Here is a 1,138,501-nt window from a genome sequence, read left to right as displayed (position 1 = left end):
CATGGGATTTGCAGGTGGTGGGAAGGGCAGTGATGGGTAAACTGCACACAGCTTTATATAATGGCACAAAGATGGGATTGCATGGACAAGTGAAGGGCTCTGGTGGCTCCAGGGAAGGTTTGTCTCTTGGCCCCTTTGGGTGCTACGTAAGGTGTTGCTAGCCTGAATGCAGCCAGGGGCACGTAGCAGTCACAGGGCAGTGCAGGCTGAAGTCAAACCTTGCTGAAGGAGCAGGCAAAGGAATGAGCACCTAAAGAAGGGGAAAGAAGGCACCAACTGGTGTGCTACATATAGCACATGGCTGACTTAGCACTTGTGTCCTTCTGCTCAAGGTTTTCTAATTCTGTCCCAGACGATGTCAGCGTCCCCCAGCAACTGGCAGCAGCACATACAAGGCGTTCCCTGGAGAGCTGGGAGTGTCTGTCACCCCCACCCTGCCCCGGGAGGGTGCCTGCAGGGGGAGGGAGCAGCTTCCTTAAGGTGTGGCTGCTTCTCACCCTTGCCCAGGTGATTTGGGGGCTGTCTTCAGCCTCACCTTTGGGCAGCTCACCTTCCTAATGCCATCTTTCCCTGTGGAAGAAAGTGCCACCCAAGTGCTCTTTGCTTTCCACTGTCCTGTAAAGCTTCCAGTCATTTTTTGGCACCTCGGGTTCCTCGGCATGAGCACCAGCTTATAGATCACTGAGCAACCAGGCTCTGAAATGCCAGTGCCTGGCTAAATGTAACAACAGCGTGCATGGAGGCAGAATGTGAGCATCCAGTCCCACCAGGCAGGACTCTCCACCAAGGAGAGCACTAGCTAGCAGGCCTGGAGGGGTGCTGTGTGGTTTATAAGATGTTAAATTCTGCATGCTGTCTCACACTGCACAGGATAAAATTCCCTTGGTGCTGCTTTGGGCAACTGGGATTCCTGTGTCTTCAGAGCTCCACATGTGAGCTGCAGAGATTCCCTTGCCTTTTCCTTCCACTCTTTTCCCTGGAGCACACAGCAGAGGATTTAAATTACTGCCATTTAGAATGATCTGTCTTTCCTGCATCCCATGCTACTCTACTAAGAGATGGAGTGACTTTAGGCTTGGAAAGGGCACAGAAAGATAGCTCAGTGTCCACATACCTGCACTGCCTGGAAGGTTTCATTGTGACTTATGGGGCACCAGCCTCTTTTTCCACTTTTTTATTTCTCCCTCTATCTTTTGACATGAAGTGCTCCAGGTCTTGAGTCAGACCAGGAACTAAAGGACTGACTGGCTTAATGTGATGTGGTTTAAATTTTGCTGATTTCTGTTAGGGACCAACTGGGCTTGAAATCTAACAAAACTCAAAGATTATATCTGTTTTTAGGAAATCTGGTGCTTTCACAATCTAGACCTCATTTTTGCTTCAGTTATTAGTAAGACTTCTCAATGAGGTATGGATAGGTTTCAAAACAAGGAGCTTGGAGACATGAGCATAATTCTCTGAGATCATGTGTTCTCTGTCCTTCTCACTGGAATCCTGTCTTTGCCAAGCACACAGTCTGCATTTGCTTAACACTAAAAGCTCAGACACTCCAAAATGTGTTTAATACTCTGGAACACCCTGTTTTTTAATTACGTGCATGATTCTTGCTGTTGTGTTAGAATTTAAGGCGTATATAGCTCAGTCTTATACAAATCTTGAGATGGCCCAGTGAGAACAAAGCTGTAGGAACCAAAATTTTTCAACTATTTCCATGTTTAGCAGTAAGTACTTTGGATTTATGAAACCTGTGTAGATTTCAGATAATATTTGTGCATTTTGAATTATACCCATGAAGATGCTTATTTTTGGGGAAAGATGGCCATAACTACATTATCATATAATCATTCACATTATACATATCTACATTATCATATAACTACATCATCATATAATCATTCACATTATACATATCTCAAAAAGCTGTTTTAAGAATGGAAGTAGCATTGTCAAGACTTATGAAGTCCTGATAGAGGTCCCCACCAATATCTAGAATGTATCTGTATCACTGTTGTCTGAGAGGACACAAATGAACATAAAGCATTTGATGAGCTCCCCTTTTCTCATGAATCACTATGATAATGTTTCTAAGCATCCTGTGTAAAAAGTGTCTGTATTTAGAGAATTGACATGGAAAGATGGAGCTGACAGTTTGGGCTGGTGGTTTGGGAGTTTGAGGTTGTTGTGTCTGGTGGCAGTGTTCCCTGTGGCACTCCCAGCTGTGGCATCCCTCTATAGTTAATGCTGTTCCTTTGGTCCAGCCTCCCAGCCATCCCAACTCAATGCTCTCTCTGAACTGACATTGTTCTGTACCATTAGCAGGTGGTTTTTGGTGGCACTGTACCCTCTTGTCCCAGCAGGATGATCATTCCCAGTGCTAAGCCCATGGCTGGAGAGGTGCCTTCCACCCAGAAGGCAAAGGAGGCTGCAGGCAGGGCCAGCCAGGCTTTTCTTACACTTCTCCAACCAGTCAGTGGCAAAGAGCCTCCTCCCAAAAATGTGACAAGATGACAATGTGGGCCCCTTAATGCTTTTAGTGGGAGAGGGGAGACTCAGAAGCCAGTCATGCTGCAGTCCAAGCTGAGAGCGCACAGGAAGGTCTCACTGCTGCCAGCCATACAATGGATGAACCTGGCCAAGCTGTTTAAAACCAGCTGTGATGGAGCTAGGCCACTTGTGCTGTGCTCTTAATGTTTGTGTGTTCACTCTGTGTGTGAAAACAGCCTTGGTGAAGCACTGCAAAACCTTCCCAATGAAGCTGCTCCTCAGTGCAAGCCTGTTTTTTGGGGAGCAGTGATGTAGAAGTAAGAAATGTCTCTCCTTCAGGGTCTGTCAGAAGCTGTGCTGGCTCTAAATAGACTGCTGCCACTGCTCTCCTAATTTAGCTGGAGGCAGGCAAGTGACATGCTAAAGCTCAAGAATGTCACTTTGCTTCTTGTGTGACCTATGAGATCAGAGGTTTTTAGGAGATACACAGTGACTGTTGCAGAAAGTGCTGCAGGATACAGGAGGTGGAAATCCTGTGGGACTGGGCAAGATGTTAGAATATAAGGGATAAAGGATCTCCTGAGAGGGTTTCTGGCTGTAGGGAGTGACAGCACCTTGAAAACCCTACAAAGGTTTGTTTGTGCTGCTTGGAGTTTGGCAGCCAGTGCAGGTTGCCTATGTCTCTGCCTGCAGCCCTTGCAGTTATTATCTCTAAAGTTGCAGTTTCATATAAGCCACATGTGATCAGGTGTTTGGTGGTCTCCTAGAGTGCAATATAAATCAGGCTTATATATCAGCCACTTCTGTTTGAATTGCTAGCCCTGAGAGCTTTTCTCCTGCTCGTTAAACTTCTGTCAGAGTCAGATATTTGCAATATGAGACGCTTCAGAGCTGCCACCACGAGGCTGATGACATATTTTAGAGGACTGTTACTCCCAAAACTAATTCAAAAATGCCTGGTATTGTTATTGAATACTTTTCCCCAAACTCATCATCCCAAGCAACTCCATCAGGCTGATAGAACTGCAGCAGTTGGCTGTGGGCTGCTCTGTGTGCATGTGCAGGTTTTCAACACTTTGTTTAGGAGGTTACTTCTATTTTTCTGTTTGAGAAATATAAATCCTAAAGTGGGAAGAGTAAGTGCAGCTGAACCCTAAGTGCCAAAGCTGATTTGGGTGATTTTTTATAGCAAAGACAATTTTAGTCACAGTGGTAAGTACAGTGGAAGGCAGCTTCACTTCTGTAGTTTTGGAGGCTGTAGAATAGGTGGGAGATTGGGTCCTGAAAGGTTATGCTGCCATGCAAGAGTTGTCTAGCACAAAACACAATGTCATGGCTTCCTTAAATTAGTTGTGCTGCAGTGAATGCAAGCCAGTGCACCTCCTTCAGAATAATCTGTGAAATTGTTTCATGTGTGTTCATTTTTGATTTGTCCTTCTGAATGTTACATACAGCTAATGACTGATTAAATTCTTCTATTAATTCTATAAGTGAGTTGGCAGGAACAAAGATGATTGGTCAGATTTAAATTGCAAGATTTTAGGGACTTAGTATTTGTACAGCAGTTTTCAAAATATACCATCTTCTAGTTTCAATGCTGTTCTCTGCAATGAGTGTGCAGGTTTCTTATTACAGTAAAATCATATTGAGATAATTGGGGGATGTGAGAATCAATCTGGAATGTGGCTGTGGATATCCAACCTTTCCCTTGTTGGATGTGTCTTCCAAGTGATGGGAAGTATTGTAATGTTAGCAGCCTCCTGCCAGTGCCTCTCTTCTTCCTCTTCCTGGGCTGAGTGTCAGTTTAGCTCAGCCTTTATAGGGTGCCTTGAAGTGGGGGGCTGTTCTACATTTAATAATGGCATAATAACCAGCCTGAGAGGTGTGAGGCTGGGATATCACATTTGTGCCTGCTGTTGTTGGGGGTATCTGTCTTCCAGTTGTGGTTTTTATGATCTGAAAGGAATTGAGACCCTCAGTCTCTTGTAAAATTAGATGGACCTTATGTTTCTTCAGAGCATCACTGTAGTCTCTTCCATTTTCTCTTTGCATCACCTTTTCCTTTTCTGTTTTTTAACCTTCTTGCAGTTGCAGTTCCTTTTGTTGCCATTGTAGAGGCAGAATTTTTATCTATCACTTAGAAAGGATATTTGCAATTTTACAAAGATTTTTTTTCTAGTGTTTTGATAATTTTAGCAGTAATTAAAGAACCATAATCAACTCTGTCTGCTGCGGGTTTTAGCGCTTAATTCAAGTATGCTGGTAATCCTGGCTAGCATGTTTGCTTCTCTGTCTGAGGGTGGTGAATGCTGAAAAGCACTTTGTCCCCACTCCCAGTGCACGAAGTTTAGCAGACCTGCTTGCTTCACAGCAGAGTTCAAAACTAACATTGCTCAGTCCCTAATTAACTTGACAAGTCTTTCTCACCCCACCCTGTCCTTTCAAGAGGAAGGAGAAAGCTGAAGACACATCACAGTTGTGAAGCCTTGTGCTCTGTCTGCTGCTGGGAGGGGAGGAGCAATGTCTTTGCTGCAGAGGGATTGAACAGCTGAAGAAAACAGCCCAGCAGAAAGTGGCAGGGGCAGCTCCTGGGAGAAGATATCTGCCAGGAGGAATGTGTTTTTGGCAGCTTCAGCCACTGAAGGTTTGTTTTCCCTCTGATGCAGACCTGCTTTCCCCATCAGCCTTTGCTCAGTAATGAGGATGGGAATTGTTATTTATTGGACAAGGATTTCAGCAGTCACAAGTGACTTTGAGAGACTTTGTCTTGGGTTTTCAAAAAGTGATGCACACTCTCCTCTTAAAACCAAACCAAACCACCCTGTGGCCTCCTTTCATGGATTTTTAAGGAGAACATCCTCCAAATCAAAGTGTCTCAACTCATGTCATTTTGAAAATCAGTTACTACAAGATGGAGTTCTAAGGAGCAAGTGATGACTAAGTCTGTTTCTAATAATGTGTCTGGAGCCAAGAACATGAATTACACTGTACTTTGTGTGTTGCATGATTAGGATTTAAACTAAGGAGGAAAGGATCCTAATGGGAAACAGTGGTGTCTTGGTTTAGGGCAGGTTACAAGCAGACACAAATATAGGCAGGCAGTCTGGTAAGTGGGTTCAAGGTAGATGGGTAAACACAGAGTTTTGGTACCCAGTACCTTGAAATGGTGTCATCTGCAAATACTGGATGCTGAATTGATGGGAACAGTTAAAAAAGGGTCTGGCACAGCTTTTTCTATTCTGAGTTTTGGGGGCAATTCAAGTCTGCACAGTGGCCAGATCATGGGGCCTGAATCCCCAGCCCCAATCTCCTGCAAGCTTCCAGAGCTGGGCAGTGCTGCCTGGGAGCCCTGAGATTTTCTGCCCAGCTTTCTCCCTCTAGCTGCACTGGCAGGCCTGGCCAGAGGCAAGGAGAGAAGGGCTCTAAAGGGCTGGCTGAAGTTCTAAAGGCTGGCCAGCTAAAGGGCTGGCAGCTGTCTGAGATTCACAGAATTCACAGAATGACTGGGTTGGAAGAGACCTCCAAGATCATCCAGTCCAACCCAGCCCCAACCCCTCAGCTAAACCCTGGCACCCAGTGCCACATCCAGGCTTTGTTAAACACATCCAGGGATGGTGACTCCACCACCTCCCCAGGCAGTCATTCCAGGACTTTATCACTCTTTCTGTAAAAACTTTTTCCTGATATCCAACCTATATTTCTCTTGGCACAGCTTGAGACTGTGTCCTCTGGTTCTGTCAGTGCTGCCTGGAGGAAGAGCCCAACCCCACCTGAGCACAGGCACCTTTCAGGAGCTGCAGAGAGTAATAAGGTCACCCCTGAGTCTCCTTTTCTCCAGACTAAATAACCCGAGCTTGTGGGGTTTCCCCCAGAGCTATGGGATTTCTACCTTCTTCCTGAGCACTGTGAATCCAGCCAGAGCTCATCTTCTTGCCATGGTGGTACTTTCCTGACTTTATTGCAGGGGATAGTCAATGGCAGAGCATGATGATAATGGGTTAATCAGATGAGAAATGATTCACACATTTCTTCATTTGGGAAATGAAGCACTTCTGTGAAGACTTTTAGTTTCCCAGACTCTCTTTCACATGACTCAGAAAGGCATAATATTGGAATCATAGTATTAACTTTGCATTGCTTTGTTCTCTATTTCTGTATTTGGAGTTTTAGGCACTGATTTCTTCCTCAGCAGCTTTTAAGCATTTTCTAAGTGTAGTAAAAATGTTACTCTTTGCAGTATGACAAACGCAAAAGAAGCATCTTCAGATTTCAAGCTCTGTTTTGGGTTTCTCTGTGGTGTGCCACGTCCAGAAATAATGAGAAACGCTGCATCAGAGATGCTGGAAAATGAGCAAAAAGAAATGAGAGAAAACCAGAGCAGAGAGCAGCCAAATGACTCATTGGAACAGCCCCAGCTTGGCTCTTCTGCTCATTTGCAGGCAGAGGAAGGAGACTTGTCTGCTGAGTCCAAGGCAAGGCTGCCTCACCTGGGCACCTTTCAAACCACCCCCAGACCTCTAAGTCTAAGAACTTCTCTAGGTTTTTTTCCTTTTGATGAAATGACAATGTTTAGGGAATTGTCAGAGTGTTATGTAGAGATGTCATAAGCTTGAGTCTAACCTCTAGTGGGTTAGACCTCCATCAGCCCTAAGTGGATGGAGGCTTTCTCCTAGATCCTAGTGGAGTTCTCAAAGCTGCCTTTAAAAGTGGTGTGAGGGCACTGTCTTGAGCTGACTGGACAGAGGAGACACATCTGTAAATGATGTGTCTGGATGGGGCTTTTGAGCCACCTTGTCTAGTGGAAGGTGTCCCTGCCCATGACAGGGGGTTGGAAAAAGATGAGCTTTAAGGTCCCTTCCAACCCAAACCATGCTGGCATTCTGTGACCTTCCTCTCAGACCAGAAGTGGTGGCAGGATGGCACGTGAAACTTCCATCAGCTGAAATTCTTAAAGGACTCAGCTCTGCATGGGCACAGCATGAACCATTTACAGTTGAAAATGTGTTGAGGTTAGTAATGTTAGGAGGGTTTTCTTTTTTTCAAATGGTGCAATTCATTGGGGAATTTGTCCATCATCTATCTAAGGAAGATTCAAGCTGCATGTGGATTGTTAAAGAGTTTTGTTCTGGTATATCTAATCTATTTTCTAACTGAATACTTTGCAAAATAGTCTGAGTAATGTGATTCACTCTTCTTGGCCTGGTTTCCTAAGAAGGTGAGGCTCTGGTATTTGCCTTCCTTGTCCATATTTCTGTATTCTCTCAGTGATATATTTTACTTATTCTTTTTTGTTTGTTTGTTTTGGTTTGGTTTGGTTTTGGGGTTTTTTTTTGTTTTGTTTTTCTCTTATTGCAGTAAAAAATAAAAGAAGGAGGGAAATTTGTAGGAAGGTGATTGCTTTCCTCATAGGTTTTGTGACAGTTGCAGCTGCAATTCCCAATTGCAGCTGGGAAGAGTCCCATATCAGGCCCTCTTGCAGTAAAATACCTTTCATATTTAAACCACTAAAAGCATGTCAGATCATATTTCTTTCATTACAGAGAAAGTCCATTTCCTCCTTGCTGACACCACCTGTCCCAAATCTGGGCTATAGGGAGTAGGTGCTAATATCATTCTCCTGGGGTTTCCAAGGTAGCAGTAATTCCACACTTGAATGCACAGACTGTTCAGTGGAAGGCAAATGATTATTGGAATGAGTCAAGGAGATTACTGCTGCTGAAAACCAGGGAACTGGCATTGTGAATATAATAAAAGAGGATGATGAATGATGATTTGTTTTAAGAAGGATCTGTGTGCTCCCAAACCCCAGATTCATTAATGTGTACTCATTTGGGATCCCTACATTAGACTGTCTTCTCCATATGCTTGTAAAGCCTGGGGTCAGCCCTGCTGGAACAGGATATTTCCCAGCCTTTGGGGGGGTATAAACACCTCGGATTTATCCCCTGTGATGATGAACCACCAGGGGTTCCCAAAAGCTTCCATTGGCAACTTCCCCCTTCTGGTCTGGAGCCCAGCTTCTTGCAGATGAATTTGTCAGGCTTGCAGGTATTAACACTGCAATCTAATGGGGTGGTGAGCCCAATTCTGGGAACTGCTCTGCTGTTTCTGGGTGTGGCTGTCACCTAATTGCCACCTGCTGTAGCTGTCACCCAGGTGGGGTTTGTCCTCTTTCCCATTGTGATAAATGAGCTATGAACTCCCAACAAGGGCATCCCTGGATGTAGGATATAATTCTATTCAAAGTTTGTATTTTATGATGATTTTCTTGGAGTGTCCTAAAGTTTGTTTCTGGAGGTGTGTCCCTCTTTATTTTTGCAGCCACTCATAAAAATCTGATCAATCCCTTGCTGTCCACTACTAGGAGTGTCAGGATGGAGTCAGAACACCTTATTTACAGAGAAAAGTGTTCCAAATCTCTTCTGGGAATAGGGGAAACCCCTGCAATTAAGGGCTGCTTTGCCTGTCCCCTGTGAGGAAGCTGTTTGGCACCACTGTGGTCACCCCCTCACCACTTAGGGGTATCCTTCAAGAGGGGGATCTATAATAAAACTTGACAAAATGGTGGAAATATGATCCACTCCTCAGTGTGATTAAGGCCAGCAGTCATTATGTGGAACATTTGCTCTTGCCTTGTATGCAGCTCTACACTACAGTGGAACTATTTATGGGCCTGGCTCCAATGGGATTTATGGAAAGCAAAATCCTCCCAGTGGATTCGATTACAGGCTGCCAACGCTGCAAATGCTGCAGCAAATTGCAACTGCTGCAAAATGAGCTTTCCACAAGGGCTGCCTGACACGTGTCCTGCTAGCAAGAAATTCCCCAGCCATGAGGAGATGGAGTTAAATGGCTCCTCACAGTCCTGTTCTTTTTTCCCTTCTTAAGGCTTACGAGTTGGTTTTGGTGCTGCCTCTGTGCCTTCTCCATTTCTGTCTGTCTTCCTTGACACAGAGCAAGCAGAGCAGGGTACTGTCATACCCATGGCCAGTCATTAGAGGGTCTATTGTACTTTTTTGGCCAAATTTGTTGTCATTCACCCTCTGGGGAAAATGAAGGCATTGCAGGGCATCTGAGGGTGAAGGATGGCTGCAAGTTGTCCTGTCCAGAAAAGAGGGTGGCAAAAACAAGTGGGTTGTGTCACTCTGAAGTTGAGGGATACATGAAAAAGAACTGTATTCTCTACTTTCCTTGCTGCTGGTACTCTTAGCATCCAGAATGTCCAAATACTGGGAATGGGGTTGTTCTTGGGAAGTCCTGGACTTCCTCCCTGTGAGCTGAAGGAGGGTTCAGGTTTCCTTGTGTTAAGGAAGGAAGGGTTCAGTTTCCTTGTGTTTCCTTGGTTTTGCCTTCCCCCTCACACTGCATTTTGCCTTCCCCTTGCTGTGCTGCTGTAAACTGGATTTGTGAAATGATCCACAGTAAATGCTGCCACCCTTGTTCCCCAAAAGTGGCAGCGTGGACACAAAACCAAGTGGGTGAATGAGGTAGGGAGAGAGGTAAAGCAGAAGTGTCTGCAGCAGAAGGGAGAGGCAGGGACCACCATGCTAAGGGTGACAGCTGGCTTGGGGAGCGCTTGAGAATACAAAGCTTTGTGGGTGAGGCAAAGCAGACTGTCTTGAATCAGCAGCTCTATTGAGAATTGTTTTGTTCTGCTTTTCCCCAACAGCATTTGAGGGAGTGGGTTTGATACTGACCCAGGAAAAATCCTGCAGAATTCAAAGATACACCAGATCTCTCTGGGTGTCAGAGCTGCCATGCATTGTACCTACCCAGGAGACAGAGATCTTTGTGCTCATCCCCTGTTTGAAAGGTTAATTGTGCCAGTGGGGTGGCACGAGGCTGAAGGGCAATGCTCATCCCCAGACCCCAGATGCCATGTTTGCAGTGGTGCCAGCAGCCTTTATGGGCTTGCAGGGCATTACCCAAGCAAGCAGCATCACTGATTCTTCCTCCAGAGCTGGGAAGGAGCTCTCTGAAGCCCAGCTGGTATGTTGTGATATATTGTAATCTTTGGCAAAGACAGGGAGTGCAGGAGGAATGTAAATACATTTGTCCTAAAGGGACAGTGCTGGTGTATCTGTTTCCAGTTAATGGTAAGGGGATGTTTGATGAGTGGCATCCTCACTCTTGGAAGAATTTGCTTGTTCTTTCAAAAAAACCCAAGCAAACCAACTCTCCCCCCGCCTCCCAACACAAACAAATACAAAAAGAAAAATGAAGCAACAAAAATTTACCTGTTAGATATTGCTGGAATCCAACCAAGACTTGCTTTTAAGGTCAGGCACAAGCTTATTAGCTATGTCTGAAATTTGACCAAACATTCAAAGTTAAATAATTCCCCTGACTCCTGTGTTCAGCTGTTGCAGAGGGGCTGGATCCTACACTGCCCTCAATCAGTTGCAGCTCCAGAACTGGCCCACATGAAGGTAAAAAATACCTTTTGCCAAGGTTATTGAACTGTGCTGGGTAAGTTGAGAGGCACAGCTATGGAGGTGCTGCACTATCCAGCTGTGACACTGAATTTGGGGTTTAAGTCTGTTGGCCTGGGCTTATCTGCTGCTTGCTGCATTAAGAGTGAGTTTGCATGGTAGCACTGCACGCCAGCTGTGCAGAGAGATCCCCCTGAAAACCTGAAACAAAGCACAGCCTGAGACCCTCCCACACTCCTTAAGGCCCAATTCCTTGCCTTGTGCTTCTCTGTCCTCATGCACTGCTGAAGCAGGGGATTGCCTGGAAATTCCAAGGCAAGCAGCAGCTGAGGGAGACCAAGGTTGCTCTGATCAATCCCTTGCTGTCCACTACTGGGAGTGTCACATAGAGGTGGAACACCTCATTTACAGAGAAAACTGTTCCAAATCTCTTCTGGGAACAGGGGAAACCCCTGCAATTAAGGGCTGCTTTGCCTGTCTTCTGTGAGGTACCTGTTTGGCACCACTATGCCAAACTCTGTACCAAAACTCTGCCCTGTTGGGCAGAGAGATAGCACTGCAAGCCCATCTACAGGAGCCATTTCAGCTCTACGTAAGCTGGGCTTTTCCCTTGACAAATACCCCAGTGGTGAGCCTTGGTGCCCTTACACATATGTCCAGTTGGATTTTTTTGATGCTCTTGCCCTTCTGGGATGTCCCCAGTCCCTATGGCATTTAAGGGAAGGTATGTTTGGTGCAGCAGAGTTCAAAGAGTGAAGGGCTGTGGAAAAGGGAGTGCTTGGCTCTCTATTCCCTGCAGGCTGGGAGTGCTTGGTGGCAGGGCTTGTGTAATGCCTGTAAAACTGATGTGGGGAGATAAAGTGGTGTCACCCAGTATGTGGAGTGTTTCCTTGATAACCTGAGCATGAGCTGTCCTGCACTATGGAGAGCTTGTGTGGCTTCAGGCAGGACTGGGGAAGATTTCCTAATTGTTTTTTTCTTTTTCCCAGGGCTGTATATGACTCAGAGGCCGTGCATTTCGGAAGGGCTTCCCTGATTGTCACACGTCTCATCCCACACAGTACACAAACACAGCCTCTCCCGTGTGGGCTTTTCTGTGAGTGCCTTTCCCAGGAGCCGAACCCGAGCTGTCCCGAGGTAGGAGCGAGCAGCTGAGGAGCGCGGTGTGTGCCTCGAGTGACAGGGTGGCCGTGCTGTCAGGCTGCATTGCCACCTGCTGGGGACACCAACGCCGTTTGCGAGGGGTCCCCTGCGGTATTCACATCCTCTGAACAGAGGGACACATAATCCTCTCTCCTAAGATTTTGCTTGGGGAAGGCAGTGAGAACCTCAGAGATAAGGGAAAACAATTATCTCTATTCACTACTCTTGTTTTGCACATGTAGAATGTGCAAAGCTGTGTCTGACTGCCTGGAGACAGTCATGGGTTTTTCTTTAGTATAGTGTAGTATCTTTTTAGTATATTATTAGTGTAATATAGCTTAATGAAACGTTTGTTCAGCCTTTCTGAATCATGGAGCACATTATTCCCTACACTGGGGTCACCCTGCATTGATAGTCCCCAGGCTAGCACCCTGCTGGGATGAGCCTGGCTGGGCTCCAACCTTTTTCCTCAGGTGCTTATTTTGAGCTGATCTGCTGCCTCTTGGTTTGTTGGAGTTTGTCTTCAGGCACTAATAATGTGAAAGTTGTAACTCAAGGGGGTTAAACTTCCTGGTTTGGGTACTGGCCTTCAGGTTTCTTTCATGGGTGCAGCCAAAGGAATGCAGGGGACACTTTGACCAAAAGACTTGGACATTCTGGGCAGGAACAGGTGAGGAACCTGTGTTGTTCTTCTCAATGTGAAAAAAAAAAGTAATACGTATTAAAAAAAACCCCAAAACTTGCTAGAAATTATCTGTATGTGCTGGGAACCCACCTGGAGCAGGACCCAAGGGAACATGGAACCCAGCCATGTTCCCTTGGGTGTTGCCATCAAAGAACCCCACTCAGATTTGGCCAAGCTATTACAGTGAGGTGCAAAAACATGGATTAAAAAAATTAGGGGAAGTAAGAAAGATGAGACAGTGGTGCAGTGAGGTATGGCTGGATAACTCAGGTAAGCCAGCAGCTTTGGGCCCACTGGCTGCTTCTCCCAGAGCTGCTTTTGTGTACTGGATGTGGGATGTGCCACCCTTACTCTCCACCTGGCTCAGCTCCAAGCCTGTCAGGTAGAAAGTCTGTTCTGGGGCAGGGGGATGAGCTGGGGTTTGTGGAGGCTGAGATCTCCTCTGCAGTGCTTTTCCCTGTTCTGCTGTGCTTTTCCCCTATTAACTCTGGGAGAGCATCTGCCAAGACAAGCCAGCAGCCTGCTCCAAAGTGGTTTCAAAGGGTGCATGAAATCCCTGCAGTGGTAGTTCATAAATGGATTTATCAGCTCAGTGAGTCTGACTGCTAAGGCTACAGGGGCTGAGGACACCTCATGGCACGATTTTTTGGCAAAAACTTTAAATTATGTTAGCCACTGATTTAGCGTCTGTGCTGGTAGCTGTTAGTGGGCATTTAAAAAGTTAGTATGTAGGAATGAGAAATGAAGTAATTCAGGCAGACACAGCACTCTCTGTTGCTCTCTTGCACTGCCTCTATGTCACATCTTTGATAACTGAGGCTGCTGTCAGCTCCTGAGAGCTGAAACCATACTGGGCCCCCAGGGGACATGCACACATACAGATGGCATTTGGTTAACAGTCCTTGGGATGTTTTTTATCTTGCTGATCACACTTGCATACACAGGAGGTGAACACAAACAGATGATAAAGCATTCAAAATATGTTTTTACTTGTTTCTTGGGAATATAGGTTATTTTATATGTTTTTTATTTTTGTTTTTTTTTTTTTTAAACAGACCACCACCATGGACAAACACAACCAGCAACAAGTGTCAACTACCTACACTTCTGATAAAGTCGCTCTCAGGTGGCTTGAAACAGGACCAGTTGAATTTTCAAACTTGGTCCTGCTCCCTTTCCTTGGCACAAAGGTGGGTGGAAGTGGGCAGCACCACACCCAACCCCTGTATGAGAAAGGAAGGGTGACCAGAGAAACTGCACTATGCTGTTTTCTCATCCTCACTGCTTGACTCTCTTCCTCAAGACCTTTACCACCAACTTTAATAGAAACTATAGAAAACCAGGTTGTGTAGGACCTCAAGCTTGTGCTGGAGGGCAGGATCACCTCTATCCATACAGCTTGGTCTTAAAGCCTCTGCTGCTGGACAGTCACAGCCTCCCTGAGGTGCCCTGCTCCTCCTTTCACTGAGCAGGAGGTGCTTTTTTAGGATCCACCTCTTCCTTTTGGTGGCCAGCCCTGCAAACAGGTGTATTTTGGTGCAACCAACAGTAACCTGCAGGACTCTGGTCTCCAATGGAAGCCACAGAGGGAGGATGCAGCCTTGGATGGAGATATCAGTGCAAAAGGACGCCCTGGGATGAAAGCACAGCCTGCAAGAGAAAGCCCAGGACTGACTTTGATGGATTGGAGATGAGGGGAAAATGTGAAATATACTTAACACTCGAGGTGGGTGGAAGGCCACTGAGCCTCCAGGAGCTGCCAGCACAGCACAGCTGTTGTGGGATATGTTCATCTCTTCAGACATGAATCCTGGTCACAAAGCAGGAGGCAGAAATAACCAAGAGTTTGGTTGTTTCAGCATTTTTATTAGACAGTGCTCCACTCAACAGTTGTACACATGGCCCTGATGCTCCCCTGATCAGTGCACAAACCTTGGGACATCGTGCTCTCATGCCACCATGACCCAGGCTGCACAAACCATCTCCGTTTACAGAACTGGTGCCCAGGAGAAACACAGGCTCAGAGCAGTGTCCCTGCACTGCCAGCACACCAGCCAAGTTGGGAGGTAACTTCAAGTGCTGTTTGATTAGGCAACTCCTCCCTGTTTCCCAGTCACCCCCCTGTGCTGCTCAGTCCTGTGAGTGACAGGGGATGCTTGCTGCTGTGTCCATATGAGCCTGAGGCTCCTGACAGGGGTGCCCACCCTCAAGGAGATGAGCTTTTCTGCAATCCAGGCCGTCTTTTGATGGATTTTTGGAAAGGCAGCAGGAAAATGGGCTTTGAGGAAACAAATCAGCCTTTGGGGGTTTCTGGTTTCTGCTCCTTGCCTACCCAGGAGGTTCTCATGGAGCTCCCTGTGCCACTGGGCTCAGCTGCCCTGCATTCAGGCACGTGTGAGTGTGACCCTGCCAGCTTTGGTGGTCCTGCTCTGTCACTGCTGGCCCAAGAGAGTGGCTGTGCTGCCCTGCTGTTTCTCCCCTGCCCTTCTGGGACTTGAGGCACTCAGCAGCTCAGCCCCTGATAGATCAAAACCTGTGGCCACATTGGGCAGGCTGAGGAGCTGCTCTCAAACAGCACAAAGCTGTGTGGCTGCATCTGTAAACTTCCCTGAGCTCAGTGTATATGCTCAGTGCTAAGAAAGTGATTTACAGAGCCAGGTCCCAAATTCCTGTGAACTGGTGCAGCATCAGCTAAGGATGGAAAAGCACATCTACTCCCTGAAAGTACCTGACCTACCTGACACATCAAAGCCAGTTAACCCAGTGCAGATTTTCCAGTTGGGTAGATGAGTGGTTGCAAATCAAACCACAACAAGCAGTAGCAAGGCAAACAAGAGACTCAAATGATCCAGGTTTGGGAAAGCTTATAAAAGAAAACATGTAAATAACATCTATACAGCTAATAGCTTAAACACTGTCAGAACTCAGTGGCATACATTTCCCTTGTTGCTGCTGGTGGGCACCTGGCACCACCTAATACACAAATTTAAATAAAGACTGCAAAATAAACTCTCAAAGCTAACAAGAAGAGACCACAAAAGCAAGCATGCTTAGCTCACTTTTGGACTGGAGTCTGCCATTGGATGACCAGTGGAATAGCAATGTTTAATGTAAGATGGCAGTGGATTACTTGTCTGTCACTGGAACAAATGCACAGAAGACCTATAAATAGCCTTTGCCTTTAGAGCAGATAGGTGCAAACTCAGGACAAGCCTTTGGCATGTCAGTCCCAGCTCTGCCAGCTGCAATATGACATTAAAAATATACATAAGACTCCACAGTCCATCACATTCACTTCACGTGGCACAGCCCAGATACTGAACCATCTGCTCTCTGGGTGCTCAGAAAGAAAACACTTGAAAACAACTTCCAGGGCAATAGTCTCAGTTTTCCATCTGTTGTTCTCCAAAGGCAGCTAAATTCCTGCAACTATTTGTTAGCACAAAAAGAAGTTAAATAGCCCAGGTTACATTCAATAGAAAACTTCTTCCCAGGAAATGGGATACAGGAAATAGCAAAACTCTGTAGCCAACAAAATACTGTACAGTTCTCCCTGCTCCCACCTGCAGCCCTGAGTTTTTAAGGGACACCAGCAAAATCTGCATTCTGTCTTTAAAACTAAACAATGCAATGAGACAACTAGAAATGTTAGAGAACTCAGCATGCCCCCAGGAGGATGGACTCATGTTCAGTTAGGCGAACAACGGTGAGTCTGGAAAAAGGAGAAAGCAGCCTTGAACTGCATTTCCAAGTGCAGAAGGATACAGGGCAGCAAACTGCCAAGCAGGATTCAGATTTAGAGTTCAAATGCAGGGAACTTGGCCTTGGTAGGCACCAGCAGGTCAGCAAGAAAGTAAATTGTTCCAGCCATTCCTGAGGATGAAAAAAAACAGACTGTGCTTCAGAGAAATTCCCTTTGGGCACCATTTTTCTAGTTATCCAGGGAGTGAATGAATTATGAAGACAGGAGAAAAGGTCCTAAATATTTTTCAAGGTCTGAGCCCAGCTTTCCCAAGCAACTTTGGTACCTCAGTGTGGAAAAGCATTTTGAGGTTAATCAAACATTGAAAAACACCTGGCAAAATGCCATGGGTCCTTTCCCCACTCCACCTCCCTCCCTTCTGCTTTACCCATCCACAAGTTAAACACTGGGCAGCTTTGTCAAACTCTGGTGCTTGAGACACTGCTGCCCAAGCTCCTGATTGATGGAACATCTGCTGTCCCTTGGCCTGCAGCAGCCTAGGGAGACCAGGGCTAGCTGGGGGCTGGCTCCTTCAGCAAGTACCTGCTGATGGCAGATCTGGGGGCAGCTGTTAGCAGGAGGCACAAAGTGCCACAGGAGCCACCAAGGCCCAAAACAGCAGCTCCATTTGTTCCTCACCTTCAGAATCAAACTGGAACACTCATGAAGGATTTCAATCCTTAAAAAGGTACAGAAAAGAGAGAAGCCAGGCTACAAATAACCAGAAGGAGCCATGAAAGAATTCTCCCTGAGATCTGTATGTAACTCTGGGAGGCCTAAGAGGACGAGATGCTCCAGCTAAGACATTATCCTGTGCTACAGGGAGACTGCTTCTGGGCAAGGGTAGAAAAACCCTTCTTGGGTTTTGGTGGGTACAATTTCCTTTCCATCCCCTACACTGAGTTTTGCAAAGATTCCAGTGGAGCTTTCATTCTGTTTTCCTTGGTGCTAGAACAACTTAGATCCAGGAGCAAAACACAAGGCTAGAGACTGAGATTACCTTCAAAGAGAGAAAGAACAGCTTAGATCCAGGAGCAAAACACAAGGCTAGAGACTGAAATTACCTTCAAAGAGAGAGAATGGTGTGTCTGGAGTCCGGCACCCATGCTGCCCATAGCTTAAACACCACTCTGCAAACTGACAGAAGAGGTACAAAAAGTGTTCAAATTTGGTTAAAGGCAAGTCTTGAGAAGAAAATACAACCCCTTGTCCCCACACTACCCCTTGCAGAGCAAGGCTTCTGAGGGAAATCCCTTCTGTACGGGCTGTCAGACAGTGAGTGCACTGCTGAAGGACTACTCTGGTGCAGCTGGTCAGATCTAGCTGCGTGTCTGCCCCACTAGAAATTGCATTTCAAAGGCAAAGGCAGTGATGTAGAAGGCAGAAGTGAATAAGGCCCTCTACTGCCTCCCACAGCCTTACCTTGCAGGCCCTGTAGAGGTATTTCATGCTCTGAGTGAGGTTGTACAGTGCCAGGAAGGCATAAGCATTGCCAGCTGTGCCATGGCACAGCCCGTAGCCTTTCTTCAGTAACCCATACTGCCAGATCACTTCTGCACACTGCAGGGCATCACTCAGGTACTGCTGCTCCCCAAAGACCTGTGGAGACAAGAAACAGTTGTCCTTGCTGAGGCAATGTCCTCTAAACAAAGAGCATCCCTGTGGGATGCAGAGGCCTGGGTGTCCTGCTGAAGTGACTGCGCTGTTTACTTTTTAAGGAGGATATTTTTGATATCATGAGTGGGGATGTAACACCATTACTTCACACACAACTAGTTGTCACCATCTATCACCTGCAACAGGGCAGCCCACACAACTGATGGATATTTTCAGAAATATTTGTTTAAAAGATTAATTTCTGTATCAGAGGTTAGTGTGGGGTGATTTCACTGTAACAAGCCATCCTACTTCTAAGCAAAGGGGATGTCCCAGCATCTTCTCCAGAGGAAGTTTCACATGTAGGGGTCTCTGAAGGGTCTTTGCAAGGTTTCTGGTACCTTGTATGCCTGGAGAAGCATGTAGATCACACCTGGTGCTCCATGGCACCAGTGCACGAGGAGGTCTCTGGTGTCACCGATGCAGGGGGGGTAATTCCCAGATGGGAACTTCAGCTGGCACACATAGTCCACACTGGGCTTGATTGTGTTGTGCAGCTTCACTTGGCTCACTCCAAAGCCAGGCTAAGAGACAGAAAACATTTAAATCAGGGAGAATTACCATTCTGTGTGTCCCTAAGAGACCCAAGGTCTGCCCAAAAGGTGGAAACGAAGTCAACCATGGCTACACTCTCTCTTGCTCCTTGTAAATTAAGTAATTTCTTTGCTTTGAGCTTTCACAGTTCACAATTACCCACTCAGTCACTGGTTGCTCTGCCTTTTAGCAGGAACTTATTTCCAGTCCTACCCTTACATCCCACAAAGAAAGACTGCTCCTAGCATGTCACCTGCCCCTCTAAGCAAGAGACCTTGCTGCTGCTTTTCCTAAAGATGAGCAGGAATAGCTTCAGGTACCCAGAGCTGAAGTAAAGCAATATCAGTCTAAGATCAGTATTAAGGATGATTCCTTGCACCTAGAGCATCTCAGCCCATAGCTGCTGGGCCAGCCCAGCTGACAGGCTGCAATTCTGAATTCTGAATCTTCACAGATGCTGCTGGGTGATTTCAAGAGGCTGACTTCACTGCTGACCTCAGTTGGAAGCAAGGCAGTGGCTTCAGTGTCCCAAAGACACTGCCCCACATGAAATCTGTGCAGTTCTAATTTCTCATGGCAGACTGCAATGAACACTCTCACCTAAGGATTACACTGTTCTCAGGCTGGTAACTGGAACATGAAAAATCAATACTTGTGCTGTAAAGCCATTAGAGATAAAAGATGTTTTCCTCTCTGTATTTCACATTCTTGCTTCTTCCAAGGCTTTTTGTGCATCATGCTTGGCTGATCCAGGCTCCTTTTACTTCATACAGCAGAGAAGCATAAAGCCCATGAGTATTTTATGGGAGACAAAATTATTTAAACAGCTACTTGGGAAGAAGCTCAGGGACTTGGTACAAATTTAGGCTCACAGCACATTGCTGTCTCCCCTGCTCCTAGCTTGCTATTCTGTGCTTCTGGGAAATAGCCACCTTGCATCCCCCTCCTGCCAAATCTTCTAAGTCTAATCTTCTTAAAAATCACCAACCACCTCTTCCTCTCTGAGCAACAGAAATGTTATATTCACAGGACTGCTACTGATCCTGTATATGGGCTTTAACTTTGACAGTCCTGAAGGAAAGCTCAAATGCTTGAAACCTGGTGCCTTCCTTTTCCACCTGCTCTCAGACTTATGTCTAATAAAAGATTACAGACTATTTCTAGACCAAAATAATTTGTGTTGCTGATGGGTGCTCTTAATGCTTTAAAAATTCAATGTTATTTTTTGCTGTTATTTTTCTGAATGCTTGAGCACTGTAAATAGATGCACATAGGGACCCTCATAGGGGAATTATCACCCTCATTTTTTTTTCAGAGCCAGAATAGGGAATATTGACAGAGCTCCAGTGAGTTGTGCAAAACAGTGAGAAAGCATCAAAGCAAAGGGGTACTGCATCTCCCAGCCTCTTGTCTTGCTCTGCCTACTTCAGGCACTGCAAAACTCAGTTGCTTTATCAAAGTCCCACATCTTTCACATTTAGAAGCAGGTTCTGCTTTGGATACAAAGGCATTTCCCACTTTCCTACTATGAGCACAATTTTTTTCAGCATGCTTTTCTTTCAGAGATTCTCACTCTGCTCCAAGTAACCACCTCAGAAAATGCAGGGAGGCAGCAGATACCAACAAATGTGAATAATGTAGAAGCAATTAAAATGAGGGGGAAACTCAGACCCAGCAGAGCTACAGGCCTCCACTGTGTGACACTGCTGGTTAATGCAGGTCACATTTCTCCACAGATCTCCAAGGTCAGAGATTCAATCTTAGATTTGAAGAAAACCTTTTAAATTGGAAATGCATGATAAACACATGGGTAAGTCCATCAGACAAGGTATCTTTCCCAGTTTGACATTACTAAGAGCCAATTCAAATGCTGTTCCTTGTTCAAAGAAATGTGAAACAGTGCTAAGGGCCCATCCCCTCATGTCTCTTACCTGCATGAGATAGTAGTAGATCCCAGCCAAACCATGGGCTGCTCCTACATAGTACTCCTGGTACCACTCAAACATCAGTGGGCTCTTTGCTGTGAAGTTCCTCTTTCTGGCTAAGTTCTCTCCTGAGGCTACAACTGCTTCACAAACCTGTGCAGGGATGGGACCAAATGTGGGTGAGGGAAATGTTGCTGCCCTGGACACAGCACAGTGAGTATTCTGGCACAGAACAAGATTTGTTTTTCTGCCCAAGCAGAGGGTGGAATGAAATGCATGCCAGTCCAGTACTGCCCATGGATTTACATGGACAGCAGTGCTTTGTTCCTTTGGAAGAAAAGCAGGTATACCATGATGTGGTTTCTCCCTTATTGCCAGAGTTCTTTACGTCTAGCATTGGTTTTTACCTGCCCCAAGATGAGTTATATGAGAAGAGACAGATAACAAAGCAGCAAAAGGCACAGTACCTGCTGGATGTGGCTCTGAGGGATCTTTTCCTCTCCGAAGTGCTTGTTCACAAATATCAGTGCAGAGAGATAGCCCATGCGCCCGTAGAGGAGCTCGTCTGGCACTCGGGGGTCAGCCTTGTGGAGGTGCAGCAAACTGCAATGGAACATTCCCATGGGGGACATGAGAGGGAAATGCACTCAAACATTGCACTCAAAGCCATGGAAACAAGCACTAAGGCTGGAGCTCAAAACCATGGTTTGTTCCTTATGCTGCTGTATCAGAAATCAAAGTGATCCCTGTGGCAGGGAGAAAGATGAGGAGGACTCCATAATATAAGAAGGCTAATTAATTACTTTATTATACTATATTATTCTATACTACATTACATTTCATCCAAACTGAATCTGCACAAGCACCCAACTCAACTCAACTGCCCAGAACCTAGTGACTGCCTGCTGACCGATGGTCTGGACACGCACTTGGCCCTGATAGGGCAAAGGAACAAAACCCCATCACTCGTGGGTCAGCTTTGTGTAGGTGCAGCAAACTGCAATGGAACATTCCCATGGGGGACATGAGAGGGAAATGCACTCAAAGCCATGGAAACAAGCACTAAGGCTGGAGCTCAAAACCATGGTTCGTTCCTTATGCTGCTGTATCAAAGTGATCCCTGTGGCAGGGAAAAATGATGAGGAGGACTCCATAGTATTAGAAGGCTAATTAATTACTTTATTATACTATATTATTCTATACTGTATTACACTACATCTAAACTGAATCTGCACAAGCACCCAGCTCAACTCAACTGCCCAGAATCTAGCAACTGCCTGCTGACTGACAGTCTGGACATGTGCTTGGTCCTGACAGGCCAAGGGAACAAAACACCATCACTCTGGGTAAGCAATCTCCATATTGCATTCTGCTTTGGCACAGCAAATGAGGTAAGAATTGTTTTGATAATTCTTTTCTCTGCTTTTCTCAGGTTCAGAGAATGTGAATCCCACACTGCTGTGCCCTAGGAGCTGTCAGGCCAGGCTCTGGCTCTCAGCCTTCTGCTGCATGAGGTGTGGAATCACTCCTTTCCTTCTGCCTTTTGTTTGGCTGATTGCTTCAGTCTGCTCTGCTCTTCACAATGCATTCATACTATGTGCTTGGGTTTTAGAGCACCAGCTTGGAAAGCTACAGGAGGGGGAAACCTGGGCTGAAAGAAATGGTCAGCCTAAGCTGCTGCTCAGGAAAGGCTGCCCACCATTATCTCCTTGTGATGTTATTGGCAAGGGGGACACTCTGCCAAAAATCACCACTTTCAAATTATAGGGCTATCCTTTTAATTTGACTGCCTAAGGAATATTTGAAAGTCAAACTAGTGCTAATGGTATGTGGAAAAAAATCTCATCCCTAATGTTCTAAAGTCCTGATAGAGAAGCCCCTTCCTCTCCATGCCTACAAATAGCCTGGGCTATACTGCCAGGTGAGAAAGAGGTGTCTCCATGAGCTAAAAATGTAAGGGGTGGAGCTACAGATGTTGTTTAGTATCAAGCTGCTGTGGCACATGGAAGAAATATCCTCTAGGAAGAACTGAGCAGCAGTGAGGACACCTTAGCAAAGTGGGAGTGCTGTGGCTGGCTGAGGACAGCTTGTCTGGCACCAGGCTTTAGCCCACTAGTGCAGAGGGAAGTCTGCTGCAGTCAAGTATTTTCTTGCCACTTTTCTATTATGATATTGCCAAGCTGGTGATATTCCTGTAGTGTTAACAGAGACTGACAGCACTTCACACTGGTGCTTTGTAGCCCCATTCACTCTTGATGCAATTTTTCCTTTGTTTTACCTCTCATCACACTTCCAGAAAGACTGGATGTCCTTCCCTGTCAGGGCAGCAGGTAGCAGTGTGATTGGATTTGGCTTTATCTTTCCGTTCACCTGTAAGACAGCAATCTGAACAGTGCCATCACTTTTAAAATACCAGCAAAAGTGGCTTTAAGGCTATTCCCTGACTGTTTCCAGCTGTGAAACCAGCCAGGAAGAGCTTTGTGTGTGCTGAGCTTCCCTGCCTGTCTGGAGCAACTGGACCACTTTTTTTGTTCTTTGTGCATTACTGCTTTACCTCTAACTGCTTTTCCAGCTGGATCATCAGGAGAGGAAGCCTGCCAGGAGTTTCTGCTGTTTTTGAAACATGGTCATGCATTCAGAAAGAGATGCCTGGGATGCTGCTGGACTGACTGCAGGCAGAATGCATTTCTCAGGTGTGTGGGGAAAGTTGTGGTCTCTGAAAGAATGAGCCACTCCTATTCACATTATCAGCCTATCACCTCAACTGTCAACAATCAGCAGTTTCTGGACAAAGGGAGATCAAGGCAGCTGTAGAGCAAAATGGGATTTTTGTACACCACTGGCTCTGAAAGCAAAGCTTTGACCTTCTGAATTGGTGGGAGGTGATAGGAAAAAGAGGGCTCCTAGAACATGGCTCACATTTTCACAGGCTCTTGGAAAATAGGCTGCCCTGAAACATTAGTGTCTCTAGAGCATAAAAGCACGTTTTTTGGTCATGAACTCGTTTAGGAAAAAGCAAGCTTCTGTCTGTTCCACTGCAGGTAAAACCTGGCTGATGGATTCTCTCCACTGGCTCTGTAAAGATGAGGTGCTTTAAAAGATAGAGGACAAAATGCAGAGAGGCCCTTCTTCTCCACAGCTTTGATAGAAGTGCTCTTTCTGTGCACTTGCACTGCACAGCTTAGCAACTGCTCTGTAACTAAAGAGCATACTCAAAAACCATTTAAGAGTTTTGATCTAGGGAGCCACTTCTCAAAGAAATACTCTATTTTAAAGGAGCACAGTCAGGCTAACTGCTCTGGAAATTGGTGGCAGAGTAAGAATAGTAGAACTGTTCATTTGAGAAAGCCACATTTTTCTGTTTTCCTCTTGCAGATGTATGAAGAAACCAATTTCCAGTGTTCTGACATTATTACACCATTAGATGGCAGTGCAAAATTCATCACGAGATTCCATTCTGCCACCAACCCACAGGCAGAACAAGAGGGATATGGGGAAGGAGACCTCAGCAAGAAAACATTAATTAGGGATTGTTTTTACAACCTGGGACTTATGCACTGACCACAACTGACCAGTATTGTTTGACAGATTAATTCTCTTTCTGTTAACAAATATGTTAATCTTAGTGAGATTTTGCCACTCTGTCAAAGCAAAATCTAACCCAGAGATTATTACCAGACCAAAGAAAGAGTTCTGTCCTCAGACTGATTGTATCTGCATAAACCAGAAGTTATTCTTAGTTAAGGGAGTGGAACTTGGTGTCCAAACCATACAGACACCTCTGATTCCCACCTGTGGCTTTTTTTAATTGCTATTATGCATCACTTTCTCAGGGCTGTTTAAGGGCAGTCAGTGCTCTGAAGCATCAGGGGTTTTGTCTTTCTTTGTGCTCATCAGGTAGGAGTGGAAGCTCTCTACAGGGCTGTTTCTCACCTTCCTAAAACCCATCTCCCTTAACTGAGAAATGCTTGCAAATACATCTCCTTAACTATTTTCCTTCCTCTGCCACATGCTGATCTATGCCTGCTTGTTTGTCCTTTTCTTGTCTTAAGTACCCAACAAAAATGCATCTGAAAACAGTCGAGGAAAGGCAGGAAATAGAAATAAATGAATCATAACCAGCTGCATTCTGCAGTTGAAAGGGATGCTGTCAATCTTAGGTTTAAGTCAAAGACAACTAATAAAGAGCAAGTGGAAGCAAGTACCAAAATTAAATCTAATAATCTTACCACATTTTTCCTTTTCATCAAAATGACTGCAAAGCTAAATTAAAATGTTCTCAAAAACCACCAAACCCCACCTTCTGGGTTTTTTTTCTTTTTAATTTTGGCACTTTTTTCTTCCTGTGTTTATTAGAATTATTTTTAAGATGGCAGTAGCAGCTGAACAATAGAGGCTTGCAGGCTGCCATGCAAACGTGTTTGTCCTTAAACCACCTCTTTCACCAGGGCCAGAAAAGTTTGTGCTGCCTTGCTAAGTTACTGAACTATCTCTCACACAAGACTGCAACAAAATGTCTTCACATTTGTCAGAGAGTGCCTCATCCAAGCCCAGAGCAGCTCTGTGAGCACGAGGAAGGTCAGGACAGAGACATGAGCAAGGCTTTTACCGGATGATGCAGTCTTCTGCCTGCTTCTGGTTCTGCAGCTTGTGGTAGACAACAGCAGCCACTGCCAGGGGCCCAGCATCACCACACAGGAACGTGATGGATCTCCTGGTCAGGCACCTCAGGCTCTTCTTCACGTACTCATGGGCCACCTGAAGGTAGGCTGGGTCTCCATACACTTCAAACAGGTGCAGATACAGCAAAGCAATGCCTGCAGGAGGAATAGAAAGGTTGCATCCATTAGAAATGTTTGCTGTGTTACTTCAGTGAAGCTGAAAGTCTGGCCTGGCCCTCATTTAGGGTATAAGCCTGACAGGCTTCTCAGGGACATAACCCACAGCCTCCTTTCCTTGTGCCTTGCTGCTGCTTGTGAGTGGATGGCAGGTCGAGAGAACAGCAGGGTCTGACCCAGGAAGGCCTGGAGAACAGAATTGCATAAAATTTTATATACAATTACATACAATTTTCATATGCAATTACATATATATATATATCTAATATTGTATGTTTTCATTTACAATATACATACAATTTCATATACAATTCTTTTATATACAATTACATACAATTTTCATATACAATTACACATATATATCTAATATTGTATGTTTTCATATACAATAGACATACAATTTCATCTACAATTATTTTATATCCAATTACATACAATTTTCATAGCAAGGAGCAAAAGGTGAGGCCTAGACAAACCCACCTAAATCCATACACTGTACCTGTGACTTTTGCTCAACAGTGAAAGGGGAAAAAAGTCATCTTTGGGCAGATGGTACTTGTGACATAGCAGAACTGAGTTGTCACCCTCTCTATTTTTTCCCCATGGTCAGGGGGTAAGGGGTGGGGTCACTTAGCTTGGATTGGATTTTTTAAAAAAGTGACACACCATCAGCACTGAGAAACAGCATCCTTAGGACATCCAGACATCATACTCAACTCTTTTTAAAACTTTCCTTTTATTATTCTTTTTTAATTCCTTTCCACTGGGAAGCACCAGCAAGGTTGTTGCAGTTCCCTGGACATAATCTCCTGCTGTTGAGCATGTCCCAAGCCCTAAAGCAAGAACTGGTGCATCCTAGGAAAAAGGGGACTGCCCAATTCTCCTCTGCAGCAATCACTCATGAGATCAGCCCCTGTCTGAAACACAAACAGCTGCCTGGAATACTGCAACAGGCTGCATGGTCCTCACTAGAGGTTTCCAATGGACTGGCCAGCTACAGAAACAGTTCTGCTACTGAGCAGTCACATCAATTGCTGTCCTTTGCCTCTGTGTGCCTTGTCTTCAGCCAGCTCTTGAAGCTTTCAGTAGGTGAATGAGGCGCTCAGTAAGTCTGTGCCTGACAGGTCTGTCACACTTGAACCCTCCTTCTGATCTGGGAGCCATCCTCAAACCTGCACTGAAGAAAGCTACTGGCCTACATCACTTTGAGAAGAGCTTATTTCTCCCCTTAACAATAACCATTTCTAAGAAGACTCAGGTTCTGCATTAAGCCTAAATTAACAGAGCCAATCTCTGCAGATTTTGATGTGTTAAGGTCAAGGGGGCAAGCGTGCTGCAGAATTACAGTCCGAGGTACTGAGGACAATTTCAAACTTGGATAATTTTCTCATTTTGCATGGGTAATCTCCAAAGCTTCATGTTACAGACAATTCAATTCCACATGTACATTATGTATAAAATTTCCATTTCCTGCTGAAGCTAATAACCTTGTTCTCTCTCTAAGCAATTTAGTGCTGGCAATTCTAGAGAGAGCTCAGCTGTACAGTGCCATCACTCAAGTCTGTAAGGATGTAGATATGAAGCCCTTCTTTAAAGGGGAACCCTCCTTTTCCAGCTAGAAAATGTCAAGTGACTCTTCTTGATTTATTTAGTACCTAGCACATCTTCTAGACTCTTATTAGCCTGATAGCTGTCTGAGCACAACTTGCACTCTTGACTTATCTGCTTTAATACAGAACTTTTAGCTTTGTAAGTAGTTTCTATTCCCACTGCCATCATACCACCCTAATTATGCACATAAGTATCCTGCCAAGACCACTACAGGGATTGAATTCTTAGAAAGTAAATCTCACCATTGTTTTCCTCTGATTTCTTTGCCTCTCCTCTTTTATAACATTTCTCACCCCTTATCCTCTCAGGCCCAAGCATCTTTTGAAAGACTCCAAAAAACCACTGACCTGTACTAAAGGATGAAGCTGCTTCCCCAAAACATTCACTTTTCCTTTTTATTTAAAACTGAAAGGTCTTATAAACTGCATCTAAAGCCAGTTTTCTCAATTCATTCCTGTTGTCATTTGATACTGGCAATACTCCAGGTACCCATGAAAGCTGTTTGTTGTTAACTCTCTTCTGTTACAGTTGGGCAGAGGAGAGGGGAAAAAAATTAACAAAGGACTCATGGGATGAGATAAGGATTGGGAGAAAAAAACACTCTAAGGGTGTTCAAATGTAAAGGTATAAAGTAAATTTATTATTAACAGTCAGAGGAGGATAATGAGAAGTAAAATAGGCCTTTAAAATACTTCTTTCACCCCCAGGCTCTCCCTCCTTCCCACTGACAGCAGAGGGAGACAGGACATGAGAATTTTGGTCTGTTCATCACTCAAGATCTTCTTCTGTTAATTCAGAGAAAGGAGCCCTTTCTCAGCTAGGCTGTGGGGTCCCTCCCATGGGAGACAGCCATTCCAAAACTGTTGTGGCATGGGTCACTTGTCCACAGGGTAGTCTTTAAGGACAGGCTGCTCTAGTCTGGAAGCAAGGGCCCTGTCTCTGTCTGTCTCTGGAAGCAGGAGCCCTCCCGCTCTACTTGGGTCTCCCACTGGATCACAGCTTGCTCTGGCATCCACCCACTCCAGCGTGAGCACTTCTCCCAAGGGCTATGAGTGGATCTCTGCATTCCCTGTGAACTTCATGCATTACAGGGGCACAGCTGCTTCACCACAGCCTGCAGAGGAACCTTGGCTCTGGTGCTTGGAGAACCTTCTCCCCCTCTTTCTTTCCACTGACCATGTTTTCGCCCACATGTTCTCACTTCCTCCTCCTTTCTGACTAGAAGACAAACTGCTACTTGTAGTACCACTGTCAACAACTCCCACCAATTCAAAGACTCCTGTAGGAACCTGTAGCACTGAGAAGCTGATCTCACCTAGGCTCCATGCCAGGGAATTGCCCATCCTGTTTCTGTGCTGGCCAGGCAGCCACAACACCATCTCACGGGCAGCGGCAGCCGCAGCGGTGCTGGTGCTGTTTAATGCCTCTCCTCATGTGGAGAGGTGTTAAAAAATAAAATCAAGGTGTGCAGGCCTCACAGGGACATAAGGTGTGATCTGCAGTCTCTCTGTTTGGCTCATGTCTCTGTACATGTGGGGTGCCAGGAAGGAGAAGCTGCCACCCCAGCCCTGCCCTTTCAGCCATAGTGCATTGCCACAGGCTGAGCCAGCATGGCAGCAGCCACAGTGCCTCCCCACCCTTGGGAAATAAACTGCCTGTGCTCTGTTTTCATTTTCTTCTTAACTATGTCATCACAGAGGAGTTACCAGCCTCTGTAACTGAGCCAGCAGCAGGTCCATCTTCAGAGCCATCAGAGATTGGCTCTGTAGAACATGGTAGAAGCTTCCAGCAGCTTCTCACAGAAGGTACCCCTGTGGCCCTCCCCTGCTACCATAAACCAGGCCATGCCAAATCAACACAATCCATCAAGGAACTCCTTCCTCCCAAACTGATCAGAAGGGCACAAGCAGGGCTGCCTTCAGCTTGCTGGTCCCTCTGCTGGCACCTGTGAGCCCCATAGGGGACAAGGCAGCAGAAGAGGGCAGGCACAAGCATGAAGAGGCAAAGTTGATGGATGTATTTAGAGGGATACAAAACAGTCACCTGGGTGGGGATATCTGGTATTAGCCTGTGTGCCAAGGTGCAGGCAGAGCATTTCAGAGGCAGTGCAGGTCAGAGGGAAGGGTATCCAGGCAGTGAACTTGGTTCAGTTAAGGCAGTGTTGCTCTGCCTTCCACAGCTCTGCTCGCTCCCTCTCCAATGCCCTCTTCACCCCAACTGACTGGGTAGGTTTGGGACTGACTGGTGTTTGTCTGGCATGCTTTAAGTGGTATACAAACACAGCATCACCAGACACATGAAGATAGGCAAGTTGTGGATCTGCTCCAATTCTCTGTGACCTGGAGGTCTGATGTTCAGTGTTCCACTTGGAAATGTGACCCAGTTTTGTGACCTCTGACTGTTTCCACTCAGAACTACCATCCAGTGGCCTGCTACTGCCAAAGATGTCTGGGCTTTGTCCTGTTGATTGTTTACTATTGGACCTTTTTCTCTGTAGTTTCTCAGATGTCCAATTTTTTTTGCTTCTAGCCCCGGAGCAGAGCTGAACGAGATGGGGAATGCACCAGGGAGTCCTTGATGGTACAGGGCTGCACAGAACATGTGCTGCTGAGAGACCAACAGGGCTCTGCTGACTGAAACAGCCACTCCAGCATGCAGAAAGCCAGTACACAGGAGCTGAGTGTCCATGCCTGAGATGCCTGCTCACTGCAGGGAATCAGGAGGCCAAAGTCAATCCTGTGTGCCTCACAAAGCCTGCTTAGTCAACACCTTCAGAAGGACAGTGAACAGCACCTCTCTCCTCTCACCCTCCTGCAGGGTAGGTGCAGAGGTAGGTACTACTTTGCATTAGAGATTTCTTTAGAGTGGGGCAGTGGAGTTACAGACAATTGTGCCAGTTGTGCCAGAGTTACAGCCAGCTTGTGCTGATGCCCTGACTTCAGCAACCATTGCCTTCAACAGAGCAGGCAAATACCAGGGAAGGTCCTGCTTGTGAGCTGAAGCTCTGCAGTAGGCAGAAATGTGAGCTAAAGCTCTGCAGTAGGCAGAAAGAGAATCTCATCCACATGATCATTCTGTTGATCAAAGAGAGGCTGTGCCTCAACTTCTCTGCAAGTTTAGACTTGCTCTTTTGTTGGCCTGCAAGCAGTTTGCTTTGCAAGCAAGTTATGCCCTTAGACTGTTCTGAACATGCCTCCTTGCCCAGCAGGAGCTGAGCTGTGCTTCTCCTACCAAGGAAAGGAGGTTACCATAAGAGGATATTTTGTTCCAAACCAACCACCTAGAGTTATAAAGATCTCAGAGATCTTGCATTGACCCAGGGCAGTAAATCAGCCAGCAGCCTCAAAGCAGGATGTCAAACACAGAGGAAGAAGCAGAATCCTATCTCTGCACAGTGATGAAGCCTGATGGTTTCTAGTGAGACAGCTGATGCCATTTTATTAGGCCAGGCATGGGGTAAAAGAGCATGGATGGCCCAGCTTTATTGCCCAGCTCAAAGGATAATTAGCATCTCTCCTGGTGCAGACACATGGGATGCTCCTTGCACTTCTACCTGCATGCCAAAGCCACACTGCATGCAACAGTGAGACACCTCTGGAAGTCCATGTTCAGAACTGGCTGGGGAGTCAGTTTGCAGCTTCTCTTCTGACTGCATGATTGATCATCCAGGATGCCAAAGCATTTATCCTGCCTTAAAACCTGGGTAACAGACCTTCTTCTGTTAAACTTTTTGCCCCATCACAAAATCCTACAACAGGTTAGGTTAGCAGGGATCAGAGGTGATCTGCTCCAACCCTCTGAAAGGAAGGTCAGCATCAAATTTGCATGCCATTGCTCTGGGCCTTGTCCAGTCAAACACTGACTATCTCCAAGAACAGAAAATTCACAAAAAACTACCTGCCAAGCATTTGGCAGCAATGTGGTTTATGTGAGTGACCCAAGGCACTCTATTATCTCTGAGCAAATGCATCCTCACTTTCTCTGGTTCTATAGGGATTATCTGAGGATTTACATTTTTCTGAACAGGACTAAAAAGGACGTAAGTTCTCTGGGTTCTGAGGTTAAAATGAACATATTGCACTAAAGTGAATGAAAAGTGTTTTTCCAGAAGTTTTCCTGAACTGGTTCAGTTGTAATTTCATTTTCACATGGCTTTCCTTTCAAAAGACAACTAAGCCCTGCTCCTTGTCCCTACTTGCCAATGGCCAGCCAAAAGCTATGGATGGGGCAGGCCAGCTGAACTCACTGGGCAGTTTCAGAGGCCCTCTGTGACTAAGACATTGCCAGAGAAGTGGATGCTTGCATGGAAAACAAATTCCAAGTGAACCACCACAGCGTGGAGGAAGGTGAATCTCTCCCTTACATACCTCATCACCCTGGAAGGATGCAACAGACCAGTAAGCACTGGACTCAGAAGCATCCTGGCTTCTGCAGTCACCTGTGACAGGAGTGAATTCCTTCCACTCCCTTTCCATCAGCTGTGCTCCCAGTCAAGACAGTTTTTGGAGCAAGGCCTTTTGCATTACCACAAATACCAAAAGGCATCCAGGTTTCCCTCAGCATCCTCAGGCTAACCTGGAAATGGATGAGGCTGCTGTGCTTCTACCAGATCTGCTTCTGCCTCAGAATTAGCTTAGAGCAGCTTAGCTTCCCTCAGTCAACACCATGATACCAGTGAAACAGATTAGGGAAAAACCTCTTCCAGCAGCCTCCCTAAACTGATGAAAAGCCAAAGCAGAACACAACAGCTGAGGCTGGTCTGTACCCAGGCACGTACCAGGAGCTGCCTATGGGGCCCTGATCTCTATGGGGAACTGAATGAGAATGTAACAAGCTGATTCAAATATGTTTTGAGGGCATTCAGCCATACACTGGATAATCTTGATCCAAAGTGTGTTTCACTGACTCTGAGCTGAAAACCTGAGTTCTTCCTTCCCTCTGCTCCAACTTCATGTGCCAAGAAGCCGTGGCTTCCCTGGCACAGCGCACGCTGGGGGAACAGGGCTCTGTCAAGTGTGGTGGGAAAGAAAGGAGCCCCAAAGTAAAATGCCAGCATATGCTGTGCATTACTGAGTGCAGTATAGTACACTCAAGCACGTTACATCTCACAGAGTTTGTGCCAAGAGAGCCATATTTCAAATCTCCCTTATTAGCGGCCACGAGAGTGAGGGCTGATTTCAGACTGCTGGGCAATGATTCACATGAGGAGATACCCAACAAGCCTTTCCTACACAAGCAATTACAGGAAAAAGCTGCTGTCTTGGCCCAATTAATTGTGTCTCTGGAAACCAGCTCTGAATAAATTAATATAGCTAGAATTGGAAAGGAAGGTAGGGTGACAAAGTTATAGTGTGACATCTGCAAACTTCACCACGCTGGTTGTGACTTCCAGGAAATCTGCCCATGGATTTTTTCCTATTAGCCAAGGCAAGAAGGCTGTGTGCCCATTGAGGAATGATCTCTGGGAAGAAAAGAGAAGAATCCCTCTTGAGAAACTGCCTTCCAAATGAAAACAATCTGAAATCCTGAACCAGATTTCTCAGCCACTGTTTCATAACTGCAGTCACTTTCCAACACAAAGTACCTTAGGACCACCTTCAGAAAAGGAACATGGCCTCTGGGGAAAAGTGTTTTCCTTCTCCCCAAGAGTACTCCTAACATCTACTATCCTCCTGCTTTGTCTCCTGAATTTTCTGCAATCATGACTGAAGACCACCTTTACCATAGCAGTGCTTCTCATCAGAGGGGACTCCAGGGGAGGGTCACACAGACTGGAAAACTGAACATGTCTGCCAAGGTGGAATCAGCCAGCACTCAGCAGAAATGTATAAATTCACTGGCAGCAGCAGCAGAGTGCTGCCAAGACAGCAGCTGATGAAATCAATGTTCTCCCACGCTGGAATTTAATACTGGCATCCTAGCATTTCTTATGAACTGCTCTTCAGTGCTCTCAGTGCCTGTCTGCCTTACTAAAATTTTGAAGCAGGCATTTCTAGCACTGCTGTCATCAAGCTGCAACGTTAGTTTAGCACCAACACACTGAACACCACTCTCAAAAGCAAACTGTTGGCATTAAGTTCCACAGCACCCACACACAAGCCAGCCACACCCAGATTGTACTGTAGAAAGTTGCCATTTATGATTGCAGTATACTGCAAAAAGAAAAGCAGCAGCATCAAAAAAATCTTGCAGCAAGCATCAGATTGATTTCAACTATCCTAGGGTCTCTGAATAGGGCCTGGCACAGCACAGAAAGCAGGGGAGACGTGAGAGCACACAGCAGCAGCTGAAGTTGGGGCACAGAGAAAGGTGTGTCCTCCTTGGCACCAGTGGGTAGAAACAGGGAGGCAAAGGCAGGGCACACTTCCAAGGAAGGAAAACCAGGTTGAAAATGCAGAATAGGAGAAAGGCAACCTCCTAGAAGCTTTGCAAACAAGTTGGTACAAGGAAGGCTTCCACACTTTGTTATACTCACATTAGTATTTCTGCTCCTTCTGGCAGGCACTGGAGTAAAGCCAGCACTCCCTAAGTGGAGTGGCACTACCTGGGGAATAGGAATGGAGCAATCTTCCAATCAGACAAGGTCATCAGATAAATTACAGCTCCAATAGAAAAGACAGACATTATCTCAGGCCATTAAGCTCACTGCTGCCAGATGCAAGGGCTCCTTGCAGGTAAATGACTTACCGTGTACACCTGCCTACTTCATGGGGCAGTGGATGGAGCACTGGTTTTGTTGTCATCATCCCCACCATGGCTAGATTTGGAACATGTCCCTTTGCAGGCTCCCATGCTTACACTCAAACAACTGCTGGCCTTCTCCGTGGTGTTAAGTCCAGCACTATTAATCCTGCCCTGTGACACTGTGGCCTTCACTCTGCAGCATGAAACCTGCCTCAAAAACGGGGAGTCTAGAAAGACTTGTTCTCTTGTTCTAATGGACTAAACCACGCAGAACAAGTGCCATTCTTGACATGGATCTACCGTGACCATTCCAATGGCCAAACCCCACGGTCTGCCAGGAGCTGATCTAGAGGTGAGCTCCAGAGAGCTGCTGCTCCATGGGACCGACCCTACCTGTCCAGCCAGTGTACGCCGTGCAGTCATGCGGGTCGGCGGACTTGAGGCCCTTCTCCATCTGCTGCAGCAGCTCCCTGATTTTGTTATTCAGCCGCTGCGTGAATTCGGGGGTCAGCTGTGGAGAGAAAACCCACCAAACGTGAAGGCAACGCGGGTGGGCATCGGTACACGGGGTATCCCTGGGGAACCGCGTTTGGAACCAGACAGGTGTCAGCTCTACACGGCCTGGGGGCAGATCCCGGGGCAGAGCCGCCTCACCCCAGCCCCGCTCACCCGCCCGGCCGCGTCGAAGTAGCTGGTGGCCAAGGACTTGTCATAGTCCGCGTAGGGGTTCGGCAGTGCCCGCTGCGCCATCATAGTGCCGCTCTGCTCGGCCCTGCTCGGCCAGGCCCGCCCCGGCTCCGCCCCGGAAGGCGCCGCTGCCGCCGCTCACCCCTTCCCGTGCCAGGGGCGGGCTCGGGGCCCGCGGCTGCTGCCGCCCGTGCTGAGGGGGCGCGGGGTGTTGTCTTCTCGATCCTGTGGGGGTGAAGGCCTGTTGCAGCAGGTTGTGTCTGCTGTAGAGAACCCTGTGGAGCTCAGGTCCCTTGCAGCTGACCGTGCAGCTGATCATCGAGGGGCCGGCTGCAGCTGGCTCTGTGGGGCTAAGGTCGCTCTGCTGCTAGGTCTGTGTGCTTTTGGAGTATAAGGTCGCTCGCAGCTGGCCTTTGTGGGGCTTAAGGACACTGTAGGGCTGAGGGTAATTGTCACTGTCTGGCTTAGGGAGCCCTGTGAGATTTTGGGCCCCTTACAGGTGGCCCTGTGGGGTTTAAGGCTGATGTGGGGCATCCTGTGAGGTTTGGTCCAGCTGGCTGCGTGGAGCTTGCAGACCCTGTGGGATTAGGGGCCCCTCACACCAGCCTGGAGTGCATGGGCACCACATGAGTTTGGTGTTGGTGCAGGTGCTGACAGAGGGTCGACCCAAAGAGAATGTGCTGAGTCCTGCAGCCCCCAGCAGGGTTTCCTCACTTGGGGTAGGACCCAGCCTGGATGGGGGACAGGGGCTCTTTGCTGTCCCTTGCTGAGCTGCTGCATCTCACCCATGCTGGCTGAGCTACATCTTCCTCATGAAGAGGTTAGGTCCCCCTGATTCATAGACCTGAGCAGTGCTTTTCCTACCAAGTGCAGCATAACTGTGCTGCCATGCTGCTGGAGGTCTCCTTGGTGTTGTGGGGCAGTGTGCCCCTGTGCTGCCGCCCATGTACAATGTTCTTTGTGCTGCCAGGTAGCATTCATTGGGCTCACGTGTCCTTGTGTGCTGTATTCCTCAATCCAGGCCTTGCTGCTTGGTGGAACACTGTGCCCAGCTGCCTTTCTTGTGACCCGTGGACCTGGGATGAATTGTGATGCCCCTGCTTGAGATGTGGGTGCTGAAATGTGTTACAGGTGTAGCTTTGGGGCTCCCCAGCACTTCTAGCACTGCAGGCTTGCGTGTGTGTCTGTTGGGGAAGCACAAAGAGATGTGGCCGAGCTTGCAGCTCTTGGTGGCTTGTCAAGGGCTAAGTGCAGTGACACTGCCCCTTGTAGGAGCTGAATCCATCTGGGTGGGTTTAGGGGAAAGTGCTGCTCTGGGAATTTACACATTGGTGACTGAACACCCTGAGAATCCATTAGGCTGCTGCATTCATGCCTGTGACAGTTGTATTATGCAAGGGATTCTGGCTTTCTGTCCATATGTCCATTCTTTATTACAATCAATAAAATTAGACCTTAAAGAAAAAAAAGTAAATTATTTCACAGTATGGCTAGAAACAAGCATAAAAGAGGGAATTGCAATTATGTTTGCTTTCAGTTCATTTTTCACTCAGCTGTTGCTTGTTTAGTGAATTTCAATCACGTAAACATTGCCTTGCATTCAAGGCAGGGAGATGGACTGCAGTTTTAGTATTCAGGCAGGCAGCTCTAGCATCAGCAAAAAATAATGTGGAGTCTTCTGCTTAAGGCCAAATCCACAGCCCCATATTATGGTTTTCCATCTGCAGGTCAAAGCAGCATTCACTGCCCTCCTTCCCTCAGGCACAGTTCAGTATTAACTTCCAGCATAAAGCACAGCTTTTCAGCCTCTGAGTCTTTCTTTGATTCCTCACATTATTGTTTTCTCCTGATCACTTAAAGACAAAGATGGTTCTCCCAAATTATCTTGCCAAGGAGTTATGTTTCAGTATATTTTTTCTAATTGGTCAGGGTCACTTTGGCTTTGATGCTGCCCAGGATGAACCCAGAAATGCAGGCTGCAGCTATCACTCAGAGCCCAAGGAAGAGAATCATGATTCATCCTGAGTAACCTGCCTGTGCAGAATGGGAAATGAAAGAAGGGAGTGATCTTGAGAGGAGAGCTGCTCCTGTGTTCTTGCAATCCCAGTCCCTGTGGGCTGTTTGGTGGGCCTGGATGTTTGCTTTGTCTGGAAAGGGTCATGCTGTGTTCTCTGAAAAAACCAAAAAAATTAAAAGCTGTTCAGCAGATCTGTTCAGAACACATCTAGAGAGGAGTTGTGTGTGGATGCAGATATGAAAGGACAAGGAAAATGGTGAGAAAGCAACCTCTAGTAGCCTTCCTGGCAGTCTCATCACAATTTCCCCACAAAATCTGTCTCTGAAGTGACTTGCAATCAGTGGTTGAATAGATGTCCCCACATCTTTCTACCTGTGACAAAACTAAAGGATGTAATACTTTCTGCTCCACAACATTGCCTAAAAGACAAATCCTTACTAAATTTTAGCAATGTTAGAATCCTGGCTGTTGGTGGTCCCAACTGGACTGGTAGCATATCTGTGAATGAAATGGATGTTTCACAGTCCTCCTTGCAGAAAACCCCAGCACGCCTGGGTGTCTGCTCCCTCCTCATTCCAGTGAGGATATGGAACCAAAATCTCTGACAGATGTTACAGCTGCTTGCATCCTACATGGCATCCTGCCCGAGGGCATACAGAAACATCTCCTTCCTGAGGGGAGCTGTCTCCTGCTGGAGACTGTCCTTCACTGCCTGCAGGCATCCATCACTTCTGTAATCTCACCTGCAGCCAATCTCCATGCAGCAGGTGCCCAGCGTGGGCAGGGTGGATGCACACTTGCAAGTGGCCTTTCCAAAATGGTGCTTTGCCATCTGCCCTGCCTCCACAGCCTCTTCTCATGGTCAGAGCAGCCTCACTCAGCAGGCTCCATGCTGTGAGCCAGATGGGCTTGGCATGGGAACCCCACAATAGCAAACGTGAGGGTTGCTTGCTCTCCTTTGCAGTTGCATGCTGTAAGTCAGGGAGTGCAGTGAGCAAGGGTACAGTGTCCTTTGTAGCCTTGTCAGCTAGAAAAAGGAATTTGAGAGGCTGTGTGGAAGTGCTCCATAGAGCATGGTCATCCTCAAGGAGTGTGAGAATGTCCTGGCAAAATGTACTTAGGCAGTGGGAGAGGTTTCATCTGCTGAAACATTGCCCAAGGGATGTCTCAGCAGAATACAACCTCACAGAACTACTGCAAGACAAGATTTTTGTGGACATTTAAGAGATGTTATCCAAGTTGTGGCATTTATCTCCCCATCTCTGCTTTGGTTTGTTTCTTTTTGATGTTGGTTTCTTTGTGTTTCTGTTTCAGACAGCACAGAGTAAAAGTGAGAAGCTTCCCAGCTGTATTCATTAGCCTCTCTTACACATTATTTATTCAGCAGCAGCATAGCTGAAGGAACTGTATACCTAAGATTGATGTCCAAAGTGTCCTAGGACATACAAAAGATCAAAAATCAAAGATGCCCTTTTCTTCATTTTAAATAACAATTTTGAATATCACATGTTGTTTCTGCCACGGTGCTTTGTGTAAACTAGAGATAACTCTGGAAACTTTGCCATTCCTTAATATTACAGCCACAGCTCCCCATATTCAATCTCAGTAAAAATGCAAACCTACATCAAGAAATTGAAGATCTTAATGCCATTCTGAAGCTAAGGAGCTTGGATTTGGAAGGTGAGGCAAGTGTTATATCTCAGCATTATGAGTGGGGTTTTTTTTCCTTTCAGAGGGATATCTAGGAGAAGGGAAAAGCATTTTATTTTACTGTAATTTTTTCCATTTTATGGATGGCACTGATTGTTTTTCTTTTAGCAGTTTGTATGAAGAGATCAAAGGCTAAGTATTGGTCACAGAATTTGACCTGTTCTAGTTGATTCTATTGATAGTATTTCTGGGGAGCAGAGCTTACCTGTATCCTGTATTACCTGTATTGTGGCCAAGTTATTAAGCCAACCATTCAGTACAGACAATTCTTACTCCATGCACAAACTCAGTGGGGAGCTTTGAGCTAGTGGTTCCCACTTAGATCTCAGAACTCTAGTAGGTACTGCTGGGAAAACACTGCTCACTAGGCAAAAGAAAAAAAAATAAAAGTGGGAAGGGAAGGGAAGGGAAGGGAAGGGAAGGGAAGGGAAGGGAAGGGAAGGGAAGGGAAGGGAAGGGAAGGGAAGGGAAGGGAAATGAGCACAAAACTGGGAATGCTGTTAAATGTGTCTGGGCTCACCTGCATCTCACATACATGTGTTATGTCCTGATCTCATCTCAAACAAGACACAAAACTAGAAGCAGGATGTACAAGTCATAGGCCTAGTAAGGCCAAAAGAGAGATCATCAGTTGTGTGGAATGACTTAGGTGCAAGGACTGAGTAGCAAGGCCAGGACTATTCAGGCTGGAAAAGAGGTACCTGCAAAGGGCTGTAGTGGGTGTCTGTAGAGCCTGGAACAGTGCCATGAGTATGAGCAGGGTTCAGTGACCTGCTGGCTCTCAAAGCTAGCAGACATCAGCCGCAGCAGCTCTCAGAGGTGAAGGTTATCCATGGAGCTACGCTGTTGGAGGCTGTCAAGCACAAAGACACAGGGAGGGGCTGAGCCTCACTCGCACTCCTGGAGAGTTTGGTGGCTGTGTCTGACACAGCCTGGCCTCTGGGAGGGCTTGCTCTGGGCTGCTCTGCCTGGTGACATGTGTTTATATTTTGCTTTATAGCATGTGAACCTGGGCAGAGCAGCTGGCAGCCGAACAGCTTTGTAGCAACCTGTCTGCGTGTCGGCAGCAGCGGCAGCATCCCACTGAAACCACAAACACATCCTTGATCGGAGAGTGGTGGCTTTCCCCGAGCTTCCAGCGCTCAGCCGCTAGGTGCCTCTGTCCCACAAGGAAGGAGCCGCAGCCGTGCCTGTGCCCTCAGCCTGGCACATCGGGAGGCATCCATGCCCTGCCCAGGGTGGGACAGGAGGGGTTGGTTGCTGTGTGAGGAGTAGAGAGCCGCGGTTCTGCAGGTAGCAATCCTCTGTGACATTATAGCATTTTCTCCTTCTTGTGGGCCATAATATATCAATATCCCTCAAAGCAGTGGGAATCCATCCTATTTTAGCAAATGACAGTAGTCAGAGAGCAGACCTGACTGAGAAGAGGTAATCAGTAAGGGCTACATATGGTCAGGAGCAAAGAAAACCACTCAGGAAACTGCTAAAAACTGGACAAAGTTTGTTTTGGTGATGAGGTAATTTGGAAGACAGTAGGGATTGTTGAGACTTTGATAGAATTTGATCCCTGGATAGGACTGATGTCAAGTCAGATTTCTTTTGCTTTGCTATAATGAGTAAAGCAGTTCTGTGCAGGGCACTTTGATACTGAAATCTCTCTTTGAAGTTCAGCAAGAGAGCTGGATGTGATTGCCAATGTGTGCATATGACTGATTGATCACCCTGTGTTTGACATCTGTCTGAGCCTCCATTCACCTTTGCATATGTACAGGATGAGCTGTGGTAAATATGACTGCTGACTTATTTGCTTAGCTGTGTGAACAGTTTGGGGTGGCAGTCACCAGGGTCTCTGTGACACTAAGCAATGCAGGTAGGCTTTACAGGTGCTTTTAGGACTCTGAGAGGACCTTATTTTTCATTTGGTACCTTTTACCCCCTCTTTAAAATGGAACCTGCTGTTGCTCAGAGTGTACAATTCTTTTTTGTGGAAAACTATTGAGTGTCATGTTTTTAAAAGACCTTCAATCCCAAGTGTCTATATTATCAACAATAGGGACACCAGGCAGCATTGCAAAGTCTGTCCTGAACCAGCAATGATTTGGCACCTGTGCCAGTATATTGATATTTATTATCCACATTTATGGTAATAGTTTTGTCTAGATTTGTCTTGGTCAGTAAATATGTGCCATTAAATCCTAGGTTCGCCACCCTGGTAGGTTTGAGGTGTCTGCTATTTCTCAGAGATCCTGTAAGGCAATTCTGAGAAGATCACTCCTGGATTTTTCATTGAGTTTGCTCATCTTGGTTTCTGTCCCTTGCTCCTGCTAGGCTTTGTCTGACTGTTTTGTTTCTGTGGCCCTTCCCATCACTGGAGAGGCAATTGGTTGATGGCTCTGAGAAGGAGCTTATTCAGAGCTTCTCAGCTCCTTCAGGGAAATTAGAGAATCATAGAATAAGCTGAGTTGGAAGAGACCCACAATGATCGTCAAGTCCCACTCCTCTAGGCCACACCATCTGCTCAAGGGTATTGTCCAAACACTTCTTCAGCTCTGTCAGGCTTGGTGCTCTGACCAGAATTTTCAGCCTTTAGGTCCCAAAGGGAAGGCAGCTGGTGAGGAAGCAGAGATTCTCATTCTGATGCAAAGCCAGTCACAGCAGGGAATCCACAGTCTCCTGCTTCTCAGAGATTGGCTGTGATAAAATCTGTGCCTCAATTTCAGCCCAAAGTGTTTTCTTGCCACTGGTGTCTTAGAAGTCTTCCTGTAGCTTACAGATCTCCTTCCAACCACTCTGAGTCACACACCTACAAGACACAGGTATGCACTCATTAGCATCATCTAGCACAGCCCCTGTGCTGCTGATAGCTGTAATTAACAGTGTCAGTGCTCAGATGCCCTGTGACACCTAAATAAATGATTTTAAATCCTGCCCCATAAATGTGAGATGCCATGTAATCAGTCCAATTTCTTACAGACTCCTGTCTCTTGTGGAATAGAGGCTGTCAAATTATGCTGAACTCTCTCATGGTTCAGTTGTTCAGAACAGCTCTTTGCAAAGACTTTGGGTGTCTGTAATGTCCCAGGGGCAGTTGTTGCTTCTTGGAGTGAAGCTGGGCTTGGAGTTACCTTGAATGCAGAGGATGGATCTGAATGTCCTTTCTGACACAGCTTTAATTGTGCTGACAGTTTTATGACTGAGCAGGGACTGGAGAGTTAATAGTTATTAACATAAGAAAGCTGAAGTGGTGGTAAAGAACCTTTGTGGGTATCTCAACAGGCAGGTGTGGTAAAGATCCTTTTCTTCAGCTGTGGTGCTGGGTTTGGTGCTGCTGTGTGCACTTTAGGCACAGCACAAAAAGAAAATGGATCAGCAGGGCTTTTCCCAGATGACCCTCAGAGAGCTCTGCTGAGACCAGACTTCACTGACCCTGTCAAAAGAACTGCCCTGACTAAACACTGCAGAAAAGCAGGCTTGGATATGCACCTGAGAATATTATTTCATACATCAGATGTGTCCCTAACCCACAGGATTAATTTTTCTCTTTAAAAAGCCAGCTGCTGTGCAGAGGCTTTTGAAAAGAGAGCTCATCCCACCTGGCACAGGGCCAGCACAGCTGCCTGTCACTCAGCCACAAGCCATGCTGGCCCTGCCAGGACACAGCACTGCTCTTTCTTCTCTGGGAAGTGACATCTCTTGATGGGTCACTGCCTGGAACACAGGAACAGAGCTTGCTGTGTGTCAGGGAGCTTCCTGCTCTTCTTGAGGCTGAGCTATTTTGCCCTGGTTTTGATTTCAGAAGGGATTTTTAAAGCTTAGCCATTAGGGATTGAAAATATTTTTCCAGCTCATGATGTTGCTCAAAGCAAAGGGGCAGTGTCTCCACTACATTCTCAGCCTCATGGTTTCCTACCTTCCCTGTGCATTATTATAGATATTTGGAGCGGGAATAAGTGAATGCAGAACACAATAGTATTTCCAGTGTGGTGAGCTTAAAAGCTGGCAACTGTCAAAACATATAGAGTTTATCATTCCTTACTGTGCTTGGATGACTTTTAGTTATTGCTTATTTGCCCTTTGGAGAAACCTAAAAGGAGTTCATTGTGACTTTTCCTGGGGGATGCAGGCAATGAAAATATGAAATTTAATCTCAATCCCCCACATGATTCTTTGCAAATTTGGAAAGATTATATGGTGGCTGACTGGCAGTATGGATAGAAATGTTATTAGGGACCTTTACTAGAGAGAACTGTGGCTGATGCTATCAAAGTGGGTCTTGTCCCATCAAAAGGGACATCATAGCTTGAAACAGATTTATTTATGTCTTTAGCTGCATCTCTTGGAACCCATTTCCCTGGAAAAAAGGCAGAACTGGCAAGAGAAGGCAGTCTGAATTGCCCCAGCTGAAGCTATGCTCATGGCTGATACTGGGCTAATGCTCAAACATAGGTCTCCATCTTTCTTCCACAACATTCTGCCTTTATTTTCCCCTCTAGGTTCTCAGCAGCCTTTCCTGCCTCTCCCACCCAGTTCCTGACTCTTCTTGTGCCTGTAAAATTACAGTCCATCTGTTGCAGGAAGCTGATAATGAGAGGATGGTGGTAAACAGAAAACTGGAAGCGTTCACAATGTGTCAACACTGCTGTTCTACCTGCTGGATTGCACAGGTAAATGTATTAGGGTCAGAGTCTGATGAAAAAACCTGCATTGGACAGGGTAAAGTGATGTGGTAATGGTCAGGAGAGGAGGAGGGCTAGGGCAAAGCCAGAAATTTGTATGGATAAAGGCTTTAAGCTTCACAAGAATCAACAGAATAAAAAGTTTGAGTCTTTTTCAAAGCCTTTTCCAAAGTCATGGCTTGAGACCAATTTTGTCTGCTGTTGATGCTGGAAATCAGACCCAAGCTGCCCAAAATGAGCATCTAAACTCTTCAAAGCACACTCCTGAGTGTGCCACAGCTGCAGGGGATTGTTAGGGGCAGAGGGGAAGGAGAGGGAGAACTGAGCTCTCTGGAAATGTTAATGTTAAATGTGATTGCAGGAGTGTGTGACTGGCTGACACTCTGGCTGGAAGAGGAAAGAGGAAATGCTTGGGTAAAGCATTCTTGGGGTCTGTGTCCCTGTAACATTTACACTCACCCTTTTTCAAGCCATATTTCCTCCCTCAGGTCAGAAGTGACAAACTGAAGCTCTTCTTGATCATTTATGGCCTATATAAATTAACTCCTCGTTTTTGCTGTGATCTCCAAAGCACATGTTGTTGCTGTGATCTCTGTGATCAGAGTAAGGAAAGGAAAACTTCCCAGCAGCACTTAGCTATTGTGGATTTTTGTCATGTTTTTTGTCACACCCGTTGGACTGGACTGGTAGTTTATGGTTGCTTTGGTTACTATGGATTGTAGTGTGATGGAATCCATAGGAAGTAGAAATAAATGAAATTTATTTTTGTTCATTTATGGCAGTGGATAAAGATGGAAAAGTGAGTATTTAAATTACTTTAATTAGCACAGGAAGGTGAACCAGCTACCTTTGGACTACTCTGCTTTACAATTTGATTTCTCATTTTACTAAAATCTGATATAATTACAACCACATCTGTTCATGAAGTAAACTATCTGAAAACTAAACCCTCTGTTTACAGCTCTTAGTCAAAGTAGGCTCAAAACCCCCCACATATATTTGATATATTCAGGCCCCAGCTTTGACTGTCGTGGTGTCGCAGACATTTCTCCACAGAAATCCTTCCTTTCATATTTCTGTGTCTTCGGGAGCCAGAGGCCCCCGAAGAGAAGGTAAACAATTATTATCAGCTGCTGTGGAATGCAATAGGATTCACCTTGATTGGCTCATTTTCTATGTTTATAATTAAGAGCCAATCACCAGTTCAAGCCAGGGGACTGAGTCCTTGGCCACAACTTTGTTGTGGGTTCTTTTCTATCTCTTCTCAGCTTAGCTAGCTGCTCTGCAAACCTCTCTCTATATTCTTTTTAGTATAATTATAATGTATTATATCATATATTAATAAATTCAGCCTTCTGATCAAGATACAAGATTCACCGTCTCTCTCTCACCAACTGCGACCCACACAGGTCGCGGTAATATCGTGGGACTGAATCATATCCACAGATGTGCATGTTTTGGGTTTTTTTCTGATACTCCTTTACCATGTTGACACTCCTGACTCTGGCAGTGCAAGGAACTTGATGCAGGAAGTTCAGAGTGCAGTGGTCAGAGCATTACCCAGTTCAGGCCTTTTTGGTGTCTCCAGCTCTGTGCTCTTTGAGGTGGAGGTCTGCATGCTTAGAGGAGGAAAGAAAAGCATCTTGTGTTCCTTCGGCCTTTTCAGTGGGAACTAGAGTTCCCTAGTTTTTCTCAGTGACCACCTGCTTTGTCTTTCCTGAAGCTTGAAAGAGACAAAACTGTTCAGTATTTGAGATCCTGTCTTCTTCAAATGGACAAAGAATTAGGACCTGCTGCACTGGATGTAGAGTGATTCCATGATCCCATAGCTTGGTTGATTTAAATCTTGCTGAACATTTTTAGGTGTCAGAGTGAAATGGCTGACAGGGACAAAACTGTGCAGAATATCTTCAGGGGAAGGACAGCCTGACTGCATCTAAAGCCTCAGCACTGCTCCCACTCACATGCCAGCCAGTGCTTTGTGCTCTCTTGTAAGGTGTGCAATGAGAGCCCTTGTTCAAAAGCACAGATTCTCTTTGAGCCAGCTAGTCATTGTGGGGAGGAGACTGTTCCTAGGGGTTTTGCTAAGGAAAATGCTGTGTTTGTTAAAGAACAGCAGTAGATGTTAACTCCATGCACCTCTACATGTAGGCACACAGTTTGGGGTGATTGGGAGCCCATCCTTAATGGGCTACAGCTGTGCAGGACAGGTGAATGCTGTTGAAGGGAACGAGCCATGGAGTGCCCAGGGGCACTGACCAACCCCCAAAGGGAACAGAGGGCACACAGGTGCAGGGCAGCAACAGCAGGGGATAAAAGGCTGGGCTGAAGAACAGAAGGGCAGATGCTTGCAGCCTGCTGAAGAGGTGAGGTCTTACTCTGTGTGGGTTTCTGAAATTGTGTGGTGATTCTCTGTGTATGGTGGCTGTCTCAACTGCTGTATGTGCTGTGACATTTACAGGCTAGAAAGCAGCTCTGTGGAGAAGGACCTGAGTGTCCTGGTGAACATCAAGATGTCCATGAGACAGCCCTGTGCCCCTGAGGCCAAGAAGGCCTCAGCAATCCTGGGATGTATTAAAAAGAGCATTGCCAGTGGGGTGAGAGAGATGATCCTACCCTTCTACTCAGCTCTGGTGAGGTACATCTGGAGTATCCAGTTCTCAGCTTCTTGGTAGAAGAAGAGACAGGTAACTCCTTGGGTGGGTCCAGTGGAGGCTGCATGAGGGCCTGGAGCATCTCCTGGGCAAGGCAAGGCTGAGGGAACTGGGGATATTCAACCTCTAGAGGGGCCCCCATCCTTTTCTGGACTAGGCTCTGCCCTGTGGGGCCCAACAATGGCACACAAGGAATGGGCAGGGACTGATACTCAGGAAGTTCCACCTGGACTGGAGGGGAAGAACTTTTCAGAGACCAGAGAGGTGTGGAGTCTCCCTCACCAGGGATATTCCAGACCCATCTGGACACAATCCTGTGCTATGTGCTCTGGCTTAACTCTGCTGGAGTAGGGAGATTGGACCAAATGAGCCACTGTGTACCTTGCAGCCTGACCCATCCTGGGATTCTGTGTCTTGCTGGGTACAAAACTTTATCTAATGTCTGCCATCCCCATGGAGCATGATGCAGTCTTATGGCTGACTAGCTCCTAAAGCTGCCTTGCTGTTACAGCAATGCTATCTGGATAGACCATGCTGGAGTTCTGAGATTGAAGTCCTGAACACTTACCTGACAGCATCAATTACTTCTTCAAACCTCATTGCTCTCCAGCCCTAAAAATGTTTTTAATCAGCTAAAATCATATCCCTTCTCAAATGACATTACAGATCCATATAGCAAGACTTTGCTGTGCTGTTTGAAGAGAGATCTGTATCCTCATGTGTGTATCTGCCTAATGCTTGTATCTATGTGTAAGTTAAAGAAAATGCTTCAGTGCATAGCCCTGTTTTTGCAGCAGTCAAAGCTTTTTATCTTTTCTCCCCAGGGTATCCACAGGAAGAAAAAAAAAGTAGGAGTGAGGAAAAGATTGAGACAAACAAATTTTGCAAATCCTTCCAACCTGGAGCACCAGGCATGAAGCAACAAGGAAAATGCTGATTGATCACTGATGGTGTATATAAGGTGAGAGGCCAAGGCCACATGAAGTAACTCCTATGAAATGCTAACTCTCTCTCCCAGAACTAGTACAGCTAGTACTGTATAGGTGCTTAAGGGTAAGAACTGGACTGGAGAGAGAGGTTGTGGATATCCTTTCCAAAGGGTAAATATTTTTATACTGGAGAGAAGATTGATTCACTTCTATTCTCAGGAAATTTGGGAAGAAGCTTTCTGTAGAAAATTTTCTGTTTCTTCTCATATGGCATATTTCAGTTGGAAAGAACCTACAAGGATCATTCAGTCCAACTGCCTGATCACTACAGGGCTGGACAAATATTATAGTCTGATATTCAGGGCCTTGTCCAAGTGCCTTTTAAGCACTGACAGGCTTGGGGGATCAACCACCTCTGGGAAACCTGTTCCAGTGTTGACCACCCTCTCAGTAAAGAAAGGCTTGCTTAATGTCAAGTCTGAATGTCCTCAGGTGCAGCTGTGAGCCTGTCCTGTCACTGGGTATCACATCTGTTGAGGTAAAAGATGTTAGGGCACATTATTAAGAGAGTATTTTTTGCTCAGATAAGGGTGAGAGAGGACACTTCACCCAGATATTTGCAGTACAAGCCCAAAAATTAATCATTGAGGCTGATCATGTGTTACACCATTTGAGTGGAGCTGCTTTTTTCCCTTAAATTGAGGGCAGCTTTAGGCCTGACCCACTGATGTGCTGGGAACAAGAAGCCTGTTTTATCTGGGTTTTGTTGTAGTCCAGGCAACAGGTAGCTGTCCTACCAGTGGCAGTTCTATGAATCACACTTCAGAATGCTGGGAGTACCTCTTGTTCTAGGAAATATTAATGTCTATAACACATATTTCTGTTGTGGTGCTTATCTCTTCTGATGGATGCTTTCTCCCTCTCTACTCATTTCCTTATTTCCCTTCTGGATTGCCCTGGTCATAGACCCAAGATCACAGGGTTGTGTGTCATGGACCTGGCCAGAATCCTCTGTACATGCCCACCAAGTGGTCTGTTCCAGGTCAAAATACCCATGAAAATGATTCAGTAATAGAATTTTTTATTTTATTTGGGGAAAGGATGATGATCAAGTCAAAGAAAAAAGACAAAACTGTTGTTTTGTGCACACTGTATGTGCCTGTGCAAATGCACATAAACAGTTCCATGCATAAATTAGCAGCTTGGGGACAGTGTATATTATAGCCTTCATTCTAGATAAAAGCCTGTCTATTTATAATATAACCAACAGCAAGTCAATTTTGTTTTTCTTTGATACACCAAACACACTGGGCTATGATTACCTATCACATATTCACCCCTGACAGGGCTGCTGCAGAAGGAAGCAAGTGTAACAGGAGTCTTGAGCAAATGTAGCTAATCTTGCATTGTAAGGTCATGTTATTTTTAGACTCTGTAAAGAATATGTAGCATGAGGGAGACTGGATTTGTGTAAGCTTTTCCTAAAGCCACTTTGGCCTTTTTAATGATCCACAGTAACAAGCCAGTGAAATGTCTGAGCCTCTAGAATCACAGGGGAAAAAGGATGACTGCCAATCCTGGCCCCTGTTTGGAAAATGTCTATTTACAAAATGTCAGGGAACGAGAAATATTGCTCCTTACATCTTGCAGTAAATGGAATTCAGCTCCAGCCTGCAGTCAAACACTGCAGACACCTTCTGGGTATCTCTGAGATTGCTGGCACCAGTGTCCCTTGATGGCATCACCATGGAAATAGGAGTTGTGTCCAAGGCATGGTGTTCCTTGTGGCTCTGGGAGCAAGCTGCACTTTGGGTTTTCCTTATCACCCTCCAGCAGGGCTCTCCTGCCAGCTCTGGGCTTTTGCTGCCTAAGGACTTTCTGAAATCGACCTGCTGGAGTCTTGTCAGTCATTTCCAGACACTGCAAGGCTTTTCTCTGTTTCTCCCAAGTCAGCTGATCTAAGGGGAGCTGCTAATCTCAGCAGCAATGAAATTTGACCCATTTTCAAGATGTTGATTCTTTTTCTCTTGCTAAAGATAAGGTTCTTATCTTTGTCAAGTTTGGGTGAAGCATGGGCTCTGTATCCCAGACAGACCTTAATAAAAAGTGTAACCTCCTTGAAAATAGATTTTCTCTAATGTGGGAATAGTTATTGTCAAGCATTTTATAAACTTCCTTTATTAATCAAAATGCTGTCTTCATTTTTGCTTAAAGACAAAATTTGGAAGAGAAGGGATGTGCCAAGTTAGGCAATTCAGAATTAGCAAGGAATTTGCTATTTTTTTTAGAAAGCTCTTTCACATGGCATTGATTTGAAATTTACAATGATGTTACGTTATTTTTCCTTACAAAATAAAAAAATCTTTATTAGCTTTTAAAACTATCATATAGGATGTTAATTGAAACTGTCACAGGGCCTGTTGACTGTGAACACTTTTTTTATCCTGAATTCCTGTGGGATTTGCTGCCACTTCTGGATATTTTGCTTGTTTTCAGGCATGTTTCTTTCATTTTATGAAACTGTGAATAGGGCATGAGGGTCTGTTTCCAGAGCAAACTGTTTACCTCACAGAACTGAATTGCTCTTAGCTGTCAGCTAGACTGAACTAATGTTTTTGAAGGAAAATGACACGGCATCTCAGTTTGATTCTGATGCTTTTTGACATTTCAATTAAAATATCTAAATGAAACTCTGTGCTAACTGAAACTTGTTTTTAGGTTTATTTTGGAAAGTTTGTTAAAAAAAAAAAACAAAGAGAAGGATTTTTTTTTAATTTAAAAGAGGAATAATAGTGTCTCTCTAAGAAAAAGTTTTCTGTAGTAATGAAAATAACTACTTTCAGTAGTTAATAAAATCAGATTTTGAGCAACTCAATTTAAAACATTTCTTTATAATTCTCTGTTTGGACTCCCAAACAAAAAGTGCCATTAATCAGAATTGGAAGATGTTTCAAGTTATAGGTATTGTGTTTTCCATGCTTAACTATGACTGTAATCATGTTTTCTTCAAACTGGCTTGTATATTTGTATATTTAAGATCATGAGGAGGACAGCCTGAATTTTGGAATTTTATTTCTCAGGGCCTCACCAACATGAAGTTTGCATGTCCCATTCAAAGCACCTTGTGTTTTTGATAAATTTATGTGGGCTTAGGGCTCAGCTTTGTGTGTTCTCCTTTACTCAGAAACATTTGTTTTCTACAAATTAGGGCTGCAAGGTTGGGACTTAGGAGTAAGGTTTAAATTGTGCTGTTAAAACACATTTCATACTGGTTTTCTTATGGATTATTGCCTCCTGCAGGAACTAGTTAAGGGTTTGTAGTATTCTTGCTATTTCTTGGCTTCTGTCCTGTGAAGTGTGCTCAAGGGACAGCAGCTCTCAGGAGGTGGGGTGGGGTGGAGAGTCACATCAAGGAGCTGGGAGACTTACTTATGCAGAGAAACTGTGGAAGGAAGGAAAGAGCAAAAAGCCAGGGGTAGAAAGGACTTGGGACTGAAGAGAACTGAGCACTTTGTATCTCAGGGAGGCACTGAGTTGGATGGAAAACAAGCTGCAAGCATGAGTATAGTGGGCAGCTAGGAGCAGTTGCTTTTTAGTTACTATTCTTGCCTTGTTACTTGGAATTGTTTCCATCTGGAAAAAAAAAAAGTCATCTGAGTTTATATTGAACCATTCCTGGCACAATCGTGTGATTTAGTAAGACTGAATAAAAAAGTGCCTGAATCTGAAGATCTGCTTAGAACTTCTCCTGTTAAAATTTAAAATACCCTTTTCTCCAGACCTTCTCTTGATTCCTTGTGAAAGCTGACCTAGAACAGAGGCCAGACAGAGTTAAAGAATAAAGCAGGGATTTATTAAAAGGCCTCAGTGGATGCACCTTGGGCAGCACAAGAGCCCAGCCAGGGCTGCACCCAAGATGAACCAAAATGGTCACAACATGGACAACTGGTCATGGGGTCTCTCACTTTTATAAGTTCTGGTCCATTTGCATCTTGGAGTTAATTGTGCAATTACAGCTTTAGGTTATGAAGCCCCATCCTTCTTGTTTTTCTCTCTTCAGTCCATGTTGTTTGTGCTCTTGGGCCTGAGATTTGGATCATTTGTCCTTGGTCCCCAGCTGGAGAAGGAATTGTTCTGTCTCCCTACTCTGTGAAGAGAGCTCACCATCCCCTAATATGGAGCTCAGAACTACACACTAAAGCAGCACAGAATCTGAAAAATATAAAAGCTAAAACCTGAGGCATCACTCTGAAATAGAATAAACTCCATGGAAAAAACCCCATGTTCTGGCTGCGGCTTTAAACTACAGAATTCAGAAGAGCTGAGGGATAAGGCTTGTATTTGGTTCTTATTCCTTTCAGTTTTTCTCTGCATACGCAGGTGAAGATCAGCCTTAGTTTTGAAATTCTCACCTTGTGTTGTTTTGCCATTTTCCATACATTGTAGGGTTTTCTTGAAATGCTTCATTTGTTCTGAGGCTGGATCAAAGCAGCTTTCTCTCCTGCAGCAATCCAGGAGGACTGGGACATGGGGGATGTCTGGATGTTGTTACTTCATTTGCATGTGAACAGGAGAACTTTTATTCCCCCACTACATACTGCTGAAAAAGTAAGTTATTGTCTCTGAGGTAATGATCAAAAATTGCTACCTAGGTCTGCAGTGATCTCTCTTGATAAACTAACACCTGATTAGGAAATAGATGGGAAATCTCAATATTTTTCAGGTGCTTTCAAAACTCTTCATTATAAGTTTCTTGGGAAGCAAGTGAGGCTTGCCTTGAAATGGAAGAGAGGGTTTCAAAATCACTTTTAGGGATTTTGTGTGAGCCGTGGAGGTGGAGGAGAATATTTGTTTTCTTCCCAGTGGTGGCAGAGAATTGCAATTTTGCTGGAACTTTCAACTATTCTGTTTTTCCAGTCAATATTTTTCAAATGTAATTTAGTGGAGACAAGATAGGGTGGTCAGATATTAGACATAATCTGAAATATGGCAGGAGAGATTTCCAAAGGTGTCTGAAGGACATATGGAGGGAAAAAGCTTTTCTCTGGTTTCACCCATAAGAAATAAGAGTCCAATCAATTTGTGTGGGCAGTCTGTTACATTTGTCCCAATCCAGGGGAGATTTATGCCACTTGAAGCTCCACTGAGCTGAAGGCAATTACTTGGGACTTGCACTGATGTGAATCTGGCCCAACATGCTCACAAATTGGCCCTGATCTCTTGTCTCTCAAGCAAGACTGGAACTATCTTGTGCTTTTTACAGAAAACTTGAAAATGAAAAACCCTGCTTAGCTTGGTTGCTTAAAGGAGAGCTTCCCAGCTGTAACAAAGGGCTTTAGGTGCTCCCATTTTGGGGCATCTAAGCAGGACCCCATCTCCTCTGAGCACTTCTCAAGATCAAGCACTTTGTTTTAAACCTCTCAAAATGTAGGCACTTGCCATTCTTTGAATCTCTTGTCCTTGGGGATTTGCAAAGCCACAGACCTCTGATTTTGTTCCATTTTTATGCTCCAGTGGGCCTGTGTGATGAATTTTGTTTCTGGGGTTTTCCAATTGTAAATAGTAACAAAGAGTTTCTAATTTTACTGAGCATTTTGCTCTCCTTTCTCCAGTCCCTCTCTCTGGACAGTAGTGTAACTGAATATGAAGCAAAAGGCACTCTGCCTTTCTCTAAGCCAGAATTGCAATTTCCCACCTTTTTCCCCCAGTACCTGAACTGTTCTTGTCTGAGTGAATCTTCTGCCATTGCTGATTTCTCTGACTGACATCCTTCCTCCAGAACCCCTGCCCAAACTTTCTGTAGGGGTGCTTGGAAGTCGTGTCCTGGCTGGTGAGTTCTAAGCTTAGGCAGTGTGGTTGCATTTTCATAAAACCATGGGTCTCTGCTCTTTTTCAACTTTTCTGTGGTTGTTTTATTATTTTTTTTTATTGATTCCCTCTCTTAGTGAGTCTGCCTTTTCTGGTCTTTATGTTAAGCAAAAAGCATACTTAAAATCTATCCAAACCACAGAAGGTTTGTTTGTGTATTAACTGGTTTTCCAGAGGTGAGGCTTCTTTAGAGAATGCATTTTAAATTTTCTGGCCTTAAGGTGTCTATAGTTTGTGACCTTTTTTTAGCATGTTGGCAGTGAGACAAATAGCTTGAATGTTTTCTTCTGGTTTTGGCGGAGGGAAATTCCTTTATTATGAGGGAGGATTTAAAACTCTTATAATGGAGTTATAACCTTCTTCAACTCAGAAGGTCTGAGGTGGGCTTAATCAATTTTGATAATAAAATAGGGAAGACAGCAGGGTAAAATATAGAGCAGTAATCAGTGGAATATCCTTACTCTGTAGGTGATAAAGGAAACTATTTTTTTGCATGTGGTTCACCCATATAGCATTTAATCCTTAACATACAGCTGCCACATGAGGTGTGTATGTGTACAGCAGATCCCTGGCACACTGAACACAGGGTGCATGTGCTTATGCAGCTGTTTGCAGCTGCACAGTGCCACTCTGCCAAAAGGCATGGTCCATTTTCTGCTCATTCCTGATGCCCTGTGCTCATGAATGGCCTTGTGGTGGAAGGAAGGGCTGAGTTTTTATGTGGATCCAGCAGCTTCATGGTGCAGCCACTGCAGCTCCCACGGTGGAAGAGAAGCTAGGAATTAGCAGTCAGGGTGCTGAAACTGTCAGCATGGTTTGATTCTGGTACAAGCATATATCCCAGGGCCCAAAGTCACTCCTTGATGTTGGCAGAGGATAAAATGGAGTGTGGAATTTCCTGTTCAGCACAGCCATAACGAATAACCTTCCAAGTGCTGTGTATTGCACTCCTGGCAGTTTAAAGCTGGCATAATGTGACTTTGGAAGAAAGCTGAACTGCATGTGTGAGCTCACATGAGTTTGGATATTAAAATGACCTTTCTTGTTCAAAGTATGGGTTTTTGCAGTCCAGTCACTTATAGGCATGGCTTTGGCTTCTGGATCACTACAGACTAGAGCCAAGCAAATGGAGGAAGAGCTAACAAAAACATTTCCAGTCCCCTATATTTATTTGGTTTTGTTGGTTTGCAAAAAGCAAAATCTGTGTCTTTCAAGCTCCTTCAACAAGTCAGAATGATTGCCAGACATCTTCCTGAAGGAAAAATTATGTCCTAAACCACAGTTATCAGGAATTATTGCGGGGTTGGTTCTCCTGGCTCTGCACACCTCGAAGCTAAAGCGATGAGCTTTTTCTACACCCAGGCTGTTTTCTGCCCTATTTCTGTCTGTCTTTTTCAGTCATCTGGATTTGGGACTTTTCTATGTGTTTCTCTTTCAAATACCCAAAAAGCTTTTAATGTGATGCAGGGCACCCAAACCCTTTCCCCTCTCTTCTATCTTTTATGATGTTCATGACTGTTCAACCTGGTGAATATATAATGAGCTGCACAGGAAATATTTTTATGTGGTACTGGTGTCAATTCAGACTAATCTCAAACCACTGCACAAAAGGAAGTCATGACTATTGCTGCCACTGATTAAGTCACCTAAATCCTTTACAGAATCCTTTACAGCAGAATGTGTTGAGTTGCACAAAAAAATCTGGGTGTATATTGCTTTGAGCCAATTAAAACTTTGATCACCTGGGCTTCAAAAGATGGCTCTTCTTTTTACTTCTTGAAGAATAATAAATGGGCATACTTCTCTCCCAGCTTTTGTCTTAATGAGGCATTTTCATGCCTGGTTAATGAGGAGTATTATTCTTTATGAAGAGTGTAGTGTTATAGGCAAAATATTATAGTCATGAAGATCTGTAGTTGGGGAATGATATGTGGAAAATTTCACCTTATTTCATGTGTTGACCATTGAAATGTTACCAAAAAGGTGTTCTTCTTTTGCAACCATTTATGTTTTGGTGTGAAAAATTTATTTTTCATTTATTTGAGGACAGACAGCACTTTGGAACCTGGAACAAACACAGAATAAAGATTTCATCTTTCCATGGGATGTGACCATGTTCACAGGGGTCCGAGGATGAGGGAAGAGGTGAGGATCCAACTGTGTTTCAGAAGGCTTGATTTATTATTTTATGATATATATTGTATTAACACTATACTAAAAGAATAAAAGAAAGGATTTCATCAGAAGGCTACTTCAGAATAGAAAAAGAAAGAATGAATAACAAAGGCTTCTGTCTTGGACAGAGAGTCCAAGCCAGCTGACTGTGGTTGGCCATTAATTAGAAACAACCACATGAGACCAATCACAGATGCACCTGTTGCATTCCACAGCAGCAGATAATCATTGTTTACATTTTGCTCCTGAGGCCTCTCAGTTTCTCAGGAGGAAAAATCCTAAGGAAAGGATTTTTCATAAAAGATGTCTGTGACAATGGGATTTGGTCTTCCTGCTTCACATCCCTGTAGCAGCCACAGGCTGTCCCACAGCCAGTGTGCAGACCTCATGTTAAGAGCTCTCAAAACCACACTGTGCACAGCCTGTGCTGTTCAGAATCATGGAGTGGTTTGAGTTGAAAGGGGATGGTTACAGATCATCCAGTGCCAACCCCTGCCACAGGCAGGGACACCTTCCACTATCTCAGGTTGCTCCAAGCCCTGTCCAATGTAGCCTTGAACACTCACAGGGATGGAGCAGCCACAGCTTCTCTGGGCAGCCTGTGCCAGGGCCTGCCCGCCCCACAAAGGAAAAAATTCCTTCATAATATTTAATCCAAACTTGCTCTCTCTGTTTGAACCCACTCCCCCTTGTCCTGCCACTACAAGCTCTTGTATTCTTGGGGTGATTTCTCTTTCAGGCTTTGCTGTTTCCAGGTGGTGTTAAAACCCCTGTGACAGTGCTCAGAGAGCAGCCCGAGGAGAAGTGTTGCAAGGGTGCCTGAGCAAGCACCCCTCTGAGGAGGGTGGGAGGAGGTGGGGCTGCACCTGGGGCTTTTAATGGCAGAACAAATGGGAGGTGGAGGGCAGTGCTGTACAGTCACTTCAGTGCTCCTGCTGTGCCTCTGTGCTCTTCCCCTGTGATCTACAGGAGTATATTGTCAGCACCAAATCTTGAAGAAATCCACACCAGCAGATTGTTGTTTTCTTTTCTGCGCTTTAAACTTTAGTTACCTGTCGGCAGCTTTCAAGATGACAAGAATTTTGACAGCTTGCAAAGTGGTGAAGACTTTGAAAGGCAGATTGAAGTTTTGCAATGTGTCTGCTGATCACTGGAGTTTCTCAAGGACAGGTACCAGACTGTTGAGCATCAAGGTAACAGTGAACTTCTGTTGTTTAATGGATGTGTTTGGCATGCAGAGATAACTTGCTGCAGATAACAGGGCTTACCTAGAGACATGAACCAGAGGAAATTTGTCTGAACCCTCAGCAAGGGGGTTGCTTGGCTAAATGGTCTTATTAGCTAAGCAAACACACTTTTTGTCTAGTCTGGAATGGAAGTTATGGGTAAAATACACCAAAAGGTTTAAGTTCAGGGTTTCAGTTAATTATTATATGGTGTTTTCTTTAGAAACACCTCACCTTTCTACAGGACTGATAGCTACCAGAACAGATGTTTCAGTCCATATGAGAATGAATTGGCTGAATATTAAAAATTGTGCATCACTTGAGGCATATAATTCTATTGAATCCATACAGAATCCTTTTTCAATGTATTAGAAACTACAGTGGCTCTGAGGTTAATTGGAGAGGTAGACAACTCTTCTGAATGCATCAGTGTATCAGCTCTGGATTTACAGGGGCTGCACCACTCAGTTGATTTCCCCAGCTTTCCAGCGCTCTTTGCTACAGGAGCTGGAGTAAATGGGTGAAATGGGACTTTGTGTGGGAGTTCTGTAGCACTGAAGTGCTGGGTGAGTTCTCCCAGCATGCGTTTTGCATGGAAAAGGCACTTTTTGCACAGGTTTTGTGTTGAATGAACAGTACAAAGAATTAGCAAGTGGAGGAGTGGTGTTTCAGAGAGCGGTAGGGAAGAGCACAGACAGACTTGGACTGAAGGCCCTGCCTTACCTGGGGGCTGATCAGTATCCCTTCTGTGCACTGAGAACTGGGATTTCTCTTCCCTGTCCCACAGCCACTCATTAATCAGGAGCTCTCTGAGCTCCTTGCAGCAGACCACTTATTTGACAGGACAAAGGGGGAATGGATTCAAACTGACAGAGAATGTTTAGATTAGATATTAGCAATAAATTCTTTACTGCAAAGGTGGTGAGGCGCTGGAAGCAGGATGCACAGAGAAGCTGTGGCTGTCACATCCTTGGAGATGTTCAAGGCCAGGTTGGACAGGGCTCTGAGCAACCTACCAGAGGAAGGTGTCTTTGCTCATGGCAAGGAATTGGAACACAGTGATCTTTAAGGTCCCTTCCAACCCAAACCATTCTATGATACTTTTAAGGCAAAAATTCCTCTGCAGAGGAATTCAGGATAAGGCAGGAAGTGTTTCTGCTAACACACCTTCCTTCAGCATGTGAGTTCACAGTTTCTTTGCATCAGAGTGTGGAAGTTAAGTCTAGTTGTGAGCAAAGTGAACAAGCAGTGACCTGTGGCTGGGCTTGGTGTTCCAATCAGCCCTAGAGATAATGGGTATTTTTGAGGAATTTGAGGAGAGAGTGAAATGCAATGTAAGCATGCTAGAGTTAAAGAAACATTTGGACAATGCTCTCAGGCACATGGTGGGATTCTTGGGGTTGCCCTATGGAGGGACAGGAGTTGGATGAACTTTATGAGCCTTGTGGATCCATTGCAACTTAGGATATTCTATGATCTATAATGCTGTGTGTGAACTAATGGCAGTATTAGGTAATGGTCTCATTCTTCCATTATTGCAGGCTTAAATGAGCATTTAGTTGCCTCTAATTACTTTTTCTCACGGGGCTATTTTAGGAAACATAACAAAATAAAATGAAAACATCTAACCTGTGTATAAGTTAAGTATTAGCATGATGGGGAGGGGGTAGTTTTAGAAAAATGCTTCTCCCAAGTCTGTGTTCTGTCCAGTTTCAACTCACCCTGTGTGGGGAAACACCATGGTAGGTGAGTTGTGTTAGATGTGGGGACTCACAGGTCCATATTTCCCTATTGCATCCCATACTTCCATTCTAAAGAAGAGATGGGCATCCATGAGTGAAAGAGGGGCAGGGAGCAGACCAGACACCCCTCAGGGCTCTCACTAGGGATGTTTAGCATCACTGGTTTCAGGTTAATCAAGGTTGTTTAAAATTCAGGAAGAGGCAGAGAGACTGCTGGCTGAAGTTCTTATTGTTAAATGCTCTTCTGAGGCCAATGTAGTTAAATGGGCATGTAAAGGTAGTGTGAGCAATAAATAGGTGGCTTGTAACAGTACAGCTGGCTCTGTAAGGAGAGGTTTGGGACAGCTATAAAAACCACCAGGAATGAGCTAAAATGTAGTCAGAAATGAGGAAAATTTTGTGGAGTGCAGGCTTTGGAAACTAATTCAGATTATTGTGAAAAGACTCTTCAAATGTATTTGAGGCAGGTGGAAAGAAATGGGACAGTGACTGCAAGGAGAGTAGAGAGGTGGGTGAGGAAGCTAAAGATGAGTCACAAGGACTCCAGTCCTGATTTTGCAGATGAAGAGGATGTAAAATGGGGCCCATTCCCATATAGATGGGGGGAATTTAGTGAACTGTTACTGTGGGGGAGAAAAGTGGTGCTCATTTCCATGGGTCCTCAGTGAGTTGTGCTAGGTACCTCATCTGGCTTGGTTCACCCTTCTCCTTTGAGTTTTGTGATGGACAAATACTTGTGGCATTGTTGTGAACAGCCTTAAGGAGAGTTCAAGTTGTAGGAACTGTGGCTTTTCTACCATGGTACCTGAGTAGCTTTTCTTTGTATTGGATGACAAAGAAATTAATGCAGTGCTTCTCCCCAAAAAACATCCTAAGTGTATCCCAAGACACTCATCTTGACTCATTCTTTTTTCTTTCCCTGTCTTCTCTCAATGTTAGCCAGAAACAAATGTGCCAGAGCCAAATCAGATAGATACAGACAATTATACACAGGGTTGGCAAAGAAAGTCTTGAGTGTTAGCCATGCCCAGATAGATTTCCAGCCTGTGATGGCACAGTACTCACAAGAACAGTAAGAATCAGTTTGATTTTTCTATCAAAGAGAAAATTACTCCTTTGTTGCTGGCTATTTGGTCTTGGGAGAGTGAAATGTAGCTCAGTCCTGGCACCAGCTTTTTGTTGTGGAAGGAATCTTGGAGCTCTTGGATTCTTCTCTGCTTCTGATGTGCCAGCTGTTCTGTAGCCAGCCAGATGTGAGCCAAGAAATGTGGCAGAGAAGCTGTGCTGTGTGGAATTGTACTGTAGATCTTCTGAGATTCTGCAGGTCTTTATCATCCACGTTTTAGATGGGAAAGGCTGCTACAGCAGGGAACTAACTGGAACTAATTTCATCTGCTTTCTTAAGGGGTTTTGGTTTTTCTTTTAAGTGCTTTCTTTACTTGATATGTGAAGTGGGACCTGAACTAGTTGACTCCTCAAGCTGCTTTGACAAAATACACAAAATCTGTCAATGTGACATCAGCATGACCCTTCCTGTTAGCCATCTTCATCCTCAAAGCTCTTGAAGAGTTCTGCAGCCTCTCTAGAGCACAGGGCCCTCTGCTGGAGGTGAAGCCACTGATGTGTAGGAAGAAGAAATCAGATTGCAAGTGAGATATCTGATATTGAGTGGGTGTGGTAGAAACAATTTAGTTGAGATTACAACAGAGATTTATCTGAGGCTATGTGGGGATGCTTTTGAGAAGGGTAAAGACAAAAGGACCTGATGGAAGCTCTGGGGGGTTGTTTATTTCTTGCTTGTTCTTTTTTTGGAAGGAAGTATTTCTCCCAACTGACCCCTGATTGAGCCAACAGGCTTTCTCTGTAGCCTGTAAATCACATTTCACCTTAAAAACAAAACTGAAAAAACAAGGTAGTCTGGCAGCTTAGGGATATGGTAACACCTCCACTGGAAATGTAAGCAAGAATAATTGCTTTGAGAATGCTCAATGAACCAACCACTTAATTAAGAATAATAAATCAAGGGAGGGAGGGAAAGACTTGAACATCTATCCCCTGCTATAGCTGAACTTGCAGGCAGGTTATGGTTGCTCAGGGACATTTTTCTCCATTACCTGAACACTGTGTAGGGGCTCTACTAGTATAATAAGGGCTTCTGTTCAACAGAAATGATTTCTGTGCTGTCTGGTTTAGAAGGGAGGTGGGCAGTGGTGGGAGGAAGGCTATGCAGATCCCTGCCAAGTACTTTAGTGAGTGTGAGGCTCTGCAGCTCACAGTGATTGCTCTGGGGTTTGGCCTTCAGCATTTAGAGGAATCTTAAATTTTCTGGTCATTCCACCATTGTGGGCTTTGTTTCCTGAAGGATTCTGCCGGGGTTTGTGGCCAGGACCACAGTTCAGGCAACTGCCCCAAGGTGTTCCCAGTGGTGGGAAGCCCACAACCTCATTTTAATTTGGTCTAAACCTAGGGGATTTAGCCACAAAAATTCTGTTTATAACTGGGGAGAGAGGAGATTTTGGTGTTGCTGACTAAACTGTCCAATGGTGTGGGAAGGTTCCAAAAGTTATGTCTAAGTCTTTGGAGAATGACTGGATGTTTGACATTAATGAGGAAAGAATGGCAAGGCTAAAAGCATCCCAAATGCACAGAATTCAATTACTTGGCATCTCAGTTTGATTTTTAGTGTATTTTGCAGTACATTAGTAATTGATCTGTGTGGTATTTGTAACTGCAGAGGGGCTCTAAATGAATGTTTGGTATGCTGGCTACAAAATGTTCAATACCAAGAATGAAATTTCTCCTTGCTGTGATTGTTCATCTGATTTACAGCTAATGGAAAGTAGCTCTCCAGCTCCTTTGTGCAGGAAATTGATCTTGATTTTTCTTTTCAAAATCCCAGTAAGAGGAATAGTTCTGTAAAAGAAACCAATATGAAGCTAAATCATGGTGAGAGCTGCTTCCTGTGGACATGCTTGGCACATTTCCTGTGGCACAACCCACTGGGATTTTTGCAGTGGTGATCACTCTGCCTGTGCCTAGGAGACAGCTGTGCTTACCTTCCAGAGGTGGAGGTTTATCAGGGTCCTGAAAGTCATAGTCCAAGTTCTTTTAGGCCAGGAATTCACTGCCAAATTTATTTACAGCTATGCTTACTCTTTCTCTTGCTCTGCATGTCACCAGTGATCCTGCTGAGGGAATCTCCTTACCCAGTCTGTCATTTCTGCTGTGCATGTAGTCATTATTTATTTGTCAGAAGTTAGAGTTTTCTGGTGGTTTCCCATCCAGTGCCTGGAAAGGGTAAGAGAGGTTTAGTTTCCAAGTGGGGCCAAAGAGGGTGGTACATTTAGTCTGATATGTGCAAAGTCCCAGATGTGACAATGAATCTCGTAAGGATTTCTGTAAAACTCACTCTGTCCTGCTTGCCTGGCTGTAAAATAGTGATGAAGCCTGTAAGGAATCCCTCAGTGTGGGACTCAGTTCTGCTGAACCCTCTCTGGAAGGGGAATGGTTTCCTCTAGGCTGCTTGTTTCATAGCTGCTGCTTCTTCTGGGACAATTTATGTCTATCCCTGAGGTAACTGAGACCATGTGTATCCATCTGATCCATGAGTTCCTCTGCTCCAGTGTCCTACAGCAGAATACACTGCTATTTTGAATTTTGCTGTCTGACACCAATTCAACTAAACACACACACCTATTTTTAGTGGCACCGCTGTATGGTTGCACCAGAAGTTAAGCACCTATCAAAGGTCAGAGCTGGATGAGCAGAATCAGCAGCAGGCCTTGAGCAAACATTGAGGAGGCAAGTGCTCCTTTCCCTGCAGGGTTATGATGTTGGTAAATTGCAAGATGTCATACGTGGAAAAAATGAACAAGGCATAGGGAAGGGTAATCCCACAGTAATAGCAGCATATGCTCTGCTTGCAGTGAGGTTTGCTAGCTCATTAGGATAACAATATTTCCTAAGAGAAAGTAAAAAGGCATCAGGCTGGTAAAAGAGGTAATGTCTTGGCAGCTGGGAGTGGGAGAAGGGCAGGAATACTTACAGTGCTAGGCATGAAAGGCAGGTATCCTAGGTGCTACCTGTACAAACATCAAACCTTTCCTCCTGTGTTTGAGTCTCTTCGTGTGCCTTTCTCTAGGTGCAGACAGCAAACTTGGTGCTGGAAGATGGGATGAAGATGAAGGGCTATTCCTTTGGCTATCCATGCTCCACAGCAGGGGAGGTCGTGTTCAACACAGGGCTCTCTGGGTAAGGCAACAGCAAATGGCATATGGGCATCAGTACTTCTCTGGAAGCTTGTTGAAGAGTGAAAGCTGCTTTTTCCAAGCTTGTAGGGTCCTGATTCAAGCAGGTATTTTTCTATATTTATTACCTTACCATATTATTCTATTTATTTTTCTATATATTCAGTATCTACTACATTGTGGTCCAGAGGTAGAGAGAGAGATAGAATGTCTCAGGCAGACCCCTTGTGCCAAAGCATTTGTGGTGATAAGCACCTTTAAAGGCTGACCCAATGATGATAATGAGATACAAAGGGTTCTGATCACTTCCTGCTGAATTGCTGGGTCAGAGCAGGGAAGCTGCTCTTCCTTCAGTGCCCAAGTCAGCTATAGAGGTTTGAAGCATCTGCAGCCTTCTTGGTAATGGAACTTGGGTTCTGAGTGCAAAATTCTTAAGCCCCAGGATGGTCATCTTTATGACCCATCTTTTATGTAATTTGTTGGCTCATACCACAGGTAAGGATGCTTTTGCATTCTGTGCCTTTCCAGCTAAAGGGCAGGATCAGATTCTTGCCTAACCTAGCGTGATTTTGTGTCCTCTTCAGTGGTAGAAAATTAGATTGGCAGCCAAATGCTGCCAGTGCTTTTCTTGGATTGCCTGAGCAGAGGAATGGGGCTTTTGGTAAGCACAGGGACATGTCCTTGGGGATTTAAGACCTCTCTGAAGTTGTTGATGCTTGAGCTTCTTTTGCAGTCATTCATAGCTGTCTTTGCTCATCTGCTCTGTGTTCCCCAAATTATGCTGTGCTTTGGAGATCTCAGTATTCACAGGTTGAGTTTTAAAATGATACCTTTGGTGAGAATGTTAAATTGCTGCAGAGGGGAATCAGTTTGCAGAGTTTTGTGTTAGGAGACAATTATTTAAGCATTTTGACAGCACTAATTACTGGCTGTGTTAATATACCTGCCAACAAGGCACTGTTTAATATAGATCAGAATGATGGAGGGCACCAGAGTTCTCTTCTCATTGATAGATTATGGGCCATAAATCCTGGCACATCACAAAAGTCAAGTAGGACCTGAAGGATTAATTTCCTCTCCACATGTTACTGTGGCAGTAGAAGTTGTGTTTGTTCATTGTCTAATCATTTGGAGAGGATGCTGTGACAGAGAGCTCTTCTGTGCTGGGCAGCATATGGGCATGGAGAAAACTGAAAATGTAAGGAAGCATCTTCAGAACCCCCTGTACAGAACATGACTTTGATTGATTCAGAGAGATGGAAAAGAAGAGTTTGCAGCATTGTTGCAGAACATAAAGGTGGCAAATTCCTCTACCAGTCCAGGGGTTGCTATCCATTGAAAGGAACCCTGTAGCTGTACCTCCTGCTCCTGATCACAGAGATCTGTGTATCCAGAGGATCCCAGCTGTCCCTTCTCCCTGACACAGGAAGTGGCTATGCCAGGGTGAAGGAGGTGCCCAGATTGCTGGGGCACGCAGCAGTTTCTCATGTTAGGGAGCAAGAGGTGAGTGCAGGGGTGCTGGTAAGCCTCAGACCTGCTTTCTGTGAAGTGGGGGTTTCTGGGTGCTGATTGGGGTCAGCATGGGCTGTCTGGGTGATTAATAAGCTGCTCTGCACTGTGTCTCCTCATCTGGACCCCCACATTCTGATTCATAGTATAGAAATGGGAGGCAAAGCACTTTATGTGCAGACAGCTCTCAGGCCTGAAGCAGCTGAAGCTTGCTGAAATGTTGACATGTTACTCTGGACTAGAAGGCCAAAAGCACTATTTTAGGGGTGAAATGTTAAATTTTTGATAGAAAAGCAAGAGGATGAACTTCTCAGAAGCATTTGCTGAAAAAAAAATAAACCTACTGGTGCAGCGATATGTTTGTCATAGAACAAAAAGAGGAGGTTTCAATTAAGAAAGAAGAGTTGCAACCCATAAAATGTCCCATGTTTGAAATGGCTTCATAAAGGTGTTTATCTCTAATATATGTGTGTTTCAAATGATGTTTTAGTGAGAGAATGGGTTGACAGGAGTTTACTGAAATCAGGCAGACTTCTGGGCAGGCACAGCAAGGGTTAGACCTTGCAGCACGTTTGGAGCTGGTGTTTCCATCTGCCCCTCTGTGCTCCACACAGCATTGTTGCTGCTTGAAGGGCATTGTCTGAGCTGTGCCTGCACACCCCACCCAGAGCCATGGCTCTCTGTCCTTGTTTGCTGATCACAAATGACATGCAAAGGTCAATGACATTACCTTTGTCAGTAACAAATAGTTTTTTGGAGGCATGACCACTTAGCTTGGAAGGAGAGAACAATGCCCAGCATGCCCATGCCATGTGCCTGGTACCTGCTGCAGTTTTGAGATCACACTGCACTTTGTGTGGTTGGTTACCTGCAGCTGCAAATATAGATTTGGACATCAGGAGAGGCTTACCTGAAAATATTTCCTGGCCGTTGTTTACTCAACCTGTCATTTCTCAGAGCTGGCTGGTGTGCTGTGTTGTCTATATCTGCCAGCAGCCAGTCCTGCTTTTGTGAAGATTTTCCCAATGTTTGACAATTAATCTTCTGGCAGTAAGTCTGGTGTTCCATAAAAATGTCTCTTGTGAATTGCTGATATCTGGTAGATGACTGGAGTTGCCAATTAGGTATTGTTTAAACAATAATGACAATAATTTATTATATTTTGTACAGGGCAGATTCATCCTGAAGTGTCTTTATGCATTTGGCTCAATATTTGTGGGGATAACTTTATCTGTTGCTAAATTGCAGGTGGTTTTGGGTTGAAAGACAATTATTTAAGGGAGATTTGCAAGAGTATACTACAGAATAAGGGAAAAAGTGAGGGACTGTTTGTTATTTTGGGGCTGAAGAACAGGAGCCTATAGATCACATTTACCCTGTTCCCCTATATGTGGTTGAAAGTGGGACCTACTAGGTGCAGAGATGATACTTTGTGGAATCCTAGATTTGCACCTCTGCTGCAGAAGAATGTTCCATTGTGCTTTTAGCTCTATCCTTGCTGAGAAGGGCATTCAGGTGCTTAACAAACTGCCAGGCTTCTGCTCTGGGACTAGTGATAGGACATATTTTGGGGCTGTGTGACCGGGGGGCAATGCTAAATCCCAAAGCTTTGTCTTCAACTTGCCTTCCGCAGGGATACACAACCCAGCTTCCAAGCACTTAGGAGTCTGGTCAGGTGAAATGGATGGTGCTTTGTGGCTGGGAACATGGAGATTGCCAGGGAGAAACTTCAGAAGTGGGACCATGGCAGGGTTGGTGGCAGAGAAGGACCCAGAGCAGTGATGACGAATCCCAAGGATTTGTCTATGTCCTCTCCCACAGAAAAGAGCAATTACAGCCTGAGCATCCCAAGACAAGCTCCAGAGTGTGGAGGGGACAAAGCCTGGGCAAGCAGCTCTGTTGTCTGCTGGCTTTTCAGCTGGAGCCTGCTGCTGCCACTGAGAGAGGAAAGCTCTTACAGCTCATGTAGTGCAAAGCACTGCCCAGGGAGATGCCAGGCCAAGCTGTTATCAGTGATACTCTGCAGGGCTTTTCTTAAATGAAACATGAGAAGCCAGTCTTTCCTTGTTCTCCATGTCAAATGTTTAACCACAAATGGCAAAGTCAGGGCATATTCACAGGTATGTTTGCTTTTATTCTGAGAATACCTTTACATGACCACCACTTCTGTCTTTTTGTCATGTGGGAATTCAGACCTGTCTTGTTTTCACTGGTTCTTTTGTGTTCCTTTTGACCAATGTACTTTTCTTCTTCTGCTGTTTCTTCCTAGATACACTGAAGCCTTGACAGATCCCAGCTACAAAGGACAGATTCTTACCCTGGCTAACCCCATAGCTGGGAATGGTGGAGTGCCTGACACAGCTGCTTTGGATGAAATGGGCCTCAGGAGATTTCTGGAATCTGATGGGATCAAGGTAATGGTGGGAGGAGCAGTGCTGATCAAAGGGTTGTGCCCAGCAGCCTGAGTTTACGGTCTCCCTTGTAGAAGAAATCAGTGATACTCAACCTTGTTTTTTTTCTTCTGGATATTGTCCTGTGGAGGAGTGGTGGCAAAAAATACTCTATCTTGATTTCTGTATTAAGCCAGGTGCCTTCTGGAAGTATCTGTTCTGAGGTCAAATAACTGTTTTATACACTAACTCCATTGAAAAATGGAGCTGACTTTTGAAATGAAAGCTTACCCAAAGGGGAAAAGTTTTCTTACTAAAAAAAAAAAAAATCAAAACAAAACATTTTGTCTTGTCTTAAATTTCCATTTTCTTTCTTTTGACAAGAAGTGTTTTGTTAGATCAGTGCAATTTGCAGCTTTGGTTACCAAGCCACAATCTTCTATGGATTTCCTGGTCAAAATGCCCAGGTACAGACATGAGCTAGCCTGAAGTCTGCCCATGATGTGGTTTATGGTGAACAAATAGTGCAAGTCGAAGGTACAGGATAAAGTACACTGATCCTACAGTGCAAAATTATGTTTCTTTTCTCTACAGGTTTCAGGTTTACTGGTGCAGGATTACAGCAATGAGTACAGCCACTGGCAGGCTACTAGGAGCCTGGGAGAGTGGTTGCAAGAAGAAAAGGTGAGCAGTCTAGATGTAACAACATGGTGAGAACTGACCTGGATGGAAAGATGAGCTCTTTTTGTGCTTTTTAGACTAAAAACTAGATTTTAACATCTCAGCTACTTATGAGTGGGTGTAAGGAGGAGAAGTGAAGAGCTGCAGTGAGGCAGCCTTGGCAAGGCTGCTGCTGAGAGCCTGAGCTCCTAACACAGGGGCAGGCTGGATGTGGCTGTGAGCAGCCTGCTCTAGTGGAAGGTGTCCCTGTCCATGGCAGGGCTTGGAATGACAGGAGTTTAAAATCTGCCAAACCAAACTGTTCTATGATTCTGTGACATGTTCTCCTAAAGGTGATCTGGCTGCTGTCTTCTTTCCATTTTTTTAGCTGCTTGTTCTCTAACTTGTCCTTGGGTTTTCTTCAGGTGCCTGCACTGTATGGGATTGATACCAGGATGTTGTCCAAGTTAATTCGTGACAAGGTATGATCTGCTTCCCTTGATCCAGTTGCATTAACCTTGCTGGGCCCTTTCCAATCCTGGAGTAGCAATGGTGCTGCTGGGCTGCCTTGCCTTCAGGTCAGATCCATGTGCTCTTCCAAAGGCTTCAGTGCTGCTGGGCAATGCTCTGATCCCAAGGAGCCCCCTCTCCCTGGCTCTGCTCTGGGTTTCCTGTCCTGCACAAGTGAGCCAGCATGAGATGATGTGAATGAAAGGCCCTCAGGGAGTGTCAAACACAACTCAGAAACAGTCAGAGCAACAAGTCTGTGAGATATTGTGGATATTCATTCACAGACAGTGGCACCTTTGGTCAGTGGAAATTCTCCTGCCCCTCTGAGACAGAGGAATGCCTGCAGTCATCCAAGATGTATTCTTAACCTGGTTTTCTTTGGCTGAAGCCTGCTATTATTTTCAATAGTCATTACTTTTCTCTGTTTTCCAAGAGCTGACAATTGAAGGTCATGGGTAGGATTGTGTTATGGAGTGAAGGTTAATGTGAAGGTACACTTCACACTGGCTGAAATGGTGATCAAAGCCAGTCTGAATGTAAATTTGCCTTGGAGGGCTTTCTTTTCTAATAGATTATTTGAAGCTGCTCTTTTCTTTAGATGATCAGTTTTCAGTCTGCAGCCCAACCCTATGCCCCCTTTCATTCCACAGCACAAGACAGGAATGGTCCAGCTTGAATAAAGGAATATTTGTAGAAATGAATTCTATTAGGAAGATGTGACATTGTCCTGCTCTTACAGATAGCATACAAGTGCAATTTAATACAATAGAAAATGGCAATGTATTTTCTGCTTTCTTAAGACATAATAGATCACCATTCCTTTTATCCAAAGTTAATACTTTCAGTGTTTGTCCTGTAACTTAGCAGTGTATGGTAGTGAGTCATTATACCGTGACTTTGGGTGGTATTGATGTATGGCTCTTAAAAAAGTGCATAATGTCACCTCTTCACCCAGTTCTCCCAGGCTGAAAAAAAAATTACTTAGTATTTCACTCTCTGTCTCTATAAAAACTGGGGGTGAGAACAGGGCCTCCTTATGGTACATGCAAAAATAAGCAGTGACTTGTTAAACTGGACTGGAAGTAAATGCAGGGCACCATTTGGCTGAGAACAAGGAGCTTTGTCACCAGCATTTGTGGAAACTCACTGCATGGTGGCACTCAGAACCATGGCTCTCAAGCGCCACTCAGGACCCTCATTTCCAAGAACAGGACTGGCTGAAGATGATGATGATTTTCTTTTGCTTCATGTAGAGCAGCTTTTGGTGTAAGAAAGAAGACATAGCCACTGTTAGGGGCAAAACTCTGTCCTCAAAACTTGCCCTTATTAGTGTGCATGGCAGTGCAAGATATTGGCTGTTGCTTGCCCTAGAGAAAGGCAAGGATACTTCAGGTATGGAAAGCCAGGGAAGTATCTCAAAGGAGAATCACTAAATCCAAGGAGCAATCCCAGTGTGAATACTGATGTCATATCCACAGAGCAAGCTGGGTTTAACATGTTTGATCATGAAATTGGGATGTGAGAAATTTACCACAAAACATTGATTCCTCTATTTTACTTCCCCCTTCCATCCTTGAAAAGTTCTGTAGTGCACACCCTGTTCCCATGCTGAGAAGAGGTTAACCCTAGATTAATCCCATTTACTAACCCTAGATTAATCCCACTTACCTCAGGAGTGGGGCAAAGCCAAAGTAGGGATTCTTTTTCCAGTGAGAAGAACAAGTGTCCTAGCTTCTGCCAGGACAGAGCAGGGCTTGCTAGAGGTGATTTTTATTTGTAACAGTTTATTCAGAAAACAGCTGGGCTGACCTGCCTCCTACGTAGCTTTGCCTTACACCAGTTCTGCTGCCTTGTAGCTGTCCACAGGAGGCAGCTGAAAACCTCACAGTGGGCTCCTAAAACCAAAAAATCTTCAAACTGCTTTGTGGGTTACCCCCAGATCTATGTGACAGTTATGTGGGGATCTGAATTCTGATCTTCTTGGAAGACAACTCAATTTCATGTCACAACACAGCTTGCCAGACTGCCTATTAACAAATATTACTGCTGATAATGTCTCTCCCCTCAAGGAAGGGGTTTAAACAGTTTTTTTATGCCAAGGAAGGCTCATAAACCTCTGAAAATGCTAAAAAAGGTTATAAACTGCCAAAACCCCATATTTAAACAGCTGTTCTGGTTGCTGGGCCTGTCAACACCTCATCCCAGTGTTCACAGCTTCTCCTTTGCTTATGCTTTGTTTTTTCTGGTGTATTTCCACAGGGCACAGTACTTGGGAAGATTGAGTTTGAAGGTCAACCCATGGAATTTGTAGACCCAAATAAGCAAAACTTAATTGCAGAAGTTTCAACAAAGGTAAGAAGTTTTTCCATAGTATTAGGGCTGTACACTCCAGGTAGTAACTGCTCCTCATTTGCTCTGGGGATCAACCAGCATTTCTAAACAAACAATTTGGAGATGTTTTTTAAACCATGCACCTTTCTAGATCTTTGATGGACTGTTTTCTCAATATCCCCATGACTCCTTAGGTGCAGTGTTGAGGTGTAATTTTGTTGGGGTGGAGATAAAAAATGGTTTGTATTGAGCTGAATGTGATCTGAATCTGATCAGAGGACTCTGTGTTATAAAGACAGAAATATTGGGGATACAGTTAGACCTGGTATATGGTGGATGTTTTGAAACATAAAAAGAATTGATAAAAAGAATGGTTGCTTTCCTTAAAAAAAAATTTAGGAAACGTCACAATATCATTTGATAATCTGTGTTGAGGTGTGATTTTGTTGGGGTGATTCCAGAAGAGATTTCTAGATGTCAAAACTGGACCCCATTAGGAATCTCCTCCTTCTAATAGTACTGGAATTAGCTGCTGTTCTTAGATCTGAACAGACTGCAGTGAAGTTTTTAATTTGGTAGCTGGGCATGCAAACAGTGTTCAACTACAAGCTGAGTAGAATGTTAGAAATCATGGGGATGTGTAGGCACACAGTTTGTGGTGATTGGGAGTGGGGCTGGCCCAGCCTCATCCCCAGTGGGCACAGCTGTGCAGGACAGGTGAATGCTGTTGAAGGGAACGAGCCATGGAGTGCCCAGGGGCACTGACCAACCACCAAAGGGAACAGAGGGCACACAGGTGCAGGGCAGCAACAGCAGGGGATAAAAGGCTGGGCTGAAGGACAAGAAGGGCAGATGCTTGCAGCCTGCTGAGGTGCCCTGGTGTTACTGTGTGTGGGTTGAAGCTTTCTGAAATTGTGTGGTGACACTCTGTGTGTAGAGGCTGTCTCAACTGTGACATGTGCTGTGACAGGGATGTAGGAAACCAAGCCCATACTGAAAAATAGTAACTGTTCTTGTACCAATGCAAGTCCCAATGTCTTAAATTGTGACCCTTTTGGGGGTTTAACTGGGGGATAAGGAGTGCCCTGGATGCTTAATCCCATTAAGAAGTGAGCACTGAGTGTATGAGTCCCTTTTGCAAATTCCATGCTTGTTATGGTGTTTGCACTTCCCTCAAGATTAGTGAGGCTCTGGAAGAGCTCTGCAAATAGTTGCTTGTGTACTGTTCTGGACACAAGCCAGTGTGTTCATGGTGTGGGTGAAAAGCAGTCCTGAACAGGATGGTCAGCAAGCAAGGGGGAGTTTGAAGCACTCTCCATCTCAAAATCTTGGATTTACAGTAGTAACTGGCATCCTGGGATGCCACTGCAATACAAAGGCTGCCTTGCAAATCTCACCCAACTCATGCCGGCACCTCCACTGTGTTTTGAGTCAGGGTGCTACACAAGAAGGATGGCAATTGCTTACTGAGGTTGTGATCTAGGATGGCAAGGTGCAGGTGGAGCCATTTTGTGTCAGTAAATCTCAGAAACAGGTAAGATTGCTGATGCTAAACTCTGCAATTACTAAGACAGAATTACTGTCAAGATGCTGAAAATAGCTTATTAAAGGGAGATACAATAAGATTAACAGCACTTTGGCATCTTGTTATGTTTATAACTTCATTTTATAGGCTTAAAAAACAACTTCACATATAAAGCTGTAAATGAGGTAAGCTGTTTAATGTTGGCAATTACTGGACATGATAATCCATCTGTTGCCAAATGGTGATTTTTATGTAAATCAGCATACAGTATGATCTGGAATCTGCTTATCTATTGTACACTAGGAGTGACTGATTTTCTTATTATATCCTACCCACCCTCTGCCACCTTGATTAAATGTTAGTGATACAGACTGTGCTTGCTAACATTGCCTACCCAGGGCAAGGAGTGTGGAAAACTGCCAGTGTTCTGCAAGCACTCTTGTTGGAGATTTTTTTTGGTGCATGTGATCTTCAGGGTTGCAGAGCAGATGAGAAATAGGCAACCAGTCCAAACTAAAATATCACATCATACATGCAGGTCCATGTCCTGCTTTTGTTCTCAGCACTAGTACTAGCAGGAGCTTTTATTCTCCCTAACCACTAGTTTGCAGCTCTCTCACATAATCCTTACAGACTGGGACAGTTTTTATGGGCTGTGCTGTGAACAGGTGAGGGAAATCCTCTGGCTTTAGAAGGAATGGGTTTTAACAGTGCTCTGATCCAGCTCCCAGTCTAGTTTCTGGGCCAGATGCAGGGGACAGGTCAGGTCTCTGCAGGACAGTGTGACAAGTGGGTTGTGGAGACATCAACATCTGAAATCAGTCTTGCTGCTGAAGGAAGTGTTGTAACAAATCATAGCTAATTAATTTGAGTAAAAAGAGTTTTGAAAGTAAGGTTAATTGAAGTACTTGAAGTAGTGTTGTCCCACAACTCCCTCTGGTCATGAGAACAACTAAGGAGAACCTTTGAAGGAGGTCTTTGCTTCATAATATTTTGTTATTTTTTTCAATTGAGGGATCTTCAAAAGCCCCTTTTGAAAAGGACAGTGAATTTTCTTAGGGGTCTCTGACACAGAACACTAAAATGGTTTCTGTGAGAACTGAACACCTTAATGTTCTTGGGATTTTTGAAACCCACCACCCAGCAGCTTGAAGGACAGCAGGTGGAGGACCCATAAAATCCCTGTGGAGTGATACAGTTCCACTATGGACTGCTGGAACCTGAATCTGCTTATGTGCAACTCCCTTTTCTTTATCCTTTTCAGGGTGTGAAGCAGTAAGGTGTCCTTGAGTTACAGGCCTAGAGAGGAATTATTTTGTGTGAATAAAACAGGAGAACAGCAGCTGACAGGCTATGGAGTTTTAGAGTTATACTCTAAAGCAGTACAGGATCTGAAAAATATAAAAGCTGAATCCTAAGGCATCACTAGAAACCTCTGCATTTCAATCTCTGCAAAGATAAAAGTTCAAACAAGAACTGAGTTAGTGTAACACATGGGGAGGAGTTGCAATATTCTGTTAACAAACTTCATCTTGAATTATCTGCTGAGGGGATGTCTTTCCTTCTGGCTGGCCATATTTCTCCTTTTAAAAATTCAGTTTGTCACCCTGCACCAGCCGTATTGGACATGGATTTTAGTATCTTTTTATAAGGAGGTCCAGATGTGAGATACAGATGCCAGGGAAGCAGATTAAAAGGGAAGTACTTGGTGTAAGAGAGGAAAAAAACCTTGTTTTTTCCATGATGCCCAAGAGAAAAGCCACTTTGGGCAAAATACATTTGTCAATATCAGCTTTCAGAAGCTGAGTGTAACTGAAGGTAAACACAGGGTTTGTTTTTAGGAGGAAGAAGGCAGCCTTATGTGCTTATTGATGAATAACATCAATAACTACTGCCTCTAGTCATGTAGCAAGTAAAATAATTCAGCAGGCTTCAGAAAGAAGCTGTCCATAAATAACTTTACATTAGTGCTAGAGCTGTCTGACAATGGCACAGTACCAAGGCCATATAAAATATATTGGTTTGACTTCACTTTCTCCCATTCTGGCTGTGACCAGTAGATAACTGGGTGTACAAAGCATGGTGGTCCAGATTTGGGACTGGTGACAGTTTGTTTTGTGGAATGGGTTAAGGAACAGCAGCTGGAAGAGAAGTTGTGAGATAAAACTGGCAGATCCATATGGAACATGTGCACAGAAAGTCACTCCCAGCTGTCCCCAGCTGTGCTGTGCTTTGCTCTGACTGGGACTGGAGGGCTGGTGTGGTGTTTCATGTGATGGAGCTGTGGCTTTGCTCCCCTGGCATCAGCACAGGCTGACTGCACTTCAGCTGAAAATCTCTCACTGGTATCTGGCCTGTTTCTCTTGGGTTGCCATAATCTGTGAGAGCTGGCTTTTTGCTTCACTGCTAATGAGGTGACACACAGGAAAAAAGCTTGTCATGAGCTATTGAAACAAGTGATTGCTTAGGAATTGCATGAGTGCTGTTGATGCCTTAAGGAGCTGGAGCAGAGGCTAGATAGAGTTCAGAGGAATAAAGTGGATATTTGTTGAAGTGCCTTCAGAGGCCACACCCTGGCACACCCTGCCCAGTTGGCTCCAAGATGGAAGCAAAAGAGGGCTTGGTCATGAGATCTTGCATTTTGATGAGTTTTAGTCCATTTGCATACAGGAGTTAACTTTACAATTAATGGCTTCAAATGATGAAGTTTCATCCTCCTTGCTTGCTTGCCCACCCTCCTTTTTTGCGTTGTTTATACTTTGGGCCTGAAGTTTGGAGAGATTTTCCTTGAGTCTCCAGCTAGAATAGGATTGTTTTGTCTTCACCACCCTGTGAAAAAATCCTAGAAACGCTTTATATAAAGCTAAAAGTGCACACCAAAACAACAACAAAAAAAAAACTTAAAAAACCTGAGGTATCACTGCAATCAACAATATATAAAACAGCATTCTAACTTCTGCTTTCACAGAAAGATAAAGAAAGCACTAATGTCTACAATATTCCTGGAGATTTCCACATAAATTAAGTACCAGTTGCTCACATGGGTGAAAAGTTTTTCTGCTGCTCATCTTCTCTGTGTTTTGGGGGACATTTGTCATTTACAACATGGTCTATCTTTTTATAGGAAGTCAAGATTTATGGCAGAGGGAATCCAATTAAAGTTGTGGCTGTTGACTGTGGGTTGAAGCACAACGTTATCCGTCTGCTGGTAAAGGTGGGTCAGTGCTTGATGTCCCTTGTCACTTGATTTGCTTTGGCAAGAGCCTCACTTGTACTCACAAGTCTTCCTTCCACCTGGACACATTCATTTTAAAACTAGTTGTCTTCCTGAAGTGAGACACAATTTTTAGGATGAATTTTATGCACTGAGAGGTGTTTTCTGCATTTGGTACAATGCATTGAGGGGATAAGGAAGAGGACCTGTGCAGCAACCTCTCACCATGGGAAGAACCCCAAAAGATGAGTTTTCAAAAAATGAGGCACAGTTTCTCCAAAGAACAACAAAGGAATATTACCGCGCCTGAGTGGGCGCAGCTGGTGAGAGAGAGACGGTGAATCTTGTTTCTTGAATCAGAAGGCTTGATTTATTAATATATGATATAATACATTATTACTATACTAATAGAATATAGAGAGAGGTTTTGCAGAGCAGCTGGGCTAGCTAGGAAGAGATAGAAAAGAATCCACAACAAAGCTGTGGCCAAGGACTCAGTCCCCTGGCTTGCACTGGTGATTGGCCCTTAATTATAAACATAAAACATGAACCAATCACCAATCAAAATAGGTGCCCCTGTTGCATTCCCCAGCAGCTGATAATAATTGTTTACCTTGTCTTCAGAGGCCTCTGGCCTCCCGAAGACACAGAAATCCGAAAGAAAGGATTTCTGTGGAGAAATGTCTGCGACAAAGGAAGATGAAGCCAACATTGCATTTTCCTCCCCATATATTTATTTTAAACAGTGATGGTGGTGGATGGTTGAAACAGGCCCAAAGTACATGTGGAATGTTCATAATTGAAGATATTAAAAACTCAGCTTCCCTAGGCCCTCAGCAACCTGCCTTAAAGTGGAAATTACCCCTGCTTTGTGCAGGGATTGGACCTGATGGCCTCATGAGACTCATGCATACCAAGTTATTCTTTATTCTAGAATTCTGTGAAAAGCTTTTTCTGTTTTTAGCACAGTGGTGTAGCAGTTCTTGCTTCTTTAGCCACACAGGAGGACAGAAGGCAATGTCCTCATATTTTCTAGATGCACAGGATTTCCCTGATTCAATTTTTTAAATTAATATGGATGTTTGTCAGTTTTGATGTTAGGACTGCTTCTGGCATGCCATAGAGCAAGACTATGAAGCCCTAATTCAGCAGTTAGGATGAAAGCACTGTGTAAAAGTGAACATATGTTACATGTGTGCATGCACACTTATTTTGCTTTCCATCAGTAAGTTTTGATCTCATCAGTGAATTTCAGAGTCATTTGACAAACACTGAGGTGGCTCCAAGGGGCCAAGTCTGTCAGTTTTGTGACAGTAATATGGTCAGGTTATGGAGAGAAGCTGATCATGGGAAAAGGAGATAACTGATGACTGAAATACAAGTTCAGGCTCTGGGACGCGAGAGCTTAAGAAAAGCCTCCTTACAAAAATTTGTTTCCCTCCTCCCTTCATTTCTGACTTCCTTACTTTTTTTTTTTTTTTCCTGGGTTGGTTTGTTTGTTTTTAGCGAGGTGCAGAAGTGCATTTGGTTCCATGGGACCATGATTTCACTGCCATGGATTATGATGGACTCATAATTTCTGGAGGTCCAGGGGATCCCATGAAGGCCCAGGAAGTGATTCAAAATGTCAGAAAGGTACAGTGCAATGCCTATAGGCTGATTGTACTTTTTAATTTGCTTTTTTTTCAAGTGCTTGAAGTAGCAGTTGGTTGTACTAACCTGTTATGGGACAAATGTTATTCAGACATTACAGCTGCCTGGAATATTCCTCATCTTGGTCTGGTGGGATTTGTCTCCAGCCCAATCGTTACTACAAGGCTTTACAGACCTTGGTGAGCAATACATGGCAAACATGGTGACCACAATTACCATACCAGTGCCTTGAAGTACCCTGTGCTCTTTCATGTCCTCTTAGGAAAGGACAACACTGGTTTCAGAGCTCCCACTTGGAATAATGTCATGCACTAAATGTCTGTAATGCAGTGTTATGCTTATTCCCTGTGAGTAGTTTGACACCAAGCTGTGCTCTGAGGCTTTTTCTCTGAACCAGAGGAAAGGAGGAAACTTTCCTTCATAGGCTGCTGCCACCCTGGCATTGAGCTTTTTCCCAAGTCTGTGAGGAAATTGGCATGGTTTATGCTGGAATTGCTGGACAGAGACACTCCACTATCTGTTGAAAACCTTTTCATTTTAGGTCCTGGAGAGCAATCGCCCAGAGCCCCTGTTTGGAATTAGCATGGGGCATCTAATCACTGGAATAGCAGCTGGAGCCACTTCCTACAAGATGCAGATGGCCAACAGGTGAGGCAGCTCAGCTCTGGAAAGGGCTATGGAACAGCAGTGCTCTGCTGCTGAGCTGCCTTAGGAGCAGCTGGCATCTCAGTAACATTGCCACTTCCTCCCAGCCATTCTCCTTGCCTTTCATTTAAACTGCTGACTTGGTTTGAACAGACAGGTTTCTGCTAAGGAAGGCAGGAACCTCCCCTGAAATGGAAAATGTAAACCCCCTCCCTCCAAATTACTATAGTTTTGAAAATAAGAGGCTCTCAGGCAAAGATATGGGAGTAGGAATAACAGCTCTTTACTAGGAAGAATAAAAATACAAATGTAATAGTACAAACAACAAAAAAACCCACAGCCAGAGTCAGAACAGGCCCTGACCCCCCGTGGGTCAGGGTGGTGGCACAGTCCCATCCCATGGTGGCCCAGCCCTCCTGCAGTGCCAGCTGTGGTTCTGCTGGAGCAGGGATCCTGCACAAGGGGGGAGTTTTCCTCTGAAGCTCCAGGACTGCTGGAGATGGGCCTGGGCTCCCTCTGGGAATGCAGGGGAGCAGAAAGCTGCTCCTCTGGGAATGCAGTGGGCAAAGGCTGCTGTGCTGTTCCAAACCTCAGATTGTATCCAGGTAGGAATGCTTGGCTCCTCCCCTGGGCAGAGCATCTCCCAATGGGATGATGGAATTTTATCAGCCATGCAGGGACACTCAGCCATGAACAGCAGAGATCTCCTGGAGGGAGGATGGGTGTGGAAGAGATAAAGAAAACTGCCCAATGAACAGAAGAGAACTGCCCCACCTCTGACAGATGGGTAATAGAATACACACATTGTCTTTCAATCCAGGACAACTGCCATGTGATGCTCTGCTTTTTTTGAGTGTTTTTGAAAGTATTTGCTGTAATCTATCCCTATGAAGTTGAAGAATATCAATGTTTCTCCTAGGATTTATAATTTTGAGATTGGCTGCCAGTATTTTAAGGCTACTATTGAACTGTTATGTATAGTCCCACAGTTACCAGCTTCTCCTAATTGTGGCACTTGAACACATTTGGCACTTGTGTCGTCTGATCCCTTTTTCTTGCAGAGGCCAGAACCAGCCTGTCCTGAATGCAGTGAGTGGCCAGGCTGTGATCACTGCTCAGAACCACGGCTATGCCATCAATGGCTCCTCCCTCCCTCCTGGCTGGAAGCCTCTCTTTGTGAATGCCAATGACCACACCAACGAGGTGAGCTCTGCACAGAGAAGCCCCTATTTCACCTGTGTGAGCCTGCTCTCACATTATCACGGCTAAATTTGTTGATTTGACTGTCTGCTTTACTTGGAGCCCTGCTTTACAGCTGGAGTAAGATGGGTACCCCACTGTACCAGCCCCATGGCACTGGATTGCAACACTGACTTTATCATTTCCCTCAAGAGAAGCCTTTTTAATTTCCATGATTTCCCTACTGCTGGTGTTGCTCACTTCACTACCCTTCATGGTATTTTAGGGGTCCCCTGTTGTGGTGGAGAAAGATGAATCTGACTCCATGTTCTTAGAAGGCTAATTTATTATTTTATGATATTATATTAAAGAATGCTATACTAAAACTATAGTAAAGACTAGAGAAAGAATCCTTACAGAAGGCTTAACAAGATACTAATGAAAAACCAGAGTCCTGACACAGCCTGACTGTGACTGGTCATAAAGTAAAAACAATTCACATGTTGGACGAATAATCTCCAAACCACATTCCAAAGCAGCAAAACACAGGAGAAGCAAATGAGATAATATTGTTTTCCTTTTCTCTGAGGCTTCTTAGCTTCCCAGGAGAAGAAATCCTGGCAAAGGGATTTTTCCAGAACATAAAATATGACAGTGACAACCATTCTCTTAGGGTTTGTGCCACAGCAGTGCAAACCTCTGTCACCAGTTAGTTGTGCTGTTTCTGTGCTTCCCAGCGCAGAAAAGGGATATCATTGCTATCTGATTTGGTCTATTATTGAAAATATAATTCCAATTACTAAAGTCATGAGGAAGAGGGGCTGCCCCCAGAGAATAGCTTACATGATCCAAGATAAAAGCCCAATGTCAAGTGACATCCCTCTGAGATCTCAGGCTTCTAATTGCCCACATCAAATCTTTTCCATGATGCCCAGTGTTGTGCAAGTTTGTAAAATCTTGTTAGTTATCATGAAATCAATGAGAAGAAGGTATTTTCAAAAGCAGTTTCCCTCATGGAAATATGCTTCTCTCCCTTGTTTTGTATGAATGCTCACTATCAAGTCTGGCAGATTGAACAGTGCTGTTCTGAGCTAGCCATCTGATGATTGTTGCGTAAGTTTGGTTTGTCATTTGCTGTTTTCTTTATCCTTACAGAAGGATATCTAAACACAGAAAGGTATCTAAACATAGACAAATCTTACCAAACAAAACATTGATGAAAAAAAATTTTACAACTGTTCAGCTCAACTTTTGAAATGAGTTTATTTTCACTGTGTTGGCAAACTAAACCATTCATTCCCAAGCCTTTCATGTTTGCTTTAGCTGGAATTTGGAGACAAAGGTGCTAAGGTTGGACAGGAATCTTATGGATCTAGTAGAATGATGTTCATTCATGTGAGCTAAAAAAAGACATTTCTGTGAGCCCCAAAGCAGCAACATTCTCCTAAACCTTCATAGGTGGGGAGGGACAAGGACTGTGTTGGTTTAGCATGCAAAAACAGGGTCAGGGCTGGGATACTCTGTCATGTGGAGTCTGTTTCATTTCTCAGCTTGAAAACAAAAGCATTTTTTGGGTCTGACCTGACCTATCACAGCTAGACAGGGCCAGCACAGGTTTCCAAATACTGACAAGGCACGGAGTGAAGATTCTAAAAAGTTCTTAAATACATTTTTTATGCTTTTACATTTAAAAAAATTTTACATACATTTGTATGTAACTGCAAGGAACACAAGCATTCAGGTAAAATGTGACAGACTGATGGGATTCTTTACTCTGAGAGCAGAAATTCATGGCATAATGTTGTGGTCAGTAGCTCATCTCTCATCCCTGTCCTATCCTGGCATCCCAGCCTGAAGCTCTGGATGGCACTGTGGCTCTATGTGAGACTGTTTGGGCTCCTTTGTCCATTCCTAAGGGAAACAGGTTGTATCAGGGCTGCTTTTCCCTGAATTTCCTCTTGAGGAACTTCCCTACCCCTGTCTGGAATTGGGAACCATGAGCAATGACACCTACAGGGTGCTCTCCCAGTGGATTTTGCTTCTTGGTGCTATCAGGCCACACAAATTAGAAATCATTTTTTCCTGGCTCCAACTGAAACTACAAACACAGTCTCTAAACGCAGTTTAGGTCCTTCATAGCTGTTGTTTGTCCACAACAGTGGTCCCCTTCATCACTCTGCCCAACCCCATGTCAGCATTTAATGTTAATTATGGTAATCAGGAGTGTGACCAAAATTTTTTCTATGACAGAACCAATCAGCTTGGGATGGTTAAACCACTCATTGTCCCAGGTGATCTTTTCTTGCCAGGTATGTTTTTCTTCTCTGCCTAGCTGCTCTGTGAGATGCTTACAGCTTATCAGAGTTTGGTGTTGCATTGAAAGCTCTGTCTCCACTTGTCCCCCCAGTCCATGGACAGCTGGGCCTTGCACAGGCCCTGCAGGGTAAACAGCAGAGCAGGAGGCTGGGAATGAAATGTCAATTTGACAGCCCCTAGAAACTCATCAGTCCTTTGGCCTTCAGTGCTTGCAGGGATAAGGTGTGGCTTTCTGTTCACTTGCTTGTCAGGAGGTGTCACTAAGAGAGTCCCTTTTATTCCTGCAGGGAATTATGCATGAGACCAGATCGATTTTCACAGTGCAGTTCTATCCAGATGCAAATCCTGGGCCCAGGGACACAGAGGTAATGTATGGGGATGATCTGGGCTTGCTTTCTGATGGCATTGTGAGTGCAGGTGTTTATCAGCTGCTGTACCAGTTGGTGATGGCCCTAAATCTTGGGTCTGGAATGTCAGGATCCCAGTCATGCACAGGCTTGTGTCTGCTTAGCTTGATCTGGAGCTAATTACAATCAGCAGCAAGAGCTCTATTGACTTCTTAGTGCTTTGGATCAGTGATTCCATTCATATCATGTGTATGTATTGAGTCCTGCTGGGATTATCTGTGTTGCAAGTTACTAAAGTGCTTAAGCCTTTGCAGGATCAGGCTGAAATCTCTTGCAAAAGAGACTGCAAAAGGAATAGGATTTTATCTTAAATGTAAAAAAATACTAGCCAGATGCTTTGTAATAAAATCATTAACTTTCTAATATACTTTAGTTCCACTTTCAAATTTTATAATTACTGTAGAGTTATGTAAATGGATTCATACTTCCTCACTCTGGTTCTCCTAAGTGAAATGAAATTTTAATCCCCCATCTGTGACTTCACACAAATTTTGTAACAACTGGTTGCATAGTCACAGAATATGACTAAGCAGCATCAGGGGATGTGGAAGACAGAGGAAGCATGTCTGAACATAAATAAACTATTTAGCATTTCCTGAGAGACAAAGATGGAAGAATACCTAGAAATGCTTATGTTAATCTTAATTTGATGATGTTGATTAAATCTGCAAGTAAATCTCTTGATATCAGGAACTTTTATAGCAATCTGATTGACTAGTGTATATCAGAGAACTCCAAAACTCAGCTGTGTTACTCCAAGTCTGTGCACTCCCACTGCTGGGATGGTTTGATGAGATAGAGCCTGTCCTAACAGGCTTGCAGGACCCATCCATACTCCTTCCACAGGTAATTCCTAGCAGTCAGCCAGCCTCAGGGCTGTGTGGCAGAAACCTGGCAGGTGTGGGGTGGATTGGAAGCCTGTCCCACTGCCTGTGGCTGCCTGATCCCACTGAGGGTCCTGCTGCCTGCCCTGCCTGATGGAGAGCCCTTTTCTGGGACCTCCTCTGGAAGGACAACACTGATTTTGCACAACTCATGTTTAGCTATCCCTTCTCAAGACTCTGCTGTCCAGTAGGCACCATTCCAGATGGTTCCCTGAGCTAGTTCAGTGTGTGCTCCTCTGTGTTTTAACTTTTGGTTCCCTGAGCCAGTTCAGTGTGTGCTCCTCTGTGTTTTAGCTTTTGGTGCACATTCACTCCTTGCACTGGCAGCTACAGAGAAGCAGAGCACACAGGCATGATTGATGTGTGTTTTCTTCCTGATTATGACCTCACTTTCTTGAATGCAGCTTTGTCAGATATGTCAAAGTTGTTATATAAATTTCAAATAATGATTTCCTCTCTGAGATGGTGTAAATATGCCTGCTGAAGGCAGCAGAGCAGAGCTGATTGCCTGAATTCACAAATGGCCTGGTTTTTCCTTCTTTGCTTGGTATATCTTGAGTTCAGCTTTGACAGTAAATACATGTGTTTGTTTTTCCTAGTTCCTATTTGATTCATTTATTTCCCTGGTTAAGAGAGGGAAAGGCACCACCATTCCCTCGGTCCTTCCCAAGGCTGGAGTGACAGCTTCTAGAGTGGAGGTCAGTGTACAGATATTTTCATGCCTGTCAGTGAGCCTGGGAGCAAGTTAATTCCTACTAAACCCACAGAATGAAATAGCACATGGAAGTTAAAGGAGGCTTCTCTTATAAAAGTCCTGACAGCTGCTTATCTCACAGTCATCTGGCCTCTCTTGTGTTATTAACTCTCTTTTCTTTGAAAGAGTTTTAAGTTCTGATGTTTCATGTATTTTCTTTGCAGTTCTCCTGAGAGAGGTGCTCTCATAGCAGTATAATGAGGTGCCCTGGGATAATCTGGCCATGACATTTCATGCCAGCAGTATAATGTTGGTGCTTGGTTGCTTAGCAAATAAGTCTGAAATTCCTAACGTGAGCTGAATTTCATACAGTTTTGCTGGCTTAGAGGCAGCAGGATTTTGTGGGTAGCCAAAATGAGGCATTGTTGTCTACAAGCACATGATACAATTAACATGTTTATTGTTTGCTCTATCCACGAGCCCCATGTTTCTCTAAATGGATATATATGGGAGAATTCCAGTAGAAATACTCCCAGAAGTAAAATTGGGGTGATTTTGAAAGCAACTTCTTCTCTTTTGAAAATGTATGTTCTGTAATTTAAGACTGTTCAGTGCTGCACAGTCTCTGTTGATTTCAGCATCCACCACACTGGGACTGATTGTTTTCATGCCATTTGCCACTTGCAGGTCTCCAAAGTTCTCATTCTAGGATCTGGGGGTCTGTCCATTGGCCAGGCAGGGGAGTTTGATTACTCTGGATCACAGGCTGTGAAAGCCTTGAAGGTGAGGAGATCCTGTGAAAATACAGAGTTCTGTATGTTTATAACCTCATCTTTCCCTTCTCACAGCCAAACTGATCCTCCAACTCTGTCCAGCTGGGGCAGGGAAGTTGGTGAGGATAAATGACCATAGGGAAAATGAGCAATTTTTGTTGGTGAACTTGCTAGTTGAGTGATGTGAGCTAGCCACTCAGAATTATCGTCCAAAGAGAGATGTTCTTGGGGTTTCCATCACAGTCTTCAAGCAGTTTATGGTGTGTGCCTGTTTGCTCCAGGCCTGTTAAACTGGAAATGGAGGAGGAGGAATATGGTCAGATGTACCTGAGGTGAGAATCTGGAACTTCTATGGTCTGTCAACACACTGCAGGGCAGACAACCAACAGCAGCTGAACAGTTGGCTACTGCCATACAAAAGAACCCCTCATCAAGGCAGGTTTTCTAAACAGTATTTCTTTTAAATGGGATGAATTTTTTAAAGGTCATTTATGTCAAGTTTTTTTTCCAGAACAGGTCCTAGAAAGGTCACTAGGGCAAAAGCTCATGCTAGGAGGTAGTGTAGAAGGACAGAATGTCCTGTGATGGGGTTATTACTGGTATTGTAAGAGTTACCTGGGTTCCAAGTCCATGTCTAACCTCATGTGAAGACAGAAGAGGGAATTTGCACATCCCTGATGTAGTCAGAGCAGAAGTAGCAGCTGCCTTCAGATGGTTGTGAGTGGTTCTGAGGCTGTCCTGATGCCACAAACATTCTATTCCTGTGCTGGCCCTGGAGTGAGGAACAAAAAATCAGTTTTAGTAATGTTAAAAATGTTAAATATAATCTGGGCTGCCCTGGTTCATCCCCATGTTGCAGCACATCTTGTATTGCATGTGTGTTGTTTGTGTACTGTATTGCTGTTGCTAGCTATGGGTTCAAACTGACCACATCATCAAGAGACAAGAACAGGCCAGGAGTGGAGGATCCCAGAGTTGGGGAGTGTCAATGTGACCCATCTAGAAAAGAGATATCTCCTTTATTTTAATGTTTGATGGTTTTTTTTGTAAATTTATTTTTTGGTGGTTTTTTTTTTTTTGTTTGGGATTTTTTTCCCTCATTGGCCTTTAAACTCAGTTGGGGTTGTGGAAGAAAGTGGAGTTTTTTTAGTGATAAACCTCCCCAGCTTGACTCCCCACAGAGCCCTTCCCCTTCCCATGGCCACCCAAGAGCTGCTGTGATCTGTGGGCTGATCCAGAGGCAGAGCTTGCCCTTCCTGACCTTGCCTCTGGCAGAGGCATTCAGGGCTGCATGGGAGAGAGGAGTGGCTGGTCAGCCCCTTTCCTGCCAGGGAAAGCTGCAGAACATGGCTAGGAGAGAATGCACAGTTAACAGGAGACAGGAGAAATTTCTTTTCCCTTAGACTTGTTAATTTAGTTTTAATTTTTGTTATGAATCAGCACTGATTCTTTCTCAGTTCTGATGTTCTGATTCATTCTGCTGTGTGCTGCTGCTCTGGCTTGGCTCTTGGATGCTCATTCATTATAAGAAGGTGCTGATACTGATAGTCAGTCCTGGACAGTTAAATGGGTGCTTCTTTTAAAGACTAAAAAGTCTTGAAGAGCTGGAACTTCCACAGTTAGTAAATTTGTATCTGAAAAAATATTCATCAAAGGCAAGAACTTCCCCTGAAGAGCAAGGCCTAGAAGCATCTGTGGAAAACAGACTGGCTTGTGGTCACCTGGAAAATCTTCTGTTTGTCACATGGAAGATCTTCTGGATAACTTTCTGTGGGGATTGTGCCAACTTAGCTGAATACAGGTAGATATTACACAAAAAGAGAGATGGAGCTCTTCTGGAGTATTAGTAATAAATACATTGCTTTAATTAAGTTGTAACAAGTGTCTCCATCAGGGTGGGTGGCTATGACGCAGAGTTCTGTATGTTTATAAAAAACTAAAAAAGGCAGAAGTTGAAGGAAGGAGCTGCAAGAGGAAAAAGCACATGGATTAAAATCCAGCATCCCAAGAAATTGGGCCCCAGTGATGTGATATCAATGAAATTTATCTCTCAGCACAGAGAGCATTAATTTTCTGATTAATTATCATCACTGCTGGTTGATCTCTAAGATACCTTGTCCCAGATAAGCAGGGAAGAAAGAGCTGAGATGTTCAGATAGTCCAGCTTGTTGAAAAGTGATGAACTTTTCTCTCCCCCATTTGTTTCAACAGAATTATAGCCATGAATTTCTAAATACATTTATTAGAGAAGAATGTTTTGATCTTTGCCCTCACCAGCACCATGAAAACTACCCAGTTAAGGAACATTAGTCTAAATCCAAAATATTTTCCATACAGATTTTATATGTTCTTTCCCTCCCCTGTTCCACACATTTCCAAGGAGAGTGTGCTTCAGTGAAAAAAAAATACAACTTGTCCCAGGGAAAAAAGGTCAGCAGAAATTTACAGCCAGTCTTTAAGGCAGTATTTTCAGTTATCAAAGAAAGGAGAGGAAATGTTATCCAACACCTTAACACTGAGAGCTCTGAGTGAGAATCCCACTGCTCCACGTGAGTTATATTTTTGTTCCCCCAAAGCAGTGAGACAAACAATCACAAATTTTAAACAAACACAGAAAAATTCTGTGCCATTTTCATGTCTATTGTGAAGTGAGGGAAAACAGCACTTTCTGCACTGATCCTAGCAACACTTCCATAGCCTTTTCTCCAGTCTGTTTCATTATGATATTTTAAAAATATTGTCACTGTTCGTCTTTCCTATGGGAATTGTTGTTTTTAATGTTTTAACAATTTCATATATATATTCAAAATTACACTTTGACTTGTAATTTGCATCTATAACTAGCATTTTTTGAAAATGATGTTTGTAGTTTTTCAGCCTTACATGAAGCTGATGGAGATTAGAATGAGCTCCTGTAAAAGTGAGGCCACAGCCTGTGCATTTTTCAGTCCACCTTTGCAACAAAGCAGTAGAACAATTTTCTTTATCCGCATGTCTACTGCGTGTGGTTGACAGTAGACATGTGGGGTTTTTTAAAGCTTGGCCACAATCATCATTTTTAGCAAAACTTGGTTTCCTCATTAGGTGCTGATATTTCAAGAGGGAGGAGGATTGATCTGCCCAGCTCTGAGTCAGAATTTTCTATTAATGAGCAAACTTAGTGCATTTCTGTCTGTAGCTAAAGAGCAGCAAGGCTGTTAGAGCAGGAAACAGAATCATAATAGATAATAAAGTTTATCTCAGTTTCTCAGCTGTGACAGATAGCAGTGTAAAATTTTGGCTAACCTTCATCTTGCATAGAAAGGCAGAGTTTGTCTTTTAATATGTGCAGTATCCAATAAAAAAAGTTAGAGGATGAGATTTTTAAACTGATAATACCAGGACAAGAAGGTATTTCTATGGGAAATAAAAAAAAAAAAAAAATTGTGGTTTTGTTACTATTACTAGTTGGTACAATGATCTGAGAACTTCAAACACCTACTGCTTGGCAAGAAAATATTAGCTTTTGATTAAATTTTTTGCTTTGTCACCTTTAATCTGATTTCCAAAGGCAGACAGACATGAGGATGCTGCAGTTTGTACCTGTCTCTCATATATAACTCCTAAATGTGTTAAACAGTTTCAATCAAGTTTCTGAGTCATGGGAATCTCCATTCCCTCAAGATTCACAGACACAAAAGTAAAGAATTGGCCTTGGCTCAGCCTTCAGATCAGAAGTCTCTTATAGGACACTACATAATTTTGAAATTCTTCTGCTGTTATGAATCCCATCTCTTCCTGCTGGTGCTTCTGTTTACTCTTTCCCCATGTATGCCTATTTTTAACACAGATTTTAATTTTTCAGGAAGAAAATGTGAAAATTGTCCTCATGAATCCCAATATTGCTTCAGTGCAGACCAATGAGACTGGCTTAAAGCAGGCTGATGCTGTCTACTTCCTTCCCATCACTCCTCAGTTTGTCATTGAGGTCATCAAGGCAGAGCATCCTGATGGAATAATCCTGGGCATGGGTGGCCAGACTGCTCTCAACTGTGGTGAGTGTGGTACAGGTGCCTTGGCACTCCATGGAGGCCAAATCATGGTTTTTTTACCAGATAACAAGTACAGTAATAAGGGACAGGACCAGAGGAAATGACCTCCAGTTGCACCAGGGGAGGTTTGGATAGGATATTAGGAGAAATTTCTTCACTGAGGGATGGTCAGGCATTGAAACAGTCTGGAAGTGTTCAAAAGGTTGTGGCATGTGGGGACATGATTTAATGGTGTACATAGTGCTTCTAGGTTGCTGATCTTAGAGGTCTTTTCTAGCCTGGGTGATTCTATGTTTCTACCACATGTCCTGCAGATTTTATTTCTGCAGGCATCCAAACCTCACACATTGGCCAGGCTACTGAGGGACAGAGGCAGAGATTCCAACCATGGAGGTGTAAGTCATTCCTAAGCTGTGAACTCAACATCTAATTGCTGGGTTTGGTACTTGAAAGTCATTCATGTCCTGCTTTTCATCTTAAATCTTAGTAATCATAGTTAGATTTAGGATATTCTGACCACCTTGAGGCAGAGATCAAAAGGAAAAGTTACCTTCATATAACTTCTTGCACCAATATTCATCTGTGCTGCTTTGCTCTGTGGTGCAGGTGGTGGCCAGCTGGTAACTGTAGTATTATCCCAGGTTTCCTAGATTTGAGGATGGAAAATTTCATCTTATGGTTATGAGTTCTGACAAAACGAATACAATTAGTTGTGGAGGAGGCCAGACAAGTTGTCAGCTAATCAGATATCTTTTGAATACTTTCTTTACTCTAAATTTTCTAAATTCTTCCCTGTGAGGGTGGTGAGGTCCTAACACAGGTTGCCCAGAGAAGCTGTGGCTGCTTTTGCATCCCAGGAATTGTCCAAAGCCAGGCTGGATGGAGTCTGGAGCAACATGGGCTAGTGGAAGCTGTCCCTGCCCATGGCAGGGGGGTGGAATGAGATGAGCTTTATGGTTTCTTCCAACTCAAACCATTCTGTCCTTCTTTAATTCTATGATTCTTCATTTGCTATCCATCCTCAGAGCTGTGTCTTGGTTTCCTCTGCAGGAGTGGAACTCTTCAAGCAAGGGGTACTGCAGCAGTATGGTGTGAAGGTCCTGGGGACCTCAGTAGAATCCATCATGGCTACAGAGGATAGAAAGCTTTTTTCTGACAAACTAACTGAGCTAAATGAAAAGATTGCTCCCAGCCTAGCAGTGGAATCGGTAAATCAGTTCAATTTGAAGATGTGATTGCTATTACTGCTGCCCATTTGACTTAGTAAAAATATTTATTGTTTTGTAGAGTGAAAACTCAGTGCAGCTGTGGGTGCTGGAGTGTGTAAGCACTCCTTGATGATTAATCCTGGGGTCACCATGATTTAAAATGAGTGAAAATGCAGTTAAGCACTGCAAAAACCTAACCTAATTTACCAACTGGCAAGAAAAGGAAATTATATTGGGGTGACTCCTGTGCTGCAGCACAAAAGTATGTGACATGCCAGGGATACTTTTCTTAAATCATATACAAGCCATTTAGAGTTAGGATTAGAGGTCCCCAAAATCAACATGATTGAAATCTTGAGGATGGAAGTATGAAAGCATAAAATTGGGTTTGATGGAAAGGTGTGTTCAAATTTGGAGGAAACCAAACAGGTCTTAAACTGGGATGTCTTTAGGAGGGGTTATTTCATGCTGGAGTCTCTGAAGACAGATCATGTAAGGACATTGTCCATGGAGGTCAGCAAGGAAGTCCACAAAACAGCTAAGGGCAGAAATCACCTCCTTGAGTGCATGTTCCACTTTTCTGCTATTTGGCAGAAAAGGGCAATATTATAAAGTGAACTTCTATTATTTTAATTTTATCTTCAGACAGTTGAGTGTCTTAGTGATGGGATTTCCAGTTAACCTTGTAACCAGAGTTGAAGACTTTATTTATCTGAATTGCTATCTATTTCTGAAATGTATTCCCCTCTCCTTTAAGGTTGAAGATGCTCTGAAGGCAGCTGAGAAAATTTGCTACCCTGTCATGATACGTTCTGCCTATGCCCTTGGTGGGCTGGGGTCTGGAATTTGTCCTGATAAGGAAAGTTTGCTGGACCTTGGTACAAAGGTATGTCTGGAACTGCCAAATTGGGGAATATCTGAACATCTGATTTTCTTAAATACTATTCTAATGTCATAGATACTGGGATTGTACATACTTTACATTTCATCTTATCTGTAAAATATTGTCCTGGTTAGTAACTGCCCTCTTTTAATCATTCCTGCTGACAGATAAGGAAAATGGCTCAATGACAGATCTTTTAAATTCATGACAAGACATAATTTGAGCAAGTTTTTCAGCAGTTTTGGTCTGGAAGGAAATACCTTGGTCTAGATTCACCTACTTCCAAGAGTAAATGATTATGAACAGTGTTAAGGAAGTGGAAACATTTGAAATGCTGAGTGATAACGTGGTCTTAGGGACAGAAGGCTGGGAGGCTTGGCGCTCTTCTGTGTTTTTGTCAAAAGATGGTAATTCTCCTAGGTCAAAAGCTCATTTAGCAGGATGACACTTCATAATTTGACAACTACCAGCTGTCTCTGGTTATGAAGACAGCTCTTTTTCTATAGAAAATCCAGGATTGTTTAAACATTGCTGGGAAAAGTAAACAGATAATTGGGGAAAACAAATCCAAAGATTTTTTTCCTTGTCAAAAATGCGGAATTTCAGGAAATAAAACTCTCTATCCCTATGGGTCTCTTGAATTCTTGGGTTTGTCTTTCCCTGGTTTGCTGAGCCTCTTAATCTTTCACTGATCTCTAGAAAGAAATACTGCAGATGTCACTGGGAGCTGTATGTACGAATGACTTCTTTGTGTTCCCCACCTCTGCTGTCATGCAAACAGACCCTGGGTCTGGTGTGCTCAGTGCTGAACAAACACTGCTTGGGTAGGGCCAGCTCTGGGGGACTCAGGGAGCAGGACTGGCACAATTTGGGGAGGCAGGAGGGGCAGGAATTCCATCTTACAGATCCATGGTGAGGTTGGAAACATGCCACTTACTCAGGCTCTCTTGTGGGCTGTGTTTAGAGGAAGCAGAAATTCACCCATAAACCCTGGGAGTTCAGCTGTCTGACAGGTTTATATCAAAACTTTTTTCAGCAGGAAAACCTGATTTTGATCACCACATTGTTGTTTATTTTATTTTTTTTTCTTTAAAGCCTGCTGCTTACCAGCACCCTCAGATTCCTGTCTGCAGGGCTTTTCCCAGTTGCTACTTCTGCCAGGTGGTGCTTCATTCTAAGTTTGAAGTCTGGCATTTCTACTTGTTAAATGTCATCCCATTAATCATGGCTTAATGCTAAAATTGATCTGGATCTCTCTGCAAGGCCTCCTGTCCCTCAGAGAGTTTACACCACCTCCCAGTTCAGTATTGATATTTCAAAATTTACAGTGAAAAGCAATTTGGGTCTTGTTGAATTAACTCAAATTTGGATGCTCATTTCCAGCCCAGCAGTTATGATTTGTAGTAATTCAGTGAAGTGGATTTTCAGGCACTGGACTGAACTGTTTATAACTCAGATAACTGAACACTGGGTGTTTGATAGCACAGCTAGTTCAGCTAACCTGGCCTTGAGGTTGTGTCTCCTGAGTCTGCTCATGGAGTGGGAGAAGGATACAGGAGCACCCAGGGCTGGTTTGCAGGAGTGGTTGGGTGTTCCTGCTGCATCCCCACCAGGTCAGTGCCTGCTTAAGCCAGTGTGAAGTGCCATTCCTATAACCTTTTTTCCTTTTTTATGTGTGATTTTGGCAACTGAGCTAAGGGCAGGGTTTAAGTAACAGCTTGAGTTAATGACAGATGGGAGCAGACTGAAGAGCCAATTCATGGGCAGCATGATAACAAGAAGCTTTGCTAAAGGACGGATTGATAATGTGCCCATCACTTTCTGGGGCTTTAAGCAAGTATTGATTAATGTTTTCTATCTGCTAATATTAAAGCCATGTATTCACTAGATTATACTCATTTACCAACAAACTGTATTTTTCTTTTTTGCCTTATGTGCTGAGGAATACTTTCAAGATTAGTTTAAGAATAAATCATGGCCCTTGCCTCTGGTTAGTATGCCAATGACAAGCAGCATTATTAATGCTATTAATTACATACTGTTTGCTGGCACCTACACTCCCATCACTCAGTCATTTTGCTTTTTGCAGTGCTCTCCTATTGAAGTCCTTGGGGCTACCCACATAAAAGTGTGTCTGTTGCATGATTGAAGCCTTAAATATTCTTATATTCCTATTTGTTATTTATATACTTGCCCAACCCTTTTCCCCCATCATATTGCATACATGTTTTCAAATGTGCCTTTCAAATAACAGTAAAGCAATTTTTAAGAGAGAGAAATAGAAAGTGCTTGTTATCAATGTTATGAACTTATTTTCATCTTTTATTTGGTCTGGGATGTCTGGAGATAAGTCTTAAATGTGCAATATGGTCTAATAAGGGGTTTGGTGCAGGTTTTTGGGGGGGTGTTGTGTGTTTTTTTGGGTGTTTATTTTGGTGTTTATTTTTCCTAACCTCTTCTGAGGCATTTGCAATGACTAACCAAATTCTGGTGGAAAAGTCAGTTGTTGGCTGGAAGGAGATAGAGTATGAAGTTGTGAGAGATGCTGCTGATAACTGCATTGCTGTCTGCAACATGGAAAACGTTGATGCTATGGGAGTCCACACAGGTAGGCTTGGGCAAGGGCTGGCTCAGAGACTTTTTATGTGCAGAGCTGTTCTGCCTGGTGTTATTGAGAGAGCTTTGGGACACATAAAGTGGGCTAGGAAAATACTGCTCAGGTCCTGAATACGGCCAGATAGGGTGTGAAACAGATTAAACCTACACCTGTGATTGTGTTTTACATAAGATTTCTCAGCTTGTCCCCAACCCTGGGCTTCTGACTATCAGTAGTTTTCATCAGCTGTGCATGCACAAGTTGTAATCTCTGGTAATGTCATTACTGGTAGTGGGTTAGCAGCGACAGTGACTTGTGTGGCCACAATTTCTTCTCATTTTCTTTCTCTGCTGCCTTGTACAAACAGGAGATTCTGTTGTGGTGGCTCCAAGCCAGACCCTCAGTAATGAGGAATTTCAGATGCTAAGGGATCGTGCCATCAAAGTTGTCCGACATTTGGGCATTGTGGGGGAGTGTAACATCCAGTTTGCTCTGCATCCAACTTCCCTGGAGTACTACATCATTGAAGTTAATGCCAGACTCTCCAGAAGTTCAGCTTTGGCCTCCAAGGCAACAGGGTAAGGTATTTTAAAAAAACCAGAATGTTCCAGAACAAACAAATGAATAAACAGAAAAATTGAGGGTAGCAGAACAGAAAGACAGAAGGAGGGATTTGGATCAATGTATTATTTAAATAAGTAGGTAACAGCTACAAGCAAAAAGAGCTGCAGCATCTGCCTTCCATGTAGTTAAAACATGGAGTTGTAGCTACATTTTCATCAAGGAAGACTGAAGTTGGCTGTTAGAGGGAACTCTGGAGCAGTCAGGTCAGTGAGGTACAGATTTCTGCATGGGAAGCTTCTAAGAACAGCTCTTGTCAGCATCTGTTAGGTCTGACCCTTGGAGAGCTGGTCCTGCTGGGAGATGGAGGGTGGGGTTAGTGAGCCCTCCAGGTCATTCCAGCCCTGCTGATGCTGTTACTACAAATGGAGAAGCTCCCAGGAGAAACGTGTGTGGGAGCCTAATCCTTGCAAAGCACATCCACTGCATCCATATGTTGGCTGCAAATCATCTCTGGGACCCAGAGGACAGAGTTATTAATGAGCTGTCTGTCAGATTGATGCAAATGGCATTGCTAGCTGCCTTTGTTTTGTTGGCTAATCATAAACTAATCAAGATAAGGATGGTCAAAGCAGGCTGTTTAAAAATTGGCTTCTTAATTGCACTTTGCAGATGCTGTTGAGAGGCACAAATTAATCTCTAATTTGCAGTTCTCAACAACTCTTATGGTTATTGAAGACCCATAGCAGGCTGGAGATAAGCCATGTTGTTGGACAGTGGGCGTTTGATTGTTTTCTTTCTCGATGACAGACTTGCAGCTAAACATCTGTTAGGGTGGGCTCACAGTGGATGTGACAGCTACTGAAAGGGGAGCCATGGGGGATAAAAAAGCAAGTCCCAGATCTGGTGAGGTAGCTCTGCAATGTGTTGAGGTAGGAGGCTGGGTGGGTACTGCAGTGCTTGAGCACAGGAGCCTTCCCTTGTGTTGAGGAGGGACGATCACCTCACATCTGGATCCACCCCTGGGATTTGCCAATGCAAAGTTCTTTCCGCTCTACTGTTCTCTGCTTCTCCTCTCTGACAGGTATCCATTAGCATTCATTGCTGCCAAAATTGCCTTGGGGATTCCCTTGCCAGAAATCAAGAATGTGGTGACAGGAAAAACCTCTGCTTGCTGTGAACCCAGCCTGGATTACGTTGTGACCAAGATACCCCGCTGGGACCTGGACCGTTTCCAGCACACCTCCAACCGCATCGGGAGCTCCATGAAGAGTGTGGGAGAGGCAAGTGCCACACTCACCTTCCATTCCACCACTTGGGGAAACCATTGCTCTTCCTTGGAAACCCTCAGAGCGTCTGTCTTCAAAGACCTCATGAATTGGAGGATATATATTAAGCTCAAATTACTTTTATCCAGTACTATAATTATGGAAATTAGTTAGGACTGTATAATGTTGGCTATCAAAATATGGTTTGACTCCTAAAGGAAGAGATCACTATGGATTACTTGGGGTTGACTTCATTCCTGACACTTACTCCAGGGTTCTCAGAGTTGTTTTTTTAGTTTGAGGTTCTGTAGTGATGGTTAATTACAGTACAATTTCAGGACTAGTAGTGTGTTAAGATTTTCAGTGGTGCCCATGAGCCACAGCTTTCAGTTCTTCCTGAATTATTTGTCCTCTGTGTTAAAACCAGATGCCAGATCTCAGCCTTGAAATCCAAATGCAAATTGTCATCTTGCTCTCAAGTTTTGAATTCTGATGTAAGAGACTTCATCTCTAAAAGATTTTAAGATGTCTGGACAGTAACAGTATTTTCAGACCATGTTTTAAGAAGGGGGAAATAAGACAAAATCATTAAATTACCCACTTAATTAGTTAATTACATATCAGCTACCAAAGCAAAACAATTATTTGTGTATTTTTTCAGTTGTCTTTTCAAATAGTTATTTTATTAAATTATTTTGACATGCAAGGTGCTCCTAATATCATTGTTGTTGTTGAACAAGAAGCCTTCATCAGAACTGGAAAGATTAATTAGAATTTGATCTTCCATTGGCAGGTTTGGCTTCTAATGGTAGTGAGGTGGGTTTTTTGTTTTCAGTGAGATGATGCTTCCTGATATTACCCCTCTCTGCTTAGAGATTTGGGGACTGTTTTGTAGAACTGGATTTCCTAAATGCAGTTGCACCATCAACTGTGCAACTTCCTGGCCATACACATTTGCAGAAGATGTTGAGTCCTTACAGTGTTCATTTGTCATAGAAATGCCTGTATCTGTGTCCTTTTCCAGGCAGGACAGACACACAGGGAGAGTGAATGCTCTAACAGGGCAGGTGAGCAGAAGCAGGGATGGAGAAGCCCAAGGGATGCAGTTTGCAGCTGGTGGGGGAACTGAGCAAGAATGTTAATCTGCAGGACCCGTGGGCAGGAGATGGAGTCTTTGAAGCACAGAGTTTCTTGCCACTGTGTCTCTATTAGTATGGAGCAGTCATCTCCCCAGGCCTGAACTTGAAGGCAGATTGCAGCACCTACTGCATTTTTATTAATTGAACAGTCTGGCCTGGCCTTTTCTGAGCTCTGTTGTGCTGGGCAGTGGGCCTGGAGCTGTGAGAAAAGAGAGAAAGCAATGTTATTTTTTCTTTTGACATTTTTCAGCATTGTGTTTGAGACGATTTTTATGCTGTTAAGGTCTCACTACACTGGGAAATAAAAATGTAAAAGTTTGAGAAAGAGCTCTGTTACCTCACAGATATCTAGACATAAAGGCTTGTTTTCTTATTAGATATGTTGTCAAGACTGAAGGAGGGAAAACCCTTCAGTGCTGCTGTACCAAGGAGGAGTAATCATTTAAGAGAACCCTCACCCTTACTGTTAAATGTAATTTAAAGGAAGCAGGAGAATGTTTCTCCTGAACCTTAAAATTCACACTGTGAATTTCTATCTCTAACAGGCTGTTAAACAGAAATATTCTTTTATATTACTATACCCATGCTGCTGCATAATGTTTCCCAGAGTGCTTCCCTTAAAGCAGTTTACAGGGGAGAGCAGCATTCTCCTGTGTGTTACAGACAGGGAAATGGAAACCAAAAGTGCAGTCCACCAAAAACAAAAAGCCAACCAGTCACTTGTCTGGAACTCCCCATTGATACCATGAGCAGAGTCAGATCTAGAAGTGGGGTCACCAGGGCTCAGACAGCAGGACTATCCTAGGGAGGAGTCCCAAGGCTGCCATCTGTGTGTGTGCTTGTATTTGTGGCTGGAATTGTCCCCACCCTGCTGCTCAGGGCACGGCCAGGCTTGGCTCACTGTGGTTCATGTGGATGTGCTCTCCCTTGCAGGTCATGGCCATCGGCCGCACGTTTGAGGAGAGCTTCCAAAAGGCCCTGAGGATGTGCCACCCCTCCGTGGATGGCTTTGTTTCACAGCTGCCTATGAATAAAGCCTGGCCAGCCTCTGTGGATCTCCAGAAGGAGCTCTCTGAGCCATCCAGCATTCGGATATATGCAATAGCCAAGGTAACAACAGATAGAAAGACCTTGACCTACTGTCTTGGTTTGAACAGACAGGTGTCTGCTAAGGAAGGCAGGAGCCTCCCTGGAAATGGAAAATGTAAACCTCCTCCCTCCGAATTGTTATAATTTTGAAATTAAGGGGCTCTCAGGCAAAGATATGGCAATAGGAATAACAGATATTTGCTAGGAAAATTAAAAATACAAATGCAATAGTACAAAAAAGAAAACAAACCACTGCCAGAGTCAGAGCAGGAGCTGACCCCCTGTGTGTCAGGGTGGTGGCACAGTCCCATTCCATGGTGGCCCAGCCCTCCTGCAGTGCCAGCTGTGGTTCTGTTGGAGCAGGGATCCTGCACAAGGGGGGAGTTTTCCTCTGAAGCTCCAGGGCTGCTGGAGATGGGCCTGGGCTCCCTCTGGGAATGCAGGGGAGAAGAAAGCTGCTCCTCTGGGAATGTAGTGGGCAAAGACTGCTGTGGTGTTCCCAATGTCAGATTGTATCCAGGTAGGAATGCTTGGCTCCTCCCCCTGGGCAGAGCATCTCCCCATGGAAGATGCTGGATGCTGGGGATGATGAAATTTTATCAGCCATGCAGGGACACTCAGTGGCCATGAACAGCAGAGATCTCCTGGAGGGAGGATTGATTGTGGAAGAGATAAAGAAAACTGCCCAATGAACAGAAGAGACCTGCCCTACCTCTGACAGATGGCAATAGAATACACACATTATCTTTCAATCCAGGACAACTGCCGTGTGATGCACTAATATCTTTCAGGCTAACACACCTATATGCCTTGAATTTGAGGTACAGGATTGGGTCAGCTGAGATGACAAAGGCTGAGTATTCTTCATTCCCTTGCTTCCCTCCGTCAAGCTCACTGGGAGCACTTTGAGTAGGATACTTGCTTGTGCTTTCTGCATCTTCCATGGTCAGACAATGTGTTTGCCTTTTGGTGGTACAATCTTAGCCTGTGCTCACTGCATTCAGCATCAGGTGCATTCTTGTGTCCTGTTACTTTAGTTTGTAGCTGGGTACTGCTGGACGCTGGGATTACTTTCCTTTCCTATGAGATAAAATTTGTCTGTTAAACATTGGCTAGTGTTCAGCCCTGATTTATACTAGTGTAAATGTCAGTCAAAATGGGTCAGTTCTGCAGATTACAAAGGAATAAATGAAGATCCTTTTGAGAACGGAAACTAAGGATGATAAAGAATGGCAAACTGCAGTGTGTGAGAGCACTGCCTGCTTGCAATGCTTGCATTGGTATGGGCTTGAAACTAAAAGAATTACACAACTGTATGTTAAATTTCACAGACAAGAAATCCCCTGTTCTTCAAAACCAGCTTAGCTTCCTGTAGCATTCTTTTGACCCCTCTCCTGTCACACTGGACAAATCACTTCAGCCTTGAAGGTGTCGGTATAACAGGGAGTGTTATTCTAAGGGAACTTGGCTGCAAATTTATTTCTTCCTTCATCTTCTTGGCGTTTGCCTGTGTATATCATGTGGTAAATGTGGGGTTAGTTACTTTAGAAGGTAGGTGCAATTTCACACTTTGGTTTTGCTGCAGGTAACGCGTCCATCTGTACATACCCTCTATGAAGAGGAGGGCACAGCTGTGTTTTAAAGCTCCTGCTTACCTGGATAGCTTGATTTATTATTTTTTTTTTAACATTGCAAACCTTCCTGGCAGGGAATGCCCAATTACTCTTTTCTTTGTGCCCCTGACTTTGTGTGGTGGAGTCTTTAAGCCCTTTGTGCTCATGTGTGGGTACATCTCATTCCACCTCCACATGAGTGAGGAGCTGAGCCTGTGCTGTGTTAGTTAAAAGGTTTTCACTAGCAGTTCCTCTTATAAATGGCCTGAAGAAAAATCAGAAATTGTTTTATAAATGTGTGGCTTGTCCAGCTGTTCCCTCTTATTTTTCAAGCTGGGAAGTGCATGTCTTCATCCTTCAGCAGCTGTGTTTGGTCTTTATTACAGCCTTTTTCTTGTGACTGAGAGAAAAATCTTACTTCTTGAGTCTGAGTGGTTCAGAGAGATTTTTATGAAAGATTAAAATTAGACCCATGTTAACACAGGGCATCTGGGGAGATGAAGGTGAGTTTGGGTCCCACTGAACACTGGGTGTTCCCAGCTGCTGGTATTTTCACTGGGATCTGTTGGAAAAGAAAGAAAAACCCTTTAGTCCTGCCTTATAAAGAGTTGCCTCTGCCAAACACAAATTCATCCCCATTAATAACTGAGGCAAGCAGTACAAGTAAGAGGTGCTTCTGGCACCTGGGGCTGTCTGCATGGAAATCCCTTCCCAGCTTGTTGACCTTTAAAAACCAACAGTAAGTCCCCATTAGCCATCAGCTCCATTTGAAACAGGATAGACCTTTGTTATATTTTAGTGTTTTCTCCTCTCCTGCCCACTAGCCAGCCCTCCAAGGCTTTGTACTTTTTTTTTACTTTTCCTCTCTCCTTTGCCTGTTGGATGATGACAACACCAAGTGTTCAGATGCAAGGAGAGGGAGTTCAGCTGCCATTCAGAGCTATTGCTGCTGTAATGGGGCTCCCTGTTGTCGTGTAAAAGAAGGCACAGGAGAGAGGCTGACATAGATGAGACTTGTTCCTTGGCTAGAGTGGGAGTGCTGCAAGGATGGAACAGCCTGATGAGCAGGGATGCTCAGGTTGTGTCAGGAGTTTTCTGCTGCTCTTAAGTTTATGTACAAGTGGCCTCAGAAGGCTTAGGCTGTGGAGTTGGTGCATGCTCTGTTTCACACCAGAGCCCTGGCCTCAAAACTGTCCGCACTACAGATGTGCAGTTTGCACTTGTGTTGCTGTCCACAGGCAGCTGAATACTTTCTGTGGTGGGGAGCCAGGATGGAGCTGAAGTAGCAAGAGAAGGCATAGGCAGCTGAGCTGCCCTTCATTGCTTGGCCTGGAGGTCAGGCTTGCTTCATGGCTCTTGTGTGAAGGCAGCCCTGTAAACCTCAGCCTCTACTGGATGGGATGCTCTGGAAGTTGAGCAGGGCTCCAAAGTCACACTGTCCTGCTGGGTGTCTCTCCTCCTGCTTCCATGGTGTGCTTGGGCTGTACTCCTTCATGCAGGTCTGAAGAGAGGAAAGCCATTGGAGTCCAGCCCTCCCTGAGCAAATTCTACATAGTTGCCTGGAAAACTGATTTGCCCCTGGAGTGTGGTGATAGGGAGCAAGAAATGTCTGCAAACTCACTCTTCTCTCCCAGTCTCCAGATTTATGCAACAGGGATAAGAAGATGGTTGATTTTCTCTGCCTCTCCTCTGATGAATGAGTGGAAGGGATACATTTTTTTCACTTTCCTTTGAAGATCTCTAGGCCTTTATTAAAAAATGTCCTTAACCAGCTTAAGAATATATGGTAATGCTACCTGTGTATGTGTGGCTCAGCAACCATTGACTGAAAATTGGAGATCCTGAAGATGTGCAAGTCTGCATGTGTTTTGTAAAAATAGATGGACCTGAAAGGAAAAAAGACCTGCTCATATCCCACTAATGTGGCAATGTGACCTCAAGCACTAAAGAATCAGGATGGAAAGGACTCCTTACTAGTTTCCTCATACCAATAGTGTTCTGAAGACTTGGTATGTGACTGGCTACTCTAAAGGAGCAAAACATGTTAGAGGTTTTCCCCACTGCTTGTGAGCACACAGGAAATCCCAGTGAGCAATTGTTACCTCTCAGAGCAAGAGGATAATTGCAAGAGCTGGCTGGGAATTCTTTAGGAAAGGCAGAAGGTGGTGTCAGTATTTTGCAGGGAGATGCCACCCATCCCTTGTCCACTTCACTCCCTGAAGTGACCCATTTCTCTGAGCTGGCAGAAAGTCTCCCCATTGCTGGAGCACATGGTGATGGTACCAACATTGTCTCCAAGTTTTGTAACTTGGGGAAATAATGCTGGGGTGCAGTGGACCAAGCTCATTCCTGGATTAATTCTGGGATTTTCTTCAATGGCACTGCTCTGGCTTTGTTCCAGGGATGCTGCCCTACAAGAAAACAATTAAGCATGGTAAGAAATTAATGAGCCAGATTACTTTAGCTCAGCAAAGATACCGTGCTGGCATTATCATTATGGTTGATTATAGTTGCGTTGTCAGGAGAGTTGTAACTGTACACCACTGATGAGACCCAAGAAATTGCATTGATAGAAAATACATCATATTGAGGGCTCTCTGAGGTGCTGGGGTTTTTTAATATTACAATGGTTTGTAACCTATTGTCTTATGAATAATATCTCTGTGGGGTTCTAGCTGTAAATAATTTATTTTTAAAAAGCCCATCAATAACCCCAGCAAGAAAGAAGAGAAATTTGAATGGTCTTGACATTATCTTGAGGCAGAGTGAGAGAAGCTAGAGCTGTGCTGTAGCTGAAACATCACCCAGGACCTGACTTTGCCTTGCTTCAGAGGTAATGCAAGGCCACATGCTTTGATTCAGCCCTGTATTTCAAGGCTATATCAAGATTTATGCTCCAAAGCAAAATGTTCCTTCACAACTGAGAACCCAGAGCTTCTTGTTTTACATTTGCAGTTAGGATGTTGGCAGTGGGCCTGAGATTTAGGCAACTTGAGTGGTAAGAGGTGTGCAGATGGAGGATTGGTCACTGCAGCCTGAATGTGACTCCCTGTGGTTAGCTAGGCATCTTCTCAGTGGCCACCCAGCCTAGGTCCCATCAGCTTGTCTGGCTGCTGGCTCTGTGGAAAGCAAATTACTTCTCACTGAAAGAGAAGCCAGCTTTTGGAACCAGAGCACAGAGAGAAGTGGCTGGGGCCTCCCTGCACTCCTCATGGGGCACAGTTTCTGTTGCTGCAGGAGACAGGGCCAAGAGGTAGATGAACATATGACTTGTACATCTTGATCTACATAACTTTTTTTCTTTCTGCTAGCTGTTTGCAGACTAGATATGTATTTGTGCAGTGTGTTAAAGGGGCTGTTTGGTGCTGTCCTGTTTCTGGCAGGCCTTGGAGGATGAGGTCCCCGTGGATGTCATTCACCAGCTCACAGCCATTGACAAGTGGTTTCTGTACAAGATGCGCAGCATTGCCAACATGGAGAAGATCCTCAAGGAACAGAACAGGTAAAAAAGCCTTGTCCTAGGGCACAACAATTCTCCTGGGAATCCTGCTCAGAAAACTATGGTAAACACACATGCAGTCCATGCTGAGAAGTTTATTGAAGTGCATGGAGTAAATGATGGTGTCTTAAAACCCAGTACACTGTCTCAGTCAGCAGAAATTTTGGAACACGCTCTTTTTGGTAAAATAGTTCCTTGGATTATGGAAGTTATGGTTTACTATGGAAAATGCTCAGTATTTGAGGATTTTAGTCTCTGAGACTAAAGACTGGGAATGTGGATGGCCTGCAACGAGTAACTCATATACCTAGTACAGAGTTACCTTTCAAACTCAGCACTGAACTTGTCCTGACTTACTGCACCTGAGGGTCACATACAATGCATTTTATTTCCAGCCTGGAGTATTGAATTTTAAGCTTTTCTTCTTTGTTGTGATCATGCAGTACGTGTGAGTATTGCTTTTGTACCACTCTTTCAAACACCTATGGCTCCAGACCTATTTAAATATAAATCTTCTTCCTTCAAGAAAAACGATCATATAAAATCCAACAGAAAAGATAGCAGTAAATTGAAGGAGTGGGCTATATTTCAGTTCAGACTCTTGCTGACTTGAGCTTTCCCTTCATGTTTTACGAGGCTGGGAGAGGCTCCTTGCTGAATTATTGGCAGAGTACTGTTGGCTTTTGTGTCCCGGGTACCCGTTGTGCTCGCTGGTGTCACCACACGATGGCACTGGGAGCGCAGCAGAGGCAGCGAGCTCGGAGCCGCTCTTCGCTTCACCTGCGACATCTCTGCTTTTAATTGAGCAGCTCTTGCCCTCCCTTGCACCCGGAACAAGCAGCATCTGGAGCCAAACAAAAATAAATGTGGAGAGAGAGGTGGAAGAAAAGGAGTAACTTGATTATTTGCAGAAATCTGTTGTTTGGCTGCAGAAGTTTTGTCCTGTAACATCTGTCACATGGCATTTCTATCTGGCCTTTTAAACATGCATGTGCAGCTCCTGAGGGGGAAAAACCAACATATCCACAATCAGTTTGTCACTGTGGGAGTGGCATGCTCTGGAATGAGGCCCCAGGTGTTGGCTGCATCCTCAGCTGCTATAAATCCACATTTATATATATTTATAGATATAGATAAATATATATATATTTATATATAAATCCTCTACAGAGGCCAGTCTTCCTGAACCCTCCTATATCCCTGGGCTTGCTTTTCCTTTTTCTGCAATGGGTGGCAGAGGAATGTGCTTTCCCTTTCTCTGCCATGGGTGGCAGGTGATTGTACAACCAGTGAGCAGTAGGTGGTACCACCCTACACAGTTTTTCATCCTTGTGGTGCCCAGAGAGCCCTTGCACAGTATCCAGCCTTGAATTTTTGTCAGACACAAGCAATGTTGTGTCCCTTGGAAGTGGATTCTTGCAATTCAAATCAGATTGTGGATGGTATCATGGAATCACAGAATGGTTTGAGTTGGAAGGGTCCTTCAAGATCATCTAGTTCTCACCCCCTTCCACTGATCATCTAGTTTTAACACCTTCCACTACACCAGGTTGCTCCAAACCTTGTGCAGCCTGGCCTTGGACACTTCCAGGGGTCCAGAGGCAGCCACAGCTTCTCTGGGCAGCAATGCCAGAGCCTCCCCACCCTCACAGAGAAGAATTTTTTTGTAATAGCTAACCTAAATCTTCTCTGGCAGTGTGAACCTGTTCCCCCTCATCCTGTTGATGACTTTTTTTTTTTCCCTAGAACCACAAGCCAGACACAGGGTGATAAAAGGGGATATCTTTATAAGGATCCTTAGGTGCACAATTCCCCAGGTGGAAAACACCAAAGATACACACATAGCATAATGCATATACAATTTTTAATAGGTTTTGCAAATTAGTATATTTGACAAGAATCCCCAATTAGAGACCTAAGTAGTGAGGTTATTCCCCACTGGTTCAATTTTATTTGAATTCTTCCTCTTTTAGATAGGAACTAAACTTTGTTGATGAAAATGTCTCAGATCGTTTCAACTGTGGCTTTACAGAGAATCCAACCTTGGACCCACAGCTTGGAGCTGCTGGGGACTTTATTTTGTCTTACTGTCTAATAGAGTAGGTAAAACTCTAGCTACAAATACTATGATAGGCTACAGAACTACAAATAAATGTGTGAAGAATATAAGTAATGTATAAAAGAAAAAGAGGCAAAAATCAATTTGGCATTACTGTCACTCCATGCTCTTTAAAATAGTCTCTCTCTATCTTTCTTGTTGGCTCCCTTCAGGTGTTGGAAGGCTGCAGTTAGGTCACCCTGAAGCCTTCTCTTTTCCAGGCTGAACATACAAATTATCTTACCCTCATTCACTTACCAGAGCAGATTTTCACTCCACTATCAGTGCATTATTTTTTCTCTCCACTAGAATTGCTCACACTTTTGCAAAAAAACCTGTCTTTCCTCCCAGCCAGCACAGGAGGGAGGGGATGTACTGTCCAGCTGCATTACATTGAAGGCACAAAGGCAAAAAGCCAGGGAAAAACACTTGGGACTTGAACTAAGAGGCCAGTACAGTGAGGCACATCAGGAACCAGATCTCTGCCATAGGCAGGGGAAAGCTAATTGAGTGATGCAGATGAGACTTGGCACACATGTGCCCTTCCTGCAGCCAGCTGTTTCCAGTCCCCAGCATGCCTGGCACGAGTTCTACCTGTGCTACAGAATACTTTCCAATTGAAAAGAGTGAGGGGTGATGCCATCACTGCTTTAAACCTTTCTGTTAGAGTACAGTTCCCAGAAGCAGGAGTAGTTGCCCTGTTCCTGGGCATTGCTGCTGGCTACAGGCTGTTGGGATGGATCCACCCCTTCCTTTCTGTCTCTGTGTTGGTTTGGGGGTTGTTTGCAGTGAGGTTTTGAATGCAGTTGGAGTAACAAAAGTCTTGATTTGGCCCCTGCAGAGCTGTAGTAGAGACTGGTAACAAGGAGCTGTCTCTGCCCAGAGGAAATGAAGAGCTAGAACAAGTGGGTGAGACACACAGATGGGGAAGGGGGGTCAGAGGCAGGTGGAGGCCTCTGAGAGCCGTTCAGGAAGCAGCTCTCACACACCACATGCTGCCTTGCATCCTCACCACATGCAGGGATGGAGAGGTGAGCAGAAAATCTTATTGATCCATGCAATGGATCTGCTTACACCTGTGAGATGCTCTGTGGGAAAATGCAGTGCTGAGTGAAAAACTTCTGCCCTACAAATGTTTGTAAACATAAATTGAGGCAAATGAATTGCCTTTGTGGTGTAGAGGCAAGGACAGCCATTTGCAGGCACAGTAGGGACAGGGAAGAGCACCCTCTGCCCCATTTACCTTTGTCCCATTGAACTTTTTTCTAAAGAAGATTGGGCCTTGTGCTGGGTGGGACTGTAAAGCTCTGTCATGCTGCAGCAGTGGTTCCATTTCTGCCTGTGGGCCCTCTAGGATGGAGAAGGAGTTGTTTCAGATATGTGATGTGGCTGCAGGAAAGCAAATGGCCTGAGTTGAACTGGGAAAAGAAAGCCATTTTGAGTGTACTTGTGAGAATTACAAGTAATATCACAGACATGTCAAACATGTGCCTCTGCTGGTTCTCCTGTGAACTTACATATTTTTTATTTTGGAAGCTTACATTTGAGGGGGTTGTTGTTGTTGTCTGACCAATTACTTTTATACCTGCAGTGTAATTTTAACTTCAACCGTCCCCACCATGCACATAAACAAATAAAACCACTTGTGCACACTCACATGGAAAGAGCAGGCACCATGCCATGCTGTCAGTGCATTACAGGTGATGCTGTATGAAGCAGTGGCAGTGCAGTAGGATGTGCTATTATCTGGGAATTATTTCCCTAGATTTGGCCTTGCAAGTCCTGTGAATGAAAAGGGGAAAAAGGGCCTGGAGAGACCCCACTGGCTTTTCATCACACCAACAGCTCATGGAGGAGGTGGGAGTTTGGACAGACCATGCTCAGCTGTGTGATGGTGTTCACAAGGGTCTTGTAATGAAGGTAGAGATGAGGATCTGACTCCATGTTTCAGAAGGCTGATTTATTATTTTATGATATATGTTATATTAAACTATACTAAAAGAATAGAAGAAAGGAGTTCATCAGAAGGCTGGCTAAGAATAGAAAAAGAAAGAATGATAACAAAGACTTCTGTCTCAGAGAGTCCAAGCCAGCTCACTGTGATTGGCCATTAATTAGAAACAACTCTATGAGACCAATCACAGATGCACCTGTTGCATTCCACAGCAGCAGATAATCATTGTTTATATTTTGCTCCTGAGGCCTCTCAGCTTCTCAGGAGGAAAAATCCTAAGGAAAGGATTTTTCGTAAAATATGTCTGTGACACAGCTGTCTGAGGCAGCAAGGAGTAAAATGTCTTTTTAGGCCATGGTTATGGACCTAGTCCTGTGCAAATCAGATTTGAAGGAGGGTCCAGTGATAGCAAGCATCCCCAGGAGGACAGCTGAAACCCAGGCTTAGAATAGCATCTAAAGTGTACTGGACTAGGCCTAGGTGCAAGGAAAAACCTCTTTTGGAATTTACATCTATTCTTTGACTGTTTTAAGTGAGGATTTGTTTTCATGTAGCCATGATTCTTTATATTTGTTCCTAATTTTGGGATCCTGGAAAACAGCGGCTGTGTGGAAGGAGAATTGTGACTGTGTTCACAGGGGTCCGAGGATAAGGGAAGAGATGAGGATCTGACTCTGTATTTCAGAAGGCTGATTTATTATTTTCTGATATATATTACATTAAAACTACACTAAAAGAATAGAAGAAAGGATTTCATCAGAAGGCTAGCTAAGAATAGAATAGGAAAGAATGATAACAAAACCTTGTGGCTCAGACTCTGTCTGAGCCAGCTCACTGTGATTGGCCATTAATTAGAAGCAACCAACATGGGCCAATCACAGATGCACCTGTTGCATTCCACAGCAGCAGATAATCATTGTTTACATTTTGTTCCTGAGGCCTCTCAGCTTCTTAGGAGGAAAAAATCTAAGGAAAGGATTTTTCATAAAACATGTCTGCGACAGAGAATGTGCAACAAACATGATTAAATAGAGGTAAAGAGGTAGGCAGCCATGGTGAAATCGTCACTTAGCCCCAGGTGACATGGGGACAAAAGCCTTGTTGAAAATTGATAGGACTTGTGTTCCTAAGTCACTTAGGTATCTCTATGGCAATGGAACCTGCAATTGTATTTGCCATCACTTGAGAGCTCCTAGGGATGGGGAAAAGTAGAGGTAGTGGAGTCATGTTCACTGCTGGAGAAAATCCAAGTAAAACCCAGGAAAGTCATCTTGCAGCAGACAGAAGTGTGAGTATATTGCCCAAAGAGGAACATTTCAATATTGATTAAAGGCTGTAAAGTAGAATTCAATTGAGGAAAGAGGAGCATTATAAGCCACCATTGTGAAGAGCAAAGCACAGAGATGGTGAGCTTGCCCAAAGTCTCAAAGACAGTCTGACTGTGCAGTGACTTGAACTCTGTCACTTGAAATCTCAACTCTTCAAATTAACCTTAATGGAAACAGCAAATCATCTTTTTGGCAGATACTGAACTAGCCAGCCTGCTAACAGGGGGAAATTATGGCACTAATCATATTTTGATAATTTTATGCTTTGAAGGAAAATATCTCCTTGTTCTCTGAGTGTTGTGAGAAAACACCTCCTGGCCTGTTGTGTGCTTAAAAGGAGTAAGTGCAGTCCTGACTGTCAATAACCCAAAAAGACTTGGGTTAATAAAGGAGAAAGACAGAAGTAGGAGGGTGCAGACCCACTTTGGCCCAGCATTTGTAGCTAGGTGCTCTGCTCAGTTACCCATGGGAGAATTGTTTATTGCAAAGGCTTTTGGGAGCCCGTGTCCCTTCTTTGAAAGCTGTTTGTTGGAAGCATGACTGTGGTGGAGTAGGCACAGAAATACAGGTGTTGGAATGAAAATCTGGCACCAGCAGGTGAGGGAAACTCAGGCCATCAATAGCCTGGGCTCTTTGACAGGGTGTTCTGCAGTCCCACTTTTCTCAGCAGCAATTTCTGCTGACCCATGTGCTTTGGGGACTGGTCAGAGTGTGGCACACACTCAGGACTTGTGTGGGCATCAAGCAGAGCAGGTGCAGTGGTAGGAAATGAGGCTGTGCTGGTTTATGCAGTTTGAGGAGCTGTCACTGACATGTTTGCAGTGCTCCTCTCCAGCTAACTGGAAAGATTACCTTTGTCTTCTTTGTCAACTCTAGGGCAGGAAAGGCTTGGGAATGAGTTCAGAATGCAGTACATGAGGAGAATAAAATACAAGCAGCTATTCAGCACTGCTGTTTGTGCTTTGTGTGGATCTAACATAAGATACTTTCTATTTGTCTTGTAGAGCCACTGGTAATAACTTCACAGCTGTATTTTCTTCCAAAGCATCTGAACATTTGTGAAAATGCAATATGTATGTATTCCTTGATGCAGGGGATACACGGGCATTGCCTTAAAAAGCCATTGGGGAGCCTCTGTAACCAGTCTGTGCAATGCTAGGAGCAGGGCACTCTGTACTGTGGCATCCCAGCAAAGACCTCAAAGCTCTCTTTTACCAGAGATGGAAAATAGGCTTTCAGAAAACATCTACAACCCATTTCTTGACTGTGTTTTGGTGTGAGCTGCTGCTTTAGCTCACTTAATCTTGTCAGTGAGTCATTCAGGTCTTAGGGCACAGTGTGAGGCTCATGTTACTTAAATCAAGATGTCCACAATGAGATTTATTAGCGCAGGGACCATAATGTTAAAGGTGCAGAGAGCTGGAATGACAATTGCTCTGTGAGTGAGATTTGATGGTTTACAGCTCCTGCTTCCTTAAACACTCCTTTGACATCTTTTTGTCAGTCATCTCATGAGTTTTGTAGGAGGGGAAAACTGGTAACAGTCTGTCTCCTTGAGAAGAGGAGCAGGGAGAGAATTTATACTGCGATCTCATTATTTTAATTGTAGCATGCTGAAAATCTTGTAAAACATCAGAAGTAATCAAGGAAACCACCACTAGGAGCCTTGAAGCAGAGCAGGACAGTGAGGAAATGAGAAAGAATATGCTTTTGTACATAACTCAGCCTGAAATTCAGCAGGTTTTGAAACCTGCAGGCCTTTGACTACTGAGAAAGGAAGAGCTCTCTCAGGACTGGGTATAATGAATTTGGCTTCCAGCACTTCTTACTTTTGGTCCACTCTGCTTGCTATAGTGAAACTGGGCTAAAAGTTTAGTCTGGGCTTAAATCACTTCAGATTTGGGAGTGCAAGATATGTGGGCTGAGCTGCTCACCTTTGCAGCTCCTCTGTGCATATCCAAGCCACACTTGTAGCTCCTGAGATAAGGCAGGGAGGAGTTGTGTCCCAAATGCTCCCAGCTCAGGCTGTGGCTCTGAGCTCACAAAATATTCCTGATCCTTTTGATCCATACCCATTCACATGGCCTAAGTAATGTGTGGATGGGCATAAACTTGACAACATACCTGAAAAGAATCAGAGGCTGATTTGGGAGATAAAAGAGTGTTTCTCCTGCTGGCATCTTTATTGGTAGGTCAGGTGAAAGCTGGTCAAGTGGAAGAGAGGGCTCTGCTGAAGTGAGCAGGGTCTCCTGATAATTTCAGTGCTGTCAGTGTTCCTACAGTCAGTTAATAGATTTCTCCAGGTTCTCTGTGCCAGGTGAAAATTTCCTCATTAAGCAGAATTTATTCCATTTTCTCTTATTGTTTATTGTCAAAGAAGTGAATGGATGGAGTTCCAAACATGACAGGGTGGAATTTTAAATTAAAAGCAACTACAAATCAACACTGGAAGCTGGAACAGTTACAAGCAAAGTTGGGGAAAAGTTTGTTTTGTTTATAAACTGCAAAATGAGCAGAGGCTACAGTTTTCTGAGGAGGTGAACAGCCATTTAATAATCATGGCAATGTGCAAAAGTCTAATTGTCTGGGTTTGAAGCTCTAAAACTCCAGACTTTCATTTTGCAAAGGCAAAAGTTAGGAAGAGGAGCATTATAGAAGTCTGAAATCATGGTCACTTAGTCTTCCCTCATTTCAGAATTGATTCTAAGCCAGTGAGGGGGTTTAATCTTTAGAAGACTTTTTGCTCTGTGTAGGAAATGGGAATGATGCTCCAGGGGAAAGTGGGAGGCAGTGATGTAAGGCTAGGTCATGTGATTTGGTGTATCGAGGACTGAGGATTTTTGTCTTGTCTTTTAGTGCTGGATTTCTGGTGAGCTTGAAGGGTTATTTGCTGTCAAATATTCAAAGAGATTGGCCTGATTCTGCTCTTGCTGGCTTTAGTGTCTCCAGCTTGTCTAAAGGGCTGTCTCTGAGCAAAGGGGGAATTGCCCCTTAAAAATTGTCACCCCTAAACCTCTGCATGTCTGTTTTGCTATCTGCAAGATAAGAATCACCTTATCATACTGTTTGCATGTTTCTGTATATTATTTCCATGAAAGTTGAGACAGAAATGCTAAAAGTTACCATGATTAGTAAATGGAAGCTATTCAGTTATGAAAATGTGTGTCCAGCACAGGTAGAGAGGCAGCCTGATTTCCATAGCAGTGCTGAGGATTTGCAATTCTCTGATTCAGTTCCCATTAAACATGATGGACCAATTCTGATGATTTCTTCTATCATGCTTTAGGAGTGGCAGAGGAATAAGTGCATGGAAAAAATGCATGGCTCCATTTTCCCCTCTAGGAACTTGTCTTTTCTCTTTTGCATGCTGGTTTTCCTGTAAAAAAACTAGTTACCTTTCTGCATGGATTAGTGAGTGGCCTAACCTAATTTAAGCTGCTAGCCCAAGGCAAATGAATCATGGTGCAAAATAATCACTGCTTTTGTTCTACCCTCCCAGCTGGGAGGGAGGGTGACAGTGAATGATATTGTTATAATGAGATACAAGAAATGGAATGAAAACAAGCTGCAAATGAAGGCAATTTGCTGTCTCTGACAGTAATCAAATGACAGCCAGCTCTGTGTGTTCCTGAGGCAGAAGGGAGGGAGGGCAAGGGAGTAAACTGCTCAGAAAGAGGCTCATTTTCTTGGGGTCATCAGGTCTACTCACTCATTCTAAGGAGGCTGGCTCCTTAATAGCCAGTGACTGCTACCATCAGTTTTGAAAGAGAATTGGTGGAGTTTGCTGTGTTTGCTTCTGTAAAACACACATCTGTGCCTCCAGTTCTGGTGTTCATGATTTGTGCAGGAAGTTCTGCCTCTGAGCTGGGATCAGCCACTGGAATGGAGTGAGGAGAAGAAAAGGAGTTTCTGAGATATTGGAGCATGGAAATCATGAGTTTTAATACAGTGGGGTGCCACAAAGTGGATGTTACTTTAGGAAATCCAAACCTGGGAAGCTCAGCCTGCTGGATTAGGCAATAAAATAATAGTATTTATTTTAAAATATCATTGAGCAAAGGACATAATTCAAAAACTCTGATTTAGGAAAATTGCTTGTTTGTTAATCATTCTGTTTTCCTTATTCAGAACTTGCTCATAAAATATTGGTTTATTGGGCAGGCAATAATGCTCTTGGCAATGAAGGTGTAAAGAAGTAGTCCTGATAAAAATACAGGTTTTTAAAAATGTTTTTGCAAAAGCTAAGCTTAGAGAAGGTAGCTTAGAAAGAGAGGAAGGCAGAAACTACAAGGGTGGAGTCAAAAGAAAGTGGGATGAAGAGTAGAAGAGAAAAGAGTAGAGTAAATGAAGAGGGAATGGAGAAGATGAAAAAAATGAAGAGCAAAATGGAAAGGTAAATGTTGATTTCAGAAATGGCAGAGGGGAAGCAATGTGTTTCAAATAAACAGCAAAACCAGGACTTCTGAAAAGCAAAACCAGGAGAACAAAAATGTATGGAAGTATTGAGAGACCCTGGTTGTAAATATGAAATCAGAAAGGTACCCTTGCTTTGTCTGGCCAGTGCCCCCTCTCCATTTGTCTAATGCAAGAAGCAACACTAAGATATGGAAAAGGGTCTATTGAGAGTGTCACAAGAAAAAACCTACCTTGTGTGTGAGCCTCTAAAGGACATTTCTGCTGCCCATCTCTGAAGTGAGATGCTTTTTGGCCATTTCAGAAGGTAAGCAGAACATCTTCAACAAGAAGAAAACTTGGTTGGGATAAATTGTGTTTCCCAGCTCAGCATGGTGATCACAGGGTCAAGGCAAAGTTATGCCTCTGAATGGCTCATCCCATTCCAGAGCCTCAGGAATTTCATCTTTTGAATGGAGTGGGCAGCTGCAATGAGAGGCAGGAGGTGGAAGCACATACATAATGATTGGTCCAGCCCAGTCTGGTCAGGCCTAGGTTTAAAATTTGACTAAGAGGATGTAAGGGAGATATTAAGTTAGGGTTTGGGCACTGATTCCTTTCTCAAAAAGTAAATGTTTTACTTCCTACTGCTTGCAGGCTTTACCACAGAGGTGTTTGTGTGGGACACACCAAGGACAAAAAAGATGTTTTATGTTGAGTCTTCTTCCTTTTCTTGCCTTCACATGCATGATCCTGTAGCAACTTTACGTAGTGTAGAGACAGAAGCACTCATGTATCATCTAGTTATTGCTGTAAGGTCTCATGCAGAGGTTGTTTTTTTTTTTTTTTAATTTAATCCCAGCAAAACGATTCCAGAGGAGACACTGAGGAGAGCCAAGCAGATGGGGTTCTCTGACAAGCAGATTGGGAAATGCCTGAGGCTGACTGAAGTCCAGTGCCGTGAGCTGAGGCTGAGGAAGGATGTAGTTCCCTGGGTGAAACAGGTATGTGGCAACATCACTGGGCCTGCTGGGGGCTACAAGAGTGCCAGGAGACCTCTGTGTCTTTAGAAACCCCTGGCTCTGTTAACATCCCTCAGGAGTTTAGGTGTTGATGTGAGGAGAGCACAGTTCACCCATGTAGCTGCTCCTTCTGCACTGCAGGCATGCCATGAACATTCCCAAGCAGCCACAGAATATTCTTCAAATTCTTTGGGGCTGAGGGGGAAACATGTGGCTTCAGGAAAAGGCTGAAAATGCTGGCCCACCATGGCAGGACCATGGAGAGAGAGCATATCTCTTCTCTCCTGGCAGTAAATTTTTACAGGCTAATACTTTATTGGAAGTGTGCTGTTGTAATGGGTTCATTTGCTATTCATTGTGATAGCATGAGCCTAATGAGCTCATCTGGCATTCATGGCAGTGTCACTAGGTGCTGGCTGCTTCGTTTAAGGTATGTTGGTATTAAACTGCCACCAGCTGGTTTTGTGTCCTTAAAGATGGTAAAAAAACTAAACCCAAACTACTAAACGTTTCTGAACGAGTTCATTTGTATCCTCGGGCCCAGTTTGAGGTGCCAAGCCTTTTTCTGTCCTCCAGCTGCTGTTTTTCTTCTGTGGCTCACCTGGCCACAGAAACTGCCTGGTCTTGCACTGTGTTCTCTCAGCTGCATATGGCACTGCAGTGCTGGATTGATTTTTGTGCCAAGGTTCACTTAATAAGGTCATTCCACTTGAGCCTGCCTGTGTGCCTTCAAAGCATATGGAGCCATGAAGTACAAGTCACAGTATTAGCAACAGTAATGAGCAGCAGACACATGGTGCTAATGATGTAAGGTCACGTTCTCCATGATTCACAAGGCTTTGGACAGGCAGTGGGGATTCCTGGAAGTGCTTGAAGTTTAGACAGATTTTTAAATGGTATAGCACATAAAAATTCATGTCAAGACTGCTTTCATATTTTTCCCTGTTCAGTAGTCTCTGTAGAAATGTTTCAGATGTTCGTTCAGGAAACTTCAGCAGCTGCTGGTGACCCAGATGGACTGGGTACCAAGTATAACATACCATGAGTAGTTGACACAAATAGTTTGTGAACAGCCTCATGGGCAAAATATTCTTCTGGGCTCTCTTGTGACTAATTACATAAGAAATTGTTGAAAAATATATATGAAAGGTGGTTTAAAATCACTCTTGCTTTGTGTACCATTTAATTAGTCTACATATACATTTAAACTCTACATATACATATAAAGGCTGGTTTAAAATCTTGCTTTGTGTACCATTTAACTATCAAAGCATGAGTTATATTGTAACATAAACACAAAGTAATTGTGCTGCCACTCCACAAGATTTCCAAGTGATATTGTGTGTGTGTTTGTATTCAGTGTGGGAGTCAGTGGGGTCAAGAGTAGTCTGAAGATTCCAGACAGCCTAGTTATAAAGGACAGAAAACCTGCAAGAATCTTTGTAATCTGCTGAATAAACTAGAGAATGAGGGCCTTGGCAAGCAGGGCAGAGTTCCTGGGCTGTGTAGGTGTTTCAGCCAAGAGGTGAAAAGCTAAAACTGCAGCTTAGAGATGGTAGAGGGTTGTGTTGACTGAACTGTAGGGTTGGGGCAAGGCCAGGCATATGCTGTGTTAACAGCACAGGACAGCTCAGGTCACCTCCTTTTGAGGAAAGATAGGATGGGAAAATAATAGGAGTGAAATGGCAGTAGAAAGGGAAAGAGGCAAAAGAAAACAACCCAAAAATCTGCATGTAAGAAAGGTCTTGCACTGCCCAAGTCACAATGCCCCTTTGTTTCCTGTACAGATTGACACCCTGGCAGCAGAGTACCCAGCAGTGACTAATTACCTCTATGTCACCTACAATGGGCAGGTAGGCACCCTCAGAAACAACAGCCTCATTGCTGTCTGCTCTGATCTCTTTTCCCTATTCCATGTTATTTCTGGAAATCTTGCAGATGCCTCGGTCTCCATAGCAATTCTTTTGGATGGTTTTACATAAAATCCCCTTCCAGCAGGCCTGGACCTTTCCCTGGCTCCAATCCTGATCCAGTGCATTTACTGTTAATGCCCCTGTGTTGTTAAGAGCTTGTCATTTATCACCTGTACATGCACAGGAAGGTGCTGGGAATGCAGAAGTCCTATTTCCCTTATCTCACCCTAACATTATTTTTATATGAAACTCCACAGGTCCTTAGGCAGCTTCAATAGCCATATTAGAGGTGCTGTTTGTCTTCTGGTCTGGATGCAGCAGTACTAATTCCAGAAGAGCTGCGCTTGATTTGCACTGCAGTGAGCAAGATCAGCCTGGAGCCCTGAAGTATCCAATTGTTGAATTTGGGCTGAACCCCAGAAACTGTTTATTCTGAAAATCAGAGTTGGGTGCTTTGGAGTAGAGATCCTAATGACTCTTTTGTCTCCCTCCCCAGGAACATGATGTAAAATTTGATGACTGTGGAGTGATGGTGTTGGGCTGTGGACCATACCACATAGGTAAATCTTCCTTACAACTCCTCTGTTCTCCTTGTCCCCTCAAGCCTTCTTCAGATATTCTTGTGCTTCCTTTGTTCCTCTTCTCATATGGTGAAAAAACCCTCCAGAGCAAAGTGCACAGGACATCAATTCCTAACAGAAGGTTTGTATTTTATACTTGGAGATTTCATTTCACACCCTGAAAAACAGCAGGAGAATTTTATTATTTTCCACTCGGTACTTAGTTGTGATTTCCACAAAATTTTACAGAATCTTTTCACATGTTGAGGTCTAGAGAACCTCATACCTTGTATAGAATCTTATTGCTCCCAAACCTATCTTATATGTTTACTGCCAGCTCATGATGATATTGCCACTCTGCATTTTACAGCTGTAAGTGTAGGTGACTGAAAATATTTTGATCTCTTCAGCTGCTTTTGTGTAAGCAATTTCTCGGTGTGTTGTTTTTTCTTTCAACCCACTCAGATCATTATACAGAGTAACAGTTTCCTTGTGCCTGTGAGTATTGGGTAGACAGACTGCTGAATTCTCTGTGTGATGACTTTCACTTTTTCTTTCCATGGAACTCTCCAAATATCTTGCAATTGTTGACAAGGAAAAAATTGCTTGTTATTCAGCAATATTTCTGTCCTGCATCTCCCAGAACTGGTGATGGGTTATGAAAGCTGGAATTGAAAGCTGCATCCATTTGCTTGGCTTGGATTGGAGAGGTCACATGCTGCACTCCTGTTGCTGTTTGTAGGACATGTCTTTTTGAACTCCAGCATAAATGCTGAGATGACTGAAATCAGGAGAAAACTCCATGATTAGGCTTGTTTTTTGTGAATGATTCTGCTATTCAACAGGCTGTGTGACATGGCTAAAAAATGAAAAGGATGGTGGTGTTTCACAAATTGATAGAATGTATGGGAATACATTTTGCACTGCTCACCTAAATCTCATTGCTTAGAATTGACATGCAGGTCTCTTCTTGGTCTCATCTGCTCTGCAGCTTTGATTAGATCCATCAAGACCATCTTTGGAAGAGGTTGTAGCTAAATAAAGGCTGCTAGAGGAAACCATTACTTGTAGCTGTAAAGTATTTTGTTCCTAGATGCAATAGCCAAGTTGTTTTCTTGGATTTTTTTTTTCACTTTTTTTATCCTTTGAAGACAAGTAAGTGTGGTGGTGTTCACAGGGATCCCAGAACGAGGGATGAGATGAGAATCTTGACTCCATGTTTCAGAAGGCTGATTTATTATTTTATGATATATATTAAAAGAAAATGATCTATTAAAACTATACTAAAAGAGTAGAAGAAAGGATTTCATCAGAAGGTTTGAAAGGAATGGAATAACAAAAGCTTGTGACTTTTGGAGAGTCTGAGCCAGCTGACTGAGATTGGCCATTAATTAGAAACAGCCAACATGGACCAATCAAAGATGTACCTGTTGCATTCCACAGCAGCAGATAATTATTGTTTTTCTTTTCCTCTGAGGCTTCTCAGATTCTCAGGAGAAAAATCCTGGCAAAAGGATTTTTCATAAAATATCATGGTGACAAGTAAACAGTGTGCTTTTCCTTAATGCTTTCAGTATTGTAATCAGAATTCAGTGGGATCAACTTAGTGTTCTCTTCCAGGTTAAAGAGGCTAAATGATTTGGATGGAAGTTAAGCATGTGGCATTATTTTTCTTATTTCCTTTTTGAAAGCTGAGTTTTAGGTTAAAAAGAAACAAAACAACCTTTATGAATTTTATTTGAAAATAGTTGAAAATATATTGCATATGAATAATATATTCACACTTCTGCAAAGAAATAAAAATATTTGAGGGAAGTGAGGCCATTTCAAAAGTCATGCTGTATTCTGCATTTAGAAAGAAAATTATTCAAATAAAAGAGGGTTTTTTTAACATTTCTTGTAAGGTAATATGCCAAATAGAAACATGATGTGAGTCAATGCAGTTACACAACTCTTGAACTTCAGTGCTTGCTTTGACACATCTCTCCTGCATATGTGAAGCCTCAGCAATCCTCACTCTTCACCTGCTTCCAGGAGGGGATCTCCTGTCCTTGAAGGGGGTTGGTTGATTGTCAGCCCTAAAAGCAGTATAAATATATTTCCACCAGTGGCATGGGCCAGCAGAGTGCTCTGTAAGTTTTAAGATGTGCACATAGACTCAATGTGGTTGAAATGTGGAAGTGAGTTCAAAAACATGCAGGTATTAATTGTCTCCTGAGGAGCAGTGTCTGGTTATGTTACAGCAGTCATTACCAGTATTACTATTTATTTTCTGTCTCCCTTCTTCCCATGTTTGGGTATGATCATTACTGGCTGTGCCTGGAATACACTTAACAGCTGTTGAGCTGTTTTCCCAGGTTGTCTCTGAAGCAGTCAGATGAGGGCTCCAGATGACCATTGTGTTCCTAAGCTGAGGTTTCTTATGCCTATAAAAATACCTGTGAAATGGAAGTGGAATACAAAAACTGAATGAGCATCTGGTGTCCTGTCTTGGAAACACCCAGGTTCAGATTTGATTTTCCTCTTTTTTTTTCTGTGGGGTTTTAACTGAAGCTTAGGCATGTTTTGAGGTTCTCGTTTGACTGAAGTGAGGAAACAACTTATGTGCCTGTCAGGGAGTGACCTGTGCCAGCCATCAGTTTGTGACTAGGTAGTGGAGACAGCAATTAAGCACAGACTGAATTTCTGACATATCTTGTCACACAATTAAATATAAAAGTAATATCAGTGGTTTACAATCGTGTAATGACTGAATGCAGCACGATGAGGCCAAGGTTTTCTTGTAGACTGTAAGCACAACCATTGAATGATGTTCTTTCTGCATCATTCTCTGTTTGTGGTACCTGTTTTAGATGTTTGAGCACAGAAATGTGTGGCATAGTAGCTGTTTGCACAAGTCTTGATTCAAGTGTTCCCTGGAGCCTGCAGCACTGCCCAGGTCCTGAGAGCTGCAGCTTGCCCAAGGCCAGGCACCAAGTCCTGGTGCTCACCCAAGCCCTCTCTGTGCCTCTTTCTTTCAAGATGGTCACTCAGGGCTTGGGACAGTAGGATGATCAGAGACCATCCTTTCCTTTCAAGATGGTCACTCAGGGTTTGGGGCAGTAGGATGTGCTTGTGCCACAGTGTTGCCATAGTCCTTGTAGCCTTTAAAGCAAGATCCCAGGATCACAGAGTGGCTGTAGAACTGTTGTTCTTCTCATCTGCCTTACCTGGAGTCGCTGTACAGAAATGTCAAACCCACTGAGATGTAATTTTTCTCTTGTTGGTTTAGCTCTTCTAAAAGGGTAAAAACCACCTCAGTCCTCTGTTCTTCACACCACATCTGTGCAAATGCTTTGTTTCACGGAGTAAGCAGCATTGTGTTATAATAACAGGAGCTCAGTTTATCCCAGTGGTCAGTTTATCATGGAGTGCACTGGTTGGGAGGCAGCAGTGATTGGATGGAAAGCAAGAGCACCCTGAAGTGTTTATGAGCACAGGATGACAGACATGTTGGAGAGGTCTGTCACTCCTGAGCAGCTGAGCCAACTTACCTGTTGTGCTTGGAGCTTCACGTTTTGTGGATGATTAATTTCCATGGGAGTACAATTACATTTCTGGCTCTGAGCTGACAGGAGGCAATGCTGCCTTATTTTTTTTTTTCTCTTCTTTAAGCTGGAGTGCTGAGAATATCTATTTATGTTTTCTTCTCTGCATCCTTCTTTCTTTGCCCCCTTTTCTGTCTCCTGGCAGGCAGCAGTGTGGAGTTTGATTGGTGTGCTGTCTCCAGTATCCGCACGCTGCGTCAGCTTGGCAACAAGACCGTGGTCGTGAATTGCAACCCAGAGACAGTGAGCACGGATTTTGATGAGTGTGACAGACTGTACTTTGAGGAGCTGTCACTGGAAAGGATCCTGGACATCTACCAAAATGAGGTAAAGAAAAGCAGAAGCACTATAAAAAGCCACGAAGCAACCCAAACTTTTCAAAATTCCTGTCACTAGCTTGCCAAGCAGCTGGGGGTGAGGGGAGAGAGCAAAAGCTGTTTGCTTTGGATCCCAGTGTTGCATTTTACACATCACTGATGCTCCTAGCAGGCTGCTCAATAAAGAATGCCAAATAAATATGCAATTATTTTGCGAGATGCCATATTGTGCAATATTTACAAGCAGGCTTAATTTGCTGCACAGACATTTATCGCACAAACTGTTCTGCCCTTGCACTGCTGGGCCTTAGCAGTTAACCACACTCTTGAATTGAAGCACAAGTCCTCCACCTGGAGCAGTTGAAGGAGTTCTGTGCATCACACCAATGTGTGCTCAAGAATTTGTAGGTTTGGCTTTGCAGTGCAGCTGGCAAGTGGATGTGGCCCAGCATACAGGCAGGCAGACCAGGGAGGGGCATTGGAATTGCCATCTAACCATAAAATGTTTCAGCTCCTGATCTGGACATTGCACTGGGGCTTTTAGCAACTTTCAAGTGTTCAGAAGTGCTGATCTAAGAGATGGAGTATTGTATTTGCAGGGAAGCCCCAACGAAGGCAGGAATGATGCATATGACTCCATCTTCTCAGAAGGCTCATTTATTACTTTATCATGCTATATTATATTAAAGCATACTATACTATACTAAAGAATACAGGAAGGATACTTACTGATTGCTAAAAAGGTAATAATGAAAACTTGTGCCTCTCTCCAGAGTCCCAACACAGCTTGGCCCTGATTGGCCAATGAGCCAAAACAACTCACAGCAGAATCCAATGGAACAATCACCTGTGGGTAAACAATCTCCAAACACATTCCACATGAGCACTACACAGGAGAAGCAAATGAGATAAGAATTGTTTTCCCTTTCCCTGAGGCTTCTCAGCTTCCCAGGAGAAAAATCCTGGGTGAAGGAATTTTTTCAGAGGATCTGAATGCCACAATGGAGGAGAGTCCCAGACATATTTGATGATGAGGGGTTATATAATGTTGGCCCCAATATTGAAAATGTTGATTTCTAGTAGATAACACCCCCATCTTGGATTTGTTGCTGAGGCTTTTAAAGGTGCTTTCAGGAACTTCATCTACTCTGAAATTCAGCATGAGTTGGCCATGTGACTTGCTGAAGCAATTTTGCAGAACTTGCTGAAGAACTTTCCAGAAATGTCTGGAATCTTCTCCAGATCATGTTAAACTTGTGATTTTTCTTGATTACTTTTCCTGATATATGAGGATCTGAGCTCATCTCCTTCGTGAATGGATGCAAATTTCTAAAATGGTTTCATAATCTGGCCATGTTTTGTTCATTGCCAGGTTTGGAACCAGGCCAAAGCACAGCAGAAATTAAGTCCCAGTCTGTAGGCTCTCTTCTTCAGCCATTTGCAAAATACTGTCTATGACTATTTTTAGATTGCATGTTCATACTTTCCTGTTTGTACAGGTTGTTTTAAATTTTTGTAAAAACAGAGACTACTGGAAAACATAGATTTTTTTTTCAAGAAGCCAAAGAGTCTGGTGGCTCTCTGGACTCTTAAAGGCTGATTTTTGGATGCTTTAGGGTTATCCATGAGGCTCAGCCCTAAAAGCACTGAACTCTTGTTTACTTAACAGAGCTGAACTTCTGAGCAGGGGCATGGAGGAAGCTGGTGTGACAGTTTGTCAGACAAATAAAATGAGGAAATACAACATCTAATTACTGCAGGATCAAAGAGAAGGTAGAGATAGGTGATGAGGGAGCTCATTTCCACATGGAGTGCTAGTAATTAGCAGGTTGGGTAAGAAAAATATGTGCAAAGAATACTGAATACATATTGAAACTTGCATTATCCTGGCTTGGCCAGTTTGTGGGGGGCAATGCAGATCTCCAGGTCTAAGAGCAGCATCCTGTCATAACCAGGGTTTGCAGAGGATTTTGCTTCTCTGGCATGGGTGTCAAAACAACCACCTGGACGTGTGCAAGCCATCAGAGTCTGAGCATAAACATCCAAAATCAGTGTTGTTCTGTCTAATATTTCCCAAGGTGGATAGGAAATACAAATAGTAAAACCACTTTTCTTCAGCAGCAACATAAGGTAATGGTATTATTATGCCTGATTTGCAAGTAGGGAGACTGAGGAGTAGATAGACCTGCACAGAGTAATGCAAAAGAACTTGGGCAGAACTGGGGACAGAGCCCAGACCTCCAGCAAGTCTAGTCTAAGATACATTATTTGTTATATGTCATTTCTTTAGAAAAATGAGTGAGCCAAATGCTCATGTTCTGCTAAGAGAATATTTCCTCAGGCAAATGCAGTTGGAATTCAGCCCCTGGGGAAAAGATCAAATTAAAAATGAATCTGATTCTGAGATCCTTCACCAATCCTGTAGATAGCCATATCTCCCATCTTCACATACAGAGCATGAACAGTATCATGATTTAAGGTTCTTTTAACCTCTCCTGGTCATTGCCTCCTCTGGTGTTCCAATGGACAATGAACTGTTGGAAATAACTGCAAAGTCATGGATCATTGGCAAACTGCATCTAAAACAATCAGCAAGCAGTGGACACAGCCCTGAACCCTTAGCAGAGATGATTTTCAGCTCCCTAAACATTGTTAGGATTAGCAGCAGAGCTTGGGCAGCTGTTAAGCCCAAGTGATTAGGTGCACTGATTTGTCCCTGCTTTTCTGATCAGGTAAATTAGGCTGCATCAAGGAGAGAGTTCACCAACAGCACTGAGACAGCTGCAAGCTGCCCACCAAGAAATGCCCACAGCTCCACACAGCCCTCTCCCAGGGATGTGCTCAGCTGTCCCCCCCTCTTTCTCTCCCTTGTGTCCTCTTTAACCTCCAGGTGACATTCCCAGCTGCAGTGACTCACCAGAGCCTGAGCTCTGCATAACAGAGCTGTTCATTGGAGGAAAGTTTAATTTACTGCAAGTGTGCAGAGTTAGGTGGTAGTCTATGAGGACAATAATTTAAAAAAATAAATAAAATTCCTTCCCTCAGATTTATTGGCTTTTTATTTCCAGAGAAGATGTTCCCTTTTTATTTTAATATCTATCTGCTTGAGGGTCTCTACTGATTCTTTTTTCTGTTTTGGAGATTATTCTGAAACAATTCATAAAAGTAAAGGAGGCTCCTAGGTACAATTTTAATGGTCTAATTTGTTTTCAAACTCAGGGCAAAAGAAACCCCAGCTCTATTACTAATGACATAACAGCAAGGTAGTAATAAAAAGAGTGATTTTTGTGATAAAGGAGAAAATAATTCTCTCTAGGCTTCTCTCACTAGATTATGTATTGCGTGTATTTTAACGATATCTAATGGCAAGGATGTTATTAATTTTCTTTATAATTAAAATATGGCTGATGACAAAGTGATATGCAGTGGAGTCCCTTTCTGCCTGCCCACATTTCTCAGTGGAGCAGTCGTGTTCCCTGTTAGGACAGTGGTTGCTCTTTGGGTGGGAACATGCTTTGGGAAACAAAGAATTTTGAACTAAAGAAGTTAGCAGCAGCTAGATTCAGTTTATGGTTCTCCTTGAGTAAAAATGAGTATATGATTCTTTGCTATCTGCTTGAAAAAGGAATCTCCTCTGCCTCCTTAGGGCCGAATCCCTAATTCTATCCCAGCTTTGATGTAGGCAGTGTTTGCATTCCAGATGTGCAGTAACTAGAATTATTTCAAAGGCAGAAATGAGCAGCAGCTGAGGAGAAACTGATAGCTGGGACATTTCACATATGTCAAGGATAGATTAAGATGTTGGTTGACCTTGGGAGCAAAGCTACTTTGACTTGTTACCCTCCTTCCAAGCTGCAAGGAGGGTTTGCTTATTCACACTCTGGTTCTTATCCTTGTGGGATGATAAAAGCAGGCACTAGAGTGAGTTACTCTGGTTTGGATGGGTCTGGAAGCACTAAGGCATGGATTCCTCTTCCAAGCTGGAGATGGTGAGCTCTGATGTCATGAGACACCTGCTTTTGGGCACAAAACAGCCCCTGTCCTTTTTCACTCCCTGTCATAAGCTCTTTCACATGGCTGCTGTTGGCCACCAGCATCATGGCATCCCAGAAGTGACTGCATAGGAAAAAGGAAAAAAATAATCATCTTATGCTGTGTATTAGCCTACTGAGCAAATAACCTTGGGCTAGTAAGTGCTGCTTAAATGCCAGCCTGTTGGATCTTTATTATGGTAGGAAATTCCCACATCAAAGCTTAGTGGGGACTGTACTAGCATTTATCATCTATTTTTGCCCAATCACTTATAGTCCATTCTGCTCTCAGTTTACAGCTTTGCCACTCCAAATCCCTTTAAATCCCTGATGAAGGAAGGCCAGTGAAGCTGACCTTCTTCAGGAAAAACACACTTGTTAATTAAAAGAACATTGTGCCTCTATCTTTAAGTGCCAAACCATGGATCACTTGCTTTATGCGTCTCATTTGTTAGAAGTAAAGGGTAAAACTTCTAAGTTTTTGTTAGGGTAAAACTGTAAAACAGATTTGGTTCAAAAGAGCCCTTCACTGGAGCTGTTCTGTGGGCCAGATTGTCCTTTGGGCAAAGTTTTACAATCTTTAATTTGAAAGTAAAAATTTGCTCTTTGTTGTAGGTACTCCAAGGCTTTTTCTTCTACTGAAAATTTTCACACCTGACTAGATTCTACTTGAAAGCATTAGGGATTCTATGTAAAAAGAAAAAAAAACCCCATATTTGCACCTGTGGAAAGGTGTGTGTTAGCAAGCAGGATCACCTGTCTCTTGTTATTTACTGTTTATTATTTTCTCACTTAAAATGCAAAGCTGCCCAGTGACAGACATGAAATGCTCCACTGTGGCTGGAGGATGCTGTGCCACCTGTTCTGCCCCAGCTACCTCTGGAATTGGAGTGCTTACAAATAACCTGTGTGGAAATGAACAGCCAGGGCAGTTTGCTGAAATCTCTGCTACCATCCAGAGCACTGCCAGAAATGAGAAGCTAGTCAGGAATAAGGAGCATTTATTAAAACAAAGGGCTAAGTGTATCCATAGCTTTGCAGACTGTATGGTGGGTTGAGCTCTGATTTATGCTCTGCTAAGCTTTGTTACACTCCTTAAAGGCTGGCTGCTGGGGCTAGCAAAGGTGCTTTGCTTATTGAGCAGCAGTGCTGGCAGGAAAAAAAAAACCCCATAAATTCCAGTTGTTTCCCATTGCCTCTCTGCTGGAGGTTACTACCTTGCATCTCTGGAGTAAAAAAGATTTTGCATGGATGTCTGCTCCCCTGGAAATCTCTGACCATGAGCATGGGAGAGCCTGTTCTCTCAAAGAGCTAGACTGATAAAGAAAGACCTCAGCATTTTATTTGTTTGTGCTGCTGGGTGCAAAGGCCACCACAAGCAGAGGGGTAGGCTCAGTTATAGTGAGAGTCCCCATGTGTAGGAGCACATGGGAAGGAAACCTGACCCCACAGAGCAGAGAGTTGGGGTTTGTTGGTGTGCAATGCATGTTCTAGTGCAGTGCCATTCCCCTGGAAAGCAAGGCAATGTGTGTCAGCTCAGTGCTTTGTCCCCACTGGAAAGCAGAAGCACCTAAACCTGACATGCAGACAGAGTAACAGCCTGTGGTTCAAGCAGGACTTAGGGAATCATGGGTTGATGTGAAAGCTGCAAACTTCCCTGGTTCCCTAGGGAATTTGACCTCCAGTTATTGCTGGGTTTTGAGTGATATTGCGGAGGGTATTTCTGGTTTAGGGAGGATAAACACTGCAAACCCCACTTGCAGCCTGGCTGCCTCTGGATTAGCACAATTATGATAAAATCACAGAATGGCTTGAATTGGAAGGGATTTTAAAGACCATCTTGTTCCACCCCCCTGCCATGAGCAGGGACACTTTGCACTATCCCAGGCTGCTCCAAGCCCTGTCCAGCCTGGCCTTGGATGCTTCCAGGGATGGAGCAGCCACAGCTTCTCTGGGCAACCTCTGCCAGGGCCTCAGCACCCTCAGAGTAAAGAATTTCTTGCTAACATTTTACCTAAATCTCTCCTCTTTCAGTTTAAAACCATTTATCCTTGTCCTATCACTATCTTCCCATGTAAGAAGTTGCTTTCCTCTTTTTAAATAAACTCTCTTTAGGCTCTGGAAGACTGCAATAAGGTCTTCCTTGAGCTTCTCTTCTCCAGCCTGAACAACCCCATGTCTCTCAGCCTCTTCACAGGACAGGTGCTTCAGCACTGATCATCTTTGTGGCCCTATGATCTGTCTTTATTCACAGCAACCTGAAAAGGGACATAATCTAAATATTGGATTTTTGTTGTGACAGCTCTTCCTATTAAGATAACTTGGACATGACAGTGCCCCTTTCTGCCTTCCAACAGGGATGCAGTGGCTGCATTATTTCTGTAGGTGGGCAGATTCCCAACAACCTGGCAGTGCCACTGCACCAGAGTGGAGTGAAGATTCTTGGAACAGATCCTCTAAAGATTGACCAGGCAGAAGATCGTTCTGTGTTCTCAGCTGTCCTGGATGAGCTGCACGTGGCCCAGGCTCCCTGGAAGGCAGTCAGCACACTGGTGAGTTGGGATGTGCACCTGGGAAATGCTGAAGCAGCTGGGGGGGTGGGATGTGCAGCTACTCATCTTGATGCATTTCAAGATTTTGAAGGCATTGGACAGTTTCTTTCTGCCCTTGCTGAAGAACTTTTTGATCCCTGTAAAGTGATGCTGCAGCAGCACTGGCACAAGGTAGAAACTGAAAGGGAAATGTCTTGAAAGCACCTCAACAACCTGTGGTAAATACCCAGCAGAAGTTAGTACCACTGACAGGCTGGTCTAGGTATCCTGCTGGGCTTGAGGAGCAGGATAGAGATAGCAAAGGAATAGAGATGTGTTGGCATTGCTCTTTGTGGACAGGGGAGCTCTGAAGGTGCCAGCTCTGAAACCAAGTTTAATTCAGTGCAATTTATGTTACACTCAATTGAAGTTGAATTGAAGTGTTGCTGTAGCCTCCAACTTCTTTCCCCTCATCTTAATTGCTACTAAACTGTAAATGCAGTTAGAATTGGAATTTTAGAATTGCTTTAAAATATGTTCTTGTTCACAGCATGTTTTTCCTCCCTTTCTTTAGAGAGATGCAGTTGAATTTGCAAGGTCTGTGAGTTATCCATGCTTGCTGAGGCCCTCCTATGTTCTGAGGTAAGGCTCAGCTCTCAGAGCTCAGCAATGTGGGGTGCAAACTCCAAAAACCTCTCTGAGACAAGGGAGAACAACCTCAGGGGATGTGTGGGAAACTCTGTGCTAGGTGTAAGTGGCATCAAGCTGCCCATGAGGTATCTGCTCCACCCAATTAATAAAGGCAATGGAGCCCTGAAGTCTATCAGGCACAGATCAGAGGTAGAACATAATAATAAAAATCTCTGTTCAGCTGTATTACCTCTTGCATATCTCAAGGCCAAACCCACAAACCATCTGGGATATTCTTTTAGGTTCCTGAGATTGTTACCTTTACAATTAAGTCAGAAGATTGTTTGCCACCAGGAAAAGGAGAAGGGAACCTGCTGAGGCTGTTTATTGAGATGGGCATCTGTTTTCAGAAAATGACAGTGCATCTTAGGCGTTCAGCTTCTCATTTGCCAAGCTTCTCTGCTTACAGGCATGTTTTATGTCCCTCCACTGTGGCAGCTGCTTCTCATTAAACAGACATTGTACAGAGTCCCTCATTTCCAGCAGCCAGCCAGACTTTTTGAGGCGGTTACACCAGCACATGCACACAGCAAACTCACAAGTTCTGAATGATTGCTCTTCTCTCTGAGAAGTTTCTTCATAGCTGGGTGACTCAGCACAGAGAGCAGTTTGCTGGGCATAGTTTATAAGTGAAAATAAATTGGAGACAGGATCCTTTTCATATGGAAGACACACATATCAAAATGAAGAAGCTCAATATCAGTGTTTGGGGCTGGGGACAAGCACAATTTTTATTTAAAAAGAAGAAAAGGAGAAGGGTTTCTTCAGCCCTGAAGGAAATATCCTTTAGAAGCAACTCCTGAATGTGACTTTTCTATCTGGTATCTCAGACTTGCAGTAGGGTTTCAATCAGTTAGAAAACAGCTCTCCTGTCAGGGGTAAAGTTGAGTATAGTTAAGTATCAGGTAAGAACTGCTCCTGGTGTAATTCTGCAGATATTAAGGAACACTTCTTTTAGCCTGTTGTTTCCATCTGTATTAAAACCATTATAGGCCCTTTCTGTGTGAAGTATTTGCTAATATGTGTTAGCGCAGGCTAGGGGGACTCCAGGGAGAATGATGAAACTGGAGGTGTAAAAGTTGAGGAATGAGAGTGTGAAAAGCCCTAGTACAGTCCTCTGCCTGGCCTCTGTCTGCAGAACAGCAGCAGTCCACAGCTGGATTTCTTCATTCTCTGAGCAGATATGACCTTTAATATTGGCCAGTTCCCTTGGAAAACTGAATGCCTTTCCCCAGCAGTTAGGTACTGTGTACACCAGCTCACATCCTAATGGTACTATTGACACAAGTTCATGGATTTATTGAACTCTATTGATTTACATCAGCCCAAGAGGTAAATAGAATCACCTAGGTACCTGTGTCTATTTACCTTAGGATAAAGTGACTGATTTGTACCATAGATCCTTCTTCCACTTTTCCCCACAGCCTCTGTGGACTTGCCCAACAAAGCAAAGGGAAAGCTGGGCATCAGAGGTAGAAATGGGAAATGTAACATCTTTTTTTTATAAGATTCTTGTCTTAAAAAAGGACTTGAATCACATACTCTGGACCCATGTTCTCCCCAGGACAAGGTGAGAGATGAGGAATCTGACTCCATGTTCTCAAAAGGCTGATTTATTATTTTATGTACTCATATTATAATAAAGAATGCTATATTAAAACTATACTAAAGAAAGAGAAAGGATCCTTACAGAAGGTTTAACAAGAATGAATACTAAAAACTTGTGACTGACTCCTCAGAGTCTGACACAGCTGACGGTGATTGGTCATGAAGTAAAAACAATTCACATGAAACCAGTCAAACACGCACCTGTTGGTAAACAATGTCCAGACCACGTTCCAAAGCAGCCAAACACAGGAGAAGCGAATCAGATAGTTATTATTTACGTTTTTCTCTGAGGCTTCTCAAGTTCCCAGGAGAAGAAATCCTGGCAAAGGGATTTTTCAGAAAATATGGCAGTGACACTCTTCTTTCCTGTTCTCACAGTGGGTCTGCAATGAATGTAGTATTCACTGAAGAGGAAATGAAGAAGTTCTTAGCAGAAGCCACCAGAGTCTCTCAGGTACCTCTTTATGCTGCCAGTTCCTTTTGTGTTCCCCTTATTTGTTTCATCTCCACTTTTGTTTCTTTCTTTTTGTTTCCTGATTGTGTCTTCCTCACTCTTTCCCTTCCTTGCCTGGGGAGGAGACAGTTTGACTCCTCAGTTTTTTCCCTAACAGATAATACCAGATATCCTTACTGACCCCACCAGGATGCCTGCATGGAGCAGGAAGAGCTGTTTTACCTGCATGTACATTTCTGACCAGTTAATTATGTAAATGGATGTAGTCCTGTGAGCTGGGACCCTTCCAGGCTTGCCAGTGGCAGGTTATGCCAACCAGCATAGAAATGGGAGCATCTTTCACTCAATTTTCTCAATTGTTTTGCCTGGCTTCTTTGAACAACTAAATACTTAATCTTGGCATCTCTTCTGCCTTACCTAGTTCTGCTTGATCCAGCAGAACTCCTCCAGGTAAAGGCCCTGATTAATTGTTGTTCCTTTGTGGAACATAGGCTCAGTTTTTCTGTCCAAAGCATTACCTAGTTCTGCTTCCCCCTGAAGAACTCCTCCAGGTGAAGGCCCTGACTTGTTCTTGTTCTGTTTTTTTAATGGCTTTGCTGTTTCAGTGTTGTGTCATTATAGCATTTATGTTGTCAATAATGTTCAAAACTTCTAAAGCAGGTTGAGATAGATTGAAGTAAACAAGGTTGTGTGCACATATAAAATCTTCAGGTGAAAAACTGCAGCAAGGCAGAAAGGAACAGGACATAAGCCACTAAATTTATGAAACAGTGTAGGCTTCAGCATTGTCCTTGCCTGTGAATTTACCCTTGCACTGATAAATGGAAGGAATTGTGTCTTGTAACTTCTGGAGTTGCTTGGTATTTTTTTCAAGAGGAGTCTTTAAAACATGCACAAACTGTCATTTATTTCATTTTATTCTCTAATAAATAATAGGCAGTTAATAGCGGCTGGGACAGGTAAAATGTTGAGACACAAAGCTGGCCAGGAAGAATGCAGATTAGAGTTTTTTTGGAGCGAGTATCTGGAAGGAGAAAGTATTAGAGGAGAGTGGAGGTGTGTGCTAGCATCCCAGAGACAGGCATGAAGAAGAGGAAGGAAAATAACTACCAGGGAAGGTAGTGAGAGTCAGGGCCAGGTTGTTCCTGGCCAGCTATAATTAGTGACAACCTCTCCCTGGGAGACTTAGGAAACCAGGCAGAGAAATTAGAAAGGAATGGATCAGTTGCATAAAATATGACTAAAAAATAGCAACCAACCACTCTAGAAAGTCATTGAGAATGGCAAGGACCAGTTCCTCTGTGAAGCACCATGTGCACTGAGGTGACTGGGAGGCTCAGACCAAGGAAGAATTGAAGACCTTGGAGCTAAGGGCTGTCTTTAGGAGGTGGGATTATAGGTCATCCATGAGTTTCTTGCTATCTTCTTTGTGCCATAACCTCTGTGGTTTTGCCCCAAATTTCCCTGTCCTGGTGTTGTTATGGAGAGCTCAATTTTTTTTGCATCAGTGGTTTTGGGGAAATTGTACCAAGTTTCCCTCACTATATCTTTACAAATTTCACTTATCTGTGGAAATGAGAATATTAATAGATTTTTCTTCTGTTTTTTTTTTTGCTTCCTAGGGTCCTAGGTGATCTACAAATACTCTGTTACAAAAACTTTCTAATTTTTTCTTGTCTTGATGGTAGGATTACCCTGTGGTTCTCACTAAATTTATCGAAGATGCCCGTGAGGTAGAAATGGATGCTGTAGCCAAGGCAGGAAGAGTAAGTACTTTGCTTGTCTTTAATATTAAACTTGTTTTTTCAGGATCTGAGATCTGCAGAAATGTGTAATTTGAATGATTTACTACAGAGCCATGGATTCATGCTGAGGAGAGTAAAGAAACAAGAAGAATTCATCTTAGGCTCAAAACTGTTGTGCTTGAAAAGCTCCACCTCTCTGATTGTATGCATCTAACCAGTTATTTTTTTAAGCATTGCTTATCCATGTAAATGAATCCTTTTGAATATAATTTTTACCAGATTTGCAAATCACTACCTTCAGAAATTACTTTCTTCAGAACTTTATCATGGGTTATGGAATTACTACAGTTATTCCATTTTTTTTTTCAGTTTTGTCTTGCCTTTCATTACTCAGCAGAGGCAAAACCCCCACAAAGTTCAGAATTAAGAGAAATAATATTTTTTCAGTTTTAATTTTTAACCAGCAGACACAATCACTTTTTTGCTATTGAGGTTTTATGCCTTGATGCAGTTAATTCAATTTAAATCCTTAGGCCTGGATTTCCTCTGTTTGCTTAAAACACCACAAAAGAGGGGGGATAAAATGATATACCAGTGATGTTAGTTCATGCTTGTTCTTTGTGTTCTGGCAAGCAGAACTTTAAAAAGCTGGTTTAAAGCCTCCTTAACTTTTACCTTCTGAGTCCACATGTGTTAGAGGAAGGAAGCCCCAGGATTTCCAGGCTGTTGTAGTTTTTAACATATTCATGATTTGCTTAACCATAATAGCAAAGACACTGATGTGGTCTCCTTGTTCATATGCCCAGTGTCTGCTTCAGGCATATTCTCCCCAAAATTTTAGGAAATTGACCTTTTCTTCCTCCTCCATCTGTATCCTTTTCCAGCTACAGTTCTGCTCAGGAGGCTGGGCTGTGCTGGAGAGGAAGGAGCAGTTTCTGAGAGGGTGAAGTGACCAATTATTGTATTTTCGAGGTGCCCCGTTGAAGGCAGGAATGATGAATCTGGCTCCATATTCTCCGAAGGTTAATTTATTATTTTATGATAGTATATTATATTAAAGAATACTGTACTAAACAATACAGAAAGGATGCTTACAGAATGCTAAAAGGATATTAATGAAAACTTGTGACTCTGGAAAGAGTCCTGACACTGATTGGCCAAAGAACACATTCCACATGAGCACAACACAGGAGAAGCAAATGAGATAAGAATTGTTTTCCTTTTCTCTGAGGCTTCTCAGCTTCCCAGGAGAAAAATCCTGGGTGGAGGGATTTTTCAGGTACTGTGAATGTGACAACCAGTGAGTGCTCTCTCCTTGCTGTGTGCAGGTCATTGCCCATGCTGTTTCAGAGCACGTGGAGGACGCAGGGGTTCACTCAGGAGATGCCACCCTTGTGTTCCCCACACAGAGCATCAGCCAGGAAGCCTTGGAGAAGGTGTGTGTTGCTCTACCACTGAAAAGAGAAAAGGAAATGAGGATTTTGTTTCCCTGCACCACCAGTGGAGAAATAAAATCAGCAATGATTTTTTCAAGGCGGGTTTAGTATGTGCAAGTGAAGGATGTCAGAGTGTCCCTGTGATTGGTTTGATTATCTGAACTGTATCTCAGTAATTTAAACAGTGCACACTTTTAGACCCATGGGATTTTTTGTTTCCTTGGTTTAGAACCAGCTTCTGTAGCAGTAGATTATTGTCTAATTCATACATAAGCCATGGTTCTCTCTCCACTTCCTTTTCTCCCACAATACTTAAATGATTATATCAGATGTATGACTTTCTAGCTGCCTACTTTTTCAAAAATAGTATCAGGATGAATGAACCTCACCTCATCTTGATTTTTTTTTTTTTCCAAGAATAAACCTTGTGATACAGAGTTAGTTGTTAAGATGCATTTTTAAAATGAAATGTGCCATGTTACTTTATGTCATCCTGTTAGGGGTTTGCTTGGAAGCCAGCAAAAGCTGTAATGCAATGATCTGTGCTCCAGCTCTGTTTCCAAGAATGTCCAAAGTATTGTTTCTGAAAATAGCCATCTCCTGGAGCAAAGCTATTCAAACCCTTGTATTGACACACCTGGGAAATAAGGCTTTCCTCCCAGTTTGTTCCAGAGTGTTCCTACCCAGCCTCCTCCCACTGATCTGTGATGGCACAGGCACGTTGGTGAAAGACTTCAGGACACTCACAAAGCTGATTAGTTATTTTCAAATAACAAACCATTATTCATTGTGTCACCAAGAAAGGTATAAAGACTCCAGTGTAGGAATTACTACAGGGCAAGGCTTTGATTCTTTGTTTTTCTCCTTCTCCCCTCTGCTTTCTCACACACAAAAAACCTGATTTTTACTTTTGCCCTCAAATGGCACTTCAGGCTCTAGGTTACTGGAGAAATTAAACATGTTTGCTTTTGAAATAGTGCTATTGCCGAAATGTGGGTATAGAGAAAAAAAACAAGGCAGAGAGAGATGGTGTTTAAAGAAATCCACAAGTGTAGTGATTTATTGCCATGATGATCTCTATTTTGTGGAACTTAATGTGTGTATATAGAATAAATAATTAACACTTTCTAAATTTGGTTTTTTAACAGGTGAAAGCTGCTACAAAAAAGATTGCAAAGGCTTTTGCCATCTCTGGTCCATTCAATATCCAGTTTTTGGTGCAAGGCAGCAAAGTGCTGGTAAGAGCTGCTGTGAGTGTATCAGGGCCTATGCTGTGCTGAGCCCTGTGGGTTCTAAATCTCTGCTGGGGCCATGGTGGCAGTGACACCAAACCTGCCTTGGCAGAGGGTGTGGGCTGGTGCCACCCTTGGTCACACAGCTCTCCCTGCCTGTGTGGCAGAGAGCATCCTCCCCTGCCTTCACACTGAGGCTGAAGAGAGTCTGCTTGCTTTGTCTGTCAGCTTTGTTTCACTCTGGGCTGCTGTCCTTCCCAAAATTGTCAGTTTGGAATAAGATGGGCAGCACTGTACCTCATCCCATGTACTGGGTAGCATGGCTTTTAGATCTCCAATATCTTCTCTCAGATTTAACTATTTTGATATTGAATTAAGCCTTCAAAGGGATTGAAAAGAAAGCAAGACAATTTTGAGTGTTTAAACCATTACTATAAGCTATTAGGAAGGTTATCTGAATATTCCTGGTAGCTATTAGCAGCAGAAGTCCAGCAGTGTCTGACCCTTTCTGGGTAACAGTTGGCTTTCTGTTGCTGATGGAAGGAGGTCAGAGGAATGTGAACAGAGCATGACTGAGGATACAGCGGATAGGAAGAAAAACTGACAGGAAACAGAAGAGATGCATTATTGGTGAAAAATTCCTTTTTGGGCTATGAGTTGAGTAAAATGTACTTATTGTTCTTCACCTTTTCCCTGTTTCACACATGGTCATTCAGAAACTCCCCAGAGGGAGAGAACAGAGTTTTTCCTTCCTTGCTTTCCCACATTGGTGCCTATCTTTGTACAGCCCCTGCTTTTCACTTGTACCATCACTATTCTTACCCCCTTTCACTCCATTTTATTCTCACTTCCAGCAATTCCTCTTCTGCTCTTGAATTCCTAGAGAAGAACTTCTGCAGAACTTCTTTGGTACTTCCTTGCCTGGCAGAATGGCTGCCACATGTGGGTGGGGGAAGTCAGCAAGGACAGTCCTGGCATTCAGGAAGTGCCATCACCATGGGAAAAGAGCAGGTTGGACCTCTGGAGGTTGTTCCTAATGGCTGTGCATGTGTTCCTCTTGCACATTAACTTAGAATATGGTAAAGCACATTCTGAGTGAAGTCTGGCTCCCCTCAGCTCTGATATTCAGACAAATAAAGATGGATCTCAGCTGCTTGTATCTCAGACTGGCCATTCCCCACCCCTCTTCCCTGTTTTAATAATAATCCCAATCTCTGTGTTTCCTATTTGACAGCCTGAAGAATATGTATGCCAAGAGGACTCAGGGCTGCTTTCCAAAAATACAAATCAATGTATTTTTCCCTGCACAGTGCTTAACCCTGCTGTTTCTCTTTTTTTAATCCCACCAGGTGATAGAGTGCAACCTGAGGGCCTCACGCTCCTTCCCCTTTGTGTCCAAGACTCTGGGGGTGGACTTCATTGATGTGGCCACTAAAGTGATGATTGGGAAACAGGTCAATGAGTCATCCCTCCCCACAATGGAACATCCCATTTTTCCATCCAGATATGTGGGGATTAAGGTATGGTTTCCAAAAGAACCACAGGAACCCCACCACAGAGCCAGCACGGAACACATTAATATACACTTAGTACTTTAATGCTCAGAGAGAACAATTTACTCATTGGCCAAAGGTCAAATTGACCTTTTGTAGTTTCTGTCGAGGTCATCTGTTTGGAAACTTTAGAGAAAAATCAGAGGAAAATTATCCAATGAAACCAAGTCTTCCTTTATTTTTAGCATCTAACCTACTCTGAGTCCTGTTTATGAACTGCATAATAAATTTACACTTGCAGAGTTGAAGTTCAGGCTATTTCATAATACTATATAATGCACATGTGGACATGCACAACTTTGTGTTGTGGGTGCCCCCCACATTTTATCTGCAGGACCTGGGACATGAGCTGTCAAATCCACATCATCCCCTTTCTATACACCACTGGTTAAAATAGGGGTGGAAGTCTTGCATCCTTTGGTTTCAGTAAGGCCAAGGTTTTACTTTCCATAATTGCATAGGACCCAACAGAATAAAATGGATGGTAGCTGTTTTGGAATGCTTAGTGGAAGAGAAAAAAAGTAATCATAAAAAAATCTAAAACAGTGGTGCAGAAAATCCAAAGGATAATGAGAATTGTTTTTACAGAAACTTTCAAGCTCTAATAGCTTCCATATAAAGTGAAAACTGAGGGAGCAGAAAACACCTAACATCTTTCTATTAATAAAATGTTCAGAACTATTAAAATGCAAGCCAAATTTATGTCCCAAGCCAGCCAGTATAGGTATATATTTACATTTTATTTTGATGCCACAGATATGCGTTATCCAAAATTCAAACTTGAGACTTTTTTTCTTTTCTTTTTTTTTTTCTTTTTTTTTTTTTTGGTGAGCCTAATTTATTTTTGTACATTTCTACTATTTAGACCTGGGGCTTCTGCACTGTTGTTAGCTGAACAGCCAAGAGTTTTGTCTCTCCTGGGAATGCTGGCTACAGAGCAGAAAACCCAGCTTTATTCTTGAAAACTTCCCTACAAAGCTTTTTATACTTCTTGCATCCTGAGTGGATTTGTCAAATATAAAAACCTGCTAACACCTTTGGAAATGCTAAACTTTGAAAAACATCCCAGTTTAACCTGTTTGTTGTTATTCATGCATCATATTTCCTATCCTCTTACAATTTATTGCTAGTAGTATTTGCATGGACACAGGATCTTTTTTATTCAGCAGATCTTGAGAGAAAAATGCAAAACTCTTTTCTTCTTTGTCAACATAGCTGCTCCTTTGTGGATTTGAGTACCACTGTTCAACCTTTAGTGACTGAAATACTGTCTTGCCATGTTTGCTTCCAGACTGGTGCAAGTATCAGGGTCTGACCAAGATAAAATCCTGGGCAGAGAATAAGTTTTAAATAGGGTTTAGTTGCAGTACCAGAGTCTGCTCCTGAGGATGCATTTTCATGTTCATGGAAGATTAAAATTAGAGAGGTGGTGGAAGGCTTTGCTGCTTGTTACCTTTCAAGACAATGTACTATAATAATCCATGTATTAAATGTATTAAAATAATCCATCTTGACTGTCATATCTCTGCTTGAGTTGGCCACTGTAAACATTTTCTCTAAAGTGGAAACAAAACTGATCTGAAAGTCTCAAAGACACACAACATTTTTTGAGAAGCCTTTTGAATTTCTCCTGTCTCATTTTAACTGGTTCTTGTTAGGTGTCATGAAGCAGCAGCTGTTTTATCTTCATTGTTACCCTTGGGGACCTCCAGGGACAGAATTATGGCTTCAAATTTTAAAATATATTTGTTTCTAAACAGAAACCTTTATGCAAATGCCATCAGTAGTTTAAGACATGGAGAAGCTCAACAGAAAATTATTTGGTAGTAAGAAATTTGTTCAGTGTTTGTTACATGTGGTCATTGGTTCTTTAACAGAAACTTTTTTTTCCTCCCTCCCCTCCATGTTTCTTATTTTAAGATCAAATGAGACAAGAGAACTCAGTACTGTGATCTAAGTCCTCAGATTATGATAATAATAAAACAACAGTGATCAGAGGACTTAATATTAGCATACAAAGAGAAAAAAAATTACAAATTGATATTTCTGGATGGAGGAGGGGGTAAATATGAAATAATTTGCAAATTTTTATCTTGTTTGCACCAAAAAAGGGCATTCTTATGGAATAGTTTTATTTCTGCAAATGAAACATTTGATGGAGAACAGCATTCTCTGGAAAACCAACTGGATTCAGATAATCTCTCTCCTTGTTCCATGAATTAAGTGCTTCACAGCCTTTTTGTTTAAAAATGTATCCTTAAAACCATACTGATAGTGGGCTACCACTGAATGAAAGTCTACCACTGGAATGTGAGCAGGATGCCAGAGTTGGATGATTGATTTATTGGTGGAATAAATGGGCATTTGTTCCAGTCCATCATCAAGATGCTGAGGGAATTATTTTACCAAATAGTTCTTTGCTTATCAGCCTTGACCACTGCTTTTTTTTGGATAAATTCATGTCTCTTTCTGTCACTCCCAAGTGTAGCTGGAACTTTTATATTTTTTAAAATGATCCAATTTTTATTCTTTCGTTCCCCAGGCCCCAATGTTTTCCTGGTCCAGGCTGAGAGATGCTGACCCTATTCTCCGGTGTGAAATGGCCTCTACTGGGGAGGTATCTTTTAGATTTGCTTTTTTTTTTTAAACCAAGTTGACTTTAAACATCATGAATCTTTGAAAGTGATCTTATTACTGCCTGAATCATGATGGCATCTGTTGCTTCTTCAGAAAATTGAAGACATCTTTCTTAGCTGCAAAACCCACAATGTCCTGGAAAAACCAGGGTTTTTTCAGCCACTGGATGTCCCTGTTTGCCTGCATGTCAGCTCCCTGAGTAGGACCTGGTTGGTGTGATAGCCTGAAATGAGTTTATCTGAGAATTTTTGGGTTCTGGGTGGTTGTTTTATGACTCATGAGCTTCTGAAAAACAAGTGGTGGCAGCTCCCAAGCCCCATGGACAGCAGTGATGTGGAGAATCCCAGGCATGAGTGGTTGGTCTTGGAATGTGCCATTTGCTTAGAGGCAGCAAAAATGTGTGGTGTTTTCTTGTTGCCTGATAACCAAGTGAAAGAAAGGGACAATAAAATGTGGTGGCTGCAGGGGCTGTGGGCAGGATGAGCCTGCGCAGCTTTCCCCACTCTCTCTTTGTGTAGCCAGGCTGTGGGGTGCTGCTGGAACATCTCCTGGTGTGGTTATGGCATGCTGTGAGGGCACAGGGCTGGGCCAGGCTCAGTATCCTCACCCTCACAGGCACAGGTTTCCATCCATATCACTTAATTCATGAAGAAACCTTTTGTACTGTGTGAGTTATTGCTGAGCTGTCAATGGTGTCCATAGATACACCCAAGTAATCTTTAGATTTTATGTGTTCTGTTATTTCTAGAATGAGTTGCAGTAGCAAAAACTTATTCTGGGCCAGAATATCCTCTTGGAAAGTGATTAAACACTCAGGCAATTTGATCAGACTTGCTGTACCATTACTGGGCAGGTGGCAGATCCTGGGCTGCACCTTTGAGTGTGAGCTTGGGTATGTCCAAAGGAAGCATTTACCATTTTAGTATGGAAAAGTACCCAGATACAAAGTAAGAACAGCCTCAGGCCTCCTACACCTCTCCAGAATGACTTTATTTTACTCTTCATAATATGCTGGAAATCAGTATTGCAGAAGATTTCTTCTGTATAGTTAATGGGCAGAAAAAAATCAAGTGACTTCTGTGACTTCCTGATTTTCAGAACAAAATAGAATATAGAGACAACCTCTTCACCAAAAAAAGGCATAAAAATGTAACTAGGGACAAGAATTATTTTTCTGGGCTTTATACAGAGTTAGAGATTACCATGGTCATAAAGGAGGGATTATTAACTTTTATGAGTTGGAAAGATCCATATGCACAAATGCCATAAAGTGTGACAGTTATGAAAGTCTTTCTTATAGTGAAGTAAGGATAATAACTTGCTTCGGGTAAAAAGCTCAGTTATTCCTCACAGACATTTTTCACACACATGGCTTGATCTGGGCTTGAATTTGTCACATCTGTCTGGCAGAGATTTATTTTGCTGGAAGCCATGGTTCCCACAATAGGGGAAGACAGTGCTGGGGTCCCTTTGAGTATTGTGGCTGTGGACAATGCCACAATGATAAACCTCTCCTGACAGGCTGGGAGCCTACAAGGGAGGGTCTGTCTGTCACCCTGAAAAGCCCAGGAATATAGAACACATAGAAACATATAGAAAACATAGAATATTTCATGTTGTCATGACTTTTTTTATCCCTTCCCTTGTGGGATTTTTATTTGTTTAGTTCTCTTTTTTTTTTTTTTTTTCTTTTTTACTTCAGTAGATGTGGCAAATCATAATTTATTTTTTATGAAATACTGTTTTCTGCTCACCATGGTGAGATCAGGAATGTGAGGGCTCACTCTGAGATGGGAAGGACCATAAGAGGAAAATGGGAGAGCAATTCTCAATCAGTTCAATCAGCTCCTTTATCCCATCTGTATTTGTTGGTAGATTTGTTATTTCACAGACAAAAATCAGTGACAGTTTCTACTTCTGATTGTTTTTCCACAAGTGTGGAGCTGACCAGAAAAAGTGAAGGTTGGTTGGTTTTTCTTTTTAAACTTTCACAAAAGCTCACTCATTTCTCTTTTTGTCACCAGAATTCCAAATTTTGGTTAGGAATGCAGTTTTTCAGAAGATTCTTATCGTATGATAGTCTGTCAGCAACTGAGCTCCACATCCAATTCTGAGTGCTGGAGAGCTGCTAAATTATTCTTCCTGGTTTCTTCCTCAACTGTTTCTTTAAAATTATACTTTATTTAAAATAAATTATTATGAATTTTCCTGATTCCTTTGTTCTTAAGTAAATGCTAAAATTTTACTCAAATTTTGTTCATCTATGGACTTTTAATGGAAAAGCATCTTTATATCCTGTGGTTTTCCTTCACAAGCAATGGCAGGAGTGCATGAGAGCACAAGCCCAGCCTTACCCTGCTTTGCAGGCACACAGAGGAGCATGCCTGTGTGCACAGCTCTCACTGGTGTCTAAGCCTTCCATTATGTTAAATAATTTGCAGTGCAATCCCAAACACTGGAGCAGAGGCTGTGTACAGCATCCCAATAACTTAGCAGAATCAATTGTTACTCCTCAGTGTGCTGTTTGAAACTAAAGCATTGCTTGTTCCTTCATTATTGCTTCATTCAAATGATGAGATTTGTCTGCAAAGATTTTCTGATTTATTCTGTTCCCCATGCCTGCAGGCTCCATGCAAAGCAGTCTGTCTTCTTCCCACAGAAACAACAGATCCTCTTTGAAAATGTCATTCCTGTTTCTTTTCAAAGCAGTGGTTTTGGGTTGCTTTTGGTTTTCCCCTCATGCATTCTTTGTGCCTTTCTGCAGGTTGCATGCTTTGGGGAGGATGTGTACTCTGCCTTCCAGAAGGCTCTGCTTGCCACAGGGTTTACATTTCCTAAGAAAGGAATTTTGATTGGAATCCAGGTGAGTCCTAAAAAATCAAAGCTTAGAAAGGACCAACACTGAGGAGCTCAGTAGCTTTTGCCTTGTTTCCATTCATGTGGCTTTATGGCTTAGATGTGTTTTCTCTGCATTTCATCCTGAAGTGCATTGGGACAGCGAGGAGCAAACAGGAGAGATCTTTACTGCATTCAGCAAGGCTGGTCTGGAGGGTTTTCCCTCTATCTATAACTATCAGGGTCACCTGGCAGCTACAGAAGTTTTTTCTGTCACACAGAGCAACTTTCAGTGATGACAGCAAGAGATGAAACCCTAAAATCCAAGCTCTAGTGTAGCAGGGAGTCAGAGCACCTGCAGAGTCTGCATCCAAGAGGCAATCCCTCTGAGGATGTATTAAAACCAGAAGTTTGTGAGCCAGGAAAGAAGAGCCAATGCTACATTTTAGTAGTGATGTTTCTGGTTTCCACGCTTTGTCAGAATCCCTCCTCATAGGGATTGCCTCTCTGATGCAGACCCTGACTCCATGCTGGACTAGAGCTTGAATTTTTGGGTTTCATCTCTTGGTGTCATCACTGAAGGTTGCTCAGTGACAGAAAGTTAAAATGAAGTCATTATGGGAATGCTCTCCAGTGCAATGGGTTCTGCAAAGAGCCTTTACACGAGGAAATTTCTGATGGATTTTCCTTAGGAACAGCCCTGCCCTTTTCACAGGCCTGGATCAGCAAGTAGTTTGTGTATTTCAGGATGAAAACACACAGAAAAGGAAAAAAGTCTTGGTTCTTTATCAAGGAATAGTTACTGACTGCATAAAGTGCCGAAATCAGAGACACTTGTAAACTTTAGGATGTTCCTCAAACATTCATGCCCTTCCTATTCATCTATATTGTTCTTGGGCCCCAAAAAACCATGTGGTTGCTTCTTGCCATTTTCACATTGTGCTTGCAATAAGCTGATGCTCTACATGATTGCATAAGGCTGATAAAACAAAAACCATAGAATAGATGAATTTTCCTGTCAGACAACTGGGGTGTGAAAAATGTCTTTGGCTGTTTGTGCCAGCAGAGGATGTGAAGGAAGTGTGTGAAAAGTGGCCAGAAAGGAACATGACTTCTGCTAACAAGGATTACTGCTGAGTCCTTAAATGTCAACATATATACACACATCTGGGGATGGAAACAGTTGCTCTAAGTTACCTCTAATTAGCAGAAAAATTGCTTGCTACCTAGGTGAAGTTTAAAAGTTCAGTATGAAACTCTGGGCAGTTGGTACTGTATGTCTACTGTATATACTGCATATTTTAAAAAAGCATTTAAAAAAGGAGAAAAGCAAAGCCAGGAGGAGAAAAAAGGAGAGAGACAAGTCTTTAAAGTTTAAGTGTGTTTTCCAGATAGCAGCTAAAGGGGAATGGGCAGAAAAAAAGTCATTTTAGCTATAGAAAACATTTATAAGTTCTGTGTCAGTAGCTGTTAAACTGAGCCAAATGTTCTTTGTACAAAGGTGTTAGGAAAAAAAAAAAGGGAAAAAGAAAAGATAAAACAAAGCCCAAAGCTCAACTCCACAAACTTTTTAAAAGCAATAAGTTTCTGTCTTTTTAATGAGTGGTTTACAGTTTATTTTCTTGCAAAAGAAACTTTAAAACAGCAGATCAATCGCTTAAAGATCTCTCTGTATCTCAGCATATTTCTTCTATAATTAAACTCCAAATCAAGAGGTGTAAAGTTGATTCTTAGAACCATGCATTGCCCCCTCCCCAGTCTGGAGATTGTCACCTATGTACTTTTCAATGGGCTGCTTTGAAACAGAGGGGAAATAAACCCTGTGGGAAGGGAAGGTTGACATGTTGACTTTCACCTGACATGTAGACTGTAAATGGTCTTTGAGTATTTGGCTGGAAAAAAGGGGAGCCCCCCTCTGCAGAAATAAGAGGCATCAGGCAGGCTGTGAACACCAGCATTCTTCTTGTTTCAATCACAAACAAGAACCCACCTGTAGCTCTCTTCATAGAGTGCAGGCAGGCACAACTTCCAAAGGATATTTCCTGGGAATTGCAGGGAGGAACCTTAGAGAAAGAGAAAATTCTTATCTCTATTCTCTGCTCCTGTTGTTTTTGCACACGTGGAATGTGTTAGGAAGATTGTTTACTTGAAGAGAGTTTTTAATTAGATTCTGGTGATGGTTGTTTATATTAATTGGCCAATTGGGTCAAAGCTGTGTTCTGGCTGTCTGGAGACAGTCAAGGGTTTTTCTCTAGTATGTATCTTTTGTATAGTATCTCTTTAATATAGTATAGTATAATGTAAAATTGTATAGTTTTAATAAAACAATTGTTCAGCCTTCTGAATCATGGAGTCAGATGCCAATCATTCCCTGCATTGGGGGCTCCCTGAATTTGATACCCACCTGCCTCATACAGGCAAAATTGTTGAGGTGTCCTCACAGGGAAACACAGCCTCAGAAGGACAGATAGCACACAGCCTCTCTCAACCATCACTGAGTGCTTTCAAATGCCAGGATGGTTTCTGCACCCTGTTCTGGTGCACAGAGCACACACACAAGCTCCCCTGGTTGTCTCTGAGGAAGGTGCTGTGATTCACCTGCAGTAGATGGTGAGCTCAAAGCACACCCTAATTTTGAAGGCTTCATTGCTTCATGACTAGCACCTCACCCTGATTTTTAGAATGAATTTTTATCTGTTGCAGAGGGAGAAGTAAGAAGCAAAATGGTCTTGAATTCTGCTTCTCTCCAAAGCAGCTAGGCTCATATTTCAGTGATTTGGTATGCTGCACATTTATACCTTTGCTATTAATCATGTTGAGGTTAGAGGACACTGCTTCTTGAAGGTAAAAGTCAAATGGATAAAGTTAAGAGGAGTAGAGAGGGAGATCCTGCTTTCCTTGCAAATGTTTCTGGGGCATTTTGCAAATCAAGATCAAATGGTGCTGCTGTGATCTGCAGCCCAAAGTGAGCCCAGGGTGCCCAGGCAAGGAACCCACCTTGCTGGGAGCTGCCAGGCTGGTGTGCAGTGCCAGAGGTCACCTCCTGTGCCATGCTGAGCTGGGGACAGCCCAGTTACCACCCAAGCTCAGGCAGGGGAGTGCTCCTTGCATCCAGGGCACAGCACAAGGCAGGTTGGGCAGCTGGTGGGGACTGTGAGCCTGCTGGGGTGTCCTTCAGCTGAGAGCTCTCAGTGACACTGCCCAGGACAGGCATCCCCAGGATCTGAGGGGTCTGATTCTCTGCCAGGAGAGATGGAGTATGACTTCCATGGTAGACAAATGAAATTTCAGCTGATAACCTATCTCTTCCCACAGTCTGGAGAAATCTGTGGTGCTGAAACCCTGACTCAGCCATGAAATAATTTATATTTTACGCAAAAAAGTTAAAAAGCTGTGTTTTTTTTCTTTCCTGATTGGGCTATTCAGGGATATCTCTGGGATGAAGTGCATCTGTCTTAAACACAAGATGCAGAAACCATTAATGGAGTATTTTATTTTTAAATCCTGGCACTCCAAGTCTGTTGTTTCAAGGTAACCTTCTGTCTTGGCTCCTTACACACCAGAATTTTTGCATCCTCCACTGTGGGTTTGGATACAGATGCAAGATTCTCACAGGAGATGGGTTGGCTTCATTTTGAGCTGGATCTCAGTGAGAACTGATGTATCTGTATTGAATGAGCTAAGGATGTAGTTCTTTACAAACAGCAAGGCTTGCTGGAAAACATGAGGGGTTATAAGAAATGGAACTTTTCAGATAAAGGAAAAAAAAGGCAATTCTCCTACAATAAATATCTTCCACTAAGTAAATCTGCTTGTACTTTTCACCTTTAGCAACTAATGCTTCCTTACACAGGTTATTTCAGCCAGCTTTTAAATCTGAGGCTGCTCCAATGCAAGCTGACAGCTGTAATTTCTTTTCATAGAGAGGCTGTTTTATGTGTCACAAGTGTTCAGTACATGTTTGATAGAAGTTTATAATACTGTTGTGAAAGCCAACACCCCTGACCAGAAGGCAGAACCACTCTCTCTGACTGGGAAGCTGCCAGCCCTGTCACACTCTATATTTATATTTTCCTTCTAATGTACAGAATGAGATGGCTTTCAGAAATAGTGCTCAGGAAAAAAAAAAAAAACCCTGTTTAGTCCTTTTCTTCTTAGGAAATTGTTGACCCTTCAGGATATTGCTCTCTCATCCATAAAGGTTAAGCTATCAGGATCTCCAGCAGGAACAAGGGAGCTTGTAATGATCTTACTTGCAAATGTGTGTGAGACTGGAGCAGGCTAAGGTTAAAAGCAAGGTTTGGCTTGCCTTGGGAGTGAGGAGGGCATGTGTTGTATGTGATATTTGCATTGCTGTACCTTCAACATCCCAGAGATACTTAGGCTGATACTTTCACCTGTTACTCTTAAACAGCTTGTTCAAGTGGAGATGTCTGCAGGAGGTGGTTGTACCTTTCTAAATGATGTTGAGTCTGGAAATGCATTATAAGCAATCTTTCAGAGGTGCTGTAAGTCAGGCATTCAGGTCCCCATGGGAATGTGGCATCCCAGTCTCCTGACTCCGTTTCCATATTCCCACTTAGAAATGCACTCACACATGCCCAAGCTCTTATTTGTGTGAGTGTGCAAACAGAGCAGCCCAAAACCATCCATATATCTTATCTGCCAGAAAAGAAAGCAAATGTTTGAGCAATGATTGAAAATATATTTAATTAGGAGCTGAGGAGACTCTAGTTGGTGTATTTGAGAAGGAAATTGCACAGATATTTCATATACAGTAGCAAATCTTTAGTGGTTGCAGTCTGACTTAGTATGGGAACTTTCTCTGGTGTAACACAATATATCTTAGTTCAGAGTCACTTGGGCTTCAGGATCCAGACAGTTCTCTTGGGAATTGTGCTGTACATGCACATGCAGACATTTCTGTCCATGCACACAGCACAGAAAAGTGAATTTGCCTCTTAGCACAGTGGGGAGGAGCTTCATGTTGCCCAAAAATGTACTGTTCCAAATCCTACCTTTGGTGCTATATCTAAAAAATGTCCTTTTTCAGGAGTCCTTCCGCCCCAGGTTCCTCAGTGTAGCAGAGCTGCTGCATGAGCAAGGCTTCAAGGTAGGTGGCTCCACTTAGTTAAAGCTGGAGAGCTTTCAAAATCTCAAATGTCCCCAGCCTGCTACAGGAACATTGGAGTTCCTTTGAGGATAGACAAGAAAGGGTGTTTTCAGTTTACAACAGGGATTTTTAGCTGAGTGATCCATAAAGTCAGCAGGTACCACCCAATTAAAAGCTTTCATGTTTAATTGAGCATATGGGTCTGTTGTGAGGGCAGGAACAACCCTGGCTCTGCAGCCAAGATGACATTGTACACTCCCCCAGCTTCTCCAAGAAATAAAAATGCCAATGGGATGCCATGTATGGCAGGAGACAAGGAAGGAAAACCCTTTTTTATGGAGTATATCTGTGTAGTGCTGCATTTTCAGTGACACTCAGGCTGCAGATAGATGAACTTTGTGGTGTTTACATCACTCTTGTAACTCCTCTGTATTTTGCACCCATATGTCTATGGAAAAGCAGCACAGCCACAGAAGACTGGTGAGAGTTCTGCTTTTCAAAACTTAGCACTAGGCATTAAAAAAGAAAATAAACATGGCAAAAAAAAAATACAAGTGATTGAACTTAAGCCCTTTTGAAAGTCACAGGGATTTAGGCTTTCCTAAGCCACTTCACTGCTTCTGGTAGTGCTACTAGCATTCACTGACTATCATCCATCAGGAAATCACAGATAACAGAAAGTTGGGAAGGTTGTTCTGTTCTCTGTGTGTCTCTCTATATGGAGAGACACCCCTTTTATGAAAAATGCCCTCCAAAACCAGCTCTGACAACAAGGCTGTGTGTTGGATCAGGCCCAGATGAGTTCAATGAAAAGTTTTGGTATTGTGAAGTACATAGTAAATATATATTTTTTTCCTGGGACAGCTTTATGCCACAGAAGCAACCTCAGCCTGGCTCAATGCTAATGGCATCCCAGCAAATCCTGTGGCATGGCCATCACAGGAGAGCCAGAGCCCTGGCCTCCCTTCAGTCAGGAGGTAAGAGACCCACCCACCTTGTCCAATGTGTGTTTACAGTCCAGGACAGAAAATGCAAGGGGTAAATTGATGGTCCTGTTGAGATCAATGGTAGGGGTTTAATGGGGCTTTGAATTCAATCCAAAAGTTTTGGTTTATCTGATTCTGTCTGGAGATGCCACAGCAGGGAGGTTTCAGCTTTATGAGGATCTCATTGCACAGTCCTGTTTAGTATGGCTTACATGTATTGCTCCATGCTATATTTTCATACAAGGATACATGAAATTTGAATATTTAGCCTTTTAATGACAGTCAGTCATGCCTTTACCTGAGTGAGAATCATGCCTGTAACTGAAGCATGACTGACTGTCATTAAAAGGCTAAATAAACATCTCAGTTGTGCTGAGCTGTATCAAGGCTGAATACTGCTTTGCATTGCTGACTAGAACTGAAATAAATCCAAAATCCTGAATAAAGCCTAGTGCCTTAACTCCCCCAACCCTCATTTCTTGAGCAAAGACTAAGCTCAAATGACATTTTTCAGGGTTGTTTAGCTGCTTGCCTGTGCTATTAATTTGGGGTTTTTATTAGGAAGGACAGACTGTCACACTGTCTTGTGCCTTGTCTCTTCAGGCTGCTGAGGGATAGGAAGGTAGATCTGGTGATTAACCTGCCCAACAGCAGCACCAGGTTTCTCCATGATAATTATGTGATCAGGAGGATGGCTATTGACACTGGGACTGCTCTGCTCACCAACTTCAAGGTATTTCTCATATTGTTCTTTCTCCTCTTAGACATAAGAGCCTTCAGAGCTTCCAAGCCCTTGTGACCATAAATTCCTGTCTGTTTGGACCCTCATTATCTTTGACAAATAATGTATCTGAAAATCATGGTACAGTTCAAATATATCTTCTTTTTGCTACCATATAAAATGACAGCAATGACAACCCAACCAAATCAAACCAAACAAAAAAATACAAATTCTGATGTCCTGAGTCCCGCACTATGCAGCTGAAATTGTTGCTGCATCATTTTCACTTCAAAACAAGCATCTCGCACAGGGTTGCATGTAACATCTTTAAATTAGGCATGGGAAGTGCTTTTTAGTGGAATATTATCCTGCTATATTATATTATCCTGGCTCCTTAAACCTTACAGCAGGATGTAACTGTGCTTTCTTGAGTGATCCTTGGGGCAGTCCAGTTCAGAAGTGCCATCCAGGTGGAATTGCTGCCTGTTCTGTTGCAGTCCCAGTTACCAGTCCCTGTGGGTTTTATGTAGCTCCTGACAAAGCCCTTCACACACTGATAGGGAATAAAAATTAGGGAATGGAAGGTGGGACTCCTGCTGCCAGCAGCACCTTGCCTTCCTTTGCAAGGGGCTTTGACTGTCACAGAAGAGCCTCATTTGGTTCTCATTAAGCACAGCAGCCAAACTCTCACTGATTTTGGTGGCCACTGACATGGAGCCCAGTGCCTTGAGCTGGTGTCCAGCTGTTCAAAAGCTTCTGCTGTGGTTGGAGTGAGAGGAGGCAGGGAGAATGACAAGCTGAAGGTTCACAGGATGATGGCCAGGCATGGTTAGCAGAAATGGGGAATTGAAGATGCATCATTGCCTACTAGCAAAACACCTTCTGACAACCACAACAAGGGTCCCCAGCCAGAATTTATTACCACACCTGCTTGATGCCTTTCACTGAACTGTTTGGATTGTAGAGTCTTAGTTTGAGAGAGGAAAACAAGCCTGGTTGTCTTTACATTTGGGCTGTAAACAACAGCTCTCACAGGACAGAGCTGTCTTGCAAAGGAAGCCTGGGCACATCTGCATCTCTGCAGCTGGACACACAGGCTCCAGAGGGCTGGAGCATATCCTGTGCCCAGCCACCTTGAAATTGGTATTGATTTGGATGAACTCGAGGACTGGAGCTGCACCAGGAAGTTTCAGGGTGGCAGAGCAGAAGTGTGGAGCCTGCTCTGTCATGCAGCCTTTGCAATGCTCAGTCCTCCTCTGCTTTGTATTGACAGGTGACAAAGCTTTTTGCTGAAGCTCTCAAATACTCTGGAAAATTGGACTCCAGGAGTCTCTTCCACTACAGACAGACTGACAATGGGAACACTGCATAGAACTCTCTCCAGCCTGCAATCTTACTGCTTCTGGTGCCTCAAAAGAGAGTAGATTTCAGATCATCCACCTAACCATCTTTCCATGTATTTTGCTTTTGTTTGGTCTTTTTCAGCCTGCAGATCTGATGGGAGAAAAAGGCTGCATGTGTGTGTCCTAGAATTGCTCCCAAGTTCTGCTCAGTCCTTCAGGCTATTATCATTACTGTTTTTTACATTCTCATTCAATATTGTGAATTCAGGTGGCTCTCCCTGTATCATAAAAACTGTTTCTCAGCCTTCTTTCTGCCTTCAAAAGGGGAGAACTCCCCAAAGACTTCCCACATGTTGCTGTCCAACATTTTGTGCCGTGATTGTGGGCATTAAAATCAAATCCTTTGAAAATGAAGTGAAAGTGTTGCAGTGCTTTACCCCCTCCCAGTTCAATGACCATTTCATTTCCATTCCACCTTTTCAGCTCTGGCAGCACCTTCAGCTGCTGTCTGTGGAGCAGATCCCTGCTGTAGCATGTGAGATATGTTTTCCTTGGCTGTCTGCAGGGCAGAAGACCTCAGCAGCTCTGTGTCCTGCAGCACATGCAGGGCCTTCTCTAAACCTGGAGCAGCTGAGGAGCATGTATCTGTCATGCTTGGCCTGCAGTGTGCACACAGCACACCCAGGAGCTGGGAGCATCCAAAGCTGGACAACTTCTCTGGTACTTGCTAGAGTAAGCTGAAGTGGAATGTTTTCTTCCAGTGGATGAGAGGATCAAACCTGGGCTGCTTCTTGTGTGTGCTCCCAAGAATCTTTGAGTGTAGAGGAGAATCAAGGTGAAGAAATTTTCTGGTTTTTTTTTTTTTTTTTTTTTTTTTTTTAAATTAATGCTGAAACATATCAGGAAAGATATAAAATCTGATGAGAGCTGTTCCTAATATGAGCAAAGGTATGAGCAGAGTCTGTGATTGCCTTCAGTTACCAAGGGACTCTCTCAACTCTAGGTACCAACTGCCAAGACCAATTTTTGAGCCAGACTTTATTTCTGGTTGCCATCCCAAGTGTTCTTTTCATGATATTTCTTCAGTACTATATTTTGTGATGAACACAACCCTGCCTGCTGTGCACAGGGAGAGCTTTGCACTTTTAGAGTAGAGATGTTATTAGAAAAACTCACAACAACAACATAAACCCCCAAACCAACCAAAACTCCAGAAGAGCCCAAAGGCATCAATTGTTCACCCATTCAGTTGTGAAATGAGTGACTAATGGTGGTTAATGGAGCAGCCCTTCAAAGGCAACCTGTGCATGTTTTTTCAGTGGCAAAAATCCCATTAGCAGCTGGTGTCATCTCACATCCACCCACCCTGCTTTCACCTCTAGTAGTGAAAAAAGCAATATCTTAAAACATCTGTATTCTCTTGTTCTTCTGCTTTTGTTTTGTCACTCACCTTATGAGTTGAAAATGAAATAAATGCCCGGATTGTGACAGCTACTCATTCTTAAATTCTGCATGGCCAGATTCTGCTCTTTTTTTGAGTCTTCTTTTTAAAGCATTGATGAACACTGGTATGTTAAGAAACCATCATTTTTACATGTGACAGTGACCTCATCATTTAGTGCAGAGCTGCTGAAATGCCTCAGAGGTGAGGAGGTGCTGGGAAAAGAGCAGGAAGACAAGGGCTCCAGCTGTGTGTGTTCCAGCGCAGGGAGAAGCCCTGATCCCCTCAAACAGACTTGTGAAATGCAGGTGAGGAGACAGAGCAGTGGGCTAACAAATATTGGAGAGATGGGAACTTTTATAAAGGGGCTGCCAGTTCTGGAAGAATAGGAAAACTTTGCTGTTAATTGAGCTTTGTGAGCGAGTGTTGCTGTGCCAGTTAGCTGACAGTGTGGCTGTATCCATTATCTATACTTGTGCACACATTCCTGTTGCTGCAGCAGCTGCAGGTACTTCATCCTCAGCTCCTTTGGTGTCCATACAATTGGAGTGGAATCTTGTAGAAAAACAAACCAGGGCTGAATACACTCTGAGTACTGTGTAATTATGCAGTAATGTTGATTTGCTGCTGGTGCTAAACTCTGGGCCCTTTCCCCCCTCTGTACACACGCTATCGCCTTTCCTGCCTTTGCTCCATCTCCTTTTGGTGTCTCCTCTCCTCCCTCCCCGTTGTTCTGACTGATGAAAGATGAAAGTCCAACTTCTGTCATGGTCAGAAGGAGTCAAGAAATCATCCTCCAGCTTACTTCAGGCCCACAGTGATGCTTGGCTGAACTTTTTTCTTGATGTGCCTTTCTTTTTTTGTGCGGACACTATAGGAAAAGATTTTTGAGTATCTACAGCTGTTGGGATCAATGCAGAGCTAAAAAAAAGTTACAATTAGTATCTTTTGTACCAAGCTCATCTCTGCTCTCAGTGGATTCTCTCTTACAAATGTCTTTTTCTTATTAATCTTGGGGAGGTTGACAATGACAGATGAAAGAGGAGGCAGTTCAGAGTTAAGAAATATCCTAATCTACGAGCACTCAAATAATTTTACTCTTTTTCACTGTCTTAAAAAAGAGCTGATAAAAGAGATTCATGAAGGTATAAGAGACAGTACAAAGCACAACTTTTGAGATAAGCACAAGAAATGGTGACAAGAGCCCTGATGAAATATAAAGGGAACTAATTTTTAGGAACAGTGGGGGTTTTTTTCTCAGTAGTCAGTCTGCTGAGCACACTTTGGAGAATAGCTCTCCAAATGTGCTGAATGATGGGAAGCTCTGGAGGCTTGATTTCCCAGGAGGCACTGTTGAATATTGAAGTCAGGCTCTTTCTCCAGTTGATCACCTTCCTGGCTTTACTCTTCTGAAGTTAGCACCCTTTAAACCACTTGGGAATTGCTCAGGCAGCCTCTGCACAGGTTAGTAGCAAGGCTGGGATAGTTCAGCTTAGTGAAAGCAAAAAGAAAAGAATGTAAGAGGTTGGACAATTCAGCACTACCTCTTTCTGCTTTCCTGATAGAGCTCTTAAAGCACAGCATGATGAAAGTGTATTCTTTATATAAATAAAAGAAAAAAACCTTCTGAAAAACTTTAGGAAAGCTCTTTGCTCTGAGGCCATTAAAACAGTCAAAGTCAAGTTTGTGACTAGGAAACAACCAAGTAGAAATGACTCCATGATCTGAAAGAGCTCTGGGCAGTGAGCAGAGAAATGAGTCTTGCTTGACTTGCAGGTTGCTGGATTTCCTGGACTGGATGTTGCCACAGTCTTTAGGGCATCTTCTTTTCCTTCCCCCACACACCATGTATGTTTTGCACTCCCAAGGTTTAAAAGTCCATTTGTGCTTGCATTAAACACATCTAGGAGTCTGCCTGGGAGCCCAGCACCTCTGTATCTTTGCAATAAAGGCCTCTATAAAGGTGGGGAAGGATTGGAGGTTATCACAGTACCGAGACCCACAGCTGCAGTGTGTGCTGTGCTGAGCCTCGATGCACACCTGCTGCCTGTGTGCCAGCCTGGTGCCAGCAAACACTGGCAGGAGGGTGGGCTCATGCCACAGCCCACATCAGCTGGTAAATGAGAGAGGACCTCTGGCTCCTTATGTTCACAGTGTTTTTAATCCCAAGCCATAGTCAGAGCAGCCTGGGCCTTGGGAAGCTTCCATGCCATGGTGCTGCTGCTGCCATCTCTGCATGGGCAGGAGGTGCTGCCATGCCATGTGGAGCACAGGAACACCAGTGCATTAGCCATCTGCAGGACATGGAAATCTGCTCTGCTACACCAGTCAGCTGCCAAACAGTTCCCAAACCCTCTGTTTTTCTTCCTTCTGCATCCCGATGTCTACCACTGCATCATGTAATTTATAGGGAATAATCTAGTGTCACCACATTTCTCTTCACAGAGAAAAGCAAGGCACAATTCTTCCTGAGAATATTTCTGGGTTTCACCTTCTCTGAACATCAGAGAAAGAAAAAACAATTCTTATCATTTGCTGTGCCTGTGTTGTGCCAAAGTAGAATGCAATATGGAATGCAATTTGGAATGCAAAACACCCAAAGTGATGGTGTTCTGTTTCCTTGGCCTATCAGGTCCAAGTGTGTTTTGGGACTGTCAGCTGACAGTCACGAGATTCTGGGCAGTGCGTGCAGAGTTGAGTGCATGGCAGATTCAGTATAGATGTAATGTAATCTAGTATAGAATAATATAGTATAATAAAGTAATTAATTAGCCTTCTGATAAGATGGAGTCAGATGCATCATTCTCTCCCCCTTGTCAGGGATTTCATATAGCATAACTAGATTTCAATAATCTAGTTATGCTATAACATATATTTCACCTTTATATTGAAGAGAATTTAAATATGAACATGAACCTTTTGATGTGGGCTGATTAAATGGAGAACATTTTGTCATTATCTAAGAAGGCTCAACTCTCACTCATCCACATAATTAAAATATATTGAATTCTGCAGGCTGATAGTACCACTTGAGATAAACTCTTTTAATTTAGGGAAGTTTGTAACGATGAAACTGCAAGACAAAAGTATTTGTTGCAAATCATGTTCAAGCTTTATGATAATGAACTTTTGGGAAACAATGAATAATTGCTAGGGAGTAATGCTAGTGCTTTGGGATTACCGTAATCTTGGATGAATGCTCTGGATTGTCTGAAACAATATCCAAGGGTGGCAAGTGCAGCTGTTTTGCAAGGGTTTGCAGTTCTGTCAGAATTCATCCTTCCAGGGAACATTTCCTGTTATTAAAAGCCAGTTTTTTTACTCATATACTATTGTATTAGCAGGGCATGTCCCGAGGAAGGCAGGAATGATGCATCTGACTCCATGTTCTCAGAAGGCTAATTTATTACTTTATTATACTATATTATATTAAAGAATACTATACTATACTAAAGAATACAGCAAGGATACTTACTGAATGCTAAAAAGATAATAATAAAAACTCATGACTCTGGAAAGAGTCCTGGCACAGCTTGGCCCTGATTGGCCAAAGAGTCAAAATACTCACAGCAGAATCCAATGAAACAATCACCTGTGGATAAACAATCTCCAAACACATTCCACATGAGCACAACACAGGAGAAGCAATTGAGATAAGAATTGTTTCCCTTTTCTCTGAGGTCTCTCAGCTTCCCAGGAGAAAAATCCTGGGTGAAGGAAGTTTTTCAGAGAATGTGAATGCCACAATATACCGCAAAGTTTCTTACGGATATGGGATTTTGGAAGTCTCTATGGAGTTGCTTTCACTAGTGCAAAGCCAGCGTAATGTTGCTGTGCTGATTTTACACTACTTTTAGCCTCTGGGCTAAATGATCACCCAAGATATTCACAGGGAGAATCAGGTGCCTTTTCAGGAAAAATATTTCCTCTTCCAGCTCTAGATAATCTTGTTCTTTTTTCTGACTTCCTGAGCGTTACTAAATGCTGCCAAGCTCTTCTCCTTCAAGATCTCTTCTACTAATGAGACCTTATTCTAGCTTAAAGCGTCCCTCTGCTATTCACTGTCTTTGAGAGGCATTACAATCCATCCCCTTCTGACAGAAGCACTGGGAACAACTCTTAGAAAAGTGGGTTATGTTCTGACTAAGCATCTCAGGGCATGGGCTGAAGTGTTTGCTGCCTGTCAAGGTTCATGGGAGACAAAATGGTGGAGGTGAAGTGGTCAAAATGTGACCTTTGCTGAGGGTCAAACCTGAGCCTATGGTTAAATTTTGAATTCATTGACGTAGCCAGCTGAAAGGACATAAATAGTGTGTTCTTACTGCCAGCAGGGCTGACTTCCTAGTATATCCTGAAGGATATAAGATTTTTTGAGTGCTGAGATTTTTTTAGTGCTCTTCCTAGAGCAATAAAGATGCCAGAATTTATCTGGTTTGCAGCTTAGCTCATTTGGATCCCCAAGCACCTGGTGCCTCAGGAGCAGTGCTGCGTGAGGAGCGTCCCCGTGCAGTTTTTGTACAGAACACAAAACGTGGCTGTGAGCTTAGCAGGGTAAGCAAAGAGATGCTGACATGGTGCTGAGGAGGAGGAGTATGCCTGTGTTATCCCGGACACTCAGGATAGTAATGCCATTCACCATCTGAAACAGAAAAAGCAGACCCTGAGGACACGATCCCCAAATGGCACAGAGTCTACAGGGCAAGATGGAATGACATTAAAGTCATTAGGGAAATTCTAAATTTTTTAGTTTATGTTTCTAGTAAAGGATTTTCAGTAACTTCTTGTACACAGGACTGCCTCACATCTTGTTAGATTTTGAGGGGTTTGGAAGCTATTTCAGGTGCAAGAGCAGTTGTGCTCTGCAGCTGGTTGGGAGAGAAACAGATGAGCAGGACATCAAAATGAGAAATACTAGGGATGGTGCTTCTCCACCCTCGTGCTGTCCTCAAGCAGCTCAGGCTAGCTGAGACAGCTAGACTGGAGGAGAGTAGGTAGTTTTCTATTTGAAATTGAAGCAGCACCTGGTGCAGGAAGAAAGTGGATGTGGGCCACAGCTACATTGACACGGAGCAGGAGTTACCTGCTTTTGCTGTGGCCTGGGCCACACCAGTGGTACTCCTCACCTAAACAGCACCTAAATGTTTGCATGGCAAAACAAACACTTGTAATTTTCATTTTTATACCAAGAATGTACCTGAATTGAAGCTGGAGACATCCTGCTGTTCTGAGCTGAAAGCACCCCTGGACAGATAACAAAGATCTGAGACCTCAGCAGAGAGGAGAATGCCAATTATATAAAAGCATATTGAGAAGTTCCTTGAAGATTGTTTTTCTGTCTCGTGGGATCTTAACTTAGCACAATAGCTCTGGTTTATATATTAATGTAAGCCTAGGCATCCTTAACTGATTTTTTAAAAAATTAACTGCAGGAAAACCAGCCTCAACAAATTCTGCTCCCTATCTGCCATCAAGAAAAGCCTATTAAGAATAATTGTTGGGTTTTTCGTTTTCAAAGAACCCATAATTAAATTTTATTGTCTGGTAAGTGATTAGAATTAATTGCTTTCACAATAGCTCTGGTGCTCATTATCTACTTTAAATTGGTAGTGGCTTTTCAGCAGAATTCCTTCGTTTACCACAATTCCTTTCTGTTACATTTCTCGCCACAGAAAATCCATCACAAAGGCAGTTCCCTTTGAGAAATTACTGAAAACTGACAGGTGTTGATTTAATGTATCATCTTCAGCAGAGCAGGATTAACTCAACAGAAGGGCTTCTCCCAGTGTTGAATCAGAAATGTGAGGCTAGAGAAAGCCACTTCCACACTGGTTAGATTTTCAAACCCATGTATTAATGGGCAGTACTGTGTATAATTTTTTTAAATAGTTTTCTGGCGCCAATCTGGGAACTCATCCTGTGTAGAGGGGAGAAGATATTACAGATTTGCCCAGTCAATAATGGTAGTTGTCTTTAGCTGCTGTTGTGCTGGTTGAAGACCCTTTTCTCACCCATTTGCCTGGCTTGAGTTTGACCATCCAGTCATTTTAGCTGTGACTTATATTAAGCTTGATTTGGGAGCACTGGGTGGGTGCTTGGAATTCCTACAGAGCCAAAGTACACCTTCCTGGAGACCAGCCATCCCTCATTCTCTGTCCACAGCCATCCCTTGCCAGTGACATCTCCCCAAGAAAGCTCCTGATCTCTAGACTTGCAGTATCACACCTCCCTTTAACAAATGTTTTCTCCAAGGGCCTTTCTGAAGCTTCCAGGAGCTGCAGAGCTGTGCTCAGCAGCAGTGCCCCTGGGGCTCAGCTGAAGAGTAAAGCTCATTGCCTCATGGTTTTTTGTGGGTCATTCTCTGAAACAAATCCTGCAGCCTTTCGGTGCCATGCAGACTGTTTGGCTTTTCATCTCTGATATTAACCCAGAGCAATGGGCAGCAGCATAAAATCCCCTTATGCAGAGAGCCTAATCCAAATCCTGCATTTGCACTCATGTGTGGCTGCCCACTGGTGAGAGGATGACTTAGAGGATGCCTGAGTCCTTCAAGGGCACTGCCTAAAGCATCTGCTGAATGGGGTTGCATAAGTACTGAATAAAATAGAAAACTGTGGGACTAAATACAGTGTGACTTCACTCTTAGGCTGTATTTTTAGATTGTTAGAGTGCTTCAGAGGATGTATTTATAATGAGATGCTTTCTCTCAATGCAGGATGCTGCTCTTACAGAAAAAAATCCTATACCATTTTCATACACTTGTCATTATATAAATTATATAGAGTATTAGGCCCTGTGGAAGTTCAGCTGACAAAGACTTCCTCATTTTGAATTGTGATAACTTCTGGAACTGAATGGATTTAATTCAATTATCAGTCCCACAGAAAGTTATCACTGTCTATTCAGTTCCTGGGCATGTCAGAAGGTAGGAGTGATTTGCCCTGTAGAAATGGAAGAATTAAAACATAAGGAGTGTAGTCACAGATGTCTTACGTGGACAGTTTCCAGTCCAGCTGAATTACTATATTAATATGGTGGGTTTCATTAAAATGTGCTAATAGCACAAGGAATGCCCTCAGTTGCTTAGTTCAGCCTGTAATTGGTGCTTGGGGAAGGAAGATCCTTGGGAAGACCAAGGATTTGCTCTCAAAAGCTTCCCTGTGTTAGAATCCATAGTTAGAGCATTCTGTGATAAGCACCACCACATATCACTGTGATCTGGGCTGGAGGGGGTGGCAGCCTGGAGCTCCTCCTCAAGGATGTGTTACACCCTGTGCAGAGCAAGCCTCAGGGGGAGCTGGGCAACCAGCCTGGCCCATCTGACCAAAACAGCTGCCCAGCACCTTCCTCACATGGCCCCCAAGCACAGGCACTGCTTTGTACCCTAAGGAAGAATTATTTCTTTTTGTCAGGGATGTAAATTGTGCTATCAGTGGTGATTCACCTTCCCTGCAAACCCTGCTCTGGGCTAAGGGCTGCTGCCAGTGTCTTGCAGACACAGAGTTTGTGGTGATTGGGAGTGGGGCTGGCCCAGCCTCATCCCCAGTGGGCACAGCTGTGCAGGACAGGTGAATGCTGTTGAAGGGAACGAGCCATGGAGTGCCCAGGGGCACTGACCAACCACCAAAGGGAACAGAGGGCACACAGGTGCAGGGCAGCAACAGCAGGGGATAAAAGGCTGGGCTGAAGAACAAGAAGGGTAAAATGCTTTCAGCCTTTGGGTAGTGTATGGTGCTGCTCTGTGTATCGTGGCTGTCTCAGCTGTGACATGTACTGTATGGTGACCCTGACATGATTTGGGGGTGAGATACAGCCAGAGATGGAGCTCAGTACAGGATTGAGAGCAACAAGGAGACACTGCCTGGTCTGAACCAGACTGATTTTGACACCTGGGGTACAGGTGAGCCACTGGGGACATAATGGGATAATGGGGAATAACTTATCAAGTGATGAACAGAGGGTAATTTTTTTATTGTGTGTATTGTTGTCATCTCAACTGTGACATGTGCTGTGACAGTGTCTGAAGGAATAATTTACTGTAATCATGCATTTACTGTAGTAAGTGTACCCTAGGCTTGGATGCTAATGAGGGATAATCCCTTGAATGATCTGGGTGCCTTAGCCAGGTCAATGGTCTAAATTAGTACCGGGAGTCAAAGAGATTTTTGTTAATCTAGATAAGAATCCCACACTGAAACTGCTGAGGATTTTTTCTGGCTGCTTCCCAGGTGCCCTGGGCCCATCTCTTTACCTCTACTACCTCCTCCAGGCTGCAGTGCTGGATTGCCACACTGAGAACTTGATAAGGAAAAGTATTTCTACAAAGAAACCTCTTTCCTTTTTTTTTGTTTAAGTACTTCTTTTTTTAAATGAAGCAAGTTAAGGGGGAAAATAACTATGGTCATCTTTTCAGGATCATTTTTGTTTATGCTTGTGTTAAAAAACATAAAGGAAAAGCTCCTAAAACCAGACTCTTCACAGTAAAATGAGTAGTGAATAGTGCCACTTCGGTAAATGTTACCATTAATTTTTCAATAAATTACCAATTTATCCTTCTGAATGTAGCAATAAAAAGAGATAAAAGGACAGAAGGAGGAGGAAAACTTAGGAGGTTTATGTTTATGGCCAAGCATTTGGTTTTATGTTTACCTCATGGAATGTAACTCCATATATCATAATAATTGACTTCACCAAGTGCCTTTGAAAACACAGACTTTGCTACAAAAAAGCATCTTGTTCTAGAGAAGCCTGTGCATGGTTTTCCACTGAGGAAAACATTCTCTTTTGAATCAATGGTTTAAGCTTTTTACAATGTTTCTACCTAGTAGTTCATTTGCTCAGTTGGTGGCTGAGAACAAGCAAGATCATGGCATAAATATAAACAAAATGTTTATAGTTTGCTTAAACCCTAAACAAATCATCATTTACCCACCATTACTCCAAACTGGTTCCTAAGGACTTCCTGTAGTGAAGGCTTCCCCCTACCCTACACACTTGCAGATATTTGCTTGTTGTTATTTTGACCCCAGTGATTCATGGGCAGCTCTTCCACAATCTTGAGCAGGGATTTTGATCTGCCAGACTTCTGAGAGGTCACTGGGTTTTTCCTTGGCATTCTGGCACAGGAAACAAGGACTCTCAAGCTGCTGAGCTGCTGAATTTTTCCATCATTTAACACAACAGAAGCAAGTTTTGTTGCTGATCTGTTTAGGAAACAATATTTGTGGCAGTTCCTCTCTGAGTCAGAGAGCAGAGGACTGGATTGGGGTGGGCAATAAAAAACCCTGATGCTCCTATAAGGACTTTAATTACTCAGCTTGTTACAAGTGAGACCAAGGGAGGCTAGTGGCAATGCCAGCTTCAGAACAGCTGCAAAGGATTTATTTTTCCTCAGTGATGAGTGGAAAAGGCTGTAAAAATACTGTACAAGGCTGGCTAATAAACTGTATTTTATTAGCCATTCTTATTATGAGTGTTTACAAGCTAGTGTGCTGATAGGCATTTTGATGAGATAGTATTCCTTAACTGTAATCATTCTGGAATTAAAAAATAAAGGACAGAAAGCCAGAAAGCTGGAAAACATGGCATATGCATATGTCAGACCCAGATTTATAGCCAGACAGTGAGAAGCTGCCTTGGCAGCAGGTTACTCTGGATGGTTACAGTGCTGGCCTAGCCAAGTCCTCAGTGGCTTGTTCAAAGTAGATAGATAGTGTGATTTGTGGATGTTTCCTTGGAACATTCCAGGCCCCTGAGGTGTGAAAACAGACCAGCAAGCTGATGGCATTCCTGTCTTCTGCCCCTTGTTCCCCTTGGTGTCTGGGGTGGGCACAGAGAATGAACAAAAAGGCCTGGACAGCCTCCCCAGCCCGTCTCACAGAACGAGCCCTTTGCAAAGTCAAGGCTTAATCCTGGGGATTTGAGTCCCATTCTACCACCACTGAGCTCCATCATGGTGTTCTTTGTGTGCAGTTATGATGCAATTTCCTGCTCCCAAAGTTGCCTCTTCCAGGCTGGAGCTGTTCTCTAGCTTCCAGTAGGAGCAGTGCCCTTCCCAGGAATGCTGCCTGGCCAGGGGCTGGGATGCACTTGTGTGTTGGCAGCGTTACACCTCAGGCTGTGATACACCAGCAGTAACAGTCCCATAATCACAGTAATGACAAGCTAGTGGGAAATTGAGTTTAACCTGAGAAGAGGCTGTGTGAAAATGTCCTTGTGGTTATTGTCCCTGGCTCTCTGTTTATTGCTGTTCAGTCGCACAACCAAAAACGTGCTCTGTTTACAAGAAGAAAGGTTTTACTGGCTATTTTTTGATTGTGCTTCCCTTCTGCTGGCAATCCTGCAAATCTACCCTGAGTTGCCAAGGTCCTGCTGGTTTCTTTACTTTTTATGCCTAATCTCCAATAATAATTGTTCTGGAGGAATGCCCAGCCTTGGTGGCAACTGTGAGTCTGCTGTGGGCAGCTGGTGTGCCCTGGGGCATCTGTGTGACCCTGGTGCCTCAGCTATGGTGATCTGCTGGTCCTGTCTCCTAAGCAGGAAAAGGAGCTGTGGAAAGGAGGTAGCATTCAGAGCAGCATCACCCAGGATCAGATTTTTTAGGAAATTAAATACATAAAATTGCAGATCTGGGCAGATTTTCATGGCTGTGTGTTTTTGTGAGTCGTACTTTATACCAGTGGTTATTCCAGGTCTTGATCAAATTCAAACCTTGCCTGTTATCTCAGTTCTTCCCTGAAACAAAGGAAATATGCCCTGCTCTGTTAGAGTACTGTAAGAATACACCTGTGAATATCCATGATGGGGATGGGGTTTCTAACTTGAGGCTCAATCCTCTTGAGAAGCCTTCCATTAATTTCTTTGGGGTTTTGGAGATCCCAGAGGATTATTTCCCCAGATATGAAAGGATCAAAGAGATTTGTAGCTTATCCTCATCTCTCCATGGGCTGATTCCCTTTTCACTGTTTGCATCTGGGAAAAGAAGCAAGAACACATATATCCTAATATTTTAGGAAGCAAGCAATGGCTGCCAGCTGTCATGGGAATGTGATGCATTCATGAATGGCACAGTAGGTGCTCTGTGTGTTTTGCTAAGAACCAAGCAGCCCTGGTAAAGCAGGCAACCAGTTAAAGATGTGGCCACACCACCAGACATCTCCTTGCTAATACCGGACACACAGCACCCCATTTCTTGAGGTTCAGGTGATGGGGAACTTTGTACAGAGTGCAATTATGCTAAGCAGATTTTTAGCAGAATGCTTCAGCATCCACATGGCTGGATAGAAGTGTTCTGAGATTGGGGTTTTTTTTGGTCTAGTTCTGGCAACATCTTAGAAATTGCACATGACTATTCTTCTATTTTGAAAAGAAACTGCTGATCTCGTTGAACTTCAAGAAGGTTCTTCAAAATGGTTTTGTTTTTTCAAATACAGCAGAGAAGCCCTCAAATATCTGAGTGCTGTGAGAGTGTTTGTTCAAAAAAAAAAAAAAGAGACCATTTTGAAAGCTGGTAAATTAAAGACAATTTTAAACAGCTTTATAAAGATAATTTCCTTTGTGCTCAGTGCTTTGGCATCAGATTGTCAAACAATACAAATAGGCAGAAGAGCTGGACCATGTCACTGTCACCTTTCCAAAACCAATCTCCAGCCAACTGCAGAACTGGATGTTGCTCACCATTAACCCTGAAAGGAAAGGACTTTATTCAAAACCTATCTTTTCCTTAAATATCACCTGTCTTAATATTGAGCAGCTACAACCTTATGTAATTGTGGGGCAGCTGGAAGATTTTTATTTTTTATAGAAAAATGCATAAAATAAAGTACTCAATTCCTAATGAACAATCCATGTGCTTCTCTCTTCAGGGAGCCCAATGTTCATTTGTCCAGCTGAACAGAGAAGAAAAACTATCAGGGAATCTAGCATCAGTTGTGTCAATCTGTGAGTACTCTAAAGCTGAAAGTTAGGAGCAAGTTGGTCTTGTGTGTTTGAAGAGCATGATGAATATAGTGGCCATATGTGTCAGCACCTGCAGTGGAAGATGTAGGAGTAATCATGCTGCAGGAACAAGGCTTGAACAAACACAACCATCTCCCTCCATATGCTCTGAGTAACACTGCAGGTGACCATTGTGATGTGGGAAGGGCCTGCAGGAAGAAATTTCCCAGACCTTAAATTTGAGGCTTGAGTTTAGGAGCAGGAAAAGATTGAAACTAAACCCCAGAAGGTGTATAGCTGTCCTGCAAGCAGAAGTGGGAGCTCCGCAGTCACTGAGCTGGTGTCAGTAAATAGCTTGGTTTGCAGAAGGTGCTGTACTACCTCTTGTGGGTGTTTGCAATCTTAACAATGAGGGAGAAGGGAAAGTCTGTGCAGGACTGAAGGACTGAAACTTATGCTTTTAAAATTCTCCTCCAATATAATTCTAAAACTAACTCTGCTCTGCCATTAATTGCAGACCCACTTTTCTAACTGGTTGTATAGAGGGGCTTGACATCACAGAAACTTTCTTATGCCTAAGACCTTTGTGAACTCAGGGATTAGAGCATTCATCCTGCTTAATTTTTGCTGTCTAGAAGTCACACATCTTGTAGAGAATAAGAAACTTTCACAGCTTGCTTATCTGAAATGTCTGTCTTGGGTAGGTACCAGTCTCCCTTTGGAGGGGCCTGTCTCTGTTCTGGTGGTACAGAGTTGTTCAAGGTAGGGGGATGAAACCTGTGAACATCTTCAGGAGAGGCAGTGTCTGAGTAGTGAAGTGTGAGGTACAACACAGTGTAACATAATGTCTTTAAGAAAAAGAGAAACCTAAGATCTTGTGGGAAACAGTGGGCTCTGACCTGTACATTACCAATGAAGAGATGAGGGCTGCAATGGAAAGTCTCATGAAAATTTGGGCCAATGCTTACCAAAAACCCCAAAATACTGGCAGGATTGGGAAAGCAGTAGGGGTCATCTCTCAGTGAAGCTGGACAAATCCATGGATGGGCCACACAGTGAAGCCTGTAGGCAGTTCTCATCTCTACATCAGATAAAGCATGTAGGAGAAAGGAAAAGGACACAAGGCTTATCAAGAGTTAGTTTTCATATACTGAATAAGCTAGAAAGCTCTGATTCTCTGTGGTGGAGTCTAAAAACCTATCTGGAGAAAGAGAGAAGGAATGGGAATCAGATGGTCATGAAGAGTTCATACATAACTCAAGGAGAATAGGAACATGCTCATGAAAAAGAAATCCACTGCATTATAAATTCCTTCCTTCAGGTGTGTATGATCTCCTTGGTGGCAAATGTGTGAGGGTAAGATTTGCCTGTCTTAAATGGTCAAATGCCAAAGGGCAGGGGGTGCATTACTGTAAACACTGTGGGTTTGCAGAAAGTCTAAATCAGGTCTGAACCTGGCCCTGGGCTGCAGCAGCCTTTTTCCTGTTTGTACTCCTAATTTCACACAGGCTTTGGGACTGCTGAGAAATGTAAAAACTGATGTTTTGGTTAGATTTGAAATACCCCTCCCCCCAGCACTACCCCTGCTTAAAATTCCTAGCTATCAAACAGCCACTTCCTCCCAGATTATTGGCTTTTCATGTTGCTCAAGTGCAGCCTTTTCATCAGACTGCATATGTTCTGATCACTTTCTGGCAATTTTTCTTATTGTAAATAAAGCCCATTCAGGCACAGTTTATATAACCACTATCTGGATAATACCCTCCTAATGACCAACTTTCCCTGGAGAAACACAATCATATCTTTTCCCCCATTTCTGCCAACTGCATTTGAGTTGGCCACAGAGCCAAGCGTGGCCCTGCTATTGTATTAGTGCAGATGGGTGGGAGTCACAAAAGCCTGAATTGGAAAATTCCCAGCCTGTGGGCAAGGGCTTTGGTTTACTTCTTTCTGTTGTAGGAGTTCCCACTGATTGAGTTGGATAGAAGTTTTCTGTACTCTCAGACTTTTTCACGAGCTTGAAGGGACACGCTTTCAAAAGGCTTGTGGAAAATGGGAAGGAAGGTTTGTGTTTGGGTAGGATTGCAAGCAGGAAATAGACCTCAAATCTTGTCTGATGGAGTGTTGTCTGCAAGTGATTCCATGTGCCCCCTCTTCCCATAGGTGTGCCCTTTTCTCTTGTAAGGTGATTGGGGTCCATTTAAGCTGCTCCAAGTTTCAGGCAGCCTGGGGATCCAGGGCAGGGCAGTGCTGGAGGACAAGGGAGATGTTCTCACAAGGTGCAGCCAAGAGCTTTGCCAGCAGCTGGCAGGCAGTAGCCAATTGTGTAGGCAAACACAGCAGCAGCTTGCATTGTAAGAATTGCCAAAATCCTGCTAAATTAGATGGTATTTGGGAGTGCTGTGTTCCCAAAACCTAGCTCTGACCCCAGTGCAGCTGGAGTGAGGAGGGGTGCTGAACATGGTGCAGCTCAGTTGCCTTCTGCAGGTATTGATCCCAAAGCTAACGTGTGCTGAGCAAAGGCTTCCTCTTTCTCCAGCTCTCTGTGTGAGTAATTTGGTCGGCTGTGTTTGCCTGACCTTTTAAGCTGAGCCTGGCAGGGAAAGGGGCAGGAATGTTCTTGTTACTGCTTTCCTTCAGGCTTGCCTGAGCTCTGTGACATGTGGAGGTCTCAGGGAAAGGGTTACAAGGGCACAGATGCCAAATGAGCTGTGTAGCTCCAAGCCAGGACCCCAGTACCAACCCTCTCCACTGTCTCATCCTGTGCCAGGTGAGGCCAGCAAGGAATAGGTCTGATGTGCCTAGAATTTAATTTGGGTTAGGGAAGCAAGGCAATTTTGTATTATAATTTTTTTTTCTTCGCAAATAACTTAAACATACCCCAGAAAGGAAACCAGCTAGTGAAATGCAAAGACATGCTTTCAGATCCAGCAGAACAGAAAGAAAAAGGGGAAACAAAATGCCTTTCACACGCTTTCATGTGAATCAGACAGAGAGAAAATTAATTATCCTTGTGTCTTTTCTGGTAAAACCAGCATCATTTGTTGTCCTTTACTGGGAAACTCCATCCCCCTTGCAGCCCCCTCGTTGTCCATGCTAGGAGAGCACAGTTTGCTGGTTTTGGTTGGAAGCACAGTGGCAAGGTGGAGCTCCTTGGCTCAGACTGGATGCATGGCCCAAGGCTCACAGTTCAGCTAGGGAACCGTGTGTGCAGCATGGACTGACAGCCTGGCTGGAAGTAATTCATGGCAGAGGTTTCCCTGAGGCCATGAAAGGGAGAAAGGGAATCAGTTCTTGGTGTCTCCCATAGCCCTTGTTCATCATGAGAGCCCACCCTTGCATTGCTCTTTCTCATGTTTTTTTCCCAGCATCCATTTTCTGTAATAAGCCCAATGCCTAAGAATCAGGGGTGGGTTGTGGGCCAGGAATCTGTTGAGCTACATGCCCTACATGGACCCCAAAAAAAAACCATTACTGCCCACAGCACCTGGCCAGTGACACAACTTGATAAATGTACCCCAAAACTGAGGAAAATTAATCACTCATCAACTGCATTATGCTACACCAGGACGTTTGCAAATTGTTAGCAGAGAATTTGAATGTAAAATATTTATAAATTCTTTTCTATTTTTAATATTCTGTGGAGATCTGGCTGATACAGCAATTCTTTAAATTGCACAGAAATGTGATATACAGCATACTGCAGAATATATCACCATGTCTCTCCAGATCCCTGCCAGCATTCTGGGGATGATTTCAAGGTATGTCTGCATGAGAAAATCCCTGCTCGCTCAGTGATTAAGCAGCAATGCCAAGTCCTGTGACTTTGGATCTCAGCTTTCATTGCTTTCAAAAGGTCTGATTCTGCTCTGTTATGGTGCCAGCGATGCCCCTGTGAAGAGAAATTGAGTCCAGAGTTCATACCTGGGCCAGATGGCCTCTCAAACCTGCAGGTCAGGCTGCAATCTCACTGACAGGAGGCTGGATCCACCTCAGAGTCACATCACCTTTCATCGTGCTGGAGTCACTCTGGTCTGATGTGGGTAAGGGGCAGAGAGCCCTGGGTTTGGCCAAATGATAAACAAGGCCTTTGTGGCTGGCTGCAAATTTTTAAATGCCTCTGTGGGTCTTGCAATGGATAAAACTGGCAGAAATTAGCTCCAAATGTGGCTGGCTCAGCCAAAGGAGTCAGCAGAACTCCAACTCAGGGAAGCCAGCAGCAGCTTTTTGGTTCAGAAGAGAAAGGGAAAGTGAACCCCGGGATTCAAAATAAGAGTTTGGCAGAGAAAATATAACCCAAAGAGCAACTGACTTAAGCAGGCGAGCTGATTTTGTTGCTTCTTGTGTTAGCGCCATCTACCTATTGCTATATTTTTTTATTTTTAAGGAAGGGATTTGCAAAATAATGGCTGAGCTGTAGAAACTCCCAAAGCCTGCTCACAGCAACAGGTCCCAGCAGCTGGATGAGACAGAGGAGCACTGGAGCAGCTGGAGCAGTTTTGGCTGCCTGCAGTGTCACTCATGGCTCAGGGATGCAGGGCAGACTCTCACTCCTTAATGCTCATTGCTTCATGAGTGCTTGTGAAACCTTCACACAGCATCCCTCACAGGATCTGTCCCAAGTTTTGGCTCTAAAAAGATGCAGTGAGAAATTCTGAGTCCTAATATTGGTGGGAAAACTCCCACTGGCCAGAGCTGTGCAGGTGATTTGAACAGAGCCATTGGTTAGCACAGTGACACTCTGGGGCCAGGCAGAAGATGCCATGGAGTGTTTTTGATCATCTCCAGAGCTGTGAGAGCCTCTTCTGCACACACACATCCCCAAGGCAAAGGAGGTGTGTCTGCACCTTCCCTTCAGGCAATCTCAAGCCAGCTCTAAGTTCCAAATTCAGGCATTGCTGCAGGTTAACACTGCAGCCCTGTAACTGCCTGAATGAGGTTTAACCTTGATTTACCCTTTATTTTACAAAGTTTAGCCCTTTTTCAGAGTACAGGTCCCTGAGTACAATAGCCCCAATCAATCCTGTTTAAGATAGGCACCTCTTCTGAGCCCAGCTCTGGCTGTAAGAGAAATGGGTAATGATGAAGCCTTGTGTTTGTTCAACTCTGTTTGGAATTTACAGCGCTTTGTAAATGATTTATTGCAGTCATAATAATTGATGCCTCTGCAAATGGATTCCCGTCAACAATACATTCAGACCCAGGCCTTCATTTCAGGCTCATGGGGACAATATACATTTAATGGGAAAACTGGTCTGGTTGCTTTTGGCTCTTATTTATGTACTACAATGAAGTGCTTATCTGCCTGGTGGTGGTTCTTGTTTCTGTAAAAGGAAAACTGAGGAGGGAGCAGACCCCTCAGGTGCAGGAGCTGTGATACATGTCCTACCTGTGGACAGGAAAGATAGATCAAAGACAGATCTTTACCTCTCACTCTTCCCTTCCCCTCAGCCCAAGATGGAGACTCCTTTCTGTTCTTGTCAAGACTTCTAGAGACCATGTAGCTTCTTACTTGAACTCCTTTATGGCCATATGTTTGATGCTAAAGAGATAGGAGAAACATCTTCCATCATGCAGGTCAGTTTGAGGTTTTCCATTGGATTTCCCCTTTCTTTTTTACTGTCTGGCTGTGAAAGCTTCTGGGTGAGAGTCCTTGTCTTGCAGGTCCTCTTGTTAGGTTTGTTCTCATCTGCTTCCACCAGTGTAAAGAGCTCTTCTAGTGATGGGCACTAAGTGCTCTCTGCCTCTGAACATAGGGCACTTTGGGATTGTGGAGAAACTGGCAGTTTCCTTGTAGCTGCAAATGCAGGGAAAATATCAGTGTGGAAAACCAGCACAGAAAATATGGGGAATAATTTTGCTCTTACTGCAGCACAAAAAATATGGGGAAAAATATTGCTCTTACTCAGTAGTGTCTGTGAACATACCACCTCCATTGAACTGACTTGGAAAGGAGGAATGCAAGGAAGGAATGGTTCCTTTAGCAAGACCTGCTGAGTGAGTTGTGCATGTTCACCAGTCCATTGACTCCACTCTTGGGGTGTTGATATCTCCAGCTTCAGCCACAGTGACCTGTGGTCTCAGCTGTGACAGGGAATGTCATTCTCCAAAGCACACTGCTTATGTATTTTTGAAGTAAGGATTAAAGGCTTGTATGGATTTGTGAATAAATGCAACAGAAATATAATTCAGCTTGTCGTTTAGACTCAGTAATCCCAAATAGCCAGAGATTTGTGTTTCACCTAGTGCCTGATTACTCCTTTCAGTCATCTCATTAAGTGCCTCATTTCAGGGTGACTGCAACACAGTATCTCCACGGGGTTCAGCACAGCAGAGTAATTGAGACCTTGAGATCCCACTGTCACAAGTATCAGCAGAAAGGAGGAAAAACTGGTATTTTTTTAAACAAGGTACTTCAAAGCAAGGAACTGCCTTCCAAAAATAGTAGCCAGTGCTTTCAGTTGTGGTTTTAAGGTGTTAGCTGCTCTTTGGTACATGATTTGCTACATCTTTAGGACTGCAGGATTTGGAGAAGTGATGTCTGCCTTCACTGTACTGAGTCAGGTACAGGGACTGAATAACAGTGCATGAGGAAAAGATTTCCAGCTCCTATTAGAAAGGCTGGGCTGGGAAGGGATGGAGTCTTTTCTAGGTATGACCCATGGGTGTGGTGAGCTGGCCTAATCTTTTAAGATAGCCCCATATCATGTCTGGAGTTCCCTGAAATAGGATGGGACAGACTTGATATTCCAGATGGCTTTTTTGCTCTTATATACTGCTCAAATTTTTTTTTCCTGGTCTTTTTGCTTGTGGCTCAGAGCAAAGACACCTTAGAACCCGTGGCATAAGTGATAGAATAGTTTGGATTGGAAGGGAGTTCATCTATTCCAACACCTTCCATTAGTCAATCAGCTGTGTCTGCTAGGAGCTCTTTTCCAACCATTAATTCTCTTTACCTTTGGGTAGTTTTCTGGTTGATCAAGATCCAATTTTCATTATTTTTCTGTCACAAATTGTGCTGATGGGTTTTGTTGTGATTGCAGGCAGTTTTTGCACCCACAAGGAAGAACAGCTGAGAGAACTGGGATTGTTCAGCCTGAAAAAGAGATGGCTCTGGGGTGCCCTAACTGTGGCCCTCCAGTATGTGGTGGAACTACAAGAAAGTTGGAGAGGGCCTATTTACAGGAGTGTGTAGTCACAGCACAAGTGGGAATGGAGTCAAACTAAGAGTAGGTTTAGATCAGGTATGAGGAAAAAATTCTTCCCTGAGAGGCTGGTGAGGCACTGGCACAGGTTGCCTGGAGAAGCCATGGATGCCTCACTCCTGGAAGTGTTTAAGGCCAGGTTGAACAAAGCTCTGAGCAACTTGGTCCAGTGGAAGGTATCCCTGCCCATGGTGGGGGTTAGGACAAGATGAGCTTTATTTTCCCAAACCATTCTCTGATTCTATGGATGAGAGATCAAGATATGCTGCTGAAGTCCTAGGATGCACTTGTATTTCAGAGACCACACAGTAATTTAATTAGACTGCATCTCATGTGGTTTGGTTCTGTCTCTGCAGGCAGGAAATGTTGGGGGCATTGGCAAGGCAGTGCAGCAGTAATTCCAACCTGACGTCAGCAGGGATCACCTTCCACACAGTGTATTAGCACCAGCTCTCCCTCTTAACTCCCTCCTTCCCAAGGAAATAAAAAGATAAAAAAAAAAATTGGCTCCTCTCTCCTCCAGCAAGCACCCTGACAATGGAGGAAGGTTTTCCCTTCCCTTCCTCTTCCCTATTCTTTTGCCTGGCATAAGAAGCACTGGCAAATCCAATTTCTTTATCCATTTTTCATTCCTGGTGGTGTGTTTGAAGCAATAACTGGTGCCATGGGAAATGAGCTGTGGTAGAAGCCCACAGGGAGGCAGGGTTGCGCAGACACTGATGGATTGCGCAAGTCAAGAGAGTAAAGGAGCTGCTCTGTTCATATTTAAGGCTACCACATAACAGACTGCCCAGGATGACTACACCCTCAGGGGTATCTTGTTAAAGACATGTTTGTCTATATTACCAATATTCACATCTCCTTGTTTTGAAAAAGCCTTGCAATTTATTTAAGAATGGGGTAAAAGATTTTCACTATTTGTTTAAACGCTTGTTTCATGCATATTCATTTAAACACATTAGTTTAAATGTTTGCTCTAAATCCACATTTTCCAAGTCAGGACTGCACTTGGCTTTACTCACTTCTAGGTCATGGTTGTATTGCTGTTTGGTTTTAGGTTTGTTTATTAATTTCCAGCCAATTAGCCTCTTCCTTTTCCTTCTAGCCTGGAGATACTGATCCTGTATGATAATATTTTTTATGTTGTTTGTTAAACACTACTGTCTTGGTGTAAAAGACAGGTGTCTGCCAAGGAAGGAATGGAAAGCATGACCCCCTTCCCTTCAAATTATTATCACTTTGAAATTATGGGGCTTTAATGCAAACATGTGGGGAAGGGAATAACACATCATTATTAGTACGCATTTGTATAACAAGATAAACAAAAAAAGCAACAACGAGCAGGAGCACAAACCCCAAACCAGCTCCTCACGCTCTCCAGGTGCAGTTCCCATCACGGCCACCAGGGGCGCTGCTGGCTGCCGGCCGGGCAGGGCAGTGCGGTGATTCCCGCCCAGCAGGGGGCGCCGTGCTGTGGGCGCTGAGGTTCCGCGGTGATGGCGGCTGGGCTGAGGGGGTCATGGGCGGCAGCTGGCGGCGATGGCTGGGCTCCTGCTGAGGTGGCCGCTATGGAGACACCCCACACGTCGACTCTGGGCTCCCCAAGGTCTGGGAAACAAAAAAAAAGAACCAGCAGAGTTGCAGTGCAGGAAAAGCGCAGTAGAGCAGGATCTCAGGAGGGGCCGTAGTGGCGCCTCACGGCCTGAGGGCCCCGCAGAGCCGATCCCGGCATTTGGGCGCCTCACAGGCTGAGGGCCCAGCAAAGCTGATCCTGACGCCTCACGGGCTGAGGGCCCAGCAAAGCTGATCCTGGTGTTTGGGCCCCTCACGGGCTGAGGGTCCGGCAGAGCTGATCCTGGCATTTGGACACCTCATGGGCCGAGGGCCTGGCAGAGCCAATCCTGGTGTTTGGGCGCCTCACAGGCACAGGGCCCAGCAGAGCTGATCTCGGCATTTTGGCGCCTCACGCGTGTCCTGAGCAGCAGGGAAGCAGGTAAATGGCTCCTTTGTTCCCTGATCCCAGACACGGGACTGAGCAAAACCCAGCCAAGCCTCCAGGGGAGCCCCCCCATCTTTTTCATGCCCCCAACCAGGGGGAGTTTTAATGGAAGGTTGTGGCACCCAGCTACATCTTCTGTTTCCCAATTCTCCCATTTGTCTCTCAGGCAATGCTGTCCCACCCCTGCATTGTCTTCTTTCAGGTAGCAGGTGGGAGAGAAATTCACTGAAAAAACCAAACTCAGAACAACTACTTTTGAAGCAAGGCAAACTAGTGACATGGGTTATTGAACCTCACACTTGAGGATATGAGATGATTGCTGGCAGACTCTGGATGGTTTTGTTCCCTCCCCACCTCCTCTCTCCCTGGCCATTGTGGTGCACAGGTGCCAAGGGCCAGTGTGAGGGTAGTGTCACCTCACTCTGGAGCAGTGCACCTTATGAGACAAGGGCTGTCAGTGACCAAGACACACCCCTGCCCTGTCCCTGTGTGTTAGACTTCTGGGATTCTCAGCATACCTGGATTTCCTGAAATCTCAGTCTCAGTTCTGGTGTTCAAGATGATAAGAAATTTAAATTTTTTTTTTTTTAATGTAACTTTAATCAGTTTTCACAGAATCACAGAATGAACGAGGTTGGTAAAGACCTTTGAGACCATGAAATCCAATCTATGTTTGCCTTTGCATAGGGGAAAGGGATCTGAAATTTCTTTCTAGGGCATTGTTCCACCAGGTGAAACCTGATGAGCTTGAGGTCTCAACAGACCGGAAGTAGCTCAGAAGATACACAAAAGATAAAGACCATCAACTCCAAACATCACCCCTGGCATGGTGGGAGACACCTGGTCTGGGAAAAGAGGTAAGAATGAGGACATAATTAGCACCTAATTAGCATCAGAGGTGAAGAAATCTGAATCCAACAGAAAACCAAATATTAAGAGCTTCTTAGCTTGGGACCAATGAATTCTGAACCAGTTAATTTCTGTGGGGTTTGACTGGGTAAATATCTGAAACATCTAGTAAAATCCATGTGTCATGGAATGATTTTCTCTGCACACCTGGGCTGTGAATGAATGAAATTATTTCTGTTGCACATCGTGTTCAGAGCAGCATCCTGGGCAGAACAAGTAATGCTGATAAGCCCTCTGCAGCATATAATGCAATGGCTTATTCTTGCCAAGTTCAGAGCACCACACCAATGTCCTGTATAAAGAGGACATTATCTGTAGCATCATTTAATTGTTCAAAGCAAAGAGAAAAGCATGGAAACAAAAAAACAAGGGGAAAGATACAGTGTAGATAAGCTTATGTTTTCTATTCTGAACAATAGATGAGAGATCTGATATAACAACAACATCAGCATTTATTGTATCTCTGGCCCAAAAGCTGCCTGATAAATTCTACCTAATTTCAGACTTGGTTTAGAACAAAGTAGCAATCTCTTCTGAACCTCCTTTATGTGCCCATTTTTATTGTAAAGCCATAGAGTGATTTTATTTTTTTTATGATTTGCCTTTTAATGTCCTCCAGCATCGCGCCTTTGCTCATCTATTAGCTCCGACGTGGGCTGACATGCTGCAGCCCTCTTAATACTGAAAGGCAGCTCCTGGGGGTGGTTGGAGAGGCTCAGGCTCTGGAGTGAACTTTCTCAGCAGGTCCTTAGCAGCACTGATCAACAGATTTTCCTTGGCAAAGCCCTTCAGGCCATACCCCTAAAGATACAGCCTGGAGTGGGAATTTATGTACCCTGTTTAGTGTGCATGTCCTGGACTGAGTCCTGCCCTAACTAAAGCTGCTAGGCACTGTCCTCATAAGGACTCAATAATATTGTCTAATAAAAAGAGCTGCAGTTTCATCTTGTCATTATTTCATTACAAGTACTTGCAGCAAATATTTTTAGGCCATTCCCATAGTTTGTCATAAATTTTTGCTTTTAACACTTGTAATTCCTAAATTATTTTGACTTTCACATTTATATGACCGATGAATTTGGATTAATATTGCAGTTTCAGCCAACAATTCATAACCAAACCCTGCGTTTTTATTGTGAGCCTTGTTTCAACTCCCAGATTTAGAAGTCAAGTGACTTGGAATGTTGCAGCATAAGTGATAAAGTTCCAGAAACTTCCAGTTTAGCATCCACCCTCTTTTTTTTTTTTTTCTGATTTTCTATGAGAAACCCCACCAGGAGCCCCCAGTCTGAGCAGAGACCAAAAGGGGAACTTCCCAGGGAGCAGAGGTACCAGCTCAGCATAGTGCTGACTTCCTTCAGGGAAAGGATAGTGATTTTGGCTGCCTAAGAGTGCCCTCAAGAGTGGGAAATGCAGGGACAAAAATTAGAGCCCACTGGAATGAACCAGTGAATTATCATCTTTCTAAACCCCAAGTCTGCAAGCTGGTTGTTGGCACTGTTGTGTCAGACATTTCCAAAAGGCTGCCATCTAAAATGTAAAATATGTTCTCCTCCCCCCTACTCCCACACAATCACCAAATACTTTCACAGGGGAAAGCAGAAAAAAATAGAATAAAACGATGAGCCCTTTCAAGGTCTCTGCAAGTGTTCCAGGGACTGAGCTATATCCCAGGAGAGGGAGCTGTCTGTCTTATACAAGAGCTGCTGGAAAAGCACATGTACCCAGGAACATGTTCATTATGATTCCATTAAGCTCTTCAGTGATATGCTTAAAGATATGGACAGAGCCAGGCTAATCATGATCTCTCTCCCTTTCTTCCCTCCATCCTATATTTCAACAGCCTTCTGGCCAGGTCTCTCAAGTAAAAATATATCTCTAGAAAACACTTTTCTTCCTCTCATTGTGCTGCTTTTTAATATTCATAGCAAATGGAGATGCAATTTGAAATCATTTAGGCTGTTATGCCGTCATCAGTGGTGGCTATTTTAGACTGGATATTAGGAAAAATTTCTTCACTGAGAGGATTATCAAGCCCTGACACAGTGTTGGTGTAACCACCTCTAGAGGGGTTTAAAAGCTGTTTTCCTGTGGTACATGTGGGAATTGGTTCATTGGTGGACTTGGCACTGCTGGGGGAACTGTTGGGCTTGATGGCCTTAGAGGTTTTTTGCAATCTAAATGGTTCTATGTTTCTGTGACAGTAAAATGGCACATGGTTGAGGAAATCTTCTCTTTTGTAGCATGGGGTTTGGTCCCTAAGTTCAGGAAGATAAGGCCAACTCACTAGGTACCTCTGTGTGCATTTGGAAGTGGAATCACTGGTGTGGTATTGCTGTGGAAGCCTTTACCTATGGATAGGCAAGGAAGGGACAGGATAAGGCCTCAGCTTTGGGGGATGCAGTTTTGCTTCAGGCAACACACAGACTTACGACCAAGTCTCACCCAACTGAAACCTCCTTGTGCCTCAGCAACCTCCTTCCCCTCCCAGGAATGATGGATGGAGTAATCTGTGTTGTGGTGCTGCTGGCTGGAAGGCTGTAAATCGTGTGCATGTGCTTCCAGAAATATGAGATCCCACAGTGTCTTTTACAGAGCTGCTGCTCCAGGGACGCTGATGGAAGGTGCCCCTCGCAGGGGGGGCGCGCTGAAGCGCAGCCCGTGCCCAGACAGCCCCATGCATCACTGGGGGATGAGCACTGCACCCAGCAGCAGCTGCTTCCCTTCGGGGGCTGCTGAGCCCAGGGAAATTGCTCTTCCCAATGTGTTTTGTGGGAGCTTGGCATGTAACTGTACGTGAGCTATTGCTGAAGCGATTGCAGGAAACCAGGAGCCATTTAGAAACAAAATGAGAATGAAAGAAATCATAGAAGAAAAACCTTTCTGATTCAAAAAGATGCCTCTGTCCCTCAGCCCTGGCAACCCTGTGGGTTGGGTCAGTAGCTGGTATTGTTCATCTTTGTAGCAGGTGATGCCAGCTTGTACCAGGTCAGATATTCACATCAGCAAACAACAGAAGTCTCAATGCAAGAGCAGCAGACATGCTATTATCATCTTCAACACCTGTGTGCCAAGGAATGGGCTGTGGCTCTGAGTCTGTGCCTCATGATGATGCTGGCTTTCTCTGGCAGTAAAAGTGATGTTTGCTGCCCCCTGCTCGTTGTTACCTGAGTAATTGTTGGGGCTACACTCTCCAGTCAGTGCCATGAGAAGGGTTTCAGTGACTTTCACAGGCTTGGTGGTTTTCTGATTTTCACAGAATTCACAGAATGACTGGGCTGGAAGAGACCTTCAAGATCATTGGATCCAACCCATGGCCCAACACCTCAAGTAAACCATGGCACTGAGTGCCACATCCAGTCTTGTTTTAAAACACATTTTGTGGGTTTTTACTGTCATAGAAACATAGAACCATTTAGGTTGCAAAAAACCTCTAGTTACTAGAGGTTTTTATCAATTACTACCATTTTGTTTTGTTTCAGTGTTCTGGCTAAATCAAAGCTTTGCAAACTTGTACTGGTACAGCTTGGGAGTACAGGGATGGGTATGCCATGTCCTCCAGTGGCCTGGTGCCAAGAAGAGAACAAACTATTGATTTGTGCCCAAAGGGTAAAGGCAAAATCTGTCTCTCCCTGGGTAAACCTGGGTCCTGGCTGTGAGTTGCCTTGTCTTAGCCCCTGTGAAAATGCTTGCATTTGAAAGGAGCTCCTCTTGTATAGTCTCCCATTTGAGTTGCTTGTTCATGGCTGTATCATATTATATCCTCCTGCTTGGTGTCCTGTGTGTAAACACCATGTATTTCCCACCTGCTCAGAGTCACAGGCTAGCTGGGGCCAGACTCATATTTCAGAGGGAAAGGCAGCAGAAACCCAAAAGTACATTTGCAAGGTGGGATGTGATTGTGCTCCTCTTGAGCTGATGGAACTGTGTCTGAGAGCTGCTCATCTCAAATAGAGCAAATTTTGGAGTAATGATTCAGATTTTGCTGGAGAAGGTGTTCAGGACTGACAGCTGTAGCGCTGTCAGCTGTGTGATGGCAAGGGGAAAAGTCCCTCCTGGCATTTATTTCTGAAGAAAGTGCTGCAGGGCTCTTCAAAACGAAAAATAAAGTAATAGCTTGAGCAGAGATTGGCTCCAGTCTAGCTCACAGTCACCCCAAAACTGTTTGTAACCAAGCTGCAGCTTAGGGAAGGCAGTAGGACCTAGACTAGTGGGAAGGGGAGGTAACTGCATACTCTGGGGGTTGGAACCATCGTTTCTATCTGCTCAGGACATGAGGCTGAACTTCACCTCTCCCCTCGGGAATGGCTCTGCTGGGAAACAAGGGGTTCAATCAACCTGGCAGAGGTTGATCGAGCTGTGCTGCAGGCTGGCTGTCGGCTCTCCCCTGCCCCCTCCTGCCCCACCAGTCCCGTGCAGGATAGCCAAGCAGCCTGGCAAATGCAAGTCTGGCAACACAGCCCAGAGGGGGCTGAGGGAGTCCAAGAGATTCCCTGTTTGCATCAGCAATGCAAGGGGAGCGTGGCACCAGCCCCACTGAGCAGCTCCTGCTGCCACCCTGTGCCTGGCTGCTCTGCACAGCCACTGCCTGCTCCATCCAGCCCAGAGAAGCTGCCTGAGCACTGCTACAGGGAGAAGTGACAAAACTGCAATATAAATGTGGCTCTTTGAAGCTCTGTGAGTGACAGAGAACACCTGACACACTGTGTTGGGGAACGCTGCCTTTTTCTTGGTGTACTCTTGACAGGGGCATTAAAATGTATTTATATAACAGCTGGGGATGGCTTGCCCTGAGGAGTGAACTTAATTCTTAGTCTGCCAGGCACTCCTTTGTGAGTGACAGTGATTTGTCCCCTGTGTGTTCATTCTCCTTTTTGCCCTCTTGCTTTCCCTGTGCATTTTATAGAGCTGTATTTGACAGTCTAATTTCATATAACTAATAACATTATGTAGTGAAATGAGCTCAAATGTCCGTTTATCTCTCCAATGCTGAACTATTTGGTAAACACTCCTTTTCCCATCTCTCGTCTTGAGCCTCTGCCATGGTTCAGTTTTCTGGTCTCCCCTTAAAACAAACATTTTGAGGAGAGAAGTGCTGCCACATCTATGTTCCATGTGACTAAGCCAAGGAAATGCTTCATACAGCCAAGAGAGGCTCTTTGGTGACAGGATGACACAAGTAACTAAACAAAAAGCTAACCTGAAATTGGCTGTTTTAATTCCTCCAGTAAAACTCTTGACAACACATTTCTACACTTCCCCTCATGATGACATTGAAACAAAATGAATGCAGAAATCCAAGCTCTGCCAAAATCAGGGAGAGTTTCTGTGCTGACTTGACAGCATCAGTCTTTGCTCCTGCAGCTTCTGTTTTCTGCCATTCCCCCTTGATCTTCAGCCACAGAGATCTGTGTTGTTGTGCCCAGCTGAGAGGAACCTTTCATGTACAGAGGACTTGGGCACACATTTTACAGCCCCCTCTGTGGGGGCTGGTGGGTGCAGTCCTGGAAATGCAGAGCTGCAAGTCAGCACAGGACATGTGACAAATGACACCTCTGGGTGCCTAATTACAGGGATTTCTTTAGTAAGACTCACCTGAGGGTTTGTAGCTGAAGGAAAATGTTGCTGTGAGTGCACAGGCTGCAATCACCCACAGAAGTGTCAATAGGTTTTGTCACATCTTCCTAAAACGTTTTTGCCATTGGCTCCAAAAAAATCTTTGGGCAATCCATTCCACTGGGAGAAACTTTGGAGCAGGCAGGTGTATCTCCTGGGTGTTGGTTGGAAAAGGGGCAAAGAAGAACCTATGTGCCATCATCAACTTCCTTATTCTACACTAGATCTTCAAAACCTTGTTGTCCCCTTATTGTCCCCTTTGTATATCCCATCTGCATCCTGTGTTCCTACAAGGAGGAATCAGATGCAGGTCACTTTGAAAAGTCAAAGTTCCCAGACCTGTTTCAAAGATAATGCTTTTAATTCCCATTTTTTCCTGAATATTTGCCTTTTCCATTATATTACACCTATGCATAATTTGGTTTAGTCAAATCTCCCATCAATTTCTTTTTTAGCCAGGTACGACACACCCCTCTGATTGAAAATGGCACATTTTACAGTGAGGCCCCTGGCCTCATCTTTTCCCATCCATGGGTCAGCCTTGGTTTCTGATGTTTGCATGGACTTTTATGGAATATAAATTCTCAGTTAAGGGAAGGGTGAGGGGCAGGCACAGATCAGAGCTGGCAGCTTCCCATACCTCATCTATTCAACAGAGCTGTGCAAATGAATTTGCTTCATTTGCTTACAGTTACCTGCTTTGTGGAATATCACAGTACTTCCTCCCCAAATGGCAGAAACTGATGTTTTTCCTACTGCAATCCCACATCCCATGTGGGAATGGAACAGGCCAGGCTGGTGGTGGAGCAGCAGAGCTTGCCCTCTGCATGTACATTCTGTATCCCTGGATAACATGTATGGACAAGGTGGTTCAGATCTAGGATTGCATCCAGCACATCATAAAACAAGTTAAGTGTGGAGGCAGCTCCCGCAGGCAGTGGGGCCACCCCAGCAGCAAACCTGCTTGCTCTCTGCCTTGGTCTTTGCTCTTTGTCCACATGGACACACCTGCTCCTGGTGAATTATAACTTTGGGATAAAAAGGAGAAGACATTCCCTCTGTTTATGGTGAGGAAGCAGAATGCTTGAGACAATAAATGAGTATGGACAAGGCAGTGGCTCAGTGACATATTTTGACTCAGTTTTTAGAGTGCTCCATGGTTCCATACTCCAGAATATTTAATTTGTCTTGGTACCCTGTGGCACTGGAAGGAGGGAAGCTGGTATCAGAGGCATGAAAGATGAGGTGATCCTCCACAGATCTTTCAGTTTGTGTTTTGCCTTTTCTGTTCCTTACTATGCCATGAAAACAGAACCCAAACCAGGAACTGTGATTCCTCTTCAGGATATAGGAGGAGGGAGAACATCACGTGGATATCAAGTGGGCATTCCTTGATCTCTCAGCTCATATGGAGTGCAAACTCAGTTCTGAAGAAGTCAGAAAAGTATTTAATATTTTATTTATAATAAGAAATATGGCCATGTGGAGCAATTAAAAAGATGGCAAGTGCTAGACTGTACAGGAGTTTCTTTCTGCTGTTTCCTCCATTGACATCTGTTCTTCTGGCTGGCCTCAAAACCACAGCTGATATGCCCTAAATTAGCAGAACTGAGCTTCAAAACTGAGCAAAGCTGCAGATCTTTATTTTTTTCCTCTGTTTTAACATTCTCTACAAAGTTGGCTCAATGGGTTTTTTCCTCTCATATTTATTAATATACATTTTAAATGCTTATTTTAGAAAGGACCACAGTCCTTGATCACCTTCCTGTTTACATTTTGATGTTGTACTCAGAGCAAAGGGACCCCTCTTGTACTTCTTCTCCCTCCTCCACTCTCCAAGCTTTGTCGCTCTCCTTTGGGATCTCTTTTCAAAAGATCAAGAGGAGAGAAAAGGCTTCAGATGCCATAAATATTGCAGGAACCAGTGTTCATCAGAGAATGGCCTCCTTTAAGATCAATATGTCTTCCTGAGGGGGCATTCAGTCCTTCAAAGTAAACAAGCTGGGAACATTAATTCAAATGCTTTTATACTAAATACATATACATGAATTAGACAGCGTGGCTGTGATAAATAGGCCTTATATAAGTAAGGTTTAAAGCAAACCACACATCCAAAAAAAGAAAAAAGAGCAAACTCTGCAAATTTGCAAGGAATGAACTGATGCCTGCTGCTGATCTTGTGATGACCGAGATAATTTTGTTAAAGGGCTAAAAGGAAGTTCTCTTCACCTTTGTGAATAGATTGATCTGGGCAATCAGAATCTTTTCCTGAGAGGAGGAGTGCCATTATGCTGATGTGTAAGTCAAGATATATTTGAAAATGTGCTGAATCTACATTTTGCAGTCTGTCATTGCCTGGGTTTGGAAATGTGGTGTTTTCTTGGAGGGGAGAGAGACAGAGACAGGGTTACCTCCATCACAAGTAGGGAAGGTGAAAGCAGTGTGTCTTCATTTCTTTCCTTGTCAGAGATTGAAAACTGGGTCAGGCTGCTGTCAGGTGTTTTGAGTGGGTTTGTAACCTGCCCTCCTCTTGGAAAGGGGCATGCGGCAAAGGTGTGGCTTGTACTGGAGATGGAGAACACCCATCTCATCTTTCATGCTTCTGATACCAGCTTCCCTCCTTCCATGACACAGGGTACCAGGACAAATAAAATATTCTGGAGTAGGGAACCATGGAAACTGAGGACAATTGGGATTTTTGTGAGTGAACTATTTTGGGCTGTTCATGTTCAGGATAGCCCCTCTGCCCCAGTGAAACCAGAATCTCCTGCAACCCTGGAGCAGGTAAGTGTTCATAAGAACATTTGAGTCTCTAGGTTATTAGATCTGGACAATAATTCCAGGGAAACCCTTCCCTTACAAAGCATAACAAGGCAAAGAAGATAGCAAAAAAAAAACAACTTGGTGGGAGCATAGGAGAGGTCAATCACAGAGAAAATGTTGCTAATTGTGACACATTTGAAAAACATCAGAATAATCAAGTGGAAGGAAGGGTAAGGAGAAAGAATCTAAATGAGTAAGTGGATTAGCACAAAAATATCCATGTGGTAATTTTTTCATGTCTGGCACAGCTGGACATTCAAAAATATCTCTTCATACATTGGCCAACAGGCTGGCTGGTGGCTAAATCTTGGAGCAAGTGGGTGGTTGTGTCTTTTTCTTTCACACTGCTGTGGTCTGGGCCTTTTTTGTACTTAGACAACTGCAGGATTTCCTCTTAACCCATAAGCTCTCTAACTCAGCACGATGGAAAAAATCAGAGACTTCAGCATGATTTTGCCAAACCTGGTGATTGTGCCAGTCATTGGGACAGCCAAAACATTTATTTGGGCCCTTGCAGGCATGATACAGTATCAGCACCTTGATGTCAGTGAGAGTAGGTACATTTTAATCCTTTAAAAGAGTTTAGGCTGTCTAAATAGTTGATCAATTAGCTTTTACACTACTTAATTCCTTGCCTGCCAGGTTCTTATGTCCAGAGTCTCTGATCTGGGGTGGTGGTGAGTGAGAGGATTTATATCATGGCATGGTGTGCCGAGCTGCTCAGGCACCAGGACTTTTTTCTGAGCAGTTTCCTTCTGAATCACAAAGTCTTCATGTCAGCCCTGGGTGCTGTGAGTGGGACTTGTGAGGAGAGCATCCCCTGGAATGTGTTCAGGGCAGGCAGTAGGAGAGAGCTTTGGAGGTGAGAGTCGGAGCAGGCAGCTGAAAGCTCACAGCTGAGAGGCAATCCTGCTATTCTCCCTGCTCTCGGCGTTGAAGGATGAACTCCATCCTTTTATTGCAGAAGGACAGGGTTGTAAATAATGCTGGCAAATGACACTGCCTGCTCACAGGTCCTGAGGCACCCTCAGTCAGCCACTGAAAGGGAGTTTCCATTCATCTTACTCCTTACCTTTAAACTAATGGGCTGAAATCTCCAAGCTGTTCCTTCTATCTTTCCAGCTTGAGGCCATAATGGTCTGAAAGGAAGACGAAGTGGGTGCAAAACTCCCAGCCAGGAGGGTCAGTTTTCATGTGGGCAGCCTGGTGCTGACATTCAGGAGATACAATTTAAAGGAATATTATATAGGATGGAGGGAGAATCACACAGTAAACCCAGCAAGTCTGGGAAGGCTCCTATGAGTTATTCTCTGACCTTAGGTAGCTTCACAATATTTATGTTCATCTTGTTCCTGGCCTTCCATCTCACAGATTCATCTTTGCTGCTGTAATGGGGATAATAAAGACTCCTGGACATTTCTCAGGATCTCTGATACAAAACATACAAAATCCTCTCCATTACCCTCATTTGACGCTGTTAGAATTTGTCTGTTTGTTTAGGACTCTGCTAACTCTGTTCCTCTCAAAGTGTTTGAGATTGTATTCCTCTGATGAGTGTGAAAACATATCTGCAAATTATGTGGGGCATCAATTAGACTAAAATCAGTATGAATGTATATATTTAATCAATATTTGTAGCATTGTAAGTAATTGGGAGGTGATATTTGACTGGAATTTGGGCTTACTGGATGGACACATTTTCCACATATGCAGATGTCCTGAATTTATGTTATTCTTCTTCAAATGAACTTTGACAGGAATCAAATTAATCAAAAATATCCAAACAACCTGGAAGGGAGGTGCCTCCTGCACAATACATTGTGCAGGGGAAATGTGAATGTGTGTATCTCCTTGAGCAGTGCAGCATAATTTGTCCTTTCATTATCTCTAGCTCTAGAGCCCAAGCCATTGTTTCACTTCAGAGAAAAAAAGTCTTGATAGGTGCAATTCTCCCCCTTCTTCCCAAATCAAAGTGGGATTCAAAGTTTCCTGTAGGAACTGCAAAGACTCTCATTGACTTCAAGGTTGTTTTTTTTTTTCAATCAGACTTTATTCTTTTTAAGCAGAGAGAAATGCAGTTACAACCTCTCCATCCCAATCTTCACCTGTTTTTTCTCAGGGCATCTGCAGGTTCTTTACTGGTGTGAATTTTTCATTCTAAATGTGGGATTCCCTGTGCTCCATACCATATGGACCATATGTCCATATGGTCAGTGTCAACACAGGAAGCCAACTCTCTGCCTGAGGAATGGACTAATGTGATAAACCCCACCTGTCTAGAAGTTGTGAAACAGGTTGGGGTGGGCTGTGCTCAAGTGATTTAATTTGCTGCTAAAAGTCTGTTCCTCAGGCTTAGCAGAGCAGTGGGGTACTGGTGCCAGTCAAGCAGAGAGCACATCAGCCAACTGGAGTTACGCAAAATGAGGCTTTGGTGTCCCTGGGAGCTTGAGGAGAACAGGTCAAACACCTACCTGGGGTAGCTCTGTGCAATGCTTCCCTCAAAACAGCTTTGTCTTCTACAATTTGGGATTTCCAAACTCTGGGGAGCTGGGCTCACCAAACCCTCTGAGGCCATGTGAGTCAGGCTGCTGCTCCACAAACCTGGGAAATAAATTACGACAAAGACTTTCTGGAACTTCTCATTCTGTTGTAGTTCTGGTTTATTTAATTTGTCTCCTGACACATCTAAAGGTGGGGGAGACATGAGGCAAGCAGTATGAAAGGGTAGCTCCAGAGGGGGCTGAGGGAGGTGAACAAACAGAAGCTGACACTAAAAAAGGTCAGCTGTTTAAATGGCCTGATTTAACCAAGGCACGTGTCAGGCTGCATGCCCCCAGAGGAGATTCCTTGTGTGCTTTTATGAACTCTGGGAAAGGGGCCAACTTAGCCCTAATTATATTTTATTTAATCAGCTATTTAAATACTGAACTGTTTTCTTGGCTCCCTTCCCCATCGAGATCACATCTTTATACTCTTGACCTTTTTATTTTATGCAAGAGGCTCTCTCTTTGGTTTGGACTGAAGTAAGTCAGCTGCACTTATCTTGTTCTTGCATCACCTCTCTTCTTGGAAGACAGAAAGCCCAAGGTTATCTATTTCCCAGGTTTTCAATATGAAGGAAATACAGAAGTTATTTTTGTTTTCATTTTCACTGTGCAAACTCAAGAAGACCCTCTGGAATAAGGGGAAGTATATTTAATGATGTAACATAAGTAGATTTCTAGACAAACCAGGAACATTTTGTAGTTTTGCTTTGAGAAATGTTTGGAGAAAAACACAGCTCAGCTATCTTGAACAGATCTCTTACTCTGCTCTTCTAAAGCTTCATTTTCTGTAAAGAAATGACAGAAGTGCAGGGGAATTAACTCTGTGAGACAAGTATGCAGTGTGTTTCAGAGCAGTGTTCACCACAAATAATGAGTTCCCTTGAAATTCCACAGGATTTGGACATATATTGGTTGAGGAATAGAAGACTGAAATGATGCTCATACACTTCTGTGTTGATTTTGCACAGCCTGGCTTTTGGTAGTGGGGGAGCCACAGAGGTGGCTTCTGTGAGAAGCTGCTGGAAGCTTCCACCATGTCTGACAGAGCCAATCAAAGATGGACCTGCTGCTGGCCAAAACTGGGCCAGTTAGAGAGGTTGGTAACACCTTTGTGAAAACATAGCTAAGAAGAAAATCAAAACAAAGTGGGGCACAGTTTTTCTTCTAGCCACAGAAGAGGAGGAGGTGAGAACGTGTGAGGGAAACAACCTGGAGACACCAAGGGGCAGGAGGAGCGCCAGGGGCCAGAGCTGAGATTCTTCTGCAGGCTGTGGTGAGACCAGGGCGAGACAGCTGTGCCCCTGCAGCCCCTGGGGATCCATGGGGGATGCAGAGATCCACCCCCAGCCCCTGGGGGGATCCATAGGGATGCAGAGATCCACCCCCAGCCCTGGGGAGGTACCCATGGCAGAGCAGGTGATGCCTGAAGGAGGCTGTGCTCCAGTGGCAGCCCCAGTGGAGAGGGGGCCCTGCTCCCAGGCTGGAGCAGCCTGTCCATCCCTGGAGCGCTGCACCCCGTGGCAGTGACCCACAGCACAGCAGTGTGGGCAGGACTGTGTGCCCGTGGGAGGGACTCACACTGCAGCAGTTTGGGCAGGACTGCTGCTCAGCAGAGTGGATCCAGGCTGGAGAAGTTCACAGGGAACTGTGTCCCATTGGAGGGACTCTACGGTCTCACAGGGGAAGGACTCCTCTCCCAGAGCAGCAGAAGAAAATCTCAGTGATGAACTGACCAAAACCCCCCTGCCCTGTCAGCTGGAAGGAGGGACAGGCTGGGGGAAGAGAAGGTGTTTTTTAGGGCTTATTTTACTCCTCCTTATCTTCCTCTGGTTTCGTTAGTAATAGTTTTTACCTTTAAGTTTAGCCTGTTTTGCCCTTGGAGTGTTTTCTCCCACTCCTTATTTCAACTCACAAATCCTTCATCAACTTTTTTCCCTCTCCTCTGCCCAGCTTTGGCAGGGAGGGTAAGTGAGTGACTTTTATGGGTACCTGGTGTTTGGCCAGTGTCAAACCATGACACTTTCCCATCTCTCAGTTTGCAATAGACTGAGATCTGAGCCATGTAGACTCTCCTTTCTGAAGACGTCATATCAGGAAGCCACTTGCTGGGGGATGAAAATCTGCATATTACCTTTGCAAGAGGGAGACAGCCATATCAATTATTGTTGTAATTTCCTTAGATCATTTCTAAGCATTTCAGTTACTTCTCAAGAACTTAGAAAACAATTTATTCACAGTAGTGGATTTAACATGAATAAGATGCTATGGGGGAGCAGCTTGTGGGTTTTGATGGGGAACATGCTGGCCTTACAGTTTATCTTGTAGCTAGACTCTGGCTTCCCAAGTGGACATGGAAGTTTTACCAGCAGCAGCCTCATTTGCCTAGGCTGGGACCAGTTCTTTTGGCTTTCTCCTTTTAATTTAAAAGGAGCATCCTCACATTTCAGCCCCTGAACTAGCCCTCTCCAAAAAAGGTCTCTGCTTTCTCACCTCCACTATTGTGTGTTTATGGCTAAAGAAGTTTTGAAACTAGATTTGTCACAGAAAGGGCCATTGGTGCTGTGGAACCCTGTCTGATTGGACCCTGCTCCCTCTCTCCCTGTTTCCCTCTCTGCACAGATCAGGTGTCAGGCTCCTCTCTGTGGTGGGCATAGTTCAGATTGCCATGCTCCAGCCTTGAGCTCCTCTCGGACACAGCATTTCCTGTGTGTTTGATGATCCCCTCTGGAGTGCTGGCAGAAGGTTGAGGGGTTGGTTTTGTCTTTGCTCTTGTAGCAGGATGGGATTCTGCTTGCTCAGGAGCAGGAGCATGGATCAGATGGGTCAGGTGTTCTCTGAGCTGATGCATGGGCTGAGAAACACCCAGGCTTTCAAAGATGCTTTCAAAGCATCCCCATTTCACTGTGGAAACACTGATGTGCTTCTGGTGCAAATTCTGCTTTCTCCCTACTCCTCCTCTTTTGCACCCAGGAGTGTCATTTCAAGGGAAGCTAATGTTTCTACAGTGCTGGTAAAGGCAGTTTTTCTAAAGGGGGGAGGCCTATATTTTTGGCACCAGGTGTGTCTATCCCCTCACCCTTACACAGCTCATTTACTCTCTGGTCCAGAGGAAACAGGCAGACTGAATTTTAAATGGCAAACAGGCACCCAGATTTCCTTGGCACATCTTGGCTTTAGGAGGAACATCTGATAAAAAAGGCAACTTTTGTCAAAGAGGTCCCTGTGCATGGCAGGGAAATATCAGTAAAAATCATGTGCTTTTGAAAACAACAGAATTCCCCATCTGCTGTGCATTTCCTTTCAATGCCTCTGTCTCCCAAAGGGAAATGGCTCCACACATCTGAGATTGCAAGAGCCTAAATGAGTCAGATGTCCCTTTCCCTCTCAATAAGGTAGGGCAAGCTCCAGGATTTGTTATGCATCTGATTTTGTATCTCTAATAAACTAAATGTAATTAAAAAATAGAGCAGGGCCATTGCATTTTAACAGCTTGAAGCTTTCCCTGTAGAAGGATCATCAAGCAGGGATAGAATATGAAGATTCAGCTCCCCAGCACCTGCTGGGCAGCCTCTGTCAAGATTAACAGCATCTCACCAGGTTATTAAAGTGAACATGAATACTTTGGGGGCTCTGTGGGTAGTTATGGTATCACGTTTTATTATCTTCCACTGAAATGAAATTACTTATTGTAATTGCTTGTCAGTCACAGACCAACACATCTGACAAAGGAAAGCTTTTTTGCTGCTAACGGGGAGCAGGAGCAGAAGGGAGTGGACAGACTGAGCAAAATTCTGCTCTGATGCTTTTAGGGGGAAGGCAGAGGAAATGAATCAGAGAGGGAGGGAGAGAAAGGGCTTCAGCTTTGCACAGTGCCCTGAGACAGCCAGTTCTGGCCAAATGACCTAAACTGAGGGAGCATCTTTCAGAGCTGCAAAGGGACTAAGCAGCTGATCCAGCGTGGTGTGTTAGGCTGGGTGCAAGTGACTGCTTTATGGGCAGTGTATCAGACACAGCAGCTCAGCACTTTCTTGATAACACCAACTATTACATCTCTTGGAGGCACTGCTGAGGTTTTATGTCTGGGGTCCACCAGTCAGCAGGAGGTGTGAGCTTTGCACAGTGCGAAGATCTGATTCAGACAAGAAAATTATCTATTTGGGTTGTTTGCTTTTGGGCATCTCAGCCTTTTCTGTTGGATATAAAGGAAGAAGAATAGCACCTGCGAATGAGGGTGCTGGGAGCAAAGGGCACAGCAAGGGATCCCTGCAGGTATTTAGAAGTGAAGATTGCTGTACCAGAGACAGATATGCTCCTCTGAGAGCACCTCAGGAAGTGCAGCTGGCAGGACTCAGCAATCAGAATTACATAACCTGTCTGGTGGAGAGATGAGCTGTGCTTGTTTTACCTGTGGGCAGGCAGCACTTCCAGCCCTGTGAGGAGAGCAGATCTAGCTGCAGCTGTCGAGGCAGGGGTTGCCTTTTCCATCTTAAGAGGATCTCTCAGCTTTGCAGCAGCAGAAGGCAAAGGGCTCAAGGTGTAATTAAAATGGAAGCACACTATAGACAAGGCAACCAGCCTTGGTTTTGCTATTTGACATGCAATTATATGTGTCCACCAAGTAACCATGCAGCTCAGTTTCAAAACCCTGTAGTAAGCCCCCTTAGCATTCACTGTAGAGGTCACTATAGGTTCCTAACAGAGGAAAAGAAAAAAAGCCAGGTGCAATCTCAGAATCTCCAATTAAAAGAACAGCCTCAAAAGGACTGTCTCATGTGCAGCCACAGCCAGCCTCAGGCAACAGGAATGGGAAAGACTGGATGAACAAGCAAATCATTCCCTATTTCCTCAGATTTTATGCTGTGTTCTGACATTTGCAGTTCCAATTTCCAACTCAGTAGAGTTTTATTTCCTTTTGCACCCACAATGTTGGTATGTCTTCACTTTTGGAATCGCTGTATTTTGTAGCATCTGCAACCTTTTGCAGTATTTGAAGTAGGTAACTTCCTTCATGTATTCTGAGCTTGTCACTTCCTGTCTTCATTTGATGCCACCTCACTGCAGCTTGAGAAGAGACTGTGAACAGCTGCTGTTTATGCTCTGGCTCATTCTGCTCACAAAATGCTGACTCAAGGACCAGTTAAACCAAACCAGTTATGAGAAAAGCTTGGGAAATAGCAGCCTCTAGCTTCACCAGGGGAGTAGAGGTAAACCATGACAGTGAACATCACAGGTCAGGCTGGAATGAAGTCCCACATCACAGAGCTCACCAGCCCCAATGGCTCATCCCTGTCACAGCTGAGGGATACAATCCTGTATTACACACCTGTAAATGTGCTAGAACTTGTTAGAGACCAACCATGTTCAGCTCTTTAATTATTGTTTTGTCTACTGTATCTAGTTTCCTAGTGCATGAATCCCTGTCTTGAAATAGTTTTTGTTATGTAATTGGTGTTAACGATTAGTGTTCAGCATTAATTAAACAGATTGGTTTTCATTCTCAGACGTTTCACTTAAGATGCCTTCAGGCTACTAGACTGGGAGTTCTTTTTTTTTTTAAATCATGTCTTCATTAGTGCTTATGTCTCTTTTATCTGCAGATGAGGATTCTCTGCTTCCTTTGTACTGCAACATCAACGAGGGTACTATCAGCTTTTCCTCCTCTCAGCAGCAGCCAAGCTCCAGTACTTTATTAGAGGCATAAAGGATGCCTAGTGATACAATTACAGCTCATACCTTTTGTTATTTTGGTTCCTGTTCTCCTGGCTGCTTTTTGAATCATGAATGATAGATAGTATGATATTTACATACCAATTTTACAACTTAATTTTAATTCTAGCTGCATGTCGTGTACTAGTGATTTCAGCTGAGCTCTAGGGTTTAACAATATTGTTTTCTTTTTTAAATTTTATTCTATGATAAAGTATCCAAATGTGGACAGGCAACAACTTCCAATTTTATTAAAAGTAAAGGCAGGAGGACTCATTGCCATTGTTTGGACATCATGAAAAACACAAAGTGGAAAATGTAATTTAAGAACTACTGCTTTTCTACTGTCTTATGTGTGAGATACAGTAAACCATTGGGAAAGTCAACCAGAGGAGGTGAATCTATCACCTTTCTGTGTTCCTGTGGTTAATTGTCTTCATCACCATAAATGTGAATCCTGTTTTGCATTAGGGCTTGTGCATTTTCAGGTTTTGGTCCCTGAATCCTGTAATTTTTCTGCCTCGTCTATGTCAAGTGCCCCAGGCTAATGGAAATCTTCACTTCCAGAAAGACAATCACAGGTGCCCAAGTGCTATGTCTATTTTGAATTTCAGAATGGAACTGGTTAAAACTCTGGTAATTATTAGTGAGGAGGATTAAACTGTTCTAGATTTTCATGGGTTTAGAAAGTAGGATGCTTTTGTAACAAGTTAATCAATATCCTTCCCTAAGAGGTAGCAGTTGGTTTGTGGGTCTCTGATCAGAAGATCTGCCCAAATGAGCAGGGTCAGGCAGATTTCTGTGCACCAATGCTGGTTAGAGTGAAAGAAGTGCCATACTTTTCCAGGAAGGGAGACTTCTGTTATTGCTGCTTGTTACCTTCATTTCCTACCTGGTTTTGGATTACAGATGATGAAGTTTGATGGGTCATTTTGCACTGGGTAAAGTATATAGCAATACAGAATTCTTGTGAATGACAGGCATTCTCCTTTCTGAGGTGATCTGATCTCCACAATACTGACCTCTCAGCTGTGCTGTATCTGCCATTTAGAGCCATGGGTTAAATTCTCTCTTAAGAGCTTGGGTGGGACTGAGAGTGTAGAAAAGGGTCCAGATTTTCTGCATTTAGCAGCAACAACTCTTCAGAGTTCCCCAGCTGACACCCATTACCCCAAAAAAGTGCCTTAGGTCTTGAGGCCCAGAAGTTAATGAGGAAGGAACAACATGAAAGCAGCCACAAAGTGTAGCCTTGCCTTGGTTTTCTCAATATCAGGTGACAAGAGGCCAGGAAGAATAAAATAATAGAGCTGGCAAAATACTCCTGAATGCCACTGTCCAGCCATTTTCAAAAAGGAAGAATTCTCCTCAACATGGCAGGCTTGTAAGTGTTTCATGTTCTCTTGGATTTCTGTAAATGCTATAACAAATTATTCCAGCTCTTTATTGTTCACTTATGCACAAATGACAATCTGTATTTTTTTAGTTTCAGCCCTGCTATGACACACACGCCTTGGTCAGAGAGTGGGATTCTGCTAAACACTGGTGTTTACTTGTAGCTGTTTGAACCTTCTTTTTAATATCTCCTTGTGCTTCTGGTTCTGACCTCTTTGAGGAGATCATACCAGTCATGAGTTAAATGGATTTGATTTTGTGTACATGGAACAAACTGCAAGGCGGGGTTACAATTTCACCTCTTTCATAAATACAAGTCCTCATACAAGTTCACACCTTCTATTAGCAAAAAAGGTGTGATACAATAAAATGGAGAAAGAGTTAGGCTGAGGTTCTGCTCCTTGCTCTGCCCAAACTCTGTATCCTGATCAACCTTCACCATCACATCCAGCACCAGGGACCTTTTCCAAGGCTCAGCTGAGAGCATTGATTTAAAATGATGAATAGACTTTTCATTGCACATATGGGTAAGGTGATTCATCTGCTTTGAAAAATAAAGTCCTCTGGATGGAGGAAATGGCCAGGAGACATAATCCCTTACTGATTGCCCAGTGTATCTTTCTTTATTTGAAACTATTTATGTGGTTTTTAAAAAAATATAATTTCTCTCCAAAATGAAATCATAACTAAATACATCGTGGTGCAGATTTCAAAGCTCATAATCTTAAATTTGTATTGGTCTAATGTTTTAACAGTTTCAGAGTCAGTAGATTACAATTTGGTGACAGCAGTTTTTGCTCAAATATTTTTCCCTCTGTAAGGTGTCCTCCTAACAAGGGGTCTGCAATATTATCATAATTGTGTGGTATTTTAAACTGACTGTTTAAATGTGCTTTACTTCATATTAAAGTCAGTTGATGTAAAGAGTGTTCTTTCAAATGCTGCTTAAAAGGACATATTTAAAGCTCCTAGAAGTACAGCTGGTTTATTTTTTCCTACCTAATCAGATTAAATACAATTTACAATGCCTTTCTGTAAAAGAAAGTAGAAGACACTTTGCCTTAATTTAAATATTGCCTGTAGCAGTATTTTAAAAAAATTAATTAGAAGTTGTTCACTTTAGAGGAGCCAGCCTGAAGCATAGATCCTCCTACATGGGTTTACATTTCTAAAGCCTGCCTGGCCGACAAATATGTACTTCTTCAAGATGCTCCCATCCAACTCCTTCACCCTGGCAGTTTATGGTGCTGGCTAAGCAGCCCAGAAGAGCAGTGAGGGACTGGGAGCACTCCAGAGTCACTGGTTTGGTGTTTATTATAATGCTCCACCCTATTTTCCATCTTGGATCAGGAAATTTCATCTGGAAAAGTGTGAGCATTTGTAGATAAGGCTCTTTAATGGCACATATTGTGTGGGGCTCCAGCTGTTTGTTGTGTCATCACAGCAAATGCACAGCAGATCAGGCAGAGTGGAGAGGAAAAGGCCACACCACAGAGCAAGGTGAGCTGCTGTATCTGAAAATCCAGAGGGAATCTGAGGGCCTGCGTTGCTCATCTCAGTGCTTTTGGACAAGGGCAGAGGATTTGCTCTCACTGCTTTGAGTGGTGCCTGCCTGTCTCCCTGAAGGTAATGAGGAAACACGGCTATCCTGTCAGCTGAGCTGGAAAAAAAGGGAAATAAAACAAGTCATTCCTAAAAGTGGAAAAGGAAATACTGCTCTTGCAGGAAGCAGGTGGTGATTAAGAAACAGAGTGTGTGTTTTTTATGGACTCTATATTCTTTACTTCCCTGAGGACTTTTTTTCCCTTTCTTTTTTAGTTTTTTTCCTTTTTCTTTTGGCAGTGTGAGATTGTGTGGTTAAGAATGCCTGACATCTCCCTGCTGAGCATGAGGGGCAAAAGCTGTGTCTGGGCCATGTTTTCAAGCAGACAATGCAAAGAATGGATGAAATGAGAGAAATCAAACAGCTGCTCCATCAAAACTCTCTCAGTCTAGTGGGGGATCCTGCATGGATGGAAGGGAGCAGAGTAAGGGCCAGAGAAGTTGAGCAGCCTTGGAATTGCTCCCTACTCCTCTTCCTGTTCCTGAGGCTGAGGACAATACATTTACACCAAATGGTGTTCTCTCTAAAGGAAAACTAAATGGGGTATGAAGAACAATTCAAGTCCCTGGGGAAATACAAGGAAACTAAATCAGATTGAGCATGTCAAAACCATCTCAGGTGATAGAATTATAGGAGAACAAGGAAGGATGTAGACAAATATGGGAAGGAAAAATAGGTGCTGAGTGCTTTGAAGCCTCCTGCATCAATCCAGCAGAGACCAAGGGCATCCTGACCTTCCCAGGAAGCTGCTTGGATTTGTCCTCAGGGTCTTCAGAAACCAAAACTAAAAAAGACCCAGACAGTAAAACTAAGGGCTGAGTTATTCTGACTGTATACTAAATGATGCTCCTAGCCCAGAATTTGGTGAAAAAGCAGATGTCACGTTCCACTGTGGGAAAGGTGATGAGTTCTTTTAAATGATCCAGAACTGAGATCACCATCATTTGTAGCCATGACTGGGAGCAAATGGAACCAAACAACTGTAAGAAATGAATTGTCAGTGAATTGTGTCCCTTTTTAGTGGAGTGTCTCAAGATCTACATATATTTAAAGTTCCACTTCTTTCATGGTCTTTGCACTGGTGCAAATTTTCTATCAGAGCCAGCTTTATTATAATTCAGAAAAAAAAAAATGTTTTCTGGGCAATGCCACAGAAGCCAAACACAGGGAGTAAGAATTAGAGAAAATAGATGAAAATAGTGGGGTAAGGTAATCTTAAAGTATCCCAAGGGACACTATTAATGCTATCTTTTGGAGACATGAATGGAAGGAAGAAAAAGAAGCTAGTCTCTCCTTGGGAAGCTACTTAGAGATGATATTTTGAAGAAGATTGCCTATAATTGAAAGAGACATGAAGAAAATGAGCATGAAAAAGGAGCACCCTGTAGGTGTAACCAAGCAGGTGTAAAATGAAAGTGGCAAATTTCCCAGTCTCTCCTCAGTTTCCTCCAGCTGCAGATCAGTTACAGGATAAATTGTGTAGAAGAGAATTATGGACATGAGGCATTAAAACAAAGTAACAAATACTAGAAACACAATGCATGGGACAGAAAATGAATCAAAAATACACCTGACTCCTGTTGTGTGAAGATCAAAATCTGTCATCTAATTACACACCCTGTGCTATGGATAAGGGATGGTACTGGAGGTGACTCCCCAAGTTTTCAGCCTGGTGTCTGTGTTCAGAGCTGGCTGCAACCTGGTAATCATCCCTTGCATCCAAGAGCATCTGTGAGTGTATGTGGGACAGATAATCTTTTCTTTTCCTTATGTATTTGAATAAATTGTATGAACTATTATTAGAATAGGAGGGGATTAACAGAAAAGAGAAATCATTTAGTCTGAACTGCAGTGAGAGTCCTCAGCTTTAATGGGTCACTTTCTCTTCTGTGGCTCTAGACATTGTGTGAGCAAACCTTCTCCAGATTCATCAAAAGGTTGCCAAAGGAAAGTGAAAAATAATTTTAAGCAGTTACATTTGGAAAACAAACAAACAAAACAATAAATTTAAATAAGGCAGGAGAAGCTCTTCAGTTCCTAAGCAGTCTTGGCTGTTGTTTCTATTCAAACTCAAGGCAAGAGAAGCTCAACATCCAGGGAAGAAAAGATTGGTTTTCTCTGTTCAGGACACAGCATGCAAAACCTACAAGAAAGGCAGAGAATACATATGATCCCTGCTGGATAAAGGTCTTGTCTCGGTCAACATTTACTCTCTGGATGAAGGAGATGAAATCATCCCAAATGTACACAATGCTGTTTCTCTTCTTTATCCTCATTACCTGAGCTGCAATTTGAGGTGTTCCAACCTGCAGTGCTGGAACAGGATTTCTCTGTGTGTCTTTCCCCAGCAGAGAATCCAGGCACAAGATTTCCCTGTGTTTCCTTCCCCAGCAGAGAACAGCAGAGAATCCAGGCACAAGATTTCCCTGTGTTTCCTTCCCCAGCAGAGAATCCAGGCACAAGATTTCCCTGTGTTTCCTTCCCCAGCAGAGAATCCAGGCACAAGATTTCCGTGTTTCCTTCCCCAACAGAGAACAGCAGGCCATCAAGTAGGTTGCTTCACACACACATGAGGTCCATAATATCCACACCTAATGCTGCTGAAAAAGGACTCAGAAGATTGTGAATCCCTTTGCTTATATTCTTTGTCCCAGATGGGTGATTGATTTATGAACATGGGAAATCAAAATTCCCCCAATGACAGCCCAACAGGTAGGTTGTTTGGTTAAAAATAGAAGAAGCTCAAAATTATCAGTCCTCATGTTTATAGGGATTTTTTTTTGGTAAATATTTATGTCAGATATGCTATCCTCTTCTAGAAAAAAAATCAGCTGTCAGTGTGATTGAGAATAGCAGGGGACTCTTGCTTTTAACTGTCAATTTGGTTAAGCAAATTCAGCAGTAATTTTTTTCTAAGATGTCAGCTTTTCATTAAAAATGGCAAGTAAGGGGTGATGAAATCCTGCAGAACTTGTCCCTGGCTTAGCTGCTGCATTGCTTTTTTCTGCAAATTGAAGCAAAAAACTCTTTAGGAGCCCTCCAGCCAGAGTGCCTCTGTGTCTATCTTCTTCTGGAGTGCCTGTGTGTCTATGTTCTTCTGGAGCACTTGGCTAGGAGAACTACTGGACTGAAAACCATGACAGCATGGTTAGAAGAAATTAAGTTTGATATGTTTGCCATAAATCAATGAAACAAACATCCTTTCAAGTACTGTCCAGGTGTTTTAATGCTCCTCCACTGCATTTGCATGTGCAGAGCAGAACCTTGCAGCTTCTCTATTGCTGTGCCTTGCCTGAAGGAAGGGTTAAATCCAGCACAATCCTTTGACAGTGTGTTGGGATGTTGCTCATGTCCAAAAATGTGGTGGTGTTTGCAAGGATCCCAGGATGAGGGAAGAGATGAGAATCTTGACTCCATGTTTCAGAAGGCTGATTTATTATTTTATGATATATATTATATTAAAAGAAAATGATATATTAAAACTATACTAAAGAATAGAAGAAAGGATTTCATCAGAAGGCTAGCAAAGAAAGGAAAGGAATGGAATGATAAAATCTTGTGACTGACCAGAGCCCCAGCACAGCTGGACTTGTGATTGTGTAGAAACAGCTCACATGGACCAATCAAAGATGCACCTGTTGCATTCCACAGCAGCAGATAATCATTCTTTACATTTAGTTTCTCAGGCCTCAGCTTCTCAGGAGAAAAAATCCTAGCAAAAGTATTTTTCAGAAAATATGTCTGTGACACAAGAGGAGAGAGCAAACATTGTTTCCAGAAGTGTTCCTGAGGCTGTGTTGATTACATATATTTCAAACCAGTTTCATGTATTGGCAGCCAGTTTCCCATCTAAAGGCCCAAGGTACATGATGTCTGTAAAGCAGCCTGAGTATTTTCCATTTTTATGGACTGTGACTCCAGCTGTGCCCAGTCTGCTGCCTTGGTGCTTAAATAAGGAGTAGTTTAAATCATTGTACTCTGGAGAGAAAACATGTTTCAGCAAAGGCTGTGGTTTTCTTAAGAGTCTTGGAATTATGTGTTTAGTCCTTCCAAATCTCAGTGAGACTTTGAATACTTGCACATACTTGTCAAAAACCCCCCTAAACCTCTGTTTGAATAATTCCCAGGTTTGCTGCTCCCCCCTGGTCTATCCACCTGTATCTGTACCTGCCTGCACATCACTGTGTTTATTCCAGGAGCTCTCCAGACTTTATCCAGAAGGAATATGTCCAGAACAAACTTAAACATTTTGGAGTATGTGCTGAGACATTCAAATTAGGATGAACCAGACCAGGCAATAGAAGTTACTTGCAAAAGATGGCTGCTGTCTATGCTGAGATCACTCAAACAGTGAATTTGGAAGTAATGAGGTAATAGTGAAACTTATTCAGAATTAATGTGTTCATATAAATATTCTACAGTAAGTTATTTGCCAAATAACATTCATTACTTTGCAGCAGAGGTCATATAATTGAGAAAATGTATTTGTGAATAAATTATTCAACAATTAATGTAAGATGTAGCTGCTAAATTATTCACAGAGACTAATTCACCCAGTTCTAATTCATTTCCACTCTGAAAGTGTTTTGGGTACATGTGCATTTGTCCCTGCCCGTGGCAGGGGGGCTGGACTAGATGACCTTTAATGGTTCCCTCCAACCCCAACCTTTTAGGGCTGCTGTGATGTGAGGGCATGGCTCCTGCAGCCAGCAGTAAACACCATTTACTGTCTCCCTCTGCAGCTGCAGTTACTGAATTTCATCCTGCGTGGAGCCTCACCTCCAGAAATCCATAAAATGCTTCTTTTAGTCTCAAATTAACCTATTGCTTGCCTGGATCATTTCTCTCATTGTTGACTACATTGGTATTAGAAAAAAAAAACCAACCAGACATGCAAATTATTTTTATATTGAATTTGATTTCAAGACCAGCATCACTGGAAGTCATTATGCCACATCCCACCAGCCCAAAGTTTTTTTTAAGAACCCAAACCCTCTAAGGTTACAGATCTGAACATTCTTTTTCTGTGAAAGAAGTGGTTTGACCTCCATCAGCCTCAACCTGCAGGGTGATGATGTGATCCCTCAAATCACAGAACTGGAACTCTGGTTTGTTCAGGGAGAGGGCAAGCAGAGCTCCTTGAGTTTTTTGATTGCTGGATTGACTAATAACAGGAGCCTGGTGTAACAGCACTGTTTCTGCTCATCAGCAAGTGCTTCTCTTTTCTCTGAGGTAGAGAGGATCAGCACCACTTTGTGATGGCACTGAAATCTGTCCCTTTGTGGAGGGCCCCCATCTCAGGGTGGGCTTGCTGGGCTCGCAGGGCAGCCCCAGTGTCAGAGCTCCAGGTGCTGCTTGCAGGACAGGGAAAAGGCTGGGGATTCTCTGTGGCTGCTGCAGTGCCAGACAAGTTAATCAGAGTGCAGGAGGGAGATAAGAATTACATGAGTATTAAGGAGGTTAAGACATGACAGAAAAGATGAGATTAAAAAATGTAATTTTTTTGTAGTTAATTGTAGTCTAGGGTAACAAAAAATAGTGTGCTTCCTGAAGTAAAATGTGACTGCAAGAGAAACACCAGAGACAAGCATAATAAATTTACATAATTCAAGCCCTCATGTTTCCTCTGAGTGAGAGAGCTGCTTTGCCAGCCATGCTCACCAACTGCTCCAGAAACATGGAGTGGGCTCCTTTAGGGAACAGCCAGGACTGCTTTAGGGGACAGGCAGCTGGGAGTGATTCCATCCTTGGCAGAGGCATCCCATGGCACACAGGGGTCCCTGATGTTCCCTAGTTATGTATCTTGGGTATGGCTTTTTCTTGAATTTCTGTGTGCATGTGCAGGGGTGTGAGGAGCAGCAGGTGCAGTCTTTGCCATTGGTGGTTTTGCCAAGGTGGTCTCAGGTGTGCTCCCCTCCTGCCCAGCCCTCAGCCCTTCCAGCAGCTCTTTCCCAGCCAGGATGTGTCCACTGGAGAAGGTGGAACTCTCTCACTTTTAAGTGGTTTCCTACCTGAAGCCACAAAGTGGATGTTGGGTCCAGCAAACTTTATTTTTCTTCCAAGATACGTTTGAATCAATCTTCTTGCAAGTGGAGGGGAAGTGTCCTCCCCCAGAAAAACCATTTTAACCCAGCCATTTTTCCTAAGAGCCAGATCTGCATGTTTGGGAATATTTGGGAATCAGACTCTTGGTAAATTTATGGTCCATGATGAGGTGTTAGGGGCAATTTAAGAGCAGCTTCAGTGCAAATGGGATATGACAAGGCACATCAAAAATACATGGACTTCCAGAAGCTGAACCTGTGGTGTTGATTTAAATCTACTTTTGGAAGTTTAACATAGTCTTTATTTGATAGAGTGGAAATCTAACCTAAAGTGAGAGAATTTTTTTGTTTTATTCTCTATTTCAAGGAGATATTATTTTAAGATAGCTGTTGTCTGTAATACTCCTTACTTTATTTTACATTTTCTCCCATATATCACAACCAGAAATTTGGAACAGATCACTTGTTCCATTGACACAATTTCTTATTCCCACTGAACCAGAATGCCCAAATTTGCAGTATGCATTTACAATTTCATTCTGTGCTGCTGAAGTGTAATGAATACATAGATGCCTCAGTAGGAGACCCTGATGCCTTGCAAAATAATCATGAAAATTAACCAGCCCAAGCAGAAAATGTACTCTTACCCTTACTATGATCATATTGGTATTAACCAGAAGGAAAAGAAGCTATTAACTGAGTCACAAAGACTATGAAAGAAATTACTCCTTTCCAGTGAGTGAGATGCTTGAGTTTTCACAACAAAACTCTTTTATGCTGTCCACAGTCACCATGGTTGCAGCTGCCCAACTTCTACCTGCCTGTGAAAGCTTTTTGGCAGGCAGGGCTGGGCATGGTGGCTTGGTCCTCACCAGCTCTGGGCCCCAGAACTGTCTCAGGATGTGCTGCTTTGCCCTGTGCTTTGTGTGAAATTTAGCAACAAGTTCTGTATGAAGGAAACATGTTTGGCTCTGGAACATGTCACACTGCATGTCTCTGTGGTCTCCCTGAATTAAATGTGCTTTGTTTTTATGCTTGGTGGCAGGAGCAGCTGCTGATGTGCCTGGTGCTACAGCAATGAAACACCCAAACCATGTGCCTGAGAGAAAGGAGATCTGGCTCAGCAGAGCTCAGGCTCAAAGGTGGGTTAGTGCAGCTTAATGAATTATCCTGTGTTAGCTGAACAGTGTGTGCCTATGCCCAAAAGGTGAGTCCAAGGCAGGTCAGAAGACCCCTCTGACATTCTGGTTCCACACAGCTGAGTGTGTGCCTGGCAGAAGATCAGGAGGTGGCAGTGTTCCTGTGTCACAGCACTCTTCCTGCTGCTGCCTCTTCATTCCCTGTGCTGTGCTGTCTGACAGGAGGGCGTTCTGACTACACAGAAATATACTTTTTATAATCACCTCTAAGAATATTATGACAGGCGATTAATAATCTGACAGCAAAGTGACTATTTTTAATGGCTTTAAATGAAGGCTTTAAAGCAATCCTCACTGTAATCCCATTACTGCAGGAGACGTTTGGGTAGCTCAATATGTGCTGCCTTTGCTCTGCCTTGGTGAGACCTGGGCTACCACCGGCAACACAAAAGCTTCAGGGCAGAATTGACCTGCTGGGGCACGGAAATGTGACAGCAACTTGGTTATAGAATGTAGGTGAAGAAGAAGGGATCACAAGTGAACTCACCCCTGATAAGCCACAGCTGTACTAATTACCAAAGAGCAGCCTTGCCTTCTTGGGTTGCAGCTGTGACTAATAAAGATAAGTGTGATAAAAGGGTGGGTTGGCCAGCCATGGAGAGCCTTGACAAAGAGGACCTAGGGGAAGAAGACCCTGAGGAGGTAGAGGAGCCCTGAAGAAGAAGGAATGATCCAGACAGACCCAAGGGAGAGAGTTGCTGCTGTAGAAGACCTGCTGTGAGGTCAGCCTGGGTCTGGTGGAGTTTGAGCTGCAGTCACAGCTGAGCCAGGTAAAAGCCTGTGGTCAGAGGCAGCAGGAAACACTTGCAGTCATATTCCAGCAGGAATGGGCAGCAGTCAGGGTCTGTCAGAGAAGCCAGCAGCAGGAGTTTGCTGTTGTCAGAGTCAGGATGGCTAAGCTGTAAAGGAAATTAAACTGAGACCCTTTTCATGTTGTTAGATGAGAGTCTGTGTCTTGGCTCATTTCTGCCCCAAACAAGAGGTCTAATGCAACAATGAAACATCTTAATTAGCCACAAAGGAGTGTCTGTTTGCAGAGAGAATATTATGGGTCTGAGGCTAGACACCTGTTTTTTAAGGGGAGACACTGAGGTGTGTGTGGCATACTACAATACTGATTTTCCTGTTACACAACATGAAACTTCATCCAGATTCTGCTGAAAACTGAGTTAAAATAGTCTGCAAGGTGAACTTGGAGCATTCCCAGCAATATTTAGGAGCTTTAGATTAAATTTTGCACAGGTGTCAAGTGCTTGTTTGTACAGAGGCATCCTTGGTAAGACCTAGCCTGATCATAGGTACAGGCTTCCTTACTACGGGATTTCACCTACTTCAGTTTTCATTTGAGAATCTAAAACCTGCTGTTACTAAAGCCCAGGGGGAAATGTGCCTTAGTCTTAGATGGAGCTTTTGAAAAATAATAAATAAAGTGCCTACTTGCCTTATAGAGAAAGCTGTTTAGCTTTCAGCTAAAATCATAGTGCTTTAGCAAGATACTGAACAGTACAATAAACTGTTTTTTCCTGTGGTGTGTGCCAACACACAATGTGTGTATTTAAAAGAGGTTTATTAAAATATTTTGAATGATCATTGGTAAATGTTACATTGTAAGTGGCTTAGGTCCAGGCTGTGACAAATGCTGCAGCTGGCTGTAATTCAGGTAAGGAACATGAATGATTCACAAGGTTGGTGGAAGTGGAGTAAGTAATTCTTTCATCTTGATAATTTCCTCCCTGAAGCAAAGTATCTCGCATGCAGTGACAGCTTTGTATAATAGTGTGATGGCCAATAAGGATGAGGGAGCTCAGAAAAGACCTGCTAAAGCAGATTTGATTTGCTATAAAGGATAGAGCCTATCTCTCTGTCTTTTTAAAGTTTGGGTTTTTTTGGTTTTTATTTTACTCTTTCTCTCTGTGTATGTAGAGAACTGTTAGGAATGAAAGGTAGCTGGCCTAGTACACTAATATATCTGCTTTGATAATTCTGAGAGCTGTTTTATTCAGGAAAAGGATGCAAAGATTTAGAAGAATGTAGTCACTCATGTAATTTGAAAACCTTGGAAAAAATCCTGAGGGGCAATAGCCTGAGGAACAAATGCAGTTTACTTGTCTGGGAAAATATAGCCAGATATAGCTTTTATGTAGCTTTCTGATGTGGCTTTATTATAAAATACCCATGTGGTTTGTTTTCAGTTGGCTGTTTTCCAGATGGAGGAGCCCTGAAATGCATTTAGCATGTTTTCAACTGCTGCTGTCTGGGACCTTCTCACTTGCTTTAACAATGTCTACAGAGAGTACCTTTGCCTGAGGTAGTCCCAGAATCTGGTAAGGGTGGGATGTCATTTGTGAAGGCATCCTTGCAGCTGGCTGGAGGAGGAGGAGGAATCACTTGTGCTGCTGAGCACAGGTACAATTCATTGGCAGAAGCTGGATCTTGCCAAAAATAAAAAAGGAGGACAGTCTCTCTGCCAGGCATCAGAAATGGTCAGAAGCTCCTGGTTTCTATGACCATGATAACCTCAAAATTGCTTGCAGATTTGGTACTCTTGACAGAGTGATTTAACATAGAATTGACTTCAGTATCTGTTTCTGCCTCCTTTTTCTCTGCTTCTCTTTGTCAGTTGGTTCTTGAGATATTGATCCTTCCTTGTTTTATTTTTCCTTTCTTCTCCTGTCCCCCTGCTCTCCTGAGGCCTAACTGCAGGGCATCAGCACCGTGCTGTAGGCTCACAGTTTTGCATTTATTCATCAAAATGCTGCTCATGTGTTTTATGAACATGGTCAGAAACTCGGGTTTTATTTTGTACAGGGAAAGAAATAGAAGAGAGACACTGGCCTTTAAGGTTATCTTAGTCTATCCTTCTTATTGTCTGTAATCACAGATCTTTGTGGATTGCAGTGAAAGCCAGCCTTACTGGAGGGAAAACAATGTTGCTCCGGCAAATCCACTTGCAAGAAAGCTCAAAAGCAATTACACTAGGTAAACAAGAAAGGATGTGGTAGATCTTGTCCCTTTTTCTAGCTGGGTACTAAATATAAAACTGATGGGATTATTTGATTGCCCATTCCCAAATCCTACTGTGTGTTATCTTTGCAAAATGACTTTCATGTAATCTTTAGTGTGCATAAGTACATGTTAACAAAAAAAAAGGGAATGAAAGCAAAAAACATAAAAATCAAAGTATTGTCACGTGAACATAGTGATATCAGGTTTGTCGTTTGTTGTGTTTTGTTGGGATGTTTTTTTCCTGTGAGATGTAAGCCTTTCAGCTTGGATACTACAGGAACTCATTATATTTTTTCTCCAGAGTGCAAATTCCTAAAATACCTAATATGGTATGGAAGCTGAACACATCTTATTTGTTAAAGGAATGAAGAAAGCTTTGTGTAGTAGTTTTCACCTGAGCTAGTTGCATTTGTTTTTGCATTGATTGGTTTCTATCAGATACCAATAAGTTGGAGCAAAATGGAGGGATTCCCTCTTTTAGAGATGCACCTGTTTTCTGATATCTTTTTGTCCTTCTGAGTTTTGTCAGCATAGATCATAAAGCTCCCTGTCCCTCCCCTGTTTTAGAGGGCATGGTGAACACTTTAGCTTGCCACCTTGTCTTCAGTGGGTTTCTGAGCAATCAGCAGTAGAGAAGAAATTGTACAGAGCTGTGTAACAACCATAATGATTCTTCATTTCACTGCAGCTGCCATCCAGGGGGGCTGTTGTCCCTAAATTCACAGCCCAGATGGTGCTGTGGCTTCTGTCCTGAAGTTTTGAGGCTCTTTAGCACTCCTCAAAGCTATTTCTGAAGGAAGTAAATTACATCCTTTGTAATCAAATGTACAAGAGGAAATCAACTAGATCATTTCTCCTTTCTGCGTTTCAGGGAAAGCAAAGTACTTCAAGAATTTTAAAAAGAGTTAGAAGCACTGATTTCATGCTGGCTGTCTGATGTGTTGTCTATAGAATATGTCATGCTGTGTGTCCAGCTTGTGCCTGTGACCTGCACTGTAACACAGTGGACATGAAATCACTTCAAAACTCTGTTGTTCACATACCAGCCTGGCCTCATCTTCCCTGTCTGAGGACCCAGGGAACAAGAACATCTACTTTCATGTGAAATTAGGGATTTTTAGATTGTCTTGCATTTCTGATTGTGAATTTACTTCTGTTTGTTAAATATGTTGAGGTTTAAAGGCTTGCAAAACTCCCTCTTGTCCGGATTTGATTGCACATTCATTGTTCATTACCTACTGGCATGCTGCTTGCTGTACAGTGGTACTATCAGTAATACCCAGTATAATAAGCACTCCAAGAGAGGAGTTCTGGAATCAGGCCACACAAGTCCAATCTTACACTTTGGAAATGATGAGAAGGAAAATGGCACATACATAAATCGATGTCACCTTAGGCTTGGACAGTTTTCTAAGGATTGCCATGATGGCCATTCTGCTGTAGGAATGGGTGGGAGCTGCAGGTTCATCTTCTACCCTTACAGCCAGGAAAAAACATGAGTATCTCAGAGCAGGAATGGCATCTCTATGTGGAGCCCTCTTACCATTCATAACTGTGCTGTGCAATTGCATTTCCATTAAGTCCTGCCTGACATTAAGGCTTTTAGCAATAGGAAATTCCATAAGATGCCCACGTGCTGCGTGAAGTGGCACCTTTCATTTATTTGACACTGGCATGCTGGTAATGTCATTGCTCAAACTCCTGTTCTCATATTATGAATCAGTAGAAAAAGGAGACATGGATTGTTTTCAGATTATGCCCTCCACAATCATAAATAGCTAAATAAAATTGCTTTGAACTGTACTGTAAAGTGAGAATGCAGATTTAATAGTTTTCTATGAAAGAACAAAAAGCTGTCTTTTTGTTTTAAATCCTTTAGGATGGTTACAGAAGAGGAGAAAGGATTGGAGATGCAGTACTTCTTAACTTAATTGTAGTTGGAATGAAGTTAGAGAGAACACTGTAGGTAAAATAGCTATTCAGTCAAAATGTTATTTTATCAAAGCTGGAGGGTTTTGTACAGGCATATTTATTTCTGGGATCTTCTTGCTGGGGACTCTTGGGTCTGCGGCAGAAAGCAGCGTTTTACACACTGACCTCTGCTGCAAAGGACTCATGTTAAAGTCCTTTTTTCAGATAAAAGAAAGCATGAAAAGGAAAAAAAATGCTTTAGAATTTGCAGTCCTTGTCACTTTGCACACTGAAGATCTTCATATATGTTCTTTTAGAAAAAAAATATGCAAATGTGTCTCTTCATTTGGCAGGAAGGCAAATTTTGGCATCTTGGCTTTTACCTTGAAATAAAAATTGTTGCTTTCTGCTTAGAGTATTTAATCTTCTCTGACCTTGCTGGGGAAGTCTAGGGAGCCCTGGGGAATAGCTGCAGCATATTCCTGGTACCTGGCTGGGAGGAGGGGGGGAAGAGGGGAGGGATGTTCAGCCAATTGTTAGGAAATATTTGTGTTGGTATTTGTTTTAAAGTATCACCTAGGGAACCAGTCACAGCTTGGATTGCCACATAGAGGGGTTCCCCTTTTCTGAGGAATCAGGCTTGTAAAGTAGGTGAGGTACAAAGTGCATGGGAGGAGGGAAATGCTCTCATGGGTTTATAGAGGGGAAAAGGGATGTGAACTGATCTCCTACATCTTGATGGGAGCCTGTAGTAGAATTAGAGCTGCATGTTAATGACTGGCCAAGGTTCAAAGGAGTCCTTCAAGCTCTCCTCAAGCCTGGGGAGCTCCTCTGCCTCCCACTGTCCCAGAGACAGCCAGGAGGTGCCTAGCAGTGAGCTAAGGCAGGTGATGGGTATAGGAAATACTCCTTGTGTTCAATAATGTGTTTGCTTATGCCAAGTGAGGGAAGAAATGCTGGCTCCCATAAAGCTCCTAATAAAATACATGGGTGGTAATTGTGGTCTTTGTGCTTCATAAACCCTCCCAAGCATCAAGGCCTTGTTTCACTGGGTGCTGTGCAAATGAAAAGCTCAATCTTACCACTGCCCCAGCTGAAGATGCTTTCTGAGCACCTTCTTCCTGAGGAGAGGACAAGGCAATGTGTGCAGTGATCCAAAACTATGAAATGAGAAAGTCTTAGCTTGCCACCTTTTTGCACCAGTTCCTGGTAGTATTTTGTAGGCACCTGCCAGACATTGGAAATGAATGCAGAAGGATGGTGTTAGTATGATAGTAAACTATGACTATTATGCAAATAATAGTTCATATAATAAACAAGTCTTGCAATAGAAGGTAAAGACTCATTCAGCCCTTTTTTACCCCCAAATAATGGCATACTTAGGCTCTTCCACCAAGAGACATCAAGCTATCATTCCTTTCCTCTCTCACACTCCTTGGTATGGAATTTTGCTCTGCTGCAGTTAGTGAGACTGTCACTGCTGATGCTGAGATTTCACCCCTGGTACTTTCAGGGTGACTGAGATCTGCAATGATTTCTGTACAGAGACCTGAAGGAACTGAGAGCTGGGAGGAAAGTCTGCAATCTGCTTCCTTCCCTCCTTTCAATGGGGTATGAGAGAAACTGCTCCTTCTCAAAATACCAACTCTTCAGACTCATTGGTGCTTTGCTTAACATGAAATAGTCTTGATTTAAGGGATATTGAAGCAGCTGGAGTCAGGTGGTTTTTAGACCTTACTGAATTGTTTCCTAAATGTAATGTAAGTTGCAGTGAGAAATTTACAGCAGTATGAGAAAAGGCATTTCAAAATGTCAGGTTGTGTCTGTAAATTGCCATGTCTGGTAATAAACCCGCCTGTCAAGTAACTGGCAATCTCAGCCTGCTGGTGAATCTGATTTTGCTGTGTGCTTTCTCCTGAGTGAATCACAGAGAGAGCAAAACTGGTGATTCTTTCTTATGCTCTTAGCATTATTTTTTTTGAAATTCAGGTGAAAGCTAACATGAGTTGTGAAGTTAAGTGAAACCAGTTAAACACAACTCAAGAAGATAAAATTTTTAAGCTGTATTGTTAAGTGTTTTAATCAGGAATTCTTTAAACTAGGATTTATTCTTCAAATCAGCTCCTTAACATAATTGTATGCATAAGAAACAGTAACCTAATGAAATCTTCCTTTAAATATTTGGTTCACCATATATTGGGTATTATCTCTAATGAACATTTTGAGCAGACATATGGTATGATGTCTGATGGGCTTTAATTCTTCTACCTCAGCCATCTGATCTGAAGAAGGAAGCAAAATTAGAGCCATAAAACTGTACCCTCTGATTCACCTTCCTGTTCTATTTATGATTTTTGCAGCCAGGATGCATAAACTCCACAGTCAGCATTCAGATGGGTGGGTATATAGTTAGCTCATTTCTCTACACATGTCCTCAGAACAGAATAGTAAATCTGGTTATTTCTGAGAACACTGTTGTGCAATGGTGTAATTATAATTCTTTCAGCATTTTTGTATTTAAATGTGGTATATGAGAGGAATGAGACCGTGTTCTTGGAGTGCTATCTCTAAGGTCATTACACATCAGTTGTATTAAAACACTGAAAAGATACCAGGTGTAAAGCCTCTGATTGGCACTTATCCAAAATTCTTTGCCCATTGTCTGTTATTGCTTATTCTTCCTCTTACCAGCACACACAGAAAGGTGTAGCAAGGACAATTTATAATGGGGCGTGTTTTTAATAAATACTTGTCTTCCGAAGTGCTTGACTTTAAGAAAGTGTATGTCTGCCTCTCTGCTTTAATGGTTGCTGAAGCATATCTAACTAAATTGCAAAAAAGATACACTTTGATGTTGTGGGCACACAGTTTTTAGTGATTGGGAGTGGGACTGGCCCAGCCTCATCCCCAGTGGGCACAGCTGTGCAGGACAGGTGAATGCTGTTGAAGGGAACGAGCCATGGAGTGCCCAGGGGCACTGACCAACCCCCAAAGGGAACAGAGGGCACACAGGTGCAGGGCAGCAACAACAGGGGATAAAAGGCTGGGCTGAAGAACAAGAAGGGCAGATGCTTGCAGCCTGCTGAGGTGCCCTGGTGTTACTGTGTGTGGGCAGTGCCTGAAGCCTTCTGAAGAGGTGAGGGTGTTACTGTGTATGGGTGGAAACTTTGTGAAATTGTGTGGTGATGCTCTGTGTATTGTGGTTGTCTCAGCTGTGACATGCCAACATGAGGAAAGATGATGCAGAGCACCATATGCCAGGCCTGAAGGAACATGATGTTCCTTTGGATGCACAACCAAAGGCAGCTAAAGAACCAGCAGCCAGAAAACAGAAGCTCCTGTGAGCCTTGCTGTCACTGGGGTTCAAGGGGTTGCAGAGGGCACGTTTCCCTGACCATAATGCTGGACATGCAGACCATGCAAGTTTGTGGGGAAGAGGGGGTGGCTTTGAACCAAAGGCATTGAGTGGGATGTCCCATTGTTTGTAGGCACACAGTTTGTGGTGATTGGGAGTGGGGCTGGGCTCAGCCTCATCCCCAGTGGGCACAGCCGTGCAGGACAGGTGAATGCTGTTGAAGGGAACGAGCCATGGAGTGCCCAGGGGCACTGACCAACCACCAAAGGGAACAGAGGGCACACAGGTGCAGGGCAGCAACAGCAGGGGATAAAAGGCTGGGCTGAAGAACAGGGAGGAGCAGAGACTTGAAGTCGTCTTTGGTGGTGGTTGTGGCTCCACTGTTGTCCTGATACTCTGAGCCTGAAATTGTGCCAGCATCCTAAAATATATTTGATGTACAACTTCCCCAGTAAGGTGAGCATTTGTTTGGCAGCTTAATTCTTGGTGGTTTTTAATTTTATTTATTTTTTACTGAATTTATTTTCATGCATGTTCAAGCTCAGGCTAGAACAGTTTTGGCATCTCTTTTCTGTAAGGAAAACCAGTGCAGAACCTGTCCCAATAGCTTTGCTTTGGGTAAGAGCAGCTAGAGAGGGTTAGCAACATGGTGTGGTGGCCTCCCTGTGCCTGGTGACTCTGATGGTGTGCGTAAATTACATGGTGGAGATGGTTCAGTCTCTGATATGCAAGGCTCTGTGTTCTCATAAGTATTTTGGTTTCAGTACCTTCAGTCCTGGACAGTTTTCAAAAAACTGTGTGACACTTAGGGAATAATTAATTTTAGCCTTCAACTACCCCTAGCTATGGGTGGTGATTGTTTCAAGGGGTGTTCAAATTTCAATCAGTATTTCCACAGTAAAATATTGCTCTGTGGTCATATCTCTGTATAAGTAAGGAGAAAAAATTTGGGGTCTTTTTTCCCCACTTTTGCAGCTAATTTGGTAAAGAATCTCAATGTGTAATTGTGCTTTAGTTAAATTTATCTTCTCCACCCAAGCTAAGGCAGATGTTACAGTGCTGTGAACATCTCTTGTGCAGTGGAGTGAGAGGGCTTGAGTACAGGCAGATCAGGGATGGTGCAGAGGCTTGATCCCAGGTCACCAAGCAACAAGATGGGTGTCAGCCCTGTTTGGGTGGCTACCAAAAAGGATGCTTATTTGGGCAGAAGAAACATCAAGAATGTGGCAAACGCAGAAAACAGGGGCCGGGGGATTTAAGCAGATAGTATCTTGTATAATCACTAATTACAGTACATCTATGGCCTAATAAACATCCAGATTGAACAGGACTGGGAGAGGTGCCAGCTTGGGCCAGTGCCAGAAATCAGCCTGGCATTTTAAACCCCTTTCTGGTCATTCTTTTCCACATGAAAAAGCACGTCTGCAAATGTTTTTGAAATGCTTTGCTGCTGTGGGGTGTTACCTGTCCTTGCCTTTGGTGCATCCCTATCTTCCCTCCTGTGGATAGTGCTTCACCTGGCTGGGTGTATAGCAGGATAGCTTTAGCACTGCTGTATTGCTGCCAAAAGGGTAAATCTGATTTCCTCAGGAGTGTTAGAGAAGCGCAGAGGACACAGAAGGCATTCCTGAAGCTCAGGAATTTGCACAAATGTATTTGGGATGTTTATCAAGTATTCTCTTATATCCTCTTGCTCCATCTCTTTTCAACTGTTACTTGTCCCAGGCCACCCTTGTTGGTAGAATTTACAAAAGAAAATCGATTTTTTTCCCTTTTCATGATAAAGCCTGATGATGCAAGTCACCTGAGGAATGCCTATAAAATCGCATAAGCTCCAGACATCTGAAGTTGCTTGGGTTTTCCTGAGAATGTAAATACTCTTGTGAAGCTGTTTTAGTTGCTCTAAGAAGAGATTGATTTGATTAGGTGAGAAATGCATGATGTATGTTTGTAATGGGCCATACTGCCATTTCCTATAGGAAACCTCATGGGCAAGGGATACAGGAGAGGGATTCTTTCAGGAAGTTCCTCCAGTAAAGCTGCTGGTCCATAAACTAATAATGTCCCTGGTTCATTAGCCTGACAGAGTACTCTGAGTTAGGAAGTCACAGGACTGCTGGGAAAATAAAGGCTGGGAAATTGTTACTGTACCATAAATGACCATGGAGAGTGTCCTAATTCTGAGAGGGTGCATTAGGCAGTGCCTCTCCTGAGAGCCACAGTGTCCCTGTCTGACACACCATAAGCTGGGGTGTGCAGGGTGATCCTGAGTGCATGTTGACAGAGTTGCTAGAGGTTCAGGCTGGTGTGGATGCGCGATAAAACAGATAATTTCCTTAAGCTGTTTTTATCAGTAAAGAATGAAATAGCTTTTCCTCTTTTGACCAACTCCACTTTAATCCAGCTAAGAAACAATGCCAGGCTTTATTGGTGTAAAGGGACTTGCTTTGCTCTCTGCATGAATTGTTCCTGTGCTACAAATCAATAAGAATACTGCAATATTTATGTGACATCCCAAAATCCTCTATACAAAAGCTCACTCTGGTAACAAGTATATGAAAATTCCCTCCACTTGGTCTATTAGAGCCTTCAGCTGGGAAATGTCAGCAAAAGACAGCTCAGCTGAAACATGACCTGCAGTTTTTCTTGAATGGATGAGACATTGGTGATGCAAACTATTGATGTCCTCAGAAAGCTGCAGTTAAAGAGCATTTTTATTTATTTTACAGCATCAACCTCTGTTCCCACAAATGAAGTCATCATTTACAGATAACTTTAACACAGAAACAACCAGCTCCTGCAGCAATTTTTACCTCTAAGAGCTGGAGAAGGTCTGTGTTACTCTCCACTGGAGTAGCTCCAGGAAAGAAAATGGGAGGTTTCGTTGTTTGGGCGTTATAGGTACAAAGCTGGATTTACTAAATCACTGCCATGTGCTCTTTTAAGATTGTTTTGTCATCTTCTATGTCTATTACCTTATTCTTTCTTTAATTGTGTAAATTAATATTAACTGGTGCCAAGTCTACTTTTTATTGAGACATACCCAGAAAAGGAGGGGGTGGCAGAAATCCCTTAATTCTCTGCTTGACTTAGCCCATTAGTTCTAATATTGTAAAGCAGTTTCACTCTTAGATCAGATTCAGCAAGCAGCATGTGAAACATGGCTATTGCAGAAGAGAGGCATAATATTCCTGATTGTGCTTTTTGCATATAGTGTGGCATCTCAATTAAACATGATGGTGTTTTTTTTCAAAAGCTGCTGAACAGACTATTTTTAGATTAAGAATCTGGCACAACCCACTAATGAGAAGTTTATTCTTTGCTGCTGCTAGCCACAGTCTTTTTTTTTCACCCTTAACTTTGTTTAAAAGCCAAATAAGTAAATATTGCTGGGCTCTTGCCTTTTAAATCTGAAGATCAAATAATTCCCATGAGGAGCTCCTGTCTCTTCTTGTACAGCTGTACTCCTTCATAATCAAGGGCCAACATTTTAAAGTGTCTGATAAATATTGAGTGCTTTAAATTCTGGGTGCTCAGTTTGACATGTTCAAAAGGGCTGATTTTCAGAGTCCCCTGACACCCACTATTAAAATCTCAGTATTTTCTAGCAGCCTACACAGAATTCCTGGCCAAGCACCACTATTTTGTAGCGGCATTTTAAGGTAAGATTCTTTATCAGGAAGAGTGGTGTCTTGTGGAAACAGTGCCATGGGTTTGAATTTGCCTTTAGGCTGTAAAGTAATATGGGAGCTGAAATGCATCTCCTGTGGCTCTGCCTCCTTGCTGCCAGGTGCAAGTGAGGGGAGGGTGACCCAGGGACAGGGCTGAAGGCAGTGGCTGCTGGTGGCAGCACAGATTCAGGCAAGGATCCTGAAGGACCCTGCAGAAATCAGAGTAGAGTTCTGTTAAACACAGCTTTGCTCCTCTTATTTAGGTCTGTTTGCTCTCTCCTCAAACATATGAATCACACAAACTTGCTTATGTGTTTTTTTACTTCTCTGCTGCTGTTCTTCTTCCATCCCAGAAGCTGGAGGAAGTAAATCACAAACTGCCACTCAGCAAGAGGTGGTCTCAAACAAAACTCCTTTCTGAAAGCAGACACGCAGGTCTGTGCCAGTCACTGCCTGCTTTGCCATCAGCTGTAGGGATTTCAGTGGAAGAAATTTGGTTTTAGCCAGCTGACCCTTTTCTTCCTGGACACCTCTCTTTGCAATGCTAAAGGCATCTCTTCCAACAAGATCTTCACCTGTACTTCCATGAAAGTTAGCTGAGCTGTGATTAATGCCAGCTGAGCATCTGACCTTTGTAGTCCAACTTGCTGAATTCCCTGGCAGCCCCTCAATCCTGAGGGGGCATTCTGCAGCTGCAGAAGATGAAGGATATTGCTTATGGTCTGTCATAAAGAGTTCAAACCTTTCCAGGGCAAAGTCCTTCATTTCAGACATCTCATAATGGAGGCAGCCTCTCACAGGTGTGGCTCTCTCCTAGTCTCTCGCCATGCCAGTCTAAGGAACATGGATGATTCTTCAACCTGGATGTGATATGATGAACAGCTTTTAATTTGTAATGGAAATTAGTAATTTAAAACAGATTATTTCATAGCTAAGTGGACTCACTCAGTGTGACTCACTACCTGAAAAGCTTTGTTTTGTGCACCATGTGAATCTGGAGCAACACTCATCAACATCAGTGAACTTAATTTAAATAGAATAAATCTAGTGTGAATGAATCTGGAATCAAGTCTCATGTCTTCAGGCATCTGCAGGAAGCTGTTGACCGACTGCCCCTGGATGATTTAATGCCCCCCAGGAGAGTGTCTCTATGATGGAGTGGCACTGCTCATTAGCTGCAGGCTCTGAAGGTGAAATAGATAAACCAAGAGCAAGAGAGAGAAAGCAGGTCTGCCAGCTGTTAGTAGGACACGTGTGCCTGTGCAGCTGAGGGTGAGAAAGCAGCCTTTGAATTTTCTGTGTGCAGACAGTGTCAGGGTGCTGTGTGTGCACAACCCCCCTGCAGGCATGGAAGGACAGCACCTTCAGATCCTACACAGCATGGCTTTTAAAGGCAGCTGAGTGATGCTGGATGACAAGCTGGCATTTCAAGTAGGTTAAGTGATCTATGAGCTGTGCATAATTTTTGTTTCCTCTGGACTTTTGGGTCAGTCCCCTCTGCCTCAGAGTCCAGCACTGTCAGCAGTGGGGTTTAAGTTTCCTGGTCAGTGCATTACAGCTGGAGAGTGCTCCTGTTATGTGGCCAGGATTGGTGGCCTCCAACATCTGTAGGGGCCTTTGATGCTTATTAAAGGTATAACTTTCAGATTTCCTACAATGTTTATGCCAAAGGAGATTTTCCAGTTATTCCACACTGAGTAGGGAAAAGGCACTGCTGTGGGCTCATCTCTTGGAGGATTTAGAAGGATGTCCTTGGGAATTCTACTGAAGTACAAGGGCCCAGTTTACTAAGGGCTGTGAAGGAACTGAGAAAAGTAGCTGAATATCCACACAAGAGCATCTTCAAAAATTTTGAAGCAAACTTCAAAAATTTGCACATGAGTTTGAAAACATCTTCTACCCCTTCATCTCTGCGTAGTTTCTTAGCTGCTGCTTGGCCAGATGGCAAGTTGATTAATAGCCCAAGTAGCTCTTATGCCAAGAGCTTGCTGGAGAATGGTGATATGGATCTGTGTTCCTTTTTTCCTGCCTCTGCCAGGTGCAGCAGTGAAAGGCTGACAGCAAAGCAAAGCATGTGCATATGTCCCATGCAGAGCCCTCAAACTCTGATGTTGAGATAAAAAAAAGTAAATGTTGGGTGTACATTTCTCTGCTCTGAATGCTGGTGATGACACTGTTAACCCTCAGCACTGCTGAGTTAATGACAGGTTTCTGCAGAGTAAAGTTTGCATGTTTTACTGTTCTTTGGTGACTCTCTTTCAGAACTAAAGTGGCAAAAATAGTTGTCTTCTCCTCAAACATGGCTGTTTCTCAGCATGAACAGTCAACCTTGGTATGCTTGGGTGATTTCAGCAAGCAATGAGAGTCAGCTTTTAACCCTGGGTCTTGAACTGGTTTTTCTCTATTTCCATGTTCAATTCCAGGGCTAAGGCAAGCAGCTCTAGGGAGAATCAACTTTTTTTGATTTTCATCCCCCTCTGTTAAAAAATTAAAAGCCTCTTGAAGCTTATGATCCTGTAAATGAGAGCACTGCTGGGAGTTTGAGTGCACTGTTGGCTTTATTAGAGCTAGCGCTGAAAGTAAATTTGCTTAGGTGTGGTAGTGTTTGTGTGAACCTCCATGCAGGAGGAGAGGCCTTCCCAAGTATTTTGATAGATAGGAAAGAGCCCATAAATGCACCTTTAAGCCAATTAGAAGCTTGTAATATTTCTTTAGTGTTAGCACACCTTCAGAAGAGTGAATTTCCTGTGCACCATGTCTGACAACACTTAATTCTGGATCCAGTTAAAGGCAGCTGGGAGGAGCTGGCTGAAAATTTCAGCTCACAAACTGCAAATGTTCCATTCTGTCTGGATATTGCTGACATAAATATGGATCATCAGAGTCTCTACAGCTGTCAGTGTGTTTACCCCAGTGCTAAAGCAGTTTGATAAGGCTGCATCTGGTGTCTGTCATGAGTCATATTGCTTCGCTTTTCATGTCAGTATTTTTTTTCCTCTTTTTTCAGTTTGGTATGACAAACATTTTAACATATGTAATTTATTTTTTAAAAAAAAACCTCTTGGATGATGAAGACCTAGGTGATTCTGAAGTCTGAGATACAGCAAAACCAGGGTTAACTGATGCCTAAGATACTTCTGATTTTTCTGGGTCATTGTGTTATTGGGAGTTACATGTGTGCTGAAATAACACAGGTGTTTAATTCATTTTTACAAAGAAATGGCAGCTTTAGTCTGTAAATACAGGACAATCTATAATCTAAACAAAGCTGTGAATGGGAGCGTTGGCCAAAAAAGCAGAGGGTTGCCTTCTGCAGCTCAGTTTGTGGATGTTATTTACCTAGACTTTTGTAAAGCCTTTGACACTGTGTCACATGGAATTCTCCTGGAGAAAGTGACTGCTCCTGGCTTTGACAGGTGCATTGTTTGCTGCTTGAAAAACTGGCTGGGTGTCTGGGACCAGAGTGGTGGGAATGGTGCCAAACCAGTTCATGGCCAGTCCCTGGTGCTCTTCTTCAGGGCTCAGCTCTGAGGATCAGTGAAGATCCTCTTAAATTTTGAAGAAAAGGGTTTGAGTTAAGCTGTGTTGGACAGCTTGGCAGTCAGTTGCCCACTGTGTTTAGGCAACAGGGAGAGGAGGTGCAAAGCTCAGCTGTAAGGAAGAAGCAACTGTTTGTGTTGGGTTCATGGGTCTGTTCTGAGGAGTCACCAGAAGTTTGCTGCACTTCATGTGACCCAACTGGTTCAGTCATTCTTGTAATAATGGTGTGGCTTCATGCAGGAGAAACCACTCTGAGCTGCTCACAGGTTTCCTCGTCTACTGCCTGGGAACTCAGTGCATGTAAAAATCAATCACTTAATGTAATAATTCACTTGTGGGGAATTTTGGAAGGAATTTGAGATGGGACCTCTGAATTCTTTTTGGTGATGTGATTTACTTTTCTTCTACATAGACAGAAAGGGTAAGTTTGGCTCACATTTTCACTGCATGGTTCAGAAGGTCACAGGACCTTTTGTTACAAGACCTTTTAAGGAGTTATTGACTAATAAAACACTGCCAACACAGATATTTCTGGTTTTGACCCAATCCTTAAATGTTCCATCTTATGGACTCAAGCTACAACGTAAGTTTCTTAGCCAATCATGTTACGACACACAAACCTACAGTACTGCATTTTAAACTCCTTGTTTACCTTTGTAACTATTATTTTTCCTATGTCTTAAAATGTAAACTTTCTTCCACGTAACATGTCTCTGCTTTAAACTGTAAATCCACATTCTTTCTTCTAGCACCCAAGTCTGGAAGCCTTTTCCAAGGTCTCAGATCAAATCCTGTGTTTAATTCTAAGCTTTGGCTTACAGCCCCAAAGTTCTGAAAGCCCCTTGCTTTTCAAATTCCAACAACTTAAGATAATTATTGAACTTCTGGGAAAGACAAGAGCTGAGAACTTTCTTGGATCCTGCAGTGACAATACATGGCATGAACTCAACAAGGCTCTCTGGTAAGGATGGGTGTTATGGGCAGCAAGAGTGCTTGTGACAGGTATTTCCAGCCCTCAATTCAAGAGGGGGAAAAAAAAAATCACTTTTTAGACCAAATGTTGTTCTTGGACTTTATCCAAGTTTGGGTTCTTTACATGACTTTGCACCTTGCTGTGGTTTTGCCTGTCATTTTTGCCATGGCTGAAGTTCAAGTCCAGCCACCAGCTGAAGGAGGCAGTGAGGAATGGAGGGACCTGCTCAGGGACCAGAGAGGACACAGCTCTCTAGCAGGGCACAGTGATCCAAAGAGGGATGTTTCAGATCCTGGCACCTGGTCCATCCCCTGAGCACTGTGGTCATTTTCTTCCTAGTACAGTAAACTAAGGGGATTTCAGGCACACTATTCTCTTGGCTGCAGAGGGGGCATTTTTATGCAGTGGGTATTGTCAGTCAATTCTCTCTCTCTTGTCTACAGTTTGTCTTCACGTCATGAATTTTCTTTTACTTTCACATAGTATCTTCAAAGTGTAAATACGATTTCTTCTTGGTCATGTGTTTCCCCCTCGTTTTCTCTTCCTTTGATAAAACTACCATGGCTTCTGGGTTGAATCCTTTGTTTGAGTCTGTGAGCTTAAAACTCAGGGTTGAATTAAGATTCTGGGTTGAATCTTTTGTTGGAGTCTGTGAGTTTGACTCTTGTTACTCCACAAATGCCAAAAGTGTTACTTTTGTGCAACTGGATACAGAATTAAGCTTTTTATCTACTGCTGGATTATGGGGCGCCTGTCAAAACAATCTGATTATCTTTTAATATATTGTCGTTCAGGGTCAAATTCTGGGAGTATTTTGGGTTTTTGTTGTTCCTTTCTGTCTTGACAACCCCAGGGACAGAGGGTACTGACTGTGCAGAGCATCTCAAAATGGTACTGTGGGGTGAGTGGCTCATGCCTACACTGGTGTTGTGCTTGTGGAGAACACTCCCAGCATCATTCACAGAACTGAGCAGGTGGATGTTCATGTGAGGCCATGCTTGCCTCCCTTTCAGCTCTTTGTTGCTGGGCATGACTCCAAGGATGTTTCCTGTCATTTTCCCTACACTCTGGCCAAGTGTTAAATGACGTTCCTTTGCCTTTTTTCTTTTAATAGCCACTTTTCCTTTCATCAGTGCTGCCTGAGGCTGGGCAAAACAGCTACCCTGAAAAATGTTAATATGAGGAGGTATTACAGCTCCAAAATTATTTTCCAACATTAGTTAATATATTTTAACCTCGTTCTAATTTAGTTCCATCTTCCTCCTCCTTGTCTTCCCTCCCATCAGCCCTCTTTTTACAGTCTCTGATATTCCCAATACACAGCAGAATGTGTGTGATCTCGTCATAGAACCTATATCTTTTTGCATAGTAGAGTATTAACTTTTCCCTCTATATCTGCAATAGTAACATAATTAAATAAAGTAATAATTCTGACTTTTACTGTGCTATTATGATGGTCATTGCTAGTGTAATCACCATGGAAAAGTCTCTTGTTAGTGGTAAATATTTGCAGTTAGCACAGAGCTCTTGTTTTTCCAGGGTTTTTTGTTTTGTTTTCCCATTCCATGTTGCTAGGATTCATAAAGTTAGAGGGTTTTGAGAAAATGGTTAAAAAGAGTAGGCTTTAGGCACAAGTTTTGTTAGCATTGCACATACAGCAAAAAAGTTTTTTAAGCAGTACAGCAGACGTGACAAACAGCACAATAGACCTTTGTAGAACTGGCTTATGGATTGCAACAAGGTTATTTAATGTATATCTTTAGAAGGTAGTATGAATGGATCTCTGTTCTTTGTTTTTATGAACTAGTCTTTGTTTTAACTACTATTACGTGTGTTTCATATGATTGGATAGAATTTTTGTCAATAGGTTTTACTCTATGTATGATTGGCTGAAATCTAGGCTGAGATGGTTTTATGCTATGCTGTAATGTAAAAAGAAGACTTCTTTTTTAATTTTATTTTTAAATTTTATTTTATAAGAAAGAACCTCCAGAAAACTTTAACTTCATTTTGCCCACTCTACTCACCCCATGAAAATTAAATTCCAGTCCTGTTCTTTCTGTCTGTCACGCTTGCTGACTGTTCGTGGACCTCTGTCATGGGAGTGTTTGGGAATTCACCACTGAAATTTGTAATGAACAGCTTTTACCTGTGGATGTCCTGGATGATTGTCTCTCACCAGAAGGCTGGAGCCATTTGTGGTTCATGTGCTCCTCAGGGGACAATTGTGTGTCTGCCTTGGTCTGATTTCTAAAGATTGTGACTGTAAAGGTTTCCAGCAGCGCTTTCTGTGGGTGCTTTAGTGGCTTAAAAGCCTTTCTGAAACCATCAACAGCCCATGATTCTTTCCCATTTTGCAGGAGAGATGGACTGCAGGATGGGAAGGGAGTGTTTTAGTGGGATGGTGGGAACGGGCAAAAGGAGCCCAAGCAGCTTCCTGCCACCCCCTTCCTCTGTGCCAGGGCTGTGGAAGCAGCAGTCTGGCCTGTAATTAAACCTCAGCTATGTACAGTGTTCAGGAGCACATCCTCCCAGCCCATCAAGAACCCATCACTCAAGGGAGATGCTGTTAATTGCCCGTGGAGATAAGCAAGAGGCAATTGCAGCACTGCGTGTCGAGCTTGCTGCTCCCAGCCCACCAAAATTTGCTTTCCAAGGGCTGTGTTTAGTCAAGCACTAGTGAGGGGCCAGCTGTAATTTGCACCTCCTTGCATGATTTGAAGGTAATGGGATGAGATGTTGTGGCAGGGTGTTGACCTCGCACTGCCACAGTTGCTCTGGCACGGGGAGCAAACAAATGTTATGGTGGGGGCGGTGATTCTCTCGGAAACAGAGCAGGGATGCTCAGATGCTGTTTCTGACAGTGAATAGCTCACACTGAAAACAACAGATGCTGATTTCAGGAAAATAATAGCATTTTCAGGCAATGGTTTTCTGCAAATTCAAAGAGCTTGGTAGGCTAGAATTAATAACTCGTGTTACTGTGGGATGTTGGTGCACAGCAATAGACCTGTTTCACTGTTGGTTTTTAGCTAAGCCCCTGTTCTTCAGTTAAGAATAAATTGTTTTTGCACAGAAGTATATTAAAAAATGTTGGACTGGCTTTTATGAATGGGCAGAACTTCAGATGATGAGAGGTTTGTGGTTCATTTATCTTACCAGTTACTCAGTAACCTGCCTGGTGGACAGCCCAGTGTGGTGCCAAGCATAATATACTTATCTGCAATTAATAGAGAGGTCTTTTTCAAACCCTTGCAGTTGGAGAACACTGACTGTTCCAGCCCTCTGGCTCAGTCTGTAAACTCAGCACTGCTTTCAGCTGGGTGAGTTTGTGTACTGAAATGTTTCCCTGCCCTGATTCGCTATTCCAAGATCTCTGAATCTCAGGCATTCCCTGAAGAGCAATGAAAAGCTGAAATGCAAAATTGAACAGGACAGTGGACAGTAGAATACAGAATGAATATATATATATATATTCCTGAAAACATGGCAGCAGATGTATTTTTCTATTAAGATGGAAAAGAAACAGAAGACCTGTTATTTTGGGGTTAGGCTCTAAATACACTGCAGACTGGAAAACTGTTTGATAATTAGGTTGGAACAAAAGCCTGGTGGAAGACAAATATTTTAAAGGTGTGTGTTAGTGCAGGAAAAAAAGCATATCAGTAAATATCTCCTGATCTGTGCTCATGGTGTGGAAGCCACCTAGCCAGTTGTTTTCCAATGCTAATACCGCCTAGTAAGTGAATCTCCCCTTCCCAGGGAAAGCCTTCTCCTCCTAAATCTGTTTTGTGATGCAAACATTGTATGTAAATAGATAGAGAACTCATGAAGATGTTTTGGGTCTCCAGACAGAGCTTTTTGTTCATACAAGCCCTGTGTTTTGCAGTCCCTCATCCTGGAGGTTTCTCATTTGACCCTCTCTGGGAGGCCATTCCAGATCCTTGTTGCTTCAACCCCAGACATGTTTCCACCTTTTAACATACAAGTGCCATGTCCTACCTTCCCTAAATGCTGATGATGTGACTTACCAGATGATCTGAGATGAAAATTAACTCATTCCTTTCACTTCAGTGCTTTGAAAGGTCTCTTTCTGCTTGGTGTAGGGACACCTCTCTTATCTTGTGCTGCTGAAAGAGCTTTTATCAGCTGTAGCAATTTCCTTCGGAAGATGTGACCTGCTTTATTTGTTGGGCAGTGCATAGGGGGAGTGTTCTTTTCCTGCTCCTCCACAGCAGCAACTGTTTTACTGCTTTTCAAATAAATGGGAGTCGTGAGTGCTTTCCGAGCCCTGCAGATGGCACTGCCTTCCTGGGCTTACCCGAGTGCCCGATGCATGCCCCTGTGGTGGGCTCCGTGCAATCCTCAGCTGGAACAGCTCTTCTTGCCGCTGAATAAATAGTTCAAAAGTTCTGGCTCTGGGATGGTTTTAGTTAACAATGAAAAATAATATGGAAATTGCTCGGAACCTTTCTCTTTACTCCTCTTTAGGTGGTTTTGTTTTCTGGACTTTTGTTCTTTTTGAGATTTATCTTCAAAGGGCTTTCAACAACTTCACTCTACAGCCATTTTTTCTTTCTCTGATATCTCCCCATGCCAATTAAGAATTGAACTGGCTGCAGAGACAATTGCCATTTCCTAGGAAGACACCTAGAGAGAGAGGGAGGGAGCCATCTTGTTTCCAGTGTTCTCTTGGGGCAGACATGCCCCGCTTGTAAGGAAATGGCAGCATCAATGACACAGCGGTAGAGATTGATCTCACACTGTTGTTGCCCCTTTCCCACTGCAGCAGGAGGGGTTTTTGCATGTATTGTTCAGTTCCCAAGGCTTTTCCTTAGGGTTTGCCAGGTGTTTGGGATGTACCTTCCTTGTTCTGCAAAGATGGAGCACTGCTGACCATGTGCTCACAGCTCCCCAGTGTGCAGGAGCACTGATGGCAGATGTTTGTTTTCTGGGGTGTCTGCACAGCCCTTGGGAACCTACTGCCTGGAGCCACCAGTGGCTGCTTGTCCAGTCCTTCTGGGACTCTTGTCTTGGGCCTTCCAGATCATTTTTATATCATCTTGTGTCCTACACCAGCTACAACACAGAGAAATGACTCATTCAGAGCCTGATGATTTTGCATATCGCTGACAATTAAATGGAGATCTATTTTTTATGGCTGCTCTCTCTGGCTTTTCATGGCAGGCCAAACAATTTGTTTGCTGTTGTAGCATTTAATGGAGGCAGCAGCTATCATATGTGAGGGATCTGCCATATTTTCCAAGAGTCAAAATAAAACTCAGCAGTGGCGAGGTGTTCTGGTTTGCTTCCTGTCCATAAATCCTCAGCTCCTTGCCTTCAAGGTCAGTTGGGTATTTCATGCCTCAGAAATGGTTCATATTGCCAAGTGACTGGGTAGCAATGCTGCCCAGACATATTAAATCTCTTGATTTCACTGCTTATATTTCATCTGTATGGAAACACTTGAATTGTGGTTTGCATCATTGCTTGTGTGACTAATCCCACGTGCACCAGGAGGTCTGGACAGGCTCTCAGAGGATGATGGCTCTGCCACCCTTGGTAGGGCTAAGATATTTTGTGTCCAGCTGCCCAGGGTGGAATGGATGATTGGAATGCACCATGTCCTGGGAATCTGTTAGCACTCACCTCTTGGAGTATTTAAAATCAAAGCGTTGTGTCTCTATTGCCAAAAAACTTGGCTAAACTGGCTTTTATGTTGAGACATTTAATCTGCAGCTGTATGGGAAAGCTGATGCTTCAATAGTTTTCTTTATGCATAAGTATATTTTTAGAGTGGTTTTGTACATTCATACGTGCAAAGTCTTGTTAGAGACATTTTTGTGCATCCCAGCTCCCAGAGACAAGTTATCAACATTCAAACTTCAGGCTGGGAACACAAGGAAACAAAATCTCTGGGCTACAAAGAAAAGCCAGACAGCCACTGAATAGTTAAAAGTCCAGAAGGAAGTCAGGTGTAAACTTAGAAATATATTTTACTCTGAGTGTAATTCTCCCGATGGCAGATTTTACATGCTTGTGACTGCATATTGCAGCACAGTGAGGACTGCTCGAGGAAACACACACACACTCTGAGCTCCTGTCTTTGGGCTTTAGCAAATTAAGCTCTCCATCAAATGTTTGAGATGAGATTAATTAGCACAGCCATCATTCATGTTACAGTATCAGTAGCATAAAATGATTTAAAGTATTGCTGTTGGACATGGGGCTCTTATGTAGCTAGTTAGGTTTTTTAATTAGAGTTGGTCAGAAATTAGAAGTTAGATTGCTCTGAAATCACTGTGCTTTATTTCCAAAACTTCACATATCTTTGACAAATTTAGGTGGGCTCTATGTCCCTGCCATAGTGGTGTTTTGCACGATATCGAATCCATATTCTTTGGTATGGTGATGACAGAATTTTCTGCAGGGAAGAGAACCATCTCCTCACTAATTGCTATTATTTTTTAACCCTTAAAACAGTTTTTCTTCTACCCCCCGCTCCACTTAATTTTCAAAATAATCACACCATTAAAACTGCAGCCCCCTTTCTTCCTCCAGACAAAAAGGCTGCTGTGTACAACAGCTCTCACAGAAGATGTCAGTCTGAGTGGGGGTAGTCTGACAGAACAAAAACCAAACCTGAGCATCATCGTAGGGAGGGAAAATTTTGAGTAATAGTAATGATCAGTGAATATTGCCTATACAATTTGTGGTAAAAACTGGAATACTTTTTAGTTGCTTTGCCCTCTCAAAAAGATCCCCTTCAAATACTTTTGTTGTCATATTTTTGAGTATTTTTGAGCATTAGAATCCAGAGATACAGAGGGAGAGTAATGAGTGAATGACATTCCAAGCATGTGCAAATATGCATGTAAGAATCCTTATGCCTTGATCTTTGCCAGTCTCCCCACATTAATCTCACTCATTCCATCTTTATTTGTACATGACCGAGGACCAGATCTTGTCTTATCAACGCTCAGTGTGGGCACAGGAATTTGTAGAAATTGTTGGGACAGCAACCAGGAGATGTTCAGCTTTCCACTGCATCTTCATTGTCCTTTCTGTTTTTTCTGGGGCACACAAACCCCCTCAGTACTCAGGAGTCTGGTACTGCAGCACCTTGTAGCCCTCCTGCCATGTTTGCAAAAATATCTTTTGAAGGGTAACTAGGGCCATGCTCTTATTTTATATCTGCTTCAAATCTTGACTTACAAATGAGTTCCTATTATATGCCTCTCTAAATATTAGATTTTTTTAAAAACCGCCATTTGAAGTTATTGACTTATCACTGCTGTCACTGAAACAGAATTGAACCAAGCACTTCCAGGTTGTTATCAGCTGTTCCTGGTTGGCTACAGTGCATGATTGGTATTGATCTTGTGGGAATAATGCTAACAATTTTTCTGGTTTTGCATCTGGAGACATATTTATCTCTTAATCTGTAACTATCATTTTCTATAAAGCAACATATCCAGGTTTGTATATTTACATTACAGTTATACATTTTATTTTTTTACCAGAGATTTTAATTGGAAATATTGAGCAATATGCTGATTTTCTGTTGTACAACTTTTCATTCTGCTCATCTGGTAATGTTTGTGAGGAGTAATGGATATCAATATGTAGGGTTCTGTTAGATGCATGGGGTGGAAGCTTTTGTCAGTCTAGGTCTTCATAAGCTCTCAGAACTATGTGATAATTTAGATTTTATTGCATATATATTTCACCTGATATTGCATTTGGCTCAGATGCACAGCTATTTAATGAGGATATTGATTATTAGCTTTACAAACCTATCAAAAAGGGAAGAGAGAGAAAAATGTAATAAACAGTCATTTGTATTAGTTCATTCTATGCCATGATGTTTATTCAGATGGGTTTTCTGCGTTGAATTTGACCCGAGAACAGGAAAGTTGCCAGAAAAAAGGTGGTTGGGAAAGTGTTCCTTTGCCCCTCTGATGCCAGGGCAGGAGGCTCCTGGGGAACAGAGCTGCAGAGGGGGATATCAGATCCCTCCATTTGATAGGTTTGTTCCTGTCATACTGGCAATCCCAAACAGAAGGATGTTTCAAGAATACCTTGGAGCTTTGGTGGACGAGAACCAAACAAGGCATTTCTGCTGCTTTGCTCTCAGCCTGGTGATTCACTGGCAGAGATGAGGTTGGTGCTTGCCCATGTAGGAAGCAGCATGCACCTCCCTCTTGTGCAGGGCTGGTGTCACAGCAGGTTTGCCTCCTCTCCTGCAGCCCTGCAGGCTCAGCCACAGCCCAGCATCCCTTCAGTGCAGTTGTTACTCCTCTAAAGTTCACTGCTGACCTGGGACTCCAAAATCCTCCTGGGAGCAGCGAGTGAGAACACAGCCTGCTGCCATCTTGCAGTGTCATGAAGGCTCTCCCAAAAAAAGTTGTTCCCTTTTAGTTTGGATGTGGAAATAACCCAAGATGTGCAGAATTTAATGCAGAGAAAGAAATTTGGTATTTGTACTCCTTTCACTCTTGAGGTTTCGTAGCAGTGGTTTGTTTCATTTAAAATTCTTCATGAGGAGCCCATCCTCAGGGCAAACAGAGCTCTGTGAAACCTGCAGTGATTTAATGGGATGGGTTTGGGTTTTCCGAGTTTTTCCCTTTCCGAGTTTTTCCCTTTCCGAGTTTTTCCCTTTCCGAGTTTTTCCCTTTCCGAGTTTTTCCCTTTCCGAGTTTTACTTTGTTTTCATTGTGACATGCACTGCTTGTCAAGTTTAGTGGTTATTTTTACATTAGTTAAGAATAGGCTATCTCTAAATTAATGTAATTTTAAGTTTGTACATCTGTAATAAAAACTTTTTACTCATTTTGTGCCATTTACAAGGAATAGGAATTTAAACACTGCCTCACAAGTTGTCAGAGGAATTTGACTTGTTGACCTGAAAGCTGTGTGTAGAGAGGAATTAAATGCTTTGTGTAAAAGGAATTGTAAGAAATGTTTTTCTGAAACTTCTTTCTTTAAAAAAAAATGGACTTTTGTAAAAAACTTATTTTCTTTAAAAAAGCACTGCATCATAAAATTACTATTGAAGTCTCAGTGGCTTGGAAAGATGGCTATGAAAAAATACTATGTAGTAATCTTAATACTGCACAAAACAAAAGTACCTTCAAAATGTGCTCTTTTGTGGTTCAGATGAACAACTGTGCAATTGTGAGCATGTCAAGAATTGGCTGGATGTGCCCTCTAATTTCTCACTGCTGAAGGCTCAGTAACAATGGAAAATAAAGACAATGCTCCCAGTTTTTTGTACACCTTTATGCTGCATAATATCGTTAGACACTTAATAGTGGGCAAATCTGGGAGGGAGGCTGATGTAAGAGTTTCAGAACAACTCTTGGAATTGCTAATTTCTTTGGTTTGTTTGCATGCACAGGAAGGGCTGGTAAAACAAGACAAAATCATCTGAGTAATTGCTGTGAACAGAAGAATACACAGTGAGGAGATATAATGAGAAATAGATGAGGTATTGAGAAATAGATATAATGAGAAATAGATGTGTAAGTCACTTAGGTTATCCAGAGGTTATCTTCAGCTGCTAGTGCAGGCAGATATGAAATGTGTGTGTGTGTGTGCAGGAGAAGAAAGTAAAAATAAATATTCAGAGTTCCTGATTTTTCTGAGCTTTGTGTGTGCATGTTGGGAATTCAGGGAACTTTCCCTGTCTGAGAGGTTTGACTGAGCAGGAGACAAGGCTGCCAAGAGAAATTTTGAGTGCTGGTGATGTGCTCTGCTGTGAATACTGTGAGGTGATTTGTGGTATCAAGCTGCTTTCATTGCCTTTTGGTGAACTTCTTGGGATAAAGATAATTCCATTTCTAGGTTTCCCTTTTTAATGAAAATGTAATTTCCTAATGCTGTGAGTCTATGAGCTCGAGTTTCACAACTTTTCGAGAGTTGTGGCAATCAGGCCCACTGATTATTAGCTGTGAGCACTGTGTGTGTGTTCAGCTCCTATAAAAAACAACATGCTTTGTAAGGGAGCAGCACAATACAGTCTGAAATACCTGACATATCTGATAGTGCAGTCTGAAAAACTAGATCTGTCTACACACTGGAACATGTTAATCTTAGGCAGTGAAAAATTGTCTGGCAATAAGGCAGTAGAAGAGGCCAGAAGAAAGTCCACACATTAACTGATGTTTGGCATAATGGCAAATCTTGAGGTGTTGGGTTTTATTATTTTTTCCTTCCATTGAGAAAGACCATCCTGTCCCAGTTGGGGCTCCAGCTGAGGACTGAGGTCAGCACTGACAGAGCTGTGAATAAAATGTTCTGGGAAATATGAGCTTCCCAGAGAGCTGTCAGTGGCTTGCCTGAATGTTGTAGTCTCCTGACAACACTTGCTTTTACAGGGTTGTGGCTGCATGTGCCTGTCTTCCTGTATTCCCTAGATATTGCATTTCACATGGATTTTTTTACTATGGATTTTCAGCAGGATTAAGTGTCTGCATAAAACAGGTTGACAACCATGGTCTGGGAAAATGTTAAGTGCAATTTCAACCCCCCCAAAGTTGAGTTTGATTTTCTTTGACAGAGACACACAAACTCCTACAGTGAATACCCTGCTGTGAGGTTTAGAAGTGTATTGACTCAGCTTAGCAAGTCTCAGGCTGGATTCTTGCTTGGCTTAAATGTTTTGTTTGTGGTCAATAGCAGAGTGATACCTCAGCTTTTATATTTTTCAGATTCTGTGCTGCTTTAGTGTGTAGTTTTGAGCTTCATATTAAGGGATGGTGAGCTCCCTTCACAGAGTTGGGAGACAAAACAATTCCTTCTCTAGCTGGGGACCAAGGACAAATGACCCAAATCTCAGGGCCCAAGAGGACAAACAACATGGGCTGAAGAGAGAAAAACAAGAAGGATGGGGCTTCATCATCTAAAGCTAAAATTGGAGAATTAACTCCAATATGCAAATGGACCAAAACTTATAAAAGCAAGAGATGCCGTGACTGGGTTGTCTATTTTGTGACCATTTTGGTTCATCTTGGGTGCAGCCCTGGCTGGACTCTTGTGCTGCCCAAGGTGGATCCATTGAGGCCTTTTTATAAATCCCTACTTTATTTTTTTAATTCTTTAGTCTCTGTTGTAGGTCAGCCTTCACAAGGCATCAAGAGGACCAAGGAGAATGGCCTGAAGCTGTGTCAGGGGAGGTTTTGGTTAGACATTGGGGAAAAGCTCTTTCCCAAGAGGGTGCTTGGGCATTGGAACAGGCTTCCCAGGGAACCCCAAGGCTGCCAGAGCTCCAGGAGCATTTGGACAACACTCTTAGGCACAGGGTGAGATTGTTGGGGTGTCTGTACAGGGACAGAGCTTGGCCTCAGTGATCTTTGTGGATTTATGTCAGCTTGTGCTGTGATTCTGTGGAGTTGATTTCGGGTGAGGTGTCCCCAGTCTGTCCCCCTGGCTCTGTTTCTCCAGCAGGTCAGTGGGCACTCACTTCTCTAGAAGTGTCCTATTTGCAGTGCAGGGTCTTTCTCACTCCCTCTCTCCTAGACTCTTCCCACTGCACAGAGGAATGTGATGGCTGTAGGTACTGAAGGCCCTCCCCAGCTCCCTCCTAAAGAGTGCTGTCACCCTCACAGAGGTCAGCACTCCTGGCTGAAAGGCAGGTTTCCCTGGTCTGCTCCTTTATTAGAGTCAGTATTTCCTTTCCTTTGCACACAGGCATGCGGAACAAAGCATTTCATTACAGACCAAATGGAATGTCAAGTGAAATGATTTGGTGGGGGGATTTTTTTTTCTGCAGAGAAAAAAATGTTTGATCCAGGACTCTTTGTCATTTTTATTTTCACTCTGTATTTTTGTACTTCAGCAACTGAACCAGAAAACCCATTGTGCCCACAGCCCCTGTGCAGAGAGAAAATACAGATACACCTAGAACCATGCAATCCAAAATTCTGAGTTAGAGGCGGTGCCGAACACTTGGGAGGTATGCAAATGTCTAAGTACTGCTTTAAAGAGACTGATAGAAATATGAGTGTTTGGAAAGTTGCAACTTGTTCATAGATTCATTGCATATAGAAACAAGGCAGAAGTTGTATTTTTAAAATGGCCATTATGACATTTGGTCCTGATAAGTGAAATTAGTTCCACACACAAAATTATCTACTTTGATTGTGATCCCATGGATGGCTTAAGCCACCCAGTAAAAAGTTGTTAGGCACTGAAATGAGGTGTTTCTGCAAAAGACTCTTTTATTTCTATTTCTGCAACAAATGGAGCCCAGAGACCAATCTGGGATCTGCTTGTGTAGGCTCAGGAGAGGACCCCTGGCTGGGTAGAGGGTGAGGCTGTTGAGGCAGGTAAGGGTAAAACTAAGGCTGGGAGCAGTGTGGGGTGCTGGAAAAGGGATAGAGTTGGAAATGTCTGCAGTTTCTCAGGTCAGGGTGGGGCTGCTAGGATGAGCTTCCCAAGCAGGATCAAGATTGGCCTTGTATAGATTTTGCTGTCAGTTTGAAATTGTTCTGCAATTATTACAATATCATTAATATTATTACATGATATTAATTCATAAAATCCTGGTAACTTGAAGAAGTAAATGATGCAGCCTTGCAGCAACCTTGGAGCAGTGGGAGTCAAGGCTTACTGATCCAGAGTTTCCAGAGGCACAGGTTCTCTATTAATCAATGACAAATTGATTTTAGAGCATCTGTGGCTCCATTACAAGTGCACAGATATTTGTTTTGCCACCTTTTACAGCCGCTTCATGAGTGGCTTAGAAGCTCTTCTCTTCACACTGTTAGTGTAAGCTGTCCAGAGAGGATCCTCCAGAAAGGAATTTGGGTCTGTGAGTCATTTTCAGAAAGAAGCTAATTTCTGCCACCTGGAAGGGAAAATAGCCTAAAGGAAAGCATCATCAGGCCAAGAGAGCTCTTCCCAGAACCACCTTCTCCTGCTTTTGGTTGAAATTCTTTTCAACTATCTTTCATCAGCACTTTTAGCATTGAAGAATAGAGACACACTTGGTGTCAGGTCAGGGTTCTCAGTTTTCGTACTTTTGTTAATTGTTTTGTGCCAGGGAGAAGTTCACATCTTTCCCAAAGGGCATTAGGTTTTACTTGTCCTGACCCTCCCTTCACATAGGTACCGGTGACCTCTGCTGATTCTAACCACTGATTTGGATTTCTGGAGCTGCTTGTAAGTGTTGATCCCAAAGCTGTGCAGAAACTGTGATTTATCCGTAGTTTAACCCCTTCTTTTGTTCATGAAACACAAGTGGTCAGTTGGCAGAGACCTCCAGAAAGTGTCACTGGGTGTGTGGTTGTGAGTTCAGCAAAACTTCCCCCTCTTCTTTTTCAGGAAAGGAAAACTTGAGCAAATAATTGAGCATAGTTCCCAGCTTAAGCTGAGCAGCTGAAAGGAGAGAAAGAGAGGTGGAAAGGAACTTTTTACAAGGGCATGTAGTGACAGGGAATTAGGGTAATGACATCAAAATGAGAGTGTGTAGGTCTAAATTAGATATGAGGAACGAATTGTTCCTTGTGAGGGTGGTGAGGCCCTGGTGCAGGGTGCCCAGAGCAGCTGTGGCTGCCCCTGGATCCCTGGAAGTGTTCAAAGCCAGGCTGGATGGGGCTTGGAGAAACCTGGGATAATGGAAGGTGTCCCTGCCATGGCAGGGGTGGAACTGGATGTGCTTTAAGCTCCCTTCCAGCCCAAACCATTCCATGATTCTAGAATTCCATGTCTGAGGACATGAAACTCTGCTAGTGTCATAGACAGGTGGCTTGTAGAGGTCTTGTAGAGGTTTATTACATTAAGTATGTCTGCTTGCAAGACATACTTAATGTAATAGACTATTTCTAAGTACAGCAAAACTCACTGTAGGAAAGTCTTAACTTACAAAAGGATTGTGTTCTTTTAAAACCTTTCATTTGTGTCTGTCTACCCTGGAAAAATATAAAATCCATCTCTTAAAAATTGCACTGTATTTTAGAAGAATGCCCTGTCATTTATAGTGCTTTGAAAGCCCTATTATTGACTCACAGGTATTCTCTATTAAAATATTAAGCTGTAGAACCTATCTTAAAAAATCACGGGGAGAGATCCCTTAGTTCTGAGTATTTAGATGGGTCAGTGTAACTTGGTTATGTGGTGGGTCACTGTAATCCTGGTACCATCACATGGCTCTTGGTGACAGCAATCCAGTTCCTACATGAAAGAAAGCAAAATTTCAGTGATACCAAAACTCTGGGCCCTTGGGAATGTTGCAAGGCTTAGTGAGTTCAAAAGTCAGCATCTGTTCTGCCTAATTATTCCATAATAATTAGTGATGCAAATTCCACTTGGGGAGGATCTTCCCTGTGCTTTTGGAAGCTAACAACGAGAAGACAGAGCCCTCAGAGCTGAGGTTCAGTCCTCAGTGAGGTGATTATGCAGTTATGTTAGTAAGGATTACAAGGAGAGAGCCAGCTGCCTCTGCCACTCCTGATAACACAGGGAAATTGTATTTTCTACTTGGTATGATTTTTCAAGACAAAATGCAAAGTATTATCTGATGCATCAGTGATTTACAGCTGAGCAAATCTATATAGACTAAATAAATTATAATTTTTGTTTTAAACCCAGATTCCTTCTAAAATGTTTATTGCTTTACTATTAAACAGCCAATTAGAATGAATTCAGATGGAATTAATTTCCAGCTGGTTGACAAAATTCCTCTGATAATTCCCTTTTCAATGATCTTATCTCACATGATGTCTGTCAAACCTGGCTGCATGGGAGGATTTGGGCCTTGTGATTTCAACTTTTTCTCTATATGTTTATCTCAGCTTCAACATTCTTCTTGTAAGATGGAAAATTAATTTTTTTTTTCAGTTACAGTAATTATACCTTCAGAGATTGTGAGTAATTCAGGAAAGGATTTATGCTGTCTGATAAAAGTTATCCTTAGGCAGTACAAAGTCAGAATAACAAGGGCAATGCTGAGAGACCGCATGTTCTGGATCATGAAATACAAAAACTTTGTGCTCCTGTTGTTCCTGTTCCCAAAAAGGCTTTGATTTTGTGCTAAAACTTCCAGAGGGGTAACTGCACTGTCCTGTCCCCAGCCTCAGGGCCAAATATTTCTGTTTTTCAGAGGCAGCTGTTGGGCTGAGTCATATCAGGCTACCTCTTAAGACCTTTTTACTGTGTCTCTCTTTAGAACTGTCTCTCAGTAATAGGTAAAATGTGATTAGCTTTAGAAGTGATAAACTGTCTAGATTGCATCAGGAAATTTCACATTCATTCAATAGTTTAAGCAAGTTTCTTACTTCATTGTTGAGCTTTGTGTGGATTCCTTCAGCCCACTCCCCAAGCTTTAAAAATTTGGTAGAAACAACAGGTCTGATCACTTTTGCATCAATCTCTGATGGGATGAGATTTTATATCTGTGCAGTATCATGTGATGCCATGTATTTATATCTCAATTGATTGAGGGGAGTCACAGCCATCAACGTGTGTGCAAAACCGTAGGATGCAAGGGTTGGTAAAATAGCAGGGCAATAATTTTCAATGCTTATTTTGAACTCATGATGGTTCATCCATATGCCAAAAAATGCTGCCTTTGTTATGAAAATCTGCTGGCTATTGCCCTTGGCTTGTTTGAAGGACATCTGAGCACCATGGCCAGTGAATTATGAGCCACAACAGTCAAACTACAGAAAAGCTGGTGGTTGTTGCTGGATGCCTTGACTTGCTAAAATTACTGGACAAGTAAATCTGCTGTTGCTTTTGGGTTTTGGTCCATTTCTGCATAAGAACTGCACCAAGGGACTGGTTTTCTCTTCTTTGCGACTTACTGGATTTAGGAAACCCTCTAATTCTGCATGCAGAGAGCAAGTGGGACACTGTGCCTTTTCACTGACCCTGAGCAAGATGCCACTGTGGTACTGTGACCATGCCTTTGTCTGCATGTTACACACTGAAATTCAACTTTCCTTCTTGCCTGGGTCAGCTTGGACTCAGCATCCTTGTCCCTTACACAGCAGGCAAGTGCTTTAGCTGTTGGTTCTACTCTGCACCACCCCTTTTTGACCAGAGGTTTCATTCAGGACCTGAGGAATCCAGACAAAAATAAACACCATTCAGGCTTTTAGTGGTAAATAACAGATGTGGTTTTGATGAGTCAGCACTTTCTGACAAAAGCAAAATATGATCAGGAAATCCCTGACCTGATCTAAACCTTACCAGTCTTAGTCAGTGTGTAAATTTTCTTCACTGAAGAGTTATAAATCATCATTTTATTACAGACATTGAAAAATTCTGCTCTCCTGATGCAGAAACAGTGCTTCCATCTCATCCAATTAATTTTCATCAGCGTTCTCCTAGAAAATGATGTTTTAAATCTCCTTCACCTGAATTCCTGTGAATATTAGCTTGCTTTCTGTCTCACTCTGCTACATCATCTACCTCTTACTACATTGATGTTTTATTTCCACATGTAAACACTGTGTTGTCTTCTCTCTTGTTGCTTGCTGCTGGCTGGTTTTGTTGCATAATTAATTGCAGAAGTATTTATTAAAGGGGGTTTTCTTTCAAAAGGGTCCAGCCTTTGCTGTCCCTGGTTCTGTTGCAGTGAAGTGCACTTCCAGAATTAACAGTTAAGTGGGGATGTAAATTAAGCTGTTGGACTAGCAGATAAATGAATTTGTCACATGTGTAATTGCTAGGCAAAGTGGCTACAACTTTAGCTATTTTCATTGGCCTGTTATGGTAGCTTTCCATTGCTAAATTATTAAATCTTTTTTTTTTTTTTCTGTAGAAAGAGGTATGTGCCTTTGAGAGAGAGGGGGAGATCCACTGCATATGCAGTAAGGTAGGATGTTGGGAGGGGTTTGAGCCATCCTGTATAGGAGGGCTTTGGCAAGTTGGACAATGATAGTTTAAAGGGGATGCAGTGCTGTGCTGGCTGCTTTGCCAGGGAGCATGGGCAGTGTGCTCCAGGGAGATGTTGAGAGCTAAGGATGGGTATAGGGAGCCCAGAGTGGGGCTCTACCAACGTACATTCCATGGTGGTGCCCCAGAATGGGCCAGGAACTCCACATGAAATCAGCCTCTGTCTTGTCTCTTCACCTGGGAGCCTTTTCCAGGGACTACATCTCATCACATGCAAATGCCAAAGCTCACTCAGTGTTTAGCATGGGGATGTAATGCAGCACCAGGGTAGAAAACACAGCCAATACCTTTAAAAACTATTGACAAGCTTTCATTTTTTCCCCCCAAAATAATTCTTTCTTAATGCTTGTTTCCCTTTAAAAGGCACTATGTGTGTATTTGATAATTTTCATTATTGTACAGCATCCAAGAGGCTTGCTCATGTGCTGGATGACTGGAACTCAGGAGGGAAATGGGAACAGTTTGGTACATGCTTTTGATGTGTTTTTCAGAAGGCTCTGTGTAACCTGAGCTGTCTGTTATTTCCTGGGTACTTGGAGCACTCAATGGTACTTGCTTTGGTACATCAGGTGGATGTTTTGATTAGCTAAAACTTTCATTTGGGGAAAATGCAAGATTAGAAATTCAAGTTTTATTAACTGTGCCCACGGCAGAAAGTCATTGGAGTTTCAAGTATGTCTCTAGAGCCTAAGAAGCTATAAATCATTCAAGCTCGTTAGAAAGTTGCCTAAGCTCCTTTGTTTACTATCTTAAAGTTCTCTACTATGCAGTATTTCATTCTATATATAAAATCCCTACAATGCCTTATTATTATGAAAAACAGGTGCACAACCCTGTAATTGCTTGCTCAGTTTTCATGGAAGAAACTTTTGAGATATTACATCAAGGATAAATATTGCACATTTAAAAAAACAACAGAAACACCAAACCAAAACCCTTGTGGCATCTTTTGACAAAGTTTCTGAAATTATTGAATCTCTCAGAGATATGGTGGATAAGTGATGGAAGCCCCATCTGTAGTAAATCAAACCACTCTAAGGTGTCTCTAATGGGTCACTCAGGCATAATTCCTGCTTCTGAAAATACTGACCACAGTATTAATCTTTACCCTAAAATTTATAAGTAGCACTGACAAAGGAACCCTATCCTGGGCTGAAATTTCTGCTTTTAATTTGGGAAAATCATATACTGTAGGCTTTGAACAGGTCATGCACAGTTGCAGGTTCAATTCAATTTAAGGAAGGAGTTTGGTTTTTCTGCAATTTTCCAATATTACAATTTTCCCAGAAATATTAGCAGATAAAGATAAAGAAATTTTAGCAATTCCTCTGTGGCAGGCTCTGTACTGATTCCAGGCTCTTATTGAAATGCTAATATATCATCCTCAGTGCTGTATTCTTGCAGCCTGTTCCCCGAAGGGGATTCGGATTGCCTTCTCAGTAGCAGATTATTTTCTGATCACATTTCTCATATTAGGAAAGCCTTGAGACAGCAGTGATCATTTTACAATTTAGCTTTATCTAGTCATCTATTAGCAAGTCATATGATATATCAAGTCATTTTTGCTTTGATGAGGGAAAGAGCTTACCAAGACATTAAGCACGCAGTAGTTTGTATACAGAGCAAATCGGTCCTTCAAAGCATCTAAATAAAAGCATCTAAAAAAATAAAAAAAATATAAATAAAATACTGCCTCTTTGCCTAAAAACCAGATATTCCTGCAATCAAGGGCATGGGATGATGTTTACAAATGCCTTCATGTGTCTACTTTGCTGGACCATTTAATGCTAATCTAGTGTTAGATTACCTTTCTGAAAGTGCTAATAAAATCTGTTACATTACCTTGCTCAGGCTGAGGCCCCAGGGCTTCAGAGATGAGATTTCTATCCACTGACAGATCATGCCTGGCTGAAAACTCAAAGCAGCTACTTTTCTGCATCAGGTGTGCAACACCCTCACATCCTAATCCTGCCAAAGGACACGGTAATGGAGAGATGTGTAGAATGCTTGTTTATTCCACAGAAGATATTTAAGCTGGGGATGAGGGCATATATAAGGGAAGTATATATTCTTAAGCTACAGGCAATTGCAATAAGGCCAAAGTGGCTGTAAATATCTTGTTGGGCACCCTGGGAATGTAGATTTTGGGGTCCAAACACAGTACAGAGTGTTAAAGGCTAAGATCATGATTTCTTCCCAGCTCTGCTGGTCTCACTGATGTAAACAGTCCAGAGAATTCAAGAACACCTGATGCCTCTCAGTGGTGAGGGGCTTGATAAGAGATGTTCAAGCTGGCATAAATCCTTTCATGTCCCAGTGTAATTATGGTTATTAAATTTTTAGGGAAGATACCTCAAGTGTTAGTGAGGAAAATAGGCCTGGAGAACATGTCTGGAAGACTGAGATTTTTCCAAGAATGTGATACATCAGAGTGTCATGCTCATGTCATTGCTGAAAGTTACTCTACTGCATTTATTGCCCAAATAGCTTCACTTTTTTAAAAAGACAAACTGGCTATAACTGTTGGTATTCTTGGATGATCCCTTTGGAAAACACTTCACATTCCTTTGTGCAGGGAGCCTTTAGGGGTCTTTAATGTTTTGGATGTATAGTACTGACTAGTGCCCAATAGGAATGCAGTTGGGAAGGAAGCTTGACTTTGATTTTTCACAGCATTGCATCTTGTGTAACCCTTGAAATCTGGGCACTGGTGTAGGAGATAAAACATCTCCCAGAGAAAAATTCAGAGACCATGCTGGCTTTACTGGCTTTGTTCTTTCTGTACTGCCACCAGAAACAGGAAACCAGCAGGAAATAAAGCCTTCTATTTCTGCTTTCAAAGTAATGAATCCACTTCCTTCCACTTCAGATGGCAGCAGATGAGCTACTCATCCAGGCTCTCCTTATAATCACTGCTAAGGAAGAGGCATGATTCATGTGAGCTGTTTCACATGCTGGCACGAGGAGGAGGTGGGATGCACAGCTTCCCTCTGCCACCTGCAAAGAGAGGCTTTCCATGTCTGCTTCAGAAGTTGGTATCTCATTTTCACTGACAGAGAATCCAGCCCATATGTTCAGCTGCTTCCCCTGATTGTCTTAGTTAGCTCTCCTAAAGAAAAAGACTTTTTCTGAGCCAAACTCTGTGGTTTTCAGCAGCTGAGCAGTGCAAAAATGCAAAACCTGGTGCAGAGATGTAATTTGTCCTCCAGATTAAAACAGGCAATTCCCAGATGAAAACCTCTGTGTTTCCAGGGCATGCTGCTGGAAGAAGTGCTTGTTGATGCTCTTCCACCAGAAGTAGTGGAGACTCTGCAAGGGGTGAATTACACTTTTCTAAGGCTGGACCCCAGGCTTGGTGAGATGTGGGCTCCTTTTGGCTGCTCATAAAACAGTAATTTCCTTTCAGAAGTGAGTACCAATAGAAAAGATGGGGCTTGACTCCTGCCTGTCTGCCCTGATTGCAGGAAGGATTGCCTCTGCAGCTGGTGTGTGTGCCTTCTGCCACACCTTTTCCTTCAGCTGCCTCACCCCTCTCCTGCAACATTTTGCCAGATTTTCAGACTTACACCTAGCTATGAGTCTAATGGGAGAAAAAATGAAGAATGACTTAAAGACCCCAGCTGAAGAGTGAAATAACTCTGCTTATACAGGAGAAAAATATTAAGAGTTGGCTTGAAAAAAAACTGGGAGATGAAATGAAGATAAACTAGAAAACAGCAAGCTGATGGTAGACTGGATGGTCATTTTTTGTGCTTGAAAACTCTTACAAATACCAGTGACCCTTGAAAGATCTCTGATTGATTGGATAACTCTGGCTAAGTGGGGAACACAGCAGTATATTTTTCATATGGACATGTCCTAGAGACAGTCCTGCTAGTACAGGCTCAGTAGCATCTTTGATAGCTTTTTCCTAACCCTTTTCCATTGCCATGGCAGATTCTGCAGGCTGCCAAGGGAGGAACAACAAAAATCAAGCCAAGGGAGGTCTAAAAACCTTGCTCTATCAAGTACAATGTCTGCTGTGTGAATTGTCAGGAAAGGTTTAGATATTGGCACAGACTTCTCTCCTGGAGGCAGGACAGTCAGGCAACTGAATTCTCCATAAATTTTCCTGTCATTCATCTGCCAGGAGTATTTTTCAGAAATGCTGCTGTTCCATCCAGGAACTCCCCTTTTGTAATCGAATGATGATTTATTATCCAAGCAATGAAGAAAAATATATTACCTTGGAATTTTTGAATGTGTAATGATATGTAAGCCATAATAATGAAGCAATCCTTTCCCTCCCCTCCCTTCCTCATGTATATTTTATATATAAATTTCCATATCTGTCCTCCGAAGTTCTCCTTCACAAAGAGGAATTCCAAGTTAAGGTGTTGGAGAGTTTGAGATACCTGAGTTAAGGAACAAACAAACAGAGCCATGTGCCTTTCAGCTCTCCACTCCCACATTGCCTTGCCCTCCCCATGTTGGGTCTCCTTGTGAGAGCCATCTCTGTCTGTGACTCTTGGATTAAGCCCTTTTCTGACCCAGAGATGGGGCAACTGAGAGGTGTTTCAGGAACAACTTTTGTTCTATTTTCAGTCTCATGTGAAGGGTGAGACAATACAGATGTTATAATTCACATCATCATAATTAGAAGCCAACTATTTCTTTATAAATGTTTCTTGGTCTATCAGCTTTTGCCACACCATGCTGTAAATGTCTTAAAGCTAATAATCTAAAATTACCCCTTGTGAGTCTTACTACAATGCATCTTTCATAGTTCCATTTCTCCAAAGTATCTAGTCTTATTTGTAAGGCTGCCATTTCAAACTTGTTTCTTGTTCCCTTTCTCTCTCAACAATGTCTCTTCTATTCCATGGCATTTCTAAGTCAGCATTCCTTATCTCAAAGTTTGCATACAGATGCACACTGTGTGAGCTTTCTGTCAGGCTTTGAGAATTCTTTACAAACCCATTTCCCACATTTCCCCCTCTCTTGAACAGAAAAAAACTTTTTTGATGGTCTTGTTTGTAGTTTTCTGTGTATAGTGAAGTATTGACATACAAATACATACTATGTAAACCTTCTATCAAGCTTTAAAAATTCTCTACAAATCCATTTCCCACTTGTGACTCCCCTGCAGTTGTGTTTCTGGTTTGGATATCAATGTACTGAAGGTCTGGATGAGGAGATTTGCCCAAGTCTGAGCACAGGCCAAGGTCCTTGACCCCTTTGCTTACAGTGCATGGTTCAAGGAGGACTAGTACAGGGTCAGAAGGGCTCCATTCCCTGCAGGTTGTCATAGTGAGAGCACTTTAGGGGTGACCCCCAGGACAGCAGTGTTGTGTGTCCTGAAGTCTTTCTCTACTCCATATTCCTAGGTTTTGTTTGTATTGAATTAACTCCTGTCTATGTGCTGCTCTCAGGTGTTGAAGCACTTAAGAGCTGGGTTTGATGATTCTTGTGGGTCCCTTCCGACTCAGAATAGCCTCTGATTCTGTCTGCACAAGGAAACTTGGCAGTCATGATGCCTGCCTTTGCCTGCAGGGTTATTTCTTTCACTCTAATGCATTGCTCCTTCTGGACCCATTTGGGAGACAAAGCAGTGACACACATGATGCAGAGCCATTACAAAGGAAGAAATTGGTCTCAAATAACTTGAGAAGTGCTCAGGCTTTATTCAGCAGTGTGGCCTTGGCCAGTGCTGTGCTCTATCAGATGGGGTGGGTCAGGAGCAATTTCATGACAGTCAGAAGTGACACCAGTAAAAGAACACCTGATTTCCCTGCCACATGCTCCCTAAAAAAAGCTCTCCTACTGCTTGCCAGGGAATCCTCTAGGCTGAGGATTGTGCTTATTTTCTAGGCTTTTTTTCAGGGATTTATTTACAAGCTTCCCCAGTTGGTTACTGTTATTTTTTCTTGAAATCTAGTGGGCAGAATGCATTCTTTCAGGCTGGAAATGTCAGAAGAGCTTTGTGACAGCTAGAAATCCAGATCTACTGAAATTCAGGAGGAAGTGGTTGTCTAGCACTTAGAAATTGAATTGAAAATCCACTGCTAGACCTTTTGCTATGCTTGGTATATTCAGATCATGTCACAGAAAAAAAAACAAGTTGCCTAGAAGAGCTGTAGGGAACAATCCCCCAGTTTTAGATAGTCTGTTAAATTCCCATAAGTCAGGATAGACACTGCAGCAGGCTTCATCCCTCTGGGGGGTACACCATTGGTTTTGAAGGGATTAATAAACACACTGTCCTTCAATGAGGGCTGAGACAAGGTGGTAATGCAGAAGTGGCTCAAATACTGAGTAAGATTTCAGCCACAGGCAGGATTTTCAGGGTCTGGACCTGAACACGCAGAGGCACTCCTCTTGCTTAAGACTAAGTTGATCTTTAGCAAAATGAAGATGTTGATGCAAAAACATAGAGCTTTGTCTACTCTTGCAGGCTGCATTTGCATTTGAATGCATTTTATTCTTTTCATGCTCATAAAAAGTGTTATATTAATATGGTATTTTCCTTGTGTTACTGTACACCTTCCAGACTCCTGGAATATAACTCCATTATAACCAAAAGAACCCCCAACAAAGGACAAAAAACCTGTTTATACTAGTGAAGGAATATGGAAGAGTTTTCATTTTTCCACCAGCCAGAAAAATTCCTTGACTGGCATCACTAAAAATATAGACATAATTCTCTCTATGTTTCTTTGTTGTTAAAATGAAGCTGAACAATAGGGGATGCAGTGGTTGGTAAAGAAGAAACTTATTAAAGACAGAGAAGAATAAAGACAGATAAAAGACTTGTCTTGGGGGGTTTCATTCTCCAGAGGTGAATCCATATGACAGTGACATTTTTGACTTGAGCTGCAAGGTGTCACCCCTGACTTTTCTGCAGGCTGGGATGTGTATTTGTTTGGGGGAAAATGAGATGGGAGATGACAACACAGAGTCCCCTGCAGTGGCTGGTGCCATGAAGACACAGCATAAATATCCTTACTGATGGTGCCATGAGCTCAAGGGCAGATGGTTGCCATTGGTTCTGGTGCAGCTCCTTTTGCCCTTACACTGTCTTGGGCAGAACTTGGTGCACTTGGGCCCCTGCAGCAATGCCTGTGCTCTGATTGCTTTCCATTCTGTGAGTTAGGTGCTGAGCAGAATGTGAATATGTGAACTTAAACTCGAATTTGAAGCACCACAGAAAAAGCAGAAGGGAATTTTCTGTAGGCGTAATAGACTTTAGACACATGATATCTAAAGCACAGTAATTACAGTTTCATGGTCACAATATGAAATCTACTGAGGTATCTCAGCTGCAGACCCTCATTAAGTTGCTATTTTATCAGGAGGTTTGTCATGGAAACTCCACGTCAACTTCAGCTCTAAGGATAAAGCCTCTCTTTTGAGGAACAGACTGACTTGTTTAGCCTTGCTATACTTAACTGCAAAGTTGCTAGTGATTAAATTTTTAAAAAAAGGAAAAGAGTCCCTCCTGGGGTTCTGGCAGACTCCATGTGTTACAGCCCAGGTGATTGGTGGTCTTATTGGACTGGCCTCTCAGAGAATGGAGGAGCTGAAAGAGTCAAGACCAGCCCTGCCTGATAAGACAAGGCCTGGTGACTCTGCTGAGCCAAATGTTTGAGTTGCACATGCTAAGCTAACAGACTATGGTATTTACAAGGCTTCACTAAACACTTAAATCTGTTTTGTGGACAAAAGGATTTTAAGTTAATTTATTTTGTTGAGAGAATAATTTAAGCAAGTTAGCATTTTGTTGACAGAATTATGATGAAATTCATTTTGTCTACATAACTGATTGGACAGTTAGCTGAATGCATTTTCTCCACTGAATCAAGTATGTGCCAGGACTGTCAAACAGAGCCTCCTCCATGATTTCAAGACAGTTTGTCAACAAAATGAATGCAAAATCTTTTTGTCTACAAAATGAACTTAGGTGTTAATTGTTTGTCCATAAAGAGCGCAAAGCCAAATGATTCTCTGTTGAACACTGATAAAAATGTAGGAGAGGATGGGTGTATATGTGTGTGTAAAAAACCACACAGAGCTGTGTACCTTGCTTTGTTGCCAGAGCCCAAGTGGCTGGCAGGGGACAGTGTCTGATCCAAGCTGGGTTGAGACATGGCTGGGATATCATGTTCATGTTGAGAGCATCACAAGGAATTAGCTCGTGCAGAAATGCAAAACACGGGGGCTGTGTGTGAAAGAAGAAGAAAGCTGTCAGTGTTGTTCCTAGCAGGGATTCAAGCCCTCCCACTGCGAGGGTTGATCACACTTCTGCTTGGTACAGGACAAGCACGTGTGGGACGCAGGGGTTTTCTGGCCCTGAAGAATTGTGTCACAAATAGTTATGGCAGAGGAGGAGCAGGGGAAGGATGTGCTGTGATGCAGGTGATGATAGCTGGAAGCTGAGGCTTAAAAAAACAAATGCATTTCTTTCAAGCCCAATGGGGAAACACCTCTTGCAGACCAGGAATTCATCTGGGTTTTCTTGACCATGTAAAGCCTACTCTCCTTCTGGACAGTTGCTTGTTAAATTGGTGCAACATGAGTTCTCTGCCTGTACAAAATGGATGTTTCACTTAATCCTTGATTTTAACCATCCAAAGCCCACTGATACCTTCATTTTCTATTGTAATTTTCTTTTTTTTCCCCCATATTTTTGTAAGTACACTGTGATTGTAAGTATTAAGGGCTTAGTCTAGAAGAGAGCATCTGGGGTGTCAAGTCTGATCATAATAGAAAAAAGGCTGTGAGTTTTATTCTGAAAATATTGCACTTTTGGAGCAGTCTCTGCTTAACATTAAATATCTGGAAAGGAAGAAGGAAAAAGAAATATTCTCATTTAATTTGTCATGAAGTTACACAAAATAGTTTTTCCCTTTTCTATCTCTTCTTTTGCAGTTCTAAGAGCATTAAAGTCAATTGGGGCAGGAAAAATATGAAATAAAGCTATGAAGAAATATGATAGTGTTGCATTGCAAAACAAAAGTTCAGCCCTCTAATGTGTTCCTGCATTCATTAAACAACCATCAAATCCCCAAGTTCATTTATACTGCTCAAAGTACCCTGGTTTTCAGTTTTGCTAATTGTCATCAAAGCCAAAAGAAGAGAAAAGCCACCCATTTAGGGACAGCTATGCTGTCTCTAAACCAGAGTGTTGGTGTCACAGCCAGAGAGTTGAAATTAAGGAGAGGTACATTGGGTATGGAGACATGAGGTTACAGGAACAGAAGCAATTTCTCTTAATGCTAATTGTCATTTACAAGGGCATAATCTTCTCTATTTTCTGAAAGGAATGTTTATCAGGGAGTGCAGTAGGACACCCCTGTTTTCAGGTTTTTTGCAGACTGTGACCCTTGGGATAATGCAGCCCCGCACCTGACATACAGTCAGACACAGCACACGTTGCAGTAGAGCCTGTTGGAATCTGAAATGCAGGGAATTCTCAGAACTTTGGGCCTGTAAGCCAAAGCTTAGAATTAAACACAGGATTTGATTTGAGACCTTGGAAAAGGCTCCCAAACTTAGGTGCTAGAAGTGAGAATGTGGATGTATACTTTAAAGCAGAGACCGGTTAAGTTAAGTGGAGGAAACTTTAGAGTTTTTGAGTTAAGGATATAGAAAAAATAAAAGTAATTACAAGGTAAACACGGAGTTTAGAATGCAGTACTGTAGGTTTGTGTGTCATAACATGATTGGCTAAGAAAGCTTACACTGTAGCATGAGTCCATAAGACAAAATATTTAAGGACTAGGTCAGAAACATAAATATCCTTGTTGGCAGTGTTTTATTAGTCAATAAATCCTTAGAAGGTGTTGTAATTAGGAATCTTGTGACCTTCTGAGCAATGCAGTAAAGATGTGAGATGAACTCACCCTTCCTATCTATGTAGAAGATAGATAAGAAAAATAAGTCCCATCATCTAAAAAACTCAGAGGTCCCACCTCTAACTCATTCAATCCTTCCAAAATCCCCATAAGGCTGAAAGAAGCTTGGCTGATAGCAGGGCCTTGCAGCTGACACTGGACACAGATTGCAGCTGGCCTCACCTCAGGATGTGCCAGCCCTGGCAGGGGTCACAGGTGCATTGCTCTTTATTTTGTGCATTCTTTTATAGTGCCTCCAAGATGTTTCCCTGCTGGCTCTTGCCTTTTGCTTTCTGCTCTGAGCAATGTATGGCTGACAAGGAGCAACAGTGGGGTTTTGCACTTTAATTATGCCATTTATTCCAGGTGTTTTGGTTGAGCATGTTGCTTGGTGTCTTTTGAAGAGCCACGACTGCTCTTGCTGCCAAAGGTAAAGCAAATCTGACATGTCAAACTCCCTTGTTGCTCAACAGTCACTAATGACTGCAGCATGTGTTGCTGCTTCCCAGGCCATGGGGTGTTCAGGACATCTGTTACTCCTCCAGGATGCAAATCCTGTCAATGCTGGGATCCTTGTGCCCTTAGTTCCAGAGGGACTGTGCTGAGAAACCTAGGGACAATTAGGCTACAACTACATGGTAATGTGTAACACATTAATGATGTAAGTATGTTGCAGAAATCCCAACCTGGAAATAAAAAAGTTGCAAATTGCAGGTGCTGTATTAACATGAGTTCATAAGGTACTCAGTAGAGGCTGTGTGCATAAATTGTCCAGGCAATAAAAACCTGCAGTGTCAGTGCTGAGGGACCTCTCAAAATCCAAGAGTGTCAGATGGAATTGGTGCCTGTAATGAGAGGTGTCTGTAAATCTGGCCAGTGTGCTCTGAATGTAAAGGCAGGAGATTGCATTTTTCAAACAACCTGGTGAAAACAAACTGAGCAGAAAAGGCTTTAGTCACGTCTGTGTTTCAGATACTTCTTCCCTGCTCACCAGCTCTCCTCTTTGCCTACTTCCCAGCAGATGACATTGCATTTCCATTTTACCCTGAGGTCACATCTGCAGTGTAGGCATTCAAAGTCACACCTATTCATAAAACTGATTTTGCAGCCTAATAACTATTCAAGGCCAGGGAGAGGAGAGAGAGTTTTTAATGCAGGCAAAGGCAGGACACTTGGAAATAATAAAAGGTCTGTATTATGTGCTAGAAGAAGGAGAGAAGGGAGTACTTGCCAATAAACTTAAAATGTCATATCTTATAATGAAACCAAAATTTGAGCCATTAGAAAAGCAAAATCCTGCTCTTCTATGTGTATTTTCTTTGCTAATGTAATTTCTGATGCTGGCTGTAGCATGATCATCTCCTAAATGACTTAGCCAACATAACATGCCTCTTCCTAGGGGAAAGTGTGTCATTTTAGTAGGTTGAGGTGAGGTAAGAGACAGTCTCAGTATGTAAATTATGATCAGCCTCATTTAAAGCCCTAATAACTGAGTGCACGAATGACTAGAGATTCTTAGTAAAGTAGGTCTGCAAAGGTCACATGGGATCATTTTTACTGTAAACTGCAAAATTGTTTTTTGGGAAGGCTATGTGATATTTTGGCTATAAGTGGCTGTAGTTTGCTCCACCTATATCAAAAGATGTATGTGGTTTACAGCTTTGTGTGAAGTAGACTGCAATAAAGGATCACCCTCACTGCATGCAGACCACTGGAGGTTTCTGCTGTTCAAAGCATTCTTTCCTCTTTCATCCAAAAAATCCCAGACTAATGGAGCTGTCTTTGTAATCTGACAGGTAGCTAGCATATAAAGGAGGGAAGATACATGGCTCAGAGAAGCACTTGTTTGGAGCTTTTTCATTAGTCACATGCAGGAAATCATTCAGAGGGCAGTGGGGCTCCTGTAATTCAAATGAAAATAAAATGTATGTTTTCTTCATAACCTGTGCAGGTGACTGAACAGGTGTATAGGATTTGTAGCTAAACTGCAACTTAGAGGGAGGGCAGCCAGCTTGAGAGGTCTTGTGGATGAACAACCCCAGGTCTTAGGGACAGACTGGGATTCAGAGTTGTCCTTCTCCCATGGCCCCAGAGCCAAATCCTCATCTACATGCTTGGCATCCTCCTGCACATCCAGGATTCTGGGCTGTGCTTGTTCCTTTTGCTGCCTCTCAGTCATCTCCTCGTCTCTGTGTACCTTAGTCTCCCCTTTGACTGGAGCTCCATGGCTGGTGTCAAACATTCATGGCCCCCATCAAGCAGATGAGTCCCTCTCTGGTCTACTCAGCACAAGTCCCACCATGAGCTTCTGCCTCGGAAAGGAGCAGGCAGAGGTACAGACCTGGCAACAGAGGTATCAAAGATGCATCACAGTAAATTCTTACTAAAACAAATTGCTTTACAAGCTCACCTTTAGCCTGATTGAGGCTCCAGAGTACATATTTGGGGAACAGATTTCACTCATAGTGACCAAAGACAAACCTCACCTTTTTTTGGAAAAGAAAGCTCGTGTCATCTAGAGAGGCAGCAGTGTTTTCTTTCTTCTCTTTTAATAGCCAGACAAAAAAGCATAAGAATGATGCTTACAAATAATAGGATTGACTCATAAGGACTGACTGTACATGACTCATAAAATGTGAGATTATTCTAAAGACTTGAAGTGCACATAGATGCACTGAGACTTGGCCTTGGGGGGTTGTTTTTCATACCTGGAAGAAGAATGCTTGCTCTTTGTGTTGAGATGTGCATTGCCATTGTATATGTTACTTATGAGATTCAGTGGCCTTCCTAAAACATTCCTGGTCTCTGAGGAAATCCAGCATTTACCATGCTTTCCACGTGATTTGTTTTAACCTGGAAGGCTGTGGCCACCAGCTGGTACAGTGGGGACTGTAACTTTCTAAGAAATTGAAATCACCTTTTCTAAGAGGGAACCTGGCCAAGTGGGGTGGCCTGTGGAGATCCCCAGTGTCATCCCAGGATCTTGCACTGATTGAAGCCATTTTGCTTTGAAATACTAGAAAAGCCTCATGCAAAAATACCTGTGCAAGGAACAGAAAAGGTAAGGATTAACGACCTGTCCCCTTAAAGCAGCACAATTAAACACCAAGTGTCCCTGAGATGTGTGCTTTCACTGCTACGGCCCACGTGATCCATTAGCTGTCCTGTTCAATTAGAGGAGATGTCACCTGCCTTCCCTCTGCCAAAAATGTCCTCACAGTCAGCTGGGCAGAGGAATAACCTCACCCTCCCCCTGGAGCAAGGTTTGGGGTCACTGCTGGGCAGTTCCTTGTTCCTGGTCAGGGAAGCTTCACTGGTTTCCCTGCCAGGGAAGTTTTTTGCAGCTCTGCTTTTCCATGTGCTAGCAAGGAAATGCAGGGTGGTGGGATCATGAATGAACCTGCTTGAATGGGGATAGAAGCTATCAAGGAGCTTCCCCTATATCTACTGTTCTTTTGGATTGCAACCAAAGTTACTTTTTCCTTAAAATGAAGAAAAGTCTTGGGATTGCACCCACCAGTATTATTTCCCACTACTGCGATATGTAGTAGCATTTTGTCACATTAGTTTGCAGCTTGGAGAATATAAAGAACAGCTCACCATAAAAGAAGGTAGCACCACAACTGGGTCACAGAAACCACTTATTTCAGAGGGAAAGCCCCTCTTAGCAACTTCTGGTCTCCTTTATTTAGTTGTAAATAGGAAAAACTGTCCTTTTCTTTATATGCATCCAGGTCCTTACTGTCCTTGAACTCTCTGCTGTGCTCCAGTTACTGAAGTACTCGAAAAAACTGAAGAACACCTTTGGCATACTTTTTATCTAAAACTGATTATTTTGTTGTGCATTTGGTGCTACATGTGATTATACATGTGGAGACACCTTCTGGGAAATCCCAGCAGCTTCACAGTTGCCAGAAAGAGAAGAGATTCTTCTCAGCCTTCTCACTTTGGTTGAGTGGGGTGGAAGGGAAAATGCCAGCCTAGCTAAGCTGCTCTGTAGGACTGCATTCCTAGTGATTGTGTTTTCCCAGATTATATGCTCATGTTGGGCTGTGCACATGCTTGGGTGTGAGAGAGGCATTCAGCCTTTTCCTGCACCACCAAAATCAGGAGTTGGAAAATTCTATTGGGAAACTTGCACCCTGAAGAGGCCCACGCTGCTGGAAATGGTTCTAAACACACTGTGGGTGTGTGTTTAGGCTCTGATCACCTCTCTGTGCCCTGCTTGCAATTGTTTATCAAAAGGAATGTGAAGAAGCTGTCCCAAAAATGTGCTGGGCTATAAATAATGACTTTTCTGTGCCAGCTAGAGGAGCCATTCAGTGACTGAGCACAGACAGCTGCTGACAGAAGGCTGAATTGTTCAACAGCAACACACACCAGGATTAAGTGTGAATTTTGGAAATAGCCTCATAACTTGTACAGGAACGTTAATGTGTGACATCAAAGACTATTGGTACTGTCAGGCATGCATTCTCACAGTGAGCTTGTTTTGGGCAGGGTTTGCCTCCTGGAGGAAATGAGAATACAGGTTTGTGTAAATCTTTCCAAATTCATAGCTTGCTGTGAAGATATGGTTTGTCACTCCCCTTTATCACAGGCAGCCTTTCTCCCAGTTTTAGTAGGGAATCACTCAACAGTGTTTTTGGTCAGGGGGGCACATAACAGCTACAGAGAGTACTGTAAATAACAAGATGTCTTCTAAAAACCTTTGTGAGGTAAATTAACCCTTTTGGCCATGTGCAAGTCCAGTACCAGGCTTGTCCAACAACTACATATCATATGCAGAAACCTGGGCTGAGGCTGGGAATTTGTCAGCACCACACAGCTCAGTATTCTCACCTATATTTGCCACCTTTAGCTGTAGGTGAATTGTCACTGTGATATTTTATGAAAAATCCTTTACCAGGATTCCTTCTCCTGGGAAGCTGGGAAGCTTCAGCTTCTCCCAGTTTTGCTGCTTTGGATGTGATTTGGAGAATTGTTAACCCAGCATGTGAATTGTTTTAATTTAATGACCAATCCCAGTCCAGCTGTGTCAGGACTCTGGTCAGTCAGGGGTTTTTATTATTCTTTCTTTTCTAGCCTTCTAATGTATCCTTTCTCTATAGTTTAGTATAGTTTTAGTGTATAATTTCTTTTAATATAATATAAAATAATAAATCAGCCTTCTGAGAACATGGAGTCAAATTCTCATCTCTCACCTTGTCCTGGGGACCTCACAACACCACGATGAATTACTTGTGCATGTGTTAGAAGGTGAAAAGCTTTTCATGATAACTGTGGTTTGGAACATGTGACTAATATTAGATCCCCATATTAAAAACTGCAGCATTTCAGCAGCTTGGTGGTTGGGGTGTGGGGTTACAGAATCATTCCTTCTTGTGCCAAGATCAATAAGCAAAGTCTGTATTAGCAGTGGAACAGAAGCTTGGCAGCAGATCCAGAATCTTGGCAGAAGTTAAAAAGAGACCAAATCAGAGTGAATCCATGATTTTTTTTCCCAGGAAAGTAGTAATTTTAATTGTGCTTGATCATGTAATTTGGCATCTAGAGTGGAGAAAAAGCAAACTGTTTTGTTCTGGTGACACTGGCTAACAGTGAGGGTGTTATCTCAGCATGGTTCCGGCCATTGCAGACAAATATGTTTTGCTATAGTGTTTAAGACAAAAAGCAGGGCTTTTCCTGCTCCATTTGAGAGGGACTGCAATAGATCTGGGAGATGGGAGTTGCACAATGGCTTTCCTGATGTTTTTCCTCTATTTTCCCTGACTCAATTCCAGTCCAATTTTCAGCATTAGAATTTGCTAAAGTGGAGAAAGTTGTTCTTTATTTTAGGGACTTTGTTGAAAATCCATACAAATCCATCCCTTTTTAAGAGACAGATGCATAGCTGGCAGCATCAGAGGTTTTAATGAAAAACATTGTTGGAAGGATTAAACAGATAATGGAACCTTCTTGCCCTCCTTCTTCCTTCTTGACTGGAGACCCTTATTCTGGCAGATGCTTGACTATGGGACTTTTTCTGTGTGTGAGTGTGGTTGAAGAGCTTAGAAGGCAGAAACATCAGTATCATCTTCACTGAGGACCACTCTATTGTCACTTTACAAGGCATAGACACAGAGAGAATAGCAAGGAATAAGCTACACAGGTTGAGAGTGGGCTGAAGTCTTCAAGGATTCAGAGAAAAAAGAATACTGCTTAGGAGTTTCAGAGATGAGTAATTAGTGTTTTGGGAATGAAATCTCATTTCAGTGTCCCAAATACCTGATCACTGCAGGAGGAGGGATTAGCTATTACCCCAAAATATCCTCCCAAATTACTAGTTTGAGCAGTTTTCTAACTGAAATGGTGATCCAATTTTCCCTGGTTTTATGGTAGGTTTGAAGTCAGCTGCCTCCTCCTTACTGGCCCAGTGAATGTAATTAAGTAGAAAATGATACTGCAATGTGTCACTCATCATGTGAAAAACAAGAACATCAGGACAGCGATGGTTGCAAATGGGTACTAAAAGCACAGCTCTTCTGAATGGCTTGCTTCAGCCTCAGTGACTGTGTACCTCTGTTCCTCTGGTTTTACTGGATCATCCTCTGCTGGACCATGGTTGTTGGGTCTCAGCCATTATTCCTCTCTCTAAATTCCCACTGAAAGCACATCATCCTTTGCTGCTTCTTTTGTTCGCAGTTTTCCATTATAATTCATAGTCCCTTGATGGTCCTCTCTGAAGGAAATAATCTGAATACTCTGAAATACTTGTTGAGGTTGTATGAAGCTGGAAAGCAGAGCCACACATATCCTGGAGGGTCTTACAGGCAGAGAAATGTTTCATGTCCCATGGCCTTGGTCATACTCCTGTAAGCAGGACTTCAAGGGCATTCCTTCCCTCTCATTGCTTACAAGAGCTGTCAGTGCTTTCACCCTGTGGCAAGCCATGAATCTACCATCTACACACAATTCATGTGTTGGGTGTACAAAGCCACAAATGAATTTATTTATGTAAGTAACAAAATATTTTTGAACCACGTTTTCCTTCCTATTAAGCAGCTATGCCTCTGTATAATGATGTATTTACTGTGTTAGCATAAATGAGCCCTAATAAGGCCAGATGGAAAGGGAGGTGAAATTTGAACAGACAAGCTTAGTGGGAAAAGTGCAAGTGGTAGAAGTGCAAGAGGAGGAGAGGTGGCTCTGAAGGCTTTGTTAGATGTGCCAGTTTCAGTCACAAGTGTGAGTTATCAGCACATCAGCTGGAAATATGAGGAGAAAAAACAGAAATCAGGGAAAAAGAAAATTTATTTTCTTTATTTTCTAAAATGGGATCAGATTGCACCCTGAGAGGAGGGTGCAGAGCCATCCCCCTGGAGAAAATCTCCCCAAATGAAGTGACCTCAGTCCCACAGCTGATTCCCAGGGCTCCTGCCTTCTGCTTGCAGAGACAAGTAAAACAGCTTTGATCCTGGGCAGGGCCTGACACTGCAAGAGAGGATCAGGGCTGCTGTAAACTCATTAGGGACTTGCTCCTGCTGTTTCTGAAGGGTACAGATAAAGGCAGTAAGAAAAAGCCTTGCAATGAGGGAGAGGAAAGATAAGGCTGTTGCTTAGGCAGCAGTGTAGCCTGGGAATCTGTGGGTGCCAGGGAATATGTTGGGAAGCAGCTGTGGAGCAAGGAGGAGCAGCACTGCCTGCTGCCCTGTGCAGAGAGGTACTGCCCTTTTCATAGCTCTTCTCCTTTCTTTGACTCCAAGATTTAAGGACTAAAATCTTGGTGATTTCCCATGGTAAAGCCGCACAACTGTCCTTGTGTCAGGAAAAATTGCATTTACAAGCTACGCAATTAAGCTCCAGGAGATCTGATGTGTAAGGGAGCTGTTTTCTTGTTTTCATTGCAAAATGAGACAGCCACAGCTAGGTAACAAAACCTGTGAGCAAAAATAGCTTTGGTATTTATCCAGGATATGAAGAACACTGTGAACAGCTGTGTGTGGATTACAATAGATGTGTCAGATAGTTTTTTCTTTACCTCAGTTTCCTGGAAATTGCGAGGCTGTATTTAATTGCTGATAATTTTTTCAGTCTTTAATTGCTTGGGTTCATCTTCTGTACAAACACAGCTGTAAGGCTGACATTGTGAAATTGCTACTATTTTAGCCAAGCCTGTTCACCTGTTTTTGAAAACAAGGAATGGAGAATGCTGCTTTGATCTGTAGGTACTAAAAACTCTGAAAAACTTTTCCTCAAGTGTTTGAGCAGTAGTGGCTGTTGCATTCAACATGTGGATTTCTGCTCTGCCAAATTAGACTAATGTTGATGAAGTGTTTGAGGAAAAAGGTTTATACATGATGAACTGTTGGTTTTATGGTGGAAAAGCCTCCAGTAAGTTGAAAGTCCTGGAGCACGTGCCATCCTCTAACAGTGACTGATGGGTGCAAGCTTTCTGTTCACACTTTTATCACCGTGTGAGTTTGCATTTATTTGTGCATCCTCCTGTTTGCACGGGGCCAGCAGGAGGCATGTCCTGTTCAAATGCAGACTGGATGGGAGGGTCATAAAAATGAAGGTGTACTGCTGGTGTTCTGTGAGTGTGATGTTACAGTACTATTAATGACATTTATCAGGATTTGGAGCTGATGCACAGAGTTATGCTGTTGTTGATGTTGTTCATCAGTGGTGCTGAGTTTCCTTTTTAAAGGCACCTGGTGCTGATGCTAGGCAAAGGACTGTCTACCACAGCTTCAGAAAAAATGTTTCACTTGCAGAAGGATTCCTTTGTATCAAACAGAAAACCAGTTTGAAATGCACAGTTTATTTTGAATTATAGATGTCCAAGTCCAATGAACCCATCTCTGTTACCTTTGTGTACCGTCAGATCAGAATGGCTTCTGAGTCCCCAGAAAAGGTCCTGAACACATATTGCTTGCTTTTAAAGACTTCAGAAAGGTGACCAGATTCTCTGTCTTCTTGCTTCCATTTGTTATTTATTTGCTTGTTAACACTGTCTGACCTTTCTGTCATGCCTGTGCTGCGTCCCAAGTGCCACATGCCTGCAATGAGATGAGTTTGGGACTCCCTGCTGCATGCACCCATTGATGTCTGGTTGTTCCACATCAGCTGGTTGAATTGAGCAGTGGCCTCACCATTTCTGAATCTGGAAACTCTCCTTAAAGCAGGAATATGCAAATCATAATCCAGGGCATATATTGAGAAGTTGCTGTGGAGAGAGGAGGAGGATCACTGCCTGCTGCCCTCTGAGGAGAGGTGCTTGCCCCTCTCATAGCTCCTCTCCTTTCTTTGATACCAAGATTTAAGATTGACACTTTGTTTCCCCCAGCTCTGTAGACCAAGAGGAAGACTTTGCCCCAGAGGATTTTTGATCCCACATTGTGGCTAGATGGGAGCCACCAAGGGTACCCATTTCTCCAGAGATGATGAGACAAAACACATCCCAGCTTTGTTTCATCTTGTGAGGAAAGAGAGAGTTAATTAGTTCCTGGAAAACATGCAGCATGGATGAGCTGAACTGAGCTGAGCAAGCTCATCAGAAGTTGTTGCTGACCTGCTTGTGCAGTACTTGCACTCAAGACCTCCTCAGGTCCCTTCCAGACTTAATTATCCCATGATTACTACATACACCAGCTGCTTCAGAAATTCCTGGCACAGTTCACTCACCTTTTCTGCCACGGGTTTTGCATACAGAGATGGAATCGTACTGAGGACAGCTGGAATTTCAGACAAGGCATAAGGAAGGGATTTTCACCAGGTCCTGGACATCCTGGCACAGGATTTTCCTGCAAACTGTGGTCATTCTTCAGCCTGGGCTTCCTTCTAGTGCAAATTTTGGGGAACCATGGGAAAGACATCACTGCTAATGTCCTAGGTGGAAGCGGGTTTGCTCTTCAGTACAATCCCTTATTTCTGCTCCTCTCAGGTCTGATATTTGTAATTCAGCTGGGCTAAAGCCTGCACACTGTGGTTGTTACCTGTGATTAAACCCTGAAGGAGCAGGACAGCTGGGAAATATGAAATTTTCTGATCTGAACAACAGGTAAATGGATTTATTCAGCAGCAAAATAGTCTGGATATTTCTTACAATTGTTTAGCAATAAATTCTGGCCCTGTGCCTGCAGTTTATTCTATCTTTCAGTCACTATTCATCTTCCTTCCTTCCCTTTTTTCTATTATTTCTCAGATGCCTAAATAAGAGGCTTTGCAAAATGCACAACATGTTTTCCATATATTCCTGCCCAGTCTAAGAGTAAATTATAGCTTAAACTTGGGAATGCTGCATCTGTCACTAGTTGTGAAGCGGCCTCGAAGAATTTTTGCCTTGGCAAGACTAATTGCTGATAACTGCTTCTTTTATGCAAATCTGGGTGCTCACAGGACTGCTAATTTAGTGGTGGGCTCAGGGAGGCAGAGCTGTGGTGAGCAGGGTGCCTTCCCAGGCACTGCTCTGCATTGCAATGGGATGCCCCAGGAAGTTGGTTTTTCAAGCATCATTAGCTTAGATACCTGCAAAAAACAACGTGGTATTAAACCCAATCCCAAGGAAAACAACTGTTTAAATTCCTGCTCACCCCTAAATTAGTCTTTGGTATTTATTCCTGAATAAAAAGGAATTGCCTCTGGTGGTACCCACAACACCAGTGTGATCATGCTGCCTGCCAGCCTGGCTCGTGGCACTCTCTCTGCATTGTTTCCCCATCTTTACCAGCTCCTTTCTTCTTGTAGAAGCATTTTCTGCTTGGCAAAAATTGAGTTTATGAAGCTGCTGGCCCCATGCTTGTCCTCCAGGTGTGGCTGTGGTGCTGAGCAGCCTCACACCCATGTGTGCCTTGAGGAAATAAGGTGACTCACTCCTTCTGCTCCTTCAGCAAAGGAAAAACAGCTTAAGGGGGTGGTAGCTGGGAAGGATGTTAATATAAGGCAGCATGCTTTGCTGAGCATCCTATGGAGCAGTCTCTTCTTGCTGTAAGGCTTTGCAGGAGCATATCCTTCTCTCTGGGAATCTGGCCACTCACTTAACAGTCCTAGAGACAGGTGCTGTCACAGCACCAAGTCTGAGCATAATGTGCAAACTGATAGCTAGCTGAGGTTTGCCCTCCTGCAAATGGAGTGATTATAGAGCACAGTGGGGCTCAGTGTCACGGGGGAAGTGTGTGCTGAAAGCTGCACAGCCACTTGTGCAAATTGCAGTGCCTGCTTTACCTGGAAAGGTCAGCAAGCAATGCAGCTTGTCCTGTGGCTGCCATGTCTGTCTCTCTGCAGCCTGTTCTCAAAGGCTGATTCCAGCACATCCCCTCCAGTGATCCCTCTATTTTCTTTTTTTTTTTTTTTTTTTTTTGTTTCAGGGTACAGGAGAGGTCCTGAGTCCCAGTGTGATACAGGATGCAGAGATACAGGGCCTGGCAGGAGAAGGAAACTGTAGTTTTTTGGGGTTTTGGTTTTGCCTTGTTAACAGGGAGAGACTGAGGGGTTATTTGTTGTTTGTGCAGAAGTGGCACTTCCTTAGGTCCTGGTCTGGGAGATGTAAAAGGATCAACAATGCCTCATTCCTGTGAGGAGGCTTGTGCTGTCATCTTGGGAGCATGTCCTGCAGTGTGGACCTGCTGAGCAAAGTTTTCATGCCATGTAACCTTTTCCATGCAAGTGTAACCTGGAGTGCAAGGAAAAGCTTAACACTGTGCTGCAAATCCACATGCAGCAGCTGCCACAGTGAGGGAGGTGAGGAGCTCACAGAGGAAGCCTGAAATTAAGTATCAGCTAGACACTTTGGATTAAATCTTGAGTCACATTGCAGTAAACCCTTTTAAAATACACCAGGAGAGAAGATTTCCTTTCTTTTTACAATAGTTGTGGTGATTTCCTTGAAAGGTATGCTGCCTTTCTGAGGGACAGGAGGTAACATTGGCAGGAGGTGAGCTATCAGCTCCCATGTCTGGGATTTCTTATCAGGTGATACCATTTGTGTTTCCAGCAGCTTTCAGAAGCAGAGGCAATATTTTGTTGTGGTGTGAATTTGGCAGGTGTAGTTATCACTGCCATAGACTGTGTGTCCTCTCATTTATCCTGCTGTTTTCAGGCTCCTCCTATCATGTCACTGGTTTTATTTGCTGAAATAGAAAGAGGGCTTTAATTGCATAATTCAGAATGTACAGGGATTATATTAACCTGGAGAATTCCTGCTGGAATTCTCTGTCTCTGTCTATCACCTTTGCCACAGAGAGCTCATGTTTGCTGTCACAAGCTTGTGTGACACCACACTGCAGACCAAGCTGGGGTGCAAAAGCACAAAGGCTGCAGTAAAATGCAAATAACACACCCTACTTTTCCTTGGCTCTTTGTTTCCTTTTGGAGGGATATTTCTTCCCTGCTTTTTTATGAGCACTTTGGGGCAGTCTTGCTACATGACATGCTAGAGGTGAGGATGGAGAGCACAGGCTCCTGCAGCCATCATGGTCAGCACTATCCATGGAAGGTGGAGCTACCACCTGAAGAAAATATTTGAAGGAGGATGGAGAGTGCTGTGACAGGGTTGTTTATTTATTCCCGTCTTGAGAGTCCGTGGCCTCTGCTGAAGAAAGAGGCCTGGGAGTAAATCTTTGGTCTGAGCATGTACTGGATCTACTTATGCTCTTAAAATCACTGATGTCAGCCTGTGAAGTCATCCCTCCATGCTTGTGGAGAGATGGGCTCAAATGTGTGATTTGCCAGTTCCAAGTGATTCGTGCTTCCTGAAGATACTTTCTTCTCAGGAAGGAAAAATCCCCTTAAAGCAGGGTTTTAACAGGGGTGGTGGAATATAAATTTTGCAGTAATTCTTCTGCAATTTATTTTTGATATATAAATATTATATGCCATCTCAGTGTTACCTGGCAGAACTCAGGGCCATCAGATACTTTGGCTACCAAGTGCATAGCAGGATAAGAAGAATAATCAGCTTTTTAAAAGTTTTTGTATGAGTAAGAAAATGCTTAGTAGAGAAAATGGGAGGACCTAGGGGGATATTAGAGGGATAGCATTCATAGTTTAGGCAACAGAACAATTTGGCAAAGGAAGAGAGTTCTTTATAAGGAAGAAAACTTCCTTGAGGAATCTTTCTCTGCAGCACTACTTTTGCTCTGCTTTGGAGAATCTGGTGTGTACCTGCCCCATCAGCTTTTGTTTGAAGTCTCAGTTGTGCTCCCTGTCAAAGCCTTGTGTGGTTGTCCTTACAGCCCAGGAGAGACTTGCCTGGAGGAGAGCAGTCTATGGCATACACTGAAATGTGACCCCCAAATTTAATATTGTCCAAGACTTCTGCAAAATAAAACCAGCAAAAGTAGTGCATCTCTGAAAAATGCAGAGTACTTGAGTAGCAGCTGGTTTGGACAACCAGGGTGCTGGAGCTAGATGGGTAGTTTAAAAGTCCCAGTGTAGCTGTTGATTATTCCCTTCAGACAGCTGTATTCAGACAAGAACAGCCATGGCATCCCAGGAAAGGGGCTGTTGCCTCTCAGCATGGAGGATCACCACAATCCTTACTCACAGCCCAGTCCTTTTTCCTTCACTGTCTTTAATGAAGAAACTCGTGCAAGCAAGACAGAGGAAAAGAGGCTCTTAGTGCTTCAGGTCCATAACTGTCCTAGCATGTAATTACCTGGAAATAAATATGATTATAGGCATCTCCCATAGTCACAGGCTAATGGAATAAATCACACAGACTCCATTTTCTTCATGGTGGAAAAGGTCCCCTCTTTATTCACAGAACTCTTTTTTTTATACAGGTTTACACACCTTGTGTGTGACTCCAATTGTTTAGAGTTATCTTACAAATTACTTTATTGGTAATAAGTTGTTACCCTGTATTGATTGGTCCCTCAAACCCCCAGTGTATACATAGAGGAAAGGTTTTTTGTGAGAGATAGTTTTCATTTTTCCATCTAAAGGTGCAAAACCAGTTTATACAGGTGTTAGTTGTTTTAACAATAGAGGGTTATGTTAATGAACTGCTCACACTAGGATTGCTTTCACATGGGAACTTGCAAAGGGCTAGCCTGACAAGGCCAGCCATTGATTTTAACAGAGCAGGCCTGATTTCATAAGGCCTTTCTTTATAATTTTTCTACCTTACTGCAGCAACAGGCAGTGTTGAACAAGTCATCTGCTTAACAGGGACTGTACATCTGAAACTGCTACAGCTCTGTGGATGACTGGCTCCTTTCTATGTGCATAAATCTGTGAGTGTGTAGTAGGCTGTAAAATTTATGAGCACTTAAGCCCTTATAAATTTTATCCAGTGTGGCCTTTAAAATCAAGGGTTGTTATTAGTATTAAATGCAGATTTTCATTATTGTTAACTCTCTTCTCACCCTTTGCCTTATGTGGGGGGAAAATAAAAGGGAAAGAGAAGATTTAGTTCTTTGGATGAAAGTAGTGAAATCACTTTCAGGACTGCAGATTGGCAGACTACAGCTTGGTAGTAAAGATTATATAATCCAGATGGGAAGAATTTGAAGGAGGATATTCCCATTAAATTTTAACTGCCTAAATGCAGCATTGCTAAAATAAAATATGTATGAAATAAATCACCATTGACTACAGCTAGATGGGAAATCAAATGGTTTTCTTAGCAGAATTTAACTCAGTAAAGAATGTGAGATATAGTGCTGTTGAAATATGCTGCACTAACATTTTGGGGATGGAATTGGTAACTGGACCCTTGAATGTACACTTCTGTGATCCTTTTTCCATTATTTGGCTGTTGTCCTGAGGAGCCATGTCCAAAGGAAGTGCATGGCTGGAACATGCCTGGGAACGGGGGGGGTGAGGCTACACTGAGCTGGGCTGCAGGGCAAAGCTGTTTTACAGATCTGCCAGGACCTGGGACTGTCACAGGGGAGCACAACACATATGGTCCTCACAGTCTTCTTGGTGGGCTAGAAAAACTTATCCTAGAGCAGTGTAAGGATATCCACACTTCATTGCAGGCTTTGCACCAGCCCTCACTACTATCAGAGCAGTGTATATTCTCACTCTTGTATTTTCTTCTTTCCTTCCATGCTTTCTTTTTTTATCATTTGGGGAGGATTGCTTTTGTCTCTTATTTTTTCAAAAAGAATAACTGCTGTAAGGATTATGTCCTATTACTTAAAGTGCTTGTTCTGCTAGGTATACACATAAATTTGATTACACTGGCCATATGAAAGATGCATGAAGGCTCACTTTTGGGAAATATGCCAAAGAGATCTTCTAAATGTGTAGCTGTTTGATGTAGGCATGTGCATAGTAATTGAATTACTGACCAAGTACTGTATCAATGAAATAATCTTTGTGAGTTCTGTATGCTTAAGTAACTACAGCCTTGATGTTGTGGTAAATGGAGTAACCTTTATATTGATTTTTTTTTGTTGTTGAATATGCATATTTTATACCTCTTAATAAGGCCATCCTTTTCTAGCTGTTTCTGTGTCCTTCAGAACTGAGGCTTTTCTTTCAATCACTTGTGAAGGATTTTCCTGTCACTGCTTGTACCAAGGAACTTCTCAGATGTCCTTTCCAAGGCCCCTTTGCTGCCTTCCTCCTCGGCAGTGAGGAATCCTGCAATGCCATTCCAGTGAATCACCCTCTGCTCCCCCTTCCCTCTCCTGTGGCCATTGCAAGTAGGACATTCTTTTCTATTCTCACAGCTTCCCAAAAACCCAAACTTGCTTGAATTTTGTTGGAGTTTTATGGGAAAGTCCATTTATATCTTCTGTGCTGCTTCTTCCTTATCTACCCCTCCCTCCTTACCCTTTGTATTTTCAGGAAGACTTGACAATAGCAAATATAATCCACCCCTGGGACATGGGACATTTTGTGTCTCAAGGACAACAAAAGTGGGTCTATCAAGATCCCATGGATTCAAAGTTAGTTGCTTGTCCTTCTCCTCTTACCTTGTGTGTTTTTTCTCCTCTGTAGTTGGCTGCTCCATAGCTAGTCTCTGGTCCAAGGGGTACCTAAATTGGTGCTCATGGTGTTGGGATCAAATTGCAGAAAAAACAGCTGAAGAAAGAGTGAGCATCATCCTGGGATCATTTTTTGCAACAGCTGTGGAGGATGCTTCAAGGCAGTGTAGGATGGCAAATATAATAACCCACAATGCAGTAACTCCATGAGCGTGTGACCCAGGGCATGGATGGCATGCAGTGTGGGAACTTGAGGAGAAATTATTTTGCAGATCTTTATTTTGGAGTCAGTCTGGGTCCCAAAGTGAGACCTGAGCATGTACTTTCCCTACAGCAAAGCTGTTTGGCTCCCCCTGGTCAAGATTAGACATCACTTATAGGTGGCAGCAATACAAATGACTGGTAACAGTAATGTAAACTCATTTTGGGATGTAGACATTACAGATAACCTTCTAAAAGATGGCATCAGCAAGGAGCACAGTTTTAAAAATTGACCCATTGCTCTGCCCAAAAGAGGATCTCACCCCTCACCCTGAATGTTGTCAGTGGGTTTGTTCTAGCAGCTGCAGCTGCCAAAACTGGAGGGCCACTTTTTGTTCTCCTCCAGGATCTTGTAATTTTATGTCCTTTACATTGGTTCTTTCCTCCTGCCCTTTTCTAGTTAAAGAAAAGAAAAATCAGAAATTTTTGGGCATTAATATGTTTCCACTTGTTTCTTGTGTTCACACAGAGAACTTCAATGGACATCTGCCAGCAAGGAGAATTCATTGTTTCCCAATGTTTGTTCTTACTAGGGCAGATGTGTGAACTAAGGGAGAAAGAAATGTTTGATTTTCTTAAACTCAAGTGACCACAGAAAAGAGAAGCAAGAAATGATGTGTCTTCACTGGTAAACAGAATCAAAATTATGTAAATGCCTCTGAACATGAGTTTGTAGATCTGCCAGAATGAATCCTGGAATACTGTAAGTATTCTTTGATATTTGAAGTGGGAAAAAGCCAACATTTTGCATCACATTCATAAAACCAATATCCTATTTATTGTCACTGATAGCAGGTGGGGCAGGAACTTAAGCATCACACTCTTCTTCTTCTGAAACCTCTCTCTGAGGCATTCTGTCTCAATGGGATCAAACTAGAGTTCCATTCACCTCCTTTTTTAAAGCTTTTGCTTTTTGCAAAATAAAGCAGTCAAAGGAAGTGGGAAAGGGGAAAAAGGAGCTGTTTGAAGCTTTAGAGTAGAGTTTATCACATTCTGCCTGTCCAAGGGAGGGGGACTGTGCTGTCACAGCCCCCAGCACTGCAGACCTGCTCACTTCCATGGGCTGGGGCAGCAGCAGTGTATATTGATATAAAGAAAGGTTTGAAGGCCAGGTTTGATCCTGTAGGGCTCTGTAAGGATGCCTGATGAGGGAATGACTTTTCTCTCTGCACTTTCTCTCCCTGCTGTATTAATTTGATTTGGAGTGGTAAGGATTGTGGTTTGGAGCCTTACCTGAACAAGTGGCAGAGAGCAACAGCAACAAGGATGCTTTTATAGCTAGTTTTATACAGGGCCTTGGCCAATGAAAACTCTGAATGCTCCTGGCCCCTTGTAATTAATGTACAGATTCTGTCAGACCTTTAAAATCAGGAATTAGAAATAAGTTTTCTTTTCCCTATATGGACTCAAAACTCAAAATTCATTAGGTAATAGGAGTTTCTGGGATTTTCTGCAGTAGCAGGACCCATAATGTTGGGAATAGACACAAATCTGAGGGCTCTGTGACAACTCATGGACATCCTAAATGGTGTTGAGCTTCCTCCATGCTCTGGGCCTGAAAGCTTTTGGCTCTCTTTTGTGATTTACCTCTGAGATGAGCTCATCAAAGAGCTGAATAGTTTTCTCTCAATTCCATGGATTTAAAATGCTCAGCTAAGCTGAGCTCCAGGAGCTGCTGGCTCAGATATTGCAAGCACAAAAATTGAGAGAATGTGATGTCAAGTGGGCTGGGGCACACCAAAGGTGTCTGTCAGGGCTGCAGTTCTCTGGGGCTGGAGCTGGGGGAATGCTGGAAAGGGAACTTTGTGCAAAGTCATCAGTGGGACTGCAGTGCAAATTTTGTGCTGCAGGCTGCAGGACCTGAGTGATGCTTCATCCATCTGAGGTGTGAGCAATTACTTGAAAAAAAAAATCTGTGTCTTTTAGAGAATGCTACAGGCAAGTGTAAAAATGGGTAAAAGTCTGTCAGTCAGTAATTGAGAATGGGAGAGTTTGGTGAGATATGAGCATGGTGGGGTGGACACACAGGGTGGGAGGTACTTGGGTTCTGTTCTCTAACCCCAAACAGCCCTTCCCTTGAGGAGAGCTGTCCAGCCCTGCAGCAACATCTCTCCACTCTCACTCACTTAGACCATCCTCTTGTACTCAAAATTACTTTTTGGTAAGAAAAAAATCAATTCTACAAGCAAAAAGCCAAAATGTCGAGCAGCTTCCAAACATTTGTACTGTGCTGCAGGGGAGGATTGATGTGTCTGGGTGTGCATCACAAACTGATGTTTGTTTTGTTTCTAAATTGGGTTTTCTGAGTATATGAGCAAGGTTTGACTCCTGGCAAAATTTGGTTTGAACCTTTGAGTGAGAGGGACCTCTGTGAGCAGCAGGTGCACTTTCTGTTCTGGTTGTAGTTTGTTTTAAAGATGAAGTTATCGCCAGTTATCCCCAGGTGAACCAAGAACTGGTGTGGCTGAATTTTCTTCAGAGAAACCTTTCCTTGCATGTGGTTGAAGCTGTGGGTGGATTTAGTCTTGTAACACCTTCATGTCTGCATGGAGAATCTCCTGTTTTAGGAGTTACATCCCCTAGCAGAGAGAAATGATAATAATACATCCCCTTCTGCAAGAGAGAAATGATAATAATATAGACACTGGCTTAAGTTGGTTTAAGATCTGGCTTATAAACTCAGATAGGAACTAAGAGCAAACTTGGAGTATTTTAGAGTGTTCAGGCCTATGGTTTTGCTAAGCTCTGTTGGTACCCTACTTTCTGAGTGGTGTAAAGAAGGGCTTAAATTGACAAAACTGTACTCCATCTGTCCTCTCAGTTCTACTGTTTTAAAGGCTTCTGCAGTGAGGGTCTCAGAACATCTGAAAAAGCAAGGTAGTCAAATTCTCAGTTATGTTTTGGTTGTTTTAAGCAACCCTAAATGTCAGTGGTGTTACTGGTGCCCTGGTTTGTCTCCGATTCTCCAGACTCAGAAACTGCTGATGAGTGCAGTTTGCAGCTCTTGTGGATTGTGATGCACAGTAACACCACTTCAGGACTGCACATATCAGTTCTCTCTCCTGTGGACTGAAAATTAATACAGCTTTCCACTCAATAAATGCTGTCACCACCATCTAGTTATCAGTTTCAAGTCTCTTACTAGGGTAGGATACACGCAGAAATGTTACTAAAAATCTGGCATCTCTAAAGAGGTAAACAACAAATATAATGACAGTTATAAATATTTGAGTTAAAAATAAAACATTCATAAATGCATCTCTTAAACACCATTTTGCTGGAAATCTGTAACCCATTGTGAAGTGAAAAGTTCCCATCTCTCTCCAAGTGATAAAAGGAAAAGAAAAATGCTGATTGGATCTAGTATATTATAGGTAAAATGTAGGTGGTGTTTAACCTGTTTAACAGATTAAATACCATTCATGAAAGCCCACAGGCTCCTTCTGCTTTTACTTTTTTTTTTCTTAAAGATCCCTATGTCATTTAGCCATAATGGTACTGCTTCAGCACAACATTTTTGAAAATATTCAATTAAGAAAGTCTTTAGGCAGTGTAAAATATTCAGTTATTAAGCAAATAAAGAATAGTTGAGGAATAATCTCTAAGGACCACACATTGTTCTGTGCCATGGCCCGGTGCCTTCTGCACTCCTCTGTGTAGGGAGAGCTGCACCTGCAGGAAATAAGAGTCTAAATTTGCTGTGTCTGTTGCAATATAGCAGATTGAGAAGTCTGGAGGAAAAAAAAATCACTGTCCATGGAAAGCATGCAGCTGAGGAAGAGGTCTTTACAGAGACTGGTAACCTTTCTTTCTGGTATCAAGCACAGAGTGTGCACTGCTCTGCCAAGAAGTAAGAGACGCTGACTGTTTCCAGTCCTATTTGCACTTCCATTGTCTGCATATACAGACATGTGGATTTTCTTGATTGCTTTATCTAGTGATAGTTAGTATTCTTCATTCCTCTGTCATCTGATCTGTTGGGTGATAGTAGCAGATGTCAGAAGCAAGGATTTTGTGTTAGAAGCCTTATCAAGGACACCACAGGCTTGATGTGGCAGAAGCAATAAGCTCTGCATCTTCTGGTGTGCAGTGAGATTTTTCTTATCAATTAGCCCACCACTCACCGGTCTGTGCCAGCTTTCTGGAGATAACTGTACCTTCTCTACTGGGTAAGCATGTTTTTCCCCTGTAAAAAATCCCCCTCCATACTTCCCTGCAGTTGTACAGCTCTGTGGACACAGGTCATTGCTGAATTGTGCAGATCACATGCTAACATCTGCATACAAAACACTCTGGAAGAGCCTAAACACGTGTGTGAATCCAGGTCACAATTTAGCAGTCCTGGCCCTTTCTTTTTCAGCAAGCAACCCTGGACTAGTGCTGATGCTTAATGCCACCCTTGGCATTCCTCCCAGGCACAGGAGCTGTGCTGCACTGGACTTGGTTCTGTTCCTGATGGAAATTGCAGGTCTGGACACAGACTGAACAGAGGGTGGGCTCTGCCAGGAGCTGGCAGGTGGGGCAGAGGCAGTGTGTGGCATCCTCAGAAATAACTTATTCCTACCTCTGGTGTAACTCCCTGGAAGTTTAAAACCATCATTTTTACTGTTACTACCTATGAGTACCCTTCCTGAACTGAAAACAAGGGGCTGCAGGCTTGGGACTACAAACTACTTACAATGTGTTTAACTTACACCATGTGCTCCCTTGAAATGCCAGATTTAATAGAGTTGGTTATAGTAGCAACAGGTGATTCCCCCAGCCAGGGAATAATGTGCTCTGACTCCATGATTCAGAAGGCTGAACAATTGCTTTATTAAGCTATATTATATTACACTAATACTATGCTAAATTACGTACTAAAGAATACTATACTAAAAAGATACTCAAGAAAAACTCATGACTGTCTGCAGACAGCCAGGACACAGCTTTGACCCAACTGGCCAAGGAATCAAAACAACCTTCACCAGTGTCTAATCAGCAAATCACTTCGGGTAAACAATCTCCATAACACATTCCACATGTGCCAAACAACAGGAGCAGTGAATAGGGATAAGAATTGTTTTCTCTTCTTCCCTGAGCTTCTCACTGCCTTCCCCAGGAAAAATCCTTGGGAAAATTGTGCCTGCTGCTCTCTGTGAAGAGAACTGCGGCCACAGCTGGTCAACTCTATAAAATTATCAATTAAAAAATTAGATGATCAATTATTAAATTATCAATTAAAAGAGCTCCAGCACAACAGGGTTAACTGCAACTTGGAGTTGAACACTATGGGCATCACTCAAGATGAGTGTACAAGCTGCCCCAAATCAATCTCATTCAATTCCCTGCTGGTTCATAATAGTTCCTACAAATCTGTGTTCAAATCCTTTTTCAGGATTTAAAAAAAAAGTTGAACTCAGCCTAGACAGAATTCTCACCAGAGGTTTAGGAAGGACATTGCTTTGGCTTACAGGCCTCTCTATGAGTGTAAAGTGCTCAGCCAAATGTTTGTACCCATGGGCAAATATAAACAATATAGCAAAATACCCCCATGGGCAGATATAAACAATATAGCAATATAAACATGCTTGGTTTAGGATTGTCATTGCCCTCTTGTTCCAAGTAGAGGGTCCAATCAGACCAGTGTTCTTGTTTTCTTCTTTACATCAGCAAGTGCTGTTAGCACAAATTGCCTTTTTGGTCGGGCCCCACAGTGTGATGGGCAGGCTCAGGCTGCCTGCCGAAAATCCTGGGGCTAAAGGCAGGAGATTCTGAGTCAGAACACCTCTGACATTCTTGCTCTGCATAGGGTGATGCAGGTTGCCCCGACATTGCAGCTTGGTTTGATGGGGAACTTCAGTCAAAATGTTTGATGCTGAAATAAAAATACTCTGACACAGGTGCTCATCCATCTGGAGCTACTGACAGACTGCACATGGCAGACAGTCAAGGGAAAGATCACTTTTATTCCCTGTGTGAATGCACATTAAAGATGTTCTGCTGGAAAAAGGTGTCTGGTGAGATGCTGGAAGTTCCCATGACAATTAGCAGGATTTATATAATCCTTTGTGGAATATCTGAATTTAGTTTCTATCTAAATATATACTTTTGAATAATATGTCTCTGTCTTTTTGTTTTCTTTGTTTATCTATTCCATGATGGTGAAACTATTTCAATTCTCAAAGCAAACCTCTTCATTAGGGAAGGTATTTGAGGAAAGCCCTTTTGCTCTCTCTGTCCTTACCACAAATAATTCAGCAGTTCAGCCCATACTCCTGGCCAAGTTGTGACAAAACCTCATCCACCTCCTGCATGAGCTCCTGCAAATGGGGGGCTGGAGTTCCCTCTTGTGCCATCTCCTACCAGAGCTCTTCTCTGCTGGAGCAGGTGTTGCCTCTTAATCCTGTGACCAGAGCTGCTGCAGAAACTCTCCATTGCTTTGGGAAATCCTCTTTCTGGGACTCTGTAAAGTGCTGCCTCAAAGGCAAGCTTAGATGGCCACGTTCTGCTCATTTTAAAGGGAGCTGGCAGTGGGAGAGGGATCCCTGCTGGCCACTTTGAATTTCTGTGCTGAAAACTGAGGAGTCCTGGTAATGAAATGTGTTGCACCAACTGGCAGGAAAAATAAGAACATTAGTTTTGAACTAATGTTATTTGACTCATGTAACATGTGCTTACAAGCTACTTTATTTCTAAATACCCAAATAATAGGCAATTTCCTGGGAACTAGGGCAATTTTCTCCCAAATTTTTCATATCCTTCATATTTTTCAACCTATTTCCTTTTCCCCTTCAGGCCTTTGTTCTTTGCCAAACTCAGCCTTGTGCAGAACTTCTCTGTCTGCTTCTCTGAGCTCTATCAGTACAGCTCTTTTACAAGCACAGGGTTTGTTGTGAGAAAAGCTGAAATGTTGAAATCTCTGCCACGAGGCGTTCAAAGACTAAGACTAGAAAGCCTGGGCTAAGAAGATAGCAGGCCATTAGTGATTTGGGTATTACAGCCTGACTTGGGTGAGCAGATAATATTCTTCCCACAAGCACAAACCTCCTCTTTGACCTGGGGCACATCATGTGGACCCAGACAGTCAGAGATATGCAGGCAGCAGTGATCTGGGCATTATGTAACTCCCACCTCTGTGGAGTGCTTAAAAAATAAATGTATTAAAGACATTAAGACCTCCAGATACCAGCAACAAGAAAGGGATAAAGTGCATTAGCAGGGATCAGGAAAAGGGAAGCTCCAGCACAAAGGATGATCATTTGTTGCAAACTAGAATTAAATTTGAAAGCACAAGAGGGGTGGTTATGCTGAGCTCTCTCATGAAATGAATTGGCATGTGCTGAACTCTGCTGGCGCAGCTTCCTCCTGAAGGCATTCCTACCACATCAGCAGGCTGGACAGCAGGAATATCCTGCACAAGAGTGGCAGGAGTATGAAGCAAAAAAAGTTAAGATGTGAAAATTGACAAAAAATGCTGAGATGGAAGATGCAATGTTGATCTGTGATTTTAACATGTGAAAGGGATTTGTGAGATGTTCAAATATACAGCCCACATTGTATACTCAGTACAAATCCTTTTTTGCAACTTTCTGCTGTTCTGTGTTTGCCACACTGAATTGTGGGTGGGTTCATTGCTGCATTTCCTGCCAGTCAGCCTGTAATTTCCCATATATCCCATGGAAAAAGACACAAACAATGGCATTGTCTTTTCTGACTAAGGATCGTGCCTCAGGTGTGAGTTTGCATAGCATGAAGATACCCATGTCTTTATCAGGAAACTTCAGTTCAGTGTGAACAGGGTAAAAATAAAAGCCAAATATCAGGGAGGGAATAAATTTGTGTTCTGTGATACAGTTTTTCCTGTAAAGCTCTTGTGGGGATTGATGGATAAAACTGGCCACAGAATTGAGAAGGAACTATTTAGACAAAATGAAATAACACCATAAATAGGACCAAAACGAATGCTCTCCCCTTGATATATAAAACAAGGATGACACTCTCAGGACCACTAGGACCAGTATGCAGAAAGTGGATCAGGATTTCAGTGTTCCTTTGAGCTTCCAAAGACAGCATAAATGGGGTGGGGAGACACGGACTGTGCTGAATTTGGCACTCTGAAATTTGTCACTGAAAATCAGTATTTCTAATGCACTATTCTTTCTTACCCTCTATTCAACAGATCTGAGAATAAGAGGGGATTAAGCAATCTTCTGGTCTAAAACATGGATTAAACATTTATTAAAACATCTGTTTAACATGTATTACTACATGCAAAACAATTTATTGAGGGACTGCCTGAGCATAGTGCAGCTATGTTGCATTTGCTATCCATACAGTCCAGGACATTTCTTTGGGATTTAAAGATGCACAGACAACAAAAATATCTTATTATATTATAGCCCCTAAAGTTTTCTTGGTTTTCCCACTGCAGATGACTCTGGCTGGAGTGGTTCAAGTAATACATGTCTGCAGCAAAGTGCCTCTCAGTTCATCTTCCATGAAAAGGGGCCTTCAGTTCTTGTTTCATTGTGCATAGCAGATGTGTGCAATGCATGAAATAATCCTGTGGGCTATGGTGTACTTTAAAGGGCTAAAAGGGGCTAGCAAATCAAATTAATTTTTTTTTATTGGTGGTGTATGCTGCATTTCTACCTTGTGTTAATGAATTATAGTATTTTTGCTGTGTTTTTAACTACAAGTCATTTCATCTCGTATGGGAATCTTTGGAATATCCACTGGCAAAAACCTGATGAGAAGCAGTGATGCCCTTGAAATGGAAATTGGAGAGCAAAAACTGTGGATGTTTGAATGAGAGACCCAGAAAGAGTCAGAAGCCAGAGTTCTCCACAAGGAGGAGCAAGTGGGTAATGATCCATGAACTCTGGATCCTGGTGGAACCAGGAACACCCTGCCTTCGTCCTGTGCTTCTGGGAGTTCTCTGCTTCTGTTGGCAGCAAAGAGCAGGTTGATATAAAGTGTTTGCCTTTCTTGGAGATCATTTGTGATGAACAACAAAATACTGAGTGACAGCTCCTCTGTGGTTTTAGTTAGGGTGGACATTAGCATAGAAATGGGCAAAATATCCCCCAAAACTTTTTTCTGCCCATCTGACAGCATGGTGCGGTTCAGGGATAAGAATTCCCAGTCCCTCCTAGACCTGGCATCTTCCAGCCTACTGGTCCCTTATCTCTGTCCCCTTCCTACCCTCTCCTCCTACTCAATGATGACTGCTTCTCCATGAAGAAAACCTCTCGCTGCACATCACCTGGATTTCCAGGGGCAACCCCAGCTGTCACTTTAAGTGCTCACAAACCCACTTCCCTATGAAGTGTCAGTGATTCCTCATATTCCTGCAGGACTCATGCCCAGAGACTGGCAGTGAATGTCAATATGAGGGCTAGGCTTGAGAATTTTCTTGAATTTATTTCTTGCATATTTCTTAGATAGTTTACATTATTTCTTGTCATAATGTCAGAATTGAGATCTTTTTATATCCAGCTCTCCTCAGAGAATTGAAATTTAGTGATTATTGAAATATTTAATCGTAGCTGTCCAATTTCTTTTTTAAAGATTTTTTATATGGTGTATAATTTTTTTCCACTGAAAGATGCCACTAATGGTCATGTATGTCAGTGTTTTCAGAGAACATCTCCAGGTGATCTCCCTGTCCATACAAGGCTGCTCCTTTTGCATGGGACCCGCTGGGCTGAGCTCTTTGCTGCCATACCACCCCAGGGACAGCTGCAGGGGGAGGTAAATTTAAGGATACAAGGCAAAATATATCACCTGCTCCCTTAGAACTTTGTCTTAATCTCTAATAGTGACTAAAATGAGCTCAGACCTTTTGTTTGAAATAATTGATATAATGCAGAATAGTCTCTTTACCCACCCAATCTGTGTTAGCGTTAAAACTGAGTCGGTCAAGCAAAGTTAAAAAAACCCAAAAAAACTGCAAAAAAAGGAAAAAAGAAGAACCAGTCCCTTCTGTGTGAAGAACTGTGAAGAAGTTTTCTTGAACATTTTCATCCAAAGGAAAGGGGTAAACAAGATATGAAGTGCAAGGGAAGAGGCATTTCTTTGCATTCCCTAGAGCATTCTGAAGAATTTCGTTCATGGCTCTGCTTGGAATGACTGTAGGTGGATGGGCAAAGCCTTGGGCTGTGCATCCTCCCCCTGCATGGACTGGGCTGTCAGGAGTCACCTTCACTCTGGGCAAGAGTAGGGGCTCAGTCAGTCTTAATTAGATCTTCATTAACCCTTGTCACTGTAAAGCTGGGTTTGTTGGACATAAAACTGTGTGAATTTACACAGGGGGTCATTCATGAACTGACTCATTGAGTTTATTCTTCTTTCTCTCTGAATTTCTTTGACAAAAGTACAGCTGAAAGCCAAAGGATTCTGCGTTTGAGTCAATAGCAATCTAAGTTGTTGGAGTGCAGCCTGTGCTTTGTGCTGAGGTTAGCAGTGACATCTTCACAGGTCTGAGGTATTATTACTTGAATCTTTAATCAGGTAGCTCACTGAGGGAAGCATTCATAATCTGCATGAATTTCCAATGCAACCAATATAAAAATGAGAAAAAAAAATGGAATCAGAAGTAATTAAACTCATAGTTAAATCCACACTGAAGGAACTGTGCGGTGCAGAAATCACATAGATTATTTTTTTCAGGAGTGTGCCTTTTGTTGCCTTCTTTCAAGTGATTTCAAAGACCTTTCAAAGGGAAGAATCATGCTGTTTCTGAGTTAGGCTCCAAATCAGAGCAGTCATGTGGGATTTGTTTCACCTGGAGTTCCTTGCTCAGCCTTCCTGAGTTCAGGTTCCCTGCCCCAAAATCTGCCACACACCAGGGCATCCCCTGTGGCACAAACCTGTGTCTCATTATCTCCCTATTTGTACCTGTGCAAAAGCCAAGTATGTGTGTGAATATAACATATTTTGGGCATTTGTCTGTCAAAGCAACCTGAAAACAAGTTTATCACCTTTTATATTTGGGAGTCATAGAGCCCAAAATTCTCCTCCAGCATCCTGGGAATTTTCTTTGGCTGTAGGACTCACTGTGCTCTCAAAGGAATAAAAAGCATCAGGAAAGCAGGAAGGAGAATTCACAGCATTTGTAAGGGTGATTTACTGAGTACAAATTAGCCATTGCAACAAATATCTCATCTGGTTGTGTTGTCATGCACTACCTTTCAGTGTTGCTGGTACCAAGCCGGAAATAAGTGAAAACAAAGATGCAAAAGGAACATTTAGGTATGAATTAATTCAATTGCCTCCAGAGCTAAGGTTGTTCTTATTTTTCAAATATGCAAGAAATACCTGAATTTCTTTGTTTGCCTTTCTTCTACATGGTCATTTAGCTCCACTTTTTTTTTTTTTTTTTTTCCCTTTCCTCTATGTATGAGTGAACAGCTAAGTGCTTGATCAGTACAGGGCAGTGTAATTCTTGCTGGAGTGAACTGGGGAGAAAATGGTGGGATATTTCTTCTCTTGCAATCAAGTATTTTCCAACAACAACAACAACTTTTTATAACTTTTTGGTGCCAAAGAAGTGGAGACATGGTTAGGGGAAGCCACAAAACCATTAGCAGTCCCTCCAGCTATGGACCTAAAAAGCTTCAGAGTTTAAATGCTCACAAACCTATTTCCCTATGAAGTGTCAGTGATTCCTCATATTCCTGCAGGACCCATGCCCAGGGATTGGCAGTGAATGTCAATATAAGGGAATTTTCTCGAATTTATTTCTTGCATGTTTCTTAGTTTACATTATTTCATGTCATAATGTCAGAATTGATATCTTTTTATATCCAGCTCTCCTCAGAGAATTGAAATTTAGTGATAATTGAAATATTTAATAGGAGCTGTCCAATTTATTTTTTAAAGATTATTTGTATAGCGTATAATTCTTTTTCCACTGAAATATGCCAGTAATGGTTGTGTAGGTTTTGTGGAATGCACATATCAATATGGAAGTTAGAGAGAAACATGGTACTCTGAAACTCCAAGTCTTTGAATGTATTTTGCCAGTGTGTATTGGAAAGAAGACAAATGTTGACATATTTCTGCAGAAATCTTGTCATCTAGCCAAGTGTACTCATTAAAAATGACAGCAAAAGAGAAAAAATTAGAAAGCAAAAGAGATTGAAAAAAAAAAAACAAAGTCTGGGGAAAGACAAGAAAGAGGTGACAGGATTTAAAAAAAAAAATATTTTCAGACTTAGGCAAGTCAATGAAAGAACAGCATGTTGTTCCCAGAATACCATGTCCCTGATATTAGATAACTGGAATCAGAAAAAAACCTGATCCCAGGAATCAGAAGAAGTTCAGTTCTGGTTATTGTATCTTTTCATATAATCATCAAACTAGATATTTACAATTCCTATTATTTTTTTATTAAATAATTATGTCTTCATCATGCCACTCTTCTCTCACCAAGTGAACAGCATTATGAAGTGGCTTCTTGCTGACTCTAAGGTCAACCCAGGAGAGCAAAGCTTTGCATAACTTTGCATAACTTGGATCCAGTTTTACCATCACCAATTTTTTTGGTAATAATATTTTGGCACCCAAAAAACATGGCTGAGGATGAACAGCCTTAGACATAGTTTGGGGCCAGGGTTCTATTGCCTGACAAAGAGTGTAAAACAGTATTAAGGACAGGAATTCAGTGTCCAGGATTGGAGTTTGGGGTCTGCATGGCTCTAGGTCTCAAATCTTCCTCAAGAGAAGATGTTCTGTGGGGCTTCACATGGGGCAGTGTCTGAAGACTCCTGTCAGCACATCATCCTTTCAAGTTCAGGTCAATATAAGGACTAACAGAATAATCAAATTAAAGTAAAAATAACTGCTCTTTTTTTAGTTTCAGAATTTCGAGCAAAAATTGAAGTAATTTACAAATTAACTCGACTTCTTGTATCCAGCTGTCCTCATTAAAGAGAAATGAATGGCTCCACCACAAGGAACTTTCCTCTGTTCAGTGGAATGTGTCTGTGTGAGACATTCCAAGTAGAGGAGCAGAACTTTGTGCTGATTTCTGCCTGTTTTTCCCCTCAGAGGGAAGCACTAAGGTGCCTTTTCCAGCTTGGAGGGGATTGTGCATCCAGTGGGATGCAGTTTCAGACTGTGATCTTTGATGTGCCAATGCTGGGTACAGATGCTGGGAAGGGGCATTGCTGGATGGTGTTTGCAGGCTCACAGCTTCTGCCTGAAAGTCTCAGGGTGATGTGTGGTCTGTTTTACTGCCTGGGAGGAGATGAGATCCAATGACATGTTGTCAGAGGAAGGGATGGAATTATTATGGATGCAAGGCAAGTGTTCTGTGCCCACTCAGTGCTCCCTTCCTTGCTCTCTGGACTGCCTTTCTTCTTCGTATTACAAATTAATCACAAGATGCACTTGTTTCAGCTGAATTTCACATCTTTCCATCTGATGGACAGCAAATAGTGGTCAAAACAGGAAAAAAAGGATTAATCTGAGCAGCAGTGGAGTTTCTTTTGTGTTCCTTGGGCTGGAATTTAATGAGAGATCTGACCCTTAAAACTGAGTGGGCTAAAATCAAACACTTCACTGGACCCTAAGTGTTGTCAGAGTTACATCCTTGGAAAAGAAATTCAAAGCCTGAGTATGAGGAAAATACAGAGGAGTGTGGTAGGGACTGGAGAGGTATTTAGCATTTGTGCTATCTGAGTCACGACTGTATCTTGTGATAAAGGCATGAGAAACAAAACAACAAACTTGTTTCCCCTTTTCTCTGAAGGTAGGCAAGTAGGCATCATTCATCCAGGGAAGGGATAGACCCTGAAGGCTACAGAAGGCTTCAAGCAATTTTTTTTCCTCTGCAGAAATGTGAATTTGTTGTGCCTTTACATCCTGTGTCACAGGGCTCTCAAAAAATACATTTCTGCCATCCCTTTCTCTGGACTTCGCTTTGCCCGCAGCTTCCTGCTCCTGAGAATGCATGGAGAAATGGTGCCTGCTTGGAGGCTGCTGCAGCTGAGGAGCCAGGTGGGGATCCAGGAGAAGTTCAGTCCCCCAGGACACCTGGTGATGCCTTAAGTTTTAGCTTTTATATTTTTCAGATCCTGTACTGGGTTAGTTTATAACTCTGATCTCTGTATAGAGTGTTAGTAAGCTCTCATCACAGTGTGCTAAGATGGCCTGAGAACCAAGATCATCATCACAGCCTCAGGCCCAAAAAGTATAAGCAAAGGGGAGAGCAAACTGGGGGAATGTGGCTTCATTACCTGAAGCTGTAATTGGACAATTAACCCCTGATATGAAAAAAGACCAAACTTATATCTGTATAAAAAACTCCTGACCATGGTCCATCTTGGGTGTAGCCTCTGCCAGGCTCCTACACTGCCTAAGGTGTACCTGTTAAAGGCCTTTAATAAATCCTCACTTTGTTTTTAACTCCGTCTAACCTCTGTTCTAGGTAGCCAGTCCCAGGCATCCCTGGCAGTCTGTTCTGGCTCCAGGAGGGCTGTGGTGCTCCTGCCTCCCCATCCTCTCATTCTCCACAGGCCCAAAGCCAGCACACTGAAGTGAGTGAGTTTTATCAGCTGCATCCAGCTGGAAGTCTGGCCTTGGACCCGCCAGCCATGGTATAACTCAGACCATTCCATTTTCCCCAGCTCTCCTTCCATGAATTAGTAGCTGTAAAGCACAGCTATGAGCAGCAGCAAATCTTCCTATAATTTCTGCCTTCCAGAGCCAGGTAACAGTCCAGGTTTCCATCACCACTCTCTCCCCCTCTTTCTTGCTGTCTTTTAGGGACAGGTAACAATAATAGTCCATATTACACATCCTCCTTACAGCTAGATAACTAATGATTTTCACTGTGTGCCTGCCAGAATTAGGTAAATGCAATACTCCTCATTTTATATCTGACTTAAAGGCAGTAACAGCAGTACTCTAAATTATGTACCTTTCTTCCTTTTTCTCTGTCAGGCAGATATTGTTATATTCATTTTATGTGTCTTTCCTGGAGCTGTAATAGTTTTCATTGTATTTCCTCAGAGCTTATTATGGTAATGTTCCTACTGGATAACCCAAAATCATAAGTGGATATTTTTGAGTCATCTCTGCCATATTTTACCTGAAATATTTATTGCAATTTGAGTAATTAAAATAGTGTCCTGAGGTTAACAGCTCTCAGAAAGGTTGCTCTTTTCCCTTCTGGAGCTCTCCATGGACTGTCTTGGAGATGGAAGTGTTCTGTGAAGAGACCTCTGCCCACTCTTGATCCTGGGAGTGGCTGCTACATTCTGGAATTGAGCAGTGCTTTACTGATGCCTTTAGAAGGCTGACCTAGAACAGAGGCCAGACAGAATTAAAGAATAAAGTAGGGCTTTATTAGGATGCCTCAATGGATGCACCCTGGGCAGCACAAGAGTCCAGCCAGGGCTACACCCAAGATGAACCAAAATGGTCACAAAATGCACAACCAGTGACAGAGTCTCTCACTTTTATAAGTTTTGGTCCATTTGCATATTGGAGTTAATTGTCCAATTATAGCTTTAGGTTATGAAGTCCCATCCTTGTTTTTCTCTCTTCAGTCCCCATTGTTTATGCTCTTGGACCTGAGATTTGGATCATCTGTACTTGGTCCCCAGCTAGAGAAGGAATTGTTTTATCTCCCTACTCTGTGAAGAGAGCTCACCATCCCCTAATATGAAGCTCAGAACTACACACTAAAGGAGTACAGAATCTGAAAAATATAAAATCTAAAACTTAAGGCATCATTACTGCCAAGTCACCAGGACTGTGGTGCTGAGAGGGGCTTGGCCTCTCCAGGTTTCAGAGAGCAGGTTGTCCCACATGCCTGCATGTTCATTTTGCCAGCTGAATTCCTCAGGGGAGGAGACTGCTCCTTCACAGTGCCTAATGCTCTCATTCTTGATTTTGATTTCAGCCCTCTTTCCTAGCTCACAATATGAAATTTGCTGAGCACAGGCAGCTGAGACAAGCTTCACAAACTCAGCTATGACTCCTTGATTATATTCTGGGATTTCATTGCTTGCTATACATTTTTCTTCAGACAGTACAAGTGTCTTCTCTGAAGCCCTGATGGAGCAGAAACAATACTGTGTGTTTAAGTGATCTTCCTCTTTGCTGCATGTATACTAAACATGGTAACAAACCAGTAGCTGTTCCTCAATTTATGTAAAATAACTCCAAGCAGCCAGACCAACCTGAAAATCTCTTAATAAACTATTCAGTAAATGGATCTGTGTAAATACTACACAGGAATAAATTTGAACTGGTTTGAAAGCAGAGAAGGAGGGCTACGTTTATGGCATGGTTCAGAGATTATAAATTAAATCACACCGATTTTTTCTCCTGTTCCATCTTTTATTAGAGAATCAAAATTCAGATCAGGCTCATCAGAAGAGTTCCTTGTACTGCTTGAATCTCATAAGTGAGTCTGACTCTACTTGCAAGAGAACACTCTAAAAAAAAATTAAACTGCTGCCTGGCCATGCTACCATCAAAAAAACCCTGAAAAGTAAAATACATTATAAGAAATACTTTGTTTGAATTTTGAGATGAAACAAAGTAGAAGCTGCTTAAAAAACCAATGTGATGTGGCTCCAGGTTAGGGGCATAACATATGGACAACTCTTAAACTTCATGGGAAATTAACAGATATAACTGAAGAGGGTAATTTCAGGAGTGTAGCCATAGAAGTTGATGTAGACCTGTGAATAACATTGCACCCAAAACTGTTATTAAAATTTCCACCTTATTGCCTGGCATGGACATGAACCACAGAGGAAATCAGTCAGAAGTATAAAGGTCTAATCAGGACAAGCCAGTGAAAATGGAGAGCATTCTGCAGCTTGGAAAGAAGCTGCAAAGTTCATTGCACTACATTTAGGAGAAGGGCTCCTAGCAAAGCTATTCTAAGTGAAGTTACCTTCAGCTTAGATGAGAAAAATATGCTGGCCATATTTTTTCATATAAAAGAAAATTGAATTCTCAGCCAGAATAAAGAGAGAAAAAAAAAATTGGAATCTAGTGTGATTGTGAAATTCCCTCTGTGGTAATCTGATCTACAGCCCATCAGCCAGGGCAGGCTTTATCTGTCATTGCCTGACAAGGAGAATTTCTAAAGGAGAATATGTGGCCACTCCAGCCTTTGCCAGGTGTGGAGGATGATGGGCACTGAAAGGCCACCAGATTGCATTCTGACTTTACATGTCAAATGTTCAATTTATCAAACTGAGGTAGGGTGTGATTATTAATGTGATTTCTGCCACAGAGTTTTGCATAGCCCATCACAGGCTGGTTTTAGGCTCCCTGGAAACTTGACAAACCATGAGTTCACCCACACTTGTGGCCCCAAGATCCATGGTACACGGGACCAAATAAGCAGGTTCCCTGTCCCAGATGAAGCCTTTTGAGATGACGCTCTGACAAAAGTCCCTGCCTGGTACTTGCCTTGTTGCATTGAATAAGTCAAAAGAAAGATTTGTACCTACTTGCTAATATAAGGAAAAATTTAAAATAGCTACTCTGGGTGTCTAACAAGGTCTGCCTGTCTCAGATAGCAACATTTCAGCACAGGCAGCTGTAATAAAAACCAAAGAATTTATTGAGGAGGAATTGAAGAAGTTAAATTCTGATAATGGAAAATAATTTATATTGAGGTAGTTTTTCCATTTGTTTTAATCAAGGCCCTATCACTCAATTATTTCTTTATAAACCTGATAGGTTTTTACAGATTTAATATGTTCAAGTAGCTTATGCTTTTCAAGAGATCTGCTTTCAGTGATCTGCAAATACTTATGTTATGATGGAGGTGGAACTCAATAAAGAAAAGTTACATAAATGCCATGGAGCAGAGGCTTCATGTGTTAGGAATATAAAAATAGCTCATCAGTGCTCACAGGGTCTGATTTCAGTAAAGCAGGCTATGTTTCCCATCCTTTTATGCATGACTTCAACTTGCAAACCATTACAGAATTGAGAAGTATCTGACTATCCAAAACACAATGCCCCATGGCAGAACTCACGAGAAAACAAGAGGGCTGAAGAGGGGAAACACATTTAATATTCATATATTAATTGACTGTAAAGTCAGAACCTTCTGTTGCCTTTTTTTGCTTGGTCTTTAGTTAAGTGTGACTGTTTTGTGTCTGATTTTCATCAAGCTCCAGTGAAGCAGCACACAAAAGAGAAAATTCCTAAACAAAAATGTCCCCAGTGAAAATTGGAGTGGGATGATGCATGGTTTGGGGCTTTCTGTGTTCTGATGGGGCCCAGCTTTGAACTGCTGGATGCAGATTCTGTAAGGATTCAGGGACGGTCTTGAAGTCAGATTCCTTAACTCTGCTTTCAAGTTTTATGTGAATCCACACCAAATCTCTTCCTGCTCTTTTAGCCTGGCTTTACATATAAAATTTGTCTCTGGAGGGGATAGTCTGTCATTCTTTCCGCAGTAACTTTGAAGCTGTTTATTCTAACCTTTCACAAGAGATCAGAAGACTCAAAATACAGTATTTCTATGGACATAATGAATATAAGCAACTGGATAAAGTAGAAAGAGTGTAGAACTCTTTACCTGCTACAAATCAAGATGTTACAGTGGACTCCTTCTCATACCCATCCAGAAGTTGGGAACCAGAAGAAAAACTCAGGAGAGGGCATTCTTCTTCTTACGTTTCAAAAATCTAATCACAAAACATGGAGCCATGGTATTTTAGGCTTTTAGTATAAGATTTTCTCTTACCTGGGACTAACAAACTGGATTTGCTGTGGTGGGGTACTATTGTAATCATACTGCTGTTATTATATTCCTTAAGTCCATACCTTCTGGGTGGCTTTCTCACATGCAGCTCTTCTCAGCAGTGCTGTTCCTTGTGGCTTCATCAGGGCTTCTCCAGGGCTCTCAACCCACCCCCTTTTATCCTAGTGACCTTCACAAGCCACAGCTGCTGCCCAACTAAGGACTTCACAGCTTTAGAATAACTAGAACTGGGGCAAGGCCACTTATACAGTACATAGATTTTACAGGGACTCCTACTATACTACTATATTTCCCCCTTTTCTTTTACTTAGAAGAACAGGTTTCATAGACATATTTACATACAATACATATCTTTTACTGTGACTCAAAGGCCACCTATATTTCCCCAACACAATACATATCTTTTACTGCAACTCAATGGCCACATTACAATGCATACATTCCCCCATGACTCAAAGGCCACGTACAACACACATAGCTTCTTGCTCAAAGGCCATATTTCTCACAGCTCCTGGATTCAATAGCTATGTTCTTCTGCAGCTCTTGGCTGCCTTTCCCACTGTCCTGGCTCAATGGCCATCCACAGCTCTTGGCTGTCTTATCTCTATCACATCAGTTATCACGTCGGGATCAGCACTTGCTGTAATTATACTGTTGTTATTATATTCCTAAAGTCCATACCTTCTGGGTGGCTTTCTCACATGCAGCTCTTCCCAACAGTGCTATTCCCTGTGGCTTCTCCAGGGCTCTCAACCCACCCCCTTTTATCCTAGTAACCTTCACGAGCCACAGCTGCTGCCCAACTAAGGACTTCACAGCTGTAGCTTATTTAGAATAACTAGAATTGGGGCAAGGCCACTTATACAGTACATAGGTTTTGCAGGGACTCCTACTATACTGCTATACTACTATTACCTCTGAAAATTAATTTACGTACTCAAACCAGTTCAAAAACATACAACTGACCCCTGATTCACAAAGCATGAAAGAGTGATTGCAACCAGATTGTACTCCTGGAAAAAGGTGAAATAATTGAGTGAAGAATTATGGGTTTAGTTTTTCTGAGGGTTTTTTTCTATTTTATTCTAATTAATCTGGGGGAAGAGAACAAAGAATGTGATCTCTCAGTGTTTCAGTCCTCTTCAGAGAAATGGAAAGAAACCCCAAGCAAATAAAAAAAATCTTGATTATTTCAAATAATTAATTCAATTTTTGGAGTTGTCAGGATGTTTGAATCCCATCAATTACTTACATGCAACAGGAATTCACCTGTGTTTATATTCACAAAGGCCTTGGAACTCATGCAGGAAAGTAATTTTTCTTAATCTCACTCACAGTATGGAAATCAAAGGAAGAGCTGTTTTAACAGGAAACCTCTGATAAGACTGGAGTGTCTGAGATTTCCCACGTGCCTTCCTGGGAGGGTTTCTGGCTGTCTCCTCCTGACAGCAAACCCTGGGTGTGAGTTTCCAGCCTTCTTCAGGTGTCTCTGAAACAAACTGCAGTGGGCAGGTGTCAGTAGATTGTTGGCTGACATTGAATGTACCAGCAGAACCAGCTGTAATTATATTAATTTTTTAAATTATATTAATTTTGAAGTGTTTGTAGTGATTTGGTCTTGATCACTCCCAGGAGGTGAGAAAGGATGAGGAATACTAGGGAAAGGATTAAAGGAATAGCTTTGGGGCCAGTTTTGGGGGAGGTGTAGCCCATGGCTGGCTTAGTTTACTCTCTATTCAAGCTGGATTTCAGGAAAAACTTCCCACTCTATTCCATAGGTCTACCAACATAAAATAAGGCTGAATTCCTGCAAGGGGAAATCTTTCAGATCAATGTTGCAATGGAAAATAGATTGTCAAGATACACCAGATTAGGCATGGCAAATTTAGGATTTCAGAAGATAAGGAGTGAAGAGAGTAGTTTGCCTCTGGATATTCCATGAGCAATAAGGTGAAACAAGCTTTTTCTAGGGCTCGAGCAGACACCATATTGTATCTCCCATATTGCTTATTGTTGAATGTCCATCATGGTAAAGCTAGGCTTAGAGAAAGAAGGTAATCGGAAAACAATTTTTCAACAATTTTTTGCTTATCTTAAAAGCTAAGCTGGGAAATGGCATTTACCTGGTGTCAAGGGATAGATAGGATTTCAAAAGGAACGAAGGCCTTTTTCTCCATAAATATATACATGTTTGTATGTATCTCCATGGGAAGGCTCATATATATATATAAACATGTATTTCAAACCTATAGAAATATGCATTTATAGGTATACATTAACCCTTTATAATTGCAATGAGAAGGACCATTCTGGCCATTAGGTCAGAGCCTGGTTATCGTGGTGTATTTGGAGGTGAGGATTAAGGGTAGACTTTACCCTCTAGAAAGACACAAGGAGGGTTTCCAGTGATGCTTGTATGTGGAGAGCCTGGTTCAAGCATGGCTTAAGGAAAGAGGCCATGAAGGTATACAACTGATGGGAAAGTAAAAGGCAGCTGTAAAGCAGCAGTTCCCAGACTTGATTTTGTAAATAACTAGGTTCTCAGACACCTTTTCTATAAACAGCAGGATTCTCAGTCTTCCCATAACAGGCAAAACATTCTGTCCTTGGGCTCTCTGGGAACAGATAGCTGCTCTGGGAACAGATATGAAGGTTTTGAGAACTTTTCATATCACAGTGAGAACGCTGGTCCTGTTTTCAATAAACAACCACAGGTATTGTAAACAAAAGGAGGGGTTAGAGTTTTCTCTGTAACCTATCGTGAGCTGGAATTTTGTAATATGCATGAAGTTAATTAACACTGTTATATAAAGTGGCTGATTTGATCAATAAATCGGAGTCGATGCTGATCAACAACAAGATGGGTCGTCTCCCTTCGCTTTCAACACTTGTACTAACAATAATGTGAGATATATGGAAGTGAATGACTTCTTGAATATTTATATGCCAAACCAGATGTAAGTTTTCCTGAGTTTGTAGTTAGAATGAATTCAGATCACACTATTTTCAACATATATTAGGCCAAATAAATATTCCACAGGTCTAGATAGAGGTGTTACCATTTTTTTTTTAAGGCAAGCAATGTGCAGAACAGTTTTCACCCATGCATGGTGCTGTTTAGAGAACAGAGTCCTGACAGAGGCAAATACCTTCCTAGAACTGTTTTGTGTAGGCAGTTCTTACCTGTGTGTGGGGTGTTGCCAGGGATTTAAAAAGAAAGCAATGAGGCATGCAGTTTCCTACTGGTTATTTTGAGGTTAAGAAGAAGAATGATGTTCGGTAGGAGCAAGTGGTCTCAGATTTGTTTCAATGCTTGGCTGGCTATGGGTTCCTGCCCAGCAGCTATCCCAGGGAGCACTGCAGCATGGTTTCCTGGCAGAAAGCACTCTGGAGAGTGATCCTCCACTCTTTCTGCTGTGCCCAGAGAGCTGTGTCAGAGGAGTGGGAGTTACACAAGCTCTCTTGATTTGGGTTGATTTGGTTTCCAAAAGGAGCAATCAGGAGAGCAGCTTTCTTCTGATTCTGTTGGATTTGGAGCAAAAGGTTTTCTAGGAACAAATGTTTTTGTGCAAGCCTCATGATTCTCCTGCTGTTTTCTGATCTGCCATCTAGCTGAGACAGAGGGCTTCTGAGAGAAAAAGCAGAAGTTAGAGAGGTAAAAGCTTTCAGGGGAATGATGTTGTGCTTCAGACTCTCTGGGGTCTCTGTGGGCTGGGCAGCTAAGGCACATGAAGAAGGAGAAACATTGGACCCCAAAATGCCAAGCTCTACTCTGGAAATGAGACACAGGGCTCAGATTGCAGGTGTCTGTCCTGGGTCTTTCTAAACAGGATGGAGGGGATTGCTGTGTCATTGAGGAGCCTTGAAGTGACACAAACAAGTTAGTTCAGACTGCCCTGTTGATGCCTTAAGATTTAGCTTTTATATTTTTTGGATTCTGTGCTGCTTTAGTGTGTAGTTCTGAGCTCTGTATTAGGGGATGGTGAGCTCTCTTCAGAGAGCAGGGAGACAAAACAATTCCTTCTCTGGCTGGGGACCAAGGACAACCACCCAAATTTCAGGCCCAAGAGCATAAACAATGGAGACTGAAGAGAGCAAACCAGTAGGATGGAACTTCATAATCTGAACCTGTAACTGGACAATTAACTCCAATATGCAAATGGACCAGAATTTATAAAAGTGAGAGACCCCGTGACCAGTGTCCATTTTGTGACCATTGTGGTTCATCTTGGGTGCAGCCCTGGCTGGGCTCTTGTGCTGCCCAAGGTGGATCCATTGAGGCCTTTTAATAAATCCCTATTTTATTCTTTAACTCTGTCCAGCCTCTGTTCTAGGTCAGTCTGCACAAGGCATCACTGTCAGCCTTGGCACTGTGATGAAAGTAAAAAGGGGCCCACAACACTCAAGAAATGTGTGGGTGGAGAAGGAGCCACTGCAAAGATGCTCTCGCTTGTGCCAGAGAACAAAAAATGCAAACATTTAGTGGCATGGCGTGGCTGGAATTAGGAGCTGTTTGTTATTACGACTCCAGATTGTCAATTGACTCCTGGATTATTGACATGGGCAGTGTGGCTCAGTGCCCCAGGGTGGGTAGCAGGGTCTCTGTGAGAGAACAGTGCTGCCATTACAAAGCTTAGGGCTAGTAACACTTCCCCACTGGCAGTAGATAACAAAAAGGATGTCAATAAACAAATCTCAAACCCCCTCCCCTGAGTTTACCCTGAGTTTCCTGTGATTACAGCACAGTAGCATCAATATGTGCTGGAGGGAAATGAGATCATTAAAAAATAGCAGAAACTTAGCAGCAACAGATATGTCAAGCTGGGGAGTTGCAGGAACTACGGAGGAGATAGACAAGGTGAACTGGGGACAGAGCCTGCCAAAAGCATCCTGTCAAAAGCACTTCATTATACTGGCTGGCAAGGGTCAAAAAGGGTATATCATGCCACTTGGCCTTGTTGAGTATCTGTTGCTCGTGTCCCATTCATCCAGCTTAAAATGAAATAAAATAAAAAACACCTCTAAGGGGAGACATCTGAGTGAGGAGTTGAGAAGCAAAATATGTCCCATAAAGTCCATGTCTGAAAGAGCCCTGGGGGGCAGGACCCTGCTGCCAAAACCTCTCACCCCTGCAGTGTTCCCTCCATTCTTATTACACCTGTGCAGCCATGACATTTTATGAAAAATCCTTTTGCTAGGATTTTTTCTCCTGAGAAGCCTCAGAGGAAAAGAAAAACAATAATTATCTGCTGCTGTGGGATGCAACAGGTGCATCTTTGATTAGTCCATGTTGGTTGTTTCTAATTAATGGCCAATCACAGCTTGCTTGAACTCTCTGAGAGTCCCGAGCTTTTGTTATCATTCCATTCTTTTTCTATTCCTTTCAAGCCTTCTGATGAAATCCTTTCTTCTATTCTTTTTGTATAGTTTTAATATAATATATATCATAAAATAATAAATCAGCCTTCTGAAACATGGAGTCATCTCTTCCCTTGTCCTGAGACCCCTGTGAACACCACCACACATCTGGAAAATCCTGGTAGTCCTCCAGTGTAGCTCATTTAAGGGTTACAAAAGTGCTGAATGCATATGCAGTCTTAATAAATGCTGTTCCTTTCTTGTGATTTTGTGTATTTTAATGGCAATTTGCAAGGGCTGTTCCAACAACACATAAGCAAAGCATCTAAACATTTGTGATGTTGTGTAGCTGCTGCAGTTGGTTTGCTATAGAAGGTGGATGTTATATTGGATAATATTATTTGTGTTCTTTTGCTTTTGAGACTGCCAGGATTTTGTAAAATCACACTTGTGTGAAATGAAGTCCCTCCTCTGAGGCTATGGAGCAACAAGGAAAGAAAAGATATTCATGCTTGTGCTTTTCTCCACAGAGCTGGAAATCACCTTGTGGCTTTTCTTGGTGCAAAGCCCTTAAAAGTAGCTTTTTAAGGCCAAAGAAAAGTCTGAAGGACAAGGACTCAGATGCCCAATCCATCAGTTGGTAACTCCAAGGAGAGCTTTCCCACAGCAAATCTCTGCATTGTCCCCAGTGTGGGGCACCTGGGGACACTTTGTCCTGAGTTGTTTTGCTTTGTGCCTTCTCCAGGTAAACACAGGTGTGCTCTGCTATGTCAAGATTCCACATCCATCAGCATATATGGTCTCAGCCAGTCTTTTTGGAGGGGTAAATATTTTTTTTATGTCTGGATGGATGACTCTTTTAGCTGTTTTTTGAAAACCTGGAAACTCACACATAATGCTAAATATATTAGTTACATATACAGCCAGTTTATTTCCAAGTAGTCTCATTTGGCTATGATCATTTGGGTAACTGCTCTGTAATGTGTACCTGAAGAGTCCTAGAAAATCTTTTATTGGCAAATAAGAAATAATTCTAACCTTCAGTAATTGTGAAAAATGGAGAAAAAAAAACCTTAATAAATATGTATCTTTCTGGGGTTTTACTTTGGTTCACTTTTTATTAGCTTGGTAAAGCGATTTTCAAAATTACATTTGAGGGCTTTTAAATGACTGCAGTCTCTGGAAATATTATCTTTGAACTATTCAATACGTTTGTACTGTATTTTTCTGCACAGTATACATTTAGCTCTCTTTTCTTCTTTGTGAGAGAAATATTGATTCATTGATTGAAAGTAAGTTAATTTAGGGTGGAAATCATCATCCTCATGGACACTGAAATACATCTGATCTTCCCCTGATGGCCATCCACATGGCAGGGCACAGTAACGAATGCACAACAGTGAAATGCATTTGGTGCCCAGTCCACTCAGCTGTGCTCTTCCACAAGGAGTTCCAGACAGGATTTTAGTAAATATTCCTTGGGCTGTTGAGGTTTGGTGTCACCATCATATTTTCTGAAAAATCCCCTTGCCCGGGATTTCTCTCCTGGGAAGCTGAGAAGCCTCAGAGAAAAGGAAAACAATAATATCTCATTTGCTTCTCCTGTGTTTTGCTGCTTTGGAATGTGGTTTGGAGATTGTTTATCCAACAGGTGAAGTGTTTTTACCTCTTGGCCAATCAGGGGCCAAACTGTGTCGGACTCTGAGGAGAGAGTCACAAATTTATCAGTAGTATCTTTTAGCCTTCTCTCTGTATCCTTTCTGTATTCTTTAGTATAGTTCAGAATAGTATTCTTTAATATAATATAATATAGATAATAAAATAATAAATTAGCCTTCTAAGAACACGGAGTCAAATTCATAATTTCCTCTCTTTGACAGAAAATACCTCAGTTTAGGATGGAAAGGATGCTGCCAGGAAGCTTGGGAGAGGCTGGAAGCTTGGTTTTGCCTATAAAAGCTGGATGTTGACATGTAAAAACATGGTAGGTGCAGGCAGATGGCTGAAGTGAAGAAAGCAACACAGTGTTATTAGTCTGAATAATTGTTAATTCATAATGCAGATAGAAATCTACACCTGTGCCTTTATGTATTTTATATTTAGTGTACGTATTTATTTATTTTGTATGTGTAATCTCAAATTTGTGTTCAGCTTGAAGCCCACAAAGAGCTAAAAGGTTTCTAATTCCTCACTCCCTGGACTTCAAGGCTCAGCTGTAAGCAAGTTTTGGGAAAGGATATTCTCATTTCATTTTGTGAAGCTTTTTCTTTATTTTATTTTATTTTGCTAAGTTTTAGTGTTTGTTCTGTTATTCCTCTTTGAGGGAGGAAATTTATTCTAGTGGTGAGTTGAGACTTGACATGTTGCAATTAACAACCTGTGGGTTAGATATATTTAGACAATTATGAAAATCTTTCATTCCACTTGTAATTTGGAACAGTGTGGGGTTAGCAGAGAGCTGAAAGGAGTGCTCACTGCACACCAGTGACCACATTCATCTTGCCACAGTGACACCAAAACATTTTCAAATGCAGTTTTTTGATGCTTCTATGAAGGTGACCTAAACCCAAGCCTCACATTCAGCTGCTTTAACCTGCACCCCCAGCGCCTTTCCCTGGGCAGCCACTCCTTCCCCAGCCACCCAGGGTTGTTGTGACCCTAGTCTAGGACCTGCCACTTGGTCTTGTTGAATATCTGTCGCTCTTGTCCCATTCATCCAGCTGAAAATGAAATAAAATAAAAAATCTCCCATCAAAAATAATATAGAAGCAGCCTAAGGGGGCTATCTCTGCAATAAATTTAATTTTATTCTCTGAATCCAAATGGGATTTTTTTTTTACTGTGACCGCTGGAGCACACTACAAAAATGGGGATAAATTTTATCTTCTAAAGGGCCACTATAAGGTCCTCATTTGTGTCCAAAACAGCTTTTCCTACAGCTGTCATAACCCTGTGGACACATTGTCACAGGTGACTCAAATATTCTGTTTTACTTGCATGCAGAGGGTTTTAATTCTTCTGACTCCAAACCAGCACCATGAGTGCCCCGTTCCTCTTTTGAAGTATGGCTTAGAAACGTAAGAAGAAAGAAAGAACCCTTTTTATTCCCTTAGAGAGATTTCTTTAAAGTGTCTTGCTCCAAATGGCTTCAACTAACCTTCCCAGAAACAATTAAAATAGAAAGAAAACTTGAACCACAAAGGCTAAGGAAAATTAAAAAAAACCCATCTGCCTATGCAAAGAAACCTTGACACAATGCCTAAAATGAGTTCATAAGATGTACAGACACTGTGCACTGGTAATGAATTCATATCATTAGTGTGATGAAAATAGCAAATTATGTTAATGAATATGGAAAGAAACAAATGTATTTAATGGGGACTTCTGGTGCCAGACATGGAAACTTTGTCTAAAAACGTTATAGTTTTGCATTTACAAACTCTTCTGCTTTCTGCTCTTCTGGCTTCTTTGGTGAATTCATGTAATTAAAAGATTGGAACAGCTTCTATCTGTCCCATAGGGCAAAGCTGAAAATTTGAGGTATTTGGCATTGCCAGCACCCCACAAACCTGGTTAGGGGTATTGTAGCATCTCTCCTACTGCCCTCACATCTGCTAATGCAAAAAACAGGATTTGAAGAATGGCTCCTGTCCGTGTACCACCTTTAGAGTTAGTCAAGTCTATTCCTGTTCAACTATTCTTAAATCCTGTGTTTTTCCTCTGGCTCTATTGAGATAAAGCTTGAGATTCTGTTTGTGGAGGCTGATTTTTCATATGGTTTCCAGCATGGCATTTTAAAAGTGCTTTTTTTCCTCCCTCCACTTCTGTGATTTTAAAATGGCCAGATAGATTAGAATTTGGGCACACAGAAATATATGGCTTTCAAAACTCACCTCTTAGGAAATATAGCTTAGTGCTGGACGTGGAGGGGTCAGACAAATTTGAAATCACATACAATTGCTCACCACATTCCCTGCACAGATACAGAGTCCAGGTGTGCAACAAAATTGCATAAAAGGCAGAGAGAGGAAGGGATACAAATGAAGCTTTGCTGCTGTCCCTTTTAATGCTGCATGTTGCCTCCTAAAAATACTTATTTATCAAAAGCTAAAAGGACAAAGGGGGTTATTTTCCTCCCTGGAGGACCTTACAAGGACCTTCTTTAACTTGCTGAAGAGCAGCAATGATTAATAGCACAATGTTCTTTTAGCTGTATGGCACACTGCATTTTTCCTGTCATGGGTATGAGGCAGGAGAATGCTGCTCTGCTCTCTGCACAGCAGGAATTCCCTCCAGTGACTGTCAGGAGTTACTAAAGCTTCTCCTCAATGAAAAACATGGATTAATACCTAATAATAATGCCTAATAGTATTAATACCTGGTAATACTTTGGAACAGAGAGAATTGTGGGGGCACCAGTCAGTCTCATTATCTGAAGGTCATGATCCTCACATGGGGCACCAGTTGTGGAGGTCCCAGTTGTGGGTTTGTCTGGGTCTGGATTGAAGGCACTTGAGACAGTAATTCATGTTCAGACTCAGGTGTTTATTATTTCTTATCAGTAAAACAGTCTCACTGCTGTGAGTTTGGCAGCTTTTCATCAGAAGGCACAAAATGGCCAATAATCCCTTCTTACAAGGTTTTTTAAGACTAAACTATCCAAATAAGAACTGACACCTGGATTATTTTCCCTTTTAACCCCATAACTGATCCCAAAGGGCCCCCAATGCAGACTTTTCTGCCCAATTACAAAATGTCAACCAAACCCTTAAAGAAGAAGGAAGAAGAAACATGAAGAAGAAACCCATGACAACACCCTGTGCCCTCCATCTTGCTTCCATCCACAACATACTAAAAATCCCACAACCTAAATTTCTCAGCAAGTGATACACCTACACTGCTCTCTATAATCTATTTTGCACATTTGTGGGTTCCTTGAAGTCTGGGAAACTTTCTCCATGAATGAGGGTCAAAGTCAGTGCTCCCCTGGGGGTCAGAGCACCCCAGAACAGACAGAGAAATATTCCCTGGGTTTCCACATAGAATGAAGGGCCTGATGCTTCTCATCTTCCCAACACAAAGGTGTTCCCCTGGGACGGAGTTTAATCTTCATTTCAAATCTCCTGCAGTGTTCAATTCTCCAGCAGTGTTTTCAGTGTGGGAAGCAGAGTTGGGACTCTCTTGTAGGAGAGGATGGGATTTGGGTGGGTATGATGACCCACATCCCCTTTCTCTGTGTGTTCAGGAGGCAGCAAACCTAGCATATCCAGAGTATCCTGGCTGCCTGCAATGCACAGTTCCCTCTCACTCTTAAAAAAATGCAGTACACTCCTAAAACTTCCCGTGCTAATTGCTGACACAACCAGAATTATGTAGTCATAAAGAGAGAATTTTACTGTTGCATGGGGAATTATTTAGAGTAGAGAAGTATGTGAATGCCGAATTCTCTGAATGATTTCTGTGTGAATTTCACATTTAACTTATGGTAAGTACCTTGATAAAAGCCCTGAGAGAATAATTCCATCTTGTAACTTTTCCATGATTGCTATTGTATGGGTTATCAATCTTACACTTTACATTTAGATATGCTAAATAGGGCTTTTCTTCCATTAATAATCAGAAATTTTCCCCTTTTTTGTGTACTTTTCAGAATTAAAATCAGTATTAACATTATTTGGCTATCTGTTTGGACAGGGAATTTCAATGATGAGAGAAAGAAAGTTAATTTAATTTTTAGATGAAGATTACTGGGTGGAGAAGAGCCACACAAAGGAGAATTTATAAGATGACTCCTCTCTAGCAGGTTCATGACCAGCCTGAAATGAGGAAAATTCTTTTATTTTTGCAGCAAATAATTTTACAAGGTCCTCCCTGCCTTAAAAGTAACATGCTTATTCTGTAAACTCTAAAATGTGGGCTGCCAGTGTAAGCATGTTTTGCAGGCTCTCAGAGCCCTGGGGTGAATGGTGCTAGCAGCAGTTTGCAGCCCCCAAATGGAAGCTGCAATTCTGCAATTCTCCCTTAATTTTGAGCCTTTTCTGGTCTCAAGGCTACTGCACAAGCCTTTTTCCTCTAACAGAAACCCTGCAGCAAGCACAAACGTGTTTACAGGTGAATTATTATTTACAGGTGAATTATTTCTAAGGGCCAACTTTAAGAGGCTGATCTCACTGGGAGAGTCCTGTATGGTCCAGAGAGGCTCTTTCCCAGGGGAGTGGATTGTTGGGATAATAGTTACTGTGTTAGTGCAGGGCTAGAGCCTCTCATGTGCTCCTGAACCCTCCTCTGACAGGTCTTATCCTGGCTAGCACAGAAGCAGAAACCAGAATTTTTACCATATCTGAAGGATGCCATTCTTTCCTGTCTCAATTTTCTTCTTTGAGGTTATTCAAATTCTTTTGGTGTTTTCCACAGAAGTTTTTTGGGGTTTTAAAAATTTTTTCTGCATTTCTGATTCTGTTCAGTGCTCCAATCTAAGCTCACAGCATCTGATTTTTTGGAAATGAAGAGCCTGAATGTTGTGCCTCACCAGTTCCTGACAGATGAGAGAAGGGTGGGACTGGGTTTGTGGTCTGTTTGGTGTTGTTTGTTTGCCTTGTTATACATACATACATACATACATACATACATACATACATACATATATATTTTTTTTAAAATTTATATATATATATATATAAGTAAAGAACTGTTATTCCTTTTCTCATCTCTTTGCCTCAAAGCCCCTTAACTTCAAAGTTACAATAATTTGGAGGGAAGGGGGTCATATTTTCCATTCCAAGGGAGGTACCAGCCTTCCTTGGCAGACACCTGTCTTTCAAACCAAGACATTGTTCCACTTTGGTTTTTTCTTTTCCCAGGGTTTAATTTTGTTTCTTTCTTATTTTTCCTTCCAGAGGAGTCAAACCCAAGGGTGTGCACACATAGACACTGCTACCACTCATCCCACATGTGACTGCTCTTTCAGGTAGGGCAGAGATACTTCTGGGTGTGGAGCAGAGGCAGAAGTTCTCTGCATTAGTCCAGGGTGATAAATGTTGGTGACCAAAGGCTCCTTGCAGAGGGTTTGCAGACAGCCTGTCCCAGTTCACACAATTCTCATTATTCTTCTGGGAGGTTTTTTTGCACTCACATTGTGAGTCTAGGACTTCTGCCTCTCAAGAGCTCAGAACAGACCCTGATTTTTAAGTGATTTAGTTTCAAGTGTAAACTTTATACAGGCAGTTAAAAAGTGAAAGCTCTCTGTTACAGAAAATGGTGTTTATTCTCTTTTCCTCAATTCCCTCTCCTGTAAATGAGGTCAGCAATGTTATGAATCCAACATCATTAGTGGTTGCAAAGTGTTTTGAGATCTCTGAATGGAAAGACTTATATAAGTGGGAAAGTCTTATTAGGATAATTATAATTGCCAACTGTACTGGCACAATATAGATCACTTAATGAGTTATTTGGCTTTTCCTTTCTCTCCTTTTCTCCTGCTCAGCTCCCCTAAGCCACATAAATAGACTGATTTTTAATTGGCAACTTTAATTTCTAGCAACTGGATTTCTCTCCGAAGTTCAGACTCAGCAGCAACGTTTAGAAAATGCAAGTTAGTTTCAGATCAATTGGAATTTGCAGGGACGCAGTAAAAAGGAAAGTCTCTGTGCTCCTTGAACTAGAGAAACACAACTGAACGTGCCTTTTGAATTCCCATCACTTTTCACTGCATTACCCTGGCGTGCTCACCATTCTCAGGTGCTTTTGACCAATCTGTTAAAGGGAAACTGGGGAGTTTAGACTGGTGAGTGACAGGACAGAGCTAAATGGTCTCTGGGGAAAAGAAATCCCTTTTGTACCTTGGTCTCCCATTTCCCTTGTGTTGGTTTGCAGAGGAAAAGAAATCCCCTTTGCACCTTGGTCTCCCATTTCACTTGTGTTGGTTTGCATGTGTGATCATCAGGAGCTGATGCAAAGATGGGATGATAAGACCAGCTTGTTATTAGGATGTAAAATACTATTGATAACCAGGCAACTTCGTCCCCATAGAACTTTTTCTCTCAGCTGCAGCAACCACTCATGTTCATCCCTGGGAAGCAGCTGCTTGAAGCTTTATAAAAGTAGATTAGGACAAATCTTAATAGTTAAGGAATTATGATCTCCTTGTAGGTATTATTACCTTCCAGGCAGTAATATCAATGCTTAAATCAGTAGGAATTTATTTTTTGTTGAGCCTTGAACATTTGATCTAAAATGAAATGTGGAACATTCTGGAAATGGCAAGGATGTTGACTGTATGCCCTTTCTTTCCTTCCTTACTTCTGGTCTGTTAGAAGTAGCCTTAGACTCCTCCACTTGTTCTTAGAAGTGATCCCAGAGGTTGTTTGCCCATGCATGGGAACACATTTTATATAATTGCCATAATAAGGGCCCAGTACTTTATTATCATGCCTGCTATACAACATTTAGCTGAAACTCACACCTACAGATCTGTCCATTTCTGTTAAATGTCTTTCAGATATGCAAATCCCAGTCTGTATTTGGTGCTGCATCAATATTTTTCTCTGTTAGTAAATCAAACCACTTAGAGAGCAGCAAGACAAAAGCACAGGTACTACTCTGTCTAACTTTCCTCAGTAGCTGATATTTTCTTGCTCTGTTCTTTAGGATGTAATGTTCACCTCAGCAGACTCAACCATACTTTTAAAATATGGGGAAGGCAGATCTATGAATACTGAATTGTGCCTCAGGCTCCTTCTGAAGCAGCAAAATGGGTTGAACTCTTCCTCTTGCCCTCCTCACACACCTTTCACTTGCTGGAGAGAACACCTTACATTGTAAGAGCTGCTGTCAGGTTTTTTCCTTGGACAAGGTAAGAATTTGCATCTTCCTGCCATCCTCACTAAAGATAATGCTGATGTTTACAACCCCTGGAAGCCCTTAGATAAATGTACTGTGTCCACACTGCCTGCCTTGAATCGAAAATGTTCAGGCAGCAATCACACCCTGTTCAACACTATCAGCTCCAGCAGAGACCTGTTGCATGTCTAATTAGCTCTGAATCTCTGTGTATAAATAAATATCTGCATGCCCAAGTCAAAAAGCACTCGACATGAAAGCCCCAGAACATCACCAGGGCTCTGAGGGAATTGTGCCTCATGTCTGCTCAGCCTCACAGTTCCTACCTTGTTCTTGGTGCTCAAGATAATGTTTCTGGTGCCCTGGGGTTGGAACATGCTCAGAGTTGAGCTGGTCAGGGTGCAGCTCTGGGGTCTGGCTACAGGATCCATTTTGGCTCTCTTGCTTTGTGTGTTCCTGCAGTGCTCATGATACCTTTTTTTTTTAATGTTATTTTTAAAGGGCTTTCCCTTCCCTTCAAACAGAAATTGCTAATATTGAAGGTATGTTACAGTTTCTAAAATCAAAGGGAATAAAGTGGAATGGCCAGCAGTGTGACCAGCGCCACCAGTGTGTGTGTTGAGCAAGTTTCCATTACATGCTTCACTTCTCACTGACAGCTCTGCTTCTGGGGACCCATGTGGCAGAGCAGATTGCTGTGCTTACAGGGTGAGGGCATTCCTGGGGCTCTGGGTGAGTGACTGAGAGCAAGGAGGCATTTATAGAATTCGGGAACATTTTGTCTTTCCTTGCCATGGAATATTCCTATGCTCTTAAAATACCCCACAGTTCTTTCAGTCAGTACTGAATGCTTTGATTTCTGCTCTTCTGTGGGGGTGATGTGTTCTGGAATCTCTCCTTGCCTCTTCCTCCCAGATTTTGTGAGGAGCTGGACCAGGACTGTGTGGTGGGTGACAGGTCCAGGCATTTCCATCCGCTGCTGGCCAGAGGAGCAGTGGGAAAAGCTGAGGACATATAGTAAATAAATCAGTAAAGAAGAAAGAAAAGATAGAATTTGCTGGCTCAGTGGGGACCTGGCAAACCCTAATAGTCCCTAAATGGAAAAGAAGATAAAAGGAAATTCTCAGCTAGTTCACCCTGAGGTTTGCAAAGAAAACTTGTTAGGCTTTTCTTTCAAAAAGGCATTCCTTTGTTTAAATATTGACCTATCATTTTAAAAGGAGAAAAGATTTAGAAAAAGGATCAATAATCTGAGATGAAGCATTGTATTTTGAAATGAATGGAGCATTTATCCAAAATTACATTTTGAGGGGTTTTGTCCTTCTTTTTATCAGCTGAAAGATATTTTTACTTGGTCTGGAGATAATTGTTTTGTTTCAGCATTACAAACTGCTGCATCATTTCAGGGTGACACAAACAGGGGAGACTCAAATTATTGTTTATTAGCTATGGACAGTGATGCTAAGGGAATTAATTCTTGGACTTGGGATTTTTAATGCTGTTTTCTTATGCTTTATGAATTTTGGTTAATCCTTGCTTGCTGCCTGCTTGCATTAATCTTTCTTTAAGCACCTCTTTAAATATGAGTCTGGCAGCATTTTTTTAGTTTGGGATTTTTTTTTCCCTCTGTTTATTTGTTCTTTTTTAATTGTTCCACCGATGGAATGTTGAAGCCCTTAAGGTATCACAAGGGGAGAGGGAAATGTGGATCAGGACTGGGCCAGGCTCAGCTGCAGCATTCCTGAAGGTGTAACTAACAGGAGACATGGACGTTTAAAGAGAAATTATGACCAGAGGTGTGTTGCTGGGTCATTTCAGTGCCAGAATTCAGTTCAGGACAATTTTATGCCAATCACTGGTGCCAGAAGCAATCCCTGCTGTGGGCACCTTGTAATCCAGTGTCTTGGTTTGACAAGACAGGTGTCTGCTAAGGAAGGCAGAAGCCTCCCCTGAAATGGAAAATGAAAATTCCCTCCCTCCAAATTATTATAATTTTGAAATTAAGGGGCTCTCAGGCAAAGATATGGAAGGAGGACTAACAGTTCTTCGTTAGGAAAAATTAAAATAAAAATGCAGTAATACAAAACAACACTGCCGGAGCAGGAGCTGACCCCCTGTGGGTCAGGGTGGTGGCACAGTCCCATCCCATTCCATGGTGGCTCAGCCCTCCTGCAGTGCCAGCTGTGGTTCTGCTGGAGCAGGGATCCTGCACAAGGGGGGAGTTTTCCTCTGAAGCTCCAGGGCTGCTGGAGATGGGCCTGGGCTCCCTCTGGGAATGCAGGGCAGCAGAAAGCTGCTCCTCTGGGAATGCAGAGGAGAAGAAAGCTGCTCCTCTGGGAATGCAGGGGAGAAGAAGGCTGCTCCTCTGGGAATACAGGGCAGCAGAAAGCTGCTCCTCTGGGAATACAGGGCAGCAGAAAGCTGCTCCTCTGGGAATGCAGTGGGCAAAGGCTGCTGTGCTGTTCCAAACCTCAGATTGTATCCAGGTAGGAATGCTTGGCTCCTCCCCTGGGCAGAGCATCTCCCAATGGGATGATGGAATTTTATCAGCCATGCAGGGACACTCACTGGCCATGAACAGAAGAGATCTCCTGAAGGGAGGATGGGTGTGGAAGAGGTAAAGAAAACTGCCCAATGAACAGAAGATGACTGCCCCACCTCTGACATCTGGGAATAGAATACACAGCCCCAGGCACATCTTGCATTTCCAACCTAAGACATCCAGGTAAACACACTGGGCTAAATTAAGGCAGAATACTGGACAGGTCTCAGGATGCAGTAGCGGGAGCTGGAGGAGGCTGCTGAGAGGCTGGGTCTGTCTGTCCTCAGTGTGGGTCTGGCTGCACAGCCCCCAGTATGTCCATGGGGAGGGATGGCACTGGAAGGAGGTAGCAGGAGATCCCTGCTGCTCTCACGTGTTGCAGGGAGGAAAGCCAGACGGCTGGATGCCATCTCCTACAGTCAGCCTGCTGTTATCCTGATCTAGCATGACAAATTGGTGTTCCCAGAGTGGCAGCAGAGTAATCAGACTGTGACAAATGGTTTACTTAGAGCAATTTGTTTTCATTTTACTGAAAATTTCCGCAGTCTCAACAAAAGGTTCTCTCCTGCCTCCTCACTCCCAACTGCCTCCCTCTAATGTCATTTGCATGGTGTTAAGAGAGGGACCTCTGCCCCAGAGGGCAGTGTGGCAGTTGGGAGACCACATTTCCAGGGATCCTGGGCTTTTTGCAGCTGGAAGCTGTTGCTGGAGGCAATGTGCTTGTTGAGTGTGGAGTTAACCCCCATTAGCTATAGACCATGCTGTGCTTTTGCCTCATTTCTCACACAAGAGCTGAGCTACCACACTTGGCTGGATGGAGTGTGTGAGGTCAGGGATCAGTTCCCTGTGTCTGCAAAGGGTGAGTGTCAGTCTGGCACCTTTCAGTTGTTAAACCTAACCCAGGTCACTAAACACAGCCCTGTGGCAGTGATGTGGCTGGAAAAGGGGAGCAGTGCCTACCTGAGGTAGTGCCACCCATAACTGCCCTGTGGATGACAGGATAACTGTACAGCCCCATCCTGGTCCTGGCACAGCTGGATCCCTCTGCTTCAGCACACTGGCAAAAGTAAAAACGTAGAGAGAATAGGGGAAAACTGCCAGTTTTTAACTGAAATTTAAAAAGATCAGAAATTAAACAGTGCCTACAACAGCTGGGGAATTTTAGAATATTCAGGTCCCTACCAGTGCCTGCAGCTGGCTCTGGGATCTAAACCTCATGGCCTTTTCCTGCTCAAGTGTCAGCCCAGGCTTGCCTGAGGCATTTCAGTGGTGTGGTGTCACTGCAAGGTTAAGCCTGGGATGGTTTGACCTGCTTGGCTTTCATAGAAAAGAGGTGAAAAATAGGTAAACTCTCCATTGCCTCTTCAGGAAATTTTCCCTGTCCTATGGCAGAGAAGGAATTGCCACAGGACTGACCCAGGAGCCTGCTCAGTGTGGGCTCCTCCTGTTCTGCTTGCTCCTGCTGCTCTCATTTATAACAATTACCTGTTTCTTTCAAGCACAATTCTTGCAGTTTCAGCAAGCAATGCTTTCCATGGGCTGCAGGAAAGGACACCAACACCTTGTGTAAAATAAAAATACAGCGGCATGAGGGGACTGGAGTTGGGAGCTGTGTGCCATGGGGAAGGGCACAGAAGGGCAGGGAAGGGTCAGGCTGGTGGCAGGGTACCCCAGTGCCATGGCCTTGTCACATGGGTTGTTGAGATGAACATTCTCCAAAATCATGCCCCAGGATGGGCTTGATGCCATCCAGCTCTTTCTTAATTTCTGCCTTCTTTCCTTCTCTGTCTTTTTCAAAAGTGCATCACTGCCCAGGGCAAAGCACCTGGGGCTCTGCAGGTGTGACATGTGCTACTGCAGTCCTTTCAGTCCTCCCCAAAGCCAGGAAAAATTATTTGAGGCCTTCTGGGGTGCAAGCCTTGTTTCTGGACATGTGGTGAGTCTGGAGCAGTAGAGAAGAAGTGATGGAGTCAAGGCTTTTGTCCATCATGCTGCCTTGTGCCTGTTCCCATTTGGTACTTGCAAGGAGCTCTGTAAGGGTGACCTCAGTACAGGCTAATGGGATGAAATGCTCAGGCCTCTCTCATATGGGAGTTAGATGTGTCAGTCCTGAGACTCCTTTGGCTCCCAGGTCTGCCTGCAGCCTCAAGGACTTGATTTGCCAAGCTCTGTTGCATCAGTGCTGCTGCTTCCTGTGTCCTTGTGCTACTACACATATACTTAATGGTGTGATGCAATTTACTGCTGTGTTCCCCCTCCAGGCACCAGGAACATCCATCATGGTCTGGGGGCAGCCAGGACAGCTCTCCTCCTGCACTTTGTCACACTGGCAGCTGGGGCTGAAAAGAGAGCAGTGCCACTTAGAGAGCCTGGCAGTGGAACAGCTTCCCCTAAATGAAATTCCCACTCTCTTGGCAACTTGGCTCTGCAGAAGCCCCTGGAAATAGCAGAGTGGTGTGTAACTAAGTGGTGCCCACTGGAACATGTCCCTGGCCTTGGCTGGAACGAGCTTTCTGCTGTGTGCTCCTACAGCAAAATGACTTAAGCAAGAGTATTATCACAACATGGTTTTCATAATGTATTAGCAAACATAATAAAGCAATGGAAAATTACTTGCACTAATCAGACATCCATAAATAGATTCAAGTCATAGGTTTGACTCTCCACTGAAGTGAATAATTTATCAGCTGATTAAATCTGATCATTTTGTACAACGTGCCAGTAGTTTTCCAGTGCATGTTTTTAGTGCCCATATATCTCCATTAGATTGACAGATTTGGCTGGTTCAGAATGGTAGTAGTCAGGGAAATGACATGTGTAAGCAAATAAAGCTGGATTTATAGCATCTGGGCCCCATTCTCAGCCCTCTAACACAAAAATGGGGTGCTGATACATATTTAAATAAAAGCTGCTTCGCATCTCACAGAGGCATTTAAGTTAGTCACTGCTCTCTTCTGCTGGTTGGATATGGGACATTTCCCCAGATAACAGAACAAAGTCTATATTTGGGTGCAGAATCCTACATGGCTGCAAAACTTCCAAAGAGATTAAATTAAAAAATTTAAATTGTGCATAAAATGAATATTAGACATCTGGGGATGTCTTAGATAAAGTCTCCAGGGAAGTACAGCATCACTGGAGGCCAAGAGCCCCTGGTCAGACTGCAGAGCCAGCAAAAGGAGGTGGCTTCCACCCAGCTCCAATAGGAGCAGCTCACATTTGTGCAGAGGAGACAAATCTAAAAGGGTGATGAGGAAGCTGAACTGCTCTTTCCTCTGAAAACAGTAGAGGTGTGCAGAAATCCAAATACAGATGCTCTCTGGGTTTTTTTGGCTGCTTATTTTGCTCTGAGGGAATGTGGCCTGTCAAGCCACACAGTACTCAGTGTGATACCCCATTTCTGCTCCCCTTTGAGACCTCACCAGTGAAAATTGTGCTGGCTTCTCTAGGAGGAAAGGGAGGAACTTGGCATTGGACAATTTGCACGGTTGCTTAGCTGTAATTTAAAAGAATTAAAATGAAAAGCAGCAACAGGTGGCATGGGAGCATTTTTAGTGCTAGCTCTATGGGAAACAGGGATATGAGCTGTTGCCTTTTCCCTTCAGATTTGTAGCTTAGACATCCCTGTGATACCTAGAGGTGATGAGTTCAGTTCCTGACTGAGGAAGAAGGAAAACTGAGAGCAAAAGCACAGATTTTCTGTAATGGATCAATACTTCAGGCAGATAGAGATGTGAGTATAGAGTAAGTACAAAAAAATAGTGCATCTATCAGCATATGAAGTTAAACATATGAAATATACACCTTTAACAAGAATAGTGCTGGTGTTGTTAGTTTGTACTGGAAGCATTTTCTGTGTCTGTCTCAGAGTGGTGACTGATTAGAACCCATCTTAACAGATTTAATTGATCCAGCTATTTAATAGAGACTAAAAGACATTTTTTTCTCTATTATATTGTTGCTTTATCCCTGCTGGGACTGACACAGAACACTGACATCTGGAGATGAAGAAGACAGTGTTTTTTTAAAGGAGAAGATATTTACATACACCAGGAACACAATTATATTTTTTACTTATTGACAGTGTTGCTTGTTATTTTAAAAAATTGAAGCAGTTCCTCCTTCTGTCACTCTTCAGACCAGCCTGGGCTAAGCATGGTGTGAGTGAGGGATGTGGCCAAATAGGAAGAACAGCCAAAGTTTTGGATTTGGCAGAGCTTTTTGCTCCTCACCTTTCTTGAGTAGAGCCGCTGCCTTCAGCAGGACTGGCTTTTGTCCAAGCTGCTGTATAATTAGCACCACTGGCAGCATTTGCCTGCTCAGCCAAAAGCAGTTTTGTGGCTCTAGGCTGGCAGGATTGCTGTTCAGAGGCTGGAGCTGTGTTTTGCCACTTGCCAGTCCTCTCACAAGAAGAATTAGCTCAGTTCTTGGATCAGGTCTTCTGGGAATGGACAGTATCGCTGCTCTACCACAGCTTCTCTTCTGGCTTCTTTGGCTTTCTGCATCATTAAATCAGCCTTGAGAATGCTCCCTGGGTTTTGTTAGTTATGCAGCATTGCAATTTGTCTTTCCTACTTGAAGGGTCAAATGTTTGGCAAAGCTGCTAAAAAAAAAAACCAAAAAACAACTGGTCATCAATCAGTGAAGAAATAGTTAGTGATAAGGAGATGATGTTCAGGTATGTGGCCCAGCATGGCCCAATATTTTTTGCTGTGTTCTTTTCTCTTTCAAGCCTGAACATGACCATGGATTTGCATGTGCCTCTTCTCTTACTGAATGAAACGGTGGGATCAGGATCTTTTTAATCAATGTTTCATTGTCATCATTTTGAAAACAAAATTTTGGTAGTGCCACAACATTTCCTGACACCATTTTACACAGCACCATTTGTAACTGGGAAGGAGGATGGTGATTTGAGGGAAAGTACAAGCTTTTACTTTTCTACATCATCCCACCCAAAGAAGATATTCCTTTTGGAACCAACTCAAGGAAAATAGTGCTACAGGTGTAGAGCAGAAATCCTGAGCCATTTAGCAAGGCCAAAATATCAGATTTCAGCACTGAGACAGAGGAAGAAGGTGCAACTCAATTTCCCTCTCCCAGGCTCTCTGAGGGCCCTAGAAAGGTAGACCAGGGAAGGAGGATATGGAAAAATGTGTCTCATCCCAGTTACACCCCAGTTACCAGGGACTGCAGCACTGCACTGATGTGTTTGAGCTAATGATAAAAAGCAAACCTCCATTCTCAGAGGGCAGCAATGCTTTTCCCCAGTGCTCACCCACAGCAGGGCTCTGGCACATCCCTGATGCAGGAAGGGCTGGGAGGGTAAACTGCTGTTTGTCTTCATTCATGGACTCAGGCTTAAAATGTCTTCCTCAGCCTTGAGTATTTGTCCAGCACATAATGTACAGCTTGGTGCCTCCAGTGCCCTGTTCATGCCCCACTGGCTTTAGCACAGCTCTGGTATCTTTGAACATTGCTCTGAGCTGCAGGAAGCAGCACTGGGGGATCCCAGCAGAGACTGATTTCCAGGAACTAAACAATATAGTATTGGAGTGCTCTGGAGGTAACCCTGGTCAAGCCTGTAAGTTTGCTGTTTGTGCCTTTCCCCACTGAGAGGTTTGAGTGTTTCCAGCAGGGAGAAGCAGTGGCTGGATGTGAAGTCAGGTACTAAAGATTCATGAACAAACTAACCAGCAAATCCAGTAGTGCTAGAAAATCCAGACAGATATTTACCTTCAATCCCCCAAAGTGGGGAGGACCTACTGTGTGAAATTCTGTCTGAAAGAAAACCTTTCATTTTTACTATTTATTGCAGCAAAACTGAAAGCAGACTGCAGTGTCTGAAATGGGAAGCATGGCACAGTCAGTATTGCATTTTCCTTCTGGATGCAGCAAGATGACCTTCATAGCTCACTTGAGACTCTGTCCCTTTAGAATTATGGGCCATTCCCTTGTTAGTGGTAATAAGCTGCATTATATTCCTCTTCACACTGATGGTTCTTTCCTACATAATGCCAGGGAACTTAAAATAAAGAAGGAAAGAATAAAGGTCAGTGAGTTTCAAAATGTGTTTTACTGAAAGGGATATAAAAGGGAAAGGGCTTGTATCACTTCTGTGGTGACATATGTTATATTAACAAGCCATTATGCTTTAAGTACTGTTTGTAAGTGCTGTGCACACACAGTTTGGGATTGTATTATGGTGTCCATGAGGGTCCCAGAAGTTCAGAATTTAGAATGGACTGGGACAAAAATCAGGGGGAGGCATAGAGAGGGTGTCTCCTGAAACTATTGAGCTTTACCTCAGCCATCTGGATCAGTGGCAGGTCCCATTATCTGGAGCCCTCCCAGATTTTTTGCTCTACTTTTGGATAACCCAGCCTGAATAGCAGAGACCAGCACAGTGCATCACGGCAAGCCCAAAGCCCTGCTGAAGTTGATGCTGTGCCTTTAAATAACCATCAGAAACCCCCTTATCTCCCCTCTGCACCTCTAACCTCCTGACAAACCTATAATTAGCACAGATCTCTCACATCCTGGCTAGATTGGAAATTTGGAAGCACTTAATGAAGAAGGTCAGTCACCTTGCCTGAGCTGAAGTTGCAGTTAAAGGACATTTGCCTGCATATCCATGAATATTAAATTAGAAATGCAAACACTGTGGGGATGGCTGCTAGGATAGGACCCTGCATTCCATGTAACATCAGCCCTGAGGGATTTATCGTCTTTGGGGGCATTTCCTTCTAAACCTCCTAAGGCAGGGTTTGCACATTAGGACATGACTCCAGGTCCAGATTAACTAGAAATCCAGATTATCAGCCTCCCATATGATTTGAGCCACAGACCAGGTCAAAGTCACATAATTCTTGCATGGTAGGTCCAGCATCTCATCCCCCACAGTTTTGGTGGTAGTGCCAAAGCCTGTGTTCCCAGTAGGCCTTGTCTTGGGAAGCTAGTTTTTATAGGAGATGAGGTGAGGTCTTGATTTGGGGTCAGGACCAGGGCATCAAGGATTTTGCTTTTATATACTTGAAAAAAGGAAGTACAGGAAATATCCTGTCTGCAATCTTGTTGGCATTGGGGTGATGTAAAAAATTAACATGAACACAAGAACACCCTCTGAATATAGAAAGGGAGAGCCTCTGAGTCTGGTTTTCCTGGATGCCTCCTATTTGATGTTTGTGGGCTGCAGGATGACAATTCCAACACCTTACATCCAGTCTGGGAAGTGATGAAAGGAGTCCTGTGGAAATTGGAAAAGACTTGTGAATCATTCTATGATTTCCTGTCTGTCCCTGCAGTTTGTGAGTGTAACGCAGTTTTCTATGACACTGGACAATAAGTGCATAACACATTTTTATTTATCTGTTTCAGATATTTCTCTTCTGTCTCTTCTTTCAGTTGTTTGTGTTCTGTTTTAGATTTTTGATATTTATCTGTTTTGCATATTCGTTTTATTAATTTCTCAGACCATCATTGGCTATGACAGAAGTAAACGAAGGAACACAGAGCAGATTCTCCAACCATTAAGTTAGGAAAGCTCAGATTCCTTCGTTTCTGGATCTCTTAGGTGCAGTTAATATATAATGGGAGAAAAAAAGTTCCTTGTAATAATTACACAGTTTGAACCGAAGCTTAGTGTAGCAGTAAGGATTCTTTCAATAATGTGCAAAGCATCGTGTCTTGTATTAAAAAAAAAAAAAGTGCCTTTAAACATTTATTTTTACTGTGTGTGTTTAATACTAAAAATTATTATAGCACACAGCTCTTCACCTTAATTGTGTGGCAAATGTCATGTTGTAAAAGCAAATCCCTCTCTTGCCATTAGAATGGCATTGTCATGCTGCCAAGAAGCCCTGCAAGATGCTTAGGAGAGCACTCCCTCTGTAGCACAGTTCGGGAGCATTTTGTAAACCTTTCATCCCTCAGAGATGAGTGGGGTTTTATTTATTCCTACCTCTTTGCACCTGGAGAACAGAAGTACAAAAAAGGCCCAGCTGCCCTGTGATGCTCAGGTGAATAATTCCCTCTAAGTTCATCCCACCAGACTTTCAGGCAGTGACTGACAGGAGGGTTGTGTTGGAAGTTTAGTTATCCTTAAAAATCAGTTCTCAACCAGACCACTTTTTTCCTTTCCCTTCCAGTTCCCTAGAGCCCTAAAGGTATCTTGCCCACCAAGTGCAGAGCTGGGTCTCCAGCAGTGCATGGCCAGATTTCCAAAAGGCTTCAGTGCAACTATTTGAATCTCTGCCACAATTTGATTGCAGTGTTCAGTTTTGTTTTTACTGGGCCAAACTGGTCCTTTCCATTGAGTCCTTTTGTTCCCTTCTAAAAAAACCTGACCAGGAGGAGAAGTCAAGGAGGGTAAATGTCTGTCTGTTCTTGGTAGCAGTGGCCAGCCAAGCCTTGTGCTGACAGCCTGGCAAATGATCCCCTGCCAGAATCCATGACCAAGGAGAGGGGTTTTGGCAGTGCTGTCAGATACAGCACTCACAGGGGAACTGGGAGCCTTGAGAAGGCCAGGAATGGGCTCTCTGCTTGGGGGAGAAGCAGGGCTTGTGTATGAATTCAGGAATTATCACAGACATATTTTATGAAAAATTCTTTACCAGGATTTTTTCTCCTGAGAAGCTGAGAGGCCTCAGAAATTAAATTTAAACAATAATTTTCTGCTGCTGTGGAATGCAACAGGTGCATCTTTGATTGGTCTCATGTGAGCTGTTTCTACTTAATGACCAATCACAAGTCCAGCTGTGTCAGGACTCTGGTCAGTCACAAGATTTTATTATTCATTCCATTCTTTTCCTTGCTAGCCTTCTGCTGAAATCCTTTCTCTTTCTTTAGTATAGTTTTAGTCTATTATTTACTTTTAATACAATATATATCATAAAATAATAAATCAGCCTTCTGAAACATGGAGTCAACATTCTCATCTCTTCCCTTGTCCTGGGACCCCTGTGAACACCACCACAGAGAGGGAATGACTAAAATTCAGTGAGATGACCAGTGCATCTGTTCACAGCCAATAGAAGTCCATGCATTGCATCTTTGTCAGCTGTTCTGAATTGGTCAGGCCTGCTCAAACTCAGAAATTGCACAGTTCCTTCTTCAGCATCCTCCTTCTCACCTGCTGCACCTCTTCCCTTTCCTCAGCCCCATTCTCCCCTGTTTGCATATTTCTGTCTCCAAAGAAATCACTAAGGGAGAGACACCTTTCTTTTCAGCATTGTGCTGACCCCTTTTCTCCTCCCCTCGAACTCTGAAATTAATTAAATGATGTCACGCTTGATTTTAACTGATTTGGAAGCAATTCATCACCCTTTTGCTTGTTCTATTAGTCCAGGCGATCAGCACATTAATTCATTTGTGAGACTAAGCTCAAGGGTAATTACAGTGAGGAAGCTTAATGCCTAAACTTGTTAATGTCTGTAATCAGAACTATTTCCTCAGTGTGGAAAAATTGTTAGACAATTACACTTGGATATGATTGCTCTGGTAGGCAGCAGAGGCTGTGTCAAGAGAGGAATAGCAGGAGCCAGAAGTGTGCTATCAGCAAATCCATCTCTTTGCAATCTCTCTTCAGGATTCTGCCCAGCTCACCCCTTCCTCAGGTTTTGCATTATTAATCAAGTTGAAAAGTCATCATCCTTCTCTCTTTTTCAGGTTTGGTTCTGTGGGGCACAGGAAAAGAGACACCTCTGCTTTTTTTCCTGATATAAATGTCACTAGCTTTTGCTTCTGGTGTCCTGGTTAATGAGCATGGGGAGCAATAACTGATGATATAGATGGTACTTCACTTCCCAGTAGACTCAATATTTTTTCCTGTACAACAATCAGTGCTTTCCAGTGAAGAGATATTTAAGTGATGGGCTTTAAGACTTAGACTTCCCCTGTTTTGCCCATCTGGTGGACTCTTCATTAACCTCATGGTGGGGAAGTGTCCTGACAGGCTGATTCTGGATTTTAAAGGAAAAGTAGCTGTTTGATCAAGGGATCCATGTGGGCACAGTGGGACCACACAAGCATAGCAAAGGGCACAAAGTTTTTCTGAACAAGGACATTTTCTCTCATCTCCTCTTCTGACTGAGCTGTCAGTGCCCTCATCTGACCAGAGAGTTTCTAGTGTTATGTCAGGTATCCTGAACGTGTCTGTTTCCTTCAGGTAAAGCTCCAGAAGGAAGTGAGAATGTTACAGCTACTTGGACAAAGTCCAGCTGTTAATGAAAAGGCAGCAGAGTGTCAGGAGATGCCCTGTCTGGGCAAGAACCCTGCACAGCCCCTGTGACACCCTGCAGTGACATCTGGGGATGACAGCCTGGTGTGGGACAGGCAGACATACTGCAGACTGCATGGATCTTCCTCTGCTGCTGCATGAATCTAAGCACTGGGGAGAGATTTCATTCCAGCTCAGCCTGGAGCTCCCTCAGTACACAAGGCACTGCACCTTGCAGAAATTGTCATTTGGGCTAAAGTCCCATGCACCGATGCTCTTGAAAAGTGATTTTCTTGGTATTTGAAGGAAACCCTCTGGTTGTGCTGCAATCTCAGAGGCCCCTGTGTTAGTTCTTCACAGCAGCCTCAGCCTCCTGTCACAAATGAGGCAGGGCACGAAATGAGTTTACAATGATGTGTTTTGCAGATGTGGTGAAACTGGTGCCAGTCACAGCCTCAAGAAGAGCTGTCTGCTCTGGTGCCACAAGAAGAGTCACAGCCACAAGAAGAGCTGTGTGCTCTGGTGGTGTCAGAGGCTGTCCCCACCCAAAGGAAGGTATGGTAGACCTAAAGTGTCTGTTGCCATTAGTGGTACACATGAAGAACAAATATTTCCTTTTCCTCAAGAGAGCAATGCTCTGGTCTCCAGCTGGACTTGCAAGGCAGCTGGGGCTGTGAGCACCTCCTGTCCCCACATCTGATGTGGCAGGGCTGTATTATCACCTCCCTGCTTTCTCCAAACCCAGCACACAACAAATCTAGTCTGGGGTTAAGGTCTAAGCCTTCTCTTTACAGGATCTGTGGCACATTGATGTCTGGATTTGCTGTCTGCCATCCCAATGCACTCTTCCAGCATCTCACTGCCAGCTTGCCAAGCACAGCAGGTGGATTTTGAAGGGTTGGTATGAAAACCCAAAAGATATAACCTCTTCAGTGAGTTAAAAACTAATGTAATTCAGGACAGACCCACATACCTCCTCAGCCAGCTGTCAGATCTGACAGCAGGGAGTGTGAGCACAGCAGAGTGTGTCACAATCTAACCCAAACTCAGCTGCACCCCATGGACAGGGCAGAGAATCAGAAAAGTTATAGTGAGGAAAACTCTGAGTTGAGACAAAGACAGTTTAACAGGTAAAGAAAAAGCTACCACAAACAGACAAAACAAAGCAAGGAATTAATTTCTCCTTCCCATGGGCAGGCAGGTGTTCAGCCATCTCTAGGAAAGCAGGGCCCCTCCACGTGTAGCAGTAACTTGGGAACACAAAGCACTCTGAATGTTCCTCCTTCTACCCCCCTGCTTTGTATACTGAATGCGATCTGGTCACATGGGCTGGGATATCTGTTGGGCTGGTTGGGGTCAGCTGTCCTAACTGTGTCCCCTTCCTGTGCAGCCCCAGGAGCCCATGCTGGGCTGCAGTACAATGTGGTCACCTGCTCAGCAGCTCCCTGGCCTGGGAATTAGGAGGTCAGGGTTTGTTTGTTGGCTCTAGCACTTAGGAAAAGCATCTCCTGCTATCCTTTCCTGCCTTGTGGTTTTAATTCAAAGTGTTCCTTCTTCTGATAAGTTCAAAGCATTTTAAATCTGTTATTCAGAAAGGCACTGAAGCCTGGGATGGCTGAGCCCATTGTGCTGTCCAAGGTTTCCTAATTTTCCTTGTGTTGCCCTTGTTGCAAGGAGCAGCAGGAGACAGAGCCCATCTCTTGTGTTATGGATGTCATTCCTCAAGATTATTCCCAAATTACTGTCGATACCATTAGAAACTATTGAATAATAGCTTCTAAAATATCCACCTACTCCTCCTCTTTTTGTCTTTATTAAAAGCTAAAGAATATTTCTAATGTGACAGGAAACATGCTCCATTGTTTCTCCATTCTGTTTGACTGAAGTGAAGCAGCTTCCCTGCACAAAGGTACCCACGGGATAATTCACTATTCTGAGCTCTGATAATTTTGGAGCCTAACTTATTTTAACTATTGCAGTTTCACAGAGCCACCTGGTAAAGTTCTTCCATGCCATTAGAGCTCAGTGGGGTTTTGCCCCACTTACCTAGAGAGACCCAAAACAGTAGGTGGATTCCAAAGAAATACACAATTAAATCAGCTGAATAATTTATGAGATTAATGTTTCCATCATCTCTCCCACATTTGGTGGCTGGATGCAGGGGATGGAGACAGACCCCTGCAGCACTGGGGTTTACAGCCTCAGGTGTTTCAGCTTCTGTGCTGGGACACAAATAGCTGCTCTTAAACACTTACATTACAAATGCCTGGCTTTGATCCACCTGCAGACTTCTTTGTAGATTTGTATGACATCAGACCCATCAGAAACTCCTTGCTCACAAATTTTGGGTGCCACAGCTCAAAGAACAAAAAGCCAGCAGGAACAGTAAAACCCCTGACACTGAGTTATTTTTCCATGTTCCCTGTGTGCTGGTCATTGTGGCATTGGTACAGAAACAGGGCTAAAGCCAGCTGGAGAGCACAGCACTCTAGGGAGGGGAGTGGCAGCACTCCTGAGGTCTCTCCAGACAGATGCTGCATCTCTGCAGCCTCACTGGTGTGCACAGCTGTGCTCTGTGCCTCCATGAGCTCTCCCACAGCCTGTTTGCTGTGCCTTATCCACGTGTGCCTGGTCTGTGCCCATCCCCTGGGGCCAATGAGCACCTGGGGGCTGTGGGTGCTGACAAGCCAGGGCCTGGCAGGGTCAGCTCGTGGTTCTGCTGCCTTTGAGGCCATGGTAACTTTCTCTGGACCAGCACTGGAAACATACTCAGTCATCAGTCCTACCTTCCATGCACAATCACTTTCTCCCTTGAGGCTAAGAGATACCTTCAATCAAAATGAGAATGTTTTACTGTGCTCTGGAAACAATGCAAATGCAGTACAAACATTTCACTGTCTGATGCTTGGGATTTCTGCATAAGCTGACAATTCTGCATAGAGCAGATAAAGCAGCAGAGAAAGAAAGTTCTTGCCTCATTTCTCTTCTGGCCAAGACAATACATCTAATGGCATGACATGCAATTTTTCTGCCCCACATACACAAACCTGTTAAACTCTGGCTGATATTATCTGTGCTGGGGTCCTCAGAGGCTTTGTGGTCCCCACTTCCTTCCACAACTCCTGGCTTCTGGTTGGAAGCCACCACAGCCTGACCAAACACTGGTTTTAGCAAAGCAGCAAATTCAGTCAACAAAAGTACTTCTCAAACAGGTCCTTTCCTGCTTCCCCGCTCTCTGTTCAGGTCTCAGCATGGCAGTGCTGGGGTAAATTGCTTTGTTCATGGGCTGATGCCCCTTCCTCTGGTTTTTTGTCACTTCAGTCAGGGCCTCCAGAAATGCCTGGTTCACAAAGGCAGCACTGACAGGGACAGGCTCCTGCTGGGTTTCTCCTCATGTGTAAATCACATCCTACAGACAGCAGTGCAGGCAGGGTGGCCTCAGTGTTCAGTCATATTGGCTATGTACCCCTAACTAAGGGTATTTTCCCTTGCAGGATTCAGGGGTGCCACAGCTCCTTTGAAACATAAAGCAATGATGTGGCACTCAGTACAAATGGAGAACTCAAAAGTGCCATTTGCCATCTTAAAAGGTACTAGAATGAGGAAACAATTCCTCAGTGGAAAACTACTACTCTCCCTGGCAAAGGAGGAGCCAAGGGCAGGTGTTTCCATGCCCAGGTGCTGCTGTGTGTCCCTCAGAGGCAATGGGGTGCAGGAGCACTCACTGCTGACTGACCTGGGTTTGAGTAGCTGGATCCTAGCTGGATGTCACTGGAGCTGTGTCCTGTGCCTCTCCAGGCTGCTTTCCCTGTGCCAGGCTGCAGTGTGTGATGGTTCAGCTGCTGAGCAGAGCAGGGGCAGTCCTGCAGTGCCCAGCTGGACCAGAGGCAGAGACACAGAGGGAGACACAGGTGCCAAAGCAGCAGGGCATGGAAAGGTTCAGATGCTTCTCATGGAGTTATTTGTTCATCCCTCCTCCCCTCCCCTGGGCACATCCCTTCCCTCATTTGGTCCCTGCTTTGCCAGGAACACATGCTGATAAAGAGCTCTGAAAAATCATGGTGATTTCTGTTCTGTGGGAACAAAATATTTCCTTTGTTGTTCCTCCTTTGTGCAGGGGGCACAGCAAGCAGTTCCCTGTGTGACAGGGACAAAGCAGGTTTCTGTGCTCATGGCTGTAAGGAAAATATGACTTCTTCCCTTGTTGCCACAATCTTGTTGACTTGCCAGTGTGTTGCATGAAGCAGCTTATACAGATTTTCTTTGCTTGGCAGGAAAGGCTTTTCTTGGTGTGAAAAAAAGCAGAGAGTAGTGGGGAGGATTTATCATAGGAAGAAGAATTTTGCAGTTGTGCTGGCTGTTTGTCAGCTGTTCCCTCTGGAGCAGTGAGCAGGCTTGACAGGTTGGAGTATGGAGTGGTAGCCCCTTTGGAATTGCTGGCTGTGCCCCTGAGCAAAGGCTTTGGATAGACTTGAGTGGTCAGGGTTAAAAACCCAGCAATGCCTTGTTCTGGTGGGGGAGATGGGCTGGAATGGAGAGCTGCAGACAGCATGGAAAGAGTTTTCTAAGTATAATAATTTAATTTTTTTTTTCTAAATAGTCACCTGTAAAGACTCGTGGCTGTAGCCATGCTGAGGACTTCACCCAGCTGTTCCCAGCAGTATCATCTCTTGGAGGATGTGGAGGCTCCCTGTGGTCTCAGGGGCAAATTATTGTCACAGGTATCCATGACTGCCCAGACAATTTGCTTTTATGTGTCATAACCACCATGTCCCATGTCAGTTTTCTCTGTGGGTGCTGAGACAGTCTGGGTGGTGTGTGGTGGCCACAGACTGGGACATCTCCTTGGTGGCTGCACTGGAGGCTGGAGAGGGCTTGGAAAACAGCAAAACCCCAGGTGAGTGAGGAGCAAGGATCTGAGCTGGTTTTAATGGTTTTGCCTCCTTTCTGGCCAGCTTTTAAAACCATTTTTGCCCCAGGAAGGACTGCAGAAGGGCAGATTACCTATTTGGGACAGACTGGAGGGAGCAGGGAATGCACTGGTGCTGCACCAGCACTCCAAAGCATCCCTAGGAACCTGCCTGGGGGAAATCTGTGTGCAGAGCTAAAGAAAAAACCCAAATGACAGCTCCCCCCGTAACACAAACCCCCAAAAGCACCACTGCCCTTATACCACCCTCCACCATATTTTAAAAAGGACCAAGCAAATGTTATGGTTGACTGGAGCCAAAATTCTCCCAGTTGTTCAGCTGGCAGACATTCAGTGACGTGGCCTTCAAATGCCTCAGGAGGACCCATTTCAGCCTCAGCCTTCCTGTGCCAGGAGAGGATTTGCCAAAACAAAGGGATCAGGGAAGAAATCCAGCATTTCAGGTAAGCTCCCCACTCACTGCCCTTGCAGCACCGCTCTTGGCTGTCTCTCAGAACCCTGTGCTCTGCCCACCAGGGGGAATGCCTGGTACAGCCTGTCCCACAACCAGCATAGGCTCCCTGCCAGCCTGGCACAGAAATTAGGCTGAGCAGTGTGCTACAGGCAGCTTAAAGGAGCCAAAGGGCAGTCTGGTTTTCCCTCTCCTGACTTTTCCTGGCTTCTGGCAGCAGCTTCCAAATTGTTTGCTGGCCCAGTTGTTGAGAGTTGCTGTAGGAAAGGCGACTGAACTTTGCAATAGCCTCATCAGTGCAGCTGAGCTGCTTTTTACCTGCTGATGGTTTTTACTTTCCTGTTTTACTTCACGTCAGTGCCTTGGAGAGCTTGTTTGAAATGAGAGGCTCATTTGGCCTCTTCAGCAGCTTTACAGTCCTTGTGTGGTTTGCAAACTGAGTGCAGGCTTTAAAGAGATTTGTCTGAATTCTGGGGCTGTTACTGAAATTGCTTAAGCAGCCTGTCCTGCTGGGAAGGTCCCAGGCTTTAACAGAGGTGTTACAGTGCTACCAATGGCTGCTTGTTTTGCATTTGGAGGGAGCAAAACCAATTTCCTCAGTGCACAGGGCACAGGCTTGTTGCAGGGGGACAAAATGTGCCAGGTGGCCAGTATTGCCTCTGCAAACCTCAGTAAGCTGAACACTGAGCAGCCGTGGGCCAGACTGCCAGACTGATGTGTAAGGGTACAAGAAAACAACTTCACCTCTAGTAATGCAGCATGAAACTGCTTGCAAAAGCTGGACTGTGCTTTGCAGTGCCACTTTAAACACCTGAACCCCATGGCTTTTACCAAGCTACTCTGACTGAGTAGCAGAGGGCTTTAAATTAATGTATTTCACTAGAAAATAGGTGATTGATTTACTCTTTCCTTCATATTTTGGCCAGTTGAGTAAAACCCATTTGGGGAAAAAGGGGTGTGTGTTAAAACTTGTATTTCTCATTTCTGAACCATTTCTGGAGTTCTGTTATGCCCTGTTTTATTGTGAAGATCTCAGTGATGCCAAATATTTGCACCAGGCACTTTCCAGCACCTGGGGCTCCACCAGTGTGTGTGTGTGTGTGTGTGTGTGTGTGTGTGTGTGTGTGTGTGTGTGTGTGTCCCTGGGTGTGCTCCAGCCTGGTGGTGTGTGGCTGGACATGGACTTGAAGCAGGGCTCTCTCACTTCCCGTTCCCCTCCTAGGGAAAACAGGCTTTATATTCCTGACAGCTCTGAAGAGGGAATGCTTAATTCCATCACCCTAACCAGCTCTGCGTGGTGGTGTTACAGCTTGTGCTCCTGCTCCTTGGAGGCAGCAGGGAATGCTCCAGGATTCCAGCTCTGAGCATTGTGTGGGGAATGCTCCAGGATTCCAGCCCTGAGAATTGTGTGGGGAATGCTCCAGGATTCCAGCCCTGAGAATTGTGTGTGTGTCTGCAATGACCTTTCCAGGCTGCTGGGGAGAAAATGTTGAGGCCATTTGTGAAACAAAGAGTTGCAATCCAGGGAGACTGGAGTGTTTTAAAATGTGCCTCAAAGAGCCACATGACCTTTATGGGTTTCTAGGTAAATTTAAAATGCCTTTCTGAGGCTTGGCAATGGGGACAATGCTCAGCAGCCAGGAAGGCAGACTGGGGGCACTGGGACCGGCTGTGTGCCAGACCCCATGGGAATTAACCGGTGGCACTGGCAGGGATTCAGTTAAATCACTGGCCTCAGTGAAATCTCACAGGTCTGTGTGTGAATTGTGGGTTTGAAATGAGCCACAGAGCAGGCATTGCACTGAGGGCACCTGGCACCTCCTGGGAAGGGAATATTTTAATTCACTCTGAGACCATGACAAGCATCTCCAAGGTGTTTTCCAACTTGATTTAAAGGTGCAGCTTGCCCTGGCCAAGCTGTGGTGCTGGGTGTGAGATGAAGGCAGGTAGGTGTGGTGTGATGCCCAGAGGGTGCCTGTTGGCATGATGGGTATGTGGCGCTTGGGGTTAGATTTTATGTATGCACTGAATTCTGTGTCTAAATACACACAGGCATCATTCCCCCCCCCCACCCTCTACCCCCTCCAGCAAAGAAGATGGGCAGATAAATCACCCCAGCTGAGCCAGGGCAGCTGTGGGTGAATGAGCTGTAACTGGACACTCAGTGGGTGAGCTGGGACACAGGACACAGGCACCAACACCTTCATGGGCTGTGGTTTGTTTTAAAAGCAATGAAAAGCTCAGAATTGCACAACCCTGGGATTTCTGGGGTAGGTTGTGTAGGGTCCAGTTCAGGGCCATGCCAGGGTTTTCCATGGACTCTGTGGCACTGGCAGCACCCAAGTCCCCTTCCAAGAGATTTAACTTGTGTACAGAGGCTTTGTTTCATATTTTATTGAATTTCATTTATATTAAATTAAAAATATATTTCTGACAGATTCATGTAACAAAAAGGCAGAACAGTTTTCAAATTGTTCAGCTGGGATGAGCGTGGGTTGATGCAAGGTGGGTCGCAGTCTACATTTGCCTTAACAAACAGATAAAGCTCTACCCCAAGGACCATGAGGAGAAACTCTGGGCTGCACACGGGAGTGGGGAATAGAACCACACAAAGAGAAGATCCACAGGTTTCTTCCCAGCTTCCAAACAAGACAAAAGGGAAGGGAAAGGAAAAATAAACAAAAAGAAAACCCCGAGAAACCATGAAAAGAAGGGAAATTATGCTAAAATATGTACCTAATATTAACCCAGGTCAGTAAGTATTTTAACAGTGTATAATTCCCAACAGCTAAAATATGAGAAAGGAAAGGTTAAAGGAACATTACGCCACACACGATTGGCATACCCTACTGTGTAAGCAAGTGCAGAAAGTCTGAACACACCACAACAGTGCTAAAACACAGAATCACATAGAATGCTGAAAATGGTACCTCTAACCAAAACCAGAGAGTGGGGAGGGAGGGAGAGAAAGGAAAGGGGAGGAGCGGTTTAAATCACAAGCAAATTACCTATATACAAATCAACCCTAAGGACAATTATGTTCCAAACAATGGAGTCCACAAGGAAAATAAAAGCAACATTATCCTTATTTACAAATGCAACTAGCTGTGTCTTTAACAAGCTATAAAAATACTATTCACATTTTCAAAGTAACATACAGTAGGTATTGAATTTCTTTTTATTTTTGTTTCAGAAAGGCAGCTAACTCTGAATGCATCACTTTGCAAGAAATGAGTGTCTTCCCCAACTTGCTGACACTTCTCTTCTTCTGAAGGTACTTCATAAGGCAGAAGTATTGTTGTTTGATGTTGTGGCTCTTTCAGAACATGGAGGATTGACAGGAACCCAGACCACCCCACCTGTGTGTGCTGCTGGTTCTTCTGGGCTGGGCCATGCTGGCACCAGGAGCCCAGTGCTACCCCAGTGTCCCCTGCCAGGTGGGAGCCTTTGATTCCAAGGGGACACCAATGTCATACCCCGGGCCTGAATTGGAGCCTCATCTGAAAAGTCAGTGGTTCAAGACCACCAGGTCAGGAAATAAAATTTGGCTATCTCTGTTCTTTGAAAGAGACTTCTTTTCCCCTCAGTTTCCCTTCCCTGATACCTATATAGCAATTCCAGCTTACAATATTGGGGAAGTAGCAAAAACTGAGTAAAAGAAGGGATTAAAACCATTGTGAATAATGTATCGAATGGGTATCGATTTCCATCTTTAAAATGCTATAAAAAATTCCCAGTTTTCTCCTTCACCTGCATTTCCCTCTTGCATTACCCCACCATAAGTACCCACACAAGCAGCCAGTACCTACCTCCCATCCCAAATCCAGTGATTTCATGCATTCAAAGTTAGCTACCCCCTACACAGCTGCTCAGTTAATAATCGACCCATTTAACAGCAGGACCAGTTTATGCTACATATGTCAGAGTACCTTACCTCGAAAGAACAGCATACATATCTACACTTAGAAAATACCAGTCACAGTTCCCTACTGTGGTTATCCCAAAAGGGTTTAGTCTTCAGAGTGCTATGGACAATGCAGTGTTTCCCCCTAGGAGAGCTCAAAGGTTGGGCTGGGGACCAAACTGCTGGCAAATGGTGCTCGGTGACAGCTTCTGTACCTGTGGCCCTGGTCACACCTGAGCCAGCAGCCTGAGGGTGCTGGCCAGGATGCACCTCCACAGCAGGTGAAGGGCTCATCCACAACACTGCTGGAGGGTGATTTCATGGCTTTTTTGTTGGTGAGGGGAGAATAACTGGGACAGAACTACTCGCACTGCCTAACACCTTACAAAACTCCCCTTGAAACCTCTCTCTGCCAAGGTACACAAAGCTCACTTCTAAAATTAAATTTAAAAAAAGGGGGAAAAATTACCCAGCTTTGACTCCTCTAGTTTCCTATTGGGATGTTCCCACTCACACCTTTTCCTGTATTGCTGCCACAGACCCCAGCTGGAGGACACCCTGGGCAGAAGGTGTCCCTCTGGCTCTGGTTAGATGACACTGGCTACAGTTCAAGCCCCACTGAGTCCCACCACCATCACTCAGACCTGAACAACCACAAAGCTCCCTAAAAGTGCTCTGCATTGTCCAAAACTACAGGTAGATCCCAGCCATCACTGCAGCACCACCAACCTCAGCCTCACCTGCCTGTGATCTCAAGAGCAAGGAGCCTACCATTAGAACAAACCACCATTCCACCCAAAATTGTGCTAAAATAATATTGAACTAACATGGAGACATGATTTTTGGACATTTTAGAGTGGTGCTTCTAACCACATAGCTTTATTTCTCTATTTGTTCCGTCTGAAAGCCCCATTTGTAACAGTGACCTTTTCTACCTTTATAAGTAATGGTTAGCAACAGGCAGAAAATAAAAAAGAGGGAATCCTGCACACACAGTGGTGCTTCACTGAGGCTACTCTGTGGGATAACTGCAGCTCCCTGCTTGATGGAACACAAGCACTAGAGCCAGCCACCCTACCTAGAAAAACAACCTGATCCAAATCCAAGATTTTTACATAACTACAGATGAGCTGTTTTGTCAGCAGCAGAGGTCCAAGATCCACAGGAGTGAGACTACAGCAAGTGACAGCTGGAAATGAGCAGGTGCAGAGACTTCATGTGCCACCACCTTTTGAAAAAGCCTTGCCAAAGGGACATTGAGGTGCCATCATCCCCTCTGAGATGTCCTCTAAGAGCCAACAAGGTGACTGAAAACTGCAGGCCTGGCTCCCATTATTCTAAAGTCACCCTCAAGCCAAGAATCCTTCCTAGCACGTAAATACCTATCTGAGCTCCATAGTTCTGAAATGCACTTGGGAAACCAGGGTGGGAGCAGCCAACCCTGACCCATGGGCACTGCCCAGGGCACCTCTGGGGCTCCATTCCTTCCTCCCCACAGGCTGGCAGGCTGCAGTGGGAGCGTCCCTGTGGGTGCTGTCCTTTCTGTAAGGACATGCCTGCCCAGGGCTCCTGGGCTGCCAAGGAAGCAGAGCTCATGGGGATGCCTCCAGTTATCCTGGGGAATTACATGACCAACAGCCTCATTCTGCCTTGTCTCTATCTCCTAGGTGGAATAAAGGAGCTCACACAATTCCATCATTCCATTAGCTGCCACCATGATGTGCAACACCTACACAGACACACCATTTTAGACAAAAATAGATTTTTTTCTTTAATATTTGATTTTCCATCCCCAAAACCAAGCTGTATTTCTAGGCTGACTCACCTCACCACTTCTCTCCTGTGCTGTCCAGCTTTACCTAAAGATATGGAAAGAGTGGATCCACAGAGTCAGGGCTGAGCTGCTCTTCCAGAGCTGCCACTTTCCTTCCTTCTGGGCTGGGATTGGTGCTGGCTGAGGGTGAGATCTTTAGTGGGAACAGGTGTCAGATCATTGCAGATGAGCCTTGCAGTCAAGAAGCACATTTCCTACTAAGTAAGTGGTACATCCAGAGGTAATACAGCATTTCTTTGTACACAGAAAAGGATTTCAGGCTACCTCAAACAGACCTGCATGATGGCTCCTTTTGCAGATTTATTTCCATCTCTTGCTACCTGAGAGAGACAACCTGTTTGAAATATAGTTGTAAATACTCTGTGACATCTGAGCCAATGGCCATGTAAAAAAAAATCCCTCCTGGCTGTTTTGCTGAAAAAGAAAAATCTGAAAAGATCTGAAGAAGTAAATGTAAAAGGAGTTGGTTTCAGCCAATTTTGTTAAAGTGAGTCAATTGGCCCCAGCATCTGCTTGCAATAACCCTCAGGTAGGTAATAACAGCTAGGACAAGTTACATTGAAAGAGATCAGGAGAAAATAATAAATGTTGTTCTCTTTCCTTTAGCAGGTTGCTTTGTGCCTTGGATAATGGCTGATCCACACTCAGGTAAAAAGGTGCTCTTGAAAAGTTGGTCACTGCTCTTCTGTGACACCGGCCATGGCAGGAGGAACCAGAACATTTATAAACAGGAGGCTGCATTCTAAATCCCACAAAACATAACCAGGTACTTCTGTAGCACTACAGAGTGAATCACACCCAAAGTATTTCTGTTGATATCCTCACCTGCTGCTTTGTGCTGACAAAATGCAGTTTGTGTGTGGATTTATGTGCTTTTCTCCCAAACCTGTCATTATGCATTAAAGACCTTGGCCCTCATCTTTCATCCCATATGAATCCCAGCTGAATGCTTGCCATGATTTTGCCATGTGCACTTGCCCAAGTTCTCTCCCCAAGCCAGCAGCAATACCCAGTAAGGCAAAGATGTGAGTTAGGGACAGCCAGGAGTTTCTGCTGGAATTAGAGCAGCCAAACAGTTCTGCTCTCAGTTTCCTTTTCTTTTTTCTTTAGCCATGATTAAACCATCTGTTGCAAAGAGGCAAAACCTGCCAGCCAAGCTCAGAACTTCTCCTGCAGAGGAAAGGGGCAGGGTTCAGATATCTGCTGCTCTCTGGGTTGGTTCACCAGCAGCCTCAGCACCACACAGGCCCATCTGTTGGGCAAGTGGTGACTGGCACAGCATGGAACTCAAGGGCCAGTTTTGGCAACTGCAACTCAAACCAGAAGCTCAGAAAATAATTAAAAAATAAAAATTGAGAAGCTGCAGTGTGTGGAGCTCTCCCTCCTCCCGAATCACTGTGCTCATTAAGCCTCTGCCTGTCCTCTGCTATCCCAGACCCCACTAGCATGGCTCTGCATGGCTCATCCTGGCTGCCAGGCAGAGCCCAAGTTCCTCTTCCAGCTTTCCTGCTGCCCCACCTGCAGGAACTTCTGCATTTCCATGCTACTTAATATATTATAGCACACCCACAGTCAACAAACAAAATTAATAAATAATTCAAGCCTTGTAAGAAATAAAACGTTTAACTGTTAAACCCCACCAGTATTTACATTTGGATTACTCCATGGGCTTGTTTCTAACACGAGCACTACTTCATTACCAGAGGAACAAAGAGGCCGCACCTTGTGTGAGCAGCTCCATCCCAGTGCCTGGCTCTGGAGGTGTGCCTGCCTCTGTCCCAGCAGCCTCTGAGTTCAGCTCTCAATTCAAACATGCGAGCTGAGCCAGCTTTTTATTTTATAGTTTTCTCCATCAGGAGTTACTCTGTTACAAGACCTGTTTGGGGACAAATCAACCTTTCTCCACCTACCTCCAGTCCTGCTGAAACGGGACACCCATATTCCTGTGCTGCTCTCTGTCCCAGCCTGGCAGAGACACCCTGTGGGCACTGCTGTGGGCAAACCTTGCCTGGAGCAGCCCCCCAGGGCCTCGTGCCACCCCCTGTGTCCCAGCCTCTGCCCAGTGTGTGCCCCTGTCCCCCGAGGAGCTACCAGAGGCACCAGAAGAGGTCCCTCAGTGCAGATTGTATCCATCTATCCATGACAGTGGTCATATCACCACAAACCACCTTGGCACCACTTGACCCAAGATCCCCTTTACCAGCTCAAAGATCTGTACCTGTTGTTGCTGCTTTCAGAACCTTCAGCTTTGTACTTGATGCACACCTGGACACACCTGGTGCACCAACAGCTGAACCAGCCTTGTGATCACAGTTTGTTTTCCATCTACAAGGGGAACAACCAAGCCAGGTTGAACATCTCTTCACACCTTTGTCAAGCTGACCTACTAAGCTTCAGGTAACCATTGCTTGTTTCTTACTCCCTTCCTCTGCTTCCCTAAGATTAAAGGTGGCAAGCTGTTGGAATGAGGGTGATGCCATTTCCAGATCCCTGGTTGTTGCTGGTTTTGTTGCCAGGTTAGGTCACCCCAAAGATCTCGGCCCTAACAGAGCTGAAGCACATAAACTGAAATACTGTTGCATCACCCACGGTTGCCAGCCACCAGGTATTGTTTCTTCCCTTTAAAAGCCTTGATGGATAGAGACAGGCAGATCTCCAAAGCTTCCTTAAGATGTTTGATGGGAAGTAGGCTCACAAATGCTCTTACACACACAGTGTTGGTGTGCCAGGAGCAAGCCTTGGTGCCTCCTTTCCCAGCTCCATCTGCCCCAGATCACTAAAAACATCCAGAACTCTGGTTTGAAAGACATTTCCAAAGAGGAGCAGGTCAGGGGGTGTCTACCTAAAAACTGAGGTTGATAAAAGCAGAACTAAGTGCAAGGAGACTGACTCATACTTATTTACATTTTTCACAGAAAGCTCTGCAAATCATGCACATTTTGACTTCTCAAACCTCATATGCACTGTCTTCTGTGCCAGAGTAATCCTCCTTTTAGAAAAATGGTATTCTGTACTGTGCTGCAAGGCAGAGCAGGACATTTGCCTCCCCTGATCCTTTCCAGGGCTTGCTCTGCTGTGCTTCATAGAGCAGCAGGAAGAGCTGGCTGCTCTCTCACTGAATTCTCTGAAGCAGTCACTGCATCGGCCTCTCAGGAGTGGCAGACATTGTTCCAAAGACTTGATTTGCTTCATTTTGGCATTTCCACAGTCATCCTTTACAAATAATTTGTATTTCTTTTTTAATTTAAAATTATTATTTTGTATTTTGCTGGTCACTTCCATATTGCTTCATTCAAAATCCAGAAAACAGTTCAAATAAAATCAGAGGTTAAGTGCAAACTAACTTTCCAGTGAACCGCTATGTGCGTTTTCTCCAGTCCAGTGTCTGTCTTCCAGTTTAAAGGACCCGTCCCACCCCACCCCACAGAAAATCAAACTTTTCAGTTCTCTGTCTTGTCCTCAGTGTTGCCTGACAGCATCCCCAGCTCCCTTCATGACCATGAAGAAAAAGAGGGAAGAATTAGTGACAATCTTTTGAAGTGTTTATAGTCGGCAGGTATAAAACAGGAAAGCAAAGCTTTTGGCATACAAATCTTCATTTCTTGGCCTGGTTTTTAGCTTCAAATGAACATATTGGAGGTGTGGTTTTGTTACTCTCTTCTGAAAGGTATTTTGTGTTTAGAGTGATTGTTGTGTTGGCACACATATAAAAATGGTCATGTCAGGTAGCAGTTCTGAGCAGGAGTCTCTGTGGCTGGGAATTGGCACAAAATCATGGTGTGGCTCAGAAGAGGGGCTTAGCTGTATGTGGGAGTCACATCATCATTTCTTGGAAAGCCACAATGAAGATCTGAATGTTTTTGAAAAGCTATGTTAGCCATTTTCAGTTGCTGGGATAGAAAGTGTTAGAGAAAGAAATTGGATTCTCAATCTCAATTACTACGCTATCACACAGGATATAAAAATTGTCCATTTTTCACCCTGATGGAAATTGCATGGAGATTTCCAGGAATGCTGTACAGACTCTCATCAGTTCCTGCTGAAAGAATCAGCCTTTCTGTGGCTTTCCCTACAGTTAAGTCACTGAGAACAAGCTCGACAGCAGCACTGCCACTGGCCTTTGCTGGTACCACCTGGCTTCTCTGGGCATCCAACCCCCGCGTCCGCCGACAGTCGGAAAGCCAGGTTGTACACTCCTTCTTTCAGTCTCTTTCCTTCCTTCCTTGGCTCTCAACCCAATCTGCAACCAACTCCAAGACATCCTTTCACTTAGAAATATCAAAAATGAGTGAACTGGCAAGAAGAGGAAGCTCATGGGAGAAAGAGAGGGAGGGAGGGAGGAAGGAGGGGCAAGGGCAGGGAGACAGGGGGAGCGAGAGTGAGGCAGCTAGAAGGGGTTGCCTTTCCACTTGAGTGAGAGCACAGCCACTACACCACGGTGTTCCGGTGTCTGTAGGGCGGCGGGGGCAGCACAGTGCCAGGCTTCAGGGAGAACTCAGAGAGGTATTCGGGATTCTCTGCCACTATGGGCCGGATCCGTCCGTTCTGTTTGTAAAAGTATTTTGTGCTGTACTCTTGCAGGTAGTCCGGGTGCTGGAGGGTGCTCCGTGGGGGCAGGCTGTGGTTCCAGTAGTCTGGGTTGTCAAAGGCCTTCTTGGCTTTCTCTGGCAAATTGTTCTTCAGGTACTCGGCGTTTTCCAAGGTGTTGGCGAAGGTGTTGAGGTACAAGGGCTCGTTCACGTACTCGTCCTCTGCTTTGGGCTGCCCGTTGGGAGCACTGTGGTACTCTGGGTTGTCCACAGCTTGGAGATCTCCGTTCTTCCGGCGGGAAACAAATGGGTTTTCTTCCACGGGGTTCAGGTAATCTGAGGAAAGATTAAAAATAAGTCAGCCTAGAGTGGTAGTAGTGTGTTGGTGATGGGGAGACTGACTTGGTGATCAGAATCCCATTTTATTGTGGGATACAAACACTTATATACTATTTCAGGGAGACTAGTAATGTGTACTACAATGATTAGGTTAAAAATCACATACACAAACTTACTATAGCACCCTCCTCCACCTCAGCCATTCCAACAACTCCAGATGGGATCAGGAGCCAACTACATTGAACACACACTTGTGAAAAATGAAGTTTTCCACACAATATGGGTTAAAACAGACACCTTGGAAGACTGACAGCAGCACTGCCACTGGCCTTTGCTGGTACAACCTGGCTTCTCTGGCATCCAACCCCCATGTCTGCCAAAAGTGGGAAAGGCCAGGTTGTACACTCCTTCTTTCAGTCTCTGTCCTTCCTTCCTTCCTTCCTTCCTTCCTTCCTTCCTTCCTTCCTGGCTCCCAACCCAATCTGCAACCAACTCCAAGATAGCCTTTCAATTAAAAATATCAAAAATATTTCAATATTTCAATATTTTTATCAAACACAGTGGCCAGCTAAGCCACAGCTCTTGCTGAGCCACAGCCCATGTGCTCCCCTGGGCTTCCTCTCACTGTATGATCTACAGACCCAAACACACTGACCAACATCTGCCTCCACAACCTTGGACCTATTAGCAAACCCTCTCCTCTTCAGTCCTTCCATCCAGAAAACTCTATAGCAATCTTAGTTAGGCTCTCTGCACAAAGCCTATCCCCAAGGGCTAACTTTTAAGACAGCTTCATTTCTAACAGAACAATTTGCCTGATTAAAAACCTTCCATCTCTGAAGGACAAAGGGCCTTGAAGCATTATGAAAAAAAGGTTGTACAAATGAGCCCTGGAAAGGGAACAAGAGAGCCTTAGATCAGCTGCAAAATGGGACTTGGAGCAGGCTGCAGTTGCTTCAAATCACTTGCTGTGGATTAACACCCCAATTCCAGCAGCATGGCGCTGCTCAAGGGCTCTGCACATGCTCCATAGAGTGTCCTGGTGCAAGGGCTCAGCTGGTGTCATCCAGAATGGGGCCAAAACTATTAAAGGCAAAAGTTCAAGACCCAGTGAACACCTTTGAACCCAAAACTGTCACTGAATATGAGCTGAATAGTGGGAACATTTGTTTATTAGTGATGACAGCCAAGCAGGGCTTTGATTTGAACCCTGAAGCTGGCATGGAACACACAGTGTGTGGCCACACCGTGACCATCCTGTGTCTGTGCCCAGGGGGTCAGGAAGGAGCTGCTACTGCCACATCCCTGAGGGCTCAGGTGGCTCCTGCAGAACTCTGAGGATCCCCAGGGTGCACCTGTATGGGTAGACAAATGTGGGCTCACACTGAGAGTAAATCACTGCAAGGGAGACTCCCACAACTGCCATGGGTCAAGCCCCAGGGTTCCTCTATTCCTGCCTCATGGAACACAGAGGACAAATGGCTTCCAAATTCTTAGCCAACACACTAGTGACTTGTCATTTACATTTGCATTTATTAATTTCTTTAAAGCTAATGCAAAGCTTTGAAAGCACATTAATAATGACACACCCCCTTACATCTAAATGACTGCTATCATTATTTAGAGAGGAAGAAATGAATGAGGGCAAACTGGGAAGTGCAGCATGCTGAGCAGGCCCAGATTTAGGCAATCTTCCCCTTGAAGTGATGCTCTCTTTAAAGCACATTTTGTTCTTTCAATCCTAGACTTCTCTTGGGTATAAAATGCCAGCTGTGTGTATGAGTTCTGTGATAGGTTCAACATGACATTTACCAAGCACAATGCCAAGAATAAGAAGATCAATAAACAAAGCAAAGTTGGGACTATGGCTGGGTGAAGATAGATCCTTTCCTTGGAAATAACTGAAGATTTGTGTTTGGCTAAGAAGGGGGCTTGGCTTTTTTTCATTCCTCTTGTTATTTCTTTAAAAAAAAAGTAAAAGGGGGACTTACCAGCTTTGACATACTGGCATATTTGAGCATTTCAAAGTAGAAAATTAAGGAGAGAAAACCAAATCCCCATGTAAAGGAATATTATCCTAGTCAGAATGCATCAACTTGATAGGTAACTAAATAAAGCCATTTTTGATGAAAAGCTGCTGATGTAAAAAGAGAAGAAATGCAGCCAGGCTAGACCAGGAGGCTCTCTGGAAAGGCAACACTTTACCTGTTTTAGGTTTGTCTCTCATCGGTGTCATGTACCCGTCCTCATCCAGCTCTCCCCGCACGACGCGCTCTGGAATGAAGACAGTGGGGTCGGCGCTGTACCTCTGGGTGCTGCTGTCCTCCTTTGCCAGGGCTGCCACCTGCTTCTGCATCGTGCCATTGCAGCAAGAGTCTTCAAAGATCTCTGCTGTGGCCCCTTGAGCAGCTGGGGCTTCTGGAATGATGCAGCCCGGAGCCCTGTACGGCATTGGCACGTCGGCAGTGTAGCCACCATCCCGGTACACAAACTGGTTCTGTTGGAACAAAGGACACACAGCATGGGAAAGGAGGATCCTGAGGGGAGAAACTTCAACAGCAAGTCATGGCTGAGCCTTCTGTGCCGGCCCTGCCCATCCTGAGCTTCCAGGCTTCCACAAAGCATCCATCTGCCCAGCGGTGCTCAGGGGATTGAAATGGGGCAGGAAAACTTGTCTCTTACTTGGCACATGGAGGCTGCACACACACAGCTGCAGCAGGTGAAGGTGGTGTTTCCTCTTCTATTACTCTGGCAACCTCCCCTGACTTCTGATCAAAGCCCTTTAAACCTTGAGAAATCTCCTCCTGACTTGGAAGAAACCACTATCCACTCTGTTTATTCTGGGATGATATTTTGAGTGTGTCCTGTGGTGGGAATCATGGGGTCACCCACACCATGTGTAATTCCATCAGGAAATGCATTTCAGGCTGGTGAACTGTGTTTGTATTGGCACCTCAACTCAATGGTTTAACTCAACTTATAATTTTGCTTATCAGCACAGACTTGCAAGGGACTTTCAACATCATGACCTACAGACAGGAAGGAAAGATGTACAGATCCATCCAAGCCTTTCACCTAAATGCTTTTTCAGAAAAGTTGGCAGAGTTTTGGAAGTGGCTCCCTAGAGTTTGCACACGAATCCACAGATCTTAACTATTTGATTCCTTCTATAAACACTTCATTACCTGGTTTTGAGTCATTTATGCAGGAAAAAGGAGTTTGAAAAAGAAAAAGAAACAGTGAAGAAAGAAGGAAAGCCTGAAGGATGAAGGCTGAATGTGAGATACTTACTCCTGACATAGGGGTGTAGGCGGGAGGAGGGCTGTGTCCAATTTCACTCTAATAGGAAAGAAAAATGGATGATGGATACATAACAAGAGGCCACATGAATGAAACAAGTCACATGAACTCTATGAGCTGATTGGGAGAAACATGCACATCAGTCAGGCTTCCTAACAGGACCCAAAATTCAAATTCAGTCAGGGCAAATGCCTCACCCAGTGTGTCTTAGAAAAGCAAGTCTTTTGCCAATAGGCTTGACTTCTGCACATGGGGCTCTTCCCCTCTGCCAGTAAAAGTTTAGAAAATTAGCAGCTTAAACAAATTCTGTTCCAGGATGGCATTGTGTGTCTGTGGGCTCTGCTCCACCCTCAGCACAATAGACTAAACCCATTTTCCTATCTTTATCTCTTCTTGGCTGTGACTCTAATATTTAAATACATCCTCTGCAACTATAACACCACAGTAACAGGCCCTCTGAGCACATCCCTGTCCCAAGATGGCAGCAGACAATGGACTGCCATTAATGTGTTTATTGCTATTTTTGCTGACAAGAGCCTTTCCAGTCAGTGGCCTGCCAACCAAGATCACTATAATTGTGTTTTTTCATGCCTCCCCTTTAGTGCTGTACTAAACATATCTGTCTTGCAACACCCCTTGCCACAGAACCTTACACATGGCTCTCCACCACTGCTGTCTGCACATTTTTTTACTTCTTTACTGTTTTTCCCCATTTTCCCTGTGGCCACTGCTCCATTAGAACAGGAGGCAAAGAAAACAACTGTGGTGCCACTGAGTTGGCTTGAAAATTTAATATAAAAAATTTAATACAAAAAATTAATATAAGTGTTTAAGTGTGCTTAAATTGACTGGTAATTGCAATGTGAGGTCATAATTTTGTAGGCTTCCAAGATTACCCTCAGACAACTCTTATTGGTCAGGACATGAATCACACTGTGAGAAGAAAATATGTTTGGATTTTACCAGGTAAAACATTTTGTTTGGTATGTGAAATGCAATTTACTTTGTTGATTTTTGCTGGGGTGGAGGAGTTTGCGGGTGCTGTTTTTGCATTTTAAATACTATCCTGAAAAAAGCAGGTGTTGCTTTACTGAAAAGCTCTAGAATTTTGGATTTCTGATTCTAAAAGTCTCACTGGAATTATCATCTCTGCCTTTTTGAGATAGACATTAGTGGCTGGTTGCTTGAGGACCTCACTACATAAGCCTACTTAAGAAGTCTCAGCTTGTATACTAAAAAAAAATCAATCCCAGCTCCCTTTTGATGCTGTAATGTGAGTTATACATTGACAGGGGAACTCATCACACTCCAGAAGGAGCCTCACTTCTTTAGCTGCCCACGAGCAGCCGTCCCCAAAATGCCCAAGATTTCATTCTGTACACCACATGATTGAATTTTAGGCAAAAACATGACCACACATAGAAGGAATAAAATCCAAGAAAATGTCTCCTAAAGCCTTTTTCCAAGGCCCTCTGGTACAAAATACCAATGACACATCAGCTGTTATAACAGCCAATATTTGTGTAAAATGAGCCCTGATCCAAGAGTGGTAAATAACATTTCTGTGAATATTGGCTTGTGTTATTGCTTTCTATTCATTAATTTCATTTTCCAATTCCTTGCTTCTAAAATCTCCTGAAGGTAAATATCTCCTCCTTTATAGCAGGGACATAAAATTTTCTGGCTGAATCTTAAACTGCAATGAAATCAAAGCTTTGTTGGGTCCAGCCTCCTTGCTGCTGCAAGCTGGTTTTCCTGGCCAGCCACAGAAATGTTGACAGGGTTGTGCAATCACTGCTGTTCCTTGCTCTCAAGCAGCTTGCTAAACTCACAGGACTGAAAGATTTCTCTCTGCTGAAGGCAAGGCTTTGCCAGCATGAATGAACACACACGTTTGAGCCTACTCTGATGCTGCTCAAAGTGCATAAACCCAGCTCCCTCCTCCTCTCCTTCACAAAAAAGCACCAAACAGGAGTAAAACACTCCAGCCTTGCCACTGGGATGCTGTTCAGGGGCATCCTGTGCTCCAGGCCTCAGGCAACTCAATAATTATCTGCTTTGAGCAAAAACTGGCAACACTTTGTACCACTCATCAGTCCTGGGCTGTGTGCCCCCAGAAACAACTCCCTCTCCTCCTTCCCCTAGAAACTCCTGCCCTAATTTCAAACCAAGGGAGTATCCAGGCTCCAGTCACCAAAGCAAAGCATCCTAAGATATGAGACCTTGCTGCAAGCACCACAATTTCTGATTTATGGGAGTGGATCTGAAGAATATTTGGGATGATCTGATGGGGCTGCAGGCAGAGCACACAATGCAGAGTGTCCCCCTAGCCCCCAAGCAAATTCCAAAGGAGCAACCTGGTATTTTACAAGAGATCCAAACTGAAATTCAATAGGAAAGATCATTCCAGGAGAACAGCCACCTCTGCTTGGCTGCAGTCCTGCTTCCACAGAATTTGCAGATTTCTCTGCCCTGCTCCAGACAGCAAATATTTCTGAGATGAAAACCAAAGGGAAAAGCACACACCATGAGATCACTGTGCAATGTTCAATAGAAATGGAATGCTGTTTGTGCAGTAATTGCTGGAAGGCTTTGCAGACCTCTGGGGGTTTCTGGTCCCAGCCCCAGCTCAGAGAAAGGCCATATATAAATAGAAATATAAATAGAAAGGATTTGACACTGGTCTGTTGAGGTTCAAGCATGTCCATCCCTACAGCTCACAGCACCTGACACAAGCCTGGCATTGCCTGGCCATAAAGTTGGGGATGGGGGAATCTTTATGGGAAATTATGACATCCCAGCCCCTTTTCCAGCAATACCTTTCCTCAGAATATGTCACATGTTTAACTTAAATGTTGACCACAAGTATAGAAGCATCAGTTTGCTCCAGTCTCCAACAACAGCTGCTTTCACCATTGAGACACAAAACATCCAGCTTAGATCAGTGAGGGAAAAATAAAGAGAAGAAACAAAGATTCAGTCTTTTTCTACATCTAACTTTTTTCTGGTTGCTGTTTGCCAGAGGACAGGTAGGATTTGCAGGCAGCCTGGGCTGTATCTCAGCTCCCATAGGCTGAGATATGCCAGCCCATGTCCTGGCAGAATGGGGGGTTTAAGACATCCCTGAACCTGTCCAGAGTCAGTCTGGGTGTTTCATTGACCCCTGGCTTCAGCTCAGTACTGACCAACTTCTTAGCTTCAGATAACTCATCACCACCGTCTCTTGCACCATTTTCTCTCATAACTGCCTGTTTTCATACTTAACTCTTTTAGAACAGTCCATATGGATTGGGACACCCAAATTGCCTTCTAGGATTAATTTAGTCTGGACTGCGAACAGTAAATGGCATACATCACAAACAAATCTTGGCATGGGAAACAACATACCCATACACAGCACAGAGAATTTCCTGTGCTGTTGCTGGAAAATCCCAGATAACAACCATATATTTTCAGTCTAACACTTCACCAAGTAGAGAAGTCAAAGATGACAACCCCACTAATGAAAATAATCTTTGAAGAGATGCCCAATTTGGGCACAAAACTCAGTATCCAGCTACACTGACAGGAAAAGGTAGGGGAAATGTTTTTCTGTAGCCTCCTCTCTTTGAGCCTGATGTCCAGGCTGGAAATAAAAGCATTCTGCTGCTGGAACCAAAGGCTTGGAAACCCAGCTGTTCTCTGGAGCTCAGAAACCTGCATCCATCCTCCACCCTACCTTCAGAGGGGCTGGCAAATGGATTTCAGCTGGCACAATCTGCACTTTGATCTAAGCACGACACAGGAATGGAGATGCAAGGATTCCCTTTGCCTTTCACTCTGTGTTAATGCATCTGAGTGTCAAACAGAGAGCAGAGCAGGAGCAGAGACAGTTGGCATTGCCTCTCTTTTCCTTCCAATCTCCTTGACTCCCCCATCCTTCCTTTCACCCATGACTAGCTTTCTGTCACTCTCTTCTTTAATACACTCTCCAAGACACTTTACAGTAATGGCACCTTTTAGCACTGAGCCAATTCCCCATGATTTGAGAGGGATGAGATGCCACTTCCCACCTGTTCCAACAATTCCCTGTGGGACAGAGGGGTCAGCACTGCTCTTGCTCTGTCCAAAACACAGGACCAGCAGAATCTTCTTTTCTGTACAAACCTCAAGCTTCAAATCCCAAAACAGGGAAAGGATGGAGAATAAGACCAAAACCACAACACACCCATGATTTTTTGATTGTGACATGGAAGACAAAAAATAAAAAAAGAAGAAAGGCACAAAAGAAAGTTGATGAGCGATGCTGGGAGCAGCAGCAGCCCCCTCCTAGTGCATGCTGCACTGCCATCTTCCCCAGCCTTTTTTATACAGTAATCAAAGGATATTCTGAGCCTCTCAAAATGCCATCAACCCTCATTGAGAATGAAATAGAGCACATCTCCATCGAAGCCTTTACAGCAGTAATCATTGCCACATGCTGGCCTGAACAGGGAGCTTTTACAGACAAAGATGAGTTTTAAAAATAAAATAAAAAAGCCTTCCTAAAATCTGAATAGAAACTTGATGATAATCTCCCAATTTTATTATGCAAGGGGGAAAAGAAACCCATAATTGTGCACTCTTGGTCTCTTAAAGCAAAGAATAGGCTTCTTGATGAAATGCTGAGTTGATATAGAGCAGGGCTGAGGTTCTGGTGGCAATAATAGTCTAAAAGAACTAACCATCCAGCTGATTTGGATAAAATAATCATTTTTCAACATTCTAAATCTACACTTCATCTGTGCCTCCTCCCACTTCTCCCAACTGCATCTTTTGGAGAGTCTTTTTATAGCTTTGAAAATTATTTTCCCCTCCCCTCCCGCAGCATTCAACAAGAAAGGCAGACTCTTTACTCTGGCTAACAAAGGGAGTTTTTAGGCTGTGCTGGCATTTAGCTCCATTGCATCTATGCTTAGAGAGTACAGTATTTAGTATTTATTTTACAGGATGCTCTCTAGTCCTCCTGCCACCTGGAGTCCTCCCAAAGCATTATCCCAGGAGTCCCACTGCCCTGGGACACTGAGCCCTCTCCACCTTGGGGACCAGACTGGTGTTTAAGTTGTTAAGCTGTAACTCCCTGCAGCTCAGCTTGGTGCACTTGCAAATCAGGCCCCCTGGTATTTTTCAGGTGCTTTTACTATTTTAAGAAAACCACAAATAGTGTTCCTCACAAATGGATATTTTCCACTAACAATTTCTGCTTCACATCTTGTCACAAAAGAAAAAATTTTCTCCCGGCTCTCATAATTATTTCCTGACTCTCAGTCCACTTTTCCATCTACTGAATTATGCAGAGTTGTTTAGCTTGCTGTTTTCTAAGAATGCCTCATCAGTGCAGTGTAAAAATATTTATTACTTACTCTTTTTGTATCTATTGACTTTTTCTTTTCAGGATAGAAAAGAAAATGGATCAGCTGTGAGCTCTCTTTACTGTTAACACAGCCAGCAGCTATTCATGGATTAAGCAGATGCTGCCTGATTTTAAACCAGTTTATATTAAAGCTCAATGAATTTACATGTCACACATCAAAGATGGAAGAATGTACAGCTCCAGCCTCTACCACCAGTTCCACTGAGCCTGCAGAAGGTACTGTGGGTGGTGGTTTTGTTTTTAATCCATTTTAAAATTTGTAGAAGCCAAAATACCATCCAGTTCTTTAGCAAAGTCTCTAACTCTTTATGCCTTTTAACTCTTTATCCCCTTCTCTGACTCTAAACTACATGCCTGAATACAGCAGCCTGACTGTGACAGAAAACAGCTAATGCATTAAAAAAAAAAGTCCTGTTTTAAGGCATTTCCCTGCAAAATCATGAGTTAATTTGACCAGTTGGTCCTGATAATCAGTTCAGGCTGAGAAGAGTTTACTCCTTGAGAGATCTCACTGATTTCAGCCAGCCTGGCTGCAAAGCAAGAAACTAATTGCAATAAAGCACTTTCAAAGTATTCTCTCTGAAGACCCAGGAATTATCTATTCCATTTGAGTCCTCCATAGGAATTTTTTCTGCCTTTCTCCTCTAGCAAGACTAGCACATTTTAAAAAGCACATATTTAAATAAAAGGCATTTAAATACCTGTTCTAGATACACCTAATTTTTATGAAGCTTTCCTTTTTTATGGAAAATATTAAGACCAAAATAATTTTTCATGTAATATATTTTAATAGTGTATTTCTGCATGCTTATTCTCAGTACCTCTTCACCCTGAGCAATGAAATTAGAATTAGTCTGGGTTCACCTCCTGCTTTTCATGGACAAGGTTGGCCTGGTGCTATCCACACTTTCAACAAAGACTACAAACAGAAGAATTTTCCAGAAGAAAAAAGGAAAAAGGAAAAATACTTGTGGTGGTGTGCCAGACACTAACTAAACACTAACAGTTCTTGGGAAGTGCTTAATGCAAAAGGCAGAGCAGAACAGAATGTCACTAAAACTTAGGAAAGCAGAAAATGGGAATTGGAGCTCTTGAAAGGGGGCTTGGTGGTCTTTCAGAATTACCCTAAATGTCTGAAGGCAGTAAATTGCTGAGACTCTCCTAGGGAAATACACAAAATGGAGTGTTTAGCAAAAGACATGCAGAAGGGCTTCATACAAACTTCTCCAAGTAATCATGCAGTTCTAAAGAAGCAAGAGAGCTGATCTAGAGTTACTCAGTGTAATCATCTGAAACACTGTGAAATGCTTTGAATCAATGTCTAGTTCATTTACAAGACCATCTGTTCTGGCATTGGAGATTTTATTCCCACACTTGCATAAGGAAGTGACAGAGGCAAAAAAAATGACTACTAAGATTTGCAGGAAGTGTTTGATTACCTTTTAAGGAGCAGCAATTAAAGAAAAGGGATAGAAATAACTCAAGAAGACCACAACCTGACAGACTGCCATAAGAGGTACCAAATTAGGGGATATTTTGGTCATATTATTTTTTGGGAAGATTCTGAAGAAGCAGAAAGGTGGCAAACACTACAAACAAACCAAGAAAAGGACATATGTGTTGTCATCATTGAACAGCAAACACATACAAATGGCAACATCCTGTTTATCCTATTAAGCAGAAGAATCAGAGAATCACAGAATATCCTGAATTGGAAGGGATCTCCAAGAATCATTGAGTGCAGCTCTTGGCCCTGCACAGGTAACCCCAAGAATCACACCATGAGAGCCAGAGATTTCTGATAGCTGGCAGCTCCTTAGATCTAGCACCAAAAATTGTGCATGGCAGGCAGGAACAGGATCCAAACCCTGCTAAAGAGTCAGCATTGATTGCCCAGTGAAACTGTGATGTATTTTCCACCCTACCTGACACAATCAAGACAACCTTTCTAAAAGACAAACTCCACCTCAAATAGAATTTCTGCATTTGATGCAGAAATTAAGAGACAAGAGACTCTTGTCTATGCTATGCCAGAAGGTTGGACAAGATGCTTTTAATTGCCCCCATGTGGTATTTGCCCAAGACAAAGAAGGAATTGAGAATCTGATTCCATGTTCTTAAAAGGCTAATTTATTATTTTATGTACTTATATTATAGAATGCTATACTAAAACTATACTAAAGAATAGAGAAAGGATATGGACAGAAGGTTTAAGAAGAACGATAATGAAAAACTCGTGACCTCTTCCAGAGTCCCAACATAGCTGGCCGTGATTGGTCATTAAATAAAAACAATTCACATGTTGGATAAACAATCTCCAACCACATTCCAAAGCAGCAAAACACAGGAGAAGCAATCAGATAATTGTTGTTTCCATCTTTCTCTGAGGCTTCTCAGCTTCCCAGGAGAAGAAATCCTGGAGAAGGAATTTTTCCAGAAAATATGACAGTGACATTCCCACACAGCCTCGAGGTCTCTTCACACACATTTTGGATTAACTTCAAGATGGAGCAGTTTTACTGCCATCAGTCCCATGTGGCCAGGACACACCTGGAGAAATTATTTGGGCAGGAACACCTAATTTCCTTCTCTTACAGGAAAAGCAATGGGGAGCAGGTGCTGCTAAACCCTGGACACAAGAGGAACCATGGTGAAGCCACAACTCCCTCCTGGCTTTGCCAAGGGGCAAGGATGCTGCACTACCACACCTAAGGCCACACCAGGTCCTGCTCAGAGAGCTGAAAATTGGCTCCCAGTGTCCCCCAGGCTGCTTTAGCCAAGCAGGACAATCTCCATGGACAGATGGATTAGACATCTCTGAAAAAAAAAAAAAATTGCTTGATATTTAATTGCAGGGTTGGCAATTGGTGCTTCCATGATGTACAGTGCTTGGAACAAAATTACAGGGACAGCATCAATAAACAGTATAGACAGTTTTCATCAGGAATTAGCCAAGGATTTAGAGCAAAAAGCATTGTGGGGCACACAGAGTGCTTGCTGTATTAGCATTATCTCTGCACACACAGGACAGCACTCGTTACAAATACCTGAATGAATCATCTAATGGATGGGAATGCAGGACACTTGAGCACTAGCTGGGGTCCTGTGCTCATGGAAGCACTGCTGAGGATTCAGCTTATCTCTCAGAAGCACTGGGCTTCTAAAACTCTATTTTTCTGGAGTATCTCTGGACAGTGGAAAATAAAAACTGGAAAAAGCCAGAGACAAAATTGCAGCGGAAGAGTTTCAGATCCAATGAAAGAATTCAATTTAGCTTAGGATGCTAATTTTTATTTAAAAGCTGGATTTCACAAGAGAGGCCAGGGTCAGAGCCTGTGCCAGCAGCACAGGTAAGTCCCAAGGACATGCCAGCAGGGAGCCAGCATGGATGTGATGGAAATGCTGGAGCTGTGTCTGAACCTTGCAGCTTCAAAAATCTCTGTAACCCTTGGCGGAGGAAGGATGTGAGACTTTCTTGGGAGATGGCAACTTCCCAGAAGCCTTCCCTCTCTCCAGTCTTCTATCCAGGGGCAGCAGCACTGCAGTGCCTCTCCCACCAAGAAGCTGCAAGGATTTAGACCTGAGACCAACATAGGGAAACTTCAGGGCTTTCCTGAGAAAGTGAACACTCCTGCTCTTCCTTTGTGGGAATCAAAAAAACAGAAACATCTACAGACACTGAGGAGTTTAATCTGCAGCCTTGGAAGGGGCATAGATTGATGTAAAAATAAGCTACACAGACATTAAGTAGAAAAATCAAACTTATGTTTCTATAGTTGTTAGTAAGAATATACCTTAAGTAAGAAACTGTATTAATAAGATAGTGAAGGGTTTATAATGTAGAGATGTGATTGTACAGAGTAGAAGAGAGTTCTAAGAACTCAGAATTTTCTTGTACTTATAGTTCTTAGAGAGTATTGTAAGTACAAGAAAGTTCTAACTTCTAAGAGTTTAGAAGTTATAACTGAAACATGTGTATAAGTGTAACAAAAGCCTATTAGACAAAAGTACCCACAGTACAGTAGGAATAAGTAAAGGTGATAGGTTAGAAAAGCAAAATACACCTTGTGGCAACTGTTCGTTAGATTAGAAAGTTCTATATTGTCTTGTAACAAAGAACTTGTGCCTACTTTGAGCTATGGCTGACTGCTTGCTCCTTTAAAATCTCACAGCCTCTGAGACTGATGTTTATCTGAGCAATAAATGGTTCTCAGCCCAAAAACAGTCCCATCCCTTCATTACCAGCAGCAATGATGATATTCCTTGACTTCAAAGCCTATGTTTGTGATCTCCTTGCTTTCCTCCTGCCCACCTCTGTCCCCAAGGAGCTGTACTGATGAACATTCAACCAGAGCTGCCAGCACAGAGAAGGAGCACGGTGCCCTGATGGACTCCTTGGTCACTAAACCTGCACTGGAGCAGCTAAGGTAGGAAATAGAGTATTTTCATGCTTCTTATTCCCTGAAAATGACATGGAGATCATGCAGCTCTTGTCTGTGTGCTTTTCTTCACCAAGCTGCTCACAATCTCCCCATAAATGCAATTTGCCAGACACAGTGAACACAAGCTTCCAAAGCTGTATCCTTTCATTTGGTGTCCATGGCTGCAGCAGCACCATAATGAGTTTGTGCAGTATCAATATGCACAAGCATAAATCAGAGACTATCCAAAGGAAACACCCAGACAGAATCAGACAAGTGCAGATACAGAGCTCTGACAGCATTTCACTTCCATGTGACTCCTGTAGCTGACATCCATCTGTACTGGGCCATGCATAGCAGATGCACTATTACCTTAAAGGGGGGATTGTCTTATGTTTAAATCAATCTTCACTAAAAGAATAGTGAATGTACTGAGAAACTGCTTCACAAAGGCAGCAGAAATGTATGTGGATTTCTGCACACAGGTATTGCCTCCAGAAAACACCTCTGCAGAGGAAACCAGGAGTGCAGGGCTTCCAGCTCAGCCCTCTCTGACCTCTCTGTCTGATCTGGGTCAGGCAGCTTGGCTCACAAACTGCAGACTTTTGGCAAAAGGTAATTCCAGCTTTGTTTAAATGTTAAATTGTTGTATAATGCCAGAGAAAAACTCCCAGCAAGTTACTGAAAAGAGGATACAGTCTTGCTACTGTCATTAAATTGAATTGCAAAGCAAAGCTCCCACTGTCTTTAGTGGTACAAGATCAGTTTCAAACCAAGATGAGAAATTGTGAGCTGAGGAAAGGAGATGTCATGTCAAGAATGTGATGGAGTCTCTCTGTATGGCAAAAATGAGGCCTGGGGTCTCTTTCTGCAGCTCTGCTGAGTTCAAGATCACGTGTGCAAGCAGCTGAAATGATGTGCTTTGAAGCTGGGAAAAGGCTTTGTGAAAGTTATTTAAATTTTCATGTGATAACACCACCACCACCACTAATGATAATATTTGAAATAAATGCCTGTGTTTTCATTCCAGGAATATCCCAGTGACCATGCTGGCTGCCTAAATAACATGCTGTAAATAAATCTTTCAGAATATGAACTCTAGGATTTTTACTGGAATTCCCTCAGCTCTAGTGGGCTCCTCAATTGGGCTGGTACCAAAACAGAGGGCAAAGGGAGCTGTTGAGAAAGCAAGTCCATTTTTCTTTCTCCTTTAAATGTGTCCCAGTGTTTCCAGGAAATATTGGAGTGGGATGACTATAACAAAGGCACTGTGTCAGACCCTGCCCTCTCAGCCTGTGTTGGTGTAAGAGGCAGCACTCCACGGGGGCAAATCAGGCTCCAGTGATTTACATCCCTGTGACACTGAGTGCCTTCCAAGGTAACTGCTGCCCTTCCATTCTTCCTCAGAAGTTGGCAGGAAAGGAAAAAACCTCTCCAGAGACAAACAGTAGTAAACCTGATGTATTTCAGATCACCATCAATTAACTCTTGTAGCCATAAATAGAAAGTTTCTCATTTATTGCTAAATAGTGCATCATCCCTACTTCACTGTCATTCAGGGAGGCAGGAGAAATGCTCCATGAATCCAGACATCTCTTTGCAACAATTTCCTCCCAAACTGGCTATTAAGGTCAGATTTTCTCTTCCTTACTCCCAGAAAGCCCAGATTCCCTCAGGAGAGGGTAAGGAGCTTCCTGCGGGTATGGCCAGAGCATGGACACTGGCTCAGGTTGTACACTTGGCTCTTACTCACCTCTTCCCTGTCTCACATGCTGTACTCAGCTCACATCTGGGTGTGAATTTGGAACCACGTCAGCTAAGGATAAGTGTCTAAAAGTGTCTAAACCATGAGAAAAAGCCAGCAGCATTTCAAAGGGACTATACTTAGTATTTAAACTGTGACTCTGGACCAAAAGGAGGCTGGAGAGAAAACAAGTGCCTGGTTAAAACACACCTGATGGCTGTGTGAATGCCCTCACATGATGAATGCATTTCACCAGCTCTTGGTTATGTGAGAAGGAATGGCAAGTGAAATGTTGAAAGGGTGGAGCCAAGCACAGGAACAGGCAGAGGAGGGAAAACAGATTCCAGATATCTTATTTAGCTCCTCACCAGCAGCAGGGCACAGACATGCAGGACAGGGATTCAACACCCCAGAGCTCCCACAGCAGGGCACAGACTGCTCTGCAGCTGTCAGGAGTTAGGGGGTAGAGAAAAACACCTCCAGAAAGGAATTTATCCCACTGGAAATGCCCAAGGTAGGCAGCAATGTTCAGTACCAGGAAATGAAGTGTGGAGTGAGAGCTCAGATTGTATCCCTACCCCTCAGCTGGTTGGAGTTCTGTGAGTTCTGTGAATTCCCCTGAACACTCTCTGAAGCCCCCATGTGCAGTGAAGAGCATTTCCTCCCCTGACAGGGAGGGTGCCCAGCTCAGCCTGCCAGCATCTGCCACATGCTCAGCACAAACACACATTTGGGAAGGGGGGCTATGAAAGCATCACATGCAAACAGGAAAAGGGTGCTGGCTTGGAAATCTGCCTCCATTCACAAAAGCTCCATTATCTGCATATTCCAGCTGCCCTCAGTTCCTCCAGTGGCAGCCCTGCCAAGAGAACAGGATGGCAGCACCAGGGCTGTGCACTTCCTGGCCACATCACAGTGCAGATGCAGCCCTGCTTGACTTCAGCAGCCTCAGCTGTGCTTTCAGGACAGGCAGCTCAAGCTGAGCCTTTGTTCACTCAAGGCTGGGCTATTAATTTAGAATTCACTGAGGCACAATTAACAGGGAGCCCAGTGACAACATTTTTATAGCTACTCTCCTTACAAAGGGAGCCTGTAATTCCCAAGGCAGTGCTGGCCTCTGTTTGACTGGTGTACTTAAATCTCCACCTGTGCTTTTATAATAACCAATATTTTCTGTCAGAGCTTGCTCTTACCCTGTTGGAATCAATTCTTGTCCTGGAGGTGTAGATGGGAGGAGGAATGTTGAAGGCTTGAGGAACAAGATACTCTTCAGCATCCATCATATCTTCCAGGTCTTCCTCATCAAGAAGATTTTGGAAGAACTTGCTGTCATTTGGGCTTGGGAGCTTCATACGATCATCTCCCTGAACAGATTGCATTGAGAGAGGAAAAACATCAAAAGATGGATTCACTTCCCAATGAGAGAATTTCAGCCTTCCTAATGCCCTGGCAGCCAGGCTGCAGGGATCACACATGCTGCTTTGTTTGTTCAAAAGCACTATATCCACATAATTTGTGGGTTTGTTTTGTTGTTTGGTTTTGGCATTCTTGTGATTGAGCTTTTATTCTTTCCTCTCTCTTTTTCCCATACAAGATCAGTTTCTGACCCAAGTTCTGACATATTTTGTGTAATATCTCAGCTATTTAGGCTCAAATAGGAGGGATGGGGAACAACACTTCAAAACATTCAAAGCCAATGCCCATAAGAGTTGGGTGCTGCAGAAAGAATTGTTTTTCCCTCCCCTGTGATGCTGCAGGGTTGCTCACCTGAATCACCAGGTATCTCTGAGGGTCTCGAGCCATTCTGGAGAATTCAGCAGCCAGCTCCTTGAATTTTGGCCGACTGTCAGCATCAATCATCCAGCCTGGATGAAAGATGAGAAAAAAACATTTAAATGTCAAGGGTGGAAATCATTCTGTTTTTTAAAATGCACAAGTTTGAAGTGCTTGATAGCTCTGGCCCAAAGAAAAGTTGCAATAAGGAACCCAGAAGAATGGAAAGTTGGAACTCTATGATTCATAAAAGGGGAATCACCTAGTTTTGGTCAGACTAGGTTGTTCCTTACTACATGGAATTTTCCTTTATTTGCTGGGCTCCTCTCTGTCCCACAGACAGCAACACCACCTTGCAATTTTCTCCACCTTGCACACTTGGATATCAGCCCTGACTGACTTTTATTAAGGATGTGTCTCACCACATGGGACATTTTTGCACTCAACAAAGCTCTTGCACAATTTAATTTCCACACCTCCATGCACAGTACAAGTGTTTTCAGAAGATACTTAATTTACTTCTAGTTGTCCTTTCCTTTTTTTTTTTTGCAGGGCTTTTGTGTACAAAGCAAAAGGGAAAGGAGTATATATGATGGATGAGATGTCTGCATGTTAATCTCACTTAAATTAAGCCAGAAATATCAGAGAGATATTTCTAATTCTTTTTAAATTAGAAGCATAACCTTGGAGGATACTGTCATTAGAGGGGGTATCTTGGAGATAAAAAACTTGGAAGAAACCATGTGCAGACTTTTTTTCCCTTTTTACTAGAGTAAAATATTCATAATTTTTTGTATTGGACTGCAAATGATAAAAAATAATCCTCTCTGTAGCATTTCTTCTATTAATTTTACTTTTTATTATTACTATTTCAATCATCATTCTTGCTACTAACAATAAAACCTTCGTGATTTCTTTCCTCAATATTTGGAAACGGGGTTTCTCCTCACAGCCTTCTCTGGCTGGGTATCCATGTGCCATAATTATTTTTAGTCCTATCTTTTTTACATCAGAATCAATTGTCATGGAAATGACAAGGGTTTACAATAACAATCAGACAATTTTGTCTTCAAGAATATGAGATAACATCTGACAGTAATAAGAGGCTGAGCTAACTGAGCCCTTCATAGCTAACAATTGCAAAACTGCAGAAGATGTGCAGACAGTATTTAAATGGAATTTACAGTATCTTGGGAAGCTTTTGTTTGGCAGCAGCAGCAGCTTGCTCTGTTTCCTAGCTCTGCCAGAGACTACCTATGCAAATGTTCTAAACCAGGGTCCCTCCTGCAGCCAGCACAGAGGTAGCAAAAGTGACAATACCTTACACTTCACCATATGAACATCCTAAACCAAACTGTACTAAAAAATACAAAAAAGGATATAGACAGAAAGCTAAAATATAATAATGAAAACTTGTGACTCCTTCCAGAGCCTTGACACAGCTTGGCCATGATTGGTCATTAAGTAAAAACAATTCACATGAAACCAATGAAACAACCACCTATTAGTAAACTATGTCCAAACACATTCTAAAACAGCAAAACACAGCAGAAACAAATCAGATAATTGTTGTTTTCATTTTTCTCTAAGGCTTCTCAGCTTCCCAGGAGAAAATCCTGGGCAAAGAGATTTTTCAGATAGAAATATGACGGTGACAATAAGAGGCTGAGCTAACTGGGCCCTTCATAGCTAACAATTGCAAAACTGCAAAAGATGTGCAGACACGGTTGAAATGGAATTTACAGCATCTTGGAAAGCTTTTGTTTGGCAGCAGCTTGCCCTGTTTCCCAGCTCTACCTATGCAAATGTTCTAAATCAGAGTCCCTCTTGCAGCCAGCCTAGGGGGATCAAAGGTGACAATTCCTTACACTTCACCATACAAACATTCTAAACTAAACTATACTAAAAAATACAAAACTACAGGGGTATCAGAAGTGACAATTCCTTACACTTCACCATCACCATATAGACATCAATAGTGCAGATTGGGGGCTGGGGCAGGCGCTCTCCCTTCTCCAGCAGGTCGGCGATCTCTCGAGTTGGAATTCCATCGTATGGCTTCCCACCAAAGGTCATCAGCTCCCAGATGGTCACTCCTAGGCAGAAGAAAGAGTGTCAGTGTTTGGGGTCACACTGCTCAGATTCCCTCAGAGCAGAGTAGCCTGGCCTAGTTCTGGACTGCAATCTCTTCTCCATCAGTGCCTGGAAAACTGAAGTTTGGACTGGGGAGACAGAACAAGTGGCTCCTTATGCCTAGTTGCCATCTGGGCTTAAACCATGACAGTCTGCCACTTAAAAACTCTGGAAAATGGTGAAACAGCACTTTGTGGTAATCTTCAAAAGAAATTTCCCCCATTTTTGTTCGTATAAGAAATGGCATGATAAACCTGAGGCACACAAGAAAGGTCTGAGACAAATGAAGGGTGGTAAAGTAAATGGGTGCAATAACAAAAGAATGCATCACACTCTTTTATCAAAAAGGGAAATGAGTGCCTGATGCACTCTATTATTTTAAGAGGAAAAAACACAGATGTTCCCTAAATCAGAGCATCAATTTCCTACAAAGGTACAGCACTGAGTAACATGAGGTCATTGGCTTTGCCTTGGAAGACATTCACAGCCACTGCTATCATTTTTTCCCTTAAATCACCTCATGGATGTGAGTTTATCATAGTGCTGTACTACAAACCCAAGGTTCTCTTTTTGAGAAGCCATAGGATTTGTTTTGGCTTCAGAGCTGGAACTAAAGATCATATATCATAAGTAAAATAATTTGTGCCTGAACAGAATCTTAAATACTCAATATGCTGCTCTCACACTGTTTTGTTTTAACTTTTATTTGAATTGCAAAGGTCATTTTAAGCATGTACCATATTTTGACAATTGTCATGCTAATGTGAAAAGTGATGGGCAAAATTACCACATGAGTAAACCACATTTATTTCACCCTCATTCATCTCCCTGCTGATATTAAATAACTATTGTTAATATTGTTAACTACTGTCAATTGTTTATAGTCTTTGTCTTTCTGATTACAGAATGGATTTCTGGATTCCCTGCAATTAAAATGAAGTTCATAAATGAAGGCATATTTTTTCCTGAGTGATCCAAGGTATGCAGAATTTGAAGAGAATGAGCAGCTTCACAAGATCAATTGAACTCTCCTAGGCTCTTTTCAGCTGACTAGAAGAGGGCAGCTACCCAGCCACAGCAAACAGTGTCTTTTGCTGCTACCCACAGGTAAAAGTGAGTAATGAATAGAGCTGCACACCCTTTTGCCTCAGAATAATATGGCAACAGGAAATGCAAGTAGGACTCCGTAGCCCCAGACATTGCTGCAAATTTTCATTTACAAAGGTATACATGATTTTATGAGTAATAGCTGTACCAGATAAACAGGCAGAGACTTCAGCAGATGTGGCAAACAGCTCATCTGAATAACCATTAGCAACCTGAAGGAACACCTCATTTCTCAAATATGACTTTTTCTCTGTGTGTGTAGCTCACCAATCCCCAAGTTAGCTGTGAAATTAAATAGATGCTTGTTCTAGTTAGTTTGGAGAGCTTGTCTCTTCCTTTTCTTTCTCTTGCCATATTTGCTCTGTATTATGACAAAATCCCTTTTATCTGACTCTAGGTAGAGAAAGTCCCATAAGCCTGAAAATGTTTTTTGACATTCATGGCTTTTAGAGTTGAGCTTTTCAAAGACTGCTGAAAATTGTGACCTGCAGCTGTATTTTTATGAATCCATGGCTAAGCTGAAAGAGGTCTTCTTCTGTCATAATAATCAGCCAAACTGCTACCAGACCAGAGCTGGAGGCACTCACCCCAGTAGGGAACATCATGATAATATATTTCAGTGAGCAAGGCAGTAACACAGGAGACAGTAACAATTGCTGCTGAGAGTTACACATTTAAAGGAAAAAAACCCCTCAAAACCTGAGGAGCAAATGCCTCTGGAATTAACTCCCTTGAGAAAAAAGATATCTTTAACATACTAACACAACTGGGTTTAATGCTTTTAAAAGACACAACTTTTGAAACTAATCATGTGCAGATTTACCATAGCTCCACACATCACTCTGATGGGTAAATTTCCTGTAGTGTATGCACTCCAGAGCCATCCACTTAATTGGCATCTAGGGAAGGACAAGAGAAATGTAACCTTAGAAATACATTATTAAAACAATACAAACACATCCTGTGTGAATACAACAACTTTTTCTCCCCATCTCCTTCAATGTGAGATTGAAAAAAAAAAGAGGAAATGGCTGTTCCTGCCCTCTAGAATGGGGTTGTGCCTCATAAAACGTGGAGTTGGGAAAGATGAACCAGTTACCTGCAGAACTTGTGATATTTACTATTCAGAAGTAATGGAACAACCTGTGGTTTCATCAAACCTTTGTAAAGAGGGACCAGTGAAGAAATTGTATGTAATTCCCTTAGACCTGAAGTGCAGCAGAGAAGGTAGAATGCAGGAGCTTTTGTTCCTTAACAGTTTGCAATCTCTGCAATCTGAGATAGCAACACTGCTATCACAACTGCTCTCTGATGAGGCCAGGTTACAATGCAGTGACCAAAACATTTCACTGTCCCCATCATCATCATCATTATCATGGTAAACAGGCAACTAGGAGAATTTGCAGTGCTTTATTGTTAACTCCCAATATTTGTTAGAAACCATCCCAGGAGCCATCCCAGCTCTCTGTATCAGCACAGCAGTGGGAGAAGCTGTTCCCCAAACTAAGTCAGCAGCCCCACGTTCATTCCAGTGTCAGTGAATCTTTTCTGACAGAGAAGGGTGTGCAGGCAAACCAAACCTCATTCCTGCATTCCAGCCCACCCTCTTGAGTTCCTGTTAAAATGGGATTCATGGTGTTTCCCATTCCTGAGCTGGGCCTAGCAGGCACAGTTGATGCCTCAGGTTTTGGCTTTTATATTTTTCAGATTCTGTGCTGGTTTAGTGTGTAGTTCTGAGTTTCGTGTTAGGGATGGTGAGCTCTCTGCACAGAGCAGGGAGACAAAACAATTCTTTCTCTAGCTGGGGACCAAGGACAAATGATCCAAATTTCAGCCCCAAGAGCATAAACAATGGTGAATTGAAGAGAGAAAAACAGGGATGGGACTTCATGGACAATTAACTCCAATATGCAAATGGACCAGAACTTATAAAAGTGTGAGACCCCGTGACCAGTTGTCCATTTTGTGACCATTTTGGTTCATCTCAGGTGAAGCCCTGGCTGGGCTCTTGTGCTGCCCAAGGTGGATCTATTGAGGCCTTTTAATAAATCCCTACTTTATTCTTTAGCCCAGTCTAGTCTTTGTTTTAAGTTAGCCTTTACAAGGCCTCACAGCCTTGCAGTCCATGAATTTCTGAAGGACAAACATTTAGGAGATTTTTACCTGGCAGGGACTCCTATGGGTTGCCTCCAGTGTGGAACTATGGAAGAGGTACTGGAATAAACCAAATGGATGAGTAACTGCAGGCAAAATCTGAACAGATGGTGGGTGTAAAAGCAGAGGATGTGTCTTCATTCAAACCCTTATAAAACTACCTTCCATGAAGCTCACTAATGAACATAACCTATAGAGTTAAGGCAAAAATAGCACCTTGTAATAAAGGCTGCCTTAACTCTTGCAAAGACAGTTCATCCTCCCCCACTGCACTCTGCAGAAGTGCATTGCTTTCACTCCCATTGGATCCCAGATGTGAACAGGTGCCTGAAGGAGCAAAGATGCCTTGCTCATGATGGGATAACTCAGGTTGGAAGTGATTCAGGAGGCCTCTAGTCCCACCTAAGGTTCTCAGCAGGTTCAGGCCTAGGAAATTCGGCCAAGTTACTCAGAGATTTGTCCAATCTGGACTTGAAAACCTTCAAGGATGGAAACTGCACCACCTCTGTTGACAACCACTTGATTGTCCAGTCTGAACTTCCCTTAGCATGCTCCCAGTACTGATTTCACAGGATGCTTTTCTGGACCTGGGAAGTGATACATCTCCCCTAATTCCTGCTCCAGAGCTCTCAGCAGGGTAACAAGCCCAAGACAGCTGCCAGGGAACAGCTGGTTTGCAAAGATCAACTCTTTTTGTGTCATTTACTGTCAGATGGAGGGAAGAGCCTGAGGGGCTACCAAGAACAGGATTACAGAAATGAGGGAGCCAGGGGAAGCTGCCAAAACCCCACCTTCCCTGCCAGGAGGTATCTTCCCATGGGGAAATGGGAAAGCACTGGTGGCTCCTCTCAAGCTCTTCACCTCCCTGACTGCCCTGGCCAGGTGATCCAAGGGCAGCAGGCACACAAAGAAGGCAGCAGCTCATCCCAGAGAACAGCACACACTGGCACAGCTGTTTGTCCCAGCCAAGGGCATGAGTGAGCACAAAAAACCACAGAGACCAAGGAGAAAGAAAGCAAACTGAACATCCAGGGAAAGGAATGACAGGTGAAGCAAATCCTTTGGGATTCTGTGACAGATTGAAATGGGGAATTTCAAGATGTTTAGGGAGCAGCCAGAAGCACCACCTACTTACTGCCTCCTGAATTTTATAATGCATTAATCTGAAATTGGCAGAAATGAGGTAAGGCACTACATGGCCATGGTGTGGTTTGCTGGAAAGTAATAGGGGAAAAGATCTGGTTGGAAAGTTATTATTATTTTAGTGGCCTGGAATTCAGCATGGTATTGGAGAGGTGGACACAAGACATAACTGCAAAGGTTCTTCCAATGTGATAGAAGAGCTAAATTCTCATGTTCTGTGGCCTTCCCTTTTGTTTTCACAAAAATTACTTGTCTGGGAAAGTGGGACTGCACATTATTGAGGTGTACACTGGCCAGAGAAACAGGCTGGGCAGGAATGCCCCAGAACATCCACCACTCATTGAACCAAAGTAGTCAAAACAAGACACAAACTGGAGCATGTGAAAAAAACCCCAATTCTGAGTGTGAAAACTGTTAGTGCAATTATATTTCAGTGCCTGGAGAAGCTCACTGTGCAAAAAACTAGCAGCTTTTATGTGTGCTTTCACAACAGAGTTCTTCTGCAAGGCAGGGCTTTGCTCAGGCGCTGACAGACTCTGTCACACAGTCCCACAGGGACACATTGACCTAAGGAGGACCTTCAGGAGCTTTGTCACAGCATGGCAGATTTACCTGCAGACATGTTCAGTGCTCACCTTGCCCCCATCAGCATTATACTCCTTTTCATCCCCTTCCAGGAGCCTGGCCAAGCCAAAGTCAGTGATTTTCACATGGTTTGGTGATTTCACCAGGACATTCCTGGCTGCCAGGTCCCTGTGGACAAGTCTCCTCTCTTCCAGGTACATCATTCCCTGAAGGAAGAAGAACAGTACAATAACGCTAATTAGTTTCACATGGTTTTGGAGAACTAACTTTCACTGGTGACATGCAAAATGGCTGGTTCAATTATGAATATTTACAATGAGAAAATGGCCTAGAGGGGAGAAGTTCAACATTGCTCTTGCTCTGAGCAGGAGGCAGAATAAGATGACCTTGAGTTAGTCCAGTATGAATGATTCTGTAAGATTCAATTACCAAAGAGAAAAAACCCAACAAAATAATAAATAGATAGCTCTTTTGCTTCAGCAAGCTTAAAATCTGGAAATGTGAGACAAAGAAAAGAAATATTATGGTCCTTGTTCTTCAGACAGGAAATGTGATGATCATAAAAAATAATCAATTTAGCCAGAGACCCCAGAAATTAGAGCACACTGGGAAACAATCCCAGCTCTGTCACATTCCAGACAAGCGTCTTTAATTCAAGACAAAGATCCTTGTCCATCTTCAAATGGTTTCTTAGTTGGTCACAAATTTTCACTATCCTTAGAGGATTAGAAGGAAAACAATTCTTTATTCCAAGTGCTGCAACTCTCTCACCTTTTCACTCCCTTAAAATATTGCCTGCAGGATTATAATAAGGCATTAGATCAATGGCCCTTTTTTATGAGCATATATATTCTGTTAGAAGTATATTCTGTTAACAAGCCCATCCAGCTGCCTTTAAAGATAAGGTAACATATACTCAAACTGCCTGGCCTTAACCTTATTCTTATTCTGATGGGACCACCATCCACCAGCATATGGAAATGTGCACCATGCTCTGTGACACTGAGATCAACACCAAAGCTTGGTCTGATTAATTATATAACACACAAAGGATAGTTGGGCAGGGTTACAAGCCTATAATTTCATTAAAAAGCATTTATGACATTAACCACCATTATTAGAACTTAGAGATGAAATCACACACTTGACAATTGCCTTTAAGGTATCTCTTAATATATTAGCTCTGTATAATATTTATGATAATTTTTAAAAAGTCATTGCTGAGTACCAAAGAGATCATATTATCCCATAATACAGATGATAATGCAGAGAGTCACATGTAGTGATTAAAATAACCAGATTACTCAGTGCCATGGGCCAGATTTGGTTATCCCTCCACAGCCTGAGGAGCTCACAGGTACCTGTCCCCACACAGGCTGCCTCCCATGCTCTGTGGACAGGGTGCCCAGGGAAGCTGTGGCTGCCCCATCTCTGGAAGTTTCCAAGGCCAGGCTGGATGAGGCTTGGAGTAGAAAACACCAAATCATGTTTGGAGCAGCCTGGGATAGGGGAAGGTGTCCCTGCCCATGGCAGGTGTGGAACTGGATGGGCCCTAAGGTCCATTCCACCTCCAGGACTCTATCAAAGTGCATGTCTCTGCAAAAAAAGCACCAAATGGAGCCCTAAACTGGTTTTAAGTGAAAGATTTCAATGCAAACACCAGTCAAAGCTTTGAAAATTGTGGGAGAATATTTGGCATAAACAGTATTTCATGCAGTCAACATGAAGGGCTGTTAAAGAGGACACAGGGGCTCTGGCATAAAGCAACTGAAGTTATTCTTTACAAGCACTGCTACTTGCAGCAAACACACCCTCCTGCCAAGTGCAAACCAACATTTTTGGCTTTTGACCATCAGAATTGTAAGTCTTTAAAAGAATAATGTTTTTTGAGATCAAATCAAAAGACAAATCTCATGGGCTAAACAATTGTGAGTCACACAAGAATCACACCCTGATACCAGTTGATGAGGGAATTCTGCTGGCATCAGAATATATCAGGCCCAAATAAAATTATAATCTTTAATAGATTAATTTGTACCTATCAGCACTGAAACATTATGAAAATGTTGCAGATTTCTTTCAGCCAAAATGAAAACACAGAATTTGTCTTGTGAAAATCAAAAGAGATGAGCTGTAGCAAGGCTTTAGCCTCCTGTTTCTAGTTAATGATGGCAGAGATGGATGGTGAGGTCTGCAAAAACATCCTTCATTGAAAGAGTTACACAACCTAGTTCCTAACCATTTCTCTTTGGTCTTATTTTACTGTCTCTAATTTCAAGCATTTTTTCAAACCTATAGGCTAAAGCTTTAGGACATTTCACTGTTTATTCTATTCATTCATTTCCATTATTCCAATTTTGTGCTATTATTTAGTATCACTTTTGCAAGATTCTATTTCATTCATCTTAACCTCACACTATCTTAAGAACTAGAAAAATGTGTAATCACCAACACCTTTCACTGCTGCTCAGCAATGCCACAGCTGGTTTTCTTTTCTTTTCTGCCCAGAAAGAGGGCAGAAATAACTGCCTGTGGATCATTGCAGTTTGCCTCACCTCTGTCAAACAACCTTCTTGGGGTGCCTCCCACCTGTGATGCCTAAAAGCCAAAACCAACGCCTGTAGGGTTGGTTGGCAACTACAATAACCTCTGCAGGGCCCATGGTCTGCAGAAATGTAAATCCTCTTGGGAATACCCAGTGGAAACATGTTTGATTTTCCTGATAGCCTATCAATAAGCTTTAAATGTGGGTGGCAGAAGTATAAAATAATATAGATATATATATTCACACACACACACACATATATATGTATATATATGTATATATATATATAAATATATACATATATTTATATATATATAAAAATATAAAAGTTATATATAAAATATAAAAATACATACATTATATATAATATGTCATATATAAATTATATTTATATATAAATAATATTTTATATATATACATACACACATATATATATATATGTATATATTTTCAATAAATGAGACTATCCAAATGGAAGGAAAGGAATCTAAAAAAAGGGGAATCCTCTAGTAGGAGTCCTTGTAAAATATATGTATTGTGTAAGTGGCTGTGCCCCAATCCTAGTTTTTCTAAATGAGCTACAGCTGTGAAGTCCTTAACTGGGCAGCAGCTGTGGCTCGTGAAGGCAACTGGGATAAAAGGGGGTGGGCTTTCTGGTCAGGGAGAGCCTTGATTGTGAAGCAATAACAACACTGCTGAGAAGAACTGCTTGTAAGGTATGGGACTCTAGAAATAATACAACAGCAATATGAATACAACAAGTGGTGACCCTGATGTGATGGAGAGATGCAGCCTACGAGCTGTGGAAGATAGGACAGCTGGGACTCTAGAAATATAGCAACAACAAGACGTGATAGAAGACAGGACAGCCAAGAGCTGTGGCAGCCTGAGAGCTGGGAAGAAGCATGGCCTTTGAGTTGAGGAGCTGTGACAGTCAGGAGCTGTGAGAACATGGCCTTTGAGCAAGGAGCTGTGGTGAAACACAGCCTTTGAGCCATGGGGAAATGTATGTGTTGTACTTGAATACCTGTAAGTAAAAGAAAAGGGGGAAATATAGTAGGAGTCCTAGTAAAATCTATGTATTGTGTAAGTGGCCTTGCCCCAATCCTAGTTGTTCTAAATGGGCTGCAGCTGTGGCTAATGAAGATAACTGGGATAAAAGGAGGTGGGGCAGTCAGGGAGAACCTTGGAGGAGCCCTGACAAAGAAGCAGGAGCAGCACTGCTGTGAAGAGCTGCTTGTGGGAAAACCACCCAGAAGGTATGGGACTCTAGAAATATTCTAGCAACAGTATGAATTAGAACAGAATCCTACAGTATTCACTGCAGCAATACTGTCTAAACATATTATGCAGAGAAGCACTATCTGAAGACATTTTTGAACACGGCAGGGGAAAAAAAAAAGCTCTATATGAATCTTTAATCTTTTAATATGATACAGAAGTTTGATAAAAAACATATAGTTGGTGGCATCCCCACCCAAGAAAAGACATGAGAGAATACCAGGAGGACATTTTATGAGTTGAACAGACTAAAAGTTATTCATTAAGGGCTATGAGAAAACATCTTTTGCAATTTTATTAAGAAGTGTTTATAAATTTTTTGGCACTGTGACAGCTTTGGAATGGTCATTTCTGGTACAGTTAGGTTTGGTATTTTACAAGAAAAATATCAGACCTGAAAATGAGAAAATGTGCTGGCAATAAACAGAAGTGGGACAGTGGAAAGGAGGGACAGCTTCCTGATCTTTCCAAGGATTGAACTTCAGTGGAGACAACATCAAATTAAGTTCATAAAGTCTTAGGATTCCCAGTGCTGTGGAAGTATCACCAAAGCTGGGCTTTGGAGGAAATAGGAGAAAAAAAGGATTTTTTAAAAAAGGAAAACAAAGCTTTCTGGCAAATCACGGCTTTGAGATCTGCCTTGAAGTTGTGGCCATAATTTGCTGTTCTCTTTATTATAGCCAGTGTTACCTCCTGCTACTGCTGTAATTTGCCTCCCAGTTTCTGGGGAAAGCTCTTGAGCAGAGCCTCCATCTGCACAGGTCAGAGTGTGAGAGGTGTGAGCACAGACCATTCCAGATGCTGTAAATTAATTTCTTTCACTTTCCTGGACTTTTTGGAGTCCCACCTCCCTGCTGAGGATACTTCTAGATTTATTTCAAAAATCTGTGCATGGAATGTCCAAATCTGACCTGCAAGTCCTGCCTGAAAGTTCTTTCCCTCAGGTGCCTGGATTTCATCTCCAGAAAAAAAATACATTCATTACTCAGGACAGAATTCAAACAGGTATGTAAGTCATTAAATGCAAAATCCTTTTGGGATAATTGCTAGAGATGAACTCAAGTGTGTTGAATCACTAACTAAAGTTTAACATATGTCTTCTGTCTTGAATGACACAAGACATCATTTTGCAAGAACAAATCAAATTTAAAAATTAAGTGTAAAGACCTTCACCTGCCCCAAGATCCTCAGCAATACCAGCTCACAGCAAACCCCCTGTAATTACTTTTTTTTCATTTGTTTTCTACACTAAATATAATTGCTTCTCTAAATTGAGGGCATGTTGATCTTATCTCACCCAGGAATTAAGAGCAGCCTGTTGTTTTTTTTTAAATAACTTCCACCCACCAAAGCCAACACACATGGCAGATTTGTCAAATTCTTTCTTCAGCTACATGAAGGAAGAAAATTTCAAGCACAGCTCAATTCTCATGGACATTAATCTGCAGCCTTGGAGACTGCTCTCTTACCATCCTAATACCTCAAGGCTTGCTTTACAATGTGAGTCACTGCAGAAAGCCTCAGATGATCATGATGATCATCTTTTCCCCTGCCCACCCCATGGAAAAGGTGTCATTTTGCTTTGGGCTAAGAATACATTTTAAAGGAAAGCACTGTGCCCTTTGTTGGCAGGAGCAAGCACACTAAGGCAGGTAGCTGCTCCTCCAGGGAGAGCTGTGGGACAGAAACACGGACACTGCTCAGAAACATGGACACTGCTCTGCAAGGCCCTGACTCAGCTGCAGAGCTGGGATGCCCTGAGCTGGCACTGGAGGTCATGGCATTTACATTCTTTGAAAAAATTCCTTCACCCAGGATCCTTGTCCTGGGAAGCTGAGAAGCCCCAGAGAAAAGGAAAACAATTCTTATCTCATTTGCTTCTCCTGTGTAGTGCTCATGTGGAATGTGTTTGGAGATTGTTCACCCACAGGTGATTGTTCCATTGGATTCTGGGATGAGTTGTTTTGGCTCTTTGGGCAATCAGGGCCAAGCTGTGTTGGGACTCTGGAAAGAGTCAGGAGTTTTCATTATTATATTTTGAGCATTCAGTAAGTATCCTTTCTGTATTCTTTAGTATAGTTTAGTATTCTTTAATATAATACAGTATCATAAAGTACTAAATTAGCCTTCTGAGAACATGGAGTCACATCCATCACTCCTCCCTGCCAAGAGGATCCCTACAAATACAATAGGAGGTCAACTCACAGCCAGGGGGAGGGAAGGGGATGATACCAGCCTGAGCTGGGGACTCACTTATACCTTCTAAATGAATCCTCACCCATTTGGGGCACCATTTGTGTTGGCTTGTGGGGTTTTGTTCCCTTTCACAGGACAGGACTGCTGGTGTTCATTCCTTGTGCTTTATTGCAGCCTCAGCCTCATTACATGGCTGAGGCAATTGGAAGATGGCAAAGCTCATGTCCAGCCAGCAGCAGCCAAAGATTTCTTGTTACAGAGCATTTTAAAAACCTTCTAGCCAACAGCACATTGCTAAAGCTCACAGACAGTTGTTTTAACTAATTACTAAAAGCACACATATACCTGCTTCACACAATGCTTGTCTGCTCTCTATTAACCACACACATTAAGCTTAAAACCTTCTATCTAACTAAACATATTTTCCTGCAGCCTTAAGGTCTATCTTAGCCAAGCCAAAAACTCAAAACTATTGTTTCCTGCTCTTGCTTGCTGTACTATTGTAAGTTCTCTATCTTCAGACTGTGCAGCTGCAGTGGATTCTAAGTTTCTCTGCTCTGTTTCTGAGGCCTGCTCTTCCAGCTTTGTGGAAATCATCTTACCTTTCCCATTTCCCACAGTGGGATGTCCTGGGTGGGCTGGGAGCTGGCTCTGGAGGTCACCTCACAGCCAAGGAAAGGGAAGGGGGAATGATACCAACCTGAGCTGGGCACTTATGCTAAGCACACCTCTACCAGCCCACCTGCCAAGGGCTCCTGAGAATATCTGCAGTTCTGCCAGCCCTGGTGGAGCTGGCAAGGGAGAACCAGTCCTGTAAGCCCAAATATTTAGGAGTTCAATTCAATTATAGGGGGTGAGTTTCTCTCTCTTTGGTAAAGGGCAGACACAGAAAGCTGATGTGATAGTCATGTATTCCTTCTCATCTCCTGCTCACTTGAAAAGCTCTCAAGGTTTAATTTCTCTTCAGTCTGAGTTTGAAGCAATGTGCTATTAATGTGTAGCAAACTGTATCTCAGGGTAAAAATGCTTTTATCTCAAGCTGGCTATCTTCAGATACACTAAGTTGATATAACTATCTGGGTTTGCCTACAGCTGCTTTGGTCCTGTCCACCAAGCAGGACAAGGTGACAGAAACTCAGCCAGAGCTGCAGGTGTGACATGAGCAGAGGGGACACTGCTGATACAGCATTTTCCTCACAGTCCTGCTGTGACTTGGCTAAATCTTGTCAGATTAAACAGTTCAGAGTACACAGAAGCAAGATCAAGATTATCTATACTTGGCTCAAGAGGTGGGATCCCAGTGCAGCTGGATGATTGTCCCTATGGAAAGGCAACCAGTGAAAATCCAACTCCTGCACAAGAAACCTGAGCAAGGAAAATAGCAGTGATGTTTGGAGCACAGGTCAGTCTTACATCTCTCCATATGGCTCCCCCAGAAATACAAATTCTGTCTGCCCACAGGTGTGCTGGTTCAGCTGAAGCACAACACTGGGATGAGTTGGCTCCATATCAACCGCAGGAGAACACAACTACCTCTGGCAATATAAAAGTGCCAGTTGCACATCAAAAGAACAAATCTGGATAAAAAGAACTCAGCACCAGATATTTGCTTTGCACCATGCAAGTTCAGCTGTCCCAGAAGTAGGAATGCAAAAGCCTGATTTACTGCACTGCTAAACTCCATCCCAGGACACAAAATAAAGCACAACACGTAGAAACAAACTCAAGAAGCCAAAGTGAAGAGAAAGAGGCTATAAAGCTGATTAGATGAGAATTACAGGGAAAATGCAGCTTATTCCAAAATGACAGGTGAGTCACAAAGGGAGAAAGAGTGGATAGAATTGAGAGGAGAAGCAATTTCATAAGCTCATGACATTTCAATGCTTAATTGACTGGACTGAGCAGACATTTTGATGGGCCCAGGCCCACTCCAATCCTAAATTAACATCTCAGGAATGTCATCTCACCCCCTCACAGCACAGATAAGTGGGTCACTGCTAAATTGACTGGCTCTCAATTCTGAGCTTGTGGGGCCCTTGAAATAAAGTTCTCAGTGCTGGGAAGGTGCTGGAGCTCCTCAGGCAACACCAGGAGGGGAGTTTGTTCCACTGCAGCATCAAACATGTCCTTTGTCTGAACTCCTGTGGAAAGATGAGTTGTCTCCCAGGCTCCCTGAAATTATGCAGCTTTCTGGATCAGGTGGTGCTGAATATGAAGAGTCTGTGAAGCACTTCACCTTCTTCTAATGGAAAATGTTACATAAATCTATTCAGTAGTGTAAGCAATGAGAAGCAGGCCAGGTATTTATTTCAATACTGGCCATACTGGACATAGCTCTGAGTTCTGTTCCCACCTCCTGGCACATCTGTGCTGCTGCAAAGTTCATCCCCAAGTATGGGATTCCTCAGGGAGGGAGCTGTGCAGCTGGGCCTGATCTCCATTCTGCAATGGTCTCAGGTGCTTTCTTCAGACAGCTGGGTGCAAGGTGCTCTCCTGTGCCAGCACCATTCTCCATGCTGGGGGCAAACGCTGGCTGTGCCAGCCCTCCAGCCAGCCCAGCCTAGGTTACTCTCCCTTATTCCCAAGGAGCTGAAAAGGACAGGGATGCTCTCCCATTAGCTCTGAAGAAAACCACAGCTCAGGGCACTGCAGCCCAAAGAGGAGAGAGAAATTACAGCTGGTACACAGAAGTGTATCAGCAGTGCAGTTCTGGCTGCAACTGCACCAACAACACCTTTTTTTCTGTGAAAGAGGCCTTTAAACAAGAACTAACTGCCTAAATAACAAACTTATCACTGCAAAACTCTCCTTGCTGGGCAATAACATTTACTGCAAAGCAACTACAGTTTAGAGACTGGCAGGATCACAGCCCTGATGACAAAGGCTGTTTCAAATTGCTCTTTCAAAAGCAGATCATGGAAATCTGTGCTCTTGTGCCAGCAGAAGGAATCTCTGCAGTAGAACTACAGAGATTTAATGGGGAGGTCTCAGGAGGAACTGGCCTGAAGAAGACAGCAGAAATCCCATCTGTGTGTTTGTACAAATAATTGGAATGCCATTTACAGAATAAGATCTTCAAATGGATCTAACTTTTTCTGCAGATTATTTGTAAATTAAATGCATTACATGGACAGTGAGCATCTGAAATACAGCTGTGTTTAAGTGGATTGAATCAGGGTTAGGAAACAGTGAAATAAAGGTTTTCAGGAATACCTGACATGCAGAAATTTATCTATTTCTCACCTGTCCTCTGATTTGGGAAGTGCTCAGAGACTTCAGGTCTGTATCATACACGCCTGGAAAGTGTTTGATGCTTTTCAAAGTGGCAACCAAAGAGAGCTATCAATTTTAAAAGGCTTTTTGAATGCCATTCTTCTCCCTCCCATTAATTGCTTCAGTCAGATCAGCTCCAGCTCCTCCCAAAAGCAGCCCATAAAGGAGTTCCCAGTGCAGCTGGAATGGGGGAGCTGTGAGCACTCTCCTGATCCTGCAGCTCCAAACTGCCCAGCAGGGAGATCACTTGGCTCTCCTGGAAGGAAGCCCACAGCAGCAGCCTTGAACAATGGGCTGCTGCTCCCCCAGCCAGCCCCTGACCTCTTGCCAATGCAATTACAGTCAGGAGAGAGCATTGTGCAGTGCATTCAGCCTCTCCAAGAAAGTGTATTTAAAATGGATTACTTCTGCTCCTTAGGCAGGCAATCAATAGAGATGTGGACTGCAATAAGTACAGAGATGTCTGTGGGCTGCAGCACTTATCCTCTGTGTCTCTTCAGAAATTAATTAAAAATCAATGAAGTGTGCAGCCTATTAATAAGGAACCTCCAGATTAACAGATACAAGCCCAGCCTTCCCTCAGGTTCTGAACAAGCAGAGCCTCAGTGCAAACACTGGAAACTCTCCAGCACTCCAACCATCTCCTGCCCTGACATTTGATGGCCATGCCCTGCACCTGGCTGAACTGCAATATCCCCAGCTTTATGCACCCTTCACAAATTATTACATGCTGTGTGTTTCCAGTGGGCTAAACAGGAGGAATTGGGGGAAGCATTCAGAATTTCAGAGAAATGAAGCTTAGGGCAAAGCAAAACCACCTGTGTGAAGGTGGGATCCAGCAAACATCTAACAGAGGGTCCAGTCCAATGCCTTCTCTTAATTACCAACTTTTTTTCAGACAGCTTTCTTGGGGAATGACTCCTGACCCTGAAGCAGATAATTTTCCACTGGAAGTATGCTGATAAACTGGCATATCCTGCACTGGATGCAAGGTTTTCTACATTCATCTGATGCAGCTGCATGCTATGATAATTAAATGTGACAAAACAGGTCTTCCTGCACCCTGTGCACTTGGCTGGCTTGGCTGAGTGTTTTTGGACAGCTGAAATTACACTGCCCTTCTCTTGAGCAGTGCACACAGAACACTGAGGTGGCACTATCTTGTGTGTTCTGACAAAAATCCCCCAGGAAGAGCCCACAACAGCTCCCTGCTTTGCCAAAGGCAAACAGGTACAGAATTCCACTGAAACAATGAGAGGTGAAATTTTTTACCTCAAGATGTGTTTTATAGGGCACTCTCAGTCCAATTAAAAGCTGTTAGCACTATCCTGGAGGATTTTATTGGAGGATTATATTTCCTTTTTGAGCAAACAGCATGATTGGGCCTGAGCTTCTGAGGCAGGCACCTTTATTTGAAAGATGCTCCCGCAGCTTTGGGGCTCTGTATTTTAAAATCACCATTTCAGGGTAAATTGGGAAACAACGGGACAATGGAAGCAGTACTTTCAGAAACCACCACTTTCACAAGCTATTCCAGTGCCAGGGCTAGCAGGCTCTGCAGGAGAAGAGTGGAACAAGGGCATATTTACCCTGTCCCTCTCCTATTTTCTTCTCACGTGAGCAGAGCAAGCACTCAGTCTGTACATAGGCTTCTACTTGGGACTGCAACACTGTTCCACAAAAGAAAATGTTCTGAATCTATTCTAAATGCTTCTGATACTCTGATTCAAGAGAGTTCTTGAATAAATTACAGCTTTGAACTCCCAAACTCTTGTTGCCACTAGGTTTCTGAGCACTTCTTAAAAACCGACATCACAGGTAACCATAGTTACCTATTACATACATTTTTTTTCCTTTTTCTAATTGAGTAGCTTATGACAGTGACAGAACAGGAGAGGCCAGCCACATAAACAGAGTGTGATCTCTGATAATGGCTGGAGAAGCCTGCTAAATAATCCATTAACCTTATTCAATAAATACAGATGAGTGCTGGAATGGGGTGTGTGGAAGACAGAGATGTGCTTTCAAGAGACACCTATTTCCCCCCAGCTCAACCATCCCATTATAATTAATGGCTCAGAGCATTGCTGTGCTGGCAGTGAGAGCTCACAGAGTGGAAGTCAAGCTGCCAGCATGCCCCATGAGCTCCCTGCCATGCCTGAACCCCCTTCCATGCATGTGTGGGGACCATCAAACACCTTTTCCCTGGTGTTTCAGCAACTGCCACCTTTCCCTGGCCACCTCAGGGTGCTGGGAATGCAAAGCACAGCCAGAGCAAGGCAAAGGACAGCAGAGCACTGGGGTGCATGGAGTGTCCCCTTCCCTGCTCCTCTGTCCCTCAGCTCACCCTACCCTGACACCAACCCCATGGAGACATGGGGGCAACACACCCAAAGCAATTTAAACAAGCCTGGCATGACTTTGTTACAGGATATTTACAGAAAATAAAATAGAATTTTAGACCCTTCAGGTCTGGACACTGACTGCAGTGATATTTTGTGCCATATATTGGTAAATATACGGCACAAAATTTACATATAAATATATAATATATATATTTATATATATCTATATAAATATATATTTATAGATTCATTTACATAGTTTTATTTATTCATTTATGTATATTAATATGTTTATATATTATTATCAATATATTAATATATAATTATATATTACATATTATATAATCTATAATATATCATTATATTATATTAATATATTATTGTGTTACATATAATATTAATATATTACTATTATATACATTAATATATATTTATTTTTATATATTTTAATATAGAAATATATATAAATTGGCACCCCTGTAAAGGGGTTCTGCAGATCTGCCAAGGGACCACAGTCCTACACAAGGATGAAACTACTTCTAAAGTAGTAAAGATCTAAATAAAATCTTTCATCATGGCTTCTAAACCAAACTTTTGTTTTCCTAGATCCTGGAAATATCTGAGGTTTGGCTCAAGCTTTTGAAATCCATTTATTTTGAGGTGAATCCCAGTACTGGAGGTTTTAGTTCCCAAATCTGAAAAACTTCTCAGTGAGCATGAACCGACTGTTTTAATTGATCTCTGTACAGTTCACAGCTACAGCAAATACTTAAATTACAGCTTTTTTTTGTTAGGTTGTCTCCAGAGCCAGGGATGCCATGACTTATTTGAAAAGAAAAGTACTCATGACTTTGACACCTCAACATCTGAGCATGTGGGTGGTGAATACATTGGAAATTTTGAGAGCTGCTGAGCTGAAACATGTGACCTGAGTGGTGCACAGAGCAATCAGGGCAGGTATATTTCCACTGATAGTAACCTTTTAAGTGTCTTAACACTCCATTCCTGATTTTCTGAATTTTTAAAAGGAGTTTTTCCATTAATTACAACTGAGACAGGTTCAAACCTTGGGTCAGTGCTGCTACCACTGCACAGCACCCAGATGGAACATACAAATCAAACTGAAATGGAATTTTCACTGGGGAAGAAGAGGAAACCCAGCAGCCCTGGGCTTCTCTAAAATCCCAAGTCTTCTCATACTTGAGCTTCCTCCCCAGCTATGACCCCACCACCCTTTGCCACTCACTCTAATCTATAGCCATGATTTTTTCTATGATTTACAATGTCAAACTGCTAGCCCTGGCTATGGAATTCACACAGGACCTGTCTTGGAGCAGCCAAAGGGCTTTTAAAAGGATGCAACCTCTTCCTCTAACCTGTGACCAAGATCTTCTATGGATCAGCCACCAACACCCTGGCTAAGAAGGTGTCCCTGCTTCTCCTGTGATTCTGCAGCAGCATTTCCATGCTTCAGACTATTGTTCCAGCAGTGCCAAATTGCCACACAGCCACAGGAACCATCTTAGTATTGAAATGAGAAGATTCCTAAAAGGGTCCACAAATAGCAAAATGATTGCAGTGAGGAGAAAAGTCTCACACTGTTTTTGGTTCATTTGGATCAGATCCAAACATGAGAAATCTCTGAGCACAGTTCCCACACTCTTGGCTGGCATTTTTTCAGCTGTTCCTCCATCTCTTGGCTGCTTCATTCACAGCTCTTCTCTCTCTCTTTAAAACTGCTGAGATCTTTCAAAGGATCAGCTGTAGAAATTCACCATTTCCCCAAGGACCCAATCATGCTGCACTTTTTCTCCTCTCCAATTAAAACTAACATGCACCAGCTTCTAAATATTTCTCTACCTTGACTGAACCACACTGATTAAAACACAGGCAGAGGCACAACATGACCTCCCAACAGAAATACCTTTAAGGAGATATTTACAGTCAGGGTTCTTTAGGGAGAATCAAGTTGTCTCTGAGGACAGGATAAAACAATCAGGTCAATAAAAGCTGCCCAGCACTCCTCAGGTGTTATAGAGTGTGATGGAATGAGCTTTTCTAGGGGCACTGAGGTGGGTGAGAATGCTTGGGATCTCACATGGACTCCTGTGAGATTGTTATGACTGGATTATAACCCACCCATGTGTAATTCTGGCTCTGCCTCTCCACTAAATTGGCACAACCTCTCCAAATCTCACTGTAATAAAAATTACTTCTGGCACATAAGGACACACTGAACTTCCAACCTCAGATTCCAGAAATATTCATAGATAAATTCCTAGCCAAGCACAGACAGAATGAATAGCAGTGAGAGCTTCTCAGAAGCTGCACCTCATCTGCTCACACATGACCATTACTGTTTTCACTGGAATTGACATTTATTTTCTTTTGCCACTCTATTGCCACGCTTGGCTCCCTAAGAAATCAGGCTGATGCAGCTGTGACATGCATATTTATTTCTCTGGCTGTCTCTGAGAGTTTATGAGTGTTTCCAACCTGATTTGGAAGTTTTGTGTTCCTGTAAGTTTCCTGAAAGCAGGTAGGCCAGGAGAGGCGTAAGGCTGTATTATTTTCCTGTTATTGTGATCAGTTTTTCTTTGGCACAAGAGAATCCATGTAAGGAGAGACATTATTGAGGATACTTTAACTAGCACTAGGAACATATTAAATTCCAGATAACCTAATAATGAGATATAAATCACAAGCAACCAGCTCTCAGCAGCCCTACTGCTTACAGAACTGCTTTTCCAAAGAGCTCCAGGGACCCCTGTTGATCACAAATGCTGAAGTTCTCCTGGAAGGAAGAATGCAGCCCTATTTACATCCACTTATCCTAAACAAAAATTAGGGCTTCCTACACCTACACTGGGGAGCTACACCACTGCCCATGAGATGATGGATCCTCCTTGCTTGAGCTGCTCAATGACACTAAAGAGGAGCTGCTGTGGTGCTGCTAAGGGGGTCAGAGAGACCCTGTCCTCAGGAAAACTACTGAGAGTGGAAATTCCTGTGACATTGCCTCAGACAGGCTGAAGATCTCCTGGCCACAAACTTGTGGTCCCCTAGGGACAGAAGGTGCTCAGGAATGGGAACATTTGGTGCTTGCTTCTTGTGATGTACCTGTTTGTTCAACACATACCCAGACTCTGCTCTTTGGGTGTTGCAAATGCAAACACAAACATTAATATTGGTCTGGGATCATGTTTTCCTTGGCAGATGAAGGCAGCCTGGCACTGTGGGGCCATGAGATATAAATTATCCATTGACACTGTGAATACTCTAGCAGATATTAGAATAGATTGAAAAGATGAAATAAACTTCTAGATCTTTCAGGAGCAAGTTTGAGAGTCAGATATTGCAATAGATTTAAAAGATATTAGAATAGATTGGAAAGATGAACTAAACTTTTACATCTTTCAGGAGCAAGTATGAGAGTCAGGTATCAGAATAGACTTAAAGTATAATAGATTTAAAAGACGAATTAAACTTCTAGATCTTTCAGGAGCAAGTATGAGAGTCAGATATTAGAAGACATTTAAAATATAATAGATTGAAAAGATGAACTAAACTTTTAGGTCTTCCAGGAGCAAGTTTGAGAGTCAGATATTAGAAGACATTTAAAAGATATTACAATAGATTTTAAAGATATTAAAATAGATTTAAAAGATGAACTAAACTTTTAGCTCTTTCAGGAGCAAGTTTTAGAGTCAGATATTAGAATAGATTTAAAAGTGAACGAAACTTTTAAAGCAAGTTTGAGAGTCAGATGTCTGGGGAATGTCTTTCTCTAAGTCTTCTTGCACCTCCATCCTCTTGCCCATGGTTGTGTTGTAAACCCCCAATCCTCAGGGGAATTCTGAAGTCTCCAGCTCCATGAGCTCTTCTGATTTTATTGACAGCAAACCCAAAGAAGTTTTCCCTCACCCTTCTGCCAGGGTGGGTCATGCACTTAGGAACACATAAATTGACTACAAAGGTTGGGTGCAGCATAGATGTTCCAGGCTCCTGTGTGCCCTGGGACCACCACAGCAGCAGAGCAGGAGCCTGGATGTGCAGCCAGCTCTGAGTGCTGTTTGGGGCACTGCAGGGTCCCAGGGACAGGTCACAGGCTCCCTGGACATCCCAGAGTCCCCCTCCATCTGCAGTGGTCACTGACCTGCAGGACTGACCTTGTAGCAATCATGTATCCACAGCTGTAGTAGGAAGGGGACCAGGACACCAGCTGGTTCATCACAGGTCCGGTTTATTGAAGAAAGTATCAAACACTTATACAGCAAATAATAAGCTTATGAATATTCTGTAAGCCAAGCAATCTATTGGTTAAACTATACCATGAACTCTTCCTCATTCCTTAGGGGTTACATCTCTCTTTTCTCATGTCTCTTTCACTGTTTGTTATCCTACTACAGCTAGGCCCAAGGACACACTATCTAGCAGGTGCAGAACTTGGAATTAGCCACGGCTTTGTACTTTTCCATTCTCTAGTCACCCAAATTTCCCAACACACAGCCACAAGAAAAGCTTAGCAGAGACCAACTTAGTCCTCTTCAAGGATCTCTACCAACCACAAGTCTCCTGTGAAGTGTGGAGGGCTGGGGAACAGCTGGATTTGAGGATTTAGATCCCTTTCCAGCACTGAGTGCTCTCTGGAGGCCCTGCTATGCCATGCTGATGCTGCAGGTGCTGCTGCCCTGCTCTAGACCCTGCTGCAGACACACCCAGGACAAAAGGCTCTTTTTACTCTGCTGCTCTCTGTGCTGGGCAATGTGTGTGGCAAAGGGAATGCAAACAGGAGCAGCCAGACTCCCTGAGACAGCCCAAAGGCAGGTTTCCCCTGGCAGTCTCCCTCATGGACTCTCAGCTGTTTAATAATGTCTTGAGCCTACAGTGCCTTTTCTGCCTTTAGTGGGAGCACTAATCACAGTCTCATCTATCTCGATGCCTATTTTTATGAAACTCATACAAAGATAATATCTTTGAGACCTTTTCTCCCCTGTCCAATCTGAATAAATTCAACCAACATCTTGAAAAGCTATTGCAAGGGAAACTGAAGAGACACACAGAGATTGCAATGAGGGTAATCTCCATAGAAAACCAGCCTAAGTCCAAAAAGTTCTAAGAAAACGCAAGCCCTTACACATATCTTTCTCTTACAGGAAATAGCTTCCTTTCCATTTTTTAAAGGAGATTTAAGTAACTATCCAGGCCTGTCCTGAGGGGGAAAAACCCTGCACACTACATAAATCCACTTTGGACCTTATTTTATGGATGGCAAAGCTGACATAGCTCTGACAGCTGCCACCTGCTTCTGCTCAGGGGTGAGCTGCTACTCAGGAGAAACAGACTATACTGGAGCATCTTCATACTGCAAACTGGACCACTCTGCACATCCAGGACAGCAAGCCTGGCATAAATATCTGATGTTTTCTGGAAGAGCAGCAATACTGTAACCCCCAGAAGGCAGACTGCCACAGAAGTCAGTCCCTCAGTACTCAGAAGGTTCACCTTTACACTTACAGCTCCATTTCACATCTTGGTATGAACTGGGATTACAGCCAACACAACAGACACAATAGTGCCAATGTTAAACACTGAAACAATCAAGGCCAAAGTCTCTTTCTTAAAAAAAAAAAAAAAAAGTTATAAATACTTACTGGGTTCTGTTCTAATTTGCCTTTTGGCCTTCCAGATATCAGGTGTCTTTTACTCTGTGTGCATGCTCACCCATTCTTTGATTTTGCTTTCAATTAAATCAGAAGAGCTCATGGAGCTGGAGACCTCAGAACACCCTGAGGAATGGGGTTTACAACACAACCATGGGCAACAGGATGGAGGTACAAGAAGACTTAGAGAAAGACATTCCCCAAATATCTGATTCTCAAACTTGCTCCTCTGTGGCATTCACATTCTCTGAAAAAATTCCTTTGCCCAAGGTTTTTCTCCTGGGAAGCTGAGAAGCACCAGAGAAAAGGAAAACAATTCTTATTTCATTTGCTTCTCCTGTATTGTGCTCATGTGGAACGTGTTTGGAGATTGTTCACCCACAGGTGATTGTTCCATTGGATTCTGCTGTGAGTTGTTTTAACTCTTTGCCCAGTCAGGGCCAAGCTGTCTCAGGACTCTGGAAAGAGTCACGAGTTTTCATTATTATCTTTTTAGCATTCAGTAAGTGTCCTTTCTGTATTCCTTAGTATAGTATAGCATTCTTTAATATAATATAGCATAATAAAGTACTAAATTAGCCTTCTGAGAATATGGAGTCAGATGCATCATTCTCTCCCCTCGTCAATAACCCTGCATTTACAATACTCCTGAAAGATCTAGACATTTATTTCATCTTTTCAATCTATTCTAATATCTGCTAGAGTATTCACAGTGTCAATGGATAATTTATATCTCATGGCCCCACAGTGCCAGGCTGCCTTCATCTGCCAAGGAAAACATGATCCCAGACCAATATTAATGTTTGTGTTTGCATTTGCAACACCCAAAGAGCAGAGTCTTGGTATGTGTTGAACAAACAGGTACATCACAAGAAGCAGCTGGCCCAGCAAGCACCAAATGTTTTGGAAACATCCCAGGGCACATATTTTAAGTAGAAATTTGGGTTGCATATTTCTTATGAAGAATTAACAGCAGCAAAGGAGAATGAAGAATATTATTCCAGAAGCTGTGTGAAACAAGGGACCAGATGGGAGTGAAAAGCAGCTTTCACTCAGCAGGAGAGTGAGAAGACATTCAGCCTGCTGAATGATTAGGTGGCTGAGGAAGGGAGGATTTCTCCAGGAAATGTCTCCTGAGGGCTCAAAACACAGCCATGGAAAAGGGGAAGGACATGAAGCCAGCTGGATGTCCATATGAGACTGCCAATGACATCCAGGAGGGACAAAGTTAGAATAGGACTTTGAGCATGACTCGTAGGAAAAACTGAGAATGATAGATGCTGCATTGAATCCAAGGCAGAGGCAAGTCAGGATCTGTCTCAAAATAAGAAAGACTTGTCCATTTATTCTTAAAATGACTACAAATCATTAAGGAAACATTTGTAGCACATTATCCATCTGCTAGGCTCGTTAAAACAGCACAAGAGATGTCAATTTTTGGCTGATCATGTCAGTCAGAAGTTACTGACTTCCCACTTTTCCATGTCCCTGTGCTTCCAAAGCAACGTGACACAATAAGAGACCCTGCTCCAGGGAGAGTGAGGAACAAAGATTTTCAGAAACAAAAGGGACAAAACATTAAATAAAAACAGCCTGAGCTGCCAACATTTATGGGGTTTTTCAAGCCCAAATGCAGACTCTGAGTGAGCTGCTTTTGCCTGCCCCTTTGCCCAGCTTCTCTCCTCTCCTAGCCCTGGGTCTGCATCACTGCTGGGCAGAGGGATGTGGTTCAGCAAAGCCAGCACAACTGACTAACTTTTGTTTAAATATTCTTAGGTGAAAAAAAAAGAAGTAATAAAACCAGAGAAAGATGAGTTTTGAAAGAAATTGTGATATTTTCTCATATAATTAGCTGAGCATTAAAATCAAAGCAATTCTACTTAGTTGCAGTGTGTTTACTGTTCTGGGTTGTGATTTTTTTACAAGCTAAGACAATTTTAATATTTCTATCTTTTACAACAGGACTTAGCTCAGACCAAATAATCACTGTATTAACTTTTTTTCTTAGCCACAGAAAGCAGTCCACTTAATTACTGCAGAAACACCAAGCCTCCCCAGTCCATCATTAATTCTCACTGTGTTAATTATGAGAAAGAAAAAAAAACCATCATTCTCTCTGGAAGAGTTTGTGCCTAATGACACTGTAAATACAAATCATAACACAAAGCTACAATGTACAAACCAGACAAGTCAGCTGCTAAAGGCAGGTTCTGGTAAAGATCAGATTTGGTAGGAAATTAATTTTTCCTTCTGTCAAGCTGGTCTTGTGCTGCTCTAAACCCCCTGAAAGTCACTGCATCACATCTGTCTGCATAAGAACGAAGCCCTTAAAGCTGTCCTAACAATGACTTCAAACCACATCCCCACATCCTAGTTTGAAAAAGTTCAGGGAAATGTCAGCTCTGAGTGTCTAGAAAAGAATTCTTTCTATAATGAGCATGAACTGGGATTCCAATCCCAAACAGCTCTTCAAGGTGGGGAAAGTTTTGATGAAGATGCAAAATTGGTCTCATTTCTAGTTTGGGCTGGTTTCTTCAGCTGCTTTCACAACAGAAGCTGAATCAATAAAGCCAGAGCTCATCTATAGGAACACAGATCTATGATGGATGGGATTTCCAAAGGCATGAACAGCTTTAATTAAGAACATTTCGACCCCATGGCTTTTGGATCTCAAACTGAAGCATGAGACAAGTGATATGACACAGAAATTGCATGTCCATGTTCCCAAAATGGAATATTTGGAGTCCAGCCTGTGCTTATGTGGCACTTCAGAGATAACAAGTTTGCATGTAAATTAGGAAATTTAGGAAGCTCAAGGTGATGTGGATGAATGCATTCCATATATATGTATATGACTAAAAGGCATTTTTTGTTTTAATTTTAATAACCAGTGATATAAACTGTGATAGTTCACATTTCCAACTGGTGAGAATTAGCCAAAAGGAGATAAAGTGAGGGAAAAAATCTAAATGTAAACCAAAACCTTACAGTGAAATCTAAATGTAAATTACAAACCTTACAGTGAAATATAAGAATTCCTCCAAGTTGAGATTTTGATAAATATTTTTGAAAAATAAATAAATTTTTGTTGCATTTGTGAGGGAACACAAATGACCACAGCCAGCACCCAAGTCCAAGAGATGCAAACTGAGAGGATTTTTGTGTCAATTCCTAATCCAGCCCCAAAACTTTCTGTCTGAGAGCTGTGCCTGACTCAAATTCATTTGTTTCCAAGCACTAAGTCTTCCAATACTGGGAAATAGATGTGATTAGACAAATAGATAAGAAACTCTAGAGATCTTGTTAATGGTCAAAGTTTCCTGCTTACTCAGGACTATTTTAAAAGAGTATTAACAGAAGCAAAGAGGACAACAAGAACACCTGGCATTCAAGCAAAATCAATACACAAGTTAAAGCAAATCCAGAACCAGAGAAATAGATTCTTCTCCTAAAATAAATACATTTTTCTTCTGTTATTCATTTTTACACCTAATGGCTACTTGTATCAGGACTTTTTATTTGTTCACATCTTGGTTACATTGCATTCAGTTCAACTTCTGAAAGATCTAGCAGGTATATTATGAGAAGTAATACAATCTTCTACAGAACACAGAAAGGGAAAAGCTTCTTGCATGTGTCTTTGCTGATTAACGGATTCTAACAATGACAACTGGAGCAACAGTGGCCAATCCAAAGAACTCAATGAATAATTATTTTCATACACACACCCAAAAACCCCAACAAATATGAAATGGTTATTCTGTACTCTGATACAGAAAATTTCTTGAGAACCTGACCTGTCAGCAATGAAACCTTTTCAACTTCTATGGCCTTTGGACTAAAGTGAGTAAAGTGAGAAACACAGAGAGCTTCTGAGAGGAAGCAAATGTACCTGCACATCCTGCACATCTTCAAATACTGCATGATTATCAGGTTCAGCTTTACCCTGATCAGACCCAACTCCTGAGACTCCAAGAGAAGACATGCAACTGCATTTCTAGCATGGATTGAAACATCGATCACCTACTGAAACACCTAACACCAACTGAAATAATGGAACAAACCCATGCCCTACTGGACAGAAAACACAATTCTGCAGCCCAGACAGATTGCTTTTCATGGAAGATAGATGATAGAGTTGGTATAGAGATTTACTCCATAAAGAGCAGGAGTTTCTACAATGAGGCCACCTCACAAGAGAGAAATAATTCCTTTAAAGAAATAACCTTGTTCTGGCCCTGAGCTGTCTGCCTGCTCTCCTTGATTTTGAGCAGCTGCTCACCTCCTTCCATGGGCACCCTGGTTCACAAAATCCAGTAAGGCTGCTCACAAATAAACAGCAAGTAAAGCTAGCAGGGAACAAAAAAGAGACTACTTCAGAAACCCTGAAGCCTGAGGTATCAAAAGGAAAGGCCTTATTTCAGAGACATAGCTACAAACAGCCCATTGTTTTGCAGTCACTGAGAAAATTAGTAGAAGGGCCTTCCACGACCTTATTTATGCTGTATTTAGTAAAGTGTATGATGTCAGAAAAAAGATAGACTTTCTTTTCACCTTTCTCCTGTAAAGTAGGTTTATCTTTCTGATTTTGTATTTAACAACTCAGGGCCCATGACCAATTTTTGCAACACAATGAATAGTGGTTGGTCCTTTTTCCTTTCCTTTCCCCTTTGCTTTCGAGCTGCCAATGAGCACAGATACGAAGAATTTAAAGGCCAAACAAAGGTAATGTACCAGGAATTACTTATTCCTCTCAAACAGCTTCCTCTTCTGTCCTTGCCCCTCTTCTGATCAGGACCATGGTAATTGTCATTATTTAGTGGGAAGGGATCCTCAGGAGCCCTGGGAACTTTGTCATGGTGACTGGCAGAAGTAATCACTTTAGCTGTTAGGCAAACAAAGCCAGCCAGCAGTTCTCACAGGGCTTCTAAGCCCCACATGAGCTGCTCTGTCCCCTTCCTTTGCTTAAGCTATTTGCTGACTGGCTGGCAGAAGAATGCCATCAATGTTTGCTCACTGCCTATAAAGCATTTTTCCAAAGGTGAAAAAGCATGGCTCCTTCAGCTCTCTCCTGCCAGCCCAGACTCTGAACAGGTCCCAACTCTCTTGCCTGCTCACTTCTCTCCCACCCCTCTGTCACCACATTTCACAGAGAAAAGCAAGGCACAACTTCCCAAGAATATTTCTGGGTTTCATATTCCCTGAACCTCAGAGAAAGAAAAAACAATTCTTATCTCATTTGCTATGCCTGTGTTTGTTCACAAGTAGAATGCATTGTAGAAAATTGTTTACCTGAAAAAAATTAGTAATTAAATTATAGTGGGAATTATAGTAATTAAATTATAGTGTTTTAACTCACTAACCAATTAAATCCATGTGTGTGTGTGTGTCAAAACTGTCTGCTGACAGTCATGAGATGCTGTGCAGTGGAGTGCTTGGCAGATTCAGTTTAGATGAAGTGTAACATAGAATATGTTATATAGAATAATATAGTATAATATATGGAATATATAGAATAATAGATAGTATAATATATAGAATATATATAGTATAATACACAGAATATATAGAATAATAAAGTAGAATAAAGTAATTATTAGCCTTCTGAGAAGATGGAGTCCTCCCCATCATTTCTCCCGGCCACAGGGGTCATCTTGATCCGATATTCTTGTCTTGGACTGTTTTAAAACCCCCTGTGGTGTGTTTCCTTTCAGCACTGGCACACATTTTAATGCCAGTTCTTAGCCTGTCATCAGTGAACTCTGCCAGCTGAACAGAGCTGAAGCAGCTCACAGTTGGCAGCGAGGATCTATTGAAGTGCAGGGTAACATTTTTTCAATAGCAGCCTTTCATGTAAAATACTCAACTCCATTGCAGTCTTTGTGCTACAGGGTGTGATTAAACTGTAATTCCCTGATAGACTTATAGCCATGATTTCCTACCAGCTGGCCTAGGAAATGATTGCAGTACTTCACTGGGCAGGGCTGTTCTTCAGAGCACACAGACACAAATGCATGTTTGGATTGCAGCCCCAGGGCTGGGAAGGCAGCAATGCTGCAGCTCCAGCCGGGCACAGGTTTCCACAGTAGATGGCAGCACCCAAAACTCTGAAACTTTCCAGCTGGCCAAGCTGTTCCAGAGGCTCCCAGCTTCTGTGGTCTTACTGCATTTCCACTCCTTACCCACACTGGGGACATCTCCTCCTTCCCTGTCCAATCCCTGGTTGAAATAACCTCGGTTTCCTTCCAAAAGTCTTTCCCTACACCCTGATGTCTTGTGAAGGCTGACCTAGAGCAGAGGCCAAAGAATTAAAGAGTTAAAGAATAAAGTAGGGATTTATTAAAAGGCCTCAATGGATCCACCTTGGGCAGCACAAGAGCTCAGCCAGGGCTGCACCCAAGATGAATCAAAATGGTCACAAAATGGACACCTGGTCACGGGGTCTCTCACTTTTATAAGTTCTGGTCCATTTGCATATTGGAGTTAAGGGTCCAATTACAGCTCCTGCCCATGAAGTCCCATCCTTCTTGTTTTTCTCTTTTTAGTCCCCACTGTTTATGCTCTTGGGCCTGAGATTTGGATCATTTGGTATCATGTCCTTGGTCCCCAGCTGGAGAAGGAATTGTTTTGTCTCCCTGCTCTGTGAAGAGAGCTCACCAACACTTAATATAAAGCTCAGAATGACACACTAAAGCAGTACAGAATCTGAAACATATAAAAGCTAAAACCTGAGGCATCAGAATGAGCTCCAAGCAACCACTCTTAGCTTTGAAAACTGAGAGCACAGCATATGTTGTCTCTATTATTCTCCCACTCTGGCACAGAGATGTCCCATTACTCATGGACAGCAGGGAACAGGGAATGTTTCCCTCTGTACCAACTCCCTGTCTCCTCACAGAACCATAGAATGGTTTGGGTTGGAAGATCATCTATCTACAAACCCCTGCCATGGGCAGGGACTCCTTCCACTATCCCAGGTTGCTCCAAGCCCCATCCAACCTGGCTTTGGACACTCCCAGGGATGGGGCAGCCACAGCTTCTCTGGGCAACCTGTGCCAGGGCCTCACCACCCTCACAGGGAAAAATTTTTTTCCTAATACCTTATCTAAACCTCCTCTCTGCTCTGTCTGAAAAGCCCCAATTCTCTCTGCCTTTCCAGCTGCTGACTGTGTCTCCACAGCCTGCCTTGACCTCTTACACCTGTATAACTCACACAGATGCTCCCAGATTTCTCTCAGGTCCCAAGAACAGCGACCATCACCTTCCTAAACTATTCAAACTGCCTTGGCTCATTCAGCCTAAAACCAGCACAAGCAGCAGTGACAGTCCCCAGGCAGGGAGCTCTTCAAAAAGCACAAGCACAGCCAAAGGGGACTGTGTGCCCCAACACCAAGGTCCTCAGAAACAGAAAGGGATGGAGGAAAAGGCTGCAGAAGACCTGAAGATGAACTCTTACTTGCAATGACACAGAAATCACAAAGTGCTGCTTCAAAGCAGTTGTCTGTCCAAACCACCAACCACCATGGCACGGTCAGCAGTGGCCACTTTGGGAGGCAAACCTAGTTTTAACCAAAGAATAAAAAGACCCAAATCTGCAATAAAGAAAAAAAGAAAAAAGCTCTTTATTCTGCACTTTTCCTATTAGTGCCTTTTCAAACCTCATTGCTTCAGTTCGTGCTGATTTGGCAACAAATGTGTTGCAGAGATTTGCAGTGGCCCTGATGTGGATGAAGCAACACAGGCTGGATTCTTCTTCCTCCAGATTTCTCTGGCAGTGTTTAAAGCACTTGAGAAAAGTGCAGTGAGACAAATATGGGTGGGGAGGGTTAGTACTACCTCTAGTACTACCCTGCAATCACATTTTAGTGTGTATAAGCTGATTTCTTAGTGCAAATGCAGAAGCCATTGCTCCTGAAAATAGAGACTTGGGATTGTTTTCCTGTTATGCACCTGATAATTTAATTTTAGGCCCTAATTTTTCATTTCTAAACCTTGTTTTAAGTGCCCAGCCCCCTCTGTTTTGCCTCCTACATTCAGAGGTTTCAGTGGCCAAGGACAGGGAAGAAAGGAAAGGCAGCACTGTTTGCTGTGGCTTTCATTCTGCTCCATTCTCTTTCCCAGATGAATGCAATAACTTTCACTGCCACTTTGTCAGCAAGACAGAAATATTCAGCATCAAACATGCCATGTTAAAGTGCTGTCTGGGATATGAGCTGAGGGAGCTTGAGCCTTTGCTTGTGTCAACAGCATCTTTCACATCTCACAGGCATGGGGAGATGAAGGTCACTGAGGAAGAGCACTTGAATCAACACAAACCCAACTGACAGTGGTAAGCTTAAAAGGAAAAATTGCTCCCTATTTCTAGTCCTCATTTTGGACCAAAAATAATAGGAGGAAGGTATGTATTTTAAAATATCACACTGCTAACAGGCACTCACTCCCAGACCACCTGCACCTCTCAGATAATTATAGCACTGTGCCCCCCAGCAGCAGCAATGTGAACCCTCCTAACACACTCCAAATTCCTGCCTTTGTGCAGGACTGGGACTGGAACCTGCTTTTCCTACTCTTTAAAGCCTCTGTATCAAATACCAAGTGGATCAGCAGAAAGTGACAGAAGGGGACAGAAATGCACATTCCAGTCTGACCTGGGCACTAATTCAACAGTGTGGGGCAATCTGAATGAAAGGACAGCAGTTAATTTATCCTGGCAGCAACACTCTATTCCTAGATTGTCTTCCACAAATGGACTCAGAGAATATGAAAAAAACCCGTAAATTAATCACTTTCATTATGCTTATATACTAATTAGGTTAGGACTTCCACTGGCACTACACAGCAGGGAGTATGAGCTGCAGCAGAAATAGGCCTGCAAAAGGTGGGACAGAAAGTCCCACAAATGTGGTTTATCACAAACATTATCCCCAATCTTGTGCTGTTATCATTATCTGAAGCCATCCCACACTTGCCTACTCTTAATACAGAGTGATTTTAACAACATCAAATCAACAGCAGGGATATTGGTCTCCCAAGGGACTGGGAGTTCAGTCCCCCTCTTCCACAATCAGCACAACAGCCACTCAAATGCAGCTGCAGGCCCACTCAAAGATGGCAAATCTACCACATTGTTTCAGGAGATGGAGAGAGCAAGGCTAACAAAGAAACAAGCCAGGACATGGATTTTTTTTCAGGTTTACAAGATGTTTCAGCCAGAGCTGGTTCTGTGGCATTTGGCATGTTGTCAGAGTTCAGCATGGGAATAGATAACCTGTGATCTCTGCCATATACTCCATTTAGTAGCCATGGTAATTTTTTTATGATTGGAGTGAAACATGGGAAAAGTAAGTTTGCATGTTTTTCCATGATGCAATTCTTCAAAAATAATAAGTTCTGTACAGTGTTTCCCACAGAGCTGGAGATTTCCTTGTTGTCCTACACTGCATTCTCCTGTAAGATCTGTGCTGACTGGGAGGACAGACAGAAAGGGATCACCAGCCAGAATCACAGGCATTCCTGCACCACTAGACAGAGGAATGCCATTAGAATGAATATTAAAGCTCCATGGCAATCCCAATCTCTCTGGATTCTCACTCTCTTGGCAATAGGAACATGTGTCAAAGCACAGTTAATCTCAATTTTCCCTTTTGTGCTCCTTAGCTAAGCAGCAGATGGAGACAGGAATGCAGAAAAGGAATGTGCTGCCAGTACAGTTTCACTGTCAGAGCTGTGTCCCAACATTATTTATGCTCCATCATCGTGGATGTTCTCTGCTCCAGATGAAAGGAGAGCAGATACAGCCTCCAGTCATGAATTCACAGTCCTTCTTACATTCTCACCTGAGGGAAAATTCCCTCTGCAAAGAAATGCCAAGCTGGAAAATAGTTGGGTTTTGGAAAAATGCTCAGTTCAGGTGGTAGGAATGTGCAGTGTCCATTTCAGGACAATACTGAACAGAAGTCAGCAGGCACTCTGGCTGTCCTGAAGCCTGGTTCCATGCTGAGCTGTACAGCAAGAAATAACCAGCAGCTGATCAGAGGAGATTATTCCCCTCTGTTTATTTGAAATTGCATATGTAGAAGTAAAAGATGTCAGCAGACCAAAGAGAGCCCAGCAGAGGATACATAAGATGATTAGTGAGGGCAAAGAACCAGACAAAATGCAAGGGAAGGGTGAGGAAATGGAGGTTTGTCCACCCCAGAGAGGAGGCAGCCCATGTGGGAATCTAACTGCACACTTCCACTGCCAGCAGGGAGCTCACAGAGCCAAGAGAGCTCTGAGCAAGTGGAGAGACTGGGAATGGTCACTGTGCAGAGGAGGTACCTTGTTTGCAATCCTATGCCATGTTCCCCTTACATTGCTTTACTGGTGAGATGAGGGGCTGAAATGTTTAATCCAGGCAATGCCATTTTCTCATCAACAGAATGTCCATCACAAAATGAGAGGAGGAGAACAGCCAGACAAACATCCAGAGCATGGCCCTCAGACGGAGCAAGGAAAGAACCTGTCCCTCATTTCTGGGCCAGGCTGTGAACATTTGTCCCCCACAGCCAGTGCATGGCATAGCACAGTGCTGCCAACTGGCAGCACAGCCCTGAGAGGGATTCTTCTACCTGCAGGGATACCTGTTTCTAACAAGTTTTTCAAGTGATTTAGAAGAAGGCATTCCTATGCCTCCCCAAACCTTTCTGTTTGCAATTTAAGCTACCATGGACACTGTCTCTGAAGCATCCCTGGCTGTTCTGGCTGTCAAACATGGAGGCTGAGAGCTGGCATGGGCAAGGGATCATGCAGGAATCTTTGTGGTCAAACCCAGCCCAGTATTCTGTGTTTACTCACCAGCTGCCATTAGAGCAGAATATCATCCTTAGGCTGAAACAAGAGGCTGACTTTTGTGCTATTCACATTCTCTGAACAGAGACATAGTTCTCTCTCCCAGGATTTTTCCTGGGGAAGGTAGTGAGAACTTCAGAGAAGAAGAGAAAACAATTCTTATCTCTATTCTGTGCTCCTGTTGTTTGGCACATGTGGAATGTGTTATGGAGATTGTTTACCTGAAGCAATTTGTTAATTGGACATGGGTGAAAGTCATTTTGATTCCTTGGCCAGTTGGGTCAAAGCTGTGTCCTGGCTGTCTGCAGACAGTCATGAGTTTGTCTTGAGTATCTTTCTAGTATTATACTCTTTAGTATATAAAGATATAAGTAAATATAAGTGTAACATAATGTAGCTTAATAAAGCATTTCTTCAGCCTTCTGAATCATGGAGTCAGAGCACATTATTCCCTGGCTGGGGAATTACCTGTTTCTACTATAGACTTTGGTATCACTTGAATTACAAAAAGATAAATACTGAAATGCCCAAGTCATTGCTTGTGAGGAAACTGCTGCTAAATGATGGTTTCTGACACAAGGCAGTGGTAGTCAACAGGAACCTCTACAAGCATCAGCTTATTATTCTTATTATCAACAAAACACCCACTTCCCTCTTTTAACTGAGGGTTAAAAGAGCTACTACTGAAAATGAACACAAAGATTACATTTAAATCAGTGAACAGTAATGAAATACTTCAGAGAGAAGCTGTTAGAAATCTGGACCTGTTAAAGAGTTACTGGAGTGGACAGATGGTGGCCTGTTCCAAGAAGATGTGAACTCTGTAGTACACTTCAGTTTTCTGCCTCTGAGGAAGATGATTTCTTTGATATGTGAATATTCTAAAGAGCAATGGGGATGTCCAAAAAGCAACATCAAATGAAGGTCCTGTCATGACAATTTCAGACTTGACTGTTTACAAATCCAGCTTCAGACAGTAAAGGATGATCCCATTTTCCTGGGAACTCTGCCCCACAGAAGTACTGACCTGTGCAAAAGTGCTTTTCATGACATTTGTCTGAAGACTGAGTGTCATGTACAAGAGGATGAGAAATTGTGAAACTATGTGTGGGTTACTTCCAATCTTTTCATGAACAAAAAAAAAAAGACCAACCCAGCATTACAGCAAGGCAGGTTTAGCAGCCCTTGGGAAAGATTTTATAAAACCTTTAAAAGAATTGTTTTCCCTTTGTAAGGTCAGCATCGTTGTTTAACACAATGGTCTCCACTTAGCAGGAGCTGAGGGTCAGCAGCCCTCCTGTGAGAGGTAAAAAAGGTGCCTCCCTCACTGAGAGGAGCTAAGTAGATAAAATATTTTAGCTGAAAGAGAAAATACCTGCCTGCAATGACACATGAGTGGTTTCATGTGCTGACCTTCATGTGCACCTGTAATGCCGCTCTGAACAAACCCACCCGGAGCCTGGGGAGGGAAATGCTGTGTCTGCAGCTCCCCGGGCTCAGGAGCTCATCTCAGCAGGGATCAGGATGCTGAGGGTGCTGAGGCAGAGAGCAGTGGCTGTGGTGCTGCCAGCTCTGCCTCCTGCCTGCCCCTGCCCTGGCTGGGTAGGAGCCATCACCTCCTTGTCAGTGATAGACATGTGACAAGGGCTTGATTGCACCTTCTCTTTCTACATTAAACATAATTTATAAAAAGCCCTCAGTTTTCACAATCAGGAAAGGGAGAGGCTGAGATCTTCAGGCCCTTATCAGATTTACACTTAGAGGGAGATGAGTGCATTTTTAGCTCATATCCCCTATATAAACTTTCAGTAAAAACCTGATATAGCATTATAACAACTATAATATTATAATAGCCTGTCCTTTTTCTAGGAAGAATTTGGCCCTCTGAATCTGGCCAGCTGACTAATCTTAAACAGTTTCTGAGTTTTGCTTCTAGACAGCTGAGTAATTTAAATAATTAGTTCTGCAAAGCTACAGTGTAGACAGCATCTACATTTCTGCCTTTCCCTCTCTTCTTAATTCTTGTACTTGGGTCCCATGCACCTGAACTTTTGCAAGCACTCACAGAATAACTTGCCTAGTAAAGAGTTTGCTTAAACTACATAAATTGCTGTAATTTAATTTTGCAGTTTAATAAGTTGTCTGTTAGCAACTCAGGTGATGCATAGCAGACAAGACTTCCCAAAGAGAGACAAAGAGCTATTAATTCTAGTTAGCTGCACATAGGAAATATGCAGCAAACAACAAATATCCACAGGAACATACACAGCAGACACTTTTTTTGTCCCAGAGGACAAAACTCAGAAGTAAAAAACCAGGAATGACAGAAAACAACCCTGCAGTATTGCTGAAAACTATTCAGCCTTAGAAGTAGAGATCAAATGTTTGCCTGTGAGAATAGACAAAAAAGATGACAACAGGATCAGAGAACACCCTGTTGTGAGTGGGATTCCTGCCATGATATAAGAAGATGTTCAAATAATAAGGTTATTTTGACAATAAGAAGTGTTGTGTTGGTAGGCACTTTGTATGAAAAGCAGAAAGTACTCCCCAAATAACAATAATAATAATAACAAAAACTTCAGGTGTCTGGCTGCCAGCATTAGCACTTCCTAGGCGTGAAGAAGCACAAGGATTTCTGCTTTTATGGTTATTTGTTGGACAGAAAGGGTATCTATGATACTCATGGATAAAAAAGTATCCTGTAAGAAGTTATCATTATACACCAATTGACTAGGAAGGTCAATGCCAGTGACTGACTGATTAAAAATGAGATTTATAAAGAAGAATCAGCTGAATAGCTTGCATACATGAAATATTGCAAACAACAGATAATGCACCAGGGGATTTATTACTAAAACCAATTTGATTTGTAAGCCTTAGGTAATTTACAATCTGTAGCTGAATAAGAAACAGGCTGTTCTCCTCTAGAAAACAATTCTCTTGGCAAAAAATAGAGAAAAAAACCAGCCAGAGGGGGAAAGAGGAAAACCCCACAACTCTTAAAGGTGGCAGAGCTCTGTGCTCCACAGCTTCATGTGCTGCATTGTCAACCAGCCTGGCAGAGAGGAGAGAGCTGACAGCTCTCCAGAGGGGCTGTGCAGGAGTCTGGAACAGCACAGACCTGATCCTGCATGTAATGAGAGAGAGAGAGCAGAGCTGGAGGCAAAATCCCTCCCTGGCTGCAGGGGAGGCACAGCCCTGCTGCTGCTGAGCCCTGGCACACACACACAGCCTCACTGTGCTGGGGGAGCAGGGAACCAGAACCTCTGGGCTCTGCCTGCCAGAAATGCACCACAAAAAGGCATTCAACTGTACTATAATAATAGAATATATTAAATTATAGGATTAAAATATTATATTAATATAATACATTATCTCATTGTTATATATTATATTATAATAATAGAATATAGTCAATATATTATCAATATAGTCAATATATAATATAGTCATATATTATATTATTCAATTATATTATTTAAAAAACCCCCAACCTGCACTCAAAGTGTCTTACTCAAAAATCCAGAGAATAGACAGCTAAATCAAGGAAATACTGACATATCTGTGCTCCTCTTATGCCTCAGGTTAAGCACGCTGGAAAATCCTCATTAGCTGACAGTTTTAGCTGAAGGTCTTGTGCACCAGGCTAGCTGAGAATATTAGGACTCATTAAATTAAAAAAAAATAAAGAAAAAGCAAAAAGGAACAAATATAGCTGTTGTAATACTCCATTGGGTTTGTCTAATTCTGCATTAATTGGTACCATGTAACAGACCTCTTGCATTCCTTGTGGAACTGCACCAAACACAGACACTCAACTGAACACAGCAAACACAATCAATCCTTAATTCTGCTCCTGCCAATGCTGTCCCAAAAAGGCTCTGAAGGAAGGCAGAGATTTTTCATGACCTCCCAGAGGTGAGACAAGCCAGAAAATGAGGCTGTGGTGGCAACTTTGACTGGAGCATCTCCCAGCTGAGGGAGCTGGGGCTGTTTATCCTGGAGAGGAGCCCCAGCAGAGAGGAACCTCAGCCCTGGGTGTCCCTGCGTGCAGGGAGGGCTCAGAGCAGGGCCCAGCAATGGCACACCAGGAATGGGCAGGGACTGATGCTCAGGAAGCTCCACCTGGACAGGAGGAAGAACTTTTCAAACAGAGACCAGAGAGGTGTGGAGTCTCCCTCACTGGGGATATTCCAGACACATCTGGACACAATCCTGTGCCCTGTGCTCTGGGATGACCCTGCTGAAACAGGAGGTGGGACCAGATGAGCCGCTGTGGTCCCTTCAAGGATTCCACAAAGCTGGAATCTTCCCTCTCCTTTCTGGCAGCAATGAGGAAGAGGGTGTTGTGCAGGATGTTTGTACCACCTCCACATAGGTTTACGATAGGCATTATATCACCTATATTATAATGCCTATAATATAGCCATTAATAAACACAGAGCTGTATATATATTAAACCACCCACATCTGCACAGACCTGGAGAGCATTGACATGAGAGAGAGAAAGAGAAGTGTCACAAACATATTTTATGAAAAATCATTTCATTAGGATCTTTTCTTCTGAGAAGCTTCAGCTTCTCCATGTTTTGCTGCTTTGGAATGGGATTTGGAGAATTGTTTACCGAGCATGTGAAATTGGTTTTACTTGATGACCAATGACAGCCACCTGCGTCGAGGTTGTGAGCAGTCACAAGATTTTATTATCATTCCATTCCTTTCTTTTCAAGCCTTCTGAAGAAATCCTTTCTCCTATTCTTTAGTATAGTTTTAATTATATCATTTTATTTTAATATAATATATATCATGCAATAATAAATCAGCCTTCTGAAACATGGAGTCAAGATTCTCATCTCTTCCCTTGTCCTGGGACCCCTACGAACACCACCATAGACAAGGAACACACAGTTTATTCTTTGCATAATATTCACAGATGTGATTTGGGGTTTTATCTGTTCTGACATGTGATCTCTCCCATGGCATTGCAAAGTAATGATACAAAAACACCACTGTAAGGCACATGAAATCCTTAGGAAAGGCAGTTGTGCCAGTCAGCATCGAGTGGAGATGCTGCTGGCATGCAGATTTTTAAAGGAAAGTATCCCAAAGGCATTCCTCTGTGTCCAGTGTGCCTCAATTAAAATCAGTCACTGTGCAACAATTTAAGAAAAGAGAAACACCAGCAGAAAAACAAAGAATGATTTTATAGCCTCGTGCTTGTGGTGAGTAGGATCTCTATGAGGATTATGATAATTGTGAAAAAATTAATGGGTATTTCATGCTGTAATTTGGGGAAAACAGTGTACTAGAACAGAAAGGGAGACTGTGGCCTCTGCTTCTCCTCAAAGCCTCCAGGTTGTGCTGCAGGACACTCACACTGACCCTGCTAACACAGGCTCCAAAGCCCTGGCACCTTCTCATGAAGTTCCTCTGTCCAAACTCTTTACAGGCAGCAGGATGAAGAGTCATCAAGAGTTTAGGCTAGAAAATGCTTGAGAAAAGGAAAGGATGCAGAGCTCCACTTTTTAAAGTGCTGAGTGAGATCCTTTTACTTCCATTAGCAACATTGCAAAATGACTTGAAATAGAGGAGGGAACAGGAATTTTCACTCTGTTCTCAGCCTGAAAGACTTAACTAAGTTAGGTGCCCTAGTCTGTGCTTTATAGTGCACACCATGAAAATAAACCCCTCAGTTTCCATTCTCATGTCCATTCTGGCTCTGCTCATTTTTGCTAATGTGCCATGTTCTCTCTTTCTGCCCTGTTCTACCACAGTGTTGCTTCTGTTCCCTGGATATATTTCATTAATTCATGGACGACAGCAAAACTAAGCAATCAAAATGCAACCCAAAAACTGCACTGGGAAGCTGAGATACCCCTTTGAAACATCAGTGTGCATGCCAATTTAACTTTTCCCTGTCCAGAACCAGTTTGGCCAGCAGACCTTGGTTCAAGAGGCCACTCCTACAGGACAGATGTTCCCTGGAATGCTCTGCATGGAAAAGGCTGCCAGTGGTGATGATGTTTTGACAAAAATATCACTTCCATGCTGTCACCGTCCCCTGTGGTCAAGGGGTCTCTGACACCCACCCTCAGCATGTCCCAGACAGATCACACAAGCTGTAAAATGCTTGTCCTCACATCCATGGCATCCAACCAGACCATCTCTTCCACTCAAGAGTGTTTGGGCTATTTTCAGTGCCATTCCCAGTCTGGGGATGTCATGGCTGATTCCTCAGCACCACATGGTTCTCTGCATTCTGTTGGCTTAGCAGGTCACTCACTGGCAATAAATATCTTACAGTGATTTCTGTCTCTTGGCTCTCCTCAAAGCCACAAGGGACAGGAAGGTGGCATTCCTGAGCTCTGCTCTGTTCTCTTCCTGCCCCTCTGGAATTATCATCTCTGTTGAGATAGTAAACAGGAGCAAGAGAGCTCCAGGCCCCAGCTTGAGTTCCCTTTCCTGACACCTCCTGGAACCTTTGGGAGCTTGCAGAGCTTTGAACACCTTGGTGCAGCTCTGCAGCTCCACTGGCCCATTCTCTGGCATGCACACACACACAGACTCACATCCAAGCAGTCCTAGGGCTTCATTCCTGCACTCCTGGCTGATGAACAGAGCAGCTTTATGGAAAACCCCTCTGAGACTGACTGTTCATTCTGCAAAAAGGCCTCTACAGCAAGTAAATAACAAATAATGTGATGCTTGGTTTTGATTTACAGGGTAGTGTCCTTTTTAGTAGCATTAGTAACACTTTGTAACTTCACTTTTTAGTATGCTTTCACAGCATCCTCACTGACTCAACAGCATTTAATAGGAGGCTTATATACTATTTGCAGGGGATTTCAATTATGAATTAAACTGTAAACTTATTTGTCTCTTTATTTTTTAGTTCCTCTAACACTTTACTATTCAAACTCCTTTTCAAATAGAGGTACTGCTCCAAATTTTTACATTATACTCTTCTTGCCTGACTATTGCTCTCCTCATGGCAACAGATTGAAACCAAACAGGATAAAATTGTGAGCTAAAAAAAGCCCAGGCACCAAATAAACACTGACCAAGATGAATCCTGAGCTCCAATTATTCAATGTTCCTTCATCTTGCTACATGCAGCATATTTAGTTGAAATAAATAGAAACACTTCTATTTCACAGTCACCTCTGTCCATTTAACTGGCAAAACACATTTGACTTTGTAATGAACTGCAGAGCTGTTTAAATAGCTCCATGTTTAGGAATTAAGCAATAGGCCCCATGAAATCACTCATTACCACCAAGTCTGCTGATGAGAGCCTCAGGCAAGTGTAAGGGCAGTTAACTCTCTCACACCACAGCTTCCAGGCCCAGAAATTACTTATTGCCAGCTCTTTCTTCTCTTAGATATGCCATCCCTTCCAGAACACAGCTTTAACAAAAATGCCTTTAAAATGTACATCTCTGACAGCTCATTCATTACTAAATGTGGACAGTAAACACACAGGTTCTGGGAGAAAGCTGTCTCCTAGAACAGCCAAAAACCAGAAAAATCTTCATTTACAATCACACTCTCTAGGGCACTAACAAGAAGCCTGGCAGGCCTGCAAAACTGTACCCAGGATCCACTGAATATACCAAATGTCACCTGCCTGCATATAGGAATGTGTTCTGTTGATGGAGTGAGAAAACTATTCTTTGTTTCTTTAAAAAGGAAAAAAGCTTAGAAGTTTTTTTTAATTAGGTAAAAAGACACTTCATAAGACCTAACTCAAAAAAACCATATATCACCTGTGTTTAATAGATCTGACAGACCCGTGAATGCAACACCTCAGTACATGAGAAAGGGGGACATGTCCTGGACTCCAAAGGGGACACGTGGGACACCATTCCCTTCTTCAAGAATGGCAGGACAGAGACTGATCACTTGATTGCAAAGCAAATTCTGCACCCCAGATTTACAAGATTACCTTCAGCAAAGGATCACAGGCTACTTAAACATGGTTCTAAGCAGGGAACACATTCAATAAACCATTTTGCTCATTTGATGTTCAGTTTATGAGTGTACATGTATATATAATTACACCCAGTTAGGTAAATATTTGAGTGCTTATAACCTATGGGTATTTTGTTTATAAATCTGTTACAATACCACCCCAACTTTAGTTTATTTAAACCAAGCAGACTGACTTGCCTTTTTTTACATATATTCAAGATTGTTTTTTCTATTACTATAATGTCTGATGGACTGTGATGGTGGACGTCACAGCTGCCAAGTTCTTCACACTTTGGTTTTGTGTCTGCAACTACCAAGCTGTTACAGGCTGTGGCTCAAAGCAAGTCTATTTTCAGTTTTTCTGGTGTACACCCAGAATCAACCATATTTCACACAGAGCTGATACTAGTGTTCAGACTTCTTATCAACTGGAAGTTTAATATCACACCATAGCATCACAGTGTGCTGTCAGTGGAATCAAAATGTGAATTCACTGCTAGAGAGGAGTAGGATTTATTTTCATGCTCTCTAACCACACACAGCCACAGAAATATGTATTTGTGAGACAGGGAGGGAGGGAAGTGAGGTTTTTCAAAAGGTACAAAGATTAACTTCTTGCTGATTAGACAATATATAATTATATAAGGTGAAAATAGAGCTATGTAATTCAATGCTTTAGAGATAAATATGCACATAACTGTGTATATTTAATAAAAAGCTATCTGTAACACTTGCACTGGCTACTCTATACAACCACACCCCGACCTTATAAATCCATCACTATTTTCTCAATACAGTTTCTTGCTTAAGGCATATTCTTCCTTACAACTACAGAAACATAAGTTCATGATTTTTCTACTTTCTTCATTTTTACATCAATCCAAGCTCCTTCCAAGGCTGCAGATCAAACCCTCCTGTACCTGTGGAAGTTTCTATCTTTCCATTTCCCACAAGCATGTTCAAACTTTTCTCCTTGGAAATGAAACTGAGGTAATAAATTGAAAAAATTCCCTGTTCTTGTTCTAGTCTGGACATAGATAAGAACATCCAAGAGCAGGATTAAACCCAAACATGTTATGTTCATTTTAAGGCAAATTCTTTGAGGATGTCCCTTTGGGACATGGCAGCTCTAAGGGGTCCCCAGCATTATTTGATGCTCACGTCCTTTCCCAGCTCAGAGCACAGCTTGCCTCCCACTCCAAGGCTGTTGGTCTGGCAGCCAAGCCTGACAGGAGGATGACAGCAGCTCTGGAGCATCCCTGCCCCTGCAAATTACCCTGCCAGCCGAGGGCTGCTGGGGAGAGGGGCTAAGCCCTGCTGCCCAGGCAGCAGGAGCTGCAGTAATTAGCTGGTGTAATGAAGAGTGAGGGAAGGAGAGGAGCAGTGCATGGTGCAGGGCTCTACTGTCAGCAATATCCTCCTCTGAGGCTCTGCTCAACAATGCCCCCAGTAATCTCTACACATGGCTACCCATGAAGAGAGTAATTAAGAAATGTCATTGCCTCCTTGGGAAAATACCACTGTGTCTCAAAAGAACGATGATAATCTCCAGAACAGCCCTGTTCTCGCTCTCTCTCTCCTCTTTGTTTTGGTGGGGAATAAAATGAGTTACAACGCCAGGCTTTTGTTCTTCCCTTTGTCACACACCAACCCAAACAAAGCTGTGCTGGCTGAGCTGAGACAAAGCTGCATTTAGAATTGAGTGCAGCCCCTTCCAAAATCTCTATTACTGGGGAAGACACATCTGCACTGGGCATCCCTGCAATAAAGAGCATTTGGAAGCCAAGCACAAGGCAAGTAAAACCTTATTAACTCATATAAAATCAAACTTCCTGTAAAAGCTTGCACAAAGAGCAAGGAATTCCGGATCCATCAAGCATCCAGTGATTTGGTGAGAGGCAAATCACACCAGGGAAGTTCATGCAGGTGTGAGCCCTGAAAAGCAGCATTCCTGCAGAGGTGTGCAGCTGTGTCACCTGGGAGAAAGGCCAACACCCCCAGACCAAGGTAAACCAGACAAGGGTTGATCTTCCAGCATTGGGCCAGGGTGGTGTCATCATTCACAGGTGACCTTTGAAATGGTCATTCTTCATAGGAGAAATACTCATTCTTTATCCATCAGCCAAGTCAGTGCCTGTTAATTGATGCCCTGCCTGAAAACATGGATCTAAAGCTGATCTCAGTGGCTGAGACCTGCAGTTTTACAACAGACAGAAACTAAAGGTTTTTCAGATAATTCCACACTGCCAGAGAGCAATGCCAGGAGTCCTTGCAAACATCTCTGCCATTCTTTCTGTCCCTGCCTCCACAATATCTACCACTGGAAATGCAGGAGAGCCAAACCCTATCTTGCCTGTCACAGCAGTACCTGTATAAATACCAGCAATCCCTTCTCACAAGGTGTGATTAATTACACAGCAAAGATTTCACAGGAAAAAAGATGATTGCAGCAGTCTGCTAATGAGGCTGATCAATTCAAATACTTTCTTCCTTCCCCAAAATTTCATTCCAGGTTGTTTACTCTGCTCTCTGAAATTAAGCAGTTGTGTCTACACAGCTAACACACCTTTGATTCTCCAATTCGCTGAACACTTGGATTGTACTGGAAGCAAATATTTGCAGCCTAGAGAGCAGACAGTGGAGAGTTTAAACATAACTATTGCTATTTCTATTTATTCCAGCCATTTTTTCTGCCACAACGGAAAGGATAAGACATGAAACTTTCATGTAAAAAGTGGTTTTTTGGGTTACACAGTGCTAAAGGCCCAGGTTCCCTACCGAGGGTTTGCAGCTGCCAGCACAACACCTGGTCAGTATCAGCTTTTGGCACAAACACAGAACACATTCATGTGTTCTAAGATTCTGAGCAATTTTTTCTGCAAGTAGGATTGCATACAGAATGTTGATGCCATGAAAAAGTAGTACATGAAATAATAATAATCATAATCAAAAATAACAGCAATAACAAGAATAATAATACATAATGATATAAAATATATGTTATATATAATATATACTATATAAAATATATAAATATGATTACTAGATAAATTATTATTATAGTGCATACATTATAATAACAATGATAAAACAAAAAAGCAAAAATAATACATAATGATATAAAATATGTTATAAATAATATACTATATAAAATATATAAGATGAATAAATTCTTATTATAATAATAAAACAGAAAACAACAATAAGAATAATACATGATTATATAAAATATGTTATACATAATATATACTATAAAAATATATAAATATGATGACTAGATAAATCATTATTATAATGCAAACATAATAACAATAACAAAAATAGCAACAATAATAATAAGAATAATAATATATAATGATATAAAATATGTGTTGTATATGATATCTATTATATAAATTATACAAATATGATTAATTTATTATTTTGGTTATTACTATTATTCCCATTTTCCAGCCTCCACTGGTTCTGGTGACTGTCATTCTCCAAAGCAGCCTGCTGGGTCCCTGTTAACTATGTCTACCTTCCCAATTTCCAGACATTATCTAGTGACACTGCTGGTTTTAGTCTGGCATTCCCCCTCAGGATAGAGCTGAAACCAATCAGGTAAGTAATTAGGCAAAAGATGATCACAGTGAGGTTATAAATATAATGGAAAAATGAATATTTAAAAAGAGCTGAATACACAGTTTGGAGAAAATGGAATGGATGGAAAATGACAACTCCTCATGAGCAGAAAGAAGGGTGGAAAAAGTAAGGTTTTTTTTTAATGGCTTTTGGAGGAAGGGCAAAGTATTTTTAAATTTTACACTGAATTACTGCAAAAATACTAGAAAAAGATTAAAGTCTGTTAAAATTCCAAATGGAGAATTACCTCTGCAGCAGACACATAACCTGATAGCCTGATAAAGTTGCAAACCTTGCAAAGGCTATATTAAGAGCTTTGGCTTCCTCTGAATTTCTTCTTTGCCTCTTTCTACAGCAAATGCATTTTTCTTCAGCTAGAGGTTGGTGGGTTTGTATAAATACAAAGGGAATTTTCTACATGAGTCCTAAACTTTCAGTAATTATGTCCCCAAATCTTTCATTCTCTGTAAAAGTTGGAGAAAAATAAAAGTATTACAAGGACATGTGTAACTGACACAGCCTGCAAAGGCTGCAAGCATCCTAAACCTCCTTTGGATTCCAGGTACAGAATCAATTCTGAAGCAGTGGGCTGTGCCCCTTCCTGCCCATTTATATTAATCTTGTGTACAAGGGGCCTGAACCCGGTGTTGGCAACAAGCTCAGGTAATTTGGACGACTGCTTCTCAAGTATGGCTGGCCAGGAATCCTTTTTGAAAGCTGTGTCCCTCATAAAATGATTTATCACAACTGCTACAGCTGACCTCCCATACTTTTATTTAGCTTGAACAAATCCCCACAGATGCTTTGACTCCAATGGATTTTTTGCAACTAGAGGGGATTTGTTCACCTATTTTCAAAGGGATTTAGAGTAAAACATGAAGCTTTGGGTCTATACTATTTTAGCTAAATACCTGACTGAATAGGGTGATACAGCTTCATCAAAAAGCCACTCCATATTCTAACAGGGCTCTCCAGAGGAGAAAGAACCACAGAGTTTTTCAAAGCACTGGAGAAACACTTGGCTGAGCACTCCAGGCCCCTGTAAAACATTTCTTTTGTGGGCTACTTTGCTGTGAAGCTGTAAAATGGGAAAAGAGAGAAGGGTAAAAAATGGATGTGGTGGAGAAGGGGGGGAAATTACATTTAATAGGGATATAAAATTTCACCTGACTCAGATCAAATGCTTCTGTCATTGCTGCCAGGCAAAATTATGGCATCAGTATTAACAGTGCATGCTTTTGAATCTGTAGTCCTACTTTTCATATTGATTTGTGGCAGAGGGTCAATACAGAATCTCTAAAGAAGTACATATATGTACAGGTTTGGTTATGAATGGCAGGCAGCAGCAACGCTAGGGCTGTGTGTGCAAGCATGTGCATATTCTGTTTCATTTTTCTCCCATTTGCCACATGAACATCTTTTCAAACACATTCATTATTGTGACAACAGGTTGAATCTGCAATTCACCATCTGCCTAAACAACATTAACCTTCATGCAACCTTCTATTATTATTGTTTGGCTTTATCTGAAATTCAAAATCCCCCTAAATAGAAGGTGGAGGGACAACCCTTGCACTTGGCATCATCTGTTCTATTATACACACACACATCCACCTGGAAACTTGCATTTCAGATGGGTTTCCAGCTCTAATTTCTTAATGTCATTTGGGCACGGTGTCTCAAACACAACCACAGAAGGTACAATAAAAGATGCCCATTAACCACTTCAAGGTTCATTTCATGGTTTCACTCATGAAATTGCCAACAGGAAACTGAAGCAGTTTTTCTCACACTTTTGCAGATGCTGAGATTAATATTTCTGTAATATTAAAGATATCTTTATATAAAACATAAACTTTTATATGTTAAATTGTTGCTTAGATAGTGGCAGTAACTTGAATTGTTTTACTCAGCACACTTTGACCCAGAAAGGAGAAATCTAGGAGGGCTTTCAAAAGCATTTTCAGAGACAATACTTGGCTTAAATTTCTTATAGTGAAAGGAACATGCTGGGCGCCTTGGCTTTCCACAAATGTACAGCCTTGAGCTTCTTCTGCTCCCCCTCCTTCCAGACCTCACTGCTCCATGCCATCAGTCCTGTGCTCAGCTCCAAACTGACCTTTCCCCTGTTGCTAACAATATCTATTAGCTAAATATTTCCATAAATACTGCACAATTCACTTCCATCATCCACTAACTCTGCACTTGACGTTCAGAAATTAGGTTGGCAGTGACTGGTCTCTGCCACAAACACCTTTGAAATCTCACCTTGTAGGAAGGAGGGGTTTTGTAGTCATCACTTGTAGTGATGAGTACAAAAATCAACCACCACTTTTGAAATAGTGATGAGTCCAAAAAACCCTATTCCTACAAGTGACAAGATACAAAAATCCTCCTTCCTGCAAGTGATGAGGTATGAATCCACTTGCTCATATTTCACCCTTTTTTCTCCTCCCTGTGTAATTGCATGGACACAGGTTGAACTGATATGGAATTAAAATACAAGGTGGCTACTAGAACCAAGCCCCCAAATATGGATCTCTGGGAAGGCTGGAATTATGAAATTTTTGCTCATCACTGGTAAGGATGTGAGCCTTTAGACCTCCCAGTAGGAAGTGCTGCTCTAGGAATGTTGGAGTCCCAGCCCCACAGAGGCTGAAGGAGAAATCTGAGGATTTAGACACCAGTGATGGCAAAGATGTGTCACTTTGAAAATAAACATCTTTGTTTTGTTTCTGCATGCTTGTTTGCTCTAAATGCCTTAGCTAAGCCTCAATAGCAATATTTTACTGGGAGAACATTATCTCCTGACAATTATGCAATTCTATTAACATCATTGCCTTTTTAATCTATGAAAGGTTACATTAAACAGAAAGAAGACACACAGGAGACTAGAGAAAGGAAAGTACCTAGCCTTTCAGGATAAAAAAAAAGGAGAAAGATTATTCAAATGATTATCCTGACATTTATTTTTATATGATGAAAAATAGAACAAGAAACATAACACTGTTTTGGTGACCTGAATGCCAGCAGAAAGTAAATTAAAACTCACAAAATAAATGCAAACGACAGGACAGATTCTCCCCTCTGTTCAGATATGTTTACAAGGATGGGGTGAATAAAATTTAATGGGAAATTGCTATTTTGTGGACTTGTCTGCAGCAGCCATTACTGAACTGCCTGAAAAAGCAGATGGAAGAGGATGATTTAAGGTTTGCTGCCTTACAGAGATCCCTCTCTGTCTAAAGAGTCAAGGAAAACCAAACTCAACCATCACTTTGGAAATATTAGCAGTGTAATAGCCTTCATTGCCATGGGGTGAAAAACCAACTGACATTTATGCACTGCCCAGCACAGGATGAATATTCCAGCAAATTTTCCAGCAGCCAAGCCCTTCCCACAGCACAGCCCCAGGAACATTCATTCCAAACCCCTGAGCCCAAGAGAGTTGCCTGCAGCAAAGAGGAGCTCCAGGCTTCTCTGCACCTGGAGGTGGAGCATCACAGCAATGAAAACCCAACAGCTGCACAGAATTTGCTTATTTTTTTTAATTCGCAAAGCTGGGGGGAAAAAAATTCCCTAATTAATCTAATAGGTTATACATTGAATTCTTTACTCACTTCTCCCCAGAAGGTTCCCAATCTTGGCTACAATTCAAACTCCTCTCAGTGCCCAAACATCCCCTAATGCCGGCCAGGGGCTGTGTACAAATCACCAACAGGACAGGACTGCTGTGGAATGTGCCTTGAGCTGCTTTATTTTCCAGCATCAGTCTCATTACATGGTTATTATAATGGGAAAATGTCAGCAGCTTACATCCCAGGCAGAAGACAACGAACTTAATGGTTAAACTTACTTTAAAAGCTTTTTGACCAATCACACAAAGCAAAAGCACATGGACAGTAGCTCCATCCAACCACTGTAAGCACACGTACCTGTTGTCATCTTATTGCAAAGCTCCCAAACCTTCTTGGTGATTTCTCATGGTCATCTCCTCACAGCACAGCCAACAATCTCCAACTCCCTTCTCAACCAGCTAATCCACTCTTCTATAGCACTCATCATTATTGGACACAGCTGTGGCTTGTTAAGGACAGGCCTGTTCCTAATTCTAACCCCCTCTTTTATAGCACTCAACCTCATTGGATACAGCTGTGGCCTGTAAGGGCAGGCCTGTTCCTAATCTCTGGTGATTAGTACACCTGCAACTCCACAGGTGTGAGATTACCTTCTGCACTATTTTTTTACATTCTATTCCCCCACATGCACCTTTGGTTAAAACAATGCTTGCTTATTTGGAATATAATACCGGCTTGTAAGCCTTAAAACACAATGCACAGAGCTCCATTATTAAGCTTAGAACTTCCTAATATCTCACCAGATATACTTTTCTGTAGCTTAGGGAGTTATTCTACACAAGCATTAATACACAGACCATTGTTCTGTTTGTCCTTACTTTTCTGCATTTCACATATTTTTTCTGCTGACCTATCTCATGGCTACTGTTTAGCTCTAATCAGAGTTCTGCTGTTTCTGAGGCCTGCCTTTTGCAGCTTTCCCACAATCCCACTGCTTTAATTAATTCCAAAGTGCCACCTTCCAGCTGGGGTTGCTGGAAAGCAGCTCATGAACCTCTGGGAGCTCACAAATGCTCCTCTGACTCCCAAAGCACTTGTGGCTTGTGCTCTTAAAATAACCCTGGGAGAAGGTAGGTAAATGCATGGAAAAAAGGAATTGTGCATTTTTTTTTCTAAAGCTGAAATAAATGTGCACATGTGGTTTTTATCAAGTATGGGCAGTTGAGACTGAGACAATTGAGACAGCAGAGAATTTACTGATGCTCCACTGCAATAGACTGGCTTTCCTGTCTCACAGATCCCACTGTTTATTCCCAGAAAAATCTGCTTATGGCCATTATCTGTTCAAGTACATCTAAAATGGCTTATGACCTGTACTTCAGTGGCTCTTTGCATGACTCAAGGACTCTTCATCCACCCTTCCCAATGCCATCCTACCTTTGTACACAGTGTAGGAGGGATCTGCAACAACAGCCCCACAAGTACAGATGGGGGAGGTTGCCTTCCCTGTGTTGTGTCTCTGCCTGAGAGGTTGGACAGTGAATGGAGGAGGCAGGAGAAGAAACTGGAGGACATCTTGCTTGGGAGCAGGCACTGTGCTCTGCAGAAGCTAAGCAATGGCAAAATTGCTAAAGAATTCTGGAAATTGCACCCTTTTTTCCACTGGGCAAAACCACCAACAGCCAGGTTAGACACACTGCACATGTATGAGCAGAGCTGTTATGAGCTGCTCCTTGGAATTCAAACTGCCACCAAGCAAAGCACATTTCCTTTGAAACTCTGTATATTCAGCCCTTTAAATGTTTTCAGTGTTCCTCACCTCACACTTGCTCCTTTCCAAATTTTCACTTTGAGATTTGTAGTCTGCACGTGGCTGCTGTCAGACAAAGGTAAAGCAATGCTAGCAGCTCAGGATGCAGGGCCAGCACAAGGCAGGAAAGTACAGGAGTACTTTTTAGACTTTATTTTGTAGTTCTGAAAATGTGCCTCACCATTTCCATGAACTGGAAATTTCTACTTTTTATTTCTAATGGTGCTTCTCACAGAAGTATTTGCTTGCCCTTTACTAAACTGTCAGAATTACTCAACCTGGAACTCCACTTTGTTACCTTTCTATTAACTAAAGAAAGTTAATACAGATATTGAGATAATACAGTTATTATCTCAAATAACTGTATTTATAATATTTTATAATAGAACTAGAGGGCAATGCCTCTTGAAAGTCACAATCAAAGACCCAACATTTATAAAACCCCTGTACAGAATGTTACTTTGGTTGTTACTGGACATTACCTGGCCTTGGAATACAGAAGTTAGACAACAGGGAAATTTATACCAGCCCACATGTTCTCTGGGAAGGGCTGTGAGCAGACACAGAAATGTCAGAAGGACCTCTCAAGGTCACTACTTCAACCTCTTTGTCAAAGCAAGACTATCACCAGTGCTGAGTCTACTATTTAAATATTTATTGTGTTTTTAAAACAAACCAGCAATTGGCAAACATTTTGTTTTCTAAATGACTCATTTTTTCATGGGCAATGAGTAAGGATCTATGAATGAAACCATCACACATCTCTCTCCAGCTCTAAGAACACCTTTCACTGGATCTCTGAGGTGACCAGTTGTAATTCAACTTACACTGAGCTCAAACCATAAAAAAATATCACTCCCACTTGCAGTCATGGTTTTCCTACTGAAGTCTGCTTGAAATAAAACCAAACACTGAAATAACTGGTAGCACCAAGGCAACAGAGCAACATTTGAGAACACCACATTTTCTCTTACTCCAGGCTGAGGTTTTCACAAAAGTCTGAGCTTATTTAGGCACTGAAACTTTGTTGATATTCCAACAACTATGTTACACAAGTGTCACACACTAGCATCACCCACACATACCAATGGCCAATAATGACACTTTTGGGCAATATTAACACAGCTTGTTTCTGCTGGAAACATAAATTAGTCCCTGTGGGTGTAGTATTATGGGCTGTAATGTCAGCCCCAGCTTCTATGACAATACAAGCCAAGAGACTGCAGTCTGAACCGTGCTGAACCTAATGAGACATGGCAGCTTTGGAAAGCCATCTATAGTTTTCTTTGTAAATGGCATGCTGTCCTAATAAATGAAATGGTTTTACATGCCTTTTACCAGTTTCCACTAAGGCTAGCTCAATTTCAGAACTCTTTCTTTAATTGTGATGTTATCTGAGAAGAAGCCTTTCCAAATGCCAAGGTAAATGAGCATCAACAAGGTGATGGATGAAAAAAGGAATGTACTCTGCAGGCAGCCATCAGAATGTAGAGACAGATTCAATTACATAACATTTACCTGGGCTTTTATGTTCCAGTCCTTCTATTAGATCACCATGCTTAAGCCCAGACACTTTCAAAAGATTGAAGCTGGCCAGGAAAATCTGTTGGAATGGGAAAAGCTTTGGGAAGGTAAACATTCAGAGGAACTTTTCCTCTGGCTGCTAATTAGGATGAAGAGAAGAACCATCCAGCTCCATATGGCACCCAAGCACATTGGCACCCTTGAGGCAGAATTACCTGACTCATTATTTGTGTTAGACTCTTCTGGAGATTGCTGATGTTCCACACAAAGGGCTGCCTTTCCTTTGGGTTCTCACTTGTTTGTTTGGGGTTTTTTTCCCTTTCTTCCTAAAGAATTACAGGAAGAACCCGGCAATAAGCCAGGCATTGAGTTTCAGAAATTGTACAGAAAACACCTACAGAGTTGTTTTTTGTTATTGAACCTGTACTATTAGGAACATTAGAAAAAGTAATGTTACAGATCTGCTGAGGTTAAAATACCTGCTGTTTTTAACAACATCCAACTGCTGCTGGGCTCAAAATACCATCAGCTGTCTCTCTTTAGGGCAGTGACAGCTCATGTTATCAATTATAAAAAGAAGACTACTTGTAAGTCTCTGCTATCCATTTCTGGTAAGTTTTGGCTTCATAAACCAACTACAGGCCATAAATGATGTGATGTCTCGTGTCAACTGCATCTGGAAAACCAAAGATTTAAATTACACAGTCCAGGTCCACAGACACATATCTGTGTTCCTAATCACTCTTACTCATGGTATTTGTGACTATTTTAACTGGCTCAAACACTTTTGACTTTGCCAAGTTATGTTCCTCATGGTATGAACAGAGAGATAATGACATTTTTTTAAATGGTTGATGTGGAAATAAAAGTATGCCCATGTAACTTGAGAAAGCCAGCTATGTGGCATATTCAACACAAAGATTTCACCCTGACTTTTATGCATATTCCACATGTGTTGAGACAGGCATTGCCACATCTCAGACCTGCCCCCTGCCAGCTCTGATTTGATAAAATCCCTATGAGTTCCCAGCAGAACTGGTAAAAACCACCAGTTTGGGTTTTTTTCACCACCTCCACCTAAAAAGTTTCCCTAAAAGGGAGCTCACACAAGAACCCTGTTGGTGCAAGCCAAGGAGGCTGTAACATACAGCTGCATTTATCAATTTGCACACTCTCAGGAAACCAAGGTGAATGGTGGGTCTGGAAATTGGAATCTGACTCCTGCACTTCAGGCTGGTGTAAATAAACAAACCTGTGGCAGGTCTGGAATACATGATCTTATGAAATTCAATTAGAAGCAGCTGAGCAGTAACACTTGGTATGGGTGTAGTGCCTTGCACTAGATCCTCCAAATGCTTTTTTTCATTAAGGGTGCAAGCTCATTTGCTGAAAAGAGTTCTACTCATATGCCTAAACCTCATTAAAATAAAAAAAAAAAATAAATAAAAAATTACACAGCCAGGAATCAAATCCAGCCCTTTCTAGCCTTGTATCTTGTCTTTTACCATAAAGACAGTCCCATTTGAATCACTGCCTTCTCAGCTGACACTGGGTGAAGGTACCACTGAAAAGCCATGTTAGGCTAAGGTAGGTTTGAGCTCAGGAATCAGTGGCATTTTGCTGTCTGCTGCTTCAAATGTAACCGATCTTTTCTTCACCTTAATTTGTTCTGGGGCAAAAATTCAAGATTAAAAACGGTGTCTGTTTTCCCTGTGTGCAGCCCAGATGGAGAGCAAGGCCATCCATTCATGGCCACCATGTGGAAGCAGAAGGCAGCTCCTGACAGGTCTTGCACACAAACTGGGTGTGAAATGAAAAACCCTCCCAGGTACCTCCAGTGCAAGTGCCAGGTGACTTCACAAGCTCCTCTCTTTAGCTTCAAGCCCCCAGGCATCTGCTGCAGCACAATTCCTGCTCTGCATGGGCAGGAGACAGACACTCTTGCAATATTCCCTGCAAGGCTTCTGCTTTTCTGCTTCTCATTTTGTGGATTCCCACTTTAGATACATTCACAGATTTAGATACAATCACAGGAAGCTACACAACACTGGACCTTACCAAGGAAATAAATTCAACAATGCCAGGTATAGTTTCTGTTTTTTGTTTGCTGGGCAAAAACACCAAGAGCCCTAATACTTTGCTGCCAATACAAAAACAACCATGTGCATGCACTAAAAAAAAAGGGCTTTTAACTTTTCCCTTAAAATTTCTCTCCCTTTCCTCAAGGAATTGTACATTATTTTAAATTGTTATGACACATGACATCCTGTAATCATTCTGTAATCATAATAGGACATCATATCATAACAAAATATATAGTGGTGGTATTAGATTCTTTTGTGTAAAATTGTACAATATTAACAAGCATTAAGAGCATCTATTACTTAAAGAAAACTGACACATCTCTATTTCTTTGTTTGAAAGCATCTCCTGGTCTGTGTTGCAATGAAACAGGTACTAAGGAGTATCGTCAAAAGCTTTTAAATGTTATTTTACTATATATTCTGTCAGAAAAAAATATGTTATCATATGATCCACCTGATATTTCATAGTACACCTTCCAGGAAATAAAGTAAAAATTATGGATGTATTTAAAACTAATTTGCTTGAGTTTACTTCTAGATGAAATCTGCCAAGTGCATTTTTGCAGCTTTGTTTGGAAAGTATAATCTTGCTCTCTATTCAAATGTTAAAGTTCTGATCAGTGGCCAGCTCTGTCAGGCAAAAGGAGCATCCTCATGTTTTATATCAGTTATTTTTAATCCCATTCATGCAACAGCCAAAGTAAAGGCTGGCAGTGAAGCTGAAACCTGCTCCAAGGAATGCCAAACAATATGCAAACAACCCCTGAGGTTTTTACAAAAGCACAAATCACCAGGCACAAATCACTGGGCTAAACCACAATTTTCAAAAAACATCCCAAATCTTGGACATGATTCTGTCCTGTAGAGGAAGCCTTCCTAACTCATGTGGAGGAGACAGAGAGCACAGGAAATGTGCATCAGGTTAGATTGCACAGAGAAAGGGCCAAAAGCCTGCTCACTTTACAGATCATTTATTCATTATAATTTTCTGCAAATTAACCCTAAAATAAGTGTGTTTCATGCAATTCCTGTCTGACCACTTAGCTCTGCCATGGTCCTTGAGGAAGCACAGTTCTAAACCAATTTACAGTTTTCTATGTCCAAAATAAAATGCCACAAATTAAATCTATGCTTATCCCAGTTGGGAGGCAAAGGGAAAAAAAGCCCAAAACACAGTCCCAATATAGAGCTGTCAAAACAAAGTTTTCCTATCATTTCTATGATTAAACTTCCTTTCTTTCTGACATTCATGGTTTTAAAATGAGATGTAAAAAGGTTTATTATTAGTCTTAGTCTTATATTTCAAGATACACAGAATCGTATAGAGCACAACACCATTATTAAGATTTTAGTCTCAGAAAGACAGAACAGTGTATGGCAAAGAAAGTCAAGTAAGAGCAAAATTGGAAAGATTACAGAGAAGGAGGTAACAAGCTGTACTTGTACAAAGCAGAGTAGAAAAGAATTCATAACTAATGGGAGGGATGCAACAATGGTGACAGACAAAATGAGACATTACCCTGTGACTACTGGTAATCCAAAAAGATGTGTAGGTCTGAATATCTCACCAGAAACAATGAGAGCTGGAAGGCAAGATAGATAGGGAAAGACTGGAAAAACAGAATAAATTCCTTCTTCACTAAAATATTGTCCAGGTGGGTGAGCTCTGAGCTATAATGAAGTTGTTTTAAATGTAGCCAAAATTGGAGACACTGTTATTTAATCTTTTCTCTGAGCTGCCAGTTTTGCAGAGTGTTTTGAGTCATTAGTCTCCAACACAAACTAGAACCCTTATGTTTAAATGTAATAAAGTCTTCATTAAATAATTCCATTATGTGTTTTTTCCACCTACTGTATATTTAGTTATGAATTACCAATAGCAAGCCCGAGGCAAAGGCAAGGGGAAAACAGAGAGAAGTGAAAGCTTCATTTTCTTTCTTAGGGTGAAGCCTGCTGAACACACAAGATTGATTCTGATGTGTTTACTCACAAGAAGAGCATCATCATTGCATGAATACCCTGGTTGATTTCAATAAAAACTGAGTGATGCATTATTCAGTTCAGCTAACAGTATGAGAATCTGATTTAATTTGAATTAAGAAGGAGTAAGGTGAGAAAGTAAGAAACAGAAAAACAAGAAACAATCCAAAGTGCAAACCACAGCTTGATGTCTGTCTCCTGAAGCTCCAAATTCCAGAGCTGAGCTGTCTCTGAGCAGTGTGGGTACACATTCTTTCATTGTTTATTCTTGTCCTGTCACTACTCAGCTTTAAAACAGGGAAATAAAAGCAACTGTTCCATCAAATTGTGCTCCTTGAAAGCAACTGTGCCATCCAGCCCACACTTGCCTCATAAACTTACCAAGCTCCATTTTAAAAGTCATTAATTGCATTATTTTTACTAGGTTTGAGCACCTTACCACTTACAGTGGCTAATAACCTTCTTCTAATCTCCACCCTAAATTTATTCATAGCCAGTCAAGACTCATTCATTCTCATGCCACTGCTGTTTTTTACCTCACACACTTGTTCTCCTCTTGGGTATTTAACCATGCTAAATTTATGGCTAACACTCAGCATGCAAAACTGCATCTAGCTCAACTAAATACACCCAAACATTGAAACTCTCTTGTGGTGACCTCACATACTCCAAAACCACTGCACCTGGTACAATTTGAATCTTTTTTTTTTTTTTTTGGTGTAAGTGAATGCTTTTCACTGTTATCTAGATGAGATAAAGTCAGAGCTTTATATAGTGATGACAACACACCTGTCTGGTGTATTTTAGACTTATAGTTACCTCTGTGTGAGACCAAAAAGGCTGAATTTAAGTCCAAAAATGTGAAAAAAAAAACAAAACCCCAACCAAAAACCCAAAACGAAGTCATTGCAGAAGTAGTCACCCTGTAGTTTAGAAACACCAAATTCTCTTTGTCTTGTGTATATAAATAATATTTATGCCTCGTGAAAACAAAAAGTTGTCCTGGCTAGGAGATGAACCCTAAGCTGAAGAAAACAAAGGCAACCTCATTTTCCAAAATAAATAAACCTTATTTTTCTAAAACTGATCTGGTTTATTCATATGTAACAACCTGGCAAAAATACCATTTTGGAAAAAAAAACAGCTCAAAAATTCTTCTGAAAGACAGCTGGACTTTTCTCTTTCTGAAGAATCTTAAACATTATTTTTTAAAAAAAGGTTATTCAAATCCAAAGACTTTTCAAAGGTCTCAAAAGAAAAATCCTCATTTGGAAAACTCAGATCTGCTCAGATCTGTTTCAGTTCAGGGTAATGCATTCTTTTAATGCTTGGTATTTTCCATGGGACACATAACCCAGTTTTATTTCCCCTCTAATCAGGAGATATTAATGTGTTGCAGGAGTGTGGAATATGATCCCCTCTGCTAACACAGACTGTGAATAAAAACAGAAGCAGCAAGGATTTTATTCTGGCTCATGGACACCCTCTCTCTCTCTCTCTCTCTCTATATATATATATAAAGTAATAATATTTTAATAATACTATAATAATATAATACATATTATACAATATATACTATTGCATATATACACATATTGTATATAATAGCTATGTATTCAATAATTTTATATCATCATAATAATACACACTATATATATATTTATATATATATTTCTGTGTGTGTGTTTTCCTTGGCCCTTGCTTTTTTGTAGTTATCCAAGCAGCATAAGTTTTGTTATAAAATACAATGTTGAGAGAAAGGTACTCACTAGGGAAAAATGCATTTTAATTTATGGCTAGAGAGAGAGAATAATCCAGCTTTTGTTTCTCAAGTTCTGCAACTTAAATAGCCAAATACATATATTTCTGGAATAATAATAAAAGCTTTGGGCTGAGACATTTTATGCCACGTCACAGTCCTGCAGAATTTTATGGCTGAGTTATAAACCTGAAAAATATGTGCTTATAATGGAAATCCTGACAGACCCTCATAGGGGCTCCTGTAATATCTTGAATTTGATTTAAGAGTGGTTTGCAATAATGCTTTCCCAAGCCAGTCTGCTGGGGACTGCCAAGGAAAATGTGATGTTGAGAGGGTCCCATGTCCCCACACGCAGCTCAGTGTGCTTGATGAGAACTCTGGGGCACCAAGGAAAGCCTCCAGAGCTTCTGTAGCCTGGGGCTGTCAGGTCTCTAATATCAGAAACCCCATAAATGTCAGGGCTAAGTGCACCTTTCATTTAACAAAACAATAAATTGTCTGTCTCTGTGCAATAAATCGCTCATTGCTGTGCCTCCACAAGGCCTGATGTGATTTGTAAATGACTGGAAATTCTGCTTTGATTTTTTTTCCCCCCTCACAGTCATGCTTCTGGGAACACTGGATTTTTAAAGAGAAGGGAAGAGGGAACCTAGCTAATCCATGAGTCAGATTAAGACTGGAGAAATTAGGATTATAACCTAATTTCTCCAGTCCCCCACTATAAAACCTTCAAAACCTTTATTATGTATGATTATAAGAGAAATTAAGGAACTGAGTCCTTTACCAACCCTGGAGTGAGACAGGATTGCATAAGAGCTCTGATGGGTGGCAGACACGATGCTCTTGAAGGGAGCCAAGCAGCCAGGGAACAAGAGTGAAGGAGAAATGATGACAATGGAGAAAAAGCAAAAAACAGGTGCTGACACAAAGCACTGTGAAAGTAAGGGAAAGATAGAAGTAAAGAAAATAAAAGAAAATTACAGCCAAAGAAAGACTGGGAATATAGTGAGTGGACACTCCCTCTAGGATGAAAGGAGACGGGGAAATGAGAAGAACTTGGTCAGCATTTAAGCTGATGACTTTTCTCAGCTTGCCTTCATTATAATCCTTTCCATAGGAAACCTCTGTGGGCTGCTGGGTTTGGTGGAAAAGTTACTAAACCAGTTCAATACTCCAGAAAAAATGACTGGTGAACAAAGGGGAAGAAAACTGCACAGAATTCTCTATAAATAGGTACATAGTTATGCAGAGAAACATGCCTTGCATGGAAAAAAAATAATATCTGAGAGGATCAAGAGAAATTTCCTCACTGTCCCACATAAGCCCAAGACAGTACAGTTCACCACACCAAGAAAGAAATCTGAACCCTTCTACCACCTAGAAATTAAAAGCTGGGATGAAGAACTTGGCAAGATGCACTTGAAGTTTGCTGCAAGGGCTTCTCTAGTTTGTATGAACTTTGAGAGCCACCCAGAAGGGTACCAAAAAGTCCCCTGGTATGGGTCAGGTTGGTTAATGCCCCTCTGAGAATCAATGGCAAAATGTTTTCTGAGAGTGAGAGCTCTCCAATGACACCAGAAAAGCATCCTTCCCTTCCATGTGTGAACATCCAAGCTTTCCAGCTGAGTGAGAAAAATAGCCATGACAAATAGGAAGAGAAAAAGGAAATTGTAGAGGGATTCAAGAGAGGAAAATGACACTTTCCCCCATGTATTTCCATTTTTCTCCTCGACAAAATTAAACCTTGTTTCAATATGCTTTAATTTCATAGCCCTTGGTTTAGATGCCTCTCTTCTGTACACTGCACTTCCTCATGGAGCAGCCCATTAGCAAACCCCATTTATGCTAATGGGGCTGCTTGCAGTGATAATGATGCCAGGCCTCGGCCCTGCTGCTGGCCAGTGGCAGCACTGTGTCAGGAGGGGCTGAAGGCCATTGTCACTGTACAATTAGCCTTGTCAGACCAACAGCTCTGGGAACAGACACATCTTGAAGCTTAAAACACAGACAGCTGATAGATGACTGTCATTAAACTCCTTTGCTCACTCCAGGATGGAATAGCCACTGAGCTGTGGGGTAGGATTCTTAAATGAAAAGGAAAGACCTTGAACTGTCCTCCACCTCCTACCAACCTGTCCAGTCACCCCTGACTCCTCTTGTTTCTCACAGTTTCTCTCATCCCATCTGTAGCAGAGTAACAAAAGCTGTCTATAACATTTTTCCCAATCCATCAAGTCTTGCTAGAGAAGAAAGACTCCTCAATTCATAGTGCAGGCCACATAGTGCACACCACAGGCCCTCCCTCTCTCCAGACATGAGGAGTGCAGGCCCAAACCCACTGGGATTTAGGATGCTTCTGGATCAGCTTCTCAAAAATCAACGATCCTTTGAACTTCACACAGCCTGGGAGCTCACACCCAGCTGAGAAATGCAGTGATAAAAACCCCTTCCCAAAAGTCCAAAAGTCTGGCTTGGAGAGAGGTCCCTTCAGGACAAGCCCTCCTTGGCCAAGAGAGCTCAGGATGGCACAGAGCCCTGTCACCCACAGTAGCTAAACAGGACAGAAAGAAGCACCAAGGAGGCTTTGCAAGAGCCTTTGGCTTGGTGGCTGTGAAAAATGCACATATTTTATGATTGGCTTTTTGCAAATAATAAAATGAATATTATATGTGTTGTGTTAGAAAGTTATGCTGTATAAATTCTCTTAAGTAGTGTGTTAAATATAGTTTTAGGTTATAAAAAAGTGTTAAAATAGAAACTATGCTATGTAGGAAACTTTTCTTTAAAGAAAGGACTTGCAGTGAGATAGCAGCCACAGGACACCTGAATCTTTCAGAGAAAGAGAATTTATTGCTCCATTATCAGAAGAAATGAACTTCTTCCTGCCTCGAAGGCACTGCTAGGATTCAGAGAAAGAAGTTGAGATGACCAGAAAGAATCCTGTGTTTGAATGGAATTTGTGCATCATGTATGAGGTGTATGAATATGAAACAGGTTGATTTTTAAGGGTTAATCCTCTGTTCATGTGGGTCCTTTTTCAGGCTTATGCTGCCCAGAAAAAGGTACCCGGACGTCCATAACTCTTTGTCTCTTTGGTCTCATATTGTCCTAATCTTAATTGTCCAAATTATTATTACTCTAATTGTATTACTATTTTTATAACCATTTTATTACTATTAAACTTTTAAAATTTTAAAAACACAAGTAATTGGTGTTTTTCACAGTTGCCCCTGGAGGCTTCCAGCTGCAGCTCTGTGCCTCTGGAAGGGAATCCTTAGACACAGCAATGACTCAAAGTGGCTGCAGTAGGACTCAGCAGAGTTGAAGACGTGCATCTGCTTCATTAAAATTTGATCCCCAAGTTCCTCTCTCTTTTTTTATTCCTAGAATGTTTTCAAACATTGTTTTCCTGCATACCTGGATAACTGATACTCTGCAGGGCTTTAGTTAAGGTAATTTGAGAATTCTTTTATATTGAAAATGTATAAAAAGTAATCCCCTGAAGTACTTGATTTTCCTTCCACCACATTCCATTGTAACCACCTACTTCTGCTTTACCTCATTAGCATTCTGAGGGGCTATAAAAGAATTATCATAGTTCAGAACACAAAAACCAGGCCTGGAAGCCCCTGGGGGATACAGGGCAGAACAGGATGGGGCTACGACTCAGGAGAGCTGAGGTCTCCTCCACAGCCTAGGTGATGACAGGCAAGCTGCCTCATGTTAGGGAGTTTGCTTCCTGACTCTTCCTCTGCCTTCACTTCTTTGGGGCAGGAAAAGTTCCTCTGCCCTTGAACAGTACTCAGCAAAATGAGTGCAGATGTAATGTAAATCAACAGCAGCAGAAAGAACATAATTATAACAGAAAAAAACCCAAAAAAACAGTAAAAGAGGAGATGGGACTGCCCAGGTATATGTGTTGTATGCAACGTTACAGAAGCAGAACTGCATTTCTGTAAGCCCCTGAGAGAGACAAAGAGTTTAGCACAGCAAAAAAGCCCACGATCATAATTCCAACAGAACTCCAGCTTATTTTACACTAGAGCAACAGAGAGAGAATACAGCCTCAAATACAGGTCCCTTAGATAACCTCACCCAGTGGCAGAGGGTAACCAACCTTTCCTGGCTAAAACCCCCCAGATGTGTTTTCCCTTCTTGAAGGCATATCCATGAGCACGTCCTCACCCTCACATCTCCAAGTTGTGTGTGTGCGTGTATTTGAGCAGCCCTAGCTGAGAGAAACTGCATCAAACTCATTAAAATATCAATGAACACAGCACTTTTTTTGTGTGTTTGTGGAATCTTCCTATTGTCTTATATATCAAGAGTTCTAACGTCATTACGGTGCAAGGATTCCATATAATCAGAGTTTCATACCTTTTCCATGTTTCTCGTAGGCAACTCCTCTAAAACACTAACTGTTCCTGGTCCTTGCAGCAGCCATCTGACTCCTCATCCCACCAATCCACTCTTTTATAACACTGTTCTTATTGGCTACAGGTGTGGCCTGTTAACATCAGGCCTGCTCCTAATCTTTGGTAATTGGTTCAGCTGCAACTCTTTAGGGGATAAGATTACATCCTATGCCACCTTCATTTACCCATACTGTATCCCCCTATATCTTCCTGACTTTTATGTACCTGTCACACCCTGGCTGAGAAGGATTCACCTGCTGGGAATTCACTTCCAAGCTTGTGCCATCCATACAGAATTGGAGTTTCAACCCACTTCTAAGGGTGGTCATGAAGTACTATTCCCTCCTGAGGTCACCTATGTGGGCACTCTTGCTCCCACTACAGAATACCTTGATACATGAGCACAGTTCACTGCTTTACTGGACAGCAAACTCCACAGAAAACTGCTGTGCTGATCTCAGAGCTAAAAGGTTAAACATTCATTTCCAAACAATATAGTCCCCATGGAAGTGAGACGCCAGGAGAAGCCTTGTGAATCTGCAGAGCAGAAGGGAAGAGCCCCCTCAGACACAGCTGCTGTCTAACAACCATGTTTTATGCAGAATGCTTGGGGGCTACTCTATTTTTATAGCTCTCATCCATAAAATAAGAAGCTAAAGCTTCTGGAAGGAGAACACAATTACCCTACAATGATGTAACATCAGAATAAATTCAACAAAATCTGTATAAGCAAAGAGAAAAAGCATCTAAGCCTTTTCCAACTGGCAGTAGATAATGCTTTATAACTGCCCTGTCATCAACCTTCAGAAGCTATCTCCAGAGCCATATGTGGGTTGGCAAGCAGGCATTGTGGCTAACTAGCTTTGCATCTAGTTGTACAGAAGTAGAGACATATGGAAATGAACAGCCTGGCAGAACAAGTGAGCTCTGAAGAAATGACTTCCATAAATAAGTGCCTGCACACTGGCAGATGGAGAAAAGCACAGTTAGGGAGGGACTGTGTCACAACAGCAACTTGATTTTAAACAATTCCTAAAAATCAGCCTGAACTTCAGACCTGAGGCATTTCCAGTGGCTTTAGTCCTCCTCTTGCTAGGGAAAATCCTCTCTAGCAAAAGATACCAGGAGCTGCTTCAGGGAGCAGAGAACAGGACTGGGAAATCACTGATGATTTTTGCCTCTTACTACTCTGTTAATCATGCTTTAGGTACCTTGCAGAAAGACACAACCAATCATTCCCCACAGCCTAGAAAAGCAACATGTGGAGAGACACTCCCAAGCTGTATGACAGCATCTGAAACACAGGCACAGTGGGTACAGGAGTGTGGGACACACACGTGCACCTTCCTGCAGTGATGGGAATTTGTTGCTGCCTTCTGCACTCATTCCTCTGGGGATCAGTTTATTTCAAGGCAAATGATACCTTTCCTGTTTCCTAGTCACTGTTAAATGTGACAGATGAATGGAAAATTGGTATTACTTTCATTCTACTATTTGGGAACTCCTTGTCTGGTGATCTCAAAGATTTTTTCCTCTTACCATAGTTGAAACAATTTTTGCGCAGACCCTCTAACCCCTCTTTTGTGCACACCCTCTAACCACTTGACATGATTACTGTGATTTTTGTGCACACCCTCTAATCACACTTGACATGATTATTGTGATGTGTAAGAACACAAATTTAATTAATTTTCAATAAACTAGCATAAATAAACTTCACTAAACTCTCTCAATAACAGGCCACCTTTTATTATAAAGGAACTCCCTTTCTCTTCCTAACACTGCACCAGTTGATATTACATTTCAGATCTCTCTTCTTTGCATTGTTTGGTTACCACCTCAGATCTCACATGTCTGTGACACCTCATCTTCTCCTCCCACATCACAGGGGTGACCAAGAAAGCAGCATCAACAATTTCCCAAGGAATGTCCCTAAATGCAAACCCCACATTAAGCTGAAGCCATGTACAGTAGCAATCAGTTTAGAAGCTGATTCACATTGTGGGAAATAGTAAAGGTAAAAAGATTTCTAGAAAGGTGTAAAAATAGGCTTTAGAAAAAACAGAAGGAATAGAAAACTGAGAGCTGGCTGCAGCTGTAAAGTTTGAAAGTAGAAAAAGTTACAATATTACAGAAAGCAATGCTATGAAACTATAGCTTGAGTTTTAGGCTTAGCTAAGATAGACTTTAAGACTGCAGGAAAATATGCTTAGCAAGATAGCAGAAGGTTTTAAGCTTAATAATGAACTATTGTGTATTGTTAATAAAAAGAATACAAGCAAGCATTGTGTGAAGCAGGTGTACATGTGCTTTTAGTGATTGGCTAGAACAATTGCCTGTGAGCTTTAGCAATATGCTGTTGGCTAGAGAGTTTTTAAAATGCTCTGTAACAAAGAAATCTTTGGCTGCTGCTGGCTGTATGTGAGCTTTGCCATCTTTCTATTGTCTCAGCCATGCAATGAGGCTGGTGCTGCAATAAAGCTCAAGGAATGAACACCAGCAGTCCCATCATGTTTGAGAAAAACCACCAACGCACACTTTGGTAAGAATCACCCTGGGAAAGCCATGACCTTCCTTCCACAGGCCCTCCCAGAGATCTGCCAGCTCTGTAAGCTATGGATCAGGCTGTCTGCTCTACTACAGGGCTCACAGCAAAGCCAGCACAGCCCTGGACCAAGGAGTCAAGGGCCACATGCACACACAAAGTGAAAATCATGGAGGATTACCTCTGCAGGGATGGCACTGCGTAAATGTTTTGCATTAAACAATAACAGCCACTATCTATCAAAAGAGTGGAGAACAGATGGGGGGGAGGCTGTGTTGAGAGAAAGACTCAAACAGGAATATGGATTTTGTCTCCTACCTTGCCTGGTCTGGTATCAGCCCTAAATAAACCTTTGCACATCTCCATACAGGCAATTCCCATTGGTGTGTTCCTGTACTCCCCAGCAACTCTGGTTGCTTTACCACCACAACACAGGACATGCACACATCTACAAAATGCTGCAATGTCAGGTTTGGGTTCCCCCCACCTCTCTCGAGCCCTAGAGTCACTTTATCTACTTTCTTCTTCAGGAAGGTTTAACAAAAGATCTGATTCTGGAAAGAAAACAGTCCCAATTCATGATGCTCCTCAAAATTCTGCTCCTCCTGAAGAACAACAAAGGGCTAGCTGGATTTCTACATTTTCTTACTTTTATAAGAACTTTTTTTTGTATTTAAGTTGTTAAAAGAGGCAAATGTTTACTTAATATTGAGTCTAGCAAAACAATTGCTGAATCTCCAGGTTTCTCTTCCATTGCTAAAAGATTAACATTAGAACTTGATTACAAAAGATTAACATTACAACTTGAATTAAGATTTTGTAATAGGTGTTGTAGGAAATTCACTTAAGGCTGCAGATTTAATGTAAGATAGCAGTCTGTGGGCTTGTGTTTATAACAAGCATTTTCTCCAAAATAATCTAAAAAACAACTTCCAAATAACTCAATGCAAAAGGCAGGCTACAAATTGCCACTTGTAGTAAACAACCCTAGTTGTTCAAAAGCACCTTTAAAATGGATAAGTTATGGCCTTCCACACTGAAAGAACTTGTTATTCTTTGCAAACAATTTTCTTAGTGCTGAGTACTTGTTCTTAGTACAACACTGAATACCTAAACATGCCTAAAACCAGCTATAAAACATTGTGCCAAGGATAGTTTGTGACCCCAGCATAGCAGGATCACCACCTGAGGAGTGACATGAAGGATGTGTTTATCTTCCTGGCAGACAACTGATGACAGATCTGGCAATGCAGACCCAGAAGGGCTGAAAACCAGTATGTGTACTAACAGTGAACAACAGAGGAGGCTGAAAGATCACCCTGTGTCCAGCCCCAGATTTCACAAGGGAGCTTCCCCTCTCTCACCCTCACCTCAAGAAACAACCCCTCATTAAGTTGGACAGGCAGTGTCCTGGATTGTAATATATCATTTGGGGGTATTCTATTGCCATCTGTCAGAGGTGGGGCACTTATCTCCTGTTCATTGGGCAGTTTTCTTTATCTCTTCCACAACCAACCCTCCCTCCAGATCTCTTCTGTTCATGGCTGATAAAATTCCATCATCCCATTGGGAGATGCTCCACCCAGGGGAGGAGCCAAGCATTCCTACCTGGATACAATCTGAGGTTTGGAACAGCACTGCAGCCTTTGCCCAATGCATTCCCAGAGGAGCAGCTTTCTCCTCCCCTGCATTCCCAGAGGGAGCCCAGGCCCATCTCCAGCAGCCCTGGAGCTTCAGAGGAAAACTCCCCCCTTGTGCAGGATCCCTGCTCCAGCAGAACCACAGCTGGCACTGCAGGAGGGCTGAGCCACCATGGGATGGGACTGTGCCACCACCCTGACACACATGGTGTCAGGTCCCATTCTGACTCTGTCACCATTTTTTTTGTATTACTGCATTATTATTTTAATTTCCCTAATAAAGAACTGTTATTCCTACCCCCATATCTTTGCCTGAGAGCCCCTTAATTTCAAATTTATAATAATTCAGAAGGAAGGTGTTTACATTTTCCGTTTCAAGGGAGGCTCCTGCCTTCCTCAGCAGACACCTGTCTTTTCAAACCAAGACAACAGTCAAGAAAAACACTTTGGTTCACATATTGACAAGTCACCTATAATACTGTAAAGCAGCCAAAACAGTGTGCATTTCAAGAACTACCCAACCTTCTCAGAAACAAAAACAGGCTTGAAAAAACCCAATGCAAACAAAAAGTCATGTTTAAAAGTTAGTTATGAAAATGAACTACATACCTTAGCTATTTGAACACACCAGTTCAGCAGGAGCTGGGAGCCAATGTTATCCTTATGTTCATGGACGTAATCCAGGAGGCAGCCATGAGGCATCAGCTGAGTGACCAGCTGGATGGTGGGGCTCAGGCAGACACCCAGGAGTCTCACCAGGTGTGGGTGGTCCATGCTGGCCATGATGAGAGCTTCCTGCAACAATAAAAGTGACCCAAAGGTTACTCCAGTGTGCTCAAAAACTCAATGCACTCCAGTTGTTTTAGTAAGGTAGGAAAATGATAAAGAAAAGCTCCATAAAATGAAGCCTGCTCTCCTTGTCAGGCTAGCCCTTTGCAAGTTCCCATGTGAAAGCAATCCTGGTGTGAGCAGTTCATTAACATAACAATCTATTCCTGGGTGAAAAACAAGCAGCACCTGTATAAACTGTTTTTACACCATTAGATAATTTTCATTTTTCTATCCCTCACAACTTCTCCTGCACATAGACTTCAAGAATTTCAGAGACCAATTAAAAAGAGTAACAAGTTGTTACTAACCAATAATGTAATTAGCAAGAAAAGTACTAACCAATTAAAGTCACACACAAAGTCTATAATATGGTATAAAAAAGATTTATGTGAATAAAGAATGGGCTTTTTCCACCATGAAGAAAATGGAGTCTGTGTGATTTATTCCAATACTCAAGTGACTAAAGGGGATCAGTGTCCTCTGAGCACCATGAATTCCTGTCTGTCCAGTGCTAGGCATTCCTAGGGAACCTCCAGGCTGATGTAATGCCCACTTGATGTTCTGAGCCCCAAAAACAAGAGTCTGCACAAACTGAAATTCTGCACTGCCCCACATTCCCTGTCCCATTGCAGCCACAGAAATAAAGATACAGGTGTATTACACTTCACTTAAATCTCCTTGGTCTTGTTTTAATGCCTTTTTGGCACTACTTACAAACAGAGGCCAGCCAAAATTAAGGGAATAAAAAGCACCTATATTTATTGAAGGCCTTCAGGAACATTTAAGGTAGAGGAAGCCCACCCAGGGGCTACACCCAAAAAGTGGATGATGGCCCATGGGTTTTCACACTTTTATAAGTGTGATCCATTTGCATATTGGGAGTTAATCTTCCAATCACAGACACAGGTAATGAAGTCATTTACACCATGTTTGCTTTCTAAATCTGAGCCTCTTAACATCTGATTCTTCCATCACCTCTCCCATCAGGTCTTGGATGAGTTCATTTTGGTTTTTCCACACAGAAAAGGCTTTATTTCCCTTTTCCAGACTATGAGAAGTTTCCAGCTACCATGCTAGGTTTCAGCTACCAAGCTGGTCCAGGGCCAACGACCAGAAGGTTTAATCCTGGCTATGCTATTTGACCCTAGAGTTCACATTCCTGACCAGCAGCACAGGTGCTCCTTATAAAACCCCTAAATAACTGTTCTTAGAGGTAATGCTGCCATCACAAGCAACTGGCATTCAAATATAGCAAGGAGAAAGCTCTTCTCTCTCTGAGTCCTCCATTTCAAGACCATTTCATCATGGCAATGGAACAATGAACAGTGAGATGGAATTGTGGTTCTGTAAGGCTATTTTGGCTGATTTCTTTTTTTTTTTTCCTCAAAAAAACCCAATATGACATCTGACAACTAACAGAATAACAGCTGTAATAGTGCCAAGGAAAGAAAGAAAGAAAGAAAAATAAAAAGGATGAGACAAATTTGCCACCAGAAGAATATAAAAGTTGGGGTTTTTTTCCCTTCCCTAAATTAATGCAAAATTTAAAAAAAAAATGGTTCTGGCAAGTAGGCTGAGTTTGTATTAAAGGAAATTGCTCATCATAGTACAAAGAATATTTGAAACCAAATTGCAGATATTTGCATAATAGTTCTTTTACTTTCTTTCCCCCTCTTTTTTTTTTAGTAAAACAAAAAGATGAACAAGACACTAATTGTAGGGTTTTTTCCCTCCCAATAAGAAAAGAGCAGATGTCCTCACTGGGGGGAGTGACTCCTTCCCTTTTCTTCCTCAATGTATGTGAAGAAATAAATAAATGAATAAATAGAGACTATTTGATGAGATAATGGAGGAGCAGATCTGAGAAAGATTCTGATGCAACAAATTAGAAAAGGGATCTGAATTTAACTACTTTTACTCACATTCCAATAAATACAGTTCCCACTCACTTAACTCTTAAGTATGGGGACTCCTTGAAACAATTTTAGCTTTTCTTCTGTTGTGACTTGAAAATGTTCCTAAAGAATAAATACCTGTAGATAGGTGAATTACCCAGTCTCCAGAGCACAAAATTCCTCTGCCTCATTTTTTTCCTTTTTTTCCCATTCATTTTTCTCCTGCAGATGCATACAGGGATAGCACCTGCTGCCCACTCTGCCTCTGAGTAAAGGCAAGAGGTTCCCCGGGAGCCTGGAGCTGGAGTACTTTTCTTTCTAACCCAGACCTATTAGAACAAAAATGAGATTTTTCTTTTCCTTTTTTTTTTTTTTTTTTGTCTTCCAAGGGCCCACACAGAAAGCTTTGAAGCTTGTGTCCATTAGTCTCCAGCTACTTTCTATTGCCAAGTCCATCTGTGTCCAAAGGAAAACCACTTCTGTACAACAATAAAAGCAAGCAGTGCCATTTGTCTCATTGTGATGTTACAGGAAAGCACCTGCTTTTCCAATAGTTTTGGGCAAGAGTTTCAGGGAAAAAAAAAGTCAAAATGTTTTTTTATAAAATATAATGGACTTATCTGTAATGAATTAAGACACACACAGAGGGCAAGGAAATCTTCATTATAGATCTAAGCCACTAATAGATACTAATTTAGCATGAATCCTGGCTTCACATAGTTATTCTCATTAGTAAAACTATTGTTATTTTTATTGAACTTCCATCTCCAGAATAACTAAAATCAGGGCTATGTGTATCTAGCACAGCAAAACACAAAGTAAAAGAGATTGCAATTGTTCTGCTAGAGTCTAATTAGACAAAACAAACACTAACAACAGAAACATTATGACTTAGGAGCATTTTAAGAATCTGTTCAGTAAATAAGTAATACAAGTCTCCAGTTTCAAACCTGTTTGGACATGAAAGACCCTAGAGCTGTAATCTTTTTGGCACTTGGACACTCAGCAGCCTGGTTCCTAATATAATTGTCTAAAACACTTTAAGCAGGTGAGGGACCTACACTAACAAACATGGCTGGTGGCACTGGCATCTCTGAAAACCAGCCTCTGCAATTTCCTGGGCCTTTTGGTAGCTGTGGGTCTTCAGCTCTTCTCTCTACACTCAACTGGAACAATTAAAGGAATGAGTTTGGAGTTCTAATTTAATGGAGAAGAAACTGAGGTACCAAAAGGTACCAAAAACCCTTCTATCCAAACTCACATGGGAAGTCTGGAGAACAAATGGAAACAGTGCTCCAGATCACTTTACTTTTCTCTCCTGAAAAAATTCACAACCATAATTCCTCTCTTCATCCATTCTCAATGTGATTATTACATTATTACTCCATTAAGCTCAACTCTTGTGATTTATACACACAAGCCTGTATTAAACAGTAACATTAAACAATCACATAAATGTTATTTTAATAGTTCACACTTATCTGCCTGCTGTGTGCACTAAGAAACAAGAGAGCAGCCCAAAGAAGGTTGAGTTTGTTCCAGCGAGCAATCACCACACCTATTACTGTTTTCTGTCAGAGAACTATGTCAAAAGGGGTCTGGGGTGATGAACTGCAATTTGGAAATCTCACCTAAAACTGTTTCCTGGTCTATCCACACTCTGCAGTCATGTCTGAAATATCTTTAATTTGGCTGCTGTTTCTGAAAAGTAACTCAAAATCCAGCTAAAGCACAATTTTCAGGATGGGGAAAAAAACCCACAGTTCTTAAGATTGTGAGAACAAAGAATGCTCTGAGTACACCTACAGCACATCTTACAAGGTATTTAACTTCCCCCTTTACTACTTTGACATGGTATTGTCAACAGTTACAGCTGGAAACAAAACATAAACATTAGCCAGCATGGTGGTTGCTGAAGAACAGCCTTTGGTACTGATTCTGCTTTTCTGACCATGCAGTTTGCAAACCAGGGGGTCAGCAAGGTGCATGTGCCAGTAGCAGTGAGATAATTCCATAGTTTGCCACAATTAGGTCCATGTTGAACATTTATTTCCACCCAGGTAGCCCAGGGCACAACTCTCTTCAGCTCATGCCCTTATTCATTCGTACACACTCACATCCCCTGTTCAAGGGGAGCATCACAGATCTGCTTCCCCACTTTGGCAAGCCCAGAGTAAATGTTACTGCCCTTCTTTAAGCAGATGAAGATATTCACCTGATAAAGAGTTAAGTAATCACAAAGTCTGAGAAATCTCTTTTCCTGACCGTCTGCTTCTAAATGTTCCTGCCATAAAATGCCCTCAAACAAAGCAAAACAAAAGATGAAAGAACAACTCCATGCCTGTTTTTGCTAATAAATGTTGAGTAAGTAAAGGTACTTAAAGCTGACTTCACAGTACACTGTGCATTTTTCTGAAAGCACAGTTGAGCTAACAGGAGAGATACTACACTGAATACACTACTTTTTACATTAATTTTACAATTCTTCCAGTGGCTGGGGCAAACATCTCTCTGGAATGCACCTTTAACCTGCTGCAGGGCAGATCCAATCACAGCCCAGCATTTAATATATTTCAAAGTCTTTTGTTTGTCTGCTAGGTCTTACCAATTGTTTAGGTGGTAGCTGACTCAGCCTGTGCAGTCTGCAGAACAACTTAGGCTAGGAGACAGCACAGAAATACATTTAACAACACACATGCCCACATTGGTGCTATGACAGTGACACCCATTGCTGTATTTCCTCTGTACTGCCATGCAGGATGCTGCTTTCATGGCCCTACAGCACTGCTGTGCTTCTAACAATTTTTCAGAAGGCAGCAAAACCTGCAGGCAGCTTGGCAGGGCCATGGTTGTGTCCCCTCAGCATCACCCACAGGTGACTTCAGTTGAGCCTTCCACGTTCAGCTCAGTCCTACTCTTCTCAGACATGCTATTCTGTATAAAGAAATCATGTCACACTGATCATTCCTCTCTTCTTTCCCTTCTCAACTGGGTGTGTTACTGCTCCTTTAAGCTCAGTTCTTGTGATTTATACACCCAAGCCTGGCTTGGGCCAGTGTTCCTGAGGAAACAGGTGACTGCAGCCTCCTTGGACACAGTGGACACCCCCAGGTTGTGCACAACATTCTCTCAACTTCTCTCTGGAGAAGCAGGACTCGGGAGCAAACAAACAGAGGTATTAAAATAAGTTAATAATCTTTCAGTACATGCTCCAAGCATAGAGGAAGGTGAATTACAGAAGTACAGGTTCATCAGAGGTTGTTGCACAACGTGCAGGAGTTCACATCCAGATCCTGAATTCACACTCACCTGCCCAACTGCTTTTCCTACAGGGAAATGCTGAATTTGCCTGGCACAACAGGAAATAACTGGAGGTCCAAAAGCCCTATCATTGAGGGGGTTTAATGAGCTGTTAGCCAGAGTTTTGCACTAACACCATCTCCTTGAAACTCACTCCGTGCCTGTTTTGCTTTAGTGTGAAAAATGCATATTTTATGATTGGCTTTTCACAAATATTAAAATGAATATTATATGTGCTATGTTAGAAAGTGATGCTGTATTAGTTCTCTTAAGTAGTGTGCTAAATATAGCTTTAGGTTATAACAATGTTAAAATAGAAACTGTGCTATGTAATATACTTTTTTTTAAAGAAAGGACTCCCAGCGAGATAGCAGCCACAGGACACCCAAATCTTTCAGAGAAAGAGAATTTATTGCTCCATTATCAGGAGAAACGAACTTCTTCCCACCTTCCTCAGCCATGAAGACTCTGTTAGGTTTACAAGGAAGACATTGACACTGACCAGACAGAATGCTGTGTTTGAATGGAATTTATGCATCATGCATGAGGTGTATGAATATGCAACAGGTTATTGTTTTTAAGGATTAATCCTCTGTTAATGGGGGGGTCCTTTTTTGGGCTTATTTTGCCCAGGAAAAGGTACCTGGACGTCTCTAACTCTTTGTTCTTATTGTCTTTTATTGTCCTAATCTCAATTGTTCAAATTTTTATTTCTCTAATTGTATTACTATTTTTTTACCATTTTATTACTATTAAACTTTTAAAAACAAGTGATTGGTGTTTTTCCCATTTAGGAAGTCTCGTTAAGGAACCTCTCTGTCTAACCAGAGGTCACACAATGAGCCTTGCTTGCTCATTGTATTTCCTCAGAGCCAGGACAAATTCTCAGGATTACAGAGGCTGCAGGTTTTGAAGGGGTGGTTTTGGACTTCATATTTTTTGGATGTGAGAGATTTGAGCTTTTTTGAGTCGAGTTTTCAATGAGGACCTCAGGCAGAGCTCCACAGTCAGTGGAGTCACTGCATATTTACACTGGAGTACAGCTGTGCTGTAACATTAAATGGTGAGACTAACTTAGTTCAGAAAGTTCTAGAAACCAATCTGTCAGGTGTGCCACTACTCTAGGACTAAAACTAAGAATTAAAAATAAAAATTTCACTTCAGGGACCACAGCCCTGTGGCCTGTTCATGCACAAATGTGATGGAAACAGCCCCCAGACAAGTGCCGCTCACTTGACTCCTATCCAGCCAGTGCCATCAGCAGAAGATGGCCCCAGGCCAGTGTCCTGCAGCCTGGTGAGGAGCCAGGCATGGCACAGCCCTGGAGCACTGTGCTCTCCCCTGCCCACCATCAGAGCTGGTCTCTGGCTGCTCTCTCACTGCTGAGAGCCTTTTCTGCAGCTATGATATGTCTTTAAATGAGCTGCATCTCTCAGAGCAGGCAACCCCTCTGAGACTGCCCTGCCTGTCACAGCACTTGCACAGCACACAGGGCACCAGGCTGACTGACAGCTCACAGGCACTGCCTGCCTTGTGGACACTGAATTCAAAAGCCAGCCACTGCCCCATGTGACTCAAATGCATTAGAGAGATGCCCCACTTTCCTCCAAACACCCAAAACTAGCAGAAATCAGGGATGTGAAAGCTCTCCCTCTTGAAGGTCATACTTGCAGACTGCTGGGTGAAACCCTCCTGCCCACATCAGAGAAGCACTAGGTCTATTCATGCAGGAATAAACATCTTCATACACTTACAGAAGCACTGCTGGCTCACTTTGTATTTTGATGCAACATAAAATGAATTAGGAAAAGAAAGCAGCACTGTGATCCCTGTCCTGTGAACACCGAGAGCATGGATCACTGTGCTGACTCCAACAGGGCTCAGGTGCTGAGAATTATTGCTCAAATGCTTGGAAGTGTAGGGGATAAGTTTTGTAGGACCCCCACAGCACATGCTTGTTCCTTCTCCCTGCTTTGTGCCAATTAAGTCTCCTGATTAATCACAGCCTGCGTTAGCAGAGGAGGAACTTCAGCTCTAAAACAACAGGCCTCAAGTGCACAACAAACTAAGTGTAGATTTTCCATCAAACATCTGACCAGGAACAGCTCCCACCAGCATTTCTGTCAATCTTGCCCTGAAAAAATGGTCATGGTGATGAGAAAAGCAAAATCTAGCCCATTTTCAATTCACTTTTATGCATAATAGCCAAACACCTCAGCAACCAGAATTGTTCCCATTGAAAGTTGTCAGGACAAGTTACAGTGAGTTTCATTCTGGGGATTCCCACCTTGGAGATCAGAAGTAAGTGTTTTAACAGCAAAAATATCATGTCATTGTGACAAATGTTTTACGTACAGCCTGTGACACACATCATTATTTCAGAGCAGTCTGTCCAAAGTGATTTGTTTCTTACTATTTTGATGCAACTAGCAAAAATATTTGAAGTTGTAACCATGCAGTCTAACAAAGCCATCATTTTAAAGAGGAGGGTAAACAGACATTACCACTGAGCTTAAAGGTATAGTGAGCCTTGGCTGCACATGCCTTTCCAAAGGAGGGAGTTATTGCTTTGATTTTTGATTTAGGATGAGTGATGGCAAGGTCTCTAGAATGAAAAAAACCCCAAAGTTCTCACTCCTTTCTGAACAGTCTTCAGGCATTGCTTTGATATTTTCTGGTATCACTGAAAAGCTTGACTTTATCATCACACATTCCTTCTTCAGGATCAATTTAAAGGGATAAAGCACCAGATTAAAGCCTAATTTCGTCAAGTGTATAATCAACACTAAGAATTGTTTTAATCAAAGCTACTTTTTGCCTAGTTATTTAATTTCTCACAACAGAGAATTCAAATCAGACTCATCTCCATCCTTCCCTCATCTGTATTCAGCTGCACAAGAACCTCACACTCAGGACCTGGGTACTGCACAGGGATGGAATTTGAACATGGGGAGTTTCATTGGACTGTTTGGTTCACTGGGAGATTTTTCTTCACCTGACTCCACAGAAGTCCTCAAAGCTGCCTCCTGCTTCCTGTGTCACATCCACATTGCTCTGCCTGTGATTTCCTCCCAAGTTTCTACAGCTCTGCCTCCCACCTTTTCTTCCCTACCTTCTTTTACCTCCTGCTCCTGAAGACAAGATTAAAACCCCCTTAAAAAGACTCTTTAAAGAACCCATGGCCCTCAAAGGACAAGGTGGGGATGGCAGGGGAGTGGCTGGGGCTGCCCACACCTCATGCAGGTGTGGGTGAGATTGCTGACAACTAAAGATCTAAAGCATTTATGTTCCTTGGCAATAAATTCAGCTAAATTCACCCCTGGATTTCCACAAGATTTGGGCGCCCTGCTGTCAGGGTAATACATATGTAACATTATAATCATAATGACTCTTTTTTTCATGTTGATAAAATGTTGGCATCTGCGATAACCCCCAGAGCAAATACGACGTCAGATCTTTTATGTATGGCCATGCTCAGGTCCTGGCATCTGTCAGGGCAAGCCAAAGAACTCCCAAACCAAGCATGTTTCAATGAGTGGCTGCCTGCCACCAATACAAACACCTCAGTCAAATCCATACATAAAACTGTAATTAATAGTTTTCATTTCTGCCTGTGTGGATGCAAGAAAAATCTCCCTGAATTTACAGAATTCAAGCAAAACATTGTAGACAAACACCATTCAAACTTGTAGTACTGCAGGAGGGAGTACCTATTTTAGAAGTGATCTAATTTGAAATGCTCCAAAGAGGGTGAAATAATCATTTATGTCATGCTTTTATCCTCTTTTGTGAATTACCACCATCTCAAGATCATTAATTATGCTCATAAGACAGCCTGGTATCACAGATCCTGCATTTCCAAAGGAACTATCCAGCTAATAGGACTCTACAAATCAAAACCCAAACATTTTTTTCCTAGAATTTCCTACAGCAAACTTTGACATGGCCAACTGGGGTGAATGTGCTTTTCAACAGCCTTGCAGCTGTCTGGGAAAAAAAAAAAAAAAAGTGAAAAAGGCTCTTTTTAAGTGATACTGCCAGGGAAACTCCAGGCACAGGAAGAACCAGTGGTGTCCCCCAGGGATCAGTTCTGTTTAATATCTTTACTGATCATCTGGATGAGGGGATTGAGTCCTCCATCAGTAAATTTGCAGATGACACCAAGCTGGAGGATTATGTTGATCTGTTGGAGGGCTCTGCAGAAGGACCTGGAACAGCTGGATGGATGGGCAGAGTCCAGAAAGATGAGTTTTAACAATCCAAGCACCAAGTCCTGCATTTTGGCCACAATAACCCCTGCAGCACTACAGGCAGGGGACAGTGTGGCCAGACAGTGCCCAGGCACAAAGGGACCTGAGGGTACTCACTGACCATGAGCCAGCAGTGTGCCCTGGTGGCCAAGAAGGCCAAGGGCTCCTGGCCTGGATTAGGAATGGTGCGGCAGGCAGGGGCAGGGAGGTCATTCTGCCCTGCACTGGGCACCGGTGAGGGCACACTTTGAGTGCTGTGTCCAGCTCTGGCCCCTCAGTTTGGGAAGGACCTTGAGGGGCTGGAACAGATCCAGAGGGGGCAAGGAGGCTGGAGAGGGGCTGGGAACACAAACCCTGTGAGGAACCACTGAGGGAACTGTGGAGGGATTCCCCTCCAAGAAATAAAGAGGGATTTCCCCAACTTGAAATCACCAGGAGACAGTGATGGACTTATTTTTCAACCATTGGCACCCACTGTAACCATTACATGAAGACACTCAGCAATGCAATGAATAGCTACAGATGGCCCAGGGTATCCAATCTCTCCTTTCTGACCGGGGTGCTCAGCCTGGAGAAAAGGAGACTCAGGAGTGACCTTATCACTCTCTATAGCTCCTGAAAGGTGCCTGTGCTCAGGTGGGGTTGGGCTCTTTCTCCAGGCAATGACCAACAGAATGAGAGGACACAGCTTTAAGCTGTGCCAGGGAAGTTCAGGCTGGGCATCAGGAAAAAATTCACTGAAAAAGCAATTGAGCATTGGAAGGGGCTGCCCAGGGAGGTGGTGGAGTCACTGTCCCTGAAGGTGTTTAAAAAAAGACTGGATGTGACACCCAGTACCATGGTTTAGTTGATAAGGTGGTGTTAGGTCATAGGTTGGACTCAATGATCTCAAAGGTCTTTTCCAGCCTAGCTCAGGCTGTGATTCTGTGAACTATAAGGAAACCTGGAAGCTCAAGGCACTACCACTGTGTCAAAGTCAGTGCTAGAGACATACCCAGAGCAGCTGTGTGCATGTGCCATGCCAAGCTGACTTTCAGCTCTGAGGGAGGGTGCACTTGCAGCCTGATTACAAAGCACTAATCCCACCCACACTGTGGAGATTTTGTCTGCCAGCACCTACTTTGTATCTTACTGCCAAGATCAGCATTCAAGAGGCTGACATTTAATAAAAAGCAGGAAAAAGTATCCATAGCTGTTTCACCATCAGCCTTCCTAACCATCACCATTACTATTTGACATGTCTTTTATAAAGCAGAAGTATGGTTTCATGTAATTAATCCAGCTATTCCCTGTTGCATGCCTTCACATTTTTGTTTCTTGGAAAGACCCAACACCACCATGGTGTGATCACCTTACTGGGATCAAAGATGATGTTCAAAACACCATCACTTGTCAGTTCCTTGGTCACTTCTAGTGGAATTCTGAGCCAGTGAAATGCCAAAGCCCCAGAAAGCTGCAGCACATCATTGAGAGAAATACCACCCATGTTTTTGCAGAGGGCTAATTTGCAAGTTTGAGTGGAGCTACAAACATTTAAAAGGTGACACAGTGTGGTTTAAGGTGTTTTCTGGAGCTCCAGAACACTTTGAGAGTTTGCCATTAACACTGGCATCAATAAATTTTCTTTTGGTTTGGCGTTTCAGTGCCATCTGTGCCCCTCAGCCGATGAAGACATTTATCACAGAGCAACCAGACACATCTCCCACCCCTGCTGAAACCCAGGCAGGACACAGCATTCAGATCCTCAGAGATGGCCTAGCTCTGGAAAATGGCTCCCTGCTGCCCACAACTTAACCACATGCACAAAATGTTTAACATTCCAATTTGGATTTGACAACATTCTTGCCTAATAACATAGTCTGAATTTTGAAACAACAAATGACTTCAAAGGAGGAATTCACCAGAGTTCATTCAGAGTGTGATAAAACCAGGTGCTTCAATCACTGTCACATTTCAAAACACATCATCTGGCTGAGGAATTCACTGGAATATATTTCCCATTGAAAAGCTTCAGCAGAAACTCTCCCTTTGAGTTTCAGCAAGTTAATAAATGTTTTATCAAGAAATATTTGTTCAATATTTTGCTAAGAAAACAATCCCAACAAGGAAATTTATTTTCTCTCCTCAGTCCAAATACCATTTTTTTCCAAATGCTTTGGTTATTAAAATAGCTTTTCAGAGGGACTTGTGTTTTTAGCTGGTGACTCTAGCTATTGATCTAAACCAACAAGACTTCATCTAAAAAAAACCAAAACAATTTGCACAGCTTCAGAAAACAAGAAGCTAAATTCTGTTTCTATGCATACTAAAAATCCCACTGAACTCTTTCAAAGGCCACTGCCCAGTCAGGAAAAGTATCCTTGACACTGGAGAATGTTTCCAAATGGATCCAGCCTACCCACTGACATGGCTCAGTCCATCACAGCCCTGGGAACTGCCTGTAGCCAGGCCCAGCCCCACATTCCCTACCTCACTGAGATCTTACATTTCCATCAGATCAACTCAGATTATCTCTCAGATAATCAGATAAACTGTTCTTTGTACCTCAGCTGTTTCCTACCTTTGCCCTGCTCCAGGTCTCAGAATTTACCTGAGCAAGCTGATCAAGGAGAGCCTTCCAAGCTGCAATTTGTCAGCACAGCTCCAAAATCCACACAACCATACTTCCTTAAACATTTCTGTGTCCTTTGTCATGAAAAGCATGAGGACAAAAACAAGCTCTGGCCTATGATAAACCGATGCAATTTTATTTTGAACAATGCTTATTCACCTCTGTAATTAAAAGCCTGGTATTCTAGATGAAGCAGAAACCTTCAGAATACACTTGCATTCACCTTGCAAGTAACTAAGAGGGAAAAATCCCTATTCTCCCTCTCCTGTTGCTAATAGACAATTTACTTTATGTATCAAGTGCCATTCAGCATCTTTAAAACACCTGATCTAGGAAAAAGCTAATGAAAACAACATTTTAAACACATTCTCAACTGATAAAACAGCTTTGTCTGAAAGAAAAAAAACACCCTCACATAGTATTTTCTTGTCTACATAAACATCCTAAGGTAATTTTAAACCTGAAGATAATTAAAAATCAATTTTAAAAATTAAGTAATTTTCTCAGAGGTTATGGGATCTGTGTTGCAATTCAGAGTTCCAAGTATAAATTTCTGTAGTAATAATTATTCCTCTCCCCTTCATCTGTTCTATCTGTCTTGACTGAATACCTTTCAGGGCAGGAACAATCTCACCACACTTTCCTCAGGTCCAAGAGATGCTGCATTACCACAACAAGAAGCAGCACTATCCTAGTTAGTATGGAAAATATTGCTCTGCAAAATCTCTTTAATTTTGGAGCTACAGCTTCAGTAGAGAAGGACCAGGCATTTCCAACCAGCCCCAGTGTGGCCTCAAATGGATCTGCTTATACCAATTATTGCACTGATATCTCAAAAGTCTTGGCAGAATATCATCAGCAAGTCAGGAACCAACTTCTTCTGCCTTATTTCTTCCATCATGAGCAGCAATAGGAATATCTGATTGTCTCTTGTAAATAATAGCTACAATATTAATGCAAGCAGATGTTAATTATTTTTAGAAATCTCTGACAGTTGCTGATGCATCAGAGATGTCTGGATCAGTGCTGAGGCACAGAAAACAATTTTTGAGGGGTTATTTGCAACAAAGCACTGAGGGAGAAGTACAAACTACAGTCTTTGGAGGGAAAATGGATTTTGACAGTAATAGTTGAAATTCAGCTCCTATAAGCCTGTGCTTCCGTACCCTTACATTCCTATTACAAATGGTCACAGCATCATCATTTATATGGATATATGGATTTTTTTTCTCCTTACAACATAAAAAGCTTGTTCTCCCTTAACTTTAAGTTGACTTGGCAGCTCATTAGATCTGCCATTAACCTCAAACCAGTGATGGCTTGTTTGAGATGCATTACAGTTAAGCTTGTGGAAACAGTACCTCTCTTTTATTAACAGGGGTCCCATAAAACCCTGCATTTTTTAGCAGTTTGGCAACATTCTGGCATACACAGTGCCCTTTAGGAACTTAAACATGCGCCTGTTTTATATTGTTAATAGGAGCTGGAGGCACAGAGAAAGAATGCAAAGCTCTTTCTTAACTACAGGTTTTCAATTTTAGGGATAAGGCAACACTTGTCACCCTGTTTTCAGTGACAAAACCTGCTTTAAAACTGGGTATCTGTGTCAGCTTCTTCTCATAACATATCAAGCATTAAAAGCACCGTATTTTCCTTAAAAAAATTAATAATTTTACCATGTTTTGTCACTTTTACTTTGCATCTGAATCTCAGCAAGACTGTGAGAAGGATCCCAGTATCTCCAGCCACTTTGCTGCTGTTTAAGGAAAACTGTTTCTCCTGTTTGTAATGACAAGCCTGTGAGCTACAGTGTTCCACTCCAGCAGGGTCTGTGCCTGCAGAGGAACATTTCCCCTGTGCTTTAAATACCACCAAGCACTGGCTGTGCAGATGAAAAGTCCCACACCTATATAGTGGCACTATATCCTCTTGGGATGAGTCCCCAGAATTCAACTGAAATTTTTACTGAATCCTGTAAGATTACTCTCCTAAAAGCCCAATCCAGATACAAGTTCAGGGAAGATAAGAAGCTGGAGGAGAGCATTCTGACCCAGGCCCAGATCTGAACCATGGTGAAGGGTAGAAACACATAGCACAGTGCCAAGGAAAAAAACCTCCATGGTATTGAGACCAACAGAAAACTCACAGTGGAAATACAAATCCCATTAGCTCCTGATTAAGTCCCCTAATTAAACTATTGTGTACCACTTATGATACTCACAGCACCACCTCTCTGCATTTATTTTTTTTTAAATATTCCCATCCTTTGCCTGTTCCACTTCTAAACACTTTTCAAAAGACCTCTCCCCTACTGTGTCCTCATAAAGCACTGGCAACTCTGATCCTGTCCTTCAGAACAATTACACAAACAACCAAGCAAATAACTCACTTCATGTTCCAGTAACCAAGCCCAAAAAGTACATGCCAAGGAGATAAGTATCAACCCTGTGATTGGGGTGTCTTATACATTGAAATAGAGAGTGTAATATAAGATCTCATTTCAAAATGTTTCCTTTACTTACACACTTTACAGCTAAAATATTTGCATTTGATATTGCAAATTCAATATTTGAATTTGATTAGACTCTTTAATACTTTCAGTTAATCCACAGCTATATTTCCTTGTGAATAAATGAACACTTCCACCTGATTTTCTTCCCATGCACAGATTTACCCAACCCAATGCAGGGTTTCCACATCACAAAGTATTGCAAAGCTGAAATATGGGGTTCTGCAATTGCCATAACAAAGAGCATCTGAATGCACTTCCTGACTCATTTAGGAGTAGCTCCTAATGTCAGTCCCTCACTAAAGCATGGAATTCTTCCTTAAACCTGTGCAGACTTCTTGGAAGGATTACTCTGAGGTGAGGTCTGGCTCTGCTGAATTCACTGGCCAATTCACAGCTCCCATGGATTTCAGCAGGGCTCAGATTTCCCCCATCACCAGCAGCAAGCAAACTCACTTTCCCTCACTGCATTTTCCAGTTAGAGTGTGATACCAGCAGAATTGTTTCCGAGCAGTCTGGCTTGTCTGTCTGTGCTTGCACCTCATCTTTTCTGTGTATGTACTTTCACCACACAGCCACATGCTCCTGCATATGGAAAATTAACCCCCCCCCCCCTGCACACACACACACATATCTTACCCTCAAACACCATGGAGGGGAAAATTACTGAAGCCAATTTTAAAGAAAAATTATTGCTTCAGATGGAAATAACAGAAATGTAGCCTTGAAACAGTTCATCTTCAGATGACTAAAAGCAGCTAACCTTCATCAGAGCTCAGATTTCCAGCTTCTGCAGAGGCTGAGGACTCTGGGGGCCTGTGCATGGTATGCAGCATTCTCAAGGACAGCTGGATTTCTGGCATCTCAGGACAAGCTGGAAATTGTAATTGCCATCCCAGTGAGCTCCTTTGTCTGGGACTGATAGGGAGAGCTCCCCTCTAAGTGTCTCTGCTCACACTCACAGTGTGCACCAGTGGGGAGGAAGGGCAGGTGCACAAAAGGAGGTCTGAAATCACAGGGGTTATGTCCATAAATCCTAAAATCACAGGAGTTATGTCCAAAACTGCTACAATCACAGGGGTTAATGTCACCCCTTGCTCTCCACCTCCTGCAGCTTGACATGATGGAGTGAAAACCTGTTTGAGCTGCAGTGGAGCACAGAGCCAGGCAGTGCTCACAGACAGCTGGAAAGGAGGATATGCCCAGAAATGACAGCAAAAGGGGATAAGGAAAAATGTCTCATTGGTGCCATAAAGGATTTCCTTTGATCCCAAACCTGCCCTTTCAATGAGATTCAGGATTAACTCTGGTGTATTTCCCAAGCAGCCAGGCAGTCAGTGGAATGTCTGAATCCAACTACTGCTAGCAGCAATGTCTTTTCAGACTTTCAGGAGCATCTACATGGTCTGCTGAAGACCTAGACCAAACACTGGGCTGGGCAGGAGCATGATGTGTACACAGAATACTAAGAAATACTAAAAAATATTTAACTTATATTACTATATACTAATAGATATGTAGCTATATTTAATTTTTGAAATTCTAAAAAATTTTTAACCAGTCACCCTCATAGTCACATAAGGCAGGATCTTACAAAGAAGCTGAGGGCAAATGCAGCTGTATCAGCTGAGGAATTGTGTATCACAGAGTGTGTCTGTAGCCTCAAGGGTGCTGTGAATGCCACCATGGGCCAAGCAAAGAATCAAAAAGCTTCAACCTAGAACCTTCCCATATCTGAAGCCATCAGTGGAAACCAAGAAAAGTGAAGTCTTCTCTCACCTTCTTCACCTGACTAGCAAGCTGTACGTCCCATCTAGACATACTTGAGGAAACAAAGAAAGCATCTAGGCTTATCCATATCTCTGTGGGATTTCAGCTACATCATTTTTTTCTCTTCAATCCTCTAAACTGGAGATAAGTTTGATATTGATATCCTCAAGCTGAAGGCTTGTCTTTACTGTAAGACAGGCATACAATTCAGAAAAAGCTGTTTCTGCTGCACACCTGAGTGATTTATTCATTTAGTTCATTAGGCCAGACATAAATAAAAGATATGGGTGTCAGTCCCCTACATGCAGCTTTAATTTGCTTGCTACATGTCTGGTGGAGGTCACTGTCACTTACCACCTCTGCACTTGGTGTGACAAATGTCCTCCCACACTCCAAGTGCTGCCACTGCAGACAGCAGCAACTGCAGCGAGCACAGACCAAGCCAGGAAGCCTCTAGATCTTAATTATAAAACCATAAAAGAAACCAACTGCCTCTGAAGCTCTCTTACTAGGAAACAAATGAGAATGGGAAATTTATTTCCAACCATAAATCCCAAAGCCTTCAGTTTAATTTTTCCCAAGTTAACTTTCTCACCTAGCTAAGCAGCACTGCCTTCTATTATTAGCTTCTGGCCCAATATCAGCTGACCACCATCAGTCAAACTGTCTTCATCTCAATGAGCTCAGGGACTCCCAAGGAACTCTGTGGATGCTGACTTGTGCTTGCAGCCTCTAATTATATTCTAACAGATAATGGAGCATTTAAACTCAGGGAGGATAGATTAAACTTGTAAGTGGATCAAAATCCTGGACACAACCACAGCTCATAGGATTACATCCTGGAAACATCAAGCTTAGAGGAGAGGCCCTCACCAACTGGCTGTTTCCCCATGACAAGTTTTTTAAGGACATGTTTTCAGCCTCAAAGGCTGTCTGCTATGCTTTCCAACTGCAGCATGTCTCTAGAATTTATTAAATTGTCAGTTGAGTATCTGGGTTGATGTTAAACCATCTGACCAGGCCAATGGCTGCTCAACTTATCAGACAATCATAACTCAAACAAATTGAGGCTGATGAGGTGAAATTGTTTTCCCAAGTTAAATTGTAAGTCCCTGTTCTACTATTAAGCAGCCTCTCAGCTGCACATCTGGCTGTTTTCCTCACCACAAGAATCTCTTTCCTCCACAAAACTCAGGACCATGACAAATTCTGTTCTCAGCCTTAGGGTGAGGAGCAAGACTGAGCTCCCTCCTGATGCCCCTGGCTCTTGCTGGTGACTCCCTGCCAGAAACAGCTGCAGGCAGAATTCTTGCACTCTGAATTCAAACTCCAACCCCTTTTGGGGACCAGCCAGAGCAGAATCTCTGCCCTGCAACTTAAGCACATAACCATGCTGAAGGGAAAATCCTTTAGACATTATCCCAGACACAATACACACCCAGAAGCATGTGGGGAAATAGGGAAAACCTATATTTGACAAAACAGTAATGTCAAGAGAAGGCCTCCTGGGCAGTCTGGCTCTGCCCTGGTCCAGGCTACTTAGCAGATTCTTGTATTGCTGTAGCAGACACAGACCTACTTTGTCCCCTGATCCAGGGACAAACACAGGGAGCAAAGGGAAAGGGCTACATGGGAATGGGTGGAGAAAAGATGGAAAAGAGACTCTGCTGTGGCTCCCTCAAGAAAAATCCAAAATAAGGCCTCTGCTTTTGGATGATGGCCAATTCATCATCTCCTGATGGGAGGTGCTTGGTCAGGGCAGCAGAGCTGCCATCAGATATTATATCCTTACAGTCATTACTGCTCCATTAGCAGGGCTGCAGGCTGCTGAAATGACAGCCCAGGAGTGAAATTGTTTTGCTTTACTCCTTCAGCATAACGTTCAGCAGAATTTCAGGAGCTCACAGAGACCTTTTAGACTCACATTCTGCCAGCATCAGAAGTTTTCAGCAGGTCTATTGGATGGGCAGTGTCACTAACATCCACATCCACTGAAGTGATCCAGGTACTCCCTCTGCACACAAACTGCTGCTTACCAAAGGCTTTCCATTCTCCAGAGCATTTCCAAGAGGAATGCTGACTTTTGCTTACAGGTACAAGGCCTTTCCCAACCCAGGAAGAAGTAACTGCTGACAAAAGCACACCTACAAAGCCAAGGGTGTGACTCATGTAATGACACCTTCCCACTAACCTCCTCTTCCCATTCACTACCAACACTGGCAGACCCTTTTTAAGAAAGAATTAACCCCATCTTGCTCACAGTGGCATTTAGGCAACTATATACCTTTCAAAATATGACACAAGTGCTTTTAACCAACAATCATTATTCAAAACACTCTTTTTACTGAAGTGCAACTGATGCATTTTGCTTTCAGATGTATATTTGAATATTTCCTCATAAAATGAGTAAACAGCATCCAGTTTTATACTGACTAAAGTCTTGAAGTGAAAATGAGTAAATCACATTTTTTCACTCTTACATTTCAGTAAAAGATATTTAGGTTATGTCCTCATAATTTAAATTTTAGCTTACATTTTTTAACTGTTTAAAACTGTGTCTTTTTGGGGACAGGGAGGAGTAGTTGCATTAAAACAATAAATAATGCTTAGGTCATTCTCTTTGAAATGTATTATTTCAGGAACTAAACAACTGGTTTAGAAGGTAAGGATGGCAAGAACCTCTGTATAATTGGATGAGCAATTATTTCACAAGAATGAAATTTAATCATCTTCATCAATGCAGTACAGAAAAGAATTACAAATCACTGCACATATATCATAAGCTGCACTGATAGAAAACATATTATTTCTCCTTATTGCCACTTGTATCAACTAATGATGAAGTCTAATTCTTTTTTATTATGATGAAAAACAACCTAAGGGTTATTTTTAACCTCAAGAACTCAAAACAACTTTAACTTTTCTCTCATCTTGCAGTCATTGGGTCAGAGACTCAGGAGAAACTATTAATTTAAAGAGAAACCTTTCCTACTGTAACTGTACAGCCAAATATCTCCAGAGTTCCCAAAAGCCTCTTCATTCCTGAGCCATTTATCAGATGTTCTGATGCAAACACTGGGGGGAAGAATGGTCCAGTGAACTAAACTGACCTAAGCTGAGCTGTGAAACCTCACACAAGCAACTCTGCCTTCTACCAAGGACCTTATGTTTTCTTTGCTTCAAGGTTAATCAGTGTCAGAGGAGGAGATATTACTGCTATTTCTCTGTCAGATCAGGGGTCAGATCCTGAGCTGGTACAAATTGCTCAGTTCCATACAGTGATAACAATACCTTTAGGCTGGAATCTGTATCACTGACTGACCACTGACATCCAGTTCACCTCTTCTCTTTGAGCAGCTCTATTATTAGCAAGAGTCTTTGTCCATTAAGCAAAAATATCTAATACTTGTTATCCCTTTAGTGCAATTAATTCCTTTTAAACAGAGCCAAAACTGCCTTTTTAATTTATTATTTGTGCAGAATGATTACTGAATGCAACAGAATGACAGAACGACAGAATCATCGAGGTTGGAAATGATCTAACCAACATAAATGTGCAATGCTCTGCAAAAAACACAGGAAATCCCTACCTCTACACAGCCTTCCTTCAATTGCCCGAGAACTCAGACATGAAACAGCTGTCTGGAACACATAAATCCATAACTGCACATTTCTGTTCACTTCCAGGTGGAAGAATAGACTATATAATAATGGGAGTACCTTCTCCTTGTGGCTTACAGTCTCATTAATGCTAACAAATTAGGCCTACACACTGAACAGATCAGCAAGACTTAAAAGTCACATGCAATTTTTAAGTTCACAAGAGGGACCTACAAAAAGAGTGCAAATTTCTATGACTTGTCAAAAAATTGTCACTGAATAAGACATAAAGATTCATGGTGTCAGTAAGCCTTGATCTTGACACAGAGCTGAAAACTAAGTGCAAAGCCTCTGTGATCATAGAACATTCATGGAAATTACCATCTTGACCTCTCATCCATGGTATTTCACATTAGTAAAGCAAAAGGACTTTTAAATCCGGCATATTTTAATTTTCCCCTTCTCCCTGTTATGCTTTGCTGCTGCTGCCAGCTCCCAGAGTCTTGGAAAACCAAAGTGGGGGAAAACTGAGCTGAATTTCTGTGCCTGGGAGTTCTACACCAATAGACCTGCATGCATGGTAAGATCACCCCCTGCAACTCATCCTCTCTCTTCCACGGCTTTTCTGCCACAGAAAGATACAATATCTGGCCCATGAGACAGAGAACTTTTAGTCTTATACTAAATTATTAGAAAACTCCAAGTATCTTGGGGTACGTGCAGTGGAAAACCCAGCCCTGCCAGGCATTGTGTACAATTAAATATAAAGAAAGAAAACTGGCAGGAATTTATCTTTACAACCTCTGTGGGCTACAGAAAGACATCACCCTGGTCAAAATCCAAAAATACTGCTTGTGTCTTACTTACATCCATAAATTCCACATTGGCTTTTGGACCAGTGGTCTCATTAAGGATCTTAATGGCCACAGGAATCTTTACTGTTTCTCCCTCAGGGACCCAGATTCCCTAGAAAAAGAAAACAAGGAGGCTAATTAGACAACAATCAGAAACACTTGATTCAGAGTTACAGTTCTTTTTGACACATTCTGTCATATTATGCAGATCAGTTGTGGGACTCAGAATGGAAAATGCACAACGTTACAAAAAAAAAAAAATTCTGTAAAACTACTTCTTACATCAAAACTAAACTCTGATATAAAATGAAACATTTTGTATCAGTGAACATCCTTGAACGTCTTGTCCATAACAGGGTTTCTAAGGAGCAATGGCAGCATGGATATGATGCACATTTTATAGGGACTTAGATAAAATTCTGATACTGGTTTGGATATATTTAAACAAAAAATTGTATTTTCTTTCTGGATTCTGTTGCCCAAACTTGAAGCCATCAGTAAACTCTCAAAACAGATTATCACCAGATCATAACATCGTGAAGGAACAGAACACCCTGAGAATAATATATTTAGAGTGAAAAATTTATGGGCTGTTTGTCTAATTAATTAATACCTGAGGATCAAAAATTTAGGTGGCTAAAAAGAAAATTTAAATTAAAATTCACAAACTGTTTTGGGCTACTTTTCCTTCACTCTTGGCTACTGCTGTGTTTTTGTCAACCTCATGGCATCCATCTCTATCACTTTATTATTATCTAAGTATATAAATCTATTTCCATCACCTTGTAGCTATAGCCACCTGCTCTGTGCTTCCTTCCTTTTCTCCCCTCTTTGAGGACAGATGCAGATGCTCTGACTTATCACCTCGATTTGGCAGTCTTGGGCTGCTCCCAGAGGGTTGGGGAATTGCTTTGACTTGCCCCCTAAACCCTACTTCATCCCTCTGAGATCTGGAGATGACCAACAGATCTTAAAAAATAAATACTTCCTTAATTGAAGTACTTTTTCCATTATGGGTTCCACTCTCACATCCCAGCTGTTAAAGGGTGCCCTGATATAAATCATCTTTTCTGTTTAAATGGAAGAAACAAGAAGTGCTACAGTTTAGGTAATGGCATTGTTTTTACTAGGTATTATTGCTGTTGCAAGACCCAGGTGACACTTGTGAAATGAAAGACAGCATTTATCCATGTTTCCAAAAGATGGAATATGATAAAAGATGCTCTTAGGTAAGAACAGAAGGGCAAACCTTGGTGCTGCACTTTGCCAGCAGGACAGTCCAGCCTTTGTAGCCCTTTTGCACATAAAAATGACTGAGGCTGACATGTCTTTGCTCACCAAGAAATAATATTTGCATGTCACCATTTGATGCTGAGGACGAGCAAATGCTGATTCACATTCTCTGAAAAATTCCTTCACCCAGGATTTTTCACCTGGGAAGCTGAGAAGCCCCAGAGAAAATGAAAACAATTCTTATCTCATGTGCTTCTCCTGTGTTGTGCTCATGTGGAATGTGTTTGGAGATTGTTTCCCCACAGGTGATTGTTTCATTGGATTCTGATTCATACAATCAGGGCCAAGCTGTTGGGACTCTGGAAAGAGTCAGGAGTTTTCATTATTATCTTTTCAGCATTCAGTAAGTATCCTTTCTGTATTCTTTAGTATAGTATCGCACTCTTTAATATAATATAGTATCATAAAGTAATAAATTAGCCTTCTGAGAACATGGAGTCAGATGCATCATTCTTTTGTTGGGACATTCCCTGCAAATACAATAGATGAGTTCCTTGCACACAATTCCAGTGTCCTTGCTCTGCAGGGCTCAGGAACCACCTCTGGGACAGGCTGCTCTGCTGCAATGCAGTTCACTGCTCCAGAGGTAAAAGAGGGCACTCAGGGCTGTGTGGGGAAGGCTCTCACCTTGTACACTGTTCCAAAGGCTCCAGAGCCCAGGACCTTGACTCTCTTTAGCTCTGTCTCCTTCAGGATGCGGAGCTGGGCTTGGTTGGGCGCTGTGCCGCTCGGGGTCAAGGGTTCCACCAGCTGCAAGGAAGACCAAACACTGCTCAACATGGAGACCCATCAGAAGTTTATACTGAGAGCAACAAACCCAAGAAAATTCTGGGATAAGACAGTGGTGGAGATCTATTGACCCCTGCCCTGCCAACTCTTGGAGGGATTTTTCATCTTCAAAAGTGAACGAGCAACACCACACAACCAAGAGACCTTGTAAGAACCATGTGTGGTAGTACAACCAGACCTGATAAAGCAAGTCCTCACTCAAACGCAGAAATTTCCACCACAAACTGCATGATGGAATTATGCACTGCAAATTGAATTGGTGTCAGAGTAACACATCCAAGGACTTTTGAGAATGGAGGCAGTATAAATATTTTCTACATGACAGAAATATAGCATTTATTATCAGTGTACCACATCCCATTTTTGCCCATTTTAGTGTCCTTTAAGTTGGCCATATTTCTTTTTAATGGCCTGGACTAAACGGCTCATCACATTCTTATTCTGTTTTGACGAAGGGATGATTTTTCTGAACTTCTGTTTTACCACACAGGAAGACAGCTTTAGGGAGAAAACACCTTAGAGCAGACAACTAATTTATAACAGCCACTAATTTACTGCAATTAAACAATTTGCTCAAGATGTCCCAAGAAACTTTGTAAATGAGCCACAATGGCACATTCAGTTAAAAATGCTCTTAGATCTCATACCATCTCTGCCAGAAAAGAAATGCTTCTTTAAAACTAAATTAAAAATACACGTAGAGCACAATACTCAATACAACACATGAAAAACATTTTGTTCCTTCACAGGATGAGGAAAATAATTCAGAGCTTCTCCTACTCAAATTGGTTTGAAAACAGTGCAGCACTTCAAAGCTGCCTATTTACAAGGCTAAATGCACATGCTCTGCAGTTTGAGATCTACTTCTACAGCTCTTTGGGCACCATGAACTACTTAATTTGTTGACCAAACTAATTGGTTTTGCTCAGGTAAAAACACCAGTACCTGGCAATTAACGAGTAAGGAAAGATAACAAAACCAAAGAGCAACAAGTTGAGTGATTTCTTTCCTCCTTCCCACTTTAGATGTTCAGTATCTATACCCTGAAATAAAGGTTTACTGTAAAAGAAAATTAGGCATACTGGCAGCACACTTCTGTATTTTCAGCTTGTGAAGGATGAAGAGAGGTTCTGTGCCACAGTCCACCAACACAGGAATGGCAGGGAGAGGTGGGGATGTGTTGTGGGGATCTAAAACCAGGCTTGTAGGGTTTGATGGAGAATGATCTACAGGAAGAGTAAGTTCTGTTACAGCCTCCAATTAGAAAGAGAGACTTCAACTAAAGCTAATTGCTTGTGTGTTTATTTCAGGATGCTCCTGATTTAATATTCAGTTTCTTACCCAAGACAGCAGCTTCCTCACATGTTTAGTAGGAGGCCCTGGTCCCTCAGGACTGCTGTCAGCCACAGCTTTTATCTGACCAAATGAAAAATGAAATCTGGACTTCAAAGCCAATGCAAGGAGAACCACCTGCCTAAAATAATTTATGCTTAAGTATGAGCTGATACAGTGGCAAGATTTATTCATCTAAAGGCATTGAGTATTGTCAAGCTTTCTATATAGTTGAACAGTATTTAACAAGCAACACAAATTCTAGCCAAACATAGAGATACTTGTGCAAACAGACTGGGGATGCATAAATCATTTACTCCCAGGCTCTACAGTGGAGTTGAGTGGGAGCAGAACCCTTGGAACAGAAGAGAAAACAGCACTGTTAATAATGCCTTATCAAAGAGTCACTAGCTATCAGCATTCCAAGCTTTATTATCTCACAAAGGGACACCCTAATTTAAAAATACCATCATTTGCAAAGTGTCTCAAATATTGGACTGAGGAGATTGCAGTAATCACCACTGCAGTAGCTGATAGATATACATTTAATGTTATATTTAAATGTATTTCCTGGATTGCCCCCTTCACTAAAGACACTTCAAAGAGCAGGATGGAGCCATGACAGCACTCTGCTATAGCTCTGCTACATGCTTTTGCCAGTAGAACTGTGAACTTCAATTGGTTAAGCTCTGTGGAGTATCTTGGCTTAATAAAATACATTATTGTTACTGATCGTTATTACAGGCTTTGACAAAATCTGCACTACAAAATCTGAAACTACAAAATCTGTAATCCAGATTTTGACAAAATTTGACTGCAGATTTTGATGAAATCTGGACTACAAAGGTATTGTAGGCACTGGGAACAACAGTAAGTTACAACATCTGCCTTTAAGCGTGAAGTGCGTACCAGAACTTGCTGAAGGAATTTACTTTACCCTTAAAAGTCAACCTAAATATGGCCAGAATGAAACCCTGTAATAGTTAAGCATGAGAGCTGCTAAATGTACTGATGAACTGGGATAGAAGTTCAGTGGAGAGCAGGATGGGAGTTGAGAAATCAGGTAGGAAACTTTTCCTGGTCTTCAGAAGCCATGAATCTGTACTTGTGAAGAAAACCAACACCTTGAAACAACTTTGTTCTTTTCACCAGTTTAGTTTGCACAAGTAAGCAGAAGGATTTCTGCAGCTAAGGGAAGACCTAAACACCTCTAATATAAAAGCAGAGCAACCCTGAAAAGCTCCCCAGACAGCCTGTGAGGAGCAGCCCAGGCTCACCTCAGTCTCCAAGAACCTTCTCAAGGCTCTCTTCTTCTTGATGCTTTTGCGCCGCACATACACGGCGAACGTCAGGCCCATGATGACGATGATGAAGAGGCCACCAATGACTCCAGCAGCAATCAGGGGGGTTCTGGCAATCAGAATCAGAGACTTTACTTCCACAGCTAGGGATGAGAGACCAAAGAATGCTTGGGTACATAAAACACAGTCACATGGAAAGCTCATTAACTGCCTTATGAATTCCAGCCCAGATGGGAAGTCAGGGCAAACACATTGACACATGGTAGGAATTTGCTTGTTTTTCATCATGATGCCAATTCCATTTTTGTTTACAAACCCCCATGCACATGTGAGGAGTCGTGTGGACAAGGAAACACAACATGCACTTTGATGGCAAATGCAAATCTGCAATGGCAAAATGAGGGCACAGGTATCTGCAGGGTCCTGTGAGAGATCTGCCTGTGCTGGCTTTGGTTCCACCCAAATCAACTCATGGGCTCCTGCATTCAGGGGAAAACAAGCCCATGAAAAATTCCCAGAATAGAAACACAATGTGCCTTTTTGAGTAAGCAGGAAGTGAGAGGGAACTCCACGGGCAAGATGGGGAGATCACCTACACAGGCAATGGAGAAATCAGGCTCCCTCCAGAGGAAAACTCATAGCAGTACCTCAGATTGGGAATTTCACAGCAACATACCAACATACCAACAACTTGCCAACATGAACACACTCAGAGCATTTAACATCCCTCCAAAGGTGGCCGCAGAGTTGCTGAAAAGACGGGTAAAACCACAGCATGACAACTGCGCAGGACAATGGTGCTGAAACCATTGCCTGGTAAGCCCAGGACATAGATTAACCGTTGTCAGGATTGTGGAAATGTCACTACTGCGCACTAAAAGCCTCCCCCAGTTACAGCTGAGTGATGATGAAAGGTACATTACAGCCTATTAATAAAAATGTACCACACAGCTATGGAAAATTTTAGAGTCTCCCTCAGAAATACTAAATTGTTTTATACAACCCTTTCTTTATTCTTCTTTTTACAACCTTTCCTGAAGCAGTGCCATCTCACCTGGTATGGTGCATGAAGGTGAGTCTACATTACCACTGAGAAAGCCTCACACTCCCACATCCAGTATTTAAATTTATTTATATCCACATATTTTATAAATAATTAATTTTTCCCAGGGTAAACACATTACCACAAAGCCTATTACAGTTCACAGACTTCCTGATGGAAACTCTAAGCTTGCAAATAAAGGAAAGGGAATGTTGTCAGGCTGGGAAATGGGTTATGGTGTTTAGGGAACATGAGTCCAGTACCACCACCTCCTCCTCCTCCTTAAAACACATTGTCCTTTCTGACCCCAGTGGTTACTCTGTGATTTTGAGTGCAGAGCTAAAGAATCTGGAATATCCACCCCAAACAATGCCCCCCTTTGTTAACATGTCTTTCTACATTGCAAGAAACTCTTAAACAGGCAATTATGAAAAACACTGGCCACCAAAAGCCTCCTATGGAGCTTGTACTGCCTAATGCTCCTGAGCAGAGGAATTTTTAAAATTCATTTTTATGCTGTATGAGCAGCCATATAATTTTGAACAAACACCACCAAACCACAGAGTGACTAAACAGGCAGGAGAACTCTCAGCTTTAAAGTGCATATTAATAACTAACATAACAGTTGTCAAAGTAAGTAATTGGAGTTTTATAGTACTGTGTACTCTAAAAGTAGTCCAAATAATATTTACATGATAGACTATAATAAAGAAATGGTTCTAAAGGGGACATAATAAGTAATGAAGAAAATAAAATAAAGTTTGTAGCTCTTCTATTGTTATAGAGTACAAGGGGGGGTTCAAAATGGATCTTTATGATTCCTCATGTGAACTCTCACTGACTTTGAAACATTGTCCTCATTTTTAGTAGGTAACTGAAAAAAAGGAAATAATTTTCAATGACTTCACCAAACAAGCATTTTAGTTGCTAATGTGAAATATGCTATATTATACCTGAATTTTTAGGAGGTACCACCTAAACATATTATCAAGCAAGCTTAAAAAAGAAGTGTGAAAGGGATAGTACAATGTGCAATAAATGAATATATTTAAATGCTAAATAAATCAGTGGAATACATTAAAAAATGTATTTTCCACTCAAATAGTGATCAATTGCCTTGACTCCCAAATCCACTACCCTTGCATTAAATCCTGTAAGTCACAAACACCCCAGCCTTGGATGTGGTCACATACCCAGCAGCTTCTCCTCTCTATGCTGCTGAGCTAAGCCCCAAAGTCAACAACTCAGGTTTATTTGCTCCAGGACCAGATGCCAAGTCTCTGCAGCCACAGCTCCCTGTTATCACTTCACACTGCTTTCAACCACACCTGGATTATTTCCTAAACCCAGTTTTCAGGGTGCCACCCCATCACTGGGGTTATTTTCATGTGTGTTTGTTGGGTTGACTTTGCTTTTTCTCTCTGTTCTGCTAATATCAGTTCTCCTGCCTCAGTTCTCTGCTTATTTTCATGCTTGCAGAGCCTTACCAGTAATACCCTGATGAATTCCATTAAGCTGTTTACCTTTCTGCTGGGCCATTTCTGGGGTTGTTCAGAGATCCCTGCAAGGTGGCACTGACCAGAGCTGCTGCTGAAGTCACAAAACCTTCTCCCATTTTGTTGTTTTTTTTTTTTTTTTTTTGTTTTTTTTTTTTTTAATCCAATCCTTTTTTGCATATGCACCTAACAAACTGTTTGGCTTCACAGGCAGCTGGGCACACAAATCTCCTTTTCTCTAGTGGCATTAAGGATTTAATCCAGTTACTTTTGTTACATTACTGTCCCACAGCCACCTACACGACTGCAATTCCTGACATTTGCTCCACTCAGACTACTGCCCACTTAAAACTAATGCCATGAGCAATGCTGATGAAAAGACAAAAAATGCACTATCAAAGCCCCCATCATCATCTTAAACTAATTTTTAAAAGCATGGAGAACAGAAAAGGCTCAGAAAAGCTAAAGTTCTATGTCAGTCCTGCTGCCCAGCATAATTAATGGACAGCAAAAAGTCAACCCTGGCTCACATTTCTTAGAGGTCCACCACTAACCCACCAACAGGAAACTCCTGATACAGCCACTGCTTTCCTTTACACACTGGAAATCTACTCCAGAGGATGGAAACAATCTCTGCTAGGTGTTTCTGGATTTTCATGCTCATCAAAACAGGCTTAGCAGTCCAAGAAACACGGCCCTGAATCATAGTTCAACCCCACATAATTAATTTGCTATCCCACATCCTTCCCTCAACTGAGGACAGAATACCAATTAATAAGTGGAAAAGGCATCAGCTGGGGAGGCTGTGGGAGGAAAAAAAGATCCATAACATGAAAATCCTGCCTCTTAAACCAGAAACTATGTATCTATGGCTAAAAGTTGAAAGAAAGAATCCAGTATTCCCTTAGGAGACATGAATAATATATATGTACTTCTTTTCTAAAGGGTATACTGTGTTTTCACATTTAGAAACACCTAACGCCCACTTCCACACACCAAAGCTGACACTGAGTTCAAAGTTAGTATTCCAAGATGGACAAGGATGCTCAGCAGCAGGGCTCACACCATTCCATCCACTCCTAAAGATCAGGACACCTGCAATTCCCACAGTGCCCTGAGATCAGATATTAAAGCCTGATTACTGATTTGGATGAGTACAGGGTTGGTCTTACACTCTTGACTGCAGCAGGAAGGGGAAAGGAAATGGAGCTGTGGCCCATGGAGTAAAGCTGACAAACACCACCTGCTTCTCTTCCTTGGCACTGACCCACCTGGTCTGAGATGTAAAGAAACTGAGCTTTGAAGCCAAGCTCTTAGAAGGCTTCAAGTTCCTGTATCAGCTTCCTCCTGCTTGGAGTTTTTATCTGTATATCCAAACAGGATTCATTACAACCTTGAGTGTTTGCTAAGCAGTTCCTTCTCACAAATTCTTGTTTTACCAAGGCATTATTTTCTCCTGATGGATGCTTCCCACACTGCATTCCTCACCCCTTCCATCAGTGGGGGTTCAGCCAACTTTGAAGCTGCTCTTTCAGAGATCTGATGGATTCTACTAATCCTGTAGTGACAATCTTAGTATTTAAAATACACAAGATAAACAACTGGGCTGGGAAGCAAATTTGTGGATGTTTCACCAGCCTCTCTCTGCTGTGCTAAGTTCCACAGCCACACGGTCCAGAGTGCCTGGTGTTCACCCCAAGGGTGGCAAGGATTCATCTGATGTTATTCTCACCAGGACTGCTTTGCTTTAGATTCTTTTTCAAGAACAAGGCACCCTCCCCTCTCCCCTCCTAATTGGAGGGTGTTTGAATACTGATAAATGGCCCTATTTATGTGCAGATTGGGAGGTTTTATCAGGAGTAAACACAAATTTTAACTCACAGCTGATCTTACAGTTACACAATTACTACCAATTCCACATTTAATCCAGAGATGGGCAAACTGTCAACTAGCCACAACTTTTCAATATGGAAAATCACCTGAGGGTTGCAGTCTGTGTCTGGGTGCACTCAGCAGTTAAACACCACTAAGGAGCAGACACAGCTTTCATTTTGGCCAAGGCTCATGGGGACAAACATGCACCTGTTGACAAAACTGCTTTTTTCTTACCTGGTTAAACACTGGTTTTTGTATCAATGCCTGTAAAGGTATGTTCTACTCACACCTCTTTAAGAATGTAGGGGTCCCCATTTCACTCAACAAAGTAAATGAGAATAAAGAAAGAAATATTAAGTAGAGCTTTAAAAATTATTACAGCCTAACACTCTACACATTAATATGTATTGATTCAAAATCTGTGGCATTTTTATTACCACACACAGAGCACAATGGATTTCTTTAAAAATGGTTTTAAATCTGAATGGCATAATTTAGAACTACCTCTCTGTTACATTTTCACTCTAAATTACTAAGAACTCTCAATATTAACTCTCTGTTAATACATCTGACTGGGAATAACTACTGAAATCTCTGGGATTACAGTATCAATATCAAGGCTTTTTATGGACTTCTGCTCTAAAACTGAAAAGTCCCAATAATTCTCTTGCACCTCTGCCATTTATGGGCTGAGATTTTTCTTTTCTGCCTCAACTTCAAAAAGGAATGCTATTGTTAAGAGCTTGCACAGTGACTCTGTTTTGAGGCCTGTGCTTTTAATAAACAGATTAGCATTCGTTTTAAAATATGCCAAGTCAGGCCCCATGTAATGTAGATTGATTTATCTGTGACACAAAGCCAGTTAAATCCACTAGACTGAACTCACAGGTGAAGCCAGTTCAGCAAGTAAAAGAGCAATCTGCTTTATAAAGTTGTCATATTTCCCATTTTCTTTGCAAACAATAATATTTTGCATTAAATAAAGGAAACTGGAGCTGTAATGACCATGGATGCTGATGGACTGCTCTGAAATCAAAACTATCAGCATTAGCTCCAGGAGTTTCTCTCTGCATAAAGAATTCCTGTTAGAAGCAATCAACTCAGCCTGCTGCTCTGCAACCAGTGGCAGTCAGTGGCTCATCATGCCTGTGCACATGAAATTATTCATTCAGAAAACACACTTTTCTCCAATAGAAACATGGCCTGCTTTGTGCTACTGTTTGTGGTTCATTCACTGTCACATCCAGGAGCAGCAGGGAGCAGCACAACCCATGGCAAGGCCTGTTAAATTACTGGAGAAACACATGAAATCTGAACCCACATCAAATCTGTGGGTACCAAAACATCCAGTGGGAGCTGGGTCTCATGGACAATCCACACTGCAGCTCTGTCTTAGGTTGGAAGATGTGCCTGGAGCTGTGTATTCCATTCCCATCTGTTAGAGGTGGGGCAGTTCTTTTCTATTCCTTGGGCAGTTTTCTTTATCTCTTCCACAACCAACCCTCCCTCCAGGAGATCTCTGCTGTTCATGGCCACCGAGTGTCCCTGCATGGCTGATCAAATTCCATCATCCCATGGGGAGATGCTCTGCCCAGGGGAGGAGCCAAGCATTCCTACCTGGATACAATCTGAGGTTTGGAACAGCACAGCAGCCTTTGCCCACTGCATTCCCAGAGGAGCAGCTTTCTCCTCCCCTGCATTCCCAGAGGGAGCCCAGGCCCATCTCCAGCAGCCCTGGAGCTTCAGAGGGAAACTCCCCCCTTGTGCAGGATCCCTGCTCCAGCAGAACCACAGCTGGCACTGAAGGAGGGCTGGGCCACCATGGGATGGGACTGTGCCACCACCCTGACACACGGGGTCAGGGCCTGTTCTGACTCTGGCAGTGTTGGGTTTTTTGTACTATTGCATTTGTATTTTTAATTTCCCTATTAAAGAACTGTTATTCCTACTCGCATATCTTTGCCTGAGAGCCCCTTTCAAAATTACAATAATTCAGAGGTTTATATTCTCTATTTCAAGAGAGGCTCCTGCCTTCCTTAGCAGACACCTGTCTTTTCAAACCAAGACAAGCTCAAAACTGGAACATTCTGCTCTGCAATAGGTTTTTATAAATACAAAGAATAAAGATCATGAAAGAATGTTCAGGACTATTTAAAATAACTATCAGGAGAAAAACTGTTTTAATATTGTGCTCTTCCTTTTGTTATTTTTTTAAACACTTTTTTAATTCCACTAGTGAAAAGTGCTTGTAATTCACTTAAGTTCAGTTAAGTGTCTGCTGAAATTGAGTTATTCTACAGAAGAAATATCCAAACCCACACGTGACTGTGCCTGTACACTGCACAGGTGGATTGTCTACCTCTAAGGGGCTGCAAGAAGGTTTCTCTACCTCATGTCCTTCATTTTGACTTCATTTTCCAAATCAACATCTTTCTTCAGAAAATGCATTTATCTTTCTTTTTATAAGTGCCTGATTTTTTGGAATGCCAGTCTTTCCTGGAAGTACTCATTCAGAAGATATAAGGAGCACAGAGCAGATATTTTGTTTAATTGGTTGAGAACACTGGACTCTTTCCTGTTCCAGCTTTGAGTCATTCGGGACAGCAAGCATTTGCTTTCTCAAGCTCCAGGAGTATTTCACAGTAGAGAGTCTACAAAGACTGTACTTGGGGGCCAAGTCTGACATTCTGAACCAGATTACTTTCTCTGAATTCCTTATGACTTTATGATTCTCCTTTATGAAAAATAATTCTGTACATTGAAAAGAGCCCCAATCTCTGCCCAAGCACCTCTCCAAGGGGAACAAACTCCTGCAGAGAAGGGAACAGTAAGACTAAGGTTCAGCACTGGACATTGGCAGAAGAAAGAGGGGAAATTGAAAACACAAAACTGAAAGAGAGGAAATTGAGATAATATATGGAATAAATTTTTCCCTGTGAGAGTGGTGAGGCCCTGGCACAGGGTGCCCAGAGAAGCTGTGGCTGCCCCTGGATCACTGAAGATGTCCAAGGCCAGGCTGGATGGGGCTTGGAGCAACCTGGGACAGTGGAAGGTGTCCCTGCCCATGGCAGGGATGGAACAGGATGAGCTTTGAGGTCCCTTCCAACCTAAACCATTGTCTGATTTTATCATAACAAAATGGGACATGATAAACAGGTGAGAACAGAACTACCACACTGTGTTCCCATCTTTAAGTTCCTTGTCATATCCAATAATTTCTTTCATAATAAGAGCTCATGTGGCTTTCAGCTGAGGTTTTATAACCAGTGGTGGCATTAAAGCATCTTTTGGACCTATGTTTGAGATGGGAGTGAATGGAGGATTTGTAGCAGGATGTATTTGAAAATATGCATCCTTATATTTCATGTATTATGTACATTCATGCACACCCACAGATAAAAATCTTTCCTTCAAAGCCTAAATCAAAACAGTCACACTTCACTCTGCACTGGCATGTTTATATAAATAGAGCATTTGAGACATTTATTAGAACACTAGCAATGGCCATGATGCTGTTAGCTTCAACACAGATTTCAGCTACTCATCACTTGAGTTCTAAATATGCAGAATTTATCTTTGTGGAGCATAGCAGGAAAGAAATGCAGCCAGTGCTCATAAATATGGAGGAAAATTGAAGGCAGATAAAGAACAGAGTATAAGGAATTTCTTTGAGTATGCCTGATGCTGCTTTTGGATTTATCACTATTATTTTACTGGAATAGCAGACCGTCTAAACACCCTACACAAATTACATCAATCATTAGAAAACCCCATTTGCTTACTGGGGAAAAAGCTCATATAAAACTGATATCCTGTTCCTGACACAGATTTATATAGGATCAGCTGCTATATGATACTATGGCCAAAAGGGTTTCTCTATTAACATAGAGAAACCAAAAAGTTCTTTTATGTTAATAACTTTTCAGTCATTCTTATGTTACCAACTGAAGCAGAGAGAAACACTGGAGTATCTTGCAACTCCTCTAAACTCCAGCCATCATCCCACTGCCAGCATTTCCCCAAAGGCCATTCTAAGAAGAAAAGTTGAGCACAGAAGCTCCAAACTCACCCACTGTCACTGCTCTCCTCCATATCCACAGCCAGCCAAAGGAATCCCATCCACTTCAGGGGCTGTAAAGGAGCCAAGGGAAACCTTAACCCCCTTTGTGACCATCATCTCAGCTCTGCTGACCATGGGGCTGTTTGTGCACACAGCAGCCTCCCACCACCTCCAGTCACAGATGGGACTGGGTTAGGAAAGCAGCTCATGGTGAGGGTACTGCTAAGCGCAACTCCAACTCTCCAACTGCTCTTCTATTAGGATTGTTTTGTAGCAAAGTATAGCTCACATTGAGGAAAATGATAATTTAGTAAAATAGCTCTTCCTTCTCCCAAATTTCTGTATGATAGAACATTCCAGAATTTACTGCTTTATCTGTGCAGCTTTTAAATGTTAAAGAAACTTGTCTTCTGACAGCTGCTGAAATTTCAGAGCAGAACAGGCCAAGCATCTGGGGAAATGGTGATCCAGCTTAAAAATCTCTTTTTCCTCTTCCAGTCACAACCCCCTTCCTTTCCCCATTCCACCAAATCCCCAAACCTAAGTAAGTACCAGTACTCTGGCAGGTAGTGGATCCTGCTGAGTTTTTCTTTCCCCTGACTCTGTCATGAGAAAGAGAGAGGGATTGCTTCTCATTCCATCACAAAAATATATGTATTTCAAGTATTTAAGTAATCACCAGCACAAAAAGGCTGATGAAACCTTGAGAGAGTATATTCCATCATACTGATACAGCTGTAGGTTTTGGCTTAGTTTCTTAGTGATACCCTTCTTCTCACTGGAAGTTTCCTAGAAACTGCTCCTCTATTTTAAAAACCCATTGATTAAAAGCTGACTCAAACATCCCCAAGTTTGGAATATGCAGCCCTGATCCACTGGTTGATCCAGGAACTGGAAGTAGAGAGAACTCACCCAGAGCTGAAGTGAAACAGCTCTGAACTTCACCAAGTTATTCACATGCAGAGGACATACCTGCCACGAGGGAGGGGAATGCATATCTATGGGAGATGGGACACTTTTAAAGCAAGGATATTATCTCCTCAATCTGTTCTTTGCCTATTATCCCTGCTGTGATTGAGACTATGCATATTAACAACTAGTGGTCCATTTTAATGCAGGAATACTTTTTACCTTTTCATTTTTTCCCTTCATTGGTCCATTAGGGGCAGGAAAGATGTGATTTACTTCTGAAATTGGCACATATTTTTTTAAGGAAGGCTATTCACTCAAGCAGAGCAATGCCCATGGACACAGACACCTCTGGCATGAACTGAAAATATCCCATGGCTGATTCCAGCCTGCTGGGACCTTGGAGGAGATGGGTTTAGCCACTGCCATGCTGCTGAATTACACATGTAATTCTGGAATTACACATCTTCCTTCCAGTCTACCACATCAGTCTACCACATGCAGTCTACCACTGCAGTTCCTTTGCTTCTGACCAACCAGCCTACAGGATCTGCATACCCTGGTCCATGTTCCCAGCATTATTTTCTGATCCATTTGCAGATGAACAAAGTTTATCACTAAAAGCAGGGATTGCAGTGTCTTGTCTCCTCTTCAGCATGACCTACACTGACATTAGGCCTACAGATTCCAACCTTGCAGGATTAACTTGACCAAAAGAAATGGCAACTAATAAAACTACATCTTCCATCCTTTTTCTTCCTTCTACTTTTCTGCTGTCATCACTTCTTTTCACCCATGTTAGGGTGCTTTACAGCTTCTGTTCCTTCTAAGACATAGCTGTACTACCTAATTTCAGTGACACATCTAAACATAATTTGATTTACAAGTAGAGAACTCTGAGTTAAAATGGGACAGTGAACACAATAAGAAGATGCAATAAAAATGGAGGTGAGCATTTTAAGAGGTGCCCAACACTGGTGTATTGCTTTGAAATCCTGTGTTATCAAAGCACATGCTATGTCACAGGAGAGTACTGGGAGTCCAAGACAAATTGCATGAGGAAAAAGTTCATACTTTTCATTAAAAAGGTTGATTGCATTTCAGACAGTTTTCCTTTAGGCATTACTAGAAAACTTTCTATCATTGACAAATCAGGGATTACATCATGACTGGACCATGTTTAACCAAAGCTTGGCCCTTGTCCTGAGGATGAGCTTGTATTTGTTCTCAGATTTCTACATAAATGCCACAACTCTCTAGTAAGAGAAACACTACCAGGTCTGCTGAGAAATGTCCACAACAGGCAAATACAGAGTTACCTCCTCACAGTCCTCTGCCAAAGAAAAGCTCAATCACAACTAGCCAGCACCTGCTCTTCACATTATCCCATAATCTTTCCTTGCCTGTTTTATCATTTGTTCAATCTCAGATAACTACAGAAATTATTTTCAACATTATCTTCTATTGATGAAACAGCCAATATGTCTGCAAAAGAGCTTGTTCACCAGCAAGTGAAAATGGTGTCATTAAAAATTTACATCAGATTGGAAAAAAAAAGGCATGAAGCTTTTTTACAAAAGTACAGATAAGATCTGAATGAGTTTCTCATCTCTCCTAGCAAAGGACAGTCTGAACACTCAGAATTTTACCTGACCTAACTACAAATGAGCAAGCATGTGTGAACAGAACAGAAATCTTGTGTAAAGTCATGTGCAAGTCTGTGCCTCACCTACAGCTGACAGGAGCCACAGCCCAGGATTCAGCAGCTGGATTTGCTTGTCTCTGTCCAACTCAGTATTCTAACTCAAAATTTAAAGGACACTGTAGCTTAGATCATGAGCTGATCACAGCTGGAAATTATTGTCACAGACATGGAAGTGTCCTGTCCCATGGCAGGAGGATCCACACCACCCCCTGCCCCCAAGCTCAGCACAAACTGATCTTGCTCGCAGGAAAAATTCCCAGTCTTGATTTCACAAGTCTAGTGCTGAAGAAGAGAACATTACCACAGAAAATTGTTTCAGGGATTAATAACCTTCATTAGAAATGCACTGGAATTTTGCTGCCCTTAATGTCTCTCAGATTTCACCCATTTTACACCTGACAGACACCCAACTCTCCTTTTCAGTCTGCTAGACTTAGTGCCATCCTTAACCAAACTCTGTCTTCTTACCTGTGTACTTCTAGAGGAGAATCTACCTTCACTTTCAGCCAAAAAAAGCTTTAGCTGTTTGAGTTCCTAAACTTCATTCCAAGACACAAGGCACTATTTCCAATGGCTCTTCCCTAAAATCCCTGTAACACACATTCCTGGGAAAACAGTCAGTCTCTATGAAGGTACAGGGTCTGTTCAACTCTCTCCACTACCACTGTAACCAGGGAGAAAAGAGGCAAAATATCTCTACATTACAGCAAAGAAATACAAAGGAAGCTGAACTAACAAAGAGAGGCCATGGCATAGGGAATGAGTTTAGTATTAGCCCACATTTCCCATTAGAAATTGAATTTAGTTTTTTGAAACTACTACCCAAAGGTACAGATAATTTACATGACATTTTCCCAGCCCGTTACTTTACAGCATGGAAAAAATTATAGTAAGAATAAGCAATTTGGTCTGATGGCTTGATTTTCTAATGCTCTCTTCCTGAATGATTGCTGGTATTTGTGGTGATGCTTCCACCTTTGATAAATGCTGAGGTACAACTTCCCACACACAGCACCAAAGTCAGGACTTTGTTAATTCCTTGAAACCTACAGCTTGTTTACTTTAACTCATTTACTGTTTGCTACACACCAGTCAAGTATCAAATTCAACACTGGTACTTCCATTCCTACAAAGGACTGGAAAATGGTATTTCCATTCCTGGAAAAGGACTGACAGACAACTATACTATCATCATTAACAAGTTATCTGCTATTGATCCAATGCTGGAAAAGCCACTGCAATTTAATTGAGAAGTAAGCATACATTTTGGAGTGTAAAACAAACAAAAAAAGGTAATGTCAATGTGCAAATTTTCATCTGCATTACACGTTCAATGCTCCATCATTCCAGAAAACTCATGTTATACAGGCAATGAAAAGAAAAATGCTCCAAAGAACCCCAGACAAGAGCTTCCTGCTTCATGCAGGAATTGCAGCTCCTTCACACCTAAGTAAGGCCACAAGGAGTAAGCCAAATTGCAGAGAATTAAGTCTGGGCTCTCAACTCTAATATATTTGTCATGTTAATTTTTCTAACTAAGAAAGAGTAACCAATCCTACATTGCACAGGTAGACTGGAAGTAAGACTACAAGCTTTAGTTCTGATTTATTATGTATTAAATATTAATGAATTATTACGGAACCATTCACTGAGGTTTAAACAATGCTACATCTTCCATATTTCTAAAGCTCTACAAATGTATATTTAATAATAGATAATTAATTTATAGCAACATTAAATCTAGATTAAATCCTTATTTCCAGCCATGAGAGAAACCCATTGGAGAGTGGTGAGATATATACTGTTGCTTTATAATAAGCTCACTTCTCCATGGCAAAATTTTATTTCTGCATTGTGTATTGTTTGTGTAGCCAAATCAATACAAACCCACAACACAAGGGTGATGAGAAACCAAAGCAATCACCTCTGCAATGGCACTGTGTGTTGTTTTCCATTCTAACAAACCATTTATTAATTTACATTTCCTATTGCTTCCTTTTTTCCAGCAGTGACCTATCACATTTGGTCTTCATCACTCACCATTTTTTCTGCTCATAGTTTCAGTAAAGATAATTTAGTCAATTTTCCAAACAAATGATTTTCTTATCAAAAACAAGCACAGCTGCTGGGAAACTTGGTCAATGAGTATCAACGGCACCAAGATCCTGCAAGAGTTTATTGTCCACCTTCTACTCCTTGTAGAACAAACTTCTAGGAACATCAGATTTCTCACCTTGCTCTATCCTACGCTCTCTCAACACGGTCCTCAAATCACTGGAACCACAGAACAGATTTTAAACAGCATTGTGTGAGAATTGCTTCCAGTTCTTGCACTCTCCCAACCTTACCAGTTTATTTCTCTCTACAGCAGCTTACCCTACTAAGTCCTTCCATACCATGAGTCCATGCCAGCCAATCCTGCTGAGTAAAGCAGATGAAGCACAAAGCCTCACTGATCACAGACAAATCTTTCTGATCTGTGGTCAGACCTCAAACTGAAAGAGGGGAAATTTAGGTCAGATACGAGGAAGAAATTCTTCCCTGTGAGGGTGCTGAGGCCCTGGCACAGGCTGCCCAGAGAAGCTGTGACTGCCCCATCCCTGGAAGAGTTCAAGGCCAGGTTGGATGGGGCATGGAGGCTCAGGTTGTGGAAGGTGTCCCTGCCCATGGCAGGGAGAGCTGGAACGGGATGAGCTTTAAGGTCCTTTCCAGCCCAAACCATTGTAGGATTCTATCCATAAAACAGGAAAGAAGGAATATCCTTTCCAGCCCAAACCATTCTAGGATTCCATCTGTACAACAGGAAAGAATAAATATCCTTTCCAGCCCAAACCATTCTAGGACTCCATCTGTACAACAGGAAAGAAGGAATATCCACCTACACCCTTTCACAAGAAAGCCAGTCTTAAAATGTGGAAGCAGTAAAAAACTGGAGGAACTCACAAGATCACCAACCACACCATGACTTTCATTCATGTCCCAGGGGTACCCCAAAGGTACTCCTCCTAAAGCTCCAGGCAGGGAAATGCTATGGCGAGAATTAAATTACCCTCAGCAAAGGTCTGGCTTCAGAACCAGTTCAGAAGAGGCAAGGTCACCCACAGAACTGGGATTTCTCTATGAGTCTCTTTCATGAGCCTGAAAGGAGGTTGTGGCCAGATGAGGGTCAGTCTCTTCTCCCAGGCAACCAGCAATGGGACAGGAGGACACAGGGGAGGTTTAGGTTGGGCACTGGAAGTTCTTCACAGAAAGGGTGAAGGGGCTGCCCAGGGAGGTAGTGGAGTCACTGTCCCTGGAATTGTTTAAAAAAATATTTTAAAAGGTGCCGTGGTTTAGTTGATAAGGTGGTGTTAGGTCACAGGTTGGACTTGATGATCTCAAAGGTCTTTTCCAACCTAGCTCATTCTGTGATCCCGTGAATTTGTCCTGTTTGATGACATCTAAGATCTATGCAACCCACAGAGGAAGGATCTGAAACTGTTTTTTCTAGTCTGGATTTTTAAAAAATAAACCTGTTTCTTCAACTGCTCTGTTCTGATACAGCTTCAGAGAGCTCCATATTAAGAGTCTCTCAAGAGCAGCATCTTTTACCAACCAAGTACCATAGCTTAACTGGTACTCACAGATCTTATTTTCCCTCTTATTTTATACAGAGATCCTCTTCCCCTCCAGAATAATATAATTATTCTATAAAAGCAGAGAGCATATGGAGTGCTTTCCTCCAAGCAATGGAACTGAGCACCGTGAAAACCATGAACATAAGCATTTTATTAGAGGTGGTTTCCCTTCCCCACCAGCTACTGAGAGCTGCTGTGAAATTCTGCTGAAGTCATACTGTGACAGGGTACAAAACAGCTATGAAAGGATTTGCCTGCACTACACAGGGTTTACTGTTAATTAGCTCTTGTACACATAAGCAGTAGATAAAACCAGCTCTTTTTTTGTTGTTGTTGCTGAGGAAGTGATGATTTGTTGAGAGGACATCCTTTTTGGATACAAAACTAGCAACAGCATTGTAATTAGAGTTAACATCTACACAACATTCTATTGAAGCACTTGACAATAGTGGGCCTGGCTAATTAGCTTCTGTTAGTTAAAAGGGAAATGTAAATGAAATTTTCTCGGGGCGTAAACAGAGACAGCAGCTTACTCAGACCAGGAACATCAGTGTTGCTGCTGCTGGTTCCTTCCTATCACATTTCTAGATGTACAATCTCACATGCACCAGAAAACAGAAACCTGACTCCTCCTTTGATGATCTCTCCTACTATTAAAGTGAATGAAGCCTAGCAAGGATAAACCAATTAAATTTCATACTTTAGTGAAAAGCTTTGTCTCACTGAAGTCACTGCACTCAGCCAAATTTTTCTGGTGAATCTGAAAGGAACCAGCCTTTCCTGACTCTCTAGAGTATTTTCTTAATAAACAGCAGAGCATCATTTTTACAGTTTTTGAATCCTTTTAAACAACAGCTATCCCCATCTTGGGAGCAGACATAATCATCTTTTTGCTGATTGTTCCAGAATATGCTGTAATGTTATACTGTGTGCTATTCCAACCTCAGAAAACACTGAAGTAACTGCCAGAGAGTAGCAAAAGGAGGAGTGGCATTGTAATGAGAGGCAGGAAAGGAGGATGGACAACTCCCTTGGGCATCCTGGGAAATTCCAGCCTTCTTCTGCTTGCCGTCTTTGTTTTGGCAATTTCTAGGAAAGACTGGTATGGAAGGTGGAACCAAAATCAAAGCCCTACAGGAATAATCCATACGGGAAGCTGCATGAGGAGATATTCTTTTGGACAGAACTACATTGAATCTAAAGGTTTAAAAAAACCCCAAAACCAAACTATGCAGAAAGAAATGCACTGCCAAAAGTAAGGTTGTTTTCCCACAAACTTGAAGGGACTAAAGATAAGCAGAAAAGCAGAAGTTTCACCATTCATTTGGAAAACAAGCCATGTGATGCACATCTGATTCATCTTGATTAAACATGACAGAAAGAATTCCTTTGCTATTCTACCACACTTTTACAAAAGCCTTCAAGTCAATGAATCATGGCACAAACAATTTGCAAACTAAAAAACTGGAAAGGAAAGCAACACTGCTATGAAAACGGAAATAGGAGAAGATGAGGAATTTCTTGTTTGGGTTAAAGCCCTGCTCTCACTTTCAGCAGAAAAATCTGTCCCCTTCTACTCACTGATAATTTACATCAATGGAAAAAAAGTCAAGTCAATAGGTGAGGGTCAGACTGATTATTAATTAATTTAAGATTTATAAGACTCAGGAGGGTGCACAGCTGTTAAAGAGACATGAAGAAGGTTCTACCTGAAGTTAAACACTTCCATTTTGGATTTACAACCTTACTGTAACAAAAAGTGTCACTTTGCCAGCGCAGTTTTGCCCATTTTTAGTCCAAATAGAATGAACCATTTTCACAATAAAAAAAATAAAAGCACAATTTCACAAATCTATTATAGAGGTATGAAGTTTCCTTCTTTGCCTTGAAAGTGAAAGAATACATACTGACATTTAAACACAGTGCAGTAGTTTTCCTAGAATAAATTCAGCAAGGCTGAAACAAACAAAAAAATATCCATCAGATCCAAAGGAAACAGGAAACATTTCAGACTGAATGGAGCAGGAATAAAACCACTGAACAGATTAAAACAATTCCTCTCATTTCTGTAGTTTGATAAGGCCCGTAAACTTAAGGAAATAATAACACATTTTCTGTATTTGTGTTTTGAGTAAAGTTGATGAAATCGGGGCCTTTAAAACTGGGACAGCTTTGTTTGGATGAGCCCATCTGAAAATGAGGCTTCACAGAAGTATCTCAAAGTGGATATCCCAGATCAGAAAGATTAAAACAAAACATTGAAATATTGAAAAATTCATTTTCTGCTGCTTATTCATTGGTTAATGAATTAAGTCAGAACTGAAACTGATTTAATAAACAAATATACCATCTGATTTATAGTGCACTGTTTTTCAAGACCAAATATGTTCGCCCTCCTAAGCGAGAAATAGGTATATTCACATTATGTACACAATTAGGAAGGAAAGGCAACCTTAAAACCTTTTGAAAAAGACAAGAAAAAAACTCAGGTTGAAAATCTTAATGAGGTGGGTTTGACTGAATTTATGCATTTTTCATCTAGTCTTAGCTCAGGAGAGTAATCCCAAAGCCTAGAAGTCATATTAACCAGTTTGAATTTAAGAATGAACAAACTCAATAGCAATGTGGGGCTTTCATGAAAAAGAATGCAGAATAAAGCCTACATTAATTTGTTTCAATTGTCATTACTGAAAAATAAAATTGCTGCAAGGCTACAATTTTTCTTTTAAACAGAAAATGAAAAAAAAATCAAATAATAGTTTTATGTGAAGTAAGGAATAAATTTTGTTTTGCTATAACATTTTTGTTTTCAAGGGAAGGTGTATGGAAGAAAGAGGCTCATTTGCTTTTAAATTTTGTCTTAAGCAAAAAACAACAACAAAAAACACAATAAAGAGAAAACAAGTGCATTCCAGAATTTTACCATCAATTTTACCAAACAATTTTACCATCTAATAAAATTGAATTCTGAAATTCAATCTGTAGAATGAATATCTACAGGAAAATTTCAGAATTTAATCCTTATCGATTTAAGCTAAAAATAAAAACACTTTTAAAAATCAGCTTAAATGAGCAGAATACCTAAATGGCTTTCAAACAGAAAGCAAATTTGGCTGCAGGGAGTCAGATTTTCTAGAATACAAGGGGTGTGTGTGTTCAAACTGGCTGCTATGACCTTGCAGGTGTGGAGGATGGGGTGGGGATGTTACCTAGCGTGCTGGGGCAGAGTGGACTGCCGTGTCCATGGATAGAAAATGCAGTCATGACTAGCTGGGCCTCTACACCTGCAGGCAATTACAGAACAAACCACGTCATTGCCACGCCCCAGGACATGCACACGCATGCGCCCTTGTCCACACGTGCAGGATGGAGACACACAGGCAGCCAGCAGCCAGCCAGTACCTATCCATCAGCCCAATGCAGTCCTCCAGGTGTGGCCCTATGCACCTGCAGCAAATCCAAAGTGGAAACAGGGAGAGAAAGAGAGACAGCTGTTATTTACACACCCAACGAGCAGGAATCCCCTTTGTGTTCTTAATTCTAGCTCTTCTCTCGCTAACAGATACCTACGTCACCAAAAAATTATAGCTTGTGACAAGAGGAACAATAATAGCAACAGCATTCCAAGGCAGGCCACATCTTGGCTCAAACAACACTTTCACCTGTGTAAGTGGGAGTCCTGACAACAGGGCTGCTTTTCCTGTGTGTTTTTATGAGTCATCAAACCAGTGATTATTGCACAAAAGCTGTTAATTTACAAGTCGAGATTTCCAGGAGCACAATCCAAAACTTGCTTTTCTTTCTGTAATTGATGCAATTGTTCGTTTTGTTCTAAGCTCCCAGCCAAGGTAACTGAAGAAATCCTTTTTCTCAAGGATCAACTTCCAACAAAAGCAACAAAAAACACAGCAAAATGGTGTCTGCTGATTCAGACATTTTATTCTGCTTTCCTTAGATGCTACCAAGAGTTCTCCACCTGCACAATCAGCAGGTGCTCACCAAAGGCACTGGAAATGCAAGGAATCACTAAGTGCAGCACCACTAAAACACAGCCATGGAAAAGAGTTTGCAGAACACACGTGTGACATGTGTGGATGTCCCTTGCCCCCATGAAGAGCAGGACTGGTTTCCTGGTCCCCTGCATTCAAACAGCAAGTCAAATACACATTTACACAGCAGTCAGGATTCTCAGAGACTCAAGTTGAGCTTTTAGGGGTTAAAACCACCCAATCCCCTTCATTGCTGCACACCCAGCTAGGCATTCCAGCCATGGGGAGTACCTGGCCCTTGGCATTTAAGGAAACCAAACCATTTATTTCCACTCTTTAAGAAGATCTCAGAGCCATTTTATTGACAGGCCCTTTGGCTGTACATCTGCTACAGGCAGCAGAGGTGATCTGACACATCAGTAGACTGCAACTTACTTCTGTTGAGGCATTTTAAATTTAAGGTGTGATCCCCAACTCTTTTAAAGTTTGCTGTTTTTTTCAGGCTGGCTTTGATGGAAGGATATGCATGTCAAAAAATTTGAAAGTTCAAATAAGCTCCCACGAGATCATCTTTCTGCTTCACCATCACTTGCCACTCTTCAGCTTTTGCTGCATTTAAATTGGGATCACTGTGCCATTAGAAAATGAATTCAATTTCCCTGTACCTGCTCATCAGGGAGGGAAAGTAAACCTTACCCCATGTTTGTTTACTTGAATTCTTATTTTTACATAAGACATTTACTCTGACATGCAAACACAAACTGGAAGGATTTCCTCAATGACTGCTTCCTTCAGCATAAAAAAGATGTGTAAAAAATCCAGATACTACATAAATTTAAGGGTTGATTAAAAAACAAAAAAAAACTTAATAGAGAGAACTCTTGGAATTTCATCTGTCTGGGCATCAGCACTTCAGAATTCAGGACTGTCTGAATTGTAACCCATCTCAAACACATCCAATGATTCTTCCTTTCATGGCATTCTCAGCAATCTGGAAAAAACAAGCTCAGCAATGATGGAGGCTGAAGAATTGCTCAGATTGTCCATTTCCTACCATGCTAAAAAAAGCTGAGCTCAGACTCTTGCAGTAAATAAAAAGAAGAGCATTTTCAAATTAGAGGTCTGAGATCCTGCTGCTGGTTTAGAGAACTGGCAGACTGACATCAAGAGCTTGTAGCCTTGGAGTCACTTCACATGTTCATTTGGAGTACAGGATTGAATCCAAACTGTACTGCTGGACATCACCCAGTGCATGTTGAAGTGCCGTTGATTTCTATTTCAAATTGTAATCCTCTTCAGTGGGCTTGGCTTTCCCAAAGAGAGAACTCTGTCCAGGTGCAATTCCATTATTCCTAGCAAGGCAGTTACCAGGTCCTCCTGAGAGGCTGTCCTGATTACATGCAGGGAAGTACAACACTGTGAGTCATGGCAATTTTCATTCGCAGGGTATTTTGTACCCCCAAAAAAATAACATCAGGTGTTTTTCTCCAGGAGGGAACTCCCTTCATTCCAGGCTTTTTGACCCATATAAGCCTGACAAAATCATACATCACACTGTTCACACCCACTGTTTCTTCTGCTTGGAGTCTGGATGAGATTTTCTTTTCCAAGTTGGCTCTGTAAAATGAACTGGTTAATTAAGACATGCCAATTCATTAATGATATATTCAGTACCTTACAAAAGTTCAATACAGCTTATCCATAAAATTACACTTGGAGCTCATCCTAGCTTAATAGATAATCATCCTCTGAAAGGAAATTTGGGGTTTTGAGAATTGCAGTAACAACTATTTTTTTTTTCCAGGAATAATCCAGAAATATTGTCATTTATCAACCTTCTTTAAGATTGAAAGGTGGGGTTTTAACTGCACAGATATGGGGTGACAAAGCCATTCCACACCAGATGAACTCTCAAAAATCTTGGTCACTGGAAACAAACAAAACTCATTTTACAATGGTGTAAGTGGATTATCTCTGGGCAGGAGAAAACCTTTTTTGTGATGGTCACACAATTATTGTTATGGATAAAATCGGACAACTCTGCCCAAGGGCTACTGAGCTAACAGGTGAGAGGAACAAAGTTGAACTGGAGCAGGGGCTAGGAAGAAACTTTGTAAAACAAAATGGTAACAGTTTTTCTTATCCAGAGTGTGTTGCATTATTATTTCATCTGGAATTCAAACTTTCTTCCTAAAAATACACCTAAGCTTTAGAGACAACATGGTGCTTCTGCCCTCCAATCCTTTCAGGGCCACACACTGTTGCTAGAGCTCCCCTGACGCCTCTGGTCATGGCTTAGAAGGAAAAGAGAATTTTGGTGAGGAGTAATGCCCTCTCTTCAAAGAGCTGTGTGACAAAACATGTTTGTGTGACTAGGGGAGGTGTCCAGTGAGCTCCCCCATTTGTGTCCTGCCCAGCAAGGAAGCAGGCTGTCACTTGGTATTGTGTAATTAGTGTTTTATTCCTGTGCAAGTGTTCAGTTTTGGCTGGCTCTGCAAGAAGAGGTGCCAAATGCTTCCCAACTCTCTTGAATTGAGTGGGATGGCTGTCCCACATGCCTCAGATCTGCTCCAAACTGGCTGCAAGTAGCTGATACTTATCACAGGGATGAAAGGGCAGGAGCACAGTGGTTGCACCCAAGGATGTCTCTGTCTGACAGTTCTTCTGGTCAAAGCAAGGTCATTAGCAGGGCTGGCTAATTACACACCTAGTAAGAGAAACAGTCATTACACTGGAATAAGGGAGGAGAATGGTGCTACCAACCTCACTAAAGCAGTCCTCTGCAAATGCCAAGATGGAACTTGTGGCAAAACACAGGAAACAGAGGTGGGACAGATCCTTTCTTGGTGCAGCTGGTGGGGATGACTGGAAACATCATGTGAGCACTAATAACCTATTTTATCAAGCAGCACTGCAGGAATGAGATAATATCATCCTGGGAAGTGTTGCTCTGCAGCAGCTCAGCCCTTCTGCATGGGCATCCCAGCTGTACTGAGAGGGGCACTGGTGAAATTCCAGCACTTGATCTGGCAGCCAGGAGAACAGATGTGGGGGATGAAGCAGAATTAAGTTTTCTCTCCACCTTTCAGCCATGAGCCAAACAGCAAGCTGTGTTCTCTCCACAACATATTTCAGTGAAGAATCATGACTGAGGGAAATTTAAATATTACTGCCTGAAAGGAAATGTATGAAACCAGAGAATTCAGCCTTGAAGGAGGAAAGGAGAGAGGAACTGATTTCCCTTCTCTCCATGGGCATATTCAGGCCCTGACAATGTTGGCAAGATGAACAACCTGCAAACCCCAAACATCTTGGGCAGTCATAAATAGCTTCATTAACATAATTACATGCCACAAAGTCTCTAGGAACAAGAAAATTAATAGTAAGCCATGCTTACCCACACTTGGGGGGAAGACAACACTGGTTTTCTTAGGGATAAAAAAAAATACCCAAGAATAGACACTTCAGATTTTAAATAAGAGGACAAAGATTTCCACGGGGAAATTGCCATGGAAAAGGGATAGTTCCTCATCTGGGAGATGGGAACATCATGGGCTTTGTGTACATAACTGGGGGAGAGACCTTTAGCCCTTTTACTTGTCCTTTTTCTGGAGATGGGCACACTGTGGGACATTCTTTCACCTAATCAGAAGGAGAAAATAAAAAGGAGGGAAAACCAGAAGTCCAAGGATTAAAAGGAAAACAGCACTTGGCATAAGGGAACCCAGTGTCAGCAACAGCTGCCAATGAGGACTGCCAAGGTCAGCTAGAACTGCCTAATGCCCTTCATATCTGTGCATGAGCTAGAATGTCACATTTTCAGCACAAGACATAAAAACCTCCCTTCTCAATCCAGGCAGATAAAAATAAACAGCCACTTGAAAAATATGAATGCCTATGAAGAAGTGGAAAGGAATGGAAAACCTTCTGCTGTCTTCCTGGTCTAGGAGAAACATAGTTGGGCCACAAACACTAGAAACAGCTGGATCAGTGAGAACTCCTCAGGAAAGAGGAGGGAATAGGAAGAAGTGTTGCTCACTGGAGGCCAGGAGAGCTGCAAGGCACAGTAAATCCATCACACCTCTGTGGTTTTGTCAGATTAGATCAGCACTGGCACCTTCTCCATCTATGAAAACCAGGACCAGAGCTCCTGGAGTGCCTTTTAATATCATTTCTTCTTACCCTCTTCTTCCACAGTAACAGCATTTTTCTTATTGCATAACTGATTTAAAGGGTCTGGGTGGGAGACAAATCTGTAACAGATCCTGGCTGTGTCTCTGTGATCTCCCTCTCATTTCCCTAATGGCTCCATTGTAATTAGATTTGCCAAACCAGCAGAAGGTCTCATTTTGAATGGCAACAGCTGTTGACATCAAGATTACATTGAATAATTTACTGGTTTAATTTTAGCTGCTAAACAATAAGAGCCTCTTGTCAAAGATTATTTCACTGGCTGATGTTTTCTCTTTTTCCCATTGCTGCCTCTTCCTCTTCTTGTATGCTGGACACTCTGAATTGCCCCATGGAAAAGGCAGTTGTAACTTCCATGGCCTGTGCAAAACTATAGGTGTGCATGTGACTATTGTTGTGTTGTACAGGTTCTTAATTCTGGTTCAGATTCATGGGCTGTATTATTCCAAGTGTAACAAATTCCAAGTGAAATAAACTATTCTGGGCACTTTACCAGGACTTCAGAAATTGATGTACAGGAGCCTGAGACTGAGCAAAGTCTGGTTTCAAACTCTCTGCATTTCCTGTAGGGAAAGGAGAGCAGTAGCACTTTTGTCTCACAGTAGTGCTGCAGACTTACTTCACAAATACCAAATAGTAGAGATTCTTTCAAGGAGAAAATACTAAAAAAAAAAAAAAAAAAAAAATTCATTTTACAAGCCTAAAACTAAGTGACAGGGCAGCATTTGCTACAAATCAGTATAGAAGGAAAGCTCAGAGCATTGCTGTGGAAAGTTCTTCTCTGTAGTCCTCAAAAGGGTTTTTTTGTGATAAACTGCTGGGCATTCATGACTAAAACCTGAGAGACTGAAAACCAAAGGTTAAATTCCTACTGCACACTCTCTTTTCAGGAGTGAGACAAATGCTTTACTAAGCCAAACTATCTCTAAAGCACCCTGTGATAGGAGCAGTGCATGGATGGGAGGGCTCCCTGCAGAGCTGGCACTCACCCTTGGGTGCAGTTGGGATGACACGGGTGGCACTCCCGATCCTCATCGGCATACTTGAAAATGAAGCTGTTGGCCCCCTGCAAGCCATCAGGACATTTTTCCACACAATTTGGACCATCCTTAAAATGGAAACACTTGGTGCAGTGGTCAGGACCCTGGAGAGCATGGAAGAAAGAAATGTAGAGCATTCAAGTTACTGTCCTTTCCTGCTGCACTAGGGTTGCACTGGCACACCTGCAACAGCTCCTCTTCCCAAGGAACTGGGAATTACCTGCATGGCTCCAGTCTCTGTTAGGGAGCAGCAAACACACAAATCCTGGTGCTTTTGGCCATAAGATTCTTCTGTAGAGTGCCAAACTAAATTCCAGCTTCTAGATGAGCTTCTTAATATTATTGGTGTGCTTAATACAGTGAAGTCAGCACCCATTTTAATGCTGAGAAAGTTTCTGCTACATTATTTAGTACTCAACCTTTGCAAAGCCTTCAGTGGGATCTCCTGCCTCTGCACCCCAAAACTATTTTCCACAAGCATTCTGCACATGGCATCTAGTCACAGCAAGAATGAAAGGATACAAGGTCCTTTATTCTACAAGATGAATGACTACAACGTCTCCTTCTTAATACACATGAAGACCAAATTGTTTAGACCAACAAACCAAGACTCCTGGGCAATGTAAAAGTAAAATTTTAAAGCTGTGATGGTAAGCCAATGTATAACTAAATCAGGTTGAGCATTGGCCTAGGATTTTATGTCCACAAACCCTGCTACAAATCCAAATTTACATCACACCGCAACAGGGCTCAACACTTGAAACATTAACTACTTGCAGAAAAGCACAGTATTGTAAGAAAAATTATGATGCCTTTCTTTTTTCTGTTCAGTAAGTAAGTCACAGAAATAAGGAAATAAATTACAGGCTATATTTTCTCAATTATGAAGAGCCTAAAATACAACTCCTCATTTCCAGTACACTTGTGACTTTTAATTTTGGCAATACAAACTAGAAGAAAGATACAATTTCTATCTCCCAAATGAGCAATAACCTTGAAAAGAAAAGTTACTGGCCATTATAAAGGTGAGAAAGAGTTAAGCACCATTTAGGATGTATGAAAAACGTTATCTATCAAAAGAACTTAAAGTACTAATCTAAGTACAAAAAACCTCCCAGCGTATTGTTCAAACTGAGGGACTGAGACAAATTCCCCCACTTTTTTTTTTTGGGAAGGGGAGTGGTGTATGAAGAATGAAAAGAGGGATAAAATAAGCCACTCAAATCCCAACTGCATGCTGCCAGTCTGTAAAAATTGCATGCATCTGTACCACTAAAGCATTAAGATAACTCAGGAAAGAAAAGGAAAACTACTAAAATCATTTTTGTAAGGAGGCAGACCCAAGACAGATCCCCAGCACCAATTCAGCACAAGAAGAATTCCTTTCCTACAAGCAGAATATGTGTGATTTCTGCTTTTGTTTCACTAATTATTTTTTTCCTTCAGCAAGTTACCCTGAACCATAACAGACCAAGGAAACCAAACCCTACAAACATGACAGGCTGTGTCCTTACCGGCCCGTAGCAGGTGATCATGTTTTCCTCCATCTTCTCACACTGGGGATCACACTCCACACACACAGAGCCATTGGCAAACTCTCGGAATTCCCTAAGGAAATATTTTGCAGGCAGGTTAAGAGAAATCTGATTCTATGACAAAACTGAGCTCACCTGGCTGGGTCTTCACCTGATAGAATTGATCCTGTCACAGCAGCTGAGGACAGGTCACCACCTCATCCACAGCCACCTGAAGCAGAGACACCTTCTTCACCAACATAAAATGTGGGAATTTATAAAATCAAAGCTGCTGCCATGTTCCCATTGTTATAACCATGTAATGAGACTGATGCTGGAAAATAAAGCAGCTCAAGGCACATTCCTAGCAGTCCCATCCCATCGGTGATTGATACATAGCACTCAGCCAGCAATATAAAACTATAGTGGGGGCCTTTCTCTCATTCAGAAATACAGACTTTATTAACAGGACAAAATTACTGGTTTCTTGATTTTCACCTACAGGACTGTGGCTCAGATTCAGGAAGCACTGATGTGAGCACATGTGAGCACTGATGGCAGAGCTGCCCTTGCTGCTGGTAGGTCTCTATGAACACTTTTTAAAGCCCGTTCTCCAAAAGGCTCAATGTTTTCAGCAATAATTCTAGACTGAGGTCTCAATCTATAAAATGTCAAAACACATCTTTTTACTCATTTATTTCACGTATCCACAAGAAACTACCACTTTCTATTAACCACTTTTAAGGGGGGAAAAAGTAGGTTGAATTTCTTCCTTCAAACATTTCAGCTGCCAGTTTCCCCTCACCACAAACTTCCAGCACTCTTCCAACACAATCCATCCCACCTTCTTCTAGGCCAAGATGAATTCATCTGAGCAAGTTGTTTCTCCCCCACTAAAGTCAGACTGAATCTTTGTAGTAGGCTCAGAGTGGGCCAGGCCAAGCTTTGCCAGGGGGATCCCATCTTGCTGCATTAACCAGTTACAGATGTGCTGCACACTCATTTCAGAGGGCTCCAGAAGCATCCAGGTAAAGGTTTTGAGCTCAGGTGGTCACTGCTCATCCTTCATTCCTCTAAAGCCATTAGGATCTGCTGAGGACATCAGGATGGAGTGGGGGAAAACCTCACTTGAGCTCACCCTTCCCTGGCTCTGGGAGTGGATTTTTCCTGCTGAGGACTAAAAGAGATGTCAAATACAGCTTGACCCCACCCTGAAGAACTGTTGCTGCCCTACAACATCAACATGCAGAGGTCTCCCACAAACAAAAAGTTCTCCCCCAGCCCAGGTTATAAATATTTTCACATATTTAGGACAGAACTGAGCCTGTGAAAGTATAAATGCCATTCACTGATGGATAGAGAACAGAACAGAACACACTGATTGAGTCTCATCATGCTCTTACTGTGACAGGCCCCATGGCAGCAAAAGACACCAAGGGGGCACCAACTTATTCCAGTGCACTGACAACACAACTGGGGTCTGCAACTCTCCTTATTGAGGGGTGAAGGGGGAGGAGAGAAGCTTTTAAGTACATAAAACTGCTCTGACAAAGTATTTTCGCAAGCCTTCTCTAGATGGAAGAGTTGAGAATATTTTCATGCATTTGTGGGAGTTCATTTGCTCAGTTCAGCTTTATTTTTCTGTCATAAGGCAGATTTAACCACCTTGTGCTGTGGAGGTATTCCCTCAGTACAAGCAGCAAAAGGAAAAGGGGGAAGAACTTCTACTGGTTTTTAAATTTATATTTGTGTGTACAATCACACAGTGCCTTATGAAAAAGAGAGTGAGTTTTTCTACTTTGGGGTACTTATTCAGAGAATTTCTTGATCAGATGCCTGAATCCAAATTGTCTGAAAGAATATAATTGTGTGGTTCTGAAAAAGAGTATCAAGTAGGGAAAAATGAGGGGTTTTTGGTAATTTTTCACCTAAATCAAACTGTTCATGTTACCAGCAATACAATAGATGCAAGGTGATGATGCTGCAAGAAAACTTTAGTCAGTGGAATACCAGGGAAAGCGTTCCACACACGTTCAGATTTAGAAATCCTTAAATCTTACCCCATGACATGTTTTACCCCAAATCAGTAACACTGGCAGTGGAGCCAGATGCTGATTAAAGCAAACCCCAAATGACTTGCTCATTGAAGTCCTCAACAAAGCTAATTAGCAGCTTTGGGGAGAACCCAAGGGCAGTGTCTTACCCGTCGTAGAGGTTGCAGGAGTCGATGCAGGTCCTGCCCCGGATGAAGCGCTTGCAGGACAGGCACTGGTCTGGCCCTGGCCCCCAGCAGCCATCACTGGAGCACAGCTCGTTGCACACCATGCCATCAGCAGCTGCAGAGACAGGGGTGCTATCAGGAATGCACACAGCCCCCCCAAACCCAGGGAAAAACATTCCGGGGCATCTGACACACTCGGAACCGTCACCGGGGCGTCCCCATTGCCCAGGAGCAGGTGAGACACCAAGTTCAGAATTCACTTTGGTTACAAATCCATTGCAGATTTAAGTGAAGTGTGCTGTTTGGAATTGTTTAACTTGTTTAATTAATTTCCTGTACTTGTAAAAACCTGTATTAATTTACAAAAAACCTAATTAACTTACTATACTCATAAAAAACCTGTAACTTACAAAACTACCTCAAACAAAATAAAAAGAATGTAAATTTCCAAACTAGAAGAAGATAAGAAGAGCCCCTTAGACCTTGAAACAAGAAGCAAACCGAAACTGAAAGTACAAGAAGCAAACCAAAACTGAAAGTACAAGAAGCAAACCAAAACTGAAAGTACAAGAAGCAAACCAAAACTGAAAGTACAAGAAGCAAACCAAAGAGCTCTCTCTGTACAAGAACTGATATGAACAAATTGTAATGTGAAATTAGAAAATAGATATAAAATAATATAAATTAAATATAAATTTATATTGTATTATAATAATATATATTATACATTATATCATTATTATACAATATAATAATTATATAATATTATATATACTATTACATATTATATATAATATAGACTACATTTATTATACATATATTTATGTAGTAATATATTTATTTATAATAATGGATGTATATCTAATTATATGTTTATTGTTAATTTATATATATGATATAATACAAATATATATTTATATATATAAAATTATAAATTAAATATAAGTGACATCTATAAATAAATATTAACCTATTGTGAAACTTCACACATATACAGCAAATTAAGAGACAAAAAAAGAAACTAGACTCCCAGAGAGCGCACATGTTCTTTAAAGAACTATCCTGCATGCAGCCAGCACTAAATAAAAACACATACCTACTTACAACTTTTACAATTTTTTATATAGTTTTTTCCACAAATCATAGGACAGAAAAAAAGCAAATCACCATTGTGCCACAACACAAATACACAGAGCACTCAGCTGGATATTGTACACACTCCTGCTCTGCTCCTTTCAGAAAAAAACTGAGCAGGAAAAATGTTTAAGAGAGTGCTCCAAGGATGATCAAAACCAGAGAAGAGCTTCTAAACCAGGAGTAAACAGAGAGGTGGGGGAGAAAGGACATGATTAAAGCTGCTAAAATCCTGAATGGCAAGGAGGAGGTGAGTAAGCATCAAACAATTGTTCACTGCTGCTTCCCAGTCCCTCATGGGCATTCAAAGAGACAGGAATCCAATAGGGTTAAAATCTGAGATTTTTCTTCATAGAAAGTAAAGATCAACCTGTAGAATTCCCTGACACATGACATGATAAATGGCAAAAATTTAAAGGAGTCAAAAAATCAACTGTCTGAATCCAGTAAAGTTCTATTAAACTAAAATATAAAATGCTACCTATGAATTGAGGACTCCCTGAAATACAGCTTATGGACAGTGGGGAAATAATTGAAGGAAAGGAAAATAAACTGTGATTTTAAATTTATTTACTGCAAAAGCACCTGAAGAGCCTAAGAGCCTTTATATTAAAACCCTCAACCCCACACAAAAATACACAATAAACTAAGGGTGAGAGGGAAAGTTTGTTTCAAACAGTGTAAGTCTGTGTTTTTTATTTTATATAAATCATTCCCTAAATATCTAGATGATGAGACAGAGAAAATGAGCAAAGAGCAAAAGGAACACATTATCTCTCCAGCATCTGATGGAAATCTGGATGCACTTTCAAACTAACCCTGGCATGTGAAAGGGCAGAATTAATTTGAATTTATTTTTCCACAATGCAATGTTTTACACAAATGGATTACACCCTGGACTGAGTAAATTAAACCCAGCAAGGACCTGAACTATCAGAGATGGCAACAATAAGACACTTGTTGGCTTTTCAAACTATTGGAACAACTTAAGAGGAATAATAAATGTAAAGGAGGTGTGCTGCTTGAGTTCTACCACCCTCTTCAATACTTCCTTACTCAATACACCACAAATAACCTCAGGCATGAGAAGCCTGAACACGTTTTATCAAGGCTGGGAGATTCAGGTTTTTTCCTTTCTATATCACATATAATTTTTAATGCTGACATCCAAAAGGTACTCAGAAGTACCTTTTTGGTTTTCCTTTTTCCTCAAAGCTCAAACCAGGAACAGCCAAATACAAAGTTATTTCATTCAGGAGTCACTGCAGGTGCTCAGTATGCTTTAAAGTGTATTAATTATCACAGATTGCAGCACAGCAAGAGGGACTCAGGGGGCCATTTCAGAGAGATGCTTTGTCCTCCTTCCCTGAGCTCTGCTGCTGCAGCCAAATGAGCCAGACCAGCACAGTCAGGAGGAGCAGAGACACAAAAGTCAGCTTCTCTTTACTGTCCTAACCTGACTTCCTTTTAAGCATATAACCATTTTTATAATAACTATCAGATGTCAGTAATTCCACTATGCTGCAACTGAACCGGTAAATAAAACAAAAAGAAAAGCCACAAAGCCAGAAACTATCCTAGTTACAATTAAACAAACTTTCTACATAGTTTCATATGGTTTTTGTTTTCTAATCAATGATTCATTTTAAATATTTGTCATGCAACAAAAACACTTAACCTGGTTTGGAGATCCCTTCATTTCTCATTTTTAATTTTGAGAGTATTGCTAGCTCTTCTGATTCTGTTTTTCCACACTCATCACAGAAAGGCAGTTCCCTGTTTGCTTTCTCACCTTCTTTGTGACTTGAAATTGTGATTTACTACTAGTGATTTCCTTTCTCTTCATTTTTCTCACCCTACAAACTACTCTGGAATCAGAATTTATTGGCACAGACAGAGAATTTCACTAAAATATCTGTCCAAATAACAAGGGATATTATTATAAGATAGCTCCAAAAATACAGTGAGTAACTGTATACAAATAAAAAGAGTTTTTCAATAAAGAAAATCATGATTACCCCATTGAAATGTAGCCAACACAGTGCCTGTAGTCTTATGAAAAAAGCAATAGAAACAAAAAAATTATGATTTCCTCCTGAAATGTTTTCACAAAAGAATCTTGGCAAGGAGGGAGTGGTGGTTTTGACAACTTATAAAAACTCATTTCTCTGCCTTTCTCTTCTTTAATTGTGGGGATGGCTAAAGAAACATTTCAATTTTTGACATATTATTTGGCAGTTCCATGGGCTGAGCATGTTCTGCAGCTCCAGCACATCACATGGCCTTATGTGGAAGGAAATAACAATAATGGTCTTGACAGAAACTGGATTTTGTCAGTACTTTTAGAAGAAGGACTCATTCCTTATTAATGGGGCCACACAGGTTAGAAGCAGAGAGTTTGAATGTTTTTCCCCAACCTAAATAGAACACAAGAAAATTAGCTACTAAAAAAAGAAAAATTATTTTTATTTGGCTATATGCTTCTGGGCCTGATCCAAAGCTCCATAAACTGAATAGGAAAACTCCTGCAGACTTCAATTAGCTTTACATCATGACTGATAATGAATGTAATAATTTATTCAAGTTGTTAATTGGTGGCCGGATTGATATAATTCATAATAATCACATCTCTAACAACCTTTGCCTAGAAGGGTTTCACCTTACACTGCAGGTGTCACTAAAGCTGAGGGAATTGCTCAAGTAACTTTGGATAAAAGAACATTTTTTTGCCTGCATTTCTTTTTTGTGCACTCATATTTCACATGACTCACCTCTGACAGTTCCATTCAAAAAAAAAAAAAAAAATACAACAAAAAAATAAGCTGGAAAGAAAAGGCAGACTTTTCACTTCAGCATGGAGCAAAGGTAAAATCTACCTACCGTTTTCTTGGTGATTTGCTCCATTCCCTATGCACATGAGCTTGGACACTGATATGCACTCACACAGAAGTCCCAGTTGGAGAGAAAAACAAATATTCCTGTTGGAATTGCACTGCCCTCCAATTGGAGAGAAAAACCAATATTCCTGTTAGGACTGCACAGCCTCCCAGATGGAGCCACTTGACCCCTGGCCTGTGCTCATTACACATTTAATGAACACAGGTCAGAGTCCATTTTTAAAACCAGCCCCTTGATACTGGAGCTAACTTTGACGGTTTGAAAAGGAAACAAATGAGATGTGCTTTCCTCTTTAAGATTTCCACAGTGCTAAATCTCTTAAAATGTCTTCAGGAATGTTTTTCTTCCTGGAAATGGTAAGTGTCTATTATAACAAATCCTCACCAAGCTAGAGGTGAAATGAAGTTTGCATTTGCTCTTTGTGTGCAAATGTAGTGACAAGACATTGCATGTGAGAGGAAGATGTGACAGCACATCCCAGTTTCCATTTGCTCTGGAAGCTCATCTTTCAGTAGCTGTGGCAGCTTCAAAGGGATTCAAACTGAGTGATCCCAGGGAAGGCCAAAGAGGTGTTTGACAAAGGAGCTCTGACAACTAATGCAAGATTATGTTCCAAACTGCTGTGTTCAGTTGTTGTGTCCCAAAGCTCTCAAAAACAGTGAAACAACTGGGACACTGCTCTGTGATGGGAGAAAGCACCTTACAAAATTCACCTGGGTGATTTCCCATTGTCTCATAACATGTGTGAGGTTACAGAAACCTGAAGCAAAGAGGAATTATTACTGTATGAGACGTGAGGCCTGTGCTCCACCTTATTACTGCTTAGTTTCTTTTTATATTACATGTCTGGGGATGAAGGAAAGTTGATTGTTCTTTCATTAAATACTGCATGATAGTCAGACAGCTAGAGCCAATCTGATGTTAGAAAACATCAGAGCATGATTTTTCTCCCACAGTAAGCAGTTTTTCACCTGGTAGAGAGGAAACCTGTGCTCTCAGAAGGTTCACAAGTTCATTTATCTCCTGGCAAGATGGGACCTACTCAGATCTAGGACTATAACCTTAGTGACTCTTTCATGGTCAACAAAACCTTGAGCTTCTTCTTTTTTCTGCTCTGTCAGCCCAAAAATTGCATATGCGAGATCTCAGAAGGGCTAATTCTTTCCTCATGCCATACAAAACACAGTTGTTAGAGAGCACCAGTGCAGAACTAGGTGGTTCCTCAACACACGATCCTGTTACTCTGCAAGGGAAAGCAAAAAGCAGTGCCACAGCCCTGGGCAGATGTGCCATCCTTCTTGGCAGCATCTCTATTTTCCAATAAATACTCTATTTTTATAGCTGGCTTTCTATGGGCAGACGAAAAACCCTACATCCTCAGGCACAGCAAGCAGCATATTCTTAAATTTCATTTTTTTAACTTGCATGTAAAGAAACAGACTAATAAAATAATAATTAATATGCCACACAACCAAAACCATGTGGACATCAACTAAGCAAGACTTTGTACTCCCTGTGGCTCTGAGAAAAGTAACTGAGCAGCAGAGACAAAGCTCCAGCTGTATTTCACCTAACACTGAGGGTACATTTACACTATAGTGATGAGCACAGCCATTCACTCTCAAAACAGAGCAGAACAGCACTTCAGTGGGAGGGGAGAGGATAAAAAGCAGAAATAAAATCCCTTAAAAATACCAAACAAAACCACCCTCAAACCAACAGAAAGAAAGAACTAAAGTGCAAGTCAAAAATAGGACCACAGCTTGAAAAAACCCAAAGCAAACATTTTTGGCTGGTCAGAGGACAAAAATCAGCAATATCACTTAAACATACAGCAATTTCATGAATCTGCTCTCCTGCAAGCAGTCTAACAGATGCTTCAAATGAACTGATTTGCTGCTACAATATGCCTGTATTGATGCAATTTGCTGCCAGATTTCTATATAAACAAGTTATTTTATCTGCTACAGAGCTTTCTTTGGCTGCTCAGTGCTATGATCTCAGCTCAGGTACTGGCATGCAAGCTTTCCTGAAGTAGTATTTTTTATCAGATAAGTCAAATATGAAAAGGGAGAACTTGGGTGACCTAAACCAGTCCCAAAAGCACCATTCAGGATTAAGATAGGGTCACTTAGGGTGGGGGAAGCAGAAGATGCTAATCCCAACTCTGTCACAGACATATTTTATGAAAAGGCCTTTCATTAGGAAATCCTAACCTCACACATTAGCTTCTCCATGTTTTGCTGCTTTGGAATGAGATTTGGAGAATTGCTTACCGAGCATGTGAAATTGTTTTTACTTGATGACCAATGACAGCCCCCTGTGTTGACGCTGTGAGCAGTCACAAGATTTTATCATTCCTTTCTATTCCTTGCTAGCTTTCTGATGTAATCCTTTCTTCTATTCTTTTAGTATAGTTTTAGTATATCCTTTTCTTTTAATATAATATATATCATAAAATAATAAATCAGCCTTCTGCAGTCAAGATTCTCACCTCTTCCCTCGTCCTGGGACCCCTGTGAACACCACCACACCACTCCATAAGGAAAGGGCTGTAAAGTTGTGAACACTCCATTGACAGCCTTTGGAATTCATATTTGTGAAACTGGAACATGTTAAGGAAGCAGTGAATTCTCACTGCTCCCTTTCCTTTGTCCACACCTTAATTTTCATTTTTTCTGCTCATACTGGGCCAAATGCCTGGATGCTGTAAGTGAGCACAGCTCCCCTGCTGCCCATGGAGCTGCAGAAGCCCCCAGGTGAGCTGGTGGCAGTGAGCAGCAGGTACTTACTGCAGTTCTCTGCCTTTTTGTTCCTGTGGATCACTGTCTTTTGGCTGGGGGTGCTGAACAGGCTGGTCCAGTTGACAGTGTGGTAGTAGCACAAATTGCTGTTGTCTGTGATGTAGATGTTGCCAGCACTGATTTGCTTCAAGGACTGGAACTGCAGGGAAGTGATGCCTTGTTGCTTTAGGATGAGCAAGGAAAGGCCACTGGGATGAGAACAAAAGTGAGAGAGAGAACAGGAATTAACTTCAGAAGGCACAGCTTATTATATCTGGTAGAGAATTGCCAGCTGGAATTAGCTCCAAGTATCAAGATGATCTTTCTGGAAAAACTGAGAATTGTTCAGAAAAATTTATTTTGTGGTAACACCAATGTTTTAAGAGTCAACATCCAGTTCCATTGGCTAGGAAATGATGAGTTCTGTCAGGAGTGAGATACCACAAGCTGTGATGCTCATAGCACTAGGCCAAGTAAGCCAGCAGAACTCCTCAACCAGTTGCATTTCATCCATTAACAGATTTTTTGAGATAATTTTTTGAGATAATATAATTCAGGTTTTTCTTTCAATAGCATTAATACTTTGAACAGCATTAATACTATTAATACACTACATTATTACTAAACCACCCTATGCTAATGGAAATATATTAAAACATCTTCTGTCAGGCATCAAATTAATGCCATTTCAAGTAACACAGGAAGAAATTGTTATTTTCATGGGGTTTTTTTTCTAGCTCACTCTACATTTCATTTTTCTTTGGTTGTAAGATGTGGTTATCGCCTTTCTTCATCAAAGGAACAGTAAATGATTGTCTGCACAACATGAAAATGACTGCACATATTTTATGACTGAAGATTAGTGAAGACAATATCCAGTTTCTGGGCATCCTTTAAGTTATTGTATTTTAATGATGATAATTGTTTTCCAGCTGTTCCAAATAAAAATTGCTGCCTTGGAACAGAATGCAGGGCTGTAATTCAACCTCAAGGTTTCACTGCTGTTCATATTCTGCTCAGGTTGCTGTTTAAGATGCCAGCAGAATCCCATGTCTGATTTACTCCCTCTCCAAGTGGGGATCCAGGGGTTGTTGTATAAATTTCTCAGGTACCTCCTTGTGCTTCCCCCAGCATTTCTTCTCTTCAAACCAATTTCTCCATCCATGTTTCCACACAGAAACATCTCTGGTAAAAAAGGCACTACAGAGCTCATGAACACCTCACCTGCAAGGTGCCTCAGTGATTTCAATATTCTTCCACCTTTTACCTCTTCTTAAAACCACTTTATATGAGCCTGCATGCCTAATCACAACCATATAAATTCCTAATAATGAGGCTAAGTTCTATCATTCATTCCTTTTAAACTATGTTTCTTCACAAGGTATTTTAAATCATAAATGTAAGTTCCAGTCAAGGTGATAATAGCTATAGCCATGAACCAAGACTGGTTTTTGAAATAATTATGTTTAGAAGGTATTATCCATTATAAACAACTGATTAGCAAAGATACTGATAATGAACACCTTGGTAACAGAGGAAAAAAATATCAATTTACAATGTCCTTCTCAAAGGATGTTGCATTCTCTGCTACTGAACTAAGAATCACAGAAAGCTAATAAAAATTATTCCACCAACAGAGAAGTACCTTACCTATAGAGAGCTCTCCCACCAATGGTAACCAAGTTAGAAAACACCCTGAAGTCTGTCATATTCTCAGGCCAAGACTGTATGTTCAAATACCCTGAAGGAGGAAAAAGCAAAGATGTGAAAACAAATTATTTCAGCCATGTGAGAGTTAGGACAGGCTTAGCCCAGAAAGGAAAGACAGTGCCAGCTTGAGAAAAAGAAATAAATAAGGAGAGTTTCAGGCTGCTCACCACCATCTCCTCCAAAGAAAGAAGGAGAACTTGTCCTAATTTCCAAGGTGAGGACTTGGAAATTCCTCAGGATGTGTTGTGCTGCACAGATCTCCAGAGAGGGCAGCTCCCCATGACTTTTTGTACTGCATTTCAGCCCAGTGCTGAGGCAGAGTTAAGAACAGGGGTAATTCCACTTCAGCAGCATGGCTAAGACTGTCAATTATTGTGTTTAGGAATGGCAAATAATATTCACCCCGGTGCCAGATTATCTTTGATATTAATTAGGAAGAGATTAAGAGTTTACTTTCATTTTTAATCCCATATTTGATGAAATTCACAACTTTTGAGAGGTGAAGCATGCTGAGATCCTCACAGCTACTATCAAGCTGTGCTGCCCAAAGGTATTTTGGCTGGGTTTTTTGTGCATGAAATAGAGTAGGTTTTTTGCATTTCCCTACCTCTATAGAATCAGAAATCAAATGAGAACTCAGAGCTGTACTATCTCCCTCTGTGTCCCCCTCATGGTGAAACAAGAACACAAAGTACTGAGTACCCAGTTCTGTGACTCCATTGAAAAGTCACAAAAAATGGGACACACCACCACCACCTTACACATCTTAAATTACAAAAGCTAACTTGCAGCAGCATCCTCTGTTAGACCAAGGGAAGGAGCTGTAAAAGCACACTAGAACTTACAAATGCTTTCAGGTGAAGAAAATAGTTTCTCACATTTCAGCACCATTTTCCTCACATTTCCCTCCCTTGCAACACTAGTTCTACTTTCCTAACATGGCACCAAGATCCTTTGGCCACTTAGCATCTGCCATAAAGGGCATCCTGTTTTCAAAGGACAGCACACTTGTGAAAATGAACTGATACTGAAGTTTTCTGTATTAAATTTTCATTAAAATGACAGCATGGTGAGCTTAATGAAAACAAGTACCTTGTGCTCTTCAGAAAACCCAACACATGACAACTATAAATGCAAAGTGAGAATGAGTTCATTAATTAATGCAGATTATAGGAGATCAGAAGTATGTTACCTGTTATCTCTCTCACTGTTTGGAAGATATTTAATTTCTCTGGATTGATGGCAGCGATCGTGTGATAGGGGTCTCTGAAAGATTAAAATCACACAGTGTGACACTCTAAATAAGAAAAATCAGGTTCTCACAGCCACACCATGCAGGAAACAGCATTAAAGGTGCTCAACACTTTGCTTTTATGAGGTTATGCACCAAGCTTCCTCAGCCTGTTGCTCCTGCAGATCTGTGTCTAACTTCTCCCATGTCATCTTGAAGGAACATAAAGGCTCAACCCATTCATGTTTTAGCAAACATTTATTGGAAAAAGTATGGAAAATTAAGGAATTATAAACAACCCTGAGTGACCTTCCTAAAGGAAATATGAATTTTCAGTGTTTTTTTCCAGGAATGTGTACCAGGGCTAACAAAGCTGCTCCTAAAAGGAGTGACAAGCTATAAGCAAAATTAAGCTAAGAGCATGCCAGCAGTTCCTGACATGTGGCATTTAAAGAGCACACTCTTTAGAAGGTGTGGAACAAGGAATCTCTAAAAGTATGGATCCTTGCCAAGCAAGTTTCATTAGGAAATGAAATAACCTCCAAGAATTAAAATTTTGAACTTGGATATGCCATAGTGTAAAAAGATGAAGCTGACCTTGATTTTGAGAGTGTCATCGTTTTGCTTTCCTCCCCTGTTTAAAAGTTGTCTAGAAGCTTAAAAAAAAAACAAAATTCTTCTGCACTGGCATGTTATGGTATTTTTGTGTGTTTTCTGAGAGCAGGAAACATTCCAAATAAATATGGAGCACACATTTCCTCCTCTCCTCCTTTTGCTTTCCAGGCCACGTGATTCTTGGAACAGAAATGTGCAGGTGGACCCACCTGGCTGTCTTTGGGGACAGGAGTCACAAATGTGTGAGGTGACACACTGGTGGGGTCACCTCTAACCACCCTGAGCAGCAACAAAAGGAGTTCTAGAATGTTAACAAAAAAGCCCAGTGGGCCACAGAGGCATCAGACACATTTTAACAATGTGGGGCTCTCACAAAACTAAATAAGTTTTGACTACCTAACAGAAACACAGCACTTTTCAAATTTTCAAATTGCATTACCATCAAAAAAGGAAAAACCCTTGCCTGCAATAAACATGAGGCAGCTGAATTTCACCTCTAAATTCTGAAGATAAAATAGCTTTAGAGATGCAGATATACAACTAAACCCCTTAAACAGCCAAATGTCTGCTGTTTTATCAACATATAAAACTGTAGAATAGTGTATATCTTAATGAATTTAAATAGATGTGCAGAAAACATTCATAATTACATATATATATATTTACATAAATTATAACAAATTTACAAAGACTTGAAGTTCATGTGCTCAGGAAAGAACTAGGCTACAGAACCACAGGATCAAAATATAGGACAGGATCAATTGCAACAGCACAATTTCCAATGGAAACAACAACAAAAAAATATATTCTGCATTTTTCATTGAAATTATTCTCTGCCACGACCAAAAGTCTTCCAATTCCACATAGAACCAGATTTTAAGTCCCTACAATCTAAACCCCTAAAAATTCATACTCTAAAATTTGCAGTTCACTGTGAATAAATGAATTTGTGACAGAAGTTGGAGAGGAAAAAAGTAAAATTGTTGTTTCTCTATACTGTTCATTTATAAAACAAACTACTTGTGTAGTCAGTGTCATTTTTTAAATTTTCCTTTCATATTGCTGGTTTGCAAAATGTCATTGAAACTTTAAATAAAAAAGCTGTTCCAGAAATCTAGATTTTTTCATTCATTCTCAAATCTTATCTTCTTTTAACCTCTACTAATGTAATCCATGCTGTAGAAAAATTTAGGGTTGCAGAACTCAATGCCCTCATACTTTAGGCTTGCTGAAATGAGTTTTTTTCATCAAGAATGAGACACAAAGTGCTACACACTTTCAACATTAAATGTCCTACTCTTCTGTAAAACAGAACAGAATAGTTTAATTTTCTGCTTATAGTCCAAATTTAGATTTTTTCAGACTAGTAAAATTTTATTCAAGGTTAGGTTTGGTTCTTTTAATTTAGACAGATTTTTAAATGAGCTAATATAATTATTCCTGCAAAGGCAGTTCTTATACTCGAAATTAAATTTCATGTAATGCACTGGATTAATCCACACAAGATTGCTCATGGACTCTAGCTGCTTGCCTTGTATTTACTTGATTTTTTTCCTGTCCTGTGAGATTTCCATCCAGCCTCTCAGTGGGTCATTTGGCCATAGCAGAGCCATATGACACTTTGAGGTTTTTCTGGTTCTATTACAATGAGCAAAGTTTAAACCAAAATACTGGATTTATACATACACCAGTGAATTCTGAAACTTGGATAGATTCTTCAAAACTCATTGACAAGAGGGCAGCTTTTGTGCATGTGTGTGTGCTATGACCAGTTATGCTAAGACAGGCTGCCTCTCTGCATATTATTTTCATACAGAATTTCAAGAAACTCATGGAAGGTAACTTCCTTTTCTCCCTTCTGTTCTCTGATCAGCCTTTATTGTAAGCCAGTATTGAGGACTTCATAAAGTAACCAGAGAATCATAGTTGTCTTTTCTCTTTTTAGTGCAAACAATGAATCCATCCTTTCTTCTCCTAGAGGTTGAATCTTAAGAAATCAAGGCAATGCTTTTCTTTACAATGGAAGGCAGAAAACTCATTTATCCTGGATCTGCTATTGCATAAAAGAAGCCTGCAGCCATCATTAAGGGGTGGATGCAATTGGTTTCAGCTGGCACCATGACATAACATCTTAACATTTTGTCACTTACCCATGAATCCCAGTGACAAGGAAGATAAGGTTGCCATTGATCTTGGTGCAGTTTACAAACTTGTCAATGTTGCTGGAATCCACTGTCTGAGCTGACACCAAACTCCCTGTCCCAATGCCATCACATGCTGCCAAAACAAAGAGCTTGTGTAAAGAACTGGGGAAAACAATTACTGAATCAGAACACGTTGGCCTTACAGACACCACACTTCATCTCATTCAGCAGAGAGGGGCTCAAACAGCATCCCTGACCCATATTCCCAAAGGAGCACATCCCAATTTAAACCAAACAGCACCCTGGCACACAGGTTAAGGTATTTCACAAGGGATCTAACGGTATCAGCCACACAAATTCCATCACAAAAAATTCCACTCAGCCCAGCCTTGCCATTTCTTGGTGCATTTTCTGGGCACTGCAGAAACTGAGGGGACTAACATTGCTGGGGGAAATGCAGCCTCAGGTTTTAGCTTTTATATTTTTCAGATTCTGTAGTGTTTTAATGTGCAATTCTGACACTTTAGGGGTTGGTAAGCTCTCTTCACAGAGTAGCAGGTAGATAAAACAACTCATTCTCTAGCTTGGGACCAAGGACAAATGATCCAAATCTCAGGCCCAAGAGCAAAAACAACGTGGGCTGAAGAGAGAAAAACAAGAAGGATGGGATTTCACAAGGTAAAGCTGTAACTGGACAATTAACTCCAATATGCAAATGGACCAGAACTTATAAAAGTGAGAGACCCCATGACCAGTTGTCCATTTTGTGACCACTTTGGTTCATCTTGGGCGCAGCCCTGGCTGGGCTCTTGTGCTGCCCAAGGTGCATCCATTGAGGCCTTTTAATAAATTCCCACTTTATTCTTTAACTCTGTCTAGTCTCTGTTCTAGGTCAACCTGCACAAGGCATCTCAGAGGTCCCCTTCTCTGGTGGATTTGTGAACTTCACCATCCATGTCAAAAGGCTCTTTAAATGTTGTATAAATAACTTGTTATTTATCAGCTCAATCAGCAAGTTACTGGTACATAGAGAAACTGGAAACCAGTGAGGAAACTTCTCTGTGCAGCCTGTGTAATTTACTGCATTTCTGTGGGACAGGATGCACCCAGGAACAAATCCCTCATGACTTCAACCATATAATGATGTATTATCTCTTCCTCACTGGTCTCCTCTAATGGCAGCTAGCACCAGAAGCTTATACAAACATGTGATAGCTTTCTTCCTGAGAAATTAGGGAACTCCATACCTGTGTTTTCATGTATAAAACTATCTATTCAACAACAAATTATTTACTACAATTAAGCCAGATGTGGCTTGCATTAGGACTGAGAAGTGGCATAGGGCCATGTAGGAAAACCTCTGGTGCTTTGCTGCACAGAGCTCCAAGCAGGGAGCAGAAAGTCTGGAGTCTAGAACAGCAAAGTAACCTACAGATTTCAACAGAACCATCACTGGTCTGTGTTTGAGACACTGAGAAAGGGGGCAAAAGATTCTGGGAAAGCAGAGACAGAGCAAGGAAATGCTGTATTGACAAATTGAGACATCCCAGACATTGAAGTCAGGGGTTTTTTATGGCCCCCTTTGGAATGACAAAAGGACAACGCTAAAACACCTCCAGGAAATATTTGTCATTAAAATAACACAATGAAGAATTCTTGCAGATTTCTCTAAAACCAACAGAGAAAACCTCTTCATTTGTGTCTAATAAAAAACAATTGGTTTGGTTATACTGCCATTACAACTTAATAAATTTTCACTCTATTTTATGTGCTTGACACACAATCTACATAGCTCAAACTTTTGTGGGTATTCAAAGGCTATTCATATCCTACAACACACTCATGAAGGGCAAGTCATGCCAAAATAACACTCTGTGTAGACAACTTTCAAGTAAATTTATACTGAACCACTGCCTACCTTTAGGACAAATGTCAGTGCAGGGCTTGCACATCTTAATGCCATTTTCTTCAACCTCCATCTTGGAGCTTGGACATGCCCGGACACAGGAGCTGGAATCTACCACAAAGTTGTCTGGAAAGGAAAAGGAGATGTTGGCAGCAAGTGAATAAAAGCTGGGTGTGTTTTGGAACTATTGTTACCTTAGTACTTTCCCAGTGACATTAACATTTGAAGTTCTGTGTTTTCAGAAGTGTATAGGCAAAAGAGGCACATTATCAGAGACTTATAAATATTCATTTTTATCAGGCGTCTTCCCTCTTTGTCCCCCCATTTAGCTTTATTGTTATTTGTAGGGGGAAAAAAAGTTACAGTAATTGGTGAGAAATAAAGCAAGATTGTCTGTCCTGTCTTTTTAATGCACACAATAGACATCTGGGATAAAACAGTGCCCAGGACAATGACAAGTGTTTCAATTTTTTCCCTGTAAAACAAGAGCTAAAGGGAATATAGAGTGATCCTACTTAACTAAATGATTAATACTGATAAGAAAGGAAAAATTTAAACAAGTAAATGTTCAATGAAGTATTTGGGCAAAGAATTATAACCCTTATAGTGCACGATATGAGGTTCTTAACAAACCAATCTTGCTTCAGCAAATCCACCAATATTAGAGGCAGAACTAAGCCCTGGTGGTCACAGCCCCTGGCTGCTGTCAGTCCTCCAGAGAGATTCAAAATTGGGATTTTGGGCTGGGTTGAATTATGGCTACATTTAATATTAGATCACCCATCCTTCTTGCACATAATTTATGGACAAAATAATTAATGCACAACTGTAAACCTTCATGGAATGAAAGGGAGAGCAAGAACACTATCTTCTCTATTATTCTTTCCAATTAAACCAGCAGATTCAAAGACTGTGTAAGTGATGACCCTATAATTTTTTCTGTTACTTGTCATCATCTGGCTGGTATCTCAGAAGCATGTTGGCTTTACATGCATGGGATTCTTCTTTTTTTGAACTCCCTCTTCCCCTCTAATTTTACTCTGGAGTTTTAAAATTGCATTCCTGTCAGTATTACAAGTTTATTCCTCACTGGGGTGGAACTGCTCAGGGTAGCTTTCTGTCAAATCATCCTTACTCCAACCTAGGGGCATCAATATCATGGAATCATTTGGTACCAGGTACTGGTGGTGGACTGAAACAAAAATTCATACCCTTTACAATCCCACTATTTTAAATACTTATTTACACTATTTTGGAATTTGCAAATACTGATCTAAAGCATGAATGTAACAAGCAGTTGACCAGGAAAAGAGAAACCACCTTTCTTTAGGAAAATCACTCCAGGATCCTTGGGAACTGTTAGCATCACAGCTAAAGGTGAAGTATTTAGCTATCAGCTAAGTTATTACAGGCTACAAGCACACGTGGAGTGATTGCAGAGATGGTGCTCTGCACTCAGCCCTCACTGTCTCCCTGTTTTTAAGGCTCCTGAAATCCAAGTGCAGCTCCCCCTGAGAGAAGGCAGAGCACAGGGCAGGTTACAGAGCACTCACGTGGGCACTTCTTGACGCAGAAAGCCCCGTAGGTGTACTTGGCGTTGTGATTGTGCTCCAGCTGGAAGGTGGTGGGGTTGTACACAAAGGTCTGGGGACACTGGGTGACACAAGCACCACTGTCATTGAAATTCATACAGGCCTGCAGAACAAAGGAGGAAAAAAAAAGGAATTAAATCATATAGCTGCTTTAGGGTTTTGGTGGTTTTTTGGTGTAAAAGATGGCTTTGATTGTTCAGACTTGCTGTGACAATGAGGAATGTCCAGGCCTTTAGAAAATCTGTCTGGCTTCTAATCCATTATTTCTAAGATTTTTAGCAGACTTAGAATCCAAAACGGTATCATTTTGGATCCTTGGATTTTTGCTAGGATCTTGGCAAATATGTGACTTCTATAATTAGGGAGTTTGGTGAGCCCCTTTAATTAGCAACAGTTGCCTGTTACAACACTTCCTACAAAACCAAAACAATGCTGTAATTTGTTTCATAACCACTCACAATCAACCAATTCTCAACTTGATAGGACATTCTAAAACTGCCAAGAGTGAGCAGCTATTTATCATCCTCTAAGCAAATGCTAATGACTTTTTCAGAGGTCCAACCCTTTTTATTTCTTACAGTGTGAGTACATCATCCAGCTGAAAACTGTAATTCCCAATTAGGAGGCAAGAGGGATAAGAACTTCTTTTAAGCCAGCACAGGAGGGGGCCGTTTCCCTAAGTGGCAAGTTTAACAAGGTCAGTTGCTTCACACACTGAGAGAGGAAAATAGGACTTTGTCCCACTTAGCATTCAGGCTCTGCCACACACAGCTGACAGAGGACAGGGCCCTGACAAATGAAGAGGAGAGTGTGTGGATAACAAAAGTAATGGGATGCAGGGAAAACAATTGACCATGCAAGGTTGGTAATTAGGAGTAGAAAGCCCCACCGATTTTGACATTCTTTATCAGCACACATCATGTCTACAGATTTAACTACAGATTATAAGAAAACTGTTGGAGTAATTTTCACAGAGCATACCCTGAATGAAAAATTCGTATGAATGTGAAAGCTGCAGCCTGGCTTGGATCCCTCTAGCAGTTTAAGCAGCCACTGTTACTGGGTATTGCCTCCTCACTAACCTGTAATCCAGGCTGTTTTAGAAGTGTTAGTCTAAGAGTGAATCCTTCTGGTCTTTTTCCATTTTTCTTTGTTAAAATACAGATGGTTCTGTGTATTTAAAGAGCCAACAAGTACAACAATAATATACATGTCCTGTCCCCTTGCCTCTTGGACTGGGACTGAGAGAAAAGTGAAAAAATTCCTCCCTTGTGCTGATTTTACTAGCAGTCCTTATGTCCATTTGGATCAGGACCAGCAGGACCCTGGGACCTGCCATGCCAGAAGATTTCAGAAAGGAGAGGCTAATAATGTACCCAAGGACAAAATCTGATGCTGAAATGAATGAGCAGGGAGAATTGTGATTAAAGCACTGTCCTGCATGGAGCAAGTGCTAAGCAAAACTGCTGATCCTGCCTTGCCTGGTCATTTACAATGCCTAATATAACACCTGCCAGTTTTGTCATGGAAACAGATTTTTTTTAACCCTCACAAAGACAAACACTTTAATCAGAACTGGATGGCAAGTCCAGCCAAGGAATTGGGTTATGTCACTTTTCTGGTTCCACTAGGCAATCAGCCAGGCTCTCCTATGCATTTCAAGTTCTAGACCCAGTTTGAATCTGAGATAAAAACACCAGTAAAACTTTGCTTTAGCATGTTTGCTTGCATTTATGTCAGATGATGATTACTGTCTTGCTTTTAGAACTGAAAATGCAAATGAGTGCAGGGCAGCAGATGGAGGAGGATGGATGAATTTTATCTACAGATATTAAAACCGTATTTAGAACAGGATGCTGCTGCAAGATGCCATAATGCTCTAAAGGATTTGTAATGCTTCATAAGCTGTACTTTTGCTTATTAATAAATACTAATTTAGTTTGTTTCCTCAACCCATTTCTTACATGTTGACTTCAAAGGTACTCCATCATGTACATGACAATTCTCTGATAACAGTTTAGCAAATGCATAAAGCACACCAATACTCCTTGGAGACATGGCAATTTTCAGGAAAAATTCATCTAGAAGATCTGGAAACTTTTAATTTATGACTGAAATGTTTTATATACATTTGTAATTGCTTTGATAATATATGCAAATTTCTAGCACTTTGTGCTAAATGCTGCTAATTTGTGAATAAAAGCACAGGAAATACACAGGGAAAAAACAAAGTTATGTGTCTCAGCTGAAAGCTAAGCACAGTTGTCTACAGCCTAAAGGGTTACACTCTTCACCCACTGTGTCTAAGCAAGTAATGACTAGGCCTGAAAATTGCCAGACCCCTGCAGAATTTCTTTTACATTGCTCTGGGGCCAGAAGGGAATGAGAATAAACCCTGGATGCCTCTCTGCTGTACCAGAGAAAACAAACCAGTTGATTTTAGCATGTGTACTTCCACAGCTGCTACAATTCAGACAGTCTAACTTTCAGGCTGCAGCAGTACACAACTTATGCTGCCAATAACTTGAACTTTGTGGGTGAGGGTCCAGAGTGATGCAGAGTCCCAAGGCAGGTGCAAAGGAGAGCTCCTTATTGTAAAAACCAGCCTTTTTAAGCAGTTAGGCCTTTATCAGCTACATGGTTTTAAATCATAACATCATCCAGCTAACCACCACACACCACGATATGAACACATGATGGTTACATAAATTGTTTTTCTACCTCTAATTCAGCTGAGTCTCGTTCCCACAATCCTTTTCTACTTAGCTGAAGTAACATGCCGGAGCCATGATTTTACAAGGCCTTCCTCTTGTAAAGTTGTGTTTACTAGTAACAATCCTTAACTTTTGAAAGCATCAACACATCAGCTCTGAGGATGTTCCTCAATGCTCATTTTGACCCAATGACTGCATTTTTCCTCTTCCCTTTACCTATTTATATTGTACATGACACAAGCAAGACTGGTATTTTCCTCTCTCTCTTGTTCAAAGCCAACAGAGAACTTCCAGGCACTATTGGATCACCCATCTCATATGTGCTGAGCATCTACTTGTGAAAAGCCACAGGGAACAGCTTTGGTAAATCCTCTTGGTGGCTGTCAGGCCACCACAACATTTCATCAGCAGCCAAAGAACAGCATTTAGAGTGTGGTTTTGAAGCACAAAACCTATCACTATCAAGCAGTTAGGGCCAGCCAGAATAAGATTTATTTTTGCCAGTTCATTATCAGTCACTTGCCCACAGTTGCAAAATATATGCAATTTTCCATACCTTCCTCCCAACCCCACCTGGCAGTCAGCTTCACAGGTATTTGTCTCTTTGAACACATGGGTACCTTTGAAAACTCACCTCTCTGAGCAGATTCTGAGTCTACTTTTAGACCTAGGTTTGCATCCCCTGAAACCACTAGTAAAACTTGTCTCATCAACCCAGTGTGAGGAGCTACACATTTTTTGAGATCAGTTTTGGGTTCTAAGGGTGCTAAAAAACTTAGAAATAATGGATTAGAAAGAAGTCAGATTTTCTAAAGGCCGGGATATTCAGATTATATTTCTTTAAAGAAAAAGCAATTTCTTCTTTCCATCTGAAGCACACATGTAGCAATATGCATTTGAGGGAGAGCATTTTGGGAACCACTTTCCTTCCATCTCCACAAAGAAGCATGCCCAGTAAAAAAACCTGAATTTAAATTAAGTCTGGCAGAAACAAGGAACACCTTGCACAGAGAATCTAAATAGTATTCTTGCCTTTGATATGAAAAGCACACAGAGCATTAATAAAAACCATGTTCAAATATAATGGCAAATACTTTTAAAAATCTGCTGTCACCTCTAAAAGCTAATTTTGGAAAAGAAAAAGATGAAAATCACAGAGATAAGCATATTAACAGTTCCCAATCTGTATTTACAAATCTCATAGATCTGTTAATGAGCAATATTAAGTAGATAAATGATGTTAATATAATAGGAAAAATCCTAAAAGCTAAAATTTGCATCCTGAATCTGCGAGTGTGCGTGCAGTACATTCGAAGGGTGAAACTGTGAATTTCATGGATTAAAGCATTAAGACTCTGCAGAGTGACTGGCAGGAAGAACAAGAAAGAAGAACAACAAGAATAAGGCAGGTGGCACGTACAAAGCAGTCGGTGTCCTTGGGTCCGTAGCAGCCGCCAGCACACTCGCGGTGGCAGCAGTCACTGACGTAGGGCCCGTAGCAGCGCCCGTCACACTGCTCTGCACACACGGTCTTGGTCACTGCGGGGCACAAAAAGGGACAGCGTCACACACAGGGCCTCTCCGACTGCTCCCTGAGATAAACACCCACAGCAGGCTGGGAAAACCCCCAGGAAGGGAGAGAAACACCTCAGGGGTGCTGGTGCTCAGATCTGGAACGCCTGCAGGCACTTGGACCCACAACACCTGCAGGACACCTGGATCAAGAACATCTGCAGGATACCTATGTCCAGAACGTCTGCACAACACTTGGACCCAGAACATGAGAAGACATCTGCATCCAGAATGCCTGCAGGACACTTGGATCCCAAACATCTGCAGGACACTTGCACCCAGAACACCTGCAGGACACCTGCAATACATTTGGACCCAGCACATCTGCAGGACACCTGCAAGACATTTGGACCCAGAACATCTGCAGGACACCTGCAAGACATTTGGACCCAGAACATCTGCAGGACACCTGCAAGACATTTGGACCCAGAACATCTGCAGGACACCTGCAAGACACTTGGACCCAGAACATCTGCAGGACACCTGCAAGACATTTGGACCCAGAACATCTGCAGGACACCTGCAAGACATTTGGACCCAGAACATCTGCAGGGCACCTGCAAGACACTTGGACCCAGAACATCTGCAAGACACCTGCAAGACACTTGGACCCAGAACATCTGCAAGACAGCTGCAAGACACTTGGACCCAGAACATTTGCAGGACACCTGCACCCAGAATGCCTGTAGGCTCTTGGATCCAGAACATCTGCAGGATACCTGCATCCAGAACACCTACAGTACACTCATATTCCAGAACTCACAGAATGACTGGGTTTGAAGAGACCTGAAAGGTCATAAAGTCCAAGCCATGCCCCAACACCTCAACTAAACCCTGGCACTCAGTGCCATATCCAGTTTTTTCTTAAACACATCCAGGGATGGTGACTCCACCACCTCCCTGGGCAGGTCATTCCAGAACTTTATCACTCTTTCCGTAAAAATCCTTCTTTCTAATATCCAACCTATATTTCTCTTGATGCAGAATGTCTTCAGGACATTTGTATTCCAGAAATTCTGCACATCTGTATCCAGAATGCCGGCAGGAGACCAGTATCCAAAACATCTGCACAAACCCCTCTTTAGGAGCACACATGTTGCTCAAGGACTCTAGAGAAGGAATTTTCAGTGTGCCCTCTAACCCTTGGAAATTCATGAGGAATGTTACTCTCAAATCATTAGTTTTTTTAACAGGATATGACACCTTCTCCCCTGTCCCCCAGAAATAATAGAAGAGCCCACCAGTTGCATAAGAGTTTTCCCCACCAAGAACAGCAACAGAGAGTAAAGAAGTGAAATTCAGAGTGAGACTACCAATGTTACAGCCAAAGGCTGCCCTTGATGGCAATCCCTTTGGCAAATGGGAACAGACTGCAGCCTTGGAGCAGGTTTGGAAACACCACTTGCTATTTCTAGCTAACACAATCCTGCCTTCATTCACAGAATGGAGCAAGGAGATCTACCAGCTGGATTGTTCCACACCACTGGGGGCTTAACCTTGTGCAAAGAATGGTCACCCAGTGGCCCATCCACCTCCCCTCCCTCACTCAGCTGTAACCTTTACTTTATGGAAAAAGAAATTAATATTATCCAAACTAAACCAGCCACCACTGGCTACCAGGCTGTCAGCTGTCTTTTGATAAAAGCTGGGATGATACACTTCTGCAATTAACCTTCAACACCTGTTTTTTAAAAAGCATTTAATTACTTCTCGATGAAAAACACTTTTCAGAAAGAGAAAAAAAAATTCATACAACTTTCTGCTTGATTCTGCTATTTTAATGTATAAATAACACCTTTATAAGTACATTCTGATCCAAAATCCCTTCACTACTTGTCAGAAATACTTAAGGCAATGCTGAAAGTTCTTGCTATATACAGTATTTATTTAGGACATAAAAATGTAAATAACTAAAGAGAAGTGATTGTTTGTAATCTACAGAATAAAACAATGCACTTTTAGAGCATTTTCATCTTGCTGATACCAGAGGAAAACCCCCAGAGAGAAAGAAAAGGCTTTTGTGGTTTTGCAATCTAATTTGAGGAATTTGGGAAATTTTGTGAAGGCACTTACTGTCAACACTGCCAGAGAAACACATTAAAAAGATTTGTTTATTTAAGTGACAGTATTGATAAACATTAAGACAGATGTGAAACAATGGCACCTGTGGCTGTGTGCCACCAGCACACTGTGCGATAGTCTTGGCTCATGAAAATGAACAAATTCCTTCCCTAATCTGTGAGTGTGCCTTTTTTCCACCAGCCCAGGATTTGCCCTGGACTGAGCACTGTGTGCCTCACAGAGAGGCAAAGCCCAGCCTCACCCTGACCTGAGGGAGGGCCCCAATTCCCAATGGGAGGGACAGAGAGGCCACTGAGCTCACCCTACAACCCATACCATCTGTGGTCACCTGTGCCACTGCCCAGGGAGCAGCTGCTCCTGGACCCAAGGGCCACCACCCAAAGGCTCTGCCACCCCTTCACCATGGCACTTTGTGTTCTGACATGGCCACAGCCAATTCTGCCTTGTAGCAGTGCCTCAAGGCCATGTATGGAGCCCACTGATAAATGCATTCCTTGCTGTGCCCCACAGCTACTGGACATTTTGCTTAAACTCCAGGAAGCTTTGGTGTAAAGCTTCTCTGTGTGGGTAATCGGTGGGAGCCACCAAATTCACCTCTGATTTATTTACCCCAGAACCAGCTGCTGTTGGGTGTCCATCCTGTCCATGGAGCCACTGGTTCCTTGTGAAGGAACAGCTCAGTTGGCTGGAGCACGGTGCTGATAACACCAAGGTTTTGGGGTTGATCTTGGGATGGGCCATTCACACCAGGGCTGATCTGGGGGAACACAGCCCTCTCTTTCCTCTCTTCAGCACAATATTTGAACTGGATGCCTTCAAAAAGCATATTTTGCTTCTGGTTAGACACCAGCTCAAGGAGGGTCTCTATCACACTGCTCAGGATAGGGAACACTGTGGGTTTTCCTGAAGCAAAATGAATAATTACAGCAAAGGTTTGTTGCTGTTCTTCCCCAGTTGTTTATTTTTCAGGGAAAACAAACAATGCCAACAGAAATGCCAGTGTGTTGTTCTAGGAAGAGGCCAGAAGATACCATATCTATCTCCTGGATGCCACACTTGCATTACAGCTGCTACTGAAGGCCCAGGTCTGTGGAGAACCTGTCTGGTGTCTTCAGTGGCACCACACACACCAAGACATTAATGAGCTTAGCAGGCTCAGGATCTTAAGGACTTAAGGTGTTTCCCCAAACCAAAACAAACACAAGGCAATTCTGTGTATTTTCTGAAGGTCTGAAGCAATCTGATTGCTCAGATGCCAATAAACACCACTCACCAGTTCAGCTTCCTGCAATCATTCTCAAGGAAATACACAGAAAATACACCTAGCTGCACTGGTTTAAAAAGATAATGAGCTTTTTTTTCCCCCAAATCCAATAAACTGATTTTATATCTGTAACTAAAGACCTATCTGAATTATAAATATTGCCCAAAATGTCAAATTATTTGGCATTTCAGGTGGCTGCTACTCATATCTTCACCTAACACAAGAGTCAGGAGAGCTTCACTAATTCCAGCTGAGACCCCAAGCTTCAAAGCAGACCTTTTGAGGGTCAGCACAACTACCTGCCTGGATTCCTACAGATCCTGTGTGTGATCCCAAGAATTTGGAGGGTTCAAATGCACAGAACTGTCACAGTCAGGGCCAGGGCCAAAGGACAAACACCAAAGTCCTGAAAAATGTGCTGTGCATTGAGATGGATTTCTGGGTGAGACTGTCAACTTCTACCAGTACTTCATAGCAACAAACTGTGATGAAATGACCACCTCATGTACATGTGCAAATTATCAGTCTCTTTTATATTTTCCCCTCATCTTTAATTGTGTCAAGACAATATCAATCCATGAAGGCACAAATGGGAAGTAACTGAAATCAATGGAAGTGTTCCCAACACGCAAAGTTATTAGAGCAGTACAAGGGTTTTAATTAAAGATGCTGGCTCCAAGCAGAAGTGTGGGTTTCCCTGATTGATCCCAGCTGCTGGTTCAGCTCTTTCTGTGTTCCCCTCCAGGATCCTGCTTGCCTTTGGCTGCTCTAATTTGGCACCTTCTCAGCAACACCAGCTGCACAAGGACAGTGTAAATACAGCTGTGCCCTGACCACACTCCTGTGCTCACACAGAGTCAAGGTGCACTTGACATTTGCTAAATGTTTTGTGTTTCAGGTTTGATTTATAGCTTATATTTGTTTTTTTGCATTCCCTTAGTTGGGTCTATATGCTAATTTAGATTGTTGTCTTTTCCGTTACAATCCTCTGGGGAAAAGTGCATAATCTGTCACTTTAATAATATATTGGATTGTAAAAGTTTTAATTTCTGCATGAAACTCTCAACAGACATGAACAGAAAAAATTTTAACAATCTAACCATAGATTTTCAAATTTCATTAGTAACTTCCAAAGGCATTTGTTATTATTTTTTTAAACTGGTTTACATTCTATTCAGTGTGTGCCCAATACAATTAGAAAAAAATAGAGTCTTCTAAAAAGTATTTTCACATTAGCTTTTTTTGACACTGAAACAAGTTATATCATCTCAATTTCAAATCCTTCCTATTAGCATCTACTAATATTTCAATTATAAAAGTAAAAAGGATAGCTAACTGTGTATAACAGTATCCTGGAATTTTATCTTCTCTATCTCCTAACAGAACAGCTTGGCTTAAATTTTCTATTAATTGTCTTCTTAAATACATGAATTTTCTTGTCACATTTAGAGAGACATTTGAACAGAGTTAGATGCAGGTGGTATTTCAGACAGAGTTAGCAACAAAGACATTGCTGGAAGGCAACATAAGCAGCTAGGTAGATGATATTCATGAAAAAAACAAAGGGATTTGGGTTTTTTCCATATGTAATTTGAAATGAAAGACACGGATTAAGATCTTTCATTTTTTATCCTTTCCCAGAAAAATAATTTAAATCTTATCTTGGGAGGGGGGCTCATTAAAATATTTTGTTTCAATCCTCAATTAAAAAAAAAAAAAAAATTATCAAAATGAAGCTCTGAGTTGTTTCTAGGATCAAAATGGTTTGGCACTGGATGTAGCACTGCTGGAGCATTTTCCTAGATGTGTTGGAAAGACATGCACCCCCAAGGTTACAGGGTTAAGGCAGACACAATGTGCACAACACAGCTTGTATCTAACAACATTTGTGAGCCCAAAAGCCAGGCATGTCTTTTAAAATCATACATGAAGCCAGAAAAATCACAATCCCAGTTGCATTTTTATGTTTTGAGTCCCTACTCAAATTCTCCGTCTTTGCTTCGCTCAGTTTGCAGGAAACACATTGTGCAAAAATCCAATGTAGATACACCCTTTGCCAGCCTCCTCCTTCAATTCTGCTGCTTGTCCAAGGTGCAGTGAGGTCATGGAGGCAAAGAAGAAGTCTGTGATGTAAAACTAATTCCTGTCCCTGACCATCAGGGTGGACTTGAAGGTGAGAGGATGTGGAGTAGCTACTCAGGTAGAAGACTGTGATCTGTCTATTTCCCTGACACTTGGATGGGTTATGGCTTTTCTTAATTTAATATTTTAACCCCATGGATGTGTCTTGGTCTTCCCCACTGTTTGGATTTGCAAGGGCAGCCACTGTGGAGGGACAGAGAGCTGTCACTCCTGGAGCCAGCCTTCTGTGCAGCCCTGCTGAGCTCCTGCCTTCCCAGCCATGCAGATAAGCTCTTCCCTCCCTGGTAATTCCAGATTAATCTGAGAGCAGTGCTGTGTAAAGGCTGAGACCATGGGAGCTGATCCTGCCACATGGACCTCTGCAGGCACACAGCTGGATTTGCCATGAGGCTGGAGACACAGCCTGAACCACCATCATGGGCTCCTTACAGAACATCACTGCCAAGAACTATTTTAAACTATTCTCGGATACAATAACCACAGAAGGCCTGAATAAATCTACCCATTTGGATGGGTTATGCAGTTTCTTACAAAGTTACTAGTTTGAACAGACAAACAAGCTTCTCATTAGGACAGAGAAAAAAAAACAACATTAATTCTAATAATGATATGAAATAATTGGTCAGCTAGGGTTTAAGTCCCTTTCCATTATCTACTTAAGCACACAACCCAGAATCTACTTCTTTTCCTGGTTAAGGAGCACTGACTTCCTCAGAACCATCACAAAGACTGCCAGCAGAGAAAGGAGATGTCCCAGCTCAATTCAGACAAAGAAGAATCTGCTCTGCATCGCTGTCCCTTAGTCCTACAGTGTGTCCTGAGGGGGTTTTAACCATGCCTGCAGATGAATATGAAGCAGTGATACAAGAACACAGCTGTAACTGTGAGCAGCTTCTCCAGCAGAATCAGCTGATGCTGCTAAAGGGAAAGCAGCTCCTGGCAGTGTGGCAGAGCCTCTGCAGGTGGCCCTGTCCCCTGGGGCAGCAGGGCAGCTTGGATTTCCTGCTCAGGCTGATCAGACATTCACCTCAAGCTGTATGCCAGTTCTAACTCCATCCTAGCTCTCACTCCAAGTAGTCAAAAAACCAACCGAGAACAAAAACCAAAAAGAACCCCAAAAAACATACCAAAAAGTAGCATCTCTGCACTGTTCCTATCAAGTTCCAGATGACACTGGACTGACTCTCCTCAGCTCAGAGCTTACTTGGGGTGTTCACCTGGGAGTGATTTGTCACAGTCCTTCCTTCCCATTTACCACTCAGCCAAGGAAACAATCATAAGCTGAAGAAGTGTTCTGTGGCAGAGCTCCCAACAACCACTTCATTTCCCAGGGAGAGTGATTCCAGTAAAGGCAACTGGTTTTCACCCTCTTGTAAGAGAAAAAAGAAAAAAACTTGTAGAAAAAACAACCCTTCATTTTCTCCTCTTTTATTATTATCTGCTAATATTGGCACTGTACTTCTGGCTCTTTTGTGCCTACATGATGGAGCTTAAAGCTCCTTTAGGAAGGAAGAAGGAACTCATTTTCATGCTCTCTAAATTCACAAGGACAGAAAAACAGCATGAGTGACCCTTCACTTACTACTTCCTTCACAAAAACCTATTATTCTCTCTTTCAGTACAACTCAAATATATTCTGAAGTTATTATAAAGAAAACAGTTCTGCAAGATAACTAATATTCCCAGGCTACCATTGAAATTAACAGAGTATTTTAGCATCAGGAACATTGCAGTGTCAGGTGGTCATGAAAGAGCTCCAAATCTGCCATCAATAACCATCAATACTCTCAAGAGCCATGCTCCATGTTTCCACCAAGTAGTGAAAAGGAAATTCAAGTTAGCATAAGGAGTTTTAGAAAGCCCAAGGGAGGAAAGAAACATATCATTCATATGGGTAAGGAAAAAAAGGCAAATAATCTATTGATAAAAATATATGGGGGAAAACAACCCTTGTACATTTTAGAGTTATACTGCACCCAGAATTTATAGTATTCCTTTCACAACTGGAAGAAAAAACAAATAGGATCTCCACTACATTGTTCTCCAGTCCTTTGTTTCTCACTCTTATACACTTACAGGTCTGGCAGTGATTCTCTGTGGGTCCCCAGCACCTTCCTGTGCAGGACTTGTGGCAACGACCACCTGCAGGACAGACAGAAAGAGAGAGATTGGAAATGTGCCTTCCTTTCAGTCCTTTAACATCCAGCAAGCACAAAAGACAAGAGCCCACCTTGTCTTTGGAAGGTTTTTATACTTTAGCAAGGGTGAAACAGTGCCTATAAAAAAAGCCCAACCAAATAACCAGGCCTGGTGTCAAACTTATATGAAATATAGGTACTTATCTAAATACCTTTTTGCTATGCATAATGACCCAGACATTTTAAAACAAAAAGAAGTATGAGCAAGTCTGGAAGACTGAGGAACAATGTCATCACTCAGGGCTGTCACTATTGCTTTCCATAGCCTATGTAAAACCTGCTGATTTCTTCAGAGGACAGGAGATGGCTAGGCTGGAAAAGCCATACAGCTACTTACCTCCTGTCCAATTTCACCTAAACAATTGTCACAGTTGAGACAGCCACAATACACAGAGCATCACCACACAATTTTAGAAAACTCCAACCCTCACACAGTAACACCTCACCTCTTCAGAAGGCTTCAGGCACTGCCCACACACAGTAACACCAGGGCACCTCAGCAGGCTGCAAGCATCTGCCCTTCTTGTCCTTCAGCCCAGCCTTTTATCCCCTGCTGTTGCTGCCCTGCACCTGTGTGCCCTCTGTTCCCTTTGGGGGTTGGTCAGTGCCCCTGGGCACTCCATGGCTCGTTCCCTTCAACAGCATTCACCTGTCCTGCACAGCTGTGCCCACTGGGGATGAGGCTGGGCCAGCCCCACTCCCAATCACCACAAACTGTCTGCCTACAAACAATGGGACATCCCACTCAATGCCTTTGGTTCAAAGCCACCCCCTCTTCCCCACAAACTTGCATGGTCTGCATGTCCAACATTATGGTCAGGGAAATGTGCCCTCTGCAACCCCTTGAACTCCAGTGACAGCAAAGTTCACAGGAGCTTCTGTTTTCTGGCTGCTGGTTCTTTGCCTTTGGTTGTGGTTCAGAAGGAACCTCATGTTCCTTCAGACCTTGGATATGATGCTCTGCATCATCTTTCCTCATGCTGGCATGTTGCAATTGAGACAACCCCAACATACAGAGCATCCCCACACAATTTCAGAAAGCTCCAACCCACACACAGTAACACCCTCACCTCTTCAGAAGGCTTCAGGCACCTGCCCACACACAGTAACACCAGGGCACCTCAGCAGGCTGCAAGCATCTGCCCTCCTTGTTCTTCAGCCCAGCCTTTTATCCCCTGCTGTTGCTGCCCTGCACCTGTGTGCCCTCTGTTCCCTTTGGGGGTTGGTCAGTGCCCCTGGGCACTCCATGGCTCGTTCCCTTCAACAGCATTCACCTGTCCTGCACAGCTGTGCCCACTGGGGATGAGGCTGGGCCCAGCTCCCCAATCACCACAAACTCTGTGCCTACACTGATGGGTTTAGTCCCTGAAGTAAAAGAACAGTAGGTGCTTGCACTGTAAAATACAGCTGTAAGAAGAAGCATTAACAATGCTAAGTTTTTATAAACTACCTAGCAATTAGTGACTGAAATTCACTTGGACTGAGGGGGGCGTTGAGTTCATGTGTCCATGTCATGGCAAAATGCTGACCCATGCAAGAGGGACTGGCAAGCAAGGAGAAGAGCTGGAATGTTCTCCTCTGGCTGCACTTCAGCACCACAGGAGAGAGCGCTCAGACAGTCCCACACCAGTCTGGGCTGAGAGGGAAGGGAGACCCCCTTCCATGGCTGCCATCTGGATGTAGCCAAGGTCCAGGCACACTCCCAGGTGTGGCAGTGCCTGAGGGGCAGGCAGGCCAGCCCTTCACAATGCCAGAGCTGATGGGATGAGCGAGACACCCAAGGTAAATCTTGTGGAAGACTCTGCACAGTCCTTATCGCTGTGCTTTTGATCACAGGAAGCCAACCTTGTGTTTGATTAAACTTTTATACATCACTGAGTACTGCTGAGATTCTGTTAAGTGAATTTCCCCTTTGAACCTGATCCAGGTTCAATCCTTTCAATCGTGTATTAACAGCTGCTGCTGCTAACACTGCTCCATTACACTAAATCAAATACTTGCCATGTGCCCTGATGGGAGACGACGCTGGAGAAAGTGCAAAATGTCTCTCAGCGGAGGTTGGATCACCCTAAAGACAAACACTGCTCCTCTTACAGCAGGGTGCTCACACCTGTGAGATGTTACAGAGCTGAGCAAACCCACCCTGATGGTTGTGTGAAGTCAGACTCTCTGTCACTAATTTTTCAAAGCCAGCATTCCTCCCTTGGCATTGCTGGTGATGCTGCCTGGTAATTACCACACTGAATGCCAACTACCTTGTTAAAGCTACCAGCTCCTTGTTGCATTCATGTTCATTTAAAGCAATTATACTTGGGAAACATTGTTGCTGATATCACCAGCACATAATTCTCTGTCACCTTCTACCATCTGTTTATTTAGATCACAAATGTACTATAACTACATAAATGCAAACTCATTTTGGCTGACAGGGAGGGCACTCCATCTGGCATGAATAATGCAACTTTAATCAGTAATAACAATTATTATGATTATTAAGAGACTACTGTAACCCTGCACAGAAAGCAAATATATCCACACTGATTTATAAGAATGAAAGTTTTAAATGGTGAGGTAAACAGCAAATTAAAGGAAGAATTTTAACAGATGAGGCTTGATAAGATACAGGTTGTTAGCTGATTTTGGGACTTGCTGAACTGAATACAAATGCTCCCGTGGAGGGGGTTTTATTAACCAGCTACTCCTGATCAGCAGGAGGAGCAGGATGGATGCACACTCAGGGAACCCTTCCATCCCTGCTGGGGCAGCTCAGGAGCCACAACCCACCCACAATGTGGGCTCCTCATGGAAGACTCTCCTCTATCCCAGTCCTTCCTTGAGGTCTGGAGCTCAGGGAGGAAGTTGGAGACTCTGCACCCAGCACCATAAAGCACAGGTCACCTGTAAATACACATTCCTGAGGCACACTAAGGCAGCAATTTGGCTGCTCCTGCCCCTTTTTGTCCCAAAACATTCTGTAAACAGCTGTGCTTTCCACTGTAATACTGCTGTGGGATAACACAGAAGAAACTTCAGCATCCCTCCAAGTGATCCCTAACTAAAGAGCCTACCCACACCACTGTAAAAGTTGTATTTAAAATAAAAATCTTCATATCTGAAACACCTATGTGCTGAGCTGATGCAGCCAAAAATTTATTCAGCCACCTCTATTCCTCCTGGAAATAAAAGCAATTCAGCATCTTCAAAACATCATTTTAAAATTTTTTTTAACTTGCATGCCTGCTGCTGGTACGTGACTTTGTTTGGCAGTGTCAGATGATGATTTGCATTTAAATAGAGATATTTAACAATAAAGCAAGAAAAGGCTGCCAGTTTCCTTTTTTCTCACTGGGAACTCAAAAGTGTCTGTTTCATTGTTTTCACTTTTCTCAGCTGTACAGACACCAGGAGCTGAGCTTGTAGGCAGCACACCTCTGAATTACATTGTTTTTTGTCCTTTTGAAGGTCAAATATACTGAGAATTAAAAAGAAAACTCCTTCCAAATAGTGTATCTATATTGGCTTGGTTGTTTTAAAGAGAAAAAATAACTTTCCTTGCTCTCAGTATGAACTGGTCCAGATTCTGCCCTCACATCCTTCTGTATTTCACCAGGTTTTCCCCGCTAAGGGAAAACCTGTCCTGTAATAAGGACAGATTGAAACCCATTAAAGACCAGCTCTGCAAAATTAAGACAGAAATAGTCCTGTGGAAGTCAACATACACACTCAGGAGCATAACAAGCACTCATGTGAGGAACAGGTCTCACAATGAGATCTGTATGTCAGGCTTAAATGATAATAAATGTATTGGCCCTAAGGTTGACAAGGCCTTTGGAGGAATTACACTGCTACTCACAGATCTTCCCGTATATATTTCTAAAGATTTTAAGACTGTGAGGCAACAGATTTGAAAAAAAAAAAATTATGAAACAATTTGTGGCATAAATCATTCCTGTTATTCCTTGTGTCTAAAATATTCTAAACATACAGCAGAAAGGGCTAAAAGAATTTGGCCAAAATAAAACCTCTCTGCAGGGCACAACCTTGGCCCATTTACTTGCTTCTCCACATTAGTGAAGGCACATTTTCCTTTTCCAAGCAAGATAAGGAAGGAAAGAACCTACAAAAAAAAAACCTACTCCCCATTACAACTGGGACACTGGAATACATTTCTGCTCCTGAACAGTAGCATTGTTTTGCACACACAGTGCCAGTTTGGAGGCTACCATAATTTTCACAGGTTTTGTAATGAAATCTAGGTGAAGAAAAGGCAGATTCCCACTGGAACATGAGAATTAATTTAGCTTTGGCAAATTGCACAGAGAAAACCAATGTTTTGTCTCCTGGGCTGTCTTCCCTTAGCTAATTATCTTAGCCCTTGGCTAAGATGTTCCTAGATCTGAATTATGGACTCTGGGAAGAGCACCTTCCTTGTCATTTCCAGGATAGAGTTTTATTTGTGGGAAATGCTTCTGCTTTCCCAGCCAGGGAAAGTCACCAGCAGAAAATGTTTGCTCACTAGCTTGGGAAAGACCAAGGTTACTTCATCCTTGTATTTTCCTGAGAATTGAGAAGGGCTTTCCTTTGACTCCAGACTGACTTTATTATTTCAGAAGCAGTAAAACCACAAAGGATTAAGTTACTGAAGAGACAAGAAAAATGAAGTGCTCCTCTCAGCTCTAAGCTCAGTGTCAGACAGAGAAAAAACCCTGCTTCTTCCCCATCAGCTCTGCCAGCTGCCTCGAGCAGACCCCTCTCAGTAGGAGAAGGAAAGCAGAAATAAGAGAAGAAACATCTCACTTTGCACAAAGCTTACATTTACAGATGGTTTCTATCTGGTTGGAAATCGTCATTCAGTGTTAGGATACCTGCAAGACATTGATACTGAAGTGCAAATAAACACCGACAAAATAAAATGGCTTAGGTGGTTACAAGCCATAGTTTTAGGCAGCCTTTTTACTTACCTAACAATCTAAAATAGTTGATTAACACTCAAAACAGCTATAAATCACTTCTTAGCTTCTGTAAGCTGCTTATAAACTAACTCATCCTTTGCCTAAAAAATTCACTCCTGCAAAAATGCTAGGGATCCCATAGAGATGTTTCTAGATATAACCAGCCCTAAAGTCCATGAAATTCCAGGTATACTCTGTGGTAAGAGTCCCAGGCTGGTCTTTGCATGGCTTAGGTGAGTCAGAAGGTTTTTACAGGCCTGTGTGTTGTTTTTCTAGGCAGCTAAACTCCTTAGTTCTGTGTATGCATAGATAACAAAATCCAACTGTAATTCAAACACTGCAACACAGCATTAACGAGAATTAAAGATACTATTGTTGTAATGGATTGTTCTGCCTTTATCAGGCCATAATGCTTTCCCTGTCCTTGTCTGACTATTCCTATTGTCATATGTTCATTCATTCATTCACACTTCTTTGTTAGGTAAAAATCATTTTGCATTTCCTACCCGCCCTGTGCTAGCCTTCAGATCTCTGCTATTGATTTGAAAGTTAATTACCTAAGAGAGTCTCACACTTCCCAGGATTTCCTTCCCTAATGGCAGGAGAGACACACACCACAAGAAAAAGTAAAACTTTCTATAAAAGAAGAAAATGTGTTATAGAAATATCTAGTGCTCATTCTCTCTTCCTCTGTAGAAGCATAATGGGATGCAGAAATCTAAGGGTCAATTCTCCCACTGTTAACAAACTATATGCTTTCATTCATGTCAGGTGAATTCACCTAAGGATCTGTAACCAAATAATTTTCCAACAGAGGATTAGTCCCATAAAATTCACGCATTTCTTTAACAAGCTGTACCTGAATTGGTGTTGTTACTTTTATTGTATTATTGGAGACTTTTCTATCTCCTCTTTGCTTCTATTTTTGCTTCTATCACCTATTTTTGCTTCTCCCCTGAAGTCTCCATGCCCAGTGGAAACACTCTGGGCACAAATATGAATGGGATCCTTTCACAGAGAAAACTCACATAGGGTTCATGTTCATAAACAATTGTTCATAAACAATTACCTACACCGTGGAAAAGCACAGCACCTGTTGTGGATCCATCCATCCATCCATCCATCCATCTATCTATCCATCCATCCATCCCTTAGAGCCCAACCCTGTGAGAAATGAATTTGTAGAGAATTCTCCAAGTTTGACAGAAGACTTACACAGTATGTGTCTGTTTGTAAACCTTGAGATAAGAAATGCTGTCTTTGAAATGTTATAGAATAATTCAGACATTGTTGAGACAGAAAAAGAATGAGAAATAAGTTTTAAAGGCTGTTCTAATCTGACACAACCCCACATGGCAGGAGGATGCATCCAGCCAGGAGCTCTGTAAGGGTGGAAGCAAACTCCTGCTCACGATCACTTCCAACAGGGAGTTCCAGTTCTGCCAGTCAACACTTCCATCTCTCTCTCATCTTCCTCAGCAGATAAGAAAAGAGACAAACACAAATGGAGAGGGACTCAGGGACAAGCAGCTGAAAAGAAACTGGCCTGGGAAACAGGTCTGGGAAATGAAAACAATCCAAGAGATAGGCCCTGAAAGACAGGCACAGAAAGAGATACAGGGACAGCGTGAGGGGGAGCAGGGAGAGGGAGCAGAGATAAAATTTAGCCAGCACTAAAGAAAACAAAAACTGAATACCAAAGAGGGATGCATTACCTTGAGTAATGTGGGATGGAGACGAGCCTTGCGTGTGCACAGGGACCGAGTGCCTGTTGAGAACTGCAAAATCACAGAGTATTGCCAGATCCACTGGTGGCAGACAGTTTTGATTTTAAGGGAGATTGGCCACCAGGGGTAGAGGAATAAATGGAAAGTCAAGAAGAGCATGTCAGCAGCACCGAACGGGCTCGGGCTGCTGGATTCATATCTGCTGCTGACAGCTCTGAGCTGATAGGGAGCTCACTGTAACGTTACTGCAGCTGCTACAGAAAAATGTCTTCAGGCCACAGTAATGACTACAGAAAGGGACCTGAGGGGGGTAATGAAGACACTGGTTATTTTTCTCTGTCTGCAGCAGACAGCGCTGGTAAGGCTGTGTGACTCGATGCATTAATTGGGGGTTTAGTCATCCACACAAAATAAAAACCTTCACATATGACATAGTCTAAAACTTTACACTGATTAAGCAATTAGGAGCTATTAATTATCACTGCTTATAGCTGTTAGCACAGAGCAATGTAAGTGAATTCCCCCCACTGTGATGGTGAATTAGTTCCAATCAGCATCAAATGCCTTCCTGAACACGCACACAGGGATGCTGAGCAAATGGGAAGACACAGCCAGAAGGCTAAAAGGATAGGTCAAGGCATACCTGCTGCTTGGCAGGCTCATCAAGAACAACAAAGCCTCAGGAATCCTTCCGTTGTAATCATTATTGTTTAAAAAATCACCCATAGGTAGCTGCCCCTCCTCTTTCAGCGCTGCAGGAGCAGAACAGCAGCCTGGTCCCTGCACACCGGGGACAGAGTGAAACACACTGCCTCCAGTGGAACATCCCCAAAGCACACAGATCACAAGCCCAGGCCCCTTCAAAATCCTGGAGTAGCTCTAATTTCCTCTGTGGGGAAGGAGAGGGTGCTACTCCACCACCTGCATGTGAACTCTCACCCAGGGTGCCAAGTTATGCCTCTCATTCTTTCTCTCCTTTGCTTCCTGTGATGAAGGCTCTCCCCTCTCGGGTCAGCAAGCCAAGAAACACTGTGGGGCTGCCCTCTAGAAGGGGACAGCACAGAGCTGGCAGCCACCCCTCCCCAGGACAGCTCTCCAGCCCAAAGGGAGAGAGCTGAGCACAGCACACAACCATCCATGGGCTTGTGCCCACAGCTCGGTGGCTGTGATCACTGGGGAGCCATGGATCAGAGCAGCCCTAGGAGCTCTGTATTGAACCTAATGATTGCTTAATACTCAGAATTTCAACAGATAAAGTAGAAAAGATGCCAACTACGACCAGCCTGGGGCAGTTTCCATTGGGAGGTGAGAGCCAGGATGTACAGATTTGAAGGCAAGGGAGGAAACTCAACCCTGCTCCTCCACACCCTGAAGAACTCCTGAGCTGATAAAAAAAGAAAGAGAAAAAGGGGAGAAAAGTCTGTCTTAAGGAGGAAATTTGAGTGAGCAGAAGACAGGTTTGTGAGAGGAAGGTGCTGCAGATTCCAGCACACAGAAAGCCAACATCTTCTCTGCTTTATATTCAGCTCAGCATTTCCTCCTGCATGGGGCTGTCTGAAGTGCCTCCATTTCCTGTCTTGGCAGCAGTGACTGCAGTGCCCAGCACTGACGCCTGCATCCCTCCCTACCTGAGCTCACTGCCCACTGCCTCTCAGACCTGGCACTCTTCTGGGGTGACAGCACAGGAAATCCAAACCCACAAACAAGCCAACAGCAGGGGAGCACATGGGCACCTGTGGCATGTCTGGAATAAATCTGGAGCCAGGTCTCTGTCCATAGGAGCTGCAGCATTTATTGTTTGATGCATATCTCAGCTGAGAATGGAAGGATGCAGATATAAGTTATATAAGTTGCTTTTGGGGGGGGAGAGGATGTACAGCACTGGGAGGAAAAATTCCTGCACCATTAGATGAGATTTTTCAGAGGAGGCTCTCAACAAACAAACACAGAGCTCAGAGTGTTCTTGTGTGGATTTAATAGCAGCTCCTCAAACAGGTCAGTCAGTCAATGCCACATCAGTCAAAATACTGTCCTGTTATAATATTTCTGTAATGCAGCCAAAGCAGTAATAAAGTTCCAACAGAGGGACATAAAGTTTTCATTTTTTAAAGAAAGTAATAACCTCAAAGAAAGGAAATCAAAACTTGAAATTGAATTCGCTTTCAAAAATCATTTTATTCTTTCTAGATCCCATATAGTATTCCTACAGTCTGGCAGGGTGTATTTAGAACTGCTAATGTATTAATCAACTTCTGACTCAATTATATGAAAATACTAGAAAGGAATTCCTCATTCCCATGAAATCTGGAGTCCAGTTTTAGGTCAGTTTATAAAGTTTGGATGAGCCTCTTAATGTGCTTATCCAAAATGTATTTCTGGCTATTTGAAACAAAACTGATTATTTCAAAGCAATACTTGGAACACAGAAGCCCCTTCTCTGTTGAAAAATGATGGCTGGACATATATTCTAATATTTAGATGTAGTGTTTGCTATACACAAAAAATTAATGAAAATAATCATACAAATTTCAAAGTGCAATTTCCTGGACAATTTTCAGTTATCAGAGATCTGCTAAGAGGTGATGCTTTGGGAATGATGGGATTGTCACAAGAAGGAAGACCCTGAAGCTGCCCTGGGTTTGAGCAGACCTGTGGCCAGAGCCCTTTAGCCAGGCTGTACACAGGAGAGTTCTGAGAGTTTCTGCCAGAACAGACAGAACAAATAAAACCCTAAAAACCACAGATGTGACAGCAACAAAGGCTTGGGGTGGTTTTGAGTTTGATGAAGGCCGCAGAACAGTGTGCTGGGAGAAGCCACCTGGGTGGTGCCAACCCTGCACCCACCAAGCCCATCTGAGGACATGCAGGGTGGGAGGCACACAGCAGCTCCCAGATCCTGCAGACACTATTCAGCAGCTGATTTTATACTCTTTCTTTCCTTCCCCTTTCCCTAAGCAGCTCTTTGAAGGCAGGTTGTGAGAGCAGCTGAAGCTTGCTGTGAGAGACCAATCCCACCCACCCACTCACTACCAATCTGGCAATCACCATGCAATTAGGCTATTTTAAATATTCTGAGTATTTGGGGGTTGTTTCCCACTTTCAAGAAACTCCAGTGCTTGTGATAACCAAGCTGCCTGTAATGGAGAGGAATGCTTTCATTCAGCCTGAAAGTCTCTCCCTTGTGCAATACCCTGCTTAAACACCAATCTGCTCATAAACAGGTGCTGTGCAGCAACGCATTATGCACACACAGGTTGCCATTAACTGATCTACATACCACCACGTGGAGCCCTACTTCAGTTCTGCACCTACAGAACCACTGCAATATTTTATATATCAGCATTGTGACCTCTGCCACGGGGGGAGTGACTTTCACCCCGAAACTGCTAAAAGGAAGGAGGATACTCAGTGAAACTGCTCAGCACTTTGGCAGGGATTAGGTTGGTTCTGCAGCTGAGTATTTTTTGTTTATATTTTTGCAAAATATATTTCTCAGTGCCAAGGGATGCCCATGCCTGAGATTCTTCAGAACCTGTTAATCCTGGTTTTCTCTATGCCCTCCTCTCTGTGCCCTCGATTTCTGGAAATCCCCATGTCTGTAGCAATTCCTTTGCTGAGGTCTGGCAGCATAAGGAGTTCTGTCCCTCACAGCATTATTTTTTCTTATTTGTGTTCATTACTTACTTTTTATTCAGTAACTCAGCTGTGAGAGGCGTTGTATTTCCATTAGATGCCACGTCCACTTGCCTTTCAAATCTCTTTCAAGGGCAGTCACCAACTGACAAATCCCTTCTGAAAATGCTGGCTGAAGGTATTTACTAGAAAGCTAAACTGATTCCCTTTATTTAAAACACACTGCTCTGGGTTGAGGAAAAAAATTACAGGCAACTTCAAGCAGTTCAGCTTGCCACTCTGATGCAAATCAAGTTCATTGTACCACTAGATTTCATGTATTCCTCCATCTTCAGGTACATCTGCTTGGCAAAAACTATTCTTTAAAATCAAATTTTTCTGTTACTGTATTAGCCTTTCAATTCCAGGTAGAGAAATAAATTATGTCTGGACTAGAGATTCCTTAATGGAAGGCAAAGCAGCCTCCATGTAGCCAGAACAAAAGGCAGATGTGGGACTTTCTGTCTATCTGATACAAATTTTCTTTCCAAGTGAGATGTCCATGAAACCCTAACTGCTGCAGAAGTGCGGTGCTTTAAGCCTGTGAAGCCACATGGAAGGAGCTTTCACAAAATGTTTGTGGCTTTTTATGGAAAAGAACAGCTTCTCCTCCTGGCTTTGCTTTGCCATGGTGATGCTGGTGGCAGGGAACATGTTCTGTACCCAGACCACCTGTCTGCTCAGGCCCTGCTTGCTGGTCTCCAAACATACATTTAAAATGTTAATTGAACTCCAAGTAATAACCTCAATGAAAGGCTATAATTTAACAAACTCTGCAATAACAAATGTCTTCAGGGTGTACTTTCTGCAATGCCATTTTCTCCGTAGGTAGTTTCCAATTTAGATGTACACCAAAAATGATACACTAGCTAGTCTGAAAGGTGGCTTTAAGCATGAATTAGTCACTTCCCTCTTTTCTTTTCACCAGCATACATAAATATATTGCTGTTACTCTGGCCTTGTGCAGAGCAAAATCCTCATGCTTGGAAAAAACACAAAATACCTTGCAGGGATAACTGGACAAAATGTGGTTATCTCATCTGTGTCCTGGTACTGAGGGCTGGGGGGTTGGTTTACAAATACTCAGGATTTACATGTAATTCCTGTTACAGAAGCATCCACTGGTCTGAAGGAAAGATTTTATTCTACTTGTAATTTCATTGCATTCACCTCCATACTGATCAATGGCTTTTTTAGACTTGAGGGAAAGGACTCCATCCTTTTCCTGCTCTGATCCAAGATTCCATATTTCACCACTGTGGCTGTGGCTTCCCAAGGGCAGCAGGCCTGGTCCTGAGCAGAAATCTGTTTTGGGTGCCCCAGCTGAAAACACTGGGCTGGACATGAACAGCATTTTTATCCAGTTTAGGCACAGCACACCTGAGAACTGGTGCAAGGTCAGGACCTTTGGGAGAGATGGCAATGATCTGACAAACCCCCTGTTCTTCATAGCTATATACATAATTACTTCAGAGTTAAACACCCAATGGCCTACGAGTATAAATTTCCACATGAGTGTAAAAATTATCCTTTTCTAATATTGCAACTACTGGTACAAAAGCTGAGTTACTGTGCTCTGTGAAGAATTACAAGGTCACTACTGAACATTAAATCAAGGGGCTGCCCACCTGTCAGGCCTCATTCTGTAGCTGCAATAAACACCTGTACACAAATTCACCCACATCCCTTGCTGGCAACTCCAAACAGAGACTCTTAATACCCAAGGCAGTATATAAAGCTTATCACTTCTACAAAATTCCATGCAAATATCAACTCATGCTTCTTGTGAAACACAGTACAAGAATATAATACATATGTTGAAAACATTGTACACATATCCACATGGCTGATTTTTTCCCATAACGATTAAAAAAAAGAAAAGTAAGGAGCTTCCGGCCTTGAATTAGTTTGATATAGACATATCTGCTAAACTCAGTTTCTACCAGATTGTTCTAATTTCTGTAATATTTGAAAGAAGTGCATTTTAGAAAATCTATTACTCTTTTTGCTAGCATGTGATAAACTGGCAATAGAACATGGCCCAACAAATGTTCAATTATCAGGGCTGGGGGGCAAGTTAACCTGAAAAAGCAACTCACAGTGTGACAGAAGAAATTAAGAAAGGGGGAAAAAAAGGCAAAAAATTGCAGAGCCAGCACTGTTTCCCATCAACCAAATAGAGGGATAAGTATGTCAAACTGAGCTGTAATGCTTCCAAAGACACCTGCTCCCAGGTAAGGTCACTGACAGCTTGGATTGCCAGGAGCACTGAGGGCTGACTTCATGAACAGCTACACAGCTGGGAAGTCCATTTTTTGTTCCTTTAATTAAAATGCAAAGCACTGGCTTAATGGTAAACATTTAATTAGATTTGTCTCTATGTTTCAATATTAATAAAACACATGAAAAATGCATTAAGACCCAGCTAATTGGGGACTCTCCAAAAGTAGCTGTAAATGAGCAATTATAATACAATTGGGGTGTTGCTCCCCAGGGATCCCCAGGACTGACACTTCTTAATATTGCAGACAAAGGTTTGGAAATTATTAAAATATGCCAGGCAATAAAGAGTACAGATGACAAGAAGAGTGAAATCCCAGCAAATTACAGTGAGGAGCAGCCAGTAGCAGAGAGTGAGCCAGGCTGGCAGCTAGGCTGGAGTCACTCACACCAAATGACTTTTATAGAGCCAAACATAGGATTGCATATTTCAGAACAGAACACACAGGCTGCATTTGTTGGGGGGAAAAGAAGGAATCTCTAAAGCACACAGATATCAGAACTGCCTGAACACCAAATTCCTCACATGAAGCTGAAACACAAAGGGTTTAATTTTTATTTCTATTGGTTATATGAGGAATAAAATGCCACACATGCTTTGCCTTCAGCCTTCTAAAAGCAAAGTGAAAAATACACAGTTTACATTGATAAGCAAAGAAAATTCCTCTGGGGCTGGAAATTCCTCATTGTGAGAGATGGGAGAGCCTCTATCTGTCCAGCTTTTGGAAGAATATCAGGAGGTGAGCTGATGACACAGTACAAAGAGAGAAAAAGCTGGATAGGAGAGCTCTTTGAGCCAGCCACAGAAAGTGCAAGATGCAACATAAAACTTGTGCTCAGATTAGAGATAAAAGCAGCTGCTATTATTCCTTTTAATACTGGCAAATAAACAGTTTATGGAGGGATGTCTGCACTTCTGCAAAGCTCCAGGGCAGTGCCAGGAGAGTGCACAGAGCACCAGAGGCCACGGCCACAGGGACCTCAAAGCCAGGCTGGAGGATGAGCTGGGCTCAGGAAAGGCACTGAGCTCCACACCGGGCAAGCTGCTGATAATCCAGGCTTCCTCATACAGGAAATAGAGCTAAGGATGTTTCAAGGCTCCTTCTGCTCTTGAAAAGTCTGTGAATTAATAGGCAAAAAAGAGCCAAGATTTGGAAAAGAGGAGTTTTCAAGCAGTGTTTCCCTGGAACAGACCATGGGATTTATTGAGTCACAGGCACAGCTCTGAAGACCAAGGCTTTCCTCTTTTCCTCACAGCTCAGAGCTGGGGTGTTCTCACACCACAGGCTGCAGTTAGACACAAAGCAATGACAGAGGAGTACCACGCTGTGAAGAGCAAGGAACTGAGGTTGTTCTGTCTGAAAAAGTACCTTGCCAAAAATTCCAGCTTTATTCACAGCTAACAGGCACTCAGTTAAAAAGCCAGACTGACAAAGGGAATTTTTTCCAGAGATCTCACTACACTTCAGTCTGAGCAGAAACTTGGTTTCAAGAAAATACTTGAATAAAATGTCAAGAAAAGTCCAGCATATTTTTAAAATAACTCCCTGAAAAGCAACTTAAGTTTTTTTAAACTTGAAAATTTTAGAGTGATTTTTGCATCTGTATTACCCAAACAGTCACCAGCTCTATCATGAACACTCATCCATAGTTTCAGTATTTTTAAGAGCATTACTGACTGATTTGAACACATGCTATTGGCTGTGGAAGTGACCTCAATGTAACAATTCAAACTCTACAAGCTTTTCTGTGAAAGAAAAGTTCCAAGTAAAGATCCTCAGAAAATTCTGATTTAAAATGGAGTAAAAGAGCTCACCTGACAAAATGTGAGGCTTGTCCAGCTCCTGCTAACAACAAAACAGAGGAGAACACTGAAGACACAGATGAAAGCAGCCAGATTTTCACTGGACTCTCCCAAAAGCTGCTCAGAGAGCTCTACTGATCTGGAGGCATTTTAGGCAAGAAGCTCAATTCTTTTTCCCTGCTTTATTTATTTTTCCTGCTGGGAGCTGCACCCTGGGTTTCTACCTCTGAAGAGCAGAGCTGCAGCTCTTCAGTTAAGGGACTGAATCCAAAAAGTGGATGTGCTAACAGGGAATTGTCTCTTGCAATGAAAGGCTCCAGCATGTTTGGCCAATGCTTGAATTCATGGCTGATTTGTGAAAGGAGAGAAAATAGATTTTCAGCGTTGTTGCAGAAACAATTTCAATAATGCAAACCTAAAGGGAAAACGTCGTTCCTTGGAGAGTAAAATGCTTTGGAGATTCCCACTGCAATGTGCTCAGCCTAAAACCCCAGGCTGGCAGCACAGAATTCAGGTAAACAGAAGAGAAGGCTGCTTTCAAGTTACAACTAACTTCAAAATTATGAGATAGCAGAAGTTACAACTAATTCTGCTACGAGATAGCAGAATGGTAAGGTGTAGGAATGTGCCCCCTGTTGACAGAGTGACAAAACTATCCTTTGTCCCCTCAAAAAGGAAAGAAGGCCAGAAGTTTCTCTGGTCCATTAGGTGAAAAAGGCATCTCATAGGCCTGGGGGACTTCCCCTCAAACTTAAGGATAGCCAATGGGACAGAAGCCAAAAAGTCTCACCTGGGCAATTTACTAGAAAAAGAAGAGAACAAAGAAACTAATGGCCTTTGAGAGGTGTTTTACCAGGAGCAAGAACCTCTTGCACCTTGCTCAGTTTTCCTCTGCTTGTTATTTTGCCTTTTATTAAACCTTTTTGTTCCAAACACTGCAACAGAAGCCATCCTGCTGATTTGATGCCTCCAAAGGAAGCTGAGCTATCTTGGGTGAGTAATAGACCTCCAAGAGCTTATGAGACCTGTTTTGAGGAGGCTACTATTACTGGAAGGTGTAAATATTTCAGTGTGTGTGTGAGTCAAAATGCCAACCACAGAGGCTGTGTCCAGGGAGAGCTGAAGCACGTGTGGTCCCTGGTGCAGGGTTTGTTTATCTGAGCACTGAGCCAGCAGCCACTGAACAGTGACACTGTGTCACTCAGAGGCCTCCAACAGGAGCTCTCCTGCATGCATTTGATCACAACTTGAAGAAAAAAGGAGAAGCAGCACTCAGGATTCACATGTCTGCAGGATTTCTGTCAGTGTTTAAGACACCGTGGCCTTTTCAGCTGGCTCCTTGGCACTGATGTGACAATGAAAGCCCACGAAATCAGAGGAGCTTTATTCCCAGAGTTCACTGGCCATATTCCCTTCTGTCTGGCACTGATGTGAATGAAGGAGATTGCCAGTGTGATAGATGAGTAATGCCATGATTGACTCTCACAATTAATGGACAAATATCATGTATATAGGTTAAGAAAAGTTTATAGATTTATGTTGTATCCCATCACGTGGTTATCAAGGGACAGCTGGCGTTGGGGCATCTGGGAGGGCTGGCTTGTCACTATGGAACACCTGACTTCCTATCAGGATTTGAGGAAGAGATCTCCACCACTGGACAGCAAAGAAGGGGTTGATGGACAGAACTTTGGGAGGGGTTAAAGGGTTAAAAAGGGTAAAACCTAAAACCTTCTTTGTGAGGGGGCTGAGCACATGGCAGGGAAAATCTTTTGCTCCCACGACCGTAACCTTTTTTCTTCATTCAATCTTCTGTTGTATTTTTGATAAGGTTTAATAAACCTTCCTAAACTAGGAAAAGTGAGTAGCTATTTCTCACACCAGAACTGGCAGATCCAAGGTATGAAACAGCCACAGAGGCAGGGGACTGATTTTACTTCAGAGCCTCTTCATTTCACTCCACCCCTTTTGCCTTCCTCTGCTGATTGCACTGGAGCAGCAAGAGAGGGTTTAAGTGAAATTATCCCTGAAATCAGAGCATTATCAGCTTTCCCAGCTGGCTGGGGAAGGGAACAGCGTGGGCACCTGCAGTGGCAGCTCCCTGCAGGGCTGTGCCTGAGCTCCCCCACACACAGCTGTGCCCAGTGTGACACTGCATTCACATCAATCTGCTGCAGGCACTCTGGCCATGGGGGTCAAGCATGGGAGTCTTCTCTGGGCTGGGCACTGCTCTTTTGGAAAAATAGGCATCTCTGGGCAGGTTTTATGTCATTTACTGGTGGTTGGAAACAACACCAGTGATGCCCGAGTGCCAAACTGTGTTTGGATGAGGTACCAGATTCTGACACCCATGGCAGGTCACAGCCTCTGTCCCTGCACGTATTCACTGCCAGGCGTGGGAGAGGTTTTACAGCAACCTCTGTGAGCCAGGGAGAACTCTGATAAGAGGATCCATGTTTACCCCTGAAAGAATTTGCTACCAAGATTGTTGACATAGAAACCAAGAGTGAAAGAAGGATAAATAAGAGAAACCTGCAAGTTCCTATTCCAATGAGCACTTTGTCTCTGGTGACCAATGAGCAAAGTGTAAACTTAGGAGTATTGTAAGAATGTATAAAAAGCATGCATGCTATAATAAAACCAGGTTTGAAACCTTCTGAAAATGGAGTGTGTTTCTTTGTATTGTCTCTGTCTCAACCATGACAGCCAGGGATCACTGCCCTCACAATTCCTGGGGCAAAAGGTGCCCTCCAGTCCTGCCAGTCATGGCTAAATGTGGTACATGATGCTGCTAGCCAGGTCTTAGAGGATTCCACAGATTTCCCTAAATTACTGCTAGGATGGACTTTGCTGAGCTTCACACAGCAGGTTTGGTTGGTTCACATTCCCTCCTACAAAGGTTTGTAGATAAACAGTAAAATCCAATAGTTCTTTCCAACATATTTTGACACTGGGATATTCTCAGTAATGCCAAACAACACATACTTCTGTATTCCAGTGGATTTAGCCAAGATTTCCATTGGAAATTAGAAGACACTTGAGACTTAAACAGTAAATACATACACATGCTGGATCCAGAAAAGACTGAGTCACAGTCTGTGCAGAAAAGAACTTTGTAATGCACTGAGCATCATCTGCAGCAGTGGAGAAAAGCAAGGCTGGGCACAGCAAGCACTCACACTCCTTTAGCAGGGAGTGAAAAGTGACATGTGAGCCAAAATTGAGAAGCATATACCTTATTTAATGACATTCTACACCAATTTCCAGGGTTAAAATTCAAGGTTTGTTTCTCCAAGTCCTGTGTGTGCATAGTACATGCATGCACCCACCACAGACAGGTATTTAATTACAGACAATTTTAAATGGTGATTTCTGTACCTGAGTTCTTTGCTACCCAAAGCCTTAGAACCTTTTTAAGCATTTGCTGGCTTTTTGCACAATGGGGTTTATATTTTCACCTGTGTAAGCTGTTAAGACAAATGGTTTGGATTAGCTAATTTAATCAAATTTCAAGGACTCATGAATTGTATTGAGATGGGATTGAGTGTCTCAGAAGGTTCTCATGTTTATTAAATTAAATACAGTCCAGTTGTGCACTGTTTCATCCCAAGTAAGGAAAAACAGAGTAAAATTTGGGTGGCTATCTTAATGAGGCTGACTTGGTACATAGCTCTCAATCATCATTGAAATAATGCTGTTTATCTTATTTATCAAGTACAAATGGCAAAACACAAATTGTTCCTTCCCTATATTTCAAAGCAACTCAAAAGGAATGAAAAAAAGTTTGAAGAAAACTGGACTTTGCCACATACATTCATTCATCTAGCTGTGTGTGGGCACTAATATCTGCCTTCTTTGCTTTCAGAGTGTGTTTCTAAAAGTAGAATGGATCTTGTTCCACTTCTTCTGGAGTCACCTGTAAAACTCCTGTTACCTCAAAAAGATAGTATTGATGTTGGTTGCTCTTTTAAAAGAGCAGAAACATTTGTCTTGAAGAACTGGGAAAGGTTAAAAGAAAACCCAATGAGAGAACAAAACAGAGTAAGAACCAAGGCTATTTCTTGAAGCAATGATTCATAAAAGGGTACAGGCATTCCCTCACCTTCAAAGGTTTCATCAGCTCTGCCTAGAACTGATCATCAGCAGTGATGAGGGTTTTAAGATGCAAATAAGAGAGCTGGCTGCATTACAACTATGTCAGAAAGCAGAAGGGATGAGGCTCAGCCCTGGAGCTGGGATGTGGAGGAGCAGTGCAGCTTGGCAGGTTCCTGGAGGAAGCTTTATCACAAGTACCTGTGCTCTGGTATTAAGGGGAGCACATGAGATATACAAAAGCAAGGCAGCCTTCTATAAAATCTATTACACCACAAACCACCTGGTTAAAAACAAGTTGCTGCTTAGAAATTATGGGGACTCATCAAATGGTCCCTATCCAGAGTCTCAGCATTTTATTTTTTTTTTGAGTTGCCACCATACAACAGAAGAAATGAAATGTTTCTTGGCTGTAGTGAAATTTAGAGAGGCAATGTGTTATTTATACATCCTCAAGGGACTCCTTCAGATATGGAAAGCAATCCAGAATGTCCCCAAATCCAGAATGCTCAGAACAATATGTCTGCTGTGGTGCCACCTTTGACATGTGATATAAACTTCTTCCCAGCCTGTCTCTGAATTTCAGTGTTGGTACATCCTGAGGGTACTGTTTAAAGTACTGCACTTTACTCCATTATGGAATATTTTGCTTAAACACTCTGTATCGCTGTCACCACCATTCACTACAATCCATTATTGCTGCAGAAATCATAAGAATGATTCACTGAAGGCAAATAATTCTTGGGAAGGGAAATAGAAAAACTCTAAGCACATAGATATTTCAAGTTTGCAATGGAAAGCATTAAAATAAAGAAAATGTAGTAAAAAGCAGAGAATGATTTATTATATTGTGAAGAATACCCCATCCTCTGCAAATTCTCCTCTCTCTTCAGCAATATACACACAAGACAACAAAATAATTATTTCTTTGATGTTCACTTCTCATCTAAAGTCAGAATATCCATGAGCTTTTACCATAATTACTCCAGCAGCTAATTATGATGCCATAGACAGACCATTGTGGCTCAAGGACCAGCCTGAGCAGCAGGAACAAATGCAAAGCAAACAAGAATGTCTGTGCTTCCACTGCACCACAGTGGCTTTAGCAATAAAGGACAAAAAGAAAATGCAGTAAAGAGAAAGCAGCTGAGAGAAAATTTATAAAATCTATGATGTTGACAAATACCCTCTATGGACACTGCTTTTGAGAACAGACTAAGTGGTCCTCCAAGCAGTAAACAAACTTAGAAAAATGGAGGGAGCAATGAAAGGAAAATTTACCAACATCATTCTCCATAACAGAGGATCAGGGAAAACTTGTGGCCATATTTACCCAGTTTGATGCTGAGGGGATGACAAGGCTGAGAATAAAAGCAGTACTTACATCCTGAGCTGCCGTTGGTTGGAACCAGAGTGAAGTTGGAGGCCCAGGGGTTCCTCACGATGTCTTGCCAATGAATGGTGTCTGCAAAGCAGAGGAATTTGTTCTGGCCAACATACACCCCTCCATTCAGTATCTCTGTGCAGAAGAACAAGAGAACAACATACTTGTAAGGCTTCAGACAGCTGATTCAATCTATTGCTAAATGTGTGTTGGAGAGAGGGCATGAAATTTAAATGCAAAAGAAAATTCTGACTGTAATCTTATTTAATAATCTGAAAACTGGAGGACAAGCAGCTCACAGTATTTGTAAACAGGAACCCTTTATTCACATGCAGAAGAAACATGATGAAGACTGACACACAGTTGTTTACTTTTTGTTCCAGTGTGATCATGTATGGAACAGTTTTGTATTTTGTAGGTAAAATAACCTTCAGCACTTAAATGACTTGAAAACACAAGCAATCAATCACACTATACTGCGTTTCATTAATTTGCAGAAAGTTTAAATCTTACAATAAAGAACCATGCTGTGATGAGCCCACAGGACATAAGAAGGGGCCAGACAGCACAAGGTCTGGAGAAAATGTTATATTAGAGCCTGGGCTGCTGTAATACCATCATCCAAAACACCCCAATACTCCAAGCAATGATTCAAATCTCGCACACTATGGTCCAAAACTCCTATGGACATGCCTTGCTGGAAGCTGTGTGTTAGAGATGGTTTTAAAACAGGTAAAAGTTTTGGGGTTCTTCTTACTCGTGGGGCTTTTGTGTGTTTTGTTGGCGTTTTCAGATTTTCTTTTTATTTTCATATTTATAGCGGTTTATTTAGAAACCTGCTCTGTTGCCCTGTCTCTGAAGACTTGATCCATCAAATCTCAACATGAAAATGATCTTACAGTTGTTGGCTATAGCACCAGGCTTTCCTCTGGCTCAAAAACTTTTTTCTTTTTACCCCCTAAACCCTTGTTCAAATTCACAATTCCTCTACTTAACCTGTCTCTTTTATTTCCAAAGCAGGAGACAATGCCTGTGACTTTGATGAAAGTTAACAGGAAATGTGAGTCAGTGTCAGAGCTTCCAGCCTCAGCAGAGGAGTGCTGAAGGTTAGTTACTAATGACACCTTGGAATGACATGAAGTGGTGCTGCAGAGCCAGGAGTGCCACACACAGACATGAAGGATAATTCCTGACTTTGCTAGTACCAATTAAGGTAGTCTGAGAATCCTCATCTGCAAGGAAAACCTTTAAAAGCTGGAGTGGGAATGCACACCTTTACACACACCACTGTGTTTTATTTCTTTTTTAAAATTTCATGGTTTACAGGTCACACAGCATGTAAATGAAGCAGCCCCCAATCAAGGAATGTATTAAATAAAGGATCATCTGTAAATACATCTTCCCACCATATTAATCAGTATTACTATTTCTTAGAAACCTCTGGTTTAAAAGCTTGGCTTTTCATTGAAAAGGGGCTTATAAATGAGAACAATGATAATAATCTGCTCCAGAAAAACAGTCCAGATTAGAGATATAGCAATGATCTGTCTGTATAATATTCTTATGATCACAGGAAAAAACCATACAGCATCTGTTAACAATTTTGCTCTGGGAAGAAAGGGGGGCTTAGAAGAACACCTGAAATCATGATCAGTGATGATTTCTCTGTGTTGTCTCAGCTATACTGGATTATCTAATCCATTATGACCCAGATTTTGATTAAAAATAACATTAAACAGTGAAAAACTGTAAAATCTGCATTTATTGCTTCTTAAACACACACATAATTGCTGGATTAAGCTTTTTTTTTTTGGTTTTACTTCAAGAGTAAGGGTACCTGAGAGGTGTTTTAAAAACTTTTATTCTATTTTCAGTCTCTTGTGATGGGTAAGATAATACAGATGTTGTAATTCATGCTATCACAATCAGAAGCCAAGTATTTTCTAATTATATTATAAGCTTTGAAAATTCTCTGCAAGTGCTTTTCCCACACACAATTCTACACAGTTCCTTTGTCACCTGGCACACTGAACTGGCACAATTTCTGAGTTTCACAGCATCCCCTCATGACAATACCTATCCCAGTTTCTTTCCTGCTAGGAACTTTGACATATTCTTGTATAACAGGATCTTAATCTAAAAGTCATTCTAATAGTTTTAATTTTTGGAGAAAAAATTTTTTTCAGCACAAAGGTAACCAGGAATTTTATCATATGCTGTACTTCAGGGAAGCCAACACCTTCCACTGTGATTTACTAAAAGTCACCACAAAAATGCTCTGACTTGCCTCATCACTGAATAACAAGTGCTACTACTGCTGCTTTCTCCCAAAAATGGGATACAGTACCTCCAATTTCCCTGCACTGCACCATTTTTCAGCAGTGACAGAATTAAAGTTTCCAGGTTATTGATGCGGTGAGGTGCAAACACACCTGACTAATATCCAAGGTGTGTTCTTGTGGATATGAAGTGACACTGAGTTCAAAGTTTAGTACAATTTTTAGAGCACTTGCATTTGACTCTTTCTGCTCTCTGGACTCCAGATTCATTTCCACTCCACCTTCCCAATCCAACCTGCTATCCTCCTTTTCTTTACACCAAGTGCTCGGTGTGTGTAAATCAGCACAGATGCATTGGCTTCACTGACTTCAATTCAAAATGCATTTTGCACTTCTTTGCCCTCTCTTAGCAAGAACAATGCCTGGGAAGAGCTAATAAACTCTGTTACATGTTAAGCAAATGAAGCACAACTGTAATCAATATACAATAGAGCTGCTGTATAATGAACTCATCATCATAAAGTCATCATCTCATTTTAATTTACAGCCCTGAAAGTGAGAGATAAAGTTAAACAATGAACAGGAGGGGAAAGGCAGGATCTCTGCCTGTGCAGGCAGCAATGGAAGCCAAGCAAAAAGAGGATTCTTCTCCATGTGTGCAACACCTGAGGTGTCTCTGTGCTCAGCTCTTTCCAAGGCTGGAGCAGAAGAGAAAATGCCAAGTCCCTGAGTGAATTTTGTGCACAAAGAAGCCAGTTCCTGCCAAAGAAGCCCCAAACCAGACTGCTCACAGTGAAACATTTTAAATACCATTTGTGGGTGAGCATTTTTGTCTTCTAAAACAATTTTTTTGTGACACTGGAAAATGTTACTGTAAGTATGACCCTGCCAGCAGCAAGTGCTACCCTTGGGCTTCCCCCCTGCTCAGGGACATCAAGGTACAAAACGGGATTTCTAAGCACAAGACCCAGCAGCTTTCACTGGGAAAAAAGTTCCTAGAGGTGCCTGAAAACTTTGGACATCTTTCTGGAAGGTGTGACACTTCAGAGTACCAAAATCTCCTGGTTTGGCACCAGGGCTGCAACCCTGCGCCCTGAGCAATGCAGTAGCACCAAGGGCCACTTGATTCTGAAGTGAAGGGCAAATCTTATCTTCCTTATTAGAACTACTCTACTGGCTTAAGAGCTGTATAGTTCTGCAGCCAAAGTTACACAAAAATAAATCAGCATGTGTCCTTGCCACTGAATTCTGTCATTATTTTGCTTATTACTCTCAAATGATTGTGGAGAACTTAGATCTGAATATTATTAAAATTCTCTTAAATGGTTATTTACTCAGGAAGATAAATCAGAAATGTGCTATCTGCTGCTATAACTGCTGTTTTCTTGCTTTCATTAGCCTAGTAAAACATTCCCACAGACTTTGGTAACCTACCCTACAATGCTAACAGGAGAGATGGAGAGGTACAGGACCCTGGCAACCAAGAAACACAACACCTCACACTAAAGTGCCAGGAACACAGACAGGTACACCACACACAGCTCATACTTAGTCTGCCAAGCTCAAAAAGGGACTCAGAGTTTGACTGAAGTCACTAAAAGCACATTATCAGCCACCAGAAGCATGCAATCACTGCAAAGTGACACTGGCTCTGCAAGGGTGGTGCCTGCTTACATCAGAGAGGGAAACCACTTTTCTTCTTTCATCTGTTAAAAGTGCATTTTACTGAGCTTTTTTTTTTGGTGTACTGTGTAATCCCTCATGGTCTGCTATCCAATTTCTAACGTGGGTTAAATTGGCAAAACGTGTTTTCATTCTCTAATGCATCCTGGAATGAAAGTTACTCATGTATGTTTATATACAGTGGGGGTTGTAAACATCTATTTAGCTGTAGAATCTGTTTCTAAAATTGTTACAAAAAAAGGTTATAAAGCAGCTATTGCTATTCCAGGTTGCAAATAAAAACTCTTCTCTGGCGCTACAAAATCAGCTGGCACTAGGAATTGGAAGATGGCATGGTGAGAGGGAAAAGAACTAGCTCTGAAGTGGGCAGGCAAAGGGGAGGGAGCTAATTAGGGTAAGTCCACTCTAACCACTTCAAAAGCAAACCAGAATATAGCATACACCTTTCAAGCTGGCTGTGAAGGCAGCAGCTTTTACACCCCACCATTACAGGTATATCCTGCACGTATGTATTGTATAACACATGCTGATGACACTGAATTTCCAAGGTCAGCCTCACTGGGGCTGAAACACCTTTACCATAAGCACCCCAGTGATGGGGATCTCTTCTCCTGTTTCACCCCAGATGCTGAATGCATCATCTGAAAACAGCTTAGGCCTGGAGATTTCATGCCAAACCAAGTCTTTTGATCCCTCAGCACAGTTCATTGCTGATGACCCACTGGGAAAGCACTTCAGGTCCATCATTAATAAGCTCTGCCTTAAAGGGTAATGAGAACTGGGTGCTTCAGGAGACAATAGCTCATCTATCATCAATCAAGATCTGAAGTTTTTATACAGATGATTTAAGAAGAGTTGGACTGTGCAAAATTGAAATGTCACATTTGTATTGGGAGATGGGGGTGTTTGGTAATGAAAATGAGAGTTTTAACCTTCTCCATTTCAGCTCAATGACCATACTCAAAAGCTCATGGATGTGGAATCTATATCCCAAGCAGAAGCCCCAGACAGCCTTCGATCTCAATTATACAATTTCAAGTACAGTTTATTTGGGTCATTAGCTGGAAGTCAGTTTCAAGGCTTGATGGAAACAGCAAGATATTCTTTATTTCTATCAAAAGCAATCAGTGTTATGTGCAGCCTGTGGGTTTGTACTTCCAACTGCTCAATAACTAAGAACACTGAGTTCTAGAACCTGAGCGTAATATTTATTTCTAATTATTGTGGAACCTGAGCATAAATCTTATAATCCTAGCCCCCTGTTTTGCTGCTTAAATAAAAATGGATCATTTGATTACCTTTCACTGAGTTACATGGGGTACCCTTCTCACCTGAAGTGTGTGAAGACAGGCTCACAGGGTATTTAGCTACTTCATTACAGGACAGCAGGCTCTGGGCCACTCTCTTGTAGCCATCACACCAAAGGGAATATCTATTTCATGAACAGGTCCAGCCATAGAAGACATTTGTACTTGGATTATTCCTCTGTCTGTGCATCCTTGAATTCTGCTTTCTCACAGCCTTTTTAAAATAAGACACCAAATCATTTATCTGGTGTCCTGGTTTTGCCAGGTTTTGTCTGGTTAACTCTGTAAAAGGAAAAAACACTGCAAAATACCCAGCCCTTTGGGATGAACACCCCAGATGTTCCATGATCACAATTTTCTTTGGGAAGTGCCTGATGTGTGTGTAGGTCGGTGTCAGGCTGCTGGACACTGTTTCACCCCACACCTTCTGGGCACAAGATGTGTCAGATACATGGCCCCAAAGGGCTCTGGGCATGGACAAAATTATCCCAAATACTGCAGAAGAGAGAAGCAATAGCTGAATCCAACAAGTAACACAAAACCCCTACACCCATCCAAAAGGGGAAAAAACACTTGAGTGTGAACTCAGTTTAAGATGTGCTTCTGCTCATCAAAAACGGTCCTGTTCTGAAGTGTAATGTTTTTTTTTATTCAATAGACTTGGTTTGTGCTAAAGGAAATTATCCGTGTCCCTAATCCTGCTAGATTCTAAGCAGCAGGGGCTGTAAACATCTATTTAGCTGTAGAAGCCGTTTCTAAAATTGTTACCAAACTACTCTTAGTGCTTTCTCCCTTTACTTCCAGTGACCACAGCAGCTTGTGCCTACTTGGATCTTGATTCCCTGAAGCACCCAGGCCCAGGTTCACAACTAAATCATTCCCTTGCCCTCCACTCTGGAGGAGGCTCTCTGCTCTGCAGTAATTACTCTGCTTTGAGAAGGGAGCTTCAAATCAATGTTACCTTTGTTAGCCACACCCCTGCCATCAGCATTCCATGTCCCTGATGCTAAATAACCAGTCAGACACACTGGTTATTTAACATCAGGGACATGGAATGCTGATCAACACCAGCTCTGCCATTTCCTTTGCAATGGTAACTGCAGGAGCAGCACTACCTGTTTACAGCTTTACCCACCGCATTCTTTTCCCATCATGAGCTTCTCAAAAGCTGTTTGACCCTGTTGACTTTGCAGGAGGAGCTTTCCTGTAATATATTGGCTCTGTTACAGGGATATTAATTTTCAGGATGAGATGCTAATTGCCTCACTTTGTCCAGTCAAATTCTGAACCTGGTGTTAGAAGCCAAGTGCCTTGAGTTAGTGTTTACTCAATATAATTCATGGGCTTGACAGGCAGATTAACAAATTTCAACCTTACAACTGGAACAATCCAAGGGGCTTCCTGTGGGTCACTCCAAGTCAGGGAAAGAGGCAGAACAAGCCTGAAGAAGTGATGATTGGGAAGGGGGGACCTCTAATTGCAGCCTGCAGGAAGTCTAAGGGGCACACAGACTCTTCTCAGAAGTGCCCAAGGACAAGAGGCAACAGGCACCAGCTGCAACATGGGAAACACTGATTGGAACTGAGAAAATATTCTTCCCAGCTGGAATGTGGTTAAGAGCAGACTGATCAGAGAATTGGTGCTATCTTCATCTCTAGAGATTCTAATAAACAATGAACAATCTGATTCTTGTCTGAAGCTATCTTGCTCTTAGCAGAAGATTGGACCAGATGACCTCCAGATATTACTTCCAACCCAAGTTATTTTGTCCTTCTACAGTTATTAATCATCTACTACCACAGTACTCACAACACTCCATTAGCAATCCATTCTCTCAATTTTTTTGAAAGCATACTTCATTTTAAAATTTAACCTACTGGTAAGCATTAGGTGGTACAAAACAAGTTGACATCTATTTAAAAGCACATCATGTGCATGTATAAAGAAATGCTCCAGTATTTGAAATACAGAACCTGTGTTGCTGCCACTGTCCCCCATTGCATGCAAAGGGGACATGTGGACTAAGACCAATGACAAAACTGCTGCCCTTCAATCTTCTGATTTTTGGCTAGCAAAAAGAAAATTGCATTTATTGAAGTCACTGGAAAGAATCAGTGATGAGTTTCAAATTATTGTCTAGGGGGAGAGCGAGACATGGCTGGCTCATCCCAGAAGACACTCTGGTGCTCAGTGAGAGCAGCAATATTCCAACAGCCAGGAATGAGCACTCATCTCCTTCCCAGCAGCCATGACTTCATCCTCAGGTATCCCAGCCCTCCCTGATGGAGATACCCGAGTCCCAGTTACAGGAGCACCCTCATGAAGAGGTCAGATGGCTCTGCTGGGTACTGCTGTGTGCCTCTTCTGATAACACACCACTCCTGAGCAGTGCTTTCCTTCCAGCTGCTCAAAAAAACACATCTCCGAGTTTGGATTTCAGCCAGGACATCTGAGTACTCAAACATGATTAAAACTTTCTGAATCCAAACCAAATCATCTTTCCTCTGCCCTGCTTACAAAAGGAGCAGAAGAGGTGATGGTGTGTTGTACACTGGGTGCACCAACAGGGCAAAGTCTGCTTGGTATCCCAGCAGGCTCCAGAAAGCCTGGAGGCTCTGACAAATACCCCAGTAGAGGAATTTATTTCTGCTGTCAGGTTATCTTTACTAGTGAGCATCCTACAGGATGTACTCTGGTGTAATGACCCAAAGCAGCTGTATCAGCGCTTGCCTTGACTTTCACAACACAACCCTTGTTTTCTGCATCAGGCACCCTCCAAATTTGTTCAGTGAAGGCTGAACAGACCTCAGTGTCACTTTGTGTGCCCTCTTGAAACGCCCTATAGCATCACACTGATCAGCTGACACACAACGAAACCACCTCTCCTGACTCACCATGGTTATTTCACTTTCATTTTTCCTCGTAATTTCTCCAGAGCTTTTGCTGTGATTGGAAAGTTTCTCCAGGTGAGTGGCCCTACAACAATGTGAGTTGCTGCCATCAGAGTTTCCTAGCGCCTCCATGGCATTTCCACCAGCTGCAGATTCCTCCACAAACTCTCCAGTGAGCCACCAGTCCACGTGTCCAGGGGGTAAGACTGCAGATGGAGTCTTCAACCATCCTCCTTCACCTCTGCCTGCTCAGAGTTCTGCTGTAAGACACAGAAACCTAAACCTCAAAAGGGACTCACTCCACCTTCTTCCTTCCTTGATGTCAAGGGCAGGCAGACAACATTCAACAGAGTCTGAAGAAATATGGGAAAGCAGTGGAGAGAGAGTCTACTCCAGGGCAGAAAAAGAGAAAACTGATGCTCAGGCTCATATAATAGATAGGAGGTCCTTTGAGCCAAACAAAATCTGTAAAGAAACCACCTCTCTGCTGAAAAGTATACTACATTTCACATCATCTCTGTGGGCCAAATTTGAGAAATAACACTGAGACAACTTACTTTTATTTTTTCCCTTGCAGTTTTCACAAAATTCTCTCCTCACAGGACAATAATCTCATTTCTTCAGCCAGGATGAAGCTGCATTCTTTGACTGATTCACTTTTGTATTGCCAAGACAGACCCAAGCATTTAAAAGCCTCTCCATGCCAGGACATTTGTATATAATAATTTGATCAAATGATCACATAATGTTTCATGCATGCTGGTGGCAGCTCTCAGTCTGTCCTTTCCACCAGCTGAGATATGTGACACTGCCATACCCCTTTTCTCCTAGCATCAGCTCTGTCTGTGAGAGTAAATGCTCCTTGGCAGTTTGTCTGGCATTGCTGCTTTCCACATGGAACTCAAGCAGCAGCAGGAACAGAAACCAGGGCAGGGGCATCTGAAGGCAGCAGGGCTTCCCTGCAGCACCCCCAGGAGTTTCAGCTCTGCCATTATCTGGTGGTGAATTCTCCAACTCTTTTCTGACAAACCAAGCAGGCTGCTTTCTATCCCAAGCACATCTGGCACTCAGGCCTTCAACTTGGCAAACAGACTGATGGCCTTCTGTCTTGGAGTGCAAGGACCTCAAGTACATCCTGACTGGCATCAACAGGCAGAAATTCCTTCTCTCTTTCAAAAAAATTCTCAAGATCTGGATGTAGTGGTACTTCCCTTCATTTTTCTGAAAGGCTGTAAAAATTACTGGCTCCATAGAGTCCTTCTCTTTCAAAACTGTCATAATGTGGCTGGGAATAATCCTGGAAGGGTGCCCAGACCCACGTCCAGCTGCATCCTGAATTTCAGAACAAGTATTTGCATACAGGCTAGTAATTGGCATGCAGCTGGTTTTATGCCAGCTCCAGCAATTGCATAACCCAACTAATCTTTTCTCTGGGCTCCAAAGAGGAGTCTGTGTCTGCTGAGCTTAAAATTTCTGGATGGGATCTGTTCAAGTATGCTCTCACATTTCTATGCCATGCTGTTAACCTCTCCTGAGATACAGTGCTGACTCTTCAAAGAGGAATTTTAATTGAAATTTGTCTGAGGTAGGAGGTGCTTCTGCCTTTCCTTGGCTCTCCTGTGCTGAAACTGGGTGAATGACATGAAAATCCTTTTCCACAAGAGGACTGTGGAGGGGCTCCTGCCATCTCTAAGACCTTGGATTGCATTTGCCCTGCCAGTGCTGTGGCTGGGGACAGCCAGATAACCAAAAGAAGGACTGTAAATTGAGGAACATGCATGTTAATCACAAAAATCAGTAAGGCTTTCTTTGCAAGTTCATAGGTTTGAGAAGGTCTGAGCCTCTGCTATCCCAATTCCTACTTTTTCCCCTTTAGCTGCCAAAATTGCTAAAGGGTCTCTGTCAGTCCTGCTTCTGAAGGCACATTTCAGTCAGGTTTCAGATCTGATGGGGTATCAGGGAGGCTGTCTATGTGGCTGAGTCACAGAGCATGTGGTAACACAGATAACGTGCTCCTGGTAACAGTGCTCCAGCTCCAAAACTCACATGCTTTCTGTGATGGTCTCATTTAACCACAGCTTTTTGACCTTATTATGGTGTTTTAAGGGCTTATTTTACTTCTCATTATCCTCCCCTGACTATTTTAGTAATAAATTCACTTTGTACCTTTTAAATTGAGCCTGCTTTTCCCTTGCAGTTTTTTTCCCCAGTCCTTATCTCAACTCATGAACCTTTTCTTCATTTTTTTTCTCTCCTCTGCCCAGCTGTGGCAGGGGGGATGAGTGAGTGACTTTCATGAGTGCCTGGTGCTCGGCCAGTGTCAAACCATGACAAACTATTAACCTTGAACCAGATGCTCGGGCGAGGAAAATAAGCACATATGAATTCATGCCAAAATAACCACTTTGGATACAGGGAGCTAAAGCAGTAGGTGACAAAGTGCTAAGCACAAGAGATAGTTCAGGGTGAGTGCATTCCCTGTTTTAAGGCCACCATCACTCTCCTCAAGTGTCCCCTAGTTCTTCCAGCTGCTCTTAAATAGGAGCCCTTCTCATCCTCCACCAATCCTAATGTTAACAACATCTTATCCTCCATTCTGGCTTTTAAAAGGAGCAATGAAAACCTGTCACAGCAAATGTCACAGTTGTGACAACCACAATGCACAGAGCATCCCCACACAATTTCAGAAGGCTTTAAGCATTTGCCCACACACAGTAACACCTCACCTCTTCAGAAGGCTTCAGGCACTGCCCACACACAGTAACACCAGGGCACCTCAGCAGGCTGCAAGCATCTGCCCTTCTTGTCCTTCAGCCCAGCCTTTTATCCCCTGCTGTTGCTGCCCTGCACCTGTGTGCCCTCTGTTCCCTTTGGGGGTTGGTCAGTGCCCCTGGGCACTCCATGGCTCGTTCCCTTCAACAGCATTCACCTGTCCTGCACAGCTGTGCCCACTGGGGATGAGGCTGGGCCAGCCCCACTCCCAATCACTAAAAACTGTGTGCCTATAAACCTCTCTTCCTTCTTTCTTTCCTTCCATCACTATTTTGATGGTTAGAAACATTTACCCAAGACACACCTTTCTTCCCCCAGCAGAGGAACTGCAGTGAACCCAAAGTGCTCCCAGTGATGCTGCAGTAGATCAGGAGAGAAGCTGTGGCCTGTTGTGACACAGAAGTAAAACTGCACTGAGATCTATGTCTCCACTAACAGGACATACTCAGCTCTCAGTAGTGGCATTTTCCGACCCATTCCGATTCTGTACCCCGGACTGTGGGTTGCCTTCCTGGTCACATTTGATAGCAGAATATATATTCTTCCTGGCAAAAGGATCAGTTTGCTTGCAGTGTTTTACTGCAGTTAACCCAGCCCAAACAGTCTCTCTTTGCAGGCAGCAAATGTGTGGTTTGTCCTTGTGTACACTCCTGCTAAACTGCAGCTGGCACTGATTGATGGTGTTTGTTTCAGTGAGATCATTTTTAATAATGTAGACAACAGGAGGGAAGATCAAGTGCCCTGACCCACCAATTCTGCTGTGCTAACTGCTATCCTGAGCAATAAGAACAAATCTTGGTAGTATTTTTGCCAAAGGCTTCCCAAATAACCCCACACAAGAGAGGGGGAGCAGTTGCACAGCCCATGGGGTGTGAGCAGAGCTGCTGAGGGGAAACCAAAGCAACTCCTCTCCCAGCCTCAGGGCTCAGCTAAGTCAGATTCAAGCCTGAATCTCTTCCCCTGCACTGCCCAAGGTTATCTTTGTGGCTTCTCTTACCATAGCCTTTAAGATCACAAATTATAAACAAATAAATAATTCTACAAGATCTTCTAAATGGTAATTTCATTCTCAGTTCATAGAGCACCATGCCCAGAACTTTAAAAATATTGGTAAAGGGATGGGAATATTCTTCCAATCCTGTATAGGGAGGGAGGGTGTTCCTGGAATTATTATAACTCTTTATTTGTCTTTAATAACCTGCCTTTCGCTTGAGCTTCAGGTGTCCTTGTTCAAATTGCATAGGCAGTGTAAGGCTGCAGAAGTTACAAACCTTGCTATGCCTGGTCTTCAAAGGCTACAAAACATCTGTTGGCTGGCAAGAGCAATTAATTAGCAAAATTGAAAAGATGGTTCCTTTGTACAAAGGCTTGGATGAATCAGGGGAGGGGGAGGTGACTCCAGGAAAGTGAAGACTAGAAAAGGCCTGTAAGCTGTGCGCCTCTGGGCAAATTCCCAAGGCTGAAATCTCAAGGAATTTAATGCTTCTTAATTCCACAGGATCTTTAATTACAGCCAAGAGAAGGCAATGAGATGTGATGTCAATGTTTAAATGAAAATAAAGATAATAAAAAGCCTGTCAAATTTACCAGCCAGTCTCCCAGACACAGTCCCACACACGCTGAGCACCTGGGTGGGTGCTCAGAGAAAATAAGCAATTCCATGAACACAGTGACAGGAGAGGAAAACAAAAAGGCTCCCAAACCACCCACCCCACACCTTCTTAGAGACTGTCTCCTCATTTTGTCTGAGTGATCTCTGGAAACGACAGGGCTACTACATGAGCATTTTGGGAAGAGCTCATACTCTCACATGAATTGGACCAACATCCACTTAAAAATCATCCTAGTAATTATGGACTTAATTACAGGTTTGGGTGTTGCAAGACACTTTTTTTTTTTTTTTTTTGGAAAGCAAAGCTAACCCTTCTAACCCTTCTAGTTTAATACCCCCAACAGTTCAACAAAACTCCCACTGGGCCACTGCACAGGGTACATGTGTGTTGCCAACTCCAGTCTGCAGTTTCCAGAAGTCTGGTAATTTTTCACCCAAAAGCTGCCAGGTATTTCCCAGGGGAGCTTAGGATTGCTGAGGAATTTTTTGGAAATAACCAGCAATGTTCCTCCTGTGCTTTTCCCAAGGTTGGAGGAGCAGCACTTAGGGACGGGACTCAGTGCTCAGGGCCCCAGCTGAGGGCATCATCTTCCTCTGAATCCATCTCTCCTGTGAATTTTCCAGGTGGGAAACTGTCTGGGAAGGAAAAGGCTGGTTCACCTGGGAAGAAGAACTGGATGACAGCAAGAATTTGGATAAACAAGTGTCTCCCTGTTCTTCTAAGTTGTTCTAAGCCTTCTGATGTTTAGATTTTTGTAATGGAGTTTCTCATGCGCTTTTATGTAACTAATAATTGTTTTGTATTCCTTTCTGGAGGAGGGGAAATTTGATGGACTGTTGGTTTGACCAGTGTGGCTGGAGAGGTGGCAATTTCATCCTCCAATCCATGGTCACTTTTGAAAGTCTATAAATATTGGAGTCAGAAACAAGTCACACTGTTTTGCCTTGGACATTTCGGCGTGTGCGTGTCGTTCATTTCGTGTCCTATTGCAACAAACGAGCCCAGCCCAGGCTCCTCCCCCTGCCCAAGCCCTTCCATAAAATATCTTTTATACTATACTACAAAAGATATTCTAGGATTTGCACTAATACTTTCCCTACTCGTCTCCCTGGCCCTATTCTCCCCCAACCTTCTAGGAGACCCAGAAAACTTTACAGCAGCCAACTCCTCCCCACATCAAACCCAATGATACTTTCACCCCAAGCCAGTTGCCACCCCTTTGCCTAAGGTGAACCAAGGAGAAACGTCCCTGAGTGCATGCCAGCACTTGGCACAAGAGGGACAAAGTGCCCAGGGCTCCAGCAGCCACTCTGAGATCTCTGGAGTCACACTTGGATCAGTCACCTCAGTCTGACCCTTCTCTTGCAGTTGCATTTCTGCACCTGCTCCTGAGTTATGGAAGAGCTGCTTTGAGTTCAAGAAAGTTTGAACCTGAACTTGGAGTTAAGTTGCCCAACTCTGACACAGAGACGATGGCTGGTCAAGCAGAGGAATGCCAGCACCAGGCACCAGCTGCTTCTCCCCAGCAGGCCACAGATAGGACCCTCACTGTAAATCAAAATTAAACCTGCCAGATGCATAGTAGGGACTCAGAGGGATCTAAAGAAGTTTCTGTTTAGAAAAAGCCTCATAAAGAGACTCACTGCACTCACTTAAAGTAAGACAGAAGAAGAATAATATGGCCACATATCAAATACACAGGAGAACAACCTTAAGCTGATAAACAACCACCTATAATTAAAAATTAAGGATTTTTTTTCTTCCGTGATTTTGATTTCTTTTCAGAAATAATTAACCTTTCCTAGCATATGAAACGTTTCTGCCAAACAAGAATAAAAAGAAGACTAGATATGTCTCAAGGCTGAAAAAAAATCAGATCTGTGCAGTCATGGGGTTCCTGTACATTTTCCCTTTAAACCCATAACTCAGTTTTATATTTACTTTGTTAATTAAAACTGAGATTTATTAAATTTGTATCTTAAAAATCAATAAAGAAGAAGCCACCATAAGCAAAAGCATTTCCCTTGATACAGCTGTTAAAGTGGGCTATCAATCAGCCATGAACACAGATACACAACCCACTGTGCCTATCAGAAAATTATAAACCCACATCCCACTGATGGAGGGAAGTTTTGATTATCAGCAGCATGTGCCACTATCTCACAAAATACAGAACTGTGTTCCATACTGGCAACTTCAAGGTGATTTTTTTCCCTCTGAGGTATATTATGCTTTTTTATTATTACTATTATTCCCCCAGTAATACCTAGCTCAGAAATGAATCCAGTGCAAGTATCCTGGATGCAGAGAAGCTGGAGAGTAGACAGGGCTCTATAAATAAGGGATACCAAAACCATGCTGTTCTTTCCCTGAGAATTTTTTCCCAATAATTTTGAACTGTTCATTAAATAACCAATACTCTTTGCCTGAGCAAGCAAGACAGTGAACTAAAAAGCAGACGTGCCCTGAGAGCTTTCATGTGCTTCCCCTGGCTGAAGGTTATGCTGAACTTTATTCAGGATGAAGGCATTGCCTGGATTTTGTGAAGTGTGTTGGGTCAGACAGGAGGCACGGCAGACACTGGATGGGATGTTAGCATGAATTTCTTCTGTGCTTCTCTCTCACTGCTTGACAAAATACATATTAAAGAAAGAAAAGTTTAACTTTTAATTTGACTCTGGGTTTGCAGAAGGATGTACTGACTTGAGAAGTTTCTGTTTGTCTGTTCATACATTATGTAATTAACCTTGTGACTGATGAATTTCTAGAAAACTCTGTGTATGTGTCAGCATGCTTCTAAATAAAACACATCCAGTCTTCTTACATGGTACTGTACTAACAGCTGTAACAACCAAAACCTAATTATTCAAATTATTACAGACAATATTTTGGCCTGAGTGTGGCTCCTGGTGGTGCCAAACAGTAATATATAAGAGGTGAAACTTGTAATGAAAAATTAACTCTAGGCTTCAAGTTTCTTCACTCTCCATGCAAGTGAGATCTCTCAAAGACTACAAACATGTTTTGGTGTTGCTCTCAAATGTTTTCATGTGTTTGCACATTTGAATTCCTTGTGTATCACTTAAAACCAGAAAAATCCACGTGCCTGACCTGAAATGTCTTTCACTGCCTTCTATGGCCTATGAGAGTTCCTACCAAGGAGCAGAAATTAAAGCCATGAGCAGCACAAGCAGCCCTTCAAATAACAACTAGATTTAACACCACTGCAATGCTTTTATCAGCACCTTCTGCAGAAATACCTATTCTGTTAATTTGACTGAATTGTTCTTTGAAATATTTTAATTTGAAACAAATATAAAATCACCCTGGGTAACCTGAAAATATTTCTATCACTACTGAACTTTATATTTGCAGAAAACCAGTGTTCATGTATATTATTAATATATTACTAGTACAAAATAGAGTGACCCATTTAAAGGCCAATCAAACGCTCAAAAAGGCAAATAAAAATACAAGAAGCTCATGTGGATTTTAAATTAATCAAGGCCTGTAGGAAAATTAATTAATGCTCAACTAACTGGCATTCCTGAACTGTTTCTTGGTCGAGAGAAATCAGTTATCAGCTCCCAACCTATCAATTAGGAACTGGAAAAATACTTGATTGATACAATAACAATACTTAAATTAATGAGGCAGATAATGCCTATAATTAAAGAGAAAAACCTAGAAAGAGTCTTGATGCATATTATTATACTGTGTATATATGTATATATATATATATACACACTATACACTAGATATTATATTTTATATATAGAGAGATGGCATTTTGTGTTTAGGTTTATTAGGTTTAGATGTTTATTATTTATATTACAACCTGTGAGTTAAGAAATTACACAAATTATTTTTAATTTTCACTTAACTAATCACTTGAAGTCTGTAATGTTGATTTTTCTGTCTAATTACAAAATACTACTTAAACACATGAAGAAGAAGGTGAAGAAGAATTAGTTACAGCTCTAAAACTTTTATTTTGCTCTCTATATATTGCTATATTCTAAAACTTTAAGTTTTTTACTTAGTGATATTACACACTTTTAATTAAACTACATATTTGTAATATTGGTGTTATTAATAATATAATAATAATTATTAAAAATAATATTAATAATTTTGGAAGTTTTTTAATTACCTCAGGTAAATATAGTATTTTCTTGTGGGTCTGTGTCTTTTAGCACAGGAAGTTTAAAATTCTCAACATCATACCACAGAAGAGTTTTCTTTGGATTTCAGTTTGCCTCAGTTTACTAAACAAAGCTCCTTTAATAGAGATTTCATCTTTTTATACACACAGAAGTTAAAATGCCAGATGATCAATCCCAGAGAGTTTGCAAGTTTATGGGACACAGAACTTAGAGGAAATTTCAGCTGCCTCTCCCTAAAAGCCATTGCTGACTATGTAGAATTTTATCAGAATCATTATTTTTTGGCAAACCAGAACTTGAGAACCACTCGGCTCTGGGGCAGATCCAGAATTCACTACTGGGTTTTGGAGTCAAAATGAGGTCCCTGGAAAGTGTCCCCTCTTCTCAGTGAGTTCAAGTTCTCTTTTCTGACCCCTCTGCACACCCTCATTCCCATGGAAGCATGCAGTATTTTCATTTCTGACAGATTTTAAGCCACACCTACTGATGTGTAACCCTCTTGCCTCTTCTCAAGGGTGGGAGCTTTCACTCATTAATTAGAGAATATTTCAGGGCTGACTGCAATTGGCCTTTAGCCAGCTTCCCACAGAGAAAGCCAGGGTAACTAGAAGATATTTCATCATACCCTGACACTTCATATTTCTCCATCACTGACAGGACCATCATCCTGCAAAAGTCCATTTCCAACTCAGCTGTCTGAGAAGAATGAAAAATTATTCCTCTAAAAACTCTAAGCAAGGGAAAAGAAAAAAGATAAATAGATTGGACCTAATTTAAAAGTTGTTGGGAATGGAAAATGACATGAGAAGACACAAGCAATAGTTCATTTAGGACAACAGCCTCTGGCACGGGCTTAAATGCCCATTTTTGGTTAAGGCAGGCAAGTGGTCTTTTCCAAAGCTCTGCTTCTCTAGGGGATTCATATTGTGGAGATAATCTCAGCAGAGATATGATGTCCTTTGCTCCAGCACCTGTCACATACCCCCTTTCTTGTCCTGCCAAGCTCTCAAGGGGCCATGCCTGCTCTCTGGAGTAGCAAACAGAAGGCATCTCTCACAGTGCCAGGGGTTGTCATTAAAAACAAATGGAGAAATAACAACAAAATAAAGAAACACCCAGTGCTGGGGAGCCTCTGCCAAAACCTCTCCAGTTTAAGATGTCACTGTTGCTGTAAAAAAAGGACTGGATCAAATGCACTTATACAGTTTTGCTACCTTCATAATTTCCTGGCTGAATGAACAATTTGGTGCTCTGCTTTATTCCAAGAGTAAATACTACTGCTCAAAAAACCCCACAACCCAAAACATCATAAACTCTGCTAAAAGTATATTGTCCAAAGGATGCAAGCCCATGCCGTCTATCAAATATTTGACACCTTATAAGCCTTTCAAATAATTTTTTACCATTTTCTTTGGTTTATTTATACCAACAAGCAGAAAGAGCAATTCACATCTACCAAAAGAGAAAGAGGGAGAGAAAAAGGCAGTTGTGCAGGAACTCAGAGTTCTGAAATACTCTGTATTTATATAGCACAGAGAGGGAAAACCCACAGGCTTCAGTTCCAGAATGAAGTTCCCATTGATTCTTACTTCCTACACACTGCTGGATCAAACACCACACCCATTATTTATGACTGGAGGTTCTTAAGTAATAAAAACCCCATAAAATATCCCATTTTTTTCCTTCTCCCTTGTATATACACTCATTTTGCAAAATGAGTGTGCTCTTGCTTCAGCCTAGGGCAATCTGCAATCCATCCCATTACCACCCAAGACAGCACATTTGAAACAGAAAGCTACAACTACAGTATATGGCACTCCAAGGCTTTTTGCTTAATACTGGTTTTGGCACACCCATGAGGTTTCTAGGCCAGAAAACAAAACTGGCAGTAATCTGCCATGATATTTCTGGTGCAAAGACCACAAAAAAAAAAAAAGGCATTTGGTTATAAGAACCAATCCAAGGCAATCCCTAGTACCACCAGCATTCTCTTCGTTGCATAGTACACAATGATGAAGAATGAAAGAAGGCAAAGATCACGAGAAAACATTCAAAATCTACAAAAAGTAGCTTCCACACAGGATTTTAAATTTTACATTTTGAATTTTTGAATTTTAAAAATTAAAAAAAGTAATTAAAAAATTAAAAAGCCTCCTGAAATGTCAGCAGTGCCATGAATATGGGGTGGGGGTCCACAGCCAGGAACTCATCAAAACAAGGCTCTTGGAATGTTTTCCCAACAGCTGAGGTACAGCATTTCCCTGATGTTCTCACTGACTGAAGGAAGTGAAGCTGATTTTTACTTGTTAGATTCAGTTTCTTGACAAATCACAGGCCTAAGTAGTCATGGATTGCACATTGATTTTAGCCTTTCTTTAGGACTCTGTGTAAGGGGTGGCAACATGAGAAATGAGTAACTTAGTGCTGCTCAGAAGGAGGTAAAACAGCTGATGCATTCAAGGAACCAGATGTTCTTGTGAATACTTGCAAAGCTGAGTTGAAGCAATCTGGTCTCAATGTTTTGCCACTGGGAAGATGTGATGCTGCATTCTCAATTTCCTCAGTTGATATTGCTGATTCTAATTGAGGTTTCTTTTCCTCTGAGGGTCATGGGGTTTTTAAGTCTCTCTCAGAAATTACATCCGGATTCAAAAGTGACACTTTTCAATGTGGAAGGAAGTCTAAATAAAACAGAATAAAGGCTCTGTCCCCTATTCATTCCCCATGTGCCCCAAGCATTGGAAAGGGATAATTAGGTATCAGTACCAGACTGAGTTCTTCTCCAAACCTCAGTCCTCCTTTGCACTTCGGTTACAGGTGACACTTTGTGGTCCTGACACCATGAGGTTGGGGAGCAATGAACTTTGGCCTGCAAAGCTCAGGGAGTTATTTTAAGACCTTCTGCTCTGTGTCTAGGGCACCCTTGAACACTTGTGCCTGCCAGGGCTGTCCCATGGAGGTTATTATCTCACACCAGATGCCTGTTCCACAGGGATTTCTCAGGTGGTGCAACGTTCCCAGGGCAGCCCTACCCTTCTCAGTTTGGGAAGGACTTTGAGATATTTGAGCACATCCAGAGGAGGCAACAAGGCAGGAGAGGGCCTGGGAACACAAACCCTGTGAGGAACCACTGAGGGAGCTGGGGGTGCTCAGTCTGGAGAAAAGGAGACTCAGGAGTGACCTCATCATTCTGTACAACTCCCTGAAAGGTGCCTGTGCTCAGGTGGAGTTGGGCTCTTTCTCCAGGAACTGACAGAACCAGAGGACACAGCCTCAAGCTGCACCAAGGGAAGTAGAGGTTGGATATCAGGAAAAGGTTTTTTACAGAAAGAGTGATAAAGTTCTAGAATGGCTACCCGGGGAGGTGGTGGAGTCACCATCCCTGGATGTGTTTAACAAAGCCTGGATGTGGCACTGGGTGCCAGGGTTTAGCTGAGGGGTTGGGGCTGGGTTGGACTCGATGATCTTGGAGGTCTCTTCCAACCCAGTCATTTTGTGATTGTGATTTACCTTTCCACGAGCTTGCCAAGGGTGATCACCAAGTAACAGGGTTGGTGGCTCACTAGGGTTTGGCTACACCTGGCCCACTAGAGGCCAGCAGCTTAAATCAGAGCATCTTTGAAACCAAAAGCACCTGAGTGCTCTTATTTTATCAGTGCTGAGGCCTTAGCATAGCATTCCAGCCAGAGTGATGTCTCAGGTTTTAGCTTTTATATTTTTCAGATTCTGTATGGCTTTAGTGTGCGGGTTTGAGCTTCATATTAGGGCATGGTGAGCTCTCTTCACACAGCAGGGAGACAAAACAATTCCTTCTCTAGCTGGGGACCAAGGACAAATGATCCAAATCTCAGGCCCAAGAGCATAAACAACGTGGACTGAAGAGAGAAAAACAAGAAGGATGGGACTTCACAAGCTAAAGCTGTAACTGGACAATTAACTCCAATATGCAAATGGACCAGAACATATAAAAGTGAGACCCCGTGACCAGGTGTCCATTTTGTAACTATTTTGGGTCCATCTTGGGTGCAGCCTTGGCTGGGCTCTTGTGCTGCCCAAGGTGCATCCATTGAGGCCTCCTAATAAATCCCTGCTTTATTCTTTAACTCTGTCTGGCCTCTCTTCTAGGTCAGCCTTCACAAGGCATCAAGAGGAGCCGTGCCTATTTACAGAATTTTCAAATCCTGCCCTACATGTGCAGCTCTGCCCTTCAGACATGTTATTTCTGCCTTCCCCTGTACTTGCCCTCTCTGTGAGAGGTCACAAGTCATCACTGAGGAGAAAGAGGCTCCATCAGGATAAATGCCAAGTGCCCTTTAGGCATACTTGCAGCAAAGCTGCTTCTGTGCTGGATGTTCCCTGGGATCTTTCTGGAAGTGGGCTCTGCTGCAGGATTGCCTGATGCCACACCTGGGCACATAGGCAGAGTGAGCACATGGTCTATTTTCAGTACAGAGCTTTTGAGTTCTGGGTCTTGGGAGGTTTTTTTAAAAAATCAAATGGGCTACATGAAGGAAATGTCAACTTAATGGTTCATGAAAGCACTTTCCTGGAGAACAAACATTAACTGTTCAGCATAACTGAACATGAAATTTTCTGCTCTGGAACAGGCTGTGTATGCAAGTTTGCACAGAAAGGCCATCTAGAAGATGGAGCTGGCATAACACTGGCACCTGCAAAACAATCTGAACAGTCCCTTCTCCAACTGCTTTCTCTGGGCAAATTCAAGTAAACCAGGACAAAGAATTTTTGACACTTCTCAAGTCCGCAGAATTATCATTGGAAAAATGTTCCTATCAAAATTTTTCTGTGCCCAGTTTATTCTGTTACTTCTAGTAACAGCTCATTCCCCATGTCTGGGCTTTATCGTTCAGAATTAAAGCAAAGAAAGAAGTCAGGCTTTTGCTGCTGCAGCATTCCCAGCCCTCATCCACAGTATTTCATGCAAAATTGAAGACCTTCCAAATTTGCATTCTTTCTTACTTGGAAAAATCCTACCAACAGGAAGTAGTTACTAATATTCCCTGCTGCCACCCCATTTCTGTAATGGCAGGTTGCTTGCTTTGTAGTTCTTTATAACAAGGCAGAACAAACCTCACAGCAGTCAGGAACTGAAGTGTGCCCATGTACTGGGAACATGCTTCTGTTCCCATGTGAATGCACATTGTTTCAGGAGAGCTTTGATGACATGGTGTCAGAAATAAACCAGCAGAGAGATTGCTCCTGACAAGTAATCACAAACACCCAATTTTAGTGCTGCAGGGTGTTTCAGCTCTAACAAGGACCAAGCAGAGGGAAAGCTGTACCCATCCCTGCCAAGTTCAGGAAGAACAAGGTGAAATCTGAGGTGAACTGAGGCTGCTGGTGTTGGAGACTGAAATCTTATCATTTATACCTTAAACATCTTCATGAAGGACTTTTGCCTGTTACAGCAAAACTGTATTAAAGCTGCAAGAAAACCACCAAAACCCTGAATGGAGTCCTGGACTGCATGTTCATACTTAACCCCTGTCACTCTCCTCCTGTCCTCCCCCAACCCATGCCCTTTCCTTTCCTTTCCTTTCCTTTCCTTTCCTTTCCTTTCCTTTCCTTTCCTTTCCTTTCCTTTCCTTTCCTTTCCTTTTCTTTCCTTTCCCCTTTCCCCCTTCCTTTCCTTTCTTCTCGCTCTTCCTTTCTTTCTTTCTTTCTCACCTCTTTTACTGCTAAAAAAAATATATCAAGATTTTGGCACCAACATCTAACCTAATTTGGTTTTCATCACATTTTTGGGTGTATTTCAAACCATTCTGGGTTCAATCCATTTGATTCACAGAGGCTTAGTTTCCTTTGGTCTTTTGTATTAATTTGGATTGTAACAGCTGGTAGAAGGGGTGTGTGCAGAGTGCCAAAGTTTTGGCCTCTTGAGAGTCAAAAAACCTGATGAGCATCCCTTGAGAATGCCATGCCTTGTGCCCAGCTGCAGCTTCCTCTGGGAAAGAGGGTTGGGGAGGTTGTGGTAAAAGTCAAGGGCCTGGCATTAAGGAAATGCTTTTCTTGAGTTCCTGTGGAACTTAGCAGACAAACAAATGTGCTGCAGACCCCCATGGAAGGGGAGGTTTCACCATCACTGAGCAGTTTATGTTCTCACTTCTCACAGCAGAAGCAGCACATTCCTCATTAAAATTTCCAATGTGACATCACAGAAAGCTCAGATCTAACAAATCGCTCCAATGACAAGCCACCTTGAGATGACTAATCCCTGAAATAAATTATAACACTGGGAAGAGAAATAAAAAGTGATGTAGGAAACTTGGAACTCTTTTAGAAGAGAAAGTCTCTCCTAAGCCAAAAAATGGAGGCAGATAAGGCAGCATTTCCAGGGACACCCAGGCTGGCCACAGCAGCAAGAAAAACAAGTATTTGTCAGTTTTACTATCACTACTGCAGTGTAACTAGCCAGGGCTCACTCTATTTAAAAACAGCAGGAGACATTGTTTTTTTGGCTAAAGCCCAAAGAAACTTTAGTGGTGCAGTTTGAGGACCACAGCCTCAAAGGAGTGGGAGATTTTATCATTATTATGTATTTACAGGCTCTCCTGGCAAATCCTGCTGCATCCAGAGAGTGCCAAAATAGCTGTGCTAGCTCTGCTGGCCCAACACTGTTTTCTGCACTGACTGCTTTGGCCAATGAAATATCTCCACCACCCAGGACTGAATTGCTGCAGGAGAGAGATAAATTTGTACATGATATTTTGATTTGGGATTAAATCATTAGTATTATCTGGCCTAGTTTCCTGAACCAGTAAGTGAAGACATGTTATTGTAGATGAGAAAATAATCCAGCTGTAGAGCTGCTACAGAGAGAAAACATGGGAAATAGTTTCATAACCATGTTAGGTGAAGCCTGCAAGTCCTGTTTTCAGGAGATTGGAAATTTTGAAATCTGACTTCATTGTCTTTTAAGCTGAAAGTCAAAAATTTAAATTCCTCTAGCAAAAAAAGATCCCTTTTTCAGACCACTTGAAAATTTCATTTCAGCAAATGTAAATATTTCCCTTTGATTTGCCCTGAGAAAAATTTAATATATATTACAAAGGAAAATATTCAAAGCAAAAAGTATTTTTTTAAATAAAAAGCTGAGACAGTGCATCAGCAGAACTATCCTGGGAGAGTTAGGAAATCCCCAAAGTAACTTCTGCTGAAACAGCCTCCCCTACAAAATCAATCCCGTTCTGAGAGAAGCACATACTGCCACTGAACATGATTCACTTGCAGCTTTGCCAGGGTCCCACTTAGAGAGTCTCATGGCCCAAAAAAAGCCCACATGACAAGCCCTGAAATGATCTGTCCTTCCACCAATTAGGCTCAAAACACTCTCTAGTGAATAATGAAGAACAGAAGAACATGTTCCCAGCTGGGAGTGAGAAAAAGGGATAACTGCTAAAACAGCAGCATTACTGCAAAGGGAATATTTAGTATATTACTTAATTAGAAGAGTATTTTCTGCTCTTTCTTGCTAGTTTACAGCACTCAAAATGTCTTGCAAAAGGAAGAGTGCATGAAAAGTGAAACAAACAGGTTTTACATTTTCATCATGTTCACAACTAACTGTAATTAAGATCTTTTCTCAAAATGTGCAGAATCTAAAAAGAAAGTGTGCATTATCTTGGGAAACTAAAAATATGCCTCCCCAGGCAATGGTAAGGTTGTCCTGTCAGAAAGCTCCCTCCTGCCTTGAAATCTTGACAGGAGAATATGATGATAATGAGATATTAGCAGTTGCACAAAACTAGCAGAGAGGACGGAAATAAAACATACCATGAGAGAGTGAACTGCTTCTTCTCATTATCATTTTGATTAGAAATGCATAAAAAGCCAAGAAATGTTTTCCTCATTACCTTTTCACAAGAAAGGTCATGAAACGGCTTCCTGATGTCTTTAAGGCAAGGGATGACAGCACTGTGTGATGAATACTTATTTTCATTATATTTGCCTGAAACTTTCAAATCTTTAGGAAGTTTGGCATGCTCACTCTGAGTGAATTCCAAGCCACTTGTTAAAGATAATACACAACAATTTTACACAGCAAGCTTTCAAGTTTTTAAGGAGACAAGACAAAATAGCTGTCAGGGCAGCTAAGAAAAGTTCCTAATGTGATGATGCCTTTTTGGCCCTAATAACTTAGAGAGCAATTTGTTCTCACTGTCACAGAATTCACCTGGATTTTTACTAAAAGAACATCTGGAGCCACCTGAGACACTTGATGGTACCTCCTGCTTCCTGCCTGGTAATGGGCAGCAGGCTTTGTGGTGGATTGTGGAATGGATAAGCATTTACTCAGAAAAGCAGAAAACTTTCAGGATTCTCAGCAGCTTCTGGCTCCTTTCCAGTGTAGAACAAATGCCTCACAAAGAAAATGCCAAGGGCAGAGGTGCATATATTTGCAGCACTAACTGAATGGGGATTGGGCACTTGTGGAAGGTGTCCAGTGTGTCTGTTAAGTACCAGAAATGTCTGGCTGGGACATGCCAGTGGCCTGGCAGTCCAGTCCATATGGCAAAAGGGATGGTCCTTAGGGAGAGGAGGTGGCCTGGCTTCTCCTTCAACACCCCCTCTACCCACAGATGTTGCTTTGGGGATGTCCAGTCCCTTTCCAGCCATTTATGAACCTCCTCACTGAGCTTGGCCAAACCCTTTTGAGCCTGCTAGCAGTACCTGTCTTTCCAGACTTACAAGGCAGTGAGTGTTCACCACCTCCTGTGCAAAGAAATCCTTTTGTTTTATCTCCTAGAAATCAATCTTGTACTTATTCACTGAGTGCCCCTTGCTCTAGCATGGCAGCATTTAGTGATCAGTAATTCTAAATTCAACTCATCCACTGCCTTCCTGATTTTTCAGATGATAATCACACAGCCTTCAACTGTCCAAAGTGAAATCTCAGACTCTACAGACACTCCTTATAAAGCAGCACCTGGTCACTTGCCTTTCTCCGTACCTGCTGTAATTTCACAACAGCCTTCTTTGGATGTAAGACCAGTACCACAGGTTTGTGTTCTTAATTATAGCTCTAAATGTTGTTGTTGAACTAATTTACCTTTGAAAAAGTACTACACAAAGTGTATCATGGAACATCTCTCAAAGGAAAATAGATAACATGTTTCCTGCATTCCTGGTCTTCATCTGCTAAAGCCAAACCATCTCTGATGTTTACCTGATAAAGAGAACCCCATTTCCCAAGTTAAAGCCTCAGTTTTTCCAGAAGCCCTCTGCTTTAGTGACCACAATAACTAACCTCTAACAACTTAGAGAGTAATTTGTTCTCACTGTCACTAAATTTACCTCCATTTTACTCCAAGAACAACATGTGGAGCCACCTGAGAGAGCTGAGTCACCTGAGACACTTGGTGGCACCTCCTGCTCCCTGCCTGGGCAACTGCAACACTTCTGCCAAAGCAAGGTAAAAGTCTCTTGTGTTTTTAATTTACTTGACCACACACCTGGTAATACAGTAATTTTGGGCACCATGCTACAACAAGAGGGGAGAGCTATAATTCTGAGAGCAGAATTTGTTGGTGGCTGCAGCAAGATCTGGAACCCAGAAGACCCAGGTGTAATTCTCTTGCTGTGCACAAGATTTTCTGCTCCCTTGGGCAGGTTATCCCTATCCTGCCTCTACAGACACAACAGCAAGCCTCTGACTCCTGAGGGTGCTGCACAGCTACAGACACTGACAACGTGAGATCCTCTGCCAGCCAAAACCCGCAGACAGAAAAAGAACAGCTGCTGCAAGGCAAGCAGGGGAAGTCTTTAAGGCTTCCATTTGAAATGCTTTGTCAAAGGCTCCCTGGGGCCAGCACAACAAAGAACATTATCTTAACCTCAAATCATAAGGTGCTCCTTTACAGTGTGGCTGGGGAAAGGCTGCTCCTCAGGCTACTGTGGAGCTGGAAGAAGAAAAACCCTTCACCCTGTATGCAGTGGTGGGAGGGGAACTGTGGAGGCCTATGTGCCTGCTAGGGGACTTTCTTGGGCTATGCCCTGGGAGAATGTCCCCTAGACTTTAACCTCTCCCATGGACTCCTGTGACATGCTGTCAATCAATGCCAGTGCCACTCCCCCTGTTGGCCTGCTGGCTGTTCAACAGCCTGTTAACCATATATGGTAAAGGTTCTAGAAGTTTCTTTGTAGCCTCGCTGGTGTGTATCCCTGTCTGTTTACCCTTGTGTTTTATATTGGTCACTGTAATCTTTTTCCCACCCACACCTTCAGGTGATTGGTTGTTGCTGTCGGCTCCTCCCCTTTGTACCAGTATATAACCCTTGGACTCCCTCCCTGTCTTTGTCCCTGGACCGTTTTGGTGTATAGGTAAAATAAACTACCACAGGAAACCTACACAAAGAGCCTTCCTGCCTCCTCCATCTTAGATTACCACAGTCTGTGAGTGTTGTACTTGCTGGGCACCATTTTTCCAGTGCCAACACACAAAGCTCAAAATGCAGGACTGGAAGTCTCGACATCAAAAGTTCAAGAAGTCTCACCATAGAAAAACTTGGGATGGAGAATCACAGACCAAACAATCAGGCCGCAGAGAATGCAACTCAGAACCAATGTCAACAATTTACAAGATTTACAGTGGCTTTTGGATCAGGCCAATTTTAGGAATCACCAATGATGAACTTGCCCCACTTTTCAACTTCTTGAGGGGAGTCTGCACATTGAATCTCCCAGAACCCTCACAGCTGGGGCTCAAGGTATTTGCTGTGACTTCCGTGGAGCGCTCTCCTCGTGGGGACACTTCAGGAAGGTTGCAGCAATCTGCCATCTGTCTGGCCTGCAACAGTGAACCAAAAGCACCTGCTGTTCTCTGAGAAGCACGAGGAGATGTGTGCAGAACAGGAATTAGCTCTTGTCCCCATTCTGGAGGCGCACGTCACGGCGGCTCTGGGGAGGATCTTTCATCTTGCTGCTGCCTGCTCTGCCGAGGGACGGGGCTCCAGCACCGAGAAACCTTGGGCCTCCCACCACTGCAGCACAGCTTCGCCTCCAAAACAGAATTATTAAGTGCTTTTATTAACTTGCAAGTTTGCTCATTGGCTAAACAGCTAATATGCACCTTGGCTCCTCGCCCCAGGAGGGATCTTGCTATCTTCAGCTCCCAAAGAAATTGGTTTATTCATACCCACATTGTCCTGTGGAAGGCAAATGTGACTGCTTTTAATATAACATTAATGTTTTGAAGTTTTGATTAAAGCTAGCTACCATTATGGGAAAATCACTGAGGTTTTGTTTTGTTGGTTTTTTTTAATACATTGATTATTCATCTATGTGCACAGCCTATGAAGAGAGTTAACAGCAAGATAATTTCAAAAATAAATACGTATTTCCTCTTGGTAAAGGATTTACCAAATCTTAAAAATCAAAGGAGAAAAAGCAGTCACTATCTTTCAAAAAAAAAAAAAGAGAAAAAAAAGGTTACCACAAAGTAGCAGACAAGCTCTTTCCCAATACCAAAAATGAGAAATAATGCATTTCTTGCACTTTCAGTTAACAAGCAATGTCCATTTTAGCTTTCTCCACCAAACAGACGTTCACTGTTGCACAGGCTTTCTCAAAAGCTGATTTACACCTCAAAGCAGGCTGCAATCCACTATATGCATAAACATTTGGTTTATGAAGATTTTTGTACAAGACATGGAGAAATTTGGGAGTATTTACAGGAGCAAGAGGTAATGGAATAAAAATACACAAGAAAATATTCTGTGTATAAAGATGGGTTTAAATTAGAGCTGCTATGTTTATGGCATTTCCTACTCTCTTCTATACTGAACAGTTTTTTTTTCCTTGAAGCTTTTTAGCTCTTTTATTTAAAATAAAAAAGAGAATGATGACTCTGATATTCCCACTTCAATGATGATTCAGTGCAAAAAACACAGAAACTTCTCTTGGGAATTTCAAAAATTTTTCTTCTTAAATTGAAGACAATATTCTGTAGCTATCCTAGGGAGTAAATTTTGATATTGATGCTTTAGTCTATTTTTCTCCAGTTCTCACAAAAGAAATGAACCAACACTCTGAACAGTGTAAATCTCAAATGTTTTTATTAGTATTATTTTCATGCCTGCTAAAGAAGAAAGAAACAAGAAGTCCTATATTGCTGCAACATTCAAATAAAAACTGCTAAACTTACCATCAGTGAGCTAAACCAGAATTTGGAAATACAGCAATGACTTTCAGACAGGAAGGAAAAAAGCATTAGACTAACAAATAGAAATTGCTCATACAACACCTGTGTTATAAATAACATTACTGACTTGCCAACCTGTAATTAAATCCTATTGTTTTGAATGTTTTAATTTTGCTGCTGTATACACAAAATCCTCTGCTGCTTTTTCAGTAAACCAGGAATAAACACAAACAGAAAATTTAAAAAGCTCCTCAAAACTAGAAGAAAGAAAAGCTAGACAAACTTGGAAAAGGGGGAAGGGTGGATTTTTCCCCTTGAAAGGGAAAAGCCTCTCCAGTGAAGGCTGGCCATCATATTTCAACATCATGCCAGGGAAGGAAAGGCAGCACGTGCTGGAGGTTCCAGAATAATTCCTTGCTCCATGAGAGACAACTCTTCAGAATGGCTCTCCTGCACCATCCCACCCAGCACAGATCCACACTACCAGTGAAAAAAGCTTCACCAGCACCTGCCTGGAAGCAAGAGTCACCCTGCCTCCCAAATCAGGGATGTGATGCCACAGACATTGAAATTACTGGTCCAGGGATGAAAAAATTAATAAAAAAGAAGTAATTGTGTTCTAGACAAATAAACCATTTCAGATGGCAGCTGCAGCACATAGAAACACTTGAGGCAGCAAACTAACTACTGGCTGATCTCCCTCACTACTTCCCAGTTTCCTTGCTCAGCAGCTCCCTAAGTAAATTATTTCCTCTAACTTGCTGTTGACGCTATTTTCATACACAAGATTAAACATTGAGAACAATCCACTGCTCTTGAAATGGGTTGGTTTTTTCTCAAACTATTCTGACCTTTCCAAATAAAAACTGCCCACCTCTCCTTCCCACCTGCTCAGCAAAACACTCTGTGTTTAACCTCTGCTGTGGTGGGTTCTGCTCCAAGCCAAATATTTTGGGCTGTGCAACTGAACTTGGGGAGCCAGAGACTCTCAGGAGCACAGACTCTGTCCAGCAGCAATACAGAGACCTACAGTGTCTGTGGAAACCCCACGGTACAGGATGCATCACAAAAAGTTACCAAAGGACAGACCTTGGGAGGTGACAGTTCTCTGTCAGCAAGGCAAAGGGACACAGCACCCAGACCTGTGGGAGCCACAATTCCCACACCATTGTTTGGAAATGTTTGTCAGCTGGGATGTACTGGAAAAGAACAGAGTAAATTTAGAGATTTGCTTCAGATCTCTCAGCAGGGCTGGACCCTCATGGGGACATACCATACTTTGTTCCTCCAAAGAAATGCAGCGCTGGTAACTTCCCCACCAAAGTAAGCAAACAGTTTGCAAAAGCAGGAATTTCACAGATCCAATATTTTCAGCTGCAAACATTTTCTTCTAATAGTTATACCCAGATGGTGGAATTAGCATTGCACCATTGTATTAGGTGCAATGCAAGATGGAACCAAAAGTATGGATTCTATTACCAGCTGGGGCAGTGTTCTTTATCTTTTCCATGACTCACCCCTCATAACTCCGGGGGATATCTTCTGTTCATGGGCCAGCTGTTAAAACCAGGTGGGGCAGTTTTCTTTATCTCTTCCACAACCCATCCTCCCTCCAGGAGATCTCTGCTGTTCATGGCCAGTGAGTGTCCCTGCATGGCTGATAAAATTCCATCATCCCACTGGGAGATGCTCTGCCCAGGGGGAGGAGCCAAGCATTCCTACCTGGATAAAATCTGACACTTGGAACACCACAGCAGCCTTTGCCCACTGCATTCCCAGAGAAGCAGCTTTCTGCTGCCCTGCATTCCCAGAGGAGCAGCTTTCTGCTGCCCTGCATTCCCAGAGGGAGCCCAGGCCCATCTCCAGCAGCCCTGGAGCTTCAGAGGAAAACTCTCCCCTTGTGCAGGATCCCTGCTCCAGCAGAACCACAGCTGGCACTGAGGAAGGGCTGAACCACCATGGGATGGGATGGGACTGTGCCACCACCCTGACACACAGGGGGGCAGCTCCTAGTTGACTTTCTCAGTGTTGTTTTGTATTACTGCATTATTATTTTGATTTTCCTGGTAAAGAACTGTTATCCTACTCCCATATCTTTGCCTGAGAGCCCCTTAATTTGAAAATTATAATAATTCATAGGGAGGGGGGTTACATTTTCCATTTCAAGGGAGGCTCCTGCCTTCCTTAGCAGACACCTGTCTTTTCAAACCAAGACAAACATCCAGACCAAAACAGCCCATTTTTCCTACTAGGACTAAGTACAGTAACAGCCTGATGCTTCCCTGTGCTCACACAGCCTCAAGTGCCACTTGAACACAGAGCCAGCATCTTGATTTTCTGACAGACACTACGGCCTTGTGAGGTTGGCCAGTCTTTCATTTTGTGTTCCTTACCCTTCTGTATGACACAAATATTGACTCTGGAGAAGAAGCCACCACGTGAAAAAAACATGAGGTGGATTTATGCTGCCCTGAGTGCTGCAGCATGGATCTGTGCTTGCAGATGTGCCTCAAGGCTCTCAGCACAATCCCTTTGGAGAAGCCTGGGGTCCAGCCCCATGTGTCCCTCCCCACACCTGCAGCTCTGCTTTTCACACAGACCCAAACATTGAGCTCCTTTTGAGGAGCAGCAGCTCTGTCCAACCCCACTTGCCACCTCAATTGGAACGGCTGCTCTGTGGGAGATCAGAAGTGACAGTCAGGAGTTCACACCATACTCCCTTCTCCAGCCTTGATTAAAGCATTTCTGTTCTCTGCAGGTGCCTGTGGGAAGAGCTGCTGGGCCTGGACTGCTGCCTCCCACCAGCCAGCCCAGCAGGAGAGCGTGGAACATCACAGAGGTGCTCACATCAGGAGCCCCTGGCTCACTGCACAAGGCCAACACTTCAAAAAACCATAACATCTTTCTAGCAAATATACATTCTTCTACTCAAGATGGAATGTCAGACTGTGCTGCCTAATATTCTCACAAGCAAACCATGGAAAGACAGTCCTGGGAAAAGCTTGGGGATGGGTGGCAGCTGGTTGAGTAGCTGTGTGCAGGGAACAGCTTCTGATGTCTTGAGGTCAAAATGGAGCCCCACAAGGAGCCTTACTTGGATTCTCTACAGCCACAGCCTGAAGGGACAGACAAGAACATATGCTCTTATGTTTTCAGACAATGTGAAGGTGTAAAAAACTCTCAAATATACAGTGGAATAAAACTGGAATTCCAATGGCCCTGACATATCCAAAAAATAGTCTAAAAAGAAAAAAAAATTCACAGGGACAAGTGCCAAGGACTATCCTTAAACAGAAATAATCCACTGTACAAACACTGAATGAGAAAGGAGAAAGAGAGAGTTCTTCAGGAAAGCATTTTGATCCTCAGCCTTAAGATAGCATCATGAGCTGTGACACCTTGCCACAAGAAGAGGTGAACACCCCTCTGCAGTGTGCAGAGAGGCTGCAGTGGCTGAGAGAATCCTTTCACTCTGCTCAGCTGTGGCAAGTCACCAGCTGAGTTTCAGCACTGCACTTCAAAACAAGGAGAACCCAGAGAAAAAACCCAAAGGAAAAAAATCAGAGGTAAAAAATAAGGGCAGGTAGAAATAGAGTTGCTTGGTCAAAGGAGAAGAGATTGGAGGAGGAAGGTGATAAAAGTCATTTGTGCATAGAGAAAGGGAGTGATCTCCTTCCCTGACCATGCTGAACAGACATGGAGCTGCAGCAGGAGGAGGAAGGGGACCTTTATTAGAGCCAAGGTTTCAAAAAAATTCTTATTTATGTCATTGGGCCAAGATTTTTCATGAGCAATAAACAGTACCAGAAGTGAGTTGCAATACTGAGAAGAGGGTCTTATTTCTAGTGGGGAAAATAGCCACTACTCTTCAAAACACAAACTACTTTGAGGAATGTCAACTCTGACCTCCAAAAATCAAAGTACTTTATGACAATAGTAGCCCAAAGTAGGTCATTGTGCTAAGGTATTTGAAAAGACACATTTTCTGTTTCGTGACAGCAGAGGTTTGCTTCATGTTTCTGAAGAGAATAACTGTTATTTATAAGCTTAAACAAGACAGGAAATATCCTACAGCCTGCTATCCTGAATGATGAAGAGCTGATATTCCAGGTCTAACAATTTGAAAATCACACTTTGGCAATCATGCCTTTAAACAAGCAACCTCAGGATAAGTGGGGCCACAGCCAGCAATATCAAACAATATCACAATAAGACTGAGGGAGAGTAATTAAATCAAATCATACAGAATTTTTACCCACAATTATTTGCTTTTCAATAGTTTGCAATGAACCCTTTTAGGGGATCAAGGCTATATCCTCAGAAAAACGTGGGCTCAGCTCCAAGAACTCCTCTCCCTGTAGCAGGGTTTTATCTTTCCTGCAAACTGAATTACATTTAGGACTAAAACGTACTACTTGTGGAGCTCTTACAAACCCATTTTGCATCAAGGCAAAAGGAGCCTGAACATAAGATGTCTGATTAATGGTATCTATGTGAAGCAGCTTTAAAAGAGAACCATTTTCCTGTAAACAGTGACTGGGACTCCAAATATTCTGATTCCTGGACATTCATTACATTCCAGTAATTAAATGCTTTTCCTTCTTTTCACCCTAACTGTATTATAACTTGTGACACAAAAAGACATAAAAAGGACAAATGGTGCACTGCCTGCCACAGCTGAGGAGTAGGAAAATTGTTTTGCAAAGCTGACATTTTGAGAAATTCAGACTACATTTGGGGGTAGGCATCAAATCTGCAGAGAACTGATAGGCACTGCTACCTCCTCCCTTCCAAGAGAGGCTGTGGCTTCTGTCCCTTGCCCTACAGAGCTGCTCCTCTGGCCTGCTTCACTTCCTCCCTTCCTGCTGAACAAGATAAGCCCAGGGAGCAACAACATCCATTAACAGGGTTAGCAAGGCCAAGCTTAACTCTTGGGTGTAAGAGGCCCCCAAACTCCCATGAGTGGTTCAAAAATTTGAAGGGGTTTAGCTTTGTTCTTTTTTGTCTTTTCATTGAAGATAGGTTCTGTTTCTTGCCTGGTTTCTGAGCCTTTGAGATATATGTTGTTCTGTTCCTTCTGTACCAAAAAGCCTTCTCTTTCTTTTAATCCAAAAGCTGAGCATCATCACTTGAGCTCCAAATCTGCTGCCTGGGCTTCACTGACCAGCCCCCCATTTTATACTTGTGTAAAATCACAGGGTCCAGGCAACAAGGAAGGGGGAGAGCTTTCTCAAGCATTTTGAGACCCCACTCCACAGTTCTCTTACAGCAAACTTGGACTTGAATGTATATCACAGTTTTTTAAAACTGCATTATTTGATCACCCTTCCCATGCTGTTCTCCTGACCTCTAAGTTTACATATGAAATTAATAAAGTGCATTCACTGACTTCAGTGATCTGTGACCCCAAATTATACATCAGGTTTACTTCTTGGTTTAACACAAACATCTAATTATATTTAGAAAAAGTTTAACATTAGAACATTAGCCTGGGCAAATCTTAGCTTTAAATAAGATGTCACAGTGCTCACTGTGCATTCTGAACCTAATAACGATTATTTCCCACAGTACTAATGTCTACAGTAGGATCAGCACATTATTTTGAATGGCAAAACAGTTAGTTTGATCAGGAGATGTTGTAAATTGCTTATGACCAGCAGAGTGATGCTGGAGGAATTGGTCATTTCAAAAGCAAACGTGTCTGATCCATCAGAAATAGGCCATGAAGTGGTTGTTGCAGAGTGAAGGCAAGGAGCAGCTCCAACCCTTAGGAGGGGGATCTCTAAGCTGGCTTTGCTCTGAGCCATGACAGGGACAGCTTGGCTCCCTCATTCTGACTGCCCAGTGTGGGGCAGCACCCTCAGTAGTCATCTCCCATTGCTGCCCTTTCCTTCCATCACAGCAGAGCAGAGGGCAGAGAAGCACAAAAAGGTCACTACAGAATTACTGCCAGAGGACCCAGGAGATTTCCTTTTGTGATTCCTGCTAGCAGTGAAGGGATGGCAGGATTAATGTAATTTTTTTTCTGGGTAAAAATAACTATGATCCTGTATTATTTCATCCTTTAGCTCCTATGAATTACACGAGTTCATTTCAATACATGGAGCTTAAGGGTCTTTTTCTTCCAATAAAAAAAAAAAAGAGAAAAAGATGCTAAGCTCCATTTCCATAAGCATTATAATCATAAGCAAAGCAATGACAGACACAAGCAAATCCAAGTAGGAATTATTAGAGCCAGCAGAGGACTGTGGCTATTCTCAATTGCATTCCCAATGACTTGTAGAGCTTTGACTTCATCCTGCCTTATCTTTGCAGACTGGGCAGTAAAAACAAGACAGCTTCGCCCCTCTGTTGGAAGGATGTATAATGGGGAGGGAAAATAAATAATGAAAGAAACTACCAATTTTGTTCTATTTTTTTTCCTTTCTTTTAAAACCTTTGCCCCATTTGCCATAGGAAAGACTTGTGCAGGAGGCTAGAAGGGTTTATCCAGGTGTTCCCACTGGCCCTGGAATGGATGGAATAACAGTTTTCCCACTCAGTTGTTGTCCTTTACATGTGACAGCCAAAGTTTTCAGACCTGATTGCTTCCATCCACCAACAACCTCAAAAAAGAAGACCATAAATGCGCCCAGAGTGTTGCTGGAACTGGATCCTCCTCACATCCAGTGCGAACCAAGAGGGTTGAGATGGCAGAAATGGGATTAGAAGGTGGCAGCTCTCAGGCCATCACAGCGGTGGGTGAGACTGGCACAACAGCCAGGCCTTTTACTTCTGCCATTTGGGGCAGGGCTTGCTGTGAGGAGTTTTAAAGGCACTGTCAACTGTATATAGATAAAAGAACAAAATCCAAATGCCAGTGCACTTTATGAAACCGAAGTGATCTGGGTGGGCATAACCACACCTGAAACACATTCCCAGCACACACAGAAAGACTTTTTAAATTCCTGCACCTGGTTTGGAAAGTCAACCAAAACCAAGAGTGCTACATGATTTGAAAATTTCAGATTCCAGTTACAACCAAAGCAGGCTGTTCCATTTTTCATGGCATGTCTATCTGCTGCCAGAAAATGACAAACAAGCCTAAATAATGTGCCTGGGAATATAAAATTTGCCCAAAGGCAAGTGTAGATGGAAGGATAACTTCAGATATCTCCACTATGCAGCACAAACTTCAAGCCTGAACACCTCACAGGATTTTTAAGGAAAAAAAAAAAGATGGAACAGACATGAAGATGCAACTCTGGTCACAGGTTTTGCCCAATGTGAACTGTGCAGAAGACTCAAAATTCTTTACTTCAGGTTGTTTTTAAACCAAGCCAAAGGTTCACCAAGGCATCAGTTTTTGCTCTTGAAATGTTTCACTGCTCTCTAGGTCTAATGAAGATTTTTACCCCTATCCTCATGCCTAAGGGGTTTCTTTTCCTGAACCAAACCACTTGGGACTTCACAATGTTCTCAGGGGATTTACCCGCCTCCAGTTGATTTGGAAAGTCTGGCATTTGGAAATGTCTGCAAACCTCACCCACCTACTCCAGACTTGGAGAAAAAGCCTCCCCTCAGCCCCACGTTGTGTGTATAATCAAAGCAAGAGACAGAAGAAATTAAAAAGTTCTTTCCCTAGGCATTTTTTTCCAATGCTCCTTTTGTTCAGCTCCTTAGTTCTGTCCTCACTTCCAATGTTTTGTGAAGCTTTGACTGGCACAGAAATTATGCTAAGCATATTTTAAAGCTGTGCTACCAATAAAATATGAAACCTATAGTTTTGGAACACTAAAAATAATACTGCTTGTATCATTTCACAGCAACAAAACTATGACACTTTACTTTGTTAACAAATTCAGCTGCAACAGACGTGATGATCTCTTGGTCTCACAGATCAAAAGCCACCAGCCAAAAGTCATTCCCCATCAGCACTGCTGAGTTTGCCTTTTGCTTATCATGTGCCCTGATCAGGCTTCTTAAGATTTGCTTTGAGGTTTTGTTCAGCTAGAAGCAGCTTTCAAGAGGCAGCCAGCATTTGCTAAAACACACTGTAGATTTGGGAGAGCCCAGTAAAGCCTGGAAGGCCTCCCTGGATCTCACAGTGCTTGGTAGGGTTTTATCTGTCCTTGGGAGATGAGGACTTTGCTCCTGTGAGCAGCCAAATCAGTGTAGTATATTTGCTTCATTTTACATGCACATGCAGTGGCCATTTGGCCCTTATAATTAGGGGTGTTTTGCACAGCCAGAGTTTCACAGCTCCCCACAGCTCTGTGTGTATATAAAGCAAAGCCACTTTGCCCTCTGCCTGCCTGATGACACACCCTGACCCTAAAAGATTTAATCACATCCTCTGGGTAAACCTATCACTTACACTTTGTGCTGAAGCCTTCTCTCCTGCTGAAACCCCTTTTTTAAACGCATTTGTTGCCTCCAATGTCTCCTGCAGGAGGAGCCTTACTTCCAGGGGTTAAAGGCTGCAGTACTTTGCCCACACTCCCTGCCACTAGGAGAGAACAGAAATGAGTAACTCTTATAAACTGAGTGTACTGCTCACTCTTTCCACCTCATCAGAAAATTAGAGAGAAAAAAAGAAAAGCCTCATCCTCCCCCATAATCATTTCAGATGAGTTCTTATTTCAATTACAGCACTGTTTTGTTCCAGCTCTTGCTAATACCCTGCAGTTTGTTCACCTGTAGAAGCAATTGGCCCTTACAGCTCTTCTCCCTCGTCCCCCTTCCCCTGGGCTTTTTGGGCTTGCTAGAATAGAAAGTATTAATACAGGTTTCCCACCAAATTTCAGCAAGCATATTCAGATGCTTTAGCAGCTGCCTTGGCTTCTTAAGAACTCGGTAATCCTTTAATCTCCAGACACTTTTTTCCCCCCATAAAAGATTCACAAGCAAAACAAATGTAATATGGATCAAAAATTCAATCAGAATGCTTAAAATGCAATTACATTCATCAGGGTGTTCTGTTAGGTCGGGTATTAAATCTGGGGTTTATTCAATATCCTCCCTTTATTATAAAGCAGTATTTTTCCACTCTGTAAATCATCTGATCCCTAGGATAAAGTCCTTTTTGCCCAAAACATACACAAAACATGGCAGGAGAGAGCTTGTTAGAAATTCCTGCACAAGACCACTCCTGGGGAGACATAAGGAAGGAAAAATAAGACAGGGAGCAAAGACATTTCTACTGGAGCAGGAAGGCTAATTTCAGAATTGAAGATTCCACAGTTATGGCTTTAATAAGTAGTTGTCAAGTGAGTTCCTTCTTGAATTCCATTTCCAAAGCAATTCCATGTGTCTGCCTTCACCTCTCTGTGAGCTTTCCCCCCCCCACCTTGCAGTGTTAAAGGAGTTCTGAAATTTAATCACCTTGTTTTGCACCAGAGCTCTCTGGAAATTTTCAAACCCAATGGATGTATCTTGGGGGAATGCCAGCTGGTTTAAACCAGAACTTCTTGAGAAAATTTATCTTTTTTGGGGGGTAAGGGCCTTGGCTCCCCCCACTCCTCCTATTTTCAGGACTGGTTGGACAGCATCAAGCAGAGCGTGAGTGGATTCCCCCTGCAAATGCATGAAGAATTCCATGATGATTTGGGTTGCTCCATGGTCCAGAGGCAGTAACTAACCAAGCCTTCATAGCTCCATACACTGCCCTCCCTGATGCCTCAGGTGTTAGCTTTTATGGTTTTCAGATTCTCTGCTGCTTTAGTCTCAGCTTCATATTAAGGGATGGTGAGCTCTCTTCACAGAGCAGGGAGACAAAACAATTCCTTTCCTACCTGAGGACCAAGGAAAAAATTATCCCAATCTCAGGCCCAAGAGCAAAAACAATGGCAGAATAAGAGAGAAAAACAAGAAGGGTGGGATTTCATCATCTAAAGCTATAATTGGAACATTAATTCCAATATGCAAATGGAGCAGAACTTACAAAAGTGAGAGATCCCATGACCAGTGGTCCATTTTGTGACCATTTTGGTTCATCTTCGGTGCAGCCCTGGCTGGGCTCTTGTGCTGCCCAAGGTGGATCCATTGGGGCCTTTTAATAAATCCCTGCTGTATTTGACTCTGTCTAGTCTCTGTTCTAGGTCAGCCTTCACAAGGCATAATCCCCACCATTTCTTCCTTTCTGTGAGATGCTTTAAATTTGCTGTCTTTTATCAACTCCTCAGAGCCCCTCTTCCAGCTGAGACAACTGCATTTCTCTTCTGAGCTGTCTACTGCAACATACCACCAGCTGGGAATATTGGAAGAGAGATTTCCGAAGATTTTAAAGTTTTCCTAAAAATACATATTAGTGGATTTAAAGCCAAGTGGAAGATCAATTTTGAAAAAAATTCTTTTTGAGATAACGATACCAAGTGTTTTGTTAACTTGAATTGAGAGTATTGGCATTTCCATTCCATCTGCTAGAAGAACTTATTTGAAAATAAAGGTAATTTTGGGTGATGTTTATTTCCTTAATTTAAAGTATTTGTTGTCAATGATTCCATTCCTTCATTTAAATGAAAAAAATCCATCAACATCAGCCCCAGTCTACATAAAATTTTGATTTGATGGCACTGACAATTTTTTGGGGATGCAGGGGCCACAGTGGCACCCTGTTTTCAGATACATTTCTCTCCTGGCTGCAGAGAAGGGACATACAGGAGCCAGCCCAGAGCTGCCCTGAAGCCCTGTGAGATCTGGGCTTTCTTGTCAGCTCTTCTGATGAGAAGGATGAGAGCATTCTGCACAAGGGAATTGTGACTATCATTTCCAAATGAGCAATAAACCATAAAAAGGTGTCAATGTAGCCAGATGGAATAATTGGTACATTGCTTCCAGTTAAAGAAACTACTGCTGTTGTGTAATTCTCTTCTGGTTTTCTTCTCCTTTTGTTTGCAAAGACCCTGAATCAGAAGGAGAGCTTAGGTTTCCAAGCAAATAGCTCGACAATGAGCATAATAAAACCACTTTTCTGATTTCATAGCTGAAACCATACATGGAGAAGATGGAGAATGCTTGCTTGTTTGCTTTCCAACACAGATGTATTAGTGACCAGCAGCAGTGCAAACAAAATGCAGGAAAAATTTGTATTAAAAAAATACATATATTTATTCCTGCATGTTTATAAGTGTAAAACAGAACATATATAAAATCTGCTAAATATAGAAAGAGTTCTTTGATAAACTGGTTCCATATAGCTAAAATAAATAGCTCAGAGCCTGAGTTCCTTGTCCATGATGAAAATTTTAGCTTTTTCAGCTGCTAGGTTATTACTGTCACACATGGCAAGGGCTATTCCTGGTTTATAGACATAGGAAAACACTTCTTTCTTCTAAAAATTCCCTTAAAAAATAGTGATTTTTTTTAATTAAAAAATTAAAATATCTCATGAATTTAACTAAAGAAGGTTATAGACTTTGGAAAACCATATGTAAAGTAGTCTGTCAGAAACATGAAGATCTCATTAGGGCTTTTCAATTAGGTTGGTGGATCACTATAGCACGAGGGATTTCAAAGCTTTATTAAATTTTTCAGGGAGATAAGGGTTAGCTTAATTCCCTGCCAGCCAAAGTCACTGAATGAGAAGCAGGAGAGTAGCAGCAAAGTCAGATGAGTTGTTCTGGCCATAAAGTCCAGGTGGGAAAAGTGATTCTTCCATGCCCTCAGAAGCTGGTCTCCAACAGCCTCATTTCCCTGGCACAGATGTTTACAGGACTCAGAGGTTTTAGAGAGACAAAATGGGTCATGGAACATAGCCTTGGTTTTAATAACAGTTGTACTCGTTAAGTTCAGTAAGCAGATGAACAATGAAATCAGATGCTCCCAGGAAACACAACTTGCTTAGATTTCACCTTCTGTGGCATCCAATTTACAAAAGCTTCCTTTATACTACGCTTCATTTTCACATTCCTTGCTTTCTCCTGCCTGAATACTTCTCTCCATTTCCGTCAGGGTCGTTGCTGAATTCCAATTAAACCATAATGACGAGTGAGAACAAAGAGAAGAGGAACACAACCAAAGCAGACCTGAGCAGGTGACAATTGCAAACTGCTGCTCTCATGGAAGGTCGTTTCAAAGGATCATGTCAAACAAATGAACTAATTACAACATGTCTTCAGTGAACCCTGGAGAGGATTTCATAGAAAAACTCTTATGTCTAACACAAATCTAAAGACAGGAAGAATAGCTTGTACCCCAACCCCAGCTTCAGTCAAAGGGGCACTCTGAGAGCTTAAACACAAATGCAAAAGCTTAAGTCACAAAGGATGAGCAGTAAAGGAGCACAGAAACAGTCAACACAGCTCAGACTAGGTTTCCTCCTATGTCCTTCCCTGTTCTGTTGTTACAGACAGTGCTGGAAAGAAGTGCCTGATTTTAAAGGAAATGCATTGCTGCCAGTGGGGAGTTGCAGCAGATTCATGCTTGGAGGAGCACTATGGAGATGAAAGCACCAACATTACTGGTGCCTGTGCACCCCTGACTGCAGAAGGCACTTCCACAGACCAACCAGCAGTCTGCAAATGTAGTTATTATTCCTTGTTTCATGCTTGTGCTGTTAGTCCTTCTCATCTGTGTGATGAAAACCCATGAGGAGGGGAGTTACAGCGAGCATTAGTCTGCCTGCTCACATGTGCCATCACTAAACCCACCAACCAACCCAGTACTCACTGGAAATCTCTTCAGCACCCTTTCACCTTTTCCTTGGGTCTGCTCAGTTTATAGTACAAAAAAATACAAATCTTAAGTCTCTGTGCCAAGATTTGTATTGGGTGCCTGGGACAACACACCATTCCAGGGATGAGTGAGCATTTTGAGATGGTACAACTGTTGCACAGCACCATGAACAGCTTGTTACAGGAGGGGCAGTACTTTCTAAACTATTTCAATAGTTCTTCCTTGTACACATGTCTATATACTTCTTAAAACAGCTTGCGGGGAAGAAAAAAGCAGATGTTTTCAGTGAATTGTTGATCCTTTGATAACAAAGCAAGCAATTTCTGGAACAGCCTGAGGGGAATTCACATTGGGTTTTAAGCAATAAAGCAAATTAGCACCATAGCTTGAAAGGTTAACAGACAGAATAATCCCTTGTAATAGTAGGGGAAGAAGATGAAATGATTAAAAAAATCAATTTGTTGCTATCTTGTGATGTTGTTTATTATCAATGATAGCATAAAATCACCTCCTCTGCATTCTATAAAGGATTCCTGCACACAGAGTATGCATGACTGCCTCTGCCCTGGGCAAGTGGTCCAGAGGATGAAATAAAGGCATGGAGACACAAAGGGGAGTGGGACAGAATGGCTGTGGGGGCACCACAGAGCCACAGCCTTTGAATGCCCAATGCAAGTCCCTAACCCATGACCAGGGAGCCTCTCAAACACACCAGCAAAACACAGAGCACTGAACCCCCTCCCTCAAATGCCCATCTCGGGCATCTGCAGAGAGCAGTGATGTGCAGACCAAATCTTTTGCTCTGTCACACAACATCAGAAAAGATTCCTTGGTCCCCAAGGACAGAAAGCCCCACTTCTCCTGAGGGCTGGTGGCCAAAGGAGAAGGGACCAGCTCGTGGATGCTGTGGGTTGGCAAGTTGTCACACACACACACACACACACACACACAGAGTCATTCCAAGTGGGCAGTTTACTGTGCTTGGTGGCTGAGCTGACTCACTTGGAGCTAGTCAGGTACCTTTCTAAACAAATACTGCTCTCATACAGATGAGCAAGCTTTATCTGTGCTCCAAGTCCCCCAAGAGCTCTGTATGTGCTTCAGTGAGTGCTAGACCAGGGCTAATGCATTCTGACACAGGGTGTTACTGAGCAGAGACAGCTCAGCCTCAGCTGTGGGCACGAGCAGAGCAAACTCACACAGAGCTGCCAAAGGCTGCAGACACAACTCCAGCCACCCTGCAGTTAGCAGTGTAAGCACATCTCCTCCAGAGGAGTCGCGTCTGATTAATCCTCCAGCACTCCTTCACTGAAACACCAGGCAGAAAATGAGACTGAGCCATTCTTCTCTGAAAACCATGTAACACCCCATCATTACTCAAAACACCTTCTGAGTTATCACCTCCCACTTCCTGTCACCACAGCTTTTCAGAACATAAGGCATATGCACAAGAACAAAAAAGCAGGAAAGCTCCATTTTCCCTAGAGCCCATCAAACACACCCCAGAGCAGACCCCTTCCAAATTCCCACCACAGCTCACAGGGGTTGTCTGACTGTCAACACAACACTGAATTCACATCGCCTTTCCTTCCAGGCCCCTGAATCTTCCTCCCCAACAAGCACTTGAAAGGACAATGGGTATTGCCACCACAAATCCTTTCTCTCCACCACTTCCCACAAGACCTGCCTGAGCCACCTTTCCTTGGGAGCTTTGGGCAGCCAGGATGAAGACAGAACAGAGGCTGTCCTGTCTTGCTGCTGGAGCTGTGGGGGACCCTCACCCAGCACCCTGCAGTACCTGGCACAGCTCCCTGCATGCCCTGACCACACTTCAGCTCCTCTGTGATTCCAAGATATCAGCTCAGCAGCTTCAGAAATTCCCACCAGTGCTCATTTATTCCAGTCCCTTGGTAAGCAGTTCAAATAATAAAGAAAATCTTCATCGGAACCTGTGTGACACAATGGCCTTTCAAGGCAACAGGTTGATTATCTTTGCCTTCAGTCAAACAAGTGGTGGTCACAGAATTACTGGATATTTACTGGTCACAGAATTACTGGATATTTTCTGGCTCCCATGCCAGGGTTTGAAAAGCTCTGTTGTCTGGAACATTTAATAGTTTGGTTTTCCACATGGATGATTTTACCATATCTGAAACCGCTTGTTCCATCATCCCACAGAAGCTTGCAAGTCACCATGTGAAAGTTATTGTCTTGCTTAATGGATAAAATATGCTTGCCCTGAAGAATAACACAGATTTTCTCAAAACATGTTTTTTGGTTTTTTCTTTCATTTTTTGGACTTATTTTTTAGAATAAAAAGACTACAAACATTGCCTCATATGATAGAAAGAGGAAAGAATTTAAAAAGGGAGGCAAAGAGTACAAAAAACTCTGCAGGTGGGAGAAAAGAAAATGTTTCTTTTGGCAAAACTAAGTGCAAATACCAAGAAAAAGATGAATGACACATCTCACAATGTGACATAGCAGGTGTGGTTACACAGGTTATGGATGTTGGTAGCTTTAGAAATGGGAATCTGCCAAGAGTCTTGTCCAGTTCTACATGCAAGAATGAAGAGTTTGAAGGCTCACAGGTGGTTGTGGGGACTGGACCATGCTCTGTCAGGCCCCTGTTCTGCACAGCTGCACTGGGCAGGGAGGTAAGGAGTCCCAGAAAGAGAGAAAGCCTTGAACAAAAGTGTGGGGATAGTTTTAACCCTGCCTCTTCCCCTCCTTGCCTTGGGCACCAGGCTGAGCCACCTGGGCAGAAGAGACCAAGAGTGAGCCCATGGCAGCTGACTCTCATCCACAGGACTCTGTTGCCATGAAATAGCTCTTACTTGGAGCAGGACCACCAGCCAGCCTGCTGAGAGCAGTGCCCCATTCTGTCCTGGTTGTACTGGGGCCACTTTGGGATCGCACCCATTCCTTATTTCTGTACCTTAAGGGTATTTGTAATGAGACTTGCATATTTAGTGCTCTTGTGTGGTGGGATCCTGCCTGAAAGCACGTGGCTTCGTGACTACCTGTTCCCCTAGCACATCTTCAAAGCCTTGCACATCAAAAGGTGCAGGAAGGCCTGTTCTGAGCAGGGGCTGTGAGACAAACTGGCTTTGTGTGCCACCGCCCACATTTTAATTTCAGCTCCTGTCTGGTACAAAGAAACCAAGCAGCACTTGGGTTCCTCTGGCACTTTGAACTCAGTGGAGCTAAATGTCCTGCTTGCACTCCTGGTTTGTTAGGGAAAGACAACATTGTGATTTCTAGTGTGGAAATGAAGGTAAGGCCTTCCCAGGTGAGAAACCGTGTCTTTGATAATCTGCAGCAAAGAGCCATGCCAAGTGCTGCTCTAGTGCTTTTATTTTAACATGGAACAAGCACAGGTGTTAGCAACTAAAACACTACAGGAATAATGCAACATTGCTAAGCTATCTTTTTGCCATCTGTCAAGTTTGCAATATTTTCAAACTGCTCCCGAGCGAATTGCTAAATCATCACATCTCTCTTCCTATGACATAATCAAATAGAATACAATTGCTAATGTAGTACATTTAACCTCTATCAGGAGTTTGGACATTTGTGCAGAAGCATAAACCAGTTGTTAGTGAGTGCCAGAAGACTTCTGGCAGCCTTCCTAAGGATTTGTCAAAAAACAATTAGGATCCCTGTTGCAGCTAGTGTGGAGCCACAGGCCAACCGGTGCTGGGCATCACAACCCTGTCACCAGCAGCCTTTGCAGATAATGAGGATCCAGACCTGGGGGATTTATTGCTGTGGACAAAAGCATCGTGACTTTCCTTCCCCAGCATCTTTTTCACTTGATGAGTATCATGCTTTTTCTCCTCACTACCCAAATTACCTCCTGGGCTGGGTGCTGCTTGCTTTAGAGTGCTGCTTGCTTTAGAGTTTAGAACATTTAGGCAGTGTTCTGATTCAGAGAGCCCCAGTGGGGCCTGAATCACAGAATCAAACAATCAGCTGGGTTGGAAAAGACCTTTGAGGTCATTGAGTCCAAGCTGTGCCCCGACACCAACCTGGCAACCACACCATGGCACATCCAGGTGCCACGTCCAGGCTGTCCTCAAACACCTGCAGGGACAGTGACTGCACCACCTCCCTGACAGCCAGTTCCAATGCCCAATCACCCTCTCTGTGAAGAACTTTTTCTATCATGTCTAGTAAATCTTGAGTGCAGGAATTAAGGAGGAGAAAACAGCTGAGCTCATCATTTTTTTTTTCCTCGGTTCTACAGGAAACCAATAGAATCAGTTTGTGTCCTGCTTTCAATTTAAAAAAAACATTGTTCTTTTTAAATGTTAAGAAAGCAAACGTGGAATGAGCCACCCCGATTACTGTTAACTGTGGATTTTACACTGTCCTACCCATCTTAGAAAAATAATTAACTAATTCTTTGTTCTGTAAGCTCTTCACATATCTGCGATTTTCTGCTTTTCTGCCCCCTTGCTGATACAAGTTTATTGACAGTAAATACCACAAATTTTTATCTCCTCAGAAGAAAACTCTGGTGCTTTGGACCCTGCTAAAGCTGTGGCTCTTCAGGTTTGCATAATGAGATGCTATTGAATATTAGCAACTGAAATATTAATAATTAAAAGAATGCAAAGCAATAAGAGCATTTTCCAGATTATGACCACCTATGGATCACCACCAATTAGAAGGGGGTTTGAGCAAAAGCTTGGACATAAGCAAAGCTTTGAAAATAAAAAAGGTGGAGGAGTTAAGAAGGGAGAAAAAAATGCTTTGAAGTAATAAAAGAAAAATCTGGCAGTGTGATTGGAGGAGAATTACAAGAGTTGATTTGATACAAAGAATGCTTCAGGTTTGCTTTAAACACTCTAAACCATAAGGGCAGGCCTTCTTTTGGTACACCCCCAAATACTGTATTTCTCACAGAAAGAGTAGCTGCAATATATTGCAGGTTATTATTTTAACTAAGAAAGATGTTGGACTGAGAGATCAAAACCACCTCTGACCTCTGGACTATTACAACAACCAGGACTGTTCCATCAGAGAGATCAAGAAGAGATGGAAATAAATGTGCCTAAAGGGCAGGAGATGCTAAAGCCAAAAGAGAGCAGGAGCTGGAAACTGAAGCAGCAGTATCTTTACTGAAAAACTGACAGAGGATAAGATCAGCTAGTTTGAGGAGTAGGAGATGGGCAGGAGGCTCCTGAGGATCAAAGTCAGGCCTGATAATCAAAGAAGAAAAAAAAAATGGTCAAGCCAGCAATAGAAAAACAGCAGCTACCATGGGTGTCAAACATTAGTCCACTGCTTTTGGTAAAGTGCTGCTCTCATCAGAGGACAGTCTGCTTTGGAATTTTGGGGTGCAGAACCAAAATACCCAAATTCATATCCATCCACATTAACGTCACCTTAGCATTTCAAGATGCTAAAGGGCATCTTCCACATTAACGTCACCTTAGCATTTCAAAATCTGTGCATGGATGTGAGTATCACCACCTGTGTCATAAAGCAGCTTTTTGGTGCCTGGTAGCTCAGGTCTCTCTGCAAGACTCCTCATCCTGAAGAAGAGTCCACCCTGTCTCTGTGTTAGCAGGACAGCTACCATGGCACAGTGGAACCACCAAGAGAAAGGTCACTTGTTCAAAGAAAACAGCTTTACATGGACTAACAAAACCCCTAAGCAAAATAAACAAAATTCAGTTGCTTCTGAACTCTTCAAAAAGCTTTTTAAATGCACTTCAGGGCTATGGTAGATGAAAACCATAATATATTTTCAAAATACATTCTCCCTGTCACATCACACATGGAGTGCAATGTGCCGGATAGATGTCATGGCACCAGAGGGGGTAAAACCAGAAATGCAGAGGAGAGGTAACATTTAATCCTTCAGCAGCAAAGGGAAGTTTCACAGAGGGCCAAGATTTTGTGATTTTATGTGTGTTAATGTCTGTGGGCTCCTGAGCTTGTTATCAGTCCTGTCATTATATCACACTACCTGCTTGCTGCTCTCTCACCAATAGAAATTTTTATATTTCAAAAAGGAAAAAAAAAAAAGCCAATTAATAAACAAGAGCAACTCTAACTTGCAATGCTTCACTACTCCAGCTAAATGCCTGTAGTGCCACTCACTGCCACTTTTCCCACATGTTTTTTAATGAGCTCCAGGAAGAAATGAGTGCCAGGCAGGATGGAGTGTGTGAGACTGTCCAAGCTGAGGAGCAGAAGTTGTCACTGCCGCCTCCACGGTGACTTGTCCAAGCCACAAAAGGTGTTGTGTGTTGCAGCAGCTGGAGCACAAGTGAGGCCAGCAGGGACCTTCCTGCACGAGCAAATCCTAATGGAGAGGTTTGGCTGATGGGGTGATGCCTCAGGTTTTAGCTTTTATTTTTTCAGATTATGTGCTGCTTTAGTGTGTAGGTCTGAACTTCGTATTAGGGGTTGGTGAGCTCTCTGCACAGAGCCGGGAGACAAAACAATTCCTTCTCTAGCTGAGGACCAAGGACAAATGATCCAAATCTCAGGCCCAAGAGCACAAACAATGGTGAACTGAAGAGAGAAAAACAAGGAGGATGGGGCTTCATAACCTAAAGCTGTAATTGGACAATTAACTCCAATATGCAAATGGATCAGAACTTATGAGAGACCCTGTGACTGATTGGGAATTTTGTGACCATTTTGGGTTCATCTTGGGGCTCTTGTGCTGCCCAAGGTGGATCCATTGAGGCCTTTTAATAAATCCCTACTTTATTCTTTAACTGTGTCTAGCCTCTGTTCTAGGTCAGCCTTCACAAGGTATCAGGGGCAGTAAAGTTGTGGGGCACCAGTACTGACATCCTGCTCCTGCTCATCTGGGGTGAACCTGTCACAGCTTCTAGAAATAAATAGCTCTCTTATGTTTCCTTTGGTTTCTAAATGCCTTAAAAAATAAAAAATCTGTGGCCTGCATCTTTAGGAGGTAGATATTTACATAGCTCCCTTATAGCCAGTGAACCATGCCTATTTACACCAGATGAACATCTAGTCCTACCATTTCAATGGCTTTCCCATTTTAGATGGTCTGGAAAATTCAGATTTCTCAGTTTTGGATGCATTCCTGAATCTGTCTTATTTCTAATGTGCCTACCCCTCTCCTCCTTCTCCTTTCCATTTTAACCCACAATTTTTCAGGTCATTTAGTTCAGAATGCAAACACAGATGAGTTATTAGGAGTTGAACATTGCCAACTGTGCATGTAATGTGACTTTGTTTCACAAGGAGTAATAACACCTTATCCACACTAACAAAAAATAAGGACTCACAGCTCACAGAGACATGATCCAACAGGAGAGGCCTCAGTAAGTGCTCTTCTGCCTAAAAACTTGTTGGAACTTTTTCAAGTACTTTTGAGCTGAGGATATGAGCTGAGAGTAGCTAAAAGGACTAGGACAGTGGAATAACCTATAATTTTATGTACAATCACCAGGATGGAGGGGAAAAAATGGATCATCTAGAGGGGAAAGGGTAATAATGAGTGTTCTTCAACATGTCAAATACAAAACACTACAGAAATGTTGAGGTCTGGAAAAGGGCTAGGTTAAAAGGGAAAGGGCCATGGTCACACAGGATTGGAGAAAGAGCTGACCCCTAAAAAAAGTGTCATTTTTTTTTAGACAAGCTGATTTTCCAGGCTTAGAATTTAACTTGGTTTTACTGCTGTTTTATTAGTTTTTCCATTTTGCCATGACAAGTTAATGATTTTTGCAAAAATGTACCATGACAAATCTGCCTCTGCAGGTGGTTTTACACACACTACGTTCATTAAAGACTTTGATCTCTCTTCTCTTTTTAGTTTTTCTCGTGTTATATTTTCAGGGTTTTGTTTCTTTGCCTTCCAAAGAAAGAGTAAAGGAGAGAAATACAAACACTGAGAACTAGTAGGTAGAACATCATCCAATACTGTGCCCCTGAACCAGAAGACACATGGCTAAAGGAAGGTTTGCAGCTGATTTCTGTCATATTCCACCTCTTTCAACTGCAACTTTATTACTCTGGATCAGATTCCCTAGAAAAATTACTACCTGATACCTGTGAATGGAAATAGCAACAGCTGTTGCACAGAGGCTGGGAAGAGAAGATTGGGGCTGAGATGGACTTTATAAACACTTATAACTTCTGAAGATTATTCCTTTTGAAGCTATACATACATTTTAATCAGCTACTTTCATCATTATTCATGAATGAATTATTAATTAGTCCTCTTGACTAAAAATATAATTTCCAACTTGCTGCAAAAATACACACACGCACACACAGAGACAAACATGAAAAAATAATACAAGAAAAGGAAGATATTGCACATCATTAGCAGCAGAGTGAAGGCTGAGTATTTGATCTCAGTTTAATTATGAATGCCTGGTTTGAAAGAACATTTCCACATCAGCAGTCACTAAGGCTGCTGTGTGCACTTGGGTGTAAGACAAGTGAAGAGACCGTACTGGCAACAGCTTCTTTTTCAGCAGCTTCACTCTCTGTACCGCTGGGGTGTGCATAAGTACCTGCACAAATATATCCCTTGCTAAAATGCCTTTTGTCTTGTGGCTTCACATTCAGACCTGGGAAAAACCCAACCACTCAACCTTGAGGCTGTTTCTGGTCACAGGGCAACCTAAGGCTTCAGGAACCCCAAAGGGAGGGACAGCCTTTGATCCCAAACTTGTGTGGGCACGAGGACAAGAAAAGGGAAATCCAAAGAGGAGTACCACCACTGAAAAAGAAAAGGGAAATCCTAAAAGGATTACTGCTGCTCTGCTTTACAGATGGAGAAACAAGGTAAGAGCAGTAGAGATAACTCATCCATGCCAAGCCCAAGATCTCCCAAACTATTAGGCTGCATGACTCCTTTCACTTCTTATTTATCCAACCATCTAGCAGGGAAGAACCCTCCAGAACATGCCTATTCATTCCCTCTCTGATCCCCCTTCCTCAGACTGTCACCTACAGGTAATCTGGCCAGCTGGAAGTGAAGGTTTTCCATCAGGGAAGGGGACTGAAGGCAGTATCTGGGAGGCAGGAGCTATGGAGGACTCTGATCAGCCTGCAGGGTCTTTTCTCCCCCCATAATAAGAGACAGCAAACAATTGTGCCTTTTTGTTATCTGAATTGGTTTCCTTGATGAGCACATCCCTTCAGAACCCGCTGCAATGTTAATTTCTGAAATGATCAAAAAGCTTCTAAACTAAGGAAATGCTGCACACTCAGGGAAAGAGGAGAAGGGTTCAGAGGAATTGGAAATGACTTGTTATTCTTCAAAAAACTGGGCCATCCTCACAATGATGTTATTTTTAAACAGTTTGTGGTTTAAGTACATGGAGGTACATAAACAGTTGCAGAGCTAATAAGGTTGACTGAGTCCAAAAAGCTCTTGTTTTACAAGAGGCCTTGCAAAATTTTAACTAGCAAGTTTCACAAACCCTGTTTGAACTATTTTAACTGTTACTGTATTGCACCTCTACCTCAAGCCTATTCCAGGAAAGCTGCAGTTTCTTTACATGTGTTTCTCAGGACCAGGGCAAACAAACTAAGGTTACCAATGGAAAAGAACTGCAAGACACAGCTTTCATCTCAACTTACCAGAAAAGGCTGAAGTCAAAGATGTCCTGTGATAAATACAGCAGGGAAAGGAGATCTGGCACTTACTGCAGAACAGCAATGTTGCAGTAATGTAGAAAAATTATAAAGAAAGTCCTCCTAAAGTTAAGCCTGTTCTAAAATTAGTGGCTGGTCTTGTCAAGCTAGCCCTTTGCAAGTTCCCATGTGAAAGCAATCCTGGTGTGAGCAGTTCATTAACATAACAATCTATTCCTGGGTGAAAAAACAATTAGCACCTGTATAAACTGATTTTACACTATTAGATAGAAAAATGAAAACTATCTCTCACAAACAACTTTTCCTGCATGTACACACAATCAATACAGGGTAACAACTTGTTACTAACCAATAAAGCAATTGGCAAGAAAGCTACTAACCAACTGAAGTCACACAAGAGGTCTGTGAAACTGTACAGAAAGGAGTTACATGAAAAAGAATGGGATTTTTCTACCCTGAAGAAAATGGAGTCTGTGTGATTTATTCCCATACAGAAACAGGGAGGTGCTTGCATGAGTATCTGCTGCACTGGGATGCTTTTGTTTTCCCAGGATCAAGAGGGGCTTCTCTGTCACTGCCTCTTCTCTGCCAGATTCCCTTGGAACCATATTTCCAGCTGTGTCCTGTTTCTTTGCCTCCAGACTTCCAGGGAGATTTTGTTCACTTAGGCCCAATCTTTTTGGGTGTGCTCTCTGAGCTCATTTTTGGTCTTTTCAGCTCAGCAGGTTTGTGGCTGTTGCTCCAGTGCCCATTCCTGACTCTGATTTACTGTGGATGCCCACCTGCTCCCCCAGGAGTGTCCCTGGGGACCCCAGGCTCACAGCAGGCTCTGTGCTGACTTTCCTGCTCATGGAGTGCAGAGACATTCAGGTCAGGCTTCTCCAGAGTGCAGTCACACACACGTCACTTTGGTTGTTATCAATATTTCATTAATTTGCCAGCTACAGTAGTTTTCTCTTGAGAGATCATTAATAAAATACCACCCAAATAAGCAGGATAACAGGCAAAGTGACCAAACTACAAAACAAGTTTAATTACCTTGGTGTTATACCTTTGCAAGCTCCAGCTTTAAATTGGAGAATTCTATAAAGTAAAGCTTTGATGATGCTGAGGCCTATTGCTTCCTATGTCTTGGCATTTTAATTACTTCTCCAATTTCCCACACACACTTCCTCTGTTTTGTTTGGAAGAAAAATGAAAGTGCCTGTGGGTGTTAATGGAAGGTTGCTGGGAGGATTTGAGCAAAACTTCCCCAGCACAGATCACTATGGTGGAATCACCTCGCTGAAATGCAAACCTCACCTTAAATTCAATGCTACACAAAGTAGCATTTTGTTTATCCATGGATAAACAAAAAGATGAGATTATTCAATTAGCTTAATTAAATTTCCTCTGAAGCTAAAATATACATTTTTTCAATACCCAGCACATGAGACTGAAACTAACCCAAATAAGAAAAGCAGCAAATCACATTTCAAATGAGATCTACCCATCACTGAAGAAATGCATTTCTGGCTTTTACACTGAACACTTTTAAACCTAAATAGGACTTGTTGTAAGTATCCATAAAATTACATTACATGCTCTGTGTGTGCATTTCTTGGTGTATACAAAGTTTATTTTACATAAATTTCTATTGAAACTACAACAGAAATAAACATGTAATGCTAAGGCAAATTCATGCCTGCCTTAATTCTTGCAAAAAAAAAAAAAAAAAAAAGTGCCTACACAGATGTGTATCTCTTAAAATTTCTTTCCTGTTGAAAGTGTAATTGGTTTCAGACTTGAAATTAATTTACTGCACAGTAGGCTGTACCAAACTGTACTCTTTTTAATCCTAACAAAGGGAAAATAAAGTAGATTTCTTATACAGAGAAGAAGCTGAAAGGTAAACACTTTGTCTGCCAAGACAGAAAGTCAGTCAAGAGCTGATACTTTGAGGGTTCACTAAAAAAGGTGAATCTTTAGTGACAGAACAGTGAAACCATTTAGAAAATGTACAGATTTAAAATAAGACAGCCTAGAACAAGGAACAATAAGAGACTGACACATCAAATAAAGAAATAATTGTTGTAGTCTGCTCTAACACTTAGTGTGACTTTGATCATCTTCAGTAACTCTTGTGATGCACAGCAAAATCAGTTCCAGAGCAGATTTGCATAGAGGAGCTTCTTTACAGTGCTCGTGATGCATTTCTTGAGTCACAGCAATTTCTTGAGGCACTGACCAAGTGTACACACACCTGCATGGAGCCCTCTCTGCCCTCCTGTCAAAGCTGCACTAAACTTGGGAATAACCAAAAGAAAATGAAATTATGGGGCTGCCAAGTGCTGAACCTCACTTGAAGAGCCAATACAACCAATAAAATGGTTCAAGAAACAGTTTCAGAAGTGCCAGGGCTGTCAAAGAAGCCAGGCTCTGTGCAAATGGGGCTCTCAGCATGGCTACCCAATGCAGCACCCTGGAATGTTGTGTCTGGTTTTACTGACAAAATCTGAATAAAATGAACTGAATGTGGTTCAGAAATGAGCCATAATGACTGGAAATCATGATTTATTGTGAAAGGCTTCTGAATCTCCATCCACTCTCTTTTCTGAAAGAGAGCTACGTGCTGGCTTGATCACAATCCACCCATACCATGGCAGGGAAGAGACTCTGGGTAGGAAAATGCTCATCATTTAGTAGGCAAATATGCTGGACATGAGCAGTAACACTACAGGAATTCAGGCAAGAATACTCCATGTGCTCTGAATAGGAAAAGGTACCAGCCAGCCCAGCAAATGGCCGGGGCTGAGGCAAAGCTCCTTTATCAAAGCCTTCCTTCAAAATCCAGAGAGGCATTGCACAAATCAATGGCCATTTTCTGGGGCTGTTTCATGTAGGTGTAACTGCACAAATCACACCCCATTCGTATGTTTCACAGTGAGATGATCTTTGGAAACTGTGGTGTCACATGAGGCTCAGCCCTCTAAGAGCCTGGACATTTGAAATGAAGATATGCAAACAATAACACTGAAGTCTATGGACAGCTTCTGGAGGAAACCCTTGACTAGACTGTGCTCATACCTGCAGGGCTCTGGGGTCAGCACTCTGCAGCCCCACTCTGTGTGGGCAGGGCTTTCAGCAGGGATCTGGGGAGATTTTTCATCAAGGACTTCAGTGACGCAAAATCCTGCCAGAACACCACCAGCAGCGACTGCCTCGGAAAATCCTGCCCTACGTGCATGAACATTCATTTGTTTCATCCCACTTTTACTATGTAACATGCCTTAAAACATTGCCTTGGGGAGCCTGAAAATGTATTAAAGTGATTACACAGAAATTTATGCAAATTGCTATGGTAATTTTGAAATTACTTAATTCTATATAAAATGCCTGCAGTTTTTAGTGTCCTGTTCCGAGCCGGCTCTTGAAACAATCCCTCAGAGGTGTGAACAAGCAAAGGTGGAACAACTGTTTTTCACAGAAGCACAAGGGAAGGAAGCACACACCTTCAAAGAAGCCCAAAGCATTTCCAGAGGACAGGAGACAGTATCTCCTCATTAGGGCCCAGAAGTACTTGAGGAATGAAGAGGGACTGTCACAAACATCTTTTATGAAAAATCCTTTCCTTAGGATTTTTCCTCCTGAGAAGCTGAGAGGCCTCAGGAACAAAATGTAAACATTGATTATCTGCTGCTGTGGAATGCAACAGGTGCATCTGTGATTGGCCCATGTTGGTTGTTTCTAATTAATGGCCAATCACAGTCCAGCTGGCTCGGACAGAGAGTCCAAACCACAAGCCTTTTTTATCATTCTTTCTTTTCCTATTCTTAGCTGACCTTCTGGTGAAGTCCTTTCTTCTATTCCTTTAGTATAGTTTTAATATAGTATATATCATAAAATAATAAATCAGCCTTCTGAAACAGAAGTCAGATGAGTCGGATCCTCATCTCTCCCCTCATCCTAAAATCCCTGTGAACACTGTCACAAGGGACAGAAGCACATGGGGCTCAGTGACTGCTGTCTTCACATGACTACCACCCCAAAATTTTTCTGCACCTCCTTCCATTAATTTCCCAGCTCCTCTGGAGAACCAAATTCACCACTTCCTAATTTGGACTGGAAGTCAGGGAATAACAAGTTTACTCCTCTACTTTCCTCAAACCAGGTTTCATGGTTTTACATGCTGCTCCACAGCAGGTACCCCAGGAGGAGGTGTGTAGGAAAATGGTTAATACAATGCAATGGGATCTACCTGTGCAAAACCTGTTGCCATTTCTGATATGGGATATTTCCTGTTTACTTATCACAGTTCCCATCCCTGGACATCCTGTCAAGAGTTCCTCCTGCTTTCAGACAAGATTGTTAGCCATGGTTTATCCAAAGGTGGCCTGTTCTTGGGGAGCAGTGAAGCAGGATGGAAGGAGGCTGAGAGTCCTTGCTGCAGCACAGGGAAGCCATGGAAGGCCTAAGGGAGTGCCACTCACTCAGAGAGGAGGGAAAATGCTTGCCTGCTTTCAGGGAAGGAGGAGGAATGAATGAGGATCCCCTAGTCTGCTGCAGTTCTGAATGATAGGTCTTAATAACTCCACATATCCTAGCCAGAGTCCACTGGACATAGCAATTCCCTCTGGCCTGAATTTCTATGAAGTCCAAATTCTGACTAACAGTGGCTAAATTATGAACTCGCCATTTATAGATACTTGGTCATGATTCTCTTGATGGAAAAGAATCTAAGAAATATTTACATGTTTTGAATAAATCAGTTATAAAAAGAGATTTTATAGAGCACCACATTAAAGCAGATGGGCGCAGTGGAATAAGCTTCCAGCCTTAATTAGTAAGGAAAACAGTGACCTTTTTTCAATTTAAAAAGTATACACAGTAATAATTTACAGGACACAGAGCACCCTGTGGCCTCAGTAAACTCCAGGTCTGGCTGACTGTGAACCACCAGTTCAGTATGTCTTGCTAATGCACAGAGTTTGCTTTTAATATGCTAAATGTATCCCTAAAAGGATACTAAAAGCCTTGCATTAGCATATTCTGGATGATCTTTGAATATAGGAGCAGTGCAAGAGAGGCAGAGATTCACTGTCATGGCCTAATTAAAAACAGATAGTGTAGCATATTGACCTAACAAAAGTAATTTTTTCATCCCAGCTTACTTCTGTCCTTGTTTAGTCCTCTGGCTGGAGCCAGCAAAGAGCTGAACTGAACTCCCTTTAACAGTCTTTGGGGTGCTTGTTTTTCATCTTTATCTACATACTTGGCTAAAAATTCCTTTAGGCTCACTCTATCTATCTATCTATCTATCTATCTATCTATCTATCTATCTCTCTATCTATCTATCTATCTATCTATCTATCTATCTATCATGAGATAAGTAAATTATTACATAATTTATACATGTCTATTGCTACAATTAGAATTTTTAAGTACTTTTTCTCTCCATTTTTCTTCTCTTGTACTTTTTCAACACGCAGCCATCCACTCTCATCTTCGTTACACACCTGTGGCTTAAATTCCTGCCCTCAAGAGAACCCTGGCAGGGTTTTTATTTTGTTTTTCCTACACAGAGCCTCAATGCAGAGGTGCGTTACACTCATAGATGTACTATCGGTCCCTGGCACTTCCCATAACCTTGTTTTGAAGTTCAGTTCCTTTGAAGGTCAGTCTTTTCACTTTTATCTAGTGATTTTAAAAAAAACCCACTGGGATGAATTCTGACAGGCAACATAAGGGAAAAAACACACTGTCACAAACTCATCATTAAATTACTATTATATACTAGTCTGCTTAATCAAAAGCAAGTCACCACTTTGCAAAGTGACTTCTTTGCCTTCCTGCTAAGAACAGTAAACCTGGTGTGTCCCATGAGGTGTGCAATTCAGGTCTGGCTCTACCTCCTGAACTGCTCACAAGCTGCTGCCACTGTGGTGTTATCTTTCAGGGATATTCTAGAACAGATCTCAGGATTCTCACGTATCAGAGCTGGCTGAGAATGAAATGTTCCCTTCACAGCTCTGAACTATCAGACACGGAAATCACAGGCAGCTATAATCTTCAACCCCTGGCACAGAAAACCACATTTTCAATTCCTGCTTAAAGTACTACTTCTTGCTCTTATACCAGAAATGTCTCTAGCAAATGACAGTGGCTTGCCTACACTGAGCTGCTTCCTATTCTATTTTAAAATAATAATTTTCCAGTCTCCAGTGAGAAAATAACACCTTAAAGGGTTCTATCCTGCCCAAGTAAGGCAAAATGTACATTGGATTCAGCAAGTCAAGAACGCACCTGTAATATTCAGGTTTATATTCTGCCTGGGGATGTAACTATGGATGGGTACCACAGGTTTTTTTGTAGTCTGAAGCCTGAAGAGCTGCCAGGTTCCCTGAATGCTGTACAAGCACACCCTTCAGTCCCAGTAACAGTGCTCCAGTTACACTCGAGCACCTTCCCGTACTTACACGATTTTACAGAGACAGCTGATTCCACTTTCAGACTCAACCCCAAACCTTGCAGGCATAAAAATTCCTCTAGGTTGCCTAAAATTACAGGTCCAGAGCTCAGCTTTGTGGGCATAGGGAGACACAGACACAGGGATAGAGAAGACAAGCAGTGTGGCTCCTCCCTCCATGGTAGGCAGCTATTGCAAGCAGTGTGCAGATGCACTGCCGATCACAGGCACTGACCAAGGGAACCAGGCCTTTGCTGACTTACACATTTTCCAGAGGCTGTTTTTGATTCTTGCACGTAATGCAGCAGCACTCAACATGAAATACAAAGAATAACTCAATACATGTGATGAGGAAAAGGGAAGGCAGAAACATTTTCTGTAAATGCCACCCACTCCCCAAAGAATGAACTGCTTTGAAGCAGGGAAGAAAGCAGGGAAAGTTATAATTGTGGAGATTGTGTCCCCCTTCTCCTCAGCATAAAGAGTGTGGCCTGGCTGGTTTGAACTTAACAGGATCAGCCACTGAAGTACACAGCTGCTGTTCACACTAGAATTGCCTGATAAGTGATTAGGCTCAGCATGAGTGATAAGATGGGGACACAAACTATGAGATGCACACTGCACGGCAGGACCATGCTGGGTTGCCTCCAGCTGGCCTTGGGGGAACTCCCTGTCCTGGCCTGCACAGCCCTTGGGTTTTGGCAGTGTGGGTTTGTGCTGTCCCCTCCTGGACCACTGTGGTGGAGCTGCCTGTGCTCAGGCAGGTGCTGATCTCACCTGCCCCAAGATCACCGAGCTGAGGCAGCCACAAGTGTCCTTGGGCTCAAAGTGATCTCCAAACAAAAGACCTGTGAAGAGTGGGAATTCCTGAAAAAGGCTCTTCTCTTTGCTTCGAGTTCCTATTAAGTGGTGTCTATTTCTGGACAGATTACAAACACTGAAGACAGTTGTTGCCACATTTAAAAATAGCCCTGGAGGAAGGCTTAACTGTTCCCTGACCAGCAGCAAACTGGAACTGCTATTCCTAGATCAAAAAAGGCAATTATTTAGCAAATCCTAAAAAGGAATGAAAGGATCAGGAATATCTCCACGTGGCATGGCTTCAGAAGTGTCACCTCCACCCAGCCCTGAGTCTGCACCCAAGTAACTATCTCAGCATTGGAGTCTGGGAATTAAATCCTTAATTTAATTTATTACAATGCTGTAGTAACACCGATTGCAGTGGTCCCCCACTCACTTATGAACCTGTGAGAGTAGCAGGAAAACGTCCTTGTGTTTAAAGCCTACAGGGACATCCATTTACCTTGTATTGAACTTTGCAGCTCGTTTAAGCTGTGGCTCTAACGCCAGGCATTTGTTTGCAATCCCTGTTTACAAGCAGAAGGTGTTACCTGCTTTAAAAACTAACGCTCAGTGGAGCTGCTCTACAGCGAATTCAGCAAGGGCAGCACCCTGACCAAGGGCTTGTGCACACACGTTGTGATAGCACCACTGAGGTGTGGATTTAAGGTGGTGCAGTCAGACCACAGCAGCATCTCTGGGGATGTTCTTACACAGGTATGGATGCAGCGCCTCTCACTGCATGCTTCAGAAAGCAGGGGAAGTTTTCATCTGTTAAAGAAACTCTCCTGTGGGATCTCAGCACCTCAGGACTGATGTGCAGAGTGACCGAGACCACCCTTGGGGGGCTCGGGAGTCCTGGAACGTTGCCAGAAGTGTCTGGTGGCTGGACTTTGATCCTACACGGGAGACGACACCTGTATGAGGATGGGAGGATTTCACTGGGTGAATGGTGAAGGGATAAGTTAATTAGAGTGTAAGACACAGGGTTTAGGATTTCTGTACAGGGGGGTCTAAAGAAGTAAGATGGCGGAATTGGGGCGTGTCCTGTCCTTCTTCTTCTTCTTCTTAGCCTCCATCTTCTGTGGTGATGTTGGCACTTTGGGATTGGTTATTACTAAAAGTGCACTGGTTAATAAGGGTAAAAGGTATTGGGGAAAATTGATAAATATTGTATACGTAATTTTGAGTATAAAGATAGGTGACCGCCCCGGGGGCTCTCAGTGTGCTCCTGGCTGACTTGCTGTGCAGACCTCTGTCGGGCCGAGAGAAAATCTTTTAGATAAACAATTAATAAACACCGAGACCGAGAAAAAACCTGAAGCCTTTTCTCGTCCTTTGAAGCGCGGGCTGTCCAAGGCCACCCCGGGCCTTTCCAGGTCACCTAAACAGCCGGGAAACCGACACTCTCCTACTGAAATTTAAATGCTGGTACGAGCATCACACAAATCTACTTTCAATGACTGAAAAGTTTATCCAAGTCATGCTGGCTGCTGTTCTGAGAAACTTCACTTCTGAGCTCAGTGTCAGGTGCTGGGATTACTTTCCAGCAGAGCTGCTCTGTGTGTACAGTTACACACACAAGGTGGGAACCAAAAGGAAACATCTCCCAGCCTCACGCCCTCGGAATTCCTGTCACTCTCATGATGCCAAGCAGCTAAACCCAACTCCCTTCAGCCTGTAGTGAGAGCAACCCTAGCCTGTGACTACAACACTGCATCTTCTCTGCTTCCTGGTGCTTCATATTAAATATAATGCTTAGGGAGTATTTAAAAATACCTTTCCAGGAATAGTCTCAAAGAAATGCTTCCCTTCCTATGATCACATTTTACAAAGGCCTTTTTGAACTGTGGGGTTTACAGCCTTAGTCCTGCCTATAACACCAGGGGAGGCACAGCTTCATGGCATGTGGGGAGACACATGCATTCCCAAGCACATCCCAGCCTACAGCTCCCGCCTGGCCCTGAACAGCATCTGGGAAACCAGGGGGGGCAGCTTCCTCATGGGAGATTTGATGAGAAATACAGCAGCAGGAAAAGGTGGTGAGGACACCAGGTAGCTGTGGGGCACTTCTGCCCACAAAAGTGGGAAACTTCAGGTAGACACCCTTTCTGAGCAGGTCTTTATCTTGGATACAATATACCTGTGGCTTTCAGTAAAATTTCAGGGGTTGTACTACATATAAAGCATACATATGCTTTTAAGATGGATACACTTTTTAAAATTCAAGTATGATCAATAAGGAAAAGAGTTTTAAAGCAAACCCCGTGCCTTTAGGTTGTGTGTGCAGGTACACAGACACATATCTTTTCTTTGGGCAAATGCTCATCTAACCTGATTCATGCTGTAATAATGTGCAATTTTCTTGGAGTCGAGCACTGAAGGATGTGATTTGCATAAGGAAATCTCTCATCTTCACTTTAAATCTTTTTTTTTTTTGTCATGGGAAATGTAAAACAATTTAAAAATTAAAACATATCACAGACTAATGATAGGTCTCATCCAAAACCAGTGTAAAAAAGCCAACAAGTGTAAAAAGCCAATATTTTATTTTTGCTTTATCTCAGAGATTAATCTGATTCAGGACAAACTGCCTTGCCACAAACAAAGGAGCAGAGGGCAGGGCAGCACTGGGGCAACAAGCCCAGCCCAGGTCTCATAGAAGGAGTTGCCAACTGGATTCAGGCAATTCCTGCTGGCAAGGGAGCAGGATCCTGACTCACAACCTGACACAGCTCAAACTGGTTTCTCCAATGGAAAGCAATGTAAGCACAGCAACCTGTAAGGTAAGGAGCTCATCTGTAAGTCAGGACAGAGTCCCAAAGACTGTAGGATCGTAAAGAGCCCTATAAAAGCAGGGGGAAGTTTAAAGTAATAGGTGCAAAGAATCTTGAAAGCAAGGAAGTCCTTTGAACACAGAAGTGCTGTGGGCAACCAGGTACAGATTTACTACACTTAAACAGAAACAGTCTGTCTTTAGTATCAGAAGAAAATCACATCTCTGACCCCAGAACACCCCCTTTCCTCTCTAGATTCAGATGATGCCAGGCTGGAAGCATGCAAGCAGTCTGCTTTATCCCAAGTGAAAGTTGAAAAACATGAATTCTTCTTGAACACAAATTCTGTAATCAGTAATGATAATGAAATACTGGGGTTGTAACTCAATTCCTCATCCTAGAAATACTGTCAGGGACTGCCACTGCCTTCCTCCTCCCACAGCCAGGACAACATTCCACTCCAGGAGATGAGGAGTGAGGAGCTGCCCTTCCAGAGAAGAGGGGGAAAGGGAAATGGTAAGCACAGAGCTACAGGTGTCTGGAACTGCAACACAAGCAAGAGACTTAAATTTCTTCTGAGCAGCTTCAGTGCTATTCTGGGACAGAGTGAACTGCTGGGTGGTGGTGACATGCAGGAAATGACTCCATGGCAGTAATCTGAGCAATCCCTGTTTGAGCAGGGATGCCACTTTTGTCCCTCTTTTGAAGATAAGTCCATACTCTGAGATACCAGCATCAAAATACACTAGGCAGGGAGGGCCACAGGGCAGCACTGGACTGAACTAGTTTGGGGCCATTTGTGAATTTGTAATCCCTTTGAGAGCACAGTATTTATTATTTTCATGCTTCTTTGGTAAGTGATTAATTAACATGCTTACAGGAACAGGCATGGCAGGATGAGTGCCATAAAGGAAACATGCCCCTGTCATTAAATACTTGCCCTGCAGGAAGGTGGGCAGGGCCCACAAGAGACTGGTACCCTCTTTTCTTAGGTACCTCCCAGGAAACTTGCTTTTAGTGGCTAAATTTATTCCACTGGCCAAACAAGGGTGGAGACACAATAAAGAGGGGCAACTTGCCAAAGGTCTTTCAGGAATGGGGTGCCTGTACCTGCAGCCACATTTGCCACCTGGAAGATGCTCCCTGCCATGTCTGATCTGTACAACCCTCTGCACAATTTTTGACGGCAGGTGAGATGAATAGACACAGCACTCTGAAGTGGCTATGAGCATATATCGAGGCTTATTGAGGCATAAATCCAGGAAGCCATGTGCTCAGGTGATTTCCAAGTTCACCTAAGCTTTATGAAACCTATTTTTTAGCCAAACAACTGTAAATGAGCAGTGCCTGGTGACATTTTATTACATTTTCCCTTATTATGCCTTGGTGGTAAATTGTTCTCGCCAATCAGTGTCGCAGTATCAGAGAGACTCTTACAGAGAGTCACCTAAAGAAAGCAGAGATAAGAGATTTGGCTGTCTGTCTCTGCAAAATGGGCTTCTTTTCATTTTTCAGTGCAGGTCAGAGTTCTGATTAAAATAATAAACCAACACAATGATCAATTAAGAGAGTGGAGAAGCAGATATGCTGTCAAGACTAGCACCCATCCTATAGGAATAAATCAAAGTAACAGCAGCACTAATTAAGGAACAGTTTACACTCAATGTTACACCAAGCACTGTTGAGAATCATGTTTTACAGTTATGCTATTAAGCATATTTACATCACAATGATGAGGAAGAGCACACCATCAAGGATTTTTCTTTTCCAGCTACATTCAAAATAACGTGAATATTTGATATATTAATTTACAATTACCCCACTATGACAGCAGAGTATCTGCCCATGGAAACACCCATTTTTTAATGGTGCTATTAATGAACAGCACATTCATAAAGTTTTCAAAGGCTGATGAAGAAAACAGGAGTATAAAACCACCTCCCCTTCACATACATTTTGGTTAAGACTATTGTGTAATTCACAGAGAGCCAGTCAGAGGAACACACCTTTTATTTCGATTTCTAAGAGATTATCAAGGGCTCACCCACTCTGCCATTTGGGATTTTTGTGGGTTTGCTTGAAGAACACCAGAAACCTCTTGTTGTGCCCTCCTTCTCTCTCACACATCACTTATGAGCTGGCAGGCCGTGTTCACCATTTGGAAAGCAGGCCTGGCCTGAGGCTGGCAGCTCATTAAATGCTGTTCCTCAGGGCTAATACACTCCCATTAGCTGAATCCTACATTGCAAGTGACTGGCAAAGCTCAGACCTCCCTGCTGCATTCCCTGGCCATCACACAGCACGGTGCACTCCAGCAATTCACAGGGAAACTCAAGCAAATTCTGTGGATATTTGATATAGAGCTGTGTTGCCTCAGAGCGGTTGTCACAACTGTGTTTGCTGATAATAAAGAGTTACTAGGCAAGTGAATGAGGCAGCCTGCAGTCTTGTTGTTTATTGTATTGCAGTGTTAGGGACTCCCAACTCTGAATATTCATGCTAGGGAATTAAGCCCTAATTTTCAGATGCCAACAATAGCTGATATTTACTGTTACTGGCTTTTGGTAGAGCTCTAGGTTGTATGAGAAGTAAAAAGCTAGACATATAAACCCTCTTTAAAGTAGCAAGTGGAAGGAAGGCTCTTTAAAAGGGCACATTTAAGCATCAAAATGAAAGACATTCAAACAACTGCATATTTGGAAGGTTTAGAAGCAAACAAAACACTCTAGGCCCTAATTCTGCAAATGTTTATACATATGCTTCTCTAACTGGGAGATCTGTATTTCAGTAATTTACTAATTACTGGTTTATGTCAGTGCTTCACTTTCAGCATTTCTCTAAACTCCAGGCTCAAAGCCTGTTGAGATACTCCTAAGCAAATAACAAAGCAAGGATGAGCTAGTTACTCTGGGGATGGGTCTGTGCCCTGTGAATTAATATAAAGGTTTACCTTCTTCCAGCTTCTGTTTGTTAAATGTTTTTAAAAGCCTCACTCATTGTTTTCAACAAGCTGTGAGAAGGATGAACAGATTTGATGCCTGAAACGTCCATCTGGGACAGAGTGACTAGGGAGGAGGATGGCACACAGAGCTGCAGTACTACAGTGCTCAGAAGCACATTGGGGAGAAGAGTTCCTGGGAGAGGGGCTTTCCCAGCTCTCCAGAACATCTGGGAGAACAGAATCATTGAGGGGCTGCTGGCTGCCCCAGAATGAGCACACACAGTGCCTGCACTGAGCCTTGATCTGTTTGTGTCATCACTACATGACAGCAGAAGTGCCACAGCCACGGAGTAGCAGAAGGCAGCACAGACCTTGAAAAGCCCAGAAGAAAACTCACAAAAGGCACAAAGTCTGCTGTACATTTTAAGTGCTCCATCAGTTCACTGAATTGTATGCTACAATATCATTATTTACCAATAGCCAAACAGCTATTAAAAGTAGGAGACTGAAGCTTTTCTTAAAGCAGACTCTTGGAAGTCTATCCTATCCCATCTTGTTCTCCCTGGTCCTCAATAACTGGTTCTGAACACAGTCCTGCTTTGCAGAGCTTGTTGTTCTGGTGTTAGCCCAGAGTCATCCATCTGTGGCTTTCAGGTGCTCTGTGATTTTTATATGTAATCATGGAGTCCTTTCTGGTATTCCTGTGTTGCTAAGGAATGTGTAGCTCCTATCCCAGGCTGAAGTTCCTCACCACAATCCTCTATTCCCTTGGATGAACACATTAATTAAAATGTCACAGTGCCATTTCTTTCTGAATGAGACCATGGGTTTTTCATTTTAAGAATGCAGCAACAAGGTGGGAGAAATGCACAAGTGGGCTGTGGGAAGGTAAGAGCATTACTAATTACATCTTCCACCTGCCTGCAGTCCTGAGATACTAATGAAATGTAAGAGTGAGATCCAAGGCAAGCAACAGGCTGCAAATGGGATCCTGGGCACTTCCCAGCTCCCACAGAAGCAGCCTGGAAGATTTCAATAGCTGTTCATGCTTTGCAGCTCTCAGTCACAAGGCTTGGACAAAAGACAAAAATTGATTTAACAGAGAGTGAATGTAATGCTCTGCAAGTAGCTTAGACTGCACCAATTAATCAATTACCCAAGTACATTCCACTTTAATACATTCATTACTATTCCAATCTTTAATCAACTGCTTGTTCCACATACAATGAGGTTCCTGCATTTCTGTGTAAGGAACAGTATTCACTTTACAACAGAAAAACAGCACTTCCAGTGCCAAACATGAAAATTCAGAAGAGTGTTGATGGCTGTATGATGTGAACAATCCTGTAACTGGCTTACACGCTGTGCTGGCACTCGCTGTGGCTTTGTTTGATATACCCACTAAAAATATTTATTGGAGATTAGGAGCAGGAACTGATCTGAAGGATGTTTTTGCCTTCATGTCTGGGTTTGGCACGTGCAACTGAAACTGCTGCAACCAGCTACTGCATTTCCAAGAGTCAGGAGCTTTCCAAGCCGTGATTTTTTTTTTTTTTTATTAAACTTCTTTAAAAGGAGAAATAAACTTAGAAAACTGTGCAGCACCTCCAAGTCTTCAGCTGTTTTGCTTCCCTTGCTCCCTCTCCTGCCTCTAGCTCAGGGCAACTCCATTGCCAAATGGCCCCTTAAAAACTGCAAAACCTCTTCCCTGACTTCAACAGGTGTCAGAGTACATCCATAACAATTCTGTTGATAATTTTTTGATTCACCTAATCTATAAAATGGGCTAGCTGGGTGTGACTGCTGCAAGCCTATCAATCCCTTTGACAGTACAGAAATGTCACCTATTTGTTCCCTTAGGGGAGAGTTTCTGCCAGCAATCACTCTGAACCCCCCTCACCAGTCAGGAGCTCAGGAAGGTCTTCATGCAAAGCTCCCCCCTCTTCATCAGTGAGGAGTCCTGGTGACAGGGGTGGGAGAGGAAAAGGGAGATCTCTGAAGGTAAAAGTGGATCAAAAATTATCTGCAGGAGTGAGAAAAATGTGTTTGTTGATAACAAGTGCAGTGTTTGATGTGCAGACGTACTTCACTATCTGGCCTTTCATCAAGAGCCAGAGGATTTATCCTTCAGGCATGAGAGATGGAACAGCTTAAAATGGTTAGTGACCACAGAAAGGATTAGCACATTATTATCTTTCTAATCCACAGCATTTACTTTTTTGGGATTTATTTGAGCTAATACAAAAGTGATTAGTGTTCTGGTTTTGCCAAAGTAAGAGGTTGTTTATGACTCCATTCCCACACATGGCCTGTAATAAACAGATAGTGCTGCCTGGAAAGTGGCCAGCAGCAGAAAGTTTCATCTTCTACACTGCATTCACAGAAATAGAAATTACTTGTACACTTGTCAGTAAGTCCCAATGAGGACCTTCTAAAAGTAAAGCAAAAGTATGTTACACTATCCCACCCTGCAAGCACACAATAAAAGGTGGTGTGGAAAGTTCTTCAGCTTTTTTGCATTTGCTAGACATGCTTTTTTGCATGTGCTATTTTTACAAAAGTGGGATAAAGCAGCCCCCAGCATTCCAGAATCTCAGCCAGCCCACGAGACATCATGACTAAAAAATGTTGAGATGTTAAAAATAATCAATGTTATTTTTTGTATGTGCAGTCCATCTTGTCAGAATTTAGGATTCCATATTTTTCACTTCTGCTCTGCCTTTGTGATGTCTGGAAATGGATTTATTTGGTTTTAAATGGAAGCTAAAATTCTCAGGCCATCACAAAATCTAAGCATCTAAGGTTTTCAGAAGAATCCTCAAACTGACTTTCACAAACCTGCCTATGCAACTTAAGCTGCTCAATCTCCTTTCAGAATAGCACAGGAACCTGAGACTCCAGGATTTTGGCCTGCCCTTTCCAAACTGAATATATGTTCCTAGTCCATACCAGTTTAAAAAGTTCTTAGATAGCTAACTCCAACTAATGTGAGTAACATGCTTCTCTATTTTTAAATATGTAGCCATCATCACCTTTTGAAAGCAGGGGTTATTATTTTAGATCTTTGGCTATAGTAAGTGACCCTTAAAATATTGCTACAAGAATAAAACTGGCAAGCTGAAGGGATAGACAGACGTATGCAGAGAAGCAACAAAGCAGAAAACTTTCTTTTTCCCATCTTATTCCTTTGCAATGAGTATCTCTACTAAATCTCTCCAGCATGCAAATGCTCCTTTAGGAATAAAGATGCTAAAATGGAAGGAGAAGAAATCTAGCTGTGGATTGATTCCTTTAGTTCTTCACTCACTGTGAGGAGAGCTTTATTTTCTACTCCTTCGTTTGGACAGCAGCTCAAATGTTCATTGCAAGGCTCTGGATCAGCTCAGGGTTCTTCAGGATTCTGTTTTCCCTTAAAGGTTTCTCCTGAGTTGCAATCATGGTGTCTCCAGTGGATGTTCTGGGCTGGCTTCAGGCCACTCAGCTCTCACCCTGTGACCAGCATGACTCTGGTAGCATGGGGAATGTTCCTGGCCTGCAGCCCAAATGTTTGCTCAGTGCCTGGGGAAGCCTTTGTGGCCCATGCCAGGTTCCTCACTCCATCTCCAAGGGCAGCTGGGATTTCCATCCCTGGGCTGTGTGCACAAGGCAGAGCTCACAGCCACCCTGCACCCTCAGGATGCAGAATTACTGAATTCTTCATGAGCTGAGGTTGCCACTTTCCCTGTGCCAGTTCACCCCACTGTGCCAGAGGGGCTAAAAAATGCTGGAGCTGCTCCTGTACATCTGCATGTCACAAAAGTTATAAAGAATTCAAACTGCAGTTTAAATTACTTGTCAGTCTCCTTCCATTCCCTGTATTCACTTCATACCCACATCTTGGTTTCCATTAGGATTGTTTCTTGCAGAGCAAGGCTTTTAAAACAATACTGGGAAAACTCCCACAAGAATTCAGGTAATATACTTCCCAATCACACGGCAGACAGGTGGAAAACATGAAAGGAAAACAGTCAATAGCTGCTTGCTATCTCACCCCCTCTGAACTGCAAAAATTTCTTAGGGAGCTGTGAATTACTCCCCTTTTGTTCTTGCTACATTATTATTTTGAAGTGGCTCATGCCTGTGCTATTTGGCTGGCTGCTTTGTTTGCCTTATCAGTTTGCTGGGTGATGTATAATTAAAAAAGCCCTGTTTTACCACCTCACTCACAGATCCCTTTAGATAATACACCACGTGTGCTAGTAAGTAAAACACAATGTGAACTTCAACCACTGCAGCTTCCTTGTGCATTTATTGAAACCCTCCCTTCTGGGATCCACGTCTCCCCTTCAGAATGGGCCTGTGCTACAAAGCCACTGTTTGTTTCCTGGTGACATCTGCGAGTATGACAGTGTGTTGACACAAGAAACAGCCTCTGGTGGCAGGAGAGGCTGGACAATCCTCCCCAGCTGCTCAGCATCCACCACTCCTGACAAAATCTCCCAGGAGGTACTTGGAGATACACCTGGAGATGGCAGTTGCAGATTAGAGCCAGACAATACCTTTCTCAGTGCCAGGCACATAACTTTGTCACAGAGAACAAACTCAGCACCTCCTTCAGCCCCAGCCAATGCCACCTGCAGCCCTTTCTCCTCCCACCTCTCCTTCAGAGTCTCAATCTATGTGACAGAGGTGGTTTATGCCACCTCTGTTCTCTCTAACACAGCCTTTCTTTTTCTATCACTGAATCCTCAGCTCCTGTCCAGGCTCTTCTCATGTCTTGATGACAGCACCTCTCCTTTAAGAAGCAATTTCACCCTTCTGTTTCCTTCTGAATTCCACTGTGTGACTACTTTCCTAGCTCACCACTCAAAACAATCTTTTTTCTTCTCCCTGCATCTCCTGTCTCCTCATCACATCAAATAAAAGCAAATTTTATTCACTTTCAGGATCTTCCAGAGCCCATCAGTCTCTCATAAACTATTTATGCCTTCTCCCACCTTCAATAGGGCCGTCATGCCACCTTTCATCAAACACCAGATACATTTTCAAACATCTTTTGTTCTTTCTTCCACGCTGTAGCTCAAAGATGCGGACATGCAGCGAGTTATCGCATTGACCTTTCAAATCCTTCCCCTCAAACCCCCTTTCCCTTCAAACAGAAATGAAACTTGGCTGTCTTGGGAACTCTGGATGTGCAGAACTGCTCCAGGAAAAGCTGCTCTGTCTCCCTGTCCTTGCTTTACCCACTTCCCTGGTTCCACTGGTGGCCTTCTGTCTTGGTCACATTGAGCTATTTGGCACAGGGGCAATTTTTTTTCAGTCTACTCCTATGAGTTTCTGAGCTACAACTGGAAAGTGCTGCTTACAGATGAGTCTGCTGTAAACTGCTGACCCTTATGTTCTAGGAAGGAGTAGCTCAGGTCTATACATTACCATTTACAGAAGTTTAGATTTACTTGCAAAACCGTGACCTGAAACAGGAACACAGCCCCTACTTCTGAAGTGTCAATGCAGAAACACTTTTCATAACAAGTATAAGAAAGCTCAGTGTTTATTGAGGAGATTTTGCTGCTGCTGTTTAATACTGTCTCACCATCTAAACCTTGCTAATAGGTCCAGTAATCCTATGTAAAAATCAGGCAAACCACATTTCTGTAATCCACTTAGGGTGCAAAGAGCCTATACAGCACCAGTTATCACAGCTCAAATGCTGAGTGACAATTTCTGAACAAATAACGCACAGAATCTGTGGTAACTGGCACACCTGAACCATATCCCACATCCTATTTTTGTGAGGAACAAAGGGAAACCATGGGCCTCACTGCCATGCTTAGCAGGATGGTGGGTTAGGCTTCAATTCCTTTCCACACTGTCAAGTGAAGCAGAGTTTTGGCCACAAGTGTCAGCTTGGGCACTTCAGATTAGCTCTAGGTGGCTGAGATAAAAAGAGCCTGTCAGCTTAGTGGCTGAAGGGACTCTGGTATGTGGCACAAAGAGACACCAAGATTAGCCAAAGCTGAGAGGCAGTCTGAAAATGGAAAGAAACCTTTGCTTGAGGGCTCCTAACTGTTGTTTGGCTGGGGGGCATTAGGCAGGGCAGTGGAGAACTCGGTCTGCAAGCCTTTTGTTTCTCTTTCCTTCTCCAGATACCAGGGGACAGTGTATGTTGGAAAAAAAAAAAAAAAACAAAAAAGGAATAAACAGTCTTTTTCAAACAGCTGCCTTGCAGAAGGAAGGCTGCTACTATCACCTCAAAGTCAAATTTGGGGGCACAGTGAGTAGGGCACCCCAGCATCACAGTTAACAGAGCATAGCCACCTTTTTCCCCAAGGTGTCACACTGCTCTTGCCCAAACCAGCAGCAAATAAGGCCTATTCTCCACACACTGCTTGCACTGGTTTAACTGCAATCAGTTTTGAAGTCAAGTCAGTTTGCCAGGTATGAAACCCCAAGAGAATGTACTTAACTTAGTGCACAGACATCAATTTAGCTCATCTGAGTTACTGAAGAAGGCTAAATCAATACAAGGCACTTGTAAATGGATTTAAAAGAACATTCATGTGGGGTTTGTTTCAATTTAACAAGTCACATTAAGGAGCAATTTTATTTAAACCCAAGAAAGGTTTCTTGGTTGGCTATCCTTGAACCCCAGATTACCACTCTAATTACCCACCTAAGAAAGCAGAGAGCAAAGCAAGCCTTCCCTGTATCTCTGAGAGAAATCCCCTGAGCAGAGAAACACACAGGCAGCACTGCCACTTCATCCTCAGAAACAAAGCAGTAAGGTTGGATAGGCCCACTGACAAAACAGTTTTTTCTATTTATACCAGAGGTTAAATTAGCAGATTAATATTTACTTCCAGCCACTGCTACCAGCCTGAAGGGGAAATGGAGCAGAATGAGGCCAGCAGAGGTCATAGCTCATTCAACCCATCAGTGTCATTAAATTTGCTCAGCAGAGCTTTGATTCCTTTTCCAAATTTCAAGGCTGGTTTGTGGCAAGGCATTTCTCTAGAAAGGGAGAAATAGAACGCTTAAAACTAAGGCCATGTTAACATATTAATAAATCTCTCAACTAGCAAAACTATTATCTTTATTTGGGCAGCTGAATGCTTCTGAATATTAAATCAAAACCACTAGCTCTAAACATCCACAAGTCTTGTTCCTGGATGAGGTGGGGGCTGCAGAGAGCTGTCACAGGGCTAACTGCAGAGCCCATGGAATTAAGCTGTTATGCATTCAAAGCCATTAAAATATCCCTCTCAGCTCTTCTGTGACACACAAAGAGGAGGATGCTGCCCTTGCAACCTCACCCTGTGCATGCTTGAGCTCTGTGCCTGCTTTTAAGGCATCAAACCTCACTCACAGACCAGCACTCTGTAAAGCAGGAGAGCCTCTGAGCCTGGCTGTTGCTGAAGTGTTTCAGGACTGCCACCTTCACCTGAAGCAGCCCTGCAGAGCACACCTGGATCAGCACTTCAGAGAGCACCACACTGGGAGCAAATGCCAGCCTGTGGGATGGGGGCTTTGACATCCAGCTCAAGAGTGCTATGGTGGGGGGAATTAAATAAATTAGGGAGCATGGTATTGCCATTTCAGAACAAAACACAATTAATTCCTGCTTGGTCAGGGTGAGAATGGCAGGACATAGCCATGCTATTGATACTCCAGGCTTTGGATGTCCTGTCAATGCCAATCAATGCCCAGCTCTCCCAAATCACAGCTTGTACCTATTGATTCAACATGAAGGAAAATCTTTTAGCAGCCCTTGTGGGCTCCTTCCACAGCCTAGGACACATTCAGCTGTGTCCAGCCCAGCTTCCCCACTGACCATGTTTGGGACAGGGTGCTTTGCCTTTATCCTCCCTGTATTTGCTTTGCCCTTTTCTGCACTATGACTTTTTGTTGTTATTATTAATGGTTGACTCACCTCCACATTACATTTTTTTATTAGTGTTTGCAGCACTGTGCTCAGGATAATGGTTCTTTAACTGGCTGAGGTTTGTAAAGAATATTAGGGGAAGATGACTATTTAATGTTAACTCCACCAGAGATGAGAAAGCCATCTCCTGGGCTACACATCCACTCTGCTTCCTGTACCATGCTAATCAAGAGTCATTTCAGCGGGATTTGGCCTGGGCCTTCAAGCCAGGGAATGAACTCAGTCATTACCTAAAGTTCACCACTAGTTCAGGTGCACTTACTTGATGCTGCGTTGGCTTAACAAGAAGAAAGCAGCATGCTTTAACAAAAGAAAATTCAGTCTAAAACAGATTCAATTATTACTGTTCAATTAACATAATTTGTTTGATTGAAAATACAAGTTAATTGTTAAGAGAAAGCATGAAAAGCTCTTAAATAAGCCATACCTTTTCATTTTTAAAAGACAGGTGGTGCCTAGCACTTTCAGCACTTTTCCCCTTGTTTTTCCAACTGCTCCTTTCTCACAGAAAATGTCTGTCTCCTGTCAGACATTTTTCAATTTTAAAAAAGCTCCCTAAGAATCTTCCACTCACCCTGACTAAGTCTATACACATGAGGCTGGAGGGGAAGAGCAGCAGTTTAAGCAAGACCATCTTGAACCTCCCCACGTAAATCCTGCCCTTGGATACTCATACCCCTGAGTAATTTTGGAAGGTGACTGACCTCCCTTCTGATGGAACCACCACCCAAAGTTTTCACAGCCTGTACCATCAATCTGAATGCATGTCCAGCTGACCAGTTAAAAAACACCAGCAGAAAGAAAAAAGCCCCAAAGGAACACCACAATCTCCTCTCGCCACAGCATGGCAGGCAGGGATGTCTTTGATGCTGCCCTTCCTTCTGTGCAGCCTCCCCCCAAATCAAGAGTTTCAAACCCATAGCACGTGGCTCTGCTATTTCTGACAGGCAGAAGTCAGCTCCCCAAGGAATTCCAACGTGAGCACAGCATTTGTACAAGGGCTGCATGGACGGATGTGCTTTCACTTCTAAGCCTTAAAGAAACGAGAGTACATCTATGAAAGTTTCACCAAGGAGAAAAAAAATAAAATAGAAATAAAGAAAAAAAGGCAAGGCAAAGGGGTTTCAGAGAAGACAGCCCCTTGAGCGATTTCCAAACATCAAAGAAAAAGGCCTCCAGCGTGTTCTCCTCATCTGATACCTTTGTTCCCCCACTCCAGCCCGCAGGCGTCTTGCTCGTGATGCACAAAAGGCTCCTGCAGCCCCCGGACAGCTCCCTGTCCACACACATTACCTGCCTCCAGCTCTGACTCCCTCACGCTGGCACTTCACACCAGTCCCAGCTCATTTTCCGTGGCTGAAGCCAGGTGGGACTGACCAGGGAGTCTGGAGTCCCAGAGAACTCCAGCAGTTCTGTATCCAACAGCCTGAATGCTCTTTCATCCTCTGTGCAGGTACAGTCCAGCTGAGCACTGCTGTTCCTCCTGGGGCACCTGCTTGGCTCCCACACCTCTGTTCCCTCTGATTTCCCTTCTGCAGGGCTGCATTTCTGTTTTCCCCTTTCTGTTTGCCCTCGAGGTTACCTTTTCCTGCCCATCTCTGGATTGCCCCAGTGTCTTTGCAGAGGTGCAGGGCAGATGCCTGCTGTATTTCCCCTGTTTCCAGAGCGCACTCACACCCAGCTGCCTGGAACTGCTGCCCTTGGATGTACCCCGGGGCAGGGAGCCACACAAGTCAGGTCAGGAAGGGTCGATTACAATTGTCAGTCAATTGACAACTGTTATTGCAGTTCCCTTTACTTTCCCCAATCACAGAAAGAAGCTCGTGGCAGCAATTCCCGTGCTCCCCACCAGGCACTGCTGTTACCCGCGTGCAAATTCAGATGCTACCAAGAGTTTTTCTCACCCTGGACACTGCCAGTGCAGCACTGCAGAGGGGCTGAGTCTGTTGCAGCTTCTTTTGCACACTAACACCCAACACATGCTCGAGGCAGCAGTGGTTCCCTGTCACATCCCAGCTGACCAACCTTGTGTGATCAAACTCTGTTTCAGATAAGCTCTAATGACCTGCTGCTCAGTGCTAGCCCTGCACTGCTGCACATCTTCAGGCCAAGGAACAAGCAGGCTGTGCTGGAGCCCTGCCTCTGCCAGCCTACGTGACACTCACCCTGTGCTGAGTGTTTGGGGGCTGCCCTATCTCCCCAGTCTGCAGGGGCTTTCCTGGAGCTGAATGCAGCAAAAGAAAGTTTTTGGCTCATTGCCTCTCCAGTCCCTCCATACAGGGTTTCTAGGGAATTTCTCTCTGCAGCAAATGACAGGAAAATGAACCGGCATGAAAATATCCTAGGGAAACCAGCTAGTACCAATATGTAAACCTAGGGGTCTGATCCAACCTTCTTTGAACTCAGGACTTGTTTTTGTTTTTTGGGTTTTTTTTTTTGCAATGAATGGTGATCTAAACCCAAACTTATTACTTCTATAGGCTGGCAAGCAAAGCTAGAAGAAGGAGCTCATTCTTGGACTTGGGTTAAAATGCAGGTCTGTGAGCATATGCTGCTTTCCAGACCTGTGTGCTAGGTCACTGAAATGCCTCTGCTGAGCTTTAGGTTAAGGCACTGAATCGACACCTGATCCCTACAGTTTCATGCCATTTTCAGCCCTGGAAGTCAGCAGCTCCACAGGCCTGGAGGCTGCCTCCTCTGCCCCAGCAGTGGCTCACAGCTCATGGCCCCACTGTGGATGGTGACAACTGGACTATCGTGCTCAGCAACTTGCCTTTGGCCAGGGAGTGCAGATAGATTACATTCCCCATGTAACACAAGACTTTAATTACTTTACAAAAGCACAAAATTCCTTGTCAGCTGTAGCCTGTCAGAAGGAAATGAGAAAATCAATGAATTCAGAAGACTGTAGAGAGAAAGGGGGGGAAACAAAAAACGCCAAACCAAACAACAAACACTGAAAGTGATGCTTCTTTCATTCATTTGAAGAAAATATACTACTGGAGCAGCAAGGATTAAAATGTCTAGAACACCTAGTCAAGACTTAGCCTAGGCTGGGGAGAACAACCCAGCTGTTCCTCTCTTTCCCAAGCTGGTGGGAGGCTGGGATATCTATTTGTTCAGCAGTGCTGTCACTATAAACTGTAAGATCCTTCCCAACTGTAAGGCTTACTGCACTTTACTGAAGTTATAGTGCAGCTCAGCACAGATCTGTCTGCCAAAGTTGGATATTTTGAAATGTCTCCCATTCCTGACCCGTGTGATTGAAATGGAGGGATTACTCTGTTCAGATGTTTAACTCCCTGTGAAGCATGCAGACACAGAAATCCTCATGCTGCTGAAGCTCTCGAGTCACAGAAGCCAGGCACAGCCACTCCATTACCACAAGGCTTCAGTATTACTGGATTTATCTTGATTGCCCACATTTCCAGAAAGCTAAAGGGTGTTTCACACCTCCAGAACTGGGAGAATTTCTTGCTTCATAATTGAAAAATGCACAGATAGAACTACTGCAGAGAGGTGAAAGAGAGAAATTGCCATGGAAAAATAGAATGAGTGGTGTTATTATTTTACATGGCATTATCAGGTAACAATGGCAACATACCTGGATGCATTTTTTTATGACATTTAAACTAACATTTGACAGTGTTAAAGTTGAATCCCACATGTAACCAAATCCTCTCTAAATAGCATTTTCAATGACACCCTCAAAATTGGTCTAATTAAAGCAGGCAAGCATTATTTGCTCTGTTGTAGAAGTGGTGTGATTCACAAAATAAAGCAGCAGATGTGGAGATTACTGCAGGGCTAGGAAGGATTTCCTCCATCTACCCTAGACCCAAGTCTTTACCTGCAGAGACCCTTCTTTAGCCAGCAGCCACATAATTAAGACCCTGAAAAACCAGGGAAAGGTGTTTCTGTTTGCAGAGAGCATAGTTAAGCAGGAATGATTTGCTGGGTTATTCGGAGCAAGGACAGGTGTGGTCAACACCATTCCCAAAGCCAGCCAAGCTGGATGCTGGCTCAAGGATCCCTGGCCAGAGCTCCCAGGGCAGACATGCCCTGAGTCAGCTGTCATTAGCTGGTATTAATCCTGGCAGAGCACCCTCTACACAACATCCTTAAAAGGTCTTAAGTGGATGTTAGGCACTAGTTAACTTATAAATTAAAGTATGGATTAAATTATCCACTGAAGGAAGTAAACGGCAATTTAAATTTCAGTTCATTACAAAGTCAAAGCAAGTAAGCCAATTTACACCAGATAAGGATTAGGCCTCATTTCACTTCCCCTTGATTTTAAACCCTGTTTTATTGCAGAAGAGGCTGTGTGACATGAGGTTATCCTGCTGCATGACAGCACTGGCTCATGTCAATTATTCTGTGCATTACTTTCAATAAACTGGTTTAGACCATTTGCAGTAGATTGTGACTCTTAGTTCATGTGAAAGCATTGGGGGGAAGGGGAATACCAGCACACATGGGGAATCCTTTGAATTTCCAGTTAAAAACATTTACCAGTAGATCATTATTCGGATGAGCTTTTTGCTTAAATCCTTGCCGTATCATTCCAAACAAGGCTGCACATTTCTGACAATACAAACAGATTTGAAAACAGTGAAGTGCTCTGAAATAGAGAAAACTGAGCATAATTTGTTGATCAATGAGTTGAAAAGAACTACAGACATTACTTATACTACTTAGCATGAAAAATGCATATCCAAACCCTTCAGGGACACTGCACAAAATTCTAGCCTTGCCGAAATTTAAAAACCAATGTCCCACCTTTGTTGCTGGGCAAAATCAATTCACGAATACAAATCTCACAAGGCTCAAAATCAGTATTTATTTCTGGCCATATAAAACACAGATTTTTGCCTTGCTAAGACCTGAGAGCAATTTTCTGCCAGCTGGAGGCAGTTGCTCCTCAGCCTGCAGGTCCCTTATCTGGGATTCCTCAGAGCCACATCTGCAGCTGAGGAGAGGCTGGAAGCATTCCCAGGCATTGATGCCAAGTGGCAGGGAGCAGCCTGAGCCCGTGCTCCCACTGCCACCAGGGATGGGTCCTGGGCTCTCCCAGCTGTCACATCACACCTGTGATGTCTGAGGAGAGCAGCAGCTGGAAAAGGATGTTTGTTTTTTTCCTTGGGAAAGAGTCTAACAGGGGGAGAAAAGGCAGACATGCTGTAGCAGGCACACTTGCATTTCTGAGCCTGGGGGCAGCCACAAGCCTCATTCCCTCTCTCCATAGGGACAGGATGAGCAAGGGGGACTCAAGGCTGGTTCTCTGCATGTCCCTCAGGTCTGTGGTACTGATGCCTTGTGAAGGCTGACCCAGAACAGAGACTAGATGGAGCTAAAGAATAAAGCAGGGATTTACTAAAAGGCCTCGGTGGATGCACCTTGGGCAGCACAAGAGCCCAGCCAGGGCTGCACCCAAGATGGACCAAAATGGTCATAAAATGGACATCTGGTCACAGGGTCTCTCACTTTTGTAAGTTCTGGTCCATTTGCATATTGGAGTTAATTGTCCAATAGCTTTAGGTTATAAAGTCCCATCCTTCTTGTTTTTCTCTGTTCAGCCCACCACTGTTTATGCTCTTGGGCCTGAGATTTGGACCACTTGTCCTTGGACCCCAGCTAGAGAAGGAATTGTTTTGTCTCCCTGCCCTAAATATGAAGCCCAGAACTACACATTAAAGTAGCACAGAATCTGAAAAATATAAAAGCTAAAACCTGGGGCATCAGTAGCACACAGAGAATCCTGCACAGCCACACTTCCCTTGGGAAGGGAGATGTTCCTCCCTCTACTCCTCCCCACTGGCCAGCCACACAGCAGTCCTGGGATACAGGAGTGGGCAGGGCAGCTGCCAGGATCCAGGAGAGGAGCAGCCTGGGCAGCCACAGAGATGCTGCAGCTTCTCCTACAGAGCACTCCTGCAGCAGCACAGCCCCGCACGCAAGGGGACCACAGGGATTTTTAAACCAATTCCTCACGCCTCCATGTATCCTAGCAACCCCTCTCCGAGGTTACAGATGTGATGCCTCCCCCACCTGTTGCACAGCCAGCCTGAGGCAAGTTACACATGGCTTTCTTCCCAGCTCATCCCGATTAAGGAATGTGGGAATGTGCCACAAGCAGCTGGTGGGTGTCACACACAGGCACCCTGGACACCAGGACTGGCTCCTGCATGTTCTCTGAGGAAAGGGCTTTGTGGTCAAGGCAAAAAAAAAGGGGATGGACTTAATCCATGCCACAAAAATGTGCCATCCCTGCCTGATGTGCCATCACACAGGTCCTGTGTGGACATCCAAGCAGGATTTCCAAAAGAATTTTAGGTCCAAAAGAGGCACAGCGAACAAAACTTGACTCCTCCCATGCCCTCCCTCCAACCTGACTGAGCTGCATTAGAACTACAGTAATTGAGTTTGTTAAAGGAAAAAAAGACAAAAAACTGCTAGAAAAGCAACCTTTTCAAGGAGTGATGCTACTCCAAAGTACCATTTAGCATTTTCAGTTTCCTGTGGGGGGGAATACTATAACCACCAAACATGAAAATTTTGCTCTGCAGAAAAATAAAAACCAAATTTAATCAAAAATTAAAAGGTAGAAAATCAATTACAAACATCTGTTGAAGGGGAAATTGGCAGTTTTGCAAAATTTACTTTCTACACAAGGACAAATGGTCCTTTTTTAATGATTCTCCTTCTCATAAAATTAGATTTCCTTTATTTGGCTATTGCTGATCAAATAATTTAACCTGCAATATCTATTTCTCACATGAACCTCAGTTATCTTAATTTATCATTCAATTTATCTGCATTCCTGAAAAAACAGTGAAAACACGTAAATCTTTTGCTGTGGGTTTGTTTTTCCTGTTATTGCACTTATCACTGCTAAATCCACCTCATTCTAATATATCCAAAGAATTCAAGGGATGCACAGACCCTTTTGTCCCCAAGGCAAATAGGGAAGATGAAGTTGTCACTGCTCAAAGACAACATAACTTGCTGTAGAGCTCTCTTATTCATCTTCACAGAGGGAAACATGGGATACTTCTCTCCTAGGTTGTAAGATATGGTTTTGGGCTGTGTATTCTATTTGCCATCTGTCAGAGGTGGGGCGGTTATCTCCTGTTCTTTGGGCAGTTTTCTTTATCTCTTCCACACCCATCCTCCCTCCAGGAGATCTCTTCTGTCCATGGCCAGTGAGTGTCCCTGCATGGCTGATAAAATTCCATCATCCCATGGGGAGATGCTCTGCCCAGGGGAGGAGCCAAGCATTCCTACCTGGATACAATCTGAGGTTTGGAACAGCACAGCAGCCTTTGCCCACTGCATTCCCAGAGGAGCAGCTTTCTGCTCCACTGCATTCCCAGAGGAGCAGCTTTCTCCTCCCCTGCATTCCCAGAGGGAGCCCAGGCCCATCTCCAGCAGCCCTGGAGCTTCAGAGGAAAACTCCCCCCTTGTGCAGGATCCCTGCTCCAGCAGAACCACAGCTGGCACTGCAGGAGGGCTGAGCCACCATGGGATGGGACTGTGCCACCACCCTGACACACAGGGAGTCAGCTCCTATTCTGACTCTCTCAGTGTTGTTTTGTATTACTGCAATTTCATTTTTCCTTATGAAGAACTGTTATTCCTACTCCCACATCTTTGCCAGAGAGCCTCTTAATTTCAAATTTATGGTCATTGGGAGGGAGGTGGTTTACATTTTACATTTCAGCAGAGGCTCCCACTTTCCTTAGCAGACACCTGTCTTTTCAAATGAAGACACTTCCTAAATGGTTCTGGCACCTGTGAGTTATCCCTCTTTCCCCTCTCAGGCAGTAATGGGATGCAGCCAGCAGGCTTCCTCTCTGTTTGGAGTGCTGCAAACATAGCACCAATGGTGCCCTTTCCCTGGGTAAGCTGAGGCTGAGTGCCTGCTGACCTGCAGTGGCTCCTGGGCAAGGGCTGGGATAAGCTGGCACACCTTCTCCCTCAGCACCACCTACTCAGCTCCTCTCAGGCTGAAGATCACAGCCAGGATGTCAAACCCTCCTTTTCACTGTGAGGCTATTTGGCAGCTGAATCTGCACACTGAGATGAGTCCAGCTGAGATGGCAGCAGCCACTTCATTAGTTCAGTGTCAGTTCAGTTTTGACACATTTGTGGATCCATTGACTAAGTTTTTCTAAAAAGTGAGAACAGGATTTTTATAGCTAAGATTTTTTTTCAAGTGTCACACGCATTTTAGGACATAGTCCTGGGCTAAGCTATACAAACAAAACTCTCTTGTGGTTTGACAGACATTATGAGTGAGAATTGGATCATGTTTTCTGTGTGAGATAAAACTAACTGCCTTCACAGCTGTCATTTTTTTATAGTGCAAGGGAAGAAATTCAAGCATTTAAAGTTACATTTAAATATGAAAACTTGATAGACATATCTGGCAATAAAAACACAGCTGTTAACAACACAGAAAATACTGCAGTGGTACAGCACAGGAGGCTGAAACTCTGTGTCTGAGGAGAAGCTGCAGGTGAGAGCAGCTTCCTCATTTATTTAACACAGGGAGTAGGGCTTGTGTTTGTACACTGTAGACTACTAGGCAGAAATACCCTCAGGAGCCTATCATCCAGCACTGCACGAATAAAAACAGAATTTCCCAGACTCTGGTGAACAAGGCATAAGCCCTGGAATGACAATGCTTCACATGCAAGACAAGAGCCATGTAGTATTTTACTCAAGTGGAAGAGATGCACGACTCAAAGGCAGTCTCCTCAAATCTGCAGTGGACTTGAAGAATGTGAGCCCATGGGGGCTGCTTCCTCTTCAGTTTAGCAGCTCACCCGTGGTTTCTGAGGTAAAACTAAAGAATACCTTCAGATACTGCTGATCCATCACTGCCTTGCAACACCACCAACTCCCACATCCACCAGGTATATTTATGCAGATACCAGTGCTGAGGATGTGTCAGGAAAATTAATGAAGGATTAATGCTCTGGAAGAGCACGAGCAACAAGAGGGGGGTTGTGGGTTAAAATAGCGCAGTGCATCTTCACCAGTGCACAAACTGGTCAGAGAACAGCTGTGGAGAGACTCATGAGGCCTGCCATGGCAGCTAGAAAACATTAAGAGTATTTTCAAGCACACACTGGCTCACTTTCAGCACCCAGCAGCTATTTTAAGTGCTCCATGGAGACAAGCTGGTGTTATTAGGGCACTTTTCTTGCAGAAGACAACAATTCATTTCGAGTCAAATAATCCCAACAGAGGCTTTGTAAACACCTAAATCAGAAGAAGTGGCTGTGATCATCTCATGTTGGGAGAGATTCACAGGCCAGTTTTCTTAAGACCCCTCAAAAGAAAATGAAACCACTTGCTGGGCAGTTTAGGTGCTGTGTTTGTCACATCACAGCAGCTCCCAGAGGGCATCTCTGGAGCCTGAGGAACTGCCAAATAGCACAGGGAAGCTGGTTCGAGACCAGAATTGGAGGGGAAGCCTACAAGATAAGTTTTTTACCCTACTGAGCAGCAAAGGCATGGCTAAACAAGCTATAGGAGTAAAACTCTCACCTGGCAGAACAACCTTAGACCCAAGAGGAAAGAATTCCATAGTTTTCTGGCCTTGACCTCACCTCTCTCCGTTTCACCCAACCTAATGTCTTTACAAGGCATTTTGAGACTCAAAGACCAGAAAACATACAAGAAAGAGATAATGCTGTTATCACCCAATGCTGTGGTTCTGTGTGATGTGAAGGCATAGACAGTCACAATGAACTCAGAAGGTGGGAAGAAATATGGGAATAGAGGAGGAAAAAAATGCATTATGACAGTGACAGAGTGAAGAGTAGTAGATGGCAGGGATTTAGAGACATTTGGGAAACACTCTGATATTGGCATGATGGTCCCAGTAAAGAAAATTGTCAAAAATATGACCAGAGGAAAGAGCCTAATCAGAGTCATCCAAAATTGGTTTATTTTTAAAATATTTCAGGCCTTCTTTTCCCTCCTGTTTTTAAAAGCCTGGTGAAGCTGAACAGGGAACTGTAAGCACTCATGCTACTCTGAATACTGACAGACAAAAGAAGCAGAGAGGGAAGGGAGACTAAATATAGCTCAGAAGGCTCCCACCTCTCCATACTGAGGTTCAGTCTCCACAGCCAGTTCAGGTCAGTGATTTTCAGTCAGCTTTCAGGCACTAGCCACATCAAAATTACCAAAGTTTAGGGTAGAAATTATCATAGTTGATGAGGAACCAGGTATAAATAAAATACTTCCAGCAAATTCCCCAAGAGCCACTGCCTGCTCTTTATTAAGTTACAGTCCATTGATATTTAGCAAGTTTTAATCTCCCAAATCACTGACTCTGGATCCTCAGACAGAGGAAATGAATGGTTGATCTACCCTCAGCATGATCCAGCCCTGAATTTACCAGTAAATATGAAGCTGTGGACTTGGCTTATATTTTTGTCTCAAAAAAAATAGCACTTTTCTTACTAAATGTAATGCACTATTTTTGCTTAGAAAAGGGAATTATACAATTAAATAAACCAAAGATACAGAGGCACAGGGGATGCTAAAGCTAAGGTAACTTGGCAGAAAATAGCCAGCATCTGAAGGAACTCATGTGCAATAATCAAAGATCACCAATATACTCGTGATATCAACACAATGAACTGTGAACTATTTGTTCAACAACTGTTTTTGTTTCAAATATGCTCTTGCCATGACTCTCATGGATCATTATGGAGAGAAGCACTTTTGTGAATCAAAAAAAAAAAATGAACACACAACCGCCAGGCTGTGGTATCTTAGTCTCCTGAAGAATGCAAGTGACTGATGGCAGCAGGCAAATACTCAACAAGCTCATTTTTTTCCTTGCAAATAATCCACCAATTTCCAAGTTTCACTTACCTGTCAGGTTCCTCAAGCCAAGTTCCCTGAGTCCAAAGTTGCCATCCTTCCTGTAGTTAAGGAATATGGCCAGAGCGTATCTCTCCTCGTAGAGCTTGGTCCCACGGACGATGCGCAGGTTCTCCAGGGGCAGGTACTCAAACTGGTTCAGAGCCACCAACACATAGCCCGTGACCTCTCGGATAGACTGAAAGGCACAAATGAAGCAAAGATCAGACATGGCCCATCTTCAATTGTCCTCAATTTCCCACTCAGTGGATGCCTTAGGACAAGGTGCTGCTACCCAAGACAAAAGAAACCAAACAGTATGAAAAACAAATTCTGTTTCAACTTAATGAATTCAAGCACATTCCTGTTTTAATTTTAGTGAGTTTACTTGGAAGCAATTGTTTAAAAGGCAGAAAATAAATAGGTAGCCATTTTCATCAGTTTATTGAAATGAACAGAAATTCACTGTAAGGTATTAAGGTGTTGCACTGATTTTTTAAGACTTTCTAAGCCTTCTGATGTTTACATTCTCGTAACGAACTTTCTCACACACTTTCTGTAAATAACTTATTATTTTACATTCTTTTGTGAAGGAGGGGAAATTTGATGGACTGTTGGTTTGTCCAGTGTCATTGGAGAGGTGGCACTTTCACCCTCCAATCCATTGCCACTTTTGGAAATCTATAAACGTTGGAGTCAGAAAACAAACTTCCCTTTTTTCACCATGAGAGCAGCAGTGTGTGCACTCATGTTGTTTCATGTCCTATTAAGGATTATGTCCAATTAAGGATTCACATAAGGATGACTTTGCACAACTCAAAGGAGATAGCATGTCAAAGGCTCTTGCAGTACACAAACAGAATCCTCTGGGGCAATGCCACAGTTCAGATGAGACTGTCTGCCTGCAAGTAACTCTGTGTTGCACAGTGTATTTCAGGGTGGGGCAGTAGGGACATAACAAGGAAAACACCTCTGGAAGAGCTCACCATCGAACAGGAACAGATGGGAGACAAAGGGGCTGGTTTGGAAGAGAAAATAAAGATAACACATATCTGTACTAACATCCATTTTGTGTACTTTCAAATGGAACTGATCACTGAACATTTGCAAAGATTCATCTCCAAGTTTCATCTGGCAGTGCTGGAAACATCCACACCCATATATTCCAGTTTTGGATCAAAACTACAACCCTAAACTTTAGCAAAATGATTGCTGCAACTTAGAGTTGGCTGAAATCTTTTCTGGCTCTACAAGAACTGCTCAATAACCCTCCTGCTCATATTTGGGAATTGATTGCCTGGGCTGGAAAGGGAAAAAACACCCCAAACCCAATAACTAGAAAAACTTTTTCAAAGTCCAAAAGACTAAAAGAACTAAGTTGTTGTTAGAACACCCAAACCCAGAGAAATACACTCTCTTAGAAAATAAAGTTCATTCTAAGGAATTGAGAGAAATGGCCTAGAAATACACAAATGCCTTTGAAAAATGTCATTTCAACACTCACAACGACCCCACCATCCTCAGCAGGACTTGGCACAGGCTGAAGGATGCTCCTAGCCAGACCCTGGGAACACAATCTCCATATTGGAGAGAGTCTCTTGAGTCTGTTTTTCAGAGCTCACCTCACCCCGTGCCTGCAACCACTGCACAGAGTGGTGTGTTTGTGTGCATGTGCATATTTTAATGGATGGGAATTGATACCACTACTTGTGTGCTTAAGTGGCTGCACTCACTTCTCCCTTCCCTTAGGTAAAGTCAATACCTTCAACAAAACACTGAAAGAAAAATCCTGCTCAGAGTAACGTGCCCAGACTACAGCCAGCATGAGGGGGACTCCAGTCAATACTGTAATGAAAACAACCTGACAAGCAACAGCAGGCACAGAATGCAACCTGTCCTGTATATATCATTAATAAAGAAAGGCAGCAATGGATTTGCAGCACCAAGGACAGGATCCTGCTTTGCTGTTTCAGCGCTTTGCCGTGATTTCACATTAAAGTGTGCACAAGCCTTTTAATTAGGTTTATAAAAGCCTGCAAGGTTATTAATACGTGTGGCAGTGTACATAAGGAATAATTTCTAGGCTACAAAATCTAGGCACTAGCTGTCCTTCTGAAGTCAAGCATCTGTACTCAGCTGAAGCTGCTGAAAAAGCCATTTCCAGACTGGCTTGGCATCCAAACAAAGCCCACAGTCCTGACAGGACTCTGATGAGAACCCAGCCAGTGGAGGCAGGTTGAGAAGTAGGGTTCAGCAGCTAGGTATTAAATGTAGAGCTGCATTATACCCTGGGACACTGATTCCATTATAATCAGAAGTTTTACAGCACTTTCATGATAGCTCTTTGCCTTCAGACATTTGAGCTTAGCCAGTTTGGTCAGGAATTTGCTTTTCATCATATGCAAAAATGTCTTTAAGCTGCCTTTTTTAGCATCTCCTTGGAATTCAGGAAATACTTAAATTACACTCACAGCTTCAGCTTCTCTACTGATATTCTAGGGACACTGTGATTGCTCTAATTAATTTAAATGGATGTTTAACTTGGAATTGAGTGGAAAAAAATTAAAAGCAGTTCCAAAATTGCATCTGAACAGGTCCTCCCTGCCAATTGTTGTCACTTACAACCACAGTTTCTATTTTTAGGATATGTCTTACTGCCAAACAGCAATTCCACCTGAAAGGGCTGCAATTCAGCACAGGACTGAAATGCCGCACACACACAGAGCAGGAAATCTTCATTCCAAACATGGGGGGGGGGGGGGGGGGGGGAAAGAAAAGCCAAAAAAAGTCCAAAATAAAGCAATAGCCCACCAGAGAAAATGACAAAGTCCTGTTGCTGATAATTGTGAGCTGCCTCAGAAGCCCTGCACTTTGTTTGGCTTGACCAGCTGAAATGACAAAGTATGGCAAGTATTTTGACAAACCAGAAGGTTCTTTGCAGTTCCATGGCTTCCACCATATTGCAACACACATTTAATTGCTGGAGACACTGCCATGTTCATGCTTACAATATAAAATTATGAAAATAAATCCAAAGAGTTTTTAATTTCCTAGGAAACAACCACCTGACCAACCAAATCTAGTAGTCTGATATATTAAGACGGGGTTTCATTTTGGGTTTAAATTCAAATAGGAATGAAAAATGCAGAACAATAAGCAGGTTTTCAGTGTGGTTTCTGACTGGTCCATATTGAAAAAAAATGTACTGGGAAGGCAGAAGGCATTTCAATTTTTGGCCACTCCAGGCCAACACTGTCACTTGGCCAGGCACTGCAAGTTTTAACATGACTCAGACTGAAAATGGACACCCGCCCACTTGGAACTCGCTGCAAAGATGCCTGTTGGCTTCTGACTCACCAATCCTCATGCCAGATCTCCTCCCCTGCACCTCATGCCAAGGTCAGGCATGGTTTGAACTTCTCATCCCTTGAATTCAAGGCTGGACACTTTCCTGAGCAGGTATTCTGGACTCAGCTATCCTAATGCTCTGTTTGAGCTGCTTCATTACAGCTTCCATCTGTGTTCCCAAGAAGGTGGAATAGCTCAGAATACTGAGTGCCATCTCCCAGTCTGATTCTCCTGCTGGGGCTTGCAAGCACTTGCAAAAAAGATATTTCCCATGAGTTTGTCCCTCAGGAAAAACAAAAATGGAACTGAGACTACCAAGCATCAGCCCCTGGGTAAGGACAAGCTTCCAGCAGAAATAAAAGGAGTGTCAGGGGAGGAAAAAGTACTGATCCTTGACTATCACAGTTGAAAGGGCCACCATACACAGAGCATCAAAATAAAATTTCAGAAAGCTTCAACCCATACAGAGTAACACCTCACCTCTTCAGAAGGCTTCAGGCACCTGCTCCTCTTGTTCTTCAGCCCAGCCTTTTATCCCCTCCTGTTGCTGCCCTGCACCTGTGTGCCCTCTGTTCCCTTTGGGGGTTGGTCAGTGCCCCTGGGCACTCCATGGCTCGTTCCCTTCAACAGCATTCACCTGTCCTGCACAGCTGTGCCCACTGGGGATGAGGCTGGGCCAGCCCCACTCCCAATCACTAAAAACTGTGTGCCCACACTTCACATATCTAATGCCTCATAAGCTGCTTAAAAAACACACCAAACCACAGAGTTCTAATATATTTACCAGGAAAAAAAGCCCTTTATCTCCATTTGCACACAGGAGATGAGCACCTGTACTCCAGAGTTTGCTGTCCCTGTGTCCAGCAGTGTCCTGCACCCCAGGAACAGCCATGTCAGTCTATGAACCTGTCTCCTAACAGACTATACATAAAACATAGCCATTTTTTTGGTTTTTAAACCTAAAAGTAGGTACCCTGAGACAAGAACAGAGCCCGTGAAGGTTCTGCCCTCCCCAGGGGTCCACCTCAAGATGGGCAGCCCTGCAGAGGGTGACGAAGAAACTCAAAATGACACCAAAAGCATAAGGGTTCTTTTTGGAGATTCTTTTCCAGGTGATGAACTGTAAAACTGAGCTCTAGACAGCCCATTCCCTTAATTACAACTAATACTAGCTGAGCACAGATGAAGCACTTGAAGCTCCCAACAGCAAAACCAGAATTATCCTGTCAGCTGGGAGTAAATGAGAGTAAAATTGTGCCCTGCCATCTTAAATCGTCCTTTGGTTCAAATCAAGTGAATCTGAGTGAAGCAGAGCAAAATAACAGCGAAAGCTTCATCATTCCACACAGAACAACAGATCAATGAACGATTAGGGAAGCTGATGTTTCTTATAAACACTACCAAGGCTTCTTAACATCCATCAGGAAGGCTGGGCTCTGGCAGAGGCACTGAGGAGAACTCTATTGTGGGGTTTATTTCAGCTGTAGACACATTTATCCAGTGCTGAACTTGATCTGGTAATGTCCCTGTTGCCTCAGCTGATCAGAGCAACAAAATCCTGCCACAGGGGTCAGCTCACACCTGTGAGACCACTGACAATTCATTCTCTTTTAGGGTGTTTTTCCCCTTTTCCATAAAAGCTTAGAACATTTTGATCTACTTCAATCTCACTTGGAAGCATCAGTAAACACAAGTGCAGGAGGAGAGGATCACCTGAAGAACAAGTGTGTTTAATTCACAAACTCTAAAAAAAAAGAACTTTTCACATCTCCAGTGGACTTCAACAGAGTATCTCCCATTTCACTTTTTTATGCATTTGTATCTGGTGAGAACTTCCCAACACCCAACTGGATAAATTTTGAGAAAACAAATTTTATTACAAGAAAAAAAAAAAACCACAATACAGCAAAGTCAACATCTGCCTAACTTTAAACAAGTGCAAAAATTCATTTGGGCATGTTCGTGAACATGTTGGTAACCATCAAGTAATTTTTTTTCATGCATTTGTGCCCATGCAATGCAACACACCTGTCACTGTCACAATTAAAAAATTAATGTTTACTGAATAACCATAAAGTAGTCTCTAAGCAGCTACATCACTTGCAATTCTAACTCTGGGAGAAATAATAGCAACCAAAATGTGGAAACAGCAATTTATGGAGCTCAATTAGCTGTTCCATGCATTGCTCATCGAGGAGCAAGAAGCTGAGATTTTCAAAGCAGCTCAGGTATTTACAGGATCCAGCCTTTGCCAGCTTCTCTCAAATGAGAAATTTGTGGCACACCCTGACATTTCTCCTGTCTGAGAGGACACCCCTTTTAGAGACTGTCAGAGCTAACATGGCATTCAAGTAAGGAATTTTGTCCCACTACAAGCTCGTGTCTTGCATCCTTAATTATGTCAACACCTGTGAAAGGAATTGTGATGTTGAGCCCTCCTGAGCACCTGTGGTTTTCCAGGTACCCTATACAAGCTGCAGTAAAAATCCCTTAAGTTTGAGCACACTGATCAATACCAGAACACAGCTTGTAGAAAACCTTTTCTAGTGCCTGGTCAGGAGCAAGCAGTGTATGCTAACTAGAGCTGCCTTGGCAGCTGCAGAAAGATCACTGTCCACAGCACTAAAGATGCAGTTTTTATTCAAATTGGTTAATAAAGAAAGAGATCTTGGCACAGTTTTTATCCAAATTGGTTAATAAAGAAAGATCTTCTGCTAGTCTTTCAATTTGCATTAACAGCAAAGGAAGGGCTTGGATTTAATGGTGTTAAGAGCTGTACTTGCAGTGCTGCATGCTGCAGGATTGAACTGTGATTCAGTTATTTATGTCAGTTGGTAGGAACTTTAACTCATACTCTTTCCCCCACAGACATCTGGTCTTCTTTGGTAATATGCTTACAAAACACCCTGAGCAGCAGATCACTGAACTGAACACAGCACTCAATTCCCTCTAAAGCAGCAGTTAGTCAGATGCATCTTTTCTTAAGGCAACTGGAAATTTGTGCAGATTTTGCTGCATAATTTACAGAACCCACCTGGGGAGTTGTTGAACTAAAGCTCTGTTTTCTGAATGGCTGGTCTTTATATTGCTTTATTCCAAGAGCGGGACTTTTCATACATTAAAATAGGAGGATTAGCTATGCCGTTATTTATTTACTTTATTTATATGAGCTTGATGTAGGAAACACATTGTTGCTGATCTGAGGGAAGTTTGGTGGTGTCTGAGCTAATTTACATTACAGTAGGGTCTAGGCAGGTCTTGGAAGAAAAACAAATATTAGTCTAGAAACCTTTAAACTGCAGGACAGTGTCCAAATCTGGCATTTGGAATGAAAGGTGAGGGGTGAAAACATGGGGAGCCTTTGAAATATGTACCTTGACTAATTTTTAAAGTACCGATGAGAAAATAATTTGGGACTTGAAAAACCAACTAATAATAAAATAATGTGGGAATGGGAACATTAAGTAGAAATAGACAAATAACAGAACCAAAAAACCCAACCCTTTTGCTTTCAAATTTTGAAATACAGTTTCTAATGATGTACCCAAGTATTCTGCCTGCCTAATACTTTTTCAACTGAAGCTCAGGTGACAGCTTGCCCCACATGTCTCTGCCCACTTTTCAGCTGAAAATATCCTCTGAACAGAGAAACTGAGCAGGGTTACATCAGTATCTGAGAGTCTTCCCAATGTTTCCAGTCTCAAACATAATTCCTCTGTTTGTATATCTGCTTAGAAGTGCCCCAGAAGTGTCTGCTGAGAACTTAGAGGTGCCCAGGCTGAGAGCACACAATAAATCCCAAGCTGTTTATGTTGAGCCACATTATGACCTAGACAAAGCCTACACTCTGTAACAAGCCCATCCTCACAGCTAACATCTGTCTGTCCTGAGGAACGCTGTGCAAGATACACATTTAGCCAGCCAGTAAGACTTTTGACATTACACTGTATTCCCTGATTGGCTTCAACATATTTGCAGCGTGGTTTGCAGGAGAGTTTATTGTATCGTCTCCCAGGGGAAAGCTTAGTCCTAAATGAGATTGAAAAGACTACAATGAGAGCATTATGCTGTTACAAAATGCTTTACCACTCAGGCCGTTCAGTAGATGCTGCATTTTGCAGACACTCAAAGCACATCAGCTTATAGCTGCCCAGTTACAGGATTTCCAGCAGCACAGATTGATGCCTTTTGCTTTCTCTGCTTTTGGGAGCTTCAAATCGAGTAAATCACAGTTTCTTTCCAGGCAACGTAAAATTGCACAAACTGCTACTTCATAAACTAAATAATATCAACACTCTGGAAGGATTTTAGGTAAGTAATAACCATGTGCAAAGACATCCCTTTTTATCAATTTCCCTCTGAGAGGCACAGCCCGTGAGAAGCTGAGTGCATCCAAGGGTCTCAGGACACTTTCACTGAAAAAGCCAAGGGAGGGCTGTGCTGTCACAACTTCTCATTTACACGGCCTGCACTGCCTCAGGCATCCTGAGATGGCAATGGGCTGAACCAAGGTGGTGTGTTCATTTTGGCAGAACAAGGCATTCCATACCAAAGAAGAAAAGAGCATTGAATTCCTCACAGTCCCCTCACGTTTTTGCTCATGTCTAAGCTGAACTAAGTCTTAGCAGGCTGCTTACTTGGTGCTCAGGCTCATGAGACTGCACAGGGAGCCCATCTATCCATTCCCAAGTCTTCCAATGGGCAGAAAATGAAAGAAAGGGAGGAGGAGGATGGATGCTCAGTTTCTCCCAGGTTCTCCAGCTTACAACCTGAGGCAGTGGCTGAACAGAATGAAACACACAGGGAACAAAAGGCAGAGGTGAAGAAGGATGCCTTCCCCATGGTGGGTTTGGAAGGTCAAGTGTCTGATCTGAAGTCAGACTACCCATGAGAAATGCAGTGCAAGCTCTAACAGGTGTCCAGAATTGCACTCCATAGTAAGCAAGGTGCCTGTGAAGATCCCAGGAATGTTTTGTGGTCATTTAATGGAACAAGGGACCTTTATTTGTTCATTTGATATATGGGGAGTGACAGGCTTTGTACATCAGATATTGTGATTGCTTTTTTCCTATTACACAGCCAGGCCAGTTGGTATGAATTACAGGAAAATCTATAGTTAGACAAGTAAATTAAATGCATTTATTAACATTTCTTCAGTGGAAGCAACAGGAGCTCTTGGCTGTTGCAATTCCTACTCTTTAGAATAATGCAGAACGAATTAAATGTCCCAGAGATGTGGTATAGAGGTGGAGCTGAACAACAGGACTTTTCTATTTTTTCTATTTAAACTGCAGGTGAAGGTGCCCCACCACTCCTGAAAGCAAAAGGCTGTTTCTATTTCTGGACACAGGAACTGACTACACATAGTGAAAATGTGTTAACCTTGCCAAATTTCAGCTCAACATTCTCAGGCTGCGTTTTTGCAAGAAGCAAATAGCTGGCTGTCCAATCCTGGAAAAGCAGTTGGCTTATTTTTGGAGAGCTTTGCTTCCCTCTTCCAAGAAAATAAGTTTCCTAAAAACCCACTTTCAGTTTATTTCATATGTGCAACATCCACTTTTTAATGAGTATCTTAAAAGCATTTCCTGGGAGGAACCGATTTTATTGGTGCTCTAGGACATTTTTGCACACTGAAATTAGTGAGTATTGGAGTTCTGTTTGTCTGGTTTCACTGAAGAGGAGAATCGTCATGCAGATATTGGATTTTAGCAACTCTTACTTCTAGCTGAGTATATATAAATACAATGTCTGAGCTCAACATCACACCTACCTATTGAAACTATTTCAGCCTTTTTAACTCTAATCTTTTCAAGAATAGAAACCCTGAAGAGATTCATTAATAGCTGGCTTTTGATTTGGCTGGCTGGCTTTATTTCCATTTAGATAAAAAGTGAAGAGGCTTCTTGTTTTTAAAGCTGTGTTTTTGTTTTGTTTATCTGCAAGCTGGAGAACAACTCTGTTACTCAGGCTTTAATAGATTGTTAAAATCTCCTTCAAGGATAGATCCATAATTTATAAGATGTGAGCAATTAGTAAATGATCTGATTTTCAAATGCAGAGGTTTACTCTCTAACAAAGAAATGTAAACTCCACTTTTTGAGGTTATGCAGGATGCCACCAACCAGGGGAACCATCATTAATCTGCAGTGACTGCACTGGCCCTAAAATAAGATTTTCCTCTGCATTAATTCCACTACTTTTCTTCGAGGGGGCACATTAAAACTTCTCCCACTCGTTGCATTTTCTCTGAACCAAGCTGGATGCACAATCTTATAGGAAACAGGAACTTTTAAATCATGTCCAGAATGACCAGACATCTTAAATGTACCATTATTACTACATGCAGTTATTGCACCAATGAACAAACAGTGGCTCCCTCAAGGTGAGCAAACACCTTTTTTTGAATTACAGGTGAGTTTATGGACAGGGGTGTTGCAAAAGTTGTACAGAAAATTATTTCTTTCCAAGACACAAGAGCAGAAAAAGACATTTGGCCTTGACATAAAAATTCTGAAAAGGTTAAAAATTAAGACTTTTGGAGAAAAGATGATTTTATGAAAGTTAAAAATGGGGTACAGGGCAAGAGATAAGAGAAGAGAGGGGAAAAGTTCATGATCAGGAGTGGGGAAGGACAGATCCTGACACCCACCATGCTGGCACTATCTAATTTCTGAGTGCCTGAGTTTGCAATCTTACTGCTTATTTTCATATCATTTTGTTCTTTTTTTTAGGGGAAGCATGGCAGGAAAAGTGCAATACTCTCTACAAGATATAATTTCTTTCTGTACTCATCACCAGCAAATGACTGGACAAGCAATCTTTTGCCAATAACTTAATTAGAGGAAACTTCTATAGTTAAAAATGTTCCTTAATGTGCTCGCCCCCACACAATAGCTTGTTGAAGGAAAAAAAGCAGAGTGGTTATTGTCACAGCTAAGGATGCAAGAAAGGCTCAGTCATTAAAGTCATCACAGAAACAATGTTATTAACTACACAGGAATAATCTCAAGGGAGTTCTGTGCTGACTGACAGTAATGAAATAATGCAGGAAGCCAAAACCAGGGCATCTCTCCTCACCTGTTTTTATTAATACCCTTATTACCTTTCCCTGAAAGACAGCTTTTCAAGAGCTATTATTGTGCTTAATATTAAATCAAATTAAGCCTGGCATGTTGTCTGTTATGTCTTCTGAACCCCAAAAGAGAGGGGGCCCACCAGTGCACCCCTCAGCTGGGATTTGCCCTTCATCAGGTGCAGTCCAGTGGCCAGACTGCCAAGAGTCAGGAACATCAGGGGAAAAAAATGCTCAAAAGAGAGAGAAAAGGGAGTGTTCAAGGACCCAAACATATCAAAGGGCCAGCAGTGGTATTTCATTGATATTAATTACTTTACAGTCTGTAAACTCTGCAGAAAGTGCCAGCTGCTGTGAGCCAGGACCATCAAAGGTCAGATTATCATGAAATCATTACAGGAGAGGCTGTTTTTAGTTAGCATATAATTGCTAAACCTAAGCACACTCCACAGAACCAATAGGAAAATGAATTATTTAAATACTCTTCTTTTTAACAAATAGTATTACCATTTTAATTACATCAGTATTAATTTAACTCTAAAAGGTGCCTGAGGATTTTGCAGAATTAAGTTTTGCACCTGTGGAGTTTCCAGAAATATCAGAACTTCTGCACAGTGTGTGAGTTTAGCTATATATGGCTTTTTACATATTTACAGATACACATATGTTTTTTAAAAGTGTGTTTGTATGTCGTGTTCCTGCAGAATTTCTTGTCTTTGGAATTTTTGGGTGTCTAAAAATGCAGTCCTTAGGTAGTTACTTCACTGCATGCTGCTGTGAGATAAGGGGGACATCCTGGCTCAAGTGACAGGTTTTTCTCAGTTCTCATTCTCCCAGCACCCTGCCTGGCTTGAAAGCTCAATTGGCAGCTCCAGCACCAGGTTCAAGTTGCAGGCATTTCTGGCTTGAAATTACTTTTCTTTTTGCCCAATTCTCTTCTACTTGTAGCTACCAGTGCTTTTGAGAGGCAACTGGGAAACAGAAGATAGCAGGCCATGGGTGTTTTACTGCTGGAGATGGAGCATCCAGTCTGTGCTCAGCACCAGCTCCCTCTGTCCACACACTTCCTAAAGCCCCACACACTTCCAGATGGTGCAACTCCTCTTTCCACATTGCTCCATGGCCTGCTCACCCAATTATTTTTCTCCTCCCTCTTTTCTCACCAGACAAAAGAAGGCATTTGGACTTTGACCAGCTCATTATTTATTCCTAGCTGCTCTGATTTTCAGTTACCTCCCTGCATGGTCCCATAGATTAAGGTGTTTGTCCTTCCTCCCAACCCAGTCTGCCCAACCTGAGAACTCCCTACCAGATACACCAAACACCTTTCAGGCCCCATAAACATTTTCCTGAATGAATAAATCCATTAGTTTTTCTCAATTCAGTAATTTCATTTGTTGAATAAATTAGTTTTGTGAATATTAAATTGGACAGTGTCAATCCTGATCCTTTGAAGTCAATAAGCATAATTTTACAGGCTTTGAACCATGTCCTTAAACAGGCAGAATATTCCCAAAAAAATCATTTGGTCTCACAAAAACCCTTCATAGATATCTACAAGATGTCTCAAACCTGAAATCCATGAGATCTGTCCCTTAAACCCATGAGATGCAAAAGATTTCTTCAGTGCAGAGCACACCAAACATGCTTCAGTATTTGGAAGAGTTTGGATGTGTAACTGTATAATTCTGCTTTAAATTCCATGTGTGAGCTGGCAACACCCCATGCTCTGGCAGTTCGATGGGTAGGGGCAGGAGTGGCTCATGTTTAGCTCTGAGACTCACAGATGCAGGGAGTTATTTACAGTATTTTTCCTAATGGGTTTCCATGGATGACTAACCTTTAAGCTGAATTCTTTCGCATCCTTCTTTGCCTATGCCTGTTACAGTACTTTTCTATCCTCACTTGACCCTGCCAGTCCATGAATATTTGATACTAAATTAAAGCATTACAAACCAAGAGATAAATTCTACCCAGGGTGCAGCCCTCGCAGAGCTTAATTACATTTGGTGGTGTGAATGTTAAAGACCTGACACTGCAAGAGCTGTGGGCTTTGGCTGCTGTTGAACCAGAGCTTGAGAAAGAAGGGAACTGTCACCTGCCCAAGCCTTCTCAAAAGGCAAGGGGGCTCATTTTACTCGGCATGTGCGTTCGTGCTGCCACTATCCTTGAGCTCCAACTGCTCCCAGGTATTGGCAGCAATTAGTAGACCATTTAAGCTTTTGTTCTCTCCACAAAACAAGCCAAGCTCAGCTCTTCTCTTTCCTCCTCCTTTAGAGACTCCGTTCCCCTTCCACCAGCCCATTAGTTCATCTCTCTGCTTTGCTGGTCCCCAAGAGAGGATTTAGCAATTTTTCCTTTACCTTCAGAAAACTGCCAGCCTTCTTGCCCTCTTTTGTGCATTTAGGCTGTATGCTTTCCAGAGAAGGGAAAGGTCTGTGTCACACAGTGCCCTTACACTGTGTAATGGAATTCTTTAACTGAAATGAAGTCGAAAAGTCAAGAGGAAAACACAAATTATCAGTAGTTACAGAGAAACAGCCATGATCTTTGCAAGCCAATGCTAAGAGCTTAGTGAAAAGAGCTGAAAGTTGATGTTCCATATAAGTATTACTTTTAAATTACTCATTAAAACAGAGCCAGTGGTAAGGTCTGCACATCCCAGCAAGTCTGCCATTTCCAGGCAAGGTTCACTGGCCTATCCATGTTTTCCCTGCACTGAGCCAAGGTTAGTGTGTCTCACCAGCACCCAACTATCAGAAGGCACTCCTCTGTCTAAAGAGATCACTACAGCCCTGGCACTCCAATGCTTTCCCTCACCAGGATATCAGTGAGAATGGGACAATGGCTACATGGAACCCCAGAAATCCCAACAGCTGGGTTCACAGCAAACTCCAGGACACAAAGAACTGGCCCTCAACCCAGCTTTGCCTCTAAGAGATAACGTTGGCTTGAGAAATTTCACTATCATGGCCTTTGCCACTCTCCCTGCAAGTTTGAGACTGGAGATACAGGTGTGAGACAAGGATCTGGAAGGCATTGAAGGCTCATCCTCATATGTCTTCACGTGTTGGTGTTTCCAATAACAAGGCAAACTGCATTTTCCTTTTCTTTTGTAGTCAAAGTTAATTCACAGGACACCTACAAATTAAATTAAAATGCCCCTTGCTTTGGTTGTTCTTGATGAGATTAATAACTAAAAGTGAATCCATTAAAACAGACAGAACTCTAACAATTTCAGTATTGCTCACCAGTGGCCATGAAGTCAGGGGAGATACCTGAGGCCAAATTCATCTAACTGTTCCACGAGAAATCCTCATATTAATCACAGGCTGTTTCACAGGAACTCCCAATAGTTTTAATTAATTATCTTCATGTTTTATCCTTTCATGGAACTGGAGGTATCTTTGCCAGCAAGCCATCCCTTCCTGCACTGCAGGACACCCAGGGAATGGGACTGGATTGAGCTGCTGATGGGATTTGCATGTGTGTGTACCCACAGAGGGAAGGGCTACAGAGCAGGAGGACAGACAAAAATATTTGCCTTCTTCCAGGGCTGCTCACAGCAGGTATTTTCCTTTTAGAGAAGTTGTACTGGGATTAATTTTAGCTGTACCAACAGCACTGAATGTTTATTTCAATATTAGCAGTTATGCCACAGGCCAAGAAGAAGGAAATATTTTCCTTTCAGAGAAGAAAACAAGCTCAGGACTAATCTGGAGAGCTGGGATAACACCAGGAACTCCCTTTGGTGTCACCAGAGGCTTTGCTGTACTTATCACTGCTGTAGCCAAGTCCTCCTCTATGATGTCCACCTTGCCGGGCCAAGGCTCAGCCTTGGTGAGGCAGGAGGACAAAGAACCATGTCAAAGTCTGAGGACTTCAGCTGGGAGAGCCACTGAGGGGTCTGAGCTCTGAGCCACAGCACCAAACCTTGTGCTGGGTCACCACCAAACAGGCTCCTGAAGCAGATCAGGGATGGATGATGAAATTTTGCTATGGGTCAAGATGTTAATATTTCCAGAAAGACAGGGTTGTACCAGGCATGTGTGTTCATCCTTTACAGCTACTGGGTGACTTTCCTAGGCCCAGGCTTTACTATGAATATCTCTGTCAGCTGCTGAAGGGCTGACTGTGCACAGTGGCCAAATACCCTTCCTGCTCTTCATGTTCTCATTGAACTTTTTGCCTCAAACTACAACACTTGGCTAATCAGCATCATTTACATTTCCATATATATAACACTTGCTATTTCTGAGGCACAGCTAAGAAAGCAGCTCTTCAAAGCTACTTCCATACACAAGAAAACTCAGTACAAGGAAGACAGGCTGGAAGAAGGAGGGAGGGAAGGAGTGCTGCCTTCTAGGTGGGCAAAAATGCTGACATGACAGATCTTCTCTCTTAATCAACTTAATTTAACTTCTTGAAAGCTCATGATGACAAACTACCTGGACTGGAGCGCTTGGAGCTGATATCCCTCAGCGTCCACTGCAGTAAATTATTACCTGGCTCTGCTGATGGAGATAGAGAGAGGTGATAGTGTTCCATAACAAAGGATAAATGGAAATATCCACTATTTCTTTCCCCTCTGCAGCCAAGCTGCTAAGAGTGCTTAGATTAGGAAGTCAGTGCTATTAAAATAAACTGTGTATCTCTTTTTTTTTTAATTTTCTCCCTAAGGTGAACAATGGCTATAAAACCCCCATATATTTCCTAATAAATAGTAAGCTGTGCTAGAATCAAATAACTGAGTTTATGCTAAGTTCTAAAATGCATTTCTTTGAATACAAATAGTCATTCAGATATCAATAAACATTGTGCACTTTATCATCAACCTGCTGGGTTTTCATCTGGCAAATGAATATGTTTATGTTATGTATCTTCAATTCCTGATTTGTCAGAATCCCACTGCTGCTATTCCCACCCTCTCCTTGTCTTAGAGGTGCATGTGTGTTGCTACTGATGCATCTTGCAGCTCTGCTCCTTTGTACTTGTGCATTTTGCTCAGGAGATAAGCTCCTGCTCACCATGACACAGGCACAGGCTGGGGACAAAGGATGGGACACCACAGACAGTTCCTGCAGCCCTGCAAACAGGTGACTCACGGTGACTCCACGGTGTGTGCTTCACCTTTGGCAGCTCTGGGTTTAATTACTCCCTCCAGAAGGACACAGCCTTCCACATATGAATGAAATGCAGTGCACAGCCTTTTACCAGAGGTCTGGAATTGCTGCAAGGTGCCAAACACGGTTCAGGGACTGGGACACAAGGGAAGTGGGTGACACGAAGGTCAGGCCCATGTAATATGGAAGTGGTAAATGAGAGCCAGGGAGAGAGATGCCTCCATTCTGCACTGCTGCACTGAGGTCAGCACAAGAAACAGGATGCCAGGAAAATGTTGATTAAAAGCAGAACATTGCTTCTCTTTGTAAAAAAAAAAAAAAAAAAAAAAACAAAAAAAACAAAAAAAAAAAACAAACTGGTGGTTTCAGGGAGTGAGCCAAGAATCTGCCTGTTTCCATAATGCAGGCTAGTGCAGAAGAGAAGTGCTGGAAAACCTTTGATCCTGTGCTGTGTCACTGGTGAGCACCCCCTGAAGCTGGCAGCTACCCCAGGTGAGACACTGTCCAGCACAGCCTCACTTCCCACCACCGGAGCCACAATTCCCTTCCCACCCCCTTCAGCTCTGCTGAGGCTCAGCATGGCAGCTCCTGGAAAACCCACAGGAGGATTGTAGCAGCTTCCTTTTGGGAAGCACTCAGACTCTGAGTGGAGGAGAAAGGCCAACACAAAGCAGCTGCTTTCCGCCAGCCCTCTTGAGGCAATGGTGTTTGATGGGTGCCATGACAGCTCCTGCATTGCCAGGATCCAGGACATCCCTCTGGCTGTCCTGAGCAGCCAGAACCCCTGCCAGGGGGCTCAGAGACCCTGGCACAGAGACCAAAATGCCTGTGGTTTTCATTATGACCCGTGGAGCAAGTTACCAACCTTAGATGAAGATCTGCGAACCATGACAAATTAAGTAGAATGATAGTGAATTCATCACAAGGTGAAAAAGTAGATTTTGGGGTTTTTTAGAATGGAGATTCAGGGGGCAAGATGGAGGGATCTGGGCATGTCCAGCCTTTCTCCTTCTTCTTGGTCTCCATCTTCTGCTGTGATGGTGGCACTTACAGATTGGTTTTGAGTAGAAGCTCACTGTCTAACATAGGTGATAGGCATTGGAAAGTAATTGTAAACATTGTATATGTAGTTTTTAGTATAAAGACATAACATAGCCCTGTGGGCAGGCAGAATGCCTCTGACTGTCGTGTTGAACAGACCTCACCAGGGCAAGAGAAAGAATTTTATAGATAAGATACAACAAACAACCTTGAGACTGAGAAATGCGGAGCCCTGACTCCTTGTTCAAGCGCCGGGCTGGGAAAAGAGACTTTCCAATTTTTCTTGGGGTCACTCTGACAAGCTAAAGAACCTGACACTGCATCTGCAGTTCCTGCATGGGAAATAATGTCCTGAGCCACCAACACATGAACCAGCTCTCCTCCCTGATCCCCCATGGGCTGAAAGGGCTGTGTTTGACACTGGCTGGCACCAGCACAGCCAGGTAACCACAGGCATTTATTGCATTTTTTCACTTGGCTAGGTATTATTAGAACAGCACAAAGTGCTGTTGCCTCCATCATTCATCATAATCACAGTTCTTTTCTCTGAAAAGCCTCAGATCCTGGGCGTTTCAGCAATGGCTAGATTTGTGGCACTGGCCTTTCCCCCTCCTCCTGAAGCCCATTTGTCAGTGAACATTAGTTCCCAAGCTGCAGACAGAGCTGTGACATTGACTCGAACAGCAGACATCGTGCCTGTTTATGAGGTACTGAGACACAACACACAACTCCTACCTTTCTCCAGGGTTTATTTCATCAAAGCAAAATCTATTTAAATTGTTCCATTGGCATCACCCCCTCACCCACTACAACAAACTTCTGTGAGTGGCACAGAGACAGATAAGAAAAACTGGGGAGACTGCAGGGTTCTGCTCAAGATCCAGAGTTGTGGGAGAGCAGCAGGTTCAGGAGCAAGAAAAAGCACAGCTGCTGGTTTCCCCTACTGCTTCCTGGGGGAAATGGTCTTGAGACTAAAACACTGTGCTGAAGATGAACTCCAGTAAACCTCTCTGGGGAGGCCACCAATATCCCATCAGATATCAATGAATTTGGGTCCCTGCCATCTACCCTGTGATTATTTTCCAGTCCTTGCTGGAACGTGCTGGCACTGGAACTTGATAAATCTGTTTGAAACCAGAAAATGACAGTCAACAGGGAAAGTCACTGAGTCACAGGAACACAGAACCCTCGGATGCTTCAGGAACCTGTCTGGGTAAGGGACACAGCACTAAAGGAACAGTGAGTTTATCCACCCATGCTCCCTGCTCATCTGAGCCAGAAATCAACACGTGCTGGCTCGAGCTGACTCAAAGTTCACTCATTTATGATTCTGACCACCAGCTTGGAGTGAAATTCAAGCACTGGGGACACCACACTAATGACACAGGAATTGAATTACATTGAATCTCCTTGGACAATGAAGATCAGCAATCCCAAAAAACTCCTGAAGGCAGGTGTAGATGAGCCGAGCTAGGACTTTGAACAATCAGTAACATTGATGATGGTGGCATTACATGATGGAGATCATTCAACTCTTTCTCCAGAGGCTTCAGACAGCAGGAGCCTGGAGAAACAAGGCAGAACAAGGAGGACAAAGCCACCAAAGGTGTTCCTGCCTTAAGTGGCTGGACACTGCATCCTGGGTTTCTGATCATACATGGGCCAGCTCACCTGCACAATAAAAGCATGGGACAGGAGTGGCCCGAGAAGCCAGCGTGTCCCCAGTCCTTCTCTTAGTGCCAAGGGCACTGTGGGGAAAGGTAAAACCATCACTGCTGAACATGGAACACCACAATAACCCAACATTTCCCATAAGATAAAGGCAAAGAAAGAGAAGGCACCAAGTCAAGAGCCAAAATGTCAGTGTAATAACAACATGATCACTGCCAGCCTATGCCTGGCACTTCCATTACTCCACACTCACTCAGATGCATTTAAAAAGCATTGGCAATTAAAGATGTCAGTGTGATTGACTGACCAGAAAAACGTAAATAACAGAGCCCTAAATTGCATCATTTGGGTAAATATGTATTTATACAGTTTGGAAAGAAAAGCCTTGTTATTCAACTGTTGGACAGCAGCAGCGACACAGGAGCTGTTCTGGTTTATAATGCAAATCATGTAATTTGGGACACCCATTATGGGCATTAAAAATGCAAAGTAAGATCCATGTGAAATGCTGTTAATTTGCAGTAGCCACTTTTCAAAGTATAATTTCTCAGGCATTTACATATTTTTTCAGTAAAAAAAAAATAAAATTGAACACTATTTAGAACATTTGCCACATCTTGTTTGTTGGATCAAGATACTTTTGAGCTACAGGAACAGGAAAACGGCCATGGAAACTGGTAAATTACTGATTTTCTAATTTTAAGAAAAAAATCAAATATAAATTAAATATAGGATTCTCATATTTCTAATAGGCCAAACATTTTTAATTACAATCCGATATCAACTGAATTACATTCTCATCTTTGACAATTTGTGGCCCCTGGAAGAATATTTATGCTGAGAAAAGATGCACAGAGCATTTAACAGGAAGAAACTCCAATTTAAACCAGACTTGCACTCTGCCCACACAGCCTGGCCTTGGGCAGAGATCAAGAGGGATGAAGGACCAGTTCTAACCTCAGTAACAAGAAGGTTCAGCTGAAGCAAGGAAGAGTTTCACAGCTGCTCCAAACCTTTGGTGTAATTCTGCATGTTTCAGCTTTATCCTTCCCATTCCATGTGCCTCAGTGAAGGATTTTTTGGGGACAGTGGCACACATGCACCACACATGATAGGCACATTTGTCCTGTAGGCACCTCAACAACCTGTGAACCTTTCCACACCAGGAATGCTGTGTCTCCAAAAGAAGGGGAGCTGTTTTCTCCCTTCCTTCAGAGCTGGCAGATTGACTCTCTAATTTGCAGATTCTTAGAAATACCACAGAGATTCTTCATGGGGATTCAGAGGATCACAGAGGATGTGCCTGTGTTTGCAATGCCAGCTTCACCAGGCTGCTCTCCCTCAGAAGGGAGCCTGAAATTGGGGTCTGGTCCCCAAGCAGTTTCCTGCACAGTAAGAAAAGGGTATCCAGAGAAACTGAAGACAAACAATTTAAAAAGTATGTTTCCACTGCAATGCCGCTCCAAGCAACCTGCTATTTGGCAACATAATCTTGAATGGCCAGAAAATGCAAAACCAATTCATACATAAATGTATAAAGTCAGAAACTGGGATTTTATTTGTAGGTCTTTTTCTTTGCTTTAGTTTCTCTGGAACTGTCCCAAGTGCACACCTGAAAATGGCGTGGCCTGGCCAGGGCTGCTCTCAGCTGTGAGCATCCCTCTCCTCTCACAGGAGCTGCAAGTCTGTGGTGCAGTCAGAGGCAGGCAAAGGCCAGCAGTTCTCCTGCATGGCACTAATTCCCAGAGCTGAGTCAGAGCACAGAAACAGGATCTCTGTGTGTGAGCCCTGACCCAGCTCTGCCACAGCATTCAGCCCATAACCCACGGCTAGACATTCTGGCATGGGCTCCAATTGCTCCTCTCCAATCCAAACCGCATCCCACACGCTGGGGAACAGGCAAATCCACAGGCTCTGCAGTGTTTGGATGATGCCCAGTAATGCTTGCTAGCACTCCTGGAGGTTATTGCACAGAAAGTATTATTTAAACCTGGCTACTTTATTATTTTCCCAGCAGCAGGTCAAACAATAACCCTTGAAGTGGTGAAGCCAAGCCACAGTCTTTGTCAGATTAACCTTCCTAGAGGCCCTCTAAAATCAATTGCAAATGTTGGCTCTGAAGGACCAGGCAGATAAAAGTTCTACCCCCTCCCCTAACTTTCATTTCAAGTTGCAAAACCAATCCACAGTCCCATTACAAATCAGATCTGAAAAATGCTGCTTGATTATTTTTTAAAGAGCTCAAACTAGGTCACCAAAAATAGAGTCTCTAATGGGCTAAATGCAGAAAACGACTGCTCAAAATTAACAAGTTCCTGGGCTCCAGGACCACACAAAAGCTTTTTGAGTTGATTGCTTGCAACTACACAAACTGTATCCTCTGCCACACATGGCAAAAACCCAGCCTGCCAGATGCTAGGCGATCATTTGTGCAAAGTGTAAAGTAGTTTTCAAAAAACCATAAAGGGATTTTTATTCTTAGAAAATAACTCTCTGGCTTCTTTTCCCTTCATTAGGAAGTGCTTTATAAGCACGGCTCCCGAGACTGGCCGTCTGGGCCAGCGCAAAGCACAGCCTGTCAGCTCCTGCTGCTGCTCTCACACTGTTCCCAGGCACATAGCAGGGGACAGCAGTTGGTCCCTGGACTAACAGACCCACAGGAAGGTGTTCCTAAGGATATCCCTCCATGGGCAGCAGCAGGCAGGAGATATGGAGCGGTTTTGCTGGGTAGCTCTGACCAGAAGCCCCCATGAAATGGTCAGAAACCCTACCAGGCTTGATGCCTTAAGTTTTAGCTTTTATATTTTTCACATTCTGTGCTGCTCTAGTGTGTAGTTCTGAGCTTCATATTAAGGGATGGTGAGCTCTCTGCACAGAGTTGGGAGACAAAACAATTCCTTCTCTAGCTGGGGACCAAGGACAAACGATCCAAATCTCAGGGCCCAAGAGCACAAACAACATGGACTGAAGAGAGAAAAACAAGAACGATGGGACTTCCTAACCTAAAGCTATAACTGGACAATTAACTCCAAGATGCAAATGGACCAGAACTTATAAAAGTGAGAGACTCCGTGACCAGTTGTCCATTTTGTCGCCATTTTGGTTCATCTTGGGTGTAGCCCTGGCTGGGCTCTTGTGCTGCCCAAGTTGTGCCCATGGAGGCCTTTTAATAAATCCCTGCTTTATTCTTTAACTCTGTCTGGCCTCTGTTCCAGGTCAGCCTTCACAGGGCATCAGGCTGCCTTGCTGAGCCGCCCCGTTGAAGGGCAGGTGAGAATCAGAACACAGAGAAATATTCACCAGTTTGTAATTAAGGTTCAAAACCAGGATAGCCTCAACAATAATGAGGCCAGTGACCACCAAGGTCCATGGACCACAGCTTAGGGGCTGTGGCATCAACACTCACAGCTTTCCATAAGTCACAGCAATGCACGAGCAAAGCACAGGATCTTGAGGATTACAGGAAATGTGCTGGCATTTTCCAGAGCCACCACTTGATCACACACACACCCCAAAACCAGGGGCTAAACCCCAGATGAACAAGTAGGTCCTGAGAGTACCTACCTTGAGCACCCTACCCTGCCATACCTCCTGCTCCAAATCCAAGGAGCAGCCAGCACATCACCTCCTCTCCCTGCAGCACTGCCTGTTGCCCTATACTCAAACTCAGCATTATTTTGAAGGGAGATGAAGCACTGGGAGACATCCTGCTCTGGGGACAATCTCTGGTTTCACAAGTATCCCTGGGATACTGTGCAGCACCTGCCCCTCTCCTGACTGCTTCTTTCCAACCTAAGTGGATTAAATGCAGAAAGCTGTGATAAAGACTCTCAAAGTCATGTTGCATAAACCTCTGATAATAAGGGGAAAAAAGGTTATGTCCCCTGATTGCTTTCTCTAAATAACCTTCCATCTTCTGAGCAAACATGAAAAAAATGGATAAAAGGAAGCTCTGCCAGATTCCCAGAAACAGAGAAAACACCCTTCTGTGAAGTACACACAGGTCTCAGTAGTAAACAGCTGTGCTCATGTTTTGGACATGAGTCACCCTCTGCACAAAGCTCATGAAAAATCGATCAAAGGCAAGGGGGAGGAGGAGGCCAGGGCAGACAAACACGTTGGAGACAGCAGAGCAAGGAAATGTCTGAAAGCCAGAAAACTGAACTGGCACTTCATAGCCCCTCCTTCATCAAATGGTCAGTCAAAACATTTCATCTCTGCCTGTTTACTCTCTGTAACATTCTGCCTAACACCTGAGACCCTTGCATAAGGGACCCTTCAGGACATGCCAAGCAGGATCCCAACTCCTCTGGAGCAACCCCTGTCGCCAGGAATGAGATTTGGAGATCTTCAAAGCTGAGTGTGTATTCTCAAGAGCACTAACAAGGAGGATGTGGTGTGGTCTGCATTTCATTTTTTCTCTATGTGCCTACCAGATTGTGTTTCTCATAGAAATGTCACTTTTCTGCAGACAGACTGACCTTTTCAAAAAGTGAAGCACTGAAAAAAGTCTAAAAAAATCCATGACTGAAGCCCAGCCACCATCAGAGAGAACTCCATCTCTTCAGATTCTCCATCTACACAGTGAGCACATAGCTACATTTGTCCTCTTACATCATGCTGCACAACATGATGGAACAACACACTGATAACTACAACAAGTGTAAAACAGAATGAGAAAGCTCTAGACATATATTTATTTTAAAAATTGCAGTTTTTTGCCAGCAGTGCATATCTTGGAGTACCCAGACAGGGCACATTACTGACTTCTGGGTAGGTGACATGAAAATAAGACAGTTTTGCTATTGGTTTTAAGTTTTAAGATGCATCATTAAAATCCGTATTTGTTAGTTCAGGTCACAACTTTATTTTTAGGAGGTCAATAGAAAAAGAATATTAACATTACAAGGTGTGTTTTACACTGGTATGTTCCTGTATTTTCCTTTCAATGCAATCAGCTGCCTGGCACTGCATGATGTGTAGGACAGGCTTTCCCCACACTAAACATGAGTGTGACTTTCCAGCGTGGGCAGAGGTCTGCACAAAACCACCACAGGTTACTGGAATACAATTCCACCAAAAATGTCTGTGGGATTGACATAGTTTAGACTGTAGGCACTTGTGCCATTCCAGCATACTTGTGTGTGTGAGCACTGTTCAGCTGGCATTCCATTTCTGAACGTGGACGTAGGAGTTTGTACAAGGGAAAATTAATTTTACAGGACCACAGCCAAAAGTCTTCTCAGGCAAATTGCCCCCAATTTCAAGAGAAAGGATTGTCAGATTTTTAACATTTTTTACTCAAAGACCTCTCTGTCTTTACAAGAAGCTGATACCTTTTAGTACATACTGCAATATCCTTGTTGTCACATAACAGAATTTTTTAAGCTTTACAACAAGAGCTCATTGATGTGATACAGGGAGTCTAAGAGAAGTTATCAGGTGAGGATTCAAATCCCCATTCATTAGGGGGGTTAATTTGTCAGAGCAGACACTAAATTGCCCAAATCTCAACTCCTTCCCTTCTCTCCTTCCATCTTTCAAACACTATTTCCCTTCACTTAAGCAAACGGACCCCCAACGTCTCCCATTTAATGGCTTGGGCAAAAGATGCAGCTTAAAATCTCAGTTCACAGAGAAGAGTGAAACCACAGATTCTCAATCAAGCTTTAGCAAAATTCTTGATTCATAGTCTGACTTCAAATTGACAGCAACACACAGAATTCCCATGCTCAGGCAACCAGCCTGGTGTAGCCAGGTTATGGACACAGCTTTGGGGAGGAAGATGGACTTAACTTTAGCCAGATGAAGTACACAACTCACCTGGCAGCTCCACACATGGGTGTTACGATTGGTCATAACAAAATTGTAAAAGTCTCTAGAATCAGGAATTATGAACCCAAGCGCTCCTAAACAGCACATCAGATGGGGACCCAAAAATATACAACAGTGTCAGAACTGCTGATGAGACATGAGGCAGGGTGAATTTCAGCAATGACCCTCTTCTTCCAGCTGGAGGGAAAATAAGCAAGTTTTCTTTTGCCCCCAAGTTGTGGATCACAGATCCCCTGAGGGAGCCACAGCTGCAGCAGGAGTGCAGAGGGCTTTAGGAGAGGGCAGATTGCTGTGGGCAAGGGGAGGAGGGAGCAGCCATGAATCCCCAAAGCCTCCCAGCCATTCAGTGCTCTGAAACAAGCCATTTCCAGCACTTAATACTTGAAAAATAAAAGTTTTTACCACACAACACCAAAGAACACTTGTGAGCCCTTCCTTTACAAACGTTCAGCAAAGCTGCAACTTTCAAATCTCAAAAGAGAGGCACAGGGAGGGTGTCAGTGCTTTCATTAACCATTTTACTCACTGGAATACTCATCAATAGCTGCACAGTCAATTTTGAACTTCAGCAAAGCATGTTCTCTCCATAAAAGAGTAAATAAATTAGCTTTTCCATCAATGCCTCTTGCTTTTCCTTGACAAAGAGCAGTTTTTCATTACTCAAATTGCTTTGTGCATTAGTCAATGAAGCCCCAAACATTAAATTCTACTCATGAGTTTGAAAAATTTAGGCCAGATAACTTTATCTCTATTGGGCACATACATTACAGCACTCCTGCATCTCCCCACAAAACCCACCCATCCTCTGGAAGCCCGTATCCATTTCTCCTGGCTGCCATCATTAGCCAGCCAGCAAATCATTCCAAAAATAAGATACCAGCATCCAAACACCTGCATGTTTTTGCCACACACCAGACATCCAAATCCTTTTCTAGACAGCAGTACAACATCTTCCTTTCTAATGCAAACTTCCACCCACTCACATACCCCACATAAAGACTCAAAAGCAAAGGCAGCAGATTAATTATGCGTCTGATGTTCTCCAGGTTTTGTTCTTGCCATTATCCAGTTGTGAATGACTGGTGTCCCTGAATTCCCAGCAGCCTCTTTCAGCTGTGGCTCTCAGATGGGCACGGCACAAACCCCAGGAATGCCAGCAGATCAGGGCTCAGTTATGTCACCCTGAGATGTGGCCCTGAATTTATTACATACTGCCCCTTCAATCACATCCCTACCCAGATACTGCCACAGAAATGATTTTTTTTTTTTTTTTCATTTGCTTTCTTATCCTTGGAATCCTCTTTACTCCAAGACACAACCAAAACTACTGAGAGTTTGTTTAACTGATGGTGCAGAATATAAAGCATGTTTTTGTTCAAGGGGTGATTAAGTATTGAAGTATTGAAGATCTATTCCCTTTCAAGCATCACTTTAAGCACAATAACCTAAACACTGGAACACAGTGATTCTTCTCTTTTTTTTTCTTTAAATGAAGATGAAAATTACCTCAGAAACATGTAGATAGCTACAAAAAACCCAAAGCTACTAGTGTCCTTTTCAACTTCATTCATGACCACAAAAAGCTTTATCCTCCCTCACAAAGAAGCTTCTGCTTTCATGTTTTTGCTGTGGGCTGTTATTTTTTAATAAAAATAACAACTAATTCAATCTCAGTGCTGAACTGTTTGGGCCTTCATTTTTTATTAGAGACTAACTTTGGAGTTTTGCCACAATTTTGCTGTGTCCACAGTTTATCTGATTTTTATCGACTCCTTTAATTAAAAATGGGTTGCAGTACAATATTAATCGATTTTGTGATAAAATAATTAACAGCAATTAATTCATTTTGGAGTAATTAGCATATGTAATTTTTTTCCTCCAGCTGTCATTCTGTGCCAGTCAGAAGCCAAGCCCTTAGGGCAGGAGAGGTTAAACAGCAATGCTCCTTTTTCAGGGTGTCCATAGAGGATGCACACTCTCATCCCCTCATCCCAGTGCCTCTGGGAACAGGGTTTAGTATTCCAGTCACTCCTTCATTGCTCCAGACTATTCATAGTGGTGATGACTCTAGCCAGTCATCACCAGGCAAGTTACACAACCTCTCTCTAAAAGAAACAGTTTGGTGTTTCATGGAGGTGCTGCCCAGGAAATACTAAGACATTATAATTAAAATAAAATGCAGTCTTAAGCTATAATGATTTGCCTACTGGGAGCATCATACCCACTCTGTAAAATTAAGAAATTTTTTCCTCATTCTCACCTCTCTTTTACAGTGAAACCATCAGATCCAGCACACATCCCTGTGAAGTGCATCAGGGTTTCTCCATGGAGAGCACACACAGTACAAACTCATGTCAAGTGCTTCCTTTTTCCTACACGCCTAAAACTAGCTGGGGCCTCGTGTCTTATTTCAGAGAGAGCTCCATATTTACAACTGGAATAACCTTTGGCTTCCAGCTGAACTGCAGAGCCCAGCTCCTTTGGAAGCTGGAAATACTAAGACAGGAAAATACTAGGAAATTCTAAGACATTGCATTTCAATTTAATTATAGACTATAATAATTTTCCTACTGGGAGCATCATGCACACTCTGTAAAATTAGGAATTTTTTTTCCCCATTCCCAGCATCTCTCTTTTACAGTGAAATCCTCAGTTCCAGCACACATCCCTGTGAAGTGCATCAGGGTTTCTCCAAGGAGAGCACACACAGTGCAAATTCAAGTCAAGTGCTTCCTTTTTCCTACATGCCTAAAGCTAGCTGGGGCCTCGTGTCTTATTTCAGAGAGAGTTCCATAATTACAACTGGAATAACCTTTGGCTTCCAGCTGAACTGCAGAGCCCAGCTCCTTTGGAAGCTGGGATGTGCACAGCCCATGGCTGTGTGGGGCAGGCCAGAGGGGGCTGCACGCTGTGTGCTGCCAGAGGAACAGGCACAGAGGCGTTTTCTGGGAGCTGCCAGTCCCAGGGCTGTCCCTGGGAAGCAGTGACCCCGGGGCACACAAAGCCTGGGAATGCTGTGCAAGGAAATTGCTTTGGAAGCACATGGCAATTCTTAATACAGTGTCAAACACAGGGATAGACCCTGGCACAGCAGGCACTCAAGGACTGTCAGGCTTCCATTTGAGAATCTTTTTCTGAGGCACTGCAGCATCTGAGAGAGATTATGCTGCTGGTGGATGTGAAGTGGAGCAGAACAGATTTTATAGCTTTTATAATCACAAAATTGTTGGAATTGGAAGGGACCTTAAAGCCCATCTTGTTCCATCCCCTTCCACTATCTCAGGTTGCTCCAAGCCCTGTCCAGCCTGGTCTTGGAAACTTCCAGGGATGGGGCAGACACAGCTTCTCTGGACCCTCAGCACCCTCACAGGGAAGAATTTCTTCTACATACCTAACCCAAATTTCCTCTGTTTCAGTTTGAACCCACTACTCCTTGTTCTATCACTGCAGCTGCTGAGGAAGTGCCTGGCAGACCCCCTTGAGACACTGCAAGGCTGCTCTTGGGTCTCCACACAACCTTTGCTACCTAAATCTTCCAGACTATGGAAAACTGGCAAGAACCCACCCTTGGGAACTCCTCTGCATCATACCATGAACACTCCTAAGGCAAGTATCTCACTGAAAAACTGAGCAACAGCATCCAGACCTGACCCCAGGCACATCACAGACCTGGCCCTGCAGGATGAAGCAGTATGTCTAAAAGCAAAGCAAAGCAAACTGAGCACTGAATTTAGCTCCTGTGGTAGGGACATCACAAAGATTTATGAACAGATGTCTTCTTTTTAACTGTTCTACCTTACAAACCTTTTTTATTATAGAATTTTGTATATTCTAAACATTGGTTTTCAAGCTGCTACTTTTTCATTGTCAAAACAAGACATATTTCTATCTGTTGCCAAGTTCCAGAGCTGTCTTTGCCTCTCTGTGAACTTTGGACACCCCAGAGGTGAATTATAATTGCTCTGGGAATTGCTTTTCCTACCAGCTCGTTCTTTCAGCGGAATTGTAAGTCTTTCACTGCTTTTCTCAAACCTTCCTTATGCTTATGTCCACTGCTCAGCACCTGCTAACAGCTCCCTTGGACATACAGATGTTTTCAAAAGGTTGTCTCCTCCTGAAAACCACTTGTTATTTGCAGAAGAGTGGCCTTGGAGGACTTTGCCAGTGATCCCTGATCTAATACACAGAAATTCACAGCCCAAAGGATTTGCTTGATGTTTTGTGATAGGCATACCCCAGAATTCTGGGCACATTTGAACTAAGCCACCAGGAAAATAGGCAGTTTCAGAGAAAATCCATTGCCTTTTGTTGCACATGTTTCAGACTTTTTCATTATTCCCACTGCCCTCCTTAGGAGGCCATAGAAAACCCTGGCAATGTGCTTGTCTCTTGTCCTGATGGGGGAATGAATGATGATGTCACCTACCATTTCTTACCTGTTTCTGCTCACTTTTGATTCCCACCTAAATGTTCCTCTGAACAACAAGGATGAATAAAATCCACACCTGCTCTGTTACAGATTACGTAAAACAGGACAAGAACGATGACAAAAACTCATAGCCTGAAATTGCAGCAACCATTTCACAGTTGTTCAGCCCAGAAATGACAGTCCCAGCTTCTGTAAAGCAGGGAAAGGCAACAGAGATGGATTTCAAGCTCTGAGCCAGAAATGCTCCACTGACCCAAGCCCAGCTTCCTGGCAGTACCTCTTTCTCTTCCTTTTATCAGTTTATTTAACTTATAATATTTTCTTTTTCCCTAATGTTTTTTTTTTCTCCTGTGTGGTAATTTTGAAGGAAAGCAGAACACTTCTGCGAGCTCAGATTGAAATATTTCTGAGGAGCTGAGTGGAATAACCTGGTTCAGTTCAGTTCAGCTCATCCTCAGCTTGCCAACGTGTTGCTTTGTGGCACTTGTGATTTCCCACTTTGCTGATTTGGAGGCTGAGCTTGCAGCTCAGACAAGGCGGCGGCGGCGGGCTCGTGCCGTCACATCTCCCAGCACAATTCCCTCTGTCACTGCCAATACTTTTCTGCACTGTGGGCATTTAGTTCTGCCAAATTTCTGGATGCTTTAACTTGTCATCCCACATCAGGGTTACCACAAATGTTGAAGGAGCAGAACTTCCCCAAAAGGCAGGAATAGCAATGCTGCATTTATCTTTGTTTTATCCTGCTGCTGGTAGCAGTGGGGAAGTCTTCTGCTGCTCTTCAATAGCTCATTATCCGAAATCATTTGGCAATGGCTTAAAATATATTTTAAAACCCTTAAACCTTCAAAATAACCCTGCCAAGACTGAATGATCAAAGAGTTGAAAGACAAAATACACTTGGACTCGCTGACCCTGCAGCTAGTGAAAATCAACACCAGGAAGGGTGGGGGGAATGAGCTGTGACAAGATGAAAAAGTACCTCTACTAACCTTATAAAAGGAAATCTATGAAATGCTGAAGGAGATAAATAAAATCTGTTTCATGCAAGAATAATCAAGGCCTTATCATAACAGGAGGAATAGTAATTCCCTTCTTGTCTCCTCTCTTCGTTCACCCTGACTGTTGAACCTAAGGAAACAGAAGCTACCGATTAACTACCTGAAGTGAAGAGCTTTTGGTCAGTTCAACAACTGCAATTATTTTAAATGTAGGTAGACTGATCCAAGGTAGGTATTTTCTTTTCCAGCTTTCCAAATTAGTCTTTAATGAGATTCCGGGAAATGAACAGATTTTAGACTCTGTCCACAAAGCAGAAACGGCACTAAAAAAGGAACCAGGACAATCACATGGATGTTCTGTCATCCTCCTTTAGCACAGCTCCCCAGTGAACAGATTCCTCACCAGAAATGTGTAAGTACCTAATAAAAATATAATCACCATTACTGAGCCTTCCTCCACCATCGTCCTTCAAGAAAGCCCTTGATAAAGCCACCAGGGAGCCCTGGGCCAGGGCCCTGTGAATGTTTCATGCACTGGCAGAGGAATGGTGCATCTCAAAAGAGGCAAGTGCATAAGGAAGACAAAATTTTGCATGACTAGACAAAATAGATTGAAATAATTAAAAAGGCCTTGTTCTGGGTTTGATTTTTTCAGTGTTTTTTCCTCCCATCTGCTACCGGGAAGAAGGACAATCCAGGGGTTGGATGGCATTACCTGAGAGACAAATGGGACAATTGGGAAACAGAAAATGTTCCACTGGAACTCCCCCTGGCTGGGGGCATGAAAAAGATGAGGGGGCTCCCCTGGAGGCTTGGCTGGGTTTTGCTCAGTCCCGTGTCTGGGATCAGGGAACAAAGGAGCCATTTACCTGCTTCCCTGCTGCTCGGAGCTCAGGACACGCGTGAAGCGCCCAAACGCTGAGATTGGCTCTGTCAGGCCCTGTGCCCGTGAGGCGCCGGGATTGGCTCTGCTGGGCCCTCAGCCCGTGAGGCGCCCAAACACCGGGATTGGCTCTGCCGGGCCCTCAGCCCGTGAGGCGCCCAAAGGCTGGGATCAGCTCTGCCGGGCCCTCAGCCCATGAGGTGCTGGAACACCGGGATCAGCTCTGCTGGGCCCTCAGCCCGTGAGGTGCTGGAACACCGGGATCGGCTCTGCTGGGCCCTCGGCCCATGAGGCGCTGGGATCAGTTCTGCTGGGCCCTCAGCCTGTGAGGCGCCCAAAGGCTGCAATCAGCTCTGCCGGGCCCTCAGCCCGTGAGGTGCCCAAACACCGGGATTGGCTCTGCCGGGCCCTCAGGATTGGTTCTGCCGGGCCCTCAGCCCATGAGGTGCCACCGCGGCCCCTGCAAAGATCCCGCTCTGCTGCGCTTTCCCTGCACTACAACTCTGCTGGTTCTTTTTTTGTTTGTGGGGTGTGGGGTGGCCCCATAGCAGCCACCTCAGCAGGAGCCCAGCCATCACCGCCAGCTGCCGCCCATGACCCCCTCAGCCCAGCCGCCATCACCGCGGCACCTCAGCGCCCGCCACACAGCGCCCCCTGCTGGGCGGGAATCACCGCACTGCCCTGTGCGGCCGGCAGCCAGCAGCGCCCCTGGAGGCCATGACAGGAACTGCACCTGGAGACTGCAAGGAGCTCGTTTGGGGTTTGTGCTCCGGCTCGTTGCTGCTTTTTTTGTTTATCTTGTTATACAAATGCATACTAGTAATGATCTGCTATTCCCTTCCCCACATCTTTGCACGACAACCCTGTAATTTCAAAGTGATAATAATTTGGGGGTCACATTTTCTGTTCCAAGGGAATCTTCCTTGGCAGACACCTGTCTGTCAAACCACGACAGGGCTGGAGGGAGAAAGGTTGAAAGGAAGATAATGAGCCAAGGCACTGGATGTCACTATTGGTGGAACAAGACAAAGGCACAACAGCTGTGCAGGATGATGGGATTGCTACCAGCAAGCTGGAAAAACATAAAACTAACAGGTCTATAATATATTCATCCTTTGAATGTTAAGATTTAGGTTCAATATTACCAAGCAGCAACAAGTGAATGCCAGGCATTTATTTCTGTCACCCTTCAATATGGAGCTTAATAGATTGATTTACAGAAAAAGCTTATACGACCTAATTGTGACAGCACTTTTTGGGGAAAAATAACAAGCTTGTACCCAACAACACAGAGTATGTAAGGCACTAGATGATTCAAGGTATTTGAACTTACATTTACAGGCTCCAGAATGTCACTGAAATGTTAAGGACTGGAGCAATCTGAAAAGCTATTCAATTGCATATTTGAGGCTCAAGATCCATCATCCTGTGTGGGAGCCCTGATAGTAGTGACTGTGCCCATTTCAGATTCCTCAAAGAACCAGCCTTTCACATACCCACACCAATAAAACAGCATATTTACATTGCAGAAAATGTCCACAGCCACAATGCAAAGCACAGCTACATTAAATCCACATGGAGACAGAGTTCCCACAGAAGACATAGTCAACAATTCTGGTAAACTGATGCACAATGTCAGATTTCCAACACAGGCATCCAAGCCAGGGGATGCAGGAAGAGCAAAGCTCAGGAGAAGCTGGTCACAGCTCCCTGGAAGCCAGTTTGCAAGTTAGCTCTGTGATTTCTATTCCTAAGAGTGGGCACAGTTAAAACATATATTGTGAGATTCACATGTAATTTTGTGAATCATAACTGTAAGTTTGATTTACCTTCATTTATTGAGTCAAGTTTTAGGAGAATTTGAATTCTGTCAAAAGAACTATTTGCATATTTAATAGTTACATAGTTTTAGCACAAAAACTCCATTTGATGATTCATAAGATAAACATTATTTGTCTTCAGTAACTCATAAAAACCATTTTAAAAATTAGCTCCAGTCACCCAGTAAGAGAACAGAAATTATTAAGGGTGATGTATGTAGATGGTAACAAAGACTGGTGTGATTGAACACAACTTATTAGCAAAAATATCCCTCTGAATAGTTCAGTGCCAACTCATGGCATTTTCCCAAAGTACAGTAGATGGCAAATTCTTGCAAACATTAGATGTGTGTGAAGAATATGAAACTGGCCATCAGCAATTTGTTAACCACACGAAGAGAAGACACCTCACGCCTTTAGGAAACGATCACTTTAAACAAGCAAGTGCTTAAGAGTTCATCTATTTTTAGCAAAGTGAAGCATGTACTTGAGTCCTGCAAGCCAAAGACACTTACCCACATGCTCTGAGTTAAAGAGATGTCAGAAAGCTTTGCTGGATGGTCAGCAACAGACTAGAGGTGGGAATGAAGGGTTGATGCATCTACAAGAAGGATTCCAGGCACGACCAGTGATGGGAAACAGCAACACAGTGACATTCAGAAGAGATGACAGCATGCAAATATGCTGTTCGAAAGTCAAAGGTGTTGGACAAGTTCCTGGCAATCTACACAATCTGCTGCAACCCTGGTCCAGAGGAGGGATTTTGTGCAGCATTCCAAGAAGTCTCACAAAGGGCATTAACTTTCAGCAGGAAGGTTTAAGCAGCAGGAAGGTTTCTTGCTTTAGAGAACATGTTCCTCAGGAAAATAAGCATCTGAGTAGAAAAGTATTACATCTTCTAAGAACTAAAAGGCTTATTTTGAATAGTATTAAAAATGCCTATTATGACTCCATACTGTACATTCCCAAAATCTCTGGGATGGGGCCCATCTCCAAGTAGGAATGAAATCCTAACAACTTAATCCACTAGAGACTATTGCCTAAGTCCATAGTAGTTCTTCAATGCTTCAAAGTATCTCTCAGCACTAAACTTTCCCTCAGGCACCACAAGGGTCACCAGCACACAGGGGGTTCACTGCCTGCAATTTCAAGGCACTAAATTTGCTCAATGAATTTCCTTTCTGGCTATTTTTTAATCTATGAGAAAAAGAAAGCTCTTAACTGTTTTTGTATAAAGTACACAAAGACTGTTTATTCATGCCATTACAGCACAGTTTGAAGTCTTTGCAATTTTTATTTTTAACTTTTGGGCAGGGGAGAACCACCACCAACCAGATTTATGAGGCTGGCATGGATTCAAAGCCAAATTTGATCAGAAAAAGCTTTGAATAGAAGACACAATAACTAAGCCAGTGCTGTGAAGCTTTTGATATATGTGGTTTTCCCTCAAGCCATGTAATCCTACCGGAGAAACTTCAGCCTGTCAAACTCTTTTTAAAAAACAACCAAAGGCTCCCCAAGCCCAAATCTCTTTGGAGTGATTTGAGAGCATCATCCATGCTTAGTGTTATCATCTTCTCCATGCTTCAAACTCAAGCTACTTGAAGGTTATCTTGGCACAGCACGAGAGGCACTCAGAGAACACCAAACCAGGAGGTAAATGAGCTCCCCAGGACACAACTTTTGAAACTTTACTGCAGGTCACGTCAGCAGCAGCCAACTTCAACTCCTCTCTTACAGTTTTAGGACTGCCGCTCATCTCCACTCACTTCAGGGCTAAATCACCTTCAAGTGCCAAAAATTAGGTCCAGTCAAAAAATAACCCAAATGCCAGAACTGGGTTAATTTGTGTTGATTTATGATTATGTACTCCAAGTCCTGACCTAGACCCACCAGGATCAGCCTGAGCATTGCTGATACCAGACCAAAGCTCTCTCCCCCGAGTCTTGCCTTGAGGTGTAGAGGCCCTTTTCTTTGGAAAGGAGCAGATTTAATTTTAACCACAAACACTTTTGCATGATTCACTGCCACTTCTCACAGCCTCCTAAATTCTTCACTAGTTTGCAAAACAAACAAGGGTAATTGCCTTTTATTTTGTCTATGGCCTTGTTAACATATTACAAGAGTATAACAATGAACATTGGCAGTTTTATCTCAAGCTTAAAGTAATACACTCTCTATGTCTCAAGGCCTTTTCTCACAAGTGAGACAAGGGCAAAGTCTCTCATCTCATTTTCTGAAAGGACTGACCTGAAATCCCTTCCTGGTGCCCATGTTCAGACCTTGAGTGAAACACCGAAATGTTCTCTTTTCACCTCAGTGGGTCACTAACAGCTGACACAACACCCATATGAGGGTAAATCATCTCACTTTGCAACATCCCCTGTAGAAGTCTGGTTTGCACTCAGATTAGAAATGCCTGGCCTTCTCTTCCCTGCTGTTTCTCCAGCTCTGGAAGGGTTCTGCTGTGGCTAAAATCTCCCCATGGGCCTCTTGAAGTCTTGCTCACTGTTTTCTCTGAACACAAACACAAAATAAGCAGCTCTTGGGCTTTCACAAGCAAAGCAGCTCAACCAAGTCCAACAGAGTACATGAAAATAAAACACATTTTGGGGCCCTTTTAACTCAAACACAAAGCCAGCTCAACTGCTTGCTCAGGAAAAGGTAAACATGCCAGTGACATGGAAATCCATCCCAAAATACTGTAGGATTGGCTCAAGAGCTGGTGGCAGAAGACATCACAGAACCCTCTGCAAAAATTCATCAACAAATTTGATACAAATATTGAGGCAAGGATTAGAGAACTTTATTATATTGTTTTTAAAAACCCATTAATTAAACATTTTTTCCATAGCTGAAGAAGGTTTTTGAATAACTATTTTTATTACACTCCAAGAAAATTTTGTCTGCCTCATGGTCTTTGGGCCAGGACACTTTAAAAAGATGAAAAAACCCCCACTGGATGAAGCTGGGAGGGGCTTTATTTCTATTTCTTGGCTTTAAAATCTATGAGGGTTTGAGTAGGAAAGTTTACAAGGCTTTGATTGGGGTTTTTTGTTCATTTGTTTGTTTTGGTGGCTGGGGTTTTTTTGGGGTTTTTTTGAGGGAGGACTTATACTTTGCAGATACAAACTGATTTTCCTGAAATCTGTCCCCCAGTCACTGCAATTGGCACAAACTCCAATCTGTCCTACACTGTTTTATACTTCAGAATTTTTTTTTCTACCTATAGGGACAGAGACTTCAAAAAAAGACTGGAGACTCACTCAGTGCCCCTATCTCTAGCAGATATATTTCCAACCCATTCCTACACCCCATTACAGAGGGTTCTCTATGGATCTGATAAAGGGATATACTGTCAGCATTTATAAACAAACCTTTTTGTACCTACACAAGGCTTGAATACAAAAAAGTGAGGAACGTGAAAATTGGTCTCTATAAAATTAAGTTAAGGTATATTAAATCCTTCAAGAGACATTTCTTTATGGGTTTGAAGGCAGGCTTGAGTTCAGGTGATGTGACTTTGTGCCAAGGGAATGGCTGGGATCCCTGCCTCTTGCTAGCCAGAATCACAATCTCTAACATGGCAATTTCATAAGGAATTGTGAGAATTCCCTCACCCTACAATGTATAAAAGGTTTAAAAAGGGTGAAAGCAATAGAAACCAGAGAAAAGGTGACACAGGCAGACACATGGCTGGCCAGGAAACAGCAGTGTTAGAAACAACACACAAAACTATGGAAGGCAAAGGAATAGTGCAGTATTTCCTTAGCAAACCCAAAATCTGATCCTAGAGGCAGTTTTAGAAACCTCTGCTTTGTTAAGGGAAAAAAAAGTTCCATTGAAAACATGGAGGGAAAAAAAATCACCCAGGTGGGTATTCCTTATTTTAATCTTGCTCACCCAAGCCAGGATCACTTGATCAGCTTTGAAGCACATGAACTGAGCTATTTTGGAGACCCTGAGCTATGCTGCTGCTGATGGTGCTGCCTTCTACCCCTCCAGCCACCTCTGGGACACCTGTGGCTGGGAAAAATTGAAAATCTGCTCCCAACTCTTCAGCTGAGGATCATGACAAACATTTTGCATCAAATACAAAAAATAATAATTATTGGACAGTGCTGCCTGCACTATGAAACCCTGTGATACCTTTCCCAGCTGCTCTGCATCAAAGTGCATCCTCTGCAAATAGAGAACTTGCACTTGCTTGATCTGCTGCCCTGAGCCTTTAGCTGACTCCCCTTTCTGTGACTACTTGCTGTCCTCCTGCAGGATCTAAGAAAAATAGAAAATGTATTGCTTTTAGTAAATATTTTTTGCCCACCAAGGCAAGACAGAAGTGGTTGAAAAAAAAAAATACAATTATCTCATTACATGACACCTCTACAGTGTTTTTTCTGACTGTTTCCTACATCACCCAGCTTTCTACCTTTGGAAAACACAAGATTTTAAATTCCACCTTGTCTGCAATTACTAGGCTCTTGTTTTATACTGTTTTGCAAGACATAACCCTGACAAAGGAACATTTTATAAAGCAAGAGAAATCCCACCTGCCCCACTTGTAGCAATGGCCGCTTAGCAAGTGGCTGCTCACAGCCTTTCCCAACTTTTCAGCTCAGATCTCCCTCAACAAATAAAGATCCAAAAACAATCAGAGAGCAAAACCACCAGGAGTTATTTAAGCTGGTAGTGTTTCAGGTGAAGTGCAGCACAATTTACCATTCACTTGCAATTACTGCCTCACAATTTGGGCAGCTCGAAGCTTGTCAGTGCTTCTATTGATTGTTTTCCCCAAAAAAATTTGTTGGTGCAGCTTAAAAAGAACTAAAAAACAAACTTGCAACAGGCTGGAAGCAGATGCCTGTTGAGGTACCAGCCTGTCACTGAAGGTAAATGAATTTCAACTGGCTCAGTCACAGGCAGAGGCACAGAAAAGGAAAAGATATCTAAAGGCACAATGGAAATTAATAGAGTAATCCCTCCAGATGGCTCCAACACTGCCACATTTCCCCTGGTGAAAGTACCACACCAGCCCTTATCATAACCATGAAATGGGATAGAGGAAGAGCACATCACCTCACTCTCTGCTCTACTTTATTCCAGCACCTCTAAATATTTATGGGAACTGATTGCCCAGGCGCTGCTCTATGGCCAGCTTTATCATGCTTTTCCACACAGGAGGATGCTAATAATTAGGATCCTTCCAGATTTTGGAAATAATTGCAAATCTCCAGCATACAGGGCTAATCTTAGCATTAAAGAACCAGCCTAAAACTACTGCTCTCATACCAGGGATGAGTTTACTCTACTGAAACCTGATGTTGGCTGATTCACAGGAGTAACAGGAAAGCTACAGCAAGGCTCAAAGTTCAGATAAATCCTGGTGTTTTAGATGCTTACCTAAATCACCCCGGCCCCTTTTGCAGCAGCAGTTCTTCACAAGAAATCTTTGACAGATTTTTGGTACTCCTGATACTTTTTACTATATCCTCTGTGTTTCTTTTGGGTGCTACTTATTCCCTGCACTGCAGTAGAGGCTGGGGCAACACTGACCCACAGAGCAAGTCCCTCCCTTGGCCAAACTCCCAGGCCATGAGCAAACCATGAAATGCAGCAATCTCCTGTGAACAGCCAGCAGAGAGCTCAGGTATGAAGCTGAAAAGCATTATCAGCTGGGGAAAACACGTTCACACTTACTGTGCTGAGAGAATTGATCAGTCAGTGGTGAGTGTTCAAGGGAGTTGAAATTAAGGTCAAACTGAAGCTTTCTGGGCTTTCATCAAGAGCTCTCCCACCAAAGAGGTGGGAGGCAGCATCTGAGGGACATCTGGATGGAAGGGCTCATAGGTACATGGCATAATAAAGTGGAAAATAATGGAAAGAGTGAGGTTAATTAAACATTTCAGAGCCTTTAAAAAAGGCTGTGGCTCCCCCTCAGCTGAGGCAATGTTTTGGGACAGAGTGGATGGCACCTCCTCTGCTAACAAGCTGGTTTTCAGCCTTCTTTAGCTTTCAAGTGAGTTAATTTTCCTAAAGCATTCAGCTATGCAGCAGCACAGGCACCTTCTCACAAGGCGTGTTGTTCTAATAGATCAAAAGTCCATGTTTTCAAAATCTCATTAAATACATATTCAGCTGTCAGACGTTAGCACACATTACAAAAGGGAAATTGATGGTTGACTCAGAAAATCCAGCCTGATGTGCTGTCCCTGCTTTACCCCAGCCCTTCCAGCACACTCTCTGGAGTGTGTGATCCATTACAGTGCGCTCGCCGTAATACCCAAACACAAAAACCCGGTGAGTCAAAGGATGTCAGATCACATTTTTCAGGCTTAACTCAGGATTTAATTGCATTTAGAGGTTTAAGTCAGACTATTACAACTGTCTTTAAGGTAATCTCCTCGTGTAGGAGGGAGTATGGATGTCCCACACCAGCGTTTATCACTGGATACAGCTGCAGCGAGACCAGACCCCTCTTTTCCACATTTTCTACTGAATATTTTCTACTGAATATATCCCCATTTTCCACTTGCACTTTAGCATGCAAATCAGGAGCCACAGGCATTGCTGGTGTCAAGGCAAGGGGCTCACCTCCTCCTCAGAGGAAAAAAAGAAGCTGCTATGGGGATTTCTCAAAGAGAGGGGCTTGGAAATCATCACTAAAGCCAAAGCTGAAGTTTATGGGAGCAAGGCACTGAGAACCCCTTTCTGCAGGATTTTGTGTGTCTAATTAGAAGTTAATGGTTAACATCAACATGTTTGAGAGCTCAGCCCACATGGAACATGAGAGATGTGGCTGTGGGCTCTCCTTCACCAGAGGGGTATGTCTGAGAATATAAAAGCTGGTGGGCATCTCATGCTTCCATGGGAGAGCTGTGCACTGGATTTTTATGCTAATACCAAGCTGTTGTTTCAGTGCAAAGATTGCAGAGGGAAGCGAAATCAAATCTGCCACTGGAAAGAAGAAAATGGAGGTGAAGGCACATGGAAAAGCGGCAGCATCCCTGGGACAGGAGGCTTGGTTGCTGCTTGGCATTTCATACAGAAACCATTACCAACACCACTCTAATGGCTAAAATTTTGAAATTATAAGCCAGGCACCTACCACTGTACCTCAGTGGGGATGTACCTGTCCATCCAACCCTAAATCCCAGTCATCACAGAATGGCTTGGGGTGGAGGGGACCTTAAATATCATCTACTTCCAGACAATGCCATGGGCAGGGACACCTTCCCCTATCCCAGGCTGCTCCAAGCCCCATCCAATCTGAGCTCAGACACTTCCAGGGATGTGTCCAAAAAAAAAAAAAAAAAAATCTCAAATTGATGAACCAAAACCACACCAGGCAGCCACAGCTTCTCTGGGTCAGTGCTTCATCACCCACAGTCTCTCCAGCCCCTGGACTGTTGGAACTGAAACACCACAGAGAACTCCCTCTTCTAAAATATTTTTTCCTGTCATGATACTCAGGTGGGTTTTTTGGACTGTGTCATCATGCAAATACTGTACAAATATTTTGAGACTCAAGACATAATTTTGTGGGTTTTTTTCAAATTTAAGAATCAAAATTATCACAGCCAAGAAGAATCATCTTGCTGCTATAATCAATATTTTTAAAAGAAAATACTGAGCCATGTTTGGCTGCTTGGACCAACTAGTTCAGCAAAAAGTGACATTTCTTCTCTTGATCTTCAGATAGCCTTTGAATTAAATACTTGTTGCAGCAAGAGAAAGTTTGGGTTGTTTTTGTCATCAGATTTGAGATCAAGAAGAGATGAGATGATCTAGGATGAAAGGCAGAAATGCCAGATGAAGGACTGAAACCCAAGGATTCAAAATAACTGCACAAAGGTGCTGGAAGTAAAGCATGGATAACTCCATGGACACTTTCTCTGTGGCTTTTACTCCTAAGTTATTTTAACCAAATTCAGCCTGGCTGCAGCAGGATGCTGCAGAAACAATTATGCAGACCTGACAACATCAGTGATAAAACATGCCCTGTCACATTTTCTGAGCCCAGATTTATAAAGGCAACATAGCACAAATGGTATTTCATTGCTGAATGTTCTTTTTATGGTGAACACTCTCCATTTTGGACAGGAGGGAGGGTGTGTTTCAAAGTTCATTTTTCAATTTACAAGCCCCCTATGTAGTTTTCATCAGGATCACATCAGGGGCACCCTTGCATAATCAGACAGAAATGGGTTCAGCATAGGAAGAGCTCTGACAATCTGTGGGAAGTAGGCTAAAGTCCATAATAACTATGAAAAACAAACTGAAATCAAGGTAAATCAACAAAAAACATAATGGAAAAGGTGCAGATTAGAGATAATCAGCTATTTTTCCAGTGAAGCAATTTCACACCAAAGAAAGAAAGGAGTGTAAAACCCAACTCCCAGCCTCAATTCTGTTCATGTGGGTTCTGCATCTTCAGAATGACAGCTGACAGAGATCTAAACTCTTCCTCAGTCTGGAAAAATGCTGGTTCAGGTCTCCAGCCCAACAGAGGCAGCTCCAGCAGCAGGGAGGGGATCTGGGAGGGCTGAACTGGGGTGATCCAGATAAAATTCAGGTTTATTAATGGGCATTTATGACCCTGAAACACCTTGTAAATATGTTTTCCATCATTTGATTTTTATCAACACCACAAACCTGTTGCTCTGGTACAAGAAATTACCTTGTAAGACACCCAACCACTGACATTTTTCCTGTGTCTGTGCCATTACCAGTATGGTAATGTTGTTAAATACAGTGGATTGCCTGAGGTGCTTCAAATTGCAGTTGAAGGGGTGTCAAAAAAAAAAAAAAAGAAGCCCACACTTATTTCTTGTAAAACCCCACTGGCAGAGAAAACAGCATGTCTAAGAGCCCACTCATTCAAATTTAACTAAAGAAGTTAAACAGCCTCACAGCATCCAAATACTCTTAACTTATAAGCAAACAAACATTATAGAATTAACAAAGAGGTGCCAATCTAATTAAAATCAATCCACAGATATCTCTAAACACCAAGGGAGCCTGATTAGAAGCTGTTTATAGTGGCTGCTTAAGCAAATCGTGAAGGAGTAATAATTCCGATGTTGTCACTTGCCAGGAAGATTTTTCTCACCTCCAAAACATTCCTTCAGCTTCAATTTATTTAAAACTCACACTTTAAAATGAACCACATCTTTTGTGCCATAATTCCTTATGTAGAGGGGTTGAGAAAATTGAGGAATTATAGGAGGGACTGATTCCTGTGTGCTGCCACACACTTGGGAGCATCCTCACATGCTGATGAGGCTGCACAAAAGGGTAGAGAAAGGAGCTTTTTGGGGTGCTCTGCTCCTCTCTCACCCACCTGCAGTGCCAGACACCCAAGGAAGGAGCTGCAAGAAAATAAAATCCTGTTGCTGCTCCAGTTGGATGCTAATTATTCCCAGGAAAATGGCCAGAGAGATACAAAAAGCAAATGGGAATCTGTTTGCCAAGACACCATGCTCTGATCCACTCCTGTAACACAGGAAGGGCTGTGGCTGAGCAAGGGCAGAACCTGAGCACAGATGGCTCACTGGGCACACAGGACACATCACTCCCAAAACAAGGAGGGTTTTTCCCCCACTTCTTTCCAGGTGTTTCAAGAATGCTGTTTGGGATTTTAAGCCAGGCACCCACCAATGTAGCTCAGTGGGGATATACCTGGCCATCCCCACAGGGAGAGAAGACAACAGTTGAAAAAACACACAGATCTGAGATAAAAATGAAATTAGGGCTGAGAGACAACAGTTCCAGAAAGAAAAACTGGTTTTCACAAGACAACCAGTCCATGCTGGCTGCTCTGTAACTCAAGAAGAAAATTATGAGCCCCAGGCAAACTTTTGGGCACCCTGAAGATGGCAAATCTTGAAACCTCCTCAAGAAAAGTGACAATGCTTCACTTGGGGTGAAGGTGTTTGTCCCCTTGCACGACCTGTGTATTCCATGACTGGTCTGAAGGCAGGTTTTGTTTAAAACCCTCCTTGGCAAAAGCACCAAAGTGGGTAAAAAGTGGAACAGGAGACAGAGGTTGTGCCAGCCACTCCTCAGACCCAAGAAACCCTTTAAAAGGATGGGGATCAAAACACAGCAGCCCCAGGACTGTCTGGTCTGGACTGCCTGGAGATGTCCCAGGGCCAAGCTGATCCATGGGACCTTCTGAGGCTGTGACATGCCAAAATGCCAAAGGGAGGAGATGGCAGAACTTCTCCAGCACCTGGACCCACTCCCACCTCTGTAATTACATATTTGTGTCTGAACTGTTTAATTTTTTAGCCACAGGACCAGCACCCCTGGGAGATGTCCATCTCCCCCCTGCCTCCTCGGCCAAGCCCAAAGGTTGCAGCAGGAGCAGAGCGTGCAACCTCAGGCTCTGCAAGGACATCTGCAGCTCCCAACAAATTCCCTCCCTGCTGCTCTTTCAGGCTCTGAGTGGGAAAAAAGCACAGTCTAGAGGCTCAATCTGCGGGTGCCACCCCTCCCCTGCCAATGGCACAGCTGCTGAAGAGCATTTGTTTTTAGAAAGGGTTTTTTCGGTATCCAATTCACAAAGCTTTGCTTTTTCCTTTTTCCCTTTTTTTTTTTTTTTCCCTAATGTGTAAAGTGCTTTGTGAATGGGCCAACTAAAATTATTTATAATGAGCTAATTTCCATAAAATTGGGCTAATTAATTTCCATGCTGCCTGATGAAAATTGCTAACATTGGCTTTTTACTGACAATCAAGGTCCTGCAGGCAGTTTCACACCCATCTGACTGGAAGGAGGTCCAGGATGGATCCTCAGCAAGTGTAAATCAGCAGATATCTAATAAAACATGCAGAGCAGCGTGCTCATTACACAGGAAAAAAATATTTTGGGCCACTGCACAGTTTATATGGGGGTAACGGTGTGTTATCTTTAATTAAATGCATGCATAAATAGAGGGGCACAACATAAAGTTACTTCTTCAAGTTCCTGAAAGCCAAGCAAAGGCTCAGCTCCAGTGAAATACTTTTTTTCCCCAAGTAGAATTAGGGAGGATATCAGGTTTGATACAGCAGTGAATTGGGAAGCATCAGGAAGGGCAGCTCAAAGGGAAAATGAAAAATAACCTTACACGAGTTCTTCAGCGCCCTGAGGGTTTACAAACAGCCAAGGGATTTGTGCACTCCTAATGGATTTGCATATGAAAATTGCCACTAAAGGGATTAATAGTACCCTTTAAAAAGCCATTTCACACAGTGTTAGTGGACACAGGTCCAACTACGGCTAATCCTGCTGGGAACAGCTGACTGGGCAAAACAAAACTATCATGTCCTACATCAATGGGGTTTCTCAGGTACAATTAAAGACAGCATTTTGCAGGGCTCAGGAGCAGGAAAGTGACCCTTGTAGCAGCTTTGTGTTGTGGGCTACACTTTGATAATATTTCCTAAATCATGTTAAGCTTTAACTACCTAAGTCCAGCACGCCACATTGCATTGTGATACATACACTTCATACACTGAATTTTTAACATTTTAATAGCAGTTAAACACTCAGTTTCCAAGTATTCACAGCATCCTCACCACAAGGAAGTACAACTCCATGACTCCCAAGATTTTGACATGCAAGATTTAGTGTCCCTTGTAGCAACTTTGTGTTGTGGGCTACACTTTGATAATATTTCCTAAATCATGTTAAGCTTTAAGAACCTAAGTCCAACGCATTGCATTGTGATGCATACACTTCATACACTGAATTTTTAACATTTTAATAGCAGTTAAACACTCAGTTTCCAAGTATTCACAGCATCTCCATCACAGGGAAATGCAGCTCTATAACTCCCACGATTCTGACATCCAAAATTTAGTGTCCCTCGTAGCAACTTTGTTTTGTGGGCTACACTTTGACAATATTTCCTAAATCATATTAAGCTTTAAGTACCTAAGTCCAACACACCACCAAAGGCAACTACTGCTGGCATCTAGAAATGTATGGTTGAGTTTTATCACGGGCTTCTTGGTCCTAAGAAAAATTACATTGATTCTTTCACATTATTTTGTCTGAACTCTTCCCTGTGAGCTCAGAGGTCTGAGTTGGTGACTGTCACACCCTCTGTAATGTCAATATTCACACCTCCAGCCTCCCTGGTAACAGAAACCATCTTTCCTAGAGAGAAAAACATTTCAGGCTAACACTCTGCATCCCCTTGTTTGCTGTGCTACAGAACACCTACGCAAAGCAAAATGAAACAACTTGTTTTTTTCCTGTCTAAACACTGCTAAATGACACTGTCTCGAGCTAATTTTGCCTTAGGCTTATTAACACAAATTGAATTTAGTGCTAATCAGATACCACGTTGGTATGCAATATGGAAATGTGTGATTTGCACTGACTGCTGTAAAATACAGTAATTGTATTTGTGCAAGACATGGATCTTGTAAAAGACCCCACAATTACTAATAGTCACACATCAGCTGTAACTTATTGGGTGCTGCCTGAGCAATTTATCTGTTCTTGGCCTCGGGCCTACATTTTCAAATGATTACATAAATTAGGGGCAGATGTCTCAGCTTTTGAATATATCCTCTGTCTTCTCACCTTTAACACACGTGCTGAAGGCTGAGATCTCTCCTTCAGCACAGTCCCCCATACACTTTTTATATAAATAAATAAATAAAAAATAAATAATAATAATAAAACAAGGTTACTCTTGTTAGTGATATAAATCCCAACCCTTTTTTGCAAAGAGCAACCCTCCCCATGAGGACCAGAGCTGCCCATTGCATTGTCATACATACACTTCATACTTTGCATTTTTAACATTTTTATAGCAGTTAAACACTCAGTTTGAAGTATTCACAGCATCCCCACCACAAGGAAATGCAACTCCATGACTCCCACGGTTTTGACACCCAAGATTCATCTTCCTCTCTGTCAATTGATGGAAACTCTTTAGGAGTTCATTCAAAGGCTTCATTTCTGTGCTCTGTGTTCCCTTATTAGTCCATCACATGCTAGTCACAACTGCAGTGAATATACATCTAGCTAAACACTGATATATGTCAAGCTAATCTCTCTTTCTCCTTTCATTTCCCTTCTTGCCCTTATAAAGACACTTCATTCTAGTGAGATATTAATTATGATTTTTCTTTTCCTGGATGGGGCTGCATTTGTCTCTTGCCTCTATTTACTGCTTCATAACAGCTCATGAAAAGACAGTCAATAACTCTCCACTCCCAGGAAATCTGAATGGATGACTTGCCAGAAAAGAAGAGAAATTAAAAAGCTGCATGGGGAGGAGGACATGAGCATTAGGCCATGGTGATGCTGGGTGACATTTTCCAAAGGGACAAGGGGACATGGGGCAGGCTGCAGAGGAGAGAGGCAGCACTTCCCACCTGCCACTGTGTCTGACCTGGGCCTTAATTCCCTTTTGCAAATGTGAACCAAGCACTTCTCAGCAGGGCATAACCCCAAAAAGAAGTGCATTAGAACAGAATGCAAAATATTGGGAAAATTAAAAGGCAAGTGAATACCAGGGGGATGCTGCAACACACTCTGTAGGCAGTGGGACATGGTGGTTACTACCAGCAAGCAGAAAGGCAAAACAAAGAAGACCACAATAAAAGGGTGACCACTGAAACAGAAAGGGGAATGATAAAAAATATTTCCAAGACTAAGTGGGGGAGAGGAGGTGGATTGCAAAGTCCTGTTCAGCCCCACTTCAAATATAACAATGAAAAGATGCAAAAGCTACCAAATTAAACTGGGTAAATCTGTCAAAAAAATTGATTCCAACACACTCTTGTAGGCAATCAAGAATCACGTGGGACATGGTGGTTACAACCAGCAAGAAGAAAGCCAGAATAAAGAAGATCACAATAAAAGGGTGACCACTGGAAAAGAGAAAAGAAATTATAAAAATATTTCCAAGACTAAGTGATGGAGAGGAGATGGATTGCAAAATCCTGTTCAGCCCCACTTCAAATACAACCAACAATGAAAAGATGCAAAATCCGCTAAATTAAACCTGGCAAATTTATCTTAAAAATTAATTCCAACACACTCTGTAGGCAATCCACAACCACATGGGACATGGTGGTTACAACCAGCAAGGAGAATGGCAAAATAAAGAAAACCACAATAAAAGGGCAACTACTGAAATGGAGAGGAGAAATGATAAAAACATTTCCAAGACTAAGTGGTGGAGAGGAGGCGGATTGCAAAGTAGTGTTCAGCCCCATTTCAAACATATAACCAACAATGAAAAGATGCAAAAGCCACCAAATTAAACCTGGTAAATTTATCTAAAAACTTAATTCCAATGCCAGGTAGCTGTGGCTCTTGCCAGTCTAAGGTACCATTGAATTCATGCATTTAGGGAAGGATTCCAGCCAGGATCCCAAAGCCGAAGAGACAAGCAGAGTATTCTCAGATATAAAAGCAAATCTTTGGAAGGTGTAAGTACAGCAGCCAGGTCTGGGGCACTGAGCTGTGCCTGTGATCAGGGCCAAGAAGCAGCTTTGCCTGGGGGAAGGAATCAGTGCCTGCATGGCACCCCTTTGGCCTCCCCTGGAGAACCACCTTTGACTTCCTCTGCTCCTCCTGCTGCTCCCTGCAGCTATTTTCATTCCCACATTTCAATTGCTAGGTTTGGCCCAACACCAGAAATGCAGAGGTAAAGGAGCTGAATGATGAGTATTTCACAACCAACAAGCTCAACTCTCCAAAAAAATCCCATCAAGACTAAGGACCCACTGGGGGTGCACCATCAGGATCACTCATCCTGCCTGTGCCCTGGCAGCTTCACCCTGGTAGGATTTTGGAGACCCCCAGGCTAAGAGCAGATCCTCAAGCTGAGCTGAGCAGTGCCAGTTCTTTAGGGGCTTGTGAGTCTGTCCAAATTTTCTCTCATCTGCCTCACGATCGTCATTGGGGGACCACTGAAGAGAAGACTCCCCCTGTCTTAAATCTCTGGCTCCAAAGGAGAAAGTCATGTGCCTGAGACCTGAGCACAGTGCTGAGCCATTGTTTTTACAGGTGTTGTTTGCTGTATGTTACACTGAGCCCAATGAGAAGAAGGGGCACCGTGCCCTTTTTGCAACAGTAGCCTTGAGAGCTGTCTCACCTCTCGGCTTGGCTGGACTTCTCCTGAGTTTCAGGTGGTCCCCCACAGAGACCCTCACCTGTTTTACAACACCGTGACAGACAGACTGAGATGTAAGGAGCTTCTCCAACCCCTGTGTGAAAAGGCCCCTCTCCTCCTTCCAAGGACTGGGACTGAAACCCCCAACCCAGGGGAGGTGTGTGGGGCAGACAAGCTGACCAAACCTAAATGTTTGCCTGCAGGTGTGACCACTGGGCCTAGAAGACAATGGCTCTCATTTACTGCTGAGAGCATGGACTACCTGTTACAACTATTCTTTATTGTATCTGTTTGCCCCCACCTCACAATTTCCAATAGAGTTATCATAATAAAAACCTCTGAGTTAGCTGGAGATTTCGAGATCTCCCCAACATAACATGCAGATCCTCGACTGGACTGGACCAAAGGACTTCGTCTCTACATTTGGTAGCTATATCCCCCTCTTTCTCTCTCTCTCTTTTGTCTCTCTACATTTGGTCGATATATTCCCTTCTTTCTCTCTCTCTCTTTTGTCTCTCTTTCTCTATCTTTTTCTCTCCCTTAATCCCTCTATTGCATTTTGCTATGGTCACTCAATAAAGGTGCATTTGTTTTGATCATTACTGCAAACCCCCTGTGCTGTGTCGGGTTTTTGCACCCTGAGATCAAACCCACAAACCCCGTTCCTAAGGATGGATCATGTCAGGGCTCCATTTGGATCAGATTCCCCCCAGGCTGGAAAGGTGGTGCTGAGGAAGTCCTGAGCTATTTGCAGAGTGCCAGCTGCAATCCAGCAGGAGACAGATACTCTACATCCATCCATCATTGCCACACTGAGCTCTCCTGTTCCACTGAAAGGAACTTTTCCTGAGTGCTATCGATGTGACACTCTGAAGCCTAAACAGACAGACCTGTTAAGAGAGAACACATCTTCCGTGCCTGTGACAGAGGTGCTCATGGAAATACAATTAAATCCTTTCAAGTCAGAGAAACGTGCTTTTTACCAAGGAACAAACTTACCCAGCTTCTAACAGCAAAGGGCCAACCAAATTTAATATATCATTCTGCTCAATAAAAGGTTTTTCTTCTGCAGAACATGGCAAATTCAATTTAGAAAAACATTAAAGTGTATTAAAATGGGCTTTTTTTTTGATCCCATAGCCTTATTCCATTTTGCCTACAGTTGGCTGCATATGAGGCATGTCATTAAAACTGTATTTTAAGGCTATTTTTTCCCAGAGATATTCAAAATACACAGGTGTCTGTTTTTCATTCATTTTGAAGACTAACTGAAGCTGTACTGAGGCAGACTGGATTAGCTGCACTGAAACACAGCCTATTGCTAATACATGACCTTAATAACACTGTTCTTAAACAATGATGAATCAAGGTGCTAAACTATGGCATTCCAGATGAAGATAGAGATTAATATATTTACATATATATAAAAATTTTTATATATATTATAAATATTTGTACATATTTTTTAATATTTATAAATATTTTTAATCACATTTATTTACTTCACTCCTGAGGCAGAGTCAGCTTAACGCACCCACATATCCACATATCCTAGGGCATGGTCAGTGGAGCCAAAAGAGCCCCAGCTCCTCTCTCTCACCTCCCTCCAAACCCCTCAGGATGTACTTAGGTTGCTCAGGATCAAGGTGGAGGGAGGTGCTCCTGCTGCCCTTACAGCGTGTAATCCCCCTTATAAATTTAACAACCTCCACCCTGAAATTCCCCTCGCCTTTATGATCTTGTGGCTGCTCCAAAGCTTCTGTTCTCTGATACCTGGGCATCTTTTTTTTAACCTAGAACTCAGCTCACCCTTATCTAACTCTGTCCTTTTAGCCATCATACTTCTTTTTGCTCTTTTTGGGTTTATTCCTTCCCTAGCAGCAATCCAATTTCCTTTCAGCCCTCTCTTACTGCACTTCAGTGATTTCAGCTCATGATCCTGAGGGCTCTGCACTGGCTGCCTTTGCAGCCAAGCTCCTTGCAGCTCACCTCATCCAAATCCCATTTTCTTACACTGATCCCACCTTTCTGTTACCATACAGTATCTGTTTCCACCCTTTCACCACAAGAACAACATCCTCCTTCCTGCTGCATGACATGATTTACCTTAAAATAACATTTTAACATTCAATTTTTTTCTAACTGAGCAAACCCTCTGAGCACTTAGGCTGGGTACAGGACTACACACTGCACCCAGAGAGCCTGCAGTGGGATGCAACACTTAAATAAACTGCAGCAAGGCATCAAAGTGACCTGCAAATCAGCACATCACTAAATGAACCCACCACTGTTGCCCTAATTTCATCCCAAATTATGCTGTTGGCCATGACAATCAGCTGTGAGGTGGCTTGATTTTCAAGAGGAAACTGTGCTGAGGTGAAGGAGAGAAGTTCAAAAATTCAGAAATGAAAAAGTGCTGCCACCAGTATCACCATCAGCTCTCCAGGGAGGTGTGCAGAGCACAGGCTGGCAAAAGGCAGCAGTGCTGGGATGTCCTGATGGACCAAGGACAGGGAACAAACCCACCCTGTGTTAGTGCCACACTCTAGGGGTAGGCTTGACTGGGAGATACCCTGACAAAAATTACTGATCTGACAAAATCTGCACTCCAAGGTGGGAATAAGATCTTACAGACCAGTATAGACATATATGGAACTAGATGTTCATGATTAAGTGAATCGACAGCATTGCTCTAGCAACTTTAACCACTCCTTAACATTACTTAAGTAATTTAAACATTACTTAAGTAATTTTAAAATAACTCAAGTAATGTTTATGTTGCAAGTACTTGCTGCCCAAGACACAAGGGCTTCCTCAGTAGCTTTGTACAAAGCTGAAAACAACCTGCTCTGCTTCACCAGGAAATGAGAAATCAAACCCAGATATATCACCCCCTCTCCAGCATTGTTCCTAGATCCTGAGCAGGTTTTTCCTACAGCCTAAGTCAAATTGCACAGGTGGGATAGACCTCACATCTCTCTTTGGAACACTGATCTATATGAAAACCCTGATTAGTCCTTAAGTGGTTCCCCCCAGTGATGCTGTTGGCTGTAGAGCTCTCTTATTCTTCTTCACAGAGGAAAATATGGGATACTTTTGTCCTAGGTTGTAAGATATGGTTTTGGGCTGCGTATTGTAATCCCCATCTGTCAGAGGTGGGGCAGTTATCTCCTGTTCTTTGGACAGTTTTCTTTATCTCTCCCACACCCATCCTCCCTCCAGGAGATCTCTTCTGTCCATGGCCAGTGAGTGTCCCTGCATGGCTGATAAAATTCCATCATCCCATTGGGAGATGCTCTGCCCAGGGGAGGAGCCAAGCATTCCTACCTGGATACAATCTGAGGTTTGGAACAGCACAGCAGCCTTTGCCCACTGCATTCCCAGAGGAGCAGCTTTCTGCTGCCCTGCATTCCCAGAGGAGCAGCTTTCTGCTGCCCTGCATTCCCAGAGGAGCAGCTTTCTGCTGCCCTGCATTCCCAGAGGGAGCCCAGGCCCATCTCGAGCAGCCCTGGAGCTTCAGAGGAAAACTCCCCCCTTGTGCAGGATCCCTGCTCCAGCAGAACCACAGCTGGCACTGCAGGAGGGCTGAGCCACCATGGAATGGGATGGGACTGTGCCACCACCCTGACACACAGGGGGCCAGCTCCTGCTCTGACAGCATTGTTTTGTGTTACTGCATTTGTATTTTTAATTTTCCTAATAAAGAACTGTTATTCCTATTCCCATATCTTTGCGTGAGATCCTCTTAATTTCAAAAATTATAATAATTCAGAGGGAGTGGGTATACATTTTCCATTCCAAGGGAGGCTCCTGCCTTCCTTAGCAGACAGACACCTGGCTTTTCAAACCAAGACAAGCACAAACAGCTCAAAGTAACTCTTGCCAGGCTGCTGGCCTGTTTGGCTGTGAGCTCCCCCACTCAACAAAAGATGTCCAAGGAAATAAGAAAATAACAGTATCAATAGTGAGTATCACCTCCTGCTGCAAGTGCGGGGAGCTGGGGAGCAGGGAAGGCATGTCCTTCAATATTTAACTTCTTCACTCTTTGTTCTCCATCTCAAGTTGAACAATACGTTAATTACCTGATGAAGCGCTGTAATTACTCTAACAGCTCTGCTCTTAGTTATAATTACTGCATCAACACTTTCTTTTTCATATGCTTCAATCTATACCTATTACATTGTCATGATGAAGACACATTAACATTATAATACCGTATAATTAGCTGATGAGCAATTAAATTATTCCACTGCTCTTGTTCCTCTTTGCCAAGAGGTTGCTTTCCAAGCACTATTGTCTTTCTTTTTCTCTGGTCTGCTTCAGAGGTTGGGGTTTTATTTGCTCCATTTAAAAAAAAGGACCTCATATGCTTTATTCAAACAGATTTGATTTAAAATTCTGAGAGAGCATGGTAGTTAAGGTCCTAGGAGAAGTTAATTTGCTTAAAATACTTCAAACTTCTCTTCCCTCAAGTTCAAATTGAGTTTGTTTTCCAAGAGCTAACAAGAATAGGGAAGTATTAGAGGAATTTTTGTGTAAAAAATAAATGCATTACTAATTACTCCTTCCAAACCCTTCCTAGCCATAGCACAAATGTTGCTAATAGGGAGGAAATGGCTAAACCCCTCAAAATCAGTTTTATCCTCGTATTTATTTATTTTATACCTCTGTGAAAAAATCATAAGCATTTTTACAGTTTTTTCTTTAACACCTTAAAGGAAAGCATGGATAATGTACTCACTGTATTTGAGAAGTCTGACTCAATCTAGACAGCAGCACCAGGACATTCTCACAGTATTTAGGAAATCTAAAAAGCACTGCACGGCACACAATAATGTTGTGTGGACTTCAGCATTTATCTTGATTATTAGTCAGTCTTGTAGGGCTCATTTGCTTTGTCCTCTCACCTGATTTCTGTGGCTGAAAATTGTCCATTTGATTTCCAATCAGTTCAAGCAACTCATATTTATTGTACAGCTTCCCCCCTGTCTCTCCTGGCTGAAATCCTTTCAGTATAGTTGGGAGATGTCTCCAGCCCTGTGTTGGTGGGAATCCCAGACACACCAGTTTAGGTGGCACTGGTTTCCATTCTGGGGCTTTCAGCCACACCTTCCTGCCATGGCTGCTGCTCTTCAATCAACACTTTGTAATCAAAGAGGTGTTTTGATTTAGCAACACAGAAATATCAGCAAAGCACCTCAGTACACACAGAGCACAGCAGAGCCTGCTGGTGCCATCTGACCAGAACAACACCACTGATTTTTCTACAGCCACCTCCCTTATGGGTCTTTTTCCATCTCTCTTAGCTCCACAAACCCTTCATTTCCATTTGAAGACAAAGACAAGTGCTTGAAACCAAACCTGTCAGTTGCTATGTTGAATAAATTCCTCAATTTCAGATCTACCCACTGAGTCTTCTCATTGCCATCTAGCACAGCAAAGCCAAATTTCTCAACTTCAGGCTCAAGCTGTCACTTGGTCAAAATTTCTCATTTCCTCTAGGCACCTGCCCTTGAAGTTCTCATGGGCTGTTCCTGCCTTCATCTCTACCCAAGAAAACCTTGGAAGACCTGACTAAATTTGTCCCAGTGAGGATTGCTAAAAATGTATGGCATCTGAATAAAGAGCCAGAGGATGGAAGGTTGGCATAGAGGAATTTGCTTTGACTCTTTGCTGAAGGCTCCCTGTCTCTGCAACACCTGCACCCACCTCACTCTCAATAAATAATGCTCTTGTTGGTGTTTGGCATCTGTCCCCTAAAGCCTGGCTTAGTCCTGCCCCCCAGTGCAGGGACAGATTTCCATGTGAGCAATCTGCTCCCAGGAAGGGCTGGAGTTCACTCCCCTCCTGCCTGCACTAGTCCTAACACTTCTGGGTGGAGTGTGAGGGTCTGAAGGCTTTGTCAGATGGAAAAGCCCCAGGAAAACCAGAGTTTATCCTCTTTGATGCTAGTGCTGCTTCCCACCGTGCTCAGGATAAAGTGAGTTAATCCCAGACAGAGGGACAGGCTGCTCAGCTCCTGCAGCCACTCAAAGCTGAGATCAGATTTGGAAGTTTCTTTTCATCTACTGGAAACTCTCCTGCATTTAAGTTATTTTAAAATTACACAGATCAATGATGTGCTATTTGTTTCATCACCCTCTTTTTTTCCATGAAAGTTCCTATTGGTTTTCCACCAGGTTCTTTGCAGAGATGCTGTGAAAGCACAGGAGAATGCTGGAAGACCACAAACTGCTGAAAAGAAGCAGGTGGGGCTGATGATTTCCCATCCTCTGATCTCTGATACCCCATCCCTGCACGCTCAGGTCCCTCCATCTCTGCCAGCCCCAAAGCAGCCACAGGCTGGTGCTGCCATCTGGGCACCTGGAAGCTGCCTTGTGCCTGAACCAGGGGAAAGAGGAACATCCCAGCAGTGCTTTGTCTTCCTGGCTATCTCTATCTGCTGGAGGGAGCACAGAAAGTTGAACATCTTGGCTGCATGATGTTGTTTTGGGCCTTTTTTTGGCAGGGCTCTTCCCAAAAAAAAAGCCATTTGGCAGATGTGGCAGGCAACCAGAGCCAGCCAGCTCGTTTGCTCGGCCTGGATCCTTACACTTCCTCCAAGGACTGCACACGAGCCACAAACGTGCCTCAGGCAGGCTTCAGCACCACAATCCCACTTCCAGCAGAGCCCCAGAGACTCTCCTGGCACAGATGTGAACACCAGGGCACCCAGTGCCTTCATGAAAAACACCCCACTAGCTGCCTTCACAGGAATTACAGAAGGGTTTGAAAGGAACCTTAAAGCTCATCTCATCCCACCCCTGCCCTGGGCAGGGACACCTTCACTAGACCAGGGTGCTCCAAGCCCCATCCAACCTGGCCTCGGACACTTCCAGGGATGGCAGCTCAGCTTCTGAAAGGTTTCCAGTCTCCTCCTGCAGTGATCATCACCTCAGTAACACTGGGGTCTTGCTCTCCCAAATGTGACTTTTCCTACAGCATTGGCCAAACCCAGAAGATTTAAGGACACATCCCAGTGCCTGCTGTGATCACCACCCAGGCAGGAAGAGCTAAACTTTACACTTGATTTTTTTGAAGAAGGGTCAGCCTTGTCTTTTGCAGCAATGCTGGCCTGATGTGACCTCTCTCCCCCACTCCCCAACATGCCTTCTTCAGCACTCACAGATTTTTCTGCTTTAAAAAGCATCCCATCATTTCTGCCCATGCCATTTATTTGCCAATGTTGTTTCAAACTGTTTGCACATGGCCCCTGGTATCTCAGCGGGTGAGCACTTTACAAATAAAGTGATGAGGGGGGTTAAAAGAATGAGACTTGATAATTCACACTAGGAGCAGCCAGATGTCTTATTGCCTTGGAAAGAATCAAAAAAGGAGAAAACACATCATCCTCACGTGGGTTTAGATGTACACAGAACACTTAAAAAATGAGAGCAAAATGACATAGCAGATGCAAAAGCTGAAAAGCTTAACACAAGTGAGATGAAAACCAAGTATGCAAAGAAATGATGGAACAAGTGTTTACTCAGGCTCTTCTCCTTCACTGGTACCCACACTCAGTAAGGGCTTGCTAGCCTAAACCTCTCTCTTCAAGCAAACAGCTCCTGCATACTTTTTTTGCTAAAACAAGACCGATTTTTTTCTATTTCCTAATGAAAAATAGAGTGTGCACACTCAGCAGTGTGATTTACAGGAACAGGGCATGGGAAGGGCAAATCCTGCCTTGGTGCACTTTGCTGATGCTCCTGCATTACTGTAAAAGCTGAGTTTAAAGCTTATCTTTGCAAAGAAAAAGCAAAACAAAAAGCCACCAGCTGGCTGACACAGTGCTGCTCCTCCAAAACAACATGTGGCCATACTATGGTGCCTAAAATAAAATTATCACACATGGTATCAACTAAATCCAACCCAGAGCAGGAAGAGAGCTGCAGGAGGATACAGCAGGCACCCATGCAAGGGAACCAGAGGGTCCTTGGTGTTTTTACACCACCCTCCAACACTGAACAGACCCAGAGCAGCAAGAATTCTCCTCTTAAGATCCTCTAATTCAGAATGACTTGATAAAACTAGTCAAATTATTCAAAAGCACCACTCATCACTTCCAACCCATAGCTAAGCTGCCATTTGGGTTCAGCACAAAATGCCTGAGATTCTGGGGCTCCCAGCCCCACTGGCAGACTGGGAGAATTTTGATCCAGTTTCTTCTTGATTTGAGTGAGTATGACTCACAAGAATTTTTCCTAATTGTTTTTCCTAATTTGTTTCCTGATTTTATTGGGTGTCTAACAACCTCAGTCCCAAAAATAGCCACGTTAGGTCCATACATTCTAAATACTTTCTAGAACTACAAAAAATACATATCCTGATTTTGTTTGGATGTATTACAACCCCTGCCCTAATACTGGGCACACAAATTCTGTCCACACTGAATGATTTCTGGAATTTCAGTAAGTGAATGATTTCTGGAATTTCAGTAAATACCTTTGGGTGCTGAAGGCTCTATCTGCTGCCAGTATAGCTGACTGATGCTGTGCAAGTTTTTATGTTTTATTTTTTTCTTGGTGTTGGCATCCCACAAGAACAGCCCTCAGTGTGGTTCCAGAGGGAACAGAGACTCTGTGCTTATGTGTAGGAGCCCTGTGGGGGCTTTGGAGAGGGGAATTTTTCATTCAATCCTCCAAGATCCAGTGGAGGATCTTGGAGGACTGGATGGAAAATGATCCAGTGGAGGACCTTGGAGATCCTCCAGTGGAAGATCTTGGAGGAGTGGATGAAAAATGATCCAATGGAGGATCTTGGAGGACTGGATGAGAAATGTCCCTCTCCAAAGCCCCCATGGCCAAGTCAGAGCTGGCCATGACCCCTCCATGCATCCCTGGGTGCTAGAGGAAAGTTCACTGCCATCTCCCTTGGGAATCATGCTCAAGGCTTTGCAGAAAAAGATCTTTTCCTTCATGGAAACTGTGAAATTCCACAGAATTTCCACATCTGAGCAAGCAGGGTTTAGCGGTGAGGCATGGAAGGAGAAAGAGCCCTGCAAACGTGATCGCCTTCTAAAAAACCAGCTGGAGCCTTGAATTAAGCCTAAACCTAGCTTTGTCTCAGAATCAATAAATAAAACCATAAAATAGTCCTGGTAGTGGACAAATTCAAACTGGTAGAGAAAGTAAAAAAAGTGACTTTAGTATCTAAAGGTGCTCTTTTTCCCTTTTTTCCCCTCTCTCTTAATCAAGAAGAAAGACATTCACTGAGAATCTGAGCTAATGCTCCTTGAAGCCAATTTTCCACTGAATTTCACAAAGCTGTGGATTTTGCTCCTGGTGAACTTGGTGGTAGCTTCCAGGATGATCTCTTCAAATACACAGGTTGCAGGATTAAATACTCCTCTGTATTTACTTAACCCTTTGACACAGCACTTAGGGAAAAACTTGGGCACAGACTGACAACACTCACAGAAGCACAGAGTCTCTGCTCCCTCTGAAACCACACTGAGGGCTGTGCTTGTGGGATGCCAACACCAAGAAAAAATAAAACATAAAACCTTGCACATCATCAGTCAGGCTCAGCACAACTGTACTGGCAGCAGATAGAGCCTTCAGGACCTAAAGGTATTTACTGAAATTCCAGAAATCATTCAGTTTGGACAGAATTTGTGTGACCAGTATTAGGGCAGATTTGTTTGGATGTATCACATCCAAACAAAATCAAGATATGTAATTTTTGTAGTTCTAGCAAGTATTTAGAGTGTATGGACTTAACATGGCTGTTTTGGGATTGAGGTTGTTAGACACAGAGTAAAATTAGGAAACAAATTAGGAAAAACAATTAGGAAAAATTCTTGTGATTCATACTGAAAGAATCCTGATAAAATAGTAAGTTTTGGCTTTTTGTGGGTTTCATCGTGGATGCAATACCTGCACCTGCTCTGCTTCACCTGCATTAGCTGGCAATTACACCAGATGTGGAAACTGGCAGAATGGAATGCATCCTTGTGCCAATTCTTCCTCCTTTTATGTCCTGGCTGTGACTCCTTCTTTTAGCTGGAAGGACCAGTAGAAGAAAAGCTGTGAATTGGGTTTTTTGGTCATGCCACCATTTCTTTCACATGGGCCACCGCCAAGCAAGGAAGTGCCATGGCACACCCATTCCGAGATTAAATAAGTTATAGTTTTCAAGGAAGACATGTACATATTCATATGGTCAATCTTGAGCCAAAAATCAGAAATCATGTTGAAATGGCTTTTACCTCTTATGGCAAAGCTGCAACTGAGAAGTAAAATGAGTTAAACTGCCAGCAGTGACCCTGATTACTTCTGTGTGCACAATTCCTTCCAATAACCAACATGGGAAATGGGGGGAATTCCTCAGTCCCGCCATGCAAAGGGAATTTTTTCCACACCACATCAGCATCTCTATAGTCCTATTAAACAGAAATCTCATCATTCACAGAAAAAAAAAAACCCAGAAAAAAAATCCCAATCATCTTGACAGTCACCTCCAGCACGACTTCTGTCAGGTCAAGGCCTCACCAGCACAGCAGACATTGCTGTTTTCTGAGGCCCTCAGGAATTCATAGCCCTCTCAGCCCGTGAGACTGCACAGAGCTGGAGATAGAGGCAGCTCTTTCCATCCCCACCATTCAACACATGGCAACTCACCTTGGCCAAAACCAGAGCTTCCAGCTCCTGCTGCAGGGCCCACAGGAGGCCTGGAGACAATAAATGCTAAATCCAGTGAGGACAAACACTGCCTCTCCTTTGGGATAAACAGGAAAAGCAATTGGGCCAGCGTTGGAATCAAAGATGAAGGCAGGGATGATGCATCTGACTCCATGTTCTCAGAAGGCTAATTTATTATTTTATAATACTACATTATATTAAAGAATACTGTACTGTACTAAAGAATACAGAAGGGATACTTACTGAATGCTAAAAAGATAATAATGAAAACTCGTGACTCTTTCCAGAGTCCCAACACAGCTTGGCCCTGATTGGCCAAAGAGCCAAAACAACTCACAGCAGAATCCAATGGAACAATCACCTGTGGGTAAACAATCTCCAAACACATTCCACATGAGCACTACACAGGAGAAGCAAATGAGATAAGAATTGTTTTCCTTTTCTCTGAGGCTTCCCAGCTTCACAGGAGAAAAAACCCTGGGGGAAGGAATTTTTCAGAGAATGTGAATGCCACAGCATGGCAGATCCAGGGGAACAAAAGGCATGGCCATGTCCTGGGTGTGTGTGGGGAACAGGTGTGGGAATTCAGAGATCCCAGAGGAACAGAGGAAGGAGCAGCAATTCAAGAGCCCCATCAGTGCAGAGAGCCAGGCCCCGTGCAGGGCCAGCACGGCTGGGCTGAGCAGGGACTGCTGGGTGCAGCCTGGAAGAGTAACTAAAGCAATTACCTCCTGTGATTTTGTAAATCCCTCCTGCCTGCAGAGGAAACGGGCTCTGGGCAGTGACAGATGGTCCCTTGTGAGTCTGGCTGTGCAGGTTTGAGACTTTGGCCGTGTGCAGATCTGTGCCTCAGGCCAGCAGCAGCAGCAGGGCAGGAGGGGACAGAGCCACAGACTGGAGCTGCCATCAGAGCTGGGCTTGCTCTGAACCTCCAGACTCTGCTCTGGGCTCCATGGCCAAGATTTGGTGGCTGTGGGGCTGCCGTATGGGGGTGGCTTCTGTGAGAGGCTGCTGGAGCCAGAACCTGGTGGCTCCAAAGATGGACCTGCTGCTGGCCAAAGCTCGGCCAGGTACAAATGGTGCTGATGGCTCTGGGATAACAGATTTAAGGAGAAAGAAGAAAAAGTTATGGCACAGTTGTAATTGCAGCCACAGAGTGGAGTGAGAACATGTGAGAGGAACAAATCTGCAGAAGCCAGGGTCAGTGGAGAAGGAGGGGCAGGAGGTGCTCCAGGGGCCAGAGCTGAGATTCCTCTGCAGGCTGTGGTGAGACCAGGGTGAGACAGCTGTGCCCCTGCAGCCCCTGGGGATCCAGGGAGTATGCAGAGATCCATACCAGAGCAGGGGGATGCCTGGAGGAGGCTGTGACCCTGTGGCAGAGCCATGGAGAGAGGAGCCCACTCTGGAGTAGCCAGTCCTTGAAGAACTGCATCCCATGGGACAGTGACCCATGCTGCAGCTGTCTGAAGAGGGCTGTTGACCATGGGATGGACTAGTGCTGGAGAAGTTCACAGAGAACTGTCTCCTGTGGCAGGAACCCCATGGTGGAGCAGGGGAACAATTCCTCTCCCTGAGCAGCAGGAGAAACCACATGTAATAAACGGACCATAATCTCCATTCCTGTCTCCCTGTACCATTGGGGTAGGAGGTAGAGCTGGAAGGAGGGAGGGAAGGGAGAAAGGTGTTTTTAAGGTTTTATTTTACTTCTCATTATCCTGCTCTGCCTGTGTCAGTAAAAAAATAAATTAATAGCTCTGACTCAAGCATGCTTTGCCTGTGATGGTGTTTGGTGAGTGATCTCCCCCAGTCCTTATCTCAACTTAGGAATTCTTTGTTCTATTTTGTCCTGTCCCCCTACAGAAGGGAGTGAGAGAGTGGCTTTGGTGGGTGCCTGGAGCCCAGACAGTCACCCCATTGCTGTCACCAACAGAGAGCAGCCACATCCTGACCCTGATGGGTCTCTGCTTGGGGCACAGGCAGCTGGGGGTGGGCAAGTTTTAACCCAAACAAACCCAAAGTGTATCTGGGAAATGAGCCTGTCTTCAAAATCCACCTCTTTTCCTGGCCAGAAGTACTGCTAGACAGAAGTGTGGGCAATGGAAGATCAGGAAGGGCAGCAGTGTGAGGATTCTCTGCATTGCCCAGGCACAGAGGAAAACAGAATTCCAGAGAGGAAAAGTGACAGTGCTGCAGGAATTGCACTGCACCACGCTGCAGACCTGAGAGGGAAACTAGAGCAGCAGGGTCACCTTTTCCTGCCATGGCCAGGCTTGAATTCCTAGCCAGAGCTCCTGAAGCAGGAGTGTGTGCACTCCCAGAGTTGCACACACAGGACAAGTCTTACTTTAAACCTGGAAGCCTCTGGGCAATGCTTTAAGCAAAACAAAAAAAAAAATTCCACTCAATAAAAGCAATAGCAAGGCACTTGGCATCTCTTTGAACCTGTCCCATCACACCCCACCCCAATCAGCATTCCTCCTGACAAGTTTATACTCTAATTGATAAAATTAGAATAAGTCCTACTGTGCCAAAAGGTAGTATAATTTCAATTCCCCCTATTTAAACAATTGCTAGCTCTCATACAGAAAGTACAGCACTTGAAATAGGCAAATTACTTTTAATTCCCTACTTTTCTACTGTGTCAAGTATTTTCTTGTGGATAAGCAGACTCCCCTGCCTGTTCTGTTCTGTAACTCTTCTTTCATTCATCACCATCAATCTGAAATGAGGCCCTTGAACACCCTATTACTCAACACAGCATCTTTGTTTATGCCTGTTTATGCTTTTAACCCCCAGATATCTGCAGAGGAGAACACACCAGCAACAGGCCTGTGATTGAAATTGCAGAGGCAGAAAACAAAGAGGGAACTGACAGTGCCCGATATCACAAGGCAAGAGGAGGAATCCTATTTCTCCCCTTTAATTCTTTCTAAAGAATCCTATTTAAAACATTATTTCCTTGAGAAACACAGCAGAAATGTTGTTTCTGCCACCAGCTTCTAACAAAAGTGATGCTTGTGCTTTCCTGGGGATAAAGAGCTCTGCAAACAAAACTTTGCTCTGACTCTCAGCTCACCCATAACAAACTTTGCACAGAAACTGAGACTACCAGGTAAGAAACAAGTCATATTTAGAAGTGGCAGGCAGAAAAACATGTCCCATATAAAAACTGCTGAGCTGTACACTCTGAACACTCAAATTTTATACAAAGAAAAATGCTAAAAACTGCCCCGCATTTTAATTTTCCTCCTCAGTCAGCCACCTGTAGTCTTTCCCATAGTGAGAAGTAGGTGGTTTTCATATCATGCATGCTAATAACAATGTTGGAAAATCTACCCAGCACTTCTCACTGAATTAACTTTTACAGCTTTTTCTTGCATTTCAACATCATTTACCACAGTGTTAGTGCTGCTGGTGTTCATACAGGGAGATATGAAAAGATCTGGCTGCAAAAGAGTGGTTTGATTTTTCAAACCCTCAGAGACAAAAAACAAAAAAAAAAGAAAAAAAAGAAAAAAAAAAAAAAAAAAAAAAAAAAAAAAAAAAAAACACCAAAATCCCCCCCAAAAAAATCCCAAAAACCCCAAACCCCTAAAAAACAAAAAAAAAAACCCAAAAAAAACCCAAAAAAACCCCCCAAAAAACTCAAAAAACCAACCAAAAAAGACCCAAAAAAAAACCCCAAAAATCCCCCAAAACCCCCCAAAAAAACAACCAACCAACAACCAAAAAAACACCCCCAAACCCCAAAAAAAACTCAAAATCCCCCAAAAACCCCCAAAACCCCAAAAAATCAAACCCAAAACAAACAAAAAAAACCCTCCAAAAAACAAAGCAAATCAGTTTTCAGTTTGCAAAGACACAAAATCCTTAGGGTTTTTTTTTGAGTGAGAGATTTTTGAGATGGGTAGTCCTAGAGGGATGGGACAGATAAACTGCTATGCTATAGGATTCACACTTATATACTCTACAAACAGGTAAATATTTCCATTTTCAAGCAAACCACTGCTTGAAATAGCTCAAGCAATGTACAGCATGGCTGTGGTCACATATCCATGGCATCAATCACAGCATTTGTTCTAAGCCTTCCCAAAGTTATACACCACATTTAGATTTAGTAGGAAAGACTGGCAATTGTTAGAAAATGCTCATTTTCACCCTGCTCATTGAAACAGCAATGTCTATTCTCAAAGGTATGGAGAAAAAATAATTGAAGTCAGAAGGACAAAGGTGGCCTGGCTTTGGCCACAGCAAAGGCCACCAAAGCAGAGCTCTGGAGCAAAGGAAGCACACAGTGATTTTCTTGCCTCCCTGATGGTTATCAAGCCTGGTTTTAGGGGCTGTGTATGCTGAGCATGCACTAGCCACACACACAGCATCTCCATCCTACTTCTCTAATTGGTCTAATCATGCATTTCATTATTAAGGTAATTTCTAATGTCACACATTGCATTAGCCAAGTCCTTCCATTTATTTTGTTGCCCACTTTTCTCAGCTAATAAAGGAGAGCAAGGAAAAAGAGGAAACAAACTCCCCATGCTCAGCACTGTTAAAACTTAACCAAGCTCTGTGCAGGCTTTTGAAATCACCCTTCCCAGAATTAGGGTGGGATTTTATCTTATTTTTACTACGGCTGCTGCAGACTAGAAACAATTTCTCTAGAGCTGGGTTTACAAGGCATTGGGACACTGTTTTCCAGCTGGCCAGCTGCAAATGGGTGGCTGGGAAATGCCTGCATCCTCAGCAGCTCCCTGCAGCCCTGCTGGGCTGGATCCCTGCCTGTCTGAGCCCATCTCAGATGGATGAGTGACTCAGCTGTCACTCAGCATCAAGAAGGGGATCCTAAGCCAGAGGGCTGATATTTTCCAGCTTGCAAATCCACTAGAAATACCTCCCTCACCCCTTCTCTCCTCACCACCTCCACAGCTTGCTTTGTTTTAAATGCATTTGGCCTGTTTATCTGCTGTCAGCTGCTACCAGCCTGCTTCTAGCAGGACCTGAAATGAGCAGAGGACATTGTCCTGCTGGCTCAGGTCAATTAATCATTTCACCTGAGGGCTGCTTAATTTAGTTGGCAAAACATCAGCAACTACACTGCCAATCCTGACAACACCAAATCCCTAGGGCACAGTGTCAAGGCAGGGTGTGGGGGGGAAAGGTGGGGGGCTGTGATTGGATCTGGGATCAGATCCACTCTGGAATTGCTCCTAAAGCCCTTCCAGACCCTTGGAAAGGGCCCTGAGTACCACAGGGATGTGCTGTAAAGGCAGGGCCAGGGGCAGAGCAGCACAAGAGAAGAAGACAAGCACTTTTGTGAGCTCCCAGCCCAAATCCCTGCAGCAGCCCAGAGGCTCTCTGAGTCACTGGGGGTCTGGGTAACTCTGCTTTACCCTGAGCCTTTTGTGTTGGTGGCCTTTCACAAACAGGATGGGACTGCTGGTGTTCATTCCTTGAGCTTTATTGCAGCATCAGCCTCATTGCATGGCTGAGACAACTGGAAGACGGAAAAGCTCACATGCAGCCAGCAGCAGCCAAAGATTTCTTTGTTACAGAGCATTTTAAAAACTTCCCAGCCAACAGCACATTGCTAAAGCTCACAGACAGTTGTTTTAACTAAACACTAAAAGCACACACACACCTGCTTCACACAATGCTTGCTTGTCTGCTTTTTATTAACAACACACAATGCTTCATGATTAAGCTTAAAACCTTCTACTATCTTGCTAAGCATATTTTCCTGCAGTCTTAAAGTATCTTAGCCTAAAACTCAAGCTATTGTTTCCTGTCCTTGCTTGCTGTTCTATTGTAACTTTTCAACTTTCAGACTTTGCCCTGCTAATCTCTCTGCTGTCTGTTTCTGAGCCCTGCTTTCACAGCTTCCTGAAACTCTTCTCACCTTCACTATGTTTGCCACACGTTTTGTGTGATGCTGACAGCCAGGCACCAAAGAAAGCTGGAAAACAGCAATGTGCTCTTTTGTAATCTTGCTATCTCCCTTGGGACACTTCACCCTGAGTGATGAGACCAGATCAGTGGTGATGGCATCCACACCTCAGAGCAAACACCCACTACCTGGATTCCAGGAGCTTCCTTGGGCTGGCTGCTCAGCTTACTAATAATACCTTTAAAGACATCAAATGGGAATTTCTGAAGGAATTTTGAATGAGTAAGAGACAGGACTTCTGAGATTTTTAGATTATGTGATTTATTTTCTTATTTGCTACATCAACAGGAAGGGTGAGTTTGGCTCACATCTTCATGGTATGGTTTAGAAGGCTACATAATTCTTTCTTCTTAATTATAATCCTTTTTAAGGATTTATTAATTAATAAAACACTGTTAATAATGTTAACACTGTTAATACTGTTTATGTTAATTATGTTTTTGATTCAATTCTTAAATATTTCATCTTATGGATTTATATGATAGCGTTAAGCTTTTTTAGTCAATCAATCATGTTAAACCTTTAGTATTGTATTCTAAACTTGTTGTTTACCTATGTAATTACTTTTATTTTTTCTGTATCTTAAACTCTAAAACTCTAAATTTTCTTACACTTACCCTGTCTCTGCTGTAAACCTTAAATCCACATTCTCTCTTCTAGCACCTAAGTTTGGGAGCCTTTTCCAAGGTCTCAGATCAAATCCTGTGTTTAATACTGAGCTAATTTAGATGACAGTGTTAAGCTTTTTATATACAAACCTGTAGTACTGTATTCTAAACTTCTTGTTTACCTTTGTTATTACTTTTATTAAGATATTTTACTATATCTTAAACTCTAAACTTTGCTCTTCTTAACTTAACCTGTCCCTGCTTTAAACTGTAAATCCACATTCTCTCTTCCAGCACCTAAGTTTGGGAGCCTTTTCCAAGGTCTCAGATCAAATCCTGTGTTTAATTCTAAGCTTTGGCTTACGGCCCCAAAGTTCTGAGAACTCCCTGCATTTCAAATTCCCCACAACCTCAGACCCATTTAAACTAAAGACATTATTTTAAGGAGTTTGATGCTAAAGATGGTTTTGCCATCAATAGAAGCCTGCCTGACAGCTCACAGCAGCTGCTGAAAGGATTTGCCCATTTACACTGACCACAGACCTTACTGAATAACAACTCAGTTAATATGATGGGAAAAGCTCCTAATTTTCAACTAAAGGTAGAACTTGATAGATTGATTTAATAAGCAGCTGACTTGGAAAATACAGGTGTCTCCAGAGTGTCATGCATGATCCTGCAGTGCCACTCAGGCCACCTCCCTCCTCCCCTGGTCTTTGGAGCAAAAACCTTCCCAAATGATAAATGTTGCCTAAACACAGATAAATTTAGGAAGTTGGATTGACTGCTCTTTGCCACAGCATGATTGACAGCTTGCAGAAACTAGGGAGAGAATTAATGTGTTTAACAGTGCCACAATAATCACAATATATTTACATTTTTCTGACACATTAGTCAAACATTTATCACTTCTTAAAATGCAGCTATGATACTTTGTCTAAACTGCCATGAGTCACAATGTAATTACATGGTAATCATATGGCAATTAATTTATATGATATTCATTTGAAACAGAGAAGAATTAGGGCTTGTGATAGCGTGCAAAATTAACAGGCACACCAGACAAGGAATGAAAATCACACCACTGGAAAAAAAAAAAAAAAGTAGGAAAATAAATCTTAAAATCAATGTTTAAACAAATTGCTCCAAGCTTTAGGGAAAAGCTCTGAGACTAAATGATCTTAATTTCAGCTTTCTGAATTTCTTTATGAAACAACCCCTCAAAAGTTTTCTTTTTAAACTTCAGTTTAACCCCTTCCACCCAACGAAAAGGATTTTTCTGATCTCTTTCCTTCACAGCTTCCAAACTGAACCACATAATGAAAACAAACAAAAGACGAGGTCAACACACACTAATGCAAAGCTCTTCTGTGTCCCTTTCCAGGATTTCAGGTCTCCAAGTCACTGCCAGGGCTTACATGATGCTCATGAGCCAAGAGACAATGATGGCAATACTGAGCTCTGCTTCCTTCCTTCAGAGATCTCCAGCCCTGCAATCTCTTTTCTCATCTATTAGAAAAATAGATTTGACTGCGGGTCAAAACTCACTGCCTTGGGCACTGAGCTCTGGTCACCTCTGGTGATGGGAAACTCCCAGAGGGACAGGGGAGGGAGGCAAAGATGGTCCAGTCACAATTACAATATTCCCTCTGTCCAAAACCTAGGAGCTGATGAAAACACAGGCCAAAAAACCACCAAAGACAAAGTTCAGAACTTATGAAAGGCCTTGAACAGCAACATTTTAACAGCATCAGAGAGTAAGTAGTAAAAAAAGAAAAATATTTCACAGTTAAGAAAATTAAGATGCTCTATGTGGTAAATTATTCCATTTACAGCATCCTTTTAAAAAGTCATACTAATTAATGACTTCAGCAAATCTCATTCTTATTCACAAGACAGCCTGTATTTATTTTGCAAAGAAAATGTTTAAATGGAATAGCCTATTGAGAACTTCCTAACTCATCTTCAGCAGTTGTCTTGGGAAACAGCACTGGAGTCATATTTAATACATGCACTGTGTACAGCAACTTTGATGAAAAGGGGAATGAAATTATACAATTATTGCATTAATTATACATTATACACTTTTGTTCAGTGGCCCTTAGTGCTTTTCAGAATAGCTGGGTCACCTGGAGGAAAATTGCACTGCAAAGCTTTTTCATTAACACCCCAAGCAGCTGTAAGAACAAAACCCAACAGTTACTTCAAAATAAGCCCCATGGAGGGGATGAGGTGGGGCAGGGGGGTCATACAGCATCATATTCCCAACAATCCCCTTATCCTGCTTTGCTCTTGGAAAACACTCAGCCATTCTGGCTCCTCACCTTGGGATGCTCTTGAAACACATCTGGGTTTTGTCCAGCAGCTCGAGTCCAGCACACAGGGCTGCCCTAATTCCCCCACAGCCCTTCTCCTCACTGCTCTCAGCCATCCACAGCACCTGGCCCAGGAGCTCACATGCTCTGGGAAATGGGAAGCATCATTTTGGTGTCCCCCTTCCCTAAGGAGCTCCCTGTAACACCCCTCTGCAGGATCGTGTTCTCTGCCTGTCATGCAGGTCAGGGAGCAGCAAATCCCAAAGCACAGAACCCAGTCTGAGAGGCTGTAGGTGCAGTCACCATGGCAGATGTGGTGACAGGAATGGCTCTGTCCCCACTGCTCTGAGCCCCCAAGCCACTCACTGCTGGTCTCATCTTGGCAAAATCAACAAACTCACAGAATTCACAGAATGACTGGGTTGGAAGAGACCTCCAAGATCATTGAGTCCAACCCAGCCTCAACCAAACCCTGGCACCCAGTGCCACATCCAGGCTTTGTTAAACACATCCAGGGATGGTGACTCCACCACCTCCCCGGGCAGCCATTCTAGAACTTTATCACGCTTTCTGTAAAAAAACCTTTTCCTGATATGCAACCTATAGTTCCCTTGGTGTAAGGCTGTGTCCTCTGGTTCTGTCAGTGCTGCCTGGAGAAAGAGCCCAACTCCACCTGAGCACAGGCACCTTTCAGGGAGCTGTACAGAGTGAGGAGGTCACATCTGAGACTCATTTTCTCCAGGCTGAGCACCCCCAGCTCCCTCAGTGGTTCCTCACAGGGTTTGTGTTCCCAGCCCCTCTCCAGCCTCATTCCCTCCTCTGGACATGCTCAAGGATCTCAACATCCTTCCCAAACTGAGGGGCCAGAGCTGGACACAGCATTCAAGGTGTGCCCTCACCAGTGCCAAGAACAGGGGAACAATGCCCTCCCTGCTCCTGCTGGCCAAATGAGTTAGTCTGAATAAAAAAAACAAACCTGTTTCTGAGGACAGACCAGAGGAATGGTGGCTGACATTGCTGGGGAAGCTCCAACCACACCAGAAGATGGTGGAGGTGACACCAGATGTGGGAGGGGATGCTAACAAAGATGCAGGGCAACCTGTGCAAAAGGATTAAGCTGAGGGGTCACAGCTCCCAGAGGCCTTTCATGTGTGTTGATTTATAACTTCTTGATGCCTCAGTTGTGAAATGGGGCCCAAAATGACTCTGCCTGTCCAACAGCACAGAACAGAGCCCATCTCATGCAGGACACAGATGACAAATGACACTTGACAGCATCCCATGGCTTCTTATATATCACAACTTCATTGCCAGCTGTCATACTGCAGAGCCACCCTCAGACTCCTCCACTCAAGCATGGGGAAGAAAACAGTTATTCCAAGCTCCTGATCCCATTTACTGGTGGCCTTTCTGTTTGTGTAGCGCAAACACACCAAGGCTTTGGCAAATAATGAAAAAATAATAATGACCTAATTAATTCTCTGATTGATTTGATAAATGCTCTCCAAACAGAGAGGAAAATGGAATCATAAATAATGTACTCTTCCTTTGATGGAAACAGTTTTGAATAAACTTGCACGTGGCTCAGTGTTTGCTGAGATAGCTCCAGTCCATCCACAGGTACCTGCCAGGAACTGCCAGCCTGAGTTCTGATGTGCTGTGGGGGCTGCATAAAGCAGCTGAGGCAAAGAGAGGCCCTGGTCCAGAGACCAGGCAGTCACTCTTTTACCCTCCCTGAGTATGGTGTGTGCACGTTAAGCTGCACCAAGTCTGTGTTTATAGGTGGGCAGGAAAAAGCTTCAAGTGGTTTGGCCTCTCCTAAAACCCAAAATCCCATCTGGCTCAAGCTCCAACACAACAGGGAGCTGCTGTGTCCATGAAGGAGCTGGTACCCAACAGTGTCCCCAGCAGCCAAAGCTTCTCCAGGCTCTGCAGCAGATCCATCCTTCCCTCCTTGGCACATGCCTGAGGCAGCCCAGCCCGCAGGGGAGAGGCTTCAGCTGAACTTTGGGTTTGTTCCTGCCTGCAGAGCTAATACACACAGCTCTCCCAGCACATCTCTTTGAGGTGCACAGAGAGCAGGCTGGGCAAAGTGTCAGCAGATAAATTATTTATCATATTATTGAGCGGGTTGGGCAGATCAATACGAAGAAACCCCCAAATGCTCTGAAATGCTTAGCAAGGCAAAATCCTTGCATCCACCAGATCGGTCTTTGCAAGGACTGGATTATTTGGAGAAGGATTCCCAATGAATATATGTAGGCAGTCAAACCCTAACCCCACTGGCCAGGGAGTCGCCATTCCATAGGCCACAAGAAAAGCACATCCAAGACTTAGCAGAACAATCTTGCTCCTCCTTTATATGCTCAAATCAGTTTCACAGGTGACTCTGGATGAAAAATGCCTTAGTGGACTATAATTTCTGCCATCTCTTTTATGCCTGCTCCTGTTAAAAATGGCAAAGACAACTAGTTGTACATTTATAAATTATCCTTCTATGGATAAAGCCAGTCAATGCTGGAGATCAGATCCAGCTCAATTACTGCTGCCGTGACAGTAATGGGAAAAATACTCTACCATGACCTATTGTAAATCCAAGAGAAAAGGCTCCAGCAGGGACTGAGCAGTTCCTGGGATAATTGTACAAAATTAAACAATCTAACAGCATCATTTACCATAATTTCAATGAAGTTCAATGATACACACATTTACAGATTTCATTACAGCTTTTGTGATCTTCATTTTCTTTCATTTATAACAATTCCTATGGAGGCAAGAACTCTTTTCATTACAACAAAATCTGACCTCCGTTTTTATGAATAACTTGTTTCCATCAAATTTTAACCCAAAAGAGAGAAGGCAGATTCGATAAAATGCCATGGAAAAATCCATCCTTATTAGTTTGGGGAAAGTGTTCAAAGAACAAACATATCAGCATGAGGTGGGGGGAAAAAAATCAATTTTTGGTTGACCAAAGTAAAATGCATATTAATCTTGAGTGTGGCAAATAGCTCTGCCTTGGAAGGGGAAGGAAAAACACACTTGAAAAATCCAGGTGCTTACTGCTTTGAAGTTGACTAGGACACATTATTTAAAACAAATTAAGAACCTTGAGATGAACAAAAATAAATTCAACTGTCATAAAGAAACGCTTTGCAGGACTTTTGGTTTGATGAGGAAAACAAAAAGATTTCTCACTTGGGGCAACCACAATTGATTTTTCTAATTCTTTCCCAGTTCAGCTGAAGAGTCAAGTATTTCTACAGCTCTAGATTTTACACAAGTTCAACAAATCCTCCTTTCCCACCTCTCTCACCCAGGTGCTGTGATCTACTATCATAAAACATCACCCATTACCTTTTTTTTCCCTTATGGCAAAAGCTTTAACATCAACAGCAGGACAATGCTCATGAAGCATCCTTTCAATGCCACCAGAAGAGCAGCCACAGCCCAAGCTCCACTGCAGCTGACCAGGAGGAAATCCCACCCCTGAGATGCCAAGGAACTGTGAGCAGCAGTGCTGGTGCTCATCCTCCCAGCAGGTTTGTCCCCAAAGGTTCTGGGCTGGGCACCACCTCAGTCTGGCCTCAGTGATAACATTCAGTGAACAGCTCTGACAGGGAACAGTCCCCTGAGGCTCTGGTGAGTGCATAAAAACCACATTTTTAAAGCTAAAATGGAATAACCCATTTAAATTGTACCAGGGGAGTGGGATTCCCCAGTCACTGCAATACCTGGCTGCTGTACAGTGCCTGTGTTTCAGCTGTCTGGCTGCAATTTCCCATTGCTCCAGTGGGAAACTTTTAGAGATCTCCAGAGGAAGGCTTTGAAAGTAAAAAAAATAACAAGGTGAAAATCCCTGAATGAAAACACAAGGAGTTGATTTAGGAATTGTAGGGGCAAAGATGATGATACACAACCAGATCCCTGGGAGAAGTGTGTGCTTGGCCATCATTGCACACAAGCCATGGAGTGATGCAGTAAATGCTCTTCGATGGGAGCAAACAGGTTTCACCCTGACAACCCCAAAATAAAGGATTGTGGTTTTCCCCTTCTGGCGCTCAGGGAAGCAGCACGTCTGTCCTACCTGTCCTCCTGTTCCTCCCACCAGCCTTGTTCCACAGCCTGCCCGCTTTATTGCCTCTCTTTGAAGAAGGCAAACCTCTGGGGAAGCGTATCAGCAACAAATCACGATCAGTCTTCATAAAAAATAACAGCAATAAAGGAAAAAAGCGTGGCTGCCCACAACAGCTGGCAGCTTTGCCTCCTACAGTTACCTCCACTGGTCGTTCTTCCACACACCCTCCTGATGGTGCAAAGCAAGCCAGAAAAATGAGGAGACAAGGAAGAGGAGGAAGGAGAACCTCAGAAACAATAATATCCTATGAATCTGAAATTTGAACAACAGTCTCTGTTTTTGGTTTTTTTTTCCCCTCCTGGTAATATTGTTCCAAGCAGCATGGGCTTGTAAAAGTCTAATCACTTCCCATCTGGCTCATCAATCACACGAGGGAGCCGGTCCCTTGCACAACAGAGTGAGCCTCAAATTGGCTCCCACCAATAATAAAAGATAGTGGAGAAGGACAATCCCTTCAGAGGGTTGTTTAATAAATCACTTTCAGACAGGGAACACAAGAGAAATGGAAAAGCCTTAGAAGACCAGGGCCGTTCAGTCCCACACGGCTTTCATTATTGATACCCGCTTGCTACGACCAATACTCCTTAGTGAATTTCCATATTTTGATTCTTGTTATTCAACATCATCCAAAATGAAACATGAAACTTTAAATATTTAAAAGCAGGCCAAGGTAGTAATTGGAGCTGATGGAAATTGCACACTGGCACTGTTCCTGCTGCGTGCGCTTGCCTGGCTGCAAAAATGCCAGAGACACACTGTTGCTACTCCTCTATTTTCAGCACTTGCTGACATTTTACTGTAATTTAGTCCCATTTTATCCTCTCCTTGTTAAAAATAACAACAACAGTACTGTCCTAATAATAAACCAGCAGCTCTGACGTCCAAAAGACCTTTTGGCAGAGGGTTGGTTCTGCCAGCAAAGGGTGCCCAAGCTCGGCGCGCACGGATGTCTCGCAGAGCATATCCCATCTTTCAGTCCTGCATTTTCCTTCCAGTAGCCTTTCCTTTCCAATGCAGGGGCACAACTGTCAGCCACCAGCAAGATCCCATTCCAGCCTGTACGTGGTGCATTTTTTGATGGCCTCCTCCTCCACTTTTATCTGTCAGAAGCACTGAAGGCTCCCACAAGCCATAAAGTGTTTCTGACATTCATGGCTTTCAGATCCTGGGTTTCAAAGAACTGCTGAAGGTTATGTTGATTAAGCCCAAAGACATATTTCTAGAAAGCTGTAGCTTAAATAAAAAAGGTGTTTTGCTGTCACAGTGATCAGCCAAAACTGTTACTGAAGCAGAGCATATGGGAGACATAAGAAAACGTGTGATGTTCCAGGCTGCTGAGGTTTGTTCTCTCCAGCAGAGATCAGAGGCAGTGGGAAAGCAGAGGAGGCATTTAGCTCAATTAAAAAATAAACAAATAAAAACAAAGCCTTGTACTGAACCAGATGACGGCTGATTACCTGACAGTTCAGTGAGGGGTAAGAAAAATCACTGCCTTTTAAGAGTGCTAGCAGACAAGAGTCCTTTTTGTTTCCTGAGAGCCCCAGAGGGGCACTCAGAGGCCTCTGGAGGATGGAGCTGGAGATGTTTATTTAAGGAAACAAGAGAAACCTTTACTGGGAGCTTTCCTGAAGCCAAGATGAAGGCTGGCTCCTTTTGCTTCTGAGAACTCCCTGCTAACCACACACACAATGGGATTCATGCTTCTGGCAAATTAACATCCAGTGGATGCTGTCTGCAGCAGATCTGATAAACATTTGCATCCACTATGAATTCATGTGATGATGGAGCATTAAAATTTCATGGGAGAAAAAGAAAAATTGAAAATTGCTTAAGGAGCTGTTTGGTTTAGGCTTCTCAGAGTTGCAGGGATAGTTCACTCAGCAGACATTGTAAAACTACCAGTTGCTTCACCTAGCAAAATTTCAGCCCTTATTAGATATAAAAGAATTTATGATTTCCTTTCAGAAAGAACAACTCAACACTTTGGGTACAGCAAGGGCTTTAACCAACAACTAAAACTTCAAAAGAAAAATCATGATGGGGCCTCACAACCTGAAGGCACATTTGGAGAAAGGTGACCTTTTACAGGAGGAGCTGAGGTGCAGAACCACAACCAAAATGATTTATTTTTAAACTGAAATCTCAGGGAGTAGGTGAACTCTATTCAAAGTCATTTAAATAAATAGGATTTTTATAACTCCTGGCTGCAGGCTTGGCTGGCTCCAACGTGTTTGTGCACGTGTGTGTGCAGATTACCTCTTCTATTACATAAACACTGCACCTTTTGGTCAAACACCAGGCTCACAAAGCCAAAGCAAAAGCAGCATTTTAACATTTTACCAGCATTTTCTTGGTGAATCCTTGCAGCCAGCTCTATTTAGCCACCAGCACGAGCTGAATCGATCCCCAAGCAGGGGATGGCAGGGCTGCTGTGAAAGATGCCAACATATCCACATTGGTATAGATTTACATGTGCTAGACCTACTCTGCCCAAGGAAATGCTGCCTTGCCTGCTAGGAATACCTCTAGCTAAGCCATTATTCCATGATTTTGGGACACTGCTGCTTCTTAGCACAGTCCAGGTGTGTGCTGGCTGAGCACACTCCACATTGATTTGCAAGGTGAGGGGCCTTCACTGCAAATGAAGCAAAAAGTCTCAATTTTACTGAGAAATTTTTGCTTAAAAGGCCAATAACACAAGGAAAAGACTATGTGGAAACACTTCCTTTGCAAGGACTGCTCTCCTCACACACAATATGCAGTGCCTCCCAACAGGCTCTAAGCAGATGTATTTGACTATACATTAGATCACTTTGAGTGATTAGGGTATCCCCCAACCAGGGACATTCACAGGAAGTGCAGGAAATAAATGCCCTTTTAAGCACAGTTCATTCTTATCTATGCACTGTTCTGCTGAAATAATTCACTGCCTCCTAATGAAATGAGCAGGACTGGCCCCAGGAATGAATGAATTCTCACTCCCTGGTGATGGGTATTTATGTGCAGGGACAGAGGGTCTGTAATACAAGATCCATCCTTAATGCCTGAACCCATTTTATCTTCATTTCACACAATACAAGTGAACCGAGTGTTGTTTTGGGACATAATTGATCTGTAGCTGAAACAAATCAGCTCTGCAGCTCCGTGAGGAGATGAAATAGTGGATAATCTGTAGTCCAAAACCAGCTGTTCTGCTGAGATCAAATCATTGCCTTGGCACTGGAATGATGAGCTGCCAGGGGAGCGCGTTCCAGCACCTGCCGTCATTACCGGGCACCGCTGCCCCGACCTCCAGCCACGCTGCTGCCAGGCACGGAGATAATTGACAGCACAGGGGGTCAGCTCCCACTTCCCAAACTGATGCACCTCACCTGCCCTCAATTCTCAATGTCAGCACTTCCAGGAAAAAAAAAAAAAAAAAAAACAAAAAAAAAAAAAAAAACCCAACAACAAAAACACAGGCGGGCAGGGAGGATGCCCAGCATCAGTTTGGAGAGCTGGGACTGCAACCAGCACCAGCAAAAATGTTGTAGGTTGAAGCTGAGCCGCTGTCTCCACTCTTTATGGTGGGGATAACACAGCATAAATACATGCAAATATTTTCTTTTATACTGTTTTTCTCTGCTTGAGTACTGCTGACAATTATTTGGAGCTGAAGTTCATCGTGTCCCTTCCTGCAGTGCCCTTCCAAATGAATCCAGGTATATTTTTTAATACATTTCCCTGTTTAGGTAAGATGTCATATGTTCATGTCCATTTTATTCCTTCCACATTAATCCAGGCATGTTTTTAATACATTTCCTTGGTTTAGGTAAGGTCTCATGTGTTCATGAGACCATCACACAAATGGGACAGAAAAGCAGGGAGAACATTGCTTTTCCTTTTTCCCTAGTGCTTCCCTGATATTCAGAGTGAATTTTGCTTCATTAGACCTTCACTCTGCATCACAGTTTTAAGGCAGAACTGTCATTATTATTCCTGGGGGATGTATTACACCAGGGATTTTTCTTTTGGTTTACAGAATTTAAGCCAACCCTGTTGCACATCTCAAGCTCCCCTGTCTGGAGGCAGCAATACACAGATACTTCCACCACCACCATTGTTACCCTGAATTGGACATCACTGTGTAATATTGTATTATTACACCAATGTGTAATATTGGTTTTTTGCTGACACTTTAGCATCTGAGTCAATCCCAAAACAGCAGAATCAGAAAAAGTGAACACCCCAAACATAAGAAATCAGAATAAGTGGTGACATCAGGGTCTGGCCACCATTCAAGCCCTTGGACCGCTTGGCTACAAACCTCCCTGTCACCATATTCAATTTACTTTGAGGGTTTCAGCTCCACGTTATGCTCATTAAGGTTCTTTTCTTAAAGCATGAGCACAAACTCTCTCACAAAATTCATTCTTGGTACAGCCACTCTCCAGTAAGCAGCATTAAGCTATCAGTATTATTTTCCCCTGCACCAAACAGTGCAGGTTTGTCAAAATCAGCGTGATATTTCTGCCTTGCCTTTTGACATTTTCAGGTTTGTTATGTTCAGACGTTTCCTCAAAGCACTTCATTCTTTCTCTCTGGAAGGACTAATGACCACCAAAGGGGGAAAAGAAACACTTCATGCCATTCAGTACAGCATGCAGACTCTATCAGCCTTTGAGTTAACTTCAAACACTGAGCACCACTGGATGAGACAGCTTGTGCTTACCCTGTGGAAGTACTGCTTGAACTAGGACTAAACCCTTGACTTTTTAAACAAATTTTTCCCATTCCACCTTCCCATCATGATGTATGACCCTGAGCACATGTCCCCTGAGAAGTCAGTGGCACCTGGCTTCATTCCCTGCAGAATTTCTCAGAATTTCTCAGAATTCCTGACTGCAGAACCAGCTCCTGTGTAGTTAACAGAGATATTCCTATTTTTGAGGAGGATGCTCAAGAAAGCCAACTTCTCCCTCTTTCCCAGCCTTCCTGGGCACCTAGGATCTGCACAACTGTGGGGTTGTAATTTGTAATTAGTGGCCAGGTTTGGGGTGGGAGCATTGCTGCTGAATTCTGCAATCTGCACAGTTGTGCTGACATTTCTGAACCATAAAAACCCTGCGGCTGGCATCTACAGAGGAAACCTTTAAAATTGATCCAGTTTAGCACAAAAAAATGTTGGCTAAGCCTCAATCCATCCCTCTGCTCCTCCACCCCTTGACACAGCTTACAGCAAAAGACTTTGTTTTTCTTTTCATATGGATTTTAACAGTAATTCAAGCCCATTGATCCAGGACTCTGAGTAGGTGTATTACAATGCAACATTATGCAGCTCTCTCACAGTTGGTTTGTCTAATTTCATTTCATTCCATAGTAAAATGGGATTTGAGGGAGGCAGGCTGAGAGGAAAAATTGGAGATGTGCTACCTAAATGGTGAGGAAAACAGAAGAATGTTACTCAAAGTGTAACACACTTCCACTTGGCACAGCTGCTATACCTCAATTACACGTGTAGCTATATCCTTCTCCACACCCCATCTGTGTTCCCATCCCTGTTCCACTGGAGGATTTGAGAGGGTGGGTGGACAAAGAGGAGAATAAATAAGTCTTAATGACATCTGAGCAAAGCTTGTCAGTGAACAGAGTAAAATGGTAGAATTATACCATGGTAGAGTTTATACCATCTTCTAGCTGGGGTTAAGACTTCAAACCCCATTACACTCACCATTTACACCACATAATCTTTCTTTCTATGCTTGACAGAAAACTCCTCATTTGCTTTACAACCTAACAAATTCATTTATAATTTAAAAGTGTTTGCAACCACAGTTGTTTTGGGCTATTTTTTTTCCCATTGGCTGGTTTAACTTTACTCTGCTGTTTGTTTTTCTTAAGTTTCAGTAAGGCCAGCATTTCCAATCCCATTTGTAGGGGAGAGGTTTACATTTAAAGAGTCAGATCATTAACAACATAAGGTGGTTGAGAGAGGCTATAATTGGTTTCACTGGCCTAGAGGGAAGATCAACACTGAAGAGAAACAGCACCTAATTAAGAAGGTTTGCACTGTTTTATTTTTAATAATGTCCTCCTCTCCACTACCAACATTTTTATAGTACTCATCCCTGCAGCTTCTGTGGCCTGGCTTAGCCACATGTGTTTTACAGACACCCAGGCATCAGACCCCTTCATGGATGGGCAGAAGGAAGATTCTAATCAGGCACTAAACAGTAGGAAAAAATTGATAGTCTGTAAATAAATTGATAGTCTGTATTATATTATATATTTATATATATATTATAATATATATACTATATAATATATGCTATATATGTAATATATTATATATATTATGTATATTTATTTTAATATATTTATTATCAATTATATTATATATAAATAAATTGATAGTCTGTATTATATATTTATATATATTATAACATATATAATATATTATATATTATATATATTATATATGTATTATATATAATACATATAGTATTTTATATATTTATTATAAATCATATTTATATTATATATAAATAAATTGAGAGTCTGTATTCAATTTTTCAAAAAGTAACAAGCCACAATCCAAAGAGTTTTGTTCATGTTAAATATTTGACTCCTGGTCTGAATTTTCACCCTTTACACATGACACACCCAGCATGTGGGTGGGTCATGTGTGGAGGGTGAAAATACAGACCAGGAATGAAATATTTAACATGAACAAAACTTTCCCCTCTGCAAAACTGGGAAAAACACCACCTGGAGCAGTACTCCCTTATGTCCTGGCCATGTTTTTGGTCCTGGAGCCTGTGGCACCTCACAATTTCCCAGTAAGGTGTGGGAATGCTGTGGGATGGCACTCTGGCATGATCAGGAGCTGTGCATCCCACACGTGCCTGGGCACCCCAAAAGCTGCCAGGGGGGCCTGTGAGGTTCCAGAGGAGCAGTGAGAAGGACAGACTTCCACCCCTCAGGCATGGGGGAGCCACCCCACATCACCCCCCAGTGCTCTGCTCTGCCTGACCAAGGGCAGCCTCACTGCAGCACAAAAATGGGATGGAGTGAAAGGGATATTGCTGATCTCGAGCATGTGTGGGGGTCTGGGCTACTCTGAATTATTTAAGTCAGGCTCCTTTGATCTCTCTGCTGATCCAGAGTGGCTGCTGCTGCCTTTAACATGAATCAGACAGGCTTCCCAGGCAGCTGGGCATGGGGTGCCTGCTGTACAATAGGAGCTGAATGAAAAATGCTGAGAGACAATTTAAAGAGACTCCTTAATCAAGCTGGACTTCAAATCTTGACCTCTCCTCTCTACACACGATACAGCTGAAGGATGCTCCTGCTTAGTGAAGGAGACACAGGCAAAGAAAGGCTGGGGGAGAGCTGGGGGAGCTCTTGGCCACTGCAAACCCAGAGAAGGGGCAAAACAAAGCCCCATGCTGGGATCCATCCCCAAAACCCCCAAGAGCTCTGGCAGGGGAGCCCCTGAGCTCTCCCTTCATGGGGGGATGCACAGCAAGGGGCAGACTGATATTTGTCACCCCATGAGGATGATGGCCTGAGTTTCACACAGCAAATCAGCCCTGGGGACATGGACATGTGGCTGTCACTGCCCCAGTGGCTTTGGCAGCACCCACAAGGGCACCCTGCAGCAGGTGGGATGTGAGGAGCAGCACAGTGCCATCCCCATTACACTCAGGCTATCCTGGAAATCTGCAGCCATCCTCCATAACTCCCTTCCCCAAAAAAATGATTGCTGGGGAGCCTCAGAGCACTCAGCAGGCACAGACACAAAGCTTCACTCCTCAGTTCATTGCTGCACCAAAACAGGAGCCTGCACTCACAGAAATTCCAGCTCTGTATTCCCAAAGCACCCAGCTCTGCATTTCCACAGATTCCAGCTCTGCATTCCCACAGCACCCAGTTCTGCACTTCCATAGATTCCAGTTCTGCATTTCCAGAGATTCCAGCTCTGCATCCCCACAGCACCCAGCTCTGCTCCTAAACACCACTGGTAATTTCAAATGCACCTTTCATACCAAGCCACCAAAAATAATTGCTAAATAAGATATGCTACAAATTTGGTACAATATTTGCTAACAAATTTGGCTACAGCCTGGCAAACTCAGTTTGAGGATTAATTGTATATTGACCCAGCTTTTTAGGGAGAAGGAAGGGGAGGTATGGGCTACAAAACTGCATCCAGCAGCAGCATCCTAAAGCTTAGACACCAAATCAGCAGCACCATGTCCTGTGCCTACAAAATTGGGTTGAAACCATGACAGGCAGTGTTAAAAAAGGGGATTTTGAGCATCCAAGGGAGGCACAGGGGCTGCTCAGGCCAGCCTGCAGAGCTACAGGGACATACCTGGGGGATAAGCAACAGCAGCACAAAAATCATGTAACACCTCTGAAGACATTTAGGTCAGGAAGTGCTGGATGCCTTTTCCCTGCCAGCTGGGAGTGGTGGGGTCAGGATGGAGCTGGCTGACTCTCTGTTAGGGACTATGAGGAGTGTGACATCTGTCAATATAAAGGGATGAGAGCCATGGGAACACCAGTGACCACAGCAGTGCCTGGGATTCAGCTACTCACTGTGCCTGCAGCATTTCAGAACCCACTTGCACAGGACAGGCCTGACGACAAATCTGTGGCATTCCCTTCCTTGCTTCCTAGGCATTTTGAGAAGAGTTTAAACTGCTGTGATCATTTCAAGCTGTTATTTCTACACAAGCAATGGGAAATGGCAGAAGAAGCCTAAATCCTTGAGCAGCAGAGCTGTATCACACATGCCTTCTGCAATTAGCCTTTGCTCCCACTCCATCCTCAGAGCCTGGGATGCAGCTCACTTGAAACTCAGCTCAGGTTCAGCCAGCACAGCTGGCAGCTGATCACAGCCCCTGTGAAACATTCTGTCCACGCCACAAACGTGGCCTGGCATGCAACTGGCCTCCTATAACCCACCCAGCACAGCAGTTGTGCTCAACAGCAACTTGGAGGTGTCCCCTTTCCACCCAGATTTGTCTGATGCCTCAGGTTTGAGCTTTTATATTTTTCAGATTCTGTGCTGCTCTAGTGTTTGGGTCTGAGCTTCATATTAGGGGATGGTGAGCTCTCTTCACAGAGCAGGGAGACAAAACAATTCCTTCTCTAGCTGGGGACCAAGGACAAATGATCCAAATCTCAGGTCCAAGAGCACAAACAATGTGGACTGAAGAGAGAAAAACAAGAAGGATGGGACTTCATAACCTAAAATTATAATTGGAGAATTAACTCCAATATGCAAATGGACCAGAACTTATAAAAGTGAGAGACCCCATGACCAGTTGTCCATTTTATGACCATTTTGGTTCATCTTGGGTGCAGCCCTGGCTGGGCTCTTGTGCTGCCCAAGGTGGATCCATTGAGGCCTTTTATAAATCCCTGCTTTATTCTTTAACTCTGTCTGGCCTCTGTTCTAGGTCAGCCTTCAAAATGCACCAGTATAGCATGCACAGCTCTGACCATCACACCTTTGCTGTCCATGTTTTGTTTTCTATCAGGTAAGGTCCTGGCAGAACAATCAGGAACACATAAATAAATCTGCTCAATTTCCTTGTCTGCAATTACCTGGAAGCCACCTTGCCTCTTGCCAGCCAAGGATAAAACACACCCTGGCAAGGCATACAACTCACTGCATGACAAATGCCACAGCAAACCCCTCCTGGAAACCCCCATTCTGGGGTAGGACCACATTGCAGTGCTCTCCTGGCACTTCTGGGGAAAATCCATCCCCCTGTACAGAGACACAGCCACCCCACAGCCCTTCTGGGAGCTCTGACAGGCACAGAACTGCACAGCCCCTTCTGCTGTGCAGGGAATGACTGGAGCCTGGCAGCTGGGCAGTCAGACACCATTGTGCTGCAGCAGGGATGCAGTGCTGTGCAGGAACCCCACACAGCATCACACTGCTCTGCCCAGCAATGCTCTCCATCCCTGCAAAACCCCCCTCCCTGTTGTCATCTTATCACAGGGGTCCAATGCTGTTGTCTCCTTATCACAAAAGTTCCATACCTTCTTGGTGTTTCTCATGGGCACCTCCTCAGAGCACTGACTCTTTCTTCTTCACAAAGCAGCCAACTGACCCCAGTTTCCTTCTCACCCAGCCACCCCACTCTTTTATAGCATCTTCTTCTCATTGCTTACAGCTGTGGCCTGTTAAATTCAGGCCTGCTCCTAATCTTTGATAATTGACCCAGCTGCAACTCCTTAGGGGTAAGATTACTTTCTACACTATTTTCTTATATTCTATCCCTCTACACCTCCCTACATCTGACACGCCTGTTCTGATGCAGACTCTTTCTGTGCCAACATCTCCTCTCAGCTCTGCCACCAGAGCTTGCAAAAGAGTCTGCTTTGCCATGATTTGCTGTAAAAGACCCAAAAGGGTTTTAAAACCACTCCAGTTCTGTTTTTTAAACAGCAGCAGCTCTGAATGCATTGGCAACCCAACTCTTCCCCTGGCTCTCTGGCAGTCCTCACCCTGCAGAGGGGTTTGCTCCACGAAACTTCCTCCAAACATTAAACACAACCAATAGCAAAGAACATAAATTCCAAATGGACAAATCCCACCTGCCAAAGAGCCAAAATATGATGTAAGGAACAGGGTAAGGTGGGGCTGGCAGGGGTTCTCACCAAGCACCAGGCCATGAGTGCTGACAGAGGGGAGATGGGCTCTACATCTCTGCAATAAATGTAATATTCACCATGAAATACCCACCCAGACAGTGCCCTGCAAGTGTGGCTGGAGGTGCTACACAAGCACTGCTGAGGTAAATGGAAATAAAACCCATAAAGCAGTGGTAGATAATTTTTGAAGATTGTTGATGGTGGTTAAAAATGAGTTTCATAATCACTTGGGAGAGTTATGGCAGGGAACAGCATAGAACTTTGATCATGTATTTAAAAATAAATAAATTGAATTGGTTAAATAAAATCTGGGCTTGAGAAGACAATTTACTGACTGTGAATTGCTAAAAGCCAGGGGATTAGTCAAAGATAACTCTCATTTACCAAATGTGTTTAACAGAAGCACTTGCAGAAGATTGGTATGTGATACACTAATTGTGCATTTTAGTTTGAAAATTGAATATGGAGATGTTATTAAGAAATAAGTACAGCCCACAATAGGAACTGCCAGCTCTGCCAAGCAAAACTAAAATAGGTTCTCCCTTCTGTTATTCAAATAGTTGTTTGCAACATGAACCGGTGAACAACCTGAGCTTTCCTCAAGGGTTTTTTCTTCTGAAGTCCAAAGCAGGGAGCTAAATCTCAGCTCTCTCCTGGACCAGACCCAAGGTAGGCAGCAGCTCCAGATGTCAGGAATATCTGTCCTTACAATTTTCCTGCTACTCCTTTCCTATGCCATGACTCCATTGTGGTCACAGCACAGGGAAGCACCAAGCAGCAGGAGCAGAGCTGGAGGCAGCACATGCAGAACACGAATTCATATTGCACTTGCTCACAGGAAAGCAATACCCAGACTATAACACATACAGGAACCAAAATAAAATAGATATTAAAGTAACACAGATTACATGTCCTCCTGCCCTGCTCACATATAAGAACATCAGGAAAAGGAACAACTGGCACATGCAATCAGAAATCCAGCACCTTGTGAACTGCAGGGCTGTGACAGTGGTCACAGGGATTTTCGGATGAGGGAAGAGACAAGGATCTGACTCCATGCTTCAGAGGCTGATTTATTATTTTATGATATATATTATAATAAAACTATACTAAAAGAATAGAAGAAAAGGTTTCATCAGAAGGCTAGCTAAGAATAGAATAGTAAAGAATGATAACAAAGGCTTGTGGCTTGGACAGAGAGTCCAAGCCAGCTGATTGTGATTGGCCATTAATTAGAAACAACAAATATGGGCCAATCACAGATCCACCTGTTGCATTCCACAGCAGCAGATAATCAATGTTTGCATTCTGTTCCTGAGGCCTCTCAGCTTCTCAGGAGGAAAAACCCTAAGGAAAGGATTTTCCATAAAAGATGTCTGCGAGACTGGGCTGGAAGCTGAAGTGGCTGAGCACTTCATTCAGGTGACAGACAGCCCCTCTTAGTCTTCATCAGCAGATATCCAGCGAGCTAACTCACAGACATAAAGCAAATTTACTTAGGGAATAAATGTCTAAATAAATATGAGAGATGAGATGCTGATCTGTTAATGTTCCTCTGCCGGGTAAATAAAATTATGGGGTTTTTTCACTTCAATTCATTTATGCTATTTGTTTATTACTGCATGATGAAAAGGCTCAGCATGCCTTTTCCTCTGTGAACATCACCATGCCTTGGGCAGGTCCAAAGTGGTGGGACTTGCAGGATTCCTCTGCTCCATGCCACTGTTAGAACAGCTCAAGTTCTTCCACCCAGTTTAGATCTGGGTAATTATTTAGAGTCACATACATGTGCCAGTGCAAACGTGACACATTTTTTTCCTAGAGCTGCCTAAAGGCCACCTGAGGTACCAAATGCTTTGCAGATGACACACAGTGCTCTGTTTCCTGTCACATTTACTGACCCACACAGATGAGTATATCACTGCCGAATTTTGGTTTTTTTCACACATTCATTAGCCAGATAAGCTGCAATCTTTTCAAAATTCTAAGGGAGTAGTCACTTAAAGAGAAAGAAGAAAGGTTCATCAAGCATCAAATTTGCTTTACACCTACATCCCTAACCACTCTCTTCAGAGCTAGGCAATGAACTCAATGAGGAAATAAAGAAAAAATGAAGCAACAATGAAGCCTACAGCCTACCAGGCCTTCCCTCTGTCCTGGAGTTGCCCAGCTAAGCTGAGCACTGCAGAGAGGACAGGTGGGCACACAGATAACCCAGCATCTACCTGAAGTCTTTTTGGTGGAGGAAGAGGCCAATTCCTGCAGCAGAGACCAAAACACTGGAGCAGGCTGAAGGAGCGTGATGTTGCACAGAGAGTTTAAGTCTGAGAGACTTTTAAGTCTGAGAGAGACAAACAGCCTTTCTCTTAGTTATGTCCCATCTGCCACCTTCATTTGGCCATTAAAACCATTTTTAATATGATAAAAGGAGTAATACTGCCTGACTAATGAATGTCGAATTATCGGCGTAAATGCGCCAACATTTATTTATTTATTTGCCCCCGCCGAGAACATGTTCTCTTCTGTTTGGTTTTCTTCTTTAATGACTACAATTTATCATACTAACTAGGCCTTCCACTTTGCTGAGTTTTGTTTCAAGTTCTGCTTTTTTGCTGAGACATCTGTGAGGGAGCAGATGCAGGTAAAAGAAGTAATAAAACTAATAAAAAAGCAATAGTAGCTGTCACCCAAAAAGCACAGGTGACCAAACCACCTTCATTTACTAAAAAGGCCCTTTCCTTCTTGATCTCATTTGATTTTACTGCCTTCTTTCCACCAAGATTTCACACTGCTTATGGCAGCCCTCTGTGAGGAACACTAATTCCTGGTTTCCAAGTAATTTGCTTTCCTCAATCCCAGCAGGAGGAAGGAAAGCTGAGGCGGAAGGACTGCCTGCCATGAATTTGAACCAGCAGGCATCTGAAACTGCAGAGATGCCCCAGTCAGAGCAGGGATCCTGCCCTCACAGAGGAGGATCTGCCACCTGTCCAACGCTGCTCCAGCTGCACCAAGGCTGGATCTATTTCAGAGCAAAGGCATGTGTGCTTTCCCCACCTGTCACAACTGTGAAATGTACGGACACCATCCACTTCCGAGGCGTTTGGCACTCAAATTAACAGACAACCTGTTAGTCTGGGTGCAATTAGCACCCCAAACTTTACTCCAGACGTGTCTGGTGGCTGAGTTTTGCTCACAGATCTTTCAGCGGCCTGGTGTACATGTTGAGTAAATATACACCAATGGATGGGGTGGCAAGGCTGTGAAACCTCAAAAAAATTCAACGTGAATTTTGGCTGAATTCGCACTGCTTGCCTTTGCTAGGAACTGTGGTGGAAAGTTTTCAGTTTCACAGTTTGACAGACTGGAATTGAGCACTCAGCTCACCCAGGACCCAGCACAGGGAACGAGTGAGTGTAACCCAAGCAGCTGGGGCTGCCTCCCACTGCCTCTTCCTGCTGCCAGATTTAAACTCCAGCTCTCCTGCCACGGGAACGTGCCACTGACACACAGACACGCATCCTGCAGCATGACAGCAGCATTTTTAAGAGGCACAGGAGAGCAATATGAGCAGTGTTAACCCTTATCTGTATCATGGAGAGTACAATCACAGCACAGACTGCAACCACACTGGTACAGGCTGCTTCTTCTACCCTCAGCCCCACCTTCCATATTACAGCCACATCCTCAGATACCCACCTGGAACACTCCTTTACTGGGATATTTCTTTAAACACAAAGAATGTGAAATACCAAATAATGATGGGCTTAAGTTTTTTGAACCCAATATTCACCTTTCCCTCTTGTGGCTGCCAGCAGGCCAACAGGGTATCTTCAAGCCATACTGAAATGTTCTTTCAAAATTCCAAAATTTGATGCAAAGAGGACTGAGGAAATGCACAACCAGGGCTCCCCAAAAGCAGTAAAGCCTTCATCTATCACAGACTTCCCCTGGATGCTGGAGATTGTTAGGCTCACAGCTCCAGTCTTCATGTTCATGCAGCAATCACTTTTTTCTTTCTCTTAAATGCTCCACAAACACTTCCCCGAGCTCTTCCCTTGCTTAGTCTATAAATCAGTGCATATCTAGCATTTTATTAGGATTAACTTCCCCAGTCCTCCAGTGCTTATCTGCATGCTTCTTTGACCTTCCCAAACCCCACCTAACCCGCCCTGGGGCAACACAAAGTGAGAGAGCTTCGAGGAGTCACCTTCCAGTGGCACAGCTTTCTCCCCCACATCCTGATCAATCTAAGTGACTCAGAGCACCTGTCACAGCAATGACATTGCTCTTCTTGTCTGCATATCCCTGGCATTTCATCATCCTCTTCCATCACAGCAGAGCTGGTGGCAGAGAAACCTGGTGTTTTCCAGCCCAGCACCTACGGCTGCTCCCCAAAAAAAGAAGCAGAGGGAAGGAGGGAGGAAGGAGGAGGGAAGGAGAAGAGCAGGCTGCTTACCCTCAGGAAGGAGAGGTCCCTGTTGTGCTCGATGCTGGTGATCTCCAGGTTGCCCATCACCACCTCACAGTTCTCATAGTACTTGCGCAGGGCCCGGTACTGCTGCTCCAGGTCAGACAGGGAGCTCAGCTTGTTCTCAGTGCCAGCACACACTGCAAAGAAACACAGCACAATCCATCAGGCCACTGTGGAACAGGGGCACTGGAGCACAATAAAGTCTGTATAAACTGATACAGGGAGTTGCAACAAAAATCTGTAATGATTCACAGGGCTGGGTCACACAAGTCACACTTGAATATCAGCAGTGGAGATAGGAACATGGAAATAAAGCCTGTGATCATCTCTGCAATTTAAACATCAAATGGGCTGAAGTGCTGGTATTTACCACCAAATGCTGAAAGGCTAAAAAAAGGCAGAAATGCAGAAAAAAGGCCAAGCAGGTTGACCCCAGCAGCCAAAGGGAAAAACTCAGGTTTCAGCAAAGCCCCACCAGTTCCACCAGTGGCAGAATCAGACACTGGGCAGAGCCAGTCCCATCATGGGCTGAAGGACACAAGGCTGGAGACACCTGTGCATCCAAGCTGACCTGGATAATTCAGCATTTTCACTATTGTGAATAGAATTTTGGACAAGCCAAGAGCAACCCAGGCAGAAGACTTACACCCAACATTGTTTTCCCCATCACTTTCCTTAAGACCCCAGCTCTTCCCAGCTTTAAGCAATCAAATAGAAGAAAAACAACAGCAAAAAACGCATTGTCTCTCCACAAGTCCCCAGGCTGAATGCACAGCAAAGAAATGTCAGGAAACACCATCTTAGTACAGTTTTCAAAGAACACTCTTTAATATTACACTCCTCTGTTCTACATTTTGAAGCCCAGTTAAAAGCCAGCACAGAACCCCAGCTCAGCTCAAGGTATCAGACTGCTGCCATCATGCAATGACAAAAAAAAAAAAAAAAAAAAAAAAGATAAATAAATCCAGAAGCAGCATTTTACATGATCACCTTTTCACACACTGCTCAGACAGGGATGCTGCTTAAATGGTCAAGTTTATGGGCTGGTTTTGGTTTGTTTGTTTCAATGAACTTTCTTTTCCTCTTAATCAGCAGCTTGTGGGTTGTTCTTATCTGTGAGCAAATTAATCTGGGTATATCTAAACTTTTGAAATGGCCATTATATTATGTAAAACAGGAACCTGACAAGAATGGCATTTCTGGAGCCAACCCCACCTCTGGATCAGATCAACACAAACAAAACTCTCCATGACTGGAGGCATAATCAGTAAAATTGGCTAACACACACTATTTTGAAAGATGCAGGTCCTTTTTATAAATACCAAAAGTAATTAGGTTGCAGAGTACTACAATTATTGACTGTTTATTTACTATACCCCCTCCCCTTTTTTTTTTTTTTCTCACTAGAAGTGGGAACAATTCTAATCTGTACTCTCTCTGCTGCAGAATTATTTGCTCTTGTTCTGGGGCACTTTGAGCTTCCAGCAGCCTCTTGGCAAAGGGCTTCAGGAGGCAGCCAGGAGCCCACGACCTGCCCAAGGTTTTCTCCCAAGGAATTTCCCAAAAATGGCAACCATTACAAACCATGCACAGGGTGAAGGGTTGATCAGATCACTTTTGGGTTGTGTTTCCAGGGGCCAAAGAGCACAGACCAAAGCTGAACAGGCACTGCAAGGGCTGCTTCTCTAAACAGGCATTGGGTCTACCCACCACAGGAAATGCTGGAATATTATTTATTTCTACGACCTGGCAAAAGTCAAATTTCAAAGTTCTCACTGCAGTTAAAAACTTGAAATATTTGACCTATGTTCATTATGCTGTGTTGAAGGAAAGCAGAACTGCTTGCTTTGCTCAGGTTTTAAAACAAGTTATCACCTCATTTTGAGGCTTAATTTAAAAGCATGAACATTCCAATTTTTAGATTTTCTGTAAAACCTTATCACTTAGAGTAAATCATACCTAAACACGATTTCATTTATAATATTTTTAACAGCTATTTTGGGAAAGACATGGTCATACTGGGACCTCACTCATCTCTGGTGGACTGGGAACACTGGAAAGATTAAGCACTGCAACTGGGAGAGAGCACATGTTTAGTTTTGAAATACAAAGCCCTGTCCTAGCTCATGTACACAGATTTATTCAGAAAAGCCTCAAGATCTGCCCTTGTGTGCCAACTCTTCAGGGAGACACATCCCCGTGCCTGCCAGAGCACCTAAAAATTCTTGCTTAGCACTTACAAAATGGGTTTGTGTGTTCCTTCCTTAAATACAGCAGTATCCATTACAGGACTGATCATATTTCCAGCCAGGTAAGTATTATTCTGTCTCAAGGCTCCCAAGGACTAATAAATACCTTCCCTTCCATTCTGCAATCCGTGCTAAGGACCAACACAGCTCAGAAAACAATTCCTGCAGCTCAGCTAATAAAGCCATGCACTGCAACACTGATATTCCGTGTTGCTCACCCATTAAACGTTTCCTGAAAGCTAATGCAGCCATTTGTTTGCTGAGAGGAGGCAGGAACACCTGGAGCCTGTTCTTGCAAGAGGATTCAGCAGGGGTGAAGCCAGCCCACATGTGAATGAACCAGGGCAAGGAGGTTTATCTGACCGAGGTTAATTTTGTACAGCCAAACCACTGCAGTAACTTCTCCCAGTTTTTGATATGGCTAGTCAATCAATTCTTTAGGATTTAAAAAAAAAAAAATACAAAACCCCTTTAAAGCTAATTTAGAATAAATCATGCTGATCCTTTAAATTTACCTCATAGCACTTAATGTCTGTCTTAAAAAGAGAAGTTTCTTTCCACAAAAAATTGGTCACAGATTGCCTCAAATCAAGTCACACACCAAAAGTGATTATCCTACATCAATTGAAGGGAGCAGAATTCACTTTTTTTTTTTCCCTTTGGTACCCAACCAGCAGTGCAAGCTGATGCAGAAACAGCTCAGAGCAGGAGAGAGCTCTGACCTGCACAACGAGCTGAAGTCACAAAGCAAATGTGGGTATAATCATGGATCATTAATAATCCATTATTACAGTAAGTCATTAATCTCTCTGTCTCAGCCTTGCAATGCATGCTTTTGATGCACCTAATAATTATGTCACATTCAAAACACAAAAGAGGAAACTCTGCCAGTATTTAAGAAAAGCAGGTTAGGTCCTTCACTTGCAGGAGGAAGGGCTGGGACAGCACCTCCCATGCCTTGCAGAGAATCCTTTAAAACGGAGAGATGAGAGATGCTCTCGGCAGGTTTTTCAAGGCAAACAACCACCAAAGGGGTAAAAAGGCATTCCTGCCATGAGAGGGAAATGCTGCTGGCAGGGATGAATGACAAAGGTGCTCCTGTTGGCCACTGGTGCCAGGGAGACAAACCTGGGAGGGACACCAGCCAGAAGCAGGCTGTGAACTCCTGCTTTAAAAGTTCTATGCCCCATTTTGAGCCATATAAGACAACTCCCAGCCTTTCCAGGGCAGATTTGCCAAGTTCTGGGTCTGATTTGCCAAGGCAGTTAAAAAGCACTGAAGGAACTGTGTGTGAAGTGGGAACTAAGCAGGAGTCATCAAGATTCCCAGTCCCTCTGTCCCTGAGCTCAACAAGAGCAGGAACATATCCCACTCACTCCTGCTTCTCTCCTGGAACAGCAACAGGCATCTATGTGTTGTAGCAGCTCTTTAAAATCAAGTGCTAAAATAATATGTAATTTACAGGGATGTTCCAGCTGTATACAGGTATAAACACAAGCACAACAAAATTTCCTTGTCACACCATGCAAAACCACCATAATCTGTATTTCATGAGCCCTCTTCAAAGCACTTTGCTGTATATTGTTAGATGTGTAGTCTCACAGAGCCCCAGAAATGGATGAGCAGCAAAAAAAAAAAAAAAAAAAAAAAAAAAAAAAAAAAAAAAAAAAAAATCAAGATTGTGTGTTTTAGCTGTTCTTGCAGCAGAGCCTGTGCTGGTTAATAAAAAATACTCATCCTCTGTCTTTAAGACAGGGCAAAGAGGAGCAGCTTTAGATGTGCCTCTAGTGTGAACTGCTCTTGTTACTGAGCATCTCTGGTCATGTACTCTCTGCCTCATTCAGGGGAGGTGTCTCCATGAGGGAAACCTCCAGTGCTCACCCAGGAAAATCAGATTTCCCCTATGTTTTGCCCAAGTCTGACCTGATTTCCTGACACCTCTCAAACCCATCTCTTCACCCAAACGTGCTCAGCCCTTCCTGCTCTTTCCACACTCTGACAAAAAACCCCACAGACTGCTCAAGTGCAGAGTCACCCCCTAAGGTTATCCCAAAGCTCCAGGACATGCCTCTTCCACCTGGGAAATCCCAAACCAGCAGTGATGGCACCAAGCAGTGGCTACTTCTCACCTGCACCCCAGCCATGGGGGATTTTGGGTGAGGGCTGGAGCAGAGCACTGCTTGGTCACCACAAAAGTGGATTTCAGGCATTGCTCACACATTCACACTTCAGAGCCAGTTGTTTACTTATCACCAGCTACCTGAAGTGACAGAGTTTCAGCTCCTAATGGCCCCAATTACAACAGTTATAATCGTCTGTATTGAAATGATGCTTTCCATCAATATTCATGCACATGACTTGGAAATTAATTTTCCATTGACATTTTTTTCATAAAATAGCCAAATCATTCAAATGCTCACTTAAGGGTGGCAAATAATGGAGACATTTAGAAATGTCCATTAGATTCTGCTTTTTAGCCCATTATTTTGCTCTGCTCTGTTGATGATAAATCTATACGTTAAATTAAGAAATCACACTTGCCTCCATCTCATTCTGCTGCTTCTCATACTAATGGATTTTATAATCCTCCCAGATTAACTGTTGGAAGGAGATCATTTCTTATTCAGCCCCTTTCCAGATCAGCCTACATCTGGAGAGCTAAAGAAGAGTGCAATCCATTATCTCCACCACGGTCACCCCCATCTGAAATCCTGGTGTTGTCTCACTCCTCTCCCAAAGCACACTCACAGAAGCAGTGATGAGGCATCCTCTCCTCTAACTCCAAGGGAGTTATCTCAAGCATCTGAATATATTTTCCCCTGAATCATAAAACATTTATTATTATCTCTTTGGCAAGGATGCAGGAGAGCAGTGCCTTTGCCCAGCACCAGCCTCAGCCTGGAGACAGCACAACCTCCCTTTGTCAATCAGTTTGTCAAAAACACAAAGGGAGCCTTAAATTCTTGGCCTTACTGCTTTGAGGAATGTCTTTATAAAAAGGATAATCACAGGTTCCTTCACCCCATAAAAGATGAGGCCCAACAACAGTCATCATCTCTTTCTAACACATTCTCCTCCTGTACTTCCCACTTATTTACTTAATTAGCTGCGTTTTTACAGACAGCGCCATTATCAGGCTTCCTTGAAAGGCAGCTAACAGAACTGTTTATTAATAAGTGCAAACACTCGTGGCAATTTGTTAAGACGCCCCCAGACGGGGGGAATACTCCAGCCCCTTAAGGAACAGCTAATTACCAGCAATCCCCATTCACTTCTTTCTCTCCACGCTCTCAGCAACACCCTGGCACCTAGGCACACAGGAAGGGGAAACACACTTTTAATCCTTTCATTATTATTTTACAGTTCTCCTTGAATGAGCTGCAAAAGCCCTGCATTTTCTTGCAATTAGGCACGTCCTAATGAAGCCAGGGCTGCGTGCACTTAGAGCCTTGCAGATGTTTCCCCTGAGAAGGCAAAACACTCCTGGAGGTCACCAGCCAATTTTCCCAGTGGTTTGGGAGAGTGCTTTGGAATTGGAGGCTTTCTTTCCCTAGGTGGGAGACTGTAATGAAGGAGAGCATAATTTTCCCTGTGCTCCTAATTAAAAGCTCAGCTGGCACAAGTGTTTTCCTTCCGCAAGGTCTGCTCTACACCAGAAAATCATCATCCCATTTGAATCCAGTTGCATGCAATCAACCCCTGGGCAGCCACATGGCCACAGGAGGAGCTCAGCATGGCCACCCAGCTGCTGCCCAGCTGTCAGGGTGTCACTGGCATGAGGTGACACAGCACAGGCAGCACCAACACGTCCCCCAGAGCATTTCTCCTGCACAGCCGTCCCTGTGTTGGATAGCACCAGGGACCAAAAGAATTAATTTCACAAAATTTGGTCACTACAATCTCAAATATAATCTTATACAGCTCTCCAGCACATCCAGAAAAGTTGCAAGGATGTGTGTTACCAGCCTGGCCCCACCTCCAAGAGAGGCTGATCATGTGCCACCAAGAAATGGAAGCTCATTCCCAATTTTATGAACACAAACAGCTGGGCACAGCAGAGGCTGACAGTGATTGTGGCTCCATCAAGAAGGATTAGCTATGTGTGATAACGCTTTTCTGAGCTGATGGAACCTCTTCCTTGTGCCAAACTCTCCAAATCCCTTTGGTGGATGGCACACAGCATATTTTACTGATGTGCCTTCCTGTTCATACCAACCAAAAAACACCATCAAAATGTTGACCAGATTTAAGCAGCAACATTTCATGGATATTCACTTGCACTGACCATATCAAGCCATCATCACCAGCTTGTTTTATGCCACTATTTCCAGCATTGTTTCTCTTTTAGTTATTTTAGTTTTAGGAACTAAAAGAGAAACACATCTATACTATGGCACAGCAACTGGAAAGGAATAAATAGGAATAATGTTAAGCAGGATCTGTATCCCACAGCTACTACTGAAAAAAGGAAGAAGTGAATACAAGAAGTTTTAACAATGGTTCTTCTGCCTCAAGCCTTGGTACCAAATTTTTTTTTTATCTGTGTATTTCTGCACTTTTTCTCCCTACTCTTTACAAACAAACAAACACACACACACCTCCTTTCCACATTTTGTTCTGTTTGAGGGTAAATAGTCACTTCTTAACTACAATGTAGGTACTGGACTTGACAAGCAATTAAAGCAAACAATTTCCACTCATCTAACTTTGCCAAATTAGTCATCTACCATCTGCTCTGTCATCTGTCTCTCCTTGAGGTCTTGCTGTGAATCTGGAAGCACTCACTCTGACAAGGAGGCAGCAGATAAGCCTCCAAGCTGGTGGGGAAGCCGAGGGATGGAGGTGACATGGGGCTGACACGTGGCAGCGTGCTGCTGACCCACCAACCCCATCAGGATGGCTTTGAGGAGCTGTTGGTGGCTCCAGTGGTCAAACTGGCAAGTTACCAGCACTCATGTTGTGGTAGGAAAACATTTAAAATTAAAATATTTTTTTACAGCCACTTATGCAGCGGGGTAGCTTAGGAAGACTGTGGGATTTTCATAGCAGATGCAAAAAATAACTTCGTTTATCAAAATATCTTCAGCATTTGGGAGCTACTTCCCAATGAAGTACATAATCCAAACAAGCAATTAGCATACATTATCTAAGGAAGAGTTGAGTGGTCTCTGCTCCCAGCACCTGCCTTAGCTCAGGTAAGGCTGCATTTTAAGACAAGAAAACCATTTTCAAGTAGCTCTGAAATACAACATTGGTCTCCTCTGCCCTCCAGCTTCTTCACCTTTTACCAGGCTCCCATTCTGGGCTCCTTACTGGACCTCCCAGTACAAAAGAAATATCACCAGCATCCCTTTTCCACCTGACCTATGTTTCCTCCCCACGGAAATCAACTCCAGAGTGAGAGTTAGTCCATGCAAACATTGATGCTCTAAACCATCACACAGTGGAATCATCCTCCCTGTTGCTGCAGAAGAACATTACAGACTTTCCTGCACTAGTCAGGCACTTGAATGTAGTTCCCAAGATTGTTAGGTCAACCCTTAATGCCATGAACCAAAATTCTACCTACAGCGCCAAAGCACAGACCATCAGCAATACCTTCTGAGACTAATAAGCCTGCAGATAAATGACCATAATGCAAGGCCATGTGTTCTTCCAAGTGCCAAGCTGAAGGTTCAAGAGTGCCCAAACATTGCTCTGCCTGCTTTCCAGCCCTCACTCTTCCCAAGTCCCGCTCCAGTGCAGCGGCAGGGGCGGCCTGTGTCCCTCTGTCCCTGTGTCACAGCATATCCTGGCTCCCTACCAGGTGGAAATCTCTACAGGTCCCAGCAGTGAGAAGGATTTGGATTGTTTTTTCAATGCCAAGGGAAGGAGGGGAGGGAAGATGATGGAGCACAAACCCACAAGCACCAGGGGGGCACACCCACAGGTGGGAGCACAGGGGAACCGGGCACTTGGTCTGGTCTTTTGCACCTTCAACAAAAATCCATTTGGCAAGGCATGCCAAGTAAGTAAGACCTGCTGTGAAGTTGGGCCAAAATCATTTCCCATCTCCCAAGCAGGCTGCTTTGCTGGGACACAAAGGGCTCTTTCGCCCCTGGCAGGGTCTCCAGGGGTGCCCAGCTGGCACAGAGCACTGCCCTGGTGCTGCGCTGGTGCCACGTTCCCCAGCAGCTCCTGCCACTCCTCCAGGACTCACAGAGCTCCTGACAGCCACAGGCCTGTCTGCCTCCCTCCCCGCTCCTGCCTTCCCCAGAGAGCCCCCAAACACCACAAGCACTCACTCAACTTAAATGCATTTTAATTACCACTGTGCAAACACAGGGGAGCGCGTTCATTCCGCCGCCGCGACGGGAACGGGATGGCAGCCCTGGCTGCCTGCACTGGATTGAAAATATAATGGCAAGATGCTCCCAAAGCCCTCAGACAGATCCCCCTTAGCAGTATTTAAGCATCATTTATGTAAGAGCTGCAGCTCGGAGCGGGTGGGTGGGACAGGTGCTGTTATGTCTCTCCTGCAGCACGGGTAATTAGTCACCACTAAAGCACACAGCAAGAGGCGCCTCATTACAGCTTAAGCACAAGCCACTGGTGACATGTAAAAGGTATTTCCCCAAGATCACCCACAGAAATCTTCCTAGCATTACATTAGTAATTATCACATAACCCAAATACCACCTAATAAAGTGATTCAAGGAACTGTGAAATTTCGATGCCTAAAGAAAAGAACAGCCTTCCCAACTTCTGGCAAACCGACGAGGCAAAACTGCAGGGGGACTGAAACAGTCCCTGGAAAAACACCTGGGAGTTAAAGAAAACCAATATCTCACAGAAAAGAAAACCAGTTAAAGAAAACCAGTATCTCACACCTGAAATGGCCAAGACAGGGTTTGGGTGTCCCCATCAAAAGGCAAGAACAGAGGCAACACTTCAGAGCTGCTTCACCCAAGTGCTTCAAGGTGACTGTGCAATGCAAGAGAAGGTGCTGACAGAAATACCCTATTTGAGCCAATACACACACATCTATTAAATTGGGACTGAATGCAGTTTATTTTTCATTAATGAAAATAACAGGTTCTCAAGCAACACGATAACCTTGTCAAGCAGGCAGGAGAATCCAGCTCCCGTAAGACAGCTGAAATGGAAATTACTGGGACTTGGAAGTACTGCAGATGAGGGGAAGGCAGGGCTGTGCTGAGGCTCTCTGAACACCCAGGTGGATGCCACACCTCATCTAGAGCCAAAATATGCTGGGCTAGGGACAGAGACCACGTCCTGGAGTCTGTGGAGGCTGTATATGCTGTGGTCATCAAGTCAAAGAATTAATGTGCTCTCTTACACAAGACTTCCTTACACCAAAGGTTCTATTTGCCTAATTGCCCATGGCTGCACTAAGTAATAAACCCCGTATGTTTTATTAAAACAGGTGCTTTCAGACAGCACTTTAGAGGCAGGAAAAACAAACTTTCAGTACATAAAGTCTAGGCAAGAACCCTTATTTTTTTCCTCAATATGCTGCGCATAAGAACATGCAGCCCCAGTGTGGAGGCAGCCTCTTCTGAACAGCCCATCCCTGGTGTGCTGATAACCTCCCTGAACATGAGCAGAATATTCAGGGCAAGCTCCTGCAGCACTGAAGCCTCTGCCTGTTTTACCCCTGGGAGGGGAGGACTGCGTGCTTGCCTTCCAGGAGCTCCTCAGCGTGTCTCACGGATTCCTTAAAAACTGGCAAGGCAGCAGCTGAAATCACAGACTGGCTGCTCCTCTTCACACCATTCCTCCTGAGCTTTTGTCCGTGGTTTTGCCTCCCAAGGCTGGAGGGAGCATGGGGGAGTCCAGGCTGCACCTCAAATGCAGCTTTCCTGTAGTTCAATCTCACAAAGCAACTTCAGCATCTCTAATTGCTTCCCTCACCCACCTATTGCTGCACTGCACCAACCCAAGGCACATTTATTTCTTATTTTTAGTTTTATATACTTTCAGGAATCATCCCAACAGCTAAGTTTTAACTAACCATACTTAGAACCAGATATTATAAATTCTTCATGAAACAGTTTGTTCAACCACGCTCCCTGTTAATACTTGCTGTTATTTCTGCTGGGCTTTTTAAAACCCACTCCATATATATTTTATAAACCTTTGGGTTCATTCCTTCCTGCCTCCCTACCCCAGAGACTGCCCTTAAACTTCTGTCCATTGATTGTGACGGTATCAATTTGTAAAGGTCAACAGAAAGCTTCTCTGACAGCTGAACTCAGAAAGTAATTTTTAAATGTGCTGTTTCTCTTCCCCTACAAAGCAAGATGCCAACACAATCAAAACCCAAGGTCTTTATTTCACAGGCCTGACCAGTGCCTTTGATAGGCTTTGGATCCCTGATGGCCACTGAACACTCCTTGGAAATATGAGCTTGTTTGAGGGTCTTAAAAAATAGCAACATCTCAAAGAGCAGGTTTACAAACAGAAAGGGAAGAGAAAGGTTTACTGAAAGAACAACATTCATTTGCTGCTTCTCTGAAAGCCTCTGCAGACCCTGGATAACAAAGCTCCAGGGATCACCCCACAAACCACTCTGTGGGTTTGGCCTCATGCATCCTTTTATCTATATGAATAACTTACATTTTGCACTAAAAAGCCCCACAAACAGCTGGCTAGTCAATAAACAGACTATACTAACTTATTTTGATGCTTGCGTCTGATTTCTTTTGAGAGAACGGGTTATTTTATTTGGGATTGGGGTCAAAAGCCTCTTCAAAAGGCACCCACCCTTTCCCCCATGCCATAGTTTACTGAATATCTCACATTCATAACCTCTTAAAAAGAGGGCTGTGCAATTTATGACATTGTTACACATGAAGAAAACCTGCCATAAATCAAAGAAATCAGTTACATAAATGAGCATAAAAGTGCAGGGAAATGTCACAAGACAGCAATAAAGCATCTTCCAAATGGTAAATCCCGGGAGCAGAAGCACCATTAGTTTAGAATCCTCCACTCAGCAGCAGCAGGACTAGTTTATCACAGGAGCCACAAACAGCAGCCCTGGGAGGAAGTTATAAGTGCAGGGTGAGGGGTTTTACCCTGCAAACAGCCATAAAGCCTTTCCCTGACTTCCAGGTCCCATCCCAGGCTGCTAGCTGAGATTTGGTCATTTCTCCTGCAAACACCACCAGCAGAAGAACAGACATGTCACAGCAAAATGCCAGGGAATTTGTTGGGATGAAAGAAATGCAATGCCATATAAAACTCTGACCCCAGAAAAGTGGTGGCAGCACCAGGAGGATGCATGGGCAGATTAAAGCTTCAGTTGAGTGGCATGTGGAGGCAATGGCAGGAGAAAATCTGCAGGATTTTCCAAGATTAAGCATGGTGCAGAAGATTCCCATCCACCCATGATGACTCTCCAGGAATTCTCCCTTTCCACCCTGCTCGCTCCAGCAAGGCTCCAAGTGAGCAATCTGGAGCAACCACCAGACTGTGCCCTTGGGCTTCTTTCTGAGGTCTGCACACCAAGCCATTCCCCATCCTTTAGAACTTGGAGAAGTCCCAAGACTATTCCTGACCTCTCATCCTGCACAGGGTAACCATTATCTCACTGTTAGAATAACAGCCCGCAGCCATTGCCAAAATCATCTGTTTTCTGGTTCTTAATGCAAGGCAAGGGGGACAAAAGGACAACAGGCAAGGATAAGAGGACAAAAGGACAAGGCAAGGGGGATAAAAGACATAACAGAGGGCAGGTTGCTTTTTTTGGATGGCACAGAGCAGAAGCAGCTTCCTATTGCTGCCTCTCACATGAAGATGACATTTCTGCCCAAGGTCCTCCCCACTTGACTTTATTTTCACAGGCCAACACAAAAGAAGGCAGATGAATGCCAGGTGGCTCACTGCTCCTGCCCAGGCAGAGAGCAGCAGGCATGTTCCTCTGCAGCCTCACTGAGAGGAAAAGCCAGGAAGCAATTTTCCCAATTTTCCCTCTGTGAGGAGGCTGCTCCCAGGGTCTCCACTTCATTAATCCCTTCCTCTCGCTCCCTCCACTCCACAATCCCGTTCAGCTGAAGCTGGGAGAGCAGAGGCAGGTGGCAGAGGGGGCACAGGGCACCTGCCATGTGATCCCTGGGCAAACCTTGTGCCGGGGGCTCTCGGCCAAGGCCTGGTGCTTAAGTGATGCGGGAGCACGTGCGGCCGGAGCGGCTCCGTGCAAACTCACCCGCTGCAGAACGCCCTTGGAGCTGCCTGCCTGCGACTGGAAACACAGCCAAGGGCAACAGAGCTCGTGGGATGGAGCCTGAGCTGGTGGCCCCATCCTTACAAACAGCCAGACCCTCCCCAAAAGCATCTCACAGAGGTATTCCCAAGAGCAGGGCTGTCTTGTTCTTCCCACCCCCCACCAAATGCTGTGCTTACTAAACGCCTTCGCTTCTCATTACACGCAGAGAAAAGCACAATCCAGCTTGGACTGCTAGGAACAGCTTAATTAATAACAATTAGCTGCAGCACAATTGTGATTCAGGTGGCGTTTTGGAGCATGAAGGAGAAACTTGACACTTTCGCTTGTGTGCACGGACATAAGAAATTCCAGGCGAAGTTAATGGGAACCGAGCGGCTGAACAATGCCAAAATTCAAATGTACTGTAAAATTACTGAATGATTTCAATGTCACAGGAAGGCGTCGCACTACTTCCAGGATTATCAGCCCTTGCAGAGTTTTAATAATATTTGGTCAAATACCTCAGGTGCACATTGCTGGGCTGTTATAAAACCACTGAGATAACGCAAAATCCTTTTATATTTTAGCAAAGGGTGGGGTTGAAATCCCTGATTACAAAAGACAGCAGGCAACACCCTGGGAAAGCTGGGTGCTTTCTCTGGTCATGGATGCCTCAGAGGGGGCCTGGCTGTCCCCTCCTTGTCAAGGAGAAGGGGAAGGACACTTTCTGAAATTGCTGTTGTCTAAAGTGGTCGAAACAGCTGCCAGTCACGGCAGGTTTATTGGCCACGCTCCCCGCAAGGGGGGCTGCGTCTCAGTGCCTCCACCTCAATTAGTGTCACTGCAGTCAGATGCAATTTATGTTTAAATATACATGGGTAATAAGAAGACAGTCCAAGTGACTGCTTTCAAACAGCAGCAAAAAGGTGGAGGCTTCAAAACTTTCTGTTGCAAATCAAGAGAAATTCGTAGCTGGAGAGTTCATTGCCCTGCTATTACAGTCTTTCCCAGGCTGGTGTCACGTTACTTTAAAACAAGCAAACAAAGCATGAAGTGACTGTACAGGATCATGTTTTGAGAGCATGAAAAAGCACAGAAATGTGCACCCAGCATGTTAAATGTGAACACATGAGGGCATTTGTTCAAGCCTACAACAATAAGTGTGAAAACTACACACATGTGCCAATGTTGATTTTCACAAGGTTTCTTGTGGCTTTGCAGGAAGCCATCACCCTGATCTCAGGAAAATAAATGCCCTGTATGGACCAGCAAAGCACACTTATTTTCTGGCAAACAGAAAAGAACATATATCACAGCCATGTTGCAAGCAGAGGGAATTCCAGGTGGCAATGGCTGGCCTGGAGGGAGTATGTTTGGGAATTGTTCTGATACAGGTACAATGCAGCTAGAAAACCAAGTGTTTCACACTACTTACCAACACTAAAACAGGCATTTTGTAAAGTAGGCAGACCAAGAACATGTGGGGAAACACTGGGAATGAAAACAAGTGGCTCCTGCCCCTAGGACTTGCCACAAATCCTGCCTGAGCTGAGCCCTAGCTCCCAGAGGAAAATCATATGCTCAGTAACGCACGCCTTCCTTATAATTTACAAAATGTAAGCCATATTGTTGTAAAAATATGTCTGAAAGTATGAAAACTCTTCCAGGGCTTCTGGCAGAGCCTGCAGATACATGGGCCAAAAATGTGCTTCTCCCAGCAGCAGAAATCCACCCTGCTTGTCCCTGGCATCACCACCCAAAGAGTACACGGCTGCCTCAGTGCCACTGGTGCTGATGTTCAGCAGCCAAGGAAACAGAAATCACCCCATCATGAGCTTGCCAGCTGATCTTCATACCTGCTTTTGTCAGCTGCAGCTAGAGCATGGGACGGGACTTTCATTTTCTCCTTGGTCTCTGCAAGATGCCTCACTTGACCATGACAAATTTCCATCAAACTTACATTTGATAAATCTGACGTAATTAAGAGAACTAGTTGGTATCAGTCTTCTTTGCATTGGTAGTGCTGCACAAGAGAAAACAGCGTTTGATGAACAGCTTTGGGTACTACTATGTTACCTACATCAGGCTGAAAGGCCTGTGAATCTCCACAGCCACAGAAATAGAAAAATACACACCTTACAGGCCACTTGGACTCAGTGAAAACCTAAGAAAACACCTCAAGCTCAAACCACAGCCCTCTGAATATTCCACTTATCTGTAGTCATTAATGCAGGTAATACTCCGGGCTTAAGAAAAGCACCACTTTTGGTTCAGCTGCCTTGGTTGCCCTCAGTCACGTCCCTTCCCTAAGAAGGTAAGATTGGGCTTGAACTCCAAACAAATTGTCCCTGTAGATTTGGTTCTTCATGGCCCCACTCTGATGCCCTGAGTTTTAGCTTTTATATTTCTCAGATTCTGTGCTGCTTTAGTGTGTAGCTCTGAGCTTCATATTAAGTGTTAGCAATTTCTCTTCACAGAGTAGGGGAAGAACAATCCTTTTCCAGCTTGTCCAAGGACAGCTGTTCTAAGCTTCAAAAAGTATAAACAATGGTGAATTGAAGAGAGAAAAACAAGAAGGATGGAACTTCCTAAGCTAAAGCTATACATGGACAATTAACTCCAATATGTAAAATGAACCAAAACAGAGACCCTGTCATGGGTCATCCATTTTGTGACCATTTTGGTTCATCTGGGGTGCAGCCCTGGCTGAGCTGCCAAAGGTGGATCCATTGAGAAAATCCTTTTAATAAATCCCTACTTTATTCTTTAACTCTGCCTAGCCTCTGCTCTAGGTCAGCCTTCACAAGGTGGCAGAAATGCCCAGTGCAGAAATGCCCAGTACAAAAATACCCACCACACTCTGCAGATTCGCCACTGAGGAACAATAAGCACTTACTGCAATTAATGGCTCTCTGTGGCCCTTGTCTGCAGGTGAAAGGAGGCAAACCTCTTTCACTGGGCTTGGAGAGAGTGGCAGCACTACCCAGAAAAATCCAGGGCCTGGAAAACTCCCCTGAGTGTGGCACCCCAGCCTGGGGGTGCAGGGGATGCACCCAGCCTGGGGAATGGGATGAATGGGATACTCCTCCCCTGCTTCAGCTGGAAACACCTCTCCAAGTCACACACATGCTGAATCCTTCCTCTCCCTCTCCTCCCTGTGCCCACTGGTGCTGTGTGATTAATATCACATCAAATTTGTCTTTGTAGACTATCCCACCAATCTTTCTTTGTGTAATGTTCGCTTTACACCAGGTGACAGTTTTAGTGATTCCTCCTTTATTTGCATGTCCCCTTGAAGAAGCTTCATTTCTCCTTCTAATCAAGTCATTAATTTTCAAGAAAATCGTTCCCACCCTGAGATGGCTGGATTCTAATTTGTCTCTGTCATGCAAATGACAAGTATCACCTCATTGTCATGCTGTGATGTTCCTCCACATACCTGTATTTGAGTAGGAAAAGCACCAAAATTATTTTTCCACAGCCACAACTGCTTTTCTTTGTGGCAGTTTGATTCTGTCACGATCCTTCCTTCAGGTACTTTGTAGCAGTATTATACAACCGGCTGCTTTTTATTTCAAAATACATCCTGTTCCTAATTTCTTTGTAATGGGAGAAGTAGAAATTATGGTGTCAAAATTACTTTCTTTTTTATCTCCTTTGCGTCCTGTTTACTAACACAGCTGACCACCTGGGACGCCAGTGCACACTCCCCTGCTGTCAAATTGATGCTCCTTTCCAAAAGTTCTTCTCCTGGTGTTGTCAGCACATGGATTTGCACATAGCAAAAGCTGAATGCATCATGGCAGAAACAGAATTGATGCAATCTGAAACCACACCAGGCAGCTCCTCCTTTTCCATCCCTTCCTTTTCCTATATATTTTTTTTCTGGATCCCAAAGTGCCCTCACTAATTCAGGGCCATCAGGAGAGTCAAGAAGTGCTTTTAGGAAACGTAACCTGTAGTTTGGGGTGTTGAGGAAGATGGAAGACCCCACAGTTTGCAAATCACACCTCCCTTTTTTTATCAAAACACCAAAACTACATCTCTGATTTACTACAGCACTTGCACATCTCAGTCTTGTGTGTACCAGCAATATTTGGCAGAAAAGAAAGGCTGAGAGCCAGAATTGTGTCCACTGCATCATCCTCACTCTCATATCCATGAAACTTGCTTCCAACAAAGACCATTGTGCCACCAATGAGCCTGCCTGAGCACAAACAGGAGCTTTTCCAGAGGAAAATCTTCCTGATTTGCAGGGTGTCTGGGAATTTCTTCTGCCATTTACTATAAGGCACTAACTTCATATTTAAATCAAAAATCTGGCTTCTCACAGATCTTTAAGAACACTGATCGAATTCTTTCTCATCTCATGCTACTTCTCCTTGAGGAAATGTACCTGAGCCTCAGAACTACCCCTGAAATCATATTTGAAAAAAGGCTGGGGCTGCAACTCCTTCACTAGCTATTCCCAGCACACAGGATATTAGATATTAACAAATTTCAGTCCAGTATAATCGAATAAATAAAATCTTTCTCTTAAAGACAGATCACTTTTGCTTCATCAAAGCACCAAGGTTGTACATAGACCCTTGAGGCTCATCCTGTCTTTTTGATTTCCTTTCTTTTGTGCCTACTGTACCACCTGGTGGAGAACACCACCAAAAGTGGTGGCAAAACAGAAGGGGAATTATTCCCAGAGGAACCAAAGACCTTGCAAGGGTTTCTTTTCTTATTACTGGCAGTTCAGTAAATAATTTCAGCTGATGGGCCTGGATTACCTGGTTATAAATCCACACAGCACCCCGAGGTCACTGAGCACAGCACCCCAGGGAGAGGGGCATTCACCAGGGAAGCAGCCTCTCCTTGTCCTCAAGGTTTTCCTTGGCAATGCTTCTCTTTTCTTATCTCTCCTTCTCCCTTATCACCTTTCCTTTTCCCCCTCTCTCCCACAAGTGAGTGCCTCAGCAGCAGGTCCATCCCTTCTGCCACATCCTCCTGCTCACATTGTCCTGTTTTGGGAGCCAAACCCAGAAACCTGCAAAGAGCAGCAGCTGAGCCAAGAGACCCCAGCCCTGGGGGTGGGAGCACCCTCCCAGCAGCCCCTTCCTTTGGGAGGGAATTCCAACATCCCTGGGCTAATTGCAGGAGCAAGGGCTGACATTCAGCAAATTCCAGAAGCCCCTGTACAAGTGTTGAGGATTCAGGTGAGAGGAGTGAACTGTGACTGAAAGGAATTTTGTGCAATATCATCTCCCTGCCTCCCTCTCCCATCTCACGGGCTGTTGCTGCATTGTGTGCAAACTCTGGACACATTTTTCCAACCTTATAATTGCAAAAATCAATGGAATTCTCAACCATAAAAAGACAAATTAGCAGAGGAGTTCCCCGACACATTTCATTGTTGCTGAAAAAATCCGCATAGATAAAATGAATCATTTTATTTGGGCACCATTTCAAAGCCCAACTTCAGGGAAGAAATTAATTAAATGCCTATTTTAACCTCAGAATTAAACTGACAACAGAAGTTGTGGTTTGCATTTCCACTGTGAAATTCTCCAAATGCATTTCAGTGTTTGATTTGAGAGGCAATGTGAGAGATGTAAAGCAGCAAAGCATGTGTACTTTTTCATCAGCCTGAAATAAAACCTCTGCAAGTGACAGCTCAAAGAATAGCAGACAAAAACCTATTTCTAGATCTGGAGGTAATGCCATTATTTGTAAAAGTTCAGTTGGAGTTGGGAAAAAAAGAAGTAAGTGTATGAACTTAGGGAAATCACTTTTTCCCAGCTGGGAGAAATTGCTACAACTCTTATAAAATCTTATACAGATAGGAACATATATACACAAAGTAAGAAATAATGTAAAGCAATATCAAGCACTACTACCCAGCAAAAATTCAGATTCATTTGGTTTGGTGAATTTATCTTGTTGGTCCCCAGACAAAAAAAAAAACTTTTCACTCAGTTCTAATTTATCCAACCAGGCTCCTGATGTTACAGACACAAAGCAAACTCAACACAAATAAATCACCTTGCAAAGAGCAGACCTGGAGCAAAAACACACCCCAAGCCTCTGCTCTGGTGTAAAAGCAAACAGGAAGAGGGATTTCCACTTTTGCAGGTCATTGCATTTCATTAAAAAGAAGCTTAACTGGAAACTCAGGCATCTTCTCTTTCTTTCCCAGAGCGATTTCTTTGTTTCCCCAGCTATTGCTAGATCACTTGATTCTGAAGGAATCTGTAACTTAAGGGGAAAGCAACCCTGGCAGCAATTTATTTTCATTTTACGTGTGTTCTGGGTGTAAAAAATATCTGCCCATTTTGCCTTCAGTCTCAAAAAAATACTAGAGAAGAGAGAAAGCTCCTGCAAAGGGGAGACTCACACATCCCAAACCATCACCTGGGAAGAGCTCAGAGATATCTGGGATTCTCAATCCCAGATAACCAAAGATAGGAGATGTGCCAAAACAAGGAGGAAAATAAAAGCCAGAGGAGGAACACGTGATAAGGAAGGAAAATGGTTTAAAGTCAGGAAGGTATAAGGCATCACTAAGTCTGAAATAAGAGCATTTTCATCACTGCTTTTGAAGTTTTTAAATCAGTTGCCTGGCAATCAGTAAGAGCAACAGGGTTTCTCTTCTTCTTTTAAACAACATCAACTAAATTAACCTCCCTGTAAGAATTCACATCTGATTTTAAAACTTCCAAGCCTTCTTCCATCTACTTAAGGACCAGGCAGGCACTTAATCACTGTCTGGATTTCAGGCAGTTCCATGGATTTGCTTACCTGAAAATACATTTTGACAGGAAGCATGCCAAAATACGGATTTTTAATCCTGTATTTGAAGTATCTGCATCACAGGGTCAGATCTTAATATGTGTGTGCGTGTATATATATATATATGTATGTATATATATATATATGTGTGTGTGTGTATATATATATATATATATGTATGTGATGGAAAATCTCATCAAAAGAAAGAAGACCTCTGAGAGAATCTGGGTGTCAACACATTCCTGAAATTAAAAAAAAAATACCCAAAAAAACCCCAGCCTTACAACATTAAGTGTTACTCCCTTTTAGGAAAGCAACAGAATTTAGTACATCCCTGGAAATACTCAGTTTGCTGAAATTAGTGAAAAACCCCAAAAGATCCCTCAAAAAAAAAATCCTTCTTGAATAAAAGCCATAGCATCTTGTGCTCAGGTCTGTAATATGTTTCTGGGGGAATTAATGCTAGATTTTGCTTTGTGTTGTGTCAGTTCCCTGTTGTCTATGGTGTGCACAGCATTGCTGCAAACATCAGATAAGCAGGATCCCCCCCTATTTTATTTTAACTTCAGTTTGCCTGGTAAGTGGATAGAATAAGCAGTTTTTCCTCCACTGAGGATAATAATAAGAATACACAAGGTCTCATCTTTGCTTGTGTCTGCATTTATGGCTCTTCACTGGCTTTTGGGATGGCACAGCAGTAACACTGCCAGAGATGAAGTTGCAAGTCCTTTGTTGCGGGTCACGATTGATTTTTAACTCCACCAACTTCCACATTCTCACGCCCTAAAGCCACAGCTTTTATGTTTCCCTCTCTTCCTCAGCAGAAGCCGTCTGGGGGGAGAGAGTAAGGACTGGATTGAGATTGATCATGCTCCCAGTGGCATTTGAAGATTCAAGCTGTGCCTTATCAGCGGGCACAGCAGGGAGGATGCAGCAGCAGCAGCTCTGCCCACCTCAGCGGGGGCTACCTGTGCAGATATCGAGTTTCCAAGGGGCTTAAATGGCTCCTGAGCACCACTCATTAGCAGAGCCAGTGCCCTCCACCGCAGCCCCTCTGCAGGCAAATAAAACCTACAACTCAAGGAGAGACCCTGCAGCACTTGCTAACTCTCACCTGTATAGGAGGGGAAAAGAACAGAGGACTGTGACTGGTTTATAGCTCAGACATGGTTATCAAAATGCTTTGGGGACACTGATAATGGGGTTTTAGGGTTTAAAGGAAGACTGGACATCAAATATACTCAAATAAGGTAATAAGCTTGTCAAAACTTGCTCCCGGACTGAAAGTGCACAAATAAGGTTTGTTTACACTCAAATAAGGTAATAAGCTTGTCAAAATTTGCTCCCAAACTGAAAATGCACACTAATTTCTACCATTCCGACTTAGAAAAGATCTTTTCATGGAGTCAGGAATGAATGCATGAAGCCAATCATGCTGAATTGTCAGGGCAATTGGGTCACACACCTTCACCCCAAGTCAAGGCTTCAGTAGCTCCTGAGCACCACTCATTAGCAGAGCAGGTGCCCTCCCCACTGTAGTCCCTCTGCAGGCAAACAAAACCTACAACTCCAGGAGAGACCCTGCAGCACTTGCTGACTCTCACCTGTATAGGGGGGGATGTGGGAAGGAAAAGAACAGACGTGTGAGCAATCATGATTTGGGAACATGAATGATGCTGGTTTAGGCTTTAAAGGAAGATTGGACACCAAATATACTCAAATAAGGTAATAAGCTTGTCAAAATTTGCTCCCAGACTGAAAGTGCGCATTTTTTTCTACAATTCCAACTGAGAAAATATCTTTTTCATGTAGTTAGGAATGAATGCCTGAAGCCAATCATGCTGAATTGGGTCACACACCTTGATCCCAAGGTCAGGAGATGAGCTGCCCTTACCAGATACTGCTCAGAGTCTAAGGGGAGACGGACTGAGAACAAATAGAACACAAAGTGCATGGAAACTTCCCACTATCAGTTTGCTTCAGATTATTTGCTCATAAATCACAGCTCCCACTGCCTGTCCTGTAACTTTATTAAGCAAAAGGCTTTATCTAGCTGGCAGATGTCCACTGTGAACTGCCAGACCCAGGGCTGCAGTGCTAGTCTTGAATAAACTGCACATCTCCCATCTCTCCTGTACTTTGAAACAAAATGTTCCCACACCATTTCTAGTCAAGGATACAGTTTACAGTCAGCAATAATAATTCCACAGCCTCCAAGTCAGAGACACGAGAAAATAGAACCTCGCTCTGCACCAAGGACAGAAGCCAGTTTGTTTTGGAACAGCATGTATTTTCATTTTGGGAATGTAACAAAGGTGAGCACCCTTGAACTGCTGTGAACAAACCCTTTCCATTTTGAAATTTAGATTTAGACAAAAAACAACGTGCAAGATTGCTTTGTATTCTGAATTATCCTGAAGTCCACACATACTTCACAGGAGTAGGAATATCTCAGCCTGTGGCTCCTTGAGCTGGTACCTTGGTGAAGCAGAGTAGACAGAGGCACTAAACCTAAAGCACTAAACCTAGACTCAGCCCTAAACCTAAAGCACTAAACCCAGACTTAGCGCTAAACCTAGAGGGGCTGTTTGGGTGGACACAGAAGGGCAAGTAAAGCAGTCAGACAAACAAATCAGGGAATTCTGCAGCAAAATACTCTTAGGAAACTTTTCATCACAGAATCAAAACAGCAGGTCTAGAGGAAGCCCTGGGTGGCCACAGAGCCCTTCTCACTGCCCAGACACATAATTTTACCTAATATAATTTCAAATTCTCTGTGCTCTCACATATTGCTAAAGACTAAGACAACTATTGGATGTGGGTGTGTTGTATTCACAAATTCCTGAGGCCACTGAGTCCCTAGTCAAAATAAACATTTATGGCCATGCATTTCTGCTGGAATCCTGCCACTTTTTCTGTCTCCTTTGTCCCTATTTACTTGTTGCTGTCCAAATACTATCTGTGAGATCCTGAGGACTTGTACTTTATCTGCATTATTTGCATAGCACCTGTGACACCATCAATCAGATTTTAACTTTTCCTTAGTCAGAGGAACAGCAACCAAACTGATTCTCTTCCTTCTGGAAATGGGAATGAGAACATCCTGCCTGTTCCTCCTCACACCCTCATGGCTTTTACACAGCTAACTTCTTACCAGTCAGAAAATAACTTCCTCCTGCATCTCCCATCCCTGGATTTTGTACAGGTGACTCATCACTGCAGGTCACACACAACAGCTAAGGACAAAAGATGTCACTGATGGTGTGTGACAGCATCCCTCACCTCTCTGCAGCCACTCCAGCCGAACATTCAGCATGACAATCTCTTCTGCAGGGTCAAGACCAGCTCCCTGCTTCAGGTGGGTGACAGCAGCAGACTACACCCAGCCCTACATGCCCAAGTGCCCTCTGATGGCTCTAGGGTCCATCAAGTGACAGTTTTGTGGTCCAAAACAGTGCAGAACAACCCCCTTTCTCCCTTTCTATTTTCAAAAGGTTTAGGATTTAATAGCTTCAGATCCACACTAATTAGATTAAATGCTTATATGCCATTCAGTGACAGCCCTACCTGGGGTCACCACTGGGGTTTAGACAAGGTGAGTTCAGCCTGCCCCAACAGCTCATCCATTTCTTTCTCTTTTATCCGTGGAAAACCAGAAAAATAATCCCAGGTAAATAACATTTGGGTTAAAGGAGGGATCACAAAGATGTCTCAGCACAGCTATACATGCCTCCAATGCAGCCTGGTGCAACACTGTCACAGGTAATACCTGAAATTCCTTCACACACAGTTTTCCAGGCTGGAACCTTTTTGGGGAGTACAAAAGGTGAGGAACATCACAGCTGACACTGCTATTTACCCAATCAATGAAATAATGGAAAACTATTCCAATCACCTCCGCCTGAGCTGCAGGAAGACAAACTGACAACAAAAGCCAGTGACAAGTCACATTTAAGCAAATAACCTGGAGCCAGAGGATGCCATGGCATTGCTGGGGGAGCCCCTGGGAACTCCCTGGAGGAGCCTGTGGTGCCTCCATGGATGCAGAGGATGGAGGCTGAGCTCTGAAGGACACAAACAGTGGCTGTGCCTTCCCTGTGCAGGCAGCAGGCGGGCAGGGGGAGTAGCAGGGACATGTCTGAAGCTTTTCCCAGATAGCCAGGCAGATAAAAGACGACAACTACAAAGCGTGCAGCCTGAGCAGTGAAGGTTAAATATGGGCTCCCACTGCCATAATTTATCCCATGAAACAGCTGGGAAACTTCCAGAGCAGTTAATATATCACGGGAAGGGAGGAAGCTGGATAAACACACCTCAGGGCCTGCTACTGTTCCTGGTCCTGCTGCCACCCAGCAGGGCTCTGCTGTTTGCCTGAGCAGGACTGAACACTGCAGGGAGGCAAAAATTGGGGTGAAACACCCTAAAAATTATTCATAAGAGCTTTTTCAGGACAGTCACATTCATGTGGCTATTATGGGAGAGGCTATGGCCACTCACATCCTCGAGACCCCTGAGACTGGACTGGATAAACACACCTTGGTGCCTACTACGATTCCTGCTGCCACCAAGGAGGGCTCTGCTGTTTGCCAGCCTCCTGGGCAGGACTCAACACTGCAGGAAGGCAAGAATTGGGGTGAAACACCCTAAAAATTATTCATAAGAGCTTTTTCAGGACAGTCACAATCATGTGGCTATTATGGGAGAGGCTATGGCCACTCACATCCTTGAGCCCCCCATGACCGAGTAGATAAACACACCTCAGGGCCTGCTACTATTCCTGTTCCTGCTGCCACCCAGCAGGGCCCTGCTGTTTGCCTGAGTAGGACTGAACACTGCAGAAGAATTAGGGCGAAACATCCTAAAAATGACTCACAAGAGCTTTTTCAGGACAGCCACATTCATGTGGTGATTATGGAAGGGGCTGTGGCCACTCACATCCTCGAGACCCCAAGACTGACTGACCTCGGGGCCTGCTACTGTTCCTGTTCCTGATGCTGCCCAGGAGGGCTCTGCTGTTTGCCAGCCTATTGAGCAGGACTGAACACTGCAGAAGGCAATAATTAGAGTGAAACACCCTAAAAATTATTCACAAGAACTTTTTCAGGAAAGCCAGATTCAGAAAGCGGCTATAATGGGAGGGACTGTGGCCACTCACACACTCAAGCCCTGCTTCTGCCCCAGTCACAGCAGCTCTCAGAGATGCAGAACAGGATGCAGTTGTGCATTCAACAGGAGGGAAAACACCACCCTACTGCAGTAAGGCTCAATCTGCCAAAGGCAACAGGGATAAAATCAAATGGTAAGCAATACCTTCGATTTCATAGCAGACGCAGGTGAAAAATTACAAAGAGCTGATCTCCTAGGGGCCAGAATAGGTCACCTAGAAGTGTGCTGAAGCTTCTTTCAGGCCTGAAAGAAGGCCTAAGTCTCCCCTGGTGATGCCTCAGGTTTTAGCTTTTATATTTTCAGATTCTATTCTGCTTTAGTGTGTGGGTCTGAGCTTCATATTAGGGGATGGTGAGCTCTCTTCACAGAATGGGCAGACAATTCCTTCTCTAACTGGGAACCAAGGACAATTGATACAAATTTCAGGAAAGTTTTATGGGTACAAGAATCTGAGACAGCTGAAATACCCTGTTTTGGTGTTACCATCATAATGCCCTCAATGAAAGGGGAGCAAAGCTTCAGAGCAGCTCTCTGTTCAGCTTTGCATGAGAGGAGAGATAACACTCCTGCATGCTGGAGCTGCAGACTCAAACACAGAAGTAAAGCAAGTTTTATGTCCTTTAGGAAGGAAGCCTGGAAAAATTATTGAAAACTATCTATTTTGTTTCATATCATAGTCTAATATCAGAGGTATCTGATATTAGCAAAAGTGCTTTTGTGGGGTTTTTTGTACCCTCTAAACTTTCTGTTGAATAGTTTGAGAACAAGTGAGTCCATAGGTTCACGTGACCAAAGCACTTTACAGAGACTGAATACATGGTAGTGATGTGTTTAAGAGAAGCAAAAGCAAATCAAATGATGTCTGGAGATGCCACAGCTCTCTGTCTGTCCAGCCCCTTGCCCTGGGCAGCTCCCAAGCAGCACAAACCACAGAGCCTTAAGCAAGCAGGTCTATATCCATGCCAGCTCTCTTGAGGGCAAATTGGCAATTTGACTTGCCCAGAAGAAATGCCTGAAGCAATTCAAGCTAAAAAAAAACGTGCTATGGCAAGGTTCAAAGTACTTGAAAGGAGCAGAATCCTCCCTCCAACCTTAACAACCACTGTCACTGTTATCTTCAGGAGTAAAATGTAATGCAAATGGTAACACAACGAGGGTGCACCAGACAGATGCCTTTGAAATGAAGAAATGGTGATAATTACAGTGCATAAGCAAAAAAAAATTGGTTTTACTGTTCAGAAATCTTCTTCCCTTTTATATGGAGGAATGTAGCATCTGCTGCTAATATAATGCACCAATAATTGAAGCATATAGTGTATACTCAGGGGAACCATAAGGCTGTTTTATTTATTCTTGGCCAACTGCGAGGATAAACAGATTTCACCAAAAGCGGTGCATATGGAATCCTCTCTTCATGGAGAGCCCATATATTTCTGCTGGGAGACTGAAATGCAAGAGAGTCTCAGTTGTGAATGCTAATGGGACTGGCAGAAAATGAGGCAGTCCCATCAAGTTTGACCTTGAATCCTTCCCTCTGTGTGGAGGAGGGCCATCCAGGTTAGCCAAGTACCTCTGGGGGGAATGGTTTTTAGGGGGAGTTCAAGCTCACTGAAACAAAAAATGAAGCTGCAAAGTCCAAAACTACCACAGGCTCTTGCTTGAAACATTAGCAGAGGGATCTAGATTAAAGATGAACAAGCAAAGAGTGAATACAACTCCCATTCCCTGCCACACCTCCTTATGCACAAATAACATATCCACAGACTGCCTGACCCTTACTAGAGACGATCCAAGGAAAAAAGAAACAACAAACAAATCACAAACAGGTAATAAATACACACACACACAAAGAACTGCAAGTTCCTAAAGCCTGGCAGGTGGTCAGGACCAGTTAGCACTCATCCTCATGAATTTATCTTGCACACAGGTGTTTCATTTTGGATTTGACAGCCAGCCAAAAGCAGCCATATTTTGGGGGGTTCCCTCACAGTTGCTGTGAGGAGAGACTGGAAGGGAGAGCTCTCTGTGTCAACCTGCATTCATTACAATAATCCTCCTTCCTAATGGCTTTGGTGTTGCAGCCAGATAGCTCACTTTGCACTCTTGCAAGGTGATTATAAACAAATCAGCCTGCCAAGGTGCACAGATCTTTTGGAAAATCACCCTAACACAGTATTTGCTCCTTCCTTCTCCTCTCTCTGCTCAGGTAAATCCAGCTGCCTCCATCGTTTAGGGAGAGCTGAAGATGATGACAGGAACTCCATCAGGTTCAGCCTTTTGATTAACTCCAGCACGTAACATTCAGCTTTTGGTGCAGTTTGTAAGCAGAGAGGAAAATGGCAACTTTGCCTAGGAAGATGCTAGATAAAAAAGCCCTAAAAAACAACATTTCCATTGACTCAATAAAAGAGCTGTTTGGCTTTGCACAATCTTGAACTCCACTGAGTGCAGTGAATTGAAATCTGTGGTAGAAGCTTTCCAAGTACACACAGGAGAATATCTATTTCTCTTCCTGGACTGTAAGCAAAAGATATATATCAGTTTGAAGAAGAAGAAACTGCATCTGTTTATGAATGTGAACAGATTACAAGCAGGGTTTTTTAAAAAAAAATCCTAACCTAGTAACTCAGCTTCTGTCACCAACCAGCTAAAGGAGAAATAAATCCTGTCACCTAAAAATGTTCACTGGCTACGTTAGAACAAGCTCAAAATTATTTTACTGACTTGTGGTGACTCTTAAGCAACTTTAAAACGGTGAGGCTGCTTCTCACTTCAAGGGCTGTGCCTGAAGTGAGCAGCAGTGTTTTCTAACACACATGTTGCTCAGGCTATAATATATATATATTTTTAATATTTATATTTATAGCCAGAGCTAATATACCTCTACCTCTACAGGTTTCTGACACAGACATGCTGCATCTCTGAGACAAACACATAGCTCTTTGGAACCACTTCTGTTCCCAGCACCTTCCACTGATGAAGAACATGATCTCTCAATTTTATCTATTGCAATGCTTTGTCATCCTCAGTGTTACAAAGATACCTCCTAATTCCTGATTCTTGTCCTCCCTGCTGGTGTTTAAGACCATGACTCATTCAATGTCCTTCTCTGCAGTACTTTTTATACAAACACACCAGTGATATTCCTCTGCCCCAGGTCTCTTCTACACCAAATTTTCATCTTTCTTCTCTTTTTTTCTTTCTGTCCAAAACATGGGGCAATGCCAAGGAGCAGCTTCACATCCTCTGATGAAAATAGTGATTTTCTAACACCAAATATGATGCTAACTACCTTCACAGGAACTCATGCCTGGCTTTCAGATTACAATCCTCATAATCCCTGCATTAATGCTGCCTGTGACAGGGAAATTCTTTTCTTGTGTATCCATTCCAACACAGCCTGCTGAATGTTTTACAGCAAGGTCCTGCCACACACAGGATTAGACTCCAATTCTGAAATTTGCTCTGTGTAATAGCTTTTGCTTCAGGTTACATTTGCTGAATGAACCACTTCCATTAATGCAGTAAAGAACAGGAGACAAAGAGTTTAACAGGTGAATCCCCCTGTGAGTGCTCCAAAAATGAATTTGAGCTGCCCAGTTTGGAGTTTTTGGTGCATTTGTTTACTCCAGCCTCATTGCAAAGTCAACAAGTTCCCTGTTGCCCACCAGCTCCCTCCAGCAGCTCTGCCTGATTTACTGATCTGTTACCAATTTATATCAGGAGCTTCTCCAGTACAAAATTGAAGCCTGCGTCTCAATGAAAGGCTATAAAGAAACCCACACACATTCAAAATCATTACAGGGTGATATTTTACTCTGTTAGCCCATTAAACAACAGATGAAATATCAGGCTCCTGGAATCACAGCAGGGCTGTCATTTCTAAGACACAGCCTTTAAAAGACCACATAACTTTTATTCTCAGGATTCTCAGCAACTGTATATTTTTTCATATATATATTCCAGAAGCCATCATCTGTAGAAAAGATTTTATCCTATTGCTTGGCAATGGCAAATCTATTTTCAATAAAGAATGGGTGCTCAGAGGCTACTAGTATCACTCAGTACTGCTTGCAAATGTTGGCATTACAACTGTAATTTCTTCTGAGTGGAAGGATGAATTACATTTAGATTAATAACTGCTAGCCCAAAAAACTTTGAAATGTATTTACCAGGCATTAGTTCCAAACTGTGCATGCAGCTTGGATGTTTTCTCCAGTCCCTGGACTTGTGCATCAAGGTCTGTCTGTGCTGAGAAAGCGCTGCACACTAAAGTAGAAATAATTTAATGCAGCCTAATTGTTTCATGAAAGCATCTTTAAAATGATGCATAGTTTGTTTCCCAGAAGTTCTGGGAAAAGAGCTGAAGATAAATTGCGCTGCTGTTGTCAGCACAGAGCAGGCAGGCCCCGTGTTCCCTGTGCCAGTCTCACTTGAGCCATGGCAGGAACAGCCCCGAGCCCAGGAGCATCACCCCAGTGCCTTCCTGGGGATGCTCAGGGGGACCCACAGAACACACACAGTTCATGGAGCCTCTGAAAATCTGAGCAATTTTGGCTGTGAGCAGCCCCAGGCCTCAAAGAAGGCCTAAGTCTGCCTTGGTGATGCCTCAGGTTTCAGCTTTTATATTTTTCAGATTCTGTGCTGCTCTAGTGTGTATGTCTGGGCTTCATATTAGGGCACAGTGAGCTCTCTTCACAGAGCAGGGAGACAAAACAATTCCTTTTCTAGCTGGGGACCAAGGACAAATGATCCAAATCTCAGGCCCAAGAGCATAAACAATGTGGGCTGAAGAGAGAAAAACAAGAAGGATGGGACTTCATAACCTAAAGCTGTAATTGGACAATTAATTCCAATACGCAAATGAACCAGAACTTATAAAAGTGAGAGACCTTATGACCAGTTGTCCATTTTTGTGGCCATTCTGGGTTGTGCTGCTCAAGGTGGATCCATTGAGGCCTTTTAATAAATCCCTGCTTGATCCTTTAACTCTGTCTGGCGTCTGTTCTAGGTCAGCCTTCATAAGGCTGGCACTTCACAGTATGCACTGAGCTTCTGTTAAAAATACATATTATAATACTGGCTTTTCACAAATATTAAAAATGGATTCTATAAGGATAATGTTTAAGTAGCTTTGCTATAAAGATATCATTTTTATTTCTACTGTTAACAAAACTTAGGCACAGTAGTGAAATAGTGAAATAATAGTGAAATATTTTACTACTTAGACACAGTAGTGAAATAGCTGATACAGTTATGTTGGTGACAATTGAACTGCCTGCCTGGATGGGATAACACCCCATGAACATATGATAGAGACCCCTGCTACTGACATGCCAACTATCAGCACCCACCTTCCTGTCTGCAAAAATATGGACCAAAGCTCAAGCTGGAGGTGATAACAAGAATGGACTGCAACCACAACCAAAAAATGGACATGCTTTAAAAAGGCAGACCTGAGGAGGAGCCATGCTAAACAGCTCTTGGAACATGTAAACTAGTTTAAATATGCATAATTGTTTATAAATATGCAATAAGCTGATGCAATAGAAAAGATATGTAAAGGGTGTCTTCAAAATAGCAGGTGTGCTCTTGGCTGAATGCCTTTAAAACTTTGCTTTATTATCTTTGTTTCCTATTGTCCTTTATTAAACTTTTAAATTTTACCAGGAGAGTGAACCTCATTTTTCACAGCCTCCAAGAAGCTGGATATCTCTGCCCTGCTTGGGAATTGGAAATATTTCCCACTGAGGGCAGGACTGGTTATATCCATGGTCAACCCAAATCATAAATACATTGCTTTCTTCACCAAATTCTTGCCAGAAGTTTAACACACCAAACAAGGCATCTCCAGGAATGCTTGAATACCTCTAGGAAGGATTTATTTCAAGAAGTTTCTGTTCAAGCAACCTTTCTGCATTTCTTATCTCCCTGCCTCCTGGAAACTTTTGTCTGCCTAGATATGTTCCAGCAGTTATGTTTCGTGACTGACAATTATCTCATAATGAAAAACAAGTCACAATTAATAAAGCTCAAAACTAATACCTGCTAAACTCATTTAATGATTTAATGAAGTAGGAGAGAGTCTTATGAAAAGATTTTAAAAGCAGGGGAGTCAATTTCCAATTACAGCCCACAATCATTAGAGAGCCTGAAGGCTCCCAAGGTAAGAGATGGGGAAGAAAGGAAGGGGGAAAAACCCACACAGACATTTTTCTGCTGTTTTCCTTTGTATGCTTCTGAATATAAGACTGTCCTCTGCTGTTCATGCTGAACCAGCCCCTGCAGGTGCATGTAACTCCAAAGACAACACAAGTTCAATTTACAGCCCTAAATTTGATTCTTGAATGATGACACACCTTTAAATATTTTTTGCACTTGACCAGCTCTGCTAATAAGCCTAGAACTAATTTAATGTTGTGCTATTCATTAATCACTATTATGGAAGAAAAATGCTGAATGCAGGGGACACCCTAGAGAGGAGTTTTCAGTGTCACACTTCTACCAAGTGTACACCACCCCAACAACAGCCCAAATCAAAAGAGTTAGAATATTTTAGAATTTAGATTTAGAATAATATTTAGAATTTAGAATAATTTCTAAAACAAAAGGCTGGAGGAAAACACCACCATCAGCTTCTCAAACAACAGGCAAAACAAACAGCAGGTGTTTAGGGAGAATGTTTTCTCTATCCAGTTTTCACACAAATTACACATCAGACCCCAGTTTGGTTTATAAGGCACTTAAAATTTTCTTGGGGAGGAGAGAAAGAAAATTCACAGCAACTTCAACAGGCTTTGCCAGAAGCTGACAGCTGAAGAGAAGGGCAGAGAGGCAGCTTGAAGTCAGTGGTTGTGGAGAAGTCAGACCCAGCTCAGCACCCAGATTTAATGCAAAATGGGGTCACTTCCCTTTCCCAACCCATTGTACCTGCAAGCACACTGGATCTGGGAGACCCCTTTTGTCATCGGCAGCAACAGCCCTAGCATTTATCTAATTATTTCCCCCAAAACTGGTCACTAAATAGTCTTATTAGTTGGATGGTAATGTCTCATTTCTGGACCTGTCAGGTGGCACCTCTGTGACACCTCCAGCTCTGGAAGAGTGACAGCTTCCAGCCAGCCTCCAGAAAGCTCACCTGGGGCTGTACACCCACAGGACTCCCCTGGGATTTCAAAGCAGCTGAACAGCTGAATCCTTCTCACTAACCCACGAAACTCTCTACTGCTGAGGGTTTTTTAGGTGAAAAATCCTCTTGTTGATGCCCAGCTAACATTAAGTCCAAGAGGATCTACAGAGGAACTGCAGGATTTTACAATGCTGAAATAATGAATACAGAAATCTGCAGAGAGTTGGGATCCAGTCTCACCTTTCATTGTGAATGCACACACAAACACCTCTGTGTTTGCAGTTTACTGTCGAGCTTCTGCTGCTGTTATCCATGACTGCCACAGCTTCTCCCACTGCCACTCTGAGCACAGCACCTGCACCAGGAGGGCAGGGACCGGCAGGAGCACATGGCACAGACAGGAACAGCCTGCAGGGCTGTTTACACTCGATTTCTCTTCTCCTTATGATTTTCAGCACTGAAACTATTTTATCTCCCTCAGCCACAGGCTCCCCCATAGTCCATTGACACAACACAAGGAGCAGCTGACAACCACAGCAAACTCCAGAGAGCAGCTCTCAACTGGCAACATGCTCTTGACGTGCCTTATGTCTGGGAGAGTCCTCTACTCATCAAGATATTATATTTATTAGCCACCTGTATTATATAGAAAATTTTTAAAAAATCAAAAAATGAAGAAATCATTCGTCGCGCCTTCATTTTGAGGCTGCTAAAGGTCACCCTGCCCTGAGAAAATTCTGGAAAATGAACTAGAAATGGTAAGTACAGCACGAGGTCCTCCCATCCTGCTCACCCACATTCAATTTTTCTCATTAAAACAAAAAAGAATTCTAAGACACCAAGACAAAGAGTAGCTGAGCCACCTGCACTGCTTTGGCAATCACCAAACCAATAATGACAGAGCTTCTTGCCCACCTGAGGGTGACCCAACTGGTGGCTGAACTGAGCTCTAAATTGCCTGTGTAAAGCCACACAGGATTTTTATTTTATTTTTACTGCATGTACAGAAGCATCACATACCTAAAAATAAACCCCCCCCATAATTTTGGCTGATGGCAATGTACATTCAGCTCTTGAAAATGTGCATTTCCAAGGCAGACAGCCTCCAAATGAATAGAAACCAAACTGTGAAGTTGGTATCACTGTGCCCATTATTCCCTTTTATTATATATCTATATAAATATATCTATAAATTATATTATATAATTTTATTTTTATATATTATAAATTCAGAATTGTATACATTTATAATTATAAAATTATAATTTTATTTTTGTATATTATATATAATTACATATACGTTTTTTATATATTTTATATATAAAATTACATCTATATATAAAATTTATATATAAAATTTATATATATATATAATATGTTTGATGTTTGTGTGTATATATATATATATATATATATATATATATATATATAACTTTTTAATTTTTTTTCTTCATGCCCAGGGCTCTCACAAGGGTTTACAATATAAAAAGTTTGGCAGAGCAGCCAAAAAAACAGATTTAATCTTTTCCAGTTTTTGGGCTCCAGAAATTTCCCAGTGAAAGCTTGCAACTGTGCACAGAAAATGCATGTCAGTTAACAGCAACACTCTTCTTTCCCTTGTGTTTTATGGAGCTCCTCACAAAATGCACAGAGGAGCCTAAGATGACAGATGACAATTTTAAAATCCTGTGCTAAAGGGATCCTGAGCTGTTTGCCAGTCCCTGATATACAGATTATATATCTCACACATGTAACTTTGATGCAAAGTGTTTATTTGTGTGTAAGGCCCCAAACCCCACTTTCCTCTCCAAATCCATGTGCTCCCCAGAAGAAAAGAGCTATAATCAAATTCAAAATCTGTTTTGCAAAATCCCCATGAATTTTCCCAGCTCATTCAGCAGCTCAGCTCTGGGTACAGCTACACTGGGTGGTGACAACACCAGATACCTTGGACCACTGCAGCTCCATGGGAGAAATAACCTCAGTCTGTGACAAAATAAGACTTATCCTAGGCTTTACATGGCCAAATCACATCCTTATTTTACACACAGCAGAACAGAGCCACAAAACTGTACCTGACCATCCCAAGGGACACGTGGCACACTCCCTGTGGCCCCAGGAGCATCTCAGGCTCCCTTTGCCCATCCAGGAGGGCAGGTGTGCTCAGAAATCAGGAGCTCCAAGGGGCTTTTGCCGTGGCTGCCACTGAACACAACAAATCAGTGCCACAAACCTAATGAGCAAGAGATTGGCATCACCACACCCCTTCATCTGAGCCAAGCTGCTTGGGTGGGAGAACTCCATGATTTTAAACCACATTCCTGCAAAATGTAGGTGTAACTTAGCCACTGCTAACTTCCAGCTTCGTTGAACTGCTGAAGCAGGATTGATTTAAGCCCTTACTTACACTGCCTTGTTTAATCTACGTCAGTATGGTGGTGGAATTATTACAGAAGCACTTCTGTGGCACCCAAACCCCCTGAAAAAGAAAAGCATTGCCTTGATCTCCCTGTCTTCTCTTCCACAGCCTGCCTGAGGAGCAACAGGAAATATTTTAAGAAGTTATTCTCCTTCTCTTTTTAATAAAACGTTCTCTCCCTCTACCCCCAAATCAAATTTAAATACACAATAAAACAGGCATTAGTCTTCCTGTCAAAAATTGCAATCACATCCCAGGTAGAGCACAGCAACTCAGCCCCAAGGCTATAGTTAGCCAGGTTTCATTTGACTATTATGTTCTCCAGGAAAAACAGAGAGAAATCTATCTGTGCTGACACAATTAAGATTGCAACAGCCAAAACACCCCAGCTGTTGTTTGAATATTTCACATGATGCTCTGCCATCACTGACAATATCAGCACTGCCTGTCTCTCCCTGTGCTCTGCTACAACCATCAGCCTGCCAACAGGAATATCTGCCATGCTCCCAGCTGCACAGCATCCTCTCACCACTTCATCTGGGCTGTTATTCCCTCCCTGCCAGGCTGGAGTTTTGCATCCCAGGCACTAGAAACAGAGAAATAAGGAATTTAGCTACTCCGGTGGAACTCTCAGGACAGCAAGGTGTTCTGCCACAAAGCTGTGGTTTTGTTGTTTGCTCTGCAAAACTCTGGTCAAACTGAGAAAATGCAAATTTCAGTAGAAAAAAATTTAAAAAATAAGAAATCATTTATTAGGCTGCCCTTCAGTAACAGAGGAAAAGTAACATTTCATGTTTTAACACAACTCTAGGAAAACTAGGTCTTCAAGATGAGATGTCTACACCAGGCATTTCCAAAAGCCCAAATCTTTGGAACATCACTGGCATTTATAGAAGTGCTGCCTCACACACAGTACATTCCTGAATGGCATGCAAAACTTCACTGTGGAACTTTCTGAGGTGTAGCAAAGTCTGACTTTTTGTCTTGAAATATCAGGCTGTAGTATTCAAAAATGTGCTGACAGCATGGACGAAGCACACGTGACAAAAGAAATAAATACATATATTTAAAGAAACAGTTGTGTAAGATGTCTTTTTCAGATGCAAACCCTGGCAGGTCTGAGTGAATGATTCTAACTTGACAAAAGACCATTTCCCTCAGCTATACTCTACTGCACAAATGCCAAGGAACTCTGAACACATAGCAGGACAATCCAATATTAAAGCATGGCTTGAGAAACCACAGAAACCCTCTAATATATTATTATAACCTATAAAAATTCAGTGAAGGGGTTAATTAAGGATTAAGCAGTCTTGTGTATCTTTAGCCTAGTGATCCTTAAAATGCAGTAATATAGGGAGATCTTAAAAACAGGAGGAGTGGGGTTCCTCCTATGGATTTTTAGCTATCCGAACATGGAATATCTTGCCAGCAGTCTGGGACAGAGCCTGCTACTAAAAGGGGGCAATGACTACTCAATTCTAGTGCAAATGACTGCTCCTGTTGGGATTAAATCATGCTCAGAGGCACCCATTTATAAAAGAGGGATCCTGGCATGGATCTATCTTGGTACTCAAGCAAAATTGTATTTCAGCATCTTTTAAAGCTAATTGAAGTCAACCTCTCTTAGTTTTTGTATATAGGTTTACTTATATTTGGGTTCTTTTGCTTTAAAGAGTTTATCAGGGTTTTTACAGCAATTTGTAATTGATTTCATCCTCACTGAAAACCATTAATTAGTGTCCTGCAAACAGGGTTTTCCAAGTTGGACTTGCAGTAAGAAAGTTCCCCCAGAAGCTGATTTAACGCCCTGGTTTGACATTCATTGCCAGACTGGGAGGAATCCTGTGCTCAGAGGACTGGCCAGCAACTGCTTCAGTAAATAAACTCTCTCAGACATGTGCTCAGCCCACAGAAATTTACTTTTTTAGTCCTGGGATGCCACAGTTTCTTTCTTGGTTGAGACAAAGATGGCTTTCATCACCCTGATGTTTTAATTTGGGATTCTATTGGCAAGCTAAAATACCAGTTAAAATAAGTAGCAGATTCAGAATTGGCAAGCTGAGATAGAAATAGAACAACCCAAACAGTCAAAAATTCCTCCTTGCCTGGAACTAACATGACACAAAGGGAAGAAACTTCAGTTTTGGTGGGTTATGGTCCAGAAAAGACAAGAGCCCAGGACCCCCAGGTGATTCAAATTTCTTTAGACACCTGTAGCTGCCTACATTGATTCTGAGGAGCAAAATTCATGCAGCAAAAGCAGTGCTGCTGCTGCCCTGCCCTCGCTGCATTTCCCTGCAAAGCAAAGCAAGCCTGCGGGCTGGGAAGGAATGTAACAGGATCTGGAGTTAACAGTGCAGGGCTAAGCCTTGCCTTCATAAATCATTCATTAATAAATACCAGCCAGCAAAACCACAGCCCTTAATCCCTGCAAAGCCTGGTGAGGGCCATGGCTGTGATCCTGGCTCTCCCCACACTGTGCATGAAGAGTGCACAAAAACAAAGAGTTAACAGCCCCCACGCAGGTTCACAGGGCAGCTCCGCCACAGATGGATGAACGGGCACGCTCCAAATTCCCAAAATTCCATTTCTCCAAAACAGCTCCAAAGTTCTACACCCTTCCCCATATCAAAGCAGGGAGGATGTGCTGGCCAGGGCACTGATGCCCTGAAGTCATTTGGAGGTGAAGTTTGCAAGGAGAGAAGGGGAAATGTCTTTTGTAGCAGGATGTAAAAAGTTTAACCTTGATGAGCAAATAAGAAATGAAACTGCCAGAGATTATTTCAGAAACCTCAAAGCCAATTATCTGAGAAAGATTTTACTGAGCCCAACACAACTGTTCCATATATTTTAAACAGCCAAAGGGTCACTGTCCTTTTTTTTCCCCAGCATTTTTCCTGACCTGGGGCTAAGGCTACTGGTGTCATTTCAGCTGGGGTTTCTCTCTTTTTATCACCTGTCCTGTGCTCATGGGTAGATTCCTTCAAACTTGTGACTTCCCTGAGAAATCTTTCTGATCTGAGAGGGGGAGTGAGATAAAAAGCAAAACCATGAATGGGGAGAGAACTGCAGGGCTGTGCTGGGAGAGGCATCCTCAGGCTGGCACTGCCTCCCTCCCTGCTCATCTCCCAAAAACCAGCCACTGTCTCACTTACAGCTGATCCCAGGAGGGCCACACCTGACACAGGCATGCCTTGCACAGAGCCTCCGTTTATATTCCCAGCTGGTTCACCTGTTTCCTGCAAATTTTGCAGGTTACACTGCAGACAGATCAATGCTGTGATTTGCTTCCAGCAGGGTGGTGGGAACCCCCTCTGGCACTTCCTATTTTTAAACAACTGAAGTTGTTTTGTATTTCCTAAACCATATTGATCCGCGAGGCTAATGACAGTTTTTCTCAAAGCTCTATTTTGTTCGCTCTGTCACACAGGGAGCCCTGGAAATTACAATTAGTGATACAGGAAACGACTGAAATCTTATTTTACTGCACAAGTCTGCTCCTGCTATGTGCAGAGCAGAACAATAACCACAAATTCAGTGGCTCCCACATGGAATCACGGATGGATGACTATACAAGCAATGAAGAGGGCTTATATGGGGTGCAACATATTTAATTTACACCATATTGTCCATTATATGAACTAAAAAAATAAAAATAACATGGGCACAATACTGCAGTTTGAATAGACTGAAATATATGCACAGCTCCTCCCCCAAAGTAATTTAATTTTTACTGTGCCAGTGGAATGAGAAAATTAGTTTTGTTTTTAAAATAATTCCCTATTCTTAGAGGGGAAAACTCAGTCAAACTATCCTGTTAACATAAAGGGCATTTATCAAAATAAACATATTAGAAAGGGACCTCATCTCTGACAGACACACCTAGGAAATAAAAATAAAGAAAATCCCACCCAACCTGAGTTTGGAAGTGGCCAATTCTGACAGAAAGAAGAAGGAATGAGCAGGTTTGGGTCACCTAGAGGCTTTTTGTCATTCCCTCCCAGCACACACACAGAGCTCCTGCCTGCCAAGGGCTCCGTCAGGGTTCCCTGCTGGAAAGGATGACACCAGGTGCCCACTCATTGTCACCTACATCTGTCAGAAGGAATTGTAATGCTACCATAAAACAGTCACTTTTGGAGAAATAAAAGAAATAAAAACGAAGAATCATCCACCCTCCTCAAAAAAAAAACCCCAACTAAACGAAAAAACCCCACACCTCTGTGTTTTCATCAGCTGGATCTAAATCACTGTTTCTCCTCCAGAAAAAAAAAATTAATTCACATTTCCATAAAATGGTACTGCTGGGAATTAACAAGCTAATAAAAAGGACTTTAAGGATGCATTAAACTTGGGTTGGGGAACTCTCTAGTACTTGCAGCATAAATGCTAATAAAATTATAAATCTGTTATTAACTTTTTACATCCCTGCCAAGTGATAAAGACTTTTTTTTTTAAAAAAGGCATTAAAAAGGCTTTTTTTAGAGATGTCCATTTTACAATGAAAAACCAAGCAGTCCAGACAATACAAACATTTCTTACACCATATGAATTGTCTGAAAAAACACACACCTGCCTCCCCAGGGCAATCCAGGACTCATATCTGATATATTGTGAAAGGAAGAAAAAAAAAAAAAAAAGAGAGAGAAAGAGAGAGAGAAAGAGAGATCAATTTTTCCTTTAAAATCTGAATAAAACAGGATTCCCATTTTTTGCCCTAGGGGTTGGACTTCCCCAGGCTTTGATTATCTGACAATGAGATGTTTATGTCAAGCCCTGGCTGATGACTCCTCACTTTCACCCATTAGAGCCCTACAACTTTCCTGCTGTACTTGATTCTCCAGCCTGTTCATTGCACTCATTTTTTCAGGCAGTAACAGCCCCCAGCTCATTGCTACATGTGGAAGGGAAATAAAAAGGATGGTCCTTGGGGACTGCTGGGTCTGCTTCCAAATGAATACAATTAGCAGAGAAAGGGAAAAGATTGTAATTGCTTCGGATTTAGCAGTGTAAGGAAAGGATTTAGGGATTAATATTTCAGGGAAAAACCATTGTGGCAGCTCAGGATTTGGGAATGTAGAGCAGTGACAGGCAAAGGATCTTACGTACAACCCACAATCGTGCAGGATGATGTGTCAGGGATTGGAACAGAGAGGTTCCAATTGGCAAAATGACCTCCAGGCACCTCCAGGGAGCTGATCAAACATCCCAGGGAGATCCCTTCCCTGGCAGAAGCAGCTCTGCCTTATCCAGCACTACAAACACAAACAAGGAGAACCAGGAGTGTCCCTTCCAGAACTGAAGGATGCTCACGAGGTGGCACAAGATGGGCACGTTCCAAGCTCACGACGGGCAGATCCCAAAGTTCTGCTGCAGGACAGCAGTGGTTTCAACCACCAGCTCCTGTACAGACAGGGAATTTTGGGGCTGCCTGGGCTTGCTCATGGCTCATCCCCTTGTGCAGAGTCCCATATTTAAGGGCTCAGCCTCCAGCAGGACCTCCCTCACTGCTGAGCCACTTCTCCCACTCCAACCCACTGCAAGCACATTTACTCCCTCCTGTATCATGCTGCTGGGGGAAAAAACATTTGGAACATTCTCAGATGAGATAAATGCCTGTTCAGGCATTAAAATAGAGAGTTCTGATTTCCACAATCCTTATTAACAGAGTGCTGAGAGCCATGCAATTTTCAAAATCCAGCTCTTGTTTAAGTGAATTAATGGGAGCTGAGTAACTGCTCAGTCTGAACTCAGGATTCTGTGCTGCTCAATACTAAACACAGCAGTACCTTTAATAGACTGACTCAGTAGCAGGAAAAAGGTAGACATGCAGTTGGAAAAAGAAAGCACAACCCCAAAGAGCTGTGTTCATTTTCTCTCTACTGTCTACCCTGAAACATTATCCTCTTCCACAAGACGTGCTTCATTCACAGCCCTCAATCACCACAGTTCACTTCATAGTCTCCATTAAAAACAGCACTTTCATTTATTCAACACAAAAATCACTTCAGTGAGATTATTTTACTCTGCATTTCCCCTCCCGTGTCCCTTGAACTACACCCCAACCCCAGCAGACTCTTGCTGCTCCCGGGGTCTCTGCCTCTGTCTGTTACGCAGTGTAACTTCAGAGCCAGGGGTGCCCCAAGCTGACTGATTTTCCACCTGCTTCACAAAACCCATTTTTCTCCCAGTCCCTCACAGACACAACAGGTGTCACTTCACCGTGCATCTCAAGCCACACGGGAGATGTTGCCAAGGAAACATGAAACCAAGCGAAACAGGCAATAAACACTCACATGGCTACAAGTCCCCTGCTCCTCTGGTCCTTCCTTCACCTTGCCCTCCTTTTCCAAGGCAGGGAAAACGTGCTGCCAGCATGATTCAGCCAAGCATGGATACCTAGAGGTGCTCCCCTCTCCTCCCAGCTCTTCAAAAAGCCCTCCAAACTTGCCTTTAGACAATCCACTGAGCCAGGCAGGGCTCAGTGAAATGCACTCTGCCCTCCACAGAGGGCAGATGCATCCCAGCATCTCCTGGAGGAAGGACATGCACCAAAGTCTGCCAAGCACAAGGTTCCAGCACCTCACACCATCTCTCCTTTGTCCTAACTCAGGCCAGGACTGTCCTGGTGTGGCATTTGCAGGGTCCCCCAGACAAGGGGAGGAAGGATGAATGTGACTTGATGTTCTTAGAAGGCTAATTTATTATTTTATGATATTATATTAAAGAATGCTATACTAAACTATACTAAAGAATAGAGAAAGGGTACAGGCAGAAGGCTAAAATATAATAATGAAAAACATGTGACTCCTCAGAGTCTGACACAGCTGGATGGTGATTGGCCATGAAGTTAAAACAATTCACATGAAACCAACGAAACAATGACCTGAAGCTCTGTTTTAGATAAACAAGCTCCAACCACATTCCAAAGCAGCAAAACATGGGAGAAGCAAATGAGATAATTATTGTTTTCCTTTTTCTCTGAGGCTTCTCAGCTTCCTAGGAAAGAAATCCCAGGCAAAGAGGATTTTTAAGAGAATATGATGGTGACAGTCCTGGTTGGGGTGGAGGTTCCAGGTGGGGCTGCTCAGGGCACTAAATACTCATTCTATTCTGGTTACTGACCCCTCCCAGGAGAGGAAGGGATTGTTGGTCCCTGCTGCTGTTCAGTTCTTTAGGAACAGTGTCATTCCCAAAGGGGCAGCACAAAAGCATTGGCATGCACTTCTCAGAAGTGCCTCTGCCCAAATTAAGAAGGAAATATGCCAGTGACAACAGTATGGGTTTTATTTCATAATAAATATGAGAGAGAGAGAGAGAAAAAAAAAAGAGAAACAAAAGTAGAAAAAGAAACAGAAAATAGGTGGGTAACGGATAAATTTCACTTACACTAAGATGTAAATCACATGAGAAATCCAGAGGCCACTGAGACCAATGGGACTCTCTCCATGCAGTTGCAATGTCACCACCCTCACAGCAGTGAGGCCTGCTGTGCCTCAAGACATTTCAAAATGTCTCATTTTCTCCCTTTTGAACTACACCACTGAAAAGTGTCACTCAAATTCAATTTCTCAATTCAAAATCTTTGTACAAATGCACAGCTAAAGAAAGCAACATAAGCGACATAACTAAGCCAATAAAAGATTGCTTGATCTGTTTTTATGCTTTGTGATTCTAGGTCATGTTAAACCACTGCTTTCTTATTAACAAAAACATACAAAAGCCCAAAAATTACTTCTCTCTCTGCTAGCTGATTGCACCATCTTGGTTTTTTTTTCAACAAGCTTTGAATAAAGCAGGGTCTATCCCCAAAGTGTTTGAATATCTAAAAATACCATTATTTTCCCTCAAGACTGAGTAAATGACAAACCAAACAGCGTTTTTTAGAACCATGCATTACCTACGCAGAAATGGTAGATCACAGTTTCCAAGTGCATCAAAAACATGAGTTATACAACCCTCCTGGACCTAAATGAGGAGTTTGGGTGGGGTCACACTTTGCAGCATCAAGCAGATGAGCGTGAAACACTTTGTGGTGTTAGGGGTGGCTGTAGCAGAGAGCACCAGCTCTGCCTTTAAACAGTGAGTGCCCACTGTGGCATCTGCTGTCCCCACAAACAGAAATATTTAAAAAATTAACCTCTCTCTGGGATTGAATTAACTGAAAAATCAGAGCTTCCCACTGGGAAATACTAATTGCTTGTGGATGTTGGCCTTAAGGGGAATATGCAATATTTTTCTGCAATATGCACAAAGTAGATTTTCAGGCTTGCATGATTTTAATTCAAACTAGTCTCACCTACAATGTTTGTTTTATTCTCAAATAAGCGACTACAGGAAGCCAGAATTAAAACAAATCAAAAAGGACAACCAAGAGAACTCTTGATTTCCTCCACAAGTTGTCTCTTCAGTTGTTATAATGTTTAAGTACCTAACAGGCGTTGATTAACACCCCTCTTTATCATCAGTTGATCAACATGCAGCTCCTACTACATCAAATTACCTGAAAATTATACAAAACCAACAGTGTGTTGTTTTCCCCCATTAGAATGTATGAAATCATACTTGAGAACAATACCAGAATAACCATGGAAGACACAGGAGATGGCTGCTCAGCATAGAGGTTGACAGTTCTCATTTTGATTCTAACCATGTTTTGAAAAGTCCTTGCACCAAACTTCTCAAGAGCAAAAAAGTAGCTGGACCAAGCTTTTCAGACTGACTTCCTTCTTTGTTCTGCTAAGCTCTGAAGCAAGACAGGATCTGTTATTACACATATCGTTCAGATTTGAGTGTTTCCATTAAGCAAATGAGAAATAAATACAGTGATGTTAGGAAACTCACTGCAAAACACACAAGAACCAAATTTCCTGGTGGTTTTGCTGCAAAGCAGCTGCAGCATTGCAGAGCTCATTTTGGTATCAGATAAACTGACCATAACTAATTTAGTTATTATGCTAACTCCTCTATTTTAACTAATTCACAGAAAGAGAGAAACTCCAACTGGAAGTTTGCCTTCAATCAAACTGGAAAGGGAGGGTGTTTATATTAATGAGATTTTGTGACAAATACATGTTCTTACACAGCTGACAAAATACAGAGGCATGTTTCAAATTACATTAAGGCTATGACAAACTAAAAAAAGAGAAAGCAATACTCAAGACTCTTTTAACTCCCTTGTGGGGTTCAGCAACGCAGCACACTCTGTGAACACTGTTCTGATGTGACAAAGGGACAGCTCTGAAAAAAAATCCCTCTGCCAGTGATCTTCAAGGCAAAAATGGAAGGCACTAAACTGTAAACATGCATTTTTTTAACATACCAGGGGTTTTCTCTTACTCCCTCTCTCAGGGAAAGAGTGGCACCAGCTCTGCCTTGTGCTCACCACAGCTCAAATGAGACACCCAGATGGTGTCAGACACATCCTTGGAGATAAAGCCCTGACTTTCTTCATTTCTTCATTGCTTTTGTATTCCAGAACTAGCAAATGTACCAGATCAATAAACAGCACAGTTTTTGAGTTTGCAATTCAGTATCAGATGATCTGCCTGACCTGCAGAAACCCACGCAGATGCCAACCAAGCACTTTTCCAAGATTGCTGGTTGTTCATCAGAACCAGAGCACAGTTATTGCCATAAGTTCCACGTTTCTAAGCCCATCTGAAGAAAATAATATAACCATAGAGATTTCTTAATATACCTAAACAGCATATATTGTACTCTGTTGTTCCAACAAAGCCACAGAGATGTGTTGTGGACATGGCACAGCACACACTGGCACAATCCACTGGTCTTAGGGACAGCTACCTATGTCTTTTTTTAATAAACACTGATTATCTTAGGAGAAAATTTTAAATTAACCTAAGATGTTGTTTACAGGCAGCCATTACATTTTTATTTCCCCAGGCTTGTGATTTAATCCACTGTCACCACAGACCTCATTAGATAAGGCACAAGAAGCTCCATCACACAGCTCCTGTGCTGGGCTGCCACTTTTGCAGCTCAGAGCTCAGGTGGGAACAAAGCCTTGTCCAGGATTAACAAACCCAGGCCAGTTTTACACCTGGCTACACCAGTTTCACACCAGGTTTTTCTCCTGAGAAGCTGAAAAACCTCAGAAAAAAAATGGAAACAATAATTATCTGATAGCTTAGAATATAACCATCGGAAGAAGGCTGAACTGCCAGACAAAAGTTCTCCCAGGAGCTCTCCTGCTGATTGCACCATCTTGGGTTTTTTTCAACAAGCTTTGAACAAAGCAGGGTCTAGCCCCAAAGTGCTGGAATGTCTAAAAATACCATTGGATGTCTGGTCACAGATAATTTCCCCACCATGCCAAGTCCACCTCAGCCTCCAGACTGAGCCATTGAGCCAAGAGGAAAGCAGAGTAACAGAAACCAGTAAGAGCACAGATGACAGAGGAGCTGTAAATGGTGCCAAGAGGTTTGCAAGCACAGTCCTCATCACTCCATCATCCCAGCCCTGAGCTGGTCCTGGTTTCCTGGCCTTTGGTGTCCCAGCCAGGTTATTTTGGCAGCACTGGCTGTGGCTCAGTGCCAAGGCATCACACAGCCCCAGGATCAAGGCAGAATGATAACTGCTTTCCTGCCATGCAGCACCAGTTAAAAAAATACCCACAAAGACATCATTTCTGCCTTTTTCCTATAAAAAAGGAACAAAATGCCCACGGAGATCCCATGTGAGACTTTGTGTAGATTATTAAAGACTTTGCCTTCTGTTTTGCTATTTTAAACTTATTCTATTGAGTGCAAACGTCACCTATGTCAACAGACTTTGGCCAAAAGCAACCAGTTGCACAATTCTTGCAAATTTCCTTTTTGTTTTCAACAACATTCTTCAGAAATTACCTTGCTAAATGGGACATTCAGTCCCACTTACTGAATACTACAGGCAAAGAGCTGCTGAACCCAAGGACCAGGCATTAAATGGGAAGGCACACTTCTTCCCAAGTATAAATAACTCTTCCCACACACCTCTCCTCTGAGAGATGTTCTGATGCATTACAACCCAAAGAAAAATAAAAAGCAACATCAGTTTCAGCACCAGCATCATCTGCTCGACGTGGAGGGAAGAAAAATTCGATGGAAAATGCAAACAGACATGGTGTGTTAGACACAGAAACTATCCCTGCAACGCCAGGCCTGGCAGAAAACACATTGCTGCCTCTTGTCCTCCCAGTTTGCAAGCTTGGAAATTCATTATTAATGGACTGGGAAAGGCAATAGGCAATTAAAGACACAACAATAATTTAAAAAAAAATATGTTTAAAGCAGCAGCCAGGCCCTGTATGTTGTACATCTGCTTTATTGTGCCATTAAACTGCAGAGGGGTGAGGGAAGGAGGAGAGATGGAGGGTCAGGGCAAGCAATGGCAGGTGCTGCTGTTTGGGGGTTTAAAAGTCCATTTCTAATCATTCCTTTGAATGATTAGGTGAAGCTTTTGTGCACTTTGCACCAAAACCAGCAAATGGGTTTGATCTTGGGACTCTGGAAAGCCTGGTCAGCCTGGAGGTCAGTGCCTAAGGGCTGCCCAAGGGATGGGAGCTTCCCATCCAAGGTCCTGGGTGCTTCCAGCCTGGATCTCCCCAGGGAGCTGTAACACACTCACCACTCCTTATTTCCTCCATATTCACCAATAAACCACTGCACCAGCATGCTGGGAGAATAACCACCCACCTGCAGGCCCCCATTGTTGCTTAAGGCTGGCCAGAGTTACTTCAACAAAGCCCAAACATTCACTTGAAGCATCACTTGGGAATTTCTTAGGGGAATGACAAGCAGGGAAGAAATACTCCCATTAAAAACTCCCATATCAGGCAAGCAAGAAACTGCAACTCCAGTCCCTTCCATCCCAGATTACAAAAGCACATTTACATCCCAAATGTTTTACGGAAAATCTGATGGCTCCGCCAAGTATTTAAACTCAAACAAACTGACAGATAAAGAGACTCCTAACTCCACAAGCCTGAGGAACTTTTGAAGGGCTGATGAGAGGTTGTAAAAGAGACAGAAGAAAGCTTTATGGCTCGGAGGGATGACATCTACAGCTCCTCTGATCCCTCAAGTACAAGACAGCATGTCCTTTCAGAAGTGACCAAATCAGCAGCCTAGTTTAACCCATCAACCAGAACCAGGGGGTTTTTAATCTGACAAGTGGCAATGCTTTATTTGACTGATGTTAGGCTTTACCTCCTAGTTTTGGCAGAATGCAGATTAAATAAATCTTGACTCCATCTCGAGTTCATTGCAGCTAATGACTTTGAACTTAAGGGTCTGTTAACACTCAATTGCTATCATTATGCAATCATGCTAAATTACCAGGGGAAGCAGAAGGTACCTCAAAAGAAAGAACTGCACCAGCTCATGCCAAGAAAACTGGACATCAGTGAATATTGTTGGCCTGTTCTCTGCAACACCAGGTTTCTGGTGCAGACAAGCATGTTTCTCATCTACTGTTGTTATCTCCTGCCAATATAAATCCAGCCAAACTGGCTCCATCTAATTCTCACTCAATATGCCCTTGCAGAAACAAACACATAAAAATGAAGTCTTTATCAAGTAGGAGTCCTGCATAATGCAGAGCAACTCTCCTCCTTGCTTGCTCCAGGTAATTACCTCACCTTTTTTGATTCTTGCCTTTTATCATCAATTTTAGAGGCTCTGCTTATGGGGAAAGGACTGATGAAGTAAGGATTAACCTAACAGATTCTCTAAAATCACTTGAATTCCTTGGAATGTGGATTTTTTTTAAGATGGCATGAAGAGTAGCCTCATTCAAGACACCAGAAATGCTTTTTTCACTGAAATGAAGGTTTCACACATAGATCTTAGAAGAAATTGAAAATCTTGCGGATCAGGAGAGGAACACATCATACTTTGCAGCTGGAAAGACAGCATCACACTCGCTCAAAAGAAACACAGCACAAGAAACACCATGCACAAACCTGAAAAAGCTCAATCAGTGCCTGAAATACATCTGCCGGACATTGGTACAAATTGTGTAGCCAGTATTTACAAAACACTAAATGAAAGTTAATGTATCAATCAGTTGCAAATGCACACAGCACATGACTGTGGATGCTCTGAAAGAAGTGCAAAGGCTGAGCTTTAGGGGAGATTGCAGAAGTCTTACTCTCCCCAGCTCAACTGTGTTTTCCCAAAGCTGTATCCCCTAAATTATGAGAAATAAGAAAATATTGAAGCCCTGTACATGCCACTGAATAACACAGGTTTTATTTTTACTACACTTTGTTAAATAGACTCACGACCAAAAGATTTCCATAATTAAAAAACAGTAACAAATTAATCCTTTGTGGATAAACAATCCAGCCACAACAAGAGGCAAACAGAAACTGCAAGTTCAATAAAATTATTTCCTCATGCTCTTTTAGACCTATTTTCCCCTCAGTGTTTAAAAAAAATAGATTAGGCTTGAGGTTTACATTCTTTGTCTTATTAAATCCTCCCAGAGCAGGTAGAATTGGCAGCACACAAATAATCCTGCATGTGGAAACATCCTCAATTATTCTCAATGTTGAGGAAGTATTACTTGTTCAATTATCCCAAGACCACAGCCAGGATTTGGGGACTCAGATCCCTTTTTTGAAACCACCACCCACCCATGTCAGTAATTTGAACTGAAATGGAAACAAGTGTTCCTCCTCACAAAAGGTTAACTGTGTGAAGTTAATAAATATTTGCTTCTAATTTCTTGTAGATGGGTGGATTTTTGCCTCTTCCTGAATGGACACGTTCATTGTGCTCTTTGCACTCACTAGTGGGTCCCGAGAGGTTTCAGAATCCCAAAGGTTTGGGAAAGACTGGGTCCACGTTCATCCTTCATCCTTGCCTGCAAGGTGCACTCCAATGTTCCACAGGACAAGTTTTGATGGAAAACACAGTGGGGAGTGAGCCCTCACATCACCTGTGGTGTCATCCTGGCACCATGATATTCTCTGAAAAATCCCTTCTCCTGAGGAGCTGAGAAACCTCAGAGAAGAAATGTAAAAAATAATTATCTGATTGCTTAGAATGTAGTTTGGAGGTTGCTACCAACAAGTCCACCTTTGATTGATTCCATGCAAATTGTTTTTAATTCATAACCAATCCCAGTCCAGCTGTGTCAGGACTCTGGTCAGTCACAAGTTTTTATCATCATTCTTTTCCAGCCTTCTGGATGTCTCCTTTCTCTTTCTTTGTTATAGTTTTAGTGTATCATTTCTTTTAATATAACATCATAAAATAATAAATCAGCCTTCTGAGAACTTGGACTCAATTCTCATGTCTCACCTCGTCCTGGGGACCCCTCACAAGACCCCAACATCATTAATCCATTCAAACATCTCCCATGACTCCAAAACCATGGCAGATCACTGCTCCCAAGGAAGTTTTGTGCCTGCTGTCAGTGCCCTGGCTGTGAGGGCTGCTGTGAAACCCGTGGTGAGTGGCTGTGGTACATTCTGGGACACGTACTAGCACTTGCTTCTGTTTGTGGAGAGGCAAACACAATTTGTCTGCTGGAGTAACGCTTGAAAGACTTCCTGAAAAATCTAACAGCAATTAAGCTAATTTTACCCCTGCCAAGCAGATGCCAGAAATTAAAACTTGCAAGAATGACAGACTTGTATGATAGCTAAAGACAGAAGAAAATTGCAAGATCCAAGATTATGATTCCCTTGCCTGTATAGAAGTGATTGTAATTATTGTTTGGTTCTCAACTATTCCGGGGCAGGCATCAAGGAAAGACATCTATCAAGACATTTGGATTCATTTAGGCACCCTGCTCAAAGGGGTAATAAATGCTGGGCTAAAAATACCATTGACATTTCAATATTAATAAAGATGTGCACTCAAGTATCACTGTAGTGATCCTCCTGCAGTAGCTGTGCCATGTCTCTGCTCACTGCTGCCTTGCCTTTACCTTCCAGCCTCCTGAAGGTGATCTGCACACTGCTGGAAGCCTCAGCCTCTGGCTATCAAAAACCACCACTCCAGCCAATTCTTGAATACAGAAGCATCTTAACTTTCCATTCCCAGACTTTGCATTAGTCATGTGCACGTTGATAAGAAATTAAAAACTGATTTAACAAGAAGTTAAAGTGGCTGCTAACAAGCTCGAGATTTACATGAGAGAAAGCAAAGATCCCAGTCCTATTTGGTGCTGAAAACAATTTCCAAAAGCATCTATGTTTTATTCAGCTTTCCCTGAGCTTAGAGGGAGCAGTTGGAGGACACTACAGAAACTAATTTGAATACACATTCCTTGAGCACCACATGCTATTAAAAACACCTACAACCAACCTCTTAAAAATTTAATTTCACTGAGCCCTCTCACACTACTGGCCAGCACTCAGCAAGTAAAAAAAACATGCACAAATACTCAACAGAACTCGCAACCAGGGCATTAAAAAAGGGCAAACATATATTTTTTTTAGAGTTCCTCATCTTTGCCAGCTCTGCAGGGTGAGCACAAGAGAGCAGGACAGACCTGACCCACCTGGGATGAAGCATCTCCTCTAAGAGGAGAGAAGGAAAGAGAAAAGGAAAGAGAGAAGGAAAGAGAGAAGGAAACAGAGAAGGAAACAAACAGAAACAGAGAAGGAAACAGAAACAGAGAAGGAACCTCACTCCTCCCTTCCAGGATCCCAGCACGTTTGGCGCACTGATCCTTAGGAAATAACCAACCTGGAGCTTGACGCTGCCACTGCCAGGGTGTCACTTGTCCCCTACATCTCTGCTCTAATGAAGAAGCCCCTGGACTAAATGCAGATTGAAGAGTTTCTAGAGCAGGGCTGACAAAAGCACATTTATTCGCCGGCACCTCATTTGAATCCCCGCATTTCACAAATTCTCTGTAATCATGGACGCGCTGTTGCTCTCTCCTGGAGTTGGGAGCATATTAATAAAAATAAATAAGCCTGGCTTGCTGAAGGAGTTTTAAAGAGGTGGATGTCCAATTAAATTCCCAGGTTCCTTTGAAAATCCTAGCATTTTTCACTGTCAGATGCCATTAGAATAAGAAAGGTCACGGGCAAAGAGGATCTTTTGTAATTCTCCGTGAAGAACACGGACTGCAAGCAGGCAGCATGGGGGGGACAGGGCAATGAATGCTTCCCAACAGGAATTCAAAGTTTGCTTTGCCAAAAATACACCCCATTTTGGTTATAAATTAGGTGGAGAGCACAAGGAAATTTTTTGGTGTGTTTTTGAAATATTTTTCTAGCTACTGTTCAAAACCAGCCCAGTACAGTTGTACTTTAACTCTTGTATGAATGAGCAGAAAGAGAGCATCATTTCAGCACAGCACAGCCTGACAAGCAGGACAGGGATGGAAACAGAGACAGGAAGACAGATGTTCTGTGTTTCAACAACCCCGAGAAATGCTTCATGCAACCTGATCAACAAAGCTCCGTGGGCTGTTTTTATAGTGTGGATCTATCTAGAAGGTTAAGTGAGAAAATTAGCTGCAGAAATATTACATATCAGTGCACTCTCACAGAGCAGCTTCCGAGGAGGATTATCCTAGGCCAAACAAACAAAAGGAGAGAATCCCATTAGCAACTGAAAACCCAGGGCCTCGGCGTGGGTGTCATTTGCATACTTTACAATTGCACAGTGTTTAAAAACTGCAAATTGGATTTCGTTTTCCCCTGGCTACCTGCCCATTTTTCTTTAAATTGATTTATTAATGTCCACCGTTGCTTTGCAGTTTTATCCTTTTAGCAATAATAGATGTAATATATCACAAAACCAAATTTTTAAGAGTACATCATTAGAGTGATGTAGCACTGGTAATAAACCCCTTCACACTTGGATGAACTTAAATCAGTTTCTCTTTATTGATTTTTGGTCATAACATAATTTTAAAGTTCAACTTAGTTAATAAAAAAAAGATTTGCGCTGCTGTTGTGTGGAAAACACCAGTGCTGTAAGTTTTCATGTCATCTGTTGCAAAGGCTCTCGTGGTTTTATATATTCCCTCAGAAGGTGGCTTGGCATTATATAGCCTGTCTTATCTCCTCTGCTGACCTGCATTTATCTGTCTATTTTTATTGCCACACGACTCAGTGCACAATAGATCTTTACTCAGTGACCATCTATCCCAGCGCAGGCAGTCACTTCATCTTCCCAGCAGCTTTTTGAGCAATGGTCATTTGCATTTCACCAAACTCTCCTACTTCAAGGGGCTGACAATACCATTTGTGTGAGCATGCTTTTTACTGTCTTCAAGCAGAAAAGCAGTAATTCACCTTTTCCATTTAGGGGTTGGTATTTTTTTAAATATATTTTTTTAATGTATTTGTGTGCTTGTTCTTTCATGTTTGGGATTTTTTTTTTAAGTACACTTTTTAATCTTCCAGAAGCACAAAGTTAATGACAGCTGAGCTTAGGGATTTATTGGTTGGAACTGCCTGATAAGGAAGTACATGATGGAGTTGGGCAAATAACCACTTATGTCCCCTTCTCCTGCACCCCAGAAAGGCAGGATGGTGGGTTTGGTACAGACTGAAGATGTGCCTTCACTGCCATCCCATCTCCAAAGGACAGTGTAGCTCCTCCTGCTCCTCTGGGTACCAGCACATCTCCACACCATGAGGACCAGGGACCAAAAGCAAGGGCCAAACTCAACAAATAAGCCAAAAATTCCCCAGGCTGAGGTGTCACCCCTCTGAGGAACACAAACTGCTCAAATCCTTACATTTTCTTACAGTCCCATCAAATAATTTTAGAGATAAAAGACATGAAAACCTACAAGTTCTCAACCTTCAAGCCTGGGTGCCAAGATAGTGCCCAAGTATTTTATTTAGTTGGTTTTGCTTTTCTCTCATTTCATCTCCACAATGATCTCCCAGAGACATAAAAAGAAGGAGATTGGTCCAGGGGGAGTTTATAAAATTGGTGAAGGCTGATAAAATACACAGTGGTTGGAAAGAAAGATAGGTGAGGCTGCAACCCCAGATCAGTTCTAGAAGATATTCTGCTACAAACTTATCTGTCCAGCAGCTAACCTAATCCAACACAGCCTACAGATATCTCTGTGCATTGGCTCATTCCAGAAACTTCAAAGAAATGCACAAAAATGAGATCACTTGGAACTGGTGGCCAATAAGGAGCCTCTGTGATTAATGAAGAGAACAGTTTGCTTCTGTCCCAGACAGTGAATTAGTCACACACACTCATTCAATAAGGAACTTAGGGCTAGTCAAATCTGTATTTAGTGCCACATCACACATAAAATTTGTGTTCCTAAAAATCAAAGACATGAATAGGGGAATCATAGCATAAATCTTACATGCTGACCACCAAAAAAACATTATTCTTGTAACAACAAGGAAATTCTTACTTCAATGCATTATCCTTGGCTTTGACTCAAGAAGAAGAATTCATTCCCCAGCAAGCAGTTATTCCTGATTTTCTGCTAAAAGGGCTGTTGGTGTGTGTTCTTAATAAAAACATGCCCTTGCATCCACCACACTGAACAGCTGCAGGTAGGATTTGATTTGCACCAGCCTAGCCACAGACACACAGGGAAACTCTGTGAAAGCAAAATACATAAAGCAAAACACGTCTTTGTGACTAAGTTGCCTTGACTGGTTAAACAAAGACAAGAAGAAAAGAAAGAGGCTTTGAGTTTTATCATTGTCATTCCTTGTCCGTCTTACCTTTTTTTTTTTTTTTAATGGATTTACGATTCATTCCTCTAGCTCTGTCCTGGAAAATTAGCATCAGTAGCTACTTACAAGAAAAAAATACCAATCCCCTACCTGATACATAAAGTAGAACAAGAATAAGCAGCTCTGTGTGGCCTGAGAAGGGATGTACAGGGCATCAACTCAGAGTGACCAGGCTCCCAAAAGCAGAGGGGTATTTGTTTTCCAAGGCCCAGCAGCTCATTCCCAAAGTGCCCTGCCAACAGCCCCATCCCTTCTCACTCTATTCCAAGCCAGCTGCTAATGAGGAAATCCATAACCTTTTTACAACAGATGCTGTGAAATATTCTTTCTTGATATGTAATGGTGTATTGATTTTTAATTTCAAAATATGCAAACATGACATTTGCAAGAGTGACTCCACATAAACAAAAGCTGTATTTTTTTTTTCTACTTTTCGATCTGCAACACATTTTCAAGCATTTGCCATCAATAAGTAGGCAAAAAAAACCAACCCTCACCACAAGGGGCTCCTTGCTTGTAAAAACAGTACAGTTATGGATTTCACCCTGAATAAAACCTCTCATAAAAAGGCAATGTAAACAGCTGCACGTAATGAACTTGGGGAACCTCAAGGTTAATTTAATGCCATGGTAACAGAGGTATTTCCAATGGGGCTGCACCTCTACCTTGACTCTACATTTCCTGTTCTAATCCAAAAGCATTTCTCAGGCTCTCAATCTCCCTTACTGGATGTACATCCCTGTCTTCTCTTCCATTGCAAGGGTAATGGTGGAAACTCCTAAACAGATTCATCATTTGCACAAATAAGATTTAGGAAAAATATGTTTTCCATGTGTAAAAATGTTTCTTTTTCCTGATTCACTGAGAAACTGGGAAAGTAAAAAATGTGTAGCGCATCCACTTTCTGTCACAAGAGAGAGGGAGATCAAAGTGGTCCCTGCTACTTCAGCAACACCTTTTTAATATTAAAAAAAATGGTTGTGGCCATGCTGAGCAGCACAACCTGTGCTCACTGGAAAGGGGATTTGAGGGAAACCTCTGAGAGGCTCAGCCTGTCCCAAATCAGCTCCCAGCTGAAGCAGAAATGGGTGGCATTTTCCATAGCAAGGCACTGCTGGGAAACCACTGAGGAAACAAGCACACAGTCATCAATACATGAGATTATCTCCAAATTTCTTAGGAATGATCATGATTAGCTGCCTCTGCCTGTTTTGGGGGCAGGTATTTAAATTGAGTTAAATACTTTAAATAAGAGTTCCCTCACTATTTTAAATGCCTGAGCCCCTCTTCTATTCCTCATACACATATAAATTTTACCTGTGATGGCAACCCCAGCTCCGTGCTATGGACAGATAGAGAAAATAACCACAGGGCACATCTCCACCTTGGACAAACTGGCATGGCTTTACTGATTTCCATGGAATGACATTGGCTTACACCAGCTGAGACTCTGGTCTTACACTGAGTTTTGAATTCATTACTGATGTACTCAAAATATCATCCTGGAATTGCTGTCCTGTAATAAAATATCATCCCAAGAGTGCACACACCGAGTGTCAAGGAGAGGGAAACAAAATACATCGTGCACAGACTTATGCCATGTTCATAATCATTATCTTAATTTTTAAGCAATTCAAAAGGAAAAAAATTGCTGAATATTTCTTGGGATGCACCCTATAATCTTGCAACATATTTAGAATAGGAAATCAAAGCAGAGCTAAACTACCAATTGTGTCAGCAAAAACAGCCTTTCATGGCAAAATGACAATTTTCTGTCTTTGAAATCAGGCAAGAATGAAAAGTGGTTTGCTCTTTTATTGTGCAAACCAGCAAAAATACATTCCTCCCTGCAAGACTTTTTCCAAATTAAATATGTATTTTTTTACTGTAAGCCTCTTTGAGATCAGTCATTTGGTAGCAAAAGATTAAAAAAAACCCAGCATTTAACTAGACAAAGACAAATAATCAAGCCATCAGCATTTTGAGCAGCTACAGGTTTATCCAAATATTTAGTGGGTTTATTTTTACCTCCTTCTAAATGCTCTCCCCACGTGCAATTTTGACCCCATTATGTGAAACAGCACCAGAGCTCAGCCCAGCTCACCTCTTGGCTCACTGTCCCTCACCACAGGACCTTTCTGAATGCTCCAACCAAGAGGCACCAGCGTGGCACGAGCAATTTAAAAGGAGCAGTGTGTGTTAGGCGACCTGGGAAATCCCTAATTACAATCCCTGCCTGGAGTTTCTGTGGCACTGGGGCCATTTCGTGATTTAGCAGGAAATTAGGTTTTGTTTTGCCTTCCCAAGTGGTTCTGTAGGAATGGAGACCTCCAACCCCCTCACTCATCCAGGCACTGACCATCCAGAGGCGCTGCAGGAAGAGTCGAGCGCTTATGGGCAAGGTTTGCTTTGCATCCCAATGCCCTCTTTGGGCACCACAGGCTTTAAGGCACACCCTAAATGCATGAAATAAATGAGACACACAGATATTCACCCTTAGCAGCCCATACTGCATTGGGGTTCTCAAAGACCTGAGCAACACCAAACCTACACCATGACAATGCACTTGATAAAGCCAAGGTATAAACAAATCCAAAACAGCTCAGCACAAGAGGCCACAAAAACTGGGGGGGGACAGACACCCACAAATATCCTCTGCCCAAAGAATAATAAGAAAAAGATGTGACAAAATGAGATCCAAATTTTTCTGGAAGAGTCCCAGCATGGAGCTCTGAGGCATCAATTAAACAGCGGTGGTAGGAGAGGCAGTGACCATGGAGAGAGGTGGGATGGATGGAGGGAGGGATCCAGGAGGGATGGAGGGATCCATGGAGGGATGGATCGATGGATCCATGGATGGAGGGATCCATGGATGGCTCCATGGATGGATGGAGTGATCCATGGAATGATGGATGGATGGATCCATGGATGGAGGGGGATTTAAGTGGATTTAATGCCAATTAAACAACGGTGGTAGGAGAGGCAGCAACCATGGAGAGAGGTGGGATGGATGGAGGAATGGATCCATGGAGGGATCCATGGAGGGATGGACTGATGGATCCATGGATGGAGGGATCCACGGATGGATCCATGGATGGATGGGGGGATCCACTGATGGATCCATGGATGGATGGAGGGATCCATGGAATGATGGATGGATGGGATCCATGGATGGAGGGGGATTTAATTGGATTTAATGCCAATTAAACAGCAGTGGTAGGAGAGGCAATGATGATGGATGGATGGATGGATGGATGGATGGATGGATGGATGGATGGATGGATGGATGGATGGATGTTCGTTCCCTGCCTTGGAACAAGACACAGCCCCATGAACAAAGCAGCAGTGGTGGAGGATCCCCTGCATGCTTTGCTAGGCAGACTGAAATTCGGAAAAGCACTCAGCTCTTCCCTTCAGCTTCCAAGGGTTTTAGAGCACACCAGAGTGCCATTTTGGGAAATTGTGACCTCCTGAGCTTCATAGAGGGCTGGAGGATTTGCTGCCCCATCTGGCACTGCTGCCATGGCCAGGGGGCAATGCAGGAAGGGAAGAGTTTGGAACCTGGCTCTGGGTAGGTCAGGCCCTAATAAAAGGAGATATTTCTTTGGGTGGCACTTACTCCTCTCCTCTGTCACCACTTTAGGAGGCACAATTGAGACTGAGAAGCATTACACAGGTCCTGAGTGCACACTAGGCTTGAACTGCTAGAAACTGTAAGAAACAGCAGTATCACATTATTGCTTGGGATGGACTCTGCTCCCAGCATTTTCCTCACCTTCCCAACTGGGTGGGCACACAGGTTTCTCTGCTCTGCCAGCTGCATTTCAAGATTCAAACATCAGAAATGCCAGAGTGGCAGATGACAGAAAAAAAAAAAAAAAGAAGAAAAAAGAAAAAAAAGAAAAGCAAAGGAGTTTCAGGCTGTTGGGTCATCAAGTGGATCTGGAGTTATTTTACTGACTTGCTAAAAAATTGTAACACTGGGGAGAAAAAGAGTTACATTGAGGGAAAAATACCACTCTGAAATTGCCCAAGTGAGTTTCAGTGTCATTTGGCATTTATTGAAAGAAAAACCAAAACTCAGCTGAGTGTAAGTAAAAATAAGGCTGGTAAACTGAGTACTGGTTTCTGATCAAAAAAAAGGGGAAAGAAAAGCCAAATCAAGGGCAAGAGAGCACTCTCCTCTCCACAAGCCCGGCTCAGCTGTGCTTTCCATGTTCTCACTGCTCCTCCACCAGCTCCTTCTCCACACCCAGCAAACCCTCAGCCTCCAAGTTTGCCCAATGTAATCAGTTTTTTCCACCCTCCACAATGCCCATATGAAAACACAAATTAAACAGCAAAAGGCAACTTGTGCTGCACCAAAAAGCACAGAGAAAATTAAACTCACTCTGCTGTGTTTGAGCCACCTTACTCAACAAATTATCCCAGAGTCCCTGTTCTGCTGCACACTTTGCATTTAAAGGGGGAGATTTGCCTCTGATTGGATTATAATGTAAGTGAAAATTCATGTGTATTAATGATAAAATCCTTTATTAGGGGTAGAGATAAATGTATAGTCATGGGGCATATTAGTAACTAACTTAAAAAGAGAGATTATTTCTCCCAATAAAAAGGCAGAAATAATCCTTTCTAAAACCTGCTTCATTTTTAATACTTGCTGCCAACAGCTAGATCTGCTTTCTTCCATTCCTGATACACCATAAAACCTTACAGCTTGTAATATCTCCTCTGTGTGTGTGCCACATCACTTACTTAAAAAAAAAAAAAAAACCAACTGTAAAACTGAAAATTGGAAAAACACCTGGGAAAAACTGGTGATCAGGGGAGGTTCCTGACATCTGGGAAGGACTGGTGCTCTCCCCATCCCTAGGGAAGGCAGGGCACTGGGTGAGTTACCCATCCATCCTCCTGACATCCAGCTCCAAGCAGTGAAGGACAAGGAGGAAACGGCACCATCATCAGCATCACCATGTCCTCTGCAGGTCATGGCAGGTGACAAGTTGAGGAACAGCTGAAATTCAGCACTAGAGGGATCCTGACAAACCTGAGGATGGACTCTACCAGAAGCCAAGTGAGGTCTGATATGCAAAGGGCTTAGATCTGCTTTCTTCCATGCCTGATACACCATAAAACCTTACAGCTTGTAATATCTCCTGTGTGTGTGTGTCACATCACTCACTCAACAAAAAAACCCAAACTGTAAAACTGAAAATTGGAAAAACAGGGGATGAGGAGAGATTCCTGACATCTGGGAAGGACTGGTGCTCTCCCCATCCCTAGGGAAGGCAGGGCACTGGGTGAGTCACCCATCCTCCTGACATCCATCTCCAAGCAAAGAAGGACAAGGAGCAAATGGCACCATCATCAGGGCCATCCTCAGCATCACCGTGTCCTCTGCAGGTCATGGCAGGTGACAACCTCAGAACAGCTGAAAATCAGCACTAGAGGCATCCTGATAAACCTGTGGGTGGACTCTGCCAGAAGCCAAGTGAGGTCTGATAAGCCAAGGGCTTAAACCTGCTTTCTTCCATTCCTGATACACCACAAAACCTTACACAGAGGAGATAACACAAGCTCTACGTGTCACATCACTTACTCAACAAAAAAAAACCAAACTGTAAAACTGAAAATTGGGAAAACACCTGGGAGAAACTGGGTGGACTCTACCAGAAGCCAAGTGAGGTCTGATAAGCCAAGGGCCACTTTCAGCCTCGGGGTGCAGGCTAACACCATGCAGTGGCCAGAGAGCCACCAGAGGCACTGGGGTGTTTTTGGGGCTCCCTGTGCTAGGAAGGAAGTAACCAGCTGCCCCCAATTACCTTCCAACATGAAGAAGGGCCCCATCCCTGCATGCAGTGATGCTCCTTGGAGCAGCCTAAGTCACCCACTCTGGTGTTTGGGCTTCCCTGGAGCTGGGTGATCTCCAAAGGGTGACTTGTGTTGGCCTCCCTGTCCTCCTTCAGCCCTAAAAACAGGTAAAGGCTTTAAACAGCATCTCTGCAAACTACTTATCTTACTTACTCTAGGACTTAAGCTCTCTATCAGAGCCAGGCAACAGAATGAATAAATTTGCCTTCTGTCAGGCAGTATCAAAGATATGAATAAAGCATTACAAGGCAATTTCAGCAACGCAGATCTTTGAACTGTGCTCTGCTTTACACCCCCAGCCACAGCAGCAGAGAGAAAAATCCCTATTCAGCATGCTGGGATCTTCTTTTGATGTTGACTAGTGAGGGAAGAGACCATGCTCAAACCCTATGGATTATTGGTCAGTGGATAAAAAAACCCTCATGAAAGATGAGTCCTGCCTGGACTCAGGCACGCTGGTGCAGCATAAATAGCAGTGAGATTTACAGTGAGGAGCCACTGTGTCCTTTGACAATGCCCTGTCTAAGCAAAAAACAAGTGAGACCCAGTGGCTCCCTGCCAGCTAAAGGCCATGCCACACCAGTCATGTCATCACACTGATGAACAGCTTATATGAAAACAGGGATAACTGTCCATCACTTACTGCAATCTCTGAATAAAACCATTCACTCATGCTAGCTCTTTATTCCTGGCATTTTTTTTCCTATTTACTCTCTTTATTCCTAACATTTTTTTTTTTCTTTTTCTTCCCCATCTCCTTTTTCTTTTAGTCCGCATTTCCAGAAATGGCTACTGGCTCACAGTCCTCAGGATCATACATTAACAAGGTTGAAGATTCAGCTCACAACAAGATCAGGGAGCTCCAAGGTGGGATCCAAAGATGAGAGTTATCCCAAATCATATCTTTTGACAATGTCCTAAGCAAAAAACAAGTGAGACCCAGTGGCTCCCTGCCAACTAAAGGCCATGCCACACCAGTCATGTCATCACACTGATGAACAGCTTATATGAAAACAGGGATAACTGTCCATCACTTATTTCCATCTCTCAATAAAACCATATACTCATGCTAGCTTTTGCTCCCTTTATTCCTGGCATTTTTTTCTTTTCCTTCCCCATCTCCTTTTTCTTCTAGCCAGCATTTCCAGAAATGGCTACTGACACACAGTCCTTGGGATCACACACATCAACAAGGCTGAAGATTCACCTCACACTAAGATCATGGAGCTCTAAGGTGGGAGCTATCCCAAATCAAATGCTGCTTTTGAGCACACCACTTTGGCTTTTTCCTTCTACTTTTTAGAGCCTCATCCTGTAAGAAAGTTCACCTAAAGCACCTCCTCAGCGTAACAGGATCTCTGGCAGATGAGTCAGCCTCAGATTTAGGTTTTCTTGGAGCTCTCAGTCCTGTGTAAGCTCCCAAAGCACGTGAGCAATGCCCTTGAGTTCTGGGAGCTGCTCACATGCTTTAAGATGCACAAGTGCCTGGGAGCTGGCAGGAGCCAGACGTGCACAGGCATACAGCAAGCTTTTAAACATGGAGAAAACTGCCCAGTTAATAAATTACTCCTTAACTGATTCTCCAGTTTCAAACAGAACAACTCCAGTGAGAACAACACATTAAAAAAAAAAAGCAAACGTTCTGAGTCCAGCCCTGCAGAACCCCCAGCTCCTTCCCCTGCCAGGGAATTCCAAGAAGGCTGCATGAGGCTCCCAGCCCAATGCATGAGCAGGCACTTCATGCCAAAGAGAATCATCCTTTAATTTTCTCAATTACCTCAGTAACCAAAAGCACACGTCCAGAGCTCTGCCATATTTCTGTCACTAAGCAATGCTTTCCCTGCAGTAAATTCACTTAGTTATTCTCCACAAAGGAATTGGGTTTTTTTAAGGACATCCTGCTACATCTCTGTGCTGTATTTGTGAGAGGAAAAGAACTTCTGACCTGGAATTGCACTCAGAGAAGCATCTGTAGGCATCCAAAATAATATATTTCCTAATGTGGAGACGCTGCATTTTAAACGTGACATTTTTAATGCTTTTAATTTAACCACATCAGCATCGCCATGGAATGGACTCCCTTGGAATCATTTGTTATACACATATGCACACAAGATATCTATATCTATATCTATATACATAGATATACACACACACATATATATATGTATATTCAGAGTTTTCCTTGGTTTTATTCATTTAATGCTTACATTCAGCAACTTTCCTTTTATCAAAGTTGAAATTCCCATAAATCACAGCAATTCTGGAGTTTAGGTTTCAGGAATGCAAAACTCCACGACATTGATTTTGAAAGGAAATAAAACTGGAATTAGGGGAATCTGCAGATACTCAGCATCTGAATATTAGACTGGATGCTTTGGTATGGCAAAGCCACAGATTACACAATAATTTTGCACAGCTAAAATAAAAGAGAGTTCATACACTGTATCTCGGAAATAAATTTAAAATACAAAAGCAGCTATTCTGCTTCATGGTTGCTTAAAGTTACAGAAACTTTTATCATTTTAGCATCCAAACCTTTCCTTGCGCAGTGAGGAGCTTTTCTGACCGTGAAATAACCATGTCATCTCTGCTCCTGCACTGGCAGGACCAAAACTTGCCACTTTTTCTAGGAGACAGAACCTCCAGCACACAGCAAATAAACCCAACCATCTCTGGCAGTCAGTATTTCTCCCAATCTCTTGATTTTCATCAGAATTCTTCCTAAAATCCTACATTTCCAATGGCCACTTCTCTCATCAATAACAGCTCAGGGCACATCCCCTCCCAAGGGAGATGGTCCACATGGGTTTTAACATTTTGACACACTGAAAGGCTTTCCTGAGGGAAGAGAGTGGTGGGAAAAACAGCCCTGAAAGAGCAAGGGCTCAGCACCAAATTCTCAGCTCATGGCAGCTTTCCACCTGAGCAGATGGGTTTAACAGGCAGGACCTCACAGCACCAATGATTAGTGGCATCATTCTCCTGTGGCCCTTGTCTCTCAAGGGAGCAGGTGGAATGAAAAGCTTTTTTCTGTTTCCATTTTTTATCCCTCACCCCTCCCTGCAGCCCTGCTATCTATTTTGATGAAGGAGGAATGTGTCTATGCCTCCAGCAGAACCTGAGAATTTCCTTTCAAAATAATTCCCAAAAATTTTTTTTTGCCTTTAGCCATTTATTTCTTATTTGGATAAAAATACGAGACACGTCCATTTGCATGTGAAATCAGGATTTTGAAGAGAAGGAATCAAAAGCAACTCTGCCATGTGATAAGCAGAGTTAATCCTTCACAGGGGCACAGGGGGGCCTGTTTTGTCACCCACCACACAGCAAAGGGACAAGGCATAGCACAGCACAGCAACACCAGGTGCAGCTGGAAAATAACCTAAACAAGGTTTCCTGCTACACAACCCCATTTTCTAAAGTTTTTTTTGCCAGAAAGGACAGGGTTTTTCTGGCTGTGTGGGTTTGGAATTTTTGTTCACAGTGGCACTTCTCTGGGATGATATAAATGATGATGAAATGACTGCCAAATTCTTTGTCCCCATCACCTGAAGGACCAAAAATGTCGCTCCTCTCATTCCTTCAATTAAAAAAAACGTCACTTAAGGATTTCATCTTACTGGAGTTCACACTCTCAATGCCTGATAATCGAGCACAAAAACATCACATTCAGCCTTAAACAGCCAGCCTTCATTTGTGAAAAGCATTGCCAACGATAACTGGAAGATTTTGTTTTTAGAGCAAGAAATCTTGGCAATTATTTGTGGTAATTGTGTCTCAAACTGGTGTGATTTCATAAACAGGGCAATCTCACACAGAGCTAGGAATAACACCTTTTTTTAATATTCCTCATGCAAAGCAAATGAAGAATTAAAAGCAATCTCTGAGAGGCAAACTAAGCAAAGATAGTAGAAAGATACTGGAGTGGTAAAATCCCTGCATTTAAGCAGAGCACCTTTTTTGGGGACCCGTACCAAAGGCTCTAGTTACAAACCCCACCAGCATCCAAGTTTGTTTGCTGGGGGTGGCAGGGTCAGGCCTTCTGTAAGAAGAACTTTTAAAGAAGAAATACAGGAAAATTTCAGCCACAAAGACAGCACAGAAGACCTTGTCTACCACTGCTGTATTTTTTCCACCCACACATCTGAAGGTTGACAGCACAGTGAGAGCCTGACCCCATGCAGCAGCAGCAGCATGCAAGTCTCCCCTGCTTCTCCTGCAGCCCCATTGCTCTCTTTCTCTTTCACCCTGTGTTTTAATTTGTCTGCTGAGGATAAGGGAGTTCCACCAAGTTTCCTGTGCCATCTCTGACAATTGGAGGAGCTGGAGCATCTCTCCCTGCCATCCCAGAGCCACTGGAAAGGCAAGATGAAGAGGATGCTGTGGCTCCCTTGGAATGGGGGTGGCACCATGGTCATGGGACCCCATCCAGGACAGGGAGAGGAACACAGACTGCTCCCCAGCTCAAACACAACCCACTCTGTAATGCAGCTGTACAGCCTAATGAGCCCCGCTGCTCTGCTCCAGCACTGATTTTCCATTTAGCTGCCTTCAGAAAGGAGGTGGCTTTGCACGCACAGTCCTTTAGCTGCTTTCCAAGTCCCCAGAGGAGCAGGTATTTTTCCATGCATCTTTAAAGTAATGTTAATTACATTATACACAGTTGCAAATATACACAGGGGACGGTGGTGTACCTTTTAATTAAGTGTTACTATTGCTCCCACTGTCTCCTACCCTCATTCTCATCAGAGGATGAGGCAGCAAGGTCCCCTCAGAGCTTGTCAAGCCTGTCCTGATGCTGCACCTCTGGGTCTGAGCCCCTCCAGATGCCTGTCCCTGCCTGACACACACCACCAACCCTTTATGCTGCTTTTTAAAAACAAAATTATCCTCTCAGACAAGAAAAAACCCCAGAACATGGCATCTCAAAAATGCTCCCTGGGAATGGCTGGCTGAAAGGGGGACAGCCTCTCACCCAGTGCCCCTCATCTATCAGCACTCATGGGCTCACACACCTTACCAAAACACACACAAATTCCACAGCTGACACCCTCTCTGCTGTTTGCTGGGCTCACCAGCTCTCATTCAGATGTGCCGGGAAATCACAACCATTTTTATTTATCTGGCACTAAATTGTGAGAACAACTTAAAAGGATGTCCAGCCCAGTCAGTAAATACTATAAATCCCGCAGTGAACATATGCAGCCATACACATGTTAAACAAGATAATGAAAATTGATTTGCAAATGCACCTACACAAAACAATTTTTTCAGGGATTGCTCCTGTAATTCCTTTATCAAGCTGGAGAGTATCTCTTACCCACCATTGTTGCTTTAAATTTATTAAATCAAATGCCTACAACATATCAAACAAATATAAATATATATATATTTATAGCAAATGCATTATAAAGGCAAAATTAGGTAAATTTAACTTTAAAAAAAAGAATCAGAATAGTTAACAGTGCATTCCTTCCATGGGGGTGACGCCACTCCTGAACTGTATTTCAGCTTCTCCCCTCCACATGCTGCTGTAACACAGAGAGCTACAAGAGCAGCCCTTGATGATTTAGCTCATCCACACTGAGAAGCCTGAAAAATTGCTCTCCATGTTATTGATCTGAAACAGTTTTAGCCCGAACTGCAGACACAATGGGGTGGTGAGTCCAAGTTAACCATTCTCTTAAAAAAAAAAAACTTAATAAGTCTGCAAGAACAAAGAGCTAAATGAAACTATCACAATCATGCTTGAGGTGAGCAGAATAAGCCTTCTTTCAAGTAAAACACTCTCTTTATTCAATGTGTGTTTATGCAATGAGTGTATAAGTTCTGTAGAAGTCTCGGAGCTCTGCAGACCAAGGGCACAGGTACTGCAGGATTGATGATAACAGGCTCCAGTGGGGGTGTTATGCTCCAAAAATTCAACTCTGCATCTTGCCCAGGTCCAAGGGACTCAGATGATTTTTTAAAACACAGCCAAACTTTGCCTAAGTTGTCCACCCCTCACTGTGCACACACAATGGATAATTTAAGTTAGGGTTAGCAGGCTCAAACTGAACATTCCTGCTCAGCAGAGAGGTTCTGAGGCTGGCACTGCCACAGCACACTGCCCTTCAGCTGGGGGCAGTGTCTGGCAAACATGCAGAGAGCATCACTGCTCAGTGGAAATGGTAAAACAAACTAACACCAGCACAAGTCCATTCACATTTTCATATTTCAAGAGATTTATGGCTGGTTTATCTTCCCCCTAACGAAAAGGGAATCAGGCTCACAGCACCTGGGTTAAGTGACAAAGCCCAAGGAAGCGCAGGGAGCATGGAGCAAGTGCTGTGGCATGTGACAGCAGGCAAGGCCAGGCTGCTGGAATGGAGCTGGTGCTCCAGCCTTCCTCCTTCCCCCCTGCAATATGCATGCATGCTTTGGGGGCAGCAGAGCCTCTCCCTGCAAGACGAATCCCGAGCTAAGGGGATATGGCAGCCCTCCACACTGTGGTCTGATTGCATTAGGCTGAGCACAGCACAAGAAATAAATATTTAGACAGGGTAGATGGCACCCTGAACACATCCGAGTGTCAGCTCTGATCTGCAGCGAGCGCAAAGCACCCTCCTCTTCCTCCTGCTCTCACGTGAGGCTCAGCACCTCCCAGAGCCTCATCCAGATGGTGGAGCAGGCAGAGCCCCTGTGCCTCCTTCCCAGACACCCAAAAACACACACAGCCAATCTGCCACCTGATTCCTGCCCATCCATCACTGCCCCTGCATCAACTGCTCCACACACTCCTCACCGCTGCTGTTTACAGGCAGGACGGAAAGGGAAAATCTCCAAGCCCTGCATTACAATCGAGCTTCGCTTGCACAGCGGGCAATTAAGAAATTTGGGAGCTTGCAACTTCCCAGGAGGTGGTGGACTTAATTAAACCTAAAGCAGTTCATTTGAAGAGGGTGGTGTGACCCTCTTTCTGCCAGACTCCGGGGCCCATGGAAACCCCTGAGTGTTAGCTCCGAGTGTTAGGATAAATGTTTTCATATGCAAATGGAGCAGCATTCCTCAGTGCCCTGCCTACAGAGCGCCTTTATTGCTTCTCCCACACAGTTGTGCCCAGCAAACAACAAAAGGCAACCTGTGTTTATAGGGCACTGGCCTGACATTCAAGAAATCTGTGCTCAAAATACTCAGCTGTGCCAAATGTCAGCAATGTGATGTGGGAGGTCAAACACTGCTCTGTCTCACAGTTCCCCCATCAGGAAAAATGGAAACAATTTGTGCTGCTCTCACACTTGAACCCAGGCAGTTCTCAGAACGGGGATGGGCTCAAATTACAGAGAAGAACGGCCCTAAAACAAGGCAGGTACCTTCTCCACACCACCAGTGCCATCTCACATGAGAAGAGAAGATAAAAAACGCTGGGCAGGTGCTGCATCCTCTCCCTCCTGCTTCTCAGGCTGTCATAAAACCAATTCACACTGGGCAGGTGTGGTCAGTGCCACCTGCAGCCCCAGCCCTGCCTGGGCTTGGCAGCCACCAGCTGCTCTCTGCCACCCTGGACATGGCACAGGGGCTGTGCCAGGGGGATGTGGGCAGTGCAGGTCCCCTCTGATGGCACAGGGGCTGTGCCAGGGGGAATTGGGCAGTGCAGGTCCCCTCTGGTGGCACAGAGGGTTTCCTGAGGGGGATGTGGGCAGTGCAAGTGCATCCCTTGCTGAAGTGTTTGACCCATTTGTAGCTGTGGCAGCAGAACCAGAGGAAGCAAAGCTAAGCTGCCAATTTGTGCCAGCAGAGCTTCTGCTGGATTCAGACTAATTGCCCACATTAGCTGTAATTGGTGAACATCTCACCAATGTATCTTGATTTGTTGTAGGAGAAGCAACCATAGCTTCAAGGGGTGAAGAACCAATAGCACAATCCCTATAGTAACATTTTTTAGAGCAAGTAAAGTGTCCCCAAAGATGCTACATTCAGAGCCAGCCACGTTCCTGCCCCACTCACCCTCTGGAGGGCTTCACCACCCACAGCGGAAAAGGCAGCAGCAAGTTGTACCTCCCAAAAATATCCACTGTGATGGGGAACCAAAGAGGTGAACAGCTCAACACATTGTCCAGTGATGCAGGTGAAGCCCAGAATGCTCATGTGGACAGCCCAGAAAAGCACCAGAGAAGGGTGCTGGGTGCTCAAGTGACCAAACACCATCTTGTGCTACAGGGTGTATTAAGAAGATGCCATCAAAAAAAATCACAAGCTGTAAATGACACTAACAAGGCACGTGGAGAGGGATTTTCATAAGGCATCCTGCCTGTCTCAACATGACACAGCCTGAAATGAAAGCTGACAGCACAAAGGGAGGAAAAATTATCACAGTGATCCAACCTGAGGTTGTAGCTGCCCAGATCCTGTTCTGACATCTGAAAAAGCACTGGCCCACAACAGTGAACCAAGACAACTTAATTGCTGGTTCATGATCATTACTGTTGGTTGCCTGTTCTTCCTTCAATCCTCTTCAACCCACCTGAGCTGTCTCAAGTTCTGTTTGCAGTCTCCTGCACCATCCCATCATATCTTAGCTAGAACAGGGTCTCCCAAAACACATGGCAGAGCAACAGGATCAAGCAGTGCTGAAAACACTGGAATGAAACACCCAGAATCCATAATAATTCCTTCTGTGCTGCTTTTGAATGTTGCTGAACTTTCCTGGCAACTGTTCAAGCATTCTTGCTGCCCAGCCACTGCTATGCAAGAGACCCAGGCTCCATGGAGGAAAGCAGAAAATGCTGAAATTGTCTGAAAAGAGGTCAGGAAAGCTGAAGTGCATTGAGGGTAAAAAAAAAAGAAACAAAACCAAAACACACCAACAAGATTTGTAAAGGTGAAGGAAAACTAAACAGAAAGAATTTTATCCTAAATTAACAGCGTGGCTTCTTGCACCTGTGATGCCCTGTGAAGGCTGACCTAGAGCAGAGGCCAGACAGAGTTAGGGAATAAAATGGGGATTTATTAAAAGGATTTCCTCAATGGATCCACCTTGGGCAGCACAAGAGCCCAGCCAGGGCTGCACCCAGGATGAACCAAAATGGTCACAAAATGGACAACTGGTCATGGGGTCTCTCACTTATATAAGTTCTGGTCCATTTGCATATTGGAGTTAATTCTCCAATTACAGCTTTAGGTTATGAAGTCCCATCCTGCTTGTTTTTCTCTCTTCAGTCCATGTTGTTTGTGCTCTTGGGCCTGAGATTTGGATCATTTGTCCTTGGTCCCCAGCTAGAGAAGGAATTGTTTTGTCTCCCTACTCTGTGCAGAGAGCTCACCATCCCCTAATATGAAGCCCAGACCCACACACTAAAGCAGCACAGAATCTGAGATATATAAAAGCTCAAACCTGAGGCATCACAGGGTAGAGTGCGCTGCAAAAACCCCACCAGGTCAAATCCCTTCCCAGCAGCAAGACACAGCCAGCACAAAATTTGCCTTTCTCATGGGTAACCCAATGCATCCTGCCTGGTCCAAAAAATCCTTCTGCAAGTCTCCATGGATTCTTTGGCTCACTGCAGGATTCCTACCCCCCACAGCTAAAGCACAGTGGATTGGCAGCACCAGTGGACATCCAAGCAATGACGAGTCCCCAGTCAGTCATTGCTTCTGAGGGATGCCCCTTCTGTGTGCCATTACACAGGGCAGCAAACTCAATTCTCACTAGGAAAGCAGCAAAGTTGCCTCTTCTTTGCCAGTAAATTGCAGCTAATTGCTGAAGCTGCCAGCAATTGAGGGAGATTCTACACATTTGTTTTATGCACCTTAAATACACAGGAAGGCGTAGGAGGCTGTGTGTAAACCTGCGACACAGGAGTAGAGGAAACAAAGAGAAATGGCTAATTTATTCTAATAAATTCATTCAAGCCAAGCAGGTAGCTGCCAATTGCTGTGTTTAAAAAGCTCCTATTAACAGAGGCAGTTTTTCATGTGAAGTGTTTTGATTGTGACTATGCACACTGTCACCTGAATTACTGCAAAGATGAAACTATTGATTTTGTGTCTGTGTACAAGGGAGAAAAAAAAAACAAAAAAACTTAGGCTTTCTTTCTATCAGTCTATCCCCACTCACCCAAGCACTACAGAAGTGTTTCAGAAGCACTGAAGTCCTCTTCAGTCTTGATTAAACCTTTTTATTCAGCCAAGTTCCCGAGATTTTTGGTGAGAACGCTTTCCCTGCATCGTGTTCTGCCTCCAAAGGGTTGCACAAGGCAATGCCTGAGAAACCCTCCAGTGGCATTGCAAGTCCCCAGCATGTGGCAGGATACCACTGTGCAGCAAACACCCTTCAATCCCACGTTTTCACATGCTTTAACTCAGGTGGGGTGTTTCCATGCTATTGTTTTTCCTCACTGACTGAGGCTGGAACAAGCACAAACCACAAAGCAAGGTGCCTGACAAGGCCACGTCTTCCATTTGGGTCTCAAAGCGGTTCATACAAAGCAAATGTGACAAAACTGCAGTGGGAAATCTGAAACTCATCCCCCCAGGTGCATCAAAGATGCAGGAAACGATCAAGGATGAATTTCTGACAAAACAGAGCAGTTCTGCCTCCTGTTTGCATGTGGAGTTCAACAGTTGTCTGCAGAACTGCTGCAGGGCTGCTGGAGCAGGAGATTTCCGAGCTACCAAGCCAGAGGGAAGCCTAAGTGAATAGCTGAGTAAAAGGCAGGGATTTATTTCTTGCCTAAGGCCCACTGGAGCCCTCCAGCTGCCTTGTTTGTCCAGCTCTTTGCTTCCCGTGAGGCACTGCAGGCAGTGTCTGTCCCCACGGGGCTACAAGCATATTAAAGAGCAAGAGACAAATTGCTAACTAGTGTTAATCCTCCTTACCTGCTCACAATTAGGAGAGTTTGCTTTAGAGAGATAAAAGGAGTTGCTTTAAGCACAGCTCTGACTGAGATCTGGCGCCTCAGACTTGATCTTGATGATCAAAATCCCTAAAATGTAAGGACAGGCTAGGGACAGAGAAATGCAAAACCTGGTCAGGGCTCATTTACAAGGATGCTCACTTCCAATCACCCCTGGCCCCAATTAGCCCACAGGCAGAGGAAATGCCTTCAGAGAACACATTCTTTTATCCCTGCCTCCAAAGGAGCAGGATTAAAAGAGTTCAGGGTATCTTTGACCACAGTGGGAGCATCAAGTCAAATGTGAAATAAGCAGGGAAGGCAAGCAGATCACTCATTTCCCCCGAGAGAAAATGATGCATGCTGACAGGCTGATAAAAACACTAAAACCTGATCCTGCTCATCACATGGCAGGGTCAAACAAATCCCATGCAAATCTCTGCAGAGCTTTCCACAGGCTGCACAACAGGCAAAGCAATGCCAGGTGAGCACTAAAAGGAGAAATTAACTCTCCAACAGTGTACTGAACACTGCAACACTTTGGAAATCTCTTGAACACATCTCCCCACCCAAGTGTTTAGAGGCCAAAAGCCCTCCCCAAGGAGTAAGCATTAAATCCCACACAAGAATGCAAAGAGTGGACAAAATCACCACACACGAGGTCAGTGTGAAATACTGAATAAAGACACAGCTCTTCAGAGGGAGATGTTTCATGGGTGGCACTGAACTTTTCCATGGCACCCATGAGCATTGTGGCAGAGGTCTTGAGTACCTGCAGGGTCCCCAAAATCCAAAACCCCCACTCAGACATCAGATACCCAAACACTGCAGGCAGAATTTGCCCCCAGGATCAGCCAGATTGCCTGGACTCTGTGCCTCTGGTTTCTGGCTCCCAACTAACCCATGATGTGTTTGGGATGGCGATCTTCTCACAGAATTCACAGAATCACTAGGTTGGAAGGGATCGCTAAGATCATCCAGTCCAACCCAGCCCCAACACCTCAACCAAACCCTGGCACTCAGTGCCCATCCAGGCTTTTCTTAAACACATCCAGGGATGGTGACTCCACCACCTCCCCAGGCAGCCATTCCAGAACTTTATCACCCTTTCTGCGAAAAACTTTTTCCTAATATCCAACCCATATTTCCCTTGGCACAGGTTAAGACTGTGTCCTCTCATTCTGTCGCTGCTGCCACATCTCCCCCTGCACAAGGATCCCACATCTGAGGGCGCATCACTGCTATTTTTAAAGCAGATCATAAATTGTATTTTGAACTCTGTGCATCTATCTTACCATAATGCCAAAGCCACCCTTGACTTGTAAAACTGCCAAATATGTGGATTCTACAGACAGGCACCACCCATCATCAAGTCTGCAATGAAGAAGAAGCCCATCCATGAGCTGTCAAGTTCCAGCTCTGCAAGGAGCAGCAGGAAGGCAAAACCCCCTCAGAACTAAGTCATAGCTCTGTTGTAATCCGTGACACACACTCAATTTTGAAGGAACCAAACTGGCTGTGAAGGCTGAAAGCCAAGGCCTGCAGCTCAGTTGGAAGGGCTGCAGCACTTGGATGGGAGAGCCCACATGCACCCCAGGGCTCCTCAGACTGCTCTCATTTTTCATGGCCAGGCTGCTGGGCAGGCTGGACACTGGCACTCTGTGCACAAGCTGCCAGGGAAGCTGTGGGCTTGGCCAGCTCCTCAAAATGGCACTGCCCAGACAAGAGTCAACAAAGAACAATTTAAAATGGGCTCTTCTCTTGAAGAGGAAAGGTTCTCTGCCCACCCCGTCCCTGGGTGCTCCTGCTCTTCCCTCAGGTGCCCTTGCTAGGAGGAATGAGCAGGAGCATCCTCCTTCTGGGCACATGCAAAGCTGCAGCAGAGGGCAAGAAGAAACCACCCCTGAGCTCTTTATGAGCAGGTCCCATCAAATCCTTTCCCACTTGACCTAACCTCCCTAAAAATCCTTTTTAATTCACGCACCCAGCACTCTGTGGCAACGTGGCACAGAACTAATAAAAACAACCAAAAAAACCCCCCATTTCAATTAAATTTTTATTACTCCTTGAAAACCATCTGTGTAATTTTGCAGCATTTCCTTTTAATCCCACTGACAGAATTATGTTCATCTGCCTGAACCACTGCATTTGTTGTGACTATCACAAGACCTCATTTAGTGGACGTCACGGCCCATTACCTGTTTTTAATAGGGACTCACTGTCTCTCCAGTCTGTGTGTGCTGCAGCAGGCACTGCAACTGCAGCCCCACATCCCCAAGCAGCACAGAACAAGGAGGCTCTGCTGGCACACCTGGCTGCAGGTGTTTTGGGGTCCTGTCCCCTGGTTGCTTCATTGCAATGAAAATTGGAATGAAAATTGAATTCTGTGAACACGCAAAGGGCATTCTCAGCATTTTGCAGCCTCTGGTGCAAAACATAACAGGACCACAGCAGCTTTACACACTTGTGAGCATACCTGGAGCCCTCTGAGCCTCACCAAGATCAGGGCAGGGTATCAGGGGAGGGTTGCAAGCTGGTGGCCACTGGCAGGGCAGCCCCCAGCCCCTTCCTAGGTGTGCCAACACAAGGACTTGGTGTCTTCTTCTCCTGTGCTGCTCTGGGGAGCCAGGGCACCTCTTTCTCTTCTGTTTGCTCCAAGGCTGTGTTTGCACAGCCCTCAGCACTCTGTGTCCCTGCAGTGCAAGCGATCTCCCCATAAAACCTGGAGAACTGTGTTGCCTTCACTGCCCTCAGCTTTCCTGCTCAAAAGGCTTCACCCCCTCATTTAGCACAGCTCTCTAGAAGGGGCTGCTTTTCATTTTCAGTCTTCTGGAGGGGTTTTAGTCTCTTTGCAAGAGGCTAAGGGCAAGACAATAATTTTGAAAGAATATTATTGGGGCAACTGCACAGAGCTGGTGCAGCAGCTCCAGGAGGCGTTTTGAGAGTAGTTAAAAACAGGGATGGCAAAACCACCACTGCTCAAACCCAGCCTCCAGCTGACAGAAAGAGTTAAATTAAACACTGATGAAGGGCCTCAGCAGGTTGTGCCTGTCCCCAAGGCTGCCTGACACCCTCCTCTCCCAGCAGGTCTGTCTCAATCTGCCTGTCAGAGCAAATATTGGAATGATTCTTTCAAGTGTCTGTCTCCCCCACTGTCACAACCACACGAAGGGCTTACTCACCAACAATTGGGTAGTGGTTGTGCTGCACTGTGTAAATATTTGAAATGGAGATTTCTTGGGAAAGTGAGGGGTTGGGGTGATTTTCTTTCTGCGAATCCAAATGCTGTCAGAATGGTATGTGATAAAAAAAAGTGATAAAAAATTCATAACAACCCCTCCAGGCTAGAACAGTGGCTGCTTATTGTATTTACTAAGCCACTGCCTGGGAGCCTAAAGCCTGATTTCACACCAATCCACTCATTAAACATCTAGATCAACATTGTACAGATTAGGGTGAAATGTAAACAGCACCGGATCTGCTGCAGGGATCACGGCACAAAGGAAACAAGCCCCATATGTGGGTTTTTTTCTGAAAAATCATCCTTCCAGCAGCACCAATCAGCACCTTGCTCCTCCTCACTGTGCTCTCCCTCACCTGCTGCACTCCCCCAGGTTTTGCTGAGGGATCAACAACCCAGACCAAAGCATTGGAACCGACTGGTGACATGATTTCTCATGAATCCACGATCTCATTTATTCCGTGGTGCTCTCCTGGGGAATAACCACACCATTCTATTGAGTGGTTTTTAAGCAGTTTCCTTTGCTAAAGAGGAAGGACTGCTCTCTGAAAGATGAGCTCTGTGTGGTCTCCCCTGTGTATGTTTTCTCCATCTTAATGAGCTTGCCCAGGAAAGGTTACAGCTAATATCAGAGATACCAATTGCTCAAAATCATGATCTGATAGGGAGAGATTATCACTCTGAAATGGCTCATTTAAAAGGAGGCAGCTAATAGCTACACTTAAACCCTGGAAAATCTCTCAGAATATATATAGTATCCTTACACTTACCATGTGCTAATTTGGCGGGGTTTTTAAAAGAAACAAAAAAAAAAAAAAAATCATCACAAAAAAAAACCCCTTCAGCTTGCAGCTACTCAGTTTGAGGTCCAGAGGGTATCAGTGCTCTGTCTTATATTCATGGTACTGTGCTTTTAAAGCATAATTTTTTTTCCTCCTCCATGTTACTACAAAAAGTGTAAGAAAAACCAGTGTGGCCAAAGTGCTTAGAGAAGAGAGAAACTTTCTATACCCAAGGATCTGCAGGACTCTCATGTCCTATTTTGCACAGAGAGGCCACCCCTGTATAATTCTGAATGTATGTGCTCATGCCAGAGAAAGAAAAGCATTATTTTCATGGCAGGAATAGCTACACACTCAATGGAAGATCGTGGCTCTTCTGTGTCAAGTACACACAAATACACAAATGAAGTCCTACCCTGGAGAACCAAAAGTCTAATTATGGGACTAACTAAGAGCTTGATAGGAAGGGATCAGTCCCCTGAACAAAAATCTGCCCCATCAGGCATCAGGACCAAAGGTCAGATGAGATAACACAACAGGAGTCTCATGCCATAAAAATAAACAGATCAATGAACGCCTCGAAGAGCGCTATAATAATTAAAATATTACATTTATTATCATTATAATAAAATAATAATACCTGGAATCATAATCCAGGTTTCCTGGAAACCCATCTCAGAGCCAGTGCTGGCAGAAGCATTTCCCACAGCCACATGGCAGCTCTGATCCAAGGAGGGAACAAATCCCTGCCTGGTGGCCATGGCCAAAGCCTTGTCCTGGTAGCCTTGTCCTCCTGCAAGCTCCTGCTGCAGCTTGGGAAGGACAAAAGGAGAGCCAGGAGTAATCAAGGGGTTTATTCCAGCCCTCCCTGCCACTCTGTCCCGCAACAAAATTTCCCTGAGAAGCAGGAGCAGTAGCAGCTGTCCTCTGGAGAGGCTCGGCTGCAATCTGTCTCATTTCACAAAAAAACCTCAAGCCTTTTGATTCACAGCATTTTCTGGGGGCACAGGCCAACAAACACTTTACACAGAGGAATCCTCCTTTTTAAGACTTGGCTTTCTGAAAAAAAAGAAAAAAAAAACAAAAGGCAAAAACAAAAAACAATGCACAGCATCCAGCATTGCTTTAAACTGCAAAACTGAGGCTGCAATGAAGGGAGGGCTCCATCTCTTCCAGGTGCCCATCTCAGGCACTGCTCACACAACAGCTGAGCTTTTGTGAAGACAGACAGACAGACCTACCCTGGACAACTGTCCTAGCAATGGACAACTGGTATGGTTTGAAAGAGCAGGACGAGGACAAGGTGCATCCCCTCCTTGGTAGCACAGACAGCAGCTGCTCATAGATATTGAGATGCAGGCCCTCCATGTACTGCCAGAGGTAAAAACCCTATTTCTCTGAGAGTTCAGCCTCCAGGATCCTCCTCCTTCCCTAATGGTCTCATTTCTACATTTGTGCCTGTCTGAAGAAGTGTGGAACAGAACTCATTATGAAGACAAATGAGCTAAAACACGAGATGGCACAAGTGACAAAAGCGATGGTCACACAGTGCTGCACATACCCAGAGCACAAACTCAGGTTCATCTGCCACATAGGAGAAATTTGGTGGTGAAATCCCAAATCATTCCATCTCTGGTGCAGAAGAGTCTTGGGACTTATGCTGCTCAGAGTGACCCCAAGATGTGTTAGAAAGTCTCTTTTCCCAGCCTGGCTGTCGAAGGAGTCAGAACTCTGAAGTTCTTGTTCTCAAAGTTGTTTTTTATTGTATCTTATCTATAAAATTCTTTCTCTGGCCTGCCAGAGAAAGTACATTACTTACCATAACTTCCCAATACCCATCACCTATGTTAGACAGTGAGCTTCTATCTTAAACCAATCCAAAAGTGCCAACATCACAGCAGAAGATGGAGGCCAAGAAGAAGGAGAAAGTCTGGACACTCCCAGATTCCTCCATCTTGCCTCCTGAAACCCCATTCTAAAAATGCCAAAAATGTATTTTTCACCCCATGACAAACTAATTATTATTCTACATAGACTTTTGTGGCTTGCAGATCCTCTTTTGGTCCTACCACAAAGACTTTGGCTCCCTGATGCATTTGAAGAAGGGTATTTTCCTTGGGCACTGCAAAGGCCATAGCTCACCTTTACACTTTGTGTGAAGACTCTGCTTGGTGGAGGCAGCTCGGATTTCCCCTGCACTGCTTCACCATCTCTGAGGAATGAAGCAAACCCACACCACCCTTCTACCTTACAAGTCAGCGGAGCTCTAAATTGCCTTTAAATCTCAGCTTCAGTCCACCCTGTGCACAGCTTCCCACAGAGCCTGCAGGGGCTGCAGCTCACTCCCAGGTTGGACTGCTCCCAGTTAATATCCTGATTAATATCCCAACCACAGCTCAGCCTGGATCCCTTTCAGGAGCACCCTCCTGCTCCTCACAGCAGCTCACACAGTTTCTCACTGATGGTGAACCTTTGTGTGTCACTGTCACATTTTCTGAATAATCCCTTCTCCTGGGAAGATGAAAAGCCTCAGAGAAAAAACAATATTATCTCATTGCTTTTCCCTGTTTTGCTGCTTTGGATTGGTTTCATGTGAATTGTTTTTACTTGGTGACCAATCACCATCAGCTGTGTCAGACTCTGAGGAGTCAGTCACAGGTTTTTATCATTCATTCTTGTTAAGCCTTCTGTAAGGTTCCTTTCTCTATTCTTTAGTATAGTTTTAGTATAGCATTCTTTAATAGAAGTACATAAAATAATAAATTTGCCTTTTAAGAAAAGAGCCACAACTTGTGATGTACAACTTGGGATTTACACCTTCCAGCGAAACGTGGGCTCAGGAAAAAAACAGCTGGTGACAAGTGACACATCACCTCCTAAATCCTGTGTCCAAGCACAGAAAAGGACACACCTTTACTTTGAGGGAGTCACCCTTCACCTGCAGCCCCAGGAACAGAGGTGGTGGCCTGGAATGGTGCAGGGCTATTTCCCTGCCACTGTCATATTTTCTGGAAAAATCCTCTTTGCCCAGGATTCTTCTCCTGGGAAGCTGAGAAGCCTCAGAGAAGAATAAAAGCAATAATTATCTGATTTGCTTCTCCTTGTTTTGCTGCTTTGGAATGTGGTTGGAGATTGTTTATGTCAATTGTTTTTATTTAATGACCAATCACAGTCCAGCTGTGTCAGGACTCTGGAAGAGGTCATGAGTTTTTCATTATCATTCTTGTTAAGCCTTCTGTAAGTATCCTGTCTCTATTCTTTGGTATAGTTTTAGTATAGCATTCTTTAATCTAATATCATAAAATAACAAATTAGCCTTCTGAGAACATGGAGTCAGATTCTCAATTCCTCCTTCATCCTGGGGACCCCAGTAAATGCCACAATTTCCCTGTGTTTAACTGGAGCATCCAGAGAGCAGAGCCTCCCTCACAGGATGGCTCTGCCCACCTTGACTCATTCTGGCAAGGGTTTGCACATGAAAAAGCCAGCACAAGCTCTGAGTGGGAAATTCTAAGCCCTGATCTGCAGATACAACTCAGCTGGCTGCCACTGGGGGTGGTGGATGCAGGAGGTAAGTGCATGGTTCCATGCACTTTGGGCTAATGTGGTGGGAGAAAGAACAGGAGTTTGGGCTCAACACCAGCTTCTGGGGACTGCTCAAGAGGATCCAAGGCTGATCCCTGCCTGCAGTGGGGCTGGGCAGACTTAGCACTAAAAATGAACTGCAGAAAGCGGTCCCTAAATCGTGAAAAAAAAAATTATAGACAAGACCCAACCCTTCTATTGTTTTATTTTGTGGGGTTTTTTTTTCCTCTCTGTGTGTGCCCTTCTTTGGCATGAATGCAATGACATTCATGTGTTCAGGTCCTGAAGGAATTAGGCAAACACAAATCTTTTGGTTCACTGGCTATTCTAGAGACTTGAAGCACTGATTATCACTGCTGGAACTCCATGAATTTCCCTGCCAGGTCTGGTTATTAAAGAAATGTTACACATTTGATGAAGGATTCCCCCCGCCTTCCAGAAAAGATGAAATCCTCTCTGCAGCTCATGTCATTTACATGTCTAATCTTTTCAGTTCTGCCCATCAGCTCTGCCCAGCATGCCCTTTAGAGCTGAAACCCCTGATCTGAAAAGCCAGATGAAATACATTATTTATGATTTAGAAAAATCAGATTGCAAACCTGTGGCTTTCCTTTTTTTTTCTTGTTTGGATACACAGCTTCACTTCATAATTTGCTGCTTGCCCTTTATACTTTTTGTTGCAAGTTGAAAGAAAAAAGGCAGTAAGAAAAAGTCTTCAGTCCTACTGCCTCATATGCGATGTGTTTTGTTGGTTTGGATTTTTTAAATAAATTATATTGTTGAAGGTAAGCCATGACATATGTTTTGTTACTTTATTTTTGTCAGGAGTGGAGATGGTGGTTTTGCTCATTGTGGCAAAGTGATGAGCAAACCCACCATCAAAACCAGCTCCCATGTACCTGATCAAATCTTTCTGGGAACTCTCAGGAGTTCTGAGAGTTACCCAGACTCAATGAAAGGTTAAGAAAGTTTATTTTGGATGCTTGATGGAGGAATAGAAGCACATATGGGCATAGACAGCACGTGTAAATAAATGAGGAAACAGCCCTGATCTCCATGCTCTCCATCACAAACCCTGTGTAAGCAGCCTGAGTGCCACTAGGATGTTTGTGTCCCTCCTCCAGCAGACACATCCATACACTGATGTCCAATCAACAGCATGAAGTGCCTAACTGAACTAGAGCCTGCCCAAGGAAAACATTTTTCAGGAGAAAAAAACTTGTAGCTGAAAACTGCCTCACAGAGCATCTGAAAAAGGCAAACTTAAAGGTACGTGCTCAGTGCAGTTCCTCAGGTGTTTTCCAAGAGCTCACCACCTAAAATGCTCTTTTAATAAGATTTCTGGGGGGTATTTGTTCCATTAAATACCTTCCATCTGCTCAAATAATACAATAATCAAAAATAAAATAATCAAAATACCGTCCTGTGCCATTTGTTGAATCATCAGCCCTGGTTCAGGCTGCTCAGTGAATACTGCGGGACCAACCCTAATAATCGAATAACCAACCCTAATATTCGATAACCAACCCTAATAATCGAATAACCAACCCTAATAACCTAATATCTAATACATCTGACACGTCTCTGCTCCATCAGGGCAGCCCCCAGGAAGGCAGTGTGTCAATGTGGAGAGCAGGGGGCCAGGACAGCACTCTGCTTTTATCAGCCAGGTGCTTTTACCCCTGCAGCACCTGCTGAAGCCTCACAGTTACTTCAAAGCATTTTATTCCCTACAAATTAATCCTCCTTTGCTTCAGCAGCACAAAGCTCCTCACCGTGTCCCAAAATGTGGACAGTGGTACCAGTTTGCGGCATACAAATATTCCAGAGCACAAGTTTGGAGGATACATCACCATTTCCCAACCCATTTGTCACGGAGGAAAGCACCAAGTTTCTCTGGAAGGTAACTGCAAAAGTGGGGCCTTCAGGAAAAGTACTGGCTCCCAGAAAAACAGCAAAAAGTGCTGGGGACAGACTGACTGTAGCCAGCTTAAACCAGTGACTCATCTGTTCTGGTCCTGTCCTGGGGAAAGCTGCAACAACAACAACAATGATCTCCATCTCTACTCAGTGTTCCAAATAGGAAAACAGCAAGGATCACTGGAGTTCTTCATAAAATTTAAATATTGTTTGTTTTCAGCAACTGTGACTCAGCCAAATACCCCTGAAGTTATTAAAACTGACTAGCAGCAGGGCTCATGCCATGTCCAACCACACACAACTGAAAATTAACTTCCTCAATGGAAAATTTTCCTTAACCATCAGACCAAGTTCTGTAAATTACAGAAACACAATAAAAAAAAAGATCAATAGGTCCATTGAGGTGAGGGAGTGAGAGGGGATGACTTCTCCCAACATATTATCAATATTCAGACAAATTAGCACTGTGTGCTTCACTAGGACTGGCTCTGTACCCAAGAAACAGAGTGTGACCCATTGATTTTGAAACTCCTGGCCCTGCACGAGAGGGGTCAAGTCCACTACGGGATGCTGCACAGTGCAAAGCCTTATGAATGCAACAAGCAAAAAAAAAAAAACCTTAAAAAAATAATATACTGGCACAATTCAACCAATTCCAGCATTATGTAGCAGTATCATGACTTATTCTGGAAGTCTTGCAAAGGGCTAAACATAAAAACATCTCTGCTAGGAAACGAATATTCAGAGAGGTATTAAAGCAGACATTAGCTATATACAGCAACTCCCCCTGTGCTTATCAGCACCACTCATCACGAGGCAGGGATGAGAAGTTGCCTGCAAACAAAGCAAGGCAAGCTGGCGCTGCTTATGATCTGATTTGTTCTGACACCAGAGCCTTGTTGAACATTTGCCATTGTGCTTTTGCAGGACGAGGCATTTAGTGCTCCCCCACCCTCCCTGCCTGACATTACACTGCTGCTCAGCCACCAGCGAGCACTCTCTGAGCAAAATGTTTAATTTGCAGGCACCTAGATTCCCTTTTTGATTATCTATCTCCCCACACAATAAAATCCAGCTGATGCAGAACTCCACGAGTGCTGCCAAGTCAAACTGCAGGCAAAGGTTCATTTAGTGGCGCAGAAACACCTCTGAAATTCTCATTTATTGCATCCTGCTGCCAATCACATTAATTCCAACACAAATGTCAAAATAAGACTAATAAAAAGTTGCCTGATTAAAGGAGTGAGAAACAAGGCTGACTTCCTATTTATAGTTTAAAACAAAAGGTTCATTTAAATGAAGCAATTCTCTTCCTTTTTTGCACCTGCAGGCAAACACAAACTCTCTAAAATGAGAGGCAAATATTTAACTGGGATAAAGTTGGCAAGAACTCTGCACCAAGAACTTTCCTTCAGTCTTTAATAAACAAACCTCTGTCTCTCCAGGCAGATGTTTGATATATTCACCTTTTGCACTTCCAAGGTCACTATAGCAGAACTTCAGGCATTTAATCATGGCATGGTTTGGGTTGGAAGGGACCTCAGGGATCCTCCACTTAAAACCCCCTCACCTTTCACTAGACCAGGCTGCTCCATCCAGCCTGGCCTTGAACATTCCCAGGGATGGGAAGGCCACAACCTCCCTGAGAAAACTCTTCCAATGCCTCACCAACCCCACAGTAAAGAGCTTCTTTCCTAATATTTAATATAAAGCTGCCCTCCTTCAGCTTAAAGGCCATTTCCCCTTGGAGTCTTGTCACTACATGCCCTCATGAGAAGTCCCTCTTATGACAAGATCTCTGTCAAGCTTTATTTTTGACACATATTTGGCCAATGAAACACAAGGCAGAGACTTGGCCAAACTGGCAGCAACTGCACCCATTGAGCTTAGTGAAATGTGTGAGAAAGAAAATGTGAGAGAAAGAAAATTGCAAGGGGAGGGGTCTCTTTCACTAAAAATTCACTTATTTCATCATGTTCCAGACAACATTTTACTCATACCATCATTTTATCCTGTACAGGTTTTCATTATTTTTAACATATATTGAGTCTCTGTCTTTGTGACCTGGAAAATGCAAGAAATTCTATTCCTGAGCAGAGACTGCTTCTTTCTGTGGAACTAAAATCTGCAAGAGACAGCCCATAAACACAGCCCACCCAGCATCCATACAGTGTAAATAAGCATTCAAAGGAACTTTTTTTCCTTTTTGATACATAAATGTACATATTTGGTTTGTGTCTTATTACTGATGTCTTTGTTAAAGGGTTTTCCCTACTGAAAAAGGTGTTGCTGTATGTAGTGTAGGAAATTACACTACATTTAGGGTAGTAAATCCAGCCATGATTTTTTTCCTCTTCTGCATTTGGGTTGTGATGCCCTCTCTGCTAATAGTGTCAAACCCGTTTGTAGGATTCATTTTCTTCTTCAGCAAGCAGGCTTTGCCCTAGCTCAGAGCTGCCCAGTTTTCTCAGACCTCACTGCATGCACAGAAATCCCCTTATCCTCTGTCAGCCTGCAGGCTGCAGCGGGTGGACACAAACCTGTGGGTCCCTGGCTGCACACCATGTCCAAAATTTGGCTCCTGCTCAGCTCAGGGAAGTGAGAAAGTGGAGAAGAGTCTTGTTAGACCATCTGAAGCACATGGACACTGGGTAGCACCAAGAATAAACTGCATTTGCATGAATAACTTGCACAAAATCAAGAGACACCTTCCCAGCCCTCAGTAGCTGGGAATTTGGGTTGATGGCCCTCAAGACCTCTGGGCAAGCCCCTGGCATGGCAGATCATCAGGCTACACAATCTGCCTCACATTTCCTAGCCCAAACCTGCCAGGATGCCTCTCCACAGCACCCCTAGCAGGAAACTGTTCTAGCACTTGTCTGTCTGGCCAGTTTACCCTCTCTATTTCCCAGCCTGAACCAAATAATGAACACCCTGAAGTGGATTTGCCTTCTCATAGGTATTCCTCAGCTATCTCTTGCTTTAGGATCAAAGGGAGATCAGGTTTGTGTTACCAGGGATGAAGACAAAGAACTCACAGGAAATACATGAACAATGTTCCTAAGCTGAGTGCAAAATGCCCATCCAAGCCACAGGTGTGCTTGAAGCAGCTCTAAAACAAACACAAATAAATAAATAAATGCAGCATAGGCCAAGAGGAGCAATTTTGGTCTCCTCAAAGGAGTTAACAGTGATAGTGGGGCCCTAATTTGGAATTATTAAATTTTGGGATCCCTAATTTGTGATTATTAAATTGTTCATGGGTTGAGGATTTACTTTCATTACCAGGGTGAATTAATGCTCAGCCCCTGGAGATTATCCAGTGCCACTCCTGCCCACAACAGATGCAGCACCTTGCACTCACAGATAAAACCCTGCAGCCCCTGCTCCTCTCTAGCCTGTTCAGAATTAACTGTTCAAAATTAACCCCCCTGCCCTTCCTTTTGCCCATGTGCAGCAAGGATCAAAGCAGGCCATCATCCAGACACTTTTGACTAAATACATCAAATCAGGGGGAAATGAAGCTTCCTCTGTCCCAGCTGCACAGAAATAGCTCATGAAGGTACAAGCCATCCAACCCAAAACCCTGCCCTGAACTGCCTGATGGATGCATTGCTGTCTCTGCCAATTCCTAAATCCAGAGTTCCCCATATTTTAATGTGATGTTAACTGTGAATCACAGGGGCTAGAGCAGTTCCTAACTTCTCTCACCTTCACATCCCATCTCAGAGCAACCACTGAAGCAGCATTTACTACAAAAGGCACACAGAGCCAAAGTGCTAATCTGTCTCTGCAGACCTTATGGTGCACTTTGCTGCAAAAGCAATTTTCATTTTTTAACTCCAGCACCCTCTAAGTGAACAAAGCATTTCCAAAATTGTCTCACAGCTCAAAACACTTGGAGCTGGTGGGCTTTTACCCCACTTTTCCTTAAAACACACATTTTTCATTCCAAAGGCCAAAAAAATGCACCATGGTCTGCAGCAAACATTTAGGCAGGTTCTCCACCAATGTTTTCTTTTTAAAATAAGGATGTGGTACCTGAAAAGAAGCTGGCATGATCCCCAGGGTCTTGGATAACAGGGAGAGCTCTTCTTGTTTGCAAGGGCAAGGAGCTCTAAAAAAATCCAGTCGCCAATCCAGGTGGTGGGCAAGGAAAAGAGCCAGATCCACCCAGCCTGCTCACAAGCTTTTTGACACAGAGATAAAACTTTAGTTTAAATGGAGCAATTTTCTTCAGTTAAACATGCAATTACTGCACTCAATCAAAGTAATAAATTAGTTGGGTAAACACGAAACCCCCGGAAGACTGAAAAATTCCAGTGAAAAACAGTAGTGTTTTAAAAGCACATCTGTCCCCACTGTATTTGCCACTTGATAGTTAAACATTTCACTTCTGACCAAAACAAGGCAATGCACTATTTCATTTTACATCTACATTCCCCAGCTTTTGCCTTTACTTCTTAGAAATAGGGGTCAGTCAGGCAACAAAATCAATGTTTTTGCTGCAGCCTTTCTCCAAGGGCCATCAGGATGGATGTTCACACACTTGTCAATAGTCCCTGCAGTAAAAATCAAGAGTTTTGAAAAGAAAAATATACCCTGCTCACATTTCTGGTGGTCAGGCACAAGGGTCTGCTTTCTGTGGGAGCACTTAGCCTTAAACCCACCCCCAAAATATTTTTGCAAAAATGTTACTCCCAAAACCAAGAGACAAGCAAAACAAAGCTAAAATTCAAGCTGTGTATAAGCATATTAATTTCAGCTGAATAGATCACTTTATAAAATAAATCTTGTGCCATTAAGAGAAGTTGGTGGTGCTCTGAAATGTGCCATTAGGACTGGGTTTGCCATGGCTATGTTTCTTCTCACAGACATTTTAGAGGGAGCCATAGGTGTGTTACCTACTGTGGTGACAGGATTTATTTTCACTATAATGACAATGCACCAGCACAGATCATTACTGGATAGCACATTCCCAGTTATTGTGGCTGGGAATAACCAGCAAACTCTGCTGCAGACAGAAGCTTCCACTGGAATTACACCTGTACAGAGGTGCTAAGACATTTTCAAAACACTTTCAGCTGTTGTTTGCACATACACTGCAGTTGAATTTAAAACAATGTCTGGTGGTTTAAAATAACTATAAAATAAATTATAAAAAAGAATTCTTCCATGGATAGTCAACTATAGAAAGGCAGTTGGCTAAAAAAAAAAGTTAACAAAATTATGTTAATGAAGTGACAGCAGTAATTCCTGTGTCACTGGTAATTGCTGACATCCCATGCCTGTTTTATTGATCTGATGATTTGACATTCAGATCTGTGCCTTGGAGCCACCAGCAGCTGGTGGAGTACCCAGTAAGTGATTTAGGACTCTTTAGGATTGTCTCCAGCAATTTTAGTTATGGACTGAATAGATCAGTTCTGATGTATTTAAAAACATTAAACCCCCTCTGCACTTTATTTTTGAAAGGTCAAACTGTGCTTTCTTTCCCCACCAGCAGGAAAGCGCCCCATGTTAGGTGTGGCTGTGGCATCAATTACCAACACCAGGGAAGCCAGGGCAGGGAGCTCAGGGCCCTGTGGTGGCTCTGGAAATGCAGGCAGAGAGGGAGATGCTGGTACACAGTTCCCTGCACACAGCAGCAGCCCTGAGTCAGCAGCTTTGTGCACAAAACTGATAAAAACTCAGATTGTTCTCACCACCTCTTCACTGGGCTCTTGCCTTGGTGAGCTGGATGAGAGTGGGCCCTGTGTGTTACTCAGAGCATGACTGCTCTGCTCTGCCTGCATCTCTGTGCCTCACATAAGGCCCTCCTTTGTGAAGAACACTTTTTTCTGTCCTTTTAAAAAGATTTTTACAAGTACTAGGCAGTGAAGGGAGCACCACGCACTAATTTAGCCTTGGTTGCAGAAATTGGGATCTGACGTGTTCAGAGCATGCAAATAACAGAAAAACTTGTCTCATCTGCAATCCCCACGTTAATTTTCAGGAGAAAGTAAGAGTGAACCATCTTAGAACATCACAGAGAGCTGACACTGAACATACCAGACCCCTGATTTCTCCAGCCACACCAAGCAGCTCCAGCCCAGGCCTTGCTCAGGCCCTTGGGAGGCATTTACTGTCACAGAAATCCAAACTGGTCCATCAGAGAGTCCTTTCTGGTTATCTCCAAACTCTCCTCCCTGCAAAGCCAGCAGGGGACGCTCAGACTAGAAACAAAAGTCTCTTTCATTGTGGCCATAAAACACAAAATAAATAAAACAAAAATCAAGGTCAGCCTTTTTTCCAGACTGCTAAACAGAGCCTGCAGACGGAAGGGAACAAATGTCCAAGAAATATTACTCATAGTGCCCCAGATGTAGGAGGAAATGGTTCCCTGCCTTAACAGGAGCTTTATTATGGCAGGACACAAAGCTCAGTGCCATGGGACTGCTGTCCCCTGTCCCCATCCCAGAGCTCAGGGAAGAAACATCCAAGGTTTGTTTAAGGTTTAACCCCTTCTCACTGGTTCCCCAAACAGTGCAGTAGAGGATTTTTAAATTCCAAAGGGAAAAACAAAAAAACACCAAAAAACCAAAAAAGAGAGGAAAAACCCCACAATAAAACAGGAAAATGAATCCCCCAAGCTTGTAGCCCTTCCCACTACCACCAGACACAAAGGTGCATTTATACCCCTTCCTTCTGCCCCCCTTCCATCACCAGCCTCCTCTTCTACTTAATTATTTTATTTTTTGTTTTGTTTTCACTATTTATTTAATTTAATACCTTAGAAAAGCTAGGTCATGAGGCACCTGATGACTTTGTAAATGCAAAGGGCCAATGTTGTGGAACAGACAATCTAATGACATAGTGTTTAGTGTTCCCTAAAGCAGGAGACAGATGAAGAGAAACGGTGAACCAGCAACCTTAGCATAATTAAGACAAGCCTGAGTGCTTGCTGGAGTGCCATTACATTAATCTCACATCACTGGCACCTGGCTAAAATTTATGAGATATGTAAAAAAGGGCCTTTCCCAGTGACCTTGATGAGAGACTGTTATTTATCACGTGAGGATGCTGCCTGGGAGGGGGTGGACAATGAGCAGCCTGGGCTAAAAATCTGCTTACAGCTGGAATTTCAGACCAGGCTACTCCTGTACAGTACTTGCATCTGGCAACTGTAATCAATCAATGGACTTTTGTATTACTAGAACACCACAGAAGAAAGCAGCAGAGCCACCCAGGCTTTCAGCACAGCCCCGTGAAGCTGAAACTCAAAAGAGGGCAGATTTTTCAAAGGGGCAGGGTTTTACACCCAAGAATTCACTCTGAATTTTACGTTCTCTTACCATGAAATAAAATCAAACTTGTACACAAAATTGTTGGAAGAACACCTCTGCACTAAAATTATATCGTGTGTGTAACAGCACAAAATTAACAAAACTACATGATTTGATGCATTTTATGATGTTCTAAAGTACCAAAAACAAAAAAAAAAAAAAGAGGAGGGATGAAATTTTAGGACAAATATTTGCTTCCTACAAAAAAAATACAAAAAATTAATTTTAAAAAATCCATATAAAAGCTCAAAGTATTATAATAAAACCAAGTGAGAGTGCCCTGCAGCCTGGAACAGGCAGTGACTGTGACTGCAGATACTAGCAATATGCAAAACTGGACCCAAAACCTCAAATTGGCACCTCCCTGCCAAAGCAACACCTCTGCTTCCATTTCACAGAATGAACTGAAGCCAGGGCTAGCACAGGGTAGGCAAGCAAAGGATTCACTGCACCAAGCTCAGAATGGTCATTTCTTCTGAAAAACTCTCATTGGAAACTCTTGCTAAAAGTCAGGAAGGAAAACCACCAAACCATATTTTTTTTAGGAATAATATTTTTGTCACTGTTTTTTTTTTCCTAGAGAAACAAAGGAGATCTATTTGAGGTCTGTGTGTGGAGTTGTGGTGAAATACCCTCACACATTTCAAGCTGCTGCTTTGTGCTCTTCAGCTGAAACCCATGAAACAAGAAAATAATTTGTCAAAGGCTCTGGTGTGACTGAAAGAAGGTAAAAAGGGAGTGTGGTTTTATCCTTCTGCATTCAATCACGAGCTTGGTGCCAGTTACCAGCAAAGCAATAACATATGCTAAGGTTTGTGCCATTTACACTGCACCACTGCTGCTGCCTGTTATTATCATCTATTATTTTTATTATTATTATAGCTAGAGATCTCTCAGATTCACCACATTGCAAGTTTGGCTTCTTACCTGCAGATTCTTCCCTGCAATTTGAGCATGGGCACCCTTCTCTAAATAAAGTTTCTTCAGAGGGTATTGCCAGAGGATTTGGAAAAAGTCACCAATTCACACCCTAGCAAAAACATCCCATCCCTGACAAAAACCTCTCACACACACCAGCTCTCCTTCCTCTTTGCATGAGGCACCAAAGGAAGGGGATCCAAAACATCCCCATGCCTTTGCTGTCAGAGCCAAAATGCAGAGCTTTCATTTTTAAACTGTAATCAAACGAACATGAAAGTCAATGGCTTCCCACAGACCTTGTCAAACACAAGGATGCTGCTCTGATGAAGTAAAGGCAAAGAAAACTGTGACCTAGACTTGTAAGAACACTAAGCAAGCAAAAAAGAAAAATGTAATTGATTTCTGATGGGTAACTACTACACCCAGATCAGTTGGGTTATTTTCCTCTCCTTAGGGAATGCCTCTTCATAGACGAAATAAAAAAAAACCAAACCAAATACCCACATTACTTTAATCCTTGCAGGAGTATTATTCCAGGGAAAGGAATAAACTTCCAGCAGCATGGATTTTCAGCACAAGTTATATCCAAAATGAGAATGCAGGAGGATTTGCTGGAGTAGCCCTTGTCTGCATGGCAAAAACCACCTTCCCCATGCCACAGCTCCAGGACTCAGCACAGGCTCCACCTTCCTGGCACAAGGCCAGATGTCTTTCATCAAATAACACTCCCCAAGAGATAAAATCATGCTCCCTACCAGAGTCAGCTTCTCTGAGCAAATAAGACAGGACTTGGTGTATTTCTGTTGAAACCAGAGTTGTCAGACACTTCACACAGAGTGTTCCTATCTGATCTGGCTTTCAGAGGCAGTGGGTTTGATTTCAGACAGAAATTTGAGCTCAAATTTCAGAGAAAGGCCCTCAGACATGGCACTCCTTTCCCTCTTGCTTCACCAACCCCTCATGGCAAGGCTTTATAGTTCCCTCTGAAAAATGACATTTTCTGTCAGAGAAACCAGCACAGCTTCTCATCCCAACTCTTACATGCTTAGAATCACAGCTCTGCTGTTAGAACAGCAAAATCAAATGTCAAAATGGCAATTCTCCCATTAAAAAAACCCAAAAACCACAAGAGTTTTTCTGATCCCCTCCCAGTACAAACATCATTGTGCAAAATTCAGCAAGGTCCATTTACATACAGCTCAAAGGAAAAAAAACTACCAAAACAACCAAAGCCAAACTGGGATTTGCCAAAGATGGTAATAAAGGAAATGCCATGGACTGCCCTGAATAAGCCTTCTATAAAAATAAAAATCACAAAGTTACCATGTTATTTCTTATTCACAGTTTCTTCATTCCAGAGATTTGCTTAGGCTAGGTTTGAAGAAAAGTTATGAAGACTCAACAAAAATCATTTAAATGCCTCAGCAATGGATTATTAATGATTTTACAACAAATTTATTTTGATCAAATCCTGTTCCTGCTAAATTCAGGGACTAACCCTTGTGAAGTAAATATACACAGGGTTTTACTCAAACAAATCTTGCTTCCTTCATGTGACAAGAGGAGCCTGCACAAGGCAGTGGCAGTGCCAAATGGTGCAATAATGGCAAGGACACACAGCTGATGGCATGGCAGGCAAGCAGCATCCTCTACATGCCAGCTTCATCCACTCTGCCCTTATTCCACAGCATCATTTTCACCTGATGGCTCTCTACAGGGGTGCCTTCCTGCCATGCACACACCCCTGCAGGGATCAGGACATACCTAAACTCTCTGCTCTGCTCTAGTGCTGCTCTCTAGAAATATTTTGGCCCAAGTCTTGTTTTTAAGCTGGTGCCTGAGAGAAAGGCTCAAATGGAAACATTATCCTGTGGAAAAAGTGTAGGAGAGGAAGATACCAAGAATAGCAAACTGCAACAAAGAGGAACTATTTGCACATAAAAGGGGTTATCAAAGTTGCCATTCAACTTGTGTTAATCAACAGGTTCAGATGAGAGTAAGGGACAGGCTCCATCAGACCTTCCAATTTAAATAACCTTGTTTATAACTCCTTTTCATCAGTGCACAAAGGCTCCATTTTCTCTCTTTCTTGCTCTCCCTCTCTCTTTGTTGGTGCTGTTTACTCCCAAGTCTGTCTCTGAACTCTCTGTCTAATTAGCTCTTGATAGATCTGCTGCCCTGTTTCCACAAACATTTAATTCTGCCGTCAGTCCCATTTACATTACAGCATGTTGCATTGTCTTTTACCACCCTAATTTTGTTTGAGAGAATGTAAATCCCATTAAACAGTCACTATATACCTATTAGACTGTGGCATATCAACTCAAAACCCCTCCTCATTTATAAGAGTGAACAGAAGGCCCAATTCATAAAGGATTTCTAGGACACTGCAATTTGTGCTTTCTCACAAACCACAGAAAATTCTTAAAGGCTGCAAAAACTCTTTTCTTCAAGGTAATATTGTTGAACTGCCCAAAACCCGACATGTTCCAGCCACTGCATACCAACAATAATGCTTTTATAATTCTAATGAGTCCCCAGGAAATGCTCACTAATTAGAGCAGTGATTTAAAGTTGTCATTATGACTTGTTCTACGTCTACACTGGATTTCACTTAATTTTTTTTGTTTGAGAAGAATACTTGGGTAAAGTGTCCAACTGTAACAAAACAAACTCTGACACATCCTTCCTTTTCCTAAGCTAGCCACTACAACATGAGGAAAGAAAGGTCTGCATGAAACTCGTGGAGGTGATCAACAAGGTTGTGAAATTTCACCTGGAGTGAACTTTCACTCAAAACTCCATCTTCATTTTGCCAAAAACCTTAACAGCTCAGATTGGGTCCACTCTTGACTGAGTTTTTCCTCAGGAAATCTTCCCAGCTCACACAGGGCAGCCCAGGACACTCCCAAAGTGCCAAGCCCAGCCTGGTCATTCCTATTTCCCCTGTTACAAGCCAAAACAGCAGCAATATTTTGAAATGGGTCAGAATCACCATCTCAGTCCTCCCTGCCAGTCTAACAGAGCACTAAGTGAACCAGGGCTCTTTTCAGCATTTTCAGAATATGGATGCTTGGTGCTGGATCATATGGATAAGGCAGCAACCTGGAGTTTCCAATTCATGGAGGAGTCTTGCCCAACAAGTGCAAAGCCCAAACAGCAACACTGCTCCTGCCAGAGCACTCTGGGAGAGCTGGTTCCATCAGCTGACACTCCTCTCACACTGCAGCAAAACCTCCAAGTGAAAATTCAGTGGCAGCAAGAGATAAAAACACTCCCAGAGATAACAAACAGGCACTGGGAAATTCAAAGCACCAGAAAACAACCTGCTCTTCAAAATGGAGTAAACTTTTCCGTAGTCGCTGAAGGGATATTCCATTACTCATCCACTTGTCCACTTGCTGCTGTCATGTACTCATTTAGCTGCATGGTTCTTATCAACCATAATGCCTTATCAAGCACGGCTCCTTTACTGAATAAAAGCTTAGGACAAGGGCTTTCACAATCTCTGTCATTACACAGATGATCTGAAAGGATGAAACAATTACCAGCATGCCAGTGAGCACACACAAGTGCACCCATTTGCTAATAATTTTGCCTATGGCTTATATGCAGTCAGGAGTGCTGCCTGTAATTACACCAAATGGAATATATAGTTTTCAGTGCAGTTAAAATTTTTAATTTCAACGTTATAAATAATCAAACAAGCTCAAATAGATGTTTTTTTTTTCACTCCTGTCCATACTTACTTTACCCATAGCTTATTTCTGAAGCCAAGAATACGAAAGGCAGGTAACACCTCCAGGTGTATGGTACAAACCTGCCTTTCTGTGGCACAGTGCAAACTTCTTTGCCACATATGCTTTAATTTCAGCATTTCCCCACTGTTTAGAGGAAACAGGCAGCAGTGAAAAGGAAGGAAGAAAGGGAGGGAAGGCCATTGCACTTGCAGGATTCCCAGCCTAAAGCTGGCTCCTCCAGCCCCCACAGTCACCTGCTCAGCTTGGGAACAACCAATTATTCCTTAATTCCTACCTGGGGTTAATAAGACTCCTCTCTGTACTGAGACCATGGCAGAGTATCACCCTCTTCATCTGCTCAATGAAATTCCAGGACTCTGGAGCACATCAATGTCAGTCCCAATGCTAATCGATCCTTAATGTCCAACTAGGCTGGTGATTGGCACTAATTTGTTAATTATAGATTACCAAACCCCTTGGGAGGCTGAATCAGTGTGATGTACTTCACTCTGTTACTGCAGCACAAAGTCTTTCAAAAGGTTACCTGACTCTGACAGAGCCTTCAAAATTGTTATTCTTCAGAGACACTTGGTCAGTCAAGTAATACACACAACACAGCAAACACTGGAAATCTTACAAATCTATTCCAGTGCCTCTGAAAGCAAATTTAAAAGGCACTTTTACATGTCACCTGTAAGTGACTCCAGTGCAAATGAAATTTGACACTGTGGTCTCACACCCAGAGCTGCACATTCTGTGCTGAAATATTCCAGATTCCCTGAAAATGAAAGCCTGCAACTTCTATGGCAGTTCTACAGAGGCATTTAATATATAGCTCAGAGAGATGTGTTTAATACTGATTTTGTTTAAAACAGAGCTCAACTACTCCTCTCTGCTTCCATTAATGTTAAATAAAGAGCTTCATGATATGTTTAGGCAGCTTTCTCCACTAAACCCAATAAAATTCTCACCTTTGGGGGCAAACCCTAATGAAAACAGCAGATAATATTGTAAGAAAAAAACAAAGCCTTTACCTTAGCTCTAATTTGGAAAATAACTTGAATGGTTCTTCAGTCTATCTTTTGTTATCATTAACCCCTAGAACAGCACAAAATTTCTGTAAATAACAACTAGATAATCTGGGGCTCCAGTTAGCTGAAATCCTGCAAGCTGTGCCTGGGATCCCTGTGATCCCCTGCATTCCATGAGCATCATGCTGCACACAGACCTCCATCCCCATGTTCCCTGCTCCAAGACAAACCAAGCTGCTCTCCAGGCACAGACAGTGAAACCCTGCTGACAGCAGGGATCAGGGGTAATGCAAGTGGATATTTTCCCATTGCTCCGCTGGCAGGGTGATGTTTCCTGTCTCCTAGTTGCTGGTTGTTTACCTCTCCACAATCCAACACCACTGTTCCTGTGATAAATTGTCTTCTACCTTATTAAAATTGTATCTTTAAACACAAACACAGAACTCCAATGTTTCTGGTGTAATACCTTGGCATCAATAAAAGCTCACACTAATCCCATCACCTCTCTTGGACTCTGTATCTGATGCTGTAAACCAAAATACATTTTAAAGGCTTTCTGCACAGCAGTTTGCAGCAAAGTCAGTGAAGCTCTGATAGAACAGCAAGAAAGTATGGAAAACCTGGTTTATTTTTATTGGGACCATACCTTGAAATACTAAGTTTCTGATCTCAGAAATGTGTTTCATCTGTCAACAAACATAACTTTCAGCTTTCTACCTCAGACCTTTCCTGCCTATGTTCTAGAAAAAATTTGGGGTTAGATTTTTTTTCTTTCCGAAAGCATTTGAAGTTTTACTTCATCCTCTGTTCTTTTTATCCTCACTATCACCTACACATAATTTATACTGTCACTATATACTGTATTACATAAATAATACATGTTTTATTTTTTTCTTTTTACAAAATATTAAAGACACACCTTTCAACACAGCCACCTTCCAGTGATCCCTTATTGCCTCACATTAAAGAGATTCATGCTACACACGTGTGTTTTTCCTCTTGCCTTGTTGTGTTTTCAGATGCACGTTTATTTGTGCAGATGCAGAGTAGAGGACACAGCAAGGAGAGAACCACACTCTGCAGGCTGCACATGTGCACACCCCAGCACCAGAAACAAACTCTGGTTACGCTCACGCAGCTGAAAAGAGGGAGGTCAGCAAGTGAACAGCCAGAAGGGCATGGTGGGGTGCTAAGCCTTGGAAAGCACTTGGAGGCAAGTCTTTTAGCAGATTGATTTTCATGTGCCTTCAGGCTGACACGAAGCCACGCGTGAGAACCCCTCTCGGTTACCCAGCGAACTGGGTCATGTGTGACAGTATTAGTTAGATGGTCCTTGGATGTGACAGCAGAGAGGGAACCAGCTGTCCAGGGCTAATGTGCCATCTGTGCCTAAAATATTCTGCCAATTGTCTTGGCAGAACATAAAAAGTGTGTCCCTTTATCAGGCTATAAATCACAAGCAGGTCTTGCACGTTGTCAATTAAGCACTGATAAACTGGGTGGCCCGGATGCTTCTCTGACTTCCAGCTTTGTGGTTGTATGACCACTACAGAGGTCATTAGCCACAAACTTAAACCCCAAAACAGCCTGAAAAACTCCACAAGTGACAGTTCCACAGTTTACTGCCACACAGGAAAGTATTCAGCAGTTCCATTTGGTATTGCACTTAACCATTTGAGACAAGGGAAAAAAGAAGCACTCACAGTGAAACCAATTATAACAGATTTCATTGTGGTATTTGTCATACTTCTGAGAGACTGGGTTGAGCATTTTTCCATCTCTCCAGTTTAGAGTCAAAGGCAAAGACTCACATCCTGCCTTCTCCCAACTGGAGTTGTGGTGGAACAGCAGGCGGGGTGAGGTGGCTGGACTCAGCTCCTGGAAAGCTGCCAGACTCAGGTAACTGGGCTCGTGGGCCCCAGCACATTCTTCCACCAGTGCTGAGTCCATGCAGGCCAACACAGCTCAGACAGCCCCATGGAGCAGCTCAGGGACAGCAGGGGTCGAGCATCACCAGCTGCTGGAAGCACCATTAGACAGCAGCCCAGCCTCTGCCTGGAGCAGATTCCTGCAGAAAACTAAGAGTGTGCCATGCACAAACACCTCTCCCTTCACAGCAGCCTCCCAGCAAATCCCTGGAGCCAGATGTGGGTTTGCACATATCTTTCACTGCCACGTTATGGTGTGTGATCACCACCTTGCACCCAGTTCTCAGCACAGAAATGCAATATCTGTAATATGATGCACAGATCTTGCAGAATAGACAAAGGCTGTAGCCGTGGAACCACCTGGGATGCCAATGCAAACAAAAAAAGAAGGGAAGACTGAACACTGAAATCAGTTTCTAGAAGAGAAACTCCTAATAAACAGCCACTGACTGGGGGAAAGGAACAAGACACTGCTATGATTTCAATTGCCATGCATGGTACTTCTGCTAGATAACCAAACATTTAAATTGAGGATGAGCTACATTTTATGGCTTTCTCCTTGCAATTAACAGTGCCACAAAACCCTGATCCTTAAATTAAAAAAAAAAAAAGTCACATTGGCTAACCAGTCAGATATCCATAGTTTATTTTTGGTTTACTTTGCTGATAGTACAGTGTCATCTCTTTCCCCTTTAAATAAGAAAACAACACAAAGGAGTTCAAAAGTAAGTTTGCTGTACTACTTAAGTTTGTCTTTTAACAGCAAGAAGTAGTTTGATGTGTCTTGTGTAACTGGTTCCCTAATCCTTGGTGTCATTCTGCACACAGCAGTGAGAGGTGATCAAACTCAAGCAGAAGCATTTTCCTTAGATCCATGGAAACCAAACAACTCTACTGCAGATTATTACAAGACACCACTTTTATGGTGCTCTGCCATGAGCTACTGCTAAAGGGAAGTAGCATCAATGAGTGGAAAAAGCTTTGGTATCTCTTGAGAGAAGCCATTTAGCTTAGATCAAAATAAACACAATATGCTAATGCTTAAAAAAATAAATCTTTCAAGTACAAGAAACACCTGTTGATTCTGATCACTTTTTTTCTGGGAACTGAATCACCACAGACCAGGCAGTCTCTGTTGCCCAAGCAGAAATAAAAGCAGGGAGCTGGGCTTCCATGGACCTGGGGGAAGAACTCTGGAGAGACAACTTTCACAATGAAATCTCAATTTGATCCATAAATGCACCTTTTGTCATTTTGGTGAGAAGAAAAAAGACAAGAGGAAGATTCCTTCAAGGCCTCTCTCCAGCTCAACTGCATCTGCATTCACTTACATATTAAATTCAGAAACCTGAATGAAGACAAGGGGTTTTTTTCCTGGAAATTATTACATCAATATCTCTGAATATTTTCCAGTACTTGTACTGCAAGAAAAATATGAAGACAAAATAATTATTGCACTTAACTGGTCATCACCATCACATCACCACTAGGAAAATAAGCAAGGGTAATTTTCCAGGTACCCATTGCATTCTTGATTCACTGTTGTCCTCCACTGTCTGTCTGTGAACAAAACAGAGCTTTGTAGCCTGTGTGAAACTCTCTTCAGTAAAATAAATTCTTTTCATTGAGTTAACCATTCCTAAGGATTTTTAGTAACTATTTCTAAATTGTAGGGCCACAAAAGGAAAAAAAAAAAAAAAAAGGAAAACAAACCAACAAACCCTAAAACTCTCAGTCACAGACTTGAAAATAAAGAGTAGAAAACTCAGTAAACAACAATTCTTGACAAGATTTTCTTACCAAATAGACCAAGGAAAAGTCAGAGACATGAGTGCATAAAATAAAATCTATAAAATAAAAAATAAAAATCTATTAACTAGTGGTCATGCTATTTTTCTTTAATTTTTTTCTTTACCCCTGTGCTTGAGCTATTTGCACCAGAACCACAATTCCTGTTGGGCTGGGCAGTGAACCACAGAACAGGCACTTTCAATCCATCTTTGTCTTCCTGTGCTTATTCTGAGAGCTTCCTGTTTTTCTCACAGACCTAACTCCAAGTTCTTTGCCAGCTAATAATTCAATTGCAAAAATGAAACGGGAGGAATGAGATTAGGGATGAGCTTACAGAAGGTAAAATCCATATGGCCTTCAACACCTCCTGCCAAAAATCACTGCAGAGCAGAACATCACAATGCTGTCTGGTATTCCCCACCTAGGCCAAAGGCAGGGAAATATGTGAGAACATCTTCTGCTGGCAAACACCAAGTCTTTAAGTGAGAATTAAACATCACGGAATGCTTCAGAGGCTGCTGAGAAGTGATCATCATCTTCAGTGTGCCAGGAGGTGGAAGGAACTGGCTTTAGCCTGAAGTAGAACAATTTCTAAAGGTTCTATAACATGAAATTGACATCTACTTTCTGGTTTTTCATATGCAATTCAGCTAAGAGAAGGAAAAAGGGGCACATTGATATTTGGCTTTTCTAACACTGAAGCAGGAGCTGTGGCAAGCATTAATCCTGGGTAGCTTTGCTCTACTTCAGAAACAGATATGCATGTAATTTTTATACAGAAAATGCATTTAACCATGGAAAACAGAAATTCTAGCATTACTAGTTTTACCAGAGGATGGCATTAAAAAGAATTCTGATTATAGTTATTAACAGCATTAATCACTGAAATGGAAACAGTCACCAAAACAGCTAAGCTACAGATACTGAAAGCCATTAAAGTAAATGTGTTTTTCTGAAAAAGGTGATCATTTCAAGTGAGCAGATCTCACTTGAGGATAGTCAATAACCCCAGGGAGGTGTCTGCATTACTATGAATGGCACCTCTGCTTTATACCCAGTAGGCACACTAATTTCTAACAAAACATTGTGTTGAAGGGCTGAATTATTTATCTGTCAGGAGTCTCAAGAGCATCAGATAACACTGAATGCTTGTTTCTGTCATTCAAGCCCAACTCCAGTACTTAAGGAAATCAAAACTACATGCCCAGATCATTTTGTAATGATTTGTTAAGAGGACAAGCCAGACTGTTCCTCCAGAAGAACCTTTGCTTGACCAAATTAAAAAAAATGTTGGATTCATCTACTATAAAGCACTGTTTCTATGGAAAAAATCTCTTTTAAAAGCAGAGACAAATGGCAGCTGGGCACCGAGTTCCCACTGATACTTGAGCCTAATTCTCAGCAGGGCATATGGAAATCTCCCATATGAGATTTTTCACTGCCAAATACTCCTTTTGCATTCATTTTCAGATGAGCACATGGTTCTTGAAGTCACTACAAACAAAACCTACACAACGTGAAAGGAAAGAGCCCACTACAGACAAGTCACAATCACAGGTGGCTGGAAATGCTAAAAATGTGCACCTCTGCTTTTGTCAGGCATGGACAACCAATAGCACCTGCCTAAAACATGGGAAACACTCACTTATTCTCAGGTGCTCTGCAGGATCCTGAGCGATTTCTCTGGAGAGCTCAGACTGCAGCTGGGTCATAGTTATTCTCCACTTTATTTACTCTTTTTTTTTTTTTAATAGAAAACATGGGAGGAAAGCATTCAGCATTTGTAGGGAGATACTTGTGCTCTGTTTGAGACCCAGCAGTAATGACCCTGCATGATTCTCAGATCAGTCCCCAATAATATCTGTGCCCTGTATCCCTTGCAAGCCACCAGGACGAAGAGTGGGCTGCAATGAACACCTGACACAGGCACCAATGAGCAGCAGGGTTAGCTGACAGACATTTGTGCTGTGTGAGGAGATCAGGCAGTATTTGGGCAGCCCCCTGCTACCCAAATACCCAAGAGTTCTGCTGATCTTCAGCCAAGCCAACTTTACTGACAGTAGTTTCTTTGCACACAACACAACGCCTTTGTTCTTGGCCCCAAAATTTCACTACAGTAGGTCCTGGATTAGATCAGCCTGGTTGCTACTGGCATTTGATTTACAAAAAACAGCTTTTCTCCTATGTGTGCATGGCCTCTGCACCTTTTATCCACATCAGCTGCTGGAGCCAGTTGGGGGATGCCTTTTCATCAGCAAATTGTTTCACCTAAGCAGCAGCTTCAAAAAGCGGGTTAATTTGCACTCTTCAAACATAATCAGTTTAAAAAAGGAAAGGACTCATTACTTTAGTGATGTTTCCTGGTCCATTGCACCATTGTTGGAAACTCTGTCAGTAAACAAATTACATCTAACACTGTGCCCTTCTGCTAAACAGATCTCCTGAGAATATCTTGTTATGCATAATGCTTTCTTTCACGCCTCTGTATCTGGCAGAAGAACACAAGTATCTCTCTACAAATGCTGAATATTTTTTCCTCCCATATTTTCTATAAAAAAAGAGTAAATAAAGTAGGGAATAACTAAGCTCAATACTGTAACTTGCCTTTCAAGTGGCAATATCAAAGAAAATGATTTTTTCCTATAGTAGCAACCACTTGTGCTACTTAAACCCACACAGAGAAAAAGGATCAATCTTCAGAAAGTGCTGAGGATCCCCTGCCTACAGAACAAATAGAGCAAGTACTTTGTAGATGTCCCCACATTTGGATGTTGCAGTATTTCTGACTATTCACACACTAACTAGGTCCAGCTACCAGGTTTTACCTGAGGAGGAAGCTAAACCCCAACATTATGGACAATTTTCCTGTTAACTAACAGGAAGCAGATTTGTTTCTGGGAAATCACCACTGCAACACTGTTTGAACAGGATTTGAAAAGGACAGATGGAACTTGCAAAGCATGCTGAAAGCTTTGCTGGCAATACAATAATTCTTGTGAATTAAATCCATCACTAAGTTGAAGACTTCGTCTCCTCCAGTAAGCTCTTTGCTCACCTCGAGGTTTCTTGAAAAATTATTGAATTTGTGTACTTCTTGCTGGATCAAAATTATAGCAATTAGTGAGAATTATAACGGACAAACAATTTGCTTTGACTCCAGCGGACTTGGACCACGGCTGCAGTTATGGTAATTCAAATGGATTATCCCACATGGAGTTTCACATGAAATCAACCATGTCCCCAGAATGTCACCAGACAGATGCTGCAGCAGGAGGTTAACACAGCCCATACCCCAGGCAGCAGAAGACTGCCCTGTGATCCCCCAGCCTGGCACAGCAGGGCTCACTGTCCACGGGCACAGCTGTTCCCAACAGGAGCTGTGGGATGCCAAGTGCTTTTGGACACTCACCCCTAAGATCCATCTCCTAACCACAGGGCACTTGAAAATGTGAGCCCTGAAGAGTCTGTGAGACAAGTGTATGATAATACCACTTCCCAAGACAGCGCTATTTTTTTCCAAAAACAAACATATTGGAACCCCCCCCAGCCTTTGCACAGCATGCTCAGATTTCAAATTAATGGTATTTGCCTTCAGCCACTGCTGGCATCACACAACACCAGAGTGTATGCAAGGCAGGGATGGGGGAGAAGGGAGAAATCTCCTGAGGAAAGATATTATACACTGGAAAACAAAATGATTAATGCACAACCGAGGTAAGAACAAACTTACCAAGAAGAAAAATTACAGAGCTACAGAATTTTCACTACACAACAGGAAAACAGTCCCATTATTTTGTTTCCCCATCCTGTGAGGGGATGTACAGAGGGAGAACAGGCATGCCTTGAGTAATCTCCCAGACCTGCAAGAAACCAGGAGGAGCTTGAGAACATGATAGGCAATTCTAGACAGAACATGAACATCAGGAAAACTTGGATTTCATCTGAAGCCCTGCTTTAGGGGTTTGAGTGAGACCCAGCAATAGGTCTAATGCACGGAGAGGAACCCTGCCCACTTCTCCTGATTTAAAGGAGATTATTTCAAGAGAAAAATCAAGTCATCAAGAAAACAAAAGGTCAAGGAATTGGAAAGGACTATGAGGAAAGGAATGGAAGAACAGCAAAGGGCTGTTTGTGGTGCACAAAGACTTTGCCATACTTAGCAAGCATGGGCACTACAGCATAAGCATGCAGAGAACAATGAACACACCACTCAGCAGCAGAATGCTCCCATGGAAAGAGCTAGAGACACAAAATAAAACTTCCAAATGGCCAAAAGAGCCTGATAAAAACCCCTATATTTAGCTCATATTTATTACTGTGAGTCATCAAGGACATCCATGAAACATCAGCAGGTCTTCACAGTTGCTAGCAAAGCATTTTGAGTGACCCTTCAAAGCCCAAGGAAATCTCTGGGACAGTTTGTTTTCCAGCTGTCCTTCAGTTCCAGCAGGGCAGCCCATGGTAGACTTCACAAACACTGGCATGAATTCTCACAACTTCAGCAGGCCCAAAACCCTGGAAAAGTCAGCACCAGAGTGACAGGAACTGCCAAGGCCCTCCAGCTCAAAGGCCAGCACAGAGCTGCTGAAGTGAAAAGTGATGTTCACAAATCACTGTGCAGCCATCTGAGTGTGATCTGTGCTCTGGTTTGGGAGGCAAGCCCAGGGCTTTGGACACAGTGAGCTGCTAAACATCATTATTATACCCATGTATCTGTTATTATACCCACTATAATATCTGTTACAGGGGTGAGGAAGGAAAAAGGAGACATCAGCTAGGACAGAGACAGGAAGGAAAGATGGAATTATGCCCCAAAATGACCTTTGTAAAATACAAATATTTTTAAAATAAAAATAGTGTTTTGCCTCCAACTTTTGAAAATGAGAGTGTAGCTTGTTAACAGCTCTTACAGCAAAACCCACCCATGTTAAATGAGGAAGGGGTTTCCTTCCCACTGTTTTCAATGGAATGGTTACAGGATCAGAGGCTGCTCTCAAAGCCAGTCAGGATTTCATCCAGAACATGGAAGCATTGGGTTGACCTCCTTGCTGACCTGCTCTTTCCTTTTCCCTTTTTATTTTTTTCTTGATGTAAGGTCCCATCTGGATGAACTTTTGGGAAGGACATCTTGAAAAGGCACTTTTAAAAGGAGCAAAAGTGGGAATATGCAGCAGATGAACACTTTGTCACATTGGAAGAGACAACACAGGAAACAAATGCAGCATCACACAAGTGTGCCCTGGTAGGTTCCTAGATCATGATCATCAACAGCTTTGTTCCAGCCACAAAAGGTGTGTTTTGGAGATGGCTATTTCAAGGCAGGCACCAATCATTTTTAATTGCACCGGGCTTATTTACTGACTTTGTACTTCATTTTTCCCTTGGACAAGTACACCACTAGAAACAAGAAGAATTAAAAAGTGCTGCTTTCCTGCTGCAGTGGGTAATGCTGCATGTATTCCTAATGCCTCCATTCAGTCCTTCTGACAAGACACATTGATGTAAGAGTAATCCAAACACACCCCGTGTCCCTTAACCACTCTGACACCGTCCTCAGTTACAGCTCAATATGTTGTGAGCCAAAAATGATGAATGCCAGAGCTATGAATGCTGAACAGGATATCTAATACTAGCAGTGAAAAGCAAAAGGCATCTGAATATGAATTGGTATTCTCAAATTAAACAGCTCTGATTTTGATAGCTAGTAAACATATTTATAATCATTCAGATGCTAAAATATGTGCTTCTAGTCCTTGGATGAATAAACACAAAAGCTGTGCCTGTTGATAAGTACTTATCCGTTCATTTCTTTAGTTGGAATACAGATCAAACTTTTAACTATTTTTCTTTTTTTTTCTTTTAATTAAAGAGGCCTAAGACTCTTTCAGCAAGTCTCTATCATTGTAACACCACCACTGACTGTGAATGGTGCATGAAACCATTATATACAATTCCACTGGAGATTTTCTCACAGAAGCATTTGACACAGAGATAAACCCTCCTCAGTGCATTTGCCACTTGGGTTGATCAATGGCCTGGTTAATTTCTTTATATATTTTTAAATGCAGATTTATTCCTAATTCAGCATTTTGTATATGTACTGTATTTTAATTATAGCCATATATAATACCAGTTGATGTGGCTAAAAGCATGGGGAGGGGAGGAAATAAAAATAACCAAAAAATAGAAAAACCAAAGAAAGAGGTAGTTAATCACAATTTTTAAGGGACATGTTTTCAATGGATAAAAGGCAGAGCAGAAAAAAAGAAGAGACTAGGCAGCAATTTAAACCTACAAGCACTTGGGAAAAAAGATCACTTGGCATGAACCCACCTTCCTTGGAGTCTGCACAGGCTGAATTTTACCTCCTGTGAGTTTTGGAACTGGCAGAGCTGACAAGGGAGGCAAAACACAGCAATCTAAGTATGCATTTGAACACCACAATATATCCAAAGAAGAAAAATGCAACTGCTCTTACCGTTGGTTCCAAGAGCAACACGAAGGTGAGCAGGGGAGGGAAGATGTCCCTGCATGGCCACCAGCTGCCCAGCAGCACCGGCACTGCTGGCAGTGCCATCCCAGGCACTGGGCAGAGCCAGGTGATCAGAGGAGCTGGTGAGCACCCACTGACAAAGATCTGAGAGGCAGAAAAGTGCTCTCAGCCTCAAAGGTCAGAGCCCCTTCACCCAAACAGACCAACTCCAGAGGAGCTAAAATCAAGCGGTGCTTTACAGAGCAGCTGAAGGATTCTCCAAGTACTGCCATGTTTCTTCACCACTCTCAAAAGAGCTGACATGATCTACCTTCATCCTCAGGCAATTAAGGTACCTAAAACTGCCCCTAAATACCTGGCCCCATCTGAATTCCTCAGTCTTTGGAAGGTTTGTGCATGTTGCTTAGCATTGTGTATTTAAGTATGGTACTACCTGGAGGTTTCCAAGTCAGTCTCACAAATGCACACAGTATGCAAACCAATTGCTCAGAAATAAATAAAACCACCAAATTGCCTCTAAAATATTGAGATATGGGGAAATAAATATCAGTGCCTGAAAATATGGTTTAGTCCTTTTGTTATTTTTTTTTTCCTTTGCCATATGGTTGTGGAGCCTTTAATTTTTACTCCTATTACATGTTCCCCACGAATGCGGTGTCCAGAAATTATCTTCAAGAAATGTAAAAAAAAAATAAAAATCCAAGCACAAAGATACTCTTAGATAGTTTTCTTTGAGAAATGAGAGTCATGACTAACTAAGAGATACTTGGAATAGGAACACTGATAGCTGAATAGTGCCACTAAAATTCAGTTTTTGCTACTTTTTGCCCCACACACACCACTCATGCACATGTCTGCAGTTGAAAAGTATGTGAACACAGCTCAAAGCAGGAGAGCACTTCACAAATTTAAACTGAATTTTTCAGTCCATGCACACCAAGAGCAGACCCCTCTGCCAGGAAAACTCACACCAGCCTCAGGTCTGGCCCCAAAGGGGCTCCTTCCTTTAAATAAGAGGCTCAGCAGAATCAGAGCTGATGTAGAGACAAGGATGCCTCGCAGACTGGCTCTTTTTTTCTTCAAATTGCATGATTAATATGAACATGAATGCAAAACTTCACAATCTGAATTAAAATTCAAGAGGAAGAGGGAAAATGTGACACCCTGCATTTTAAACCATAATGTTATGCACAGACCGGACCGCTTTTACCAACCAAGCAAGACATGACATGAAGTTTAATAAATATTCAATAAAAAAGGAAGAAATATGAATTTGATGAAGTTTGCAGGCAATTAGAGCAATTTATTTCACTATTAACATGACAGACTAAATGGAAATCAGCTCTGGGTGAAAATGCAGTTTTAGTGCCCAGCATTCAGATTGCTGTGTAATTAAATAATGAAACGGGTGAGGGGCATCCACGACCAGCAAGGGAACCATCCATCAGAGCCCAGCCTGCTGCCAGCCCAGAGCACAGACAGAGTGTCAGGGGATGTGTGTGTGCCTGCCTGGCTCTAGCACTGCAGGGAGGAATTCTTTCCACTCTGCAAAAATGCATTTCCCACATGGCCAGCTCTCACCCCTGCACTGAAAATGCCAACTGCACTTATGGCCTACCACGTTTAGCTCACTGCTTGTTTTCTTCATTAAGAAAAAGTATTAATCATGCATTAGGAAAGTCAATATTTTATCCAATTTTAGGCTGAAACTAAAAAGCCATGACATTCCTTTTCCCCATGAACGCTCATTAAGAAATTAGGATTCTCGTATTTCAGATCCTCTAGAAACAAACAAATAAACAGAAAAGTCTGTGCTTAATTCACCACATGCAGCTCTTCAACCTGCCCGGAGATCTGAGGAGGAGAGGTGCATGCTGATACCTCAGAACATGAAGACTGTTCTAAATTTGAGCATATGTACTCCAGGATTTCAAGAAGAAATTTACTATTTCTGTATGTTAACCAATGCCTAAATATTTCCTTACCCCTTTGACAGCAGGTGCTGCTTTCAACAGATCCACAAGTCCATCTCAGTTGTGAAATTGCTGTTCCTGACAGACTCTCCAGCAGTCAGTTGTGTTTGACAGATTGTAGATCTGTTGATAAAATGCTTCCTTTCTAAAACAGCCACTTTGTCTAGCAGCACACACAGCCATAGATGTGCAAAACATCTGCTCTAAATTATTCCTCCTTTTGAGTAACTTCCCCCAAAAAGCTGCCTTTTGCAAGAGAACTTTAAAAAAAGCAATCAAAACAAAGCAAAACTTAAGACATCAAATATCTCTGTTTGCAAGCTTACATCATCTACAAGATCTAAAGCAGGCAAGTTTGGAACACCTGATTTATAACAAGCTTCAAAGGAATTTCCTTTCAGGACACTGCAAAGAAAATTTTCTTCTAGTGGCTCCAGCTGGCCACCAAAAATTGCAGATACTTTTGAAAAGCTATTACTAAATTACTTTTAATTTGCAGCATACAGCTTGACTAGTCCTGCAACTTCAGAGCTGGTCCATCCACTAACAGCCATCACGATGGGAACAAGAAAACAGGCACCAGCAAAAGGGAAAACATTTTCTTAGTCCTTGAAAACCAAGTTTTGCCTACCTTCCCTCAGTTGCATTTCATCCAAGAACTTACAGGAACCAACTGGGACTTTGCCATACAAAAAATCACTGAAATTCCATCTAAAATTAAGAACATTTTTATGGATCAGAATTTCAGTTTGAATAAAGATACCCATCTTTGTTCCAATTTTAGGAAACAAGCTTCACAGATCAATTTCAGGCTCAGTTTCAAAAGGAAGAAAGAGGGCCCTAAAAGCTTTGATCTGGTAGAGCTTGAGACAAGTATTCCGTAGTGTCAATATTCCCATTTATCTCACCATATGACTACAGATTTTCTGGAGAGAAATCAAGAACAAGAAGGAAAAAAGAAAGCTATCCCAATGAAATCTAGCCCAATAAGTTCAATTACATCTAGGCATGTAGCAAATTCACTTATATAACAAGTAGTCAAGCCAAGTCAGTGCAACAACTCAGCTTTTGAGCAGTCACAGTGGAGAACCATCAGCTGACATGGCTGTTTTAATATTAAATACATATATATATATAATATATACAGATATAACTTATGTATCTGCATATCCAGTGGCAAAGAACATGCACATAAACCAAAAGGCACATGTGAACAATACACTATTTTGTATGAACACATCAGGCAACATCCTGCCCCCACTCAAATCAGTTCAAAGCTTGTCCCAGTCCTGAGCACGGCCACAATCACAGCCTGGCATGTGCTGCAGAGACCAGCACAGTGCAAAAGCCTCCAGCATCTCCTGAAACTAGACAGGCTCCTTACAAGGACTGCTTCAACTAAACTCACTAAAGGAGCAAGGAAAGGATTTGATGCACAGAGTGACTTGGGAAGGATCCATAATACCGATTTTTAAGTTGTGCTGAATTAAGTGCAAGAACACGAGAGGACCATCCATCCTCTGCATCTGTAGGACTATCTTGAGCCTGACTTGCAGCTCCACTGCCTACCAGCTGCTGTGTGGCTCCTCTGTCAGGGCATCAGGAGGCTGCCTCAGGAAGGAGAAGCCTGTAGCTATTAATGTTTCACGGGGAATACGCATTGCTGCAGCATTGTGAGGAGTTATCGATAAGAAGAAATAAAAAAGCAAGCACAGCATCTTTAATCATCAACATTTCCCCCTCCCCACACTCCCAAGTTGAAAAGGGAGAGTTGCTCATTAGGACAAAGGGCAGGGGGCACAGCCAGGTTCTCCCACCATGCCCACAAATTCCACATTGAGGACACCACACACAGCTCAGCACAATGTCGTGAGCCATCACTCATGGGAGGATCACAAAATGCTCTGCCTGCAACAGAACAACAGGAACCTGCTCTCCAGGGTCTACACAAATCCTTCCTCTGCTTACCAAATATTTAGAAGACTACAAGGGAGCAGCACAGCAAATCTACCCACACTGCACCTTCTCATACCAACTGTGTATGAGCATAACTCATCAGAAATCTCAGGAGTCACCACCCACTGCTATTAACAGAATACATCAATAACAACACCATTCTAATGCTCTTTCAATTTGCATTTCTCTGTATGCCAGCCTGCTAGGCAGCATTAATCACATGGTTTTGCTGGGGCATCATGTTTACAGTAGCATCTGTTGAGCTGCTAACATGTGAGACCTGATATATTTTAATTCTTTTCTGACAACCATAACACTAAAGAGCTGATGGTGCCTCACTGTAGCCTCCATGAATTTTCAGGGACACTGTGGCTTCTGCTCTGCATGCACTCCAAGTTTCCCAGAGTCACAGGAAAAACTATGTGGATACTAAGTTTCTTTATGTGGGCATTAAGTTTCTTCTTTCCACATCTCCTTAATTTTTTTCCTAATTTGTTCCATGTATGGTTTCTAGAATGGACTCACAGGTTTCTTTCCCCAAGGGATGAACACATGTGGTTTTGTTACTGATGTCCAGCTTTGCCTGTTACAAACCCATCCCTCAGAGCTGCCCCAGCCCCGGGGCCATCCATGGCCACTCAGGGCAGAAATGACTCCAAAGTGCCAGATCCTCCAGGGCCCTCTGTGGGACAGTGACATGTGGCTGCAGTGATGTTCCCCTTTGGGAGAAGGGGGCTCCAAGGTGACATTTTGTGCAGGCCAGGGCCTTGCTGATCCCCCAGAACAGCCCTGTGTTGTCATTATATTGCAAGAGTTCTATTGTCATTACATTGCAAGGGTTCCGTATTCCTAGAGTTTTGTACCTCCTTGATGTTTCTTGTAAGCATCTCCTCTAGGCACTGACTTTTCCTTGTCCTCACAGCCAACTGACTCCAGTTCCCCATCAACTAACCAATCCACTCTTTTATAATGCTGTTCTTATTGGCTATAGGTGTGGCCTGTTAACATCAGGCCTGCTCCTAATCTTTAATAATTGGTTCAGGTGCAACTCTTCAGGGGATAAGATTACAGCGTATCCCACCTTCATTTACCTATACTGCATCCCCCTACAATTCCCCCTTTTTTTAATTACAGAGTTGCAGCATTTCTAAAAGTACATATTCAAATAAATTAACATTATGACCTATTAATATATTTCACTCAGAACCAATAGTTATACAGATGTTCAGACAACACATTACAGTACAAATATATATTTCTGAGTGTTGGTTCAGTTTTGCAGCTTTTCTCAGTTTACAATTCAAAATCTTTTCTACTCATATTTAACAAACACTAATAGCTGCAATTGATATATTTTACCAATAGTTTAATATTCAAGTTCTTTTTCCCAAATCCATGGGGTCATATAGTTTAGTATTTTCCTGAATCACATCGGGGTCACCATTGTTCTCCTTACATTGCAAGGGTTCCATATTGCCAGAGTTTCATACCTCCTTGATGTTTCTTGTAGCCATCTCCTCTGGGCACTGACTCTTCCTTGTCCTCCCAGCAGCCAACTGACTCCTGTTCCCACCAATCCACTCTTTTATAGCACTCCTCTTATTGGCTACAGGTGTGGCCTGTTAACATCAGACCTGCTCCTAATCTTTTGTAATTGGTCCAGCTGCAACTCTTTAGGGGATAAGATTACATTCTATGCCACCTTCATTTCCCCATACTGCATCCCCCTACAGCCCTGAGGTGAGGGTGCAGCCAACTGGAGAGTGGCCACCGTTTCCTCTGAGGTCCCACTACCCTGAGCAGCTCTTTCACAGGAAGAACAGAATGAAAAGGACAAGGAAGACACCTGAAGGAGATCCAGACAACTCTATCATTGCTCCCAAAGGCAGTGGAGGGTCCTGGTTGTGTCCAGACATTTTGGTGGTTGTTGCTGAGGCAGCAGTGAGCACCTACAGGGGCTGCCCATGAATCCACCCCAAACATAAACATCACCCGCAAGTCTGGCAGCACCAGAGGATTCAAACCTCTCTCTCAGCATTTGGAGCTGAAAACAATTCCTGAGGAGACCCCCAGGGCAGCTTCCCAGTGAGGGAGGTACCTCATTGGCCCCCAGAAGGACCAGGAGCACCTTTGCAGTAAAACAGCCCAATTCAGGGTCCCGGGAGCTGGAGATCACCAAGTCCCACTGCCAACCCTGCTCAGATTGTAGGGTTTATTATGAAGAATAAACTCCCTGGTCATATGGATAAGAAAGACCTCATTGAAAAAGAGCTAGCATGTCTTCTACAAAGGGAAATCCTGCCTTGATAACCTGGAGTCATACAAGGTAGTCAACTGGTGTGTGAATAAAAGGGATTTTCAAAATAATTGGATTTTCAAAAAGCCTTTGACAAAGCCCATGCAAAAGATTATTCAAGAAACTAAGCTGTCATGGGCCTGAAGAAAAGTATCTTTTATGGACTAAAAGCTGTTTAAGAAGAAAAAGGGTTGGGAATCAAGAAAAGCCAGCACCAGGGTCCCCCAGGGGTACATATTTCATTCAGTACCTTCTTCATAGGCCTGGAGAAGGGAGAAATGGTAAAATCTCAGAGCATGGAAGTGAAACTAAACCAATGGGAGGAACTCAAATGCTGCAGCAATTGTGAGGAACACCAGCAGAAAGTCAAAAAGCAAGGAGGAGGCAGCTGAGCCTCACTAGCAAAGCTCACATGTAGGGGTAATAACCCCAACCCTGCCTATGTGAAGCTGAAGTCATGGTAGTCACAGCTTCACATCTTGGAGTCTGCACTGACAGTTATCTGAAATCACTTCCTCATTGTGCAGTGGCCTCCAAAAGAAGAGTCACCACAGAGCTGTGAATCATCTGGAGGGACACTGTGGGAAGGACAGGTGCTGCTTTGCTGCTTCACAGGTCCCTGGCACGTCCCCATCCCGTGGGCGCTGCCAGGCTGGGCAAGGCTGCAGCTCTAACAAAGCCAAGGAACACCATAAGGGGATGGAGCTGCCACTTTGCCCAAGGGTCCAGACTACCCAGTTTGTGGGCACAAAGTGAGGAGTTTGCAGCTCCAAAACATAGATGAAGTGGATAAGCTCAAAGAGGGGCAACTGGTAAAGTTAGGAGGAGATTGATTTAAAAGAGACAAAATTAAAAAATAATTGCACAGGGCTGGGGAGGCACGCAGTGCCATGGGACTCAAAAGGCATTCATGGACAATAGGTAGGCAGGGACCTCACATCCCCAAAACAACTGTGGGCAGAGGGAGATGCTGTAGGAGAGGCCAGGCTGTCTCCTCCCCCTAAGCACCAGTCCCTTTTGCCATGCACAAGAGGCAAGAAGGCAAAGAGACAGAAAATTATTCTCACTCAGCAGGCTCAGTGACATTAACACAACATGCTACATTGAAGAACCTTGTGCAGTCCTTCTAAAAGCTAAATTAGAAAAAAATATATATTTTTTTTAAAGTTACAGATTTATGTATTTCCATTTCAAAGACTTCCCTGCTAAACAAGTTTTTCTAAAGCCCTGGAACATTTTCCAGTGTTGATGTGTGGACAGTACACTAGTGTGCTTTAAAAGACTTTTTGGTCACTGGGTAGCAGGGGGTAAAGGAAAAACAATAGGATAAGAAAGAGGAACAATGTCCAAATCATTAGATTGTTCCAAATGCTCAGCTGAAAGCTCCAGCCAGGTCTACAGTGCCTTGAGTGCTTTCCCCATCCTTGGTGTGTCAGTATAAATTATCATCAACATTAATTCTTTTGTTTCTTCCCTTTCCTAACAGATGTAGTAATCGCACATTTGGACACTGGCAATATTTCTAATTGTGTAATGGGGGCAGAGATAGAATTAATTAATGATCCAAGTTAGATAGAAAATCTGAGTTAATTTCTTACAGGTTTTTGAGGGGTTACTTATGGCTGGAGGTGCTCTTGCAGACCTCCAGCTCTGTCACAGGACACAGTCGTGCATGCCAATGAGAAAATGGGCATCTTTGGGAAAAGAATAGGCTGGATATTGATGCACCCACTGCCACAAAAACTACTTTATTTGTGGCAACAGGCCTCAGATAGTAGCTGGAGTCAATGCAAAGCAGTACTGCCAGAAATTCAATCTCCCTGCTGGGTGCACAAATTTCAGTGTTTTTCCCCTCCCACCACTACACCCTGCTTTTCCTTGTCTGTTCACCTATCTGAATACCTCCTGCATATCAAAATACAGCAAAGAACAACCAAAAAAATCACACATGCACAAAACCACAGAGTGTTTCAAGGAGAATCAAAACAACCAAGGCCACCTCAGTCTGCAGACAACCACAAAACTGAGATGCGCTCCAGGTCTGATGTGGATCTCATGGCCTGGACCTTTGTGGGATGAGCACAGACTGCACTGCTGGCTTTTACAGGTACTGTGAACTGGCACAATGCAAAGGGAAGCACAACAAATTGGAATAAAGCTTGTTCACAGTCAGGATTGGGATCACAACCCCTGTTCTACTCTGGAAGTTTTAAAACTTGTTACAATAATCCATCATAAATTACGTGTATATAAGGTTAAATGTCCAGCAAAATGAGACTATTCAGCTAATAATGCAGTCTTAGATGGAGCTGCTAAGGGCCATAAGTCTCAATGAGATTACTATGTTTCACAGCTTTTGAGATTAATAACAAGATTTACATTTCAGTATCTAGTTATTTTGGGATGGCTTCAGTACGAGTATGAAACCTACTGACAGAAACATAACTTTTCCAAAAAAAGGCCTGGTCCTACCTCTGAGTCCAGTCTAAAATCTAGTATTAGTGTCTACATTCACTACCAATTTCTTTTTCAAATGCCTCCTGCTGTATTTTTGCACATCTTTGCAAAAACAGCTGCCCAAGGCCTCTAGAAGAGAAAGATGCATATACATAAAATACTGCAGTGCTAATAAATGACCCCATATCTGTGGTAAAATTGATCTGGTATAACCAGGAAGAACTCAGGATGATCCCCTCTCACTGAAGCTGTAATTATTATTCAGTCAAGAACATCTAAACAGGTATTGGAGCTACATAAAACCAACCCAAATGACATTTTTCCATGTGACCAAGAGAAGAAAGGATTATCTGCAATACCTGGTGCTTACACAGCCCAATCTGGCAAGGCACAACCATCACACAAGAGATGAACCCCAAGGTCTCCTCCAGCCTGCACAAGAGCAGGGAGCCTCTGGCCAAGCTGAGCTCAGCTCTGCACCCTGAAGTCAAACCAAGCTCAGCTCTGTCCTCAGCCTGAGCCCTGGGAAATAGCATTTAACCCTGCTAACACAGGGCCACTTGTGTACATTGGCCAGCAACAAACAGAATCAACTCAAACTGCACAAACCAGCTGGCCTCGGCTTCTACAAGAGATGCAAAATCCCCCGAGGCCTCTATGTATATTTTAGCATCCAACTTCTCTAGTTTGGGTCTTGAATTCCTATTTTTACTGTCATGACCATTTTTTCAATAAGCAAAATCTGTTGACAAACACTGGGCTCGTAGCCTTGCTCAGCAAAGGACTGCATTTAAACTTCACCATGCCTCACCTTTGAGGAAAACATGACTCAGACACCAGCACCACTTGTGTGGAGGGAAAACAGCTGGCTGGCTTGCTGTGACAAACATCCAGGACCCCCAAAGTTACCCTTTCACTGGATTTAACCCCTGTGCATCTGCAGCAAGCAAATACCAACTCCAGCTCCCACTTCACTCTCTGTCTCCCATCATCAGATTTCCCCTTCTCAGTGTACACAAGCTGCTCTCTCATGCTGAGAAAAGCTTTCCAGCAAATTCAACTCGCATTCCCCAGTGACTGTGAGCAGGGGTCCTCATCACTCTTGCCCAGAACTGAACCCACACCACCCCTGGCATTCGGATAAAAGTGGTTTGTCAATTTAGTGCTGGAAGAAATTCCCTGTTTGAAGTATGCAGTGTCAGATGATGGACAGGAACAGAGCAACAAGTTTAGTTTTAATTCATTTTAATTTTTAGGTGTTAGGAACAAATTCAGACCCAGATGGATTATTTTTAAAAATACCTGTAAAAAATTAATTTTTCATTCAGTATTCCAGCTTGGCCTCTCTCTAATGAAGAGCAGGATATTTTTCTTTTTGGATTGAAAGTGGATGCTGGTGTTTAACAGGTTGTATAGCTGCAGGCATTATTATTTTTCAAGCTACCAACAGCTTGAATATGCCTTCTTTAACTGTAGCATTCCAGAACCTCCTAGATCTAACCTTATATACCAAGACAAAAGCTCTGTGTCTTTGCATTAACTCCAAGTTACAACTGCTGAGGATCTACAGAGTCAAGGAGTGTTAAAAATTAAGGTCACCATGTCATCTGGTCTAATTAGGTTTGTTGCCTCTTTATAATTAGGTCCCCTGCAAACCACATTTGGTTATTTAATTTTTTTTCTTTTTAATCATCCCTTCATTTATACTACATTTGTCTACACGTACATAAATAAGGTGTGGGCTCTTCCACACACATTTGTAAAGGTGATGTTTGTACTGTCAGAATTTAACACATCACAGCCAGGATCTCACTGATCCTGAGGTACTTGCCACTGAGGAGGTGGCTCCACAATGAACACTGAGTTGTCTTAGGAAAAGCAGACAAATACTGGCAGAAATGACATATTAGATACCTCTCCAAGCTGGAAAAGACAAATACACAGCTACAGATTGAGCAAGACACGACTGAAAGCATCAGACCTCTAAGGAACAGCTGCAAAACACAAGGCTGAAGTGGGAAAACTTCTAATGCAAACAAAAAGAACAAATCTGAAGCTAACCTGATTTTAAACCCCCCTGAGTCACCTGAGAAAACTGAACAGGGTTATGTTTGCACACTTCACTCCAGGCAGCACTGTCAGGACACGAGCAGCCACTAAGATTTACCTCCTTAAACCCTGCGAGATTCATCCCACTAAAGCCCATTTAGCCAAAGCAAAACAAGCAAATTTTTAAGAGTAATAAGCACTCTTTCAAACCTCCACCCAAGCCTGTCCTTCAGGTTTACTGCTGCATTTCTCTCCATCACTCTTAGCGTGCCCGCTGGTAGGCAATGGAAAGCGAGCAGTCAGCTAAATCAAGAGCTACCTGTCGTTGTGGAGCTCGACGGCACTGCCTGTCACACTAAAGGAGGGACACAAGACACATCTCCATGGCCATCCTTCAGCCCAGCAGATGCCAAAGGCAGCAGATGGCTGGAAGGATGGTGTCTCAATTCGCTTTTGATCACGGATGTGGGCTGGGAGGAACAGCCATGCCCTGGCTCTCCTGCCATCAGATGGGGGAGCTTTGAACACTGCCTGCTTTGACAGCACTCATCTCTCTCTCTCTCCCCTCCAAAGGATGTGAAAAGATGGATTAAGACAGACCTGGTGCCAAGCTTGATAATGCAATTCTAATGACATACGCTAGAAATCAATGCTCCTCCCGTGCCCTGCCATTTCCCTGGGCTTGCCAGCAGAGTGGGAAGCAGATACTCAATACTTGACACAGATTACTTCTGAATGCCAAAATATATTAACAACTATATTCTGTTGGTGTAGGCTACCCACACAGTTTCTGGTGTTTGTTATAAAAAATACAACCATTGTGTTAAAAAGAGAAAACAGGGGGAAAAATCCAACAAAATAAACCAAACAGCCAGCTGAACTCCACAGTCCATCGTTAAGCTCAAGTGTTTTATCCAGAGGCCTGCCACAATCATAGATGACATGAAGGAATTTGTGGCTGGCCTGATTGAACTTGTTAGTCCCTTTATTTCAGCACATGTAATTTGTTCTTCTCCCTCTCAGTCATGCCCCTTCCTACATGGCACGCTTTGTCTCTCTTCTAAGAACAAGGCAGAAGGGTTTTTCTTTGAAAGAATGCTGCTGCCAGCCCTAAGGACTGCTCATCTACCCTCTGGGGACCAATACATCAGAGAGGGGATGAAAGGAATGTAAATTTTCCTTAACCTATCATCCCCTCTGATTCCACAAATCCAGAAAGTGCAAACCTTTTCATTTCTCTGTTAATTTGGGGATAGAGCCACAGGAGTCCATCAGATAAAAGCAAAGGCAGTTTCTCCAAACTGGATGCCAACTCCCATTCCAGCATGAGGGCCACATCAGGAGAACTTCTTCACACTCTTTGGGTTCTGAGACCACTACTGAGTAAAAAACACAAATAAATGCATGTGTACAATGTTACAATTCACACAGAACTGAATTAACCCATCTAAAATGTTAATTCAAAGAGAAGTAGTGGGCAAGGAAGGAAGCTGCTGGTGCTGCTAAGTCCTCCCCCAAAACTGTTTTGTAAAGATTAGTAGCAATAGATTATATACACCAACAGGAAAGAGATGTGGAACATGGCAAGAAGAAGAAGAAGAAGATCAGCACTGCTGACATCAGGAACTAGGGAAAACCCACTGACAAAAAGAGCAGCTTGGCTTCTGCAGCTTACCCTCTGCTTTACAGAAAATGCCACCTTCAATAATAGTTAAACATTTATGATTCCACATCTATACACATACCTGGGCAGGCACAGGGAGCTTTTTCAACTAGCCAATAAACTGAGGCAGGAAAAAGAAAATAAATATGCCAGGAATGGGGTTGTTTTTGTATATATAATAAATGTGCTTTTGCCAAGAATATTTATGTCTGGCAGAAGGGAGGCATTGCAGAAACTGAGAGTGATTTCACTGACAGAAGCAGAAGAAAAGTGCCTCAACGTTCAGCCTCTTGTCATTACATCCCATTAAGCCAACCTAGCAAGTGGAAACGTAACAGCAAAGGTGTGGCTTGGTACACACATTGTATTTTCCTTGGTTTTATATATTCATATACAGCTAAGATTATAAGGAAGATCATTCTTTGGCATTTCTTAACATTTTCACAAGGAAAATGAGACTCTCTTTTGAAATAGTTTTAGCTGATCATATTGGTGGAAGAGGAAAGGAAAGGTTCTCAACAGGGCTTTGCACTTCCAGTTTTCCTTTGAAAATCTGACATGTGAAACATCACTCATCTGGTTGCCAGGAAGTAAAGGTTCTGTATGAAATGGTGCAGCTGTAGGATTACTGTGTAAAAACCCTACAGCAATTCCTTGTAAATAACAAAAAGCCAACACCACTGTGCTCCATAACTGTTGGCATAGTCTGACTATTTATGAAGGCATTCATCTACACATTCTGCCATCCTTTATGGAAAATGGGGGGGTGCAAGTCTGAAAAGCAAAGATCTTTCATTCATAACTGACTCTGCATCCCTAGATACTTCAGCTCCACTGTGGGACACATTTCTGATGGCTTTTCTCTTATGCTAATTCAAGTCATTGCATCCTTGGGCCTCATTAACTCCATCAAACTGGCAAACAGACATGGCAGGAAAGCAGGCCCAAAATGTGTTTGGGATCTCAAGGTGTAAAGATTCACACAATCCAGTCAGCTTCAACAGGAGCTGGCCACACAGACCCTCTGGAAATGCCAGACTATGCCAATTGACCCTGTTAGGGGAGAAAACAGAAGTCCTATCTGGAAATATAAGACAAGCATAAACCCCATCTCCATATGAGGGATCCTGCTATCACCTTCTAATTATTTAATCTTCTTCACATCTTCTCTTATTTAAGCATTCAATTCACAAAATACCCCAGTAGGTGAAACAACAAACAATAACCATAATCATAATAATAAATACTGAGAGTAATTCCATGAAATCAAACACATTAGGCCCACCATTCACCAACTTCCAGCCCAGAGCTCAAAAACACTAATTAATAATGTCTGAAAGTCATTATCTAGACACATCTCTCATGATAATGGCATCTGCTACTTGGCCTGAACATGCACAGATATTCCCCATGGGCAAAGCCCCTAGGAGAGGAAAGGGGGGATTGACAACACCCTAAACTGCAGAACTAGAACTGCAATTCCTGGTCAAACTATAAACCAGACAAGGTGATCACTGACAAGCTCAAGGTTAATATTTATTGTCACTAAATCCCAACCACACTGACACATCGGGCTGAGGCTCCTGGCACTAGGGGTAGCCATCCCTTACACCTGTTTTCTGTTTTCCTTTGTTTCCCTGCTGAGTTATCAGCTCTCTGTAAAGGCCTCTAGTCCCTTATTAATTGTTTGCCCTGCATCCCATAGAACTCAACTTCATCTCCGTTCAGAGGCTGGAAGACAACTTTTATTCCAGTGTGTGTAGATGGGTAACGTATGTGCATAAATCCTGCAGGCAGAAGGAGTCACTTCTCTGTCACCCTGATTTTTTAAGATTTTCTAAGCCTTCTGATGTTTACATTCTTGTAACAAAGTTTCTCACACGCTTTCTGTAAATAACTTGTTTTGCATTCTTTTATAGAAGAAGAGAAATTTAATACTCTTAGTTTGTCCAGTGTCATTGGAGAGGTGGCACTTTGACCCTCCAATCCACTGTCACTTTTAAACATCTATAAATGTTAGTCAGAAAATAAATTTCCCTTTTTTGCCTCGAGAACAGCAGTGTGTGTGCATCACGTTAATTTATATCCTATAGTGACACTTCTCCTCTCAGATCCCTTCCCTCACCCAAAATTCATTATGAAAAGAAAGACAGAATGGTAAATACTTGAAAAATTGATCTTTAAACACTTACAAAAAATATAACAAAGATATCTTGGAATGTTAGACTTAAACCCAGTTGCCCATGCAAGCAATCACATTCAGACCTCAGAGCTTGTATCACATTCATGGCATGCAGTATAACCACCAGGGAAAGCTTTATTAGATGAAAATAAACCTGTTGTAAGAAATTTCCATGCAATTATTCTGCTGCCATTGTCCTGGGCAGGCACTGATGCAGCTTTTCAAATTAATATGCTTCGTTTTCCGAGCAGGAGATCAGAATGAGGGAATTCTAGGGGGAACTCAATTACCAAAGAAAATGATTGCTTGAGCATTCAAGAAATTGGAACTACATCTAATTGTGAATAGTAGATTATTATCCGGATTATGGACAGCAGTTTGAAATCAATTCAGACACAGAGCTGTGTCTGCCTCCAGGATGGTATCTGCAAGATTTGTAGGGCTCCTCTCCAGCTCAGAGGGGCTCTCAAACACAAAACTGAACTAGCAGTGTGGGTTTGTCAGCTTGCAGGCAGGAATGCAAAAAGCCTCTATCCCTGCTGAGAAGTTAAAAAGCAGAGAACAACAACAACAAAATCACCAAGGGAGCTTCCCTGGAATTTGTTCCTGTGCTGTTCTGTATTCCTTTGGTGTGGATGAACATCAGCATGTTCCTGCCTGGTTGGCTGTCCTGCTGCTTGAAGATTGCATTCAGGTGGCGGCTGCACATCGGGAGTGCAAGGTGAAGGCACCCTCCCTGCCTTTGAGCTCTGCTACAGCACAGAGATGAGCTTAACTGGTGAAACAAGAGGGCAAGAAAAACAGGGCTTAGGCCCAACAAGTTTTGATTCTTCAGAAATCAAACCAGGACATTTTCTTAAGGGAAACAGATCTGATGATTTCGCTCGAATTCTCTCTGACTGTAAGCAAGCACAACAGGAGAAAAGAAGATTACAGCATTGAGGAAGCATTTGAGAATTACAACAAACATGAAAGTATATGGGATCTATAGGATGCACACTGAGTAAATATCTGACAGAAATGATGCACAAAGTACACCTTGAAGAGTGGCATCAAAATGGTACAAAGACTAGAGGAGTTGTTGGGAAAGGTGCTGGAGTTCAGCCAGAAGGAATAAGGCTGTAACAGCAGACAGGCAGCATGGACAATTCAAGACTCACAGGCACTTATGTGCACATTTCACACAAGAAATGGCACCAAAAAAAAACAGTAAAAAACAACCCAGGAAATTATAAATTGATTGGAGGAGTAAATTTGCTGCACAAGAGAGCACGGTGAGAAAGCAAAGACAAAATCGCAAGAAAGAAGTGAAGAAGCAAGGGCTGTTTGGAGGGTTTTTGTTTGTTTTGAGGATGTTGTTTTCAAGTTTTTTGGTTCTGTTCTGGTTTGGGGATTTTGCTGTTGCAGATTTTTTTTGGTTTTGGTCAGCTGGCTGGGTTTTGTTGATTTTTTCCTGAAAATACCATGAGGCATCTGGGCAGCGTCTCTGCAGAGGTGGAGAAAGACCTGTGTTAGTGCCTGGTGAAGAGCCACAAAATTTCCCTCACAGAGACGGTTTCAAGCAGAAAGAAGCTGAGCTATAGGTGTGCAGAGTAAACACTGAGCCCACGCTCTGCAGGTAGATTCAGGAATTTAACTTATTTGGATTTAGAAAGTAAAGTTTAACAGGGCATTTAGTTGTTTCCTACATATAATTACCAAAGAGATAGAATAAATTTCCACCAAACAAAGAAATAAAAACCCCCAAACTGAACCTGTCAAATACAATGCTGGCACCAGAGTGAGAGCAATGTAGGCAACGAGGAGACTCAGACTGGCAATGAGAGTTTCCTAACCCAGAGCAAGAGGGAAAACAAAAGTGTGGCAACCTAGCACTCTAGAGCAAGGCACAGTAAATTCTGCAGAAAGGATTACACAAACAACAGTTTGCTAGAACTGAGGAGAAATCTGCACAGCCTTCTGCTCCCCATCAGGTGACAGCTCATATTTTTCCAAATACAAACACTTCTACCCACCACCATCTCAGTGTTGTACAAAGAAAATGGAATGTTGCCTCGTAATGTGGAAACCCTCAATTCACTGTTCATGCTGATTGTCCTTAAATATTCCTTCAGGATAACCCTTCCTACGCCACATTTCCCCATCCACAGCCAGTTCATTCCCAGCAGGTCAAGGTGCAACTACACTTCAGGACAGAGTCACTGACCCGTGCAGCTGGCAGCTGCAGTGAAACACCACACAGCTGCTCACTCACTCTGCCCACAGTGATGGCACAGAGAACTGGGGGGAAAAAAGTAAAATTCACAAGCTGAGATAAAGACAGTTTAATAGGACCCAGGAAAAAAAAAAAAAAAAAAAAACAAAACAAATGTTGCACAATGCAGTTGTCCAACACCTGCTGACCAAAGCCCAAGCAGGTTTCCTCCTGGTTTATGTACCCTTCATCCCATATGGTGTGGGATATCCCTTGAGTCAGCTGTCCTGCCTCCTTCTCATGCAGCATGAGCAGCTGAAAAGACCTTGACTTCATGTAGGAACTGCTCAGCAACAACTAAAATGTCAGTTTTGGGATGAGTTACTCTCACCGTAAATCCAGAACACAGCACTGCACCAGCAACTAAGATGATGAACCCCATCCCAGCTGAAACCAGGACATTCACCCTTTCCAGAGACACTTCCCAGACTTGCCTCAGTAGCACCACGACAATTTGTCAGTAACTCACTCCACCAGCCTTTAAAACCCTTCAGAGGGAGCTCCATTCCTTTTACACCCCTATAAAAGGTGAGTTGTGACCAAGCACATTCTGAATGCACTCAGACTCCAGGTGCTTTGGCCAAACCATTTCAGCTCTATGGCTTCCTGACACAGAACTGGTGTTACTCACACGTTCTGAAGGTTACTGCATTGCCTGCCATTTCTCACTGCAGAGAAAAATTACTTGAGCCTTGAGGGTTCAAACTGAGTGGCTGTTCTCCAGAAGGAGAGAAAAACCTGTCCATGAAGGTATTCCATAGCAAATGTGCAGTGTGAGGTTGGTTTCATTTGCTGGGGTGCATTTTCTATTAAACTGCTGATAGATAGCAAAACTAGAGACAAAAAAAAAAAAGGATTCCTCAAGTTCTGCTTTTATTTCTACCACTGCCCCCAGTTTTATCACCCACAAAAGGAGGCAGAAAGGCTTCCACTGGATGCATAACCAGCTGAGTGACTTTGGGGCAATCCCACCAACATGCCTCTTTTTACTCCACATTTAATTTTTTAAAAGTAATAAATGTGTCATTGTCTGGCTGGAGCTTAAGGGGAACACAAAGGAACTTGTTGGCAATAAAGTGCCAGCTGCTTCCCTGTGGCTAAGTTTGTCACAGTTTAACAACAAACACTTTTTTATATAATTTATGGCATCTCTATGTTAATTCTCTTCAGGTAGACACCTCCTGAAGCAGACATTTCTAGTCCTTGTGCACAGAAACACAAGGAGGAAATGCTGTTTACCAAAAACTAACAATATATACGTATTTATATATGGATGCATATGTAGATTAATATGTGCAAATCAATACATGTGCAAAGCATATATGCATAAACACATAAATATATATGCATACACAACAAATATACATACAAGAAATATAAATAATAATGTAAAATATAAATATATTAGTAATAAAAAGAGAAAAGGCAGAGTCTGGTAGACCAGTACAGGGATGGAGGGCATTTGCTGTGGGTGGGCGTCACAGACATCACATCACAACAGCTGACTATGGAAGAGAAACTTGTGGAGCAAAAAGAGTGGCCTTTGAATCCAGGTCTCAGCTGAGCACACAGTTCAGCAAGAGTTAATTCCCACAGGGCTCTGCTGGATTTGCAAACACTCCCAGAGCTGAGCAGCAGCCCAAGTGCATTCCTGAGCAAGAAAGGCAGAAGATCCATTATGGGAAGGTTAATAAGAGGTTTGAGGCAGATATAAGTACGGGATGCCACAGTCAGACATCCCCGAGGCTTCCAGCATCCATTGTCACTGTCTTTGCCAGCCATGTTACAAGGGTTTATGCAACAGCTTACACTGAGCTCCCCTGACAGCTACAATTGCTCAGGAATTACAGAATTAGAAGCTGGAGTTAAGGCCTGTTACACGGCAATCATCTCATGACCAGAGCAAAACTACAGCTGTCACAGGTGCTAGCCTACACAAGTTGCTTATTTTTAATTTCCATCCTGTTACATTATTACTAAACACTGCAGAACTCAACATCCCACATGCAACATTTCCATTTGGCTCTACCCAGGGTTTGCTTTTCAGCCTGTCCTGTTCAGTTGCTTTGGGGCTGTAAATTGAATTTCAGTTTTGACTTAGACCCAGAAGCACAGACCACAACACTTGGGGACAAGCACAGCTTCTCCAGGGGAGAGGAAGAATGAGGGATGCCATCAGTTGAGGCTGCTACCTCCCCAAGAGAAGTCCTCAAACCACAGCAGGTGGAAGCTTAAACTCTACTTTCAAGTCATATAAGTTTTTGCCTCTCTTTTGCCTCCTAGCAAGTTGTCTTCACAACTTCAAAATTGGTCTACCCTCCAAAATGAATCGATCCTGGCTCGTACTCTTCTTGCACTCGTAAATATTAATCAGGCACAGGAGGTTTGCAGTGTGGGCTCCACAAACACAGAAAATAGCACTCCACAGTGCTCTGTGACCCTTCTTACTTCCTTTGGTGACTGCAGTGGGTAAAATGTACCCAGGTTGTTATGAAGAAAATACAAAGGAAGGACTACCAAGGAGTCAACATCATTTTTATGGCACTGAGAGGTAATAGAAGGAGCTGCATCCTCCAGAAACAAATTAAGTGGCACCTGTTAAAAGCAGTGTAATTTTTTCCCCAAGTTTAGCAATCCTGAGCAGCTGCACTCAGTTTTTGTGGTGTTCCACAGCACAGCACAAGTGAAGGAGCTCTGCCTCGTCTCACCGCAGCTGACAGAGCAGGAGAATTAATGCACTGAAGGAACTGCAATCTCCAGGATGCCATGAAACTCCTGGTTCCCAGACTATAAACACTGTAAGCCCTCAGAGTCTCCCTAAGATGGAACAAGACCCAGGATTTGGTTCCAAAGTCACGGTTAATGACAGCACGTCTCGGGAGCAATATTAAACTGCAAACCTTGCTGGGAGAGGCAGTGTCTCACTATTAGAGCTCAGGGTGAAGCCTGTGGCCATATTATCTTTTACGTCAGCTTCACAGGTTTAACACTTTCCTCCAAGCCTCTGGTATTCTGTCTCTGAGAGGTACAGGGGATTTAACAGACTTAAATGCGATACAGGCTGGCAAAAATCTTATAATCCTTTTTTTCTCCTAAATAAAAGGAAACTATCTAATAAATAACAGAACCCTGGCATACATCTTTGAGGAAGATGCTAACAATGCCAGGTAATTTCCACAGAAATGGACTTCCACATAACAGCACACATCTATACGTAATATTTCTTTACCTTATTAAATGTATCCCTCTACAGAGATTCCAAACCCAAGCTTACAAATCCTCTGCATTAAAACATTAACTGACTTCAAAATTTGTATTTAACTAGAAGATGATTCAGGAGTTTTATCAGGGTGAGTGGAGTGGAACAAGAACCATGTGGATTCCAACAAGATGAAAGAAAACCAAGAGAAATAACTCATTCTTACTAATGCTTGAAAAATTGTATGGACCACGGCTCATGCAAGAAGGGCTGGCTCTTCAGTTGGCTGCTTGTTCACCCCCATTTTTCAATCCTCCCACTCCACCTAATTTAACTAGCAATTTTTATAAATTAGCCAATAAATTATTGTAAAAAGGAGAATATACCTCCTGTCTCAATAAATGATAGCTGAAAATTTCCTAATGGGCCTGGTACGTGGGAAGAGGCTAGCTTTGTACAACGTGCTGCATGGTTTGTTATGCACAGCTTCTGCATCTCAGGAAGAGCCCAATGGGCAAATATAGCCCAAAAAATAATGGGAATGTACATGGTTGTTCTATCTCCCCCAATACTCCTGAGAGTAAGTGAAAATTAATCTTGCAAATGCTTTCACACAAGTTACCTTGTGTGTGAAAGCACATGAGTTCCTGAAAGGAATACATTAACCAAACTGAGAAAAGTCTTTCGTAAGTAAGAAAGACTAACAGAAGTGCTGGCAATTAGCTGCCTTTATTTTATCAGCAGACCAAATACTACTCCAATTCCACTCCACATGAGTTAGCAGCAGCAGAGCCCCTCCAAAAGCCCTGCCTTTTTCCACATCATTAATATCCCCCACGTCATGTGCCAACGCACAGCGACCATCGCAAGATAAACAACATTAATGCAACGCAGCAGCCACACTTAAAATACACATTTATTGTCAGATCAGCCCCACTCCCTGCTCGAGTCACAATCTAATCTGCCACAGCAGCTGCAGACAGTGCAAATGCCACAGGAGCCAAAGTGGAGCATGTCACAGGGCACTGACTTTTAGACTTACAACAGGCGCAGACATTGAAAAGTTTGCTGGAAGGTGGTTAGAGACATTTGTGTGATTGCTGCAAGGTACAGCTCCTCTGATTACATCACCAATCCCACACTCACTGAATTAAAACCTCCCATTTGCAACTAGGCAAGCAAGATTCAGCAGACTCCACAGAGTGCACAGTGGCAGTAAAGAAAACCTACAATTTTAGAGCCTCCTACCAGGACCAGATGTCACTCTCGAGAGATTTGCAAAAAGCATCTGCAATTAAGAGAAGGGATGAAAAGAATTACTACACCCCTCCTATTGATGTCAACTGGAGCCAGCTTAAATCTCCATGCACTGTCTGCAAGAGCTACTCCCACAATTCTTTATGAGCTTGTATTTTTCTGTTGTTTTTAGTAAGTGTATTTGTTTGAAAGTGACAGCAGCTCTGGGTTTGTACATGTGCTGAGGCTCCAAAACACAGGAGGGACATACTCCCCCAGGCAGGGATGGTATTGCATCACCTTGTCTCACTTCCAAGTGGCCTCAGCCATGACCACAGACCTCCCAAGTGAAACAATCACGTTCCAGTGCCAAGCACTCCCAGCACTTCATTGCTGCTCAGGGTCAGGTTTGAAAGCAGCGTGTCCCTATACCCTGAGCTCCTTTATTGTTCAGTGTATCGCTTTCCCTGAGCAGCCTCTCCTCTCAGCCTTGTTCTCAGGCCTTCACAACTGCTTCATTAGCTTCTCTCAAATAGAAATGGTTACAGTAATACAGCTGTTCACCCAGTCATCAAGCTGTGTCGACCTCCCAAGGTATGCAGCCAGTGCTGGCCAACAGATCACACAACGTGACCTAAGCCAGGCTCTGAGTTTTACCTCAGAGACAAAAATAATCTGTGGCTCAGGCAATTCCACTTCTCCTCATCATTGAACCCGTTCTCCACTTTCTTCCCCCAGAAAAATCTACTTTATTCCTGAGATGCCTCTTCTTTTGTTACTGAGATGCCTCTTCTCTGACTTTCTCACTCCTTTCAGTCCTTACCTAGCCCTTGGCACGTTCCTGAAATAATCATTCTCTTTTGAGGTGTGCTGGTAGAAAAAGATTAGAAAATAGGTTTGGAAGGAAGAAATCCCTACATACAACTGTATCATCACATAGCAAAGTGCAGCAACAACCATGAATGACTGGGGAAGGAGAACACACTCCTGCCAAATTCCCTAATACAATAAGAAAATGGTCTTTTCCTAGGTGTAAAGACAAATGACTTGTCAAAAACTGGAATTTCTGCCTAAAATCCTATTTTGGAACTTAATGAACTAGAAATGCCAATGTTCCCTGGAAAGAAAAGAAATGAGCCCCATCCTGAAACAGCACCAGTGTCCTCGCTTTGCTGCGCTAATCAGAACCACCCAGGCTCCATCTCCTCTTCAACCCTTCCTCCACCGTTCTGAAATACAAAGATATAGCACACTCAAATTTCATGTTCTTTCATTAGCAGGCAGGAACTGACAACAATTAAAATTGCTGTGCCATGAGTGATGCTTAAAAGGTCTAAAAAGTTATTTCATTTTCAACTGAAAGTAATGGGTGAATTTCAAATTGAGTGAAAAGAATATTACAATGCCAGCAGCCACTTCACAAAATGATGGCTGCCTCCAAACCTCTCACCAAAATTCACTATTCAATCTGTTAATGGATGTGTGTGTCAAAAGGAAACTGAACAACTGGCTCAGTAGCATTTGGGTAAGAAAACAACCTTCTCCAGACATTGTCCAACCCTGCAATCCACTTTCTGTCATCAGAAACTGTTTCTGCTGGGCTCTGCTTGGAGGATAGCACAACTAGGAGAGGAAGTGACCTGCATTAGAACAACAAATACACCTGGTGTGAAAGCAGTAACTTTAAAAGCCTTTCAGAAATGCAGAGTGTTATTTAGTAAATCATACACCACAAAGCTGCCCCCCAGAGCTGCATGTCATTTTGATAAATTAACTGGGAAAACTTGAAGCATAATAAAGTCAAAGGCAGACCCCAGACTACAGCAATCATGCTTGAATGCCACATAAAATACTTCCCACAATAAAAGTGGTGCTTGCTACTGATTAACGTTTAAGATAATTTTGAACCTGATCAAGGTCAGCAGTTGCATAATGTGCTCAGGTTTCTCTGCATTTGGCTCACAATAGGATTGATACTGAAAGTGTAAATCTCTGGGGAACACCTGCCTCACACTGCCTGGGATTCAGCATCTCTGCAAGCTGGCTTGCCAAAGAAGGAGGGATAACTTTTTCAGGGAGAATTTAGGCAAAACACAGCATTTTGTTCCTGTGAATTTCTCCATAGACTAAATTAACACTGCACAACGTGTGAGAGACCAAGATGAGCTTGGTACCAATTTAACCTGGGGACAGAGGAAGATTGCTGCAAGGAGAGCACATGGCTCACCTACAAGTGCCCATAGTAGTTAGAAGCCCTCCATGCACAGCATCCTGTTTCTCTCCAGGGGCTGGTGAGCCCAGAACTTTTTGGGAGTCAGAGATTCACAAATCATCCAGCCCTTGTAAGGACACCTTCCCTTTGCTCTGACTTCATTTACTTTTAAATTGTATCACTTTTCTCTTACAAAGAAATCCTTCCACAAGTCCAGTTCTGATGCCACCTCCATCATGAATTTAACACAACTCCCCAGGTGCTGCTGGTGCTTGTCAACTTCCAAAACAATTTGTTCATGTCTGAGCAAGATTTCAGACCTCACTGCAGCAATGCCTCATGAACAGGGATGTGCTGCCATTCTCCACAATACCAAAAGGTGGGTGGGTGGCTGGGCACTTCTGCTGGAAGCCTCTCCAAGAGCACAACTGGTTTCCAGTGGCACATAAAGGCATCTCTAACTTCCTGGAAGATGGTATTGCCTTGCCTTCTGTTTTTCACTATTTCTTCAGCAAAACCAATAAATAAAGCAGGTTAGTCCGAGTCTAAAGGGAGCTGCCACAGCCAGCAGTTTCTCTTCCCATCCTTCTTTCCCCACTTGGATGCCAAGGGTGCAGCACAATGGGAGGCCATCGGAGGGGAGAACGGCCCCCACCTCCTCCAGCCCATTCCTGCTGGCACATTCCCACGCCCCCGGGCCCAGGAGGTGCCAAAGGAGCCAGCCATGCTCACGCACTGCCCTTTGTAAAAACATAACCCCAGGGAGGGGAAAAGAGAGCATTACTTTTCACAGAGAGTAAACACCGTTACTCAGTTTGATTTCCCAGGCATCCTGACTAATTCAGTCCTGGAGGAAGGAGGAAAAAAACACAGGATTTTTTTTTTTCTTTTCTACCAACCTTTCTAAAAGAATCCAGTATTCCATCTGCCAGTTTTTCTTTGCCTAGGTAATACCTCTGACAGCAACACCATTAATCTTATATGAACCCCAGCAGTTCTTGCAAGGCCAGGCTGTAGGACTCTGCCCATCACAAGCAGCTGTACTTCAGACATGTAAGATGCATTCAAAACAGCACAGCCACTCTAAAGTCTACAAAGAATTCACTTCTCCTGATCAGCATCCTTGTTGGAGGCTGCTGAGCAACCTCACTCAGCTCCCCTCCTGAAGGCAGCCCCAATGTCTCCACCACACAACCTGGAGCCAGGCTCCTCTTGTGTTTGGCTCAGATGGGCTTTAAACTGGAGTCCCACTTATCTCATTTTTCCACTTGACTGTGCAGCGCAATCAAAAACTGCTCTGTTTTATTTTGCATTAGACTTTGGGCATTGCCTTCCAGCTTCTGGTACCATAAATTAAAAACCAGACGGGGAAAATAACCATCACAGCTCTCTGCAGAGCACTTGTGGCAGGCAGCTCTTAGTAGGCATTGAGTTTTATAGTGCTAATGTTCATTTTCTCTTTCCCAAACCCTCAAATAATGCACATTGCTCTGCTTTCCTCAAACTCCTCTCAAGAGTGCCGCCTCAACCTCTTTGACCACCACCCCTGCCCAGCAGACCCCACAGGCTCTCTGGGCAGCCCTAAATGGAAATGATCCTTCCCAGCCTCCAGATTTTAATTGCTTTTTGGTTCAAGGGTCCACACTGTGCTGTTTGCTTCATTTAAGCCAGTGCTTGCTCTCCTGTTCTGTGGACTTGAATGTTGTGGACAGTGAGCAATGCAAATCCTACCTGCTCCAGCTGGTCCTGTGCATCCTTTCTGCTGCTGGAGGCACCATCAGCACCTTCCTAAGGCAGCAACTTCCTTCCATTCCCCGTCACCCTCAGGCAGCAAAACAAGATCCTTGCCCCCATGCACTTACTGATATTGTAGAAGCAGCCAGGGAATAATGTGCTCTGACTCCATGATTCAGAATGCTGAACAGGTGCTTTATTAAAACTATACTATATTACACTAATACTGTATTAAAACTATACTAAACTACAATAAAGAAAAAGCCTTTACTGTCCCCTGACAGTCACAACACAGCTTTGAGTGATTGGCTAATCACTCAAAACAACTCTCACCCATGTCTAATTAACAAATCACTTTGGGTAAGCAATCTCCATAACACATTCCACATGTGCAAAACAACAGGAGCAGTGAATAGAGATAAGAATTGTTTTCTCTTCTTCTCTGAAGTTCTCACTGCTTTCTCCAGGAAAAATCCTGGGAGACAGAATTATGTCTCTGTTCAGAGAATGTGAATATCACATACAGAAACCATCCTCAGCCTCTAATTTACCTCTTCTTACACCAAAATTGACACCTGAGCATTGTGGCTTCTGGTTATCCACAAATATAAGCAAACCATCCCAAATATCCTTAGAGCACCTTCCAGTACCTACAGGGTGCTACAACAAAGCCAAGGGGGGACTTTTTCAAGAGCATGGAATTACAGGACAGTGGGGAATGGCTTAAACTGACAGAGGGTAGGTTTAGATTAGCTATAGAAAAGAAATCCTTCTAGCACAGCTTGCCCAGGGAAGCTATGGCTGACCCATCCCTGGAAGTGTCCAAGGCCAGGTTGGACAGGGTTTGGAGCAACCTGGGACAATGGAAGGTGTCCCTGCCCAGGGCAGGGGGTGGAGCTGGATGACCTTTTAGGTCCTTCCAGCCCAGAACATTCTGTGATCCTATAATGAATCTATGAAAATAGCTCTCTTATCTTTTTTTGGAAATATTTTCTTTTGGCCCTATGAGCCTTATGTACAAGGAATATTTCCTTAACATAAATACCTATCCAAAGAAAGAAAACTGATTTTTTTTTTAAAAGTCACATGTGCCTCTGATTGCTTTTCTACCGCCTTGTTTTTCTGTAGCCTGGATGTCAAAGCACCTAGGAACTGAGCTTGATATATCTTCTCAGGTTTCCTGATGCTATTTGTGATAAAAAAAATAAACACAGGGGATTATTTACTCAAAAATTACTCAGGAAATGCCATTAATCTCTGGCTTCCAGCAGCGCTTTGCCCAGTTTAGATTTTTGCAACGGTTCTTGGTCACAACTGAGGCTGTCTCAAACACCTGACACAGCATGAGCACAGCCAGCAGCTTCCTGAATTTTGATTTAATGCTGCCAAATGAACTAGTAAGAAGGGTGGGAGGAGAAAAAAGAAACCAAACAAACAACAAAAAAGTGAAATTAATCCGCCCAGAGTCACAAAAACTCCCTTCTTGTGCACTTTTAAAACAAAAAAAGCGCCCATACTCGGGTTTCTGTTCCCCAGCCCCTCAGCTGGGGTTGGATACACAAATGCCTTTCAAGCTAGGATTCTTCTGCAGGGGAAATTGTTGCCTGCCCAATCCCCAGGCAGGGGTGCTGCTGGCCAGCCCCCGGCCCGTGAATCGGTGTCTGTGCCCCCAAATCAATAGCGGTCTGTGCACACGCAGAGCTGTGTCAGTGCAGGCCCAGCCTGGCCAGCCTCAATGCTCTGCTTCACTCCCCACTGAGCCCTGAGCAGGGTAAAACAAACCCTGGTTCAGGCAGGGAGGAGGGTGGAAGGCACTACACAAATTGCTGCACTGCTGGAGCATCCTCGGCAGTGACAAGGGCTGTTTCTCCAGGGTTATCTCATTTGGAGAAGCCCAGTTTGCAGAGATCTCAGCCAGCACAATCAGCAAGCTGTGCCTAATATTATAGATCTGGATCTGCTGCTCTGCTTCAGAAAGGTCAGTGCTATATGGTGTGCCACAATGAGCTCATTGTTCTGCTGTTGAGTAGGGGCCACGCTTTAATTTTGGTATTGATGAAATAATGAAAGAACCATTTCCATAGGAAACCACAAGAATTAATCAACCAGAACACAAGGACCCTCATAACCTGCTTTCAACCAGAGAATTCACTTTGAACTCAAGGACATTAATTCTGGTTCCTGGAGCACCACACCTCTGACAAAACAACCCTATTTTGGGTCTGCATGCAGAGAAAGGCAGCCATGCTCTGCATGCACATTGCTGTGCATGAGCTCACATTCATTTATTTATTAACATGCATCCCCTCCCCAAGCACACTCCTTAAAGGTCTTCCAGCCACACATTGAAGTCAACAGGTCTTATCTTTGCTACCTGCCTGGTGGATTAGGTACAAACCTTTCTGTCAGACAGAAGCCAAGTAACCATGACTACATGTAGAAACAGGTCTGCAGCCTTCAGACTTTTCCACCAATCTGAACAAGGCTGCCCTGGTTTATAACTTTTAAATTGCATTGCTCTCCAAGTCTCAAGTGTAATTAATTTACAGATATGACCTTCATTTCATCTGAAAACAATTTAAAAATATTTTTAAGGCAAATGTCACGTGAGCCTCAGGATGAAAGGATGTCTCAGCCCGTTCCCCTAAGAAAGCAAAAACACTCCTCTCAAATATTTTTGAGCACAAGTTTCACTTTTGCTTTCAGAGATCCTACTCCCCCATGTAATAATCATTGCCCCAGGACTCCTCTGCCTTGGAGATGGTGAGAGGAACAGCAGAAACAGCTGAACTCTACCAGCAGCAGAACAATCTTGTTCTTCTCTTCAGCCACAGGTGAAGCCTCTGAAAGGTCTGAAGTAAAAACACATTCATGCTCTTGAAAACAAAAATGGATGGAGATCACTTCTACTTGTTCCAAATAACACAGAATGCTGAGTGCTGTGGTGCTGGAGCAACACACAAAATAAGGCAGCTAAGTCAGGATTTGAAGGCTGACTTGGCTTAAGCTTGGCTTAAGCTACTGAATAGAAAAATATTATCTTTAATAGGCTTTACTGAATCCCAGCCACATTATTCATCCACAGAGTTTGGGCTCATAGCTCTAAACCTCTTTAGCAGCAGCAAGATCCCTGTATTTGAGCAATAGCTTTAAAAAGCCAACATTTGTTTGGGCTTACAAACATACTTAAGCCTGTTCTTCAAACAGCAGTTGATGAAAACAGTGCTTCTCAATTAAACCAGCATATATTAACATTTAATAATTTCCTCTCCCTCCTTTGGCTCAGTCTCAGGGTGACAACCAGGCCACAAAGACATCAGCCAGCTCCTGATGCCTCAGGTGCAGGGGAGGTGTAGAAAAGCACCTGCCTTCTGCTGGAGCCAGGTTCAGCCAGGACAGAGGGAATTCTGTGTCCCCCAGCAGTGGGATGTCACCTGCCTTAGCACAGGCTGACCTCTGATGCCCTGAAATGCACAAAGCTGGCTGTCACACTTGGAAAACCAGAACTGGCACAAGAGGCATTAAGACATTCCTGGCAGGTAATGAGGTGCTGGAGCAAAAGCCCTCCAGACACAGAAATTACTCATTTCTACTCCATCAGGTCATGGGAACATGGCAAAGCTAGGATGTACAACTGGAAAACAGCAAACAAAAATCCAGTCTGTGATGTGCTTTAAATCATGCCTCACACATTAAAATACAAGTGTACATTTGGCTTTTCCTTTTCCCAGTGAAGAGCTTCAACTCCAGCCCCAGTGTTGCCCCTGGTTCACTACTGTCTGCAGAACAAAGATGCTGCAGTGTGCAGTACCAGAAATGCTCCCACAGCATCAAGTGACTGAAAGGAAGAGGTTTTTCAGGAGAAAAAGGGAGTAACATGTTTATTGTATAATGACACAGTGTATATACACTGAAGAAAAAAGAAAGAAAACAGCACTTCAGTTCTTTCTCCTAAAGTCAAGGAGGACAGAAACCCTCTCTCCATCAAAGTGAGTAGCCTTGCTTTCCAGACAGCACCAAAAGCTGCTGCCACTGAAAAACACAGGCTTGTAGATGACCAGAATATATCTTGTTCTCCAGGAAAAGAGAGTGTCAAAGTTTTAAGGCCTTGTTGAGAGCCATGAGATCACATTCTCCCTTTCCTTTAAACTATCAGGAGAACTGTAAACCTGATGGAAAGTGTCATCTAAAAAAAAAAAAACAAACCAAAGGCTTGCAGACATCAAAAGCAGTGCAATGCAAACTTAAATATTTGCTTCCTAGAAGCAGCCATATAACAAGGTAAGGAAACACACCTATGAGTTGCAAAATAAACTCGTAACTGCACCATTTACAGTTCTGCCCCTGAGCTCCTGTATTTCAATATATAATCCAGAAAGATAATCTCCATATGCTTTCTCTTCAGAACCTAACAAAAAAAGTCAGAGCTAAATGAATGCATTTTATAGCCATTTACTGAGTTATTTCCTATCTTATATTGCAGATTTTCTGGAAGCGGTGCTTCCCCATTCCAGCTCAATCAGGGAGGCTGCTGGCCTAGAGCCCCAAAATCTCCATAACCATTATAACAACAAAGAGGGAAGATTTTGGCCAACTGGCACAACTGTTCACCACACAAATGGGACATGAAGTTATTAATGAAAATTAAGAAACAACACAAAATTAGAGAGAGCAATGCCTTGTCCCCAGTTAAGTCAATAGCCATTTTAAAACTGACAATGGTGAGATAAGAACACAAGTAATTGCAATTAAGTACTTTTTTCCTTTTTGAAGTTCAGGCTACAATATATTAATTTACTGTTCATCTGACAGGCCAATCTGGCTGAAATTTATTTAATGAGGAGAATAAGAGGGAGAAACAAATGAGGCAGGACAGCAGCAGAAGGTTCATGGTGGGTTGAAAAGAAGAGAGAAATGCAGGGATGTGATTATTTCTCCATATGTCTGCAAGAACTGAACTTGAGCAAAACTAAAGATTTCACAGAGCTGACGGAGCCATAAGATGGGAAGCAGTTTGTTCCCCCAAATAAAATCAGATCAGGTGGATTTAGTATGGAGGTTTTCCCAGGATCTCAGGGGACAGAGATGAAGTCAGGCAGTAAAAAGGCTGTCCAGCATGCAAGGAGACTTCTTCCCTATCCAACACTCCACATCCCCTGGATGGAAATATCCCAGGGCAGGAAAAGCAGGGACAGCTGTACCCACGTGTACAGCACCCTGCTCCAGGCACCTTTCCCTGCACCCACATCAGCTAAGGAAGCTCAGCACTGCCAAGGGACCTGGACAATGAAACAGAGCAGCACCCAGGCCCCAACATCCACAGCACATGCATTTGGGAATTTCAGAGCAGATCCAGCCCAGTCCTGTGGATTAAAGGCTTCTGAGAGAGCTTTAGTTGCTCTCAACTAAAGCTGATTTGGAGTGCACCATCCAGTGGAGTTCCAGCCCAAAGAAAGTACCTGAGTACAGGTACCCGGAGGCAGCACCACAGCAGAAACTTAAACTCAGTAAGTGGGGACAGCAAAGTCTCTTCAAAAACACCCTCCAGATGTGATGTGACCAAGAATAGTGACAAGGAATAACTTATCCCTAGGAAAAAGCACAGATGCATCACAGGGAAGCCTAACTGCAACATGCTGCCCAGGGCTGACCTGTCCCAAAAACAAATGCAGCTGCATAAAACTGGCTGTAACTTTTAATTCCAATGGAGAATGCCCTATTCACAGCCATGTGAATAGTGCCAGCCTGGGCAGATGATGGCACGTAGCAATCAGCAGACTGCACATGCATCCCTGTACAAGCAACCACAGTCATTTACCAGCTTGGACACTGCAGTGGCAAGCACTTTCCATTTGGAGGAGTCCAGAATATACCAAAATTTGTTCTTTTCTTCTGCAGTGTTGAGCTGGGTTACAATAACAGCCAGAGCTGCACCAACTCCTTTTACTCTCAGATAATGTGCCCTGCACTGCTGTATCAGAAATGGATGTGCTATTCAGCTCTTGGATTTATTCAGGTAATATCAATTCAAGCTGATTGCAACCTATTGAAAGGGCAACTGCTGGACACACATTTAAATTAAACTATCTGTTGTGACACAGTGATAAATTTAGACTGGCTCCAGGACCAGTGTTTTCTCCATATGTCACTTCACAGCAATGCTCTGTGCCACTGAAAACCTCTTAAATGGCTGTTGTGTCACTTTTCCCCCAAACTTAGCCTTTTGAAGAGCACTGGAAAATCCTACAGAGGTGAGAGAAGTGTTGCTAACACTGCCTGGACATGCAGAGCAATTGCTGCTGGCTTATCTTCCACTTTCCCTGCCCCAGTCAGAACCGTACCCACCATTTTCCTGTAAACACACACACACAATAAAAAGTAACAAAACCAAAAAAAGGGCACAAAATTTGCTACAAAAACAATACCTACACAAACTCTGGATGGTTTGCAAGGCTGCCCATTTAATAAAGTGAGCACCAGAGGCTCAGAGAGTTCCTGGGGATTTGCAAAGTGCTGCTTGTTCTCCATCTGTGCAGTAGACAGCTGACATCACATGGGTGATTTTGGGGAGGCAGTGTGCTGAATTTTCACCCTTCTGTGACTCAGGTATGAACACCCTAGAAATTAATTTATCCTTAGACATTTGTCCCAAAAGGCAAATTGTTTTCCCCCTGTGAAGCTCACAGAGCTACCAGAACACCACGTAAATGAATGTTCTCCATTATGAGGGCAACTAACCCCATGAAAAAAAAAAATAAATAAACCAACACAAAACCTGCACCTTACATTTCCTGCATGTGTTTTCACATATGCTACTGCTCTGCATGTTTAAGCAGCAAATAAATCAGTTCCTCAAACTAAGGTTTCAATGCAGGAATACCCTAATTGGGAATTTAATCCATTTGTGGTCTGTGCAATCAAAAATGTGTAAGAAAAGCTGCAGTTTCTTGATTCCCCAGGTTTGCTCCTCTTGGGAGCCAGCAACACACAGCAGTGAGGAATGTGGCAGCCAGGAATGCCAGGATGCTACCTGGCAGTATTTTGTGAGCAAGGCAAACAGACACTTCTGCTTGCTCCTTTATCAGTCTGACCAGCTCAAAAATCACATAGTTATAGGAGAAAAGAGGATGACCTTGTGAAACTTTCCATCATACCAGCTCAGAAGTGGACAAAACTCAAAACACCCCCTATGAGATGTTTTGGATGATAGTTGGATGCAATTTTGCCTTTCACACTGGAAGTTCACAGGGGATTTTCACTCTAAAGATTTCTGATACCTGCACACTGCTGGTGCAAGAGAACATGTGTGTCAATGCTGTGCCCACAAAACAGCAGAGCACTATGTGCAACCAGACACAGAAATTACAAGAACACACAGTAAGTAAGGAAATATATAATTTCAGGTTGCATTGAAAATATATTTAGCAACAGAGTACTAGATGGGAAAATCTTCCTTGCAGCAGAGTAGATGAAATGTTCATGCAGTGATGCATAAGAGATAAGGACAGTTATTGCCTGTTTTCCATAAGACCAGAGTCCTTGCTCTGGCACTATCACCTCAGCCAACCTTTCCTCCCAGCTGGCAGAACACTTAACCCCAGGGAGGTTTCCCAACAAAGAGGGGAGCAATAACAAACACAGAATATTTTGTAGGAGGTGCAGTGCAGTAGGGGAATGAGACCCACCCACAATCAGGCTTTTCTCAGCTGTGATTTGTCTGTGGAAGGTAAAGCAAACAAATGAGCCATCCCTGCCATGCTGCATCTCCTGCAGCAGCCCCGAGGGGTGGCCTCTCCACAGCAACATGAGGCTCCATCCTTGGGCAGCCTCCTTGGGATCATCAGGGGCAAGGGAAGTCATTGCTGCCTTTAATTCCTGCTGGGCACAACGAGGATCAAACAGGCAGTGACAGGCTCACATGTGGGGTTTGTTATCTCCGCAGAGATTCTCCACATCGTGCCTGAAAAATTATCCTCAGGACAGTCAGCCTTGCCAGGGTCTCTCAAATGTGTTTTTCTGCCTAAACAACCCAGGTCTGCAATGGAGCAGGAGGAATACCCTTGGCCTGAAGACTCCTCCAAATCCCAGAGATTTCCCCTTATGGCTGAACAGTGTGCAAACACAAAGCCAGAAAGGAACCACTTGGTCAGAAGCAAGGACATCCCTCTGGCTGTCCTGGATGGCTGTGAGGGGGCTCAGAGACCTCAGAGCCCAAGACCCCTGTGCCTTCGATTATGACCCATGGAAAAAATTACCAACCTTATATGAGGAATTACAAGCCCCAAGAGTTTAAGTAGAATGACAGTTAGTTTGTCACAGGATGAAAAGTAGAATTTTGGGGTTTTTAGAATGGGGGCTCAGGGTCCCAAGATGGAGGAATTTGGGCATGACTTGTTCTTCTTTCTCCTTCTTCCTAGCCTCCATCTTTTGGGTGATGGTGGCACTTTTGGATTGGTTTAAGGTAGAAACACACCGTCTAACATAGGTGATAGGTATTGGAAAATAATTGTAAAAAAAGTACATGTAGTTTTAAGTATAAAAAGGCAACACCACCCTGAAGGTGGGCAGTGTGCCACTGACTGACCTGCTGAATGGACCTCAGCAGGCCAGGAAAAGAATGTTATAGATAACAAATAAACCACCTTGAAAACCAGAACAGAAGAATCTTGACTCCTTCATTTGCTGGGCTGGGAAAAGACTCTCTGACACATCTCAGGGTCAGCCAGGACCACAGAGACCCCCGAGACCACTTCTGAATACTTTTTGAAAACCATCATGCAGATGAGTTCCAAGAAGGAAGAGGACCCCACTGTGCCCTCTGCAGCTGCCAAGTGAGAGAAAGCAAAGCTCAGGTGGCAAAAGCAGCATCCACCACACAGCACAGCCAGGATATTCACACAGCCAAGCCCTGCGGATAAGACCTCACAGGAATGTCTCCTAAACATCACATTGGCTTTGCCACGGAGCAAAGGGAGCACCTTCTTGCCCTGGCATTAGGCAACAGCAGCACCTGGGCTTTGCCCATGGGGAAAGATTCCATCCGGAGATGAGAGCTCAAAGCATCGTTACCTCTGTGCTGGAAGGAGTGGGAAAGCCCTTCTGGAGCTCCCCAAGGGGTTGCTCCAGCACTGTGGCTTGCAAAGAGCAGCCCAGCCCATTGGCTTCCCCCTGGCTGCTCTCATGAGCTCTTTGTCTCCCATAACTAAATACAGGAACTGTGCACAGAGCTGTTGAGTTGGCTTCCTGCTCTCTAAATTAGTAAAGGAGTAAAACCAACAAGCCAGTCACTTAGGGAGAAAAATGCCCTTTATACAGTCAGTTAGGGAGAAAAAGAACCTCTGAACTTTGAGGGACACAGCTAGATGCTGCACAAGACAGTGTCCTACAAGTTCTGAGGGCCCACATGGTCCCTCAGCTGTTTATCATCAGCTTCTGGCAGCAAACAGTCCCTGGGTGTTGTGTTGCTTCAGGGCATCTCATCTCTGTTTTGCACTCTCCTCACTTCACTTTGCCCTTTCTCTATGCCTTACCCCCTATAACTTTTGTTTTTTCTCTCCTTCTTCCTTCCCTCTACCAGGTAATGCATTTTCCTCACCCAAACCCTACTTTCTGCACATTAGGAACACAGGAACAGCTCCCTGTTATGCTGTATTTACTTTAATTATATTGTTTAGCAACCAGATGTCTTTGTGAGCTCTGAATTCTTCCATGCAGACTATATTCCTTGAAAATCAAGGGAGAAAAAGTTGCAACTCCAGCTCAAGGAACTCAATCTTTTTCCATTGGTAGGTGCTGATTAAACACCTCCTTACTAAGGAAGCCTCCAAATAAACACATGAGTACATTTATTTTCATTGCTTATGGGGACATCTCAGTGAAAATAGGATTTGGAGAAGAAACTACAGCCTAAGATTTCAGTGCTACACCACAGAGTTGCCACGGCCAATGATCCTAACAGCTACCACAGGGAAGGGAACTGCTACATGTAATCAAAAACTACCACTGAACACTGAATCTTTAAGTTAACTGAATATTGACCACATTTTTAATGCTGTCATTAAACCTCTTGAAGGTACAGCAATATCATTCCTCAGCTTCTGGACAGCACCTGCTGCCAGGGAGGTGATCTGCAGAGGGATTACCTCCACAGCAGCAGCTTCCAGGTAGGAAGAAGGTACCCCTGAGCCCATTGAAGGGGAAAAAGTCCCTCACCTGATTTGGGTAACAGTCACAGGCTACATAAACTCCCACCTGATGCACTCCACAGCTTCACACCTGAGCTGAGCCTTTGGATGTTCCCACTGCATTGTTGCTCTCACAAAAAAAATGTCTACTTTTATTCAGAGGTCATACCCTGATGGCCTCAGTTCAATTTCTTCAAGAGTTACTCTGTGCTTCCCTGGTTAAAAAATGAAGGTAATTCTAGGATCCAGCCTCAGACATGGCCAGGAGCAGCAGCTCTTTCTGCCCAGAAGGGATCAGAGTGGTTCTGGGCAGGGATCAGCCATGCCATGGGCACATGGAGGGATCAGAGTGGTTCTGGGCTGGGATCAGCCATGCCATGGGCAGATGGAGGGATCAGAGTGGTTCTGGGCTGGGATCAGCCATGCCATGGGCACATGGAGGGATCAGAGTGGTTCTGGGCTGGGATCAGCCATGCCATGGGCAGATGGAAGGATCAGAGTGGTTCTGGGCTGGGATCAGCCATGCCATGGGCACATGGAGGGATCAGAGTGGTTCTGGGCAGGATCAGCCATGCCATGGGCACATGGAGGGATCAGAGTGGTTCTGGGCTGGGATCAGCCATGCCATGGGCAGATGGAGGGATCAGAGTGGTTCTGGGCTGGGATCAGCCATGCCATGGGCACATGGAGGGATCAGAGTGGTTCTGGGCAGGATCAGCCATTCCATGGGCACATGGAGGGATCAGAGTGGTTCTGGGCTGGGATCAGCCATGCCATGGGCAGATGGAAGGATCAGAGTGGTTCTGGGCAGGATCAGCCATGCCATGGGCACATGGACAGGATCAGAGTGGTTCTGGGCAGGATCAGCCATGCCATGGGCACATGGAGGGATCAGAGTGGTTCTGGGCAGGGATCAGCCATGCCATGGGCACATGAATGGATCAGAGTGGTTCTGGGCTGGGATCAGCCATGCCATGGGCACATGGAGGGATCAGAGTGGTTCTGGGCTGGGATCAGCCATGCCATGGGCACATGGAGGGATCAGAGTGGTTCTGGGCTGGGATCAGCCATGCCATGGGCAGATGGAGGGATCAGAGTGGTTCTGGGCAGGATCAGCCATGCCATGGGCACATGGAGGGATCAGAGTGGTTCTGGGCAGGATCAGCCATGCCATGGGCACATGGAGGGATCAGAGTGGTTCTGGGCTGGGATCAGCCATGCCATGGGCAGATAAAGGGATCAGAGTGGTTCTGGGCAGGGATCAGCCATGCCATGGGCACATGGAGGGATCAGAGTGGTTCTGGGCTGGGATCAGCCATGCCATGGGCACATGGAGGGATCAGAGTGGTTCTGGGCTGGGATCAGCCATGCCATGGGCACATGGACAGGATCAGAGTGGTTCTGGGCAGGGATCAGCCATGCCATGGGCACATGGAGGGATCAGAGTGGTTCTGGGCTGGGATCAGCCATGCCATGGGCACATGGAGGGATCAGAGTGGTTCTGGGCTGGGATCAGCCATGCCATGGGCACATGAATGGATCAGAGTGGTTCTGGGCTGGGATCAGCCATGCCATGGGCACATGAATGGATCAGAGTGGTTCTGGGCTGGGATCAGCCATGCCATGGGCACATGAATGGATCAGAGTGGTTCTGGGCTGGGATCAGCCATGCCATGGGCAGATGGAAGGATCAGAGTGGTTCTGGGCAGGATCAGCCATGCCATGGGCACATGGACAGGATCAGAGTGGTTCTGGGCAGGATCAGCCATGCCATGGGCAGATAAAGGGATCAGAGTGGTTCTGGGCAGGATCAGCCATGCCATGGGCAGATAAAGGGATCAGAGTGGTTCTGGGCAGGGATCAGCCATGCCATGAGCACATGGAGGGTCAGAGAGTGAAGCATCCTCCATGCACCAGCCATGAGCCAGGCAGCCTTTGCTCACCAGCAGAAACAGGCAATGCAGGGCCTTAAGACACAACAGACTTGGAATAAGCTGGGAAGAGAGGGGAAGGCACCCAGCTGAAGGGATGATCAAAGGAAGAGGCAGCAAAGATGACAACTGCAGCTGTGTGAGCACATCAACCCCTCCTGCAGATCTTGGCTACCAAGTCCAGCACAGCTCCCTGCAGTTGCTTCATCAGGAAGGTTATTTACCAAACCAGGGAATAACACATCACATGCAATGTAATTTACTGCACAATTTCACAGCTGGTCTAGAAAACCTCATCCTGGTGTCACTGTGATTACCAGCCACAACCTCTGTGTCTGTCTTTTGAGCTGGATGTTTTGTGCTGCTTCATCCATAACCATAGCACAGGACAAATCAGTTGGCTCCTTTTTTTGTTTTAAATCCCAAAAGATTTAAAAGAGAAAAGGACCCCTCCCCATAATTAAATAAATCAACTTACAGCATGTTTATTAAATTACATCACATAATGATGCCCTTTTTTTTTTTTAGAACAGAAGGTAAAATAAACACGACCTACAATTGTTGGGCAATCTCTTCCCTACCTGGAGGTTTTCACAAGGCAGATACACACACCCATCAGCAAGGATTCACTAACAGGTCAAAGAAATACACCAGATCAATGAACATGGATTTCCAGGGTTCTTTCTTGGCTGGCACAAGCCCTGTTCCCCATTTTCCAGCCATCCAAGGAAGAGCAGCAGAGGGCTGGAAAGCACTGCTTTAATTATCACCATAAGTCTCTCAGGCAAGGTGCTTGAGATCTTTAGCTGCTCTAAACACTCCTGTGATAACAGGTAAGGAATCTGCTGAAAGAAGGGGTTTTGAGGGAAATTCAGGGGTGTGGAGGTGAGGCTGGGGAGCACAGAGCTCCAAAACCAGCCCAAATGGCAACAAGAGAGCACATGGAAAACCTGAGCTGGCTTCATCCTGTTCTGATGAAGGTGCACCAGGGATGTGTTTGGAGCAGGCACCATCATTCATCTCTCCATATTTCTCAGCATCCTCCACCAGTCCCTAGCAGCTCACAGAGCAGAACCTCCTCAGCCACAGGTTGTTTCTCTGCCTTTAATGACTCCTTGTGGAATTTTCTTCCACAAACGTGTTCCTCACTGTATTTTAAAACGTGTCAAAGATTTTAGTGGTGTTTAAATGAACTTGGGAACTTGGGCTTAAAGCTGTCACCACCATAAAAAAGTGATTAATTCCAGCAGTGGGTTGTGCCTACTCCTGTTAGAGATTAATTTGGCTCCCCCCACCCAATGCACACAGACAAGCCAGCTTCCCTTGAAGAGGAGGCTGGAGTGGTTTGGGCTGGACTGGTGACTGGTCCCACGTTTGGGACCAATTCCCCACTCATGGCAAAAGCATCACAGCAGATTCCAGCCTCCTCCTGCTCCCCTCTCTCAGCTTTTCACCCCTGGAAACTACAGGGCTTTCCCAGGTTGAGATAGGGAAGGAGCCCCAACACTGTGCCGACTGCTCCACTGAAAAGCCATTCCTTGGAGAGATCTGCCTGGCTACAGCCCCACACCTCTGCAGGTAAAACACCAGCTTGACAACCAACCTTGCATTACAAGAGCAGGAGAAATGTTTGACCAGCACTTGGAACACACCACTGAGTCATACTTTTGCACATTTCCGTAGAACACTGATGACTTGGGTTTTAGCTTTTATAGTTTTCAGATTCTGTGCTGCTTTAGTGTGTAGTTCTGAGCTTCATATTAAGGGATGGTGAGCTCCCTTCACAGAGTAGGGAGACAGAACAATTCCTTCTCCAGCTGGGGACCAAGGACAAACGATCCAAATTTCAGCCCCAAGAGGATAAATAATGGGGACTGATGAGAGAAAAACAAGCAGGATGGGACTTCATGGGCTAAAGCTGCAATTGGACAATTAACCCAAATATGCAAATGGACCAGAACTTATAAAAGTGAGAGACCCCATGACCATGTCCATTTTTGTAGCCCTTTTGGGTTGTGCTACCCAAGGTGGATCTGTTGAGGCCTCTTAATAAACCCTTACTTTATTCTTTAGCTCTGCCTAGTTTCTGTTCTAGATCAGCCTTCGCAAGGTATCAACACAAAATCCAGAGCACAAAACTCACCAGCAGGTCACCAGGCTAAAGCAACCCACTCCCAAATCTCTACCTCTCTGCCCACTCCCTTCGTTTTGCACCTTTGTTTGAATAATTTATTAATTAAATGTATTTTTAATTAGCCTACAGCCTGCCAGTTTGCGTGCCAGCAACAAAACACCTTTTTACCAGGTGAACACCACAGTGATAGAGGGCTTCAGAATAGCATCCATTGTGGTTTTTATGCTTGTGAACCCTGAACAGAAGCTGTGTGAGCACTATGTGTGCCTTGGCCTCTCCTGCAGCATGGTGGCACGTGTCTGAGAGCCCACACTCAGCAGGTTTCAGTACAACAGCAGTAGCAGCTCAGAGGGTTACTCAGAGCCCGTTTTTCTGAAGGCAAGCAGGTGGAGATGAATGATGATACACAGAAAACGGGGAGATTCCAGTTCGTGCTCCTGCTAAACTGCTCACTGACCCATTTTTAATGATTTAGAGGATCACACACATAGCTTGACTCTTTATACAGAAAAATGCTTAGAGCAGTTAAACTATGCACAGAAACTCTAATGCAGAGGAGTCAGGGAAATCCCTGAGAGCATCTTGAAGGAGGGCTGAGAAACCAGAGCCTGAGCTGGAGCTGCTGCACCTCCAGAGCCATCCCCAGCACTTCTGTCTGTTCCCTTCTCAGGTACAGGCTGTTCTGCCCAAGAAATTTTACAAATGCTCATTCCCAGGTGTTTCCAACAGGACCTCCTACTTTTATGTATTAAAGCACTTGTGTCTCAAGCCTCTCATCCCCTGCTATTAAAATAGCCTTGGTCAGCACTCTCACAGGCTGGGACAGGCTGCTTGTGGGGGGGCTAAACAGTGCAGAGAAGAACTAAGAAAGCTGCTGAACAAATACACATTCTCCCTTTGTAAACTGTATTTGTATTTCAAATTTCTATTGTGTTTGTATTTCATTTCCCTCCTTAAAAAGAACGAAAATAACAGAACCAACAAAACCAATTCTTTTTTCTTTTCCTGCAAAGGCAGTTAGATCAGCCTCTTCACCACTAGTGATGCACCAGTTTATTACAGCAAAAAGTGCTGCAGCCATTTAACAGGGCCAGAAACACTGTGTGGCTTCTTCCAGGATGGAAACAGCACCACAAAGGCAAGGCTGGGAGCAGACCATACAGCCAAGGACACATCAGTCTGGGAATGTGGGGAGAAGCCAGTCCTTTTGAAGCAATTCAGCAGCTATCAGCCTGATTTCACTCCTATGTAGCTTCAGAAAACAGAAATGTGATGGTTAGTTCACTCCAAGGAACAACCACCTTATTCTTGTACCCTTCTACCATCTCTCTGAATTATTAACCTCCAATTAGCTGGAAGAGCAAAACCACCCTCCAGGTGTACTGGGATAAAATCACCTTAGCCAGGCCATTTCCACACTGTGCAGTTGTTCTCACTTTGTTTAAAATGTGTCCAACTGCTTCAGAGGCAGCATTTCACAGGCACAGGTTGCTCCATAAAACCACCAGCAGGAGCTCTCTAAATCCCAGGCTCCTGCCCAGAGCTGTGTCCTGGGTGCCAGCACACTGCCAGGCACTAAGCTTTGCCATAAACCTTTGGGAAAAGAAATTCTTCATCTCTGATGGAAAACACCTTCCTTCCTCCATTTTCTCTGATAATTTGATGCTGGACCATCACACAGGAGCATCTCAGTATTTTATAGAGGCAGCATAAAAATTCACAAGTTTAAAAACCCCACCTCAGTGGCAGAGAGATCTCCAGTTCAACAAGACTGGTTTAACATTTCCCTGCTTTTCTACGATACTGTATCATCTTTTTTTGTTCTTTAACTGCACCCGACATTTCATGCTCTAAGGAGCAGCACAAGGTGAAGAGCTTTCCCCTTTCTAAAGCACCTTGATGGGCCATCAACACTCAAGTGAGAAATGCTGCTGGGTGTTACCTGCAGGAGTTATTCAATCCATTTTGTAAAGGTTAGGACAAAATTAAGATCCAAGTTTCATGCTCCCGACGCTTCTTTTGTCTTTTTTTAATGGTATTTTTAAGAAATTATTGCTGCAATAAAGGAAAGGACAACTCCATGTCAGTGCTAGAAAACAAATTTATATCCCTGCTGTGACAAATGGGCCGTGCCACACTGTGTCCCTGGTCAGAGGGGACACCCCAGCCCAGCCTCACTTAATGGCAGCTTCTCATTCTCTCCTGCCAGGCCAAGCTCCCATCTGGAGATTTGATATTTGCCTTCATGGCTGCTTCTTAATCAAATAGGGTACTTTTAAATGAAATTACCATGGCTGAATTACACATATAAGACATCTCACTTCAAGGGCATAAGCCAACCATTAAATGATGGACATTAGAAAGAAACTTTTCCTTCTGAGCAAGTTATTACATCCCAACGGTGCCACTCACATTTCTGATGGAGAGCAACACTTTTGCCCCACACTGTCCATCTCCTGTGCAGCTGCATCCTGCCTGGCACGTGGGATTTGCTCCTGTTTTCCACAGGGGAGGCATCTGCAAGACTCAGGCCTTGCAGGAGAGGTTTCCTCCTTGCAGGAAAGGGGCACAATAAGGACCATGGTAGCAGACAGAACTATTGATATTTAGCAGCTGCCCATAGAGGCTGGGGTTCTCCAGCCCTGACCATGTACCAAGGAAGCCCCAAGGGCTTCACCATTACCTTCAGCCACATCAGGATCACATTCCTTATGGACCTCACAAGCATCTGATTTCCATTCTGGGGGATGTGCCATGGTTTGAGAGGTCTCTCCCTCTGGAGAACACTACTGTAGCCATGTGCCACAGCTCTTTGTGGAGTTATAGCAATTTAGGATCATGAAACCACCCAAAACTTGCCCCAGCAGCTGCCCAGCAGCCCAGGTGCCCAATGTGGGTTGGATCTGCTGCACAGTACCCACAACTGCTCTGTCTGGGGAAGATTTGCCAAGATGAGACAAGGAGAGGTGTCACAGACATGTTTTATGAAAAATCCTTTCCTTAGGATTTTTTCTCCTGAGAAGCTGGAAGCCTCAGGAACAAAATGTAACCAATGGTTATCTGCTGCTGTGGAATGCAACAGGTGGGTCTGTGATTGGTCTCATGTGGTTGTTTTTAATTAATGGCCAATCACAATCCAGCTGTCTCAGACTGTCTGGTCAGTCACAAGATTTTATTATAATTCCATTCTTTTTCCTTTCAAGCCTTCTGATGAAATATTTTCTTCTGTTCTTTTAGTATAGTTTAAATATAATATACACCATAAAATGATAAATCAGCCTTCTGAAACATGGATTCTCATCTCTTCCCTCATCCTGGGACCCCTGTGAAAACCACCACAGAGAGGCCCCTTCCCCAGCACTAATTCCATTCAAAATACCTGGGAACCCCCACACTGTGACAGGCTCCAGATGAACACATTGCTGTGGCATGCACAAGGTAAAGGAAATGGTTCAGCTGAGGGGGCACAGACTGAGACCAACTCATGAGCCATCATTTTTAGTGGCATTGCTGCGTAGTTACTTTCAAATTACTCATTATCCCAAGTTTTCTTTTCCTCCCAGCTTGAAGATAATACAAAAATAACTTGATTACACACATTTCCCATCAGTGGCAACAGTACTGAAGTAAAAAAAAAAATTTCCTTGTTACTGTCTAGTGCTCAATTTTCTGATGTGATTTTTTCACACATTTAATACAGCTTGTTAAGTAGCAATATAATCAAGAATGGCAAGTATGAAGACCATTTTTACAGCAATTAAATCATCTCTAAAGAAACTAGCAATAAAAAGAGTTGGAAAGAAAATCTGATCCTACTGGAAATTCATTTGTTTTAAAAAAGACTTGTTAGAAAGGGAGCTGATTAAATCAGCTGAGGCACTGTATAAAATAATTGAGTGGGGGGGAATTGGGCTGGTTAATTGTTGTGCTGTAAACATTATTATTGCAAACCTAAGTATTTGCAGAGCTTATGGTTGGTGTTTGTTCTTCCAGTAATTAATCTGAGATTTCTGTCTGGAACAACAGGTGTATATAATACAATATAATAATACAATAATATAATGTATAGAATTCTTAAATATTGCAAAATTTAGACAGAGGTCATCTCTTATTTCTTTCAGCAATAGATGTGTTGGGGAACTATTTTGACTGGGCAGGTGAAAGCTACAGGACCCATTTTTGGGCATAAAGCAGTCTATAGGGGAACACAGTATTCTGATAAAATCACCCCAAGACACACAGACATACACATTTAGGCACACTGAATCACTGCAATCATTTTGGGGATCATTAAAGAAAAAAAGGAAACCTAAAAAGAGACAGACTCTGAAAATCCCAGATGACACAAAAAAGGCTTACAAAAGGGGGATGTCATTCTTTCCCATGTTTTGCACAGACCTTCCAGGCCTACAGCCCCTTAATTTCTTTGGGCAAGGGGAGAGGAAAAGCTGGGAAGCAGGGAGAAGGGAAAAGCTGTCCCAGTCCAAAGCCACAGCAAACTGAGAGGAAGGAAAGACACTTAAAATAAAGGAGAACAGCAGGGAGACTGGGAAAGGACTACAAGGTTTCCCACAGCTTTCTTCCCTCTGGAATTCCTCTATAAGACATGTGCCAATTTTTCACATTGTAGCATCACTTCCACTGCACAGCCTCCTCTATTGGTTTTCTGCAATGAAACACCTCTCCCAAAATGGAGTGGTTCCAAAGGGAAGTTGATAAGTGTTGTGGGTGGTGATGCATTAAGTCTTAGCTTTTATATTTCTCAGATTCTGTGCTGCTTTGGTGTGTAACTCTAAGCTTCGTGTTAAGTGTTAGCAAGTCTTCACAGGGTAAGCAGACAGAACAATCCTTTTGCAGCTTGTCCAAGGGCAATTGTTACAAGATCCAGGCTCAAAAAGTATAAACAGTGGTGAACTGAAGAGAGAAAAACAAGGAGGATGGAACTTCATAACCTAAAGCTGTAACTGGACAATTGTCTCCAATATACAAATGGACCAAAACTTATAAAAGTGACAAACCCTGTAACCAGGTGTCCATTTTTGTGGCCCTTTTGGGTCTATCTTGGGCGTAACCCTGGCTGGGCTCTTGCACTGCTCAAGGTGGATCCACTGAGGTCCTGTAATAAATCCCTACTTTATTCTTTAACTCTGTCTGGCCTCTGCTCCAGGTCAGCCTTCTCAAGGCATCAGTTTGACTGCTCAGATGTGGGGAGATGCTCACCTGGGGGTAAAATTGTTCCAGTGACACAAAGCAGTCACTTTCCTAGTAAAACATAAATATATGTGCGTATGTTCAAGAGTGTAGAGCCTGGGGTAGCCCACATGCCAGAGATTCCCTGTCTGGAGGTGCAGGGACCATGCTGGAAACAAGGAATCAAGCAGGGATGCCCTCAGGGATGCTGGGGGTGCCCAGCCTGTGGCTCCAAGCTGCCTTTGACAAGTTGCCATTTGCACGCTTCCTCCTGCTCTGTCTCAGTCATGAACTGCATTGAAGCTAAGAAAAAGGGTTTACAAGGAAAATAAACACATCTTCGTTTGCTCTGAAAATGGAAGCTGCAGGATTAAAGGCATCTGTATGAAAAGTAATATTACAGATGAGCTGGAAGCTGGTTTGTTTTTCAAATCAAAGAAGTGAGGACCCAAAGGAATGCACTGTGCCCCATTAACCTACCAGCTACTTGAATACCCTAATCCTTTACTTTGCTCACCCCTTTTCTTTCATTTTCCTACCCTAATCACTTACATAAGCAGCCACCTCCACCTATAGCACAGACCTTCATTCCCAATGATGGAAACATTCACCCTTGCAACTTTACAATGCTCCTGATTATCTGCAAAAATACTTCTGGACCTAAAACCTGGATAATTGCAGAAGAGCAAATGAATGAGCAAACCCTGTGTTGGACTGCACATCCTCATACATACTGGAATTCAGCAGTGACTGGCAATCTTAAGGACAATTACTTGAGTCCCAATCACCATTTGACCAGCATGATGTCTTCAAGGTCATCAAGGTCTGCTACCCACCCAGGGAAAGAAAAGAAGACTCACAAGTTCAAAGGTACTGTGCAATGAAGCTGTTACTCCAATTTGGTGTCTGCTGCCTCCCTTTCCCTGCACCTTGTTGTTGTGGTTATTCCCCCTTCAGTCATGTCACAGTGAGATGCTAACAGGCTGCCAAATAAACCCTTTGGAGAACATAAGGACGTTACATGCTTCATGATTCCTAAAGAGAACATCAAGTGCAGTGTTAAGGATTTTCCAGAGTTCCATTTAACTCTTGTGTGCTGGCACTGGGCTCCCATGAACAACAACTCCACACAAAGCTGTGTCTCTGCTTTCTGCACCCTCCACTCAACCCCTGCCAGGGCAGCCACAGGAGTACAAATGTGAGAAACACTCAGGATGCCCATGAGGAGCAGGCCAAGGGCTGCCCCTACCAGAGCTCCTCAAACTTTTGCCTCAAAACAGAATATTGCTTTGGGAGCCAGGCATGTTAAAGAACACAAAACCAAGTCCTTCCCTGAACTCAGAAACAACACTTTCAAGTGGCTACTATTATTTTTTGATAAACTACGCTTGTCCAAAATGGCAGGACGTTTAAGAGAAAATGACACTAATTTATGCAAAAGTCAGCAAAATAATTGCAATATTCATTTCCACCTCAAGTCAATTTTCAAGGTGGTAATGGAAACCAATATGGAATGAATGGGAAACATCTGGCAGGGAAACTCAAAGAGAGAGGCTCAGGAAACGTGAGAACTGCAAAGAGACTTGCTCAGTCCTGGTGCCAAGGGGAAGGTACACCCCACCACCAGCCAGCCACACTCCTGGGCACAGGCTCTCCAAAAACAAGGACTGGTTCCCCTATCCAAATTCAACCCAAGGAGAGAGAAATGCAACAGAACATTGCAAATGTGGCACAGCATGGCAAATACCCCAAAACAAGCTCTCAGAAAGTTGTATGACTGGATAAGTCACTGGTGGAGGTGGCAGTGGCAGGAGAAAATTTAGGCAGGAAGTTTATTAACCACCAATGCATTCCCCCATCTTCCCAATCTCTTTCTGACACAAATACACCCTGGTAACATTGATAAAACCTCCTGCCACAGAGCTGGCTGACAACTAAAAGTTGACTTGAAGCACTTACCAGTTTCTCATGTGCAGCAGAGGAATGGAACAAATAATTCCTTCCATTCCTCACCCTTTCTGCACGTTTCTGCCGCAAAACCCAAAATTCTTTGGTCAATATTGAAAGCCTGGGTGGAACCACAGAACATTTCTGACCTAGAAAATCTACTCAGCTACCTCTGTTTCTGCTCTGCTGTATCTAAAGCAGAGTGCACACCTTGCATGAGAAGCACGGGGTACCAGCCTAAAACCTGCAAGAGGGAAATTCCTGCAATTGCTTCAGGAAAAAAATGCCTTTCTCACTGTATCTGTCAGGTACAATGTCAAAAGCATGAACAAGCACCACAAAAATGCCCTGTGATGATGATTGTCTCTTCTTGGAGAGATTTCATGAACTCTTTTTTTCTATATGTAAAAAAAAAATCATCTAAATGATAGCTAATTCCCATAATAGCTGCTATAATGGAGAAGAAAAACAGCAACAAGTTACATTAGTGTTCCAGATCGGTTTTTTAGAGTTTTTTTCCCCATCAATTACCCTCCAAGGACCCCAGATAACCAAACAAACAGCATTAGACAGAACAGGGACATAGAAAAGACCTCAAACCTCACCACAATGAGGGAAGATTGCTACTACATCCATAACTTTATTTAAAAGGTTGCTGGAAAGAGAAGTCCCGATGCCTTTTGTTGAACAAAAGACCAGTTTGTCATTAGTACAGTGCAGGCAAGGTTGAAGAACACTTTGGCCATTTGAAACTCTGGACTCTGAAGTATTTTGTTACCAAGGCTAGTGAAAGATTGGATGAATCAATATTCTTTGTGCATCCACTGCACAGTTCAAAGCTGCCTGTCTGCTGATGCCATGGCTGCACATATGTCTGTCAAGAACTCTCAAAGCTGTATGGGGAAGATGCACATTTGTAGAAAACAATATTTAAAAAAAAATAAAGTCTGCATTAGTTTATCCTTCCTTTCCCCCATCAATTTTCCATTTTTTTCACCATCTCAAATATTCCTACAGCACTCTCTTCACATATCCAACAGTTGCTATATATCTAACAATTTGCTTCCTTATAATACTGAATATTGAGCATTTATCACTCGTTTCAGGCAGGAAAATGTATTCCCTTATAACACAAAATGCCTGAAAGTCACCAAGAGTCCTTCAAAGTGATGTACAGGTCTGCTCTGGCAGGAACAGCAGCAAAAAGATCCTTGTGGGCAGATTCCTTTGAATCAGTGTCTGTTACCTGGTGTTGATCTGGAGCATCCCTTCAAAGCCCTTGTTTTAAGTTACACTCCCCAGGTTAAAAACTATTGAGGTGTAGGTTTCATTCAGGCATGGAAATTCAGAGTCCAGAATGATGCACCTAAAAAAATGTGAACTCTAGGGACTCCCAGGTATCTGAGAACAGAAAGCAGATCTTGCGGATGACACAAGATGGTAAAATTAGAACAGCTGTCGTGGTAACAAAATGGGCAATTAAACGAGCTTTAATCCTTCCACAGTAACTTAATATGACCTGTGGAAACGTTACACTGGGATTCAACTTGGCGACAATGCCAGCAAAACATGGTTTTGATTAATTATGAGAATGAGTTAATCAGTTTGGTATGATTCAAAAGGAAAAAATGGACATGGGAACACAAAAGTCTGCTCTGCTGTGAAGCAGTACCAGGATACTTCCACTTCAGAGCAGACTCCTACATCACAGTCTTTCAGATGAGGTCAGTGTTAGCCCAGCATCCCTTAACAAAAAATAAAAGCTTAATTTTCCTGCTCCAAGTACACAGCAAAACTCCTGACAACTTTCACACCTTGAAAACTGTGTCAGTTATAAACCTGTATAACAGAAAAAGTATCAATATTTGGAGTTTCTGAGTTTCCTATTTCCTGGGGCAAAGCCTAAAGCTCATCTCAGCCTCTGACTTAATGGCATTAAAAAACAAAGCAGCAAACATGCTGCTTTACTTCTCTTAGCAAAGCACAGGAACTAATGACTGTGCTTACAATACACCAAATAGAAGCTGAATTGTTTAGGTAAACAAAGACCTAACTATGGAGAGCTCAGAAAGGACATGATCAGCAGATCATCGTCTGGGACTGCTCAGAAAGCCCACTACTGATCACTGGGGTATTCCAGCAGAGACTGGGATTAGCAGCACAGGATTTCTGTCTTCAGCCAGTTTTTAATTGCACAGACACTCTAAACATTTCACTACCTGAGAGTGACCTTGGTGAGCTACACCGAGACTCACAACGTGCCTTTGCTTATTGACACCACCAGTGCAAGGTCTGGCACCAGCCCAATGGCTCCCACTTCACACCAGGGCAAATAACCCTAAAGCCATCAATCATTTGTGATACAGCATAAAAACCAGGCTTATTTTTGTCAGGAAACTGTTCAGCACAAGGTAGAGATGATGTGTCTGTTACGTATAGTCACTTTGGCTGGACACATCCCCAGCTCTGCCTGCATCACAGCGATCAGCAGGACGCTGAGCAAAGCCCCTGTTGGCCGCACCTGGGGCCAGGGCTGGCCCAGACCACCTCCATCCTCCTTGGGTGGGGTCACCCACGCCGAGCTGGCCATCTCATTGATGCCAGTCCACAGGGGAGGGAGGAGGGAGGTGATCCCTGCCTGAAGAGCCAGTCCTGGAGGAAGACACAGCTCCAATATTCACACTGCTCTCCACAAAGTGCTTGTGCAACTGCAGCCTCCATCAAGTGCTGTTTTGACAGCCTGAAATGAGGGACACCATTCCTCATGAAGGAATCTGAGCTGTAGCCACTGACTCAGAAAGTGCCTCGTTCACACTCTGCATCTGCCAATCTCAGCAGCCTGCCTACGCTTTAGGAATAAAGGGGGAAATCAAGGTAATGTGACACGTAGGGTATTCTGCAATATTAAATTCATGATACATTGTTGATTCATTTATAATTCATCACAAATTGCAATGCAAATATTTGGCTAAAGTGCAATGATGTTGGGAAAGACAACCTTTTGTTGTTGTTGTTGTTGTTTTTATTTAAACAGAGACCAGAAATAACACATCCCACTTAGTCCAGTAGTGAGTCCACATCAGAGAAGACACCAAGAACAGCCAAATCCCAAATCCTGTGGACTGGGGCCAAGAACTAGAGGGCAGGAAACCCTCCCAAGTAAGAAGGATTCCTCCAGAAAATAAATGTATCTGGTATACGTCATTACAAACAGGGAAATGCCTTCACACATCCATGCACGGCATTAGTACAGAAGAATTAATTTGCTGAAATACCCTGTGAAATTGCTGTATGGCTAAGTAAAGTGAAAAATAATACAGTCAGGTCCAAAAAAATATATACTTATATTTAATTTTAAAATTATTTTTCCCCACTTTTTCATTCCCTCAAGTCAGTCATCCAGACATTCACGCAGTCGGTTTAGCAGGAAGCTCAGGCTTGAATGAAGCAAGAAAGCTTCACCAGAGTGCTGCTGAAAAACATTTTCTGGACTACAGGGGCTCAAAGGTGGGCAGAGAGAACTTGTTTTCTGTCTTGAGAGATCAACACCTGCCAGCAAAAATTGTGACACTATTATCTGCAGCCTACAGAGACCTCCAGCGACACCGACCACCAAGAGGAGACGGAAGCAGTTCTAATCCCTTGTCCCCTGAGGAACAGTATCCTTTGGTTTTTAAGCTCCTATAAGTTAGATTTTGTTTAATTATGATTACTATCGCTCTCTGTTATCCTTTGGTTCTGCTGAGGCGATGCAAAGAAAGAACAATAACTTGAAAAACAGATAACATATGAAAAAAAGGTCTGTCTTAGAGGTCTAGTGGTTCACTTTCAGGTCCAATTGCACTAGGTAGGAAAGTACAGGGAACAAAGCATAAGGCAAACATATATAATTTTTTTCCTGTAAAAAGAAATACAAAAACTCTATAAACACCACTCTTATCTTGAAGCAGTTGTCACAACTTGAAAGTCTCGTGGCTGAGATGGAGAAGATATTCAGGGACACAGCTATGATTAAGCATTTGAAGAAATTACTGAGAGATCACTAGACATCACTCACACTAAACTCTTATTTAAAATGTCTGATGGGAAATGTCTCTCCATCAAGAGAATAAAGCAGATTCAGACAGTGTTAGCTAGAGACAGCCACAGCTGGAAGGCTTTGCTGTGTGTGCTGAGACTGCAAGGGCAGATGCATGGCCAGCACCAAGAGCAGAGCTGGAACCACCTGGGCTGAACGTGGCCACAGGAGCTGCCGCTCAAATGGCATCTGGACATCAGCAGGGCTGTGCCACTGGACCTCTGCCAGCAGGGTAAGGCTCCTCCAGCCAGGGGGAAACAGCAGCAGGGGGGAGCAGAGGGGAGCCCTGATTGATTTTCAAAGCCTTTCCCAGGTGCTCCAGCTCCCTCTGACAGGCATCGCCCAGAGGAGCTCACGCCAGCTGTAACTGCAGTGAAATACTAAGAAGAGACTGTCCCAGTTTTGCTTCAGACTGGAAAGTCATCGGTTTTTTTACCATGCATTCTTAAACAAATGACACTCTTACTTCAACAAAATCAGTTTCAGACGCTGAGGAACTACTTCTTCTCCCAAACACTAAACAAACGAGATGAAAGTTCCACTGATCTCATCACAAAAAGCTCCCACGAATTTAACGGTGCAGGGATTCCCTTTCCTGCATTTCCAGGATTACCATATTACTGTGGTGTGCAGAATGGTTTTACACCAGCCTTGCTAATTCAGGCAGGCTCTGAATAGCAGTGAGGCCAGCCAAGGAGGCAGTGCCTTTTATTCCTCCCCTGCTGCTTCCTTAGTATGCGCCGAGCACGCGTGGCACGGAGCATCGGCCTTTTCTTCGCGCTTCCGCGCAGGGCACGGCTCCTGTGGCAGCATCCCCCAAGTGAAGGCTGCCTTCTTTCACAGGGGCACACAGGTGTCCTCCCTGCCTGCCAGCAAGGGCAGCAGCTGTGCCAACCTCAGCCAAAAACCCACACTCCCAAACTGGCTGTGCATGAGGATACCCAGAGCCCAACGCCTCACCAGCCCCCAAAATTTCATCCAGCTCCAGGGATGACCAGGAGGAGCAGGAGAGGCATGGGGGCTGCTGGATGGTGACAGAGGACAATGATCTGTGTATCTGAGTGCATCTGCTGTCCAGCTAATGTGGCCCTCAGTTATGGGAGAGGCTGGGTTTGGTCATGCTGGATATAGAAATCCTTAATTAACCCAATGTGCTATCACATCATGTTACTATTACTGACTTAGAGGTAGTTTTCACAACAAACCAAAAAGTAATTAAATTCCTCTCCTTTATTATTTAACCCAATTGAATCTTATTTTCATAAGCACCTTAGCTGGCGGAACAAAATATCTCCCATTTCCTGGGTGCCTGACAACATTTGAGTCCTACAGATGGCCAAAGTCCCTTTCTGAAGATATATGTATGTGCTGGCACACAGATGCTTACACATGTATGTTACATATTATTACACTTCACACAGTATTTTAAATATTGTTGGTATCATTCCCCACTCCACTGTATGGCCAAACTACCAGGCAGTGCCAGTGCAGAAGATCATCTGCTAAGAAAATAAAGCCTTTAATAGGTAACGTCCCAACAAGCCAGGTATCACCTGCAGAAACCATACAAAGCACAAACCTTGTGCCATGTATTTGGCTCAGGGCAGTGCCTTTTTTTAAAACATATATATATACATATATATAAAAATATATATGAAGTGTGCTTCTGGCTATATAAATATTACTCTCATTTTTAAACCAATGCTTAAATAAAGAATATTTGCTTTTGCCTACAATTATTTGTCAGGTTTTTATTTTTTTCCCCACAGAATGACAGATGAGACTGTCTTTTCAAAGTGACAGAACAAAAGACATTACAGTGATAATAAAGTTACCTTAGATAGAAAGGAACGAGAGATTCAGAGCTACTCCTCTACCCAACAATACTCAGACTTCATATTTTCATCTTCTGGGTGAGCACTATCTCTGTAAGGTTTATTTAAACATATAGCTTTCCCACTAAAGCGTTTTCTGGCTCCTTAGACTTCCTCTAAGGATTTTCAGCTAAAAACAGGTTATAGTTTAAAAGCACAGTCATAACAGAAATTGGAGAGGATATATCACCATAATTGTGTTTACCTTATAATGAAAGAAAATAAGGAATATTCCACCTACTTGAACTAGAATTCAAAGAATGAACAAAAAAACCAAAGAATAAACCCACTAGGAGGAAACAGAACAATTTCTGTCTATCCCCAGACAGTCTATAACCAAACACTGCAATAATTATCCTAAGACAAAGCCAGCAGGAGAGATTTACACTCCTGGGATGTACACAGAGCCCACAGCCCTTTGAGCCATGCTAAAGAGAAGTGCCAAAATCCAGAGTGAGCACAAAGATCCTCCCCCCAATCCCCCAGCCAGAGTGCAGTCTTCATTTCCCATGCTGCAGGTGAAGACCTCCAAGCTCAATACTCCACAGCGGGGCTTTTACTTCATTTTTTAATAATCAGCATGGAAGACAAACCACAACTTGTGCCACAAGTTCCTCTCCAACTGCATTTGACAGTGAGAAGGGGACAGTTGGAGCAGCCCTATAGTCCTCTACAACTGGGTTACATCCCAGAGCACAGAGGGTTCAAATAAATGCATGTATCCATTTTAGCCCCCAAGCCTCTTGGTCAGTGTGTCTGACGAAATTCTTTCAGAGACAGCAAAAAAAAAACCAATGCAAAGCAGTAAGAAAAGTCTAGTTTTTATGTAATCTTTCACCAGCTAAAGTCTGGATTTAACACCAAACTAGGATCAGTTTCAGCCTGGGAAGGATCTGGCCTTTTCAGGATGCTTTTTACATCAGCTCAGCTAGTTGGCAAACACGTTGCTAAAATGGGGATTCTTTGCTGTCACACAATTAAAAACACTCTCAGGCAACAGTGGGTAGGTATCAAGTTAGCTTCCACCCCATTTCTGAGATTCCTATTTGATGCCAAAACACCAAGCCAGAGCCATAATCCAACCCGAAACACACATGGGTGAACCTCAGGGCATCTCTCTGGCCCACCAGGCAGCAGCTCTCTGGGAAAGGGCTTTCACCCACAGGCACTAAGAGAATCATAGAAATGTCCAAGTCCTCGTCTTTAATTCTCCTTTTCCTCTCTAAAACATGAATCATAGAAATGTCCAAGTCCTCGTCTTTAATTCTCCTTTTCCTCTCTAAAACATACAATATCAGCTTCCATTTTTTAGTTTACCCATTGTTCAGTCATGAGCACAGTATTTGCATTCATCAAGGCTCCCTGAATGTGATCATTAGAAATGTAATTATAAGTACTTATGGAGTGGTCTAATCTCAAAAACACCTCCAAGGAAAGCGTCCCAGGCCTGCCCATCTTAAGTCTGCAGCTCTAAATTGGACCACGCCAGGAATAATTTTTTGGCAAAACATTTTCTTTTCCTTGGCTGGAAGTGCCACTTCCTCAAAACGCAACCACGCTGGTCTTGAGGAAAGCTTTGTTAGAAAAAGACCTTAATTTCAATACCTCTGATATTTTTGGCCTTTGAAAGCCAAAAAACGTTATGGGGTAAGACAAATTTATCTGGGTTACAGGTGCAAGACCCAGACAGAAAAAGAGGTGGGCAAGACAGCCCTAAGCCATGTATTCCCTGTGCTTTTGGGATGCTCATTCCCAAATCCTAGAGATTTAACAAATGGTTGTGAGCACTGGAATTACCAGCACTCTTCTGTTCCAGAGGCTGAGCCTTCTGCCCTAATGAAACCTCTCTTCTTCACATCCAGCTGCTTTAGAGCCTTTGGTGAGCCAAGGGCAGCACCCTAAAGGCAACCCAGGGATTTCCAAACAAAACACACAACCAAGGTTCACTCCATCAGCTGAGAAACACTGCTTCAGATGGAGCCAAACAACCAAAAATATATTTCTTATTGAATTTTGTTTTATATTTTTTTGCATGGCAATTAAAAAGCTTATGGCCAAAGATATAGGAAGCAGTAAAAATGATGCATATGAGAAGATCTTACTGAACTTAATGCAGCATGAAATTATCCAATGGGCTGCTTTAAATACTGTGCTGTAAAAATACACACCATAAGAGCATGTCTCACTGCTCTTTGTTTAATAGTGGAGTTAATTAAGAAAAAAGACAGTATTTTCAGAGATTAAAAAAAAAACAAAACAAAAAAATCAAGTATTTATGTTCTCAGAGAGCTCCTAGACATACAACTCACTGAGAGCAGCAGCACTAGGCATGAATGTAGAAGGACTCACTTCTCTTTTTTTATTCCCTGGAACCAGTTTTTTCAAAGCAGTATGAAATACTACAGGAGTAATTTCTATTCTGATTGACTTTTCATTTTACCAGGCTCAACATGTTTAAACCACTATTGTGACGTGACCTGAAATATTCCAGGGTTATGGTTATTTTATAAATGATTATCAAGAGCAAATTTACAAATTAATCCTAAAGTAGCAAGGAAAAAAGAAAGAGAACACTGAATAATTTCAGCAACACTTCCCAATGTTTGCACAATTCTCTGTTTAATTCCCACTAGCCAAACGCCTCTGCTGGCACAGAGCTGGAGATGTAGCACTGCATATTCTGGCCAATTAAAGAGTTCTAAATTTTTTTTTTTCTTTCACCTAACCTTATTAACTCCTTCAGTGCTGACACAAAGACATCAGTTCCATTGAACTTCACATTTTAAAAGTTAATGGGACTTTATTCAAGCAATTCACTGGTGGCCCGCTACATTCAGGGAAGGACCCAGAGCACCCATCAATGTGGGACCTCGTGTATTTTGACAGCAATGGTTGTAATTAATTTCTTATCTTGCACCATGCCAGGTGGCTGGTACAGCCACATGCTAATTCTCCTCCCTGCCCTCTGAAATGCATCCCCTCCTGCTGACAAGATCAGCCATAAGAGCATCTGAGATGAAGCAAACAACACTTCTAAAATTCAGTAGGAAAGAGGTGGACACAAAATAATTTCTTAAAAAGCAAATTAAAGCAGCAGAACATGAGGTTTGCCCACCAAGCACTTCAGCAGCAATTCCAAATTTAGTCAAAAGCTGTCAAATATGTTAATCTTAATTTCTTTTTAAAACCTTGCAGTTGATAGAATGCTGAAGATGAACTTTCAAAAATATTGTCGGTATCATTCCCCACTCCACTGAATGCCCAAACTACCTGCTTGGTTTTAAAGTATGTGCTTTTCTATTGTACTTTTTTTTCTTCCCCCACTAGGCCAAGGAAAGAAAATAATGCTGAGGATACTTATTTTCTAAAATACTTTAATGAAGTCAGTGGAGACTCCAGGAGCTCAATGCCATAAATAGAGAAAAGAAACAGAACATATCAATCAAACCAACCCAGCCTGAATTGCATCTATAACAAAACAAGGAAGGCAACAACAGCCTGTTCAGCAGGGGAATAACAGAGAAAATATTGACTTGTTAAACTATGGACATATTGTGAGCTCTGAGGAGGCTGTAATTGTTTCTAAATAAAGCTAAAAGTCCAGCAGCGTGGTCAGCCTGCTCCTGCACTATGAACAACAGGTGGGATTTTTATTGTCTTTTTTCTTTTTTTCTTAGAACAAAAATATCAACACCTGCTCATTTTCAAAATGGTGTGCACACCAATACCTCCTTTTTTGGCCACAGAAAAACTTCTGTATTTATATCACACTTCATTCCTGGTTTAATTGACCTTTCAGATGGCCTTGAATGAGTCTGAAGTGTAACTACAGCTGTGGCACGACCCCAAGGGCATTTTCAGTGGCCCAAGCATGCCTAGGTAGCAACTGAGGTGGAAGAGCAGCACCTTGAAAACCAACAAGGAGCACTCCCAGACCACTGGGGAACATGGATGCTCCTTCCTGGAGCAATGCTTCCAGGTTCTCACACATGCAGCGTCCACAGCTGCCTCTCTAACAAACCTGGCTCAGTTTTCAGCAGGGATTGTGTTTGTTACTGGTGGGACAATTGCTGTGGGCCTTCCTTCCCGTCTTGACACATTTCTCTTGCAGCCGCGTGCCAGCCGAGAGGCACAAAGCCCTCTCCTTTCTTGAGTGGTAATTATATTTCTCCTCGTTACAATGAAATCCTTTGTGTGATTAAATTTCAATCTGAGCAGGCTGATTTCCTCATTTGCAGAGATTTTATTAGTTTGTGGGAATGTCCACTTCCCCGCCTTTGAATTTATTCTTAAATTACTTTTCCTTTTTCTTTCTTTTTTTCCCTCCAAAATCCCTCTCTTTCAAGTGACATTTGCCAACATTAGTCTGATTTAAGACCTTTTATCCAACCCATTGCCTTTTACTTAACTATATTGCTTCCAAGACCACTGGGATCTCCAGGCATTAATCATTAGCATTCATGCTGGAGCTGACTTTAGGCAATGAGTTACGAGCCTTTGGGGAACACCGTGCACCACCAGCTGAAATGCTCTGCACAGTCTGCCCTGGTGAATTAACCCTCAAGCAAACTCTCTCCCCATACCTGGCCTTCTTCTTAAAACTCTTGTTGTGCAGCACTAAACACCAACTCCAAGGCTGAGGCCAGCACGCCCCACACCCAACCTTATCTCATCCCTTAATTTAGACTGAACTTTGTCACAGCAGATGTCACAGTTGAGACAGCCACAATACACAGAGTATCACCACACAATTTCAGAAAGCTCCAATCCATACACAGTAACACCTCACCTCTTCAGAAGGCTTCAGGCGCCTGCCCAGAGAAACAGCACATCACTTCAAAAAGCTGCAAGCATCTGCCCTTCTTGTCCTTCAGCCCAGCCTTTTATCCCCTGCTGTTGCTGCCCTGCACCTGTGTGCCCTCTGTTCCCTTTGGGGGTTGGTCAGTGCCCCTGGGCACTCCATGGCTCGTTCCCTTCAACAGCATTCACCTGTCCTGCACAGCTGTGCCCACTGGGGATGAGGCTGGGCCAGCCCCACTCCCAATTATCACAAACTATGTACAGAACTTCCCTCAGTCAAGAGAAGAGAGGCCCATGGTCCAAGCTCAACACGATGTCTTGAAAAAACAGGCCAGACCCATTTGGCTTGGCCAAATCAGTCAGTTGTGTTGGTCAGGCACTCACCAGCAGACCCAAAGCTGGATCATCTTGGTTGGATGAAGTCAGTGAGTGGCAAAAGCTCCCACATCCTAGCCAGAAGAGCCACACCCCATGGATGCATGAGAAACATCTAAAATTCGTCAGTTTGTCTGAATAAGTAACATCATGAAGTGCCCTGTATGAATCAAAAAAACTAAACCAACAAACTAACACTCACAACACCTAAAACCACCTTGCACTCAGTGTCAGGGCTGCTACCACAGCACAAGCTCTGTGCAGCTCAGCCCCGAGCTCCTGCCTATTACAGCGGCCTGAGTGGGTCGCTGCTGGTGAGAGAGAGACGGTGAATCTTGTATCTTGATCAGAAGGCTGAATTTATTAATATATGATATATAATACATTATTACTATACTAATAGAATATAGAGAGAGGTTTGCAGAGCTGCTAGCTAAGCTAAGAATAGATAGAAAAGAATCCACAACAAAGTTGTGTCCAGGGACTCAGTCCCCTGGCTTGCACTGATGATTGGCCCTTAATTATAAACATAGAAAATGAGCCAATCAAGGTGAATCCTATTGCATTCCACAGCAGCTGATAATAATTGTTTACCTTCTCTTCGGGGGCCTCTGGCTCCCGAAGAGACAGAAATGTGAAATAAAGGATTTCTGTGGAGAAATGTCTGCGACACCTGCCCTTCCCAAACATCTGCTCACAATTCATCTTGTAGCACAGCCACTTCCTATACACACCTATAAACTATTGTCAGTGAGAACTTGCCAAAAAAAAACCCTCATCTTCAACCATTGTGGCCATTACATCAAAGTGCTTTTTGCATTTTGCAGAAGTGCCTCGACCTTGTCACCTTGCACAATTCAGGGTGCACTCAGCCCACTGTAGACACTCCATATTAAAACACTGCAGCATTGGTTTCTCAAAGCACATGGAAACTTTCTCCTGCTTATGTTGGGTAGCTCTGGGAAATAAAATGGGAGCAACACACTTCAACTTTAGCCTCACTTAAATTCAGCGATGTCCCATCAAAGCAGCCACATCCTTGCTTTCAGTTTTAAGCTGCATTTTGCATAAATCCCAACCATAATTCAAGCCTACATTGTCTTCAGGGTGTCCAGGAACACCCCAGGAGATTTCCAAGGTTCCCAAAGATCCATCATGGTCCCAGAAGGGTCTCCTGATCCCAAAGGGGTTGCTCTTCCTGGAATACACAAGCCAATTTGCATTATTTTTATTTGTTCTGTTGGTATTATTGTTACAGAGCAGAGGTGACATTCCCAGTCAGAACAGATGAGTGGGAACACAGACATTTCCAGGAGAGGAGCACTTAGGTGTCATCCTTAGGTGGTCTTCCAAAGGCATTGGGGGCACAGGGGCTGCCAGCACGTGCCCAGCAAGTTTTCCCCATGGCAGGAATATGTCTGGTGCCCCCAGTGCCCTCCACAAGCTCTCCCAGAGGGTGGAAGGCTGGTCTACAAGGTGAAATTAGTGCAGAGGAAGTCAAAATGTGCATGCAACATGCATTTGTGATTCCCCACAAACTGCCCATGTGAAGAGATTTAATCTGCATTACAAATGCCTTTTCATGGCTGGAGTTGAGGCAGAGTTCTTCTTTCAAGGGAGGGGAAAGCTGAAGCTGCTCTGTTATTGTACATTTCAGCTCAAGTTTCTGGCACGTTTCCCTTGCAATGCGTAACTAATATTCTTAGGCAGCACCTAATAACACAACTCAGACATGCTACCTGTAGGACTGTTTTTTCAGAACACCCATCAGAAGGCTTTGAACTGTGTCTGTTACGTTTTTGTGTCCTTCCCCTGTGATTAGGGCATCAGTTTCAAAGCAGCTCTCAGCAAACTCGGCCGCTTCACAGAAATCGCTTGTGCAGGCCAAATAGCCAAACACACACGCACATGCAATTAAAATCAAATGCCTAGATGATCATTTCAGTTTTAATTAGATTTTACCAGGACTATGAGTTAAGGCTGCAGGCTGAGATGTTGATTTAAAGCTGTAGCTAATGTGTTTTATTGCCAGATTTGCTCATAGTCAAAGCTAATTATCCCTATTATGCTTACATGATTTTTCAAACAACCAAAAAAGAAAAGGCATTAAAAAAGTGAGTTTGTAGCAAGCAGATTGGCCTGACAGTGTCTGGGTGTGCACATGCATGTGTGTATTTACCAGCCATTTAAAACCCAGATCTTCAGTCATACAGGGAAAAAAACCCCAAGCAATTAGCAGATGAAGTGTTGTACTGTTAAACAAACATCTCATTTCCAAGACCCACCAGGAAACACTGAATGCAATACAATCTTATGTTCTTCCTAAATTCAGTGCTGTTGTGGAAAGTAAGATCTTTAGAGGAAGAGCTAAGAAATGCTGAGTAGTTTATTGAAATCATATCTTAGAATGTAAGGGGATCTAAAGGGAATTTTCAGTGGTTTTCAAGGGGAAAAAAATCAAATGCGGTTTTTGTTTTTTGTGGTTATCTTATTCTTCTCACTATTAACATTTCTTAATTTTATCTCAGGGAAAATGAAGAATGGAAAATACTGAGGAAAAAAGAACAAGAAAATGTAAATCTAAAAATTTTTTACATTTTTAATTCCTAAAACTGCCAAGAAATTTCAAAAGAAACAGCAATTGGGGAAGGAAAAAAAAAAAAAAAAGCAACCCCTAACTACTCTGTTTGAAGTAAAGCCTTACCTCTTTTCCTCAGAAAGAGTTCAGATATGTCTTGAAAAGCCTTCCCCACTGCTCTTCCCTCCTCCTTGAGCAAGGACCCCAGAGTGTTCGCTGTTGCTTTCATCTCTCTATCCACTGCCTCCACCCTGAACGGGTGCTCAGGGTCAGCTATCCTCTTGTTCTTCTAGCAGGGAGCCTCCTGTGATATGCAGGCATTCCAAGGAAACTCCAAGAAACTTGTCTTCCATGAGTTAAACCAAAAATAGCACACACACAGCCAGCCAATACTTCCTCCCTCCCTCCCCGCTCCTGTCAGAACAGATTGCATTTTGCTTCTGTTTTGATTTTTAAAGGAAAACATTCTGGACAGAAAGAGAGTATGTTTTCCCACTAGAAAATGTTAGTTTTCTTTGAAAAAAAGGAAGAAAAACTCCCCCAAAAACCAACCCTATTGGGTTGCAATGCCTCAGTGGTTTCTTCTCGAGACGAGTCCCCCAGAGTGACAGGGCCAGCAGGGAAGAACAGAGTGTTCATTTTAGTCAAAAATTTCTCCATTTTCAAGTGTTTTGGCTCACCACTGGAACTGATGGTCACCTCTCCCACAAAACTGAAATAGTCTTCCATGCTGTTTCTGCAGGAATGCCATGGCTCCACAGGCTGCCAGAGGTACCCACCATGGCTGTGAAGCTCAGCACGGTGCAAAGCCAATGTAAATAGTGCATTTTAGGGCAAAAAATTCAGAGAAAGGAGATGTTTCACCTTCTCTGGACACAATGCTGTGTTGCTGAACATGCAAGCAGAATGTCTCCTATTTATAACTTTAATTCCCTGGTAGTTACTCTGTTGTGGGAAATTATTCTTCCCTAATTCTTTGTGTTGATGGAGACGCCTTTCCAGCTGCCACCCAGCCATGCCATGGAGCTCATCACACTGGGATGAGGGACATCATGGGAACATCAACCCCAGCACAGGCAGATCCACAGAAGGAACTCCTACAGTGAGGAGACCACTGCTCACGGCCTGACAGCTCATCCCTAACAAGCCAAGGAGGTTCTTAGCAACCAAAAGTAGCAGCACCACAAAAGCAGCAGTCTGCTGTCACCAGATAAGGAAACCACTTCCTCCACATTATTGATAGAAAAGCAAAGTACTGACTGCCTGTACCTGCCCAAAGCCTCATGGGCACAGCATTAAAAGCCATCCAGTAGTGGACTATATAGAATCTCACTGGAAGGGTAAAGAAAGCTGCCTTTAATATTTTAATTGCCATCGCATTTGACAATTTTAGGCTTTGGTTAGAGCAAGGATCTAACAGAGACTCCTGCTAATAATTGCTTTTGCATTTACAGTTATAAGGCTATTAAAACAATTTTTATGAGCAGTACTCTAAAACAACTCCAGATTTTCTGACTTAGCCTTGCTAAAAAACTCCAAAATACTGGAGTAGAAAAGCACTAAAAAACCAAAGATATTTTGCTAAAACAACCCCTACATAGTTTCAGGTCAGCTATGATGCTGTTAAGATATCCAGCAGCAGAACCAAGGCCAGACAGAGCAACTCTGATGCTATTGTGCATGTGACACCAAAACCTGGACAGACACAGCACCCAGGGCATGCCCACAGAATTATTTCCACCTCTTTCCCCAAGGTGTTCTGGGCTGCCCTCTGGTTTCAGCATGTCACCATCATATTTTCTGAAAAATCTCTCTGCCCGGGATTTTTTCCTGGGAAGCTTAGAAGCCTCAGAGAAAAAGGAAAACAATTCTTATCTCATTTGCTTCTCCTGTGTTTTGCTGCTTTGGAATGTGTGTGGAGATTGTTTATCCACAGGTGATTGTTTCATCTTTTTCAGCTGTGAATTATTTTGACTTATTGGCCAGTCAGGGTTGAGACTCTGGAAAGAGTCGCGAGTTTTCATTATTATCTTTTAGCCTTCTGTAAGTATCCTTTAGTATAGTTTCGTTTAGTATTCTTTAGTATAATATAGTATCTTAAAATAATAAATTAGCCTTCTGAGAACATAGAGTCAGATTCATTCCTTCCTTTGTCTGGGAACCCCACAAGTACAAGATCAGCAGGTTTGGGGATCCCACAACCACTCCCAGGAGACTGCACCAGCAGGTTTGCAGGTGTGTGCTCATGCCTGTGTGCTGCAGGTCACCCATCAGTTGTATCAGGTCTTTGCTGCAGCAATTTTACTGTCACTTGCTTTAAGGGAACAGCAGCTGGGCTTGCTTCTTTGGTGTGTGTATTTCCAAGCAAGTCAGCCAAGACTGGCCTGTGAATGCAGCAATGAAAGGCCCCTCTCAGAGAGCCTTTCCCTGGGCATCCAACAAAGGGGAAAACGAAGAGCTAAGCCTGGACGAGACCCAAAGAGCTCTTCATATGAATAACTGCAAATGGGAAAAAGATGCCCCAAGAGACAGAGCTGGAGGCAAGTTGTGACAATGGTTAATAACTCCCAAGGCTGGCAGGGCTGAGGATTATTTAACAGCCCAGCATGCCAGTGGCATTGGATGGACACCATCACCCTCTGAAGTCCTGATGGATTTTGTTCAGTCTGCTTCTAAGTGACAGCTGCAGATGAAGACAGAGCTTTTTGCTTCTCCAGCACTGAACAAATTGCACTTTTCAGCAACACCTGGCCAAGGTTTCTGCTTCCGCCTCGTTCTCCTCGTACCTTCTTAGTCAAACAGAATCCAGCCATCATTTTAACTTTCAATCCACAATGGAAAGGTCAGATCCCGTGGACAGAGGCCAAAGCCTTTGTTTGCAGCCCCAAATAGGATTGCATTAGTTAAGCCTTAGCTGCCGTTCTCAATTTTCTTCATTCACAGTATACACTGGCAGCCAATTTAGTTGAAAGAAATTTGGCAACTGCTCTTGGACCTTCATCCTCCACTGTTGCTTTCTCCCCCAGTTAAACCAACTATTTTCCTTTGCTATTAATGACAGATACTAAAGCATCTCACTAGTGCCTAGGCAGAGCAAACAAATGTGTGCCTGTTTCAGGAATGACTTGGCCCAAACCATGAGGATCTGATAGCAATTAATGCCTATGGACAGAGACTTTTTTCTTCCTATTGAAGCATTTCCATATATATCACAGAGCACACCACCACCCAGCATGCAAAAAGTGACAGTGTGCACAGAATGATGTATCTATCAAACTGAACAAAACAGGAATTCAGACCCTTGAGGGCTGCAGAGGGATGACAACAGGATGCATAATGACTGGGAGGGCAGAAGCCTAACTGCAGGCATGGTAGATTTTCTCTACTGAACAACTTGATATGGTATCCGTAGGTTTTTATGCTATGATTTCAAATACATAATTCTTCCTTAAAAAGTAATGATAGTGCTAAGTGTATGAAGATCCTAAGACTTCAAAAGTAGCCCTCAAATACTGCTTTTCATGTAATGGACCTGTCCTAATACGGATCAGGATAGGTCTCAACCCTGACATCACCAGATGCAATGACTTGCCAGAGGAAGGAGGCAAAGGATGTGTCATCTCCTGGCCTGCACCACCAGCACGCACTTACCTGGGGTATTTGTCTCTCATCAGTAAAATGGAACCTGTATGCAGGGGCATACACATTTAACTCACAGCTGGCTATGCCATGGAAATCTGCAGTGTGAAAGGTGCTTGCACACAAACTCCCTGGCATGCTGGAGTCCTGCAATGGTTCTTTCCCAAAATGAGTGCCATGAAAGGCAAGTATCACTGAATGCAATCAGGACTTTAATTTACTATATTCCGTTCAAAAGCTGCCTCCAGTCAGGTTAATCAAGCTCTGCCAGCATAATTTTATACATTCTCCATGTTTTATTAATTCCTCTGATATGTTAAGAGGAGAAGATACTGGGTTGTCCATGGGTCCTGGCTGCCAATAAATATCAGGACTGGAAGTTGTTCTGTTTGCTCAGGGCACTAATGAGAGTTTTGTAACAAAATCACCCAACACGGGCACCATTTATTGACTTTGCAAAACAACCAGTTCTCTAACTCACCATCATTAACTGATCCCATGAAAGTCAGGCTTCAAAGAAAGAGAAAGTCCAATGCCATTAGCATAGCAGGGTTTCCCACTGGCAGCTCACTGAGGGACTGCCACTCGGATTACTGCCAGCCATAACCCCTGGAGCTCACAAATCCCTTTGTACTCTGAACTGAAGGGGAAGCTGAAATGTGCTGCTATGTGCTGTCCTTTTCCAAAGCTCACCAGCACCATCTCCCCCTTCTCAGGATGCACCAGCAGCAGCTGAACTGGAATTCTTTTTTTCTTTTCTGTACAATGAGGGTGGTAAAACACTGGCACAGGTTGCCCAGAGAAGTGGTGGATGCCCCATCCCTGGAAACATCCATGGTCAGATTGGGCAGGGCTCTGACCAGCTCTCATGTCCCGCTCATTGCAGAGGAGTTGGACTAGATAATCTTTAAAGGTGACTTCTAACCCAAACCTTTCTGATATTCTGTGACGATATTCCTGACTGAGAAAAGGCTGGACTCCTCAACACACCTTAACTTCTTCTGCAATTCAGAGCAGTAAATGAAGAGACAGGTGAGAATCTTGATCCCTATTCCCCCAAACACAACTATTCAGCTAATTCTTCATTTATGTCTAACACTTCTTTCAACCTGAGAAGACACCATTGGTAGAATGATAATTGTATTTCATGTTTTACAACAGCAGAGTCTCACTGGTTATCCTGCACAGTTTTATTCTATCAGTGGCAGGAATTTTAACATGCCACAAATGCCTAATTTCCTACTAGTGGGCTTGGATTTTTTTTTCAGTCAAGATCGTATATACTGCAAAATCCCCCTTCGCTGAAATAGGAGTATTTAAATGGATCAGATAATTTTCAGCAAAAGTGTAATGGGTAAAAATGTAGGATAATTGCTTCTGCTTTTTCACTTCAATACTGTCAAAACATGTCTGTTCAATAAGCACAGAGCAGCTGTGTTTCAACTCTGTCATTATATTTAGACACATATATTAATTTAATTATATTTCTATTTATTTTACTCAATGCCATTCTGTTTATACACAAGAGATGATTCATTATTTTTAAATTATTTTTTCAATATTGGCCATTCCATACAATTTTAAAATACTTCATTTCCTTTCCAACTCTGAAGTCTTGTTTAATGTCTAAAGACAAGCTGCAGAGCAGAACCAACATTCCTCCACGAGTCCTGGCTCCTACGCCTTATACACCAGATTTTTGGAATAAATATAACCAACTGGGGGTTTGAGTCAGGAAAAACTGGCCCTGTTCTGGGTTTGACAAACACTGAATATATGGGCTACTAGAAGGAAGAAATAAATAAGGAACAACAACAACAAAGAATGCAAAGACCTTTTTAAGGGTGTAAAGAGAGTGATGCTCTCCAGGCAGGGTGCTGCCTCAGATGTGGGCAGATGGCACATCCCCAAACCAGCAGGGCAACTGCACCCTCACACAACAGGACTGGGAATTTCTTCCTCTGATGCTTCCCAGCACCAGGCCAGGATCCAAAGCCTCTGCCCAAGGGCATCTGCTCATTTGAAATGAGTGCACTGTGCTCCTTCCCTCCTTACCCACAAAGCTGGACATGAGATTTATGTTGGGAGGAGGAGCAGAGTTAATGCGTGAATGACTTCACAAGGTTGTTAGAGATTAAAACTGACACAGACTGAATTCTGCTGGAACCAACAGAGGGGTAGGGAGGGGCTTGGGCCAACATTGGGACCTCTGGACACAATAAACAGGTAATTCAGACTCAGAGAAGTCTGAAAAACACCACGGGAAGCAGAGGGTCACTCACTCCCAAATATCCCCTGGGAGAAGGAGGAATCTCCCCCCCAATATCCAACGTCCAAAGCCTGAAGGACAACTAAGGGAGCTTTCATTCAAAATCCAATGCATACAGAAAAAGGATTATTATTTTTCTTGAAGAGAGGGAAGGTCAGAGTCAAGTATGCTTTTCTTCCTTTTTTTTTAATTTCAATAGGTTTACAAGTTCCTGAAGTCACTTAGGCTACAGAAATGTATTGCTATCATTTTCATTTTGACCAGCAAAGCAAGTGGTGTGTACAAAGGAAAAAAAAAAAAAGAAGACATGCACACAATATCAACCACAACACTGACATGAAATAAAATACTTCAGAGATATTATGATGTGTTGAGGCACCCTCCTGGCTACTCTTAAAAGATGTCAAGTGTAATTCAGATTTGATTTCTTCCACTGTGGGTAACCCTGGCAGCAGAAAACTTTCATCAATAAAAAAAAATTTCAGCCACATGAGTTAAAACTCCCTGTTTATAAACACCAAGAGGATGTGTGAACTGGATCATGAATCTGGTGCTCTCAAATTCCAAGTGCTGCAGCCAGCCAGCCAGACACAGGGCATATATCCTGGATCAAGACAACAATGTCAAATTAACCTAATTATTTTCTTGGAACAAAGGTTCTGAAGAGTCTTTGTTACAAAATGTTGATGTTTCCTAACCCTGTGACAGCTCATTGGCCCCATGCCACCTGGGAGAGAGAGAAGGCTCTTCCAGATGAAACCTTGCCTGGTCCTAAATGCTTTGCTACATTTATAATAATACTGAAAAATTCTAACAGCACACACAGAAAATTTTGCCTTGTAAAGCAGATGTGAGGCACGAGAGATGCTGAGCTTTATTTTTCTTGTCACCATTCTTTTTATCCTTCTAAACAGAAAACGTGGCAGGGAAGCACAGCAACTGGAACCTGGGAAGGACAACCTGAACAACAGAAATTATGCCCACATAATAAAGTAATTTGATGCAAGAGGAGGAGCAGATCAGTAGGTCAAAACCATCTACTACCAGAACTGGTTTAGTTCTAGAGGGAGGGTCCAGGGTGGTCCAAGAGCCCACCAGCCAGAGTCCATGTGTGCACTGGCAGTGCCTACAGGACTGGTTCGGACTCTTGGGTCTGGAAAACAGCAGGAAAACCAAGCCTGCTACCACAGTACAGTGCTGAGACAGATTTACAGCCACACACATTAAGTCATTAGATACATAAACACATTTAAAAAGCAGAAAGAGAGTCAAAATTACTCTCTGAGTTAAAAGGGTATCTTTGCTTTTTTGCTTAACTGAAAACATATTTCAGTTGCTGATTCTTTCCCTCAGATTTAATTTCTGGTTTTCTGGTCCTGTAGAGAAAAAAATTCCTTCTGTATACAAATACACCTGTGGGAGGGAGCTCACACATGAGCTTGGGTCTTCACTTCATTTCCTTTGCCATTCTGCTCCCCATGAAGCCCAACCAAAGGATGCAACTGATGTGTTTCATTCATTCGTTTGCTGTCAACTTGGTTCCACGGGAGGGACTGTCAATTTATGAAGACCTTAAATTACTGCTAGAAGTATAAATGACAGCTGAATATAAAGATTTTCTTTTGTGTTTACCCAAAGATATGAAGGTACTCTTTGGTGCTGAGATCTGCCCTGGTACATCCCAGGGAGCTGATACCAATTCTAGTCCTGAGAATGAGTTTCAGCCTGCAGCACTGGGCGGGATGCCCACGTCAGGGAAAATGATCTGCAAATAACAATTCTCCATCAGCTAAAAAAATGAAAGCAGTGGTTAAAAGAAACCAGCAGTTAAAGGTAATACCCATTAAAAGAATCACAAAGTGGGATGCTGAGACCAACCAACACCCAGATCTTTATGCCCTGCTTTTCTGCACTCACACCTACACAAATAAGAGAGGAAGATGTAAGGAGGGAAACGCCAACATCTGGGAAATTCAGTTCCACACAGAACGTGGTGCATTTCCCCGAGCCACCAGCAGTCAAGTTCACTAATGATATCTGCTCACATGAAATGTCACCCACACAACTCCCTTCCTTTAGGGGATGTTTTGTAAAACTTCCTAAGCCACATGCTCATTGTCCTGCTCAGAAAAGGTCATAAAACCCTGCATTCTCATTTCCCACTGCTCTCACCGACAGCTGTGATTTACAGCAGCCCTGATTACTGCCACAGCCAGCCAGAGGCTCGTGCCCACCGATACCGGCTCTCCAATTTGGCAGGCTAAAAGTCTCCTAAAATCATCAAGTGCTGCCATAACTTTATATGACTTCATTCCAAACCCTCAGCTATTTCTAAAATAAAGCGTTTAAAGACATTTCAGGGCTCCAATTACAGCCTCTAAAAGGAAATGTACTGCTGGAGACCCGGCGGTGCTCGTGCCCAAATCCTCCTGCAAATGTGCACTCAAATGCTTCCAAATTGGTTCCCGCAGAGTAAAGTTACTAGAAATCAGTGCACCATTTTTCACTTCATTTTCCAACCACTCTATAAGGCTGGGAAGCGAGAAGCATACTGAATGGATTTACATTGATGCCCAGGGATGCTGTGATGCAGGGTTTTATGGGGCTGTCCTGCTGCTGGCAAACCTTCACGGTGCTCAACCCCTTCTCCCATGTGCCTGTTTTGTTCCATTTTAGAAAAACGAGTTTAAAAACAAAGAGGCCAAAAGCTATGGCCTGAAGGAAGCTCCACAAGCTGGGAGTGACCTCTGGCTCTGTCTGAACAGTCAATTTTCCAGAGCAAAACCTTCTACACAAGGTCAGGCTTCTGGCAGACCCTCTGCCAAGGGAACACTCCTCTTCAGCCTCAACCTCCCTTCAAGTTTCACATATCTATTCTAATCCCCAAGCAGAAATATCTACATGCATGAAGCTAAAAGCAGGAAAAATACCAAAATCCTTTGTTGATACAGATTATATAAATACCTGCAAGGAACTTACAGCAGGTATTAATTTACCATAAAATATAGGTACTTGAATGAAAAGAAACATTTCCAGCCAGCCTTTCATCCTGGAAAAGCACTCATAAAACAGAGGGAAAAAAATGTAATAGTTCAGGTTTAGCTGAAAATATTTGGCTCCTAAAAAAAAAGAGCAGAGTACAACAAGCTCTAAACCAGAAGTCTGACATGGAAAACCCAGAAATTAGGAAATGTGTGTTTGGAAGGGGTTTTTAGTAGTGGAGCAGATAATATTTAATGTTGAATATTTGTCTTTCCATCTTATTGCCTCTCAGATGTGGTCAGCAGTCTTAACATTAGCTGTTAGGAATACAAACCCATGTAACAGCAGGACATCACCTGCCAAGTGCACTATGCAGTGGGCTTAAAAATATCCCACTAACCCATTACCATGCTGTTTTCCAGTGTTTTCCATAATTCCATGCTGTTTGAGCAAGCACTAACCAGTGTCCAAAGGCAAAGGGCGCAACAACCCACCCTGCTATCGGCTCCTGAACAAAAACTGCCAAGCTTGGATGCTTGTTGGTGTTACACCTTTGGCACAAAGAAGAAGCTCTGTCCCTTTGAGCCTGGTTGGTATGGAAGAACATGGTCCCTAAACAGTGAGCCTTGAGCTTCCCTTCCCAGACAGCCCCAGTCAGGATGCACAGCTGCAGTGGAAATAAATGCAACTCCTAAATTACAGCTGGAGGAGAGGTTTTTTTAGCAGCCTTGCTCAGTTTCTCTAATGTCCAAGATAAAAATCAGCATATTGGCATTCTGAGTTTCGCTGATTCCGACCACAAACCGTAAGCTGGATTTGGTTTGGGTTCCTTTGGTCCACGCAGTGCTTGGAATAGTCCTGATAAGATTTTACTGCAGATTATTTTTCCTGTAGGGAAAGCAGTGCTGCAGGGGGAAAAAAATACAGCACTGCTTGTGCTAACAGGAAAATTAAACCCCTTGTAACTCTCACATGATGATATTGAAGGCACTTAGAGGCACAAAGAGCTGTGCATTGCATTGGGAGCTCTGTTTGTAGCTTAAACAGCCAAAGTAGCTCCAAGGGTACCTCATCTTCTTCCTCTTGTGGCTCTGGAAAGCCAGACATGTGAGCTGTAAGTGGTCCTGCTGGCTGGCACTGCTCCCAAGCCACAAGCCTGCCCCCTGCTCAGCCACAGCCCAGCCTCAGCACAAGAACAGCATGGCAAGGCACAAAGACATAATGGCAATTCATGGATTTTTAAACCTGATTGTATCTCTTCTTCAGTAACTGACAGGACTGAACACACAGCATCCTCACTCCTGGTCCCTGCAGAAGGATTACAGAAGTACAAGCTGATTATTTCAATGCACTTTTTTGAAGGTGTTGCTAAATAAACCTATTCAACATGCACAGAAACGCACAAACTGGCCTGGAACAAGCTCCAAGGGTTCCTCTCTTGCAAGTTCCTGATTGTTGAGACTCAGGTGACTTTTGCATCACATTTGGCTACTAAAGTTGACAGTGAGGAAATGCACATGAAGGTGAGTCCTTACTGCCAGGCTGCTCCAGAGCAGTGAGTGATGAGAAGGCGATGGAATACACAGGTTTTCTTACACATGGACTGTGCTTTCCCGCTGAGATACTGATGCCTTCCTCTTCTTTACTGCACATTTCCCACCACATAACCTGTGTGTCTGGTGAACAGAGACATTCAGGGTACCAGGTTGTTTAAAACTTCTTATCTTGAAGTTATTTATAATCGGCCACTTCTCACAAGGAGCTGCAGCTAAGGCTTTCTTCCAGAAAGGAGAGATAAGTTTAGCAGTAACTGTGGGAAAGCTTTTAGTAGCAGAGTTGAGACAGGGATGAAGGGAAGTGAAAGCTGTCAGAGTAAATCCTAGGTGAGATGCCTCACTGCATCTTCATGCTGTAAGTTAGCACCAGCTCTCCATGGCAGCCTGCAGCTGTTCATGCTGTCATTTTGGACTTTTTCATCACACGTCTTCCTTTTTATTAAATGGTGCAATTTGCCTTTTCTTCTTTGGCACAATTATTTAATTAACCTTCCTCCAGCATCCTGCTACCACAGAGTGCACCATCCAGATATTCCTAGAGCCAAATTTCTGTCTTTTTTCTCATATAAAGAATGCATACTAACAGGTGGAAAAATATTTCTTAGAAAAAATAATCAACTTTCAGCTCCTTCTGATAAGTAAGACTTATGTGTACTTAGCAACTCCTTTTAAGAAAGGCATTTACTTCTCCCCTTCTCTTTTTAGACCTCAGAATTTATAGTGCAAGGCAGCATCAGCATTTACAGGTTGGATATTTACCTAATTAGCTATAGTTAATGGAACTTTTTACATAAAGCCCTCTCTCAGTTCTGGGAAACAACAACTTCAAATCCACCTGTTTAAGAGGAGATAAAGCGAGAATCTACAACTCTTCACCCAGCATCACATCAACTTGCTAAAGCAACCCCCATGCAATATGATCCACACATCAACCATCACCCCAAACCACTCTATGAACACTTTATACCCAACCTCTTTCAGTCTTACACATTTCAGATCAGTTCCTCAATGGGTATAATTCAAAACAAAAATGTGCTAATATAAAAAAAAATGTTTTATAAAATTTATAAAATTTGTTTTATAAATTCCTGCACCTTGAGCAAGGTCTTCTACAATTTCCACAAATGATCAGATATTCTAGCGCAGAAAAGCTGCTGTTGGATGCTGCACATCTTGCAGTGCTAAACGACATAAAACCTGCTCCTGGCCTTTGCAATGCCAAGCAACATTTCTGTACATACCTTCAAAAATACACCCGTGTCGTTACACCACAGGACAAATGCTTATTGATACTTCAGCTATAGTCTATTGGATTTCCTAATAACCAAGTGTCTTTATTCTATTCACAGGAGCATTCAGCCTGAGTAATTGTCTTCCATTCCAGAAAACGGCTGTGAAGCCAAATGTGGAAGAAAAGGAAAGAGCTCTGCACAGCATTTACAATAATTGTAATAGCTGTCCTGAAATATCTATTTGTTCTCTGTTATTTCTCTTCTAGATCATTTTAATTTAAAAACATAATGCACCCATCACATTTGGAATATACATATGTAATTTCTATGTTTTGCATAAAAACAACGTAAGAAGCATCAACCTGTAATAAAGGCAGCCTGGGATCTTCAGGAAACAAACTGAACTTCAAAGTGGCAACCACAACCTGTGCCTCTTGAACCTTACCTACCCACACCTCCTGCCCAGCAGCAGGTTTGCCCACCAGCTCCACTTTGAGCTGCCCACTCTGTTTGTGGTTTGGGGGGCCCATGTTGTTACTCTTTGCTTCTTTGTTCCATTTGCAATCAATTGCTGTTAAATAATGGTGAATTTTCCTGCACTGCTGCCAGCTCCACTGACTGAGACATGAGCAGTTTCCTGCCTGGCAGCTCGAGTACAAGCAAGAAAGTGCTGTCCCATGCATGAAGTGCTGTAAAAACTCCATGGTTGTTTGCTCAGAGCAAACCTGGGATGTTTCTCACTCCCCAGCTCAGTTCCTTTTTCACTGCTCTTTACATTGAGATCCCTCCTTGCTCTGTTACCAACTCACCCCTCCAGTTTGGTGTCTCACCTTTCCTCAGGTGCTGGAAGCATTTCTGTGTAATAGAGTGCAATTGTAATATCAAAATTCTGCAGAGCTCTCTGTTCTCACACCATTACCCAACTCCCTAAAAATAAACATGTACATTTCTTCATGGTATTCCCTTCTATGCTTAAAATAACAAAAACACAGAGTAAGATAGAACTGGAAGGACCAGCAGTGTCTAATGGAAAGTATCTGCAGGACCTATGTAACACAGGGTGTCCCACTTGTCCCTGCTCCATCCAACAGAATGTGTCTGCAACTTGACAGTCTCTTGCAACTGCTCCAGGCTACATCTCTTTATCTTGCCTGATGTGGGTATCTGCTTCTTCTGCAGCAACCTGCCATCTCAAAGCTGTCACCAGGCCTGCTTTCTACCTTCTCTCTAAGCTAAACAACCAGCAGTCACCAAACACTTTGTCCTCTAAGCTCCCAATCATTCTTGGTGCTCCACACTCTCCCCAGGTCCCCTTTCCCATCTGGACACTCAACATCCGTCCAAGAACAGTGCTCAGGCTGGGACCTACCAAACAAATAAATATAACAAAGTTTCAGGAGGTGGCAATGTGCAGTCCAAGTGCTGATATTCAGCAGCCATCCTGGTGCACCTCTGTGGGCAGACTGTCCCATCAGTCCCATCTGTCACTGCCATGCTGACACAAATCTGACTAATTCATGAGCTCACCACCCTCACTAACTTCACTTGTCACAACATTCAAGAGGGGAAAGGGTTGGATGGACTGATACTGTCAATTGTCAGCTGATGTTGACCTCTGAAGCACCTACTCTGACAACCTCTCTTCTGACAGTCTCTGCCCAAAGAGCAGCACCAGCTCTGTTCTCCACAAACCTATCACTGCCAGCTTCATGTCCAGAACTCCAGTCACCTGCCACTCAAAGCTTTAAAAAAGCCTAACAAAACAACTGTTTGTGTTTTGATGGTAAGCTCTTGTTGACTACCAAGCACAGCAGGAAGACCTCAGATGCTGCTGGTATGGCTACAAAACAAGTCATTCATTGAAATTGTTCAGATGCTCAACTGGTAGGAATCACTGGCACTCCAGGGAAGTCAGAAGGCCAGAACCCTGTTCATATTAAAACCAGATAGATCCCCAGAGTCCCCTGCTGACGTTTATCTGCTAGCAATCTAGAACAGCATTTTCTGACTAATCCTTCAAAGTCGTTATTATTTTCAGCCTCACACTCCTCACATCCACTGCTCCTGCTGGGATTTTGTAACTCACCCTAAGACTTATATACATGATTTATCTGCAAGAGCCTTTTCTCCTCTTGTCTGGTTCCTCAACAATTCAAGGCAGTACCCAAGATAAACACAAGGCTTTTCCTTTAGGCGGTCTGGGTAAGTACTGTCCTGCCATAAGTTTTTTATTTTAAGGCATTGGTCTAGCAGGAGGAATTGATATGGAAATGAGTGTCATTACCAGCATAAACAATCTGTTACTTTCCATACAAGTCAGAGTGCTAAATCACCACTGGTCCACTACATTACCATCTGAATAGCAGGAGGTAGCTAATGGGCCATATGTTAAAAAGCAGGTTACCCGCATCTTCATTTGCAAATGAAAAGCGAGAATGACAGCTGAATGGGGAAGATATGACCATTGATCATATTGCCATTCCCAGGGCCCCCACCAGAATACCCAGTTATGAGACAACCAGACAGTTCCTCAGCTCCAAATACCATCCACTTCACAACAAGGCTCCAAAAATCGACTTATGATACACCAAGTGTGTCACCCAGCCCGCTTCCAGCTCAGCACAGGAGGTTTCCCAACTAAATGTCACCTATCACAAGAAAATACTTGAAGAACTGCACCATAAAAGGTCCACATTTACTTTCCCAAGTTGTGACAAACATTAAAGGACCCAAGTTTCCCAAGAGAGCTGCAGGGAGGAAGCAAAACAAAAATTGCACATCTGCAGGAGTTCATCATCCAAACCAACCACAGGGCAGAAAAACCCAACCCTGCCCCATCTCCAGTTTTCAGTCCCAACACCATGAGCTAAGGGATGAAGTCAGCAGCTATTATACAAAGCTGACTTTGTACCAGGAACAACACCAGGGAGCCCTTGTTTAGGCAGGAATTAACCACCCAGTTCCACTTTAATAGGTGAGGAGGCAGAGAAGAGTCTCTGTGATGGGGAGCACTTAATGGAGTTATCCCTCCCCAGCCAGAGCTGCTCCCTCTCAACTGTGGCCACAAAAAGATGGAGAGGGGGGAGAAAGGCACCTTTTTACTTGGTGGGATCATTTCATGCCTTGCCTGCAAACTCATTTACCCTCCAGCAAGGGGAATGGCTGTGCAGGCCACAGGGAGGACACACAGCCATAATCTCCCTGACTGCTGCCCAGCCAGAGTGCAAATAGCATCGTGCTCTGCCTCAGCAGGGCTGCTGCTATTTAATATCTCCTTGCAGTGATATTGCTTTGCTCTTCAGGAACAGGACTCACCTCAGTGTCCTGGTTTCCCCCTGCCCTCCTACATATACTCTAGAGCCAGTGGTAAAAAAGAAAAAAAAAAAAAAAAAAAAAAAAAAAGAAAAGGAAAATTACATTGAGAGGTCAAGCCACTCAAATGCATATGCATTAGAGCTCCCAGAAAGCAAACTAATTACACTGAAAATGATGAGCTATACAGAGCCAGTGTGACACCAAAAATGACCATTTAAGATGTGATAATAAGCTCTAACACATAGTTTCTCACTCAAAATGAGTCTGGAAAGCTTGAAAAAATCAGATTTCTTTTTGCAAAAATGCCGAGTGATGGCATTCATAATGCACCTTGCATGCCAAGCTCTGGCAGCCCTGCCTTGGCTCTCCCACCCCTCCATCATCCCCATGGGAATGAATGGCAGCTCTCCCCTCCCCAGAACTGCATGCTCTGCAGGATGCTCCAGAGACCCTTCCCAGAGGGAAACTTTATTGACAACCCTGGGAGAAAACCAAAACTACATACATACCTCGTGGCGTTTTTCTCTTACAGGAAGTTTTTCCTCAATCTTTACCAACTTCAAAATTGATCTAACACATCCTCTTCTGGTAAGGAAGAATGAGGCAGTTAAATCACAGCACCCTGGCATTTGTAGCAACTAATGGATATAAACAGCATTTTCAAATCCCTCAAAATAATTTACTGCATCTCCCAAAGTTGCCTTTCAGTGCAAACAGTTGCAGAGTTAAAAGGTTTTACAACTGCAAATCATTTTTGGGAACAGTGTACAGAATGAGGGTATTCATCAATGGGTTTATTAATATGAGTAGAAAGAATAATGGATGCAATATCTGCTAAGGGGACATCACATTATTATACATGCTTTAACTAATTTGCAATCTGGAAAAAAAAAAGTATATTGTATCCCAGGGAGGCTCTTATCATTTGCCTACTGCTCTCTTTAGGCACTTACAACACCTGATTAATTAATAATTGTTGCTTGGGTTATGCTGCTCCACAACTTCTGTACCCTGGCTGTGAATAATAATCTGGCACTAAAAATTTAATAGGTGCATTGCAATGCTAGCCAAGATGCACCCCGGTGAGTGTTAAATAACTTATTTTTTGTAAATATAGCCCTTTTTCTTTTTTCAACCTGAAAGCAGCATTACACTTGGATAATTCCACCTGTCACTCAGAGCAGTAATTAACACTTGCATTGCCTCACTGTGAGATTACTTGAGAGAATCCCATTTGGAATTTTCCTCCCCCTCCTTGTTTTTTCCCAAAGCCATCATCACACTCAGCTGAGCTGCATTTTCACGCTATGCAACCAAGTCCCTGGCACACAAATGGTCAGCTGGGGGTGGGTTTTGGTGCTGTTTGAGAAGAAGGAGCCCAGGAAGGCTAGATTGGGCTGGATGTGAGCTTAAAAGATTTTTCCAGAAATAAAAGGAAAGGGGAAAGGAGGAAAGGGGAAAGGAAGGAAAGGGGAAAGGAAGGAAAAGGAGGAAAAAGGGGAAAGGAGGAAATTAGTTTCTGGGACAAACAACAGCGAGAGACAGACAGACTGGCTGTGTTGCCACTACAAGTAAACAGCAGCAGCAACGGAAGCCAAATGTCCCTGGTGGTGACACAACGCTCCCACAGCAATCAGGGAGATCCAAATGTTGGGATGCACAACAGATCTCTTGGACATGGAAACTTGCCCTGGACAAACTCTTCCCTGAGAAAGGCACAGGGAGAGCCAGACTGAGCCAGGACAAGTGCAGGAGTGCCAGCACGAGCCATCAACCTGCAGAAGGCAGCCCCCTTTGGGCAGCAATTCAGGAGGGTGTCTCCATGGCCAGGGCTGGGTGAGGGATGCAGAGCTGCCTCGGGAGCATATTCCATGGCTGCAGAGGGCAGCAGTGACAAACGAGGTAACTCTGACCTTGCACAGCTCTCCAGTGGCAAGGACATCTGATAGCATTCACTGGTTAACCCAAATATAGCACAAAACCTCAAGGCAAGCTGGAAATCTTGCTCAGGGAGGGCTGAGGGCTACAGCAGGCTCCGAGAGAACTGCAGGTTTGTCCCTAACCCCTGGGAAAGAGAGGCACCACTGATGACCTCCAGCAACCATGGCCAGTCCTCAGGCACATCCTGGTCCTTGCCCTGTGCTCCAGCAGCAATGGAGGCAATACAGAAATACAGCAAAAATACAGCAAGATCCAGGAGAAGGAGCTGAACCAGCCCACTGATCCAGGAAAAGGAGCTGGACCAGCCCACTGACCAGCATGGATCACCATACCTTGCAATTTTAAAAACCATTTCCTTTCTCAATTAATTTGCACCCTGTTTTTCTAGTATAATGCAAGTTAATTTCTGCATAAACAACAGCAATGGGAGGATTAGGCAGAATATCCCATGAAGGATGACTTTCAAAGTTTTAAGCTCATGAAAGTGATGGAGGAGAAGAGCAAGTAGGTGCACTCCAGGTTTACAATCTCCCCCAGCCTCCATCAGCAGAGCCTGGACCAGCTGGGAGAGCAACAAAAACCTGCCTCAGGGTGCCACAGAACAGGAAACACTCACTGTTTCACTGGGTCTGGGATTTTTCATTTCGTTTTTCTTTTCTTTTTTTTTCAGGCTTTTGATTGTTTGGCTGTTTCTTTTTAGTTCCTTCATTTTTGGGTAAGAACAACTTCAAAGCCTTACAGATAACAGATACTGCTAATGTATATCTAACAAGTTTTTTGGGGGAGGTGGGGGGAACCCCTACAAACAAGCAACTCACTCACTAAAATAACCACAACAGCAAATTTTTTAATAATCTCAGCCCACTCCCTGGCACAGATACCATTTGTCACAGCTTTTCTGGGCAGAGCTGAGCACTTCAGAAGTGCAGGCTTTTGGGATTACAAAGAATTTTAGAGATGCTGACAAGCTGTGCCAGGAGGTTTGATAAACAGCACCTTCTTACAGCACTCAGGATCACAAACGTTTGCCTTGCTATCACTTTCATGGAAAGGAAACAGGAAAGAGTAATAAAGCTTTTAGTAGAGCTAATTAAAATTAAATTACTCACAATTTACAATCTGCTTTGTCTATATCCCTAAAAATAAAGCCAATAAAGAGACAGACATTCTAAACTCTCAAATAAAAAAAAAAAAAAATTGGCTCTCCCTTGCTTTTATATGTCAGCCAAAATATAAAATACCGCATCTTCACCAGCAATAATTCTGGACAAAACCATTAATCATGCAAAACTCATTCAACACATTTTGCCTTTTCTACCACATGTGAATAATTCACAAATTAAAAGGAGACCAACTAGGGTTACCACTGCAATGACTAAAAGCTTTGCAAGAAACTCAAACCCTTGTGCTTCAGGGTGTGCACTGACCTCTGGCTCAGAAGAGCTGAACCAAAGCTGCAGCAAATGAAACACCAAGTGCCTTCAGGAGAAAGGCTTCCCCAAACATGGGACCACAGACTTCTGAGCCCTCTGGGCACGCTGGGTGTACTATTTGCTGTTTAATTTCCCACCTTGCTCAATCCCAAAGCAGCACTCTGGCAATCAGGACAGTGGGAAGCTTCAGAGCCTCACAGAGGATCCCATAAACCTGCAAGCCCCTAAATTGTAGGTACACACCCACACCTGTGACACTGCCTGAGTGTCCTGGAGCCTGGTCCATCCCTGGGCTCCTTCCCATCCCAGCCTTGGTGCACACCAGCCTGTCAGACAGCATGGAGCAGCTCACACAAGGCACCAGAGATGCCTTGTCTACAGGTGACAAGCTAAGTGTGAATTTCGGATAATTGCCCTTTTTTAAAGCCAGGAAGAGAGTGGGAGGATGGAATCAAGCACTCAACAAAAAAGCATCTTGCTGCATTTTAGAGACAAGCAAATGGGTGAAAAAGTGAACTCTCATCATCCCCAGGAACATTATTCTGACTTACAGCCAAAAAAAACCTCCACCAGTCTGTGATGCATGAAAAACTTGTAGAACACAAAATTCAAAGAATGGTACAAAGCCAGAAAAATCCCCAGGATTTTGGGAGTGCTTTTCAGATCAGCAGCATCACAAGTAACAAGTGCATATAATGAGACTGAACTAAAATGAACTTAAGACAAATGCTAAATACTGATGGAACAGTCAAGGACCAAAGCAAACAACAGATGAAAAAAAGGGTCCATGATTAACAGTCCTACATCTCCTCCTGAGACAGAAAATTCCATTAATGCTGCAAACATTGTCATGTCCCTTGCACAGAATTAATAAAAATGCCTTTTCAGGAAATCAGGAAATCTTTTCAAGAAAGGCAGAACCACTTTCCTGCAGGCATGTAAATTTGGCTTAATTTTCAAGAGGATATTTGCTTAACTCCCAAGTGTTTCCTGGGCACAGTCAGGTATCTCCCCACGCCTTACTGCAGCTTTTTAGAGAAAGTATCTCCAAACACATTTCATGAAGAAGCCCTTATAATAATTTTGCAGATAGGGAAACTGAGGCACACGTGCTTGCAACAGTAAACCCCCAGACATCAAGCCACAGTTGTTTTTTCTTTCAATGTTTCCCTTTTGTGGGAAATACGAGCAGCCCCTCATTGCTGAGGGATTTTACAGCTGATACACACAGTGTGTGCTGCATCCTGGCACAAAGCAAGGACCTCAGATCATGGTTTCAGAAAATGAGGCACTGCTCACCACAGTTTTTAAAGCAGACACTAGCTGGTCTCTTCAGCAGCACTGGAGTGTTTTTCTCTTTTGCCATACTTGCTGCACTATATCTTCCTTTATTTTAAGCCCAGTGGAGAGGATTTGCAGTTCATATTGCACTACAGTGATCCTCCTCCTGCTTGTTTTTTGTAGCATATGGCCATTGAGGTTATAGCCTCTCTTTCACTTCTGTGTCTACACTGATTACCTTAATTTTTTTTAATACCAAAATCTATATGACACTTCCCTCTGCAGGCATCTCTCCTGTCTGAACTCTGATTGTTATCTCCACCTTTTTTCACTTAACTACTCTGGATGGCCACAACACACAAGTGCAAAGCCTGCATCACCACCAGAGGGTTCAGATGCAAGGAGGAAAAATTTGTGCTTGTGCTCAAATTTTTGTTAGCTGATACCAATTTACTATCAGTAACATTGCCCTGTTTGTTAACTGCTAATAATTAGCTAGTGCTAAACCTTAGCAATAACAGCAGTCTTGTCTTCTTTTACCCCCACTCTGTATCTTGTCACCAAAAACACACCCACACAATTTTCCATTTCCTTTCCTGTTTTAGGCAATCCTCCTCTTGGTTTCTGCACAAATCACTCCTGGCAGGTCTGACTGCTGTGTCAGGCACCTGGTTTTCTCACAGACAAGGCAGTCCTCCTTGGAGAAAACCCATGTCTAAACAGAAAGGAGAAAGACCAGAGGCCAATCTGTTCAAAATATTTTGACTATGAACATTCCCTAAGAAATCAACCTTTGCAACTGAAATGCTGAGTTCCATTGATAACTCATTCAGTTTTGCTTTAGATGCTACCAAGCACTCTGTTGTTTTTGCTAAGATGTTTGTGCCATTCTCATGGTCAGCCCCAAACCACTGTCACCTGAGCCACCTTCATGGCACAGTGCCAACCACTCACCTCAGGCCTTGAGCTGGAGATGGCTCTGACAATGACAAGGAATTCACTGCTGAGTACTATTTTTTAACTAAAGTAACAGAATTAAACAGTTAAGGCCTGATCCTCAGGTAACACCAATCAGATACATCAAAGTAAAATCTATTTATACCAGCTGTGGTTCTTTTAACATAATTTAAAAGCATTTTTATCATCTGCTACTGGCTTCACCAGGGGCAGAATGCAGAAAATTTACCAAAAGCCAAGAGAAAGAGATCTTTTAGTGATGATTGCAGAATAAACATGATGATGACGGAGACTAAATGACTATGAATCACATTGTTAAATCTAACTGGGCTGCAGGATAGCAAGGAAATGAGGGAAAAAAACCCCAAGTGACTCATCTGAGCCCCATGGCTACTAAACCTGATGCAGCTGATGTGGTGCTGCCCCAAGTGCCACATCACCAGGATGCCAGGGCCCGTGCCAGCCCTTGCAAGCCCCAAGCTGGCACAGCGTGCCAGGTCCCCATGCCTGTCCCGTGTCCCTGGGACAGAGCCTGCCTTCCGGGCCTGGAGGAGCTGCAGATGCCCAAAAGGGTGACAGAACAAGGGCAGCATTGTTCCCCCTGCACTGCCTGGGCTGCCAGAGCTCCCAGCACTGCTCTTCCCCACAACTTTTCTACAGGGGGCAGTTCCATCATTCATTTTGACATTCAGAAAAATAGCAGTGGAAATACAAGGGGAGGAGAGAGGGACAGTGCCCAGCAATGACATGGGCACAGAGATATGCAGGGAATGAGGAGCAGGGAAGCAGCCTGGCTGCCCATGAATCTCACCAGCTGGAGGATGACCTTTGGTGTGCTGCCCACCGCTGAAGGTTTCTGATGTGCAAAGCCCTCCTCTCTGCTCTGCGGGGACAACAGCAGCTCAGGAGTTATTAAAACAGGGCCTGATCACAAGTCAGAATGAATAAAACCACTTGGAAAAGAGAGAGAAAAAAGGTACAAAAAGTTTACATAAGCAAGGATGCAGGTCAAAAATCTCCTGAAGGGATGGGTGTTTTGGGGCACATCTATTTTTGTCTTCCCAGGTGCCACTGCTGCAGAGGAGGGCTGTTAACATCAGCTCCCATGCTCACACCAAGTCCTGCAGAAAGCAATAACTCTTGGTTGGGTGGATATCAGTTTGCAAAAAAAGAATGCCATGAGAATTTCATTGTCACTTTATAGAACATCATTTCTGATCAGAAAAAGAGCTGAGGCAGTGACTTTCTCCTTGTCTTTGCCACCGTCACCAATTGTTTTCACCTGTGCCTTGAAAAATGTGAAACTTTGAGACCATTGGACCATAAAGTCAATCATGTTCCTCCTCTGCCTAAACAATTAAACACTTTTGGTGCCAAACTGAAGGGACACCAGGAAAAGAAACTTTAGCTTCTTGTGCAAACTATAAATTACATATAGCTTACACACACACAAAAATAGACTGATGGTCACAGTATATACATATATATATACAGATACATATACATACAGTTCTAGTCTAAAAGGTAACATTTTCATTTCAGGGCAAAACACAAGTTTCCTGGATTCTTAGTTTTATTTTCACAGGAGAGAAGTTCTCTACAGACCATACATCCAGCTGGTGGCTTCTTGTAGAAAGAAGCCAAGCTTCAAAATGGAAAGGGCTGAGTCCATTCATAACAAGCAGATGGGCACATTTTTCAGAACTTTCAGCTTGGACATAATTTTTAAATGTGATGGGATCACTGAGATATGATATAGTCATTGTCACACCATGAATTCTTTGCCTGCCACAGATCAGGAACTGTAAATAAACTCCCAAGGTAACTGATACCCTCATGTGGGCTTTAATATATCAAATATGGTAATTGTTAGCACAATCTAACAACTTGCTGGCTTGCAAATTAATCACTCAGTCTTAGCAGCAAGGTGCATCTTTTTATAGCAAACGCTTGGTACGTGAAGTGTGGCTAATAAGATGTCTCTAATTTAAGAGTCTCACAACATCCCCCTTCAGGAGATAATTGTTCACACTGGAGGCCTTGATCCCAAAAAGGCTGCAGAGAACCACACTCAGCATTGCTCACCAAATGCCTCCTCCCACTGGAGGGAAGTGGGAGCAGCCCACCTCTGGCTGGAGAACCAAGGAAGACACCACAGGGGATTGCAACTCAGCAGTACATACACAACCTATTGGACCAGAAAGGTTATGCCCACGTAATGTCATCTCTGACCCTGATTATTCACAGATTTTTAGTCATTTTGAGTTAATAAATGTGAAGAATACAGGTTCAAAACCCACAGGCTTATAGCTCCTTCCTTCTAGCAGCACTTTATCCTCTTGCTGTCCAGACCTACTCAAGCAGCAAAGTGTTTCCTTGTGCAAAGTCCTCTCAGTCCTGTAACCAGTGTTCAGCTGTGCCCACGTGCCCTCACTCCTTAATTCAACCAGCCACTTACCCACCTGCTCCTCAAGGGGGTCACCAAGCTCTCAGAGCTTTCCCCCAAAGCTTTATCTTGTTGATCAAATTGACTATGCCCTTCTTGGTGCCTCCTTGCAACCCTTCTGAGACGTGAATCTGTGAACTCATCCTCTTGATTGAAGGGTGAAGAACTTAACTGCCTTCCAGGGCACTGCAATGTCACATATGCTGACAGCAGGGTTGATGCCTTTTCTACAGAATACCTTCAGAGTCTGCAGGGGTTTCCAAAACAGGGTGGTAAGAAATTCAAAGAAAACAGGAGTCAACTCATTACATAACATTAATGGAAAAGATTAGGTCCAGATTCAGGCCTCTCCAGAAGAAAACTAGGAAAGAAGGGAATTTACTGTATCTCCAAACTTGGTTAGTAAATACATGTGTTGATTTGGCATGGCCTGGTTTATGGTAGCAGGGGAGGGCCACAGGGTCTTTTCTGTGAGAAGCTGCTGGAAGCTTCTACCATGTCTGACCAAGCCAATCTCTGATGGCTCTGAAGATGGACCTGCTGCTGGCCCAATTAGAGAGGCTAACTCCTCTGTGTTGACATATTTAAGAAGAAAATCAAAACAGAGCACAAATATTTTTTTTTTCTAGGGCCTGGGGCTTCTCCTTCCTGGCACCCCACATGAGGAGAGGCGTTAAACAGCTCCAGCACCGCTGCGGCTGCCGCTGCCCGTGAGATGGTGTTGTGTTTGCCTGGCCAGCACAGAAACAGGATGGGCAATTCCCTGATGTGGAACCTAGATAAGATCAACTTCTCAGTGCTACAGGATCCTACAGGAGTCTTTGAATTGGTGGAACTTTTTGACAGTGGTACCTACAAGCAGCAGTTTTTCTTCTAGTCAGAAAGGAGGAGGCAGTGAGGACGTGGGGGAAACAACCAAGGTCAGCAGAAAAAGAAGGGGAGGAGGTGCTTCAAGCATCAGAGCCAAGATTCCTCTGCAGGCTGTGGTGAGGACCATGGTGAAGCAGCTGTGCCCTGTAATGGATGATGTCCATGGGGATACAGAGATCCACTCACAGCCCTTGGGAGAAGTGCTCATGTTGGAGAATGTGAATGCCAAAGAAAGCTGTGATGCAGTGGAGACCCAAATGGAGAGAGAGGGCCCTTCCTTCCAGAGATACAGAGAGAGAGGGGACCCTGCTTCCAGACTAGAGCAGCCTGTCCTTGGAGGACTGCACCCTGTGGACAAGGGACCCATTCCACAGCAGTTTTGGAAAGACTGTGTGCCCATGGGAGGGACTCACACTGCAGCAGTTTGGGCAGGACTGCTGCTCATCAGAGTGGATCCAGGCTGGAGAAGTTCACAGGGAACTGTGTCCCATGGCAGGGACCCCACAGAACAGCAGAGGAAGGACTCCTCTCCCTGAACCAAAAGGGGATCTCAAGTGATGAAGTGACCAACACCGCCACACCCTGTGTTCCTGTGCTGTCAGTGGGAAAGAGGGAGGGGCTGGAGAGAAAGGTGTTTTAAAGGATTATTTTATTTATCATTATCCTCCTCTGATTCTGTTAATAATATATTTACCTTAAATTTGAACCTTAGAGTGTTTTGCCCTTAGAGTGTTTTCTCACAGTTCTTAACTCATGAGAGCCCTTCATTCATTTCTTTTTCCCTTTCCTCTGCCCAGCTGTAGCAGGACAGGGTGAGCAAACTGCTTTTGTGTGTGCCTGGTGTTTGGCCAGTGTCAAACCATGACAATGCACCATCTGATGGGACAATCAAGTGCCTGTTTGCACAAGTTCATTCTGGTAACAAAATGAGGCATTTTCATTAAGCATGAATCCCCCTAAAATCACAAAGATGGAGCAGTGCATCCTGCACCTAATTCAGGGATGTGACACCAGACTAAGCAGGCTGAGCCCCCTGATACACAACATGAATTTGTGAGCAGTTCAGAGATCCCATCTGCCAAGCACTTTTATCTCTCAAGTCAGTAAACAGCACAGACATTCCACTGCTTCTTATAAACTAGACTTGAAAACCACCAAGGCTACCACAAGGCTTCACCAAGCACCTGTGAAACCTGAAAGGAGGTACAAAACAAGTCCTTTTTCTAATTTACTAGGCCCAACAACAGAAGAAACCCAATTCTCCACTTCTTTGAATCTTTGTGAACACAGAGGCAGCCAAAGCCAGCTGGGTGGGTGGCACATTTCTTATACTCTCAGGTTATACAAGTGATGAGCAGCTGACAAACAGCTTTGAGAGAAGCTTGCTGCACATGCAAAACAAAATCTAAGGAAACCAGAGGAAGATCATCCAAGGCTATAGTCAGTATCAAAATATTTCCCCCACAGCATCTTGAGCACTTTTGGTTACTGCACTGGAGACCAAACCATACAGTATTAACTAGTAACTATAAAATGTCCCTTTACACCATTTTTTTATCTTCTGTTTTCTATGGAAGACATCAAAATACCTACTTGGAGCACAACAGCAAATCACTGCCAATCTTGTGAGACTGAGCTACTTCTAAATTGGGAACAGTGACAAGAGAGTAGCACAGCACTAAGGCCTACCTAAGGAAATGAGTCACTCAATTAAAGCAGCAGCTAACAGAATTTAACAGAATAAATTGATGTCAACTAATTAACACTTATGATCTTATTATTAGTGGTTTTATAGAATTATAGCCTAGATATCACTGTATGAATGTATAGTTAATTATCTTATGCACAGGATCAAACCCCACTATACCTCCTCCTGCCAGTATATAACTGCTTGTTTAAGAAAGGAATAGTTGACTGATTAATCAATTCTAAGTTCAAGAGACCAGCACATTATCAGAAGGGCTGACACTGTATTGAGTGAGTTGGCACTCGCATTTTTAATTTAGTATTCCATTTCTTAGTCAAACTTCACTGCCTACCTTATTTATATAAGCCTTTTATCTTCTTGGAAAGCAGGAGGTGCCTCTCCAGTAAGATCTATCCTTAGAATGCATTTGCTTTTACTTTTTCTTCATATCCTTCTTTCTAACATCACCATGGCCCAAACCTCCCTTCCTGCTGCTCCTGCTGTGCATGAACACAAAAAAGGTTTATAATTGTTTAGCATGAGCTCTCCTCACATAGCAAAAAGTGGGAACAAAACCTGGCTGCTCCCATATGACAAGTTTGCTTTGCTATTTCCAGCCCCAATGATAAAAGAAGAGGAGCACAAGGGTTTTTCCTGTACAGCTCACAGTTTTATGGCTCAGCATGGCAGCACAGTAAATAAGCTTAGAAATTGCAATGTCTGGGTAAAAACAGCCAGATGAAATCTGCCTCAAGTCCTGGCTCCTACACATGCACAAATCGCACAGGGCTCCCCTGCACACCCTCCTGCAAATATGGGAGTAACTGAATCAGTTTCACTCTCACCAGTTTAAAAACTTCCCACTCACGTGTCTTCTCCAGGATTAAAGTTTTACAGGCTCTGGGAGCAAGGGAAAAGTGTCAGCACAGTTTACAAACCAGAGGATGATAGTCAGCCCACAGGCACTTGCCTTTATGTCCTGAGGGGTGGAGCAGCTGGGAAATGAGCCCCATAAAGGCCAGGCAGCAGTGACACTTCACCCTGGAGGCAGCAGGAGCAGCGTGGTGCCCTGTAGGAGCCATTTCCAGCCGGTGACAAAGCGGGGCAGACAGCGCACAGCTCTCCCCCAGGATGGCTGCAGCCCCTCATTGGTACTGACAGGAGCAGGCAGCCTGCCACCACGTCTTACCTGACCTCCTGCTTCCCCAAACGCTGCTCCAGGTGCAGCTGACAAAGGAAACAGCCGTGGTTTCTGTGAGGATAGGATCCCACAAAGTCAGTGACCTTTTCTGAAGCACAGAGAAAAAAGCACGTCCCTCTCCTGCTTGCAGCCCAATCCCATAAAGCTTTTTACACACACTTAAGCTCATCTTTCCACATTAAAGCACTGATGATGAACTTTAAGCACCATCTTATGTACCATGGAAGTTTCTTAAGGTGCCTCTGGAGAGCCTGGTCCTTCCAGCTTGCTGAACTGGGCTGGCATTAAAAGAACAATGCTTCTCTCCAGAAGGATTGTCATTAGCTGAACCATTCAACATCATCTGAACACAGCAAATCAAATGCATTTAGACCTGATCAAAATTGTTTCCAAAATTAACTCGCTAAATCAAAATGAGATTCTTTCACCACCTTTTAGCATGAGTGCTCCAGACAGGCTAGGCCCCAACATGCTGCATCCCAAGCCCATGGAAAATGATGGAGTCCATCCACTGGAGAGGGTAGGAGAGGCACTGAGTGAAGACACTCCAAACTCATGTTTCCCACAGCCCTGAAATCAGGTTCTCCCTTTCCAGGTGGGCACACCACCCCCATAAGAAAAAGCAATATGTAGTCACTAATTACCCTAATTTATTACTGTGTGCCAGCTAACTCACAACATCATTTAAGCCCAGGATAGGAGCTAGATTGCTAAATAAGCTTTAATCATAATAGTCCTCAAAGAACAAAAGGCAGGCAGAGAGGAGCCATTTTGCCTTCATCTGTCTTCTCTTGTTGCCAAAGTCCTCTCAGATGGTTCCCCCATTTATCACAGGGATAGCGATCGTTAGCTCTTCTCATTCCAGCTCCTACAGACTGATGATGGTTGTTAGACTTTTTATTTACTTTTTTCTTTAACTACACACAGAGTTAGGGCTGCGATAACTCCTGGTCTTTTATACAAGTTCTCACTTAGAAGTAGTGAAAATTATATCCAATGCCAGACATGCCCCTGGATAATGAACAAACAAGGAGATTTTTAAAGCAAAATCTAAGCACTCAAGTACTCCAAGTCCTGTTTAGAAAAAGTGCGTTTTACTGTCATGGCATTTAAATTATCTTATTAAATACACACCTCAAACTAGATCATTCTGAATTAGAAAAGCAGCTGTTTGCTCAAAATAGAGAGTATGAAGCTCCAAAGAACATGTGAGATTTATAATCTGGACCACAGGCAACACTGACTGTCCTCCCTCCTCATGGGATGTAACTGTTACCCCTGGTAACCTCGGGATGACCATTTCAGCATCTTAAAATGTTTCATTTCATTTTCGTGTAGAAAGAAAGATTCAAAGAAATGAGATGAGAAGGAAGGCAGGGGTGGGGAAGAGGGAATTAACAGTTTCTTTAAGGCAGTGTGAAAACTCAGCTGTTAGGAGAAAAAAATAAAAACACAAGAGCAGTTTTGTCCTAGAGAATTTTGACTAAAACCAAACATATTCTTGGTGGAAATTTATTTATGTGAAAAAGTCTGACCAGCTCTAGATATAACAGGTATAACTGGCCTAAGTGAATGAACAGGGAAATCAGAATTTAAATCCAGATCTTTGACACTAATTTATTCAAAGCCACAAAAATACAGGAGCTGAATGCTCACCACCTTTAGCATCCAACCCACTACCTCTCATCAAAAAGCATTTCATCTGTCAAAAAAATTTTAAAAAAGAAAAAATACCCCATAGGCTGAAAACTGCTGACTTACACTTGTTCAGCTAATGTCCAATTAAAATTACATGAAACTCCACATGGAAAAAAGTAGAGTAATAAGAAAGCTAATGAAAATTGAGTATTTTACAAGAAAGTTACCTAAGCATAAAGTCAGCTGGATATTACACTGGTATTCAAATCCAGGGATACCAACAAGGGAAAAGCTGGCATTCACACAGGAATGAGTGCTCAGACATGGAGGAAGAGAGGGAGCCAAAATCTTCCAGAAGTCCATTCTCATCATGCTAACTTTAGTTTTTTCCCCAAACATGCATTTTATCAGAACACCAAGCTTTCCAGACAGTATTTGTAAACCATTTCCTGTGCATCACTTTGAACTAAAACTTTTCTAAATTCATTTTTGGGAGAGGAAATAGAGATCTCTGGTGGGAGAGAAGGAAATGGGAGCACAAGGTGCAGCCCCCTCCCTTGCAGCCCCAAATTGCTGAGGATTAGAAATGCACCACAAGACACAGAGCTCAGCTTCCCTGCAGCCTCCTGTCCTGCACAAACTAAAGGGGCAGCAAATTGTGACATTCCTTACTGTGCATGACTTTTTATTTTTATTTTTTTCCCTCCATTATAAGGTTAATGAAAGCCTCTGCTGCACTTCAGTGCAGAGAGATTGCACTGTTCCTCTCTTCACTGATTTCAGCCACAAAGCCACGCTAATTACTCTGACAGGAAAACAGGAGGAAAGAAGAAAGGGATACAGGCAAACACACACATATTCCTAGTGAGCTGTCATGGGTAAAAGAGGGCTACAGCCCCTGGGCTCAGCCAGTCCTATTGACACAACAAAGGAGCTCCTGGCCCAGCAGCACAGAGCAAAAACTGTGGATGCAGAGAGAAGAACGGGGAGAAGGGGAAAAAAGGAAGAAAGAAAAGGAAGTAACACTCATTCTTGTTGTGAGGTCCTTACTATGCAAAGCTTTCACTGCCAAGAAAAGTGCTATTGAGAGAAGATGCAGGGGACCAAAATGCTGGGAGGCAAACAAGCAAACACAGGCCTGGGACCCCTGCAAGCACAGAAATCAATCAGCAAGCCAGATCCTGGGAGAGGCAGCTATTTCAAATTAATGAAATAGCTACTTGCTTGACAGACTTGGTCTATATTCTGCTGCTAACAGCCTGCAGGTGCACACTTGCACCTTGCACAGCTCAGGCAAACTGCAACCACAGTGAGATGGATCGTGCATTCAGTTTTTCTGTGCACACTGTAATGTTCAGGCAGTCACCAAAATTACACCTACTTTGGTACTAAAAGAGGAGAGAAACTGAGTTGTGAGCTTCAGCTGGACAGGAAGGAATGTCGGCAGGGCAGCCCTGGCTCAGCCAGCTCCAGCTGAGCACCCTGTCAGAGGATTTCCGTCCGGCTGGCTCCAGACTGAAACCTGTCCTTGCCATATTCTGTGAAATTGCCAGCTCTAAACACTGCAATTTACCACAGGAACTCACAGTAGCTACCGGTTATCTCCCTTGCCAGGAGGAACAATCACCAGTAACTCACTCTCCTCAATTTGAACTCACATTTAGAGCCCCACCAACACAGGTGAAAACACCTCATGCTCTGGGGTGGTTTCCCTGCAGCAGTGAGCACCAGGATGGAATCTACATGTACCACGTGCTCCCAATAAGTTAAATAAAAAATCATTTAATTAGTTGTATACTTTCCCCCTTATTTATATTTTTATTATTTATTATTTCCTTATTTATATTTATATTGGATATAAAAATATTTCCTTATTTATATTGGAGAAAAGTGAGCCACACGTGTTTTGTCCTGGGTCCAGCTCCCAGGGAATCAAAGGCATTTCACTCAAGTAAGGACCACAAGCCTTATAGCTTAGACCACATTTGCAATGAGTATTACTTGGGCTATGAAGAGTTTCACACATAAATCTCAAAACACTTTGCAAACACAGGGAAACTTCATTTTTATCACGTCCCAGTTTGGCAAATATCATGAGGGAAAGTGCAAAGGAGAGATTTCATTTTGGAGAGGAGAAATCCCTCACCAGTGGTGAAGAAATGAGACAAAATTCTAACCCAGGTCTCCCCCATCTTGCCACACTCTCACTGGAGCCTTACACTCCCTAAGGACCACCTTTGGATCACTTTGGGAATGCATTTTGGTATGTCCCCTATGAAACATGCAGTATTTATCTTTTGGTATGCTCCTCATGAAACATACAGTATTTATCTTTTGGTATGCCCCCCATGAAACATGCAGTATTTATCTGAAATCCTGTTATCTTGACAACCAACAATTAGTCACTTTCAGCACCAAGAAAGAAAACATATTTTCTGGCTCTCCTGTTAATTATACTTTAAACATACCTAAACTGTAGTCATGGGAATAAAAAAGGGGGGGGGAATGGGGAGAAGAAGCTTTGTTACAATAACCAGACTCTGACAACCTAATAGACACAAACCAAATTATTTTGTATCTTTCCCAGTTTTGTTCAATTAGCTTCACCACTGAGTTCAAAAGGTGATTACTTGAGACCTATTCTAGTTTGTGGAATTACAGTCCCTCAATGATGTATGCAAAGACATGGGGAAATCTATATTAAAGCTCAGCTGCTTTGCCTAAATATTGAAAGAAGAAAAGCAGGGAGGTGGGGGAAGGAGAAAGGCTCTTAGCATTCAGATCTTCTCCACAGTGGAACAATTAATTCTCCACTGCGTGATGAGATGACCGACACAGTGATGCAGCACATGCATAAATACTTGTCTATCAGCACTCAAAACCTCAGGCAGGAGCACCAAAACAGGTCCTCAGTAATACAAGTAATACACAGTTAGTAATGCCTGGAAGCCCCTGAGTGGCAACCACTGCACACAAAAGCTGATCCTTTTTGCCACATTTTAAAATCACTACTCTTTTTTTTCAGATTAATGTCTTTTTCCTCCTGCTCTTGAGGCTTTTTTTCATTGTTCTGTTATATTGTTAAACAACTTCTTAATTTTCTTCCTTTGTACATCTATCTTGATGGGAGGGAAGCATACACTTGTGGGTGCTTTCCAGCAAATCAGCCACCTGGGATGCTCAGGGCACTCCTTCATCTTGGGCTTAGAAGCAGAAGGACAATAAATATAAGTGGAAAACAAACTCAGGAGTGATGCTTCCAACACTTTTGCTGACCCCTTGCCCACACAGCTCCAGACCCAGCCAGGCTTGGAGCACAAGCACCTGCCTCCAGCACTGCCCCGGGGTCTCTGACACTCCTGCATTGGACACATTTCAGAGTACTCAGGAATCAGAGACATTTTTAAGGGCTCATTTGGTCTGAAATCTCAGCCCCAATTTGCAGACTTCCAAAGACCTCTTGCCTAAAAGTGGTAAGATGTATTTATCCATCAGCAAGGACAGCCCAAGCAGAACAAGAATGAAAACAATGAAAAGCAACAAAGAAACCAAAGACAAAACAAACAAACATAAAACCCGCTCAAAACAAACCTAAACCCATTCAATCCTGACTATATCTTGAAAAAGGCAGTAACAAAGTAAATTTTCAAGTCCAGGCTTCACGGACTGCCCCTCAGGTAACACTTGGTGCCTGCAGATACAGGTTTCCTACTGTATCCCCTCAGCACCTTCCACATTTTTTTCAGCAGCAGAGTCCAGACCTTCAGCCACATTCAGACCCACTGCAAAACATCCCTCAGGCACAAGAGCCCCGGCTGCTGTCCCAGAGCAACACTCCAAGCCCAGCTCTGATTCCCACCCAGATGAGCATCCCTCCTCAGCTCAAACCCACAGGAATTTTATAGGTTTCTCTAGGCAGCTTCTTTTACCTTTCAGCAGCTTTGCTCTGTTCCTGACTCAACCATGCAACCTGTGCTTTTCAAGATGTCCTTGCAATTACACCTGGAGAGCAACAGCAGCGCACACCACCCACTGAGAGCCTCACCAAACCAAGCCCATCCACTTCAGTGTTTCCCACTTACACTGTGATTATCCATAAATGCCCACAGGTGTGGGATGGCACCCTGGGGAAGCTGTTTCATCATCCAGGGGCTGCCCTACACATCCCCCTTCTGTGAGGGCAGCACAGCCCTTTCTGTTTTTTCTGTGCTGTGCACATCACCCCAGAGCAGGAGCCCAGAGCCTTGGACATGCTGCACATCACAGACACTTGAAAAGAGTAATTAAAATTAAACAATCTGAAATAACCAATACTAGCAGAGTTGTCCTTTCACTGACTCTCAATTTTCTCACAAGAATGCACAGTAAGCACATAGATGAACAATGCACCAACTGCATTTCAAATGGTCTCTCACCCAGAATATGTAACTACCCGTATGGACTGCAGGAATCCAACAAATTGTTTAAAATGTGAGCAGCTCATCACAAACACAGCAGATACACTTTTCACTTATCAGCTCTGTTATAGCACATGCAATGTTAAAAGCAACAGATAATTACATAAATGAGAGTAATACCACACTAGGTAAAAAGGTGCCACTTACTGTATCACTAATTAAAATTATGTTTCCAGTATCCTTGTTTTACAGACATGTTTGCCTTTGTAGTTTCTGCCTTTTGTGGCAGTTTGTTTCTACTTTTTTGTTCAAGTGTAAGAAATTCAGCATCATGTAATCAGACAGGGAGAAAAAAAGCTTAAAAAATACACCTGCTTACAGATATTTGACTCTACTACCTGCTCCCACTTCTTTCCCCTGGAAGGTTGTAAATTGGAATAAGCACATGCAATTTTCATTGCAAGAAATATCTCTTATCTCATTGCTACCAAAAAAAAAAAAAAAATCACCAAGGTAACAGATATGTCAGGATTCTTACCTTGGTAAATCCAGCATTTGTAACCCCCACTGCATCCAAAATGTCCCTTCTAATATCATCTGCCTTTCTTTACAGCACTTTGCTTACTGAAATAGCACTGCACTTTTGGGCTGGCACACACTCAGGAGCTTTCCTGAAGGAACTGGGCCCACTCAATACAAAAGTTTTCTTTCACACTGACACTTTATAACCTGGATGAAACCATTAAGTAGAACTGGAAAGCAAGTAGCAAAAGGTCTTTAAAAGCCATCTCAAAGCCAGCAACAATAGCAATCTATTGAACAGGCATCTGTAACAAATGCAGAAGGTGGAAAGCTTAGGGAAAGGGGAAGAAGCTGATGATATGCAGTTCACTGAGTGAAGCTGGTACTATCTGAACACATTTCAGTGATCACATTACCAGTGTATATATATGGAGCTTTAGTAATTTAAAGAGAAAGTTTAATAATTCTAAATTGTATTCTAAATCTAATTGAATTAAAAAAAAAATCCCAAGATGATACAACTAAAACTCATATATGGCCTGGTAGCATGCAGGGTACTGTGACAGATGAGTAATGCAATAGTTGACTCTTGCAATTAAAAAACAAATATTATGTAAATGCTAAGAAAAATTATACAGATTTATAGTTATGTTTTACCCTCTCTTGCATTGTTATAACAGGATAGCCTGGATAGTCAGGGCATTTAAGAAGTTCAGCTCATTACTATAGTAACATCTGACCTCCAATCAAGATTTTTAAAAAGTGATCTCCAGCACTAGATAGTGAAGGAGTCTATTGACAAAACCTTAAGAGAGACTAAAAAGCTAAAAAGCGAAACATCCATTGTGTAAATGAGCACATAGTGAGAAAAAATCCTTTACTCCCAGCACTGTATTATTTTCTCTATTCAGTCTTCTGTTGTGTTTTTTGATAAGGTTTTAATAAACCTTTAAAAATTTTTAGAAGTGAGTATCATTTCTCACTGTACTTACATTACTGCCTAAAAACTTGGGAGTTAAATGGAAATGGAAGCAGACCTGGAGACAGCTTTTTCTGAAGTGCAGCAGAGGGGCAAATCCATGTGATGAAATCATACATGGTGACAGACACATTAAGTCAGAGGCAAAGGAGAAGAAATATCTGCACCTTAAAGTTCCCTTAGGATCTGCTAAGGTACAGTGTCCCAACAAAGGGGATGGCCACCACAATATCTGCATGGCAACAATTTCCCTTCTGCAGAGAGCTGCAGGATTAAGACACCATGAAAAAAGCTTAGCCCCACTGAGTTGGTAAATTCAGGGAGTGACTGCTCATCTGGACCAATGAATTCCACCCAAGACATAAATGCACACAGGCTATAAAATAGAAGCCAAGTTTCTCCCTCATCTTTAAGGCCAGACTGCATTGTGCCAGACACAACCTGTTTGTCCACATGGGAATTTTTGGAATGCGCAGTGTGCATCTTTGCTAAGACTTTCCCAGTGACCCCAAGGGCTACAAGAAGTGGCCAGGTACTGCCCCACACCTGGGGCACATGTCAGGCATCAGCTACACACAGCCACTAAAGACTCTCCTCAACCCCTTTAGCAGCACCTTCAAAATGTACCCATATATATAATATATATTAGAAACAAAGGAAAACAAGAAAAAAAGGGGAAAAAAAAAGAAAAAAAAACACAATAGGGAAAAAATACATATATATATGTTTAAATGCAGGGAAAACTGACAATAGGGGTAAACAGGGGACCCCTGCACCATTACCAGTGCCCGGGCAGGAGCACAGACAAGAGCTCAGAGATGCAGGAATGAGGCATTTCAGCTGCCCATATGGCATACTGCACAGAAAAGGAACATTCACAGCCAAGGATCTGTAGAGAAATATCGGTGCAGTTAAGTATGCAAATATTTTGCTGTTGACAAAGGAAGTAATAGGGTACTTTTTCACTGTTTTTGCCTGTGCCTCTCTTTAAAGACATCACAAGCCTCACCATCACCCTCACATTTGACACTGTAAAGCTACATTATACACAAGTGCATGCATCCCAAAATACTTTTCCCCTATTCAAAAATGAAGTGCCACTTTTAAATATTTCCACTTTACTTGCTTTGAATTGCCGGAGATCAAATGAGTCAATTAAGTGCTGTGTCTTTTCTGTGTGGAGGGAAGATGAAGGTAATTTGCTGCTCAGTGCATCTGTTTCCTCATCAGCACAGTAAGGACCAGGCTAATTAGGGGAGGAAAACAATATGGTCATATGGATAGGCCAGATTGCCTGTCACTCAGCTATTCAGCAGCCAGGCTGTGCTATGAGGACAGCAAACAGATGAGGAGTCTTCATCTCCTTCCTCACCATGCCTTGGGAAAAAAAAAAACAAACCTACTTCAAGCGCTCAGATGGTTACCTGAATATTTTTAGCATTAATTCCAAAGGCTCCTCCTCAAATCCTGTTGTTGGTATTCACCCAGGATGAATCCAAGGCAGGAGGTGCCAAGGGCTCTCTGAGGGGCTCACAGCACCAAGGTGGGTGAGCAGGGACCCATGGAAAGCACAGGAGAGCTGCAGCATTGCATGGCACCAATGCATGCTGCCAATGCATCATTCCATGCCTGGCATCACTCTGCTTCAGGGCAAAGGCCCTGCTCCCAGACCTCCACATGCTGCAGCACATGGGAAGGAACCCATCTGGAGGATGACTGGGTTTTAATGTGCCAAAATCTTCACAGTCTCTGCCTCCCTACTGCCTCCCACATGACATTTTTTTTAAAGTACATGTTTGGAAAACAACTGAAAACTGTAAGAAGCAGTACACCACCAAGAACCATCTAAAAATCTGTTGCTGCTACTCCCTTTGCTCTCCAACACAGAAATTTCCTAAATATTTTCCTTCATTTTTAGTTTCAATAGATTCAATTAGCCATTTGACTTCATTCCAAAGTCCTCAAATTCTGAAACACTGCATAATCACAGACCCCAACTCAACAATCATGTGGGGAGTACCCTGATTCTGCTTTAAATCACCAATCCTAAATCTCACGTCAAAAGTTATTTTCTTGGCAAACTGAAAGCATGCAAGGGCATGAGAAAAACAACTTTAAGGAGAGAAGGTAGAAATAAGTAATTCCAAGTCACTCACATGCAGTCCCACTGCAGCATTTCTGTTTATTAGGAGAAGATATGGAATATCAGAGGAAGTTCATTTATTCACTGGCCTGTATTATCAAGCAGCAGCAGACATTACATTTACCACATCCAAGTGTTATTTGCTACTACAAAATGAAATGGTAGAGGGTACAGAAAACAAGTTAACTCAGATCGAGCATATCATGAAGGCAATCAACCTAAGCAAGGGCTTCCACATGTCCCTGTCAGGCACAGACCGAGTGCTGCAAATACAGCTTCTTGTTTAAAAAAAAAAAAATTATTCACTTTAATAGAGTATTCCCTGCAGATCTCTGGTTTTGCACTGATCAGAAACACACCAATAAAGTCTGCTCCTCAGATGGGGAATAATTTAGCAGATCGTACTAAAAAAAAAAAACCAAAACCACAAACAAACAAAGAAACCCACCAAAAAACAACAACAAAAAGAAAACCCAACCAAAAAAAAACCTCCACAAAACCCAGAATAGATGTTGAATGGAGTCCAACCTTCTTTGCACAGCAGGTTCACTCACAAACCATCTAAAAATACTGCCAGGGAGCATCTTATTGCCTCAGCCCAAAATGAGACAACTTTCATCCCACTTTTTGGCACACATCCCACACATGGCTTTGACCCAAAGGCTTTGCTTAAACCAAAGGAGCTCTTTGCTCCTATTCAGAGGGCTGAAAAGTTTGGGATTAGTCACCAATTCATCCAGATCCATACACAGACATCTAAAAACATGGATCAGACTGCAGAGCTCCCTCTGAACTTCAAGTCTTCATCAGTGCATCCTTCCCAGACCTCACAGAAATTGCATTTCTTCCTTACCAACTCTTCACATTATTATTTACTGAAAGCTTACAACAAACCCAACCCCTCAAAGAGGTGAATGTTATCTGGTGATACATGTCAAGGGACAGGGGACAGTATTTGAGTGCAGCTATGATTATACACTGCAATGTAGGTGAAAATAAATAAGCAATTAGTCAGTATGCCATGTAATTCCTTTAACCACAGCTTATTCCACAAAACTAAGGGCTGAAACTACAACTCACGTCTTTCCACTTCTTGAAACCACTTAAATTGTTGTAAGAGTGTGTAAGTCTAAGAACTTGTCCAAATGGCATGAGCAAATTTAAGCAAACTATGCAGAAAATGCTAGTAGCTGGTATGGCAAACCAGGATATTTGCAAATCCAGGCAATTCTCCATGTCCACCCCAAAACCAGACACTTGATGGGGCAGCCATGGCTCAGATGAACTGGAGGACAGGGTGATGTGAAGGACAGGATTGTGACCAACAGGGACCCAGCTCTGCTTTGCCATCACTGCTTTGAAAAAACCAAACCCAAAAACTCCATCAGGGCAACTCAACTCTCCCCTCACTAACTCCCTGCCCCAAAAAAGCCCCACTGCAAAGGAGCAGGCACCCTAATCCCCAGGGATAGGTGTTGAGTGGTGAAGCTGGGGGCTGGAATGGTTATAAATACTTCATCGCAGTAATTAAAGCAGACCTCAAGCACCCAAAATGAGCCAAACCAGCCACAAAGTCACTACACTGTGGTTTTGGCTGGAAAAAATAGAAAATCACCTCTGCAGTAAGTGAGAAAAAAATTAACCAGCTCAAAGTTGGCAAACTATTATATCTGAAAAAACAGAGATGAGCACACGGCTTCATTTTGGCCAATTAAACTGAGAGGCCTAAAAGTCTTGAATGAAAACCTTGGAAATTTCAGCACTGATGTGCGTTAATAAAAAAAAACCCCAAACTGCAAATAACAACCAACCAAAGGGAGAGCTTGACTTTTAAGAGACACCTTAAGTCCAGCAAACACTGAAAACATTTAAATTCTGGCGGCTTCAGAAGTAACTGCCAGCATGAATTTAGATCCCTGGATACATTCAAAAGTCTTTCAGTTGCAGTTGCACTAGAATATAATGAAACCATACACAATCAAATCATTATAAATAAAGTTTTGTTGAGTTCAGTGGAAGACAGTACTGATGGATTCATGATCTGTGCTGCTGTAATAGAGCTAGCAATAATTTTGATGTATTGATTTATTTTTTATTCAAAAAAAAAAACAGATTTCTGTAAGGAATGCCTGCTCAGGAACTTCAGCTGAACTGAACACTGTATGTTGCTGACATTGTTGCTATGCTTTAAGTCAATTAGTAAGACTGGAGCCAGATGGCTGAGAACAACCAAAATTACACAGTACATTCTGTTTATTAGTTAGGATTATTATTCAGGCCATAATTGCTTTTACCAGATTATTTATCATTATTAAGATTACAATGATATGCAAGAAAATTACAAAGTTAAGAAAAACATGATTTTTCAATTGCCTCTGTCCCCTACTCTGTTCAAAACTTTTCTTAAATATCTGAACTAAAGAGTTTAAAAACAAAAAAAACCACCTACCTAGAAATACACTCATTTAATCAGCCAGACACGCCTATTTTAGGACATGACCAGAGACTGTGGAAAGATGCCAGCAATGGGAGGTTTCCCAAAGATGATTTTTGCATTGCTGCTCACCTGAGCTGCTGGGAGCCTCTCCCAAGGCAGGAAGGATGCTCAACTATTCCAAAACTGCTTGGACCCCACAATTTTTTTTCAATAAGCCCCCTTTGAAAAGGACACCTTGAAGTCCTACATCTAAAAGAATCATTCCTCCTGAACTCCAGGCAAAGGAGAGAATGGGCAGGTTTCAAAGTGAATAATAGCAGAAAAATCAACTGGAACCTCATTTTTAAACAGTGGCAAGCACATTGCTCCAGCAAAACCAGAGCTTGGCAGGGAAGCAATCAGTTGTTTACACCATGGATACCAACATATCTGATATGGACATGGATGCCACCATGGATACCAACAAATCTGGCTCCATCCTTCAACAGCTGAGATGGATCCCACTGATGAGTTTTCCTACAGCACCCCACTTCCACTATTTTTTTTATAATTACTCACTCATACAAACCACCGTGTCAAGATAAAGATGGTTGAGTGCTTCCAGCCATGAGAGATCCACCACTCAGGAAAAGGCTCCTCCAAACTGCCTCCAGCATTGCCAGTTTGGGATACTTGAGTCCTACAGCTCTGAACCTTTAAAAGCATTAATCCAGGTGCCATTTGCTGGAGATCAGTGATCTATTGAGACTGAGAAAAAGGTGAGTACTCCTATCAGAGCTTACCCTCCAGGGGAAGAGCACAGAGAAAATTCAACTATGTACATACAACAGCCTCATGTGAACAAAAGTCCTACTCCTCTGATGCTGGGAATATTAAACTAAACAAAACATCTGTGCAAAACAGGTCTCTTCCTCTGCCACAAATTTTAAGCCTATAACTGAAGTCAAGGAAAAACAAGAATTCAAGTTGTGTGCACCCAACCCCCTAAGCCTCCAACTTGCTATATACACAATATGTTATCTGAAGATTTATCTTTATATCCTACAGCCTTTGGGGGGCAGTTGGGTCGAGATGTCCACCAAACCCCCAAAATGCTGTCTGCCACACTGCACTTCAGCTTTGAAACACAGTCCCTTTGCTACACACCCCAAGTGCTTTGACACACTAAAACACTTGCACTTGGCCAACCTGCAGGTTTTTCAAAAGCACCAATCTTCTCCCTCCTATTCAGACAGACAAATCAGCATTTATCCCACTGAGCCATGGCGTTCTCAATGCTTTTGGTGGCTGCTAGGCTGGGTTTTGAACACTTCCTCTTAGAGGAAAAAAATGGCACTAATAATATGCAAAAAGTGTCTTCTAAAGTGGACCAAATACAAGGCACCATTAAGAAAAAGGGCACCAGACAAGAAAAGCATCATCCTTGCTCACCCTGATCCTCGCCATTAAGCTTTGGACAGAGCAGTGAGGAATGGAGGGAAGGAGCAGACTGGCTAATCAACAAGTACATCATGCAGATACCCATTAAGACCATATTACATTTTCCAAAATCCATATACCTCCTGTGTTACTTCATCTCCCCCCCACACCTACCTCCTCATTGCCCTCAACTTCTAATAGCAGCAATGACCTTGGCACATGGCATTTTCTTACAATTATTAATTGGCTGGTGTTAATGGCCCTTGGCTACACCTTGGGCCATCAACTCCTCCCAGACAGTCATTAATCCCAAGGAAATACCCTGCACCTCAATCGTTATTACTTAATTACCTCCACACATAATCTGCAGAGCTGTAACACCACACCAAAGGATTGACTGCTGAGTTATGACTGAGGAAAAAACTTTCAAGTTAAAAGACTAAAGATATTGCAACTAAACCCAATTAAAGGCATTTTAACATGCTCATAAATAAAAGGTAATTATTTTGGGCCTGAACCTTGCTTACTGAAGTAAGCAAAGCAACTGCTTTTGAGTAAGTTGAGAGTTCAGAGTGGCTCCCCATTTACAATGTAAAGCCAAACAAAGTGCTGCCTTTGAATAGGCCATAAACTGCACCAAGTAACAGGTTTTGGTCATCTGGGGAAGACTTCAAAGAAGGTGCACACTCAAGGGCTGCACACAGCAACAAACAGAGAATCTGTGACACTTAGAACAACATCCTGTCAATTAGGGCTGCCCCAAGTAGTGCTGCATCCTCCTACACAAGTAGCCTGCCCTGCTAGAGCTCCTCCTTCCATTTTGTTGCTCCTCTCACATATTCCTGCCATCTTCAGGGCAGGTGTTTTTCCCAGATTAGACACCCTCTACAGAGCCCAATATGATTAACTGTGTTCCTACATTATCAGAGTCACCCAAAGTGAAGCCAGAGCTCATATTTCATGATGCTGCATTAATGTCTCCATCCCAAAGGACACCAAACTTCATCACTGGCTAATTCAAGCCCAAAGCCTCTTTGATCTCCTTTCCTGGTCCTTGAGGACAATGAGGAAACAGGTTTGGGTAGCAGCAGAGCAGAGGAAAGATGAATGGTCTCATCAAAATAAAATACAATAAAAGCCCGATCCACAGAGGAAAATAAGCTTGAGGAAACAATTCAGATTAAGAGGAGACCTGATGATTTAAACAGGGACTCAAAGGGAAAATGAGATGTTGATAATTATGAGAGAAGTATCTTTTCATTGCCTGGACTGTTATTAGCTGGGATAGAAAGATGACAATCAGACTTCATGAATTGTCAGCAGCACGTGCTGCTGCTCCTTGGCATTAAGCAAACACCTGCCCTCACCTGCACCAGCACAGGGAGACAGCAGGCTCCTGCAGGCTGCTCGGGGCTGCCTCTCCTCCTGGCTTGTCTCCTTCAACCAGTGAACTCTCCTGAGCTAAAAATAAGCATACAGCCTGCAGACAGCATCTTCCAGACCTCACCTTTCCTCCCATGTGCTGCAGCCACCTATGTGCCACAACCTGCCAAAAAGGCATTTCAAAGCTATTTATCAATGCTCACAGTAGCAGAAAAAAGACTTGTGCATCATGCTGCCCTGTTGTGCACCTCCCCCTCTTTCCCATCATGTGGCTTTTCAGTTTGTGTTCATTTTTATAGGTTTTTCCTAACAAGGATTTGCCCATGCCACTGAGTTCTCCGCTCCTTCCCCTAGGCTGGCCACCTACCTGCCCTAATAGGTGTATAATTAAAAGGAAAACCACTCCAGGTAACTGGCAAGCTCTCCTAATTGAAAACCAGGGAGGTAATCATTTGGCCCTGGGAAAAGCCCAACTCATATGCCATAATATGGACCACCATCTGTTTGCTAAATTAGCAGCAGTGAAATATCAGCATAGAAATGACTGACACCAATTAGCTTTTAAGGAGTTTGCCTTTACACAGAGAACACTTCACCACCTCACTGAAGCTCTCTCTGTGATGAGAGGCACTTTCTGTTCAAAAGGGATAAGACAGAAATGCAGCCAAACTTTCCTGAGCATAAAACCAGTAGTTTAGCGGTGATGGTTTTTTCCCAGCATATTCAATTTAATGGAACCAGCACCCTCAGCTCTCATTGCCTCAAGCAAGCACTCGCCCTTCTTGCAGGGGCACTCAGATTCTCCTCATCAGGAAAATGCTGAGCTTCACATATGACAAAGGCAGCCCCATACCTAGGGTAGCTTCTTGATTCACCGTGATTAACCAAATTTTGGTGGAGTAAGGAACTCCACCAAAGCTCTGCCTGGCTCATCCAGAACAGGGATCAGAAATACCACTCCTGCTTTATGTCAGATCAGAAGGCTGCATCACCTGCTTCCCTTGGCAATTCCCACTCAAGCCAAATCCTCCCCATCTGGGGTGGAAACTTGGCCACCTGTCAAGCCCCACCTTCTCACACCTCTGGAAGCAAACACACACAAGGAGCACCTTGTGGTCAGGACCACCTTGGGCATGCACATCACAGCCCAGCAGAAAACTGCAGCAAACACTGCTCACCACGACACAGAGATAACACAGCAGCTCAGCTCCATCTTCATGAGACTTACCCCCTTATAACCATCATGGCAACTGTCTCCCTAATGCTCCCACCTCAAATTAAAATCCAGGTGCCACTGTGCACAGCCACACGGGGGAAAAAAAACTGTCCTTTTTTTTTTTCCAAAAAAATCCAAAAACATCCAAAAAATCCTTCCATAAGAAGAAAACAGAGAAAGGAGTAGGAAGCAAGGCAGGGAAGAAGTGGCTGGCACAGGGGTATGCCAGTAAACCCTAGAGCCAGCTTAGAGCATCACTGCAAAGCCTTCTTCAGCTGCCCTGTCCAGAGCCACAGTGAGAAAATACAGCTGAGGAGTGGGGCCCCTCTTCCTCTCCAACCTGCACGCTCTGAGTAGAAGGCACATCACAGTAAATTAAAACAAGGATGCTACTCAAGCAAGGAATCTAATTTCGCTAACTAAAATTGTTACAATGGCTGTAAAACAAAACAACATTAAAGCACGCAATATACTTGCAACTTACAAATTCTCATTGTACAGAAAAGGCCTTCTTTCCCCAGCACTGTTTATTTACCTAGGGGTAGGAAAACCTATAAATACATGTATATTTCTCCTAGATTTGTATTTTCCCAGTGCATCCACAGCTTCTATGGCATGCCCTGTGTGGATGACTCAGGCTCAATAGCATAAAACACCCAAAATCCAGACCCCATCATTCCCCTGCCAATACACAGCACTGGGTGTTGCATAGGTGCACACACATGCTGTGCAGTGACTACAGTAGAGATGTCCTGCATACAGAGCAGGACACAGGAAATTGCAGACACATTGTGCTGTGCATTTTCTAAACCCAAACAAAGCTGTGCAGCTGAAGCAGCAGTCAGAGGGGCTCCTCTGCATGCCCAAACCTCCTATTTGCACTCATTAGTGGACTGCAGGAGGTCCAATATTGGCTGCAGCCCTGCTAGCCCACACATCTTCAACCTCACATGGCCTTTGAACGCACAGCAAGTGCACTTTTAGGAACTTAGAGTCACATTTTAATTCTTCACTTTGACACATGATAATGTTAGCAATTAGTACTGTGAGCAAACTGCTTCCCTCTCTCTTTGATGTTTGTTATTTTTACACTGATTGTTTTGCTGAGAGAGGAATTTTGATTTCACATTATTCTTCAGGGACAATGGAGAAATACTTAATGTAAAACAAAAAAAAAAAATTTTAAAATCACCCACAAAGCCTAATATGATACTGAGAGCTATATCTGAAAGCATTTGCATCACATATTACCATTACAAGGGTCACTTAACCATCTCAAACATTCGCTTCCCCACCCACCCCTTTTGCAAGAGATCTATTTTTATTTTCGCTTAAGCATCAGAACAAGTAATGGGGAAAAGTTTGAGGAGAGGCTGTACAAAGTTCCTGAGGCGAGAGCTCATTAGTGACTCACTGCAATAATTAACAGTTAAGCTGACCCCATCAGGAGTCAAAATGCATTTTTGTCACAGAACTGGAGCGCATCTCCAGAAACCCCATCCCAGCAGCTCAAAACACACACACACAGGTGGCACCCTCAAAAAACACAACTAACCATTAGGGAACTTCATTCACGTTAAGACATAAGTTCAAAACAGCAAATAACAAAAATAATATCTGTGTGATGCCTTGATATATTTCCCTCAGATATTTTTCAGGTGTCAGCTGTAATAAATGAAGCGTTTACTGGGTGCAGACGACACTTTAAACAAATCAGCACAAGTCCCTAAAGGAAACAAGCAGCAGCATATTCGGTAGTATTTCATCATTTGGGAGCTGGCAGAACGAAGCTGACAAGTACACAAGATAAATACTTTGTTCTGTCACGCTGTGTCATGTCAGAGAAAACATAAAGTGTTATATGACCTTTGGAGGCACAGCCCATGGAAGCCTTTCCTCTCGCTTCCACGCCGCTGTTTGCAGTGGGGAAAAGAGAAGATAAAATAGAAACACCCCTCTGAGGGGCTGCCTGGCAGCACCTGCAACTCAAGGGATTTCACAGCCACAGCCACCCTCCTGGCAGAGGTTATGTTGCCAAAGCTTTCAGAGTGTGTTGGAGCAGGAAACAGCACCACTGCACCTCCAGCAGCTCTGCAAAAACAATAGTAAGGCACTCCTCACAGAGGGAAAAGAAAGAAGATGATGCAAGTTAATTATTATTGATCACTATTTCCCACCAACAGAAAAAGCATTCAGTTTGTTTCCTTCTGGACAACCCTTTGGCTCTTGGTAGGATTTAAAAGCAGAAACTGGGCTGAGCAGAAACCAGCACTGCCGCTCTCGGCGGAGGACAGCAGCTTTGGCACAGCAGCTCAACCCAAGGGCAATGCCCTCTGCTTAAAACCAACTTTATTTAGCCAGACAAAACCATGCTGGGACATTACTCCTTCAGCAGGATGCAATGGACCACAGCATGCCCCAGCACCAGTTCAACCCAACCTGCACATCCACACTGACCTGTGAGCCGAACAAAGCATGAGATCCATGATGACACAGTGAAGCCTAAACCCTGCACAGACACCCACAAAGTAACTTTACACTCATTCTAGCCAGGCTGAAATTCCACTTTTTAGAAATTTCTAATTTTATTTTTCTTGCTGTTCCAGAAACATCCCCCAGGCTCCAAGTTCTAAGGCAGGTAGGGCAAGCAGTGGTGGGAAACACAGACATGCTATCTCCATCCAATTTTTACATACTTGCAGCCTCACTGCAAATATTTTGTGACCAGGGGAAGGAGAACACTGAAATGTTTTGGGTAGGTGAGCAAGTATTAATAAACACCTTTGAAACCTGAACCACTCTGCAATGGGTGTTTTTAAGCAATAAAGATGCCTGACAGACTACACTGTCCTCCTGTCTCGCCTTACAAAGATATGCCTGCTATCCTCCCACCACTGTATCTCACAGACATTAGGACAGTGATTTTTTTTTCTTTTTTATTATAAGAACTCCTATTCTGAAAGTGCAAGAAAACTAATCCAACCAAATAAATATGGCTGCAAAGCCATAAAATACAAGCTAGAAAACTCAGAGCTGCATTTAACACACTGTGTTTAGGTATTTTGTGTTAAAACCAAGAATTAAATATATTATTTTATTTAAAATAAATCACTATGTGTTGTCAAATAACAGCAATAAGGAGCCACAGACATTGTATTAATCATAAGTATGACAATGTTTGACGTATTTCCCCTCCCCTTTCTCCCATGAAAGACAGCAAGCAACAGACCATCCTCATTATTTACATTGTCACTTTTATGTAACAACCCACAGTTACAGAATCTCCAAAATAAATTACATTTATTTACATCAACTTCCTGGCTTTCATGCTGTATCTAATTACCGTGAAAGAGATGAACAGATAATTAAGCTATTTGCAGCTAAAGCAGACTGGCATTACCAGTGTAAAAAGATAGGTAGTGGAAAGCTGGCTCTCTGGTATACATAGTAAAAAGCAATAATACTAAAAGTGGATAAGGTAAAAGCACATCAGTAATTATTAACAATATGCCTAACATTTTAGTGTCACATTATTATGAATTAATTTGACATTCATTAGGGTTGTTTGATCATAATGAATCCGTATGCCAATTGCTTTGCTTTCAGATAAGACTCCCATGGTTCCATCATAACCCAGTAATTAAATGTTAATTAACAAAAGCTTTACAATGAGACACTGGAAGGAATAGTTAGATAACAAAACAAAGTGGCTTGACCTCCTAAAAACACTATATAAAAAAAAAAAAAATGGGCAGACAACTTACCCTATTCATTTTTCACCAAGTTCCTTCAGAAATTAGATTTTGGATGGCTGTAAAGCAGGTTACATCTAAGTGCTCCAAATCCTGGCACTTCTGGGCAAAGTTCAACTGTCCAGCCTGATGCTGAAGTTACCTCAGGTCTAACTGGGCAGAAAAGAGGAGTTACCCAGAGACGCTGCCCGGCCATGAAGTCAAGAACAGATCCAGGAGAGTTCAGCACAACATGAGCAACTTCTTCCCAGGTGAGACAGAGAGCAATGTCCACCTCCTCATCATCATGCCAGCAGTACACATGTGTATTTATCCTTTTCCCTCTGAAAATTCCACTGCACAGTGTTTCATGTGCCACATTAAACATCAACTACAACTGCGTGGCACTCTGGGTTAAAGAAGAAAAACACTCAGTAGAAAGAAATGAGAGGCAATCCAAGTGATAATTTATTGTAAGCATCCATTAACTAATGCTGAAATGTAACTAAATATTTTCAGAAGTACACAGGGCATCTGCAGGAATACTAAATGGCTTAATTATTTTTACTGCTTATATGCTGATTATCAAATGAATTTATAATAAAGAAACAGCTGCAAAAAAAACTTTGTCCCACAAAGAAATAGAAGCAGCATGAGAACTGATTTTACTGCACATCTTCCCATTCCCCAAACCTTGGAAAGTACAGAAGGAAAGGGTTAAGTGTCCCACTCTTTTCATATTGAGGCTTAAATACAAAACAAGCTTTTTTCCTCCCTGCATTTCTGTCCCAAAGCCTCTCTGGTGCAGTGCCACCAGCAGATCTTCTACCCTGCTCCCCCAGTTTTCACCAGACACCCTTGTGTTGCTGCCACCCCCACTGAAGTTTGGGATGGTGCCAACTCCTTCCCAGAGAGCATCTCTGCTCCTTGCCAGCAGGAAAGGATGTGGCTGGTCAGCACATGCAAAATCCCAGCTGGAGGTTTTCTGTGGTTTTTGGGGACGTGGCACCACTACATGAACAGGGTGTACTTCATCGAGGTATGCAGCTGCCAGTGCAATGCACAGGTATTTCTTCTGACAAGCTCACAGGGACCAGAACCCTTCCCAAAACTGGGAAGTGAGGTTTTCCTGCTACAAGGCCCGCATTTTCTCACCACGAGGAGCCTTGACCAGGCGCACTGCTGGGGGAGATAACAGTGCAATTTGACTAACACCTCCCTGCTCAGCAAGGGGCAGAGCCAATAACTGTATTTACTGCAGGATGACCCCAGCAGATGATGATGCTGGGCAAGCAAGGCTTGCTTGGAAGGGCTCCTAAAAAACACCAAACAAAACAAACAAAAAACACCATTAAAAACCCATAACCAAACAAAACTGGTTTATGCATTCTCTCTTCCCTGTTGCCCTCTTCCTGCTGCATCCTTCCACCTTCCTCACCTTGCCATGGGTAACCACACCTGTGCAGGCAAGAGCTCTTCTCTCATGTCTCCAGTGCAGGCCTGTGCAGCCCCACAGAGACAGCAGCAGCCAAGAGGCAGATGGACACACAGACACACCAACAGCAACACCAGCATTGTGCTCAGCAGTGGCCTGATGCTAAGAGAGAGTGCCAGCTGCCATTCCCCCTTCCAAGGCAAAGCAAAGGAGGGGTTTAGCCATCCCAACCTGCTGGATCCCACAGCAAAGCCAGGTTTCTATAGCAGGGTGAGCAGCTCCCATGAAAAGCTACCACAAGAAGGGAAGGGGAGTGCTGGATCCACACCCACAGCACCCCAACGCCAGTGGAGCTTGCAGTCCCCAATCCCTAGAAACTTTCTCGCTATCCCAGCACAAACAGATGGAGACCCACACAGGGAAAGGGCAGACACTTGCTGATATAAAACCCCAGCACATAATAAAAGCAATTTTTTTGGTAGATGTTTTACAAACTTCATAAATTAAACACCCCAATGAGAAAGCAATAAAGAAAACCATCCAGCAAGTGTTACAAACAGAAAGATCTACAAAAGTACAGCCTGCTTTCAACCAGTAACCTTAAAGGTCTTTACATTTTCCCCCTTTTGTTTAACATATACTCTTATTTGCAAGAAAGCCTCCAAATTAGCTTAACATCACCATAAATTCTGACAAATCCAGGAGATGAAAAAAATAACCAATTGCAGAGAAGTGGTCTGACTACACCGCACCTCGCTGTTGTGTAAGCCCTTCTTCCTGCCCTCCCCGCCCTCTGTCAAAACACTTGAGGAGCCTTCCAAAGCACTGTCTTTTGCCAGTGAAGAGCTTGGCTGACTACACTTGCAGGCAGCAGGAGGAAGGCACAGGCTGCACAGTTTGCAGTGACACAGGCAATGCCACTGTAAAACTTGGGTGTCTCACTGCTTCCTGCTACTACCAGAGCAACTGCAAGCCAAGGTCAATTCTTTTCTTTAATTCCCTTCTTTCTCACTTTCTTTTTTTTTTTTTTTTCTTTTTTTCCATGACATGGGAAGAGAGCTTAGTTGTTTCTGCATGGATGCAAAGTGAATGAGGCTGTCTCTTCTCATTGCAGTGCTATTTATTACAGGTCGCTGACATAATACAGCTTCCCTCAGTGCCAAAAAAAAATTTAAAAAGCAGGCAGGAGTTCTTGAGCATTGTCTCACTTGCTTCTTCAAAGGGAATATATGAAGAAGTTTTATTTATTTATATAGGGATCTTACAATGGAGATGCATCTGCTTGTTTCCAGCTGAAAAAGGCAAGTTTCCTTGGCAGTAGGAGGTTTAAAGACTCCACACACACAATAGAAGAAGAGAAGAACACGTCAGGGAAAGAAACTGCAAGATTAACAAGATACACTGATGAAGAAAGGGAAAATTGTACTGAAATCAAGAGTGGGGAGAACAGGGGGAGTATTGCAGGCTTGCTCCTGCATAAGCCAGATTCACTGTAAGGTGAGAAGCAGGGTAATAAGAATGAAGCTCCACATCCTGGCTGGTGAAAATCTTGCTGCAGCAGAAGACCCATTCCCAAAAGAACGCCTGGTTTAAGAGTTGGTTCTGGCCTCTCATCATCAGCAGTTCCTCCCAATTTAATTCATAGTTTCAGATGAAAAGATTTTATAGATCTCTGTTCTGTCTTGAGATGAGCTTGCCTAGAGCTCCATGCAATAAATTGATGATGAATCAATTTTCCTGTGCTGTGCTTTGTAGTCTGCTTTTTTTCATACAGCTCTGAGAGCTGTGTATAAAATACCTCATTCCTTACTTGTTTTTTAAAGATAGGCTAATATCTCTAAAGATCAAGAATATCCACAGTCTATTTTTAGATAGCTCACAGTAAGCCAAAAGTGCCCTAATAAAAACATCTTTTAATTCACCTGTGATATTTTATTACATGGCCAGATTAAGAGATAAACCAGTCTGTACTGGAGTCTGTGGAAGTTGTAGTGATGACCGAGGAGGCAGAGTGATACAAAAATGAGTGTAAAAAGGCTTTGCAAGTTCCTTGTGGGACTGGCTTTCACCCCCCTCTCCCACTGTGGGGCCGAGCCTGCCAACCCTCCAACCCCACAGTGCTTTCAGTCACACATCTCCAGTACAAGACTGGGAAGAGAGCAGGTCTGGCTGCTCCTGGATAACCTGATTTAACCCTTTCATCTGCCTTCTCCCACAGCAGTACCTGTGACAAAGCACAGCAGTTGCTATGGAGCAAAGAGAGCTATTAGCTCCTCTGTACTAATGTAATATAATCAGTATTGTAATTTCCACAGTGCATTTTGTTATCCCTTCTTACCCTGGAATGCTTTATGGGTTTATATTTCTACTCAGAAGGTAGAAATATCATGTCCATATCATGAAGCTGAAGGTTGTCCATATCATGAAGCTGAACTGACACCATGGACTAGAAATCCATGGCTTTGGAGAGCCCACAAGTCTTCAGGACCACGTTTCCCACAGCAGGTGGTCATCAATGGCCACAAAAAACTTATCCAGCAACATCTAAATGCTCTGGGACATCCAGCAAGGCCAACCCCACATTTAACATCACAGAGCCAGCAGCCCCTGCCCACAAACCCCCTGTCCAGCTCCCACCTTCCCCAAAGGCTGACGGGTCCTACACAGAAGAATAAAGAAAATGCAATCACCCACACTGGAATTTGAAAAGACTGCCTGTGCATCCCACAAAAAGTCAAAGGGTTTTCAATTTATCAAAGCTGCCAGGACAGAGCTCAAAGAGCCTCCTGTGCTCTGACACCACTCCCACTCCTGGCTGCCTCTCTCAAGCACCCTACAGGGGCAATCCTCCACCTGTGTTCTTGGCTGCAGGTCAGCTGCAAACTGTGCTTTTGTGACACCATCTCTCTCACCCTCTGTGGGTGCACAACCCTCATCAAAGCTACTGGGAAGGTGCAAGGAAGAGTTTTGCAACCCCTGTTTTATAAGCATATAAGACACAAAAGATTTTAGTTTTGCACACAGCAACCTGCAATTCTCTGCTCTTTCTCCCCACAAACAACAGCCAAAATGAATTAAATGCCAGGCAGACATAAACAGAATTAAAATATATTGCTGGTAATTTTGGAGTTTTGGGCTTGAATCTTTCCACTGTTTTTCCATCATTCATGCTAATGCAGCGTGGAAAGCAAAAGCAGCTTGTTAGCTTTTGCTCTCTCTTGCAGCTCAATTGCTGAGGCTACCCAACACACTTGCACTCTTATTTGCTCTCCTTTCTACCATATCTCAAGCTGTGAAATTAATATGCACAGAGGACATAAACCTCCAGCTCAGGAATAAAAAGTGACCTTAACATGCTCCTGCTTAATCCTTCCCCAGCTCAGCATAGCATCGCTTTGGGAGGACAAGCCAGCACCAAACCAAGGTGCCACCTCGCCCTTCAGCCAGAGCTGGAGCACACTGAGGGCCTCCTTGCAGAAAATCCTTCCTTGGGAGGGAGCAGCACAGCAGCAGGAGCTGCATCCACACTTGGACCTCTAGCAGCTGCCACAGCAGTATTGGGCGCTTTGTACAGCAGCACTCATAGAGGCAGCGCCCCACGACACCGCTGCCATTGAGGCTGTGAGGAAAAACTCCGTCCAAAGCATTTAAAATAAGAGAGACTTCATTTATAATGCCCTCTTGCACTCCCCACTGCCCCAGGTCTGGCCTGAAGGCTTTGCCTAGCCTGTGGTTTCATCTGTTCAGAGCTTCAAAACTCTGAGGTCCCAGACAACAACAACTGAAGGTTTCTGCCAAATTTAATTTTTCAGGCATGAGGAAGTCGGACACTGAGCCCTAAAATGCGCACAGTCAGATGATGCCACGGGTGGCAGCAAGGTTCCCTGCTCTATGAGAACAACAGTATTTCCTGCATCCCAGTCTGGAGAGAAGCACAAGCACACACCTTTCTCTAAAGGCACAAACAAGTACTCCCTCCTCAGAAACAGCACCAAATTTTGATAACAAATCACCACCACCACTCTCTGGAGGTTAAAGCCTACACACATTGAGCCAGTTACACAATTATTGTGGATTTTCAGGAAAAGGAGAATCAATGTTCAAACACATGGAGTGGCAACAGAGACACAAAAAGCCTTGCCCATGTGAGCACCCAGGGACTGTGCCAGAGGAACAAGTGCTTGCACTAACTGCAAAGTGATGACTGTATTTCTACACATTCCTCAGCTGTTGCTTTGAACTCTTTCACTGAAATGTTTTGACAGCACACCAGATGAGAAAGGAAAATAAAAGTAACTCTGAAGGGTATGTGAAAATATACACATAAAAACATACAAATCAAACTATCTTCTTTTGTCACTGTGAAAGCATCACATTAAATGTCATCAAAACAGTAAATTCAAGAGCAATTCTTCTGTGTGCATTTGTGTTTATTCTTAAATTTAACACATGCATGGGTGTAACACACACATTCCCCTCACTATCTTTTCAACAGTTGTCACAGATCTGGAGCACCACAAAATCAGAGCCCAAGGGTGCTGAACTTACTCGGGTTTCTAACACAGGTGAAGACTAAACCACACCAGTCCCATAAAAGGAATACACCAATGGAAGGGCAAGGTGTGACAACCCAGCCATCTCCAGAAAGCCATGTTTTCTACCATGAATATTCCAAGCCCAATCTGCAAAACAGGCTAATCTTGCATGCAAATGGACAGTTACACATCTAACTGACCATTTGTGCAAGCAATTACATGTGCTATTAGCTGACTGCATAATTGTGTGGGCCTAATTTCCAAATTGGGTCTTACATTTTCTGTTGAACACAAATGCTCCATTTAATAAATAGATATTGAGTAGTTTTGAAGCCCAGTCATCCAGACTTACTGACCCCAAACCAAATATTGAAAGGAGATGCTGAAATGTGTATTTACCTAAAAAAGAGCATCACATAACCCTGGTGTAATGCAGTACATGGCCACCAAACTGTGCCACAAGTTTCTCTGCTGAAACTTCTAGTCCTTTAAATTGCAACTGAGAGCCAAATATCTGTACAAAAACATGCCAGGTAACTCCATCAGAAGCACCGTAATGTTCCTTATTGTAATTCCTTCAGTGAACGACATCTGGGGCTTTCTTGCTACTCAGGATGTATTCTAGGGAGGAAAATCAAAGCACAAACACATTAAAAGAAAACTATTCTTAGCAAGCTGGTCAGCAGCTCATGAGCACAGTTTCTTTATACAAATCCTGAAGATAAAGCAAAATCCAGCTTTGAATTATGAGGTGATGCAGGATTTTTTGCACATGATCCAAGCAGTTCATGTCCCAAGCCTTCGCATTGTGACCTCTAGGGAGAGGTTTTTATCTAAATTTAATCATCCTCAACTATTTTCAGCCAATCATAAGGAACATTTTTCTTTCATGGAATAATCCTAAATACCGTCAATTTTCCTGTGCATGTCAACCCCAAGTCTCTATTTTACATGTCAAGCAAAAGCTCTGTAAGATTAGCTGTCAGAGCCTGCAAGTTTTGGCCAAATATCAATTTTCTGTGTGGATGACGCGTTAAATTTAGGATGCTTGTTGCTACTGGGGGCAAAGGAATATAGCAATTACCAAGCTATTTCTGATTTACAAATCCATAAGTAATCATAGTGCTGGAAACCCAAACTTGGTGGGAAAGAAATTAACTAGAGTGTTAAAAACAAAGACTACCACTGAAGTAGTCACTGCCACCTCACTCAAGAAGCATATCAGCAGGAAGACTTGATATCACAGTCCCTGAGCTATAGATACCTGCAGAGATCCTGGGAAAAGCAACTGCAATTCCCTCAGAGACCCTAGGAAAAGCAACTCCAATTCCCTCAGAGACCCAGGGAAATAGAACTCCAGGTTCCTCAGAGATCCTGGGAAAAGCAATTCCATTTCCCTCACAGACCCAGGGAAAAGCAACTCCAGTTCCCTCAGAGACCCTGGGAAGAGCAACTTCAATTCCCTCAGGCATTTTCATTATTCATTCCATCCCCACAACTATAGCCAAACCACAGGGGATCTGAAGTGGCTTTTGCTCCTTTCTGCCCTTCCCCGATTCTTTGGAGCCTGCCCTGATAGTTTTCTTTATTACATCTCCACAAGACACTAAAGTCCAGATCCACCTTCCTTAAATATCACTAAGCCAGGCTTGTGTAATCAAGAAATGATGTTGTTGTAGCACCTTATACTGATGAATCCCAAGGAAAGCTTTATTTTACCTGCCAGAATAAGCCTCAGGCTGTGCCATCAAATAAACAGGGGGCTTATTCCAGATATTCCTAGAAAAACAGGCATGCTGTAGTTCATACCAGTTCTCAGGGAATTTAATCAACTGCTGGTTTAAGGGACACACGTAAGATGAGCTTTGGTGATCTTCTGCAAGAGTCAGCTGGAACTCCAAGAAACTCTGGCACTTTGGCTGACATCAGCACTAGCCAAACTGAGGAGTAACAAGGCAGGTAGCAGTGCATCCCTCCTCCTTGCTGGCATTGCTCCAGTGCTCATGCCTCACCAGCCTGCAGCAGCACTGCCTCATAAAGCACTGAAACACCATCTGTGCCCAAGGGAAACACCAGCATTAAAGCTCAGGACAAACAATGAAAACCTGACACTGGCCCCAAAAGGCAACACAAACAAATGTGAACCTGACAGGGGCTACCCAACACGAGGACCCAGTCACCAGTAAGCCAAAAAAGATGGACTGCCAAACACCAATGTCAGGAATGTACCAGGAGCTGATGTCACTTCATCACAGCAATGAAAAAAACAGTCAGACTAGACCAAAAAAAAAAACCAAAATGGAACTAGTGTCACAGCAATTCTCACACAGCCTGGAACAATTTGGACACTTCTAACACAGGAAAAGCCCAACGTACAGAGTGTTGGAGCAGAAGGTTTACACCCACAAGGACAGCATCCATCTGGGCCAGAGAGGACCTACAGAAATCACACACACTCTGTAGTCTTTTTTTGGAAAAAGCCACTATTTGCCATGTTTTGTCTCATTTCCATGGGCCTTCAGCAAGAGTGGGATTATTCAAATTGACAGCAACAGTCTGGCAAGATTGTTTTCCAGTATCAAAGGACACCTACCCAGTAATTGCTGTACCGTAGCATGAGGCATAGCCCACATATTTTAATGCCTTAACCACATGTCGTGGCAGCAATTGGACCAAAGCTATTAAGTCTTAATGAACCCACGTTTCCATTGCCAATTTCACCAGCAATATTTCCAAGACAGTGCAAAACCACAATTCAATCAGCCCCTGTATAAAATACTACAAAGGGTTTTAAAAATATGGCTTATAAAAACAATCACTGGAATTTTTCCCCTATTTCTTAAGCTACATGGGGTTTGACTTTTCTCTGCATACAGAGGAGCTAAAGGTTTTTTCTTCTTCTTTTTGTGAAGACTGAGAGTCTCACAATCCAAGATATTGGATTGAAATTAACACAAAGAAATTAGCAGCAAATAACACTGTGTGAATCTGTTTGCTAATCTTACAAAAACAGAAGGAAAAAAAAAACCCATCTATTTCTGTCCCCAATCTCTGGCTACAAGAAGAAAGTAAAAGCTTCTTAAATAATCTTTTATTAGCATTTTTATTAAAGGTTCAAGCTGAGCACCAAAACCCTTGGACAGGCAGAAACATTCAGCACAGACCTGATTCTGTTTCCTTTCTAAGAAGCTGGACCAAGGCAGAGAAAATGTGAAGCATCACTACAGTTGCTGGCTGCTCAAGAAAGAACCCCCCACCTGTGCTGCAGGCACCACATTACTTACACAGCAGCTGCTTGTTATATCGTGATATAATGAAGTTTCACAGTGGCACGTGAAGCAACACTAGAAACAAACCTAGCCCAGGATTTCAGCGTGTTATGCAGCACGAGGGCGACATAAATGCTGTAAAAGTTATCACCACTATTTATAGGCTCTAATAATGCCACATTTTTCTAATATGATCTTCCCCATACACAGTGCAGCCCCAGGTGACACCAGGGCCACGCAGCTGCGAGAGCTGGCAGCAGTTTAAAACGTGTTGCACGAGAGGATCCAAGCATGCATGATTGTAAGAGCGGTTCAAAACTCCAGGAGACAAAGAAACACTCTATGCTGAGAAATCCAGGGAGAAACTTGCAGTGCTGGCACAGAAGTCCTCCTGTGGCTGAAGAAACAGACAAAGGAAGAAAGAAGAGTGGCAATGACTTTATATTTGTTTTGAAAATTTCCATTTTCCCTGAATGGGCTATTAACTCCCTCGTTCCCATGAGCTAAGCTGGCTCTGGGAGGAACAACTCCCAGCTTCTACCACCAAAGCCCCCTGTGGAATGGGGTCCCCACACGCTGCACCGGCTCTGAGTCAGATCATGGGAGAAGAGAAAGAGCAGGGATCAAACCTGAATTTCCTAAACAAAATGAGCTGCACAGGGCTCTGTTTGCATATCGGTTTCTCCCGCTCCCAACGTGTTAATTCAGGCAGCAGCCGCTGCGCTGCAGAAGGATGGCTTTCAAATCAAACAGCTACATGCATTATTTCTGCCTCCGTCCTACACAATTCCATGGCTTTTTCCATACACTCCAATGCCTATGTCCTCTGAGCATTATTAATAGCTACTGAAGAATATTATCTGCCTACCAATCACTTCAGCTTCCTACTTAATGGCAAGTACATTTTTAGAGCATCAAATATATCAACAGGGACAATGGTTGCTAAATTTGAAGTCAACAACAACTGGAAAACGTTAGCTACTTCATTGGTATTTTTACATGCTTGCAGAAATATCTCTTGAAATAAACGAGCCTTTTTTTATCCTTTCAAAGAGATAATAAAATAATACTGAATTCTAAATACTGTCACATATCCTCAGCAAACAGCAATTTAAATTTGGATAAATACATTTTTACTGCCAAAGATAATGAGCAAAAATAACTACAATTCAACTTTGCATAGTGGATTGGATGACAAAAAGACCACCTTAAAATGACAGCTGGCTGGCAGGCACAGCTCAGCTGATGAACACTCACCAGAACACGGACAATCTTGGAAAAGGGGTTAAAGCTAAATAATTCTTAGGAACAAATGCTTATCGTTGCATCTGGCTGCGACATTAACCTTAAAAGACTACTAAAATATTCCATTAGCATACTAACCACGGTACATAAACTTTTATGTTTAAAATGTTCAATATTTCAACGTAATTTCAATTAATGGAAATTGAATATCGGGATATGTATCAAGTTAAGTGTAATGGTTTTGCTTCCTGTGCGCGCACCAAAGCAGCTCCAACCTGCCCGTACCAGCTCCCGCCACAGAGCCATGTCCACAGGAGAAGGTCCTCAGCAGCTCACAGGGCTTCAAATGAGCCAAACACCTCTACAAATCTCTTCCCTGAACGTTCAGCTCTGCACACCAAGGTTATTTAAGCATATGCTGAAATGCAAAGCGTGCAAGCACATCTGCCATATCTGCTCGGGCAACTCAGCAAGAGGCAGCAACCGAGAGGTGCGTGCCCCCTAGGAGAGGCTTTCCTGGGAAAACAGGAGACAAAGGGATGGAAGCACCATTTGGAGCGTCTCAGTGGAGCAGGAAGAGCCAAGCCACAGCTGAAGTCAGTAAGACAGGCATAGGCTGCAGAGCTTTATCCAGTACATCATCACCCGCCCGGGACATGAGCATGTCCTGCTCTCACAGCAATGCTGCAGCCAAGGCTGTGCCGCTGTTTCAGTTTCGGGCTTTTCCAAATTTTCCACAACCCAATTTTGTTCAGAAGGGGTTTTTGGTTTTTCTTTTTCTTACAGCACGCAAGCTTTTTTATTCAACCTCCCTCTGGCACGATCCATCTCCTACATGAATCACAGCTGGGAGGGGTGAGAAAAAGAGAGAGGTCAGGTATCACAACTCTATTTAATAGACATTTATTAGGCAGTTCAGTCAAGCAGCTGCAGGCAAAGGGTCACATAATGCCTTGCAGTGTCACAGTAGCCTCTGCACATGAATTTAAAACCCATCAGCAGCACGTCCCACAGCCCAGCTTCCTCCTCAGCTCCTCTGGGAACACAGCCTAGGAGGGAGACCATGGGGCAGCTCAGACCCTGGCACCACAGCCAGCACTGCTCTGAGCTCGGGGTGGTCCCCAGTGGGATTTTGGAAGATTTCTGCAAGATTTTTTGGAAGCTCTGTATTTCTGTGAGCTCAACAGCAGCTGGTGATGAGACACAGGAGCATGTCACCATGTGACAAGAGCCCACGTTGCACTGCTGACTTATTAGGAGATTAAGAAAGATCAAGCTATAAATGCCCATTCAGTTATTGTACATGTAGCTGCACAGACATTGGGAGAGAAAGGAGCTGAACATAGCACGAGTATAATCTTAGAAGTCACTAAAAAGGACTTTACAGGAACACTTATACAATGACTGATCATTTTTTTTATAGTTCAAAAAGAACTGTATCTGCTAAAAGTCTGAGGCTTACTTTGCCTTTTATTTACTTGATTTTCCTACCTCCTCCTTTGTCAGAAGCTAGAGTTTATAGACTTCAGGCATGGAAACAAAAAGCAGTTACCACCAGAAAAGAAAATTATTTTTGATACTCTTTGCAGTATAAATTTCTATTCCTCATATATATTTATATTCTTGGTATTCACCACAAGCCTATGGTGTGACCAGTATGTGCTCCTGCAGTTTGAATTACTGACTCTGCTGCCCAAACACCAGCCAACATCAGACCCTCACGCATCACTGATGCACGAGCAAATATTCATCTGCCCTGGACTTTGCACACCCTTTACACAAAGTGGGAAGAAGGACAAGTTTCCCTGGCAGGCTGGGGAAAAAAAAAAAAAAAAAAGAAAATAAGGAGATATATATAGCAGCAGCTGTTCAAAGACTTCAGGAGGCTTGGCATGTGCCCATATGCCCAGCAGAGGTAGCGGACAGTAGAAATGAGACCATTTATCACGTGGACACACAGCTCATCACAAGGGAACTGCCGCCGAGCACGGCTTAAACCGCTCCTCCAAAACAAGAAGTCGCTAAACAAACATTAACTAAAGTTGCTGAAATGATGAATCTCTCTGGCAGATTGCATACTCCCATGGGATAATTCAGCTTTGGCTACGTGGGCACACATAAAATCCACCAGCAGCCTGCACTTGTTGGCAAAAGCAAACCCTTTAAGTCAGTGAAAATCGGAGCCTGTTGCACACGCCGAGGACTTGTCAGCACACAAGTGATTCACGGCACACAGCCTGGCTGCACTCACCTCATCCTGCCTTCGCTCCTGCCACAGCAAAACCCAAATCCCAGGAACCAGCCCCCTCTCCTTTCGCAGCAAAATTGCCTCAGTGCATTGAGAGTGTGTGGAGCGCACAAGGGCAGACCTGGCTTAGCTGTTTCCACGGAGCTGCCATCACTTGCTCATGGTTTTAACAGCATAAATGCCTGGCTGCACAGCACTAAACCCCAATCTGCACAGGCAGGACACAAAGTTCAGAAGCTTCCAGGGAATCATCCTATTGCCCCACATCAACCACCATGTATACCACCCTTACTGTCCTAAGGAAATCAGGAGGGGGTTGCTGTCATGCAAAAACACAAAAAATATATAAAACCTACAGGCTACACCATCTTTTTGAGCAAGAAGGGCCATCTGATCTGAGCCTGTGCTGCTGAGTGACCGTGTATCTTTTATTATCTGTCCTAGATTATCACAACAGCTCCTAGACTATTAGGACCAAGCACTTGATTCCCAGTGTGAACTCATTCACCTTCAGCACCCAGTCATTGATCTGGTACCGACTCACTGTTTATCTAAACGAGTCACCCAGAGCAAGTCACCTGAGCTCCTCTGGTTGCTTATATTAAGTACTTCAGTGTATGGGTGACTCTCCCAGGATGCTCTAACACCTCCCCTGTCACACATGCAGGGGGACGAGAGGTGGGGACAGGACTCCAGGGATGGCTGGTTCCCCGTGAGCCACCTGAAAAGCTGCTCCTCGGCCTGGGAAGGGGGTGTGGAGGAGAACTGAGCAGCAGGACCAGCGCCTGGGAAATCACAGCCCCAGCTCCGGGCGCTTCGTCCTCATGCCGGGAGCTCCTGGGGGCTGCTGCCATCTAGAGATGCTCACAGAGGCAGGCTGCGGGCTGGCCACTCTGCAATCCCCACCATCAGCGCCCAGGAAACGCTCAGCTCCCGCCCCAGCAGCTCCCCGGCTCTGACCAGTGACCCACAGAGAGGGGTTTCTCCAAAAGCCTTTGGAAAACGTGCACGCTCTGGATCACAGGCTGTGCCTCCCGACGCAGCGCGAGCAACGTGCTGCGCTTTGCTGAAATTGAATTGAAATACAAAACAACAGAAAAAACCCAACCAAACTAAAACCCCCTGAAAACTAGAATAAAACATTCATTCCATTAAGGTGTGTGGCTAGAAAACTGAGGGCACGTTTCAGAAGAAGCCGGCATTATGGCCAGGAGTGCAATGCAGCACTCGGGGCTCAGCCAGGAGCGCCCACAGCGTGCTGGGCCCTTTGCTGCCACGGACCAAACGTGCCTTTCTCTGCTTCCCAGCCCACTTCACTACCATGCAGGCTCAGGAGAAAGGCTTCCCCCTTCATGAGCTGCTACTGCCAAGTCTCATTTGCTTTACTCATAAGGCATGTATTTCAGGTCCTTATTATTACTGTTTTCATGTTAATTACAAGCACAGCTCCTAGTGCCAAATTCCATACACATAAACATCAATTACCATCTCTTTTTTTTTTTTTTAAAGCAAAGTCACAACTCAGTCACTGGGGCAGGCAGCAGTGCCTGTCTCGGCAGGTGCAGGCACAGAGTCTGCATGGTGCAATTCCATGCTGGAGCTGCCCCAGGGTCCCTGGGGATGCCCCAAGAGTGGCAGCAGAACCAGGCTCCTCTGCCCTGCAGCAGCGCTGGCTCGCAGGGGACACACAGGGACAGCAGCAGAGATGTCCCTGCAGACACCTGAAGGGCTGTGTGGCACAGAAGGGACACCAGGAGGGAGCCCACAACAAACAACCCTTTGGTGAAAGGCCCAGACAGAACGATCCCCACGCAGGGGCCAGGCCCTCTGAAACTCCCAGTCAATATTTATCGTGCCTTTGTAAAGGCACTCAGGGCTCAGCCTAATTTTAACCATCAAATAGACACCGTGGCGGGATGAACGGGAGAGGTGCCAAGGAGGGCTGTAGCAAAGGAGAGGAGCTGCATCTCTCTGAAGGCGTGTGGCATGTCCCATCCGACATGGCCCAGAGGGGAGTAAAGGCATGAAATTACAGACTGCCCATACATGAGCCTGAACATGCTTCTCACTGATAAATTAAAAAAAAAAAAAAAAACAAAAAAGGAAAAATGAACTGCAAAAAATATTTTAAGTACAATTATTCTCAGAACAGCTGAATACTTCAAACAGGACTAAGTTAATTTGGCTGTAATTATTTAACAACTCACCAACCCCACATATCAGAAAATGGAGTTAATTTATCAGCTATTTTCGAACAGAACAAAGACTCGCCAGCTTCCAGGTAACAGCCCAAGCTGTTTGGCTCACGTGACCCCGACTGAGCTGTGCACTGCAAACATTATATGCCCAAGCACGGAGACAGAAGAAATCAGAAAACCCCAACGTGTTTACATATTTACACACAGGATAATGAAATCAAAAGTTTGGCCAACAGCTTGCTTGCATGAGCAACGCCATCACCATCTTTCTCGATGCACTGAAAATGAGGGTGGCAGCCAGAGCCCCATCTTATTGCCCCCAAAAGCCAAGAGAGCCCAAATTCTGGGGGGTCCTAAATACTTGCAAATCATGGCTCCTTGTCCAGCCTGCCTGGCTGTTCCAGCAAACACCAAGTAGCAAGGCTTAATCATTACTAGCTGCCAGTGCCCACAGCAGTGCCTAAACCCGGCCAAATAGGAAATGTCATTCCAACCCTTCTATTTTAATAAACGGATTTTCTGTTTTGCACAGCGCAGGGCACAGAGGATTTTCAGCAGCACAGATCCGGGAGGCTTCCCCAGAGGCGACGGGAAGGTAGGCGAGCAAGCCTGGACCGATGCTTTTTATTTTCACTGGGGTATAAATCCAGCAATGGAGAGTCTTTAGTGATCGTCCACGCCAAGAGCCCGGTCCGAGCGGTGGGAAGGATTGCTGGAGAGCACGGGAGCATCCCGGCGGGGACGGCTGCTGCCCAAAACCGGGGCAGGCTACGGGAAAAGTGTGAGACAGAAAAGTATCAAGTGAGGCGAACAGTCGGGCTGCGTGTAAACAGGGAGGCAGGCGAAAAGGTACAGAGAAGCAGCGCCTGTGAAACGAGGAGTGCCATTCTTCTTCAGCGGGGATTTACCGATTCAAACCGCAGGAAGAGAATATACAAAAGAAAGCAGCAGCCCAGCGTTTCACCCCTCCCGGTTTCGAGGGTTAGGAAACAATCGCACAGCGAAAAAGTAAACTGCGTCCCAAGATCAAAAACCGCCTTCAAAGCCCAGTCAGGCAGGCAAAGCCAGGACACGCTCCTTTCGCTTCTCACCAAACGTATCCTTCCTTCTCTCTGTTACATAAAGCCCCAAAATATAAACTAAATTGTGAGAACGAGGAGCTGTTGCACCAATACCGCCCAAACAGCATAAATTTTGCATCACCGGGGAGGGAAGGGAAAAAAAAATAAAAAAAGAAAGCGAAGTTACAAAGACTGAAGAAATTTCCTTTTAATGTTTTATTCACAGCAAAGGGGCGATGCAGCGGGGGGGCGATCCCCGTGCCCTCCCGGGGCGACTGAGCCGGCATAGCTCGTACTACGGTGGCAAGAAAGCGCCGCTCGGATGCCAAGAACAAAACAAAATCCACGCCAACGCTGCAAGTTTCCCTCCAGAAAGTTAAAAATTCCGGGCAGACCCCGCCGGAGGAAAAAGCGCCTTTTCCAGCGTTAACTTCCAAGCCGCCCGCTCGCCCTCCCCGGTGCGCGCACACCTGGGCCCGGTGCTGAGGCGGCGGCGCCGGGACGCGCGGCGCACACACACGAACGCACAGCACAGGTGTACGGGCACCAACGCCGCCACGCCAACTTCGGCAGCGCAGCCCCGTCGGGGCGGCAGCGGCACCTGCGGGGACACGCACGGCACCCGCCCCGAGCTCCCCCGGCAAGGGCGGCCCCGGGGCCGGGCGGGGACACGGAGCGGGGACACGGAGCGGGGACACGGAGCGCTGCTGCGCGGGCGATCCGCGACCGCCGGCTCCGCTCCGTTTCCCGCGGGGGGTTGTCGCCCTCTGGCCGCCGCCGCTCCCCGGGATCCGCACCAACTCCCGCACCCCGCGCCGGGCACCGGGACGCGGAGAAGTTGTGGGGAAGGCGCCGCTCCGCCGGCCGTGCCGCGCCGCTCACCCACCTGCCTGCGCCGCCGCGGCGGCCCGCGGGGCCCCGGCCGCCGCCGCCAGCACGCAGCAGCTCCACCACAGCAGCCCCCCGGCCGCCGCCGGCATCGCGCCGCCGCCGCTGCCTCAGCGCCGCCGCTGCCTGGCCGCCGCCATCCCCCGCGCAGCCTCCGCGCTGCCGCCGCCGGCTCCCAAAAGTTGCCGCCGCCGAGCCGCCGCCCCCAGCGCCGCCCCTCCGCGGGCGCGCCGCGGCGCCGACGGGGCGGCCGCGCCGCTGCCGGGCCGTGGGGCGCTGCGCCGCCAGCACGCGCGGAGCGGAGCGGCGGGAGCGCGACGATGAGGAAGAGGAGGAGGAAGGAGCGAGGGGGGGTGCGGGAGGAGGAGCGGCGGGACGGAGCGAGGGGGCGGGCGGGGGCCGGCGCCGCGCGGGACCGCCCCGCGCCCTCCCCTCCCCACACGGGGGCTCCGCAGGTGCGGGGCCGCGCGCGCCCCTGTGCGCGAGCCGCTCCCGCCCTTGCGCCCCGCCCCGCCCCGCCCGGCCTGAGGGGCAGGTGCGCGGCCCGGGCCCTGCGGCCTGAGGGGCGGCCGCGGCTGCACCGCCGGGAGCGGGACACCGAGGGGGCTCTGCCGTGAGGTGACACGGGGAGAGACCCTGCTCCGGGGCACAGGGACACCTCCCGACACGGCCCCCCGAAACAGCAGAGCCCCAGCGCGGGATGAGCCCGTCCCAGCGGCGGCCGCGGCTGAGGTGTGTGTGAGGAGCGTCCTGGGCAGCTGAAGCGCGCCCGGCTCCTCTCCGCTGTGGGACACCGCCGGACGCCTGATCCGCACAGGGACATGGCGTGTCACCCTCCTCTCTGTGTTCTGCCCCAAAACACCCGCTCCCGTGAATTGTCACAGCCTCTCATGCAGTGATGAGCGCCCCACCTGCACCCTCAGCGCCAAGGTGAGTGTAGGGATTCCCAGCGCTCAGCCGAGGCGTTTGGGAAGCTTTAGGGTGGAAGGGCTGGAAAGGAGGGAGAGAGGTTGTAAGAGCAATAGGGCAGGTTGGCAGCACCTTGGAGATCACTGTTCAGTGTGGTAGTGGGTGGACTTGGCAGTGAAGCAGCCTGCCTGCAACTCTGTGGGGCACAGAGGTGTAATGGCATCTCCCACCAATGCAGCCACCCCTTGATGTCCCCTGCCAGCCTGTGGCACCTCCTAGATGCTCTCAGGTGGGGACAGCTGCAGTGTCAGGGTGCTTCAAGCATCAGCTCAGCATCCCCATCACTACCACCCACTGCAGCACAAGGGTGAAATGCCAACACAGACATCCTAACAGGTCCAGAGGACTAGAGTCTCATCAAGATTTGTCTTGGCAAGGCAGAGGCTGAAAATCTCAAAATCTCATCAGAGGTGGGAGACAGCAGCTGCCATTTATCACTCTTGATGAGTTGATTGGCATCCTCAGTCACAACTGAACTCTGCAAGTGCACGAGGAGAACACCGTCAATTCTTCGCTTCATGTCCCCAAAATGTGTGCTCTAGGTTTTGAAGCGTGCTCACCCTGATCAAGCCCTTCTGGATCTCACCAACATGAAGCAAACTCTCCTTATGCCTTTTCAGCTGGTCTGTGCAGTACTTCTTGGAATGACTTCCCAGTGATGCTAACAGCTTTCCCTGGTACCCCCAAGCAGATTAAGTGGAAGACTGCAGCAGCAATTGGAATGGTTTTGCCGTAGGAATTAACCTCAGAGGAATAACCCCAGTCCCTCCCGCCAAACTGCCTCCTTTCCCAGGGAAGCTAGAGGCTTTCATGCCTTTAAAAAAAAAAAAAAAAAAAAAAAAGAAAAAAAGTCCCCAAATCAAGATAGTATTTCGAGTTGGATTATGGCTCTTTGGCCAAAGAGCTGGAAGTTTAGCTGGAATGCATTAGCCAGGCTTTGCAGGAAGGAGGCTGTAAAGAAGGAGGTGTCGTTGCCCTCGGTGCTGCATCCCACTGCGGTGGCATCAGCAGTGGCAGAGGGGCAGTGAAACTGACAGGTGAAAGAAAAGGCAGCACGGGAAGCAGAGCCCTGACATGTCAGCCTCCTCCTTAGGGTTTTCCCAGAGAACAGCAGCCGGGTGAGGCCAGCAGGAGAGACTGGGAGCCAGCCTGTGCCCTTGCTGAGCAGATTAGCAGCGGTGCTGATCGTCCCTCCTTGCCACCCCCGGGAAGGAAGGAAGCGCGATCCCTGCCTGCCGCAGAAATGGATCCAACGGGAGGCTGTGAGGCGAAACTCGCTCAAATATTGAACTAGAAGAATTTTGCTCGATCTGCCTCTCAGTAAACAGTGACTAATTGCTCTGGCTGGAGCTGCTGTACCTTCTAGATTGGGAGGTGCAGATGGAGCAACGATAGCGAAGGCTCCTTACCTGACGCCGGCTGTACATTAATCACGAATGTTTGCTATGCAAATCTTGTCATACAAAGCAATTATTGCTGTTCCCATACTGACCTCATGTTTATTTATAACATGAGCTCTTTATTTGAACCTTGCCTGGTCTCTCTTCCCATATAAGCGTATTAGTATGAGGCTTCCAAAGGCACCCAGCTGAGAAATTGTAGATTTATTTGTGGCGTGGAGGGATGGCACACGACACGCTGACTGCAATGCAGAGCTGAGAGGCTCAGCTCTTTACACCAGTGGCTCTTCATGCAAAATATTCTCACCCCGAGGTCTCTTGCTGGATTGAAGGACACTTTCTAACAGCACAGGGCTGCGACTCTGGCTTTGCTCTGACGCTGCAGTATTAACCGATGGTTAATGGAGACTGTCAGCCCGAGGAGCCGCGCAATAAAACTCTGCTTGGGCTTCTTTAGGGCCCGCTCAGTACAAGTAAAATTTTACACAGTGCTTCGTCCTTGGCTTTGTCACCTTTGCCTACCTCCGGAATGATGAGCTGCAAATAGATGTAACTGTGCCACCAAGGAAGTTGCGAGTGCGGTTTTGAACGCGGTGGTGTTTGGGTAGCTGGAGTGATGGGTGTCTTTAAGAACCAAGTATTCTCTTGCCAGAGGAGTTTTCTCCATGTGATTTAATGTTGGGCAACACTGGCATCCGGTGGGCAGAGGGTTTCCTCCTTAACAGCTTGTGGCAGCTCACTCCCTTGATTTTGTCTTATAGCTTCTCAAGATGACCATTAAATGCAATTTCTACATTAATCTGGGCTCTGTTTTCCCCCTACCTTCAGTTTGGCTGCACAGCAGGCAGAGCAATGTGTTGCCTTTTTAGTGTTTTCTTTTAAACACACTCTGCTATACTGTCTGGGGGCTTCTGAAGTCAGCTGCCCCTCCACGCTGCTTAGTTTTGTTGTGCCTGCCTCACACCACATGCAAGTCTCTGTTTCTCCCTTAAAGGTGACAGGCAGGGTCTCCATGGTTCTTGCTTCAAACCCAACCCTCCTGTCTGACCTCTTTGGACCCCTTCTTGTCCACAAACATTGTTGGTGCTCTTTTACTGGGGAAAACTTTAGAAAAGCCCCCAGAGCCTGAATGAAATCAAATCCTTCCTGCACCCCTCAGCCCTCCCTGCCTCTCGCTGCTCTTTCTTCTGCTCTCACCTCTGCTTTCAGCTCTTCCCAACGTAGCATCATTTTCTGATGCAATTAACACTTCTTATCGCTTCCAAATCATTAATAAAGCCAGTAATTAACAGCAGGCCTGACAATGAACCCAGCAATACCACACTGTGTACTTTTGCCCTTCTCCAGCATCACCCCTTCCTTAGGATTTCGGCTGGCTTTCCATCCATTCAACAACTTGCATGCCCCAGTCAATTTGAAATATTCCTCCCCCCCTCGTATTTCTCTTTTATGGCGCAGCTGTAGCTTTTGCTAATTGTTCATGAAATGACTTTCCTTTTTTTTTTTTTTTCTAAAGCAATATTTTTCTTGAGAAGTTGAATTTAAAAGGGGCCATAAATGACTAATAGTAATTAATAAAAATGAAGAAATAATTGGGCAATGTCTTTAAATGTATATGCCTAGAGTCAAACTCCTAAATCCCTGCTTCTATTAGATCAACTTGGGGTTTTTATTCTCCCCTGAAGGAGCAGCAGTGCCCAAGACTGTCAGGGAATACTCCAAGTGATGGAATAACTCTCCAACAGCCCCAGAAAGCTGAGGGCTGGGAGATTGTGGTGGACCATGCTGGCAGCACAGAGCTTGCTGCTGCCCTCTTCCCTTGCTGTGCCAGGGCAAGAGGGGCTTTGGGGACCTGGTGGACAACTTGATCCTCCTGAAAAACACTGCCTTTAACCCATGGAGAGCCCTGCCACTTCCACAAGACTGTTAGAAAGGGATTAGACATTTAAGGGCAAGACAGTTACATTAAAAAAAAGAAAGCAGCAATAAAAGGCTTTTGTGGTTCACAGCATAAATCAGCCTTTTACTGCTTCCCCTTGCAGGGAGCACAGCCACAAGAGCCTAACTCAGGGATTTTTATATCTGCTTGTGAAATATCTGGGGGACAGCAGTGCCAGGGAGCAGGCACGGGACCCTGGGCCTGAGTCAGCACTGCCCAGCCAAGGATGCTGCAGCCTCCTGGTGCCTTTGGGAGGGAGGCTGTGGTGGCACGGAGTCAGGGACACCATCCTGCCATGCAAAGCAGGACTTGGAAGCACACAGAGATGCTTTTGAGGGCCACGTCACCCCTGCTCCCCTCTCCTGACAATAATTAACCACTGGTGGTTTTCCTTTGCCAGTGCAGACCAGCACAAACTCACATCCGCCTCCCCAGCTCATTAAAAGGTCACGTTTTACAAAGTAGCACAGCCACCCTAACCAAATGTGTGCTGGCTAATTGCCTTGGGTGTGAAATGAGGTTTGTGGTTTCTGTGGGATCAAGTGTGGCTTCCTCCTCTCCTCCCCAACCTCCTTGGTTGTGTTCCCAGGCGCTGATGAGCATTTCATCTGCAGAAAATACTGCACTTTGCAGCCAGAAACACACACACATTCCAAACCCCTGGCTTTGCTTGCACCCAGGATGGTGCAGAGACAGGAGGGTTGGAGAAGCTGCAGGAGAGCAGAAAATGCCACATGGGGCTGAACCTCAGCAGGCAGTTTGGGACCTGTCAGGCAGGGTAGGTTGGAATGCCCTACATTAGGTCAACACCTCACTTTGTTTCCACTGCTCCTTGCAACATCTGGGGGGACAGAGCTGGCCAGGCTGGGACACATCTAACCAGCTCCAGGCCCTCCCACTCACTGAGTGTGTGCAGCACAGTAGCAAATTGTTTAGCTGAAAGCATGGGAGAACTTGTGCCTTGCACTGCAGCATCTCACGTCATTGAACAAAGCAAGTGTGTGTCTGCTGTGGTGACAGAGATGCTCCTTGTCAGCCCTGGTCCATTAGGCAACACGTGCCAGAGTGCACAAAGCTGGAAGCAGGCGTCTGCACAGAGTGGAAACAAATACAAACACTTGGTGTGACAGAAATATTCACTTGAGTATCCTCTTGCACAGCCCCACATGTGACAAGCAGCCAAAAGCCCACTCAAGAAGAAAGCTTGTGCAAGAAAAAGACCTGCAGACAGCTGAGATCCTTGGAAATACTTACTTGCCCACCTCAAACTGATGTCAACAAAATTATGGGGGTTTCTTTACAGGTGCAGGCTTTTCAGTTGTCACCTGGAGAAGCAGAACAATAAATACAGGTTCCATATGTGCACAGCCAGGTGAGCAGCTCTTTGGAAGTCCAGATAGCTGTGGTGAACATCTCTGGGGAGAAAGAGTGTCATGAAGGTGTCCCCACCTCCTCCATTGATGCTCTGCTGCATGGCCGAGATCCCAGCTCCAAGTTTTGAGAAGTGGGGCCCACAATGGGAGCAGTGTGGAGCTCAGCTGTGTTTGCAGGACTTCAGAGATGATATCACAACCCCAGAGGCAGAGCAGAGTGGAGCTCCAGGCAGGCAGAGAGATGTGAGCTCAGCCACTCACCAGGGACAGTTAATCCAGCATCAACACTGGGCCCATTGTGGGGTGGTGCAATGCGCTACTTTGTCTTTTTTCAGTGTGTGGGGTTTTTTTTTTTTTCAGAATTATTATTTGAGGAGTAACAAAAACTGCCCTGAAGCACAAAGAAGAGTACTCTGGGAACCTGAAAGAACCCACCCGATTAGATAATAGAAAAAATGTCATATAAAGACAAAATTGCAGCAGCAGCCAATACAATGCAGGGTTTCTAATTGTATTTTCTGTAACTAAAGACTGGTCTCAAGAAAACATTTTAGACCGTACTTGGGTTTTAGTGGTGTTTATATCTCATTCATAGCAAAAAGATTTAAGTACACTCCACTCTCAGATATTGTAAGAGTCTCAAAACAGGCCTATGTTGTCCACTCTGAATTAGAGTATCAAATTGTTTCTTTTTTTAAATTTTTGTTTTGGTCCTCCTCCTGTATGTATCAAACTCCTTGGCAACCTCCTTTCCCAAGGGCCTCCCTTACATTTCACAGAATCATAGCATAGTTTAGGTTGGATTTAAAGGTACTTTCAAACCCCCTGCAATGAGCAGGGACATTTTCAACAAGATCAGGTTTCTCAGAAGCTCATCCAACCTGACTGTGAATGTTTCCAGGGCTGGGGCATCCACCACCTCTCTGGGAAACCTGTGCCAATGCCTCACCACCCTCATTCAGTAGAAGATGCTGTATTTTTCCCATCACCCACATGCAAAAAACATGGGTGTTTTTGTTTTCTTCCCAACTCCTATACGATATCCAAATACAGCATTCTCTTGCCTAGTACTCTCTCACTCATCCTACCTCTCTCCTGCCTTCTCTGTGATCCTGGTGGTGTGTCTCACATCTGAAGCCAAACTCCTCTCAGCTCAGTGATTTCCTGCCATATTTCATGTCTTTTTTCTTTTTAAAAATAGAGGAACGTCCTCCCAAGTGGCATTGAGGAAAATGCAATAAAGAAAATATAGAGGTTATCCACTTGATACCTTGAAGTTTCTGCTTCTTTCTTTTTCTTGTTGTTGGATCATACTTCAGTCTGGTGCTGACTTCTCAAGCCATAGAGTACAAGCACATCAACATTCTAATAATATCTGCATTTCCTTATGGATGACTCAGTTTTGCAAGATGACAGAAAGCAGTACCAGCCATGGTTCAGCATTATCTTGTAAAGGCTGTCAGCAATGGGGCTGGGGTACTTCACACATGGTCAAAGCACCCCACTCTTTACAACAGATTCAAGGCTGCACCTGAAAAATTTCAAGGGGGACTAAAGGATGCCCACCCATTCTTCAAAGCACATTTGAAGCTCCCAGTCATAATTATTTACCAAGCAGTTTCTCAAGCCTTTTTTTTTTTTTTTTTTTTTTAAGAAAAAGTCTTCCTATGAAAAATTCATTTATACAGCACAAACTGTGTCTATAAATAATAGACACTCCAGCTCACCTGCCTCTTTACATTTCTATAGGCAATGCAAGCTCTACTTACAACAAAGCCGAGCAAATTAACGCTGCCGCGTTATCAGCACACATCCCCCGTCTGGCACAATTGGCTGGATGGTCCCGTTTGCCTGATAATTCATTGTTTCTATAGCAATCCTGACAAGAAGAGCTTCCCATTGTGCTCAAGGAAAAGGGCACTCCCAAGACCACAGCAGCTTTATTAGCTCTAAATACCTTACAAATAGAGTCTGGTTATCAAAATTGGTTTCCAGAAGTCACCATTATTTCAAGCTTTGCTGTTAACACGCCCAGGACGAGATGTTCGGTGGCTCACAGGGGACCAGCCCATTGGCTTAGAAGCTCACACTGGATTGATTTGTAGGAACTGCACCAGTCAGATCCTTCCAGGTCGTTGTTGCCATGTGAAATAGTTCTGTTATTCTAAATTTTCCATGTAGCTGTAGGAGTCGTGAAGCTGTAGGTGAGCGGAAGCACTCAATAACTTAGCAGACTGCACCAAAGAGCATTTACAACCCAACTTGTTACAAACTCAGGGATTGGACTCACTTGTCCTCATCCAAGTGGCAAAAACAGGAGGGATGGGGTGGTGCACCCACCTGGGGGTGCTTTTCCATGCAGGACATCCCCTCCTTGCCTTCCCCACCAGGAACAGTCGCAGGAAGACGAGTGGCATTTCAGGGTGCTGCTGCCAAGGGCAAAACTTCCGCTGGCAGTCCAGGAGCAGGCAGGAGGCCAGTGGGTGGCCTTGTCTGCAGGCAGCCATGCAAATCTCTGCCCGAATTTTCCCTGGTTTATTTTTTTTTTTCTTTGCTGGAATCCAGCCATTTGCAAGGTGAATGCTCTCTTCTTGCGCTCTCTTCTTTCATTAGAAGCAAGCACTAGAAAAAGAAACTTTCAGCAAGTACTAAGTACTATATAAATCTTGTTATTAAGGTTTAAAATGGATTTTCATATTTATTTTTAACCTCTGTTACTGTTTTTCTGAATATTTGGTGACCAGGAAAAAAAAAAAGAGGGCTACTTCAAATTATGACAAAGGTCCCACTCCCCTGACAACACTAAACAAAAGAACAGATGTGGCATGAACACTCACAGGAATTAATGCTGCTGCTTTTTGGACTTTTTTTCAATGTGCAGAAGTTCTGGCATGTTCCTCACAAAGATGTCATTTGATAGCTTTTATCACTGAAAAAGGGCAAAGGAAGGTGTAGGAGAATTCACAGCACTTTCACGTTTCTCTACAGCTTCCCAGCTTATAAAAATACTTGCAGAAGGGAATAAATGGATTTGTTTTATCTAATTTTTCTCCCTCCAGATTTTTTTCCCCTATCATGCCTAGTGTATCAATTTTTCTCAGTAAATTGTGATAAAATTAAAAGGTACTAGCAGTTTATTTTATCTTGATAGACTAAAACTAATTCAAATTCAGAAATTGTCCCTTTTTCAGGTAAAAATAACAATGCCATTGGAAGATCACCCATGGAAAAAAAACACCTATTCCCAAACAACCCATTCTGATTTGGAATAACTCTCACGCAATGGGAAAGCTCTCATTTTTTCACCCCACAAGCCTTCCAGTTCTCCCATAGCACCTTCTTAAATTCCCAGCCACAGAATGTTTTGGGTTGGAAGGGACCTGAAAGTTCATCTGATCCCAAGCCCACAAACACCTTCCACCAGATCAGGACACCCAGAGCCCCACCCACCATGGCCTGCTTTGACCACACCAGAGGTGACTTGAATCCAGATCTTGTCCCATTATCCATGACACGACCACTCGACCACTAACTGGCTTCAGCACAGTTTTCTGAGCTTTCCCCATTTGAGTGGTTTCCCTCTTCTGCCATAAAAACCTGCCACAAATTCCATCCATCCTTATGAACAGGAGTGGTTGAAAGCTTCCCTCCTAAGGTGTTTAAATTAAGACTGAATGAAGACTCAGAATTTAAGATTAAATGTTCAGCACCTGGCTAATTATATTTGTACAGTTCAATTTCCTTGGCAAGCATTTGAGATAAAAAACAAAACAAAAACAAGCCCCTAACAATATTTACACATTCTAGAACACAGCAAATCCTTCCTTCAAAAGGCACAAGAAATCCCTGTAGAGCACTGGTACACTTTCAGCCAGCCTCCTGTCCAATTTCCTGGGGAAAAAGAAACAAAAACAAAATGCAAGTTCACGACCTTGTGATTTAAAAAAAGTGAAACATCTTAAATATTTGTATTTGTCTGTTCTGGCTGCTCAGTGTGCATTGTAGCTACATATGCAATTAGCTTCTATTCCACACCTCTGCATGGGTGAAAATCTGAAGTACAGATCCCCTTTGCAGCTATTATACATCACTTTTCAATAAGTGATGTATAATAATTTGCTTTTAAAGTGTTACATTAGGCTACTGTTTACCTTCCACTTAGGTCTTTCATTACAAATCCAGCCATTGGTTGGATCAAGTTTTCATTTCTATAATATTTTTTTCTCCCTGTAGCAATGCCTTGTAAACAGCTTCCTTATGTATGACTATGAATGAGATGGAAAAGCCAGGGAATATCTTGTGGTATGAGGAAAAAATTGCTGTGCTTACTGCCTTATAAAATGCACTTGATAAATCTGAATAATCTGAATTTTTATTGCAACAGTCTTTAAAATAAAGAGGTACAATTTCCTTTTTTTAAAATTTTAAATAATGCACCAAAATCTTAATAAACAATTTTGTCTGAAGCACAGAGAGAAATAAAAGGCTCTTCTATGTAGTGACTCACTGGATTGTTGAAAACAACTATGTGGCTGCAACTGCTTTGCCTTCCTGATATATCTTTTCCCTCTGTTTTTAATAACGAGATCACTGTAGAGCTTTGATGAAAAATGAAATTTCCTTCTTTTCCAGATTTGATTTTTTGACAGGAATATTTACGTGGGTTGGAGAAATGCATCTAAAATGACACAGCTCAAGTCTACCAGGAACAGATTTTTACATACATGAGCTGTAAAAATCTATCTGCCCATCTTAATTCTCATAATTTATCCCCTTGTGTGGTTTTTTTCCCTTCTGTGGATCGGACAATCAATTTTTCCTCCCTTTTTATGAATAAGCCTCTCTCAGAAACGAGACACATGGCTTTAACTTCTGGGGGAAGCGTTGCCACTGCTGCCAAGGAAAGGGATGTGAACTGACAGGCTGTTCTGCTCTGGAACATTAACCAGATCACACTCCCACTGCACAGTGCCATTGTCAACATTAAACCCACTTGTTAATAGCCCACTGCTTTGGGTTTGTTTTTTTTTTTTGTTTTTAAGTGTATCTGCAAGGAAAAACCCAAACAGCAAAACAGTGCTGAGAAGGGTCTCCCTCCTAAACAGTGGCACTGCTCAGGTAGATGCTCTAAGCTCTCCTCTCTCTATAGATATGAAGCAGAAATGTGGCTGTCTTAACCCATCTCCAACACCATTACTGACAGGAGGTGATGTTTAAAAAAAGGAATGATTTGCTGTGGGATTCAGGAGGAGATTGTGTGCTTTGGTACTGCTTGACATGCTGATCAGCAGGGGGGAAAATGTTGTCCAGTAACCACAGTTGTCTCTGTTGATTGAGAGATGTCTTATGGAAAAGTGTTAGTCAGTTTAAACCCCAGGATACCCAACAAAGAGGGATTTCAATAAAAAGATAGAGCCATTAAAGTAGCTCATCTTCTCTTCACAGGCTCAGGTGTAAAGAGAGATGTTACCTATGCACTTCTCCATGCTTAACAAAGCCATGAACGTGTGGAGCAAGAAGCATTTCAGATATCACCATATTCCTTTCAATTAACCTGGAAAACTTGTCCAAGGCTAGGCCCTCTCCCACTGAAACTCCAGTTTAGCATCCCTGACAAATATTCCCTCCATTGTGCAATTTGGGGTGGTTTGTTTTTTTTTTTTTTTCTATGCAGAACAAGCGAACCACCTTTTTTTTTTTTTTCTAGGTATTTACGAGACTTTTTAAAGATCAAAGCAACCAAGCAACCAGGTAAAACAAACTGCACCTGCCAGAGAGCTGGACCACTATAAAATTCAGTGTTGGAAGGGACTTTCTGCAGAACAGCCTCCTGATCTTTACAAGGTATCCATGTCAGTCTTCCTAATGACCTCTCTGTGCTGAGCTCTATTGGCAGAGCACGGCTTGGGGAGCCATCAGGGGAAGGTGATGGTACAAATGTCCCCAACTTTGAAAATTAAACATCTCACACAATACAGGGCTGCCAATGGTTGGTTTTTTGGCTCCCACACATCTCCTCCTCTTTTGGGGGAAGCTGAGGGGGGAAAGGGAGCAGAGCCTGCAATGCACCCATCAGCTCAAAAGCAGGATTCAGTCCTGCAGGTAATCCTTATCCTCACAAAACTTTAACCTAAGGGAGCACAAAGGGAAAAGTAATCATCTCATATTGGTCATTCCCTTTGCCCACCATGACAAATATCACAGAAAGAGAGGCCCTCAGCAGGGTTGCTTTAGATCAGGAATAACTCCTCTTGCAGCCATTGCTGGGGCTGTTTAGTCCTTCAAGTATTTGATGTATTGAGAAAAGCCTTGACAACGCGACAACTGCAGTGAAATAAGAGGCTGGCTTAAACATTAATGACCCACTGATTCTGTGTGAGACAGAGAGATGATCATACTGTCTGCCTTGGCAAGACCTCTCCCTTCAGCCCCCTTGGTAGGCACCCCTTCAATAACTGCAATCCCTCAAAATTGTCTTCCTTTCCCCCCCCCCCACTCCCAACTCCTATCTTTGTCATACAGAGTAGGAACCAAAACCAAACCTGTGGTTTTGCTAGCATAACAGAAGAAAAATCAATCTCCTTGTTGACCTGGTGAAAGAAAAGTGGAGTACCTGAAGCTCTGCTTTCTCATCTCCAGGTACCACTTACACTGATAAGCAAATTTTCACAGAAGAAAGATAGCAATCTGCAAGTGCTCTGCTGTAGTGTGGAGTCATCTGTCCCACAGCAGCAGATAAAGGTGAAGGCAGCTCACTACCACACTCACTCAGGTGCAATCGTTTGCATCTAGAGAAAGTTTTGGGGTCTGGAAAGAAAAGAAGATAATTTGCAACCATGAAAAATGAGATTAAAAAAAGCAGTGTCAGGAAAGGGGCAGCTTTGCACTGTGCAAAGCAAAATAACCAGGCACATTTTTACCTGTTTAGGTTGCTTTCAGCAATGAGGCTTTTTATCCTTTTCAAGCCAGGGAAAACCTGAGGTGTAACCTCTCCTCCAGGGCTTGATATCCAGAGGGTCACCTCAGGGAGCACATGGCAGAGGTGGCTGTGACGCTGGGAGTCCTCTCAGGAACACGTCGGGTGTGGTGGGACATCGGGGAGCTCTTGGCTGTGCCAGCTGCCCATCTGTGATTGCAGGGATGTTCACTGGCAAGAGTCACCCTCCGGTGCTGGGGTGCTTCATAAGCTGCTGGAAGGTCTGGGAAAGACCTCAAAAGAAAAGGAGAAACAGGGAAGAGGAGGAGGAGGAAGAAAGGAAAGAAGAAGAGGAGGAGGAAGAAGAGGAAGAAAGGAAAGGAGAAGGAAGAAGAGGAAGAAAGGAAAGAAGAGGAAGAAAGGAAAGAAGAGGAAGAAAGGAAAGAAGAGGAAGAAAGGAAAGAAGAGGAAGAAAGGAAAGAAGAGGAAGAAAGGAAAGAAGAGGAAGAAAGGAAAGAAGAGGAGGAGGAGGAAGAAAGAGACGAAGAAAGAGACGAAGAAAGAGACGAAGAAAGAGACGAAGAAAGAGACGAAGAAAGAGACGAAGAAAGAGAAAGAGACGAAAAAAGAGACGAGAGGGAAAATAAAAAAAATAAAAAAAGGAGAAAGAGGCAAAGGAGATTTTATTGCAACGAATCCCTGCTGCCAAACACCAAGGCTGAACACCCCAAAAGCAGCGCGGACGCTCCGGTCCCGCCAGGTCCGGGCGCTGCCGCTCTGCCCCGTGCGGCCGCCGCAGCCGCGGTCCAACACCGCCCTCTCACGGCTCCGCTGCTGCCAAAACCCGGCATTCGCGGGGCCGCACACGCAACTCTTGCTAAAAATCCCGGAATTCCACCGTGCGACAGCTCTGACATCGCTGCGGGTGCGCTCCGTGTCCCCGCGGGGCAGAGCGCTGCAGGGATCCGGCCAGCCGCACCCCGCAGGAACTGGGGTACGTGGGGTGGATTCCTACCCCGGAGTCTCTCACCACTGACACAGGGGGACACGGAATCAGACAGGGAGCTGATCACCCAGCCCTGGCTACACCCTGCATCCACACCAAGCCACCTTCACAGCAGGTTTACACCCAGGTGAAAATCCCAGAAGAGCACATCACCACATCGACTGCTGATGACACCTCATGTTCTCCTTGTTTTGACTTTGGCACACAAACTGGAAAGAGATGGTTTTCCTTCTCAACATGGAAAAATTGCCATTGGTAGCATCAGGCTGGCTTTAAGCCCAGGTAAAGCAGATAGCTGCCCAGACAGGGGTCCTCAGTGGATGACAAGGCAGTTTGGAAAAGCTGAGTTGGGTGCTGCCCCAAAGCCCTTGAGGGTGGCTCAGAGTGTGTAGGCAGCAGACAGCTGGGATGGAAGGAAATAAAGAAGAATGCTCTCCCTGTCCTTTCAGTCTGGCACTAAGGGATGACAGGTCCCCAGAGCATTTCTCCTCCCTCTTCCCCAGAAGCTGACATGCCCTCTGGCCCAGGCATATCAACTGTGCCTGTACCAAAAGAGGCATTTTCAGTTTAATGGAAGCAGTTCCTGGATTCATACACCCTGGGCACCTCAAAAGCATTTTTATCTGCCCTCCTTACCCCATCCCCTACAAAAACACAAGATGTACTAAAAATGGACAATGCATTCACTTCTCTTGCACAGCTCATGCTCCTGAGCTGGAAATACAACTGGCTGGTACAAGTGTGAGCTACATTTACATTCTGGCAGCCTAACAGTAACCAAGAAAGTTTCAGTCTACCCACTTCGGTTTTCTCCTGATCTGCATCTCACTGAACAATTTTAACCCTCAACTTTCACCTTCCTGTTGCAGACTTGTGGCCTCCAGCCCCGTTCCTTTCCTCTTTGGGTGCTATCACTGTCCTGCTCCTCAGTGTCCCCCCGGATGGTGCTTAAACCATGTCTTAACTGAGCATCACCAGTGAGCTGAGGACCAAGGCCTGGCAAAGCAGGAAAAACTACTGAGAGATCAAGGTCTGCAGGACTTATCCCTGGTAAGGAAAATAAACAATAAGTGAAGAAATCAAAAGGTGATACTGCACTGCTCAGGGTTCTGTTCAATATTAGCTGCAATGCTACTGTGTGATGTGCTGGCAGTGGTAAGTAAATAGGTTATGGACTAAACTTTGTACAATAAATAGTCCATTACTGAATATATACTTCTCAAATTAATCACTGACACAAGCTAATTACATAGTCTCAAGCCAAGAGGCTTGAAATGGCTTTGCAGAGGCAACCAGTCCTGATCTCTGCTGGATACAGAGTCCTCCTGCTCTTGTTTCTTGCAATAAAACCTATTTTGCAGGTGCAATTATTCAGTGGCTGGGGTTAACTCAATGCTCTGAAGGATGAAGGGAAGGTAATCGACTATATTCATCTTGGTATGTCTTTTGCATGCTCTGGGATTGCAATTACGAGATAAAATATTATTGCAAGAGGCTGATATTTAGCAGGGTATCAGCCAAGGGGACAGGACTTTAAATGCATGGGGATACTGTGCTGAGAGTGGGACTGTTGGGCATCCCCAAATAAGGTGCCAGGTTTAAAGTAGTTGATTTCATAATCTCTGCCAAAATGTGCCACATCCCTGCCTGTCAATGTCACTCCCAACACCACAGGGTTTTCCCCTTTCCCACAGGCTGGAAAGAAACTGGCCCTTATCTTCTTCCTCACTGTATCCTCCCCACCAGGGTCTGATTCAGAGCCCCCAGGTCCTGCTAATGAGAGCAGTCACAGGGGGAATATGGACACTTACCTGCAGCCTGGGATGAGCTGTGCATCCTTACTGCTGGGGAATTGACCAAATTCCCTTTCACCACCATCAAGAAAGGAGGTTTGAAGAGCAGCACCCCAAAGGATGATTTGTCTCTTGCGTGTGATACATAGGTACTGCAGACCCCTGAAATGAGCCCCCCTTCATCAGTCACACTGCCCCAAATTATCTCCCTCAGCCTGAACTCCCCTGCCTGCCCCACTGCTCACCTTCTGAGTTTGGCATTGCCCTTGGCCTCCTGCACAAACACAGCCAGGAAAGGTTCCTGCCCCGTGGCTCTCAGGCTAATTACACAGAGATGAGAGGTGGGTGGTGGAGGACACGGTGCCAGGTTCCACAGGGACTGCCAGAACAAATGTCAGCACAGAGCCATAAGGCCAGCACAAAAATAAGGAACATTCACAGGGGCAGCAGAAAGTCTGCAGATGCAATATCTGCACTCATTCTGGGCATCATCTGGCCCTCTATGCAGACCTAAAGAAAAAAAGATAAAATTAGTTTTAGTCATTTTTGTCTCTGCAGATCTCCAGAATAGCTTTGGGTCAGGAGAGGGGGAATTTGCAAACTGAGGGTTTTCAGCCAGCTCCAGTCCTGCCCCAGTCCTTCCTGGGGTGCCCTTGCTGCATGGCAGCAGGAAAGCAGCCTGGGGGAGATGGCAATGCTGAACTTTCCCACTGGCAGGGAAATCCACTGCTCCCCTGGGAGATCTCCCATGGGGAAAGGAAGGGTTAGAAATGCTTTAGAAGTACAAAAAGGGATTATAGCCTCCAATCCCTGCATTTAATGTTAAGTGGCTCTTCAATTTATACTCATCACCTACTCTTTATAAAATTCTTGGCATTCCCAAGGTTTTCCTTTTTCTATGGCTCCAGTTAAAGCCCATAAAAAGTTCAGAGGCATTTCTAACCCCGGAGATACCAGAGCACGCTGCCTCAGTGACACCAATCAAGTGCTACACTCCAAGGTTTCCTCAGCAGCTCCCTCCTGGCAGACAAATATCAAGTCTTCACTTAACCCAGAGAAAGGTCAGCCAAGCCATCAAACGTTTCAAAGCACAATTAAGACCCCAAATGAGCGAAGTGAAAGTTTAATGCTGAAACTTCACTGCCAGTGGATGCTCAGTGATTACAAGGGTCACTTGAAATGCCATCAGCAGAAGCACCATGTGTGTTAGGAACCTGGCCCTGCTGATGGGCATCAGTGAAACTTTTGGCAAGGCAAACAGCCTTGGTGTAATTATGATTGAGAAAAATCAGAAAAATTAAATAAAAAATTTAAATTTTAATTTGCAATTTAAAAAAAGCAATTCAGACTGTAGCAGACAGACTGAGAAGCTGCTTTGAGTCTGAAAACCTGGAGAATTTATAGGTGATGTGTCTGAATTCCCTTAAAATAATTCAGCTCCCATACAAGTATGGTTGACCAGAAAAAGCGAGAAATTAACTCTCCATCCCAAAAATGTAGCATTATAAAGATATTTCAAAGGTCCAAAGGGACAAAAAAGGTCACAACATAGTCTTATTCAAAAAAACCAAATAATTTCATTCATTAGAAAGCTAAAATTTTATTCATAAAATACTATTTCCCTATGTTATTAAATTTTTGCAACATCCTATATTTAAGGTTAAAACAAAACGAAGCACAAAGTCAAACCTAAATTACAGAAAGTTTGAGCCAGGCTTTTCAACCAAAGAGTGAGCAGGTAACAAATAAAATCTTGCATCTGAAGGAACCTACATTCCTTCTTTGGAATGGGAACAAAGCCCATATTTTCCAATAGCAAAATCATTTCTGGGAGCCTCTTCACTGCCATCCTATTCATGCCTGGCTAGGCTTTATGGAATGACACTGTGGTGTGGGAAAGGGGGAAAAGCAAAGGATGGGAGACTTTAAATTAGGAACTATCAGCTTGAAAAAGGAAGGGCAAAACGAAATTTAGGCTTTTCCTGTCCTGTCTAAAAAAATGGCATAAGGAAAATCACCAGCAGCCATGTAAAAAAATTCACCAGAGAGCCAAAAGTGAAGGCAAAAGGAAAATTGAGCTTTGCTAACACTGTTCCTATTGATGGGAAATGTGTAAAATGCCTATGCAGACAATTGAATTTTGCACCTTTTTGGTGACACAAAAAAATCTGGCTAATTTATTTCACATTCTCACATATGTATTTAAAAAATTATAACTCTCAGCTCAAATGCTACCTTGATATATTAGCTATCTACTTTCATTTTATTCATCCTCATATTTGGTGCAGGATATGAATGTGTAATCTAAGTCATAACAAAGGTTTCTCTGTGGTAGTAAGAGATGTCATTATCAGACATTACATGGCAGTTTATAATGCCAGTGGAATAATTTTGCATCAATGTTACAACAAAATTCTTGATAGAGAAAGATGTTATGGGAAGTAATTACTTCTCTCCCCCACTAGCTATTAAACTTTAATAGCTCAGATATGATTTCAGGTTTCCTAAAAGACAGGTCGGCATAGAGCTTCATTCAGTAATTCCTATATTTCTGTAGCCAGAATAAAGCAAAAGTATCTAGAACATACTTACACTTTCCTTTTAGGCAACAGATGAAAAAAAAATTGGTTTATTCATGGTAAATTGAAAGAAATACTGAGTTTAGATCCCAGATACCAAATCTCATCAGCCTGTCTGCTGGCTAATCCCATAAATATAGTTATTTAGAGTAGAAACTGCAAATGACATATAACAGGAGAGATAGGAAGATAAATCTAGGAGATACTTAATGGATTATATAAAAATGAGCAAGAAATGCCCTATAATTATTCCACACTGTTGAGATGGTTTCTTAGCTGATTTAAAGGCTTAACTACCTCCTCTGGAGAAATAAGAAGAGCCAGCTCTTGGTATATATACATGTTTTAATAGCCCACTGACTGTGGCTCCCAGCCTGTGCTATGGGCTGGCAGTTCTGCTTCTGTTGTCCCATCAGCACAGTGTGGCAGGAGCAAAGTGAAGGATCTTTGTAGTCTTGCATCTATGAAGTCTGCTAAACCATTTTTTTAGGAAGGTATCTACCAACTTGGCTTCATTTTTGTACCTGAATATATAAGAATCACCCCTAGAAATAATATTAATATTTGCCTCTCTGGTTTCTGCACATGGAAATTCCTAACAAATATTTTTGTTTGCTTTTGCTTTTCTTTGTTTAAAGACATTTAAGTTTTAATAGCCCACTCACTCATAGGAAAGCATCTACCCCAAAACCAACTTGGTTTCATTCATTTTTGTACCTGAAAACATCAGAGTCACCTGTAGAAATAACGCGACTTATAATTAAATATTTGCCTCACTGATTTCTGCACATGGAAATCCCTGACAAGTATTTTGTTTGCTTGTTTCTTTGTTTAAAGATATTTAAGTTGGTACATTATCAGTCTGAATGTGAATTTCGAGCACTTTATGATCTGGGGCAGGAAAATATGTTTTGAAGTGGTCCAGTCAGCAAAGCCTGACCTTTAGAAATGAGCCTTGCAACACTCACTGCATTTTTGCTCCCCCTTGGAGAAAAAATACACAGCTTGGCAGCCCTAGCTGTACATGCCTGCACTACTCATCCTACAGAATGACCGGGAAAAAAAACCCGATTAAGCATTAGAAAAAAAAGGAATTGGGGCTAAGGGCATGAGGGGGCGGTGGTAGCAAAGCAAACCAGAGCTTTCTTCTGTCATTTTTAAAATGGCCTAGAAACTACTACTACAGATAATAATAATAATTTTAAATGCCAGTTAAAACTCAGTAGGTAATCCTGGTTTAAGAAGATAACAAAAAGAAGCATAAGAAATGGGAGAGTAAGAAGTTTTAAAAATCCACTTAGCAAGAATAATTTTTAAGCAGACTGTGCGCTGACTTCTTTTTTTGCAATGGGGCAAAAATTATCAAATCTAGAGGGATAACCATGTTTAAGAGGGTTATTTTTTTTGTTGTGGTTTGGGGTTTTTGTTTAGTTGGTGGGGGGGTTTTTTTGTGTTGAAGGGCAGCCTAAAGAATGAAGCCAGAGAGAGGAGTCCTATTGCCAGAATTGCCAATTCCTTTAAATTTTTGTCTTTGAAAACTGTGGATCTTTGAGATTCTTTGAAAGCATTTGCTGGAAGTCATCATTAAAACAGATCATCAGAAGCAGAAGGAAGTAAATAATTCTAAGGGCTTGTATGAAAATAAAGGCATAAAAGTTAAATAACTTATTTTGCAGCTCTGCTGACAGCAGGAGTCCATCAGCTGGAAACTGAGAAAGGGAAACCTCTGATGGCTCATCAGGGATCTCTAGGCTGCCTCTGGACCACCAGCATGAGACTGCTACAAAAAAAGGACAAAAAACCTCCAAAAGGGAGCAGGAGATCTTTTTTTTCAGAGGAGATAGGCAAGTACTGAAAGTTGTGGTGAGACAGCTCACTTGAAGGAGTTGTTTCTCTCAGCTATGTTTAGCTCAACTTTTCCTTCTGTCCTGGAGAAAGGCATGATTAACAAGGGCACAAGAGCATGTCAGTCTAGATGGCCCCAAATGTGTCCAGTCTCAACTTAGAAACATGAATATAATACCCATAATATACTGCAGTCCATATTGTTATTGAGCAGTTAAACCCAGCCCAGGAGGGCCCCAAAGCTGCAGTCTCAGAGTATGTTTGGCTGCTTTGTTCCAGGCACTAGATGTCAGTGTTTTACCTACATTTAGAGAAAACCCCAGTCACTGGGAAAGCAGAGGTAACAATAAATAAATATAGAAATAAATAAACAATGTAAAGCATCTACAGTACCAAAGCCAAACCTCTCCTTCCCTCAGGTGCCCAAAAGGAAGTGGACTTTCCCTTTTCCCCAGTTTGTTTATGTCCAGAAACAGCAATTTAAGGAAGAACTGAGCCAAACACATACATGATACCAAAAGTACCTTGAGATAGATATATATTATATATATATATATATATATATTTTTTTTTTTTTTTAGATAATATAAAATATTCCTGTGTTTGCTTAGAGCTGCAAACAGACCTGGCCAAGAAGTTTTAATATTCAGAAGGAAACACACCCATTTCTTTGAAACCTCTTTTTCTACACTGTATAACATACATTTCATCCTGAAAAAGAAACCAGGAAAACAGAAAAGCTTCATAATTTTGTCAGAAGCAATTTTACGGAGTTCTTAAACTGCTATTAAGTCCAGTAACAAAATGGGATCAAGTATATTTACAATATGAACTAAAAATTGTCTCTTCAACATTTGGTTCATGCCATCTCTCCTTCAGGTTTGAATTAGAAAAAAATCAAAAATGTCTCAAATCAAGCTATTAAGAAAAATTGTAGCCAGGGTTGTTGTATTCCACTGTCATCACAATATCAGATTAACAGTATGTCACATAGTTCAAAATACAGTCACACCCCTACTCCTTGTGCATGCAGTCTGTGTGCACAAATCACTTCTAAAAAATACCATTTACAGTAGCACAAATACAGTTTTAATTAGCCCATGAAACTCCTGAGACAGCAATAACTGCAGGAATTAGGACTTCTCCTTGCCCTCCAGGTGGTTCTGTCTCTGATCTATCACATTTCTGCTCCTGTCCCCAAACCCCCTTTGCTCCCGTTCCTCCCCCAACACAGGGATGAAGGAGAGCATCCTCTCACCTCCCTCTCTGACTCCCACAGGTGCTCCATGCTGGAGAACCTCAGCATGTTTTCCTTGGCCCTTCAGAGCACTCATACATCAGAAAAAGTGAAGCAGCTAAAACAACCAACCAACACAGTGAAAGATGAACCCCATCTGCCAACTTTAAGGGTAGTTTTTCTCTTTTATCCATCAGTTAACATATATGCTTTATCTCACTTTGCATTTGTTAATTGAACAAAAAATTGTGCTCCACAAAATAAGTAAATCCTCTTTTTTTTTTTTTTTTTTTTTTTTTTTTTTTTCTCCAGCCTGCCTATGCATCACAATCAATAAAGAATTCCAAGTATGAGGTGGCAGCTGTACCCAAGAGCAGCCTATGGATCTTGGGGGAAAGGTAGGGGGTGCCTTTCCCACAGAAAGGTCAGTGTTAATCTTGTTATGTCACATCACTGTTCATAAATGAAGTGTTGCAAAGATCACACAGATTCCAAGCAAGTCTGGAAAACTAGAAAACTTCACTAAAAGGAAAGGGATACATTCCTAATTTAAATAAAACCTAAGGCTAAGCTGCCCTCTAGAAGAATAAATCACAGACCTTTGCACTTCAAATAATAACACAGCCAAATACAATGCTACATTCATGGCTTATTTTTAGACAAAGCCTGGGCAAAATGAAAAAAAAAAATACAATTTTCTGGTCTATTTCCTGAAGAATAAGGAAAAAAACCCAACAAAACCAAAATGAAACTATCAGTGACCATCTAATGATCCACTTTATCCCATATGCTGACAAGTCATTAGTGCTGCCTCAGCCTGAAGAATCTGTGTTGAATCATTGTGGTTTGAAAGAGTCAAAGCAAATCTAATGGCTGTGGGCTACATTACACCCCAACATGTGCTGAGGAAGACTGGCATCTGCTACTCAATTAGCAGGGAGGTTTGCAGGGAGGAATGCATCTGTCAGGCAGAGCCAGGAGCAACAGGATGGAGCAGCAGCAAGGAAACAGGAATTTCCTCCCTTTTTAACATGAAGCACAGGTTTTTATTTAAAAACCTTTTCACACACTGGAGTGGTTTCTGCAGAGAAAGAGGTGGAAAGCAGAGTGGATCAGAGCTTTCAGAGTGTCCCACTGTCCCAGCAGGTGACTGGAGATCTCTCCCAGATGTCTTCTGTTCTGCTGCTTTAACAGTGGCTCAGAGGGTCACTGTTAATGCAGGTTTGGAGGAAAGATAACACAAACTGACATTTCAGCTGTTGATTGGATGGGAACAATAAATCATACAATCAACCATAAAACAACTTTAAAGCACAGGACAGAACATCAATTTGTTGTGGTGAAACCTAGTCTCTGTTGAAAAGCCAAGTCAGCTCAGTGAGAGGGAGAGAAAGGAGAGCCAGCAGACAGACACTGCAAGAGTTTAACAATCCACAGCAAGTTTATTTTTAAACTGTGTCAGGAGCACTTGTCAGCACCTGGTGTGTGGCTTGCCACAGCCACAGCTCCTGATGACATCAAAAAATGCCCCATCAGAACAAAGTGGTGCTGAAGGTAAACTGTGACTGTAGCAGCCTTTCACTCCAAAGCAGAAGCACCCAAACCTGTCAAGCCTTGTGAATGAGATATCAGCCATCAACTTTTGGGTTGCAGCTGCTGCTACCAGGCAGAGCAGAATGGATCTGTGCCCTGCAGGCTATTCACCCCTCAAACCTTTCCTTGTAGGCAGCCCAGTTTGGACAGGATGCAACTGATGGAGAGTCCTCAGACATCTGATTGTTCTCTAAAGACATGGTTCATAAAATGGACTCCTTGTTTGGAGACTACAAAAGCATAGAAGAGATATGAGCTGGCAATGCCTTGGTATCAGAGGCAGACAGAAATCAGTGCAATTCAAGGTAAAAACACAGGTAGATCAGCCCCAGGGTTTTACTCCCTCCTTTGTAAAGTCTTTCATGATTCAACTACAGTCTCCAACAAAAAGAAAATATTTGCCTTCTTTCCTGGTCCTAGGAAACCAATGACAGAACATTTACTGATACTCAAAGGGCTGATTCTCAATTACTCCATATAAAGTCATTAACAGGTGTAATTTCAGCAAACTGACATGTATTTACTAGTGGTTTACGTTTATATTTTAGCTTTAAAGTTCTTCCCCTTTCCATCATATTCAACAGCATCTTTCTTGGTGGCAGAACTTCAGAAAGGGGTCACTTGCCACTGAGCCACACCTAAATAACACTGGATGAGCAGCCAATTTTTCACCTGCACAGTAGCAAAAGAAATAAATCTTCCTGTCATTAAACTTGTCTGCTGAATAATCTCCCACCAATGACACAGAGAAGGCAGCAGAGGAAAAGGATGCTGAGCCAGGAATAGCTGGTGTGGGCTTCAAATGGGGTGGGAATAGGACAGTGCACAAGCCTGAGGTAAAAGTCAATATTTGTTTTTCATTTGCTTTATATTCAAACACAAATTGACTGCAAGAGTCTGAAATTCTGTTAGTTTGGACTGGGGGAATTTCTGTTCACTCCTTTTTCCCTCATTCTACTATTAGACCTTCAAACACTCATGTGACCATCTAAATTTTAAGACTCCTTGAACATAAAGAATTTTATGCTGAAGCAGTTCTGTGTTTGAGCAAAATTTTCAACCATTTGAGTGGCACAAAATGAGGATGCAGACACAGAAGTCTGTCCAGGATTTGGAGCAATATCCTTGTCCCATGCTGACACCCATGTACCCAAAGCAGCCCAGGAAGCCAGCCCCAAGGCTCCTCTCCCTGTGAAGGATTAAACCAACTCCTTAGAGCATTATACTGTCATCCATCAATTCCCTAACAACTAACATTTGTCAGCTCTGAGAGAGCCATGGAGTTTCTCACTTCCTACATCACAGGCACTCAAAAATTCAGAGAGCAAATTCAGCAAGTTCTAGGTTCTCCATCTGCATCTGTGACTCTTCTGAGGAACAGGGAGCATTCTTTGGTGCCCTTTGGTGTCTGGGGCAAGTAATTTGCATCCTACACTGAAGGCAGATGTTTCTGGGGCTCTGACAGGGTTTTGTCAGGCTATGTAGTGAACTACAATTAACTCTGAAGAAAACAGAATGGATAATTTCATGCCCCATTAAACTCATAATTTCTTTCTGCACTTCTGGACTTGGACAACATTGTTCCTATCCCTGCTCAGCCTTCCAGAGCCTCACACCCAGTCCTGCAGGGCAGAGTTAATTAAATACAAACCTTCTCCTTGTCAAAGCACTGACTAAGGTGTGTCAAATCCTGTCTCCTCAGATGCCACAAAGGGACCATTAACTTATCTAAATACTTTCAGAAAGTGTTGCAAATACACTCCAAATCACAGCAGTGGAAACAGACACTCAGGGTGCTCATATCCCCAAATTCCCAGTGCTCCTGGAAACCTCACTCTGTAAAATCTGGTTTGGGGTCTGTTCCCTCAACAGCATCAGGCCACACCAACACCATTTCTGCCCACCTTTGAGGCTGACAAGACACAGAAGAGAAGTCTGTATCCCCATAGCATCAGACTTTGGTCCAGATAAGGAGATGTTTCCTCTTCCACAGCTGCCAGGAACAGCCAGATCCTCATCAGCTCATCCACTTCTACTGGAGGCACACAATAGGAGGGCAAACATTCAAGAGCTGAAGGATACACATTTCAGAGGATTGTGTATAGGAAAAAAAGATAGAAAGCCTTAGGTCACAGCCACAGAAAGGTCCCCCAGCTTAAAACTCACACAGACAGCTAAGGACAAACAGCCCCACCTGCTCCTTTTAGCCACATATGACATTTCCCATCAGGTAATTTTCAAATCACTTTCACATACAACCAGCTCCCAGTCAGGAGTCCTGGCCTTCCCTCTTCTCCTAGCAGAGGTCTCACATCATCTTAGAATCACAGGATCATTTAGTTTGGGAGAGACCCTTGAGATCATTGAGTCCAGCTCTGCCAGGCCCACCACTAAGCCATGCCTTCAAGTGCCACATCCACACATCTTGTTGCATGGCATATCAGCAAGGACCATGTGGAGCCTCCTGAAGCATCACTGGGTTCCTTGTTTCACCCTGGGGAGAGTGACACTTCAGGAGATTTAATGGGGAACAGAAACCACCTCTGGTAGTGCAGGAAAAGTACTATTAAAAGAGAAAGCCAACAAGAAGAAACCTTTGAGAATGTCATTTGCTGAAATGGCAGAGTTGATGAGCAGCAAACCCACCTCCTTCAGTATGATAATTTTCAGTGGGAAGGCTGTCAGCCCTGCTTTGGGCCCTCAGAAACTCTCCAGCAGTTCCACAAGGGGCTCAGGATCACTCCTGGCAGGAGGATGGGTTTTTCCAAACACCTGTAATCCATGTAAATCACATAAACAGCTCTTTTAGCCGCCTTAGTAGGGAGCCAGGGCTGCCTCTCCAGCAGGTGAGAAACTTCTCAATACTTATAGAGAAATGCCATAGAAAATTTAGGGTCTCATTCCCAGGAAAATGAACCCATCCCTTCTGTTGGCCAGAAAAATGCACATTGAAGGGCATTTTCCAGAAACCTTGTGCATTGCTACTGAGCCAGTGAATGCCAGGAAATCTTAACAACCTTTGGTCCTGAGCACACATTTGGACACAAAATTAGTCACAAATCTCCTCTGGTCCCTGTTTGCACTCAGCTTGCTTTGAAATCAGGAGTAAACAAGATTTCTGAAGTGAGTTTCCAGTTTCTCCCACAGCTGCCCCTCTCACTTCATATGAACACCTTAAAACATATTTCTAAGAACATATTGCTATAAGAACAAACACTGCATGTCCTTAGAGCAAAACCAATTCCTAGGATTTTCTGTTTGATAATGATGACAACAGCTCCCCTGACAAAAGGCAGATGCTGTTTTGGTTTTTTTTTTCTACGTCATGCCAACCTTGATCTTCTTTTACCCCATGTTAGAGGGGCATGCTAAGTCTGTGTTCACAGACTTGGGAACCACATCATGGTGCTTTCTCCTGCCACTTATCATTCAGCTAGCTTTTAGTGAAAATATTAATCAAAAAGTGCATCCTCACTGTAGTCATGTATTTTCACACCTGAAAGCTGTTTCAAGTCTCCTTTTCATTTCCAGGGGTGATTTTTGATTTTCCAGTTCTTCCAGGATGTTTTTCCCACCCTCCTGGAGCTGCACGTGCAAGCTTGCCTGTCTCATCTCCTTCAGTTCAACCAGAATTTCGCGTCCAAGCCTTGACAGTCAAATTGAAAACCTTGTGTCCTCTTCCCACTCCCAAAGTCAACGTGGCCCATGAAACCTCACAGAAGGAGCAACTGGGAATAAAATTCTCCTTTGAGAGCCCCTCCTTCCTTCTGAAATGAATAACCTATTTTGTCAGAATTTGAGAACAAATTTTCTTGTCTTTTCCAAAGAAAATTTGACAAAATTTCAGTATTTTCCCTCCAAGGGCATGGACAGTCTTTGTAGGTAACAAATATATGGACTTGCTAGCAGGAAACCATATAAATTACTATTGTAGCATCATCCTATACATCCCTTGTAATAGAGCCTCTCAAAAAGCCTTTGTTCCTTACCTCATTTCACACCATCTGACATAAAAGTCATTCCTGATGCTATTTTTAGTAAACTCATCTGTGTTTGGAGGCAATTTTCCCCCTCAAATATTTCTGTGCATTTGATAACCAGCACAGTCCCCACGAGGTGATCATTTGTCATCCTAAGTGACCAGAGAAGGTCACTTATGGCCATTTTAGCACCTCCCAGTACTAACTCTCATGAAGACATCATGGTCCTTATTGAAGTTCAGTAAATAAGTTGGAAATAAGTTTCCAAGACAAATTGTCCCAGAATATTGGTGTCATATTAGGTCACAGGCAAGAAATGACACCTGCTTGGACTTGGGAGTATGCTGAGGTGCCAAGGAGCAGGACAAGCCTGTGAGAAACCAGGTTCTCCTGGATCCATGGCAGATAGAGACATTGAGTCCATCTGCCAGGATCTTTGTCACACCACTAGGAATCTTGTCTTGGAATGTGCTGTTTTCTCTAAAACAGCTTAGAGAAACTCAGGAATTCAGCATCACCTGGTTTATAGCAATATCTGGATTGGGTCCATGTTTGTACTCCCAACCAAAGCATGCCCCACTCTTAGAGCAGAATTTCTTGCTCTACATCACTTTGTCATCAAAAAGCACTAGAAAAGTCCCCAAAAATGTTTGCTGTTGCCACTACAAACTGCTGTCCCTTAGGATCAGAGCTTCTCTCTAAGTGGCACTAACTCCTAGGAACGTGATTTCACATTGCTCCGCAGACCTTTAGAGCTACCTTGAGACCTATCTAGTCCTGGAGTGTCACCATGATATTTTCTGAAAAATCCTCTTTGCCCAGGATTTTCTCCTGGGAAGCTGAGAAGCCTCAGAGAGGAATGAAAACAATAACTACCTGATTGCTGCTCCTTTGTTTGCTGCTTTGGAATGTGCCTTGGACATTGTTTAACAACAGGTGAATATTTGATTGGTTCCATATTAATTGTTTTTACTTAATGACCAATCACCATCAGCTGTTTCAGACTCTGAGGAGTCAGTCATGAGTTTTTATTATTCGTTCTTGTTAAGCCTTCTGAGGTATTCTTTCTCTTTCTTTAGTATAGTTTTAGTATAGCATTCTTTAATATAATATAATATCATAAAATAATAAATCAGCCATCTGAGAACACGGAGTCAGATTCTCATCTCTCACCTCATCCTGGGGACCTCACAAACACCACACTGGAGAGGCAGAATGCAGATGGAGGATTTGGAAGCATCTGTAGCAAAAGTGACACAGAAGGCACAGCTGCTGTGTCCCAGGGGTGTGGGTCTGTCCCAGCCCAGATGGGATGGACATGGGATAGTTACAGCCCATTCTGGTCTGCACCCACAGCTCTGGCATCTCATCTTAAAAAGCAATCATTTAAACCTCGGCAAAGCTCCTGCCATTGTACTTCAGCCACTCACAGTAAGTGGAAAAAGTTCCTAAATTATAGCTTGGCTGCCTCAGAATGATGGCATAACCCACCTTGATTTACAGCCCTGGACAAACCTGAGAGGTTTGATGTTCTTGCAGTCCTTCAAACCTCACCATTAGAGTCTCCATCCTATTTATCCTCTGAGTTTGTCTAGCAACTGGAAGAAGTACTTGGACTATTTCTGAGCATTATTTCATGTGCTGTAAGAGAAATTGGCCCTGTAGCTATAATCAGATTACTTCTTGCCAAGGACCCTGTGTAAAACCTCTATGGCACTTACTGTTATTCCTACAAAATGCCCATTTTATTTATTTTCCTGCATCCAAAAATCCCAGATCATTTTAAATACCCATGTTTAACTTGTACACATTTTTTTTTCAGGATTTTAATACGATTTGTCATCATCTGTAAAGCACCATGAAATGTAATATTTTCCCCACAACAGGGTGTGAAATTTGTCTACCTTATCAGAAATTTTTGTACAACTTGCTTCTTGGATTAAGTGCTTCACTCACTGAATATCTTCTTCTCACACTAAGTGGATCCAATTGGCATGTTAGGAAACACATGGTTCTTTTTTCTTTTTCTAATGGCAGTCACAGCCTCAGAAGGGATGCATGACATTTTATTGTGCATGCATATGTTTATACTTAATTGCTGGAGCTTAAGGAAGAACATTATGTCTAATTCCCTGCCTGAGTGGCTTTATTGCACTTGAGGCACAAGCACACAGCTACAATACCAACACATCTAGAAGCCTTGAATACAGCTCAAGATCCTAAAAGTGCACAAACCAGGGGGAGAAATGGTCCTTGATCAAGGATTTCATGGACAAAGGAAAAATAAGGACAATGACTGGCACAGACTAGGAGTTCCACATGTGACCAAGAGCAATGTCAGAGCACCAGTGACCTGTCTATAGCAGATTTCCTCTAACCAAAAGGTCCCCAAATGCAAAATACTGGGTTACATCTAGGTTTGGGGTTTGTTCTTCTGAAAGAGCAACTTCTAGGAAAGAAAAAAAAAAAAAAAGGAAATAAAGAAAAAAAAGCCCAAAAAAACCTCAAACCCAAAGTGTGTTCTGATGATTGCCCCAGACTATAATTTAGTCTTGTGCCTGCAAGTTTCAGGTTTTGTTCAGGTTCATAATGGTGTGGTGGAATGCTTCCCAGCAGTCCCCCAAAACATTCTCTGTAATAACAGAGAGATCATTTATTGGAGAGAATGAGCAGATTCTTGCATAAGCCTCTTTTGTATGAGAAGTTTCAAGGATATGAAAGCAGCAATTATTCTCACCTTGGCTAATGCAATTAAGAAATTCTGAAGTACTGAGAAAACTGTGGAGCAATTAGACTTTGAACACCACCTAGCTATGAATTGTCATTTGCCAGGGAGCTATAGTTAGATCACATGAAATTGGAGATGAGGGGAATGATGTGGGAGCAGTCAGAGGCAGTGGGGCAGGGCTTTCCCTGCAGTTTGTCACAGAGCTGCATCTGAGCCCTGCCAACCATGACCATGAGTTATAAGCACTCAGCCAGTTTTTAGAGCACTAATCAGGTATTTTTTTTGCTAACTTAGGCAGAAAGATTACATTATTTTAGTGATAACTGCAGAACTAATTCTACTCCCAGTCCAAAGTTAAAATGTGTTAGGTAACAGGAAAAGTGCTGCTTAACTTAAATCTCTCATGCTGACTTCAGCTTTTGTGATAGAGGAGGCTGGTTCTAACAAGAGGATCAAAATTTGAACAATTTGCCTTTAATATGAGGTAGAAGAAGCCCTTGCAGGATTACTGCAGCTTAAATGTCATCATTAAGAAACAAAGCAGCCCTTGGATAAGTGCTGCATTGGCTTTAAGGCAAAGGTATGGACTGCAGAGGAGCACAGGCAAGAGCACGTGCCCAGAAAACAGGACCCAGGAGAAGAGAGTGGAGGATCAGACTAGAGGAAGAGGACACAACACAGAAATCACTTCTATTGACAGGAAGGAAGTTATTTCTTCAAGATGCTCATGAGTGGGGGAAATATCCAGAGTTTTAAGCTTAGATCAAGAAGGAGGTTGATGATGGTGATGAGAGTGAGAAACACCAAGTGTCTGGGGAGGGTGCAGAGCCTTCTTTGGACCCATCCCTGGCAGATGTTTGATGTGACAGATTTTGCCTCAGCGGAGAGGGAGTGGGTGACCCCTGAGAAGGCTGTGATTGCAGCATCCTGTTTCTTGTGAGCATAATACTCCTGGATACTTTGAGAATTCCATTGTTTCTCCTGACCCTGCCCAGAGCAAATCCAACCACCTTCCCCTGAACCTACCAAGCAGGACAGGGCAGCATAGGGGTGACCTAATTGTGCCCTTGCAGTACCTGAAGGGAGCTTAGAAGAAAAATGGGACAAGACTACCTACAAGATCCTGTAGTGCCAGAACAACGGGTTCAAACTGAAAAAGAGTAGGTTGAGATTAGATATGAGGGAAAAATTGTTTACTGTGAGGGCAGTGAGGCACAGGCTGCCTGGGAAGCTGTGGATGCCACATCCCTGAAGGTTTGTCAAAGGCTTGGAGCAATTTCAGCAATCCCTGAAAGTTTGGTCAAGGCTTGGAGCAATTTGGTCTTGTGGAAGGTGTCCATGCCCATGGCAGAGGGGTGGAATAATTCAATGTTCCTTCAGGCCAAACCAATCTTTTTTTTTCCTGTGATTCTGACTGGTCAGATATTGATTGACCAGTCAGATTTTGACTGGTTGGGGTCCTAACAAAGAAGATGCAAGCAGCAGGGGTTGTGGAAGTAACAGGTTCATGTTGTATTCCTGCACCCAGACCTCTCCTGACCTGTTGTGACTCAAATTGGCTTTTATAGAGGCACAGAATTATTTGGGCTGGAAGGGACCTTAAAGATCATCTTGTTCCAAGCTCCTGCCATGGGCAGGGACACCTTCCACCAGGCCAGGTTCCTCCAGACCCCATCCAACCTTCAGGGACTCCTGCACTCAGCAGTCTGAGAAGCTCAACTCCTTCTCTTACTATCAAGTTTCCCATCACTTACTCCTCCTATGACACAGTCTAACCTTCTCAGGGGATAAAGCATGGGGATAAAACTCTTGCCATGCTTCAAGCGCTTTGAAAAATAATTTATAACCACAGTGTAAAACAAACAGTATTTCAAAATCATTTTGGAAAGACAATTCAGTGAAAATCCAGATGAGTCCTGTCTTTCAGTTGGCTTAGTTATACTTGATTGCATTTGCTAGAGTGTGGATGCAATTGCAGATTTTGCTGGGGAGGTTCACAAATACAAAGCTCCCTGTGCCAGGCTGCTCAGCACAGCCCCTGAAAGGATACCCTGTCCAGAGGGCACAGCCCAGCCAGAGGCTGCTCCTGTTGCCTCAGGATAACTCCACCTGCTCCAAGGTCTACCAGCATGGACAACTTGATCCTGTGCTAATCCCAACTTTCTTTGGAATGGAAACTTATTTTTGTGCATGGAGAACCCAAAGTGTGGGGATATCCCTCCATCCAGATCCCCCAGCCTGAGAGCTGCTGATGCTGAGCTCCTTTCCCAGCTTTCCCAGGAACACAACTTGTGAAGAACATTACTTCTTCATCAGCAAGAAAGACCCAAGAGGTCTGCAAGTTTGTCCTGGATAATCTCCCTCCTTATTAACAGCAGACTGACACAGACATTGATCCACCTGTATAGTTAAATGGGTAAACTGTTTAATTTACAACAAGGGATTTATCTGGGAAAGAAGGAAAATAATTTCATGCCTCGTTGGGTTTCTGTGATCCCATTACACCAATGGATGATTTTTCCTTTGTATCAGTCAAAGATGAAGTAGGGGCTGGGGAGCAGAGAAGGGAGTGCTCATGCACTCCGGCCTGGGGAAGGATGATCTTACCCAAGCTTTGTCTCAGTGCTAACTTCTTCCTTCTCCCAGAAATCTGAGAATTTTCAGATTACAGTCACCACAACTGACAAACCTGTAGCATCCAAGCAGAAAAAGGTCCCTCAAGCACCTCCTTGCTCCTGCCCCCTGAGAGTGAGGGCTCCAACACTTCCAGGGAGGTCACCTACAACCTTCACAGAGCCTCACGTGGGCAGGCAGGCAGGAACAGAGCAGCATGGAAGACAAAGGAAAGGCACTTCAGTAGCCTGAGGACTACCCACCTGCTCCAGCATCAAAGGCATGCTGCAGAGGGGAGGTGTGAGAGCTTTTCACAGGAGAGGCTGTCAAGATCTTTTTATAGATGGCAGTCAGCACAGAGAGGCTGTGAGAGGGTTTGTCCTCCCGTGCAGTTGTACAAACAGCTCAGTAGTCAGTTCCATGAGCAGCAAAATGACTCAAGTCTCCTCTCCTCTGCTTTCACGTGCTGCTGGAAGTGTTGGGAAATAATCAAAGGTGATCCTGTACCAGGAGCTGATCCCTCCCAGGAGATTTACTCTGGGCAGTGTTCCTTCTGCCAACACCTTCTCATGAGGCCTGGAGGAACCATGGGATGGGACAGAGATCAGCCAAGGAGTTCACACCTGCCCAGAGAATGACAGGGAGGTTTCACACAGACACAAGACCTCTCCTTGCTCACAAAAACCCTACCAGCAGCTGTTGCACAAATGCTGTACTCTCTGATATTAGCTGATGCATTATATGTTAACACCATTTTGTGCATCAATTAGCAGCAAACCCAGCACCTAAAGATCTATTTTAAGAGATTAAAAACACACAAGGGGTTTCACACTTGACTTAGTAAGATGAACAATGCCATCCCCACCTTAAAATGGTTCACCTTAAAGTACTTCACTTGGGGAGTTTTTGACACTGCAGCCAGGTAGGCATCTTCTCAACAAGCACACCAGGGTCAGCCAAGCCCCCTTTTGTTCCACAACACTCAGTGCACTTACTCACAGCTTTACTTCTTGCTCTCCTGCCTCCCTTCATTGATTTCCCTGCAGCCCCAAGAGCAAGCCTGAGCACTTGTGGACCTCCCAGCACTGTTCTGAGGTGACCCTTCAGCTGCTGTGAGCAACAACACTGCAGGCACTTCAATCTGCAGGTGCAACAGGAAAAGAAAAATAATTTAAAAGAAAAAATGGAAAGGATCACACCTGTCACCCACCCTTGCCCCCATCCACACAGGCACTGGAGATGACTGAGAGCAATCCAACTTACAGCTCCATGACACAATGCCACCTTCAGGGCTGTGACAACCATGCTGAGAAAGGCTCACAGAACTAAATATTCACCTCAAAGAGTTGATCATCTACCCACGACATAGATAGGAGTCCCTTGTCTTCTGCTCAGCAACCTCTACTCTGAGCTCCCCAAGATATTACAAATTAAATTATACAGGTCTTTTTCCAGTCCAGCAGAGGAAGATTCAGAGCAGCAAACCACCTGGCTATATTTCTGAATATAATTTTTATTGCACTACATACAAAGAGGACAACCCTGGTCTTCATTTTGAACCTGCATGAGAAGATATTGAGGCAGGCAAGGTTTTTCTGAGTTTTCTTTTCTTTTCTGTGAAATCTCAGCAGAATTGAGACATGCTGTCACAACACTGAAAATGGCCTCTGGGGAATGACCATTCCCATCAGACCCAGAGGACAGGCACACCTCTGCCTCCTTTCTGATGGATTCCAGCACCAAAGCCCAACACCACAACAAAAACCATAGAATCTGATGGCTCCACAGGCATCCAGAGGGAAACACCAGCCCTTGTCTATGGCTCTTTGAGCTGTGACACTGTTTTTTGGACAAAACCAGTGACTTCTCTGAAAATCCTTTTATCACACACCTTCCATATTCTACAGTCCTCTATTATTTCCTGCGGACTGTGTTTTACCTGCCTGAACTACAGGCTAAGATTATTTAATCTGGCCCTGAAGCAAACAGCCTTGACTATTGCAGGCAACAAGCTCCTTCTGATCAGAACAATTTAGAAAACAGGTCAGACAGGAACTTGTCAGGTTTATAAATTCATTTAGAGGGGGTGCTTCTTCCTGATGATCTATGAACAACATGGGAAGGATATATTAGATATCCTATCAGATATATCTGATATTCCCTAAAAAACCAAACCAAAGTCAGTGAGAAAACCCTCACAGCCATGTAATGGCACGGTGGCTCTGTAGGCAGGTGGCCTGGGTACAATCCTGCCTCTCCTTTCAGCCTGGGTGCAACAGGCACCCCCATTTCCACATGAAAGAGAGAAGCTGGCATCACAAACACATAAAACCACAGCTGCCCTTTCTTTCCTGCCGAGGTGCCCTGCCAGCAGCCCCATTTCCCAGCTGGAGGTGACCTGGAGGGTGATGAACACATTTCAATGGGCTTTGTTTTGTTCCCCAATGAGTTATGCTGGGTGAATTTCAGTTCTTGTGCAGGAGGAGCACTGTCCCAGCTGCAGCAGGCAGAGCTGTCCCTTCAGGCTGGGGAATGGGACACTGAAGGTGAAGGCAGGAGCTGCTCCCTGTCAACCCTTCAATCCAGGCTGGGATCCTAAGGAGGCCAGGAATGCAATCCTGGGCTGTATCAACGAATACACCTAAGCCACAGGAATTAACTGTAATTTACAAGTCTTTAAAGAGGCTAAGCCTTTGAAAGGCACCCGAGGCTGTTCTGAACAAAGTCTCATTGACTTAGGGCAGCCATTCTGCTGCTAAGTGCTGCAGGCATCTCCAAAATCCTACCCAGAGACAAAATGCAGCACAGGCCAGGCAGGGGCTGCTTTCTGCTCATGGCTCCCAAAGCACAGCACTTGGATGCTACAGGATTGCACGCCAAGGTTTTTCTTTATTTCTGTCACATCTTGGAGCATGGCCTCCCTCTGGCAAGCTCTGCCAAGAGGCACCGGTGTGGGCAAAGACAAAGCTTCAAAAAGAAATTCACCCACCACTGCTCCAAAGCTGGCTGATTTGGCATGAATTCAGAATAAATGTCACAATTCAACCAGGGTTACAGCTGAAAGGTCTCAAAAAGAGCTGTCCATGTGGTGGGCTGGGTTGGCACCTCACGGAGGCTGCCCTTGGGCAGGGGTGAGGCACCAACACAACCTGCTCTCAGAAACCTTGAATTTTGAGTCCAGGGTGCAAGTCTGGAGGAATTTTGGTGTAGAGTGGTGAGGGATGGGTATAGTGCCCTTGTTTGGGACAAAATGCCAGTCTGTATCTTCAAAACGGGTCCTCAGCCACGACAGAATATTTGCACCAACAAACATCTTGCAAGAAGAAAATGAAATGTTGCTGGTGTACTGTTATCTGCAGATAGGTGAGGCACAGCTTTCCACAGAGCACTCAGGGGATATTCCAGTGCTTTGGTAAAAGAATAAAGGAAGAAGAGAGAGCAATACACAGAAATTTCTTTTGTAGCCTTTTTACTCGCCCTCTGTGCCTGCTGCTGCCACAATCCTGCTTTGGCTCCTTGCCCTGTGGACAAGGCTCTCCCCCATGGGTCAGCTCCAGGGGGACAAGAGGTTTGCACAGCTGGGCAGGGGGACAGGGACAAGGACAGGAGCATCACAGCTCTGCTGGCAGGCACATGCAGCCGTCGCGGTGCAGCACAAGGTGTCGTTGCTGTGCTGCTTTTGTCCCTCCTGCCCATCCCTGCTTCCCTCGCTGGGAAGAGCTCCTCCTTTGCCAGCCAAAGCCCAGCAGGAGCGCTCCAGGCTGGGGGAGCACCCCTCAGAGCACCTCCTCTGACAGCTCTGCACAGGCTTCCTTGCTGAAACACCAGCCTGGGAGGGAAGTATCCATATTCTGCTCTCAACACTCGCCCCTGTGTGTGAGCAAGTGTCCGTGGGTCCTCCCTGCCATGGACACAGCCTGCACACACAGGATTTGAAACTCGATCTGGGCTGTGTGTGGATTTTGTCCTGCCTGGACCTTGAGAGCAGGACTCCTGACACAGAAAGACTGCTTGGATGTGATCTCTGGAATGCTGCTCCATATGGAGAGCAGCATTCAGGAATAAACCCCACCTGTCTCACTGCTGGAGCTGGAAGCTGTGCAGCATCACTGGGGAGGGGCACAGCAGGGCTCTTCCCAGCACCACACTGGAAATGGAGATTTTTAGAGCTGTGGCTAATTCTGTCTCTAATTCTATCTGCCTCTGAAATTCACTGAGCCAGGAGGACAAGAGGGACCTGCAAAGGTCAGCAGCTGGCCTTCAAAAGAGAGGACAAGACAGGATTGTTACAAGGTCTAAAGCTGAACTTAAAATCTCTTGTAGCTGCCATGGGACCTTTCACACCCCACCTCTGGATACAATCCCTTTTTCCATGGTGTAAATTTAAGTTCCTTTGGCAATGTCTAATTTAGCAGAAGCTCTGTTGGCATTGCAGTGCCATGCTGTAAGTAACCAGACACAGGTCCCCTGCATGTGTGGCACTGACCATCCTTTCAAAATCTATTTGATTCCAGAGGAGTTTTGCACACTCCACGATAAAAACTGTGCTTCTGATCTGACAATATTTGGGATATCTATTGCTCAGATTGATGGTTTTCCCCTTTATAATATTAATACTTTTCAATAATCAATTTCTTGAATATTGAAAGGTATTAATATTCTTGAATATTCTCTTGGCAGGAGCACCTGTCCAATCGTACTATTTACTTTTAAAAGAACTTGTGCAGCAGCCACAGTAAATCCCAGCAGGAATTTTCACACAAAGTAGAATGCATTAATGAAAACCCCATTTTTTTGGTAGGATTTCAGGTCAAGGAAATTTTCCTACATGGATCCTTCAACTCCAGCCCAAGAGCTTGACCACATAATGTTATTGGACTACACAAGAGGTTTGGACTCTTAAAGACACCAAGAGGTTTTAAACAGTTTTTAAAAAAATTAAGTGCTCCTTCTAGGCTGTGGGGCAGAAAATCTTCCCTGAGGGCTTTCATAGTGGATAAGCCTTAAGGGCCAGCACATGGTTTGAAAGAAAAATTAATTCAGGTATCTTAGAGTTAGGCCTTTGACTATTTAGAGAATCTTCAGTGCTCTGCCAAACTTTAAGTCAGGCCACAGTCCACTTATTTGTAAATCTTGCTTATATCTGGTGAATTAAAGAGTGAAACTTCAGCACATTCTCTTCTGGAAACTCAGAAGTCCTTTACACAGCAGGAGGAAGATCCATACCCTCCTGATTGGTCTAAATCCCCCCTCACAAGAATCAAGCAGCAATTCAGCATCCTTTTAAACAACCTGCCAGAATCCCAGAGGAACTTGACTCCCCACACCTTGGGCAAAGGGCACAGAATAGAACTGCCCAGAGTCCCAGGCATGGCCCAGCATGACAAGGAAGCCAGAGCCCCTCTCAGGTTCAGCACTGCACTGCTGGCAGCAGCAGCCACCTCTGAAAGCTTTTTTGGAAAGAAATGAGATTCCCTTACTTGCTTTGCCAGAAGCAAGAGAATCATGGCATCAACAACAAGAGTGCCTCTGCAAAGGCACCCAGCACAGAGGGGACCCTGTGGCTGTCCTGGAGGTGCTTTTTATAAAAAAAAAAAATCATGCAGAAATATGAAATCACACCAGTGCCTGTGTGAGGGTCTCCAGACCAGAGGGGAGTATGTTACAAGTACTGCCAGCACCTATTAAGGGGTTTCACTTTACTGGATCTGGCAAACACAAATAAGCACTTGAGAGCTGAACCAGCTCACAAAGATTTAGCCTTTGGATTACTTACTAATGAACTCCCCACAGTCCAGCCATTTAATTTCATTAAATTGCCAAGACGGTTCCAGTTAAAGGCCTGGGTCAAGTGACACACTGCTGTTTTTGCAGAGACCTCATCAGGAAAAGGCACATTCCTCTGTTTAAACAGATACCATTTTATAAATATCTGCATTGTGCAATTAACCTAAATGAACTGTTTTCCCCCAGTGTACCACTGGAAAACCCAGCAGGAGTCACAAGCAAGCATCATGCTCTCTGACTTTGGAATTTTCTGCTCCTGAGGGCAGGAGGTCCTGTCAGTCCCTGCTGACAGAGAAGTCCTCTCCCAGCCTCAGTTACTGGCCACCTTTTCCTCTCCTCACATACCTGGAGCTCAGCTCACTGAGCTAGGAGATTGTAGTGGGGATACCTCAGTTCAGGAAAGAACACTTCAAATTTATTGCAGCCCCCTCCCATTGCTTCAACAAGACATTTTGGGCTCCATGGCCCATTAGAAAACAGAAGCCAGGATGGCTCCAGGGAAATACTACTTGTCCTGCTCACAGCAGCAGGACATTGGGATCAGCTCCTGCCTCCCACAACATCCCATGATTTATGGGCTGACCTGCAGCCCTCCAGCAGCCAAGGAAGGGCCTCAGTTTCATCCCACCCTGTCACAGTTGGGATGGCTACAATGCACAGAGCATCACCACACAATTTCAGAAGGCTTTAAGCATTTGCCCACACACAGTAACACCTCACCTCTTCAGAAGGCTTCAGGCACTGCCCACACACAGTAACACCAGGGCACCTCAGCAGGCTGCAAGCATCTGCCCTTCTTGTCCTTCAGCCCAGCCTTTTATCCCCTGCTGTTGCTGCCCTGCACCTGTGTGCCCTCTGTTCCCTTTGGGGGTTGGTCAGTGCCCCTGGGCACTCCATGGCTCGTTCCCTTCAACAGCATTCACCTGTCCTGCACAGCTGTGCCCACTGGGGATGAGGCTGGGCCAGCCCCACTCCCAACCACCACAAACTGTGTGCCTACACCACCCTCACGTCCCCATGAGCTGATCCCCACTCCTGGAGTCCCCAGCTCCTTCCCAGGGCTGCTGGAGCCTCTCAGGCTGATCTCACAGTTTGGGACTCAGCCTGCAGCAATGTGCACCATCAGCAATCCTCCATGGGAGCGTGGGGCCGCAGGCCAGGCCGGCTGAGGGAGTGGAATTTAATTAATTTCATTTCCAGGATGGATGGATGGCTGTCAGCACCATGTCCTCCCGGCAGCACTGCAGGACTCCAGCCCCAAACTCTCTCACTCCTAATAGTGCTGGCTTGTCTTTTCTCACCTCTGGCTTTGAGCCTTTTCCTTCAAACAGATTCATTCCTCCCTGGCCCACTTTGTGCCCACCATGTGTCAGTGCCTTTCAGAGAGGGGGCAACCACCTGGCACAGCCCCTCTGTGCCTCGGATTCCCCGGCAGCCAGCAGGATCTGTGCTCTGCTCTGCCTCCAGGGTGCAACCTCACCTTGTCTCCATGCTGTTTCCTGCTGGCAGCTCCCACTGCGACAAACAGAGTGAGTCCCAGAGCCTGGAGCCAGCAGGAATTGCCCTGAGAAAAGGAGCAGATTCGTGTTGTAGCTCTCATCATTGCCAGGCACTGTAAACAGAGCTGAGTAGGGTACCACTAAGTGTGGACAATGCATAGCAGAGAGACATTTATCCCCATGCAGTAAGGGAACTACAAAAAGACATTATTTAATAAAAGAAAAAGTACAGGTGTGAATCCCCAACACACAATTTTCAAGCTGGGATCTGTAGATTTCATGTAACCAGAAAGTCAAAGAAACCAAGAGCAAAGCCAACCCCAGCCAGACCTCATCACTGATGCACTGACTTAGCCAAGCTCCCTTGCTTCCTTGGACTGGATTTTGGTTAAAACCAGGCCAACATCCCTGTCAGAAAGCCCTCTGCAGGTGCTCAACATTCTCAGAGCAGTTAGTGCTGTGCAGATTGCCCTGCAGTGTGGAAATCAGAGAAAACAAGGGAAGGTCAGTAGTAGATTATTTTTTTCTCAGATATGTCCTAGATCAGCCACAAGTTACTTGGCTCTGTGCAGGGATCACTGAGTAAAGTTTTGTGTCCTGTGTGATGCAGGGGGAGAAATGACCCCTGACAAGACCCAGGGTCTGTACCAGCACGGGACTGCTGCCAGCAATGGGAGAAGCCCTGAACATCTACTCTTAGGTGTTCCAGATGAGGAGCTGTCCCTTTCAATTACAAATTTAGTGAAAAAAGGAAAATAAAATTTGAATAGAAATAAAAATAAAAAGTCCCAGCTGTTCCAGATGCATCTGGAAAGTGCAAAATCAAAAGTTTTTTTAAAATAGAGGTGAGATAAAGAACCTGATGCTGTTGCATCCATCCTCCATGGGGAATGTCACTGTTGTGGAGCAGTGTCAGTGATATCAGAAAAGCTTCTTGACAAGTGTGGCTTTGGGCATGTCCAAGCACAGAGACTGGTCTGGACTCCTTCACATCTTTCAGCCCCATTGAGGGATGTGTCTGCACTGATCCTTATTTGCACCTTTCAGTTATTCCTATGGAAAGTGCAAGTGTTTGATGTCTGAAGATGACCACTCTGTATGAATGCCATGTTTGCATTAAAAAGTTCCTGAAGCTCTTGTGAAAGTCACACTGAGCCTCCATAAAATAAGTTATATTCAGTCAAACTTGGAAGGAAAACAGCAAGTAAAGAAGAAGTTTGGAGATTGCTGGCAACAATTATTTCTCCCAGGAGAGATTTCCATACAGAGACATAGTCAGGCTCTCTTTTAGTGCAGTTGGAGATTAATACCCTGAGAAGGATATAATAAACGATCAATACACTGGGACTTGGCTACTTGCAGCAAAGGAAAAACTACTTACTGGGGTTTTTCTGCCTCTTCCTCTCTCTTTTTCCCTTCAAAGAAGGCACATCCTGCACTCTATGCAGCATTCTGGTGTGCCTGTAGGCTAAGAGCAAAAGGAAAAGCCTGGTTTGTCCAGTCCAGCTACACAGAGCTGTTTAACCAAGGTCCAGCTGGAATAAAGAGATTTTCCACTGACACATGTCTGTATAGCAGGCAACTCCTGTCCTAGGCTAAGTCCCTAACCCATCGTTCACTCATCTGGGGCTGGATTTACTTCATTAAAAATAGTTAATGGAATGTTAATGGTACTTAATTGTATTCACTGCACCAGTTCTGCTGAGATATTTTTTTCCCCCTCAATTCACAAAGATGGGACTAAGTGCTAATGTATTGCAAACTTATAACCTGCGGTCATGATTTTAAACACATGTAGAGGTGCTAATTGCATTCAGTTGACACAACTGTAGATGGGAAGATCATTTTTCACACCTTATCAGCGCTGGGGAAGTGATAACTGCATTCAGAAGACACCACTGCTGTTACAAAGGTAATTTCTTGCACTTCATGGGCGCTTAACACATGCTCAGCAATGCAACCGGCCAAAAATACCACACCATCGGAGTTAATGAGGTGCGTGCACGCTTCTTAACAAACGGGAATTGTATAAAAAAACTTCATCCATTTCTTTTTAATAAAGAGTAACAAATTCCTGCAGCTGCCATGTGGCTGGAGTTGCTGGCTGCCTCCCTCAATGGGATTTCTGAGCATGTCCCAGGGGGATGGATCCCGCCGGGAGCAGTGCCCTGGAGTGTCTGGGACCTGCAGGGCAGGTGAAACACAGCTCCAGCCCATCTTCAGCAAGCCTTGCTGGTAAAAAAGCTGAATTTTCCTTTTGGCCACATGGCCAAAGGTAGTTTTGAGATCTGAAGCCACCATTCCATGCAATGTCGGTGTGTTTGTGCTATAAATGGTTCTCCTTCCCTCCTCCTGTGCTCTGGGGAGCCTTTGAGTATTCCTAAATATTCCTGTGGTCTTTGATGGAAAATCCTGTTTAGTGATGAGGTGGTTAGGCTGTCCAGGGTAATCTGGACACGCAGCAGATGTGAGGCAGGGCTGGTCCTGCCTTTTTTCCTGAGGAAAAAATTCCTACAGAAAGGAGTTTCCCCTTTGCTTTAAAGAAAGAAATATATTATAAACCTTTCTGCTGGAATAAAACTGGATGGTGGGGGAGCATTACAAGGCTTCTCTGGCAAAGCTAGGCAACTAAATACCTAACTTTGAAATAAACTATTTCAAAACAAAGGGGGAAAAATGCATTTCTAATCCCTAAAACATCTGCTTTTGGTTCTTGGCTTGAACGACATGCTGAAATGTTGTTAACAAGAAGAGAAGACTTTTAACTAATAGAACCATGAATATTCCTCCACATTACCTCCACAATTTTTGAGTAAATAAAGCTAATCCATAGACACAAGGGTAGATTTGCAAAGCAAATTTACCCTGGCAAACCCCACATGTCACTCCTGGGGAGATGGGGGCAGTCACCCCAGGCAGATTACCTGGGACCTGAGGCACTGCAGCTCCTGCCTCCAACCTATGCCTTCTATTTCCTTACAAATCTTTTTATTTATTATTAAAATGAGACTTTCTCAACCTCTCCCTGCAGAGCTGGTCAGCTTGTGATCTCTTTCTGTGGTTTTCCCCCCTTCTTTTTAATTTTTTGGTTGTTTTCTTATTAATAGCTTCTTCCTTTACAGAAAGAATCATAGCTTTTTGTTAACTTAATAATAAGAACCTTACTGATTTTGCATTAAAAGCTGGCTGCCAAACAGGCTTTTATGGCTGCCCTACTGCAGTTACCAAGCTAAAGGCCTGAGCCCCAGCTTGCAGTGGCAGGAAATTGGATGACTTTCTTGCTCAGAGTGTCTACTTCATGCCCATTTCTTTCCCCACCGAAGCTCCCTTCGGTCCTGTGTCCTCCCAAAAAGACAAAAAAAACCCCTCAGCTTTCCCAAGTTCTGGAAGAAATAATAACTTCAAGGGAAATAAGGAGAATATCTTCATTTTATCATTCCCTGTGATGAGTTCCCAGCAGAACAGGAGCGGGTGGCTGACCCTGGCAATTTTGATGTTTAGGAGCAACTCATCCCCACACACATTCTGCTCTTCCAAGGGTCCCTTCATCCCCACATTCTGCTCTCCCAAGAATTTCCCTCATCCCCATATTCTGCTCTTCCAAGGGTCCCTCATCCCCACATTCTGCTCTTCCAAGTGTCCCCCTATTCCCACATTCTGCTCTTCCAAGGGTCCCCCCATCCTCACACACATTTTGCTCTCCCAAGGATCCCCCTATTCCCACATTCTGCTCTCCCAAGGGTGCCCACACACCCTGGACCATTCCAGGTGCCCCAATCACAGCATCCCTCTGCGCTTCTCAAGTCTCCAGCCCATTATGAATTGTATACAATGCACACCAACAGCCCAAAGACTGTTTGAGTGGGGTTTGAGTGGGGCCACAGGTGGGTCAGGGTTATTTTGGCTTTGTGTGCATGCAGCAGATAGAAGAGCTTTGCTCTGCAGCATACATTACCATGATCTCAAGGCAGCATTCATTTGCATTCAATGACACACCTTCTCAGGCAAGTGCTTTTCACATGAAGCATGTTTTGGGTGGCAGAGCTCGACTAGCACTGTGTGCATGACTCTCAAGTTCAGATGCAGATGGGAACACGCCGGGAAAGTCTCTGCTGAGCCTTCCCACAGTGAGACACGTCGTGCTGCTGCTCATTTCTGCAGCAGAGATCACACTGATGGGGAACCCGTGAGTCACTGCCTGCCACAGCTCAGGGGGCTTCCCTGGCTCCTGAAACGACAGGTCACTCTTCTGCTGGGCAGATTCCACGCCTGACAGCCACAGCCTGGCAGGATCCCTTGCCTCTTCCCTTTGTCATCTCCCACAGGTGATCTCACAAAGACCTTTCCTTTCCTTTCCTTTCCTTTCCTTTCCTTTCCTTTCCTTTCCTTTCCTTTCCTTTCCTTTCCTTTCCTTTCCTTTCCTTTCCTTTCCTTTCCTTTCCTTTCCTTTCCTTTCCTTTCCTTTCCTTTCCTTTCCTTATTACCCTCAGGAGAAAAGGTGTCTTCTATGCCACAGCCTGGGAATTACACATTCAATTCCCTGCAAGTTACACACTCAGTTCCCTCCTCTGACAGCACCTGGGCTCTGCTTTTGGGACAGTCACCCAATTTGTCTGTGGTTCTGTAAAATGGGAAGAAACCTACCTCCTTCCTGCTGCCTCTAGCCACAGCTACATCTTTACACCTACTCCTTGTCTATTTGCAGCTCAAGCCAGAAAGCAGGATTGTTTCTGAAGCACCTGCAGGCTGTCTGGGCAGCCTGACCTCTTTAGGATAATTAATAAGGCCACCACAGAGCTGTCCATGGCAGTGGCTCCACTCAGGGCCTGCCAGCCTTCCCTCAGCACCAGCAGGAACTAATAATGCAGGGGGAGCCAAGGACTCTTCCTCTGGGGGAAGAAGTATAACCCAGCTGACTGCAAGATGAAAATTTACTGCAATATGAAGGGATCACCATGGAAACATCTTTATTTTATTTCAGCCAATCTTTCTGCGCTGTCACAAGCAATATCACCTTCTCACTAGCCATAAAGAAAAGGTTCCCAGAGAGGTTTGTAATCCCTGCTGGCTGGCCAAGCCATCTGCCAGGAAGACATCTTTTCTCCAAGAACACCATTTTGTGGATGGTTTCCCTCCTCACCAGGTGTGACTCCACCAGTAAAGGATGAGGCACTGCTCAGTCCTGCATTGCTCCTCCTGCAAGGATGGTGGATTTTAACTTTGAGTATAAGAACGGGTGCAAGCAGGAAAGCCTGCTGTGCCACTGCCACCATTTTTGCCTGTCTCCCTTCCCCCCCATTTCCAAAGGAAACTTGTGCTTTGCCATGCATCTGCCCCTGAGCAGCAGCCTTTGAGGAACTGCAGGTCTTGAACGACAGCTCCATCTCTCAGCCACGCCCTAGTGCTGCACCCACAACCTTGGTGGGAGTAGGGAAGCAGGAAAAGCCCAGCAGCTCCATGGAAAACCTACAATGAGACAGAAGTCCCACCAAGTGAAGCTCCACTTTGCAGGAACCTAAGACTTGGAAAAAATGAAACCATCCATTTTGGCTTCAGGCTGTGGTGACAAAGATGAGGAAGGGAACTGCTGTTGCTTTGGAGAAGCTGTATCTGCCCAACAACTGCTTCTCACAAACAAGCTCTTTGCATGGCCCACCCTATTCCTGTGCCTGACACAAGCAGCACCTTCAAGCTCTGCATGTCTGAATGAGAAGAGCTTTGCTTTTGGAAGATCACCATGACCCAAATTGGTAGATAAATAGGTCAGGCTTTTCAGGCACTGGGTGCGTCACATCCGAGTTTCACTTATATCCTCTACAATGAAAATCTCAATTTGCATTTACACTCATGGGTAAAAAGACTTGAAATCACCAGCCTGGTCATTCAGAGGTGTTTCCAAAATGCTCAGTGGTTTGAGGAATGCTGGGGCTGTCTGTGGGATGTGTGACAGCTCCAGTGGGGTTCTGTTTCCAATCTGTGCGGATGCTCAGGACACTGTGAAAGTTCACCTGCCTTTAAACTCTGCTGCCAAGAGAAGACAACTCCCATTCTCTCCTCACAGCTGGATGAGCACAAGCATCATTTGCAAATGAGCAGCCTGGCAGAGCAGCTCCCAGCCCGTGCCCTGCCAGGTGGGCAGGCAATGGCCACCTCGCCCGCGCAGGGTGCCCGCGTTCCCCGCCGTCAGCGCTGCCCTGCTCCATCTCCTGGAGCTCCAGCTGATTGCTTCAGCCACCAGGCAGCTGCACATCCTGCTGACCTGATTTGCCCCAGCAAGCACAAGTGCCTGCAGCAAGCAGGGCTGTGTCAGCAGGCACGGCACAGAGCAGGGAGAAGGCAGAAATCAGCCCCTGCCTCCCGCTGCACAACTGCCGTGCCTCCAATTACCTCATGCCAAGAAATAGCCTCTGATCCACCCGAGGAGGCAGGATCCCAAAGACAGCTTGCAGGGTGGAAAAGCCCTTGCACGCACTTCAAAGAGCAGCAGCTACTAAAGAAGTACCATCTTGTCTTTTAGGCGAGGAGATATTATTTGTAAACTCCATATATTCCCCAGGGGGGAAAAATGGCAGGGAGATTACAGCTGCAAAATGACCCTGGGCAGAAGAAATTGATGTCCAGTGGAGTCTCATGGAGTGGCACAGGCACCTTGAGAAGGGCACTAACAAAGAAATTAGCAACATATTCCAATGCTTTGGAAAAACTGTATTTTTTTTTTCCTGAATAAATAAATTGCAATAGACAGATTTAAACCAAATGAACCTGCAAGCCAGCTTCCTTTCTGAGCTTCAGGGTGGATGACCTCCTAAAGGACCAACCTGACTAGCCATCTAAAGGGCAGGTGGGGCAGCTGGACCCTCACACCTTGCAGGGAGGCATCTTTTCACATGTACAAGAGGTTTTTTCAGTTTGTATTTGCTAAATAGCAAATTTGGTAGCCCAACTTTTTATGATGGATCAGTCATCATGGTTTTTGCAAGACAGGGATGTCCACCCACTGACTGAACAAATTTAGTCATCCTCATTGCCTATCAGTTCATCTTCAGCTGAGCCACAAGGTACAGCCCGGGACATTTCCAGATCTGCTTCCTTAAAAAGCTCATTTCTCACTACAAACACTGAAGCAAAGCAGGAATTTTCTACCTCCTTTCACCAGGCCCATGTCTCAGGCCCAGCCCGGCTGCCAGAGAGGAAGGATGGGGAGGAGAGATGAACAGAAAATTCATTTTCTGGGGATTCTTTAGGAAACAGCTCAGGATTGCCACTGGTATTCCACCAGCACTTCTGTGCAGCAGTTTCAGGATGCTCCATTTTTCCTCTTCAAGAGCTGGTTCTTCAGTGGAAGGCCATCTCCCAGCCTAGCTCCTGGTGCAGGAACAGTCTGTTCTCAGGCAGGGCCATTCAGCACTTCAGCAATATAAATAACGAGATCTCACATCTATTTTTGACACCATGTTTTTGTGAAGGAAGCCAAGGAATCATTTTTCCTGATGAACTGCAGTTAAGTAATTTTTTAGAAAACATTACAGTATCATTCACGGCAAACATCTGGTGGAAGAGTTCCTGCCTTAAGAATATGGCAGGCATAGGCTTGTCCTAGGATCAGGTGCAAAGATCTGCCCCAAAACCATTTTTCCAATAAAAATTAACCTTTCAGGGATAAAAATACAAGCAAATAATTTTTAACAAAGAAGCCCAAACAAGCCTTTACAAATCTATAATTTACAAGAAACTGCAAATTTCCCTTGTTTTGTCTCTGAAATTTGTGGCATTTTGCATTTTTGCACCCATATTAATCTCAGATTTTGCTGCAACATCACGTAGGAACTTTTACAATGAAAAATGAATGCTGCAAAACATGGGGCAATGTAACCTTTCAGGAGATTCTGACATAAATTTAGATCAATGGGTCTTGGAAAATTTTAAAATAATATTTTGACTCCCTGCTTTAATATGTGCTAAATGGTTTTCATATACATCAATCATTGTTCTACAGAGACTTCAGAAAGAGAAATCAGTAGAATGAAATAGAGCCATATAATGCATTTACTTACTCCTGTACTTACACAGTGGATTTATGGTGCTGTTACCATAAGCTTATTTTGCCACAGGTTTCTTTCTGCCTTAGAGTGTAGAAGTTCATTGGGAAACAACCTGAGGATAAAATCTGCAATAAAGCAATCCATAATAATAATAAAATATTCAAAAGCGTGCTTTAAAATCAGAAAGGATTGCATATATTCATGAGGCCTTCACACTTTTTTTAAGATGGAAAAATGGTGGAAATGTTATTTGTTAAATGTTTTATTTTAAATTATTTGCTAAATTATGCCATCACAGTTAATCTATCATCAGCAATCTGGATGCTATAAATATTAATAATTATTCTTCAATAAGTGAATTGGTAACTCAATAATTATTGGGAACGTTAATATGTATGAATATTTTTCATCATTTCTGCCCATTTTTCCATCTGTCTGGCTGTCCTGCACAAAGCTCCTGCAAAGCAGGTGAGCAGGAGCCTGAAGTGATGCATTTCCTGAGGGCAGAGCACAGGATCTCCAATCTACTCCTGTGTGCCAGCACACAGAAATGCTCAGCTGTGCTCATGATTCCAGAGCAGCAGAGCTGCCCAGGTGCCTTGGGGAACGTTCCTTCTGTTTTCACAAGGGGAAAAATTGGTCTGAAATACAATTTCGGGGTGTGAGGGTCACAACCTCACACAAGAGCTTGTGCAGAAGTGTGGAGGGGAGCGTGCAAACGCTGGGCATCCCCAACAGCCACGTCCGTACTTTCAGTCTTGCCTTTGCTGCCTTCCCCTGCCCATTGAAGGGCCACTCCTGAGACAAAGCAGCTGAAACTCTCCAAAGGGTTCCTGGGTGAAGTGCTCGCTAAAGGGAGCTGTCACAGAGGGCCTTAAGTATTTGCCCAGTTCTCTTACTTTTTTTCCCTGTCTCTTGCACATTCCAAGCATTGCAGTGGAGATCAAAGCCTCCAGATGAGCTGCTTTCCCTGCAAAGCCAACCCGACCGGTTTGGTTTCCCAGCTAAATTCATCTCAGGGATTTGCAAACTATCAGGGGGAAATTTGTCAAATTTCTCATACCCCCCCAGAAAAGAAGAGGAAGCCATAAGGAAGCTCACCAAGCACATTAGGCCAGGGAGAATCTAAGAAAAGTGAACTCTGTCTCAGTGTTTTCCCAGCGCTGCCCCTTCCCATCTCCGGACAGTTTTCCTGTGGATGTCAAACTTAAGGAGGAGAAGGTGCAGCAGTCCGACACTCCAAATGGGGCTAGGCATTCCTGGAAAACACTCCTTTCATTTATGAAGTGGAAAAAGCAGTACAAAGTTGTCCAGTACAAAGACTATAAATGGCTGGCACCTTTCCCTCAGGAGACAGCCTCCTCTCCCATGCTGCCCATCAACCCTCTCCTGCAAGTGTGCCCATCCTGTTTTCTCTCAGCTCATCCAACCAGATATGGGGGAACTCAGCCTGCACTTAGCACTGAGAGGTGCAGCTTTTATTGCCAAGCTGTTCCTGCTCTCTGCTTGCAAGGCTCAAGGCTCCTCTGTCTCCTCCTGCTGGCTGTGGCAGCCTGCTCATGTCACTGCCTGCCCTTTCTGTATGGGCCATGCAATTGATGATATTTATGAGCCCCTCCCAGCTCCAAATATTCTGTCATTCTGTGAAATTAACCTCAGTAGAAGCCTGTCCCTGTCTCTGCATTGCCCAGAGGACTTAAGAAAGCCACCTGTTCATTTCACTGCCTGTTCCTTGTCTCACCCAGATCTTTCAACCAGCACAGTGGCAGCACCACCACCAAGACTCAAACCTTGATGTTAGAGAGGTGCTTCCCATCCAAGGCATCTCCATATTCCCAGGGGTATCCTGAGTACCAGACCAGCCAAAACATTTCTGAGATTTACCTGTAGAGAGCTTTGGAGGCATCTTGCACTGTGGTTCAGCCTGGCTGCAGCTCTAGTGTATCCTTGCAGCACGTCATGTCCTCTCTGGGAAAGGCCAAGAACACCTTTCCTGCCAAGGTCAGCGTTTCTTCCACAGAGACATGTGGGCTGCAGAAAAGCAGAAAGACACAGAGGAAAGGCAGAAAAGAAACAGAAGAGAAAAATTAACACAGTGTGCAGCTAGAGAGCAACACTTATTTGAAGGATATCAAATATTAGAGAAGAGAGATGTCATCTCATCATGTTTAGCCACATGAGAGCTGCCTGCTGAGTGAAAGCCAAGCAGAGAGCATGGAGAGGGCTGGCCACAGTCAGTAACAAGTAAGAAGCCCCCCTAGGAGAGCCACAGCTCCCTGTGACCAGGGTGAGGTAAATAGCCACAGGTGGTGCTAAGAATGGCAGCTTGTGGGTTTGATTTCTGTATGGGCCCCTCCCAGCTCCAAATATTCTGTCATTCTGTGAAATTAACCTTAGAAGGAGCCTCTCCCTGTCTCTGCACTGCCCACAAGATTGAACAATTTCTATTTAACAATTTTGTACAGCTGCCCCTCCTAAGAGAAGGTGAAGCCCATCTGTCAGGGCTCTGGGTTAGATAGGAGTCCTCCAGCTTGCTTGCCAAGGCAATATCCAGTTATTTATAACTATTACCTCCCTCCCTGTCCCAGGTGGATGTGCCAGACAGAAAACCCAGAGGCTCTCCCCTTTTGGCCAGAGCTTACTGGTCCCTGTCACAACACAGCTGCTGTCACCATAAGATGAGACAGACAATCAGATTTATTAGCAGGTGCCTGCTTTGCACCCAGTGACTCATTTTTAGGCAGTACAAAACACTCCACCTGCACCACTCAAGGCAGAATCAACCCAACAGAGATGCCAATGCACCATTTCCTTCCACATCACCTGGACCATTTATTTCTCTTTGAAACCCATCCCAAACATTTGACTGCAAGGTGACAACTTGAAGCAAAGCTACAAGGCACACACAGGTTAAAGATGACAACAGTCTTTCCTTAAGTAATGAGGAGAGAGCAGCCAGGCAGGGTGCAGTGAACACTGGCAAATCAGTAGGAGATGGACACTGAGGTCATTGAAAATTAAATTTTATCCTGGCTTTAACCCTCTGTTGCTGAGGACCATGTGAAGCCTGCACGGCTGAAGCTGGGGAGTCGCCTGACAAATTTATTAAAGTGTACCCACCTCAGTCCCAACTTAATGAAGAGATTATGCATTAGTTGGATGTATACATGGAGATACAGTCCCCTGTCTCTCCAGAATAAACAACATTTCCCACTTTTAATTGTGCCCTGATGTTATAACGATCACAGCTAAACTGGGTAATCATTCATTAAACATGAGCTAATTCCATGTCCTGTTATAATTATTATTGTTTCCTGAAAATATAACGTGCACTAAAGTACAATAAGTGCAAATTGAAATATTGCTTTTGGAAGGTTATTTATTACTACCTTCAGCTGTAAACATTTATAACTGAAATTTATTAGTCCATGGCCTCTTCATATAAATATTTTATGTTCAGCCTCAGGGATACGTATCTTCTCCTTTAAATGTCTCAGTCTTGGTGTCTGCAGCAGCAAAATAATCACAGGAGAGAAAGTTTGCTGTCCTGTATTATTTGGCCACCCTGCTGATAGCACAGGGCAGCTTCACAGCACCTGCCCACAGGTACCTGCAGATGAGAGGCAGCAGCACACCTGCAGCATCACTGAGGTTTATAAATTCCCTGGTGTAGCACATGGAGGGTTCCTACATGCCACAGGACAGCTCAGAGTCAATGGAGATGTACAGAGAGAGATAAAGAGGTGTCTGTTCAATCCCAACCTCTAAATTATAATAAATCATTTGGGTTTCCATGGCACCCGTCCAGAAAAGTTGAGACTGAAGTAGCTGATCTGCTAACAAAAATAATGTGTGCTTTTCAATGGTAAATTATCATTTCTACAGTGGAGGCACTGGAAGAAGGCCAGATCCATATCAATCCTTTCCAAATGAACTAATGCTTCTCCCAAGACTCCCAGTCCCTCCTCACACTTCCAGGAAAAAGCACAGATCCTTAGGGAATGCACCAGAGCCTCTGGATGAATATAATGTGCAAAGGGTGAGCCAGCATGAGCCTGCCACGGGGTAAAAACCAACCTACCCTGTCCTGAATAATCAGGATTTACTGAAAGGAGGAGCAAAATAATGGCTGAGGGATAGCAGGAGATATCCTGTGGGCTCTCCCAGGAGCTCGGTTTCAGTGCCCCAGCAGAGCATTAACCCTTGGAGCATGAAACACGAGCGGGTGCTTGCAGCACTCTCTTTCAATTACCTGCACCCAGGGGCTGCTGAGCCTGCTTGCCTCCGGATTCCCCATTTCCACAAGCAGATACAAACACACACGGCTGCCTCCTCCCATCCCTGCCTGCTCACTGGGATACTGCCTTCCTTCCAGCTCACATCAACCAAGGAATAAAACCAGAGAATAAAACCCAGGGAAACCTGCCTGAAAAATCACCCCCAGCTCTGCAGGTAAAACCCCCGTGCATCAAAATGGGACTAAGTCCCTAAAGGCACAGCACAGCGTTGTTTATTTATTTTTTCCCCCCTCTCTCGTTTGATTTCTGAGCAGTGGTTCCCAGGGTTTTAACAGCCCTTGAGCACTTGGTGCTGCATCACTTACAGTATGTAAGGGGTATTGATCTCTCCACGTTTATCCTTTTAAATGGTTCCCATCAAGTGCCGGGAAGTCAACCAGTTTGGGCTGTGTAGCTCATCTACAAAACTCAGGATGACACAATTGAGCCTGCTCAGAAAATGGGGGTTTATTTGGGGTTTTTTCCAAAGGGAACTCGAATGTGCCTGTAGTCATTAAAACACAATGTTTAAATGCCCTTAAAAATAATTTTATAGCTGTACTGAGTGTCTCCAAACATTAAATATGTTTTATAAGTAGCTGGCTAACTAGCTGGGTGTGCTGTAAAGGCAGTAGTAAATAAAACAATAAGACACTAAATATCAGCTGTATTTCATTGTCAGGGATACTTTTCCAGCCATGCAGCAATTCCCAACGTTGAAAACTTTGACTTTCGTTTTTCCTGCTACATTGTGACTAGAATTACACGTAACTCTTAAAGTGATGCTAAATACCTATCACCTGTTAATCTGACTACCCTCCCATAAAGTGAACATTATTAATGTTGAGCAGGTAGAAACAATTTCTGAGGCTGGAAATTCACTTCCCAGGCTTATACATACAATTCAGTAATGTTGTTAAAGCTGATGCTACTTGGTTTAGGCCCAGGTGCCACTAGAAATCCATTTGTTGTCACTGTAGGATTGCAAATACTGAGGTGGTTTTTGCCTCACCAAACTCCCTGGACAGAGGTGATTTTCCTGGCAAACTCGTCCCACACAGCTGGGAAATGTGTGGTTTGTAGGTGGTATAAAGAGCACCTGCAAGGAGAAGGGGAACTGGGGAGTGCTCTGGACAGCTGCTCAGGTTAACCCTTCCTAAATTCTTATGTTCATGGCACAGAAACAGAGACAGCAGAGGTCAGAAACAGAGCTATGCCCTTCACCCATCTCCTTGCCTCTGAAATCTGCTGGCTTAAAACAAGTGTTCATACAGAGCAGGGAGAAGAGAAAGAATAAAGAAAAGAGAAGACAGAGAAAATATCACCTATGAGATATCTTTTTTTCAACTTTCTGTAAGTATTTCAGGATTTTCCCTTTTATTACCACAGGGAAGGATGAGATCTTGGCAGGAAGAGGTACATTCCTCATTTCTGCCCATTGCAGTGCCTGTCCTGTGGAACAGGACACCCAGATGGAACAAATCCCATTAAGCAGGAGGAGCCTTTCTGCCTCCTGCACCTACACTGAGCATCTCTCCTTGGGCCATCAGAGATACCTGCTGGTGAAAGACCCCAGCCCGTGAGGGAATCCCAACCCAACTGCCCAAAACAACTCAAAAACATGAAGCAATTCTGGCAATCTTTCTACAGATAATTTTCCTTTAAAATCATAGAATTGTTCCACTTGGAAAGGATCATCACAAGCAGCTGTGATGCCACCACCCCATGTCCCCAAGTGCCACATCCTCCAGATCCCTCCAGGGATGGTGACTCCAGCACTGCCCTGGACAGCCCATGGCAGTGCTCAACAGCCCTTTGAGAGAAGAAATATTTTCTAATATCTGATCCAAACCTCCCCCTGTGCAACCTTGGGCTGTCTCCTCACGTCCTGTTACTTGTCACATTGGAGAAGAGAGTGACCCCACCTCACTGCAATCCTTCCAGAGAATTGGAGAGAATTGTAGCCCCACCTGGAGCCTCCTTTTCTCCATGGCGAACACTCCCAGCTGTCTCTGCCCTTCCTCATCAGGCTTGTGCTCCAGGCCCTTCCAAGTGCCTTCCAGCTCTTTCTGCTCCTTCCAGCATCAAACGTGTCCTTGCCTCGCCAACAAGGCAGAACTGACACCTGGCCACCAAAGCACCCACTGAATGTGACACTGGTGTGGCCAGATGTGGCTGCAAGGTGCCAGCTCTGCTGTCAGGAGGAGCTCTGTGCTCCTGGGAGGAGTCCCAGCACTGCTGAGCTGCCCTGTCACAGAGCTCTGCTGCTGCTGCTAAACCCCATCCATTAATCAGAACGGCAGGATTGAAACCAGGATGGAGAATGACTGCAGAGTGCCTGGTATCTGAGATCAATATTAATTTTACAAACCTCTCCAGAAGAGTTCTTTAATTAATTGTTGGAATTAAAATCAAAATTGACCCCTCAATTTGTTTCTGTGGCCTTTAAATCAATTTTCTTTTCTTTACAAATCATAATTTTCAGACTGGAGAATGAAACACTTTCTTTTTTTTTCTTTATTGAAACACTGAATATATTCTAAACAGGACTCATTACCAGCATCTCCCTTTAATCTAAAAGAGGGGAAATATGTGTGGCTCATCCCCAAACCAAAAGAGTCCCCTGTCTTATGCACCTGTGTACCTGCCACAGCTTCACACTTTTGCAGAATTTATCCTCAAGGCAAGGAAGAGTGAAAATAGGATTCAGGGGGAGTTGCTTAATGTCACTGATCTCCCAGTTTGTGCAGGCTGCAATTTCCCAAACTCTCAACAAGGGCTTTGTAATCTACTTGCTACCTTTTTCTACATATTGTCTTGCATTCCCTTATCCCCATTATTTTGCTTTCAAGGAATTGATAAAAATCCCAAACTGGACAAAAGTTGTTTTCCTCAGAGCTGGCACACTGAGTGCACCCTCCCAGTATTTTACAGCTTGGTCCTTACTTGGCATTTTCCCCTGGGAGTGCAAGCAGCTCCCTCCAGCCAGCTGGGAATGCTCTCTGCTGATGCTGCCCTGTGCAAAACTGGATTTTGCCATTTTATTTCCCACCCAGTGCACCCCAGCCAGGGGAATTACCTGTAGAGCCCCACTCAGCATGGCCAGGATGGTCTGTAGAGTGGAACTGACCCCAGGAACAGCCTCTGCTGGATCCCACACTGACAGCAACACCAAACTTCCCTGCTGACCTTCAGAACCATGCGCAGGCGGATCACAAACTTTTGGGCCAGGGCACCAAAAATCCATCTAAAACCCAGCAGGAAAGGCCTGTGAGCTCAACACAAAGCATTTTCCTCTGCAGGAATGTCACTTGGCAGAAAGACCATTGCAAATCAGTCTCTTGGATCTCAAGGAGATTATTCAGAATACACTTAGCTGCACTTCCTCGCCGCAATCAAGAGAATTAGGCAGCAAACAGAATTTTCCAAGACACACGAAATTTTCCAAGGCTGCAGTAGGGATGCCAAGTGGACTCTGAAGACACCTGGAGGTGTGGGCAGGTAGAGCCAAGTCACCTGGCCAGGCAGCACAGAGAGACTGGGCAGATATTATGTCTGCATTCTAATGGCACACTCCCGTGCAGTTTTTTTAAATCGGTAGCTCTGCACAGCATTCACAGATGAATACCATCTGGTGTGCTGATTTATTGCCCCTGAATTTCTCAAGTTATTTTTTTTCTTTTTTTTTCCCCCTTTTTCTCATCTTACCTTTTCCTTACATTTTCCCTGTACAAAAACATTTTCCACAGAAATGCAGTTGAGAGAGGCATTTCCCTAACACCTGTTACTGGACAGACCAACAAAAAACTGATGTATGGGATCTATTTAATATCTCTGCAACTCCAGAGCCCTTGTGGTCATATAGAGATGATTGTAATAGGTCATATAGAAAAATGAATATCTGATGTTTGCACTAAGGATGTGTTTCAATGCACATGCACAGGGAGAAAGAAAACAGGTTGTACAAACACCCCTAACCTGGTCCCTCCCACCTGTTTGATGACTGATCTGGAAGAATAAAGAAAACTTACTTTGTAATATTGCTCATTGTGTATTTTACTGTAATTTTAGTAATCTTTCTAACTTTTACACTGTATTTCCAGCTAACATCTCTCCATGTATGTGATGTCCATCACCATTGCTGCCAAGTTCTCCAAGTTCTCTTAAATTTACTTTTTTTTTCCTTTTCCATCCTGCAGTCATACAAAGAACGGACTCTAAGCTATCTGTGCAATTGTTTTTAGACATCTCTTCAGACATATCTTTAAACCTCCCTACACATCCAAATCACCCTTTTTACTCGCTAGGAGGAAAAGTTTCCCTGGTTTAAATAAGTTTGACTGAATGGAAACCAGACTGCAGATTGTCTGTCCTTTTACTCTTATGAAAGCATAATTAAAAGTCATGTTAAAGTTGGGAGATCAAGAGGGTTTGTGATAACAGCTTAGATAACAAGCTAGGAGCTGTCAAAGCTGTCAGGCCATTAAGAAACTAAATAATTCACACCCCAGTAATTGCTTTTATGTGCATTTTCCTATAAAATCCAGGAGACATGAGTCACGGGGCCTTAAAAAGAGCTTTGTTTATCAGCCTCCAATCTACCACACTGCACTTTTACTTTCAGGGAGTTTTGGACACAGGTGTGTTCCTCTGAACGTTTAAAGAGAGTGAAAGCAGAGCTGAGTGTCCCTGCAGTGTGCCTGGCTCCTCTGGGTGCAGCAGATTTGGTTTTGCTCACCTGCACCACACTAGAGAGAAATTCTGGCTCTGCAAAACAGCACGGGATGGTTTTTCTTCCTCCCTCCCAATCCTGAGATTCTTTTTAAGCTGAGATATGCCCGAGCTCAACAAATCACACCACCAAAACTCGTGCAGCAACACAGGCCCCCTCCAAAGAGCTGTTTGCGGCCAGGGAGCCACAGTGATGTGTGCAGGGTGCCACTGTCACCTACATCAGTGCCACAGGCTCGGCACAAGGAGGGTCGATGCCACCTGAAAAGTTCCAGTTTTGGAGAAGTGCTGCTTCTCTAAAAATTTTTGGGAATGGCTGGGGGGAAATGGGTATCTTCTACATGGGATTACCGGCAGCATTTCTGCGGGTGCTGGCCGTGGGACAGCCCCTGTGTGGGAACCTCGGGCTGCCCGCATCCCTCCTGCAGCATCCGGCCACTAGATGCCCCTGCAAGCCACGCAGTCTGCCGGGCAGGGCCGGCAGGGAGACAAAGCTGAGGCAAAACCCGGGGAAAAGATGGAGCCTGCTCTTTGCCAGGGGGTTTGGCAGCAGGTGTCACCTCTGTAACCAGCATTGCAAGGGACTCGGGACGGCCCAGAGCGGTGATGATGGATGAAACCATCATCAGCATCATCATCAAGCACCTCATCCCTGAAATCATTCCCAGTCAGGCTGGGCTGGGAGCAGCCTGGTCTAGCTGGAGATGGTGTTGGACTAGATGGTGTTTAGAGGTCTGTCCGAACACAGGCTAATCCATGTTTCCATAGGTGTGCAAAAGGGCTTCAGAACAAATCCAAAACCTTGACTTGCCCCTGTGACATCGCACATCTTTTGCACTGGCCAGTTTACAGTGCAGAAGAGCCACACAAGGAAACACAAAAAGCCAACAAATGCTGCAAAATTCAGGTATCCTTTGTTGCATTATGTAGCATCAGCTCATTCCCACAGATGCTCTTGATGCTGCCTGCCCAAGGAGGGGGATGTCACCACATGGGCTGATGATTGCTCCCAGCTCAATGCTTCTCAGGCCCCCATTTATTTTACCTACCATTAGCCGGGTAACAAAGGCCCTTCACCTTTTGCATTCATCTTCCCTTCATAAGGAATCGCTGGCTCCACTCTATAGAGGGAACAGAAAGAAAAAGTAAGCCTCCACCTGTGTGCACAGGTATTTCTGGCCCTGGGTGCTGCCATTTTTAGGAGTGAGGCACTCAGGTTTGGTGCCGCTGTGGCCGTGACCAAAGTCAGGGTCAGAACAATTTCCCTTCACAAAGCCTGTTTTGGAGGGGGGCTTGGGTTTTACTTTTTCTGCGGTGCTGCTTCTTTTTCAGTTCCTTTGCAGATCTCCGTTTCTTGCAGAGATTGTCCAAAGCCTGTAGGTCCCTGCGGGTGGGGCAGGCACGGGATTCTGCGTGAGGGAGGGAGGGAGGGAGGGAGCTCCAGGAGCCAGAAGGGCTGAGCAGGAAGCACCTCCTGGCTCCCTTGGGCTCTCCTGGTGTGCCCAGGACGCTCCTGGTGGGATCACCCATCTCTCCTCGGTCGCTTTTCCCTCAGTCCCACGCTTGGAGTCGCTCTGTGGCACTGTTGTGTCCGTGTCCCCAGCCCTCGTCCCCCATCCTCTGCTTCCATCCACAACCTGCGGGAGCCCGGCCACGTCTCCCCACACAGGAGGGTGGCAGGGGACAGGCTGCAGGGACCCCAGGCCACGCCGTGCCCCCCACCCTGTCCCTGCCCTCCTTGGCTCACTGCCCCCCCCGCAATGCAGCCGCCTGTGAATATTAGCCAAAAAAGAGATCCTCGGGGATAAGAGAGCCCGAGGCTGCTGAGGGTGGCTGCGGAGGGAGGATCAGGGCTGTCTGGGCAGGGACGGGCGCTACGGGAGCCTGTTTCCATGGGGAGCAGGAATCCGGCTCTGCTGGGGGCCAAAGGAGCCTGGGGATCCTGCTCACAGAGCCACGGGGATCCTGCTAAAAAAGGCATCATGTCCACAGGGATCCTGCTAAAAAATGGATCCTGCTAAAACAGGGATCCCACTCAGAGAGCCACTTGGAGCCACGGGGATCCTGCTAAAAAAGAGATCCTGCTCACAGGGATCCTGTTAAAAAAGGGATCCTGCCCAAAGAGCCACGGGGATCCTGCTAAAAAAGGGATCCTGCTCATGGAGCCACTTGGAGCCATGGAGATCCTGCTGACAGGGATCCTGCTGAAAATCCTGCTTACAGGGATCCTGCCAAAAAAGGGATCCTCCTCACAAAGCCACTCGGAGCCAAAGGGATCCTGCTCACAGGGATCCCGCTAAAAATGACCCTGCTCAAAGGGATCCTGCTAAAAAAGGGATCCCGCTCACAGAGCCACTTGGAGCCACGGGGATCCTGCTCACAGGGACCCTGCTAAAAATGGGTTCCTGCCCACAGGGCCACTCAGAGCCATGGAGATCTTGCTGACAGGGATCCCCCTCACGGGGATCCTGCTGAAAAAGGGATCCCACCCACAGGGATCCTGCTCACAGGGCCACTCGGAGCCACAGGGATCCTGCCCACAGGCATTCTGCTCCAAAGGGATCCTGCTCACAGGGCCACTCGGAGCCACAGGGACCCTGCTCCAAGGGGGGACCCTGCTCCCAGGGGGGACCCTGCTCCCAGGGACACACGTTCGCCTCTGCTCCACCCCAGCCGGAGCTCCGAGCAGAGCAGGAGCTCTGTCCCTGGGGATGCCACCTCCAAAGGGAGCCCATCCCGCTAAATCAGCGCTCCCAGCACCGGGAGCTTGTCCCCAGCCCTGCCCGGCACACCCCCCGCAGGAGCATTGCCAGGCTGGGCTCGGCAGGGACGTTTCCCTTCCCGCTGCCCTGCCCCAGGACGGGCAGGGAGAGCACCTCTGGAAGCAGAGATCCTAGCTCAGATTCCTCCCCCCGCCCTCTCCCTTTGCGCTTTCGCTGTTGCCGGATCCCGGCGATGCCGATCCCGGCCGGAGCTCCTCTCCCCTCTCCCATCCCGCCTTGTCCCGGGGCTGGCGCTGCCCCAACAACGCGGCTTTGAGGCTCCCGGTGCGCGCAGGGGAGGGACGGGATGCCGGGCTCTGGAGCGGCTGTAATCCCCCTTTAATTGCTGCATAAACACAACCTGTGATTTCCATGCATTGGAAATAGCTGGGCGCATTGTCTTCTGACTCCAGGAGGAACTTTACAGCTTAAAAGAAAAAGCCCCGTTTTCTTCTTAGGCGGACTAGAATACACCCAGTTATCAGTACGTCAGCAGAGGTGCTATCATTTACAAAACTCTGTTAATGCCAGAAAGCCACTACTGTGGCAACAAATGGATTTTAAAAACTATCTTTTTTTAAAAAAATGAAATTTTAAAAAGTTGGTTATGTTGCATTTGTTAAATCCCACATAAACCAACTACTGTGAAAATTTCCTTCTTGTAAAGTAAACTAGACTGAAATCAGGAGGAAAAGGCATCTTCCCTCAGAAAGTGCTGAAACACCATTTTGGTTTTATCAGAATTCCACACAGGAGAAAAAAAAAATTTCAGCAAAACACCATGACTCAAAAATGTGCCACTGGGCTTCAGTTTTTGTCCCTTAAAGCCTTTATGTTTTCCACCTGAGTTTTTTCCACCCAAATTTATAAGAGCTCAAAATCTAAAGAGTTTTCTAGCTTGGTAAAGCCACTCTCTGCCTGGGAAAGCTGGGAGCAGACCCTGGGAGCTGCAGATTGCAACAAAAGTTGGTCCTGAAAGGAGGATGGAAGCAGAAGGTACTGGAAAACCACAGTTCCCATGGGAAATGCTAATGCTTTTTGCACAAAAATACTTTGGTTTTCAGCCAGAACAGCTTGGTTGTCAGTAGCCTGATACATAAATCCCAGGATCTGGAGTGGAAGGCAGATGTGCACATGGAAAAGGTGATTTTTAGTGAACTTTGCACCAAAGGAAAAGAAGAAGCTACACCATAAATCTGACGAGCTGTGTTTCTGTGAAATCTCAGCGTCATGGGGACTTTGCCATTCACCACATCAGAGTCAGGACTTCTCTGATGGTCCTTGAGGCCCCTTTCAACACAAAATATTCTGTTTCCATGATCCAGAAGGGCATGCATGGATGTGACACTTGGAAAACTTACAAATGTTGTGCCCAGGATGTCTCTCAGGCAGGATGAGAACCCTGGGCTTGCTCCAGGGCTGTGCCAAGGCCAGCACAAGCACAGCAGGCAAGGTACAAGGTGTTCCCTCTCCATTTGAGTTATTCCAGTCAAGTGCTCCAAAAGAAGCAGAGGGCACACCCATTCCCATGAGTCATGGTGAGGAAAAGCCATTGCACGTCTGGTGTGTGTGACACCAAGCCAGGCTGATGCAGGGTTTGGCCCCCAGACCCTGCAGCAGCATTGCCCTCTGGGCAGTGGGGAAGAGGGATAAACAGAAGGATTCAGGCTCTCCAACAGTTTAGGAAGCAGCTGGTTTGTTATAAAAGGACAAATTTTGGCTACTCTTACAGAAAGTTAAAAAAAAAGTTGCATTTTTCCAATTGCTGCACCAAAGTTTCACGTATTCTGAAAGGTTTAAGGAGACTGCTGGGAAAAACCTCCGTGAATTGCTGTTTGTGCACATGCACATAAAATCCACCAGAAAGTCCCAATTCCTGTGGAGGAGCAGGTAATTCTCTACTGGGGATTCACAGGTTGGCCCTGCCATGCCTTGGGACACAGGGCTGGGACAGGCTCTGTCATGCAGGTACAAACAGCTGCCATGCCACAGCAGCTGAGAGCAAAATGTATTTATTGTCACCCCTGCCTTTCATGGAAAATTGCTAAAAGTGAGAAGAATTACATCATTATATGTCATTAAACCATAAGCAAGCCATAACCATGGAGCCATCAGACCCAGAGGGGTAAAGGCCTCTCTCTCTGGAATCCCTGAGGGGCTGCAGGTGAAAGCACAGCCCCAACCACTGACTGTGAGCTGAGGGCACAAAGGCTCCATGGGGCAATCCCTTGACACCATGGGATCTTGGCTGTCTGCACCTTCCACAGCCATGGAAACCCCTCTTTTCCTGCAGGTCCTTTCTTTTTTTTTCCTTCTCTCGTTTTTTTTGTTTTTTTGTTTTTTTTTTTAATTTTTTTCCCCATTAAACAAGCCTAAGCTTACAGAACGTGCTTTGCTGAACTCAGACAGACTCTGTGGCTGCTCTGTGTTGGAGATTTTGTTCCTCAGCATTTCCACAGCCCCATCCAGCCCACAGAAACCCCTCTGTGTGCCCCCAGTCCATCCCAGCAGCCACTGCCCAGCACACATCTCAGCCTTGGGGTGGTCTGGGACTGTGCCAGGCAAATACAACTGACAGAGTAATTGGTGGGGCTTTTCTGTGGAGAAAGTGTTGCTTGTTTCTGGGTTTGGGTGTCAGATCACTGCAGCTCATTTCACTGGTGCATTATCAAATTCCTTTCTTCCAGGTAACAAGGTGCAGCCAAATCAGGGAGGGCTAAGAGGATTAATGAAGATGTGTGGCATCTGAGCCTGAAGTAAGCTGAGGTGGGAGCAAACAAAAATTCATCATCTAATGACCAGATATCCACAAAGGGCTCACTGTTTCCAGAAGAGCAGCCAAAATGCAGTGTCAGGTGCCATCAGCAGCCCACATGAATCATCCCTGCAGCGAGGCTGTAGAACAAGGTGTTGGTTTCCTGTGTGCTTGCTTGATAAATCACAATCTTACAAATCCAGGGAAGGCAGGAAAAGGTCAAGATTTTATAACATAGGGATTGGGGTCTGTCCTATGGAATGTGTCTTTCTTTAAGCCCCAAATGGAAAGGTTGGACTGACTAGACAGGAATGGGGTCCATGAGTCTGGTCTCACCCACAATCTATCCCATACCATGGACAACTGAATCATTTTTATCCTTTTCCTGTGCAAATGGAGACAAATCCTGCACCATCTCAATGATTAATATCTAATACTGACCACAGGGAACCTCGGTACCATGGTGACATGTCTGAGCAAAACACAGGGTGGAAGAAAGATGCTAAATAAACAGAGAATTCAGTCCAGGGAGAAACAGAGTTCTGGAAAACACTGAGGGAGGTCACTGGAGGAGCAGCAAAACTGTCAGCTGAGCTAAGGCACTGGTCAGGAGGGGACTGTCTTGCTGGCTTCCAGGCAAACAACATGGATATGACAGGCATGCGTGGAATTGGGAAAAGGGAGGACAGCTGGGATTTTAAGAGGGTGAGACCCTGTCCCCATGAGGCACCACCTCTGCAAACAAGGAGGAAGAGGGGCCAGAGGCACTGGGGATTGGCCCTTGCATTCATTCAGTGTGGTCTGAAAGGCTGGGAGCTGTGGATGAGGAAGGAGATTTTAATTCACCCTGGGACTAGCAGGGACCCACCCACGGAGTATCAGGTTGGTTTTCTGAAGGGATTAAGGAGTCCTCACCCTTTTGGGAATTCTCTGTGCTGTTTTTGTTGCTGTCATCCAACAAAGGTGTGGCATCAGAGAGGTCACAGCAGAGGTGAGCAACGTGTTGAGTGCTTTGCTTCCCCCAGGATGGAGCAACACAGAACAACCAGAGCAGGTGAGTCAGGAGAAGGGTAAGATAATAGGAGAGACCTGGAATGTGCATCAGCACTCAGTCCCTTGCAAACTTTTATACTAAAAATCGATGCAAATAATTTCTGAATTCTCTCTCTTCAATTTTGGTAGAATAAATCACAGGGGAAAAGCAAATGAACTCTTCTTCAAATAAACACTTTGCCCTATGGATTTGCATGGATTGGACATTCCCACCTCTCCTCAGCAGCCTGGCACTGCTGTTCCCCAGCTGGAGAGGTCATGGCCACAGGAATCCCCTTTCTCCTTCAGCAGCAATGCCAAGGAGTAAAGGGAGTCATTCCTGAAGACAGACCAGTAAAAAAAAGGGAAATTAGCGCCAAATTCTAGAGGTTCCTGCCCACTGGGTTTGACAGGGGGTTGCAATGATGAGAGGGCCACTCCTCTTGGTATTGGCAGGTAAGAGCAGCGACCACAAACTGTAGCTTATGAGGTACAGATTGGATATTCAGAAAAAAAAATTGGACTAGGAGGGTAGACAGAGCTGGAACAGGTCACTCAGAAAGTGGTGACATCCACATACACAGCAGTGATCAGGCTTTGGCCAGCCAAAACCACAGCTGACATCATCTGGTGTTGGAGACAGTCCTGCTCCAGGTGGGAGGTTGGATTGCAAAGGTCTAAGGTATTCCTTAGGGGAAGGAATAAAGAAAAAGTTGCATAAAAAGAATAATCCTTCCTATTTTGAAGCCTCATGGGATTTTGCAAGTCACCAAAAATGTATTTTCACACAAACGAGGACACTGCCACTCACCAGTGGGTAAGTGCAGCGTGGGCTGCCCATGTCATATTAGGAAGCAATGGGGGCAGCTCCTTCCCAGTGGGCAGAGAGATCTCCTTTGATAAGAAGATTGTGCCTTCTGGAGAACTGCTGGAAGGGCCTCAGTAGCCCATTTTCACTACTGACAGGTGAGAGATTTGGGTGGTTGGATTCATTATCCATTATCCTTTTCTTGATCACCTGCCTGGAGCCCTTTCATGTGGCACTCACTGACAGAGGTCTCACCAGGCAACTGGGAACAAGCCCTGCTCAGAAGCACAAGATGCCAACCCAGTTTTGCTGCTCCCATGGTGACACTCCAGATAACCCACTTTGTAACTTCTCAAGATGCTCCAAAAAGCCACACTTGGAGCCTTCACATGACAGGGAAAGAATGGATTCATGATGAGAAAACCAGTACAAGCAGCAACAAGTGACTGGGCACACACTCAGCTGTTAGCAGCTCTGCTGATGCCACTGGAAATGACTGTGGGATTTTTTAAGGACACATCAAATTGATTTGGATCTGTTAAAACCCAACGCCTTGATCTCCATCTGTGTTTTGAGTGTCCCTGCTGGAGGAGCAGAGGGAAGGAGGCAGGCGAGTGGAGAACAGGATTTTCCTTGCCTCATCCCCACCGAGTCTATTTGTTTAAACAAGATGGGTGGAACCAAAGCCATGCATGGCTGAAACTAAAAGGAGGCAGTCTCTGTGCCTGAACACCTCTCACCAGCACATTTGCTCAAGTGTGTTTCCCTGCACTGCAAAAGCCAGTGGAGTCCTAGTGGCTCACCCAAGGCAGCACCTTCTTCCCTCCAAAAATTTTTCCTCATCACCCAGGCTTCTGAATTTCAGTGGGTTTACCTTCCTCACAGCACCTTCTAAAACTGGTGGGATGGGATGGGGATCTGTGCCAGCACTCACAGGTAACAGCCCAGCCCCATTTCCCAGCCCTCCCTTAACACTCTCCCCACAAAGACAAACAGGTCTGTAGCTCATCCCCTCTTCCACCACAGCTCATCCATAACTCCACCACTTTCACAAATTCCACCTAATAGGTGGGTTGGGTGGGTAGAAACCTTCACACATTATTAGTGTGCTTATTTTCAGCAGTAAAGTAATTCTGCAGGAATTCAGCCACGTGCAAAATGTCCTTTCCATTCCTTTGCTCTCTGTGAGCAGATCTCTGCCCCACATCAGGCACCTGCTTCACCCTCCCTGCACTGAGGGCTGGAAAACCCACTCAACATCCCCTGCAAAGAGCAGCTCAGATGGTGTTTACAATAAGAGGACCTCTGCCCAGTGCTGCTGGATTTGGTTAGACAGGAGTTAATCAGGACTTTTGAGGTCAATGAGCGCAAGCTGAGCCCACAGGTAATCAAACCAAGGCAGACACAGCTTTACTTAGACTGGAGAAACTCCCCTGGAATAGTTTGCTAGTAAATGGGTGAGACATGGCCATCAAGAGTCTGACATTGCTCCAACACAACTCAGAAACACTCCAGCACTTGTATAGGCTTCCACTGCACATCTTACCCCAGCCCTGAGGAGCCCTGCTCCCAGCACCACACAGAGTTTTACAGGGATCTGTGACGAGACACCAAAAAAACCAGGGCTGGTGCGGATGGAGAGTTTGGAAACATGTCCTCGGTGAGTAAACACTCTTTTCCTTAAAACAAAACCAACGGCAAAACAACAATAAAACAATTTATTCACACTCTTGGGAAAATGCTAATTAAAGTTTACTTTAAAATACTAGCAGACACGAGTGTGGGCTGTAACAGGAACATACTGTGAAGTGACAGGTCTGCAATAATCCCATCCCTCAGCCAAGTCTAATTCATTCCCATCACACAAAGGTCCGAAATCCAGGGAGGCTCTTGGAGCCCAAGCATGTGCACTTGTGGGAGGTGCAAGAAGTGTGTCTGCAGTGAGAACAGGTGTGAGAGCAGGGGTTCATGCAGGGGGGGTGCCAGGAGCCCAGCTCTGCAGCAAGCACGAGGAAAGTTCTCCCTGCTCTGCCACGGCAGCTTTGCAGAGCTTCCCTCACATTCCTTCCAAGCTTTGCCTTAGTCTGGAGCAGCCTGGCCATGGAGAACTGGGAAGAGCCATGGGAAAGGCTATGGAGAGCCCTCCTTCATGCTCCTTCCAAGCTTTGCTTTGGTCTGGAGCAGCCTGGCCATGGAGAACTGGGAAGAGCCAAGGGAAAGGCTAAACATGGCTTGATACTGGAGGATGAGGTGCCACAACTGCTTTGCCTCTGAGAAGATGGGCACAGAATGGAATAACTTTTTGTCTCTAAGAGCTAACAAACCCCTTGTTCCTCAGGGAGTCCAACACTGCCTTGAAACTCATGAACCAGGCAAGAAAGGTTACTTGTCTCCTTCTTTAAGAAGGTTTTCACTCTTCCCAAGTGATGCTGCTGCCACCTGAACAAACCCAAGCTTTCCAAATGGGAGCAGAAATCTTCCATGCCCCATAAATTATCCGGAGCCAGGTGCTAGGTGAAACACCAGACACTGGCAGAGCAGGAAAACACCCTGTGAGGGCAACACTGAAATGAAAATTAGCTTGTTCACGTGATGCCCAGCTCCCCTGTTGCAACACTATGGCCTTTGGGCCCAGATAGGCAAAGGCTGTTGAGGAAAAAGCTGATAGACATAATTTCCATGGCTCCACACAATGTGCTTCCCTGTTCCTTTAAACGCCTATAATGCATTCCAGTTTGAGCAAGGGAAGCTACAGAATAGGATGCTTATGATTTTTTGCTTTTATGAGACATTTTCCTAATTCACACAGGTCTACTGCTAAAGGACTCAGCATTGCCTTCATTTCAAGGCCCTTCAATAAAAGAGGACAAGAGCAGCACACACAGATCACTGTCCCTTGAGTGAAGGGCAGTGGGTGGCAAAAACACATTTGCCAGCTCCAAGAATGGCTCAGGGATCACATCATGAGTGCAGAACTACCCTAAGCCTGCCTCCACTCACTGGGGATGGGAATGAGGAGAGGCATGCTTCTGTCTTATATATCAAGAGTTCTATTATCATTATAGTGCAAGGATACCAGAGTTTCATACCTTCTTGACATTTCTTGTAGGCAGCTCCTCTAAGCACTGACTCTTCCTGGTTCTTGCAGCAGCCATCTGACTCCTCATCCCACCAATCCACTCTTTTATAACACTGTTCTTATTGGCTACAGCTGTGGCCTGTTAACATCGGGCCTGCTCCTAATCTTTGGTAATTGGTTCAGCTGCAACTCTTTAGGGGATAAGATTACATTCTATGCCACCTTCATTTACCCAAACTGTATCCCCCTACAGCATGTTGGGTGTGACAGGAAACCACTCCCTCCATTTCCTGCAGCCAGAATTATTTATCCCATTTCACTGGGATCCCACCTGCACTCACCAAAGCACTTTTCTCCTCTAGGAAAATTTTCTCCCACTTGAATAAACCATAAGTCAAATGGGTGATTTCACTTTTAATTACATTTTCCAAAAGGTTATAAATAGTTCCATTAAAGCACACACCAACCACCAGGTGCTTGCCTGTCCAGCCTGGTGCCACCTCACCTCTTGCAGGTCATCCTGCCCAGTGCCACACCAGATTTGGGAGCCCAGGTTGCTGCTCACAGCCTTCTGCCCACCTGATCCTGTCAGGATCTGACTCACAGCCCTGTGTGGCACTCTGCATTTCAGATGTGGTGGCTGCTCCTGCTTTAACTCACTGACCATCTTACTGGGCACCAAAAGGAAAATGGGAAACATCCCCCTGAGTTATCATAGGATTGAAGTGGAAATGCTGAGTGTCTCAAGTGCTTGGGAAAATTGTACCCTCTATCCAGGCTTGGGACTGGTGACCCCACCAGAGTGCTGACTGCCTGTCATCCTCTGCACCACTGCACAGAATCACAAGTTTAGATGATGTTTTTGGGAAGCTATCACCACAGACACCAAGGGGAGAACTCAGCTCACCCCTCCTTCCTCATGCAGCACTAAGGCTTTGACTTCCCTGCATGTAGAGCTGAGGTCCCACTTCACCCTCCTGCCCCATCCATCTGTGCTCTGAACATACAGCAGGGACAGATCTGTGCTCTGAGGCACAGCACAGAACTGGGGGGAGCTTGCTGAGCCCCCAGGAACCCTCTCACCTGTCCTGAACAGTGTCACCTGGCACTGAACCCCCTCAGCTGGCACTGAGCTCCTGTGCCTGCCACACAGGAGTGCTCTGAGATAATTCCCTGATAAAGTTTCCTGCCTGTGAAATCCCTGAGAGATGAATCCCCTGTGCTCCCTGAGAGATGAATAAATCGAAACCCTAAAAACGAACCCAACAGATGGGAAGCAATATAATGAAGGAGGATTATTTCCCCCAGAACCTCCAGCTTCCTCCTTGGCCCTCAGAAGAGTTGAAAAGCAAGGTCAGTGTAAATACTTCTGCATCCCAAAGCTGTTTAATAAAAACATCCCCAAGTTTACCAGACTGCTGCTTAGCTGTGACATCTTCCTAATTGGAGAGCAGGAACTTCAGGGTAGCTACTTCACCCTGATCAGAGTTTCTGGCCAGAAATCTGGGCCAGATCCACTGTTGCATTTGCTGGAATTTGACTTTTTCCATATTAAGGGTCTCCTCTTAGTGCTGAAGCGTTGCATTTGAAAATAAGCAAACATCAAGTGTGAACTGTAAGCCCTGGGGATTCTCCTTAGAAGAGTGGTTAGATATCAAAGAAACACTCCAGCACAAGCCTTGTGGCCATTGGGTGACATGGACTGCCAGAACCAAAAGCCAAAGGAGCCTGATCCATCAGTGACACTCAGGGATGAGCAGTGTGACCACTCAGCTCAGGGCACAGCCAGACCTGGCCTGGCTGCACTGATCTTGCACAAAAGAAGCAGCATTTGCACCATGATCCCTGAGCTATGTGAGCCAGACTGGAAAAGCTTGAGAAGAACCCAGTCTTTAAGTTTAACAAGCAGATGCAGTGTCTAGAAGCTGAAGAAGAATGTCTGCATCCTTTAAGCAGAGAGTGGAGAGACAGCTGCCATCAGCATCCATGGATGCTTCCCACTAAAATACCTTTAAATAGCAGCTTCTGTTCAGTATCCCACAGAAGACAACAGAGCTAAAATATCTTAATAGAAGGGGATTTTGTTTTGGTCCAAACATCTTAATTTCAGATTTAGCAAGTGGCAAGCTGTGTGTCAGATACCACCCAGACAAAAGCTGTCTTAATTTAGAGTTGACACAACATTTCCAACCTCAGGAAAAACAAAATCTCCTCACTTACTGCCAATCTGCACCTTCAGGACCAATAACCAGCACCTGAAAAGCTCCAGGTTTGAATTGGGATTAATCCACCACAGGAGAGGAGGGAAGGGAAAATAAGAGACCTATATCCCAAACTTGAGACCCCTTGGAAAGGTGTGGAGGAAGAAAAAGCAAGGGGCTGCAAAGTGCCAGCCCCCACATGCCTAGTGCAGGGCAGGTGAGTGCAGCACAAGGATCTTTCAGGGGAAAGGAGCTGGGGACTGATGGAGAGGAAAAAAATCCCCACTTCCCTGCCCTTTACACATTCTGCAGGTGCTATAAAGCTACAGAAAGAGCTGGCCAAGGCAGGGTAGTCTGGAAAGGGATTCATCCCCAAACTCACACATCCTGTCCCCCTCCCTCTTTGCCCTGAGACAGAGCTGTCAGCAGCTGGTGAGCAAACACCCTGCTCTCCTTAACAACAAAAACCAGCCACCCTTACACTCTGCACTGCCTTGAAAAATCCCCTCCAAAGCTGACACAAACCCTCACAGAGCAGCAAATGAGCTGGAGCCTGCTGGAGCTGGGCAGCAGCACCTGAGGCTCCAGCCTCACACCGAGCTGGTGCTTCTCTCCCAGCTCCCTCTTCCCTTCCAGCACATCCCTGGGTATGTGGCCCTAAGCATGGACTGCTCTTCCTGCCCTCCTGCAACTTTTAATCCTTCCCCCCTCTGCAGTTTTTGGTGTATCCAAGTGGTTTATGACTACTCATAACTATCTATAGTTCATGATTAAATAGCTTATGACTCTAAGGACAGGTAGTGCACACACCTTCAGGCACTTCCAGCAATGAAGGGACAGGATTTATTTCAAGGCAAGGCAATCTCCAGTTTCCTTGAGCATTGTTATTGCATTCCAGTGTGGAATTTTTGAGTCTTAGTGAAGAAACACATGGAGAAATGCCTTTGGGTAAAAAAGTAAGGAGTTGCACACCTGCATGGATTTCTGAAAGACAGACATCAGACATCACCACTCCAGGCTTTTAAAGGCTGTGGTCTCCAGTTCAAGAGCAGATTTCTCAGGTAAGGGAAAAAGCCCTCATCCTCTCCTTCAAAATCATGGACTGCTTGTTCAGAGTTTCAATATAAGCCTTCAGATAAAGGTGATGTCCTGGAAATTCAAAGGACAGAGCAAAAGCTGCAGCTGACAAAGTACATGAACTAAACTCATGCAAACTGTGGCATTTTTACCTTCAAAGAATGATCTGTACCCTCCTTCAAATTTCATCCCCACTAGTTACATGTAGTACTAGCTTCAAACATACAACATTGCTCAAATTCCAATTATTTTACATATTAGAAGAAAAAAAAACCTTTTGCGTGCAACCCAAATTATGCATGAAAACTCATAGCAAAACTAATTTCTTAGCAGGTTCAAACAGCATGATGGGGAAAAACAGGCAAAAAAATTGACATTTTGTTTAATCTGTGGGTAAATATTCTTAGCCTGCTTTTAACCATTTGCTTCCAAGTTTTGTAAAAGGACTAAGAAAGTGCCCAAATGCCTGAAGTTTGTATTTTTTTTCCAGTGAGAAGGTCATATTTTTTAATCTTTTTTTATATATCACCTTAACTATTTGGTCATCTAAACAGGTACTTGTCCTTTGCCTCTGCCAGAAGAAGAGGACAAGCTCTGTAAAGCTGAAGCTGAAGCAGCACATGAGCATGTGGAACAAAACTCTACAACTGCACAGCCCACACATCATCCCCCTCAGAAACATGGCAAAAATATTCCTTTCCAGTGCCACAAAACCTCCAAAACTCTGGTTCTGGCTTTATTTTGGACCAAAATCCTGTAGTCTAATATTGCACATTTTCTAGCTTGATTTTCTAGCTAATTTCCCCGGCTCAGGCATTTCCTTGCTGAGGTTTGATGAAGGCTTACCTGGCCTCCCACTGTTCTTTTCAGAGAGAAGGGAAGAAAAGGACTGGTCTGCTAATTCCAGTGGCCACAGTCAGGAGCAGGAGACAATATTTCTTCAGAAGTTCACTTCCAATGGCAAACCTTTTTCCTGAATATTTTCTCTGAATATTGCTGCTGGCATTCTGTGAAACCTGGAGGTCCAGCCCACAGTCTGTGCTCAGCACCCAGCATTCCCTCTTGGAGAAGCACAGGAAGGCAGAGGTGAGGGCTCTGTAGATCATATCCTACAAAGGAAGCACAGTTAAATGCTGATGGGAACAAAAGCTGCTCTCAGAAGGACGTTCTGCCCTCAATTCCATCAGAAAGGACTGAGCAAGCAGGGTTTGACAGAGCAGGAGGAAAATCAGGATCATCCAAGTCAGACAGAAGTGTTGGCAGCTATTTTCTTCCTACTTCTGATGGCTCTCAGCTATTGTCATACCTGGAACCAAGTCAAAAGCATGCTTATCCTGCTGTGCAAAGCTGTTTCTCTCAGCCTCTCTAATAAATCAGGGGCATTAGCAAACTTCTTAGGCAGGTTGCAAAAAAGCACCATCCCATATTTAAAATGCACCAATTTCCAGCTGAGGTCAGTTGTGTTTCCTTTTAATTTTGATTGCTTAATTTTAAGGCAGCTGAGCTCTCCCCTCTTCCAAGACTGCTCATGCCAAGCAGTGAATTCCCTGCTCTCCTCCTGGCCTCAGCAGGATGGAGGAAGCTCCCTGAGCAGCAGGCCCTCAATGGCTCTGGAATGTCACCTGAGCATCTGCTGCACAGGGAACTGGTCAAAGATGAGTTTGTGAGACCAGCTGGTCTCCCCTGGGGTTCTCTCTGCACAGCAGAGACTTCACAGCCATGCCACAATGCTCCTCACCTTAACATCACAGGGAAATTTAAACAGGAGCAGTGTCTAAAAGAGGTTGCAAATTTTCCTCTCTCTTGACAATGTCACCATGAAGTGCTGGGCTTCATTTTTATAGATATTTAAAACAATATTTCAAATCCATTTTCAGCCAGAACAGCTGTGTACACATGCCTATACCTCCCTACCAGTCATGCACTCTGGAGGTAAAATAGCTCATCAGGTCTTCCAGTCAAGTTTAGAAAGTTTGAGCAAACCCTTTGAGGGAATTAGGAGAGTTCTGCATAATTTGAAAAAAGACAGACAAACATAAGAAAGTTTGTGAATTTTGAATTTTGTAAATTCTCTAATGGAGGAAAATATGGTGATCCAACACCAGCTATGAACAGTCAAAACAATGTTGAACAATTCTGAAAAATAGTGAGGCATAAACCTTGGACTGCAAGAGGGTGGTGAACACTTCCCCTTGGGATGGGGGCAACCATCCTGTGCTATTGCTCAGACCTGGGTAATTTAAGTGAGTAGAGAAATCTACTGCTCAAAATAAAATTAGACAAAATGGATGAGGAGAGTCTTGACCTTTCTATGTCTGTTTTTCTGTGAAATTTGTGAACTTTATTGGAGGCCACTTCCTGCATTCACAGAACGCTTCTTTTCTTCATTAATACCCCAGTAAGTCTGCAGAACCATGTGAGAGCCATAGCTGCTAAAGACCTGCTTTTAACCATTTCCTTTCAGATAAATGTCACCATCAGCTCAAAGGCAGTTATCAGAAATCAGCTGAAATCTTCTGCCATCTCCTCAAGGGCTTTTCCCCCCCTTGAGGAGCAGCACCAGGAACAGTCACGTAACCAACTGCTGACAGGAGGAGATGAGGTCTTTGAATAGATTGGCTATGTCATTCCAAGTCCTAGCTCCATAGCACTAACTTTAATTGCCAGATAATTTCCACCTGCTCCTCTAAAATTTTGTATGAATATACAGGAGATTTCCGCTATGAAGTAGCTTTCGACACCATATGGGAGACTAAGTTATTCCCATTTCAAAGATGAGTTTGTGAGACCAAGAAAAACAGCTTGTTGACACTTGAAAATTGACTAGAGGAACTTTTCTGGATGCTCTTAAGCTAGAATAAGAAAATGTATTAAGTCAAGTTAAAATAAATCAGCTTCTATTCCAGAATGAGTGCTATTATATTTTATTCAGTGCATCAGCTTTTATGGTTCTGTTTTATATCTGTGAGAGTCCAAAAGCTCTCAAAGGCCACTTTAAGTGACTTTACTAGGTCAGGCTCTGGAAAAGAGCATGAAAGGCTGCAGCCTTGGCACTTACTGGAGCTCCCAAAAGGCTGATCCCCACAGCAGAAACCTGTGGGGCGGATGGAGTATTCCCTGGGCTGTGAACAGGGAGGAAGAGCTGCACATCTCAAGACAAGATAATTTTAAGCACCACACTTGAGGAGCAGTGGCCCCAACTCAACCAAAGGACCAGGAAACCATCACTGAATTATGAGGATGGAGGTGTCTTATCTTACCTCCTCAAAAGTCTGCATTCACTCCTCAGTGCAGCACTTTGATCTTTCAAATCAAGAACTTGATTACTGAAGAATTTTTGCTTTGAAAAAGAAAAAAAAAGGAGAAGGAGAAAGTAAAACTAACAGCTCTTATTCACTATCTCGTTTTTACCCAACATGGGACCTAATTTCAGCCTCTTTCTAAAGATGAGGTGAACCTTTTCTGCAGAGTGACATTGTCACTTGAGACTCTCTCATCCAGGAGAAAAGGCTACTTTTCCTGTGGAGCCACCATCCCTCAGTGAGACCCTAACATGGAACACGAGCACTCATCATCCAGACAAACAGTGGCAATGTTTGCAGAAGGCTGAGAAACCCAAAGCTGTCAGAAAAAAATGAGTGAAACTGTGGTGGCCAAATCCCTTGGACACTCGTCTCAGAGGAGCACCTACGGATGCCAGAATGGAAACACCCTATGGATGCCATAGATCCAGCCTATGAACACTCTGCATTTTAACCACCTGCTAAGCTAAAACCCTTGAGGACACTCCAGACCTCATTTGTGTGTGACCATCCAGCAGAGTCTGTGTTGATGGACTCTAGATCTTCTTCTCTCTACAAAGGAAAAGTGGGATCCCAAGAGTCTTAAAGCCAGATGCTCCACAAGCAGCAGAATCCCCAGTCACATCCACCAAGATCTATTACCTCATATTTAACTGGATTTTCTTTTAATTACCAGACATTACCTGACATTTACCCAGGCATGGTTTTCTGCACATACCTGGACCAAAGCTTGGCCTCTTCAGCACAGCCATGGCAACTTCCCTGCCACATCCACGTTCCTCTGTCCCCAGCCCAAACTGCAGCCCCCAAACCCTCAATGAAGACCCCTCTTGGCTCTTCTCCTCCCAAGGGATCCTGGAGGAAAGCTCTCCCTTGGTCCCAAGTGATGCACTGTCCTCTCTCCACTAAGACACTACACTGCCATCCCTTGTCCAGGCCCTTCTGCAGTCATGTCCCCCTTCCCATCCTTGGGAAGTCTCAAGCCATGGCAGGGAGCACCACACTGTATTTTACCTTCCAAGTTACCTTCAGACCCCAGCCTTGGCCATTCACACCCTCCATCACTCCTGCCACAAGAGAGACTTTGAATCTTGCTGAGCCCAAAGAGGACAATGCTAATAAAATGCCAACATTAGAAATGAGTGACTCTGTTTGGAGCCCAGCTCCTTCCTTGATAAGCACCTAAAATATTATCTCCTTGCAAGGCCTGTGCTGTGTTACCCCACCCAGCGCTGCTGGCAAGGTGAGTTCATAGCTGTCAGAGCTGGGATCCAGTGCCTTGGATCAGGAACATCCCCTGGGCATGGTCTCTGCAGACACCTCTGACTGCAGCCATCCTCATCCTTACCAACAGATACAGGCCAGCCCAACAGACACCCCAACCTCACAGGTACCATTTCTCGGGGGAAAACTGATTCTGGGCACCTAAATCTTAGTTATCCCCAAGAATCAAGCATTGCTTCTCATCTTTCTTCCTAACTGAGCTTTTTCTCTAAGTGCAAAAGAGCTGTCCCTTGGGCTGTGTCAGATTTTTAGCCCTGGCCCATCTCTCCTGGGCCAGGAAAGCCCAGAACAGCATGTCCTTGCTTGAAAACCTGGCCAGGAAGGCCCAGGAGAGAGAGCAGAGCTATCAGCACTCTGATCTCCCTCTGAGCTGTCAGTCTGGTGGTGTTTTCTCCCCATTTAGCACTACAGCACTGCTGACATATTTCACATGACACACTCTGCAGCCAGATGCCTCAGTTTCCCATTTGGTGTCACACACAGATAAACCCCTGAGTGAAAATAAAAATAACAGAGGTTAGGGGAGAAATGGGCCAGCAAAACCTGAAGAAAGCAGAGCAGGGGATGCCTGGGGGGAGCAGCCAACAGCAGAGGGGATCACAGAGAAACAGAGGAAACACGGGAGGAGTGGGACTGCTGGGATGGCTCCATCACTGTCCCTTGGTCAGCACTCAGCCCACTGACTCTGTGGAGGTTTTCCAGCAGGGAGATGCTGTCCTAGAGCCTGGAGCAAAGCTCCCACGGGCCGGAGGAGCAGCAGCGGTGCCGCAGGTTCAGCGCCGGCCGCGCTTGCCAAAGCCGGCTGGGGAACCTCGCGGAGAGCGCCCCGCACTTTGCCTGGCTCCAGGCAGTGCAATTAGTCTCGCTGCTAATGAGCATTAACCACCGGCACACAAACAAACACGCCAGGCGTTTCCATACAGCCGCCAGTCTGATGGAGCAATCGACGCGAGCTTGAGCTGCTCCTTACATAAGGATGCGTTCTGGGAGGGGACCGGGTTCTGCTGCTGCCGCAAGAAATTCCGTCAGAAATTACACAGAAATTTTCTGTGCTTCTGCTGCTCAGAAAAAAGAGCAAAATTTTAGTGTTCCTCAATTAGGCCATTCGTTAATGTATGGGGATGGGGGACAAAAAAAAATAAAATTAAAAAAAAAAAAGAAAATCTTGCCTGAGAAGCTTCTGCTTGAAACAGAGGCAGGTTCTTGACCAAAAAATCATCCCTTGTTAGAAAGGAGTCAGGAGGTAAAAGAAAGCTCTTTGCTTTTTGAATGATTACTTTTTTTCCTCTTACTTTTTTTCTCCAAGGCTAAATCCCAGGGATCTTCAAACCAGCTGCATGAGGGGTGCAACAGCATCAGCTGAGGGGTTCCCATAGTACAGCCAGCAAAGGATCATTTCTTTGCTACCTACACACAAGGCAGTTGAGGGTTGGAACATTATCTGGAGGCCTGAAACTGGAACATCTCAGGGTTGGATTTATATTTTACCTTTTCATATCAGCCCAGCAAAGCAGAGAGGTAGCTAGAAAATATTGCACTGCCAGTTTTGTTGCCCTTTTTGCTTCACAGGGATCTCAAAAGACAGGGAAAACACCGGGTAGCAAGCAAAAAGGAAAAATAAAGCCATGGAAGGAAGCAAATCAACAGGCACTGATTAGGCTTTTTTTTTTTTATTATTTTTTTTTCCTTTTGGGGTGATGGGAAAAAAGAAAACTCATAAGTCAACATTTTTTAGAAGTCCAGCCTTTTAAAAACGCTGCACATTTCTGTATCTGCAGAACACAGCACCAGTTCAAGCCAACCACAAACTAGTCTGATACGATCTGCAAAATTATTTTTCTACTTATCTTGATGAGTGCTGACTAATTAGCATGACAGCAGCCGAAAATACCCGTTTGTGTTATCCCAGCTCTTCACAAGGCCCGGGGCCAGGTGGGTGAGCCACCCTCCCGCCCTGCAGCAGTGACATTTGCTGGGGCAGGATGGGGACACACAAAGCAGGGGACCAGGGGTTCTTCAGCGTGCTGGGGACATGAACCACACTCTGCCAGGATTTACTGTCTCCACAGGGTGAGATGGGGCTCACCTGCCTTGCACACGAATATGTGAATATGATCTGCATGAAGATTTGAATAAATCTTACCCTGATTTAAGCTACTTTTTTACCATTAAATCTGTTGTCCCTTTGTGGTGTTCTCAGACTGCTTGGTCTCCCACAGCCCATTTCAGGTCTGTCCTTCTGTACTTCTTAGTGCAGCTAGATAAAACTTGTGTGGGGAGTGAAGGTGGTGGAGTAATTTTTTTTACCTTTTAATTTTGGGTCAATCAAGTTATAGAATGACTTTACTCAAGTCCAAAACTCCCCTGAGCCAACGTGGGCTCCTGGCTGCATCTCTGTGCATGTAGCAGCACTTCCCAAACGCAGTGGCTGACGTGATGCCTGTCCTCTCTGGGCTCAGAGCAGGTTTTTCCCCTGGCTCCTCGCTCCCATCGGTGACTGTCATGACGCATTCCCATGCCATCACCTCTCCTCACCCCTTCCCCGGTGTGACTGCACGCCTGGCTGAGTTAGCAAACCCCACCCAACCTGCCTGAGCGCTCCCAGCTGTTAATCACCCACGGCTCTTCGGAGAGCTCTGGGAAATCGGACGGCTTTACTCCTCTCCTCAACTCTCTTTTTTTGTCTTCGTGTGCCTACACTAGAGAGAAAACCAAGAAACACTGATGTCCCCTCTGATGCTCAGCAGTGCTGCAAGACCCCAGCAGCCATCCCAGGGCCGGCAGGCACTGGGAAAACCATTCCTGCTCCTTCCCCTCAGTGTCCACATCCAGTGACTCACTGTGGGGCAGAGCCGTGCCCAGGGCCAGTCTGGGGCGGGGTATCCCCAGGGATGTTCTCACTCTTGTCCTCTGGGACATCCAGATTCCACAGGATAGTCGGCAGCTGAGGCACAGGGGAATGTGTGGAGCATCTGGCACCCTCCTCCTCCTCACCGGCTTTACCTGCAGGTGAAGGCAGAGGAGAATGATTAATTGACACAGAAACCAAGCCTTCGTGGTGGAGGCACACAGCAGATTATACTGAGTGACAGGAACAATAATTTACTTCTTTATATTTGAGGAAATTTAACCAACTTTGTCTCATCCCTTAGATGGTGCATCTCACTTGCTCAAGCTTTACAGAAGCTTTAAAATGGCAACAGAAACTTCAAAACCTTTACAGTTTTTTTTTAATAGGAGTCTTTTTTGTAGTCCTACTTGTCACTAGCAATGGGGAACCTGCTTGGTGTCAAAATGGGACAGTGAGACCCATGCCAGGTCTCAGGACCATAATACAATGACCCTGCACATGTGCCACCATCTCCCTCCAGCTCAGACCTGAGAGGCAGAGGAGAAGAAGGTGCTTTTCTGGGATGGGACAACTTCAGCCTCAGATGCCTTTCTAGAATTATTAAAACAAAGGTTCCCATTTGCTTGACGAAATAAACAAAAATATATAATTATTTCTAGAGCTGAATCAAATTCCAGGATATTTCAGCCAAAGCCCTGAGCACACCACCTGATGGGGAGGAGGAGGAAGAGGAGGGCCACGTCTTGTAACAGGAATCATCACACATGCTCCACTTCCTCTGCTCTTCTCTGCCCACCAGATCTTTATCACAAGAGATCGCTCATGTTGTGCTGTTTCCTCTTCTTGTTACGATCTCCTGCACAACAGGGACTTCTCAGAATTTTAATGCTTAATAATGTATTTGACCTTTTCAATACTCCAGCTTTTGGTTGGTTTTCATGTTAACTTCATGTTTTTTGGGTGGCACACATCACGTATTGGGTAGAAAAATGCACCAAAACCAATTCATGTTAGAAAACAGCTTATAAGCCAGATTACATATTCTGCAATTGGGTTTCAAAGAATTCAGGAGTCATTACAATTTGGGTAACGATACTGCCTTTTTCAAAACAGAAGTAGTGCCAAATATGCCAGAGATGACTAAGTTCTGAAAAAAAACCCAAGTCATACTTCTTATTTATTGGTAAAATTCACAAAATTGAATAAAACAGTATTATTTGGTGTTGCTGGAGACCGAGCTCTCTCTGCTAGTGCTGCAGAAGTTCAGGGCAAAACAGCAGCAAAATTAATGTTAGTGTGTGCTGGGATTCAACCACCACCACTTCTCAAATCAGCCTTTTTGACATTTCTCAAGAAATCAGCACTAACAGTTTCTTTGCTTTTATATCTCTGCTGCCTGTTTTCATTCTGTGATATAATACCCTGTAGTGGTCCAGGATAATCTGAATTTATCTGAAAGCAGTATTTCATGCACTGGTGTATCAAAATGCTTTCTGAGAATCCTCTGAAAACAGATGTTAAACTGGAAGAAAACAAGATACATTTATTGATGCCATTTGTATTGATTCATACCGATTCGGGTGCTCGTTTGGGAGCAAAGTGAATCAATTTTATTTGGAATTCTGCAGCTTTTCATATGATCTCATTCCACCTGTGAGGGATTCTCTGGCTTCTGTTCTCCAGAGAGATTCAGCATTGAGTCTCTCCTTTCAAGGAGGATGGCAAAGACCAGCTGTCAATTACCTGATCACTCACCACATCACCAAGCTGCCACCTGAAGAGCCCCTCCTGCACCACACTTTGTGTTCTCTGGGCACCTTGTGACTCTTGTGTTCTTCTGCAACTCCTCTGCAGGCAGAAGGCCTCCTGTGAACTGAGGAAGGTGCTCTGGTACAAAGGGATTTGGCTTGAGATCAAACATCAACCAAGCCCAGTAAAGCTCTGGGCTCCAAATGGTACCTGAGATGAAGCACAAGGCAATAGGAATCCTTCTGTAGACTTTCCTGCTGTGTTTTCTCAAAGCATGCACCAAAAATCACAATTTTAGCACATCCCACTTTGCCAGACCATCTACATATGCATACATTTAAAAATAGGTGTGTATATACATTACATTAGGAAACAAAAGAGCAAGGAGAGCTGTGAAAGAGAAATGTCCCTGTTCCACCACATCCTGAAAGGAAGGGATTGAAATTCCTTGGACAGGTCCAGAGGATGAGCTGGGTGCCTTTATCTTGTCATCACTGGCTCACAGCTACAAGGGCCAATTCTCCCCCCACAATGTTTCCTCTGGGGTGACAAAAATCTGTTTCAAAATGTTCCCAGCTGTGGTTTGAGGCTTCCTTGCTGGGGGCTGGCACATGAGGTGGCTCCTCCGAGCCCAGAGGCCGGCCAAGACAGGGGAGAACTCTGCCCTGATCTTATCCACCCTGCTCCACACGGACATCCTGTTTCCCAACAGGAGCTTTGCACCAGACCAAACGTGTTTGCAACTCTGGGGGTGCTCACACACCAGCATGGGCTGCTCAGGGAGGTGGCAGTGCCTCCATGTTTGGAGGCATTCAAAACCCCTGGGCAACCTGCCCTAGGTGGCCCTGCTTGAGGATAGAGTTGTCCCGGGTGATCTTTTGAGGTTCTGCCAACCTAGAGCATTCTGTGACTCAGGAAACTCCTGCCTGACTCAGAGCACAGCTGTAAACAAGAGGGAGAGTGGCTTTTTACACAGGCAGATAGTGGTAGGACAAGGGGGAATGGTTTCAAACTGAAAGAGATTTAGATTAGATGGTAGAAAGGAATTCTTTACTCAGGGCGTGAGGCCCTGGCACAGGGTGCTCAGAGAAGCTCTGGCTGCCCGTCCCTGGAAGTGTCCAGTGCCAGGTTGGACAGGGCTTGGAGCAGCCTGGTGTGGTGGAAGATGTCCCTGCCCATGGTGGGGGGTGGAACTGGATGGGTTTTAAGGTCCCCTCCAACCCAAACCATGCCATGATTCTGTGATTCTACCAAAGTGACTCAGGCAATGGCACTGAGAAGATGGCTACCCTTGAATATAACCACGATTAATGCCAATTTCCCCCAGTCATCCACCAAGAGCTGGGAGTGCAGTATCCCACACGAACTTGGAAAGGAAGACCTCATTCCTTTTGTCTTTCTGTTCCCTTGTATAGAAAAACTGCACTGTGGTATCCGAGAAGCAGTGCCCTGACCAAAGAGCTTCATTTTTCATACTGTTCAAATTAAATTTTGCATATGGGACAAATTAATTCTACTGGTTCACAGTGCAGTTGTCAGCCTTTGTTCGTCCCTCCCTCCTTTCTCCCCAAATGAAGCATCAGGTGGTGCCTTGCAAGTAGAAGAATATGGGTATCATCTGGGTGGGGTAAGTGATTAACAATGAATTAATTTGAAAGTGACAGGGAATAGCGAGAACATGGGAGATGACAAGCAAGAGATCTGTGACACATGGCTGCAACGCAATATGCCAGCACAGTGAAATCATAGCTCCACGCTGGCCAAGCATGGCAGGCTTCACTCTTCCTCCCCACCTGTGAATGGAGGCATGGAAAAAACTCAAAAACCAGAGGTGAGCTGGTGAAACTGTCCTTGGGAAGCAGCAGGTGTGACAGTGGCACCTCACACAGTGGCAGCAATGAAGGCAAAGGCAAGAGCATGAGAGGCTGTGTGCCCTGTGAATACTTCCACTAACTGATTTGTTCGCTGCTTTTGCCATTTCCCCATAGCAAACCCAAGAGTGACAACTCTTGGATGTGGGAAAGGGATCACACCCCTTTCTTGGAGCAGAAATGATAAAGTCAAGCAAGAGTTTGGCCACCTGTACCTTGGCAGGGCTCAGCCTCTCTAAGGCACTCACCAGTGCCCTAAACTGGTGTGGAGAGGAGGGAGAAGGCCCTTATGTCAGCCCCACTTCCTGATCATGTTTGCAACTGCAGTGTCCATGGTGTCCTCTCCAGAACTCCATCCTGGAAGGTCCAGAGTCCCCACATTTAGCAATCTTCCTCACAACAGCCGGAATTTTTATCCTTCCGTGTTTCACCAGACCATCCAGTGGCAACAAATGAACAGGACTGTTCACACCAATGTGTTGTTCACACCAGTGGACTTCTTTGCACACAGATTCAGGGAGAAGAGCATTTTCTGAGCAGTCCATGCCACACTGTAAAGAATGGAGGCACTAAGAAAAAATAATATTCAAACAGGAAACTAGACTGAATTCTGTTTAACTACACACATGCTGGTTCTCCAAGAAACTATCTGAATGAACATCAGTCAGTTCCAGCTGATAAAAACATTTTGATAGATAATCATTCACTAGAAAACGGCTTAAAAGTATCAGCTTAATTCCAAATAAATTAACAAATGAGCTTGCCTTGGCTGTACCTGCTGCTGAAATTGGAATGTAAGAGGCAACACATTCACTGCTTTGACTGCCTATATTCAGTCCCTATCTAATTTTTGAAGCTCAAGAGGCAAGCATTAGCTTATTGCTATGCCTGCAAAAATATTGATTTTGTAGAAATTATTTCGGATATGGAAAAGAGATAACACAGTCTTGGTTTGTTTCTTAAACAGGCAAAGAAAAACAAGGTGACAAGTGTCAAATGATATCATTAAAATTCTTTTTTTTTGTCAGGAGATTCTGAAAAATGCTTAAAACCCAATAACTTATGTGAACCAAAGCTACCTGAAATACATTCTTAAAGGTCTGCCCATAGATAATTTATCAGCTGATTAAGAATAGAGATTTCTCTCCTAATTACATGAGCATGGACCACTTGAAGAGTTTTCACATTAGAAGAAAGTGAATATTATTCATTAATCAAGTCTCCCTGCCCCCAGCCCAGCTCTGCTGAAAGCAGAAAGCGAAATGGGTCAGGAGAGGGGTTATGGGTGATGCTGCAAGACCAGAGATAAGGCATCAGGCAGTTGGAGGGGAAAGCATTTTATCTAGAAGAACAGGCTTGACTTTCGTTCCATTGAGATAAGCACTAGAGCTTCTCGATGTGGGGAAATAGCCCAAAATAGCTGTTGTGGAATACTCCTGCCCAAATACCTCCCAACACACATAGGGCAGTACCTGCACTGAACCCTCTGCTCAGGGATAAGCCAAGTGGTGCAAAGGCTCTGGGAATGATGAATTAGAGGGTACCCTGTCAGGGCAGCGGTGTGAGAATTACCGTGCTGTGAAAATCCCCATTTGGCTCATTCCACCATTATTTTGCCCTAAAAAGAATCTCCAGGTTAGGAGACTGTGTGTGCAAGCTTGGGAGTGGAATGGGGCAAATGACTAAAGGTGAAATTACATCAGAGATCATCTGTGGTTTATTCAGCCTTGCCTAGACATGCACAGATCAGCCTGAAATAACAGCAAAGGCTTCTCTATTGACAGCCTGGGTCTCAAAGAAATCTTGGCAAGGCAGTAATTTATGCAATGAAATGAAGTGTGTGAGCAGCCACACAGCCATCTCAATTCGGCAGAACAGGTGAGCCAGAGATCACTAAAATATCAGCAATTTCACGTGAGGCTGAACCAACTGGCTAGGGATGTTATCTTCAAAACCTCCTCTTCCTTATGAGCTCAGGGTTTCTTCTAGAACTGTGTCTGTATCAAACACTGAAAGTCCTTTACATGTCCTCCTACATAAAATTGTCTCCTAAGAGCAGCTCAAGTGTCTTGTACAGGGTGTATCACACCAGCTTCAGCTTAGAGATTTCCTTTCCAGCATATATGACCAGGGTAAAACTGGTATCTGTTCGACACTGTTACTGTTTTCCATCTCTCTTACTTTTGGAGAAAACAAAAAATCAGTGCTTACATATTAAAAGGATCAAAGCCCATCCTTCTACCAGTGAGTTTCACCTAGGACCTATGACTAGGACATCATCCAGCTGCAGTGTTTTGAGCAATGCAGATCTGGTTTAGACCCAGATAATTTAACATCTTATCAAAAGATCTAACAAAAAACCCCAGAGAAACGGAGCCGGTAACGTTCACAGAGGAGGCAGAGCTGATAAAGATCAGGATGTCAGTCATCCAAAGCCATCCGGATCTGCTGGGCAGCTGGACTCATTTGGCAGCACGTGTTTGAGCACATCCCAGCCTCACATCCAGCACCCCCGGCCCAGTGATGCTGGGCTGGGAGCTGTGTCCTGAGGGCAGGGATGGAGCCAAGGCTCAGAGTTCAGCTACTCAGAGCACATCTCAGCTCACTGCTCCACAAATCCTGGTGAGCTGCTCTGGGGACACAAGGAGATCCATCTCTGTGTACAGCCACATGGAACTACACAGGGAATAGTCTCAAGGAGCAGCCAGAGGGACAGTTACTGGAACACGGTCTCCAAATCTGATAACCAGGCTTGGACAAATAAAAGAAAGGAGCATTACAGAAAGGTCTTTGGACTTCTAAAATGAAAAGAAGGTTGGGTTTTTTTTTACAATTAGATGCTAAATACATTAATGTGAGCCAGGATTATTTTTGCTCAGTGCTAGAACACCACCAAGCTCAGAAGGGCTTCTAGAAACAAACATCATGCAAATAATCAGTATTAACCTGCCTTGACTTAAACCTTACTGTGTTCTCATGTCTAGTGACAACTTCTGTTTTCTTACTGGAAGAAATGGGGAGGAAAGCTGAAGGCAAATAAAGAGAACACTTGACCAAAGAAATACATTTTTGAAAAGAACTCCTAAGAAAAAGCACTTTAAATGCCTCCTGATGGCCACACAGCAGCAGCATAGCACTCGGTATGTGCTGCAGACATCCCAACCATGCACTCACTGCTTGGGAAATGCAACCTGTGCCCAAACACAGCACACTTCTGCCACTTCAGGGAAAGGAGAAGCCTTTCAAGCTGCAAGGACATAGGTTGTTCTCAGGTCAGCCTTCAAAAGATCTTTTTGACAGAGAACAATATGCAGAGGTATCCAAGGACAATTGTAATCCAGGCTTTTCATAGTACACTGGCCAGAATGTCCATCAGATTTGAGTGTGCAGCATGTGACATCTAAACTTCAGTTTTCACAGACACCATCAACTCTTGCTAGTCAGCCTCAGGCACGAGGATGCTACAGGCCTAAAGCTAGCCATAAAAATATAAATAATAATAATAATAATTTAAAAAATCAGCAGTGATTTTACTCCCAAGTTCCAGATTTACCCCAAAATGAGGTAGACTGAACTGGCAGCTAGAAGCCAAGTTGCACTAACACAGGCAGAAGCTGTGACAATGGTTTTGGCTATAACTGCTGTTACCAGGACAGGTACTCAGGAGGGGCTGGGCACAGAGGAGGCACAGCCAGAGGAGCTCACACAGCAGCCCTGGGGGCTGAGAGCAGCACTGGTGATGCCTTGAGAAGGCTGACCTGGAACAGAGGCCAGACAGAGTTAAAGAATAAAGCAGAGATTTATTAAAAGGCCTCAATGGATCCACCTTGGGCAGCACAAGAGCCCAGCCAGGGCTGCACCCAAGATGAACCAAAATGGTCACAAACTGGAAGACCGGTCAAAGGGTCTCTCACTTTTGTAAGTTTTAGTCCATTTGTGTATTGGAGTTAATTGTCTAATTATAGCTTTAGGTTATGAAGTCCCATTCTTCTTGTTTTTCTCTCTTCAATTTATATTGTTTATGCTCTTGGGCCTGAGATTTGGATTGGTTGTCCTTGGTCCCCAGCTACAGAAGGAATTGTTTTGTCTACCTACTCTGTGAAGAGAGCTTATCATCCCTTAATATAAAGCTCAGAGTTACACACTGAAGCAGCACAGAATCTGAAAAATATAAGAGCTAAAACCTGAGGCATCACTGGCATCTCTCAGAGACCCAGGGCAGATCAGCTCAGCCCCCACCAGGCAGCTCAGGCCACTCAGATCTGCAGCAGCAGAGGGTCAGGTCCATGGGTGAGGTACCCCTGGTGTCTGACCCAGCAGCTCCTCCTTCCCAAGGCAGGAGCAGCTGGAAAGGCTTTGGAGAGCTGGAGCATCTGAGGCTGCCAAAAGGTGCTCACAGCTTGTGGGAAAATACAGCTGTGTTCCAGGCACAGCCTGTGTGGAGCTGGGAACAGCTTGGCATCTTCCCTCCACTCCAACAGCAACTGCAGAGCTGCCTGTGGTAGCTCAGCCCTGCTCCTCCACCACCCTGAGCCGTGCTCAGACACAAACCTTTAACTTGTATTTCTTTAAAGTCAGTTATCAAGAGGAAGCCAGTGGCAGGTTATCATGGGAGATGGGTTTGAAAGGCAAGGCTGGTCAGATTTTGCAACTAACTGATAAAAACAAATCAACCGCAGAAACAAATTCCTCAACTCATTTCAAAGAAGGGGGAAAAAAAAAAGGCTTCAAGGAAGATCTCTTTTTTTCCCCATCTTGCAGATTTCTGGGAGTGCTTTGAATTATTTTAGCAAGGAATAAAATGTCCCTGCTCCTGATAGATTGCAGTGTTCTCTGCTCAGAAGACAAATCAATATTACAGATCACAAATAAAATAGTCAGAAGGATTGAAAACAGGATTTACAACTGAATAGCTACCACACCTACATGAAAATAATAATTTACATTCCTCACCACACCCTATCAACTACACGCAGGCAGCCTGAAACAGGAAAAGTAACAAAAATAATGGGAAAGAGCAGCAAAGAGTGTCTTGACATTATTTGAATTGATATGAAAACAGGAGTTGAGGGCAGGGAAGTATTTCCTCTTGAAACCAAAAAAAAAAAAAAAAAAAAAAAAAAGCACAGAAACCTTCTGAGGGTTTAGAGTTTCAGGCTTTCTTATTGAGGGAAAAAATCCCCAAATCCCCCAAATCTATGAAAAGCATACACTTTCCATAGAGAATGGGTTCATTGAAAAGCAATTTTCTGTTAAAAATCAGTTCTGACAGGGTAGTTTCATCCAGGCTTGGATGCTGGATACCACAGGAGCATTTGCCAGGAATAAAAATAGGCATTTAGCTCTGAAGGGCTGGGCTGCCAGCCTTTAAAAATGACTCCTTGCCTAGGGAAGAGGTTCCTCTGTCTCAGGGATGGCCAGTGACAGATCAGAAGGGATAGAGGTTCACGATTTGTGTGGGAGTCTTGAATAATCTGTTCCTATTTTAATGTGAACATGGGTGGTAACATGGAATTACAGCGTGTGGAGGCGGGCTGGTGTGCGCGGATTAATGAAAAATAATGAGATAATATTGAGCACTTCTGTAGTCTCATTACAAGGGCTCAGTTTCTCCACTGACAGAAATCCCTGGAAAATACCATACTCTGGGAATCCAGCCCTAATCTTTGTACCAGGAATTAACAGGAAACACAAAGGCCATTTCACAAGTATATTCCTTTGAAAAGAGCTTTCGTTCTTAGGCTAAAATTTTAGGCGACTCTGCATTTACCCAGTAATCCTTTCAACTCATATTTCATTGAATCCAGAAGTCATTGTGGCTCCTGAGGTACTCTGCTGTGAAAAAAACCCAAAACAAACATTTATAATTGCATGCTGGAAGTTATGACAATGTTTATATGATGCACCAAGAAGAGACAAAAATAAGCACTGAAGGGCACAAGGGTAAAGCTGGGTTTATTGAGGACTAACTACATTAGGATCGACTAAAAAGAAAGAAAAAAACAACCCAAGCATGTTCAAACTGCAATCCAAGCAAAATTTATTTTTAGTCCCTTGATTATTGTGAGTTTCATAATGGGATTTTGAGGCCCTGCTGTTGTGTCCTATTAACAAGGGCCCTGTTATATATTCCACAGTGTCATGGTGGGAAATGGTTCATGGCAGGGCTGGGATTTGACATTTGAGCAGAGGGATGGAGGGAAACCTGCTTTGATTCACCACCTTTTAAAAACAAACTCACCCTCAGAAGAAACTTCAGTAAGTTCTTGAAAGTACGGCGCAAAAATAGAAATATTAGCGCTATAGAAGCCAAAGCCAAAAACTAAGGCTCAACTTTACTTAAGTGGGAAAATGATATTGGTTTTTGTAAAGCTGGAGAAGGCCAGTGGCAGAATGCAGGGCTGGACTGGCAGATCAGAAGTACAGAAAACAGAAAAAGCTTACCTGGCTACAAGACTGATCCAGTTATCAATGTGAGGGGTGATGCTGCAGTTCCAAGAGCACTGCAGGTGCATCATTTGATGCTGCAACAAAGAAAATAATTCAGGATTTTTGAACCTCTAGCCTCCCACAGACCAAAGGGAACTGGGTGATGGCAGCATTGCCGACACTGATCACTAGAGTAATTTTTAAGCATCTGTTGCTTTAAAGAAGAAAAGGCTGTCTTTGATGCAGTAAGAGTTTCCCAGCAAAAGCCACGCAGAGGAGGGATCAGACATGATCCCCTGTTGCCTAGATAAGAATTTAACTGGTGACATCAGCCTGCCCTTTGCTTGCAGCTGCTGACAGGGTGACCTAAAGGGAAAGGCAATGGCACCCCATGGTGTGACTCCTGCCCAGAGACAGGCACATCACCACGCTGGCCCTGAATCAAGGCCAGGAGGTTTCTAAGAGCCTCTTCCTTAATAATGTCAGGCCACACACAGTCTCACCCCTGAAAATGACTCAGCAGTCCTAAGGATTAGAAAGTCATTTAATTTCTGCCTATGAGCTCTCCCCTGATCATCTCAGACCCTTAGCTGAAGTCAATGAAAAGAGCATCAATATCTCAAATAAGTTTTGGGACAGGACCCTGGGTCCATCAAGCCAGTCATTTCTGTCCTACAATGTCCTACAAAAAATGGGATTTCTGCTCCACGCACTAAAGATTCAGACTGCCCCATCAGCTGAATTCTGAGGTTTTTTAAGTAAAATCAGTAATCCAGCAATCCTGTGTAACAGGAATCAGGAAATTCTGCTCACTGAACAGAAGCATTCCTTGGAGACAACATACATCAAACATGACTTAAAGGAAGATTAACTTTTATTCAGGTAATATCTTAAGGAATTTCCATTCTCATGTGAATGATGAACACTTTTATTATGGGGAGAGGCTGGTTAATCTTTAACCAAGAATTTACAAGAGATTTGTAAAACAAACAACAAACAATTTATGAAGCTCCATGAGATCTTCCTTTTAGTCAGAAGAGTTTGTACTGTGAATGCTACCAGGTCAATAGCTGGGTTAGGAAAGGAAGGAAGGACAGGTAGGGCAATGAGAAATGCCCAAAAAATCCCTACATCACCTCTGGAAGGGATGAGGAAACTCAGCCAAAAACCCAGGCTTGAGGGAAGGGTTCAAAGGAAATGTGTGTGCAGTCCAAGTGTTTCCAGAAAAATCTAAGGGCACTAATTCATTTCAAAAACATGACAGAGCCATTGGCAGGTGGCTGATGCCACCATTTGACACGGCAGGACCCTCGTGGACACTTCTCTCAGGGATGCTGAAGCTGATGGAGGGCATTTCTTTAGCTCCAATGAATATTAAAAGCAGATCTGTGCCCAACTCCCCCCTCTCAGAAGCCATGCTCAAACCCCAACCCACAACACAGTCTCTCTAGCTAATTAACAGGATTTGTGAGCAGGTAGAAATGCAATTCCTGCCAAACCACCATGTGTGCTTCCTGCTGCAAGAAAGAAATGTGCATGCATACACCAAGGTGTCCAGAAAGCTTGAATGGAAAACCCTTTCATGTCAGAAGTTTATTTTTATTGGTAAAATATTAAATAATATACAGAATTAAAAACTGCACTTACACTTCTGAGAAGAAATAATTCTTGGACAAATTATATGCTTGTTCCTGAGATTCCCTACATTTATTCCAGTAGCTGTGCACTCAAGACAGTACAAACCTTTATAATATAATCCTTTTCACAAAGTATTACAAAGTTTCTGCAGCTTCTTTTATTTATACACGCACACACACACGGACTCCCACTCTCACATGGCTGTACAACACTCACACAGGTACAGAGCACACACATACAGATGTGCAACCATATGTATGCATGTATGCTAAGAAGAAAATAAAAATAACAACAAGTCCCATAGTTCAGTCTATAGCGGCAAAACTCTTTTAGCAGGAGGATACAGGTTTACATTAGGGTTGCTCACATGCACCACTGTCAAAGGGATTGTTTCTGAACTCCTTTTATAAGAGCACCTTCCAATGAACACATCAAGTGGGACAACTCCCAGCATCTTCACTGGCTTTTGGAGTAAACTCTGATGTATTTTAAATTTTTTTTTTATTTGAAAGATTCCTCAATTTGAGCTCAGCAGATCTATCACAGAACTAAAAATTCTTACACCTGGGAGAAAAAAGGGGTCATTTCCCGGATTAGCCGCCCGGCTGTGGTGCGGAAAAGAGCAGCGCGGGGGGCAGAGCTCAGCTCGGCAGATGCCGGGGCAGATGCCGGGAGGGATGCCGGGAGGGATGCCGTGACAAGCGGCCGCATCCTCAGCCCCGAGCTCCTCTCCCCGGCCGTGCCCGGGTCCCGCTCTCAGCACAGCCCCGAGAGCAGCAGGAGCCGAGATTCCCACAATTTGGCTCAAGGAGTGAGACCAGAGGGGACCAAACCTTGTTCTTCTTCAGCTCAGACACCAGGGGCTGGGCAACGAGTTTGGCAATCAGTCAGAAGGGGATACATACAGTCTCCTCGCCTTTGTTATGATTAAAAAGAAATCTCTTAAATACAAATTTAAAAGACAAAAGTGGCTACTGTGCATGCGCAGTAACTGCCTTTCCAAGAAGTCTCCATGGGATTTTATTCCTTTTTTTTTTTATTACGTACCTAAATACATATTTACACAACAGCGGCTTCAGTCTACTGGGGGGTGGGAGGGAAGGCATTAAAAATACACTATATATAAATACGTATGATATGTAAAACAAGTCCCATCTAAACTTATATAAGACAAGGACAACTCTAAAGAAGCTTTTCTGGTCTCTCAGGTAGATAAAAGACACGAGTCCTGTAATTCTTATGCAGGCAAATCACTTCCCTAGAGTAAAGGGCAGTTTTGCCCTAGCTAAGAGATTAGACCTAATCCAAAATCCATCCTCAAAGTCAACAGGAGTCTCCACTGAGTGGGTTTTGGATCAGACCAAAAGATCTTTTTATTTTTTTGTCATTTTTAATAAACATCAATATTAAGTGCTTTTCTTAAAAAAGCTGCAATTAGAAAAGAAGAGGGAGGAAGAGTCAAGAACAGGTATGTCCTTAATTCTGGATGTGGATGTGTTTCAATGCCAGCGACAAGCAGGAGGTAAATTATGGGCTTTAGCCTTAATTTACAGTTTCTCATCTTTTGTCAGTCACAATCAGTTTACTTGAACCATATGTTTAAATGCATTTAGGGCAGAGCATTTTGTTTCACTGATTTGTGTGGACTGAGGAAGGAACACAGAAACCACTGTACAATAATAAGATGTCAGGGTAAGTATTGCACTTGAACAGAAAAATAACCCAAATGTTGGCGATTTTTGTTTTTAGAATACAAGCAAATCATCCATGTCTGCAATGATCATGTTTAGAAAGCAGGATCCAAGAATGAAGCATAAGAAGCAAATTTGGGGTTGGTAACCCCCACCCTGGAATATAACAGTAGTAAAACTTTTTTTAAAGCATTTTCTTCCAACAGGAAAAAAAAAATTATATGACTTTTTTTTTTAACTTTACAATTTTAAATCTTTCTAAACATTTGCATTAAAAGTTTCCAGTTTCTCATAAAAAGATATATATTTTAGGAAAAAAAAAAAACCAAAGCAAAACAGAAAATAAAACCAACTAAAAAGGAAGGCAAATATACAGTATTATAATTACATCACTGTAGAGTCATCTCAAAGGTACCCTAGATCTTTAAAGTGTTACAAAGAGTATGTACCTTATTTTTTTTCTCAAATCGACTTTTTTTTTCTTTTTTTTTCTGTTTTTAATAAAAAACTACACTTGAGTACAAAAATATGTAAACAGACTGTACAGCCAATGAACAAAAAAACCCAAAAACCACCCCCCAAACCCCTAGACAGCCCAAAGCTACAGGAGATAAGAGCAGGCCCAGACTTAAAGCTCCAAGAAGGAAAAGGGGGAAAGAGAAAAGCACAGAAAGCCAGAGGAGACTGCTACATGGTAAGGAAGTGAACGTGTTCAAGCTCTGAGGACACTTGACAATTTGTCAAATAATTGATCACAGTTTCAGAATCTGAATGACTACAAAAACAACCAACAAAAAGTCCTTCCCTTGTTACAGTGTGTTCATTTCCAGTAAGCAAAGTCAAATCCCAGTAAGTGCATAGTAGGGACTCAGTGACCTCCACCCCTGCAAGAAGCTTTTCTCACTCGATGTCACTTGAGGTAAAACTAAATGGCCCAATTTACTGCAAACTGGCCCTGTTGTGCCTGTATGGAGAGGAGGGATGGGAGGCTCCCATCCTTTATCCAGCCTGGTGACACACACAGAGGCTGTGGGTACCCAGGTACCACCGAGGGCCAGGGATTAAGGCTGCTACAAGGAATAAGGGAATGCCTCCAGCACCAGCACCCAGCCTGCCCAGAGCTGCTGTGCTGCACCCATCCCACAGATAATGGGATCAGGATAAACACAGCCAGCTGCAGAGCTCCTGTGATTCCACATCCAGCCAAAGGGATGGCACGAAGCTGATGGTGCTCAAATGTTTTCCTGGGCTGCAGTGCTGCTGCCTAAACCAACACCTGCTATGGAAAGGAAGTGCTGGCCCCAGCTTTGGGCCAGGCTGCTCCCTTTCCCCCAACAGGAGAAACCAGCCCCTCTCAAGACATGATCTGATTAACTTCACTGTCATTCACTCTGTTGAAATACTTCACCTAGTACTGCTAGTCAAAATATCACAGTTTTTTTGTGGGTTTTTTGCCAACAGTAAAAAAATATTAGTTTTACTACAACTATGCAGGTTTCTGTTGAAATGGTCGTTTCTGTCCACTGATTAATTAGGCCCCAAGATGAAAAGGAGAAGTTTATACAGAAGGAGATAGCATGGGAAGTTATCTTCAAAGATGAGGACCCAAGTGTGCATGCTGATAACCACCTTTCCAAAGGCTGGGAGTGAACAGGAACCAGGAATCTGCACGATAACTGGGAAGGTAGGTGAATTAAACAGAGCCTGGTTTTACTGTTTCCTTGGCCTGTTAAGCATGCAGCATGGCAAAGCCTCAGCCCAGCCCTCCTCCTGACTGTCCTCTGCACATTTCAGAGCTGGGTAGGAGAAGGACACAAGGAGGTCAAATTAGAAACCAAACTGGAAAGCAGTGATGTCGTGCTTTGCTTATATCTCAGAACACATCAATGGGATAAAAGGGAATCTATTATTCACCATGAAGCAAATTCTAGCTCTAACTGCTCCCCCCAGCACCCCTCTTTGGGAGAGCATTGCCAAGGGGGTGGCTCTGGGCTGCTGTTGGGCTCAGGCCCTGCCCAAAGCCTGCTGGCCCAGCCACCTTGCCCACGGTGGCCCTCCTGGCACACTCAGCTCTGCAGCCCTGCATGGGGAACAAGTGCACCTGAAAGCAGGTCACCTACCCCTGGGAAAGTCTCAGAAGCAGCACTGTGCTCATCACAGCAGTGCTCCAGCTTGTGAAGCCCCTGAATGCCTCCTGCTGATGAGCTCCTCTGCTCTCTGTGCCAATTCCTGCGCTGGCCGCAGCCTGACAGGCAAACTTGCAAACCACTTCCAAAGGACTCACCACATTTGTTTCTCCAGGCTGAAGCAAGAAGCAAGAGCTTTAAAGCCTGCTCCCAGACCTAAGTGGGAACTCTAAAGCAAAGTCCACTAAAGGGTGCTTTACTTAAAGAGGAAACAGGAGAAGCTTCCCTGGCTCTCTGTAGGGCACAGTGCAGCTGGGGGCTCCCACAGCAAGTCCTGGCATTGTGCTGGGAATGCTGTGCTCCCTGGGACCAGCTGCAGACCAGCTCTGGCTGGATAGCTGGAATGTACTTTGCTGGGCTCATTTTCAGCCCTTCCCACTCCTTACAGCTGTCTGACTCCAGGAAATCTCACAGCACAGTACTGACCAGGGTGCTCTCTCTGGGCCAAGCTGCCAAGGAGGGTGCAGAGCAGGAGAAGAGATCTTTCCTTTGGGTTGGTTTTTGTTGTGCATTCGGAAAGGGTCTGGTGGGATATCAGGAACGACATCAGGATCTCCCAAAATGCATTTGGAAAAGGCACATATACAATAAAGCATACCTCTAACTGCACAATACCATATATATATATATATATATATATATATATAAATGTACTTTCTCAAGCTCTCCAGCTGCCCCACACCACAGGCCATCCACTTTTGTTTTTAAATGCTATTAAGCCAAGCTAAGATGTGAATTACTAGCAGAAAAGCCAATTTCGTCACCCTTTTCCTAAAATCCCACACTGACTTTAGGTGACCCTGGCAGCCTAGCTCATGACATTAAAAAGCACAGCAAGAGTTAAGGAAAGGAATTTATTCAGTGAAGGAACTGCATTACTGTAGCTGCTGCCCTTGGCTGAAATAAGCACCTTTGCTGCAGTTATCTCCAAAGTTTCTCTCTGGAGGAAGGAGTGTCTGTTGTCTGGTTTCTTTCAAACCAGAACAAGCTAGCCCAGGGCCTGGGCAACAGTAATAATGCCCCATGAAAGCCCAGTTTTGAAGGGTTGGGTTTCATTACTGACCTCCTGCCCGACAGCACAAATTTAGGGAGGCCCTTGTAAACAGAAAGAAATCTGCAAACTCTGATAATTGAGAATTTCTTCACCTTGCAGTAAACATAATTTAGGTCCTCGTGGCTACTTTGTGAGCTGGGTCCTAACATTGTAGAAACCTGAACCACTAAAAATCAAGCCCATTAACCCATTTTAAATCTTCCTCTCTGCTACAAACCACTACAGGTTAATGTCTAGACACCTTTCACATCACATCATAGATGAAAGCACTTTTTAAGGAGAATAAAATTATTTTCATCCCCTAAGTTACTGAGTAAAGAGCAGGCTTTACTGAAAAATGCAATATATTTTGATGTGCACTCCTAACTGATTACAAAGAGAGGTGTCTGTAAAATTAATCAGTCATAACTGCAGATATATAGATAATGCCCTTTGCTCCAAGGATATGGATCACACTACTCTTTAAATTAATAGGCTTGTAATTCTCTAAACTAAGTCAGAGTATTGCCATTTTTGATGTAAAAGAAGCAAAAGGGTTTACTGGCAAAGAAGTGCCCAGATTTTTTTTTTCTTTTTTTTTTTTTTTTTTTTTTAATGAAAATGGGGAATGCTCACAGGAAGCCAAGTCTACATTTGCAAATGTATGTTTCTAACCGGAAACCCAATTCCAAGAATTTCAAAAGAGTCCAATAAAAATCAGCCAGATTTGATTTCCAGCACCAAATACTCAGAACAAACGGATTTAGAGGCCAGGGATTAGCTACTGAAATTCCTAGTACACTATGAATGACTAATGAACTTGATGAAACTCAAGAGCTTTTCTTAGAAATCCAATTCTTGCAGAGAGCAAGCAAGAAAAAACACCCAAAGAAATCTCTGCTGCCCCATTTTGCTCACTTTTGTGAAGGAACAAACTGCATTACGTAAAGCTCTCTAATAATTTTCAGTAGGAATTGAATTCTAAAGTACATGTTAATTCAAAATTTTGTTCAAAATTTGAACAAGAATTTAATCTTTCTTCTTTTCCTGACTCTAGGATAAAAGTCTCCTGTGAATGTTTAGAAAAGGGCATTGATAAGAAAAAAATCAATGTGACCCCTCAAGTTTCTTCCTCTCCAAAAATGTGGTTTCACTAAGATAATTCGTCAGTACTTCTCCAGTTCCCTGTGCCTGTGACATCAGGACATACAGACCTCACCTGCTACTAATAGATCAAGAAGATAGACTTAACTGAAGCCAGGTCCAAAATCAGTGGGCCTCCCCATGTGGTCCTTTAAACTCCCACAGAATACACCTTACTGGAGGTAGCAGTGAGTCATCAGTGACCCCAAGTGCAGATGAGCGGCAGATGTAATTGCAGCCAACTGATCTGTGCATACACAAGAGATTCTCTACCTTTCCCGTATTCTGGTGCTTTCCCAAACAAAGGCAGAAATTTTAAACACTTTTCCCTAGTGCTAGCTATTCCAAGAAACCACAGCCCAATGTTCTTTTGCTGACCACAGAGGGGAGAACGGAGTGTTTCCCCCAGAGGCTGAAAGGATTTGCCGGCAACCTCTCTCTCTAGCTTGGCCATGTGTTTTTCTGGAGGCCCAGGAAAGCCCAGCAAGCCTCAGGCCCAAGAACCTTTTAGTTTCCACCTTGTTCTTAAATGACCTTTCCTGCCTCAGCTAATCACCCCCACTGTTTTCTTTTCTGAATTTCCAGGCACATCCTGACACGAAGCACGGCCGGCTGCCTCCTAAGCCCACCTCCCTCACTGCAGAGAATCAGCCACACAGAATCCAAGTGGTGCCCTCCAGCATCTCCCTGCTTTTCTCCTGCACAAACAAAATTTGGCTGCACCAGGCACAAGACAATGAGAATGGTCCAGAGGATGGCACTGGTACATTTGTCCCAGTTCCCTCTCCATTAGGGTGAAGAAAGAAGGAGGGGGAGGAACCCAACGACATTAAGAACAATGTTGGGAATAGATCTTTAAATCTGTCTCTCCAAAGCTTGCATATTCCCAGCCTTGATAGGTCTCACATTACACAAGATGACATTTCTCTCCATATTGTATTATAATTAATAGGCTACTGCAAGACTTTACCAGCTCCTACTTAATAGCATTGCAGTGCTGGGAAGCAGTCATCAGGTAATCTGGCCATGATCTACTGTATTCTTTCTAAACACAGGTTCTAGCTGCCAAGAATGTCACCATAAAAAGATTTCAATCAATACCTTTCAGCTCCTACTTTCAAATGCTCCAGGTCTAGGAAGAGAAGGAGAAAAAAACCCAGTACCCTCAAAACGAACAGCAAACTGGCATATGCATCAAGTGCACAGATTGGAGGGAGCAGATGGGAATTCATTATGGCCTGATCTTGCTCTCTCTTTTATACTTTAGTAACTTTATCCTTTGGAAAAGGTCTCCCCAGGCGCATGGAGACCGTGTGTGCGGAGGGGGTTAAACCCATCCAGATCTTTCCATTCTCAAGCTGTGCTCTTGTTGCCAAACAACAACATTTCAATTGTGATTGGTACAAACAGTTGGGTTTCAATGGCAATCTGTCCTGTAGGTTTAAGCCCAGTTTTTACTGATGCAACTTGCTGGGTGCTTGCTGCCTTTGTTATTTACTGAGAGAGAAAGAAAGGAAACAAAACAGATCAGTGGACTTGTTTTCTTGTCCACTCTGTGTGTCAAGGACTCTCCCTGGAGTGTGTTTCTCCATTTGCTTTCCCTACAGGGAAATTATTAAATTAGGAACAAAAAAGAAATCTTTAAGCCCAAATCAATACCCAGCACCTACATCTCCACTTATCCCTTTCTGAAGAAGCAGGGAAGATCATATGTGACCTGTTGGTTTGCTGGCCTTCTGTGCTCTCCAGGACCCAAGGCTATCCAGCAAAACCTGCTAATACTTTCACCCCTAAATTCAGCAGAACTGATGATGTACAAACAAAAGGAAGTCAGTGGTTCAGCATATTAGGAAGTAAGAAGTCAACAAGAGAAAAAACAGTCAAGGTTGGGATCCTGATGTAGCTGAAACAGTTGGGGCAGTTCCATTAAATTCAATGGAGCCAAGAGGATTAATGCTGGCCAAGGATCTGGCTCCTAACGCTTTCCCAGCTGCAAGTCTCAGTTTAGGCTGTTGCCAAGAGGTTAACACTGTAATAGTAGAATGAGAAAGTATTTACATAATTATGTATCTATATATACCTATATTTAAAGAACACTTTGCTACTAGCACTTTTGTCATTTTAAAATCCATAATTTTAACCCAAAAGTATTTCTGAAGAGCAGCAGAACCTCTTGAGTAAACTACAGGCTCTCTCACCCACTCCTAGGCCACTTACTGTCCTAGAAGCAAGTTTAAATGTTATTTCTAAATGTTCTTTCTTAAAATTTAGGGTGCAACTAAAGAGATAAGGCTCCCAAGGGTCTCTAAGAAGCCAGTGAGACAACACATAGGCATGGAGTAACAGAATATCAACAAATCTAAAAAAAGGTGCTTCATAAGTTAAGGAAAAATAAAAATACAAAGCCTCAAACTTACCACAGAAGGCCCTCAGACTTATGAAACTAAACTGCTATGATGTGGTACAGTGTTAAGACATACATTTCTTTTTCTTTTTTTTTTTTTAATTTATTTACATTCTAGAGGGGCAATACACGCTGAACCCAGGAAAACAGCTCACCCTTGAAAGTAATTTTGAGAGGAATATTGACTTTGATTCATGCTCCTAACTCCCTACCAGTTTTGCTTTAAAAATAATTGTTCATTCTGCAGAACAAAATTCCCCCCCTTTCCTCCAGCCACCAAAAGCTCGCGCCGAATCTTCACATTAGAAAAAGGCTCTCCTCTGAAATGTTCCTACCTATTCCTCTGAAATTCCAAATGAGTGGCATCTTGTTGGGACTTGAAAGCACCTGGCATGGTTGAGCGACATCCCAAGAGAGGACATGGTGTACAACTGACTGAGACAGACACAGACTGCATTCCAACTCCCACAGCAAGCAAGGCAGGTCACTCCCCAAGAACTGATTGCCACAACAAACCCCTCTTTTATCCATTCCCTTCCTTCTCTCCATTCTTAAGCTGGGCAGAGCAAATGAGGTTGGGTCCACAAAAAATAAGGTTAATAATAATAATAATTAAACAACGGCAACAACGACAACAGCAACAACAACAAAATAGGCGTCTCAATGTCTGAGGAAAAGTGGGATTGTAAGTGCAGTATTTCTTCATGTGCAGTTCTTGTACTTCATAGGAGTCCCCTTTGGATGAGAAGGCCTAGCGGAATGTGTGCTCCCCCCGGACTATGTGCGACGAGAACTCATAGCGGTCCTGGCTCCGGTAGCCACAGATGTTGCACTCCAGCGGGTCCCGGTAGCCGTGGCAGCCCATGTGGATGGTGTACATGACATGGTCCAGGAAGAGGACGCGACAGTGCTCGCACTTGAAAGCCCTAATCTGCTCCCCTTCTCCGTTGATCACCTTGTACATATCCTTTAAAGAGCCCTTAGAAGCTTTTGTGACATCCAAAGGCTTGGCCTCCTCCTTCACGTAAGCCGGGTTTGGCTTGATCTTGGGGGTTAAGGCAGCGTTTCCTGGGTAGGACTGGCGGTCGTCGTGGCTGCTGTCTGAGTCAGTAGAATCCAGGCAGCTATTGCTGGGGGAGCCCTCTCTATCCTGGATTCGACTCTTTGGTCTGATGAGGGAGATGGGGCCATCCATGTTGTTCTCGTGGCTGTCAGCTGTTTCCCTGCTGATGGGCCTCTCTATCCTGCTGGGATGATAGACCTGAGCGTAAGCTGAGCTGATGACCGGGGCCACCTCTGCGATTGTGCTCGGTGTGTGCTGCATCAGGGGGTGAAGTGCCTCAGCTCCAAGGTAGGTGATTGCATTGGTGATGGCTTGGTCCATCATGTGAGACTGCATCAGCTCAGCCTCCTTGTCATAGCTTAGGTTCATATCAAAGGGGATATCTGGATAGCCAAATCTCATGAACTTTTCACCTAAGAGATAAAAGCAAATCCAATGATGAGCAAAATCAACACAATCACGGCAATGTTTCAGTGCAAAAGAGACAGAAACCTCCTGACTTGGGGTGAAATTATTCCAGAGTCTGAAGTCAACCTCCTTCAATTTATTACTGACCTCCTATCAAGTTCCTGTCCTGAGATGGATAAACAGTAACCTCACCAAGAGCTTTCTTCTTTTCTTTTTTAAATTTATTCCAGGTGATACATGTGACTGCAGCAACTTCCAGAGAAATTCCAAATCTTCAACTGAGCCTGACTGTGCCCTCACTTCAAGTTAGGAAATACAACTGGATTGAAATATTGAGGCCACTGAAGTTCTATTCCAGAGTATACTATTAGCTCTAGTTACCAGACTATACCACTGAATTTCTGACAGAGTATGCCATTAGACATCCTCTCCCCAAAATTCAAGAGACCATTTCACACATGGCCCACAATCTGAGGTGCCTCACATCTACCTAACAACAGGGCTGAGCAGTGAGAAACCTAAACAACCGGTACAGGGGGCTTGTTATAGTGGCACCTTTAGAGCCACAGGATGTAAATCCTTTAACCAGCAGGAAAAAACCCCAAACATTAAATGACAGCATGTGGCCAAGAATGAAGCCATTTACAGGAGCAGTGGAGCCTCATCTTTGCAGTTTTCCTCCCTCAAAAAAAAAAAAATTCCATCCTTTTTGGACTGAGAAAAAAACCACACACACACACTGCTCCATTCCCACTGTCTAATTAGGTAAGAAAACAAATAGAGAAACCAGGTGTATAGCTTTGTTTCACTTGGTAAAAGACAAAAGCACTTTTCACTGATACAGGATAAATTTACACCTAATGATGCTGAAGTTGGCTGGTTCATCACTGTGAATCCTCACTCACATCCTTGTAAGCTTTAAACCTCAATGGCATGACAAATGTGCAAAACCAGAACCACATGCTGGTGCATTATGGCAGTCACAGGGCACCATGTTACACATCACAGATCTCCTTGGAGGAGAACAGACTGACCACTGCTTGCACCAGGGCTCAGCTCAGTAGCACTGCTTTTCCAGTGATGGCTTTGGAGAGTCAAAGCTCATGGAATAACTTCTTTTTAAACAGGAAAGGTTATATGTACATGATACAAGATGCACATGCTCCTCTGTGTTCACACATGCAGTTAGCTGGTTGTTGACAGCTAATTTTTAAAGCTGATTTTATGAAGTCTGATAAATAATTTTGGTTGGTTTTCATTGTCTTTGTTACTTCACTTCCTTGGTACATAAAACCAGACTTTTTTCCCAGTAGCGTAAGTTAATATATTCAAGAAGTCACTACTTACAAGTGGTTTGGCTACTCAAGAATTAAATTACTCAAGAAGCTTCTTCTATCACCTTTTGCCAAAATTGCTTGGAACACAGTGTGTATAAACCACTATAAGAAACAGAACTGTAATCCCAAATCTCTTCCAAATTGCATTAGTACATTTCAACACAGCTATCACTCAGCATTTTATTTTTGACTATAATAATTCATTCCACTCAGAGTGACTTATTCTAAAGTGATGCATAGAGAAGAACCATGATGTCCTTAGAGATGATGATGCATCACTTCTGCTGGGGAATTTAGCCCTGATTATCAAGGTAATTAAATGTAAGTCTGAAGTGAAGCACATGAATATTCCTCCTCTGTTCAGCAAAACTGCTCACATGGCTGGACACCATACCACACTTGTGTACCTATGATGTGTACTCAGTGATGGTCCTGGGTGTCAGTTTCTCGGCTGTTTTAATGACCTGGAAAGGCCCGGGGATGGCCTTGGGCAGCCCGCGCTTCAAAGGACGAGAAAAGGCTTCAGGTTTTTTCTCGGTCTCGGTGTTTATTAGTTGTTTATCTAAAAGATTTTCTCTCGGCCCGACAGAGGTCTGCACAGCAAGTCAGCCAGGAGCACACTGAGAGCCCCCGGGGCAGTCACCTATCTTTATACTCAAAATTACGTATACAATATTTATCAATTTTCCCCAATACCTTTTACCCTTATTAACCAGTGCACTTTTAGTAATAACCAATCCCAAAGTGCCAACATCACCACAGAAGATGGAGGCTAAGAAGAAGAAGAAGAAGGACAGGACACGCCCCAATTCCTCCATCTTACTTCTTTAGACCCCCCTGTACAGAAATCTTAAACCCTGTGTCTTACACTCTAATTAACTTATCCCTTCACCATTCACCCAGTGAAATCCTCCCATCCTCATACAGGTGTCGTCTCCCGTGTAGGATCAAAGTCCAGCCACCAGACACTTCTGGCAACGTTCCAGGACTCCCGAGCCCCCCAAGGGTGGTCTCGGTCACTCTGCACATCAGTCCTGAGGTACTGAGATCCCACATCGGGTAATCTGACACAACTTGTGGATGATTCTTGCCATCAAACATCCTCCTTTCAGTGTTTTGCTGTGGTCTGGCAGCCTGTGATGGCTGTACTGCCACAGACAGGATGGACAGCTCTGCAACTGGACACTCTGTCTGGTGCCCACTGGTGCCTGTCACCTGCTCTGGCCTCCTGTGTCATTCTTGTGTTTGGATGAAGAAGTAGATCTGGTGAGGGTCTGATCCAGCTCCCAAACACACTGTCAGTCCTTTGTAGGCTTTACAGATGAAGAAATATTACCCATCCTTTATGGGCTACTTGCATAAATGATGCAAACCTTATTTTGATTCCTTTCATCATCCATGTTTAGTTACTCCAGTGCAGACAGCAAAGAAAGCTGTAAATTGCCAGTGACCTGAATTATTTATTCCTTTAATTATGAACCAGTTCCAAAGATGTCAGAGTCTGAGAAATGGAGTGTGACATAAAAAAGCAAAATAAATGATAACATGGGAAGGAGAAGGCATAAAACGCAGAGCTCAGAAGTAACCAATAAATGGTCCAATAGACCAGTACAATGTGGTTTCCAAATTAAATTCCTCTTTAGCCAATTCTGTACTTTAAATACAGCCCAATCATTCTGAATTTTCATTTAAACTATGCTCAAACTCTATTTATCCTTGCCCTACATTAGTGAAGCAGAAGAAGAAACTTTCTCCCCTCTGGCCATATGACATTCAAATAAACCCCCAAACAGGTATTTGAAGCTAGATCAAAGCACACAGGCACAGCTGTCCTGTGATACCTGGAGTTCATCTCATCAAGTCTCTAAAGCAGCTGCAGTGCTGGACACTTGGGAGAAAGCTACAAGAAACCTTGAAGGAGGCTGTTCCAGCATTTCCCCCTGGGGAAGTTTCTCCCTGACCCCCATTAACCAGAAGCTGAGTGTAATTTGGCAGCCGGCTGATCTTCATCTGTTCTGAGACGCCCGTGTATTTTTAATTCTTACTCTAACAACCATGGTCTTATCGTAAGCCACATAAATGTCTCCTTTTGCATCCTGCCAGTTCTTAACCTCGGTGACATTCTGAGAGGAAGCTCCAAATTCCAACTGAAAATACATGAATCTGCTTCACATGATCAGCCTGAAGACGGCAGCTTTTAATTTAACCGGTGTCTGCCTCTCCCTCATTGAACAAGAAGCAAAATGAAGTACTCACACTCCTGCACATCACAAATTTTTCTTTCTCTGGAGTGTGCCTCCACTATTTCAGCTGGTTTGGTATGACTAGTACCTCAAGAGCAGATATATAACCAAGTCTCTCATGCAGAAATGAATTCATTCTATTTGCTGTACCCTGCTTTCTTTCCTCCTGAAAAGTCAGCCATAGGAGAGACTGTGGTCCATAACCACAGTCCCTTGGAGATTGCTGATCAGAAAGAGCAGTAAAGCACTGATAGATGTAGCATGCAAAGATTTTAGCTTATGCTTACATGACCTTCTCATAAACACCATTAAGTTGTTTTGGACAGGTGCCATGCTTGCAGTATGCACAGGAAAATTTCCTGCAAGCAACAGAACCATTACACATTCTTCCTGATAGAGCTGAACAATATTTAATTGGGGAGAAAAGGGGAAGAAAAGTGAGGTCATGGTGGAGGGGAAGAAAAATAAAAAGAAAGGCAGCCAAGTGAAGACTGCTGTTATTTAATCTAAACACTGTGATGCCACTAAAGATCAGAAAAATAAGATATGGTAAAAATGAAAGGGGGTACTTTTTATCCTACATATGGCTAGTGATATGTTACTAGATATTAGATAAAAAAAGGATTTATCCAACAACAAAGTATATAACCTGCTGAAAAGAATAATAATGTGGTATAGCATCTCTCAGGCAAAGATTTCCAATCAGTAAATTTACCTCTGAACACAAGAACAACATATGGTCAATGGTGCACGAGTGGACAAGTAAAATCACCTTTCTGGTTTAAACACATACCAACATAGGAAATACTGATGTCTCCCAGTGTTCCCCATGTGGGATGGATCATTGCTGGCCTAACCTGGGCTCAGCACTGATATTTGGGAATGGCCAGCTGACTGAGAGCAGCCAGGTCAGTGTGTCAGTCCCTGCAGGTGAGCTGCTGCACACTGCTCGCCCCCTGCTATTCCAAACCATGCAGCTTACTTACAGCCACCTTCAGGGGTGATTTAACTAATCCATCTGAATCTCCATTTAGCTGAGGGGCAACAATTTTTCTAAATGGCTGTGCTAATTACTTACAGTCCTGTGATGCTCTCTGTAAGTGTCCTCAGAGTAGGCAGAATGAGACACCCTGAAGTTGTGTGTGACTGCCCTTCAGGGAGTGAGTGTGGAGAACTCCTATTACATGACTGCAGAGTCTGACACTTACCCCAAACAATTCTCTGTTCCAGCTTCCCTCCTAAGAAGTTTTGCATTGCTTCAGTAGCAGTAAAAAGAAGCTTTAAGTTACAGCTAAAACCAAGTAAAAATCTCCATACTGTCACCTGTTACAAGCTGAGTAATTTTAAGATGTCAAGACACAAAGCAAAATATGAATTCTTGACCTAGGATTCTAAATCTGGTAACCAAAAGCCACCCAATGGTGTTTCTTATTCATGCATTAATAAGTTTATTGTGTGCAGAGTGCTGCACTCAGAGCAAGAACTTCTTCCAACACAAGGGATGTGATTTACTTCCTCATTCCAGTATTATCAGACCAAGTGTCAGGAATTTAATACAAATTAGAAGTCTTGAGATACTTGTTGTTTGTTTTTTTAACACATATGGAGACAGATAATTATATGACAGTCTTAGCTTGTTTTTGTTTTTCTGGAGCAAGGAGAGGGAAGATGACAAGTCCAAATCTCAAAAGGGCTAGAGAGAAGTTTAAAAAAAACCCACAAACAAAACATGTGAAGTAGAAAGCTCAAGGTTTTCTCAGGCATTCTCATGATAGTGGACTTTGATTTTGAATTCTCTGGACTGGTAAAATGAATTCAATAATTACCATGATTTCTTGCTGTGATTTAACCACCTCCATTGCTGTATCAGAACCAAGTTGTGAGTGCTTTCCCCCTTGTTCTTCTGGCTATTACAAACAGCACATAACCCATAGCCATGCACTAAAAAGAATAAAAGGCTCATTTCCAGCTTACCCACAAACTTCTGTGGGGTGGAGCTTTTACGCTTTCCCATGTTGCTAGACAGCTTCTCTATAACAGCAGGTCTCTCAAAAGGCACCACAGAAATATTGTTGTCCATCACAGGCTCTTGTTCCTTACAATCTTCCAGAGCAGGTACTACAAAAAACCAAAAAAAATTGGTATATCAGACAGGTCTGGTCTACGCTTCACAGAACACAAATAATTGAGCCCTGCTGATTGTGCAACAAGTGCAGCACAACATAAAGCAAGGTGTGAGAATCAAGTGTGAGAGCAAGGTGTGGGCATCAAGACAGCAGTCACCTGTAATCAGAGCCACATTCACAAAACATCTGTCCTTGGGAACATTTTATTTAGCAGAAATCAAAATTTAAGCATTTATAAAAGGGCTTGTTTTGTTCTGGACACTCATTATCACCATGAGGAGAGGACACTTTTGAAAACTCACTCTGCAAGTGACATTTTGTATTACTCTCTCTTCAATATGGTCACCTGTCAACAATGTAAATCTTTAGTTATCATTCTTTGTGTATTCCCTTCATACATACAGCATAATCACTCTCAGTATTATCTTTTTGCACTAATCTCAATGATTAAAAATCACACACGACATTGATGAGCTCTGTTTGCTGGGCCTGGCTGTGTGTTCCCTAAGACAAAGGGTTCTCAAATGAAGGATCAGTTTGCTAATGCATATTTCCTCTCTTCACACTGCAATGAGACTGTAAAATCAACACACACTGTACTGGAATTGCAAGATTAACATCACATGGAAATTCCCTTCAGAATCAGACACAGAAACTACCCATTTTTTGATTAATATTTTATCCCCTCAAGCACAGCTCTAACTGTCTGCAAACAGAGGTTTTCTGCATCCCACTTCACATCATCAGGGAGCAGGGATCAGCAGGGAGCATTCCTGTGCTAACTACATCAGGGGGAATGCTCATACACTGTATTTGAGAGAAGCCAAAAAAATCAATAACTTCTTCTGTCTTTACTCATTTCATTCCTGACATTTGTCAGTTTAGGGAATAAGGTGCTAAAGGAAAAATGTAGGAATTGCACAGGCTCCTAACCAGAGGAGTGAGCCACTTGCACAGGGGTTTATGCCTTTTGCTGATACAGCCATTCTTAAGCACCTACAAAGTACTTTGGTTTTGTTGAGCATCCTCTTCTAATCAGTGGTAGCAGACTGTGGATCAGGCCTGGAGAATCCCAGTCATTTGCAATATCTATCAAGTGTGTAGCTCTGCTCTGCTGTTATGAGTTTAACACTAGGCCTAATTATCCTGCATTCATCCTCAGAAGGTAACAAGAAAAACCTGAGAGGGATCAGCCACTAGGGCATGTGCTAAGGGATGGTTGGGGTACAAAAAATGGATGGCAGAAACACAGGAACTGGGGTGATGTGGCACAGAGTTCCTACAGTATGTAAACTGAGAGGAATCCACTGCATTTTCTGTCTTAGCTCAGGCTCCCAGCAAGGTGCTGGGTATTGCAGAGGTGGCAGAGAAGGCCTGGCACCCTCCTGTTCTGCCAGCCCTCCTCCTGTCTCTCACCATGGCAGCCTTTTGTGTCACAGACACCTTCTCCCAGACAGTGCCATAAATGAACACCACCAGCCCACTTTCCTCCCGTGGGAACTGCACTACCTTCAGGATCCTGGCATGGAATGATCACCCCCCTGTTCCTAAACACAGCTGTTTGCTAGCACATAATACACCAAAAATGGGTGATAAAAGCCTTGTCTCTGCCTTCTTTCTAGTAAAGAAGAGCAAATACCAGGCAATTACAAAACAGAGTATCTGCTCAGGTGAACTTCTTAATTCAGACATCCATAATAAAAAAACATGGCAATTTATTCATTTGATTCCATTTGTGCCTCTGCTGCTATGGAAAGCTGAGCACTTTGAGGCTTAGAATCTACCATATGCTGTAAAATGATTTACTCTGCTGCTTTTTTATTTGTACAGGATGCTCCCCCTGAGAAACACAATGGTTTCTCATTTACAAGGCAGTCCTGCTGGCATCACAGAAAGGGAGGGGAAAAAAGCATAAATATGAAATGAATCTAATGTTGCAACAAAATGGGATGCAGTGTTCAAGCGACCTAATCAATGCCCAGTGCAGACTGGGAGGCCTGGAATACTTTAATAGCTAAGGGTAAAGTTTTAAGGTTAATTAAATACCCTGCTTGGTCAGGAGCTATGTGCACTAGTCAAGTATTTACCAAGGAGATTTGGGCAGAAAGAAAAGATGATGTCTGCTGATTTTCACTGGGAACTGGCCTCTGACTGTCCTGTTTGGCTTCCCCAGGCTCAGGGGATGCAAGCACACAGGGTGTGAATCCTGGGATGTGACAACCAAGGGCCATGTCCACCCTGGTGCCACTTCAAGGATTTCCAGCCCTTGGTGCACAGGACACACAAGGCTGGTGGTGTGGTACTAGGAAGGTGCTCAATCCCACCTAGGAACACCTCTGCAAAGCATCCTGAACTAGTTCAAAGCTCCTGATTATTTTAAAAGCCATCTGAATAAGCCCCAAATATAGTGACATTTGTATGGTCTTATAACAATTAAGTAATAATTAAATAATTCTGCTGCAGGGCATATGTGTGTAAAATTTCCTAAATGAAATTTTCTTCCATGAAAAATGAATAGTGCTAAAAAAGACATCTGCTCTTCTCTAAGTCAGGCAAAAATCCTGCTTGGACTCATTTTAAAACAAAAATCATCAACAATAAAAGCATTTTGTTTTCCATCTTTCATGCTGAAGGTACTTTTTCCCACGTCAGAACACAAGTCTATAATCCAGGGCACTTCTCTTTTGCAACAGAATCACTGAATCACACTAATATTTGTGTTATGATGGAAATAAGTTACCAGAGTGTGTTTTGTTATGCAGATTTCCTGGGAGAAGGGAAAGAAGGAAATAATTTAGTTTCTGAAACCATTTAAACAGCAGGCAAAACTGGACCAAACAGATGAGATACCACATTTCAGAAACACTAAAAGTTAAATATCACATTAACAATTCTAGATATATTAATTTTCATTTCAATTTAAAAAACACACAAATAAAGGACACATAGCCCAGCCTGCATTTTTTTTAAGGAAAAACAAAACAAGAAAGAGGGAAACCAAACTGATCACACACAACCACCAGCTCTCAACAATCAGCTGCTCTGTAGTAGAAGCTCGTGTAGACATTTACTCAGCAGTAAATGCAATTCCTTTTTTGTTGTAGTACATCCTACTTCATTACCTTGAACAGCTGACAAGATATAACTAGCTCAGATACAGCAACTCATTTTATGCTGAGCATTTACAGTCTCAGCTCAGGAAGACTTTTTTATTCTAAAAATCCAACTTCCAGCGCAGGAAAAGCCCACGCTTGAGTGTGTTTCTGTTCAGGGATGTTGTTCATCAGCTATCAGGGTGTGCTGCTGGACTGCCCATGGAAGAGTTCACTACCTCTGACACTGTCAACATTCAATTGTAATTAATAAAAGTATTGCTTCCGAGCTAAACTCTGAATTCATAAACTTGGATAGTCTTCAGAACAGTCTTTTTTCCTGAAGACATTGTTGTTTCAATCATAGTGAATATCTTTAATTTTTAGCTTCTTAATTTTTAAGAAACTACATGAACTATTAAAATATTTTATGCTGTACCAGTGAGGAAAGAATAGGGGAAAAAAAAAGAGAAGCAAAAAAATTACCCAGTGTGTGTTTTGCTGATAAATATTTTGTGTGCAGACACCAGACACTGAGCTAAGTCTCAGTTGGTATAAATTAGTATTACTCCATCAACCTCAATTTCCTTTCTGAGGCTCACAATATTGCTATTTAAAAGAAGTGTGTTTGTGCAGAGAAATGACAGGAAATATTCCCATGGACCCTGGTGGGAAGTGTCCTGTGGGACCAGCATTTTAACGATGTTTTAAGCAACTATGTAAGAGGGAAAGACACAAGGCCATTGTGTGTTTTATGTGGAGCTGGCCTTTGAGCCTCACAGCCTAGGGCTAGGCTGCTTTCTCCTTCTCCTGAAAAGAGTACCCTTCTCCATTCCTGGAAGAATTTCTCTGGACTTTTGGCTTTGTGGCAGTGGAGAAGAAGATAGAGCTGGGTGCAAACCTTAGCTAGCCTTCAACATTTCTCCCTGTTCTTTCCTGCAAAGGGCACGTTCTTGGCATGCAGGGACTGTCCCTTTTGTCACCCCCACCACACTGCAGACTGATTTCTCCTTCCAGAGCCAGCAGTGCTTAGCTGAAAAATTTCAACAAAATCATGGGATCTCTCTTGCAGCATCTGTCCTGCTGAGCAGGGAACAGGAACACAAGGAGGGGCAGCTCAACAGGCAACTGGCATCCTGCAAGAGGATGGAGCAAGACCCAGAGATTTCTATATTCCTACCCAGCCCCCAAAACCAGCCCTCCTTCCCCCTCTCTTGTTTCCCCTTGTGGCTTCAGTCAGGTGATCTAGCCATCTGCAAGACAGAGATAATCGAAAGCACCAAAGTAGATGTCTGTAGCATGCCTGTAAACTGATGGGCTTGAGCACAATGCTTGAAAAAAATCCAAACCCTCTAGGGGCTGCTTCCAGCTTTCTGGAACAATTAGTCTCTACAGAAATAATTTGGATCAATGCTTAGTGTTGGCCAATGCTGGTATTGTTAAATCAGGAGGAGCAGGATGCTGGTAGGGATCAGAAAATCCCCACATCTCCCTGTTCTGTGTGCAGTGGTAAAGTTGAGAGCAGGAGTCACACCAAAACACACTCCAATGTTTCAAAATGCCCAGCAAAAACAAAACACCAAGTATTTGGAAACAGAGTTAGGAAAGCTCACCCCAGTGGGATGCAAAATAAAAGTCTCCAAAACATACTCTTAGTGATCCCTCAGGGATATCATTTCCATGTGTGACATGGGAGACAAGGAAATGAATACAGATTTTTCAGGGTTAGTATAAGGCTCAACATGAAGCTGAGTAACCATTTTTATTCTCTTCCCTGGTGTCTTTACAGTCCTGGGAAAAAGGATTTGCTGCAGATCTCTACAGGCTGGTGCTCATGACCCTCATGCTGAGCTCACTGTGTGAGTGGTGTTGGGATGGGAGCTGGGATTTCTGACTGGTCCCAGCTGAATCTGGAGCTCCCTGTCACTGACTATCCTCACTGTGCCCTCTCTAAACAACTAAAAGGAAGACACTGGATCAAACATCCCCTTCAACATTCACCAGGGGAGGCACAGACATATTTGCCCAGAGGAGAAAGAGGCACTGGTTGAATTCAAAGTGCTGCTTTAAGCTAATTTTGTTGAGAAAAGTGAAGTGGTTGTGTGAACACTTCTATTTTGAGCCCAAGCAAAGTCAGTCAAGCTGTAAATAAAAGAACTGTCCACATGGGATTTGCACTGGTTTAACTTCAGGTGGTAGAAAAATCAATGCAAGGTCAATCACTGCAGCTTCTTTGGGCAGACAAGGTTAAGGACTTACCCTTCTTGTCATGGTGTTAGCTTAGAAAAAAGCTTTAGATTTCCTCAGAAATTTTAATTAATTTAATTTATCATTTTAATAAATAACTAATGGAACTAATGAAACCAGACATTGAGCAGCATTTGGGAAGCTCCTCCACAAGAGGATCTCAAACATCCTGGCTGTCAGAGCTGTGGGCAGGCTCCTGTTATTCCCTAAGGAAAGGCTGACTGAAGGCATCCCTCCCTGGTTAACAGGCACAAGGAGTGGGTATTTTGTTGGGAATCAATTCAGTGCTTCAACTCCTACCTAATTGACCAAGCCCACAACAGGTACCTCCAGAGCAAAGCCCTGAAATCTGCCTTTTCACTGACTTTTACCAAAAAAAGGCACCTCAGGCACATAATCACTCGTGTCAATATCTTTAAAACATCCATGACATTTTAAATGTTGACTTTAGTCTCCAGGGTGTCTAGAAAGAGAGCAATTACTTAATAGAGCTGTATGAATATTTTGGCAACATGTACTAAAACTGTCTAATGTGCCTTTATAGGCTTAAATTGATCATGGGAAAGTACTATTTTAAAATTTTTGGAGACTTCTGTCACCAAAATATAGCCTATAGTAGCAATGCTGAATAGATTTCATTTCAGCTTGCATTTTCAGGGTTTTAAAAATTATTTAAAAGCAATTATTTCCAGATTAAGCCCAATGTCTCCACTCAGACATGATAAGCAAAATGGAAAAAAAAGAAATTGAAGTGTTCTTTTGCCTTTTCATTTATGCACAAACTGTTTTTTGTTTTGTAGGTATATGGCAATTTTTAATCAAAATGGAAAATGTTTTTATATTTTCTGAATACTAAAAGATTTTTAAGTCTTCAAGTATCAAATATCTAAAGACAACTTTCAAAAGTTAAAAGAAGTTCAGTTTTAGAAGAGTTTGTGAGACACTAATTTTGAATAAAATTATAAGTGTTTTTGGACAGCTACCATTTAGCTTTTAGTGCTACAGATAAGCCTTCAACCCTGCAGTCTGAGACATTATGCTTATTATCCATACTAATAACTCCTGAAATTTCTGAAAACAAATTCACAGAGTTTGACATTTCTTGCTTTCAACAATCTTTTTGGCAATCTTCAGTCCTTATGTATATTAACACATGCAGTGTTAGTTAACATATTAATACCAGCAAATGTAAATGCATACAAACATTTTTTTTTTTTTGTTACAATTACTTCTTACAACACTACTGAATTCCATTCTGCTCTAGAGATTTTTACATCCATCCCTCCCTTTTTTGGATGCATAAGACAGCGTTATAGAGGGTAAAAATAATGACTTCTGAATAACTCTGCCATCCTTATCTTTTCTAATTATCACTCACTATCAGAAAGGAAGGAGGAGAGAATCATACATTTTATACATGGCTGCCACTCCCAGCATTAGAAGGACATGGAGCTGCTGGAGAGAGTCCAGAGGAAGCCTTGGAGATGCTCCAAGGGCTGGAGCTCCTCTGCTGTGGAGCCGGGCTGGGAGAGCTGGAGAAGAGAAGGCTCCAGGGACACCTCAGAGCCCTTCCAGTGCCTAAAGTGGATCCAGGAGAGCTGGAGAAGGACTTGGGACAAGGGATGGAGGGACAGGACAAAGGACAGTGGCTTCCCACTGCCAGAGAGCAGGGATAGATGGGACATTGAGAAGAAATTCCTCCCTGTGAGGGTGGTGAGGCCCTGGCACAGGTTGCCCAGAGAAGCTGTGGCTGCCCCATTCCTGGGAGTGTCCAAGGCCAGACTGGACGGGGCTTGGAGCAACCTGGTGTATTGTAAGGTGTCCCTGTTCATGGCAGGGGGTTGGAACTAGAAGGTCTTTAAGAAGCCTTCCAACCCAAACCATTCTATGATTCTATGACATGACTTTTTGGGTAATTTTGAACAGGTGACTTGGCTTTACTTGGCTTTATTTTCGTGTCTGCATATGTGCACATACTAAAAAGTGAAATACTGACTTAAACAAAATAAGCACAAATAGGGCTGTTAAACTGGACAGAGTGAGGATTTCAGCCCATCTTTTTTTTCTCCTCCTGCCTCTCTGAGTGTAAGCAATCTTTGAGATGGAGTTGATGGAAAGAAAGGAAGAAGAGATGGAAAGAAAGCCGCACGAGCCGCTCCGCGTCCGAGGGAGCTCTGGAGGCGCTTTGCACCCACCATGGTGACTCATGACCTGCCCAGCAGCCTCCAGACTGACATTCTGCAGGTAGTTGTGGCAGCGTTCCTTGTGCTCCTCCAGAGAACTGCGCTGCTTGTAGCTCCGGCCACAGTAGTTGCACTTGTGAGGCTTCCCCACTGCGGAAAGAATGAGAGCACGGGGTCAGATCCATCACCAGAGCTCACACCTCCGCCACAAACAACTCTTGTGATGGAAACACACCTGAGAAAGGTTGCTCGTGCCCCAGGTGTCTCTCCCAGGCCCGTGTTCCCACTGCACACGCCTCCTCCCACCCGCCAGGTGCTTTGCCCCATCCGCTTTTCACACTGACGCTGTAGCAGCAGAAGGAAAAGGAGGCGGCCTCGGTGGCAAAGCAAATGAACAGATGCTGAGAGGGGGGAAAATACCAAGCAGCTGAATCACACCCCAGCACCAAGTCTCGTGGGAAAGAAACTTCTGAGGCCTTTGGCCCTTGGCACAGCTGCTGTCACAAAACTGAGCTGCCCCAGTGGCCTAATTCTTCTCCCAACTGTGGGGAAACCTATTACGTGGCTCAGAGTTCTTTCATTGAGAACACTTTGCCAAAATTACTCAGGGAGGGTTGGAAAATAAATTGAAAGTAACTTTGGTAACAGCACTGCTACGTGCCAGAACTGAACAACCACCAGTAATTCAGAGACCAGATAATATAAAAAATATATATAGTATAAATATATGTACATAAAAATACAAAAAGCCATGTACAATGAAAATCAAGCCAGATGAATGCAAGACATAACTCAAGTTTTTAATCTTTTTCATTTTGCTCAGCAGCATTAAGCACAAACGGCAAATGCTTCTTAATACACGCAAAACCTGGCACCAAATTCTCATAAATTATATCCATTTCATAGTATGTCATTAAGAAACCACAAGAATGGCCTAGCCCAAGGCCAGAAAGCTAGCCAGAAGGTATTTTGCCAAGTGGTGCTAATAAAGGCTTTTAATATAATTTAAACTTGTAGAACATGAACATTTATCCTCTAATAACTAAAGAGCTATTAAGTCAGTGCTGCAAGTCTAGTAAAACACCATTGGCTGCAAACTTCAGAGCTGGCTGAGGGAAAGGGAAGGTCAAACTTCTCCCAGAGTTTTGAAAATCTTAGGTAAGAATTTTAGTTTCTGGCCAAAGGAATTGAGAACATCCTCTGTTGGGTAATCTACATGTTTCTATTGGGTTTGTCCCAATATTGAAAGCTTTTCAGAGTAATTTACTTAATGAAATCTGAGCTGTACTAATTGCAGCCAAACTGCATCGTCACCACTGGGATAGGGGAATGCAGCAAAGCCTATGGGGGGACAGGCAAAGCCAAGAATGAGCTGGGCAGAGGGCTCAAACATGAAAAAGGAATTTGATGAAAAGAACATGCTTGCAGAAAGGTTCAGGTTTTCCCAAAAAGTTTGCATGCATATTTTAGTGGTACAATCAAGGGGGAAAAAAACCTTGCTTTTAATAAGTATCCAGACTGTGGATTTCTTTGTTTCAAGACAAGGCTTATCCTCAAAAAAGTAAAGATAGAGAGTTGTTGTGGCCCTCATTTTAGTTTGCTCACTTGCTTACAATGTTGCCATAACTGATGCTGGTAATGGAATTCTCAGTGGAGGCCCAGCATGAGGCTCATTATCATTCCCAGAATAATTGCCCTTGATGTGAACGATGTGGATCGAGCCCCAGCTCTTAAACATAAACCAGCCAGTTCATTCTGGAGGCACCTTTAGGAAAACACACCAGAGGTTCCCCAGGATGGAGAGGCTTCTATAATCACCATTACAATGCTTCATTGTGCATCTAGATGGCATCAATGTCTGTCAGTCTGACACCTTCATTAGACACCACATAGGTGTCTAATAAAAAACTCCAGTGCAATGGAAGGAATTATGTTAACTGAGCTGAAGCAGGGCTGAATTAGCCCACCCAGTTTGGCTACATTAAGCTATCAAGCAACTTAGATAAACTGTAAGGCACAAGGAAAAGGGGTGATTGCTTGCAGCTATTTTAGGCAGCTACTATTAATTGCATTATTATCATTTAACACAGAGAGAAATATTCTGCTACAACCTCATATTATAAAAATTAATAATTAACAGTCAAAAAACAGGTTTTATTACACCTCTTCAAATGGTTGCTCCCTGCATTGCAACCATTTCAGTAACTATTCACATATAACATGGCAGAGTTTTTCCAGTGATATCTCGGATGGTCAACTACCCAAATTCCATTAAATTTGAAGGTTAATAGAGAGGATAAAAGTTAATGATAAAGACATTATTTCTACAGGCAATATGGGATTTGAGGAACATAATTCCTCAAGGAAAGGAAAAGGGCCTGTACACACTTTCTCTTCTCTGGGGAAAAGATAAGAGAATAAACAACATGTGGCAAATGTTGGTCATGTTGTTTAATACACAGCTGCAAAGAATGAAGTTTGTGAGCATCAGTTGAGTAGTATCAAGCACAACTCCCTTGGGTTCATTTTCCAACTCTGTCCCTCCTGGCTCTAGAGCTGCAATCACATCCTAGCCCCAGAGGTGTAAAATATTACACTATAATGGCACAGAGATTTACACTATAAAATTACACAGAGTGACTGGGACTTGTGTTGAAGAGCAATTGATCAGGTCAGACCACAATGGAATCAGTTCTGATAGCAGGAGTTTGTGTCACCAGCAATTCTCACAGCCCTTTTGCTAAGAGGTTCAGTGAGCTGAGGCAGCAATTACAGTCAACATTTTAGAAATAGTATCATTGTGACAAATGTCAAGCCACTGAAAGAGCTGCAAATATCCCCTTGTATTCTCAAAGAAGTTAATGATGAAAAAAAAATAGAAATGGAAGTGAATGTTGCCAGTGGGTGTACATTTCTATGTATTTCATATTACCTGATAGAAAGCTGCAAAAGCCTTTTAGAGCATTCAATTTCAGTGATAATCTCAACAGCATACTTTGTTCCACATAACAACCTGACATGAAACCACATGACTGACGAAAAATATTTCAGCCTTTGTCAAATACTTGAGTGTAGGTAAACAGCAATATTCAAAATTTGCCCCCAAAACATATAGCTCAGACTGCTGGGCATAAGCAGTGTCTGACTAAAGGGCATTGAGGGGAAGGAATCCAACAGCACTATATCTACCAAACCCCTCTCAAAACCCCAAAAAACTCCTCTCAAATGTAGAGAGAGTTTCTACCACCGAGCAGAATGGCTCTTTCTGCCTCAGAGCCATTTGCACTGTGAAACCACTCCAGGTTTGCCTGATTTGAACCTGCCTTCTCCAAGGTCCACACGTACACGGACACCACGTTCAGCATCACACACAACCATCTCTTGCCAAGCAAAGTCAGGCTGGAAATGCCTGGTTTGGGGTAATTATTCTGTTATCAGCTTTTCAGGATCAACAATCAGATAAAAAAATCACCGTCACTTACTCTCACAAAAATGACACAGTCAATGCAAGCAAGCCCAAAAAACTTGAGAAATCTTTGATCTGTTGTTGAACTGGGAAAGACCAGAGTGCTGGGCAAAACCCAGCGGCCACACCTATGAAACAGCCAACTTGAAGAACATAAAAAACCCACTTTATATTTCTTACTGAAATGTCAGAATTTCCACACATTTAAGCTTAGATTTGGACAGATGACAACATGGCACAGAAAACCCACAGTGGAATCTCAGCCTCAAATGGAAAATATTATGACAGTCACAGTGAAAAAGACATTTAAATTTGAAGTACAATTTTTGCCCTGGAAACAGGTGAACCACTCATCGAAATTCGCAGCAAAATGGATTTTGCTTGTGAAATTAAAATGCTCATGTGGAGGGAGGAGGGGAAAGAGGAGGAGGACATAAAAGCAAGGTGTTTCTGAGTTAGGAATACTTTGAGTCCTGTGGGTGAACTTTGATAGCTGGGAAGTCTGCGTGCAGCGACGACGAGATGCTGTAACTCTAAGGTCAATATTCAAGACAGAAAGCAGACTTGGGCCTAAGGAAACTTCTTTACAGTCATAAAAAAGGTCAGTGAAAGAGAAAGAGCCCTCAAGGCATTCACAGAGCATTTTGCTCTCAAAAGAGATGGGAGTGAATAGCAGAATATAAAGTAAGTCAAAGGGAAACAATAAGGCATCCCAGGTACCACCTTGCCATAAGCACATAAAGCAAGAAAGGCTTATGGAATGGGTTCAGAGCTGCAGTGCACTTTGGTGAGCTAAAATCCTGCCTCCCTTAAGAGCCCTGACACCACAGTGCCTGTTTTGGGCAGCACATTGTGCTGTGCAGCAAATCAGAGCAGAATTGCTCCCTGTCCATTGCTCATGTCCCTGGCCACAGCTTGAGCACTCCCAAGTTCTGCTGAGGCAGGGCTGGGCATGGCTGCCTGTGTGACGTGGGCTGGCCCAGTCCAAGGAGCACAGCTTGCCCCAGATTTCCAATGCTTTTGCTCTGTTGCCTGTGGAAGTGGAGCCAGCCAGGATTTTTGCACTGCATGGCCATCAAACACAGCGACTTTTGGCTCAGACCAGAAGACCCCCTGACAGCAGGGCACTCAGGGGGACTTATTTCTGTAAAATCTGAACTCCTGCTCAGCCCCCAGCACCCCAGAGCAGGAGCAAACATCAGTATTCTCCAACAGAAGCTTTCTGGAGCAGTGTTAAAGTCAGAATGTTCTTTTGAGCTGATGCTGCACAGAATCACAGCCTGAGCTAGGCTGGAAAAGACCTTTGAGATCATCAAGTCCAACCTATGACCTAACACCACCTTATCAACTAAACCATGGTACTGGGTGCCACATCCAGTCTTTTTTTAAACACCTTCAGGGACAGTGACTCCACCACCTCCCCGGGCAGCCCATTCCAATCCCTAATCACTCTTTCTGTGAAGAATTTTTTCCTAATGTCCAGCCTGAACTTCCCCTGGCACAGCTTAAGGCTGTATCCTCTTGTCCTATTGCCTGAGAGAAGAGACTGATCCCCACCTGACCACAACCACCTTTCTAGAGTTCTAGATAGCAATTAGGTCTCCCCTGAGCCTCCTTTTCTCCAGGCTAAACAACCCCAGCTTCTTCACCCACTACTCACAGGTCTTGTGTTCCAGATCCTTCACCAGCCTTGTTGCCCTTTCCTGGATGCATTTGAGCATCTCAACATATCAGTGAGTCCCCCATCATAATCACAACCTTTATTCATTCACTAATTGTTTTCTTCCCTCAAACTGGAAGGTGCCGAAGTGAAGGGAACTGTTCTGCAGTCACACAGTGTCTACAAAGCACCCTTTGCCTCAAATGGGACTTATCAGAGTACAATTAGCTTTAACACAGAGATAGGAAATGTGATTTAAGGTGCTGGGTCAGGACTAGGGAGTGTATGGTTCAACTCTTTGTTACACTACAAATTTGTGACTGCAGGCAAGTTATCCTGATTTCCTGGGCTTCAATTATTCATACGTATGATTAAGGTAATAATTCCCTTCTTCACAGCATGTAAATGAATTTGTGCACTTTGCCAGATGCACAGAGGCTAATTTTGTGGAGCACTCACAAGTAGGGAGACACAGAAAAATAGCACTGGTACCTCTACTGAGAAATTAAGGACTTAATAATACACTGTGGTTATATTAGATATGAGAGTGAACATTAAAGAGCGAGAGGAGATACTTAGGATGGCACAGAACAGAGGAACAATAAGAAAATCAAATCAGAAATAAAACAACATGTGGCATTGTGAGGCCATGTGCTGCATGGAGCCCTTCAGACTGGGAAACTGAGCACAGGGGGATGTCAAATGCCCCGAGCTTGATGACATTTACCCCACATGGGACAAAAAGAGAGGGTGCAATAGCTGCAGGAAGGTGGCAATAACATCTACTGTTGTCCTTGATGCAGCTCTGAGAGGCACGGAGGGCCGAGGCAGAGCTGAGGCTGCAGCAGGAGGGCTGAGGCTCAGGAGATGCAACACGGCGGCTGTGCCTTGCTACTGTAATTAAACACTGCACCTCGGCTTGTCTGGAGCTGCCTGGCTCAGAGGCTCACACACACAAAAATATTTACATGAATAACAGACCCCTGAACGAACTAATCACAAAAAAATTAGAGTGAGACCTAAGCCCATGCTGGCTCTGAGCAGCACGTAGCTTTGCAAAGGGAACTGCCTCCCACTCTGAAGCTCTATCTCACTGCTGTGCTTAATGACTGTAAATGTGTTAATTGAAATTCATGGGGGCTCTTTGATGTCTTGCCTTTTTTTCTTTTTTTTTTTTTTTTTTTGCCTGGGAGATTACACACACAATACTCATATATACTGGACTTCAAAAATAAGGTCAAGTCCCACAGCCAGCCCAAGATTGTCCAAGACAACCTGCATGCAGAAGTCACAACGTGTAAACATCTGAAATAATGGCGAGAGCACACAAACACACGGACTGGAGACACACAGTGTCAAGTGCATCCTCTCCTGAGGGCCCAAACTGTGACATCTTAAAGCAATCTAATTTTCAGAAAGAACAAAATCTCTAGTCACATTATGAAAACTTCACATTAACTTTTCAATCTTCCCAGTCCAAGAACAGGCAGCAGTACCTGGGGTATGCTTCAAGGGATGTGGATAGATTTCTGAATTCATCACAGAATTCTGATGTCTCCATTTCACAAGGACATTTTAAATTAACATATTTTGGGCCAAGTATTAGGGTTTCATGAGGCCATGAAAGCCCTAATAATAATAATAGGGTCCATGAACCCTAATAATGACCCATGTGGTAAAAGGCTGGGTCACCAGATCATGTAGTACAGAAGTCACACAAATAGATTTGTATTTAATAAGGTTTCTGGGCACCTCAAAAGATTCAAAACTCAAAATGCAACAGTACAACAGAAGCCTACATAAAGGTCTTGACTTGGAGCTCACAACAGAGTACTTGATTGACTTTGTGACCTCGTGGCCCAATGCCTCTCAGTCAACATTATTATCAAGTGCAACTAATATATACATGGCTGTTCAACAGCCACAATATTTTGTGAGGTTCTCAGCAAGTGAAAAGCACCTTGTCCTGACTTTTTGCACAGTGGCAGTCAATGATAAGTGATTTTTGTTGACAGCTACCACGTCCTATTACAGCTGGCTGTGAAACCCAGCTGGATTCTCATGGGACATCAGCACCCAGTGAAAAAAACAGCAAAACATCACACCTCCAGCTCTGGGGTTCTCTAAACATACCTGCCTCTCCTAAAAACACCTCCAGGGCACAAATCAGCAGCTTGACACCTGCATCCACCTGCCAGTTGTTTACAGCACTGTCAAACAAGCAGCAAGCAGTGAGTACTGTACAAGTGTTCAGTTCTCCCACAATATACCACAACAAGCAGTGCTCAACACCAGAGTCTACATAAGCCCTGAGGACTTTATCCAAGAAGTAAATGCACTAGTCAAGAGAAACTTGTCCTATCCATACCCTGTCTATAGGAACCACAGCCAGAACCTACAGAAAATCTGTAAATATCTGCTCAGGTACAGCATTTAAGGGGTTGGGTCCTTATCTGTATCTTCAGAAGGTTCTGCCTGCAGCCTGTTATTACTTTTTTGATGTTTCAATTTATTTTGCAGCTATTAGTGGCTGTGTTATATGATTCATTAGATTGTATTTATCTATTAACTAATCTGCAGAATTTTACAGATAAAACAATGTTTCAATCTGCCACTAGGGTTATAAATAAATAGGTGCCCTTTTTGTGCCAGAAGTTTAACAAATAAACAAACAAACAAACAAACTCCTGTTTCATTGGCACAATCACAGAATTACTGAAGTCTTCCAAATTGTTTAAATATTCACATGACTCCATTCAGCACCCATTCAAACCAAGAAAAAGCAAGAATCTTACACCCCATTTTTTTCCTATGCAGCACATTTTTTTTCCTGCAGCACCTGTTCACTTTGCAGGTTTGTATGTTGTATCTGTGTATGTGCAAAAAACAAAGGAAAATGTACCTGTCTATGTGAAAACATGTAAATAAATTAAGCATCAAATCAAGGAAAACACAGATAGGGACAATAATACTGCATTTAGTTTTGATAGAAATGAAATTCACAGGTATGTGCTTCAATTCTATGTCTCAAGAAACACATATGACACTACATAGAAGCTCTCCTCATGTATTTCTCGTGGTTTAACTGTTTCCTTAATTCACATCTGGCAAAAGGAACCTGACACTCAATTTTTAGTTTACATTAATGCCAATGAAGCATTCTGATTTCCCTCTCCGCTTATATTTGGAAGTTTCAAGGGCAAATGTTCTGCACTTAATGCTGTGAGGCCACTGAGCTGGATGCACTGTCCAAGTCCCACACCAACATGTCCCAGAAGGTCCAGAACCCCAGCACTGATGGGGTTCCTAGGAATTCTACATGGATTCTGACATGATTAAATAATACTAGAAAAGGACTCTGTTTCCATTGCACTCTGGTGATGACTAACACAAACCAGGAAGTCCACGAAATAACTGGTGTTTTATCACCTGGCTGGCTTCAAAGTGACTTCCAAGCAGCCAGGTTTATCATCATTAACTTTTAAAAGGGGTAGAGGCCTTCCAAGGAATACAAGAGGTGACTTTGGAAAGTCCAACCTGCAATGCCTCCATGCTATCTGCATGTGGGTGGGAACAGGCTGAAGAAAGAGGTTAAACCTTAACTCTGTGACTTTCCACTCCACTTCAGACCTTTAACATTATACAAAGTTGACTTGATAAGTGGAGTGTTAATTGGTTCACGAGGCAAACCTTCCAAAATGTGCTTGTTGGCTTCTCTTCATTAAATAAAAACCAGTTTAGGTTGTTCCTCTCTGGCCTGTCCTGTGTGCTTCCCTGCCAGTGGCACAGCTCAGCAGGAATGTCAGGAGGTGCCTGGAGATCCACACGTCATCCATCACGAGCCCAGCTTCCAGTGCAGGTGGGGAGGAACAGCTCCCAGGGGCAGCACAGGGTGTGGGCACCTCAGTGCAGATCAGGAATGCTGCTGGACAAACACTCCCTTCACAAGAGCTTTTGTTTGGGGGTTTTTGTTTCCTCTTTGGGTAAAACAAATGGAGATGTTGGGCCAGATTTCTCTAGGAAGCCAATTCACATCAGCTCTGTGCAGTTTGCATTTATTTCAAGTGCAGCCTCTTTGCATATCCTGCAGAAGCCCCTGAGCATTACAAAGCAAACAGAATCTAAGAATTGTTAGGAGCAGGCAGTGCCAGAGTGCTACCAGGTATCCTATACTATACAAACAACAGGAACTAGAGAGACACCATGTTTAGCTTTCACTACAACACTAGGTAAGTTTCTTCCTGCATAAAATCACTGAGCAAGCCCTTTAACTCATTTCTTCTCATCCTGTGGCAATGATTTCCCCTGTTCCACCTACAAGCTCCTGTGTGAGAAAAACCATCTTTTAGCACCTGGCACCTTTCAGTTTTGTGTCTTGTATTAACAGGTAGGAAGAACACATTCCTTTCCTGTAAGTTTTCCCTTTTCTTCTCACTGTCAGAAACAAAGTTTTGGAAACAGACAATTAAGACCAAGCTGTCATGAAGATAACAGCAACTTGGGAAGAGTAATACTGACAGCTCCTCTTCTTTTCCTAACCACTGATGTTGGGAGTTTGCACTTATTTTGATCAAGGCCAACATTGAAGGAAATCTTGTTTCCAAAAGCAGGTCAGGCTGTGAAACTAATGGGTTCCTTTGGGACATGAAAATTGTTATTCACACTGTTCTAACTGCCCAGGAATCAGCGTGGCCCATGCCTTCATGTCACCCTCATCAAGATCTGCTGCTCAGGCATGCAGTTCTGCCATATCTTGCACCAGGGTCAAATGAGGTCAAACAGCAGGAGAGTGATTGTCTCCTTCCACCTGTGCAGCCTTCCTATCCCCTGCTCTTTCTCTGCCTCACAACTCTGATAAACTCTGCTGTGTTTAGCACCAACAATGCAGAGCAGCTTGAAATAAAGGTGGGACTTTTCTCACCTGCACCAGTGGTCTTTACTGCTCCACAGTCAAAATTAACCACAGTATTTGGTAGAGGAAATCATGAGCATTTTGTAAAAACAGATCTGAGCACAGCAATATTAACAGTAAAGGTATCCTTTAAAGGATGATGGGGTCCTTTAAGGGAGGAATCTGAGATACTGGGTAGCTTCTGTTCTAGCACAAACCTCTACATCAAGTACCTAGATATAGAAGCTAGACTAATCTTTTCTAGGCAATAAAATTCTGCAATTCCTGTTAATCTCACTATTTTTCCTATTTTTTTGTTGTTGTTGTTTGTTGGGGTTTTTTTTTTTGAGGGGGTTGTTAGTTGTTTGTTTCAATACAAAAAATAAAACCCAACAATATCAGAGTATTTCTTAATACCCAGGATTTTTTAGGTTTGTTCACTAGAGAGAATGAGTAGAAAGGATGGAAGGAAAGATTTGGGGGTTTAGGATGTTTCCTTTTTGGTGCAATTAGCTTTGCACTACAAGTCCTGGATAGATTCAGAAACTAATTGTGAGTGAAAGAGAGGTTGACAAAATGTAAGGGAATTAAACATGGGTGTGAAATTAAACCAAAAGGAAGAAAAAGAAAAGAAAGGAAGAAAAAGCATCTGCTTAGGCTGAAAGTAAAGACAGAAAAGCTGGACAACAGAAAATAGCTCTGTAAGCATCCAGAAATACTTTCAAAAGGTTTCCTATAAAAACAGGGAATTTAGGAAACTCTGAATATACTTAACTACATTTCCTGATGGAAAAAAAAATAAAATCACACTGAAGGCTACACTAGGCTCTTTGAAATAGGTGATTTCACCCAGAAGTCTGGATCAAGAGTTTAAAGATGTAAATTTTCTTGTTCCTCATTACCAAGAAAAAAAAAATCTTTTTTTTTTAATATCTATTCTTTTAATTTGTGTGGAAAGTCTTGTAACTGAGTCAGCAGATGGGAACATCTGGGTTCATTCCCACTGTGACACTGATGTCTTGCCTGTGTCAAGTCCCTTTTTGCTGGCCCTCTGGGTTCCTCCCCTGCAGAACATGGCCGGGCAGTAAACCTTCCTCTTCTCATTTCTTGTGCTGGAACTCAGAGAAATGACTGTGTCTCACCGAGAGTCATCTTGGTGATCTGACACAAAGTCCTCTTGATCACCTGGCACAAAATGGCCTTTCCCTTCTCTTCATCACGGTGTGATCCTGTCCCAGGGCCTGCACTCCGGCACTTCATGCTGATCAAGGCAGAAATCTCGTGCTTCTCAGCCAGATCTTTGCAGCCTCTCAAAGTTGGCTCATTTTTAGCTCCTGGAACAAACTCTCTGCTTGTAGAAGACCATATGAACATAATGGATACATTTCCCACAATATAGCTAACACGGATGTTTTACTATGGCACCTACAAGTCCAACAAAGCACTTTTCCTGCTGAATGATCTATCCTTTGCAGCTGAACAGCTTCACCCCAACACAAGATGCCAAAAATCAAGGTTTGATGCTGCCTGATGGAAATGTAGCTATGGATAGCAGACACACGTGGCCCTACAGCATTACCAACACCTGCAGTTTCACCCCAAGTTAGACACCCTGTTCCTGGAGTCAGCTGAGCAAAGAGGAAAAGTTACCCTGCATGTTTGCTCACTCACTCCCTTCCCACTCATGAAATAAATATTGTAAGGTAAATAAAAAGGCCAGTTTATCACCTTGCGCTATTATTTGTTAGTATGGGAACCCAGATTTGTGATGTTTTAATTCCTGGGGTCAGAAACTCACCAACAGTGTAGACTCTGAGGAAATGTGGCAATATCCATGGAATTTATTCAGATAAGTAAAATTACAAATGATACCACAACATCAGTCAAAACTACTTCCACGAATGACCTCTTTTCTTGCTTGAAATTTTCCATTCTTCCGCTGCTTCAAAATTCAGAATTAAGATGGATTTTCTCCCCAAATGTTCTCCAATTTGCACCTTAAATAATCTCCCTGCTCCACCCTGGTGTTTTATAGGACTAAAACTAATATTATATATGAATCACAGAATAAGCTGTCTCCTACAAAAGGCATCACTCTGTTAGGAAGCCATTCTAAGTGGCACATTCAGTGTGCATTTACCCTATGGGCTCCATACCCAGTACACCAACTGTATCAATTTTTGTTTTCATAACCTATTCCTGACACCCAACAAGAACTGGGAGTGCTGCTCCAGGATTTGGCAAGAAGGAACAGGCTGTGGATGAGCAGGTTTCTCTGACTCACCTACACGGATCAACAAGGAAAAATAAAAGGGAGAGGGTGGGGATTGCAAAGGGAAAAAAAAAGGGAGAGAGAGAGGAGTGACGTGTTCCCTTGGATGCAGTGTGTAATGCTGCTGGCAGACTGCCTGCTCTGGTGCCACAGAGTTCCAGACATGCCAGTCCAGCTGACTCAGCTCTTTGGAAGAAGGAAAGGGAAGGGAGAAATTTGTCAAACGTTTCTGATACCTGAGGGACAGGGATTGCTGGGCTCTCCTCGAGGATCTTTGAACCCTGCTCTCACACCAGGGACTTCAGGGGTGTCCCCAGAGAGGTATTAGAGATGCCCACATGATAACCCTGCTCAGAGCTGCTTGTGTCTGTACCAAATCCTGCCTCTGTGGTTGTGGGAAAATTCATCAGCACAGCTTTATCCCACAAACCAGAAATGTCAGGCCTTTCCTAGCCAAGGCTAACTGCTCTCAGACAAGACACTGTCTCCAAGGAAACGAGCAAAAAGCAGGCACATGAAGGGTATCCAAGTGAGAGAGAGTCTATGGCCCATGTCACTATATAAAAATCTCAACATCAGATTCTCTGCAGTATTTTTTGCATGTGATTTATTATTTAGAAAGACCTTGAAGCCCTTAAATCACCTGGGCTCTGGCTACCTGTGAGGCCAGCTCTGTCCCACGAGGCAACACCTGTTGGGAACAGCCCCAGCTCTGTTTGGCTGGGGGGACCCTGTGCTGTTGTCACAAAATCACAGAATCTTTCGGGATGGAAATCAACCCATTCCAACCCCCCATCCCCACACCTTTCACTAGACCAGGCTGCTCAAACCCCATCCAGTTTGGTCTTGACTTGCACTCCAAATAAATGAGGCAGGAGGAAGAAAGTATCCACCTATTTCCTGGCAAAAAGAACTGGAACACAGGCTAGGGCTTAGGCTGTCAAAGCCCCTAATTCTCATTGAAATCAAGCAGACCTCACTGCTCCTAAAGATAAAAGCCACATGGAACTAGTCCCAAAATGAGCACTGGGATGATCCTGTCTCAATTTTCCAGTCAGGATTCTCCCCAAGAGAGGTCCTTGGCTGTCTCAGAGCACATGAGAACATTTATGCCTCTTGCTGGAATAGAAGGAAAGGACATGTGCTTGGGGAGCACATTCCCTTAACACAGAGCAGCTGGCACAGATCACTTGTAGCCCTTCCCAGTGGCAGAACAACTCTGGCACCTTTGATACAAAGAGCCCAAATAAATTCTAGGTAGAATATCCCTTTTCCACAAGGATAGCTCTGTCCCATCCAGGTGCTCTTTGTCAAAGGTTCAATAGTCAGGGCCTCAGCAGCATTTCTCCAGCTCAGGAATGAAGATAGAGATCTCGACTGGCTGTTGCAAGGCGGGGAGGGAACTTGGGGCACCCTGTCTGAAATCAACACAGCACAGTTATGCAAAACATGTGTGCAACTGGCATCTCTTGTGTAATCCTGGCTGCAATCAACCTCTCTAACCACTCCAGAAGGGAAGGAGGGGCAGAGGGTGGAGAAAGTTCGCACTTAGATCAAATAAAAAATGGGAAAATATCCAGAGAGCTTTAGTCAGGTAAAAACACAGTTCCCTCTCATGGGAAACCTCCAGGACAAGTTTCCTTGAACTTCACGCAGGGTTATAAATAGGAGGAGAGTCACACAGAGTTCAGTGCAGGTTCACTGTAAAAAAAATCTAGACATTCTCATTTTCCTTCTTGAGTGATATCCATCAATATCTTAGCTGTAAGCCAATTCATAATTACAGGCTGCTGAGAGCTCAAGAGAATATATCAGTAGCAGCTTTCCTAAACTCTGCTGTGGCGTGGGTTATGGGTTATTTTTGTCCCCCTTTAGTTTCTCTTGGCTTCCTTTCCAGATGGCAAAAATACCTCTTTACACCTTAAAACATATGCTGTCAAAAATGTCAGGGGTGGCTCTCCCTGTCACACTGCCCTGTAGCACAGCTCTGAGATATCAATGAAAGAAGGCCTCACACCACTCTTGGGTTCCAAGCTCAAACGTTCCCAAGCTGAAATGTTTCACAAACTCCTTCAAAAACAGACAAAAGCCAGCTCCAAATGCTGGGTCTCCTTTCCCCAGAGATGATATGCAGAAGATTTTTGCCCTTGACAATAATTTTCTCAGGGGGAAAAAGGAGCCCAACACTTGTTTGCTCCTTGGAGATGCTATGATATTTGCTGCTCAGAAGCGGCCTTGGCTTGGTCACATCAAAACCAGGTCTGCATCTCAACTGCATGAAAAAGTTCTGTCACCTCTTGAATCTCTGTCTTCAAAACCCACTGCAGATATCTCAGTGGCTGGCTCTGGAGCAGGAGGGCTCCTGGTGTGCTGCATCATGTCCCTCCAGCTTATCCTAACACAATGAGACACCCAAATCCCTGCAGATGCAACACCTGCACCTTAAATCCAGGGTTTGTATGTACATGTGCTAACTTGAGCATAAAAATACCACATTTCTGAAACAATCCCTGGTGACAAGAAAAACAAGGGAACTGCTTCTAGCTGGAACTGAAAGGAGCAAAGGACTACAGATCTTTAAATACCTGAGCTACTAGAGCCTCACCTGCCAGCCCGTTCCCAGCAGTTGTGGTGCAGAAAGACAAGTGATGCACACAAAGCTACCTTGGTGCTTAGGTCCCTGAATTTGCAAATTGGGTCTCATGGGGGTTTTCCTGTTTCATTTTCTCATCACTGAAAAACAGATAACAAGGAGGCAAACAACTCATTGCAACTTCACACAGGCTTGGGGCTGATGGACTAGATAGGGGTTTTTAAAGAAATGATGCAGAAATTACAGGCTAAGTAGTAAGTCCTTTAGTATTATTAATAATCACCTTACTATTGTGTCTGAGATAATCACGCTGCTCTCGGGGTCTAATACCTCAGTGGTTATGGTAACAATACAAAGTTATTATTCCTTCCACTTTGTAATTATCTCGTTTCACTACTGCACAAAGGCTAAGTAAACCTAAGGAGATCATGTACAGCACTGTGCAGCTGGGGCACCACTGAGTACTCTGTGATGTACTTACATGACCTTCATCACAGCAATATGTTTGTGCCTTGCCATGATTCCCACGTGTTGCCCTCTCACCATCTCTAAGTGGAGAAATGCTCTTTATTTCCATTTTACTGGCAGGCAGCTGAGGCAGAGATAAGGTTAAGGGGGTCTGCATCTATACTGGCCCCTGTTTCTAAAGCATCAAATGACTTTGTAATTTAGTTCCCTCATAAATGAGTGAATAAGGGTAGCAAAAGCATTCAAAATTAGTAATAAAAAAGAAAATAGAGGATTGGAAGATAAAAACAGACTAGAACAGAATCAATGCTAGATATACAACTACAGCCTATCATAGTGCACTATCACTGAGCACAGGAATTACTCACAGTCACAAAAGATAGTGTTAGAAAGAGCAATAATCTACACCAAAAGAAAGAATAGTTAAGGTTAAATATCAGGATGAGAGTCACAGCTATAAAAAGCAGATGGGAAGTGGAATTGTCTCCCTAGGGAGGCAACAGAAACAGTCTCTCTGGATGTTTAAAAAACAGGTTAGGCACGGTGTTTATAAGCACTGCTGCTCTACATGCACAAGTCTTACCCCACTCATGCTTTTCTGATGCCAGTGAAATCCCACATTTAGCACTGTGGCAGAGTAAAAGCCCAGAGGAAACAGAAAGCACTGTCTTGTTTGCTGTGCCAGAGCAGCAAGGCTGGCCTAGGAATTGGCAGCAGCCAGCAGCAGAGAGGGGCCTGTGTGCTCTCCAAATTGTAGCCCAGAAGGGCAGGACCAGGTGCTTTGGTCCATTCCACGTGGCCTGAGGCAACACAGAGAGGGACAGAATCCAGGTAAAGATGCCAGGATGTGCATTGCTAACATGGAGGGGAGACAGGAGACACACAGAAAACTGATGGCAGCAGTTCCATCCCAAACGCAGGCTTCCATCCTTGCCTGGGTATTTCATCAGTAATGAACCAGTCACAGTTAATGAGAGATAACCCCATGTGATGTTCCTGCCTGAACAAGAGCCTTGTTACCTCCAAGCACTGCAGAGGACTTGCTGCTAGACCTGGCAAAGCCATGGTTCACTGGGAGAAGCAGCAGGAGGAACCTGTCTTACAAACACCAGGACAAACTTAGCAGCTGATCTTGCTGTGAACTGACACTAAGAATGAGAATGCTCCCATGGTGTTGGTGCCTGTGATCCCTAGGAGAGGGGGAATTTCCTATGCAGCCAATTTACAGGGAGCACCCAGGCACTGAAAGTGCCACCACCTCCTCTGCTTGCATTGGGACACCACAAGACACAGGGAGCTGCAGGAAATCTGCTCCTGCTGTCTCAGTCACACACTCAGACAGGAGTGGGGGAAAAGAAAATTGATACCTCGTCCTAAGAGAGAGAAGGATTCATGAGGTTGGTACACAGCCCATCTACCTTTGTTTGCCAGGACCACTCCTCCTGTTTCTCTCTTTCATCTGTCAGAAGCAGATTTCCTGCACTGAACAGTTAAAGACTGATTCCTAAATTACAGCAGGTAAGAGGTAATCTTTATGGAATTTCAAGGCAAAAACATAAAAGTGAACATTCCTTGCTTTGGGTGGAACCATATCTTTTCACAAGTTGCCCTGAAAACAAAGACCAAACGTGCTTCTCCTGGAATGATCAAGATCCTACAGCATCTTTAAATCAAAGATTTCTTTGATTCATGATTTCTCAATGGTAATTATGTTCTGTAGAAAAGACTAAGCTTCTATACTGAGAGAATCCTGAGCATAAAAGATAATCTTTCCATATAGCCAATACCTTAATTGGTATTTGCTATAAATACCAGTATTTATCACAGTAGTTGCTCTGGAAATGAAGATCCCTCCACTCCAAGGGTCAGGTCCAGGTGGGGCTCCAGCAAAGCATGGGATACAAGAGGGCTCAACAGAGGATTCAATTTTAAACAAGGATCCCCAGGGCATAAAGCCCTGGCACAGCAAACTCCTAGCCCATACACATTCTGACCTTACCTCTAAAAACTCACACAGAAATAATTGGAAAGCAGAATATCAGAGATTTTAGGCTCTCTCCAGCATGGAGTGAAGGCCTCTAGGTGCTGGAAGCCGCAATGAGAAGCAGAGCTGCTGCAGGATTGTGCACATGCTCACAGCAGTCTGGAACCCGCAGGCTGATAAGAAAAACCCCAAATGATTTTGTGACGAGGGTAATTCCACTGAGTTTAACTGAAACAGCCTAAGAAAACCTGAGAGGAAGAGCAGCTCTGCCTGATTAAATAGAGCTCTAAGTATCAGATCAACAGCATAAATACCCACCAGCTCATCACAACTGAGGGAAGATGCTGTTTGCTAACCTATTTGGAGAAATGGCATTTGTATGCAGCATATCCCCTTGCCTCTTCACATACACATTTGGTTTTTCAGATTGTACCCCATGTGTCTGCTTTGAATTTTTTTCCCCATTCACAAAGTGTTTGAGCTAGTCCAGTTCAGAGTGTAATGAGAACTTCAGATCACAAGATTCATCTAATTATGACATTCCCATCCTCAAAAACATGGTTACAGAGCAGATACTGGGCCTTTTTAGAGTGAAGATGTTAATAGTGGCAAAAGTTCCCTCAAGATGAAAAAGAGCAGTTTAAAACACTGACTTCATTATTCTTAATAACCATCCTTGCCACTGCTTCAGTAATTCTCAGTGGCTTTTCACAGCTGGGAACTCATGGACAGCACTGTGTATTCCAGCATTTGTTCATCCCATTTTTCAGCCAAAATGAGCTGCTCAGAAGTGGGGCTCTCCCAAACATGTATTGAGAGAGGTGTGTCATCCGGATTGGGGAACAGGATCCTTCTACCTCAGGTCTGCCATCCAGCTCCAGGGGTGTGGGCACACCTGGGAGGACTGAAAGGAAAATCCTCATGGACAAGAAGACATGAGAAAGATGGATTTGCTAACCAATAAATATGGAAAAAGTTTCCATGAACAGGGCATTTTCCTTTTTAATTACAGGTGCCTTTCATCCTGCACACTGTACATGGTTTGCTAAGATTGTGCTTTTGAGAGTTTTTGCCTAAGCCTTTCTTTTCAAAACAAAGGATTTCTGCTTTTCTTTTGCAAATAAAGGGGTACCATTAGTGCAGTGCTATTGGAGAGCTGGGCAGAAATAAACAACATGTAGCAGCAATGCAGGAGGAAGAGTGGGAAGAAAAATATTTCTTAAAAGCAAAAAAATTGTTTGGAGGGGACACTTTCTAGGCAGGAAAGCAGAACCTTCAAAGCAAATTTTAAAATGTATTGTGAGGACAATCTTCTATGAAAAAATAATAATCTCAGTACCCATTTTTAAGGAAGAAACAGACAGTAAAACTGCTTTCATATATGAATAACACTTACATACTCCCACAGCAATGAACATGACTGAAGCTGCCCAGTAAAAAGAAAAATCAGGAAATTCCAGAATGAATGTCCGTGTGGACAGTTTGTGTGGACACACGATGAGACAGCCTTTTAAGCACTAAACAATTGGCAAACAGGACCATCCTTACTAAGTGCAATGGATGGATGATGTTCACTTAGTCAAAACCTATTCTGAGTTTTGTTTTCTCCTTAGCAAGTGATCCCATCCCTCATTTCTGACTTACTGCCCAAGTCCTGCTCTGCAAACTGAGGTGCCTGTGTTTGCTATGGGCTCTTCCACATTGCTCAGCACTGCAGCCTTGACTTTTCCAAGCACTGTCAGAGCATTTATGTTTACAATAGCATTATGAGGGGAGGGCTGACTCAGCTCCATTTTAAACACAAGAGAAATCCATGCCAAAACCTAACTGCTAAGTTTGTGTGCCCACCTGAGGATGCCTGGCATTTTGGGGTAAAACAGCATCAACATTTTGGGGTAAAACTGTCCTACCTTTCAAAGTATGGAGGTCAACATCTGGATGGCTTTAACCATCAGATTGACCTGTCAGATTCTGCTGCCTTCCTTAAAACTTCTGGAGTTTGCTCATTTTTGTCTTTGCCATTGTTTTGTTGTGCAATTCCAGAGGGGATGGAGAAGACAGGCATGTCCCAGGGTGAGACAAAAGGTGCTTTGTGAATGCCATCAGCAGATTGGCTTTGTCTGGATGTTTTTCCCCTTAAAACAGCAAAAGTCAGGCAAGGTGAAGCCAATCCCTGCTGATTTGTCCAGTGCATCCTGCAGGAATGGGCTACCAACTTCTGCTCCAGCACTCCACAGCCTTACATTGCCATTCTGGAAGCCCTCTCTGGCACCTCTCTTGTATTATCTGGGTTGTGGAACTGTGGAGTTAATTCTGAAAACAACACCTGAAAGTCCTGTAAGTACCTTGAGGTACATGCCCACTCTTAGTGTAATTCTGAGCATGAATCTCTCCCCAGGCATTATCCTACTGATGTCCTGAAGGCATCATTATATTCCTGAAACCAAAGCAGCTGCATGTGGGAGGAAAATACAGACATAAAGTTCATCAGAACTGTCTATGTCCCTAAAAGGTAAATAACTGCAGGAGTAAATCACTGCAAGATAAGTCCTTAATTATTTAGGGCTAAACAGCAGTAGCAGCATTACAGATGAGAAGCAATATTTTGTTAACCACTCGGCCTGGGAAGACTTACACAGTAAGATAAGATTCTGCACAAGAAGAGGAGGCAAAATGTGGATTGTGATGCTTAGAAACATTTTCAAACTAACAGGAAATAACAGTAAAAAACATGAACAAACATCAATCCAAAGGAACAAAAATTAATTATTTTAAAGTTACTAGTACGTATCAGCTCTTTCAGATAAATCAAAGATGCTTCTGCTAATTTCTGTTTGCATTTACATTTCCTTATTTATTTACCTTTCCTGTTGTCCTGTATGAAAACTTCACTGAGTACAGGAAGAACTGACTAAAAAGCAACAGTGAGAAGATGTCACTGACTAAGTGGTGACACAATTAAAGTGCTCTGAAATCCACAAGTCAAACTAACTGAGAAAAAAAAAAAGAGATAAGACAAAATTCTCCAATTCCTTTTGTAGCATACTTTGCCTTCCATAGTAGTTTAAACCTTCTTGGGAAGGAGAAAAGATTAGGGGTTTTGCTTGGTTATTTTATTTTTTTATTAATAGAACTCTTATTTAAGTAGGCAAAGAATATACAAAAACATTCAGAGAATATTTAAAGAATATTCAAAAAAAAGGGAATTGGTGTTGCATTCATGAAATTGTGCACCAGATTCTCAGCTGGTGTAAAACAGGAGTACTTTCCTTACTTAGAGGATGTAATTCCAATTTCCATCAGCTGAGGATCTGATCTAAAGAGCTTTCCTCTTACAAAAATATATTCAGACTCACCTCAATTTAGACACTAGGTGTACTGTACCAGATTGAAATTGGCTTGAAGTCTCCTATTTCAAAACAGTTTTCAACCTCTTTTTCTGTATTTTATCCAATATTCTCTTTTCTGGTCAGAAATAGCAGAAGATGCAAACATTGACAGAATCATAGAATTATTTGTGTTGGAAAAGACCTTTCCTACAGCTGCTGGATCTGCTCCACCTTCCAGGCCTACTTAGAGACTTTGATGTGTACTTTATGAAAGCACAGCATGCTTGTACAGCACACTGATATGAAACTGTTTAAAGTCCCTTGGGGACATCCACCCATCTTCTCCATGATCCAGGTGTGCATAAACCAACCCAGCTGGCTTATATGGCAGGGACAGGCACCTTAACTTCCATGGCCAGAGTGGCATTTCACCTTTGTGCAGGGGGATAGCACGTTTTAGGGCAATAATCCAGGTTTTAACTCTTCACCTGTGGATGCTAAGAATGCTAAGAACTGCCTTGGAGAGTATTGTGGGAGCATTTGTCTGTTCCTGCTGGCCCTGTGCTGAAAGCTGCTGTATGTGAGTGCTTAGAGGGGTGACACTTTCTCCACTGAAAACAAAGCCTAAAATCACAAACTGAGCAGAGCTGAGCACTGCTAAGTCACTTAGGGAAGGAGCTCCAGGGGAACTCGTGCTAAGCAGCTTAGGTGCCTTCTGAAAATCCCACACCTTGACATTCCATCCTCACGCAAAACACAGAACCGTCAGCCACGTGTTCTTCACACAGGGAGAACAATCTCTGTCAATGGCAGTATCTAGGTAACAAAATCTATATTCATGTTGTGAGAAGGTCTTCAAATGTAATTTGTGTTTGGTAATATGGGATATGTTTTTGTCACAACTCCCTTTTTAATTGTGAACATTTGCATTGTGTTCTGTTTTCTTTTTAAATTTCCAGTTGAAACTACAGTTATAGTCAGATGTGTGAAAACTGCAGCTCACAGTTCCACAGACATTTTCCCCTACTGACCTTCAGATCAAATCCAGCTCAAGCATTTCTCTCACAGCCTAGTCCCAACTCTTGTACTCCCTTGGAAGTTCAAAGCTTTCTTTCAGCATTTGCCATCAATACAGCATCCTGCATGCTCCCAAATCTGCTTGAAGAAGCTTACTAGCTTACCCTTTCCTATTCTTGGAAATGCCAAAGCAACTCTGTATCCTAAAACCAGTTCAATGCTCTGAAACAGAAACACCTACAGAAGTGAGGATGACTCTGGAGAAGAAATACATATAAAGGGTCAGGAAACTCATGCAGGATTTCTGCCTGCAGTTGCACTTCCACCACTGTACTTCAGTGGTCACACATTTGCTAACACCTCAAAGAAGTTTATTCCTAATGCTGCCACTTGCAACCAGTCCAATTATCTCTGCTCATTCAACAATTAAACACACAGCCTCTTACAGATGGCCCAAACACACAGATTGAACATTCAGGAGATAAGTTAAGATCTTACTCAGGAGTCCTGCACAGATGAGTGAGCAGAATGCAGCCCCCTGGTGCAGGGACAGGGACTAAAACCACAGCTGATCCTGACTGCTGGGCTCCAACACCACACAGCTATGAGACAGGTATTTCTCAACAACTTATCAAGTAGAATTGATTCAGACATGATCCTCTCATTTAAGAAAAGAGAAACCCAGTCTCTCTTGACCACCTTCAGCTCTAGGGTGAGTGCTGTGGCTGCCATGAGCTAGGAGACTTTACAGCAAGATCTAACTGAATCAAAAATGCAATTTAGAGGGCTTTGAAAGATGAACAAGTTTGAACTCAACCAGCATATGGCATTTATTAGATGAAGAAATGGGTATGAACTGCAAAGCTGGCTTCCAAGAGCCCACAGTTATTCTTTGTGATCTCTGGAATTTCACAGCCACTTTGGGCCCCAGAATGTCAAAACAATCTGCCAGCGAAGCTGGGATACACCCAAGGAGACACTGAGAGGGAAATGCGATAGCATCAGCAGAGGAGCTCAGTTACACAAAAGGAGAGGTGTGGCTGAACCACAACTTTTCTGATTCACATCAAGGCTTTCCCAAAGCTGAGAGCTGCACTCTCTGAAGAGGACGGTACAGACCCAGAGCTACGCTTTATTCTCACTACCTGCTGCACTGGGACGGTAGTGATAAAGGAAGGAAGAGGTGTGAGGAGAAGCCGAGGTGGGCTCACCAGAGTGTGTCCTGAGGTGTCCTGTGAGGGCGTCCCTCCGCCGGCAGGCGTAGCTACAGAAGGGACATTTGAACGGTTTCTCCCCAGAGTGCAACTTGATGTGCCTCAGCAGGTTCCCCTTCTGGGTAAAAGAAGCTCCACATTGGTTACAGTGGAAGGGGCGTTCACCTGGAAGGGAAGGGGAAGGGAGAGAGCTGTCAACACACATCGGAGGATGCACAGAGGCCACTTTCCCACTCTGTACCGGTGCCACTGCACATGGGTACAGTCCCCACCACCACCATCGCACGGCACTGCTAAAGTCAGAGGCCGTTTCTTTTGCACAATGGGCAAAGCCTCCAATAGTGATTTGAGGCTCTTTCCTTGAGGTCATCAATGCTTCCTGGTTTTCTTGAAAGTTCTTCACCTCAGAGCTTCTATCCTTCATAAAAGATGAGCTCTGCTGAAAATTTAGATCCATAGCTGTGGTTTTGCACTTATATTTAGAATAGGTCCAATCCATATGAGTATTCAGAACTGATCATAACAACTGGACCTCAGCAAAGGTGTTAAGGTCTTTGGTTCAAACCAAACCTTCTGCTTGCCTTATACTTTAACTGATAGCCCTTTCTAAAGGCTGCTTTGCATTGCTAGAGTGACATGGAGGGCATGGATGCAAGTGAGGATCAGGGTTGCAAGCTCTGGGCAGTACTGCAAGTGTAGAAAAATCTTATACCATTAAACTGTAAAGCAAGCAAATTTGCACTCTACACAAAACAAATTAACAAGACTGATTTGATGAAAAACTAACAGAAATCCCAGACCTTACTCTATCACTTCATCCCATGTGTTCACACACACTCTCACACACATCCAAAGCTTATTTTTATGTTAAGCCTTCATATTTTCCTTAGACAGTGGGGATTGGGTCCATTAAAAAAATCCACCGTTTTTAAAAAAAATATTATTTAGGGGAAAACCCCTGATGAACTCACACAGGCTTTCTGGAACATTATCAAAACCATACTCTGCATCAACACTTGTTGAGGACAGTGAGACTGCTCCAGCAATCTTGCACAGGCAGTCAGCTCTCATCTCCTGCTTATGTCCTGCTGAGCAGATCAATTGAACACAAGCATACAGTTGTGCTAGTCACTTATCTAAGTGCCTTACAGCAGCTGGACTTTACAGCACAGAATTCCAGAAGGGTTTGGGTTGGAAGGGACCTTAAAGTTCATCCCATTCCACCCCCTGCCATGGCCAGGGACACCTTCCACCATCCCAGATCACTCCAAATCCCTTCCAGCCTGGCCTTGAACACTTTCAGGATGGGACAGCCACAGCTCCTCTAAGCAACCTGTGCCGGGGCCTCAACCCCTCATAGGGAAGAACTTATTCCATATATACCTGATTTAAATCTACCCTCTTCCAATTTAAAGCATTTCCCAATGTCTACACCAAGCAGGGCCCCAGCTCAACAAAGTTTTGATCATCAGATTTCAGATGTAAGCGACCTCAACCACATTTTTCAGCTTATCACCTATTACAGAATCTTGGCCTGGGACCTTCTGAGTTTGAATTCAGTGGCCTGAAGCACAGACCTTGTAAAAACAAACACATTCTGTGATCTCTCTTTTACAATTGCTTTAAAACAATTACTCCCTAGCTGGACAAAATGAATGCTACCTGTGTATCAAAGTAGTTCATGTGTCTGTCTAGGGTGAAGTCCAAAACACATCTGGAGATTCAAATGGAAGGAGAGGGAGGGAGAGAGCTCTTACAGATGTCCACAAGCAATTCTTGTGTCAGTGGATCAAATCACTGCCAGGACTATGATGCTGCCAGGAGGGCAGCACAAGGTGTGCCACGTATATGTCAGACTCTGCAACTTTATTTCACATGTGGGAGATGGAAGTCACATCTGAGACCGCCACAGAGGTACTCAAGGAGATACTAAGGTTCCTACAGTCTCACTGAGAACATTATGGAGTAATAATAATAAAAAAAAAATCACAGCATAAAGCTCTTCTTCCAATACTCTGAACACGAGCTCATTAGAATTGATAAAGAGTTTGTGGTTTCCCTTTCAAACTCCCACACTATACTTAAATGATCTGATTAGCCATTATCTTCTTTTACATCATTTCAAAATGTCCATAACAGAGATCTGTAAAGAGACTGCAGTAGAAAAATACATGGGGTTTTTCTTTTTTTTTCTTTTCTGTTTTGCTTTCGCTGTCTGAGAAAACAGGCAAAACCCTTTCCTTTGACACATTTCTGAGTATTCTGGAATGATAGCTTCAGTTTCAGGATGACAACATGAAAGAAGGTAGCACGTTTCTTACCAAGTCTAAAGTCTTTCCTTTTACTCCTGCTGTATTTAAAATTATGCAGCTACTGCGTTTTACCCAGTACATCACCCACTTATCTCTGACATTTTGGAGGCCACATATGAGCAGGTATTACTTCCCCAGAAACTGGCTGCTCTAAAGATGCTGAAAGCTTTCGGTCAGGAATTCAAACAGCCACTGCACCACAGTTTGATGGCAAAGACGACATGAAAACACTCACCACAAAATCACCCGGAGTCTGCTCCTCTCTTGCAACAGCCAGATCCGCTCCAATAGCACACTTTACCTTAAATAACCTTTGTATCTATTTAAAGGCAGCCTGAATTCATTTCTCCTACTGGCTCCATTCCGGGTAAATAGCTGCTTTGATGTGTTTGTTACACTTTTGTCCAATCACTCGATTCCAGCTCCTTGTTTAAGCCGCAGGCTTGAGGGATGCAATTTTGGTCACACCTTCGTGCTATTGATTAGCAGCTTTTACATTTAGCACAGCTAATCTGAGAGGCCATTAGCCAATAGAAGGGTGCACAGAGCAGTAAGGACTGCATAGCCAGAAGATTCTGTTGGTTTTCCAAGAATTGTGCTGTCTGATGCCCACCCCAGATACTAGCAAACAAGCCCTTTTTTATCACTTCAATGCCTTGAGAAGACTGTGTTCCAATTATTTCTCCTGCTGCCTTTTCCTGGTAGTTTTGTGAACTGTTCTCTAGAATTATTACTTACCAGTAACAACATAACAACCTTGACATCCTTATTCACCTCCCTCACTTTCCTGTGAAAACTCAGAGGTTTTATCCATAAGCTGAAATCAATCATACTTCAAACTAAACATCCACTCACAAAAAGTCTTTAAACACAGCTTTTCTCTACATGATGATCCCTGACTGTGCTTTAAGTGTTTTTGGGGGGTGATGGCAACACAGACATACCCAGAACTATGGATCTATTAAAGGCAGCACACACGACTCCAAGAGAATAATGAAAATTATAAGCATGGTGTGCTTCCCCATCACTTACAGCTATGTATTTCCTGCTTGACTCTATGTACTTACACTGATTTAATAAAATAAGAACTCTGCTGAAAGGCAGCTAAGCAAGCTTTGTGCTTTTCAGCACTGCAAACTGTGTGACTGCAACGTAACTACAAAAAACTTTTCATCTACTTTAAGTGTTAAACCTCTTCTCTATTATTGAGCTAAACCAGTTTAGAAATACCTCCAACTCAGTGACTTTCAGATTGGCAAAGGGGGGAGGGAGAGCCAACCAAACAAAAAAGATGTTTCTTTTCAACTCCAGATTTAGAGTCTAAAGCCAGACAAAACCAGGAATGCCTAAAAACCCTTGCTCTCCAGCAGAGGGAATTTAATTACCTAAGTTACTTCAGGATTGGACAAGGCAAGATAAGCCAGAGTTGCCAAGTATTATCTTTCCTAAAGGCTTCGTAAGAGGGGCTTGTGCCAGGGAATAATTAAATTAATAAATAAATACATCCATAGAGTTTTATCATTTTACACTTAAATAAAATATTAATTAAAAGGTATTATTTCAATATTTGCCTCTAAGTTATAGTAATATACTGCTGAAACCTCACAGTCCATTACTGCTGTGTCTCCTCCAGGAAAACTAATAATGAGTAACAGTAATGAAATATTACTGCTCTTGAGTTACACAGGTATCTGAAGTGCACAGGTTAACTTGCTCTCTGTAAACAAATCCTGACACAAATGGTGAGTGGCCCCCTGAAGAGAGGACAGGCAAGACATGGGCCTTTCTTTCACAGCATCTTTCATACCTGACAGCAGGATGGAGACTTCACTGCACGAGCTACGAGAGCTGCCTGGCTGATACAACCTGAAACCAGGCGAATGAACCGATGAACGTCCTACTAATAGATTTCACAGATGTCAAATGTTGTTTCACAAAGCAAACCAACTCCTTTTTCTGCTTAATTGGAAGCTTCCCTGCACAACAGCACTCCTTTCCCACCTTGGCACGGAAGTGCTGTGCACAAGTTTCACTATGAGTTAACCTTCTTTGAATCTCAGACCAGTGCAAAACACTGATATTTTCGCTGCAAAGCTGAGAGATTTTCTGTATTAAAACAGAAATTTGTCTGAGAGTGTTTGCACAGACCTGGCAAACAAGGAGATTTAGATTTTCCTGCATTTGTCCCTTTGAAATCAAACGGGGAGCAACTCACAAATTAATGCACTGGTTCTCAATAGCACAGGCAGGGAATTCCTGCAGCAGCAGTCTTGCTACATAAAATCCAGGTCCAGAGGGGCTTCAACATCTCTCCTGGTTAAACGTGTATCTGGGAACTCAACCTTTTTTGTGTGGCAGATACTTTTGATATGCAAAGTACAGCTTAAGTACTTCTCAAACGGGATTTTTCCTTTCCAGCCTCTTAATACAAAATTACTGTGCCCATGCTGCCGTCAGAAAGTATTTGCTCTTGCTAACAATACCAATCCTCACCCTTCCACAATAAGCTTTTTGTTAATATTCATTTTGTTAAAATGAAACATTTCCCCTAATCCATCAGATGCTGCAACTGCTGTGATTCTGCTCTGTCCCAGGAACACAGGGGAATTATCAGCAGTGCTCCCAAAGCAGTGACAGCAGCTCCAACCTGCATTTACCCAAACGAGACACAGAGCAGCAGACTTTGCTCCATTTCTCTGTTTGTTATTCCAGGGACCACAATTACCTCCTTACTGTTCTATCTGATTCACTCAACAGCCTGCACATCACATGAAATCAGTGATTTTAGTAGGGGTTTTCTTAGGAAAAAACCTGTTTCCAGACAGGGCACTTTATTATAAAACAGTAGTGACAAATCTCTCGTGAAAAATTCCTGGGAAATCCTGGGTGATTTCCAATTGACCTCTGCACAAATTTATGACTGCATTCTTAAGACAGAAAAATCTTTTAAGTGAACTTGGCAAAACTATCAGAAGAATTTAGTTATTGAGAACTGCAAGTAAAACTCATCCTTCTGCCCAGAGCAATTTCAAAAATCTCAGCTTCCCTTTGTTATGCTTAAGTAGGAAAAGAGATAACTTTTCAGAAAGTTAGACTTCAGAACCTAAGTAGAAAACTGGACTTTAGAAATTTAGCCCTAAAATTTTTGATTCAGTGTCAAATCTTTTAACATTGCAAGAGACAGGAAGGCTGCACTAGATTACAAATTAGAAATTAAACCAAAAAACCCTTTCTGCCAGCAAAATGAGAGAGGCAGTCCAGTGGAGTTCATCAAAATGTGTTTATATGACCATTTGTTTAAATTTCCTCCTGGTTAGCTGCTTAGGCATACAAGCCTTTTATATGGAACAATACAACTGGGCTTTTTCCTCATTTATTACTTCTGTCCTAAAAACTTGAACTCTGCATGTTAGAAAAGTTAAATTGCATTCAGAGTTCCAGGGTTCATAAATTCAGTTGTAACACTAAGGATGCTAAAGCAGAGGTTGAACATCCCCCTCATGGGCACACAACTCATTTCACTGGCTTATGGTATGAAAATTCTTGTGGAGTCCAAGCAAAGATCTGAGACTATCCTGAAGTCAACACCCCAAAAAAAGCCTAAAAGCAACAGACCAGCAGCCCAAAGTAAGAGTGGGGCAAGGCTGATGTCCCCACTGCCTCTGCCCAGGCTGGGCTTTGCCACTGTGCTGCTCCTGCAGCCACACAGAGAAAGCATTTAACCTCTGTGCTTCATAAAATGAGGATGAGAAGATCCCCACAGGTGCCCAAGGCCAGGGTGGATGATGTTTGAAGCACTCTGGGCTCATGGAAGGTGTCCCTGCCCATGGCAGGGGTAGAGTGGGATGAGCTTTAAGGTCCCTTCCCAAACCATTCCATGATTTTAAGATGCCAGACTTCCCTTAGAAATAAAAAGCATTTTAAAATCTAGCAGTGAACTGGATAAGGGACTGGATGCTACAGCAGAGGAAAAAAAAATTTAAAAAGGGTCACAATTGGCAGCAAAAGGGAGAGCAACATGTGGGCCTTGCAGAGCACACAGGTATCAGCACAGCTATAGCAGAATACAGTTTCTGCTTTACCAGAAACAAAGAGCAAGGAAATTTGAATTCAGGCCCACAGCAGAAAGCATGAAGAGGTGAGAAATCACTGGGGTTTCTTTCTCATGATCTCAGAAAACCTGGATTATTTGCCTCTTGTCCTTCCCCCCTTCCCTTTCCATCCCAGAGAACAAATCCCTGGAGCATCCAATGGCAATATTCTATGACCAAGTCATCTCCTGCAGTAACAAAAACCTGAGAGAGACCCTGCAACTTGAGGAATGTGCTGTGGAGTATGAAATTTGGACCAAAAGAACACAGGATGGGAAAAGAGGGAAATAAATGCAGCTCATGATATTTTTCTGACACAAGGACGTGGCACATGAGGGAGAGGGTTACCCTGCTCACTAATGCAGGGATTGCACCACACTCAACTCCCACACCAAGCATTTGATTTATTTTCTGTCAGCAATGACAAATAAATAGAAAGACCTTCTCCTGGTGCCCAGGCAGAGTACAAAAACACTTCACCTCAATTAGCAGTTTTTCAGAGAAATGCTGTGTTTGGCACAATCAGCAGTGCCATGGGCCCCGTGATGGAGGGGCTGCAGCCCAGAGAACCACCCAGACCACGATCTGAGGGATGAATGAGCAATTCCCAGCTTGATCTATCACAGGAAGGGGTGACTGCACACCAGGATCTGAGATGGGACACTGAGCTCACCTACTCTGGCCTCACCCATAACACAGATTATTTTCCCCATGCCTGTATATCTATTTGACTAAACTACCATAATCTGCCAGGGAAGACAACTGCTCTTCAGGAACAAAGGAATCATGGCTGGAGAAATGCCCCTCTCTGTGCATAGCACAGCCAGAGCCCACAGCACAGCTTCTTGCCAAGCCTCGATCCCCTGTGCAGGGAAAGCTGCACTCATCCCAGCATACACACACAAATTACAGCCTCTGCTATGGAACCACAGCATTTTGGGTGACTTACATAAAATGCTGACAGGTTTTCAGGGAAGGGAAAAGCACTTCAGTTTCTGCCAATGCAAACAACTGGCCAGATCATGCTCTGGTTGTGTGCAGTTAAAGAGGAGAGGAAAGCAGGATTCAGCTCCCAAAACATGCTTAAATTGGCTTTGAGAGGTAGGGATGTACATGCCACTTGGATTAGCTGATAAAGAATGTCATCTGTTTCCACTCACTAGGGACAACCTCCCTTCTCTCCACCATTCTCCCTTGGGCTGCAAAACCAGACTACCCACAGGTCAGGGCTCATTCCAGAGCTGGGGCCAGCCCATCACACCCCACTGCTGAGGAAGTGGCAATATATTTTAAAATACTGCACTTTACAAGATAGATACCAGCAGTATGTTAAAAATATGCCTCAAAATCCAGGATGTGGAAATCCAAGCAAACTTCTCCTTCTGTTGTGGACAGCAAAGTAGCAGCATGTATTAAAAAACAAACAAACAAAGTGGAGGGAAAAAAAACATCCTCTGTGAAATTTGCCAACTGGTTAACCGAGAACAGAGCACCGAGCTGCGCATTAAAAGAAATTCCATTTCTATATGCTTGAAATCATCTGTATAGAACAGCACATCCTAGCTCCTCTGCTCTGATGGGAAAAGAGTCAGAGCTCTCTGAGGAACCAGCAGTAGCCCCAAGGAAAAAGCTACCAGTTATGCAATTGCTGCCCATGCACCCGCAGACGGCCGTCTCGCCCGCACGCAGAGGAGATTTTGTTTCTTTCGCTTTGAATTTACATATCTTTTTTTTCACATGAAAAAGGCAGCTTGCCTGTTTTTTAAAAGATGCACCAGCTATTCAGTATCTCAGAAATTCAGACCATTCAATTAAGTACCTAAATCTAAATTTAGCACAGCTAGTTTAGCTGCTCGAGTTCAAATACACGGACCCTGGTGCACCTACAGTACATATGCTCAGATACGTGCAAGCGCCAGTGAAAACTTTTCAGGAGGTTGAAAGCTGGAGACTCAGTCTGGTACATTCTGGTTTCTTTTTCTCTCTTCTAGTAAGAGCACGTCAAATTGTTAATCAAGGTTTTGATTGTCCAGCTAATGCTTTTCCCCTCTCATAATTCCTGTCTAAAATCATGAGTGCATCATAAACGATACTGCCACGCTTTGCATTACACACTTAGGTCAAGTTTTTATCAATACAACTCATATACAGGAGATTAACTATGTAATATATATTTATTATTCCTCTGAACAGAAATTCTATTGATTTCTTGCCCATCAAGGGCACACTACTGGACTACAAACTACCAGGTTTACAAAGGGATTACACAGTCTTTCTTACTCTAGATCTTCAACTTTCTTTTTATATCTTCACTGCGTGAGTCTCTCACCCCATTAAATAATAGCAAAGATAAAAAGCAAAATATCCAAAAAATGCAAACAACAAACACCCGCTGAGGCTCCACCACAAAAACCTGTGCTTAAACTTAATAAGATTTAAGCATGTATCCAAAGTTAAGCGTATCTTGAAGCCCTTCAGGTGACTTACATGTGCTTAAATCTCATAAAAGTTAAGCACAAGCTTAAGTGCTTTTTTGAATCAAAGGTAGACTGCTGCAAGACCAGAGAGCATCATCTTCTGGCACCACCTGCACACTTCTGTTGGAGGTGACTATTGCTCCCACCTGAGGAGTGGGCAGCACAGGGGAGTGAGTACCAGCTTCCTGGGCACACCATTTTACCATTTTAGCCATAAATCCCCCAAAATACCCCAGTTTAAGCTCAAGGCCTCATTTTTCAAACCACAAAGACCCACCCAGTCAGCATATTGCAGAGGTTCCTAGCGTCTCTTAAATTCCCAAACCCAAAAGCCTGATAAGCTGTTTGGGGCTCCAAATGGTAATAAAATAAAAAAAACAAGTGCTGGGAGGGACCAAGCACTGAAATTTACCTCTAGAACGGCATTGAGGTGGTGTAGAGGGGCCAGGGGGGTGGCTCAGCTGAGGTCTCTCTGAGGGAGCTGTCACACAAGCAGCAAGCCCACACTGGCATCAGGATCACTGGGTAATGAGTGTCCCCCTCCAGGGTCTGCTCATCCCAGGCCCAGCCACTTCCAAAAGAAGTGTGAGATCCCCAGGAAGCTGCTGGTCTTGTCCACCTGTGAGCACCTCCAATGGCAGAACATCTAAGACTCCTCTTAAAGGCTCAGAAGCTTTGCACTGCACACACAGGAACAACACGAGCCACCGTGCCAGAGAATGACCCCCACCATGGTGCTCCAGTCAAGAACAGCAAGAAAAGCAATTTCCAGACTTTTGCGCTGTTTTTATGAACAAAAGGCTGGAAATCAAAGTAAAGGAAGCACCATGCTCACCAGCAAGAGAGCAGCACCACAGTTTGGAAAGCAGGAAGAGAAACAAACCCAATGGAGCCCATTTTCCCCCTCCCCAGCCTCCTGCTGCCCCAAGAATGAAAAGGGAAAAGATAAGAGTTGTCAGATAACATCAACACCGCCACAGATTTTCTTTCAGCTGCTTACCAGTGTGGCTCCTTTTATGTACCATTAGCACATTGGGCCCAATGCAAACCATGCCACAGACGTCACATTTCAGTTTACCATTGGGAAGCCGGATTCCTCCCTCGCTTGATAGCTCCTGCATCTTTCTGTTATCCACCATCTCGTTACTCCCAATGAAGGGATCTTCCAGGCTGCTTCCTCCATCGTGAGCTCTGATAATGTCTTCATGAATCAGGGGCTTCCTGTCAAATTCCTCATCACTTTGCATTTCTAGCTTTACTGAATTTGCTGAAATAAAGAAAAAAAAAATAAAGTTAAACCCATGTGTTTTCCACTTCCCAATATCATAATAAACTTTTTACTGTTATTAATATTAAATCACAACCTTGAAGTTCAAATCATCACGAGTCTCATGGTGGTGATGGCATCACAAGTTAAAACCACTTATTTCTTTAAGCCTTTGGTTTGGTTTTTTTCAATTCCTAATTTCTATCCCTATTTTAAATCTTAAGATCTCGGGTACAGTGTGACCCAGACACCTGCTAAAAATTGCAGGGATGCAGCAGGATTAAGAACTGACCTCCTGCTTCTCAACTTGAGCCACGAGAGTTGCCTTCTTCTCAAGGAGACAAACCCAGAGCTGCTCCTTGCAGGCCTCTCCTGCCCAGTGCCCTGAGAGGCAAGGTTCCCAAAGGCACAGCACAAGGAAACAAAGCAGGACTGTTCCAAATGCAAAGATCTAGTGAAGCCAGGCTTGTGGGCTGTGCCAGTAATCTCCCAATCACCCTGCCTGCACGGACAGGTTCCCTGATGGAGGGGAGACCAGTCTCAGGATGAGCCTCCAGTGCTTTTTTGCTCCCACCTTCTGATTCATGTCAATGGGACACTGCCAAGGCAAACAGGGCTGCAGCAAAGCCTACACTGCTGGATTATTTATATTTGCAAGCGAAATACGTGCAGTTGAAGAACTTTCACATCTGCCTGGTGAGACTGGCAGGCTCACTGCTGATTTCTGTGATCCTCAGGTGACAGGATAAACCTCCTCTAACCACTGAGAGCTTGTGGGATCAGCAAGCCTTTAAAGGAAACAAATGTACCGGGGTTTTTCACAAAGGGGTGTCAGTGCAGGGGTGTTTCAATCACCAAATGCCCCCATTTCACTGCCTCAAGAGTTGGTCAAAGGTGCCAAAAGGCCTGTCCCAGAGTCAGAGCCTCCATCCACAGTGTCAGCCAGAAGGCAAGCCCACGTGTCTGCTTCCCTAAGCCTTGATCCTGCTGAGGGGTTTAACAAGGAGGTGATTCAGCCTTCATATCTAAGCAGTCTTTGACCTCTGTACTAAGGCCATTGGCACAAGCACTGGTGACAGCAGCAGAGCAGGAGCACAAATCTGTGCCCTGGCACTGCCCAGCGTCACCAAACTCTGGCCACATGTCCCATACATGAACCAATGACAGAATTATAAGTAAACACTTTGAGGCATCACAGTCTCAAACAGCTGGCCTGGAAATGTCAGAAGAAAAAACCCTACTATTTAGAGTTCCTCCTTCATCTTCCCTTCTTCCCCTTCCCAGAAAACACAGGGCTCAGAGACTGATGTTGACACTGATGTTCCTGCCAGGGAAAGCATAATGAAGAGAGTAAAGGAACCAGAGACCAAGCAATGGCAAGATGTTTCTTTCTAATCATAAAACTGTTGAAACATCTTCCACCACTCATCAAGGCACTAATGGGAGCTAAGAAATAAAAAGAAAGTACTGTTATGACAAAGCCCGTCCAGAACAAGGACACTGCTGCATCAGATCACAGAAGACCAGTATCAGCACAGGCACTGCCATCCAAATGGTCTTTTGTAACTACAAAATATTTGAGTGCATCACTTAGAGAAGGGAATTAATTTTTTTTTTTGTTGCCACAGAGATGTATTTATTGTTCTTAAAAGAGCAAAAAACAGCCCAAATTGAGAGGTCAGCTAGGACATGGCAGTAGGCAGTGCCCTGGGGTAGAAACAAGATAAGAAGGGGCAGTTTGCATGGGGGAGTAGGAAAATCCATGGGAAGCCATCCTGCCCTGGTGCCAAGCCCAAGTGCCCTCTGCCTGGGAGGATCTACCCTTTTTGAGCAGAAAGGAGGAAGAGCAGGAGCTCTGGCAGCTCTGTGAGCTGTCAGGGAGAGAGCTGAGGTCCCAGACCCACCTCCCCATGGAAAGCACACACTGGTGATTTATGGACAGCCCACTTTCAGAGGGAAGGAATGGCAGTTCCCTCTAATAATAGCAGCCTTTTGGGGCATTCAGCAAGCCTGAGAATGAAGCCCAAAGAAACGGTTCGCTGGCTTTAGGAGCAGTGTTTCATACACTCGGCCACACAAGTAGCTACAGCAGAGCCAGAAATAGTGCCCTGGGCTCCTCATCTAAAAGCCCAGGTTGCTGCCACAAGCGTGCACGCTGTCCTGGCACAAAATATCCAAAAGCCACATCCCAACTGTTCATATTTACATGTACTCACATGTACTTGGATCTTGCATGTTTTCTTACATACATAAATTTTTGTCTGTTTCTCTGATTCGGAGTAATAAACACTTGAGTGCACTTAGTGCTGAGCGCCACAACTTCTCATTCACAGCTGTGGAGCTCTGCCTGCTCAGCACACATGAAAACAAGGCTGGGGGAGCGTACAAATGGGAGGAGCACTTTACCTTGCTTCCCCGAGCACTCCTTTCTGCTGAATGACGCTTTCATGCAATAGGATGAGGAGCAAAACCAAGTTGCACGAGCTGTTTGCTGAAGCACAGCCTCCCCACAAAGCCCAAGGAATTCAAGCTGCATCCTTCAAAACATCCCAGCTATTCCATGAGCTGTGCAGGCTGCTTGTTCCTCCTCCTTCCCTCACCTTCATGCACACAGAACACTGCCATTGCCATTTTCAGAAACCCTCTGGTAGCTGAGGAAAGGTTTCCTCCAGCTAGGACCAGGTCTCCAAGGAGGGGAGCAGGGATCTCCTCGGCTCATTGCGAGGGCTTTGCTAATCAGGTCATCTCCTCTGCCTTACATCATTTGGCTGTATATATTAGGCAGCTTGCAAACAAACAGGCACTTCGATTGCATATAGTTTGTTTTCTCTGTTCTCAGCCAGCCTCGGAAGCTGCAATCATTTACTAGTGGCACTGTCTTTGTTTTCACAATGAACTCTGCTGCAAAGGAAAAATAAACGTTCGAGGGATGTTGATGGCTATCCTGCATCACACACAAGGCACCACATCAAATTTCACCCCGTGTTCCCTTGCCTTTCTTGTTCACAAGCTTGATAAAAGCATAAATAAGTAAATGGATTTTGTTAGGGTTTTTTAAAGTTTTTGGGACATTCCTAAAAAAAAAAAAAGAATGACAGCAAAAGAGATAGCAGGGATAAAACTGTAATCCAGCTCACTGCAAAAGCATGAACTTGAAGTCAAACCATTTCCCTCCAGCTAATGTACGTTCCTTCTACTTTTTCCAGTCTGGCAAAACACCTTGTGGGGGAAAACAGATGACAAGCACCACAAAAGCTTCTACTTGGGAATATGAAGCTAATGGCACATATTTGCCAGTCCACACATTCATGTTGCTTTCTTTTTCATTTTTCTTTTTTTTTTTTTTTTGGTTTGGTGGGTTAGGGTATTTTTCTTTCTTTTTATGCAGCACATAAATCAGCTGATCCTGAATCACACTTTATCCTGAGTGGCCAAATTGAATACAATTATTGTTAATGTCTCATAAGTGCCAATTAAACTTCAATTCCCTGTTAAACAGTTTCCTGGGAACTTTTTAGTACAAAAATATTTCCTTCACCCACAAATTAGTGTGGCTACAAACCAGAAGCTGGAAGGTCCACCTAAAAAAAACATTCCTGGTATTTCATCCTCTGTCATGGAAATTTTTCCCCTCAAAAGTGAGATGGGGGAAAAAGAAACTTCCTGTCTTGCTGAGAGATTTGATACTCAGGTAGTAAAATAAAGCCCTGGACATCTTAAGCAAGGAAGAAGAGCGCAATTCCCAGTAAGAAACAGAATTCCTCCTGTCACACACCAGGGAGAAGGCAGGACTGTACCCCTCTGTCTCCTCCACTGTTTGCTGTCCTAGGTCAATGCTTATTTTATCTGTGGCCTTGGAAAGCCAGGCTGGCCACTGTCACTGGGCTTTGTGGTCTCCAGCTGGAGGCTGGCCTTTCCTGGCAGCAGCCATGCACCACCAGCCCCTTCCTGCTGCCCCCAGAGCAGCAGCAAGTCAAGCCAGACCCCTCAAGGCCTCCCACACCTCTTCCCCCACCAGCAGCAAACCAAGCTTTGGCCCAGCCTCAGACATTCATCCTTGAGGAGGCAAAATCCAAACCTGCCGCCCCCGAGGAGCCTTGGATGGCTCCGTGGGCGAGCACAGGGAAGGACATTCACAGACACAACGTGTTCCCTCAGCACAGGGGCCAGAGAGTGGGAGAGTGGCTGCCAGGTGGGCACCAGCAAGCACAGTGTCCTCTCCAGGCTCCCTGTCCAGAGCACAACAAAAAGCAGCATTCAAAGCCTGGATGATGTGCCTGTCTTTACACCCAGATGCAGAGAAATTATAAAATTGTTACTTCCCTCTGGAAAACAGCAGCACAATGACAGGCAGCTACAGCACAGCCTTGTGCATATTGTCCTGTCAGTGGTCAGTGACACTGTCTATTTTAATCAAGCACTTCTCCTAGGCAGTGGATTAATGACATTGCTAATTGGCAGCTATGGACAAATAGAAAATGACCCGGTTTCTAACAGGTTTTGAACCCAATTCTTACACATCACAAGCCCTGGAGTTGATGTGTCCCCATACTATTAAACTCCCTGTTTCTACACTATCAAAAGCACTCTGAAAGGGTGAGTGTAATACAGTTAATTTTAAGAACCAGAATGGCAAACCCATGAGTGTTTTGTAAGATGAAAATTAAAGGACAAAGGGGGAGAACCCTTCAAAGGAGAAACCTTTGAAAGTTCAAGGTAGGGAATGCTAGAAGCTGGAAACAATGATCCCTGGCTCTTGTTCAGTCTAAGAGCACTCTGGTAGCAAAAAGGGTCCTTAAAGACGGTGTTTACATCACTCCAGAAGTGTAGTGAGACTTTAATGCATGTTCAAACATACTTCCCTCCTGAAATAGTACAAAATAGTCTTGGGTGAAAGAAAACTTAATCTTTGAGTTTCTTGTTGCTGATAGAATTTCGGCCTTAGTTAACGACTCTTTTCAAGTTCATTTCAGCTTAATTGTGAGCTATTAAATGTGTAAACAAGGGAGCACCAGCAAGTCTCCCCTTTTTTAAAAGGGCACACACACAAGGGGTGAGAATGCCAGCCAAGCAGTGGCAGAAAGGCACAGAATCGGCTCTGTTGTCACCTCATAGCCACAAAGTACTTAGCCAACAGGTTGACATTAAAAAGCAAATAGCTTTAGCAAATACTATTTAGTTCCTGAGAAATGAGCAGGTCTCCCATTCTCCTGGGGAGCAGGCATCCCTCCAAAGCTGTGATGCTGAGGAATAAGCACAGTGAGATCAGCGTGCACCACATCTGCTGCTCAGGAGAAAGGAAGATGTCTCCTCAATGGCAGCTGTGGGCAGTGCTGTCCTTCCAACACTGAAATGGAAGATGTTTCAGCCAAGGGTTAGAAAGGTGTATTTCAAAGGAGCCAGTTTTGCTCTCATGGTAGACTGAAGCTTTCTGGAGGCTTAGAGAGAAAAGCCGCTGAATCTGGATGGAACAAATGAGGGTGAATGTCACCTGCAAAAGAGGAAATTACCCAACTCTTTCCTTGACTCAAGTACCAAAATGTGCGATCATGGACATTCCCAATGCTGGATGTCAAATTTTTTTGCTGAGAGCTCTAAAGATTTCGCTTTTGGCCATCGAGCCAGGGAGATGGTAGATGGTGATACCATCTTGTCATGGGTGACCTCTGCAGGGTTCTGCTCATTCACAACAGTTCAATCAAACCAAATAGTTCACAACTGATGAAAAAGAGGAAGGAATGCTTTAGAAACTTTGTGCAGAGTCCTTTTCTGCATGCCACAAACGGGATTCTTCAAGCCCACAAGGAGGTGCTTAATGCGCCAGAAATTCAGCGAGAACTGATCGGCTTATTTAGGCATCCTTAGAAATTTTTAGTTTTCACATTGAAGAATCTCAGTTTAAGCCTGCTACCTCTGAAGTCAATTTAAACTCTCACTAAATGCAACAGAAGACTTATTTCATATCTTCTGGAGGTGGTATGTGCAGTAAGTGTAGACTAACAGGTCTGTTACACCCAAGTTTAGTTTAAATTAGGATGCTGCTGCATAGCTAAGCCAAGCTTCAGTCAGGTTTTAGCTGACACAAACTGGTTGCCATCCTCCCTCAATCCCCACTCCTTCCCTCTTTTATACTGGCACCAGTGAGCATGAAACTGGGTGCTACACCAATCTGGTTGAAAACCAATCTTCCTGAGAAAAATCAACCCTTTTCAGCCAGATCAGGCTCCTGACCAGGTGTACTGTGCCACCACAACAACCAGCTTTGGCACCCCAGATGTCACCACACACTGTCAGCAGCAATGGTTCTAAATCACCCGGTGGCTTCTCCCAGCTCAGCTCTCTAGGGCCAGACACAAGGAATGAAGACTGCAGCACTAAAATGTGTGAAACAACTTCTAAGCTCAAATGGCCATACAAATGGCAAATATGAAGCTGAAAAGACCACAGTTAAAGTTGGAAGGGCTCTGATTTAAGCAAAGAGCATCCCAGCAAGAGCAGCATTAAGAGCTGAGATCTCTTATCTATCACAGGGCCCATTTTTATGGTTTCAGTGACACACATGCCAGAAATGTTTTGAGCCAGCAATCCTTCCAGTCTCCCACAAGGCCACATTCAGTGAAATTCCTGCTGATGTCCAAAGGCTGGGACACTGAGTGAGGAGTTCCCTGGTGTAGGCAAGCACGGCAGCACCTAGCCCAGAATCTGCCCCAGATGCCCAGCCTTCAGGCCTGACTGTTTGCTCACCACAAGTCACCCATGCTGCATACCTCCATCTGGCAAGAGGATGAAATCCTAATTGAATCTATATGATTGCTCAGTGTCGCAAGATTCCTCTCCAGAAAGACCTGAGGCCAAATTTCACCCACAGATGCATCTACGCAAGCGGCACTTACACAAGGCAGTCGTGTATTCATATCCCAGGGTAGGAAAAGTACTCCTGCTGACCCAGCCTCCCCTCCCTGAGTGCCTGTTCTTCCAAGGCAATATAGTGCAACAAATACTGTGCTTAACTTAACACAAGGTTTCTGCCAATTCCCTAGGGGTGCAAGGAGGAGATTCCCTTTCCCATTCCCCCTACCCTTTTGCAGGGCCAGAACCTGATCCCTGTGCAAGATGAGTGAACACAGCAGGACTCTGCTCCTAGCTGCTGCCTCCTCTACAAGCTAACTCAGATGATAGTCTTGGACTCATGGATTTTTCCCTAAGGATGAATTGTTGGATGTGTCTTTATAGCCAACATATTGTTCTGTTGTTTTTTCCCCCCTGTTTTGATGGGGCAAGAGGCAGCAGGATGTTTGTTTTTCCTCTCCTTTTGCTGTTGTACAAGACATGGTTTTTTTGAGAAATGTCATCTGGCAAATTCTGCCTTTACACAAGATGTGCCCAGCCCTTGTGCTCCCCTGCTCTCTCCTCCTGCAGGCTGCAGCCATTGGGACTCTGTGCCTTTGTGTGAATGATTTCCCACTTGTTTTTGAGGGGCAGGTGATGCTGGGGGCAGTGGTGCCCAGCAGGTGCTCTCCAGGGCCCTTCCATTGTGCAGTTCCATGTCTCAGTGGCTGAGCAGTGCAGGAGGCAGGTTTGGTGCTGTGGGTGGTCTCCCTTTCCCTTGCTGACCTAAAGCAAGTCTCCTACTGTCTGCAATGTGTACATTAAATACTGTCAGCCTCCTCTCCTACCACAGCTCCTCTTTCCTTCAGTAGAGCTATTTCTGATGCACACAGAAAAGCAGAGAGAGGAGGAAAAATAAAGGCTCAGTCCTGTAGTGAACCACGCTTTTCTCAAAACATGAAACCATCAACACTTTTTTAAGACCAGTTCAGATTCTAATGAAGGAGCAGAAGAAACACTCATTGAGGAGCGACACAACATTCACCCCTAAGAGGCTGCTAAGAGCTCTATATGGTACAAAAACTAGAAGTTTGTAATGAAAACTGTTGACAAACTCCAGCTATATATGGATCATCCCTTATAAACAAAAATAAAGTGATTGATAACATCCATTTGAAGAGACCAAAACCTTATTGGCTCACTCATTGCTGTCTCTGCTTCTTAAAAAGTGCAGGACTTCCTAAAATGCTTTCCAGCATACACAAAGGGTAGTAATTATAACAGTAAGGAATATTTTATTTATTAGGAACTTACCATTAGGAAATCTACACTATATTTGAAAATACTTTGGAAGAAATTATTTGAAGCCAGTGGAATCACTTCTCTGGGTCAGAACCTTGCTTCATTTTCTGGCATTTTTACCACTAAAGACATTATCTTAAATCAGTGAAAAGCTTTCATTACCAAGTTATACATCATCATTCACAGCTTTCAGGAAAAGTTTTATTTATTTCTCATTATATAAACTCTAAATCATCTTAATGCAACCTGACCTAGCCATGTCCTCCTCCTCTAAATAAGGCACCTCCCCAACTCATCAACCCATGGAAAATTATAGGATAAGCACCTGCCACAAAAATATTTTCTGTCTTTGTCATTATATTGTAAAAAGCAGACAAACAACAAAACCTGTTTTTGTTTGAGCCAAAGCCTTGTCTGCACCCTGGGAGGCAGGTGGCTGCTGCAAAGCCATGGGCAGCTCCCCAGGTCCATGTGCAGCCCTGGAGCTCTGCAAATGCCTGAGCACAGGGACTTCTCCCCATGCACCCACAGCCACTGCCGGGCTGGAGTCCTGCAGGAGTAAAGGAAATAAATGGGAAATCAGCTCTGCCTAACCTCAGTGTGACTACACAATGTTGAAGGAGACCTGTTAAAAGCCAGTGTCTTTGTAAATGCTGACTTCTGTCAGTGTGGTGCTGCTTTGAAACATGTATTTTTACCTGAGGCAGCTAAAGAAAAAAAAATGTATGTCTGTACATGGTTTATTTATTTTTTTTTAAATTATTTGAGATGGAAGACGAGGATGAGGATTTAGGGATCTGGAAATACCTGCTCACAGTTCAGAGACCCCAGCAGTACTGAGCTCAGCCCATTAAGGCAGAACTTAGAGCACAAAAATTTATCCATATCTCAAGATGCACATGAAAGGGCTGCTCCAAGAGCCACTTATGGTATGTTACAAGGATGGCAGCATCTGGTTTAGTCCCTTAACTTTTCCAAATGTAAAGGACAGTAGAGTTTATAGTCATTTTCCATTTTCTTAAGTCACTTCAAGAATCCGAATCTGTTTAAACTCAAATTTTAATATACTAAAAACAGGGGGAGGGTATCTCTGCTGCCTCCTTCCCACAACTTAAAACACACTAGCTATTAAAGCAGCAAGACATTTAAATGACTATTCATTCTGATTTTTTTTAAGCAGTGCTAGGCTTTCACCTGTATCATTATTATGTAGGCAGTGACAGATGGCAATGGAAAAATATAAAATAACTCTTAGAGTATTAACTTTTTTCAGTACCGTATGTGTCAGATTCTTTAGCATAAATAAATGGCATTACACAGTCTCATTAAATCTATACATCTGTGTAGTAACTTGCAATTTATGGATATTTTCTGACACAATGTTCAAACCAACAGGTTTAGCTCACATGTTTCTTTTCTCACCATGCCATCTCCAAGTCACCAGAAAAGCAAACAAAAGCAAAACCCTACACTAAATATTCCTGAAAAATTCTGTGAGAAGATTTGCTATCACCATCTACACACATTTAAAGGAATGAGAAGGGAAGAGAGTGGTGGGATCATGGAAGAAAGGGGATGGAGAGAGTTGGCAAGTAAAACACACAATTAGGCACCTAAAATGTACATCTTTAACGAGTAAGGAATGACTCCCCAAGTTGGATTAAAACAACAGGGACACAAACAGGGACACTTTCTCCTATTGCCCACTGAAGCACAACAAGCCCTCAGCACATTTTCACCAGAGCAGCCAGGAGCCCCCATGGACTGCAGTGCCCAGACAGAGCAGGCACTGCAGGGCTGAAGGCTGAGCTGTAGGAGCTCAGGCCATCACCCAGCACACAGAAAGGTGCTGCCAGTGCCTCTGAGCACCACTTACCATTATCCAGGGGAATCAGGAAGCCAGAGACATAAGAGCTGCATACACTGAAACATCTGATACTTCCTCAGGCCTTTCCCAAACATGCCCCATAAACTCAGCTGCTCCATGGGACCCACATGTCCAACCACCCCACACAGCCACGCACACGGGCTCTGGTGGATGGTGGATGCAGCCCAGATTACAGGGGGACAGCAAGGACACTGCACCTCCTGGGACACAGAGCCCTGAGGAAGGAGGGATGGCAGAAGAGGGCTGGCCTGTACACACCAGCCTACTCCTGGGAGCACTCCCAGGCTTGCCTTCATTCATCCTTGAACAGAAGCCAGGCAGCTGTGAGGACATCCCAGTTAAAAAGACTCTTTTTGGGCAATAAGTCGTGTTTGGGAGCTCTCCCTTTAACACAAGAGCCCGCTGGTCCAGGCTGGTGGAACAGGATGCAGCACCACTTGCTGTTACCAAACATTTATTAAAGATGTCAACAAAAGATAAAAATCTGTAAATAGAGCTGCAGTCACAGAACACAGAGAGCAGCCACCCTGCAACCTCAGTCCCCGTGGCTGTGGTTCCATAGGTGCCTCCCCTTGCAATTCCTTTGGAGATGTTCTCCCAAGAGGTGCAAAGGATCTGGGGAGCTGCTCACTGAGTATCAATGAACACTCCTGCCTGAACACCAAGTCACACCTTAGACAAACTCAAACCCAGGTGACACATTACCAGTGGAAAGATGAAATCTGGCATTAGCAGCAACTCCTGCACGTCACACCCTTTTGTCTGCTTGGGTAAAGGATCTGTTGGGAGCTATTTACAGACTGGCTCTTTTCCTCTAGGAGGAGCTGGTATTTCTGCCTAAAATTAAGATGGCTTGACACTTCCTACGATGAGGCCCTGTTTTTTACTTGCTTATCACTTTGCCAAAAACAAGTTAGGCTGAAATGTATAGACAATATTTTAATTTTGTGAGTGTGTGCGAAACTGCAAATCAAAACAGTTCAACTGGCTCTGACAAAGAGGTCAGAGAAACCACTACCCCTGGTTTTTAGTGTTCAGATCAGGTGATCCACAATCAGCCAAAACAACAAAGCCTGCTTTACTATGGATTTGTACCCACAGCCTTGTTCAAGCCCTCCTTCCTTCCAGGAAGTGCAATTTGGATACCTGCTGCCAAAGACAATGAGTACTTTTAAGTTCCACTTGCCTTTCCCCTCTCTAACGAGGATCAGCAATCCCAAGAGATCCCCTGACCATCCAACGGCACCTCATGGGTACACTTCTACTGCATCAGTTCAAGGAAAGTCAGACCCAAAGACAAAACATCACTGACACGACTTGTGTTTTGAGGACAGGTCATGTGCATTTAAAAATCATTACTCACTGCAATGAAAATAAGGGAAAAAAAAAGAAGAAAAGGGGAAAGAAATTGGCATCCTAAGAGGCTCACTAAAGCTCTTTAAAGTGCATAATTCCATCATCATACTGTACATAGCACACGATCTCTGAGGGGTAATTATCCATGGATTGGAAGCCAGTGTGAATATACACACAGTCAATATGATGTGCTTGCTGCTGCTTCTCTTTTTTCTTTCCCCTTTTTTTTTTTTTTTAAATCAATTTTAATTGTTGTGGATCTATTTCTGCTAATAAAAGAGAGTGAACTGATTCTGGTCGGATAGATTTCTGGATACGGAAAGTGAGTGAGCAAAACATGTGAGAGTACTTACTGTATTACCAGAAATATTTATAAATGGCTCTTCCCTCCCTCAGCTGGCAGAATATCAAAGCACTGAGGAAGCAGCACGGATGCCTTCTGAAGGGATGGAGAAAGGAAAGGTCCACTCCTCCATCAGCAGCCTGGGAAAACAATGCCACAGAGCTTCAGCAGAAGCCCAGGCTGCAACATCTCCCCTCTTGTTAAGGGGTGAGCACTCCTGTGAGTGCAAACTGTACCAGCAAGGATCACAAATGAGCCCCCACAGGGAATATATAATGTGTCTACTGGCTTGGAACAATATATGAACTGGAGACCCAAGGTTTTTTGTAACTGTGATTCCCAGGAATGTCAGTCATTCCAGCTGAGGACAATCATCTTCTCTGAAGGCTTGATGTCTCCACATAGCAAGCTCAGCCCAGACTCTCCGGGCTTGACAGTACAGAAACATTCCCTGTAAAACACAGCACTATCACAGTGCATTCATTAGTGAATTTGTATCAGCATAATAAAAACGTGGAGACAAGCACATTTACCAAGAGCACCTACAAATCACCCTACCCTTGCATGAGAACCTGGCTGAGCCAGGAAGGGCTCTGTCCCCCAGAGCTCCTGCAAAGGAGGTTCCTGCAGAGGTACACAGCAGTACCCTGCAGATTCCTTGCAGGCATCTGTGCCTTTGTGAACTCCCACCTGCACACAGATCAACTTTCTAAAACTGGATTAACCAAACACTCTGAACTTAGTCTAATATCACGATTTGTTTCCATGTATCCCACTTGGGTGAACTGCAGGATTTCCTGGGGAACACAAGCACCCTGCTGGCTGCTGTGCTCCTGGCTCTCCCCAGCCTGCTCTCCATTCCCAGGGGTGGAGGACTAAAATGAGGTGCACCAATTCCCAAGTTAGCCTGTGCATGTGAAAATGCCTGGGGGTCCTGATTCAGAGCAATACTTAGGCAATCCCTGATCTTTAATGGTAAAGTCAACAGGACCTGGGTACAGGTTCCATAGGTAATTACATGAATTCATCAGTGGGCTGAGCAAGCATGTTCCAGCTCACAAAAGCAACGAAAGGACAACGTGCAGGAAGAACGAAAAGCCTTCAGGAAAGGATTAGCAGTGTCACAAGTTAAACATCTCCTCCCTGATGACATACAGGATCGGGTCAACTGTGCAGGCAAGCGAGAATGCTGTAGCATGAAGTCACAAATGGTACAGCCTGCTCACTCCACTGCCTGTAGGAGCTCTGCAGGTAACGAATACGGAATACTAATGTACAATAAGCAATACTTTAACAGCTCTACTCTGTACAAGAGGTAGGCATTTTTCAGTGTTTAACTGCACATCATTGCTATTCCAGATCTCCTCCTTGGCTGTTTTAACCTACCTAGCAGATTTAAGTGTAAGAAATAACAATAAAGCTCTCTGTAATCAACCCCTGAAACCCTGTAACTCTCGCTTTACGGTTCTAAAAACCATAACCTAGGAGGGCTATAACCTAATAGTGAGATGCTGTCATTAACTGGCTACTGAATTATAACAAATAATGTGGAATGACCTGAGCAGCAACTCCACCCTACCATTTTAAAAATAGATGGTTACCTATTTGGTGACAATATAAACACATCTCATTTATATAGTACTAAGCAACCTAACACTAGTTATCACCAATCTTGGGCTTTAAAAAAAAAAAAAGGCATTATTTAAAAATCACCTTAATCCACACTAAATATACAAGTTCTTCAGATGATTATGTCTTCTCATAAGTACAGGAAATATCAAGAATTTACAGTAGGTCGTTTGAGTTCCCCTCATTTACAGCAGGCAGAAAGTAGTTCAGCACCTGCTGAAATAATTGCCAAGCAAGGAAAAGATAAAGATATAAAGCAAATTTATTGGCTGTCTAGCAGACTTCACATTCAATTTTCCCTTGTCACATTCCCCTCATGCCCATGTACCTGCACAATCCTCGTTGTGAAGGCTACAGTCACAGCCATGTTAGATTCAACTACCCCTATGCCAAATCTGATCTGAGGGGCTCAGGAAGGCAGTGTGAGCACTCCCAGGAGGGACATATAATTTTATATATCACATGCCACGCTTCATTTATCTGCTTGCATGTGCACAAGTGAGTTTACTGACTTCTTTTAAAATTCTGGAACATTCACAACCACCTTTTTTAGTGCATATATGCTAAAGACTCTTTGCACAAAGTGACTTGCTCATATAACAATGCCTTGTTCCTGCTCTGTTGCCAGGTTTCTGGCCTGGGCCTTTGGGATCAGCAGCTTCCTTAAAGATACCATCAACAGGGAATTCTCACTCCAGGGTTAGAATAAAGCATCTACCATGAGGCAGAGCCTGAGATGTTTAAAACTTGGAGATTTATTTCAGGCAGCTGCACCCCGCACACATGGAGGTGGAATATTCCAGTCTCCAACTTGCAGTTCTGGTAGGAGACACAGGGAAAAGAGAGTTTTCACAATGACTACCTAACACAAAGAAATAATCATATGGGTCAGACAAACAGAAATGTTTCCTTTGCTATGAAAATCATTTGAATCGACTCAAGATATTTGTTTGGGCAAAAAGACAATAAAACCTTCCTGAAGTTGTGTCACCTCCCTCTTACATGTGCTGGCCCTTTTGAGCTGAAATACATATTTTTGAAACAAACACAGAAACACCTTCTACTTTCAAACACCAAAAGCCATTTTAGTGTCGCTGAAACATTTTCTCCTCCAACATTTTCATCTAAGTTGACTCAAATTTCATTCTGGTTCCTGCTTACAAGTTGCCTTTTCCAACAAATTTATTATTTGTCATTTCCACCTAGTGGTTTCCACAACAAGCTCATTCCCAGCAGGCAGCAAGGATGCAAACAAGTCTCAAGTCAGTCTTTTGCATCAAGAGCTATGGAAGGCTTTCTGAAATTGGCATTGTTTAAATTTTTTTTTTAATTAAAAAAATAAAAAAGCAAACATTTGAAACCTCTGTATGTCCTTACCTGTACTATATATGACCATTACATAATAGTTTGGAGAGTGATACAGCTAAGCCTCCTATGCTGCTCTCCAGCACAGCTGGTTAATTCAGAGGCCTTCACTGGCTGCTCAGGCACAACAGGACAGAGCAGCTCTGCAGCCACTAAACCTCCATGGTCCTGGAGCTGCACCCTCTGCTGTGCCTGCAAACAAAGCATCTGAAAATCACCCTGGGGTGGGAAGGGGGCAGTGATGGAATGACAAGGCAGGGAACAAACAGGCTGTGTGTGTGTGAGCAGTGCTGTCCCCAAGCACAGCGCTCAGGCTCTTCCAGAACCCTACTGCCCTTCCTGCTACAACCCTGGGATTGATCCAGCTCTGCTCCCAGACACAGGTGAGACCAGGAAGTCAGCACAAGGCTCCTATAGATACCCCAGTGCCTTACTGAATTTATAAATCCCTTCACTTCTCAGGGTTCTAAACTTCCACTCAAGATCAGTTTAGGACACTTTCATAAATCTTACTTGGCATCTAGTTGCATCCTTAGGTGCCTAAACACATGTTTAAACAGGAATCTAAATCTCTTTGCAACTCAGTTCATCTGCAAAATAGAGATTGCAATTCTTTATCTTATGGGGGTTCAGAGACAATAAATTGATTAACGTTGGAGATTAATGTTCATGTGCTCAAGTCAATGGAAGCAGAAACAAATCCTAATTCAGGGTGACAGAGAGCACTTACAGGACTCCCAGCATTTGTAAAGCCAGTGCCTTCTCTGTCATGGACAAGTTACATCTGTTGCAAAGAAACTTGCACTATTCCCTCCATATATTTTGGCTCAAGCTAGAAGTAGCAGTCTGCCTCTTTTATGAGTCCTTCAGAAAATGATATCTCCATACAGCCTTTAAATTATCTACTGTTGGGGTCAATGAATTTGATGAAGAGAAGCTTAGAACATAAAGCCAAGTGACAACTGAAGTTTAACACAGGCTGCAAGGAAGAGAAAGGCAGGACTTAGCGTATGTTTGTACAATAGAGAAATTGAGCGAATGGGAAGAAATTTATAAGGCCGATGCCTTATAATGTGACCCCATGCCAGTTGAGATGTCTTTCACAAAGACCACATCATGTGCTGTTGATTCCATGACTCATTATTTCCAATGTTCAAAGTATGGCTGGATACCATACTAAGAAGGGAAATTATTTTGAGTCACTACAGTAATTTTTTCTTATATTGCAAACAGAATACATTGATTAAAGCACACAGAACTTGGACGTTAATTTAAGGCAAAATAGGTAATAAACAGTAATTTGGAAAGAAGAAGAAACAATGTCCACTAAAGTAGCATCTCTTTGAAGAGATAAGGAACAGAATCTAATATTCAATCCATTTTATCCTCTCTAAACAACACGACAAGCATCAGCTTTAAAGAAGGGGTTGCATGAACAGAAAACATCAAGGTTGACATTGTGAAAGTCATGAAGAGGAAGCAGACCTTGATTCAGGTGGAAGGAAGAACCTCTGCCTCCCTTTGGCATCTGCCAGACACTTTGAGCACTTAGGCTGGTGGAGCCCAAGCTCTTTGTGGTGCTGCTGCAGCCTCTGCCTTCTAAGCTGGCAAGGGTGTTGATCACGCATCTGTTTTCATCACAAATTCCATCTGGATTTTAGAATTCTCAATTTAGATCTCATCAAGACTCACACACATCTGCAGAGAGCTTTGATTTCTAGACACCAAAGGCTTCCAGTGGGAAAAAGCTGCTCTGAATAGTTTCCCACCCACTCTCACAGCAAGACTGATAACAGTGCATTTGTGCCAGTGCTTTTGATAGAAGAGGTACACACACACATATATACAAATGCAGACATGTGCTGCTGCTGGTGAGGCTCTCCTCTTTTCTTAGCTTGGGTTTGGATGTCCTTGATTGAAAAACATTGCAGCAGCCTGAACTCATCTGTGTGCCCTGAGCCCAGCAGCACAGGTTTTAATGAGGAAATATCTGCTGATAGCTTTTGTTTCTACTGTACCTTTAACTGCTGGCAGGAGAATTCAGGAAAAGACTCAGATGTCAGCTGGATACCAAACATCATTGGCTACTGGTCAATCATCAAGCAAACAGCAGGGCTGAATGGAATGGATTTGACCCAGAGGTTACCAATTTTTCAAAATATTACATGTGACCATTTCTTAAGCAGATTAGATGACACATTCTCAGCCAAACATACACCAGAAAATGGGACTGTTATCCTCCGATTTGTTCTCTTTTCAGAAAAAAAACACAGAGGGCAAACTTTCAAAACTTTCAACCTTCTTAAAAAGGCAGTAAGCTTTCTGCATTCCTGACCTTTCCCTTGCAGAGGGAATGCTGATTTCTTGCTGAGCTCCAGCTCTGATCATCCCTGCCAAAGCTAAGACGTACACGAGCTGGCTTACCCTTGTTTCCACTGGCTGCTGGAGCACGCCAGAGAGGCTGTGTGCCCTCCTGCCTCCAGCACCCAGCCAAGCAACGTGATACTTTTCAGAACCTTATATAGCACTTTAAGAGCTGTATAGAGGAGCTCAAAACAGGATGACACAGAGGGCAGCGGTGCAGGGAAGTTGAGAAATGTCTTCTACTTTTGCTCTCAAGCAGATCAAATGGCCAGTTCCAAAGTGGGGCACGATCAACTCCGTAACTTTTTGGAGGCAAAAGTTAGCTGAAAGACTAGAATAACACAGAGTAGGAGTGGAAGTGGATGTGCTCACCCACAGACAAAAAAAGAAGGTTTATTCAAGCATTGCAGTATGACAATCATGCAATGCAAATGCCCCAGTGAAGTGAAAATGTGCATCAGCCCTGGAGCCTGAGGTTTCAGCATTCCCAAGGCAGGGCAGTAAACTGCAGCACCCTGGGAGCGGCCTTTGGTTGTGCCATTTCTCCCAGTAAGCCCAACAGGAAACACTAGAGCTGAACAACTACTTCTGAATACCCAAGCTACTGCTAGAATATGAAAGCTTGTGCCTGCAGATCCTAAAAAGTGCCAGGGTTCCTTCCTGCCCAGTGCTGTTTTACCCAAGAGACAGAAGAAAGGTCTGTCAGGAAGTCTGTACCTGCACTGCCTACCCACCCATGCTGTTATCTGCAGTGCCTAAGATGGGCCACAGTCCTATGACACTGCTTCTGGATAAAGAAAAAGGGATCAGTGTTTCATTTTACAACCATTGCAGCACAGATCTGGGGTGCTCCCTATCAGTATCAGCACAGACAGGCTGCATCTTCAGGCCTGAGGAGAAGAGAATTTGGCCCAAGATGTTAAAGGGTTATTTTAAGGAATGCTTTTCTCTTTCTCCCTTCTCTCTCTCTCTCCATTTGTTTGTTTTGGAATTGATACCAGGAAAAAAAAAATGTAACTAGGAAACAGAATACATAACTGCCTGAGGTGATGTACAAGAAGTTTCTTAGCATTCTCTGACTTTTTCCTGGTTAAAACCAGTTTGCCTGGGGATGGGCCAGCTCGGTTTCGGCTTCTCCTGCTTTCCCAACATTCCACAGAATAGCATGACCTTCATTAACTCAACACAGCAACTGGATCCAGCTAACAAAATCCAACACATGTAGGCACTTGTCCCCCTCGTCCTCAAGGGTAGAGAAACACGGATACCGTTGCTCCAAAACCGGCCTTGTCATTTCCAGTCCTTATCCTCGCACAACAGATGCTATCAGGACTGCTCCTTGCTGGTCAAAGGCTGCAGCACCTCCCCTGCACCCTTTCTGCTTACTGGATTAAAACCCAGTTGCTCTCTTAACTGTGGATCTAGTGAGGGAACTTAGCAAAAAAATAGTTTACAAGAAATGGTAAATAACCAGTAGCCAGGAATCTATACTTAGTGTTGGCTGAGTGTCAGAGCATTTGTTACTGAGAATATGGACTTGTTCATATTTCAAAAAAAAAAAATCAAATCCCAAACCAACAAACCAAACAATAACAGAAAACTTCAGAATGTAGCAGTCTGGATGTGGTTTGATGGATTAGGGGGCATGGGGCAGGAAAGATCTAGTCAGCCTTCAATATTATGTATCTGGAGATACAACATGGATACATGGGGAACACACTGAAGATAACAGACCAGCCTCATATTTCAGTGTTTATTCAAACTTTTCATGTTTTCAGGTGAAATTCCATGTTAAAAAAAATAAAAATCCAATAGCTATGGGCAGCAGAAAGCAAGACATTACTATGAGCTAAAATAAAGTGAGCTCTCTACCATTCACATTCAGGACCAGCACTCACGAGCCCAGATTTGGCACTGGCAGGTCTTACACATCCCCTACATCCTGCTACCTTCAGTTTTCTGTATTGACAGGGAAAAAAGCAGCCACATTTTTAATGGGTTGGGGTGTTTGTCACACCTTTGGAATTCCATACTCTCTCACAAGTCAAGCAATCATTGAGAGAACACATCACACTGAAATCCCTCTTGGATAAACAGAAAAGGGGGAAGATAGAGGCAACGCCTCAGACACATTTAAATAAAGCTTTATACGTTCTAAATTTTTTGAAGAGCTCTTTTGCAAGAGCTGTTCAAAAGAATGATCAGGTGATCAAGATGTGATCAAGAGAAGCTTCAGACCTAGTAACTTCAAAATTGGACTCTGCACCTTATCTAGGGCAGAGAACTGCACTAGAGGGACTGCATCCTTTTATCCACTCTGCTGCTTGTCAGGCTGCACTATTGCTGTGACAACCTCACAAATGCTAAATTGGCTCTTAACCCACAAAGGCTCCTCGAGTGAAGCCAGCCCTGTGTGAAGCAGCTGTGCTGCCCAAGGATGGGGCCAGGGGCAGCCACTGAAGGCTCAAAAAGCCACTGTGACTCAGCTGAGCTGCAGATGAGTATCTGCTCTAACCAAGGGTGTGATGCTGGTCCAGTCACTTCCGCAAGGAGAGGAAAGCTGGCACAACTCCTACTCAGGGAGGTGTTCTTCCACCTAAGAACAAGGAAGATCCTTGACATAATTCTGACCATGATGTAAGTCAAAGTGCTTTCCAGACTGAGATCCTTTTCCCCATTCCATGTAAAAGTCACACAGAACTCCATACAGTCCACAGACTAAGTAATCAGAATGGAGATGGGCCATGGGAGACAGAGAGCAATAAGCCTGAGTGATATGTTGCATAAGCAGTGTTAATGTTTCAGTGGGGTTGATTAGTTCAGTTTGTCATATCAGCAAAATAAGCAGAAGAAAGTGAAAGTATTTCATATTTATGTGGTTCCATAAATATTCTCAAGACTTTGCTCCTTGGTAAGGATTCCAGGTAGCACAGTAATACCAGAAGGAATAAAAAGTACTATCAAGCTTGCACAGCAGTCACTATATCTCTGTTATTTGAGCAAACATACACAAGTCTGTCATTTTTATCCCCCGTTTAATCTCAGACAGAATCATCTGGTGGTGTGTATGTTTAACTAAATTCCTCACTCTAGAGCACAAGAGTTCCACCAGCACACAGCACCCTGGATGCTGCTACAAAGATCCTGACTGTTATGAGCATGTATATCAAAACAACCACTGCATTTGAAGTAACCAACATGAGAGGTGGCCTCACCATACTCAAATTCCAGCAAGGTTTTGGGCACACATTCCCATCTCTCTTGGTCCTTCCCCATGGAGAGTTAAACCATCACTTCACCATTTACTGCTGCAAGGGCAAGTTTATGGCACCTAGTTGCACAGATCTAACAGCTAGCTATCCAAGTCCCTGCTAGCACTGCCTAGGTTCCCTGTGAAGTCAATCCAAAGAAATAAGCATCTCCAGAGGGCAAATAACTTCATCCCACTTGTTCTGTGAGATGCTGGTTTCTGGAGAAGCCTACAGTTAAGATGAAATTACTAGTTTGGACTACATACCTCATCTCTGCAAGGCTGAAGTTCCTCAAAATGAACTCCACGTGGATGGCACTATTCAGTGCAGAACTTCAGAGATCCTTCCACACAGAAGCTGGACAATCTTTTATCAGCCATTCCAGCTGAAACCATTTATTACTAAGACAATGGTCCTTAATGATCTTTAGAGCAAGTCATTCTTGGCAGATAACAAGTAAAGCTGGACCACATTGCTGTGCCTCTCCAGCTTTGGGGGAGGACACTCAGATGGCTCACCACCTCCCTGTTCTACTTTCTTGCTTATTTTGGTCCTTCAAAAACTCTAAAATTCCATGGCTTACTTGTGCATTCATTTCCATGTTTTACATGTGATGTTCAAGTCATTTTCTTGCCGTATTATAGGCCTTGTCTGGCATTGAGAAAGTTTCAGTCAAGAGTGTTTTATGTTACTGGAATTGCTTATACAAAATTCCCTTTTACAGATTAATTTATGAGAGAAGAAAATCCTGTACTTATCTTAATTACTTTATTGATTCTTGGAAAAAGAAATACAAACTCAAGCTGGGAAGAGGGAAAGATAACGTGCACTTGTCTTTCACATAGAGTCAAAATCTTTCCATTGATCCTGGTTTATAATGCCTAAAATCCACTCTAAAAAGTAAAAACTGACCCTTTTCCTTTCCCCCATTCCCATGAGAGAAACAGCAGGAGGGGAAGGACAGGGAGAGACAGAAAGCTTTCATATACCACAACTTTACAACAAGGTTACGTGCATTCACACAGAGCATCCCACGGCAAGACAGAGCCTGCTGTTAATGCCCTGTGAAAGAGCAGAAGGAAAAGCATCATTAAAGAAGGAGGTAGGATGGTTTAAGGAGTGCAGAGAATGGCAGGATTCAGACACATTAGGCTAAGGAGATTGTTAGGAGCTGACCTGCACACCCCCATGGACTGCTGTCCATGCCTGCACAGAAGTCACAGCTTGTTGGCTGTTGCCTTTCCCTAAAGCACTGACGCTCTCTCCACTGAAGGCAGGGCAGGGAGCTCAAAGGTTTCTCATCAGCTGGTTTCACTGCCTAGTAAACAACAAGCCCTCACATACCCTGCTCTTCTGGGGACAGGCCTGAGCTCCAATGGTGTGACCACAGTAATTAACTCAGGACTTGTTACAGGCATGTTGTGATCTGCCCTGAAAATGCCAGGACACAGGGCTGCACTCGGTCATCCATCATGCAGAGCCTTCCTTCCCATCAAGCTTCCAGTCAGGACACTGAGCAAGGCCAGCTTTAATCCCAGGTTATGAGTGTGCATGGGAGCATGCTGCTGGAAAAGAGTGGATTAACAGGAGCTGGGGTTCCTCCTTACTCCACAAGTATTGCTAGGGCTGAAGTCCTGCAGGCTGACTCACACAGTTCCCCACCCACCCTGAAAGAAGCAATCTTCTTAAAGACCTATGAACTGAAAGAGAAAAGAAAACCTACAGGTTTGCTGAAAGAGAACAAAAAAAAAAAAGAAAAAGACAAAAAAATCTTAAAGAAACACATGCTTGGGTATTTTCTAGGATTTTTTAAAGAAAGTGATTTTTCTCCATTACTCTTCTTAAATTTAAAAGATTCTCACTAACCAATTTTTATAAAAGCTGTAGCTGCTCAAGAAAGATGTATTGGTTCCGTTCTAAACCAGAACAGCTACATAAAAACTGGAAAATTAAGAAATCCTCTTGCAGAAAACACTGTTTTAGCTTTTGAACTCTGGTTTTTCACAGCTCCAGGTTTTTATTTGATTTTTGAAGCCCAGCCTGGTCACACAACTCAACCAGAAGAAGAGGAACACACAGCCTGTGGTAGCAAGGACATGAGAACAAGCAGGCAAGGGATGAGGGTCCTATCCTTTCCCTGCTGCCCGGAATGGGACATACCATGGGAGTCTGGGTCCTTACCTGAGGGATGGAAAAACAATCACTCCTTCCTACAGCAAAACTGTGAAGGATCAACAGGTTTTCTGTACTATTTCAGGAATTTAAAAAATATAAAAAAGCAAAGACTAGTTGGCTTTTATTAAGAGCAGCTGCTGTCAGGTTAGAGGTTACTCTAACAGGCATTATCACCAATTGGTTTGAGTTCTTTGGTTGCTGCCTGAGCAGAACTGGAAAACAGATTTGTACTCCCTGCTATAAATTATTGACTGCTATGATTCTCAGGAAGGCCAAGGTGTGGTCCTTGCTGGCAGGTGAGAGGGTGTTTGTTTGCCAGCCTTTCCCCCAACTGGAGGAAAGGTGCTCATAAAGTAAAACTGCAGAAGAAAAGGCAAAAGCCAGAGGCAGGATTCCCGTAAGGGACTTTTTGGTGTTCAGTGGACACACAGCCTTTTTCCACATTTAACCATGGAAGTGTCCTCAGAGCACCAGGGCACCCACAAGAAACCTGGGGGTTGGAGATGTCTGTGTGAAAATGCACAGAGCTGGCTGACCTTTGTGACATCTCCTTCTCCAGAGCCACAAGTAAACACGGTCAGGAATTTAGAAAGCACAGATCACACATACACCACACAGGGCAACCACATGGAAAGACCACTGTGGTTCTGCCAGGCCACTGGGAACAGCCTCTAAAGGACATTCCTGGCCTGGATTCAGGTGGGATTTCATCAACTGTCTGCCCACCACCAATCCTGCAGGCTGGCAGGGAAATATCCTTACCCCTTTACTTCCTTGGGGAGAAAATAAAACAGAAAGGTGAGGAAGCTGAAGTCTGCTCTGGGATCCAGAAGTAGATTTCACCACCTCCTGCCTTCCAAGCCAGTTCTCATTCCTGCAGACCACAGCACCTCTCAGATCTGCTCCAGGTGGGCAAATAACACTAGTCTACTTCATACTCCAGAGAAAGAAAATTCATAGAGAAAAGGGACTCAAGTATTCAAAGGTTTGGTGTGGTTTATAACCAGCACCCTGGGAATGGTACATACTGATATTATTTGAAAGCAAGCAATATAGAGCATAAAATTAGAACTGGAGCTGAGATGCTGTTCTGAGTGTGATGACCTGACTGCAAACAGCAACTCCTTTCACACTTCTCCAGTGCCCTGAGAAGCCTTCAGACACAAGGCAATTTGGATTTCATTCATGATTCCTTGGTACTACAACAGTTAAAATCTCAGCACCCTTTCCCCATATTTTGCCTCCTATGCAGCAACAGATTAGTTATAAGTTTCATGAAAAAAATCCCAATTTCATCAGTGGTATCATTCCTTAGGTCACTGCCAGTGCAAAACCCCAAGGGGTGTAAAATTAAATGCCTGCTGTCCTTAAATCTTGTAAAATATTTTTTAAGGGTTTTGGTTGCTGAAAGCTTCAGTGACATCAGGCTGTTCAGAGTTACCCTTCGTGGGTGTTTTCATCATTCTGACCTCCTATTCTAAAATACAACTGCTAATTCCTCCACGTTAGAAAAAGGACATTTTAATAAACCTGACAGCTCTACCTCATATCATTATAAAATAATGCTCCTTGCTAACTCCTGGCAGTAAAAAGTCGGACTTGACACTAAATTGTAGGCTCTAGAAACAAAAAAGATATCATGGCTAGACTTACAGCAGTTAGCACAAACATTCCCAGGTAAAACACTCCATGGTCAAAAATTCTCAAAAAGAGCACACTGAAATTCAGAGTCCTGAAGTTACAGGCTAATTTCAGTACTTGGTGAATCTTAAATAAAGCCTTCCTGCAAGCCTTTTTAGGATTGTGGCCCTCATTTGCTTCTAACTGAAGAAATGAAAACTATCATTACACAGCTCTGGAAAAGGCTTATTCCCAAATAGATCCTATTTACAGGTCAAAATTCTAGCCTGGCTTGTTTACATGCAACTTCCATAAAAAAAAATAAAATTAAATACCATCCCCTGAAGATCATGGGATTGTGCAAGTGCCCACAGGCTGCTGAGCATGTTCAGCCTGGAGCTTCCTCTGTCTGCTGCTCCCTTTCTCTCTGGGTGCTGGGGCCCAGCTGCAGTGCCAGGGCTGCCCTGGGCTGGGAGGGTTGATAGCCAAATCCTGTGCACTGCTGGCCCTCCCTGCCTGCACACACCAGCTCGTTTAGAGCTGGCCCAGAAGCTGCATTCATGTCTCTGACCACGCTGTAGATGTGCTCTGAGAGGAGCAGAACAACCCCAAAAGCTTTTGAAAAACCAGCCCTTGAAGTCTAATTTCCAAGTCAAACTTTGTGCCTATCACAGGCACTGATAAATTAGCAGTTACAGAAAAATTAGTTTCTATAGAAATAAGAAAGGTGCTGCATTTCAGTTAAAGTTAAGGCTTGCAAGATGACTGGCATTTTTCCTGTCTCCTTGAAAACACCATCTCAGCCATACACACAGGTGAAACCAAAATGTCAAATTGTTAAATCAAAATCACCTATTGGGATGATGGAATGCAGCATTTCTTGCTACAAATAATTTCCAGTTTATATTGATAAAAAAATACAATTTTTTATTTGTTTGTTTGAATGTTTCTTATGAGGGAGCCAATCTGGCTGGCAGCCCTCTCCCTCTCCACGCTGCTGCTGAATTTTGACTGCGTGGGGAAGATGGGATGGCTGTTAACCTCTGTATCATCAGGTCAGCATCACAACAACATGCTCCTCCAGCAATCCTACACCTCCTGTCTCAGCATTCCTCTACCTCCGCTTGTTTGCCCAAGTTTAATTAAAATCCACTGCAGTTTTTTTCCCATCTGCTCTGAGGGGTTGAGTGGCTCGGCCGTGTTTCTGCTTCTGGAAAGCAGCAGGAACAGAGGGGTTAATGCTCTGTATTCAGAACAAAAACCACAGAGCTCAGGCAGATCTGCACTCATCCAATCCATTCCCTGACAAAACTTGTTGCTAGTCCTGTCTGCACCATCCTAGATCTCCCAGGTTTCACTGGCTTCTAGCCAAAAGTGTCGTTTTACTCTCATAATGAAGGGGGCCAGAAGGATTTATCTTTCCCAACCTCTCCCTACATTATGTCCATCCCTGCAGAGCAATCTTCTTGTTTTTCCACATTTTCTTGCAGTCTGAAACCCTCCCAAGGGCATATCCCCAAGGATCTGCTGAGATGGAGGGCTTCTCAGCTTACAGCTTCTGCCTACAGTGCTGTATTTAGCCCATTAAAAATCCCAATAAGGTTACACATAAAAGCTCCTTCAAAGTTTTGGCCCTGACACTTTACTCCTCACCTTCTAAATCAAGTTATGCCTTATTTGAAAATCTTCAGAAATTGTTTGGAGGAGTGAATGACCTATTCTGAGGCTTTAAAATTAGATCAAAAGTATAAAGTTGCTTCCTCCCAAGCCACTGTATTACTAAACAAGGAAACGGTCACACAATAAAATTTCCACAAGAAGAATGGAGTCTGTAAACTGAAGCTGTCACAGGTGAAGGAGGAGAATAAAAAAAAAAAGAAAAAAAAAAAGCTGATGCTGCAGTATTTATTGTATTTGTTAAATTCCTGCAAGCTAATTCAACAATATACAAATTACAGTTCCTACCCTTCAACTTGTGTCAGGAAGTGCCTCCCCCAAAACAACCACCCCTCCCAAAAACCCAAACCTGCATGGCTGAACATTCTCCCCAGGCACAAGTCAGGCTAAGACACTCAGGCTAAGGGGAGAGATGCCAGTTTTGCCTTGATCTGCCTAAGTCATCTGCTCCTCTGCTGGAGCCTGGGGCTCACAGACAAGTGCAAAGTGTGACCACTGGATCTCTCTTTCTCTTTTCCAGTCTCTTCTCTCCCTATAACTTATCCTGAGTTAGTCACAATATTCCCACTGACTCATGAAAGCCCTCCCAAAGCAGGGAAAACACACCTGAAAAGCAATCAATAAAAAAAAATCCAGTCCTGTATAATGGTATGTCAGGTTTCTCTTAAAGGTTTTTTGCCCTGGGCCTGGAAGACTAATCCAACAATAAATTGTTCTCCTGCTGGCCTGTGAAGAAAATTCAACAGAAAAAGATCTGCAGCTGGAACTTAGCAAATAACCTCACTGGCAAGGAGCAAATACCTGTTCTTCTAACGTGGCTGCTGTGACTCCACTGGCTCAGTCACTACTGAAGCTGGAGTAGAACCTTCCTTATTTTATGTGAAGTGAGCAAATACAAATTTGAAAGCAGGGGGAAGGATCCTGAAGCCAGGAAGAACCATTTTTACACACTAATTGCTGATAAACCACACTTAAGGAAAGAATGAACATCCATTGTTCCCCACTGCCATGGTCTACTGAAGGGAATCTCAACTAGATCAAGCCTGCCTTGAGTTTTACTGAGTGTTTTGATTCCAGCTTTGATAAGGTCACACCTTAGAAGAGCCATGCATAGTGTAACAGATGGGGATAAAGCTTTCAGCTACTCCCAGACTCCGCTAATAGCATTTCTAAGAGAAGGAAAATAAATTTTTTTTATATTTATATAAATAGGTATGGGTTTTCAAGTTAGTTTGGCTCCCACCTCATCCCAGCAACCCACACAGGGATGATTCTGCTGCAGTGGAGGCTGCAACAGCTGAGAGTGCAGGGGCAAATACCCACCCAGGCAGGAGGAGCACCTACAGCTGCCTCCCCAGGGACCAGCATCACACCCAGCCACAGTCCTCAGGGAGGCAACTGCAGCCCTGAGCTCTGTAATCCCCCACATCCAACACTGCCACTCCTCCTAGTCTGTGCCCAGACCTTGCTGGAATAAGCCAGCCATCCCCCACTGCTCTTCACACCTGGCACTAATTTCACACTCTGAATTCACCCCTTCCTGCCTCCAGGCCCTGCTCACTGCCAGCTGGAGATCCAAATCCATATTGGGTGTCACTGGTAAGACAGCAACTACAGGATATACTACAGAATTTAAAAAAAAAAAAAAAAAATAGAAAACAGAATAGTGAGGTAATGGTGACCTAATTTCCTAGACTGGCTGTCTGCTAACCACAACTTTAAGGTTTCAGAGACTTTGGCTCACTATCAGCTAGCACTAAAAATGCCTTCTCTGCAAACCAGAAATAAGCCTATTACGTTGTTTTCAGATAATACCATCAAAAAAAGAAAAGAGAAGGAATGCCACAAACTTGCATCCCCATGAATAACAAACCCCAAACCTTTCTATTCACATCAAACTTTTACAAGGAATATAACCTATTGTATAGAAAGGAGCTTAACTCTCATCTATCACAAGAATTATGCTGTCACAAAAAGGACCCCCTACCAAAATTTCTACAACACAGACTCAATTTCCAGTGAATTACATTAGAAAGGCCTTCAGTTTAATATCACTTTCTATCTGGTAAAGAGATAAGAGGGATAATTATTAGCCCTAATGCAGAAAATGAGCTGTGGTGGGAAAGTTTTGGAAACTGCATGCCACAGGAATGAAATGCTAGCATAATGTGGACAGCAATGTGCTTAAGATTGCAGCAGCTGGAGCGAGGCAGAAGAGGTCATGCTTAGCAAAGCTTCTGGAATTCCCAGGGATGGTACTGCAGTGACAGGAAGGAATTTCATGGGATGTTATATACTCAGAATGCTAAAAAGCAGAAGATTCTGCACCAGACAGCAACAGCTAAGGTGAAACATGTTGGAAGAAGATCTAAGGAGGAGCCTGTACAGTAAATAGAGATAAGAGCTGGAGCCAAATAGTGCCAAAAGTGAAATATTTCAGGTTGGAATGAAATACGATGACTCCACAAGACAGTTTAAACCTCCAGTTAAAAAGATATAGGTAGTTATTTACTTATCAAAGCTCTTCTTGTCTAAGTCTAGAAAACCAAAAAGTGGTTGTGGTCCACTCTCCCCTTACCATGCTTCAGTGTATAGCACTTGCACATCATTTTACAGTTGCTAAAAAGCAAAGTAATGGAATTAAATGGAAAGAGGACTAGATCAGTGAAGGAACAGAGCCATCATATGTCAAGTGATGTTTGATAGAAGTGAGCTTGAAATAGTTTCATCAGTTTACAGCCATATGTGCCTACACTGCTCATGCTTGGGGGTTAGTGTGCACAAGTGCTCAAAACCACAGCTCAGCACACCAGACTGAGCAAAAAACCCAGCTGAGGGTCACAAAGATGTTTGTATGTAAAGATGTTTGCTCTGGAAACTAAAACAGCTATAGAAAAGCTGCAGAGGAGAGGAGGACAAAAGTCTAGCCAAGTTTAAGATGGGGCTTAAGGAAACTGAGACAGAGTTGCCCCCTCCAGGACTAGATTCAGTGAGGGTCCTTCATTTGTAACCACACATCATGGCAGAAATGTGGCTGAGAAATGCCAGTACCACACATGGGAACCAGTAAAGAAGCAAAGTATGGGGCTGATCTATCTAGAAAGCTTCATTCCACAAGGCTCTTGGGTGCACACTCGAGTCTGGTACCAGCCCAGGGGGCTTGCTAGTGTCTTCAGACCCCTGGGGAATGAGGAGAGCATTACTCCAAGGTAAACAAGCACATAAATGTTCATATAACAGGTACAAAGAACAGCTTGTGTTGTAAGGGACCTTAAAGACCATGTGGCTCCTACCCCCTGCCATGGCAGGGACACTTTCCACTATCCCAGAGTGCTCCAAGCTCCATCCAGCCAGGTCTGGAACACTTACAGGGATGGGGCAGCCGCAGCTTCTCTGGGCAACCTGTGCCAGGACATCACCACCCTCACAGGAAAAAATGTCTTCCCATTATCCCATCTAACCCTGCTCCCTGTCAAGTTTGAAGCCATTCCCCCTTGCCATGTCACTCCAGGCCCTATAAATAGTTTCCATCTTCCTTGTCAGCTCACTTCTAGAACTGGATGTCTGCAAAAAGGTCTCCTAAAGCTTTCCTTTGCCAGGCTGAACAATCCCAATTCTCCCAGCCTTTCTTCACAGCAGAGCTGCTCCATCTCTCTGACCATCTTGGTGCTTCCTCTGGACTGGTTTCAACAGGGCCATGTTCTTCCTGGGCTGGGCTGGAGGCAGCTCTGCAGGTGGGGTCTCTCCTGAGGGGGGCAGAGGGACAGATTCTCCAGATTCTCCTCCACCCCCTTCTACCCATGCTGCTTTTAGTGCATTTCCAAAATCAGATCCAAGACATTTGCTAATACTGAAGAACTTGTATAAATCCCAATTCACTTTCTCAAGAACATATTATTGCTATTCCAGAAACAGTCCAATGAAAAACAATCACGGAAATGCCAAATACAAAACCCTATACATTATGAAGAACAACTGAAGGAGGCAGGTTGATTCCCAGCAGAAGAGACAATTTTGAGGAGACCTTTTTAAGCTTTTTTATCAGTACAGGAGGGACAGACATCGTTCACACGCCAACTGTTTCACAGGGCTAAAAGGTCCAGAAATGAAGCAGCAGTGTAAAAAGAAGAACAGAAGTACACAGATTTGTTTCAATGCCTGGTTAACTCAAACAAATGTAACTTGGAGAAGAAATCTGAAGTTTTTAACTGAGCTTAGAGCAGACTTACTAAATGGCAGTCCTGGATGAATCTGCTGAAGCTCCTGGATCTAGTGGTTTGTGTTGGACCAGTCACTGCTGAAAAGCCAGCCAACGGCAAAAATTCCACATCCAGGAAATCAGAAGGAATAAAAGTAAGTGAGCATAGGCCACCTGATACTCCTTTCAGAAAAGTGAAAAACAACATTATTCCAAAGAATGCCTCCTTTCCCTAAAATGTCCTCAATTTTGCTAGTTACACCACCATCAAGCAGACAAAAGCACCAACTTTGCTCATTTGCACTGAGCGAAGAACCTCAAATGCTACAGATCACTGAGAGGGTTTAAGAAAAACAGGAAATTTACCATTCTTATCTTATAGCATGCCCCATATGAAGCAAAATATTAGGAAATACTGGTCTCTCAAAACATATCTAAATGGCAAGCATGAGCTCCACTAATGTGTCACAGCTGATTATTCCACAGAACTACCAAGAGAACCAAGGAAGAAACAACTTCTTCTTCCTGGCTTTTAAATACCTCTTTCTCAACTCAACTGTTGTATTTTCCCCCAGCTTTATTGCAGAAAAATGCTGAAGCCACCAGGTCTTTCCAGTGCAGTATTTACAGGCTGCTTCCTTTCAGTGAGGTCTGTTTGCACACAGGGATACCAGGTGCCATTTTTCAGACTGCCTCCAGGAAACAAATTCCTTGATAAGAAGAAAAAAAAGATATGTGCTGTTCAGACTTCCATTCCAAGGAAGCAGGTAAAAAGTCAGCAATATTTCCCAACCAGACTTTTCCTTCCTCTTGCCAAGCAGCCCTTGCAGTGATAGTAACCCAGCAGCCAAAATAGGTGTAGGCATGGAAATGAATTTGCAAGGGCTGATTCCCATTTGTCACACTATCCATGAGATAATGAATGATCACATCCCAAGAACCCATCTCGAGGTGAGCAAAAACTAATCTGTGGTCAATCTTATGCCCTCAAAAACCCACCAAACCACCAAATTATACTCAGTGCATATATCCATGAACAAGTTTGTATTGTTCAGGTCTGACAGACAAGATATCTTGAGGTAAGGGTGGTTGGAATGGCCTCTCCTGAACAGCACTATAGATAGATGCTCCTACAGAAATACATCTCCTAGAAAAACCCAGCTTTTCTAGGCCATAGATACCAAAAATTCTCTTGTAGTAGCTCCTTTCAGTATGTACCTCAGATGTGATCAAAGCTGAGAGCACTGGCCAATTCCTACTCCTAGCAATTAAAGAATTCACTAAGTTTTAAATGTGCATCCAGAAAACTGTTGACACTTAAAGTTATGTTTTCAAAGCAGCTCATGGGAGGTACATGCATAAATCCCATTATTTGATAGCAGGATTAGTGAACTGTACTTTGAAAATATACCCCAGACTGTTTTGGCATTAACATGGCACATTTACAGATCTCAAAACCATTAAAACTTATTCCTTCTGCTAAGTACTGCCTGAAAATTCCAGGCAGCCATCTCCAGTTTATCTCATCTTCTATCTGGGCAGCATAGCTTGTTTGTCTGACAGAAGTCACAGTGAAGGAATGACCAAACTGAATTTTGATCATTGGAGTGAATTCATTATTTCAACCATATTACAGAAGAATGGCATTTGTTTTCTTCTTAGGATAAGCACACGGGAAAGGAAACAAAACCAAGTTTTGTTATGGAGCTGTACATTAAATAAAAATGATTGCACATTTAAAAAAACCCAAAACCAGTAGTTAGCGAATTAGAATATCAGATGCTCTAAATCAGAAGCCCTCATTAGATCCATACTTATGGCACTTTACACCAAGTGAAAATTTGGTACCAGCTGAGGGGTTTTGATCTGTACAAGCATCCTCCATAAAAATCAAACCAAACTTGTCAGCCTACTTACACAAAACTTGCAGGATGTTTCATGAAAAATAGTGTGTGGCTCAGCCAAAATTCTCATAGCCATGAGAATTTCAGTTAGTCAAGGGAGAGTTAAATCTCCAGTGGTTCAGACATAAGTCTGAGCATTGACTGCTGCTGCTACTCATTCATCTGAAAGGCAGATGGTCTGAAGACTTTAATTTTTGCGCTACCTTGCAGCACAGCAAATGCAAAGAGGAACAAACTTTTAGTCCTCACTGACTCCAAGCTGCCCCTGCTCTGTAGTATAATACAAAAGGGTTTATCCAGCTAAATGGAGTTCATAACCATGCCTTCATCTATCCCAGTACTTCCTGTAGGCAAACTGCTTCCTTGCTATAGACCTAGCATAGGCCTTGCCAAGGAAAATCTTGGTTTTCCTACTGAAGCTCATGCCAATCAACAGGGTAGCAAACTCAAGCTGCACAAAGTCATGGAAAGAACATGGAAAAGACATTTCTGCTGCTGCACAACCACGCTGTGATCCACGCAAAGGCAGTGCTGGCGTACGCGTACAGCCTGTGCAGGCCTTGGCTTGGACTTCAGAGTGGAGAGGGGCTGCCCCGAGCCTTGGAGTGAGAATTTGAGATGAGGAAGGCATTGCCCAGGGCTCAGACAGGCCCACAATTGGTGACCCCTGCAGAGGTAAAAGGTGCCTTGTTGCCCTACGTGACTCTGAGCCCTCTGCCGTCAGGCCATCGTGCCATATGATCCCATTCAGAAATGTGTCAGACTGCTGCCCACATTCTGGCACAAGCAAAAGGGTAACTCTGCCTCATTCCTACTCTGCTGCTTCTCGTGACAGTTGTGTAAGTTTAAATAACTTGCCACCCTGGGATTTACCCCTTCCTGTACTGCTCAATGGGCCTGATCCCATGGCCTTGCTTTAGGTTTACTTTACCAGGTGGAGTGGACATGGCAGAACAGACCTTCATTTCCTGACAGAAAGGAGAGATTCCCAGGCTAGACTGAAAAGGGAGCCCCTGAAACAGAAGATGTCTCGTGGCTGAAGCACAGACCTCAGCGTGGGCCAAACTACCCTGCTGCTCTGGTGAAACAGCATCAGTATTTCCCTTCTCCACTGGAAACACTCTACCTGCAAGATCACGTCAGAGCACGTGCCATTTTCCTAACTTTATCACACTGCTGCCTGAGAGATATCTCACATCACCTAAACCCAGCCTATTCCTCCTCTGTCATTTCCAGGCAGGCAGCTTACAGTGGAAATTCAGTCCCTGGCCTCCGACCCGGCACCACGCACTCCCACATTTCATCTCATTTTCAGTGTTCCAGCCCAAATGTGACAACTCTTCCTGTACAATTTTCTGATTTTTTCACATTGATATTGTCATTTGATGTGAATTAGGAAAGTCTTAAGTACCTCCCCATTTTTAATGGCAATTCCTTAATGAATATTTGAAGAAAATCTGATTTGGGACTGAAGGAGCTTCCCACCTCCTTGTAGCCTGACAAGTCCCATCTTTTATAGCCTTCCACAATCTTTCATGTAGACATTTTCTCATTTAGACATACACTTTGAAAAAGCTGTATAATTTCTATCTTAGTTAAGCTAACAACTTTCTCAGAAATACAGAACCAAAATGCAGATAGATTGGGTATACTCTAGTCCTTGTCTCCAAGATAAATATATTTTATAAAAGAGAAAGACATGGTGCATCAAATCATACTCAAAGAAATGTAATAGTCTTTTAAAAAAGTTGCAGTTTAATAAAGCAACCGGGAAATTTCAGTTTAAATACTGCAGCTAAATCTAGTATTTGGACTTCTCAGCTGTTTTCTAAACAAAAACTATTAGCCACAGAGACCAGTGATTTTGCAAATAAATGAAAGCTTTATAGTGGATTAGGCACTTTTTATTACCTCAGGGGATAGACTGTGCACTTATTTAAAAAGCTTAACATTCATTTATTCACACATTTGTTTTACATGTTAATACATTAAAGATAATTAACAGCTTCATTTTCTAAGTGATTTTTAAATTCATCACTCATGTCAGCCTTATCCTGAATGCAAAACGGAATTGGCCTCAACCTCTCAAACCAGTTTTTATTCACCAGCTTGCAGAGGAGAACAAATCTTCCTGCTCTTCCACCTACTAGCCGCCTTACCCACTTTGACTGAACTCTGAATAAACTGTAGAAAATATCCCCTTACCAACAGAAAAAGCAACAGCTACAGCAATAAAGCACTTTCAGCAACAAGCTCTGCTTTTAGGTGCTGATTTTGTGACATTCCCAATTTTAGTAGCTAGACACTAACATTTCAGCAGCAAATATTTAAGCAGCACTTTTGCTGTTATTTAAGTGATTTTTCTGTTACTGTTGATTTATGTTTTAAAATAGACCCTCTCAATTTCAAAGTTAAGCAGGGTTTGAAAAAGTTATTGAATCAAACCTGAAAATCCAATTGACATTTTAAAACTTCCTTTTTCAACTAACGGATATTTATGTACTCTGGTATTCAGCTGGCTCAGCCTGCCTTCGGACAACTTTAGTTGCACAGCTTCCTGAAGGCATCTTAAGGCATTTTCCCCCTCATCCTCTCTCTTTTCTTCCCTCAATTCTCTGTACTATTGAGGTCACACTAATCCAGCTAGAGTTGCTCACATGACTTTTGTTCTGAGAGATGCCAGTGGCTACTGTACCATCCTGGTGAGTGGTACTTATTAAACTACGCCTCTGTAGACATAGATTTATTTAAAAAGAAAAAAAGAAATCCCCAGGCTTGTGCAAAATCAGTGTTAGCTAAGAGGAAGTACACAGACTTTAATGGACAGGGACAGGCATGTTTTGCTAACTAGCTAATCAGACTCAGAAAAGCATAAAGCCATATAAAACTTCCTGGTAAAACTTGGTGCTGTCACAACCAGCCAGGCACTGGAGTAGAGAGGAGGTGCGCTTGAATTTGAGGCAGAACTGGAGGCAGCGTGAGCCGCATCAGCCGGCCGGGTCAAACAGCTTGGCAGGGACACGCACCGGCTCCAGGCGCTATAGGATAATCCTGAAGTGCAGCCCAGCATTCCTGCTTTCATAATCACACACAAATTACCTGCCTCTAATGAAACACTCATGGCTCTGTGTGGAATACTGTTGCGTGCCTAATGCCTGTCTTCAGGTGCGTAATTAATTGCTCTGCAAGGCATTTTAAGGTGGGGGAAGAAAAGCTCAGTGTAAATGCTGATCCAACAGGCTGTGAGGCCAGTGGACTAGAACAGAAAGGGCTCCAAGAGCAGGAGCTTTCAGCTACGGCCCCTGCTATCATTATGCAGAGGACTAATTAGGTTATTATTTGTTACCATTTGGAGCAACAGCTTCTGAGTTTGGTTAGAGGTGAGCACTAATCAGCTGCTGAAATCTAAACTGATTATGTCTGAAGTGTCGACAGATGCAGAACTCCCTGAGTGAAGAATGAACATGTGTCAGCTTTTTGAGACAAGCTAGGGGAATACTTGTTAAACAGGGGAAAAAAAAAAAAGGCACATTATTTAATACTGTGCAACAATCATGCACAAATAGAATGAATCATATGGAGAACAGCGGGATAGAACGTACCAGTCTAACACCAAAATAATTATGTCAAACATCCTTTATCTTCTCAATGTAACTGAACTCTTTTCCACTCATGCTATTCTCTTAATTGAGTTGTCAGGGGTAAGAGAGGGACAAAAAAAGGCCAAACCTCCCAGACTTGTCAACAAAGCATCCTGGTTCACTGCTCTCTAGAATGTACATCAACACTGTTGTTTAAACAAGCATTATAAACGAGTTCTCCGTTCCTCAAACACTTATCTCAAATCCTTCCCCAATCCCAAAATGATCTGTGCACATTTTCACATAGCCTACCTCTACCCAGTATTATCTGCACACCACAAAACAGCAATCTTTGCCATAAGGAATTAAGAAGGAAATTTCATAGCAATACTTCCATTCCCGCTCCAAGACAGCTCAGAAGTAGCAGGAAGATCGTAGTTTTAACCAGGACAGACATGTTGGCAGCCAGGGAGGACTGCCTCATTTGGAAGGCCATAAAAATTTTTTTGATTTTGCCAGAGGGACACTCCATCCAGTTTTCAAAATGTCATGGGACTGAAAGAGAATAAAACCCAACTAGTTTCCTTTGATCTTCTCCCCAAGAGCAGCGGGGTCTCATTCAATGTATTTGGTAGAGTCAGGACTGAACAGTTCAACCTCTAAGAGGAATAAGCATCAACACTGCACTGAATACAAGTTATGCAAACACATTAGTATTTACAGAACTGAGCCTTCAAAGACAAGATTTGAGAAGTGAAAAGAACAGAGGGATACAGACTCCAAAGTGGCACATTTCAGCATAATCACCTGCTCACAATTACCAGACACAAGACAAAGCAGTCGCAGCCATCACACTCATTGCATTAAACAACTTGCACACTTATCCCTGTCTGCACTTTGCTGGACCACATGGCTAAAAATGTGCAACAGTTCCAAATATTCTGTAATATCATGAATTATAAAGACACTGCAAAAGCATCTAAACTACATAAGGTGCTGAGCATATAAATGGAAAGAGACAGCCCATATCCCAAAAAGCTTTGATCTTCCTGAAAATTAAAATCCAAACAAACGTGTGGGTTTGAAATGTCATTGTTTAGCACCAGCCAATGAGATATTCCAGTCTGAGTTTCTGAACCATCTGGTAAAGCATCACAACAGCTTTAAGCATCCAAGGATCTGTCAGGGGCTTTAGTTTAGAAATACTAATAATCCCATCATGTGCAGCTCCTGCTGAATGGAAGATATACCTACTCAATGATTTACTCCCCGCTCCTTTACCCAACCGCACAAGGGAGAGCCAGCCTGAACAAGACCTGTTAACATTTCTTCATCTGAAAGCAGCACTGCTCAAATTATTTGAGAACTATTACCCAGAATCACAGTCCTTTAGCTTACAAGTCACAGTGAGGACCTTTTGTGGGTCAAAAGGGAAGAACAATTTCCAGGAAAAGCATTAAGGAAGTATTTTGCTTTGAAATACTAATTTCTCCAAATTTCATGCTAGCGATTTCTTCCTTTCTTACCATTTACCTTGACTTATATAGGTGACATTGGGGTCAAGGAAAAAGAAAAATAGGGAGGCAGCTTCATTAAACACATTTAACAGCTCTACACAACCCACAAAGCAAGAAACACTGGTCTGGTGAAATGAACTCGTAGATAGGAGACAGGTGTTGCAGCGGGTGTGAGGCTTGGTTGCTGTCTCACTGACCGAGCCACTTGGACCGACTCTTCCGATGTCCAACTGCACAAATTCCTGATCAAATTCCTGATGAAATTCCTAGCAATCTCTGCCATCTCTAAAAGTCAGGCCTACAACATCCTGAGGGAGGCATTCCAAAGAGACAGGTGGCTCCTGCTAAGAGAGAGGAAGCTCTTCCACCTCCAGTCTCTGAAGGCTCAGAGAATGATGCCTGTCCATCATTGAAGAGGGTTTTGAAAGCTTGGCATAAAATACCCTTTTGGAAATGTATCCCTTACCTGAGGGTAATAGTAAGGGGGTTTGGAATTCTTTTTTTCCTTTTAATTCCAATAGGGTTTATGACACCTCTACAAGCATGAAGTTGAACTATCAGTTTAGGACCGTTGGTCCCAAGACAGGGCTTGTGGTCAACATCTTGCACGTGGCAGACTTTGATAAAGTTAACAGAAATAGAAAAATGAGGTAACAGAGATGCCTGAATGCAGCACATTTGAAGTGCTGTTATTGCCCAAAGGCTGAGAGCAGCTGCTGACTGTTTTCTAGACCAGCAGTTTGCAGTCACTACAACATGGGATACTCCTAGGGAGGCACACACACATAAAGGAAGAAATTAAAAGCTCTTATTAAATACTCTTATAGTCACTCAATGAGACCCATATGCAAGATGGCATTCAGTCTGAAAAACAGAAAAAAAAAATTGAAAACGAGCACTTTTTTAGAAGAAACCAGCCTTTGAAAATAGCCTCACTGGAAAGGCACTCTAAGCTCAATACACAGACTCTTCAGGGAAGTTGTTTAAAAATGCTTTGTACACAGCCAATTAACTCTAGTTTATTGATTGAGATGGCATCTCTTCATTGTTCAGTTTGTTAAATATTTCCCTTTGAAGAATTTTCTTTCCAAAAAGCCTCTTACACCACTTTCTGTAACTTGGCACTCAAGCTATCAGTGGACACATAAGAGTTATATACATGGTGATGAGCTTTTAGCAGTTAAAGAAACCAGCAGCAACAACAACAAGAAAAAAAGTGGTTTGTCTTTGCAAGCCACACTGGAAAATAACCACTTACAGGTAATTCTAAATAGGGACTTGTGAAGTAAAGACAAATGCAACCGAGAGCTAATAAAGCCCTATCTGTTAAACTCGGCATCCTGTGAGCTGATACTGGGCTTTTAGCACTCATTGTTCTGCAAACCACTGGAAAAAAAAGGTAATGGGTAAAACAAAAAGATGTGATAAAGTCTTCCTATTTCGCTGAAAAGCCACATGTCATTGGCATGAACTCTTCAGCAAACCATTGCAGAAAAAGGTCAGCTGTCAATCAGCTGCTGCTTCTGTATCACAAGTTGATGGAAAAGAGGAAAATAAAAGATATTTTCAAAATGAAGCGTTAGTGACGTATAAAAGCATTAATCAGTACGAAGACCAAAGAAGTGAAGCCAGTTACAAGGTATTGAAATAAGAAGAGTCAAAACCCATGAAGTGTTGGTCCTTGCTAAACTCATATGCTACCAGCATCTGAGCAAGAGGGAGGTAAATTTCTTCATTTTAGGTAAATGAAGAATTATTCTTTATTGAAAGTACCCAGTATAGGGGTCATGGCCTTACAGAAAAAACCCTCAAATTTACCAGACAAGAAGTCAATGCTGAATGAAAATCGGCTGAACACAATTGACAAGATCTTTCTTTTGCTGGCATCTGGGTCTTTTCCTATTAGCGTCCAACCTTGCACTTTCCAGTGAGAGCCAGTGAATGGCAAGTGTCCCCACAGTCCAGCCACTCCTTCCATACTGGATCACAGTGAGATAATTTACCATGACAATAACCTTGGATTATTCTAGAACAACTTACAGAGGTTAGAATCAGTGTTTGGCTGCTCAGTGTCCAGTTTTGTTCATCACCAGCTCACCCACAATCCCTGTCTGCAAACACTAAAATACATGTATGATTCTACCCATGGTTATTCCCAAACAAGCCAAGGCACACATGTACCAAATCACAGCCAAAACTCACACTTTACACTTGTTAGACTCTGGACATTTTGAGATTCTCCAATCTCAAAAGCAAAGGTATCGTAAATACTGTTTCTTCTCCCTCTCAAAGCTGAAGAGGTGGTGACCAATCCTAAATTGGATGGCATTGTTCTCAGAAGAAGAAAAGGCATATCTGAGTTACCCATACTAAACCAAGCATGGTTTTTTCAGGGCAGATGATGAAGAGGGAATTTAGGCCTAAACAACTATGATGGCTGTAAAAAAACAACTCTGTCATTAACAAATGCCCCTTTTTTCAACCAACAGCAGAGCTGGCTAAAAATAATTTAAACTGAAACGGAAAAATTAGATTTTTTTTTTTATTAGAAATGATTTTTCAACCAGGTCTAGCAAAAGAAAGTAGAGGAATAATAGAAGTAAAAGACATGGAAATGTAATATTAGATGTACTCTGTGCGTTATGGCTCTTGCTACAGCAATAGCATCTCCCTGCTCCATCCACAATTTTCCTTGCAAGATCAAAACCAGGCTGACCCAAGCACCTCACCCCATATAATTTATTCCTCCACAAAGAAACATAAATAATACTCCCACTCTTCCTCGCTCAGCTACTATTTATCAGTTATAATCACCCTCACTCCTAGATAAAGTATGTTTCCAGCTCTCTACATCAGGGAATAACTTATAGCAGCAGCTCAAAAATGTGTTTGCCCAGCAAGGGAGAATTCAGAGCAAAAAGGGAAGTCCTGCAGGATGTGCTGCTCTCTGATAGCCAAACCTCTGAAGTGTTACATGAAGAACCAAGTCTGAATGAGGAAAAGGAAATGTGCACATACAACGACTTTGCACTTCTATAACACTTCCTCCTCTCCACTGTTCTCTACAGAGGAACAAGGCATGAATCTTCATCATCCCCATCTAGCAGGGATGAGACCCTGGCAGAGGAGAGGGAGAATTTCCCCAAGATAAAAGGGGTACTTTTGGTGGGAAAGCAAAGTTTGCACTCAAAAGTGCTACTGGCTCTCAGGATGCTGCTATCACCAGCAGCCTTGTTTTTCCTGACAGTAGAGTCCCACCATGGAACTGCTTCTCCAGCACAACAAAGGGCATTGAACTTGGAGTTCAGGGAAGCAGGAGGAGGGGGGCGGAGAAGGGGAAACCGGCAGAGTTTCAAATCTTTGGTGTGTATTTATAATGTTGTAGAGAAACTGCATTTCAGGATGGAATGATTATTGATTTCTTAATGGATTACTGCTGCACAAATTTACACTCCCCCCAAAAGCATCAATCTTAGGATAATAATTATAAACCTATCACAGAGTATAGAGCATTGTGCCTGAGTAGAAACTTATCGCTATCTGCCGGGAAATGGTCAGTTTTCTAATTTCTCCCACTCCAACCACATTACAGCATGGCAAGGAGTTACTGAAAAATACATGCTATTAGAAAACAAAGTTTGTAATAGCCACAGGACACACCTCCAGTCAACTTTCATTAAACTGACTCTTTTAAACTACTGCCCTTAAGACAGTGCCTGATCCATTAGTGAACAAGTTAATTAGCTATTAAAATCCTTTTATGTTATTTTTCTCATTGTAATGAAGCACCCAGCATTGAGTGAGACTCCTTAATGGGCAACATACATTCACAAACCCACACACCCTCACTTTTTCTGCTTATCAGCCTACAGTCAAATGTTTCTGTAGCTAAGTAATTTTTTAGCAAAGGCATCCATAGAACAGCTTTGCTACAAGCAGCATCATGTTGCAAAAATGACTGAAATACCACCAAGACTCCCCTTAACTTCTGTAAGTGTCAGACCAAATCACTGGAGATGGGGCACTACGGAAATTTAAAAATCATTCCAAACCAAAAAGCCCAATACCCCAAAGTTTGTGCAAGGTGCAGGAGAGTGGAAGATTCAAGTCTGTCTCAGTGGCTTCCACTCATACCACCAGCACTGTTTAACTAAAGGTGTTATATGAGGTTACAGTCCAAATGTGAGCTGTGAGATAAAGGCAACCTGTGAAAGGGGTGGCTGTGAACCCAGCACCTCTGAGCTGCTGGCTCCATCCCTCTGCAAGAGACAGCCACCCTTTGCACCGGGTCAGAGGCAGCAGAAAAGCCAGCTGCCTGCCTTGTTGACCACACAGTTGATGACCTGTGTGAGCTATCAGCACAGCTCAGAGTGCCTTTGTCTCTGCAGAAGCAGAAAAAGAGCCAGGAGCTCCCATCCCTGCTCAGACACCACCCTCTCACTGTGTGAGACCGTGCACTAAACTGGATCAGCAAATCGATCCAAGCTAAAAATACCCCTTTTTGTTATTTGGCTTTTCTTTTTCAGAAGAAAATGCTGGCATTGCCACAGAGAACAAGCAATGCTGGACTCTGCTTTGAGCGCTTGTCTCAGGAACAGTCATCTCAGCCAGAAGGGCATCTGGGGCACCTGCCAGTTATAACACCTTTAAAGAGTCCTAACTAATGACAGCCCACACACCCGCTGCAATTCAAACGTGTGCAGGCTAAAGCCCTGCACACAACAGACTGCCAAGCTGCTGCAGCACTGCTCAGCTGCAGATTGCTCCAGAGCAGAGCTGCACTTCCACCCTGCTCAGCACCAGTGCTGCTGTTCCCAGTGCTGGGCCTTGCTGGAAGCAGTGCTAATGGAACAGCTTGTACAAGCCAAGGGCTGGAATTGGAATGGAAAGCTGAGGTATTGCTTGGTTGTAATCTGGCTGTGGCCTTCCATGCCTAAAACAATTTGAAAAACAGATGCAGCCAGCTGATGTCCCCCCAGACAATGCTTGTCACTACCTGCAGCTTGCCCCCATGATAGGGGTCTGCTCCACAAGTGTGTGGAATTAGAGAATCTCCCACAGAGTGCAGTGGGCTTTGGACTGGTCTTGAATGACTCATGAGGAAGCTTGCCAGCTACAGAGCACATGGATCAGCACCTTAACTCTCATTTCTCTAAGAGGCTCCAATTTACTTAGGGCAGCAACTTCTCCCCTTTTCTATAACCTACAATTCCATCTTTCCTCCTGCAGCCCAGGAGCTACTCAGCTGCTGTAGGACACAAGAGCATCTCCAAAAATCCTCAACTTGAAAGGTGGTTAACCAAAAAAAAAAAAAAAAAAAAAAAAAGCCAAAGCAAGCAGCATTCTCCAAGGAACACAGGCCTCATAAAATTGAAGCAAAGGACCCAAAACTCAACATTTGCCATCAGCTTCAATTAGCAGCAAAGTGGGGTTTGGGAAAACAAGGGCCTCTTCAGAGCTGCTATAGGGCAAATACGAAATCCCAGAATTAAACACAAAATCCCCACATGCACATTAATATTCAGAGGCAATTACCTTTCAGCTTAAAGTCAGCCAACATGCATCTTACTACTGCAGCTCTTAAAGCAATCTTGTTTACAACTGGAAATGGATTACATTATCTCAGCTCCACCTATCCACATAATGCACAGCAAACTGTCAAACATAAAATTACAAAATGGTTATTGTAAGGTATCCCCTTCAGCATAAAAATTAATTTGACCTATTTTATTACTAAATTATTACTCCCACACAAATTTTCTATCATAGATATCTATCAGCACTGACATTTATATTCCAGTGAGGCACTCTCAGATGCCTATTTTCTTCTTCTCCATCTCAAAGGTGTATTGAACAGATTTGATGTAAACAGCCTGCCAAGCTAGTTAAAATCTTTAAACTTTACACATACAATTAGATTGTGACAATAACCATTTGCTTAAAAAGAGAGAGAGAGAGAGCAAGGTACCCACACAGTTTCAGATTCTGAAACAAAATGCTTCACCAATTAAAGAAATTATTAATCTAAATTTAAGAAGGACCTACAGATATTTTTACTACAGCTCTGGCAGGTTGTTCTGATTGTCACCAAGAGACATGATTTGACACAATGGCCCTGATTAAGAATGTGCTTAAGTCCTATTAAAGCCTATGGAAGTTAATCATCTGTTTAAGAGCTTTGCTAAATCAGGACCAGAACAGGAGACATTTCCAAAAAATCTGGGCCTGAACTGAACACACACTAATTAACTGCACACACCAATTACATGATTATGGATGAAACACAGTTGTTTAGCATTTACAACAGCACACTTTGTGTGGAATCATTTAGAAATAAGGTCTAATTATCATTCCATAACAGGTCCCACAATGCATTATAACCCACATATAGCATATTAATTTTACTTAAAGGAATAGCTTGAAAAGGAAAAACTAAAAGAAAAAAGCAGAAATCCTTCCAATAATATTAGTCCAAATTCTCAAGCGGATCAAGATCTGACCCTTTTGGAACTTCACTGTGTTCACAGGGAGAATGTCTGAGCACTCTTGCTTGGCCCAGTTTCCTTATTGCTACATTTTGCTTACAGAAAATATTCACTCTTCCATTTCAAAATGCAACATTTGTACTCGATGCTGCCTAATGGCTTAAGCCCTGCACTCAGAAAACAAACAAATTGGCATAGAACTGCCTACCCAGGATAACCAATACCAGCACATTACTCCTAAAAAATATGTGTGCATACAACCCAAAAGTTGTTATAAATTCATTTGTGAATGATCTCAATCATTTGAGCTGTTTGACATTAGCCAGAACTGACAAGTCTCACGTTTATGTCCCTTACACTGACATTTATTAGTTTTTCTTAGCAGCAAGATTTTCAGATATGTGTCTAAAAAAAGGCTCTGCTTTCATTAAATTAAGAAAAAAAGGCATTCCCAAAGCCAGAGACTGCTGAAAAGCCATGCTTCAGTGCAAAACACAGCTCAGGAATGAGAAGACCCATCGAGAGTTACATTTATTAAACAAACACACATTAAAAATAAAAAAAAAAAAAACCATGGTATGTAAGGCAATCTTGGGATTTAAAACTTGACTCATGATTGTGAAAGTTTGGAGCTGGCATGCCAACTTGGTGAGCCATCTGCTCACCAACAATTTATAAACGAGACTGCTGCCAAAGCCACCCGATTACTCAGTTCTAATATTAGTGATGTAACTAAAACATGCTTCAAGGGTTTTTCTCCCCATGGACCAGGAAGCACAAAGGAAAAAAAAAAAATCCCTCACAGAGAAATAGTTAAAAATAAAACAGGTAAAATGTACTTATTCTATATTCTCTTCAAGTCTGGTAAGAAGGAATATTAAAGATTAAGTTGATGCTTTAGCTCTGTAACTCCCTCTAAAGTAAGTCAGAGGGGGGGAAAAAATAAATCAGTAGAGTGATTACAAATAAGACAAGGAGAATAAGAGAAAGATTTGAGTTGAAAGAGACCTTAAAATGCATCTCATCCCACCCCCTGCCATGGGCAGGGACACCTTCCACTATCCCAGGTTGCTCCAAGCCCCATCCAGCCTGGCCTTGGGCACTGCCAGGGCACCCTGTGCCAGGGCCTCACCACCCTCACAGTCAGGAATGTGTTCCTGATGTTCAGTCTGAACCTGGGAAGCCATTTCCCCTTGTCCTGCCACTCCAGACCCTTGTAAATAGTCTCTCTCCATTCTTCTTCACAATTAAGTCATCCCAAAGCCTTCTCTTCTCCTGGCTGAACAATCCCAATTCTCTCAGCCTCTCCTCAGAGAAGAGATGTTCCATCCCTCTGATCAACTTGGTGGCCCTCCTGAATGATGTATTCTGTACCCAATGCCCATTTGTTAATGATTGGAGTGGTGGTTGGCTAAAATCAAACACTCTGTGCTCATCTCATAATAGCATTTAATACATTTTGAAAACAGAGTAAAAAATAATAAAGAAATTGTGCATGTAAGCTAGCAGGTACAACTGCTGATTTTATTTGTGAAGCCAATTTTACCATTAGAACAGGGCAATTTAGGATAAAAACATTATCCTATTTAAACAAGTCCTTTCTTATTAAAATTCAACATTACAAATAGCAGCAAAACCATGCTGGAAGTCACTCCACAGTAAATAATCCTTGGGGCAAAAGATACTGAAATGAAACTGCATAGCAAATTACTCACTCAATCATTTTTAAAACGTTGAGTCACAATTGAGTTTTGTTGGCCTGAAACTCCAGATCCATCTCCATGGCAAGTGAGTAGCAAATCCCAAAGCACAGCCAGCATTCCCAGAGCTCAGGCACGAGGATGTGCTGCTGCAGGAGCAAAGCCAGCAGTGCTCCATGTCCTACACCACCACTGCCTCCTGTGCTACCTCCTGCCCACAGAGGTCACTGAATAGTTTAACCACTGCCTTCAGAGTGAGCACAATCAGGACACTTCCAAGTGCTCTGCAGGGGACATTAATTAATTAGATTCAAAACACAGGCAGTCCTGGCGGCATTAATTAAGAGGACAATGACAGTGACAAGCACCAGGCTTCATTTCAGAACACCTTGCTCTGTCACTGCCAAAAGGAGTAGCTTTTAAATCTGCAGTTGGAAATTAAATGCATCATCATTACCCAATTACCATTCTAACTAGTTTCCTCAACAACAGATCGGCTTTATTTACAATTAATTTTGGTTAATGAGCTAGTTGTAATTTTATCTGATGGATAATGGGAGAGAATTAATAATTGCTTAATCCACACAAAATTTTGTTGTTCACATAGCGCACAAAATTTTGACAAATATTTCTGAATTCCAGCCAACAACCACCAGCACATTTTCACCATCTGAAAGCAGCCAAAGCTCAGCAAATGTTACCATTTTACATTGTACTAGGTTAAACTGTTTATATATATAATTAGAATTATTATTATAAACTACAGTCATAATTATAAATTGAGATTTCACCACTGACTCATAAGGAAGCTTTCCCCCTTCCAAAACACCTGGCCAGAACAATTGATTAAGGTCATCTCTTGGATGTCTACAAAGATTTATTCCATCTGTAGTTGCACAAGAAAATGCTGCAGAGACCCAATATGGAGAATAAACTGCCCTGTGCACATTGGCTGTGTGGTCTATATCACACCTTTGTCTGCTCCCTCCAATGAACTTAAGCCTGATTCCAAAGCCATTTTAAGCCAGTCCTATTTTTTTTTTTATTAGGCATTGGTTTTAAATGGTTTTAGGCAATAATCTTCTGTTGCCACATCACATCTTCTCTCAAAAATACTTTTCCCTTTCCAAACGCTGGGAAGGGCTGGGTTTGCCCCCAGCCAGTTCCATTTTCTTCAGAGACAGCACAGCAGTCTCTGGCTGGGGCGCTGTCCACCAGACATAGCATCAAACCTAAGGATCTCCCTGCATCCAGTCATTAAGGAACCCTGGATAATTATATGGCAACTATCACTCACATTTCTACTCTGAAAACACTTCTACTCTTTTCCTAAGGCTCTGTTGTTCTAGGCTGTTGGAAAGAACAGCCAGAGTTCTGGGGCAGGGATGGGTGAGCTGGGACACAGATAAAACATCCTGACATGAAGATGAGCAAGAACATTACAGAGCAGCACTATAGATTATTTCCTGGAATGCACTGCAGTTTGCTTTGGTTTTGAGTACATATGTGATATATATTTACTTGAGCAAAAAATCTCACTACTATTGATTTCTCTATCAATATTTAATGGCTACCAGTCAGGAGGTAAATTTAAGTAACAATAGCACTAATGACATTAAATGAATGAAGCACTTTAAAAGTGAGAAAAAAGCAAACACTTCTTTCCAGCATTTTAGACCAAGAGCAGTAAGACAGCAACCTGAAACCATGTTAGATGCTGATAGCCTGACTCATGTCTGGTCTCACAGGCAGAGCACAGAGGTGATTTTGCACAAACATCTCACAAAAAAGTAGGTTTTGCAAGCGGCAAACTTAGCAGAGACTGGCTTCCAACAACTTTTTCCCATGCATTTGACATTTAAAAAGGGAGGTGCTAAACAGTTTTTCCTTCAGCCAAGGCACAAGTCACATACCTCTTTCTCCTCTTCCTGGCTTCCTCGTTTCATAAGAATTGCACTTTCCCAGTATTTTTCAAGCCTGTACTTCTCTGTTGTATGTGGCTGAAACCCTCTCTAAGTGCCTTCCATTTGTATTACTGCACTGCACATGTATAGGCTTGTCAGCAACCAGGGCTGGACACATTTTCCTATATTTTTCTTTGGCTGCCAATCTTCTGTACTTGATATTAGGTAATTTGGGGGCAGCTGATGGGTCATAGCATTTAGACTGTGAGAACACTCTGGGATTCACATGTAGGTACACGGGATTTTAGAAAAATAAATTGTGCAATTTGTAGAACACAAATTTAAAAGAAGGCCAAGAATAAACTCAGAGCTCTCAGTCTGCTAACATTATGTACTGCTTGACCCTTAAATACACAACTGGCACAACATTCTTCTGAACTCTCGAGAGCTACCTATACTCTGACAATTTGTAGTCACATACACAAATTATGAAGCTGACTGCCTCCCACCTACAAGAGCTGAATTCTTCTAAGATTATTTTCCCTACTTTTTCTCCACCTCTTCAGCCTAAAATTCTGTCCACTCATTTGTATCTCTTCAACTAGTATCCTTTGTAAAGCTCTTAAAACTGAAAAAGCGTGATATAACAAGGAAAAATTGTGATATTACTTAGATTATCCAAAGGATAATATCCTACAGTGATAAAGGCCTGTGTATTTAAAGTAGGGAGAAAATTTCAAAGAGGGAGTTTCAAGTAAAACTGGTACCCCAGATTGTTCCACACAGCTGCACGGAGATGTGTCAGACTCACCCAGGAACTACCTGTGCTGGTAACAAGGTCAAAAACAACTGGTAAGGTTGACCCAATTTTGGGAGATTAAACTGTAAAACTATTACTTACAACTGCATTTAGGACATGCCTAAATCTGAGAGGTGATGAGGATTAAGGCACTGAGTAAATTTAAGGCCCAATGGTGTATTCTGAAATATTTCTGTACTCAGGCAGACTCTCCAGGGCTGCAGGAGAGAGGCCCCTCACCACAAGCAGCAATGCACATGCAATACAAAGCCTGTACCTAGGAAGGAACAATTAAAAGCAGTATGCAAAACTGCTAATTAATAAGATTTATTCTCCTTCAGGGGCCGTTATCTTGACAAGGCAAACCCTGCAGGATATCAATTTCTCAAGAAATAAGATTAAAAACCTAACGCCATTTTATTCTCTTGCTTGAGCCGTCTCCCTCTATCACAGACCTGGCTGCTAACCAGAACAAGGTCTTCAGTCTACTGCCACTCTTTCCTGGAAGCTTTTAAACCATCCACAACTTTAAGAGAACAGCTACTCTTCCTCAAATGAATAAACCCCATGTCTCTTCTGGGTAAAGAGACTTGCTGTTTTCATACAAAAAGAAGCAATTTCTTTCATTTTCCAAAGAAGGGAACTCACACCATCCTGTTTGCTGCTCCTTGGACTAAAGCAGATATTTAATTCACGCTGCTGAAGTTTAAATGATGCACACGGAGTTACCAAAAAGTCACTCAGTTTGTGTTTTATGGCTAGATCATTACCTAAAAAAGCAACTTTTTTTGTGAAGGGAATCCTAAAATGTCCAAAAGCTGAGTTGATGTCCAGGAAAGATTAGGTATGAATTTTCATAGAGCTGCACACAGGCATTCCCAAATCAAAGAGTAATTTTGAGAAAAATTCCCACAGACTTGAGCATATCACAGGGCTCTGCAGCCAGCATTCTGTGCCACTCACCAACATTAATTTTCACAGACTGAGGGAACACATGCCCCTAGAGAAATACCAGGACAACATCACTTTCTTCTGATGGAACTGGGAGGTTTTAAAGGTAGGGAGGGAATGTAATAAAAACACCACTGAAAAGAAGAAAACTGAGAAAACTCCAGCCTGATGCTGAAGTTCACAACACAGACACCTTTAGTTTTGTTCAAGTGGAGGACCAGAGGGGATAAACAAGAAAACCCCCCATGGGAATGTAAGGCTGTGTCACGAGTGCGGTTTAACGGCCAACGGAGCATCGCTGCCGTAAGCCCTGCCCAGATCTTCCATTTGCTGCAGAGGAAACCCAGCCCACCTCCCCTCCTCACACAAGAAGGTTCCTAGCAAAAATAGATGGTGGTAGGACAGGCAACAAGGTGAATGGATAAACAAGGTTCATGTACTGCAGGATTTCCTACCTCCTTTGAAAAACATTTGAGACATCCAACCTCCAGGACAAAGGGCCTGACAACAGCAGCACCAAGGTATGGCTGCATCTTCTACCCCACTCATGAAGTTCAGGGTGGACAGTAGCACCAGGTCCTCCAAAGGGCTCTCCAAGCCACAGACAGGACAGGGACCTGAATATTCACACTGATATTCCCCTTCTCTCTCCCCTACTGCAGTGACTACACCTGTGCCCAGAGCAACCTCACAGGAGGTAGGTACCAACACCACAGCAGGAAAAGAGGCTAGAAAAAACCAGTCTGTGCAGCTTCTCCAAGTAACATGAAACCATGGTGGGGAGAGCAGACAGGTCTGCAGTGAATCAGATTCCCTGGCTCATGCCTTGTGTAAAGCCCACAGTCTGCTAAGAAGGGCTCCCTACCTGTGTAGGAGAATGATACACTTCAACTCCTCTTTTTATTTTACTACCAGCTGGTAGACACAGATATTCACACTATCCACACTGGGGATGGGAGCATGGTTTGGCCCTAGGACTGACCTCCCCCCATATGTCAGCATATGCCACAGTTGAGATGGCCACAATGCACAGAGCATCACCACACAACAATTTCAGAAGGCTTTAAGCATTTGCCCACACACAGTAACACCTCACCTCTTCAGAAGGCCTCAGGCACTGCCCACACACAGTAACACCAGGGCACCTCAGCAGGCTGCAAGCATCTGCCCTTCTTGTTCTTCAGCCCAGCCTTTTATCCCTTCCTGTTGATGCCCTGCACCTGTGTGCCCTCTGTTCCCTTTGGGGGTTGGTCAGTGCCCCTGGGCACTCCATGGCTCGTTCCCTTCAACAGCATTCACCTGTCCTGCACAGCTGTGCCCACTGGGGATGAGGCTGGGCCAGCCCCACTCCCAACCACCACAAACTGTGTGCCTACACCCATACCTGAGAGGACACAGGGATCTGACCACCAACTTGAGCTTCCCCAAAGGGAAGATCAAGAGCCCTGTGACCTCTCTGGACAGGACAAACACAGAGAAACCATGAGCTAAAGGAGCTCATACAATGCACGCAGAACCCACTACCTCTGTGGTGCTATGCCATGGCCACACAGTGTTACAGGAATAAACCCCCAAACTGGAAAGATTTTTTAAAAATAAGAGGCAGATAGAGAGAGCAAAAGTCAGTTAAAAAACCCAAAAAAGACATTCTAATTCACAGAAGTTGACATGACCTATCAGTATAGAAATGAGGGGGGATCAATCAAGCCCATGCTTTTCCAGGAACAGTGCCTGCTGTTTTACGGTACTTTCCAATGTAACACCTGTAACAGCACTTGCAGGTGACCCTGCCAGCCAGGGCTGTGCTCAGAGCTGGAGCTTCTGCCAGCATCTCTCTGCCTGTGAGGGATTACAGTTCTTCAAAGCCACAGGCTGACACAGCAGTGCCAGCAGAAGCCGGTAATGTGGACCTGGCTCCAGATCAAGGGCACATTTTGCTGGGCAGTGTGAATAGGGGCTCGTCCACACACAGACCTGGCAGTGCTCAGTGGTGTGGGAAGAGTTAAAATTCCACACATACACCACAACAGGGTACTTTAGGACCACCACAATTATTCCTGTGCAGGACAGGAAATAAGCTGCACTGGTATTAAGGTACTTCTGAATGCATCTCATTGTGGGGCTGCAAAAATTAAATGCGAAATAACCCCTAAGCAAAAAAATTTTGTAAAAAACATCCTTCTTTTGACAAAGGCTAACATGTACCGTCCAAGTCTCCATCCTAAGTGATCTACAGCTTCTGTGATTCAGAAAATAAAGGGCAAGAGGGAAAAAAACAAACAAACAAACAAAAAAACCCACAGAAACATGAAGGGACTCCCTACAATGACCAGAATTTGGATAAAAACTGGGCCTCTGGTGACCTAGCCCAGAGCCATCTCTGTCATGTTCATTGCTTCTCAGAGATAATCCAGCTCCGCTTCCTTCCACTGGGATGCAGCAGTCAGCTGCCTGGACCCCAAACAAGCACCCACTGCCCTAGGGAAGGGACAGCACACTGTGGCACAGGCTCCTCACCTGGGCTGGGAACAGGTCTGATGCTACACAGAGCAGTGGCTCAGCCTTCTCTTCAATTTTCTACAGAATTTCAGAACAGGTCAACTTTAAACCTGTTTCAAGGTGGGTTCTTGAAGGATTTTCATTCACTGGGATTACTGAAGCAAAAGGCAGAAATGGAGGCTCTGCCTTTTCCTCGCAGAAAGAACAGCATCACTCCTTCAAGGTGCCCTCTTGGTATTGGAAGGTTGAGCACTGCTCACCCTCAGTTCTGCACAAAGGTAGCACAAAAAGCTGCATTTCCACCTCTAAAACTTAGTCCTGTAAACCATCACTTAGCTGAAGGACTAGACAGAGCCTGTGGCCCACAGGAACTAGAAACAAGCCTTTGAACCAATTTCCTGAGAGAAGATATCCATTGATTTCAACAGGAGCAGCACCTTCCCCCAGATTCAGGGATGGGAAACACAGAACACTCTCCTCCAACAGGTATCTTGTCATCCAGCTGCCATCAAAGTGTCATATTTCATGGAAGATGAGGATTGCTCTTTTCATTGGCATGTCTGAAAAGGAACTGAAATTCCAGAAGCAAACACTGAAAATTTGCTGACTACAAAGCTAGCAAGAGCACAGTGTTGTAACAGGGTGTGTACCAGGGAAAGTTAACTGAACCTGACAGTCCAAGAGAATAACAGAAGCTTCCCAAGGAAGGTGTGTGCTGCAACAAAGCCCTGGCAGATGACCTTTCAAGGGACTTCCATCAGAATGAATAAAAACCTATTTAATGAGATTAACCAATCATTTCACTCCACCCTCATTATAACACTCACTGAGAGGGAGGAATGTTTTTGCAGCTGAGTGTGCAGCTCCATAGGGAATGCCAGGACTGTGACAGAAGACAGGAAAAACACAAAGGGGAGCCCTTCACCATTGCAGTGTGGGCTACAGATACCCAACACCAACTCACTTCATACTCTGGGTTGGTTTACATAAAGAGTTCATATCAGAGGAACTATTTCATGGTTTTAACCATACCAGTGTGAAAAATCTGAGCTGATGTGGATCAAGCTATAACAATTCAAGGTACATCCCAGGAAATGCTTAATTTCCAGTTAACTCTTTCCTCTGTTTGGGTTGTAGTTTTTTTCAAGAAACAGAGTGTAACACTACTTTGCAGAGCTTTGGTTTCTTAGGTGTGGAAAACCCTTCTATTTCTGTTAAAATCCTGATGATTGCCTTTCCATTTAATATTTTTTCTTCTCAAACTCCAAGAAAGCTAAATGGGTAAAACTTTGATTAGCACTACTGCCCTGGCAATTCCCAGGAAGTCTGAGGATAAAAGACTGAAGCAAAGACCGTGCTCTTGTAAGTGCCCAAGGAGCTCACATCTTACAGTTCCCTGCCACACTTTATTGAGCTCATCCCTCATGTCTGAGCTCGTCTTGGCAAAGTCCATCTTCACTGTCCTTCAACCTGCCAAACCACAGGTACATCTGTATTGGGCATCACTGTGCAATTCCACAGCTGAGTGCTAAAAAAATCAAAGTGTCAACACTGCAAAGTCAGACACAAAGGACTAGAGGGCATCTGAAGTGACTGCCAAAAGTCCACCTGCCTGCACTGAGGCAGGAGATACCCAGACCAATAAATGCTGCCTACCATACTCCTTAAAGGCTGCTGAAGAAAGAACATTCCTCAGCATCTCGAGGTGATCAGGTCCAAGTTTTCAGCACTTTCCAAGATATTTGGAAGAAAAGGAGACCTGAATCCCCAGCTCAGAGCACAGTAGTTTGGCTGCCAGAATTCTTCATGCCCCAGTGCACACATCAGGGGAGTGACTGCCTCAAAGCACTGATTCAGTCCCTCTCTGCAGCCCAGCCCCACCAGCTTCAACCACCCTCCCTAAAGGAAAGCCTCCATCACCTCATCCTACTGAAAAGCCCACAACACATCCTGAGCCAGGAAAGAATCCCAAAGCAAGGTTCAGCCTCACATGCCTGGAAGTAAATTCTGGTGGTGACAAGGCTTGTTTGCCTCGGAGCTGAGGCATGGAGCAACTTTTAACTTTATGTGGTTTCATTCCAACAGGAATGAAAATTCCAAATTCAGGCTCCAAAATCACATTTCTTTATCCCTTCAGATGTGCCGATACAGCTGTGGTACCTGTAACTCTCTGCTCAGGACAAAACAGGAGTTGTATGACAACTCAGGCTTCAAAAATGAAAGTGATCAGGAAAGGTCTGGGGCTTTGATGCCACAAAAAAAAGCACAACCGACAGTCCACCCTGATCACTTGTAAAATAGCATTGGCTACATTATAATGAAACCTTGCCCAAGTTCTCTTTAAACAGCACTGCTGAAATCATCCCCACTTAGTGCTGCTGTCCCAATTAGTGATCTCGTCAGACAGCACAATCGTTCCCCACCACGGAGAAAACGCCATCACCTCATTATTTCCAGCAGCAGAGTCAGCCGACATGGCTTATTCTCTTAATGAATTAATTCTCATAACTTACTAACGCTTCCAGCTACTATAAACACCTCCTGAAAGCACACCACAATTTTAATCGGTTTCAAACATCAGATGTTGGGTTTGATATTTATGATTGTTCTGACTGTTTCATTTAAGGGCTCCTTTTGTCTATGAAAGCAAAGATAAGAAAGTTAACTGGGACACCCACTGTCAAGGCTCTAATTTAAGGGGAAATTGCCTTTGTCGCTGACTGTCAGATGCTAATAGCTGCTGCTACTATTTTCCCTATGATAGCAGGCCAGTGATCTTAGAGAAGTGTCCTTCATCCTATACAAAGCAAGGATTGAGTCAACTAATTGAACAACTGTGCCCCTGCAGTTTCTAAAGCAGACATTCCTTTAAGTCCATTTTAACCTACAGGAAAAAAATATCTCTAATAACTGGAGTAAGAACTCAGAGTGGCATTGTGGGGAGGTGACTGGGAATTATTTCTTTTTAAAGCCTCTTTTATAAGGATTCCCCATTAGCCTTTAATTAGCATGCCAGCTCCTATTCGGAGGTTTCTGATCACTCACAGCCCAGTTCAGTGCTCACAGACAGGAACAGAACAGACTCCCTTGAACTCTGTGGGGTCTGTGGGGGGGCTTAGGGCCATGCAGGGAACTCTGTAGTACCAACACAAAGTTAATTGAGCAAGCCTGTGACACCCAGCTCTGCCTGTCAGCCTTTGTAAGAGTTTTCCTACAGAAGATCAAAAGAAAACCTGGACTTCCAGATTTGGGGCTATGTAAATATATCATCTGTACTCAGCAGGTGTAACACTAATTCATCTTTTGCTGTAGAGAAAAGTGAGATGATCTATCAACCTCTTCAGTTTGACTATTTACATGTATTTTAAATCTTTGCTTACATAAAACTACAGTGAAATATTTTAGAACAGAGCATCTGCCAACACACATGCAGTGCTCTGCTAAAGGCAGGTATATGTAAGATCATCAGTTAGCTATGACAGGTGATTTAGTGTGATTCATCTTTCAGGATCATCTCATTCACAAGGAAAATTGAGTGTCACCCTCGTCCATAACCTACAAATACCATCTAGATACTTGAAAATGACAATAGGTTAAAGGATGCAGCAGCCAAAATATTCAACCCAAACCCTTTTGGAATAGAACCTGAAAACATCAGTAATCCAGACAGAACTACTAACACAGATTGCCAGGGGCTAATGAACATAGAAAACTCTTTACCCAGCACATAATTTTGCTGTTGCTGGGAGAGCACTACTCAGTCATTTCAGCACAGATCCAAGAAATTTCCTTCTTTTGGTGTTTCTCCTTCTGAGCCAGACACAAATTCTGACTAAATTAAGAGCTGTGGTTCTAAACAATTCAGTGGAAGGCAAGAAGAACAAAGGTGAAAGCTTAGATCTCTACCTTGCAGGTGCACATCCAGAGCACACAGCCAAAGAGGGCCATGCACTTCTGGCAGTGACTGGCAACCAATCCAGGAGTGAAATATTTGGGGTCTGCTCCCTGTATCACCTCCTCCATTCCCAAGTCCTACCCAGCCAGGATGACCCACCCTGGGCTTCGCTGTAACATCAGCCAACATCACTTAATCTCCAGAAACCCAGTGGAAATCAAACCAGTCTGAAACAGAACACGGCCACTGCCTCTACTTAAAACAATGGGTGATGGGTCAATCAACTGGGAGCTACTAAATTCATATAAAATATTTCAAACAGCTATTCCACCTCTATCTTTCCTTTTACAACATCAAAAAACCCCCAAAAGAGTATTTTAAAAAGGTGCAGGCCCCTGAGCTACCACACCTTTAAAAGGATTTCCTGTGCCCCACAAAACAGGTGGAAAGCTCTAAAGCCCAGCCTGGCGATTTAGCCTACACATGCCAGATTCAAGATTTGGCCAAAAACCTTAAATGAACCAATGTAACAGCTGGCACAAAATCCCACAACCTCTGATCAATACCTTCCATGTTTAAGGCAGCACAAGCCGCCTCTCTGCAAAACAATCCTAAGCCTGCAAAGAATAAATAAATTACAATAAATTTCAGAAGCTTGGGAAATCATGGCAGAACCCTTAATTTTTCAACAGCAGCACATCCTAATTTCAAAGCATTTGAGACACCTATGATAGGCCAAAAAGCTCCTCTTAAAAAAAAAAAAAAAAAGATATCCACCAAAGCTGCAGATACGTATGTGTTGCAAAGAACTAATGAAGTTTAAAAACCACTGAAAATGTTAACACAATGAACATGAAAATACTGAGTGTGTTAAAGCTTTTTGCATGACTTCATTCTAGATCTTTTTATTCCTAATTTGACTTTGGTTTTCAGTCTAGATTATAAAGAAGATTTAAAACACAGATACTTTTTTTCCCTTCCAATGAAGCCTTCCCATTAATAAAAAGGAAACAAAGAAAATGAAGAAAGTGAGTAGTAAAACTTTTACAACATAATAAAGTATATCAGAATCCCAGTGCAGCACAATTGGAATTGTCTAAAGATGCTGAATTATGGGTGGTTGTCATATAAAGTTCAGTCCATGGTATTAGAAATCATATTCTCCAGCAACATGTATATAATTGAGAGATCTTCATAATAACCCTCAGTTTAAAGGCTCATAAAACTGTGCTTTACCCGTAATTTGCAAGAGGAAAGGATTCTTAAAGGAAAGTAACATCTTTTTCTCAGAAAGACTCTGAAGGCTGTGCATTTTTAAGCAAGCAACCCTAGAAGCTCTCCCTGTTTCAGAGGTTCTTGTAGGGCATTATACTAACCCTGGGTTTAAATAGATAAATATGTATCTGTAGTATACACAACCAGAAAGAAAATTAGTGTCACAGAAAGGAACACAAAGTATGCCGAAAGCAAAGCACGCTACATTTTTTCAGGACTATAAGTGCAGAGGTTACATTAAGGTAAATATCTTGTAACACTGTAGCCAACACTTAAACAAGGTAGGGCACTCACACACAGAAAATGAAGATTGTTGAATTTATGAAATTGCGAAAACTACATTTTATCCACCTCCCATATAGAACAGGAAAATAATTCTATAAATATTATCAGCTCTTGACACTCTGTGCAGACTCACTAAACTCTCAGTTTCTACCCGACATTCTAAACCAAACTCCTTTCAGTTTGTTAAAATCAACTTTAGTTTTGTAAATAAAATTTGTTTGTTTTCAAATAAAGCTACTTCAAGCTGTTTCAGGAAGCAAAGAAAGTAACAGCAGTAATAATAATAACAATTTCTATTTGGGTTTCAGAAACTGAGGAAACAAAACTAGCACAAGTCAACCCTGGTGTTTTCCTACCTGGAGCAGGTACGGACCAGCTCTCAAATGCCACCTTGGGATAGTTCAGACTAGCAATCCCATTCATGTTTAGATGAGACACCAGCACGAACAAGAACCAAAAAAAAGAAACTCTTCCCTGTCCTCCTCTGTTATTAGCAATGCCAACAGCAGTGGCTAGGACCTAAAGTGAGGACCAGGAGGACCAGACCAAGCCAAGCCAACCCTGATCTAGAGAGAACCAGGCTTAAGAGGAGACTTACTGCCTGCCATGTGACAGGGGGAGGTGTGCTGCCCATTGGGAGTGCTAGAGGTGAGGTCGATGGCCATGCCGCAGTGCTCCCTCTCAGGCGAATAGTCATTGTCACCTGCGAGCACAACACACGTCCCGTCAGTTTGTATCCCTTCCTCGGGAGAGATACACAAACATCGAGAACCACAGCCCGCTCGCTCTCCTCACCCCTGCCCTTCCCTCCTTCCCCAGCGGGGTCCTCCAGAGCCTCTCACACCTCTCAGTTGCCCAAATAACATTTGGCTGATTTTAAGAGCCCCCCTCAAAGCTACTGTCTGAACAGCACCCTATTTATTACTCAGACTCCTGTGGCAAACTTTGTCCCAGCTGTTGGTTTTAAGTAAGTTAGGATTACTTTTCCATTAGCAGACAGGGACAATCCAGGCTGGGCAAGGGAAGACTTGTAGTAATTAGTCTTAGTAATAGTAATTCACCAGACCTTCATAGGGTCTGTATGAGTAGTAATTCATACAGACCTTCCCTCAAAAGCTCTGGGTTAACTGACTGTTAAAAAAAAGCACAACCCCCCCCCAGAAAACATAGAGAAAGGCATAAAAAGTTTTTGGCTGCAGTTTGAATTTCTGGAGAACAACTCTCTCTAATATGAAAAGTTCATTCACCCCCAGCAAATATTTAAACCTAGAGATAATCACCCATGCACCCCATCCCCATGCATGTCTCAGTCATACAGAGAATTTATATTTAAATGCTACTAATTCAGTGTCAATGCAGACACTGTACACAAGCAAGCTAAACTTTCAGGTTTCTGCATTATACAAGGGAGAGTAGGAAAAGAAAAGTAATTCAGAATAATCAAAATGACTACTTACATGTAATATATCCATCAACAGCCTCTGCTTCCATAGTCAAAGTGCAGTGCTGCAAGGCAGAAAAGTACACCCTCAGAGACGCCTGTCAGTATCAACCATTAAATGATTAAACTTACTTAAAGCCCTAAGTAGTTGCCCATTTTATTGCTGTTGCAACCACTGCCTAGAGAAACACACAAGTGCACTGCATGTGCTCGTTTGCAAATCACTGAACTCTTCCTGTAAATTATGTGAGCAGACATGCAGCTGCCCCTGCCCAGGTGGCACCTGGATCATCCTGGTCTGACCAGACCTCTCTCTCTCTGTGCTCCACTCACATTTTTGCCTGATCTGAGAGTTTTTTTCCTGACTTTCTTCTTGTTTCTTCAAGCTGGGATGGTAAGGCTTTATCAATTATCTGCAGCCAGAAGAGACTTTGAGGATATGGATATTACCAACAATTGTTCTTTTCACACACACTACAAGACACTGCCTCCTGGTCTAAACAAAATAAACCCTCCCGTGTCCATTCCCCTTGGACACAGCTGTTCCAGCTGTCCCACACCTCTGTGTGCACACACACCTGTACACACACCTGTTCACTCTAACCCTATTTATTTGCCACAGCACAGGGCCAGCCATCACATTTCATACTCCCAGATCACGCATTTTGTGGTGTGAAGCAATCTTAAAGTTTCTGGAAGCACTTTGCTGACACAGAACAAGCTATTACTTTCCCGAAACCCAAGTAACTGTATAGAATGACACCCCCTAGCTATCATTTGATATATATTGTGGGGGGAGAAGAAAAAAAAGGAGAGATCAATAATCATAACTATGTTCTTTTAAGTAGAAAAGTTAAGAATCTGACATGACCAGAGGAAAATTTTATTTCCTCTCTCCCTCCATGGCCTCTTTTTTTGCCTTTAGTTTCAAAACTCTCACTGCACCAGGCAGCTAAATTATTCACAATGAGCCATTTCTGTATTGATCGCCAAGTATATTTAGCCCTGGCTCCTGGAATTTCTCCATTACTTACTGGAAAACAGGCAGCTTCACTTCTTGTCTCCAAAACCACTTCCCTCCCCCTCCCTTAACCCTCTTTCCTTCCCTCCCTCCCCACTCCCTGCCTTTCCCCCAATAAATAAATACTTTTCTCTGTGCTCTTCTTTGGTATAAAGCAGATCAAATTCCCAAGGCATTCAGCACATAACACTTACATTTCAACCTGCCTAGCTGCTACCAAACTCTCTTCAATTACTGATTTTCACAACTCTTAAAAAAGAAATCTCAAAAAAAACAAAAAGGCAAAAAAAGTTTTCAGAATAGGTAAGCCACTTCCTCAAGCCCTTCAAAATTACCTTATCTTCCCCCTAGTCCAGGTAGGCAGGCACACACTGAGAAAAAGAAAGAAACATCAGAAGCAACAGGGAAAGATCATCCCAGCCAATGAAGTGGAAGGAAAGAAAGGGGAGGAAGGGAGGAGGAAGAGAAAGGAAGACAAAAAGAAACACAGAAACATCCATAACCTAAATTAAAACACGGCTTGAATTTTATTTTTTTATTTCTTCAGTGGGGAGAGGAGGAGGAAGAGGAGAGGGAAAAGAAAAAGTTTGGTCACCATTTTTAGGCTGGTGATGGCAAATCCCAGCTGCTGAGCCTCTCCACAAGGAATGGAGGGAGAGAGTTTTGCTCGAGCTGAAGACACAGAAAGATGGAGAAAGTTTAAAAAAATGGTTTTTTAAAGGCGGGGGGAGAAGAGGAGGGGGAAAGAGAGACGGGGAAGGGGAGAGGGATAAGGGAGAGAAACTCGCCCCCGCCACTTACAGGTGGGGCATGCGGAGCCGGGGAGCCGGGAAGCCCCGGGATGAGCCGGCGGGGAAACTCGCTCAGGAATGGCACATACTTTGAAGGAAGATGAAGAACAAAAAAAAAAAAAAAAAAAAAAAAAAAAAAAAAAAAAAAAAAAAAAAAGGAGGGAGAGGGAGGGAGGGAGGTCAGCCGGTGCTACAGCAATGCGATTAACTAGCGCGGAGAGAGAGAGAGAGAGAGAGAGGAAAACTTGATCCACCGGTTCCTTACGGATTCCACGGGATCGGGGGGGAGCGGAGGAATTGCGGGGCGGGATGGGAAGAGGGGATGAGGGGCGGGATGGGAAGAGGGGGGCCCGGCGGGCGCACTCACACCCCGCGCAGCAAAGCCGGGCCAACTTCCCCGGAGCGCCGCTCCGGCCCTGGGCGACGCCGGGCTCCGCGCCTCATCCTGCCTCTCCCCGCCCCTGCCACAACCTGTCAAAGTCATGGAAGTCCTGCCTTGCTTGTCATTTTATTCCCTTTCCCCCCTTGTCCCCGCCGCAGGCCGCAGCCCCCCGGGGGCGCGCAGGTGGCGGCGGGCGCTGAGGGAAATGGCAGCGGGGCCGGGCTGGGTAACGGACCGGCGAGACCCGCCGCGGCTTCTGCCCCTGCTGCCTTCTGGGCTTCGTGGGGGGTTTTTTCGTTTGCTTGGCTTGTTGGGGCTTTTTTTTTAATTTTTTTTTTTTTTTTAATATTTTGAGCTAACAGCAACAAGTCATCGGCGCCCGCGGGGATGCTGCACAGCCGCGCTCGGCTCGGGGACCCTCCGCACACACAGACCCGCACGGACGGACCGAGCCCCGCGTCCCGCCGGCCCCGGAACGGAGCTGTCCCTCCTCCCGCCGGGGAAGGGGGGACCGGGGAGGGAGAGGAGAGGAGGGGAGGAAGGGAGGGGAGAAAGAAAAAGAAAGAAATAATAAGAAGCCAGGCGCAGATTTACCTCAGCCGCGCAGGCAGTGAGTCAGTTCCATCCCCCTTTTGTTTGTGTGTTTATTAGTGTCGGCTCCCTCTGCCCAGTGGAGGTGTGTTTGTGCACGGCAGTTGGCTGTGGGGGACTAAGGCGGCGGAGGAGCCGTAGCTAAGGGTAATCCTGTTTTTACTTCCTCCATCTTCAGAGAGCAGAGGGTTAGCCTGGGACAGCTGGTCAAACCCCGAGAAACCGATCCGGCGGCGGCGGCGGCGGCCGCTGCTCTCCCTCCCTCTCTCCCTCCCACAGACACACACACAGAGACACACACACTCATTCGCTCCCTCCTTCACACACTCCCTTCCCTCCCTCACACACAGATACGCGCACACCCTGCCTGACACAGACACACACACTCTCTCAGAGATATGCGCACTCCCTCACAGCCATACACACCTCCTCCTTCACACACACTCCCCCAGACACACACTGTCCCTCCCTCAGGCTCAAACCCACACACACTCATTCACTCCCTCCATCACACTCAGTACCCCCCCACGGGCTCACACTCTCTCCCTCACGCACAGCCAGCCCCTCACACATTGTCACTCCCTCACTCACACTCAGCCCTGCACACACACACTCAACTCCCTCACACTCAGGTCTCCCCTCAAAGTCCTTCACACGGACACACTCGCTGCCTCACTCGCACTCAGTCCCTCACACACACAATCCCACGGACACTCATCCCTCGCACACACTCACTCTCAGTCCCTCACACACACTCCCACGCTCGCTCCCCCTCCACCTTCAGACCCCTTCCCGCCCCGCGGCGCCTCAGCCCCCGCGGGGCCGGCGCGGCGGGGGGCGGGTGCCCGCAGCCGGCGCGAGGCCGCTCAGCGCGCTCGGCAATCGATTACAGGACAAGTGCGGCCGCCGCCGCCGCCGCCACAGTGCGCGCCCCGCGCCTCACGCGGGCGGGCGGGCGGGCGGGAGCGCGCGCCCTCAGGGCACGGCCGCGGCCCCTCAGGGCGGGCACCCCCCGCACCCCGCCGGCAGCCGCCGCCCAGGGGCTCCCGCCGGCCGGCCGGGCAGAGGGACCGGCGGAGTCGTGATTCAGCACTTCTATTTATAACCGCCCGGGGGGCGGCCCGGCGTGTTACTTAATTAAACATTCGCGGCTGATACGAGCCGAGTTTCCGCGTGGAGACGGCTCGGGTGCGAGTGAAGCCTCTATGTGGCATTCCAGCCCGGTCCCGGGAAGTCGGTGTGTGGGAAAAGTGTAAAAACCAGCATTAATGTCCTGAGGGAAATCCTCTCGCTGCCCTACAGCCAAGGCTGAAGGAATGAGCCCGAGTATTTCCCACAGCGAGGGGACATCCCCACACCGAGGGGACACCCCCTCAAATCCCCTCAGGGGCTTGCCCCAGCCCAACCCTCGTGTATGAGGGTGAATTTTTGCTATGCTTCCTCACAGAAGTTTTCCCTGCTTTCCACAGGTCCTGGACCAGATGCCAACAGCATTGTCCTGCTCTCTTCTCTTTGAGCTGCTGGGCGCTGGTGACCCTGGTAATGCCATCATGAGGCACCAGAGTTCATGGCCCATTGAGAAGCTGAGGTTGAAATGATGACATTTCAATTTGCAAAATTAAGCAAATATGCACTAGAAAGCATTGGCATTCAGGCTGCCCATACACCCTTGAGCCTTTTGATCCAACAGAGCAACTGATGGGAATAATGGAAGAGTTATCCTTGATTTTCACTGGTACCAAAGGAGAGTAACACCTGCATTTTGCCACTGAGTTTCAGACAAACGCTGATGGAACTACCACCATCAACTGCATACCCACATTCTTTGTATATCAAAGGCTCTAGGTACTGGAAAAATTTGCTTTGAGGCAAAATCTTAACTACAAAATCTTGAAGCAAAAGCCTTAACTCTTGCTCTCACTACACACAAGCACAATACTGTTGTTAGAGACAAGGTGAACCCCAGGTTTTATTAGCACTGCCACTTCACATAAATGAGGTTCTGCTTTGTAGAATAGCAGCAGAGCCACCCAACCCTGAGAGAGGGAGACAAACCCCACTTTGGAAAAGTCACTAAATGATTCAGCCAGCCCAAGACTAAAGTTAATTGACAGCTTCTTCCCAACACCACAAATTTGAGCCAATTAGTCACTACGCCACATCTGTGAAGCGGGTTTAACTTAACTCTTCTCATTTTGCCTAGGAAGAAGGCAGAAAGGTCAGGGGACTGGCCACAGAGAGCACCCAGAGCTGAGCCTAGAAAGCAGAATTCGTGTTTCCCACGCCTACGTATCAACAACTAGACTTGGCTTGCCTACGCCAGAAAATAGGCTGGCATAGCTGGAGCTGGGTAATTATACCGTAACAGTTTAGGCCGGAATAACTCTCCTTGTGGACACTCTCCTCCAGATGGAAAGTGACTTCCCAAAAGCTGTCCAAATGAATTCACTCAACAGCACACACTTGGTGTTTTGTCTTTCCCCCCACCCCTCCTTCCCCTCTTCATTTTGGGGGGTAAGAATTCCTGAGATGTGGGTCTCGGCAGCAATTGGAAGCCTTCGATCACTTTTACAGACCATTAAAAGTGGGGACAAATGCAAAACATGTCATTGAAATGCTACAAGTCTTGTTGTCAAGATTTTTATGGTGCTTTTCATCAAAATGTTGAAAACTGAAAGCTTCCAGCTGGCTCTCCATACAGGTAATAACTTAATAGCTAACAGCTTTTCTCCCAAAGCTGCTGGAACCTGCTTGAGCCATGGAAGCTGATGTGAAAAGCCAGACTCATCCTCTACAGTAAATATTTTCTGATTTTTTAAATCAAGCTGCTCTGCAAGCTTTTGAAACCAAATGAAGCTGTGAAAACAAGGAGGAGTGACCAAGGGAAAAGTACAGGGAATAAAGTGGCAGGACTTGGCTTTGTAAATCAGCTTGCCAACTCCAAGGGCTGCAGAGATGGGCACATCCTCACTACAGCAACTCTGGGCTGAATCACTGTTTCAAGGCAGAATTTGGCAGAACTTGGGCTGTAGCAAGAGCTCCACAGTGATTTGCATTGCCCAGCTCAGCAGAGCTGCTCTGGTGATCTTGAGGGCCAAGTGTTGGCTTGGGGACCAAGAGAGCCAGATTCACATCCATCAATGACCAGAGGGCCTCTGCATGATTTTGGCCAAGCCATTATTGCCCTGCATTTCAGTTCTGCATTTCTGAAACAGAGCAATTAAAGGAATGAGAGCTTTTCTTCTGCCAAGCAGTGTCCCAAGAGCAGTTCTCAGCTTTGCCACATTACAGAGGTCCCTCTGGCACACCTTCCTGGAGCTCCTGGGAGCCTCTTTCCATTGCCATCCACAGGACTCCTGCCTGCCCTGGGATGGTGTCCTGCCACACAAGTCCAGCTATCCCCAGGATCACAGGCTGTGCCAACAACCACCTGCTCAAGAGCTGTGATGTCCTCCTTGGCACTTGCTCAGTCTCCCTGAGTCTTGGTTCCCCTCCTGTGTGCTGCAGATAACAGAGCTCCCTGGTCTCACAGGAGGGTTTAATTTCTCATCATGTGACAGCAATGTGCTTTGATAGGTTTGAAGGGCTCAGCCTGTTTCCAGCTAAATATTTAAACATTTCACCCATATATGTGTGTGTGTATGCACATGCAGGTGTGAGAATTATTATTCAAAACCTCCATCATGCTTTTAATGTAAATTCTGGTTTAAAGTTTCTAATTTCCCTTTTTTATATGCCTGTATAAGGGCAAGGTGCTCTAGGAATTTACTCCCAAAACCTTCTATATGTAAATAGTAGCTCAGCACAGTGTAAGTCCAGACTTAGGTACACTTAGCAAATTAAAGGAGGCTGATGTGGCACACTGAGCAGCAGACCCCTGCATCAGCTCTCTGCTGTTGGGCTGAGCTCCCTTCCCTTCCCACAGAAGGGGCACTTTGAAGCAAACTGGATCCAGTCCCAATATACTTTGAAGAGGACAAACACAGACCTTTCTTTACTTAACTGTGCGTTGGGTAATCTAAAAACCATATAAGCACCAACCTATTTGTTATTCCATCTCCTCCTCTTCCCTACAATGAAGCACTGTTTTGTACTTATATGTATCAATAAATGGACCTATAAAGAAAATAATGAACATCCTTGAATACCTTCAGAGCATAGTCTATTAATTTTAAAAGGGATGCAACATACTGCACCCCTTGTATTTCACCAAGATAAAAGCCTATAGATTAATTCCTATTAAAACAGTTGGTATTTTCAGGACATGCAGATGTAATTTATGGAGAGGCATAATACTCATATTAGCTCAAAGGCCACAGAAACTGTAGATCTGTGTCTGTTAGTGTAGTTGTACAGGCATTCATTGTACAGAGAGCAGTTGAAAAGGCAGAGTATGTAATCTGAATACTAAATTTGTGAACAGTTTCTCACTTGGGCTGGTTAGGCTTTTCAAGCGCAGCGGATGCTTTGTGGGGGACTTTGTAAAACATTCCGCTAATATATCACATGGTTCCTGTATTTTCTTCTCTTATCTTTACTGTCAGAGCTTTATTCATGAAGACACAATATTTGATTCTTAAAAGGGCACCAGCTCCTGCTCTGTGCTCTCCACCTGAATTCAGTGTGCTCCATGTGAGAACTATTTTTACAACAAATATTTCTTCCTTTCTCTATAAAGTGGACAACTTTAGGTGTATAGAACCTAGAAGTATACAAGAAACAGATCTTTTCCCTCACCCTCACACATTCCAATTGCTATATCCAAGTTACTTGGAAAATAGTATTATATTTTCTTTTTTATCATCCACAATAAAAGTGTACAGATTTTGTCTTTTATTATAGAGATATAAATGTATATGGATATTTCATTTATGAGGAAGGGAAATTCTAAAGTGTCCTAACAAAATTTAATTATGACACAAGCTACTAACAGAGAATCCTTGAGCCTGGGATCATTTTTATTCGTTGCTTGTACAGCACCTAGCACAATGAGGATTTATGCATGACCTAGCTTCCCACTTAGTACTTCAACAAAAATAAGAATTAACTCTTGCTCTGCTTATGGCTGGAAAACACAGTACCAACAGAATTATATACATCCCACACTGCGCAGAGAACACCACAGAATTATGAAGCTTGTGAAGCAGCCAATACAGAAGTGTGCTGGATCTATTTAAATTACTGGAGCTGCTGGAGGCATTTAGGCAGAGAGACAGTTGTTACTCAAAATTTGGCAAAATGACAGGTATCAATTATGCTGAGTATTGCAAAGTACCAGGGAACATTCAGTGACAAACCACCAGGCTCACAGCTTTGCAACAGCTGAAGATTTGGTGGGAATGGAGTTCTTCCACTTCCCTGTGACAGCATTACCATGAATGTTGAATGTCAAAAGGTCAGAGTTGCCATTTGGGTTGGAAAGGGCTTCTACAACACAGAAGACTTCTACCAAATTCAGCTATGAACATTGTGGGAGCAGCTCTTGTAGGGCTTCCAACACTGACCTGCTGGGTTCAGCCTGCTCTGTTCATGCTGGGTGAAATACAGACTAGATACAGCCACCCAATGCATACATTTCTGTACTTGAAAAGAGTTTTTAGCTTTTAAAGCTTGGCAAAGACTGGAGGAATAAGGACATTTTCTCATTGAATCCAGCACAGCATTGGCCAGTGGCTTCCCAGGCCCAGGAGCCACAGGGTGCCCCAGGCCAGCGTGGCAGGAGCCTCAGCAGCCCAGGGTCCATCCCACAGCACCCAGGCCAGAGATGATGGCCAGTCTAACCAGGAACCCTGATCTTCAGGGAAAGCTGTAGCAATGAGGCAGCTCAGGGGAAAGCCAAGGAGTCAGCCTGCAGGTCAGGAACAGCAGGGTCCATGGCTTGCAGGAGACCAGCCCTCCTCAAACAAAGCCAAACTCCGGGGCTGAGCTTAAATGAGCTCCTGGCCTGTGCTAGGAGCATGGGTGAAGGCCATACTGAGGCTGATCCAAGTCATTTAGGTCTGTTAGTGCCAACCCAGCTTGAACTCGGATAAATACAGAACAAGGAGGAAAGTAAGAGTTGACCTGAGTGAGGTCATGACCTCATGGAGTGAGGTTGTCCCACTGACTGTGCACACTCTCACTTTGCAAGAGCTGGTACAAAATCATGGAGTAATTTAGGTTGCAAGAGACCTCTAAGACTGAGTCCAGCCATTGCTCCAGCACTGCCAGTCCCATCACCAACCCATGTCCCCAAGCGCCACATCCCATTAGTTATGTGTCCCCCTCCTCCTCTGCTGGCAGAGCAGTGCTGTGCATGAGGGGTGTAACTGGTGTGTTGAGCTCACATCACAGCTCTTTGCAGGATCTTGCAGATCTCCCTGCAAGTTAAACAGGCTGTTTTCCCTGACTCTACTTGGGTGGTTGCAGGGCCTTTCTTCAAAGCATCTGAAGGATGTCCTGTTTAATCGTTTCAGTCCTCACTCACCACATTTCCAAAAACAACACCACCCCTCTTCAGCGTGCATAGCTACAGAAAAGTCAGCAAGAATCTACAGGAACGTACTTTACCCTCATTAGCTCTTGTTCCTCTTCCTTCTCTGCTTTTCCAGCATCAAGCCAGTGCTTGTAGAGAGCCAGGAAAAGGCTGGGTTGCTAAAAGTGGTTCCTGTGGATGTCAGGGACTGAGCAGGTCTTTCAGCCTGACAACAGCTCCTGCAGGTGTGTGGCTCTGCAGGCTGGCCTGATTCAGGGGTGGGTGCAGCAGTGCCAGGTCAGGGATTAGTCAGGCCCCTCCGAGCTGTTCAGCACCAGGCATGGACTCAGAGGGAACAGAGCAGTGTGAGGGATCACAGGACTCAGAGGGAACAGAGCAGTGTGAGAGATCACAACTGCACTGAGCACTGAAAAGCTGTCACACCAACCAGTCCTTAGGTCCTTGCAGAAATGGCATGTTGTGGGTCTCATGGGTCATGAAGTCAGAACATGAAATCGTCCCAGAAACCAAAAACACCCAGCCTTTCACCTCCAGAAGAGGCACAGCTGAGCCAAGGGCTGACACTCATCTCAGAGAGGAAGGACAGCCCGGGCCCAGGCCCAAGTCTGGACTGTGGGTGACTAGCTTACAGTGCTTTGCTTTGGAGGAGTTCATTAATTTCCCCTCCATTTACAAGGGCCATTCTGCCATAAGCATCTTGCTTCGCCTCCTATTCCTCATCTTCTTCTAGAGTCCATGGAAATGACTGATGTGTCCATTTTGCAGCTCCAAGCACCAAAATTAGATTCCTGATTGTAGTCACTCTCCAGAGGAGCATTTCTTTCTCTGGTGACTACAGAGGCAGGCTGCATATACCAGCTGGCTAAATCAGTTCCTTGGAGTGGGTGAATATCCCTGTCCATATTTGTGTTCTTTGCTGAGGAAATAAAGCTGATGGTTCTGCTTCTCCTCTGTCTACTGTGTTAGAATCAGCAACACCCCTGGGGCAGGGACTTGGGCACAGCTGGGATGGAGCCAGTGGGCAAAGGGACATTTTAAATTTTAAATGTAAATTTTAAAAAGGGCTTTTTATGCCTCCTTTGTGCCTGTAAGCAAAGTGTCATCCTAGAAGTGTCCTGGGGCTTGATTGTGAAAAGAGACACCTGAAATTAACTGGCCACATAATCAGCTTTAAGCAGAGCTAGGTTAACTTTGATTAACCGCAAATAACAATTTAGATCATAAAAATAAAACATTAGCATCTTTTTATGCTCCCCTTAGCACTGCATGAAACAACATGTGACCACAGCCTTTTAAAGCTGCATGTTAACTTTTATTGCAAAGCTTTGCTCTGCCTCGCTCCAGCAGCAGAGCTGACAGAGTGCTCCACAGCCCTTTTTGGGAGACTGATTCTTTTAGTGGGTATAAGGCTTCTTCATTTTCCAAAGTTTTATTTATTATTCTTATTTGACTTGAGGAAAGGAATAACATTTCTCTACATCCAGACATTACCCACACATAACTGTGCAAGCAAAGAAAACATAACTTCATTCTTGTGGCTTGAAAATGTCTCCTTTTTCCTGTTTTTTTGTTGTTGTTTTTAAGAGGGAGGTGTTTCTATTTTTTAGTTCTCCTTTGGGGATATAAATCAATGAACACATCATTTGGTCTCTATATTAAAGAGGCAATATTTTGCTCCTGGCTACATATGTGGTCATTTTCTTCTGAGATGTGAGTTTCTTTCTATTTATGAGTAACTTCAAGGGATTCTTCCAAATAAAATTCTGGGTGGTGGAATGGTGGCTAAAGAAGACAGTATTTTATCAGATATCTTTTCTTTAATAAACAGGCCTGAGCTTATACCACTAACATGAACAGATTCCTCCTACTGACCTCAGCTGAAAAGACTCCATCTAAAATCGACAAAAGTGAAAAATGAAAGATTCAAATTTAACAGCATTATGAATGAGGACGTGAATAGAAAAACTTTTTCAGATATTATCATTATCTTTGTTTTCAAAATTACTCTCCTCATTGCTTTTGCTCATTTATTGCATCCATACACTAGTAAGGAGTCTTATTCTCAGAACAAGATTTCTTCATGCCAAACACTCACAGAGTGGGTTAAGAAGTCCTATGGAAGCCCGAGGTCTCAGCTTAATCCTTGCATTACAAAGGCAAATGCTTTTCCTAGTGGCTTGCTGCTGGTTTGTTGGGCTGGTTTTTAATTCAACAGAGGTATAATTTTACATTCAGCTCTGAAGTTTCATTAAAAATAGCTGTTGAAAAAGATCCTTAAAATCAGACAATGTTTTCTATGGAAATTTTACCCAAACTAACTATAGGTCCTTGGTGTTGACTTGATCTTTAAGTGATTTCTGCACTATACTGAGTTAGCTTAATTGGCTGGCAACATAATCACAACCCTCAGTGAGGTTATCCAGGAAGGCTCATGCGAGACTTTTGCACATTTACACATATGACCCTTTAAAATAAAGCATTTATCTGGCTGTAGGTGGTGGCTTCCTCTTTTGTAAGACAAAAGAGCTCTGTTGAAAACCCTCATTTAGTTGTCATTACCCTAAAATCAGAGATGCCTAAAGAGGAAAACTGACTTGTCTAAGAATTACTGTCTGTGAGTGCTCCTAAAGTAGACAGAGCTATGAAAAACCAGATTACCGAGCTGTGGGGCTGACCTCAGATTTCTCCATGGGAATGGTTTTTTCCACTGCCTCCTTTAAAAGGTGGTTTCTCACTTGAGATAAGGGAAGCTCCATCAGCTGCTTCATAGAGCAAAACTGACACCCACTGGCCACCCCCAGTACTTGAAACACTTTGAGCAGTCCTGGCTTCAGGGCAGAGCAGGACAAATGAGAGGTGGAAGAACCTCCCAGCTCATCCCAGCCCTTCTTCCTTACAGTGTCTTTGTCAGTGGTAGCCCCAAAACCCCTCTGCCACAAAGTGGGGAGACACATGGTGTTACACTCCCTTTGGCTCCTGAGCAAGGGTAAAAACTCAGTGGTGAAAACTCCTTTTACATGACAAATGTCAGGGCTCCCATCCCTTTCTGTTCGAAGCTGGATCAGCCTCACTGACCATTTTTCCCCAGAAATAGGAGCAGATGTTTCATTTGATCAGTCCCAGACTTGCTGTGCCACGGTCCACCACACTTCCCTGCATCAGCTCTTTGCAAGCACCCATCCATGTGCTGGTGGCCACTCAGCCAGACTTGCTCAGCTGTGCTCTGGCACAGCTCTGTCTCTGATGCATCCCAAACTTCTCTGCAGGATCCTCTCCCCTCCAGTCACTGGGTGTTATTATCAAGGCTCCCAAAGGAAATGTTTCCTTCCAAATGTGTTGTGTGAGAAATGTCTCCTCCTGCCTTCCTGTTACAGCACAGGCCAGAATTGCACTGCCATTTACACATCTATTTTTCAGTCACATCCCACGTTCATATCTGATTTTTTCCACTTAGGCACTTCCAATGGGATTGCCTTTTAAGTAGCTCCTTCCTACCAAATATCTTTGTTTTAGATTATATTTATCTTCTCACGGAGAACTTCAATTTTCCCTGAGATTCAATCAAATTCTTATTTCCTCCTCATGTCATATATCATCATGTTCTACTCTCTGCTATTACTCCTTGCTCCTGTCTGGGCTTTGAAACTCTTCTCTGCTCTCTAATATGTTCCTGATTTCATATAGTACATAATATCCTACATGGAACATGTCACTGAGCTGAAGGATACATTATTATATTTTATGTAACCAGTGCAGCTTTTATGGCTGCATGATTAGTTCACACTTTGGCTATTTTAAACACCCCACTAGTACATTATCCAAAATTTAAAGCATGGTATCTCTACTGCACTGTCCTGTTTCTTATCACAGCTTGCAGACAGTGTAGGGTAACTTATACCATTAGACAGGGAAGAGGTTTTTCTAACACTGAGCAGCTTCATCCATGCACAATCTTCCTGCCAGGGCTGGAGCTGGATCAACCTCAGGGGGAAAAGGAAACTGGGGTAGACTGTTCTCTCTCTTTCTGAACACTTTCAGATCATCCCAAGCTACTCTAATTTATTTTTTTTTAATCCCTCACAGAAATTAATACTCTGACTTAATTTTACAATTCTCCTTTTAGCTTTTAACTTCTCCAGGCAAGCAAAACAACCCCATCCATTGTCCTAGAGGAGCTACAAGTGAAATTACAAGTTTATTTGATGTCACATTATTGATGATGTTTCATAGTGGGTTAATGAAGGCAACAAGCGACAGCTACCTTTCTAAGGAAGGGGTACAGTGTTGCTCTGTATTTCCCTGATGCTATATTTATCCACTTTAGCTTCAACAAATTCCTGGTTCAGGACAGGCTGCACAGAGGCTGGGAGTCCTTAGGGAGAGGACAAACATCCCCGGACAGTGCCATCAGGGGGAGCTGCCCAAAGACTTCAGGGACAATCATTGCCACGTATCCAGCACCACTATAAAAAGGGATGAAGATCCTGACTTCCCAAGTCCTGGGTCCGAAGCATTAACCTTTCACAGAGGTCCCTGAGGGACAAGGAAGACAAAACTCCTCGGCCCAGGGCTGTGTGGTGCTCCTTGTGAGCATGCAGAGGTGTCCTGTCTGCCCCAGCATTTGGGAACAGCAAGGAAGGAGTGGGAAGGACAGTCCCATCCAAGCACAGGCACAGCAGGAAGTGTTGCAGGTTCCAGCTGAATTATTACAACCTGTCCCTCACAGTACAAATATTCTTTATTGCATCTCACTCCAGGTTCTGGTCTTGCCTGAATTACCATTTCTCCCAAACTACAACATGCAGCCTTGTGGCCAGAGGTTGAGGTGGTTCCTTGGAGAGCAAGGAGCCCGTTCATCCCCCAGTGTGACCATTGCCCAGGGGTGGCAGCCACTGGTGGGACAGAGGGGACACCCTGTAGCCTCACTGGGAGGAACTGGGCTCCCTGTGCCCCACCCAGAGTGGGGGTAAATTTAACACCAAATTACAGCAGCAGATACAATGCTGATACAGACACAGGTACCCCTGCCTTCTTCCTGCAGCAGTAACACATTAAAATAACACCAAGCTGCTGTAGAAATGGCTGATGGCAACACATCATTTATTGATTTTCCCTGCTTAAAGCTTAGCCATGATTTCAGGCATGCAAAAATGCATAACATCAGAACAATTTGTTCTTTGTGTTATACAGGGAAGGGGGAAAAGTTGTTCAATAAAGAGTCCTGAGATTTTCAGGCCATGCCTTAAGGTAATCATGGGGTTGTGAGACTGCAGGTAAGTCCCCATTCTGATTCATACCCACACAAGCAATGCACTTTCTCTGCTAATTTCTGTTTGTGAAGTCTTTTCCTTATTCAGACTAGATTTGTCTCTATATAGTGGGACTCTAAGGGAGAGAATTGTTTATATTGATGAACCTTGTGCTGTTTAGCTTTCAAATTTCACTTCTCAAAGCAATTTCTGAAAAGGAACCCAGCCCATCACCTAAGAGTATTTGATTATTCAAAGTCCACAAAGAGGGATAATTTGGGAACTGCACACCAAATTTGAGATCCCTCAGCAAACTGACATCAACACATGTGGAAGTTTGGATGCTGAGAAGTCCCTCAGAGAGGGACAGCATGGAGACCATCCAAAGTCACCTATCCATGCATTTCACAGGGATCACACCTGCATGGAAACAGTCAGTGCTGCTGGATGAAGACATATCCCATATCCCATATCCCATATCCCATATCCCATATCCCATATCCCATATCCCATGGGTTACTTTGTGTTTACATGCACTCACCTGCTGGCTGAGTGTTCAGCCCTGCTGTTTTCTCATACCTTTGCTGGGATAACTCGATATCTACACAGAGATCCAGCCATCCAGTACAATCCAGATACTTTCTATAAGTGATACTGAATTCAGAGGGAAAATCCCAGGAGCCAGTTTTAACAATGTTTTTAATGCAACCTTGTTTATAGACTCACAAGCAGAATTTCTATAATTTTACCAGTTTTTTCTCTGTTGTGAGACAAAGGTTTGACTTTTACTTTGATAACAAAGTGCTGCAGATGTGGATGGGTTTTTTGTCTTGTTCTTTCAGTGTTCCTTTCACTGGCATTAAATACATAGACTTTCTCCTTTCAATTTTCATGTTTAGTTCTCAATTCAACAGAGTACTTCAACCAATATCTTAATTTTAATTTAGTCCTTTTTTTTCCATCCAGAAGTTGAGTGAGCTCCATAAGTGCCTCTTCCAGTTTAAATTAACCTTCCCATGCACATTAACAGCTGCAGTACTTATATTTATGCAAGAGTCTCCCTTGACCATCACAGAACAGAAGGGCTGATAGGTCTTATAATCCACACATGCAAGAAGCAAGGACAGAGCAGAAAGAGCAATATAAAGTGCAGAAAAGAGCTGGTTTCCATGGACTGAGAAATTTTTTGTAGTATCACAGCTATCAGCTGGAGACTTCAAGGGAAACTGCACTCATCCCAATTTTTTTGCCCTTAATGCATATTTAAAATCCATTGCCAATTTCCAGCCTTGCAGTGACTCTTGCGTTTTGGATGGTTTAATATTGCCTTTAAAGGTTATTAGAAAAATAAATACACTGATCAAAGAGTTCTCTGGAGCTGCAGTTCCATCTTTTCATAAATAATGGGAGCACAGAGCCGAGGCACAGTGAGCACGTGGCCGGGCTATTTATTGCTTTTCTCTGGGGCACCATTCATCTTACAACCACTCCAGTTTACTTTTGGAAACGTGTCTGAGTGTAACACTTGCACAGGCACATTTTGAAAGCTGCCTCTGATAATTTATGTACTTTGTGTTAGGCAGCTTCCAGATCCTGGGTTATTTTTAAAGCTTCTCTTTCCACAACCATGTTCCCCATTTTCTAAACTAAAACAAAGCAGGGGGAACAAAAAGCCCACCTGCAACAGACCTAAAGGAAAACCTGTGTAGCTGTAGAATAAAATTTCAACCACATCACTCCCTACATCACATTAACCCTTTTGGGCCACAACTTATTCCACTAAGATCAAAAAAAGGGAAAAGTTAGGATTCAGTACAAACTACTATAAATTTGTCACAATCATTAGTCCAGAGTAGGAGAAACAGAAGAAAACCAAGCAGCTTTGCAAGTTTACTGTAGTGAAGGCATGTCCTTTCCAATATCCCTTGACACATAGGAAAAATGTGCAATTTGGTAGAATCTTTTCCATCAAAACTCTGAATTGTTGGGGAGTTTTTCCCTCCATTTATATTTCTGCCAGTCAAACTTGAAAAATGTCCACCTGAAATAAAATTTCTACTTTTGGAAACATATTTCATGATTCATGATCCTCAGTGTTCTCAAGAAAAAAAAAAAGCAGTTTGGTGAATGGCAATAAATGAACTGGCAATTTCTTTTTTAAATTCGAATTTAATTTATGAAATCGCTAAAAATTTTCAGCTAGTTATAATCTTTATTCTTGCTGTTATTCCATAGCTGCAGGCATGGCAACAGAGGGAAGAGAGGACAGAAACAAGCAGTACCCAGCTCAAGCTCTGTGAAAGGAGAACACGTGGAGATAAGTAAGGAATAATATTATTTGCTTACTCTGATCAAGTTTCCAACAATCAGTGATTTTTTAACTACAGTATTTACCCAGTGAAATCAAGACTACACACAAACACCAGGGTGTTCCAGATAATTTTTTCTCTGTGGATTTTACTCCCCCACACTAACTCAAGTCCACATGGCTGAGCATGAGCATTTCCCATCAAGTGGCCCTTGTACACAAGGAATTATCACATTTGTGGCCATTTTTTTGTTTGCCTACCCATGCCTATTTGTTTTAGGGTGCTGTAAGCCAATTTTGGCATGGCAAAGGCCACCTTATCATGTTTTGATAACAGGCCAGGTTATTATTTTGTGTGATACCAGCTATTTCTCAGCTAGGGGATACACATACATCTTGGGGAGGCTACCTACCCAAAATTAATGCTGCATATTTTCAGTTGTGCTTTTTTGAAGGACCAAGAGCAGATGACGAAGTTGCCTGTGCAGTTGCATGTGTTTGCAGGGGATCTCTTGGAACCCTCCTAGGGCAAAACACACTCCACATTTTCCCAAAATTAATGATGGATATTTTTTAGTTGTGCTTTTTTGAGGAACCAAGAGCAAATGACAAAGTTGCCTGTGCAGTTGCATGTGTTTGTAGGGGATGTCCTGGAATCCTCCTAGAGCATAACACTCCACATTTTCCCACTACCTGAGCTCCCAGTGCCCTCCAGATCCCCCTGTGTATGGCATCCATCCTTCCCAAGCTCTTCAGCATCCTCAAAACTCCCGAGCAGGGTCCCAAGCTCCTCTCCCACATCTGGGGAGGCGTGGGATGCCTGCCCTCCTCCCCAGGCTGCAAACTTTCCCCACTAAAGGTTACAGAGCCTGCAAGCGAGGGGTAATTCACACAGCAACCCCCAAAACTTTCCACCACACTTGAACTTTCTCTGTGGTAAAAGGCAGCAGAGGAGTTTGATGTTGATGATCAGTTTTTCCTCTTGTCATTGCAGAGTGATTGCAACTGCCATGGCACAGCTGCTCTTTGAAAGCACCGGGGGTGGCAGTTGGGCACCATTTGTGCTGCTCGTGGGGGCTCAGGAATGAACAGCCCCCTGCTTCACTGACACAGTGAAACAATACTTCAGAAGTCACCACAGAACACACCAGAAAGGGTGTAAATTGTAGGGGAAAAAAAAAAATAGAGATATCATTAAAAAGTAGAGATAAAATAGAGGTATCAGGGCAGCATTTCAGCACCTCGCATTGGGCATGGTAAAGTTTAAACCCAGGGGGAAATCCCACTGATGGGAATGAAGCAAGAGATGGCCAGGCTACACATTGGCCCTGTGATGAGGGTGGAGAAGCACTGCTCACTGAGGCTCTGGACTAGGTTCAGAGTTCCCTTTTGTTCTTCATTTGTCCACCCTAAAGCCTGTTTTTCTCTCTCTTTTTTAAATTCACACAGCATTCTGTTTCAGTAAGTGTTTATGACCCTATTACAGGATACAGTTTTAGATTACTATAATAAAAGGGAGTTGATAAAACTTCATTATCCGTGGTGGCAGAGAAAGAATAAAATCTTGCACCTTCAAGTTTGTCCATAACATTGGTTGTAATAACCTTGTTAAAAGCCAAAGTGTGCACACACACACACCAAAAAACCTCTGAAAAACCAAATTCTCTGTTACTGAATTCAGCATCAGAACATCACCACTGAAAAGTGCCATATCAAGCATAACTTTATTAAAGCCACCATTTTTTGTCATTGCATTTATTATTTTGAGGCAATCCCTTTTTGTTCCCTGCGTTATTAGGGTAGGAAGTGTATGGGGAGTAAAGTACAGGAACATCTCAGCATTTATACCTCAGCTGGGGTGTGGAGCTCAGAAAATCCTGTGGTCTTTTCCCTTAAAAAATAAATCGCTGGTACTTTAATCATTTATCAGAAGGAAGAGAACGTTTGTTTCAAAGGCACAGAATGAGGGCTTTAAAATTAAACTCTGCTCATTTTCAGCTTCTGAGGGAATGCAGAAGTATCAAGGATTTTAAGATCTGCAGGGATGTTTAAGTTCCTTTATGTTCCACAGGTTAAAAAAATAAATAAATCTCTTTTCCTCCCTTTTGCCAGGTGTGAAATAAAGGACATTCTGATAAAACTCAGTGCTCAGATTATAGTTTTATGTAAAAAATAATAAAAGAAACCAATGCAAAAATGCCCTGCTTCAGCTGCATCAACTCCCCATCACCCTCTGCGAGCCTCTGTGCATTTCTTGCACTACCTTCATTTCTCACTCTCTCCTTCCAAAAAATCTTTCTCTGCAAGGAAGAGCCTCCTCCCTGTATTTGAGCCAAGTCCACTTGGCAGCTGTGGCTCCAGATGTGCTGGTGGGGAGCAGACCCCACCTGCAGGTGCTTCCCCTGCTCCCAGGGGTGAAAACCGAGGGTGCTGCTTGTTCTGACCGTGGTTACTCTGTGGTGTTTGTGGGGTCCCCAGGACGAGGTGAGAGATGAAAATTTGACTCCAAGTTCTCAGAAGGCTGATTTATTATTATATTATATTATATTATATTAAAAGAAAATTACATACTAAAATTATACTAAGCTATAGAGAAAATATACAGACAGAAGGCTAGAAAAGAATGAATAATAAAAACCTGTGACTGACCAAAGTCTCGACACAGCTAGACTGGGATTGGTCATTAAATTAAAACAATTCACATGCTGGATAAACAATTCTCCAAATCACATCCAAAGCAGCAAAACAGGGAGAAGTTGAAGCTTCCCAGCTTCCCAGGAGAAGAAATCCTGGTGAAGGGATTTTTCATGAAATATCACAGTGACAGTCTCTCCTCTGTCAAACATGGCCAAAAGGCTGCCAGGGCACCCAGGCAGGTGAGAGCTGGGGGAGAGAGGGAAAGGGAGATGCCACACAGCTGGGGTGTCCCCTGGGCCCTTCCTGTGAGCAGAGCAAGGAAGCCAAGGCACAACAGAGAGAGGCAGCTGTGCAGGAGAGGAGATGCTCGGGGCAGCAGGAGGGATGGGTGGGAAAAGATGGAAAAGATGCAGTGAAGGAATTGGGTTTGTATCCAAGGCAGGCAGGAGGAGCACAGAGCCACTTCCTTGCTGATGGCACCATGGGCTGTGTGCCTCACAGGGAGAGCCTCAGCCTCATCTCCTCTGCCAGGGAAATGAAAAATCCCTGCTGACAGAGCTGTCCTGGATGGAATGCTGGTTTGATTGTGTTTGGAGTAGTGCTGCCAGCTCCAGAGCTGGTTCTCTCTGAACCCACCTGAAAATCCATCTTTAACTGGCTACTCTTCCAGTTTGGGCTCTTGGCACACACCACAAACAACAAGGGCTTTAGAAAAAAACTCTCATTCCAAACCCTCTTCATATAAGCAAAATGCTTGATATTTGGGAAAACCAGGAGCTTCCCAGACATGCCATATAATTTATTTTTTTTAGAAGTTAAAAGAGAAACTTGGAATGTTCCTGATCTTGAGCTTCTTGTATTAAAAAAGCCCTGTTGCACACACAGATCATGGACATAAAACCAGAGCAGGGCCAGGCTTTGGCTGTCCCAACCACATGAAATTGTCCCACTGGGGCTCCTGGTGCTGGAAAACCAGCAAGGCTGCATTTCACAAAGACTTCTGTTCCTACCCCTGAAAAAGATCAGGAGGTGGAAAGAGGAGGCTGAGGGGAGAAGGGAGATGTTTAAAGAGTCCTTGGGAAAGACCTGTTTTCTGAAAGAGGAAACAACCCCCAAAAGTCACTTTTTGCTTCTTTGTATAACCGTGTCCTGCCCGGTAAGAAACTAACCTCAGGCCCACTTGGTACATCAAACTAAAATTTCAGTTCAGTGTCTTGGATGGAAACTGCTCGACATGAAAGAGGCAGTTTCACATAGATGTCAGAAGGATTTGGGGTTTCTGCCCACATGCAAGAGAGTGGAAAGCAGCTTTTAAGCCCTGGGAGAAGCCCCATTTGATACATCAGTTTGTGGGATGGACTGTGCCTCCCGGGGCTGGAACAAGGTTTTAACTGAGCCTGCCTGGAGCCCTGGGGGTGGCTCAGTGAGCATCTGCCAAGGCTCCTCAAAGGTAGAAGCGAAGCTGGCGCCTATTAGTCAGAAACCACCACAAAGGCCAGCAGCAGGAGGATGCTGAAGCCCTGGGTGTGCTATTTAACACCTGCCAGCTCTCAGAGCAACTGTATCCTATGAGGCTGTTTCCACTTGCACTTGTGGTTAGCAAAACCAAACCCCAAACCTTCAGCAAGTAACACTTCTACTCCAAGGATTCTGCTGCAGAGGGCTGTCCCTGCACGTCCCAGCCTCTCAGAGGGAAAATGAGGGCTGGAACGCCATGTATGGGTTGGTTTTTTTGGGGGTTTGTTTTTTTTTTTTTTTGAGGCTTTACTTTCAGGAAAGCCAGATGTGGCTCAGCGATGGGGAGGAAGGGATCAGGGAGATGAAAAGATGGCACAAGAAAAGGAGACTGCTGAGAATGCATGGCCTATGCAGAGTAAAAAATTCTTTCTGGATACTCAAATTCCTTTGAAAATCCAAAGCCATGGGGATAAAGCAGTGAAGTGTCTTCCTTTTAGCTTCTTTTAAAATACCCTCCAGCCTGTGATCATTTAAAGAGGGGCTAAGGAGGGGGATTAATCCACATTCCCCTAAAGCAGCTTCCTGCCTGAAGGCCTGTCTGCTCCCTCCTGTTTTGGCTCCCACAGCCCGGCTCAGACACGAGGCAGGAACTGAGCTCTGTCCTTCAGCCTGCCCTTGCTGCTGCCTGGAAATACACTCCCAGTTACCAGGATGCTGTTTCACCGAGCTCCTCTGTGGATTCTGCTGCCCTGAGGATGGCACAGGGCTGCTGTGACAGGACAAAGCTGCTTGGGAAGGGGAAAAAAAATCTACAGACCTTGGCTTGTTGCTCTGGTTGGTGCCAGGCCAGGGGCAGGGAGGGGAAGGAAACAGGGAACAACTTTTTGGAGGAGGGGGATCTCCTCTGCACCCTGACCCAGGGAATAGAGGACATGACAAAGAGCTGCTTCTGCACATCCAGGCCCCTTCTGGCCCCTCTCCCTGTCCCTCCCCCACAGCAATATGGACTAGATAAGGTCCTTAAAAGGCTTTGGAAACAGAAATATTTTTAAACCAAGAGTCCCACGGGTAGTCCTCTTTAACAAGAGAAACTAGAGGAACCGTGCACTTGGGAGAAGCAGCAAATATTTATGTATGAGCTGCAATTATTAAATTCTCTTTCATGGTTGACCTCCTTTATTTCTTTTTTCTCCTTTGAAAGGGTTAAATGGCTTAGAAGCAAACCGGCTTTGGCTCAGTGTTTGAGGCTGCTCTAGAGCAGGCATCCCCAGTAATCCTGCTGAGCAAACCCTGCCCAGATTCACAGAGCTGCTCCCCACCAGCCATCTCACCCTCCTGAGCAGGAAGCCCTGGCTTTGCTGTGCAGTTCAATCAGCACAATGAAATGGGGGCAGAGAGCTGAGCTAACACATCTGTGTCAGCCTCGGAGCTGCCAGGGCAGTCAGGAGTCCAGCCTGCCTTGGGCATTAGCAGGGAAGGGAGGGAAAAGGTGGGAAGAGAGAGCAACAACAGGGGGCTGGGGGAGAGGAAAAAATACCTGTACACAGCAGTCCCAGCAGGGGAGTCTGTCCTGCCCCCTCCAAAAACAGGAGGGCTCAGGTGAGATATCTGCAGTCTGAGAAAGGGGTGGGATGCATTAGTTGAGCAAAAAACCCAAATACAAGCTCACAGACAGGGGCTTTCAAGGATTGCTGTGCTGCAAGTGATGCAAGGGTCTTACTTAAGTCCCTGGTGCAATTCTCTGCTGGCTGAATTAAACCAGTGTTTCTCTGTGGCTGCTGTGGGACAGGTTAATGGCTGCACACTGGTGTCACAGGTTAATGGCTGCATGGCTGATATCTACAACTTATCAGCACATATTTACATATATATGTAATGTATATTTACATTATACATAAATAGATATATCTGTAATTTCAATTTGCACACATACATATATATATGTATAAATATATATATGTATATATGTATATATATGTATATATATATATGTGTATATCTATATCTATATCTATATCTACATCTATATATCTACATCTACATCTATATCAATATCTATATCTATGTATCTCAGTGATGTAAATTCACATAAAGCCTTCCAGCTGAAATGAGCCACTGGGGGAAAATACCAAAACACTGCATAAAAGCAGTGATGAACAAACTCAGATGCTTTCTGGGCCTGTTTTGGCTCCTGAGAGCCATTGGTGGTCCCCAAGCTATTTTGATGGTGGCATCTGACCTTCAACAATTTCCCCTCACTGACCTAACAGGCTGGGGCTTGCACACACATCCCTGTGGGTGCCTATTAAATAATATTTGAAATTATTCTGAATTTATCAAAGAATCTTAGAACTGGTTTGGAAGGGACCTTACAGCTCATCTCGTTTCACCCCCTGCCATGGGAAGGAACGGTGTCCAGCAGACCAGGTTGTTCCAAGCCCATTCACTGTGATTTTGATAGTTTTTCCCACGGGGTTTCAGCTGTCCCACAGCCACAGGAGGTGACCCCAGTGCTGGGAATGTTTTCCCAGAAGGTTTCCCTGCTCTGCTTTCGCTGTCCCGGCACCGAACGGGTGCTGGACCTCAACGTGACAGACAGGAGGGAGAAATCAGCCCTGTCCTATTCCTGCCCGACTGCCATGGGGAGTCAGACTGCATTCCTGCCTTTCAGTTGTCAGGAGAGTGTGGAAAGAAGATATTTATCACATTAGCCCTGCATGATCAAGGAGAAGGCTGGCTGTTTAGGGATGCTTTATTAATGAATGCTAGAGGACATCCACCCCTCCTAACTACAAGTGGCTCCTTACTGAAAAATGCAGGGAGATAAACAGCCAAGTCCTCTGTCTTCTCTGGCTCTTCAGTAGGTGTGTTACACTTGACATGGGTTATTTATGAGTCTCAGATAGTGCCCAAGGCTAAGCCTACCACTGCCATTAAAAAATAAAAGCATATGTAGCCAACAGGAGCGTTCTGCTGCAGGTTTAATAACGAGGATGTCTTTCTCATGACTTAAAAGGCGCAATCCAAAGTGTATCAAAGTCGAGGATAATTTTTCTATTGACTTCAAAGGGTTTGGGATCAGGCTTAATAACGCAGCTGGTACCTCACCCCCTCCCTCCCAGCCTCTTCCCCCAGCACCTGCTCTGGCTGGAGGCACACTGATACCTTAGAGGCAGCACCGCTGACCTGCTCCATTTGGAGCACTCCCCAAAAACACCCTATCCTTCCCTGGTGCCCCTGGGGAATGCTGCCTGGGGGAATGGAGAGCCAGGGGAGCCTTCTTCCCTGGCTGACTCTTCCTTAGCAGTGCATTGACAGCTTGCTCCAAGCTTAGAGCGAGTCAGCTCTCCCACCTTTCCCATGCCCAGGCTCTGGAAACTCCTCCTGCTCCAAAATGTGAACACAGAATTATAGAATGGCCTGGGCTGGAAGGGACCTTAAGGCCCATCCAGTTGCACGCCCTCCCATGGGCAGAGAGATCTTCCACTATCCCAGGCTGCTCCAAGCCCTATCTAACTTGGCCTCAAACACATCCAGCCACAGCTTCTCTGGAGAAGTTGTACCAGGGCCTCACCACCCTCACAGGGAAGAATTTTTCCTAACATCCAATGTAAACCTACTCTCTGTCAGTTTGAAGCCATCCCCCCTTGTCCTGTCAGGCCCTCCAGGCCTGTGTAAATAATCTCTCTCAGTCTTTCTTGCAGGCTCCCTTCAGGCACTGGAAGGCTGAAATTAGATCATCTGGAAGTTTCTCTTTCCCAGGCTGAACAATCCCAGTTCTTCCAGCCTCCCAGAAGAGCTGCTCCATTTCTCTGAACATCTCAGTGGCCTCCTCTGGACTGGTTTCAGCAGGGCCATGTTCTTCCTGTGCTGGGCTGGAAGCAGCTCTGCAGGTAGGTGTCGCAGACATATTTTCATTAAAAATCCTTTCCTTAGGATTTTTCCTCCTGAGAAGCCGTGAGGCCTCAGGAACAAAATGTAAATAGTGGTTATCTGCTGCTGTGGAATGCAACAGGTGGGTCTGTGATTGGTCTCATGTGGATGTTTGGAATTAATGGCCAATCACAGCCCAGCTGGTTCAGACTCTCTGTCCCAGCCACAAACCTTTGTTATTCATTCCATTCTATTCTTAGCTTAGCTGGCCTTCTGAGATGAAACCTTTTCTTCTATTCGTTTAGTATAGTTTTAATGTAATATATATCATAAAATAATAAATCAAGCCTTCTGAAATATGGAATCAAATCCTCCTCCTTCCTTCAACATAAGACCCCTGTGACCACCGTCACAGGTGGGCTCTCACCTGAGGGGACAGAGGGACAGAATTCCCCCTCTCCTGCTGCCCAGGCTGGGGGATGAGCCCGGGACAGGTTTGGTGTCTGGGCAGTGAGTGCACATGGCCAGCTCATGTCCAGCCTCTCACCCTCCACACCCCCAAGCTGCTCTTGATCCATCCATCAGGAAGCTGTGCTGCCATGAGGGAAACCCTTCCCCAGGCCTTCACCTGCCTGCCCTTCTCCCTCTCCCCCAAATCCTCACACACCTGGTAATTTCAACTCACAAATAGTAGAGGGAAAAACCCAAAAAGCCTCATCAGCAAATCACACCTTGTGTTAAACAACAAGCCATATTTACATCCATGGCTTTCCCTGTGGGTTTTCAATCCTGCTGCAACTGAGCAAAGGGCAAGCTTGCCATGACAAACCACACAATGACCCTACAGCCATCCTATACCATGCCATGGCAGCATCTTCCCCTCCAGCAGGAGCAGAGCAGGCAGGGGAGGTGAGTGATAGATGGTTTCCATACCTTGCTAGCATGTTGCTCACTCCCTCTTGTGCCAAAGGCCTGGATTTTTACAGCCGACAGATTTTATTTTCATTTCCATAGCAAACCACAACAGGGACCGCAGGGTGAGCTGGGTTGTTAAGGGTGCTAATTAAAAGCAAAGGAGCTGATGGCTCCGAGTGTGTGGCCAAGCAGGATGAGGAACGCTGCTGCAATGGGAATCCTGCTGCACAGGCTGCAAAACTCAGAACACCAGGAACGCCTGGGAATGCATGGCTGGGGTGCAGCCTTTGAAAACAGAGCTAAGGGAACTCCAGTTGTCCATGAGCTGCTGGCATTTTAATCCTCCTAACACAAGGCAAGGCTTCAGGGCACTGGTGTGGCCCACAAGTGATGCTGCAGAGCTGTACCCAAACTGCAGGGCCTGAGGTGTCCCTGGCAAAGCTGCAGCAGGGGAGAAGAGCAGGTCAGAGCACAGAGGGCACCTGATGGCTTCACCACAAAGCTGCTTTTAAAATGAAACTACTGAAAGAGCTTCTCCCTCCTTCTCCAAGTGCTCACTGCTTGCTGCCAACACATGGCAAGTGTTCTGTAAAGTGCTGCTCACTTGCTCTGCGGTTGCTCACGACAGTTTGATTTGGATAAGGAAATAAAATAGTCTTCTGGAGATGAACAGCCTTTATCCCATGCAACCTCATTTTATTGCTTTTCTCTGAATTCTTCTTATTTTTCCCCTTCCAGAACAGCAGTATCCTTCCAAGGGCCAAGCCCCCAGGACACCCTAAGTGCCAATGCATTTTCCAGGAGGCAGTGGCTGCTCCTCAGCTACCCTCCTGTTACACACACAACACCAAAATACATTTATCCATGACTTCTACCAACTTCTGTGGACACATCACCCCCTTGTGAACACCTTCATGCAGAAAGAATAAATTTGCCCTCAAATGAGCAAGTTTGGCAGCACCACGGTCAGGTGAACCATGCTGGATTTATCCCACTGTGCTGGATTTATTCCTCCATGCCAGGTACCAGCCCAGGCATGGGTTAAACCAAGCCTTCCCTCCTTAAAGCAGGGGAGAGCTTTGCTCCTAAGAACAAAAATCCTGCAGCACACACAGACACTTATTTTAATGACTACACTTTGTTGTAATGTTACCAGATATTTTAAAGAGCGTATCACTCCAGCAGAAGCCACTGCCATCTGTGCTTCCCCAATTAGGAATGCAAGCAAATATGTATTTTACAGTAACATCAATAAAATATAATGCACAAGTGATGTATCTTTGGTTTTGTTTTTTTTTTAAAGACACAAATTAGGGAACTAGTCAGTCGTGAAACTGCAGAATTCCCTTGCAGGAAGAATGAGGTTTCTAACCAAAAGAACAATCCAAGCCAGGCCTCTGTCGCAAGGATTTTAGTTTTCAAAGCAGAATAAATGGGCTTTAATATCTTCTTTTTTAAGTGTATCATCAGTATGAGAAGACGGCCTACACTGTTATTTAAAAAGAAACCCTGCTTGCCAGGCTATTCATTAGTGAGCATCCCAAAAGAGATGCCTGAAACCTGCCTCCTGTCAGGAGACAGGTGTTGAGCCTTTTCGAAAATCTCCACTCTTTTCTTTCCCCCACTGCTGGCTCAGATCAGTCACCCACAAGCTGAGCCACTGTAAATCAGTGATTAAGGGAGGAAAATACTCATTTCCCCATTTCTTGCAGCTAGGACATCTGGGTGCTCTGCAAATATTTTTGGGTGTTTCTAGAAATCCCTTTCCCTGGCAGAGCTGGACCACTGCCTATCCCATCACCCCGGGGATAGAAAGAGAACCCTTCAGAGGGCAGGAGGAGAAAAGGCCAGGGGTGGAGAAAATAACATTGCAAAGGAGTGGAGAGGGTGGGGATGGCCCCTGCGGGGCTGGAACGGGGGATGCCCGCGGGGGGGTGCCAGGCCCCATGGGGGGATGCCAGGCACCAAGGGGGATGCCAAGCACCAAGGGGGATGCCAGGCAGTGCTTGTCAAGCTGGAAGCCACAGTTTGGGGCTCTCTGCAGCCTGGGGAGGTGTTTGAAGTCGGAGGGAGCCGTTAGAAACCTCCAGCGCTTTGCACTGCGGACACTCGCCTCCATCTGCCTTCCTGCCTTCCTTCTTATTTTTTATTCTTTTTTCTTTATCCCCCCCCCCCCCCCCCATCCAAATGTGTCTTAAACAGCCCCCAGAGGGGAGGGGATGGGGGGGAATCAACCCAAACAAAGTAAAACAGCAACATATTGTCTGTGGCTGCCAGCAAGGCATCCCCTCCCTATCTCGTACTTAATGCGATAATGAATCTTCCCGTAGGAGCTTTTATGGTTTAAGCCTTACTGAATAATAATGTAACAGAGAATACACACAAAGCCACATTTTTCTCTCTCCTGCTCTTTTTTTTTTGGTCTTTTTTGCCTTCAAAATACACATCTGATCAAAAGCCAGGCTGCAATTAAAACATAGCATAGTTTGGGTTTGGTTTTTGGGTGTTTATTTTTTTCCATGCCACTAGAAGGTATTTCAGCTGCAAATGACAGCTAAGAGAGTGTAAGTATTTTCTCCATAAGGGTAATTATAAAGGTTATACTTATAAGTCTTTGTGCTTTAGCACTTTGACCTTTTAAATGTATTTTAAGTTAAATTACTATGCTAAAAATTGTGTGTGTGTCACATGGAGTTGTACCTGCTTGACAACAAAGAGTGCAGGACCTGCCTTGCTCAAAGTTTCCCATCCAGGCATTCCCTAACCTCATGAGCATCTCCTTCACCAGGCTCAGCCATGGATAACTTGTTTTAGAGCATCCCTGGTGAGGCTGGGGAGACCAGAAATAAGGCACCCTTTACTGGCAGATAAGGCCATCTGCTGCTGTCATTGTCCAGGAATTTCAGCAACTTCATGGCAGTGAGAAGAGCAGAGTGAAGTCCTGCTGTGGCCTCTGCTCCTCTCTCTGCTGTAACGTGCTCTCAGTGCATGAATTCCTGTACTCAGGAGTCCCTGGCACAGCTGGAGGCTGCACACCACCCAAAGGAGCAGAGACAGAGTAACAAACCCAGCTGATCCATGTGAGGTGCATGTGAAGAAGTACAAACATCTACAAGGTCCTCTCGTTTCACCAGGCTGGTGTCAGTCATGGCATTTGAGGAAAAAAAGGTGTGTAGGACCAGAGTGCTAATCCTGTTTTTTGTCTCTGGCTGTGCAAACCCAAGTACAATGCATTGTGCTCCTTGCTGATGTGCAGAGACCCCTTCAGCCCCTCAGTGAAGAGGGACATTCTCAGCAAGAGCCTCTCTATTTCCATCAGCTGGAAAATTTTCAAATAAGAAAAAATCTTCACTCTCCACAGACCTTCATGTACAGGAATAGTTATGGTCTTCCCTGTGGGAGAGGGATACAGTATCTCATTTGAAACCCTGACAGGAGTCACTCACTCACAATTAAAATTAATTACAGAGCTGAGAGATGTCCCTGAGCCTTGCTAATAGAGAAATAATTCATTGTGATGGTCATCTTCATTTCTTCATTTCTGTCTTAACCACAGTCTGTAAGACTGGAAGAGCATGTGTTTCACTTCAGTTAATGACTCTGGCACTCACACAGATCCATGTGCCACACAATTAATTACTCTGAGCTCTGTGAGCTTCACAGGACCTCCACCAGAGCCATTTGGTTCTTGATTTTCCTGTGCCCAACTGGGAGTCCTTTCAGGGGGCAGGCATTGGGTTTTTTGGGGCTCTGGCAGCCACAAGAAGGTGATGTGTGGCTGGTGGGGAGGTCAGCTGAGGAAAGTGCCTGCTTCTGCCTCCTCAGCTACCTCTGATCTCTCATCAGACAAAGATGAAACACCAGGCAAGAGGGAGCTTGGGCCTGGCCAAGTGCAGCTGCTCTTATCTCCTTGGGTAGGAGAAGAAATCCTTGGCAGCAGGAATTAAATCTTAAGTGCCTCCAGAAAAAAAGTTTTGCATGGGAGGCAGCCCAGAGGAGCTGCAGTTCTAGAGAAATGCCTTTGCTGCTGCAGCTCCTGCCCTCCAGAAATAAGGAAAACAATGTTTTGGTTGTTTGGTTCTCTTTGGCTGTTTCTGTTGTGTGCAGCCTGTCAGATCTCCTGGGCAGAGCTGCCTCCCCTCTGGGCTTGCCTGGGGTGCCATCTGCAGCAATAGAGGCTAAGGAGAGGCATCAAGGAAAAACTGCTGAACAGCTGGGGGACACAGGCATGGGAATAATCCTTTTGAAGGCCCTTGAAGTTGTGATGTCTTTGTTGTGTCTATTGAGATTGAAGAAACTTCCCTCAAGTGACCTAGGCAGCATCTGCAAGCCTCAGGACAGATCCAGGCTCCTTCAGGAGCCAATTCTGGCCAAGTTTCCAGGGATTCCCAAGAGCCTTCTACCTCACTGGCACTTGGACACTCCCCTACGTAGCCAATAGCCAATCCAAGACTTTATGACCCATTCAGGAATTTATTTTTACACACTGATGGAATCTGAACTGAAGTCAAGCCCCAGGTGCAAACAAGGATGAGGACATGGCAATAATCCATGTGGAAATTCATGGATCCCACTGAGACCACACTGAGCTGCTGCATTATGTTTATTTTGAATTTAGAGGCTGTGTGCTTAGCGACAGGTTGCCAGTGTCCATCTGTAGCTTGTTTTTTGTTTTCATCCGTGCTGCACATTTGTGTGACAAGACGTGGGCACGTTCAGCATGGAACAAACTTGCTTGTTTTTCACCTCCAGTCTACCCACAGGCATGGCTTGGCAGATCCTGAGCCAGCAGCACTTTCCTAAAGGCACCTGGGGAAGCTCAGCATCCCCATCCACTGCCCCAGGCATGTGGGGAAAGGCAGGAACAAGCCCTGCCCTGTGCAGGCAGCCTCTTCTGGCCAGGAGTGAAAATAATCCACTGATTCCAGATGCTCTAGCAGAGCTGGAATGGCTTTTTCCAAACATTTCAGCTATAAGAGGCATTAGCCCACCACATGGCAAACCTCACTGAAGCAGTAAAGCTTTTGCTCTGTTAAATAACAGCTGGATCCATTGACTCTGCTACCTTCCCTGCAGGCCTGGAGCTGGGCATGTATTAATTAGCTTGGTCAGTTAATTAAGCATGCAAATATTTTTTTTTCTCCCTGCTGAGGCCTTTCCTAGCATTTAGGAGGAACATTTAAATGTGGTAATGGCCCATCCCTGAGTGCCCCCCAGCCGTTTAAACTTCAGGCTGCCACAAGCTGCCCACAGCAGACAGGATGGGGAGACCAGGCTGGCTTAAAAGCAGATTTAAGGATTATCACAGCCCTCTAAGCAAATGGAGAAGTACACATGCATGCAGCTAACCAACAAGTATGTTTGAGTGACAAATGAACCTCCTTCAGTTAAAAGGGGAAAAAAAAATAGATTATTTTTAAAGCAATTTCTTGAAGAGAAGAGGGAAGAGCTGGATGTTAGGCATTTGCAATGACAAGGAAGGAGTGAGCTCTGCCTGGTCTCAAAAATAAGAGGCAAAACAATGCAGGTATCCCCCTGCAGCCACTGAAAGCAAGCTGCTGCATGCACGGTGCATCTTGCAGAAACCTGAATTTTGGTTTTCCTTTTCCTGCTCCCTCCTGTGCAGTGAGGAGCTCCTGATTCCCAGGGGGAAGAAGCCCCAGGTGGGATATCACAGATGAATCCAGGGCTCTCACCTCCCTGAGGCAGGGCAGAGGCTCCACCATTCCTCAGCCAGAGCTGTGCCTGAGGTGCCCTGCAGGTGCCAAGTGCCACACAAGGCGTGTGCTGCTGTCAGATGGCAATGTAGGAGAGCCACAAGTTGTGCCAAGGCTCTGCCTGGCCTGGGAAAGGAAAATAAAAAGGCAAGAAAATAAAATAATCACCCACGCAGGGCAGCCTTTCCTTGCAGGCTTGCTGGCAGTGCAAAATTTGTTGGTGTGGCCTGAAACAGCACCTGAGTATCCCAAAAATGGAGAGAGGAGCCAAGCAGGAGGCTGCTGTGCCAGCTGCTGGCCTCGGGGGCATGGGCTTCCCTTCTGCCACCTGCACTTGTCAGGAAAACCTTAAAAGCAACAATCCCCCTGGACACAGAAGCTAACACCTTAGAGGCTATTCCCTTGCTAAATTGAAATTCCCACAGGAATTCAGCTAAGGGAGGAAAAGACCCCTCAATGGCAGCAATTTGTATGCAAAGGCCTTTTGGGCAGCACACTTGGAGGGGGCTGCAGGCTGTGCTCCCCAGGAAGGTGTGTGGGAGGGAAGCAGGGAAGCAGCTGGCACTCAGGATGGCTTTGGAGGGGTGGGAACAAATGTTGGAGCCAGCTTGCCCCACTAGGGAATCAGTGTTTTCAGGGGATGTCAGAGAATCCCAGAATGGTTTGGGTTGGAAGGGACCCTAAAGCTCATCCAGCTCCACTCTGTCCCATGGCAGGGACACCTTCCACTATCCCAGTTAGCCCTGTCCAGCCTGGCCTTGGACACTTCCAGGGATGGGGCAGCCACATCTTCTCCAGGCAACCAGAGTCTCCTGGGAAATCAAAAAGTGACCAAGGAGAGGTGGAAAAAGAAGCTGTAGATGATTTTTACAGCTGCTCCTGTTGTGGGAGCTCACACAAGCTCTGCTGGGACAGCTGGAATAGCCCATGTCCAGCCTCAGCTCTGTCCTGGCTCTCACATAACCTGGAGCAATTCCCTTCCTGCCCATGGAGCCCTGCTTGAGCTGTATCCAAGCAAATCCAGCACCTGGGGGAACAGGGCCAGGGGTTATAATCTCCAATATGGTGTTTTCCATAATAATAACAGTGCCTGGTTGTCACCCACCTGAGTTCTGACACAGGCTCTGACAGTTTGGCCAGCAGCCCAATTTATTTGTTGACATCCTGATAGGCCCTGCCTCATCACAGAGAGCTGCTTCCTTTGATGGACACAGTGGGAGACCTGAGTCATTTCAGAGGCTCCCAGTGAGCTCCTCAGGAGGTCAATCACCCCAGCAGAAGGCTGGGGAAGGTTTGGGATCTTTAATGACCTCATTAACACAAGCCAGGCTTTCCTAGCAGGACAGGGACTGCTTTGAGATTGGGCTCTGCAAGAGTTCTGCTGCAGAAAGCTGAGCACAGAGGGCAAGTTTGTGGAATCACAGCTGTGGTATTATCTCTTTAGAAACAAGCAAGGCAGGAGGAAAAGCCAAACTGTCACAGAAAAGGAATATTATTGTCCTTCTTTGCACACTATTGACTCCTAGAGGATGAAGTTAGGACTCAGGTCACATTGTAAAAGACAGACCCCACATGCTGTGGAGAGCAGACCCCAGTTACACTCAGTGCCAGGCTTGCAACACCAGCACAGGAGAACAACCTCCAAATTCCCCAAAGGATAAATACAACAGAACCCACCAAACACCTCCACAGCCAAGAACTCCAACTTTTCACTCAGGACACACCAAAGTGGGTGCAGCAGACTTTTATACCAAAGCCTTCTTAACAAACCCCACACCTCAGGTTGCAGCTGATGAAAGCTGTTAATACAACCACCTTCAGCTGCAGCCAAATCCCAAAGCCTCTCCAAAACCAGGCATTTTGTCAGCACCCCAAGTGCTTTCAGAGGTTTTTTTTTAGAAGAAAATGTGTGCATCTCATGGATATGGAAAACCCTGGTTCAGCAACACTCAGCAGGCTGAAAGACCCAGAGGGAAAACAAACAGATCAATAAAAAGTTCCAGTTCAGGGTGATTTTTCTTTAAAATCACTGTCTTTGTTTCTGCAGGATTTGGCTTACAAATCTTGAATACAGGGCAATACAAGGCATAAATTTTGAATACAGGGGAGAAGCTTGTGTCCTAGGAGTTTTGGAATCCAAACAAGGGCAAGACATTGGCAGCACCTCTCAACTTCAGGTGCTCCTCTAGCTCCACATCCCTTCTTGTCCCCCTCAAATTCATTTCAGCTACAGCTGTGCTGTGAGGCTGCAATCACCACTCCTCCATAGAAGCAGGAATTAGCCAGCAGGGCCCAAATATTCCTGGCCTTGTATAGAGGACACTTGTTGTGGGTTTGTGCTGTTTTCCAGGTCTTACTAATGAGGAGTGAGCTAGAAAGCTGATGGGTGTTTTTGTGATTGTTTTGTCCCCAATGAGTTCAATGTATTATCATTGCCTGTGTTAGGGACTTCAGCCTCCATCTAGGAAAAATTCCTTGTTTTCTGAATGTGCTATTGGGGTTGGAAAACTTCTCTCTTGTGAGTAAAACCTCATGGTAGTAAGGAGGTAGAAAAAAGTGAAGCTGAGTACCTTTAGCTGGAAACAGCAGAAATCAGAACCCTTAACACTGACAAGAACAGAGTTGGAGATGATGATGGACTGTCAGCTCTTCTTGTTTTTAACTTATTACTGCTTGGTCAGTTATCATTTGGCTTTGTTGGTTTTGATTTTAGTGCCTGGGCTGGCTTGTACACTTTGGTTTGCTGTTCTTTATAGTGGATGGGACAAAACCTGCTACTTGTTTTCCTGAATTAATACCTACAGGGTGGGTTGGTTTTTTTTTTTGGTAGTGGTTTGTTTTGCTTTGCCTAGGGATGGTAAATGGAACTGAGTTTTAAGAGTTTCAAACATTATTAACCTTTATTCACAAATGGTATGAGCTTAGAGAAAATTGCTGCAGGCATCGAGTTTCCATTCCTGCATTCTCAAAGGTTTTGTTGCTAAGTTTACAGTACAAGGACAAAGGAACTTCTAAAAGGCTTTCAGCATCTCTGAAAACTCACATTTAAGTGTAGTGACTTGGCTATTTGAAGAAGGAAGACACTCTAACAATAATGTTTGCAAAGTCTGCAATCCTGCTCATGGGAGAAGCTCATGCAAGTATGCGTATCATGATTTTCCAGATCTAGGAAATAAAAATAAATAAACCTCACAGACTGTGCTCAAGCTGTGGGGAAACAGCAGAGGTTGTGTGTCAGCAGTGTCCCTTCATGTTGCTGAGCTGCAGTGGTGGGGCCCCCTGGGTCCTTCACCAAGGGCTGGGGTACACATAAAGCAATGACAGTGGTTTTATTTCATTTTCTGTGAAGAGCAGGATTGCTGAGCTCTGAAAGCTGAGGGTGTTGTGCCCCAGGCAAGCCCAGCTTGCTGGAATGGGTTTGGCTCATTCCCAGGAGAGTGACCACCACCCTGTTATAATCCTGACAGCACCTGCATCCTGGCACCTTTCAATTCCACTTCACCAACCAGAATATCCAGCAGTTTGATTGCTACTACAGCTAACTATTATTTAAGAAGTCTGGCCAAGCTGAGGAGATGGGAACTGGTCTCTGGGTTAGCATTGATACAACAACTTAGGGGAAAAAAATCCTCTCCCTCCTTCCACCCAAATTGTTCCACTTGTCAAGACACCCCTCTTGTCCCATGCCCAACCCACTATTCTCAAGTCACACTTCAAAGGCAGCTCTTTCAGAGCCCACTCCCAACATTACACTTTACTTTGAAGTACCTGGGCCTCACCTTCATCACCAGTGAGGTGGTTACAAATGGGGCCTGAGGGGAGAAAACCCCTTCTTTGCTAATCCTGCCTGCAGAGG

At 43.3% G+C, this 1,138,501-nt stretch overlaps 4 protein-coding genes and 3 long non-coding RNA genes across 10 annotated transcripts; 1 reads left to right on the top strand and 6 right to left on the bottom strand.

Annotated features, from left to right (window-relative positions):
* Nucleotides 1-14,589: 14,589 nt before the first annotated feature.
* LANCL1 (LanC like glutathione S-transferase 1) lies at nucleotides 14,590-34,520 on the bottom strand. The gene is made up of 9 exons (XM_059476169.1): nucleotides 34,404-34,520; nucleotides 34,128-34,245; nucleotides 25,211-25,418; nucleotides 21,069-21,204; nucleotides 20,608-20,754; nucleotides 18,484-18,666; nucleotides 17,909-18,085; nucleotides 17,551-17,623; nucleotides 14,590-16,617 (listed from the first exon to the last, which is right to left on the bottom strand). Exons 1-9 carry the CDS (start codon nucleotides 34,485-34,487, stop codon nucleotides 16,541-16,543), a joined length of 1,203 nt encoding a protein of 400 aa, XP_059332152.1. The 5' UTR covers nucleotides 34,488-34,520; the 3' UTR covers nucleotides 14,590-16,540.
* A 16,415-nt stretch (nucleotides 34,521-50,935) lies between these two features.
* On the top strand, nucleotides 50,936-146,439 carry CPS1 (carbamoyl-phosphate synthase 1). The gene is made up of 40 exons (XM_059476069.1): nucleotides 50,936-51,015; nucleotides 54,326-54,420; nucleotides 55,499-55,643; nucleotides 61,560-61,669; nucleotides 65,444-65,588; nucleotides 66,159-66,248; nucleotides 66,650-66,706; nucleotides 68,994-69,086; nucleotides 73,715-73,804; nucleotides 75,311-75,439; nucleotides 75,999-76,105; nucleotides 77,164-77,305; nucleotides 79,885-79,962; nucleotides 81,488-81,586; nucleotides 82,270-82,365; nucleotides 86,200-86,389; nucleotides 87,437-87,594; nucleotides 88,352-88,480; nucleotides 90,941-91,085; nucleotides 91,441-91,651; nucleotides 92,719-92,917; nucleotides 94,975-95,151; nucleotides 100,127-100,245; nucleotides 110,877-111,018; nucleotides 112,824-112,889; nucleotides 113,446-113,509; nucleotides 117,242-117,423; nucleotides 123,802-123,996; nucleotides 124,550-124,617; nucleotides 126,652-126,727; nucleotides 128,416-128,493; nucleotides 129,801-129,908; nucleotides 131,057-131,146; nucleotides 132,490-132,660; nucleotides 135,236-135,310; nucleotides 138,095-138,193; nucleotides 143,219-143,278; nucleotides 144,143-144,255; nucleotides 144,868-144,997; nucleotides 146,259-146,439. Exons 3-40 carry the CDS (start codon nucleotides 55,521-55,523, stop codon nucleotides 146,355-146,357), a joined length of 4,503 nt encoding a protein of 1,500 aa, XP_059332052.1. The 5' UTR covers nucleotides 50,936-51,015; nucleotides 54,326-54,420; nucleotides 55,499-55,520; the 3' UTR covers nucleotides 146,358-146,439.
* Nucleotides 146,440-316,438: 169,999 nt separating this feature from the next.
* Nucleotides 316,439-801,248, bottom strand: ERBB4 (erb-b2 receptor tyrosine kinase 4). The gene is made up of 27 exons (XM_059476545.1): nucleotides 801,139-801,248; nucleotides 673,633-673,784; nucleotides 587,502-587,688; nucleotides 504,545-504,679; nucleotides 484,512-484,577; nucleotides 476,796-476,914; nucleotides 472,623-472,764; nucleotides 471,082-471,195; nucleotides 469,170-469,296; nucleotides 466,366-466,439; nucleotides 465,114-465,204; nucleotides 463,473-463,672; nucleotides 456,631-456,763; nucleotides 454,428-454,521; nucleotides 452,863-453,017; nucleotides 447,096-447,140; nucleotides 428,966-429,098; nucleotides 426,195-426,317; nucleotides 424,288-424,386; nucleotides 403,264-403,449; nucleotides 341,636-341,791; nucleotides 338,527-338,602; nucleotides 336,413-336,559; nucleotides 334,458-334,555; nucleotides 333,884-334,054; nucleotides 320,039-320,330; nucleotides 316,439-317,830 (listed from the first exon to the last, which is right to left on the bottom strand). Coding segments are annotated over exons 1-27 (3,753 nt in total). The 5' UTR covers nucleotides 801,140-801,248; the 3' UTR covers nucleotides 316,439-317,393.
* A 14,907-nt stretch (nucleotides 801,249-816,155) lies between these two features.
* LOC132075838 (uncharacterized) lies at nucleotides 816,156-833,233 on the bottom strand. Its single transcript, XR_009418836.1, has 3 exons — nucleotides 833,138-833,233; nucleotides 817,202-817,314; nucleotides 816,156-816,511 (listed from the first exon to the last, which is right to left on the bottom strand). It is a non-coding gene; the product is annotated as an uncharacterized LOC132075838 (long non-coding RNA).
* A 98,182-nt stretch (nucleotides 833,234-931,415) lies between these two features.
* LOC132075835 (uncharacterized) lies at nucleotides 931,416-938,189 on the bottom strand. 3 transcript variants are annotated; one of them, XR_009418833.1, is made up of 4 exons: nucleotides 938,133-938,189; nucleotides 932,621-932,766; nucleotides 931,889-932,248; nucleotides 931,416-931,701 (listed from the first exon to the last, which is right to left on the bottom strand). It is a non-coding gene; the product is annotated as an uncharacterized LOC132075835 (long non-coding RNA). The 3 variants fall into 3 exon arrangements; XR_009418834.1 differs by having other exon boundaries at nucleotides 931,889-932,201; XR_009418835.1 differs by having other exon boundaries at nucleotides 932,625-932,766.
* A 31,227-nt stretch (nucleotides 938,190-969,416) lies between these two features.
* Nucleotides 969,417-970,761, bottom strand: LOC132075261 (uncharacterized). The gene is made up of 2 exons (XR_009418755.1): nucleotides 970,522-970,761; nucleotides 969,417-969,747 (listed from the first exon to the last, which is right to left on the bottom strand). It is a non-coding gene; the product is annotated as an uncharacterized LOC132075261 (long non-coding RNA).
* Nucleotides 970,762-994,290: 23,529 nt separating this feature from the next.
* On the bottom strand, nucleotides 994,291-1,106,195 carry IKZF2 (IKAROS family zinc finger 2). Of its 2 annotated transcripts, XM_059475863.1 has the most exons (8): nucleotides 1,106,017-1,106,195; nucleotides 1,103,245-1,103,293; nucleotides 1,102,386-1,102,490; nucleotides 1,044,730-1,044,996; nucleotides 1,034,847-1,035,014; nucleotides 1,011,968-1,012,105; nucleotides 1,004,282-1,004,425; nucleotides 994,291-998,732 (listed from the first exon to the last, which is right to left on the bottom strand). In XM_059475863.1, the coding sequence occupies exons 2-8, from the start codon at nucleotides 1,103,276-1,103,278 to the stop codon at nucleotides 998,008-998,010; spliced, it is 1,581 nt and encodes a 526-aa protein (XP_059331846.1). In that variant the 5' UTR covers nucleotides 1,103,279-1,103,293; nucleotides 1,106,017-1,106,195; the 3' UTR covers nucleotides 994,291-998,007. The 2 variants fall into 2 exon arrangements, with proteins under 2 accessions (XP_059331846.1, XP_059331847.1); XM_059475864.1 differs by lacking the exon at nucleotides 1,034,847-1,035,014.
* Nucleotides 1,106,196-1,138,501: the final 32,306 nt, after the last annotated feature.

The sequence above is a fragment of the Ammospiza nelsoni genome, chromosome 7 (assembly GCF_027579445.1).
Source record: "Ammospiza nelsoni isolate bAmmNel1 chromosome 7, bAmmNel1.pri, whole genome shotgun sequence".
NCBI lineage: Eukaryota > Metazoa > Chordata > Aves > Passeriformes > Passerellidae > Ammospiza > Ammospiza nelsoni.
This window is presented reverse-complemented; position numbering and strand designations above follow the sequence as displayed.

Excerpts from the sequence above, each read along its gene's own strand:
- ERBB4 (XM_059476545.1), bottom strand. Across the intron at positions 426,318-428,965 it reads GAAGGTTCTTGGAGACTGAG|CTGGTGGAACCCTTGACCCC; the intron begins GTGAGCCTGGGC and ends TCTTCCTTGCAG. Across the intron at positions 334,556-336,412 it reads CTATATGGTGATGGTGAAGT|GCTGGATGATTGATGCTGAC; the intron begins GTAAGGAATTGT and ends TCTTTCATCCAG.
- LANCL1 (XM_059476169.1), bottom strand. The coding sequence starts at position 34,487 with ATGATGGCGCAGCGGGCACTGCCGAACCCCTACGCGGACTATGACAAG. Across the intron at positions 18,086-18,483 it reads TGCTTCTCCAGGCATACAAG|GTCTTTGGGGAGCAGCAGTA; the intron begins GTACCAGAAACC and ends TTGTCTCCACAG. Across the intron at positions 16,618-17,550 it reads ACCATTCTCTCTCTTTGAAG|GAATGGCTGGAACAATTTAC; the intron begins GTAATTTCAGTC and ends TTTCATCCTCAG.
- CPS1 (XM_059476069.1), top strand. The coding sequence starts at position 55,521 with ATGACAAGAATTTTGACAGCTTGCAAAGTGGTGAAGACTTTGAAAGGC. Across the intron at positions 113,510-117,241 it reads CTGTGGACCATACCACATAG|GCAGCAGTGTGGAGTTTGAT; the intron begins GTAAATCTTCCT and ends GTCTCCTGGCAG. Across the intron at positions 123,997-124,549 it reads GGAAGGCAGTCAGCACACTG|AGAGATGCAGTTGAATTTGC; the intron begins GTGAGTTGGGAT and ends CCCTTTCTTTAG.
- IKZF2 (XM_059475863.1), bottom strand. The coding sequence starts at position 1,103,278 with ATGGAAGCAGAGGCTGTTGATGGATATATTACAT. Across the intron at positions 1,004,426-1,011,967 it reads GCAGGTCATGAGTCACCATG|TACCTGCTCTGGAAGATTGT; the intron begins GTGGGTGCAAAG and ends GGTTTTTTGTAG. Across the intron at positions 998,733-1,004,281 it reads CACCCCACAGAAGTTTGTGG|GTGAAAAGTTCATGAGATTT; the intron begins GTAAGCTGGAAA and ends TTTATCTCTTAG.